This window comes from Rhyacophila brunnea, unplaced genomic scaffold (assembly GCF_057557595.1).
Source record: "Rhyacophila brunnea isolate RB1 unplaced genomic scaffold, BYU_Rbru_1.0 scaffold_6, whole genome shotgun sequence".
Classification (NCBI taxonomy): Eukaryota; Metazoa; Arthropoda; class Insecta; order Trichoptera; family Rhyacophilidae; genus Rhyacophila; species Rhyacophila brunnea.
In genome coordinates, this window is record NW_028233276.1 from 22,384,265 (window position 1) to 23,537,697 (window position 1,153,433).

General features: G+C 32.6%; 11 protein-coding genes, 1 long non-coding RNA gene and 1 other non-coding gene across 17 annotated transcripts; 5 read left to right on the plus strand and 8 right to left on the minus strand.

The window, feature by feature from the left end:
- Positions 1-281: 281 nt before the first annotated feature.
- On the minus strand, positions 282-74,745 carry Ms (neuropeptide receptor myosuppressin). The gene is made up of 3 exons (XM_085957151.1): positions 74,538-74,745; positions 7,806-8,013; positions 282-5,024 (listed from the first exon to the last, which is right to left on the minus strand). The coding sequence occupies exons 2-3, from the start codon at positions 8,008-8,010 to the stop codon at positions 4,933-4,935; spliced, it is 297 nt and encodes a 98-aa protein (XP_085813277.1). The 5' UTR covers positions 8,011-8,013; positions 74,538-74,745; the 3' UTR covers positions 282-4,932.
- A 42,971-nt stretch (positions 74,746-117,716) lies between these two features.
- Positions 117,717-118,571, minus strand: LOC147065416 (uncharacterized). The gene has a single exon (XM_085956978.1). The coding sequence runs from the start codon at positions 118,569-118,571 to the stop codon at positions 117,717-117,719; it is 855 nt and encodes a 284-aa protein (XP_085813104.1).
- A 3,132-nt stretch (positions 118,572-121,703) lies between these two features.
- LOC147065417 (acyl-CoA synthetase short-chain family member 3, mitochondrial) lies at positions 121,704-178,986 on the plus strand. Its single transcript, XM_085957144.1, has 12 exons — positions 121,704-122,225; positions 140,505-140,670; positions 146,902-147,046; positions 149,764-149,908; positions 151,303-151,399; positions 152,510-152,721; positions 155,524-155,752; positions 162,124-162,283; positions 166,484-166,640; positions 169,019-169,164; positions 169,634-169,856; positions 171,134-178,986. Exons 1-12 carry the CDS (start codon positions 122,057-122,059, stop codon positions 171,406-171,408), a joined length of 2,124 nt encoding a protein of 707 aa, XP_085813270.1. The 5' UTR covers positions 121,704-122,056; the 3' UTR covers positions 171,409-178,986.
- Positions 178,987-179,100: 114 nt separating this feature from the next.
- Dis3 (exosome complex exonuclease RRP44-like protein Dis3) lies at positions 179,101-196,080 on the minus strand. Its single transcript, XM_085957143.1, has 13 exons — positions 195,911-196,080; positions 195,328-195,656; positions 193,494-193,699; positions 192,288-192,517; positions 191,801-192,083; positions 191,139-191,425; positions 185,605-185,842; positions 185,017-185,312; positions 184,250-184,456; positions 183,255-183,475; positions 182,518-182,686; positions 180,467-180,634; positions 179,101-179,449 (listed from the first exon to the last, which is right to left on the minus strand). Exons 1-13 carry the CDS (start codon positions 195,962-195,964, stop codon positions 179,180-179,182), a joined length of 2,958 nt encoding a protein of 985 aa, XP_085813269.1. The 5' UTR covers positions 195,965-196,080; the 3' UTR covers positions 179,101-179,179.
- Positions 196,081-198,094: 2,014 nt separating this feature from the next.
- Positions 198,095-200,151, plus strand: LOC147065419 (uncharacterized). The gene is made up of 3 exons (XR_015071808.1): positions 198,095-198,316; positions 198,554-198,778; positions 199,083-200,151. It is a non-coding gene; the product is annotated as an uncharacterized LOC147065419 (long non-coding RNA).
- A 7,041-nt stretch (positions 200,152-207,192) lies between these two features.
- rtet (major facilitator superfamily domain-containing protein rtet) lies at positions 207,193-219,933 on the plus strand. The gene is made up of 8 exons (XM_085956783.1): positions 207,193-207,397; positions 207,532-208,070; positions 208,324-208,482; positions 210,293-210,475; positions 211,725-211,974; positions 217,103-217,303; positions 218,183-218,320; positions 219,601-219,933. The coding sequence occupies exons 2-8, from the start codon at positions 207,540-207,542 to the stop codon at positions 219,696-219,698; spliced, it is 1,560 nt and encodes a 519-aa protein (XP_085812909.1). The 5' UTR covers positions 207,193-207,397; positions 207,532-207,539; the 3' UTR covers positions 219,699-219,933.
- Positions 219,934-225,532: 5,599 nt separating this feature from the next.
- Positions 225,533-930,847, minus strand: cv-c (RhoGTPase activating protein). 5 transcript variants are annotated; one of them, XM_085957156.1, is made up of 26 exons: positions 930,030-930,847; positions 877,213-877,263; positions 775,457-775,693; positions 667,524-668,759; positions 662,806-662,962; positions 654,540-654,713; positions 632,865-633,616; positions 625,778-625,820; positions 381,518-381,589; positions 311,596-311,744; positions 244,115-244,308; positions 242,932-243,571; positions 242,166-242,335; positions 241,510-241,647; positions 241,275-241,387; positions 240,699-240,866; positions 240,442-240,554; positions 236,859-237,111; positions 236,293-236,396; positions 236,040-236,170; positions 235,300-235,480; positions 232,663-232,757; positions 227,877-228,014; positions 226,929-227,069; positions 226,288-226,467; positions 225,533-225,858 (listed from the first exon to the last, which is right to left on the minus strand). In XM_085957156.1, the coding sequence occupies exons 3-26, from the start codon at positions 775,562-775,564 to the stop codon at positions 225,744-225,746; spliced, it is 5,565 nt and encodes a 1,854-aa protein (XP_085813282.1). In that variant the 5' UTR covers positions 775,565-775,693; positions 877,213-877,263; positions 930,030-930,847; the 3' UTR covers positions 225,533-225,743. The 5 variants fall into 5 exon arrangements, with proteins under 5 accessions (XP_085813282.1, XP_085813280.1, XP_085813281.1 ...); XM_085957154.1 differs by having other exon boundaries at positions 235,300-235,504; XM_085957155.1 differs by having other exon boundaries at positions 244,115-244,311.
- Positions 685,495-753,808, plus strand: natalisin (neuropeptide natalisin). The gene is made up of 3 exons (XM_085956920.1): positions 685,495-685,537; positions 751,986-753,368; positions 753,696-753,808. Exons 1-3 carry the CDS (start codon positions 685,495-685,497, stop codon positions 753,806-753,808), a joined length of 1,539 nt encoding a protein of 512 aa, XP_085813046.1.
- Positions 930,848-1,020,640: 89,793 nt separating the features above from the next.
- TRNAE-CUC (transfer RNA glutamic acid (anticodon CUC)) lies at positions 1,020,641-1,020,712 on the minus strand. The gene has a single exon. It is a non-coding gene; the product is annotated as a tRNA-Glu (tRNA).
- Positions 1,020,713-1,025,041: 4,329 nt separating this feature from the next.
- On the minus strand, positions 1,025,042-1,034,925 carry pasi1 (septate junction component pasiflora 1). The gene is made up of 6 exons (XM_085957160.1): positions 1,034,791-1,034,925; positions 1,034,371-1,034,584; positions 1,030,407-1,030,474; positions 1,028,508-1,028,627; positions 1,027,445-1,027,495; positions 1,025,042-1,026,375 (listed from the first exon to the last, which is right to left on the minus strand). The coding sequence occupies exons 2-6, from the start codon at positions 1,034,555-1,034,557 to the stop codon at positions 1,026,292-1,026,294; spliced, it is 510 nt and encodes a 169-aa protein (XP_085813286.1). The 5' UTR covers positions 1,034,558-1,034,584; positions 1,034,791-1,034,925; the 3' UTR covers positions 1,025,042-1,026,291.
- Positions 1,034,926-1,047,183: 12,258 nt separating this feature from the next.
- Positions 1,047,184-1,058,914, minus strand: Golgin84 (golgin A5). Its single transcript, XM_085957263.1, has 11 exons — positions 1,058,684-1,058,914; positions 1,058,151-1,058,557; positions 1,056,268-1,056,504; positions 1,054,829-1,055,030; positions 1,053,096-1,053,377; positions 1,052,170-1,052,362; positions 1,051,478-1,051,575; positions 1,051,243-1,051,390; positions 1,051,087-1,051,162; positions 1,049,920-1,050,077; positions 1,047,184-1,048,550 (listed from the first exon to the last, which is right to left on the minus strand). Exons 2-11 carry the CDS (start codon positions 1,058,554-1,058,556, stop codon positions 1,048,482-1,048,484), a joined length of 1,869 nt encoding a protein of 622 aa, XP_085813389.1. The 5' UTR covers position 1,058,557; positions 1,058,684-1,058,914; the 3' UTR covers positions 1,047,184-1,048,481.
- A 2,617-nt stretch (positions 1,058,915-1,061,531) lies between these two features.
- Cipc (Clock interacting protein circadian) lies at positions 1,061,532-1,067,375 on the minus strand. Its single transcript, XM_085956875.1, has 2 exons — positions 1,067,041-1,067,375; positions 1,061,532-1,062,776 (listed from the first exon to the last, which is right to left on the minus strand). The coding sequence occupies exons 1-2, from the start codon at positions 1,067,072-1,067,074 to the stop codon at positions 1,062,244-1,062,246; spliced, it is 567 nt and encodes a 188-aa protein (XP_085813001.1). The 5' UTR covers positions 1,067,075-1,067,375; the 3' UTR covers positions 1,061,532-1,062,243.
- A 5,279-nt stretch (positions 1,067,376-1,072,654) lies between these two features.
- LOC147065427 (uncharacterized) lies at positions 1,072,655-1,074,896 on the plus strand. The gene is made up of 2 exons (XM_085956979.1): positions 1,072,655-1,072,824; positions 1,074,331-1,074,896. Exons 1-2 carry the CDS (start codon positions 1,072,695-1,072,697, stop codon positions 1,074,894-1,074,896), a joined length of 696 nt encoding a protein of 231 aa, XP_085813105.1. The 5' UTR covers positions 1,072,655-1,072,694.
- The last annotated feature ends 78,537 nt before the right edge of the window (positions 1,074,897-1,153,433 follow it).

A 1,153,433-nucleotide genomic window follows, 5' to 3' on the forward strand; every position in this document is an offset into this window, starting at 1 on the left:
ATCGGATGAACGGTATGGCTGCGCATTAAATACGAACAAACAAACACACAAATATTAATTTTTATATATCAGATTACTAAAAATAATTGACATGTTTTCTTTTTTAAGTACATACCTAAAGTTTTTTAGTAATCTTTACATGATTTAAGAATATTTTCATCTAACGCCATGACAAAACAAATCAAAGTGGGGACACCTCGACTGTCGGTCTCCAATTGGCGACTAGTGAAATTTCGTCGCACCTACTGTTGAAAATTATTTTCCGTTTCACTGAAGTACGCTCTTAAGTTTCACTACAGTAAAACCCCGTTATTACGAATTCCAAGGGACCGAAAATCGAAAAAAAATTCATATTACGAATTATGAAATGTATGAGGAAAAATATTAAAATTTTTAAAATTTTTTTTTTTAATTTTCATTAATATTGTTTACGATCATAGATGTGCCTAACAAATTTCCGGTTCCGTGTGTGTTAATGGGTCATAAAATGTCAGGATTATTTTTATTACCTTCTTAAAATAAGTAATCTATGATGTTTTAAGAAAAGTCTGTCACAATTTTCAATGACTGGCTCATGAAATAGTGTACTTTTTTACGATTTATTGAATATTTTTATATGCCAGGACCCTGAAATAATTTCTAATTACGAAATTCGAATTAAAGGTATTGTTTTATATGAAAATAATGTTCAAGGGATTTTTTTTCGCGAAAATTTCGAATTACGTCGATTGTCGAATTATCCGTGTTCTTATTAACGAGGTTTTACTGTAGTTGTTTCCTCATAGCTGTAATATAATATTAAGTGTTCTTCCCTAATCACTACGGTGACCATTTGGTATTTACTTCGACAATGTCTTTTAGATTGATTCTTCATTCAGAACCCAAAAAAATGCTGCTCACAGATTAACCCGGAGAAAAAAACCTTTTCTGTCTTCTGATTGGCAGCTTTGAATTTCAAGAAAGAGAATGTCTCATATCTATCTGATTTAGAAGGGAAAATTATTAATTTGTTGCTCAGAACACAATACATTTTTTGGAACTCCTGTGACCTGTTGCGCCAGTACAGAGTTGACATTTAAAAAAATACAGGTTTGCTACAGTAACTCAGCAGCGTGTATGTTAAGCGCAGACATATTGTTAATGAATACGTACATGTCAGATATTTGGATACCATTTCGTGTTTGCCAGATAGGGAGGGCTAGTCTCAGATTGTGGTTTTAACTTATTCGTACCTCTACTAGTTCTGAGGATAATTCAAAATCGGCTATTTGTATTTTTCAGAACTTTACAGGAGAGGCTAAAAACAATGTGAATTACAATACCTGTCGCCTACAACATCGAAATATTTTTTAAAGCAATTTCAGAATACCTTTTATCATAATCATTATATTTTTTCCTTGGTATAGAAATAATTATTATAAATTTTTTGGTGCAAAAAACCTATTTTGTGAAATTTATACACATAGCCGATTTTGATGGCGCAACGACGATACGCAGAAAAATGGTATATTATTAATTTTCGGAGGGAGAGATTACCTTATAACCGAATGTTGGCTATCTTTTTGTTAATTTTACCTGCGATTATTTATATTATATTGTCAGTTCTGTCTTACTGCGTCTCATTGGTTCCACTGTAGACCCTGCACTTTCCTAAGTACATTCACTAGACACTCTGTGCTTTGATTGTTCTTGACGCTGTAGTTCTAACCTGTGAATTGTTGAGATGTGTCACGACCCACAATTGAATATTGTGTGTGTGTAGCTTCAGGGCCGTAATTATCAAGGCTGTTGGTATCTGTGCTGCACTGTCCCATCTTAGTCACAATAAACATTTCTTAGAATATCACCATGGTAAGTATCCGCCTGCGTAATTTAATTTTTTTTTCTTGTGGGGGTGGGGCGGAGTTCGAAATCGAGGACCCCCTTGTGTGCACATATGTGTAGATTAGAGGCAATATAATATGCAGTCCTGTGCACACAGGACCGAGAGAAGTGGATTCAGCTTGGAGAAGCCTTTATCCAGCAGTGGATAGATTCAGGTTGACGACGATGATGATGATGGCAATGTGTAGGTCAGTGTTTCACAAACTTACAGCATGCTAGTACACCTTTACAGACAAATTTAACTGCCGTGCCCCCTACTAATGATTTTCCCTTTAGATTCATATTTGAGATTTTTTTTTAAGTCTTGACCTGTACATAAATTTAAGGGATTTTTTTGTTGTATAAGTAAATGAAATATATACACACCACCGAAATGATAGTATTATCAACAGAATTATAGTAGTGAAATACAAAAGTATTTTTGGGGTACTTCATGGCCCTCACAAAGGAGGGGCTGACAGGGCTGTAGCTTGGTGGCCCGGCGTGGCGAATTGACCAGATAAGTGAGATAAACACATCACAAAATTATGGTTTAGTGCAAAGATATTAATTTTCTCTAATAGTAAAAAAAGTCTAATGTTATTTTAAATTATGAGTGGTTGTACGATACAATTTTTAATTGCGTATCGATACTCAACAACTTCATAATTCAAATGGATGTATTAAAATACACAAAAAACTCTAAATATACACATTAATTTTACCGCGTACACCATTTGGAAAACGCTACTCTATAGCGTCACACTGCCTTTATCATTAGCAATAGGTAGGGGGGCCCGCCAAAGATCCTAGTCTTAGGGTCCGCTTCAGGATGTGGGGGTACTTACTATACATATGCTCACGTTTGGCGTGGAAGATTGATGTCACCCGATCGGCACGTCTAGGCTGTTATCGAGCATGTTCGACATTGATCGTCTGCTTCGGGGCTGTTTGTGTTACATGACAGATAAACGAAGTTTTTATGGAAAAATGTGAAATGAATGCGCATGATTTAAAATCTTTCGCATTAAGTTTGTAGCAGTTTGGGAAACTTGGTGGTAATTGAGCCGCAGGGAGGACACGAGCTTTTATAATTTTTTTTTACGAAAACAGTTTATTCCATGTAGACAATTATAATAAATACCTTTTTCTGTCGGCGCATCGGCTTTTCGATCCAATAATCGTTAATTGAAAATTTGAAATTTTCATACATTTTGATACACCATTATCACAAACTAAGATTATAATATGAGGTAATATTAGGTTGGGTTAGGTTAGACTAGGTTAGGATAGGTTTGGTTTGGTCTAAAAAGAAAGTTGTAAAATCTCATGTCCTCCTCTGCGGCACATTTACCAACTTGGTATTTATTCACCACTCTTTTTATGAGACATGTTACGATCACTTTCTGAATAATTTCAATAATCATAATTATCGAAATTTATATTTGATTGTGTAATAATTATTATCAATACTCTGTGGTGGGGGTAGAAAGAGAGTTAGGGATACTTGATGAAGCTCATGTGAGCAAATAAATCTCCTGAAAATACACATGTAGGTTATAGAATGTTATAATTAAATGAAAAAATGCTTGAGTCATTTAATTTATTTATTTGTTATAGAAATAACTCTTAGCCTTCACAAATTTAAAGAAAAAAATGTTCAGGTAAAATAACATTTCAAGGTACACCAGTCCATAGTTAAAGGAACTTATTTCTTATTCAATAAGGGGACAAAACATAAAAAAAATATAATAATATTCTGAAAAGAAGTGACTAGTGCATTATTTGAACTCATCAAAGATGCAGGTACCTGTTTTGTAGATGACCACCGAGATATTAAATAAATTAAAATATAAAGCATATATTTTAGACATATTTATTATATATACACAAGTAACGTCTTAATAAATAATAAAAACGATGGTTGGAAAGACGACAGTAAAGTTTATTTACTACCTAGGTATATTATTTTCAATGAATCTGAATTTTAAATTTAATATAGTGATAATACTGAACAACTTACATGGAATATATTTTATTTTTTTTGTTTATAAATACTCTAATAATACTAGATAAATATTATCGTTTTCGCTTCTAAAACTTTTGCGTTAATATATTTTAAATAAATTTCTCTACTTGGCCAATTGAAATAATTTCACAACTTACAAAATCTATAATAATTAGTAAAATATACCATCATTAACTTGTTATCACATACGATAATAAATTATTTAGGCATTTGATTAATTTTAAATGTTTTATTTTCTTCTGAAAATTATAAAGTGAACATCCGATATTTTTCAATTTTCTTATTAATATAGGTAGACATGTCGCGAGCCTAATACTACAAGGTTCTAAGTGTTCGTTCTTGAAAAAACAAACCCAACAATGAAGTAGTATTCTAAGCTGCCTCATTGTTACTTTTGTTTCTCCAAGGACAAACACTTAGAACCTTGTAGTTCTCCACTCGCGATGTTTGTCAGTAACTATGTAGGTAATTGACGACTGTTCTTTTAATATTTTGAAGCAAAGGATTCTTAATTGATTCCAAGGAGTTTGCAGCTATTGTCAGATTTAAAAAAGTGTCTATGAATAATGAAGTCATAAATTATAAATTAATTGTTAATAAAGTAGTGTGATACATAATTATTATTTATATCAGCTTAAAATTAGGTTAGATTAGCTGCCATTTTGAGTTGATATTTGATATTTTTTTCGGAAAAAGAATACCATAGGTAACATTTAGGTACAGAACTGTACCTTTTTAAAAAGTATGATGAATATAAGATAAGTCAAATTAGAACTACAGAATTATCATAAAGTTAGTAATAATATTGATACCATCGAATTTTGATTTGCGTCTAAAATAATGTATAATAATTAAATTCAATTCGGTATGACAATAGTCACCATAAATAATAACAGCTATATGTAACAATATAAATTAAGTATCTACTTAAATTGAAGAATAATACTTTGATAGGTATTGTTAAAAGTAAATCAATTTAGTGTTGGTGCAAAGAATATGGCCGGAGGATTACTGTGATGTTTGCCTGGTCGATGAGATTCCTAACGCCGGCGACCGAACCTCAGGAAGTTGTGGACGACATCTTGCCTCTTGATTCCGGTGTCCAGCAGCTGAGGGTATTCTCGGAAGAGAGCTGTGGACAAGAAAAATTATTTCGATTATATATTTTTTTCTTAAAAAATACAATTATAAGACATCTCTAAACATGGAACACAATTATGATATATCCAAAAATGAGAGGCCCGATTCGAGCATGGCGGCCAGGGGCTCCCAACAGCATGCCCAGGTGCGCTTCCGAAGCATTGTTGATAAACGAAAAGAAATGATTTTAAAAATATAAACACCCTATTTTCTTATATTATTAGGTAAATGTTATCACTAGGGAGCGGATTTATATGCAACAAAAAACATGATTATATGCATGCACCAATGCACTTAAAATCATTAAAATATGCACTAAAACCGAAGAAATATGCAGTTAAAAATTGACATTGTTTATGAAAAAAATTGTAAATACTCACTTCACCCAATATTACTGATATAAATACGAATAACGAATTAATAATCTTAATCAATATAATACAATAACAAAAAAACACAAATAATCAATATAAAGTTAATCAATTACAATCTTCAAAAAGTTTGTTTAACTAAAAATAATTGAATAAGAAATGCAATGTAAATTAAACACCACTTAAAAAAACAAAAACGACACACTTAACTAGGTAGTACTAAATATTATTTGCTGTTTTTTTTGTCCGAAAAAATAAGTTAAAAAATATCTTTTTTCAGTGTGTTTAGACATTTAATTTTCCGCAAATCTGTTGGTATTTTGTTTATATGCGGAAAACGACCTCTCAACGTCCACAGAGGTGATTGGGCAAAATTTAAATAAGGGTGCCCGAGTTGACTTTCTGGGATGCCATTAAAAAAATGCAAGTGCATCTAAACTATCTACCTACCTAATTTAGTTATATTTCGATAAAATAATTAAAAAAATAAAATTCCAAATGCAAAAGCCCTAAAATATGCATTTATTTATGAAATATGCACGAATGTCTCAAATATGCTCTAACGTCTCAAATATGCATTTATATGCACAATAAAATTTTATTTTTGGATTTTGTCTTTCAAAACGGATTTCTGTGCAACTCTCGTATCTGTGCATACACCCTAACAAAACATGCACTAGCATATAAATCCGGCCCCTAGTTATCACCGGTGTCTGTAATTTCCGATAAAATACAATGTTGTCCACGTTTCTTACAATGAAAAAGTGACATGTGTGCCAAGAATGCTAAAAACAATAATATTCGTAATATTGTAGATACTATGTGCAATATTGTAGATACTCTAAAATTATGGAAGTTTCATTCTTGACCATCTAAATGTGCTCCTGATCAAAAACCACTTGGTAATTCCTGATATCGACATTGCCGTCTGAAAATAGGGCAATGGTATGATTCGGCGTTGCTGACTGGACACCAGCACACCTGGACATCGGGGCGCCGCACAAATCAATGAAACATGCACATCCATTACGATTTGAACCAGCAAGTAGACAACACATTTCTAATATAAAGACGTATTTTATAAATTTTTAGTTGCTGCAAGAACTCGTAAAATTTAATAGTATATCAACGAAAACTAGTGAAAGATTTACTGATCTGAATAAAAAAAAAACAAATATTAATATAGGTATTCGACTCATTTGATACATTGTCAAAATATGGAATGAAGTGGCGTTGACTGTACTTAGGGAGAGAGAGAAAAGCTGTCGCGGATTTATGAACGGATTATCAATAATTCCACTTGAATGATTTACAGATTTTGAATATGTGTATTTATTAACCAAGTAGAAGCGCGTAATAACAGTCGCTTAGATATAAAATATTAAATTCCCTTTGCTGGGATTATGAATCAATAATATTTATTAAGCTTAGTACACGAAAACGTCCTACTCATGAAAATCAATAAGTACAATCGCGTTGGTACTCGTTCAAAAATTGAATCAGCATTTTCCATGCATTCTATAAAAGTTACGATTGTAATATTGATGTATTGGAGGTTCATATTACTTATGCGATATTTTAATTCACGAAAAATATAAGCGGCAATTTTGAATACTTACCTAACAAGTAAAAATTTACCTAGATCTAATAGATTATAGAACGTTATTACGAAATAAGACAATGCTCACAATAAAATAATAAATAATTACAAGATAAAAATAACTTTTTATATACCTACCACGTTTTTAAATTTTCTGTTGAATCATATAAACTTGACAATTCTATGTATTAATATTTTAGGACAAATAAGGCAATTGTCAACAAATCATTTTTTTGCTTTTTTTAGGGAAGTTAGTTAAAAATCGATTGCAAGATTTTTACTGGATAAACAACCACCGGACAAACAAGAATACGAGTTAATAAAAACGTGGTAAAAAATAGTTCGAAAACATAATAGATATAGCTTTACAAAAAGTTGAAGTATCGTTTTCCACATACAACTCAGCTCATAGTGTAATAGGATACTTTGAGACTCATCAAGACAAGTCATCAATGAAATACTGATTAATAAAATATTTACTACTTATTCCTATAAAAAGAAATACACGTATTGTAAGTAACACATAGATTTTTTCTAGGGTTTCAATTCCGGGATATCCGCTTGGCTTGATTGGCACTAGAAAACTTTTCATCTCATATTACGAGTACTAACGCAGGCGTCGTTTACATAGAAACGCAGTGGAAAAAAAACTAGAGTAATATTGATTGAATTATTTGGACTGGAGTAGTATAATACAATGAACTCGCTATTATAATAATACACTGCATCTATTAAAGTGATGAAATTAATAATACTATCAGCCAATTTACCAACCGGCAGTTGTAATTTTAAATTTGAATACCTTGGTAGTCGATGGCGGGTCCTGCCTTGTCTTCCATTCGACCCGCTTCAGCGTAGAGCTCAAGGAATGTGGAGAGGGCGCTGCAGAAATGGGCCGCGCGAGGATCTTCCTCCATCACTCCCGGAGAGCATCGAGGAGACGGGAATGCGCTGGTGCTGCACGCCATCAATACACACGCCAACAGAGCTACGCTGCACCACTGCATTATCTGAAACAATTAATACACAGTATTTAAATTCAAATTTCCACAACATTATACGTACCTACTTTTTCGACAAATTGAATAGATTTGTTTATTTTTAAAAAATCCCAATTTATTTATAAGTATACTAAATAAAAACGGACATACAAAAAAACAATTTCTATCTATCTAACGATAATTATTAAAACTGTTTGATACGCCCACAAAATTTAAATAATATATAAGAATATAGATAAAAATTTAATTAGGCTATTATTAGGTTTCCGTATAGTAGACCGCAACAGGAAAATTCAGGTATGTTCTGCAATAGAGTACTATCATAAAGACCGCAGAATTATAGTGTCGTTGGTACTAACGTGATGATTAATAATTGCCGAATAACGAATGGAAAGGAATGGAATAATTCGATTTAAATGGATAGGTAATATATAGGTAATATTAATAATAATCTTCAAATAAAAATTATACCTATATGATATTTAATAGAAGCCACGTTTTTTTCTAAAAAGATCTGATCGATGAAAATTCAATTCAAGAGGTAATAATTATCATCAAATAAAAGTAATACCTATATCAAATTATTGATGCCACATTTTTTTCTAAAAAGAATTAAGTAATCGATGAAAATTACATTCGGGTTGAATTTTTTCTGCCTATGTATGTGAACAGCCCTCTTGGTTTCAGCCAATGAAAAATTGATATGTTGGGATTCATTAAAACAGGGGTTCCTAACATTTTCTGTACATCGCACCCCATAGGTATTTTTTTACTAATAAATATTCGCACTTCCGAGTAATACGTATTTATTTTATATTTGCGGAGGACTAAGTATTTATTTTTTGATACGTGGTTGAATAAACTGAAATAAAAAATAAGCTTTTAAGTGGGTGCATAAAATAAATTATAAATTAGGAAAAATGTAAATAATAAAATAAATCCTAATTTTATTGTGAACAAATAAAATTCAACGATTTTGTAACGTGAAAATATAACAGACAAAATATGCGCGATATTATGTTTGATACATGGGAATAGGCCCACTAAATTTCTATTATGCGTATTATGTTACATCCTTTCCCTCTTTATTGCACCCCGTTAAATGTACGCACTACAGATGAGGAACCTCTGTGTTGAAAGAATATTCAATAAAAATCGATGATTATGTTTCAACACTGAATGCGATAACTGAAGTCTATAAAGGCGTACCCCATTTTAGAATACTGCCGTGCATATACGTACTAATTAATAATGTCGTAGTGTCCATCCGTCCGTCTGATCGTTTCCGTTTGCTACGTTATAATATTTAAACACTACTAGAGACCAGTTAGTATTAATAAAATTTGTACAGTTTTTGAGACTTTTTGATAACAATTTCTTTTTTTTGGCGCTCCAGAAATGAGTCGGCTTACAATCTAGTTAAACAAAAATGTTAATAATACTAACCATCAATATAAAACCTTCACCGGTAGATTTTACGACCATGGGATCAATTTCTCGAAAAAAAGTGGGTCTCGTCGATTTCTTTTTCTAGATAATTTGATTTTGATCATTTCATTATTCATTATCTCGAAATGAAGTCTCTATTATCTATACCTCAAATGAAATTTAAAAAAAGAAACAAAAGCCTATCAAATATTAAATACCTACCATAAATCACACTCGAGAGAATCGGATATATCAGCATCGCAAATTTTGTATAAGTTCTAAACACTATTTTAAATAATTATTCTCTGTGATTTGTATTTTTGTTTAATAATAATAATTCTTGTTATCTAGGAAAATCGTGCTCTCCTCCCAATAGTAGAGATTTTCATCAGATTTTTAACACATACGGTTGGTTAATAAACGTTGTTTTTTATGTGATAGATACAGCGGTAGCATGGGATTACAGTGAAGCTGTTTTAGACACACACCGTTAACGAAATAATAATATATAGTGTTGTTCACTGGGTGGCATATTTTGTAATATTTAAAAGATTGTAAAAAAAATAAAGTTACAATAATGGCATAAGTTAGAGTACCTGACTAAAATGTTGGAAGTTGATATACTTTAAACTAAACATGTCTTTATTAATGTCAAAAACGTTAGTTCAAATTAATAGTTATAACATAGATGATGCACGAGTAGTTACATATTATTTTCCACTAACGGTTAACGTTTGCATAAACGCTAAACGTTTGAGCGTTTGCATATTTGCCACAATTAATTTACCCCCATTTTGTAATTAGTTAAACTGGCGACAGTTCAAGAGCGAAGAAAAAGCACTATGATGACATTAAAAATAAATTTAAAAAGTGTAAGACAAACGAGTCACTATCATTTTTTAAAGTCAAGTGAAGGGTTGGTTTCATTATAAACAGACAGATACGATTAAAAAAAACAAAGGCACCAGTTTTTAGTGTTTGCTCGCATTTAATTAATGGTCGCACACAAGTGTCCACAGTTGCCATTTTGAGTTTAAGAGTCTGCCAAAGATTTCTAAAGCATTTGCCAGAGACGTATTGAAGGTGTGTAGTTTTAATTTTATTATATCACATTTACTTAGTTCTGACACTAAGTAAGTATAAAAAATTAAGAAAAAGACAAATAACTAAATTAAAATATGATTTTATATCGAATTTAAATAATATGTACTAACGTGGGTTCACGTGGCACGTGGTAGCAAGAGAAACTAAGTCTATGATAATGTAATATGTACATAGAAATTAAAAGTACCTATTTATAGCCATATAAAATATAAATAAAGGGTTATAATTTTTTTTTGAAAATAAAATAAGTAACCAAAGCCAGCGAAGAAAACTTATATTATATAGACGGAGACTAAATATTATAAATGAAAGTTACGTTGCAAAACGGTTACTAACACTAATGATCAAATTAGGTGTAAGTAATGTATATTTAAAGATTCATTTGTTTATCTGCAAACCTTATAAAACGCCGAGTATTCAACATAATTTTAGATTCATTCAATCAGTCGATTCCATAAATTATTAATTATGATAAAGATGCCTAGATAAACCCTCAGATGATTTTGTGAATTAACAACTATGACTATTTATATTAGCAATCGCAAAAAATACGTAAATGATATGTACCTTCATAATAAATCAACGCCAAAACAGCCCATATATGGCAGATATAAATACAAGTTTATAGCCGCCATTTTCTCATTTAAGAATATTTTTTCTATTGCTACCAATTTTATGACAAACATTGATGAATCACTATAAAGTATGTATTGTTCTTTGTTCACAATAATCTCTCTAGATATTGTCAAAATTGATTGGCATTGGTTCTAAAATATATAAACAAGGTTCAGCTACGTTAAGCAAGTAATCGCTACGGGTTACGAGCTACGGAGCTACGGATTAAGATAAAATTATATTTTTATTTAATAAACCTACATGGATTATTAAAATTACCTTAAAAATCCAACCCGGTCATTGTTAATAATACTCGTATCTTGATTTGACGGAGTTTTAAATAACACCTCTACTGCATAAGTTGTTATCCGGTAAACATTCGAGTGTCGAAATAATATGAATTAAGCGCATTTTTTTTAAATAGGGATTTTTAATAAAACAAATGTTTTAAGTTTTCAGATGAATCCGGAGCTGGTTATTTCAGTCTTAGTATAAATCTCCGTGCTGTATCTATTTCAGATCTTACGTCGACCCCCGTCCCCTCCCTATATAAACAATTAATTCAAAAATTTGCCCCATTATTATACACGATTAGACATTCGGAGACACATTTTGAATACTACGGGGGATCTTATGAAGAGATTAATGGACGAACAATAAGGGTCGATTTTCAGCAGCAAATCTACGTCGCACTGTGGAGCACGGATGTCAATTAACATATTATAGCATTATTGTTGGCCCTGCAAACAAGTGATAGAAATCCGAAAATTATTCTTAAGATCTTCCTTTCGAATATATTTTATTATGGCCCTCTTACCATTTTTTGTGAGTGTCCAACTATGTCCAGGATGTGTCTGAAGAGTATCTTGTATAACATAAATTTGGCCTGATTTTGTATTTTTGGAGACCGTATTAGCATTATTAAATAACATTAAATATATTTGTATTTACTGGTATAATTTTCACGCATAATATGACGTGACCTTAAGTATACTTACCTAAAGTTTTATACTCTTTTACACGTGTAGTTATATTAATTATTGACCTATTTCTACATATTATTTTTGAAGTCGATTTACTTAAGGGGATGCTTATACTATCAGAGGCGAAAAGAGGCACCTAACGGAAAAATGCGAAGCTTGCAATTTGAGATTTTTTTTGATAATTTACAATTTCAACTGTAGTAAATAATAAATATGTATCTGAAAACACTAAAAAGATTTTTTATTTTTTTTTAAATTTAAAGATAAACTGGCAATTGTAAAAAAATGTAATAAAATGTGAATTCGTTGCAGGGTCAAATCTTATTATTACATTAAATTTTATGGCCATATTTATGTGGTGTAGATTTTTGACTAATTCATCGTTTTAATATTTTTTATATATATTTTTAAAAACATCGATTTTAAAAAAAATATAAATGTGTATAACTTGAAATACTTTTTATTTATATCAAATTTTATTTTAGGCATGGTCACAATATTGAAGCTCGAGCTGATATAAATAAAAAGGATTTCAAGTTATACACATTTATATTTTTATAAAAATCGATGTTTTTTAAAATATATATAAAAAATATTAAAACGATGAATTAGTCAAAAATCTACACCACATAAAATCTAAAACTTAATAAACTAAATTATAATGATAATTATGACCATAAAATATAATGCAATAATAAGATTTGACCCTGCAACGAATTCAAATTTTATTACATTTTTTTACAATTGTAAGTTTATCTTTAAGTTAAAAAAAAAACAAAAAATATTTTTAATGTTTTTGGATACATATTTATTAAATAATACAGTTGAAATTGTAAATTATCAAAAAAAAATCTCAAATTGCAAGCTTCGTATATTTCCACTAGGTTCTCTGCTGGCATGCGTCTCCCCCTTAACTTGAATGAATCTATGCAGTTGTATCCTTGTATCATTAGTTTTCTAATATTATTTATTAACACTGGTTACATTCACGAATTTCAGTAGTTGCGTAAATATCTGTAAATTAGTCGCCATCTTGGTATTTCATATGCTTATAATTACAGAATACTAATTTTAATTTTGAATTAGTATTCAGCACCATAAGATGGACCTATAGACTGAAAATAAATCAAATCAGACGGCAATAATTAGAGAAAAAATATTTTTTCTCCAGCATTTTTGAATTTAGAGACTCCTGAGTAAATTTAAAGTGGCGCAATATCTTACAACTAGATTCCAATTCGTTATATTATTAATATATACTAGCTGAGCCAGCTGGCTCTCGCCAGTCTGTCTCGCTAGGTCTTGCAGACAGCTTTTCGTCATAATGACATGGTGTTGGATTTTAATATAATTGTAAAGTATGTATAGACGGCGCCATAGTTTTCCCTTATAGTTTTACGTCAGACATTTTGACATTTCGCTTGTTAGTTTTGCGATTTGCATGTCGTCACTGCCAATACAAATTTGGAGTCATATGCGTAGTCTATTCTGGAGTCAGGCCTTCACAATATTACCTGACACCACTTCAGGCTGCTAGGCCTAGCAGAACAGCTGGCAATCAACGATTGCTACCATTGACATTTTAATTTTATTACATTATATGTGTAGGTGTGTGCATTTAAATATCATAAATAATTATACATCTCATTCATTCGAATATACAGCAATATTGATTATCATTAAAAGCGATCCAATATATCCCAATATTAATCTCTTTCGGGTCCCATTTACATAATAGAAAAAGATTAGTAGCATTAAAAACAAATTTAAACATTGTTTTGTTTCATTGTCTATAAAAAATAAATGCTTGCAGCCATAGAATAATATTTAAAAATCAAATTTTGAATTCAAAATTAACCTTAACCAATATAGTTTCCCTGTGCGGGACATTTATATCGAGACAAATGTTGATAAATAAGAAAGCAATACATATTATATCTGAGAGGAATAGACCAATTTTGATAATAATAGGAATTTATAAAACCTAAAAATGTGGAATCAGCTTAAAGAGGCCTTTATCCAGCAGTGGATTGATGACGATAATGACGATATAAATAGGTTGGTATATAAAATCACACATTTAAAAAAAATATAGCAGTTTATATGACTAAGAAGAGTAGAATTAGATTGGCATAACCTTCATCCAGCAGTGGATTGATCATGGTTGATGATGATAATGACGATATTATGAATGGGTAAATATAGTATCAGCAATTTTGATAAATATAGCAATTCATATGATCGACAGAAATACAAACAACTTAGAAAGGCCTTCATCCACCAGTGGATTGATTCAGGCTCATGATGGTAATGGCGATTTAAATAGATATAATATCACCAATTTCGATAAATACAGCAATTCAAATGATATAAAGGAGTAGAATCAGGCATGGGAGGCCTTTATCCAGCAGTGGATTAGTTCAGGTCGATGATGATAAGGACGATAGAAATAGGTATAATATCACAAATTCGGTAAACCTATATAGTAGTAGAGTCAGATTGCGGAACCCTTCATCCAGCAGTGGATTGATCGTGGTTGATGATGATGACGATATGAGTATGTAGATAAATATAACATCACCGATTTTGATAAATACAGCAATTCATATGACAGAAAGGAGTATAATCAGGCTATGGGAGGCCTTTATCCAGCAGTGGATAGGTTCAGGTCGATGATGATAAGGATGATAGAAATAGGTATAATATCACAAATTCGTTAAACCGATAGTCGTAGAATCACGTTACGGAACCCTTCATCCAGCAGTGGATTGATGATGATGATGAAATTCAAGACTATCAAGAATACAATCAACGTAGAGAGGCCGTCATCCAGCAGTGGATTTATTAAGGCTCGTGATACGATAAAAATGGCATTATAAATATAGATAGTATAATATCACTGATTTCCATGTGTAAGTAAGGAGTAGAATAAAGCTGAGGAGGCCTTCATCCAGCAGTGGATAGGTCCAGATTAATGATGATAAAGATGGTAAAAATAGGTAGATATTATACAATATCACACATTTTGTTAATTATAACAATTCGTATTAATTTATTTCATTGTTTGCAATGGCAACTTAATATGACTATATCTATGGAAATTAGTAGCCTAGGTAATTATTCAATAAAAAAAATAGTGCGTAAACAGCCACAAAGAAGTATTTTAAAAAAAAAAACAAATTTGTTATTAATTAATAGAAAACTCATCTTACAATAAAAATGTCTTGATTGAAATTGATTATTTAACATGCTAATAGAAATGTCACATTTTTTCGATTAATTCTGAAAATTCTAAATTTGAATTCTGACACGTCAAATGAACTTGTTTTGCGAAAGAGAACAAATGACAATCTAAGTCTATTAGTTTGACAGATAAAAAGCAGTGACATGGTTTTAGATTATATTTTCGTAGTAATTAGTGAGGAAAGATGTATTTATTTCTTGTAGCACGCCAATGTGCTACTTACAGATTTGAATAGTTTGATGGAATATTAATTCTGATTTGTGAAATATCGATTATATAAAAAGTATTAAGTGACAATATAATCAATCTGCCGTAGATGGCTAGCAAGATGCGAAAATGTATGGTGACGGATGTAAAACGCGATTTAAAAACGATATTATCTGTGATTGTATCGAGTTATATCAAATTTGTGGCCGATTCAAATGGAAGTAGATTCGGCACTCTAAGAGGGCTCGCACATCAGAACTCGCCGCATGCGTCTTACGACGAATTCGTCGATGTGACGTCATCGTAAACCAAGAAACAAACGTTATCAAATGTACCTTCGCAGATTGGCCGATGCAACTGCAACTCTGCGACCCTGCGACATTCGTCTAGTTGCAATGGCCAAAGCGTGCATGTCGATCTCGGGAATGTCGCCTCCGCGCAAGCGCACAGCTGGCGGCCATCGGTCATTTCTGTCTTTGTCTCTGTCTACAATGTCATTGCTCGCTCACGCCGCCGCGTTTGACGTTTGTTCATACAATCAACACAATAAAAATGGCAGACGAGAGACTTCTCTTTTTTCGTGTTTGACGTTTGCCGCTGGGCAGATGTGCGAGGATGTACGATGCAACATTCGTCGAAATTTTGTCAACTTTTGATTTATGGCCGTTAGGCACACAAGGCGAATTGTGATGTGCGAGCCGGCTTAGAGGGCTCGCACATCAGAACTCGCCGCATGCGTCTTACGACGAATTCGTCGATGTGACGTCATCGTAAACCAAGAAACAAACGTTATCAAATGGACCTTCGCAGATTGGCCGATGCAACTGCAACTCTGCGACCCAGCGACATTCGTCTAGTTGCATTGGCCAAAGCGTGCATGTCGATCTCGGGAATGTCGCCTCCGCGCAAGCGCACAGCCTGCGGCCATCGGCCATTTCTGTTTCTGTCTCTGTCTACACTGTCATTGCTCGCTCATCGCGGTGAGCGTTTGACGTTTGTTCATACAATCAACACAATAAAAACGGCAGACGAGAGACTTCTCCTTTTTCACGTTTGACGTTTGCCGCTAGGCAGATGTGCGAGGCTGTAGCATACAACATTCGCCGGCAGTCTCAGAAGTCTTTGATTTATGGCCGTCAGGCACACAAGGCGAGTTGCGATGTGCGAGCCGGCTAAAAATTGAAGTGAATTCCTTTAATAATCAACAAAACGGTGTTTAAATAAAAAAGTTGACGTATTTTCCAAAATCTCTTAGGATAATAATATATAGGAGATTAGAAAGAATAGTGCATACCGAGTTTTTGAATTATGCCGATGATAAGTAGCAGTAGTATTATCAATTTTTAACAATTATTAGAATATTATGTTAACTATTATAAAAATACAATATTTTGTTCAATCGAATTTCCGCAAAGGCGTAGACAATACTCATAAATCAGACAGAGGTATTAATAATACGGCCTCTTAGACATAAAGTTATGAAAACTACGTTGTAATACTTATGATATATTGTGTTTATACAGAGAGTTGCAAATAAGTTGGTAATAAAATAAGATTATTTACATAGACGAGGAAAAAGATATATCCACAACAGCCATTTTGCTTTATTGAATACTCAATAATTCATACGCTTCACGCTTTGTAATGCAGTGATTACCAACTACGTGAAGCCAATCTCTACATCTTGTATTATTACCATATATTCTACACTGCTCGTAAAACGAAATATACCAAAGTACAAATATCAGGTGTACACACTGAATTAAGCGCTCAAAGGTAGCTTGAAAGCAAAATTCACCCATACAAATACATCCATAGTGTTCAATCAAACGTTCGATGTAATTCGCTGCATTGCGTTCAGCTGTAGACTTCTAAATCAAGGGTAGCACTCGACAACTTAACTGCAATTCAATAGATGAGTTCTGTGGATGGTTGATTCGTTATATAGGTAGTTAAAACTATTATTTTATAGACAACTAGGAAATAGTTGAAGAACTCGGCTTCGTACTAGGTCGCATCGTTGATCGATATACATTATTGAAGTTATACTTCTTTAGGCGCGTTAGGAAAATCAGATCAGGATGTATTTTTGGCGTGTGATATGTAACGTATATCAATGTATGTAACACATAATTTATTTTTTCACACGAAAAAAATCGCACTCGATTGGATTCGAACCACGATTGTTCGGTTATCAGCTGATCGCACTGCCTTTACGCCACAGTATGATAATGCAATCGTGACGATTATTACTTTGGACGCTGAAGACGCGCACCTGGCCGATCGATGTAATTAACGTGCATTTTAAAGGTGGTAATTAAAAAGTCATTATCCAGTCAGCAGCGAATGAGATAACTCATTTGTACAGTATAATGGAAAGGAATTTATTATTATATGTGATTAGCTGTCAAAACTAAGCTTAATATTTTTAAGTGTGATAGGTACGTTACTTTTGTTTGGTATTACATATTCAGTTTATGTGAAAACTATTTTCTATTTGAATATTTTTGGTTGATGTGAATTTTGACTAACGCGGTGTGCGATTATTTTTTTTTGTTACGCCAAAGAAGTATAACTTCTAACGCGCGTACATAAGTACACACACACGATTTTTTTTTATTATACTTAACAAAACAGTGATAAATACTGTTTAATTAATATAGGCATTATATTATGTAATATTATGTCAACATACAAATAATTCTGACACCAGTACTAGTCAAACAAAAGAACTTCAAAAAAAATTGAATCCAAAATAAGCAAACCTTGTCTTCTTCCACGGCAAAAATTCAAAATTCGAAGGAACAAACAAACATAATTTGTATTTTATACCTAGATATTGTTTGCGATTTATCACGCATGGAAAAGAAACAATATAATGTGATAATAGCTGTGGGTGCGATTGAACGTTGGATGGTACTACTTTTATAGAGCGACGTCCCGTGGGGGTAGGCAGGTCAAGCATTGTATTGGGGCGGCACCACAGAACAGATTAATAAATAGTAATGTAAAAGCCATCGGCATGGACCAAAGTTCTGAAGCAGGGTACTTTATGGCCTGACTGCCATAAAACCCAAGAAAAAAAACCGCGTCGACTGTTGAATTGAAAGCACGTTACATTAACGTGACAAACTAAAATGCATATTATTATGATATATACGTAATTATTGAAAATAACGTATTCTTTAACACGTGTTTAAGTTTATATATATTATATATTTTTCCACACTCGAGATCCCTAGCCTTTTATACCACAGTAGGGTAAGCCAGTTCCCATTAATTTTGTGTTCCCTGGGCGGCACAGTATAAAGGGCGGCGAATGAAGGAACGAATACAAATATCACTGCATTTGAGAGCAGTTGCGGTTTTCCATAAAGAAAACAATGTTTTAGTTTTAAAAATAATCGATGTATAAAAAAATCTGACTACATAACTTTAATATTGTTGTGTCGTAATATCAATTGTAATATATATATTGTAACGTGTGTTTAACGCACAGGTAAAATTTTCACAAGGGTACCTCCAAACCTGTCCACCACTGTTTGAGAGTAGTTTTCGGATTCTCAGTAGATGGTGTGTATGTCGATTTAATTTTTTTGGTGTATTTTGCCCGCGATGGCGGAGTGGGTAACGTGTCAGCATATAATGTCGTGGGTCTCGGGTTCGTATACCTACCATATAAATAAATAAATCTGTACATAATTGCTAGAAAGCCTTAATTAGAATTTAGTCGAAAATAGATTAAGTATATATTTTGTATATTGTATGTACCTTACTATCATATCTGTCAGGATTCACACTTTGAGTTTATTCATAACAAAAATCTGATATTATAAAACAATAAAGCTTTACATTTTATTAATCGCGTGAAAAATTTTCAGAGCGTTTTGTTTTGTGTTCAAAGTGTTCTTTTTTAGCTGGCTTTTAGTCTGGCTTTCAGGCACAGAAATGCATAAAATATATGAAATGCAATCTCAACACAATTATCAATTATCCAAAATATACAGCACCCAATTTATGTTATCTTTAATGATATTAGATATTTAGTAATACTATAATGAAATGTATATGTAGGTGAGTACTTGCATTTTCAGGGATAAAAAACACTATGTATAAATAGTTGCGAATGACATACTCTGTTGTGTTCTGTACAACTTTCAATAAGAGGGATTTCAATTTCAACTGTTGCATAAAGAGTTTCATTCTATTCATTCCGCATAGGGGCTGTGTTTGCTAGAGTTCTTTTATCTCGCAAAAATTTAACGCCGCGGGTCACTAACAGTACATGTGGGATTATGCTGTACACGGTTACTGTAGAGTGTAGATAGATATTTTATTGCCTTTATTTTCTCTGATGGAAATTTACCAGGTTTTAACGTGCGATTTAAAAGAAAACAATATTTTGAAACAAACATTGTTAGAGTTGCTTGAATAAAAATGAATATACAATCAGGAAATAGAGCCCGATTAAAAACTTATTACCCCCGCTTTACACGCAGCGGATATAGAAAAGAGTCGCCCGTATTTATATCGGACGATAAAATTCGCTGTGTGTGTGAAACGTGGGATATTAATTGTTGATTTCATAATATTAACAGAATAAAAAATAACATGCGGATTGTGATTCAAACCCATGACTGCGTGACGTCTGATACTTAACAGAAGCAGTGGCGGTTTTCCATGAAGCAGATGAGGTGGTCATATCAAAAATACCCTTAATTTTAAAGTACGACAACTTTAAAATTAAGGGTATTTTTCTAATCCGAGTTATAAGTATCAATCAAAACATAACATAGTCAATTAAAATGTAAAAATCCCAGGAACGTAACAGTTATTGTAGTTTTAATAAGTCTTACCGGAAAGAGATGGTCGTAAAGCATTAACATCGCTTCGCGTTCGGGATCATTGCAGACAGTAGGTACTGGTCCAGATTAATTAGATTCAATAAGAACATTCATTTGATATTGATTGGCATCAAATATTTGATAATTACGCTGTCATTATAATCAGACATTTGATTGATATGAAAGCCTACCAGAATTTTATATAAATTATACGATGTTATGATTAGATTTCTAATTTACTTACCTACCTATTTTTTCTGTCTTTCCCTTGTACTCCGGTGGTTTTTATAATGAATTTTAAGTGGTTTATTAGATGAGGAATTGATTTCAATAATTTATACGGTTATTTATTTTCGATAGAATATCTCACGATGAACTGTGTTACGACAAACTCCAATTCGTATAAATTTTCGGACACACATATTCAATAAAAACAGGTTTAAGTGAATAAATGTAATACACTTCTTTGGTGTAATAGTCAAAAATAATTGTGGAATTGCTTGCATTGTAATATAATATTCTGCATAATGCATATTGTGTTGGGTACCTAATAATATACTATTTCATATTCATAATATTTATTATTATTATTCGACCATGTCCGATCCTAATAGGATCATATGGGCCTTCACAGAGTAGAGGTTTGTAGTGACAGATTTTATTTTTTACGAGAAATGGATGTCAGCCATTTGCTCAACTTATTAGGTCCATACCCTGACAGACACAAATTGAAAAACAATATGACGTGTACTTGCCAGACCCATGATTCGAACCTGGGACCCACGACGTTATAGCCGAACGCTAAGCCGCGCGGCCACCTTGGGTGGCACTGAAATATGAACAAACAACTCTCATACTTTTAATTAATAAAAGCAACATATTAACTGTAATACTTTTGCTATTTAATATAAAATATCTCGGAAATATTATTTCCATAGATATTTCAAAATATATTCAATAGACGTATACCCCATGGCTGTATTAAAAGAGGAAGTGAATAGAAAACGTCAGCGAAGGAGCCAAATAAGAGGAATAAATTCTGGATTCGAATTTAGAAAATCACAGTTTTTTTGAAGTGGGCGGGAAATTCAGAGGGATTTAGAATGGCGCACTTATTTCGCTTCCTTTGTATTTTTGTATATTATGTACCTATCTATCGTCGGTGTGATATCAGATGTCATTCAAATATCAACACGGTGTATGCCTGTATGGTCTATTCTACTCTCGTATGTGAATTCGTTCAACCCGTAATACTATATTATAATTTAATATGGCAGGTACAATATCATATATTATTATTTTTATATCAAAGATTAAACCAAAGTGTTTGAAAAATACTTACATTAAGTGATGTGAGCCTTTTCTATTAAACCGTTTAATGAAAAATAATGATAACATTCTCTGCGTTGGCAGAATTGTTTTTAAATAAAACCGCCTGTTTTCACGTGTTTCTGGAGTTGCTTATATGTAATTTGCAATTTTCCTGTTCCTTTAAATAATGATGGTGCATTAAATCTCTCGATTGTGTTCTTAATATAACCTTCATCATGTGGTGGCTCATATAGTTTGCTTAGAAGCGAAAATTGTAATTTACTTTTTATTAAATTTATATATTACTAGCTGAAGTACCCGGCTTCGCACAGGGTCGGTTCGAGGTTATATTTATCTTAGATATTTAAAAAATAATAAGAGGTAATTATTTTTTTAATATTAAAATATCTGTATTATACAATCTAATAAAGGTAAAGGTCAAATAAAAGATCACTAAATTAAAATCGAATCCAAAATATGCAAACGTTATTAATGTTATTAATATGTAGTAAAAAAAATCAAATTTGCATGGAACAAACAAACAACAAACGTTGTATTTTATATAATACTAATTTAGAAACCTTCGGATCATCGCAATCGGATGAATGGTATAGGAACGCATACGAATAGAATAAGAAGATGATTATCTAATTCAGAAATCTTCGTGGGCATGCGCACGACAACTCACCAAAGTTTCATTGTGAATAGAAGAAGATAAAATAGAAGAAGAAGAAGATGGTTATTGTAATTCAGAAACCTTCGCGGGGCTTGGCACAATTATTGACGAAAGTTTTATTGCAATCGGATGAATGGACTAGAAACGCATACGGATAGAAGAATATAAAATAAAAGAAGAAGATGGTTATACTAATTCAGAAACCTTTGCGGGTGTTACCACAACAACTGACGAAGGTTTCATCGCAATCGGAAGAATAGTGTAGTAACCATACGAATAAAAGAAGATAGAATGAAGAAGAAGAAGATGGTTGTACTAATTCAGAGACCTTCGCAGGTGTTGGCACAACCACTAACGAAAGTTTCATCGCAATCGTATGAATGGTATAGGGACCATACAAATAAAAGAAGATATAATGAAGAAGAAGTAGAAGAATATGGTTTTTCTAATTTAGAAACCTTTGCGGGTGTGCGTACAATAACTGACGAAACTTTCGTCGCAATCAGATGAATGGTATAGGAACGCATACGGGACAGATAGAAAGACAGACAGACAGACAGGCATACAGACTGACAGACATTCATTTTTATATATAAGATATAGCCTATACTCTTCGCGGAAGTGCAAGCAATACGTTAACAAAGTTTTATCGCAATCGGATGAACGGTATGGAAGCGCATACAATACGAACAAACAAACAAACAGACAAATATTAATTTTTATATATTAGATAATATATTATTATGCTTGTAACACGATGAAAGGTGTTTTTTTTAACCTTAGTGCCATCTTGAAAAACAAAGAATAACATGTCGTGTAAATATTTTTTTTTTTACAAATTAATGCAAAATGACTAAATATAAGACTAAGATAATTTAATCATTAGCTTTAGTAACATTTTCATCAGTTTAAATGTCATATATATTTAGACTAGTTACATGTTTTTACAATAAGGTTTTCTATAATAATTTTAGAATTTATAAACGATTTTAATGTATAATGTATGAAACTGACGAATGTACAGGAAAGAAATAGATCTTTTTTCTTCAAATATATAATAACCATATATTTTTTTGGCTTTATATTAATAGTAAATATCGCATAATTGTATTATCTACATAATATTATGTTACACGTCACAGTTTCGTTATCAAAATAATACTTCAAGCGCATGTATCTTTAAAACACAAGAAGAAATACATATGTTGTGAGACCGTATTTAAGAATGTATAATTCTCTGCAAATAGCGCTCTTATTAGGTAACTCTCTCAACATGTTAAATTAATATCAAAATTTATTTCCAATACAATATAATATTACGAAATGATTGGTACAAATGACATGACTACAAAATCACAATGAAATGGGTTTTTTCTTCTCAAGTCGTTACAGCACTTAACAACATAATTTAATTGCACATTACAATTAAATGACTTTTAATTGAAATACAATATGTTAACTTATTTTATGTTCCGTTCAATATAATAATAAATTCACGCGTGAACAATAGATCATCAAAATCGTCAACTCATTTTTATTGAATTAAAATAATAGATACAAAACATTGTAAACAACACGAGTTTTTTGTTAAAGAAGTATAAATAACAAATTGATTAGGTACCTACCTATATCTGATAGCTAATGCTTTCAGCAGTTCGACCGTAACACATTTAACGTTTATTTAATTTTTTGTACTTAATTAGTAGGTATTTAAAACACTTGATTATAAATTTAAGAGCAGTGAGTTGCAACCAGCGTCAACGATTTCTAAAAGATTGTTAAAAATATCGGTGTGTGTAATTATGTACGCGCGTTAGAAGTTATACTTCTTTGGGGAAACAAAACTTGTGATAACCTAGCTAGACTAGCTCTTAATTGTCTTGTTAAATTACACACTCAAGAAAAAGGACCGCTCATTGGAACGCCGTTAGTTTATTTCTATACACTTTAACTTATATTAGTAAATTATATAATGGTTTCTCGTTGTTTTTATTTTTAAAGTACCAGATGTCAATCTGACGTTTAATCGTTTGTTTAGGTAAGGAATTGCAAATGGTCGATAATAATAAATTCGTTTTCTATGCAACGGAACAATTCTTCGTACATATAATAATAAATTCGCTGCCTAGGCAACGGAATAAACTATAATATTATACTATATAATCGTCATGATTGCATTATCATACTGTGGCGTAAAGCCAGTGCGTTCGACTGATAACCTAACAATCGTGTTAAAATAAATAATAATAAATTATGTGTTACATGTCACACGCCAAAAATACACTCTGATCTGATTTTTCAAACGCGCCTAAAGAAGTATAACTTCAAAAATATTTTATAATCGACTTTTCTTGTAAAGCTTTCACTATATTCTCCAAAGACACATTTAAATATTGCCATTGGGAATGGCTCGTTTGAAAAAACTAATAGCTTCACTTATTTGGCCACCATTGTTAACAAGGATATGGAAAAATAAATCAGAAGTCGAATACAGACTGCCAACAAATGTTATTTTGGAATCCGTGGATATCTGAAATCCAAATTGCTATGCCAGAACACATAAATTCAGATAGCCAAATACTGTTAAGGCCAGTCCCGTCCTCACATACGGATCAGAATGTTGAATCATCAACAAGAAGTCTGAAAACGGTTTTCTGATTTTAGAACGAAATATTTAAAGCGATGTTTGGAGACAAAATGAAGATGAAGTGTGACGCATGAGTCATATGAAGAACCCAACATAATCCAAGCCATAAAATTTTCACGCTAAAATGGGCTGGTCGTGTTGAACGACTTGATCTGAGCCGACCAGTCCGCAAAGTTTTTGATGCGAAGCCATCTAGATGGATGAGTGTTGGGAGACCGAAACTGCGGTAGTAAGATGGCATGACCCAGGATGGATAAGCAAACGGAATTCAGGATTAGATGATGATTGTGTAGGATCTATCAGACTGGGGAAGATGAATTTAGGAGGACAAAGCCAACCTGGGCTGTTGCGCGACGAATGACGATAATAAAGGTTTCACGCAACTACTGTTTAAGCAATGAGGTATTTAGACGTTTAGCTAAGTGCGACATTTGTGCGATGCTTGTTTTTTGTTATGATATACACAATGTCTTTTTATAAAGCACTCTTCCTTAGCAATCGAGACCTTAACCCACGCTTGCGACTGCGTATGGTTAGTTGTTGTGTTCTCTCTATTCTTTTCTATGGAATGGAAGTATGGGCGCTAAACCAAAAGATGATGACACGGAGAGTTGAAGCTTTCGAGACGTAACTGTATAGACGCATCCTCAGAATTCCTTGGACTGACCAGGTAACAAAAATGTTGAAGTTCTCAATTGAATGGGAAAGGAACGAGAGGTTCAAGGTATTATCAACACCAAGAAACTACAATACCTCAGCCACATTTATAATGAGAGGACAAAAGTACAGCATTCCCAATTTGTCACCCAAGGAAAGGTCAACGGTACGCGTAGCAGAGGACGACGCCGTATTTCGTGGTTTAAGAACCTCTGTGATTGGTACGAGTACAGTTTGACTGAACTGTTTCGGTTATCAGATGATAAAGCAAAGATCGCCCTGATGGTGGCCAACCTTCGCTAAGGGATGATATGATAAGAAAAAGACTAAAGTAAAATATTTGACATATTTCCTCTGTCAACCCTAAAATATTATTATGTATCCTCTGTTGTGTTTTATTAAATGGTTTTTCTGGATATTATAAATTAGGACACCAGTCGATACTGACAATAAAATTGATGTTGCATTATAAGTAATAGAACATTGTGACAACAATGGTATGTCCGAATATAAAATAACGATAATTAAAATTACGAGGTGGGTATCACAAAAAATAAGAGAATTACCAAGTAATTTGCGGAATGTTCAAGTATAATTTATTGTTTACCAGCAGGTAATAAATACTGTTGTTTCTAGGTGGCTTTCTGTATTTTTATACCGTTTGCCCCTGTTGATTCACTTTCAAGTCAGGTACATCCAATAAATACCCTGCCAATCTTACTAAGTCCACCTCTTTTACATTTGTCTCAATTATTTATAAATCGTGTTTCTATTGTGTCATTAGTATTGCGTAGATAGTTAGTTGCAAAGTAGTTTATGTCTCGCAAAACATTATGTAAATTTAGACATTTTAAACATTCCTAAAATACCATAGATAACAAAACCCAAAAAACAATTAAGTAAATCTTTTAGTAGAGAAATAAAAGTTGAAAAATGATTGCAAATCAAAATATTTAAACCGTTTTATATTTCATTGACAAGAGATACATACATATTTTTTTCAAGGAAAAATATTGTGTACGCGTTAGGTAAAAATGGTTGAGTTGTCTCTTTATCTTATTTTCTTTCGCATTTACCGTGACAAGATGGGATTAAATTAAACAAGTAGTTAACAAGCACTTGTTGTAACATGTCTTTAAAAATATTTTTACCACTTTGGCTAATATGGTGCATCTAGTATAGGGATGGTGATTGTGTTTATGTAATATTATTTCAACATCAATTTCATACGTTTATTTTCAAAGGGATCATGTTGTAATAATTGAGAGTCCAAATCGATTTGATAAATATTAGATACATACAAAAAGGAAAGAAGAAAGTTGTCGTTATATCTAGCTAGATTTTTATCTATAGATTCAGGCAGCTGTCGATAGCGCCGCAGGTGACTTTTTTTTTACTATTAGAGCACATTTATGATGTGTGTTTATCTCACTTATCTGGTCGAACCGCCACGTCGGGTCCTCTTGATCCCGGGCCCCCAGGCTAGAGTCGTGTCAGCCCCCTATACAATGGGGTCATGTCTATCATACAAAACAATATGTATATAAATATTAGTGCAAATCAAAGATCTCGAAGAAAAAATAGTTGCAAGGTTCAATAAAGCAATGAGATTCACATAGCGCTGTAAAAACATTTAAAAAATTGCATAATTTTCCCGGTTATGTAGTTTTGTAATTATTCTATAATGCAAGCGAATATGGGTATTTCTTTATCTATGTGTAGATTCTATTAAGTGATTAATCTATTTAGATAACTCATTAGTAATGATAATAATATTACGTATGCAGGTGTATGACAGAATATGTCAATAAAACTGTTTAAACATGTCATTGACACTCTTGTTAATGGGTCACGGCAGTATTACGATCGACACAAACTAATAAATCATTATTTAACTAGTTCGTACCTAGTCATCATTCGTAATGATCATTCCATAGAAATACCTGAAATATTCAGTTCTCATGATTTTCAAAATAAACCAATTAATCAGGATTACGCAGCATCTGTCAAATGATATTTATTTCGCAACAATTAAATATAATATGAAGCATTTGCTTTAAATTTTTTTCTCAATGTTTTTTTTTGCATTTCAGAGATACATATTTACTTATGATTTAGTCAATTTAGTGTTATACTTATTTACGTAGGTACACAATTTAAAGAACCATTTTCATTCCAGATAGAGTATTTTCTAAGGACGAGTTGTTTTTAGCCATTTGCGTAACAATATTTAAAAGATAAGTACATGAGGCACGTAGAGCTGCATAATGCCAAAAGGAACACCTGTAGACGCACACATTAATTTAATAACGCAGGTATTTTAGCCCACCAGCGGGATTTAAGTGCAAGCTCTGCCCTTAATTGGTATTCGGTAAATAATTATCGACATTATAATCAGTCTAGCTAGATCAATACACTACTGATAAAAGCCTCTCTAAGTTGATTCGATTCGTGTTGGTTATATTCACAGAACGTAAATATCCCACCAATCCAGTCAATTTTAGGTCTACCTTTTGGATGTTTCCAACATTTTGGGTACCTGAAATCAGATGACTAGCTTTGTCCAGCGATTCCCTCTTCTCAGAAATATGTATAAGCTTTGGTGGTTTTAGATAAATCGATGCCGTGACAGGTTTGGAGGCCCCTTTAATAAATATCGTATCCGCGATAAATTGCCATTGAGTGTATTATACTATTTTATACTAGTTATGTGACAGGATTTCTTACACTTTTATTGATTGTATGTGCATTGGTTCATTATTTATACTCATGTTGTAGAAAATACGCATGTTTTTTTTTTTTTTTTTTTTTAAAGATTTTGGTAGTTTATGACGAAACGACTGTCACGTCTGTTTCAAGAAAACCACCAATATATGTCAGTATATTTTTTGTATCTTTACATAATATGTTTTTATAAGAAATGGTTGCTATCCACTTCCTCAACATATTATCTTCATGCTCTGTATATAAACTAAAATTGAAAAACAATATGTCAACTTGCCAGAAGCGGAATGCGAACCCGCGACCCGTAGTTTCAAAACGGACACTTTACCGCACGTTCATCGTGGGCGTTTCGTAAAACACACATCTTATTGCTAGTTAATCTGTATCTGAGAACCAGTGTATTTTTAGTTGAAAATAAACACTTTTAGGCAGTGACGTCCCAAGACAAAATGCCGCCCCTGGGCAGGGCCATAATGCCGCCCCATTTTTTAATACAATATTTTTATCACCCGTGCTCGTGTTGTTTCTGGTCACCAAGGACCTCGAAGGGCAACGAAAGTAAACTAGACATCGTGAACCCAAAAAAAAATACAGTCCTGTTAAACCTTTTATGTTAATTAATACATTTTGTTTCCAACCAGTGAGCTGGATTTTTTTAAAGGAAAGATCTTCGTTGTTAAGTACTCAGCTTAGGTAGGTATTTCTATATATACCAAATGATTCTCCTTGATTTGCCGCCCTTCGAGCAACTGCTGCCCCCAAGCGACGCTCAATCAGCCTACCCCCACGGGACGTCACTGCTTTTAGGATAACGAAATGTAAGATTTTATGTTAATGGGTTTTAAGAATTTCAGGTTTCTGTTATAATGGTGAATCTCTAAACGATATGACAATTAAGTGCAAAATCTGTAGTTATTTTACTCATTTTCGGTAAAATATATATTAAGCCAAACTGACTCTGATTATATACATATATAAATATATTCTTTGAAAATATATTACATAATTGCAATGATTATTTAAAAAAAAATCTGATTAATCAGATCCCTGTTAATCTAAAATTTACGTCTTATAGATTTCTGTATTAGGTATATATATATTATATATTTTTTTATATGTTTAAGTAATTTAAAATAAACATTACATTTGTTTGTCGGCATCCCCATATATCAGACCTGTTGACGGGCTTTGGGTCGAGGCCGACAGAAGTTGACAAAAATGCCATAAACTCACGAGTTTAGTTGGTTGTTACATAGTTTATATTTGTTGAAAATGATTTAGGACGTTCATGAAGTTGAAGAATCTCAAACAATAATAAAACTCAATTTATTGGGTACAAAACGGCAACGAGGATATTTCTTACATTTTACATTGCTTTAGTTTTGTCCTTTACGACGGATGTCCTCAGTTTTGCGGGTGAACGCGTAATTTCCGGATGTATTTTGCAGCGTCGGACTAGGGTTAAAAGTATTAAGTATGGTCTTTGCCCGTACAGAAATATAGCTTCTGAATTGAAAGATAACACGTATATAATATGGTTGTTGTATTGGTAGACATCATTATATAGGTTAAGGCTATACCTAAGTTGAGGGCGTTGAGGCACGGTCTAAAAAGATCGTGGCTAGGCGATGCGCGGATTGGGGGTCGCGGGTGCAAATGACGCATGCCGAACGAAATATAATTTGTCATATAAATCCAACATGCGTCCATTTAATGTTCTTTTTATTGTTCTATTAGTAACAAAGTATTCATTGGCATGTTTTCTTTTTCAAGTAAATGGGTTACGTTTTTAGTCATCTTTACACGATTTAAGAATTAATACCCCCGTCGCCATCACGAAACAAATTGACGTATTCCTAGCTCGACGTTCTCTCTCCGAATGCCAGCGAGTCCAAAATTTCGTCGCGCCTATAGTTGAAAATTATTTGCCGTTTCACCGATGTATCGTCTTAAGGCCTAATGTCCTTTTTGTCAACTGTATAAGTAAATTTTATGTTCAATTCATGTTGATGCAAATTACAATTAAAATAGTCTTAGATGAATTGGAAAAACAAATTGATATAATTTACAAGTAATAAGAAAAACTATTAATCCATGGCGATTAAACGTGGTCTGAGATTAAATGTAATTATAAATACATAATATAATTGATAGATATCCGTCAGATATCATTTATCTGTCATAAATTATAAATACACATTGCAAACAGGGTGTAGCATTCGATTACGAACCAAACAAATAAATCTAAAAGTATATGCGACAATTATATAATTATGACCTATTGTGGGGCTGTAAGAATGTATATAAATACTTGTATGATAATTAAGTTTTGATGTTTTTTTTAATTTATAGATAAATCAAATAGAAAATAATGATGATAAAACGTTATGCGATTTATTTATGTTGCCAAAATATGCATGTCCTTTTTATCTACTGTAATATTGTCAATCTTGTACGGTAGTCTAAGGTGACATCACCGGAACGGATGGAATTTTTTAGCATAGTAAAGGGAAGGTTAACCATTCTTATTTTTATTTCATTAAACAGTTTACGTGAGAGTCGTTTTCAAATTAATAATGGGAAGCCCGCGTAATTTTGTTGTAGCATTTGTTTCGCATTACATCACTCAGGCTCTCGTAGACCACTGCGTACGGCGCTGGCCTTTCATCCAGGGGTTCCGGATTCGATTACCGGTGACGCCACAATATACTTTTTTTCAAAGCCTGAATGTTTTTGATTATTTCACTTATATTACTAATGAAACTACTATTTCACTACAATACTGCTATTGAGGTTTATGGATTGTTGTAGTGTTATATGTAATATGTATGTATATAGTGAATTCCCGCGCTTTAAACTGATACGTAGTTCCCCCTTACCGTTGCGCGGTAGGCGCTTTGAACAGTATGTGAATAGTTTGAGGTTTGCTCTATATAACGTTTTACATGCTTGATATAAATTATAGTAATATTTATGTAACTTCTTAATATATTTTGGTATATAGCTATTTTTAATTATAAATATAAATATATAAATTTATACTTTTAATATAACAAATCATTTACAGCTGGAACTGTTACATATTATTTTATATTTAATCATAGTAATCCTATATACCCAATGGAGAGCAACAACAAATATTCGCACGCAAACCCGGCCCTGTCGTGTTATCCGGTATATTTTATGTGACACTTCCGTCTGCGAGGACGTATTCTGGAAATCTCATGAATATTTTCTTTGTGCTTCTCGCAGCCACCACTCGAGCAAGAGGGCGCAGCATTAGCCGGCGAGGAATAAGTATGGGGTGGTGATGCGTCGAGTCAAAAGGATCGCCGGAAGAGGTTTTCAGGGATCTTTGCACACCAACAAAAGAGTTAGCGCATCTAGTGTTTTATTTGTACTGAAATATATTGTGTATGTAACGTAAATAGCTTTATTAAAAAAGAGATCACCTGCATCACTTTATTGTTTTCAATTGCGTATATTGCTCTGCATAAGATCGAGTTGGTAAATCGTTACAAATGTGAATGTAATTACAACTTGTCCTGAAGTAAATAGATACGTAAGTCATATCACTTACTATTTATTGTAAGTATCATTATGATCACACTACACCTTGTATTGTATGTCTCTCTCGGTTACATGTAAGTTGTACGTATGCAGTTAGTCGTAGGACAATTATTCGTGAGCCGTTGTCCTTGAAACATGTCATCGTAAAGAATTTAATCAAATGACGAGTTATTCGTTGCACATTTCACCGTGGAGAATATTGTACGTAAATGCGGCGTTAGTTTGCAAACAGTGATGTTTCAATTAGATTCTATAAGAATTTTATGAGATGTCTTTAATGGTTTTAAATAATTTAACAATGAAACTACATAAATATATACGATATTATTAGTCTAATTTAGTTACCTACCTATTTTCTTATGGTTTTATTACGCATTTTTAGGTTATTTATTTTGACATGAATATTATAGGTTAACCGACATAACAATATTTCCTTCCATATAATAATTTACAGTTTACCAATAGGTGTCTACTTAACTGTATTCATTTCTCGAAAATACTTCATGTAGCCATCTAACTGGAACATGATAGCGCCTGTACACGTGCATGGATTTACTGCAGCAATAGTGCGTATTTTAAACTATCGTGACAATAACTGTTTGCATGTAAACGTGCTGACTGTCTCTCCAATCTCATTCTTCAAGAGCAAGCGAGACGCGATGTTGTCATTTTATGGTACTATTTGACTGTTAGTGAAAATCGGTTAACCTCAAAATGAGTATAGTTCGTTTTTTTGCCGGCAGGCAGGCAGGCCGACAGGTATCGTTCTATTGCGCAGGTGCAGATCGAAAAAATCCCTACTTTCGCATGAAAATTCAGAAGCATGCAAACTTTTTTGATTCATGCATGCAAGCTTGCAACTGCTGAATAATACATATTTACCCATAAATTGTCTTCTTATGGCCGCAATAATACTAATTACTGTCAACAGTAAATCCATGCACGTGTAAACGGGGTATTACTGTATATTGTACATATTAACATATGTACAATATACTCCATGGTGAAATGTTCAACGAACAGATCGTCATTTGGTTAAATGCTATACGAAAACATGTTTAAAGGACAACGGCTCACGAAAAAGTGTTCTACGGTCAATAATTGTATACGCAAAAAATTCCGGGCACGGTCTCTCTCTACCAAGAAGTAATTCCACGGTTTAATTTTGAGTCGGACCAACACCGCACATATCTAAATAATAGTATAAGTCGGGATGTATAAAAAATAAGCAACAACCGTGGGAAATTTGAATATATAAATAAAGGCACATATAGAACCCAAGTAATATATGGTTAGTAGTTAATAATATAACTTAAAATATATTAAAATTAGAGCTAATTAATTCGCATTTTTTAAATCGATTGATGATGATTATAATATTGGGGCTAGTGCTATTTCCTCACAACATAATGATCTTACTAAACGAAATGCGGTTAGAAAATTGTTCAAATAATTTTCTTCCATAACGGAAAACTGTTTTTATATGTTATACATATTTGAGATTTATAATATAGTTACACTCATAACAAAAATATATTAGCGATATAATAAATAGTGAATTAATATGATTAAGTAGAAAACGCTGGGCTGCAAATAAACCAGTCAAAAACTAAGTATATGGTCAGCACACGCGGTCAGGTACCGCTGCAGAATATAGACATAGGACAGCATGCATATGAAGGGGTGGACAAGTTCACGTATGTCGGATCCAGCCTGAATACCCAAAATAAGACAGCAGAGGAGATAAAAATCCGCCTTATCTCCGGGAATAAATGCTGGCATGCCTGCAAGCGACTGGTGTGGTCGAAAATTCTAGGCCGAAGAAGTAAAACAATTATAAGGCCAGTGGTCACTTATGGCTGTGAGACTTGGTGCTTAACTCAAAACGAGGAAAACAAATTAGCTGTCTTCGAGCACAAAATACTCCGCAAAATCTTTGGACCCACGTTGGAAAATGGGAAATACAGAATAAAAATGAACCACGAGTTGGAAGAGCTGACTGAACAGCAAACAATCATAAGATACTGTAAGTCCCAAAGACTACGATGGGCGGGACATGTGGAGAGAATGCCTGAAGTTAGAGCGCCAAGGATCATGATGAAGTGGCTACCCCAACGGAAGAGACCCAGAGGCCGTCCAAGAAGGAGATGGGCTGACGCCGTAGAAGTGGACTGGCTTCATATACGAAGACCCGGTAACTGGAGAAGTGTGGCGAGAGACCGGAGTGAGTGGAGAGCGGTTGTGGAGGAGGCCAAATCCCACCCCGGGATGTAGCGCCGTGGAAGAAGAAGAAGAAGAATTAATATGATTAAAACTGTCTACATGAGTCGTTTACTAGGCAGGTATCTATTTAAATTTTAAAATAAACAAATTTGTGATATTCCATAATATTATATTGTTATCAAATCGTTATCATATACCTACTAGTAATTTATATTACTACGTATCTGCATATTAAGTATGAATACATGTTTTTGAAAATCTTCATGAATAGAAAATTCAAGAAAAAAAATTGTGACCGACTGGCATTAGAAATCACATCTTCAACAGATGTGAGTAGTGATTACTCACCTGGAAAATGAACAATATATATTTGAATTCCAAACCATCGTTGTTTTTAAAATTCTAGTGTATATTTTTCAGGTTTCTAAAAATGATGTATTTTCAATAAAAAAAAAGGATTTTACATAATATAAAAACGTTTTATACCTTATTTCGTGTGGATTAGAGATCTTATAAAATCTCACAGCGCCCTCTCCCTAAAATATTCTTCACTACACTATTAACTTTACTAAGTTTTTTTTACAGTATGCGTTTTATTAAATAGAATAAAAAAAAATAAGAAGTACAAATGCGCCTTAGAGATTCTTTTAATATAGATTATGGTAAACAATGTTCAATGACTATTCATGAGCAACTGAAGACTTTCATTACAACTTCCGCTTTATAAGTGAAAATTTCCTCGTGAGAGTCTATGACTGTTTTTCTCTATTATTCCGATACTGTATTAAGATGAATAATGTCATATTACATCAAGACGTTGTGGTTATATTATTTGAAAATGTAGTTATCTATGTGACAATGCCGTGTTTATTGTTCGTGGAAATGATTTTCCGACATGTTCTGACATGTAGAAAGAAAATACCTCGCTTGACAATATTTTTTAAACATATATCTTGATATATATTATGATTCATTCCGTTGAAGTATAATTCGTATTGCTAGTAATAAATTATACATTGTAGGAATTAATTGTATAGAGATTAAAGCGGATAGCACGATAAGAAGAAAATGAAAAGATTACTATAAAATTAAGAAAAAATGATTATACAGTAATATAGGGTTACATGTAAATTGTACGTATTACATTTTGTCTTACCAGAAAGTGATAACTGTATAACATTGAGATAAAAAATACGTTGTTCGTGGAGGATTACAGACAGTAATGTTTCAATTTTACTAGATTCAATAAAGACATTAATTTGATATTAATTGGTATGGTATCTATCGTTATTATCAGATATTTTATAAATAAGACTTGATACTTACGTGCACCTACCAGAGTTTTATATAAATTATATGATACTATGATTGTAGTTCTAATTTTACTTACCCATATATTTTCTTCTGTCATTGAATTCCGGTGGGTTTTATTATGTATTTTTAAGTGTTTTATTTAGACATGAATTTGATCTCAATGCTATATGGCCTATATGAAACAACATCTGAGGGGAAATTTGATACGGCCAACCGCATACGTATAAAAAATTGAACACTGTAATAAAGACCCCCCTCCAGATGGATAGACTAAATCAAGAGTGTCACTGGTTTTATAATGACGAAGAGTCTGCGCGCTGTTGAATCCCTTGAGGGATAGAGTAAAGCCGTTGAGAATGCTATCAGACGGCTACATGATCTTTCTCATGACCTCATGTCCCGATGAAAAAAAAAGACAGTTACACCAATTTTTATCTGTTTTTTAAATATGTTTATTAAATATAAATTTTCACAGAACAAAATTAATCCAGCTAAAAATTATAATGCTTGAAAGTACAATGACTAGTGAAGGATTGCCTTACGATTTTTTTAAAATAAATTATTTATAGTAGTATCACAGTAAAAGTAAGGTACGTAACTATCATTTATTATGGTGTTGCATAAGAAGATAGCGGACATTGAATATGACCGCTATCGCCGACAGTATTTACTTTCAATGTCGTGTATTTACAGTAAGTAGGTTAAAACTATTTTTTTGGCTTTACCCAATGTGGAAATTTTTAAGATTTTTTGCCACTTGCACAACATATTAGGTCAATGATCTGGATCTAAACACACATTAAAAAACAACACGTGAATTTATGCCAGACCCAGGATTAACACTATAATACTTCAAAAACATAAGAAAACTTTCAAATTTCAATATTGTGGTAATATACATATAATACGAGTATTATGTTTTATTCACATTTCGATTCGATTAAATTGAATATTTATCGAATACTGGAATGATCATTAGATCATTACTAACGGTAGAGGAGCAATATTGATAATTTAATAGATAAATGCTCCACTAGGTTGTTATTTATTACTAATAAATTGTCTTCATTTACTAGTATGTCCGTTTTTCATTGTTTGTTTTAATATATCTATATATGTTATGCACTATATCAGCAGTCATATTATAAACAAATTCGTCAACTACGTATGTTTTTATCCAACCTACCAATACAAGTATAAACATACAGTATTGAAGTTCATTGAAACAATTAGTTTTTGTTGATTTTATATTTTCTTACTTTCTCTATTTTGCATATTTTTGTGAATGACAGAAAAGTTGGTAAAACTGCTCGTGGACAAGCGTGGATTTCTCTTTGTTATAAAGAAACTGGGGTTTAGTTTACACACAAATATCAGCTGTAATGTGTCGTAGTCAATAAAACATGAATGACCTTAAACTATTTTAATAATAATATGCACAACATAATATTGTAAACTAAAAACAGATGTCAATGAATTTGTTTACATGCAATTGCGCTATAATTATGTTATTATAGGCGTCAGATTATTCCGGATTATTTACCATCAACTTATATTTGTCAGCAAAAATGAATCTAAAACACCTAATTGCTTATTAACAGAGTTTTCTGTTTATTATTGAGCACATACTGAGGCATTTGTTTAGGGTTGTTTATCAAATTATTAATTATAGGCGGTAGGGCATTTTGCCTCATTTAATTAATTAACAAGAGGGTAATTAATATCGTTGACCTTTATAGGGTTTATTTTGCTTTACGTTTTCTCTCGAATAAATTAAATTTTTAATCGTTTCGATAATGAACAAGTGTGCTTCATTAATTATTTTTCATTGCAAATGCGTTCTTTTGGCAGTAATTAATTTACAATTAATTTTAATATACAGACTAACAATAAGCATACTTATAATCATAAAAAAATATTTGAGGTACTGAGGTTTAATCGAATGTAAGTGACATAATTAAAAAAAATGAGCTAGGACCAGTTTTCGCATCATCACGTACATATTATTATCACCTATTCACATATTTATGCCGTATGAAAAGTTATAAGCATCTATTCCTAATATTAGATTATAATCCACGGGTGTATTAAATGTTGCACCGCATTCAATTTGAATGATTTAGCCAGACTTACGTTATTTACAATACTAAAATATTGATAAATATACATACTTACATATTATTTTTCTTACTAAAAAATAGAAATACCTACATTAGTACTATTTTTAGAATTATTAATAACCATGTCCTTGCTTTTTCGTACAAGGTGGTTGGTTGTTAGTAATTTTGAACAATAACAAATACACAGGCTTTGAGAAAAACACATTAATGTTTTTGTCATGACCGGGAATCGAGCCCAGAGCTCTCGGGTGGAAGGCCAGCGCCTTACCCACTGCACCACGAGAGCCGCCTAACCCTACATTAGTATTAAAACAATCTTTGAACATAATAATTATATATGTTGACCAAGTGTGTTCCGTAAATGTATTTAATTCATGTCAATTTGATAAACGACTTCTTTCACCATGTCAATTAAGTTATATTTCAGTTCTCGGTACCCGGGTCAATTAGCGGGCCCTGCTGTATGCCTTTAGCCTGTAGCCTTTATGCTAAATCTTTATAGATGGAACAAAAACATTGCAATAGTGTATCTGAAACTCAACTAGCTAACTTAACTCTTATAATGCATGTCATCTTGATGCGATTTAAAGAATAATGCAAAATTGAATAAAAAAACTTTTACTGTCATCGAAGGATTAGTAAGAAAAATTATACACAATCAAGTATTATTTTGGAAAGATTCATTCGATCAAACCCAACATTAGCTTTATTTATCGCGATCATCAGTCGAGTGCATAAAATATATCTCTAAGTACGTGCTTAGGAGTAATATGGCGAAATAAGCTTATCTATAAAAAAGTATTAGAAGGATAAGTGCCCTACTTCATCCGTATCACTGTTCCGATGAAAATATTTACATTTTTAGGGTTTAATATTAGGTAGTTACTAAAGTATTTCTAATCATGCTAGTAATGATTATTGATCATGACTTATTTGGAATCGATAATGCTCACGGTTTATTTATGAAAAAAAAAATAGTTTTCACAAAAAGATTATGCGTAAAATACGTGTTTAGTTATCTATCCGGACTAATATGAATAGTTTTTACGCAGTGCTGCTACGCCAGTAGTCTATGATATAGACCTATCTGTATAGATAATACCTATCTGTTAAAACCTCCATTATTCAAGATCCAAATGCTTTATTTGGATTAAATACAAGTTTCTGTTCCTTTAAAATTTAAATTAAAAATACCCAACCACCTATTCAACAATTGACCGGAAGAAGAAGGGTCTACAGCAGTGTTTTGTTTTTTAAGCATTTTTACACGGCGAACCGGTGAAAATAAAAACTATTATCTATTAACTATTTTGTTTAAATTAATTTTTAAATCTTTGACACAACATATTATAACAGTCTAGTTTTGAACATAAAAATATATATAACTATCATGAAAGTTGCTGCGCGACCGCAGAAATAGAACACCCGCGTTGCATCACTCTCACGCGCGCTACACTTACTCGCTCACGCACACTCTGGGAATGTCACAGAAGCAGTTACCCAAGACTAACGTCGTCATGTATTCAAATGTCCTATGACTGAATTTACATGACTTTAAATTAAGAGTATCCATTATCACGTAGAGACAATATTAAGAATCGTAGTAATTAGTAACAAAAGTTAATTAAAAACTGCCGAACAAAAGTGAAACGATCTTCACGTTGGAAGTACGACGCCGCAAATTTTCTAAATGCAATAAAATTGGCATTTGTGACGAACAGGTAGGTCCGATGGGCCCAACAACTGGTTGAACCGACTTGAGCTACTTTTCTCTTTCCGAACTCATTTTAGGACAGTTTTATTTTTCTCCAATGACTCTCTATAGTCGCTTCGTTTACCTTGGTTGTAGGTGTACCTAATGTATTAAAGATACTCGTATAATATTACGCTTTTTATTTTGTTAGAAAATAAATACATTACGACATTAATTATTGTCTGTCTTATGAAAATATTGTCTATAGCATGGTTTCCCAAACTATGGGTCGCAAGCGAATATTGAGTGGGCCGTCGCCACTGTATATATGAATTTAAAAAAATAGGAAGTGATAAATTTGATATTTCATTCAGCACATAAACATCTACTGGACGAAGAATTCATTCTCAAGCTCACTTATTTGGCGGATATTTTTTTGAAATTAAACGAACTTATTTGTATTTGCAAGGATCAAACGGATCAGACATTTTTGCAGTTCACGATAAAATTCGAGCGTTCATGAAAAAGCTTATGTTGTGGAAAAGTTGTATTGAGAATGGCAAGTATGATTGTTTTGAAACACTTGAAACTTCTATTATTGAAAACCAAGTGCAGCCTAAGATAAACGTACTGTCTGTCTGAAATTTACAGTCATTTATCACTGTTAATAAATAACTTTGACGACTATTTTGGGGAGGAGATGAAAAAGTTTGATTCGTTGCGTTGGATTTGCAACCCATTTCAAAACGACTTACCAACTAATATGTCAACAAAAGCAAGTGAAGAACTCATTGATTTATCAAAAGATACGTCACTGAAAAATAGTTTCAATCGTAAACATTTAACGAAATTCTGGCTCTCAGTTGCTGATAATTATCCTTGCCTGTTCGATGAAGCTATGAAAGTCCTCCTCCTCTTTATTGCCTCATATCTATGTGAGGTCGGATTTTCGGCTATGGTTAACATTAAAACTAAATACCGAAATAAATTGGATATATCAAACTCACTGCTATTAAAAGTAACTAAAGTTGAAGTTGATGGTTAAACTGTAATGAAGAAAAATAAGAAACAAATACATCCTTCCCATTGAAATAACTTTGTAAAAAAACCTTGCAGGTGTAGGTATTTAAGTAATAGTTGTGTTTCTTATTTCAACAGTCTTTCATTCATATTGGTAACACTTATAAAAAATATTTTTTTAAATTTCAATTAGAACAAATAAGCAGCATTAAGTAGTTCCACGACTCCCCACTAGGGAATCTGAGCATTACCAATATTTATGCCCTCTTTTCTCTAAGACAGCTAAGAGGTGGGTCCCAAGATTGGAAATTTTTGTTAGATGCGTCGGAGCCCAGTCAACTTTGGGAACCACTGGTCTATAGTATTCTCGGTAATTCCCTGGATGTAAAAAAATGGTTTGTCAATTGTGTAGACTGTAGAACAAATATTATGATTCATGGGAATGGTATAAAATTTGTAAGTAAGTATTAGTGTTGGAAAACAAATATATTATATTATCAATTCTTCGTAAAATAAAGTAATTCTTATAAGTCATAAAAGATGATCTTACACAATAGTAGCATGATAAAACAGTAAACTGCACAACAGGTAATGTAGCGTGACCTAGACGATGTAAATTTTAAAATGATTTATAGTATTTTAGAAATATAAGAATAATTTTAAACATTTTTAAAATATTATAATTTATAATGACAATGTCTACATTATGAGAAATATAATGGTATTCCTCCGTCATAGTAATTAAATATATTATAGAATATACATAATTTGAAAACACTTCAGATACATACCTACCTACCAGAAAAAATATGTTTTTAAAAAATACGATGCTCGACGGGACTTGAATCCAGTGAAGTGAAGTGGGCTTCTAGGTCAGGATGGTTGGTGGGTCCCTCTATCTATTACTAAGGTTAAGGGCAGTGAGATATTCTACAGCAGTGTTCGCAGAATACCATTCTGCGAAATCACAGGGTTCCGCGAGGTAAAATTGGAGGTATTTCATGTATTTTTAGCGATGATTTGTGTTTTTAAATAAATCTACTTGAATTATTGAGTTGTCGGCACTCGTCATCATATTATGAGGCTCTGATCGCAACCCTCTTTTGTGGTAACCAAGTAACCTCCATCATATTGGATAAGTAGCTATTTTTATTAGTCAGGAAAACACTAAAAATAATTATTTATCAATTAATTATATCATGTCAAATTGCATCGCATAACCATATATTTTAAATTGTTAATATTCTTTGAGCTAAATAGCGCCGCAGTCGACTTTTTTTACTATCAGAGCAAATTTGTAGTGAATCTTTATCTCACTTAACCGTTCAACCCGCCACGTCAGGCAATCAGACTAGAGCCCTGTCAGCCCCCCAGGGCAAAGTTGCTCTACTACTTGATTCGGATGCCCTATGTAATTACAACTAAATCGACTAGTAGTTTTTATATGAAATTTTTATCAAATTGCGTTAAGTCTAGCTATCGGTTTTTGTGTTTTAGATCAAGGTCTTAAATGCCCTAATTACTGTTTTCTGTCGATATAATTATACTATCGGAGATTTCAAACTATATAATATGTTCAATTTAAAGAATGTTACATTATTAAATCTTGTGAATTATTCGTTGAATAAAAGAAATAGTTTATTAAATAAAAAATATATATTTTTTTTAGATAGTATAGGTATAATATAGGAACATTTAATATTGCAATAAACGTCCGCCATGTTATTTCCCATATGAAATGAAGCTTTATCGTATTTTGCCCCTATTTTCTCATATAATCAAGAGTTTTCTCGTGTTTTCCAGGTATCATAATAAATAATTTTTCTCTTGTTCCGACGTCATACTCTGCAACTTTCCGCGAGGGAATTTAAAAAAGTTTGACGCAAATATTTACGGTGTTGCCAATAAAGAAATGTGCACTTCGTATATTATGGTATATCTTGCAAACATACCGTCTCATATATCAACTATATTACGCCCCCTTATTTAAGAATTTTTCGCGAAAATCATTCTTATATAATATTTTTATGGATTTTAAAAAGTTATTGAATTTTTCATTACTTTCTCATCTCTCTTCCTCTCACATTTCTTTTGATAATTTTGAATTGAATAATATTATAACCTCTCACATATTCAGTCGACAGTGTTGCAAGGACAAATAAAAATCCACTTATGACACGATGACATAAATTATAACATACGAAGAGTTTATCGTTATTTTACAAATAAAATAAATCATAATCATGGGTGTATTCTGAGATTGTTAAAATTACTATATACTACAGAACAATTCATTCTAAGATAATATAAATGATTAGTTTTTTTAATGCCTGTTTGTTTTTCACGTTACATAATATCATTGACTATAAAATCATTTATTATGAATTCGTATCATAATAAGTAATAACACAAATCGCTTTGGAAATATAATATAAAATATTGAATACTCCTCCTATCAAATGTTCTCTTTTTGATTATTATTGAATTTTCATATTTAACAACAAAGCTTTAACAAGTCGTATTTATATAATCTTAATCAAATTCAAAAAAATCCAATTTCAAATTCATCACATTTTTAAACATACAGTGAACATAACAAATTATAAATTTAAGACGTTCACATAACATTTAATAACAAAAAATATTATTAAAACAGCGTAAAGAAGAACGAAATATAGTATGCAGTATCACAAAAACAGTATAAAAAGGAAACTACTGATGCTCCTAATTTCTAAGATAGTTATCAGGGACACACACGTCAACACGTCTACCAAGAATGGCAGAGTCCTAAATCTTAGGTATATAAAACAAAACATAGGTATTAAGTATGCGGATTTTTGTTTTTACGAGAGATTGATGTTAGCCACTTACTCAACCTATTTCGTCCGTACTCTGGGTCCAAATACACATTGAAAAACAACATGTGAATTTTGCTAGACCCGGAATCCACAACATTATAAGCCGACACGTTACCACACGGTCACCATGTGCGTATATTACATACGTATTAATTACTATTATGTATATACACTTTTTCATTGCCTCCATATCGCTCCAATGTGTATCCTGACCGTCTCCATAAAAGGTACTCGACATTTTTTTTAAACAAGATATAATTTATTGTTAACAATCTAAACACACATTGAGAAAACGACATGCCCATTTTCGTGGCGTGGCAATCAAATACGTGATCTACATCTTCAGAAGTGGATACTTTACCACTTAACCATCATGGGCGACTTCTCATATTTAATTAAAAAAAGTTTTATACATTATAAAATATTTTTTGATAAAATTATAATATATTTCGACCTCCCTCATTTTTTGTAAGTTCAAGTATCTCTAATGAAAATTCCCAAGACGTGCGTTATTATGAGGGTCATTTTTTTACGATTCACGTGAAACAAACAAAACGACAAACCCTCCCAACCCCCCCACCTACTCAAATTAAACCAATTGCCTGAAAGAAGTAATGGTATTTGGGCAAAATGTTCATTAATTTGTAGCTTTACGACCTCTTAAACATCTCGCAAATTAGTTGGGGATTACTTGCATCGTCCTAAATTTAATTTATTAAGATTAGTTAACAATGGCTTAAATAAAAATCCCACAATTAGCAAATTGCACATTAAATAAATTTAATATATAATAGACTATCCTTTTACTCAACGAGTTATTTACAAGATTCGGAAATGTATTCTTTTTAATAAACTTTTCTTTTATCAATCTAATTTTATTAATTTAATTATTCTTAAACGTTTTTTTTATTCAATGAATAATTCACAAGATTTTGAGAATGTAACATTTTCTATATTGAACATACATAACTTGAAAACACCTCAGATATAATTATAACCTCTAAAAAAATCACATTCGAAAAAGAATGTGAATTATTCATTGAATAAAAGAATCGGTTTATTAAAAATTATTAGCAAGATTAAGTAGGCGTTATAACTAAAATATTTGGCGAGAGCCGGGCGTCGGTTAGTAATTAAGGCAATTAATATTCCTTGATTTTGTACACAAAAACCGATAGTCAATAATATTTGATAAGCATTTCATGTATGGCCACTAGTTTTAACTGTCGTAATTAGATTGAAGGCTCGTAACATAATTGGTTAATGCAGATTGGCGCGGCACCAATAGTTATACGGGTTCAAATACCGTTGAGTTTCGTATTTTTTTCAAATATTTTTTTTTTAGTGTGTATATATCTGAAGTTATGTATGTTCAATGTGTATTTTATTGAAACTACATAGTTTAAAAACACCTCAGATATAATATAGCTTCAACTACTAGAAAAAATCTTTTGATAACTTACGAGTATATAGGTATGTTCAATGAAGAGAGTTACGTTTTGAGTTGCATAAAAAGATAATTCATTAAATTATTAGCAAATGCAAGTGTCTTATAACTATAAAATGGAGAAATCTTGATACCGGTTAGTAATTAAGGTAAATTAATAACATAAAAAACAAAAGCCAACTGCCAAAAATTAACGCAATTTGTGAAACGATTAAAAAATTAATTTCGTCGTAATTGGATAGGGTGCACATGAATTAGTTGGTATAGCACAGTGGTACGAATCTAGTAGATACGGGTTCGAGTTCCGCTGGCCGTCGTATTTTTTCATTTTTTTTTTCTAGTAGGTAGTTGTTTTGGTGGCTTGAATGAAAGCATTTATTTTTACTTCTTCGTGGGTTCAAATACAATCCGTATACCTATACTGGCAAATATTATTTTTCATGTTCGCACCAATATCATTCGTAACTCTACCGTCTTCATGATACCACGTCGCAGAACGGATGTGATGTTTCATGATGCTGTGTATCGTGCGTATAACTAATTTGATGGCGCCATAAAGGTTGATTTATTTTTTATTAACGTTATACCTCAGCTGAGGCATGGTCTAAAACTCTAAAAAGATCGTGACTAGGCGATACGCGGATTGTGCAAAAGCCACGAGACGAACGAAATATAATTGGTCATAAAAATTCAACATGCGTCCTTTTAATTTTATGTTTATTAAAATATTCGTAATAATAATAGTATATTCATTGACATGTTTTCTTTTTCAAGTACATGCGGAACGTTTTTTAGTAATCTTTACACGATTTAAGAATATATTCCTTCGACGCCATCACAAAACAAATTGACGTGCCCACAGGTCGATTATCACTCTTCGACTGGCAACGCGGCTGAAATTACGTCCCACATATTTTTGAAAATTATTTGCCGTTTCACTATTATGTCCGCTCTTAAGGGGGGACATGCTCGTCGAAGGTCAAAATTGAGTTTTTATTGTATTTTCAAACCATGATCCTGGACACTCCTTAAACGTTGTAGATAATCTATTTATATAATTTTGAAGCCTTATTATCCTTTATAGTTATTTTAAACATTTGATGACTGCATAAAGTATTTTTGTTACATACAATAGTATTCTTTTAAACCTCTCGCTCTAATGTTTTAGAATATAGTCATATTTCGGTACATAACTGTGCAGTGGTGTTAAGATTTTTTACATTTATTAATTTTTAAACGCATTTATAAAACCATTAGCATAATTTATTGCGAGATAATTTTTGTAAAATATTCACGATAAAAAATTATATTGATAATCTCTGTGATCCCAAATTTGACAAGAATTAGGCATTTTATTATTCAAAAAATCGGCAAGATTAACACATTTGAAGATGATTCTAAAGATATTTATTATAAGCTATGTCCTTGACCATTCAAGTGTGATAAACATCTTATGAATAATGATTGCTTTATAATAATTATTGACCTAAGAATAAGGTAGTGTTTTTTTGAAATACGCCATTTCTTTTGTCATTCCCCAGTGGTTAAGCTACAACATACGGCCGTAGCCATAAATTGACAAACTATAATTGAAGTAGGGAGTAAAATGATATTGACGCGCGTGTTTGAACATGTACCTAACCGAATTTTTTTTTATTTTTTTTTAAACGGTACATGTTCAAACACGCGCGTCAATATCATTTTACTCCCTACTTCAATTATAGTTTGTCAATTTATAGCTACGGCCGTATGGTGTAGCTTAACTACTGGGGAATGACAAAAGAAATAGCGTATTTCAAAAAAACACTACCTTATTCTTAGGTCAATAATTATTATAAAGCAATCATTATTCATAAGATGTTTATCACACTTGAATGGTCAAGGACATAGCTTATAATAAATACCTTTAGAATCATCTTCAAATGTGTTAATCTTGCCGATTTTTTGAATAATAAAATGCCTAATTCTTGTCAAATTTGGGATCACAGAGATTATCAATTCAATTTTTTATCATGAATATTTTACAAAAATTATCTCGTAATAAATTATGCTAATGGTTTTATAAATGCGTTTAAAAATTAATAAATGCAAAAAATCTTAACACCACTGCACAGTTATGTACCGAAATATGACTATATTCTAAAACATTAGAGCGAGAGGTTTAAAAGAATACTATTTTATGTAACAAAAATACTTTATGCAGTCATCAAATGTTTAAAATAACTATAAAGGATAATAAGGCTTCAAAATTATATAAATAGATTATCTACAACGTTTAAGGAGTGTCCAGGATCATGGTTTGAAAATACAATAAAAACTCAATTTTGACCTTTGACGAGCATGTCCCCCCGACGTGTTAAAAAGGTTAAATTTATAATTGCATTTGTCATTTTATTTTAATATCTACATAAGTATATTATACCTTCTTGTTATATTGGTTGTTATTTGTAATTAAGTCATTTTTATAATTTGTGTTTGTTATGTATTATGGCGCATTGGCCAGTCGTTGTAATGCCATACTAATCTTTTCTAAATAAATAATAAAAAATTATATTATAGAGAAGATTATGCAGATTTACTGTTTATTGGCTGTACTGTATTGTGTCCTATGTTTGTTTCTAGTATCGTTATTGTTATAAAACTTCACGCTTAAAATTAAAAGAATTCACTATTTAGATAGACGTTAAAAATGTAACTTTGTTAATAATATTAAGTACCTGCTTATTACCTACTCATGATTGTGACGAATAATAACGAAGTTAACTTAGTCTAACATAAAACTAAATATGTTTTTTTATGTTTCTGTTCAAAATAATGGGCGACCTATGTACTTAATGGTACAATGTAAAGTATACTTATGATAACATATCGCTATTGTTTTAGATCGGCACAAAATTAAAAAGTTACCCTTATTATCAGTTAATGTACTTAATGTCTGCAGCGTTATTAGTCCAAACTTTTTTCATTTAATTAATTACCGCGCATTAAATTTAATAAATTCGCATTTAATGTAATGGTCCGTATAATTTATTATTTCAAATTAGACATTTTTAAATAAGGAGATATTATACGCACCATGTATTCTAAGAAGGAAGGATGTGTGTGAAATACAATATCCGGAAACGGATGTAGAAAAACTAATATAGAAAATAACAAAAGGAAAAGAGGATATGTGCCAATTTGACGGATGGAATAGCTCATATTATTATGCCCTTTTTTGATTTGGTATTTTATGATAAAATTTAATTTGATTTTTTTTGCCGTTTGATTTAAAAATGGAAAAGAATTTTCATAGTTGGTATCTCGAAAAAAACATCGGCTGTCGCGTGAGCAGATGCTGATCTTCGCGATCGACCATTCGTTTCGGCTAGCTGCGTGACGTTACTGTCATGGCATGGTCACGCCTGTGTGCGCAGAAGAGAGTTGTAACATTCCTGGCAGTTTTTCCGGCATTGAAGTTAAAGTCCCTCCACCAAACCCACCCCGTACCACCCTCGGTCTTAATCAAGAGTATCACGGGACCCGTCAATTGGTGATGTGAAGCATCTAAGAATTGGCCTGGGAGTGTCCTGGGAGAGGATGCCCAAGACTTAGATTGCTACGCTCAAAGTGAGCTCTGACTGAGTTTACTGAGTTTACTCTAATGCAAAGTGCCAGGGAGAGAAAAAGCACATGGAAATTACTAAAAAGAAAATGAACCTACTTGTTTTTTTTAAATTAAAGAACGAAGCTAATCATACAGGCAGCAAAATTTATGTGAAGAGATCTTCACGCCCGTAGTAAGACGCCGCAAATTTTTTGAAAGCAAGATAATTGGCCTTAGTAGCAACCAGGTCGGATGGGCCGATGGGTCCAACAGCTGGTTGGACCGACCTGAGCATTTCCTCCCGTTCGGAGCACATACTCAGACACTCCCATAAGATGTGGTTGGCATCTTGTATTTCCCCTCCGCATGGACATGTCGGACGGCTTGCAAGTCAGTTTTTTCCGGCAATCAAGTTACCAGCAATCATGAAGCAGAAGAAAGGAAACCAGCGTTTGCGCACGTGGAAACAATAAACCAAGACCAATTCACTCGGCGACCACAGTTCAAACAATTTGATAGCTTGTTTCTTGAGTCCGCAGTCTGCAGAAAGAGGTAACTCTGTTTTTTGGTCACATTTAATTTTATTAAAAAAATGATGGGGTTCGATGCAGAAAGATAAATTAGAAAAATATACGAAAAGAGGGCGATTTTAAACGTGTCATCCGCAGATTATTCAAATCGCAAATTGAAAAAACCAAGTGAGAGAAAATGTTGACCTATCTGATGGCGAAGATCTTTCTGATAAAGAAACAATATTGTAGGTAGAGGAACGATATCTTCCACATCTACCTCGAGATACAATCACCGCGTTCCTTACAACTTTTTCATGGTTGCCATATTGGTCCCTCGTCTTTGGTCTTCCATTGTCTGAATGCTGGGACAGTGCATATGAGGCCTACCCTTAGAAGGTAGGTACCTTTTCTCGGCGTTAAATATCGGAGTGAGTTTTGTAATCCTCCAAAAGTGTCAAATAAAGTATTATGTTTGAATAAATAATTTATACAAGACGTGTACTATTGGGCCTGCAATACAATATTATGAATTATTTAGATTCCAACCGCATTCAGAGCAAAGAAAAAGTTCGCGGATACATTATTGTGTTCAGAGCATGTGCGTGCTCTTCATAAGTACAAAATAAAATTATCTGAGAGTGTTTCAGTATAACGGGACGTGGTTAAAAGCTCAGAATAAAATAACATTGCTGTTACACACACTGTTATTATTCAGGTGGGTGCACTAACACACAAACATTAATTAGAAACATTATTATAGAGCCAAACTGTATCCATCCATAGTTGGCCTGGTACTAAAAATTCATTAAAATTTGTATATCGACTTAATCAGAATAAAGATTTTGAATCAGGCTATATCATGTTTACTTATCAGTTCCGTTCTAGGCGGCATTACAGATAATGATTAGATGATGGATGATTGGCTGCTGTCAAAGGAACACATTTAATGATATGACATGCCACTATGACATCTGTGTAGTGAAGAAGTGCAACGATTACATAAGTACATTGAAAAAGTTACATAATGTATTGTGACATCACCAGGATTGAACTCAGCGCCCCCGTATATAAAACCAATGCTTTACATATTAGAAAAAGAGTTTTTTTTTTTATAAAAATGAATGTCTTATGAAATGCTGATTTTTATCTATACTCTCTATGAGCCTATGAGGCTTTCCACATCTATAGCACTAGTTTTCAGTAAGTGCTACTGCCGCCATCTTGGAAAATGGCGGCCTATTTTAAATATCTAGCCATTTAAAAAAAATAGTGCATGAGTTGCACAGTGATTTAAAAAATGTCTTAACATAATCGTCAAATACAAATTCAAAATTTGTCATACAGCTATGTAACCGTTGCAAATGATAAAAAATATTATTATTAGGATGCGTATTTTATTCATTTTCTTCAATTATTATTTGAGACATTTTTGATGTTGTCAGCCGTTACCAAGACAAACCTAATCGAAAATCTAAAAATCATCAACAATTTTCCAAGATGGCGGCCGTAGTAAAATATCTACGAATGTTGGTTTTTGGTATGTTGTTATTGGGCACTATCACTATGCTGTCTCCCTTTTAGTTGAATTATTTCTAGATAAGGGGTTATTTTCACCTATATTGATAGTAATGTTAGTACCTATATGTGTACTGAATTTTATGTTTCTGAGTAGTACCTACCTACACGCAAAATACAGTCCGTTGATAGTGTAAACATAGATATACATATATTATATACCTATATATATATATAACCCTAGTGAAGTCTTAAAAAGTTAGTAATGGTAATAATGGCCACGATGGCCGAGCGGTAACTGTCTGACAAATTAATTTGTTGCTTTTAAATGTGTGTTTGTTTGTGTATGGACGTAATATGTTGAGCAAGTGACTAATATCCATTTCTTGTAAAAACAAAAATCTGTTAATACAACTTTCACTCTGTGGATGTCCATGTTATGATCCTCTTATAATCAAAAATGGTGATGTAATGTGTAATCTATTAATATAAAAAATATTGACTTTGAAGTGAGATGTGGAAGCAATCGATAAGTTATTTTGAAAATATTTACAGCGCCTAGATAATTTAACAGAATTTCGGTTAATTTACTTGGTTAAATTTCGTTCAAAGAACGTCGGCCGCAGTGTCAATTATAAGAACAATTCATTTCGAACTTTGAATAGAAAATAAATTACAGGGCTAAATCGACCGGGCGATCGTGTGGAGACTTCTAATTTGCAGATATAATGACGGCGAAGAAAAATCTTTGTTGAAAAGTTGCCTTTTCTATGGCATTTTTTCATAACAAAATGCCATTTTGGGGATAATTTTTCTCTATACAATTTTTTATGAAAAGCCTTTTATCCATAAAAAAAATATTTCATTGAAATTCTATACAATGATAAAAATATTTTTATACATAATTACAATTATTATGAAGTATATTTTATTCACTAAAGGACGTCTAGTACAATCGTTAGTCTTCTACAAATGTGTTAATGGAGTGGAAACATGGTCACTGAAGCTAAGACCAAAAACAGTTGAACGTTTTTGAGATGTGACGCTGGAAGATGTCCTCAAATTTATATTTTCCACGGGAGCACCGATACTGGCCAGATGAAGAAAGTCACAAGATTCTAATTATTAAGGACCCTCAGAGCTACAGAGGTAGATGGAGAAATCTACCCCTATGAACTGACAGTTATTTGCAATCAATTTTTGCTTTTCATAATGATTTATCATTCATTAAAAACTAAGACATCAACATGGTGGTTTCACCGAATGATTTTTTTATTATTCCCAAACAACTTGAAGAATAAGAAAACAGATTACCATCTAATGATATAGAAACTTATATAATATATTACTGCTTTCCTTTGTTAAGGGCCGGGTGTATATTATACTGGAAAATAAAATAAGGAAAACACACAGTATATAAATTTATTATACTTATTATTTTGTTATAGATTATAACTATATAATACACTATTCTACTTTATTCTAGAAGAGGTTGATGGTATAATACTTATTCCTGTGGTTCTCATAATTTCAATTAATCAAGAAATAAATAAGTTGATATATAGTGACATATTCTAGTGATTTTATATTTGCTTGACGCAAAGTAGTTTTAATAGACACAACTCGATTTGTTAATAGTGTCATAATATATTATGAAAATGGGCAGGTAAAGACACACTATAAAGCTTAAATTATAAGGTGATAACTGATAACTAAGAACTAGAATCCAGTAGTAGCTATTCGGTAGAAAAATCTGAAAGTAGATTAAGACGATGCTGTAATGATGTTAATTTTCCTGCGGAAGCATAATTATTATGGTTACGCAACTCAAGGGAACGAGACAAATGGAATCCCTCTGAATAGGCTTTCATCCAGCAGTGATCCGGACTAATTAAAATGATAGTATTATGCTATAAATTTTACTATAGTGTAGCGAAATTTAAAACAAATAAAAATATATTGTAATAAATTAAATTGTGATGATAAACAGATATGATTAAGTACCCAACTAAATTATTTAGCAAAAGTGAAAAGTGGATTCAACATAAGCAAATATTAGTTTCACAAATTACGTCGGAAGTTTTTTCGGTCCAGTGAAACATTCTAATGTCCCCCGGGTCTCCTAGGAAGGAAGGAAGGTCTAAAATTTACAGAATAATACCGAAATAAAGCATGACAAAACTTTTATTTTAGCCGTAACTTTGGATAATATTTTACAAGTTATTAAAGTTATTTCACCTGAACGAACAGAATAAATTAAATTTGCCGGTAAGTATTCCGTGAATTTAATTCGCGTTTTAAATTAAAACGCTGATTATTATATGTAATAAAATATCTTCAGTTTAACAGTGAAGCTAAAAAAGTAACCCTTTTCATATTTTAGATACTTAGTAACATTTTCGAAACCACTAACATACTTCGAAGCCATATGAAAAGATTGAACTTGGCGAGATGGGTAGTAGAAAGTGGCAAAAACTTGATAATACACGATGCGATAAATATCATATATAAATATTAAAATGATTTTGTAAAAATTAGCAAGTATTGAAAAATAAAGCTTGAGAAACTAACGCCCCTATAATAAATAATATTATCTGCCAATAATGCTAACTAAAAAAAACTATTAAAATAACTACCGTCGAAAAAATAATACAATATAATGAAATAATATAATAAAAAACGGCGGAATTTACTCAAGTAGAATCTTTTAAAAAATATTTTATTACATTGAAGAGTTTCATCGTGATTATTTTGATTTTTTATTTTTGACCATGTCCGATCCTAATAAGATCATATGGGCCTCTACATAGTGGAGGTTTGTATTAATTAATACATTTTTTTTTACGAGAAATGGATGTTAGCCACTTGCCCAACCTGTTAGGTCCATACTCTGACTCAAACACAAATTGAAAAACAAAATGTGTATTTGCCAGACCCAGCACTCAAACTTGGGACCCACGACATTATAGGCCGACGTTTAGGCCGCTCGGTCATCGTGGGTGATATTTTATTTAGGGGTGATTAATGTAATTGTTGTAAGTATGTTATAAATAATTACTCCGCAAGTTACAGAAATGGCTAATGTAGTCGTGATTTTAGTCACGCTGTCTGCCCACTAACGCCATCTTGCAGTTGAGTTTACCCTTCAATCCCCCGCATAGGCATATCGAATCGACTGGATTCTACATTTCCTATGGCGGAAGGGTAGGCAGGCGAGTGGCGGTAGAATGCTGCGTTAGTGGTTCGTTGTCGGCGGACAGTCATAATTCTAATAATAATCTCATCCAACGACGGATAAAAATATGTTTATACCTAGGTACCTACCTAATTCTTTTAACACCCAATATTGGTTTTATGGAATAATTGTAGTGAGTTATAATTATACTATTCACAATTACCTAAACGTTTTATGTTAATGTTTATATATAAAGGGTGATTTTATTGTTTTCTGGATGTATTATAATTTATTATAATTATTGACACCGCTGATGTACCCTTATAAAGAAATAAATACCGGAATAAATCTGTGGGTATTTAGTTTCAGGGTCGTAAATTTCGGTTTTCAGTGAGTAATCAAACTAAAGGTAATTAATAAATAAATTGCAGTCCGACATTTGTAAGTTATTCTCAACCGTAACAGATTGATACGCCATTTGTATTATTTACCATTTCCCGATTTGTGGCGGACAAAGGGGAGGGCGGATTAAATTAATGTCGATATAAATCGTAGAAAATGGCGTCACACTAGTTTAAAATAATAATTTATTTCGTATAGGTATCACCATCCATTGGCACCCATTATCTTAACTTATAAAATATTAAAACTATATTATTATGTTGGTTGAGACTTTCACGGATTTTTTTTCGTGCCCTTGCAATATAGAGATATGCAATTAAAATTAATTATTTATTAAATCGATTTGTTGATCTCGAGAGTGGCGGCGCAAGAGGTGGGCGCACCCCGGGTAGGGTTGCAGAATTAGAGTTTCAATAAACGTGAAAAATTGAAAATTGACGATTGACGAGGATTGGTGATATTTAATTGCATATTCAGAATCATTGATCAATGTAACGTTTTTCAGTTTGGTGTGTATATTTTAAATACAATTTAAAAAAAGGTGACGATTTCAAAATAATCATTGTATGCATTAGGGCTGTAAAGGTCGTCAAGTATTTCAGAACCTACTAAAAAACTACTTAATATATTTTAAATTAATACATTAGTTTTTTTCAAAATCTGCACACTTAAATGACATACTAACTTACTATGTTTATGGGTTGCACAGTTAGTAAAAAAAGGAATCATGTATGTCTGGTGTTTAGTGAAATCGTTATGTGGAGGCCAAGAAAGAGAGATTCATATTGGCGCGCAACTAATAATGGCGCGTCTACTCCATTTCGAGGATTCAGCCCCATCCATGCTGTTATAGATGATAAATTGGTTATAAAATTACAGTGTTCCCAGATCAAGGATTGACAGAGGAAATGGTGAAAGAATTTTTTTGTTCTGACATGAACAAATTATGGGGAGAATACTCCTCATGCTTACGATAAAAAATGTTTTACTTTAAAAAAAAGCAAATATATATTATAGTGTTATTACCTTTAAAAAATAGTTGGCACGTCTTAGTATACCTACCTATTCTGTGTTGAAAATTTCCTGTTTAGTATAATAATATAAAGAATTTTATTATTTATACACTAACAAAAAATATCGAGGATTGGTTTTGGCGCTGTTTTCGTTACTGGCCCGTATGCTAAAATACCTTACTACGTCCCTGGATCGCGAATTAACCAATTCTTTATAATATTATAAAGAATCGATCAATTTTATTTGAAAAGTAATATAATAGAAACGAAACAATCGTTTTTTTTCGTTTCGCTTCAATAGAACCATTCCCTTGGCACTACTTGAATACTGCCCTTTATCTTGTAGATACGAATTAGTATTTCCTACTTATAAATAATTTAATATTTTAGTATTGTTTTATACAGGTAAAACAATGTTAAAGAAACAATCGAAATAATCATTGAAAGTTCTTAATATTATAATTTTTTATGACGACATTACATACAGTAGCAAGCTGTTTTTATATGAAAATTGATTTCTATGTCTATTAGATATTTCAAAGAATTGATTTTTTTGTAAAAACAATTTTTTGATATTTTAATTGAATTGATTTTATGAATCGAACATCCAAATTCTGCAATTCGCTTGACATATCGATAAAGGTGAAAGGTTTGTGTAATTTAAATCTGAAAAAATAAATAATAATATTTATTGAATAGAGAAAAAAAAGTATACAAATCTAAAACATTAGATATTAATAATTTAATAATTTCGACTATTCACACGTACTCGTTGCCGACGTAAACTTTTTAAATAATTGTTCTTAGTTTTGAATTTGAAAAAAAAGAATATAAATATCCTTGTTTATTTCACAGAGCATTTTATACCGTCATTGTTTCACCAATTCTACCATTTTTTTCGGGTCAAAAATAGTTCGTTATGAAGAACGCATCTTTGACGGAAGTATTAGGACTTAGGTTTGGTTGGTATTAAAGTATTGTTTCTTCGAAATTTTCGAAGAGTTGAACGAGATGCTAACTAAATTACTAGGGATTTCTGGGCGTACCTACCTTTAAACCGAGACATACAAAGGAAAACAAAAATAAATAACGTAATCCATTTTTTATTGAACATTACTTAAAAATACTCATTATATGATATTTTGCATGTATTTTATTTGTTTGGTAAAATATGAATGTTGATTAATACTACGTTAAGCCGGAATTTCACAGTGTGTAGGTATTTGATAAATAATGTATTAATAATAATTGTGCATTCAAAAATCACAAGTGAATAATTCTTACGACTAGCGTAATTTAGAAATATTCGTGCTCAAGTCATGAAATTATTCGCCTTCATTTGACTAATAAATGTCAATTTACCGATAACACAAACTAACCACTCCACACTACACCTAGTCTTAATCAGACGTATCACGAGACCCTATGTTTGAATGTAAAGCATCAGATGGTTGGGAATATCTCAGGAGCAGTTGATGAATAGGAGTAGCACGGAGAACAAACAAAAATGGATTATAAAATGTAAATCATACGCTAATATAAAACAGCCAAACGATCTAAGTGCTTTTTTTTAACAATAAAATTGCCCTTTACGGCGACCAGGTCGGATGGCCCAGTGGAACCAATAGCTAAAAGGACAGACGTGAGCAGTTTTTTTTCCCGTTTCGGTACACATTTCTGGGCAGTCCCAGCGAATGTGGCTTGCATCCTGCACTTATCCGCCACATAGACGTGTTGGTCAGCTAACTGGTTTAAACCCCAACACTTACCGAGTACCAGCGGACAAAGACAAGTGGCCAACATTTGTACAAGTACACCCGTTTCCATAACCTGTAAAGTGCACCAGTCATGAGATTCTGCCCTTATATAGAAATGCTTGTATAGTTTTGTGTCCTTCGGTATTAAAAAATAGTTTCAAATAAATTTTGAACATATTTTTTTGCGTGTTTGAATAATTAATAATTAAGATCGCCTAATCGTTAATTAATTTCATATTATTGAAAAACATAATGGCGATAATATATGAAAATAAACCTATTTATATTGATACATTTTCCCGAAGGACATGTGTTTGTTCAGTAAAACTAAAACGAAACGCGTTAAATTCATTTGGATCTCTTTAATTTTGGTGAGTGAAAATTTACGCGAATGCAGATTTCTACTAAATTTTATTCCACCCCGCTTACGATCACTTTCATTACGAAACTAGGATTTTACGGCAACCACTAACCTAATAGGTCTAATTTCGAGTGAATAAAAATATATTACGATGACCTTTATAAATACGATTTAATTTTCCCGAGCTGATGGCCAATATTAATGAGCGATCATAAAAAATATCCACCGAACAGAACACTTCTAGGTGTTCAATCCAATCAGCGAAATTTTTCTATTAAATTAATGATTTCATCGTAATTTTCCACAGCGATTCAGGTCAGATAAATTAATTTCATTTATGAGAGATGTATATTTTATATTTCCGTTATATAAACGTTTTTCAATCAGTTTTAAAAGCAATTAAGAGTCAATATAAAATGGAGTCTTTTAATAATTTTATGTATTTTCATAAGAATTACCCCATCCATACCTGAAAGGTTTTCGAAGCATATGCTTGAGTAACCCGGGGTGTACCAGCATATTTAATAATTTCGATGCACTGATGCACGCTTACAATGATACACTCGTATGATTTGATGGCAATTATCGGCCTATAGCGTGGTGTGTCCCAAGTTCGAATCCTGGTTCTGGCAAGTACATATATTGTTTTTCAATTTGTGTATGAGTCAGAGTATGGAGATGGACCTAATAGGTTGAGCAAATAGCTGACATATTCTCGTAAAAAATCTGTTAATACAAACCTCCACTCTGTGGATGCACATATTATTATCTTATTAGGATCGTACAAGGTCGGATTTTTTTATGTATTGTGACCTCGCGGGAATCGAATCCGGAGTCCCGGGATGAAAAACCAATGGCTTATGCATTATATATTCGATCATATATTTAAATATATATTTTAAAAAATCTACATATCATGAAAAATGCGACTACCAAACAAAATATACTTAGATGAACATTTAAATTTTAACTAATCATGCTGAGTATTTTGAAAATTATTGTTAATAACGACCCTCTTTCAACATTCAGTTAGTTTAAATTTCAACCCTAGTAAAAAAATATTAGCAAGATGAAAAGATGTGTTAATTTAAAAGTTTGTAAAAAGTAACGCAACCACGGTGGCCAAGTTGGTATAATGGTTGTCCCTTATTTGTGGGTCGCGGGTTCGATCACGCAGCTGGGTAAATAAGGGTGTTTCGTACAGTGCAAGAACTCAATTCGTTGAGATATATATTTTCGTCTTAGGAGCAAACATGTCTGCAAAAAAAAAATGTATGTAAATATTCATCCATGAAAAATTTATAATTTGAACAATGTGCTGTGACGAGAAAGGGGTTGGGAAGTAGGTACTGATCTATACAATACCGTCCAACAGCGTACAAAGGTAGGATAACTCCACTGGATAAGTTTTGTCTCAAGAATGGAAGAAACTCAATCACCCAAAAGGCTCCTCTACAGCAGACCGGAAGAAAAAGGGTCGGGCTGTATAAGCTCGGTTACGCCGTTTAGAAAAAGGTAAAAATCCTTGGAACGTATATAAGGCAATGGAAAGTATTAGCAGAGGAAAGTCTTGTAGTGGACAATTATGTAATAATCATCTCTTCGTTCCCATACTCGCAATAAACAGCCGGATGCAGTGGCAGTTTCCCACGAAGCGATCGCTTCGTCAGAAAGTACCAACATCTACAATGGTACGTTTTTCATTATCTGAGTACAAAAACCTATCAAGGAATAAAACGATCTACCAAAATAATTAACTATTGTTTTCTTCTATCACTAAAATTAATCGAGACGCCTAGAGTCATAACACACATTTTTCAATTTTGTCATTTTTGAGTTAAATATACCAAGTGATTCTAAAGTCATTAATCTATAAAGAAAAATAGTTGGCTATCAAAAGTCACTTTAAACCATGGGAAAATCGTTGAAAAAGTTGACTGTTGTTGTCATAATTCAGATTTTTCAATGAATAATGTGAGTTTTGTCCTCAAGACCTTTCTAACCAATCAGGGAGTTATATTTCTTATAGTGTGCTGTGTGTCTCACAGCCTTAGGAGTATTATATATATATATATATATATGTATATTTAAAAAAAATATGTAAATCAACTCACTCACTCATTAATATTCAAGGAAGTTTAATACTTTTCTTCTAATTACAAAAATAGTGATCTGGTGGTTTTTTACGATTATCTCAAAACTCGATTTTTGGAATATATGAGTTGACTCTAGGCAACTCAATTGTCTCATCTTGATTTTCCCAAGCGATCATCTGTCCTACCCACATCCTCTTCGAGGTTCGCCATTTTTGTTTGTTTTCTTCCCATTTTTTATCGATACCTGCATTATGTCCAACATGCATATTTACATATTATCGCGTTGTGGTACTCTTATGTTTTCGTCTTTTTGTCAAGACGTCTTTTGAAAATAAAATACACGTTTCTCGCCTATAAATTAATACTAAAAGAACATATTGGTTGGTATCCACTTTGTACTTCAGGGATATCGGGAAGTTGATTTTGAATTATTAAGGCTGACAAATGCACTCCATTTCAGCTTTGATATCCGGAGTATTTTGTCTAAAATTGTCCATCTTTGTAATATTAACTGTCCCTGATATATATCTATATATATGATATCCATATAATATACACACCTTTATACAAAGTGTAAATAGTAGGTAGCTATATTAATATATATATTTAAGTAAAATACTTGTAAATCTAGATATGAATTTGTATTATTTTAAATCTCGTTAATCACGTTTTCATTTTCTGGTAAGAGGAAATACGTCATGATAAACTTTTTTGATTTACTGTATATTGTATTGATCAATTACGTAGACATATTTTTATTAAAATGAGTTTATCCATTTTTATAAACATTATTGTATTTATAAATGTGACAAATAGTCACAAAACATTTTTAAAACGGTGGCTACTGGATGCCGCCGATGGCATATTTGACTCTTACGCAGTGAGTCGAGAGTTTGATGTCTAGTGATGGCTAAAATTAAGATATTTTCCCCATGCAATATATTCGTTATGGAGCATGTGTTTAATTGGTTGAGCGAGAGAATATACGAGTACTATATTATATCCCTGTGCTATTATGATATGAAATTGATTTAAACTTTTAGCTGCACGAAAACAGGTTAATTAAATTACTTGTAGAAATATATATTATGACTATTTTTTATACAATGAATAATAAAATAAGATTTAAAAATGAAGCAGAATTTACACCACAAAAACATAGAATTAAAATAAAAATGATTATCGTCGATATTATAGATATTTATAACTTGGAAAAAAACACTTCGGATGCAGAAATTATTGGTAAATTTCACCATGATATTAATTTGATTATTAGTATAGTACCGGTGACTAAATTGAAATAGAATATTGACCTAAATCTTATGGATGCTTTATTTATCGCCAAACATGTTGAATAAAACTTTCTGTATAAGACAGACTAACGTAAAATTAAATGATACTAAAATATTATTGATTAAATTAGCTGTAATGCATTTTGTATTGCAGATTAATTTGTAGCAAATTTCACAGTGTTAACGCCCGCATCGCAGCGATTTCAACGTAAGTTTACATTAACTGAATTAATTGTTAAAAGTGCCTAGATACACCATGACGCTTGAATTAGTTAGAAATGTTTTGTTATTTACCTACTACATATAAATGAACTACATAAATTTTCAACTTGTACCGGAACTGAGTCATTCACAACATAATTCAAACTTTGCTTATAGCTGTCTGTTACATGAGAGGCCGTAGTAATTATTATATATTATGTTATAAACTTTCTGATGAAAAAAGTGTCATACAAATCTTTCTAGTTATAGTCTAAACATTTTTTCGATTTAATTCTACACAGCACGTCTTATGTTAAATAACGAATTGAATTTCTAAAGATGACTTGGAGGACAATATGAGCAGAATCATCGCATTATCGTGCCATGCTATTACTGCCTAGTTTGATTACATTTCTGTAAATAATAAATAAAAAATTACTCTACCCTTAAAATTTATTCAATTTGTTTACGATTTTAAAATGCTTAAACCCAAAAAGTACTAGTTTGGTCTTAGTCTCTTTTACATAGTTACTTAGTCAATTTTGGAAGAGGATCTTACAATTTACGTCAATCTTACGTATGAGGTATCATAGAAATAGCATCAGAAATTAATCCCAAATTAAATCGTGCCTTGAACGAATTCTACGAGATACAGATCAGTTAAAAACTTAAGTTATATGATCCTAAACTTTCAAGAATGCTGTATATATAATCAACGGGGCGACAACTTGATACATAAGATACATTCTTAGGGTGACTAAAACCCTTCGTAGTTATGTATTATTGCAGTAACTTCAAAACATTCTAATTATAACAATAGTTAAGTTGTAAGCTCGGATTTCGTTTGAAGACAATTTAATTACAGCCGTAATGTGGAATTTAGGGTTTTGTTCAACACAGGAAATATTGACATATTTTCTGTTAACTGCGTAAAATGTTAATTAAAACTACAGAACTACGACTAAAATAAAGATAATAAAAAAACTCAATAAATCGGTATTCAATCAAGTATTTCGGTACCACCACAGATTTAAATCCCTGTGGGTCTATTCTATACTTATCGATCGCTAAAGTGATAAAGTGAGAAATATTAACACACTTAGAGTATGTTTGTATCAAAGTATTAACACTTATTGTAACAATTACAATAAGTTTGTTGTAATTGTGGCAATAAGTGCTATATTTTAACAGCGCTTCTCTTGGCTCTAGTAGTATTTAGAGCGAGATAGACAGTTTTGACTGTTTAGACGGCTAACATATTGTAACAACTATAATACCTCAATACAAATATGTAATAAATACCATAACTTTATCACTTTAGCGGTCGATAGTCGCCTTGTGTATAGAATAGACCCGCTGATACGGGTTTCAATCTCGGAATTAAACGAAACGAATGAAAATTCTAATGGATTCAAGCTCTGTACTATTCCATTTAAGTCGTTTTTTGCGACCCGGGTTTCGCCTTTCGGCATCTTCAGGCGTCGTGTACACTCACCAAAGGCAAACACACACTGACAACGAACACCCTTAACTCTACCTTATATAGTAAAACAATACAATAAAGTAGGTAAAAACTCCATTACCTACCTATTTAGTCAGAAATTACAACAAAAAGTACAATAAACAAATTATGAATAGCTGAAGTGTCAGTAAAAAACCCAATTAGTAAAAACCCTATCTTATTAATAACAATACACTGGACAGCATATTATTATAATAAATCGTCAAACCTAATAAGAGGTCAAAATTCTTTATAACAATAAAAAATACTACACTCAAGAGGTGTAAATCGTCAATTCTAAGAAAAATAATTAATCGAGTTAACTAATGAGATGTCTATAATAATACTACTTACAAGGTACCTACTTTTATTTTTATAACATTATTTTTAACAAAAACAAAATTATACATATAAACTCGCTTAATATAATATAATATATAACTCACCTAATATAATATATATATATATATATTATACAATTATGCATACCTAAATCCTCATCCCTAGACTCTCATACAAATATATATAATCTCATACAAACATATATAAATTGTGTGTCAATACAATTGACCATAATATAGTCTCATATGTAAAACATCATATTATAGGATATAACAAAGGGCTACTAGGAAAGCTGAGTTGATCGTTCAATATAGGTAAGCTCTGCAACTGTGCTCTATTTATTTCTAATATTTCTTGGTAGAATAATTTATAATCACCCGTATGACTGTGAAGTAGTTTTGCACCCTTTTCAATGTCAAACGTGTGTTTTTCATTTAATAAGTGGTTAGCAAACGTTGAAGTATCCTTCTCCAATCTTTGGGCTGCTAAATGTTCTGAAATTCTAATATTTAGGCTCCTCGTAGTTTTCCCAATGTAAAATTTAGGACAGTTGTTACAGTCTTATTTGTAAATACCGGATTTATTTTTAATCTCTATGGAGTCTTTATTATTTATTAATAATCTACCAACTGTGTTATTACAATAAAATGCCGGTTTGACATTATTTTTGGACAGATGTTTTATAACTTTTTCACTGGTTTTACCTATATAACTTAATCTACACCAATGATTAGCAATGACCGGTATGGTAGGTTCTATACCTTTATATAATAATTTAGATACTAATTTTATTTTCTTTTTTATTAAAAGTTTGTCTATAAGAGACTCCTCATAACCGTTGTTAATAGCAATTTGTTTAATCATTGAAAGTTCGTTTTGAAAATTTGTTTCACTTAAGGGCACAGTTACAAGTCTATGTATATATAGATGATGAGTCTAGGGATGAGGATTTAGGTATGCATAATTGTATAATATATATATATATATTATATTAGGTGAGTTATATATTATATTATATTAAGCGAGTTTATATGTATAATTTTGTTTTTGTTAAAAATAATGTTATAAAAATAAAAGTAGTTACCTTGTAAGTAGTATTATTATAGACATCTCATTAGTTAACTCGATTAATTATTTTTCTTAGAATTGACGATTTACACCTCTTGAGTGTAGTATTTTTTATTGTTATAAAGAATTTTGACCTCTTATTAGGTTTTACGATTTATTATAATAATATGCTGTCCAGTGTATTGTTATTAATAAGATAGGGTTTTTACTAATTGGGTTTTTTACTGACACTTCAGCTATTCATAATTTGTTTATTGTACTTTTTGTTGTAATTTCTGACTAAATAGGTAGGTAATGGAGTTTTTACCTACTTTATTGTATTGTTTTACTATATAAGGTAGAGTTAAGGGTGTTCGTTGTCAGTGTGTGTTTGCCTTTGGTGAGTGTACACGACGCCTGAAGATGCCGAAAGGCGAAACCCGGGTCGCAAAAAACGACTTAAATGGAATAGTACAGAGCTTGAATCCATTAGAATTTAAATTCAAATTCCATCAAGTACCTTCGGTCGAAAGTATTAATATTAGAAACGAACGAAATTTTGGCATTTTAGTAAAATGAATTTTATAATAACTAAAAAACAAATCTCTTGACTTTTGATTTAGTTTATAAGAAGTTTTATAATTGTGCATATTATAATTTTCGATCCCAAAATTGCATGAAAATTTGAAGATGAATAATATTTTCAGATTGTTTAGACTTCAATAGTATTGTTACCTATTATTTAGAAACCGATCGTTTTCAATATTTTTGACTTCTTTATTTAACAAGAAATATGTATGTTTATTAAAATACATATGAAAGGTATTGCCCAAATCTCAGAATTCCAACATTTTCAATGTCGTAATAATCAATCAACCAATAAATTGAGCGGGATTGCAAACTCTACTGCGTACGTCGATTTTTGTCATTTTTTTCATTAAAGATCATTATTTGATAGCATATTTTGTTTCACGTAGGTAAGTAAAAAAAAAACTTTTTTCACTTTAATCATAATTTGAACTTATACTGTTTTTTACATATTGTTTATGTACCTATAAAAATAATGTTTTTTTTAATAAATGTACGTGCGTATATAATTTAATTGTTCCTATATATTATGTAAAATTGTATACAACTTACAGAAAATACTCTCATGTGAAAAGTTGATACTTAGTTACGTAGCTTTATCCGAACAACACACATGCACATTTACTTCCACGCTATGTTTGCACACTCGTTACGTGAGCGTATACCGTGGCGTAACAAATATTAGGCGCCCCTCAAATTTATTCTGAGAATGCCACTAGACCAACCTAAAAAGACCTTGCTTGGTGTGCTCTAGAGTGAGCGTTATCCATATTCTGAATAAATCTATGTCGATGTTCTCGTTCGCCGTACGACACTGCAAACTTTTTGAAAGCTGGGAATTTTTCCCTTGTAAATGTATTGAGTTGCATTGACCAACCGGTGCAATTGATGGGTTGAACTGGCTTGAGAAGCTCTTTCCCTTTAAACTTAAACCAACATATGGGAACAAACGCAGTGAATGTGACTGGCATTCTGCAATTTGATATATAAACAAGCGTGGTAGGGATTCTATTCCGTCAGGACCTAAATGCCATAGAAATAACCCAGGATTAATGTGTTATCTTTATCTAAGAGTTTTTATTTACGAATTACATATTATGTGTTGTCTATTGTAGATTGCTGTGACGTCAGTTTTCAATAAATTATGAATTTCTCATATTATATAGTGTACTTACTCATTGTATCGTCACCATAATAAAATAGTTATATCAAATATCACAGGTTTTCAGTTAGTAATTAAGGCAATTAAGGATTTCTTAATTTAAAACGCAAAACCGATAGTCAAAAATAACACGATTTGACAAGCATTTAATGTAGGATATACTAGTTAAAATTATCGTAATTAAGAAGGAGGCCCGTAGCTTTATTGGTGAAAGAATATTGGCGTGATACCAAATCCCGTCGGGCATCGTATTTTTTTCAAATTTGATTTTTTATAGTGGGTATATATTATATATCTGAGGCGTTTTCGAGTTATGTATGTTATAAAATATCACAGGGTTTTTAAAAAACAATATTATTTATCTATGTAATTGATAATGGGTAGCATAATATTATTAATTATTTTATGGTTTCCAATTATATCATAAAGTTTCTTTAAACGAGTAGATATATTCAAGCCTTTTCGAAAAAAATTGTTATTATATTTTCGTTATTTTATCAAGTCGATATTGTAACCTAATTCATTCATTACGAATTTTCTCATACCCATTTAAAGTTAGATACTTCAAAAATATTCAATGGTTTCTTTGTAATTTGAAATTATTATTCCATCAAAATATGTAAAAACTTTTAACCAAGTCAAGTGAAATTTGAATAAAGTGAGATAATAATATATCAACAACCAATAATTTAATTTAAAAATAAAGGTGTATTAAAATAGATAAAGAAATCATTCGAAATTTGAACATATTATTATGATGTTTTCAAATGTGATACAGAATGTAGTAACATTTTTATTATATTTTTCTGTGTCTTTGATAGTACCAAAAGTTTTAATAAAAGTAGGTAATATTTTTTTGTTATATAGGGTTATCAAAAACGCTATAGATTTTTTAAACGTCATAGTAGCCATTTTGTTCTGATTCCCACCAAAATTTGACATTTGTATTCAGTATTGTTTGACAACTCATCATGGATAGATACACAGCTATTTACATCGTATACACATTGTTAAAATTTATTACAACACTATGCGAGATAAGTTACGTTAATTTATGGTAAAAATAATTGACCTACATAGCTCACTACTAGTATTTTTATTAAAAAATTCGAGACAAATATTGTCAGGTTAAGAATCCAACCCGTCAAAAACGGAAACGTACTGCTAAAAATATCAATGTTGTGAATCAAAGTGTGGATAAAAATCCAGAACAACCAATTATAGATCGTTCTAAAGAACTTGACTTTTTTATGGCACTAAAAGAGGGATATTCTTCATAAAAAATTGCATATGAAGGCATATAAAATACCTACAGAAAGCACCATTTTTGTATTTGGAGTAATGAAAACCCAAATTTTATTCTTAAATACCTTTATATCTACAAAAATTAACAGTTTGGTATGGTTTATGGTCTGGAGGTGTAATTGTACCGTATTTTTTGAAAACGAAAATGGCAATGCAATTACTGTTAATGGAGAGAACAAAACCATGATTAATGATTTTTTCTGGCATGAATTAGATGGTTTTTATCTGGACATGTACACGTTGCTATACTTTTAAAGATGCGATTTCCATCTCACTCACATCTCAGAGCGTAAACATGTGAAGTAGCTAGAAGAAATAAAAAAGGCTTCCAGGAAAAATGTCACCAGTAAAATAGTAAGGAATGACCGGCTTGGCGTCTATTAATTTCACTTAATGGATAAAAAAATAAGAAGATTTATAAGTATTTCAAATTTCTCATAATGAGTCAGATGACATCCATGTAGGAGTGTTTTATTTTTTATGTGCTAAATTTCCAGTCCAGTGGTTAATAGCCGGCAGCCGCAATGTTAATATGCGTTTTTAAGTGCAGCATAACTGAATTTATGTTGTGGTTATGAAGGCATTTCTATATTTTGCATTAATTACAAGTTATAAATTAAAAAAAATATTAACATCAATTTTTAAACATTGCACATGGGAATAAAAAGATTTAAACTATTGCAATACCTAATAACATCAAGCATCATTTGAAAAAAAAATACTATTGATTTTTAATGGTGAGTTGGTGGGGTTAACAAAATCTAACAGATGCTACTAACTTCCACATTAACCCTACATTAATCACATATTGTTTTTCAATGTATAGAAGTATCGACCCAATAGGTTGTGCTTGTGGCGAATATCTATTTCTCGTATAAAAAATCTGTTACTAAAACTTCCACTCTGTGGAGGCCCATTCCGATCTTCTTAGGGTAGGACATGGTTAAAAAAAATTAGAACGATGAATCATCACTTACTTTGACTACCTACTCTAATTTACACAATTTTATACAGGAGTGTTTTCAAACAGATTTGCAATTCCCGCAAGCTAAACTTTGGCTATTACTGATCTCCTGGATATTGTTCATCTGTTGTAAAATGAATGCTAGGCCTAAGGCTATATTCAGAATTCCCTCTTAAAAGATTAATGCTTTATATAACCTAAATTGTACAGGAGTAGTATTTTTATTGTTTTACTATCTAGGTGTAACAGCGAGGTGATGAAACATACCTAATTGATTTACTGATTACGCGTTTATCAGAATAAACATAACGTAAATGGACTACGAAGCATTGTTTTACAAAAAATAGGTAAGTTTTACTTACATAGTTATTGTTGGTTAGATTAACTTTTTGTGATATTGATATGTATATATGTCATGGTTTTTTTAAAATTAGTGACACAGTTTTTAACTTGGACCCAGCATTTTCCTCCCAATGTCCGTTCAGAAACCAGGCGGAGAGCTTTTTTTTTTTGGCTCTACCATTCAAGTTTATTTCCTTTCGATCCAATTAGCTTTTCCGTTCAAAATCCAAGTTGAGCGCTTTTCGTTTGTTCGTCAAAATTACCTCTTTTATCAGGTGTAGCATTAAGGCCATGCATTAGTTGAGGCACGGTCTAAAAAGATCGTCGCTAGGCGATGCGCGGATTGCGGGTGGCGGGTGAAAATGACGCCTGTCAAACGAAATATTAATTGTCATATAAATCCAACATACGTCCATTTTATGTTCAGTTTATTGTTCTATTAGTAACAATAATAATATATTCATTGACATGTTTTCTTTTTAAAGTAAATGGGTAACGTTTTTAGTCATCTTTACACGATTTTAGAATTAATTGACCCGTCGCTATCACGCAGCAAAGTGACGTGTTCCCGGGTCAACATTCTCTCAGTGAATGGCAGCGAGTCCAAAATTTCGTCGCGCGTACAGTTGAAAATTATTTGGCGTTTCACTGATGCGTCACCTTAAGAGAAAGTGGTTTCACATGTTTCTATAATCCTTTTACGTGCCAAATGACGCATACAGTGGGATAAACTGGGGCCTGATATAAGGCCGACTAGATGCACGCCGTGACACTGAATTGAGAATTACGATAGTAGTGATAGTTATTGATTAACTTCGAATGCAATGCAGTAACCCGTTTGCAATAAATAATGATTTTTGATTTCATATACTATCGTTCAAATTATAACCATTTATTTCGATTGCAACAATCATGTTTAGCAAAAAAATTACCATATTGCATTCGAACTAACATCGAAGTTTACAGTTTCGTGTCACGGACTATTAATGGGTCTTGGGCTAGTTCTAAAACTCTTTACAGAGTGTTGCAAAATATATCAGTTTAGTAGGTATTTTATATGGAAAATATACCTACTATTTTTTATATTCTCATTTGATTTTTCTCATAAATTCATTCAATGCATAGTAAAGAAAGTCTTTTCGTGGTAAATTTAGTCGGCGTTTATTAATGTTTAAAAAATATGATTATGCAATATTACTTTGCGAGTTTACTACATACTATTATAGTTTTTATGGTCAAAATGTACTTGTACTTTATAAGCAAACGTAGTCTTACAAAAATGACGTGTTATATTATTTTTAATTAAAAAATAATCAATGCAAAGTAAAACGCGCTCTCGATAGACAAGTTGTAAAGTGTCCGACTATGAGGATGTGGAACGATGAAATCTGGAGGAATCATATGTTGTTTTTGAATTTATGTTTGCATATAGATGATGGACCTTAACGATCTTGTAAAAACTGTCAAGAAAAATCTTCGGGAGTCGGTCACGATCCACTGACTGACTACCAATAAAAAGGTCTGTCACTAACCACTATTTTTCATTCAGATTTATGGTGAGATTGTATGTTAAAGTTTGATAATCACTGAATTTTAGATAACATAGCATTGGCATTATAAAATAATAAAAGTAGACTTTACAGATATTTTTATTTGAGATCTAAAAAAACTTACAAAATCTTATTAAGTAAGATATTATTTAGATATTAAAGATAAAAAAATAAAATTTTATATCATTCATTATATAATTGGTAGCTATTATGGTTGTAACACCATTATCAAGACTAGCGCGTACTCTTGTGATGTCACAAATGAAATAGTTGTCATCTAAAAAACTACTTTTGTGGAATTTAATTTCATTAATACTATACTTTTCTAGCACAACCTTGTTGTCCACAATTCGTTTTTAGGCTGATATATGGATGGACGTATGAGTTAATTGTATCATTTTAATAAATAGTTAATTCATAAATTATAATTTACTAATAAAACTAATATATTTCACAAAGAATATAAAACGTTCGCATTGTATATTAAATAATAAGACATCCCTAAATCTTCTTGTGTACTGAATTAAAAAAAAACAATAATGCTTACACTAATAAAAAATAAATCCAATATTTTATCACCACAGTTTGCTGATAAAATGACACATAGTTGCCTAACTAAAAAACTTCAAAATATTCATTATTGTAACCACCAGATGTGTGACCAACAATAAATAATGTAGAATCACGTTTGTGGTATCCATTACTCATCTGAAATCGATCGTATAATGGCATTTTCCCACTACATATTATATCGGATGAAAATATTCCCGTCCAAATTATGTTTAGTGAGAAATCGTTAGAATGTTTTGATTTCTTTCCGTTAGAATTTTTTTCGTGTCTGATTTCACAGCAAAAATCGTATTTTATAACGCCTTTAAGGATAGATGAAATAAAAAAAAATATTATTTTTATTATTTGGTTGATGGCTGAAATAATTCTCTTTACATATTGTTAAAGACGTATCCCTACCTCGGTCTGAAAATTATATCAGATGAAATCAAAATATATTTTAAATTCAATTCAGACTATTGCTCAAAAATAATTGCGTATTTTTTGAGTAAACAACCTCCTATAAATACCAAGCATGTCAAACGCGTCATGGATTTTGGTCAATACGTATCATATGAATAATTGTATGTAGTAGGTACGTATATCTTCAGCTGTGATATAATTTAATTTCATTGAGATTTGGAAGGTGACACATAAACCATCTCTATTTTTACCACGTTTTTAAAGCTCTTATTCTTGTTTGTCCGGTACAGATTTTTTCTTGTGTGTCGAGTACAAATTTTTTCTTATTTGTCCAAGATTTGTATTGGACGATTGAAGATTTTTAACTAACTTCCCGACTAGCTAGACATTTGAAACTTTTAGAATGTATCAGAACACGACGACAATGCATTCTTTTAATACTTTTGGCCATCTTTAAGCAGAATTGAATTCATTTTCAGTTAATTCTATTTTGTATGTTTCGGAAAAAAATCGTTAAAAGTAATATTTACTACTCACTATTATTAGTTGCTAAGGGGGTCCTAGCAACTAAATTATTAATATATACGTGCGTTACTATGGAAATCAATATGAAATGTCAAAATGAGATTTCAGTATTCTATAATATTTATTCAGTATTTCTATCAAGTACAAAAAAATGATTTATTAATACATAAAATTGTCAAGTTTATATGATTCAACAGAAAATTTAAAAACGTGGTATATAAAAAGTTATTTTTATCTTGTAATTATTATTTCCTTAACTAGCTTGCGTGAAAGCTGTTTTCAAATTAACCACGAGGAAACCCGCCTGACCTGACTGTATCATATGATACGAATTGAATTAAGTACTTATATTCTGTCGTATGTGTAAGAGAAAGAGGATGTTTGAATTCACGTGTTTTAAACTGACATTTTCCGTCGGGCAATAGATTCTTTGCACACAAATGCAATGAGTACTCCAAATTAAATGAACAAATTAAATCATTCAATCAATCATCGAATGGGAAATTGAGTAGGTATTTCTTTGTGATGGTGATGGTGTCATTAGCCAAATATAATACGTTTGTTCAAGTTAAAGAATGATAATTAGAGTGTGGTTGATAACTTCCAGTTTTAATACTGGACTTAGTTGAAGTTGAACATGCCTGTCCTACACGACCTCTTTGGGTAAACTAATATTTTTCAAATTAATCCGATATTAACGGTCCTAGTTAAGACTCTATTTATTCCTTTACAAAGTAAATATCTACCATACCCAAATATCGTTTGTATCTTAATATTTCCAAAGTTTACTAATTGAGTTACTATTTAGGTACTAGTGGATAGGTTTACCTATTTTTGTTTAGTAGCAGTGTTGATAACCACGAATATATATTTATACATACATACTTTATGATTGCTGTTTTTTTACTTTAACAACTTGTCTACCGTAAATCAATGGCTACAATATTGACCTCTTATGTTGTAGGCCATGGGTATCATGACCGATTGAAAATTAAAAAAAAAATCAATGTATGTAGGTATATAAAAAAAAATCTAATCCAGTACATGGACCAAATGGTTAATAATCAACATTCGGAATATGCCTGTTGTATTTATATTGCATAATTATACATTAAGGATAATATTGAAAAAGTCTACTAAACCTAAACCTAAAAATACTACCAATAAACCTTTATTACACAACATTATAATGATGTTATTAATTATTCTTATTATAATGACAAACGGAAATATTGTTTAAAATAGTAATAATACAATGAAAAGTTATTCAAAGTAGCTAACTGACAAGTGTCTTTAGAGAAGTAGATTTAATTGTTCTATAACTTACGACTAAAAGTGTATATTATAAATTTAAAAAAAATATATTATTGTCGTATATTATATTTCGATACTGATGTAACAATGCAAATATTTTAGTGATTACTTAGTTTTTAAGTTAACTTAATTCAATTAAGTTGGTTATTTTATGTTAAAATCACGTAAAACTAATACCAAAATGCTGAGCTCTTTGGTAAAACTAGTCTAAAATTTCAACAATGGACGTTTTTAAATATCGTGTACAAACTCCAAAGACAAAAGCTACCATATTAGCACACACATGAACGTAGACTGTCATTTTTTTGTCTGTGGATAACTTATTTATTTAAAAAAAGCATGTAGTTAAAGACTCGTCATTATCGAGTGTTGGTTTAATAGTTTCGAGATTTTTAATGTGTAAATTGGAGGTAATATTGATTTTATTAAAATGGGACGTGTGAAATCGAAGGTTTATGTAATTAATCATACTTATTTAAAAATGTATGGGGTATGAAATATTGAAGCCTTTACTGAACTATGCGGTGAAATATAAACAAACATAATAAATATAACATTTTGACAGAATTGTCACATCGGAGGTCTTAACAGTTCGATGAAGATATCATGTTTCTTGCAAAATATATATTTTCAAAAAAAACTTGTGGCGTTTTACTTGGCAGGGAAGTGTACCGAATATACACCTATATAAGGGTTAGATAAACATTTTATATTGCAGGGTATCTACGAGATGGGAAACATATCAATAAGGCGAAAAAAGGGTTGTCGAAATGGTCAGCGGTTCGTGAAATGAAATGTTACATCACATCATAACAATTTATTCCTCCTCAAAAAATCATTAGTTAATGTAGGTATAAACCACAAACAAATTAAACACATGTTGAAAGTATTATCCATTTATGATTATAATGTACGTGTAAAGCAAAATTATATAGTAATTTATTAAGTATTATTGGGCGACATAAAAAAATATGTGTTGTTAACGAAAAAAGGGGAAGCCTACACTAAATGATGGGCGGCTTTAAATATAAATAATTTAGTAGTATGTAAATAATATGCTTTATTGATTTATATCAATCTCTTGTAAGTATTGTAAATATATATTTTATGTAAGAGTATTGGCAAACAGATAGGTATCATTTTGCTTAAAAATATCTAGAAACCATTTTTAATATATGCTAACAATATGTTATGTATACTACTTAAATATAAAAGAAATGACGGATTATTATATGCTACTTATGTATAATTTAGGTACAGTTACATGATAATTAGTTCTGAAAAAACTATCAGTTATTATTACAGTAAAAAAGAATACATTTTAATTTTAAATATATTATAAGTATATCTTAATACAAAGAATTTTGGTAATTTTAATACCTACTATAATAACACAAGAAGAAAATTATTTTTGTAATGCTGCCTGTTTTTCAGGTTTTATTAAAAGCGCGAATTAAAATAAAATTGAATCTCCGAATTGTAATTACTTTTTTTGTACACATAAACAATAATTGAATTTGTCGAAGAGCAGGGGACCTGATAAAATTCACGAAGTATAAAGGTAACCACAAAAATAATATAATATCGATTGATTAATTTCCGGATAGTTGGTTTTTCTGGAAAACGTAAATACCTGTGTTATTATTGTCTCTCTTTTAGATGCTAGTAGATATTTCATAATACAATTATTATTTTATATTTTATATTGTCGTTTTAAAAGGGTGAATCTCATGAATAGTCGTAAAATAGTATCCATAACTTATACATTTATAGTGATCTTGCTTTTTTTTTCATCAGCAAAATATGTATTCATTGAAAAAAATGTGGTTCTTTAGAATGCGTACAATCAAAAAGTTTATTGTTGTCTTATAAATGAACATATTTGGGACTGTGCTTTTCAAGAATTATATTATACCAAATACTATTAGAGAACTCAAAATAGTGAATGTTTTGTTTGTCTAAATATCATGTGAAAAAGGTTGGTACGTATTAAATGAGGCATGAAACCTTTTTGAAACCTTTATAAATACTCATATGAAAGTTTTCATTAAATTTATATTCATGTTATTATAAAAAATACTAGGATCATAGCCTTTAAAGTAATAAAGTTTTTTATCTTAATGATTTGTGTCTTATTTATATTTTACGTAATATTATGTGGTAATTATAAAAATAATCGGGACGAAGAAAGAAATTTTTTAATTTGATAAATTTCATGAAAATATACATGCACCATTTTCATGGGGCGTAGTTTAATTAAATTAAATCTAACTTTCTGTTAATGATAAAATACAACTTTTAATGTATAAAGCTTTATATTACTTACGGTTTTGTTTTAATTAAAGTTGTTTGCGTCGGTGATAAGCAGCGACCTGCAGAGGCTGGAAAGTTTCTAAAAACCCGACGAAAGTCTCACAAATAACCGAAAGCTACAGGTGCTTCGAGAGAAAGATCAAAAGCTTTTGAAGGATTTTATTCGCGGTGTTGCTAGCAACAAGTGGATGGCACTGCGGCTGGAGATGTCGGCGTGGTTGTGGTCGGGTTGGTTTTAAGAGCGATCCGGCTATGGGCGGATCTTATAACGCCGCCTCCGGAGGCTCGGGTGGAGGACGCCTACGCTCGAAGCCTCCCCTGCCCTCCACCCTATGACACTTTCAGGGGGCACAGCGTTAGTTGTCGGGTGTTTACAACAAAGTAACGTGCGGCATATGAGATGATCGTTATACGTGATATTGCACTCTTGCTTCTGGACTATGTGGCATGTAACCAGACAATAGTAAGGTTCATAATAGAAATTAATTTCTGAATTTAAATATATCTTACTAATTTTTAGCTCTTATTTATTTTTAATTATATAAATATATTTATTACGTATGGAGTATTCTCATATTTTAAACATAACACTACTATACAATTGTTTTAATCAAGAAATAACATAACATACAAAATATTATCAATATATTAAACCCTCAAGCAAAAAATAAATGCAACCGTCAGAGTGTCTAAAAAATTTCTTTCTGTCCAAAATAAAGTCGAAATCGTGTTTTAACTTTGTTCCCATTCTTTTAAAATTAACCGATGTGATTTATTTTTACTACATATTTTTATAGAACGGTATAACAATATAAATATAACAATTTATTAACAACTATCAGCCTGAGATTTAAGACTCGGCTTCCGACTGGGTCTAAAAGCTTTGAACACTCTTACGGTGTTATATGTAAAAAAACACTAAATATGAAAATATGTATAATAAAAATGAGATGTTTCATTTATTCTGTTTTTGTTTAGCGCTAAAAATATAAATAACAATAGTATAGATACTGCTCTATTTTAAATATCAATCTTAGATGTGTATTATTATAATAATTAAAACATAACTTTAAAAAAATATAGATACCTTCTAACACAATGCCAGCATTTAATTAAAACTATATGTACACATACCTAAATTATTTGAAAGCACCTCAGTTATATAATTACCTACTAGAAAATATCTACGAAAACCCGGTGGGGTTTGAAATCGCACCCGCTGGATTCGTGACAACATAAACATGGACCCTCTAAACCAGAGGGGGGCAAACTGCGGCCCGCGGGCCGCATGTGGCCCGCCGGGTATTTTTTTGCGGCCCGCCATCATTAACTGTACTTCTGATTACGAATAACTTTTTTATAATTTAAAAAAAAATATTGACATAGAGTAAAATTTGTTTAGCAATAGTACGCGATCCATTTTCAATAGATATTGATAGTGTACCGACAGAGCTACAACTTGAGATTATTGATCTGAAGTGTGACGCTGATTTAAGAAAATTGTATCGTCGTGAAGAAATCTCCAAAGTTTACAATGCCCTTAATTCAGACAAATTGGACCAACTTATGCAAGAAAAATGTTCGTTATTTTTTCATCAACCTATATATGTGAACAAACATTTTCGATCATGAACCTCAATAAAAAAAATTTACGATCAAATATCTCCGATGCCCATTTACAAGCAGTTTTGAGAATATCAACTACAAAATTAACACCTTAATTTAAAAAAAAATGTGCAACAGTATTCTTCTCATTAATTTTTTTGTAGTGTTTATTTTTCGTGATAATAAATAGTGTTTATCTAAAAATGGTATTTTACTTGCGGCCCGCCGCTCATTTTGAATTTTTGAATTTGGCCCTCCATCTAAAAAGTTTGCCCCCCCCTGCTCTAAACCAACCCGCCATGCTCCACAAGAGCATACTTCAGTGAAACGGAAAATAATTTTCAACTATAGGAGCTACGAAATTTTGGACTTGCAGGCAGTCGCAGAGCGGAAGTCAAGCTGTGAACACGTCAATTTGTTTAGCGATGGCGACGGGGGTATTAATTCTTAAATCGTGTAAAGATGACCAAAAAACGTTACCCATTTACTTGAAAAAGAATACATGTCAATGAATATATTATTATTGTTACTAATAGAATAATAAACAGAACATTAAATGGACGCATGTTGAATTTTTATGACAAATTATATTTCGTTCGGCACGCGTCATTTACACAATCCGCGCATCGCCTTTCACGATCTTTTTAGACCGTGCCCCAGCTGAGGTATAGCCTTAATACTACTACTAATATCTTTTATTTTGTTAACTGTCAATTCATGGTGGAACTGCATTGTATTGTTGTTTTTATTTAATAAAACGCAATTTTTATGTAGTACTTATTCCACTTTAATTCCACTAATAATTAAGGTGGCTATTCGATATAATTAGCATGCTATTTAAATGTGGTAATTAAAAAGTAATTATCTAGTCAGCAGTCAATATATTTAATTGAACGTATCGCGAGGCCCTACGTTTGGATGTAAAGAATCGGCAGTTGTTTACGTCTGGGAATGTCTCAGGAGCAGATACACAAGATTGAGATCTCTGAGACTGAGGTGAGAAAGGCACGGAAACTTAAAAAACGGAAAATAAATGAATTTGATGATTAAGGATTCGTGACAATGTGTTTTACACAATTGTACCACGTACGTTTTACCTAATTACGATTAAATTAACAAGTAGCATAGGTACTTATCTTAATTACTAGCTGACGATAGGATCTCTTCAAATTTAAGTTTTAACATACTTGATAAAGCATATAGATAACGTTGGACGTCACATCTTTTTCAAACATTTTTTCTAGTACGTATTTAAAATTATGTATGTTCAATAAAAAATAGCACATAGTGTATAATGAATGTATTTGTAGTTTATGAACACCCGATGCTTGTTGGCAATTTGTCTCATCGGCGCGACAATGGTTTCATAATGTCCAGTGCACGGGATAATTTACGCTGTTTTGTTCCCAGGAATTTTTTATCACATTATATTGTGAGTTGAAGTTTTTTCACTTTATACTTCATCGTTCCATGTTTTATTATAAAATTCGCCAATATACAACATATTTTTAAATAAGAAGTATGTTGGTATCTACGTACATTGTAAATTGTTACTACTATTAACTATAATGTGTCTGATCGCATATTTTATTTACATTCTAACTAACGGAAAATTCTAACATAACTTACATTACAAAAAATGTTGTGTCAGTATAATGACTGGTTGTATATTATATTATGCACGTGTATTATATATTTCATATTGTAAACTTGATTTTAAAAGCAGGAATGTCCTCCCGATCCCAGTGGCGTAGGGTGGAGGTAGGCTGTTAAGATCCGACATCAATAGTGTACACTAAACTTTGTCAGTCAAACGTATGTGTTTTCATTAAACTAATACTACAATGTCTAGATAGTGTTTGTTAGGTTTTTAAATTCAATTAGGCCTGCCTTATCCAAGCCATAGTAAATAATAATAAAAAAAATGTTCGTTTATCTATAAAATATCTAAAATTATTCCATTAAACCATACATACTTTCAGATATTTTATGGATAGAAGAATATTTTTTATCGATTGTGGTGTGGTTTTTTTTTTCTCAACCATCTCCGATCCTGATAAGATCATGGAGGTTTGTATTAAAAGAGTTTGTTTTTACGAGAAATGAATATCAGCCACTTGCTCAACGTATTAGATTCATACCCTGACGCAAACACAAATTGAAAAACAATATGTGTATTTGCCAGACCCAGAATTTGACCGACGACACTAAGAAAAAAAAAATGGTGTGGTTACTAAACTAACCGACACCATCTGTAATATGTATTCTTAATTCAACGAAAACAAATACGTATGACTGAAAAAGTGTGCACTATTTTTGTCGGATTGTCCATAGAATATAAGGCAAATAAACATTTTTAAAAAAATACATTTATTTTTTTCATTCCTTAACCATAATCACCAACATAAATGTTTGAATTTTTGTTTATAAGTGAAAAAAATACAGGGCAATTCGCAAATGTCTAAATTTCTCCAAAAGTCATTTTTGCTAGTTAACATGTTCTTGCCTTGGGGTCTTCATTTACATTAATATATTAATACATAAATAAAATATATATGTAGTATTGAATTTTATTTTTTAAATGATATGTGTAATTCAATTATAACATGATTATAGATCGATTGGAAGTGGTATTACTGGAAATTGGCACAAACAGTAAGTAACAATTATTAATAGTGAAACGATTATTATTATAGACAGTACAACTTAAAGTGTAATATAACTATTATGAATAGTAAAGAAAAAAACATCCACTAGTGACTGGACTAACAGCGTGAGAGATGAAACATTACTACAATAATACACCGAGAGAAAATGATTAAGTAACAAGAATAATCAATTTATAAAAATAATTATGAATTCAACATAAATATGTTGGATATAAAGATGTTAAAATAAAAATTCACAAAAATTTAATAATTTATGAAAAACAGAATATTTTGAATAATGCTATCAAATAGGTTAACCGCGAGGTATACAGCATCTGCATTGGGGTGGTACGAATATCGCACAGTTACGAGTGGTATTGTGTGTAATTTGAAAATTAATACTCGCCAATATAGGAGTATTTGCAAATAAATCCACGAAGAAGAAAAAAATGTGTTAAAAGAAAAAATACTCTTTGGATGGACGATGATTATAATATTAACATCATATCCAGAAGAAAACGTGTCGGAAAATTCTTTTTATTACAACGTTTTTATTAGGTCGTATTCTTATTTGTCCGGTGGTTGTTTGTCCGGTACAAATCTTGCAATCGATTTTTAATTATTTTCCCAACTAGCTAGACATTTGAAACTTTTAGAATATATCAGAACACGATGCCAATGCATTTTTTAATAATTTTAGCCATCTTTAAGGGGGACATGCTCGGCGTAGGTCAAAATGGAGCTTTTATTGCATTTTCAAACCATGATCCTGGACATTCCTTAAACGTTGTAGATAATCTATTTATATAATTTTGAAGCCTTATTATCCTTTATATTTATTTTAAATATTTGATGACTGCATAAAGTATTTTTATTACATAAAATAGTATTCTTTTAAACCTCTCGCTCTAATGTTTTAGAATATAGTCATATTTCGGTACATGAATGTGCAGTGGTGTTAAGATTTTGTACATTTATTAATTTTTAAACGCATTTGTAAAACCATTAATATAATTTATGACGAGATAATTTTAGTAAAATATTCACGATAAAAATTATATTGATAATCTCTGTGATCCCAAATTTGACAAGAATTAGGCATTTTATTATTCAAAAAATCGGCAAAATTTACTCATTTGAAGATAATTCTAAAGATATTAATTATAAGCTATGTCTTTGACCATTCAAGTTTGATAATTATCTTACGAATATTGATTGCTTTATAATAATTATTGACCTAAGAATAAGGTAGTGTTTTTTTGAAATACGCCATTTCTTTTGGCATTCCCCAGTGGTTAAGCTACAACATACGGCCGTAGCCATAAATTGACAAACTATAATTGAAGTAGGGAGTTAATAATATTGACGTGCGTGTTTGAACATGTACCGTTTAAAAAAAATAAAAAAAAATTTGGTTAGGTAACCAACAACAACCAACAACACCAAAATATATTTAAAACATTTCATTTTCATATTAAACTTACAGTTCAGTAGTTTATTATTTATTAATTTGAACTAGCATTTATTTAATATAAATCCTTCGTAATGATAATGAAAATAATTACAAGATAAAAAGAACTTTTTATATACAACGTTTTTAAATTTTCTGATGAATCGTATAAACTTCGATCAAAAAAAATTGTATTTGATAGAAATAATACTGAAATGTCATTTTGACACTCATATTGATTTCCATAGTAACGCACGTATATATTATTAATTTCCTAGCAACCAATAATAGTGGATTGGATTACGGATTTATTACGAAATAACTTTTCATACAAAACAGAATTAACTAAAAATTAATTCAATTCTACTTAACGGCCGACATGCTCAGCGTAGGTCAAAATTGAGTTTTTATTGCATTTTCAAACCATGATCATGGACATTCCTTAAACGTGCAGTGGTGTTAAGATTTTTTGCATTTATTAATTTTTAATCGCATTTATAAAACCATTAGTATAATTTATGATGAGATAATTTTAGTAAAATATTCACGATAAAAATTATATTGATAATCTCTGTGATCCCAAATTTGACAAGAATTAGGCATTTTATTATTCAAAAAATCGGCAAAATTTACTCATTTGAAGATGATTCTAAAGATATTTATTATAAGCTACTTCAATGATAGTTTGTCAATTTATGGCTACGGCCGTATGTTGTAGCTTAACCACTGGGGAATGACAAAAGAAATGGCGTATTTCAAAAAAACACTACCTTATTCTTAGGTCAATAATTATTATAAAGTAATCATTATTCGTAAGATGTTTATCACACTTGAATGGTCAAAGACATAACTTATAATAAGTATCTTTAGAATCATCTTCAAATGTGTTAACCTTGCCGATTTTTTGAATAATAAAATGCCTAATTCTTGTCAAATTTGGGATCACAGAGATTATCAATATAATTTTTTATCGTAAATATTTTACTAAAATTATCTCGTCATAAATTATACTAATGGTTTTATAAATGCGATTAAAAATTAATAAATGCAAAAAATCTTAACACCACTGCACGTTTAAGGAATGTCCATGATCATGGTTTGAAAATGCAATAAAAACTCAATTTTGACCTACGCTGAGCATGTCGGCCGTTAAGTAGAATTGAATTAATTTTTAGTTAATTCTGTTTTGTATGAAAAGTTATTTCGTAATAAATCCGTAATCCAATCCACTATTATTGGTTGCTAGGAAATTAATAATATATACGTGCGTTACTATGGAAATCAATATGAGTGTCAAAATGACATTTCAGTATTATTTCTATCAAATACAATTTTTTTTGATCGAAGTTTATACGATTCATCAGAAAATTTAAAAACGTTGTATATAAAAAGTTCTTTTTATCTTGTAATTATTTTCATTATCATTACGAAGGATTTATATTAAATAAATGCTAGTTCAAATTAATAAATAATAAACTACTGAACTGTAAGTTTAATATGAAAATGAAATGTTTTAAATATATTTTGGTGTTGTTGGTTACATTTTTGATAACGTTTGATAACGCATGCTGCAAATCAGTTAATTGTTCAAGAATACTTATTTATAACTGCGTCTGTATATTTTATACTATACATAATATTCTCAGAAGATATCAAAAAGTGACATATGGATTGTGATTTTTCCAACGTTAGTATTGTATTTTGTTTGAAGCCGAACTAAGGAAATAATTGCCAGAGAAAAATGTTTGAGTTCCGCAAGATTTATTTTTATTGAAGTGGTTATCGAATGAAATGTTTGCTTTAAAATAAATTGAATTTACTTTTAGAGAAATAATAAGTGGTACTTATTTGATATTTCTTTAATGTTAAAAGGATTGAACATATTATATCCGCCTATTTTTACTGAGAGAATTTTTGTATTGTGAAAGAAGTAGAGCTTTACTATATTATAAACTGGATGCACACACTCGACGTAATATTATAAGATTTCAGATTAATGATTTTATTTTGTTAAATATATAAAATTACTGATATACTCGTAGATTGAATTTTAAATACGTATGCAGATATAATTGGATTCTTATTTACTATTATTGTCTGTTAATTTAATATGAATTTCAAAAGGTTTGTTTAATTTTAATTATTATGAAACAAATAAAGCCTGTGATCGACTGATATTATTATAAGACATAGGTACAATATTATTATAACTCTATTGAATTTTTGTTGCTGTGTCTAACTATGGGTATTTTATAACAATTATTGACTATAATTTTAGCACTGTGGGTGATCACGGGTCTCTACGTTTGGTGTGAAGCGTTATTACGTATATTTCTTTACGACTGGGAATGTCTCTAGAGCAACCCTGAGACTGAACTCGCCATTCATTCAAATGAGCTTTGATTGAATTTACATGACTTTAAGTTAAGAGTACCCGTGGGAGAGAGGAGCGCGTAGTGGCCATAACAAAACTGTTGAACAATTTGAATGAAGAGATCCTCACGTTGGCAATATGACACTGCACATTTTCTAAATGCAACAAAATGTCCCCTTGTGGTGACCAGGTCGGACGGTCCGATGAGCTGATGAGCACAACATGTAGTTGAATTTATTTGAACAGTTCTTCACTTTCCGTATACATTTTAGGACGTAGTTTGCATCCTGTATTTCTCCGCCACATAAACATCCAGTTAGAGCATGAAGGAGAACTTTTAAGAAAGGTAGAATGATGTCGAGGAAGCCAAAGGCGAGGCACGAGGCATTACATTCTTGGAGGGCCATCCTTGTGATGTAGCACTGAGGGAAAATAAGAATATATTTTTAATAATATTAAATTCCACATAATTTAGTCTATAGCTGTTTGGGTTTAATACCATTTTTAAAACTACAACATTAAACAAATTTATCTGTTCTTATATATTTTATTTACAGAAAGAGAAAGGTGAGATCAGGGAACTTAGAAATAATGGGAACTGAAATACATAACAGGTAAGGCGATAGCAGGTAACCGACTCGAGTAAGGAAGAATCCGGGTTAAGCTTACACACGTGTCAAGAATACGTTATACGTCGAATATTGAAAACTGCTCTCGGTTTATGCATTTACGCTCATTTAATGTTGGTGTGTTACACACACTATTGCACGTGCATAATGCGTGCTTCATTTTCGTAGGACACTCATAAATTCAAAACCCTGCATCAAGATGCGGCGTATTGAATATAGCCTATCGGTATTCTTTTTATTATCAATTAATCAATTATTACGAATTCCAAGGGAAATTGAACGCAGGTGATACGTCATGTATTATTAGATTTAAGTTAGTTCTTTATTAATTTCTAGGTGTTCTATTAAATTTAAATATTATGTTGTATTTATTACTAGGTATTTAAAATTAAAATTGGGTTAGGGCCATGATAAGAAAAGAGACGTTGATTTTAAATACATATGGAAAAAAAACAGTACTTACTAATTTTTCATCGGTTTTTTAAATTTTGTTTTATTTTTTGAACGGCATACTTTTAACAGTCACTGCCAGAATAGCTTCGGTATAATTCGAATATTATTTGGAAGAAACCATTATTATATTCATAATATAGTTTTTGATAATTACTAACGATAGCGCACGACATTTTCAGTGTTGGACAGAATGGAGAAATATACCGATTTGATTTTGCTCACATCAACGAAATAGACAACTTTTAGATATAGGTGCGCCCCTATACCCGCACCTAACTACTCCATCGTTGCTATTTGATCATTTTATCTATTTGTGATGAATTGTTGCAAATGATATTGTTCGTCGTTTTTATCACAATTCAGAATCTTTTTAGATATCTCAATGAAAGTACTAAATTTGTATAAAGCAAAATAATTGTGGTCGCTGTGTATTGGTTCAGTCGTCTTGAGTTTAACTGAAATACATAGACAAATAGACAAAATATTTTCTGTGCAGATATTGTCGTGAAAATAAACATAAAAGGCATACATTCGAAATTTCAGCCACACTCTTAATTTGAATTACTAGTATAATAATAGAAGCATTATAAAACAAATGAGCCCTATTTGAATCAATTCAACTCAACCAAAATCAATCAATTTTCCAACTCGATCAGAATCAATAATTTTATTACAGTATTGATTAATAAATTAAATATATTTTAACATAGGTATTAATATTTGTATTGTAGTAATAATCCATACCTACAGAAATCGTTAATTTATCAACGAGCGAAAATTTTGTTTCAAAAGCTTCACGTTTTTTGTGTTTGTTACGTCATACACGTCTGTTTTTTCGGGCAGTTTTGTTTCTCTCAATTAATTTGCTGTGTGCGTCATACATACCTGGCTACTTATATTGAACGAAGTGGTGTGCTCCTGAAAAGTAAATAGGGACAGCAAATAATAAAGAAAGGAAACAAAAGCTTTCATCGCTGACCATATTGGAAAATTTACTCCGCAATACTTCAAATATATGTATTTGACAATGAAAATAGTAAATGAAAAGTTATATTGTAATCTGAAATTAATTTCTTCACAGCATTAGTTATTTGTTATTTAAAACCCTCATACCCATATTTGTTTACCATTATTTAATCGTATAACTTCACGTTACTGTACATTATAATGAATTTCACGTTGCACTGTTGCCAACGAGATCCGACATTTTCATTATAATGCACATTGTTGGTACTGAAATTGAATTGCAGCCTGTTTTGTTCACTGACAGATGGCGGTAGTTTTGCGGGAATGGCATCTGTTTTTCCGACGCCTGTGATCATTGTTGACAGCAACCTGACGTCACTACTTAATTAATCAGAAATTAGGGGAATTTGTTGTTATTATTTTATTGACACGAATGTATTGCGCACTAATAATAAAGGTCTAACCGAAATTAATGATTTTAATGGAAGTATATAAATTTTAGAGTGCTCAATTAAAAGTATATTGTCATTGATAAACTTGGGTCTAACGAATCATCTAAATTAGTGGTAAACAGCATATTACTATTCAAAAAATAAGAAAAAAAATCCCACCATATAAATGACAAAAATCAAACATTGTCCTCCATTCTCCACGGTCTCCAGCAGGTTCCGACCATGCATACCATGAGCTTCAGCGGAGTCATTGTTTTCTCACCTTTTGGTTCCCGTCTGGATGAGGATTATTTTCTGTAATCATATTGTATTTGGCACACGGTGAAAATATTCTTAACAGAGAAGAAGCATTTTAATATATTATGTATGGATCACTTAGAACCTAGGTGCATTTAACGGCTAGGTGTAAATTGTAAGTATTAAATTATGGCGTATTACAGTTCACCGTAAGCTGCTGTACCCGAAACGGATGGCCATATAGCATTGAGATGAAAATGCTTCGTTATTCGTGGAGCATCACAGACACTGATGAACGCTGTCATTATTATCAGATTTTGAGGTTTTGGGTACGACTTAATATTTACGAACACCTACATGCTAACAAACTTTAGAATTATTTATAATTGTATATAAACATACTTACTTATACGATATAAGTAATAGAATTTATAATTATAGCATTATATTCCGGTGGCATTTATTATTGATTTTTTATGCGTTTTATTTAAACATGAATTTCATCTCAATACTATACGGCCATTTATTTCTAATTCAAAATGTCATAGCAAACTATGATACTATCAACTGCATACGTACATATTTCTGGACACGCCATTTTAGTTATATGTACAGCTCTTTCTTTACTCTTCACGTTCCCATTTTCCTGCTTGGGTACAAAAATCGTCAGCAGAACTGTAATTTCAAATAAATCTAACATTGTAGCAGGTCTCATATAAATTATTGTCTGTGGTTGAAATTGAATAAAGAATGTAAAAGTAATACATTTTTGTAAATCAAAGCATAAATTTGTAAATCGAATACTCAAAATAAACCTAAACACACGATTACATTGTTTACGCCTGTTCAAAATCGGGCGCAGGTTCCAACCAAACGAAATGTTGGAAAGCGATAGTACGTAACTGGGCGTCTTACGTGGGCGAAGTCGGCGAAGCGTTGAGCGACGCGCGCAACTCAAACGTATAACCGTGTGTGAAAATGTTCGTAGACAAAGTCTTTTTTTGGTTATACGGTTATACGTTTGAGTTGCGCGCGCCGCTCAACGCGCTTACCTAAGACGAGCCGTTAGACGGTAAACGTAGTTCGGGACGGCCATGATTCCGATGACTTCAATATTCAAAAAGTCTTATTAATGAAGAGAGTTAGTATGTACAGTCCTACAAACTTATCTGAAGAATGGTCAAAAATGGAACTACAAACTACCATATCGACGTCATATTGGAAACGTCATTCGAATATCAGATTCTTCAGGTAAGTTTGTACAAACCCACAAACTTATCTATATAATGGATGGGGGAGCCACTGTCGAAAACTACCCAATCAAGACTCGCAACTGGGTAGAATCTGACGTTCGAATGACGTTTTCAAAATCCGTCCAATTTTTAGATAAGTTTCTTTAGATAAGTGTGTAGGACTGTAGGTCTGTAGCGTAGGTAGCGGAAAATGATCATGAATAGATGAGTTTTATTCAGGCAGCCAAGGTCCACCTTGGAATATAGCTGTATAAAAAATTGGAGAAGGGTAAAACATAATATGTGAAGATAATGATTCTTATAACATAACTTTCTGTTAGCGTTAGGTACCTAATCGTTATTTTTATGTCATAAACAATACGAAATAGGAGTTTTCTGTTTTCAGTTTCGATGCATTATTTTACTGTAACTCATTTTTAGACAATCCAACGAGTTTGAGTGATTTATTGAAGTTTTGAAAGGGAGCGTTAGATATTTGATTCATTTGAAATAATCTGTCAATCAAAATCTTGTTCCACAAATGGTGTGGTATTAGCGATGATTGTATTGTATCCATACTCTTTAAAAAAAACAGAAATTTAAAATACATTTTATTTACATTTAGTGAACCTTACGAATTATAAATTCAAGACGTTCACAGTATGACACGGAGAAAATGTAACAGAATGATTAATAGAGTAAACAGAAACATCATAAAAGAATGAGCTAAATAGAACATATTATATATATAAAAAAAACAATGTCCACCTATAAACCTTCACGCAACTGGAATATATCAATATTCGAAGCAATTTGGTTGAACATCACAAATTGTGCTCCCGATTGGCAAGCTAGTTCTGCACCATGGAAAATCAAAAAACTGATGGTTCCATATTCTACGATTGTTATCAGGTGTCCTTATGGGTCAATACTAACAAGAATGGCGGAGTTTTTACACCGAGTATAAGTTTGGAAAGACACGTGGCCAAATATAAGTATCTTCTAGCGTTTAAGCTACAATATAATATAACAACACCTAAAAGAAAGTTTGTCGGATAAAGCTACTGATAGAATCCGTTCAGCATCAAGTAAACGAGTGTTAATTTTTTTTCTTCCTTGATAATTTAAACAATGTATCACTTGGTATTCACCACATATATATATATAATACGACAGTGTTTTGTTCAAAATATATCAAGTTTTACCAAGTACAAACACCTACTTCTTATTTATGTGTCATATCCGTTATCGGATGTCTGCAATAATTTTGGCTCGATCTGTTGCTGATCTAAACAAAGTTGGAGTGCTGAGCTTAAATTTTGACAACTTTGTAGTTTTTACTTCTATGATTTTTTTCTTTGTCGTTTTTTATCATCGACATCACTTCGACATTAGTGACTTTGTTTTTCCAGCTGATACGAAAAATTCGCCTGTATTTTACGTTTCGAAAGCTTTATTTTTCTGAGCGTTGTTTCTGTGAGTTTCCACGTCTCCACTTTGTATAATAGGACTTAAACAGATTACCATTATCATTCCCAATCCCAGATTTATGTCGTGAATACATAGTACTAATTTTCCTCAATCGTATAAAAGCAGCCCCGACTTTTTTGACTCGAAACTTTGTTTCAATGATTTGGACCTACCAAAGTTTGAGGTTATAATGTAATAAAATTATAATAATAATTGTCAATGCCACGAGAAAATGGCCTAGTTTTAAATGCTTATACCGTATACCTACTACATAAAAGCGTTGCTCATTGTAAACCTACTATTTTTATAAACATCATAATATAATAAATTACATGTATACCATCGTAGTCTTATTTATAGTAAATAGCGTTCGAAATGGAAAATTTCACGACCGGAGCGATCAAATGAATAATATATAATAATAGTCTTCTCGATTTTTACAAACCTATTACATTGGGCGGACAAATGGAATAACATTAGTCCTGAAACTTTTGAAATACGTAGGCAAAAAAACTCATTTATTCAAAATATACCTACTGTCAAAAAATATACAATACCCTTTTATTCTTTTATCTACTTGGTCTGACCAATCATTTGTATGGACTTATATTCAGATAATATAATAACATAATATAACATATTTATAGATCCTTATGATGTTTGAAGGTAAAACCAGGAATACTAAAGTCAAATCTTATGTAATGGTATAAAACAATATTTAACTAGAATATAATATGATATTAATTATATTACACATACTCGTATTAAGGTGAAGTCATGTAAATTTATATAAATCACTAATTATTAAAACTTAAAAAAAAAACAAGTTTATTCGCTTTAGGCTGAAATTTAAATCGGATCACAATATATAATTTTTCACGAGATGGAGCGTTAAATTTGAAGATTTTATGAACCAAAATTGCTCTCCGGTTTATCCTGCTCCATTTCTAGCCCTGATACTAAAATAAATTATCGATACATCAACGTGGAAAATATTGATGCATACGTTGATGTACACGTCTGTTCAATAGAAACCCACCACCCCTGTGAGGCTTTCACGAACAGTCAAAAAGAAAATAAATCACATCTGCTAAACAAAAAAAATATTTCCATGCATAGAGCATCTATTTAACTCGGCGTACAGTAACGTCAAGTGACGTTTGCCCTTTGTATTTAAATAATTCACCATAAATATTAATAAGTTTTGTAAAGTGTGCAGGTTCGATTGTTTCGGGTCATGTTGTATAACAGTACTGTTCAACTTTATTAACTCACATTATTCATTTTTGTATTTAATTTGTTTCAGATAAAAAAAAATATAACAGGTATGTTAAAAGCACGGAGAGGCCTGAATGGTGAAGATGTTATACGATTATTATAAATTATATTTAAAAAAATGATTGATTTTTTATTGTGAATCCCGCTGAAGAGTAACACAAAAATTGTCACGAAAACGACGCTCGAACGTCGAATTGTGAACGTCGCACATTTGAAATACAGTATAACCTCGTTTTTACGTGCCCGGTATTCACGTTTTCCCGGCAATTGCGTGTAATTTTTTCGGTCCCGATGTATTTCAGTACATTTAATACCCGCATTTACGTCTTTCTTTCCCGCGATTTACGTCGGAAATATTCAAAATATGCAAGTTATGCGCGCTTCTGAAGAACTGTCTGATGAAGACGAGGTTGATATTCCAACAAAAGAAGAAGCAATGAGGTTCACCAAGGGTTTAAAAACCTACTTTACAAACTTTGCTGATATCCAAGATGACACTTTTAAATGTTTATAGTCTTGAAAGAGAATTACATACTAAAAAAACAAAAATGCAACAAACTAATTTATATATGTACATGATTTTTTCAACAAAAATTTAAATTGAATGTTGTTTTTTAATAAAACGTTATTTTTTTAGAAACATAAAATTTTAATGTTCTTTTTTTCAATACCCCTCTTTTACGTTTTCCCTCCAATTAGGTTTTTTTTTTTCCAGTCCCTTAAAAAACGTAAAATAGGGGTTATACTGTAGTATCGATATTGAAAACTTTGCATAGCAATATTATTGACAGATGCAAAGTTGTAGTAAATAAAATATTATGACCAATTTACACATCATAATTCGGTGCAGACCACATAACAGATTAATAAATAGAATTAAGAAGATACACTAAATTTCGACACAAAGTTTTGAATGTGTGAGTGTCTTACGAAAATGAGGCACACACTATATACGTACAACAGTGTGTGTTGCAACCTTCAAATACACCAATATTGAATGAGCGTCAGTATATAAAACGCGAGCAGTTGTCAGAACAAAATCCAAGCGTATTCTTGACACATGTTTAAGTTTATCCCATATTCTTCCACACTTGAGATCGGTTGCTTGTTTCTCCACACCCGTTAGGTATTTCAGTTACCATTATTTCTGAGTTCCTTGGTGAAGACACACCTGGATGACACTGGCCCAGTATAAGGGGAGATTGAGGAAGTTCTTGGAACAGGCCATGATCAGCCATAGGTTGTTGCCACTGATAATGATGACGATAATACACATACTTCATAGCATTTACATACTTGCAATTGTCTTCATTCTAATAATAAAAAAATGACTATCAAATTATAGGTCTGTTACCAAAAGTTTAGGCGATCCCAGATACGAAAATTGGTGTATTTTTGAAGAATACAGTATTCTTTTACGGGCTGTTCCTTTTTTGATAGGTTTTTTTCCTAAATCAAAACAAAGAATCTCCTTTTTTAAAAGTCGATTTAAAAATTTGAAACATCCTGTTTGTAAACAATGCGTCTGTGTGAGTATTCTGGTCGCCTTAATTTCGGTAATAGACCTATAGTACCTAAAGTTATTTATCTTAATTGATCACAAAGCAGATTACCTACTGATTGGTGGAATTTTAAGTAAGTACCTTAGTTAAAATTTAGAAATAATTTCCACGAATCAAAGACTTATCAGTAGCTTAGAGACATCAGCACTCTCCCGAAAAGTGAATGACGTGACTTTGAGACCCAATCGGTTCAACTTTTTTTGATTTTATCAGTCACTCCTTTTCCATATTAGATAGGTAGATATTTTCTACCCCATGCCTCATAGCGTTGACAATAATTAGTACCTAAACTTACACATAAAATTTTGGTTACGACATAATATCAACGAATTAATAAAGGAATGCAAAAAACTTTGAACTATAACCAGAGAAATCTATATGAAATTTTTGAGATTTCAAATAGTGTTTATTGTGGTTGAAATATTTGTCTCAGGAGCAGTCTCAGGAGCAGATGCCCAAAACTGAGGACGCTACGCACTCAAGTGTGCTTTAACTAAGTCTACAGGGAGACTTGTCTATGAAGTGCCTATGAGAGAGAGAAGTACGACGAATCAACAAAAATAAATGATTCTAATTAATTTACATATGCATATGTAAAAACAAAGCTAAAATAATACAGACATTAAATTATGTGAATAGATCTTCACGTCTGCATTAAGACGCCGCAATATCTTTAAAAGCATTAGTTGGCCTTTGTGGCAACCAGGTCGGACGGCCCAATGGGCCCAACATCTGGTTGGACCGACTTGATACGACTTGGTACACTAATAAATTTTACATTATTTGCAACACTAATGGTTTTAACTTTTCTGCAACTTTGGAAAACAATCTCGCATACAAACATGTGATGTTTGCTACACGTTAATCTGTTATGCGAAATGATTTACAATTAGTTAAATCATGAGCCGTAATAACTGTTCCATATATTTAGGTCCAGTCTTCATATATCAGTCTTTATGGTGCCAACCATACCTCCGACCGTCCCACCAGAAGAAGATACACTGTCCGCATGGGAGGCGACACTAACCTCGAAGGGAAACAGGCTTAGAACAATGGTAGAGCGCACCCGAGACAACTTTGTGAAGTGGGGGTACTCCGATGATCAAACCTGTAAGTGCGGTGAAATGCAAAGCATGGAACACCTATTTTCATGCAAGGGTTGCCCAGTAAGCTGCAATTTCGACAAGATCCTACAAATTACAAGTCCAGGAAAATGGTGTTGCCTTAATCAACTTCTGGAGCGACACATTGTACCTAGCTATTGAAGACCCGACACGAAGAAGTAGAAGAAGTCTCTATATAACAATAATGCTCTCGGAAATATATTTGTAAAAAACAAATACGCATATTCTTTGTCTTATTTAATTTTAGTTGATCAGACCTTCACTTAAAAGATGAATAATATCAATATTCAAGTACGGCTATGATGGTTACGGCTGGTAATTAAAAAAATCAATAATAAAATAAAATTACATTTCCTGGTAGATATGTATTTCCATTACCGATTAGAAATAAATCATTAACTCTATAGTAGTAACCACTAAGAAATATAAATGTAAGTATTAATTTATATAAATTATTGTAAAAAAGTAAAACCGTAATATCTTTTCACAAATTGAATGCTAACGCAAGTGAATAATTTCATTTTAAAGAAGTTTTCATTAATAATTTATTATATATTCCGAAATACTTGCGTAGTAAAAGTTTAGTCGTTTATAAAGATGCTATTAATTATCTACCATAATAATAAATGTAATGTAATTATTAAGGTATTTAAAAATAGTGAATAAAACAACAAACTTCATGGCAAACAATATTATATTTTGTATTTGTTTGTAACGTATTCGAAAATGTCTCCGATGTAGTGAATTGTTTGCCAGCAGCTGGCGCTGTTCACGAAATTTTTATATTCTGAAGTATATACGCATGAATATTGGTTGGGGATATTATATCATATTAATTTGATAGCTCGGTGAAAAAATGACTATGACGTACACAAATTAATTTGCTTATATTATAATACAAGTTTAATATCTTCGGAGGCTGGTCTAATTGAATCTCCTATTATACGGCTTCAAAAAGACTTCGCTTGACGTCGGCTTTTTAATTAAAGCCTATTTTTTATATTGTCAGTAAGATATTGACTCAATTATTAATTAAGTATTTTCATGCCTTGTTATTATATAATATTATATTCATGAATTATTTGTACGCACGGCGTGTCCTGAAACTGTCAAAGAGCAAGTTTATGTATGTTATATATTAGACTTATTAGAGTATGAAATAATTTAATAGATTTTATATACCCACTAATAAGGCGCTTAAATTATAATATAACGTATGTGAGTATTCTAAAGCAGACCCTAGATGTTTGCATTGATTCCTACGTTCGATAACATGCAGACAATATATATATATATATATGTTTCGTATAACTAACGTATTATAATTTCTGACCATGTCCGATCCTAATAAGATCATATGGGCCTCCAGATTTTGTTTTTCCGAGAAACGGATGTCAGCCACTTGCAATGTGTATTTGCCAGACCCAGAATTCGAACCTGGGACCCATGACGCTATAGGTCGACGGTTAAGCCGCGCAAAGGATTAGTTAATAAATTCATGAATATATAGAACATGAATCATGGAATGAAATAGTTAGTAGAGAAATACCCGATCAGGGGTCTAGGAATAAACCATGACCGGTTGAGGAAACATGCCCTAAGGAAATATATAAGTATTATATATTATAATTAATATTGGGGATACGCTACTTTGGGAAACCGATAGATCACTCTCACAAAATATAATATAAATTTATAGCGCAGAGCCAAATAGCCAAGCTGAATATAATGAAACGATGTCAAAAACTATTTTTTGGTATCTGGTGCTATCAATTTGAAATCTTCACTGAATGAATTTCTAGATTAAATTGTAAAAAAAATAACTGTCAATATACTTTCCGAGATAATTAAATGCATGATTTTTAAAAAGGATGACAATAGTGAAGTGTGTATTTTACTGTATGCACTGTGCTTTACGCACTGAGCCAATCATTTTTCTGTGGGCTACCTGACTAAGAGATGGAGCAGATGGCAGGAACTACTTGTTGAGTTTTTAAAGAAGTAACGGTTTAACATCTTTAATAAATTATTCATAATGTCAACTAACACTATGTATTACAATATACTCACATACTTATCCAAAAAGTAACAATATTCAATAGAATGTAAACAGTATACATTTATAGATAGATAATATGATTGAAAAAATGCACATAGTGGTTGATAAATATCTCGTTGTCGAGGTCAGGTTGAAATACTGTTAACATTGATATTATTTCTAACGTTGGTACATATTCCATACAAATCGGGGTCAAATAGGTCCTACAGACGAGGATATATTAGGATGACATGTGATTTCTCTTACTTTGCGACAACTGCCGTCTTACTTTCAAGAACAAATTCTTTTTTCGTAGTAAAGTTGTTTATTAAAGTATTAATTTCTTTTTAAATTATATTGTTTAGTTTTTAGCAAGTTGCGTAATAACTACGAGTAGTTTAAAATATGGGAACGGAGCAGGTATGCGAGAAAGAAGGTATGTCTGTTTATACTCTTATAAAAAATCATTATCTGATTTATTTAATACAATATATAACAATACATTTCTTCTTTCTTGTTTTAGACTAATAGTTAAATTTGAATTAATAATTTTGCGAAATTGGGTTTCTGCTTTTATTCCATCATTTGGTTGACTACATGATTGATGTAAAATTAATACATACTGAGATACAAAAAGAAAATACATACTAATAAGCATTATCTGCCAGAATCAATCCACTGTTAGATGAAGGCTCTCTGCTTAAAATTCCGCTCGGTCAGAGACTTCTGCAGAACGAATGCCAGGGCACTAAATAGCGAGTTACAATGATAGAGCTAGTTATTTCTTAACGTTGAATGTAATATGGTAGGTAACCTGTTCGCAGTAAATGAAGACTTTCGATTGCATATTTCATTCATATTAATTAAAGTATTACCATAATTTTCACTATAAAACAATCATCATTTTCTACAAATAGTTTGACATATTGCATTCGAACCATAAGCAGTTTCGTACCGTCGCTTGGATATAGTAGGCTTTATGCAGAACTTAATTATTTTGTCTTGTCTTACAAACCAATAGATTGGAATTGTTAATAATTTTAATAACTGACTGATTCATTGAGGCCCAAATTTGACGTTTAGGAGGGGAAATGGTCAGTACTATAAATTAACTAGGTTGAATTTAACAATTGAAAATGTTTGATAATTTATGTGCGTAATTTTATATGACATTGTTGACATAATTAAAAGTTAGAATAAGAATATGACAGTGGCGTTAACCGCGGCGCCCTAAAGCCTCAATTACATTGAGCTTCTTTACGAGCTGTTTGTTGGCGAATTTATAATCTGCCTGTAAAGTCGCCCAGTGTAATCATCGAACAAGCTAACAAGCAGGTTGTAAACACTCTACCGAGAAAAGTTGAAAGCCGGTCAACTTTACACGCTACACGCCGGCGTGTGGTCCTACTGCGTCTGCGCAGTAGAGCGCAGTAGCAACCTCCCGGTAAAAAAATAAACTACGTTCTGTCAGAATAGTCGCTGGCTTGTGGCTTCTCAGCGAATGGAAAGTTTTGTGTGTAATCATCAAATCGCAGTAGCTGAATCGCCCGCTTTTAAATTCGCCAACAAATAGTTCGTAAAGAAGCTCAATGTAATTGACGCTTAAGACTCGGGGAGCAACCCCAAGGGCGTTGTAGGAAATCTAAACAATCGTAATCTTCTAATATACGATGATAGATTCGTATAGTATGGTGACTATAATATACCTAGTTTACTTTTGGTAAAATTTTGAAAAACGAAATAGTAATAAACAAAAAAATATTACACATAATATTATATTGACACGATGAAACAACTTATTTAAGGTCTGATTGGAGTGATACCTAGATGTCTTCATTTTGATTTTGAAAGTAAAATCCAATTAATGCACCGAGAAACAAAAAAGTTTGAAAACTACTGGCATGGTATATTGCTTAAAAAGTGGCAACAAGTACTTACATTTAATATATGTTTATGCGCACAAAAGAAGGTCACACACTCAAGAAAGACATCACGCAAAAGTGGCGCTGACTTCATTTGAATATCTTTACAGATTCGCCACTCAAAGACGAGAGTATTAAATTTTTCTTATTGCGTGAGACGCAGAGAACTTTTCTGAACCACGGCACGTCACATGAGCTGGGAGCTTTCGCTAATAAATAATAATACGAGTGGGTATCTCGGTGTAAACTTGTTCTGAGGTAAATTTAATTTCAAAAAAGTTTTGTGGAGCGATATTGAAGAGATGCAAACTCATATTTTTCTTTGGAGAAATATTGCTAAAATGCGGCGGGTACGAGAATGCGATATCATGTATTTCTACTGCTCATTAATTTGGTATTATGCCATCATTTAAAAATAACTTGATTGTCAGTACTATAATACAATGTTGTTTGTTAGTTTTCACACCGTTTTCTTAATTGGTAAGTATAGGCACACATATTTCTGTTAATAAAAACTCTATTTTGTGTCAGCCCATACGATCTTCTTAGGATCGGACATGGTCAAAAAAAAAACGTTATAAAATTTTGCTTTCACTATTTGTATAGATAGTTTATTTTTGTGTTTATCAAAACAATATTACATAATTTTGACTTGAGATTACAATAATTATCAAACCGTAAATATCACATTAGTTGGGTTATGTTGTCAAAACATCATAAAATATTAATTGTTTTTTTTTTATAAAAATAGTATTAAAATAATATAATAAATTCTAAATAATATGGCTAAGGAATGTGAATGAATTTAATGTGCCAGTTTATTTAATGGTAGATACTTGGCATAAAAATGAGCGTAACTATATAACTTAAAAAAGAACTCCAGTTTTTCTGTAGCACGTGACTTCTAAAAAAACATGTAAACATATTATTTACATCCAGTGTATAGTATCGCATTATATACGCATATCTACAGAAATTTTCACTTTTTGACATGAAAATGATTGGCTTATTATGTTTTTATGCCCATAAATATAATCTAATTTGAAATTATTTCACACTTCACAAACACAGTTAACGACACTAAAAAAAGATATTTCGAATGCTATTCAAAAATTGTACAATAGAATGATATATCCCTACTCACATACCCAGACCCAATTATTATCTTCGAAAATATGATACGCATTAATCTTGTGCGACTAATGATCTGAATTATTAGAGAATCCAAGCGAGAATAATAGGGAAAATCTTTTTGTGTCACTATTTCGTAGGTATTCAATTCAATAATGATATTTAAATATTTTGTACTGTTCCTTTTCGGATTTTGAAAATGAAGTAGAATGCAGTAAATTATTACATGGTGCTTTCTCTTGTTAGTACAGCGGTATTCAAACTTTTCTCGCGGAGTACTGGTGCGATGCAGACTATTTGACAAATTTAATAATTTAATGCGCTGATAAACGACCACAATGATAGATTCTATTCTTGCACCAGTTTTTTGCTTGCACCAGTTTGTGATGTCAAATAAAGTTGTTTTATGGCAAAAATAAAATGTATTTAAGAAGCACATATTATTATATTAGTGTAGCTGGTTTTACAAACACTTTCAAGAAGATCATGTGGATAATTTCACATGGGTTCAAGATGAGGGTAGTTGTTTCTAATTGGATTCTGACATTTAAAAAAACAATGTGATGGAAATTTTACTCAGTGCATGTATAGATTAAGGCGACGCATTATAAAGGGTGGAAAAGACAGAAATAAAAGAACACACCTTTTAAAAATAGGTTTTGTCGAATGGAGGTGAACAACTGTGGCACTACCAGGGTTTACCTCTTAAAACAGATATTTATTTCTTTTTTACGTTAGAGAGAAGAGAAAAAATTATTAAATATGGTTGGTATGCAGGTTTACATAGGGAATCATGACCACCTTGAAATTCAGTAATCTTCGGAGCGACCAATTCTTTCTACCCGTCTTGGTCCTTGCATCTTGCATAGCAGAGAGAGAAAACCACCAGTCTCTTCAGGTTATTCGGTCCCCGCCGAATAATAATATCGTCAAAAACTGTAGAAAGCGTGTCAGGCACATTGTAGAGAGTCTTTGATTTATCTGGAGACTCGATTCGTCTTGTGTTCTAGTTATTAATAATATAATATAAAAGTTGTAGCAGTTTTATTAAACTCTTGGTAAATTTACTACAAAATATAACCTGGCTGTTGGTCCACTTTTTCTCCTTTTTTGTTCTTCAATTGGTTAAGGTCGCCAGTTTTTCTAGGAATGTAATTGGGGTCACCACCGCCGTCTCGCGCCGGTGACGTTAATAGAACCATTGCTTTAATATTAGGTACACAATACAAATATATCAGCACATACACGTTATCGGTAATAATTGTATCATTTCAATAGGCACTATATTATGCATCTTCGCAGTCATCCTCATTCCCTACAATCTATTGTAAGATCACTTCTCTACCCTTACCTTAAGGATATCTACTGTATTTCTTTATACATACTATAATTACCTCACTTTAAGCATTCTGACCCAGCGACCCTCTTTTCCCTCAGAGTATATTAAAGAGAAACCTCTTACGTTAATCCATAAATCATTCGTTTTTAAATACACACAATTCGGAACACATCAGAAATATATATATATATATATATATATATTATTTGAAAAAAATAGATAATAATAATATATAAATAATATTAGATATTAGAAAATATTGTACCATAAAATAAATATCATGCGAGATCCATATGCTAAAAATTTTTAATTTATCTATTTTTTCATTCAAATTTAATACAATAAGTCACAAGATATTTAATAATTTTAATAAGGTTCTTAGTTTGGCACTTACGCGGTAAGTCTTACTGTTACATTATAATATAAAGTTCATGGCAATACTATTATCTGTATAATAATTGCATGATTCATTTAAAATATTCCAAATATAGTCATATAAATTTTCTGAAGAGTGAGAATATATTTTATAATAATCCATTTCAATTCCAAATCGCCACCAGAAGTTATTTAAATTTGTTTCATTTTTATTGCAATAAAATTCGCATTTTTTACATGCTCTTTAAAATCGCACCTGTATGATATTATATTATTATAAATATCCACGCATAATATATCGAAATAAATCAAGCAAACAAAATTGTGTAGGTATCATGAGTACGCTCCCAGTCGATAAGTAGCTATAATTTGACGAAATGTACGCAAGCACATTTCGGAAAACTCGTATACAAGATAATATTTGTGAATTTAATGGTGAAGATATAAGGCGTCTTCGATACGAATGCGTATTTCATAAAAGAGGTTTATTAATAAATACACTCGTAATATATTAACGACACGTTATTATTTATTATATTACCAGGTGTTTGTAAATGTCAAACATTCTTCTTTACAATATCTAATAATAATGTACCAATTATTATTTAAATAATTTATCTTAAAATGACAGTTTTTTATCTTAATATTATTTCTTTGACTTCGACTCTCTCTATAAATCCAAAACTTGATACTTGTAAATTAATATACGAAATAAAATAGGCACTAAGTACTAAAACGCTGAATTTAAGATAAATATAGGAGTTTCAATAAATAATTTGTTTTTTTTCATAAAAACACAGTTTTGTTAGCTTCCCAATAGAATTAATATACAATCTTAATGTGATTAGAGGAAGAATACAATTTATAATTATTAAGCATTGTAAGAAAAAAAAAAGGACAAAGTGCCACGCTTTACATCGAAAACGAAGAACTAATCTCATGACACAAATTAACCAAACGACGGTTAGTGCCTATTTTAAAATAATCACTCTGCCGCTTACACCTAACGCCATCTTTGAATATTCATATAACCTCTTATATATTTAAATGGCATTTATACATGTATTCGTATCGTAATTATAAATATAAGGTAATTTAAAAAAATATTAAATTACTTTGTATAAAAAAACGATTAGGTAAACTTGAAGGTTATAGTTGTATTTTTAATGCTAATAGAAGAAGAAAAGTTGAAATTCATATTTCAGGATACTGTTTGTATTAGTGCTTACACAAAAATCAGCTCATTTTACAGTAAAATCGGGTTAACATTTTGCAAAGTCGTTACTGCTAATTCGGTATAATCAGTTGATGTTGGTATGCTATTTAACCAATACCATTTTTAAGGTAATGTGTTATATTTCCCAAATATAATTTCTGTTTATTAATACGTTTATTAAAGAAAATTGTATGACTGTCAGTATTTTATGTATATCTCTAAATAATTAATATTTATGGAAGATAACTGAGTTTCCAACCAATACCGTTTTTATTATAATAAATTATGATAAATTATCCATTTTTGTACTAGTTTTCGGTGTATGAACTAAATACATCTTAACCAATTCTGTTTTAAGTATTGTTATCAATAATAATCCCATTTATTGTATTATTGAACATACATAATTTGGAAACACCCCAGAGAAATATATAAACCACTTTAAAAAAATTGAAAAAATACGACGAGATTCGTAAACAAACCCATAGTATTCGCGCCCATATGCTCAACCAACTAAGCTATGTGAGTCCTATCCAATTGCGATGAAATTAACTAGTAGTTTTTACAATTATTCTCTCTGAATATTCGTTGACTAAAAATGAATTATTGTTAAATCGTTGCATTTTCTCTTATTTTTTACAACGTTTTTCTTAGCTTGTATTCTTATTTTTCCGGTGGTTCTTTGTCCGGTACAAATCTTGCAATCGTTTTTTAACTAACTTCTCGACTAGCTAGACGTTTGAAACTTTTAGAATATAACAGAACACGATGCCAATGCATTTTTTATTGCCTTCTTTAAGTAGAATTGAATTGATTTTCAGTTAATTTTGTTTTGTATGAAAAGTTATTTCGACACCATTATTGGTTGCTAGGGGTCTGGGGTCCTAGTAACTAAATTATTAATATATACGTGCGTTACTATGAAAATCAATATTATGACATGTCAAAATGACATTTCAGTATTATTTCTATCAAGTACAAATTTTTTGATCGTTTAAGCTAGTCAAGTCAAGTTTATATGATTCAACAGAAAATTTAAAAACGTTGTAAGTATATAAAAAGTTATTTTTATCTTGTAATTATTTAATTATAATATTTGTTTATGAATTTATTATTGTTTGATGACGTATAACATAAACAGTGATAGTTTTCTTCGTTATGGTTATTATAATATACCTAAGTAGATTTTAGCAACGTTCACTTTAATTAACACTTTTTGAGAGACTGACATATTGTTAGGTCGTGATCGTGCAAGTTTTAGAAACGCAGATATTCTGTATATGTAGGTGTTGCCTACCGTTATATTGGTGTACATAAAATAACATGTAAATACTTACCTTTCGTAATAACCAAATAAAACGTTTTATATTATGTATGATTAATAATTTAACACGTAAATGTTTTACAATGTCTTCAATGACTGAATTGTGAACAAGACAAAAATACATTTATTATGACACCTGCATAATATAGATGTTTAAATAATAACGAACGCCCGATTCATTTAATTACAAGTCATAATGAAAATGAATGAATTAATTAAGATTAATATTCATTCGGTAAATATAACTACCTAGCCATTGTCGTAACTCGCAGTCTGCTTGTTTCTGAAGCCGGGGTTGCGGGTTTGATCCTAAGTCTGGCAAAAAATCATGGGCGAATATGAATATAATTTCCACTATAAAAATAGTAATTCATTTTTCAGTATATCTCTTCATATGAATCGTTCAATTAGATTTAACATTTTCATTGTTAAGTTAATTTTAATCATCGTACGATAACAGTGAAATAATCTCAGGTTTATATTTATTTATTTCATCTAATTCACCAGCATTAGTCCAATTTTATCTACTGCTGAATGAGAGCCTCTCCACTCATAAGAGTGTATATTTGGTAGTAGAGAACAACAAAGCAATAATGCTTTGTTGTTCTCTACTACCAAATAATTCCGCTGAACTTTATATCTTGTCAATACAACGTGTCTTGGGTGGCCTTTCGGTCATCTTATATCGATCTCTAGTGTGCCACTGTATTATAGCATTCGTTCAACGGCCAATCTTTCTGTGAGTTATATGTCTAGCCCATCTACATTTAAGTGTTTTGGCAAAATTAATTACTCATTTGCACTATTAGTAGGTTCTTTTTATGTGGCGTGATGCCTACGTCACGTCCACGTCAATGTCACGTTGCGGAACTCTTTGTTTATGAATTTATGTGTTATTAAGTTTTACATGCAAATGAAAAAAATACGAAATTTGAGAAATGCCTCAGTTACGTCATGAATATCGGTTAATTTCGTCGTAACTATTTAAGGTTTATGTTGTTGAATAATTGATAAAGCATATTGACCGGAATCCAATGAGCGAGGATTCAACTTCCGACCGGCACCATACTTTTTTCATGATGTTTTCTAATAATTAAGTTTTTGCGGAGTTTCTGAATTATGTATGATGCCAACACGCTAAATCAATTTTAACTAACAGACACCGAAGCTCTTTCTTCTCAAATAATGTGTAACATTATTTTTGAGATAATATTAATTATATTGTGTATTTTATTTGAAAACCTAAGAAAATGTGAAACCTTTAAACTTCTAGATATTCAGTTAAAAATTGGGGTTTCACCGAGAAGCCATTATAAGTATAGCAAATAATTAATATACCTCCATATTTATTTTCTATCTAATCCGATTTTTTCTATGGTGATTATCACACACGTCTCTTTATTATCATTTATTTAGTAAATATAGACTACCAGCTAATGAAGCCAGTCACTTACGTAAACAGATGTAATCTTCGACATGTGCTAGTTCAGACTAGATAATTCTGATGATATTTCAATCAGACATTTCGACATTGCATTGATAAAACGTGTCAGTAAAAGAGTACTTTGTCTAATTGTATACATTATGATATGATCAAACGCTATCTTGCCTCGAAAGCTTAATATTTTTTTATACTCGGATTTCGTCAGCTCATGTATTCATAATTTGTTTAATATTTAATATTTACATATTATATAGCAGCACATTCCCAACGTGGGGCGTACGCCTCACCAGGGGGCAATGCGCAAATAATTAATATTTGGTGCATTTTTTTTTGTTAAAAAACGCATTTTCGATTTTTTTTTTTATATTGCAACCATGACTTTCCGAGAAAATTACTGTTGCCATTCCCATCATAATATTTAGTTGAATGCGGCGCTTTAGCGCTGTAAATGATTTGTTACTAAAAAAAAGAAATCATTGGAATAACACAAACTGTGGCGATTTAAGATTAAAACTCACATAAAAACTCTTTGCAGCTCATATCGTGCACAAGGATCGCACTAATTTTCTTCCGAGTTGTAAATCTAATATAATGTAGATACATAGGTACTTACTTACGAAAGTTAAATTAAACATAGTACTGCCTATGTGCATTTTTTATTTGAAGCAATTCATTTTTTTTAGATTTTTTTAGTTAACTATGAAATTTTGATAGGGGGGGCATGGAGATTGTTGAAGCGTTGAAGTGGGGCATGGCATAAATAAGGTTGGGTAATACTGTTAAATTTTTTTTTACTGTTAATTCTTGATGGAAAAACAAATTATTAAAAATAACACTTCAAAATGCTTAGTTAAGCACACACATTTATTATTACTTATTCTAAAAATATTATATTTAATTTATTTTAAAAATAATATCGAGTAGGTACATAGCACATAATTGAATTAAACAAATAAATGAAATTAAACAATAAAGTAGAATTTCAAAAACAAAATACATAACGTATTACTTAACATGTCTACGTCTCTAGGGATTGCATTGACGAGCCGCACAGCCCCTCACTATTGGTAACTGATACGCCTAATTCGTTTTTATCCAAAGGAGGTCATGTAATTAACGGGTGCAAATAAATTCAAATTTTCCAGAATGTTAGCATTGGAAACTATGTGAGAAGAGGGAAAATGCTTTTAGAGCAGATGTGACCTACAAGCTTCAAGAGAATGAAAGGTGAGCGTGCTTTGAAGAAAGCTATCGGAAAAAGGCTCATTTGAGAAATTATTAATAGTTGAAATAAAAATATGGAAGAAATTTCTTCTGGACACGCTCTAAAACAAGCTTATAGGAAACTTCATATGGACTCCAGATAATGGACCCATATTTAAGAACACTCAATAGTAATGAGACGTAGAGTATAGGCCAGGATCTGCTTTATATGAATAAATTATTAATTCATACAATAATAAATAGTTAATACAATATTTATACAATCTCTGTCGTTAGTACAAGAACTCAATTTTAACTTTTAAAGAAATTAATAGAAAAATGGCTAGCACCAGACACTTGTTACGATTATGTTAGTAAAACCGTATACCTTAGTTTATTACAAAGCAGGTTGCCTCCCAATTTGTGGACGTACCTCAGTTAAAATGTTGTTATAAGAAATAATTCGCATGAATCATAGACGGATCGATAGCTTAGAGGTGAGAGCACTCACCCGGATGCTTGACGTGAAAGATGTGAGTTCGAATCTTTCTCAGTATAACCTTTTTTCTAATGTGTATGTTTTTCAAAAATATATTTTTCGAACAATAATGAATCTAGTCGAACGTTATTTTTGATACTTAGTTTTGTTTAAGAAAAAATCAAAGATAGTAATAAAATTTGTATGTTCTCTCTTTCCTACTTACAGTTAATAATAAATCTTTGAGAATTATATTGAAATCTTCAGACAATATTGTAGCTTTATTTGTATCCAGATTTTGTTTGTTTCTGAAGTTATCTGTGATGATTAAAAAGACGTGGAAACGCATTACGACATAAATTAATAAATTCAACCAATCGCCTTTTAATAGTAATAATTACGAAAAAATTTTGTACATTTTTACAACGTTTTTCTTAGGTCGTATTCTTATTTGTCCGGTGGTTGTTTGTCCGGTACAAATCTTGCAATCGATTTTTAACTAACTTCCCGACTAGCTAGACATTTAAAACTTTTAGAATATATCAGAATACGATGTCAATGCATTCTTTTAATACTTTTAGCCATCTTTAAGTAGAATTGAATTCATTTTCAGTTAATTCTGTTTTGTATGAAAATTTATTTCGATACCATTATTGGGTGCTTGGGGGTCCTAGCACATAAATTAGCAACTAAATTAATTAATAATATATACGTGCGTTACTATGGAAATTAATATGAAATGACATTTCATTATTCAATATTTCTAACAAATATAATTTTTTTGATCGTTTAAGCTAGTCAAGTCAAGTTTATATGATTCAACAGAAAATTTAAAAACGTTGTATATAAAAAGTTTTGTTATCTTGTAATTATTTTATTTTATATTAAATTTACAACATATTCAATATTTTGAGAGCGCAGAAACTGGCTCGGTCACGTTGTTGTGAAATGAATTGTTTCACTGCTATATACTTACTACGCCCTATTATCACGATGCCATTTATAATTAAATACATTTAACGTAAAATTTAGTTACGTAAAAAACAAAGCGTAGCAAGTTAGTATATGCGAGCGAATAGTCCCTACAATGAGGTGACTGATGGAATATTAAATGCTACGCCGCAGGTGTCCGTAGCTCCGTAGGAGCGTAGCTCAGGTGCTACGGAATATTCGAAAGCTTACGCTACGAAAATAAAATTGACTTTGTAGCGAAAACAACACATGGATTTAATGCGGAGTGTGTGAATCGATTGCGAAAGCTTTTATTATTCGTTTCAAATGAATATCTTCTCACCCACTCGATTGTATTTGGATATATATTATCAGGTAGGTAAATTTAAAAACCGACGTAAGAGGAATATTGGTATGCAATCTGTTGATTGTCTTTAAATTTTCTAGACAAATTTATCAAATAGCACAGCCTTATCGGCGTACTCATATCGTACACTTTTATTGTGGGGGTGACAGCTATGCCTTGGTCAGATGGTATTAATTTTGTGCCATGAAATCGAAGAGAATGGCGAAAAGAAATGGAGTAAGGGCCTGACCAATCCCGAAGCATTCTGTAATATTATTTTGAAAAAAATAGGGCGAAGATAACCAACGTTGTGTGCAATAGTGCGTATCCTCATCCAAATTTCTACCTGATTGGCGACGGATAAAACCACTTAAAAAGAGTTCACCATCCAAATGGTAAAAGTCAGAGCAACAATCAACTTTATGAGGAGTGCTATGTCTAATGACTGTGTTCAGTTTTAGAATTATTGTCATTAGAATATTAGCTAAACTAAGGTGCTACGTTCAAAGACATTGGACCGACATTTGAAATCATAGACGGATGCCCTCGTTATGGCCATAACACATCTGGGAACAGAATGTCACAAGTATCAGGAATGAGGTGTAGTTTATAATTTTTGATAGTATTCGGGAGTCAAAATTTGTCAAGATTTTCCATCCACGTTTGAGAGTCACGCGCGTTTTCGTATTTCATGATGATTTTTACTTTTAGCACCAGTTGGGTGTACTATATTACGACTCATTTAAATTAAAACACAGTCGATTGTGAACGCATAAATTTTGATAAATATTTACATAATGTCAGGGCTATTAATTGTATTTTGATTATGATAAGTTGTGCCAAATTTAAACATGATTCAGATACCTAATGTAACCCTAATTTCACAATTATGTTAAGTTAAGTTAATAAAGGATGTAAAAAAGTACCGATATTATTGTTTCAATACCGTTATGATATCGATGGTTTTTCTTTCGCGAACATCCCAAAATATGACGCTATTACTTTTAGTGCGTAATAGATCAATTATTTTTGTACAAAATTACAGCGAAGTTTTGTAACTACTTATTCAGAAAGCGGTCATTCTACGAAATAGTGGCAGTTGGCTCTTGTGTAGGTAGATATCGCGCTTTGATTCAATTTCAATAAGTTGGAGGCGTATCAATGAATACCACTAATTAATTAGTATTTTATTAGTATGCTGTGAATAGCCTCGGTGGAAATATTTAACACCGACCTGTTTATTTTGTATACACTAGTATAGACTAGTCAAGTCTTTTTAAAAATGTATGGCCGTGATAGACCTCACAGCTTGGCAGCGGAAATTTAACAAGAATGTAACCCTTAGTATTATTATCGATTAACAATATTAAATATTAAAAATGAAACTATTAAAATGCAACGGTAAATTTGTTTTTCTTAATTTAAAAAAGGACAATTTAGCTCATTTGATAATAAATTTATAAATGAAGATTATTTCAATAAAAATCCCATCAGCAAGTAATTTTATTGTAATAACTTATTATTTTTAACATTGCATTTTAACAAATTTTTTGATTTTTTTGATCGTTTTAGTTACAGCATGAATTTATTAATCATTGTTATGGAATGAAAATCACATAAAACGCAAAATCGTAAACGTTTCAAATATTAATTTTTCTATCGCTATCAATCTACCACATCAAAAACGTCGTATTTCGTTTTCTAAAGACTTTTAAGACATCATATGAGTAACTTCCTTTAGTCATGGTCCAAATATTTTCGAAATGATGCAAAAAAGCACTCATTCATTGACTTATTATCAATTTTGTTTTAGAATCACATACTAAAACCAACGAATCTGATATAGAAAGTCTTTAGTTATATCGAGTAATGATTAGTCCGATGTCTCTAGGTGTGACCCAACATAATAAGATACAATTTCACACTTATAACACTTGTTAGCACCAATCAGTAATCATTAGATTTAATTAGGGATGTAAAAAGTATTGATCATTTCTGACCGGTATCTCACACTAGGTACCCGTCCGGTCCGTGAAAATAGTAATACGTAATACAGCGGGGTTTATGATTGTTGCAATTAGGGAATCCAACCTCGGACAATTTTCGATACCTATAAATCCCGGGATTAGTAAACATAATCCAAAAACTTTCGGGATTGATTTTTTTATCAATCACAATCAATTGATATATGTACAAACTCATTATGTTAGTGACGTGTATGTATCTGCACATCTCATAGGGGTATTGCCGGATGCTCACGGATAATAAATAACCATTTATTTTGCTTCCATTCATTCCAATTCTTCCACTTCTTCCATGCTTCCACTATATGGAAAAATAATAAATTCGTTTATTTAAAACCAGTTAGACGCCACTGACGTGCTGGCACGCATACAACGTCTAACCGCCAGTAACATGGACGTGCAGGCACGCACATGTTATACGTATAATTTTATAAATGTAGATATGTTTTAATTTTCTCATAGAATTTAATACAAACACATGAATAGCATTTGTTAGAATCTCGGAATATTTGTGAATTGTATTATATGTATTGTATTTATTGTCAACATAATATATTATTTTTTATTTATTATTTTAATTGATTAATTTGTATATGATATCTTTTCTTAAATAAATAAATACGAGTAAAACTGCTTTACTTTCACAGTAGTATTTATATTTCAATATTATTTACTCCATTAAACCTATGTACTTATTTCCAAGATTGAACGTACTAACATATTAACATTATTATTGACCGATTTTATCAATGCTATTTGTATATAAAAAAAATAATACTAACTATCTAAAAAAAATGCCAATCTCGAGACCGTCAAATCGTAATCCCGAAATCCCGGGATCAAATTTTGGCTCGGGATTGGATTCCCTAGTTGCAGTGACTCGTGTTTTCACATTCCAACCTTGCACTGAACTATATTTATTTTACTAATTAAAAAAAACATGTATTATGCAATGTATTTAAACGAATATTCTATTGTCACAATATATTGCACAACATTATTAATAAATATTGCACAATATTGTTCATCGTCAGATGTCCGTCGTCCAGTTGTCAAGCTTTTGGCATTAATATAATTTGACATCTATTCGATATCGGTATAAATATCAACTATCGATTTGAATGTTAGGAGAACTCAAAAAAATACTATGAATCTAATTTCCCGTCTCGTAAGCTAGATTTTTAAATAAACATATGTATTTGATTTCACAGTACATATTATTATAGCAGTAACGAGGGGTGGAGGTAGGCTGTTAATATACGACATAAATAGTGCTCACTAAACTTTGTCAGATATATAAATGTGTTTTCATTTAACTAAGAATTTGTAAATGGTTAATTTTTAAAAATCAATTAAACCCTCCCTAAACCAAACCATAATATGGTCTATGAGCGAACTGACAAAAATAGTGCACATCTTTTCAGTTATATTTATTTGTTTTCGTTGAATAATTAAGAATACATATTATTACAGATGGTGTGGTTGGTTTTTTTTTTAAATTCATTAAGCTCTGTCTTACCAAACCATAATCGATAAATATATTATATATCTGTAAAATATCTAAAATTATGTGTGGTTTAATGGGATAATTTTATATATTTTATAGATAAACGAATATTTTAAAACTATTATCTACTATGGGTTAGATTAGGTAAGGTTTAATTGAAAAAACTAACAAACACCATCTACATATTCAATGAAAATAAATACGTTTGACTGATAAAGTTTAGTGTACACTATTTATGTCGGATTTTAAGAGCCTATTTCAAACCTTCGCCAATAACCTATAGACATATTGGTATGAGCGAATGGTTAATATTTAACTGTAATTTTTTCTGTCTCGATATTCTCCATTTTTAAGACACATATGCATAGTTTAAGATAATAACAATCTCATAATTTAGTTAGTAGGTACATATTATTATAATTTACAATTCAACAAGTACAAATTGACTATATTTATCACCAGAATTACAGCCCAACATTAACGCGAAAACAAATCGTTTGGAAGAGATTGATGTAATCATTTTTGATTAATAAATGTCAAACTAAATGTCAGAAAAATGTCAGCTGATATCAATATAAATATTATACAATTATTGAAATAACATTTCCTGTTATTGCGTTAATACTATCTTTACATAACATGCAGTTTTATCAGATTTAATTGAAAATGTGTTTTTAATTGAATTATGATAACTAAATTCCACATATTATAAGCTGTAGGTATTATAGATTTTAATAAACTTATTTAAACTTATTAGCATAGAACATTATATAATTTATAAAAACACTAACTGAGAGAGTATATCACAACTAATAGAAAAAACTTTTTTTGAAAAAAAGTAAGCCAACCGGTCGGGAATCGAACCGGCATCTCCAACGGGTAAACGCCCCAAACTCGTCGCATTCAGCCATTATGCTACGGAAGACATACTAATGACGACAAATATTTAAGCTATTAGCTTATTAAATACCTACCATTCAGCGCTCTTCGAAATCATGTTACTTCGGCAATCGATTTTTGTTTATTAAATCAAAGTAGGTAGTTATTTTACTATTACAACGATTACTAACCGACGTCTAGGAATTTCTCCAATATTTTTTAAGCAACTTCTTGTACTTGCTAATAATTTTTAATTAACTATTTCTTTTATTCAAACGAATAATTCACAAGATTTAAGAATATATCATTCTGATTATTGAACATAATATAATTTAGAAAAACACTAACTGAGAGAGTATATCACAACCAATAGAAAAAACTTTTTTTGCTATAGCATAGCTAAATAATTGTGCACAATTCACAATGTGAATAAAAGCATGATACATAGGAATATTCTAGGAATCACCTTTAAGATATTGAGAAGCTTCAAAAATTACAAAATTGCCTCTAGCTTCCAAAATGGCGGAGAAAATTCAATTTTCTTTAAATATTACCATCTGATTTGATTAGTTTTTAGTTTAGGCATGCATTTTTTTAACATAGGATTTTATTTTTGTAACATTCTTTATAATGATCATTTAATAAAATAAAGTAGGTACATTGTTTAAAAAAGAATCAATCCAATCAGGAAAAAATGTGAATTTGTCGCCGCCATCTTGGTATTTCATAGGTTTAAAATTACAAAATATCATGTTTAACTTCGAAGCACCATAAAATTCATATCTAAACTGAAAATCAATTTAATCAGACAGTATTTAAAGAGAATCTATCTTTTGGCCAACATCTTGGTATTTTATGCGCTTACATTATTGCAAAATGTCAAGCGTTCAACTTCAAATTAGTATTCAATGCCATAACATATATTATGTCCAAACTGAAAATCAATTAAATCAGAGAGTAATTATAGAAAATCGAAATTTTCTCCGACATTTCAGATTTTTTGGGCTCCTGGGTACATGTTGTAGCGGTTCATTATCTTAAAGGTGACTCTTAAAATATGCCTATTCATCATGTCAAATTTCATGATTTGTAAAAAAGTGCATAATTCATCTCTAATTTGTAAATAATGTATATATATATACAAGCTAGATATAATTGTTTATTTATATAGTCTTATCTGAAATATACCGACGACCACGTCCCCAGAACTTGGAACATATTATATTCATTTACGAGCGAAAGAATCTTCTTAATGATTGTCACGAAGAAGAAATCATTCGTGCAACACAATATATTATGCCATTACAGAAGTTAAATAAATATATAATTTTAATTAATTAGTTATCCATAATATTAAAAAAATAATTAAGTAGGTGGGAAGGTATCTACGTTTCAATATTAAATGACGCTCAGTATTTTTTAAACAAGGAAAAATCCGGCATAGCCTATATCAATTATGTATATATTATATGATGTCTGAAATCAATAAATTAAATACGTTTTTTTGTTGTTGGCTATTTAGAAACAATTCTTTGCAAGATTGACATAGATTTTAATGCCTTGTAGAGAGATCAAGGGATGAGATAAATCACATTTTTTATTGGGTGGATCAAAGGAAACAATTACATCTTGTTTTGAATTAAAATACGCTCAAGCGGATACGGTATCTCAAATACAATATATTATAATATATGACAGTGACAAAGCTTAATAGAGTTAAATAAAAGTCTCATAAAATGTTTATATAATATTCACATTAGTTTTATTTAGGTTCAATTCAAATAATGTAATATATCTAGTTGCATTTTGGTATATTATTTGGAAGTTATTTTTTTTACTAAAAACTCTCTTTTCAATTCGTAATAATATATATATATATTTTTCAGAAGAATGGTTGTAACCTTCCTTCTTTCATAATGATTGAAATTTAAAACATATATAAATTCAATTATCAAATTGTAAAGAATAGGTACCTACCATATATTTTGATGAAAAAATCATTTCGTAATGAATATGCATTGGGTATTTACAATACCTATCATTTAATTTAAAGTTTTGTGTAAACTCCGTGCTCTAAAAAACGTGTTATTTCTCGATGCGTCGATTGAACCCATCCCGTGCGTCCAACTCAACTGGTGCGTTGCCATTAGATGTCCATTAGATACTATTAGCATGTTAATTAAATGTGGTAATTAAATAGTAATTAACTGGTCCGCAGTGAATATGCTAATGGTTACAATTAACCTTTTCTATGCCTCACGATATAACTATGGCAGTATCTGACCGGCCGAAGATTTTCGACGACACACGTTGAATGTAGAGCGAAGCTCTTACTATAATCGCTGTAGGTACCGATAATTTGTGGCTTAATACTTCATAATCATTCAAACAGATGTCACTGTGTGTTTATTTTTTTTTTGATTATGCAAATCAGTCGATAGTGGCTAGTAATTTGCGATTAAAGTCGGACGAGATAACTCGCGAAATTTGTATGTACGGCCTGTCGATCACGGCCGCATAGAGCGAGAAAACTCGCTGAAAGCTTAGAACCGGAAATACAGTGACATCCCTAGACATCCCTACAGTATCTTTTATCATCCTTTCTTGACTCCAATATCTAAGAAATGTGTTGTATGGATACATTGCTAACAAAATATCATATACCACTAAAACATACTAAATTAAATTAAGATATAATAAGCGAATAATTATAATATAGGAAATTATGTTAGATACTTACCCAAATTACCAGAGTCTGAGGTTCTATTTGGTGGATATTTGTACCATTTAGTAATACACCGATTTATTATTTTCACACTATTTGTACTATGCTATTATTGTACAACATGTAGATAAAATAATTTTAGCTATTTCTATATATACCAAACGATTCTCCTCAATTTGGCGACCTTCGAGTAACTGCCGCCTCCAAGCGACCCACAATCTGCCTACCTCCACGGGACGTCACTGATTTTAAATATAATACGTTACTAGGTTCAATAGCTAAATTATAAAAAAATATACATAGCTGTTAAAAAAAGCTTTCCTAATATGCTTGAAATATTTTTTTTTTATTATGTAACTAGGAAAAATAGTTTATCTGACTCACATGGTCCAGAACAATATACTATTTCTTTATAGATTGCTTGTTAATCAAACCTATTTTAATAATGTCCACAGACTGTAAAGAACAGAAATTTTTTATAAATTCATTTCTTATATTGATAATAATAATATTTATTTAGTAATATTTTGTAATAAACTGTTTTTTTTATTAATATTTTAGAATGTAATATTCTTTATTTTATTTATTTAATATACATAATTCAGAAACACCTTAGGAACAGACTTGTTATAAAATATGGGGATTCCGGCTAGTGCGCTTTAAAAATGTACCCATCTGCACACTATCCAATTACGACGAAATTAACTAGTACTCGTGTGACGCGTTTTACAAATATTGGCGACTAGCTATTCTGGTTTGAATCAAGAATTTAAGGTTCAGTTTCATTTCTATTAATTATTTTCAGGTGACTAAATTGGTAAATCACGCTGGCAGAATTCCCATATAGGTGCAGTTTCCGGCACCATATTTTACGTTCAAGATTTGGGCATGTTTTTGAGATGTTGCCGAATTTTGTATGTAGTAGGTACTGCTCATAAAAGAAGACTTTTGTGTGACCCATATACTTACTCTAAAAAAGTCATATTTATCCGCACTATGCCATATTACATTTGGATATCTGAAAAGGAATGTAAAACTTTTATTCTGTAATACCTCGCGAATTATAAAAAAAAATAATGGAGTCGCAAATGTGTCAATTTCTTTTGAAAATATATAATTGGTCTTTAAATGTCATACCGTCAAGTAATTTATTTTCGATAACGACGTGTCTGAATGTCTACAATACGAACATCAATTTTATTTAGTTAAGTTGATTATAAATGAACATGAGAGTGTTCTAAAGGATGATAGAGACGTGTAGCGATAACAAGTCGCATGAAAAAATATGTGAACATTATAACTAAAACAAACATGGCGTGTAATATCTTGCGTGAATATTTCGAAGTGAATTTTGGCAAGCCATATCGCTCTAAGGATATCCAATATGTCATCACTGGATAAATCGCATTATACCAAGAGACTACAAGGTACGAAGAGCGACATCCTGGGTCGATGAAATAATTCAAGTCAATGCAAAATTATTTATTTTAGATTTAGTATATACTACAAATCATTAATTCAAGACGTCCACAGCATGGCATTAATTCAGACAAAAACAACGTGATATTAAAAACACTACATAATATAAAAATCATAGAAAAGTTCACTAAGTATTGTAAACTGAGATATCCAATTCTTTACGAATTTATAAAAAAAACCTTCACTTAAACTTCCCCTTACTCTGTAATTTGGTTGAATACAGTTATTACCCTCCAAATTGGTATTGACAATAACAGGTTAGCACTATACCTTGAGATAACAAACAACAAATAGATTTTAAGATAGATATTTAAGAAAATTATCGTGATTGGGTAAAAATATCTAGCCAAATAAAGATATCATCTAACTTTTAGACTGCAATGTATAAGAATTTCTAAGATAAAGACAGTTGAATAAAACAACGGGTAGTATCCATATACAATCAAGGTAGGCACCAAAAAGCTCTACTTCAACTGACCTGGGGCACAAGCAATGGACTGACTCGCAAGTATGTTTCTAGCCAATCGATTATAAATAATATGTTTTAATAACATAACCCCTTATTGCAAATGGTAACCATATTATGACCACTAAAAATGTCAGTTTACTCTCCCTCACAGATTCATTACAGATAATGATATTCACGAGATAGTTCTATCATGTATTGAATATTAGAAAAACAATATTCTTACGCCTACCCTGATTTCAGTGACGTCCCTAGACAAAATGCCGCCCCTAGGCAGCAGCGCCAAAATGCCGCCGCATTTTTATACAGTATTTTTTTAATATCTAAGAAATGTGTTGTATGGATACATTACTAACAAAATATATACCACTCACTACATCTAATTTAAATGCCATCTCTACTTCAATAGACAATATTGTGAGTCCACGATTTCAGATACATTTAAAAATACACCTGACACCTTTCAAAACTCGCGAGTGACTGGCAAAAATATTTGTATAAATGGTACTGTTCGTTTATACGGAATAAAGCGGAAAACGCATTTTGAAAATAGCCGATAAACTGGATTATTTGTTAGGTTAACCTAACCAAACCTAACCTTTTTTTTTCTTTTTTTTTTTTTTTTGCGGCGGGGGGAAATCTTCTTAAGACACCACCAGCAGTCAGCGGCGACTGACTGGTAGTAGTGTGGGATTCTTACCCACTAAAACCCCCCTCCTCTTCCCAGCTGCCCTCCCGGAATCCGCTTTTATGCATTGCTTCAGGAGGGCAGCTATGTCCTTGCATTATATTATGCCGCTACTCTTCCTCCCCTCGCCGGGATCTTTCCTCCTCTTCCTTGCTCTGCATCACTGACGATGCAAACTCCACCCACGCCGACCATGATGCAGCGTTCTCCAGCATGGAAGGAACCATTTTTGTCAGCGTCATTGCTTCCTCGCCGACTTTGATTTTAAGACTGTTCCTGGCTTCCTCCCATGCAGGGCATGCAAACAGGGTGTGTTCGGCATCATCTTTGATGCTTCCGCAGTGGTGGCACCCACAGGTCACTTCTTTCCCTATTTTTTGAAGATAACTTCCAAAGCAACCGTGCCCTGTGAGTAGCTGCGTAAGGTGGTAACACAGCTTGCCGTGTTTCCGCTGGCACCAAGCCATGACCTCACCAATGAGCCGATGCGTCCACCGGCCTTTTGCGGAAGCGTCCCACCTTTCTTGCCATTTTTGCATCGTCAGTTCCCTGGCATCGACTCTTTTCTGCCCATTGTACACTGCCTGCCTTTCGGCAGCGAGCAGATCAATGGGCGGGATGGTAGTCAGCACCAGTATGGCATCTCCCGAGACCGTGCGGTATGCTGAGGCGACTCTCAGTGCGCTTCGTCTTTGCACCCTTGCCAGGGTGAGTTTTGTCCGTTCTTTTTTGGTGGCGTCGGCCCATATTGGGGCGCCGTACAGTAGGACAGAGTGGACCACCTCGGAGTAGAGTTTCCGTCTTTTATGTTTTGGTCCACCGGTGTTGGGCATCAGACTGGCAAGGTCTTCTGCTATGGCGGTCGCTTTTGAGGCCGCCTTTTCAACGTGCTCGGTGAACCGCAACTTGTCGTCGATCTGCACTCCGAGGTACCGCAGTGACCTGGAAAACGGCACCACGAAGTTGTCGACTTCAAGTTTGGGTGGCAACAGTTTCCTTCGCCTGGTGAAGAAAACGGCTTCCGTTTTGTGGACTGCGAGCTGCAACCTGTTGCTGTCCAGCCACCTCTTAACCCGCCTGATGGCTTCTTCTCCAGCGAGACGTAGGGATTCTGTCCTCTTGGCTGTGACGAGGATTGCCACATCATCAGCGAAGGCCACCAGGCGCGCTTCTTCGGGCATGTTCACCTTCAGCAGGCCATCGTACATTGCATTCCACAGGGCTGGCCCAAGAACTGAGCCCTGCGGAACACCCGCTGACACACTTCGCTGGCACTTCTTGCCACTGCATTCATATTCAAGAACTCTCTCGGAGAAGTAGCTCTCAATTATTCTTATGAGGTTTGCTGGGACGTCAATTTCAACTAGGGACCTGAGGGTTTTTTCCCAGTTCGCCGTGTTAAAGGCGTTTTTGACGTCGAGCGTGACCAACAGAACGTGCTTGCTCGCCTTCACGCTTCCCTGCCAGGCAAGACGAATCGTTGAGACGACTTGCGCTATCGCATCGATGGTGGAACGCCCAGGCCGGAAACCATACTGGCTGTTCGATAGCCCTTTCTCGTCATTTTCCAGTGAATTCTGGAGGCGCTGCAGGATCAATCTTTCGAGAAGCTTTCCGGCTCCATCCAGCATACAAAGTGGCCTATACGAAGAAGGGCCGCTGGGCGTCGCTTTGTTTTTCGGTATAAGAACAAGTTTTTGCCTCTTCCAGGGTGAAACAAAGGTTCCCTCGAGCAAGCACGTGTTAAAAACTGCCAGCAGCAGTGCAGGATCGGTCTGTGCAATCCTTTTAATGACCGCATTTAGGACACAGTCTGGTCCTGGCGCTTTTGTGGTCTTGATGCGCTCAGCTGCTGCTAGCAGTTCTGCCTCGGAGAATGGTGAGACGGTTTCGTCCATCGTCGTCTGCAAGTGGACTTGCTCTCTTACAGGGTGGTGTGGGAACAGGCCATTTATAACTGACTCCAGATTAGCTGGAATCTCCAGGTAGGGATCCGCAACTGCCGTCCGGAGCTTCTTCCTCACAATTTTGTATGGCATTCCCCAGGGATCTTCGTTGACCGAGGTGCAGAGCTCAGCCCAACATCTTGCCTTGCTTTCTTTGATGGCGTTCCGAAGCGCTTTCCTTTTGTCCTGATGCATTTGTTGGTAGTCGTTGTTTCCGGGCTTTCGCTGTGCTCAGCGTCTAGAGTAAAGGCACTCGCGACGGAGGTCAGCAATAGTGTCGGTCCACCAGTAGACTGGCCTTCGCTGGTTTTTTTGGCTTCGTCTTACCATTGAGGCATCGCAGTTTTGTTTCAAGAGTCTGTTTAGGGAGCGAACAGCATCCTCAGTTCCAGCACCACCATCAATTGTGTCCATCACTGCTTTCCTTCCCTCAGCAACGGCCTCATCAAGAGCTGACAAGTTGAGCTTTCGGACCCCCCAGCCAGAGTTGGTTGGATACGGCTGGGGTCTGGTGGCGTGTGCCCCCACTTTGAAGCTGATGTAGCGGTGGTCACTGTGGGAGTATGTCTCGAGGACCTGCCAGTTTCTGATTCCTCCCACGACTGCTTCGTCTGCGAACGTGACATCGATGACTGAGCCACTGGCACCCCGAACAAAGGTGAGGCTGCTTCCTACATTTTCTACATGTAGATGCAGATGAGACGCCATCTCAGAGAGCAAGACTCCTCTTCTATCTGTTTTAGGAGAACCCCATTCTGGAGCTTTCGCGTTGAAATCTCCAGCGAGAATCACAGGTAGGGATGATGTTTTCACATCATCTTCAAGACGATTGAGATCGCTGGTGAACTCTACAATATAAGAGTTGGGGGAGAAGTAGCAGCTGTATATTCTGAGGGCCTGAAGTTTCACCCATGTCCAGATGCCTCCACTGTCAGTACCGAAGGCAGTTACGCGCAGTTGGGCAGACGGTGCGTAAAAAGCAGACCTCGAGCCTGCGCCTCCTGAGTACCACCGGTTAAGAGCGTTGCGGTACTGCTCGGAGATAATCACGAGATCCGCTCGTCGCTCTTCTGCTACTTGGGCCATCAGAGGGCAGCCTGGCATCCATTCAGGTTAATCTGGAGGAAGCGGATCATTTTTGTGTCGTCTTCATCTTCAGAGCAGTTACAAATGCCACGCATTTTCGGCTCCCGGTTTGGTGCTCATGGCTCTTTTTGAGGCTAGCGCAAGTCCTGCAATGCGCACTGTTTTGGCAGGAGGCAGCTTTGTGGCCTTCCTGCCCGCAACGGTTGCACTCTTTGCTTCTGTCTTCTGGACTTTTGCAATCATTTGCAATGTGCCCGAGTCCATGGCACCTGTAGCACCTTGGTAAATGAGCTCGAGGTCTGACTCTGCAGTTAACCCATCCTATGCGGATTTTTCCTGCCTTGAGGATCCCTGTGGATGCATCTCTCGGTAGCTTCACAATTGCCAGCTGGGTTCCACTGAAGGCAGGCTTCAGTGATATGATTTGGGACGCATCCGCAAGCCTTGGAGATGCGGTCTCCAGCGCAGCCATGACTTCCTTTGGATCTGTTGCGCCATCAATATCACGGATTTCTACAACGATGCTAGGGGTCAGCTTTCGCACTTTAGCACCGTCTCCCAGCACCTTAATGATGGAGCTGACCAGCTCCTCCGTCTGCTGCGTCCCGCGTTTCATTTGAAGGAGCAGGTCTCCAGCTTTGGTCTTCCGGATGGCAGAGACTTCGACGTTTGGAAGCACGACTTCGCTTTGGATGCGACGCAAAGTCTCCGCATACGAAGCTTTCCCCTCGTTCTTGATCTCTATAGCCTCATTTCGGGGTCCAGGGTGGGGTCGAGGTTTTGTGTGGCTGGGCAGCTTCGGAGCGTTTAGGGCAGCACTCTTGTTGCTCCTGTCTTTAGGTATCTCATTTGGCGCCTCAATCTTCTTCTTCTTTTTCTTCTTGGCAACAATTTCGTGCCACTCTTCCTTCTTTGAGCTCTTTGGAGCCGTTCCGGTTTGGGTGCATTTATTCTGCCTCCTTTCAGTTGCCTCCGCTTTGTCGCCGGTTTTTTTGAACTCAACCAATAGGCGGACCGTATCGGTGAGTCCCTGGATCCCTTCCTTAATGGGGATGTGGACATTCGTCTTTATTAGTTTCATCAGAGCCTCTACTTGCTCCTCAAGCATGCTCACGGTCTCCCACAAATCATTTTTTCCTTTTTTTGTTGTGATGTTCTCCATAATGTGTCCCACGAGTAGCTAGGGAAAGGAAGTCCATCCGACCAGAGCCCCGCGTGGCCGGACAAGCCATAATACTCAGGGGGAGTGGCAGGTTCCCCTGAGGGATCGTTTACAACCCGTTGGTTGACGTCTACAGGCCACTCATCCATCAGCACGATTCCTCCCACTTTATCTTGGATTAAAGACGTTGTCTGTTCTTAGTTTGCTACCATGGCAGCGTAAGCCCTCCTACCACGACAAGGTGACAGACACAGGAAGGAACCTAACCTAACCTAACCTAACCTAACCCAACCTAACCTAACCTAAAATAACCCAAACTAACAAATAATCCAGTTTATGGGCTATTTTCAAAATGCGTTTTCCGCTGTATTCCGTATAACCGAACAGTACCGTATAAATTAATTAGGTGGGGTTGTGCCTACCTATAGTTCAAATATAATTCGCAAATCTACAAGTGTCATTGCTGGTCATCAAGGACGTGACGTCCAAGGACAACGGAAGTAAACTAGACATCGCGAACTCGACAAAAAAATAAAAAGTCATGTTAAACCTTCATGTTAATTAATACATTTTGTTTCCAACCAATGGGCTGAATTGTTTAATGGAAAGATAGGTATTTCCGCCATTACTAAGTTTAGGTATGTATTTCTATATAGTTATACCTAATGATTCTCCTCGATTTGCCGCCCTTCGAGTAACTGCCACCCCCAAGCGACGCTCAATCTGCCTACCCCCACGGAACGTCAGTGCCTGATTTAATTTATTAGTTAATTAGTTGACGTTAATCATCCAAAGTGACCACTTTCAAAAAGAGTTTAAAGTCACCAGCAAACAATAATATTATTATGGATATTTTATAACCATTGTCATTTATAAAAAAAGATGTAAACAGAAATAGCCTCAAGTTGTGTACTTGGGGATACCAGATTAAAGATCTATGAGTAAGAGATACCGTACGATAATTTGTAGGTACTGCTATCCATTTGTAAATTAAGTTTAACTGAAGTATGAGGCAATGTTAGATCAAGGAACAAGAGTATAGATAACAAGGAAAAGGATTTATCCGACAGTGAATCAAGAGTGGTTGCTGCATGATAAGTAAAAATATCGAATTACATAAAATGTCTTGTAATTTAATATTTTTTAATAATAAAAACTTAAAATGTTTAGTTTTATTTGTACTTATTCCACAATTATTATATGAAACCGGTATTGGGTGTATTATCATAATCATGGAATAAGTATTTACTAATAAAACTTTAACTAAATTATATTTTGATTCAAGGAATAATTCACGAGATGTAACATTTATAAATGTTGTGAATTATTGGTTAAATAAAAAATAGTTTATTAAATTATTAGCTCGTGAAAATAGGTTAAAATTGAAATTTGGAGAGATTCTGATGCTGGCTAGGAATCAAGGTAATACCCATAATTATTGGTATCTTGATTTAAACCACAAAAGCCAGTCTCCAATATTAACGGATATTTAAGAAGTACTTCTGTTGCATTACTATTAGGTGGCTAAACCGGAACGAAAACCAATACGGAAAAAATAACGATTCGAAGCCCTGGTCGTTACATCAAGAATTAATGCTGAAAATAATTAATTGTGTGTGAAATACCTCATTAGTATCGAGTTGAATGATGTATTGTAGGAATTTAACATGAGTTTTAAAATCAAAATCCACCGTGTCAGATATTATTTTGACCCATCGGCGAATTTTTCCAAGGACACTAGTAAAATAATTCCCACATTGAAAAAAATGTGCGTTGCTCTAGTTGCTTTGCTGTGAAAATTCCGCGTCTAATATTTAACATTACGATAGAAACAATATACCATCCCGTGACCGGAAATCGGTGCTGGTCTATCTCATGAATAATCAATGCCGACGCCGAACATCGTCAAACGACATTTCTTCGTTCCCAATTAAATTTTAATATATCAGTACTAATAACTACAGCGCGGCGCAAGCATTCAAACAAAACGTCAAAATACAATTAAAGAAAAATTATTACAATAATTACGAACACGTCGATTAGAGATGCTGCGAGTGATTCGAACATGTTGAACTAACTTGACAGATCAAATTTTAAAATTAGAACGATCAAAAAATTCACCAGATTCGAATTAATTTATCGTTGGATCTTTGTCACAAAAAATAAAACAGAGTATTCTTAAATTATTTTTTTTACTAATTTTACCTACAGTTTTTTAGCAACATATTTATTTTTTCATAACAGTAATGGTCTAAATACTAATCGATATTAGTTTTCTTCTGATTCGGTTTTCGGTTGTCGTGTTATTTGTACCAATTTGAAAATGCTAGCTTCGATGAAAGTTGACGTTTCCACAATGGAAGATAGTGTGCTTGCAACTACAGTGAACGGTGGTGAATATACGGAGAAGAAGAAGAAAGACAATGTTGGTTTATTTGAGAAACAAATCAACAATTCGAAGGTGCACAAAACGAAATTCGAAGATCCTGGAGGTATGTTTTATAAATCAATTATGACCAACATTATTGATTGATTGATATATTGATAGAGTTAACTATGAGAGTAAAACAAGTGTCGTTTGAAATATACATTTTTATGGAGAATACAAATTAGTGATATATGAAATTATAGCACCATGAATCAAGCAATTTGTTGAATTTATTGAAAAGATTTGGTTTCTATGGCAAAGTTTTTATAAAAATAACAAAATATATCAACTATGCTGGCAAGTTTTTACAGAAAAGAAATTTTTAGAAAGAATTTTAATGGTTTCGTTGTATATTTTTCGCAAACTACTTCGACACGGAATAACTATTGATTGCTTAGATACATTTATGCCGCTGAAATTGGCATTAGAAATCTCATTTTCACCATAACGTTCCTTAATTTCTTTTAGTAGCAATCTTAATATGTTATTTACCAGTCGTTAATTCATTTTACATTTGTAGATCATATTTACGTCGGAGTAGGTACTATACTCAGAGAAAGAGGCTTAAAAATAATATAAAACTATATTGGATACATTATTTATCAATATTGTTATGATTATTGTATGTGCATTATTAAATTATTTATATAGTGACAAAATAATTTTTTTGTGTATGTACATTTTGTTATGAAATAATTCGGACCAGTTAGATCGGTTAGACATTTTTCATGGGGATCGTTGTTTAATACTTTGGACGCGGAAGACGCACCGGCGCGTAATGGCCAGGCGGCCGATCGATGTAATTGACGTGCATTTTAAAGGTGCTAATTAAAAAATCATTATCTACTCAGCAGCGAATGAGTTAATAATACTGATTATGTTGCTTCGTTTTCTACCATACCATCCCCTAACGAAGGTTAGTCATAACAATGTGATCTTTGGTACATGGAACAGTTTGCTGCACTCGTACCAATCACAGATATTCTTAACCCACAAAATGCGGCGTCGTTCTCTGCTACATTTACCATTGATCTTTGGGGCATGTTGTACTTTTGTCCTCTCATAATGTGACAGAGGTACTGTAGTTTTCTGGTTTTTGATATTACGCAGAACATCTCGGTCTTGTTACAGTATTTTTTATTATTAAATATATCATGGTTAAAGTGGGTTGTTCTTTAAACTATAAATAAATAGGTTACACAAAACCAATAAATATTGTGTTTTTTTTTTGAAACCTGTGTTGTAATATAAAATTCCGAAATGAATACAATTACTTAATAATAATTAAATAATGTCTAAAAATTTATTGAAATTATGTATTTGAAGTTATGATAATATTAATATTATAATCGTATCTCTTTATAATAACATATCAATTACTATCATTATCAAATAATATTTCGATTTTTAATGATGTAGCAAATTGCAGTAGGTATTCTTTGTTTTATTTTTTCGAATTAACATTATCATTTGGTTTTGGTCAATTGTGGTGAGCCGATTATTTTTAATCTGGTTGAACTTCTGATTGATGATTGCTGCAACATTTCGACTGGACCGCATAAAAATATTTTCATTGATAATGTTTCACTAAGGAGCAGATAAAGATGTGGTGGCGATCCATGTAAGAGTTGCTAGAATCCACCCACGCCATGCTGACACATGCACTAATAATAATTGTGGTTTTTAAATAAACCCGTATATATATTTTAAAAGATTAAGCGGTTCAACGGTTAGTTTTAATAATTATCACTGGTAATAATTGCATAAGTACTTTTAAAGATAATATTTTCATAATCCTTCATTGACGGTTTTAAAGTTCATTATTTTCCACGGGTTTGCATGAAAGCATTTCAAAAGAAGAATTAAATTAACATTAATTTACTTCTTTCATTTCCGTTCTAATTAAATCAAATATATGCTCTATTGTTTAATTCATATACTCAGAAATATTTCACTGCCAACGTAAAAAAGTTGATTATTTTAAAATGGTCAATTTCATAATACCAACTACAAAATACGTAGGTATTTCTTAAATCCAGTATTGAGATTTTCGTTTAATGCCTTTTGATAAAAGCTCATTTTTTTAAATGTGCGTAATTTAAAAAATCTTCTTAATAATATTTCATTCAAGTACATTAAAACCGCTTACGTAATTTTTGATACTTTCATAGCGACCTCTGCTGATAAATAATTTACTTTTCCGAAAAGTTGTTTTCTTGAATTGAAGTAATTAATATTAATACTATCGACTGAAGGTACTTGATGGAATTTGAATTTAAATTTTAATGGATTCAAGCTCTGTACTATTCCATTTAAGTCGTTTTTTGCGACCCGGGTTTCGCCTTTCGGCATCTTCAGGCGCCGTGTACACTCACCAAAGGTAAACACACACTGACAACGAACTCTCTTTACTCTAGCTTATATAATATAAATAAAAATATAAATAGCCTAATTTTTTTTTTACAAATAAGCTGCACTTAGCTTCCATTTTATTTATGAAAAATAAATAAACAGCGGAGTTGTTCCATTTACGATATTGAAAATTTGGCACCTGTAGTTGGCTGTTTTGTGTGAGAATGATAATTAATTTATTTATAGGTTTATGAGTTTAAAATTTTGTATGAGCATTGAAAACCTGCTTTATATCAAAATTTAATTTTTGTCAAAAGTGCAGTTAGCTCGTTTGCAGATTAAGTAAACGATATGTTACAATGGAGGTTTCAATAATTAAATATATTTTGATTTTGGTTATATATTATATACATAGGTAAGTCATTTATTTTCGGTCAACGTGGTTTGTCAATAATTAAGCCATCCGTGACATACGTTGTCACGAAGAAATTAACCAACAGCTGTGCGACTGAAGTATTACCACCCATTCCCTCTTCGCACTAATATGTATGTATCTGAAGTGTTCCAATTATGCAATTGACAACCATTTTGATAAAACTGTCATCTCTGAGATTTAAAAAGCTCAATTACAATATACGAAACACTTCAATATCAATGTAAGTTTAGAGAACTAATTGGAGGGGTCAGGAGTTCAGTTAGTATAAGTTTTGCTGAATAAAAAATCTAATACTTATAAAACCTTTACTGAACGCGTTGCTATTCTATTAATGATGCATATATGTACAGTAACGCCCCCTGTTACGTGAGTAATGTGTTCCGGGAACATTTCAGGAGGTATGTTGAAATTTGCTTAACTTAATAAACTGCAACATTCATTTTAATATTATGTATGTATATAACTTATATACTATTATTTTATTAAATAAAAAATTAATTACCGAGAAGTTCGACAATTTTGATAGTCATAGTCGAGGCGGCGCCGAGCGAGAAAAAGCGATGTAAGCGCTTGGTGTAAGTAAAGTCGGGAATAGAAACCGTAATAATAATCAAATTCACCCTGTGCAATCACACTTGTTCCACTATAATATAACTATTTACTCAAATATACAAGTATAAAATACATTAAAAAACAAATTGATATTTTGATTTTTCAAATAAGACATGCCTTGTGACTTGTTGTGATTTTGTTTGGGTTACTATGAATAATTTACTCTTATTTGATAACCTTATATTATATATAACGAATATTATCTGATGTTGAAACTAATTCTTTGAATTTGTCTTATTGATTGGATCGAAATTTACATGATATAGTATCAACACGAAATTAAGAAATACATTTTTTTTTTTAAAAAGTGGTTCACAAAATAAATTTGGTTACACCAGAAGTCAACACAGCAAAGTCCCTAGGTAAAGTGCCGCCCCTGTGCAGTTTCAAAAAGCTGCAATCAACTTTTTGTCTCAATGTTTATGTAAATTCTTTCCCTACTATATGTTATTATTTTAATGGATACATGCAATCAAAATCTCATATTTATATCTATTAAAATTGAAAATGAGTAGTAGTCATCACCATCGCCCCTAAGCAACGTATTAATTAGTCTTTCTGTGACGTATCCTTTATTGAATATCGACGATGATTTTGGCTGTTTTTTTTCCTTTATCTTTCGCTGCATTAAGATGGGGAGGAGTACCCAGAGATTCTTGAGCTAAGACGTTTTTCTTCTGTTACGATGCGGAAGTTGTTATATCTTTAGATGCCACATGAATATAATATACATACCAACAATTTAGTTTTTACTACACTGATAATTTCTTTAGCCTTTTTCATTCTCGACACCACTTTGTATCTTTGCCTTTCCAGCATGCGTCTGTACACATAAATTTCGAAAGTTTCAAATTTTTACATAGCGCATTATTATGCCGAGTATATAACAAGAATATTATGTATAAAATTTATATTATGTTAATTTCTTCTAAATCGAGTCTGAGTTGCTACACTTACTTTGAGTATTATATTATTTACGAACAAAAATTACAAAAAGTCCTTTCATCTAATTATGCATTACTGTTTTGGAACGTAACTTCTCTCTAATAGGCGTGCACACAAAGAAGGGGATTTCGGATCTGAACCCCTCTGGAATGAAAATATTACATGACTATGGATTGTAATCCAAATGATTTTGCTGTCGAACAGCCTTCTCAATGGGTTGGGCCCAATCAGGTCGGCATTATACGTCTATGGCTACTCTAAGACCCGTGGCACTCATTAATTGGCGCAACCATCTAGGGAATATTCTGATTGTGACAGTGCGGATGATACAAACATTACAAACGGACACTAACGATCCTAATAATTTTCACCGTCAGGCTGTGCGGATTCGATAACTATTTGTGGATGCGACAGCTCACAACAACTTGTTGGTGAGCACTCATAGTAAGTTATAGGTTGCAGTCCAGATGTTTCTCGTTAGACTAAAAGTGCGGAGTGTTTGGATATGGAGAATTTACCTGGGAAAATGCAGGGGTCCGCGATAAATGTGGGATTCAGTGGCAACAGCTAGATTTTATTTATCCCGCCTCCTCCTGCCACGCTAAAATCAATACTACGATCATTTTTTAGATATAGACTTCCCCCGCAAACCATTTTTCTATGTGCTTAAAATATAAATGCCTCAACAGAAATTCCTGTACTCCGACCGTTTGCATAGCTATAGACTTAGAGATACGTATATTGTCATTCACCTATTCTGATCATCGTGTAGGGTGTAGACTACCTCCATCTTTTGCGTGAACCCTCGATGTTTACGCAGATGAAGAGCCGATCAAAATTATTGTTTGGAAATGTACCCAAAAAACTGCAAAAATCTTTGGAGAAATATGTTTAGATGAAGAAAGAAGGTTAAGTATTATTTTTATATTTTTTTAAATAAATAAAATTTTGAGCCCCCAAAATGCCCCTATAGTCCCAAGGGTTACGAGCGTATTAATAATGGAGTTACTGGAACAACCGTAAATGTATTTTTTATCATCAGTCTGATAAATAATTGATTTCAATAATTACAAATTAGGTTTCCTTATTTTTTTTTTGTGATATTTGTATTAAAAACTGTTAAACCACCACCAAGACCATTGTACATCAACGTGTATATAGAGAATAATCGTGCGACTTTATTCGCTGCATGTGTAACGGGGGTGAAATCATCGTGTGACAATAATATATACATTTAGTTTGTATTCTTGGTGAAATTGAACAATACGTATCGTGAATATATTATGTTAAATCTCCAATATCAACAGGGAATGAATGAAATAATTAGAGTCGGAATAATATATTACTATAATTATTATAAGACATTATAATATGGCGTAAAGCACTAACGGACATGTGGACGGTGTCTGTAATTTTCTACGCATGCTGCTCTAGTTAGAATTGTAATCCTAGAAGTATGTTCATCTCAGATAGTCAGATCGGTTGTATTACGATATTTGCGAAGTTGAATCACGGCTATTGTTAAATTATTTGGAAGGTCTGCTGAGAGGACGACATTCCAAGAATCTTCTGTACATCCTACTCTCCTCTATGCTGTCTACATAATATACGTTTTATAATATTATTTTCTTTCTTACCCACCTGACTACATCGTTTACTTCCACAAATGGTTCGTATCTGTTTAATTATATTGTTATTTCTGATGCCTTTTCTTATCTTACAATGCATTTGTGAGTGTAGAACCTTTGTTTATTATTACGCCTTTATGTTTTTCAAACAACATCTTGTGGACACCTTGAGATAGCTGCAGCTTTATTTAGTTGCCATATCTTGGCGGATCAGCAGGTCTACATGTAAATAACTGAAATAAATTTCCTACTATATCGATGTATCGTGGATCACAAGTTTTAGTTGGCATGTTTCTGACTTCTTTGAGAAATATCTATCTCTTCTCTTTCACCCAGTCACGACCCAGCATTGGGGCAGAGGGCAAGCACAAGTTCGCGCCACTTTTCTCGATCCATCGCCAACTCTTGGACCTACCACCATTCCAGACCTGCAGCGCGTAGATCGCTTTTATAACACCGCTGTAGAGTGACGGAGGGCCGGGCACGACGACGGAACCCTTGAAGTTGAGAAATATACAATGATAAAATACACGTGTACACATAGGTGGTTATTAATTTTTTCCATTTATATGACAAAATTTATGTGAAGATATTTTTGACACAATTTCCAATGCGTCGCTATATTTCAATCAACTCTTTCAATAGATTTTGTATTGGATCCATAATAAACCATTTGCTCTACTTTCATTTTTAGAAGTAGAGATATCTAGAATAGAGATAAGAAAAAAGAAAATATAACATATGGAATAAATGCCTTAGTTCATGATTAGGATTTTTAATACAAGTATTAATACCTATGATTATATACCAATATTTTTATACTATGTTATACTACTAGTTGTCACTATTTTTAATGTTGTGCATAATATGTTTATTATTTCACGTAAGTATGGCGTAATAATCGATTTATACTATAATATTTATATATTATATTATACTTATACTATTTGTCACAATTACATCGTATACGGTTTAGTAATTTTTTGTATTAAAATTATTTTTATAAGGTAAACATAAATGACTAGAAAAAATTATCAGATGGCAATACCACCTGTCAATATTCTTGGATCTTTTGCAACATAAATTATTTTCAATCTCTTCAATTTGAATAGAGCATATTCTTATAGAAATTTACATTTTCAGAGATATATAATTTTCAAAATTTCATTTCCTATCCGACACTACTTCTTTGTACATTTTCTTCAATCTATCATAAATTCATTATAATGTCGCATAGTACTTTCTGACTATAATTTACACTCTATATTATGCTAGTACTGCGCTGTAAGCATCAGCTGTCAAACTATTATTTCACGACCTGATTAAAATAAACGGTTGCATTTTTTCATGTCAATTTATTTTTCAAATTTAGAATATGCGTTTATGTTTACGTGTATGTTTTCTCTCAGCGTACCCCATATTAATACGTCTTCTCCATGTCTCGCTTTCTTCTACAGAAAATGTTTTCTGTCGTGCGTTACAGATAGAGCGGTAGATAGATAAAGACAAATATATAATGTAAATGTTTAGTATCGATTCTTCACCGCTGGTAGAGCATACAGTAATACTATCAACGCTAGGACTATGGAATTATTTAAATAGTAATAAATATATAATATATAATTAAAAAAATAGTAATGTACTATTTCCATTACGTGGTGTGTTTAAAATATTTTCAATTAATATTATGATCATTTTATTAAGTTTTAAATAAAAAAATCGAACGTCAATAGATAGATATCAGATATAGAATAGATATCACTTGCTTGATATTTCGGTTCTCTTCAGGTTTCAGCATTCTGATGTTCCATAACATTACACAGTTTTTGAAATCCAATTTTTCTCTTAGTTTGACCTACAATCCATCTAGAAACTTCCCCCCTGTAAAAACGTGTAATATTATTATAGTCAACCATTTATATTTAAAAATTAGCGCGAAACAACAAACATTTTTGTTTGTATTCTCTTGCAAACCCAATTTATAAAAAAAAATCTCGCTTCATATCCGGCAGGATTTGTCGAGTGTAATCAAAAAAATAAATTAAAATCACCCTTCAGTTAATTAAAAGCGAGAAAAAATGCTTAATCTACGACCTACGTCATTCCACAAAAGAAATGTGGGAGCATAATAATATAGTATACGTATTTATTTTATAATTTTATTCTACATCGTATATAATAGAAAAGCACAGTAGGTACTGTCAACTGTCGTAATATTCAAACATCTGACGCGATGACTTTCTCGTAAAAAAATACGACCACAAAACACATAAATAAATAGAATTCAGATAGGCTATACACCAATACTCTACATTTTGAAACAGGGTTTTGAATGTGTGAGTGTCCTTTGAAAATGAACTACACATTGTAGATGTGCAATAGTGTGCGTTGCAACCTTCAAATACGCCAATATTTAATGACCGTCAGTACATAAACTGAGAACAGTTGTCAGAACGAAGGACTAGCATATTCTTAACACGTGTTTAAGTTTATCCCATATTATTCCACACTCGAGATCGGTTGTCTGTTACTCCACACCCGTTAGGTATTTCAGTTCCTATTATTTATGAGTTACCTGGATACGATATTATTATTTCGAGGATATGCTTAATTTTCTTAAAAATAAAATAAAATATAATAATAATAGATACTGAACAAAATCCATTAATGCCATTACTATTATCAGCCCTAGATCCAATTCACAGGTAGATTAAGGCTATTTCAAAATTGCTTCCACTCCATTATGTCACTAGGTCTGCCTTTTCGATGTTTTCTACCTCTTAAGTTTAATTGGATAACAAGATTTGTCCGTGCGATTGTCTATTATTTCTGTTCCATATATCTCAGGTTTTTAGCAAACTCTAATTCTTCGTTTCCTTTGTTTGTTTTCTTACCTAATTATTTGTTATTTTATCGCTTCGCGTTATGCTCTGCATACACTTTTTTGTACCACACTATGCTGCTTTTAAGTTTCTGGACGTCTCTTTTACTGAAGATCCATAGTACGTGATGATTATCATATCACGTGATCATACATGTGATTGCGGGGAATATGTTCAAATATTCGACGTAGCTGTATCAAATAATTGAGAGAAAAGGGTAAAAGTTTTGAATATTTTAATATTTTTTGGAGAAAATGCGTTGATTATAAGTGCAAAAAAGCCTAACTTTTTACGCTCAAAAGGGCGTAAACACGTATTTGGCGATGGAAGGAAACCACGTTTAACAAAATTAAAAAATTCAAACAACATAAATTACTTTATTTAATTTTATATGATACTTTTGTCTTATCGTGCGTTAGTATAATACATTATCGTCAATATGTTTGCTCTGTTGTATGCTGAAATATTATTACAATGGGTAACTAGGGATAAGAAATCCTGGAGAAAATTATCAATGTCGCGATTTCGGGATGTTGTCAATTCCGATCTCAACCACGGGATTGGTGAAAAACACTATTGTTTGCATATTTGTTTCCCTACGTTTTATAACGAAACACGTTTGTAATTTTTAAAAATCACGTTTATAATAAACGAAGTTTCATGATTGTATATAAAAAATCTGAAAAAGAAAATACGTCGTTATTCAATATATCGATATAATGGTAAAACGCAATAGGTACTATTTGATCAATTGTATGAAATAAAAATCTACGAATTTGACGATATTTTGCCATTCACACCAAGTTATAAGAACCGAATTTTCTCTTTTGTTTAGAAAACGTTGCTTTTTAGAGTTATAATACTTTAGTTTAAGTTTATGAAAATACGCCATTTATATAATAAAATACGTAAAAAGTAATTCCAAAATCCCTGGATTCTATTATTCTATCCAGAGATTTGGAATCAAGAAATATAGAATAGAAATCTTAAGAACAGCGTAATATACTGCGTACTTCAATAATTATACTAAAAAGAAAAATGCATATTAAAGGCCACATTTAAAAAAAACATGCCATTTTATGAGAATAACGTGATTTTACATACATATACGATAATAATTAAAAATAAGGAAATCGTTTTAAGTGAATAGTCACATGCATAGGCATATGAATTTATTTATCAATTGTGTACACATGTATTTGATTTTGTTTTTAAATAATTTTACCGAGGCGTTGACTACGGACCGCTGTCATAGCGCCTCTTGTAGGCCTAACTAAGTGAGGATCCGTTCTTCAGACCCTCTCTCCAATTCTCAAAAACTTTACAATCTTACCGAGCTCATTCGTCTTCCCAAATGCCAGGGCACGTTTGAGCTCCTAGTCGTTCTCAAGGGCATCTGCAAGTCGCAGCTATATTCTGTGTCGTTCAAATATAGGGTATATGATTATAAATTTTTGTTTATAACGGGGTTTTTATTACAAAAAAACACTATAGACCACCAATGGCGAACGTAATGCCTCTAGCAACATAATAAGAAAACTGCAATTTGAAACAATATACCTATACACAGTTTAGTTAATAAGTAGATATCTAAAAACGTTTAAAGACAAATAATTTTCTTTAATAAAAATAATCTTACAGTTAAAAAAACACTTTATAAAATGTAGAGTGATTGATCAAATTCATCACAATGTAGTTTAATGAGTTCTGTCGAATATTACAGAAAGCTTTTTTAATACATAATTCGAAGCTCTAATGTATTTTTTCAATTCGAAACCTTGATTCTCACTGCTACTAAAATTCAATACATAGGTATGTCAAACAGGTATAATTATTAATTATCGCATACCTACATGTACTTGTTATTTCATTCATGGTTTATGATAAATCATTGTCATAACATCGCGTACAAGATATGGAATAAACATGTGTATCCTTTTTTCTATTAAATTTATCTGGTTTTAAAAAGTACCCATTTTTGAATATTTAAAAAAAATAAAGTTTTTCACATAAAAACAAGTTTAAAAAATGTGGTCACCATCAATAAAACTAACGTGTTGGACATGTTTTGAGTCAGGCAATCAAAAGTAAAATTGTATTGATAAGTATTATACCTATAGTTAAATCAATGCAGACAATACACATGGGTAAGCGTAATGTAATCATTGAATTTAAATAAAGGTTTTTGATGTCGTGTTCGTCACTGATGTGGATCGTGACTCAAAATCTTCACTAGTTATCTCCCTAGCAATCTTTTGCTGAAGATATCGAATATAATTTATATATATATTTCTAAATGTCATGTTGTGAACGTCTTGAATTAATAACGTGTCTTTTTCAAATAAATAAATAATTAAAAAAAAAATGCAGTGGGTTCTCATTAGATCATCGATTAGGAGACCTCAGATTTCCACGTCAACTTTTAATGTTTCTGCTGACAATAAGCCTCTCCAAATTGTCATATTTTCCAGAAAAATATTTCGGAGAGACGACCGTTTATCTTAATTTAATTTTTGTAGAACGTTCTTTTTATCATCCACAAATTCAAACGTGCGCCTCTAATACTACATCTCAAAAGCAACGATCAAAAAAGATGAAGAAAGTTAGACGAAACTTAGTACGTTTTGATAAAAAATGATACCGTGGTTAGGTTAAGCAGACTCTTCCAATATAACCAGTAATCCGTTATCCTTCTCCAGTCGATCATCTCCAGTTTGTTGGTGCTTGTTTCCATCACATACAATGGGTTTTGATAAATCTGACGACGCCAGGCTCATCATAAAACTCTAGCTCATGATTATAGTGACCTTGCTATATGAATTTTTGCATCCAAATATGGCCATAAAATGAAAAGTCAGTGTATATTATTATAGGATACTACATTATTTTATAACAACGTAAAATCATATGATTGACTTTCAAACCCTATTCAAATACAAATGTTAAACACTAAATATATGTAGCTTACACATTAACAGTCCGGCAGGAATTGTTTTGTTATTTATATATTCATTTTTTTTTTTAACATTTCTTATTGTCAGCATGGTTCGTGGAGTTATGCAGGTTTTTATAATAAGGCGCTCATGATTATATGAGATTGAATACTGCTTCGCTTCATCATAGTACACACATTGATAATGCTAGGTATAGTGTAAATAAACTGTGTTGATTTATTTGTGGAACACCTAATTGAGAAATTTATCACTAAATCGCAATATGCAGAAAAGAGCTATAGTGTATAATTTAAAAATAAATTAATAAAGGCACTTCGGATGCTTTGAATTCCCTCTAGCTATAATAAGCTACGTGGGATGCGTATGTGGGTACATATTTTAAACACACACCGAGGTTGTAGCCTAAAAACTTTTGTAATAATTCCCTATATCGTTGCTTGTTTAAGTAATCTTGTTTGTTCGCTTAGAAACTTGATATTCGTCACCCTTAAATATCATCTACCTGCATAATGATACACGTAGATAGCAAACATGTAATACCTCCTAGTATTTGATGGTGGGAAAATTTCTACACATAATATTAATTATTATGCCTCTTTAATTGAGTATGCCGAGTCACTTAGATGAAATACCTACGTGATATATTAGGTGAGGTAATTTAACTAATCTTTTCCATGGATTCAGCGTTTAATTGGAGGTAATTCATACTATTTAAATACATTCTGTTATATTACATTGTATACATCTTATATATTTTAATTTTATACAACATATTGTATTCTGTTTGCTACTTAAATCTATTCATTGATAGATACTATATTCTGAATGTTAATCAATACCGTATCAACTATTTCAAAGAAGGACGTTCTTCAAAATCATCGATAGTAGAAAATAGAATTTGAATACCTATTATAATATTATGCCAGAAGTTTGAGACAAAAATAAAGATATATAACACAATAATTTCATCAATGATTGTCAAAGATGAATTAATTATATAGTAGATATACTTATAAGATGTAAAAATAATTATTAATTCAATTATGTAGGACGCGGGCGATACTGGGAATATCTGCTAGCATTAATATAAAGCAATGCATCCATGCCTGCAAGCAATTATTGCTATTCTATAGATATATACATATAATATTTTTAAAACTAGATCAGGCGATGAAATAAATTAATGACAGTAGTGTGGAGAAACAGTATTATATTTAGTAATAGAAGTGAAATAATATTAAACACCCAGACTTTGAGAAAATCACATAACCATATGGTGAACTCACCCGGTGTAGAGCCCGGAGCCCCCGGAAGAAAGGCCAGTGCCTTACGCACTGGATAGACTACGAGAGCCGCTGAAAATACTAGAGCGAAGCAGCAATCTCTTTATATTTAAAAACATAATCGCTCCAGTGCTAACTTATGGTTGTGAAATATCGTACCAACCTAGACCAAAGAATATATTCAGTTAGTAGTCATTGAAAGAAAAATATTGCAAAGAATCTTTGGACCAACTTTAAAAAATGGGTTCAACAGAAGGTAAAAAATACTAATGAAACGACAAACCATTGATAAATTATGTAAGGTGTAAAAATTGTGATGGGCGGGTCAATACCTGATGATTGAGCATCAAATATCCTGACTAGGTGGGTGTCCCATCGTAAGTGACCTGTATGGAGACCAATAATGAGTCGGAGTGACTGTGGGGGAGGATTAAAGTAGGATGAGAATATATGAAAACAGGAGAGGACTAGCGAGGGGTAGGAATCAGTGAAAGTCGCATGTGAATGAGACAAAATCTCACCATGCTGTAGCACCAAAAAAATAAATAAAGAATATCAACGGTATGGTTGAGGTTTGAACTTCATACATTGAAATTCAAATACTTCACTGGAATAGCTATCATATCAAATACTGACATCTAAAAAAAAAGCCTTCAATCACTGGAAGGTATGTCAGATAGAAAGGTAAAACAATAACAAAACTATATAATAAACCTAACGTTATTCGAGAAAACTCATGGAAAAATCTATACGATAATATAGCAAAGGAAACATTGAATCTTTCGATTAAATTCATCATTATATTGTACATACGTAAACAGGTATTTGGTGCCGTAGGTGAAATGGATCATAAACGCCACCCTAAATACCTAACTTATAAACCCTTTTGTGAGATTACACTAATTATGCTAATACTACGTTACACCAGTTTTCACTAAACTCTACTTAATATTCAAAAAAATTAAAAAATATTCTATCATATTTAGCTTCAGTGCGCCAATTAGTCGAGTCACTACTTTTTCTTTGTCGGCAGAAAGTATATTATATTGTATCATCCAATTCATATCCTAAATCATTACCCTTTCATTACCTCATACCGTAAAAAATATATACAAGTAGTACTCTTTTACTGTCATTTATAATTTTTTTTCTCACGTTCTTTTTTCAAATTTAAAACACAGCCATTTTTGAATTTGGCCAAGAACGGAGAAAATCTTTTAGAATTTCATGGTACGTAGCTGTAGAAATTATTTTTCAATTTTAATTTAATTTAATTTACTGCTACAAGAAGAAAATGAAACAATTTCCCGATTTTGAATTATAATACGATGTAATACTTGACTGTACAAACAGGTAATTTTAATAAAATTAGCATTGAAATAATTTGACCCCTAGACGGTGTTGGTCAATAAACGATCAAATTGTGGTCAATGTAAAGAGCAGAAAATGGAACAATTCCTTATTTTTTCTTTTGTGTCAATCTGTTCTACTTTTTTTCCTTCATTTTTACAAAAGTAGTAGTGTATTAAAATGTATTATACGTAGCCAAGCAAACGTTCGCATAGATAAGACTGTTCAAAAACTATTACTGCCATGTTAAAGAAAATTAATACTAATAATACAAAACAATTAATAATAAATTATGTATTTTACGCGCCATATAACTTGAAATAATACAGATTAGAGTGTCTCCTTTTTTTCTGTTTCTTTATTAAACACCACAACAGGCCGTGAAGCCCAATAATAATGGTAAAACACCCAGGCTTGAGGAATTTACATATCAGATTATGTAAATATATTTTGACCTTACTGGGAATCGAACTCAGAACTCCGTGACGGAAAGCCAGCGCCTTGCGCACTGCATCACGAGAGTTGCCAAATCATCATTATTTATTATATATTTATCATTATGAATAATTCCAGCATATTCCAATTTAGTGAGTAACATCGGTATGAATTTAAACAAATAAAAACAAGTTTAAAAAAAATGTACTTAATATTTTACAATGTTTTTAGTCGGCGGTAATTTTTTCTTAAACATAAATATGTTACGACTTTATCTTACTTGAAACTCGGTTTGAAGCCCTGTAAGATATCGCTAATTATATATATTTTTTTGATACTAAGCTTATGTATTGTAGTATTTCACCATATAATTCAATTAGATATATGTTTCTGCAGCGTGACAGCATATACATAAATTCGCACAGTTTTATTTGCTTAATGAAGTCATTAAATATTCTTACTAATGACTTTTCTTGACTGGTTTGATCGTGATCTCGTTGTTTTCCATATACTATGTACTTTTAAATGATTTGGACCCACCGTAAGCTCACTTTGCAAAATGTCCTATTTTCCATGAATTACTTAGGTACCAATATGCAATTTCTTCAGCTATTGTACAAGTCCTCTGTAGTCTGTCTGCCAAAAGAAAAACATTCTTGCTCATTTCTCTGAATGTTGAAATAAGTAGAAAATTATAAATGAAACTCATCCAGAGATTGTATTCTTTATAAACCCGTGATATTGAAGATATACAATGGGATGTTAAATGTAATTAAAATAATTACAAGATAAAAAGAACTTTTTATATACAACGTTTTTAAATTTTCTATTAAATTATTATGCTCAATATGCTCAAACTTGTACTTGATATGAAGTAAATAAAAAACAAACAAACAAACAAATATAGAATACTGAAATGTCATTTTGACATTTCATTTTGATTTCCATAGTAACGCACGTATATATTAATAATTTAGTTACTAGGACCACCCCTTAGCAACCAATAAAAGTCTTTTACTTTTTACGGATTTTTCTGAAATAACTTTCCATACAAAACAGAATTAACTGAAAATGAATTCAATTCTGCCCAAAGATGGCTAAAAGTATTAAAATAATGTATTGGCATCGTGTTCTGATAAATTCTAAAAGTTTTAATTATCTAGCTAGTCGGGAAGTTAGTTAAAAATCGATTGGAAGATTTGTACTGGACAAAAACCACCGGACAAACAAGAATACGAGCTAATAAAAACGTTGTAAATTATACATGCTTATTACTATCCGCCTGTTAAAACTGAGAATTTTTTGAAAACGTAGATTGTTTGCAGTGGGTAACCGCTAAACGTTATTGTAGTAAAATTTTATATCATGTAGCAGATAAGTATTTATACGCGTGTAAATATTGTAAAACTGCTTTGGTAATGGCGTATAATATTTTGATAGTAAGTAAGTTGTTAAAGAAAACAGTACAGATCATAAAATATTGAATAATACGTATGAACGTGCATGTTTTTCTTGAAAGTATAATAATAAAACCAATACATTTGTTTATAGTATATTAGTGTACTGCTTTGATCAAGAGATGTAAATAATTACAAGATAAAAAGAAATTTTTATATACCACGTTTTTAAATTTTCTGTTGAATCATATAAACTTGACAATTCTATGTATTAATAATTTAGGACAAATAAGGCAATTGTCAACAAATCATTTTTTTGCTATTTTGCAACAAACAAACCAATATAGAATACTGAAATGTCATTTTGATTTCCATAGTAACGCACGTATATATTAATAGTTTAGTTGCTAGGACCACCCCCTTAGCAACCAATAATAGTGGATTGGATTATAGATTTCTTCCGAAATAACTTTTCATACAAAACAGAATTAACTGAAAATGAATTCAATTCTACTTAAAGTTGGCTAAAAGTATTAAAAGAATGCATTGGCATCGTGTTCTGATATATTCTAAAGGTTTCAAATGTCTAGTTAGTCGGGAAGTTAGTTAAAAATCGATTGCAGGATTTGTACTAGACAAACAACCACTGGACAAACAAGAATACGAGCTAAGAAAAACATGGTAAAATACATCCATTTTTGTAATAATTGAAGAAGTTAAATTTATTAAATAGATTTTTGAAACTAAACAAATATCTTAATTAAAATTTTCATAATTAACATTACACAGATACTAGATTTAATATAAAAATAATGATACTTACATAATACAATTTTAATAATAATTGTTGTCAAAGCGTGTATAGACTTGATAATTATGAATCCTCCAAGTTGGTTTCTTTTTGAATATTTTACTAATGATAGATATTTCCTGATGCCAGGAATCCCATAAATTCTGGCAGATATTAATATAATCAACAAAATAATTACTGTAGCGCAAAGCATTGTGTCAATTTCTCTAAGTAAACTCAATATAATAATACATTATGAGGAAATCGTTTATTATCATAGTTTTGACATTAAATTATTGATTTAAACCCAAAATAACTCTAGAATAAAAAGCTAAACTAAAGTTTTATAAAATGTTATATTATTAGTATAACACAGAAGTTGTTATGCGTTTTAAATTACCTGTCGAGTAGTATACTTAGGATACATGTACATACGTACAATATATAATGAGGACTTTTTTTGTGAACTTTAAAATATTTTGTATGTTCAGTAATTTTATGACGAGATAAAAGATAATTTATTCGTTATTTTACCGACTTTTTTATTTTATATTACAGACTATGTAGTAATAAAATTATACATTTCATTACAACCAGTGGAGCGTTTAGTGACATAGAGACCCGATTGATTTATTTTGAGGCCTCCTACGATAAAAAATAACAGTCTATTTTTTATTTTGTATACATTACATGAACATGGTTTAATTGAAACAATCTTCTTTCTTACAACTCCACATATTATATTAGTGCATATATCACTATATTATCTACCATCATTAGGAAAATTATTTTAATGAATTTTAATGAAAACACGAAAAAAAAGGAACAATAATAAATGTACATTTAATCAAAACCTTTTAAAACATATACCTACATACATATAAAATTATGTTATTGTTAGAGCATCTCGCAATCACGGAATCTACCCCATACAAGTGTGTAATATTTGTAATATCTCTGCTATTTTTTTGATTATACGTAATGCATGACCTCCCTACTGACATGCGACGTCACAACACTGTGACTGATTTTCACTCATCCGATGACCCTTTTAAATTTTCTGACAAATCGGTTGCGTCAAATAAACGCGCCGCTTAATTAAATGTCTATAATTTACCAAATATGTAACGTTATGTCACGTAATTCCGTCCATCGTTTTACTCAATGATTGTTATTTTATAATAATGAATGTACCTAGTCATCCATTTGCATTATATATTCTTAAGCCTCTAGAAGAAATCCTCTAATTGTATGTTTGTTATTTTGCTTGTGATTTCAGATTTTATACTTCAAAAGAATCCGTATTCATCACCTCGATACGAAGCGGCGTTCAAAAGATCGTTGGAGGACCCCGAAGGATTTTGGGCGGATGTTGGAAAATCACTTACTTGGACGAAGCCCTGGGACAAAGTATTAGACAACTCAAATGAACCATTCACAAAATGGTTTGTACCTATTTTATTTATTCATATGAAATTTGTATAAAAAAAATACATACAAATATAAAGGAATAATAGAACAAAGCGCTATGTATTCATAGATCTTGCGAAGATTTTCTGAAACTCAAATAATTGGTATCAACGTATAATAATAATATTCAATCAATTCAATAAATATCAATTATTGAGCTTATATTTATAATTCAGATATTTTTTTACCAATTCATCATTTAGCTTGTGGTTTGTGAATTAATCAGGAATGCATAAAAATATGATTCAATGGCATAATTTATTCAATTGTCTGTATTATCAAATTATTCAAAATTCTAAAAGAGTAATTTTCTACGTTAAACTTGAATGTATTAAATAATAGTAATGTTGGCTTATTTGGTGTAATATTATAAGATAACTTTCTATTTACATTTTTCATGGAATCAAAATTAAAGGTACTACTTAGTAGGAATTCCAATATAACTATAGTAATACCCACGATGGCCGCGCGGCTTAAGCGTCGGGCAATAACGTCGTGGGTCCCAGGTTTGAATCCTGGGTCTGGCAAGTAAACATACTGTTTTTTGTATGAGTCAGAGAATGGACCTGGATAGCTGACATCCATTTCTCGTAAAAACAAAATCTGTTAATACAAACCTCTACTCTGTGGAGGCTCGTATGATCTAAATAGGATCGGACATGGTCAGAAAAGGTTGGCAATACTGAAAAGTGGTCCATACACGATATTATCGTGTTATAGTATTCTAACGATTATTATTTTTCTGCAATATCGTAGTGAGTAGGTAATATTTTTTGAATAAGTTTATGAATTCATCCGCGAGTGTAATTAATTGTTGGCATTTGAGAAATATATAAAATGCAATCATTGCCACGCTAACTCATTCCAAACTCTCTCAAAGGAGAAAACTTTACTATTCTTAACTGCCGACATTCGCACTTTCTCATCTGTATCTGAGAGTCAAACTATCTTAACCCTAAGTAGAACACTTCCGGGAAAATGCAATTTAAGATGTTCATGCCGTCAATGTTACGGGTTTATTGATTTAAGAATTTTGGGTCTCTGCTAAAATTTAGGTAATGAAGATATTTTTATCCGTTTCTGTTTTTATAAAAAAGCAAACAAAAGAAAACATTTTCATCATAACTGACCAATTCGAATTTGCTCCTCAGGTTATAAAATGGATATAGATAATTTGACAAAAAGATAACTGTCACACAAGTCACATTTAGCAGAGAAATACAAAATAATATAAATTACACTTGTTACATTGAGTTGAGACTAAACTTTAATTAATTATTGTCATCCTCAAAACCTATGCCCTATATATCACTGTTCACACTTTAAAGTAATAAGCTCGTTATTCTGTTATTATATTAATTTAACTAAACTAAATATATTGGAATATAATATGAAATCTTGTTGCTGGTTTGATTCTTAAATCTAACACACCAAAGAAAATCTCTCTAGCTTACTGTAAACGAATATTCTGGTATAGTTATATTTTGTTGTTAAATTGTTATTTCACCTAGAAGTATTATTATTATTATATCGGAAACGGGGTGAAAATAAAATTGGAATTTGAAAATTGGAAACGGGAAAATAGGAAGGATTTACGGACGGAAATTCCGAGAAAGCATCAATCAATAAAAATAATGATTTCCCCTTGACCCTTTCCGATAAAAATAAAATTGTTATAAGTACTTTTTTAAATTGAAAAAATATTTTTGTGAAAAGTATTAATACTAGTAGGTAGTATAAATTTAAAGAGGAAAGTTGTTGAAAACTTTATCCCTTGTATAAAGTCATAACGGACGATTTAAAACGTTAATATCTTTTTAATGATATGTAGCGATTCTCTCCGAGTACTTATGTGATTGGTCACCACCTATTTGTCATTATAGAACGTAGGCAATCTTTCAGAGAAACTTGAGCTTAAAAACAGACTCACCGTTTAAAAGCTGAGAAATTCAATATTTTTAAGTTAATCTGGCAATGTAACGTATCACTGTTTATCGAGAAAAAATAATATGTTTCCCTACAATTGGAATAGGTCACTTATCGACCCTGTCAAACGCACAATGTTATGTTGTATAAAGAATATGAAAGGTTATATTATGACGTATGACGCAGCTTACTCAGAAATACAACGTTCTATAGTTATAATCAAATTTACATTCATATTTTCACGGAAAACTTGACGTTCAATTCGACACGATTCATAAATAATACATAATTCATACTAAACGCAATACAAAATGTACGTTTTCAATGAATATTTCTACATATACTTAAATTCATTTTTCTTACCTGATTTGAAAAAATAGAATTATCAACAACTAGATACAAGATGAGTTTAAGATTACTAAAAATGTCATTGATATACAATTTTATTGACGAGTTTAATTTTAGATTAAATGGGATGAGCGTATCTAAACAACCTTTGATTTCAACGTGTTTATTCATAACATCATCAGTTATTATTTTTCAGTTCAAAATAGATATGAATATAACGTAAATATTTGTAGATGATACTTATCTAAAATAAAAGTAAAGTTTCTCTTTGTTAATATAAATAACAGTACCTACAATTATATTTTATTTATAGTACTGCTTATAAATAGATCACGTATAAAACAATAAAGCGTATCTCCGTTTATTTTTGATTTCTAAGTGATTTTTTACGCACAAATAAAGAACTTTCAAACAAGCAAAAACAAAGTACTTTCGAATAATTTTGAGTTGAAAATATCACCATAATTATGGAGAAATCATCAGTACAACGGTCGAAATAATATGCCGAAAGAAAACGTGGTAATGTACCTCTTAACAATAATTAGAAAACTTTCAAAAGTTAATGAATTTGAGAATGGAGAACTAAACAAAAAGATTCACTTCTGTCGTATGTGCACACACACACACAAATGCAATTTTCACAAACGTCTAGTACTTATACGCAAAAATAAATTAAAATTCTTACGAGGTATAATATTTTATCAAAAGAGCTTTTATTTAATTGAAATCAGAAGCTTTTTAATATCTATTATTTTCAACATGTTTATTGCTAAGGTATATATATAACAAATTTTACTTAGTTTAGTCATCTAAGATTAAAAGAATAGCTGGCAGAAATAAACCTTAATCAAACTATAAGTGTTCGATGATGTACCAGCCACCTTCCTTCTACGATTACATGTAAATCTTACAATGCAGTTCGCCGTATCATAGTTCATCGTTTTGTACTAGATGGCCGTATAGCATCGATATCAAAAAATGACGCGTTGTTCGTGGAGAATTTCACCACGAAGCACGTTGTACGTATGTTACAAAACTATTTAGATGCGACTCTTGTTTGCACACAGTAATGTTAAATTCAATAAGGTCATTAATTTGTTATTGATTGGTATTAAATATCTGATTATATCACTGGCATTATCATTAGATATATATTTTGATAGGTACGAATTGATACTACTTACTAGTATCTACTTGCTAACCTACTTTTGAATCATTCAGAATTATATATAAATATATATATGATATACGATATGATTGTATTTCTAATATATTACATACCTTTTTTTTCTGTATTTTCCATATATGCTGATGGGTTTATGTACGTATTTTGTAAGTGTTAGATATGAATTTGATGTCAATGTTATACGATCTAAATAATTGCATACGTACAATTTTCCGGACACGCCCTTCTATTTACAACTTCATGCTATTCATGAATGTTGCGTTTTTCAGTTTGTTGCTGGCAATATCTCAGGAGATATTATCTAAGGGCATTTGTTATGGAATACAAGCTTTTCTTCCACCATTCAACCCTCGAACGAAGTTGTATAGGAGAGTCCCAGAAAGAATCTTCCAAGATGTTTTTTTTTTCTTTTCAAACATCCACTTTTGTCCTTTATTTTGTGTTTTGACATTTAAAATATTTAAATCAAGTTCTAGAAACCACACAATTGCTGATTTTTGAACTACAAACTTTGTGTACAAGTACAACGTTTTAGTTTCACACTAATTACGGTGTATGGTGTACTCAGTGTTTCCCAAAGTGTGGAATGCGTTCCCCCTGGGGTAGGGGAAGAGTTTGGTGGGGGTACGCGCTGAACCGGGCTTTGGCTGCACCTGGTGCAATAAGCATTGATACAACATCAATACAATATCCATCCTAGAAGGTTTATCGCATACGGAAGAAGAGCAATTGTTGGAATGAGCTTCAGACGGATTCTTGAAAAATAAATAAAAGGCGTGTACTTTAACATCATTCTGGTTGCAAATGCAACATGTGTATCCAGTTTTATCAGAGAAAGTCCTGAAGTACATCTTGCCTTTTCCAACTTCATATATATGTGAAGTTGATTTTAAGCATTTGTAGACATTAAGTCAAAAAAAAGGAACAAGCTTTTGGATGTGAAACCGCATCTCAGATTAAAATTAAGGGAGCCAAATTATGATGATCTGTCTTAACAAAAACAATTTCATTCTTCTCATTGATTATAATGAATGTAACTTTTATTTTATTTATATTTTATTATAAATGAGTTTTATTTTTCGTTTACTATTTTGTTAATGTACTAAAAAAGGAAAAAAATATATTTTGATTGTTAATACAGTATAATTGCATTTTTTGACGAGGGGTACTCATGTTACGAAAATTTACAAGGGGCACACAGATGTCGAAAGTTTGGGAAACACTGGTGTACATAATATGAAAACTCTTCCTATGGTAAAATGAATGATTATAAATATCAGAATGAATTTGATCTGATACTTTTTTTATTTTATACAAAAAAGTGTAGGAAAAATTTTCTTTCAACAATGGAAAGTGGTGTCACAAGAGACGTTCGGTTAATTTTAGTCTTACAAATAGTGACAGAGCCGCTAAATTTACAAAATATTAAAACACAAAAAGCCTTTGATGATTTTCATTTCCGATTGGCATTTTATTTTAATAATACAAGATAAGTTCACGTTTTTTATTTCCCTCCCGTTTGAGATTTGTTTTTTATTTAATATGCAAACAACTAAAACACATACCTACATAATACGAGGTTCTGTGGCTTAAGATCTGATCACACTTTGTATCATCGCAGATCAGCTAAAAGTAATGGCATATAAAATTTTGAGGTACCAATTAAAAATTTCAAGTCGAATGAAAAATTAAGAATCTGACATGTTTGTTCTGTGACAGAACACAAAAAGAATGTCTTGAAACCGCACGAGATGCACGAGAGACTCTAAATGTTAATTATTTTAGGAAATCTGCCTGGTAAGAGGAATAAATAACAAATACGGCTGAGGTAAAGTGACCAAGTGAATGAATTTACTGCAAAAATAATAGCAACAATAGCAATAAAGCTTGTAAAGAATATGAAGATGGCTCATCCATAGTTCTGCAGTAACTATTTTCGAGTAATCACGATTCACGATCCTGGATCATACGACTAAGGAAAATAGAGCTCGTTGATGGTTCAGATTCACTATTTGGGTAATATTAGCCCGTAGCAAGGCCTGCATACAAACGAACCTTAAGTGCGAGTGAGAAAGCATTCGGTACCCTTATATCTCCCCAATATGCGTTAGAGTAAGATACAATTCCTACGGCTGAATTAAATATTTTTATAAACATCGCCAGTAAATATTGATTTGAATGGGTATATTAATCTTAAAACTGCGAGCACGTGTTGCTGAAATTTATTGTTTAATTTAGTAGAAAATAATTATGGTTAACTATGTTGTGTTTAAATTTTGTTGTCGTACTGAGAAGCGACATGATGGTATAACGTTTCATAGTTAGGTTAATAATAAAAAAATTGAGGTTCTACTGTGCGTTATAAGAAGCACGGCTTCATTTTGCCTAACAATAGCCGCTCTCTTTATATTATTACTCTGAGGTTTAAAGAGTATATTTTGTCGGATAAACAAAAAACTGTCATTTATGCTGTCAGTTACTTTTACCTAAATAAGTATCAACGATATAATTAACTCTTGTATAGTTTTTAAGCTTGATTTATTTTCCTTTCAAAATTTGTTGACTGGTGATATATCTAAAATGAAGGTATACTTGCACCAAACATGAAATAAATAATCCCTAGCCAAACTTATTAATCTTCAATGCGGGATGACATGATATGCCGCGGAGAAGAAGACATAGGTGAAGAGATTATATAGGCATATTCCAATTAACATTAAATAGATTGGCGTCGTTCTGTTACCAGGTATGTTGGTGGCGAATTGAATGCGTGCTACAATGCTGTGGACAGACATGTAGCTGCAGGAAAGGGGGGAAGAGTTGCTCTGGTCCATGACAGTCCTCTCACACACGTCGTCAGACGTGTCACCTACTCCGACTTGCTCGATCAGGTAAGACCATTCATTTACAATATTATTTCTTATATATATACTTATATACGTTTTCGGACGAAGTGAAATGGAGTAATTTCGTGACAAAATCTGAAACACATGAGATTGATTGTAAGGAATTATCTGAAAAGAGGTCTCATCTGACAAGGAAAAGATGTGTGTTCGAATTCGAATCGGTGTTTGTCCAAAGTTTTAACTAATGTGTATGATTCCAAATGATGTATAACCTGTATAATATTATACAATTGTGACACTATAGATAACATAAATGGTCAGATACCAGCCTGCAACATGGAGAAAGTAAGAGAGACCTCGCGCCCTAAGTGATTTCGGGCGCCATAATGAAATAAGTAATGAAATAAGAAATGTGTTTATTTTTAAATTAAATCATTAATTTGGTTATAATACATAATGCAGAGTGATTATGCACCAATCAAAGAATCCCTGAGAAAATTCAACGGCATTATTCAAGAACATCTTCGACGTGTTTCTAATAAAGATTTAAGATATTCAGAAAAACATGTGCTCATTGACACCACGAAAGATGGAGTATGAAACATTATTGTTATGTGAATAAAAATATGCTATCCAGCAATGTTCCGTTATTAAATATAAATTAAGTTAAGAAATTAAGATTTGATAAACAAAAATTGACTCATTATGATTTTTCCGATAAAATGGCAAGTCGTTTAATTATTTATGTATTATAGAATTAACTATCTAGTACATTGTTAAAATCTATAGTATTTTAAAGTAAATTATTTCCATAAATGTTTATTCGATTTTATCACAAAGTTTCTGAGTATTTTTACAGAAGGAAAACTTTCTACATCGGTTGGTATCATGAAATCAAAACCTTAAATTGTGGGTTGTTTTCGTATAGAGCTAGGCGTTCATGCAATATCAATACCGATTAATCTTGCTACTACTAATAAATACAAAGATGTAAAATGATTCACTTATTCAGTTTTCGAGTGCCACTTCTAATCACTGGGTAGCTCTTGTTATAATGTCGGTACATACATATTCATATAAAAAACCTAGTTATCTGGAAATATAACACGCATATCATTTAAAATGTTGTAAGTTTTTTCTACAAAGCTACCATTTGCTAATAATTTGCCGCGATGTTAAGATTCACACTTATTTAAAATTGACATAATCCTACGTTTGCAATACTTTTGCAGTGTAAATATATTATAAACAAATTAATGCAGACAAATAAAACCCACAAAATATAAGGTACTCTTACGTCTAGCCATAGTTTTAATTATTAAGAATATTCATGAATGTATTACGTATTAAGGTTCTTTATTAGTATGTTTCTATTAATATCTCTTTCTTTAGACGTATTTATGAGAAAAATACGGTTTCATTCCAAGAAAATAAAAATGCTATTTGAAAACCCCAATCAGACTTTTAATCAATTTATTAATTTTAGAATCCGTTCAACTTCTAGAAAATAAGTGTACCATTTATTTTCAATTTACTTACAAAGTAATTTACTTATAACGACAGTTTGCATAACGTTCTTTGTAGTAGTTATTTTTGACATCATTCCAGCGATGCAATTTATTATGAACAATGGAATTGAATTATGTTTAACACAAGACTATTTCAGGAAATAGGATAAAATTACATTTAATTAATATATTATAATAACAATTCCAATTTACTTTCATATCCGATTGGTTAGGTTAGGTTAGGTTAGGCCAGACGATTGTAATAAGAAATGAATTATAAATTTATAATTTAATTATACTATTTAATAAACTGTATAAATGTTAATTAACATATTGTCGTAAAGGCGTAGAATTTCGATTAAGTAAACTATATACAGAGTAATAGAGGAGTAAAACACATTTTTATTTTATACAATAATCGATGTATCTTAAATAAAAAGATAAAACGCAAAGTATGTTCATTTTATATTTATACCCATGTGTCTAAATGAAAATAATAGAAAGAATTATTATATTGATACATTTCCGAATAATGGTTTAATGAAGGTAGTTTATAATATAAAATTATAAGATCTACTGTCAATCGTTGAGAGTTTAATCATAAGGTTAGGTTTATGGATGACGTCATGAGAGTACAGGAAAATTTGGATGTGCAGATCGCATGGTAGCAGAGTGAGTCTAATTATAATTATTGAAGATGTAGGCGTCTCCATCGTAGGCTACAAAGAAAATGTCTTTATAAAACTTATGTGGTTGTTATAGACGTACCGCAAGTTTTGATAATTTTGACAGAAAATATGAAATTTTGGGAGGAACACTGATGTGATACAACGTACGTGAACAAAGTCAATAAACACAATTAATAGCCCACCTACTTCCTGCGCGAGGAATGAAATCGCATCTGCGCAGATTAATGGTAGACTAAATTTAGTTATAAAAAGCGTAACACAGTTAATAATATAAACTAGTATACTAGTACACACACGATGGCCGCGTGGCTTAAGCGCCGGTCTATAGTGTCGAGGGTCCCAGGTTCGAATCCTGGGTCTCGCAAGTACACGTATTGTTTTTCAACTTATGTATGAGTCAGAGTATGGACCTAATAGGTTGAGCAAGTGGCTGACATCCATTTCTCGTAAAAATAAAAAATCTGTTAATACAAACCTCCACTCTGTGGAGGTCCATATGATCCTATTAGGATCGGACGTGGTCGAAAGAAAAAAAGAATATTAAAAAGAACATTGTTTCTTCCAGGTTTCCCATTTGGCTGGCGCCCTTGCACTTCTAGGGGTAAGAAAGGGGGACAGGGTTCTCATATACATGCCGTTGATTCCTGAAGCTATTATGGCAATGCTGGCCACCGTGAGACTTGGCGGCGTTCATTCCGTTGTATTTGGAGGTAATAATATTCATCTTCTTTTTATGGTTTATTTCATAAAGCCTCATATTTTTTCTCGCTTAATACCTACGTAGACACGATAGCTAAGAAGTGGTCGTTAAAAACGTAATTCAAAAAAGATATATACATAAAAATATGGTTTTAAATAATTATTATTTGTCAATGGCACACTGTTTAAAAAAACAGTAAGTATAAATTATGCATAAGCGACTTGTTTTTAGCCATTATGTCAAATATGCTTTGCTGCTATAATCACGCGAATGGTCACTTTCATCTCGCATTAAGTTTAGTCAATTTCTGAAACATCGTAATTACTAATTACATATAATATGAGATTATATAACGCATCTTATATAATTAGAATACAATCTCTCGTGAATAATTAACATGAATCAATATTGAAATATTAATAAATAATATGTTTATTTCATCATTATATGGTTATAATAAAATCATTCATATGAAGGAGTGGAGGATATAGCTTTCTTGTCCCCCTCATTGGGTCCGCATATTATGTTCTACGGTCGTAGAAGCGTAGAGTCTAATCGATGCTATATCTTTGATTTTTCTCGATAACTATAGAGTAATCGATTGAAAAATATATATGTAATATATATTATCTTATATAAAGTATATTCGGCTACGTGGCGTAGAATTTTTGGGTATAATAATGTTATAATAATATTACCTACTTAGTTCTTACTTACATAGTATTTTATATGCTAAGATTACACAATATAAGCAATATCTGATAATGGGGCATTCAAGACATGAAATCATTTTTCATATTTGAAGCGTGTATTACAAAAACAACATATGTAAATTTTTTCATATTTGAGATTAATATGGCATGTTGTTTCTTTAAAACGTTGTCTACGTGCTCTAATTTACAGTTCTTTCAAAAACAGCACATAGCACGAGTTAAAAGGTTTTTAATCCAGCAAAAAAATCATTTGTAACTACAAATACATCATAATATATAAGTCAAATGACATCTGTCTATTACACATTGTTCTGATTATTATTTCTCATTGAAAAATAAGCAGATGTTGTGTAGTAAGTACCACAGAAAAAAATCATAATTCACAAGGAAGTGATTCTATTAAGTTTTTTGCTCTCCTGTAAAATTCTTCAGTTCTGACATAAATTATGTTGGTATTGTAATCCAACCTTCATTTTTTAAATAGCCTTTTTTCCAAAATACATTATATTTCGTTGCAAATTGGGGTAGGTACTTAATCATCGTTTTATCCCAGTTATATGATGAGAAAATAAATTTATACATATTGACTTGGATTGTATGAAATAAAAACCTTTTTTGAAAAAAAACAATAAATAGAAAAAGTCACCATAGCGGATTTTGTGACTCGGTGACTCAATTGTTTATGTTTCAGGTTTTGCAGCGAGAGAATTGTGTGCTAGAATTGAACATGCTCAGCCAAAAGTAATAATTGCAGCCAGTTGCGGAGTCGAGCCCAATAAAGTAGTTAAGTAAGTGTATTATTTTTCCACTAATTTACATGTTGGGACACTGATAAAATGTATTTATATATATTGTTAACCTTTCCTGTTATGTAATGATGTCAGGTAACACAGTTTCTACGATATTTTATATTTCGATTGACATACGTAGGGATTGCAATACCGGTATTTCAAAACCGGTATTCCAGTATTATTTATCAATACAGAAATACCGGTTTTAAAAATCCAAAATACCGGAATTTTCGGTATTAAGAAATCACACTCGTTTACGTTTTTGAAAATGAATTATAAGTTATGTGCTGCTAAAATGCAAATATATTGAGTGGCCAACAGAGGTGAAAAAATAATAAAACAAATTTCATTAAATATTATATATATAAGTAATTGTCGCGATGAATTATAATATTATTTCGAAATAGAAAACATCCGTGACAAAAATGTTCAATCATTCTATAATTATTGATGACTGTACAAGCGTTGAATTTAAGAAGCTTTTCCTGCAGCCGGACATTTTCATTCGGTATTGCAATCCCTACATACGTTATTCATATTTATTTATAGATAAAAAAAATATTTAAAAATTATATCGATATGTTGTCAAAACTAGAATTACCATTTAAACATACTGTCTTATTGTGGCAGTATAGGAAGGAACGAAATAGCTTAGCACAGTAAAATAAAGAGTAATATGGAATTATTGTACGAGAGTCGATAGTAGATGAATAGAAAAGAGTTTGAATTTTTCAATTGACCGAACATTTTTTTATAATGACAATGGATATGGATTATACAATCAATTATAAAAAAATGGTGTATTCTCTATGTCAGAAGCATTGAATATAGGTACCTACCGACTTATTATGGATATAATATAAATTGCGCTCTTCTGTTACGCTTTTGTCATTAGAGTTTCATTTCCTCGTAGTAAAATGCATAAAATACTGGTTAAAGTACTCTATTGAGTATTATGGCCTGTAGTATGTAGTGTTAAAAAGAAATACATAAAGAATCCATCTACATAGGCATAGAAGAAGGATTTTCTTCTACATTTTAATTGTTTGGTAAGTCATATAGGTACATATTTTCAGTAGATTTATTTAGTTTTCTTATGTTTTTTAGATACAAGGATATCTTGAACGACGCCCTCGCAGCATCGACCCACAAGCCAAATAAATGCATAATGTACCAGCGGCGGGCGGTACAGATCTGTGAATTGGATCCCGAAATGGACTTAGACTGGAATGAAGCCATCGAACTGACTGATCCTCATCCGTGCGTCTCCGTCGAGGCCAATGAACCTCTATATATTTTGTACACTTCTGGCACAACCGGTAAATGATTTTCGACAACCATTTGTATCAGCAGAAATTTAATGGTGAATGAAGATCACTCCAGTAGTTTAATAAGTCATTGCTCTTTTATATGATTGGGCCCGTGTCCAGAAATTTGTACGTATGTAGTTCGCCGAATCACACTTCACCGTGAAATGTTGTATCGGAAATATATGGTCGTATATTAAAGACCGTCTATTACTGAGATAAAATTCATGTCTAAATAAAACACGGTTCTTGTCGGTTTACAGGAAACACGGCAAACAAATTTTGAAAATAGCCGATATACTGGATTATTGGTTAGGTTAGGTTAGGTTTTCATTATTTAATTCGTGAATTTTGCTAAAATCATAGATGGCCGTATAGTATACGGTCAACTCTTTCGGATGAGAAAGCTCACGGCAAACTGTGTTACGGTGAAATCTAATACGTACAATTTACATGTAACCGATTGGACCATTGAAAATACATAAACTTGTGAACTTAGAAAGACATCAAAATTAAATTTGGAGAAATCTTAACGGAATCCATGAATCAAATTAGTAATATTGATCTATATTATAAACGGGGTAGCTATTATTCACACTTATTGAGAACATCTGAGATACAGTAGTAATTAGGTATCAACTGCAAGGATAGTGCTTGAGTTGGTATGTAATTGATTGGAGACAGCTTCAAATCTCACTATGTCTAAAAAATGTGTGTAATTTTGGAATTTGTTATATTTTTGAGGTTTTACAAGCCATGTATCTAATAAATGCATGTATATCTCAATTCATAACAATATAGTAAGGACCTACTTAGTATACATGATAAGCGACATTGGATTGTGAATCTCCTGTATGCAGGGACTGTCATCTACAGGTTTTAAATTTCTTTTTAAAGTAAATACAAAAACAATGAGAGATTTCCAGTCACTGGGAATATAAATATGAATAAAAGCTTCATGTGATAATCACTGTGAGAGCAGGGCTGGATTCGCCATTATTCAAAATATGCACATGCTTAAAGGTTTAGAAGTGAGATGGAATAAGGAACAGGCAGGGTTGGTTGACTACAAAATGAATAACTCAGAATTTGGTGCGTAAATGAAATGAACCCTGGTTTTGTTATCTCCTTCCAAATAAATATTAATTTAATTATTACAGATAAGTTAACAGATTATAATTTATATGGGTGAAATCACGATTATGCGTTCTGGTGGATTACGAAATCGATCGGGCAAAGCGGAACGATAACGTTACGGTTAAATCTTTGATAACTGAATGACCATGTTGCTTTCTTCTACCCAGTGTTTTATATTGATTCGATACAATAGAAAATGTTGCAATCAACTACTTGAATATTTTTGATAATCGTGTTTATGAGGTTTATTGTGCAATGCATGACTCGTTTCGTAAATTGTAAACAATTGATTTTAATTTGAACAATTATGCAGTTTTTAATAATTGTTTTTAATAATTTCATACGAACAACTTGTGTGCATATCATGGTAAACTTACATAGCATTATTTCTTAATTTGCGATATTATTGATTGATTGAATTATTATATTATTTTGCTAAATTAGCTTTCTGTTGAAATTTTATTGACTCAGATAAATCGCTTGTTTTGTAATTTTAACAATATTATGTTGCAAGATACACTGTAGTTATAAATTAATGGTTTCCTGCCAAGTCATGCTGGATGGTAGGGTATTCACCCTACAAAGGCATCAAAGGGATGGGGGTACGGCATACATTTTTCATTGCCGGATTTACTTTGGAACATATTGTGCAAAACTGCAATTAATAATAAGGGTTGTATAATTTTTATAAAAATATGTTTAGCATTTTATAATATATTTTGGCAAATCAACTTTTGTCGGAAAACGATTGAATCTAGATTGTACACATTCATTTTTTTCGGTTTACTCTTGTTTATATTTTGAATTGGGGGGAGGGGAATCAACATCTTTTAAGTTCCTAAGGCATCTCAATCTCTTAAACTGGTCCTGCTGTAGAGCTACAAAATACCCCACACAAGTTTCAAATAGAAAAGAGAGTTTTATCGTGTTATGATTTTAAAATTGTCACGTAACATGTAACATAATAATATTGACCATCTCGGCTCAGTGATGTCACGTAACTTTTTTTTTCTTTTTCTTTTTCGACCATGTCCGATCCTGATAGGATCATATGGGCCTCCATGGAGTGGAGGTTTGTCACGTAACTAGCCAAATAAAATGTAAATCAGCAAGTGCATAATTTGCGTCCGTGCGATATTTTTGGTAGAAAAAAATATCTGTTTGTCGCATGTTACAAATTTCAGTCGACATGGGCCGCAGCAGAATAGAAAAATGTTGCATCAATGTGTGCAGTTGCTGTTTTACATTATATTTGGCTAGTCGCGTGACGTCACTGAGCCGGCATGGTTCTGTTTGTGTGCGCGGAAGAGAGTTGCAACATTGGTGGCGGTTTTGATTTAAGACTGATTGACTAGTCGAATCGATTTTATATGTGCTACCGGGCTTAACCCAATCATTTGTTTAGTGATAAGTATTATACGTAGCTTGTTTTGGTACATGCTTTTTTTTACATTATATAATTTCGTTTTTTGAGACTAAAAAATATTTATAGCAGATTTCGATTACAGTAATTCCCCCATAATTGTTGTAACAAGTTGACTTCTTACATGGAGCCCATTGAGTATTACTGTCGCTTGTCTGTCTTCATGCTTTTTATCACAAGTATACTTATTGCAATGACGATAAAAAATAATGGTTTCCGATAATAATGAATGTTAAAACCTTGTTTGTTTCCAGATGCTCCAAAGGGAATACAGCGTCCCGTTGGCGGCCACATAGCAACACTGGCTTGGTCTATGAGCGCCATCTATGCCATGAGGGATGGAGACGTGTGGTGGGCAGCATCAGATCTCGGCTGGGTGGTGGGCCACTCGTACATTTGCTACGGACCTTTACTTTATGGGATTACGTCTGTCATGTACGAAGGAAAGCCTGACAGGACGCCGGATCCTGGACAGTACTTTAGGTGGGTGGTTAGGAACTTATTATTTCATGAACATTGTAGCATTTAAACTACCGTTTATGAATTTAGGTATAATTATGGGGTTGTATAATAGATATAGCCTTATTTTACATATATTAACGGACATAAGTGGTAAGGAATCAAATTCTAAACAAAGTAAAAAATACTACCTATATTTATGTGGGGGTGGAAGAAATGCTATGTCTTATTTCAAGCAGTCCAGCCTCCTTGGAACTTCCATCCTTAAGACGTCATGGCCTGCCCAACGGAGTCGCCATATTTTCATATATGTGATGACATGGAGAGCATGTCATATACGGCTTCAAAGATTCTTAAGAATATTTATCTTTTATAGACACCGTCCCAGCACTCAGCGGTCTCATCCTTTTTAATGAGGTCCAACGCATGCCCGTCGATTGAAAATAAGGCAGCTTTTAGTATGCTAATTGCACTGACTGGCAGAGTAGTATGATTAGTAATATTGTCAGTTATGAAAAAATAGAACCATGGTGTATTCCGACAGTCTCAGCATTTACGGCTCTCGGAATTAGTTTAAATTTTATGCTCAAATATTTCGTAGTATTTCTGAATATAAACACTTAGTAGGTATATAATATTATTATTATTTAATATATTTAGTTTAATCTGTGGTCCAACAATTGGTCCGGTATGTCAGTATTAGGCATTAGCCCAATATTATGAGGTTTGTTGGGCTTTATTTTATTATTCATAGAAGGTGGTCTTGATCTGAAGTGTTTCTGTAGACAGTGTAAAATGTAGTAGGAGTTCTATTATTATATAAAATGTAATAATATGATGCCAATGCCTTCGGAAAAAAACATAATGGCGCGTTGTTTGGTACTGCCAGCGAAATGCGATATTTTTCATTGATTCTTTGAAGTTCAAACAGTACGTTTTATTCGTATTTATTTTGACGTTTCACTGAAGATGCAAATAAGAAATATTATAATATGAGAACGTGAATATTATAAGGCAGGTGTTCCCAACTGATCGATCGCGAATCAAATAACCAAGTCAACGTAAAGATTTACATAGTTTCAATTATAAGTAATAATATAAATTTTGGTGTGGTCCACGAATATTATACTAAGAATTGTATTATTTTCGTTAACGATCTCGAATATATTTTTAAAAAATCACCTGTAGCCTAGTTCTAGTCTAAAAATTAAAATTAAACTCTATAAGATACTTCGGAGTGAAAAATGGTAATATTACATATTAGTTTTCAATAGGTATTAAGGACGCCTAAACCAAAGAGCGTCCCAGGTTTTTGATAAATTTTGTTATTATTCATTTCAGATAAGTTAATTATTACAAAAATGTTTACAACAGTGCATGATATTATTTGATATTTAAGAATAATCATTCATTAACTAATACGGCTTTATCGAATCTATCGTATTATAATATAATATTTATAGTAATACTAGCTGACCCGGCAAACGTTGTTCTGCCATATAAATTATTTCTAGTAAATATTTTGGTTGTTAAATAAAAAATAACGAAAGTATCGTAAGTGTGTGGGGATGGGATATATGACATAAAGAGGAATAGAGCGTTGTAGACGATGACCGCCGATAAAAACAAAAAAACATCAACCATTCATTTTTTCAATTCAAAATGAGTAATGATGTTCATAATGAATGAATTACCTGTGACAGGATCTCGTTGTTTAATGTTTATGCAATATCCGTCTTGTCCCTTCTAGAAAATTAGCGGATATTGGAGAGCGTCGTATGAACGGTGTGTGTCAGCGATGAACTCCAGATTATTGTTTCTTCTTCGAATCACGATTTCTCGCGTCGATGTGCGGTCGCCAACCATGATTCCAGCAATGTCGTCAACAACAGGCGCATTGAATCGACGCACGTGCTCTCCAGCTAGTGTTTTATCAGGATTGATGACAATAGCGTGATTGTCACTTTGCAATTCGTGCATGTGTGCTTTGAAGATTTTCAATAATTCATTGTGCTCATTCAACAGGGCGTCCAGTTCGCCGACGATGTGCTTGGCATTAGGCAAATTGAGGCTATTGTAGCCGCAACGTGCATCCACATGATTGATGTCCACACCGCCCATGAAGTAGATTTGTAAAAATTTATGTGGTTCGTTTGACATTGGCAGCAATGAGCCTACTTTGTGGTATACTTGGCCTTTGATTTTGAACGTAGAATGGAATTGTTGACCATTTGCCGCAGTATTGTGAACTATTTCTGTTGCACCGAACGAAGTCATTTGGAAGCATGAATTGAATGTGCGAATGGACTTCAGGAACAGGTTTGAATCTGGAACCGTGCCGATGAGCAAGCCGTTCAATGGTTCTGGTAGTATCTCAATTTCTGCTAGTTGCACTTTTCCTGATGCGCAACACATCCCGGCTGACTCATGTTTGAATTTGAGCGCATGACAATGGGGACATTCTTTGTCCATAGCACCAATCAGCACTTTTGGATGAGCGGAATATTCAATATCTGGCTCGTACTCGAATGCAAGACGAAGGAACGAAGCGGATGTAAATGTTCGATGTACTTGTTGGCGTTGTCGGCCATTTGATCTGCATATTGTGTTAACTACGAACCGGCGCGCTTGGCTCCGTTCCAATTGTCGTTGTTGATTTCGTTCAGATCGTGCCTCTTGTGATTGGGATGCACGCAATTGCGACATGCTTACACGCACGTTTTTGTTATCTTGTTGGATTTGTTCGTCTGTTCTTTCTGCTCTACTATTTCGCATGTTTGTTGCTTTATTCGTTCGACGGCCCAAATAGCCCCCTTGCGTCTTGCTGGCATTGTGCACTGTAATACACGCACATAAAAATAGATAAATTAAAATAAATCGTACAAAATTTTGCACGCACTGCGTTGTGATATGCCGAATGAAATGTCAAAATGACGCGACGCTTCTCTTGAATTCTTCTCGGACGTAGCGCCATCTGTCATTCAACAACATAAATAATTTCGTTTTGTTTGAAATACGAACGACGGTTAAATTTGTTCATACAAAAATAATAAAATCGCGATTAAAAAATGGGAGGGTAGGGGTAGGAAGGTGAAAATTTGGGGTTATAGGTATTTTTTTATGCTAAATAATAAAAAAAATACAAAATAAAAATTGTCAAAAAAATAAAAGAAAATTTTTCTGGATAGAGATACCCTAATCATTTAGCGGTATGAAATATACTTGTTGACCTATTCTCATACCTAACAAATATACATAAAAAATTCATAAAAATCGGTCGAGCCATTTCGGAGGAGTTCGACCACAAACATCGTGACACGAGATTTTTATATATATAGAGATTATTTGTATTTCGGCGTATTTGGTTTGATAAAATAATACCTGCTGTAGGTATATAGTATGACACCAGTCAGAATATAAACAAAAAAAAAATAATACGTGACGTTAATCCGTAAAACGATGAAAGGTTTTGCTGATGAATTAGAATGATTTTTTAATTGACAAACTATTTTTCTAACTTGGTAAACTTGGTTAATTTATAAGATATACACCCGATCCTCTTTTTGCACGGCTTTTTTGTACGGTTTTGAAATAACACGGTTTAAAAAAAGTACCGATTATTTTTTAATATCTTTTATTTACACTGATTTTTTTTTTGCTTTAACACGGGTTAAAAAAACTAAAAATAATAAAAATACGTATGTATGTACCTACATATTAATCAAAAAATCGCAATGGACCGCACGCCGCTGGTGCATACATATGTTGTCACCGGATGCTGCCCAGACATACCTACATACATACGTACATACATTGCGCCACTAGTCAATCACTTCGGGTTCGATATTAGAGACGCGCCGCGTGCTTCGGCGTCAGCGTCATTAAATATTTCCAGCGATGAGAGTGATTTTTTGCCAGAGAAAAACAGCCGTAAACGGGCACGTTTATTGTCAAATAACGAGACTGAATGAATATATTTCTCGATGCTAAATTTCATTTAAAATGAAAACTATGTATTTTTATGTATATTTTTATGTAATGTATAAATAATAAAAAAAATCGATTTATCTTTGAGTTCAAGAATTTCGTATTTTGAGTTGATTTTAAGTAATGGAACCTATCTACCATTTTTGTATGGGCATCTTATCTTTTTTACACGGTTTTGTTTTGCACGGTAGTCTTTGGAACGCATCCCCGTGCAAAAAGAGGATCGGGTTTATTTACATAATTATATTATGGTCGTCATTTGGATTAAAAATTATAAATATGTGTGTAAAATGTAAATACTATGTACATATTATTATAATATATTATAATGTAGGTACTGACTACTTACTTTATATACATTGTGGATAGTCTACAAACATGATCTTAGTATTATTAGAAGAGTCGATGTGTATTAAAATAATAAAAAAGGAGACTCAAGACAAAAAAGGTTGAACATCCGTCTTAAACTTGAACAACAATAGGCGCTAAATTTTATTGCGTAGTGGGTGGGACTTGGATGGGTCATATTAATATTGAGGTGACTTGGAAAATAAAAGACTTCTCATGTTATTCTCAGAAATCTCAAAATATCAAAAATGTTTTTGATTAATAAATGTTCATGAATCCATTTTTTATAATTTGTATTATAGAAGAGCAGAAGACTATATTACTGTAGTCGGTAATACACAAATGATAACTTTATGAAGCATCTGATCATTACAAATTTCTATTTACAATGCAGTTGTACTCGTATTAAAGATAATGAACTTTTTTTGAAAAAGGTAAATAATATGTATGTTACCTATTAGTAATGACTAGTGTCATAGTGTCCATCTCTGTAGCCATGGGTACGGGTTTAAATACCACGTCTAGCAAAATGTGGATATTATGTTTTTTACGTGCAAGAACCCAATGAGTCGGGAGAATGGTAAAAAATCATTTTTCGAAACTCATAATATGGTCCGTATATGAGCAGTATAATATGCATATTAGTTGTAAGCGTAAGTAATCTTACTAATTAAAACTGCACGTAGTTAGATTAGGTTAGGTTAGGTTAGGTTAGTTAGGGTTGGTTATTTACGATGTTGCTCATTGAACAACGTGTTGTTTTCAGCTAATTTATAGTAGCATAATGTGTTGATGTTTGAACAGGGATAATAGTGAACTAATTAAAAAAAATGTGTCTTCAAATGGAACTTTGTCGGCCTAGAGCTAACTTAGGAGTTCCGTGATAATTCGCAAAACCTAACGAAGAGGGTACAAATTGAAACAATGACGCATTTTTTTAAGTTTAGAAGGAATTAAGTGGCAACATGGAATTGAGTTGTCAATAAATGATATGATGCGCTCTTTCTTGTGTTTTTATCAAACCAGTCTGCCCATGAGCGGCGGCGTATTGAAGGTTTTCTATTATATTTTATATATTCAATACTGAATTGAACACGTTTTAGGAATGCTAAATTCGTATTTTTTCTTAGATTTTCTGCTAATCTTAAGAGTGCATTCGGCGGAGAAGGCATTTTATTGCTCTCTGCCCTAATTGGTTGTAAATGTTTGTGGATATATATATATATATATACCTACCACAATTTTATTTTTTTACGTCATGCAAAAATAATAAAATGTAATATATTATACTGAATTTGCATACAATTTGAAATAACATAGTAAGAAGGGGTACCTATCATTTTTCTTTGTCTAAGCAGTGATATTCTTTACATATTTCTTTGGTAATTTACCCCTAGAGCCTAGACCTTATGTGATAAACAAAAAAAGGTTAGAATTTACTAGCATGGGGTGACAAGTTGAAAATTTGGTATCAAGTTTTCCCCTATTTACATAATATTTGCGTGTTACCATAAAATATATGAGGCGATAAACGAGTCCTGTGAGAACAGGCATTGTCAGCAAAATCCATGACACACAAATCAATCGAGGAAATATTATTTAATTGTTTTTATATACATTTTTCACAGGCCGTCAGCGGTATCGGTGAGAAACGCTCACGGCAAAAAATAAGATTTCACATTTCTCACCGAAGGTATGGGAATGCTCAGTGTCAGCATTATTAAATTTAATCGTGAGGGTTTCAATAAATAAGCTATCATGATTGAATGAATATCTCACCCCCTTTTTATCTTGATCGTGTAACAGTCACTCCATGTCAGTCACTGGCAAGCTTCGGGTTACATATCTCGCTAGTTGTTATATATTATATTATTGACTTTATTGTACCTATATAAACTGTACTTGTCAATTCGGAAATAAACTCGCCATCTCCGCCAGCAACAACCAGTCTTCATACCTCGCTCTTCTTAGTCTCCCTCAGCATCATCATCATCCACCAACACACTTCTCCACACATTCTTCACCCTAAATATACATTAAAAATATTTTTTTCCACACAGAATAATTCACCAGCATCAAGTAAACGCCATCTTCTCGATACCAACGGCCTTCCGTGTAATCAAGCGAGAGGATCCCGAAATGCGCTTCGGCAGAAAATATTCCACCAAATCTCTCAGGAATGTGTTCGTCGCTGGAGAACACTGTGATGATGAGACCAAGGTACACATTAATATTATTGTAGTTTTTTTAAATATATATTATGCTTTAAATGTCGTTGCATACGACAATCAGTAGATGTTATGCGCACTTGCGCAGCTATTCTATACACACTACTGTCGTCGGCAACCATCGAGAGTAGTTTTACATATTGTTGTATGGAAGTATTATCATTTATTGTAACAATTACAATAAGCTGGTTGTAATTGTTACAATAAGTGGTTTTAACAATACCTCTCTTGGCTGTGCTAAATTTTAGAGCGAGATAGACAGTTTTGACTGTTTAGACGGCTAACATTATAACAATTATTATACTTCGATACAAACATATGAAAAACTACCCTCGATAGCTGTCGATAGCAGTCTTGTGCGCGCAGTCTAGCACGGTATGTTGACTGAATACCTTCCGGCGGAAATACGTGGATCTATGGTTAGAAATCCCGAATCCCGCTTTATGTGTTGATCCTAAAAACTTATCTTTACTACAAATTGCATTTTTTTTATCTAAAGAAGTTTAACTTCGAGAAAATATTCGAAAATTGTGAGCAAATTAAATTATTTCTCACCTTTACTTATGGGAAAATAAAATTACAGACCTACAGACTTATCTGTAGAATAGCCAAAAATGGATCTACAAACTACCATAGGACGCCATTTTGAAAATTTCAGTCGAATGTCAGATTTTGTCCAGTTACGAGTCTTGATTGGGTAGTTTTCGACAGTGGCTCCCCCATCCCATTATTCAGATAAGTTTGTAGGTCTGTACACTCCCTTTTTTTAATTAAGATTTCGGATTCAGAACTCAGTTACTGTTAAAATAATACATTTTTTTAATAATTTAAAATATCGTAGATATGATTTCCTTTTGTCATAATAATAAGGGTGGTAATAGCCTAAACCTGACGATTGTTGTTAAACAGACTGGACCTTGATAGACATCGTATCTGAATTTTTAAGAATTGCTAATCAGAAAATATATATAGTTAAATAACATATAATGTAAAAATCATCAGTCAGGATTCCATTGCTGGACGAAAGTTTCTTTATACTTCTTTTCTTCGATCCTGTGCATTTCAACCAACAGATCAGGTCAATTATTCGGATGTTTTCCACCACTGGATAACAATTTTTATTTTTATTTCGTTATAGTTTAACTTTTCCGGGATTTTGATAGGAAGGATTGGGGAATCTAATCCCAATATCTAAAAATCTGGAAAAGGGATTGCAATCCCTTGATGTCGGTAAGATGAGCTATTGTTAAAGTTTACCGATGTAACTAATTATTCTATTAAAATATAGTGTTAAAAGTCTTCACGTTAAATACATTAAATACAAATTTAGCAAGATCAAATAACACCTGGATTATGGGAATAAATTAAATACATAAATATAGCTAAACTGACCAAATTTTCTTGGAAAAAATAAAATACAAACATTTTTATAAAATCATAGAAAACAGAACAGGTTGTATAAATATTATGTTTATATAAAACCAGAAGGTTTTACGACTTTAAAATATTTAAGTGACGATACATCGGTACGGATATAGAAAAATCATTTTAAATGTGATGTTTGTTCATTCATTTAAACACGTCATCTCCAACTTTTTGTATAATCGACTCATATTCAAAATCAAAATTCAAATGTGTGTCTTTTCTTTTTCCATATTATTATTCTCGTTTTCTCTTCTTAGTTCTCATATTATTATAAAAAATACAACATTTTCGTTTGTAAATATTCAATATTCTTTATCTCCGAGTATTTTTCTTTTCTATTTATTTTCTACTCGTATGTGTGGTCATTGTTAGACTTTAATATAATATTATAATTTAGAAGTGGAAAGTTTATTGGTTGCAATATCTTCTCGTTAATTTTTTTTTATTAATATTTCGAATTATTGTAACTGTTTGTTTTCATTAATAAATTAAAAATATACAACAAAAAATTGGTTAATTGAAAACCAGTGAAATGCGATCGATGTGTGTACATAAAAATATGATAAATATACAGGAAGTTGCCCTAAAATAAACAACGTGTGCCACCGTACATATAGCTGTAAAAAAACTTTGTTATAACTTTCCACCACTATCCGGTAAATTCAATTTTAGAAACATACAAACACAACCTTTCTTTCGAGTTTACCTTTGGGTAATTCATAAGGTTTGTTTACTCTTTAAGCCGTTCTCATATTTCATCCATGATAACTACTGAGGTGTGTAAATAATAATAATATTATGGAACAGACATTTTAGTAGTATTCTTGAAGTTTTCTAGCAACATTTTTAATAACTATAAAAGCTACCCTCCCTTTAAAATAATATCTATATATGTTTGTTTGTCAAGGAGATTCACTAACTTTTTTACTCTACCCTGGCTTCATTGCATAAGGTCAGTGGGGTTGCGTCAACAACGGAAGATTATACCCACGCGTCAATATAATATTGAGTTAGCGTTTGAGTTAGCGTATGTACATAAATTTAATGTAATGAAGTGCAGCAAATTCAGTACATACATAATCTAAATATATTTAGCGTCGATATCCGGCTATTCTAATTATACACTTTCTCTGGAAAGAAGGATTGAAATATTTTTCACTAGTTTTTTTAATAAACTACTTTTTTATTAAATGAATAATTAATAATATCAGAATTCATTGTTGAAAATAATATATAATTTGGAAGCACCTTAGAAACATACATATTAGAAAAAATCTCGTAAAAAATATGGTGTCAGGTTCATGTGGCTAAATTGGTAGAGCACATTATCTAGATTCATATGGATGCAGGTTTGCGTTCTGTGCGTCACCATATTTTTCTTAAATTATATTTCGACTGCTTAATCCGCAAGCCAGCTAACTGCACTTTTGACCAACAATGAGATTTTGATGGCGTTTTGTTATAAAGCATAGGTACTCGTATGTTCTATGCTCACACAAATTTCAAATTCCGAAACCTTAAATGCGTTATCGTTCTTCACGCAAAACAGCAAAATGTAGGTACCAAATTACCAATATCATAAATGGACCAACTCAAGATAGTTAAATTATTAAGTTTTTCCTCCTTCCTGAACAATTTTTGCCCAAGTGGAGTTAGCCGCTTTGCAGATTAAGCAGTAGATATGTTCAATAAAGAATATAACATTCTTAAATTTTGTAAACTATTCGTTGAATTAAAAAAGTTGTTATTAATTATTAACAAGTGCATGTACGTTAAAACTAAAATTTGCAGAGATCTTGATGTCGGCTAGGAGTCTAGGTAGGTAGGTACCTAATGATAGTGCCGAACATCACAAAAATCCGGTTTCCAATATTAACGAAATTTGAAAAACGTTTCAGTTACATGACTATTAGCAAATTTCGTCGTAGGGCAAACAAAGGTGGCTAAATTAGCAAAGCACATTAACCGGAATCTGATGGCGATATTTTATTCAAGATTTTTTGTGATATTTAGGTATGTTTTTAATGTGTTCTAAAATTATGTAGGTACCTATGTAAAATAATATAGTAGGTACACAATATAATATATATTTAATAGCAATCTCTTGATTGGTGATTTAATTTACACGAAGTTTTATAATTTATATACAAATATTATTCGCGTGATAATAAATATTAGTAGATTAAACATACCTATATAAAAAGTAATCCTAAAATCCAATAATTTCCCTATTTTCAATCCCGAAATTACGGAATTGCGAACCCTATTGATTGTCGAGTTTTAAGTTGATAGGTCTATGTACTTAGGCTCATGTAATTTTTGTATTTTTCACTGACTGCCTATTGAGCCAGTGGCAATTTTCTTTGATACTTATGCAGATGCCGCAATCATTTCGCCAGAAGATTTTAAAAAGGCTTCGAAACAGTTCAAACCAGTTCAAAATTATTAAATTATACGAAAATCTTTAAAATATGCACATTTCTCACAAATTGGGTAAAAAGTAATACCAATAGCATAAAAAAATCCCCACAACTAACATGGAGGGCTACATAACATAACCTCTCAAGCAGATACGTACCTATACGTACCTACTAATAATTATTAGTGATTCTAAAGAGATTGATATTGGTACAGGGTTTTTATTTTATTTTTTATCGTGGGTGTTTTCATGCAGTGCGTAGGGCCTCCACGTCCTTAAGCCCGCCTCTGCATTGACCTAGCAACAAGGAAATAATTTTAATTGTAGGCATTTCCCTTCAATTTATAGACGTGGGCAGAGAGAGTATTCAACGTGCCTATCTTGAATCACTGGTGGCAGACGGAGACTGGACATGCAATAACTGCTACTTCCCTTGGCTTGGGCATGGGAATCACAGCTCGTGCCCCCAAATACTCTGCAGGGATGCCAGTACCAGGATACAATGGTAAGCTCTTATTAGTACAGCCTGTTGATGTTATAGTTTATGGATTTCGGTGACCATTCGATCATTATTTTAGCGATAAATCGTTTTGTTTACCACATATTTGTCTTTTATTTTAACATAAAAGTAAAACCTAAAGATCCGGAAGCGTGTCCGGAAAATAAAATTTTACGTATGCAATGGGTCGTATCACAGTTTACCGTGGACTGCTCTATCGGAAACTGATGACTGTATACAATTGAAACACTTAAAAATATGTAATAACTAAAATTCTGAATTATTCAAAATTAGGTTAGCAAGTAGGTGCTCGTAAGTATCAATCCGTACCTATAAAATAATCGTAGCATTATCATCAAATATTTGATACCAATCAATATCAAATTAATGTTCTTATTGTATGTAATAAAACTGGAACATTACTATCTGCAATGCTCCACGGACAACGCGCCATTTTTTATATCAATGCTATAATGTCATCTCTTTCCCGTACGATAACTCACGGTGAACTGTGATACGGCGAGATGGAATACGTATAATTTACATATAACTAGATTAAAGTGGAAAAGAATCCCTTAGTCTAATTCTGATAAGGTTACAAATTCTATGTGCAGCTCGACACCCTAAAAAAAGGTCTCCAATTTGATTCTGAAGAGAAAATTTTCAATTAGCTGCTCAGAGCATAGCACAAAATAATAAGCAAACAATGGCCGTTATGTGATAATTTTATTTTTATTTTAAAAATATGGTTGCCAGGCTAGATAACATTTTTAAGCATTCTGTTTTATTTTACCACGTTTTTATTAGCTCGTATTCTTGTTTGTCCAGTATTTTTTTTTCTTGTTTGTCCAAGATTTATATTGGACGATTGAAGATTTTTAACTAACTTCCCGACTAGCTAGACATTTGAAACTTTTAGAAGATATTAGAACATGATTACAATGCATTATTGTAATACTTTTAGCCATTTTTAAGCAGAATTGAATTCATTTTCAGTTAATTCTGTTTTGTATGGAAAGTTATTTTTTTCGGAAAAAATTCGTAGAAAGTAAAACACTATTATTGGTTGCTAAGGGGGTCCTAGGAACTAAATTATTAATATATACGTGCGTTACTATGGAAATCAATATGAAATGTCAAAATGACATTTCAGTATTCAGTATTTCTATCAAGTACAAAAAAAAGTATTTATTAATACATAGAATTGTCAAGTTTATATGATTCAACAGAAAATTTAAAAACGTGGTAATTATATAAAAAGTTAATTTTATCTTGTAATTATTTAATGCTAGTATAATATAATATCTATCATGATGGACCTATATATTATGACATATCTTGTCAAAATATTATGGACAGTGACGTCCCGTGGGTGGTGAGCAGGCCATGCGTTGCATAGGGGCGGCATACAATAAAGAGCGGTGAATGAATGAACGAAAACAATTAATATTACATGAGAACAGTGGTGGTTTTCCATGAAGCATACGATGCGGTCGCTTCATTAGAAAGTATTGCCATTTTAGTTTCAAAAATAGTCGAAACAAAAAAATCTTGACAACATAACTATTGTTGTATTTTAATACCCGTTGTAATACATATTGTTATGGCGGTTTATCGCACAGGATTTTTTTTTACAAGGGTACCTCCAAACCTGTCAGCGCCACAGACCTCCACATATCTAAAATCACAATTGTTTCAAAGTAAGTTTCGTGGAAATGCTCTATTGTACAGTAGTAGACTGAATGTATGGTAATTTTAAAGATTTTGGTATATGATAGCCGAAAATAGGTAAGTAGATAGATAGATACTTAATAAATCTGCAGACAATTTGAAACTAAAAATAAAAAAATAATGGCATTTTAAGTCTGCTTAAGGGTGGTACTTTGCTTTGGGACGTCACTGGTTATGGAATATTGTTTAATATAGGTACCTTCGAAAACCTCTTCACCAGTAGGTATACTAATTGAATTCAATAATTTATTGTATAGTCCGACAACAAGAAATCGGCGATAACAGGAAGTCGCATATAGAAGACTTCTCAGTGACGTGCCTGTCATGGCGGCAACGCGTGCACTCTTTTTAGATGCGACTCCTTTTCTTCTTCGCAATAAACCAAAAGTTTATTAATAATATTTATAACATCACTCCTGATCGTTTTAGACATATTTTATTATAAAAAGCTTCAAATTACATAAATAATTGATAGATCCATATACGGGAGCGTAAAATTAAAAATAAATTTGGGGGCGTTCCTCATCTTAAAACGGAAGTGCGATTAGCTGCACTGGAGGGCGTTGTTAGTTCACAGTTTTAACACGTGGACAAGAAGTTCTTGTTAAGTATTTAAGTAATAAGTATTTTAAAATATGTCCTTTTGTTTACAGTCCAGGTTCTAAGATTAGACGGCACGCAGGCTGATGCTAACGAGCTCGGGAGAATTGTGGTGAAGCTGCCTCTCCCTCCAGGAACTGCGTCCACCCTCTACCAGGCTGATGATCGGTTTCGACAAGTCTACTTCTCAAAGTACCCAGTTAGTAGGACCTTCTTTTAATGAATAATATCGTTAATTATTATCTAATGATTCTTTTCGATAAATAATTACTAATTACTTTTGAAATCCATGTTTAATTTATAGTTTATCGCAGTCACTATGAATGTAATTTAATACTTGTGATCAATATTGTGAAGGTGTCAAAGAAAATCATCTTCATTCAGATGGATCAATCATACTATGTTTTTTTTAAATAAAATTAAACAATTTTTTTTATATGCAGTAAATTTTTCAAGACTATTTTTTAATTGGCTACTTTTACAGTGCCCGAATTGGAACTTTCTACGAACCGGAGCGCTCGATAATTTTCCAGAAATTTTATCAAATTGTATGGACTTATTGGCCGGAATCTGATGGATACGGGTTCGAGTCCTGTATGGATTGATATATACTTTTCAAGATTTTCTCTAATTCTAATGTTATGTGTCTCTATATGTACAATTGATAGGGTTTCTACGATACGATGGACGCAGGATACATCGACGAATGTGGCAACGTTTTTGTGACTGCACGCGACGATGATGTGATCAATGTTGCTGGTCACCGGCTGTCAACCAGTGCCCTGGAAGACGTTGTCTTGGGTCATCCTGATGTGGCTGATGCGTCAGTCATCGGAGTCCCAGAAGCCACCAAGGGAGAGATCCCGCTGTGTCTATTTGTCATAAGACCAAGTAAGGATAGAATGTGATTTTGAGTTATCACGGATTCGTCGAATTGTCATTGGTTACTACGAGTAACTTTTTAGTGATTGATATCTCTCTCGTCGTCTTTTGCTGATAACAAACAATCATTCAGTTCGATTTCTACTAAAACTGAATACCTACCGACTTTATGTATTTAGATTAGAGCTGGAAATGGAACCGGAACTGAGCTCCGAGAACCCCTTATTTACATATTTTAAAATCGGAACCTCTGATTCAGAATTTTAATAATACCGAACCGATACTGGACCCCACATCCGAAAGCGGCCCCCTAAATCGTATCCCCAGTGGAACCTCAGGGTTCCTCAAAGTAAAAATAAGGGTGTTCTGTGTATTTTTAGCGAGTTTTCGTATTTTTATATCAATCCACTCGAATTAGAGTTGTCGGCACTTGGCATTCAATTATGAAGCACTGATCGCGACCCCCGTTTGTGGTAGTCAAGTAACATGCACCCTGAAAAGAATTAAAATAAATTTCTACACGTGAATTATTATTTAATTATATCAATCATTATATCACATCAAATCACATAACCACATATTTGTAAATGTTAATATACCTACCTAAAGTGAAATAGCGCCGCGGGCGGCATTTTTTAATATCACAGAAAATTTGTGGTGTGTTTATCTCACTTAACTGATAGACCTGCTATACCGGGCCCCCAGGCTAGAGCCCGGTAAGCCCCCCACCCTTGTCTGGGCCATGCTGGACCCCTTAAAATGACGAAGTTCTGGAGGTACCATACTTCTTTTATTTTTGCCATGGTCTTGGTCACTCCTGGTGTAGTCAGTTATTCCAGATAATAGTAATTCAATTCATATGTATTATACATTCCGACGTAATGTTTTACAAGTTTTTATACAAATGTTGTTCGAAAATCCACAAATCATGGCTACTTACTCTTTGTGTTTTGAAACTGAAATAAATCAAAAACCATCTCAGATAATGTAGTTATCATAAAATATCTGAAAGGTTGGTACTTGAGACGGTAGCTTAGTGATTAGGTTAGGTTAGTCCGCGCCCGGCAAGCGAAATATATGTGTTTGAGTCATGCATGGTCCACTCATCATGTCGTTCCATCATTCTCAAGAATGTGTATGCGACTTTAGTGTACATAGTTAATATTATGGTTAGGTATTTATCCTCACTCAGACAATCTTTTGAAATCAAAGCCTTTACTTTTTGATCATATTATAAAACCATATTATTATATGTGTCAAGGCTAATAATATTATGTATTTTGTAGATGCCCACCGAAACGAGTCGGAAATAGCTAGAGAGCTGGTGTGCATGGTGAGAGAATTGATTGGACCGATCGCTTCCTTCCACAAAGCTGCAGCGGTAGGCGGACTCCCACGCACCAGATCTGGCAAAACCCTGAGACGCTCCATGGCAGACCTGGCCCGGAGCAAGCATGTCAAACTACCCGGCACAATCGAAGATGTATCAGTGTATAAAGATATTAAAAGGGTTTTGAGGGAATTAGGCTATGCTAAGAATGCGCCAGATCCTCAGTTGTAAATACATTATTTCCAAGATGCCAGTATACTTTATTTTGATATTTGTATTAGGTATTAATATGAGAAGTATGAATGGAAGCGTGTGAATAATTATATTAAATATAACATGTAATCTGTTAATGAGATAGAAAGAAATATAATTAATATTAATTAGATTTACTGTAGGTAGGTAGGTACTTAAAAATTTGTTAATTGTTATTATAAACCTTTCTTTAATATTATATTTGTATATAAATTGTATATCTCACAAAGGTTTGGTATATATTATTTCTCGTTTGAAGTTTGCTACTGCATATCCTGCATACTGCGTAGTAATAGAGTGAAGGTACAGATTCCTCCGTTATACCCTAAAAAACTACACTAGTTTTCCCTAAAGTTTTGTGAATATTAATTATATCTCAGTATCATACTTCATGTTAAAACTTTTTTACATTTCCTAAGGTATAAAAGTATATTGACTGATTGCTCGGTGAGGACGACAAGGTCATATGTATTTATATTGGTATATCGAATGTTAACGATTAAGTAGTGATGACATAACTCAATTCAAATAATCACCACCGTCTCATAATGATCACAACACCTTAAACAACAGGTGTATTTGAGTGACCTATGGGAATAATCTTAACCTCAGGAAGGTATTACATCGCCACTCAAGGTTCATAACATTCGGCCAGTGGTGAGTATAGGTCGCGCAATTAAAGTTGAGGCGACCACACAGATATACAGATAAGAAAGATTGTGTGTATTGGTGTATTTCTGGTAATATTCCATACTTGAAACATCCTGTTTGTAAACGATGCGTCTGTGTGAGTATTCTCGTCGCCTCAACATCGGTTGTGCTACCTAACACCTGAGTATTATTGTCTTTCCAATTAATTGATACGTTAATTTACTACTTTACTAGTAATAAATGCATGTTTGCACGCCAGCGTCTCCAAAAATTGTACTTTGAACATTAAGATTTCTGTGCCATTAATTATTCTTTTGTGTCAAAAATTAACCCCGCTGTATGTCAGGGAATGTCATGCATAATGAATTAATTATTCTTGCCTACCTATTATAATATTTAGTTAAATTACCTGTCTCCACTTTATATTATGAATAGCAATTTTTTGAGCATTATTTTGAAAATGCAACAATGTAACTAAAGTTTTTAATATAATTGGATAATTTTAAATGAAGTCTGTTTAAGTTAAATAGTATAAAACTAATTTATTATACTTTAAAATGTAAGTATGGTGTACCTAACCCTTGTATAGCGACTCTGTTAAGAAGCTAACGTGTATCACTAAAAATCATCATAATCGCAACATTTAAAAGTCATTTTCTGTAAAGTACGTGTTTACTACAAATATTTTTTAGGTTGACTTATTTCCATTATGTTTTTTTATTCAATTCTGAATAACATAATGCTTATAAGAGTTAGTAATATAATACTCCGTTTACACGTGCATGGATTTGTTACTGACAGTACGTATAATCGCGGCCATAACAAGAAAATGCGGCCATAGCAAGAAAAAAGTTCAGAAGCTTCTGAATTTTCACACGACAGCTGGAATAGCCTACACCTGTGCAGTAGAACGATAGTGGCGAACCTGCCGGAAAAAAACAGTAAGTACATGGCACCGTGCATTTTGATGTTTACAATTTTTTACAACCAGTTAAATAGCTATGCCCACGGTGGCCGCGCGGCATAAGCGTTGGACTATCATGCCGTGGGTCCCAGGTTCGAATCATGGGTCTGGCAAATACACATATTGTTTTTCAATATGTGTGTGAGTCAGGGTATCAACCTAATAGGTTGAGCAAGTGGCTGACATCCATTTCTCGTAAAAAAAAAATCTGTTAATACAAACCTCTACTCTGTGGAGGCCCATATGATTCTATTAGGATCGGACATGGTCGGGGAAATAGCACCATACAATGATAACATCGCATCTCGCTTACTCTTGAAGAATGAGATTGACGAGACAGTCAGCACTTTTACATTAAACACAACAGTTATTATCGCGATAGTTGAATTTACACACTATTGGTGCCAGTAAATCCAAGCATGTGTACAGGCGCTATAATTTACGTTAATTAATCATAAAGCAGATTGCCTCCTGATTGATGGAATTTAAGTACCTCAGGTTAAACGTAAATATAAGAAATAAATTGTTGACAGATCGATACCTTAGAGGTGAAAGCACTCACCCAAAAGTGAAATACGTGAGTTTGAGCCCCACTTGATGTAACTTTTTTTCTAAAATTTTGTCTAATAAGTATGTTTCTGAAGCCTATCAAAATTGTATTTTTTTATTTCCATTACATTACATAACACAATGACTATTTAATGAAATAATAAAAATTCATGTAGGGCTTTATTTCTAAGATACGAAAGCGGTCATGATGTACCTACTTACCTTAATTTTTTGATTTTCGCAAAATCTATTTTAAAGAGATAACTTTACTATACACTATGCTATACAGTATTTGAAGGAATTTGTAATTGTACTCTTCGAAGGTGGAATCCCATGACTGTATATACTGGTATATTTGACAAGAGTACCAATATTATGCATTTGTAGACCTACCAACCTGATAAAAGTTATATTTGGGAAATATTCATGGTCAAGAAATTAAGTTATTTGTTGTCTTTACGACTTGTGTCAACATTTACCGACAATCAGCAGGTAAAATATTTATCATGTATACCAGTCTTGTGATTCCCCTTCTTTCACAGTGTTAGCTTCACTTTTGGTTCAACCATCATTGCATTACATAAAAGTAATTAAATCTGTTGACTATTTTCGTTAAAATATTATTAAAAAAATAAATAACAAATCAATCCATCCAAAATAAATTTATAGTTTTCATAAATAATATGTAGATATCTAATATTACTATTCACTATGAAGACATTGTATAAAAGAGTTGGAATGTAGTGACAATTTTATTATTATTTATGGTTCTTAATTATTTAATGAATGTGATTTGTCTTTGCCATAGATATTATAATGAACAATATTTTAATATTAATTTTTTATACTTACGACACGGTAAGATTATCGTAAAAGAGTTATAACAAAGTTACGTGAGATCTGACACTACTTTTGGAATACCTACTTCAATATTATTCATGTCAAATACCTCATTCAAGATAATAAAAATGCATAATAACTATTTTATTGTAATTAAATATTTAAAGCATCGGAAAAATATGTTACATTGAACTAATTTTAGTAATTTTTACATAAAACAATAAATATGGTAGTGGAAGACAAGTGGATACATGAACATAGATCACACGTTGTTTGAATTTGGAACTAAACTGTTCGCAATACAATAAACAATTGAATGACAATGACAAAATTTAGCATTAGTATATTCATAGATAATTTGAGGCGTCTAATTCTAAAAAGCGATAAGTCCACATTTGGTCAAAATCGAGAAAAAAATGCTTCACGTATTCTTTGTATATTTTTACACATGTATTGATCTATAAATTGCGAAAAAAGCGACAAAACCCTTCAAAAAAAATATTTTAGGTATCGATTTATTATAAAAAGTGCCATGGCCGTGTTTCATATTATTTAAAGCTTGGTTGATTTCATGCGTGTTTAAAGTCAACCAATAAGGGAACGTTCAATATTGTAAATGGCGTCTCCCATGCTGTAGCATCCGGTAAACTCATGACAGTGCCACGGAAATATGTGCCTTATACGGAATAAATTAAAAAGTGAGGTACAAGTAGACCTACGTCCAATTTTATTATGCCTATATTTATTACATTTAAGAGTTTATCGGCTGAAACAAATTGCCATTTGGTTCTAATTTCGATATAGAATACAACGGAAAAAATAATCTCACGTTAAAACAAATAATTGAAGCTTGAAACATAAAAACATTGTTTCCCGCAAATATCGAATTGTGGACCTATCGTTTTTTGTAATTGCCTTATACAATTTAACTACCTACCGTAAGGAGCTATATTCAAATCTATATCATTAAAAAAATTAACAAATTTTTGTATATACTTTTACTTTAAACTATCATACGACAACTATTACGAAGAAATTTAATTATAGTGTATTTCTTATCATCTTTTTACCCCTGCCTACAGTCAATAAAACAATAATTATAGCAGATCTCAAACGTTTATTTAATCTCTTAGCAAGATAATTTATCTTAAAGGTGAGTTCCGACTTTCTCCGACTTTCTTCCGACGAGTCCATAAATTTATGGCAACCGTTCCTTGACCCCAAGTCTGCAATGGATTGAAGTCTGTTATTCCATTAAAAAAACACAGTGCGCGTGCATGACACACAATTTGGATGGTATTTTTGACTACCAATACGAGCAAATCTTTGACTAGTCATGGGGGCATTGCTGGCGAGCTCTTCGAACTTACACGTCTTTTCCGGAACCTCTGAGAATGTTCTGAAAGGGAAGAGTTATTCAAGTCGGCCCAACTAGCTATTATCTATATAACTGTTGGGCCCAATAGGCTGTCTGACCTGATTTCCACAAAGGTCAATTTTAAAGCTTCGAACGAATTTGCGAAGTCATACTGTGAGCATGAAAATCTTTTCTGTCAGTCAGTTTTGTATTTTCTTTTTGTTTTACCTGTTTCTCCGTGCCCCTCTCTTCTATAGGTACTCTTAAATTGAATCAAAGTACACTTGAGTCTGTAGCAACCTCATATTCTCGGGTGACTGTTCATGCAATGTTTTGGAATAGTGTGAAATTTATTCAATTATTAGAATTATGAAGGCTATAAAGACGCCTCGGAAAATATGGGTTATATTGGTGCATCATAAATACGTCCACATTCAACCTATCTCAACCTCGGTCGTCCGGATTAGTGAGATAGTCTCCGACTCATGTCTGTACTTCCCTTTATATCAGCAGACATAACCTCGTCATAGTTAACAGGCTTTAACATATTTTCATGGAGTTATAAGTATGTATTTTTTTGATTCGATTATTTGGGTTAGTGAAATTTAATAACTTTATGTAATAAAAGCTACTACAGAATTCATATTATGTAGGTATATAATGTAATATTTAATTAGTCTTTAGGCTTAGTTGTAACTGTCGAAAACCACTTACTTCAAATCAATTTGCTGTGAATGGTGAGACAGACAATCGGTACTTTCACATTCTCATTTGCATGTAAATTAGATATGTAGGTATGTACTAATATGTTTAAAATAGGTAATCTATTTCAATAATTGTTATTTATATAAGGTTATTCAGAATAGTATTACTGTTTGTTAATAATTACATATTTGTAGAGATGATTTTTAATTAGTAATTGAATTTACCATCAATTTACTTGCAAGTTTCAAGTTTTCACAAATTATTTAATATTCTTTTGAGTTCATTAAGAGTTTTAGACAATGGTAAAACTTCTAAATAATAAGAAAAACACATAATTGCTTCCTCTATAACTTTACTGATGTTAATATTTGTATTGACACATCAATCACTATAGCAATGGGTCAAACATTCGGAATGTGACTATTTTTAAATAAAAAAATGATTATATAATAATATTTAATGGTATAATTATTATACGGGATTGATCACATGTTTTGCTTGTAACATCAACAGAACTAGTTGATGTATCTGCAAGTTATATTTGAAATATTTTCTTGTTCATTATTATTACTTTCGATAAAATCAAGTATTCAATTTTTACTGTATTGAATATTTTGCAGCCTAGTGAATAGATGAATATCACATCCTTAGATTATAGAAAAATATACATAGAGCAATTGCATGTGTTTGTCCTTCAAAACATGACAAACTTTTTCACGCACTGGCCTCGCCCCCTTCACGCTTCCACCGCGACCCTTTCCTGGGTTATTCGAAAATATGTGTAACAGTGTGCGTGTCTAGTGTTGCCAGATATCAAATATTTATTCCAATGTTATAATTTTACAAGCAATGTTTTTATAAATTATATTATGGCAACACTGGCGTGTTGGCTATGCACTTGGTAAAACATCACTCACTAAAATCGGCTATTGCGGAGGGCTTGATCACATCAATATATTATATTTAGAGGCAGTACTAGCAAGTACTAGTATGTAATAGAATTAGACTAGGATGTACATATTGTTATGACTTCCTAATTTAACACCTGCAGCCCTATTCCAGTGTTATGTTTACTGTTAACATGAAATTTAACACCTGTGTGTGCAATTCGAAAGGAAAAGAAGTGCCCACTATTTATTACAATGGCAATGTGACACGCCTGGAGATATAAAATTTAAAGTTTGCAATAAACATGACAGCTAGAATAGAGGTACAGGGAAGAACATTAGTAAAAATTGTACATATTATTTTTTAAACGATCGATCGGTCTTTTAATGGATTGAAGAATATTGTAGAATGTATTTCATTTTAAAATTAAATTATATTATTTTATAATAATATATTAATCAATAAAACCATATTAATTTAGTAATATAGGTACTAATTGATTCGGGGTTTCCTTGTTAAGAAATATATTTAAAAAAAAAAAAAAAAAAAACTAATATAGTACCTATATAAAAATTACAATTACATACCTACTAAAAATAATAATTATTTATGCACAATATATGTAGCTACACTGATAAGTAAGATATGTACATGAATTCTCTCATTGACTGCAGTGCAAGTCGAATTTTCTCTCCTCATTTCAACCCAGATTATGTTTGCTGACTAAAAATATCATGTGGGCCTTTATGTAGTCGTAATTTTAATTATTTTTTTAATGTACATATTGGATTTTGAAATTTTTATTATTGGACACTAATGCCACTTTCACACGGTAAACTGAATTGCAAGAAAATAATATTTATAAATTTAATAATCAATGAAATGTAAGTTTACATTGAATATAAAATTGAGCATCAATTATTGGTATGCTTGTCTGTAGAGAAGTCCCATTTACAGGCATTTATTGGTTCCAAATGATAGTCTTCTAAACAGTACATATATTGTTATGCTATTATGTAAGTATCACATTATCGAGCTGTGAGTCAATTTTGTCAGTTCATATATCACTGCATAGTTTAGTAATGCCCATGTTTTATTTACCACCAATATTAAAATATAATTAATTGCAGAAACCTCCCATTTAGCATGTCACATTTTAATAAGACCATAATACAGGAGAACCCCCTCGTTAATTTGAAATCGACGAGACAAATAATCGAATCACAAAATAAAAAAATGTAAGGTAAAAAAACAGTAAAACTTGTTCCAATTTTGTAAAATTGTTCGAAATCACTATAGTAAATAAATTTTATGAATTTTGAATTAACCATGTCTGTATTAACGAGGTTTCACTGTAACTTAATCATATTGGAGATATTACACATACTCTACGATGATAAGCCCTTTGCGCCATTTAGAAAGATCAAGTTATTCATAGACTTTCACGTTTGTGCTTATAGAACAGTTATTTGTCTTCTTTGTAAAATTTTAATTTTGTTATATTAGAGGTTTTAAGAGACAACATGCTATGGCAAATAGATAAAGACGTGTACATGTTTCTATCCAAATGACAGATTATACGAATTCAATTTTCCAGTCACTAATTTTTTTACTGTAATTAATTTAAATTTTGATAACGGTGTATGAGGCAAAGATGTAAATACTTTTGAATGTAACTGAACAAAGATATATAAAAAAAAAACAATATTAATATTAAGGCTTTTAAAAAAAATGTTTATTGTTAAGGGTTTCAATGTGTTTTATAATATAAGTACTTAAAAAAGTTTAAATACATTTTAACATAATTTTTTGCGCCTTTTTTTATTTTCCCCCTTTTTACCATCAGTGTTGACACCTTCTTTACTGCCATTTGCGGCATCAGAATGTTCTTTCCTTTTCTCACATTTTTCAGGAGTCGCTAGTGGAATACTAAATCCCTCTATATACGGTGTAACGAGCACAAACACCAATTTTTCATGTTGGACATTAGTCGTATCCAAACTTAGTTGTACTGTCACAGGGTCAAAAGAGTGAAACACAATGTCACCACAGCGTTGGGTTTGTTCCTGTAATGGCAGAGATATCATAGATTTAAATAACATAAAGAATACTATATTATATCAGTTTCCTGAAATAGATGCCTTAATTACCCATGAGACATGACATGAGACATATAAGTAAAAAAAATATGCAATTAAATATAGTATTTCCATTGGCTTAGGTCTTATTAGATTTTCATCTATAAACACGTGACTGTTGAACCATACCACATGCAAGTAAATAATTTTACTGCCCTCCTATACACACTGTATCGTAGTTTTGGTAGATAATTATTGTACCTGCATCGGCTGCATGGTCAATTATTGCACGCGCTGGTTTATTAATAACTTATTAAAAAAGTTATTACATTAAACACAATTAATAATTACCATGGCATTGCAAAACAATAATTTTGTGTTCACCACTCTGTTTCACCACAAACAACATTTATAATAATACAGATTAGAGTGTCTCCTTTATTGTTTTGAATAATTAGAGAAGACAGCCAGTTAGACAAGTTTGACCAATGGATTTTTCTTTCCATCTATTTCTGTATAATGTAGCAACCATAAAGTAAAAAAAAAAATAGCAAAAAATTCCTGGATTTCAATATACAATATGTATATTGAAATCCATCTCTATATATCGCCTGTCGTAAATTCCCATGAATTTAATAAAGGGTGATACATGTAAGATGTCATGCCCTAATGGGGGAGGGTCTGATATAATGTGATGACGGGGATATGCGGGTTGTAGAACATGTGACGCCACAAAATCAAAAAATATAATCTTAATATTTTGTGTTCCGTGAGAACTTATGAGAAAAATTAAATTGAAATTGATAATTTACGATAAATTTATTTTTTAACGAATTATAAAATGTAATTTTCTAAATTAATTTCTAAAAGGGGATTATGTGGAAAACTGTGATGATGGGGAGGGAGTCAAAAATACCAAAAATAATGAAACACCATTTAAATGACTGCTAATATTAGATAACTATTAAAATCAAGGTACATATTGGAAATAATTGACACACTAACCTCTTCACTGTAGATGAACTGGGGGGCTTTGGGATCCTTTTCTTGTTTTTTACCGGAAACGTAGATAACTCCTTCCAGTCCAAATTTGGGAATTAAAATTTGCAGAGCATTTTTTCTCACAAAGAGAATATATCCTTCTTCTTGCTGAACCTTTCCTTTGAAAAATAGCTGAAATCAAATACATAGATGAGAATATGGTTAGGATTCTGCATATTTATTATCTAATATGAGATGAGTAAATTTTCAGCGCCCTCCGAAAAAAAACCAGAACCAGCATTTTTCGTCCAAATAAACAGAGTAGAGGTATTTGCGAATTTTTATTATTATTATTAAGTTTGATTTTTTGTATGTTAACTAACTTTAAGATACACGCAGATACTACACGCCTAGAACGAATCTGCGCAATTCCGGAAAGGCACCGTAATCGGCTAATACATTCCGAAAAAACATTGTCACTTGGACTCCGCAAGTTACCACAGGCACTTCACAACTCTGCCATCGCATTTTTTGTACCCTTGATTTTAAAATAAATACAGGGGCCACATAACAAATTTTAACAGTACCTATGTGTAAGCGGGAATAGTCAATTGAGCATCTCTCATAGATGGAAGATGCATAGGCTTGCTTTAAGTTAGGATTGCCCGGTAATGGAAACCCTATCAAGCAATGTTGGTTGATATGTATAATATGTGAGTGTCCAAATTCAAATAAAACAGTCTAAATATTTAGACATTGAGAATGAATATGAAATGGGAAGAATAGTGTTTTAACCCTTTTACTCCCATTCGGCCGATATTTCGGCCCACCATACCTATGCGAAAACTCCATCTGGGCCGATCCATCGGCCGAAAGTTTGGATCCAAATTTACGATTTATTCCAATTTTTTTCCCGTCATATTTCGTCTCATGTAGACATAGCATTATATTCGGTCTGTGTTAGGTGTGACTAATATTTATTTTAGTATGGCACTTGTTTATAATTATGTCATACCCTAATAACTCACAAGTCATAATTGCTCTTGCTGTCGAACTCGAAACCAAAGAGGGTCATAAAAATAATAAAACAATATTTTTATGACACATTTTAAGTTCTGAGATTTCTTTTAGTTGTTTTATGATTCATATATCACATAATTATGAATTTTGTAATTTTTATGAACTCTGACCGAGCGAACAATGAATGCCCACTGTTTTTTTGGTAGGATGGTGAAAAAATACATGAATAAATATTATTATAATAGATTTAGTGCTTTGAAACTTATTTTTTGAAATTACTTCATTCCCATAACAGTTAGTCCTCGATACTGTATCGAATTCTCGTGCGATTTCGTGAATTGAATAATATTCTTGAATACCTTGACTCTATACGATTTTTTTTTGATTACTTTATAAAAATTCTATTTCATAGAGAAATAATAATAAGTTTTTTTTTTTCTGTTACTAGATAAGAATAGATTATACTATACAATTTGATATATCAATTCTAAATAAAAAAATGTTGTCACACTTGTTTTGCAGTTCAAACATAGTTTTATCCGTTCATTTCTAAATAAATATTGATACATTATTTTTTTCTTTTGTTTTATTGATGTAAACTATCAATATTATTACTTATTATTGCTTTATACACCATTGAGAACACACAAAAAAAGTTTCAAATTTTTAAAACATGTGTAGAATTATTTATTTAAAAAAAACTAAATCGACGATTTTTTGGCAAAAAACGCTTGGGAGTCTTCGCATATGCTAGGCTAAATCAGCTGGGAGTAAAAAGGTTAAATATAAAAACACACACAGAAGTAGCGGCTTAGTCTGAAGATGAGGATGGGTATTTTACTTTGTCAGCATTTCCAACAGACGTTTCTAGCTGGCGAAGTGTCCGGGCTGAAAAATTATAACCCTAAAGATACCCAACCACCTACTCAACAATAATTGACCGAAAGAAGAAGAGTCTACAAACACAAGCTGAGGTGGTTGGAAAGTGTAGAAGGAAGCACGATAACACCCAGATATGTGAAACATATTATGTAAATCTGACAGCTGCGACTTACGTGAGTATTGAGAGCAACAGATGCTCTGCCGGCGTACTGCGCCATTCTGTTACGGTAGTTGAGATTTTCACAAAGCTTTGATGTCGCTCTCCTGTCCAATAGTTCTGGGTAAGTGGAATCAGCGCCGATGCACGCAGCTAATAATCGGTGGACTATTATATCGGCGTATCTTGAAAAGCAATAACATAGTTTATATATTGATATATTCAATTTCTACTTTTACGTGTTAAACATATTAGGGAATGAATAATAATGAAATAACAACAGACATCCATGAATTTAGAAAAAATCATTAGTAGAACAATAAATCACAATATTTTTATGTAAGAACCTACCTATTTTATGAATTTAAATAAAAACAAAACACAATATGCAAAATTTTTGATTTATGCACAATTGAAAATTATGAATTGAATTCAAATTCAATACTGCCCTATAATCAGATGAAAAAGTTTTTTGCCCATTATGAATGATTTCAATACAAAATAGCAAAAATAGCCTTAATTTTACTTTTCTAAGAATTAGTGCATGGCACATATAGCTTTGGTTTATTTAACTGACGGTTATAAAAAAAAACCTATCCAATAATTAAATTCATTGAAATCTGAAAATATCTAAATGGTGGTTACTTTCAGCTAATTACATTGCCCGATCTTTTCACTCGTACTTACAAGACACTCATTAAGTTCAAGATATATTTAAAATACATAATAATATATTATGTAATCCTTTTGTACCTTCTGATTGGTGACGTGAAATGTGTGTAAATGGGGCAGGCAAGACCGTAATGGAAGAATTCACTCTTTTGAAGGGTGCCGCTGGAGAAATAAACAGCTTGCATCATGCAGCGGGTGGCCAGAATTCTTAACATGGTGTTGAAGAAAGGATTATCTTCCATTACTGCCTCATTTAAGGAATTTGCTAATTCACCGCCTGTTGCCGTTTTTATTTCGTAACCCTGTACATAATAAGATATTACATAAATCATATTATAATTTATTTAAATGATTTTTTAATTTCAATGAACAATATTATAAAAGTTTTAAGAATGTAGCATTATAGCATTATTATAATAGGTATATAATTAGGAGCACCACTGAAATATACACATTTTTGGAAAAATAATTGCATTAAATGGGATTTGAACACACAACCATCATAATCAGGCCACTGTATGTACTTAACCAATATTAACAGAATTTGAATTGACACATCAGTTGCAAATTGTTCGGAAATCTCGCCATCATTAATGATCACCTTAAAAGCAGAATCAATAAAGCACAGCACCCATATTGCGATGGTCGTGGGTTCAAGTGCCATTCGGTGTAAATATTTTTCTAAAAAAAACATTCTGATGGGTATGTTTGTCAGGCGTTCCATGATTGTTTCGATTTAAATAGTTTACCATATTGCATTTGAAATATATGTAAACAATAACAAGCACTACGATTGCAATTTACAGTTTCGTATCGGGGTACTATTTATAGCCTTATTGATCTATGTTTAACATTGTGATCAAAGCTAATGGCCTATAATACATATTGGAATATTATTTTGTTCTTTTGCATTTTCCATTTCTGGAAGCAATAATATACATATAACACGAGCAAATGTACATCACGTTGTTACAGACACACAAGCCCCCCATTGTAATGAAAGACTTGTTTAATTATTCCAAATATGATTTCAAAATCCCACCACTACAATAGATTTAGGGATTAAGAAGAATTACCCTGTTCAACCCTGCTTTGATGAGAGGATCAAAGTTTGGTTGAGGCGGCTCAGGATGTCTTCTGAGCATGGCGCATTCCGGAAACTCCAGCTCAATCTTCTTCGCAACCGAAATGTTGGCTAACAACATGAACTCTTCAACCATTGAGTTTGTTTCGCGCAATTTCTTTGCCTCAACTTCAATCGGATCATGGGTCTCTGAATCCACCTGAAAATAAATATATTAAAATAAATATACAAATATTCAATGCATGATTATTCTTTGGTCAATTAAATAGCTAGACTTTACGTATTCATAGACAAGATAACGTAGTCACCACATTTGTGAGCAAGAAAGAGATGGAATTTAATATAACAATTTCTTACATTTCCACTCAAACTTAAGGCTGTTCACTAGTTCACGAAATGATCCATAAAACAGCGATTATGCAAATGCACAAATGTGAGACTTTAAGCAATCGTTATGATGTTTCAACTAATTATTTTTGGTGTACTAATACTGTTGATTGTAATGATTTCTTTTTTGGGAATTTTTTCTAACAATGTTTTTGAAATTTTCCTATAAAGCTTTTGATAAAACAAATGACAAAATTTGGTACAGAAAGGCATTTTGCCATCGTGGCGGACTTGCTTCGGCTATATAATTACATAGAAAATATTGGTGTCATATTTGAATTAATAATATTATTTGTAAATGAATCAAGAGTAGTAAATTGGCATTGAAAGTCTGAATTTTAAAGTATAAAAAAATGATATAAGGGTTTATACCTGAAACCGTATTTCCATAGACGCTAAAACCAAAGCTCCATTGGCAATTCTACGCTTTTTGAGAATTTTCGCAAGTTTATTAAGCCATCGGAGGGATTTAGCGAGACTGTCATTCTGCGATTTGTCATCTATCTTGAGTTGAGCTTCTTCGTAGGTCATGGCCTGGCGAGATTTAATGATGCTCTTATGAAATCGAGTGTTTAAAATGTTAGCTTGGTCGTCCATTTCCCAAACACAAGAAAAGGCAAATCGTTCCACTCCGCCTCTCAATGAACACAAGTTTGAACTGAGCAAGTCTGTAAGAAAAGTAAACACTTTTATAGATATAAATGTTTATAGAATAGAATACAGTTTTGGTCAACTATCTATGCCGGAATAATACTATTAATACAGTGTACAAACACAGATGTCTACTGCAATATTCAATATAATATTTTTTCATTACATATTTACTATGATTGAATATTTTATGTTACATATTATTGCAGAAAATAGAAAATAATTTCTTCCATACCTATCTGTGTAAGACACCTGTTAAATATTACATACGTGTACATATAAATCAAATAGAAATGGTTTATAGCTAACCGGGCACCATGTCAATTCTTTTGTCAACTAAATAAACAGTTGTAGCTCTCATGGCGGCTTCTTTGTCCATTGCGTTGCCAGGCCTTATGAAATGGGACACATCGGCAATGTGCACACCCACTTCTAGGTTGCCATTCAGCAAATCTCTGCAATGTAATGCGTCGTCAATGTCCGTACAACCGGGGGGATCAACGGAACAAACATCAATGTGACGGAGATCGACACGTTCAGCGACATCCTACAATAAAACATATGAAGTAAACATGATTGACACAGATCATGACTTTTATTAACTCAATCTACGATCATAATAAAATCATGCATAGAGCATGTTGTTTTTTATTTTCAAAATAAACCTCTATATTAATACATATTATTACTTATCTATAGGTATGTGATATATGGGAATACATGAACTATGACTCAAAATAGCTATAAAAAGACAAACAAATGTTAATTCCAAATTCAAATTACGCATAAATATTCTAGAAAGAATAATATTGTATTTCTTTCGAAGCTAATGACACCTATTACATCAAAATTTTTAGTTTACTTAAAAAGCATCTCAAAACATAAAAAAAAAATGGAAAATGAAAATGAAAAAGAGGGACCAAGCACAAGTCAAAATAGACCATTTATTTCCGATGTTGTCAGAAAGATTTTTGGTAGCTCGAAAAAAGAAGACAATAATTATTGTGGCACACCAAATAATAAAGTTATCCAAGGACCTTCACCTTCACCTCTGTTGATAAACCAAATACAAACAACACAAATATCAAAAGGTCATAAGCTGTAAGTGAAAATTTCTAGGTAAAAATAGTAACTACCAATATAAAGAGAATGCATTCAAATTACATAATAATCTTGTACCCATAATGTAAACCTGGTAAAAAAGGAAAAAAAAATCACGGTGGCAGAGCACGGGGTCACGCCGTTGGGTTTGTCATAGAACTACGCCTGTTGGGATTTGATTGTGTGATCAGAGTAGTGAATAAAAGTACAGGAGGTTACAGCTGATGGTTGAAGTCATTTTAATTCATTTAGTAGATATAACACTCGACGTCGATGAACTTGGTGATGTAGTGTCACTTTGTCACTGTTAGCGCGAGCGCGTCCTATTTACTTTCTCTATCAATAAAGTCTAGAATTCTCTGCAGCAGTGAGTGGGACCTTTTTACATTCGTCGGAGTCTGTTCCTTCCTATTTTCCACGTTTTCTTTGATTCTGATTGTATTTTTGTATTATATAATATGCCGAAATTGTCAGAAAAGTTCACACTACAGTAGACTCTCAGTAATCCGCCGCTTGATTATCCGACAACTACTATAATCCGCCGTTATTTTTACTACATAGTTGAAAGCACACAATCAAGCTCTATACTTCGCCAGTATTCAATTGTCAAATTCAGTAGTCCGCCACGTACAAGTATACAACTCAGATGAGACGGCTTTATTTTGGAAACATCTCCTTCGTAAAACGTACGTTCATCGCGAAGAAAGTAATGTACCAGGGAGGAAAGTGTCCAAGGACCGCATCACAATTATGCCGTGCTCCAATGCACACACAAAATGAAGCTTTTGGTCATAGGGAAAGTCAGAAAGTCAGAAATCCTAAGCCATTCAAGAATATCTGCCTCACTGAACAACTGGTTGTGTCATGTGATTTACTGTTTAATATTAAGTTGATAAATATGTATGTATAATTTAGTAAATACTTGATTTTGATTATAAATAAAACCGTAATTTGCTAGTACAAATTTCTCAAAAAAACTATTTTTACGAAATACCTGTTTTAATTTTTACCATATTTTGTATGTATGCATTATAATCCGCCGCTTTCACTAATTGAACACATGTCTGGTTTTTGGGGTGGCAGATTACTGAGAGAGTACTGTATTTGTTGTATAACATTTAAATGCAATTTATAATGTTACATACACGTGAGGTTAGAGCTCGTCAAGAGAAATCATTTGACACCTCATTTGTTTTGCTACGACACACATGACAGTGCTTTCTGTACAGTGAGATTGTTGGGAGACTGATGACATTTGTGCCCTCAATTGCGTAACATATCACCCCAATCAAGTTTCATGTGATAATGCGTAACATGTGCATTATAACATGTAACTTTTACCTGTTATCTATACCAGTGCTTCGCAACCTTTTCTCACCCACGGCACACTAAAGGTCTTCCCAGAATTCTGTGGCACATCACACGTAAAACTATTTATACACAAAAACATGAACCCCAGGCCAAAATCTTTGGCACCCCCCTACCTATGGCTAAGGTTAAAGACAGTGTGATACTTTAAAATAGCGTTTTCAAATGATGTTCCAGGTAAAATTAATCGTATTGATTCTATGTTTAGCGATTTTTTGTATTTATTAATACATCCATTTGAATTATGGTTAGTTGTCGGGTTAACAATAATTATTTGTCGAGTATTGACACAATAATAATTAATTGTATCCTACAATTGTATGTGTTAAAATATTAATGCCAGCGAAGTAAAACAGCGCTACAGGTGACTTTTTTTGCTATTAGAGCAAATTTGTAATTTGTGTTTATCTCACTTATCTGCTTGACCTGCCACGACGCCCTCCCTGAGCTTGGGCCCCCAGGCTAAAGCCCCCCACCTTGTGGGGGACATGCACCAAAATTACATTACATACTTACTTGATAAATAATTAAATATACATAACACACGACGAAGAACCAAATGTACATATTTCCATGTATTTGTATTATCAATAAAATAACTATTTAATATGATACCTGAGCTTGTTTCAATGAACGTAAAAGTTTCTAGCCTTACTTAGTTTACTAGCCTTGTCAGAAATACGAGGATATTCTTTATTAACTGAAATCCAGAAAATAGCAAAAGCGCTTCTATAGAATTTTTGGCATTGGTTGCAAAAGGGGTTCGAAACCAGTCGTATTGATTGTATGAAAGTAATGATGAAATATCTTTTGAAGCAAAGTTAAATTTTTTGAGACGGACCCAAAATTAATTGCTTGTTTTCATTGGTGGCCTGGTAGGTCCTTTGGTACATTTGTCGAGATCCTTGTCTTAAATCTTTCTAATATATCAGATCACGTCAATATATTTTTATTCTGACCTTGCAATGTTTTATTAAATTCATACAGGTGTTCAAATGTATTTATTACCAGCCATGTATGCAAATTTGGCTATTAAGTAAGTATTGCATAATATACAAAATTATTTATATATTTTTTTTTAAAGGAATGCTCCGCGGCACACTTAGCATCGTCTCGTGGCACACCGGTTGCGGAGCACTGATCTATACAACACTACCTTGAAATTGATAGCATTTTAAATTACTTCCGATTTCGTTATGCGGCCTCGCCAGTCATGACACCCCATAGAACCCCCGCACCGCAATACCGCAAAAAAGACTTTCAAATTTTAAAAATACATACTTATAACACCTATATAGTGTACATATTACATACTTAGATGAAATTGTAATATAATAATTTCAGAGAGAAATACACTGAAGAAATTCTTAATATGATAAATACTAACAAAGACCAAGATGATGAAAAAAGTTTGATAATTACAATCCAACCTGATTCCAGGTATGAAAATATAATGTGTATTTAAACAAAACTATTCGATAGTTAAATTACATAGTTATTATAAAATTACATATTCACCGTATTTTATCATGCACTATGTACATATGTGTTTTTTAGATATGGAGGTCAGCATTTGACAGAAGCTCAATTGCCACAATTTTGTCGGCAACTTCATCAGCTAGTCAGTATTTTGAGAAATATTCAAGATGATGTTGATTTGATGAGAGAGAAACCAAGGTATCGATGATTTCCACCAAGCATTGAAATAATGTTACCTACGTAATTTATAATTCGTATATATAAAGAAGAAAAATATAAGTCCATGATTGTCATTCGAAGAATAGATTTGATATACTGTTTTAATTATTGTATTTACTTGAATCTAGTCAATCCGTGTTAATTATGTGTGATTGGACAAATAGTTTTTGCAAAAATGTGTTGTTTAGATAGAATTTTTATAGCTGTCCACTATATGATATATGTATTAGAAAGTTGCAGGCACAATTGGAAGAGGACGCGAAGGAACTATGGCAACTGTATTTAGAAATGAAATCGGCAGATGGTGTATTAAGTCGGCTGAGGGCTCAACAACATACAATTTTAACAAATAAAGTAGAAGCAACTGAAAAAATGAAGGAACTAGATGAGGAAGGTCGGTTTAACCTTTTGTAGTGGTGTACAAGAGAATTTCTGGGAGAGTGAATCCCGTTGATGTGTGATGACAAAGAACTAAATGCAAATCAAAGGCAGCGGGCAGCATCGATGCGTAGAGCTTGCGATTAGCAAGCGCACGCAGGCTGCCTATTACACTATTCAGCCAATGTGCGAGTGACAATTATTATCTATATTTTATATATTAGAAAACTATTTAATATGTAAGAAAAGTGAAGGCGAAAACTGATAATAATTATTTGTTTTTCAAAGTATTTGTATTGTGCAAGATAAACATCTTATTCGGTATATATTTGTTTGAAAATATTGTATTGTGGCAGTAAATTTTACTTAAACATTTTGTTTCAAATAAAAATGCCAATTGCATTAAAACACTTAACGAATATAATTTTTCAGAGTATCAAGAAATTGAAAGACTAATAAATTCAATGGACACATCATTGGTAAATACATGGGAAAAGATAAAGGATTTTAAATCATTAGATTCATTTGATAAACTCTTGAAAGATATTCACGTGAGTATAAAATAATAAAAAAATATATATATCTATTACATACATAATATTGTGTATTAAATCAAGTTTTTTGCTAATTACGGAAAAAAAATTTACTTTACAGCGTAACCAGGGAGCACTTAAAAATCTTGAATTACTTGTCGACCACAGAAAGAAAAGAGTAATCAAATATTTTACCAAGTTTAAAACTTGCGCAGTTAAAAACAGGGAAGCAGGTATCAAATACAAGATTAAATTGTTAACTTACACTCTACAATTAATATCCGTTTATCATATATTATGACTGCAAGTTTACATCTCACCACAGACGGATATGCTCCATGACATGCTCCGTAACTGTTGGGTTTTCAAGAGTATTGTTCGAAATAAAGTAACACATTTCCAGGTTCGATAGCAGCTGCCATATTGGCTATCCAACTCAAAATGAATACCGCTCGAGATTGGGACCGATGATTATTAAATCGCCTGATTTAGGCAGGGGAAAAAGATTCACAGTGAAAATAGTAATAAAGAAAGTGACAATATAACAAAAAGGTCATGCCACATTGACAGGTTCACTAGGGTGTTTGTTCCTATTTCTTGTGTCATTGACAAGCTGCCGCCCTATAAATGGATAAGACCTCAAATAATTGAAACTATTTTTCAGTATTTCCTGTGAGCAAACTACCATTACTTGGATCACCACTCGTACAAAAAAATATGAAACTCGAAGGCAACTGAATTGCATACAAAAACATCATCACTCACCTTATCCGTAATAATCCACGGCAGTTTTGGAAGAAAGCTGAGGACGGCTTCACTGAATTTGCTATGCGGAACGTCATGTTCGAGAAGGAGGACTTCATTTTCGGTTTCCTTGTCACCGATTTTTCCTAGAGCTCTTACGAAATGCCCGAGCGGGTATCGCGAGTTTCTCGGCCATGAGTCGATGGCAACGATGATGCGCTGAGACATGAGGATATCGGACTGGCGGGTTTCCACACGGACCTTTGGTATCTTGCGTTCGGCAGGGACGAAAAGGTGTCGCGTACCACCTAAATTTAAAAAAAAAATACAGCAACTATTTTTTTATAAAAGTTATTACGAATTCATTGTTTGGTTGATTTTTAATGTATTTTAATGCCTGTAGAAATAAACTCAATAATAATACTTAAATAATATGATTGTTAAGATATCAAAGAAAAGCCAAAATAAAGTGTCATTCACATACATAGCCCAAAATATTAAATTTCACTACATATTAATCAATTAACATAATGGTGTTTTACATTTCTTTTATCGAAATTTTGACAATTCGCATCTGTCAGCATTTATTTTATGCGTAATTATGTAATTAATTTTAATTCTATATGCTTCAGTGCTGTGTTTTTTGAAGCCTTGCATCTGTATATTATGGTGAATTAGTTTACCTTTGATGAGACTGGGTTGTAATATGCCGCAATATTGCCTCCATTTTCTTCTGATTATTCCAACAATGATTCCTGTAGGGGTTTTTTCCACATTCTTTTTCGGTTTTTTTCCGTCTCCAGTGAGTACAAGCTTCTCATCTTCAAGAAGATCTCCGGGATCTTCGGTGACGTCTTCAAGAACCATATCACTCGGAGAAGTCCATTGATCCTCCGGCAGCAGTTCCAATGCGACAACATCACCGTCAACGGCGCGGTTTAGACCAACTCGGCCTTGAACAAGGATCTGGAAGGCGTCCAAAAAAATGAATACAGATTTTTAATGACAGAATGTTTTTTATGTAAAATGATTTGTACTTTTATTGGGTTTTGGAGACTGTAAACAGATTATTACGATACTTAGATGGTTTGGTATAAAATGGAGTAAGTAATTCAATTTTGTGCATATTATTTATGAATCCAAAATTAAATGTTGAATAAATTCACTCACAAATTTTTCATGACCCGCCGCATTGACAGATCCTTCTAAAAAGTTTTCGCGGGATGCTAAGAATGAGCCTTGCAACAGTCGCCCACTTTTGATGCCTTCGTGGATTTGGGCTGGTGTCAAATGAGGTGGAAATAAAGACTCTTTGGCACTATCTTCTACTACAAAGTCTCGGTGGGTTAATTTATCTTCCAAGCCAGGAAATCCTTTGAGGCTGAGCACATAGTTTCTGACTGAAATGAATCAAAAATATTATCGACAATTAATAATATTTATTAAAATTTTCATTGAAATGGAAATTACAGTTACACAGTATAACTATATCATAACATAGAAAAACAAATAATTTTATATAAATTATACAGTTTCACATTATAACTATGATGGCTGCTTCAGGAGATCATAACATCTAGACTTAAATTGACATTGGATATAAATGTAGCATGAGTACATAGGTCGGTAAATTGTGTCTCACAAACTCCATGTGATTCTTTGGAACGCGATATTGAATGTGAAACAACTATATTTCCAATACCACCAAAAATAATAAGGTTTATTTTTGCTAAAAAATTCGCGGCCTCTCATTTGTCGCCATACAAAACCTCCCAGCACAGATCAGGTTAAAGCCGGAGGGGATCTTCTCTGTGAAGGTCACTGGAATTTAAGATTTGTGAAGCGATCCAAACTTTTGTTACAGATCCTTTCAATGTAAATGTCAACCAATTATTTTTTTTTGATTTGATGTTGACACTCGCACTATTGAAATGCAATTGCTATACTTAACGATGAAAAAGTTATGGAACTCCATAATTCGTACGTCTTGATATTAAATGTGAAAATCTGGAGAAAGAAAAATGCAACCTGATTTCACAATGCAAGTGGGCTGCTATAAAAATCTACAAAATGCAGACAATGCTTTTCAACATCCAGGTGTTTTTCGTCTTCCTCTTTTACCGTTTACGCTGCTAATCATGACCATGGCCATTATCTTCCCTCCATGTTAAAATATATCTACGGCTCGTGAAAAATCTATATCATGCTACTCATATTTGGCTCTTCTGTGTCAAAACATTGTTAACGTGATTTATTTTTTGTGCAAACTATGGTATTCCCAGTGCTAGAAACGAGACCGCAAAAATGAGTAGCTAGGTATCTATTAAATAACAATTATCTTTCAGTATACGTGATGTAGGTGTAATAAGTAATTACCATTGCTGACAATAATTCCTTCTTCAGATGCCTTTCGCAGATTCTCTGCATCATCAGTCAACAAAATTACCCGTAACCTGTCATCTTTTTTCTTTGAGGAATAACTGAGTGATAGATGTTTATCGTACCAAGCCGTCGCTGTTCTGATGGCTCGATCATTTCTATCATTGGCAGACTCTCCTGGTAGTCTCTCCACATACGTATCTCTGGAATGATACATAATGTCCAAATGGTGAATGTCTATTTCAAGCTAAAAAAAAAGATGCCTATGTGTGACAGGCAATACTCAACATTTTTTCTTTACTAAAACCTCTACTATAATACACATGCGATTTTGAGATGTCAGTAGTTATTGTATATATTTTGTACTACGGTATTTACAACACTATGCCATCACCAGTCAGGGAATTCCACTACTGGATGAAGACATCCTTTTTAGGATTACATGCCAAAATATTCGTGATAATAAGTTGCATGCCAATGGCTAATATTGGGGGTAAATATTATGAATTAGAAACCACATTATGTGCCTATCAGTACTTAGTATTAATTGATTATTATGTAATTTTCGGAAATATATATTTTTTTATCTTCACCCTGCTGTCTCCATAAATTAGTGTATTGTGTGCTATAATATGACACATGTTGGTGGAACCTCAATTAAATGCGATGTTTGTTCTTATAGAAGCATAAGATTTGACCAGTTAAATACACATATTCGTTAGAAAAACCGAAGAAAACCCCAAGAAATACGATATTTTTGAATTTACAAGTAGAAGGTATACCTACCCAAAAATATCATGCTGGTGAGATGATTGATGACAAGCAATTTTACATTGGATACTTGTTTTTATTAGAAATTTAACAACTTAAGAACGCTCCAGTGAAAATCTATTTAAATGCAACTGTCAAGCATTTACAATTAGAACCTATGACCACCCAATAACATTTACTGGTGACAAACCATTTAAACAAAATCATACTATTACTTATCATATCATATTTTGTAAAATTGATTTCATCAAAAATTCTTTCGCGTGCCGGCATAATTACCGCACGTGCCACATGTGCCATAGGTTCGCCACCACTGCTCTATGTCTTTTTACTGATCTCGGTTGTTAATTTTTCGCTAATTTTCGTCAATCCAACGGCTTACACGACAATGGTATTTAGGCAATTAGTGCCGCAACACTATATGTGACAGGATTTATGTAGCAATTTTCTAATCATCTATTGGTATCATTCATCCCATAATACTCATGTTTACTTAATTACCGATTTATTACATTTGCTATTGCGTTGCACTGCATATTACATAGGGGATCAGTCAATATCTATCTATCTCAAAGATGTTGAAAACGTCCTTCTATAGATACCTATGTGGTCTAAATGTATTAAATTGAAAGCAAAAGAAGGATCATTGGACTTTGCATTGCAGGTTAATTTGTAAACAACTTCACACTACTTCTGATATTTTGCCAATTTTTGGGGCAAATAAAAATATAATTAATCACAATGACTATACGCAGCCAGTAATAATACTAAACATCGGCATTATTATTTAGTTTAAAAATCCTGTAAAATTGGTGTAAAACCATTTTATAACTGCACTTGTGTAAGTAATCGCAATGAACATAAAAAATGGTAGCTGATGCATGTGTCAGAAAATCAGTATGCCAACTGAATGATGTTAATATTCGTGGATTTTACTAACTTAACCATGCTTCATGGTTTTGCTAAATAATTTCAAATATCGTAACAGATATAACGTATACCTAAGGCTCTTTCTATTTATAGCAAAATTCTTTGATCTATCTATGTAATGATTACTTACTTATGATGTTCATTTATGAACATATAAAATATTCTTCCCGGGTTAGATATTAGGTCATTCAGCCTCTTGTATACAGTTGTACTTCTACGTTTAACCTCACTCATAACAGTGCTGAGAATAATAATATTATTGATAGCATCTTCTTCGAGCACATCAATTTGATCCAGAATTATGTTTGTATCTAATATAATATAGTGAGGATAAGCATGGGTTGAACTGATGGAGGTTGGATTTCCTTCTAATATTAAGTCATTGGCAGTCTGGTGACATACTCGACATAAAGACGACCCACACCATAAATCATCTCGTAAATAGTGCTCACGAACTATCTGAAAATCAAAATTACATGAAAGTTAGATTTACCATTACGATAAAATGTAATGTATTGAAACGATGTAGGTACCATAAAATCAACATATTAATATTGAAATATATATACAATAAGATCCATCATGGATAATAATCACCACAAAAGTTTGGAGTGTCTAGCTTGTAGAACTAGAGATATTAAAAATATACATGTATTAAAGTATAACCTATAAACGTCACCTATGAAACAGTACTAATAATAATATGTACCTACCTTTAAAATGTTTCCTCGTTTAGTAATCGATAAAAAAGTTTTTGAAGTCAACATTTTAAATCATCCATCAAAAACTTTGGTTATTATTATTAAAAATTAGCGCAATTTCACAAGCATCTCATGCCTTTTCAGATTAGAAACAAACCATAGACAATATTAATCTACCGAATGAAACAAATTTCTGACACTTCCTAGCAGTGCTGCCATCTTTTCAAAGTGTAGAGACTCCAAAATTATAGTATTTGGGCAATATTTTTGGGGAAAAAATATAGTAATCGTTTTCATCTGTTGAAAATGTATAGGTTTTTTGTTTCTCAGAAAAAAATAACGAAGAATTTGAGAAACTTCTAGACCCTTTTTTATTTAGGTACCTCTTGCGAAGTAAAATATAAGAAATTTCATTTTAACCAAAGTCAAGGGATTTTTTTACGTTTTTCGAGCAATTTTTTTTTAAGTTCTCTAAATCTTATATTGCGAAATTATAGTACTATCGAACGAAAATATCGAAATTTGAGTACTTACTTTTAACATATTTTTTCCGATAATCAAAATTTTAGTATTTTGGGCGTACTCCTATATCTGTTTTATATCATACATAGTACGCGGACAAATACTATAATTATAGTACGAATAGCAACACTGCTTCCTAGACTAACACAGTGTTGCCATCTTTTTGTCACCCTGTCCAATATTTGTATAGTATTTAGGCAAAACTTATGCCGGCGCTCCATTGGCACGCAAGTCAGACGATTTACAGTCTTCGGACTTTTTTTTCGCGTGGAGCACCCCAGGTCTGCGGACTTTTTAATCCGCAGACCAGGCTCGTTGGATTTCAAACATGTTTGATATTTTACTCGCCGAGCCGCTGAAATTCGTACGTTCACCACGCTTTACCGTCACATTATTTATATCTATGCCGACGGACGACAGCGCCATCATTATTTTACTGTCATTCAAAGTGTTCGGACATCTCACATCGATAACAACAATGGTAGATCTACGAGTGCATTCGAAAAGTTTCTTGGAAGATTTTATTAGTTGTTTTAAAGACAACCCATCGTTGTGGAAGACGACCAGCCCACTATACAAGAATCGTGATGCCAAGTCCTTGGCGTATGCGGAACTTTTGGAGATTTTAATCAAGGTGGAGCCGCAGGCAAGGGTCGACGATGTTAAAAAGAAAATACAGACATTGAGGTCGGGTAACAGAAAGGAGAGAAATAAAGTAAGGACATCATATCGAAGCGGAGCCGGCACAGACGCAGTTTATCTACCCAAACTGTGGTACTATAAAAATTTGGAGTTCTTGAACGACCAAATGGAAGGTACGTAGGAATGCTTTAAAGCTATTTATTATACACGTGCAGATTATGAAATTGTCGTACCTAGCTCTGAAAGTGACATCGCATTAGATTAGCTACTATTAAGCAATTAAAACATACAGCTATGAATCATTTCTAGTCACAATAAAATTTCTTATTCTTTGCCGAGGTAGGTAATAAATAATAATAATATATAGGTACGAGGGAATGCTTTAAAGCTATTTATTATACACGTGCAGACTATGACATTGTCGTATCTCTGAAAGTGACATCGCATTAGATTAGCTACTATTAAGCAATTAAAACATACAGCTATGAATCATTTCTAGTCACAATAAAATTATTTATTCTTTGCTGAGGTAGGTAAGAAATAATAATATATAGGTACGATCATGGCGGTGGAAGCGCGGCTTATTGAGTCGTGGTCGGGTCCCAGGTTCAAATCCTGGGTCTGACAAGTACACATTGAATTTCAATTTGTGTATGAGTCAGAGTATGGACCTAATATGTTGAGCAAGTGGCTGACATCCATTTCTCGTAAAAACAAAATCTGTCAATACAAACCTCCACTCCGTGGAGGTCCATATTATGATCGGACATGGTCGAAAGAAGAAGAAAAGAAATGATCATAAAATCAAAAATCACTCGAGTTAGGTTCCTTCAGAGACAATCAATAAATCGTCAATCATCAATCAAAATTAATGGTACAGTTTGGTTATGAGGAATACAGCGGAAAACACATTTTGAAAATACCCGATATACTGGATTACACCAATTATACCAATATCAATATTAACCGTATGAAGGAATGGGTACTTAGGGGAGAGATAATAAAAAACAAGTTTGAGTATTAACCTCTTGCGTCCTGAGGTACACATATGTGGACGTTATTTAAATATTTTTTAGTAATGATTTGAATGGATACTTGAACCGCATTTGACTACAGTGGTATAGATAGTATATTTTTCTACCACTAGAGCAAAACACTAGCCTATGTAGTTTTAAAATAAATTGTTATTTTGACTTTGAAGTTATGGATATTTGCACAAGACAAAAATGGCGGCTAAAAAGTCAACTCTGACAAGTAAGTGCTTTTAATTAAATATTAATATTTATTTATATTAAAAACCAATGATGTATTTAGTTTCACAATGAATCATAGTAATATTCCGTATACTTTAAATTATCTTTACACTTTTGTAAAATATTATAATCATAGTTTCAAAATTCGGTACACACATGAGTAACTCAGGTCTAGAGTGATATATTTTGACATTAGTATATCTGATTTATTGAGGTTATGTTTTTTGTTTACATTTAGACGAATCCTTGAATAGCCAGCATATTGGTGATATTTTGAATGATAATGATGTCGAGTTGGTGGAGGATATAACCCTGACGACAGTAATGATGTTCACATTCATCTCCTGGGCCCAGATGATGACTTTATTCTGGAGAACCAGTGAACTTTACTCACTGCTAGAGGCTGAGATACATCCTTCAAAATCACAATCCAGGATCCTATCCTGGCTTATGAAACCATAAGGTATCAATGCTCATATTATATTACTTTATCATTTAGTCATAAATATCAAACTTATCATTTTATTAGGCAAGTGCATGCACTGCTAAAAAATCAATTAAGTACCAATTAAATTGATACAGTTTGTGATGAAAGGGCTTTGTGATCTCCATATTGAGGATTCGATGGACAGAATAATTAATATACTTAATATACCTAGTGATTAATACTATTGGCCATTAGTATTTATATTCCTGGTGTTGAATACTTAATAAATAGGAATAAATGTATCGATTAATTCATAGTATTGTATTTTCTATTGTTTCAGTACGCTGAGCCTAATAAGACGAATGATGCTGAGCTGAAGAGTTCAGTTCATGGCCATATATGGTTTATTGGGTGCTGGACTCCAATTGCTCTATAAATTATTCTCCATGTGGGGAAGTGAACCCTACCTATCTGATGAAGATACGATACAATCTCAATGCAACGCTGTGATGTTACTTTGGCTTCACAACAACTGCCCTTGTACGTCTACACATATGACTTTTTTACCAGCTTCAACCTCACCGATTCGTTATTTCAGGCCAATACGTGTTATGATTCAAAGAAGACGAAGAACGATATGCATCACTCAGTCAGCTGTTGTAAAATACTGATTACAAGTCGATGAGCCGCATTAATCTTCACAGTGGTGTGTTTGCTTTCACAGGACATCAAGCATGTAAACTGTGAGGATCTTTGACCACTGTGGACATGGACTTGTTGGACATGGACATGAAATAGTTTGCTCATTGTACATGCAAACTTATAGGCAAGAAAATATTCACTGTGATTGGAATACTTCATAGTCATGGAAAATCAGACTTGCAAACCCTACGATTTGGTATTAAAGTCATTTAGCCATCATTATCATCATCGATACAAGGTCATCCAAGAAACTCTTCACCATTAGCTTCCATAACACACCGAGTAAACACAGATCTACTTCTAAAGCAAAGAATGGTTGTCCCTAAACCTATTCCCTGAAGTGCGCGTTAATTAATGTGTAGTATTTTAGGGTTTTGACCGTATTGTACTATATTTTTAATCTAAATAAATATAATTATCCAATCACCATTATATTATTATGATTATTGTATTATTTTTCTAATAAAATTGTATCATTATATGGATATCACATTGTTTTTCTTTCATTTCATTGTTTGTACTGTATCCAATATTGTACTCTATTGTGACCTGAGATGCACTCACGTGCACGTAGTGGATTTTAGTTAATATATAGTAAAAAAAATATTTTAATTTTTTTTTGTGATCTTAATAATATTTATTGAACAGAAAAATGCACAAATATTTTTTCTCATGACTGGTTCTATCTCGGGTCTCAAGAGGTTATGTTGTATTTTAACAATTTACATTTTGTTTTACAGAATCGAGCTCAATATCCAGCATGGTGGACGATTTGGAAAACATGTCTCCTGATGAGAGTTACTCCAACTCGTTAAACAACGAAGATTGTATTGAGGTAAAACATTTTAACTAAATTGTTACATTGGTTTAATTTATCTATTGCTTATCATACTTTCTTGCCATGTGACAGCCCCGGTAGTATTAAAATATTTTTCGAAATCTCCTCGCGCTTTCTTATGCCGGCGCTCCATTGGCACGCAAGTCAGACGATTTACAGTCTTCGGACTTTTTTTTCGCGTGAAGCACCCCAGGTCTGCGGACTTTTTAATCCGCAGACCAGGCTCGTTGGATTTCAAACATGTTTGATATTTTACTCTCCGAGTTGCCAGACTTCGTCCGTCGATCGCAATGCAAATTCGATTTGACATTAATACGCAATCATTCGGACCGCAAAAAAATCTGTAATTGTTTTAAACATTTTCATTGATTTATTTGTTAATTTACACATTATAAAATGAGAGATTTACCAATAATTTTTTTATTTGTATTTATGAAATTCATAAAAGAAAACGTAAATCTTGTGTTGTTTTCACTGCTATATTATTTTACGCAAGTCTAAATATAAATAATACAAAATTATAGGGTTATCAGAAGACATTACGATAATCGCAATTTTTGACTTTTGACAGCTCGACTTTTTTATTCGTTCATTGATCAGTAGCAGGGCATAGACAAATCGGACGATTTATTGTCCTCGGACTTTTGGCTTGCCAATGGAGCGCTGGCATTAGCATTGGCAGTCGAGTTCCGATTAGTCGTTGCTTCCAAAGGCGCTAAGGTGTCCTGTGACCTCAGTCCGAGCTCTATTAAACCTGTCTCAGGATTTTCCCTATCAAGGTCATGAGAAGGAGTATAAGTATGTGTTGATTTGCGACGAAGAAAGTTGTGCAGCACACAGCAAGTTAATACAACTGTATTGATATTTTCAATTTTCATGTTTATTGGAGCTTGAAAAATGCGGAATCTAGCAGCTAAAATGCCAAAAACATTTTCTATAATTCGCCTGGCTCTGCATGTCCGATAATTATATATTCTTTTACTGTGATTTAATTGCCTTTGTGAATACGGCTTTATGAAATCGTTACGTAATGCAAAGGCTTCATCGCCAATATAAACAAATGGCAGTGCATCAGAATTAGCAGTAGGTTTTTTTGGTGCAGGTATTTTTAATCTGCCTTCGTCTAAACGTTTGAAAAAATCAGATTTTCTCAGTACGCCTCCATCAGAAATACGTCCATTTGTTCCAACATCAACATAAATAAATTCATAATTAGCATTTGCAATCGCCATCAAAACAATGCTGTGGAAATGTTTGTAATTATAAAAGTGGGAGCCGGCGCCTGCAGGTGGCACGATTGCAATGTGTTTCCCATCAACTGCGCCCAGGCAATTTGGAAATTGCCATTTACTATTAAATTCTTCTGCAATCGTCTCCATTTCTTCGTGCGTATCAGGGAACTGCAACAAAAAATAATCAACATTTTATTTACAGATAGAATATTCGCCTTCAACATCCACGTTGTCGACTACTCCAAGGTCGAATCTCAATAGAGCACCAGAACCCCCATCGTTCAAACGAAAAAAATCGAATGATAGCGCCAACAAAGTGTTAGAATTAATCACCGACAAACTAAGCAAGACTGAAGATGAATTTGATGTTTTTGGCAAAATGATGGCCATGAAACTACGATCGATGTCACAGGGACAAAGATTGCTGGCCGAGAAGCTGATGCATGAAGTTGCCTTTATGGGACAAAGTGACAAAATAATGCCAGCAACTACTGTTCATACTCAACCAGTTTATCGTATATTAAGCAAAAATGTACAAAAGCCGGTATAATAAATTAATGTTTTTTGTATGAATAAATATCTTGTAAAAATATTTGTTTTTTTGTTTGTTTTTATGCCTATAAACCTTAGCTTAAGCGATACAACAAATGGTAAGTATTTGAGCTATGTTAGCAAACCTATATTATTATGTGGCCTCATTTAGAAATCAAATTCCATGCTTGCTTTTCGAAGAATATGACTAGTATTACAATACATTCAACAGGAATAATTAAGCAGCTTGCTTACAGCCTATATGGAGAGTCCTGGCTAGGTACAGCATTCTAATGGTCTATTGAATATTTAGCATGTCAACGATGGCCTTATTTGTGACTATATATATACCTATCTCAAATGCATCTTGTCTGCCATTCTTATGATGTTGCCGTCTATGATTTATATAGGTAAAACAATCCACTAAACGTTCACTTTATAAGACCAACCAATGTCTACTTGTTAATGATATATTTGTAAATTTGCCCAACTTTATTAGATGACGTATAATATAATACACACCTTGAAATATTCTCCTTTCAAAACGTCAATGATGACTTGGCAAGTTTCGGGAATTATCTTGCCCAGAGTTTGTCTTCCAATCGCAGTTCTATAATGCAAGTCAGTGAATGTTCCGCCGGCAGCCAAAAATCGCAGGGTTGCACATAATCTATCATGAGGAGAAATAGCTTCCCTCATCATAGTATTTTTTTTTTTAATAAATGGGGAGACCAAATTATACAGTTCTGTGTATACATCCTCCGACATTTGCAAATAATTGCGGAAATCGCTCGGTTGCAAACGCAATTCTCGTATTAAATTTGTGTGGGATAATGTCGTTCGTTTCCTTATCCAATGTTTCACCCAGTATTTGTGTACCCTTTGCTTCGTTATTACATTATCTGCCACCCAATAACCCAAAAAACATAAAACGTCGGTATCATTTAACGCCATCACGATTTAACTGTCAGATATACGTATATTATCTATGCTGTCAAAGTCGACTGTTTTACTCGTCAAATTAATTATATACTCGTTTCGTTGAACGTCTGTTGGCCAGTAGCAGAACGTAGAAAAATCTGAAGACTTATTGTCGTCGGACTTTTGGCTCGCCAATGGAGCGCTGGCATTATATATAGTGCCTACGCGTTTTCATATTCTGTTGAAAATCTATAGGTTTTTTTGTTCTAAAATGGAGAATTTATTTAGGTCAAAAATGCTTACCGGCGAATTCAATAAAGTACATTATAGATCAAAGTCAATGGCTTTGTAAGTTTTTTTTTATTTTTGAATTTTTTATGTTGACTTTTAGTCCTTGAGATAGGGTTTGCTCTTTCTTCTTCTCGTGAGGTTATATTCTACTAATTTATTTTCCTTTTTCTTGTCGTTGGTCATTCCTCCCTTTTTATTTTCTGGTCATACCCGCGCGTTCATTTTTGATGTAGGGAGTTTGGGACCCCTTTGTCTTCATTATGATTCAATTCAATTCAATTTATTTATTTTTAACATATTGTGGACATTACAAATTATAAGTTTAAGACGTTCACAACATGACATGTAGAAACAAAGATATATACTTAAAACAGTAAGTGTTACATAAAAAAAGAGATACATAGTACTTATGTTATTAAACAGTAGAAATATGTACATACAAAAATATTAATTATATAGGTACAAGGAAGTACACCGGATGAGTTAAGCAAACCCTATTTTAAGAATTTATAAAACAACGTCCACCTATACTCATCCTCACGTAGATGGAACATATCAACACCCGAAGAAATTTCGTTGAACATAGTTATCGCCCTCCCAATTGGCATTACCAGTGGCATGTTGGTTCTGCACCTTGGGAGAATAAACAACTGATGTTCTCTATTTCTAAGATAGTTATCAGGGACACACAGGTCAACACTGCCCAGAATGGCAGAGTTCTCATTTATACCTCGTAGGCTCGTATAAGTCGAAAAAAATACGTAGCTAAACAAAGATTTCTTCTAAATTGCAAACTGCAGTATGTAAGCATGCCTAAGAGAAAGTCAGTTGGATAAAGCCACGGATAGTATCCGTACAACCTCAAATAAAGGAGTCTCAAGAATTTCTTCTGAACCTCTCCACCATAAGGCTATACTTCAACTGATGCGGTGCCCAAACAATAGACCCACTCTCGAGTCTGCTTCGAACTAAAGAATGATATGGCTCAAGGAACCAGGTAGAAGTTACCTGGACTTCAAAGTCAACATAAATAATAAGAGTTTTATTGGTAGGTAAAACCCCTTTCATTATTCGAATTTGACTTTGAAGTCATTGAGATATCTGTTTGTTATCACCTGGTGTTGGGTATGCCAAATTCCTGTATGTGACAATGATTCATTGACGAGGTATAGACCATCGTGACTTTCAATGTATATGGTTGAATAAAGAAGTTAATTTGTTCTTTTCCCCTTCTGATGGGTCAAACAGGGTGGTGGTTGCGGTGTTAATGAGGTGCCATTCGGGAATGAGTTGTCTGCGGGAGAGATGATCTGCCATGCAGTTGTAATTTCTGCGGAAGTATTGTGCAGTAAACGTGATGTTGGCTCGACTGGTAAATACTAGTATTTGTCGGCATAGGTTTAGGAGGGTGACAGATTTTGTGCCGCCCTCATTGATGATGTATGCCACCACTTTTTTTGTTGTCTGTCTGCAGAAGCAGATCTGATCATATGATTGATTGTACCCGAGATTGAATTGCAAACATTTCCTTCCTGTTGGAATGCCATGCCATGCTAACTGGTCTTGTTCCCACGTACCTGATAGGTGGTGTTCATTCAGTTGGGCTCCCTAGCCTGTGTCGGCTGCGTCTGTCGTCAGGAAGTGATTGATGTGTGTCAACTCTGAGGAGCCTATCACCTGGAGCCACCACATGATGTCCTGTTAGGCCTGTGGTGGGATTGTTGCCTATTGGCGAGAATGTGTGCCTGCCTGAGGGACCAACTGCCTTTTTGTACCTGCGTTGTGTCAAATCTGAGGATCCTATCGCCTAGAGCCACCACATGATGTCATGTTGGGCCTGTGGTGGAATTGTCATCAATTGGCGAGGATGGGACCTCGGCCATATTGATGACTGGAGCGTTGTAGCCGTCGGTAATGCAACCTTCCTCGTGTGAAGATCCGATGTTCGATGTGAAGTTGAGTCGCCCCAGAAGGGATTGGATATGTGCCTGTCTGAGGGACCAACTGCCTTTTTGTACCTGCATTAGCAGATGGTGACGGAGTGCTACACACTTCTCCGGTGACAGAAACCTCCGCTTGTTGTGTGTGTCCCACGTGATATCCAGGAACCCCCATTGGTGGCTTGGGTTCAGACAGGATCTTTTAATATATTTATTAACCACCCTAAAGACTGTAGGAAGGTTATCCTGTATTCCACCTGAACCGAGACTGTTTCTCGGATTGGTTGGCTACTAATAAGTCGTCTAGGTAAGTGAATATTCTCAGCCATTCTTTCGTAGGCGTTCGGCGACCCAATTGGTCAGGGATGCAAACATAATTGGAGCGGCTGACAGCACGAACGGGAGATACGTGAATTGTAGGAGCTCCCCTTGGTAGGCTAGTCGAACGAGGTACGCCTGGCTTAGATCTATTATTACTAGCCAGTCTTCTGTTTGTAAGACGGCTGGAACCTCGTAATGGTGAATTAATTTGAATGGCTTTGGCTGTAGGAACGCATTCAAACGCTTTCGGTTGAAAACAGGGCATAGGGTCCCGTCTTGTTTCTTGATCAGAAACAGGGTTGAGAGAAAACTGGGGGTTGGACCCGCTTCTTCTAGAACCCCTGAGTTCTTTAACTCCTCGATCTCGAAAGTGACCTCTGCTGATTGTTGCGTTTGAAATTCTTTCCGTAAAAGTGAAGAAGGACTTACCAATGGTGGTGTCCGCACAAAAGGTATGCGGGCTACGGCTATTATTTTTACCAATGTTGGGGGGGGGGTACACTACGCCATCCAGACTCCCCGAAAGTCTCTTAGGCGGCCCCCAATGTTGTTGGTCGTCCAGATGGGGTCACCTCCGCTTAGAGTACGGATCCCTGGTGGAGCCCGTACCTCCGATGGAGAACTCCCTTCCCACAGGACGTTGCCCCTTGGGAGTACCCCGGCCATAATGTGAGTTCGAGGGCCTTCCGGGACTCTGAGCTCGGAGGAATCCTTGATAGTGCCTCCCGAGTGAAGGTATCCTTCCGGTTAGGATCTGATTCATGTTCTCGCAAATTTTATTATGCGTTGTCCCCAAAACCCTCTTCGATTTTTTGATACAGGCCCATCGCTGTTATGATGTTTTGAGGATTGGTTGCCCAACCACTAACCCTTGCATACCCTTCCAGAAGCTGTCCCGTTGAGAAAACATCGCATTCTGGAGGGCCGCGATGGTCCTCTACGTCAGATGGTTAGGTGATGACGAGTGGTCGCACCGACGCAACTTGTCATTTAGACCTAACTCTACGACCGTAGGGGCCGCCACGAATTGTTTTTTGGGCGTTGTGCCACTCTTTGCCGGTCCCCCTGCTGAAATAAGGTACGTAACGAGGATACCTTAAACATCAGCATCTTAATCGACGCTCGTACGTTGAACTTTTCCTCCTGTAGCAGTTCCGTCTGGTGTCCATTGCTTTTAGAATATCCTCCTCACGGTCATTCAGATGTTGCGCCATAATCACTGATCACTTAACGTTCACGTAACGTTCGTCCAAGATATTTTTTTTGATAGTTAGAATGAACTGTCAGACGCAACATGTAAACAATAAGAAAGTCAAATCCAGAATGAAGACAAAGGGGTCCCAAACTCCCTACATAAAAAATGGACGCGCGGGTATGACTAGTAAATAAAAGGGAGGAATGACCAACGACAAGAAAAAGGAAAATAAATTAGTAGAATATAACCTTACGCGAAGAAGAAAGAGCAAATCCTATCTCAAGGACTTCAAAGTCAAATTCGAATAATAGAAAATTTTGCTGTATATTTTTTTCCTTTCGAGTTGTTTTTTAAATCTCTTTACTCAAAAAAAGGTATTTCATTTTTCTCATAAAATAGTAATTAAGGAATAATATTTTTTTACAATCATTTAAGTCGATCGAAGCGCTCTATACCTTTTGACGGATAATTCATAAATTGCTTCTTGACATTCGAAAGTGTTGACATGACAAGGGGGGAAAAGTTGTTTGGTGAAAGTAAATCGTTTCGGCGTCACCGTAATGGTAATGTCTCGCTGCGATAGCGATAGTCATAATTTCCAGTCGAAGTGGAAGGTGTGAATTAACGCCATACGCTATAAAAATAGGCACGTGCGAAAATAATGTAATAAAAGATTTTTGTAAGGTTTGTGATTTATTACTGTATATAAGCAGTGTTAGTATTCATAATATACTATGGAAACAGAATTGGTTGTTTAATAGTAAATAAAGTTTGTCTTTCTATATTTAAATCTATTTGTTTTATGGGACTATTTACAGGCATAATCATGGTATCAACGAGATCAAATAATTACTCACCGGCGATAAGTAATGACAATACGCAGGCGATCAATCGCCGACAGTCAAAAGCTCCGGAAAAAAAATTCAACGGAACTTCGTCCCTGATAAAAAACAAACTTTTGGAAAATCATAATGGGAAAATGGACAAACAATCATCGAAAACTCATAAAAACACAAAAAAATATCCAGAAGATGCAGCGTCAGGAAAGACTGATAACTCTGTTTATTTAGTTTTCTTCTCTTTACTCTTGGACCTGCTGGCTTTCACCATGATTCTTCCGCTGTTGCCGTCACTCTTGGAATATTATCGTGTTAATGATAGTGTTGGTCTTTATAAGTGGTTATCGGACAATGTGAAGTTTTTTCAAGAATTGGTCGGAGCCCCGGAGCAGTTCAATTCGGTTTTATTTGGAGGGGCTCTCGGCTCCATGTACAGTTTCTTGCAGTTCGTTGCTAGCCCCGTTGTTGGGGGCCTTTCTGATGTGTATGGAAGGAAACCAGTCATGATTGCATGTTTGGTAAGTACCTACTTCCTCTAAAGATCTCATTATTGGTAATCATTATTCAGACAGCTTGTTCTTACACTGATAGGTGAATTTGATAAATACCTATATAATGCAATCATAGTAAGTATTCTTTATGATACAGTCATTCCATTCTTCATAATAATATTTACTTAATTGAAACAAACCTGTATCTAGCATAATATCTATCATCTACTCATTGAGACAACTTATTTGTAGTACTAATTTATATTTTGTTTTATTTTAGATTGGAATTGCCTTTTCGTATTTCATTTGGGCGTTTTCGCATAATTTTGCCCTCTTTGTGTTGGCAAGATTTATTGGCGGCCTCAGCAAGGGCAATGTCAGCTTAACCATGGCCATCATATCTGATGTCACCAATCATAACAACCGAGGAAAAGCTATGGTACGTTTTACTTGTTTTTATATCCTCTACACAAAAATACCACTGAAGAAAAGGATGTTAGAAACAAGGCACAGCGAACAAGACGAAATCTCATTGTCAGATTTATTTGTCACTAGACGGTACGTACCGGTGGAGCTTCAATCCCTACTAATGCATTATCATAAATTTGGTAGATGATAGAAAATCCTCTGGAGAAGTTATACAGGATGCAGGGTTTTAATCATAGAGGTATTAAATTAAAAGAGGGGCAAGCAAACAGCTTTCTCATACAGCTGAATGAAGCAGGCTAACAATAGCCGATAACTTACGAAAAATAGCTACGCGATAAAAAAAATTCTAGGCATCACAAAGGTTTTACTTTGGTCATTATAACGTACCCATATAACATAATGTTAACGTTCAAATTTTGCCACAAATTGATTGCCAGCCATTAGGTATGTAGTTGAGATCCTCCTTGACAATCATACAATACACTAATACACATCACGGTAGAACCCATTGTTGCACCAATTTGTGATCTCCAATGCTTCCTCTCATGACATAAAATTTTTGTTTTTGCAAATTACATAAATGTTTATGCAAATTGAAGTTGAATTGAAGAGAGTATACAGATTCCGTGGACTCTACAACTTTTTTCCCTGTGGCGCTAACGGTCTGTGTAGATAGATGTACATCTGACTAAAAATAATATGAAGCGGCATTTTCAGTCTTTTTTATCTTAGGTGATACTTTGCCTATGTGTGTCACTGGGTAGCTGTATCTGGTTTGATTTGGGATACTGTGTGTCATACAGCGAGCTCACTAATCCATTGGTATTTTTTAAGCCAAATATTTATACACAAAGGGCACCGCGAGACGAAAAAATTTAAAAACCACTGCTTTTAGTAATAAAAACAAAGCAGTCGTGAGCGCAACAATCCATTAAAATAATTTATGTTACAATAAATAATGATTATTATAATAAATATTTTTTGATGTTGTCAACGTTTTTTCTCCGTGTGTGCAGGGCTTTATAATATGATCATCATGATAATAATAATTATTGAAACCTGTGTTAAACGTATTCAATTAAGTACTTTGAAAATATAATTGCTTCCATAATGTGGTAACTCATTTACGTGAATGATGAATAATAATTTTAAGAGCTATGTTTGCTCAAGACAATTTATTAGTTAAATTGTTCAAGTGTTTTTAAAAATGTGGTTTTGTAGGATAGAATTTTTTAATGTGTTATCAATGCGGTATTTTCACTTATCTATGCATAGATTTTTCAAAATGATAATGCATGTAATATTATATCTGGATCTGTGTCATACTTTTATACCTTTTTAAATTCACTGTTTCTATTTTTGTTATCTTTTATTGTTGACTTGGCTGCAATGTTTTGATTAAAATGGTTAAACTTCAACATGATTAAACTTACTCTTTCTAAGGTTTGAAAACAGTTAGCCTAGATCAGGGTTGGCGAACCTATGGCACACATGTCATAGGTGGCACGTATGAAAATTTTGCTGGCACATGAACGATTTACAAATTCTATTTTTTATGCTTCTTTTCCAGACTCTTCATTTATATTATTTTCATCTTTCCGTACACCTACATATATATGTATTTTTAAGCTGGCTACACTGCCATTGACACTAACACTTCTTTTCTTGTTAATGCCGTCGGAATGTAAATTTAGTGTGTTTTGTGTCTCTTGTGAAGTAAAGAAAAATGAGATAGGTTTCTTTGGTCATAAGGGATCGATTTAGGACTGACGGAAAAATATGTATCTACTTATAAATATGCTGTTTTGATTTCTTTTCAGGCTTTGGTGGGAATAGCATTTTCTCTTGGATTCATTGTTGGACCAGTGATCGGTGCCTTCTTTTCACTATGGTCGGACAAATCCTCGCAGAACTGGTACATCTACCCTGCAACGTTTGCTCTATTCCTTTCTGTGGCCGATCTCCTCTTTGTAGCTTTTTGCTTTAAAGAAACTCTACCAAAGGTATACATATAAGAAAGGTTTTTATTATCAAAAATAAACAACACAATATCACTGACCTTTTCATGCTATGTAATAAAATTAACAATCTGTTTGCGCATGATAAAATTATTGTTTGCTTATACATATTATTTTCTGCTGTGTAAGATAATAATATGGTTGTCTGACACAGATATGATTTTATGTGTGTTACGAAAACCGTAAAACGAAACATAGCATTTCGTCATGTCGAACATAATAAATAGCCTTCAGAATCTATTGATAAATGATAGTATTTGAACAAATGATTTTAAAAGAATGGCCTACTTGTTATTATATAATATTTTGTAGCTGCTAACAAATGCATATTATATTACAAATTTCATTTCAACTAAAAATGGAGTAAACAGTTTATTGTTTATTTATCTGTTTGTTGAGTAAAGTAGAAAGATAGTTGTCCAAAATGGGCACCTCTTTAGAATCCTGCGAGATTTTTCTAGCAGTCATATTTGTGCTTAATGGCAATGTAGACGACAAAAGTACTGTGCCCATTGTTAATATACATCCTCGTTCATCAAACATATATGGTGTAACCCTGATTTTACGTGCCTGGAATTCATATATTCCCATTATTTGCGTGTAGTTTCGGCAATCCCGTTTCATTTTAGTACTTTTAATTCTCACACATTCAATTCAATACATGGCAATCATTGAAATGAATTCCGGACGCCAACGCAAACAGTTAGATTGTTGTTTTTTTTTTGACCGTGTCTGATCCTATGGGTCACCACAGATTTTTCTTTTTTTACGAGAAATGTATCTTAGCCACTAGCTCAACCTATTTGGTCCATACTCTGCCTCAAAATACACATTGAAAAACAGTATATGTATTTGCCAGACTCAGAATTCGAACCCGGACCCACGACATTATAAGCTAATGCTCGGCCATTTGTTTATACCCCTTTAAAAAACATATCAGCAAAGAAAAACATTTTCGGTTCAAGAGAAAGGGAACATTCTCAAAAATCTGAAAGAACATGTTTATATAATATGCTCCAAACAAAATTTGTGAGTTTTAAAATAAAAATTGAATTCCCTCACAATACATAACATTAACATTTTTTTGTCAGCCCATTCAAAAACCCGAAACCGAGATTCCACTGTATTTATAATAATATTCATACATCATTATTATTTTAAGTAATGTATGACCGTCAACGGTGCTGCAAAAATATAATGTTGGAGCTGAATATAAATCAATGTTTCGTTGTAGGAGAAACGAGCTGGCGGAGTTGCAATGTCACTTTCCAGGGCGACATCGTTCATCTCTATAACCGATCTCTTCAACTTTAAAGCTGTGCAAAAGATTGTGCCAAAAGAACTCGCCCAACTGAGAAGGCTCGGCCATATTTATTTTGTGTACTTATTTATTTATTCCGGCCTCGAATTCACTCTCACTTTCCTGACTCACCATACTTTTGGCTACACTTCGATGCAACAAGGAAAGATGTTCTTCGTCATAGGTAATATATATTTTTATTTTTAATAAATTCATTTATTTTTATGTTTGAAGGAATTCAAAATTTCATTGTTTCTGCCTTCACCTGGAGCTTACAATGTAATCCTCAGCATCTCTTTGGTGCTTGTTTAGATGTTATGAATGACTATGTTTTCTACTGCTGCAGTATTTGGGCCCATCACGAAGCCGAGATTATTGCATTACGATTTTGGTGGGTCACGCACTCAAATCCTACCCCTTATGTAAAAATCAACCTTTTTTTGTTCACAATATGTATTTGAATCAAGGAATTCGACTAACAGCCAATTCTTGTAATAAGTCTGTTAAGAATATTCCATACTGTGGAGTGGTATGGTCAAAGATGTAGGTAATGTAAAAATAGAAACCCTATTGAACGGCTCAAAGGCCATCAAAAATATAATCAACACAACCTGATAAAACATCAGGAATTATTATGTATAATCTTATTCAACAGTTTCAAATTTCTGTTAATCATATTTGAAATCTATACATGTAGGTATTCACATGTTCACGATTTGCGACTGCGACACGATTGTTTAGATTTCCCTCGTTGCCCCGCCCGTTCAATCCGGCCCTGCCTACATACACATACTCACATTAATTTGCTAATGTTGTAGTCACTGTAGTGTTACATACATACTGAAATTTAATATCTATTGTCGAACAATTCTTGTCCATATGTTAAAACTGTTAACTAACAATCCCCTCCAGTGCAGCTAATCGCACTTCCATTTTTAAATGAACGTCCCCAAATTTATGATTTCATTCTACGCTACCATGGTGTACTGATCTATCAATATATGTAATTTGAAGCTTTTTATCATAAAAATATATCTAAAATGATCAGGAATGATGTTAGAATTAGTATTAGTAAACTTTTGGCTTATTGCGAAGATGAAAAAGAGTCGCATCTAAAAGGAGAGCTGATGCATTAATTAAACACGCCTGTAGCACGCGTTGCCGCCATGACAGGTACGTCACTGAGAAGTCTTCTATATGCGACTACAGCGAGTTCCTGTTATCGCGGATGTCTTGTTGTCAGACAGTACACATTCAGAATTTAAAATTTCAAGCTGAATTTATTGCCCATTCACTGCTGACCAGCTAATTATCACAACTCGGTCAGTGCTCAAGATACGCCTGGCGTGTAGCAATTAGCATGATAATTAAATATGGTAATTAACTGGTCAGCAGTGAATGTATATGTATCAAATGGCCACACGCCAGGCGTGTTTTAAGCACTGGACGTATTAATGGAGGTCATTCCTAACCATTGACTGCACTGTGGGAGTTTTATTAAATATTCTGGATATCCTGGATGTTCAATATATTTTAATATGTATATTGTGCTCAGCAATGGCGTGCATTGGCTTTTGCTCGCGGGGATGCTGTTCATAATATATTATAATACTAGCTGACCCGGCGAACTTCGTACCGCCTCAGAATCAATAATCTTGTGTTAACCTATTTGCTGAATTAAAATACTCAAAATGAATTAAGTTCAATAAATGTGCAAAAATCAAATCAAAATAAAATAGATGACATAGTTTTGGTTGGTTCAGATTTCAAAGCATGATAGCTACCAAGTCAATCTTCAGTTGTAAATTGTGCGGTGGCAAGCCAGGCAGATCCAATAAGTTTAAAAATTCAGTTGGATAGTTGGTTGCTTCTTCTTCGTTTATTATACAGTCGATAGATTTGAAGGAATGCATTGGACCAACGATTTGATTTTGAATTGTGGAGTTTAAGTGATCCACATCTTTGTTCTTTGCCGCAAAAATTGCTCGTTCACTCAACCAATTGTGATTTTTGTGGTTAGCAATGACGTCCTTCGCTGAGACGAAATTTCAAAAATTCGGCGGAAACGAAATCAATCCGTTAGATTCGTCGACAGGATACCGATAGTCAGCAATTGCTTAGAGAAATCGTCAAATCGTCAATCAGCAATGCAACTCGCATGTTCGTCGTCAGCCGAAGTTTCTTCACATAGCGCCACAGAGTCTATGATTTGAGGCAAGCGTTCATTTCATCGGCAGCGGTCGATCTTGGAATGACTGGTAGTGTTTGGCAGAAATTGCCAGATAGTAGAATCATTGCGCCACCAAAATATCTTGAGTAATTGCGCAGATCTTTCATAGTTCGATTGAGTGCTGCCAATGCGCATTTGTGCGCCATTGTGCATTCATCCCAGGTGATGATTTTACTTGCTACCAAAACTTTGGCCATTGCTGAGTGTTTCGCAATACTGCTTGTCGGTCATTCATTCCACGATCAGGCGTTGGCATTCCTAACTTGACTAACAAACTGCCGCACATGAGATAACACATGTCTTTGATCAAAAGCAAAGCCTGGTTATGTATTTCCTCATTCACTTCGAGATCGGGATTCTCTGAACTGACACGAATTCGATGTAAAATGTCTTCTGACAGTCATCCTTGTACTTGTTCCACAGCTCAGGTGGATTTGATGGGAAGCATGTCGAAATAATGATAGCAAATAATGTGCGTATCTGACTTGGAGATGCAGAAACAAATGCTTTAGCGATTGTCATGTCCCAATGAGTATCGTTTTCAAGAAAATTGAGCTTTTGACATGCAGCACAAAATGTTGGGCACACTACACCATTGGCAGTTCGAAGTGATTCAAATGATGTCGGCCCACGAACATTTACCAGCAACAACCGCAAGTAGAATCATTCGCCATTCTTCGGATGAACTGTGCAAATGCGACCAAGAGCATCAGAAGAATGCACATCTGGATGATCAGGAACCGCATCGCCTTGCTTTCGACGTTAAAATTTCTTTGATGAAGCGTTCCAAGTGTAATAACGTGGCATCTTAGAGTAGAACAACGTTTGTGCAAACGGATCGCTTTGGCAAATCGAAAAGAAACTGGTCAATGTTGGCGCTGGAGATATTTCAGCACGTTGAGCAACATTCGATGCGTTGAAATAAACTTGTTGACCATTCTCCTGATGCACCGCCAAAAGTACAGCAGTGGGATGACGTTCATGAATGGGGAATGAGAGAATACGCCAAATTGCTTCATTGCAGCTCACATATCGACCAACTTGATAGTGCGTGATTTCATCGTTGGTAATGGGAGTTTGAACGCCAAAAACTACAATATCGCTGCCTTTGGTGACATATTTGCAGATGTATTTGATGGACTTCACTGAATTGCAAAACTCCACGTTGCAATGCGCCTTGAATGTTTTGGAAAAAAGTGGCGAATACAGAACAATCCAAGTGTTGTCGACCACGATATCGTTTCACTTCATTTTTGTTGTAATAGTTTTACCGTTATCATTGGGTGATCGACGCCGATACAGTGGATAACCATCATTGGCAGTGATAGTCTCCGCCGTTAAACTTCATGGATAACGCTTGGAGCACTTGCCGTCGACCATGCACGGTGATTGGGGGTTGATGGCGCCACACTGTCCAATGAATCATGTAAGTAATTACAACATCATGCAGGTCTGGATCGGTTTCGGGATCAGGAATCTCGGCACATATGATGTCATCTTTTTGGTCTGGTCGAATTCTTTCGACTCACCAAATAAGAATGTGTGCATGCGGCAAGCTTCGTTTTTGTCATTCAATCGAATACATCCAGCATCGAGTATCCCCAAAGACGCGATGATTAACAATGTAGTTCATCAGCGACAGGATTTTTGTTTAAACACACGTGCGGTGATGTCGTGCCGATCACTTGATGTTTGTCCGGGGGGAGTAGGAGTTGAACAATTTCTATTCATTTCGGATTTCATGTAAAGGTGATGAATAGATCTGGACGACCGTAATGACGACCGTAATGACGAACATAAGTCATTGCATCTTGCGCATATTCGTGCATATGACGTGGGCTGCCAATGTACATCGCCGATAGAATAGTCAATCGACCAACATTAGCTGCATCTCCTACGGTGCTGATTGCATCACGTAAATGAATATACTCCTCCGATCGCAGTTTGGCTTGGTTCAACCGAATGAAAGTGAGGCGCTCCGTCTCGATTTTAAGCAATCGACGAAATCGCAGCAAATAGTTGTCAGCATTTTGACGAATCATCAAATGATAAACACTGGAAAATTAATCACATAATTAAAAATTACATAATGAAGCAGTTATCGATGCACACACAATCACAAATTTGATAACCTCACAAAGTGAACATCTTCGAAGGCAACTTACCGTTTGAAAATCACGATCGAAATAGCTATTTTAGCACCTAGCTGGTAATCGGCTCGATTATTCACGTAGATCGATTGTCGAATGAAGTTCGAATGATGGTTTTTGAAATTGGTAGGTAAATAATGAGCAATACCAGCAATGAGATCATGTAATTTTATCCTTGGCTTTATTTTTGGACGCTGTTGACGAAGTAAAAAAGATTCAGGCAGGACAACTTCCTCCAAAATTTGCCGGAGTATACAACAAAGTCTTTCGGGATTATCTGAGGATGAACTGAATCAACTGTCAAAGGATAGATAATGCACACAACGCCTTTCATTTATTTGTTTGTTTCTTGTTTATTCTTTCTGTCATGTATCGTTGTATATGGATTTAATTTTTTTGTGATTTTCTTTTATTTTCGATTGCGCGTTCATTGTTCAAAATGTCAAAATGTATGAGAAAATTAATTTTCTTCATAATTTTTTTCCCGTGAATTTTTCCAAAGTTTTAATAGTTATTCTGCTATTCGGGGCTGATACAAATCCAACAATGCAAAGATCGTAAAAATCGGTCCAGCCGTTCTCGAGTTATAAATGGTGTAACTAACCCGACTTTCTTTTATATATATAGATTATAGTCACTAATTTATTGTTACATATTATCTAGATAGTGTTTGTAACGAATTTAGACATGGCAGTCGGTAATGTAGTAATGATTTAGTGTGGTAAATTACAGAGGGGCAATATACTATAGATTATAGAACAATTAGAGGAAGTATAGTTATATATAATTTACGAGAGAATTGCACAATATATTCATAATATTATTACAACAATAAAAAAATTAATTTATATTATCTATCCTATAAAAATTTATTCTTGGAAAAGTAAATAATTTTTTGTTGCCAACTAATGATTAGAATTATTGTATTCCAGGAATGGTAATGGCTGTACTCCAAGGTGGTGTTGTTCGACGTCTGCCAGCTAAGTCCACTCTCGGAGGTGCACAGTTTGGACTTTGCATAATACCGCTGTCGTTTATTTGCGTAGCCATCGCTGCCCAAAAGGATGTTCAATTCTTAGGATGCATTACCTCATTACATTTCCTCTACATGGGATTATTCCTCTTCGCTGTTTGTAAGTAACAACAATATTAATTGTTTACTTTACCTTTCTCTGCAATGAGACCATGAGATGTCTCATGTAATCAAAAGTTATGAAGCCAATTCGTCATGATAAAACATTTCAGCTGGTAAGGCAGATGAGTTTTTTTTTACTTTTGACATACAACCATAAGATCTTGGGATTATAGTTTATGTTGTTTTCTGTGTGAAGGATGAACTTGGAATAGCACGTCTATGACATGGAACGTTGCAAGAAGACTGGTTAGTGACAGGGATTCTTGGAGGCGCCACATGGTGTCCATATGCTCCAACTAAGGGGCGGATATGGCCGAAGAAATACAAGCTTTAATGTTTTTGTTCTAATAATCAATTTAATTGGTAAAGTTCTCGTCCGAAATGTGAAAGATGTGCCGCTTTTAATCACAAGATTAATCAAGAATTTTTCAAATATGTAAAGGTGCATAGATATGTTTCTGAAACTGTTTTAAAACTTGTTTATTCAATCGTTCATTTATTCTTGTGTAGTCTGTCTTAGATTAAAACTGATGTAATTAAAAATTTACTTCAATAATGACAGGAAATATCTCCACGTAACAATACATAGCTGTTGTTGAGTATCTCAGGAGCAACCTCCCATGCCCTTGGTTGGCGTGCACCCTGCCTCAAGCTTTGATAAGAGACTTTCTCACTTGTCATACTTAAAGGCAAATTTTTTGAAAATGGAAAAATTCTTCCTTGTAGAAATCAAATCGCAATAGCCAACCAATGCCTTAAAAAACTTATATTGAATATGAATCCATAGCATGACTATTCTATTTATAATAATAATATATTTGTCCTTGTCATGCAATTAATTAACATCCAATAATGTTTTGTATTTTTTTATTTACAGCTACTGCGTTTGTGGTATCTTGCCTCACGACACTGGTTTCTCAGCTGGGCAGCACTGATCAGCGGGGGACTGTCCTTGGAGTGTTTCGATCTCTCGGAGCTTTGGCCAGAGCACTGGGGCCAGTAATTGCCTCCATAGGTATGTGCTATTTATAATATTATACCAATCAAATTATTATTAGTAGAAAATTTAATTTTGACTTCAATGATTGTTTGATTTCAATGAAAGATTTTTTAAGCAATTCAGCTCCATTGGTTCGATTTTGCCAATATAAAATATAATGCCGGTTCTGGTCTATCTAAAAAAAATCCAGTGGGAGAACATTTTTTTAATTCGGAAAAACCAAACCACATGTGCGCTCAAAATCACCATTTGGTCAAATGCTCTATGATTTGGTCTCAATACTATACTGCCATCTATTATCAATATAAAACGGCGATAATGTATTCGGTGAACTGCACACATACAATTTACATGTGTTCACTTACAACATGCTAGTACCCCTTCAGTGGCATAGTGACATGTATTAGAATGTCACTATAGTAAAACAATATAACATTGAACATGTGCATGTGATTTTTTTTAATGCGCAGAAATTAGGCAGAACTATGTGATTATTGTCATGGTTGCTATTGTTGTACATACATCGACAATCCACTGTATCATATTTCATGTCAAAACTATTGAACCTTATGGTTAAAACGGGGTAAGCGGCTTAAGCGTCAACCTATAACGTCGTGGGTCCCATGTTCGAATCCTGGGTTTGGCAAGTACACATATTGTTTTTCAATTTGTGTAGAGTCAGAGTATGGACCTAATAGGTTGAGCAAGTGGCTAACATCCATTTCTCGTCAGAACAAAAATCTGCTAATATAAAAACCTCCACCCTCTGGAGGCCCATATGATCTTATTAGGATTGGATATGGTGGATATATATATATAAATTTATTTTGCATGCCTAAGGATTATATTATATTTGAATACGAGAAAGACCAGCAGTATTAAATATCTCTTTTTGTATTATTCCACTGTTGACGTACGTAATCAGACACCATCTTAATAATACAGTCGAACTCGGTTATTACGATCTCGGACATAGTGAGATCTCGGATGTAATGAGGAAACATTCGTTGACACTTACTTTTTCGTTGACTTATCGGATATACCGAGCTAAAATACTGTTAATGTGTAGATAGTTTGAAAACAGTTCGACCCTATGCAATAAAATCCGATCGGTGTCTAGAAGTGTCTAATTGTTGTTTTCGCCGACAATAATGAAAAAGTAGTATGGTTGAAAAATCCAAGGTTTGTGAAGTCCGTAGGTACCTACCAGCGTTCATTACAATAAACAACTTCTTTTATAGTTTATGAAGGCCATGCTATATTCGCATTTATCCATATTTTAAAATTTTTTTCAGCATATTGGAGTGTAGGTGCATTTTCAACGTACACGGCGGGAGCAGTTTGTCTTCTCTATCCTGTTATTCTATTAAAGTATTCAAATTTATCTAAATAATGATAAAAGTATTATGTAATTATTTTAAGATTCTTTCCTCTATTTTTTATTATAACTATTTATTTCTCACCACATGAGATTTGTGACTTATTTTTGATATAGTGAAGATTTTATTTGTCTTCCAACCCCGTATTAAGTTGTATTACCTAAGTACCTACCTATATTTTTTATTTTAATGTATTAAGAAAAGTGCCTTGTATGATAATATTTATCAATAAATATTTTGAATAATGACATGTGTTTTTTATCTTTTGTATAATTAACTATAATAGGATTGTTTGCAACTGCACTAGGCTGCACACATTTCTGTTTTAACTAACATCTATTTCTATTTCACGAAGATTAAGTGCGCATCAGTTGAAACATTCCATCAAAGGATTATTAACTCAGATGTTAGTTTTATGTAGATTCTCATTTTCAGGGTTAAATGATTTATTAATTGAGTTAGCATTTACTTAGTAGAATTCCATTTTACAAGAAATGAAAATATAATTAATATTAAATTCTACAGGTTTTTAAAAGGTTTGTCGATAGCTATGTCGGTTGTAACACCATTATCAAGACTATTCAGATAGGCTGTTTGCCTTTGCTTAAATACTATACGTGTATAGATTAGAGACAGAATACATTTTCTTATTCGTTCCAGCAATATTATGAATTTGTACACTTATTATTAATTGTAATATTATTAATACTTTGAAAACCCTAAGTGGGTTTTTTAATGGATATCAAGATTTACAAAATTTATCAAAATTACAGTGTTCGAGTATTTTGGTTATTTATTGACATTATTAATCAATTAAAATATTATTAGTATAATTGTCTTAATCGTGTGTTTAAATTATATTTAATAGTGGCGACGAATGCATTACCAAATTTTCATTAATTATATGATTATTTTTGGATAATTCGCGATTAATTTCCAAATGTTCGAGTAAATTTAATTTTAGACCTTTATTACATGTATGCAAACATTCTGGCGTTATATTATTACTGATGCTATGCGAATTTGATATCGCACGATTAAGACAATTATACTAATAATATTTTAATTGATTGATAAAGTCAATAAATAACCAAAGTACTCGAACACTGTAATTTTGATAAATTTTGATGTGTAGAATTATTTATTTAAAAAAACTAAATCGACGATTTTTTGGCAAAAAACGCTTGGGAGTTTTCACATATGCTAGGCTAAATCAGCTGGGAGTAAAAGGGTTAAGGTGGTAACACAACAAAGTAGTCGTGCAAAGAAGTAGGTAGCGACATATCTTAGCAGAGAGTCATCCACTCAAAATGCCGCTCCATACTATTTTAGTCTCATTAATGTTATTTAAATTCATTACAGATATATGTATGTATGCATAGAACATTATTTAAATTATGATTTACTCCTTAATGTTTATAGGTTAGCGCCACAGGTGAAAATTTTGCACAATTTTTCACGTAATTTGTATTATACATATTCCTCATTAATGTGCTGCCTTCTTAGAATGTCTTGCAACGCATGACCTATAGGCATACCGGCATCGTATGTCACCGTCAGTAAGGTTATTAAAAAAATATTATAACAGTTTTTAATACAACTGAATTCCTCAATTTTTGTTTCTTCATAGCTGTTCTATGTGCTATAAAAATTCTCTTCTCATATAGATTAATAGGTATGATGCGATGATATTAAACCTAAATAAGCTCAAATTTCCAAATGGGCACTCCATTGCTTAAATTCAGATCACGTTAAACCTTACCTTTAAGACTTTATTACCAAAAAGGTGTTCAAGATATACCTTTTGGGTGAGCTTTTTCCGAATTCTCATTTCGCCCCTGACAGATCTTGCAGAGCCCTAGGAATTTGCGGAACCCGGTTGGGAATCACCAGTCCAGGCGTAGGTACTTAAAGGGCAATAATATTTTCAGCGATTGGCAGGAAAACCACCGACTTAGACCCCACCACGCATCTCAATAAGCAAAATGAAACAATTTAATTTGGTAAATATGACTGTATATTTTTGATGTAGTCATTAATATTAATTAAATTATATATTCAACATTGTTTATTAGATTCATAGTGTAATATGAACACAATACATTTTTATTTTATTCTTTAATATATTCAAAAACTCCCCTATACATACCGGTGTACATATACATACACTCAATATTCAATCCAACGCTTGGGATATTTATATTTATGACAGTAAATTAGGTAAATTTTTGTATTTTTTAACATATAATATTTTTTTATGTACAGGATTATTTACATTTTTACAAAACGTAACGATAACTAAAAAATTAAATTACATTTCAACTAGGTTACTTATAATTAAAAGAAGCCTTGAATACATTTTAATTATAATGGTCTTATTCAAAGATTTTGTCATCATTTAAATACACAACACTTTTTTATATACTTTTTTATGAATAAATATTATAAAGAAACATTTCTAATCCATAATTTTTCAATATATTTTTCTATTATCTATTGTTTTATTCCAAAAATTGTTTTTATTCCATATTATGGGCTGGTTTTGAAAAAAAAAATAGATTGCAAATGTTTTATTACTGTAAATATGTTAAATCTAATGATAACATTTCAATTTTCGCGATTTACAACTGACTATTTGATCATTACCATTTTGGAATCTGAACATCTCTATTATCGCTCTACTCTATTTATAACTATAGCAGTGTGGGAAACCTCTAAGACCTTGACTGACAAAATTAAACTTGTTTACGAATTAACTATTGGACAGGTTATTTAGCAAGATTGGAAATTTAATACTTAAAAAAGGAAAAGGTACGTCTTACAATATATAATTTTCATACAATTTTTCTTTTTGTTAAAGTTATTATGAAATAGTTTTACAGTGGAATGAATGCCCATGGTAATTTTGTCATCTCACTTAATAATGCCCGTAGATTTCTTAAAAATATTTCGAGTATTGTATCCATACTAATTAAATTATATATTAATAATGTATCGACACACAAAAGTTAAAATAAATTCAATTTATCCTCTAATAAATATTTGAAATATTCTAGATTTTAGGGTAATAATAATACGATAAGTGATAAACTCTGTACTTTAGAAAAATTGCGTCCCATATTGATAAATTCTTTTTCAATCCAAATCTTATAAGCTCAGACTCCCATAAGTCTTTCCATTCATTATAATATAATGTGGCTTAGGTACATCAAAGGTTAGATAAATAAAAACAAATAATATTTACTTTTATAGAGTTCAAAACATTTCTTATAGAAATTCACTCAGGTGAATTTTTATCGGTTTTTCCTTATAATTTTACATTCAAGAGTTTTTTTTAATTTAATATACATTTATAGACTTATCGCAACGGTAAATTGGTCTGTTAAAACATTGTTGGTGTTAATATTATTTTATTTTTTATAATACTTATTGCAAAACATTATTTACTGGCGATAAAGAAATACATAAATATAACGTTGATCCAGCATTAAAAATAAAATTAACAAGTCTAGTTTATGTATACGTAATTAACCTTACATACTAATCTTTGGAATATTCAAAATAACAACTCAAACAAAAATTGATATCATATCGAGGCCGCTCGACACAAATTTATAAAGTCGTATTATTTTCAGTTATTTTGTTTGATTATTAGTATGGAAATTGAATCACCTTCGAACTTTATATAAAAAAAACAAATGTAAAACATGGAACAATAATTTAATTGTGTGAGAATTATTTTTTATCAATAATACATGCAACACGTGAAGTATAGAAATAATAAATCTTTTTATAAAAAATATACAAGAATTTTTTATTAAAAATAATGAAAAATATTTAAAATAAGTCCACACAAGAAATAAAAAAATAAATTTGTTCACAATATTATTATGTATGAGTTTTATAAAATTAAAGGTAGACCATTACAAATCGGTACCTACTATTTTAAATTTCCCATATTCTGTGGAGGTATTTGTTCATAATTGAGGTGCTGAGGATTAAAGGACTACAGAAGATTAGATTAGTTACGATTTATCCAGGTAAGGTCATAACAATAAACATCTTCTATGTTAAATTGAAATAGATACAGTTTTCACTTCACCCCACATACCTAAATATTTATACAAGAAACTGGATTCATACATACAATAGCGTTAAGTGTGTGGTGATTTTTGTCAATCAACTGTAAGTTGAATGTCAAACAAGATATCACAAGGAATGTTCCCTTATATTGATTTAAGTTGACCTGATATAATCACGATGGCGTCAAGTGATTTTAATTTGTGTGTCTCTGTAATTTCTGGTATTTTAAGTGATGAACTAAAGAAAATATTTTTTTTCACTTTCCTGGTGAGTGCTTTGGCCTCTAAGCTATCAATCCGTCTATGATTCATATGAATTATTTTAGGTTTAAACTGAGGTACCAACTCGGTCTAACTTTTTTTCTAGACTTTTTTCTAATTTGTATGTTTCTGAGGTTTTTCAAAATTATGTTATGTCTATAATAAAGAATCAACATTCTCAAAACCTTGTGTATATTCAATATTGAATAAAAAAATAAATTATAATTTCATTATTCATAAGTACAAGAACGTCAATGATAATTTACATAGCTTGCGCCCAGACCTCAACTTACAAGTCGATCAATTTTATTGAAATGTGATTCTCACTGATCAATTAACGTTAAACTGTCATTCAACACACTGTTCAATGTCAAAAATTGGCACGAGAGAAAGCGGCATTAGAGTATATAGATATGGTGAATAAATGTCATTATTATTTTGACAGCAAACCGAACCGTATAGAATTTAAATGTTTTGTTTTACTTGTCCCTTCTTCAAACACTGAAAATATCCATACATATTAGAAATATCAATATTTTTCCGTGGAATGTGGTAATAACGGATTATTTCAGAATGAGACTTCATAAAACTTATGTGCATTAATTCAACCATCAACAACTCACTTGTGTACATATTGAAATTCAACAAATGCAAAAGTTCTACTCTACTCATAATAATCAATACGAATAACAATTTTATTATTATTACATTCATTAGATGGACATTCAAGGATATTATAATTAAAGTATGTATAATACGATTTTATTTGGAAATGTAATTTACAGCTGAATACTATTTTATTCATATTAATATTATTATACTATCATGCTTAATTTATAAAAAAATATCTACCGGCGTTTCGGCGATTACGACTAGACACAATATAAGTGAATATACATTTTTTAAATATTACATAATATTATATTGTGATGTATTGAATAAGGCCACATATCCACCGAACCACACATTATTTGGAAACGAATAGGTACATTTTATATACATCATAATATTATTTCCTTTTTTCGGACTCGGAAAACTCGAATGGGAAACAACAAAGACAATTTGATTTATCTACTATATAAGATACCATGTCTAATCATTATCAGCTGCTGATATTAATTTTTACAATTTTAATAGACCTCTCAATTTTTTATTCAGAGCAATGCATATTTACTGCATTCATATAAAGTTTGGTCATAAGACTTAGTTATTAATAAATATTTCTAAATATATTCTTTTGTTAATAAATATGCATCAGTTAATGTTCTGTATTTTTATTCAACAATATTATAATAACGATTTAAATTGAGATATTTTTTTTATATAATTCAATTAAATGTCCAAATATTTATGAATCCGAAGAGTCAAAAACAAACACAGGTCACTAGGAATAATATTTAATATTCCTACATAATATAATATTATATTACATCACGGGTGTAATAATGATATTTTAAGAAGTTCATTACTCAATAATTTTCACTGCCATTAGAAATTCTTTCTTTGATGAGGATATTGTTTATATTATAATTTGCATATTGTTAGAATTTTTCATCCGTACAACAAATTTCCCTTGTCGATTGTGGATAATTTTCAATGTTTTGCATTACAACTAACTTCACCGGGTTAGACACAGTTAATGTGGACGACTATAATAATAATGCCTTTATTAAAATGAAGGCTGCCCCAAGCGAACGCTTAAGGCATATGCAAAGATCATACATTCGACTCGGGTCCGTCTGTGTTGTGTTTGAACGATGCTCGGATCCTCGCTGAATAGAGCGCGCAGAGGTGGCCATAGCTTTTGTTATACCACTCAGGAGTTCTTCCCCTGTAATAAGAGATATTATTCATGAATATAGGGAATGCCAATTAATTTTAGTCACAGAACTCTTTTACAACAGGTTGTAGAACATATCGGAACTCCTTAAATATTCACTAGGTACTTACATTAAAAATAATAACAGGCAAAGAACAATAGTCTCTTGTAAATTCTATTATTGTATAAAATTGATTCTTTTGCCTGCCAGGAAAATTGCGCATGTGGCATAGGTTCGCCACCGCTGGTCTAAACCGTTTTATCTAGCATAGTTTCAAATGTGATTGAAATATTTTTAATTAACCTTCTTCAATCCCATTGTCAAATTCATTTTTACAAGAACTAGCAACTCTCGGTGAACCCATTTGGGAAACGCTGGTCTATCCAAAATTACAGCAGTTTTTAATCATTTTAATACGTAAGATGGTTCTGAAAACTTACTTGGTATCAACTCTAGCTAAATGCATAAGTCTCGATCGGCCTTTGCCAGCGGGTTCGATGAGGTAGCGGCTGGCGAGAACGACGGCTCTAACCCCGCCCAGCAAAACAGGTGCGCCCGCATGGGACACTGATGTTTCCACCACACAGCAGCCCCCTCTCGGTAGATCAGATTGCCATGATCTGTAGATAACACATAAAAATTAAGTTTCTTCTTAAAGTGAATAAATCAAATTCTTCTGACTATGAAACCAGAATTGAAACACTTATCTTGGGGTTTAGACTAAAAACTTTTAATTTAGGGTCACTTGTGAGGTAATCGAACAACGGATGATATATGATAGCCATTCGATACAGATATTTTAAACTGGAATATTTTCTATCTTTTAATTGTACATGGCCGGTCTTCTTTTCCATTACAACGATTTAAAGCAGACGGCAATTTGGGTTGGCGATTAATTTTTCCGTTTATTTTCTCAATGACTTCCAATTATTTTTGGCGTATCCTTTGTCCTTTTGTTTAACATTCATACTATAAGAGTTTTTGTTTAGTTTAGTTTGAAAAATAATGATAATGTGTATTCCCCCGACCATATACAATAATTAAATAGGTACATAGATATCATACTAATTATAAAATTTACCTGAGAACACAGTAGTCTTTTGCTTGTAAGGGGGCCATACTCGCTGTGAGGTATTGGAAAACTTCTGCCTGGCCGTTCAGTCTTTCTACCACACGCCACTTCAGTAGCGAATCGTCCCAAATATGTCTCTCCCGCAATATTCTATAAAGTTGATTAAAACAAATATAATTATTCACTAAACATTTGAGTAGGTATTAACTCTACTCTGCATTCCTATTAATATTTGGATGGATAATAAGAGCCGAGCCACACCGGGCGACTCTGGCCTCGAGACCAGTCGCGCGACTGGTCTCCTCGTGCGATTTACTCGGGCGACTTGCCGGCGACCAGAGAGGCAGCCAATAATAAAAATAATAATGAATGTACACGCAAGTATGCAAAAAATAATAAATATAATGGCGTGGCTGCCCGTGACTAATCGCCCGGTGTGGCAGCACTCAAAACATAGCTATATGTTTTCCTACATCGCTACTGGTCGCCCGACCAGTGAAACCGCGAGACCAGACCGAGCGCAAGAACGAGATGTTACTGATCGCCCGACTTTATTGCTTGCGCGACTACTGGGCGACCAGGTGTGGCATGGTCCATATAACTGTATGCATCGGTCTGGTCTCGGCGACTGGTCTCGAGACCAGAGTTGCCCGGTGTGGCTCGGCACTAATATGTAAAATTGTGTAAGTGTATAATTGTATGAACATGTGAAAGAAAATTGTTTTCAGCCTTTTAGATGTAGAGTCTGTTAAAGGTGTTTTAATGAAGCGCCTTGGTATAACTGATGATCACTACCCCAGCAAAAATAGTCGAAACTAAACTAGTGGTGGTGAAGCCGTACATGCTTTAAACTTACGCTGATTTTATTCACTGCCTAAAAATATGCCCGGGACCATACTTTTAGATTGACTAAGATAATAATGGTCATTAAACATATATAGAATAATGGGTGTTTACCTGTTTAGGACTTCTGAAGGTGGAGCTTCCACTTCTGTCGTGACTCTCCATAATCTCAGCGGGTGTCCATCCCCTACTTTTCTGTAGCATAAGTCTACGTGAGGCTCATGTGTTGATACTGACACCCAGCCTCGCGACCTAGAACAAAATATCATATTGGTATTAAAACAATGGGATAATCTAAAAATATCTATGTTGCCCAAGTATTTATTACGTAAACATACTTATAAATAGTTAAATTAATAATATGTCCTTGGTTGCAATTTTGGCAAACGTATCATTTTGGTTTATTTGAAATGTACTATTTTCTCTCACAACAGTAGGTATGCATTTTAATGATTTTCTATTATTTAAATAATCATGATTATAAGTTATTACATCTATAATTCTGGTTTTAGCTAGGCTTTTAATAATTACTCATCTAAAATTATGCAACTACATAATATGTAACTAACTTTCACTACATTTACATTTTCTGAAATTTGGAGAAATAATTTTACTGTATTATTTTATAGACAGTATTGTAAGGTTTATAGTAAGTCAGATGGAAGATTTGATGATAGTTTTATGGCTCAACAGTAGACATCCTTGAAATGAAACATGTTTTCCTACTATTATAACCGATCAATTATGTTTAGATTTTTTAAATTTTACATTAAAAAAACATCGGTCTATTGTAAATTATTCCTCCAAACTAATTAATACCTGTCTCTATGAGCTTGAAATTCCACTTTGCCATAAATAAGATATCAGTTGAAGCGAGACCTATGCCTTTTTTTACAGTGAACTTAGATATCACAAAAGCGTTACATACTAGCCTGGAATACTGGCAAACCTAATTCTGTAGTAAGATGGCAAAACACGATATATCCGTTTTCTAAATTGTTCAGGAGAGCAATTTTAAACTTCGAAAAATATTCAAACAATGAATAAATCACATATTGACACAGCTTATTTCTCCCAACCTGTAAGGTAGACTCAGGTAACAAAATTTTCCAAAAAATGGACATATCATGTTTTGCCATGTTACTACAGAATTATGGTGTGCGTTAATTATTAGTCTACCATATAGGTCTACGCAGGGCTTTTTTTTCCATTTAACGCGGTGGAACGGCGTTCCGGCACCTTTTTTCACGGTTTTATTTCAAAATCAATTAAACGAAAAAATATTTGCGCTTAAGTAATTACAATAATAATTCGTTAAAATGATAAAATAAGGTACAGGTGGAAGCCATTTTGAATGTTGGCGTGTTAGTGTTAGTGAAGTAACCGTATAGTTTAAATAGCAAACATGCGTATGTAACTAGCTTCATACGTATGCTGCGTATTATGATTTTGACAGTTTGACGTTTATCGCATGGCAGCATCTGCGTATATTGTTATTTACGTTTGTTTAGTCAGTTTGTGTTACGATTACGTGTTGTGCAACTATTTTATATATTATTTAGTGCAACCCCAAGTTTAAATATGAAAAAAATTTCCTGTTACTTCTCAACCACCGGCAGCGGCGCCGATTCCGCAAATAAAAAGCTCAAAACAGAAACGATGACAGAAGATATGGAAATATCGGTACATGTAGATGTTCCTGAATCATCTCTAGCTGATCTCGGGGATCAAGGTCGAACTCAAAACGATTGGCCAGACTGCTGGTCATTAGATCAAAAAAACGATTTTTGCTCAAAAAACGAATGGTTGAACGTACACAAAATGAAACTTGGCTGCACAATTTGCAGAAACGTTGGAACTCTTGGAACTGAAACGACAATGGGAATGAAAATATCCAAAGAATGGGCCAATAATGAAATCACGTATTCTGGGAAAGAGAGGAAGCTACAATTGGGGTCACTTCGAAAAAAAATTTTCGATCACAGAGGATCTATTGCACACAAAGCAGCGTTAAAAATCATTTCTGAAGCCAAAAAAAAGCAGATTGAAAATACTTTTTTAAAATCGTTATCTCGCGAAAAAGTAATAACAGCAAACATTTTTCGAACTGCATATAAAGTAGCTAAGGAAAATCAATCATTCAATATGTTTGAAAGTGAAATTAATCTCCAAGAACTAAATGGGATCGAAATGGGTCATATTCTCCATTCCACTAACGCATGTGTTAACATTGTAAATCATATATGTGATGAAATGAGAAAAAATGTTTTCAAAGAAATTGTTCAATCGAAAAATATAATTTCTTTGATAATTGATGAGTCTACCACCATAAGCCAAAAAACCACCCTCATTGTGTATGTTCGATGCTGTGTCGAAAGTGTTGGAATGAATTCACCAATTAATTTGTTTTTGGATTTGATTGAACTTAAAGACGTAACGGCAAAAGGAATATTTGAATCATTACTCCAATCTCTTGATTTATATGGGATGACAGAAGAATATTTAAAAAAATATTTAGTTTCGGTTGCATGCGACGGCGCTGCTGTGATGTTAGGTTCTAAAAATGGAGTGAAAAAATTGCTGACAGAAAAATTTCCTTCAATTATAGTTTGGCATTGTACTAATCACAGATTAGAATTATCAGTAAGTGATGTTGTAAAAAAAATTTCAGGGATCAATAGATTCAAATCATTTATTGATAAACTTTATGTTTTATACCACGCGTCGCCGAAAAATAATAGAGAGTTGCATTTATGTGCAGAATCACTAGGCGTTGAGGTACTGAAAATCGGAAGAGTTTTAAGTACCCGATGGGTGGCATCTAGTTTTCGTTCAGTTTCGGCTGTGTGGAATAATTATGAATCCCTTGTGCGTCATTTTGAAGAAGCGATGAATGACCCTACAAGAGATAAAAATGACAAGTGTACTTACAGTGGCTTAAAGAACAAAATAACATCAACAGCATTTTTATTGGATCTAGCATTGATGTGCGACGCTCTCCAAGAATTGTCGGAACTTAGTTTGGACCTACAAAATCGCAATGTGAACCTTTACATTGCAAATCGAAAAATAAATGAACTCGTTCAAGTTTTTGAAGAAAGAAAACAGAATTTTGGACCCTATTATAAATGTGCTGCAGCTGCTATAAGCAATCTGCATTTTCGTGGAGTTTTACTTCACGAAAAAGTTTCTAAAAATGATCCTCCTATTGATCCGAAAATATTTTATTCCACGTTGAAAACGTCAATTGAAAAAAGGCTGCTAGATAATAAAGATGTTGAGTTTGCACTTTGGGCTCGCGTACTTGACCAAAAATATTGGCCTGAAGACATTGATAATCGGTTGACATTTGGAGAGATGGAAATTAGAAACATTTCGATCAGGCTACAACTAGATGAACGAGAAATGATTCGTGGATTTCGCGAATACATTCTCGAAAAGACATATTCTGAAAAACTCTTGCGTTTGGTATATGCTCTGAATTCTATTCCCATTTCTTCAAGTGAATGTGAACGGGGGTTTTCGCAAATGAATCTTATTATTACCCCAACAAGAGCTTCGTTAAACACTAAAACAGTTTCGGCACTCTTGTTCATCAAACTCGTGGGACCACCCTTGACACTTTTCGATCCTTCAAAATATGTTGATAGGTGGTTACTTAAAGGAAGACATTCGGCCTTAGACTCTAACACTAAGAAAAGGAATCGAGATGATGTATCAGACGAGAATTGGAAAAAACTTTGGAAATCACTCTAAACTTTTATTCAAGTTCATAAATAAATACATTACATATGTATTTACAATTTTATTTTAAAGTTAGTCTTATTTAGTCTTATTTGTACAATATATTTCAAATATAATGTATGTATTTTATTGTTTCTGTAGCTTTGTTTTGACTAAAATAAAAAATTATCGTAAAAATCAACCTTTTTTTGTTCGCTTCGTGGCATAGCTCCTTTAAATTTCATTTAAGTGACATTTGAATATAATTTTATTTAGTAAAAAGCTTGACATGAAGTGAGTTCCGGCACCTTTTTTTTTTAAAAAAAAGCCCTGGGTCTACGGATCCTAGTACGATGGGTACTTTTTATGTTGACGAACGACTCTAGGAGAATGATGAAAAAAAATAGTAAATGATGACCTGCTTTCTTTCTCTTCAGAACATTATCAGGAATGTATTCCGTAGAAGCAGATTTTCAAGCTCTTCGCTATATTATGTAACATTTCTATAATAATAATTACAAGCGTCATGCAAATTATTATAATTTTATCAATTAAAAGAAACTTTTAAAACTATTAATTACCTACTCGTGTGTGCTGAGCATGCATAGTTTGCAATCTACATTTCTAATATACAATCTATAAAATAAATATAAACTTCTAGGAATGTTAACAAAAGAAAATAGATCTAGCGCCTAAAAAAAAATGTTAGAAGCAAAGGTATTTAATAGGTTCATGGTAACTAGTGTAACTAACTATGTGTAGTTTAGTTGTGAGAAAAACGTGACGGGACACACACATAAGTTATGATACTATCATTTTATACTTAATCTCACCTCTTAGTAGCTCTGCCACTTGCTCTATGCGTTATAATCAAGAATACAGAATTAGAGAAAGGTAAATACTTATTACTATACTTATAAAAAGAACAAATTTACTAATGCGATAAATATACAATATGAGAAATTGTAAGATATAATATAATGTTACTCAAATATACTGGATAGAAAGGTAGATAATATTTTACAGTAATAACAAGAATAATTATTTTATAGAAGATAATATATACGTTTTATTAGATACAAGAAGTAATTTTGATTATCGAGAGTGATGTGCCTATTATAAACCAATGAATTTGTGTATGAGTGTGAAGAAGACAATAGCCAAACTGAATACTAACTTTTCTCTCGCTTCTTTGAGCAGTGCCTGCGTACTGGCTTCTTGGAAGCCTTTCCAGTCTTGTTGGAATTCAGAGCCCAACTCTTCTAATGTTACCTAAAACAGAACATAAAATTACATTCATATTACGCACTATCACAATCGATTAGGTAATTCAAGTTTTTAATAGTTTACCTATTTATATTATGCACATAACATATTAATAGATAGAATTCCGATAGGTTATTCCCCAATATACTACATTTTGACGCAGGGTTTTGAATTTGTGAGTGTTCTACCAAAATGAACCACACATTAGAGACGTGCAATAGTGTGTGTTACAACCTTCAAACATACTAATATTGAATGAGTGTCAGTGCATAAACTGAGAGCAGTTGTCAGAACGAAGGACAAGCGTATTTTTTACATGACGTGTTTAAGATTATCCCATATTCTTCCACAGTCGAGATCGGTAGCCTGTTACTCCACACCCGTTAGTTATTTCAGTACCCATTATTTCTGAGTTCCCTGATATTGTACTATCAAAAACAGCTTCTTAATTATATCATAATAAAAACATTACGACTGTTGATTCATTGACAAATATTTGAGAATAGGCGGCTAAAAACTAGTATTATTCACAATAATAATACATTGACTCAATATCAATGAATATTAATGTGGAACTGAGGATTGAAGGAATACATGACATGCACAAATTGACAACAAAATTAAATGTAATTGTAAATTCTGCATAACAGTTTTAAAATTTCTGTAAACACCTGTAAACTGTGGCCTCAAATGATATTTCATTACTACAAGCGACCCTTGACTTTCGTACATTTCTTAAAAATTAAAATTTTTGTTGATAATGCAAAAACTGTGCACTTCCATGCTGTAGCTACTCTCTCCACAAAGAAAAAAAGGGTGGTATTCAACTATTTATTAACAAGTTTATAAAGAAAACACCTGTTAGCTATAAATACGCCTCGTTAACTTTATTATACCCATTGATAAATAAATATTATAGAGTACACTTTTTCACGTTTTTTACATTACTCTACTTTCGTACATTCAACATCCGTACACATTTCCAGGAACCAATTACATATGAAAGTCGATGGCCGCCTGTATTCCAAGAGAAAAATATTTCTGTTTATAGTGTTAGGAATATTAAAATTAGCTTTATTTAACATTGCTATGTCAAAATTTTATAGACAGGACTTCATGAATTGTAATTCAATGTTAAAAATAAATATCTTTAATTTTTTATCTAATTTTATATGAAACCTGTCTGAATGGTATAGAAATCAGGGATGGGCATACATGAGGTGAACGAGAGCCACATTCTGGATTTTCATATATATATATTGCTATAGTCACATTCTCACGTAGTATTAAATACAAAAATTATAATTTAATTATAATAAAGGAAAATTATTAATTTTTAATTAATTAATTTAAAGGAAAACTCGCGAAATACAAGTCGTCAGCTGAATGCATTCCAACTTACATTTGAAATTTTTGAGGAGAGAGTTTTTTGAAACAACTTACTGAAATTATTAATTATTATCTTTATGGATTTAAATGGATGCATCATATTTTAGTAGGATTATTGATGAAAAAAATGGTGCATACACTTGTCCATATAAATAATAAATAACTGAAGTAGGCTGTTTCAAAAGACTGTTCTGAAAAATATTTCAAATGTGAGTTAGAATAGTTCTGCATTCAGCTGACGAAGTATAATGGGGAAATAAAATACCTATATTTCTATCAAGAGATATTGGGAGCTGCACTTAAGGGCCCACATGCCCAACGAAGGTTAAAATGGAGATTTTATGGTATTTTCAAAGCATTAGCCTGAACATTCCTTAAACGGTGTAGATAATCTATTTATATAATTTTGAAGCCTTATTATCCTTTATATTTATTTTAAACATTTGATTACTGCATAAAGTATTTTTATTACATAAAATAGTATTCTTTTAAACCTCTCGATCTAATGTTTTAAAATATAGTCATATTTTAGTACATCCATGTGCAGTGGTGTTAAGATTTTTTAGATTTAATAATTTTTAAACGCATTTATAAAACCATTAGTAAAATTTATATCGACATTATTATAGTGAAATATTTACGATAAAAAATTATATTTATAATCTCTGTGATCCCAAATTTGACAAGAATTAGGCATTTTATTATTCAAGAAATGGGCACGATTAACACATTTGAACATAATTCAAAAGACACTGATTATAAGCTATGTCTTTGACCATTCAAATGTGATAAAACATCCTACGAATAATGATTGTTTTATAATAATTTTATTATTGACCTAAGAATAAGGTGGTATTTTTTTGAAATACGCCATTTCTATTGGCATTTCCCAGTGTTTAAGCTACAACATACGGCTGTAGCCATAAGTTGACACACGATAACTGAAGTAGGGAGTAAGATCATGTTAACGCATGTGTTTGAACATGTAACTAACCGAAAAAAACGATTTTTTTCGGGTAGGTACATGTTCAGCGGACAACTTATACTCGTGAATCTATATCTAATTGATGTATTATTTTTTTGAATTTACATTATATCGGAATCAAACACTTATTATTTATATGCAATTTATAGAATAATTCTATACATGTCAATTTACCGGTATGCTTTCCTCCAGACTATTAAACTTGCACCGCTGCAGGGTATCAGCGGACACAGTGAAGAGCTCGCGGTGCCTTTTGATGAGCAGCAGAAGACAGTCATGAGCGGCTTTGCTCTCGTTGAGCTCCCGCGCGTCGGGTGCCGCCACCGCGCTGTTACCTGCCGTTCCGCCACGCCTCCTGCGGGGAGAAGCAGATGCTGATCTGTAAAACATTAATCAGGAAAGAGAGGTTAGGTTTGAATTTAAGGAGGGGTCAGGTTGTGCGCTAGGGTCAGGGATTGTGCTAATTGGATAGAAGGAACTTAAACGCTTATGGTGTTAGTAAATTATCATACTGTGGTGATATTATAAATGTAATTGAACTTATTTTAGACAATACTCTTGCAAAGTTATCCGTCACATATCATATCATACATACTTAGACATATTAGGTTTTTATTGGAGAAGTAATCGCTTATTTATCATGAAAAAATACACGAGGAAGGCATCACCCAAATTATTATGCAATTAGTAGTGGCTTGTGATCAAAGATATTTTGTAAAACTACTATGAACTTCTGTCAGGAGAAATTATTCACTTTATTAGTAAACCGTTTATACTTCTTTTGGAATTATAAAATTTGGTTACAAAATTAAAATACATAGCAGGAGTCTACATTCTATATTTTGTTTAGTGGATTTTAAAAGAAGCTAAGTGTACATGTCTACATTTATTGAATTAAACCCAATACCACTAACCGATTGCTGTTTCCCTCTTTGTTGCTATTGCCCTGGCCTTGCTGATGATGGTGGAGTCGTAGCAACGTTGGTGCAAGACATACAGCCAGATTTGAAGCTGTCATTTGATTAGTGGCTGAATGGTCCGCCACCTGAAACAAAACATACACAATAGCTTTAAAATATTGGTTTTGAAGTTGGTGGTCATTGATAATATTAATTGAAATAATGCAAGTATGTAGAAGGCGAGGGTTACAAATATATTTTTGTTTACCTGTTGGAGGAAAGCCAAAACAACCTGAAGAGCTTCTCGGTGCTCTTCTGGTAATAGTAAGAGGGCACACTGTACGGCGTCTTCTCTCATAGGCTGGGGAACATCTGAAAGATGAACAAAATCAGATTACAGTAGGTAAGTCACACCCACGGTGGCCGTACGGCTTAAGCGTTGGACTATAATGCCGTGGGTCCCAGGTTCGAATTCTGGGTCTGGCAAGTACAGATATTGTTTTTTAATGTGTGTGAGTCAGGGTATGGATCTAATAGGTTGAGCAAGTGGCTGACATCCATTTCTCGTAAAAAACAAAATCTGTTAATACAAACCTCTACTCTGTGGAGGCCCATATGATCCTATTAGGATCGGACATGGTCGGAATAAGTCACATCTGCGGGAAAATGTCATATTTCTTTTTGGACAATAATCATTGAAGATTCACTATAAAAAACAATATGCTTCATTGGGCAGTAAGCTCGGTTAAAGAAGGAATCAGATTTTGAGGTATACTTCTAGACAAAATAATATAGAATACAATTATTTGCAAATACAATCAAGTAATCACTTACGTTGGAAAATAGCTATGAAGGTTTCGCTGAGTTTATTGGTGAGCAAGGCATCCGGAAGTTCTCTGAAGTACTGCTTGACCATATCGGCCACATCATGTGCTTGCTGCTCGTCGTATGGGGCGAGGGTGGCCGGGGGAGGAGGAGGAGTCGCAGACGAATGGCCGCCACCGACACTCGTTGTCCCGGCACTCTCTGCCAACTGACGAAGTCTCAATGTGCGCGATCTGACACCGGCTTTGCGGAATATGCCGACCTGTGTACAAAAAGAATAAAAATAAGCTGGGAAGGAGATACCACGGTGAATACTCCTGGAAACTGGATGGGAGTAAGAAAGTTATCTCAAGGAGACCATGGGTTCGTCATTAGTGTGGGTTTCGAAGTTTCATCATTGGATATTTTAATTTAGTAAGGTGAGTTAGGGTAAGTGCGTCTACGGGGTAAGAGCGTCTATAGTCAATAACTTTTTAGTGTTTTAAATATAAGTTGTGACATCTGTGAGTATCTATTACACATGTAAATACACACACACCATCCAAAGATGGCAGTATAATAGCATTGTTTAAGGTCAGTATGACATTTCAAATATTGTCAGTTATTTGAAGTCGACGGCTGAGATCGACATGTTTTTTTAATCGATCTGTATCTCGACAATCTTTCGTCCTAAACAAATGATTTTTGGTAAGTACCTTTATCTTAAATGATATTTTGTTGTCTAAATTTAATATTTGCAATTATTGCCAATGATTATATTTTATTAGACTAGACACACTTCCCCCGCCAAAAAATATCATTGGGGTAAGAGCGTCCGACGCTCTTCCCCCATGCACTGTTATATTTTTGTATGGATAAGTTTTAGCTAGTGATGCTAGTGATTTATAGTGCCATGCAATCATAAAATATTAATTTTTGTAACTAATGTGTAGCATTTTTTCACAACTTCTAATTTGAGGCGTAGAGTTACTAAACCCGCTCCAGAGACTTTTTTGAGTTTTAAGTAAATCACGAAAAACTGTTTTGGGGATATTATGATAATTTAAGTGTAATTTTAGATGTTATATTTCTTCCGTTACATACGATATAAGTATAATAAAATGTCAAATCCAATGTATAAGCCGTATTTATTTAAATAAATGCATTTTAATTATCCCAAGAGCGGTCTTTGTCAGTCGCTACCTGACCTGAATTTTTAAAAAAGAGCGCTGTTTGGTGCACAGTGGTACATTGTCGACAGGAGATGATAGTTCAGTAGAGGTCCGTATTTATTTTAATTACGTATGTAATATATTTTAGAATTTACTTTATCTAGAAAATATTTTGTAGCCATCCTTACCTACTGGCAGCTGTATAATTTTCGCATTGCACCTACATATTTAGCTGTTGTATTGGTACGTAATATTTTTTAAAAATAGTGGTAGGTATGTACTTGTCTTGGAAATAAAATGCTTTGTGTTGATATAAAGCATTATTATTTATTTAGAATAACAATAACACATTTAATAATATCAATAGCATAAATGAAAAAACCCAGCGGAATTAAGTACCTGCCTTTAAATAATTAATCACCCCATTACATGTCACTCAAATTTCATGATTGTGGGAAACCTACCTTACCTACCAACCTATTTATTAAATGTAAAAATAAAAAGATAATATTTTTAAGCAATAATATTTATAATCTACTTAGGTATATTAGTTATTTTATAGTATTAAATTCATAAAACCAAATCCGACAAATAAAAGTCTACTTTTTATATACAAATAGGTAATAGTAGGATTTTTTAAATTTATTGTAAAAACGTATTATAAATATAACGGAATTTCTACAAGATAGCACAGCATTGTTAACTATGTATCGTTATTACAGCTAAGCTAATCTACAAGTACGATATATTAATAAACATAGGTAATTGAATTAAAATTCATTGTCATTCATATTAACGAATGATACAATTTCAAAACTATTTATTATTAACTATTAGCCCAGAGCGGGTTTTGTAACTCTACACCTCATTTTATTTAGTACTTATTATTTATTTCAAATTCTAGCCTATACCTACGTACAATACTATAAGTAATAATGTACATAACCGATTTCAGTGGGTATATACCTACAATTTTTTTATTTTGTGGGGTTGAGATATTTTTTATCACATTGATTTCCTCGACATGTAATAAATGAATTTAATTTCGCATATAGTCACTATATTTTATTATGACAAATTCACTTTTATCAATATTTTAGTTAAATTGGAGAATAATTTGTTTCAGATTCCAAATTCCCAGGAAATTATGTTCGGAAGACAAAAGGGGGTGCTTCTTATACAAAGGACGAACTCTTTGAAGCAGTTAAAGAAGTAAAAAGTGGTCGTCTAAATGGTTACCAAGCTTCCAAACAATATAAAATACCGAGGATGACCATTATGTCTCACATAATTGGGAGGCGAGGTGCAAAGTCAAAAACTATGGGACGAACATCAGCTATATCACATGAAATTGAAGGAAAAATTGCAGAGAATTTACACGTTATGGAGAAATATGGATTTGCTTTAACGAAAAAAGAAGTTATTGAACAAGTTTCGCAATATGTTGTAAAAAAATAATTTGAAAACACCATTCAAAAATGGAATTCCCGAAAAAAACCTCAAGCCGTCGAATATGCAAGGAAGAAAATTTGTGATCCCTTTATTATCAACGAATACTATGATCTACTTGAAGGTATACTTACAAACCTGTGCCTTCAAAATAGACCAGAAAATATATATAATATTGATGAAACTAGTTTTTCAAAAGACCCAAGTAGAACCAAAGTTCTGGGTGAAATTGGATTTCCTTCCACAAGAACGATCAGTTCTGCAGGAAAAGAGAATACGACAGTATTATTAGGACGCAATGCGAAAGGGGATAAAATTTCACCCCTGATCGTATTTAAGGGGAAGTATGTATGGGATGAATGGACTGATAAAACCCAAACCCAAGATTTTTCAAAACTCTTTTTATCGATTTTGGTAAATTTTATAAGAAGTGTTTTCGTATTACAATTAAAGAATAATCAACTTATAAGGATTTTATGTTGTACCTACACATACAACTTTCCGGCAAATAAAATATCAAAAAAATATTTGTTCTTTTTATTTTACCACAGTCACATCCCTAGTACTAAGTATGCCGCACTTACCCAACTTTTTTGATTTCATTAAATATATTCTATTTCTTAATGAAATTTACATGCATGAACTATCAAAATATTGTACTTCAAACATTCGATAATACTTATGTTGTCATATTTCGTTTATTGACAATATTTTGAGAGATAATGCAACTAGACGCTCTTACCCCAACTGGGGGGGTAAGAGCGTCTATTCGCCTTGTTACATTAAAACGTTTGAATTATGATTAACCATTAAATATTTTAATGTAATGATTACAGTGATTGAAAAAGGGATAAATTGTTTAGAAGTCAACAAAAATTTCAAAGAGATATTACAATCCGTTAAGAATCACCATCCACTTAAAGTTCATCTAATCGATTTTTATGCCGCACTTACCCTAACTCACCTTACTCATTTTTGTATGCATTACAAACCTGATCGAGGGCGTTGTTTCTTAACCATCTTAAAGCAGTCTGTATTGGTTTTGGTAAGGCGTGCCCAGTCCGTTGCAGTGAAACTAAAAGAGGAACTCCGAAAACAGTCTTATCTGAAAAATAAAGAATAATAATTTTATATTGGACTTACTAGATAAATCTCTTGTTATAAGTATTTTTGTAGATAAGCTAATTGGAAAACTAAATTTAAACAAATAGGTATTTGAAATAAAGAGCAATGTAAACTGAAATGTTACCTTTATAATCTGGTGCTTTGATCTTTCTGATGAACTTGGGTAGCTCCCAATTCCATCCGGTTCTGTGGGTGGGGCAGTACCTCTCCATACAGGCGGTTAGTTTCAGTAAGGCGAGCTTTCTAAGGACCTGTAACTGACCGCAGGACATGGCAGCCATTGGTCGGACACCTGACAGAAGATTAAAAAACTAATAAGTTAAGGTAGATTCCGTAAAGTGTGAAGGGAGGATAAGTGTAAATGAGGTCCATAGTTTTATTATTTATTGATTGTAGGCAGTGACATCTAGTAGTATCTAACACTAATATATTTTTTTACCTTATATACAATTTTGGTAAAAATCTACTTTCTCGGCTTCAAGGAAATGACAGTTATTTCTATAAATATCTCTTTGAAGTTATGGTAAGTTAAGAACATTCTAAACAAAATACTTTTTATGATGACCCTAACATTAATCTAAAACACATAAGAAGACAGCTGGTTAATCCTGATCAATAAATTAAAAAAGATAAATAACTATGTATTAATTTTTCTTTCCAAAAATTATATAACTTTTCAAAATTTTAATTGAGCTCGTACCCATTTCATCTCCTTCATGCTGTGGAGCTGGATTTGGAACAACCGGAGTTGATGTGGGGCGACTTCCCAATGAAGAACTCCGCTGGAATGAATGCCATCGTTGGACGTTTCCTCTGAAAAACAAAATGGTGATTTTTTATTACGTTATTGTATCGAGCATTGTGATGTGCTAACTATGATTTTATTAAGTTAACGGGTAATTTTTATATGCTATTAGAAATATGTGTCCACATACTTGTGACGAGGGGACACCTCCGACTGAACTTTGTCTTCCGCCTCATCGTGGGAATGTTGTGATCCTCCTGAGTCTTGACTGCCACTCAGTTCATTACGTGACGCGGACTTGTCTCTTTTGAAGCTTCTGTCGCGGTATCTGAAAATGGCAGTGTTGTTTTGTTATGATTTAACAGCACACTCTAATGATTGGAACATTTCCAATAGTAAAAATTATATGGACTACTTTTTTAAGATGGTGAGAAAGAATTTTTTCCACACAATTTATAATATTGCATGTTTGTTTGAATTTTGTTGTACCATCAAGATAATAGAATATATGGATAAGTGGGGTCCACATTATCATTGAAGTTATGCTGCATTAAGTATATAATACCTCGTTTACACTTGCATGGATTTACTGCTGGCAGTACGTATTATCGCAGCCATAACAAGAAAATGCACGTGTAAACACGTATTATCGTGCAAGTTGCAAGATTGCATACGTAGATTAAAAAAGTTTAGAAGCTTATGAATTTTCACGCAATAATTGGTACTTGCATGGCGGTGAGCATGGGCAGTAGAACGATAGTGCCAGCGTGTTTAGGCGCTAAAAGTTGAAACTATATGCTGATTTAAAACTATAAAAATACTGGGAGAACAATAGTGTACGCTCACCTATGAGGTTCCTTTCCAAGGTTTAGAGAGCCGGTTCTGGCATTTCCTCGGTGAGAAGGACTTCTCGACCGAGATCTGGAGGCGGGGGCGATCGGTGAAGAAGGAGGAGAGGAAGGTTTGTTGGTTTCCGAGGGGGCCTCAGGAGGTGACGGCGGTTCAACGTAGACCACCTGTAAATTTGAAATTTTGTCATTAATTTATATTGTAGTGATGCTGACTATGTTTGGACTACTATCTATAGGCAATATGATTTTTTATAAGCATTGGTAGTTTGCCCTTTGCTCAATGTCTAAACAGGAATTGGTGGTGAAAAGAGAAGGAGGCGGTATTCGTCAAATAAGCCAATGTTCTGGATTACATACAATACCTATTTATGATAAATAAAAATATGCTTTTCCGATTTTTAGTTGATTAGGATCCTGGAATTTTACACAACTTCAAAATTAGTTTTTAAATGATTTTTGATAAAAAAACATGTTTTAAAGAAAGAAGATAATAATTTAAGGAAAGTGGGTAGTTTGTGAATAAAATTACCATTAATCTCATAACTTACATGGTATTATGAGATCGGCAAAAATGTGCAAAATTACAAAACTTCAAAAGTGCTTTGTTCATTTTGTTAAATTAAATTCACTTCCTTTTTATTTGTATCTTGAAATGGAAATACTTAACAATGCCAACGATTGCAATCACTATGCACACACTGCTTGACAACTGGTCGACATTGTTAAAACTATGTATCTATATAAACATTGATTATTCTCACCTTAGTGTCATTGCTGTTGGCATCCTTGAAGTAAAGATGTTGTCTCCAGCTGGACGGTTGACATTCGGAATCACTCATGGCACCCGTGTCGTCCGATCTCATATTTCGCTGCAGGAATTTCTTGGCTCTGTTACCTAGTTTCACCCTAGCGGACGGCCGATGACCTGACCCTTGGCTGACATCCGAGCAGTAACTGGAACTGTCCTCGCCGAAAGGCGACGGACTCAGTTTCTGTTGACCGATGAACGTCGGAGCCGTCGAGGTCATGGGCGAAGGCGGCATCGTGGCCAACGGCGAGGGCGGGTGCGATCTAACGGGTGATGACGGATAATTAGTGGGAGAGCTCGGGAAGTCGATGAAGCTCAAGTTCGCGGTCGGCGAGATGTCCACGCAGTTGAGGTCCTTCATCTTTTGCTGAATGGTCATGACGTCGAAGACCGGCGAGGAGATCACGACGCCGTCGCGGTTCTGCCGCCGCTTCTTCCGCGACTTTATGGATTCCACGCGGCGGAGGAGAGCTTTGGCGCCGTCGCGGAGTCGCTCCGATCCGGTGCGGCGGAAGCGGGAGCCTTGCTGGTCGTCGCCGGCCGCCCCGCGCCCCCCATCTAGACCTTCGGCTTCCTGGCCCGGTACCGTCAACCTGAGAAAATATCGTCTGTCTTTTATTCTGTCTATAACCTATAGTCTAAATATAAATTAGCCGAGGAATTTTTATTTAAAAAGTTGGAAGATAGAACCCAGTAAAAGAAAGGAACTCCTGTTCTTTTAATTTACCCATATTTAATAGGTACCTAATAAAATAATCAGAATTAAAATTATGATACATACATTTTCAACAGGATTTCAACCGACGTTAAACGAAGTTATCTATTATAGAAGTAGTAGTATATTATCTACAATTTGCAATCACCTTTAAGGTTGGAAGTGGGTTATACCTAAAAATAACTACTGTATTCTCTGTGTCGTTTTTAATCCTGTACCTTATTTATTACGAAACGATAGAATCTAGTTTCGACATAATTTCGTGGTTTAAGGCAATTAGTCATTGGTGACGATGGGGATATATTTTACCTCGCTGACAAGTGAAGGCCTTTTGGAAAACGTAAATTATTGCATCCTACACAGTATACAGTAGTAAAAAATAGACTGTGCATGTAAAGATTGTAAATTATTCACAACTTACAAGTCTTGCGCGGGCTCGATGCCTTCAGCTCGATCCCTGGCGTTCTGTTCGGCGATGGCCCTGTCGGCTATGGCCTGCAGACGCTGCTGCGCCTGAGGGTTGATGTCCACGACCCTCGACCATCGCCGCGACTTCCTCTCGTACTGCCAGTTCTCACTGAGGGCGCACTGGTTTTCTTCGTCAGAATCCTCGTGCTGCTGAGAAACAGAAAAATATAGATAAGTACCTATTAACTTTTACGATTGATTATAACTATCACAAAATAACGTATACATCCGTGCAGTCCATCAACCAACGACGGAAGCGTGAAGTTTCAATAAAACTTTATTAATCCTTTCGTAAAATGTCTCGGAAGAAATTTCGGACCAGGACCTTGCTAAACGTGTTTTGAAAACAGTATAAAATTTAGGTAATAACCATTTCAAGAAGATGTAATATACAACAGATGGACATAAAAGTTATCCTTCCGGTTAAATCAGCGATACTCAACCTGCGGCCCTTTAATAACCCTTTATAGGGCAAAGGTCGAAAACGGTTTATTTATCGACCATCTCATTTATGAGCTATAAGTCATACACTAAATATGGAAATATCAACCTTAGTGCGTCAAGACGTTGTCGAGAACGTTCTCTGGTTATGAAATAAACCATATAATATGAAGTGTACGTCAATCGCTCGCAAAACACTATTTCAACGATTGGTCGATGTATCAGCCATTGCGCGTTTGCGGTCGCGACTCGACAAATTCGCGAGTGACACTTGACTTTGCAAGTCATTTTGTTCCCATTTATATTATGTGTTGTGAAAAAAGGTATGTACATAAGTATTTAATATGCATTTATTTATCGATTCACATTATATTTTTTACAAATATTTTGTGATTGAGTACTTGTTTCATCATTCTATTGCCAAGCGGGAAGTACATAACCTCAAATTTGCAATTCGCACGGCTGACTTCTAGAATTATTTTAAAAATAAAAAAGTGGCTTAGGCAGCTGTGTATAGTTATATTTTATTGTGAATATAGTATACTATCATAAATAAATTTTAGTTTTACTCAAAATATTTGGGATCGGAAAAGTTTTCAAAATATCCGCGAAGAAATGGTGTTTTTTTGTTAGTTGTGACATCAATTGAATGCTAAAGTACTAAATTACTATCAATATCGCAACTTTCATGGGTTTGTATTGTATTATATTTGACTGTAGAAGTAACATAATCATCAGCTGTGGTCTATACACTGCTGGATGAAGGCCTCCCTCATCATACTCCATTTTTCTCGGTCATTTCGTAATATGGTAATGTTGTAGGTCGGCAGGTACTGTTACGATAATATGTTTTATTTATTTTCAGTTCATGAGTAAATCTAAGAAAAAGAGCTGTCGATGTGCTTATTGTAGTACGGGTAGAGAGCCAAAACGCATATCTTATTTTTGTAAGCAATGTAACGTACCGCTTTGCATACTATGTTTTGTATGTAAATTTTGTATGTACCTACGTAAATGGTTGTAAAAAAATAAAAAATGAATTGTAACTTTTCTTATGATTAAATAAATAATATGTACAACCATTATTTATTTGTTTTATTTGAAAAAAATATATCAAAAAATCAAAAAAAAAAACACCTGAATGGGCACTGGTTGATAAAAAAACCATCATAAATTATAGTTTTACCAAATTTCTGATAGATATTTTTTATTTTTATATTGAAATTGTTTTAAGATATTAAATATCTGATGCAAAATGATAGAGATCGGTTAGAAATGAAGAAAATAATGCTTTGCCCTATAAAGGGTTATTAAGCTGAAACACATTTATTATCAGGAATTTCGTATATCTTGAGATTCGTTTCGACTTTGACGCACAGATAGTGACACCCGAAGAGGATTGTCATTATGGTCCACATCAGATCTGGTATAAGAGTGTTGCTATTGCACACGATTAATTTAAAAAACACGCATAATTTTTAAAATCTCAAAAATGTTTTGTAAAAAAGGGGGGGTTTCATGATTTTTTTCGTCACACCAGTAGTGATGCGGCCCGCGTTACTTTACAAATATATGTATTTGGCCCGAAGAAAAAAAAGGTTGAGTATCATTGGGTTAAATCAATGAAGTATTTTATAGGATATAGCGAAACATTTAGTTTATTTTTACCAGGTTGATAAATCTTTAATTTTTTACGCTCAGGTTTTGAAAAATATGTGTATTTTTAAGATTATGGTAGGTACTCTCTCATGAAGTGACCGCCTCATCCACTTCATGGAGAAAACTAGTAATTGAGTTAAATGAAGACAATAATTATTGGTTTCCGATCAGACTATATTGAGCAATTGAAAATGGGTTCAACCCAAACCCAACAAAACCATCTTCTATAGAGATGGAGCCTAAATGTAAGAAATTGAAGCAAAAAAAGGACCACTCTACTGCTTAAGTTAGCTAAAAGTGACTTTCAATAAATAAATAAAATATATTATATAAAATTCAATAAAAAGACAATCCGTCACGATGGATAGATAAGCAGCTAATAAATCTATACTCTGGCATTATTTTTTAGTTTGTAATATTTGTGTAAAAGTTTATAATTGAACTCGAGTAAGTAATTAGGAATTACAATGAAACTAAAAAAATGGCAGCAACTGTGTGTCAGAAAATCGGAATGCTAACTGAGCGTAATATTTGTAAAGTTTATGCTTTTGCTAAATAATGTTAAATGTAATAATAACATAAGTACATAATATAGGTACTCGTAATACAAGCCTCCTTCTATTTATAATCCAAATTCTTTGATTCAACCCCACACCAATGACTGTGCGAGTCGAAGACTTAAAAAAATTAAAACTATAAATTTAGTAAACCCACTATCAATTCAATAAATTATAATCTATATTATATTATGTTAGTTAGGTAGGTAATCAAAGTAATTGTTGATGTTTCGGGATGGCACGGCTGCGCAACCTAGCTGAGTAGTACGTGCCAATTGTCAAAAATGATAAAGTAGCTATAGATTTAGCCTTAGTGTTAATTCTAGAGTAAAACAAAATGATGGCTATCTTTTTTATAATACTACTTAGGAGACTATTAAAAAAAACGTGTCGGAATGTTTTGGTTTACGGAAATGAACGAATTCATTACTACACGATTACAAAATTCGGCGTAAAAACGTGATTCCGTTTTCACCGCTCGGGGCGCACAAATATTTTGTTCACTGGAAAATAGCACTATACAACTCTACTATTTATGTATGTAGCTAATTAACTGCTTCATAATTTCCTTTGTGAAAAATAAGACACTTTGGAATTTATATTGGGTAGGTACTTGGGCGTTGCAATATTAATATGTGATGTAATGTACCTACTGTCTAGATCAGCGATTTCCAAGCGGGGAGGTGCTGGAGGACTAGTGCAAAAGGAGGCACGAAAAGTTTAACAGAAATGTAACCACTGGTTTGCAAAATCTATTTACTGAACACATGGATGGTTTGCTAATGCACGTTTGACATTATTTTGAAGATCTTGATTTTACAAAGTTTGCATGGATACAGAATACATTTGTCGATGAACAAGGTGATGAAATTGGATTGACTACTATTGAAAAGGAAAAATTGGAAATTTTTAATATAAATATATTATATAGATTAAAAAAAGGAAATACAAATTTCAATGTGAAACCGTAGTTAAATTTTGATTGAATCTAATTGAAAAATATAATATTTTGTCAAGCACAGCAATGCAAAAACTAATGCCATTCGTAACATCATATTTATGCGGATGCAATGCGGTAATGTGTTCGCAATAGATCAAGATTTTCATCATTTACTACAAACAATTTACGATAATATTGCATTCGAGGTATGAGCGGTAGCTAGCACTACTTGTCACGTCCTGTGTGTATCATTTCGTGTACAATTAAGCCGAATAGAAGATCACCTAGTAAGGTAATACGACGAAACGCTATTCATATCTTTGGTGTATTAACATTGTGGAGGAATGAGTTAAATCAGCATTTCCGTTATCTGTCACGAAATGCACTCCAAAAGATTAAATATTCCAATGACGTTTTTTATTGGGATTTGCTATCTCCCGCTCAGTCATTGGAAAAATATTAAATTTATGTGTTAGGTACATTACGACACCTCCTACGTATTAGGTTGGAACTGTAAAATTATAATTTTCAATAGTACGATTTTAATGACACCACAACGTTAATTTAAACGCAGGAATCGTATTTTACAACGTTTTTCTTATGTCGTATTCTTATTTGTCCGGTGGTTGTTTGTCCGGTACAAATCTTGCAATCGATTTTTAACTAACTTCCCTACTAGCTAGACATTTGAAACTTTTATAATATATCAGAACACGATACCAATCTTATCTCTCAATACCGATTTATCTATAGTCTAAGATACCAATGCATTTTTTAAATACTTTTAACCATTTAGCCACCACCGGACAAATACGAATACGACCTAATAAAAACGTTGAAATAATAAATAATATACTTATACGTGTGTTACTATGGAAATCAATATGAAGTGACATTTCATTATTCAGTATTTCTATCAAGTACATTTTTTTTACCGTTAAAGCTAGTCAAGTCAAGTTTATATGATTCAACAGAAAATTTAAAAACGTTGTATAATTTTGTTTTTTCAATAATCATCGTTTTCTTATGTTTAAAATTATTTAATAAAAGGCAATTAAGTCAAAATAGCCAAAACACGTAGTTCCTACCTTTTACGTATGAGGTGTCGATTATTATATTTTTTCACTTTATGAACCACCATCGTAACCATCGGTGATAACTATGATAACTATGATGAATATATATTATATCTATATATTATCATATATGTATCAGTGGCGTGCGGTCCATACAATCGGTACTCGATTATAAAATGTCTACGATGTTTTATAATTTTTTTAATTTCAGATATAATAATTAGGACATGACTAATCTAATCATTTTTTTGCGAGGAATGCAAAGTAAAGTTTACCGTCTCTCTTGATAAGTTTCTAAGAATTAAATACGCATTGATGTAATAATGTATACCTACTTTAAGGTGACGATATTTGGACAATCAAGGTAACCTACCTAGCAAGGTCTTCTGTAGTATTATGAAATAATAATTATATTCTAATTAGACGGTAAGTAAGCAATAATCATTGTTTGTACCGGTTCACAAAATTTTCTAATGGGTAAGACGTGACTATTTATCTAATGGGTAACATTTGAAATAAAAGTATATTATTTGACACAAATACCTAAGGTAGGTACAATATATTGAAAAATCTTGGGGAAATCGAACTTAAAGAGATCAGTTAATTGATTCAAATGCCATTTCTATACTTGTGTATATCAGTGGCGAAGACTCCATACTAGGCGATTATTTAAAGCTTACCTTCTTAAGAAAAATATTTTTTAATTGCATATTGACATATTTATATACTTAACCACTTCATTATTTTATGTTATATAAAAATAATTTATTTTGCCAACGAGAGATGTCGTATATGTAGGAATGTATTACAGTATTACACAGTTTACAAAACAATCTGCAAAGGTATTAAAAAATATACCACAGCGCGCCGTAAATAAATAATAAACGCCGCGACGTCTCGACGTAAATAAATCTCCGATTATGTGTGAAATAATTCTGATTTTTTTTCGTATGGACTTTACGTCTCGTAACGTCAGCAAGTCTGCTGATTTGTACGAAATAAGGTAAGCTCCTATCGCAGAGCCTAAAACATCGCGCATAATAATGTTGTCACGACTGCGCACTTTGTCCAAAATCATTAATAATTAGATAATTAAAAAAATAATTTCAACGGCGTTTAATCGAATATTAATAAATAAGTAAGTATAGATTGTTTTTATAAATAAAAATAAATTTTATCTAATGATTTTTGATGGGTAATACATGTTTTGAAAAATAGGTAATTTAAACACATCGCTCAATTTTATGTCGTCAATGAGTTTTTGAAGTTTCATTGAATTAGTGTGTTGTTGTCATTTATTAGTGTGTACCTATTCATTAGTAGTAAATATCGTACTATTCTCGTAAGTATACACCTGACAAGTGTGCTCTTTTTATCAGATCTCCACAGCCTACCTCTTTCCAAAAGTCACCCTTCGCCACTGGTGTATATAGTATATACCTATTCCGCAACTGAAAACTAAAAGGGCTCTCATATACGACCATTTTCCTAGGGGCATCTGGGTCTGTTCAAAAATTTCATTCTTTCGTTAGGTATCAGTCAAATTTACTCTACATTGCAAAGAAAAGGTATTCATATTTTGTATCGGTACGGCAACGGAAAAAAAGGTGTTGAGACTTATACATACGTTACGTTATATTATACGTATCGTATCGAAATAGTTGGTTAGGTCTATGCAAAATTGCCCCCCCTAAGAGTAGGTAAGGTATAATTATTGTCGATACCAGTCAAAAAGTGCTTCAAAATATCGATACATTTTTGATATACCAAATCTTTCCCGATATATTATTATAATACACATAATATATTATTACTCCTCCTATTAATTGCGTACCAAACTACATAATGACATAAATGCACATGGGTATTCACTTTACGTATCTAAAAATCAATCACAACGTTGGAATATGTATATTATACGTACATAAGTATTTATTATTGTGAATTTTGAATTGGTGAATAATAATTACGAATTATCATGGATATGCAAATTAATAAAAATGATAGTTTTTAACAAATGATTTCCAAACAGATTTCTCATGAAAATAACTGACTACATCGATGTACAAAATCAATTAGTTGGATCGCCACATTCAATGCACATGACATCACTATTCACTACCTCGATGACAGCACTGCTGCAATTCTATAGATGTACCAAAATCATCAATAAATAATTATTACACATATAGGTAGCCATCAATCAAGCCTGATTGATGGCTACCTATTAATTTCGCATTTTGCAATAGGGTTTAATTGTAATGTTAATTACTTATTACACATAATTAAGTAATGATATTGTAGATACAAACTTGTTCATTAGAAGTAACGCAGGACGAATGGTAGTAAATAACGGATATCGGAAGTAGTAGGTATACTATTATTATAATACTGGTCTTCATTAACCATGAATAAAAAGAAGTGTTTTAAAAATATAACCTTGGGAGAAAAATACAACAGCACTTGCGTGCTTTTCTGAAAATATAATATGGTTTTAATATAAACTGTGTAGGTATGCGAAAGGAAACAAAAGTATAAAGTCACTACTTATCAGAAGAGCTTAAAGAAGATTGAAATTTAGCAACCCGGTAATAACAATATTTAAGAAAAACCATTGCATAATATCTAGTTAATTTTACTTTAAAATATTACAATATTTTGTGAGACAACCATAATACCCCGTTTACACGTGCATGGATTTACTGCTGACAGTACGAACCTATTATCGCGGTGATAACAAGAAAGTGCACCTGTAAACATATAATTATAATGCAAGTTGCAAGATAGCATGCATGAATCAAAATAGTTCGTAAGCTTCTGAATTTTCAGGCGACAGTTATGCTATAATGCTATAGGTAGGTACATGTATTTACCTAATCCAGAGTTAGGCATTCATTTTAAAGACCCGAATTGTAAATATTTTAAGCTCTGCGGGCCAAAAGGTAAACTCGAGAATATTAATGTATGTGCTGGGCGTACTAAATAGGTACTAAGAAAATAAAAGTTTTTACCAAATACATAATTGAATAAAATTTAACTTAATTATAATAATGAATATACTACATTATTATTATTTGAAATACAGCCCTCGTAAGAAATTGATTTTTAGATGGATTACAATACTATAAGTACTGGAATAAACTAGGGAGTTAAACGAAGGTATAGCTATAAGAAATATCACAAAATCGTACATTTATAATAAAATGAAAATGTAAGTACACAACTGAAGATATATGAATGATCTAAAAGTAGGTGGGTATACGTTATTACCTACTAATGTCAAATTGTATACTTATGTCAATTCAATTTGGAACACCACTTAGTATCTAAAAAAACGCACGTGTGTACAAACTTCTGACAAATGCTAAACGAAGGACGCGTTATTTGGTATCAATTTGGTTATCGGTACAAAACCTCACGGCGATAATGTATTCGTAGAACTGTGTAACTTCGTTGGACACGATTACTTTTATGCAGATTCCACAAAAGAAAATGTACGTGAATTGATATCCATTTTAAGAAGAGTGTCAAGAAGTCTGAAATTACACGTTGATTTTACGATCAACAACAACAATAATTTCGTTTCGCGGCAAAAATATTAGTGAATAAGTGAATCGTAAACGTTATTTCCTGGATAATTGTGAGCGCTCATGACAGGTTTCGAAATACGCTGGGCTTTGATTTATGTTGCAGTTCAGATTCTGCTTTGCGGATTTCATTATTGTGATTACGAGATTTACCGATGACATTAAACGAAAGGGTGCAGCATCATTAAACAGCTTGGCCTATTATTTAACCATTTAACATATCCTAGGTAATATTTGATAATATTACTGTTTTTGTATGCTGTTTTATGCAAATATGTTGAAGAAACTCTTATTATAACATAGAGATGGAAACGAAATGTATGAAGATAAAAGCTGAAAAGGACACGTAATTTCACACTCAGATATAAAAATATGTGGAAAAATAAATATTACGTTACATTTACCATATATATTTAAAAAAATGTAACACGAATATTATTTATTATTTTATATTAATGTCGTTTAAAAAAGGAACGATAGATTGGCCTCTGGAAATATGATTTCAATCCTGCTACAAATTTTTCATAGACAAGCCGAAACACATTCAAATTTGTTACATATCAGCCGGAATTTATAACGAGCTGAAATTTACTTCAGCGATTTCGATAGGAAAACCAGATACATCAGGCGTGTCCAACCCGTCGATCGCGGGATGGATTTTGGTCGATCGCACCACAGGCAAATGAAAATGTAAAAAAAAATGTACATTCAATTGTTAGGAATATCATAGTATGAATTCATTGAGATTTTGAAACGGAAGTAAGTATTAGCGGTTCATATTTTTATTTCCTTAACCAGCTTGCATAAAAGTCGTTTTCAAATTAACGATGAGAAAGCCGATTCACAGCATACCGCAGGAAGGAGAGAAAAAGAACCTGTGAATACCCACGCTTTAAACTGAAACATAGTTTCTCCTTACCGTCGTGCAATAGTATTTTTATTGTAGGATATTAGTTTGATTGTGAGTGCAATGAGTACTCAAAAGAAGACCAATATTATAATTATTTACAGTTTACACGACGAATTGGAAATTGAGTATTTATTTGTGATCGTAAAAGACGTTCAAGACGAAAAAAGTGTTCTCAGTCAAATAAAATACGATTGTTCATGTTGAAGAATTTCAACGGCGATTGTGATAGATCACTGAAAAGTTTGAAGCAGGATAGTAGATCATCGCATACTTGAAGTTGGATACGCCTGAGATACATTGAAGTGTTTAATTATGCAGAACATCATATTATGAACGACAATGGCCCGGCGGAGACAGTATTGTTGAGCAATCCTATAGGGCGCAGAAGAAGAGACAAGTAAAGGAATTCACTGGCTAGATGAAGCTATTAAGGGCCCGCTGAAGAGCCCGCCGTTCAAATATAATTCAGTATAAAAAGGACCTCGGCGTCGTAACTACGTCAATTTAAATCGATCTTTTCGCAAAAATCACTAATCATCGGAGATTTTATTTCAAGAAATATTATTATTATTACTGATAATTTCTGCCGCGCGGAGAATTATTATTATTTTATGAACACCTGAGAGATGAAGCCGATCAGAAAACAGGGCTGTCAAAATAATATTAAGCATTCATTTTTTTTAAATGTTAATTTCATCATGGTTTTTAATCAAACCTGTGCAAGTACGTACTGATAACTTGGGTGGATTTTGTAGCAAACATACTATTGATATATATACGGGTATATTATTATTATAACCCAATTCAAATTGAACATAGGTTGATACTCAAATACTATTATAGTATGTTTATGATTTCGAGAAAATAATACGATGGTATAATTAATCCATATCAATTATTTGAAAACATTACATTCGCACTTTGCACAAAATTACAAACACATTCGAAGTTTGCCGCACACGTACAGACCACGTGATATTTGTTTACGCAAAATCGTCGCTTTTCAAAATGGCGAATTTGATTACCAGATTTTACTGCGATGAATCAGTATGTTCCTTTTTGTCTTTTTTTATTCGTAGGTTTGTTTACTATGTACACCGAGAAATTTCCATTTATAAACTCGGAAACGATTTTTACAGAAGAGTTTTGGAATATAATGCAACCAAAACTGGAAAAAATTCTATCATGAGTGTTGACTTCCTGAATTAGCTAACCCCAGGTCCATGCCACTACGTGAACCACAGTGGATATTAAGCCATTTCCACACTGGCAACAAGTTGCTGGCAACCTCATTAAATTTTACGATACTTACCGTAATTGCTTAAGAAATTTTACAATAATTATCGTAAAATCTAACGAGGTTGCCAGCAAATTAACTTGTTGCCAGTGTGGACCCGGCATTAGGTGCACAAAACTTAAATAATATATATTATAAATAAAAATTTAAAATTATAAATATATATTATGATTTATGTCTTCGACAGCCCTGATGAAATAAATGTGAAATATGAGTCGGATCAGTCACAGAGCAAATTTATTAACACAAACAACTTTGACACGACCTTTTTATATTAACTAGTAGACCAGATATTATGGACCACATGTTAAAAAATCATATTTTCAATTCTCAAGGCCAATTCTGTAGAACGTCCTCTTAATGACTGAGGTATATTTTGACTACCAAACTGGAAAGTGGGCACTTCGGATAGGGGCAGGCGAAGAGAGTGATTGGAGCAAACCGGAATCCATGTCAGGCTGTCGCGATCCTGATAATAATGACAGTGAATTATTTATTTATAGGTAGGGTAGGGATATACAAAGAATTCATTGTACCATTATATTACGTGCGTATCTAAGTTTTGTAAGCAAACTATATAATTATTACTATGCCTAAAAATGGTGACAAAAACCTATTCCTAATGTACATATTTTTATAAGTATACTGAATAGTGAATAAGGCACGAATTGCTGTAGAGCATTCACATGGGAGACATCATGTAAAATGTAATGTTATTGTTATTATTATCAGTCCCTGGCTGAAGATGGTCAGTAGTTAACTTGTAGGTAGTGTGTACATGGCGCTAGTAGTCATAATATATCCCTGTTACAGCATAGTACGGATAGCTTGGTATGGCAATGATACACATGTGATTTATTAAAGACTAATATCTCATTAGTTAACTCCATTAATTATTTTTATTAGAATTGACAATTTACACCTCTTGAGTGTAGTATTTTTATCGTTTATAAAGAATAATGATCTATTATTAGGTTTTGACGATTTATTATAAATTATAATAATATGCTATCGGGTGTATTGTTATTGTTATTAATAATAAGATAGGGTTTTTACTAATTAGGTTTTTTACTGACACTTCAACTATTCATAATTTGTTTATTGTATTTTTTTGTGACCTCTGACTAGATAGGTAGGTAATGGAGTTTTTACCTACTTTATTGTATTGATTTACCATATAAGGTAGAGTTAAGAGTGTTCGTTGTCAGTGTGTGTTTACCTTTGGTGAGTGTACACGACGCCTGAAGATGTCGAAAGTCGAAACCCGGGTCGCAACAAACGACTTAAATGGAATAGTACAGAGCTCGAATCCATTAGAATTTACATGTGATTTACTTTTAAATAAATAATTCAGAGGGTGATTAGCTATCATTGAAATTAAAGAGGTTTAAAATAATGTTGAAATGCTATTTTTTGTCGATGTGTGGCCATTTTTGAGTCTAAGAATGTTATCGTATAGTACAATAATCATTTACTTTATGACAAAGGTGGGTAATTTGATATCAGATACCTATACGTATAATGGAAAGCTGGAATTCAAATATGTTTGTCGTTATCTTGAAGAAATGATTACATACTTCTAACACGGTGAACATGATGTAAATGTTGTTGGACCACGAAGTATAGAAAATATGATTTGGTAACATTATCAGTTTAATGGGCATTCCTAACATATTAATATGTAACATACATAATTTTGAAAAAAACTTCTGAGAAAATATATTATAACCAATCTTTAAAAATCTCGAAAAAATCTTTTTGAATAAAGTAAGACACCCGGCAGGAATCGCACCTGCATCTCTTGGGTTTACGCCCCGTGCGCATTGTCCACTATGCTACTAGGTGACATACTAATTACGACAAATTTTAACTATTGGCCTTTATAATACCTGCTCAACAGCGCCCTTCCAAATCAAGCTACTATTGGCAATCGGTTTTTGTTTATTAAATCTATGTATGTTCTAGTATGTCTATTAAAATGATGTATATTCAATAATTAGAATGGTACATTCTTAAATCTTGTGAAGTATTATTCGTTCAATAAAAGAAATAGTTAATTAAATATTAATATGTACCTAGGTACATCGTTTTATTTTACTAATTCATTAGACGTAGCCTAATGTGCTATCCATGCACTACACAATATATAATATGTTTTTTCAAATATCAAATGGCGAATACAGATAATCGTTTTGACTACCGATCATTACACCAAGTCAATTATTGACTGGATATGGTAGCTTCACTGGCAGGCCCTTTGAGCTTGGTCTGTTATCCGCCCAACATGTCCATGTGGCGGAGAAATACAGAATGCAAACCAAAACCTCTGGGAATTTCCTAAAGGGAAAGGTAGCTCTAGTCGGTTCAACCAGCTGTTGGGCACATCGGACCGTCCGACCTGGTCGCCACAAAGGTCAATTTTGTTGCATTTAAAAAATTCGCGGCGTCATATTGCCAACGTAAAGATTTTATCACTTAAGATTGTTCGGCAGTTTTGTATCAGTCATTGTTATTACTTCAATTTTTAATTTTGCCCCTTTGTGCTCCTCTCTCATATGGGTACTATTAACTTAAAGTCATGTAAATTCAGTCAAAGCACATTGGAGTGCATGGCGACATCAGTCTCGGGTAACTGCTCCAGCGACATTCCCAGTCATAAAAAATGATGCTTCACACCCAACGTAGGGTCCGGTGATAAGCTCGATTAAAACCGGGTGTGGTTTGGTGGGACCACTAACATCAATACACGAAGCTAGTGTTTCCCAACCGGTAGTCCGTAAAATTTTACTGGTGGTCCGCGAATTTTTGACGTCCAAATGACTACGCTTCGTATCTCCGAAAAAACGCTGAAGCCGCGAATATCAAATATTATAGAAAAGAAGTAGCTACAGATTTTTTTTTTTTTTTTTTTTTTAATATTTCTTAAAATTACAGAATTTCAATTATAAAATATCTATTTACTGATTTGACTTCTACTGAATTATTTTAATTACCGATAGAATTTTTATATTATATTCTTTTTAGGAAGTACCTATACATGTTGTCTGTTCTATATCATTACAAAGTTATAAAATTTAAAAAATAAACAAGATTACATTTTCATTTAAGTTTCACAGAAACAGCGAAGAGTGAAAGTTGTATTTTTTTCAGTAGAAGAAAAACATGAACTTATGAAATTCACTGAAACGCGTGCCATAATATAAACAAGCAATGCAAACAATACTGTATTATTACTATGTGATAATAAATTGAAATTTCATAAACGTTGCAAAAGTCTGAGTGAATCCGACTATTGTCTGTGAAGAAGTGAACGACACAATCACAATGGCAAAGTTACGGGCCGTTTGTTGTCTCCGCCTCTCGAAGATGATTCCAACCGAGCTCATAATAATATTTTATGAGGCGGGACGTCGCATGTAAATCACTCTGTAATCGGTGAAATCGTACATCGCCGCTGGGAGACAGTTTCACAACTCAGCGGAACGGGTGCTGACTAGTTAACACCCGAAGGCTATAGGTCTCATCGGAGAATGCGATCACTCATTAAGATTGGCACTGCATAATGATGCGTTTCTAGGAGAAGATATTTTATCTGTTGTAACACTGCTTAAAATATTAAGAGGTAAGCAGGTACAGTTGAAGTTATTGCAGCCAAGTCATCGATAATACTAAAATCAAAGAAGGAAATAATTATAAATATGAACATGACGTGCTATAATGGGCACTATACATTCTCCAAATTATCAAGAAAAATGAAAGTTTGCCTACATAACATAATAATAATATACATATATGCTATAAATTCTAATGGTTTCAAGTTTTGTACTATTCCATTTGAGTCATTTTTTGCGACCCGGGTTTCACCTTTCGGTATCTTCAGGCGCTGTGTATACCTACTCACCAAAAGGCAAACACACACTGACAACGAACGCTAGTGAACCCAGGTCGCAAAAAACGACTCAAATGGAATAGTACAAAACTTAAATCCATTAGAAAAGCTACAGGTTCGTGTGGAAGGAGAGGAACAAAGCCTAATTTCTACAATCTTTGAATTAGTGTTGACCGTTGTTTTTTTTTAATGTAAACTCATCATTTAAGTGATTTGAGAATTATTAATTGGTAGAACTTCATTATAGCTGTTTTGAAGTTTTGTTTCGTTTATAAAGGTTTTTTGATAATGGCAGCTGTTTCATGCTACGAACTTTGGAACGGTCTAAGTCTACACGAGTGAGCGAGACGTCTCCGTAATTCTAAAAACGGAATTAATCGAAATTCCTTGCAGATTAGGATAACTGATGTTAAGAGATTCAGACAACCTTCCTACACATTTGGACAGTCATGAATCATGATAGAGCGAAAATGTATATAAGTATGTTTATCAGTATCCATTCTCGGTCACAATGGTGGCGTAGTCCTCAGCTATTTTATTTTTTATATCTACACGATTTTAAATACCATTGATCACCTATTAAAACAGTTCATGAGAGGACTATTAATTGCGTTAAAATCTATAAACACAATCACTGCTAACCTTTTAATTACCACATTTAAATAACACGTTAATTATATCTTATGACCAACGACTCCATACTAAATGGATTTTTTTGCAGAAAGTTATTTGTTACAAACCGAACTATAGAATACATGTTTAATATAAATATATTATCAGTTAGTAATATTACACGGAATAAAATAAATGAAACCTGAAGTAGTTATATGTCTATTATCTCTATATTATAAAGTATGTTTATATTAATTCAAGACTATAATTATGATATTTTTTGAACGGTGACGTTTTTATTTATTCCGTTGAATTTTTTATACTTAGATATGGTACTACAAAACTGTAAGCTAACGTGAAATTTCTACCTACTAATTAAAAGAAAATAAATGTACTTTTTAACAATGCGTGGACTTGGTGGAGTTTAATAATCGCGAACGATTTGAGCGGGAAAAAAGGCAAACAAATATTATTAATATTACCACATTGTGCATTGTTGTTGTTATTTTCGCCATTGTGTGAGTCAGCGTTCGTAAAATAAAATAAACAAAAGCTGCGGAGATAATAATTTAATGGGTACCCGGAGGGAAAATGTTAGAAGTGCAAATTTTAGGAAAACAATTGAATTCGCAGTGAATTGAGGAAATGACCATGCAAAAAAAATACATCTATGCTCTCTACGCCTTTTTCTAACCAGCGTCAGTCAAATATTATTGTATTAGAGAATTGGTTACCTCTTTTGTAACTGTAAACAATGGTGTGGAAAGTCAGACATATTGGACAATGAAAATAAAATTGAAATAGTTTTGTTCATAATATATTTTTACAGAGACTTTTCAATATAATACAATTTTATTTATTAAAATTTTAATAATTATAAAATAAAAATATGCTACATATTGCTTTAACACCATTATTTTGAATATTAATTGTAAAATACCTAAACAACGACAGATTGATACTTAAGTCTTATATGTAATAGTTAGTGTACCTATGGGATAAAGCTATAGACTGATCTGTCGATTTTATCAGATAAAATGAAACCCACTCAATTTTGGTGGCTTAAGAGCCTCCGTGATTAATACGAGTGTAGCTCTACCAAAGTGTTCTGGGTAGTGAATGATAGAGAACATATTGCGGTTATGGTGGTCGATATCGATTGGGGATGGCACAATAAGAAGAAGATATGTAATGGTAGACATTAAAGCTGAAAAAAATGTAGAATTTAATTCAGTGTAATCAATCATTGAACTATAAATAATATAAATAACCGTTTTGTAATAATATGATATGAATATTACGATGAAAACATAGATACCAACGTGAAGATACATGCCAATATTATACTTAATACAATGTATGTAGGTACTTGAACGTGAGCGTTAAATGGAACACGAAACTCCAAAAATCAAAACGATTTTTAATATCATCATATCATCTTAGATAACAAAAAAAATCGAGTTTCCTCGGGCAAAGAGTGGACTAAACAGTTTTTTTGTGAGATATAAGATACCATCTTGTTGTTTTGTGTTACGGATATAACGATTATTGCAACATTGACTTGAAAAGTTGTTTATCCATGAATAATTAATAAAATTAAGAAGGCCTGTTGGGGTGAGATCAGTTTACAGTTTAAGGCGTAAAATAATACAGAATGATGCCACTCGGCCATTCAATAAAGATTGAGAGGCTGCGATACAGCCTTTAAAATTTACAGCGTTGTATCTTGAATCTAAACAAGCGTTAACGACAAGGTGTGTTGTTAATTTTTTTTTCACAAAACGCTAAGATTTTCTCTGTAGGTCACACCAGTCGTAATATAACCATAACTTAACCATCAAGCGAAACTAGCAAACTTTCGTTTCGTATTGTTGTTGAAATGTATTTTTATCGCGACCATTGGAAAGTTATCGCGACGGAATGGGCATTTTCATAATATTTATTTGAGACTGGATTTTCCTGAATTATTCAAGAACACTAATGGGTGAGCAAATGTGTCATCATATTACTAAACAAGTCGCCTAATAGCGTGTAACACTTAGTAAATATTCTTATGTACTATCGCTAAACGCCTAACAATAATGAGAAGTACTTAGTAAATTAAGAAGAAAATCATAATTAGCTAATATTATGTATACAGTAAGCCAGCGATTTCCAAACTGAAGGCGCGAAAAGTTTAACACAAATGTAGCCACAGGTTTGCAGTTTGCAAATGCATAGTTTATAAAGAGCATGGGGCCCGGGCATAACAGACATCACAAATTTAATCCAATAGTTTAAAAAAAGTCGCCTGCAGCGCTACTTTGTTCCAAGACTATTAAATATTTCAAATATGTAGTTGTGCATTGCAATTTGATGTGATACCTGTATTATGATGATTGCTATAGGTACTTAAATGATAACTCCCGTGAATATATTTAGGAAACACTACTTTAGAGCACCACACTGCGCTTAACCTCAGTGATAGGTAGGTGGGCCCGCTTCAGGATGTGGGGCCCATGATAGAATCCATTTGTCAATGAACGATGATGAATTTGGATTGACTACTATTGAAAAGGAAAAAAATGTTAGAATTATCATGCGATAATTCATTGAAACAAAAACCCTAATTCAATTTTGATTGAATCGAATTGAAGAAATAATATAATACTTTGTCAAGAAAAGCAATGCAATGTAAGTAAAGTAGGTACTGCTATTTATACCATTCGTAACATCATATTTTTATGCGAAACGGGATTTTCTGCATTAACTGCAATGAAATCCAAAAATCGACCCCGTTTAGTAGAAAAATAGCACTTTGTGCTAAGAAACAAGCACATCCATCGCATGAAAAACAAAATAATTTAAAAATGAATATAATAAAAGTACTTAGTAAAATCTTGTTTATTTTTATACTTAATTAAGTTTTTTTTCTTTGTTGTATTAAGTAGCACATTTTTGGCTATTTAAAAAGGTGTCTGTATTATTTAATGAAATAAAGGGGGGAGGCGCCAAGATTAGATTTTTTTAACAGGGAGGCGTAGTAACATTAAGTTTGGAAACCACTGCTGTAAGCCATTATGTTCTATAATAGTATCGACAGAGAAAATTGTTTTATTTTGTGGAATATCATCATACTGATTACGATTCTATATGGATCTTAGCTGCCTCTCCCGATGAGAGTTTATAATATTATGTATTACATAATTTATATGTATATGGTTAAAGAAATAGTTATTTTGAATTGTGTTTATCTTGCTCCTGCGTATAATGGTTTGTATTTATTTTGTGGATTGCTGTACTATTGCATCGTGGTATAATACTTATGTTTAACACATTAATTATTGTTTAGAGTTCTGTTTCTCTGATTTGAAAATCTTGTATTATGTGTTTGACTGTTTGAGGTATTATGATGCTTTATTGTATAATTTTATTGAAACGATGATTATTTACCAAAGCCTTATCACGATGAGATAAAAATAATAATTTAAACATTGGTAGGCTTAGAAAGAGAAGTGGTTGTTAAACATTGGGATTGACCCGTGGTCTGAAACCAAAACACAGCTTGTAAAAACAAGATGTGAATTTTCCAGACACGGGAATTGAACTTGCGATACACGGCATCTTTTATTCCACCAGGCGTAAATCGCGGAAAAGATAATAATACTTCAATACATCGTACTTCAAGGGTAGTCAGTATATATGAAAAATAAACTAAATAGGATAACTATTTGACAACTTTATATCTAATACAACACGATACGAATGAATAATATTGATTATTTCAGAATAGGTACCAGCGATTCCCAAAATCGCTTCCACGAGGTAAAATTAAGGGTTCCAGGATTTTCCAGGACTTTCCAGGACAAAAGTTCACAATATCGTAGGCATAAAATTTTGGTAGATGAGCTGATAATGTCTGGATCAGGTCGCTTACATTGCACAGCATTAAACTGATTTTGTAATTACTCGTACATAATATTATAATTCTAAACCTCCACATGATACCTGAATTCCAAGAAACGATAAGCATACAGCGCGATTGGTTATGTTTCGTATTTTACACGTATTTCCACCTTATTTCAAGTAAATGTAATAATCATAACGTGGTTACACGCGCTGTGCGCAAACTTGTATAAATTAATCAAACTGTGTATGTCAGTTATCTGAGGTGCAAAAACATTATAAGCAAACTAATTTTGAAATTATGGAATTTGGAGATATTTGTTAGATAGTTAACAGAAGAAACTTTAAAGATAATAACTATTGTGAATTAAAATTACTTGGCGATTACAGAAACTGTGATAGATAAGATAGTTACGTTACAGTAATATTTATCAATAAAATGAGTGCAAAGCAGTTGAAACTCTTGTTCGCAAAATTGTAGAGAAGAGACACAGAAAGAAAAGGGAGAAGCATCAAGTTCTGTTGCAAGTCGACCACGATTATTTTTAAGTAGGCATTTGTATTTTCTCTAGAAAATGTAATATTTAAAGGTATTTATTTGACCATGTGGCATGGATTTTTCGCATACTGTGCATTTTTACTTGATACGCTAAAGAAATTAAGGGGTCCGCTATATTGTACAAAATATAAAAGGATTCTGTGGCTAAATTCAGTTGGGAAATGCTGGTCTACATATCACAAAAGAGAAACGAAGATAATTAAATCGTAAAACATGGCAATAAGAAAACTGCCACAGACAAAAAAACCTGATAATAATAACGCTGTTTATAACAGATGTACATCAAAGGGGATGTATAATAGAGGTGATGAAAATCAGGAAAACACCCAGGAGAATGGATAAAAGGGTGAAAGCTCCCTAAAAATCTTGAAATATCTTTAAAAATGCTATATTTATTAAAAAGAATATTAAAAATGAAACTGTAATGTGCATTCTTACGTGGATGATATTATGAATAAAATATAACGTACTGAACTATCTAATCTATTGCCTCACAGTATCATTGTTTCTCAAAAATTTTGGCTCACGTGCCCCCTTTCAAATAAGAACCCGTCGCCCGGGGAAAAAATCATCTTTATCTAGACCAGTGGTTCTTAACCTTGTTGGAAGTACTGACCCCCACCAGTTTCATATGCGCATTCACCGAACCCTTAATTGGAAAAATAAAATATGATTTTTTTCAAATTCAAAACATAGGTATATATTTTACTGGTGCACAAAATGAACCGTGCATCAACATCACTGTGTTCAAAGAACAAAACCATTAAAACATGATTTTCACACAAAAACGAAAATATAATAATGAATATTTGACAGTGTCGTGACCTCCGCCGAACCCCTGAGACTTACTCACCGAACCCCTGGGGTTCGATCGAACCAGGTTAAGAACCACTGATCTAGACGAATAAGTATAGTTTTTTTATGAATATCGCGAAAATATTTATACATTTGATCAGAATTTAAAAAAGTTGGTCTGGAAATAAAAATAAATTGGAACTGATAATGAAGATGAAATTGCACATAAACGTACTAGATTGCTCACTATCATTAGTAAGTAATCAAAGCAATGCAATTAAAAATATAGATAACTAATTAAAAAGTAGAGCATGGTATTGTGTTAGCAATATGTCAACAGCGTCCTCTATATTTCGCGTCAGACTATTTAGTAAAAAAAGCACTAAAAATTATGACGGAAATGGAATAAAAAGGTGTTTTATTTTACATCAATAAATGTTCTTTAAATATGTAGCCATCTAAAAATAGGGTAATCTTTATATTATCCACCTGCACATCAACGCCCCCCAAATCTTACATCTTATCGGCAGTATACAGTATACCCCACTATGGGAAATCATAAACCATGAAATTAATTACAAATCACAAATTAAATGGTACTTACGTATTAATAATATGAATGGATAATAATTATTTTTATTTTAATATTTTGCCAACAGCAAAATACCACATTGTAAACGTAAACAAGCAACGTGTACCGTCGAGTCAATTTATTTATGAAATGTAAGCGTTGATGAAAATAATTTATTATTCAACTATTAATTGCTTTGTTAAAATAATGTTACATAGTCATTGTAGCATAAAATACATTAATTTGACCCGGAAAATGCCTAATTGTAAAACACAAATTGTGCAGTTTACGGCATGAACTGCACATATGATATTTTAAAGTTTTATTGTCGATTTTTTGTGTATAATCAACGGGATGTTGGGATTGAGTTTGGAATGCACGGTTTCGATTTCACTCTTCAGAAGATGAGATGAAGAATAAGTACTTATATATTATATATGTGTGTGTGTGTGAATAGATACGGGAAGTTTTAAAATTGAAAAATTAATTAAACATGCCAAATTAATCATAACACGGAAAGGAGATAAAGAAAAACGTTGAATAATTAATTGAAGCCACAGAATCAGTAAATTTCACACGAAGTAGAAATAAAAAACAGTCCAAAAGGTAATCTTCTTTTGACTCTGCTGAAAAGTAGATATTTTATAGATCTAACGTTTCCCCTCGCACACAGACAATAAATATTAAAGATGAAGAAAATTGCTTGCGCATTTAGTTCTAGTTATACCTTGGTATTGATTTGCGATATAGTTAGATAAAAGTTTTGTAATATTTCATAGTAGTCGGTTTTATCACCTCGAGTTTCGCCTTTCGGCATCTGCAATGAGAATTAAAATCTAATTTACGAGAACTACCTTTCTTTTTTTCCCGACCAGGTCCTATCCTAATAGTATTATATGGGCCTCCACACGGTGGAGGATTTAGAGTAACAGATTTTGTTTTTACGAGAGATGGATGTCAGCCACTTGCTCAAACTTTTAGGTCCATACTCTGACACACTGGTCCATATTCATAATAATTATATTACCTATGGATAATTTAATAAACACAATATACTAACGATAATTTATATGGACGGGAAAATCATTCAAGAAATAAGAATGAATGCTGATAGAAATATTTAATCATTGTTTACGATCTCAAAATGTAAAACAATAATAAATCATCGTCATAGATGAAGACTTTCTTTGGTCATTGAATGTTAATGGTATTTATATTAATTCAGAGAAAAAAAAATACGAAATGCATGGAAAATAACAATAAAAATGGTTTTGGATCAAAAACTACTAAGCAAAGATATTTTGATAATAAATTATTATTGATAGCATGTATGCAGTTGATGGTAGGTACTTGATCTTTTTTAAGAGATTCTCACAGAGAATAGAACCCGTATCTGTACGACAACGATACATGTGAAAATATCCAATACATATGCAAATAACCTTATGTTACACCATGACAGGAATTATCCTTACTTTATGTAGATATGTGAGAACTTACAGGGCGCAATATACACACGTAGCTAAACAACATTTCCGGCTATTTACGCCGGTTAACGAACACTTCGATATTTAAATGCAATATTGCAAATATCACCACATTATTTTAAATATTTATAAGGCATGTCACTATAGAATCACTAAAGTTTAAATATAAACAAAAATAAACGCACATATACATCGTACACCCGCAGCAGTATTCCACAGACAAGGTTCGATATTGAAAATGTCATTCAAGCGCGGGAGATACAAACACAATAAACAAAATAAACAAATGCCAATCGGGTTAGAAAACCAAAGACAAGAGAACGGCGACGCGTTTGTTTGACGTTTGAAATTGGAATGGATGATGCGTTTGCAGCGCGAACTCTTTGCACGGCTTGTCACGGTTCACGCAATGCCAACATTGCTACTCTTCAGGCGTTCTCAACCCAACGCATTGCATTTTGCAATTTTCCAAGACCGCTATAATAACTGAGTGGTAGTATTGACCACTACTGTACGAAAACATCTTCTTGGCTACGCTTCCAGGCGCTGTTGTTTGGGAGGAGCTTATAATGGAATTGCGGTTAAAATGGGTGGAGCATGTTAGTTCACAGTTTTAACACGTAGCCAAGAAAATGTTTTCGTGCAGTAGCAAACGACGGTTCTATATTCGAATACTTACTGATGATATTTTTAATGCGGTTTCTTTATTCCATAAATGAACAACGGTTTAATTTTTACCCATAACACGGGTGTTATGGGGTTACCTAAATATAATGTACGACATTGTAGGTAATGTTCGTTAGTTCAGGCTTATAACAAAAAGGGCGGGACAGAGACAATGTAAACACTGTCGGTGACAGCGACCATATGCAATATACAAGTTACTAATTCCATATGAAAAGAAATGGTTCACAATAGTAACACAGTGATACCACTATAAAACAATATTTTCAAGAAAAATTTTGAATAGATTTTCATACGATACCTACTAATAATAGTTACAAAATATGTATTTTTATAGACGTTTTAATTTAATAATTAAAAAGAAATTCTATGTATTTAATTTCTCCCGTAACGTCTGTAAGAAATATCTTGAAGGAAACAATGTTACATTATACAAATAGACTATAGAGCATAATATTATATAAATTATGAAAGTGAAACTAAATAATTACAAGATAAAAAGAACTTTTTATATACCACATTTTTAAATTTTCTGTTGAATAATATAAACTTGAAAATTCTATGTAATAATAAAAACTTTTTATTGTACTTGATAGAAATACTGAATAAATATTATAGAATACTGAAATGTCATTTTAACATTTCATATTCATTTCCATAGTAACACACGTTATATATTAATAATTTAGTTCCAGGATCACCTTAGCAACCAACAATAATAACTTTCCATACAAAACCGGACCGGACAAACGAGAATACGAGCTAATAAAAACGTGGTAAAATGGTTACTAAGGGCAAAACTAAAATTAACTGCGAGATATTAACAATTTTATATAAATTTGTAGCAAAAATATCGATATAAAAATCATTTGCATCGGTGTTACAACTATAATTTTATACAAATAACTGTTAACTTGTTTTAATCATCACTCAGATTAACAATAAGAAAATAGCAAATAACTGTAAATAAGTAATTAGCCAAAGCAAAGCTTACTTATTGCTACGAAAATCAATCTAAAAACATTCTGAAATCATGTATCGTATTACAAAAAAACTACTTCTAGTAAGAACGTATAATGTAGTAACCGGAATATTTTTTAAATATAGAATAAGGAAAAGTACTTTCAGTAGTTAAGTGTTTCATGACACATCTTTTTAATATTGTCCTAAGGATAGTCATACTTACGTTAATAAGTGGGCATATGCATTATAGGTTTACATTATAAATAAGATCGCGTCTAAGTAACATTAAAGTAACGCATTATAAATTATAACCATTGCACGTCAAATGTTATGCTAAAAATGACAAACATCGGAGCAACAAGTTAAGCGTACCTGGATTGTTTGTACAGATAATACCTACGTACTTCAAGTATCTTGTCATACTAGGGCAGGTTAGTTACGACTTACAAGCCTCTACGTTCTCGGCAAACGCGCTCAATGCGATCCACATGTGGTGGAAGAAAACGAGCCTTCATTTAGTACAACACCAGGATATTTGACGATTAAATTAAACACACATCGTCAGCAAGAATGTTTACTGTGTGCGGTATGGCTTGCTTACTGAAACGAATTATATATATAAGTAGGTACACACGAATATTGCGGTATATGTACATCGTATATTGCTTAAACTAGCATGGTTGTCTAGAAATTACGGAGATTAATGCTCAATAAAGAAAAAAAAACTAACCAAGAAAATGTTAAAAAAAAAACATTCTTACTACCACACACCATATTCCACTACAATACATCTCTAATTTAGTTAGGTTTAAACCGTAAATTAATTATTAGGGGACGTGTCACAGCGCACGTTAAAGGCAGGGACAGATTTGAAACACGCCAAGCTACGCGATGGAATACCATAAATGTGTGGACTGATATCATTATCTTACTATTTTCTATTGTGTATTGTACAACAGAAAATGATTATATATAATGAGTGTTTCAATGATTACATTATTACTCGAAATACCAGTAAAACCGCGAATAATATATCGTAATATTAATGTAGAAAGTGAATATTTCATGAATTGTTTTAATTTCAATACTCGACACATTTGAAAATATATCTTCGCTTTTAAATAAATATTAACTGAATAACTCAACGGTTTTGTTATTGTCATTTTCCCAAAAATATCGTGCGCAAATGATTTATTTAATTGCCAAAATATATTTTTCAGACAATTTTGAAAGCTGTACACTCTTTTGTAAATTCTTAAGATAATCCTTATCTCACAATGAATTTTGTTCGATATAAACGGATTTTAGATTGGAGAAGAATTCAAAAAAAGTTTCGGTTCAGTCTTTCGTAATCTGAAATAATGAAAATGCTCCATCAAATTTCCAACATTAATAAAATAGATTCTAATGAATCTTATATTCAAATAAATTAATAAAAAAATCTGGAAATCAAAAGAAGAAGTAAAATGTCAGTGGTTACTGATGCATTAGGAGGTGCTTTGTAGTAAATACATACAATAATATTTATGCAGTATCTATGTACATATGGAAGGCTAGTAATTAATATTCCATTAGCAAATGGCGACTAAGATTGTTGTTATCTTTAGTTAGTAGTTAGACGGGCAGCTTAGGGTATGTATACATGTTGTGATAAAATTGATAACTGTCTACCTTTTCATTGATAACTTGTTGTTATTGCTGTTATTTAGAAACCATAGACTATGTACTTTTAACGGTAATCCATTAGTAAACAATTATCTATATTGACCATGTCCCTAATTAAAAATAAATCGTGATCAACCATACATAAACAAAAGAAAAATGTAGATGTTGTCGCCCTTTCAATGGCAATTCTAATTTCAAATATTAAAAATACCTAAGTATTTAATTTTGCAATATGGTATAACTTTATTTCTATTAAAATAAGATAATTGAAATTCTGCATGCTGACTAAGTGTGGGTTGGGTCACATGGATGCTTTATTTATATAGTAGCATCAATGATATGAACTTTCACGATCGTAATCAATCATGTTTCAACCAGTGATTGGTTAAAAATATCTAATTATCCACATTTTACATTTTGGTCGTGTAAAATAAAATTCTTCTGACCTATCCAACATTTCGCGGTTAAGTGATATTATAATCATTATAATATTCAACAATACGACATCGATTTTTCGATTAATGTATATGTTATTGAAAACATATTGATTTCACTATTTTTGTTCAATACTGAATATAAGGTTTTAAGACGGTTAGAAAAAAATCACGTCTTTTACTTTTCTGGTGAGTGCTTTTGCATCCGTCTATGATTAATGCAAATTATCTCTTATGACTACATTTTAGTGCCTGTGCCTATTTGAACCACCGAATGGTGCATTCGACCTCCCGCTCGCCTATGGACCCTTTCGCCGTATTAAATGTAGGAGACATTCGGTGCACAGGGTTTAGAGCATGGGCGGCCAACCCGAGGCCCGCTTGGTGTCAACTTGTGGCCCGTGGAGGAATGAGAAAATAAAAATATTATTAAATGCTGCCGATAGATGTGCTAATTTCGCAAATTAAGATTCGATATTGGCTCAAGATTTTAAAAAGCACAGTGTGCTTTTTGCTGCATTTGCAACGCCATTCTCCGTAGACGTGAATTTATTACAAAATTAAAATTACATTTACAAATGAAACAATAAAACAATATTTTTTTTATTATTTTGCTTATTTTTTATTATTTAAAAAAGACTAATCTAATAAATATTTTTGATTCTCATTTTTGTTTTATTTTATTAATTTGTAATACATATTTTTTTTGTTTTGTATAATAAAAAACATCGGTTGTGCAGCCCGGTAGGAAATCTCATTTTTAGAATCTGGCCCGGCCACTGAAAAGGTTGGCCACCCATGGTTTAGAGGGAAGATAGTACCTAAACATATAAAAACGCATCTACGGACGGAAAAATATTTTTTTTTACATTTAGGTATTAACTATTTATTTATTTGTTACTACATTTATTAATACACGTGAATATCATTTGTGCTAATTGTATGCAAAGTAATCAGGCAAATAGGTGTATCAGTGTAATAAAAAGTGCAAAAAAGTGCAAAGTTATAAAACGTATACCTACTCTGAATGAAATTAGTATTACTATATTTTGCAATGTGTATAGATATGGGCGCTAGCCACATATTTAGGTATTATTGACTTCTTATACTTAATGATTTTTTATTATCAACACTACAATAATTTTTCTAGAAGTAGGTATGCTTCTCAGGTTGTTCAAAACTATATTTTCTTTATTAATTTCAGCTTAGTTGTATAGTCTAAAAATATACGTCGAATCTGTGTAATCCAGTTACCAATTACCAGGTAACCTATTTTCATAAAAACGGGGTTTTGTGAAGTCAAGTTTTATCCGACGCATGTGAAAATGATGTATGATTTATCATTATAGATATAGACTCGCAAAATACTAATCAAACTATAAAAACTGTAAGCTATATTTGAGGAAATAATTAGTACCTACCAATGATTACCAACATTATCGTGATTATTTTGTCATTTTTGTGTGGATACCAAGACAATCAAATTCCATAATACAATATGAAATAGGTGGTTGCTAATTAGCTCGCATGTCGGTAATGTCACCGTGACAGTACCGCCAAGGCCTCCAGTTCTCCATGTGGTCTTCATGTACGCTTTGTCAGTAAAACCTGATTCGGACCTGTCTATAGTCCGACTAACATGAATCCAGTGGTTTATATTAAATTTATTATGAACTAATTATAAACCCCATTTCATTTACGCGAAGTAATGCTCATGTTACTATTAATTAGCCAGATGACTTGACATAATATATTTTTGTTAAAATGTCTATTTACATTGAAAAAATAAGCAAAGCGTGTAATTATTTATCTATTTATTTTGATGTACATTGTTTGCTTCAGTCGTAAATATTGGGAGAAGCCATGATTCCGGGATCCGTCAATACTAGTGCATGCATTACCGGTTTTCGGTAAAACGGTTTACGGCTAAATATAATTAAATTTTATTATCTAATTACCGGTAAATACCTACGATGACGATGCCCATTATCGTCATCGTGGGTTTCCAAGATTAATTACTGTACAAAAACAAGAAAACTACCAAAAACGATAAAAGAAATGCAGGGAGGGTTCACAGAGGCCGTAAAATATTTTAACATGCTTAAAATAAGATTGCTAACATTCAACTTGTCGGCGTGACGTTATACCTACGTAAAATTTGCGGTTCAGTCGTAACTTGTTTATTCACCATGCATTCACTGATCACTAAATATTATCTAATGCCATGGGTACAAGTACTTACACCACATGCAGAATTAATATCGACGTGTATATTTATTTTATTATAGGATAATTATGACAACCATGAATTTATCTCGTTTTAGACATACTTGTTAAGTATTTTAATAAGATTGTTTATTGTATTTAATTGTAGTGCTTAATCTATTAAATTAAACCCAATATCAAAGGTGCACGCCATCGGGCTATTTGCAGTTGTATGACTACAGCAAGTTCATTGTGTGGTGTTATGTAGATACATAATGAATAGTACTTATCTTAAACAAAAGAAAAAAACCCTACAGCTTTTTATTATGCAACAACGAGGCAGGAGAATTCATTAAGGTGACCACACGTAGCTTATAAAAAACAGGATTTTTCTTTATTTATTTCTCGAAAAAAATAGTTTTAATCAACATAGACTATATTATTTTAGAAGTATATTTATATAGGTATACTATAATAGTTATGACTGCATTTCAATTGTAAAAAAATGAAACCTGGTCAGCCTATGTGTTACAATGTCATGATGCTAATATATTCCCTCTCATACAATATTACAGCCGCAGGGAAATTTAATAAATTCGAACATTGGTTGTGTGAGTTATGTTTTTAAGATAATTTTTTGTTGTTGTACACAGCAAGTATTGTTGCATGTTAGGTAATAATGCAGAATTCTGTTTCCTGATATATGATCTAATAGTTGTTTGAAGAATTCGCAGTTAAGTATATACTGTAGGTAGGTACAGGTATCGTACAGGTATTATTTTCGTTGCACGAAAAGAGAAATTTAATTTGGTTATAAAATGACATAAATACCCACCAAATATGTTGGAAAAAACCTTATTAAATGAAGCCTGCATGTATAAAATTTAAGCAAAAAACGCAAGTGGATGGAGGTTTTATATTTGTTTGTTTTTTTTTACGAGAAATGGATGCTAGCCGTTTGCTCAACCTATCAGGTCCATACTCTGACTTATACACAAATTGAAAAAAATGTGTACTTGCCAGACCCAGGATTCGAACCAAGGACCCACGAAGTTATAGGCCGACGCTTAAGCCGTGCGGCCATCGTGGGCAATGTATAAAGATCATTAACTTGTACCAAGACATTTTCTGACATACACAATTTCAATATTAAAGTGCACCCGATAGCAGAACAGATGTACAACAATCACCATTATTGTAATGTAAGTAAATGTTATATTTAAACAACATTCATCTATACTTATATGTTCGTGAAATAATAAAATCAGTATTTGAAATAATATGGTGAATATACAATATTATTATTTATGATAGTGTGGTTAAAGTAGCCCGAGTAGATTAATAATTAAATAATTATGCATTTTATTTTGTTAACTGTCAATTCATGGTGGAATTGCATTGTATTGTTGTTTATTTTAATAAAACGCATTTTTTTGTAGTACTTACTCCACTTTCAATCAGAGTTGAAAATGTCCCTCTGAGGCGGACGAAACCGGTCCTAATTTATTGATTAAAAGTGGAATAAGTACTACACATAAAATTTCGTTTTATTAAATTAAACAACAATTTTAATAATTATGCTACGTGCTAGCCATACTGTGCAACTCTTGTTGCATGGTATTTTTTTTATATAATGACATTGTATATTTTGATTTACGATTATATGAGAGTTTATGATCCTATTATTATTCCACACAATCGCAGAATTGGGATTGCGTGAATGCCTAACAACCGAATCCTCTAAAGAAGTAAATTATACGAGAGAGATGCCACGTTGTTTACCGTATTTTTGCGACACATATAGCATTTACCTATACATATTCTTAAATAATTGTTTATTTAATATAAAGTTATTCATTTTATAATAAAGCACCTTGTTGTAATGACAATAATTTAGTTTTATTATTATTATAATATGTTGGTAAGTACATTTATAATAAAGAATATAAAATTTACCTTATATTACAAAGTTGCTTACCGATCTCTCATAAAAATGTTAAAGTAAAAGAAGATCATCGAAAAATACCATACCTGCAACAAAAGAAATAAAAACATTATGAGAATGATATAAATGGAAAATTAATGATGTCGTAAATAAATAATTAAAAGATCGATTAAAAAAACAATGCTATTTTTTACATGTATGTTATTTTCTGGATACCCTCCGCATTATGTTGCGCGCAAAATCGAGATGTTTAAATTTCTCATGCATAACATTGCATTAAAGAAAAATGCATAGAGTGCACTTCGTCATGTAATGCAAGTCATTTCTTGTTATGCCGCGCTCACTCTGACTGACCACCTTTGGACATTGTCCGAGACGGGGACACCGTGACGGCGGGCAGAGGATTATATTCCATTTCGACAATCGCTATCATATTTTGATGTCAATGTCAAACCAATGGCATGAAAATGACATTCAATTTTTATGCACATTGTATTACACTACGTCCAATCTTTTTGCAGAATTTATGCATGTTCATAAATAAACAACCACTGTTGGGTGATACTATGGTTTGCAACCCCGAGATTTCGGGAATAAGACGTTTTGGATGATTTTTGACAAAAAATTATATTATTGTAATATGTTATTACGTATATTTATTATATCAACTAGGTATAGTGTAATAGTTAATTGAGATCCAACGATGTGGCATTTTAGAGACTCCTTTAAATTCGGCTGTATGGATATTATCCGTGGCTATATCCGACTAACTTTCTCTTAGGTATGCTTACATACTGTAGCTTAAAATTGAGAAGGGATCTTTATCTCTATATATATAAAAATCTCGTGTCACGATGTTTGTGGTCGAACTCCTCCGAAATGGCTCGACCGATTTTTATGATTTTTTTTATGTATATTTGTTAGGTATGAGAATAAGTCAACAAGTATATTTCATACCGCTAGATGATTAGGGTATCTCTATCCAGAAAAATTTTCTTTTATTTTTTTGACAATTTTCTTTTTGTATTTTTTTTATTATTTGGCATAAAAAAATATTTATAACCCCAAATTTTCACCCTCCTACCCCTACTCTCCCATTTTTTAATCGCGTTTTTATTATTTTTGTATGAACAAATTTAACCGTCGTTCGTATTTCAAACAGAACGAAAATATTTATGTTGTTGAATGACAGATGGCGCTACGTCCGAGAAGAATTCAAGAGAAGCGTCGCGTCATTTTGACATTTCATTCGGCATATCACAACGCAGTGCGTGCAAAATTTTGTACGATTTATTTTAATTTATGTATTTTTATGTGCGTGTATTACAGTGCACAATGCCAGCAAGACGCAAGGGGGGCCATTTGGGCTTTCGAACGAATAAAGCAACAAACATGCAAGATAGTAGAGCAGAAAGAACAGACGAACAAATCCAACAAGATAACAAAAACGTGCGTGTAAGCATGTCGCAATTGCGTGCATCTCAATCACAAGAGGCACGAGCTGAACGAAATCAACAACGACAATTGGAACGGAGCCAAGCGCGACGGTTCGTAGTTAACACACGCAGAGCAAATGGCCGACAACGCCAACAAGTACATCGAACATTTACATCCGCTTCGTTCCTTCGTCTCGCATTCGAGTACGAGCCAGATATTGAATATTCCGCTCATCCGAAAGTGCTGATTGGTGCTATGGACAAAGAATGTCCCCATTGTCATGCGCTCAAATTCAAACATGAGTCAGCCGGTATGTGTTGCGCATCAGGAAAATCGTAACTAGCAGAAATTGAGATACCACCAGAACCATTGAACGGCTTGCTCATCGGCACGGTTCCAGATTCAAACCTGTTCCTGAAGTCCATTCGCACATTCGATTCATGCTTCCAAATGACTTCGTTCGGAGCAACAGAAATAGTTCACAATACTGCGACAAATGGTCAACAATTCCATTCTACGTTCAAAATCAAAGGTCAAGTATACCACAAAGTAGGCTCATTGCTGCCAATGTCAAACGAACCACATAAATTTTTACAAATCTACTTCATGGGCGGTGAGGACATCAATCATGTGGATGCACGTTGCGGCTACAATAGCCTCAATTCGCCTAATGCCAGGCGCATCGTCGGCAAACTGGACGCCCTGTTGAATGAGCACAATGAATTATTGAAATTCTTCAAAGCACACATGCACAAATTGCAAAGTGATAATCACGCTATTGTCATCAATCCTGATAAAAAAAACCAGCTGGAGAGCACGTGCGTCGATTCAATGCGCCTGTTGTTGACGACATTGCTGGAATCATGGTTGGCGACCGCACATCGACGCGAGAAATCGTGATTCGAAGAAGAAACAATAATCTGGAGTTCATCGCTGACACACACCGTTCATAGGACGCTCTCCAATATCCGCTAATTTTCTGGAAGGGACAAGACGGATATTGCATAAACATTATACAACGAGATCCTGTCACAGGTAATTCATTCATTATGAACATCATTACTCATTTTGAATTGAGAAAATGAATGAATGATGTTTTTTTGTTTTTATCGGCGGTCATCGTCTACAGCGCTCTATTTTTCTTTCTGTCATATATCCCATCCCCGCACACTTACGATACATTCGTTATTTTTTATTTAACAACCAAAATATTCACTAGAAATAATTTATATGGCAGAACAACGTTTGCCAGGTCAGCTAGTTTAGCTATATATTTTTTCCGACTTCTACGCGGCGTAAATGGAAACTCTGCCATTCTTGGTGGTATTTATTGGCTTGTGTGTCTCTGATAATTATCTTAGGAATTGAGGGCATCCGTTGTATGTTCTCCCAAGGTGCAGAACTAACCTGCTATTAGTGATGCCAATCGGGAGGGCAATAACCATGTTTAATGAAATCGCTTCGGAGATTGATATATTCCACTTACGTGAGGTGAATTTAGGTGGACGTTGTTTTATAGGTTTTTAAGATAGGGTCTATCAATAGTTCACTCTGTGTGCTTCCATCTACTTATATTTATATTATTTTATTCTTTTTGTTTTGTTATTTATTATTTAATTGTTTATTGTATTATTAACTCACATTGCTCTGTATTTATATTTCAAAAATTGTTAACACTTATTTTATGTCATGTCGTGAACGCTTTAAATTTATAATTTGTTATGTTCATTATAATAAAATAAATAAATTTGAATTTGAATTTATTATTCCATTTCGATAGGTATTTTAATTACATTATAAAAAACAAAAAAATCTATGTTACCATACCATACATGTTCAATAACCAACTTTTTAAAATATAAATTAAATATTTAATATACGACTAATATAAACATCATTAACACGACGATATTTTACACGCAAAATAATTAATTGGTAGGTAGATAGATATATTTATTACAAATGAATGAATATTGATATAATAGATGAACATGTCATTATTTTTAATGATACAAAAAAACTTATAGAAAAGCAACCATTAATCAATAGAGAAAGCATTATATTATCTATAGTTTTTGTCTAGTTTTATAGTCTATGCATAATAATTCAAAAATCGAATCCAGACACGTCAATTTTGATCGAAATAAGAATGTCTTATGAACAATCGCTCAATTTTTTGACAGCGCTATTATTTATAGGTATTGTAATAACAGAATCCACTAATCGTAATGCAGGGAATGTGTTTTTAATTGGACAGTAAATGTAGGAAACATGAACGTAATGTTGTTTATTATTTCATAGTACATACTGAGTTTTACATGTCACAAAGTCATAATATTCATAACTGATGCGATGTTTTATTGATCACAAAGCGTAATGAGAGAAAGACGTTCGCGCTCAGTACAGCTGATTGCACTTTCGTTTTAATGATGTGGCTACCGTATTTCGTTTTTAATGATGCCATATACTCTCAAGAGGTTCAGTTGAGACGATTCATACGAAATCAATTTGACAGCGCGGAAATTCTAACATCGAGCATAGATAAAATAATATTTTCTCAATTTAAATCCGTTTGAAAGAACACTAATAAAATCCTGAACGTAATAATGTATGGAGGATAAATTTTATGTTATGAATTTCTAAAATAATTTTGAAAGGTTTAAATATATACCATGTGACTATTGGAAAAACAGTCGCGTAAGGGTTGATGGAAATATATTATAAATTTAACATAATAATACGTGGTTAATCGAAGGTAGAATTAAAAATGACTAGCAATATATAAAGAAGTTTCGTCTGGAATACAAATATAAATTTAATTAAAGTATAATACAATATATCGACTGAAATTCCTGTTAATAATGAAATTCTGTTAACGTTATAGAACGGTTCGCTTGAAATTCAATGCACCCACAGTTTAGTAGATAGCTGATGCTGGAATGTTCGCCTCTCGTTCCGTGGGTCCCGCGGCTAAACCTTAGACCCGGCTTTAAAAAACCCGGTTATCTGTGGTCGATTATATGGCACTGCAATGCAACCTAATCATTCTCGACCACATCTGGGTACATTTTATCGATTTTTTTGAGGTCGCAGTCCTTGTAAGCTAGCTCTAATCCTCGTACAATACCTTCACACCGTGGAGCGTGGAGGTCGATATTATCACCTTGTTTCTAACTTATTATTATTGTATATTTTGGTCTATTTTCAGTAGGCATTGCTACATTTTGTTAATCGGCCAAAGTTTTTGCTAGCCGTAATTCTACTCTGTCGTATATATTACATTTTCGACTGTCGAAAGGGAAAAGGGCGTAATCCACACAAATAAAATTTTACAGGAGGCACAAAAACGTCGTTGTTGTGGTTTTCAGTCAAAGATAAAATACAAAACAGACCTAACCTTGAAGTGCATGCTAATTAATAATTTGGTTTTTATATTCCTAATCTGGTATTAATTATTGGGGTAATTAAAAAAAACCAACAAAAATGATGGTAAGTCGTTTTACCAACGTCACTTTTTTCATTTTTTTAATTGCTAATTAAATTTAGATAATAAATCGGAATTTGCAGTTTACATTCTTTAGACACAATGTGTATTTAGTCGAGTTCAACGTTATTATGCAATAAAACATATTTTGAAAAAACCGAGGGTTACGCCTCTTTTCCTACAGTCAATATTGTTTGGATTCAATCTTCAAAATATATCAACTCAAAATTAATAAATCGCACTTACGACGAGTTGAAACTGTCTTGAAGATAATATTTAGTATGTTTTGTATCGGAAATAGGTTATTTATAACCCTTTTGCTCGAAATAATGAGAATCGGTAGAATCACCAATGAACTGAGAACTGAATTACGGGCCTGCATAAATGTATATTCACATTAATGATGTATAATCAACAATACATTCATGTTAATTGCAGTCAAAGGTACGTACATAACATAATATTAAGGTAGCATCGTTCAGAACAACATGTCGAAATCAGCTGTTCTATTCATAAAGTTGATACAAAAAAGGAAAGTAAACAATCTTCACACTTTCACCCAAAGATTCTAATGTTGCCCAACGATTAGAAGGTTTCTATGGTCATTTGCATATATTATATTGTGGGCACGAGACAAGGGAACGGAAGTGCGTGGAATAGCCCGCTAATTGAATGGTATCACGCGAAGTAACGCCGCCACTAAATAAAGTGTTAAGATAAATTAAGCGGTGTGCATGCTACCAATTTACTTTCGATTCATTTTCGTGGTGCTTAGGCAGGGGCGGCACGGCCCACAGGCATCCGGGCGGAAGTGAGGTGGCCAGCGAAAGCTGTAAAACACTGGGGTAAACAACGTTAATACCATGGAATTACACGTGAAAATTAATTTGAAAACTCCACCATGATAATAACATACAAACCTAATATATTATTTGTAATTAGATATTTACTTAAAACATAAGTGAACACCAATCCAAATTATGTATTTGGATTTTATAAATATGTATCAAGCGTGATATAATTAGATATCCGTATAATTATTTTATGCATTATAATAACATTAATTTTGTTTTTTGATTGCACATAATAGAGGTTCCTAAAAAGATGTGTCACAAGCAAATAAGTAGTGTGCCATAAAATTTAGTCACATACAATAAAACGTACAAAATGCCATCTTTTTGCATCCATTATACAACGATAATATATCTATCAGCTGTCAACATGGAATTACCAATAATATTGCACTGTTTTTTTCTTTTGACCATGTCCGATCCTAAAACGATTATATTGGCTTCCACAGAGTGGAGGTTTTGTAGAAACAGATTTTTTTTTGAGAAATGGATGTTCTGTTCATACTTTGAGTCTAAACAAACATTGAAAAATAATGTGTATTTGCCAGACCCAGAAATCGATTCTTGTAGGAAACCTTTATTATAAATTATTTTATCTAGTATGCTTTTTGGAGGAAATACGAAAAATATGTCAATTTTAAAATCTGAAAAGGTGTATTATTATAAATAATATGCATTTAGTGTTCCGAAACCAATCAATAATTTGAATGGTGTATCATGACATGGTCATATAGATGATAGACATGATCATATAGAATATTATTGGGAGTTAGAAATGATGGTTAATATGTAATAATACGTACACGTGATTAATTAGTCGTTGTGTGTTTTTTAATACTTATGACATGTACCTACATAAATAAACAGAAAATAATTGAAAATCAGATTATTGTAATTATTACTGCACATATGTCTTCTTCTTAATTATTCGCCACCTACAAACTAAATTTGTTAATAATCACTTCGTATTTAACTTGTAGTCAATAATTACTACATTAAAGTAATTTTATCTAGTTTTTATCGGACCGATTCATATCAAAAGTATATATCTTTATTTTCTATTATACACTATAATGTCTATCTAATTCTAATAAGACACCCACGGTGGCCGCGCGGCATAAGCGTTGGACTATCGCGCCGTGGGGTCTCAGGTTCGAATCCTGGGTCTGGCAAGTACACATATTGTTTTTCAATTTGTGTGTGAGTCAGGGTATGGACCTAATAGGTTGAGCAAGTGGCTGACATCCATTTCTCGTAAAAAACCAAATCTGTTAATACAAACCTCTGCTCTGTGGAGGCCCATATGATCCTATTAGGATCGGACATGGTCGAAAAAAAAATCTAAAAATATTAGAATAAGTTTATATTTTATTTCAAAAAAGTCTGCATTTCAGTGTTCATTTCCCAATCCACCACTGTGCTTCTGTTCGAAGAAAGGTTGCCTCACAAGGTAATGTGATTAATTTAATTTTAAATAAATGTAATTATATCACATGGTTGTCTAATAACGCCACAAATAACTGGTAGCTCTTAATAAAATTTATTTACGGATAGTTCATTGACTGGTTCTTTATATTCTTATTTAATTATACTAGACGATGTCTAAAGATGAAATCACCACAGTGTAATGTAACAACATTCTAACTACAATTTAATTTTATTGATTAATTTATTTTAGCAGATTTTTGCAGATGGTATGTACTGACACCTATCGGAGATCATTATTTGCTTACAGTGCAGTGCATCCACGGTAGAGTAGAGTCCGCCTCTGAAATCAAGAGTTCGAATCATGCGTCTGGAAAAATTCACACATTGCTAATTATTAATGTGTGTATGATTCGGAGCATGGGGCCACTGGGTTGATCGAATGACTAACCATTCGCCATACTAGAAAAACTGATAATATAACATATAACTATTATTTGAATTGGCATTTAGGTAGAAGAATTCCATTTTATTGTTTTAAAAAAAAAGTTTCTTGTTAATTATACGATATTTTAGTAGATAAGTAAAATTGGCTAGCTAGATATTTTAGGATCGTTTTGAAGTTGGGTATATATCCCGAAACAACTGTCAAGAGAAATAAAATAACTCAATTATCGAAGAATAAAATTAATAAAAAAAATGTTAATTAAAACCTCCCATATAAAAAAGTGACTCATTTTACCTACATTGATGACAATATAGAAACAGGTAAAACGGTGTATAAACCACAAGATATTCTGTTTTGCTATTTACTAGGGTCTGTCCTCATATGGGAATTTATAATTCAGTACGTAGATGAATGATGTAAACAAAAAAGGGTAGTAAATATGTACGAATTATCTTACAATAGTTACGTTGAAACAAAATAGTATTCATATATTTGCAAGCTTTTATTTGACGAAGGAAAATTTCGCAGTTTTATCAAAAATGTCATAACAAAAAGGAATACTTACGAAACCCAACAACCTTTATGTTTCGGGAAACACATTTGTGATAGGTACCTAATTCAATTTACCTGAATGTGCTGGGAAATCGCATTTCAAAAATAGGTTAGGTTGGTAAACCGCACACACCACCTTTTTAGCAGATGTTCTTTCTATTGAGACAAGCAGTAATGCAAAATGGCGTGGAAAGCTATTTTCCGGTAGCTGTCGGAACTACCAGATATGGCACATTCGAAATAGGAGTATTGAATCTTAATGATCGGTAACTTTGTTGAAAGTGTTTAAACTATGGAATATTATTATAGACATAAGAATAGTATTTGGTGAATATATCTAGGTTTGCCATCAAGTTAATTCATTAAAAAAGATTATTAAAATAATAATATAGTAGCACCAGCCAAAAATTAAAAACGCGTATGATTGTATGATCATTGACAAGTCATGTTAAAATATAATATATACGCACGATACACTGCTTTTTTGTGCTTGATATAATTTCTTTCAAGACGTGTCAAAATATTTATCGGTTAAATTTATTTTATTAAGTTATAGTTTCATCCGGAAAAAATTGCCTGCCATTGTTTTGCTATTAATATGCTCTTGATGAAAATAATGTTGGGAAACCGTGTTTTAACATAAATGCAAAAATGAAATCATTGAAAGATTTATTTTCGCATTCAAATCGGTTAACCGTCAATCGAGTATCTGGGAATTCTCGACTATCCGGTTATGAAAAATTCAAATAATTTGACATGCCTAATTGTATCTATATTCACTCATATTATATTATGTTTACGACGTTAATACAGGTACACCTTAAAATAATCATACAACATTGAGCTCTGTTTGATACGCACATAGAGTATAATTTGACGTATTATATTATTAAATCACAGAGATAAAATTAAACCAAACATTACTTTGTACGAAAGTCTGTGAGAGAGCGGTGTTTGACGAGCTATATTTCAGTTGATTACCATTATTACCTGTATTTATAGCTACAGATATGAAACACTGTCTCCATGGATTACGTTGTGATGTGTTATTTGAAATTTATTCATTAATAATGATGAAAGTTAAATAATCCAACGATGCGGCGGTAAACTAGAGTAAACATATGCATCGCTTTCATGTTTAAATTGAATAAATTAAAACAACTAAACTTGTTAAGGTATGATGCGGATTGAAAAAGTAAACGAACGACGAGTAAATCTTTGCGAAGGTTAATTTAAATGAGAAAACTTGATTGGCCTACGAATGAAACTCCATTATAAACAAACTATACACATTTGGTTATTATAACCCGTGCTCAATAAGCGAAAACATTTGCATTAGTAATAATAAAAATTGAAGATAATAATAAAGAAAAACCAAAATATATAGTATCCAAGAAAACACTATACTAAACTATATGTTTTATTATTACAAATATGTTGGTTTGTGTACACACTAGTGTAGTTTTTCCGTGTCAAAAAATAGCTACGGTGGTCGCGAGGCAACATGAAGTTTCATTAGACTGTCTCCCAGATGAGACTCGCACAGAAAAGTTGAAAGAGGGGTTCACCAATACCTTAGTGGAGTCAATAAAGAGGAACTCGTCAATAAAAAGTAGAGTAAAAATGTTTAAAAAAAAATTAGCAGGCTTTTGGTCAACAACGTGTGTTTCATCCAGCGCACGAACCGAACGAGCGCATCGTAAAAAATGTTGATATAACAGGGTGGAGCCTGTAGGTAGAGAGAGCCCCATAATATGATCCACCCAGGAGTCATGACCGAAAATGGTAATTAATCAACTGAAATTTCATTGCCAACAGCAAATATTTTATTCAATGTATTATGCGATAAAGAAATTCAATCACAGTATTATATTTTAGAAAACTGGTGGACTGTTATACTTTTAGGGGAATATTAATAATTTATGTAGATACTGATTTATTTAAATTTCAATAGTTAGCCAAAAAGCCGGTCGTCCCTCTGATTGGAGGCCTACGAAGATTATCGGGGATGAAATATGTAAGAGGAATATTGATTTTCCCAAATGGAAAAACCCGCGAATAATATTTTACAGTATTCAAACTTATACAGGAAAATATAATGCTGTATGTATTGATGGTGAAAACTCAACCCAAAAAAATGTTAGACAGAAAAAAGAAGGCGAAGGTAAAAAAATGTAATCCGATGAAATGATTGTCAATAATTCTTAATACATGAGTGGTTAAAGGACCTCTCTAAAATGACTCAATACAAGGATGAATATTTTTCTCATATCAATTGGTAGTAATTTAATAAATTATGCCAATTGAATATACTTGATCAAATTAAACTAACGGGAATTCTTGAGTTTTTTATTAATGTATTAAATTTTACTAAATTACACCGAAAGCACTCATCAATTAGAGACAAAGATGTAAAGCAATATGGGACCGTCCTTATATGGCATCATATCCTAAGAGCAGGTGTACATACCTACAAACTTATCTGAAGAATGGGATGAGGGAGCCACTGTCGAAAACTACCCAATCAAGACTTGTAACTGGATAAAATCTGACATTCGAATGAAATTTTCAAAATGGCGTCTTATGGTAGTTCGTAGTTCCATTTTTGGCCATTCTACAGATACGTTTGTAGGTCTGTAATAATATTGTAATGATTTTGATGAAGTGTTGGGGGAAGGGTGTGTAGAAATATGGTGTCTCAGATCAAAAAAATATAAATTATAAAAAAAGTATTATTATCCCCAGATTTTCCATCTACTTTCATCGAATGTGGGTTCAAAAGTTCAAATTATGACGTGGCTTTGTTCTGTATTACTTTTTAGAGAAAATACTTGTGACGTAGGGGGACGTTGAGGATGGGGGTCATACAATGTAAATTATGAGACGCCATTTATGGAATACCCCATTTGCATACCATATTATTTCTTATATAATACAATAAAAGAAATAATGATAATAATTCAATGTTAAACAATTAATGTACCAAGAAAATGCGTATAAAATAAATTTAATTCAACAAATAGTAGTATACAAAATAATACCGAGATAGTAGACAAAAAATGCGAATGCAGAATAAAAACAAAATTCTTTATTTCACTTAGTAAATTATTTTTAATTGATTTGACCCCATCTATGAATGAAGTTAGTAATGCTAACCTTGATATAAATTATAAAGATGGTGGGAGCTACTATTTAGAACTACCTACCTTAGATTACTGTTTTTCAAACAATTTTGAGTTAGTGACATACTGTAAAAACTAATTAGGATTTCACGACTTATCTAAAAATTAAAAAGTTTTGGTTGAAATAATTACAAAAGTGTACTATATCGCGACACATTCTAAACAAATATCTGCATGGTTAGTACTTGGGTTGGTCGCTTAGAGGTTAGAGGCCTCGGTAACTGAAAGACATATAATTCAACACAGGGAGCTCGGCAATAATGGGAACTGAAATACCTAACGGGTGTGGAGTAACAGGCAACCAATCTCGAGTGTGGAAGAATATATTGTGATAAAATTAAACACGTATCAAGAATACGCTCTTCCTTCGTTCTGACAACTGCTCTCGGTTTATGCACTAACGCTCATTCAATTTTCGTGTATTTAAAGGTTTTTTTTTTTAGAATTATTAATAAACATGTCCTTGCTTTTTCGTACAAGGTGGTTGTTAGTAATTTTGAACAATCACAAACACCCAGGTTTTGAGAAAAACACATAAACGTTTTTGTCATGACCGGGAATCGAACCCAGAACTCTCGGGTGGAAGGCCACGCCTTACCCACTGCGCCACGAGAGCCGCTTTATATTTAAAGGTTGCAACACACACTTTTGCACGTCTATAATATGTAGTTAATATTAGTAAAACACTCACAGCGTCGAAATCTAGTGTATTGGGGTATAGCCCATCGGAATTCTATTTATTAATCTGTTCTGTCTTTCAACACCACTAATACCAAGAGTTTTCTTGTATTTCTAGAATAAATGCATTACGTTGATGCTTTCAAAGATACAATTCATTTGTAATATCGCGTGAAAACTATATCACTGTATTGAAAGCACGAGGAAAATACAAATATGTTTTCATTGTGCATTATGATAAATACAGGATAAAAATAATTTATCGCTAGATGACTGTTAAATGACTGAATCTATCTAATATGAAGAGCATTACCACATTGTAAAAAAGTTAAACTAGGTAAATAAATACATGATTGATAAAAACACTAATAACTTTTCTCACTAAATCCGGTTTTTACATTAGCAAGTAACGAGTGAAATTGTAGTGCAGAGCCGGAGTGGTAGGCGTTTTGATTGCAGGGTTCGCGGCCGGCGCAAACTTCTTTAGAAAGCTTAATTACAAATCAGCGCGGACACTGAAAAACGAAGAAAACAGTAAACGGATAAGTGACTCCATTAACCAGTTCTGCAATATGTTGCCGACTGGTGCAGTAATATTGGTCTGTCATGTCGTGTGAATGGATGAATGTGATGTCTAAATGTGTACGAATTGACTGAAAGAAATAAATAAGTTTCCTGATGCACCGTCAGGTGGCTGACTTAATCTGTATAGAACTTGATGTGGTGTAATTGACCAATCGGTAATCGTCATTTTGAAATAAATCACATCTAGTTATAAATCACATTTAACAAATAACATTTAGTTATAAATCATAATTATCGACAATGACAGTGACACATAATACTGAGTTTTTTTAATGGAGGGATATGTACGTATTTGTTTGAGTAGTTCTGCTAATTAAAATTCAAATTTATTTATTTTACATAATAATATGCATGTCTTGGGTTACATTTTATGAGTACAAAATTTGAAGTAAATACGCATTTAATAATTTGACTAGTTTAAACTGTTTCGAGCCCCCTTAAGTCTTCTGACGAAAAGATTGTATCATGCTGGTATTGTCACTATCAAAATATCAACCTGAAATTTGGTAGATCCAAGATGGGAACGTCAACTGAATCAAAATTTCCATGATGTAGGTCGTAGGACGTAGGTAACTATGTGATTAATATAATATATTTGGGTTCAATATATTTAATTAAATTTTTACTTTGAAAATTTACTACGTTTCCTTCTGCCCTCTATTGTCCCTTTAACATAGTTTAACAAAATGGCTAATAATAAGATGTGGTATTGAATAGTGTGATCAATATTGAGTGAACTTCTTTGTCATTAAAAAAATATATAATCATTCACTAATTTTGTCGAGGATTCTTATCCTTGATTGGTTTTTTTTTCAATTAATCTGAATGTATTGGGGTTCTGGATATTTGTAATGATTATGATATCTACTCCTTTCTCTACTATTGTCTTTGAATTGATATAACTTTGGCAAAATGGTTTTATAATAAACACAATGTTAATTTGTAAAACATTATGTTTAATATTAAAGTAAAATATTGTTTATAAGATATCTTTATATTATACTCTGCATAATTTAATATTATTGAATTTAATATGTGAGATCAAGAGTGCATAAACTGTTCGTGTTATTTTATACTACGCGAGATGACGGTACAGGTGATTGACGTGTCGTTTCCATCTCCAAGATGTGTAATGGAGCTTTATTAACATATCGTGACATTTGATTAAGAAAAAGAGCGATAAAACGGTCTATCTCCATACTTTTTTCATTTATTAATTGACAATTAAGACAATGAGGCTAAGTGTAAGCAGCGCCAAGATAAACTGACGTCGTGAAGGTGAACTAAACACGATTACTTGGGATGCAATATATTATATATATTTTCAGTATTTTTTTTTCCATTTATTTATTCAGAAAAATATCATAAGCATAATAGTAATTAGTAAATGTATCGCAGTATACAATAACTACTAACTACATACATCGAGTATTATAGTAGGTACAGGTAGCGAGAAGAGAGAACAATTATTTTACAACAGATTACAAAAAATACACAAATCATAATGATGCAATTAAATATGCCAGCGGCGTGATAGACATATTCATGAAATAATCTATAAATTTCCTGCGACAGGGTCAGAGTCTTATCCTAACTTACAAATATCGCATCTAGCATGGTGGTTGTAAAATAAAAGTTTCAAAGTTTTTATAAAACGCTGGATTTATTGATAACTAAATTCAACCAAATCACAATTGCGATTTCATGACAATTTCAAAAATAAGAGGTTACGTTAATATTACTAACAAATCTCCCGACCTCGGTCCTGGTAACAATATTCGACAGCCATATAAGTATGGCAAATAATTTGATAACACTGTCGATTTTTCCCTTGCTGCTGAGAGTTATCGCCACGGTATTAAAGCCATATTTCAAACGTATGCATAATATCACCGTGATATTACTTGGCTCTCGCTACTCGAAGATATCGTACAGCCTATAATGAAGACGGGTGAATGCCAAGTGAAATTGAAAATGCCCGATATGTGCAGTGGACAGTGGTTATTGCGTTGGTAAAGCACTCGTCACGATTACTAATGATGTGTGTTCGAATCCCAGTCTACCAAAAGTTTTTCTGAGGGTTTCCTAGTATAATATGAATTTTCAGTAAATAGTGTTTCATTCTTGTATTTTCCAAATAGTCTGTTTCGGAGGTTTTTTCAGTTATGACTCAAAACAGTATCGTTCAAATACATTCGTGTTTATTTTAAATGTGAAGCTCGTTACAGTGTTAAACAAACATAAAAATCGCCAAATAAGCTAATGCTAATGGAAAATCGTGGCAAAATATAGATTTTTGCCTTTTCTGGAAAACCGTGTTGATATTATATATATTGTGTTTTTCATAATTTAACATTTAACGCAACCATGAGAAATGCTACATGCAGGGCGGGTTCTTCATATGATTTTCAGTCACCAGAAATAGGAAGAAAAATAATATTATATATCACTCGTTGTAATAATTATTGTTGTTAGTATAGTTGTAAATTTTAAATAAATGAAACGATCGAGGAGTGCTAGACCGGGATAGACAACATAATAAAGAATTCCACGAATCGTGGTATTGTGAAAAAAGTACCGTTGCTTGAAACTGCATGGCTGGACGGATAGAGGGTAGGTATGTAGTCGGGAAGTAGCTCTTGAAACCGCCTAATCTAATTTACAATTTTCGCGCCAAAATATACTTAATATTAAATTTCACCGAACCAGTGGTTTTAATTAAAGTGAAAACAAACCCTCCAACATAAACTCTTCCATACCAGTACTTACTACTTACCTACTTATTATTTTATAATATAATTCAATTTCGAAAAAAATATTCCTTCCCCATTTACGCGCCTCACTAGATTTGTTTTAAATCCGAAATTAGCATATCAATCACGGTCTAAATGCAATTTGCATAGTATTCATAAATATGTAACATGGGAACTTTTCAACCGTAGAGCGTGATAATATATGAAAATTAAATATTTACAAGTTTATTTTGATAGACTGTATTATAATAATGTGAAGGCTGCAATCTGAACGCATTAAAATATTGAGTACTTTTTACTTTAAACGTACTAAGTAGGTACGTACATAATATTCGGTACCTATAGCCTTAACCAGAGAGATAAAAGATAATACTTATAGAAAAATACAATTTTGAAAAACCTTTTGGTTTTTTTACCTTACCTTTCAATTCCATATTTATTTAGCTACACAATAACACACGTTATTTCAAAAAAGCTCTACGAAGCCCTAATTTAATTATACCTAATGGTTTTTTAACAGCCCATTCCAGGTGGAAAGATATTAGGTATATAAATTAAAATAAAACAACATAATATTATTATTTAGTAGGTAAGTACCGACTTGATTTATGTAATTAAATAACGGTTAGTGTGCTTAGATGGACGTTACCAAATTATACAAAACATATTTTTTGCAGGTATTTACACAAAGGAATTAACGACAACAAATATTTGACAATAAAAAGTGAAAACTGGCTAAAGAAAAGAAAACTATATAGAAAATAAATATCTTAGGCAAAATACTATAGCGAATATAATAGCGCCTGTACACATGCATGGAATCACTGTCGGCAATTATGCTTATTTTAAACTGTCATGACAACAACTGTTTACACGTAAAAGTGCTGACTGTCTCTCCAATATCATTCTTCAAAAGTAAGCGAGACGCGAGGTTGTCATTTTATACTACTATCTGACAGGTCGTATTGAAAATCGGAGCTCAAAATGAGTAGTTCGTTTTTTCATCGGCATGTTCGCCCCTATCGCTCTACTGCGCAGGCGCAGATCGAAAATAATCTTACTTGCGCGCAATAAATCATCACAATTTGGAATCTTCCAATCTTGTTTGATTTATGCATGCAATCTTGCCAACTGCAGGATAATACATGTTTCCCCGTACATTTTCTTACCGTGCACAGTACATCCATGCACGTGTAAACGAGGTATAATAATTAGTATTATATATAGTAATTAATAATATGTATATTGTCTATGGTGGCTATATTGCTGGCAGTATTTCTACCGCTTCTATCGTATGGACGTGTCTCGATTTGCCACCTCCCGATCTTTCTTGTTATCACACCTAACTATTGAACCGTATTATCAATGTTTCCGAATATCGTCACCTGGTACGAACTTATTGTACGTGATAGCAATTCCTTTACCAATTCTACCCTTCAATAAGTTTGAAACGGGGTGATATAATTAGGTATCATGGACAGGTGCGCATTCAAGGTGGGAGGGTTCAGGTTTGGACCTCACCATAACTATAAAAAATACGAATTATGTGGTAAATATAATATTACTTATTATTCTTCGTCAGGACCTAACGACTAAGGATCGAAACCCGAACGATTTGGCTATCGAACAGTTTATGAACTGATTGAGCCCACTTCTCTTACCATTCTTCAACACGTAAGATATGTAAATTGGTACAACTATCTTAGGTGTCCAATATTTGGTTTAATATTCAGATGCCGCATGTCTGAAAAGCAAGACAGCGCGAACGACACAAACAAACACTGACGGTCCTAATAATATTATGACCATGCATATTTGATAACCACTGGTGGATGCAACAAATCACAATAACTTGTAGATAAGTGAACACCCCTAACTATGTCTGCATGCCAAGTATTTATCGCTATACTCAAAATGCAGTGTCTGTGTATGGGGAATATCTCTGGAAAAGTGCGGTATTCCGCGTTTGAAGCGAAGGAAGCTATTTCCACAACCCTGCCCCATCCCGCCGTCTTAAAAATCAATCACGGATATTTTTTTTAATGGACCCTCCCCAAAGCATCTATCTCTGTGCGGTAGTGTGTTATGTATGTAATTTTTGATAAACAATTCAGAATATTAATGGTCTTGCAACATTTTGAATAATAGTTGGTAAGTAAGTAATAGTGAACAATAATTTTATTATTCTTCAATAGTGTGCAGTGTCGAGATTGCAGAAATGACGTTTCGCACGAGCAAGCTGAAAGCATTTACACCAACATGACACATCAAAGCCAGCGCAGGTTGGCAACATAAACATTGAACACAGCACGAGCTTCCCGCAGGCGACCTTTGGTTTACTACCAACTTCACTTCAATCAAACGATTCGAAAATGGAAATTGCTACTGTCCATTAATTGACATTATTATTTATGGTTAATCGTGAATCACACGATAGAAATAGGTAACTAATATGATCACAAAACAGTGACATGATTGATTGCTATTGTATATATTATACTCACCCCATTAGATCTTGTACATGATACTATGGCATTTATCTTACTGCTTTGTAGATTAAAATTACAGCTTTTTTAAATGATATTTTTCTCTGGTGGCATTTGATTTCTTTAATTTTGTGTCACTTACCAAATCGATTTACCATAAACAAGATTCGACAGGCGTCTGTCTGCAAGTGCCGTCGCACACCGAAATAGTGACTTCTAAATTTAAATCCATAACCTGTGAGTTTTACTTATTAGGGTTAATGGAAAAATACAATGAAAATGAAAGTATTTAAATTTGTGATAAGTAAACAAATCTATTCATCTTTAGAGCTCGCATACATATTGATGAGCGTCGCAGGCGAAAATTCTTCTCATTTCTTCAAAACCTTTTCACATTTATGTAACACAAATTATCATTTGTTTTTAAATGGCTATCCATATACAGTACATAACCCACGGGGGGATTATAATTTATGCTTTCATCCCGATATTCTAATATACTAGATACACGAGACAATAAATTATGTTTGCCTACGTATAATAATCTAAATTTTAGGTAGGTACGTAGTATAATATACAATAACAATAAGTATTACAATTAAGTACCTAAAACAAAGCGTATTGTCAATAATAGGAACATTACAGTATTAAAGGTGAGAATATGTACCTCCATTTTATTAGATCAATACAGAGAAACCCAGGGAACTCAGAAATAATGGGAACGGAAATATCTAACGGGTGTATTTCGTTCTGACAACTGTTCTCGTTTTATGCACTGACGCGCATTCAATATTGGTATATTTTAAATTCCAACCTACAATATTTTAAGTCTCTAATGTGTGTGGTTAATTTTCGTAGGACATTCACACATTTAAAACCCTGCGTCAAAATGTAGTGTATTGGATTATAACATATCGGAATTATATTTATTAATCTTTTCTGTGGAGAAACCCGTATCCATATTATGTGACCTATCTATGACAAGTATAATGAATACGGCTATGTAGAAAGCCCAAAAAATACGTTTTAATTTTTACTACTATGGGTGATAATTTGAAATTATCACATGAATATGACTCAGTAACAAAACCATGTAACTATTTTATAGTAATATAAACATGTATAGCCATCCTATTTGTATTTATAAAATTACTTTGAAAGTGTTACCTTACCTATGTGGAAAATAAATAAGCACAGTTTACTGGAATATCGGGAAACTTTATTATAATGTTGAAGTCGAATCATAATCTATTATTTTGCGCATTAAAATTTATTGAAGACAGCAACACATTAGGAAATTGCATATTATGTTATGTGCGCATACATTATTTTACAACGTTGGCACAAGGACGTACGAGGGGGAGGATCCCGGTGACAATACATTGGCATTTTATTTTTATGCTTGACTTAATACTGTTAATTCCACCGATACTAAAATAGATTGCGCTAATGCTATACGTTATGACGATATTCGGATTCTATGAGAAATATAGTCGCTTCCCTTAGTATCCTCTCTTCACGTCCCTTGAATAGTGTTTGGTACTGGTACCTATATTATTTTTACTTTGATCAGGCATACTTATAGCGGGATAGCCCAATATTATATTTAATGTCTTTTAGTTTTTAATCTAATACTAATACGAGGTGTTCGAAATTATGTATTTTAGATGCAGAGGAGATTTTCTTTGATGCAGATAACGCAATCGATTTTTCGGAAAATTTCAAAAGGGGAACACTGCACTATGTCATGTTGTGAACGTCTTAAACTTATAATTTGTAATGTCCACAATATGTAAAAATAAATAAATTGAATTGAATTGAATTGAACTAGTCATACAATTATTAAATTATAACAAAATCTTAAAAATATGTGTATTACTCAAGAATTGAGTTAGTAGTAAAATATTACATAGTGCATACATAACAAAATCCCTACAACTAACACTAAAAGGGCCTATAACATGACCCATCAAACAGATACGTACCTACCATTAATAATTTTATTATGTGTTATCACTTTATCACCGTCATCTTCAATAACAAATATCTTTAGTTACAGGATTCAATTCTAGGAGAAAGGTACTTATATTTATATTCTTATATGGTAGGTCTTAATGTAAGTTTTTTTTTTAAATTATATTTTTTATCAAAATCGGTCAGTGCCTCAATCTTTGACGTTCACAAACTCATAATATTCAATAACGAATGCTACATTTTTTAAATTTTTTCGCATTGTTGATCGAATAAAAAATATTTTAATTAAATTTCAATTTTATGGCGTCAACGGTCAATTATTTTTGTAAAAAACATTTTAATAATTAAACTAAAAGATAATAATATAATATAGTAAGTACTTTATCAAAATTGTTTCATATTATGAAGTATTATAATGTGTCTTATATTTAAAGTAATAACATAAGAATTTATGGTTATTATTACTTTGGGCGGTACTAGTCTAGTATTTTAAATCAAATTAAAGTAATACGTAACATGGTACGAGTAACTGGAAAACTTCACTATACGATGCTTCTACTACTAATTGTGAAAACTTAGGTGAGATAATATCTACTATGCCAGATTCAATACAATGCATGCCACTGGTGTTGCCAACGTAAACGTCGTACGAAGAGAGAAACCGGGCACATAAATTTAGTAATGGAAGTCACCATTCAATGGAATATACTGGCAACACCCACGCTAGCCCTCTGCATAAGATGGCAATTGACAGGAGCGTAACCTAGGCCCGGGGCCATAATGACACTCAAGTACAGATGCGACGTCTTTATTTCGGTTTAATTGTATTCCATAAAAAACCTGATTCAGCTCTAGGAAAAGAAAAATAAATAAAGAATGTTTTTAGTAAGAAAAGGAGATTTCAAAATATATTAATTTTACCTCAATGATTGTATAATAATATTATGTTTATGTCCACAATTTGACAATACTAAATGATAAATTTATTTTTGATATACCTACTTAAGAAAAACAAAACTTTATGTACTTATATTTTATTTAAAAGCATATTATTAATGTATGGCAGATCATGTTTTACCATGGGAGATAAAAGGGTCTATCTGTAATATATCGCTCACTAATTGGCAGGGGCCGCACATGAAAAATAATTAATTTATAAGAGGAAAAGACTTTCAATACATTGTCAAGAATTAAAATCAGTACACGGAAACAGAGGACACTTTATGTCATTAAAGATAAATGACGGCAGAGCAAGTCAAGATTCTTTTTATTTTCTAAAACTCTTTCTTCAATGGTTGCTACATCAGCCCCATGCAGCATCGCTTCGGGACAAGGAAGTGTGGCACTAAAATCTTTTCATTCTGACACGTTTATAGCGTCATGGAAGGCGGCCGTGCACAAACTGCGGCTGCATATACATGGCGGGTGGAGATGGGGAAACTCAAATCATTGGTCAACATCGAATAGGTGTATTCATATAGGTACTCTGAGACTAATAGAATTTGAAATCTTAAATTTATTAGATTTTGAACGAACAAAATATGATTATTGAACGAAAAGGGAAGAATATTAAATAAATATATATGTTTTGCTAAAATTAAATAGTAATTATTGTGTTTTAATGGCTATTTTTTAGTCAGCAGTATATTACAAGGTTTTTATAACGGTAAATTCGCCCCTGCAATTTAACAAATAAAAAACGACGTTAGATTTCATACGTGTTTAGAGGTTGGAGAATGAAAAGAGAGAAACCCCAGGTTGTAAATGAGAAATGACAGCAATTAATTGATGTGAATATGTATTATTAATTTATTATGACATAAATCAATGTATTAGTAATATTTAATGATTAGAAATTACCATTAAAAGCATATAAAAACATACTCTTTATGATAAGTTTAATGCTTACCTGTCTCCCATATCACATTCACTAGCGTGAGTCTAAAAAATTCTGTCGGACAAACTAACGGTTCCTGTTCAAAAACCCAATAGCAATAGCATTATAATCTAGCTCCATATTTGGTGACCATTTGCAATATTTAGCGACCACGATAACCATTTATCAGATCGCATAGAAATAAGCTAATAGGGTGTTTCCTCGTTTATTCATTGAAGCTCGCTGTGAGTTTATAATAAGGATTCTCTTGTTGTAGTCCGTAAGGTCTGTTTTTATTGAGATTCTTGCGAAGTTGAGTAACAACTATTTCTCCATTTTTTTGAGAGAAATAATAATTCATCGTCATCATTTTCAGTCGCAGTTGATTCGCTGAAGGACCAAGGCTTCCCTGGTCCTTATTTTTCACTGCCATGCATTTCCGCCAAACTAAATCACGAGTTTTTCATCTTTGGTGCCGTCCCACACTCTTGTTGAGACTATCCGAGCAAGGCTGAATGTGTGGTAGAGTGCGTTGATTGAATAATGCGTTAAGACGTGAAAACTTTTTTGTTTCAATATCTGTTCGATCTAATGGAAAAACACATGTTGGTTGAATGGCTAAGAATTACTCCTCGTAATACCACGCCTGTTCATATACTCGCTTAGGATTGCAAGTGTCATTAAATACATTTCCCCCTGTTATTTTCAATTGGTAACAAAATACGATTTGATTAGTTAAGACAGGAAATCGAATCGAAAAAAACTGAATAAGACAAAATAATGTCCGTTTAAATTTAAGGAATAGTTGGATACTTCAAGACAGTAATATATGTACTTACCTTACAATTAACGTATAGGCATATAGTAATAAGTAATAATCGAAGTCACGACAAAATTTACCATATATTCAAATCAAATATGATATTATGTAGGTATCTACTGTAAACTGACACATTGTAAGCTCATGATGCTAGTCGCTAGTGTATCGTATTTATGATTAGTGTATGTCCTTTAAATAATCATGAAACGTACCGGGTTAAACTTAATATATTGTTTAACTATTATATTATTAACCAAGTGGATTAATAATTATTGGTGGAAGGCCATGATTAATCGTTATAATTACATATTTATATCATTATATCGTAGAATTGACAAAAAACTTGTGTTCAACACGTTTGTTTGCTTTTTCACCCGTTTTTTTTCTTTTTTGATCCTAGAATGAACTTCTCCATTACCCGTTATGTTAATATTACCTTCGTATAGGTAGTTGTAGTACATTTTAGTGTATGCAAAGGTTCTTGGTCTTCCCTTTTTTTGCATCTCAAAATTAGCAATAACCATGTCCTTGCTTTTTCGTACAAAGTAGTTGTTAGTAATTTTGAAAAATCACATAAATATTGTGTCCTCATCGGGAATCGAACCCAGAACTCTCGGATGGAAGGCCAGCGCCTTACGCACATCACCACGACAGTCGCTCTTGGCCTTGCTTGCTCGTAATTAACCTTTAGCTTTTTTGTAATAACTTTTATTATTACACATACCTACCTATTTATAATTTGGTATTGTATTTTCATGGTTAATACGAAATTATAAATACACTTAATGATATCAACGAAGTGGTTTACCCTTAATTTACCTAATTGTCTACATTTATGTTACAGACCTACAAATTTATCTAAAGAATGGATAGGCCACTGTCGAAAACTACCCAATCAAGACTCGCAACTGGATAGAATCTGACATTCGAATGAAGTTTTCAAAATGGCGCCCATATGGTAGTTTGTAGTTCCATTTTGACCGTTCTTTAGATAAGATAAGTTTGTAGGACTGTATTTGTTTTTTTTAAGCAGCGTGTAAACTGTGAACGGTCGATTTTTAATAGAGAAAAATTATTACTTTAATTAAGATGTTTGGATTAAAAAAAGTACCCAAATAACGAGGTATATAATATATATTTGTAAGATATAATAAACTCGTAGTTAATTGAACAATGTTTAATCTAAAAGTTTGAAGATAAAACAAATAAATTTAAATATTAAAAACTCGAAGAAACAGGAGTTTTTCCTTTCTACATTATCTAAAACTTATGAAAATTTAAGACACTAAAATGATTACGGATACGGGAATACCCGCGAGTGATTAATATCCCGTTGGGAAAATAATTTATTTAAGCTTTCGAAATTGCGGGGTACCTACTCAAGTTTGGCAAAATGTTGTTAATGTGTCTCTTAGGCGAGGGAATTATAATGGATGACTTAAGTGGCTCTTTGATTTGATTACTTTTGTTTTCAGATATCAATCAGCTCGAAATTTCTAGGTGGCATCTTTCAGGACATTATGTAAAAGGTCACAGGATTATCTTAAAGAAAGAAAACATACAACAGAATAATATTTATTGCTATATTTAACTACGAGTAAATTATTGTGAGTAAAAAAAATATTATACAGATTATGTTGTCAATGTTTTCATTAAACCAATTCATTATAATAAGCTTCAATGACACGGGTAATATCCTGTATATGTAGGTATAATTACATGTTGCCGAAATATTTTATGTCTACTATGATAGGACATTGAAACATTCTATGAAGACTACGAGATAATGCTTTTCAGTATATTTTTATACTATTCATACTATCGACCGAAGGTACTTGATGGAATTTGAATTTAAATTCTTATCGATTTAAGTTTTGTTTTATTCCATTTGTGTCTTCTTTTGCGACCCGGGTTTCGCCTATCGGCATCTTCAGGCACTATGTGTGATCCTTGACTTAACCCAATGTTTACGGGCTCTTTGAATTAATTTTTTAAATGTGTTAAACGTGTTAATTTGCATTTGAAAAGTAATTAGCAAAAACACAATTTTGTGCGGCCCGTAAGCATTGGGTTAGAGGTGATAAAGTTTTTACCTATTTTATTGTATTAATTTGTTATATAAGTTAGAATTAGCTGTATTCGTTGTCAGTGTGTATTTGCTTTTTGGTGAGTGCATATAGTGCCTGAAGATACCGAAAGGCGAAACCCGGGTCGCAAAAAATTACTCAAATAGATTGGTACAAAACTTAAATCCATTATAATGTTTTTACACATTAGTGATGCATGCCATTAGTCATGCATCGGAGATCTTGAAGTGATAAATAGCATGAATATCTCGTTCCTATGTCGTCGCGTCCCTGTTTAGAACGCCAGAATCAAGTTGTCTTGACGAAAAGACTGATTGAAACTCCCTTCAGACATTCGCAGTATGTGCTCAAGTTATATCTAACGTCGCCTTTTCACAATAAATGATACAAGTAGTTTCATTATATTCTTATTTCCTCATTACGTTTGAAGTTATATAACCCAGCCTGCATACGATTGATCAGACGCTGAGTAGGGTGCTATGGAAATAATGTGAAAGTTAATTCGTAAATGTCGGCAGTGACGTCCCTAGATAAAATGCCGCCCCCGGCAGCGCCAAAATGCCGCTCCATTTTTTATACAGTATTTATATCATCCTTTCATAAGTACAATATCTAAGAAATGTGTTGTATGGATACATTACTAACAAAATATCAGACTGTAATTATTCGCAAATCTGCACGTGTCGTTTCTGGTCACCAAGGACGTCGAAGGGCAACGGAAGTAAACTAGATATCGCGAACCAGACAAAACCAATGAGCTGAATCTTTTAATGGAAAGATATTTTCGTTATTACTAAGTAGCTATTTCTATATATTCCAAATGATTCTCCTCGATTTGCCGCCCCCAAGCGACGCTCAATCTGCTTACCCCCACGGGACGTCACTGAATGCCGGGATTCTAGCGTAACGAATCATGTTATTCCGGGAATCCAAATCACTATTAATAGTAGTCCATAAAAAAGGAATGCTTTGTTATACTTCCATATTATTCTGAAAACGTACGAAAAGTAGTTTTTAAAAGAAAATTACTATTTCTCGCCACCATAAATAAATTCTTACGTGCTTTATTTAATAAACTACGCAAACCTGTACAATAAATAATACTGAAACTACATTATTTATATTAATATATGGTTAGGAATTTTCAAAGAAAAGGTTTGCCCATTTACGTCAAAGAATTATACCCCCTTCACATATATTATATGAAATACAGAAGAATGCAAGGAGATTGCGATGTATAATTTTTTATGTGATTTATTGAATCGAATAAGATTTTAAAATGTCGTCCCCGCGATTTTAAAATCATTGCAGCCATTGTAGGGCATCAGAAATAAATTCATAAAGGCGGACAGGTATAGTTTATTAAAATAGGATCCGTGCTTTGCGGCTGACCGAATATGGAAGATGCAATATTATTTAACCCGCATCTCGCAGCAATGGTTTGTTAATAGCGAGAATAATAATTGCACTGGGCCAAAGATGCCCACACGCCAGCGGGCGATTATTTTCGCGGGAAATAAAAATAATATGAAATGTGTAGTAAATTGTTTATTAAAGCTTCGTTCTGGTTGCTATGAGTATTTGACACGTATGTGGAGAGATCGTAATATGTATTAAATATCTTAAAGAATAAAAAGATGTGGTTGGTAAAGACTTTAGTGTAAATGTTTTGTTGTACGGTGTGAATTAATCATATAAATGCGAGTCAACGAAAAGAAAATGCTAGATGATTCAAAATACGAAGCTGGCGAAGCTTTCACTGTAGACGGAGAAAACATAGAATCGAATGCCTTGGTACTCCACTCCAATCGCTGAGCATCAGTGAGAGATTACAGTACATCTATGGAGATTACCCTCTGCGCCGAATTATGCAATTTTAGATAACAATTATGGACACATGACGACCTTTCCTATGACATATTCTTTGACACTGGAGTATAATATGCGAATGAAACAGGTGTGTAAATATAGGTATATACTTCCGACCATGTCTGATCTAATAAGATCATATGGGCCTCCACAATGTGGTATATATTGTGACTCTAATACTTAGTTCAAACGAAGATACATATGACAGTGAACGTGAATTTATAAAAATGTCTGTAAACATTCGTCTCTAGACAAATCTCCAATCACTGGTGAATCACGCTTGCAAACATTGCTATAAAATGAAATGTAATTTTTTACTTTCAAATTTGCGCGCTTTAATAAAAACAACTTCGTTACTTCCGTTAAAACACAACAAAAAAAATACCGAAAACACGGCCACATTAATTGTTTGTCTGTGACTATTTTGGCACATTCGTTCCATCCGCAGCGGAATAGAAAAAAAAATATGGATATTGAAACAACCCTTGAAATTGCGCAGATAGGTAGCGATGTATTCTACTCCGTATGAATTACATAGGGAAAATTGAATTACTGTTACCATTATTATTTCCGACTGCTCTTTCATGAAGCCTATTGCATCGTTTTCGTCATATTTTCTGTCAAAATTATCGAACTTCACGTTTGTGTGGTATGTTTATAGTATCAAAACATTTAAACGTTCTTATACTGCCAACGTGAAGATCTCTTCACTTAGAATGTTCGGCAGTTTTGTATTAGCGTTTGGTAATCACTACGATTGTTAATATTGTCTCTACGCTCATCTCTCCCATAGGTACTCTAAACCTAAAGTCATGTAGATTCAGTGCATGGCTACCTCAGTCTTAGGTAACTGCTCCTGAGCCATTAAGAGTCATAAAAAATGATGCTTCACCCAATCGTAGGGTGCCGTGAGATGCGCGATTATGACCGGGAGTGGTTTAGTGGCGCCATTAACTTCAATGTTCTTATAAAAATGTTTGTAAACAGTGTATTACAATGTTTACGGACAGATGTATCTTGGTCTGGACTAGTCTTAAAATAATATTTGAGGTGTAGCTTGATTTCCTACAATTTAATTATTCTACAAACTTAATCAGTGGAATTAAAAGAATTCAAGGAATCTCTTGAATGAATCATTAAAATCTGATCGGATCATAATTAGTAATCAGAGGCTCTGAAAAGTGGTTTTAATGATAATAAAATAATAATAATTGTTCACCAAGACTTTTTGCGGCCGCCCTCAAATTATTTTAAAAGACCGCCGTGTGACGCACACAGAGATTTTTTTTGATCGTAGATAAATTTAATAATGTATCAGCAAAGCAGAGCCAATTCATTTTTATCCATATAAAGACACAGGTATTTTGGAATTAATTTTGTAAGAAGCAATGATTGAGTATGGGAAATATCTTTAAGATCGCAAAAAAATATATTATTAAACCGTAATTTCACATATGAAAATATGAAAAGAGATCAATTTATTATAATTACAAAATACGGTCAATTAAATAATGGGGATATAATTATATTCGAGTATTATGTATTTGGTTTATAAATGTACCTATTAATTAATAAATAAAAAAATAAACCGGATTACATTGACAGTTAGTTAGATCTAGTATAGATCAGCGCTCGAAATGGAACAATTTACGAACGAAGATTTTTACATAGTAAAGTTATCAAAGTTTATGTGTTTTTTTTTTCATAAAAGTAAGTGTGTAAGATTTTTTATTATATGGCCTATCCAGCTCAGACGGTCAAATTATTTATTCCACGAGACGGAGCGATAATTTTACCGATTTCACGAACAGGAACGGCGCTCCGGTGCGTTCCGGTCCATTTCGAGCCCTGGTATAGATATAGTATACTTCAACCAAGAAAAATATTTTGCATATAATATACTTAATATGTATCTAAAATTGTCTGCAGGGGTAGATCATTGCGCTTATGACCGATGCGGGGGGTCCAGATTTCAAGTCTAATAGCTGGATGAAATTCAGAAGATATTTTACTCAGTTATTGAAAATAAATCTCGATGCACGTAACATGTGTTGGTATATTAACTATACCGTAGTGGAGTAGTGAGTAACAGAAAGCTTGCTTCCAAAGTCATGAGTCGCGCATTCGAACCCACAATTTTTCAATGTAAGATATAAAATTAACATTCCGGACTTTTTTAAAACGCGTTTGCCTTGTTGGTAGACCGGCTATATTTAAACAAATACGAAGCCGTAGTCGATATGATCGCGGCTGGTCAATGTGTATTCTTGTTTTTTTAAATTTTGTATTTGATGCAGCGCAAGGACTCAATGGGTAAGGCGAACGAGTGACAACTAATCCTCAAGAAAAGTTAATACAATCACCACCCTGTGGAGACCCATATTCTCTGATTATGAGGGAGCTTGGTATTTTCTTTTTATTTATAACAGCATCAGAGCAATTAAGTAACAGCTATCCTTGTAAAAAGTAAGCCACGCATAGTTCCCACATTGTGGGCGTCTATAACAACACACGCTTAGGGTTAAAATAGCTACAAATTTTCATGCTGTACAAATTTCCGATTTTTTATATAAAAAGGATTTACTTTATATAGGAAAGTATTCTAGGTTTACAAAGCCTTACATAATAATATAATATAAAGGGGATTGTAAGCCCGGCCCAAATTTTTGATCCCGGGATTCCTATTTCTAATCCCGCTCCTATTAATCTGTAATTATTGTCAAAAACACAAAATTAAAACATTCTTTTGTGCTTATAGTAAGTAATAAGAATATTATTTTTTACGTTTAGTGACATATTTTTGTATCGTGAATTATCAGGTAAAAACCTACATATATATATTGCATATACACATAGAATTCATTCATTCATTACTTCAAATTAGTTCATTACATATTTGAAATATATAATATATTTTTAAGCTGCATCTAAATTGCATTACATTCTGATATTGATTTATTGAAAAAAAAAACACTATGGTCATTAATGTATATTAATCTAACTTATCTGAACATACATGCCATGATCTATTCTGGGTCGGAACAGTTTCCTCATGTCAAGCCTATAAGACATCATTGGCGAGGGGTGCAAGACTAGTCAATGCGTTCCCCAAATACATTGACTATGTATTTTGTTTTCGAAATTTTATTTTTCGGTAAGTATAAAATTGTAAGTTTTTTTTATATATTTTTTCTTCACCTCTCTTGTGAGGGTAATATTTGTTATAATCTAAATCTCATGTTGTGGACGTCTTGAATTTAGATTTGTAATGTCCACAATGTATTGTTTTCTTAAATAAATAATTTGGAAATAACCTAGAAAACTACCTTTTACAATAATATGGTAGATTTATTGAACCGATTCGGAACTGAATCCACATTCATTCGAAACCAATGCGGTGAGCTTTGCCGTTTAAACTACAAAATTGCAATCCGTGCCAAAATTTTAAGAACAAACCATTTGATTTTTTTTTAATAAGGGTGACTATATTTTGTAATAAAAATAAAACAAGTCAGCATACTTTTTTACTTCTAAAAAATACGCTATAATCTAATACTTTTGATTCCGGGATTTCGGGATTCTGGAATTGCAAACCCTAATGCATCTTATTAACCGCCACATTATTAAAGATACTTTATCATGGCGGACTAAAAGCATGTAAGCGATTGCGTCACATGTTAACGTCTCATTTAATTTGCATTATGGCTATTGAGCAGTTGCGTAAATGCCAATAATTTCTCGATGCACAAGCTAAGCTTTTAATACTTCATACTTGACGCCATGTCGACACTTCCAAGATAGCGAGCCAATGATTAATAGATGTTTGATTGGAAAAGAGCAATTATTATTGATTTTCATTTACAATGTGCTGAGTAATTAAATTGTGTTCAGGTATTACATTAATAACGGGATAATTATATAATTGCGAAACGTAATTGTTCAAACCTGAAATTGAACTGAAGTAAGTAACGTTACGGTAGTAGATTGAAGTGTAAACTTTCAAAGCTTCTATTTTATTTAGTTAAAACATATTCACAAGTGCAATAATATTCCAGCCCCATCTATGAATCTACTTTTTTTAGACGGTTAACTTATTGTAACAATTAACCGCCTAAATACATATTTATTTATTTAAGAATACAAAACATTGTGGACATAACAAATCTAAATTCAAGACGTACACAATATGAGATTTACATTGTAAGTCAAACATTACCTTCACAAAAGAGAACAAGAGAATATAGAAAAAATATAATAACAACATTAATAATAATAATAACAAAAAATAAAATAAAATCTAAACATACTTAAGTACAATTTAATACAGAAAAATATTTTTTTTGAAAACAAAAAACATACAATTTTATACAGAAATAATTACTAGATAAAAAGAACTTTTTATATGCAACATTTTTAAATTTTCTGTTGAATCATATAAACTTGACTTGACTAGCTTAAACGATCAAAAAAAATTTATTTGATAGAAATAATACTGAAATGTCATTTTGACATTGATATTGATTTCCATAGTAACGCACGTATATATTAATAGTTTAGTTGCTAGGACCGCAGACCCCTAGCAACCAATAATAGTGGATTCGATTACGGATTTCTTCCGAAATAACTTTTCATACAAAACAGAATTAACTGAAAATGAATTAAATTCTACTTAAAGATGGCTAAAAGTATTATAATTATTATAAAAATGCATTGGCATCGTGTTCTGATATATTCTAAAAGTTTCAAACGTCTAGCTAGTCGGGAAGTTAGTTGAAAATCGATTGCAAGATTTGTACCGGATAAACAACCACCGGACAAATAAGAATACGATCTAATAAAAACGTTGTAAAATAATATAGTTTCAAAACAGCCGCATTGTGTATAGAATAGCTCCGATCATGTGATAATGTAGCTAAATTTACAGATCTCTATTACTAAGGTAATATGTATATGTCAACGTTATTGGATTAATATAAATTTATATAAATTCATGCAGTTGCATTTAATACCTACTTTTGATACAAAAATATATATATTTTAGTGTCACTGCGGCCCATTGAAGGGGGAAAAGAATGCAGTGGTCTGATCTCAAAATTGTTTTCCCAGAGAGAATAAGTTCGAGTATCTCGGCAGTCTACATAATACACATGTACCGAAAAATAAACAGAATGCATTGTTGTTTTTCTCGAATGGCAACTACTTAAGTATGTACTGGCCCGGCGAATAATGCGGTCCTGCTTTTTGCGAGAGTATCTGAATGAGAGACTCCATGTTGATATCGAAATGCTTTTAAATTTTTATTGATTAAAAATAAACAAATGGGTATCACGATAAAAAAAAACATACGAATGAGATGTCATAATAAAATATTAGTAGATTGTAAAACATCCGTGATTATTAATCTTATCCAGTAACTATAGTTATGAAATAAAAACAAGTTTTCAATAGTCGGAAAACTAAAATTTATCGGTAAAGATTTTCCCCATCGATTCAAAACAATTATTAAAACCAGTTTATTTAGTATATCACCCAATAATAATTGTTCCATAATCGCTAGATTTAACTTGTTTTTTCTTATATTAAATACAACTTTGTAGAACTTAAAAAGGGCCCACATGCCCAACGTAGGTCAAAATGGAGATTTTATGGTATTTTCAGAGCATAACCCTGGACATTCCTTAAACGTTGTAGATAATCTATTTATATAATTTTGAAGCCTTATTATCTTTTATATTTATTTTAAACATTTTATGACTGCATAAAGTATTTTAATTACATAAACTAGTATTCTTTTAAACCTCTCGATCTAATGTTTTAGAATATAGTCATATTTCAGTACATCCATGTGCAATGGTGTTAAGATTTTTTAGATTTATTAATTTTTAAACTCATTTATAAAACCATCAATAAAATTAATGTTAACATTATATAGTGAAATATTTACGATAGAAAAATATATTTTATAATCTCTGTGATCCCAAATTTGACAAGAATAAGGCATTTTGTTATTCAAAAAATGGGCACGATTAATACATTTGAAGACAATTCTAAAGATACTGATTATAAGCTATGTTTCTGACCATTCAAATGTGATAAACATCCTACGAATAATGATTGTTTTATAATAATTATTGACCTAAGAATAAGGTAGTATTTTTTTGAAATACGCCATTTCTATTGGCATTTCCCAGTGGTTAGGCTACAACATACGGCCGTAGCCATAAATTGACAAATGACAAATGAAGTAGGGAGTAAGATCATGTTAACGCGCGTGTTTGAACATGTGCCGTTTTAAAAAAAAACTTTTAATTTTTTTTTCGGTTCCCGTCCACGTCTCAACATGTCTAATCTCGGCATTTCTATTGTACCGATCAAGTTTCGGAGACGTATATATAAATTGAGAGCATTTTTTGTCATAAACTATCAACAAAATTGACATATTTATTAAATTATTTCCTCATGGTATTTCAAAATTATATTATTATGGTTACCATACGTTTAAAAAAACGTAAATACATAATAATATAAGCAAAGAGTTAAACTGCATTCAAAAATGAACAGTTCCATTTTTCTTTTCTCGGGCGCAATTGCGGTCAATGAAATTCAGAATTTTAAATCACAGGCATGACGCAAACAGTGAAAAACAAAGGGACATGTCAACGAGACAGCAAATAAACTTAAATCATTTAAACGAGCTGCATTATCTCAACTACTGTCCCAAACGGGAAAATACAGTTTTTTTGTACGGTCACATTCAATTTATTCCGTCACTGAAAACTTACTGTAGATCGAAATATGGTGCAGTCAGGTTTATGTAGTGTATATTATCAATATTTGATATGATATAAAAATAATCACAAAGAAAACGAATGGAATATCATTTTTACGCACTTTATCGATTAGTTCATTTTAACAAATAAATTATAAGTATAGTAAACCAGCAGCAGTATCACCCGGCGCTGCCCAGGAGTGGAATGGTTTAATATTTGAAAAAATATCTTAAAAATTAGTACATATTCAATTTATTATTTTAAGGCATATATAATATAAATATCCAATCCATCATTCCAGGGCTTTTCGATATACAATATTTGGTGGCTTTTCCATTTGGTGCCAAAATATATAGATGTTTACTACTCCTCACTCTTGATGCCGCTACATACAAATCGTCCGTGAGTGAAGCATTCCGATCTAATGTGGGAGCACTGTGTCGCCCGCGCCGCGCCGGCTCGGTTGGCTCCCTGCCGATTAGCGATTCTAATAACATAATTATTTGCATCTAACTTTGCCAATTGATCTCCGATCGAGCTGAAATAAACGCCAATATTTTTTAAATGTACACATTCTAGCGACATTTTTGATAAAAAATTCGGGTTGCAACATTAACTTCCGCGTTTCTAGGCCTTTTTCCACAAAAACCGTAAAACTGTCCCCGGAGTGCAACGGGTTAAATCTGAAATTCGAGACCCCAACCACGCACTCCGGCTCGTTGGCCTCAAAACCGACGCGATGGTACATAGCCATATCCAAATATATTCTTCAAATTATAGTATAGATGAACTATTTTTTTTTATTCAACGAATAATTCACAAGATTTAAGAATGTAACATTCTTTTTATTGAACACATTTAATTTGAAAACACTTTTATAATATAACAATGAGAAAATATATAACCAACAGAAAAAAAACTTTCTTTTGTTTCTATACACCCAGCAGGATCGTACCGACGTCTCTCGGGATTTTCGCCCACGCATATTGACCACAATGCTATAGACATCATATATAATTGCGACAAATTTTAACTAATGGCTCTTATAATACTCTCTGAAGCGCTTTCTAAAATGAGATTGGCAATCAGCTTTTGTATTTTAAATCGAAGTATGTATTAATTAGGGACCTACTCATTTAATTTTGGGAAAAAATGTATAAATGAATCAGTATTAATCCAATAATCCATTAAAATAATATTTAAAATATTTTATTTGGTTAAAAACTTTTACTCAGTGTGTACACGGGTTTACAGTCCTTATTTATGTATGATAATTTATTAATAGTATGCATAATATAGTATTTGATCGATTTTGAGTACAATACTTCACCACAATCAATATCATATTTTATACATCCTTATTAGTGTACTTATTCAGGTTATGAGTGTCAGAACGTTTCAAACGAATGTATTATCATCATAAAAAGGTCACGTGAAAAAAAATTAACAATAATCTGGATAAAATATTCACGAAGATATAAAAATTTTAAAAAAATTGCATCAGTTGTTTGTTAAGCAAAATGTCAGACGATGATCGATTATGTTTTAGAAGAAAAAAACTGAAAACATTGTATTTACCGCAAATGATCGTATGATTAATGTATTTGATATCCATACTCGTTTAACGGTAAGATTAATTGACGGTTGCTCTGACACGGATATTATTAGAATAAAAAAATAAAAAGTTTATCTATCACAAGGATAATTTTATCGATATTAAATTATGTGTTTAGTAGATTAGGTAGGTTTCCAAATTCTGAACACTAACTATTAAAAGAATATGATTTTTTTAAAACTTAATCCAAATAACGGGCAGGTAATACTTACTGATCATTAATAAACAATGTTAAATTGTTCAGTCAAACCAGCTCAGTGGCGGAAGTCCCTACCGTTAAAAAAATAATACTTTACAGAAAATAATAATTTTCAAATATAGTTTAATCACGCTCTAAAGAACTCTAAATTTTATAATAATATAATAGTTAAGTACATTTTAAGTTTTTACAATTAAAAAAATCCTTTCAAATACGTATTATGATTATTTTATATGAAAACTATCATTAAAATGTATTAAATTATTAAAGTTTTCAAATTTCCGCATAGAGGCATTCGATCACCCATAGTTTTAAATTAGGTAGTAGCATGCCACGATCTCCAAGTGACGCATATAAGGTACCTAGGTAAATTACAAAGATGCTGGAGTTGCTTCTACATGTGTAGCATTCTGTGGCTTATCAAAATTATGAAGACAAGTTTCATTTTGTCATAAATGACATTTTGTTACTGCTAAATTTGCACTTGACTTAACAGTCATTTTTCTATGCAGCAAAAAGAAATGCCTTTTGGATAAAATTTTTATGCAAAGTAATATAGTTTTAAATTAGGTAGTAGCATGCCACGATCTCCAAGTGACGCATATAAGGTACCTAGGTAAATTACAAAGATGCTGGAGTTGCTTCTACATGTGTAGCATTCTGTGGCTTATCAAAATTATGAAGACAAGTTTCATTTTGTCATAAATGACATTTTGGTCATTTTTCTATGCAGCAAAAAGAAATGCCTTATGGATTAAATTTTTATGCAAAGTAATATACTTACAAGGCTTTTTGTTTGGTTAACTTTCATAATATGTATAAGTTCCATCTCTATAGAAAAGGGTTTTTAATCATTTATTATAATAATATAATGTGTTTATTTGAAATCATCGCTATAACTAGGGGTAGGTATACTAAAAATATCTATGTCGCTAATCGACCGAGCTTTTTTCTGTCAATTGACTTAATACGCAAAAAATATTGTTACATCTATCGGACATTTGTAAAACCATTACTAATATTTAGAATAGAAGTAGTGGTAACTCCATATTATAGCAGTATGGGAAATATAAAAAAAAAATGTTAACCAAAACGTATTTTTCGTCGCTCTAAAAAGTATATAACAACATAAGCACATAATAATTTTATCACTCTTTTAATATCGCAAATGACGTTTTAAAATTTAAATGATTTCGTTGATTTAATGTCTTTGGTGCCAATTATTACCATTATAATCAAATATTGCCCCATAACGGGAACTGTCCAAGGGTTATCAATAATTGTTTTCCTCCCTCCAACAGACTCGATGCTGCTGATATTTCACTAGACTTTAATTAAACTCAGAATATGTCTTAAGCAGAACCTAATACGTAGTTGTATCTTATAATAATATTATATTGATATAAATACTCATATGTTTGATAAAAATCAATATTGAGTGAATTCCCATACGACTTGTTTGTTAAATCAAATATCCAATAAAATAAAACTCCAGAGACGACATTTATTAGTATTTAATTATAATCGAAATGTCAACGATATGGGGTCAACCTTAATGTGTCCTTAATCCATTTCCGATGGGAAAATCGAAAATTCACAATGAACAGGCCTTCTGCTTTTGTAAAATTTTTACGGACATGTTTTTTTTTTGAGTTAAAGAAAACATAGCCTAATTTAATGGAACAAAGAAAATAACAGATTATAATAATTGGACCCGAATGAATGTTTTATTAACTATCTGTTTCCTAAGACTATGTACACACAAGTTGACAACTGTATAGATATATCAACTGGGCTCGACTATTAAATTAACGCCCATTAAATCTAGGATAAAAAGTTAAAAAAAAATGAAGCGTTGGTGTAACAATCTATTGGAACAAATTATCGATGAATATAATTATTATAGTCAATATTTCAGGACGTTGTTAAATTTTTTTGTCTGTATATTATCATATCATACATGTGTATCGTAATTTCAGTATTATAGATCCCGGGTTTACGAGATCAAGAAATCTTGTGGTATTTCTGGATTTTTAATCCTATTATGGCTAATATTACCTTTGATATTTAGAGTAGATTAACACAATTAGACAAGCATATCAAAGGAATGATTTCAGGAGATAAGAAATAAATTTCGTAATACTAAGGTTTAAGTAACCCGCATGTAAAAGATTAGGCTTACCGTGTGCTTCGGAGTGTGCTGGTGTTCCACCTTCATATCTGCGCACTTGTTGAGAGCGGCGAGTCTTCTGAAGAGTGATTGCAGGGAGTCAGGGTCGAGGAACGGATGGTCACTCTGAACGCCGGATACGTTTATTGGAAACTGCATGTCTGGAAATAATCAAACGACGTACATTAGCATTTATAAAATACAAGAATATATTATTATGTAAAGTTGCATTGACATAATAAGGGGAGTAAAAGGATAATGATTTCAGAACGTTTTTCGCTCGGTTGAATTGGTAGAGCATTTAATAAAAAATAAAATTGCTGTCTTACGAGTTGATGTACTTAGTTAGGTATATTATTATTAATTATTGCGAGGTTACGTGAATGGTATTCTAAACGATAATTATCCCCATTATACAAAAAAAAACGTATTTCATTCTTATAATAGTAAATAAGGCCTATAATCGTGCAAATAAATCTGTAATGCGAAATGATGAATCTAATTAATATCCTTAGTAACCTATTGTTGGCTTAAATTTAAAATATAAAAGCTCCAACTGCATGCAAGAAGGTTTTTATTCAACATCACTGTTTTAGAGGCCATCCATAGACTGAAACATTATGCGGTTTAGAACCGTTTGCCATACTAAACTTATGATTTTTGTTCATGGAAATATATTTTCAAAAAGTATATTATAAGCATCTGATCGTATCCGTTTATACTATACACTTACACATACAAACTTAGTGAAAATATATTTTCATGGACAGAAATCATAAGTTTAGTATGGCACACGGTTCTAAACCGCATACGGCTTCAGTCTATGGATGGCCTCTTAATTGCTTCTTTAAATAGGTACTTACTGACTTTCAGCACATAATGCGAATGACGGCAATACTATAATCATATTGTTTTGAATATCTGTCGTCGAATATGCCTTTACTATAGGGAAAACAGTGCACTAACCTATACTTCAAAATACTTACCAATAGATTTACTATTGCAATAACAATAAATTTTCTATTATTAACTTTCTCTTAAAACAAACAGAGAAATGCTACATGCATTTACGGAAATGTAATAGCTTATATTATTATGATATATTCATTTACGACGTTAATTCGATTTTGTGGGTTGGCTGCTTCATGCATATCACCATTTAATTGGTGTCAAGCCGCATTTAACGTCCAACTCAGCTGTAGTATTGCCATGTTGTATGTAATAAACTAATTAGTTAATCCTTCTACCACATGTGCTTGATGGAAAATACCGGTCGGAACTTTACAGCCTAATATTAATTAATATTGTAATGTAATTTGGCGACGGTGAAATTGGGAACCTAACGGAATTTATGGATTTTGTTAGAATATTAATTTACTGCTAAAATTAAAACTACCCCAGCGCATCTATTCTATACACAAGACTGCTTTCGGCCGACACAACAACTATCTAGGGTAGGAAAGTATCGAAGTATTAGCACTTATTGTAACAATTACAATACATTAGTCGTAATTGTTACAATAAGTACTGTTTTAACAGCACCTCTCTTGGCTATGATAAATTTCAGAGCGAAATAGTCAGTTTTGACTGTTTAGACGGCTAACTTGTTACAATAAGTGCTAATACTTCGATACTTTCCTACCCTAGATAGCTGCCGTAGCGGGCCGAAAGCAGTTTTGTGTAAGTATAGAATTGCGTAAGTTGTGTAAGTATAGAAGTATAGAATCGCAGATTTTGTATGTATTTTTTGATGCACAAATATAGTTAATAATAATTATAAGTCAGTGCTAACACATTGCAGTGGTGACACGCAGCACTTGCAGCGTCGTATGGTGAGCGGGATAGTCCCGACTCTTCTGTAGACTCATCCATTTCAATTCGTGACACTCAGTATGCGGGTACACAAATCGCTTAACGTCAGCGGACAACAGAGCCAGTCCAAAAACAAACATTTTCTTTCTTAACTTTCTTCTTTAAGCACTACGGTGCATGGTTGCAGCATCAGTCCCGTGCGGCTCCGTCTCGGGACGGAATGAGCACTTAAAATCACTTCTTTCAGACACGTTTAAAGCGTCATAGAAAGCGGCCGTGCATATATCCACGGTTGTGCATATATGACGGGTGGTGGTGGGCACTTTAACGTAGCACGTATGTATTATATTATGTTTTTTAACTGACGTGTTATTTTTAACCAGTACTGTCTCAAAATGAAGATATATCATGAAAACAAACTTTCGGCCTTAATGATTGTGTATTTAATGTCAGTATATTGATAAAAATAGCTTGCATGCTTTAATATAAAATACATGATTATTATTCTATACTGACGTCTCACTTTTAAACGTTTAAAAACTTTCCGTTGTATTTTATTTTAAAATGTCAACTGGTATTTACACAAAAAGCGATGTTTCTGACATTTTAGCTTAGATTTTTTTCTCAGTATATTTTTAATATAAACAAGGCGCCATTATGTAGGTACTTGAATAAATTTATAAGAAAAACTGCGATTGCATGATTGAGCATGGAGGCGTTTTTTTTGTTAGGTTTAAAAGTTTAAATAAAACAAAGCCTTTATAATATAAAAAAAGCTTACCAAAAGAAAGGCAAGTCGTAGAATAATATTCTTGAAATATGTTACACGTTTTTAAATACTTGTGCGAAATAAATATCTGTCGTCCGTAACCATATGGGCGTAGGCATAAATCCGCTCAAATATGGTAGCATCACGAGGGCGGCCGGCGAAAGTTAATTTGATGTCATAAATATAATTAAAACTCACTGCAATGACAGAATGAATTTCATAATAAAATATGAATGTGTAGGAATGAACATAATATTAATATTAACAGAACTACCGTACTGGTGCGAGGAATAATATAATGGCGTGTAAAGGGCCGTTTATATTATGTACCAGTACCGTAATAGTGTAGTATCCGTAGTTGCGGGTAGAGTTCTCAATCTCGAGATTCGGGATGAAATTTTGAATTCTCAAGATTCGGGATTTCCAGAAAAGAATTCTCGAGAAATTGGTAAATTTCATAAAATCATAAAATCCGTGTAAAAACAGACAGATTCCAAAAAAATAGGTTTTTTTTTATTTATGTAAGAAGACAAACAAAATAGAAGTAGGAAAACAAAAATAATTGAATAAAATAAGGTATTAAAAAAGAATTTCAAAAAACACAGACTGTCAATGGTTATGTCTGACAATCGCGTACGCTTTTGAGACACAAAATTCCCTGATGTTGCAAAAATTGCGCTCATTTTGAGTCGAGGTTGGCTTAATTGTGTTAAATGCCCCGATCAGTGTTGTGAATTTTGTGTTTTCTGTCCACTTTTTCCATATAGAAAATCGTTTTTTCAATTAATATTTGATAATAAAGAAATCCCGAATCCCGAGAAAAGATTCTCGAGATCCGAGATTTCCCGATATGTTAAAAATTTCAATTCTCGAGACTCGGGATGGAAAATCTCGAAAAATTCTTGAGAATTCCCGTCGGGAAATTCCCGAAACCCAACTCTACTTGTGTGTCCATTCTATTCTATACACAAAGCGGCTATCGACGCTTAAAGTGATAAATATTATCAATTTATCATATTTATGTATTGAGGCGGTTAATCGTTACAATAAGTTAGCCGTCTAAACTAAAGTGTCAAAACTGCCTATCAGGCTCTAAAAGTTAACACAGCCAAGAGAGGGGCTGTTACAACATAGCACTTTTTGACAGTTTATACGGATAACTTATTATAATAATTAACCGCCTCAGTATATTGATAAACTACGGTCGATAGCCACAATGTGCATAGAATAGATTCGTTGATGCGAATAGTTAAAACTATAATGAGTGTATAGGGACGAAATATCGGAGTATTGGTCTCAAAAAGTACGCAAATATCGGTATCAATAATGATGCTTGTCCTCGATAGGTTTATTACTGAAAAAAACCTGATAATTCTTTGACGTCCCGAGGATTGTGATTGTATAGATAAAAGACTGTGTGTTTTTCCTTCTTCTTCTTACCTCGACTGTTCGGAATTTAGTTCTAGAACAACTACTACTACGTATTCTGAAAACTCTCATAAAGATACCTCTATAATATGCTATATAAATCACACTTATTTGTCTGCGACAAAAAATAAAGCGTTTGGATCATCGATACCAATATTAAATTTTGTTGAAATCAAATCAACTTTGAACGTCATTTTCTAATTAATATTTTGATGAGTAGCGGGACAGTAAAACTCGGTGTGATCGTATTAACACTATTATTAGTTATGGGGACAAATAAAATTTGTATAATAATATAATATTATATATTTAGGATATAGAAACTGGGAGAGATTTTATGAATACTTATGTTAGATGTCATTATTAGCGGTATTTATTTTGAGTTTCTCTGAATGGCCAAGTTGGTGGGCAAGTAAAATGTTTTTATCAATCAATAACTCTATTATTGAAAATAGATTTAGTTTATATTTGTAAAACATTTATTTATACCTTTATAATACTTAATTTGTGCTTACACTTGGTGTTTTATAACTATGTTATTATAAACTGTACATAAACCGATACAACATGCCAAATTAAAAATTAGGCACAGGAAAATCCATTATAGTGTTTAATTATTACTTCATCATGAAATAATCGCTACTTGGACTGAGGTTACTAATTATTATACAAACGGACAGTATTTAACCGTGATTTTAGATTTATCTAAAAATACACACGACTACTTCTAAAACCCGTGAGCGACTGGCGAAAATATTTGGATAAATTTTAAATAAAGGAAACAAGTAGGTACCTACCAATAAGGCAAACGTATTTCGCAAATCTGGACATGTGTGTCTGTCTAGGACGTCGAAGGGCAACGGAAGTAAACCAGACATCGCGTAACCCGATAAAAAATTACAGTCCTGTTAAACCTTTTATGTTAATTAATACATTTTGTATTACTTTCAAATATGATACAAAATGTTATCTACTTTCAATAGGTGACGAATACATTAGTATTGTCTGATTTTTATAAAAGGTATTTCGGTATCGAAAAATACTGGGCTACGGGTTTTGAAATACTGGTATTGCAATCTCTAGTCTGATACTGAGTGTGTCCGTTCCAATTCTAAAAAAATCTTACACGATTTTAGACTGAATTAGTTGACGTGGGTCTTTTTAAATAACAGCAATATATATAAGTAATTCATTTTGTAAGAACGATATTACTTTTTTAAAGAAAGATTCTTAGTAATAAGCTTTAATATGAAATCTTACGAGTGTCTATTTATAATTATGATTAGATAGATTATTCCTTATTGTACTTAAAAGATTTTCTTGGGCTAAGTAATTGAATGGAAACCATGAATGTGTGATATTATCAGAGTCTTACAGAATGTATGAATGGAAATGTTATTAACTGTACTAAACGAAATAACGAAAATTATTAATATCATCTAAAGCACATAATGGCATGAACTAATTTGGGGATGATTAATGTTTCGAAGACCATTTATTATTTGCCCGCTGTCTATTCAATTTGATTATTTTGCCTTAAAGATATTATATAAGTTATAAAGAAATACACTTGCTTAAATGATATACATAATAGGTCTTATGTTTTTAGCGAAAATTCCACTTCTTTACTTGGCGTTGACAACTATCGAAGAACCACAGAACGCCATGGACAAGTCACTTACGGAGGTAGTCAAAAGAATTTCACAACCTTAACGATCAAAAATTTGTCGTAGCATTAAATATGTACACAAAAATGACCGTACAAAACAAAATATTTATCTATGGGGTTGCATAATTAGATCACTACCCAATATGTTTGTTTATCCAGCGAAAAGGCTGCAAACAAAACATGCGATTTTGGTACACATCATGTAGTCACGCACGATTTTCTGATTGCCCGTTCGTGCTTTTCACAATGTTTGAAAACAGAAAGAAAAACAAACTCGCCTTTTGTAAAATACCTGACCCATTAGGGAAAGGTTACGTATCTACATCTTTCAAGATTTTCATATTCTTTTTCATACCTGTGATACTTTCAAAAATATGAATGAAAGGATATTGAGTTGCTCTAGCAGTCTAGCATCTAGAGTTGTACGTATGCAATTTGCCGTAACACAGTTCTTCGTGAGATGTTCTATCGGAAATAGACGGCCGTATAAAATATATAATATATCGTATGTAATCTTTAAAATACGTTATAAAAACCACCGGAGTACAAGGAAAAGACATACAAAATAGGTAAGTAAGTAAATTAGAAATGCAATCATAATATCGTATATTTATATAACATTCTGGTACGTTCTCGTATCACGTCGTACCTATCAAATATCTGATTATAAAGATGCCAATCAATATCAAATTAATGTTCTTATTGAATCTAATAAAACTGGAACAGTACTGTCTCCAATGCTCCACGAACAGTTATTTTTTTATCTCAATGGTTTCTTTCCGGTAAGACAGCTCACGGTAAACTGTGCTACGGCGACATGTAATACGTACAATTTACAAGTAACCGCTAGCATCATCAAGGATTTGTAATTTATTATGGCTATGTTTCATTGACTCCTGATAATGTTTCAATGCACCCGGTAACTACAATTCAGTATATGAGAGACACTTGTAAATGGGGAATATATATTCAAAAAATAAGTTCCTAAGTGCTGACAACATTTTATTAAATGATGAAATTCACATCGAAAATTGATGGTTTTAACAAATGGTCGACAACTGTCAAAATTGGTAGATGTTCACGATGGGAAGATATAGTTAGATTATTGTAACACTAAAAAATGAATGAAGTGTATCAAAAGAAAATACATTTTGCTCTTTTTTGCGGTTAAGTTAACTAAAAGATTACATATTTCAACATAACTATACTAAAACTTAATAGTATTGCGCCTAGGCACTTACATATTATATTCAGATATAATAGTATAATACTATGTTAGTCTATGAACAAACCACTCATTCAAAAAGAAATGATCAATTTGATGAAAGATTGTAATAATTATCATATAGATAGATAAAGCATGGTATATACGTGGTATTTTGTGTGTCTTTAACAATATTATATCATCATTTTTAAGGTTAACTAGGCTAAAACCAATATTTTCTCTAATATTAGTAATATAACAACCAATACAATATCGGTACATACAAATCGGATACATTGTTGGAACTAATTTTCAGTATCAGATACCTACCATTATGCGTCGGTATTCAAATCGACGCGTTATTTAGTTATAAATACTGTTATATTTATTTGCTTATGCTATACAAATAGTATTATTGTTAGCTAAATAGTATTATTGAGCGCATCGACAAGAATTCTGACAGGTGGCACTGCCATTACTGGATTTTTTTCCAGTATATAATAATTATGTTAGCCTCCCCTATGACGAAATCTGTGCATATTCATGGTTAAATGGTTCCAATATAAATACACATAAGGCTAAATTCAGTAACGTAAAGTCATATTGCAAAGCTTGTTAAGTACCTTCTTGAAATTTTATTTTGTAAGGGTAAACGAAAAGTGTTGATAAAGATGACAATAAATTCTGTGACTTAATAATCTCCATGATAGCCAATTCAGATATCTTTAAAATTATGTATATTCCATAGAGAAAAATAATATATCCATCAAATTATTAAATTTCGCGAAAGTTAAATCGAACGAGAAATTCCAAGCAAAGTTTTCTTTCAGCGATAATAACAAGTGTATTGAAATAAAAAATCCATTTAGTGCGATCGGCGTGTATGGATAAGATATAAAAAAGAGGTCTCGCTTAGGCGGAGATAGGAGAAAAACCTTTCAAAAACTCATTATATTACGTATGTCATGACAGAGAAGAAGCGAATGTAATGGGCGGCGTATCAATAATATCAGAGAAAATAAATACATATTTAGTAGAAGGAAATCGACGTTAGAAAAATCAAGAAGAATAATTTTCAATAAATACCTCTATATATGAGACACACAGAATAGATTATTAAATAAAAATGTAAAACCCATTGTCATTGACCAAAGTTCTGAAGCAGGGTAGTCTATGGCCTGATATGGCATCGACTGCTCCAAAAGATTGAAAGCACGTCACATTAATGTGACGAACTAAAATACATATTATTAACTATTGAATATGGCATATTCTTTAACACGTGTTTAAGTTTTTCCCATATTTTTCCATACTCGAGAGATATTTAGCCTGTTATACCAACGCAGTAGGGTAAGCCAGTTCCCATTAATTTTGTGTTCCCTGATGAGACATAATTTAATACATTTAATACAATTTACATACATATAGCGATAGTAAAAAAAAAATGCTCAAAAAGACAGTCATTAGAAAACAAATTGAACACGTATAGCGGATTTTAAAAGTGTTGCGTATGGTCATTCATGGTCTCTAAAATTAACAATTTCAATTATTAATTTTTGTAGACTAAAGGTAAATATTCTGTATACTTTATATTTTTTTTCAATTTAGTAATCAATATTGCATGGAATAATACAATAGAAGAGACATTGTCGTTATAAAATTGAAAAAAAAGCAATGATTGTAGATCACATAATATCATTAATTATAGATAATTTAAATTAATATTTTTGTGAATATAATCGGTAAACTTTTCTCTTGACAATTTTTGAGTAATTACTACATTTTATGTTTTGTATTTTCCGCGGTTCAGAATATTATTATTTTATTACTATACTTTATACCTGATAATATTGATTGGCTAGCGCTAGAACCATTGTAAATAATCTCAGAATATCTCAGATTTTTAGAATATATGTAATAATAAATATAAAAGTCAAAAAAGCAGCCTCAGGGTTTTAATTTATTTAATATCGAGCCTGTTAGACAAGTGAAGTCTTCGAGAAGATATCTAAGTACATATATATATATTATTTATCACAACAAAAGCGTCTCGTCTCAAATTTAAATTAAACTGAAATGACAATTCGAGCTTTGATAATGCGACTTTATAGAATAGATCGCTGTGAAATGTGATTCATGCATTCATTACTTTATACACATGTATGTAAAACATAATATCAAATACCGATTTTCGTTTTCGGCTGTAAAAAGCAATTTACTTCAAAAGCACGATTTTAAATAATAACAAATGTATGCAGTGTATTTGCCCCATACAATGTGATGAGGGTTTTATTAATTCTCTCTGCGAAAAATACCCTTTATATTTGCAGATAGATTAATTGGACAGAATGTTGTTTATTGATGATTACAAGGAATAAGTAACGAGTAATATAAGTCATGGAACAATAATTGTAACAAGATAAATTGACAATTTGACCATCATTATTTGCTTATATTTATTTAAGCATAACACAATAACGTAGATAAATACAATTAAGATTATTACAAGTCAAGTTTATTGTCATTTAAAAATGTTTTCCGAATTTTTTATAGTAGTTAATGCTCTAAAATGTACGTTATAGTAAATATTTGGTAAATACGACAAAGTGACCGATGTTCTCAATATGGTTAATAAAAAAAAAATATGATATTGATTGGTTAAGCGGAAAATCATGAATATTTGGTACGTCGTTGAATTTAGTAGATAGTATAATCCTGCCGACTATAATTATTATATTAAGGCTATACCTCAGCTGAGGCTTGATCTAAAAAGATGGTAACTATACGACGCGCGGATTGTGCTAATGACTAGTGCCGAACGGAACATAATTTGTCATACAAATTCAACATGCGTCCATTTAGTGTTACGTTTATTGTTATATTAGTAATAATAATAATATATTCATTGACATGTTTGGTTTTTGGAGTACAGGCAACGTTTTTTAGTCATCTTTACACAATATAAGAATATATTCTTACGTCGCCATCACAAAAAAAATCGTGTGCTCCCACCTCGAATGCCGCAAGGCGATTGGCGACGATGCGAAATTTCGTCCCACCTATTGTTGAAAATTGTTTGCCGTTTCACTTATGCATGCTCTTAAGCTGTCGAGGTAATTATAATAATGTATTAATATACTTGATTGAAAAAGAGAATGCCTTTGATTTTTTGAGAAATTTCACGTAGATACTTGGTATTAAATTCATGATAACATTTTGTAACACTAACGAAAAACGTGTAGTAAAATAAGTATCTAATTTTTATATGTTAATAATAAGTAATAGGTACCTACGTATTTTATAAAAATATCACATCATCCATTATATATTTACTTAGACGAGGGGACGAGCAAATACACTAAGATAGTTTATAGTCACTAATAAACAAATAAAATACGTCATACTTCGGCCATATTATTTGCAATGAGAAGATGTAGAATGTTGCTCCAAACCGTAATGCAGTGAGAGGTATAGGGAAGTGGTGACATAGGCAGAAGGAGATTATATTGTACCTCTATAAAACCTTCATAGTGGCTTTATGCACAAAGCGTTGGTTATCAGCTGCTGCGACTAGCCCAAGATAGGAAAATGTACCTACTGTAATTCGATCGCCAATTTTAGACAGAAGAAATTCACAGAAAACTCGATCATACATCACATTGTGTTACAGAAATGTTCTGTACCTATATTAAAAGGAATATGGTAAATGTACAAGTGGTCATAACAAGCATCTGCGATTCTAAACATTATATAGGCATTTTATACTTTGAAGCACAGAGATGTACGATTATTTAAAATAAGTAATATATTAGATTTTCATTAGATTATATACGCAACGACAAAACAATAGGTATATAATTTATATAAAGTAGTAGGTACCACTGAACCTGATACATTCACTGAACGCTACAGGGGCTCATCTGAATTTCAATATGTTACAATATGCACTTGTCTTGATTTATATACCTGTCTGTCTGTAACGCATGAAAGTAAATATATGTAAATATGTGAGAGAGCCTACTCCCATGGAGAAGGCGTAAAAGGAATAAGGTGAGAGAAAACATACCTACACATAAACGTTAAATTCTAAATTTGAAAAATAAACCGACACGTAAATAAAGGAATAGTTTATTTTAATCGGGCCGTAAAAGGAAGAAAATAATAGGAGACTCTCACAATAGTTTGACATATGATTACTATTACTATGCTATATGCTATTGATATGTCCAAGAATGTTTGTATTTTTTTTTCTAGTAATAGATATTAGCATACTATCATTATGTTGTATTTTTATAATATCGACATTCGACATTTATTGTCATATTATTATAAATGTATGTGATAATTACTATATTATATTTAGTAATAATGTCGTACATTAAATTGAAAAGTGAGCGATAAAGATTATTTGGCGGCACAGCACAGTGCGTTGCCATAGAAACGGCAACCGTGCGAGATACGCCGTTCCATCTCTGACGACAGTCTCCCTTAATTATTATTGACCTGGATCAGTTTACCCGGCCGGTTACATTATTATTTCTTCCTCAACGTGCTTTTCTGTATCTCCGATTGTTATTTAGGCCCTTGTGCTTTCGAGGGGATGAGAAAAGAAAATCTGACGTCGCTGTAGGTACTTGTATGTCATCCGAAGGGATCTGTGCAGGTTTCGTAAACAGTTTTTAAAGACAGTCGGTGTAAAAATATTCGCCAAGACGACTCGTAAGGGATACGTAGTTTTTTTTAACACATTAATCTCATAATTATTGTATATTTAAATTCAACACTTGACGTCATAAACTCTGCAGAACCATGAATCTTCTCAGTAATCGAGTGGATCTGTTTTGTTCACTTGTCTCTTCCAAAATTTATTACTAATTGTATCTGGACGACTGAATTTTTACCACGTTTTTCTTAGCTCGTATTCTTGTTTAACCAGTACAAATCTTGCAATCGATTTTTAACTAACTTCCCGACTAGCTAGACATTAAGAATACGAAAATTTTAGAATACCTATATCAGAACACGATGCCAATGCATTCTTTTAATACTTTTAGCCATCTTCAAGTAGAATTGAATTCATTTGCAGTTGATTCGGTTTTGTATGAAAAGTTATTTCGGAAGAAATCCGTAATCCAATCCACTATTATTGGTTGCTAAGGGGATGGTACTAGCAACTAAATTATTAATATATACGTGCGTTACTATGGAAATCAGAATGACATTTCAGTATTCTATATTTGTTTGTTTGTTGCAAAATAGCAAAAAAATGATTTTGTTGACAATTGCCTTATTTGTCCTAAATTGTTAATATATAGAATTGTCAAGTTTATTATATGATTCAACAAAAAATTTAAAAACGTGGTATATAAAAAGTATAGAGATAGAGTTCTTTTTATCTTGTAATTATTTATTGTATTTTTATTTTCTTATACTGTCCGTCTTCTCTTCATAGTATATACTTTTTATGTTTTTCAGATATTTTTCTATTTTTCATTCTCTCTTCAATAATTTTCAATAACTCTCGAATATATTCTTTATAACTGTTGTTAATATTTGATTTAATTTCATAATATATTAGGCTTTTTGTGTCCGCCTGTTATTGGGGCCATCACATATTCTTTTATGTTATTCTCATTATACTAACTATTCTCTTTAATCTTGTTAGTTGATCTAAATATATATATAAAAAAATATTGAACAATTTAAAATTTATTCTCTCGGATTGAATTATACAATTCAAAATCTTGACAGCTACCAAATTAATGCTTTTAAGCGAAATCTGATAAATAGCTTCTAATAACCAGCAGTTAATTATGAACATATTATGGAGGTATATTTTGAAAGCTTATAATACCTACTAGTGCGCAGTGTATACGTGTGATATGTAGTATTAATTTGATAAAAAACTGAATTGGGAAAGTGACCGACAATTTTTTTGAATATTTAAAGTGATTATTAAAAATATTAAAATACAAAGAGTGTTGCATATCTAAGTTGCAGCCTTCTGTAGTTTTTTCATCAAAATCGTTGAACCAAGTTCAAATTTATACAAAAAAAATAAAATTCTCAATTATCTTAGAGGAGTTTGTATTCAATTTAGTAGGCATTGTATCTTTTTTAACTTGATTTTCATAACATGCTTATGGCTCTATCTATATGGAAGAAGGTTTTCTTCGAAATTCTTCGTTATATAATATGTAGATACTTGTTTTGTATTAATAATATAATAATAATACAAATTTAAAAAACAACAAACCAATCTAATATGAAATGATGCATAATGTCGATGAGTCCGTGCTAAAATATTGCATTCATGTCCAGATTTATATGTTTTGAAAGCGAAATGGGCGTATTATATGTTTGAATGAGATAATATCGTCGGTGTTTTGTAAAAAGGGCGAATCAACCATTTTGGCGAAATTGAGATTTTAATGAAAATACAATATGTACCCCACTAGCTTTGTTGTGTAAAAACGGCGAATTTTTATCTCCACAGAAAAGTACTTAAAAACGATAATCGACTAAAATTAAATTAATTAAAATTACGAAATAAAAAGCAAATGTGACATATTAGGCCTTTTAAAATATTATATAATAATACCTATTATAATGACAGTATTCTTTCTAAGCTTTATTGTAAACTTGTTAGATATTTATAATCATCTACAGGTAAAAAACAAATAAATGTCAAAAGTTAAAAATCCTCCTCATGTAAAGAAGCATTTTGGTTAATTCGCCCTTTTTACAAAACAGCGACGATATTATTATTTTCTCAATAATAGGCCAAATAAAAGTATAATACTTTTTTTCAGCACAAAGGTGTGATATAAACAGTTGTTTTGTGTATAACTCAAGTTCGGTACATACATATTATAATATACACTTGAATTAAATCCTATACTGCATACACCTTTATCTAGAATAGTACATACAAAGTATAAAATAAACTATAAACGACTTCGAAAATATGTATTGATTGCACTGTAAGATAAGAGGTATTTATATAAAATTAACTGGAAAATAATGAGTTATATAAATAATAATAAATAGTGAGTTATATATATCCTTGCCTTTTGTAAATTGGCCTAATGGTTATGTTACGGCTAATTTTCTGTTCGAGTGTTCTCGTAGAACTTACTAGAATACCTATACTGCAGTCGATTGCATTATTTTAATAAGTAAATCATTTAAAGATGACGAACTACTGGCTTCGCAGGGCAATGGTACGAAAACAATAACGAAACAAACACAAAGAAGAGATATTGTGTTTCGAGTAGAGTGATTTCAGACCTGGTTTTTGCGTATTACCCTCAATTTCGTTTAATATTGCAATATAACAGTCAGCTTACGCTTATCTCTTCGATCGGAAAGCATGTTTTAATATAAAACCTACCTATATGCAAGTCTATTTTTTCATCGTTTGAAAGTTTCGAATGATTGAACAAATTTACAGGAAACATTGTGTTCTTCGCACCGATATATCTTCTGCCAGGATCGACCCACTACTAGATGAAAACCCACCATAAATCCTTATAGTCTTCTCGATCTCTAGTTTTTCACTAACACGTATTTTATCCAAACATAATAAGTTCATCGATTCAGATGTTTAGGGGCGGTCCAGTGGCTGTTTACTCTATCTGAGATACTGGTGTATGACTGCGTTTATACTGACATACCGACTCGTTGCCACTTGCCATTTCACAAGATTGACGACAAATTTCATATCGCATAGGTACCTACACTTGTCTGGTTCCTAAACCATTTGTTTCTTTCGAGGCCAAATTTTTATCTAATCGTTAGGTACGAGGGTGGGTCAATAATTCCTTAGAAAAAAGCATTAAAACAGTTTTTATTTTTGTATTTTTTTTTTATTTCTCAACATAATCTCCTTGGAGCTCAATACACTTGGTTAGACGTTTCTCAATTTTTTTTAAACCGTCAGAAAAATAAGTTTTCGGAAGGTCCTCAAAATAAGCATTTGTCCGATCGATGACTTCTTCATTTGAAAAAAAACGTTGTCCACTTAGCCATTTTTTTAAGTTTGGGAAAAGGAAAAAGTCACTGGGGGCTAAATCTGGCGAATACGGTGGGTGGTCGACCAATTCGAACTTCAATTCTTCAATTTTAGCCATTGATCGTAAACATGTGTGAACACGGGCATTGTCCTGATGAAAGAGGATTTTTTTCCTGTTGAAATGAGGCCATTTTTCTTCAATTTCGTTTTTTAGCTGGTCCAATAAAGATGCATAATAATCCCCTGTTATTGTTTTTCCTTTTTCCAAATAGTCAACGAAAATAATTTCACGTGCATCCCAAAATACAGTAGCCATAACCTTACCAGCTGATTTTACGGTTTTCGCCTTCTTTGGACATGGTTTGTCTTCGCAATCCACTGCTTTGACTGTTCTTTCGTCTCGGGAGTATAGTGGTGTATCCATGTTTCATCTACAGTCACAAAGCGACGAAAAAATTCATCCGGATTGCGTTGCATGAGTGACAACAGGGCTTTAGAGGCCACCACCCTATTGCGTTTATTGTCGACTGTGAGAAAACGCGGCACCCATCTTGCAGAAATATTTTTCATGCCCAATTTGTCATGTAAAATAGAAATGACGCTACCTTTTGAGATCCCTGTAACCTCAATTATCTCACTCAACTTTAATCTTCGGTCACTTAACACCATATCGTGGATTTTATTGATCATTTCTGGTGTAGTCACCTCTACAGGACGTCCTGAGCGTGGTTCATCCTTTGTTGATGTACGACCACGTTTAAATTCATTTAACCAGTTATAAATAGTTGCAAGTGAAGGAGCAGATATGCCGTGAACTAAATCCAACTCATTTTTTATTTCCTTTGCTGTTAACCCTTTTATATTAAAATGTTTAATAACAGCTCTAAACTCAATTTTCTCCATTTTCCATTTTTCCATTTTCCACAAGCATTTTTTTTTTAAATGTACGAAAAACACACAAGAACCCGACCAATCTGATTGAAACTTCGCAGCATACTGAATCGGTAGTGCCGCTGCATGAAAACAAACCGCTTACAGTACTAGTCGCGCCACTTGTCGGCTTTTCTTAAGACTTATTGACCCACCCTCGTATTATAAAGAAGGTTGAATTAAAAAAATAAAATCATTGTTTAGAAATACGAGAATGTCAATAATAAGCTTTCGCTGATTCTGGACGTCTTCTACGATTCAGTTAGTAATGTAATTTACTTGAATTAATCATAAGGCAGATTGTTGAAGTTTGAAGTACCCAGATAAATAATTGTTATGAGAGCTTAAAAGCGAGAACACTCATGTGGAAAGTGAAAGATTTGAGAACGAGTCCTACTTGGTTAAGCTTGATTTTTATGATTTTTGCTAATAAGTATGTTTCAGAGGTTTTCAAAATTATATTTTTGTCATTTAAGTATTGATGTGTATATTATAAATATATTTTGATGGAAATAACAATATATAGGTTGCTTTAATCACACACACACTATCTCAATATATTCCCTTTTTAATATTAACATTATTTTTGAGAATAAATTTGAGAATAGAAGTATGTAGTGGCTTTTGCGTACTATGCTCGTCTTTTATAACAATGAACATGTTCTACAATGTCTACAACAAAAGCGGATGTCGAAAAAACCGGATATTAGAATTCAAAAAGTAATATGTAAATGTAACATCTCCGTTGCCATGACAATGGAATGACGCCATCTAAGCCTACTTTCAATTTTATTTCAAAAACATTCGTTTTTAATTTTCTGTGGTTATTAAGCTGTCGCGTGTCGCTTTATTTATATAACAAAATAGTTCGCTGGGTTTCCATTGAAATGAAAATAATAACATTAGACAAGAAATCTATCTGTACCTACACGAAGTATTTTGTACACAGGAGAAGTGTAGACGATAAAAAAAATAAACATAATTTTTGTTTATAAAGTTACGTTATATTTTTAACATTTATTAAAATAATTTAGTACATTCCTAAAGTATTTTACTGTCCATAATTTTATTTATAATAATCTATTATTTTGAAGAAAATACGCTGAAAAGTATTGTGGCGGAAAACTTTTGGCTAAAAGGAGTGACACGTCATCACATGATAAAAGTTTGCGACAGAAATCATGGCAACACCGAAGCGTCACCGGCTGGAAAATTGTGACGCGTTCGCCCTTTCAATATGTCGGACGCTGCAGTTTGTTCTATTTTTGATTTCAAAATATACTACGGAGAGGTGGATGCTTTTATGAGATTGAAAGTTTAACGTACCGTAGAGCTGGAAGTAAACTAAACTATAAAATTAAAATAACTATGCGGGAAGTAGGATCTTGTGTACTACCTATATTATACTTTTGGGATATTGTATTATTGGTAATTTATGAATGAAAATTAAACACTGCATGTATACTAATTAAAGTCAACCTAAAATTAACCTAGTTAGAAATAATGTTGATACGTAGGTATGTTATTAGTTTATTGGGGCTCTATAGAGTCGGTAAAATTATACTATTATATATATCTGTTTAGGGGCCCGGAAATTTGGGAAAAAAGCTGAAAATAAAAGAACGTTTGCAAATATAAATATAATATTTTTGGGAGTAGGTTTCGTGGAAATAGTGTGTATTTCGCCTGCGATGCTGATAATGCATTCTTGCTCTAACCTTGTTTTTTTCGACCATGTCCGATCCTAATAAGATCATATGGGCCTCCACAGGATGGAGGTTTGTTTTAACAGATTTTATTTTTACGAGAAATGGATGTCAGCCACTTTCTCAACCTATTAGGTCCATACTCTGACTTGCGCTGACTGTCACACAAATTGAAAAACAATATGTGTGTCGCTAGATTTCAAAATCAGCCAAGTCCATAATGGATGAATAGGAGAAAAACAGCTTTTTGTTTTCCCAAGTACATAGTCAGAAGGGTGGAAGTTTATATTATTTCGAGAATAGGGCGTCATAGACTCCACTGTTACCACCATGAAAAGTTTCGTTTCAAAGTTTATCAATAAAATAAACGGACAGTAGCGTTTATAAATGCAATTTTGACGTGTGCAGTTTTCGATAAGCGATAGGTAAGTACCAATGATACATACCTACATAATAGACAATGAAAATTTATTAAATTTTTCATCCGTAATATTAAATGAATGTATGCAAAAAAAAAGAATTGCAATAATTTATCTTTGTAAACATATTGAACTAATTCAATCGATTAAAACTCTACTTTTTTTCTATTCGTTTTTCGTTTTTTAATAGTGGTGTTATTACAATTTATCATTATCACCAATGGCATGACACTTACTGATTTCGAGGCCTCTACTATCAAATATGTAGGTATACATTATTCGCAATTTTAGCGTTAGTTTTGTCTATTAGTAACGCAAGATCGGCCTACTCTCACCGTACGTCACTGGTTTTAACGATGTCGAAAATATAAATATCAATATTATTATTTTTGAATAGAAAAAAAGACATTTTTTTTTAATTTTCTGACGAATCATTTGCGTCAAATAAAATCACCGATGATTATCACGTAGAAAAAATTCTATCATGAACAATTTCCTTTTACACGAAGGAGACATATTATTTACATTTTTCGGCGGCCACAAAGACTACAATTTTATAAATATCCCATTCAGAATGACAGAATATTATCCCGGTGAAGCTGAAATGTGTGCAAGTCGTTTTATTTACGAAAGAATTTCTAGGGTGAAAGGTTTTCTGTGTTGATCTTTAAACTTGACGTTGACAAGAAATATTCTCGAAATGAGGTGTTCCGTAAATACATACAACTGAGAATAAAATACATAAAAGCAAGATTACGATTTCATATTTTTAGAAACGTTTAAATTTCGAACCCACGTTATGAGCTTTGTAGATTTTTTCCGCCATTCACTCTTTGAACCAAAAATACCCTTTCAGAGCATGACTCCTTAGTGAGGTTATACTTAACATAACGGTTAGGTCCTAACCTAACCGGTTCGACATTACAATATTTAATTATCATATATTTACGAAGTCAAGACATATATTTGTTTATTTTTTTAAACATACTAACAGGTTACGAAGAGAGTTATATTATTATTATTACAGTATGTACCTAGTAAAATTTAAAAAAAAAACCAGGTTTGAGAAAATCACATAGGTATATGTATTATATTTTCACCGGGAATCGAATTCAGAACTTCCGGCTGGACAAAAGTCGAATCCTGGGTCTGGCAAGTACACATATTGTTTTTCAATTTGTGTGTGTCAGGGTATGGGACATCCATTTCTCGTAAAAAACAAAATCTGTCAATACAAACCTCCACTCTGTGGAGGCCCATATGATCCTATCAGGATCGGACATGGTCGAAAAAAAAAACACCGGATTGGAAGCCAGTGCCTTACCCATTGGACTACGAGGGTGGTTATTATATATATACAAGAATGATATGTGTGTTTGCGATCTAAGAATAACTTCTATGGAGATTAAGATATTATTTTAACATAATATAAATTTTGAGACATTATTTGCTCAGTGTCGACTACATATTATATTATAACGTCAAAGAATTAATAAATAAATAAACATATTTTATACCTATAGTCAAAACTGACAAAGAAAGAGACCACATCTATGAAGGTGACATATTTATGATGTGTAATTACATAAAAATAAATCATTATAAATATACCACAAATTAAGCTAATATAAAGTGCGTAACATACTTTTTACGAACACCTTTTAAACCATTTTCTCAGCGTCTCTTCAAGGGGTGATTAAGAGAATAACATCACAATTAACCGTTCTAAAGTAGGTATACGTATTTGATACGGTTAGATAGTTTTATTGTACAAAAAACAGATAATATGAAATCATCGCGTTAAAAATAATATAATATTCTCTGTTTATTCTAAAAACAGGCCTTGCCAAAAATAATCAGTAACGCAGCTTGCCCATCTTTACTAATCGCATTCAATAAAACAGATTTAACATTGTAGTGTATGCTAAAATTGAATCTGAAAACCACTCGAGTTCTAAATTCAAAAACTTCTTATTAACCACTTCAGATGTGAGTCATCTGGGGGAGGTCGTAAGAACGAGCGAACATAATATTATTATTTTTATGATGATACCTATCAGTACGGCAATGCACATTTGAATGTGAATTTATTGATTTACATGTTATTAGTTATTATAAATTAGGGTTTAGTTTATTAAAAGAAAAATTTCATTGTGAAAAAAAAACTAACATGATGTTATTTATTTATTATCTTTGAATCCAATGAGGTGACCTATTCGAAGTAAATAAAGATTTTCGATAGCATATTTCGTTAAAATTAATCAACGTATTAGCATTTATTTCAATATGAAACAATCGCCACTTTCTAACTAAAAGTTTACCATATTTCGTTCGAAATAAGAGCAATAACTATCACTACGTTTCAAGTTTCGTGCAACGGCCTGGCTTATAGTCAGAATTGACTACAACATACGATTGATTTCTAACACGTATTTTGATTAGTTACTTAATGATCGATACGGTGATCATATGTTTTTAATTTATCATATTAGTATATTACTGATACAAAGCGAAATTATTTAGGGTACATTTATTAATATCAATTAATATTTCTTTGAACACAGATAAAAAAAATATATTAAAACTCCATGTCACGAAAAAACATTGATAAAATAAACCATAGATAAATATCGCATACCCACTGTGATATCAATTTAAAAGAATCCTTAATGTAATATCCCTCATTATAAAAACCAATATAACATTTTGAAATGTTATATACCTACTATCGATTAATTTAACAATGTAATACGTACACCCACAAAGAACTAGATTGATTAATCGGATTTGTGTAACGAGCTTATAAGACAATATTAAATTCGTTTTTTTATGTATATGATTTACTATTATTCAAAAAATTAATACTATCGATGATGTAAATTTGAATTTAAATTCTAATTTATTTGAGTTTTGTACCTACCACATATTTTATAGAGTATTTTTTGCGACCCGAGTTTCGCCTTTCGGCATCTTCGGTAATGCCAAATACACAGTGACAACGAATACAGTTAATTATTGTTAATATATCAATTTAATACAATAAATATAACTTTAATACAATTTATTTATATCAAATCTTATTTAGGTATGGTCCCAATATTGAAGCTCGATTTGATATAAATAAAAAAGGATTTCAAGGTATACACATTTATGTTTTTATAAAAATCGATGTTCTTTAACATAAATATATTAAATATTAAAACAATAAATCGGTTAAAAATCTCTTCATGATAATATTATAGACTAAATTTTAATAATAAGATGTGATCCTCTAACAAATTCATATTTTATAATTTTTTTTTTAATTGTAAGTTTTGAACAGACAAGGGTTTGCGATGTAATAGAGTATCCTAAAAAACCTCAAATTGAAATGGGCTGAACACATAGGTCGAAGAAAGGACAATCGTTGGGAAAATTTAGTCATCCAGTGGTAACCAATAGGTACAAAACGCCCGCTAGGTAGACCTAGAGGCCGCTGAATCGATGAAATGATAAAGTTCTGTGGAAGTACGTGGCAACGCAATGCACAGGACAGAGAAAAGTGGAAAGTCAGCTTAGAAAGGCCTTCATCCAGCAGTGGATAGATTCAGGCTGATGGTGATGATGACAGTTTAAATTGTAAATTATCAAAAAAAAATCTCAAATTGCAAGCATCGTATTTTTCCGCTAGGTGCCACTGGTAGGACTTGCCTTAAGTATTGGTATCAACATAGCTGAAGAAACGAGTTTATTAACTAAATAGATTGATATATAATTATTGACTATAATAATTTTATCCTATTCATAATACCTACTTAATTATTTTAAAACTCACCCTATCGTGGGAATAGCATTTTACGTATAAAAAAATACCTCAAACGCGATCAATGCGATAAAACAGTAGAATGTCATATACCTACTGTCACTCTCAACAAAAATGCTTGATATAACAATATTCTTTTAGGACGTATCTACTATCAGCTGATATTATCACATTATATTTTTATAAAACCGCTACGAATTCTGACCCCTTCGTGAGGTTTAATAATAAATCCCAAAATTGTATGATTACCTAGCAGTTAGGTGCCTACTTACATAATACTATAATATTATGAGCATTATTATTATAGATTTTTATATAAATATGATCAATACTGTTGTAAAGAGATCAAGGAATAAGTTATAAAAATGGCTAATGAAAAAAATGTTGAATTGAAAAATAAAACAGTAAGATACCAAATTGTTACAAGTTTAGTATAAAAGTGTGTGTGGTAATTTTAAGGATAATTTTATTCATTGAAATTCAAAGAAGGGTTGTCTAACAATTTAGTATCGTGCACAATATGATCATTTGTTGAATATTATGTCTTTTGATCATGTATTGTCTGATAGATAACTCGTACAAAGAAAAAAGACAATCAACTAATTTCCATTATTTTCAAAAAAGGAACACAGCTTGGCGATCTGTCTACACGGCACGGCGTCTACAGAAAAAAATTCCATTATCAAATCTCTATATATATAAAAATCTCGTGTCACGATGTTTGTGGTCGCACTCCTCCGAAATGGCTCGACCGATTTTTATGATTTTTTTTATGTATATTTTTTAGGTATGAGAATAGGTCAACAAGTATATTTCATACCGCTAGGTGATTAGGGTATCTCTATCCAGAAAATTTTTTCTTTTATTTTTTTGACATTTTTTTTTGTATTTTTTTTATTATTTGGCATAAGAAAATACCTAAAACCCCAAATTTTCAAATTTACCCTCCCATTTTTTAAATTGCGATTTTATTATTTTTGTATGAACAAATTTAACCGTCGTTCGTATTTCAAACAGAATGAAATTATTTATGTTGTTGAATGACAGATGGCGCTACGTCCGAGAAGAATTCAAGAAAAGCGTCGCGTCATTTTGACATTTCATTCGGCATATCACAACGCAGTGCGTGCAAAATTTTGTACAATTTATTTTAATTTATCTATTTTTGTGTGCGTGTATTACAGTGCAAAATGCCAGAAAGACGCAAGGGGGCCATTTGGGCCGTCGAACGAATAAAGCCACAAATATGCGAAATAGTAGAGCAGAAAGAACAGACGAACAAATCCAACAAGATAATAAAAACGTGCGTGTGAGCTTGTATTATTATAAGATTTTTATGAAAGTACAAAGTATTACCACTAGAAATTGGAAATGCATCAAAATTATATTACAACTAATTATAATTGCAAATACGATATCCATTTTTGCTGGAATTTGAAAACATTCTCATTCTACGTAGGTATTGGAAATTATCTTCAAGTAGTACACCCGGTTCGATAACTGAATGATTAAATCATATACATGGCGTTAATTTTTCTATTATGTATATTTCTGAGAGTTTAACCTATAATATGTGATTAATGTTAATTTTTAAATTCAGTTTCAGAAAATCTTGTTTAATTATACAACGTTTTTATTAGCTCGTATTTTTGTTTGTCCGGTGGTTGTTTGTCGAGTAAAAATCTTGCAATCGATTTTTAACTAACTTCCCGTCTAGCTAGACATTTGAAACATTTTAGAATATATCAGAACACGATGCCAAAGCATTCTTTTAATACTTTTAGCCATCTTTAAGCAGAATTGAATTCATTTTCAGTTAATTCTGTTTTGTATGGAAAGTTATTTCAGAAAAATCCGTAAAGACTATTATTGGTTGCTAAGGACTAGCAACTAAATTATTAATATATACGTGCGTTACTATGGAAATCAAAATGAAATGTCAAAATGACATTTATTTACTTCATATCAAGTACAAGTTTGAGCATATTGAGCATAATAATTCAACAGAAAATTTAAAAACGTTGTAGGTATATTTATCTTGTAATTATTCCACATTATTTCCATACTATAATTTCAAATATCGTTGATGATAGAATCGAACAAAAAATATATTCCCGCTCTAGTATCCAATTGTTGATAAGTTTATCAATATTAATTTTACAAAAAAAAACGAAATATTAAATTTTATTAATTTGTATCTGACAAAAAATAATACATGTACATTATATTATTAACTTCCATGACCACAAACCAACATGATCATAGAATGTTTCCTATCTAATAGATCAAACATAACCCTGTCACCAATAATATCTACTAAATAAAGTAGTCTTTATCCCGGGATTTGTCTTACTACATAACAGAACGTTATAATATTGTATCCCATTAGGAATTGAATCAATTAGTGCTATAAATATAATATTTTTTTATAATAAAGCGTAAATAACGCCGAACATGCAAACCTTCAGCATGATAATAAGACGGGTAATGCATTATCTACTATTTTATAAGGCACATTGTTGTGCTCCGAATTGCGCGTGAAGAAGTGCGAGTCTGTAAGAAGTGTATCCAAAACCCAACTGGCGTAAATAATTTCCGTGGTGCGTAAATATTAATCCGAGAGCTTCTCGTAAAATATGCGGATGACAACTTTTTAAAGCGCCCCAGTTCGCGCGGTTTTATTCTACTTATTCAACTTCTTCTTCCTATTTCTTAGCGCTCCGCCGTGCGTTACATTATTCTCCTCTGCTTCCGTTCATTTAAATGTGTCAATATTTAAAAATCGAACACAAGGAATTTCTTAAATCTCAGCAATGTTGCCATCCGTGCTGATTTACCTAAATAATGGCTTGTCATTCATTGTCGACGGAAAAATGAAAATGAGCTCCTGCAAAGACACTTTAAATAAAGTAATATAGGCAGATGAGTATTGGGAATCATTTGCAAGATGTACTGGAAAATTTCCCTTTGTCTATGGTTATTGAATAATATGTATCGTGAATTATTTGAAATTAAAGACAAGTGAATGCATGGTATCATTCCAGTGAAAAGAAAAAAACAAGTATCTTGCTGTAGCATGCTAATACTGCCAATATTCTAACGATACAATTTATATACGTCAGTGAGTTATCTTGTTAACTCTAAACCTATAACTGCTAAACTAATTAGCCAGGGCCGACTTGCTGACCATTTCGCCCAGCGCCAATCTCGAACGCTGTGATGCGATTAAGTTTGCTGGGTCGGCAAATTGGATTCCTCGACGAAATTCTACTTAGTCTGATGTCACAAAGATGCATCACAATGACTGCGCCAAAGCGGTTCAAGTACCAGAAAATTTGTATCGTCAAAGGGCTTTATTATATTATGCCTTGTTGATTTTGATTGGATAAATCGTTTTCATGTGGGTGATTTGATTTTTTTTATATTGCCTATATTTATTATGTGGTAATAACATTGTGTTACCTATAATGAATTAATAATTGCTACTTTATTTTTAAGTTAGTTTTTATATACCACTATTGCTATATCCAGCTTTACTCGGCATTCTCATATTAATGTTTACCACTGTTTATCAAACTATGATACACGAATGATTTATCTTAAAGATTTTTTATTCGTAAAAAATACAACGCATAGATACGTGAGAAAAATCTTACATTTGATTTTGTCAGGCTAACTTTCGATTGGCAGCTCCGAAAAAAAAATCACGCGTCTAACTGGTAGCTCAGAACAACTAAAAAACCTCTAGAATCTGACTATAAAAAGGTACTAGCATGATGTAACTTTGGGTAACACTGAATTAAATGAATGGATTATCAAACCAATCGTTTTATATCCCCAATTTTTAACTGTATCTACCTAAATGACATAGTTGACAATGTTAATCATATGGATTATTAATTTAATAACGAAATCTGCAAGTCGAATTTCAAAGTATGTAATGATTGTAATGGAACTTCACGCGAAGCATGCCTACCCCAGTAAACATACAATTCCAATGAAACACTATTTTTCTATAATCTGATACTAAAAGCTGGAGATTCTAAAAAAGTTATGTAGCCATTGAAAACCCGTGACGACAAAGAATGACAATGCAGTACATAACATTGTTATCGTTATGCCTGAAAAACAAAATATCTAAAATAAAATATACCTAGTAGCTAATTGTTTGGATATGTATATTTTATATTAGTAGGTCTACCAATGTGAAAACAAAATATTAATTATAATGTTGTTATAATTAATCAACACAAGATTGCTTTAAAACGAAAAGTCATTTACGCTATGGCATGGTAGTTGGCATACATTAACTTCGCTGATTATAAATTATTTTGTTTTCATACAAGACCGCTGTATTCAAAGTCTTGGCGATCCTCGCGATTTATGGTAGACGTACAAATGTGTGAATTTGCAATGCCGACCGCTTGTACCTACTCGACTACTTACAAAGCTGAGAGCATGCTGTAAGGTGATTTATTTGAACGAAAAGTTCAGCAAAATGATAAAGCATGATGAAAACATTCATAACCCGGCAAACGGTTTCATTCATACATTATAGTTGCTGTACATACGCCAACAATGTATTTTTTATACTCGTAGAATATCATATCATTGTACATACAAGCTTGAAAATATAATACGTGAATATTACACCAAACAATTACGTCAAAATTTATGTACAGACGTACAAACTTATCTGTAGAATGGCCAAAAATGGAACTACGAACTGCCATAGGACGCCATTTTGAAAATGTCAGATTTTGTCCAGTTACGAGTCTTGATTGGGTAGTTTTCGACAGTGGCTCCCCCATCCCATTTTTCAGATAAGTTTGTAGGATTGTAATAATAACCTGATAATGTTATCATACTTACTTCATTTGTTTACGATTTCCTTAATTCCAAATGTCGAATATTATTAAAATTGTTTTGTAGTATCCAGAGATAATGTTCATTTTTAAATAGATTCCAATGGATATTCGACACGTTAACAAAGGGTCGAATATAAATACGAACTTAGTATCAATTAGTATTCCGGAAAAAAAATAGGTTAATAATACACATTTTGTTAGTGATCCTATCCTTTTCTTATCGTACCCCCAACGGAGGTCGGTCACTATCATGGAGGTCTTTGCTGTATCATTTGATACCCGGAAAAGTACGGTAGAGCTGCACTCGCACCTCCTCTCTATGCTTACAGTTGGATGGATCTTTCCCATAAGTCGGGGTAAGCTGTACTTTGGTCCTCTCACAATGTGGTCGAGTTACTGTGGTACTATGCTTTTAATACTACGCAGAACTTCTCGGTTCTTTCCCAACCGATTGAGTAATATGTCAACCGTTCAGTCCTATAGGCAGTGATCCTATACTCTATAGTGTATGTATATGATAGTTTGATTAGTCCAAAGCAATATGTAGTCAGTTGTATAATTGTTTAAATCAATATAATAGACCTGTACTGACGAACGTGGATTTACTGTCAGAGAGGTATGTTAAATAAACTTTCGCGACAATACAAGACTTTTTACTATCGCGCAGTCAGCGGCCATAACAATATAGAAGAATGTTGATATATGCATGCATCACAATTGCCTTTAGGGTCGTGAAAATACGTACCTACTGCCAGCAGCCAAATATGTAGCTTTAGTGCAGTGTGTTATCTAATTATATTTTTATGACAAAATGCACATTATTAGCATACAAAATGAGCAAGCGACATAAACTTTTGAAGCTGGGCTCATTAAAAAAACTATTTATATTTCCACCATCTTGTTATATTTTAAGGAAAATAAGAAAATTTGTTTAAGTTATACCATTAATATCAAACTACATATTTACTAAGCGCCATTTTGTTTTTCGTTGATTGCTTAGATTTAGAGCTTAACTATAAATGTATGCATAGTATACAAAGGGTCGGCATCTTTACACAACAAACAATAATGTTTTATGATCAACATCACAATAATAGCTGCTAAATTGATATGTCAAAGCGTTGTCAAAGTTAGTGTTAACACAAAGACGTGTGTGGGAAGGATTGGATTTTGAGCCTTCTGCGATCGGAACTTATCTGGAATTGTCACTTTCCTAAGATGCGAGTTTGATTAGGGTGTGTAAACGCTTCGTTTCATCTTAGGATCTCAGAAGCTTTAAAAATATTAATCAGGATGAAGTTCATTTGAAACACATATGCATAGTAATGATAATACACGCATTATAGGTATATATAAAATCATTTAGTTATATGTACTTATACACTGTGATGGAATTCCATAGCACTAAAATTATAATATACTTACCAACCATATAAAAGTATAGAATGGAACGAAAGACGAAAAGACATTGTATAAATTGAAATAAAATACAATAGTTATAAATATTAGCGTGAAATTCAATAGTTTTGTATAACAAAAAAAAATAGACGGGGATGCGCCGAGCAAGAGATAGTGACACAATATAGTTGATGTATATCGACTATATGACTATATGGACGATATCGACCGTAATAATAATCACATAAGACCTGTCGACTCCCTGTGCACCAGAAGAAATCGCATCTTCGGTACTTTCGGTACTTTTTCTACATAATTGAATAATGGTCAGAACTGCTTTCATCCACTTTAATATGGCATTCTCGTCAGTAAGATAAGCTAAGATGTTGAAATGATTCTATCATATTATGGAGAATTTTGTGGCTACTCTATCAAAATCGCTGAAGCAAGGATTCAGTTTGACGTAACCGCTCCATCTGAAAAGAAGATGGTTTTCTTAAATGTTTTTGAGTTTAATATTTTTGCAAGCTGATGACGTATTATCTGATTAGTGACGGAAAGACGAAAGAGCATTCATTGACTTAGTTTGATAAAAGTTCTTTTCTTTTAAATGCATCAATGTTGTATTTCAGATACCAAGATGGTTTCACGCAGCTGTCAAGAGTTAAAACATGGTCGGCCGTAAAAGACGATAATTAATGGCGCTGTATTTTGAGCGCATGCGTGATTTCGATTTGCATCGCGTGATTTTTTTCTTGATAAGCGGTTTTGGCGGGAAATTACTATGGCGGAGCTGTCAGCGGACAATCAGCTGATTGAGACTTCAACGGCGCTGTGAATAATGAGCGAGGATGGGGCATAAATAAGTTCAGGATATTTTACGGAGGTTTTATAACTTTTTAATGTGTAATTTATGGCGCAAAATATTGGGAATGTAATAGCCCTCGTAAATATTTCTCATCTCGCAAAATAAAAGCATTATATTATTTCCATAATTGTATTCGAGGAAATAATGGTGGATTTTAATGTTCGATATCATAATAATAATAAGTATCTAGCAATAACAACGTGGGTGTATAAATAGTGGTTATATCATAAACGAATTGGGGAAAAGCTTGAAATTTTCTTGCGCGTTCTACGAATTGAGTTTGTTAAACGCAGCCATGTTCAATAAAATTATAATAATAAGGTGGTCATCTTGCAATACGAGATTAGTTTCAATTAAAGCATTTTATGCGAAGTACGTATATCAAACGTGTTGAATGCACTGAATGCACAAGCGAAATGAAAATACCGCATGTCATTAGTAAGTTGTGCCCACATATTATTATTGTGCGTACGTAACGCACGCCGCTTAGGCATGCCTCAAATACAGCTGAACGACGCATGCGATAACGCAAGTGCTTTCATCCGAAGTAGATAATATCCAGTAACGTCCCGTGGGGGTAGGCAGATTGAGCGTCGCTTGGGGGCGGCAGTTACCCGAAGGGCGGCAAATCGAGGAGAATCATTAGGTAGATATATAAATAGCCACCTAAACTAAGTAATAACGAAAATATCTTTCCATTAAAAAGTTCATCTCACTGGTTGGAAACAAAATGTACCTATTAATTATTATAAAAGTTGTAATAGGACTTAGGAATAGGTTTTGTTGGGTTCGCGATGTCTAGTTTACTTCCGTTTTCTTTGGAGGTCACGTCCTTGGTGAACAGCAATGCCACGTGCAGATTTGAGAATTATATTTGAATTACAGGTAGGTATATAATTACTCAATTTTGTGTAAAATGTTTGCTAGTCACTCGCGAGTTTAGAAAGTTGTCAGGCGTACTTTTAAATGTATCTGAAACCGTGGACTCGCAATACCTATTGTCTATTGAAGCAGGGATGGCAATTAGTGGTATACATCTTGTTAGTAATGTATTCATACAACACATTTCTTAGATATTGGAGTCATGAAAGGATGATAAAAGTATTGTACTTATAAAAAGATCTGGCGGCGTTTTGGCGCTGCCTAGGGGCGGCATTTTATCTAGGGACGTCACTGATAATATCTGTTGAACATTAGGTGCAACGTCTCTATTTTTATCTTCAGCTCCACCATTGCCAAAGACACGTAGAAGTTTGTTATACACATTTGTAAACGTGTTGAAAATAACGTTTTGAGTTAATTTGAATTTACTCAGTATCTTCTTTCAACCACATTTTAGGTATTTTATCACTTTTATCACCAGTACAATTACAGCATTTAAAAGTGTTGTGTATTGTAACGTCACACCTACATTGGTGAATATTATAAAACTATTTGATGCACAGGAGTACGGTGTCCAACGCATTCAAACAAAGGCTTGCGCCAGACTACCAAGTCAATTTGAAAGCGCACGAGTGTGGAGTTTTTTCAATACGACAGTACCTACTAAATAAATTATAATATTATGTATGTACCATATTCGCGCGGGCTTATCACCAATTAGCGAGCTTAAAAATTACTACTTTTGCTTTGACTAGTGTACTGACTTTGAATTGCGTTGACTTTGGTAGTGCGGTTTAATGTAATATGTATTTTAAATAAAAGTGTGTACGAATGTGGCTTTTTAAAGATATGATGTAGGTATAGTAAAAATAGTTTGGACTATATAATTATAGATGGAGTCGTATGCATATTTTCAAATACGACATGACACGTTATGGTGATTCGTCAATCTTTTTAGAGTGATCGAATTGAATATTATATATTTTATTTTTGTATTAAGAAAAACAAATAGATAACACTGGCATTTAAGTAGGTACCTGTATAATTGATTAAAACAAAATTTTGTAACCGGTAAAATATCCATAGAAAAAATATAATAAGATAAAGTTTACCAAGATAGTAAACGTATATTAAAAATAGCGTTAAGACAACATAAAAAGATATTAAAAAAGAAAAAACAAAATTAATACTATAATCGGATACATAAGTGAACATGTCAATGGATAGATATTATTTCAATTTATATATTGTAGTGTAAAAATCAACAGAAAAGAGACAACATAATTTTATATTTGAATATGAATACAAAATGTTGGAAATGGCGCGTTTAAAGAAAACAGGTGAGATATTAAATGTATCATCGGTGAACATTTATAAACCTATTGATGTTTGATCTATACAGAGAAAACTGTCGTGATGAATTAGTAAGTAGGTATCACATATTTCTAGAAATATATTATTAGCCTAATTATACCAGAAATCGAAATCTTCGCGATATTCATAAAATCACAGGTTCACTGAATGGGTTTGTGTTTAATTTTTATTATGAATAAATCCACTTCAGAATTGTATTTGCGATTCAAATCAGATTATTACAGATTCCTTTTTGATTCGCAATAAAATTGATCTCTGGGCTGGGAATGGAATTATGTACAGCGGAAAATCAATACGACCTTTCAAAATTCTGAATATGCCGCTAATGACCTTTGAAATTTTATACACACCGGAAAATGTTTACGAATGCCTTCCTAATTCTCTGTCAATATATTTTAATATCTCAAATTATCATACAAAATTTATATAAATAAAGATCTTGAAAACACTCCATTTTATCTTGATGTAAGTATTAAAGATTTTAAAATAATTTTGAATGAAGAATAATCACACAAAAGATCATGATATATCTACATCAGCTGCTGTTATGAATAGATAAAATAGTAAGTATGATCTATGAATGGTGTTATGCTTATGTAATATTGACAAAGAATCATTGATATCATTTAAATAAAATGAAGATAAAATACTTCCATACGTTTGAATTTGACAACACGTCGTCGCCATTTTAAATCCATGAAAGCAATCCTATAACTCATCTCAAAACGTAGTGTTTGTAATATATTATATTTATAGTAGGTATGTTGGATTCACGACAACTTTGAAGGCAACATTTTTTTAAAAGAAAATTGTTGTCGTTATGTTTGCGTTATGAAACAACAGATAGAAACTGAATACTAAATCAGAGGAACTTCTTATTTTAAGTTAGAGTCTAACCATTAGACTACTATGTCTATACATTAGCAAATAAAATAAAATCTTTCAGAAGATTTTTCTAATTTGACTATAATATTGGTATCAGCAACTCAGCGTTGTACTCATTTTAGGTGAAATGGATTCATAAATAACCACAATTATTGTCCCACTTGGAGTTATGAAAACCTACATGCATGCTATTCTAGAAAAATTAATAGTTTGGTGTGGTTTATGATCCGGAGCTGCAATTGGAATGTATTTTTTTGAAAACTAAAATGGCAATGCAATACAGACACATGATTACTGATTTTTTTTTGGCATGAATTATATGATTTTGATCTGTACGATATGTGGTTCCAACAAGATGGTGCAACATGCCAATCAACTTATTGAGAGAAAAGTTCAGTATAATATTATAGATCTCTTATGTGATAACCTTATAATATAATGACATCGTGGTATATTCACATACTTTTCGGACGGAAAGATTAACCAATAATTTTTGATTTGTTATCATTTTAATATAAAATAAACCATAGTGGAATTTTTGGTGTCTTTATCTCGCCTACAATGCAAAATATTTAACACGGGTTATTATATTGGTATCAGGTAAACAATCAAAATTTTGTACGTGCGTTAATATACAATGAATATAGTCAATTGCATGAAATGTAATTAATTTGACTACAGCGCCGTGTCGATATAATGGCAAAAAAGGCTGTTTTTAGGAAGGTTCAAGCAATTTAAATGTTAACTAGACGAATTGTAAATGATTTCCCAATTAAGCTACGGGCATCTTATTATATAACGACGATTTTAACCAGTAGATATTACATGAAATGCTTATCGAATTGCGGTATAATCCGAATCGGCGCGAATCCATCAGATACAGGTTCAAGTCCCGTCGGGTGTCGTATTTTTTCTACAAAATGATTTCAAATTAAATTATTCACACTATGTATATTCAATATATAGAATGTTAGATTCTCAAATCTTTTGTCGTATTCGTTGAATAAAATAGTTTATTAGAAGAATTGTAATAGAAAAGTTTTTTTACTTCTGACGCAAAGTTTTAACACGTAACCTAACGTGCAATAGTTTGGACAATGGTAACCAGATGGCATTGAAAAATAGCCTTGCGTTTGCATAAGAGGCAATCATAGAAATTGAATGCTGGAAATAATGATAATAATAATATGTTATGCATGTCTTCACAGTCGAATATATGCATCATTTTAAATGAATCGTTAGTATATCATTGTATAAAGGAAACACGTTTTTACTACAATAATACTCCGTTAAGACAGGTAATTCAAAATACTGTTTCGCAGTTCTAACTTCTCAGGTGTGCTAAATGTTTTTTTTAATATATCCAATTTATACAATAATGAAAACAAGTAAAATATTTTCATATTTGGCGTTTGTAGTTTAGTAAATATGTACTTTATTAGTAATACGCTGATTAAAATGTGTATCAATAATACCATATTCAATAATATCAATAATTCTGTATTTACTCCAAATTTCCTAAATTTGTTGAAAATATATAATATGATTGACAAATGATCACTCCATTACTGTCTTGTCATACGGGAAAGCGTCGTTTTTGAATTGTTATCGGTTATTTAGAAGAAGAGCGTCAGAGCGCTAGAGAATCCGAGTGAAGTGTACTGTACTTACTGGGCCAGCATTTAACCAGAGAGAAGCAGAGGATCATGATGGGCGGAGATCATAGATGTTCTAAAGCGGAGACTCTTGGTCGCGCAGAAGATGGCTGCATTTCGGAGTGGTCAAGATTCTCAGCCATGAGAAACCTAACACAAATCTGTGGAGTATTTGACATCTATTTAGAAGCCATTGTTACATTACTTTGATTTATACTAAGCTGACCCACTGAAATCTAGCTAGGTACTTGGGAAATTATTTTGATATGTTACAATATTTATTATAAGAATTATATACAAAATATTATTATGTTTGAATCCAACATCTAAATTATATGAGTATATATCTAATCATAAAAATGCACATTTGGTAAACCCAGAACATGGATCCTATGCGTTAAGCGATTGGGCGAAATTAATACTCGTGAATGGTTAAGAATTTTAAGATAAAGACTTTTAAAGTGTTGGCCACTACTGCATTGAAAACATGTGACGGAAACTTTAAAAGCGATGAACGACAGGCCTTCCATAAATGGAAAACAATGGTTTTTACAACCAATTTTAAGCCGTTAATTTTCGTAAAGGTCATCCAAAAGTTAAAGTTAACATTTTAAATCATTTTGTGAGAGGTGTATTCATAGTATACTATTTTTATCGCCTTTTGATGTAACGCAGTTATTTTGGTAATAAAATGCAGATACAGTGAGGCGGCGGTAGATTTTTCGTCGATAAGTAACTAAGTATTTCGATGTATCAAAGAACATTACCATTATCATTAGGAGTGGTACAACCTGGAGTAGATCCTGCCTTCTTCCAACTATCTCCATTTATTTCTATCCATAGCGACTGCTTTTCAGTTTGGTACCCCAGTCATTCGTAGAATTAAGTTAGTATTCGAAGGACATTTATAAATATATATATTATAAACATACGTAGAGCCATGGGCAATTTGCGGATACATCGGAATTGTTTGATTATAATGCTTCTTTAAATGCTAATACTACTAATACTACTACGAAAAGCTTATCCCGTATCCACAATGCCACTGTAGAATGTAGTATGTATATATCTCGTGTATTTAAGCATAGGAAATAAACTATTTTAATACTGTTTTATTATTGGTTGAATTTTAAAAGGTAGTGCGGGAGTTTGATATATGAAATATCAATTTTTAATGCCACTTCCGGTTGGCTTTGGCTTAATTTAATAATGGATGGCCACGTATAGTTTCCAACAAATCAATAAGAGAACTCTGCCGTTTTTGATAATGTTGATTTAAGTGTTCCTGATAACTATGAAATAAATTGGAAGTATCAATTGCTTGTTATCTCAAAACTAAAAAAGATAACCTGCCATTGGTGATGCAAATTGCTTTGGATATACCAATTCTACTATTCTACTCGTATGAAGATGAGTTTAGGTTTAATTTGTTTAATAGATTATGTAACATGTAGCACATGTAGAGTTGGTTAGTACTTCGTTTTGCTGCTTAAATAATTTTGAATCATTTTTACAAAGTTTTAAAAATAGGTAGGTATATAATATATTAATTAACTTACTGTTTTCATTATATTGCTATTTTATGATAATATTGTCAACGTTTACTTGTAATTTATTTGTGATGCTCTCTCATGTAAATAAATAAACTTACTTGAATATCTAAGCTACATTAAAAACATGAGACTTTAAAAAAAACTTTAAATGCCTGTGTCACACAAAAAAAAACTGTCTTACGTTGTAAAATCAAATTACGTGGAAAATTCATTATAAAAACGGCAAGGTTACAATATTATTTCAATATATTGAACGAGTCTCTTTCATTTTTTGTTCGTGAAATTGCCTTCTTAAAGAAATTAATTGAATATAAAGAAAATAAAAAATTCTTAACATTGATACTCATGCGAGAACTAGACACCGAACATCTTATCCCCCTCCCCCTCCCCCACCTCAAACACACGCACTTCATACAGCGTTGGGGGGTAATTTGAGTGTCGCTAACGTGCAGAAGGTAATATTGAAAATTGTTTCTCAAAGGTTACTGTGACAACCGGATTTGGCGAGGACACAGGTTGAGAACGATCACGATTTAATTTTCCAGAGCACGCGTTTCAATATTTCTTAAAGAATAATATGTAGGTTCTATATTTTTGAGTAGGTATATAACTAATGAGATACATTGTAATGCATAATTACGTTTTTCATCCTGATATTTATATACTTAGGTATATCCGAAAGAAAAGAGGCGATACATATATCTAAAAACTTGAAAATATAATTGAATAACACATAATATAATACAATATACATTGCATTGTGATCATGGGCCCCACAGAGGGGGGGCTGATAGGGCTCTAGCCTGGGGGCCCGGGTCTAAGACGATTTGGCACCGGGAAAATTGGACGCCATGGAATTCGAAAATAAATAGACGTTAGGTACCTACTTATAGGTACTTAAAAATATTTAATATTATTATTTATATTTATATGATTATATTATAATTTAATAGTTGGTGAGAATGTAAATACGCAGACGTAAACAATGATTTAATCGTGCATAATATGTCTAAGTTCCAACGAAAAAAGAGTTTTTTTAATTTATATAAAGCCTTGGTATGGTAATTCTTAATCCGCAATAAAGAATACATTATGTTAAGAGTAAAATGAATTAAAACTACTAAGTAGTAGATAGAAACTGATTAAAATACCTCGTCTACGTTCTGTATACGTGTCTACGACATTGCGGCGTACAATTGTCCGGAGTCCAGTCGTCCCATTCCCTGGGGGCCTGGGCTTAGAAGGGACCCGGCATAGCGGGTCGACCCCGTACACGTAAGTAAGTGAAAAAAACACACACCATACCTTTTCTCTAACAGTAAAAAAATCGCCTGCGGCACTATTTTCCTTAATAATTATTAACATTTAAAAATATGTGGCTACGTGATGTAATTTGATGTAATGTGATGGACAACTCAATAAACCAACTGGATTTATTTTAAAATCGTTAAAAATACACGGAACACCGGGAACACCCTTAATCCTGGGGTTCCGTGGAAACCCACTTGGGGAATACTACTGTAGAAAATCACACTGCTCTTAACCTTAGAGATAGGTAGGGGACTCGCCGTAGATCCTATCCTGGGGGCCCGCTTCAGGATGTGGAAGGCATGATTGTGATACTAGGGTTATGGTAGAGTGGCAGACTATACGTTGTATAGCTTTGCACTTTTTACTACTCTGATACGCCTCTTTGCCTAATTAGCTCGTATAAAATTAGATATGATATTCAGTTGTAATAATATAATATGTAGTAATAATTAAATAAATAGATAATATTTATGTAAAAAGAAGGATTTTTAGCATATATTACACTACATCATTTTCATTCTGGAGCCGGAGTGCAAAGTTATGAAGCGTATACTTTAATTTACGAGAAATGGCACGAAACTGGACTTGATTTTGATTCGAGGGATGGACAATTGATAATAGGTACTTCATTTGTGGTCTTGTTGGAATTTGTTATCGTAAAGTGGACATGGTTATGTTACAGGAATGATAATACAGTTTAATACTGCAGTAGTTAAAGGTGTGTTCTAGGTTAATTATCAATCTGATCGTATTATTAGTTTAAATTTTCACCATCCGATATGCATCACGAATACTAAAATAGATATAATATTAAGTAAGTAATCTGTCAGCTGTTGACTGGCCGCCATCAGGTAATGTAGCACACTGTGTTACCGACTTGCACTAAACTAGATCTCCTATGCGGTTGGCTGATTCTTGCGTATCACGTACCAACCATCATCATTATTGTTTTCGAGAACATTTTCTCTATTCCAATAATTATTGTAAAAACTTGTGCATTTATTATAAGCAGTAATCTAGAAACATGTGCTTAACTCAATAATGCGAAAACGGGATTTAACCGATGATTCCAATGGGCATAATGTTACTTTCAACTGTGTCAGTATCTATTTAATTGATAGAAAACCAGTCATTGACGTTGAAAATTATAGTTTTATATCAATATATTCGACTAATATTCAAGATGCTTTAACTGAGTATATATATATATATATTTATTTAATTGAATGTGCAGCCGAATGAAGAAACCATTCTGGTTGCTGGTAAGAATGTTCTACATTCAAATAATGATACGTACCTACCGTTGATGATTTGAAATCATGGAAGAGTTGAGAGAAAAATGAAGATACATACCTGAAACAAAAGAGAAAGTTTAATTAGATACATACCTAATAAAAAATACATATAATTCAGTACAATTCAACTATTTAGGAGTCGTTCATTATCAGGATTCGAAAATATTCTAATTCATTTAAGATTCATTAACGTATTTTCTATAATTATTCGTTCATATTATGGTGAAGGTTCATGTACTTAATTATGTTTTTTTATTTATAATAACATTGTAAAAATAAATATTTTTTATATTAACAACCCTATTTTCATATACCTAGGTACCAGTTTTTATTGATCGTTTGGATGAAGATAGCATTATTAAATAGTTGATGTAGACAAAATGGTATACAAACGTTTGATAACATTTTTGCTATATCGTCTCGCTGTTTGTATGCGCAATGTCCTATCCCAAATGTGACCCTAGGAAGATCTTAATATAACATTCCATAATATTTCAACACTAAACAGACTCGGAAACGTAAAACATGGTTCATATCCTTATTTTTAAAAAAAAATATTTATGTACAATTTGAAGTGTGGATTGAATCTAAATGCATTCACATTATTTATCTATAGGTATTACAAAACTCTGAGCGAATCAACAACGTTTTGAGTGATTGAATTAGTAGCCATAGAAAAAAAATATCATGAGTTCGCAATGAAAGATGATGGAATAAACAACATGGTGGCCAATTTTGACATCCATTGTTTGTTTTATTTTTAAATCAATAATCTAAATGTATATATGGGATTTGTAAGACAAAATTTGGATTAAAAAAATACACCAGAACACAATATTACAAAAATAAAAAAAAACATAAATAATGATGATTCTTTATTTTATATTATGGATCTTCTTGTGCAGTGCAGTCTTAGCAAATAAGTCTTAGTACAAAATTAGTGTCAATTAGCTACAAATAGATCTACAAAATAAAAAAGTTTTTCTAACCTGAATTTAATTTAACTTAGTAACAATTTTTCAGCTTCAATTTCATACACTTAGATTCCGTTTTGGTTTACATTAATGCTCCATTTAAATCCATTGCAAAATGGCCTTCAGTGTGAGACGCCAAAGTAATATTAAGTGTTGTCTTCGTAGCGTGAAAAGCTCGATTTCCCCGGAGCTTTTGTAATGACGCCAGAAGTAATGCACTCCCCTCTTTATGTCATCCCCTACTCCTTTCTATTCAGATGCTACGTAGGCACGGAACACATCAAATCGGGCATTTCTCCATTCTCACCTTCGTTTCGTGATAGCAGATACGGAAATTCAGCAAACGTAGTAATGAAGCAGTTAACAAAAGCGTCTTAATTGTATTCATAAAATTCAATTTGCTTATCACAAACAGCAGTAAAATGAAAAAAAATCGCAGGGTTTCAGCAAACGGCTAATGAGGGGAAAATATGAATATTTTAAAATGTGTGTATATCAGTAAATAAACGCTAAATATTATTGGTTTAGATATAAAATATTTAGAAGTTTTATAAAAGCCATGTAAAATGAAACATCAGTAGAAATAAAAAAGTAAATCGTATGATTTTTCATACTCACGTAAAATAACATTTAATACCTATATAACTATTTTGTTTTCCGATTAATTTAAAAATTAACTCACTGATACAGTATTGATTGAAATACGACCGCAACTTTTTGTCTTTGTGAAAATTATGATGTAATTATGCGATCTGAGTAAGTCTGCAAAAGTGACAACACGGATTCTATATCAAAGTTAAAAAACTATTTGTTCGATTGATAGAAAAAAATTCAATAAGAATACTGAAAAACTCTACGCTTGCACTCGAAAAAGATTTAATTGAAATATACAGTTGTTCCAGCATGAGAGTGACGACATAAAGTTAGTTAACATCGTAACGATTACATACATTTTTTACATTTGTGTATTTCTGTTGGCTGAGTATTACGGATCATTTCGCCACTAATGGACTTAGATTGAGCTTTGATATGTTAGTAGTTCATACTTTGTATTTATATATAATACGAATTATTCAATATTATAAATAGATTTTATTTATTAGTATTATTATTATTCAAATTTTCTACGGCACTATACCAGCAACCAATAATGTCTCATCAATGTATTACAATATCTTTCAACATATATTTAAATACAATGATTCACTTATAAATACAAATAATAAAGATATTTAAATTAAATTGTAACAGGTATTCTCGTGATTCAGTGATTGTGGCTTTTGTTACACTACATCAACCACAAACTAACAAAGGCTGTATCCAATAAACTAAATAGTGTAAAGCTTGGTATTAAAATATCAACAATAATTTAAAACATTCTCGTTTGTTCATGCCTTCTTCTATCCAAGATTAGCGACAAAATTGCAGTAGGTATATACCTCCCTATTATGGGCCAATTGTATCAAATCACGAACGCCTAGAATATTGATCAACTTACGGAGGTTGAATACTCAAAATAATCTCTTGTACCTACGCATCTGCTGCCCACTACCTTTACATGCTTTATGAAATTTGAAAAAGTATGCAGTCTTTCGGTACTTAATGGTAACTATAAGTTTTATTGGCTAATTGGCTTGTTTTATAACAAGATTTTTACTCTTGTAATATGGATCAGACTAAGCACACAGCATAATATATCGACTAAAATAAGGTTAGTATTATTATACCAATTGCATTGACTGACGTGGTAGTGTAATATTTAAAAAAATATAACAATAACGTGTTTCAATTTTCTGAGAATTTAGTTTAAATTACATGGCTCTTCATTATCTGTTTATTTACTACATCTGTGGATCAAAATATAAGAAATCTTTATTGTACGCAGATATAGCCATATTTTGAATATTTACAGTATGTATGCTTCCCGATGGTTTTTTTTAATATGCGGGTTTCTATTCCATATGACCAACACTGTTATAATTTAGTACCTATCTAATTATTGGCCTATATCGAGTGGATGCATGAGGCATGCCGCCATTTTGATGTTATGTATTTAAAAATAGTTACCAACATGAAAAATAGTTACCAATTCAACAATCTTAAAATCAAGTAGGCATTTTTTTGTTAATATTGTAATAACAGTTAGCAATAATATATTATTAGTCCAAACTCTTTGAGTAGATGCCTACCTTATTTATTGAATTTTAGGTTTAGCTGGCTATTCAACTATCCCTGGTATTTTTTACAATGCTTTTCTTAGCTCGTATTCTTATTTGTCCGGTGGCTGTTTGTCCGGTACAAATCTTGCAATCGATTTTTAACTAACTTCCCTACTAGATAGACATTTGAAACTTTTATAATATATCAGAACACGATGCCAATTCATTTTTTTAAATACTTTTAGCCATCTTTAAGTAGAATTATTGATTTCATTTTCAGTTAATTATGTTTTGTATGAAAAGTTATTTAGGAAGAAATCCGTAAAAAGTAAAACTATCATTGGTTGCTAAGTGGGTCCTAGCAACTAAATTATTAATATATACGTGCATTACGATGGAAATCAATATGACATTTCAGTATTATTTCTATCAAGTACAAATTTTTTTGATCGTTTAACCTAGTCAAGTCAAGTTTATATGATTCAACAGAAAATTTAAAAACGTTGTATATAAAAAGTTATTTTTATCTTGTAATTATTTATTGTCGACTCCTACTGCTTTGTTTCTCACTATAAGAATACCTAGTGCAAAATAATTTATTAACAATATTATTAAGATAGATGTCACCCGTTGAAAACAGATGCATTTTCTCACATAATGCGAACAAAAGCCCCGAGCTCGGTTTTCTTTGAAAATATGAAATAATTAATCAAACATACGCGATCCACTGGCAGGAGTGTGCGCTATTTATCTCGAGAGCGCGGTAAATTCCCAGGACTGTTTACTTTGGTAAACTTTGCTAAACGTGCCACTGACATGCGAAAGAGTTATAGGCGGTGTCGGGTTATGAATTCTCGACTCGACCTAATATATTAATTTTATTAATATACGATAACGTTTGATTAATGATAAAGAAATCGCCTCATCATCCCGCAAAAATGAAATGAAATATAAGGACAAGGAAACTAAGTCAAAGCAATGTGAGATTTTGTTATCCATGAGTACTAAATACGAATTAATGTGTGTTTCAGAGTTTAAATTTTGTAGTATTTTCCTACATACTTAATGACCAGCCTCGTCCGTTTAGATTAAGTTTAAATTTTCAACTGATTTGGAAAATAGCTTTTCATCAATTAAGTATGTTCGTCTATTCTATGTCAAGGTTTCCCAAAGTGGACGCTGAAGGGATTTAAGAAACGTTGAGGAGCAAGAGGCAATAAGAATATACTAAAAAAATATTAGTCGCATTAACATTTTTAAGTAAACATTTTTAATAAAACTAACCTACCAACAGTTCTGGATGCTAAAGAAAATATTCATACATACGTTATCCTGGAGTATGGACTGTGATTGCATTTTCATCGTTAAAAGTTGAACGTGGTTATTTAATTTATTACAAGTCGTTTGACTGAAAACGGGAGCCACTGCAAATAGTTCACCGCGGAGATTTGAGGATGCTATCGACAAATTTAATGTTGACAAATTGGTAGCTATCAGACTCATACTTACTCCTAATTCGTCTATGTTTTTTTCTTTTTAAACCAAATATTTTTACATCTTCAGTTGCAGGTTGTTTTACTTGCTAACTAGCTTTTTGAATTACATAATTTAAACATACGATTATTGTATTATTAATTTTGATTAAGATAGCATGTGACACTAAAAAATATGTTGGAAGAGAGGTTGATGAGCCAAAAAAGCTTGGGAGAAAACATTTTGTTATTAAGAAACCGATTTAATTTTGTTTATATTGGTTATTTAATACGTATTTTTCATATTGTTTGATATTATATCTAAAATAATATTTAATATACCTAAACTGATTACCTATCTAAATTCCAACGACTTTCAAAAATGGTATCAGAATAGAATTTAACTGAATTATTTTATTGTTTAATGGTTGTTTAATGGTATGTGCTCGTAAATAGTACATTATACCCGTTTTGGGTCTAAAGCCAGTGCCAAAAGAGTGACATACGGCACTGCATAACTCGGGAATTGATTAGATCTGACCTTAGGGAGTGATATTTTAGGCAGAAAACATATTTTCCATTTTGCAATGTGAAAGTATGACTCCCAACAGTAATGTAATGGTGTATGTTAAGGTTTATTAGAGTTTTCTGAAAATATAGATATAGGTACCTAAGCTAAGTGGAAATTACATGAATACTTCTATTATACTACTGCTCCTACTATTCCTCTGACATAATATTCTATACATAAATGGATTGATGAGCATTCAAATTGAAGTAACTTCTCGACTTTTTTATAGCGACCAAGAAAATTTCTCTTCAACTAATGTGACCCAGTGACGTCAAAAGGTTGTATACATATGGTTTAAAGTTAGGGAAAAATCGGAAGAAAAATTTCTACACTGACGTTGATAGCTTTTAAATTTTGTGAGCATTGAACTATTTTACAATATTTATAGAAACAAGAGCACACACAAACGATCGAAAAGTGTCATTTTGTTAATTATTGGTTTTTATAATAATTATCATTGTGGTGAGATTTAGATGCCTTGTTTAGTGGAATCTTTATCTTTATAATCATCTCCGTATACGAAAAATAATTATAAGAAGCAACAGATTGACAAAAAATGTATTTAAAAATAGTATTACGAATAAGTCTTTGAATAACTTACATAATATGAAGACCATGCTAATATTACTTCATTAAAAATAAATTAATAGAATCATAAGATTAGTAACTAATATTGGAGCACTTAATGATTTCAATGAAGCAATGATGACGAAATGGTAAACTTTTGCCATTTATAACAATCATTGGTAAACCATAAGATTAGTCATATTAAACTGGTAAAGCTTGAAATAAACTACGATTAGTTGAAATTTGGGAACTTTGCAGTTTACAATAATAATCGTTAAACCGGTGGATTTGTACGTCAAACTGGGATTTATTGGGATTTGGAGTAGGTAACTAATATTTATGATAGTTAGGTATTATAGTTGTATAGTATGTATACATAATCATACGGTATACAATACCGACACACTATTATTAAACTGCACTTATAATCACCACCTAAACTGTTTTTAATAATTAATTAAATGGGTTTCTGTAAGTATATATTTTTATTCTAAATATTTTTAGTAAATAACTACTATTTTCTCTGCAATTATGTAATCAAGTACCCACTGATATCAGTGGTGTGCAGTTCATAGATGCTTTAGATGCAAAGCACTCCCAGAAATAAACGATAAACTGGTATGTAATAATATTATGCACCTAGGCATTTATTGTGCAATGGTACAAGTAGATTTTACTTAAATTCACTCATTTTAAAGTTTCTTTATTTTTATATTAATATTGTGTAAATATTTTAAGAATATATTAGAGCTACTATACTGCAATACCACGTACCAATTAATTGCGGTAAGATATAATGTGTATCCAATATGTACGTAATATAAAAACCCTGTAAAAAGAAGACAAGAGTGAAAAAACTGGTATTATATTATCTTAATTAGATTATTGTACCTACGTGTATTAAAAACTTAGATTAGAACTAAATAGATTTATTTGTCAATATCCGCTTAATGATAAATTAAAGAATTTAAAAATATCAATTACCGCTTAATTTGTATATGTTTATAGCTCTGCCGAACATCAAAGCGTATTTGTGTATCCAAGTGTTTCTGAGAGAATGTAGCCTACAAGTATAAATAATTATAATGTCACATGGATCATGCTAACATAATGTAAGTAATGATTATGTTTTATTGAACTAGATGCACTTACCCCGTCAAAAATATATCATGGGGTAAGAGCGTCAATATAATAACATTGTAAACACGTAGGTATAGTTAATTAAGACAAAGTTGAGATTTCGTAGCTTAATAAAAAAAATAGATCTGTGGCTATAGGAAATCGTGTTCAATCTGTATTATTGAACAAATAAATTGTAATTAATAAAACAGTTTAAAGATCCTCTCGGTTGATTACGTAAGTATCGGTCGGTAGGTAAAGTTTTTTTCTTGCATGCAATTCTACCTACCGAACTTTTACTATCATCATAAAAGTTGATCAATAATTTTTAACATTTCGATTGAGGTGTGTTTACATTTCGAACGAGTAGTAAATATTTTGTCAGGCTGAATAACGAATGCCTGCATAATATTATCGTACTTGTGCCCCGTTTAATATATTATCGAAACGAAACTTGTTCTATAAATCAGCTGAGATGAAATAATTCACTTTCTTTGACAGTAAATAATATATTATTAAGTAGTATGAAACGGGCGTAGAAGGAAATGCAAAAGCGAGTCTGTTATTTAAAATAATATTCAATACGGCCTATTTGTAGATAGATCATTTCCAACGATAATGTATGTAAAAGATTTTCAAATAAAGTACGGTAGGCATTTTTTAGTCCGACATATAGATGGCGTAGAATGTTTTTTAAATTCAAATATAGAATAAAAATAGTAGGTACTTATATCTACCTTCTACAGTGACGTGACATACGATGACAGATGTACATTTGGTAATATTTTACAGGATGCTGATGACACCCTCTACAAATATCTTGAGTAGAACCAAGAAGGCATAAATATTCAATTTGACTGTCAGTCAGATCGATATTAGCAACGAGAACTAGTAATATTGCATTCAAATTTGCAGCGACTATATTGTCTCAGTTTATACTATAAGCGTTTCCATTATTCCAGCGATTCATATTCAAATATTATATTCTCAATAACAGACTGAATAATATACCTACCCATCACGTTGATATATTGTGTCTTCTTCTTCGTTCTATGACATATCCTTTATTGAACTTCGACGATGATTTTGAGTATATTTTCCCTGTCTATCGCGGCTCGAAACAGAGATAGGGTGCTGAACTCTCTGAGATTCTTGAGCCAGAACGTTCTTCTTCTACCAGTGCCTCGATGACCGAAAATATTCTTTTGGATTATAATATAAATTATTAGCAAGTTCATGTAAGTTACAACAAAAATCTTGGGGTGATCAGTGACGTCGGTTAGTAATAATTAAAGTATTGCCTAATTTAGTTTAAATTACAAAAACCGATCGCCAATATAGTAACTTAATTTGGAAAGAGCTTCACTGAGTATTAAAAAAAGCCATTAGTTAAAATTTGTCGCAATTAAGTACGACTCCTTTAGCATAGTGGTATACGTGCGTGGGCGCGATACCCGAGAGATGCAGGTTCGATTCCTGCGGGGGTTATAATATATTTACTGGTTATAATAAATATTCTCAGAAGTGTTTTCAAAATGATGTATGTTCTATAATAGAAAAGTTAACATCCCTCGAATGCCGCATGATGTGACCAAAGAATGACAACTCTCAAGCCATAAAGGAAGGGATAAAATCGTCTTGGAAAGGTGGTGTGTAGATACATAAATACTCATGATAAATAAGAAGATATCTTCTTATAAGGCTAATTTGACCAAAATACATTAAATTGATTAAATTATTTTAATATTCACGCATTAAGTATAAATGTATTACACCATGGTACCTGCAAAACAAGCTTCAATGATTATTTTAATTTCTTAGTTAAATAATAGTTTATCTTAACTGGAAAAATGCGGTCGACGTCAAAAATGCCGCTTTCAATTATATATAAGTACATAATTATAACTTACTAGCCACGAAGTATGGGCGATTATAGTGTCATATAATATATTTATAGAATACCTCTTCGCAATCAATACGCCGTGGTTTTCTCTTTGTATCACGGGTTTATCAAATATTAAAAGACACCGAAAATTCGTATAGGTAATATTATAATAACGATATAAGTACTATCTATGTTGAGACTTTTGGAGAATAAATAATTGGGCAATGAAATATAATCTTCCGACTATATTAACGCGTAAAGTTATTGTTATTATAAATCATAAGTAGATACGAGAATTGAGAAGTGTCTGAAGGAAAATAATATGGTAATACGACAGCAAAAATGCTGCGGTACAATATGAATGACATTGACAAGTAGTGATCGTCCCCTATACTTAAAATGCCACTGCGTTGGTAAAATATTTTTCTTATTTTGAAATTCCATATTCAAAACAAGTTCCATTCATCAAAGCGAATGAAATTAATTATTACTACCACAGATGGCGGTGTTGCATGCGGAGATGCTATTCTGTTCTGCCCACCATTTTGACAGTTAGCATGAGAAAATAATAATGAAGTTCTCTTCGGACAAGGTCTTCGAGTTTATATTTAAACACCGTTGTAGGTGCATTTACACGGTCTATCATAATGACATGCGTAAATTATCAATAACGAAACTAGCGAGTCAATGTCGAAAGAGGGTGTGGTGCAAAGAAGATGAACACGGAAAGTAGGTACAATATACGTTGGTATTATCGTAAAAATAATACAATATTTATTAAAAGCAATATCGACAAAGTTTTAAAATACAGTGAACACCAGTGACGTCCCGTGGGGGTAGGCAGATTGAGCATCGCTTGGGAGCGGCAGTTACTCGAAGGGCGGCAAGGCGAGGAGAATCATTTGGAATATATAGAAATAGCTACCTACCTAAACTTAGTAATAACGAAAATATCTTTCGATTAAAAAAATCTGCTACTGGTTTTATCGGGTTCGCGATATCTCGTTCACTTCCGTTGCCCTTCGATGTCTTTGGTGATCAGAAACGACACGTGCAGATTTGCGAATAATTAGTCTGATATTTTGTTAGTAATGTATCCATACAACACATTTCTTAGATATTGGACTAATGAAAGGATGATAAAAAAATGAGGCGGCATTTTGGCGCTGGCTAGGGGCGGCATTTTATCTAGGGACGTCCCTGGTTAACACAATAACTTAAACCATTTGGTGCGTCGAAATATTGCTGATTGGGCTTTAGAGCAACTTAAAACAGACACATTATTTCATGAAAATTTTATCCTCAGCAATGAAGCTAATTTTTGGTTAAATAGTTTCGTAAATATGCACAATTGTCGCATATGGAGTAATGAAAACTCACATGCTATTCTTAAAACACATTTACATCTACAAAAATTATAAGTTTGGTGTGGTTTATGGTCTGGAGATATGATTGGACCGTATTTTTTTGAAAACGAAAATGGCTTCGCAGTTACTGTCAATCTAGAGAACGCTACATAAACATGATTAGGTACTAATTGTTTCTGTGATTCCAACAAAATATTGCAACATGCCATACATCTCGTGACACAATTAACTTATTGACAGAAAAGTTCAGTATATTATATATCTCTTATATGTTAACTATTTAGTTAAAACACTCACGAAAGAATACGTGTTTTCGAAAAGATTTACACATCATAACTGGTATTATTTACTGATAACATTTCAACTTAAGCGAAATGAAAATATTTAATTACTATTCTGCGCTTAGCTCGTTATTACGAATAAAACCCATGACCGCGTTAATAAATTGAAGCTGCTCGGCAATATTTTGTCTAAATGAGACTTTATTGCGGCAACACTTTCCTCCGAAAACAGAGATAAATATACCTACGGCAGCGCCGCGGAAGTAAACGTGTTAATAATCGTGATTAGAAACCGGATATAGCTTAAACAGCCCGAGTGAAAAGCTCGTAATTCTTTTTCGACGTATTTAGCAGCGCCTCCAAAATTGTAACAAATTGTCACTCGATTAATAATAAATTACCGTCGAAATGCTCACGTGGAGTCGCCGATCTGTTAAGTTTCGAATCTATCATTAGCATGTAATTATTTTAAGTGAGTAATCATTCAGAGCGATTAAATAATCTGTTAAAAGAGCCGACGTTGGGCTGGGCCGTGATTATTTCAGGTGAAAGTTGCCATAAATTTAAGATTTGTCCTAGGTGACAACCTTTGATACAAATTAAATTGATTATACGGTAGAAATAACGCAAGTTAATATAATCGATGTGGCTATAATTACTAATTACGAAAGTTTATATTATAAACTTTCGTTGCGAAGTTTCTTAGAAAGATTGACGAGTCTATTTAAAAATATATTATATTTTAGGTATTTGTTGAAGTAATTTCTTATACAGTAGCTCGTTTCACTTCGATAGTATCAATTGTTAATAATTAGTGGAAACACCTTCTGTTAATTAAAATGAAACTGCATATATATATCACAACATAGTAAGTACTCCATCCACACAATTTTATAACAATCAAAACCGGTTAAATCTGTTGAGATGCATATTATCAACCTTTACCACATTAATCTAGAATCAGAATTTGTATTTAGCTAAATTTACATAAATTTGATGGAAAACAATTTATTACACGACAGTTCGTATGGCATCAAGGGTAATTTATTGGCCGGTGTATTCGTATGAGACGGTAAGTAGACAATGGTGTATCGACTGATTTGTGTAGAGTGGTTTTCAGTTTTCTTTTGGTTTTTAGATTATGTATATAGTTACATAATATGATGCAGGTTTGCCCAAACTGAATGTGGGCAATGTACGATTTTCGGCTGTAAGAGCGGTCCCCATGAATGCAGCAAAAATATCAAACCTTAGAATTATTTAATATCACTCCTATATTTAATAATGAGTGAGGACTATTATTTAAAAAAAAATAGATCTAAGGTCAAACATTACTTATTAAAGATTTGCATAATTATGTACATAATAGTGCGTATATTTTTTATAACAAATGGCCAAATTAAAATTTAATTACAAAATTTATAAATCCTGATATTAATTAACACCATATTTTTAAACATAATATTTACAGGGCTGTCAAATTAATTATCTTCACTGACAAAAAAACTTTTCTAATATAAGATGTGATTTCTTGAAAACTAGTAGATAATAAAAATAACACGTAAACAAACAATATGGTAAACCACAATTATTATTAGTAAGTAGTTAATTACTTAGCTGCTGACTTTTCAAACACTTCATTTGTATTCTCTTCTAAGTATCTCTTTTTAAGTTTTCTTTTGTCATTTTAATTGTGCCTAGTACGGGTACCTACATTTAAATACTTTTATTTAATTCTCGGATAAATCGGCGACTTGTAAGAATGAAAAAAACGAGAAAACTTTAAAAGAAGTGGAAAACGTTTCAATTACAGACAGTTGTACTTCAGAAGTGTTATTTTTTTTAAAACCTTTTTAGTGCACCGATAGAATACTTTTGCTCGTTGTTATTAATTGTTTGAAACAAAAATGCAATAGTGTTCGTGCAAAATACAACTTAAAGTCGATTTTTTTCGAATTGACATAATATTTATATTAAATTTATAGTAATTTTTAGCATTTATCTGGAAATATAACTACAGTAATGTTAATGAATTATCTCGCATTAAAATTATAGTAAAACAATGTATTATAAATACTTATTCTAAAGGGATATATCTGAGTTCCCTGCCTGCAAGTCATTAAATAAGAGTACATAAGATGCCAAACGTTCTTATGCGTTCGCTTTTCGCGGCACTAATATAAATAATTAATTCTTAAGTACTCTCTTCTGGAAGATTAGCGTGAAGATTAATAATGCATCAGCAATAAATATTGCTATTATCAGGCACGCCTAAGTGTTCAGCCGACCAGAGTGAGTGGATTAGCAACAAGTAATATCTTTACAAATACTGCGATGTAATTTTTATATTTCAGTTTTCTTGAAAGTGTCTCCAATACACTAGTATAATAAGATGTGGACATACTAAAGTACATTTGGTAATCGTAATATAACATTGGTTTGAAATGTTTCTTAAATCAGTCCAGATTCTATGCGGATGAGAATGCCTGTCATGTGCATTTATGATACAAATGTTATTATGTATTCTATGGGTTTAGTATGAAATAGCACTTTTAACAGCAGTTCCGCCGGGTGTGTTAATTAGATAACCGGTCGAGCTATCATTTTAGTGTGAAGTTACCGATAGAGCAATAGCAATGCACAAGGGGTACTAACTCGGGTACCAGCTAACGTTTACATAACAACAAGATAATCGTTTTGCATAATCATCATCCCTGATACATTTATCTTAGATCTCGGAAAAATAATGAAATTATGTTATTGAGTGTTATGGAGTTGGAATAAATCTGCGGTAAAGGAAATTATACGGAATATGGGCCAAACGGCCATCGTTATATTATTAAATTTATTAACAAGCATCTAATTGAAATCTTCATCAGTAAATAAATTGTCATATAATGATTTTATGTGTAGGTAAGGAATAGGTATGGATGGGAATGTAGGATAGGGATAAGCATGAGACTCGGGGAAATAGGAGGCAGGGTCGTGGATGGTTTGACAATTACCTCTAAGACCTCAGTTACCCGTCCGGTTACTATACTCATTCGTGTAGGTTCCTAGATTAATAAAAGGCATAATGAATATGGAATAAATATAAATATCTCGGATTGAGCGCCACTCTATGATGATGCATAGAGACAATAGTGAAGGATAATTAAATGAAAAGCAAGTAGAGAAATTTCAACAATTGTATATTAATAAATAAGATAACTTGCGGGCTACAGTGTATAAAAATGTATAATTACTTAAGTGAATCACGAGCACCTAATGCGATACAATATTTAAATAAATAAGAACAAAAACCCAAAAGCTAATTCGAAACAAAGACTACTTCGGTGGACCGTAACATAAATGAACAATAAATACCAATTATACAAAAGGCTCTCCAGCCTTTTCGCTGCCCTCGATTCCTTCCAGGATGGAATCGAGGAGTGCGTCTTCAAACGTGTGGGGACCGTGGATTTCCTCCGATCTCCTGGCGTGGGGGGGACGTCCTTCAGATGGCCATCGTCCTCGTCTCCAAAACGTCAGGAAATCGAAAGCCCTGTGCCCAGGGTCCGAGGCTCGGAACTGGCCAAGACGTCTGCTTCCTTCAAACGATCAAGACTGAGAGATCGACTCCCGCTTCACCTTCGTGTAAAAAGCCCGCTATCTCCCATAGCGCCGGAAATAGTGTCACGAACTCCGTACAAACTATCCCGTGCGCAGGCGTGGTCCGGTCGTACTTTTGCGTAGTGTTGCCCTCGTAAAGACTTCCTTGACTTAGTGTGTTATGTTATAAAATAACATGACAAAATGCACATAATATATCATATTTATATGGAATTTTACCAAGTATGTGTTGTAAGCGATTCGGTTCCTATATAAACAAACATTAGATTTAAATAGATTTTCACCAATAAGTATTTTTAAGTGCTTATAAGTGCTGATCGTATATGGATAACATTTAAATGGGTTTTCATCCATAATTGTTTATGGGTGGTAATACTTTCTATTTGTAAATGCACAGACATTCCATTTAAAAATATATTTTCATATCAAATCTTCTGTTTGCTATGAACAATCATACCACGTATTTGGGATTTCGCCAGTGTATGTCACGTAATGTTGTAATGCAATGAAAACTTTATGAATATATTTTTTTATAATTTTAATATATTAGTCAGTACCGGTGTGTCAAATATTTGAGAGGCATTACACTATTAATAAATAATTGGTATTTGAGTGTTCTGTCTTATTTGTTAACATGACTGTATTTAAGTTTATTTCTTGTCTTTTCCGATATCTGCAATGCAGCAATGTTGCACTATTATAAATATTAATCTATGAATTCCGCATGAACGTCAATATTTATAAGGCACACACGTTCAATGTTAAATCAACCGATATCAAACAATACAACAAATTGATTATTACACAAACCGGTGTTTGTCTGCAACAAGGGCTGTTGTTCCTCATACGTTAACGTCTAACGATAGTTACGCATTTATCTATTCATTATTTATTGATTTAATTGAAAATTCTTCGAGGCCAGTCAATGCATATAACTAAGCATATAAATATTACAGTGTAACAGTGCGTGCACTTATGCGTGTAACTAGAAATGCTGTATAGGGCACACCATCGCATGACAGCTGCGTAGTGCATTTCTCCACTACGTGACTCGTACGCTTAATCGTTCTTTTTGTCGATGAAAATAATGCAGAAGATGGCGTAAATAGTGACGTACACAAAATATAACCTGAGTGCAGAAACAGCAACAGTAGAGTTAAGTCAATTCATAAATAAATATTCTCAAAACTACAATTATTTATTTTTAGTGTGTTTTTTTACATAATTCACATAAATGGACATCGTGTGACGCCTCCATGAAACCCTGCCGATCGCAAACAATTATAGTTAATTATACTAATGAATTGCGTAGATACTATTTTAATTAGTAATACTATAATGTATTGTTCTGGATGTTATTAGATTTAATTTGATGTACATATTTAGGTTTATTAATGATAATATTGACACATAGCTTTATGAAAATCCAGAGAGATATAAGATTACGCCGTCCAAGGTACGCTACCTTGCCGAAATATTGAGGTTCGGTGGAATTACAAGCCAATAATGAGGATCCGAGAAGAGTGGAGAGAGCTTACGGAGGCTTTCAACCAGAAACGGATTGAAATAGATTAATGATAACAATACTAGAATTATTACAAGCTGAGCTAAACAAGATATTATAAATTTAATAAACCATTTTTTTTATTTAAAAAATAATTCACAAGATTTAAGAATGTAACATTATTTTATTGAATATAATTTGAAAACACTTTTTGAATAATATACGACACCCAGCAGGATTCGAACCTGCGCCCCTTTGGAAATCGCGCCCATGTGCACTGACCACAATGCTGTAATATGTATCTTAACTAAGCACTAATGGTTTTTACAATACTCTCAGAAGCGCTTTCTAAATTATGTTGTTGTTTTCTTGTATTTTGAATCAAAATATTAAATTATCTTAATTACTAACCGTTGTCAGGATTGCTGAAGATATTATAAACATAAAAATATGTGACCGTCCCTATATCGTGTCCCGTGTTATTTGGTTCGAGGAAAACCGTTTTTGGGGTGATATATTCCTGCCAATTTTTAGCTCCGAACCTTTTTCACAAGCCTATAAGGGCCCAAATGAGCCCAATAAGAGTCCTTTACAACTATATTTTAGTGTCTCTACGTTTATGATAATAAAATAAATTAGGTTCTTGATGGTTTACACTGTCTACAGGAAGCCACCGGCAAACAAATTTTGAAAATAGCCGATATACTGGATTATTATTGTTAGATTAGGATTTCATTCAGGATTCAGGATTTTTGCTAAAATCGGCTATGAAAATTAGCGCGGTTCCTACCTGGCTTCCTGTAAACCGACTTGTACCATAGATTATTTATATTTTCATTAAGAATAATGTTACATTCTAACGTGTTAATATAATATATTATTATCTACTCAATTTTTTTCCGAACATGTCTGATCCTAATAGGATCATATGGGCCTCCACAGAGTAGAGGTTTGTATTAACAGATTTTGTTTTTTACGTGAAATGGATGTCAGCCACTTGCTCAACCTATTAGGTCCATACCCTGACTCACACACAAATTGAAAAACAATATGTGTGCTTCCATTTACTTTTATTTTGTTACTTATTTTATTTATTTTATTTCTTATTCTTTGTATTTTTATTTTTAAAAATTATTAACACTTATTTTATGTCATGTCGTGAACGCTTTGAATTTATAATTTGTTATGTTCATTATATGTAAAATAAATAAATTTGATTTGATGTGTACTTGCCAGACCCAGGATTCGAACCTGGGACCCACGGCGTGATAGTCCAACGCTTAAGCCGCGCGGCCACCGTGGGTGTTAATGTTAAACTCAATTCCGACCATGTCCGATTCTGATAGGATCATATGGGCCTCCACAGAGTGCAGGTTTGAATTGACAGAGTTTGTTTTTTACGAGAAATGGATGTCAGCCACTTGCTCAACCTATTAGGTCCATACCCTGACACACACAAATTGAAAACAATATGTGTACTTGCCAGACCCAGGATTCGAGCCTGGGACCCACGGCTTTGTAGTCCAACGCGTATGCCGCGCGGCCACCGTGGGTGTATGTATTATGAATGTATTATCAGTGATCAGGTCGGTAGGTAGTAAAGTTTTACTACCTACTCTTTATTTTTCATAGAACACGTCAAAGACAAAAATAACACGATTCAACTCAATACCGTAATTCAATGATGTATTTTTCGACTTTGCTTATTCCCGGAACCAGATTCCCAATTATAATTCATTTGGCTTTTCACATTGAGGCGATTTCCAGCAAAGTCGTGATCTCTCGTGAACCCGATCGAGTGGGCAATAATTGGTAAGAATGCTGCCTACTGGAAGTTCGCACTGCGTAACCGATTTAATATTTAATTATCGGTGATGAAATCGCTGGAAACCGTGTTTTATGTTCTGTTGCTGGTGTGAGAAAATACGGTATAATATCTAACATTTTGCTATAAACATTGTACCTTGGAACTTTTTCGTATTTTTTAAAAGTTTGCGTAAGAAGGTTTTTTGTGGAAAATTAGTTATTTATGGTTTAGTTAGATTATTTAAAATATCATTTTCAGAATTCCAAAAAAAAAAAAAATCGGCAAGAGTTATTCCGTGACGAAGTTATAACTATATTTTTGGTCAAATAGTTAATCAAAAATACACACAGAATCGAACAAAATTCTTATTACGAGGTAGGTAGTAAGTATTCTAAAGTTTAAAATTATTATAAATATTATTGAAAAAAAGTGATAATTAATTAAAAAAAAATAGTGTTTATATAATATGTTAACATCCTAGCCATAATCTAGGGATGTTGTGAATCTTTATATACGGCAGGATTCAATTGAATTTAAAAAAAACCAACCAAAACTACCTCCAATTTGAATTATTATTTCAATGAAAAACAAATAAGTGTGACTGAGAAAGTATGCACAATTTATATCGGATCTCCACAGCCTACCTCCACTATTATGGTTTGGTTAAGGCAGGGTTTAATTGAATTTTAATAACTAACCAATAACTGCAAGTTGTATTGTTCAATGAAAACAATAAGTACAGTGGAATATAATGTTTCAAAGTTTCACGGTTGTTTGTTATCAATATCATAATAGATTTTAAGTTTGTCACCGCGTCATCTTTTTTCCTTGACGTTTCGAGCTGGTTGCAGATGAGCTATTGATCATCAAAAATCTATTACGTCAGTAAATATAGGTAATTATTTCATATCGATAGACGTTTCGAAGTAGATATCTACCCAGCTAAAGTATAATAGAATAGTAAATGGTAAAATTATTACTCAATATTTATTAACAGCGTTAGTCTGGTTTCCTTATTACATATTATCATCAAAGTATTATGGCGGCGATTAAAGTTTTCTCAACTCGTTTGCGCTGAGTGGATTGTAGACATGCAGTCTCGCAAAAATATTTACTTACATACTTGCAAATCCACATAGCCTTAAAGTCTCTTTCCAATGATTGAACGATATGCTAGTATTAATTATTGAATTATTTACTACAGAACACTGCAATTTTATTGTATTTATTCAACTGCTGGCAGTTACACTATAACAGAAAATACACATATTACCTAAGCTTGGTGCGAACATTTTTGTGTCGTATTATTTATTATTTACGATTTACACTTCAGAGTATTAATATAAAGAGAGTGTGTATTATTCAGCTGTATGAAGCCATGTATCTTGCGTATAACGCACATCAGAACCTCAATGTTATTATTATTAACTTAACTATGAAACGTTATACCATCGTGTTGCTTCCCAGTACGCCTACTAAATTTAAACACAACATAGTTAACCATATTTCCCACTAAATTTCAGCAATACGTGCTCGCAGTTTTTGAATGAATGGAGTCATTCAAACCAATATTTACCGGCGACGTGTACAAATAATATTTAATTCAGTCGTAGAAATTCTATTTTACTTTAACGCATATTGCGGAGAATATAAGCGGGCCGAATGCTTTCCCATTCACACTTATGGTTCGATTTTGTTTAGGCCTTTGTTTACACTATGTATTCCTGATTACAACGCCAAAAGCAAGAGTAATACATTATTTCTACTTCATATAATATAACACCCCGTATATAATTACATTTATTTTAGGAAATTTTTATAATACTATGAAAATGATAGATGTGAGTTAATTTTTTTTCCTAGGATATATTAAAACGAATTAATCAACATATTACGTACTCACTCACTGCAAAATTGATATAAAATCATAATGGATTTACCAAATAACAATATTGTCAATTAACAAAGTTATTTCATGACAAATGCTTGCAAATGAAATTCGTAAAGTACACCCAAAAGCGATTCTCATCAACGACACTCAAACACTTATCGCTGGATACATATACATGTATGACGAGTTGTGCGCAGAGCCAAACTAGCATGGTGCCATCGGGCACCTGAATACTATCATCAAATTGACCATCTACTGTCCTTATAGCGTGAAGTGTTCAACCAGTATAATTATGCAATCAGTACTCAGGTATGCATGCGAAACATGGACTTATAATTTAAGAGAACCCCACGAACCATGAGCAGTGCAATGTGGCATGGAAAAGTGCATGTTGGATATAACGCGGAAAAACCATAAAATAAACTAATGGTTAAAGAGCCACATAAGAGGAGAAGAGCCGAGGAGGGTGAAAAAGGCTGAGGGATCTCTTTAGTGTAAGGAAACCACTGGATCGCCCCCATTTTCTTTATTTTCTAGTAACAGCATAGTATAATATTTCTTATATAATATATACCATACAAAATATGTACCTTTTATAATCAACAGTAAAATATTTAAAAATATTCCTTATATTATAGTAGTTCAAAATATTAAGTCTCTTTAATAAATAAATACTTAAGGATTTATCTACTTAATTCTACTAAAAAATATTCTTTTAGAAATATAGAAATCAGTAATAAAACTAAATACGTACCTACATATTTTAACATGAGTGAAACTGTTTGATTTATTATAATTATACCTCCCTAGTACACATAATTGATTGAATATAACTAGAAAAATACCAATGACAAGTTATATTGTACTTATAGGTATGCATTAAGAAGCTAAGTATCTAAACCAGAAATGTTGGTTGAATGGCAGTTTAAAGCTGGTTTAGTTGCAATCATTTTCCCGTAATTTTCATTTGTATGTATGAAAGCATTTCGTGGCGACCACTCGTCTACTGAAAGATAAATAATATCGCCAGCAAACTCTAAACATGGCGCGAAAAGAAGGTAACGTATTTCCTTATGACACGGTGATTGATTCATTCAGTAAAATATTTTATACATATTAAGTATAGGTATACTTTATTATCAATGTAAAGAATCCTTATCAACGAAAACAGATGGGTACTAACTAATTATCCGCTACGTCATACGAGTATTTTTGTGTAGTAAAATGATCGTCCATTCCTCTCGGTTTTTTTTGGGACATGTATTTCCGCCATAGTTTATCTTTCGTTATCTTTTTCTAACATCGGCTGCATTATTTTTGTAAATATGTATTACTGTATTAGATACTGGATGTAGATATTAAAAGCTTAAAGCACATCTAACTTAAGGACTCAGAAACACACAAAATAAAGATACATGTTATCATTACGAGAAGATAAAAGTATGGTTATGCAGTTTTGCGTCACATTCATAACTAAGGTGAAGATATAACGTTAAACCTGACTTTGTCATGTACAATGGATGCCTCAAGATAACCTCAACCTGACCTGACTTTCTTTAAAGCTATGATTCTGGCGTTCTAAAAGACCCTTAAATAGGTATCATTAAAATGATACAATGCAGCTACGGAATATTGACATAACCTGAAAAGACACAAGAAGAATTGCGAGCAGCATAATAATATATCGTTGCTGGTGCCATGTCACGTGCTGTCACCATACTTCACCCAAGGAAACGAACATGTATGAAGAAGAAGAAAACTGATTACCTACTGTAAGTCATCAATTAATTATTTTTAAATTTTAAATTTGATTCATAAAATGTATAACGTTTTCTAATTGTACAATGTTTGGTGTATTTTCCCACCAGCAGCGTACGGCCCATAGATTCTACGGATGCGAAGTATCTCCAGAAAATAAATACTCGATAAAATAAGAAGTAGGTATATTATATTTATAATAATATATATTTTTGTACAATTGGGTGGTAAAAAAGAAAGATTATTTAAATGTAATACTTACACCTTACACCTCGTTTTAAGATACAAAGAATTACGAAAACCTAAGTAGACAATAATATACTTACACTAGTAGAGTATATGCTTCATAACTTTGCACTCCGACTCTAGGATTAAAATGATGTAATATATTCTAAAAATATTTTTTTACATTACATTATCTATTTATTTATTGAATATCATTTGATCTAATCTTATGCGAGGTAATCAGGTAAATGGGCGTATCAGCAAATATAGCAAAAAAGTGCTTTGTTATAAAACGTATAATATTATGTATTCTAGGTAAATATGTATTTTGAACAGAATGCCCACCAGCTAACTGCTAACTGCTAACTGCTAACTGCTAACTGCTAACTGCTAAACTCGCCGCACGTCACTATTTCTCACACATATTAAAAAGTTTACAATTTAATACTATTGCAGAATTTAAAAAAAATCATAAAAAAGTTTTTATTTTATTTGAAATCTACGTAAATATTTCATCATACTTTTGAGATAATGTGCATTCTGTTTTGTCCATATTCGGAACGAATTCCTTCACACTTCGCATTAATAAAACATCTGTGTAATGCCTTGCCTAGAAATTTAATCTACTCTAGTATATTACGCGTATTTGCAAAATGGTGGTGTTATACTTATGGATTGCAATACCGGAATTCCAGTATTTTAAAAATTCAAAATACCGGAATTGTCGGTATTAAGAAAGCACACTCGTTTATGTTTTTGATAAGTTGTGTGCTGCTAAAATTTAAATATATTAACTGAATCCTACAGAGCTGAAATAATAATAAAACAAAATTCATATATTATAATTGTCGCGATGAATAAAATTATAATAACATTAGGTATTTCAAAATAGATAATATTCCTGACAAATGTTCAATTATTCTATAATTATTGATGACTGTCCAAGCGTTGAATCTAAGATGCTTTTCCTGCAGCCGGACTTTTTGCACTTGATGAATTAGACGTATTTTGGAGGGCTTTAGTTTAAATTATCAATATACTCAAATTATTTGTAAAAATCACTGGTTCTACAATATTATGATCAATACATATTTTTAGATGTCAACATAATAAATGTAGGTAGGTGGGTTTTGGCTAAAATACTGTTTTAATGAGATTTTAATAGCTATACCTATTCATTGATAAGTACTTCGGTTTTTTAATGTTTTAACGAATGCCGGTATTAATACCGGTATTCAATAAGAAATACCGAAAAACCGGTATTGAGATTTTCATTCGGTATTGCAATCCCTAGTTATACTGTAGGATGTATAAACGTTGATCAGATATTTGATGTGAAGATAATAATATTAACCGGCAAGCTGTAATGAATTTGTGGAGATTATTAACCATTAATCGGTTAACTTACCGAGAAATCGCAGGCGTCAAATTAGCAGAAATGATCGAAATCGTTACGCTTAAACGACTCGGAATTAAATGCATATTTGCTTTGATGCCATAAATGGTAACGCCATATGTAGTAGCATGTGTTGTGATTCATTTGAGATACATCTGTAATAACATAGTCAAATTAACATGATATATAGTGGAATTTTAAAACACGCTAATAAAATAAAGCTTTACGAAATACACAGTCCATACAATAGTGAATTATATTGCAGAAGGAAAGAGTAATAAATAATATACATATTTTATGACAAAACACGAAGTACCTACTCAAATATATAATAATAAATAAAAATCATTACAAGATAAAAAGAACTTTTTATATACAAAGTTTTTAAATTTTCTATTGAATTATTATGCTCAATATGCTCAAATTTGCACTTGATATAAAGTAAATAAAAAACAAACAAACAAACAAATATAGAATACTGAAATGTCATTTTGATTTCCATAGTAACGCACGTATATATTAATAATTTAGTTGCTAAGACCACCCCCTTAGCAACCAATAATAGTCTTTTACTTTTTACGGATTTTTCTGAAATAACTTTCCATACAAAACAGAATTAACTGAAAATAAATTCAATTCTGCTTAAAGATGGCTAAAAATATTAAAAGAACGCATTGGCATCGTGTTCTGATATATTCTAAATGTTTCAAATGTCTAGCTAGTCGGGAAGTTAGTTAAAATTGATTGCAAGATTTGTACTAGACAAACAACCACCGGACAAACAAGAATACGAGCTAAAAACGTAATAAAGAAAATATTTTCAAGATATTTGGCCGTAGTAATCCGTGATAACTTATAAAAATGTGTAGTAATATTAATACTATCGACCGAAGGTACTCGATGTGATTTGAATTTAAATTCAAATGGATTTAACTTTTGTACTATTACATTTGAGTTGTTTTTAGCGACCCGGGTGTCGCATTTCGTCAACTTCAGGAACAATGTGCTTAAAATTTATAAATGTGTGTTTATCGCTAAATGACTCTGAAATAAACGTATTTGATAGAATGTGGCTCATACAACCCTTTCAAACCGAAAACTGACAATCGGAACCTACTCAAAGTAAAGTAATGACACGATATTCACCACATTATTGTGTATGTAAATTATAAGTGAACACCTTGTTATAAACCCCTAAATAAATGAAAAGCGAATCTGAAAAGGCGGTTACTGAAGCAAATGTGAAAGTCATTTAGCATTGCAGATTTATTTATAGCATAATGAGTAATGACACTTGTAATCTGAAATTTATTTGTTAAATTTTCAAGGCCGTACGGAGAGATGGAAACTCATTTCATCAGTGTAACCAACCGAATAGATTTGTATACATCGTTATTTAGAATTTAGACGGACAATCGACAGTACTTCTAGGTAAGCAATCAAAGGTAAAACTGTATTACGGGCGCGGGGAAAGTTACGGCGGGGGGAGGGGGTTTAGTTTCAATACTACCGTGGTGACGTAGGAGATTTGATATAGAAGCCGCACTGCAGTTACGTGCTTAACCGATGACGGAATTGGTCTCGTCGGTATGCCGTGTGTCCGTTAAAATCAACATTGTATTCGTCTTAAACATCAATTTGTATCAAAATCGTTTTACGAATCTGAGATTTCAACAGATACTACGAGTATGAAGTATGATTCATAATATGATTGATACCGATATCTTGGGCAGCTGGTTTTAATTAAATTTAAGTAGGAGATTGGACACAGCAATCTAGAGTGTTATATTATTTTTAGATCTGTTTATCATGATTATAATTAGTTAATAGCAATTTTGATTATAATGTAACGCATAAAAGACTTGAAATGTAAACATATTGTTTGATTTTCGAGCGGATAAATTAATGAATGGTGCATTGCAGTTTCCAGTTGCATTGGATGCATCGACTGCAGAATGCGGTTGGCGGGAATGCGATCGCGCAATTATCGGATGGATTGCAATTTCATCGCGGCTTTGATGCTGTTTTTAATCCCATTAAGTGACTCGAATAGCGGATTTGAAAAAAAAACTATCAATAGACTTTTTATAAATGCACAAAAAGATACTTCATTCAGTTCGATGTTTGATAATGGATAAGTTCATATTTTTGATTAATTTTTACAATCGCAAACGGGGATACATTTAAAATAGATTAATTAATGCATTGTTGTACTTACCTAATTCAAAGCTCTTATTTGTATTGTACAATTATTTAAATACAATCAAAATTCGAATTACTTTTGCATCTCATAGGTACTCGTACTATGAAAATAAATAATTTTGAAGTGGAATTTGAATGATAAAATATGTTACTTTTATCGATTACAGATAAATATTTATTTATTCAGGCACAACATGTATTTATTTATTATTTATGTATTTGTTTATTTAAGAAAACAAAATATTGTGGACATAAAAAAATCTAAATTCAAGACGTTCACACGATTGACATTTTAACAAAAATATTACCCTCACAAGAGAGAACAAGAAAGTTTATAAAAGAACATACCATTTTATACAGAAAAATAAAATTTCGAAAACAAAATACATAGCACGTCACTGACAATGTCTTTGGGAAGCGCATTGACTAGTCTTGCACCCCACGCTAATGGTGCCTGGTGACTTGCCACAAGGAAACGGTTCCGACCCAGAATTGTTATGATATCCTTTGTATGCTTCTTCGAAAATAGTGCGAAATATTTATTTAATTACGTTATCTACGTATTTCATTTCTTACAATATCTTAATTTACAGTATTGCGTGCCGTGCTTAGCTAAAATCTCTAAATTTTTGAATCGAAAGTATAAGTAAGTATTTGAATTCATTCGTATAATAATATAACAGTCAGGCGACAATTAAATTAAAATTTTTAATTTGTACAAAAAAAACTAGTCACGTCTTGAGTACCTATGTCAGTAAATTATTATTTATTATAAACATATTTCTGATGCTATAAACTTAACACCTTCCAATAGCAACCCGTTATTTTGTAGTGTATTCTAGTTATAAAAATGACTTGGAAAGTTTCATGTTATTTCTCACACTTGTATAAAGAATAATTAACTGCCGTTTCAAAACAATATTGTCGTTTAAAGTCAGAAGAAAGTTGAACTTTTTATATTGTGGGTGGTTAAATTAGCATTATTACTCTTATTTGACATATAAAACCTTTTCTACTCCATATTATGTATTAATGAAATTCAATGTTCACATGCTCAGCGTAGGTCAAAATGGAGCTTTTATGGTATTTTAAGAGCATAACCCTGAACATTCCTTAAACGTTGTAGATAATCTATTTATATAATTTTGAAGCCATATTATCTTTTAGATTTATTTTAAACATTTGATGACTGCATAAAGTATTTTTATTACATAAAATAGTATTCTTTTAAACCTCTCGCTCTAATGTTTTAGAATATAGTCATATTTCAGTACATCCATGTGCAGTGGTGTTAAGATTTTTCAGATTTATTAATTTTTAAACGCATTTACAAAACCATTAGTAAAATTAATGTTAACATTATATAGTGACATATTTACGATAAAAAATTATATTTTATGATCTTTGTGATCCCAAATTTGACAAGAAGTAGGCATTTTATTATTCAAAAAATGAGCACGATTAATACATTTGAAGATAATTCTAAAGATACTGATTATAAGCGATGTCTTTGATCATTCAAATGTGATAAACATCCTATGAATAATGATTGCTTTATAATACTTATTGACCTAAGAAATAAGGTAGTATTTTTTTGAAATACGCCATTTCTATTGGCATTTCCCAGTTAGCTACAACATACGGCCGTAGCCGTAAATTAACAAACGATACATGAAGAAAGGAGTAAGATCATGGTAACGCGCGTGTTTGAACATGTACCGTTTTTAAAAAAATATTCTTTTTTCGGTTAGAAATGTGAAATATGAATTTGATTTCGTAAGTAGAAATATTTAGTTTTAACTGCCTCCTGAAGTTAATCTGACTTACGATGTGTTAGAATTAAGACGACGATATACACTATTTCTTTTGTGATTCGTTTAACTGAGACTATAATATGCTTGAAAAGTTATAGTGCCATGCCAGAAAGTCATCGTGGCTTACACACCTCATCTCCTTAAATAGGTACTTGACACTTCTATGAACACAATCATTATTGATCCAAAAACACTATTTATTAGAGCTTTTATCTAAAAGTGTGTACCTCAGTTTTTAGTAGCATATCTATAGTTATTTAATAATAGAGAATGATTGAGTTCACATTTATACTAATTACATTAATTTCTACCAGGATACATGATTATTTACTCAAAAGAACAATTAGAAACTTTTCCCAGAACCAAAGAGTATATTATGTATGAAAGAATAAGGTTGCGGAACGTGTAGGATCCGTCTCTGCGAGAAGACATGCCTGTTGTCTGATCGGAGAAGTTGAAAACAAGTAAATCGACTCTTTTTTGTAATAAATTGAACATCTTCTATTGAATGACGCTAGATTTACTGTTACAAAAAGTGCAGCATATTTTTCATATACATGCTGTATGTGTAGGTATGTGTTATTTCTTCTTCTTTAAAAAAAAAACTATAATAAATATCTTCACTGTGTCTTATTAATATGCTTTCTAAATTAAACACATCCTGATGGCAGTGTTACTAAAATTAATTCATTTATCATTCAATAATCTTTATTTTTGTATATTCTTCGCCTGCTTGAATAACATAATAGGTATATTATTACTATTGTACCTACACTTTATTTTGAAATTATACATCGATTGTATTAATCCCAAAACTCTAATGCGACAATAGTTGCACAGAATAATAAATACATGTAGACAAAATAATATTGTAAAGGTATAATATGCGTTTGTCCCTGAGAAACGACCCAATGGGTTGGGCAAATGCAGTGGCGGATTTTGAGACGTGGAGGCCTGGTTTTGAGCAACCCACGATAAAATAAATAAATTTGATCTCATTGCATTTTTTTTTCGTAAATACACTACTTTTTTACAAATAAAAAAATAATAAACCACATACTTACACGAACAATTTATTTGATAAATATCATTCTTGAATAAGCCATATAAATAATATTGGTTAGGTTAGAGACCCTCATTGGTATTATATTGCAGCTATTTTATTATGCTTAGGGTAGCATATTATCACACTCAATTTTGTAAAATAATTTTTAAGATTTGGATATACCTACTATATTAATTTATTGACTGGTGTGAACCGTTTCGAGGCCCCCTTTGAAATATTCCGATGAATCGTTTGTGCCATCTGCGTTAAAGAAAATCGACACCGGGCAACATCAAGTCTGTGAAAATTGTGATCTCGTTTCACAGGACGATAGCTGCCAATATGTAATTAATAATTATCTATTTACAATGGGTTGGTGTGATATTTTGCTAATCTGAAGGTAAATGGTTATGTTTTATGTCTGGAGCAGCAATTTCTAGAAGAGCAAAAACTATGTTTTGAAATCGGTTAGACAAGAAAAAGTAACTAAAAAATCAGTGCACATGATATCAAAATAAGAATAATTTGCATCGATGTTAAACTGATAGTTTTACTATTATACTTTTTGCCACATCAAAAAAATATCATTAAGGATAATTTTTGGAAGAAAAATTATAAAAAACTGTACCTACAACCATTTGCCACACCATAGTATAGAATGGAAGTAGGTACAACTTGAATTTTAATACACATAAATAGATACTTACTCTATTTTATTTCCAAAAGAATTAAAATTATATAATTTACGTAGATGCTTAATTTACAATGCTGTTTGTAGTATATGTATGTATTAAGTAGGTAATTATAATTAATTGACAAACACAATCTCTCGTAACAATATTGTAAATCCATAAGTTTCTGCAATGTATAGTTTTGTTAACAGTGTATCTACACTGTTGAATTATATGTTTGTTGAATTGGTACAAGTAAAGTTTAAACAGGAAAACATGCCATTGTAATTTTCCAGCTATCAGTACGCGGCAGACAATAATAATTATTCGCATACGGGAGCGCCAACTGACAACTAACTAAGTAGTTGGAACTGGGTTGCAAAAGTATCGTCCACACTAAAATATACATGTGGATATAATAATTATATTAGCGACAATTTTATTAAATTATTTTTTTATTCAACAAATAATTTACAAAAGTAATATAGAGCGTAGTTATGCACAAAGCAGCCAAGCCACAATTTTGAAAAAAATGAGTTATTGTGATTTCCATAATCTCACACGTTTGTTTTACGTTCTGCACAAATCAGCCAAGCTGCTGTCATACAAACATCTCATATAAATGCGTTTTAAAGATTTTGCAAATCGCAGAATATGACATTTTCGATTTGCATAAAGCAACCAAGCTGCTGTCATACAAAAATTTCATATAAATGCGTTCTAAAATTATGCAATATTCGTTCTGCAAAAAGCAGCCAAATGATAATAATATGTACTTACGTAATTTTTTAAAATCGTGACTGTAAGGTGTGTTTTTCTACATTCAATTAATAAACATTATTTTCTCAATTACATTATTTGTTTTTCATTTTATTATATATAATATAATATACAGAATTTTCATATAAAAAATAGTGCCAGGCAGCTAAATATTGATGTATAATTTACAAGTTTTTCGAATTATTTTCAGAATTTTGAAATTCCCATAATAATTTAGTAACTTAGAAGGCTATTTTTAAAGAAAATAATCAAAAATAAAGACTTTTCTCACAAAAATAAGAGATGGCTGCATTCTGCAGAATGCACATTCTAAAAAAAATCATTTTACTCAAAACACCTGGACTGCTAAAACACTAAAATTTCATAGATAATATGCTTTTATCTCTTCAAAAGTTATACAAAATCATATATATATAATATCTATCATTCAAAAAGTATACACAGTATACAGAGGCTTTGCTGATTTTACATAAAAGTGCTTCTATCTCTGTTTGAGGTTTGTGTGGCTCGGCTGCTTTGTGCATAACTACCTTCAATTATCTATTAAACATACATAATTCGGAAATACACCCATTAGAAAAAATAATGAAAGCAATATAGGTGCCGCCGGGTGGGACTCCCAGGACTGGTGGGATTTACCAATTTAACAATATGAAGAATGCTTAATGACGACGAAACTAACTAATAGCTATGCGACTGAAATCTTTATAAAATATTGTTAATATTGGCGACTGGCTTTTGTGATTTGAATGAAGGTAGTTCCCTTGATTCATAACCGTCGTCAGAATCTCTTTGTATAAACGTACTTGCACTTGCTAATAACTTGAAATTAAATTATTCTTAACGCTCTTTATTGAGCATACAAAATTCGGAAACAACTCAAAAACACACCTACTATAGAAACTATTAAAATAGATATGGGCGCCGTATGAAACACGACATCGAATGCGTCGAAGTCTTTAATATATACATAATTACGTAGAGATTAACTACTACCAATGCGACTTAAGTATTTATCAAACTTCGTTAATATCGTGTAAAGCAAATTGTCCGTAATCTGATGGACGCGGTCCCGCCTGGCACCTAAATATTTTTTTTCTAGAATTTTTTAGTGGCCGAGGTGTTTTTTTATGTATATAACTTTATTGTTAAAAATGTAAGTACAAGTCGGTTATGGGGAAGCCAGGCGGGAACCGTGCTAATTATCATAGCCGATTTTGGCAAAATTCATAAATTCAAAAATGAAAACCTAACCTAACCTAACAAATAATCCAGTATATCGGTTATTTTCAAAATGTGTTTGCCGCTGACTTCCACATAACCGACTTGTACCAAAATGTATTTGTTCTTATTTTGTATCAAAATGTAAATGAAGATATCTGGATCCTACTGGAGTCAGTGCATAGAAATCAACTTATATTTTAGTTTGTATAAAATACTGGTGTTTTGATAAGAAAAAGATTTTTTCTTTTTTTATATTATATAACATGGATTTGTTTTATTTCTAGCTGTCTTTTATTTTCATATAATTAATGATAGGTAATAACAGTAGATATTATTTAAAACTAATGTGAACATGCCTTATTTCCTTTCGTCCTAACAATACACTGCACTTTCGCGATATATTTCAGTTTTAAATGTCGCATAACACAAGTAAAGCAATGTTAACATCGTTCAACGTGTATGTTGGTAGTCGCTATTCTATGCCGTTTGCGGTATTAAATATTAATGAAATATGCATCTCGTTAAATAAACTACCTACAAAACCAGAAATTGTATCCTTGGTTTGACTATTTTTTAACCTACACTGCGGTAGTTGCCTCTACTTGCGGAATGCGAACGTTTATAGTGTGTGACCTGTGGCCTTTCTATGAAACAGGATTTTTTTAATTACATAGGTCTCTAAATGTGTCACATGTTTTCGAAAATCATCTGTGAACGTTGTGAACGTTGTGAACATTGTGAACAATAGTGTAAATATTAATATAGGTATACTATGGTACTTACCAAAGAGGGCATATTATTATATTATTTAGTATTGTTTTTGTAGCCTTAACTTTATAGCAACATCTATCAACATACATTGTCTGAAACGATTTTTAAGTAACTATCACTCGAACATCATATTAATCAGTCAATATCAAATCTTTTAAATAAGCAATCCAAAATTAACCACATAATAATTAACAAGTCGTTCTTTGCATATTCTATTTATCCGAGAATGACGTAAATCTATTGAAATACTATATTCGTATAGATAGATAGAACTAAATAATTAATATTATCTAAATATATACATCTTCAAAATGTTATACAGTGTATAAGTGCATATAATAAATAACCATTAACAGTTCTGTCTATCAATCAATTATGTATCCACATATCAAAATAAATTTAGTAATTGAACAGTTACACCTTTCAATGTATTTATTAATTAAATACCGATGGTATACCATATGACAGTAAGACAAATGTCGTAAAAAACACTAAGTTATTTCAATTGTTATATTATTATCAAGGCTTCAATAAAACGAAGATTAGTAGAATTAAAGGAAAATGTGTAATCGATGTAATTAATAACACAGTAATGTTATTGATGGTTTTAATTAAAAATAATTAATACGTACCTATCTAAATATATTACTATTTTTTTATTGACTTACATAGTCGTATTTTGTGAATATTTTTAATATGAAAATTTAGTTTCATATATGTTTTTTTGACAAAACGCCTATTGTACCTACGCCAAAATTGTACGAGTCCCTATTGAGATAACCAATTCAATATTGAGTGGGTTGATACTCGATCCACCAAGGGACCTAACAAAGAGAGGCGGTTAGTTATTATCACCCAAACGTCAACCGATGGTATTAGACAATAGGGAGAATAAATTCTAATTGATGAATGTCATGTGTACATACGGTAACATATAATTTTGATTACTAGAACTACTAGAATTACTAATCATAATTTATAAAAAAAGAATGCTTACCCTCATACATCTGAGCATATTGCGGGAAACCAGCGGCTCTCAACCATTTGCATGCCTCAGCAGCTTCGATTTCTGAAACAAAACAAACAACACCAGTTAGTACGTATGTAGGTTAAAATCTATAATTGGACGAAAATTATCACCACAACTAACAGACTGTTAACAGACAGATAGTTATTAGAACCTACATTTAGCTTTTTTTTGTTTTGAATTATATTTGTCTTGATTTTGCATAGGTATAGGTAAATTATTCTACAGTGTCAGCATAGGCGATTCGCGCGTGTATTGAATTGCTTGCGACAATGCCTGTTTAAATGCTAGCAAACAATACCACTACAACTGCAAGCCGCATTTGCCGTACCCATGGTGCCACTGTAAAACGATTTACCTATACAAGAGTACAAGGTGCGCACATTCAACAATAGTAAAGTATTATAATATCTGAATAATTTGTATAAATTATGCCCATTGTATTGGGAGTGTGCCGTGAGCAGAAGATACAATGCCATCATATAGTGGTAACAAAGGGGCACGAAACGACCAGGTAAGTCTTTCGCTCGATAAACGAATCATACAACTCAATGCATGTACGTGGCAGCGAAGAACTAGGGACGGAGGCTTTCATCTAGCAGTTGATCGACCTCGGCTGATGAAGATGATGATGTACATAGTTTTAGTGAATAATGCAAGAGTATTGTTTTCACAATTTTCATCCAAATGGCCGGAATGTCTTCTCAAAATTTTCATTAAATATTTTTCATGATCAGAAAAGTATCCCCCATTATTTTAAGGAACCGCCACAATACGTAGTTGTACACAATATATAATTCAATTAATTACTATATTTCAGTGCATATTGCAATCAGGCATCAATGTCATCAATTTATGGTATGTAAATATACACATATTGTGTGCATAGTATTTTTCCGTATGTCCTACCATTCATAATCACGCTATCTAATATGGAATACGTAATAACTAAAAACTAATAATAATAACCAACACACAGTTAAACGTTTTAAAAAAAAAAAACCAGCCACTTCTTCCTATGCATAATATTCATACAATTCACGTTCCAACCACACGTTTCGCCTCATTTCTCTTCCACAATAACAATCATAATGACTCTTTTGTTGATCACATTTTGATGGATTGCCTTTGCAAACAGCTCTGTATTTTAGTACAACTGTTCGTGATGAGGTCTTTATCTCACTGAATTGTTTCGCTTCAGACATACTTAAGGCTTTATATAACAACAGAGATATTATTTATGTTTAATTTAAAAAACCCTAATAAATTATCACGATTTAGTTTTTAATAATTTTATTAAGTTTTTAACATTTTACCCAGTTCGATTGTTTAATAGTAATAACATTTTAACAACTAACAACAAAATTAATATATTAACAGTGGTTATCTAATGATTGTAATGTATTAGGTACGTATTCACAACACTAAATGGTACTTGGTTCTTTACCTAGTAATTAATATTCACGTTCCTTGATCGTATTAATTTGGTATATTAAAGAGAAACTGTATTATGTGCCAGTGTGCATGTGCATTTACACTGGTACCTAAATCTTGCGTACTTTATTAATATACTGAAGTATTTTAATTTAAAAAGATATTATACCTATGTAGTTTCGATATTTTTTCATACAGAATTTCGATGTTCATTTTCTTTATGGAAAATTTTTCACAAATCGGGAAGGGTTATTATTTTTTTTAGTTATTAACCACAACGTTTGTAATTAATATTTGTAAAAGCAATGAAAGATAGATAGAATGTGTATAATTGTAATTTTATACAATTAATTTATCTCACACCAAGCCCGAGGCAATGACCATTTCGAGGTATGCTACGCCAAAACAGTGAAACGGACATTCTGACAATAATTAGTTATTTATGGGATTATATGGTTTAAAATGTGTAGCATTCCAAAAAAGGTGTCAGCAAAACTTGTTAAAACTCATAAAAAAGATAGTACATATTTCAAAGCAGTCTAAAATAAAGTTACACATTGTCATATACATTCATTTATTCAGCTTATGAGGCTCGTTTTAATACAAGTTCCTTAAGTGAATAGGAAGAAGTATGCAGTGAAGGGAGTAAAATGTAATAAAAGCCTTATATTAGGTCAGCACTGTTATAATGCAGAAGGGTATCTTTCCTTTCTTCTTGATTATATAAAAGTAACACTGGCAGACGAATCTGACATAAAAATAACACAATCCCAATTCCTTCGTAGCAATGAGGTCAAGAAAAACACAAATATTTGCTAGAATGACCGAGTTTATCCATGTTTGGATTACATGCCACGTATCACTCTACGAAAATGGATTCCTACGTTAAGCTATTCCAGTATAAAGATAACATCGGGTTAAATAAAAACAACAATAAGTAGGTTGTACAAAAATCACTTAGACCTACGTTTTAACGTTATATAGTATGTGATGAGTAAAATTAGTTAATACTAGAAGGATAATGGATCTTTGTTTTTTTTTTGTACGAAGCAAACACTAAAACAGAAGTGACGTGTCCCGTGCGGGCAAGCGTTGCATAGGGGCGGCATGTTTTTAAAATTACAAAGATTATAAGAGAGAACCATTTTTTGGACACATTTTGCTTATTTAGATCTAGGTAAGTGATTCCAGGTAGAGTATTATAGACATGATGTACGTCTATAAATCTGCAGCACTGGTTTCCCAAGCGTTTTCGCGTCACCACCTTATTTTGTAGTACCCAAGTAACCCGCGATCACATTAGCAGAAAAATGCATTTTAATAGAGTGAGGAAACAAAATAATCTTCAGATAACATTTTACATATTCAATTATTATCATTCATTATAAATCTTTAATCATTTTGTATAAGTTTGCGTGTGAATTAGCAATTTTCACTGTTTCTTTTTACATACCGATTATCATGCATTTAGCAATCCGAATATTTTTTAATCTAGCTTATCAATGGTTTGGAAACAAATTGGATTCTACAATATTGAGACATTTACATCGATCAAACACAACGAATCTCTAACAACTTTCCGCGTAATATAGAGAGTTTTAATTGGTAGTATATTCATTAAAACGCAGTTTATAGAAATACAACCGATTAGATAATACGAAAGAAGCTACTGTATGTATATGTTACGCCGAATCTGTGAAATTGAATATTATATGAAATCGGCAAAATTTTGCCTATTTCATGAAAAATGCAAGCCCATTGCATTATTCATGAATTAGGCAAAATATCTGCCGAGTGCGTGAATTCGGCAGTAATTTTTCTGCCTCGTTCATGCATTGGGCAAATTAGATACTCCGGTGGTGTTTTTGGCAAGTTAACCAAATGTGTCAAATGCTCATGCATTGGTCAAAATAGATAGTGGCGCTCCTGTGGTGTTTTTTGCAAATAATCAAACTAACCAAATGTGTCAAATGTCCTTGACTTGATTATATAAAAATATACCAATTAATAACTACAATGACATTCATATGCATTTAGTATGCCAAAAAAAATCTAGAACTATATGATAACGGAAGAATTTTATTAAAAGGTATTTTCGCGATTTGATTCGTGCTTGGGTATCAGGTAATGGTCGATTGTTTGTTTGCGATAGTATGATTTGATAGTTTGTTGACAGTTGTTAGTTAACCTCAAAATGGACGTTCAGTTGAATTCAGAATTACAGAACCTAAGATAATTTGCCTATTTCACGAATAAGGCAACGGGCTTGCATTTTTCATGAATTAGGCAAAATTTTACCGATTTCATATAATACGCAATTTCACACATTTGGTGTAAAATGTATATCAGTTATGAAAAGAAAATAATAATAATATGAATCATATAATAAATCTAAATAAACTGTAGTTATCCGGTTTTAATTTTTCGAGAATTATTTATGTAGTTTCACATTATATTATAACAAAGGCACTTATTTGCCCCTACTGAAAGTTATCGGCAACATCCAGTGGGTAGCAACATTTTAGCGTTTCGCAACATTGCTAAAAGATAACGCAAATATAAATCGTTATAAAACTTTCCGCTAATGTAAAGATGGCCGTGCAACTTTCCGTCGGACTGGCAGCGGGAAGGTGAGAGCTTTTTGAGAAGTTTTTAACTCTGCTTAAATGAAAATAAACGTTAGTCGCTGGAGAATTTTTCTTTTAAAACTTCGTTAGGTACTTCATATTGCCAGTGTACGGCGTAGAATAATTTGTAATATAAATCCGCCTACGTAAGACGGATGAAATTAAATATTTATTCGAGTTAGCGCTCCCAAAAGTTTGTTTATTAAATCCAAATAGGGGACAACTCATTTTAAACGCGTATTGTTTCTCGGAAATTAAAAGACGACATCTTGGTGGAAAGTTATAAGTGCTTATTCGTAGGTTAAATTACAATTTGATAAAGACGTTTATGAATTATTTTTAATTTTATTTATTATATGTCATTTTTCATTCTTTTTGCTTTACATATATGTACAGAACATGCCGTCTCCAATTTTCTTCACAAACCAAGCCCGTATCCCTTAGCTCTGCCACATACCTACATTATGTGGATGATATTTTGCGGGTTTTCAGGATATCCTAAATCAGGTCAGCTTGTTGAGAAGGCTGGCCAGATTGATTGAGACATCCGTTTTACGCGACCGAGTCAAATCTAAGGATTTTCACCTTAACGAAGAGAGCCTGTATGGAATATATGTATACCTACTAGTTCATAGTTAACTACGATAGTTAATTCAATTTTGGCATTTGGTTTTAACTGTTTACAATACACGCAATATAAATGATTAACAATGTCGAGGTCGCCTAGAATTGTATAACAATAAAACATAATACTTACGTCAATCAATATTTTGGTTATCGATTTTTTTATGTGAGTAAAATGTATTAATAAGCTATAAAATCATTACATTAATTATTTCTTAAGAGATTAATTAAGATTTCAGCAGTAATATAGTTTTAATAACTATGGTAATATTACTATTTTACAATTTTACGAACATAATATTAGAATACAATGAAACGTTATATTCTTTGAACATACATAATTTGAAAAAACCTCATGCATAATATACACACTAGAAAAAATCATTTTGTATATAAAATACGACCCCCAACGAGACTTGAAGCTGTATCTGCTGGATTCGATAAGCATTTAATGTAACAACTACTATTTTAAATCGTCATAATTTAGTAAGATTCCGGTAGCTTAATTGGAAAAGCATACTGGCGAGAATCCAGCAGATACAGGTTCAATTCGCATCGGTTGTCATATTTTTCTATAAAATGATTTTTTACAGTGTGTATATGCATGAGATGTTTTCAAATTATGTATGTTCAATATATAGTACGTGACATTCTCAAAGCTTGTGTCTTATTCGTTGAATAAAAGAAATAGTTTATTAAAGTTATATTCTTTCATAATTTTTTTTTAGAAAGAGACAGACGTAGAAAGAGAAGACGTAGAAGTACAGAATTTGCAACCGATGTTCAAAATACGCATAAATAGATTTGTTATCTTAATCCTAAAAGCTGAAAAAACTGATTCAATCGATAAACATTGTGATAAGATAAGTATGCTATGGTGTACTACGAATTTACTCAATAATATTTGTTTTAAATGCAAATGCATCAAAATTTTGATCTTGAACGTGAAAATAATAAAACCATAATCTTAGGATAATAAATAGTTATCGAATAAATAACAGCATATAAAGTAAATTACTATAAAGAAACGAAAGGAACCTTACAAAGTTGCAGTGTTTGTGATTATTTCATTGGATTAGCTGCCTTTTTCAGATGTTCAATTTCCTTCTGCACTTTTTGCTTTCACAAAGCTATCTGTCGCCAATAAGTCTTTCAAAGGAAAACTTTGTCCTCAGTTTAAACTAACTGCTGAACAACAAAAGTTAGAAGTGAGAGCCCTCTGGGATGTAGGTACGTAGTTAGTACCCATTACAGTTAAGAATTCGTTTCGCTTCAGATGATGCTAATTTGAAAATGTCTTTAAATTGTTAAGTGGCACACTTTTGACTCGGCATTTAAAACAATAACTTCAGAAGGTCCGAAGTTTAGTTGAACTTTTCACTTCTGACGAATGGATATATATTTAACAGCACCAAATTAATTTAAAAGAGGTATGTAACAAAATATTATTTAGATACTTAGGTCTTATTATAACGTAAAGAAAATACAAAATTACTTCCGACAAACAAAAGTAAAAAGTTTATTTTAATACTTGTTACAGGCTCAAATAGGTAGGTTTCGTGACAAACTGAAAAAAAAGTAAGTAAATGATTGTATTATTTATTAATTATTTTGCGAGTGGGATATAAATATCAACCACTAGAGTAATATATTCGTACTTAACCACTTAATTTAAAATGTATCTTTATAATATTGAATACTCACTAATTAAAACATTTTTTTAATAAAACATAATACATCTCTCTCAAAGACATTTTTATATTATGGTAATTGTTTTTTTAGGACGATCGATGTTTAATATTATTATTAATTACAAATTAATGATATATTATATTATTGTAGGTTCATGATATTTCAATGAAATCATCGTAGCAAATTTTGTGTAAACATTGATAATTTAATTTATAGTAAGTAAATACATATAATTTTATTTTGAAAAAGCTGAGAAACATGCCTTTTAGGAATAATCACAGATAATTTGGGACTAGTAGAATAATTGTCGGAACTCATAATTTTAATATTTGGGATGAGTGATATTATTATTTATAATTAATTTAAGTTGTTATAAAGTGGAATAAAAGTAAACAGATGTAGGTATATGATTCACGAAAAATATTTTTCTGTGATATGAATAGTTCCATGGCTGTAATAAAAATGAAAAATAATCAGTAATTACATTCGAAGTCTTCATGTTTTTTAAATTAAATAACAACCAATGCTATTGATAACATACGTAAATAAAATTCATTTAATGTTGTTGCGAAGGAAGAAAACAAATGTACGCTCATAGTTATAAAAATATTAAAATTATACTGCAAGATGAAGTTAACGTAATCATGATGGGCCATTACACTTCACAAGATTACAACATAACAATAAAAAATAACAGTTAATGCTTATTTTCACGTCGTTTTTTTGGCAGCCATGCGGTTATATTGCTTTAATTGGTGTGTTCTCTGTATGTAGCAATTCTTTTTATTGTCAAATTGTATGTTTTCTATGGCCGTGTTCATAATTTGTATGACATTACATTTTTTTTTTTTAATAATACTTATGTATAGTTCGTCAACATACATTAAACATGGCATATTTTGATGAAAGAAAATTTATTAATAGAACTTGTAGAATTCGATTACAATGTAAACAACCTTAAAAGTATTAATATTTATATTCTTACAGTTGTAATGTCTTTAAACTTGTTATCAGTGGTGGTTTAATGTACCTACGTGAAGGTCACCAAGCTTTGACTGTTTTGAAATTTATCTTATGGAATAAGCCACAGAGTAACACTGAAATAAAATTTAGATTGTAGAAATATGCATCTGTTTAAGTCAGCGTTGGGAAACTAAAGGCAAGCGTGTAAATTTTGCTAACACGCGAAAAAAATGTAGAATTTTAAATGGTATCGACGATACACCTGGAGTGATCCGGGCAAAAATATTGAATGGATTACTTTGGAGGGAAAAGCGCTTCGTCAAAGTTGAAATAGTTTTTTGGAACCTACGCAAATAAAGGTGGCAACACTCCTGGTTTGTGATATTGGAACTCTCTGATGAAACCAGTACATATATATTGAGTTCTTCGGTAAAATTGCCACATTGTCACACTATTTCAAATTTACGTCGAAACGAAACTAAATAATAAAAAAGGTTGACCAATGTCAAAAATACGTTGGATTCTATATCGCAAATAGTATAAAAAGCAATGAATAATGTTGTGCAATTTTTGAGATAACAAAAACTAATGCCTACAAATATAGTAATATGATAATGATATCATAATACATCAGTTTTTGTAGACCAAAGGTTAAATATGTGTAATTGAAAACTACTAGTTTAAGCCCATCAAATATTAGAGCGCAACAGTTCCATGCCTCTTTGAAAGAAGCACAAGGACTCCAGACTATTTAATAATTATATTCAATTGAAAGCCAAAAATTCAATTGTGTCCTTACAGCGAAAAAAAAAATGAAAACACTTTTAAAGAGACATGAAAAGGATCTTCAAACGCTCGGTTAAACATTGAATGAAGACTAATTCAATCATATTTTTGAATAATATTCAATTTCTCAGTCGTCAAAAAATGTTCGGCGGTATTTCGTATAAAAGGATTCGAAACCCTTTTAGGTGGTCACGACTCACGATTTTACACAGAGTCCAAGCCAGTGACGTGCATGAAATGTTACGATGTGAAATGGGAATAAAACTACCGTTTCACACACGACGAACTTTATCGCCGCGATAATTTTCCACCAAGCAGTTGCTGTGGAGAGAGGAATTGGGTGGAAGCTTTCACATCGGCGGACAAAAGCGCTACGTGTGAAACGGAGGTTACATAATATACGTCTTCTCGAAATGACGGTATTAAGCATAGAAGATTGTGTATTAAATTATTATTGCATTTATGCAATACTGGTTTATAAAAACCGAATATTCTCAAAACATACCTAAATCCTGGAAAAAAATATGAACCGACTGTGCTTCGAACTCACATCATATCCGTGTTAAAGCTACTGATCTCTATGACTCATGTAAATCAATCCAAGCCATCACGTTATATAAGGTTCTTCAAATTCCTCTAATGGAAAGCCAACTAACTTTGTCATTCAAAACACTACGTTAATCGACTCATGCGTTCAATATCAATCCGGAATTCGATAGGTTGGATAATATAATAAGATATGGTTAATACTGATAATCTTCCTTGTTTGTGTAAATAATCGATACCTACCTAACATAAGTTTGCTCGAATTATGTTTATAATACATAATTATTTTCCAAGTAGGTATCTCCTAGGATTAAATTTTGTCGCCGGGCCCGCACTCTTTTTATAGCTGTGGAATATTGCTTATTATTCAAAAATCGGTGACGAATAGTTGACTTATTTAAAGTACCTACTACTATGCATGGGGCTCATAGTGGTATAACTATACAATTCCGTTTGGTCTCAGCTAACAAAAACATTTCAAAATACTTCAAGCGGTGTTTGCATTCATATACGTAATAGTATATCGTCTTCAATACTCTGTCTCTTGACAGTAGTGTTTGCAACCAGCCAGAAATGTCTAGTAAAGAAAGAAGGAGAACAATGGGTGAGAATACAAACATCTATTAAGATATTCTACCTACAATATCTGAGTTATAACTTGTGTGGAGCACGTTAGTTACAATTAATTGATGATAATACATAAGAGATTATCGCGATTGTAGTAGATAATTTAAGAACTTTGCCTATCCTCCTCAAATTAAGTTTTAGATCACGCCACGCCGCTGGCAATTATACTTCTGAACTAAGCCATAAAGTTTGACGTGTCAGCCATCCTATCCTTATCTATATTTTGAATATCAATCGCATTAAAAGCATTTTTTCTTCATTCTTTAATAAGTCAAATGACCGTAAAGAGCGTTTCAATTTTAGGTGCTTGATTTCAACCATAGGATTTAATAATCAAAGCATTTAGTATATCAAACTTTGTGTGGTCACGGGAGTAATTTTTTTGTGACCAGTCAAGTTTTGACAATATTTTGTCTGATACTTAAATAAATTAAAACGAAGAATTTGTTATCTAATTGATTATAACAAAATCTTATCTATCTATATCTATTAGGTGCATTTTCTGCATAAAAATATCGATATTTCAATATTTTCTTCAATTTTTGTACTTTGTGGGATTGTTCAACATTCATTTATCAGGGATGCCACCAGAGTGATCTATTTTCTACAAGGTTGATATGGTAATATACGCGTCCTATGCAGGAGTTAAAAAGAGTTTTGTAAGTTAGTAAATATCCGCATGTTGAATTTAGATATTGTGATCGAGAAATCTCGAGAAATGTTGAGAAAAGGTCAATGTTGAATCTCGAGAAATTAATTTTCTGAAATTTTCAGAATTCTTATTTCTCGAGAAATTATATAACGAGATTACGAAAAATTGCTACTATAGATCTACCATCGTAAGTTGGCGGCCGGTCGAATTTGAAACTAAAATTGTCTATCGAGGATAAATTTGTTACAAATGCCATTTCATTTTACAACATGTTTGGATTGCATAATATTTGTACAGAAATCTACTACCAATAAAAAATTATAAATTACCATTTTTTTGTTAGTTATGGTAATATTCTCAATGTCATACTAGCGCCCTCCCTGAAACGCCAATTTATGATGGTAGATCTATAGACAAAAATAGCAAAGTTGAAACTGAAATAAAAATGAGTTTTAAAAAAGGTAAAAAAATGATTTTTTTTTTGGATAAAGAGAGAGAAATCACAGGCTCTAGTAGAGTCTACAGTCTAGTTGAATTATTTTATATATTAAGTAGGTAAGTACCTATATTTCTTTTATGTTAAATCAAAATTAAATAATATATCAAGTAATATCTACAGACGATACTTGATAATGGTGTAATACGGCATGGTTTTAAAAAGTATATATTACGAACCATGCTTTTACTTTTTCGTAAAAGATGGTTTAAAAGGATAATTACATATATTTATTAAATTAACATATTGCATTTGTGGTTAGGATATTAAGAATTTCTATGAAGTTATTTTCGTCAATTTTTTTAGTGGCTAGAAATATATATTTTGTATAGTGTTCTTGTGTTATTTTGTTGTTTGGTATTTCGTGAGGTATTTCGAGGTAAATTTCGTGATTTTTTTGTCTGCACAAAGCTCTGAGATCCCATCGCCGTTTTTATAATATTGAGCAGTCGTTGATAACATGCTTCACTATTTCAGACGTGTAGCCGTCACATTGACAGTTAAGTCGTCATCGTTCCTTAATTAAAATCTGTTTACATAGGCTCTCAGTGCTCCGTGACCTGTCAATATCTGTGTGAGTTCGTGTGATGTAATATGGCATGGATTGGTGAAATACTGCCAATCTATTTATGTTGGATTAGGTTAGGTTCAATATAATAGGAACAACCTAATTATATCGAAAGCTTTGCTTGGACTTATCCTGTTTGGATTTTGAGAGTTACGATTGCGACAGTTTATTGATATTGGTGAGAAATACCTCCATCTCTACTTTGTTATACTTAGTAATTTAACAATTATTGTGATTTAATTTAAAAGGAACTTGTATTGACAGTTAAAATGAACTAATTTTGAATAAACCGCAGTAAATTCTACAGGTGAAAGTATTTAAGGATTGAGAATTAGTATATACATATTATAATTATTAACGCATTGTTATTTACCGCTTTTAAGATGAAACAAAACCGCAGAGTAAATTATGTTCTAATATTGAATATTTACATACTCTCAATTTAGATAAAACCGCCGTATAAAAATCCATATTGGCATGATTTAATCACTCTTTACGACACACTTATCTAAAATCTAGCTTGACCTGTTTGGTATTATATCGAATATCATAATACTAATATAACGTTTAACTATTTTAACCCACAATTTTTTTATGTTATGAAAGTGGGTACAATTATTACGCATGCATTACAGTGATCTATAAAGCATACAATCAAAATTTTTAACCCAATGTGGTCTTTGGGAATATCCTTGTCTTTAAAATAATAAAATTACATTATTTATGTTAACTTTTATTCAATGAATTATATAAGTTTAGTACCTACAAGATTTAATATTATACCATTATTTATTGAACATATTATTATGTATGTCCTCAAAAACATTTCTCTATAAAATGTTCAAAATTACATAAAGATATTATCTTTCTCGTGAGCATAATTATTCCATTATGACTTATATTTTTAAAATTAATTAAAAAAAACATTCCGTTATTTCCATAGGTAGTGTTGTACGCAAATAAAAATAACATTCTAATACAAATCCATCGAGTTTTTTTCTAGTAATAAGTTATGGTGGTTTAAATTTTAAATAAATTATGCGTGCTTGAAGCAGAAGGGTGCGACCCATTAACATTTGATAAACAGAGAATAATTAATTCAATTGAATGTTTATTTTAACATTTTCGTTAATGGAAATTCAAAAATAATTTTGTGAAACACAGCAACGATTGACAGCAGCGAATCAAACATATGAATGAAGCGTGCATAATTTCTGTGAGAACGACTGAAATGTTTGGATTCATTTGAAAGTTCTATAAATGGTTTTTTGACCAACACAGTTTTTTGACCAACACAACACGGGAAAGTTAGAGAATAAGACACAGTAAAGAGTAATCTGTATGTACCTATGTACAATACACTCAGAATGTCAATGACTATCAAAATGGTTCAGAAAATAATTCTCAGCGAGCACATCCATATGGTAAGCGATGGAAAGGTTTCCTACTGTTGGATCTGTTTGCCATTCAGTACTTGTCCGGAGACTTCTGAAGACTGAAGAGAAGAATGAAACGATAATTGAAGAGACCAAGACTCGATTCAGGCTATAGCTCCATTGGATGAAGAAAATGTGTTTTCAAATTATGTATGTTGTTTTATTACATCTTGTGAATTCCTAATCGTTGATAAAAAAATTATTTTATTAAACCAGCAATTGCAAGTACGTTATAACAAAAAAATGGAGAGATCCTGATTCCTGACACATGTTAGTAATTAAGGTAAATTATTGATGCTTTGATTTAAAATACAAAAACAATAGAATAATAATTTAGAAATCGCTTTATTGAGAATAATTGTACGAACCGCTAGTTAATTTCGTCACAATTAAATATAACGCACGTAGCTTAGTGGTCTGGGCTCATAGGCGCGATTCCCAGGGGGCGTGAGTTCGAAACCCGCTGGGAGTATTAATATAAACTATGTATGTTCAATAAACAATGCTACAACATTCTTAAACCTTGTAAATAGTTTATTTAAAAAAAACGATCTATTAAAACACAATATTGATTTAGTCTTAAATTGTACATAATCGTGTAATTATATATTTTGTATTTATTTTTAAATAATGAAAGTAAAATAATATGTATTAGTGATATTATTAATGTTGGTAATAATAGTCGATTATTAGCCGTAATTCGGGTACAACAGATCTATAATTTGATAATAAAGAAACGGTACACAAAGGGGTTAATAATAATAAAAAACCATACATATAATAGCTTTATTCACATTCTTGTACAACAGGTATACTAAACTTATGGACGAGTAAGCGAGGTATTCCCCTTTAGCTACCGAAATGTTTATATCGTGAAATTAAAATTGATTTAACAATTCTGAATCATCGATAATCAAACATGCAATTGGTAAAAAAAGTCTGAATTACAATTAGTAGGAGGTGCTTAATGCAACTTTGAGTTATCATATAATCAATTAATTCCTCAGATCAATACTACAACCAGATAACTTCAATTTTGACATTTGAATTTACATTAGGTATACAATTGGATTAAATTAGTTCTGTCATTTCATCGTGGCAATCGGTAATATTGCAAATATAGAATGTAAGAAAGTGGCAAAAAATTATCTAATAATAAAAAATGTATCTAATTATTATTAGTATGTACAGATACCATGTTGTAGATGTAGAACTTATGAGTGAGATATGGAAATATCCACTTTATTCAAACCATTAATTACTCGAACGAACGGTTGTCATTGGAGTATATAAATTATCTGCTGATCGCATTAAGGAGGTAATACAATAATTTAATCACATTCAGCAATAAACGCTATACTCTAAAACAGCACTAATCAAGTTATTTAGTTGTAGTATTTCGATGACGATTTTTGAATACGTCATAATGATTTTTACTTAACAAGAGAAAATGAATTGGGTATACAATATTATTCAATTACAATATAATAATATATTCCTTGAAATTAACAAGAAAAGTTTTTTTATTGCGATAATGATATTGAAAAATTTTAAAAATTACGTTTTTTTGTATTGTAGATTACATAAAAAAAAAATGGTTAAATAAAGATAATATCATTCGTGAATAATTCCTTAATGGATTAATAAAATACTAAGACAGAAGCTATTCAATTATTATTCATAAATACACTGAATATCAGGGTTTATAGACATTATTCGAAAATTATGAAGAGAAATTTGAAAAGTCGAATGAATTATGGGTAGGTAGGTATATATTATAATGTAGGTAAAGAAGAATTAACTTTTCTTATTGGGGCTTATAATCTAGTGCATTCATTAATATTTCCGTATTTTTACGTACCTAATAATTTAAGTACTGAGGATTAAACGACCACAAATAATGATTCATAATAATTAAAAAAATAGTTACGGGTAGTTTTCACATCAACCATTTCGGCATGAAAAAGTATTCAAATATGTAAATTGGAAATGTAATGTTTTGGATGCCACTGCGGTGGACACACTCGCTGCATGAATAAATAAGTTGTATCGTCAGGTTCGGTAGCTCTTTAGCTGAGTTTCACAAAACCAAAAATACGATACAATGTCACCAACTTATATCATCTGTCTCCTGAGTTTAGAGATATGGACCCTGGGGATCCTCTGCTTTGAAGATGGTGGCTGAGATCAGTTGGAATTTGATTGATAAAACAGATGAATGCCTGATGTACAATGAATAATCATAGAAATTTAAAGAGGTAATCTGCCCTGCTAATTAAAAATACAGTGTTTTTGGTTTTAGTGAAATGAGAACCAAGTTTTCAACTACCTTTTCCCTAATATTCTTTAAAATTTTGTTTATAACTTGGATTCTCATTTCACTAAAACCAAAAACACTGTCTTCTTACTTACCAGAGTAGTATAGTAATGCAGTCGCCGTTTTTGGTACTCTTTAGATATTTATGGGACTGAAGATAATATACTAGGAGAAACCTAGGATATCAATATTAGTTTATATATATATATATATATATATGTGTGCACTTAAAACATTGACTTTAACACATTTTCTCATTGTCATTTTGTTCGACTCTTTTATTAGGTACTATTATTGTTATTATTCCTACGAAATCTATGATTTTCATAAACATATTTATTACTAAAAATATGAAAAGCTTTAAGCATCAGTCGACTTCTTCCATTGGATTATAAACCATAGAACTAGTCACTAGTGTATAAAATGTGGTTATTATTTTCGTACACATATTAAGTGAATGTTTTGGTATAAAAAATGTTTTGGCGTGATGTTATAGGTACTCCTTCAAATACTAAAATTACTAACAAAAATCAAGAAAGATCATATTTATTTCATGTAGTAGCAATAAGGGATCATTTGAGAACTAGCACTTTTTAGAAAACCGTTGTGTGTGTAGAATTTACAATTGAATATAGTTATTGCATTGAAATTTATCTGAAGTTGATTTACTCAATTCGGTCACCGGTGCACTTGGATGGTTTCAATTCTTAGGACCTTAATTATCTAATTATGTTGAAATATTGTCCAAATAATTTATACAAAAAAACTTTCACATATAATATGGCTGATTAGTATAAGTTTAGAATGCCTGCAATGCGGAGATGAACGCATACATGCGCATTAATTTAATTCGTGGCTGTGGGGAATGTTAAGACGACGAAGTAAATTATAATATTATTATTATAAACCATATTATTCCTTACAGCCACGTGAACCGTAAACAAAGTGGGGATTTTAAAAGTTAACCTAAATTTATTCACCTTTATAGAATCGTGTCTTTGGATTAGATACGGTAGTTACGCATGCATAGACAAAATAATGTAATATTGAGATTTTTAATACATATCATAACCAATAGATAGCGCTGAAAGCTGGAATTTTAATCCAAATAAATATGTTTGAGTCTTCAATCTGTAAATTATTATTTGAATACAGAACACGTCTTGTTTTCCAATATAATAGTTTATAATAATATAATCTAATAATCTCAAGCAGTGGATTGGCTAAATATTACTTTCTTTCGTAAAAGAATTGTTATGTGGATGTCTTGTTAAATTAGTTGAATTAGTTTAACTTCATATTACTCAACAGTGTTTGAATTGGGTAAGTCATGAAGCAAATTCTATATTTTTACCATGTTTTTATTAGCTCGTATTCTTGTTTGTCCGGTACAGATTTTTTCTTGTGTGTCCAGTACATTTTTTTCTTGTGTGTTCAAGATATGTATTGGACGATTGAATATTTTTAACTTCCCGACTAGCTAGACATTTGAAACTTTTGGAATATATCAGAACACGACGACAATGCATTCTTTTGATAATTTTAGCCATTTTTAAGCAGAATTGAATTCATTTTCAGTTAATTCTGTTTTGTACGGAAAGTTATTATTGTCGGTTGCTAAGTGGGTCCTAGCAACTAAATTATTAATATATACTTGCGTTACTATGGAAATCAATATGAAATGTCAAAATGACATTTCAATATTCTATAATAGTTATTCAGTATTTCTATCAAGTACAATACAAAGTTTTTATTAATACATAGAATTGTCAAGTTTATATGATTTAACAGAAAATTTAAAAACGTGGTATATAAAAAGTTCTTTTTACCTTGTAATTATTAAGTTGATAAGTTGATGATGGTATGGAAAAGGAAATGTGACTATATTTAAATTAAACACTTTATAATGTACAATTAATTAATTATGTGTGTTGTATTTATTGAAGAAAAAAAATAGTCCTTCAAATCAAAGGGGGATAAGTCAACCCAACATGAAAGTGAGTTATGCGTGATGATTCCTATTTATTTTTAATGTTGATTGAAAATATATAGGAAGATGATTAAAATTCTTTAATAATATATCTCGAAAAAATGCTTTAATTACGTATTATTTCAAATACCATAGGCACACCAGTTTTATATTTTTTGTGATTTCTCTCCATTCTATATCTCAAGCTCTTAATCAATATTATTTGTTATTTGGTAGGAATTCAATATCAATATTATATATATTCAATAGCCCACTTTTCTTTCCACCAATAAATATTTTCCTATTGTAATATGATCGCTGCCAATGATGTTTACGAGAGATAAATTTTCAATCTCTATGAACTGGGTAAATGCACATTCTTTGATGCATAGCATAAGTTAGTGGAAGTCTCTGCTGTAGACGGACGAAGTGCCAATAAAACTAACCAAATGGAAAACTCCTCAAATGAGGTCTTCAGAAAAGCTCATTAAGTAAGACGATAGAATCCCTAATCTCTCCTTTTCCATTTAAAGCTGTGTTGAAAATTAACTACGGTCTTCCGAAAGGGCCGCATCAAAGCTAAGGGACAATAATAATAATACATATTATCAAAACCGTTAATTAACTAGCTATTTGTTTCACCATTGTTATATTATAAAATTATCATTAATTAGATGTTTATTTGAGACCATCTATATCAGTGGCGGGTAGTGGAGATAGGCTGATAAGATTCGACATAAATAGTGGACACTAACTAAACTTTGTCATTAAGAATTTGTTTGAACTAAGAATACAATTTGCAGATGGTATCAGTTATTTTTTTTTGAATTCATTAAGCTCAGCCCACGCCAAACTATAATCGATAAAAAATATTCTTCTATCTATAAAGTATCTAAAATAATAATGTATGGTTTAATGGCATAATTTTAGATACGAGTATATTAAAGATAAACGAATATTTTTTGACTATACTCTACTATGGCTTGGATTAGACAAATTTTAATAACTAACCAATAGCATCTGTATAGTGTGGTCTTAGTTCAAGGAAAACAAACACGTTTGACTGACAAAGTTTAGTGTGCACTATTTATATCGGATCTTAATAGCCTACCTCCATCCTTCGTCACAAATATTTATATCAATAGCTTAGTGCACAGGTCTAATTTTGTATGTGTATGTTATATAACATATAATTTGCATAATTCGAATAGGTACTTCAAAATCAATAACCCAACAGATATTATCATGTAATGATCTTCGCAAATACCCTATTTGGACATACCTCCTACAATGTTTTACTGGACGAAGGCATGATGCAGAAGATCGTTTTATGTAATATCCATAAATTAATTTCGATCAAAACTTGATAATATACAATCACTAACACTAACAAAGTGCATTAACTCCAATGAGTTTGATGTCGATATATTATGTTATTAATTTTTGGTATTTGGATAAATTACATTGTCAACCCGATAACACGATATTTTTTAAAAATATGTATTATAATATTCTTCTGTATTGTATTCCTCATTGTTGAAGATCGTGACTTCGTTATATATCTACATTCCACTGTCCATATTGACAGACAGTATTCGAGTAGGAGACTCCATGCAGAAAAGTGATAAATAAAATTAATAAGTTACAATTACGGAGCTGGTAAAAAAATGCATGTTGGTTTTTTAGTGTGCGTTTGATGCAGTGCAAGTACCCAATGCGTTGGGTATAAAGCTATCTACTGTAACTCTTCAAAAAGGCTGTTAATGTTAACCTTTGTATTATATAACGCCAACTTTGTGGAGGTGCCTTTATTGCTCATAGGAGGGAAAATTGTATTTTACATTTCGCATTATATCTGTACGAAACTTTATGTTAACTAGTTAAGCCTAATTACTTATTTTTTTAAGACTTGTCATGACTTATTTAATGGTATTGTGGATTGACTAGCTCAAAATTATTCCAATAAACAAATAAAGAAACCAAACTTATGAACCAAGCTGGCATGGGACGCATTTGAGCGTCTGAATAGTATCTTCAAAAGTGACCACTGCCATTATGTCTTAAGCGTAAAGTGTTCGACTAATGTGTGCTACCAATGCTTACGTATACATGTGAAATATGGACTCTTAATGTAAGAGAAATGTAAAAAATACGAATAGCGCAACGTGCCGTGTAGGGCATAACGCGGTAAGAATAAGAGAAGAGTACGCGATGTGAAATGAAATAGTAATGGGCTGGACACGTCACTTGGCGATTAGAAAAGCACTGGGAAAATGCCGTCATACATCAGTTTCTTAAGGGTCATCAAATGACCACAATAACGTCTTAAAACTTGCTGGATAAACGAAGTCGTAAAATTCAGTAGATGTACGTGGCAGCGAAGAACTAAAAACCGATGAGAGTGAAGGGAGCTAGAGGAGGACTTCATCCAGCAGTGGATCGACCCCGGCTGATGATGACCATATTTAAATTATTAAATATTGAAAACCAACCGATGTTACTACATCCAAAATAGAAAATATTGGATTTCTACTAACTTTTAATAATGTAGTTGGTATTTATAATAATTTAATGTATGGTTATTACGATCTTAAATAATTTAGGTGACCTACTATTATATTTAGTTAAATCGTAATGTGTAATACGTAGCCTCATATTATTACATTCTAAATCAGCCTATGGCCATGCACCATGGTACTTACATATTAATTTACATGTATTACGTAATGTATTACATTATGTATTTTGTGTAAGTGTATTTAGGCGATAGTAATAAAAAATGAGTGGCAATATATATTTTTTTAAATCTTGCAACATGTCAACAACAATTAATGAGATTCGATGTTTCAGAAATCCTATATCCGTTCCTGCTTCCGTGAAATGCAGTGACTGAAAAGCCACCATAGATTTTATCGATCGGAATAAAATGATTAAGTTTCCCGCCAAATGAGAGAATAAATGCCTTTCAGCTCGTCGGGAGGATATTGAAGAGATCGAAAAATAAAATGGCGGAGTTGTTCTTTTTTTGAAAATTTGATCCAGTTTTTATTTTCCTCGCGCCGCGGCTTAAGCCAGCGGAACGTAAAATGACAATATTCGGCGTAGGTTTTGTTTTCGTACAAAATTGACTTTTTATTTTGCCATTTTCTGCTATTCTTTAAAATAAAGTATAAAACAAATCCCTAATTATTCACGAAGTTGCTTTTTATAAAAGGTTGCGGCAGATCAGCGTAGGCGCGCATATGATATTATACTCGCAAAGGATTACACTTAAAATATTCCGCATAATATATAATAATATACCACCTTGTAATCATAATAGGAAGTAAATTACAGGTATTTAGGTATTTATATTAAACTGAAAAATAACGACTTACTCAAAGTGGCCGCCATGGAATAGATTTTTTTGAATTAAAGCGCGAGTAAATCAAGTGCTTGGAATTAACTAATACAATTATACGGTTGCATATACACACAAATCCTTGACACTGTGTACAATGGCAAGATTATCTGGAGGATACCTTACATACATAATATGTTTAAAGATTTTTTCTTACAGTCTACAAAAGGAGAATTTTAAATTATGTACTTATATGAATGAGTGAACATAAAAAAATACAAGTTCAAGACGTTCACAGTATGATAATAAATATATTTTAAAAATACTTAAGTACCTAATACAATGATGTATTTAATACCTATTCATTTTTTTAATGTTAATATAAAAAATACAAAATGATATATATCTATATACTTTTAACTTTTAAGTGCAGCGAACAAGCAAAATATAATAATAATTATGTTAAAATTTTATAAAACAACGTACACTTAAACTCACGCCACGTATCAATATACGAAGCAATTTTGATTAACATAGATTTTACCCTCTCAATCGCCGATAGCAAGTTTTAGTTGTACCGATTAACGATAAATACGCGCAGATGCCATTTCTTCCAATGCGCAGGAAGTAGGAGGCTTAATATGTTTATTTTTTATGGTTGCAATTGCGGCCTTTATTAAAATGGCGACTGTTATATTGCCTTATCTCGTCCCTCCAATTCTCGTTTCATGTCTAAACTGTGGAACATTACTGGTTAGGTTAGGTTAGTTTATTGTGCTGCACCTTTGGACAATAAACAATTATTGATAATGGTTCCGATTTTTAGATATGTACCTACTTATAAGAAGTAATATGAAGTTGTTACTCACATTTTATTAAATGAATTAATTATCTCTAAAATAGGATAGGTAGCGAAATAAAATATTATGGACACAATAATAACATAATAATTCATCTGTAGTGTGGAAAATACTATTTTATAATTAATATATTTTTTCCCGTAAAAATACAAAAAATAATATTCTTATATTATAAAACATATAAGTATACAGTGATAACAGATGTTGTGGAAGCATTTAAAAGCTGAGATATATTATATAGTCTCTTCATAGGAAGCCCCGGGGAAGAGTACGTATTTGAGTAACAGATAGTTAAGGTATTACAAACTTCAAATATTAAGGTAAATGAACGGAAGCTTACAGTTCAATTATTGATCTTTGTTACATTTAAGTGGAAGAAATTTTAAGATCAGATTGTACTTATATAGCGTAACAATTTTATAATTGTCTGCCTTCAAAGATTGATGATAGACCAATTGGAATTTATTACTTTCGGTATTATACCAAACCCAAGTATTATAAAACAGGGATATTGAAGATATGGATGATTGAATTTAACCGTTTGGTTATTCGTAACCTATATCAATAAATCCAGAGCACCCCTTTTTGAATCGATTGAATCGAATATTAAACGAGTCCCAATTACTCTCGAGTCGAAGTAATTTTTATTCATCGAAATATTTCGGCAATATTACACCGAGAGAACCGCGTCAATTCAATACAGTATTGAATTGTAAGTATTTTAAAATATAGGGCAACGTAGTTTCCGATTATTTAGTGAACGTCTAATAAATATAACATAACATACTAACGTATTCATCAAATCATTTTTACCCGTAGTTAACTGAAAGTCCAACGCTCGATTTTATATTATGGGTTAATCAAATTTAACTCCAAATAAAAATGGGTAAATTATTCAATTTATTTCATGAAATGGTAATCCCTAAAACAGAATTGAAAACTGATAGTCAAAAAAAAAAACACTGTACCTACCGTTAAAAATGGCAGATGTTAGTAAAGTATACATATTATATGTATTATAAACATTTAATAATACACCGAGATTGGCAATGAAAGTTTCACAGATCTTGACACCTAATCCGAATAACAATCTTAAATGGATCACGGATAATTGACTGCATAATTTAAATTAAATTAATTTGTTTATTTTAATGTTGCAGCACTATTTACAAGTGTAAGTAACTCATTTCATCGGGTGTTTGTACGTATTCGAATTAATCATAATTATAAAAAGAGACATCCAAATCCGTATTAACAAACAGAACTTGTATTATTGAAATATAATAATATTCATTATATGCAGTGTGCCTAAGTAAACTTATATGAATGTTTTCTAAAACGCTAGGTAAATCTGATTTATTTTTGATCAGAGAATTTCGAAGAATTTTATTTAATTATTATCCATATTATCTTTAATAAATATGTTTTCCTTTAAAATATGTTAGTAATTTTGTATCGGTTGACGATGTTCAATTGAAGCAGATGATATCGGTATCAATTATTATAAAACTAAGTGGTACTAAATATTGTGTTTTATTTTAATTATTACAATTGATAGTAACACTATTAAAGAAATGAATAAATATTATTAATTTCATAAGCAGTGGTTTTTTTTTAAATAAGTATATCAGAGTAAGTTCTTAATAGTTTTTTTTTTTTTATTAAACATAAATGCATCGGTTCCGATATACTTTTCTATCGCTAATTTAGATATACCAGAATATTTAATGAATGTAGTTGTTATATTGCAGACGTCATATTTTTATATTAATATATCACTATCGAGAAAATTTAAATATAATCCGTCGTATTATACCGTAATTGAAATATCGGTACGTGAATACCTGAATACACACATAATAATCTCAAAGATGGCATTACGATTCGAGTTATCGTCTCGCAGAAGGTTTAATCGCGTCATTCCGTGTAATACGGAAATTAGATTAATACATTGAAACTTCCAATGCGTAAAGGAGCACTCCATCACTTGGTACTCGAATACCCGTTGTAAGGATGTAAGTACCTATTACATAATACGAATTCGAATAAACGGCCGGGTATATTGTAGGGAGTAGGCCATTGTTATCTGCCACACCAATGTGTGGGACAATTTTATATTGAGACATACAACAAATGATCAATCCACAATTTTCTTGATTCGATAAACGTCATAATTAGTATATATATAATTATGTAAAAATAATCCCGAAACTTTCAGGATTGATTTTTTTATCAATCACAATCAATTGGTATGTGCACATACATGTCACAGGGGAATCGCCGGATGCTCACGGATAATAAATAACCATTTTTGCTGCCTTACGCAATCGTCACAACATTAGACAAATAATAAATCGGTTTATTTAAATGAATTTACAGGACGAAAAACATTAAAGTAGAGTTAATTTAAGATGATAAAATATAATGTTTTAATCAATGGATCAAATCGCTTCGGATGTTGATATATTCCACCTACGTGAGGATAAGTAGGTATTACCTGGACGTTGTTTTATAAAATCGTACTTGCATGTACTTTATAATGTTGTATACTATTATTAACAATGGGGTATCTTAGTTGGCTCACTGTTGCTTTCAAGTTGTAGGATAATTTTAATAAATGCAACAGCGTAATTTTTTTCTTTTAAATGTTTTATTATGTTTAGGTATAGCTTTCATCAATCGATAGGCATACTAATCTCAAAAACGACTTTTTTTACTTTACATATATCATTGTTGCTTTAGGTAACGATATGTAAATAGATAAATAAATTTTAATTTGAATTATAATAATATAACATAACGATAGTGAACATAACGTGATCAATATCTTAATACTAATAAAAGTATTGATAAAATCAATCGAAACTCGAAAGGAGACAAGGAAAAGTTTATTTAAAAGTATTAATAAATCGAACGAAATAAATTTAGTCTCGCTGTCAAATTACCCTATCATCAATTTACTGTCTATGGATTCTTGGAAAATCTCTATGAGAAATCAGGACAGGCACCGACATCATTAATTATCCTTATGGGCATTTCATAGTGGAAGTTGTAACTTTGATTGTTTGAACTGTTATTGTGGTAGGCATTTAATAATACCTGATTATATCGATTCAAAACGTATGCAGTAGATAATAAAACGTCATTAAAGAGATGGATGGGGGGTGATTGGGAAAGTCAACGATGTTCGAATCCATCTTACGTTTCAATCAAACTTCTGAAATCTATAGTGATCGGTTTCAAAAAAGTGTAAGTATAATATTTATTTCGGTACAATCTGGGATATTATATAACAGGTACATATAATATACTTATAATACAATCAGCATATATAAATAATCATGCAACAAGTTTAATCATGAATTTATCCTTGTTTAATTAAATACATAGTCACGAACATACAGTTTTTTTTAAATAGTAAAAGGTTCAACGAACATTGTGAGCATTAGTGATTATTTTTTTTCTTATATCACTTTTTACAACATGCATGCATATTCATAATTTAGCCATTTATTTTTATCATTGAAAGAAATCTGCTGCGCAATCAATGCAAGTGGTTGTTCTTAAGTTTCGGTATTTTTACCCCCCCCCCCCCCCTTCACCACAATTGTCTACCATTGTCACAAATACTTTTATCTTACTGTCTAAATGACTTCATATTTTTAACTCTCCTTGAAAAATAGTTTAATTTTTCAGTTTTTGTAACCCCCCCTCCCCCGTAACCCTATCACCAAAAAATCACCACAATATTTATTAGATCCCCTCCCCTTTAGGGCGTGGTGACATATTATATTATATTATGGATTAACTCAAATATCGCAAAATTAAAAATGTTAGATTATTCTAATTAATTTTTTGACCTTTATAAAGCGGCAAAGAATTTATATATTAAGTTTATATGAATCAAGAATATTTCGTAGGATAAAAAGTGTAGGTACAATGTACAATCAATAAGATTAAATTAAGTCTACATAATAAATTCCATAATAATTTCCTCGTCTGGGCTCGAATGGTCGAGGATAATTAATTTAAATAATATGTAATACAAATAATTATTTTAAATAAAAGAAGCTGAGAAAAAACAAATATATACCTTAATATATTGCACAATATATCAATGCAAAAGATAATAATAAATTACAAATTTAAAACCACCAATGTTAAAAAGTATTAGAAGTAGTTATTGATGAAAATAATGGTGAAAATGTGACTAGTCACTGCACGCAAAAATAAAATTATAACCCCTTATGTTCGAACAACTATTTTGTTTTCAAGGTTGTGTGTTAAAAAGTTAAGTCATTTGACGTTGGATTTGGACAAGCGCGCAAAATTGAGTCATGATAACGGTAGACAGCGTCAGTTAGCTTCAATTGACACACGTTCGTAAAGCACAACAGATTACCTACTGATTACCGTGGATGCTTAATTAATATTACGACATACAGTGGCATTTTTAATTGACTGCATTTGTCAAAAGTAAGCGTTAACTTTGTAAAAGTTGTTTCGACCACGCCGAAGAACTGTCAGGTAAAAAATTACACACATTCATAATATTTTTAAATACATACAATGTAGTCCGCATTTTAAAACAATAATATGCGTACCTTTTTATAAATATAACTATATTGTCCAATAGGTAGTTAAATTTTGCATATCGACGTGTCTAATTAAATTGGGGACAAAACAATTGGATAGCGGTGAAAACTATCGTAAATCACATAGGTAGGTACTAATTATTTGTTGTATATTTATCATTATTATTTACATTATACACTTATGTGCAAGTTATTATATATTCTATATTCCAAATTATTAAAGTTTACATAGTGGTAGCCTGTCGCATAATTAATTGCTCATATTGGTCTGTGCAAATTATATTATATTTGTATTTGCTTTGATAATTCCATATGTCCCATAGAAACAATTTGCCGCTATTATCGCTTTGTCTTATTATTCCTGTTGTAGACCAGTGGCTCCCAATATTTATCGTGTAACGACCCCCCGCCACATTAGCATAAAAGGCATTTTTAGTATAGTGAGAAAACACGTATACCTAAGTAAATAATTGTGTTTAACATTAAACCCGCAGAAGGGTCACGAGTCACAACACGTGGTTTGGAAAACAGTGTATGAAAACCGGTAAGGCTCTATTTTATTCAAGCCTCAATTTCATTGAGCTTCTTTACGAGCTGTTTATTGGCAAATTTAAAAGCGGGCGATTCAGCTACTGCGATTTGATGATTACACACAAAACTTTCCATTCGCTGAGAAGCCACAAGCCAGTGACTATTTTGACAGAACGTAGTTCGTTTTTTTACCGGGAGGTTGGTACTGCGCTCTACTGCGCAGACGCAGTAGGCCCACACGCCGGCGTGTAGCGTGTAAAGTTGACCGGCTTTCAACTTTTCTCGGTAGAGTGTTTACAACATGCTTATTAGCTTATTCGATGATTACACTAAGCGACTTTACAGGCAGATTGTAAATTCGCCAATAAACAGCTCGTAAAGAAGCTCAATGTAATTGAGGCTTCAGATCGTTGCGAAGTTGAGTCTAAGCTATTTTTAAAGCTTTTGTAGTTCCAGGGTGTAATCTAGGGTTTTTCTTTGTCTTCCCTATTTGACTATCTTTCTAGGATCTGTTAATTTTAATGTGAGTTTTGCCTCCATTCCAGGTTTCGCAATATTCATTGTCATGTAAAAGATACATACTTATTACACAAACTATTTAATAAATATTAGGTATATTGGTATTATTTTACACGTAAATAAAATTATTTCCTAAGGTAAATGTCTTTGCCTCCATGTAAGTCTTGAATCTTCTTATACGAACGAGTACCTTAATCCGCGGATAGACTTATTAATTGGGGAGAGATTTAATGAAGTGTCCTCGTACACCTTAAAATTCCTTTAGCACTCCCGAATTCCTCGCGAGGGCGAATCAAAAGCGAATTCCGAAGAAGAAGCGCCTCGTTTCTGAGCGAGAGAGCAAATCCGGAAAGCTGATATTATTATAGAAATCTGATTATCCGTGTGGAGAGAGAGAAAAAAGGCTCTCACGAAATTTATTAAAATGTGAAAAAAATTCGAAATAATATATTTGGCGGTCCCGCTTTTGAACGTAGAAGAACGATAAAAAAATGAAATACCTTCGCAATCGATTTAGGTACTTACCTTGGTTATAACTTACTAGTGATTAATAAATTTAACATTCAGTAATTTTTCTAGGCTTATTGACGGGTATGATCATGGCCCCCACATCCTGAAGCGGGCCCTCAGGCTAGGATCTTTGGCAGTCCCCCTACCCATCGCTAAGGATAAAGACAGTGAAACGCTACTGTAGAGCGTTTCACTGAAATGGTGTACGCGGTAAAATTAATGTGTATATATTTAGTGTTTTTTTTTTTTTAATATTTTTACTATTAGATGGAATTTGTGACGTGGATTTATATCACTTATCTGATCGACTCGCCACACCGGGCCCTTCCTGAGCCCGGGCCCCCAGGCTAGAGCCCTGTCAGCCCCCCCTTTATGGGTATGATCATAAGAAGGTGTTGTATACTTGTGCTACGATCCCTTGTCAGCCACCTTTATAGACTGGGTTCTGGAAATCTGGTAGGATTTTAATTTATAAATTTTAAATAACTTTGTTAACTAAGTTCCACAGATATTCAAAACTAGAAATAAAAATAATCTTAACGAGATGCAGAGCTTTATTTTTTTAATGAATTCTTTTTGTAGCAAAAAATAAATTATAAGTAACGAAAACATGACTACAAAATGCAAGTGTAAATCGCGAAAAGTCAAATTATCTTTGTTCTTCTAAATTAGAAACAGACGAAAAAATAATGTGACCATACTATCAATTATTACGAATGTTGACACATCAGTTGAATTACGAACCGAGCGCGCTGGCGTGATTTTTGATTAAATTGCATTATTTAGTCGCAGTAACCAATGTGAAAAATATTTCTGGTGCAATAACTTCAAATAATAACTTAATTGAAAAATATTTATAAAAATAGACCTATACTTTACGTATGTAAATTGTAAGCTACTCGTATCTTAATTGGAAATTTTGCTTACTTTAGGTATTCCTTGTTTATGGGGCACCTTCTTCTCTAGTTATTTATCTGTGGTGTTGGTTTGGTTTGAGAATTTACTATGTTTTGTATCAACTTTTAAGTGTGTATGGAAGTTAGTCCGGTTCTTGAGAAGAACCTGTAAAGGAGTTTACCTCTTAATTAATTAATTAATTAAGACTCAAGTCACCCTCTCGACCATCAGAAATCTTTGTTGACTACTTCTCTGGAATTAAAATCAAAACACAACATTATTATTGTCACTTTTATCAGCAAATGTGTGTTTTTTTTTAAATTCTCGTTTTCGGTACCAATTTAAAAAAATATTGTAGACGGTATAATATGACATCTATGACGACAGTAATATACTTATTGAAACGAAATTCACAAACGAAAAATTATATCGATAGTAGTGACACGCTTTGCGCTATTTATCACTCATCCGGTGATTATGAAAATAGGGGCAGAACATGTCAGTTGTGCACGAAATACACGGGTTCCGAAAATAATTCTCTCGAGGGGACGAGTCCAATAATCAAACTTGGATGGAGATCGGTTTATGTTTTAATGATTAAGCATCCATGGACTGAAGCCGTATGCGGTGTTATATACTAAGCGTATGATTTTTGTTCATGAAATATATTTTCACTAAATTTGTAAGTGTAAGTATATGGTATAAACGGATACGATCAGATGCTTATAATAAACGTTGTAGAAATATATTTCTATGAATAGAAAAGATAAGCTTAGTATGGCACACGGCACAGTCCATGGATGGCCTATAAGACAGACGGAGTACAGTTAACACTAATTATTATATAAATTAGAGAATTAGAATTAAGCGACCCACCTGGAGGAGGCATGCTCCCGACTGTGTTTCTTCCAAATAACGATATTATCCAATCGTACCAAGCGACGATGTGACCTTCTCGGAATGGCTCACTTATAGAACATTAATGTAAAGAAATTTTACCAATGTTCGGATACTATTATTAAATTTTAGTTTAATATAGTTTCAGAACACCGGAAGTCGGTTCCGGTCTAATAAGTGGGGTGAAGAGGGACACGTTAAAGCTACTTGGCACGCAGGAGTAATCGGAGATGGGTGATGACCGATAATAATGAAGAAGGAGAATAGAGGACCCATGGAACGATTTCAGCTAAAACGCCATCGGAAGAAGAAGCGATAATAATTTCTATGGTCGTATTTTTATATTGTATTAAATTAAAACGCAATGAGAAAAGTTTTCGAAAGTACCTGTGTTAATGTTAATTAAATATATTGTTATGCTTAGAAAGTAGTCTCATTATATTAAAACAAACCAGGTACTGTTTTATGGTCACCCTAGGGAAAATTTTAAACAAAAGCTTTGAAAATTCCTTTGATGTCGTTTGACGTACTAAAGCGGTTCATTTTTTGGCTCGGCGGGTTGACAAAGGCTAAATTAAATATTTAAATCATCCAAGGGAGGTAACAATGAATGATTCGACATTATTTGCTTGCTTTAATAATTCCATAATTTTTGTAAAGTGACATCTTTCTTTGGACACTTTTTGTGATGGTTAGTTGTTTGCGCATTACGCCTACCAAGACATTAGATATCAAATATACAGTGAATTGTTGAACACGATTTCCCGTGACATTGAACAAACGGTGAGCATACTATTATGTATATATAAATAATCACTGATAGCGTATCATAATATGGACGCAATTGATTATCTTATAAGAGGTAAATGAAAAAATAACACTATTTCTATAGTATGCTAATCTAACACAGATCAACACGATGTTTTATGTAAACTGAACCATGCTTTTAAGTAATAAAAAGTTTAAACCCAAAAGAATATAAATTTAACGTCGACTTTTCTTTGACAGTCAATTCACATTTGACCTATGTTTAAACTGTCGACATGGAAATTCGCCAAATCTGATTCACGGATTATGTAAATCGTTTCCCGCCAAAAGACTTTGTCGTCCATTTTGTTTGTTATCCATTTGCATTTTGTCGTGTTATCTGAAGCATGGCGTGCCTCCAATTTTGTATCACAAAAAAATATTTACTGTAAGGTAGAGCATAAATATATTTGTATATGTTTTTAACTATATCTTTATGTTGACCACTATGGATAGTTTGATTTAGCTCCGTCCTAGCATAATGCGGTCAATTTATTGTTAGCACTATCCACGAAATGGGGATTTATGTCATATTTTCAAGTTAGTGTCAATCTTTTGAACCACTATATTTATATAGATATTTAGTTAGTTTTACTCAAATGTAGTGGACCAATATATATTGATTCAATAGGTCTACAATTGAACGTAGCTAGCTGCTCTCCACATATGTGTATCTTACGAGATTTAAAAAAATATAAATGATGTTAGCAACTCGCTCAAACTAGTAAGTACATTCTCTGGATCAGAAAAACATTGAAAAACAGCACGAAGTCCGCTATATACGGCTTTATAATTGAGCACTTTACTTTTCATGAAATAAATAAAGTATATTTGTGTTATGTCGTTTATAAGAGGGTTATAATTTAATTTATTTACTAAAGAAATCTATATTAAACGAATTTTCTTTTAGTATGTAGCCCTCTGCTCTGATTACAAAATATATGTGAATTAAGACTATGCGATCAGGAGAATGTTAATTCATAAGTATAATATTTTGTTCCAATTTATACAAGTATCTTTTTATTAAAGAGTTTAGAGAAAGAGTTTAGTTAAAGAGAAAGTTTTTTTGTGATATTCTCCCTTTCTTGCCCTTTTTTGCTAGCCCTTAAGCTTAAACAGAGGTTACGTAAATGGTTGATTAATCCGTGTAAAATATAGTGGTAGGCTGTTTATAATACTATAATATGATGGATGTGTAGCGGAAATGGTGAGAAAACCGAGTTTGTTTTTCAAAATTCAAATAACGTCCAAAACTTTTGCGGATCTGTAGGTAAGTAACCGTATTATTTTATTATGTTGCCACCTTAAAAAACATAAACCCAAAAAGAAAATGACTCGTAAAATATTCGCCCTGACCCTTTGGTCGTATTGTGTTGCTATCGCGATGAAAATATGGAAATAATTCTATTTTAAAATTTAAATTCATGAAAGGGATATTTTTGCTCAAATATTCACACTCAGCTGACAGTTTAAAATACAGGCTTTGGCATCGTGTGTTGTTTATTACTTATTACAATAAACACAATAAGTGAAAATAAAATATAAAAATGGAAGCGTATTTTTGGAATGGACAGATTACTGACTGCTTAAAAAGTAACTAAATAAAAACTAATATGACGACTATAATGACGTGTTTCCATTTGAATTAAGATAGAAATTATAAGCAATTTTACATATTTATAAAACAATTTGTTTACATAACATTACCCCTAGTGTTCTTGTGTACCTAATTGTTAATGTTTTAAAATAACATACAACATATTTTCCATAAGAAGACGATGGATCTCATAGATAAGATGAGAGAAAAATTGAATGTTTTAACTCCGACATTCCAAATACTACGCAAGGAGAGCTATGACAAAATGTGTTCGATTTTAAATTTTTGTTCCATATTTGAATTTATAAATTATTGTAGAAATCTAATTAAATATTATATATTATTTTTTGCATGATCGTTGTTTGTGGTTAGAGTTGGTATTGGAGAACAAAAAATAAAGTTTGGTCGACATTTCGATTGGGAATATTGGTTTTTTGTTTTTGAAAGGTTTTTTTTTGCTTTTTCTGGTATATGATTTTCATGACAAAAATGTACCTATATAAATAAATTATGTAGTTGATATTTTGAAAATAGAAGTTTATTATACATCACATTTTTATGTTATGTCATCCTGATTTAAACTAATTTGTATACATATGGTTAATTCAACGTAAATCTCAAATAGATTTATTGATTAACAGCATATGAAATAAAAGTTTTCAATCTTCCAAGGATCAGTAAGTATATTAGAATCACACGGGTTATTTATTATAGGATGTGTTTAACAGTTTTTGTCATGTTTATTATTTTAATAATCATTTTTTTAAAACAAAAGAATATAATATTTACTGTCATTATCATGCCACACTGGCTCAGAGTGGGCACACGGTATATTATTAATAACTTATTAACAAATTAGTTTTTAATAGTGATAAGAATATTCCACTTTTATATAAGTAGTTAATAATATCAAAACAAAAATCTTATAGTTCTTCCGTACTAATTTTATGTTTTTTATGTACCAAATCGCCAGTCCCACACTACGGTTACTCTCATAATATGCAGCGATACAGGGCAAATCGTATAATTATTTAATTAACGTCCAGTTTATACCATAGATCACATTTGTGGCTATATTTCTTCTATATTCCAACGTTTTGTAGATATTTTGGAATTACATATTGTATCATTTGAATAAGTAATATCTCACCTTACTCGAAGTAAATAAACATCTAGAAATGATTTTTTTCACTGGTAAATATTACACAAATAGAAACATTAAATTTCTAGGCACGTTTCATTTACCTACTAACATTTCGAAAAATAATGACGTTTTTGTTTCACTAGCTTTACCTTTCCATGATGATTTTTTACGTAAAGATAATACCAACGTTGGTAATTGAAGATTTTAGAGCGATAGCATCATGAACAAAAAACAGAAAAGTAAAATAGTATGAACTTTCTACGAAGACTTCACGTCTGGAGCACCGGATCGCCCCCAAATAATAAGTCTCTGAGCGAAAAAGTAATTGACATTTTATTATTTTATATGTTATCGGGTATTTTAAACGCCATGTTTTAAATGTAATATTGAGTATGTATGTGTCCTCATCTTGTGATATGTAATATGCTATCCACCAAGCTGACTGTTATGGCAAACATCGACGCTCTCCCGATGGTATTTTGTGTAACTGTACACTGTTTTTACCCTGATATATTTGGCTTTATGATACTATCAATATTTATATTATGTATTTTCTAACTGGAGAGCTAACCTGCAATTGATGATGCCAATTATAAGGGCAATAACTGTGTTAGACCAAATCTCTTCTTATTGATATATATATTTATTTATATCCGACCACATTTAGCGGCTCATGTGTGAATAGACGACCTTCGTCGATCACTATTTCACATGTCATATATAATGACATGGATGAGGTAGCAACTTGCTGTCTTTTTCGTTATATTTAAAACATGGTCAGCTATCACTTAACTATAAATATTATGTTTATACCCAAAAAAATATCATCTATTTTTAATGTCTCTACATTGATAATTTTGATCAACACACTTGTTCGTTCATGCAACGTTGCCAAATTATCTTGAGAGCTAGCTTTGTTCAACTAATGTTTACAGCTGTTGTATTGTTATGATGAGAGTTTTTAAGACCATTTTATATTTGAATGTAAATTACAAGATAATAATATTAGAAAAATAAATAAAATTAAAATTTGTGTACTAACATTATAAGTATTTGAACATTTACAAAAAAAATCAAGTTGATACAGTTGATATATTTTGGAATGAGTTTGTTGCTTTGAAAAATGAAATTTGACTATCGATAAGAAAAATATCTTTTTAGTCGGTATCTTGATAAAATCATGAATAAAAGTATTTAGAAATGATTAAGACGATAGGTATTGTACCTAAATGAATGATTTACATGAGTGGTGTACGGTGTGGTGTACCTTAATTATTAAGGTAAGTAGGTACATGCAAAAAAATAATTCGTCCACACCAGGGATATGTACATACTATTGGAGAAGACAGATGAAGGTGTGAACTGTAATAATTCTAATTAGTTTTTCGGCAATTATAAATATGTCTCCAGTGCCAGTGGCACCCATACTACCAAATAATATTTTGTATGAATAAAATTATCTTGTGAAGTGCATGTAAAAACAATACATAGCATTATGACCACTGTACTGCTTGGGCTTATTTTTTTTTCAACTAAACAATGGCTACCTTTTTTGTTTACTAATAATTGAAAAATTACTCATTTTACGAGATTCTCATTTTATGCCGTGTTTATTCATAAAAATTTTTTAGATTTTAGAACTGTATTAAATTTTATATTTGGCGTTTTTTAAATCATTCTTTTATTATGCCTACTGTTAATCTTTTCGATGCACCCCAACTATTTTATAACTTTTTAATATAAATTCTCCACCTAAAAGCTACATATTAATAAAATAACCATACAATTTGAATTTGTGAAATGATACCATCTTATTATTAATTTTTATTTTATGGTTATGTTTTTCACCCTATGATTATTGGTTTTTCTCTTGTGCAGGACAAATTCAAATGATTTTGAATAATTCATTTTTTTGATTTTTTAGATAAATAAAAATATGTATAACGCGAAATCCAAATCTGTACCTTAGCGTCAACTTGACCCAAGATTTTATAATATTTGTATGTATGTGATGCAATTTTATGTGATATAATAAATTATCTAAATTTGATGATAATTCACATTTGGAATTTTATTTTATAATTATCTGTAGTGTGTTTCCTGACTAATATAAATGGCTATTTATCCAATATGTAGAAGGGTCGCATGTTAATATGTTACCATGAAAGGGGGTCGCGATCAATGGTTCATAATAAGCCAACAACTCAATAATTCAAGTGGATTTATTTGAAAATTACAAAAAATACACAGAATACCATTCATTTTACCTCGCCAAACCCTGGGATTCTACGGAATATCATTTAGGGATAATATGGGGAATACTACTGTAGAACATCATACTGCTCTTAACCTCAGTGATAGGTAAAGGGGCACGCCAAACATCCTGGCATGGGGCCCCGGTTCGGGATGTGGGAACCATGGCCAAAGCATAATAAAGCAAAAAAAAAACTGTCTACGATGAGAATTTTCACATTCAATGACTGGTGTAATTTTGTCAAAGAATGCGGAAATTCATTGTATCAATGACGTTTCAGGTTTTTAAATCATTCGCATCTAAATATGATAACCCAACGCACCATTTAATTTATATTACAAAAAAACATTGTGTGGTAAAATAGTTCCCATATACAATATGGCGTGGTTTCACGTTTGAAGAGATGATTTTGAGAGACTCTTTTTATATAAACATCATTTGAAGAAAATGATTTTATGGTAGTTGGTTAACGACGAAATATAGAAAGAATTCCTGTTATTGTTCCAGATATACCTATAATAATTAAGAATCCAAAGAAATCATATTTCTAAATTAAATTATCGTGATTTAGTGACAACGCTAAATACATACCAGAGGAATACCAAGAGTATTTTCGTGGGCTTTCCAGACAGTGAAGATTATGCCTGTTTTGTACTATTCTTTTGTTGATAAATGCAAACCTAAAAAACAACGAAGATCTTAATGTTATCTAGCTTATGTATCTACCTACAGAACCCAAATCATTCAAGATATTATAATATTATTTATCAATAGTTATATTTTTTGTTATTTTAACCAATATGCAATATTTGAAAAAACATGAGAGCCAAAATTTCTTAAAAACCCTAAATACAGTCAAATTTACAGGTACCAAAACAAAACATTTTTCACATCATTTTTCAATAGTGCACGAACTGTAAAATTTTTGTTTTTTTCAAGTGAAAAACAAAATACCTTTTTAGTGATGCGTGTGTGTAAGTAAAGTGATTGGTATTATTTTGATTACATATACGTAATTATTTTCGTCGGAAATAATTTTCGAAATTTCCATGTCGCGCCAAGTTGCATTAAATGCATTAACCAATGGTTATACGGGTTCAAATCTCGTCGAGTTTCGTATTTGTTTTCAAATATGATTTTTTCTAGTGGGTATATATCTGAGGTGTTTTCAAGTTATGTATGTTCAATATATGGAATGTTACATTCTCAAAATCTTGTGAATTATTCATTGAATAAAAGAAATGGTTAATTCAAAGATGTTTATTTATTGAGTGTATTTATGTATTCATATTGGATCAATACAAGCAAGCAAAAAATAAAACATTTGGTAGGTCGTGCCATTTATTTCAACTTTAATAGTATGCTTATAGTTAAGCACATATCTACTAAAATGTAGTCTATACAATTATTACGCACTTTTTTTGCTATTCAAATCATTTGACGACCTCCGTGGACGAACGGTTAAGATTCTCATCTACGAATCCGGAGATCGCGTGTTCGAACGCGGCGTGCTAAGTCAATTTTATTTGATTCATATGTGTTATTTTACGTTTAATTACTATAAAATAATATAGTATAGTATACTTGCGGCAAGTTCCGGAGCGGTGGATACTCTCAATATCGTGAAAGACAACAATTCAGAATCGAAACGTTGCTTGAAATGACTTCTAGTCCAAATACTAAACAAAAAAGTATCAAAATACTAAAAGTATTTTGATATCCATTAAAAACCCACTTAGGGTTTTCAAAGTATTTATAATATTACAATTAATAATAAGTATACAAAGTCATAATATTGTTTCAACGAATAAGAAAATGTATTCTGTCTTCATCTATACGTATAGTATTTAAGCAAAGGCAAACGGCCTATCTGAATAGTCTTGATAATGGTGTCACTTCATTCAGGTGTAAACAATGGACCCGTCTCCAGCACCTGTACCTACAGTAAAAAATATTTCTTATGCAGTTTACGCAAAGGATATTTTCGCATATCATTGAAATTATAAAATTTCACGCACCGTTCCCGTTCCGTCTCACCTTCCTATCACCTCTTCCTTGCAGTGGCAACGTCGCACTCTCCGATCAGCTAAAGGCGATTAATAATGAACGGAAATAATCAACGAAGTCACGTTCTATATTCAGGGATAAAAAAGTATATAGGAGCCTATTTACTGCCTTCGAAATTATCACTTACCTTATCAAATTGAGTTATAGGTACCTACGGTACCAGCTCGTCGAGCTGGTCACAACTGCATATAAATCTATACCTGACAATGATCAAGTAAGTGACAAATGAGCCAATAAGTCGAAATGATCAGGTAACTCCGGTAATTTGTGGACGGTTTGATTCACTAACTGTCCTTAGACATACTTATATATATATATATATATATATATATATATGACGTTATATGCGCGAGACGAGATTATGTGGTTCTCCTTATACTTAAATACGAGTTATTATGCACATATCAGATTTTTTTTAAATCACACTTATTTTTACAATAATATTATTATTAGGTATCATTTAACTATTGTCATAATTTTATTAAACTTTATTTATGTATCTTACAATAATTGTTATTAATAATATACACGTACCTATTATAAATACACAAATGAATTGTATGAATTTACAAATTGTAAGTAAGTATTATAACCTCCTCGTGTAATTGCGCTTATATAAATCCTTAAACAATTCTTGAGCGACTCCCGTAGCGTTAATATAAATATAAATAAATCATGCTCGAGCATATCTTTCATAGTCCTTTGAATTCCCCACTGCTTTACACATACCCGTCGTACTTTACTGCCAGGAAGATTCTTTAATCAGATGTTAACAACTTCACGAGATAGGAATTCTAAATAGCCCCTGTAAATTCTTTACTATCAAAATTTGTTTACATAAAAGGATAAACAGTTTACCCATATGATTTAAAGTCATTCTCATAGGTGTGTATACAATTTAGGGGTGCCAAAATGTTAAAATACCGACAAGCAATACTCCGAAAGTCGAAATACCGAAATGTCTCGACTAGGATATGGTGATAATATAAAATCTACGGTAATGTTGCAACTCTCTTCGGCATGGACAGGTGAGATAAGGCCGGGGAAAATGAAAAATCAGCTTCTGCACCATCCCGTGTTGAGTGAAATTTGTTATATTTATGAGATTTTTTCTACCAATAATATAGCACTGACGCTATTTGCTGAAGTACATTAAGTTACATGTGTTTTGTGAATGACAACAAAGTCACATCGACAAATTCGACGACAGTTCGCAGTCGAGACAAATTTGTATGTGCGACAGGGCTTAGGTTTAGTTTCCAATGTGCCCCCCTTATCAATTCTCGTACATGTCACTGCTCTATGTGAGCAAAAGTAAACAGTTCATGTTGGTAAAACCGCAAGCATTTTAGAGCCACTTAATCATTCACGGGTGCAGATTTTCTATGATTCTAAACCTTGAATTTGTTACTAATTGATGGAGAAAAATAATTATTATTCCGATGAACAAGTCGTGTAAAATTATTTTTATTGATACAAGTCCCTCAACATGACCGTTTCCAGAAGTATGTAATATTGATGAATATAAGATACAACATATTTATGATGATGATTGATGATAGTCCCAAAAACAGGTGAACACAGAAGGTATTGTAAATGTTATAAAATATGAATGCTGAGAAGAATATGGTTAAACCGTGGAGATGGTTGTCAGACGGTCAAATTATCTGGGTCACGTTATTTAGTCATAAAGTCCCAACGAAGAAGAAGATAAACGGTATATGGCTTGGAAGAGAATGAACAATCGTTGTTTAATTTATTGACCAATCACAAAAAATCGCTATCATCCGTAATTTGAAAAAGAGTTCATAGCCCGATACAGCTGTCAACTCAATAGCACAATTATTGTACAATTATTAATAAAAACAAATGTTTTAAAACCATTGTAATGCAGTTACAGTAAATACAAGTAAATTACACTGAAAAACTGTGGAATCGTCGTTGACTGTTGTAATATAAAAAGTTCACATAACCTCTAGTTATAGTTCAAATTTATTGGATTACACAACGGAAACGAACCGGCATCACCGAAACACGTATTCCAGTTTAAAATATCTCGTTAAGTACGTATATTATTAGAAGTCTATATTCTTAAAGAATCCTGTCGTAGAGATATACTGTAAGAGCGAACGAATGCTTTGGTTATAGCCTCGCTCTGTGAATATTCATCTCCGGTTCTTCGGTGGCATAAACTGCGGTTTTCAATTAACAGCGCACGTACAAGGTAGTCAGTTGTTCTAATACCTCACCTGTCTTTATTGAAAACTCCAGAGCGTAAACTCCAAGGCGACATTACTAAATGGTTACACGTTTCTAACGTGATGCTGAGACATTGTATCTTAGGGGCTATATAAATATATATCTACAGATTTTTTCAGTAGTATATAAATATGTCACATTGAAAGAAAAAAAAAACTTTATTTGAAACTGTATTGTATTGAAAACAAGCCTACTTGTAGAGTCGTATTTAACTGAAAATCTGAAATATTATTAGATTGACAAAATAATTACTTAATTACAGATTTCTTTTTTACTCAAGACTTTTTACTTACATACATTTCTCAAGAAAAACTAAAATAAAGTTGTACAAAACCTTCGTCAGGCTCATGCTGACATAATATGGGTAGGAATGCTGGGTTCCATGAAAATAGAAGAAACCGAACATAATATATTTGGACAGGCGATAATGAGAAGGGTCTTCGGAACCGTATGTGAGAAAGATGGCACGTGGCGAGGAATGTACAACCGCGAAGATTACGCATTCTATACACGTGAAAGTGGGACTACTCTGTTGGGAAGCCCATGTAGAAAAGATGGAAAATATTAAATCACCCTGAAGGGAAAACGAAGGTTGCAGTGATAGTAATGAGTAGAAAAAGTTGTCGTGAATCCAAGGTGGTTGAAAGAGGTTGTGGCAGACAAAGTAGAGTAGATACGTTTCCTGGAGACGGCCAAGACCCACCATTGGGTTGTAGTTCGAGATAGTGATGACGAAAGAGCTTAATATTATTTGTAAAGTTATTTAGTAAAAACAAAAACATGCTGTATATACATAATAATACTTATTATGGTCTATAAAAACGTCAAAATCCCATATGCGGAAAATACATATCAATGTATTTAAAAAATACTCAATCAGTCACATCTTTCATAAAGTTTAATGCTTTGAACAGCCTAGCCAACTCGCATCGACCAAACCAAGCTGGTTTGGCAAGGATATAATGTGGCAGATTTTCTAAAAATCAAAAAATAATGGCAGCTACATTTTCTATTGACAACAAAAAAATGCACTCTTTAGGTGGTCCGGGGAGAAATCAAAAATTGTCCGCCGTATAAATAAATGTGTGCTCTTTCTTGAGTTTTCCGAAGGAAACTTGATTATGGAATCTATTTTTCCTATCCGGATCAGCATTGACGAAAATGTTCTTACTTTTGAAATTACCGTCAAAATGTGCGGTATGTGAATTTATTTCATCAAAAAAATGAAGCGTTTCCTTAAAAAAACTTTAAGTTAGTCGCAATACAAAAAATGCTAAATTTAACGCCATGTATCAGATGCAATTTAAAAAAAAAACAGTGAAATGCTAGATATGGAAAGAAAAATTGTTATTTCGTATAGACCACCATAAATCACCCGGTGTTCAAATTTAGAACTAAGTTCATCACCGTATAAAAAATATTGAATTATAATATGTCAAATATTAGCATGTGGCGCCCTCATTCAGTGGAGAATTTATATTGCTGGATCTATAACACTGGCATGCGTTGGCTGTTTGTGACATAAAATTCTTGGAAAAAAACTTTGAATGACCTACCCCAGTTCGACAAAATATCTTATCTTGTTTGGAAGTTTTGGACACATGAGGAGGATGGGTAACGACAAGCCGTGTAATCAAGTGTTTTGACTCAATGGGCGAAGAAGAGTTTGATATTCAAGGCTTCGATGGGATGATATTGTTATCAGCGCCGATGCTAATGCGTTGATCATGGAATCTTCTACTCGATGAGATACTGTTTATGGATCCAAATATTATGTGTGTATAATATAACGTAATAATAACATCCCGAGTCATACGCGTATCTACACGTTTTACATAATATTACAATACAACATTGTTTTCGATTCCATCATAATGGGTTTTCTTAATATCAATCTATGAAAAAAGCTCAATAAACTCCTGCTGAGTAGGTGCCTATATTTTCATTTAAAATTTCCTTTATGCTTTGCAATAACATTTAAACGAGCTTTTCCCATAAAAACTCTCGTAAAGAACTTTGCAATAAATGCCTCGTGCGAGAGAGAAACTTTATTCCCGACACACAATGGCCGGAGTTTTATGGGAATAGGATCACTAAACATCCGCTGTGTAGTATAAAATAAAAATGCACTATTTTAGCTTGGAATATTCACCATATCATACGCAGTTTTATTATGATTGAATATTTTTATACTACATGAAAATAGTACCGAGATGTGACATATGATTTAACGTAACTAGTTAACTAACCCACGGTGGCCGCGTGGCTTAAGCGTTGGACTATAACGCCGTGGGTCCCAGGTTCGAATCCTGGGTCTGGCAAGTTACACATATTGTTTTTCAATTTGTGTGTGAGTCAGGGTATGTACCTAATATGTTGAGCAAATGGCTGACATCCATTTCTCGTAAAAAACAAAATCTGTTAATACAAACCTCTACTCTGTGGAGGCCCATATGATCCTATTAGGATCGGACATGGTCCAATAATAATAATAATAGTTAACTATCATTGGTATATAATAATACAATACAAATTGCCGTGGTCTTGTTTCAATACCAACAAAAATAACTTTGTTTAAAAACCATTAGACAGAATTAATATGGCACAATTGTTGCGATTTATATCGGAATCAGTATAGGAACCCAATTCATAGAAACACGTATAGCAACGAAAAAAAGTATAACTACAAAAACTTTTTCAAATTATCTTTAAAACAAAATAAAATGATCTTCCACTGTATGATGTTTTCCATTATCATATAAAATTGTATTATTTTTGTCCGTTATTTTCGAGTATAAACAAAATAATATACAAAATATGTATCAAATAAATTTATTTAAAGTCTTGACATCTTCTACAATCACAGCAAAATAATTTTATTGTAAAATGTCTCATATTGAATCCTACAAATAATTATCATATAGCTCACTTACTAGAGTTAAGTTGGAAATACCGTCACCAGTTTGTGTACTCAAGTTTCGGATGAAACTACCCATACTCAGTATGTGTGGCCCAATAAACTTGTGATGATATCATCGCGAGTCGCTGTTTTGTGCACTCGCCAGTTGGTAGACTTTCAACACTATTGACATTAAATACGCGCGAACGAGATAGCACTTGAATATAGGTATATTTTAATTTATTAGTCTATTGCGTTCGAATGTATGTATAATAGATCATAAATTTTGTGTCGCATCACAGTGGTGAGATGACGCACAGGCTTAGGCTTGTTATATGACTGCTCAAAACATGTTTAAAATTTAAAAAAAATCACTGTTATTCATTTTTGTTAACAAGAATATTGTAACCTATCAGAAAAACAACTCATAAATTTAAAATGTGTTTAAAATTTTATAATAAATGGGACTATTCGACAAGTGGAGTTTAGCGTATTTTTAGCGATTCTATTGAAGCCGATACACAGTCTGAGTTCCCTGAGCCGATACGTATTTTAAATACTAATATGGAGTTGGTTTTAGTTTCAGTTGAGTATGAAACTTTTGTCGCATACGCACGCCAAACGCTCTATATAGTATTCCAAATACTAGTAAGTATTTTGTAACAAGTTTCCGTACTAAGTATTTATTTATACTGGTAGTAAGTATACTTAGTATTCAAAATCGACCAGTTTTCCCATCTCTATCACTTACCCATTGCACAAGAGAAGCGTTTCTCAATAATTGTTAGTCGCGGAATCCTTCTATATTTTAACAATTTACATAATTAACATATTCTCTTAAATATTTTAGCGTAGCTAAGAAGTAAAAAAGAAAATACATTTTTTTAAATCGAGAATTTCTTCTTTGGACCAAGTTTAGATTCTAAATGAAAATCCGTGAGAGTAAAAGTCTCCACAGTAAAATTGTGTCTTATGATACGGTGAAAATACTTAACTCTTGCATTATAAATATTTACGTGTATTCCTTGGAATGATGAACATACTTGATTTAAGAGTGTAAATATGTCGGTAAGATAATAAGCAACTTTTAATTATCACTAAATATTAATTGTTAATCGACATCAATGGTCCATAAAATATGCCACAAATTCTTACCACAGTTTAAAAATTCTAACGTTAATTTTTGAATGCAAAATCAGGGTTAAGTAATAATTATCCATATTTTCTTGTTATATAATTTTAAACTGTGGTGACGGTATAGAGTCGACTTTTAATAAATTAATTATTCTGGACTGCTAGCATAATTTTAAGTGTGATTTAAATAATTTCGGCTAGTTTGTTTCAATCCCATTGTCAAAGTTATATCTTACAAAAATCATCAATCCTTGCGGAATCCATAATGTTTACCTTATAGTATTCACATTTAGGAAACACGGTGGTTCGGCTAAATTTATGTACCTTCCATCTTCCTCCTCACATCAGTGTTGCCAAGTCAAAATTTTAAATTTCAGTAGATTTTGAAAAAAAAATCAGTAGATTCCATAAAATATCAGTAGATTTTGGAAAAAGTGATTAATGAGATATTTTTCAGATAAATTCCGTTTTTACACGAAGCGCAATTACCGTCTCCTTTTTTTAGACAAAAATTCCTATCGGCAAAGTCAAGTAATTCCGTTTTTACACCTTAAGTATTTAACATATCCTTTTATTTAGACAAATCCATATCGACAAAGTCAAATAATTCCATTTTTACAGCACCAAAGATAATTGACGTCTCCTTTTTTCTTTTTTTTAGACAAAAAATTTCCTGTCGACAAAATCAGAAATATCAGTAGATTTATTGAATTTCGAAAAAAAATCAATAATTTAGTATATCGGCAAAAAATATCAGTAGATCTACTGAAATTTCAGTAGACATGGCAACACTGCCTCACATCCCCATATGTTGAGTGAGTGACTGCAAGAAGATGTCATGCAATTTATAATAAAGCAGGTTTAAAAAATCAGATGGGCTTTTGCAACTTGACGACTTAACTATTTTAATTACGCACAAATGTGTGTTGGTCTGGGACAAGGTTTCAGAATCAGCACCGATTATACGCAACAAAAGAATATGCCCACGAATGAGCGGCATAACGAAATAAGACAAATTTACTCGGAGATAGGTATTCTTTATTCATGTTTGGAGTTTCATGTGTGATGAAATAATCACACATTACAAAATATTATTCTAATGTTCCAAGCAATGACCGCTTACAATAGAAGTATGTGGCGTGGAAGCCATTACAATTATTTATTCCAACGTCTGTCTATGATTCTTACATTATAATGAGTATAATGAGAATGACTATACGACATTACAATACGTACACTACTTTCATAAGACATAATATTATTAAAATTACTCTCATTGTGGATAATATGTATATACCTATATCAGAATTATAGATATATTAGTGTATCATTATGCCGGGTCCACATTGGCAACATGTCGCGCGACAACCTCGTTAAATTTTATAATAATTATCATAATTGCTTAAGAAATTTTACGATAAAAATCATACTTATCGTAAAATTTAACGAGGTTGTCGCGCGACATGTTGCCAGTGTGGACTCGGCATTATATTCCATGAAAAAAATGGTTTATAATGTAGTCTGCGCGACTTTTAACGCCGTCGGTGGTTGCGTTATCTAAATGTATTTCTATATTCTTCGCAGTCATACTGTATTGTGCATTAAATTTGCTACTGCGGAAGGGTGGACAGGCGAGCGGTGGTCGAACGCACGCGTTAGGTGGCGCAATATGTAGGCGCAGACTTTATAGGTATTGTAAAGTATCACTTGTATAATATAATTATTGTATATTATATAAGTAGGTATATTAATTTTACAATATTACTGATTGGGATTTTCTTTTACTCTTTCTTAAGTATTATTATGTATTATGTTAATTCTCTATGTAAACATATTATTCATATAATTTTTCTATGCTAATAAAGTTTGACAATTAAAACAATTTCAAAATGATAGTTATTATTTAAAAAAAATGTAGTTCGGTTGGCATCAAAACTAAATTGCTACATTCTTAACTCGTTTGTATTTATTTTGTGGTTAATTATTAAAGAGTAACATGATGTTACAATTCAATTTTCTATCAATCCTGACACCATCTATGGAGAAAATGTAGTACCTAATGTTATTTATTGCTTTGATTTAAATTACTAAGATGGTCGATGACATTTTGAAATATTCTCATCTATGTAACTATTAGAAATTATCTGCAATGACAATAATTAGAGAACGTACCAGGCAAGCGAATGATATGTTCTCTAAAAGATGTTTTTAATTCTTTTTGTACGTTTCTATATATAATATATTAGGTCACTAATGTTTCAATGGAGTTTCCGTGGCTGTGACTGTATCTACACACGTAATCTGAAAACCCTATCAATAATTCCACTAGGAGTATTTTTAGTATAAAAATAAAACAATGTTATCGGTACAGCGCCAAAGCTACATTAATAAAAACCACCTTTTGTTACACACGAGGAGTGAAAAATGATATGTTGCCGTGTTGGCAACGCGTAAGAACGAAATATTATCACGCGGATGACACTAATCCGATCCTGTCGCATCAAACGTGACGTTGACAAATTATGAAAACGTTTCGCGAAGTTTGAAGCACTCGTTTTCAAGGTTTTTTTAACGAATTTGCAGACATTAAAAGAGTAAACAGGATGTAAATAATAATATAATGAGTAATGACAACCTTAAATTACTATTATAAGGTCAAATTTATACAAAAGTAAACAGCAAAAAAACAATACAACTTAAAAGATAAATCTATACATATTTGACTATTATATAATTTTAATAATACGAGTTTTATAATTGTCATCACCGACCTGGATGATTATTCTATTCCTCACATGTGTATTCCTGTGCGCTGCCACTTCGAAAAAATTAACGTCGATCGGGCAGTTTCTAGATGGACATAATAATATATAGACCGAAAAACTAAACTTATGATTTATATTCATGGAAATATATTTTACATAAGTATTTAAGCGTTTGACTGTATCAATTTTTTGCCGTATATGTAAGGTACATTTACAAGTGTGTACTCACTGAGTCCAAATCCGACATCTTACGGTGCCCCAATCAGTTACAGCGCACAGTTTAATGACGACTGCATCACTAAGTAACTTACCATCATTATTATTAAGTATATAATATTTCGAATTTACATAATATACCTTAAAATACATAAAACAATGACTATTGAATACATACAGCTGCTAAAACTATTATTCATTTTCTCTTCAGCAACGTGAGTTATATATTGTATTAATATTATGATTGATGTAAAGATGTAGGCACCTACACAACATTATTTTTATAAGTAGGTTTATAAAATAATGTTTTAAATACACTTTATACAATGTTTATTTTTTGTTTCCTAACATATTATGGTGTATGTAGCTTGATCTGTGTTAGCAATACGATTAATGACACACATAAAGTTAAATACTTCGGTTGCTGGATATAAATTTTTGTTTTTATCAAAAAATACTATTGTTGGATAATTCAAATGATGGTTAAGGCTGTACTTTGGAATACGGATAATGTTGTATGAATAAATGACGATGTAGAGAGGAAAATACCTCTCTAAAATAACAACATATTATTATACTTTCACATAAGTTGGAAGCGCTAATAGCATTTTTGTATAATAAATTGGACAACATTAGTCAGCTAATGGAGCTCATGTGGATTTATTTCTGATGCTGTCATTTCTACGTTTAAAATAACGGCCAAACGTTTATTTAATAGTCAGTATGAGATGATGAAGTGTAACCAATTAATAATGTAAAATGCATGAGGAATAAGATAACACAGCATCAGATACGGATGGGTTATGTTTTTTTCGGTTAGAAATTTGAGATCAAGCAAGTTAATTTTATTCAAAACATTTATAATAAAAGGGAAAGTTTGATTACATAACTAAGTAGGTACACAAAAAGAATCATAATTTAAAATTATAAAAGTGTTTAACCTCAACGTATTCAATGGTTTTTTTATATAAATAGTGGCTTATTTATGCCGAATATATAATATTTATGTACCTACTCGATAATTATAATTATTATATTATTAAGTTTATCGAACAGTGAAAAAGAATGTCAGGATTGCGAACGTATGTGACAAAATCTAAATGCAGAGACGCATATTACAGAAGACGCCTAAAAGAATGTAGATAGGTACTTCGCTATTTATCTCTTTATAAATATATTTATTCAAAATTGAAAAAGCTTAAGGGTATTTAGATTTACTTGGTTGTCGTTAAAACAGCAGATATATAAACTTATACATTCGTTAAAACGTTCGTAATAAAATTATTTAAAGAAAATGATAAACTAATTGATGATATTATAATGACTAGATAAAAAAAACTTTAAATACTACATATAACTAGAAGGAATCAAAGGAACTATTAATGATGATTTATTTTAAAAGTATTATTATCATTGTTGAATTTTATTGCCTATTAGCATTACCTATTGCCTATAGAATGGCCACGATGGCCGCGCGGCTTAAGCGTTGGCCTATAGCGTCGTGGGTCCCAGGTTCGAATCCTGGGTTCTACCAAGTACCTACACATATTGTTTTTTCAGTTTGTGTATGAGTCAGAATATGGACCTAATAGGTTGAGCACGTGAGGCTAACATCCATTTCTCGTATAAAAACTGTGGATCGAACATAGTGAAAAAAATAATAGTATAAAATAATATCCTGTAGAATTTTCCAACATTGGATTCTACCTAGTAAATCTTAGATTATAGAAAAATGTAGTAGTAAATGCTGACTTAATTAATTTATAAGAAATTTAGAAAAAAGTTCAATATAGTGTTTTTTTAATAATATTACCACCCTGGACAATAATTATCCTAGGACAAAAATATTCCTTTTGCCATATTTATCGTTCGTTAGCGTTAATATCCTTTTTTCCATCATCTTTTTCAAATATCAAGAGCGTACTTCATTGAAACGGAAAATAATTTTCAACAGTAGATGCGACGAAATTTCTCACTAGTCGCCAATCGGAGACCGACAGTCGAGGTGTCCGCACGTCGATTTGTTTTGTCATGGCGTCGGATGAAAATATTCTTAAATCGTGTAAAGATGACTAAAAAACTTAAAACTTACGTACTTAAAAAAGAAAACATGTCAATGAATTTACTATTATTATTATTATTATTAATATAACAGTAAAGATAACATTAAATGGACGCATGTTGGATTTTTATGACAAATTATATTTCGTTCGGCACGCGTCATTTGCACAATCCGCGCATCGCCTAGCCACGATCTTTTTAGACCACGCCTCAACTGAAGTATAGCCTTAAGACTGAAGGCATCTGATAAAATTTAGTTGAAGGGTTTCTACGATATCTCTTTCAACATTATAATAATTATATATTATTATGATACAACAAGTAGATTAAATAATATTATAAATGAACCGTTAATTTAACTTCTCAGCGAAAAACATCCAATTATAATTTATTATTATATTCTCTTTGTATATGGTTCAGCTGGCGTACATATACGTATATAGAATTCATGGAATAAAGAATATAATTTAAATATCAATGGTAGATTTATATGTATTACATCGATACCATCAATAGATAGATACAGATCACCCATTTAGAAATCAATTAAAAACGTCCAGTGTTATTATCATACATACAGACGCTGGCCATAATGCATTTACAGTACACCCCGAAGCTATGCAATAATTAATTACAGACAGTTCAAAACATTTTGATAAACGGCCATCTTTTGTAAGAGGTAGGTAAGTGTGGAAAAAAAGGAAAAAGCTCTCACAATAACTTTTAGGTGTCGTTTCATGACAAATGGTCGCAATATACTGTAATAAATAAAACCGTAGGTGCGTTTTAAACTCGTTCTACGCTAAATGAAATATTATGCTAGTGCAGAATGTAATGAAATTATTATATCAAAGCTAGACAATTGAAATTAAATACTCTATAAGCTTTGAACAGGGAACACAGAATTAATGGGAACTGAAATACCTAGCGGGTGTGGAGTGACAGGCAACCGATCTCTAGTGTGGAAGAATATGGGATAAACTTAAACACGTCTCACTGACACATTCAAAAACCTGCTTTAAAATGTAATGTATGGAGTATAGTCTAGCTGAATTATATTTATTAATCATTTCTGTGGGAATGTATCATAGATTGGTCATTGTGCCATTAGCCTACAATTACGATTACCAATTTAATTAAATAAACATTTAGCTGCGTTTAAAATGTACAGTCCGAGACTTTTGTTTTCATTTGTTCATCTGGGTTGAGTTTTGTATGTGTATTTAATAATTATCAATTCTTAGAATATGTGAAGTTGTATATATTATCTCCTATATATTATTATCCTAAGAGATTTTGGAAAATACGTCAACTTTTTTATTTAAATACCACTTTGTTGATTATTAAAGGAATTCACTTCAATTTTTAGAGTCCCGAATCTACTTCCATTTGAATCGGACACAATCTGATAAAACTCGACACAATCACAGATAAAATCATTTTTAAATCGCGTTTTATATCCGTCACCATACATTTTCGCATCTTGCCTTTCGTCTACCGCAAATCGATTATAATGTCGCTTAATTCTTTCTATATAATCAATATTGCAAAATATCTAAATTAATATTCCACAAAATTATTCAAATCTGTAAGTATCACATTGGCGTACGAAGAAATTTAACAAAAAATAAATGGATATTTCCTCACTAATTATTACGAAAATATAATCTAAAACCATGTCACTGCTTTTTATCTGTCAAACTAAAAGACTTAGATTGTCATTTGTTTTCTTTCGCAAAACAAGTTCATTTGACGTATCAGATTTCAAATTTAGAATTTGCAGGAATAAGCAATCGAAAAAATGTGACATTTCTATTAGCACCCATAAATAATGAATTTCAATCAAGACATTTATTGTAAGATGAAGATAATTTTAATAATTCCATCAATAAATTGAATAATTTCAGACTTAATAAATAAGAAACTAGATTATAGAGGTACATATTACGCTCTTCTCAATATTATAGTAAGTCGACTGTGATCTGACAATAGTATCTATCTGCAGTTTTGGCAAATTCTAGGTTATTGGTGTATTTTGTACAAAATGGTGACGGATCGAATGGAAATATTATTGTTCTACGAAAAAAATCCTAAAATGCTCAAATTTGACGTGGAAAATAGTGTCTATCTGCATCGAAGTGTCTAGAAACTAAAAAGAAATATTATCTATCTGCGTGATTTATTTTATTATGACATTACAATTTTCATACATCTTTAAATGACTGTTTTAGTACTAATATTAAATCATTTCACTTGAAAAATAAAAATAATACTGATACCGACAAAAACAGTTTTTTGAACCGCCTGAAAAATTGACTATAAATGTCAGATAGATACTATTGTCAGATCAACGTCGAAGTATCACACACTTCCATATAAAATAGATAGGTAGTTATCGTGATTCAGTAATAATTGTATTATTTTTACATTTCGTTGGTAAATGAAATTCATGTGACGTTTAATACAAGTAATTAAACATTAATAATGTTTAGGTATATATTTTATAATAATAATTAAATATAAAATTACAGTAACCTTCCTTCTTCTTTTATATCATTAGTAACTATTAATATTAATAAAAATTAAATTGCAATAATGTTTCTTTTGATAATGATATTATGCATGTTGTTTGCTATTTCATCTTTTATTTCTTCTAAGTGAAATATATATTTATAGTCAAATATAGTCGATTATGACCTTTATACGACACAATTAGGTACAATAAGTAAGTACCTACCTGTTTCTTTTTCCATTTTTGTACATGATAAAAATAATATTTTTTTTATTTCCCCACAAAGATAATTTGTTAAATAATAATTTTAGCATGTTGAAATTTATTCATTAGTATATTAAGAACTTACGAATTTTAAAATAAAGTACTTACCATTTTTGCTCTTAAGCAAAGCATATGGACACACCCCTTCAGAGTGGTAATTACGAGTATCTTAAAAGACTTATTATAAGAAATAGTGGATGCAATCTAAGGTGATCCCATTGAATAAATAAAACGTATTATATCGCAATAATCTAAATGTATGAAAAATAAGACTATCCTGCAGTGGCGATGGGTGGAGGTAGGGTGGATCCACCATAGATAGTACAGACTAAACGTTGTTAGATATACGTATTTATTTACATTGAACTAAGACTACAATTTACAGATAGTGTTCTCATTCATTCATATTTATTTTAGTTAAACTATGAACATACATTACGCGTCATGTTGTTGGTTAGTTTTTTAAATTCAATTAAACCCTGGGAAACCAAGCCATAATACGCATCTGTCTATAAAATATTTAAAATTATGCCATTAAATCATACATCATTTTGGATATTTAATAGATAGAATAATATTTAACTACTATTGTTTGGTTTAGGCAGGGTTTAATGAATTATAAAAAACTAACCAACAACATGACGTGTAATGTATGTTCTTAGTTTAACGAAAATAAATAAGAATGAATGACAAAGTGCAATATATAAACATATTAGGTATATTCTATTAAAATGTCAGTAGTAGCGATCGGCGATTGCCAGCTGTTCTGCTAGGCCTATCAGTCTGAAGTGGTGTCAGACGATATTGTAAAGGCCAGACTCCAGAATAGACTACGCATATGACCCCGAATTTATATTGGTAGTGACGACTTGCAAATCGTAAAACTGACAAATCAGCAAAATATCAAACTGTCTGAGGTGAATGAAAATCTACGACGAAGGGAAAATTATGGCGCCGCCTATGCATACTTCACAATTATATTAATATCCAATACCGCCAAGCCGTCTGCAAGACCTAGCGAGACAGACTGGCGAGAGCCAGCTGGCTCAGCTAGTATTGTATAAATTTGACAGTGAGTTGCAAAACTCATTCTATACAATATTATATTAATGAATATATTTTGCGTTACACGTTGTCAACATATAAATTGAAATATTATATCACATTTTTAAGCACATAATGAAGACAATGGGAAAAATAATACATTAAATGCTTGGTATAATAATTATTATGCAAAACAGTTTTTCGTCATTTACTCGAAACTTTAAAAGCCTTCCAGAGAGCTTTTTGCAACACGATGATTTAACTAATTATTATAAAATGAAAATGGTCATTGGGAAGAAACCAGTATTGTTTAATTATTATAATAATTATTGTGGAAATAAGTACATGGTATGTACCTACCTACGTCAAAAAATATAATTAAACACACTGAAGGTCTTGTTATTTCTAATAAATAAATAATATGGTTTATTTAAGAGTATGGTAGTTTTATTAATTAGATTGGTTACCTGAATAAAATGTGGGTTTTTTATTTGAATTTTCAACGTTTAATTTGTACCACTCGTAGGTAGTATTTATGAAAAAATAATGAAAAAAACTACTGAGGCGTATTCAAAATTGGGTTTCTTGATTGGACACAAATTATAAATTGGAGATTTGATATGATTCGTACAAAGATGCGAAATTATGGAACAGTTTGGTCAATGACTGAACCTTTTATGAAAAATGAAACCACATCCATGCGCCTAAGCTACTCGCTATCCAATGCTGAACAACGGTTTATTCTTGATGTCTGACAAATGGGTGCATATGGCCCCAGTGAGGTTTGTTAATGCTGATGGGTATACCTGTAGAACATGTTGAGATGGCGTCCAAACGGGAGTCAAGAAATACTATCTCTAGTTGCCATGTGGCGTAACCCGGGCAATGCCGTTTACCGTAATTGATAGAGTGGTGAAAGGTAAAACGTCATTAAATGAAAATGACTTGGTTAAGGGCAGAAAAAACGGAAACGCACAGAGCAACCCATCTGGGCAAGATGATATTATGTTACTCTCAAACATTCCTTTCTCAATGCTGAAAATGAAGTATGACTGATAATAGTTTGGTATTTAAAATAAAATTATATTGGTACTGTTACCATCGCCGAAAGTGTTAAAATAATTACACACTAAAAGCTCTCGTCGTGTGCGGCCCTCCGCTTAATACACCTGACCTCACATACGAACAAGTGGGTGGATTTTCATACACGCACTTAACAAAAAAATAAAACCGTAATATATAGATATTACAGCTGTTAGTTAATTATTACGAACATTTAACATTCAGGTTCTGTACTTTGGATAAGATCGAGCGTTGGGTACTCAATCTTATACGGAATGAATCAATTAGGCTATAAGCCATTTCAGATTTGTTTTCCGTTGAAGTGTCAATGCGGGTGGCAAAAATATAAACCCAAAATAATTACAAATTGATGTAGCATGAATATTTAAAATAATCGACTGAGCGATTACTATAACGTAGAATAAAAACATAGTTTGGTTGCACACCGTGCACCAGTCCGTTTACACGTTCATGGATTTACTGGCGGCAGTACGTATTGTCGCGACCATAACTATTAAAAAATGCAAATATAAACACGTCTTATCGTGTATATTCCATGACTACATTACATGCATGGATCAAAAAAGTTTAGCGACTTCGGATTTTTCACGTGATAGTTGAAACGTGCATGACATTTGCGCATGTGCAGTAGAATGATACTGGCAAATCTGTTGGAAAAAACTATGAACTACACCGCGCAGATCATTTTGACATTTACTAATTTTCACAACCTGTCAAATACCACTAGATTTCGACTTGTATATCGAGAAGTACACGTCACTGCGGCCGTTTCTGGAACTAAAACCGTTGCAATAACGCAAGAATGTAAAAAGCACATGACGTAGATGTCAATATTAGAAACCGAACAGAAAATAATGACAATAACGCGTCTTGCTTACGCTTAAAGAATGAGATTGGCGAGACAGTTAGGACTTTTGCGTGTAAACAGTTATTATCGTGATAGTTTAATTTACACAGTTTTAGTTCCAGTAAATCCATGCACGTGTACATACGCTATAATCGTAGTATGGCTTTCGAAATAAAGTACGACAGGTAGGTACTGCACGTTAAAACTAAAACAAGCAGAAAATAAAGATTTTAATGTGCAGAGAAATTCTCGATTTTTTTATTACATCAGAGTCCATTAGCTGTGATAAAAGTATACTGGTTAAAATGAGGTAAAATGATCAACGTACTATAATATTAGTAATAATACTAGGTATGTGTCCTACAATATTTTAATTTACTCGAAAATTTTAAAGTTTATTTTAAATATGTACTAATATGTCGTACAGAAAATGCTGTTTCTTTTTAACTCCAAAATGCGGCGCTAGTCAAATATGTGCATATAAAATTAATGACGATTACAGATCCAATCTATTGATAGTATTTAATTATTATATCGGTAGTTTCTAACGTTATAATTGCATTACTTAGGGATGGAAAAAATAATTAATAATGCTATAAGTTGCCCTGTACATATTATTTAAAAATATATAAGTATATAGGTCAACGCAAATGTTGAGTAATTCGCACCTTCGCAACTAAACCGCCACAAGTCCAATTTACGTGTTTTGAGTTAATTACTACGTTTCATTGTCTATCGTTCATAGTATATGTACCGAAAATTTCATATCTCTAAGTCATTAAATTCAAGTCAAAACTTCATTCAATATCTAAACATATTTAAAAAACACGGTACAAAAATGCGAAAGGTAAAAACTTCAAAACTGATTTTCTCGGTTTGACGATTTTTGGATTGTGGCAGTTTAGTTGCGAGGGTGTGAATTACTCAATATTGATTCGATTGTACTGATGACAATTTTATTGATAATAATAGCGCTTGTACACGTGCATGGATTTACTGGCAGCGATAGTGTGTATTTTAAACCTATCGTGACAATAACTGTTTACACGTAAAAGTCCTGACTGTCTCTCCAATCTCATTCTTCAAGAGTGAGCGAAACGTGATGTTGTCATTTTATCGTACTATTTGACAGGTAATGAAAATCAGTTAACCCCAAAATTCGTTCGCAGTTAGTTTTTTGTCGGCAGGTTCACCACTATCGTTCTACAGCGCAGGCGCAGATCGAAAAATATTCAACTGTCCCATGAAAATTCGGAAGCTTCCGAACTTTTTTGATGCATGCAATCTTGCAACTGCAGGGTAATACATGTTTACACGTACATTTTCTTGTTACGGCCGCGATGATACGTACTGTCAGCAGTAAATCCATGCACATGTAAACTGGGTATAATACATTAGATCATTAGAATATTATTAGAAATTTGTCCCTTATGTTGTCATAGCTAGTAGGCAAGTATTTTGTTCAAATTTATATGTAGGTAGGCACCTACCTACTTAATAATATAGATAAAAGATAAATGATAAATAGAACTTTATATACAACGTTTTTAAATTTTCTGTTGAATTATTATGCTCAATATGCTCAAACTTGTACGTGTAAATAAAAAACAAACAAACAAATATAGAAATACTAAATACTGAAATGTCATTTTGATTTCCATAGTAACGCCCGTATATATTGATAATTAGTTGCTAGGACCACCCACTTAGCAACCAATTATAGTGGATTGGATTACGGATTTCTTCCGAAATAACTTTTCATACAAAACAGAATAACCTGAAAATGAATTCAATTCTACTAAAAGATGGCTAAAAGTATTAAAAGAATGCATTGGCATCGTGTTCTGGTATATTCTAAAAGTCTAGCTAGTCGGGAAGTTAGTTAAAAATCGATTGCAAGATTTGTACCGGATAAACAACCACCGGACAAATAAGAATACGAGCAAATAAAAACGTTGTAAAATAACAAGACACAACTCTTGTCAGTAAGAATAAAATAAAGAAAATGATGTTAGTACCTACATTATTATTTAAAAAAAATCTATATTAGCATTAGGATTTGTGAGTCACTCTTTTCGTGAGTATGCTATATTACAATACAAACTGAGAATAGTACCTACGCATAAAAACACTTTTTAAAACTCATATTATTTAAAACAAATAATTATGCAGGTCAATGTACGACTATTTATAGGTAAATAAGTGAGCAAACATTGGGTATTTTTTTCCGCGAAGTAAGTGCCAATGTTATATGTGAATAGGCGGATGAGTGGGGAAATTGATCCATCTGCCCAGGTGAGAATTTCGCTGCGGTCATCACACCTGTATGTTTGTTATTAACAAGTGAAAAGTACTCAATGTTTATACACAATTACGCACGAGCGTCTTTGTTTACACTCTCTTGCGTAACTGAATAATAATCATCTTGAATGACGCGTGTTCAAGTATCCATCGATTCAATTTTTATTGTAACCTGCAACACTTGCTATCTATTATACATATTTTGTGTTCGAATTTAAAAAAGATTCTTTTGAGACTATTTAAATATTAGACCATTACTATTCGCGGGTTTTCTTGACGCGTAGGTGAAGAAAGTTAACTATTAAATGCAAGTCTATTTTTTTCAAATCACAATTCACGATTTAACATTCACATTCAAAATTTAATGCACAATGAATGACTGCAGAAAAATTGTATTAAGTACCGTATTTTTAAAAGTCAATGGCGAAATCGTATTAACAGGTTAAATTTCGCAACAGGACCTCCAAAACGCCAATCTGTCTTGAATTTAAATATTTTTGACTTACACATAAATGGCTTAAATTCTATAATACGAGGCTTCGAAATCAAGCCGGTCAAATAAAAGATAGCCCGGTCACGTTGTTAGATGTGATGGATATACTATGATATAAAAAGGATCCTCAGTAGCCACTTAGCCTTCGGGCCACCTCCGGAGGAGATGGGAGGACAACACCAGAGAGAAATGCAGAGAAACTGAGTATTGCTGTATGAGCTCGAGACAGAGATTCTTGGAGGACGGTTGTGAAGGCGTCCATGGATCTGAATAGTGTGTAGCACCAGTTTAAGTAAGTAAGTATATACAGATGCATATTGTGATCATAAAATAAATATTTTAATAAAAAAACAAATTTAGGTGGTAAACTTTCCAAGTACTAAACGTAAAAGCTCGTCAAAGAACTTTCGAACGTTGTGTTGATGTCAGTTATAATTACTTTAGCCAAAATTATTCTGCCCAAGTTAAATTGTGGGTAGCAAACAAGCATTATAAAATGATTGCCATAGACAAGGTATAAAGGATTTTATAATGACGTGAAACCGGATGGTAAAGACGGTTATGGGTAGATATTTTACATAAATGTCAGGCGGGATTTTGAAATAATAAGGAATAGATACAGATTTTTACCTTAATATAAAAAAAATGTAACGTTGCTTAAAAGCTCATAATTTTGAATAACTTTAATAATGAACTACTTTTAAAAAACTTACATGCATTGTTTCATTATACTATCTGCATTATCGGAGATAGTTTATCACATACCTGAAAATAGAAGAAACATATTTAATTAGTAAAATGAATGATATTTTCATACCTAACTAGTGACGATTTTAGGTACGGGGAAGCAAAAGGTCACAAAATTTTCCAAACCCCTTTGTGAACATTATATAGGTATATGCGATAAATCGTAAAGTATATAACATTAATTACATTGTCATGATTTAAAAAATAATCTTATTTTTTTAAAAATCAAGTTGTGAAAAAAACGCATTTTTAAGTGCTATATTACTTTGTAATATGTTTGTACTTTCATAAGTCACTTCAGAGATTTTTATAAGATTTAAAGCGTTTTTTATTTATAAATGTATCGAAACACAGTTGATATATTTCAAACTATGACTAAAATCTTATCATTCTATATGTGTGCACTTTGTATGAAGCGGTAACGTATAGCATATAGCAGTAGACCGAATAAGGATCGATGCTTTTGGCCTATGAAGGCGTATACTTGGAAAGAGTACCAACAAATCCCATTCTTGAGAAGCTAACAATAGCATTCAAACATCTCTCTGAGACGGTCAGTTCAGTTATTTAGCCTTGTGACTTGGGCATGGGTTGATGGGATGGACTTTCGATATTGGCCAACTGAGCGATGACAACTGGACACCAGGGCAACTACGCAACAGGGCAACTGGGTTTCGCACAAATAAATGAAATGCGTGAATAAATACATCATGTAGGTACGTTACAATTTAGACCACTAAGTATACAAAAAAGTCTAATATAAAAATCTACCTATAATAAAACACTATTTATGATTATGGTAAAGGTTCTTATCGATGGTGTGCTTTCACATTCCACTATTACACTGAACGCAACGATATTACACAATGTATTTCAACGAAGTTTTGGTTTGCACAATATATCACCAACATCTTCAATATAACGACTAAGATTAGTGATCAAGAATATTGCGCAATATTTGATATTGATCAATTATTGCAGACTATTAGCAACATTGTCACGTAATCTTGTAGCTAAACTTCCAACGTGAGTCCAAGAAGTTCTTATAAAGACAGCGATACTCAGTAATAAGGCAACCACTGAAATGAGTTTACATCCACATAATATGTCAGAAGATTGTATGTAATACTGTCATTTTATGATAGTATAGTTTTTTATATCATATCTCAATGTATTTAATAGTTGTCATAGTTGATTATTATAGAGCTATTTTAAACTGTCAGTTATAAAAAAAAGTTACAAAACCTAAGTGTCGTATAAAAACAAACTTTCCGGTGACGGAAAATATCATACGGTAATCGAATAGGCACTGTCAACAAGTATTCCGTATAAACATTTATTCAACGTAATATTGAATCCATTTCAAGGAGGTATTCTGGTCTGTAGAATACCGCCCCATCTCGCAGGCACAGGCATCTGGTTTTGTCATACGTATTAACATTATCCGTTGGAGAGGCACATGAGAGATGACTCCCATATATTTCCACCCTCTTTTCCATATATAGCCTTAGCAAACTTTCAGACAGTGGTGTGTAACAATGTTTACGTGATTACCAAAAACAAGGCAGCATATTTATTTTATTAGTTTTGTTAAGTTTAATTTCAATTAACTAACAAAACAATTGCACAAAGTAAACTAGTAGCTACTATACTTAATGTTATCTTATGTCACTTAATGTGGAAATAAACGATCCTCGATTTGTGGTAGGAAAATTGTTACTTAATAAATAGTAATCATATAGATAGAATATAAATAAATAAATTAACCTTTCGATACTGACTGGAATATATAGGTCTCTACAGAGTAGAGATTTATAGTATACGATAAATAAATATTTTTTCAGAATCAAATACACATTGAAAAAAACAATATATATATATTTTTCAGACGGGGAATCCTACCAACTACTTTCCACATTGGGTCATAATAAAAAACTAGGCACCACTCAATAATTATTAATTGTATTAACGTTAACTTAGTAGTAATACAATATTATAATTGCCTCTAAACCAATAAATAAACAACATAACCGTATTCAAAATGAGCTATCGCAAACTAAAACTATTACTATACGCAATTAAATTCATTATTTAAATTAGCGCTGATGTGGTACAACTTTATTATAGTGTGTTTATTTGCTTTTAATTCTTAGTTTTAAATCATTATTTTATCCGATATTTCGGGGTATAAAGCCATAGTAAGAACGGCTATCATAATAAAGGGGAAAATAAGACTTTGTTAGGAGAACCAGAAGCCCCAGGCGCTCTATTGATAATATGTTGAATAATGTGTAAAATTAAATAGATACATTATTATTATATTATCGTCAATTTTCTTACGTTTACAGTTATTGATCATAACTACTGGTTTACGGCATTAGCTTTCAAAAAGAAAGAGCAATACTAATAATAATATATTTCTAAAAAATCAACAATGATACAATATTAAATTTAATTAATTTTAACTCTGCCATGTTTCTATCTAATTTATTAAAACTGAAAACATGTTTGATTTAATGATTATAATAAGCAATATTTTTTTTAACATATTCATTAATATTTGGTCGAAAAAAAGTCATTGTTAAAAATATAAGTTTTTTATTACACAAAGACGCATTTTTTCAGCCTCAATGCTAAAATATATAATTCTGCCCTCTGATTATAACTTAATAACTAAGATTATTACACAAGCTAAATATCAGAGAAATTTAATTACGATTAAGTTAGTCTGTTCAGACGAGGGTTGTTCATTAAATTGAGTGACAGTGATAAAATGTGCCACAATCGATTATAAACAATACATAATAATATAAATATTCTGCCAGTTAGTTGGCGTCCGCTGTTATAAGTTGTAAAGGATGATCTGAGCAGTGAACACATCTGTCAAACGATATCACTAACAAGTTTATAGACGCTCCACTCTCCTCGAGTAAACTAACTTTCAAAGCTCTCAAGTAATTCGTAATTGATTGGGAATTTGGGTTATATTTATAGCATAATTTTGGTATAATAATAATTTGTATCGCTTAAAAAAGTTGGGTAGAATTGAATTGATATTTTTTGAATAGTAATTATTACTTTATATAATATTAATTAGTAGGGTTCCTTTCCGATGATCACTTCGGTGGCCCAACTTTCAATAGGGGCTTTGCTCCCCCGACCCTTCCTTTTCCACACACCGAGAGCCTAATACTATAAGGTTCTAAGTGTTTTTTTTTAACAAAACAAACCTAACAATGAAGTAGTATTCTAAGTTGCCTCATTTCTACTTTTGTTTCTCAAAAAATAAATACGTATAACTTTGTAGTTCTGTATTCATGACGTCTAAAATGACAATGCACACTAATGTTTAAATTTCATTATCACGAAAACTAGATACATATTTTGTTTATATTGCAATAGATAAAAATGGAGCTTTCTTCAAATACAAATCTAAATATTTTACAAATATTGGACTTAGAGGGAGGGAGTAAGAAATATGAAACAGTATTGACAATATTTATACAAAAAAGGTAATTAGAAGAAATATCATAGAAACATATACTATATGTACATGTACTACTTAATTAATTTATAAAACATCCTCCATCTAAACTCATCTTAACGCTAATAAACATGATACGAAGACCTCATATTTAGAGTACCAGACAATCACTAAATTTTAATAAAATGTAGTGTAATCGCATTAGAACCTCTGTACCGAATATCAAGTACGTATATATGTATGTATTTGGGAAATAGACAAAAATCGATAACAGCAGTAAGACCTCTATTAAAAAGTAGATAGCTATAACAATGCTTTATATCTATATACCTACCTCCAAGCATTGAAATTGATTATTAAATAATTAGATTAGTAGAAGTATTACCCGTGTCAAATATCTCCAGATAGACATCATGTCATAAACCAATTTGGATATTCTTATGAAATCTGGGGAAAGGAAAAACTGAAGTGGGGAAAAATTACCGCCTAATTTATGGCAACGTCGACGTCTTGCGAGAAAGGATGGAAATTTGATTGTTAGTACAACCGACCGACCACTCACTCTAATTTTATTAAGTGCAGAAATAAGCGCTTCGGAACGAATTTGAGAAGAGACGAATGGAAGAAAGATAACAGAAAAAAAACAATTCTTGCCCATCTTCAATATTATTCTAGGAAAAAATAATAATATCAAAGAGGTATTCTACGATATTCAATTTATTAGGGATCAATAAATGAAACAGTAAGTATACAAAATAAAGCTTTGGTATTAATTTTATTCAATACAGTTTTCTTTTTATATGTGAAAATTATTGTTTTAACTTTATGTTACAAAATAATTTATTTGCAAAATCTAAAATGATAAATTGTCTCATAATATATTAATTTAATTATTGTTACTAGTAGTAGGCTCATCAAAATAATTTAATAGGGAGTTTGCTAACATACTTGCAATTGCAATTGAATCGATGTATTTACAAAAAACGTAATACAAAGCAACATCATTATATATTACGAAATTATCGGCGTGTAATCGTAACTAATGTTTGTATGAAGATAACAAGCGTCGCACTTTGGAAAAATCAGAAACTTTTGCCAAAAAATCAGAAAATTACCGTTCATTGCTTGCCATTAGTTACTTCTCTGTGTGTATATTTTATATACATTGATTACTTTCCACGTAATGTATTATGTTTTATTCTCTTATTATGATCGATTACCTGCGTCTAAGAGGCCATCCATGGACTTAAACCGTATTCGGTTTAGATCCGTGTGCCATACTAAACTTATGATTTTTGTTCATGAAAATATACTTTCGATAAATTTGTAAGTGTAAGTGTAAGTGTATAGTATAAACGGATACGATCAGATGCTTATAATATACTTTGTGGAAATAAAATATAAGCTTAGTATAGCACACGGTTCAAAACCGCATACGGTTGCAGTCCATGGATGGCCTATAATAGGTAGTCTTCGTCATCGATACTTGCCTACTTTATCCCATTTTTATAGGCCGGTATTTTATTAATATTCATTATAATTTTTTTCAGACTCAAAGAAATATACTAACAACTAAACCTATTTTGCATTTGAAATATAATTATTCTCGAGTATCCTTCCCTATAAAATATAGTCGCGTGAGTACGTCAAACTAGGGCCTGTAATGCTTACGATATATTTATTATCATAATGGTTTTCGTCAAACAATACATTGGTAATGCAAATTAGGAGAGAAATAGCTGTGTTCAACCACATTGTGTCGGATATCGATATACATATTCAACTTGTGCGAGTTTAAGTTTAGGTGGACGTTTTTTTACAGGCGTATAGTAGTTATATTCATAATAATAAATATATATTGACATCGTTATATTATTTATTTCCTTTATAATTTTCATATCGTAATGTACCTACCTACTTGTAATTTTTAATGTTAGATTGCGTAAATTAATGAATTAATTTGACACACTAGAATTAATTAATATCTCACAAACTTAAATTCAATCACAGCTATAGATTTCTACGGGCGTTGCTAACTAATGAGTATTTCTTGCCAGATCTATCTAGTATTCATTGTAGAATAAAAATCTCGTTTAAAAACATATATCTGCCATATGGCGTTAAATCTAGCATTTTTTGTCCACGGAAACAGTTTTAAATTTCTCACTAAACCATATTTTTGCTTGAAAATCAACATTATGGCTAAATGAATTATGTATTACAAAACAACGATTTATTCATGAATATTTTTGTCTCGTGAAAACAATGTGTCTATTATTACTTTTTATAAGTGGTAGTTTCTAGAAATTTTAAATAAATGTGAAAATCTAGCAAATTTTTCTTCCAACTAGCTTATTTTATTACTCTATCTGGAGTACCTGGCATATTTTTATAAATGACAGTTGGCAATACTACATTCCACATTGAGTAAGTAAAATCGACTATAGATACTTGTATACCTATAGTATATCAACATAATATATAACTAAGAATAGTAACATTGCTAATTTTACATGCAACAACGCCATACAGAATTTTACAAGAAAGGAAAATTTCACTGAAGATAAATAATTAATGAAAAGAATAAAATATTATTCGGAGAAATCCGTGTAGGTAGGTACTACTTCAAAAGGTCAAAAACAAATAACTAAAGGATACGCATTTTGGAATTAATAATTTATGCTCGAGGAATGAGCACCGTGTAATATTATGTATGGTAATTTTTAAGCGGTGAACTTTTTGCATAGTAATTAAATCAATACAGCTTTGCAAGCTCCCACTAGAGCTTTGACCTACTTGGAACTGATCAATCAGCTTTGGGGCTTTCAATTAAAAAAACAGAACCTTGTTTTTAAGATATGAAGTGGAGGAATAATAATTATTTTGGTAGCATTTGGTTAGAAACTTTATCGAAACACATTTTTCGATAACAAAAAAATAATAATATAACAAATTCTTTTCTTATAAAGATTGTATTAAGTATGAAGAACAATAAAAAGCACGATCAATGACTATGCATTTTAGACGATCAAAGAATTTATATAATAATATAGGTACATAATAATATATATTATATAATTTTCCATATAAATTTATAAAAAAATACATATATTTATTTTATAAAATGTAAAACCACTAAGACATTGCACTATTATAAGAAATATTAGGATTTATAATGATTGTTGTCTTTGTTTACGCAATATGTACGTGTTTTTTCTTTTAAATCATTTTCTTATAACTTTTTAGTAATTTATTTCTAAACCTTCTTCTAAATAGCAAATAATAATTTTTATGTTCCCACCGACGACATCACGTGTAATTCTGCAATATTTCGTCTACTAAGACATCCGCGGTGTTTTGCAGTTGGTCGTATCATAGTTCCTCGTGAGATGTTGCCATGTTTAAAGAAAACGTAATAAAAACCACCGGAAGTGAAGGGAAAAACAAATGAAAATAGATAGGTAGGTAAATTAAAAATACAACCATAGCGAATAATTTATATAAAATTCATGTATGTGCTCGTAAGTACCCAGTCGTAACTTTTAATATCAAATAAATGTTTTTATTGAATCTAATAAAATTGGAACACTAGTGTTTACAATGCTCCACGGCCAGCGCCAGAAGTAAAATATATATCTATATTTTACTTCGTAATGGCTTTCTCTTTCTTATAAGACAGCTCATAGTGAACGATGATACGGCGAAATGTAGTACAATATTGGCGTGTAACAGTATTATTTATAATTTATGACTTAATACATGCTCTGTGTATTGCGCCAATCACGTATTTATGTAATAATATTTTTAACAAAGTAAATAAAGTAACGGATATGATACAAAACTATACTATTTCTAATAGCGTAACTTTTTCCACAAATAGCTACCTACTCGTTAACTTTTTAAAAGTTTAAAGTTTCGAGCATATAATTATGTAATCCTTTTGTTTGAAAGCATTCGAGCTCATCCTTGCCGTGGGCAAGGTAACCCACTAACAAGTAGTAAAGTTAGTTTAGTATCTTCTTTTCCAGATAGGGTAAAATTTACACAGGTATCTTACTTACCTACATGTTATACAGACAGGTGAAATATGGATAATTTGTAACTACTTAGGGGAAAAATATTTTTATTATATTACTTATCAAAAAAAAATGTTCTGTCGGTATACGTACCTACTGTTAAGGGGAGTCTAATAATCAAAATTGTATATTTTACAGATCAAGATAGATAGCTCATAGCGTACAAGTGACAATATGTTAAAGACTTGCCCCAGTTATGGACGAGGCCCAAGTGTCCTCATTTTACAGTGTTAGGTAGGTACCTGAGCCTATATATTTTTGGAATATGGGGTCAGGTAAAATGCTTGTTACACGCCTTATATCTAATTAAAATGTAAAAAAATAAATAAACATTATTATTAGATAAATTGCAGCCAACTCCTGGTTACACGCCCGTCGTAAGCTGATTTCGGCCTACCCCTGATGGGGACCCCCGATCTACTATAATATTGGTAATGGTGTGTTGATATTGTGTAGGTACATAGTAAAATTAATTTAAGTGTTACGTTACTAAGTAAACGCTAGATAATCAAAGTGTTTTTCAAGTAATGCATACAGCCATCTGATATTATGGTACGAGTATCATCATCGAACTAGTCCAACCCACTACTGGAATAAGGTCTCTCCAAATTGATTCAAATTAATTCGCGCACACAAGAGGGGGTCGGATTAAAATACAAACTATTTAGGTAAATGATATACTACTCCGCCTTACTCGTCAGGAATTCATGGCTGAGGATCGTGATCCGAATGATTTGGCTAACGAATAACCTTCTCTACGGCTCACAAGGCCTGTGTAGGTGGAAGACCCGTGGCATTCACGATTTGGAGCAAGTAACTATTTGAGGCATCCAATGTTTAATTTAATATTCTGCTGCGGCATGTCTAAATGACAAAACAGCGCGGATGACACAAACGGACACTAACGATTCTAATAATTGTGACTGTTAACCACTTGTGGATGTTGCAGCTCGTAATTACTCGTAAGTGGGCACCATTAGTTATATCTGCAGGCCAGTTGTTTATCCCTTGACTCATAATAGTACAAAGTACTGGGTATGGGAAAATTACATGGAGAAATGCAGGGGTACGCGGTTGAAGTAACGAAAAGCTTGAAGTAGTACGCGGAGAACATGTGAATGTCAATGGTAGGTACATACTTGATAGGTTTTGTTAGTCCCACCCCTTCCCGCCGCCTTAAAAATCTATCACAAATTATTATGGATATTTTTCTAAATTGAACTCCACCTAAACCATTTTTCTGTATGCGCGCCTAAATTTAACTCATAAACCATAATATTGTACTATTTCGCATATTCAACGTAAATGTATATTCAGTCTACTTAATTAAATTATTATCCTGATATTTTGGCAATATTTTGCCAGACAGTTTTATTTTATTCATCCATAAAATAAATGATAATTTTTCTTCATTTGAGTAATTATTTCGAGACGTGTCGTCCAAATATTTTTCCAACTGATATTATGGTTCCTAATACCAGATGGAATTATTTAAAATGTTTGCCTTTGAAGGAGGAGCATTTGTCCCATTGTTTGAAAAGTGGTTATTTTTTTACTTTGACATTCTTAGTGGCGCTACAATGTCCAAAGACTCTCATAGAAAATTGAATTTACAATAAAATACTTCCAGTTATTTTTCCTTGAAGGAAAGCTCTAGCGGTCAGAAATTTCGATACAGTACTTGCAAGTAATATTGATATCTTTTAACAGTTAACATACACATGAGTAATAAAAACATATATGCAATCCACATAATTATAACTATTATATGAAAAGTCATAAGCAAACTTCTCGGAGAGAGTGCCTATAAATCAGTATTTTTTAGTTGATATCTTGATCACATGTGTATGCATTTCACATATATATCTTTTTAATTCTCAACTCCTAAATTATTTTTTTTAACTATTTTATAATTAATATAGGTACTGTGAAAGTCGTCGACATATCAGGTCACCCTTAACTTAACATATAATTATCAAAAAAATACAGTTGGTAGTTGATAAAATTCAGTACCTACTTACACAAGTTTCGAATGAATAATTTGAAAGATTCTTTCGTTTATATGACAATAGCATATGACATTAAGGACATATGGCATATTATGATACATACGCTAATATTGAAAATGTAAAATTCTCCAACACGTGATTAATTTTATCTCATATTTATTGACTCTGAGTCGTAGATACCTACTCACAAACACACCCAAAAGATAACGTAATTCCCATAATTTCCTTTTTTGCTTTACAGAAGCAAATGTCATTTTCACCTATCACCTTTCTCTCTCTCTCTTTGGTCCAGATATTAACTTTATTTTACGACATCTTTTGAGAATCAGTGGTATCTTTTTTTATATAAGAGCAGACAAAAACACAAGTACTGGGTTGACTTATGGGCTTTGCCGAACCGAGTCCACGGGAGCCCATTGTTGTGAAATATTTTTCCATTATGTAGGCGCATTTTTCTCTTGTTTGGCTCTGCACATTCTTATTATTTATTCATTTTAGGTTTTCCTAACTAATGCGCTTTTAAAATAGGGTCATCTTTTGTTGACTATTTAAAAAGAATAAGATATATTATTATGAGGATCGTGAATCATTTTCAAAAGGCCACATTTATTTGCATTGTGTGGGAACACTGAGAATAAACATTCCTCGAGAAAATAATATAGGTTAGAGTACTTACTTAATGGGTTTTTTTTATATAATATTATTTTTTGGGGCATAAAAGAGTTAGCCTACAAAGAATATTTCAGACTTCTTTTCGCAAAAATAAAAGATAAAAACGACTTTTCAAGATGCGAATTATAATAATAATAAAATAAAATCACGAAATAAGTATGAAAACTAACCAAAAACAATATTCTGATAATAGCTTGTTCAAAATTAATTCAATTTACTTAATCTTACAAAATGCACTGATAAAATAAAATAATTAAGAAAACACAGCCTGTATCTTAAATTATGTGGCTCCTAGGTGTATGGATTAATGTGAATGTCACAGAAACCTATATTTCAAATTATCAAACAACTATTTTGGATTCACGCACACAGATTATAAACTGATTAAAATCTGTTTGTAATTTGCTACGGGAATTAACATAATAATGTCATATTCTCACGTGAAACTTCTTGAGAAACTTCTCGTCCTTGAAAAGTTCATAAATCCCACTTATATTGAATTTGCTAGTTTTATTTAATGTCAACCTTTGTGTATGATTCTTGCACGCATAAAACGTCTTATCATTTCAAAAATCAATCGACAAATACCGCCTAAACCTTGTCCATACAACGAAAAAATAAACATCCTAAATAACAAATAATTACAAGATAAAAATAACTTTTTATATACCTACAATGCCTTTAAATTTTCTTTTTAATCATATGAATTTAACTTGACTAGCTTAAACGATCAAAAAAATTTGTACTTGATAGAAATAATGCTGAAACGTCATTTTGACATTTCATATTGATTTCCATGGTAACGCACGTATATATTAATAATCTAGCTGCTAGGACCCCAGCCCTAGCAACCAATAATAGTGGATTGGATTACGGATTTCTTCCGAAATAACTTTTCATACAAAACAGCATTAACTGAAAATGAATTCAATTATACTTAAAGATGGCTAAAAGTATTGAAATAATACATTGGCATCGTGTTCTGATATATTCTAAAAGTTTCAAATGTCTAGCTAGTCGGGAAGTTAGTTAAAAATCGATTTCAAGATTTGTACTGGATAAACAACCACCGAACAAACAAGAATACGAGCTAAGAAAAACGTGGTAATAAAAAAACCTGGTAAAAATCGATGTCATTTTGTATAGAGAGATTATTCTTCACTTTCATTTTTTGAATTTCGAACTAATATTTAAAATTCAAATTCGACAGTTTTTACTGTTTTTGAGGTTCACAGCATATAATTACGATATTTGAATAGTAATAATATATTTTTATTCGTATTGCGGTTTGCGAATGAGCTATACAATTAAATGTATCTTGTTTTCGACCTGACTGGAAAATCATAGGTGATCGTAGTCAATAGCCGTAATTTATGGGATTTAGATTTATTCCGTTTTATTAGAAATACAATTAGAGGACATATTATATTTCTAGGCTGGAAAAATTAATACGGCAACGGTAGATGGATGGGAAATCTGTGGCAAAGTAATTAACGTGTAACGTGAAAGAAATGCTTATAAGAAAATATTATGTGAAACTTCAAGGCGTAATTACGTTCTAGGCTCAAATTTTACAAGAATCAAGTTGATATTACAGCGGTTTTGGGCATAACCGAAGCAGGCGTTCACGTTGTTTATGGTTTATTTTACATAATTTTATACATTATATACTTACTTAGTGAACAACACTGAAAGGGTTTTTATAAATACTTTCACAAAATTAAGTAGTGTTCACTTTAAAATGGTAGTAAAAAAATTAAGGACCGAATAAAACAGAATAAACTATTCCTACGTTTAACCCAGTGGCGTGTGGTGACCTTTGCTTGTAGGGATTCTGTTCAAAAACATGATATATGCTAACATACTTATTATCTTCATATATTTCACTAAACGTATGAAGATTATAGGTATGTAGCAATATGGTGTGTGGCATTCCAGAGGAAGTATATGACGTCCACAATATTCATAAAATTAAATAAGAATAATAATGATTTTTAAAAGAATTATAGATACGTAAAATTGACCATACATACATTTTTATGATAAATACGTAATGTATATTATTATTACATAGTACTTTATCAATGATTTCAGGGGATGCTCCATATTTTGAGCATCTCTAGACCGCGAAGTAGAGTTGCCGCTTCATAATTTTGCACTCCGGCTGCAGGATGAAAATGATGTAATATACATATTCTAAAAATATTGTTTTTTATATATATATATTATTATCTATTTATTTTCTTATTATTACACAAGTGAATATCATTTGATCTAATTTTATGCGAGGTAACCAGACAAAGAGGCGTATCAATGTAGTAAAAAGTGCAAAGTTATAAAACGTATACTCTACTGGTATTAACTTTACTCTCAGATCAGTATTTGGTCAGATCAAAGGTCATATACTCGGATAGGACAAGGAAGAGCTCTCTCCAGGTGGATGGAACTAATCAACAATGCCAGGAGTTTTCTACTGACACAAGCGTTGCGTACTGCTTAATGCCGAGAGGATTATAACATAGCCTATGGAAAAGGTTACAATACAGAAAATCATCCGGTTCACAGTCCTCATTCATGAAATCCCGAGAGAGAAAACTAGAAGACGAGCTTTAGAGGTTGTTCACATGTATTTATTTTATTATTGATAAAAAAATATATACACCTAGATAATATAAATATCTTTTCTATCAATTTAAAAGTGGTGGAAAACAACAAGGAAGTCTGTAATTGGTTGATCAAAACTTTGTTAGTATCAAATTACTTGCCATTATTATTTACAAGCTGCGGGGGGGGGGCTACGTTGTTAAAAAAACAAGCCAATAAATTTAGGAAAATCAATAAACGGGTATCTTTGGACACCCACAGTCAACGCTGCTGTTTTATTATCATATTATGAAAGCATGGGATAAAAAAGCTTTTTCACTTTGATGGAGAGACGGGGGGGATTTTCAGCTCATATGTAGCGAGATTTAATTATAAGGGATACTCACTAAGCGCTGTGCACCTGTCTAAATATTATGTATACACATCTACACAGGTATTGCAAAAATTAATTGTGTCATGCTATGTTGGCTCACTAATAGAGATAAAAATATTTAAACGAAAAAGTCATAGGTACATACAATTTTTAATTAAATTATTTTCTATTCCAGACTAAAAATACACAACATAAAAGAATGAGGGGTTTTTCGATGAAAATGCATTACACAGAAAAGGACCAGAATCATACATGTTATTAAAAAAACATCTTTGCACAGACTTCAGAGAACAAATTCGAATACTTGTGACTGCCAAATACTTACTGATGATAAAACTGACTTACCTAATATTATAATATCCTAATATTTCATACCTAATATCATGGACCAGTACGTAAGGCACTGGTCTTCAGGTGACCCCGAATTCGATTCTCGGTGAGGTCTCAATATATGTAGGTATGTGATTTTCTGAAATAAATGTTTGAGATTGTTTCTCTTTTACTACTAAATACACTAATGCCATTGAATATCATGGCTTGTTGTAGTATTAAAAATAATATATCGTGTGGGGTGGGGTTACTGTCAAAAGTTGGTAAGTCTCGAAATCTCGTTATGGAGTAATTGAAATTTGAAGTTTAACATGCCTTCTAAGATTAGGTATAATGCTAATTTCTCTGTGCTTTGTGTGCATGTTAGATTTTTTCTAGCACATATATTTATATATATACACATAATCCGTTGTTAACTCTAAATACCTAAATTATCGACTTACAAATTTTTGGCAGCAACCCCACGATGTATGTGTTGACGTGATGAAATTCTTTATTTATAAATTTTTTCGTTTATCAACATTCTGCTGCGTTCGCGGGATTGGTGTTGGGAATTCCTGATCTACACAGTCGTTGTATAATATGTAGATATCTAATTGTTTTGATATTTAAATAGGTAGTTAATTTAATTTTGATATAACCATTTGTGATTTTGAGATGCAAAGTTGTCATTGTTGCCCTTTGTCGTTTGCGGTTTGATTAATTACCAATTATGAAACGGTCCGAATTCTTCCTGCATGATATAATAATAGGGCAATACCTTTGATTAAATTATTACGTGTATCGTTGAACAATATAACCCAACTGAATATTCAATTAAGTAGGCACCAATGAAATTAGGCTCAATCAAATTATATTATCTTTGGTCGCAATCCTGGCCGAGGGAGTAAATTATGGCGCGCATTCAAACCGGACCTCATCCCTAATCAATATCCGGCCTGACGATCGCTCACCAAGCGTCACTAAATTGGCGCGAAACCGCCGCTGGCCACGCCGCCGCCATCTTGTTTCCGGTCGGCGATCTTCCGGTTCAATACTTCCAATTACTTTCGCTTCCTGTTGGGCGCTCCGGTTCGCGATCAAAGGGACCATTTGACAGCTCGGGCCCTCAAATTTTAAATAGTGACATAATTATTATTATTATCATTGTTTTATCGTCTATATAAAAAGCGGGATTTAAATAATGTACTCTCAATCCGGATCTTAAGGAAATATTGAGATGCCTCGAAGCTCGGTTAAGTCTAAAAGCTCTGCTGATTACGTATTTTTAAGAACATCGTATATCAACATCAACGTATTCGTTCTTGTCCATAGGGAAATGTATAAGCGCTTTATTTGCTGTCTTTTCACAATGAACCCATGCAAAAAATACGGATGGGTATACTTAATGACGATTTTCCCATTTATCACACATACAATTTCTTCACTATCACACATTATTCTTCCACACATATCTATCATTGATATTAGTAATATATCAAATAATTTTAATTAAACCAGAGTTTACAAAAAAATGTTACAGAATATATCCATAATAATGATGACAAAGAAAATTAATTGATGAATCGAGTTTCATTATCTTCGATCAATAATAATTCTCAATAATATCTAATAACACCTATCTTACATAATAATTATAATAATGTCATAGTATGAGGATGTTTCAAAGTCGGTAACCTCCATATAATACATATAAATTTTTTTGCAAACATATTAGTGATCAATCGGCAAAAGCGAATCACGAAATAAAATGTGCTTAATTAAGGTCATTAGAATAATTTAAAAAAATCTTTAAAATTAGTCGTATAAATTAAGAATTGTGGCTGATAAACGACTTTGCAATCAACCTCCGGTTTAATTCTGTTTAACAAACAAATGGAGCTGAAAGTGATAGTTCATGAATATATGATGAGACTGATAGAATCAGAATCTAGAAAATATAAAAAAACGTAAAAATTTAGGTTACTGACTTTGAAACTAATAGCCTCATATGTTATTTAGTAAAAATGCAAACAAAGCCTGTATGTATTAATTGAGTTAGCATTTAGGTACCTACTTACAACAGAAAATTAAAACATTACCCCACGGCAATAATAATGCTGCGTCGCTCAGCGACTTTGCAGCTATGGGTGAGGATTTGATCCCGCGTCAGGCAAAAAATACATGTTGTTTTTTCAATACGCATTTCATCCAGCACAAGGTTCTAATAGGCTGAGAAAAGTGGCTAATAATCAGTATTTAACAAAAAGAACTGTTTTTAACACTACAACAGGTCAAGAGGTCCAAAAACAGTTAGTAGTATTATAATTAGTAGTAGTAAAACAATAATCTTCGCAGTGAAACAATCACAGGGTATGAGAAAAATATAAGTATAAATGTATTGTGACGTCACTGTGGATCTTAACACATTTATACTGTGGAAGTTAACAAGGTCATTTAGGAGCGAAAATGGTAATTTATTTTTTAAATTATCAAATTCCACAAAACTACTTTATTATTCGAAAGTAATTACGGTTGTTATACCACTATATAAACTAAAGAACGATTTTTGTGGAATATTATAATTTATTTACCAAAAAACATTGTGTATAATATCTATAATGAAAATATAAAACAAAGATCAAATCATCACTATTATTATTAATATTACGTATACTACTGATATGAAATAGCTATCGACTTTAAATATAACCTATATAATTAAATATAAGTAAACAGTACATAAACCTAATTTCATTATTATTATATCAATAATGAATTTATAATAATACACTTTTCATTTTTTCTGTTGCAAAGACATCATAATGAAATCAGTTGATTCTGAATTAAAAATGATCAAAACATCGTCTTGTTTAGTTTATTTGGTAAATAAAATAATATACATAAATACTATTACTACGGATTGTTTGACAAAATATATTTGAAAAGAAGGAAATAAACCAGAAGGCCGGTTAAGAACGGATAAACTTGGACCCTTACGTAAAGGATAAATTGCTTGCCTAACAACCCGGTAAAAACAATGTGGGAGAATCAATGAATCGTACCTGATAGTCGTTGCCACTGAGGCCACCCAATATCTACTGAAAGGTTATTGGTTAGAAGTATTGAAACAATTTTCTTCTTTTTAGTATCGCAAAAAAATTTCATAGCTTCAGAAAACATTCCATGAATATTGTGAAAATATGTTTTGTAATTTATAACTTGACAAAATCGTTCAAACCTATTTTTCAATAACTATGTAATGATGAATAATTATGAAAATGAATTGTGTGATAGAGCTGAACTATATACATATACCTACAATTAAAAAAGGTTATAAAATAAAATTATGCATGTTTATTATTAAACCATTATGCAATTGAGTTATGTTATCACTTAGGGAATTTTACAAACTCAGCAAACAAACAATCATCATCATGTATGGCACTATAACCCTCGGCAGATCCTGTCCATCATACTGGATGATACAGCGCTGACACCCTCCAGTTACTTTGACAGAAAATTCTTAAATTAATATCCTATGATGCAGTCCAGGCCTTCTCTATCAGAGGTTGCGCAGCCCGCCTTGCTGGAATCTCTTCAGGCATTCTATGTATGTGGCCAATCTAGCACAGTAAGTGTATTAATTTGTATATATTTATGTCATATTACTTTGATATACTTTTATAAAAAGCAATATAAAATGAATGTTTTTAGAATTAGTATAGTAAAGTTATCGAATTTCTTATTTTAATCCATGTTCAAAAACGCGCGTTAACATCATTTTACTCCCTACTTCAATTATAGTTTGTCAATTTATGGCTACGGCCGTATGTTGTAGCTTAACCACTGGGGAATGCCAAAAGAAATGGCGTATTTCAAAAAAACACTTCCTTATTCTTAGGTCAATAATTATTATAAAGCAATCATTATTCGTAGGATGTTTATCACACTTGAATGGCCAAAGAATTATCTTCAAATGTGTTAATCTTGCCCATTTTTTGAATAATAAAATGCCTAATTCTTGTCAAATTTGGGATCACAGAGATTATGAATATAATTTTTTATCGTAAATATTTCACTATAATAATGTCGATATAAATTATACTGATGGTTTTATAAATGCGTTTAAAAATTAATAAATGTAAAAAATCTTAACACCACTGCACATTTATGTACTGAAATATGACTATATTATAAAACATTAGAGCGAGAGGTTTAAAAGAATACTATTTTATGTAATAAAAATACTTTATGCAGTCATCAAATGTTTAAAATAAATATAAATGATATTCAAAATTATATAAATAGATTATCTACAACGTTTAAGGTATGTCCAGGATCATGCTTTGAAAATAGAAAAAAAGCTCCATTTTGACCCACGCTGAGCACGCCCGCCCTTAAGATAATAAAAAAATAGTTTTAAAATGTGATATAGGTACCTAAGTATATTTTAGTTAATAAAATGAAAAGATGTGGTTAATGCTTACAGAGATCTACATCAATTGATTTGTTCTCTATAAATTGGCAAAATATATACCGAGCCTAGGCTCTAATATAGTATTAGATTAAACTAGAAGTTAATGTAATAAATGATTCATAATCCCATATACGGAGATATCCTTATTCAAAAATAATTCTTAATTTGAACTCTTTTTTTTTTAACGTAGAATACGTTTTTGAAATCGTATTAATATTGGTATCGTCCTGGAATTACGATATTAGTAGCAATGGCAAAAAGTGATTTTCGAAAGCCAACACTCCAAAGTTAACAACAGGATATAATGCGTATGAGCACGAAGTGCGGGGCGCACGAGAAGCGGGGGCATACGATTAGAAATTTATTTTGCGCCCTGTTTTATGTTCGTTTTAATTTAAATTATTAGTCAGACATGTACAAATAGCGTGTATGCATTCATTTGTAATATCTAGGTGTCTATTTATTTTAGGACGCAACTTAAATGCTCTTTTACCATATTTTATATGTTTGGGTAGTATGAATAATTAAAGGTTGACCTAGTAAAAAGGGTTCTTACATTTCCTACCCGCATGCCCAGTTAATTCCAATTGAAATATGTTCGGGACGTTACTTTGTGAGTTACACAGTCAACTTCGCAATCATAGCATTTAATCTCAATGTAAAACGTGTGGTTGCTACATTATGTACGTGTATACCTACAATTAATCGATGCATACTCCGATAAAATGTTAATAAAACATAGATAAATTACTAACCGTTTGTAAAGATAGGATATCACTGCGTACGGTTCGGGAAAATTTGGATTACGTTGCCAAAAAAAAAACAGAATTTAAGTATGCCGTCTAAAATAGCTATCAAGATGATTTATTTATATTATATTAAAAAAATAGTGAAAAAATGTTTATTAACAGTTAAAAGAATGTAGGTACCTACCTACATTCATACATACAACAATTGGCTATAATTTTTTAATCACAAAATTCGACCACCTAAGATTTTAGTTAAGTACATTTGGGCCGTCATTATCACCCATAATATAATGGTTGAATACACTGCAGGATGAATGCCTCTCCAATCTAATTACATTCCTCTCAAAATCCGTAGCCACGTACTTAACTATCTCGTTGAACAAGTCGTTAGTCCAACGAGAGTTCATGGTTTCTAGTTTTTACTCTATTTTATTATTACCACGTTTTTATTAGCTCGTATTCTTGTTTGTCCGGTACAGATTTTTTTTTGTGTGTCCAGTATAATTTTTTTCTTGTTTGTCCAAGATTTATATTGGACGATTGAACATTTTCAACTAACTTCCCGACTAGCTAGACATTTTAAACTTTTAGAATATATCAGAATACGACGACAATGCATTCTTTAAATACTTTTAGCCATTTTTAAGCAGAATTGAATTCATTTTCACTTAATTCTGTTTTGTATGGAAAGTTATTATTGTTGGTTGCTAAGTGGGTCCTAGCAACTAAATTATTAATATATACGTGCGTTACTATGGAAATCAATTTGAAATTTCAAAATGACATTTCAGTATTCTCTATTTATTCAGTATTTCTATCAAGTACAATAAAAAAGCGTGGGAAAGCCCCCGGGGAAGACGGTTTAACGATAGATATCCTCAAAAAAGCAGGAAAGGATGCAAATGAAGTACTTGCACAATTGTTCACAGCCTGCATATGCAAAGAGGATGTCCCAGAGGTATGGAAAAATGCCAGCATTGTCATTCTTCACAAAAAAGGTGACAGAGAAGACCTAGCAAATTATCGTCCAATAAGTCTACTCCCTATTCTCTACAAGACGTTCACAAAAATTCTCTCAAACCGTCTGCAAAATGTACTAGACGAGAACCAACCGAGAGAACAAGCCGGATTTAGAGGAGGATACAGCACTATGGACCATATCCAAGTCGTCAGAGAAATCATAGAGCGGTACCAGGAATACAAACTGCCACTATGCATGGGTTTTATAGACTATGAGAAGGCGTTTGATTCGATAAAGAAATGTTCAATACTCGACGCACTCAGAAAATAAGGAATCCCTGGACGCTATATAAATATTTTCAATAATATATACAGTAGCGCAACAGCATCTGTAAATCTCCATAAACCATCGCGCAGATTTCCTATCAGCAAAGGAGTCCGACAAGGTGATACAATCTCACCTAAACTATTTACAGCTACCCTTGAAGACTTATTCAGGCAACTTGACTGGAATGACAAAAGGATCCCCATAAATGGAGAATACCTGAGTCATCTGCGCTTTGCCGATGACATAGTAATTTTCTCGCAAGACTCAGAAGACCTCCAAAGCAGAATGCAGGAACTCGCTGAAGTAAGCAACAAAGTAGGTTTGAAAATAAATGTAACAAAGACGAAAGTCATGTTCAACTGCTTTGCAGGCCAAAAAGAGATCCTCATCAATGGCACTCAGCTCGAACAGGTGAAAAGCTACATCTATCTGGGACAACAAGTATCTATAGATGGATGTATATTTGATGAAATTGTTCGCAGAGTAAAGCTAGGCTGGAGTGCTTTTGGCCGCCTGAATAATATCTTCAAAAGTGACCTTCCACTGTGCCTAAAGCGCAAAGTGTTCAACCAGTGTGTGCTTCCCGTGATGACATATGCGTGTGAAACATGGACCCTAAGTAAAAGAGAGATCCAGAAACTTAGAGTAGCACAACGTGGTATGGAGAGGTGCATGCTGGGCATAACGCGAAAGGACAAAAAGAGGAATGAGTGGATAAGGAAGCAGACAAGGGTTTGCGATGTAATAGAGTTTATTAAAAGCCTTAAATGGAGATGGGCTGGACACATAGCTCGAAGAAGAGACAATCGTTGGACAAATCTAGTCATCCAGTGGTATCCAAGAAGTACAAAACGTCCACAAGGTAGACCTAGAGGCCGCTGGATCGATGAAATGATAAAGTTCTGCGGAAGTACGTGGCAACGCAATGCACAGGACCGAGAGAAGTGGAAGCAACTTGAAGAGGCCTTCATCCAGCAGTGGATAGATTCAGGCTGATGATGATGATGATGATGATGATGATGATGATGATGATGATGATGATGATGACAATAAAAAGTTTTTACTAATACATATAATTGTCAAGTTTATATGATTCAACAGAAAATTTAAAAACGTGGTATATAAAAAGTCCTTTTTATGTTGTAATTATTTCATATGTGTTCTACCTCCGTGTATATACGAACATAAATCTTCAGATGTTAGAATTTACAACTAAGCTCATCAAAGTATAAAAAGTATTAAATGATACTTTAAATGTTTGCATGTGGCGCCTTCACTCAACGGACAACTTAGTTATATACTGGTGGATAACTTACTCGGTATTTTCAGCGATTTTCTCTTGTTCGATCTATATGTCTTGTCTATTTTCATTTAAGTTATTTTTTAGCAAACACTTTTACAGGTATTAAATCTCTTTATTTCACGACTCCGGAGTAGAAAAGACACTCAACTCCCTTTGTGCCCAACTTGGCGTTCCAGGATAAGAGACAGGAGCTAATGAAACGCCATTAATTATTTCATATTACAGGCTAGAAAAGCAGCTAGGCTTGCATTTAACACAAAAGAGTAAAATAATAAAGATAATTTACCACAATAATAACAGGGTTTTTTTATCATTTCAGACCAGAGGGATAATTTAAGCAAGCAGCCCCCAGATCTCGAGATTACCCTCTGCCCATTTAACTCTACCCTCATTGCCACGAGGAACCCCCGGAGAAAATTCATGATTGGCTGATTATTTAATCACTCTTAAGTTCACTACGGTCTTATAAAAAATAAATAAAATAAAAAGCGGCGAGGGATAATTGGCTTAAGTATCTGAGACAATGTTTAAGCATTTTACAGAACGCTTCGCTGCAATATAATAATAAAAAATGTGAGAAAAGGAAAAAGAACTACTTTTATACTTCTTAATAATAAAAAATCTATAAGTAGATGTTTCAATGACTGAGTTTTTTAATTTATAATATTAAACAAACGTGTTGAATCTTCTCCAGTCAAACATGGCAGAGGTATTTTACAAAAAAAAAAATATAGTACACTTATAACAAGTCTTTCTCAAAGTGAGTGTTTATAATTGTTTCACTTCTATTAATAACTACACTACTGTTCCACTACACCACTGTCATTGGGCCTCATGGCCTATTGTACTGCTATAAAAAGAATATATGTATATTATATATAAGTATATTTATATCAATAACAATAAAACTAAAAATGAACAAACCCCACATCGACAAGTACATCTAGATATTGTTAGAAGCTAATTGATGCATTTGTCCAACCATTTTTATAACTATACAAATACTGCCAAAAAGTAAACAGTTAAGTATGTAACATTTGACTTCGTAATGAATGCAGCATATTATATTGTGAAGAATAAAAACAAGTCTACTCATAGACACTGGGGTCAGATGAATGTGGTTGAAAGATTAACTCTGTCTAGATTGCAGTAATGGGTGATTATTGCAAATGCGTGTATTGTTTTAGAGCAGTATTTCCCAATGGGTTTATCGCAAAACTATATTGATTGGAAAAAACCAGCAATATATAATTTGACAATTTTATTTTGGTGTGATGCCTAATCCTAATTAGTTTTAAAATATGTCAATAACTCAAATAGGTTGAAAAATAATATTTTAAAGCATTGTGACCCAATTCAGTTAACGCGAAATTCAAATTTTAATAATTTCTTTATTTACATATGGTGAAATTTATAAATTACAAATTCAAGACGTTCGATATTAGGAAAACAGTAGGTATACAGAGTAAATACAAAAAAAAAATATAAAGAAATGAAGATATCAGTTTAAATAGTACTACAGACTTGTGTAATTGAAAAATGATCTCTACTGATATTGAAATTAAGGTGATTATTGTGAAGTCAAGTCTATGTCGTTGACATATTCTGCGAATGTATTCAATTTAAAAATGAGAGCGTATATCAATTGTGAAAAAGTGGGTACCTACTTATTTATCTTATTGGTACTCGAAATAATTATTATTTTGCGACATACGTTCGATACTTTTTCGGTAGATAACGAGAGAATTGTACAGTTTCTCTAAAATGGCAAATAAAGATAGAAATAATAAATAACAATACGATTTTATTTCTTAGACGTCGGCAAAGGGCGTCCGGCTTTCAGGTGCTTACTTAAATAAAATTTCACGGAGAATTGTCGTTGTTGATGGCGATATAAAATTAATTTTGATTACACGCGGGCCTAATTTTCGCAATGAGGACAGTTAATTTTAATACCCGAAAGAGAGTTGTTTTTGAAAGCTCCTCTCTTGTAACTTGTAAGACGCAAAGTACGCAGCGTAAAATTAACGAAGCGCCGCTCCGTGAAAGCTTTGCTATGTTTCAATGTCGGAGAGCTTTCGCGATAATGCTGCCACTGAATAAATACAACTTACGGTCGGTCAACTCAACAATAAAAGCACTATTATCTGACTAAAAGCTGCCCAACGGACTGAATATTGTAATATCGAATATTATATAGGCACTACACTATGTTATATCCATGTTACAACTTTGACACGAATACCCAGAGTTAATGTTATAATAATATACTTATGTACTAGATACCAAAAAGGATACAAAACAAACATGGACACACCAAACAAACCCCGTCACGCATCATACACGGTCTTAGTCGAGATAATCACGAGGCCCTAAGTTTGGTGTGAAACATTAGCCTTATTTTTATGCCTGGGAATGTTTCAGAGGTATATACACTCAAAAGTGTGCTTTTTTAAATTAAATTTTAAATTTCAAATTCATTTTTTTTTAACATACTTATAAAGAACTTTACCAAATTATAAATTTAAGAAGTTTACAACGTGATACGAGTAGTATACAGAACAAATAAATATAATATGCACTCTTGGAAATATAGTATAATAAACAGTGAATAGGTATATTAACAATTATAATAATAAGATTAAAAATAGTAAATGTGGAGACGGGAAAGAGGACCATGGAGTACTAATAAAATTATAAAAAAATCACAAATAACAACTAAGTAGAGGGAAATGTGAATGATATTAATACAACATAACAATATACAATAAACATCTGTAGGTATAATATTTTCATGAAAATTGTTCTAACGAATCTATCCATAGATATATTATGATTCCATCACGCTTTATTAACAGGAATTTCAGAGCGAATTTATATTTTTCGTTCAATATTCGAACAGCTTTGAAGTTTCTCAAACAAATCCGAGACGAAACCGTGTTCGATATTGCAATGGTTTTTCAAATCGAAATGTCATCGCCGATCTGGCGCAAGCTCGCATCTATATTTTTTTATGTTCCTGATATTTATCATTTTTTTGTAAATCAACAATGATATCGATTATTAAGCAATTTATTACGCGAGTTTATTTTCTCTGCCAGTGAATTTTCATAGCAAGTCTATTTATAAAAAGAAATTGTATTTTTACAAATCATCAATCAAAACACAGAGGTTAATTGTTTCGATACATTATTACGAGTGTATGCCATGGTAACGTACAAAAATCTAAAAAATTGTCTTGTGTTCGATCCAATATCATTACACTGAATTTATCATTACCAATGACATTAATATGGACGAAGCATCTGGGAAAAAAATGACACTCACTTTTTTGTCGGGTCTGCCGAATGGCATAATCTGTTCTAACTCCATTACAATAAAGGTGATATTGCTATAATTTCCCGATGCGTGATAATGGAAATTGCGTGACGTCTACCTATACATGTGCGAATGTAGCTATGCGCGAATTTACTTGCTAGCTACTGTATTGAGTGCGTTGTCCATTAACAATGTCATTGATTATTACAAAACACTGTTTTGAAGCTGGGAGTGTAGAGGCCTACTAACATGACTGTGTAGTGGAAGACATTGTAATTATGCCGAAACTATAATGGATCTTCATTGTGGAAATCGAATCTTCCATTAAATATCTATGTACATATTCACAGTCATATCAAACAAATATTGTAAATATTATTTTGAAGTTTTTATGGATTTGATTATGTACAATTAAATTCAGATGCAATTGGACATTTCACGTTTCTCACAATATCGCCGTATCAAAGAAAATATTTGAATATACAATTTAGCTACGATACATGTGGAAAGTATTTAAGTCTTACATTAAGTCGATTTTATGGAGGCAACTAAATGCAATACATTGACCATTATTTTTAAGATGACATAACACATGCATTCGGTTATGTAAAAATTAAAAATCAACAGACTGCAAACCAGAACACGGTCCACCATTTTGTGTTTGGGGCTGCCAATAGAAAAAAAAAATAATGAACTTGTTACCAATTCAACAACACGTACAATCGTTTGATTCCGAAATCAAATTCTCCGTCTATCTAAATTGTTTGGACAAGATGATATTGAGTATATAGAAAAGACCATATAAATTTAAAATAAATTAACAATTTAAAGCAATCATAATTATTTAGCCACACGAAAGGACATTATAGAGAAGTATAAACTTTTGCATTTCATCAATTGAAAAATACCTATACAGAGCAGCTTAGTAGACAAGGAAAACATCACTGAAATCATCACCCATCTCTGATAATGGATGCAGTATAAAACAATCTAAGATGTTCAATGAAATATCTAAAATTTAGTAGCATGGTATATATTTTCTGGTTTTGTTTATTAGTACAAAATGTCCTTGAATAACAAATTTCGCGTTTGATTGGACAAATTGAATTCAATAGCTACATTTTTTTAGATACGACTTTCCGTCAGTTTATTCATGATATGTTCTGTAGATATGCGATACAGAATAGCTGATGGAATTCGTATGTACCTGCCGCCACATATGCTCACCAATTATTATTATGTATTGACTGCTCGAAATCGGATTTGTTCAGCGCATGTGGAACGAAAATAGATGGAAAGGAAAACGGTGGATGGAGTAACCAAAAATAGCTTCCAGTTTCCACCGGTGTGCATCAAACGAAGCATGTTCGGGTTCATATTTGTACTTTGGCCACAAATAGGCACGTATTTCGATCTCAAAACACTTAATGTTCAAACGCATTAGATGTCCGAATGATTACTAAATGTTCCAAAATACTAGAAAAATATTTAGTATTCTTTGGTCCCGATCGTTATTGAACTATATAAAAATAATTACATAATATTTATTTAAATTAATATACTTAATGTTTAAACATCCAACACTGAATTAACTAATGATGACGGTGATATTTTATGGTAGCATGCAGTGAACACAAAAATAAGGAAAGTGCAGGCGCGCTTACAAGGGGGTGGGTTTTGGTGCCAGACCCCTCCCCCCAGAAAGGAAAAAAAATAAGGGAATGGAATATTACTTCTTCTGTCACACGTAAAGCCTGTATGAGTGGAAGACCTATAAATATCATTCATGATTTGGAGCAACCATTTGAAGTTTCCAATGTTTGGCTTAATCTTCTGACGTGACATATCGGATGACACAAACGGATACTGACGATCCTAATAATTAGGCCACGTGACAATTTGCAGGTGACCACCCAGCTGCAAATCAGGTCTTCATCGATATACTCAAAGTTTGGAATGCCTTAGTATCGGGAACATACAAGAAAAAAAGCGGGAGTCTACGGTTGAAGTGACGAGAGGCTGTAAGCAGTTGACTAGGTAAATGCGAAAGTCAGTGGCATCTGCTAGATAAAAATCAATACCTATTAACTTATTCACTGCGGACCAGTTAATTACTATTTAATTACCACATTTAAATAGCATGCTAATTGTATCTAATGGCCATCTAATGCCGACACGGCAGTCGTCAGCACTGTCTGAGTTAAGTAGCATTTTTCTGTGTTCGTGTAATATTTTCAATAGTTATGTCTATATAATTTGTCACATGAACGAAATGCGCATTCAATATTGTAAATTATTGAGGACATTCCGGAGGCTTTGTCTTGGCTGACAGTCTTAATCAATTAATAATCTTTTTTGTGGAGAAAATCTAGGATTCTAAAAGAATATTTTTCCACTGCATAATAATTTGATGAGTTCTACGGAAAAATTATGAATATTTGAAGAAACATTTTTGTTCAAAATTTACTATACAGATGAAGTTATGACGTGTACATACATGAATAGACGAACTAGAAGGAATGTTGCCCACTACCATATTGTATATAATAATTTTTATTATGATTAATTGTAGGTACAGTGATACTGATAACACTGGTGATATTACAAATCAAATGTTGTTGATCTATACGCGGGAGAACAGTATCGGTTACAATATGCTTTCTGAAAAAGTTCAAATATAGTATTATTTTGAGAGGTTGTAGGTACGAATTGTTGATAGCCGAGTATCATAACGTGATATTGGAATATGTGGAAAAAGAAAAAAAAAATGACGCTAGCACAATTTAAGTGAGAGCGAAAATTGGGAATGAAATTCACGAAACATTTAATGATCCAAAATGGATTTTTTCCAGATAAAAGCCTCCATTTAGTAACACGAACCGCGTACAAGTATGCGAATATTAAATTTTAAAACAGAACCTGCGAATAAAAATGCGTAAAACTCGGTTTATTTCGCCGATTACACGAAAAAATATGTCAATGCAATTAACATCGATCAATAGGATACACCCTCGATAATTCGTAATTATTTACGGAAAAGGCTAACGATTTTCCAGATGCTCTGCTACTATAAAAAATACCACATATTAAAAAAGAGAATAATTATTTTCCGCTGGCGAACGAAGTTTAAAACCAAGTATGTAAAAAGAAAGCAAAAAAATAATAATAATTAAATGAAAATCTATAAAATTATTTTTTCTTGACAACTACTATGTCGACTTTTATACCATTATTAAAATTATAATATATTAAGAAGATATAAATGTGATAGCCAGGCGTTTTAAAACCGCGTTCAATTTATTGCTTTATACCACTAACGCTATAAAACGCAAGAAACACAAAGCACGCCAAATTTCCTCAAATATTACCAATATTGAATGCGCGTTTCGTTTACATGACAGACTTTAATGCAACTTAAGAGACAGACATAAATATTAAAAATGTCATATTCTCTCGTATTTAGTATATTTTTTGACGCTTGATATTTAAACCTTGCTTTAACTTCACGCAAAAGGCAACTCACTTTCGAATATGCTTGTATTTTCTGATCAACACTAATACCAAGTTGCATTTAAGTACATGAATAAATGAATAGTGTAGAAAGATTTTTTAATTACAGACGGATTAAAAAGTGCAAAATTAGTACACGATCGCTCTCGAAACAGCTATCGACATAAATATCTCTACATAATAAATATTTCAGAATAACCAAAATTATGCAAAATTATGATAACAATGCTATGAAAAATATAGGTAAGGCGGTCCCACCGGGAAAATTGATTAGATAACTCCTCGAGATGTTATTTAATGTGACGTTAGCGATAACACACTTCGCAAGTGCGACATTGCACGACCTCGCCTTGAAGCCTTGAGCTTGAAAGAAGGTCTAAACATGGGTACCAACCGAAAAAGTCGCCTTTTAGACAACGGCAGATAACTGTTTTACACTCAGCATTTTGGAGTTATTTCAGATTTGAGTACTACAACGAAACAGTGTTATTGTGTGTTATGGAGTTACGTTATTGGAATAGACCTAAACGATTGGAAAAGTTTTTACAAGAGGCTTAGACCCAACAGGGAGGGTTACCGTGTACTAAGTGATGATGATTAGACACCCACGGTGGCCACGCGGCATAAGCGTTGGACTATCACGCCGTGGGTCTCAGGTTCGAATCCTGGGTCCGGCAAGTACACATATTGTTTTTCAATTTGTGTGTGAGTCAGGGTATGGACCTAATAGGTTGAGCAAGTGGCTGACATCCATTTCTCGTAAAAAACAAAATCAGTTAATACAAACCTCTACTTTGTGGAGGCCCATATGATCCTATTAGGATCGGACATGGTCGAAAAAAAAAGTAATGATGTAGAATTAACAAAAACTTTGTTTTCAAACCATTGTATTTTAATTGGCTATTGTTAAGAGCATTATAATCGATACATTGAAAGAATTGTATATATTCTTACAATTTAACGCCCTCAAAAGGGGTGCTAATATTTTGTGACGTCAAAAAACTGACTGAGTATCTATTCTAATTCTGATCTAAATACAACGCTATCAATGTCCTTGTTAACATATTTATTATACTGAAAATAGTGCATGAAGGGTGAAAAGTAAGAAATGAGTAACATTGCCTAGTAAAATATCTACGCACTCTTGCAAACGCTTTTGTATCCCGATCGACGAACCCATAAAAGAAAATATTATTATAAGACTTCGTTCTTACGCGCAACATTATTCAGAAGTTATTTCACTTTTCGCGTATACAGGGCGTGTGAATTTTTAAATCATAATTTTATTTCAAAGACATACAATTATTGTGCATTCTGAACATTTGATACGAGAAATGTTAATAATATCTTACAATAATTATTATGTTCAGTAAGTTGTTGTGTAGACAATGTGTAAGAATTTGTAGTAGTATTTAAATAAGTTTGTGCACTGTCAAGTCCACCGATTTTCAGATCAATTAAACACTAAGAATAACAGCTGTCATATTACGTATTCTAAATTTAATAACAACTAAATAAATATAGTTTAGAATCATTTATAGTTATTTCAAGCTCTTTTTTAGAGCTTTAAAGCAATTTATAGTCAAGCTCAGTAAAAAGTCAAAGTAGCAAGTTAGCTCAGATTAACAAAGTACGCAAACACGAAAGACTATACGTAGTATTTATTAATTATATTAGTATTTGAATTGTAGAAGCCAGATTGACATTTATTGCATGCATGCGTCAACTAACTAATGTTGCAATACTTGCAATTCAGAAAAGATTGTCCAACACTAATTAGTGTATCCATGGCACTTGCATTTATTCAAATAACAACTGATAAAGTAACCATTGATGTACTTAAAATTTATATTAATAATAAATTTAAAATTACATATTGTGCAGTTCTCATACCTTTACCATTGTGCGTCAATTATTAAAAATATATTAATAATGGAAAACCTGAGTTTTAAAAATAGCAACAATTTTGATTACGTAGCATGTTAGTCATTGTTTTGATTTAATATGTCGTCTATCCACAGTGTTCGTAATTAGTTAGATTCTAATACATCTAGATTACATTCTATGCATCGGGCCCCAAAGTTATGTTTTCTACATTTTTTAGATTTTTTAAATACCGCCAAAAATCAAACACTCTGTGCAGTAGATGACTTGGGATTCGAATATCGCTTGATATAGGTAACGCAATACCACAAGGCGGTAACTTAACGCGCCAATTAAAACCTTTTATTACCACGTACGTGATTTATAGTTGAACTCGTACGCGGCGGTTAACATGCTACACAGGTTTTGTACACACATCTCAAAAGCTTTGATGGCATGCATGACACAAAACATGTAAAAACAAAATATCTAAGTTTACGTAGAATATTCAAGTTCATATCACGATCATCACCCGGGGTCGATCTACTACTGGATGAATGCATCCATAATCCTCATTCATTATTTTCAGTTTTAGTTCTTCATTGTCACATACTTGAAGAGTTTGTCGATCCAGCGGATTTCAGGGTAGACCTGAGTATTTATTGCTCCTTTTCAGTACATTGCTAATTTACCAGTCTGATAAACTCTACCATATTGAGCTCGCTTATGTGTCTCATAATCCATTGCTTCCTTAAGTGATCTTTCAGTTGTATGCCGAAGATATATCTTCTTAAACCTAAACCGTGGTGTGCTGTTCTCAATTTTTGAATTTCTTATACGAATCATGAGATAGGAAAAAAAACTTTTGGTTCAAAAAGAAAAATATATTATGAAACAACGTCACAAACCTAGTCATATAATAAGTCACTGTGAGACCGGCGAGGGATCCACATCGCAACAGCCTCCTGTTTGGCGTAGTGGATAGCTGAAACTCTTCCGGGGAAGACATAAATACAACATCACTCTACGGTGTGATCCGTAGTCTCAATTTCGCCACAATCGCAAAACGGGGACTCTTTCAAGCCCCACTTGCATCATAATATAAGCGTACTTGGAGTGCCCACATCGGATTCAGTTCAGTTATACGCTATATTTGCGTGAAAGCCTTAAGCCAAAAAGGTCGTCCAACGCATCCATGAGGGAGTTTCTCACATCATCGTGGAATTTATTGCATATTAACACAATAATGGTGCTGATAAAATCGACGGTAATACAAAGAAAGCTTCTCTGTTTCCAAATTTATCCAAACGCCATGATTTATCGTACCAGCTTCTATTTAAAAAAAATTATAATTAATCAAATTCAATTTAATTATTTTTTTATTTCATAATAAAAGCTCATATTCTGAGCATAAGTTACTATTGAATAAAATACTACAAAAAATATCACATAATATTTATAGTAAAGTAATATAACATAACTTTGGAAGTAATTTATAAAAGTTGTGACCTATGTAACAACTCAAGCTACACGTGTCAACACTATTAAAAAGTTTTGTAACACAATAAAATGAAGACGTTCGAGTAAAAATATAACCATTTCTCGTATGTGACATGTTATTAATATTATATGAGAATAAGTGGCGAAATTCGAAAATAAGAACCATTCAAAATTCATCTAAAAATACAAAAGTGGGTATTTGTCACAATCAATTAATTTATACGCGAAAATTTACCCAATATATTGCCATACTTTTTCGTTGAATATTATATTGTCCACTAAACAGCGATCGCCCACAACTTTTTCCGTGTGAATTACAGAAATAAAAAGTATAAGTACATAATATAATATTATTTATTAAAACTCGACTGATTCGATTTGTTTTTTTTTTCTCAAATCACGGATACAAACGATATAATATAACGATATAATATGACAACGGTTGGATGAAAACACACCAAGCTATGTATGTTTCAGTAATATTGATCCAGTATTTTTTTAGTTATAACAGAATAGACAGACAAAATTTAAAAAAAAACTATTAAAATTAAAAAATGTATTTTTTGTATCGTAGAAATAGTAAAAAAGAAGATATTTAGAAAATACAGACATAAACTTCAATATTAATAGTAGTACTAGGTGCAAAACCCATTCGAGGATATACTAATAATATCTAAAATGATATTAATTACTCTGCCAGCTATAATTTAGGAACGTGCATCAAGTAAAATAATGGAAAAAGATTGCTTAAAGTCGATAAATAATAATAAATATTTCACGCTTTTCAAAATTTTCCCTATTATTTTAGGAACTACCACAATATAATACATTAATACAACAATGCTCGTCTATATTTAATTTATATCTATGTTTTCAGTGTATAATGGGATTGACAGTAATGATGTCTTCATATCTTGACAACATATCATTTTTAAAATTTGAACTGGTCTGTGCGTATTTCAGGCTATAAAATTTGGAAATGTATTAACTAAAAAGAGTATAAAAGAAGTCAAACTGGTAATATACTTTTATTTGTTACTAAATTGTGAGCATGTTTTATCGAGTTTGATTACACAGTATCACGATATAAAAAGAGCATTAGGACTAGCTCAAAGGATTAAATGGTTTTACTACCGCATACGTGATTTATCATTTAATGCTCCCGGACTTACAATCCTTTTCTCTGTTTGGCTTCCAGGCAGCTTTTACAGATATTTTCATCTGGTAACTTAACTTTGACTAATGGATTAGTATTATTACTAAACACAGTGGGATTTTTATGGTACCTAATCAATGTAATGTAATTGCTTTTAATTTAATTCGAAATTGGAAATGCAAAAATTCTCAAGAGTCACATTGGTTTGCGACGAAAACCATCATGATTTACTCGATAAAAATGAAAGGTAGCGGCAGAATCGACCCTTGGGCATTTCGATTAGTAGGTGCAAACGCTGCCGATTGCGTTATTCCGGTCATCGATGGAGTGAAAAATTTTTTCTGTAAAGAAGAAAACTATTAAGACGCATACCAATAATAAAACATCGATTTTTTAAAGTATTAGTCTGTGTCAGTATGGTAATATAAATATGTTATTTAATTGTTTTGGTCGCAGTAAACATTCCAAATGGGAAGGGACTATTTAAGATTGCGATACCGATAAATTTGATTTCTAATTAAAAAAAAAATATTAAAAAAAACCGCTACAACCTCATACAGGTGACTCTAATACCATCAGCAAATCAACGATCAATGTCAACCAGATATAACCAAATATAACTAGCTTTTAATATACTAAATGGTATCTTTATAAATTTTCTATTACTCATTAATAACCTCAAAAATATATACCATTCAATGTAAGCAAGCCCAATAATAAATTTGCTTATTATATATATAATTGTAAACCCCCTTTAATACCACACTACTTTAATTTTATAATATCCTAAACAATTTTCGTACTACATCACTTGGAAATATAACAAAACTTTCTTTAATCATCACTATATGTTACTAATCCGTAATATATGGAATAATTCAAGCGATCGTGGACAAATAAAAGCTCATTACTCGTTGGAAAGCTCCGATAAAATCACCCAGCGCTTGTAATAATAATTATTCACGGATGATACGCGTAATAATCTCATAATAACGACTTAACCCAGTAATAAACGCATATTTCTCGATATACTCACAACTGGGAGCACTGTACTCAAAAGTCCACAAAGAGAAACTTAAATCCTTGTAATATCGTGTATGCATGCTTAATAAATGATGCCCCAAAACTATCTAATCCAAATCTGTAATTTTTTGCCATTTTGACTTCATATTTTTAAAGTTTTTCACGGTAAAAATGTAAATCGTTGACTTTTTCATCATGTCGCGAAATCGATCATGAATGAAAATGTGCATTGGTTGAAAATTAATTATAAGAACTGTGTTATTTTTCAATACTATTAAATTAAGACCGGTGCGAGCTTCGCCTCTCTCTCTCTCTCTTTGGTCACGAGTTTTCGTACATAACAATTATTATTGTTGATACGTCTTATTAGTACCAAAAAGTACAAAAAAATTAGCATGTTCGCCCCTAAGCACAGCACATCAATGTTATATTATTAACATATCTATTATGAGGGATTGGGTCCTTGCGCTGGTTCAAGCGCATATTGCAAAAAAATAACATGTATATTTTTTTAATAGAATCAACACTTGTCAAAAATGATTTCACCGAAAATGCGGAATTCGAGTCCTAGATCACTACAACCGATCATCATGAAAGGGAAGTACAACACTATATCGCATTAACTAGCTTCGCTTGATAGCGCTAAGGTCCACCCACATTGAGGTGCATGTCGGGGACTATCACGTGACCTCACGGCGATAAAAATGTCTATGGTTTCGTCATTTTGCAGAATATTTTGAACGTACACCATCTCGTAAATTCACTGAATAATGACACTGATGAAGAGTGCCTACTATAATGTATTAGTAATTTGAATTATTATTAATTATTCATGATAATTTCAATTATTTAAACAGTTTCTACGTGTGCGTACGTAAAATACATGCGGCATGACATTCATAGATAATAGAACACAGCCTGCAGACCATAGATAATAGACAACATTCTCATAGAAAATACATAGTGCCAACTTTACTGCTAAAAACAAAAAAGAACGTCAGTTTGACAGTTTGACGTGACATTCGAAAAAAGCAGGCATGTGGAATATATAATAAAAACGTTCAAAACGTCACACAGGTGTAGATGCAGTGAAATTCAACGTGAAGTGCGCTCATTCTTGTTTTAATGATTACGGCAGATTTTTCCAACTGACAATGTTCGTTTAAAGGTTCAAAATGTGCTACGGGATGAGAGCATCAGTCTGATAAGATTTTAAACATTAGGAACAGCGACATTACACACTTTTTTCCCAATAGCGGTAGCCCGTGACAGCAGTTGACAAGCACCGTGACATGCACCTAAATGTGGTGGGCCTTTAACCTAGTCAGGTTGATTTGTACATAATGCTTACATTGTTTTTTCTTAGTTAAGCGTCAATTACATTGAGCTTTTTTATGAGCTGATTATTGGCAAATTTATAATCTGCCTGTAAATTCGCCCAGTGTAATCATCGAACAAGCTAATAAGCAGGTTTTAAACACTCCACCGAGAAAAGTTGAAAGCCGGTCAACTTTATAAGCTACACGCCGGCTTGTGGGCGTATCGCGTCTGCGCAGTAGAGCGTGGTGGTGGAAAAACGAACTACTCATTTTGAAATTTACCTTTTTGACGTTTAATGGAAACATTATTATGGAGCGTAGCGACCTCCCGGCAAAAAAACGAACTACGTTCCGTCAAAATCGCTCGCTGGCTTGTGGCTTATCAGCGAATGGAAAATTTTGTGTGTAATCATGAAATCGCAGTAGCTGAACCGCCCGCTTTTAAATTTGCCAATAATCAGCTCATAAAAAAGCTCAATGTAATTGACGCTTTATGTGTACTTTCGTATTGTTACATTAAATATTTGCAGTTTTAAATTATTATAATAAATATAGTCAATACTGAAAGATGACTTTCTTTTATTTTGTTTTGATCAATTAATTTATGAAAACGAGATGACAGTAAGCATGGTATATAGTAAACACAGATATATACAATATCAGAGAACATTGACTTTATTTAACAAAGAAAGTTCAATATAAGTGTTAAAAATATAAAGCAAGTTCATTACCCAAGTAATTTTGTAACATGTTAAGTTCCCTGTAAACATCCAAGACGGCCGGGACCATAAATTAAAAAGACATAAAATAGAATACAAAGAACGTTACAATTACGGACTTATTGTAACACTTCAGGGACCGGCGAAGCGACAAAGAACTTTCTCCATTGTAACTTGTAACACATCAAACGTGTGGTGTAATTGAATTTTATGACATATTATCAAGCAGAGATACGACGTGTAATTTTATTATAATTCGAATGAAAACGTAATGAATTTAATTTCGTGATATACGGTGTAATATTATTTATAAATAAAATTATTTTGAAGATGGGATTTATGTAAATTAAAAATATATTAAATCATCCCTGAAAGACGAGTCCAAAAATGTCACGTGACAGTTCAAATTTATATGCATCATCATTGCTATAAAACTCAATGTGGAACTTTGCCGCCCACAAGATATCTTTCCACGTTTGCCTGTTATGAGCTATGGCTCTTTAGGTTTGAAGACGTGACATGACACCAGTTCAATTCCTTCTATATTGCCATACAATTACCTTTTTTGTCCCTTTGAGTTCAACAGCGCCTGCATTTCTATCTTTCTTGCTACTAATTGATGGTCCCAATAACAGGCGGGCAGAGAAAATATAATTACAACAAAATTTAAATATAGTTATGAAAACATAATATGAGAAAGCTATTAAAAACAATTAAAAGAGAAAAACATATGGGTAGTACTTATAAGGAAATGAAAAATAAAATATAAGTACTATAAAACATGAAAAAAATATGTTTGGGCCAATTATGATGGCCCTAATCTGATACTATATTTTTTCCCTACATACTACACTCATTGTTGCTATCCCGGCAGTATAACCAATTAACGTGTCATCATTCGACCATGACGGCATAAACAGGCAGCTACGATACAAGCGAAGCAACGTCAAAACCACAGGGTGACTCATCCAGAAGTTATCGTTCGATCTTCTTTGCGCTAAATCTGTTATGGTTTGAGCAAAAGTCGCGTCTACCATATATCATAAACTCATCATCTTCATCCCAAAGTGCAACCGTGAGAGTGATAATCGAATAGTTAGCATATGTGTGAGTGCGTGTACCCGGGACTTGTTCCAGCAATACGACAGCCAATCAACATCAAGGTTAGTGCCTGGACTGAATTCCGTATAAACCACCCTCCACTAGCATCCAGAATTCAACCCCAAATACAGTCTACATAAAAAGCGTCACCAAGGTATAAATATTATATGAATAGAAGACAGACAATATAAGAAAAAAAAATACAGTCGTCCAGATACAATGAGTGAAAAAATTTGGAGCACCTTAATTTAAAAGAGGCAATATAACAAATTAGTTCCACTCGATCACTGTGATAATTCAAGACTCCTCTCATCGTTTTCAGTGCCCATAATAAATTCTAAACAAAATTTTTATTAACAATTTAAAAAGATTCAGGTACAAGATATATTTAATTATTGACATTTGTTTACGATAATTTGTAAAAAGATTAAAATAAATTAATTGAACAAAATCCGGACGAATTTATATTGTCAAAATAGAGTTTGTATATTATCTCCTTATTTTATATAATTTATCCATTGTCAATTAAGTAAAAAAATCGATGAATTGTTTTATCCGCCTACTTACTAACTATATTTGATTCCATGACATAATTATATTGCCATTTTTTAAATTAGTACTTTGACTACTAAGCTGATTAAAATGATAATAAAAAACACAGAAAATTTATAATTAATAACCTACTCAATATGCAAAAATTTTGCTATCGCCATAAAACAAAATTTTAGCTTTTTCATGCATAATTTTGTATGTTTGATCAACTACGCTATATGTATGATATAGTAGGCATGTCCAACGGATTGGTCGATCACGTGATAGGTTGCAGTCGATCGCAACATATTATAGACACATAGGATTTAAGTCGCGAAAATGTAAAACGTGTTCATTAAGTTGTAAATAATAGTATTTCATTGATATTTGGGGGGGGGAAGTATTTAACATCCCTATTTTGAATGAAATCTATAGTTGAAAATTATTTGCCGTTTCACTGAAGTATCGCCTTAAACCAAACCATACTAGTTTCCGTATGCTATGGGCGTTCCGACAAAAATAGTGCACACTTATTTGTTACAGATGGTGTTGGGTAGATTTTTTTTAAATTCATTAAGCCCTGCCTACATCAAACTATAACCAATAAAAAATATTCGTCTATTGTTAAAATATCTGAAACCATATTTCATTTGATGGCATAATTTTAGATATTTTATAGATAAACGAATATTTTATCTACGCTTATGGCTTGGATTAGGTAGGCTTTAATTGAATTTTAAAAATTGACAAACACTACACATTGTAGTCTTTAGTCAAGTGCAATGAAAACAAATACGTTTGACTGACATAGTTTAGTCTGCACTATTTATTTCGGATCTAAACAGGTTATCTCCACCATTCGCCATTGCTGGACATAATGAGTAGGTACATAAACATACGAGTATATACAAGTTCAAATAAACAATATAAAATATATTTATTTTAGTGCTAGTAAAAAAAATGTTGTAACGCGTGGTAATAATAAATATAAGTATATTGTAATATTTTCTTTTGAGATTCATTTTTTACGACGTATTTAGGTGAGTGCTATGAAATTTAACTATTATTGTAACTAAGAATTTCCTATTTACGAAGAACTTTGATCCCTAGTTAGTTAAAATGGATTGGTTACACTTTATGAATGTAATGATACGAGCAAAGACATGGTTGACGAGATTATAACTACTTACACTTTAGATATCTGGAATTACGATTTATTGAAATATGTTATAGAAAATCTGCAGAGTGATGGCAAATCTGTACTCAGGATTTAGCAGTGAAATTAAGATTTTAATAACTTTATAAAATATGTCAATGGTTTTGACTGTTACGTGGGGTGGGATGCTAATATTACTAAGACTTATTACACCGAGATACATGCAAATTGTACGTATTCAGTTCGCCGTCTCACGGCTTACCGAAAATAGTATTAAGATAAAAAAAATGACGCCGGATCATTCAGAATGCTATGTAAACACGATATAATATGGGTTATATTTCTAATTTAATTACCTACTTTTTCTCTTTTCACCTTTTCTTGTATTCCGGAGGTCTTTATTGTGTAACCTACATACTTAGGTTAAAGGCAGACTTTTCATTATTAAGAATACAATAATTACCATTCCAATTCTAATCTGCCATCTTCATCATCATCAGGAGTCAATTAACTGGTCCTCCCACTTTCATCTGCTCTTATATTTTGCTACCGCTTATCATTGCCGGATTTAGGCTCAGTGGAGCCTCTTTGATTAAAGAATATGAGGATATATATTAAGTAGTTATGTTAATAGGCATGTCCAGGATTTATTGTTGTTTCAGTAGTTTTTCAACATATTCTTGGCCTTTTTACCAAACATTTACTATTCCACGTAAAATTTGCAACACTCTTACATTAAAGGTAAATATTTCACATGCATATTACGAGCATTGTATGGATGTCTGTTCCATAATAGACTACATTATTTGATGCGTGTTGGTAAAAAAACTATTTAATTATGATTATTTGTTTCATAAAACCAGTATTCAAATATTCAACTGCATATAATATATTATATTATATACAATCACATTATAAATTATTGTAATAAACATCGGAATTTATATCTCGATACAGGTGAGTAACTATATTTTTACGATATTTCCATAAGCAGTGTACCCACCTATTTATTGTCCCTTTACTCACCAATAAAGTTAATGTTTAACGTACAGTTTACTGTTTACATGAAAGCATTAAAAATGTCATCGACACCACTAAAAATGTTTTTTTTATTATTAATAATAATACATCACATACAAATACAATGATTGTGAAGAGAATTCTTTTATGTATTTTATTAGAAAAAAAAAGATTTTTTTGTCAGAATGTTGTTTTGTTAATTTTTAAATATGAGTATTACAAATGATATGGTCAATTCCATAATTTCTAAAACAATAAATTTCAGTTATGTATCGCCTACCAAAAACAATGGAAATGCAAATTATATTTTGAAAACGTTTTATAGTAGAGTACACTGCCTCTGTGGCGTTACCAGGAATTACTAACGACAGGGTTAGGTATAAGACATGTAATTTAATATAACTTCGTGATAAAAATATTTTAATACGTATGGAAATATACTACAAAGAAATATATATATATATATATATATATATATATATATATATATATATATATTGGTTATATTCTATATAGTGAAAGCCAGCGGCAAACAAATTTTGAAAATAGCCGATATACTGGATTATTTTCTTATTATTTTAAATTCATGAAAATTACCGCTGTTTCCGCCTGGCTTCCAGTAAACAGACTTGTACCTATATATTTTTTGTTTTGATTTCGAGATAAGCTTATAATTTAAGTACTTACTAACAACTTTTATGAAATGTGCGTTCTTTAAAGACTTTATTATGCATAGAATTTTATAATATTTAATTTGATAAATATATTTTTAATAATAAAATTCATAGTAATAATCTAGATATATTTTATTTAAGCATGTAATTAAAAAAACTCATCGATTTTTATATAATATAAAAAAAATATTTAAGTTTATATCGAAACGAGCTACGTTATTGAAGATAATGATTGAAAACGTAGAAAAAATCGTGAAAATTCTAATGGCTGATAATTTGGACGCCATAAAACATAAATAGTTTTTTTTATGTTACTAATTGGATTTGGTACCATATTTCTAAAGTTATATTGAGAGTAACCGTAAAAAATAAATGATAAAAAAACTGGATAACTACATAGTTAATAGAAAATCCATAAACAAAGTTTTAACGGTTCAATTTATTTTTATCGAGAAGAAATTTAGGTTATATTTTAAAGCATAAAAATACAGTAATAATAATATTTTAATAATACAGAAAGTTCAGTCGACAATAAAAATAGTTTAACATCTTTTAACGATCGATTGCCATAGCGTTAAAAGCGCGTCGTAAAAAGCTCCTTTTAAAATAAAAGTTCCCGGGAAGAATAGTCGAAGTCATTACGCACTCCCATCGTAAAACTGAAAAATGGATAAAATTTCGAGATCACGCCACGTAGTCACATGTTTTGTACAATGCATAGAATGTACATACTTATTATGTGATATTATTTTATACTATATAATATATGAGTAGGTGTCCTAGGTATATAATATAGATACGTAAGTTTTTTTTATTTAATAGTTGATGTTAATGCAGCTTATTAGCAGTATTAGCGAACCTTTTTGTACGAATGTGTTAAATTATATGTAAAAAACATTTCAAAAGATAGTCGTGTGCCATAAATAAAATAAAAATACCAAAATATTTATGTTTTTACATACTGGTTTATTGTAAATTTACCAAAATAAAGTAATATCTATTTTCTACTATTTTTTTTAATTTTTGCAATATTAATTGCAGTTTGTCTGGCGAAAAATTATTTATTTGCGGTTTATAATAGAAACTATGAATGTTGCAGTCGAACGTTTACTACAAAGGCGATGTTTTACTTCAGTATAATTCATCGATAAAAATAGTGTTTTGCGATCATTGTATTATATTTACCGGAATATGGATTAAGCGAATTTAAAAAAAATCGAGAGATTTTAAATAAACAAAGTATAAAAAAGTACTATAATTTTTGCATACAAAATTTTAACTTTGCCTGCGTGTCGCATAAAAATGGTCTGGGTGTCATGTTCACCATCCCTGGCTTTATATATATCATGTGGAATTATTTACATGATCTTTTTCCGATAAACAATGAATTGAAAACAATTGCACTTAGAAGCGAAAATAGACCGTATAGAGATTTTTGAGGAAAATGTAATGTAATTTTAAGATTATGATTTTCCATATTCTGTCATTTTGATTCTTATTTCTTCTAAAATTTCCCGTATTTAGAAATAGTATTAAAATAATAGCTACCATAATAATAATTATTTTTTAAATTGTCATATTTCAGCATAATAATATACTTATTAATACTCGTATGTTTCATTTTGAATCAAATATCAAATAATTGAAAAATATGCCCATTATTATACCACGTGTTTGGTATACATTATTAAAAATATTGAATAAATTTATTTCACTATAAATATTTTAAAAAACGGAAGACTGAAATCAATAATCCTTAACAAGTTTTACGTTTTAAGTAAATCATTGATTTTACCCGTTTTTATCGATCCATCCACAAACGAATGGAAAGCCTTTGTGAGCTTTGAGTGCACTGAAAGCTCCGAAAATAAAATTAAATTGATAGGCAGATATGGAACACTCACTCCACAGGGATTGAATGTGACCGGGTACCCGAACACCGCAGAATCTTTCTGCTCGTAAAATATATTAACAAAATGGTACTTTTGCATTTGTGGATGCGTGGGTGATTCAATTCAAAAGATACCTATATGAAATTATGAATAATAATTTTCATCAAATTTGTTAGCAAAAAATATGAGGTATTTTCATCAATTCCAAAATACTTCAGATTTTCCGATGACTGTATTTTTTTTTTACTTAGAAATAATGTATTTTCATATATTATATTTGTACCTAGTACTGTATCGATTTTTTTGAAATCATATGAGTCTGATACTTAGAACACCATAAATTATGAGTTCCACAGACTGGAGGTTATATTAACAAATTTTAATATTTCGTTGGCCTCTTGCTCAACTCATTCGGCCAGTATTTTGCTTCCGAATACACATTGGAAACAACACGTGGATTTGCCAGACCCGCGATTCAAACCCGGGACTTACGACATTATAGGCCAACACGTTATCCGCTCGGTACCAGTATAAATAATAAATAACTATATTACGTCGTCAGTTGTCGTATTATTGGTGATTGTGCATAATTTCTAAAGATCCCGAAAGTCGAAACGCGGGTCGCAAACAGCGAGTTAACTAGAAAATTGAGAACTTAAACCAATTAACATGTAATTGTTTGTATGTTTTATATTTTATACTATAGTTATTTATGACTTTCTTCATCATCAGGACCACATGATTTGACCGTCTGACAGCCTTCTTCATGACTTTGCTCCATACCTCTCTACATTCAGCGGCCCGCAGGACCTTGTTCAATATGGACCCTGTGGCACTCTTGATTTGGTCTGTCCGTCTAGCTAGAGGGAGATCTTCCTCGCTCCCTCCGATTTTCGACCCGACCCAACAAGACGAGTTTTTGCAAGTAGTCATCTCTTCTACCGGCAATATGATAAAAGAAGAGTCCAGCAAAGTCAAACCGAAGTGAGTCTATCTCGAAGCTGAAGTTCGCTAATTGCGGTGCGCAACTCTCAGCATCCTTCTCCAGCACCACATTTCAAATGCCTCTAGTTTCTAGATCTGCTATAAATATACCGCATAAGCGTGAAGTTCGATATTTTTGAAATAAAATATGACTTAGTTAGAGCGACGTCGAGTGAGAGAAAACTATGCAATCGGCTTCAAGTAGGACCAGCGCAGTCGGAAGTAATAACGGCAACAATAATTGAATAATTTAATTTACCATCAAGCAAGCTGCGTAATTGCAAGGTTAAGTTGTTCAACTATAGACATGTTTTCGTCGTTTTGGTAATATTTTTGCTTTTCAAAGTTGGTTGCAAGTTCTTCTATATAGCATTTTTTGCCATTGTTTTTCGCTTTTTGATTTCAGTCTCTACTTTATGAACAGTTTATATAAAACTCTATATTTTATATGGCAAATTGATACAATTTATAAAACACATTTATTTTTGATTCACCCATCAGTCGTGATTTTGACAGCACTAACCTCTGGAAGCTCATAAAATTTACGGAAACAAAGAGGGTGTAGATAGGCTATAGAGGATCGAAATGCATACATCAATAATGCTGACACACGCCTCCTCTGGCCTTCCCGACAGAGGCGGTTGTCGAAATTGGAAATGAGGTCGTAGAGGGATGTTTCACCAGTGGCGTACGAATTTCTAACCGTTTCAACTTTAGATAATGACATAGGATGTAGAGTGATTTAACAACACATTCACTAGGTAGTTTGTAGGGGATGGCCGGTAGTAATGCTGTGTTTTACATTGGTCGATTGGTTAAGATGTCGTATAATATATTTAATAAACCTAAACTCACGTGAGTGAATTTAGATAGATTTTGCTTAATAAATTTTTAAAATATGGCTTGTTTAACACATTCCGAGACGTCTTAGTGTACTCACTGTATCACTGCAGTGTATTTTTAGTATATAGTATATTAGGTAATTGATTTAGCAACTGTTTGGTAAAATTCCATCTTATAAATGACAATTTAAATTATATAAAACTCAATAAAAAATATATAATACAGATTATGTAATTAGTCGATAGCTATTTCGCTTTTAACACTATTCAAGGCTCTAAAAATAAGGCACCTAGCTGAAAAATACGAAGCTTGCAATTTGAGACATTTTTTTTTGGTAATTTACAATTCAAGCCGTATTAATAAATAAATATGTATCTGAAAACATTAAAAAGAAAAAAAAAATTAAGTCAAAGATAAACTTACTGTTGTAAAAAATGTTATAAAATGCGAATTTTTTAAAGGATCTCATCTTATTATTACATATTATTTTATGGTCATATTTATTATTAAAATTTAGATTCTTAAAAAATCTTAACACCACTGCACAGTTATGTACTGAAATATGACTATATTCTAAAACATTAGAGCGAGAGATTTAAAAGATTACTATTTTATGTAATAAAAATACTTTATGCAGTCGTCCAATGTTTAAAATAAATATAAAGGATAATAAGGCTTCAAAATTATATAAATAGATTACCTACAACGTTTAAGGTATGTCCAGGATCATGCTTTTAAAATCGAAAAAAAGCTCCATTTTGACCCACGCTGAGCACGTCCGCCTTTAAGTATAAAATTCATAGAATGAGACGGAATCATCTCTCTCGCTCATCTCGGGGCCATTCGAGAATACAATCAACTTCGGAATAGTATTCACTTAGTATTAAGACAATTATCAATTTACTTTAAAATTAGTTATTAATTAATTTTTCTTTTATGGTGTTAATTGTCAATTCACGGTGGAAATGCATTGTATTGTTAATTTAAATAAAACGCAATTGTATCGTACTAATTCGACTTTTATTATATAACTGGATTTTCAACTAGTTGCAAATGAAGAAAGAACTAGAAATCATTCCAGTTATATAATAAAAGTGGAATTAGAACTATATAATTCCGTTTCAATTAAATTAATACTTATTAAATATTGTTTCCATGAATACGTGCCTTCCCATCTTATTTCTCCATTATTCCGTTATTCATTTTATAACTGGTTATTCTGTATAATCTATATAATAACATGATTGTCTTAAAATAATAATTATTAGTATCTAGGACAGGGATGGCGAATCTATGGCACGCATGCCACCAGTGGTACGCGAGATGATTTTGCATGGCACGCGAATGTTTCATTTTGAAGCGAAAAAAAATATTACCACATTATATAATATATTTAAAAAATGTTTTTTTTTTTTAAGTTTTACAAATAAATATATATGTACTTAAGTAAGTACCTACTTACTTATATACAGGTATGTAATATTAAAAAATAATGACGACATAGCCATGCGTATTTTCTTCGGTTTTTCATATTATGTTTATGTACAAAACGATGAGCAAACGGAAACGACGAAATTCATGCTTAAATAATGACAAATCACATTGTATAAAAAATTGCAGGCAAATCATTTTAAAGAATAATCACTACGTTTAATGTAAATATACGATTGCATAGGTCAGTCCTTAAGATCGGGGAATTAAACATAAAAATATACAATCAACAAACCCTATGAAATTAATTATCGGCAGTCATTCAAATAATATAATAACTGCTTGTTATTTTACCTAAAACATAATCTCTAAAAATGAAAAACCGCTCAGTGATGAAGAATATAATATGAAAAAAGAGTAGTTTAAATGCTTCCACGATCTCTTTCAGTAATTTGAAAGCAATAAAAAAAATATTCAAAGAATAAAAGATATGCCTTCGTCTAGAAATACGGTGAAAGATATAATATCAATAACTCAACTGTAATTTTTAAGCCTTAGAATTCTTAACTATTTTTTCAGAAAACTTTAAAAAAATTGGCATAAAAAATTGCTTGGCACGTCGGACAGTTGAAAAATATTATTTGGGAAATTTTGGCACGCGTACGTAAAAAGGTTCGGCATCCCTGATCTAGGATATTATGTTTAAAGTAAATTGAACTACGGTGAATATTTACACAATAATAATTTATAGCTAAGTTAAGTATGCGAGCTTACTGAATATTAATTTCATTAACTGGTTTTTTTTTTGTAAAATACAACTTCCATTTAAAATCATGATCAATATGCAATGTATAAATCGTCTTTGTTTAAATTTACATAATAACATCACCTATACAATATGTCAACGCTTCACTGCAGAAAACACGAAAACTATTTTGAGTAGGTACCTAATTAATTCTTCCGCTTTGATAAACCAGTTTATGTTAGAAAAGCGAAAATTAATTGAAGAGAGGAACAGAAAATTTTAATAAATATTGATCGGGGTTATATAATAATATAAGATAGGTATCGTTGTGATGATAATATGCTTGGATTGAGTGTATAAAAATATTGAAAGCGTTATAAGCCCACTACAACTTTACGAACCAGAGCACCGACTGAAAGAAGATGTTACGGTAAGAATCAAGATTAATACAGATCCAAAGCAATGAAAATATGTTTGTACCTAAATATAATATTCTTTTCAGTAGATGTAAAGGTTTATTTTAATATTAATACTATCGTTATTATAATATGCTATCGAGTGTATTGTAATTAATAAGATAGGGTTTTTACTAATCAGGTTTTTTACTGACACTTCAACTATTCATAATTTGTTTATTGTATTTTTGTAACCTTTGACTTGATAGGTAGGTAATAGAGTTTTTACCTACTTTATTGTATTGATTCATTATATAAGCTAGAGTAAAGAGAGTTCGTTGTCAGTGTGTGTTTACCTTTGGTGAGTGTACACGGCGCCTGAAGATGCCAAAAGGCGAAGCCCGGGTCGCAAAAAAACGACTTAAATGGAATAGTACACAAATGAAGCACTTTTCAAATGCAGCTAATTTGGCAATCCGTTTTTGTGGTTTGAATAAAGGTACCAATAATACGCATTTATCTTGATTCCATGCCGACATCAGGATCTTTACAAATTTTAGTGTTAACGTACTTGCACTTGCACTTGCTAATAATTTAATAAACTATTTTTTTATCGAATAATTCACAAAATTTGAGAATGTAGCATAATCTATTAAATTTGAAAACTTATTAATTTGAAAACACCTACCTACTAGAAAAAAACATATCTTTTTTCAAAGATTATTATTGTATATAAGAATATTTTTGCGACATTCTCATTGATTAAGTTTAGGTTAAGTTAGGTTAGGTTAGTAATTTAACAATAAATAGGAACGTCATCGTTGTAAAATACGATATTATGTTCGAATAATCATAATAATATATGAAATGTGAAAACTGTTCAAATTTAAGTTTTTGGGAATATTTTGGAATCGCTCATTCGAATGTTCAAAGTAGTATTTTCAGTGTACATTAAGAAATTATGTTAAATGGATCGATTCTAATGTAATCGGCATTAGCAATGTGCTTGTACCTAATTGCCGCCCTATTAATTATATAGAATTTAAATGAACTTTTATCATTAAATATATTTTGGTAAAAAGCGTTCAAAAAATTAGGTCTTGACCAGAAAGTATCTCTCTACGCTCGGGAGCAGTTTTACGATAAATTTTCGGTTTATGTTTGCGATGAGATGCTGAAAGAGATACTTTAGAATACGCTTTAGAAATGACTTCTTTGTATAACACTGGACACAACATTTTTGAATAAGATAATATTTAATATGTAGGTTAGGTAGTATGATTAATATAAAACGATTTTTAGACATAGTAACAGTAGGCGGAAACCACAGAACAGATAATAAATAGAATTCCGATAGGATACCATTACAGTAAATTTTGACGCAGGGTTTTGAATGTTTGAGTGTCCTACGAAAATGAACCACGCATTATAGACGTGCAATAGTGTGTGAAATACACCAATATTAAATCAGCGTCAATGCATAAACCGAGAGCAGTTGTCAGTATTCGACGTATGACGTATTCTTGATACATGTTTGAATTTATCCCGTATTCTTCCTTACTCGAGATCGGTTGCCTGCTTACTCTTACTCTTTCGTATTTCAGTTCCCATTATTTCTGAGTTCCCTGGCGGAAACCTATCAATAAAATATATAGAAAAATTACGAATGAGTAAAAACTAAAAAAAGAAATAAATTTACATTTTTTGCAGTTGTCTCATAATGACAAACATGATGGAAATCCTATTTTCCCATGACATAATATTATTACGAAAATAAAACTTACTTTAATTCGAAAGCTTTGATAAAGCGTAACGCAAGACGGTGTCTTCTAATAGACAGTCGATTAAAAAAAATCAAACTTATAAATATAATATTCTTCACTACAAAGTGTTCATTCACTTTAGAATAGTTCCTATAATTAATTTATTTTTTTATTTATTTATTAATTAGAAATGTTTAATAGCTTACAGTAAATTAACTTTTTTAATTCAATTATTTATTAAACTACTCCTTTTATTCAACGGATAATTCATAAGATTTGAGAATGTAACATTCTATAATGTTGACCATACATAATTTGAAAACATCTCATGAAAAATCCAATAGAAAAAATCTTACCTTTAACTGCTGGATTCGCGCCAGTGTGCTTTACCAATTAAGCTAGGGACACCCTACTTATTTATGACGATTTTAACTAATAGTTCTTACATGAAATGCTCATCAAATTGTGTTACAATGTTGGCTATCGGTCTTTGTATACTCAGCTTGCTAATATTTTAAATTTTTATGCATTTTTTAAGTAATTTAGGTGCATGTGCGGAATAAATAAGTGAAAAATAAATATGCGTTCAATTTAAAATGATCAAATTACAACACATGTTGAATTACTATTTTTAATTACATCCATATTACTATTTAATATCCCCATAAATACCTACATCTTCAGTAATCATGGCGTAACCGTCATTATTTTTTTCAATTAAATATTAAATAATATTAAACCTGCAGTTGCTTGAGAAACACGTTTTAAGTTTCTACCATGGCACTATTTTGTCAGATAATTCCGCCCATAAAAGGCGCACTAATGCAACATAATCTGGTAAATTCTCAATGATCTTTTTGAGCAAGTATCAGAGGCAGTCAAAACAAAATGATGGATGCATTCAATTAATCTTGTTGCGCAACAGACTACAACTGATTGATAACTAAGCACGACTCAAATGATACTAATAAACCCGTTTTACCTATGACGTAATTACCTAAATCTTAAGCTTGTGTAGTATTTTACTCATGATTCTTGTAGAAGATAATACAATGTGGGAACGGAATAGCTTCTCTATTTTTAAAGAACATCTTATTTGTTTCAAATACAAAAAAAAAACCTAAAGAATATATTTTTTTTTTTGTTATTAAAATAGTTTCGATCCGATTATTATTATAACATCTATATGTTTTTTATAAGCAGCTTCCTGTCATTCAATATTATCAGTCACGCCACTTGAAGGTAGGCAGATCACGCGTTGCATGAGGGCGGAAAATGAAGGAACGAATAATAATATGTATTAGCAACTCCAGTGCAGTGGTGGTTTTCTATAAAACGATGCGGCTGCTACTATTACAAGTATCGTCATATTAGTTTTAAAAAATGAACGAAACATTGTTATGCCCATTGTAATACATATTGTAATGGCACAGGCAATATTTTCACAATGGTGCATGTGCATCTAAGCCTTCCTGCGCCACAGACCTCCATGTACTTAAAACCTAATGGTTGGAGAGCACGTTTCATAGAAATGCTATAATTCTCAATGGGTGGTGTGCATGACAATTTGAAGATGTATGGTGTAACTTGTCTTGAATGTAATAATAAAATAGGTAAGTTGATACTTAATGAATTTGCAAACAATTTGAAACTGGGGATGGTATTCTAAATTTGCTTAAGGGCGACACTTAGCCTAGGGACATCACTGAATATCATTATTGTAGCCTCAATCGGTAGCTCAGTTAATTAAAGAACTCGCCCTGCAAGGTATTATCCCAATCACTTATTATTTTTATAATACGTATGTTTATAAATTTTTTTAATCAAGAATACGTTTGAATTTTTGTGAATATTTTGTCTACAATAACCGTTTTCAAAAATCAAATCAAAAATATTTTTTTAAATAAATTGTTCATACAAACTCTATTGAAAGCAGAATGGCGATCACGTTTTCCTAAGTTTATGCTTCCCTACATAAAATAGATTCAACATAATATTAAAATTGACTTACGTAAATGTCTTTGTATAAAATGACGTTACATTCTGATGTGTTTGCGTACCTGAAAAAGAAGAAGAAAAAGCAATGAAAAAATCTTGCATATTTAAAAATATATGAATATATTTTAGGTGTTCAAGTAGATGTTTGCACGAATCATAAATATGCAGAAGATTGTTTTTTTTTAAATATCCATAATAAATATTATAATAATTTCACACTTTGGAAACTACCTTATATATAAAAACTAAAAAAACATTAATAAATATTGAACACATTTTGTAGGTACATAATCTAATTAATGACAGTTGGTAGCCACTTTTTAAATCATTTTAACCGATAAATTGGTTTATCACTTGAATAAAAATTATTGCTTTATTACATTCGATCTTAGAAAGGAAAAAGGGCGTAACCCCAAGTTTTTTTCAAAATAAGTTTTTTGCATAATAACGTAGTACACGACTATATTATATACACGTTGTGTCGAAAGGATGTACGATGCAAATGTTGATTTATTATCTAAATTTAGCTAGAAGTATTAAAAAAATAAGGAAGTGGCGTGGGAAAAACGACTTACCATTATATTTGTTTTTTTTTTAATTAATTCATCAATTAACATTTGATTAGATTACAGGATAGGGATATAAAAACCAAATTAATAATTATCATGCACTCTATGTTATGTCTATTTTGTATTTTAACTTTGACCGAAAACCATAACAAAAACGTTTTTGTGCGTCCTGTAAAATTCGATTTGTGTGGACTACGCCCTTTATCATTTCCACAGTCGAATGTATCGCTCAAGTAGTGAGTATTTTATAAATTTTATGAAAAGATTATTTTTTTCTGATTTATAACATCTAATAATTCGAATAATATATCCACTGAAGTCATAGTAATCCGTATAAAAAGGTGTTATTATTTTGATTGCATATTAATAGCACCAAAAACTTGATTCAATCAATAGCTTGTTCGATATCATACCACAATCTAATTTGATCGGGCTATCAGTTTGTCGAACGATATGGTCTGAAAAAAGTCTTTTCCGCATGGCTGACATGTCACCCGGTTGACAGATGTCAAACAATGTCTCGAATCAAATAACTAAATAACACATTCAAGTTCAAAACAGGTAAGGAACCTGTTTTAATGCACATAGCTGTTACAAGTTACAACATTGAATAGAGTCCAATGTCTAACCCTTTAAGTTAAAAAGTAACAAACTGAGATTTTTTAAAAGTTAGTTTAGTATCAGGAAAATATATTTAAATCTTCTACCTAATCTACTTAATAATGTAAAAATAGTCCATATATTATTATGTGTACAATAAAATTTGCTCAAAAAGCCTATTCGCCAATTGCCAGTATAACCAGTGACTTGAAATTCGACACACAAGTGTGGTGATGCAGTGACAATAATAATATATTCTATTAAAATTTGGTAGCAGTCTGGTACCTACCACTCTAAACATGGGGTTTTCATAGAATGATAAAAAAAACTTTTTTGTTAATACAGTGATGCCAACCGTACTATAATTATATTAAAATACTATAATTTTAATTCTGCAAAAAATGTAAAATACTATAATTGTACGCCAAATATACCAAAATACTATAATTTTAAAGGATTTAAGACGAAAAATGTTCCTGTACTATATATTTTTCAGAAATACTATAATTTTTACGCCTTTGTACTATAATCAGCATAGAAAAAGATGGTAACACTGTGTTAATAACACTACCGATCTGAGACCAAAATATTCCTCGTTGTCGATTTACTTTGCGAGATAAGTGTTATTGATGAAAAAGGTATGTTGATCAAAAGATTTATGCTTTCATAATATACTGTGTTCACGGTGTCTTTCATCATAATTTCATACAAATTTTTGTATTAATGATAGGTAACGAATTACTAGATTGTGAATTTACTTTTAATTCCTTAGAAAAAATTAATATTATACACCTAGATGTTTTTCCTGTATCACGACTTTTTCTCGATAATAACAATTAATAATATAGTCGACTTTGCAATAGGTAACTTCAAATTAAAAAAAATGTACATATACTATTATAATTATTATAATATAAACCAACAAGATACTTGAGTATAAACTTATATAAACACATTGCAGAAATCATCCTGATAGCGTCCTAAAATTTTGGTGTAAATGCCTGTGGAAATTGAGTAAGCTTTTGTAATAGTTACTGAGCACTATTAATTTCGGTCGAACAATCTCAACGAGTTGAAAAGCTCTCGCGTATTTTGAAAGCTCGATTAACGGCGTACCGCACTGAAGGGGTATTGTTCATATTACACTAAAGGGCTCGACTCTAGTTTTCAAGCGAGGATCAGAAACTTGTGTTTCTTGAGTGCCAGTTTCACAATTTGCCTAAAATAAAAAGTGTCGGTTATTACTGGTATCTAATAAATTGAAACCGATATAATGTGAGTACCTACCTACCTAATAAAATAATATTCTCAATTTTAATTCAAGGATTTTCATAAAAATAACTTAATAATAATTACTGAAGCTACAAACATGTGCATTCAATGATTTTATATAATTTAATGAAATGAAAATTTAAAATTAAAATAATAAGACAGTTTATTATTAATTATTAATTATTTTATTATTTAAAAAAAAACAGGAAAATTTCTACTTGCGGTATTAATTCACCGTGCCAAACTGTGACAAACGAAACCTAACACAGTCTCATATTGGTGCCTATTTTTCTAGGTTACGGTAAGCTGTGTTATGTTTCGTGTTATGCTTGTCCACATGGCGCGTGTCTCGCCGCGATTCGCCGCGAATGAATGTGGACACTTCAATGAGGTCACCTGTACCTCGACCATTGAAGTTAATCCCTCCAAACCAAGACCCGCCACGCACCACACCCGGTCTTAATCGGGCGTATCACGTGGCCCTACATTGGCGATGTGAAGCATCTAGTTAAGTTTTAGGCCGGGAATGCCCTAGGAGGAGATACCCAGGACTAAGGTTGCTACGCTCAGAGTGAGCCCTGAGTGAGTTTAAAGTTACTTTCTAATGCAAAGTGCCGGGGAGAGAAGAGCACAGGGAAATTATGAAAATAAAAATGATTCTAGTGTATATAAAACAAAATAATGAAGCTAATCATACGGACAGCAAAAATTGTGTGAAAAGATCTTCACGCCCGCAGTAAGACGCCGCAATTTTTTTAAATGCAAGATAATTGGCCTTAGTAGCAACCAAGTCGGACGGCCCGATGGGCCCAACAGCTGGTTGGACCGACCTGCACCGCGATTTCCTAACTATCGACTCGTGTGGCACCAGACGACATGACGTAATTGTGACGTCAGCCAATACACGCTCGAAGCATGCCGCCCGCCCGCAGTGCCCATCGTAGATACTATTACGATGAAACACCTAATATGTGTATGGTGACAATGAATAGCGCCGCTGTCGGAGTAGCGTTATATTCTCGAGCGCTATTATCACTCCGGTAGTACGTCACAATGATGTCATATGACGTCATGTCGACCGGGCAGCTGGCACTCGCAAGTTCTAACATCGGGCCCCTGAGCATCTCCTCCCGTTCGGAGCACATTCTAAGACATTCCCAGAGGATGTGGTTGGCATCCTGAATCTCCCCTCCGCATGGACCTCGACCGCGCGCGACAGTCGTCACGACGCGAGTGCTTGTGGATGGCTCAATGAGGTCAAATGTACCTGAAATGCGCGCAAGTCAAAACGCGCCATATGGACAAGGCCTTATCACAACGCACTCAAAGTCAGTCAAAATATCAGTGGCGCCGTTATAAAGAAGAGGTCCGAAAACAACAAAACATTATTATTTAGAAAAATAACATTGTGCTGTTAACAAAGTATTGCATGAAGAAATGAGAATTACAAGAACATTATACCGGTGCATCCTAGCTAAAAATTACAACGACTGCAAAATGATGTAAGTATAAGTACCTACCTATAAATAACTTGAAGAGTGTTTTCATTGTATTGAGCCCTTGTCCGGAATAATGTTGTATCCAACAAAATTATCAATGTTGAATTATTGATGGAATAATATTGGGTATGTTTTTATGCATCGTTTAAGGTAGGTAGTATGGCAAAGAAAAAATATTTAGGCTTGTGGCAGCATTTTAAAGTTATTGGTTTGTGGAAGAACGTTGTATATGTTATTGTCAAAATGGCGTCGCCGTCCGTCAATATATTATCTACTCGTATTATCTAATTATACCTAGTCTACGGTAACTTGTACGAAATCATTTATTAGAATAAACTGGCAAAAAATGCTGGTGTATAATATAATATACAAGAGCATTCCAAACGAATGAACCTTGATCGATAAGTCAAAACTGATATAATTCTCATGCTTTCATATCGGGTTTAATACAGTTGGGTCGTTCGGTATAATGTGGTCGCATCACTAACTGATTTTATCTATGCGTTGCATTAGAATATGACAACACACCGTACCGATAGTGGCCTTGCACTAAAGCGAGACAAGTACTCATTGTGAGTATTCCCACAGTGCTGTAACCGTAAACAGATGACAGATTATGTCAGCGGAGTATAGTCTAACAGTCTAACCTTAAATCAAAATATAATATACAGGTGAGTAAGGAAGACATGCAGTATTCTTTTTTTTATAAAGTATGTAGTTGAATTACAAATAAAAGTATCATGGCCTGTTTCTGTGACTGATTGTATGTAACAAGACACTCCACGTCTCCACCGTGGTGGTCAATAATAATTGAATCATGCACACGAAGCCATATATTACGATGTTTAATACTTAAATGTAGTTTAAAAAAAACCTTCTGTATGTTTTTCATTGGTAAATAATTTAAGTTACATAATTTTACTAGACGCGAACAGTTGTTTCGGGCTATAAACTCATCCTTAGAACGGTACAAAGATAACTTTAACAATGTTAAATAATCACCTAAGTATCATAAGTTTACTCCTGGTTATCAGTCTTCAAATAGCAAGGTACTACATTCAAGTTTGTATTTAATTTATTGAAACAATAAGTGATTGGACTACTTAATTTTAAATTAATATTATTTTGTATATTTGAATTCGTAGCAAAAAATATATATATTCTCCGCATTAGCAACATTATTCGTACCTACATTAAATCGTCTCTTTTCTGGCAGAACACACTAACTGGAGAATACTAGTTTTGAGTAATTTGACTTTGAAGTTGTTGAAATGTTTGAAATGGTCTATCATGTGAGTTTATTAAGTAATCGTAAAAAGGATGACTTTAAAATAAAGACTGTTTGTTTATTAAGAAGGTTTCCAGACGGTAAAGTTTGAAATAAGGATTATTTTGGTATAACTAACTCAATATGTCATTTTTTCGAATTAGTGCCTTCTGCTAGAACAATGACGAAATATAAAATGCCAGCCTGATCAGTGCGAAACAACTGGCGACTAATTTAAATATTGGTTACACTTAGCTTAGAGCTATTTGTTAGGAATTACTTTCACTTATAAACGCTCTATGTACTACATAGAATAAGGTTTCCTTCAACACCCTTAGATTAGATGTATTTTATTATTATTATACTTATAGGTTTGAGGAATGTTCGATATCAGTAAATTGTTTAGTGAAATTGAAAACACATGCCTAAATAAGTTTAAAAATAAAATATATCACATAAATGAATTTATAAGTACGTATTAAGACGTACTTATAAATGTCGTAACGGTATTTATGTCCAACTTCTGTATAAGCCGAGTCCACACGTCTGCAAGATCACTCCGAGAGTATTATGGGCTGACAATGTTGCGTCTCGTTGCAAGAACGCACTGACCTCACTGAAAGATAACAGGGCAGTGTTATCTACATTGTATGCATAGGCGTTTCTCAACCTTAGTGAATGCTCTTAATTTCTTTCAACAATGTATTTATTTTACCAACATTTAAAATCACAACAAGAAACAACGACAGATAGGACGAGAGGGATAAATTTGTAAAAACTTGATTCAAATTATTTTAAGTAAATAGGATTAATTAATGTAGTAATATTAGACAGAATGAACAGTGTAATATATTTACTTTAATGCAGACATAACAACTTAAAGTATTCAGGACATTCGAAACATAATATTATAATTGAAAAAGAGCTGGTTCTAACCAAACGAGTTGCAAATATTACCCTCAGAAGAGAGATGAAAAATAAATATACACATAAACAATGTTAAACAATAAAATAAAATTGCAAAAACAAAATACACCGCACATCACTGAAAATGTCTCTCTAGGGCGCATTGATTAATCTCGCACCCTACGTTAATGGTGCCTGCTAAACCTGCCACGAGGAAACGGTTTTGATCCAGAAGAGGTCATATAGGTAGGTATACAATATCAGGACCAAAATAGGTTCTAAGTGAAAACAAGAATAAATAAATTAATATTGCGTTATAATACCTTGTGGTACTACAATTATATTTTGCATACAATGAGAATAGTAAAGTTTTTCACTAACAAAATAATAATTTATTATGTAACAGAATGTTTTTTTTATATTATATTGAAAGGATAAAAATACTTATTAACAATTAAAATAATATTTTTGCATAACGATTTCGGAATCTTTCTTTATTTTTCAATATTAATTCCAATACAGATCAAAATCATATTATTTAGAGATGTCGCTTGTTGTAATTGCGTTACCAACCCGCGTTTAGTAACGTCGAGACCAGACGTATTGACTGATCACATCAAAATAACATTTACGACTTTGGTATACTTAAGAGAATACTTCAGTAAAACGGCAAATAATTTTCAACTATAGGTGCGACGAAATTTCGGACTCGCTGCCAATCGGAGAGCGATAGTCGCGTTGTGAACACGTCAATTTGTTTTGTGATGGCGTCGGGGGAATCAATTCTTAAATCGTGTAAAGATGACTAAAAAACGTTACCCATTTACTTGAAAAAGAAAACATGTCAATGAATATATTATTATTATTACTAATAAAATAATAAACAACAATAAATGGACGCATGTCGAATTTTTATGACAAATTATGTTTTGTTCTGCACGCGTCGTTTGCACAATCTTCGCGTCGCGTAGTCACGATCGTTTTAGACTGTGCACCAGCTGAAGAGCCTTAATTTTAATTCAATACTTGTACGACTAGTTTGCACTGTTTATAGTATTTTTTTTTTGATATATCAATTGCTTCATCTTCGTCAAAGAAACCGACCCGCTGTTAACGGCCCACATGTTCAGCGTAGGTCAAAATTGAGCTTTCATGGAATTTTCAGAGGATAACCCTGGACATTCCTTAAACGTTGTAGATATATAATTTTGAAGCCTTATTATACTTTATATTTATTTTAAACATTTGAGCGAGAGGTTTAAAAGAATACTATTTTATGTAATAAAATACTTTATGCAGTCATCAAATGTTTAAAATAAATATAAAGGATAATAAGGCTTCAAAATTATATAAATAGATTATCTACAACGTCTAAGGAATGTCCAGGGTTATGCTCTGAAAATACCATAAAAGCTCTATTTTTACCTACGTTGAGCATGTGGGCCCTTAACAACGAATGAAATAATATCTCACTTCAACGTGTTGTATTGTATTTACGAGGGTGGGTCAATAATTCCTTAGAAAAAAGCATTAAAACAGTTTTTATTTTTGTTTTTTTTTTTAATTTCAAAACATAATCTCCTTGGAGCTCAATACATTTGGTTAGACGTTTCTCAATATTTTTTAAACCGTCAGAAAAATAAGTTTTCGGAAGGTCCTCAAAATAAGCATTTGTCCGATCGATGACTTCTTCATTTGAAAAAAAACGTTGTCCACTTAGCCATTTTTTTAAGTTTGGGAAATGGAAAAAGTCACTTAAATCTGGCGAATACGGTGGGTGGTCGACCAATTTGAACTTCAATTCTTCAATTTTAGCCATTGATCGTAAACATGTGTGAACACGGGCATTGTCCTGATGAAAGAGGATTTTTTTCCTGTTTAAATGAGGCCGTTTTTCTTCAATTTTGTTTTTTAGCTGGTCCAATAAAGATGCATAATAATCCCCTGTTATTTTTTTTCCTGTTTCCAAATAGTCAACGAAAATAATTTCACGTGCATCCCAAAATACAGTAGCCATAACCTTACCAGCTGATTTTACGGTTTTCGCCTTCTTTGGACATGGTTTGCCTTCGCAATCCACTGCTTTGACTGTTCTTTCGTCTCGGGAGTATAGTGGTGTATCCATGTTTCATCTACAGTCACAAAACGACGAAAAAATTCATCCGGATTGCGTTGCATGAGCGACAACAGGGCTTTAGAGGCCACCACCCTATTGCGTTTATTGTCGACTGTGAGCAAACGCGGCACCCATCTTGCAGAAATATTTTTCATGCCCAATTTGTCATGTAAAATAGAAATGACGCTACCTTTTGAGATCCCTGTAACCTCAATTATCTCACTCAACTTTAAACTTCGGTCACTTAACACCATATCGAGGATTTTATTGATCATTTCTGGTGTAGTCACCTCTACAGGACGTCCTGAGCGTGGTTCATCCTTTGTTGATGTACGACCACGTTTAAATTCATTTAACCAGTTATAAATAGTTGCAAGTGAAGGAGCAGATATGCCGTGAACTAAATCCAACTCATTTTTTATTTCCTTTGCTGTTAACCCTTTTATATTAAAATGTTTAATAACAGCTCTAAACTCAATTTTCTCCATTTTCCATTTTTCCATTTTCCACAAGCAAAATTTTTTTTTAAATGTACGAGAAACACACAACAACCCGACCAATCTGATTGAAACTTCGCAGCATACTGAATCGGTAGTGCCGCTGCATGAAAACAAACCGCTTACAGTACTAGTCACGCCACCTGTCGGCTTTTCTAAGGACTTATTGACCCACCCTCGTATTATATAAAATTTAGCAAATTCTCGTAATTCAATATGTTAAAAGTAAATGATTCTTCGCCACTGTTTATTTATTAAGAATAGAAGTTAATTACATCGCATTCATTAGGACACGTAAAAAAATAATATCGTGAAAGTATATTACTGATTTAATAATTAAACTAATATCATGCACATTGTGATAAAAAAAGCTTAGAAAACATTTAGGAACACTGGGAGTAAAGCATCGGTTACTTAATTTCACAGGTAATAGTGCCAGCGAGCTTTTCACATGTTCCCCAGAGAGACCCGTTACTATTGTGTCATGCCAGGACCGTAGATTTCTATTAACAAAATTTTGATAGAATACATTACTTCTACAATATTTCATTCAATTGTTATGAATTATTATGCAATGGCTATTATTTATTCTACTCAGCTGAAGGTGGGCGTATAATATATTATTGTGTAAATTTGAGACATAATTCAGGTTTGTTTGGATAGTAAAAACACTGGAAACTTGAGTACAAGAGACGACAATGTAAACTATGAATACAAGACTATTAAGGAAAGTTTTAGGTCGTTGTTAGTTGAAAAATATACAACGAAAAAGGTTTTGAATTTTATATTATCATGAGGGTATTAGGTATATGTTAAACAGTTAAACCATGTAGGCCGGTCCATTTTAATTTAAAGAGATTATTATTCATATTTTCCAATATATTATACTGAAACTCATATAAAATGAAAAGAAAACAACAACATACATGCAGGCGTGGGTTGGGGGGGAGTATTGTAGGGTCACATTCGACAAAGCACATTTTTAATGATTATTATACAATATAAACAGTTTTTTTTTTTTTACTTTTTAGAGCGTGATTAGTGATTACACTCTCTCGCTCTAAAATAAAACAAGAAGGAAGGGGAAGTTCTATTTTATTTTTTTAAAGTTATATTGAAATCTTGTCTGTGTTCGAAAGGACGTAGGACAACTGATTTTTTTCAGTTATCTGAAATCGAAGACTATGTTATCCGCTTTCAACGCAAGGGTTTTTTTGTTAAAAACGTGCCAATTTAAAATAAAATGATATTGACTCCGCTTTGGTAAATCAGTCATTCATTAAACGCATGTTAATAAATATCGACTATCAGATCAAACATGACAAAATGTCAAGCTTTAACGTGTATAGGCAAACTACATGTGTATTTCTTATGTAAAAAATTATAAAAATGTGAATCATCATTTCTCTTCCAAGACATATTATATGAAGCCATCTTGACAAACTTTTTACATTGATTAATCACTATTCACTTGCTCAATAGATTAGGATCATACGCTGACCCAAACACACATAATAATTGAAAAAAAAAACATCAGAATGGAACCAATGTTCGGGTTTTGATTTTAAGACCAATCTTATAAAAAGCGAGAATTTTAACCACTGTGACTTGTGACTCATCTGCAAATATATCATAGACCTAAATTGTATATTATGCTGAGGATATAACCAACGTGGTTAAGTTCATCTCATTTATGCGAGTGCGGATAAATACGATGCAGTGAGCATGTCATTGAGACCTGTCACATGTAAGTCTTCCCTATGGGTCTCTATAAGTATATGCAATCCACTACTCTGTAGTGGTGTTGTCTCGACATTGTGATTTGGTGTTACTGTGACTGTGCTTCTGTTTGAATACATATATGTTATCGCCTTAATACCCTGCTACATATGTACTCAATTTTGCTAAACACAAACCCAATATATTAATAATTACATATTATAGTACCGTATTTTAAAAAAAACTTATTTAAAGTTTATTTGATGTTTTTCATAAAGCACTGTAAATAACACAGAGTTTTCATTTATATTTTATTAATACAAGTTAGTGTTAGTAATTTTTTACAAGAAGAAAATTAGGGAACATAAACAAAATAAATAAGAAAGAAAGTTAATTTAGCGTCTTGACATTGATTAATTAGTTTAGTTAAAATCGTAATTCAATCAAAAATTAATTATAGTAGTTACATACTTCTTAAAATAGCTTAACAAGAAACTTTAATCTAGACAGAAAAGCTCATTTGAGAAAATAGCCAATGTGGGAGGGTTAATGACAGCCGAACACTATCAAAGCTTCGCGTGAAAGCTCAGAAAGGTAAATTGGTCTATTTTACTGACAGATTCAAAGTGAATATGTAGGTCAGATAGATTGCTTTCATAATTGGCAGGTATGTTTCATAATAGACTATAATATTCGGGACGATACAGGACTGATGGAAGTTAGATGAGAAATAAATATTTCATTCACCCATAAAATTGAATTTAAGTTTCTTCGGGACAACGAAAGCTGAGTAATCAGTTCAGTGCAGTATATGTTAGCGATTCAGTGCAGTTCAGTTCAGTGCAGTATATGTTAGCCGGTTAGCGATTAGTGAAAATAAAATAAAAATTGTTTGATCAGGTTTATGAAATATATTTTACATAGTGTGTTTTTAATTTAGACCGGCGCTTCCCATATCAGGTTCCGCAATTTATAAAAAAGATATTTCGCGAAAGAAATATATAGAAAAAATACTTATTATTACTGGTTTATATCTGGCGTATGAGACAATATTTTTATTCTTGCTAGTGTACTAAGTTGCTTTCGTAATTATAAGTCAGAACGTGCTCAGTATTATAGGTCATATACTGTATACTAGGTACTATCCGAAAATTTTGGTAATTGGAAAATTTAGGAGAGTGTCAGTAATTTTTGTCAGATAAGTTGCAACGAAGTTACACCAGCACTCGAATTGGAAAATATTACGAACCGGAGCGCTCGTTAATTTTCTGAAAATATTCACATAGGTATCTAATTTTATTTGTGTTTTATAAAAATAAGTGTGTTAGATTGTTTTTTATGACCATTCTAGCTCAAATAGTAAAACTATTTTTTTCACGTGAAAGAACGACAATGTTGCCGATTTTACGACCCGGAACGGCGCTCCGGTGCGTTCCGGTCCATTTCGATCACTGAGTTACACGCACCGTACGTGCATTTTGTATAAACCTCTTCAATGTAATAATCTACCTATGAATTTCAAAAATCCGTCTAGTTATAAATAATATAGTTTATAGCCACAAGTGTGCAATGCACAAACATAAAGGATATTATTTTTTATATCGCCATAAATTCAGCCACGAGCCACATCTATCGGTGTTATAAATAGTGTTCATTTGTTTTAGTCCGAAACCTTTGATTGTAGTCCCAAAAATACAGAGCTGAAATGTGTCTATATAGAAATACTATTGCATAGTCAGAGAATTTAAGTCAGTTTCAAGAAAGACGTGAGTAGTTTTTTTTTCAAATCGGATGAAACGTCATATGACCATGCCGATGGCATGGTGAAAGATACTAAGTTTTCAATTAACCTATACTAGCGAAGAGAACATTTGTACAGTTTTTAGTTCGTACCAATTTTATGGCCCATGTTTGCTGCTCTTAGCAGTGCCTGCACATGTTAAACGTTATTTATAAACCAATAACAGTAACAACCGTATAACTGTTAATTTAACATGAGCATAACCTTTTAACCACTTCATAATATCAATCACAAAGAAAACTGTTCGGTATCTCGGTTCACGACGTGCGCTATGTTATATGAAATAAGAATAAATGCCCTGGGCGATTTTCTCACGGATCCAATGCGGGCAGGCAGGGTCGTAAAGTAAATTTGCATTAATGGCTCGCAATAAAAGCGAATTTGCGCACGCAAGTGAGACGAGTCGTCGTTAAAGTGCATTCGCTGCGGCCACCACTAGCGTCTCATTATGGCCGAAATGATAACATAATCATTCGGAATAATTGATTTATCGGGTGAGTTTATTAATTTATTAGTTTATTTTACATCGCTATAATCTGCTAATTGATTGATGATTCGTCGGTGCTCTCAAACGGCGCATCGATTGTAATTCAAAGTATGTCTAAACCTAAACAGTAGCAGTTTGAGTAAAACAATCGACTGACACATAACAACCATAATAATAAAGAACGCTGCACGTAGAAATGCATTTTGATATTTTAAGAAAATATTGATGATTTTGAATTAAGAACCTTTAATTGGAGATGATTAGCAACAATGCACGTTTTGCGTAAACCTTATGTAAAAAACGGCAAACACCCTTTATTTTTGATTGTTACGGCCGAAGAAATCCGCATGGAAAGTGGACTTACGAAGGCATGGAAGAATAGTCAGCAGAGTATCGTACATCCAGAAGCAATTTCCAGTACCAAATGAACACAGAAAGCCTTTGACAGAATGTGAATATTGATAAGGTGAATAGACAAGGGTGATGGCTAAAAAAATATATGTTTCAATGCAAGATATACCTTTTAAATTAGGCGTTCTCAGATAAATCTTTAGGTATATTTTTTGTGTATGTTTACTGTTCTACATTTTTTTTAGAAACGTAATGACGATAACATTGACACCTCTTACCTGGGGCCTGGGGGAATTAATATTTTATAAAAAGCCAGGTAGGTACTAATCAAATTAAATAAAAACAAAAATACAATTACTTACCTTAAAAATTAAACTAAATTATTTTTGCACTGAGCGTATTTTTGTTTTTAATTAATTTCATTTAATAGTTTTTGTATAAAGTTTTAACTCCACCCCTGTCAAAAATATTGAATATCAGATACGAGATGTCAACTTTATTACATCGATAATATTTTGAATGCCCTAATAACTAATTAATTATTTTTTTGGAACAGGCAAGACGTAATACATTATTTACAAAAGAATACTTTGATATCACGATATCTGTGACGTCCATCAAAAACCCCGGTCCCCAAAAATCATATAAGTATTATAATGTAAGTATAATCTCTGAATAAATGATTACTGTATCACTGATAAGTTTATAAATAATGAAATTTCCTATGATTATCGGTGCGATGCCGTAATAAGACAACTTATAAAGCTTTATCATTTTTATTCTCTCTAATTCTAATATTACTGACGAGATAAGCACTTACGCATTTATGAACACGAAACAAAAGCTCCTAAGTAAATCAAATTCCGGTTTCAAAGTGCTACTTGCGTAATGTTTTTGATGGATGTACCAACTCTGGTCATCTTTATAATATTATCTTTTATGACATCAATGACAGCTGAGTGTTAAAAATGCATTTGTCAGCCGATTCAATAAGAATGAGCACATAATTATATAAAATAAATTATGTAGGTATTTTAAAACCTTCCTATATTGATCAATTTTTATTTTTACTATTTATAATTATTATAAAATACTGTAAATTATTGCTTTTGGTTTATCGGATCTGAGTCACAAGATTAATGACGTAGGTACTGCACAATAGATTTACATGAAAATTATGCCAAACTTTCTTTTACTTACATGTCGGTTAGTCAATTGAAAACAGTGACGTCCTCAGGCTTAAACAGAAAAATACTTTCATACACACTTCTACTAAAAATTAGAGCATTTTCACGAAAATTTGGAGGACACTAAATGGCATTAAAGATAAATATGACGGCAGAACAAGTCAAGATTCTTTTTATTTTCTAAAACTCTTTCATTAAGCTTTAAACACTGAGGTGCATGGTTGCTACATCAGTCCTGTGCAGCATCGCTTCGGAACAAGGAAGTGTAACACTAAATCATTCGGACACGTAGCGTCATGGAAGGCGGCCGTGCACAAACCGCGGCTGCATATATACATGGCGGGTGGAGATGAGGTAACTCAAATCATGTGCAATAAACCGCCATAACATTATGTATTGCAACGCAAAATACTTAAGAATATAATATAAGTTGGTTTATTATAGGCAGAAAAACGTGGAACTTAGAAATAGAGACCATCAGTTGTTTATTCTCCCAAGGTGCAGAACCAACCTGCCACTGGTAATGCCAATTGGGAGAGCGATAACTATGTTCAACGAAATTGCTTCGGGTGTTGATATATTCCACTTACGTGAGAATGAGTTTAGGTGGATGTTGTTTTATAAATTCTTAAAATAGGGTCTGCTTAACTCATCCGGTGTACTTCCTTGTACCTATCTAATTTATCTACTGATATATCTCTTTTTTATGTAACACTGTTATATTTATATATCTTTGTTTCTAAATGTCATGTTGTGAACGTCTTAAACTTATAAATTGAATTGAATTGAAGAGTTAGAGAAATAAATACATGTCTCCATAATAATATTCTCATGATGAATGTGCTCATCTTTGTTCAGTTCTACATCTAGCTCAGTTTCCGTTGTGCAACATTTCACATAAAATCAAGACAGACAGACATTATTCACTGCACTAGAAATCACTTATTTTGTCTGTAACAAAGTGATAATGTACTTAATACACTGCATCATGCTTTCATTTTTTTATATGAAATAATGATGTGTGGTGCTACAATTAAATTATGAAAAACAATATTGTAGACAGATGGAATAACATACTATAAAACAATTATTGTTTTATAGTATGTATTACGTTAACCGATTTTGTTTTTGATTTAATTCGTTGGTTACGATATTTCAAACTAGTTTTATATGCATTTCCACATCAAATATTTTTGTTTATTTTACTACATATGTAAAAATTCCATTCCAGTGGGTGTATTCTATCCTTATCGACTGCTAAAGTGATAAAGTGATAAATATTATCAAACTAAGGGTAGGTTTGTATCAAAGTATTAGCATTTATTGTAACAATTACAATGAGTTGGTTCTAATTGTTGCAATAAGTGGTATATTTTAACAGCAGCAAGAAAAGTGATAATATTTATCACTTTATCACTTTAGTGGTCGATAAGTACAGAGCAGACCAACAGGTAATAATATATTACTTATATCCTTACTTCTAATAAATACAAATAATATGTAATTACTATTTTATCTATTTGTACATAATAGCAGAACCACTTTGTAGGAAAAACCAAAAGGTGTGTGTGGTTTGTCATAAATTAATTTAAAAAGGAATGCTTGTAATTAGGGAGGGATTACAATACCGGTATTCGTTAAAAATACATTTTTTCTCAAAGCGTTCACTTTTCCTCTCAGAATGACAAATTTCATCCAGAAAAAAAGTCTTTTTTAGTTCAGCTCAGGCCAAAATTCATAAACTGTAATTGTTTAAAAATACATAAAACCAAAGTTGAGACCATTTCTTGCCAAAAATATGTATAAGATCCAAAGACATAGTCAACAATAAGTATGTAGTGGATATTTTTGTTATTATTTAACTTTTTTTTGCTATTTATAAATACTGGTATTTTGAATTTTTAAAACCAGCATTTCGTTATCGATTAATATCAGTTTTCGGAATAGCTGTATTGCAATCCCTACTAATATAAAAAAATTCGGGGCATAACAAAAAATATTACATTTTCTCTAAAAACTGCATAATAATATTATTAATAATATATGCATAATATTGTAAAATAAATAGTTAAACCAGTCGTATATTAATCTCTTAATCAGATCAGACAGAAAGCAAAAAAACTAGTCAATACAGTTTATTAATTTAAGAATATGAAATCAACGAGCAGGGAATATTATAAGACTACAAAACCATTGTGTAGTTTTATGAAAAGGATTTTTAAAATAGATTTACATTATAATTTTAAAACACGAACAGTATACTCACTCTTTCAAGGATTACAATAAACAAAGTTTTGTGCTCATGATGAGTGAAGAGCTTAATCCTTCAATATTAATTTAAAATAAAAAGTGAATGTTTAAACAATTGCTGAAAAGAGAGTAAGTTAAAATTAAACCCGATCAAAGATTCATTTGTCACCGAATTACTCCGTGACACAAACGTCATTTTTCATTTGCGAATATATTAAACGGGAATGTTTGTTGTCTTTTTTTTGCTTACGAGTCTTGATTAAACTGACCCCCTTTTTAATAATAATTTAGCGACGCACCGTTCAGTGAAATTGATATTTAAATTAACCGGCAAAGTAAGGCATGCTAATTTATTCACCATTAATGTACTTTTTTGTAATTGAAATAAATTATGATACACGATTTTTTCAACAACATTTTTATTGCTATTCTTGGTGCATGAATTTGGATGTCACGCAGGACGAAATTTATGGGAATTTAACATATTTAATAATGTTGTTTACTTCAGCATATATTTCTTGTTGTTAGGGGTGCATTCCTTGTCGACTTTATATCAGTTTATGTATAATTAACGTAAACATACTATTTATATATAGGTACATAATTGAACAATTTGACAGGGCATTTAATCCCGAAACTTTCGGGATTGATTTTTTTATCAATCACAATCAATTGGTATGTGTACAAAATCATTATGTTAGTGACGTGTATGTACCTGCACATGTCAGAGGGGGGATCGCCGGATGCTCACGGATAAAACCTGTTTTGCTGGCATACGCAATCGTAACAACATCAGAAAAATAATAAATCCGTTTATTTAAATGAATTTAGACGACGAAAAATATTAAATAGGAAAAGTAGACCTCGTTTGAGGTGATGAATAATGTTTTAATAACATCCATTATGCATTTAAATCTAAACTCGATCATAACATCTGGGGAAGTTGATGTATTTGTCGTCAATAAAAACATCATTTAATGCTATTTATTATCAGCTCTCGTTTTAAAATAATAACGATCAGAAATTTGAAAATATGAAAAAAATCACTCCTTTCAGATACTATAATATAATCTGGAACCTTTTTTATTTCAATAAGATCGCATTTCAACAGGACACCCGCGGGTATTTCACAAATATATTTTTTCCCATTAAAAATGGATAAAGAATTTAAATTTCACATACTTACCACAAGAAAGATGGTGATATAAATTCAATATGGAAATACCATTTGACATCAGTGGATGGAGTAGGTACAGCTAAGTTTAGTGTGAAAAATGTAGTGTGGTGTTAAAAACTAGCAGTATCAAAGGACTGCACGCACATTTTTTTCAATACACAAGATGGAAATTCATACAATATTATTTACTCCTTTAAACCTATATATTTCCAAGATTGAACGTACACAATATTAACAATACATGTCTTAAATAGTATACTTAAATAATTATTATGCTAGCAATTTTTGACCGTTTTTTTAACGTTGTTTGTATTCTATAAAAACGTAATATGTATTAGGTAACAATTGAAATAATGACAATGCCGGGACCAGTCCCGGCATCCCGGGATCGTAAAATCGTAATCCCGAAAGCCCGGGATCAAAATTTTGGCTCGGGATTGAATTCCCTAGTGTCTACTACTATTGATTATTTTTACATTGATATTATTTGACATAGACAAATGCAATTTGTTTTTTTAGGTAAAAAGTTACAATACAAGATAATCAAAATAAAATCCATTACATATGAGGGTATTAAATTTCTGTAAAAAGATGTGTGAGTTCGATATCCTCCGGACGATATGCACCACTTTACGCGATTATCCGACGCAATGACGTAAGCAAAAACACTTCTCGCATTCCGCGTTATGAAAACACAATACATTGACCCACATCGGAGCGGTTTTAGCAACAACTAGCTAAGTCCAAGATGATCAACAAAGGTCGTGTGATGATAGCTTGAACAAGATAGTAAACAAACATGTTTTTTGCTTTCATCTCTATAGCTTGGCTTTAAATGCAATCCACGATTAAATTATAAATTTGACAATTTGTCTCTCTCTTTCTCAATACTTAGACTTTGTCCAGATGATGCGTGTCCCACTGCGCTTTACGCTCGAGTATCAAAAATGTACTCCGTCCATATAGCGCGTTCCATTTGGCAGTGAACAAGCTAGATGACGTAATTCATTTTTGAATCAGTATAAAAACAAACGCGAGTGCATGAAATAAGCCTGACAACTCAATTGTGGTACTCGGTTTCTATGAGATTTTGTATTTCGTGATAATTTCATGCAATATGTATTCTCAGTAATTTACAAGCTAGGTGACGCAATTTATTTTTGAATAGCCATAATTCAGAGATATATTATAAGTATAATAAATCTCGGTGAACTTTAGATTTTTTTTTGTGTTGGAAATTCTAAATTAAAAATTCTGTGACATCGAATAAATACTTTTACACGGAGAAAAACGTTTTTCATCTGATCCTGAAATTGTCAATTTGCAGCGCGGATGATTACAATGTACAACATAAAAAAGCGGTCTAATATACTAAATATACGCAAACATCTATATTTCGTAGGTACATGATAAATATAATTGTGTTGATATTGTTTTTCTTCGTCGGATAATTTGCCTGTCAACTAGCCTTGACAGATTGACAGTTGCTACCGATGCTAAAATTGTAATTAAAAGGCGGATGCCTTTGAAATCTCACAGAAACGATGACTGTAAATGAAGCAGAATTCCTGTTTAGAAGCAGAATTTACAAACTGAGTGTACATCGCCAGCGTTGAATAATCTGCTACAGTAGAGCGGTTTTATTCCGGGAAAGTTCTACTTAAAGCACCGAAAACTAACTAAGTAATAGAAAGTACTAAATATGCCAGCTCTAATAATATTACATTATTGTACAGTTTATAGCGGTTGGAAACTAGTATGGATTCAAATTTGTAAATATCATGTATTTTGTTTCATCAATCGTTAGTATGTGAATATAATATTATGTGGATAATTCAGGGAATATTTTCATTTATCAGACTCAATTGATCATTCCTTCTAAACTAAAATATAATTTATATTGTCCGTAAATGGACTTGGTATATTGTTACGTCAGCCTAGAGTTCGATAAATGTGAGATGTGTGCCATGCTGACTGCTCTGATAAATGAATCACTTTGGAAATAACTTGCAACTTACTCCACTCCAATTTCATCCGACGCCTCTGTTGTTTTCACTACATTTTGTAAACCTTATATTAATAATAATATGTAGTATCTTATGTACACAAATATTTATAAGATCAATAAAATATTACTATATTAATTGATATAATATTTACACTACTTTTGTCATATTACATATTGTTATTGTATTACATAGCATTAATTACAGAATATTAATTGGATATATAACTAATACACAGTGTATATAGAATAGACAGCACGATGCACCACAACGATACATGCCATACCTATACAAATTACGAGAAAAAAGGGCTTCTCTCATCACTTCCACATACCTATCATGCACGATAATGATACATCACATAGGTATATACATATTACAGAAGTATTAATAAAATATCTAACTGATACACAATATTCCAAAATTCTTCCGCTTTGCATTTTACATAGGTACATTTTAGAGAGGTTTGTATTTTTTTTCAGAGTTAAAAATAAACACAATTACATTTTAATACCAGCAAGCGTCAAGATCTCGCAAAATTTTAGTCTTACTTTAACTTGCACATGCTAATAATTAATAAACTATTTTCTTTTAAAAATTGAAAATGTACTCTTATTGAACGTGCATAATTTGGAAACGTAGGGCGTAGGTTGTTACATTGGTAAAGCACATTGGGTGGAATCCGATTGATGCAGGTTCAAGCCTTGTCCGGCGCAATGTAATTTTTTTACAACGTTTTTATAAGCTCGTATTCTTGATTTTCCGGTGGTTGTTTGTCCAGTACAAATCCTGCAATCGATTTTTAACTAACTTTCCGACTGACTAGCTAGACATTTTAAACTTTTAGAATATATCAGAACACGATGCCAATGCATTCTTTTAATACTTTTAGCCATCTTTAAGCAGAATTCAATTCATTTTCACTTAATTCTGTTTTGTATGGAAAGTTATTTCAGAAAAATTCGTAAAAAGTAAAAGACTATTATTGGTTGCTAAGGGGGTGGACCTAGCAACAAAATTATTAATAAATACGTACGTTACTATGGAAATCAAAATGAAATGTCAAAATGACATTTCAGTATTCTATATTTGTTTATTTGTTTGTTTTTTATTTACTTCACATCAAGTACAAGTTTGAGCATATTGCGCATCATAATTCAACAGAAAATTTAAAAACGTTGTATATAAAAAGTTCTTTCTACTATTAAAGATTTTTTCTATTTAGTATGTTTCTGAGATGTTTCCAAATAATGTAGGTATGTTCAACAACGTTACAACTAAGTAGAAAGACTAACCAAATGATGCACGTATAATATTTTCATCAGATTTATTGTTAATAATATTGGACACGAAATGGTGAGAGGATCCGTGACTTATTCAACAGAAAGACCCTGAGAAGAATTTTTGGAGCCGTAGAAGAAAATTGCATTTGGCGAATGAGCTGCAACTGAAACCTCTTTTACATGTACTTATGGTTATCATAAGAAGAACGATTGCGATGAGTGGGGCACGTCGTAGGGATGGAGGAAAAGCGACTAGAAATTGAGATGGCTTTATTACGGACGAATGGAGATGCCATCACACTGCTGCATCTTTAAAACTAGAAAAGTTACAACACATGACCGGCAGACGTGACGAGTATCATCCAGTCCTCAAAAAGCAATACATATTTATAGAGTCAATTATGACGATATATTGTAGTTTTTTATGTTTTATTATTTTAGATAAATAAATTTTATAATTCGATGTAGTCCATATTATTATCTTATTTAGTTTGAATATTTTTAATATTTTAAATATTTTTATCAGTTGCAATGGTAAAAGTTGTGTTTACAGATCATATATTTTATCTTGCAAACATTTTATTACGTGATAAAGAAACATCTTTATTTGGGCAGGTGAAAAAATAGTCACAACGCGTTTTACAGAAATACTTAAAGCAAAAAAAAAAACAAGCAAAAACCGCCGTGTGGCATGCCAAAGTAATGCGATACGCGCAGGTAAACGATATCTTTAGCAAAGGTATTTAAATGAAAACAAATCTTTATCTTTATCTTTCTATTTAAATATTTCTTATATAATAATAATATATCGTATGGCTAATCCTATTCTAAATAACAAAATTGGTATCTGCTTCATTTCCAGGCGTAAAAAAACTGCTGATTAAGACCGAGTGTGGTGTGGAACGGTTGGTTTGGAGGTGTCCATGTTGTTTTGTGGTCTTCATACATACGAATGGGTAATGCGAGAACCGGCATAATAAAGTGAGTTGTATATACCTAATTAGGCAATTATAGTATTAGTGAATAATTATTGTAAAATTTCTGAGGAATTTTATCAGTCTGAAGCAGTGCGTTGGAGCGGAGCTCGGAGCAGGAGCACGGAGCACTGGAGCAATGTGATTTTACCCGGAGCATCGAAAATTTGTAGTGCTCCACTGCTCCGGATGTTTTTTTTTTTATAAAATTTTTTTATCCTAAAATCCAATGAAAACGGTTATATTTTGACACTTTGCAGCATTGGAATTATTTGAAATATGGCAACACTGCAGAGTGATAAATAACCTTACTTTTTTGACAGAAGAGGCAAATTTGCGATTTGCCTCTTCGATTGATGAAAAAAGACGATTTGCGTGTTTAAAAGAATTAATAATGAAATTCACGATTATTTTTAAATTACTTATTTTTTAACATTTGTACACTTATATAATATAATACTTATTGAATCCATTAGAACTTATTGAAACTTTTTACCCGAAGCGGAGCAGACTCTGGAGCGGAGCCGGAGCATGTAGTAGGTCCTGCAGCGGAGCAACTCAAAAAAGGGCCCGCTCCAACGCTCTGGTTTGAAGCATTAAGTAACCAATAGAACAGACTAGCGCAAGTACGATACACTTACAGTACACTTAAGATAATGGATATCTAAAGGTTTAAAGCTATCGTAATTCAAGTCAGTAGACATTTTTTATCATTTGTTTTGAAATAAAGTGTTAAATAAGTTGTTTTCTGAGGTACTATTTTATTTCACCTAACAGAATGTAATATTTCCTGTTGATTTCTGTGAGTATTTACCCTGAAAAAACAGTGCTATCATTATTATCATTATCAGAGGATCTATGCAGGTTGTTTACAGTCGTTGAAAAGATATTGTTGTGGCTGTCCAAACAGGTAATAACCTTTTAGCACACTGACTGACATTCGTTTGTGGAATGGGTAAGTAATTCATAAAATGTCCAGGTAGGTACATAGTTATAGATTACCATTAGATACCTACCACGAGCGAACTGTAGTAATAATAATATTATAGTCTAGTCAATTTTTTTCTTTGGTTTTAAGAATGGCATTTTGAATTTTATTATTCTGTTCTGAGTAAAGTTGAACAAAGACATTTTTCTTGTAAATCCAAAAATGGTTTTAAACGCAGCACAGCAGTAATTTGAAATAAAATATATTTGCGTATTTTTACCTTTACACCCCAAGTGGTTGAAGTGCCAAATAGCTTTTGAAAGGTTTTTGTACCGTGTACCGATATAATGGATGAAAATAAATTGCTATTTTGTATTGATAAAATATATTGCGCTAAAAATAAGGGATGTTAATTTAAGAAGCGGGGTGAGTAACTAAGATACAATTACAAAAGGATGTAATGGATATAGGTGTGGTAGCGAAACTATTCGATAATACCTACCGAGTGTTATGTCATGAATCTCCACTTTAATCGAAAAAATGGCTGTAGGCAGCTTTCCTTTGACACAAGGACCCAATTGATTCATCAGAAAATTTAAAAGGGGACCTCGAAACAGCTCAAAATAGATAGAAAAATCTTAAAACTAACTTAATAATAATAATAATTGGTCCATAATATAACCACTCAAATAGATCCACCCCTAATATTATTACTTCTCATTACTGTCTTCCTTAGTGATAATAATTTTTAATTCAGTACGTGATTTATGGTTTTTATTTATTTATTATCTCATGATAATCATACGTTACGTTAATGCATCTAAATCAATCAGATTGTAGATATGACGGTAATATAAATGCTTTCTATAGATGTCGAATTCGATCCATTCGAAGAAATAATATCTTTAACCACTAACCTGACTATAAATTATTATTTAAGTTTTTATGAAGTTGATATCAGCTGCGGTGCAAGGCATTCCTGAATCCGCATAACTAGGCAAGCCAAGTCAAGTGTGCGACTTTACCCTTCTAAGAATAGGCGCGGGTTCACAGAACTAGTCAACGGTCTTGTACCTTCCACTTAAAAACTTCATGCAGAGAGTTGAGTGTAAATCCATTGCCATAATTATTAATAATTATTTATCAGCGGACAGTTGAGATAATGTCACAACACGTAACAAAAATTATGTAAATTATATTGCTAATGCAGTAAGTACATTTTTATAACAATTAATATGTAATTATGATTGGTACTTGCTAGTTGGTACGTGTATGAAGAAAGCATTGTAAACTAAAATTAATTTTAACTACTTTGTCACAGTTATTTGTAAAAAAATATGATACTTTATTTTGACTATCCACTAAGGGCCGTATGTATGAGATTCCGAAATTCTTTATAAGCTATTTAACCGATTTTCCACCATATAGCGTATAGCACTGTTTGTGACGTAAGCAATCTGACGTCACACGTCATTGAAAATGGCTGCTTTATATATCACTTTCAAATGTCATTTTAATAATGCATTCATTACAACAAACGGAGGCCATCGTTCATTTTGTAGACTCTGTAAAACATTTGCAAACTTTAAAAACAGTTCCTAGTCGTGCTGTTTATTCATTTCATTCATTCATTTATTCTTATTCCGTTTTGACATATCATAATAGAAGTGATTGAAGTGAAGTTAGTCATAATATAACTGTATGTATTGCCACCAAATGGAAATGTTTACTGGGAATACTCTATCTTTTCGTACAGTAGAATTATAAAATAAATGTGATAAAATAACTGATAAATTATTTAAAGTTCATAATAATTATTCATTTATAATTATAAAATTTATATGGTACCGTTCGCACACTTTCAGACACATTTGCGATTTTAAAATTTTAAATTAATGATCGGGGAATGAAATTGTATAAGTTTACCATTATATTGACGCCATGACACATTATGACGTCACATCGTGACGTCGCTAACCAACTAACACTCATGCATACAAATGAGCAGTAGTTAGCTTATAAAGTATTTGGGAATCTCATGCATACGACCCTAAGAATGGACAAATAGATTCAATATTGAAATAAATATTTTATTTTTTTGAAGAACATTGTATTGAGATTTGAGACTTTAAAAGGGACAGAAAAACATTGCAGATTTTGGCTTTTGTTATTATAATATGAGTAAATATGACCACAATTTAGTTTCAATTTATTTATTTTAAAAAAGTCGTCAAATATAAAAATTAAATAAATAAATAGGCGGTCAGTTCTCGTAGACCGTCATTTACCTGACCGCATACTCACCTGAGTGCCGCCTTAGAACGACCTTGCAGACGTCCTACAGGGGACGGTCAATACGTCATTTTTACCTGTGTTATTAAAACATGAAAGCAATAAGGATTCAAATTTGCATTCCATAAAAACATCCAAACATTTCATAACACTAATTTCAAGACATTTATGTAGTTACTTATGTTTCGAATAATTCTAACAAATAAATTTAAGAAAAGATTAAATTTTATTTCAATTACATAACATTTAATTTTCTTATTATTAATAATTGCTGTACCGCTTGCTTTTTCAAAAGTCTTTGGGATTATACTAAAATTAAAGTTGAATTTATATTGATGTTTATTTCACAAATTAAAAGCAATAGAAATGATATCTAGTAACATTCATTTGGAAGATCAAATAAAAAGAATATAGGTACCTATAATACCTAACGTAAATATTTTGTCGTCAAGCGTTGGAAGTAACTAAATATGTATGTAGGTACTATAAACCATAAGTACCTATATTATAAAGATGTGTTATGTTACCATATCCGGAAATTTGTGCACATATACAGTTGGTCGTATACAATTTACTGTGAGATGTTGTATCGGAAATGGATGGCCGTATGGTATATAGACCAAATTCATGTCTAAATAAAACATTACAACTATAAAATGTGTAATAAGCCCCACCGGAATGCATTGAAAAGATAGATTAAAATAGGTAGGTAAGCAAATGAGAAATACAATCATATCGTGTAAGTTACATAAAATTATGGTAGGTGCTCGTAAGTATCAAGTCGTACCTATCAAGTACCTATCTGACAATGACAGCGTTTTATAAGATATTTGATACAAATCCATATCAAATTAATGTTATTATTGGATCTAATAAAATTGGAACATTACTGTCTGCAATGCGCCACGAAAAACGCGTATGTTTTTATCTCAATGCTATACGGCCATCTCTTTCCGATACTACAGCTAACGGTGAACTGTGATATGGAAGAATGTAATACGTACAGTACCCGCCGCAAATATTGTTCTCAAATGAGTATACGAATGCTCTGAGCCTAGGTAAGGTGCCATGAATACCGTAAAGCCCAGGGAACTCAGAAATATAGGGAACTGAAATACCCAACCGGTAAGGCTATGCAAGCAACCGATCTCGAGTAAGGTAAACTTAAACCGCGTGTTCAGAAAACGTCACTCTAAACTTGTGCGTCGGCCTGACAACTACTCCGAGTGCTCTCGGTTTTATGTTCATTTAAAATATAAAATGGCAATCTGTTCAGTAAAAGGTTGTAGTAGTGATACAAATATGAAAAATAAAAGAAATAGTGCAACTACATTTCACAAGTAAGCATATTTTTTTATTATTTTGAATATATATGTCAATATCGTAGCATGCATTAAAATTTATTTTATGAGTGCTATTTGAAGTTACGCACAAAAAATGTTATATGCATTTGGAAAGTGCGACGCACACTATTGTATGCATATAATACGTGTGTTTTGTTCGAATAACAGGGCCGCATTTCAGACGGAATATTAGATAATATTTATTATAATCAATTATAACTGTTTTCGTTTATCATAATGGTTTATACAGTTGCATATGCAATATGCATAGGTAAATGTGCATTTATTTACTGTCAATATTCATTTTAATCACAAAATGAAGAGATAAACACACAAATTACAAAGTTTAACGATTTCAAATATTTTATGAATAATTAATGATATTATACTAAGAATTGACTTTTGGCATAACAGATTTCCACGGGATCAAGATCAAGATCATGTTAGGTTAGTATTGTTATAGTTATATAGTAAAATATTTACTGTAGAAAATTATATTTGAATTAGATGTCGATGGTCTGAAGGTACTTTCTATTATCAAGAAATAACGTAAACACATAAGTATTGTATACATATATAATGTTTATAAAGGGGCTGTATTATTTTTTATAATTATTATTTGTTTCTTTATTAAACACCATAACAGGCCGTGAAGCCCAATAATAGTGGTAAAACTCCCAGGCTTAAGGAATTTACATATTAGATTATGTAAATATATTTTGACTTCACCGGGATCGAACCCAGAACTCATCATCTGGGATGGAAGGCCAGTACCTTACGCACTGCCGCCGATTATGAATTAAAAAAAAAACACATGGCTAGCTATATTATTTCAAATTTTAAAACTACGTCGACATACCTAATCTCCGTCGGCATTTTGACATAGCCATGATCTTTTTATCATTCCAAATAGGTACCTTGTTTTGGATATCCATCTCGACTACCATAAGCAGACAAAAAACCTTGTAATTGCTGACTATCACTTTATTTTGAAGTCATTAAATGTTTCAGTTATGTATTATTGCTCACCGTAGATGTATTGTGTACCTACCTATATTTAGTCGGAAGGGAAGTGATAATGCACTGTTTAGAGAGATCTTCCATTATACATGCGACAGAAAAGTCAAAAAAGTTGATATTTGGTTTTTCTCCCTGTCTCGATTGAATAAATCGTGTATAATATTTTCTTATTTACGTCCGTACCGTCGTTTTTCATATTTGTATACGAAAAATGAATAGCGTGTTAATAGATCTAGAGCTTCCAACCCTGTTTTTACTGAAACCTGCTAACTGGGTAACCGCGGATATGTAAACTAACCGAAAACCGGGTTATTATTATATAATTATTAGTAGGTATATGAACTAAAGAGACAAACTGCGAAAATAACATGTGAAAGCTTTTTCAAAAACGTCGCGTCGTAACAAATAATCAACAACTCAGTCTTCACTCAAGTAATAAAATCGCCTGCCTAAATTACTTTATTACTTACTTACCCTTTAAATGGCTTACTTTTATTGTTATTGATATAGTGTGAGACAAATTCCATAGAATAAATAATAGCGCGGCGGTCTTTAAGGATTACGCGTGGCTTGGATATCCACGGCAAATCTATAGAGCTGTGGGATATCGACAACTGCTTTGGGTTTTTTGCTTAATCCCCTAAATTGAGTAGGTACACGTCTTGTCTTGCCCGTAAATAATTTTGTTTGTATACAAATATATTGTAAATAATGTAAATAAGCAAACTAACCGCTAACTGGATAGTAAGTAATTTTCCTCTGGTTAATAATAATTGGAAGCCCTACATGGGTCCCATCATTATTGTTTATTAGATTGATTTTTTCAACCCACACCATTAATAAAATGTGTGTTTGATGGATGACAGTAAGTTAGGTATAAGACAAAATGTATGCTTTCTGTTAATATATTATTATAAATGCGATTAATGTTATACCTATATAGAATTACCTGTTGTATGTAAATATTGCTGTACTTATCTTGTTATTACTTAATCTTATATATTATGTGACGTATAAGTTGAATGGGATTTTTATAATTATATTTAATATTTTTCATAATTATTCTGTACAATGTGTTATTTATGTTCATTCATTTCATATAAATATACTTTCTAAAAAACCAAATTAATATCCTTTTTTTAATTTCTAGAAAGTATATTCCTAATTGTGTGTGAAATTAATAAGTATGTATGTTAATTTAAAAACGCGTTAAAACACTAATATTAGTAATATGTAAGTATTTAAAATATGTTTCGTATTAAGTCTTTCTACTGAAAGTAGTCATCAATAATGCGGCTCTGTGCGTGCTACGAAGGTCATTTTTTTTGCGTCCACACATTTACTCACACTACTAAAATCCTGCTTCACTTTCAAACGTTTGTAGAATAGGAGATCGGAGTTCTATTTATTTTCTTTTCTGTGGTAAAGCCACACCGTCAGCATGAAAGCGTACATATTACTTAACCAGCTATCCATATCTCTTTCCGGTAATACAGCTCACGGTGAACTGTGCTACCGCGAAATTTTATACGTACAATTTACATAAATGCACCTAACTACAATTATTTACTTCCATCTCAGTTCACGTGTACCTACTGTTGTTTTAATCCTCAGTAGGTAGGTATCGAATTATTATTGGATGCCCTTCTTGAAATTAAAATGAGGTTCTCAAGACAATAAATCAGATGCTAATTAGTATCTAAGCCAAGCAATGACATATTAAATGGACGACTCACTTCATACCCGGTGCGCACGAGAAATTGTGCATCAAAGTCATTCACAGATGTATAGGTAGATGTCACGTGACCATTGACGTATCCGTTTCCATTATGAGATACAAGCTTCGAGAATTTATTGTAATATAACCTTTATTGTAATGGCGTATTAGTGTCATGACTCATTGCGTTAGAAACAGATTCTCGGTTACTTACGACTTCTCGGAGATTAGACGCCAGTGAGCTCAGCGAATCACAGGCGACTGACTGTCCAATGGTTCCTGTCATTCAATTGCATTGAATAAACATTCATCAATATCTTAAAATGGGATTTTATAAATAATAAATAATACTAACACATGCAAAGTGATATCCCATCTTTCTTGGAGTGTTAAGTAGATTTTTTTACAATTTTTAACTAGGCACATTGGCATTTTGTAACACAATAATAACGGTGGAGTCGAAACCTGACAGTCAGACATTTTGTATGGGCAGACCCAGCGGTGTCGCCAGACCGCTTGCAAGCAGAATGTTCATTTGAGCGTAGGATACCGATATTAAAATATGAATTTCGCCATCCGGCAGACCCGACAAAAAGTGAGTGTCATTTTATTTTCTAGATGCTTCGTCCATATTAATGTCATTGAAGCCAAGCTAACCATTAACCTGTTGATTTTCCTTCGAAAATTATGTATTCATTCCTTCCTAAAACTGCAAATAAACATGTTAATTTAGCAACGCTTTATCCGCTTAGATTATTTCAAACCGGCTCTCTCTCTAAGGAAGGTTTATAACATTTTACGCAAACTTCGAAAAGGGTTTATTGTTATTTGCATGAAAACCTCTTGTAAAATAATATACCTTCTCTTTTTGGGATTATTTTGCGAATGCTATAAAACAGAAACACCGTCGTTATAAAACAGTATAAAACCGTCTAATTTATAACTCCTAAAGAACGCAATTAAGACATTTTATTATAACTCTTCGTGCATTTAGACATTTTTATAATAAACATAAACTATACTGGAATATTTTCATTAGGGTATTAACGACATTATAACGTATTAGTGCATTAATATCTGAAGAACATTAATTATTAACTAAGCGTGGTACTAAAAAGAAAATTCAATAATTTTATCAGTGATGAAAACACTTCATAGACAGAAGGAAATAGTAACTGAACATAATTACAATTTACACTTACATACATATAATATAGTGGTTTGGACAATTATGGTGGCCCTCATTCCTTTCTTCACATCTACCTTCAATCCCCAATTATTATCGCAAGACCAGTCCACCACCGGTTACTGGTCATTAGTCGACCATGATTGGGAGTTACATTCAGTTACTTCACGACCGCGAACGCGCCTTGGCTTGTTAAAGCTAAGCCGTCGTTAACTACAGAGTGACTCATCCAAAACGTAAGTGTTCAACTTTCGTTGCGCTAAATCTGATACGATTTGAGCGAAAGTCGCTATCCCAAAACCCAAGTGAAACCGTGAGAGTGACATTCCGAACCGTCCATTTACCAGTGCGTGAGTGCGTGAACACCGAACTAGCTCCAGCGCGCGTCAGCCCTCTCAACATAAAGGTCAGTATCTGGCACCATGTTAAACCGCCTCCCCCCCTAGATCCGTAATCCACATGCATCTTCAAATTACAGTCCACTGCCAAAAGCGCAGCCATAGTAATACGTAATAGTTAGGTACCGAGATAGTAAATTTCTCTTTAGCATAACTATTTGACCTGTTACGAAAATATTGGAATAAAGTGAAATATTTATTTTCGGATATTTTATTTCTTCAAAGTGCGACACAGGTTATTTTCATATAAATATTGGTTAACATTATAGACCAATACACTGATAGGCCTTCGTTGCCTCACCTCACATAAAATTAACCTATATACTTACATATTATGCACTAATTAATCAGTGACGTAAAGATTGTTATGTTTTTTTTACTTCGTTGCAAATGTTTATATGTAAATAATAAATTGTACGTATGCAGTAAGCAGACGGCCATATAGCATTGACATCAAAATCATGATCTAATCTAAATCTAAATAAAACGGAACCGGTTGCAAGTTTATTAATAATTTATTTAAAAAAATATATTTATTATTGAACATCCCTTTTGTAGACAGTGAAGGTATAATACTACCCCTATCGCGTGATTGATCGCCAGTGACGTCACAAAAACCTAAACTACGGTCAGAGAAGAATGTGCAACTTTACTAGGGATACTAAAATTTTGCTTGTAAAAAAGGTTACGTTGGAAATATATCTTTTTCATTTAAAATGGTCTGTTCGTTTATATTGCGGACGGTGCCTGTACACAAAAGACCTCAGTAAGTGTGACTAAAGGAAACTATGTTCGATAAATTGCTATTTTACTCTTCTGTCCATAGACAACTAATGCCTTTAAATAAATCCGACAGCATAGGCGCCATGCGGCACGTGACAATCCAACATCACACAATCGGTACCGTATGATAATACATTAGTGGTGTCTCAAATGTCAAAAATTAGAAAAAAATTTGGGTAGATAAATAATATTAGTGTAGATTTTCCGACGATACACCATTTCCATATTGGCATATTAAAGAAAAGTCTCTTGAATAAGAGTATTTATATACGCAATGAAATTGCCGCATACACCCTACAGCTATTTAATTTATTAATACTGATCGATGCAGTATTGGTTGCCCTCCCCACCTCACAGGCTATGGACACCAGAAGATAAGGAGAAGATCACATACAAATGGTTTTCCATTGGTGTGTCATTTTATGTGTTTTTTTAACAGGTATCAAACTAATCATTCATTTAGACCTGCCAAATGAACTAATTGGTGCTCTCTTATTGCTAGATTATTACTTAATCGATATTTCTTGATTAATTATTTGTAACACAATATGAGAGAAAACATATGTTAATTTGTAGAAGAAAGCGAGACAGGGAGAAGACTTTTTAAATGGGTAAGAAAGTGAAAGAAAAGATACACGTACATGCATATTCTAAATTTGAAAAATAAACGAATATAAAGGAATCGTTTATTTTAATCGTGTCGTAAAAGAAAACAAATGATAGAAATCTCTCATAATTATTTGACAGGTGATTTTTAAAGTCTAAATGCGATTTTAATCAAAATAATTTCTGTTGCAGAACTAAGCCATATCCATGAATGTTAGAATGTTAACAGGTGGTTTTCTAATAATAATAATACTACTAATAATATGATGCACTTGGCTCAATCAAAAGACGACTAAAAATTCCTTTTTTTCCTGCATTGACAGGTAAAGTACTTTCCATTGTCAGAAGACTAAGAAGCACAAAACTAATCCATAAATCGAATGAAAACACGTTTAGTGAGTTCCTAAAACTGACAAATAATCCCATTTTAAGCTGCCGGGCGCCGTATTATCCCATCGGCGACGGATCACTGACGTCAAAATAATTTTCCCGAAAGAAAATATTTACCATACAAATTGGTGTTATTTCAGTATTATTAAACGTCCGTCAGAATTTTAAAATTCTCATTATAATCTGTAGCTTTCCGGATTAACAAACGTCAAGTAAATTTCAAAATTAACGCATATCAAAACAAATTTATAATCGGCCACTTAAAAACCAATATGATTTGGTATTAAGGGTGTCCTATAGTATTTTACTATAATCCTATATATTATACAATTTAAAGTATATGAGTTGAAAAGGTATGGTTTATGAGGATACGTTGTGATTTGTAATATTATGCAAGCTCTAATATAGTTATATAGGTTATCTACTTGAAAAGTTTACCATCAAAACTCCTTAGTCTTATTTCGTAACTGTAAAAAACCAAAATATACCTAGATTTTTTGTATTTGAATGAAGCACACATGTGAATATGGGAATAAGTAATAAGTAAATACTAACTATTTCATGGTGGATCTTCAATTAACTTTTAGTCAACTTGTTTAAATTACATTAGGCTCACATCGTTATCACCACAACTGAGTATTCTGATGATTTTTGGAATAGCTGCTGAGGAATTCTGGATAATTTTCTCAAATATTTTTTATCCTCTACAAGCACTGTGGTGAATCCTATAGTTTTTAAAATAAATTACTCCACCTCATCGGCGTGTGCCCTGTGCCCCTTTTGCCTGGCCCACTGCTCAAAACAATTAAATTTTGAGGTTTTCTGGGCCACGGCGGACAGAATGGTGACAGTCTTTAACAGCTAGTTGGTGTGTGGCTCGTGCAGTATCGAGGTAATGAATAGGTAACAAAACTTTTTTTTTCAAAACCGATACAATCAGAGAGTTATTCATCCGACCAAAGATGTTGAAAACAACCTTCTTCTATAGGGATTAGAGATGTAGCTTAAATTTATGAAGTTTAAGCAAAACAAAGACCTCTAGTCTACTGATTACGTTACTTACAAGTGACTTCCTGTTGGAGGTTCCATTGAAGACAACTTACACTAGAACAATCCGATATAATTTAAGATTCAACCAATTAGTTAATTACATGCATGATTATATACGCAAATATTACCAAAACAAGCATTGAACACTTAAATTCATAGAATTTAATAGTGTATAATTAAATTCGACTTCAATTTAAAATTTCACGCATCAAGCAGATGAATATACCTACAATTTAGATATAAATACCTGTGGAAATGTACCTCATTATCAATCAAGTCTATATAAATAGACAGCCAAAAACAATAAATGCACCATTATTTTTAAGATGAATAATCACGTAAAACAAAGAGATATGCGTACGAAGGTTATGTAAACAAAGCAACATACTTCAAATCAGAACGCGAGCCGCGATTTTGTTTTAGGGGTTGCCAATAGAAGAAGAACTTGTATAAAACTCTTATTTAGAGTCAAAATTCTTTGCGTTTAACAGTAGTAGGTATTAATAATATTACTTTCAGTTTTTTTTTATAATTTATAACGTAATAACATTATAATGTCATAAGAATTTGTCTTGTTCAACTAAATAATAATAAAAAAAATCGCTTCTCGATTTTCAAATTAACTTTCGTTTTTGTAGTAGGCACGATGATTCCCTATGCTCATTAATCATCAGTGACGTCCCGTGGGGGTAGGCAGATTGAGCGTCGCTCAGGGGCGGCAGTTTCTCGAAGGGCGGCAAATCGAGGAGAATCATTAGCTATATTATATAGAAAACAACTACCTACCTAAACTTAGTAATGACGAAAATATCTTTCCATTAAAAAAATCAGCTCACTGGTTGGAACCAAAATTTATTAATTAATTAAGTAACATAAAAGGCTTAACAGGACTTTGTCGGGTTCGCGATGTCTAGTTTACTTCCGTTGTCCTTGGACGTCACGTCCATAATGAGTAGCAATACCACGTGCAAATTTTCAAATTTTATTTGAATTATAGATAGGTACTTACATAGGTAATTTAAAATGTATCCAATTATTTTTTACTAAGTATACCTATTACTCGGAAGTTATCGGGTGTATTTTAAATGTATCTGAAACAGTGGACTCGCAATATTGTCTATTGAAGCAGAGATGTCATTTAAATTAGATTTAGTGGTATATATTTTGTTTTCATACAACACATTTCTTAGATATTGGAGTCATGAAAGGATGATAAAAAAAAATGGGGCGGCATTTTGGCGCTGTCTAGGGGCGGCAATCTGTCTAGGGACGTCACTGTTAATCATCGATATAAAAGAACTTGAAAAAAACACCTGCCTAATTTCTGAACAGGAAGAAAATTTGTTCACCTGTATGCAACGTAATTAATAACGAAACCACGCAGACGATTATTTTTTGTGAAGCACTTGTTCAATTTGTCTAAAATTTGTTTGCTTAGATTTTTTATCTGCCTCAGGAATTCGTTAAATAAACTCTCCGTATACCGGTTTGTTCAGGGCCCGTAACTAGATATGGTAATTTCAAGGACTGTTGTACTCAGCTTCTGAATCGGTTCAATTAGGACTTAGTTCGTTGTTAAAGCAATTCAAAAAAAACTGAAATAACCCGGTGTATAACTGAATATTAAAATTAAACAAAAATAGAATTTTCATTTTCCAGCAGCCTGACTTTTAATATCGTTAGGTTGTTTCGTTTAAAGCTTATAAACGCTGTAATACAGTGAGAAATACAAGAGTACCAACTATAATATAAATTAAACTAAAATTTATTAAAATATGCGTACATTTTAAGATTGCGTATTGGGTTGTAAGATGTGTAAAAATCTTTATTAGGATAGTATAACATATTACACCCACGGTGGCCGCGCGGCTTAAGCATTGAACTATCACGCCGTGGGTCCCAGGTTCGAATCATGGGTCTGGCAAGTACACATATTGTTTTTCAATTTGTGTGTGAGTCAGGGTATGGACCTAATATGTTGAGCAAGTGGCTGATATCCATTTCTCGTAAAAACAAAATCTGTTAATACAAACCTCTACTCTGTGGAGGCCCATATATGATCCTATTAATTAGGATCGGACGTGGTCAGGAAAAAAAACTTATAACTGATAATATTTACTTACTAATAAATGGGTATTGTAATTTGTGTACGCATCAAGCTTATCCATACTTATTAACCCTATATTTGTAAATCAATGACTGAACTATCAATGTATTAAAATAAAGATAGAATGACGTGAATGACTTATTTATAGTACTGCAATGATAATAAATTAGCTGTATAATATAATCATTCGGTCAGGACACCTAAATCACAAATATATAGAAGCAACTAACGCCACATTGCAATAAAATAATAAAAACAGGCTGGGCATATACCGTTCACACCACAGAGCATAATATTAATACGATATAAATGGGAACGGTAGTCATCACAGACCCAGACTTTGAAGCCAATTTTGGTTTATGATTAAAGACAGTCAAGTGATAAAACTCAAATATTACCAATATTGAATGTGCGTTTCGTATGCGCCACAAATGTAATGCATATTATATTATAATACAAACGTAAATATTGAGAAAAAAACACACATTTATTTATCAAGTGTTTAATACATCGCTCGAGAATTGTACCTTCTTAGAGCCGGTAGTTTATCATATTTATGTATTAAGGCGGTTAATTGTTAACCGTCTAAACTGTCAAAAAGTGCTATGTTTTAACAAACTCTATCTTGACTGTGTTAACTTTTAGAGTGAGATATACATTTTTACAGTTTAGACGGCTAACTTATTGTAACAATTATAATACCTCAATACATAAATACGATAATATGTATCACTTTAGCCGTCGATAGCCGCCTTGTATATAGAATAGACCCACTGGAAAATAAAAAACCACCTCTCTTATATTTGTGTTCCCTGGTTTACACAAACAAATTATTTGACACCTGTTACTGTGTATGTGCATTTGATTTACATGTAATTATTGATGCACAATAAAGCTTGAATATCTAATAACACCAAGCCGTGGATATATTGAGGTATTTTGTCTCGAGCCTCATGTGAAGAAACATCTAAAATATAAAGTAATACACTTAACCCAGAAAGTAAAGTGTATTACTATTATTACATGGCTGATAATATGTCATGATTGTTATGATATTGTCTAATGATACGAATCAGAATAATATTATGATCGTATACAAGAGCAAAAAATAAATCAATTATTGTTTTGATTACCAGTATACCTGTCATAAAACGTTTTTTACCTATCCAATCATCTAGTAATTTAAAATACGATACAATCTACTTAAAAATAAAACGAGATATCTACGTGTAGATTTATTATTATTAGTAAGTACATATTATTATAAACTGCTATATTACGACTAAATACATTTCAATCACGTTGTTTGTTTAATTTGACTGAGTAAAACTAAAAAAATACAATTATATATCTTTTATTATGGCATTACAATTATTTTTGCCTAATTGGACAACATATTATTTATGTGAGTAAAAACTACAAAATAAATAACTTGATACTCTTGAAAAAAAAACCGCAAATACTCATGAGATGTTGCATAAGACCCGGTGTCCAGATTCTGTACCTACGTTAATTACACAGAACATATTAATAAATAGCATTCAGATAGGCTATACCCCATACACTACATTTTGAAACAGGGTTTTGAATGTGTGAGTGTAATAGAAAACGAAACATATTATAAACATGCAATGTGTTGTAACCTTCAAATACACCAAATTTGAATGAGCATCAGTGCATGAACCGAGAGCAAATTGTCAGAACGAAGGAATGACGTATTCTTGTCACGTGTTTAAGTTTATCCCATATTCTTCCACACGCGAGATCGGTTTCCTGTTACTCCACATCCGCTAGGTATTTAGTTCCCATTAATTGGTTAATTATTATACTTGGTTAAAACCATATATCTGTAGTAAGATGGTAAAACATGTTATTTTCGGGTTTTTTTGCCAAATTGAGTCATGTAGTCATGAGTCATTCAGACTTGCGTCAGTCATATCTACAAGATATCAAAATATGGTATGTCTAGGTCTTATAGGTCGGGAGAAATAAGCTGTGTCAATTCATGTGATTTGTTTATTGTTTTGAATATTTTTTAAATTGCTCACCTGAACAACTGTAAACACATCTTAAATTAGATTAAGATAAAGATTAAGATATATTATGGACTTATACGAATATACGCAGTATTTATATATAAGTACAAGGTAGGTAACTACCAAAAAACATCGGTAATAAACATATTTAAATACGAATAATATTAATACTATCGACCAAGGGTAAATACTTGGGATGGAATTTGAATTTGAATTCTAATAGATTTAAGTTTTGTACTATTCCATTTGAGTCGTTGTTGCGGCCAGGGTTCGCCCTTCATTTTCAGGCACTAGTGCACTATGCACACTCTTGGCCCTGTTAAATTCCCAATACGATACCCGGTGCTATTGTTTCCCATCAATGACGATTTATACGCTTATTGAATGTATTATTAGTGACTAGGTACCTAATTTATCTATTAGATAGGGATTTTTACAAACACTTCAACTACCTATTCATAAGTTGTTTTTTTTTAATTTTTGATTTGTATACTTACTTGATCCTTCACTATAAGGTTTTTATCTACCGATTTTATTGTATTAATTTATTATATACGTTTGAATTAACTGTATTCGTTGTCAGTGTGTATTTACCATTGGTGAGTACGCATAGTGCACGAAGATGCCGAAAGGCGAAACCCAGGTCGCAAAAAACGACTCAACTGGAATAGTACAAAACTTAAATCAATTAGAACGAATATTTTTTTAATTGCATATTTTTGGTAGGTCGAATAAAAAAATCGAATTTCAAACCTATAGGTAGCTCTATGTAAAGTTGCACTTCTACTATTTCGGCTTGGCAAACTCGATATGCTATTTTGATAAGTAAAGTATATACTATGTTCATGACGTCAGTATTATAGCCATCGTTGTTTTATACTATAATTTCCGGAAAAAAATACCTACACGTCATGCGTCATGGCACCGTACCGACATATTCAACAAATGCGATGCTAATTTGCTATTGTTTCAGTCAAGATTTTTATCAAAAGCGTAGTGATAATAATCTCAAAGTCAAACTAAAATTAATGTTGGCATATTTTAAAACTGGGTTAATAAACACCGATGGCAAAATAACTAACGCTTTTTCATGAAAAATGCGTTTTTGATGTTGTGTAGAATTAAAGTAATTATTAAATATTGTTTTACAAAAAGAAATTTTATATTTCTATAAAAAATATATTATGAATTAAATTAATATTTGAATACTGAATATTGTACACTAGGAAGGCGATGCAGAACTATCTGGATTAACTTGGCAATGAACACCATCAAGAGTGGCTAATTTAGCTCGACTTAGTTAAGCCTGTCTTGACCGTATTTTAAATGGTTTCGTTCTGGGGCACTGTCTTTTTCCGTATATTAGCTACCTGATATATGACGTATTATTATGTTTGGATACTGTTGTAGGCGACGCAATCTAAGATGCCGACAATGGCCTCTCAAAGATAGGCGCGTATCTTAAAGATCTACGCGCCATGTGATTCTGCATCGCATATAAATTTAATAAATTTGGATTCTATATCCAGGGAACTCGGAAATAATGGGAACTGAAATACCTAACGGGTAAGGAGAAGCAGGCAACTGATCTCGAGTAAGGAAGAATACGGGATAAATTTAAACACGTGTCAAGAAAACGTCATCGTCGAATACTCATAGTTGTTCTCGGTTTATGGTTGACGCTCATTTAATATTGGTGTATCACAGTATTGCACGTCTATTATAATGCATGGTTCATTTTCGTAGGACACATACGCATTCGGTAGTGTTCGGTTATCAGGAATACAGCGAATAGCCTAACCTAAACCTAAATAGCCAGGAATAACCTAAACTAACCCAAGCTAACAAATAATCCAGTATATCGGGTATTTTCAAAATGTGTTTTCCGCTGTATTCCTGATAACCGAACAGTAGTACCACGCATTCTAAACCCTGCATCAAAATTCACTCTATTGGTATATACTCTATCGGAATTCTATGTATTATCTGTTCTGTGCTTATATCTTATAGATTTTTTTAAAGTATGTAGGTATTTTTTATCATAAATATGTAATTAGGCAAACATATTTATTAACACCTGATACAAATTGACCGCATTATTAGATTTCAATTTGCATGACATATCGATGAATAAAGTTTGGTAGGTATTCAGTTATTATTTAATTAAACATTTTGAAATTTACTATTGCGCGTCAACTCCCCCCTAATCGACTTTGAAAAGGACACATGGCGCCCTATGTCCGATTGGTATTTATATATCAAAAGAAAAGTAATTGTGTTTACAACGAAATGGTCCAAAGTCAAACAATATAATGGCCAGGACTTGTTTGTTAGTCTTTTCGACTGACGGAGAGTTTAGTTAAGACCAGCTGTCCACAGAGTGGTCGAATGCAATTTTATTACAATGGCCGGGTGCATTTCACTTTTGTTGTCAGCATCAATTCCCTGCCGAGCTGTTTGATCGATGGTTTTGTGAAGGAACTTTATTTGTAGAAGAGGTCATTATATTGTGAAAAATGATAGGGGTTAGCATTAAAGGGATAAAACTTTTAAAATAATTTGGTGTGTAATATTATGAGGGGCATCTATTAAGCATGGGCAAACCTTTGAAATGGAGGGGCTACTTCGAATGTTACCAGAATTCCGCAGTCGATTGCATGATTTAAACAATTACATTATTTACTGTATGGACATATTATAACATGACAGTGAAACCGATAGACGTGTATAGGTGTGAAGTCTAGACCTTGATAGAGAAAAAAATAAGGCGATTCAGGTATGCCAAAATACACCTAAAATTGACGCATCTGCGGGTCTATTCTATGCTTATCGACCGCTAAAGTGATAAAGTGAAAAATATTATCAAACTTAGGGTAGGTTTGTATCAAAATATTAGCACTTATTGTAACAATTACACGAAGCCGGTTTTTATTGTTGCAATAAGTGCTATATTTTAACAGCACCTATCTTGCTGCTGTTAAAATATCGCACTTATTGCAACAATAAAAACCGGCTTCGTGTAATTGTTACAATAAGTGCTAATATTTTGATACAAACCTACCCTAAGTTTGATACTATTTATCAATTTAGTGTTCGATAAGTATAGAATAGACCCACAGAAGGTACTATTTTTTTTGCTTTAGATAGTTGTGTGAGTAAGTAATAAAATAATACGAGTATGTATGCTTTTATGCTGACGATGCTGCTTTACGGTAGCGATTCATGGCAGCTTACGTAGGCTCAGAGCAATCGTACACTCATTTGAAAAAATATATTTGCGGCAGATTATAGTTATACGTATTACATTTTACTGTATCACAGTTTAGCATGAGCTGGCGTATTGGAAAGAGATGGCCGTATAGCATTTTTAGCACGTTTTATTTAGACATGTCAACATCTTGAACTGTGATACGGAAAACTGCATACGTACAAATTTATGGACAGGGTTGTACGGTGGTATAACTTTAGGGTAACGAGGAGATTAGAGATCAGACCATGGAGCTTCTTACCCATTGAGAGTGAATAGGCTTAACTTTTCTACAACGCAACCGGATTTTGGCGTCCTGGAATGTCGCTAAATACTATCCACAGAGTGTAGGTACATACTCGTATATGGTGAAGCTGCGGGATACGGACATGACCTAGTAAGATGCAAGAATACCGGCGAGAGACTGTGATTTCTCAAAGTTCATGTCGATATGCTCTAACTAAAGAGCTGATACGGCCGACAAAAAGAAGATAGGTAGATACCACTAAGCCTCAGTTAGATATGATGCGAGAGCTTTTCACAAGGTTTAAGAATGAAACCTAATAGGCACTGAGTCCCTGTATCGCCACCGGAAAAGAGAATGCAGAGAGACAGGTAGATTCCAGTGCAAGGAAGATAACACGTAGGTCGAGTACTGAATTGATATAAGATAAAAGTTGGTCCGTGTCTTAACTTTTTAAATCTTGGTTTAATATAAAAGTATACTCCAAAATAGTGACTAGTTAATACTAACTTAAATCAGGGCTCATCATCATTGTGTATTTGTATAAACACAGATATGCAGGGTCATATTTAGAGTTGGATATTTCCCGAGAAAATCTCAATTTCGAGATTCGGGATTTCCCGAAATGATGAAATTTTGAATTCTCGAGATTCAGGATTTCCAGAAAAGAATTCTCGGGAATTCTCGAGATATCGGGGAATTTAAAAAAAACCTGTAAAAATCCTAAGATCAGTGTAAAAACAGACAAATTCCAAAAAAATATGATATTATTTTTATTTATGTAAGCAGTCAAACAAAATAGAAGTAGGAAAACAAAAATAATTAAAAACATTACTTATTAAAATGGAATTTTAAAAAACACAGACTGTTAATCGGTGCGTTTGCAAAAATTGCGCTCATTTTGAGTGGACGTTGGCTTAATTATTGTGTTGAATGTCCCGATCAGTTTTGTATTTTCTGTCCACTTTTTTCATATAGAAATCGTTTTTTCAATTAATATTTGATAATAAAGAAATCCCGAATCCCGAGAAAAGATTCTCGAGATCCGGGATTTCCCGAAATGTTAAAAATTTTAATTTTCGAGATTCGGGATGGAAAATCTCGAAAATTTCTCGAGAATTCTCGTCGGGAAATTCCCGAAACCTAACTCTAATCATATTATTATTAGGAGTTAGATTAATTTGTCAAAATGAAAATACACGATAACTTGTGCTTTGCAGTCTGTAAATTTCATGTGAACGATTAATTACCATTACCGTATTTGGACTACATGTAAAAAAAGTACCTATTCGTTTCCGCAATTATTTAGATATTAACCGTTAAGTGTAAGAAGTAATTATTTCATTTTAATGATTCCGCTGCAGCGAATAAGGAAATATCATTTTAGATAAAACGCGACCGAATAAAATTGTATATTTTTTGCATCAATCATTTCAAATTGGTAAGTCGTTAAAAATTAAGACGAAACATTTCAACCTTTATCTGAAATAACATACAGTTGATGAAAACAGACATGTAATTAAATTCAAATCATTTTAAGTTAGCTTAGCTAGTATTAATAAAATGGCGAAGACTTCCCGTTGGACGATGGGAAAATGAAAAGAATAGAATAAAATACAAATAAGAATATAAAAATACTTTTAACTAGATACATACTAAATAATGACGACAACATATTAATTATTATGAAAGCAATAAAATTTCAAAAATTCACTGATAATATAAAATTGCGCGATGAATTTTGTATGTATTTTTAAAAATAAGTTATTGATTATTTTAGATGAGATAAAATATTGTACTAGAAAGTTTTTGTTTGGCAAGTGATTCGTGCATAGATTACATTAGAAATATTTAAAAATATTAATTGTAATACGCTTTTCTATATCTACTACTTTACTATACAATTAAGGTATAATGGTGCATTGTAATTTTTTTTTGAAGTCACTTATACCCTCAACAATTTGAAACAATCGACAAAAAAAATCACCAGCGACATCTACAATATTATGTTAGGTTAGATTTAAAAAATAGGTACCTACACATAGATCCATAATATTATAATAACAATTAAAAAATATTCTTCAAAATTTAAAACTATCTTCAAGACAATGACGATAAGTAAAGCTTTACAGTTTACATAATACGCGTAGATCTATTGCCAACTATCGCAACATACGTGCATACATTGTCGCGAAAATTGAAATAACTAATCATTAAATCATAAACGTTTATCGTAGCAAAATTTCAATGCATTATTGCCTATGGTTCATTTTGACGACAATAAATCTATGCATCTGTAAAGGCCTCTAAACTATGCAGTTTGAATAGCTAACGGAAGATTGATTATGTGGCGTCGTAACTAGGTATCTTTGACAGGAAGATGCATAAAACAAATATTTTTGAAAACATTCTATTAGAGAATATCTATCAACATCTATGCATTATAACAGTACGAACCGACCGTGGTTTGGTTAAATAAATCTAAGGTCAAAATGTTAACAGCGGTGAAAAATCTGACGGAATTATATCGTGCAATCAAATAAAACCGTTATCTCACAGTTGATACAATCAAGGCAAGTCGTGAGAATGTTTATTTATTGACAATAAAATAATCTAATACTTTTTTAGGTCACAGATTTTGTGTATCCATAGTTTAACATTGAGAAGGTTTGATAACTGATATTTCCGATGCCCGTATACTAAACCAAGCCGTATTCAAGTTTGAATTTAGAATATGGAACGAAATTTCCTTGAAACAAAATAATACTCGTGATCTATCTGTCAAAATACGGAAATATCTAGCTTTATCATTTCGATGTTTGTATTAAAGAGGTCTAATTGATTAATTTGTTAAAATCAAAAAGTAATGATCAAAGAATTGCCATTGAAAAAAATAATATAACCATCTATTATTGAGTTATATAAATTTTTGTTTAGAAATAGTGTATAATTTAATAAAAAAAATGATAGATCCATAAACAAAACAGAGCAAAACAAAAATCTTTTGCCCGTGTTCATGAATGAGCCACAAAATGCAAAGTGAGATAACTGGCATACTTTTCAGCTCGTAAAGCGTTCGCCTACATCTTCTAACATTATTTACCTATCTTTATTATTATACCGTTTCGAGTAATAATTATTTTGGAGATTGTTCACAGATGAAACGAATGATGACGGCTTTGTACGGTCACTAAAAAATCAAACAAAGCCAGTCGGTCATAATGGAAAAAAATGGATGAACTCAAAATGCATTCATATTCCATTACTTTCATGTTAAAACTATAATATTATAAGTCAATATATCTAAGCGACTACAATATAAATACCATGGAAGTAAAATAATATACATTATTCAAATAATACAGATTTTTAGGATTAGTAATTAAGTAATAAAAGATAAGTAATTTATAAGATACTCGTAGATAATTATAAACCATTTTTCTCTGCACTTTTTTTCAAAATGGCGGACGAAACCCCAAAATATTTTATATCTATTCTGGACTAAAATAACAAATGTAATAAATATGTTATATGCGTAATATGAAGTTTGACCCATAGTAATTAAAAATCTGATTATTTTTATGCAAATAACCTTTTATTACCCAAGCACGAAGATGGATTGGCCAATATAAAATTATGATGAATAATTTAGCCTGACTACCTACCTGAATTTCTATGAATTTGCCAACACAAAAAACACAATGACGTCACATCACATCTCGGGTTTAAAGCATAATCACGCATCTAATTTCAACATCTTATAATGTATATTGTATGTAATAATAATAGCTAAAGGTACGTGGCATTAAATCAACATTGTCTCGAATAAAATTAGGCCCTCGGCAACACACCAGAACTATCCATCTGTCGAGACGTAGGATGCGTTTCCTAATACTGGAGACTCAACAGACTCTAACTCACTAACATCCGATATATTTTCTTTCACCTCTACGAATTATTACATATTATTTGAGAAATTTGATTTACTTATATAACTTTTATTTATTTTTAATGACGGCAATTTCTAGACTTCGAATTGTAGATACATTCATATACCTACTGCCTACTATTGACAGATAAGCGCCAAATAATACACATGAAAGATAATAATATTGTGTCACACTATCTTCGTGTAAAATGAACAAGTAATAAATTATTGTATCAGGTCAAATCCTGAATTTAAAAAATGTATGTGTGTGATCTGATATGTGATCTTAGTTGCGTCTATTCTGTCAGGTGTGACATAAAAAAAATCTCTGTCATTGAATGAGTGAAATGAGCAAAAATTACAATCAGAAATTATGAAAGGAATAAATAATTGTTGTTGATTAAAATAAATCTATTACAAAATTCGCACGGAGCATAAGGTGTATAAAGTCGGCGACCGGCTGGCTCGCTCACCTGGCGGAGGGAGTGCGTGGGCTCAAATCCCACTGCAGAAATAAGTAGCATATTTCACTATTCTCGTGTACAATACTTATTCTATATTTCATAATAAACACGGTAATATCCTTACAACTGACTGTACCATAAATCGTTTATTGGTCCTTTATTATAATATAGCAGTAGATAATAGTAGTACACAATGATGTTGGTATAAGATCCAAGTATGACGTAGAATCTGTATAAGATGATTATTCGTATCGAATATATTTTATAACATTTTTCATTATAATATGTATACTTACCTAAGTATGTTGTATCAAAAGATTTGTGTTTCTTCGAGAAATGGATATTAGCCACTTGCTCCAACCTATTAGGTCCATACTCTGAGTTCAAAGTCAGAGAGAAACAACGCCTACGATGGCCGAGCGGTAACGCGTTAGCCAATAATTTCGTTGGTCCCGGGATCAAATACCGGGTCTGGCAACAAAAATAAAAGATTATGTAACCTACTGACATATTTCATTTAGATAATAGCTAAATATTAAATATTCCACAATCGAGTGAGAATCTCGACACATCTCCTTAGAAGAACTCTTAATAGAGATTTTGTTTTTACTAGAATTGGTTGTTAGTCATTTACTCAACGTTTTGTGTCCATGTTTATTTAGGTTCAAACATATCTTGAAACAAAGTAAATTATAGGCGGATTTTTTGCTACCACATGAGCGATATCATGATATCCTGTAAGAATACAAAAAACTCGAAGGGTTACTACCTAAGCGGAAAGAAAGATCATTGTACACAAAAATCTTAAAACACGTTAATAATGTAAGAAAATGATTGAAAATGAAACATTGAAATTCAAAAGAACGATCATTATCACAAACATTTTGACAAAAAACATCAATATTTATATAATATATTTTTTCTTTCCAAAACAACATATTACCTATTTAACTAGAGTGAATTGTGATCGTAATTAATATTAAATTAACATGTAAGATAACTTTTAATGTAAGTTTAATAAATATATAATAATATAAGAAGGAAATTATTAAGTTTTTTTCACTTAACTGAACTATTGTGACAATGATCTTTCTTTCCGACTACCCTTCATTTTTGATTGCATAATATAAGTACTATTGGCAAAGTTGGAGTTTGACAGTCACAATTTTAAATACTCAAATTAGACCAACTTATTTTGTTATTTTTAATTTAAACAATGGTAAATGTTGCTCAGCACACTATATTAAGATAATATAATAAAACGTGTAATTTACCTACCTAAAACTCCCTCAAAATTATATCATTATTTTTATGCGCATATCTCAATGTATAAGTAGTGATGGAGAGAAGCTCTTTTGCTTTTAACCTACCCAATTTTACCGATGGGGGTGGTTGTCAAAATATTTTTTTTAAATAAGTGGTGCATTACCCTGTTCTGGGTATTATTTGAATTATGTAAAACCTATTTTAGAAACGATTAAATATTTTTATTATTGTCAAATTTGACTTATGTAAAGTCTGATCAATTAAAATTAGTCGCGATCAGAGCTTGTCCAGATGACGCGTGTCTCACCGCGATACGTTGCGATTACATGTGGACGGCTCAATGAGGTCACATGTACCTGGAATACGCAGGAGTTTTTACGCGCGAGTCAAATCGCGCCATTTGGACAAGGCCTATGACAAGGACAATGGCGAAAAACACGAAAACGAAAAATATAATAACTTCAATTCGTATTATTAGGTACCTGTATGCTTATGATAATTAAAATGTAATCCAATAGTCGTGAATACGAATGTTACTCTTTTGGCCGGGAGGTTAAGCGTCGAAGAAACAAACAAAATGCTGAGTCAGCTGTTTATTCACAATGGCTTTATGAACGCAATGACTTCATTAGACACAAACTGTTTAATCGTTTTAAAATAACACATCACATGGTGCAATAATAAGCAGAGGTTAAGATCCGCATACAATCTTGCACAAGTAATAATAATATCTAACTATAACTACATACTAAACATAATATAATACTTTGTATTCAACTTACGGAATTTCGATAGGATAATAGTATCTGTAACTGAGAGCCAGTGTATCTAAAAATAATACTTTTATGAAAACGTACTCTAAGACTTTTCAGGCTTTATGGTAAAATAATATTATATAAATTTCTGTTATGAGTATACTCAAACGGTGCAATAGTTCTGAATAAGTTACTCGTTGCGATGGTGTATCATTTGAGTGTTTATTTGATTGACACAGTGATTCCGAACCGAGGTTTCGCAAAGCCCTGGGGTTCCGCAAACATTTGCAAAAGCTAAAACTTGAAACCATTTTAGTAATACAGTAAAAAACGATTTGAGCAATACTTTTAAAGTTTAAAATTAAAATCGAAAAACCCAGTTGTCAATAAAAAACGTTGCCGCCTACAATGCAACGTTCATTTTGTTCCTGCCATATCGTTTAAATTGTTACTGTAGAGTTACAGCACAGTTATAATTTATTGCTATCCTATTTAACGTTAAGTGTGTGTTTATTCATTTATTGATCTGCCCAATAAATAGCTTTTGACAAAAACTATCTGAAAATAACTATTCCATCAAATGTTTCGCCTGCGGCCCTAATAAACTGCAAACATTGAGACTAAAAATAAGGAAGACGACGTTTTTAATGTACTCAAAGGCAATGCCGCGACAAGTCATTGTTTACCAGTCTACACGTTCATTTATATTGTAATTTATTTCTTAATAATAATTTATGTATCGGCTAAGTAGAAGTTCCTCGAGATTCTAATATCCAAAGGGTTCCGCCAAATAAAAAAAGTTTGGAAATCATTGGATTGAATATCTTAATTTTATTAGTATATTTCCTGAATGTAGATTATATTGATTTGATTGCTTCATATTCGTTAAGTTATGTGGGTATATTAATATTATCTATACTAGAATATATGTATTTGTATGAGTCAACAGTAATGTTATAAATAATATTGTAAAAATGTTATTTATCTATAATTGAAGATGTTTGTATTGTGGAGACTGGAGAGTACCAAAAAATGAAATATAACTTATACAATAAATTTGTTGTCTTTAAGGTAGGTACTGTACTTTAGATAATATGTATTGATCTTAGTCATACAAAGTATGGAGATTGAGCTGAAAATGATTTCTTAAAAAAAACACTTATTGCGACATTCCTGTGAGCATGTGAGAGAAAATGACGATAAGATCAGAAATTAAAATAAGAAAACGCATGTACGGATACGAGTAAATTTAATACAGGACAACAAACACAAGATAAACGGAGTAAAGAATGGCATAAATTTAATTCTCCTCTGTGAATAATTATGTTCCGCAAGTCTTCGGTTGTCATATTGATTTACTCCCCGTGACATGGTCAGAACTTTTTGCGATTGCCAACACATAATGTTTTACACCCACGGAGGTAAAAATCGCAAGATACAATATTATTATTATAGAATAAACATTGTGAAGATGTATCTACATAGTAACTTACTGCAGTATTGTCATTGAAACGGCAATATAAAGCAGAATTATTTAACGATGCAAGAATTATTGTAGATTATTTTGTATACACGAAATACAACTGTCTACGACTAAAAAGTTATTTGGATACTAACAAACCGCTCTCTGGCTCCGGACAAATACAAGAGAAATGCTGGAATGATTTTGGTAAGGGGGGTGATTTCAGGATGAAGAGTGTTTTGGTAAAACACGGTAGACATTAGAAAGTTGGTTTATGTTTATAATATAATTTGTTAATGTGTTATTTTTTTGAATATACAACGCGTCTATGGAAAAGGTTTCAGTTAAGAATGTGTCTTCATTTATGACGTACGAAGGTAAACACTGATTCTGAAAAATTGTTCACATATGTATCCAGGATTCATCGTAAACCCAAAATATGTGGAGAATCAGTTATACGAGTGACAGCGTTGCTTCAATAGCATACATATGAGCGCCGTCATAAAAAAACAGATCTCAAAATCTACTTATTTACATATTACAATGTATTCAAAATATATTATGAGAAAATGAATTCAGTTAAATAACTATTATTAAATGAAAATCTTTTTTATATATTTTCCTGCTCATTGTCTAGATTCTAGGACCTTAAGAACCTTATAGCGCTAATGGTGGCAGATCTCCAATAAGCGATGGCATAAGATGAATACATACATTATTATTGTTGTTATTTCATAATAAACTTAATCATATAACAATGTCATATGGATACGCAGGTATATATTCAAATTCTATATGTTTCACTATATACGTACATGAAATAATTGTCAAGTAAATAAATGTATGTTTCTTTTTTATTGGCTCTACAATCCCATGTGGTTATTAATCACCTTACGAAAACGTTTCCCATTCTCTCAACCTCCATTGGGTCCATGCTCTGGATATCAAACACACGTTGTAAACAGGGTGTGAATTTGTCAGACCCAGCATTCGATCCTGAGACCCACGACATTATAAGCGGACATTTTACCACTCGTCCATCGCAAGCGCTTACAATGACGAAAATTCATACAAAGAAAAAAATATTTCTAGTAAAATAACTGCTCATTGAATAAATAAATTGTTATCGCAGAATAATGTCAAATAAAGATAATGCTTAAAACGTGAATCAATGATTCACATTATTATCAAAATCATTATCGTCCTAATAATTAGGTATGATTATTTCCTTACGCCTTGTACATTGTTCGTTTTGGTTGATATTGAGTTAATTATGCAGTTTGGTATATTTAGACCATGGTGTCTTTATTGTGTCAAAATATAGAAAGTAAAAAGTACTTACAAAATTATGTTGTCAATGAGGAGGAGTCATGATTTAAAATCTGAGAATTGTAACTTAATAATTATATTGATTTTGTCACACACATAAAGTACGACGGCTACCAAGTACGTTTGTGCTTTAAAACTTTGATAAAACTCATCGGTTTTAAGCAGCATATCAATCGCCATGAATGTATTGTGCCTACTCTTTGATACATAAACAAATATAATTTATTATTCACCAAACGTAGCGATCAGCAAACAAATATCATACATCTGTTAGTAAAAAATAATGTCATTTAAGTAAACATTGTCATACATTTATAACACTTTTGATGTTTACTTTATATTATAATCACTTCATTCGTAGAACCACTATTGCATATATTAGATACTTTTAATTAAATAATATGTAATTTAATTTGAATAATAAACATCCAGCACATAAAGTATTACATGTTGTTATTCGAATGAATGACAGTTTTACAATATTTCTGTACAAACTATTCAAAAGTATGCTCTCAATAGTATTAATTATTAATTCTCTTCAGTTTTATGTAAACTACCCATTTTACAACGTTTTTATTAGTTCGTATTCATATTTTTGTCCGGTGGTTGTTTATCCAATACAAATCTTGCAATCGATTTTCAACTAACTTCCCGACTAGCTAGACATTTGAAACTTTTTAAATATATCAGAACACAATGCCAATGCATTATTTTAATACTTTTAGCCATCTTTAAGTAGAATTGAATTCATTTTCAGTTAATTCTGTTTTGTATGAAAAGTTATTTCGGAAGAAATCCGTAATCCAATCAACTATTATTGGTTGCCAAGTGGGTGGTCCTAGCAGATAAATTATTAATATATACGTGCGTTACTATAGAAATCAACTTTTCAGTATTCTATATTTGTTTGTTTGTTTTTTATTTACTTCATATCAAGTACAAGTTTGAGCATATTGAGCATAATAATTCAACAGAAATTTTAAAACGTTGTATATAAAAAGTTCTTTTTATCTTGTAATTATTTAAAGTTTATTTAATCTAGAATATAGATTAAAATAGCCAGTTGATAAATAAATTGTTAAAATGAGTAAAAATCTATTTTAATTGAAAATGGCAAGCGGTTCTTATTATTGATGATTAAATTTCTCTCCACAAAGATTACAATTACATCAATTCGTGTGAAAATATTAGCGTAACATTTTAATTTAAAATACTCCATCTACTAATTGAATTCTTCTAATTTTATGCTTAATGTGATTACAATTAGATATTGATTACAAGTAGTTTTTTTTAAAGTGAGAGGCAAACGCTGGAATATTTAATATAAAGAGTTTATTTATTTATTTATTAAAAAGAATTGTATTTGATTTTGAGTTGTGTGAAATTGATTAGTGGGATTGATTCAATATTCATACAATCAAATTTACTATGGTGAAATCAAAATTTGTTTGTTTTTTTTTGAACATAAGTGAAAGTGTATATTCCTATTATTAAAACATTTTATTGTAAGACCACAGTTTTACCTGAGATTCTAATATTTTTTTGTCGTATTATTAGACTATATTACGTACTTTTTTACGTTTTATCTCTTTTTAATTTAAGTCGTAGATTTATCATTTGACTGATTGCTTGAATAAATATTTTTACACTGCTATAAGATAACAAGTGTCTTTTTAGAATGTTTTACACCGAGATGCATTTTTGACTTAAAACAAATGAATCAAGCTTCCATTGTTACTATGTTGAATAATGCAATTTGATAACAGTATTCGGAGTAGGTACCTACAAAACAGTAATCAAAATTATAGCAAACCTGGGTAGAGTTAGTATTGTATTGCCATATTTTACTGAAATATGTGTTATCATTTTATCAAATATTTAGGTAGGTATATTACATAAAGGCGAGACGTTATGATTGAGTAAACGGAAATACTTACATTGACGTAAATTTTCATTAGTAGTAATTGTTTGATTTTCTCAGCGTTCGGTAAATTCAAAACGGAAATGTAAATAGTAGTAAGATTGAATTAAATTTTTCGCCATTGTTTTCATAAAATCAATGATAAAATTATTCGCCTGCCTTGTATTTTTGGAACAAAAATCAGCCCGTGCCTCGTGTTTAAAACAGTTAGTAAGTACCTACTTTCGATCAATACAGAATCTATTTCTAGTATATAAGTGAATACATAAATAAATACTATAATGTTACACGAGGAATGATTGCAACCATTCAACCAACTCTGGGTAAGACACTCATTGAAAAAACAACAAGTACTTTTTGTCACACGGGAGATTCAAAGACCGCACTGTTAGACTTTCATATTTTTAGCAAGTTAGTAGCTAATGATATTATATTAAGCAATAATAGAAACTATTATTGTTCATACATAATTCGGAAACATACCTTCATAAATATTGTGCGGGGCGAGTGTGAAGCCCCATACATCGTATTCCGACAAGTGTGATTTACCAATTAATTAAGCATTAAGCCATAAATACACACTACCTAATCACGACGAAATTTACCAAATTTTACTCTCAACGTATCTGCTCTGTAAGAATAATGTTTGCTTCATAAAGAATGTCACATTTTCAAAACTTATGAATTATTCGTTGAATAAAAAAATAATAGTTTATTCAAAAGTTATTGCAGAATGTAGCCAATAATTTTTTACGTACATATTTCATAAATGTTTAATTAAAGTAATATCTATGCGTTTCAATAATAAATAACTTTGTCACGAACGATCGTGAATCTAGTTAATTGCAATACTCTATGCATATTAAATTTCAAAACTCGTTTTACATTATATGCGTCTACAATTTAATCCAAGTGATTACTTTATATTATAAAAAAGTAAAGTAAAGTAGGTACTATTTCTGATTCTGGTTTGTTTGCAGTTTTTGTATACATACGTCATACACTGTACAAGTAGTAATCATATACTTACACACAGTGACGTCCCGTGGGGGTAGGCAAATTGAGCGTCGCTTGGGGGCGGCAGTTACTCGAAGGGCGGCAAATCGAGAAGAATCATTTGTTATATATAGAAATAGCTAAAATTATCTGCTTAACGTCATGTTGTACAATAATTAATAGTTCAGTAAAATGGTGTGAAAATAATAAATCTGTGTATTGCTAAATGGTACAGACCAAATGTGTCAGATATATCAACCAAATAGAACCCCAGACTCTGGTAAATTCACTTTTTATATCTAAATTTAATTATGTATGCTTTAGTGGTAAATGTATATTTTGTTAGTAATGTATCCATACAACATACAGCACATTTCTTAGATACGGAGACATGAAAGGATGATAAAAAATACCGTATAAAAAATGGGGCGTCATTTTGGTGCTGCCTAGGGGCGGCATTTTGTCTAGGGACGTCACTGCTTACACATACTGACATACATATTTAAAAGTAATGTTGTTGTATTATAAATTGTTCAATTTTAAACTAATCTAATGTTTCCAATGTATCGTGATGTACCTAACCATTCCAAATTCAAAACGCATTTTTCTGATATCCATTTATTTTACACAAAAAAAGAACGTCACAAACAATGTCACTTGCTTACTATCCACTCATTTTATAGAACATTTTAAATTAAAACTTAAAAGATTAGCATACTTACGTACTTAATATCAATTTCACCATCCCATATAATGTTTACACACATCCGAGATGACACACGTTCGATTACACAGCACAATTTCAATAGTTCTAATAATATTATATTATAGACAAGTAGATACTTTGCTAATTTTATTCATGCATTCAAAAATATACTATGTAAGCTATGCTTACAAGCTTTCCATTCACTATTAAAAAGTCACTAAATATTCATCACACCTTCACAAAGTTAGAAAAAAAGTTTCTATTGAATGATTTGAATAAAACGTAAACACAAAAATCAGCCAGTAAACATACATATGCATTTAAACGAGCAAATAAATGTCAAAATATGCATAATATCGCCCATTGATTTCAAAATCGAGGGCGTGGATTAGATCATACGATTCATTCGTATCTTGTCATCATGAAAACAATACTGTTTTTATAAACGGCCGAAAAAATAACAAACGCACCAGGTTTTATTTTTATCACTCGTTGAAATCACCACAAATGTCAAAAAATCTATCTACACAATGGAGTTGAATCGACATAGAAATCGGAAGTTACTCAAGCGGTAAGTAGTATTTTGAAAATTGGGCGCGTAAAAAGGTGTATTCGAGATATTCGAATTGCGCGCGCAGCTGCAGGAAGCGGATGCGCAGACGGAGGTTATTTCGGAGGCGATGCGCACGCGCACACAGCCTAACCGTGACTGAAATGACGATGTGTCCAATTCTGGTGACTAGCCGAGCGGAGCACAGAGGCGGAGAGAAAGAAATGGCGGTATTTGAAGGGTGACCAAAGTTGATAATATTGTTTAACATAGGTACTACAGTCTTCCCACATTTCTATATTGCGGTTACTTTAGATAAAAATAACAATATTTATTTATCATAAAAAATGGCTCCATATCACGAAAAAACTCGACTGGACTAGCGCAATAACCCACCAAAACAATTTATAGTAAAATTAATCAAGATAATTATAATATAGCTATTATATTTATTGGAATTGTCAACAATTTTTCTCTGTGTACTGGCTTTATGCTTATTTAAAATAAAATAAGATAAACAATTTAATTGCTCTATCAACCATTTTGCATAATATTTTTTTGTCTAAACTAAGATTCGTAGCTGTTTGTTTAAATAAAAAATATTGTAAATCTATTCATTATTTTGTATTTTTGAGTAAATTCATATTTGAAAAATCTAACTTAAATAAACAAATAAAAATATATAAGTATTTAAACATATATTATATATTTAAAATTAAATTAAGGTTTATATAAAATTAATTAATTAGTTATTTTAGTAAACACAGATAATCCATAACAAATTCGTAGGAGTATGTATTGAATTCTGATTAATAATAAAAAAAGTTGAATGAATATTTTGATTTTGATTACAGTTTGTGGAGTAAGTATTATATTTTATATTTTATATTTTACTAGATAATACAATATCTCTCCGCTGATAATGAACCATTGAATGAATACTTTCTTCGCATCCAAATAAAATTAGCTGATAACTCCACTTTATTCAAATGTATTTATTTATTTTATTCAAATTCAAATTCATTTGTTATCGTGCTAAATAGACTAAACTTGTCCTGATCTTGATTACATTTTGTGTAATAAGTATTATATTTTACGTTGTGTTAATTAATACAATATCTTTGCACCGACAATGAATAGTCGACAACACCAGAATTATGAATACATAAGAGAAACTATTTGTTTTACTACCAGAGTACATATTATGTATTTTGTTTTAGCTATAATATTATTATGTGTGTGTTACATATAGAGACTTCATATCGAAAGAAAAAGTATCGGTCAAAAACTGTCGATACTTTTTTGACGTCCATAGTTACATAAAACTTTGGCCAAATCTACCTCAGTACCTTATTATAAGTGAATAGAAAATCGGAACGTGAGATATAATGGATGTATTAGGCCCACCTAGGCCCGAATGCGAGAGCCACGCATGACAGTCGAATGCTAATGGTAACCCTGTTTCCAATCCATGTCTACAGCCCACGACATATTGAATATGTATACTCCATTTCATAAAGTGATTCGCAAACTACATTAAAATAACGTGATCATCAGATATTTTTCTATTTAGATAAATAAATATTGATTAGAGTTAGACGTTTGCGATAGTAAACAATTTGTACAGGTAAAAAGTTTTAAGGTTGTCAATCACCAAGATGAATAGGACCGGGAGGATTGGAGGAGACATGCGAAGGTAAACGTTTTCTACTGAATAGAACAGCCTGATGAACGATTGTCATGATGATAGTAGACACATTATTATTGTTATCATTGACTTTACAATGCTCATTATAAAGTTTCGTTGCAGATCTGTTTTATAAGAAATGATTATCAGTCATTATTGCTCAATATATTGAGAAAATGGAGTTAAGCATTAAAAGGTAGACGTTTCACTAGTAATTACTTCAAAATAAAAGGGTCTTAGTAATTAATTTTATGCAATAAAGATGGTACGCGGGGAGGAAGTTGTAACCACGAATTATATGTGCTTTATAATGGTATCCTGTTCTCTCACACGTAACAATGATGCAAATCTCTTGGGAAAGCCATAACTCAGTAGTAAAAGACACTCAACCAATAAAAGGCTTTTCTTCAACATTCAGTAGATTGGGAGGGTTATGAGTCTGAAGCTACGGCAAAAGGACTATATAAAAAGAAACACAGAATCCCTGATGTTACGGCAAATTAAGCAGAGCAGACGTGATTTTTTTTTTGGTGTGGCAAAGAGCTACGTTTAATCGTTGTGGCGAAAATGAATTAATAAAATATTGTAAGTACAATGTAAAGTTAAAAACTTATCGTCGTTGTATACGTATAGCTTTCTTGATTATGATAATTTTTTTGCTAATAATCGATAATTATTAACAATATTTTAATGATCCGTCGAGATTCGAAGTCGAGAGCATTTTATTAAGATGTTCTTTAAAAATATAAACCCTTCAAAGCCGAAGTCTAAAGTTATTTTAGGTCATCTTTTCATAATTTTTCAATCAATTTCCATCCAAACTTTCGAATATCTGAAATATATTATAAATATCTAAAAAAATAGAAAAAAAAATGAATTTAAATTGGAATTGATTTATGTTGTGTAATATTCCAATTGACTCAAATGAAATAGTATAAATCAATAATTAGAATATATATTTCTGGTAAAAAAAATCTCGATAAATGAGATTTTCTAAATTTATGAAGACAAAATTTTCGAAACGATAATCAACTTTTCTTATCATGTATTAAGACGGCGTGAAATCTTTTATCACAACCTCTAATTCAGATGGCGGTCATAATTGTGTGAGTGTCCGGAATCCTCGCCCGGAACGCAGTATACCAAATGCAGTGCTCACTCGCGGTCCACGAGAATGTAAAGAAATAAATAAATTGTTAATGTTGTGACGAATGGTAGGCGCGAGGCTTAATAATATGAGTAGGTGCATAGGTACACCACGGGTATGTGTTGGATGATCAAGGAAATGGGAGTTCTGAGAAATTACATTAATTAAATTGTTCCCCGAACAAAAGTGTTAACCGCCTAAAACTATTTTTCATGTATTTTTTTGTATTGTTCAGCTACCATTATATATGTTACATGAGTTAAACGTTAAACAATATGTACAATCGCTACATTTGCATATCGGTAAAGTCGGTAGGTACACGCTTGTTCACGTCAATTTACATGTATACATTAATTATATAATATCTACATTCTATCTATAGGATACACCATTCCATACAATATTTGAACAGGCAAATGAGTAATTTTTCCCGAACAGGTGACAGACATTTGATAAAAATCTAAAAGAATCACTCTTATTGCATTGTAGATAAAGGTTACGAGTTAAGGTTTCGTAAAATTAATTTTTTGTTTTTGATTAACAATAAAATCTACGTGTACAAATTAACGCAGTTTAAAATAATACAATGCAGGTAGGGCATATTTTCCGTCATTTTCATGTGCTTTTTATTTATCTGCCTATTACGAAAGAATAAGAATTTTATCAAATTGTTCTGTCAGATTCTCTCGTTGATCGTCTACCTTGATCGAAAGAACGTCAAATTTCGCTTTTAATCGTTCATTGGAGTCGTAAAGTTTTTCTCTCATGGCTCAATTGACGATCGGTGGCATTAATCAGGTTGGGACGACGATCGGGACAGACAGATTGAAAGTCTGCCAGTATAATATGATCTTTAATCTCCATAGGTTTTTGATGAATTTTATGACCAACAATCCTTAAGAAGCATTAAATACTCATTATTTTACAACTTGTATAGGACTCATGATTAGATAAAATATCACAATATTAGCAGTAGATATATTATAAAGTCATGAGCGAGAATTTTTAATGTAGATTCAGTTAATTTTTTAACGACTATATCTATTATTATATTTATAAAACAATGAAATTTATACGAGATGAGCAAAATCGTTTCATCATCATCTTCATGATGTATAACATTATGTTCAGGTATCCCTACTGCTTATAAAATACTCATAATACTATGTACTTATATTAAAATAATTAATGTTAAAATAAAATGGAATTACAACAAATCGTACGTAACAATTTAGACAGAAACAAAGTTGATTTCGATAGCTGTTTTGGGCTACACACATATCTTCGTTGAGTTTTCATAATTAATTTGTAGCATTATTTAACAAATAATGGTTTCAGTCACTTTCATTGACAGTCACGTAATGAAAGTACACATCCCTATATTGTTATTCAAGGATGAACTAAAAAAATAGTACTCTCGCAGCATACAATCTGCATTGCCAACTGTTGTTGACAAAAATATGCCAGACGGGGTATAAAAACAAGCTATTTGGCAGGAAAAAAATCTTAGATTTTGTGAAAATAAAATTTCAAGTAAATTTACTTGTTCTACCAAGAACGAAGTCAATACATTTGCTTTCACGTATAGAAAATAGTGCAAAAATCGATACGTGTAAAAATCACACATTTTAACAGAAGTATATTTCGAAATTGACAAAAAATACCTATATTTTTTCAACGGCGTTCAAGTTTCGTTTCATGTTTGAAGACGAGAGCTTCTTTCTATATAATATGTCCATAGAGAATTAAAGAACATATATTTTAGATGCATAGTAATGGTTATATTATTATTTTATATACACGAAAATTCTGAATAATATACGAATACGCTGAATAATGCATGAAATTGTTTTATCGTGTTTTATTTCTCACTGTAATAGTTACCGTTCTACCTGAATTAAGTATATGATTATTCAGAAATTTGATTCGCATGAAAATAAATAAACGTAGGTAATATCTATTTTTTCACCACATTTAAAGCTGTTTCAGGCATCACAAAACGCTAGCAAAAACGCCACAAGCTAGATGCCTATCGAAAAATGCTAGATCTGGCAAGAAAATCGCTAAATTGGCAATCTCTTAGTTTTACTATTACAAAGTACGTTCAAACTTTAGTTTTTATCAGTCACTCTTTGTGAATTATCTGAAGACTGAAATTGGTACTAACTAACTCGTAATATCGTATGGCATCCCAAGCAAACAAACTCACTTAGAGACCGTTGCTCTATGGACGCATTGTTTTTCAATCATCACAATTAAATACTTCTTCCAAATGTTCTAATTCTCCCTAAATAAACACTCTAACTGGAGATAATAGATTGAACGTGAACGCGAACGCTATTGACAGCTCATTACAATCAAATAAATAATTACATGTAACGAACTATTCGACATTCTAACTGATTTAAGACTTGTAGGTTTCTTCATTTGAATCATTTTCACACGTTCATGCACACTCATCATGAATGGCAAATGTACAGTTGAAGAAGTATGCTAACCAAGACCCACTATAGTCAGGCCGTGACACAAAACTGTGAACTTCGATGGTAGTAAAAGTTATCAATTTGATTATTCAATAAGTATTACTTTAATTAATGTAATATGGTATATTTTTAGAAAATGATGATTGTTTCATATTGAAATAAATGGTAATAATTTGAACGAAATATGCAATCGAAAATCTTAATTTACTGCGTATAATCGGTCTTGGTTAATACATAGTCCAGTGCTCCGCAACCGGTGTGCCGCGGCGCATTGTGTCAAAAAATGCAAATAATTTTGTATATTATACAATACTTACTTAATGGCCAAATTTGCGTGCATGGCTGGTAATATATTTGAGCTCCTGAATAAAATTAATAAAAAAAATGCAAGGTCAGAATGAAAATATATTGATATGCTTCACTACCATAGGGATATTAAATAAATTTACTACCATTTAAAATAAGCAATCAATTTTGGGTCCGGCCCAAAAACTTATAACTTTGCTGCAAAAGAAATTTCATCATTACTTTCATACAATCAATACGACTAAATTCGAAACCCTTTTGCAACCAATGCCGGGAATTCTATAGAAGCACGATAATTATATTGGTGAGGAATTTTGTTGAATTGAGGAACGACGTGACGCTAAAAATGAATTTCGCCGATGTTCCATTGGGTATTTTCTGGTTTCGGTTAATAAAGAATATCCTCGGATTTCCGACAAGGCTATCGCAGTTCAGCTCCCATTTTATACGACATATACCTATGTGAGCAACTTTCTTCAACTCAAGCTATGATTAAAAATGATAAGCAGTCATACTTGACGGGTGATAAGAGCTTCGGGTTTCTCTTTCGTCAGAGTTCTAGTCTGGGGGGCCAGGCTCAGGGGGGGCGTGGCAGATCAACCAGATAAGTAAGATAAACACAAATTACAAATTTTCCCTAATGGTTAAAAAAAAGTCGCCTGCGGCGCTATATTACTACATGAATCCTAATATCTTTAAATATGCAATTGGGGAGTGTTTGTATTAATACCTAAATACAAAAAATAGCTAAACATACAATGAATACCATTAATTTGACCTCGAACACCATTTAAAAAACACTACCTACTTTAGAGTATCACACTGTCTTTAACCTTATCGATAGGTAGGGGGCCCGCTTCAGCATGTGGGGTCCATATTTTGATGTATAAATTGTTTTACCTGTGGTGTGCCGCGGTATTCTGGGAATACCTTTGGTGTGCCATGGGTAAGAAAAGATTGGGGAGCACTGACATATTCGAATAATAAATATTTTAACTTCCCTGAGTAGTATATGGCATTAATTTATCATATTATAGGGAATAATAGTTTTGTACTATTTCATTATAATTTTTTTTATCAATTAGGTACATACGCTGTCAATAGTATTAATTAATATTCACCCCACAGTTTTATGTGAATTACCTATTCAAGTTTGTTTAAATATGTCAGTATTATGACTGTGATGAGATTTCATCTAATTTAGAATTTAGATAAATGTGATTGACAGTGACGTCCCGTGGGGGTAGGCAGATTGAGCGTCGCTTGGGGGCGGCAGTTACTCAAAGGGCGGCAAATGAGGAGATTCATTTGGTATAATTATACAGAAATAGCTACCTAAACTTAGTACATAATAACGAAAATATCTTAAATTAAAAATTCAGCTCACTGGTTGGAAACAGAATGTATTAATTAATAAAAGATTTAACAGGTCTGTAATTTTTTGTCAGGTTCGCGATGTCTAGTTTACTTCTGTTGTAATTTGACGTCCTTGGTGACTAGAAACGACACGATGCGCAGATTTGCGAATAATTTGGTTAATTAGTGCGGACGGAAGTTGTCGTTGAAAGTAAAGATGCACCCCCCCCCCCTCTTACAGAGCGTCCCACCTACCGCTCCTGATTCACGATTTTATGCTGTATCAAATCGTTATGCCGTCATAATATCAATTATCGATTTAATAATGAACTTTGCGTATCAATCAGGCCAAAAATATGATTACAAATGTTGCCAAGTTTTGTGAAGAAGAAAATTGACACCTTAATTCCTCAAGACAGAGCAAAATAATGTATTGCAAAAATGACATGTAAGAAGCCACTGTATTACCAATATCATAAAAAATTCTCACTTTTGGGAAAAAAAATATTTATAGATTTAATTTTGTATGTTTTAGTGGTATATAATATGTTGATGGTAATGTATCCAATCAATATATTTTTAAGATATTGGAGTCATGAGAGGATGATGAAAAAATGGGGCAGCAGTTTGGCGCTGTCTAGGGGCGGCATTTTGTCTAGGGACGTCACTGATGATTGATGCACATGATTAATAAATTAGTAACACGAGAAAAAATCAATCTCAATTGAAAGTGATAAGCAACTCTTCTTAGATACCGTAACGCGAATGCCGTTGGGGTTGCAAAAAATAATTCAAATGGAAAACTTCAAGTTAACTAAATTCAAGTTCCATCATTTGGGTACCTACCTATAATCGATAGTATTAATAATTATTAACTATTCAAAGATAAATCCCTAAAACTACTGATCTAAAATATTTTTGGCATAATGAGCATTTCGGTTGAATCTGAAGATAGCAATGAAGGTTGGCCATTTATTGGAAAAATTTAATTTGTAAAGTATCTATTATGATGACACCATATCACTTTAATAGTACTTGAAGGGTAGATACACTGCTTTGTCCCAAAACATTAAACCAATGAAATTAATACCATTAAACTCAAACGGTTCGGACTATATTATAACGAGGGAAACATACAAACTTTTTGCATTACATTTTACACTAATTACAGAGAAACTTCATAACATTATTATGGTTAAATTGGTATCTATTGATCTCTTAATAACCCTCCATAGCATTTCGTAATACTCGTACATAGTGCATTTCGATGGCAATGTCGTATATTTAGCGGGAATTTTCATTACGTATTAGGAAGTATTTTTTTTTTCATAAAATAAATTAAGTAAATATGCTAAATATCATTTGTTATGAAAACTATTTCTTCATAAAAACCCTTTGTATAATAATTATAAGTTATATTATTATTTAATGCGATACTTCAGTGAAACGGAAAATAATTTTCAACTATAGGCGCGACGAAATTTTGGACTCGCTGGCAGTCTGAGAGCGAACGTCGAGGTGTCAATACGTCAATTTGTTTCGTGATGGAGACGGGGGTATTAATTCTTAAATCATGTAAAGATGACTAAAAACGTTACCCATTTACTTTAAAAAGAAAACATGTCAATGAATATATTATTATTGTTATTAATAGAACAATAAACGCATGTTGGATTTATATGACAAATTATATTTCGGTCGGCATGCGTCATTTGCACCCGCGACCCGCAATCCGCGCATCGCCTAGCCACGATCTATTTAGTTTAGAGTGTTTAGACCATGCCTCAACTGAGGTATATATAGCCTTAATATTCGCTGCAAAAATACAACGGAACAAAAGGAAAAATATATAAAAATAATGTTATTTTATTGATCACGGAAATAATATTTACTATTGAATAAATTCCAATACGTCACTTCAAACTTTTAAATATATGTTTGATTCATCAATGAATTCATAAATACAACGCATCATGGTTTATTTCAAGAACATTCAGAGGAAATTAACTTGCCACTTGAACTTATTTTCGTATGCCTATCAGTTTTGAAGGATTAGGCATGTTAAAAATGATTTCAATATCGCAAAGTGAATATTTTAATAAAAAAGATGTCGGCAAGCAAGTAGGTATATGGTTATTTTCAGGCAAATGGAAAACAGCTTACTTATGTCAATAATTATTATAAAGTAAATATGTGGGTATAGTCCGATGACTCGACGCTGCAGAGTTGCCTCTTTTAAAACAGATTGTTCTGAAGATCGTTACAGCTTATATTAATTATAATATTACAATAATGAATATTATCAGTATTCAATTTTATTCTTTAGGTACCTACACTGTAGATTTTTTTTATTCGCTTTCATATTATACGATCATTTTTTTGTATTAATTTGAATTTCACGATACATTGTACAATCGCGAATAACTGTTTTTATGTTTATCTACGAGGGTGGGTCAATAATTCCTTAGAAAAAAGCATTAAAACAGTTTTTATTTTTGTATTTTTTTTTTATTTGTCAACATAATCTCCTTGGAGCTCAATACACTTGGTTAGACGTTTCTCAATTTTTTTTAAACCGTCAGAAAAATAAGTTTTCGGAAGGTCCTCAAAATAAGCATTTGTCCGATCGATGACTTCTTCATTTGAAAAAAAACGTTGTCCACTTAGCCATTTTTTTAAGTTTGGGAAAAGGAAAAAGTCACTGGGGGCTAAATCTGGCGAATACGGTGGGTGGTCGACCAATTCGAACTTCAATTCTTCAATTTTAGCCATTGATCGTAAACATGTGTGAACACGGGCATTGTCCTGATGAAAGAGGATTTTTTTCCTGTTTAAATGAGGCCGTTTTTCTTCAATTTCGTTTTTTAGCTGGTCCAATAAAAATGCATAATAATCCCCTGTTATTGTTTTTCCTTTTTCCAAATAGTCAACGAAAATAATTCCACGTGCATCCCAAAATACAGTAGCCATAACCTTACCAGCTGATTTTACGGTTTTCGCCTTCTTTGGACATGGTTCGCCTTTCGCAATCCACTGCTTTGGCTGTTCTTTCGTCTCGGGAGTATAGTGGTGTATCCATGTTTCATCTACAGTCACAAACCGACGAAAAAATTCATCCGGATTGCGTTGCATGAGCGACAACAGGGCTTTAGAGGCCACCACCCTATTGCGTTTATTGTCGACTGTGAGCAAACGCGGCACCCATCTTGCAGAAATATTTTTCATGCCCAATTTGTCATGTAAAATAGAAATGACGCTACCTTTTGAGATCCCTGTAACCTCAATTATCTCACTCAACTTTAATCTTCGGTCACTTAACACCATATTGTGGATTTTATTGATCATTTCTGGTGTAGTCACCTCTACAGGACGTCCTGAGCGTGGTTCATCCTTTGTTGATGTACGACCACGTTTAAATTCATTTAACCAGTTATAAATAGTTGCAAGTGAAGGAGCAGATATGCCGTGAACTAAATCCAACTCATTTTTTATTTCCTTTGCTGTTAACTCTTTTATATTAAAATGTTTAATAACAGCTCTAAACTCAATTTTCTCCATTTTTCCATTTTCCACAAGCAATTTTTTTTTTTAAATGTACGAGAAACACACAACAACCCGACCAATCTGATTGAAACTTCGCAGCATACTGAATCGGTAGTACCGCTGCATGAAAACAAACCGCTTACAGTACTAGTCGCGCCACCTGTCGGCTTTTCTAAGGACTTATTGACCCACCCTCGTATTATGTATTGTGACCACAACATAATTTAATTTCAATGTGACATTTCTTACTCTTTATGTCAAATCGACTTTTAATATTATCACAATACCGAAGATCTATTCGATATAACCAATAAAGATTTCAAGTTTAATTATTTACACATTAGAAAAATCGGCGATTAAATACATTAAATCGATAAATTATTCAAAAAGCTTTGAAAGAACTTATTAAACTGTAATTGAATTATAAAAGTAGCCCTAAAATACGATATATTATTTTGAATCGAACTTTCAATGAACCTACAATTTATATTTGAATAAGTATATAAAATATGATTTCATTTTTAATATTTTTATATTAGACGTACAAAATAATTAAAACTCTTATAAATATAAATTATCAGAAGGATGTGTTAAATTCTTTATTTCGTATTTTGACACGAAATGTCTCTAGTAAATCTACACTAGGCATGGCACTTCTCTTCAAGATATTTCTCTGTGAATGTGAATAGTTCTGTGGTGTCTTGGTGGATCTTTATAAAAAATAGTAGATACCTATCGATTAAAAAGGAAAACATATTTTGCTAAAATTATTGGCAGATAGAAGCGACAATAATTAATAATAATATTGTCGTGCCAACTTTTTTTTAAATATATAATATTACAAGTTATAATACTTACAATATGTATTCAGCTGTGTTTGAAAATTCATAATCAAAGTCAAGACGTACCTGAAACAAAGACAATAACATGAATATAAGAATCTTTGAAAGTAATAAATTGAAATCAATGTTCAAAAGTTTGCTGAAAGCGAAAAGAATTCACAAGATTTGTGAGAGTATTCGAGATAATACAAACGTTTGAAAACATCGTTTGACATTGTGAAATGAATATTTATCAAAAGTTTTATTTTACATTGCTTTTGTAAAAAGGAATTTTAAATATTTATTGTAAATAAATTTAAAAAAAAACAGAAAACTTTCTTATTAAAAAGGATTAACTCAATATTTATGAAGGAGGAATTATTTAATTTAGAACTGTATTAAATCTATTAATAACTCAAACCATTTATTTAATATTCCAGTATACCATTGATAATATACAATCAATATTAAACACATTTAGCCTTCATTTTACGATGCTGATCAATCAAGAGGTAAACCATGGGTTAATTTAATAAAAAAAAATATGAAACGGGGAGAGGTAATTTTTCCACAAAAATTTGTCAAAAATATCCTTTGTCACCGTTAGTTATATGGTGTATTTGAATTTTAAATGGAAACATTTAGGCCATTATTAACTATCAATTTATCAGACATAATATGGTAGAATATTACATATTATGTTCTATTAGTTTAAAAAAAAATGTAAATAAACACTTTCGTTCCATGCGGATTATATGGGGATCCACAAAGTACACGTTATGTTATGATTAGGGCCCGGATTTATATGCTAGAGCATGAGTTGTTAGGGTGTATGCACAGCTATGAGAGATGCACAGAAATCTGTTTTGAAAGACACAGAATCCAAAAATAAAATTTTATTGTGCATATAAATGCATATTTCAGACGTTAGAGCATATTTGAGATAATAGTACATATTTCATAAATAAATGCTTGTTTTAGAGCTTTTGAATTTATAATTTAATTTTTTAAATTATTTTATCGAAATATAACTAAGTTAGGAAGGTACTCGTAGATAGTTTAGATGCACTTGCATTGTTAATGCCATTTCCGAGCTGTGGATTTATCAGAAAAAGTGAAGTCAACTCGGGCACTTTTATTTAAAGTTTGCCCAATCACGTCTGTGGACGTTATAAACAAAATACTGACAAATACCTATGCGGAAAAATTTAATGCCAGAGCATAATAATGAAAAAAAAATTGTAGGTAATTTTTTTTCGGGCAAAAAACAGAAAACAGTATTTAGGAATAGTTAAGTGTGTCGTTTGTGTTTTTTAAGTTATGTTTGGTTTATATTGCATTTATTATTCAATTATTTGTACTTGTGGAAAATATGTATTATGTTATCGTATTATGTTGAAAAATTATTAACTACTTGTTCGATTTTTTGTCAGTAATATTGAGTAAAGTGGGTATTTACAAATTTTCCCACAAAAAATGTCAATTGTTAACTGCATTTTTCTTCGGTTTTAGTGCATATTTGCATTCATATAATCATGTTTTTTCTTGCATATAAATCCGCCCCCCAGTTATGATATTATTAACACACTTTTTTACGAGTGGCTCACGAATTGGATTCGATATGGTGAGGACCAACTTATGCAATGTATAAAATACTTCATGTCCTTTTATTTGTACAGATAGTTATTCATACCATACCTATCTAATACACTGTGTCATTTTTTAATGTTTTATAATAAATGCTCGATCAAACTAGCATGGAGCGAGCGCATTTGGGAGCTTAAATAGTGACCCCTCACTCTATTTAAACTGTATTACTCGTATGAATGTAAAACATGGATCCTCAATGTCAGAAAAATCCAAAAATTACAATTAGTGTGATGTAGGATGGAAAGGTGTATGTTGGACATAACGCAGAAAGACTACAAAATAAACCAATGAATACGAAGACAAAAAAGAGTAAACGATAAGCAAAGCACATGAAATGGCAATAGGTTAGACAAGCTCTGGACAAAATATAGTAGGTACACAAGGGGCACTAAACGAATAAAGGAACCCCTTAAAACTCACTGGATTGAAGATATCATAAAGTTTGATGGATCTACGTGGCAGCGAAGAACTGGGGACACTTGAATGGAAGGAGCTAAATAATGATGATATTACAAATATATTCTATAAAATACAGAACTTTAATTTTTCCTGCCTTTCTATTGATATGGTTTAGAAAGTCAAACAAACCTTCGTTTAAATACTAAGATTTCACAACAAACATATCGTCAGAATTTGAGCCACGCTAATATTTGCAGTACTTGAAAAATTGTGCTTATTTCTTCAGTAGCTTTGGGTGATGATGACAGTTGTGATCATAATCGATGCAAACGCTAATACCACTCAGATAGGCACAATTCAAAACGTATTTTGATACAATCAAGCACTCCGCATGAGCCGATTTTAGTGAGTAATGTTTTACCAAGTGCATAGCCAACACGCCACGAAAACGGCAGTCAGTCGATAATCTAAGAATACAATTTGATTTATGGGAAGATTGTAAAGATAGGTAACATTTCATAAAAATTATTTATTATAAGATGAATTTAGCGAAATTATTTACTTGATTAATTCCCGTGACTCTTTCCCATGTCTCCATGACAGTAAAATTGGTTTAACCCTCGTGAACCTGTTGCCATACTTAAGGCATTATTAAACTCGATTGCTGTCAAAATTATATCAAATACGTTTCGTATAATGCTTTCATCAAAATGAACAAAGGCGTGTTATATTATGTTTATATTCAATTAGGGTAAACCTTTGAAATACATGTTATGCCAGTGTGCTATATAAACATAAACATAAACATAAACACTTTGTTTACTAGTAAACATTTAGCACTAAATAATATCATAACATGTTCATTTATTGTCGTATATTATTTTTAGTGTTCGATGTAAAAGCATGTTGTAATAAACCAAAATTAATTAAAACAGTGTAAATGATATACGCCCACGATGGCCGAGCGGTTTAAGCAACGGCATATAGTGTCTCAGGTTCGAATCCTGGGTCTGGTAAATACACATTTTGTTTTTCAATTTGTGTTTGAGTCAGAGTATGGATAGGTTGAGCAAGTGGTCAACATCCATTTCTCAAAACAACAACATTCCGTTAATACAAACTTCCACTCTGTGGAGGCCCATATATTATGATCTTCTTAGGATTGGATATGGTCGGGGGAGTGGTAATGTGACGTAACGACATAATACAATGTTCCGTGTTCGACTCCCGAATCTGGCAAAAAAAATCTTTTGTATTTTTCAATGTGTGTTTCAGGGTATGGACATAATAAGTAGCCAACTTTAAAAAGTCAATAACTATGTTTGGTGGAATACTGAACATTGCTAGTTTTACTTACTTATACGGTCTAAATACGTACAGGCTTTTTTTCAAAATTGTCACATGGGAGATATTATATTATATTGTAATACTTTAGTACCTATACACTGAAAGAAGCTACCAGAAATAAAAATAATAATAACAAAAATAATAAGAAAAATGATCATTTACTATTCCAGTTTCAAATGAAGCATTAGGATTTATAGAACATGAGATATAGACATATTAAAAAAACTTTCTTTATGATTTGGTCAATTTATCCATTTGTTACTTCACTATTAAAAGGATGAGACTAGGAAGAACGGAAAAAAAACATTACAATGTAAATAATTTAGGATAAAGGTCCTTCAAATTCTTTGGAATATTCCAATGTCTTCACTCATTTCGAATCCCGGGATCGGGATCGAAAATATTAATCACGGCATTGAAAAATTTGTCCGAGATTGCAATCCCTAGTAAATATTTCCGAAACCATAAAAGCGGCGTTGAGCAAAACAATTTAATTACTATTTGTTCAATTAGTCTCGATGGAATTTCGAAATGGGGTTTCAACATCTCACATAGCATACACGCACGTCAATTCCTGTCATATTTGACTGGGCCTGTGTAATAATTATCGTACATACTCCACGATTTAGAAAGAAATATCACACATACATTTTCTAAGAATAGCTTCTAAACATAATAATATCTACTTACATTGTTTTTAATGTCGAAATAAAATTAAACACACTTTTGAAACGGACATCATTTTGAAATACAGTCGAACTTGGTTATTACGAGGAAGATGGGACCGACTAAATTTTCTCGTTGTAAGCATTACTCGATATATCGTTATATAACATATTTCGCGCCATCGTAAGAATCCCCGAAACAAGCATGACATTCATAAACTACAAAAGAAGTTGTTTACTGTAATGAAGTGCTGAGCCGCCGGCGCTGGTAGGTACCTAATGACTTCACAAAACTTGGATTTTTACATGCAATTTCAACCATATGCGTGTATACTTTTTCAATGTTGTCGGCGAAAACACCAATTAGGTACTTAACTAGTGTCATAAACGTAATCCGATCCCGGCGGCATCGGTCTAGTTAACTGCCCGGTCGGATTTTATTGTTTAGGGTCAACAATGTTGTTTTTAAACGATCGACACATTAACAGTTTTGCTCGGTATACCCGAGACGTAGCTCATATTAAAAGTGAATAAATGTCGGGGTCACCACTTTTGTTAGGAGATGATATAGGGAACCGGAGGGTAGGTTGGTTTGACTCCAATAATAAGAAGATTGATGCGTGAATGAAATGAACCCTGGTTTTATTATCTCCTTCCAAATAAATATCAATTTAATTATTACAGGTAAGTTAACAGATTATAATTTAGCAGAATTAAAGCACGTGTGTGCGTTATGAGAAATTGCGAAGTCGATCGGGCGAAGTTGAACGATAACCTTACGGTTAAGTCTTTGATAACTGACTGACATATTGATGTCATGTAATTGAGTGTTTTATACAGATTCGATACAATAGAAAATGCTGTTGTCACTATTTGCATATTGTGATATCTTGCTTACTAGGTTTATTTTGCAATGCATGGCTTGTTTGTAAATTGTCAATTAAGCAGTTTTAATAATTAGCAAGATTGATTTTCATGTAAACCATTTTGTGCATATCATGTGTTTTGTAAATTATAAATAATTATTTAAAATAATTATTTTGCTAAATTAGCTTTTTGATTTATTCACACAAATCGCTTGTTTTGCTGTCTCACGATATTATGTTACAAGGTACTTGTAATTATAAATTGAGTCATGCGAATGGTAGGATAATAACCCCTACAAATGTATGGAAAAAATCATAAACTAAAATGTCAACGAATGTTTCCTTATAACATCCGAGATCTCGCTATTTCCGTGATCGTAATAAGTTCGACTGTATTTGAAAGCACTTTAAGGGGGAGTGTAGTGACTAGAAACGATTTTTAAATGTTTTAACTAATAATTACGTTATAAAGAGAAGTATGTTTTTAAATTTTAAATTCAAAGATAAACTTACAATAAACTACTAGTCACCATAAAATGAGGATGCGTCGAAGGCTTTCATACAATGTTTATGATTATCTACATATTATGTTTTAAAGAATATTTTTGTCACTGAAATGTAGCTTGTTAAATTCTTTCGTAGAAGATATTTTTGAATAATACCTACATAGTTAAAAAATATACTATTGACCAAGGATGGGTACTTGATGCAATTTGAATTTATATCTTGTATTTTTTTCATTTGAAACTTCGAACCGGGCTTTGAGCTTTCGGCATCGTCGGGCACTATGCACATTGCCGTTGGCAAATGTAGAACTGACTATGTTCTATGTCAATAGTGCCTGAATATGTCGAATAATAGAAATCGATGTCCAAAAAACGATTCAAATGGAATTGTAGGTTCAAGACTTTAATCATTAATTATAATTTTATTTTTTATTTTAAAGTATTGTTTGAAACATCATTTTCTTTATAAAAATAAATGTGTGTTTAACTTGATATCATTTTTATTTATATCGAATCGAGATATCGTATTATTGCAGTACACTGCCGTACTAAGCACAGAGGCCGTATCTGCATTTTAGACAAGTGGGAGATCTGAGCTTTCATATTATTTTACTTTTCCTGCTAATACTGGGGAACTGTTTAAGATTTGTTTACACACCTTGAAAATTTGATTTATGTTATTATTATTATTATTATTATTATTATTATGTATTGATATTAGCCATATATATGTCAGATACGGCTAATATGCCTTAGTAAATGATAGTTACAACCAAATCGCTTAGTATTTATCGAGTTTATTTTTCAAACTCCGTAGATACGGCTATTAAAACCCTTGATTTATCCGTAACTATAGCAGTTACGGCTTGGATTTATTCACCGATCTTATACAAAAACTCTGCAGAATCCAAATATCTAAAAACATGAAAATACCTAAATACGTCAGTTACGGCCTCTGTGCTTAGTACGGCAGTACAATACACACAATTTGAGGTCTATATTTTAAATTGCTTGTTTCTCTATTGGCAACATTACAATATCAGTTCACTTCGCCTAGTGACGTCCCATGGGGTAGGCATATTGAGCGTCGCTTGGGAGCGGCAGTTATTCGTAGGGCGGCAAATCGAAGAAGATCATTTGGAATATATAGACATAGCTATCTTAACTTAGTAATAACGAAAATATCTATCCATTAAAAGTTCAGCTCACTGCGATATCTAGTTTACTTCCGTTGCCTTTCGACATCCTTGGTGACCAGAAACGACACGTGCAGATTTGCGAATAATACGTCTGATATTTTGTTAGTAATGTATCCATACAACATATTTCTTAGATATTGGACTGAAAGAATGATAAAAATAATGTATAGAAAATTTGGGACGTCACTGACTTTGCCTTAAGACGAAAATCGTTTACAAGTTTAAAGAATGTAGTGTTTGGTTCCATAACAGTGCCCAATACTAATATGGTTAGAGGTTTTTCAAAAATTGTTTGTATAAAATTTACATTCTGGAGAACATATTGTGTATTCAGTGGTATTAGATAAAAAAGACCATACTAATAATGGTAAAAAATATCCAAACAAGGTTCGGGGTTTTTGCATTTGAATATTGGTTTACTAGTATAATACAGTTTTGAATAAAAAATATCGCGCATTTTTACCCTTGCGTAGAAGTTTTTAAATATTCACGAAGAGTTTTTATCCTTCGTTTCATATTCTTCGGAAAATATTTGAGCTTATTTAGCAGAATATCCGAAACTTTGCCTTAAGAAGTATTATTTGAAATTTAAGCAATGCGCCATTTTTTATAAGTAAAAGATCTTTTATTCTTTAAAGTCGAACTAAAGTATTAAGTCGAATTTAAGCATAACGTTATCCACATAATATTAGTTAATTCACACAAATATAGCATATTTTGGGTGGTAGATTGTCCACCTTTATTGCTGTAATGAAAATATGTATTTGGTTCGAGAGCATTGTCCTAATATAACATTGTCCTCTTAAAAAATCTACCACTATTCACATCATAGTGTAAAGCCAATAAAAATATTCTGCTATCAATTAAATGAATGCCGGGTGAAAGCTTCGATAATCTAATACTTTTTGCTACCATCCTCTGAGTCAGAACATGTACTATATTGACGTAGAGCTTTATTACATATTTCAACAACCCAGTGGAGTCTAAAAAGCATCGATATTCGATGGTGAATCGTCCAGGGTGGAAAAGTTTAAGGAGTTGGCCAAAACCCGCTCAAACTTGCAGTACCATAAATTAATCCAGTTGGATGGTTTTACATCAATTATCATGTACGACACCATTAGATAGCAAGCGTGTATTTTATATGTAGGTGTGTGATATATTATTATATGATTGGATACGATATATATAAAAATATTATATGGAAAGCAGGGTTATTATTTCTCTATTAATTGTAAGGTGTTGTAAATGTATTTGAATGTATCGCTACGTCCTCCCTATAATGTATGTACTTAGATTTATCACATAGAATAAAACATATTTTAAATGTTTAATTAAAGCAATATTTAATTATGTACAGAAAAAAATCCAACTATCAATATTAGTATATTGTAACATGGCTTCATTTCATCGCAAAAGACACCGTACCTTCACTAGCTTATTTTATGATAGTATGTATTCTTCCACTATAGATAACACTGTCATATCAGTTTTTAACATGATTTTGTCATACCAATAACTATAATTTTCTTATAGATTTTACGAATTTTATTTTTTTTCAATTTGTCAACAGGGTAAATTTGAAATAAGTATTACCGATGTAATTTGTAAATTCAGCTATAGTTGTGATTAACCATTATAATTATAGCTCACTATCAGTTCCGTCTTTTTATAAGTTTCAACTCTAGTTTTCCGACAGCTAATAAGTCTTTTTATTACAACGTTTTTCTTAGGTCGTATTCTTATTTGTCCGGTGGTTGTTTGTCCGGTACAAATCTTGCAATCGATTTTAACCAACTTCCCGACTAGCTAGACATTTGAAACTTTTAGAATATATCAGAACACGATGCCAATGCATTTTTTTACTAGTTTTAGCCATCTTTAAGTAGAATTGAATTCATTTTTAGTTAATTCTGTTTTGTATGACGTTATTACTATACCATTATTATTAAATAATATATACATGCGTTACTATAGAAATCAATATGAAATGACATTTCATTATTCAGTATTTCTATCAAGTAAAAGTTTTTTTGATCGTTTAAGCTAGTCAACTCAAGTTTATATGATTCAACAGAAAATTTAAAAACGTTGTATATAAAAAGTTCTTTTTATCTTGTTATTATTTTAAAGCAAATTCAAAATAGCCAGCATAATTGAAAATGATCATTGATGGTCACGAGAAGTGCGTAATTTAAGCTTGATATATCAAATTAAATTAAATTCAAAATAATTCAAATTTAATATTTCAATAACATTACAGAGATCAGAATTATTATTCTTGCTCAAAATAACTTGATATGAATGATTTGCAAACAACATTAGAATCTAGTTTGAATCACTCACGACGAAAAGCTTTCACTAAAATCATTGCGAATTCATAGACGGGTATATTTTCGGAAAGCTCAGATCCTTTGAACATTCGGTGTAGGTGTCAAATGCGTATATTTTATTAACGCGCACAAGCGTACAAAAGGCTAGCTATTTTTCCACTAAATAAATTCACTACTATTTTTTAGAGGATCTAAAATATAATATTAATTAGTTTATTTATTATTTAGATCATATATATATACATGATCAAAACATTTTGTTGGTATATAGGTACCTGACCTCACCTGACCAAATATTACTTGCTTAGCCTGAGTATTTAAATTATATACTCAGGTTATATTACATAAGCCTAACCGTACTTGGAAATTATATAGTAAATACTTCCAATAATTATTATTTTAGATTGTATAACATTGATAGCTCAACATTACGCTCCAATTGAGTTATGTTTGAATTAGCATCAAATAGAGTTTTCAATTTTAACAGTAGGTAAGTTGCAAATATCTATTGGTTTTTTTTGTGATCTTTCCGCGTACTTTTCAACATGATTTTTCTGAATATTTGTATTTATCCTACTTCCCACGATGGCCGCACGGCTTAAGCGTCGGTCTATAGCGTCGTGGGGCCCAGGTTCGAATCCTGTGTCTGGCAAGTATACATATATTATTGTTTTTCAATTTGTGTAGGAGTCATAGTATGGACCTAATAGGTATGGACCTAATAGGGACCTAAATCGTAAAAAACAAAATCTGTTAATACAAACCTCTACTCTGTGGATGCCCATATGATCCTATTAGGATCGGACATGGTCAAAAAAAAAGAGTTTGCGTACCAAAATCATTATGAACAGACGCAGGGTACCCATATAGGGATTTAGACATGTTGTTTTTCAATGTGTGTTTGGACTCAGAGTATGGACCTAATAAATTGTGTAAGTGACTAATATCCATTTCTCGGAAAACAAAAATCTCCTAAGAAACCTCTTCGTGAGGCCCACCCCACATAGGATTGAAAAGCCAAATAAAAAAAACATTTTCTTTAACAGTTTGGTATAACTTTCTGTAACCTTCTGAAATTGAGTTTCACAACCGTATTATTGTAGTAGCAACACTTATGAACGTACTGAAACTAAGTAAATTTAATGTAGGTATTTTAATCATTCTCAAAGCCTATTACTAATACTGATAGAAGATACTACCATCCCTTTAATCTATAAGAATGTTAAATAAATGTATTTTCTATCGATAAACGTGTAATTAGTGTTTTTATTTCTCTCCCCGCATATTAATTCCCATAACTCTTTCAATTACAAGTTCCCCTTTAAATCGGATGTCGGTTATATTACGAAGTGGACAGTGGCTGCGATATAATATTATCGTGAAATGTATCAAGTCTGGGCAGTGACGTCCCTAGCCAAAAAGCCACCCTTAAGCAGCCTTAGAATGCCGTCCCTTTTTATTTTAAGCTTAAATTTTTTTGAAAATTCGTTAGTTACCTACTTGCCTTAAAAATCTTAAAAATAATATACACACCATTTCCACAAAACCTTCCTTCAAAAATTGAGCGTTTTTAGCACGTGGGGGTATGTGGTACTGGTAGGCATACTTACGAAAATTTTACCCGTGCGATAGAGTGCCATTATATGAGTTTATAATATGTATTAAAATACAACAATTGTTATGTTGTATCAAGATTTTTTATGCTTCGATTATTTTTAAAATAAAGATGTCGATACTTTTTATTGAAAAGACCACATCGTTTGCTTTATGGAAAACCGTCACTGCTCTCAAAAGTTGTAATATTTGTATCTGTTCTTTCATTCGCCGCCCTTTATAATGTGCCACCCCTATGCAACGCATGAGTTCCCTTCGGATCCCCAACGATCCCCACGGATCGTCATTGCCGGTAAGTGGGGTACATATTATAAAAGATGGTCAATACAAAATTATTGAAAACTTTAATAACGACAACCCAGGAGAGATGAGTTTTTAGGTTTTGGGCTGCAGCCTGCAACCCGTGTGTTGTTTCTCTATTTTTCTCGAGATTTTTCGTTCTTCGAAAAGAAAGGCGGTTTTGCAAAGCAAAAAACAAATATGAAATTAAAAAATCTACTGTTCTTTGGGCACGTAACTGGAAAAGATAAAATAATTTGAAGAATCTCGTCGTCCGTGAAAATATTGAGGATCGACGCAGACGAGAGAGGTTTGGTACTCGATAGCCCAGCCCAATCAAGTGAAAGATGCTACGGTCCCGGTAATGAAATTCAGTGATCCCTGGAGAGATATACTGGGGATAATATTTTAAAAGGGGTTACGATCCTTAGCAGTCAGCAACATGAAAAGCGTGAATCGGGGTGTATTGATACGATTATTATTTTAACGGATTTGTTTAATGTCAAATAAATTCCGTGAATGTGTGTATGTTTACGGAGTTTTGGTTCTACGTGACTTTATGCATGTGTTTCATACCAGAAAATTTGGGTATCGTATCTTAAATAAAAGGCGGTTGGCAAATGGTTAGTTATTCCATTAATTTAATTTTAAAAAATGTCGAATTATTTCAAATGTAAACGGTTAAATAACCATTATAACTACGACGAGACAAAGAAACACGTAGTTATTTTTAGATAATTCTACCATAGAATAAACGCTCGGTATGAAGTACGCTTTATCTCGGATTCGAATCCCGGCTGTGGAAAATTGACGTGTTGTTTTCGATGTGGTTTTTGAACATGACCATAGATCTACTATTAAGCAAGTGGTTAACATAATATGTTAAAAACAATTATGAAACCTCTTTGGGAGGTTGCTAAAATCCACATTGTAGAACCTATAAAGAATAAAAGGAAATCAATTTTCACAGTTACTTGGCTTCAAATGTTGCTAGCTATATATACCTGAATAATATAATTATGGTATTATGTACTAATGGATACTCATTATTTGGATACATACATCAAAATTTTTAGACCGCACTTCGAGCTCAGTTGCTTTCAGATTCAGACCTCGCTGTTGAACCAATAAGACGCATTCTTAACTTAATACTTCTCCCCCGCCCATATTTTCTGTAAATAAAAATATTACACATAACTGACATACCTTGTAATTTCTACTGTGTTAGTAAATCATTTTGACCAAATCAGTGTTCATCTTGACACAAACTCTCCCTCATCCTTCAAGAAAACATTCCACCCATCTCTTCCAAAATTCTACACCGTATTCCTCCAAAGTAAAAGGGCGGTTTGTTAATACCAAAAATATATAAAATATTTATTAACGATTGAATAGTTGACTAAAAATATGTATTTTTAGTTCCACACTAGAATTATTAACTTTAACAATAAGGCACTAGATTCTCATCTGTTGTAGTATTATTTTTTTCTATAATGGTTATACCTATGACATGGTGAATCAATGACTAAATTATTTATATTATTCTATTCCCAACATCGTTCTTAGCTGGGAAGTCGGGTTAGCAAATTTTAATAATTTAACCTTTCAATAAATTTCAATTATTATGAGTTCACTTCTCATGAAACCGTGTTTGCTTTCCGGATTACAGAATCGTAGTACCAATTTCGCTTGAATACGAAATCTGTTTGTATTACAAAGTGTCTAGGATACTACGTAATGTTAAACTGTGTTTTGAATATCTATTTTCCCAGTTATTTTCGGAAACATTTAGAAATTAGTTAACTAAAATATACCCATACCAAATTGACAGAATATCACTGCTTATTTTTAAAGTAACAGCGACTCTAAAATCTAACATAATTAATCGTTATTTAACTTTAATATAACATTATATGGTTATGGTGGCGTAGCAGTACTAGGAAAAAATGGTTTCGAATATTTACTTATTTATAATAAGCGCATACACAATAAAAAAAACGAAAAGAAACATTTTTTTGTTAAAGATGAATGTCTAATTATCCATTTCAATTCAATTGAAACATCACTCTCAATAAAATAAAAATTGTATTTAAAAAAACGTATGTTCGCACAAAATTATTAACACCCTGTCAAATACTCTATGAAGAACGGGTCGTTTGGTCTCTACAAAGAGTTCTATAAAGTAAAAGTTGGCTCGGCTCTATCACAAGGAATAATCTGTGTGCGAAATGAAACCAGTGCCAAGTATAAAATCACTACTTTTTGTGAGAGCCAAAAGAATATTAAGTTTTGGAAAACTTTGAATTATATGAGAAATTTACGTTTCTTCCCTTTTTTATGCATGAAAAATTAATATAATTTTGAAATTGTTTGCGAGAGCCTATGTACATGTACATATAAAATTACTAATTGAAATAAATGAAAAAAAACTTTAATAACTTATACTATAAACATAGAAACGATACCGCCCGGGGCAACTTTTCGAACAAAGCTTTTGCAAAAGCAAACAAAACAAAAATTACAACATCAGATCTGGACTATATGAAAGGTATTTATTGTGCATATTATTATTATTATACGAAACATATAAACATGTGTATTTTTTTTTTTTTAAATATATTTCATTATTATGCATTTATTTAGCATTGTTTATTTGTTGTTATATTAAAAAGAACAAACATCCCAAGAACTACTTAATCAAGTTATAAGACATTCATTTTTTTTTTTAATTATTCGGTGTGTTATTTTTATGTAGGTAACCGAATAAGAGCAAATGAGATACGATACATTATTTTTTTAAACTGAAAGCAGCACGGAAGTTACATACATTTGTTGGTGTAGAAATAAAATCTATAGGCAGAACAAAATAAATTTTACAAATTTAAAAAAATAAAACTGACCAAAACTTAAAGATTTTTTTGCTGACCGTTCCGGTTCTGGTGAGTCACTCGGAAACACCTTAGAAAATACCTAGGTAGATATATTAGATTGCTAGATGGCACTCGAGCTCGTTGTGATGTTCAATAAAGAATGTTCGGTTATAAATATTGTAAATTATTCACTGAATTAAAAATAGTGTGATACATAATATATACATACGTTAAAACTAAAATTTGGGGAGATTCTGCCGCCGGTTAAGATTCAAAGCGGAGAGTAACATTTTAAGTAAAACCAGAAATTTGATACAGTTTATTGATAACTTTCAATTTAAAAACCAATACGCATTTAATACAAAAACTGTATAAAAGTGCGTTTTTTGAAAGATATGTTTTTTCGTATTTTAAAAATATTTTTACCACTCATTTTTGAGGATTTTTTAGTTTTAATGTATTTTTTTTTTTAAATTTAAAACAATTAATGACATACTGCACTGCATAGGTCATGGAAATCGTTATGGCAGACTCAGAACGTTAATAGAAAAGCAAAGAGAGTAATGTTAAGGTGCAGATGAAAGGCAAATAAAAAACTCGCTGGATAAATGGAGAAACCAATGACTGTGATCCTGCCCTTCTAAGGAAGAAGGCAGTAACTGACTCTCACACACATTCGAGATAAATGACATAATGTGTTTTTTCTCAAACTTTAGTACTGTGAATTAATAAAAAACGGTGGTAATTTTTATTAGTAGGATAGTAAAATACAAACAAAGTAATAATTAAAAATCAGTAACTGCAATGAATTGGTGCAATTACTACCTTTTTGCTAAAAAAAAGAATTATTTTAGAAGTTGTCTATTTTTTCACTAAGGATTTTAACGGTATTTTAGTGATAATACTGATTTTGAAGTGAAAAGAATATATGAATACGTGTATTAATTAAGGCGCTAAGTACCAAAATAATAAAAACTGACATTTTAATAGAAAAATGTTCTACATACCAACGCCAATCACTTCAACTATAGTCTAAGTGCCTCAAGCAAGTCAAAAAAATACAGCAAAATAATTAAACCTGTCGACGATGTTAGTCCGTTGGCGTGTTTTATTTATAATGGTGTAAGTAGCACTGCAGTGCTAAACGGCATTCAATATTAAATACCTGACTATGGTGTGTTGACACTTGCGAGTTCTTAATACCTAAAATTATAGAAGCTGCCGTGATTGCTTCACACTGTAAAACTACATTTTTCAAAAGGTCTGCTTCATAAATTTTTACTGCAATGACTCGGTATTTTGTAACTACAGGCAATACTACTTTTTGGTACTTAGAGCCTTATTTAATACACGTATTCATATAGCTTTCAAAATTACCTAACGGATGGCATTCATAACTCAATTTCACAAATTTTGCGGGTTACTGCCTTCTTCCTTGGAAGGACAGCATGTAGGACATAGGTACTTTTGGCACCTAACTGAAAAGTAGCCACGTTGGAAAGGCAAGATGGAGAGAGTTGTCGGAGGAAGCCACGACTACCTTGGTTTGTCGAGCGCCTAATTATGGTTATATAAGTGGTAGAACTCCAATGTAATGTAGTTTTGAAAGATTATTTTAGGCAACAGATAAGCAAACTTAGATTGGGTTAAGAGCAAAGTTCGCAGAGCTATCACCGGCTTTGAGTATGTTATTCGCAATCCACACAAACCCCGCCGTCGACTTTCCCATTAAGAAAACGTTACAAAACAAGCGTCGACACTTTGCGGCGTCGGTTTTCCAAAGTTAATGGTTGCATTAGTAGCCACAGTGACTTGGGGCGGCGGCTATGGTGCGGTATTTAGTGGAAGACGCTCTACAATAGTTTTCAAGTAGTTGCATAACTTAATTATGTACCCTCTTACATAGTTTTAAAACATGATAATAGTAAATCTCTGTCATATCTTGTAAAATATATTCATATTGTATTCTTGTTGAACTAATAAAGTTATGAACATTATATTTTGTTCTGTGGGTATTTTTAAATAAACTGTTTAACTGTCTTTTTTTAATAATTTCAAAACAAGTACACGAAAGTTATAAATATACATATTTTGAGACAGAATACGAAAAAAACTAACCCAAAAACTTTCGGTATTATTTATTAAATTCAATTTATTTAAGTAAACATATAAATACATAAGTATCTATTTAGGTTTTATTTGTTCATATTTTATGATACACAAATTTCCTCTGTATGATAAGGACGTCACTGGGTATTAAAACACAGTAATATAGCTGTGCTGCAATGATTTTTTAAACTAAGTTTTTAAACATGAAAAATGAGAATCTTCTTCAATTTGAGGAAAACCGCTACTCTATGACACTATAACACAAACCATACACAAAATTACATCAGTCAAGCTTCATATCAATGATAATAGACAGCGGAAATCTCATCCTTCATTTAGATTACATTAATTAGGAGTATGTATATAGCAGTGGCAAAGGGTGGAGGTAGGCTGTTAAGATCCGCCGTAAATGTGCGCACTAAACTTTGTCAGTCATGTGTACTTGTTTTCATTGAAATAAGGCTACAATTTTATTTACAGATGATATTCTTTAGTTTTTTTTTTAAATTCAATTAAACCCTGCGAAAACCAAGCAATTATAGATAATAGTCAAAAAATATTCGTCTATCTATAAAATATCTAAAATGATGCAATTAAATCATACATAACTTTGGATATTTTATTGGTAAAATAATATTTTTATCTATTATAGTTTGGTTTAGGCAGGGCCAAAATGGGGCACAAAAAAATTAACCAACAATACCTGTTTAATGTGTAATATGCAACGTTTCCTCTAATTGTTCTATTGTGTGTGCGGATCATCAACGCATCTCAGCAGTGGTGTAACTAGGGTTGGTATCACCCGTCAGTGATGGCCATCACCCGGTGCGGTAAATAACCCCCCCCCCCCCCACAAACACACACATACAATTTTTCATTAAAACATATATTTTAATGATATAGTGAGCCCGCTCGCGTTAGTCGCACTTGACCTTCATCTTCCGGGAAATGAGTCGAAGAATTGTGCAAACTGACATCTGCCAAAGGAAACTTTATTTTACAACATTTTTGTGTGAGGACTATGCGGGGGATGAAAACATGTGTGCGGACACATTTTTGTAGGTGTGCGTCCGCACACGCGCACACCTTACAGGGAACATTGGTAAAATGTATTCTTAATCCAACGAAAACCAATAAGTATGAATGAAAAAGTGGGCACAATTTTGTCGTATCGCCCAAAATATACAAAAAGTATTATGATTTCGTTTAGGCAGGGCTTAGTTGATTTTTTAAAACTAATTAACACCATGTGTAAAATAAATTGTAGTATTAGTTCAATAAAAACAAACACGTATGACTTAAAAAGTTTAATCTGCACTATTTATGGCGGATCCTAATATCCTACCTCCACCCTTCGCTACTGGTATATAGTATCTATTTTACATACTTATCCGCTGCTAAAGATACTCGCCAAACAACATTTTTTAAATTCATATTTAAAAAGAATTCATAATACTTACTATAAATCGAAATGAATAAAATTAGTCAAAAATTATGCTAGAAGTATTCATGATGGTTTTAATACAAAACAAATATCATTGCCTAATTTTATAAGATGTATTAGAAATAGATTCATTTGAAATTATAACCAGTAATGTAAAGTGTAATTATTCAGGTGTGATGTTAACTGGTAATGCCAATAATAATAGGTTTTTTTTTAATATTATTACATAGTAAAATAATTTAACAGCTCATTGGGGAAATGCACAACAGCTAATAAAAAATGTACTTACCATAAGGGCTGTTTTATTTGTGTTCATAAATTTCCCCTGTGTCTATGTCAGTTTTTTTTAGTTCTTCGGTAAGTATTTATTTTAAATGTCTAAAAGCATTAAATTAAGATTTGAAACATGAAGAGCCAAAAAAGAATGCAGGTTTCTAATGTATCAGAAAATAAATTATATTAATTAAATTCGAGCAAATACCTAAATAAAATTATTACCTGCGTATTTTTTTTACATTTATTTATAGACATGTATCAAATATCAAGTATAATAATAATTACAAGATAAAAAGAACTTTTTATATATCTACGTTTTTAAATTTTCTGTTGAATCTTAATAAACTTGACAATAATTCTATGTACTTTTTTTTACTTGATAGAAATACTGAATAAATATAGAATACTGAAATGTCATGATGATATTTAATTTTGATTTTTATAGTAACGCACGTATATATTAATAATCCCCCCTTAGCAACCAATAAGAGTGTTTTACTTTTTACGAATTTTTTCCGAGATAACTTTCCATACAAAACAGAATTAACTGAAAATGAATTCAATTCTGCTTCAATATGGCTAAAAGTATTAAAAGAATGCATTGTAATCGTGTTCTGATATATGCTAATCAATTCAAATGTCTAGCCAGTCGGGAAGTTAGTTAAACATCTTCAATCGTCCAATACAAATCTTGGACAAACAAGATAAAATTTGTACTGGACAAACAAAAATACGAGCTAATAAAAACGTGGTAAAAATGCATAGCCCAGGTTGTACAATAATAATTATTATGCATAATTTCTATCTAGACTAACATACAAATACGTGAATAAATGAGCATTGTATTGTGGACAAACGAATGTTCACATACAGATGTCCTCGGTCTGAACTAAGCTTTAAAGAGCTTTGTTTGTTTAACATTTTGTAAATATATGCAATGGGCGATACACGACAAGACAAAGAACGAAAAGGGCTAAAGAATTTTCCTAAAATAGATTTTTAATGAGATATTTGTAACGCGAAATACATTTTTAATACTACAGAATCATTTATCAAATCAACATTAGATCAACCATATAAATTTATTTATTTATAAACGGAACACGCACCAAAGAAAAATAATCAGGTGAAGTATAATATAAAAAATAAATAAACGATACATACAAATTATCGTACATTAGATATAAAAAATAAAAAGCACAATACTTTAAAAAGGGCATATTATGATATTACAAAAAACATGTTCAGTAGGTAGGTACATACATAAAAAGTGGCTAAATAGAGGTAACATATCAATAGAAAAACTATTTGAAACAGTATGAATCATTCATTGATATTGAAGAATAAATAGAAAGCTAAATGTCATATTTCAATGAATATTAAAACATTATATATCACCTGATCGAAAATTATACACCATTTTTTACTTCCAATAATGCGGGACGTATCGGAATAAATTGACAATAAAAATTGCTTTGAAACAAATTCTGCCATGTTTGAAATTCCTATTGATGTTGGCAGCTGGTTCTTGCTACACACCCGCCCTCCAAAACATCTAGCGATAACGTTGTATCCCATTAACGTCAATAGATACTAAAAAAATTGCAGAAATAAAAACTTTGTTTCAAAACCATAATAAGGGAGTGCTTTCTTACAAAACGCCAGTATAAAAAATAATTAATACCCACACAATTAAATGAAAACCAATAAATATAAATTTATTATTTTATTAGGAATTATTATTATCAATAATGTGACAGAGAGGTCGAATAGAGCCCTCGTCTCGCCTGAAAATGTATTTAAATCTCACTTGGTTCAAACTTTTTTCGCGGATTTTTCGATAGATAGGCTCTGAGGTTTTTCAAAAATGATGTATTTAATCTTATATTCAGTATATATTCAGTCTTAAATAATAAATAATTACAAGATAAAAAGAACTTTTATATAAAACGTTTTTAAATTTTCTGTTGAATCAAAATTGATTTGACTAGCTTAAACGATCAAAAAAAAAATGTACTTGATAGAAATAATATTGAAATGTCATTTTGACATTCATATTGATTTTCATAGTAACGCACGTATATATTAAAAATTTAGTTGCTAGGACCATCCGCTGAGAAACCAATAATGGTGTCGAAATAACTTTTCATACAAAACAGAATTAACTAAAAATGAATTCAATTCAAAAAAATACATTAGCATCGTGTTCTGATATATTCTAAAAGTTTCAAATATCTGCTAGTCGGTAAAAATAGATTGCAAGATTTGTACCGGACAAAGAACCACCGGACAAATAAGAATACGAGCTAAGAAAAACATTGTAAAATAAAAAGTGACATCATTACTAAAATTTTGATAAGGTAATCCTAACGCCAGCTTATAACTCGTGTTAGTATTCTTTTCATTATCGTGCTATACCATATTAGTATTGGAAGTCAGCCATTGTCAGGGCGATTTTTGCTCTATCATCTGCTATCCTGGATAGTTCGGTGTAGCTGCACTTAATCACGAAGGTTTTTAAGACGAAATGCGGTGTGATCCATTGCTACGTTTACCACTGTTGATCTTTCCTTTAATAACAAATTTCGAAATGCTAATCGTTTTTTCCTTTCATAATTTGGGATAGGTACTGGATGTCACAAGAGATGTCACGGAAAGTTGAAACTTTCGAGATGTGGGTTGTATAGATGACGTATTAACAAAATTCCTCGGATAGAAAGAGTGACACACGAATGGGAAAGAGCCGAGAAGTTATATTATGTAGTATCAAAACCAGAGAACTAACAACACCTTGATTTCAATAACAACGTGGCGGGATTATTGGTAGAAGGTATTGGCGCGGAAAATTAAAGACATGCGTTTGAATTTTACTCTACTAATTCTACGATTTTTCGAATACTTATATTATGTTTGTGAAGTTATTCAAAAACGATGTAATAAATTTTGTGATTTTTCGTCTACATTAAAGGAATATTTATAGAGACACTAAGAAGGGTGTTTTTAAGCTTTTCGTTAAGTAAGCAACCTTTTTACGCCGCCCCATTTTCCCTCGAGTACTTCACATATTATTCCGCTCGGACACACTGAGTTAAGTATGTATGTCACGCAGAAGGTCGGAAGTGATTTTTGCAGATGCTGTTTACTCGTAAAAATATATGTGAACGGGTTGGTTATATTATGTTATATAAATTGGTTTTCTTTCTTCTTCAGGATTAACAGAATAACATTTATTAATATCATTGATTTGTTTCATCGTAATAATATGAAAGATGGTTTATATAATATTATACTCGTATAAGTATTTCTTATCCAAACTGCCGAGTCATGGACACAGAGGGGGGGGGGTTTGGGTCGAAATTCCGAAGGCTGAAATCCCGAATGCTGAAATCCCGAAAGCCCAAATCCCGAAAGCCGAAATCCCGAAGGCTGAAATCCCGAATACCGAAATCCCGAACGCTGAAATCCCGAATGGCCGGAATCCCAAAGGCCGAAATCCCGAAAAGTAAAAAAAATACAAACAGTAATAATTGCGTAATCTTAACACTTATCTTGAATCGCGCAAATTTTACAAGGGTGACAAGAGACCATACACACATACACAGAGCCATCACAATGCCCTAAGAAAAGCAGAGGAATGTGAGTGGTGAAGAGTTTTGGTCGCATAGAAGTTGACTAAAATTCAAGCTGATCACGATCCTCAGCCACGAGGGGACGAACAAGAAGAAAATAAGTATTAAATCGTTCCTTTAATAGTTTTAATTGTCAATTCAAAAACACAATGTGTAGTAGGTACTTTTTCAAAATTATTTAATAGTAATCAGGGCCGGTTTCGTCCGCTTCAATGGAACATCGTGAACTAATGCAAAATATACAGTATTACAGTTATGTGCACTTAGAAATATGATCCGATTATGGGTGAAAATTATAATTTACTATAATATTCAGTACAACCTAATATGCACAGATGCGATATCTTCTCGTGCGTAGGAAGCTAATATGTTTATTGTTTTGTTTGAATTTGTCAAAACCGTGCTTATTGTATCACGTTGTCTTGGTTTAACTCCTTTCCCACCCTCTTTTGTTTTCTTCCCAAATTAAAAAAATATTGATGATTATGAGGTACGTACATTAATACAATAACGCTCAATAATTTGGATAGCAAACAAAAAAGAGTATAATAATGCTCCAATGAATAAATAGCATAAATAATAAATAAATGTATTAGCTCTACCTCTATCGTGCATACATAAAAAAGTTGTTCTATTATCGTTTTTTTCTATCATTATATTTACGAGATCAGTTACATAGTATTTTTTGAATGAAGAACAGTAAAACCAAACGTATACAAATGTACTTATCCATTTAAAATTATATTCTTATAGTACCTATTCAAATAAATTAAAATTTACGTAAGTAGAAGTAGTGAATAGTTTAAATTAATATTTGAAAGCTTTTTCTTTTACAATTTAATAATATATACATTTCTCTTTTCCCAGAAGTACAGCAAGAGAATTAAGTATAAAAGATTTGTACGAATTAACACTGTCAGATTTTTATGCGTTTCTACGTAAAAGCTGTTTGTAAAAGGATTTAGAGCAATTTATAGAGCAAAATTTTACGCTGTTCTCTGGTATACCTCAAAGCAGCCATTTAATTAGTTTGATTAGGGATGTTTAAGCCGTTCCTTTTATCTCGCAGACGTAATTCACCAACGAGAGACTTCATGTTAATTTTATTAATATTTAAAATTACGCATTTGCTACATTATATATATGAAAATCCATTAAAATTATATATAAATCTAATAGAAAAAATTATAAAATCCATTAGAACTATTTCTCATTTTATAAACATTAACTATTTTATTTTATATGTATACAAATTACATTCGATGAAAATTGTTTCTCCTTCGGCGTTGATTTTAGAAGCTTAAAATATATGCCATATAAACACTGGAGAATGGCAACGTAAAACAGTAAAATATTGTCTTATATAGATAGCTTACCTTAGACTAAATAACTTTATTATTTTAAATTTAAACAATGTCCAAAGAAGCTCAGTAGTCAATAAATACACTCTATAATATAATAATATAATATAAAATGCAACTAAAAATATCTCAAAACTGTGTCATTATTTTTATGCGCATATCTGAGAATGTGTAAGTGATAAAGGGAAGGCCGTTTGCTTTTAACCAACTAATCTGTTTGATTACTCTGCAGGCGCTTCTTCTAAGTTATTTTCGAGATTACTTTTTTGAGATATTATCAAGAATTGAGTTGAAAAATTACAAAAGGTCTAATAATTTGCTTATAGCTATGCAAGATCATTGACATTGGTCCATTAGTTTTAGACATTCCATTTGTATTATTGGTATACATTAATATCGTATAAAGTTAAAATAAGTGTTATTCGTTTACTGATCATTCTCGGCGAAAGTTAGGTATATATAGAGGTACACATTAAATGAGGCAATATGTACTCTCTATAAGATATATTTCATTTGAATTGATATTGAATGAAATTATTATTCTTTAATAATGAATATAGTAACAATTCATTGTAAACAAACTGCGCCTGTTATCAAACCTTCATTTAATTACATCATAAAGAAACAATGTAATATTTTAACTTTATATATGTTGGAAGAGTATGGTAATTATATAACAAGAAAAACTGGAAACTGACTAAACCAAGTTCGATATAAAAATATTATGTAGTTACTCAACCGTATGCGCATAAAAGCATGATTTTAATCCATAGATTCTCCTTCAATATATTTTATCCAGCGAACGTAAATTCAAAATGACAGCTCGGTTATGCATCATCTCACTATAATGGCCGCTAAGGACCAAAAATAGAGGCGCATGAGTTTATGGCAACCCTAAGTGATTTTAGATTGCCGGGAAGACCCTCCGCGGCGATTTCCACAAGGGAAATTCCCGTGCCGACACAGCTTTAAAGTTAATTCAATATGATATGGGACTCGCTCGTTTTGGGATGCAAGGAAGTCTCCTAATAGTAAATGATTGATTGCTATGACTGAAAACCGTTAAGCTGAAAGTACTTTGGGAAAGATATAATAACATTAGCATAGTAATTAACCAATGATATTACAAGTTCTAAAATGCTGTATATACTACGGTGAAAATCTTAATTATTGAAAGGCTGATATCAAAATTATATGAGTATTCGTGTTTAAATATGTTTGATTTAAAATTTGCGTAAATTTACATCTGATAGATCCAGTTATTAATTATCTATAAGGAAGATTACAAATAACTTTGCTTTAAAAATTGATAATCGAAATTTAAGAAGCGTATTACTTATATTATATTTGAAAATCGGGAAAAGCGCTACTGAAATGTTAGACTTGTTCAAGTTGAAAGTTTGAAAAAAGTCGAATGTATTTGAGTGGAATAATATAGGCAAAAATAGGTGGAGAAAAGAGAAGACAAGTGGAAGATGACCCTAGAAGCAGACAGCAAAAACAGCAATGACGGATGATATTACTTATTATTTATTAACAAAGTCTGAGAAGCTGAATATCATCCGAGATCGAGAAATAGTTCGTTTTATTTTAATTGTAAAACTAATACGGCAAATCACCATGTGCTCACTGTAAAAGACTTTCTGCCTAAAGAATTGACTTATCTCTCTGTAATTTCTGACTATTTTAAAAAGTAAAAGCTTCGCTGAAGAGATGGAGATTTTTTATATACCTAACACTGATTCCAACAAAAAGTGAGACAGGTACTTCATAGTATGTGGGAAAATATTATGTTCAAGGTCTGCTTCCAGAAATTGAAACGCATTTACTCCAGCTCTTATTATATGCAAAGGAGAGTACTTCAAAGGTGACAATTGCCACTATTGTACAGTTTCACAGGTATATTTTAAATTTAAATTAAATTACAAGAATTACTTCTTCATACTATATATGTTGTCCATAGTGAAGTTACTGTAATAATATAATATAGTTATTTAGTAGCTGTTACATATTTTTGAGCAATCATAGATCGGGATTTCTCGTTTATTCCTGATAAAGAAAAAACAGTGTTTATGTTCCATTAATTATCATACATCAGAACAAAGTATAAATTAATAAGATATGCAATCATTATTAATGCTAGAAAATAATATATTTGTTCTTCATAAAAAGATCACCGAGTATAGAAGATTCTATTTTACAACGAAATGGTCATGGCTGATTGTTACAGTACTGTATGTAGCAGTGGCTAAAGATGAGGTAGGCTGTCAACATCTGACATAATATGGTGCACACCTAACTTAACGTCAGTAAAACGTATTTGTTTTCATTGAACTAAGATTACAATATCTTGATAGTCTCTGTTAGTTTTTAAAATTCAATTAAACCATGCCTAATCCAAACCAAAAAATATTCGTTTATATATAAAATATTTATCGATTATAGTTTGGTTTAGGCAGGGCTTAAAGAATTTTAAAAAACTAACCAAGACCATCTGTAATAATATGTATTATTAATGCAACGAAAACAAATAAGTATGACAAAAAAGGTGTGCACTATTTTTGTCGAATCGCCCATATCATACCTAAACTATTATGGCTTGGTTTAGGCAGGGCTTACATACATTTAAAAAACTAACTAGCCCCATCTGCAAATTGTATTCTTAGTTCAATGAAAACAAATAAGTATAAGTTAGGTGTGCACTATTTATGACGAATATTAACAGCCTACCTCCACTTCTCGCCACTGGTATGTAGTATACGTGATGGAAGCAAATGTAGGGGTATAGACATGTCCGCAAAAGAGCGGGAAATTTCTTATGTCTTCAGATCACCGCTAAGATATCCGCAGCTACGATATAATGGGAAGACTACATTGCTGCTCCCCGTATAGTGTACACTGCATAAGACATGTATGAAGCAAAAGTGGGTGTTGGTGATGTGTCTAAAATGCGGATAGCTTTGGGACTCGTAAATGAATTTAGGTACCCCCTACCTGTCGCAACCAAATTTTCATATAATAGTTGACGTTAAGTTTCTCATAAATATTTCTAGTTATCTTGTGGAGGTTTATCGTATATTATTTATTATATTTTATAAAAGCTCTTCGATAAATTTATTTTGCTGTTGCTACAGTTAGTTATCAAGGAAAGCTTTCAAAAAAGAGTCAAATTTAAGAGTTTTCGAAAAGGGTTATACGTATTTACATAATAAGTTTATTTGCTGTAAAAAACCATCTCAAACCGCGTGTATGTTTATAAAGGAATTTGTATATAATGTCATAGGTAAGCTTTCATCGTAGTATGGGGTAGTTAGTTAATGGTAGTCACTTAGGTATATATTTTCCTACTTGTTATAGACTTTCAGGTAAGATTTTTTTTTGATTATTCAGATTGTTACGAAGTATATTACGAATTATTACTGGTATAATGGAATATTCGTGTTATATATACGAGAAAAACGCAAAGCTCTTGTAACTCGTTATCTTGAAAATCTAGATATTGGATCAGTAGATAGGTTTGTAGAATTTTGTGTGTTAAAAACGGTGTTAAAATGTCAAAAAAAAATATACGAAATTCTTGAAGATGGCAACCAAATTTTAAGTACGTTTCAAAACATTCGAATTGCTTTAATACATTTTTTCTTTGTATATTTGCAACTACTAGTCAAAATGAAAGGTCATTTTTCAGATTATTAGCAACAGTATTGGTCAAAATCAATCACTGAAATATTAAAAATGCTACATAAGTAATATGAAAAATGAACATTTTAATAAGTTTTTTTGGGCCTCTAAAACAACTCAGTCAAGGGTAGATTACGAGAAATGAATGTTAGCCGCTTGTTCAACTTATTAGGTCCATACTCTGGGTTCAAACATATATATATATAGCAATCATACCACTCAGCATTAATGAGTGACACACTTTAGTATGTATGTTTTGTTGCCGAAACAAAACAATATGGCAATAATGATTGTCAGCATTTCCTCAATAGTGTGTTATGATTTTGTTATTTGCGATAATATCTCTTGTAATATATGTACTGCATTTGTAAACATTGGAAGGGCAATGCATCAATCCTCACTCACTCATCGACTCCATCATGCGACGCACTACTTTTGTCACGAGTCCTTCACTCGACATAGTTAACCGTCATTCCACTCGAATCAAGTCTCTCAGTTCATTATTATAATCAATCTCTTGACCACATCGATCTCACCAGCACATCATTACCCGCGATTATAATCTCACTCTATAATCTTTATTAGAGTATTATTGTATTCTTGTATCAATCAATAAACTTTCTCCTTGAAACCTACAAGCAACAACGACTTCTTTTCGTCCACCTTTTTCATTCCCAAAGCGGTGATCCCGACGTGATAAGCCAAATATATATCTATAAGAAGCTTCAAGAGAATTAAAAGTAAAAACAATGCAGAACAAACATAAAACTTCCGCTAGGAAGACAACTTTTATTTTAAGTAATGAAACATTTCTTTTAATAGTAAATGTGTTAGTTGCAGGTAACAGAAAAAAAATATTAAATTAAATAATATAATTGAGTGACAACGAGATTATAACCTTGACCTATATAATGTTGCTTATTTCTAAAGAAATATCACGCATGCTTTATAATAGATACTAAATATTTCCAAATTTCTCTTACATAAATGTCACTTATATAAATCATTTGATACGAACATATTAATTTATTAGATATTCAAATTTTAACAGTCTGCCATAGATAACATTATATTGTAACCTTGGCCATAAGGTAAATGGTTATAAATATGTTGACATGAAAAGTATATAAGTACGATTTATTATTATTTCTGAGTATTCATTTCAAATTGCGAGTCGTTTCCTCTCCACTGTGAAAGCATGACCTTTTTAAACTGATTCAAATAACTACAAATGCCACAGTAAGTGGAAAAGCTTTTATTCCACAACGGAAAATATATTCGCGGGAAATTCAACGGGAAATTTATAAAATATTAATTAAATTATGTGTGTAGTTTAGGAACTATAAATTATACTAAAAAGATTTTCTTAAATGAATAAATTGTCTTTAAATTACGAATTGAACATTTAATTTTTCATCCATTTCAAACTTAAAGGGATAAACAGCTTATCACAATTTCCCTACATTATTAAAAATACGTTAACTATAATAAAATTGTTATATAAATTGTTATATAAAACTATTATGTTTTATTTTGATTTAACTGTATGACATTAAATAAAAATAATTGAGATGTATATTGGAATCATTGGTACCATGGGTACGGTAAAAATCATTCGTAGTTGTATTGGTTTTATTTTGTACCGTTGATACAGGCATTGTAGCAAACATACCAATACACCTGAGAATCGCGCATGGTGTCACAGTAAAATGATTCCTGCATTCCATAATTAAAATAGTAATCCATGAAATATAATTTTATTTGATTTTGCATCATCAAAATACGATAGACTTTTTCTAATAATCACTACAACAACTTTTTCGAAAATTTATAAAATGGAAGAACACGTACCTACTTATTAAAAAAAATCTAGAAAACATCTTGGAACGAGTGGAAATCAAACACAAATCTTACCCTAGCTTGAATTAGTGATTTATTAGCTACTAGACTACCGAACCAATTAGGTAGGTACTTTTCCTGCAGATTTTTTCCAATATATACGATCTGAGAATGTTTCAAATTTCCGTCTACAGATGGCTATTATATTTTTAATTTAAATGAAAACGATAATATTATTAAATTTGATTTATATGTGACGCCAATATGATGAATGTTTCTGAGCCTTTTCCAAGTTATTTGTTTACGATAATTAAAATTAAATTAAAAAAAAAAATAGCTTTAGTAATTTGATATCATAGCATTACACTAATTTTAAATAAGTGTTAACATAATTACGTGTAAATCTTGACAAAGGATTCAAAGAGTCCTTTAAATTCGCAGAGCTAACAAACAGTATACGAAGTGCCATTTATGCACAATAGAGAAAATTGCCACTTCCCCTTAATTCGACCAAAAGGCCAGTAACATTGAGCTTTCAGCTTCTCTTAATTTTCCGTTCAAGGGCTTACATTTCTTCACCACGATTATTGACTTAACCAGTAGTATTAAGTATTTAAATATTCTATTAATTATCGTACATTTCTTTTAAAATGTACGTTCTCACGTAATTATATTACCTATATCCGGTCCGAAAAAGAGTTTTAGAAAAACTTTTTAGCAACATCAGATTTATATTTATCATCCTATTAATGTTTATCGCTTTGTCGTTGGATATTTATTGTTTTATAAATCGTCGTAAACTATATTTTAATATACTATACTTTCATCATAATTCCTTTGTATAAAATACCAGGAATACCACGACTAAGATAGCTGGATTGTTTGGGATGTTTGAAAGCTTTCTGCCAAGCAATTAAAAATGATAGCGATGAATCGATCTTCATGGAGATAAATTCTGAAAGAGGCCCTATATTCCAAGAAATTGTGTTAAATTATGTATTTACTTGTCTCAGCAAATAAAGTTTTATAAATTATTCTAACTTAAGATCTATTGAAGCTCTGAGTGTTTTCAATTATATCTCATATTAAGTAGATATAATTGAAAAGAATGAATTTATTATTTTGAATACAAGTATATCAATTATATTTATCTGCTAAAGTCGCTTTTGTGTAGAAGCATTTAAAGGGTTGAATATAATTTCATAACATATTATATCACCACATTATAATCACAGCATATATCTCAAACGGCATGATATTATCTAAGCTTAAAGCGAATATATTATGACGTACAACAAATTATATGGGTACCTATATAATTCGAATGACTCTAATCTTCGAGAATAGAATATGCACGTTAGATTAAATATTAATCAACAATTTTGCTCGATTAAATTCCAGAAACGTGATGTGGAAATGACGTTGAAGCTTCTTCAACTTACAAAATGAGCAATTTCCGGCAGGAATTGTAAAACTCGTAGAAAATAATCATTGCATACGTATTTTGCCATCATACCTACTGTATTTTGATTTAGATTATATAATGAAACAGTACAAAATATTATCACTAACAAAATTTTTCACTGATTATTCATTGTATACTTTTCGCAGATAAGTATATGCGTGTCTAATGAAATTATATTATTCCTCCAGCTTCCTTCTATTAGGCAGAGATCCATTTTGATGTGATTTAAATTTGAGAGTTGTACTTGGTATAATATGTAAATATTTAAACTACTGATATAAACTATCTGTTTATTAAGACAAATGTTTCGAGAATGAGCTTTTTCTAATCGTGCAATCCCCTAGCGAAGGTTGGCTACAATCATGGAGATCTTTCTTCTATCATCCGCCAACAACAGTTAGGTGGAGCTGCACTATGTCGTCCTTTGATACGTTTACTGTTGATCATTATTTAGATAATGAGTTGGGTTGTCCTCTCATAATATGGCCGAGATACTGTAGTTTTTTGGTTTTGATACTATGCAGAACTTATCGATCCTTTATTATTCGTTTGAGGACGTGAATATTTGACACCTTTTCATTCCTGTCTCGAAAGCCTCAACTTTCCGTGATTTCTCCTGGTTGAGCATACATACTTCCTAAATACGATATAAAAAAGAATTTGAAGAATATAACAGCGAGCCATATTACATACATAGTCTCAGATCTAGATTTAGGTCTAGTTTTCTCTGAAGGTATCTTATTTTGATGGAGACACTCCCAACTATCTCAATTCATGTTTTTACCTCATGAAACTAGTCCCATTTCTCACTAATTTATTGGCCCTAAATATGACGTATAGCTGATAACACGTTGAATCGTTAACAACTATTTTATTTTATTGACGTTCATTTTTAAACCATAGAAATTCGACGGTGATACAACAGTACTTTATATTTTAGAGTTAAGTAATTATAAAATTCAGACAAGTGAATTAATGAGCAGGTAAGGGTTTCATTTTATTCAAAAAAACAATAAAATATTTATTTAAACGTAAAGCATACTTGAAACGATTTTGTATAATTAATGTAGATGATTTACAATTTGTCGGTAAAGAATCTCATTCATTGTAATGAAATATTTTGTTGTTGTCATTAAAATGAATTTCCTTTTGATTGGTACTGTTTCAATAAATATTATGTAAAGCTAAATAACTTGAAAGATCAATAATATCGGGAGTAAGCAATTTGAGTTCTAAGAATATATCCGCAAGGTTGCTTTGGACACATAACGTAATATAAATCATTAATAATAATTCTAACACGATTATCAGAAGCATGGCTTTTCCGTCCGGGTTTGAAGTGATTTTCCAGCCAGCAAACAAAGGTGACAACTCCCATCACAGACGTCAAACAAATTTAAACTCAAACGGCGAAAGTTCCCAGAGCTTTTAATTGAATTCCAAAGTGGGATTGCCTTGTTGTAAACAATCAAATGTGAGCAAACGGCGTGCGGTGGTTGACGATAATAAATTCAATATTAATTATGTTTTACTGTTGGGCCTCAAAATTCAATCTAGATCTCACAAAAGCCGGTGAATAACTTAAACAACTTTAATACGACTGTGATTCAATACATTATGAGAGGAAAATTATTGTGGATTCAGAAAATTAAGATTCCACCAAGTAAGCCAACTCATAAATATGAAAGCACAAAACGAAGATTAGGCTGACATTGATATTCTAATCACGACAATAATATAATATTCTTTTTATTCTCATCACCCTTCTTAACGATTTTTTTCAGTACCGCGGAAAAAATTGAGATAATATATTATACTCAGTTAACTATTTTTTTTATTCAACTAATAATTCACAAGATTTAAGAATGTAACATTCTAATTATTGAACATTTGAAAACACTTCTAAGAAAATATATAACAAATAGAAAAAATCTTTTTTTTAATATATATTCAACACATAATATGTAATCGGTAATGAAGTGTATGTACTTGAGTATTTGTTTATTAAAAAAATTACCGCAATATATTCCAATTCCACACAATTATATCATTGATGAAAATAAAACAGCTTACTAAGTGATACTGTAAAACAACAAAAATAAAATTCCAAATAAACGCAGTAAATTGTGGACTTTTCTTGGTAATCAGATCAGTAAAAAAAACGATACAAAATATAAAAGCGATGAGCCTAGTACCTACTGTGCTACCAATGTATCTTTATAAGTTTGTATTATTTCTCATTGGTTTATTGTTTCTCAACGCCCTTGGGATAAGTGTCATCGTTGCGATATAATTGGTTTCATGATATCCTAACGATTCACCTGTAAACTCAAATCTCACAACATGGAAGAAAATAGAGAAGACTTAGTAATTAACCAATCGATTTCTTACCTATTGAACATTGAAAGCACGGTTGTACTGGATTTCATTCCACTCCGAAAAGGTGTTTCTTGAATGTTCAATATGGTATCTTATTTCCTTATGTTGGTCCCAGTTTTCATTAACTATTCAACCAAAGTATACACATTTCTCAACACGTTGGAAGTGAACTAACTCCGTGAGTTGTGAGAGGTGTTTTAATGGTTGTTATTTTGTGACTTACAACCACGTAGATACTAACATAATTTAGACAGACATGTTAATTCCCCATACAGCCTTGCATAAAATGTTTTAATTACTATTACCTGATTCTCAGCATACTGCAAAGGACAAAATTTACCGGTACTCTGAATCCGAACACGAGCAAGGCTCGAGGTGACAGAAAGCCTCAAAATTAAAAAAATATTTTACTTTGCATAAATATAAAAATCTTTTTCAACAAAGATTTAAAAAAAAAATCACGACATTGCTGTGAGAATGTTATGAAAATTGTCATTAATTAATATAATGTAGAATGATCATACTATATAAAATATAGAAAAAAATTATTGTCAATAATTGAATACGTGTATTAATTAAGGCGCTAAGTACCAAAAACATAAAAACTGACTTTTTTATAGAAAAATGTTATATATACCAACGCCAATAACTTCAACTATAGTCTAAGTGCCTCAAGCAAGTCAAAAAAATACAGCAAAATAATTAAACCTGTCGACGTTGTAAGTCCGTTGGCGTGTTTTATTTATAATGGTGTAAGTAGCACTGCAGTGGTCAACGGCATTCAATATAAAATAGATGACGATGGTGTGTTGGCACTTGCGAGTTCTTAATACCTAAAATTATAGAAACTGTCGTGATTGCTTCACACTGTAAAACTACATTTTTCAAAAGGTCTGCTTCATGAAATTTTACTGCAATGACTCAGTATTTTGTAACTACAGGCAATACTACTTTTTGGTACTTAGAGCCTTATTTAATACACGTATTCAATTATTGTCGATAAGATTTTTCGATCATTTTGAAATATGCGATGTTTTTAACAGATTAATCAAGAATATTATTCAAAAGACAAACGAGTAACAAAACTATACCTATTCAATATATACCGACCATTTGACAGCTTTTTAAAATTATATTTAAATTTAAAAAATAATGTGAACACTTTTTACGTACAATAATTTTCGAATATACAAAAAAATATGTCGTTATTATTGGCATAAAATTGAGTGCCTATATGTAATAATAAAATATTATTGCCCTTTCACTCGAAATTTTTAGCAACTACGTAAACACAAGAGTGTGGTTTTGGGAAAGTGGATTTCCGGGAGGGTGGAGTGGTATATTATTTAACACTATATTATTGTTTACCATACTTTACACTTTACAAAGAGTTCTATAGAATACCTTCGTTTGTAACATTATTTTATAGCTATTTCATGTAATTTTATGTGTAATATTGATGCGGCAAAGAAAAATATCAGCATTAAAAATAAATATGTCCCTACTTTACTCAGAGTATATTTAATTGCATTTCACACGCGCCATTCTTTAAAATATAACTTTATGTATTTTTCTATGGGAGCAAACACATATTTTCTGTGTATTTCTCATTATGTTTAGTATTGCTATTAATCTTTAACTTTTAAATAGTAAATGGCGACATTTTCCCAATGTATGTCACTACTTTACATGTTAGATAAGAGTCGAGATTTTATAAAATGCTTCAAATATCTAACTATGAAAGGTTGAGAATCACTGGTTTAGACGTCCAACTTATTGTAAAAATTAACCGCATCAATACATATATATGATAAAGTGATAATATTTATCACTTTTAGCCGTCGATAACCGCCTTGTGTATAGAATAGACCAGACGTGGGCAAATGCGGCTCTTCGTTGGGTTAAGTGCGGCTCACAATATCTCTTGATAATAATATAGGTATTTTCTTTCCCCATTTTAATACTTGTATTTTCTCGAGTTTTCTTATCTAAATGTTATAAGTGCCAAACTTATGCCAGAATTCAAATATTCTTGCTTGCCGATTATTTTACATTTTCGGTTCAACATAATATGGTTGTGAATCTCCTCTATGATGTTTGTAAAATCAAAATCTAAAATAATTACCTTTTATGAAATAATCAAAAAAAAAATTAAATCCAAACTTCAGTTGAATTTATAATATTACAAGTGAAATTATTAAGTTGGATTTGATTATATTATATGTAAATATATTTATTGTTATGTTTTTGAAACATTGTTTCATGAGAATGTAACTTTAAGGAGGAGTATTATGCTAGTGTGAATTTACTGAAGGTATCTAGCATCTGTGCTTTCCATAATAATTTGTATGAATTGATATATCAATATATGTATAATAATACGTCAAATTGTTTGAAAGCTTCTATTAAAAGAAGAATTTCTATTTTACATAATAATAGTCTCACCATTGGGTTTTATTTATAATGATATTTTATCAAGATATTTAAAAAATAGTGCCATCTTTTGATATAATTGATGACAGAGACAGTGATAAATATTATTTACCTACGTTTAAATTCAAAAATAGGGTAAACAAGTACTTTTTGGAGACCTTTGAGGAATTGCGTAATCAGAAGGTAATAATAATTTTGATTTATGTTTTTTCCTTCAAAACTCAGAATACCTACATTGTTTTGTAGTAAGAATAAAGTAAAACGAAATTTCAGAAATAAATCACTGAAGGGTCATTATATGGAGTTAAATAATAACAAATTTCTTAGAATTAATCATTTCCCAATTCTGAATTACTAAATAAATTACAGCGTAACAATGGTATTTTAATGAAAATGTACATGGACCGGCAGCGGCAGAGCGATGTCCAATATTATTAAATAATAATAAATTTAAATAACATAATTGCATATAGAATCTTTGTATAAATTCTTAATGGTATGTATTGGAAATCATTCCAAGTTCAATCATGAATCTTGAATAAGTCGAAATATCTCGATATTCACGGTAATGATTTGTCCTTTGAAGATTCAATAAATTAATATATTATTATTGTAATATGTGAGACGTCGTTTATTGTTACGACTAAGGTGATTTAATATTTCAAATTAAAATTTATTTTACATAACTAATATAGTAGTTAACATTAAAAATTAAGTTAAAATTAACATTAAAAAAATAAGTTCAAAATATAATTAATTGAGTTAGCATTTACTTGAAAGAATTCCATTTTACAAGAAATGAAAATATAATTAATATTAAATTCTACAGGTTTTTAAAAAGATCTTGATAATGGTGTTACAACCGAAATAACTATCGACAAACCTTTATAAAAACCTGTAGAATTTAATATTAATTATATTTTCATTTCTTCAAAATGTAACACTACAATACCGACACACAGTATTAAAATCTATTAGTTTAGATAAAAAAAATCATAAAAAATATATAGTCTCTAGGTGTGCATGGGTCCACGTGACTAGAGAGTTTGTAGGTTATGGCGTCCATGACCATGTCCGATCCTAATAGGATGATATGGGCCTCCACAGAGTGGAGGTTTGTATTGACAGATTTTGTTTTTACGAGAAATGGATGTCAGCCACTTGCTCAACCTATTAGGTCCATACTCTGACTCATAAACAAATTGAAAAAACAATATGTGTACTTGCCAGACCCAGGATTCGAACCTGGGACCCACGACGCAATAGGCCAACGCTTAAGCCGCGCGGCCATCGTGGGTGTTACACGATACATGATATATAGTGAAAACCAGATCATATGCTTTAAAGGAACTGAAGAGATATTGAAAAATTAATATTTTTTTATTAAATGGGTTCTTCATGTAAAACTTTTTTCACTATTATACCTAAGTTGTAAACAATATCAGTAAAGAATCTTTTCCCATCACCGACCGTGATCAGCTGAGTGCGTTACGTCATTGTTTTTAAATAAATGTAATAATTATACAATTTTTATTAAATTTTGAATATGTATTTTAGACGTAAATTGAGGGAAATAAAAACGTAAACCGGGAATTAAATTAGGTATACTAAAACGAAACCACAGAAACTCCACTACATGCAAATATCAGGAAAACATGAATTCCAGGCACGCAAAATCGAGGTTATAATGTATTTACATTCCATAGAAATTTAAGAAAGAAGGCTAATTTGGGGGACAAAACAATGATTGAGTATAAAAATAAGATTTTGACAAACGTTGCTCAGAGTGATGTGTCTCTTATATAATCGGATTCTTTTTGACATTCTCAGAGCGACGTTTGCATGCATACACCTACACTACACTTCATCTAAAGACATATCTCTTTGATATGTCTTTAAATTGGGTTTTAGGGATTTTTGGGATTTAGAATGGCCTCTGCAATGAGCCCGAAACGTTAGGGAAGGAAGGGAGAAGTACACGCGGTTGAAACCTAAGAATCTATTACGATAAGAAACAACCGTGAACGTCTCAAACATTATACTATGGTTCGTTTCCTGGTGTCGGACGTAATGGAAATACGTTGTCCTCCATCCAATCTCTTATTCAACCGTGGGTAAAACGGCGTTACGTACTGTAAGTCGCTCAGCGCTTTCGTTTATTCGCGATTATTTACAAAGAACTGGTAAAGTTTGTAAATTTATCAAACGGCCTGTGACAGAGAACCAAAAGTTATCGAAAGACTTCTTCAAATCTAATTTTATCTAATTAAAGCCTTTCGTGGTATTTCGTGGCTTTAATGTGACGTAACAATATATTTTTTACTTTTAAACTGGTATTGTACGATTCAGTCAGATGATGCCAAATACTTAATGGTTCCAATTGAGGGATGATAACGCGCGTACATAATATATGTTATGGTGTTATCTCTCAAACTCTTACGTTGTAAAACTGTCAAATAAATGAAACGGAACCATACGCTTTCAATAATAAATGTGGGGACAAAAAATATTGTTTAATATCACACAGTCTCAGTATTAAATACACAAGTTCCTAAAAGCATGTTAATAATACAAAAAAATGGCGCTTAGAAATCAGTTAAGTTATTTTCAGAGAACACAAAAATAAGGGGAGTGGGTTGCCCAAAACGCATATTCAATATTGTTGATATCTGAGAACACTCAGTTTCCGTTGTATTTCTTGAATTTAATAAGCTGACCATAATAAATTAATCAACTGAATCCGTTTTCAAAGCATATGGCATGAAATCTTATTAATTTTTTCTGTTAATGTAAGGTATATGTTTTCTAGGAACGGTTAAAATATTAGAATAATTTAATTCAAGATTAGCCCACCGTAGTCGAGTGAGTCTCTGAGTACACCGGAAAAGGCAGTTGTCATTTATATATTATGCACATAGATAGAGCGTAATAGTATTACTAATAATCACATCGCATGTTCATTCTTACTTCCACTAATGCGTTATAATGAGAATAATAATAATATATGTTTTCTTTCCTCACTCAAAATAAGTCGCCGATTTCGACATCGTAACTTTGACATCTATCTTTTCTATTTACGCTTCTAAGTATGGTTATGAATTACGCTGATAGAGGCTCAGCTAAATTTAATGATAATCATCATCGTCTCATCCACACTCAATTCACTGCTCGGCCTCGTATTTCTGCATCTTCTCTTCACGGTCATTAGTCTTTCTTTGGCACATATTTCCGTTAATCTTAACTCTTAAGTATCATGTCGATCCAGCAGATTCTTGATCGAGATAAGTTAAAATAGAATTAATAAAAATAGTAAACTTTTAGATATTTTATTCTACAAAATATTATAAATATCCAAAGTCACTGTTATATGTATAGATACTCGTAGCATTAAGAATAACATGCTTATTCACAATTTACTAACACTCAAATACAAGTGATCATGAATAATTTCATGCAATGATATAAGTTATATTAATAATCGAAATAATATTTTATTAAAATTTCTTTATTATAATATTATCATGACACAATTAAAATTTGATATAAAATATTCGTCAAAACCCATACTCCACACACTTTGAAAATGTTCAAATAAAAATAATTGCCCGTTTTGGCTGAAATACAATCTCTAGCGATTCACCGATTTGGTTTTTTTTTCCATTTTCAAACACAGTATAATTTTTTTAACTGAAAATAAGCAACTGGGAAACTAAGAAATAACTTATTTTTTCAAAATATAAAATGAGATATAGGTAGATACTAATAGAATAAAGAAAATATTATTACGAAGAAAGAAAAACGAAAATGGTTTGTTCAACCTTAATGTTCCGCTCCAATCGTTATTTTATTACTTTTCGATAGTTTTGTTTCGTAAAGACAAAGACATGAAAGGTATGCTTACGTTGAGTGACGTCAAACGTTTATTTTTTTGTTATACATACACTTCGCATATCGGATTTTTATTTGATATTAGAAAGGCTCCACGGTATATTATGTGTGTATTCCATGCAATGTCACATCATATTGACAACAGACGATTCTACTTTTTTAATATGATATTATTATGAAATCGGGTTAACGTTTTACGATCTCATTTATTTTTCATTTCGTAGACCTGTGCTTCTAAACTAAAAAATTCAGCCTCACTGAGACTGTCCAAATGAGAGATCTGTTTAAATCTGTGTAAACACTAAATGTTTACACATAAATAAAACGAGGTTTAAATACCAGAATAGTTACATGGCAAGAACCCCATGACTGTGTAATAATATCAGAATCGAATTTAGCCTCTGAGAATATCGAATAATAGGTACGGTCAACCATGGGCCCCACATCCTGAAGCGAATGAAGATGTTTGGCGGGCCCCTCTACCTATATCTAAGGGTAAAGGCAGTGTGACGAGCTGCAGTAGCGTTTTCCAGATGGTGTACGTGGTAAAATTAAGGTGTATTTTTAGCGATTTTCTGTATTTTTAATATGTACATCCATTAAAATACAGTTAAAAATTGCATCGTACAACCAAATATTTTTAATTATTAATATCAATATAGTAAAAGAGCGCCGCATGAGACTTGTTTTACTATTAAAGCAAATTTGTGATTTATGTTTATCTCACTTATCTGGTCAACTCGTCACGCCGGGCCATTCCTGAGCCCGGGTCCCCAGGCTAGAGCCCTGTAAGCCCCCCCCCCCCCCTTGTGGGGGCCATGCGGTCAACACAGAGTCTCTTTCCCTCTCTCTAAATTAGTTTTGAGCACTGATGTAAACCGGCTCGCACATCTGAGTTGTCTCGTCTGCAACACTATAAAACTATATGTACCTACTCTCATTTATAACACAGATTTTGGTTTATTTTATCTGAAATCTATACAAGTAATATTATCAAAAAGGTTATAATATCACTAAGCCGATGAAATTGCTAACGACTAGATATGTCGCTCAGTGAATGGACAACCGCTCGACAAATGTCGTCATACAGTGGTACTCAAAGGTACTCTAAGCTTTGCTGGATAGACGAATTCATAAAGTTCGGTGGATGTACGATGTGCGCGGAAACTGATGACATTGATAAGTATCATGTATAGTGTCGCGTAAATTTGTAACGTCTTAAAGTGCTTAAATAATAATATTCATTACAACATTCAAACGTCATACATATTATATTAATTAAAATATATATTATAATGTACTTCGCCACATAATGTAATAACGATCGATGGCGATTTATACTTACAGGTGTCCCTCTAAGCGCATATAACCGGGCATGATTGGTAATAAATTATGTGAATATTACTAAAAAATAATGTGAATATTGCTAATAATTATAATGCATCAGTAAATATATTTTTAATTTATTACCTATAGTAATTTTGCGATACAAAATAATATTACTTAGGTATGTACAACTCAGATAAAAAAATGTAATTTCGTATACCCAATAAATACAATGGTTTATCAGGAAATAGATAATTTCGTTATATGCGTATCGTATCTTTACAATGTTGATTGATAAAACTTAACGGTATCACAAGCTTCGCCGCTTACGATAAGACTGCTATTATCATATGAAGCTTTAATATATACTGTACAGTGTACAGTACTGGCATGTATATACTTTTGCCTTTCACCATATTTATTGTATAAGTTCTTAAAGAAATAAACGGCTATTTGAGTATTTCTGGTGACCGAGAAATAATATCGATATGATTTTATAACAATCATAGTAAAGAGTAAAAATCTTCGGTGAAATCAATAATTGATTATAAAACATTTTTTATACGTTAAAGTTTCTACAAGCTTAACTTAAGTACATATTATCTACTTTCATTTCTTGGATTTTCCAGAATCACTTCCAATGTTGTTTCATACAATTTTTCCATTTTGCGCAAATCTCATGATTATTTCAGGCGTAACTCCGCACAGCCTGTACCGAGAAAACGTACATTTTTCTTGAAAAAGTTACAATATAAAATAAATACGGAAAATGTTATTTTTTCTAATGATGAAAAATTTAATTACGTAAGAACTTGGTTACACAGAGTTTTTTTTATTAATAATTATTTTTGAATAGCACATAACGTTGCTCTTGGTAGAGTTTTGTTTAAAAATAATATAACCTTGATAAAGAACTATCAGGATCATCATTATCATCGGTGGCCGAATAACCCATGGCGAAACTTAGATTTTTCTAAGTTCTTTCATCTCCGCCTACTCTGACCCGGTATCCTCCAGTGCAAAGGCCACTCTAGTATTCTTTTTTAACCATTCAAGTCCCAAAGTTTGGATCGATCAGTGGACCTGCAACCATCTAGCTTACTGTCTGGATTAACCTAGGGCGGTTTAACATTGTATATTCAATAATTAATGGCATATTCTAAAATCTTGCGTATCACTTTAATAAAAAATGATTAAATTAAAAATTATTAGCAAGCACAAGTACGTTATAACTAGAATTTCAAGAGATTCTGACGGCGTCTTTTAATCAAGGTTAATACCTACCTGCCTGTTGTTAATACCTTGATTCAAAATTATAAAAGATGGTCGCCAATATTAACGGAATTTGAAATAATACCTCTGTTGCATATTGACTTGTAGGGAGGTTAATCAGTAAAGAACAGCGCCCGAATTGTGATAGTTGCGGTTTCGGTGCAAATATATGTTTTGATGATGATGTGTATCCATATTTATTATAATATGTCTCTTTATCTTAGAGCCAGAATATCGTAAGTACAATTTTGCCGAAAGTGCGCTAAGTACTTTCAGATTCAGTATATACATTATCATGTTATATGTCAGGTCCAAGTCATATTTGTTTATTCATGACAAAACCTCAAAATTCTTAAAACAATAAAGTCATGCACCACAATTAAAGACACGAAACATAATAACTTATATTTTCCCAAAAGTATTATAGGATAGTCTGGATCTAATGCCGGGTCCACACTGGCAACATGTCGCCGGCAACGTCGTCAAATTTTACGATAATTATCACAACTGCTTGAGAAATTTTACGATAATTATCATACTTATCGTAAAATTTAACGAGGTTGCCGGCGACATGTTGCCAGTGTGGACCCGGCATAAGGTACACATTTTAATTACCGTTTTTAAATAAAAATATTGTATACGTAGTATTATTACCTAATATATAGTTGAAATAATATAACTACTTGTATTCCAATATAAACAATAAAATGTAAATAAAACGAATTAGACAAAAAAAAACTAGGTACTTAACATTTCAGAATTTTGATGCCACGCTTTTTATCAAAAATTATATTGAAATATGGCGAAAAACATATTGAAGTTCTTCGTTTTAATTAAAAATCTTTCATAGTGAAACAAAAGCCAGTTGTGAAAAACTTTCACAAGAGAAAAGCTCTCGCCTACTGCCTCATCTTCAATCAGAAAAGCACTTAAAATAAGTTCTAAAATACATAACTAGCAATAGTGTCTGGAAAAAATCAAGTTCTGCATTTTTGTAAAACCAAGACACAAATATACCTTAGTGTTATCAGTGATCATAATCTATATTTTTTAAATATAAATATATTATATATATATATATAGTTTAAATATATTAAATACTAAATATTACTCTATCTATCTTAATGAAAAATGACTATCGTGATCAGCGAACACAGTGATAGAGATAGTATAAATACAAATAGTTTTGTTTAAATTCAACTTCTTAACTTTTTGTAACATTTTCCAAACAACATTTAACTTAAGTATGTAGTTATACACCGATAATGTAGAATTTTATTGGGTTATTGAACCGATAATAAAACGAAAAATGTATTTTTTATGACTTATGTGGTTTTACACCCCGAATATAGAAATCATTGCAGCTATCTGTTACCTGCAGCATTTTTACCATCCAGTGATGGCTTATTGTATTTATATACTAAATTTATCAAAATCAATAATGTAATGAAATAAAATTGATTCCCTGTATTTAATACATTCTCTCTAATAACTGAGTGGTTTAATTTAGGTCTTTACATGATGTCAGGGTATTTCATTCAATGATTGCTAAACGTGAAGATAGACAGGCCGTATAGCTCAAAGAACAGATCATCGCTAAACAAATAATTTTATCAACTATAGGTATAAAAAAGATTTTATCAGACCTGCGAAGCTATTCTAACATATTACTTAACATCCAAAAAAAGCAACATGTGATAAATATAGCACATTTATCACGTCTTTACGTATGCAGGCAGTTAATTATTACAATATGTTAACCATCTGAACTCTCGAAAAGTGCTATCGTTTAACAGTGCCTCTCTTAACTGTGGTAACTTTTAGAGCAAGATAGAGTACGCCAATTATACATATTGAGAATTGAGATGCAAGATACAACTGTTTTGAAAAATAATTACGTCACAGCCGCCGTCTTAATTTATAAATAGTTCCCGTGAGCTGTCAAATATCGAATGGCTTCCTAATAATAACATAATATTTGTTTTGTTTTACTACATGCTGCAATCGCAATGACATTTCTAATTAAATTGTAGGTTATGTTGATATGTTTGACGTTTCATTGAAAGTTTTGGGGTTCGGGCGGATCCGCCAGCACGAACATACCCGAATCTGACCGAAACATCATCCAACCAAAATTTTCGCCATATTACGAATTTACCAATTATTGTACATAACCACCTATAACCGTTTTGTGTATGGAATGACTTCCGTGTTACTTTGGACCAACGAAAATAACGGAAACGTGCTTAAGTGCAAACTTTTAAGACTAGCTGCGCTCTAGGACTATTAAGAAATCGTTGATTCGATGAGATAATTTAAATTTAGCGAAAGTACGTATCAACAAAACACAAAAGCCAGCAAGGTGACTGACATGGTGATTATGAATGGTAAAAATAATCGATAAACCATGTTAAATATGATTGGTGAAATTTACCTAAAGACGGTATTTGCCTATCTATCATTTTCCCACTGAATTGAGTGTGTTTATAAGAATTTAACATTATACTGCATGAAACGTTTTACATTCAATTGCATATTACCTGTGTGAGATATATTTTGAAGTGTATATTGTATCAATAATTAAACAAACTAATTAATTCTTTGCTAAATATATGCATACGTCAGCCAATAGGTGGGTATAGTAAGTAATAGGGAATCCAATCCCGAGCCAAAATTCTGATCCCGGGATTTCGGGATTACAATTTGACAATCCCGGGATCCCGGGACTGGTCCCGGGATTGGCATTTTTTCCATTGTTTATATAAAAATTTTATATTTACAAATAACATTGATAAAATCGGTCAAAAATAAATCTCGTATAATTTATACTATTTAAAACATTTATTGTTAATATTGTATACGTTCAATCTTGGAAATACACAAGTTTAACGGAGTAAATAATATTGTAATATAAATAATAATGTGAATTTAATAGGAGATTGCTGGTTCTGATAGTAAAGACTTAATGAATGGATTAGCGAGATTTAAAATAGTATAGCAAATAATCATGGCGTACTTATGGCCTTTCCGCTTCATAAATCTAATTAGTCAGCCAAATCTGAAACTGCCGTAAAACGTATGATACGAGGGTGGGTCAATAAGTCCTTAGAAAAGCCGACAGGTGGCGCGACTAGTACTGTAAGCGGTTTGTTTTCATGCAGCGGCACTACCGATTCAGTATGCTGCGAAGTTTCAATCAGATTGGTCGGGTTGTTGTTTTTTATTTTCGTACATTTAAAAAAAAAATTGCTTGTTTACAAAAATGGAGAAAATTGAGTTTAGAGCTGTTATTAAACATTTTAATATAAAAGGGTTAACAGCAAAGGAAATAAAAAATGAGTTGGATTTAGTTCACGGCATATCTGCTCCTTCACTTGCAACTATTTATAACTGGTTAAATGAATTTAAACGTGGTCGTACATCAACAAAGGATGAACCACGCTCAGGACGTCCTGTAGAGGTGACTACACCAGAAATGATCAATAAAATCCACGATATGGTGTTAAGTGACCGAAGATTAAGGTTGAGTGAGATAATTGAGGTTACAGGGATCTCAAAAGGTAGCGTCATTTCTATTTTATATGACAAATTGGGCATGAAAAAAGTTTCTGCAAGATGGGTGCTGCGTTTGCTCACAGTCGACAATAAACGCAATAGGGTGGTGGCCTCTAAAGCCCTGTTGTCGCTCATGCAACGCAATCCGGATGAATTTTTTCGTCGCTTTGTGACTGTAGATGAAACATGGATACACCACTATACTCCCGAGACGAAAGAACAGTCAAAGCAGTGGATTGCGAAAGGCGAACCATGTCCAAAGAAGGCGAAAACCGTAAAATCAGCTGGTAAGGTTATGGCTACTGTATTTTGGGATGCACATGGAATTATTTTCGTTGACTATTTGGAAAAAGGAAAAACAATAACAGGGGATTATTATGCATCTTTATTGGACCAGCTAAAAAACGAAATTGAAGAAAAACGGCCTCATTTAAACAGGAAAAAAATCCTCTTTCATCAGGACAATGCCCGTGTTCACACATGTTTACGATCAATGGCTAAAATGGAAGAATTGAAGTCCGAATTGGTCGACCACCCACCGTATTCGCCAGATTTAGCCCCCAGTGACTTTTTCCTTTTCCCAAACTTAAAAAAATGGCTAAGTGGACAACGTTTTTTTTCAAATGAAGAAGTCATCGATCGGATAAATGCTTATTTTGAGGACCTTCCGAAAACTTATTTTTCTGACGGTTTAAAAAAAGTTGAGAAACGTCTAACCAAGTGTATTGAGCTCCAAGGAGATTATATTGAGAAACAAAAAAAAAATACAAAAATAAAACTGTTTTAATGCTTTTTTCTAAGGAATTATTGACCCACCCTCGTATCATGGTGGAATAACTTTGTTAATAGTGCGAAGCATTGTTTTTTTCCAATCTTTCAATTTTTAATAATTTATGTGAAAAAATGAAATGAATCGGCAACCTACACATGGGTATAAATCAAACTTCATTCAAACTCAGTTTATTTCTAATGTAGTTATTTTGTATTAAAAGTATTTTTCTGTTATATTTTCGCTTTTATTTTATTTTCCATAAAAATGAATAAAAAAAATCAATCCCGAAATCCCGGGATTCATAGCTATCGAAAATAGCTCGGGATCCCGGGATCCCGGGATTGGAATCCCTAGTAAGTAATGAAGATGAATGAATTTTACTAATATGCTAGATGCATTTTTATTCTTGCAAATGTTAGCTTAATTTGTTCGCTTGATATCTATTGGTTTTAGGGGTTTTTACGACCCCTTGTTTTGTTAGCATTTTTTTTTTTTTAATATTTGTTATTATGATCAAAGTATGTGCTGGTTTTTTAATATAATGGAAATGAATGGCTATTGAATATTCTGAGAAATTTCTATATGTATCTACGTATGTAGATAGAGCCTCTGGCATATTATCCGCGTTCGTAATTTTATAAGCGAAACTCAAAGTTTTTTAGCTTATGCCTAATACAACAGCCGCAAGCCAATTTAATATAAAAAAATGAAATTACAATATCGGTTAGCAAAGTTAATTTTAAATTTAAAAAAAACCCATGCAATACATTATTAATGTAACATATATTTATGTAGACTATGGAGTAAATATCGTGTGACGAAGAAGCCATGACACCAGATGCATGGAGAGGCGTTAACTTCTTCAAAAAAGGATTCATACCTAGCACCAATAAATCCTGATCCATACATGGAGATGTCAATTCTGACGATGGGGAAATCAAAGAAGTTGAAGAAAATACCTTTGTGTAGAGGTGAAGCTTAAACGTATGAAAGTTGTGACAACTAGGACCAGTGTTGTAGTGGAACAGAGCGCACCGGGGTGGCGCTCCGGCACTTCTTAAAAAAAAAAAAATCAAGTGAATTCAAAAAATTATCTGGTTGTTATTTTTAACTTAGAAAAAAAACCGAGAATTTTTAATATGTAAATAAATATTAGTACCCAGTAAATTGAAGGCAAAAACAAAAGAACCGATTAGTCAATCCAAATCTGAAATTTATTGCCTCTTTTACTGTTCCCAGTATTTTTTTTTGGTACGTACATAAAACATTGTTTATAATTAGGTTTTTAAATATGCAGTGGCCCAGCACTATTTTACTTAGCACTACACCAATAACTAACATATTATGTTATATATACTTATATAGATTCTTTTTAACACTACAACAGGCCTAGTGGCCCAATGACAGCAGTGTAAGTAAACAGTGGTATATTTAGTAATAGAAGTGAAACACCCAGGCTTTGATAAAATCACATAAATATATAGTGTTCTCACCGGAAATTGAACTCAGAGCTCCCGGATGAAAGGGCAGTGCCTTAAATTATACACAATACTGCCATAAATGCGCTTTGTTGCATTTGAAAATGGCACTCACATGTTACTGAAATCACTTTTAAATATTTTTATATGGAAATCATAGAAAGTACCATATGGGACAAAAGTCAACATCTTTCTAGAAAACCAATTTTTTCAGGAGCTCTAGAATTTTTCCAATGCCTTACTTGATTTTACATAAAAGTTATGTACGCCAAATATTTTTTTAAATCAACATTTTTGAAGCTTTTTTCCAATGACGATCGACTTTAGTACATACTACCTTTACAAAAACATTATACTGCCCTGCTAAGTAAAAATACAGTGTTTTTGGTTATAATGAATTACTTGTTTTGATTGTTTTGATAAAATCTCTAAATAAACAAGTGTGTAGGTATTTCGAGATTATGTCAAAACAATCCAATAATTTTACATAATATAAGAGAAATGTCAGTTTAAATCTCCTACAACAATTTCCCAAAATCCAAAAACACTATCTTTTTACTTAGGAGGGCAGTACAGATATACCTATATATAGAAAAAATAAAGTTTGGGATGATACAATCAAAAGAGTTTACTAAGTAAAAATTTAATATTTTTTCGACCCAATAGGTATAACAGACGAAAGGGTTTTATGAAAGACTCAGTTAAAAATAAAACGAAATTATTACACTTGAAATATGATTCATCAAAGTATTTTCATTGTATAAAGATATACGCTGTCATGATATTATTTTTCCTTTGTTATATTTATTGTATTTGTAGAATATCCAAATGAATTAATTTCCAAAGGTCAAGCGAATCTTCTTACGGAAAGAAGGAACATCTCGGCTGCAAACGTATAATAATAATATATCCTTCTGAAAACCATTATGCATACTTCAAACCACTGAGCGAAAGGATTTTTCCGTTTCCCATTTCTTTCGGAAAATTCGAAGTAGGGCGACGGAATGCGTCCTACGTTTGTAACCTTTGATCTGTCAACCTTTACCGTATGAATAATTTAACCTTTTTTCAGGAGTCAAGATAGATAAAAAAATCTCATATATGAAATATCTCTTTTTGTCGAAATATTGGATCATATCCACGATCGCAAAACCGCGGAAAAGTATTGTGTACAAAGCATGCACGTGTAAATTTTCATGTTTAATATTTTGTATTTGCAATAGAAAAATTTTAATATCAAATGTTTGTGTTTTGACAAAACAAAAAAACACCTACCACGTTTCATGACGTTTCAAAATATTTCAATATTGCACGTGGATGAAAACGGATTTTATATTGCATTGGAATAAAACAAATACCTTATACGCTTTTTTGCCATATAGTTCATAACACGATACATAACTGATCTATTTCACTTAACCAAGCTGTAATTCTATGTGAAATAATGGATTATTTTTTCGTGGTATGTTTCGTTCATAGCCATAATGAATTTGTTGGGCGAATGGCTTCATTCATCATACATAGGTCTTTTAATATACATGTGGTGGTATCAGTGGCGAAGGGTGACTTTTGGAAAGAGGTAGGCTGTGGGAGTAACCATGATTGTCAGATATATTTACGGGAAATAAGAAGATAACCCAATATTACTACTGATGAATAGGTACGCTGAATCGATGAAATTTCAAAAGCTTAATTGGTTTGTTATAATTAGTTTATAAAAATAAGCAATTAGTTTGAATTACTTATGTATTTTCCTAAACATTTATAAACGTAACATACGCTCAAAATATATTACAGGTTTACATTATTAGGTAGGTACAGTATCAGATATCTAAATTGTCTAATGAGTGAACTAATAGATAAATAAAAATCACGAGATAAATTATTTTATATTTCTAACAACAATCAATACATATTTATGTGATTTAATCCCATAGAAATTACACTTTAAATTATCTTCTTACTAATTATTTTGAATAAATGTGCTCTAGCGACGTAAGCGCTAACGAAACAACTTGTAGATTTGTAAGCGGGACGCCAGACATTTTGAAATTATGAGAAAAAAACTTCATATTGAAAAACCCGACGATTCACGGCAAAATAATCCTATACAATATGTGAAGCGAAACGCGGTGTGTTTTATTTTTTTAAGCTTTCGAGAGATGCCGTAGATGGTGCTTATTGAAATATGGGAAAAGATCGTAAAATTATGACAACTATACGATAGATGTATTTTGGCATATTGAATGTATTATTATGTGTGATTATATAAATACGTCAATATGAAAATAAAAATTATTTTTCTTAAGAAGGTAGGCTTTAAATAATCGCTTAGTATGAAGTCTTCGCCACTGGGTGGTATATATACCCACATTAGGAGCATAAATAGTTATTTAGTTGTTAAGTATCTTAACATCGATGTATGTTTTAATATTGACTGCAGATCTCTCTCTCTGTCTCCTCAGATCAGAGAAGACATTTTAATTGTGAGTAATGAGAAGTATCTCTCTAAATAAATAATTTATTATCAGTGTAGAATATTTAGGTATTATCATAGTTTTCAAAAGACAGTAGTCAATAAATCGTTTAAAACGGGGGTACCTAACCTTGTTTTCACAAGTAGCATATTTATAATCAAAGGCGTATGTCGGGAACATTTCTTTCCTTGGAAACTTACATAACTGAGACAGATTTATATGTGATTAGATTAGTTCTATATTTGTAACAATTCCTAGTCAAATAACCTTGTATTAATGAAGTTTTAAATATGACGTAATATAATGAAACAGTTGATTAAAAACATGCAAATATTATGTTTTTTATTAATAAAAATATATATTATTATGAATGTCGTATGCAAAAAATATATAAGAAAACATAATGAAATTTTAATTAAGTAATTGGATCTTTGGTTTCTTCAATCAAATTTTCATAATATTAATACTGTCGACCAAAGGTACATTTGAATTTAACTCCATTAGAATTTCAATTTTTCATAGTTGAAATGTATTTTACAACGTTTTTCTTAGCTCGTATTCTTATTTGTCCGGTGGTGCTTTGTCCGGTACAAATCTTGCAAACGATTTTTAACTAACTTCCCGACTAGCTAGACATTTGAAACTTTTAGAATATATCAGAACACGATGCCAATGCATTTTTTTAATACTTTTAACCATCTCTAAGTAGAATTGAATTAATTTTCAGTTAATTCTGTTTTGTATGAAAAGTTATTTCGACACCATTATTGGTTGCTAGGGGGTCTGGGGTCCTAGCAACTAAATTATTAATATATACTTGCGTTACTATGGAAATCAATATGACATCTTAAAATGATATTTCAGTATTATTTCTATCAAGTACAAATGTTTTTGATCGTTTAAGCTAGTCAAGTCAAGTTTATATGATTCAACAGAAAATTTAAAAACGTTGTACATAAAAAGTTCTTTTTATCTTGTAATTATTTATGTTCCTATTCTTAAACAGTCATTTAGATTTGCATCAGTGAGTCGTGGTCAGTATTTTGATTTTATTATATTCATTCTAGAAAATAATGATAAAATAATATAAAAATCAGTCCATGTGCGCACGTAAAAGTGCTCCAGGGCGCAACTGCGCCCACAGTCACGGGGTTAAGAATCCTTGGTTTAATAAGTACAGTGTTATTAGCGCTGTAATTTTAAAAATACCTACAGTGATATATGATATTCTGGAAAACACGTTAGATTATTTTTTATATTTAACAGAAACGGGAGACTGTAAAATAGAGATGTACGTAAATTTTCCAATCGGCCGTGATGACGTGTCAGCCAGAATATTAAGCTTGTACTATATAAATAGATGTTTAATTTACGTAAAATGTGTATTGGAATAAATTTCAATTAATTACCTGCAATTTTCCTCTCCCGCATCCTTCTCCACAGCTGCTCGGCTTTCCGCATCGGCCAGTTCTCCACCTTGGCGCTGAAGCTCCTGAAGAACTTGTACTCCTTGAAGTGCGACATCCTCCGCTCCATCTTCGTGGGTGTGTGGTGAGGAGGCGACGGGGTCTTCGGCATCTCAGACGAGACCGTCATCGCCTCCACGCCCAGGGTGGACTCAACTTTGTGGTCCCCCATGTCGGGCAACGCTTTGCCTTTATTTGGAATTTTGACAGATGTAAGTATACGAAATACTGACAAACTATATATGGTCATACATGTTGGGATAACACTTTGTATTTATTTACCATATTTTGGTAATTTTCGATAGATCCTTCATTATATAAAGCACTTTTTCACTTCACTTATTTATTTCACGTAGGTACGTAATTATATAATATTATATATTCAACGTTCGTATAGTAATAATAGTTTTTATTATGATACATTGTATCGTATCTAAGTCAATTAGTTAAATATTTCTGAAAATCTATAAAAATCTTAAACTGGAGTTACTTATATGCGTTTAACGCATAATATTATTATGTATAATAGATATTATAACAATAATATATTCAATTCGTATATTCGTACGAAATGATTTTCTATGCCAATATTAAAGTGTTAATTATTTTGAAATATTTGCCTTACGATTTGAAGTATTTTTTTAGTTATAACTGAAAAATTGATGATCAATATTGATGAAACTGGCACAACTTAAAGATTACCCTTTTCTACCAATTTACCAAAATGATATTTGAATAGATTTTTAAGTTAAGATAAAATAACGCACTTGCAAAGATTTTATACATTAGTGTGACACTGATGTATAAGTTTAATAGCACTAACAGGATATTCGTAGAAATGAAATGGCTGGGTAGCCAGCCCTGCGCCTAATTCCAACCGTTATTGAAAATGACGATATTTGTATTATATAAAAATATAAAACGTATGTACCTATGTATGTGTCGAGTTTTACCACCAAAGTGTTACTTAGTACCTACAGATTTTATATTTATGAATTAATTATTCACCTTTTGAGTCTTTTCAGTATAGAAACCAGAAATTCCTAAAACTAAAACGCAGGACCCAAATGCTCAGTGTAGGTCAAAATAGAGCTTTTATGGTACTTTTAGAGCATAACCCTGGACATCCCTTAAACGTTGTAGATAATCTATTTATATAAATTTGAAGCCTTAATATCCTTTATGTTTATTTTAAACATTTGATGACTATATTATAAAGTATTTTTATGACATAAAATAGTATTCTTTTAAACCCTTCGATCTAATGTTTTATAGTCATATTTCAATACGTCCATACTCCATGTGCAGTGGTATTAAGATTTTTTAGATTTATTTATTTTTAAACGCATTTACAAAACCATTTATTATTATATATTTATTACAATTATTATAAATCAATCCTTATTCGTAGGATGTTTATCACATTTGAATGATCAAATACATAGCTTATAATCAGTATCTTTAGAATTATCTTCAAATGTGTTAATCGTGTCCATTTTTTGAATAATAAAATGCCTAATTCTTTTCAAATTTGGGATCACAAAGATTATAAAATATATTTTTTTGTCGTAAATATGTCACTATATAATGTTAACATTAATAATTTTACTAATGGTTTTGAAAATGCGTTAATAAATCTAAAGAATCTTAACACCAGTGCACATGGACGTACTGAATTATGACTATATTCTAAAAAATAGATCGAAAGGTTTAAAAGAACACTATTTTATGTAATGAAAATACTTTATTCAGTCATCAAATATTTAAAATAATTATAAAGGATAATAAGGCTTCAAAATTATATAAATAGATTATCTACAACGTTTAAGGAATGTTCAGGGTTATGCTCTGAAAATGCCATAAAAGCTCCATTTTGACCTACGCTGAGCATGTGGGCCGTTAAAAAGTATTTTGTGCAGAAATTATTTTACGACACGTAGGTACCTATTTCACTCACACTATATACGTTATAATGCTCACCAGAACGAAACATGCGTCGCAAGTTCATATATGCAGTTGTCAATACCAAATGATAAGATTTTTTAAATTATCATGATTCAACACTAAATAAAATCTATTGAAAAAAACAAGTTATACATACATAAAAAAATAACCTACATATAAAACATGAAAATATGAATAATATATTCTATTCATAAAAGGGTAAGTAGGTACTTACATAAATATAAATTTGAAAATCTGTCTCCAAATCCTAGTATTCCAGCATTTTTAATATTTCATCAACAAATATTTCCGAGTCCCGGGATTCAGGATTCCAAAAGTGTAAACTAATGAGCTTTCGTCAAGACATCGCAGTGCTAAAACGACACATTTTAGTTCGTATTATGCATGTTTAATACTATTATCAACACACTTTCTGTTTATCTACAGCTTTCATTAAAGATTAGCGGTTGAAATTCCCCTACCCTAAAACCTCATATTTGTAATGTGAACGAGAGATAAATTTGTAATGTGTACTGTGTGTTTCTTATGAACGTATTACAATTCAAAATTCAGTTGAAAGCTTGTGACAACAGAATTTACGAAACTTTCCAAAACCACATAAAATTACAATTTAGTCATATTATTTATAATAAAAATAAAATATTTTAGAAAACAAATCTAAATCAAAACTTTACATTATTGTAAATGATTGCATGCTGAATCAATAATTCGTATGTTTATGATTATATTATCACATTATTAACTGTATAAAAGAATTAACATATATTAATATATAAGTATGAACTTCATCAAAATGTAAACAATAATATATAGCTGTACCGTACACCGTAAAGTCGTAAGTCTAACATGAATGGATTTTTTTTTACTTAACCCATAGCTTACGGGCCGCACAAAATTGTGTTTTTGCTAATTACTTTTCAAATGCAAATTAACACGTTAATTACAAAATTAATTAAAAGCGCCCGTAAGCATTGTGTTAAGATACACCGGCTCTCATGTACAGAAATTTGTATCTACTATCGCCAAGTAAACACTGAATCTCTTGAAAATATTAATGATTAATATTTATTAACTCATAATTAACGCTTCATCTTTATAAATAAATAATATAATATGCAGTATGTAGATTGTTTCATTCGTTGATATACAAGTACTATGCAAACGATATAGGTATTTGTGTAAAATTGCATGGTCAATAAAACAATGAATATCTGTACCACAGAGCCAGTGTGTTGTATGTTTTTGTAGTAAATAAATTCAGTACAAATTTGAACCAAAAATATCATACCTTCCAGAGCTAATTTAGCCTTTGAGTTTAATCATAACATGGTTTTCCTAAAATCAAAAGTCCATAGACATATGTATTCTCACGAAAGTCTTCTTTTTAGATACACGATACGCTGGCTCTCATATTGTATATATATTATTATTATTAATTAACTTTCAACTCTAGTCTGAAGATATTAAATGTGTATATGTGTAAAAGTTCTAGGTTGGTATTTGCTTCGGAAATGCCAAACGTCTTGTTAACGGGTAAAATTGTAATAATTTGCTACTAGACAGGTTTTAAAATAATCTTTACTCTCACACCTACAATATTCATAAATTAATTTTATGAAAATTGAGTAAACATGTGCATTAGTTTGGATGCGCAGTTTTTGTTTAAACACTTTCCGAAAATATAAAATAGTTATAAAATTAGAGGAGTCGAAACCACATTGAAACCGAGCGCATGTAATAGCATACAAATAAAATCACCCGCAAAACACGAGTCCATTAGTAAAACACAATCTAAAGTTAAATTGGAAAAGCCGAAATAGCCTTCGAGATAAGTGGGAAAAATCAAAACTTTAAGCCAACGTTAAACTCAATGATGCGGTATCGGCGGTTGATTTGTAAAGTTGAATAATTGATTATTATTGACGACTAGAAATGAATTATTAATTAATCGCTTAAAACTTTCAACGTCTACATACAACTTTGGAAGCGTGTAAAGTCGAAACTGTAGAGCCAAATGTTCCATAATAACTTTACAGAATCAATTTCATTTTTGATGCATATATGTACGACTATTTGTTTTAGTATCCTTAGCAAGGCCGCTAATTAATCATACTTTTCTACAATATCACAATGTAAACTAGGAGTATATTAACATGACACATTATATAAAGTTTTTCGCAAGGTGGAGTTTATATTAAGACGATACTTCAGTGAAACGGCAAATAATTTTCAACTATAGCCATAGGTGCGACGAAATTTTGGACTCGCTGGCGAGGTGTGAACACGTCAATTTGTTTCGTGATGGCGACGGGGGTATTAATTCTTAAATCGTGTAAAGATGACTAAAATCGTTACCAATTTACTTGAAAAAGAAAACATGTCAATGAATATATTATTATTGTTACTAATAGAACAATAAACAGAACATTAAATGGACGCATGTTGGACTTATATGACAAAGGCGGGCGTCTGCAGGCGTCATTTGCACAATCCGCGCATCGCCTATCCACGATCTTTTTAGACCATGCCTCAACTGAGGTATAGCCTTAACAGTATTATATTATAATTTAATTATTAAGAGTATATGACCCAATGTGCCTAAACTCTCCGTCTCCTGAGAACATTTTAAATTTAGTGCTAAAGCAACCATCGCCAGGCTAATAATCAACAATTAAATAATACAAATTCAACTAAACCCATAACTAACTAACTAACTAACTCAACCTCTCCATAAACATAACAAGTGCGCGAGTGAGTGACCCGGAGTTAAGGAATACCACCATCAAAAGGTTAGTGCCTGGAATCCCTCCGTCTACCTTACTCCACCCAAAACTCAACGTAGACAAATAATACAGTACATTTAAATTATCGCCAAAGACTTTCACGGCTTGTTGTTATCGTATTTGGGTCTTGGGCTGTGTTTTCCTCTGCGTCTTCACACTGTGTTTTTCCTCTTTCTGCGCAGAGGAAAGAATGTGAGAGACAAAAAACCAAATTATATTAAGGCTATACTTCAGCTGAGGCATGGTCTATAAAGATCGTGGCTACGCGACGCACAGATTGGGCAAACGACGCGTGACGAACAAAATATAATTTGTCATAAAAATTCAACATGCGTCCATTTAATGTTATGTTTATTGTTATTTAAGTAATAATAATAATATATTCATTGACATGTTTTGTTATTTTTTGAGTAACTACGTAACGTTTTTTAGGTATCTTTACACGATTTAAGAATTAATTCTTCCGACGCCATCAAAAAACAAATTGAAAAACAAGTCGACTATCGCTCTCCGATTGGCAACGCGTCCGAAATTACGTCCCACATATTGCTGAAAATTATTTTCCGTTTCACTGAAGTATGCACTTAGGTATTTTGAATTAAATATGGTTGTTAGCCATTCACCAAATTAGGTTTAAATCAAAAAAATTTACATTCAAATTCACGATCCGCGGTTTCAGTGGAAAATGCTCTTCTGCTATGCCACATACAATGTATAATTAATTATGTATGTTTTTATCTTCTACAAAAAAATATAAATAACCAGTTTATTGATATTTTATACAAAAATATATAATTTAAGTTTAATATTTTACTCAATTAAATTTGAAGACTAATCGGGAGTTTATAAAGCAAAGTTAAACTGTTGAATACAATTTACTTGTATCCAAAGTATTCATAAAATGATAAAATAGTTTTCTTTTTTACCTACGTAATATGATAGATTTATTAATTCACATTTATTTGATTCAATGATAACATCTTGGGTAAATCTGCTTTGATCCACTTGATTTATTATAAGAGATATACATTTTTTTTTAAATTATTGACAGTTGGCAGCGCTAATAGAGATGTGTTTAAATTTTCAACATCTCGCGCCCAACAAAAGGAATTCAACATTATATTCGCAGATGTTTAAAATAGATTTCACAAAGAAATAGCGAATGTATGATTGAAGAAGCATAGAAATGAAAATATGTAGATTCTGAAAATACTGTTTATTGTTGAACTTCATAAATATTATTTCAAATGTTGTAAGCGTAGCCCCGGTAATAGAATATACGTAAGAAATGTTTATTTTAAAGAACAAAGAGTTATGTTATATATTATTTTGTTAAACCGTTTAGTATGTCACTAAGTCTTAAGATTAAAAAAAACCATGATAATTAAAACAAAAACCATATTTTTTAAATTCATTCATATAAATCTCAAATTATAGCTCATTATATCTAGCTTCATCGTTCTGCTTACAACTTTCAGACAATGTTAAATATTTTTACGTATATATTTCAAGTATTAAAACTTAATAAGGTATTGAATAGTTTTGCCAAGCGACCTTCATTATATTGTGTTAACTTTGATAGAAACCAGATGAAGAGATTCAGTCACTTATTGTATTAATAGTCTGATTAATAAAAACGATTTACATTAAACTTATCGTAAGATTGAAATATTATTTTATAGAAACTTCAATGCTTCACGAAGAAATCTCTAGTCTCGGAAAATAATCATACTTTTTATTATAACATAGGTAATCACTTCAATAGTGCTAACTGTTATTATTGGCATATGGCATATCGTCGAAAATTTTCTAAAAACACGTATCTCAATTTTTGTCAGTTTTGAGTCGTTTGATGTAATGAATTCAGAATTTGAATACGCACATATTCCACTAAAACGTATGTCAAAATATGCTTTACAACATAATAGATTTTAGCAATAACAAAATTATCACAATAAAAGACTTTTATAAATATTATAAACTCGTATCTTGAGTTACGTGTTTGTAAGTATACAGAATACTGAACTCCGACAGATGATTGTACTGAAGCTTTTTCTCCTAAGTCAAGATAATTATGTGTTTGCTGCAGTAATATTCACAGTAAAGTTGCAAACATTCTCGTATCTCCGACAATATGACTGATCGGTCGAAAGTATAGTGCGATAAATTGAAGAAACATAACATTTTTTTCATGAAAATATCTGTAACTATACTAAATAGATATTTTATAGAAGAAAATTTATTTCTAAATTAAAAACTGAGAGGATAAAGTTGTTATTTGCCTCTCCTGAAAAGTTGTATTTTTTGAGATACGTGTTTGTAAAAAATTACAGATGACATGGCATTGTAAAATTTAAATAAAACACAATACATACATAATATTATGTATTCCAAAATAGATTGAGTGTTTTAAGTAATGAAACGAATAATTATACTTTTAGGTCCACAATAATAATATAACATATTAAAATATTTATTGTGATACCTTCAAAATTTTAACATATATTTAGGTGTCGAATAAGCAGCAGGTCCTTTAAAATAAAAACAGTCTGTATTTATATTTCGCAATGTATGAAAATGTTGGTGAATTATATATTTCAAAATACAGCATCTAAGGTGTGGGCGTGTGCGCGTTACGTAGAAATTTTGTAGAAAGTAGTAGCAGTAGACACCAGGATAATAATTTGACGAGTTAATTAATCTATGCAAAAGTACAATGTTTCTGTACATATTCATTTGTACAAAATTTACTGTTCAGAGAGTTTAAGTACTGCTCACACAAAAATTTAATTAGAGGGAACGTTGGTAAGCAGAACGTTAAAACTTATAAATGTATTTATTTGTTTTTCAAACAAAGAAACATGAAATTGCATCAATTACATCAATCTATCACATGTGACTCGGCGATACTCTTTATAATATTATTTGTTATTAAATAATATTAGTTTTCAGAGGTACAAGAAACCGACATACAAATCATATAAAACAGACGTTTTTTGTAGAAGTAAGATTTAACAAAGCTTCCGTTGACCTATTTAGTAGTGGAAGAAAATCCTGCGTAGGTAATGTTCGGGTTTTCAAATAATATGATAAGCTACAGAAATCCGTGACGGCGGCAGGCGATAAAGAAATTTTATTGTAGTTCGTCTTTTACGCAGTGTGCTCGGCGCTTTATGGTGTCGCAGTCTGCCGTTTTATAACCATTAAGCGACGTGATAAAAATATTTTAAATGAATGATCGCGCAGGAAAAAATGAAAGAGGAAGGGTATTATGGTGAAGGAACGAATGACGGATTTACGACACATCTCCGAGTAGACCCTGCGATGTGTTCAAATAGTGCCGCGTTTCCACATATCAATTTTGTTGCTCAACTGTCTGTTGAATGTTGAAAAATTAAAAAGAACGTTCTCATAATATATCACTATAAGTTAAATAGATAATCGTAGTCAAGATGGCATCAGGTGAATTCATTAGTTCATTAACGTAATTTCATCCGACCGCTCCAAAACATTATACACAATTCTGAAATTAAAACATGTGCACGATTGCATGCATACTAATTGCATTAAATTCTAAATAAGTTGTTTCCGATGTAAGTGATCCATTGTCGACTCGAATTATGATTCATAGTTGAATTGCCTAAAAGTAGAAAATATCCCAACTTCATTTAATTCAAAGTACAAGTTGATCGATTTTGTTAAAATGTGGCTCCCACTTATCGATTGAGGTTCAACTATCATTCAACAGATCATTTATTGATGTAAGATATTTGTGTCGCTATGATGTATTTGCCAGTAATGTGAATTTGGGCAAGAAACAAGAGATAGTAGGAGGGGCTCTAAAGCGAGCATCAGGCGCTATCTAAACTAAGTCAGAGATCATCACCAAAAATGGTATCTGCACAAATTAATATTAATTAATAATAACATAATTATTGATTATATGATTTTTAATTGGTGATAGTAATGATGCATATCAGTTGGCCATCGATCACATCAATAATCACAGCTATTTCCATAAAAGTATGAACGTACTTTGTAAGGTGTGTTGTTCTAAAAACGGCGGCGTGATTTTCGGATTCGATAGCGACTACCAAATTGATCATCCAGAAAACTCTAAATAATTACTGCTGAATAAAGAGATCAAATATTATATTATACTATATATAATCAGTTTCGGTATTGATAATACGACTCAACGGATGTCACACCAAGCTTAACTGATACGACATAGTCCCGCCATATAAATAGATAAATACTTAATATACTGTACTTCATTAAGTAGACTTTATTAATACTTGAGAGCTTTTTAATAAAAGCTCAATTCAGCATAATTGGTACATTAGATGTCTGTAGTTAGGTACAACATTTTTTAAAGTTACTATTTTATCATCAAGACTATTAATGACAAGACTATTAATGTCACCTATTAATAATTACAAGATAAAAAGAACTTTTTATATAACACACTTTTAAATTTTCTGTTTGACAATTCTATGTAATAATATAAACTTTTTATTGTACTTGATAGAAATACTGAATAAATATAGAATACTGAAATGTCATTTTGACATTTCATATTGATTTCCATAGTAACGCACGTATATATCAATAATTTAGTTGCTGGGACCCCCCTAGCAACCAATAATAATAACTTTCCATACAAAACAGAATTAATTGAAAATGAATTCCATTCTGCTTAAAAATGTCGTCGTGTTCTGATATATTCTAAAAGTTTCAAATCTATAGCTAATCGGGAAGTTAGTTATATATATTTAACCTTCCAATACAAATCTTGGACAAACAAGAATACGAGCTAATAAAAACGTGGTAAAAATACAATTTTCTAGAAAAATATATTCAGCAAACTTTACATTGGATTTTGCAATAGACACGTAAAATGCAATATTTTACGTTTTGTATTTGTCAAGATATTTTGCAATGGTTTGACGTAATATTATCATCGCAAAGTTCATTTTCCTTCATATGGTACTCTAAATTAATTCTTAATGTTCACCGTTTACTTAAATGGTGTATGGGTCCTAAATATTAATAACAATGTCACACATATTATATTTTCTGAAAATGCTCCATTATTATTTTAAATTCATTGTTCACTTGGCGATTCATGACAGATTTTTAAATTTTCGTAATATTATTTACTTACGAGTATCTATATTATAATTGAACTTTATATAGTCATGTATTACTGCATATTTATGCGAACAGTTAACAAAACTCCTAAACCTAAACCCTCAGCAACTCGCTACATAAACTGGATATTTCGATTCCATTAACAAGAAATTCACGAGTAAAAACAACTAAATATGATACATATTTAGAGTGAGAGATTTTTATCACCGCATAAATAGCAATAACATTGCGTTTACCTGTCTTAAATTGTATGAACAAATATTTACTTATACTGATATAATATGGAGAATGATAGATGGCATTACAATTAATTAAATATACCTAAACCAAACGATAACAAAAAAAATATACTCCACTTGGGTGAAGCAATCATCGTATATTCACCTTATTTTAAATACACTAAAATACACAACATTGTTTTTTTATTATCATTAAATATAACAGGAGGAATTTTATATATTTACACAAAACAATTACTATTAACAAGTATGCATAATATACCGATTATGGACATTTAAACAATTTTAAAAGTTTATATTTAAATTACGTAATATATCACACATTAAAAGGGTATTCGTTTTATCAGACTTATATATATAGAAAAATAATAATGTCTTCACAAAAAATACATTGAGGGATATGGAAATTATAATTATTGTTACAAATAGCTATTTTAAATTACGAAGATGATAGTTTAAAAATAAAGTTTACTTTAATTTGAGTTTTAATGATCACTTTAACTACTTATTTAGAAAATAAGATTATTTAAATCAAAGCTATGTTTGATGTCAGTTGATAAACAACTGCATTTATTCGCGACAGTTTATTTCACACTTTTATTTATGTGCGTTTTATATCGAAGGAATAATACTGAGGAAACTGCTCGAGTGTCACGTAAAGAAACATTAAACTTTCAGGAAGATAAGTGGCAGAAGATTTGTACGGCCTATCAGATAATACTGAGCTTAAAAGCTCACTATGATAGAAGCTTCTACAAGCTGACAGAGCTTTCGGCGTCTATAGGCGTCTGCCCGCGGCGGCGTCGCCTGTTCGTCTGAGGCTTTAGCGCAGTCCTGTAACGACAAAAACGGCGGGGAAACGGACGGCGGTATACAGCCTACGTAACGTAGCCTACATAAAATCGAGTGAAAAGCGTATAGCGTAGAAAGCCTGTTGATATCTATTCGGGTTATGTTTCGCCGCACCGGATACGGCACCTGTACAGCTGTGACGGAAACGCGATAAGAAAACTCTGGAGCCAACGGAAAACTTCGATAGGATCTCTATTTTCGGATAAGTTTGTGCAACGTAATTGATTGGTAGCGTCAAATTGGATATCTTCTAGTGTCAAAACTTATTTGTTTGACATTAACCGAAAACTTTTTATTATTTTCGTCGTCGTAAAATACGTCAATATTAGTATTTAAAACTCCATTTGTTTTCATGTAATTTTAATATGATTTCATGTGGATTTCATAATAGGCTTGGGTTGATAAGGTTTTTTATTCTTAGATTATTAGATTCACTCTACTTATAAGGCTCGCAATCTCTATCAGAGTAGGTCTAGGTCGATTTGGTGTGCCTGCATATATTAGGTTCTCTTTTGGTATTTATCAATCAAGTTACTGATATAGTCGATCAATCTTATTGTTAGTAATTTCGAAATATATTGATGACGCTATTTTAAGTATTTTAATACCCAATAAACATGTTCTAATTTAAATACATAAAATCGACCAAATCATTTTCTTAATCTATGCCTACTCTTCAGTTATAGCATAAACACTACACGGCGCATCCGAGAATCCCTATCGCATCGCGTAGTCTTCTTACGTCTTTTCAGGTCATGCCACTATGCTAGCATCCTAATAGCTCGTGTATGAAACCTATGGGTAGTATTTAACTGTATTATAGGATACCAGTATCCACCGCAAGCATTTGAGTGAGGTGAGGAAAAGTGCTATGATTCGTTATTGTAAAGCATAACCATCAACCAAGTAATATTTGATCCATATTCCATCCAAGTATAGACGTAAGTCCCAGACATTTCATGTCGAGTTGAATGTTGCTCCAGACATTTCCATTGAATAGCAAACTCTCTCTGAAGTATCATCTCCCATGATATGCACCACTAGGTATTTAAAACTGTCGACGCTAATTATAGGTAAATCTGAATCAATTCCCACCAGGGGTCTCAATCTTTTTGGCCGAATATATTAGGATTCGACTCCGTGACCAACTGCTTTAGAAGCGAATATTCTGCCACTTGCAATCAATCAGCTGGGAATTAATCCCAAAATAATATCATAATACTAAATAGATGATTACATTAAAACGTCTTATAAATATGTGGCTTCGGGTAAAAGTCGGTTTGGTTACAGCTGAGATAATCGTATTTATAATAAAGCACAGTTTTCAAGTTTTCTGTAGCCCAGAAGTTAATTCATGTTTCTTTTTTCATTATTTTATATTAGTTATGTGTAGTTAAATTCTTGATATTTTGAAATATTTAAAGCTTTGAATAGGTAATATTTCTCTTAAATAAAAATGGTTTTCTTAGTTTAATTATTGCATGTAAGTTACACACATCTCAATTTCGTCAAAAAATAACTTAAGCATTCTTTCCCCGCAAGCTCAGAAATATTGTGGTCCTTGATTGCAAAATAGATTAAAACTTCAGTCGTAAATTATTTTTTATTGACGTAAATTTATCCGCAAAACTCAATAAACATTATTAAAAGCTTACAAAAGCTCACCACAGATTTGTTAAAATTAGATATCGTGCGTAGACAAAAAAAAACGATATGATTGAATAGTGTATTCACGAAAAGGGGGCATTTAGGAAAGTTAAACAGTTAGTGAACAAAATGTAACTAACATTCAAAGTTTACTTTACATTGTAGCGCAGTATTTGTTCCACTCTGTTCAGTTAAACCGAAGTCATACAGAAGTATGTATTATAACAAGGGTGATTTTCAAAGTAGGTCAAAGCCTTGCTTTTCGGTTTGTTAAAAAAATCTCCGCGTGAATAGTATGCATGCTTGAAATGGAGTTAAGTATTATTTTTTTTTTTTTGTGAACAAGCATTAAAAAAGGTTTTGTCGTATTATCGTGTCATTTTTGAACTTTGCGACATTGGTAACAAAAAAATGTCATTTTTGTGATATATTTCCTGGAATATATTATAGTAAAAGAAAGTTTATTGGATACAAAATGAATATTTATAAATTATATAATAGTTTGAGTTTATCTGTTACTACTTTTATCGACTTATTTTAAAAGATGATATGAGTAATTTTATAACTTCAATCTTTTCAATATAGTGAACGTTTACTTTGGGATTATTCATAAAAAATATAAAATGTGTTTATTATATTATTATTATCGATACATGTTTCCCTTATGTAGTGAGCTTTGTCAAAAAATGTGTATCGTAATTTCTACGATTTCCAATTAGTTGCCTTTCCATCAGCGTTTTGACTATGTTCATGATTCCTATGCACAAAATGTAGTTATGTTTAATTATTGGCTATCTATTTTATTATACATAGAAAACTACTGGACCAATATTGAAAAATTTCAAAGCATATAAATTACATTGTTAGTCAGTGACGTAGAGTAGAAGTAAGCTGTGGAGATCCGACATAAATATTGCACGCTATGTTATTCAACCCACGTCCACTGAATTCGCGCCAATATACTTTACCAACTGTTTAATTAAATTTTAAAAACAAACCAACATTTTCCACAATACTGTGTATACTAAGTTCAGTGAAAACAAAGTTATGACTAGCAAAGTGTGTACTATTTATGACAGATTTCCACAGCCTACCTCTACTTATTGTTAATGTGTTGATACTAATTTAATAGACGAATATTATGGATATCTCGAAAGCTTCCGAAGTTATGATAAAACTTCTCGAAAATAATATTCTTGCAACAATTCATCATGAGTAGGTAAAACGGTTAGATAGCAGCGGTGGAACAGTACGATGAGGTACGGGTAGATAAGCGCGTGTCTACATCCGACCATAGTCGATTACGCGGGCTTAATCGGAGCTGATAACAAAATTGAATTACATGTAGGTAACGTTGACCGAGCGGTTACGCATTAAGCTTGTAATGTCCTGGAAAATTCTTGTCTGGGTCTGGAAAATTCACATGTTGTTTTTAAATGTGTATTTGGACCCAGATTATGGACCTCGTAAGTTGAGCAAATGGCTAATATCCATTTCTCGTAAAAACAAAAATATGTTAATACAATCTTATGAATAGAGGCAAATATTTTGATCTTAGGGTCGAACATGATAAAAATAAAGTTGTTAGATAGCAGTGGTGGAATACTGAAATGAGATGCGGGTCGTGTGCCTAGATCGAACTGTTATCTTTATAATCTTATGTAGATAAAATAATATGTATGTTTTGTTTCCGTATTTTATCTGGCAAAGTCGCGAACAATAATTGTTAGTTTACAAATAAAATTATTATTATAAATTTTAATGGTGGTATAGAAAATGAGCTGTATATATTATGAGAACAGGTTGCTGGGGAAAATTTAACAATAATTTTACTGTATATTGAATAAATTTCTAATATTTCATAATCATAATATGAAAATTTTCGATACGCCCCTGCTGTCCTATATAATATTGCACCGCGAATTAATGCTCAATTTTTGCAGATTTTTTTGAATAAAGAATGTTTATAGGTATCTTAAACGAACGATTCAATTGTTTTTTAAAGCACATTCATTTCCGTATTATCATTTGACAATACAATATCCACGGCATTATTTGAACGAATAATGCGGCGCCCATTGATCGAGATCTCTATTCATCCTCTCGAAAACGTCAAACATTCAATAGAGAGGACGCAGAGTGTCCATTATTATTTCGTGATCGATTTCTCACTCAGGGCCTGTTTTTCGCCCCTCGCATAAAACATTCCCTCTGAAAGACTCTGGCGGATTTTCTAAAAATGGCATTTCATATCGACGGTATTAGCATGGTCCAATGACGCCGTCGCGTACGGCAAAACGGCAGGCCAGAGGTGAACAAAGTAAATAATAAAACAGGTTTATCCTCTTTTAATATACTCTCCTAGGATGACAGTATGGCAGCAATCCTGAAGTATCAGACAATCAATCTCGCGGACAATTATTGGTCGTAGACGATCTAATTTAAATTTGAGGACATTACTTATCGTTTATTGTTTTGGTTATATTTGGGGCTATTCAAAAACGTGGCATTTGGAATACAAGGTATTATGAAAAGCTATTGAAAAGATTACGTGACATGTGAAAATAGAGAGACTGCGCTGGATCGGGCATGTGAATAGAATGCCGGAGAAGACACATGCAAGACGGGTAATATACGCAAACCCCGACGGTAAGAGAAGACCTGGCCGGCCGAAACAAAGAGACAACATCACAGGTGGTTTAACATTATCTTTAAAATGCTAATAAATTCCATCCGTTTCGGTGATGTCACCTCGGGTTACCGTACGACATTGACAATATTACAGTAGATAAAATAAAAATGCATATTTTGGCAACATAATTAAGGTTTCATAATCATTATTTTCCATTGGTTTTACCTATAAAATGTTTAGAAAGGCATCAAAACTTAATTACAATCATACAAGTATTTCTATACATTATTACAGCCAACAAGTTACAATGCTACCTTTATCCAACGCCTTATTTTCATAGCTCATTCTCATAATTCAGTATGTTGCTCTTTGTCGCATAGTATATTATACTTTTTGATATATTTTTTTTATTTATGATGGAATGCGACGCTTTGTACATATGCAATGTACATTATTTATAATGTATGTTAGGTAAAGGAAATCTGACGGATATCTATCTATTATAATATGTATTTACTGGATAATTCTATCGATTTTTAAAACAATATCATTTTAATTAGTTGTAATATTAATGATTTTAGGAGTAGCCGTATTATGACAATTATGAATTACATATTAACTGAAATATTTTCAGTTTAATGGGCTAAGTAACATAAGGTGAGATAACAGTAACACAAGTATTAGGAATGATAGGCTAAAGCAATTGGATAATGTCGGTGCTGGATCGAACAAGATGGAGGAAGTTTTTTTAAAGAGGCCAAGACCCGCAAAAGATTGTAATGCCATATATGATGATTATGACTATTAATCGCTCGTATTTAAAGAATTAATAGTTATTATTTAATTATTTTAATAGAGAATTCAAGTCTTATTTCTCAACATGAGATACTACTCCCTACACAACAGACACCTCAGCTAACACCCGAGATTGCGCATGGCTTATTATTATACCTTGTCAATTTATAGCAGTTATATATAGATACAGAACCAATAAACTATCACAAAAAGTTTAGGCCTTTGATATATTGTGATAAAATGACCAATAATAATTACAACGTCGGTCCCCAAACGAAGGGGAAAGAAGTTTAGCTATATGATGAGAGAGAAAAATATAGGATTATTATGTTGATCTTCTAAGGATTTATTACCTAACGGTAGAAAACATTTCGTGATCGGTGTAAAAGCAGCCCTATCAAACTGTTCTGGCCAGCATTCAATATAGTAAATATTGTGCTGATGGTAACCGACCTCTGATAAAGAATGGTCTTCACTCTCATAACTCCTACCTCATCTTCACTCTCTAAGAATTGTGATCACCCTGGAATAAATTTTACAGAATACAGCAATTATATGCAACATTTGACCCTTATGGTGGATGCTGTAGATTTCCCAATGAATTCCTTTGTCTGGTCACTTCACCTACCGTTCGCCACCGTCCTTTTTATTTAACGTACTAATCAAAACAATTAACAATTCTTTAGAAGAATCGCATTATATGAATCAAGTATACGGAAGACAGAATCTTGATGATGTACGTATAGCTACTGCAGTGTAGAGACATTTATGTGTTCTCTATAGGAAATCTTCATGGGAGAATTTATTTCCCCTGGCTATAGAACTTCATGTCCAGTATATATGCATTATACATAAAGTAACAGTACCCACAAGCTAATTATTATTTGTACATATATAGTACATGTACATGTACTATACTTAGTTATCCATAACATTTTAAAACTTTTTAAAATTTAATGACCTACAAAAACCGATAAACTAAAATGATACACATTTACAATTTATTTTACTTTCTTTGCAATAAAAGGTTTATTGTCGAATAAAAATGGTCATATTTTATAATTTCAAAATGAAAAATAATAGAAAAAGAAAATTCAGTTAAAACCAATCCTGATTAAATAATTCCCCATAACTTGCATTATAAAAATATTAATATTCATTTTAATAAAATATGCATATTATGCAGTTTAACTACCAATTATACTATTATTTACAGTAAATAACAAGGTAAATATAATTGATTTATCTCTGAACTGAGGATTTTTAGAATTTTATTTAACTATCGTCCATATCTTCAGTAAATATATTTTCCTTCTTGTTAGTATAAATAGCTGTATTATTATATCAAATGACAATATCCAATTGAAGGAGTCGAAACCAGTTCTGAATATTGTTAAATTATGTGGATTAAATTCTACATATTATTTTTTATTTTATTAATCAATAGATACACAAAAACTTTATTTACCACAAATAAATATTCAACTGAAACTCATTGAATATGCTGACATCGATATAATATAGTCATATTATTACCCCAGCAGTGTCTACTGAAATAATTTTCTTTATAAAACCTCGTGTCATTGTATATTTAGTTTAAAAGAGACCACTGTATGTACAAGAGAATGTAGTTTCCAAGTGATAAACAAAAATTGGTTAGTGCTTATAAATAAAGCTGTCGTATTGTACAAGCGGCCTATTCTGAAAGCTCAGTGACCTGTATCTTTCCATTGAAGAGTGGAGGCCTCTTTCCTCCGCCGTGTGCCAACTTGGCTGAATAGCACCACATGAGGGGCGAAACCACGTACATAGATTAGGGTGGAGCAAAAACTTTCAACTAACACTACTAGATGTATTTTTGAAACGTATTTTATTAATAATAAATTTGTATTTAGCCTGAATGAATACTTCAATTTTCCATATTAAAACATATTTCATAATTTAATAAAGACGATTGCAGGGCATGCTAGACTGATCTACTGTATTTTAAAGTTCATATGTGCACGCTGTAAAAATACTCAATGAAAACAAACCTAACCTGAAAATATTAATTTTACCGAAAGAGAAAATTTAAAATTTTCCGTTTTGAAAGTGCAAACATATAAGTATGTACTACTAAAATTAATGAAATGCCTAATGTAAACCGGTAATTCACTGAAAACAATTATTTAAAAAACACACGTTTTTACTATTTACCGATTTATTTATTTGGGGATGGTGAGGTGGGGGAATATAAGGTCGTCTAGCTTGAAGTTGTTTGGAGGAAAGAGTTTATTGATCGTTGCGAGAATACAATATTTCTTAAGTATAGATGACAGCGTGAGATTATAACCTCGAATACGGATATACCAGTGAGATCGACTTAATCAAGAGATTGATTATATTAATGAACTGAGAGACTTGATTCGAGTGGAATAAAGGTTGATGGTCATGCGTGGTAATGTGTCAGGTGATGGACTCGATGAGTTAGTGATTATTCATGGGCTGACCTTCCAATTTATACAAATGCAGTACATAATAATATATTACAAGAGATATTGTTGCAATTAACAAATCGTAACAGACCCTACTGATCTAGTTATGATTGAGGAAATGCTGACAATCATTATCGCTCTATTGTTTTGTTTCGACAACAAAATATACGTATTAAATTGTGTCACTAATTTATTTGAATGCTGAGTAGTATGATCGCTACATTTATATTATAATTAATTGGGGTTGTAAGTGTAAGCGAGAGCCACCCCTTTCAGCCACAGTATTATTAGAGTTCAAAGCGGTATACGAACCGGCTGCCCTTGAAGTTTATCAAGTGAAATGGGCAGTCAATCGCCCCTAATTGGAAAAAGTAATCATTGATACAATTTAATCTGCCTACATGAAGAAAACTCAGTGACACGATATTAATACCGCGATACTGCAATTTCTATAATAAATATTTTCTCTCTTTTTTAAATTTGACAAATTTATTTAGTGGTAGGTAGGTGCTTTGAGAATTTAGTTAATAAAACATATGTTTTTAGCCATTTTATGACTACAAATTTTATAACATTTTATATTTAATACAACTTATCCTAATTGATTAACGCGACACGCAATGTTGTTCCACTATTTCATAATCAACACCTCAACCACTTTCAGTCCACTGCTATATGAAGTTCTCTATCTGCCTGCACGTGTCTTGTTATTGCGAATTCATTGTACGTATTTCAGGTAAACATGATTCAATTTTCGATCCAGAATGTTTTCGGTGGCTTTTATTTATTTTTTGCACCAACGCTGGCTGAGATGGTAAAGCGGCCATTTTTTGAATAAATATTTTAAAACCATGGGTCACAGGTCCGAATGAGTGACTGGTCAAAAAATGCAATGCAAATACGTAGTTTTAATGTGTATCAGATCCAGTGTAAGGGTTCAAGAGGTTTGCTAACAATTATTTCACGTAAAACTTATATTAATATAATTTCCACTATGTACATATTCTTATGCTCCACTGAGGAGTTTTTTTAATTTACCTGTTAGTCACCCTTTTAACATTAACGGGATGATGTACCTAATTTGTCCAGTGATTTTTTTTCAAGTGATGTATTATGCTGTATATCTTCACTTCGAAGTATTTACGTTTACATTATAATATGTCACTTTTATTTTCTGCCTTATGTACATAATATAACTAAGTGCTAAAAGTTTTACCGCCAATCTAATATTAAAGATAATATTGTAGGTATTGTTTTCCGTAGGAAATAATTTGAATGAAAATGACAAACAAAAAACCTCCTCTTTGTGATATCACCATAAATGCTTTTCCGTTCCACTCATCGAAGCATTTACTTATAAATATAACAACAATAAGTGGCTTCGGTATTAAAGACAATGAAAAAGAAAAACTCACCTAATAATTGCTTCTCTGATTGAGCCCTCAGCTTGTGCGGCATCTAGAGAAAATAAACAGAAAATAAGCCATTGATAATAATATACATTGAGAATATGCTGAATAAGCCAATACATGGTAGATCTTGATAATAAGTATGAAAAAAATGCTTGATATTAATTTATATGGACTTTGTGTAGGTAGATAATGCATTGGTATACTTTGAAATTTGGCGACCACGATTGCTGAGTAGTTAACGCCTCGTTGATAATGTCATAGATCCCATGTTCGAACACCATTTATAACACAATAATTACAAGTTAAAAAGAACTTTTTATATACCACGTTTTTAAATTTTCTGTTGAATCATATAAACTTGATAATTCTATGTATTAATAATTTAGGACAAATAAGGCAATTGTCAACAAATCATTTTTTCGCTATTTTGCAACAAACAAACAAATATAGAATACTGAAATGTCATTTTGATTTCCATAGTGACGTACGTATATATTAATAATTTAGTTGCTAGGAACACCCCCTTAGCAACCAATAATAATAACTTTTCATACAAAACAGAATTAACTGAAAATGAATTCAATTCTACTTAAATATGGCTAAAAGTATTAAGAGAATGCATTGTGATCGTGTTCTGATATATTCTAAAAGTTTCAAATGTCTAGCTGGTCGGGAAGTTAGTTAAAAATCGATTGCAAGATTTGTACTGGATAAACAACCACCGGACAAACAAGAATACGAGCTAAGAAAAACGTGGTAAAAATGAAAGAACTGATATTGATATAGTCATAAGCCAAATAAATATTATCGATCGAATAATTAGAGTTAAAAATAACAATGTAATAACATTTTAAATGTACTTGATTAAAGCATTCGTAAATCATTCTGCCAAAGCTCGTTGTGATAGTGATATATAGTTAAGTAATGAGTGTGTTAGGTAGAGCTTTTTAATGAAAACAGATCACGCGAACATTCGAATTTGAATTTTTAATTACAGCTTTATCTGCAGTGATGAGCAATTTCCGGGAATCGTGTTAAGCGGACCATCGAAAATTAGTTTAGTGATGATTCGTTTTAATTTAGTTTGAGTTATCCGGAAAATGGTTGACATCGAAATGGCACGGAGGTAAATTGGTAACCGAGCACTTTGAAATACAAACCATTACAGTTGTAGCAATGTGATTGTTTAAATCATCTTTAATATTTAATTATGATAGATTGAAATACCTACAACAAAATTTAATACTATCATAAACATGTCCTTTCACATTGATTTAAAGTACCATATGAAATTTTAAAAGTTTTTTTGGTACCTATATGTTTTATAGTTAAGTATAGTAAACAATCTGATTCATAAGAGAACATCTAATATTTACGTCATAATATAATTTAAATTGAGATCAGGTACAGAATATTTGATCTGATGTTTGCGATATAAAATACAGAAAAATTGAGAAAAAAATGATTCATTAGGTACTACCTATATAAACATATAAAAATGGCGTCACTGCAACAATAGAAAATAATAAGATAAACTTATCTTAAAAACCTATTTCCTCTACTTGTTTCGTATACATTCCCAGGATAGAAGAGGATTTTGTAAAGTTTTCGGATGAGCCAAAGAAACGAGAGTGCGGTGAAGAGTCCCATAACAAATTTAAATTGCCGCCGGGCCGCTTTAAAATCGCGTACTATTACTACTATTATAAATGTACTATTTCATAACCATAGATACATAGATTCCCACTAGTAAGGAAAATGTAAAAGAGGGTAAACCAAATACCAGTAACAAAAAAAAATACGTTATATATCCGATATAGACGAGTGTAAAGTAACCTTTTTCCGAAACCATAGATCGAAAGTTTGGACCCCGTGTCTGGCAAATACACATGTTGTTTTTTGGTTCTAGGACGATTCAGCGCTGGGACAACTGGCACAGTTGCAGAGCTTACCTATATTGAATGATAAACTTAGTTTTCCTAGTAGCCCTTTGTTATATCCTATATGATGTTTTACATATGAGACTATTCACTATATTATGGTCAATGTTATTGACACAAAATTTATATATTATGTTTGTATGAGATTGTATGGATGAGGATTTAGATATGTATAGGTATATAATATATACATATATATTATATTAGGTGAGTTATATATATTATATTAAGCGAGTTTATATGTAAAAAAAAAAATTGTTAAAATAATGTTATAAAAGTATGTACCATGTAAGAGTATTATTAAAGGCTAATATCTCATTAGTTAACTCGATTAATTATTTTTCTTAGAATTGACGATTTACACCTCTTGAGTGTAGTATTTTTATTGTTATAAAGAATAATGACCTATTATTAGGTTTGACGATTTATTATAATAATATGCTACCCAGTGTATTGTTATTAATAAGATAAGGTTTTTACTAATTAGGTTTTTTACTGAAACTTCAGCTATTCATAATTTGTTTATTGGATTTTTTGTAACCTCTGACTAGATAGGTAGGTAATGGAGTTTTTACCTACTTTATTGTATTGATTTACTATATAAGGTAGAGTTAAGAGTGTTCGTTGTCAGTGTGTGTTTGCCTTTGGTGAGTATACACGACGCCTGAAGGTGCCAAAAGGCGAAACCCGGGTCGCAAAAAACGACCTAAATGGAATAGTATAGAGCTTGAATCCATTAGAATTTAAATTCAAATTCAATCAAGTACATTCGGTCGAAAGTATTAATATATATTTAGTACTTGGTGAAAGTTGAAATATGAACACGTAAATAGTGATTTTACTGTGCATAAGTTTAAGTTCCAACGAGAAGAAAGTTTTTTTATTTTTATATGAAACATCAGCCATAATAATTCTCAATCCGCAATAAAAAAACATTATATTAAGATCAAAATCAATTAAAACTACTAAGCAGTATGTATATAGAAGCTTATTAAACTTCCTCGTTTACTTTATGTAACGAATCGTAATGAATGAAATAAATCCAGGACATCGTCCGAATGGGTTGAGTGAGTGAATAACAACAATTTATCGTAAAAACGATTTCGAGATTATGTACATTTTTCAATTATAGATAAATTGATACCTACCTACGAGGGTGGGTCAATAATTCCTTAGAAAAAAGCATTAAAACAGTTTTTATTTTTGTATTTTTTTTTATTTCTCAACATAATCTCCTTGGAGCTCAATACACTTGGTTAGACGTTTTTCAATTTTTTTTAAACCGTCAGAAAAATAAGTTTTCGGAAGGTCCTCAAAATAAGCATTTGTCCGATCGATGACTTCTTCATTTGAAAAAAACGTTGTCCACTTAGCCATTTTTTTAAGTTTGGGAAAACGAAAAAGTCACTGGGGGGGCTAAATCTGGCGAATACGGTGGGTATTCGACCAATTCGAACTTCAATTCTTCAATTTTAGCCATTGATCGTAAACATGTGTGAACACGGGCATTGTCCTGATGAAAGAGGATTTTTTTCCTGTTTAAATGAGGCCGTTTTTCTTCGATTTTGTTTTTTAGCTGGTCCAATAAAGATGCATAATAATCCCCTGTTATTGTTTTTCCTTTTTCCAAATAGTCAACGAAAATAATTCCACGTGCATCCCAAAATACAGTAGCCATAACCTTACCAGCTGATTTTACGGTTTTCGCCTTCTTTGGACATGGTTCGCCTTTCGCAATCCACTGCTTTGACTGTTCTTTCGTCTCGGGAGTATAGTGGTGTATCCATGTTTCATCTACAGTCACAAAGCGACGAAAAAATTCATCCGGATTGCGTTGCTTGAGCGACAACAGGGCTTTAGAGCCCACCACCCTATTGCGTTTATTGTCGACTGTGAGCAAACGCGGCACCCATCTTGCAGAAATTTTTTTCATGCCCAATTTGTCATGTAAAATAGAAATGACGCTACCTTTTGAGATCCCTGTAACCTCAATTATCTCACTCAACTTTAATTTTCGGTCACTTAGCACCATATCGTGGATTTTATTGATCATTTCTGGTGTAGTCACCTCTACAGGACGTCCTGAGCGTGGTTCATCCTTTGTTATAAATAGTTGCAAGTGAAGGAGCAGATATGCCGTGAACTAAATCCAACTCATTTTTTATTTCCTTTGCTGTTAACCCTTTTATATTAAAATGTTTAATAACAGCTCTAAACTCAATTTTCTCTATTTTCCATTTTTCCATTTTCCACAAGCAAATTTTTTTTTAAATGTACGAGAAACACACAACAACCCGACCAATCTGATTGAAACTTCGCAGCATACTGAATCGGTAGTGCCGCTGCATGAAAACAAACCGCTTACAGTACTAGTCGCGCCACCTGTCGGCTTTTCTAAGGACTTATTGACCCACCCTCGTAGTTTGAAAATTAACTGTAAAACTATAAATTATTCAAAAATATGTTACTCCTATTCGAGTATATTTTAATTATAAAAATAACCAGTAAATAATAATAATATTCAACGAACGCATATTTTATAATGGGGTCTTTTAAATAGTAGGTTAATCTTTGTTTTTTATTTGTGTTTTTAGATTAGCATTGATTATTAAAAACTCTTTAAAATGTAGGTATATTATCAGTAAAATGTATTAAATTGCATCTTTAGCATTTTCATGTTTAATGCCTGTACACCCCGCCCCCCTCTTAAATTCAACAATTCTTACAATGAAATTGATACACGTTCTGTTTATAATGATTTTACTAAATATAACCTTATTGATAGTGGGAAAATATTTTCTTCGTAATAAAGTTTTTTTGTAAGGCAGCTAAAACAAAGCGTGCCTAGGAGATAGATAACTTACACTCACGATAGAGGTCAAGTGGTGACATTCGTAAAGAATCACTCGACTGAAAACAAAAAAGATTTAACCAAAAAAAGAAGTAGGTACGTGCAGGTTTATATAAAGTAGTTTAGTGATATATCTACTTAATATTATATTCGAATAAGAGAAATATCTTTCTATACCATTCACTTTACCATCTCAATAGTAATCAAAGCAATACTTACATACATATGATTGTCACCTTATCAATCTGTCACATGTTCTAATAAATAGTTTGTTGACTCAGATTCTAGTTAAATACCTACTTATATAGATCAGTGTTTACATACAAAAATGCCACGAAATAATTTATCATACAACAGTATAAAAAGGATTTCAAGTTATACACATTTATATTTTTATAAAAATCGATGTTTTTTAAAATAAATATGAAAAATATTAAAACAATGATTTAGTCAAAAATCTAAACGTTAAAAAATTGTAAACTTAATAAACTAAATTTTAATAATAAATATAACCATAAAATATAATGTAATAATAAGATGTGACCCTGCAACGAATACGCATTTTTTTTTTACAATTGTAAGTTTATCTTGGAATTAAAAAAGAAACTTTTTAATGTTTTCAGATACATATTTATTAATTAATACAGTGTTGAAATTGTAAATTATCAAAAAAAATCTCAAATTGCAAGCTTCGTATTTTTCCGCTTGGTTCTCTGTTAGCATATAGGATCCCCCTTAATCATGATTGCTATAATACACCGTTTCGCATGCGTTACCAATGCAATATTACGAGTTCTATAGTATTATCATAAAACGTGGTTAAGAATTTAAAATTAATAAGATCGCAATAGTGTTTGAAAATTACGCACATAAAAGAATTTTTAAGTAGATGCACAATGTAGATTTAGTTTTTATAATTAGGTATCAACATATGGACTGTTATATTCACATTTTGTTTATAACTAGGTTTACTTTTTTATTATTATATGAAGGTTTTACAATAATTCTAAAGTAGCTCGTAAAAACAACGGATAATGTAAAAGGTTTTTACGTGTTTCTTGAAATCATAAAGGTCTTTTGAAAATGTTTCGCGAAATAAATAATTATAAAAGCTCTCGTATTTCATTGTCGAGAGGGCCCATTGCTTTGTCGCAGACGTACAAATTATGAAATGCCTTCTTTGTCTCCTATTTTTGAATACTTACTTTAATTGCCTCTTCATACTCGTGATATTTTAAAATTATTTTCAAGATAATTATTATAGCAAATATCTCAAATCGCGATTTTATTAGCATGTATTCTTGTCACATTTACATAATATGGAAAACACCGTAAAATTAATTAAAATTTACAATACACGGGTATAAACATCTAGATAAAAAAATGTTAAATTAATTAAGTAATTATTTAAAGTTAAATTAGTGTTTAAAAATAAATTGTTTCACGACGCCCTTACTGTGTAAAGATTTTTTCGTGGCGCTCCCTAAAAATATCAATTAGTGAGATGGACGATCCTATTTTTTACCACGGAGTTTTTCATGTTATAGCATAAAATTTTAAAATTAATTTCTTTTTAATATTGTAACATTATGATCTATTCCGGAATCGAATCCGGAGCCTCCATATGAGATGCCAGTGCCTTACAAATTAGACTACGACAGACGATACAAATTAGACACAGACACCCTCATTTCCCGTTATTTGGTCTCTGTTAAAGCTAAACCAAGGTTCGCAGATAGATTCGTCTAGCTTTACACTTTACTGCTGGGCTATTCTAATTTAGGGGTGAAGGTTTAGAGATGAAAGGCTGGTTGTAGATTGCTCTAGTGAAATGAGGAGAGTGTTTATTAACTAATAAATAAATACAATGATAATAGCGAAGTTAACAGGGCCGTGTACCATGCGGTGATATATGCTTAGTCTGAGATGTTTTGGTAGAGTGTACGTTTCCGTCAATCGTCCTTCGCTATTTATTGAAATCAATATTTAATAAATTGCGACAAGCTAATATTGACGTAGTTCACAATTGGATAATATGATGACTGTCGCACTGCAGCAACTTCGCGGCGTTTCGCTGACAAGGACTGGGGTTGTCGACCCTCATCGACGTATGTCACATTTGCAAAATGTGCTGACCGTAGATGGAGTGCGATATGCGATACTCGTGTAACTCACTGATTATAGCGTTGTTGCAATCGCGCTGTCAAAGCCTGGGGTTGTTGACCGCCATACTAACATATCATTTATCTCAAAAGTCAGTAAGAAAGGTGATAAAAACGTAGATTTTTTTAATACTTACATTGTCCTCGCTGTTCTGCCCATCTCCTCGTCTCAGGGATCCTTTTTCTGGAACGCGCCTTCTCAAAAGGGCGGGAACGCTTGCGCATTTGCCGCCCAAATCCGATGGCATGGGCGCCAGGCTCAACTTCAGCGACGCAGAAGACGGTGAAGGCTGTTCACGTCCAACAAACTGTCCAAAGAACTCCCTACACTCCATGACATCATCAAGACAATCACCGGAAGAACTCTGACTGTCCATTGCAGCAAGAGGTGGTATATTCACAATCTTTAACTGCAAACAAGTAGGCCTTATCGGTTTAGAATTAGATCCAGATTTCGCGCACGAGTTTGGAATTGAACTTTCACTTGAATTTAAACCGGAGTCATTGATATCTTCATTGGTTACAGTGGGACTATTTGAGGATGGAAAATTCATCGGCGAATTTCCCGCGTTAATTTTACGCGACAGTATATTCCTTCGTAAAGAATTTTCACTGATCGATGTCTCATTGGCTGACGCCTCGTTCGCCGATTCGTCCAGTAGTAGGTTTTCGTTAGACGAAGTGTCTTCTGTATTGCATGTGTGGTCGGAAGCTGCGGCGTCCAGTTCATCCGGGTCGACGGTCTGCGTCATGACGCTCTCTCGGCGCACCCAGACGTCGTTTCCGGTGGACGCCCGGATATATTGCTGGTGGCGTGTGTATTGCGACTGCCTTCTGCGTAGGCGCTCCCATGTTTCTTTACGCTTGCATTTGTTTGGGGTTTTTTCAACTGAAAAAAGAAGAAACCAAAAAGATTATCAGGCATGATTTATTAGTTACCATAATATTTATAATATTACTATTCAAACGACCAGCAGTGCTTGAAAAAAATGCCAAAAATGGACGTTCAGAATACGCTTCGTCAAGAATAAATCGCGGTAGCATTATGCCCAAATCATTTTCAAATGATAATATCATATATTATTGAGCTTTCTGATATATATACTTTTGATTAAAAGTTGATTTTTCGTGTTATTTTTTTAAAATTTTAAGTTCTATCGGGTTTTAAAAATACACCCTTTATATTATGCAGTATTTCTTTTTCAATATAATAATTACTTGTTAAAACTATAGCTCTTTCTAAATAATAATAATACTACTAATAATAATAATAATACTAATAATAATAATAATCAAGATGATACACTATAAGAAGCTCGACAGTACGGTTACATATACCTAGTTTTGTAATTAAATGAACACGAATTCAAAATACAAGTATTACCACAAGCTTAAAACTTTAACCGATAACATTGTCCGATAAATAATAAATAAGTTGAACTAATAAAAAAATATTTGTAGTTATTTTTAACGTTTTAATTGAAATATGTAATTGTTTTAGTTATAATGAAATACAACGTCAACGAATGAGTAAAATCTGAAATATCCTACTCTCATTCGCGAATATATGTAGTGAAATACAAAATTAATTACATAGTTGCATATTATAATATGTTCCTAAAACCATAATACACAAGTAAGGCCAGTCTGTACTGGTCAGATTTGTTTCGTTTTTAAAATATTGGCGATTCATGAAGCAAATATTATACGAGGAGCGTGATTTTGAGTTGAACACGAGAACTCCTCATTTGCTGAACCATTATGTTATTTAGCGAAATATTTCATGTTCCGTATATCCATTACCTATCCTAATGTGTTTGATATTTACCATAATATAAATATGTAGTTGTCAACAAAGCCTGGAGGGACCGCATAGTCGAGTTCAACTGCATTTCTGACAGGGTCGCAAGCGTGATACTTAAAATCAATGCTAGGTACCGCATTCAGATTTTGCAAGTATATGCTCCGACACAGAGCTATCCTGATGAAAAAGTGGAAGAGTTTTACGAGGAAATAACATCCTTGAAAAATAAAAGTAAATGCCACTTCAACATCATAATGGGAGATTTCAATGCACGTATTGGATCATACCAAAGAGATGACGTAGCGGTCGGACATTTCGGACATGGCTCAAGGGATGGTAGAGGGGACATGCTTGTGGAGTTTGCTGAAACCAACAATCTTCACATCATGAATTCCTTTTTTCAACATAAACCTACACGTAAATGGACGTGGAGAAGCCCGACAGGAAGGACCAGCGAAATCGATTACATCCTCGCTGACAGAAAATATACATTTTTAAACTGTAAGGTGATCAATCAGTTTAACACCGGCAGTGATCACCGGATGGTGAGATGTAAGATAAGATTGAACGTCAAATCAGAAAGATCCAAACTGCAGAAGAAGTCAAATGCTCGCGTATACATGCAGAACAATACTGAATTCCAAAATGAACTCAAAAATGCACTATCGGCTTTCTTAGATGAGAACGAAACCGTTTCCCTATCCAACGCGGAGGATATAACGAATATTATTCTACAATGTGCAGAAAAAACAGGCGTAAAAAGCTCAGAAGTTACACCTTCCACCAAGCTTTCGAAGGCAACATTGAATCTTATGGAGCAGAGAAGGAAAACCAAGAGCGATAGACAGGCGCAAAACGATATGGAGTTTTCATCACTTTGCAAAACCCTCCGAAGGAAGATTAGAGAAGACCTTCGTAAATTCAATGTAAACCTCATACAAGCAATTGTGAAAGCAGGCAGAAGTTTAAACAAAAACAAGCAATGCTTGTCGATAGGAAAACGTCAAATCACAGCACTAAAAGCAAAAGATGGTTCTATCGTCAGAAATTGGGAACACTTGTTAAGCCGAGTTGAAGAGTTCTACAGCGATCTCTACAGTGATGACACTGACAATACGACTATAGACTTAGATCTTCAGAGAAATGGAAATTCGGAAGACCATACTCCCGAAATTACATCCTGGGAAGTAACCCATGCTTTAAATTACATGAAAAGTGGGAAAGCCCCCGGGGAAGACGGTTTAACGATAGATATCCTCAAAAAAGCAGGAAAGGATGCAAATGAAGTACTTGCACAATTGTTCACAGCCTGCATATGCAAAGAGGATGTCCCAGAGGTATGGAAAAATGCCAGCATTGTCATTCTTCACAAAAAAGGTGACAGAGAAGACCTAGCAAATTATCGTCCAATAAGTCTACTCCCTATTCTCTACAAGACGTTCACAAAAATTCTCTCAAACCGTCTGCAAAATGTACTAGACGAGAACCAACCGAGAGAACAAGCCGGATTTAGAGGAGGATACAGCACTATGGACCATATCCAAGTCGTCAGAGAAATCATAGAGCGGTACCAGGAATACAAACTGCCACTATGCATGGGTTTTATAGACTATGAGAAGGCGTTTGATTCGATAAAGAAATGTTCAATACTCGACGCACTCAGAAAACAAGGAATCCCTGGACGCTATATAAATATTTTCAATAATATATACAGTAGCGCAACAGCATCTGTAAATCTCCATAAACCATCGCGCAGATTTCCTATCAGCAAAGGAGTCCGACAAGGTGATACAATCTCACCTAAACTATTTACAGCTACCCTTGAAGACTTATTCAGGCAACTTGACTGGAATGACAAAGGGATCCCCATAAATGGAGAATACCTGAGTCATCTGCGCTTTGCCGATGACATAGTAATTTTCTCGCAAGACTCAGAAGACCTCCAAAGCAGAATGCAGGAACTCGCTGAAGTAAGCAACAAAGTAGGTTTGAAAATAAATGTAACAAAGACGAAAGTCATGTTCAACTGCTTTGCAGGCCAAAAAGAGATCCTCATCAATGGCACTCAGCTCGAACAGGTGAAAAGCTACATCTATCTGGGACAACAAGTATCTATAGATGGATGTATATTTGATGAAATTGTTCGCAGAGTAAAGCTAGGCTGGAGTGCTTTTGGCCGCCTGAATAATGTCTTCAAAAGTGACCTTCCACTGTGCCTAAAGCGCAAAGTGTTCAACCAGTGTGTGCTTCCCGTGATGACATATGCGTGTGAAACATGGACCCTAAGTAAAAGAGAGATCCAGAAACTTAGAGTAGCACAACGTGGTATGGAGAGGTGCATGCTGGGCATAACGCGAAAGGACAAAAAGAGGAATGAGTGGATAAGGAAGCAGACAAGGGTTTGCGATGTAATAGAGTTTATTAAAAGCCTTAAATGGAGATGGGCTGGACACATAGCTCGAAGAAGAGACAATCGTTGGACAAATCTAGTCATCCAGTGGTATCCAAGAAGTACAAAACGTCCACAAGGTAGACCTAGAGGCCGCTGGATCGATGAAATGATAAAGTTCTGCGGAAGTACGTGGCAACGCAATGCACAGGACCGAGAGAAGTGGAAGCAACTTGAAGAGGCCTTCATCCAGCAGTGGATAGATTCAGGCTGATGATGATGATGATGATACATATACAATGCTATTTAAATTATAATGTAACTATTTGCAGATCAAATTTGTATTTTGTAGTGAGAAGCAAACGGTTTTTAATGTTAGAAAAGAATAAATCTTAATAAACCATTCTTTATTTATCAATTAATCCTTAAGATTTAAGAATTATTTATTGGATATATTATATAATATAAAACAGTAAACATTTTTTGACAAAGTGAATAGGTACAATCTTTTAAAAATGTAGAGAAATTATCCAGTATACACATCGCCTTCATCCATAAAATGTTATGGTTTCGACGAATCGACACCGTATGATAGTTTTTCTTGATGATGACGTAACATCCAAATTAACCTAACCTAACGTGACCATAAACATGTATCTGCCACCCCATGCTCAGTCACCTCTTCGATCTTTCAATTGATAAACCCACTATTTCTTCTTAATAATTTACACCTAGTTAAATTAATAAGAAGATTCTGAGCAAAATGAGATGCACAGTTTAATCAAAGACAATCATGTTACTTCTAGGAATGAATGTCAATATTTTGAAAAACAATCAAGCCGATTATATTACTATTAACACTTTCTCTATAGAATAAAATCGCTTTGTATCGTTCAAGATCGTTGGGTTTTTCATTTTAATTGTCTTTAAAATGCGATAGATTCTAGCGATTTCGAAAATATCGTCATCCATTATTAATTAATTGTAAAAATGTAGATACAGACCTACAAACTTATCTGTAAAATGGCAAAAAATGAAACTACGAACTATCATAGGATGCCATTTTGAAAATTTTATTCGAATGTCAGATTTTTGTCCAGTTACGAGTCTTGATTGGGTAGTCTTCGACAGTGGCTCCCCCATCCCATTCTTCAGATTAGTTTGTAGGTCTGTGCTGCCGATGAATTCTGAATTCAAAACGATTCATTTTTTGTCGAATAATGACTATTGGTTCGTTACCAAGGTTACCGATGTATCCATATTTGATAATGCATTAGAAACTTAAAATGTTCATGTCTCGTGAATTAAATCACACAATTACCTCAAAATATTAGTAGAAGCGTAGATCCAAATTTTAGCTAAAGAATCTTCAGTAAAATTTGACCACTCCAGAGCCTTCCTATATAAACTATATGAAAATAAACAATAGGTACTTATAATAATTTATAAGTGCTTTTAAGATGTAAATCTATAATGTTTACCTTAAAGTTTATCGTAAAATAATTTTATTTTATAAAAGTTTTTTTTTTACGATGTAGTAATATAACCCTTGACAACTTTCAAGGCAACCCGAAACATAATGTTTAAATTTCTGAAACTGTCTAACTAACAAAAAATATTATGAAATATTTAATGAAATACATAAAATTAAGAATAGAACAAATTACGTAAATTTTAATTCCGAAAGTATTATTGAAATCGAGCATTAAATACACTTATGGCTCATTATGGGCATTTCATAATAAATTATTAATTTTATAATTTTAAAATATTAATATATCATCAACATCATCAGCTGGAGTCGATCCACTGTTGGATGAAGCCCTCCCCTACATGCGCGCACACAGAAAAATGGTATGGGGGGCTCATTTTCTAAAATGTATAAATACAAATATTATTTTATTATTGTTTTCATACACCGACACTTTAAACATTGAGTCTATCTAACACCTGGCCTACAGATATACCTACAGTAATAGAGATCCGACATAAATAGAGCACACAAAGTTTTGTCAGTCATACTTATTTTATTTCATTGAACTAAAAATACAAATTGCAGGTGTTATTGGTATTTTTATTTAAATGCAATTAAACCCTGCCTATAGCAAACCATAATAGATAGTAGATAGAAAAAAATATTTTGCAGTATCCCTAGCACGCTTGGGTATAATAAATGCTCTTTAATGTCAATGCCGAAGCGATAATGACGATATAACTCGCATTATTTGGCAATGTCCGCTCTATGATCGTTAAAGACGAAGGCTCCTTGAAAATTTACGATTTTAAGATTGTCAATAATTACCACTAATCTTGAGATGTTTATAGCTCAGCCAAATATCAAAGTATATTTGTGTTTCCAAAATGTTTTTGAGGTAATGTAACCTACACGTATAAATTATAATACCACATTGTTGACAGTAACAAATAATATTACGTACCTACCTACTTATCCAAATATTTTTATTTTGTTTTTATAATCATTAATTTTCTATAAATGTAATAACCGTGTATAAATTGAATGTTCATTTAAATAAGTTAAGCGTAATACGTAAAGCATAATACATAAAAAATAAATTTGAAAAGATATATTGATTACTAGAATTTATTGATATTCATTTAATTCAATCAATTCCTTCAATTTTTTAATTAATTAGATATTGAATTGTTCAATTCTTTATTTATGTTTTTCAGTAGAATCAAGAAAACATGTTTTTGTGTTTTTTTTTCATACAAAATAACAAAACCAAAAAATTCCACGATAGAACTAAACGATAAAATCAATTAGTAATATCAAAGGAGAAATGGAGTAAGCCCATTCTACCATCCCCACGTTTGGTGCCCTGGTTTGTAGAGTCTCCTTTGAAGAGAAATAAGCATAAGACTAAGAACAGGACACACGATGGGTAAAAGATTTGATGTCATCATGGGAAGAAACGATTCGCAACTCTGCGATGAATGTGATGTTTTGGAGGATATTGTACATATAACAGTACAATGTCCTAAATATGAACGGCACAGAGTACAGCTGCGAATTTTAGATATCTTTGAGAATGTCGACGAGTTGAAAGTTGCTCTGGCGGTGGGTAAGAAGAAGGAAGAGATTGGCAAAATTGTAAAGTTCTTTAACAGAATTGTAGTGAGGACCTCATCCGCGGATCCTCAAGAAAACTAATATTATACTACGTAAGTTTGATAAACGTAACATTAGTATGTGAGGATAGTAAAATAATATAATACGTATGTATATTATTTTGCAGGTACCTTTTAATGTAAGTAATTAAAATTTGGCTGTACGAAATATAACGTAAAGTATATAATGTTCTAAGTTTAAATATAAATTCAAAGAAATCTTTACGGAACAATGTAACACAAAAGTACTTGAACGCGCTTCCTAAAAATGCATTAATAAACCAACTACTTTACTGATATAAAAAAGCTCAAAAGAGCTTTTGAGGGAACCTTAATGTTTGTATTGTTATGCAAAGTTTTCCTTTTACAAGAAAATATTCGGTTACTTTATGAAATTCATCCACCCATATTCTTATTATGAAAAATCTTAAAATTTCCTACAAAAATAATATACAGTGCATCATTTTCTTTCAGCTTTTTCAAGTACCTGATTGAAGGAAGTTTGGTTTTATTTTTAGGTATTTTTAAAGTGTTATTATTAAGTTGTCATTGGGCCACAACTCAGAGAGCACATTTTTGTATACAAACTTTAGATTTTCATTTTTGCCCTGACATTAAAAATATACCTTTCAGTTGAATAGCGAGCAGTATGTATATGGTTTTACTGTCGTACGAGTATTATAAGTTCCTTATATTATGTCTGGTTAATTAATTACATGGACAGTGTTGGTCTTGATGACACAGATTCACACCAACTGTCACGAGCAATAACTGTCAATCATAATAATATAATCTATTAAGTAACTTTCATGTAGTTAGTATGCAACAATTTAAATGTAAGAAAAATGATTGTTAGCCATTCACCCATTCCGACACACACTGAAATTAATAATATCTTATTGCCAGACGCGAGATCCAATCCGCACCCATCTCAAGGCTACAAACCAGGTACTCAATCAACTACGCCACCACAGGTCTATAGGATAGACTTATTTGGCCGTATTATATTTATATGTAATGAAAAAATTTACATGCCATTCGGCGAGTGACTAACTGCTGAACACAATGCAGACATACACAAGTGGCAACGAATTGACCCGTGATAAAATAATATAGTAAAACCATCTAATACTATACGTATTTTGTCTAAATATTTGGATATAATAATACTAAAACACACATTCAACTTATAATGAGAAATAATAACACGATGACAAAAATATGACAATTCTATTTTAAGACTAAGGTTTCAATGGGGAGATGAGAATTTCTAATTTAAATAATATGATAGGAACTAGGGTAGCAATACAAATTTAAGTAATGAAAATGATGTACGTATTTAATATTACAATATTTTATACCATGGCATTCTTCCACACGTGTTTTACAATCACGACGTCACTTTCACGTAAGAAATATAATTATAATTAATGCGTGAACACGCAAATCAGTGCATCATAAATTATTGTAATAATATGTATTATCGAGTGCCTCGCACGTGCGCATGCAGTAGTGAATCTGCAGCTAAGGAGATTGCCATTATGGCAAAGTCCATCGAATATTAATTGACTAATAATAGGTACTTATTCAAGTTAAATGTCACCTGCGCTTTGCAGATGATATTGTTATACTCTCACAAGACCCGTAAGACCTCCAAGGTCGAATGCCAGAACTCGCGGATGTCAGTCAAACGGTCGGCCTAAGGATAAATGTCTCAAAGACAAAAGTGATGAGGAACTGTTTTTCGGACCCTGCGATTATCTGTATTTCTGGCACCCAACTCGAGCAAGTCAGCAGCTACGTCTATCTCGGACAGCAGGTGTCCATAGACGGAAGCATGCACGATGAAATTGCTCGAAGAACAAAGCTGGGATGGAGTGCTTTCGGACGTCTGAATAGTATCTTCAAGAGTGACCTACCATTATATCTTAAGCGTAGGGTGTTCAACCAATGTGTGCTACCCGTGCTCACGTATGGCTGCGAGACGTGGACCCTCAACACGAGAGATGTCCAAAGGCTAAGAGTCACACAGCGAGGCATGGAAAGGTGTATGTTGGGCATCACGCGAAAGGACCGTAAGAGAAACGAATGGGTTAGGAAGCAGACAAGAGTACGCAATGTAATAGACGTTGCCAAACAGCTGAAATGGAGATGGGCGGGGCACATTGCCCGCCGAAAGGACGGCCGCTGGACAAATGCCGTCATCCAATGGTACCCAAGGGGTACGAAACGGCCACAGGGTCGCCCTAAAAGCCGCTGGATTGACGAACTGGTAAAGTTCGGCGAAAATACGTGGCAGCGAACGATTCAGGACCGAGAGAGTTGGAGAAAGCTTGGGGAGGCCTTCATCCAGCAGTGGATTGACCCCGACTGATGATGATGATTCAAGTTAAATGATGATTTATTTTAATAAATAAAAAAAGGTAAATTGCACACTTTTTCTACACGAAGCAACTAAACTATTCGAGCCGTGCTCTAAATCAAACAGGTAATTCCATATTTGAAACGGATGTATTAAAATATTTAAAAAAACACTAAAAATATACACATTAGTTTTACCGCGGTACACCATTTGGAAAACGCTACTGTGGAGCGTCACACTGCCTTTATCCTTAGCGATAGGTAGGGGGGCCCGCCAAAGATCCTAGCCTGGGGGCCCTCTTCAGGATGTGGGGCCATGCATTAATTCAATACATTATTCACTGATAATAATAACACATTGATTTACTAGCCTTACCACGATGCCGATGGTGATACTAACTATCACTGACTTAGTTAAATTATAAACAAAAATAATACGAATAATATTTACCAAAATACACGAATCACTCCACATATTATATTTCAATATCAAGACAAACTTTAGTTTGAATCAACATTCTATTGTGAAAGTTGTGTTACAATATAATTCTGGAAATGCATGAGCGCAATTTCCATATTTATGTATATACTGTAGTAGATAGGTAGAAACCTGAAAAATATACAGTTAGGTACGTTAGGAAGTCAACAGTAGACTTTTAGCTTTTTCAATTCCTGAATTTTGGTTGTTTCAGACTGAACGAAAAGAATAAAATCTACATAATATGAGAAAGAGGAGAGTAGTGAATTTCTAAATGATAAATTTCGTGTCCGGAAACATTATACGTATGCAGTTCGCCGTACCACACTTCACGGTGAAATGTTATATCGTAAATATATGGCCGTATATTAAAGATCGTCCAACCTCTTTGGGTTGCATAGTACCGACATAAAATTCATGTCTAAATAAAACACGGTTCTTGTTGGTTTTCACTTTAGAAGAAACCAGCTGCAAACAATTTTTGAAAATAGCCGATAAACTGGATTATATTTGTTAGGTTAGGTTAGGTTTTCATTCATGAATTCACGAATTTTGCCAAAATCAGATATGAAAATTGAATTAATGAAACACAAGAAAATTGAAGACCGTATAGTATACGGGCATCTTTTCCCGATAGAAATCTCATGGCGAACTGTGCCGTGGTGAAATGTTTTACGTACAATTTACATTTAACTGACAACTTTATAAACGACATTGTGTTTTAAAGAAGAAAAACCAAATTTTTACCTGACTATAATAATGATGAATATTAAAATATCCATAAAAGATTTGTCATTGACTTTCTTTTAAGGTTTGGCAACATATTAAGCTACGACCTTAATGTCTTCCATACTACACGCGCACCCCTGTCGACGGTCGGTGGGCGGAAATATTCATATTGTTTGTAGGTGAGTAGTCAAGCCTCGTTTAACTTTCTCCTCCTATATATGGGGCATAATTTCACTCTCTGTAGCCGTGCCAACAGGCAAGCGGTGGAAAATTGACGATTTTATACACAATGGAAAAACCTTACTAAAATGTTATTAGATAATGAATACTAGAGCTATTTTACCCAGTTTTTTATGATTATATACAGAAATATTATTATTAATAATAAAAATATATTGATTACAATTTATACATACGAATAAGTATACTTATACATATTATGCACACAAGGAATTATTATTGATTTTGGTCATGTGTCCTGCAATTTTTTTCAATGCGTGGTTGGATCCATTCCAAATCATGCTACTAATATGATGAGTGAGCATCTAATATAAATTTCTCTTCAAAAATATATAATATTTATGTTAAGAAATCTCTTCGAGGGGTAGGCAAGATCGACATCAGATAGTGAAAAATCCTTTTTAAAAATATATTATTTTAATAAACTATCTTCCCCGCAGTGGAGTAGGTATTACTCAATGACATTATTAATGAACAACGCACTCAGTACAGTAGCTAGCAAGTAAATTCGTGCATAGCGACATTCGCACATGTATAGGTAGACGTCACGCAATTTCCATTATGCGATATCACGCATCGGGAATTTATAGCAATACCACCTTTATTGTAATGCGTTAGAACAGTGTTTCTAGTGTCAATGTTAATTTGAGTGAACCCATTCGAACCGAACCATTCGGCAGACCTGACAAAAAGCATCGGGAATTTATAGCAATATCACATTTATTGTAATGACGTTAGAACAGATTATGCCATTCGGCAGACCCGACAAAAAAGTGAGTGTCATTTTTTTTCCAGATGCTTCGTCCATATTAATGTCATTGGTATTACTAAAGTAACTGTAATTAAAGACGTGGATGCAGGTTCGAAACTTCTGAAGTGCCATCTTGTTTTTCAATGTATGAATTCGATAAATTTAATATAGTATTACAATCAATCCTCGTACAAAAATTGTTCTCGGCTTAGAATTTAGGTACTATTTTAAGATATTACATAAACAATGTACATATTGGATTATGGCAATAGTATATGTATATATTTTTAATTTATCAAATATATCTCTTATAGAAACAAGTAATATTTCAGATAAATTATAATTGTATTATTTAGTAGTTATTGATTTTTGTCTTTAGGTAGGTACGTACGTACCTAATACTTGAACTGAACCTAACGTAATAAACTCCATTGTAACGACGTAAATTAGTGTTAATAATTAGAAATACCTTTTAGATTAAGTACTGATTATAGACTATATTTATTGTGTAATTTTAAGAACCAGCTATATTCTCACAATATTGTAGAGAGTTGCAATTGTTCACATCATTAAAACGATAGTTTTTGTGGAATATCTGTTGTTCCCCTATACAGATTATATCCCTAGATATTCTCCCCTTGATTGATCTTTGTCCGTGTGAACATATCGCAACCACGATAAATCTCTAACCAGTATTCTACCTATACAATAATCATCTAGTGAATTTAAAAAGGGACTCTTGTTTCAGAAACCATACTGATAAGTTATGTGTGTGTTAATAATTGATAACATACTTGATAAGTCATGGCACCCAACTCGAGCAAGTCAGCAGCTACGTCTATCTCGGACAGCAGGTGCCCATAGACGAAAGCATGCACGATGAAATTGCTCGAAGAACAAAGCTGGGATGGAGTGCTTTCGGACGTCTGAATAGTATCTTCAAGAGTGACCTACCATTATGTCTTAAGCACAGGGTGTTTAACCAATGTGTGCTACCCGTGCTCACGTATGGCTGCGATACGTGGACCCTCAACACAAGAGATGTCCAAAGGCTAAGAGTCGCACAGCGAGGCATGGAAAGGTGTATGTTGGGCACCACGCGAAAGGACCGTAAGAGAAACGAATGGGTTAGGAAGCAGACAGGAGTACGCGATGTAATAGACGTTGCTAAACAGCTGAAATGGAGATGGGCGGGGCACATTGCTCGCCGAAAGGACGGCCGCTGGACAAATGCTGTCATCCAGTGGTACCCAATGGGCACGAAACGGCCACAGGGTCACCCTAAAAGCCGCTGGATTGACGAACTAGTAAATTTCGGCGGAAATACGTGGCAGCAAATGACACATTACCGAGAGAGTTGGAAGAAGCTTGGGGAGGCCGTCATCCAGCAGTGGATTGACCCCGACTGATGATGATGTGTATGTTAAATACCTGATTATACAATTCTCTAATAAATGAATCCAATAAAATATTTTAATAACGTCATAAAATCGTTAATTACTGAATTTTGGTTAATTATAGCAGCCTGGTTAAACCATGCTATAACATAATGTCTACTTAACTCATTCGGTTTGTGTCCATGTACGTATTTATTGATTTTCCATTTACTCTACAGATTGCACTATCTATAAATATTGTTAATAGGTTCTGTTTTTATTTTCTTTTTTTTTTGACAGGTACCTATTTTAAACTATTTAATATTTTGAATTCAATTTGTATAGTTCCAAAACACGAAAAATATGTACCGAACGAAATAATTATAACCAAACATCGCATAGTTTTACGACAGCTGACAGCAGAACATACATAATATTTTCTCTCTGATATATTACGTACCTATATCGACTAACGGGAGATAAGTCATTTCCCTGCGGGCTATTCCGAAAGACGGTCGTAATGCGGTAACTCCCTTTGAGTGATATGCAAATCGGTGATGAAATATTATTAAGTCAGCTGTTCGGCTGCAGGCGACATCTTGGATGGTCATGTGTTGCACAATGTATCCCAAAATGGACGTTTGTTTACTCAACAAAGATTGGGATCGTGTGACTTTGTTTCAGAAACGTTTTACTGGATTTTATAGAAACCCTTCCGTGCAAAAATATCGCATTTAATGGGATTTTTTTTACTTTAGTGGAACAATTTAACCAGATAAGTATACTTTTAATGTGCAACAATTAAGTTAATGTGATTATTATTATGGTTGCTATCGTGGATTATATTTCTATCAACAACATTGCATTGATTTCTATCGCTCGGCGCTCCTACATCTAGTTTCGATAAAAACTATCGAACATTACGCTAATGTGGTATGTTTATGTATCAAATGATTTTGAACACTGATAAATGCTGACTGACTAAACTTTTGTATTCAAAAATAAAACTAAATACCCATAACATTTACCTACTAGAAATCTTAATTCTCCCTTCGAATTGATTGTTTTAATAATGTAAAAAATGGGGTTTATTTAAAATATTTGAAAAAAAGCCACATTTTAAAACAAAGTAAATAATAATTAAGAACATAATATTTTGTTTAGTATACATTTCTGAATTCCTCCCTAATAAAAAAAATAAATTATTTATTTTCCAAATTCCGAGCCTTTGTTTTTTTAGTTTATTAACCAACATAATACTATATCGGTTCACATGCGATTATACGGATGTAATGTGATAAAATATGACCCATTTGATATTTTGAATTTCATATATTTCGCAGGTTATCTTCGGTAAAAAAAAGTTTCGTCTGGATTCGCATTTGTTCTGTTAAACTAGATTGGTTAAAAATTATATGTAAATATTCAAATTTTTAACGTACTCGATTTATGACTTATCATGCAATAATTATCGTGCAATTATAATATGTGATTCAGTAGAAATCCAAACACGTGATACTGGGCCAAAGTAAATGGCGCGACCGTACATTCAGCTGAACCGAGATAAAATAATATCACGACATTATTGATAAGTGACAAATTCGTTCCAGACGACGAAACCGATATTAGTATAAGTATTATAAAGTTTGAGGCTTTTACGGTTGTTTTTTATCGTAGTAGATTTTTGGGTTTCCACCGTGTGTTCCACCAACCCATACCAATCGTTACTTATATGCATCATCTCACCATCACCGCGCTCAAAAAGTGGGTTTGATTTCGACATTGATGACAAGAGTTCGGTGAATCTGCGAATCATGGTATTTAAAATCCGAGTATCAAAGGCTCTTCAAGCAAACGGATATTCTAACAAGATAATCTAAAAAGCCACCAAAAGCAAAATCAACCTTAACCCGGTTAGTTAGGAGGAAGAGATACAATTAAAAAGCCGGGCCTACCTACCTTATATCAAAAACACCACCGATACCATTTCCAGGATACTTCGGAAACATGAAATCGAAACAATATTCTCAACATCGACAAAGGTCCCAAATATGTTAAGACCAGTAAAGGACTCGCAACATTTGGACTCGGCAGGTGTATACCAGTCAAGTTGTCGCGGATGCCCAAAAAAGTATATATTCCAAACTTCTAGAACAGTAAAGAAGCGTGTGAGTGAACACGAGAGGGCATACCGACTTAAACATTACACGATGTCAGCAATTGCCGAGCACTCGATGGATACAGGACACAAATTTGACTTTGAAACCAAGATATTGGGTCGGAATAAAGGATATTTCGCACGATTGGTAAAGGAGGCCATTGAAATCCATAAAAACCGTGAAAATATTAATATTTAAAAACGTCATGGCTTCCGGCACTATCAGCAAAATCCAATGTTCGAGCCGGTATCTCTGGTCGTAACGATTATAAATGTGGATAATAATAGTTATGTTATCATGCGGTTAATTAAAATTTCATCTGCGCATGCTCTATAAGGGTTAGCGATCGGGTAGGTAAGACAGCTACACAAAGCATGTAATTCGATGGAAATCACTATAATCATGACTTGTAAAACAGCCTCCATAAAAAGCGTAATAAATTATGTTAACTAAATGATTAATTTTAAGTAGTTCGATTAAGTAACCACGCTACTAATTAAAAATGCATCCGCCTTTTTTCAGAGCCTCAAGCTAAAACAATATAATGATACTAATCTATGGAAAAAAGCTTTAATATGTACTGGTCATCTAACCTAGTGTTTCCCAACCTTTTAACACCTGCAGATAGGTGCAAATCGGAGAAATATTTTGCGGGTCACTAACGCAAAATAAAAAATATTATTTTATAGGTACTTATAAAAAGTCTTCTCACATGAATAATATGTAAACGAAAATCCGGACAATAATTTAAGTGATTTTAACGATACCCAAAACTGAGTCAATTATTTACAACGTTTTTATTAGGTCGTATTCTAATTTGTCCGGTACAAATCTTGCAATCGATTTTTAACTAACTTCCCGACTAGCTAGACATTTGAAACTTTTAGAATATATCAGAACACGATGCCAATGCATTTTGTTAATACTTTTAGCAGAATTGAATTCATTTTCAGTTAATTCTGTTTTGTATGAAAAGTTATTTCGACACCATTATTGGTTGCTAAGCGGATGGTCCTAGCAACCAAATTATTAATATATACGTGCTTTACTATGGAAATCAAAATGACATTTCAGTATTATTTCTATCAAGTACAATTTTTTTTTGATCGTTTAATAAAATAATAAAATTTAAAAACGTTGTATATAAAAAGTTCTTTTTATCTTGTAATTATGTATTGTTTGTTTGTTTGTAATACCAGAATGGTATTGGAAAAATAGTAATATTTATACTTATATTTATTTTTTTCAATGATGATTTGCTTGGAATTTTTGGCATATGCATTAAAAAATAAACGACTATTAGCGGACCGGCAGAATTTTTCTGCGTACCGGCGATTGGGAAACACTGGTCAAACCAATATTAACTCTCCATAGCCAGGTACTAAGGTAGGTACTAGAGTTTGCAATACTCAGGATCGATTACTTGATACCGAAATCACGAGATAAAAAAATCTTTAATCCCCGGCTTTTGGGATCACATAATGTCTTTTTATCATCTTAATAAGTTTGTTTTAAAAAATTCTGATAGTAGTAGTAAAAATATTTTAATAAACGAAAAATACTATAATATTGTATAATTTATTAATTAGGTACGTGATTGAAAAAAAAACATTATGTGGAGGTCGAACGAGTAGTCGTGACACCCGGATGATTTCGAAATCAGAAGAGAGTTCGGCTACTAACCATCGATTTTATTAAATTTTTATTGTGTTAAAAAAACATTATGGTGCGGATAGGTGAGATAATCTGAGTGGAGTATTTTTTTAAGTTGAAAATTGCCAGGACTAGATTTATCTGTATCTATTTGTTAGCATGTTTATTCATCTATCATGATTTAATAATCAAATTTTGTTGTTGTGTAAAATTTATTTTATTTTTGACTAATTATTCCAGAATTGTAAATTACAATGTTCTTAATACCCCGGCATTCAGACTACCATTTCTAAACAGTACAACTAATAATAATTAGTATTTTTATGTAGTTACCTACATAAGTACCTATATACTTGTATTAATATTGTTAATACTTATATAATTTTCATCAATCTTTTTTTTCATACAAAAAAATGTCCAAAAATGAATGATCGATGAGTTTCTATTATAAGAATTTGACGGATGGTGTAATAAGTCGGTAGAATAATAACAGCACATCTTGAGAATGTTGAATTAAATAATATTAAAAAGGCCCCTTCGGTATATTTTAGTGTCTAGTATAATATACATATAACCAATTTTGATGCACGTAAAATAAGTTCACAACAAAGTTACAGTAAACTACCCGTCAAAGTTTAATGACAGCCCACAACAAAATTTCAACAATACCTAAACTTGACAGAGGCTTGTTTAGTCTACCACTGGTCGCCATTTTTTTCGTCCATGTTCAATGACCGTATCTTCGCTCATTGTATCAGTGTCGATTATAGACTAAATATTATATAGAGTTGTGTCATTTGTGATACATTTTCAATAATTGTAGGCACCAGTGGCGGGGAGTGGAGGTAGGCTGTTAAGATTTGACATAAATAATAGTGGAGTTTAAACTTTGTCTGTCATACATACTTATTTGTTTTCATTGAAATAAGAATATAATTTACAGATGGTGATGGTTAATTTTTAAAATTCAATTAAGCCCTGCCTAACCAAACCATAATATTTTAGGTATACAATAAGCGATCCGACAAAATAATGCACACTTTTTCAGTCATAGTTATTTATTTTCGTTAAATTAAAAATACACATTACATTTTATGGTGTTGGTTAGATTTTTAAAATTCATTAAGCCCTGCCTAAGCCAAACCATAATCGTTAAAAAATATTCTTCTATCTATAAAATATCTAAAATTATGTATGGATTATTGGTAAAATTTAGGATGTTTTATAAATAAACGAATAATTTTTAACATTATGTTCTATGGCAGGGATTAGGCAGGGTTAAATTGAATTTTTAAAACTAATGAATACTATCTACACAGTAGATTGTAGTCTTAATGTAATGAAAACAAATATGTTTGACTGACAAAGTTTACCGTGGACTATTTATGTCGGATCTTATGAGCCTACCTTCACCCTTCGCCACTGGTAGGCACATATCTATTTTACATTGCTCTGATAAGCGACAGAAGGTAACAAAAAATAATTAATTCAAAAGCACGTTGTAAGAGAAAACCATGCTTGGAACACCGGTTCTGCCCATTTTTTTAAAAGAATATTTTGTATTTTTACTACTTATCTGGTAAGGATTTTGTAATTAATAAAAACTTAGTGGCCAGCCTACGAAATTGTAATATGGTTTGAAGTACTATACTGGGGCAGCTCTGGCATATTCTAAAAATATTTATTTAGGTAATAATAATTATATACTTAGATATTTTAGTGTTTAGATAAAGTAAGGTAAATAAAATTTACAATACGATTGCGCAATAAAAAACTTTATAATTCTATACGTACATTACCGATTAGGGCGTGCTCTGTATCCACAGCTTCTATATAGCGCACGCCAATGGTATAAATATATACATATTACATATAGAGCGAAAGTAAAATTTATATAAAGTTAATAACAAATAGAAAATGGAATAATATGCCTACCTACCTATTAGTAGATAATAATGCTCTCCTAACATTTATTTGTATTGTTCTATTAATGTTTAGCTAATACTAACAACTATACAATATAGGTTACATAGTATTATTTGAATACAAAGTCAGTTAAAAGCAGTGTTGACAAGCGTACTCGCACTGTAATTTTTAGTACCTACCTACTGTACTTCAATTTTGTGTAAAATGTATACTCGTTAAATTTTATGCCCGTGACGCCTAATTGCTTTAGTTTTTAAACTTTCATGAGATTTTGTACTAGTCAACATTGAAAAAAGACAATACTGCTCACTATGTCAGCAATTTCCAACCTTTAACGTTTGGCGAAACTCTTGAAAAAGTTCATATTATTTCGCGGAACCCCTACCTGGCTTTAACATTATAAGTCGGAGGGATAAATTAGAAAAATAGGCGTATAACGTAGTAGGCAATGACATATACCTATAGTGAAAATGTCATCTTTAAGCAGACTTAAAATACTGTCCCTTACCATTTTTAGTCTCAATATATGTATAACTATATTACTAACTTATGTTTTATTAATTTAAACGTGATTATTATAAATGCAAAGAAAAACTTTAAAAGTTCTCAGAAATACATTGTGCAAATACGCTGTTTTGTCATTTATTGTTTGTTAAACAAACTGTTTTATTATTTTGTCATATTCACAGAATCTATAATAAAAACTTATTTATTATTCGCATCCCTTAGGTTCTATTTTTTTCGCGCCATTTATTAACAACTCATTACAGTTACACCCTCAGTAGGGAAAATCATGATTGATAAGGGCTAATACTTTTGAAAAAAAGCATATTATTTGGTATTAGTATCTACACTTAACGAATAACAATGATTATTTTTCGCTATTAGATATTTAATGAAAAGGTTTTAAGTCATATTATGTTAGTCTGCGAATTCTCGCGGAACCCCGATTGGTAATCACTGAAATAGGTAAAGTACGAATATGTATAATAATAAAAGAATAGCATCTTACTAGGCATCTAGAGAAATTTAAAAGTATTCAATGTATTGATACTGTTATTCCTATGACGTACATGGTTTAAATAGTGTTAATGAGTATAATAGGTAGGTACATTTTAATGATTTCATCGTTGAATCAATAACTATTAATTATCAAAATTAATAAATGTTCTTAACCAGCCAATGTTTCTACCATTGTTTAATTAATATGTATGCTACTGGTACCTCGAAAATAATTTTTATTTAACTTATTACAACTTAAAAATATTACACAGATATCTAAACGTCCATAAATAGGTGGTTGTAAAGAGATATAATATTAATAATAAATTCTATCAACCTAGTTAAACGAGAAAATTAATCAGGAATTTATAATATATATATAAAAAAATAAACAACTCAATAATAAGGCAATAAATCATAGCAGGCGACGTATTTATTGAAACTGGCGATAGATATTTTCAGTTAGCCGCTTGCCCATACGGAGAATACGAGTTTTGTAGTAGAAAAAACCAAGTCGGGCATTCACGCATAATTTACAAGTTTAATTTAATTGGCCAAGAAATTAAACATTCGGTGCACGCGCCTATGCACAATCCTCATTCTGAGGTACAAGATATTATCAATGTAACTTAATGAATAGGTTATATGTTGAAATTCCAATTTATATGCCAGAAAGAATTACCATGATAGTGTATGTGTACTAAAGAACGTTGCTTCGTGTGTCAATCCTAAAATGTTGATGAAAACATTCTTCAACAAAGATGTAGTCTAAACTGCCTAAATAATATATATGGTTATAAAAATGGATCAACCGAATATATAAACACGAGAGCAAAAAATAACTATTTTTAAATGTTCTTTCTTTTGTTTAATTTAGTTAGTTTAGTAGATGCAAATTTACACAAATATAGGTACTAGCTTTTTTTTAAAAAATAGATTCGATTAGATTACGTATATTATTTGTGAAGCTAGTTGTATTTTATGTAGGTATATTGTTATGTCACATCAATTTTTAACAGGCTTATATCTTACGTATTTTTACATAAAAGTAGAACGAAAAAATATTATCAATTTATTTTGAAAGTGCATTAGATAAAAATCCATATAAGTGAAGCTGAAAAAAGTTAAGTAACCAATGGGTATATTAGCTACAAATCATTTTGCATTTTAAATTTGCTTGTACCAATAATCACACTGTAGATCTTGCATGGATTTGCTTCAGAGTTATCAGTTGAACTAGATTTTTTTCGAGTCAAAGATCTTTTCGCATAAAAGTGATAAGTTGTTGGTTAGCTATACTTTACCTCATTCTAAATGTACATGAAATCAGCAGAATAATTCGAATAGCACAGTCACATTTCAAGGCAAAATAATAATATTATATACCCAGGTAATTATTGCTTGTTGCAATTCTCCTAATTTTAAAGGTACATATTATTAGTAACAGTAACTCTGTCAGTATTGGTACTCATATTATATCTAGTCCGATTTATTAAAAAAATATGCCAGACATAATATTGAAAGTAAGAGACACATAATCTGTAGTTCAAAAAGAACACTTGAAAGATATGATTTTAAATACAAAATCAATCAATTGGGGATGAAGCTGAAGTGCAGTAAACATATAAAATATTATAAACTATCACATGAGAAGTATAGTAAAACTAATTTCATATCACTACACAACATAAGTACAGGAGCATAACAATAATTAATTTCCTGCATAATATATTAACATGATAAGGAAACAGTATAACTACCGTGGGAAAAATAAGGAAGAAATATGAAAATTACGTGATGTCGGATGTTACTTACAGTTTTCTTTTCTCTGCTTCAGAGGAGGAGAAGCAGTTCCGATGCCAGATTCTTCCCCTCCTGCTTCACCCGGTTCGCCAGCTCCGCCAACTTCAAGGCCCGATGATGAAGAGGATCTGATATCATCGTCGACTGCCGCTGTTTCGTCGTCACTCGCCGACGCATTCGTGGAACCTAGTGAACATAAAAAGTATCATGAGTGATAATTAAATTAGTTGTATTTATCGATTGAATATACAACAGACAGTTAAATAAGTTGATTATATTTAGTATCCTATCATATTATTATTTGTGTCTCCCTATAAAAACAAGCTTCATAGTATTCATTGCTAACATTAATACAATTTGTACGATAGTTTAAAAAATCACTGTTCTAAAAAAATAATTATAAAGTTAATTGTATTAAAATATTTATTTGTCATACTAAACCTAATGATATTATTATTCATGTACGTATTATTGAAAAGGTTGAAAAATTGTACCAGGCGTGACACGAACCCGAATTATGTTTGTTTAATAATAAATAAATATAATGTTATATCTTTAAAAGGGTTAAATCTTGTGAATTACCTGTTGAATATAAATAAAGGTATATAATATATTTTCAAAATATTCAATGTTTACCTAGTGGTATTTATAGAATGCATTATTACTTGGTAACCACAGGTAATTTTTAGGAATAGTCAAATCCACTTTTTTACAAAGTGAAAAAATGTGATAGTTTCACTCCTTCCTAAAAGTTTTGTATTTCTTGTATTTCGTAGCAATAAAACAAACATTTGATTGAAACTCTTTGATCATGGCGTTTAGCAAAATGACATTTCTGCCTTTGCGATGGCATTATTGGTTAAAATGAATTTGACGCTGTTTGAAAATAAACCTGCTAGATTTATCCACTATCGAAAATTAGTCGCACAATTAGTAGATTTTTAGCGATTTGGTGTTTAATTTAGCATTGAGTTCTGAAAATGACACAATGTCAAGCACTCTTTAGCTTTAGAGTTAGTAGATCTAGCATTGCAAAAATTTAAAAAAAATATACTTTTTGAAGTTCACTACTTTTGAAACTGATAATTATATATTATTGCTTCTACGACATGTGTTTCGTTCACTCGAACAAGCTTACAATATATAATATATCTTCTGTTTACATATGTTATAAATTAATTTATTATAATTTTAAATACTAAAGTAATTTCCTCCATTATTTGATTGTTACATAAGGAAGTAAGTTTCAATTCACCTGTGTCTACATCTATAAGAACGAAACAAATATGAAATTTCTTTCATCAAAATACAAAGTTTGATCCCAAAGTATTAAGACAATTTTTGGATCTCTATGACTTTTTATATAATATATATCTACCAAGGTAATTCGCAAACATTGGCATCATAATATTATTCATAACACAGGTGAAGATGATATAAAAACGATAGTGTTGTATATTGTTCTTTAATCTATGTTTCATCTGTTTTCTACCTATACACTATCTAATTTCAGGGTACAATAAAAAACAATACATCTCTCGTCATTAATAATAACCTAGTGCAAATTTAAAAGGTTATCCATCCCCAGTAGTTACGTTACTAATAGTGTACAGGTGCAAAGTTGAGAAGTGAGTTCTCTATCAAATTGATAACATTTATAAAAAATGAGTGATAACTACTCGCAATTAATCAGTTGGTTAAATAAATACAAACTGACTAACAGTACTCAAGATATATTATTAGATTGATTGATTATAATATATACAATTGAAGGCGTACCCGGAAAAGGGGTCTATATAATACATTATGTCAAAAAGTGATTTTATTGACTAAAACGGGTCTATAGCATTGCTCACGTTATTGGAAAGTTTTATTATTTTATCTGCCACAGTTTTTGAGATATTAACAATACTAATATGCTACTAGCAATACCAATCATGGCTCCCACAAAGGGGGAGCTGACTAGGCTCCAGCCTGGGAGCCCGGGCTCTGGGGGGGCCCGGCGTGGTGGGATGACCTGATAATTGAGATAAACACACATCCCAAATTTGCCCTAATGCGGCGCTATTTTATTTTTATATAGTTTTAACATTTTAAAATGTCTAGATGTGTGATGCAATTTTTGATTATTGTATGTCGATATTCGACAACTCCATGACTTAAATGGATTTATTCAACAATACAAAAAAGTCTCTAAAAATACATGGAATACCTTTAATTTTACCTGAAACAACATTTAGAAAACGATTCTGCCACCCACTGCCTTTAAACCCTAGCGATAGGTAGGGGGACCGCCAAAGATCCCGGTCTAGGGGCCCGCTTCAAGATGTGGGGGTCATGATACCAATACTAATGCTTACCGTGGAAGAGGGTTCTATATGATTATTTTATTATCCAAAATAAAAATTGTCAATGATAAAGAGTGCTTTCATGAACATAATTATTATCACAGATATACTCCAAAAGTCCTCATAATCGAATAAAACGTTTTTTTCCTCTCCTGAACAATTTTGTTTTTGCATATAGACCCCTTTTCGGGGGACACATAAAAACCATATGACAATATAAATCAACCATTGTTTTAATAAAAAAGAAAAAATTAACATCATCATTATATGGAAATTACCATTATTTTGTAGTCAAACATTGAATGATCAGTATTTTACACAAGATGGTAAGTATCTGACTGAACAGACCTGGCAATGGGCGATTCTTTGAAAACTGTAATATAAAAGTATTTTCATTGAAATGGGATTATTTTCATTGAACCCATGACAAACTTGTAAATATTATATTATTGGGTCCTTTAATAAATTTCAACATTACAGGAGAACAATTTGAAAAAGATTTTATCAGTTTCGGTAGAACATGTTTTTTTTTCCTAATTACCTTTCCAAAAATAGTTATGACTTTGTCACAAAATTTTGGAATGCTGAATATAACATTCTAAATAATCTAATATAACCCCATAAATAATAATTTTTCGCCATAACATCGTGGTGCCGTTTTTTATAGTTATATTATATTTAATCCTCAATTATAAAGGAAGATTTCATTTTTTTAAATCAATGATAAAAAAGACAGAATATTTACATATTATTCTGATACACATTTTTGAACCATTTTATAAAAATCCAAATATTTATATATAAACATAATAGTATTTTTGTTAATATATAATATAATATGATTTTACTTAGAGTTCATATATACTTAGTATATACATTATTTTTGATAATATAATAAAACTATTTACCTATATTACGATATATTACTATATTACACCCACGGTGACCGCGCGGCTTACGGGTTGGACTATAAAGCCGTGGGTCCCAGGTTCGAATCCTGGGTCTGGAAAGTACACATATTGTTTTTCAATTTGTGTGTGTCAGGGTATGGACCTAATAGGTTGAGCAAGTAGCTGACATCCATTTCTCGTAAAAAACAAAATCTGTCAATACAAACCTCCACTCTGTGCAGGCCTATATGATCCTATCAGGATCGGACAAGGTCGAAAAAAAAATTACGATACATATTATAAATAATATATTAAAATAAGTATATTATACTATCACACAGTTCATAGAGATGAAATCTTATAATAACATCTATTAAAAAATATAAATAGTTCTGTGCCAGAAATCAGGAATGCCTCTCTTTTGGGAAAACAAAATTTAAAAGTTTCATGGACATACTTTTAATGGTATTACGGCATTGTAGGGTTATTTTGATTAAACTGTAAATAATTTGAGCAAACACAACTAATTTCATCTTTGAGGTGGAAAGTTTATTTTATTTCCTGGTAATATACTAAATTAAAAATATATATAGGCATATAAATAGATAAATTATTATGCGTATACCTGCGTATAAACAATATGTTGATTTATACATAACCAGATAGCTAAAACTCTGGTTGGGGAAGATGACTTATAACGACTTTTGGTGGATAGAGCTGTACAATGTCAGGTGCCAGGGGTCAGCAACCGTTGTTATTTACTAATTATTCTAACGCGGTAAACAAAGTTGCATCCAACGGCTTCTTTTCAAAATGGCGAACGCCATTCTCATCTGGCGCGGCAATGTTATTAATTAAAACGGTAATAAAGCAAAATCGCGAAGGTCTATGCCAGTGGGAATACTTGAACATTAAGTTATGTTATGAGTTATGGCAGCCACTTTCCAAATGACTTGGTGCAGAAGTGGTCAAATCGCATTTAATAACATACTTTTTGTATTTTTTTGTTGATTGGAAAATAATATTTAAAACGCTTGTGAGAGATATTTTATTGTTTAGTGTATTAATTATCATCATAATATTGACTAGTTTACGTTTTCATTAAAACATTAAGATATTTGAGATAATAAGTGAATATGTGCTGTTTATATTTACCAGCAAACAATGTATCTTGTGATAAATAATTAATTTTAGTAATATAGTTCAGCTGTTATTACTGATGTACCTATGTTATATAATACGGTTGATATTATTACGTAACTTGGTAAATAATTTAAAAAGAATCTATCTTAGCTTGAATGTAACACTTTGTCACTTTTTGAATTTGAATATTATTATTATTAACCCACGGTCACATTTTCGAAAATTCGTTAAAAGTAAATGTCTTGAAAATAGTAAGTTTTAGTATAACGTCATCTCGGAAATTCTCAAATACAAACAATACATTTTCTACAAAAACATGTCCATTTGTAACTAAAATATTCAACTCAAATTTAAAAAAAATTAAAACCGATAATTTTTTACTCAATAATGTAAGAATGGTGTTTCTTATCACTGAAAATACGTAAATTTTAAATATCTAAGACATAATATACTTAGATCTTGTCCGGATCAATGTCATCCATAATTTCAAAAAATAAATCATTTATCATGGTCCTGTAACGATCTCCATTGATCGTAACACGAGCTCCGGCCTTATTTTTTGATGCCAATATGTAGGGACTCATCTGAAATGGTCTCACTCTCATACGCGGCTATTTTGGTTATTAAAAACTCTATTAAGCCAAAGATGAACGTCATCAGTGAACGAAATTTTGCGATAAAATAAAAGTTGCGCAAATTGACAACTGATTTTTAAAATAAATTAGGTCGCGTTATTTAAGCGTATATATTATGATGATTTCCAAAGACTATGGGTCGTATGCATGAGATTCCCAAAAACCTTATAGGCTATTTACTGCACGTTTGTATGCATGAGTACAAACGTAATTAGCTGTTAAGTGACGTCACGAATGTGACTTCTCATGTGTCATGGTGTTCGTATTATAAAATTTCATTCCCCAATAAATAATTCCAAATTTTGAAATTGTAAATGTGTCTGAAAGTATGCAAACGGTACCATATAAATTTAATAATTATACATGAATAATTATTATGAACTTTAAATAATTTATCAGCTATTTTATCACATGTATTTTATAATTATTCTACTGTACGAAAGGTTGTATTTCCAATAAACGTTTCCATTTGGTGGCAACACTGAATACATTTGGTGGCAATACTGAATATTATTATGACTAACTTCACTTCAATAGATGTCAAAACAGAATAAGAATAAATGACAGAAAATGCAAATGATTTAGACAATAATATGTAATGATCTCTGTATAATATTATCATTTATACCAATCACCGTATGACAACTATTGATGTTTCCAGATTTGAGAGTTGTGCCTTGTTTATTACAGTTATCTTACAATAATTTACTAGGTAGGTAGGTACCATAATATTTTGAAGAACGCAGTATGCTTCCAATTGTATATTTTAATGCCAGATACAGCAGTAGGTACATATTTTTGCGGTGGTTTAGCTGAGATATTTTATCGTAATCTTACGTAAGTCCATCTTATGTCTCCATGAGAAATATTGCAAGCGAAATAGGTACGACGCATTTTATCAGTTACCTACTATCTAGATTATAGACTAGGGATCAAAATTATACGTATTTTGTAAACAGCACGACTAGGAACTGTTTTTAAAGTTCGCAAATGTTTTACAGAATCTACAAAACGAACAAGGGCCTCAACCAAACGTTTGTTGCAATGAATGCAAAATTAGAATGACATTTGAAAGTGACAGCTGAGGCAGCCATTTTTAATGGCGCGTGACGTCAGATCGCTTACGTCACAAACAGTGTTATAAGCTATTCGATGGAAAATCGGTTAAATAGCTTATAAAGAATTTGGGAATCTCATACATACGGCCCTAAACCCATTATAAATATGAAAAAGGGAGCGCAGTATCACAGTTCAGTTAGTTCAGCCAATAGAAATGGCGTATTACAAAAAAATACTACCTTATTCTTAGGTCAATAATTATTATAAAGCAATCATTATTCGTAGGATGTTTATCACATTTGAATGATCAAAGACATAGCTTATAATCAGTATCTTTAGAATTATCTTCAAATGTGTTAATCGTGCCCATTTTTTGAATAATAAAATGCCTAATTCTTTTCAAATTTGGGATCACAAAGATTATAAAATATATTATTTTGTGGTAAATATGTCACTATATAATGTTAACATTAATTTTACTAATGGTTTTGTAAATGCGTTTAAAATTTAATAAATCTAAAAAATCTTAACACCACTGCACATGGACGTACTGAAATATGACTATATTCTAAAACATTAGATCGAGAGGTTTAAAAGAATACTATTATATGTAATAAAAATACTTTATGGTCATGAAATGTTTAAAATAAATATAAAGGATAATAAGGCTTCAAAATTATATAAATAGATGATTATCTACGACGTTTAAGGAATGTCCAGGGTTATGCTCTGAAAATACCATAAAAGCTCCATTTTGACCAACGCTGAGCATGTGGGCCCTTAACTTTTTGGTTTAAAGAAATAAAAAATATATATAACGTGTTATAAAAGATAATTAATTTACAGTTAACTTCCAGAGCAATTCAACGAATGAACACTGCTGTAATGTTGAATTAATTAATTACAGAATTCTGGGTATAATTTGATTCGCACTATGTTTGTAGTTTCATGTTTTATCCGAGAAATACAAAACAATTTATCAACACATTATTATGAAACCAACTGAAGGTAGAGCTTTGGAAAGCTCGCTGTGTTTTCACAGAATGGCTTTTACAACACGGAGCTGTGGTTACATTGCACGGGGAAAATTTAGTAATTTAACATTACAAAATTACGTTGAAAAAGCTGATAAACTTGATTCATGGAATAAATTAAATGTCTAAAGCACTTTGTTTGTTAATAAACAGACAGCAATTGCTGGCGGTTAAAACTTTCAATGTTGGTTATTGGAAAATGAAGCAATATATGCTATTTATTGTGTTTGAAAATGTGTTAATGGTTGAATATTTTTGTGCTATTATAAGAGACTAGACATTTATTTGGTAATAATTCATGACATAATATTTAAATGACCGTTTGAGTAACTTTGTAATTACCACACGGGAATTCGTATTTACAGGTTTTTAATAAAATTACTCACGAGTGAGACGATGACAACATGTAAATAACCATGAAAATACATCAAATAAAATGTATATACATAAATACAGAAACGATAGGGGTGAAGTTTACATATGTGTCGCTAGATTTCAAAATCAGCCAAGTCCACCTTTAGGTATTTTTGACTTTTTTGTGAATTGCTGAATAACTACTGCTTTCTAACATTTCTGCATTATCGAAATGTGGAATTTATTAATTTCAAATATTCTATACTCGAAATAATACAAGCTTTCACCCTTGTGACTGTGTACTTGAGAAAACAAAAAAGCTGTTTTTCACCTATTTATCCATTATGGACTTGGTTGATTTTGAAATCTAGCGACAATTATAATGAAAGTATTTTTTTTACTTATACGTACCTACTAGTAAATAATTTAGTAGAAAGTGAGTATTGCTGTTTTATTTTACCAAATTAAATACTTGATGATCTGAAATTTGTTTACTAAGACTACACTAAGATAAAAACGAAATGAATTAATGATACAATGATACAAAAGCTTTTTACACAATGAACCGTCATTATTTAGATTATTTAGATGAAAAATCACGAGACGAGTGTTGTATGGATTACTCTTTGTATAATTCAAGTTTTTCGATTTGGAAGAATGTTTTTAATAATAGCTAACCCTAAAATTTTTACGAGTTTTTTTTTTACAAAATTATGTATTTTCAATAATATCATTCTTAGGTATTATATGTATTTTACTTAATAAATAAATAATAACGTTATAGATATATAATATTATTAGATTTGTGATTTTACCTGTATTGAAGAGAGACGAAGAGCATTCAGAGTTCCACGTGCAGCTTGATGATCTTGATATCGATGGAGTTTCATGTGTCTGGGTTTCAGCATCTTTCAAGGATATCGTGGCATCCGGAAAACTTTGGAGACCGCTTGACTGATAATCAACACGCCCCTATTAATTACAACAAAAACAAATGTTAGTTAGTCCAACAGATATAAAAAGGATTTTCAGTAATATGGAGATATCGGTTTTAAGAAGAAAAAACATCCACATTTTGAATTTGAATTTCGTCTTTATTTGAACTTTAAACCTCTTTATCCTTCATCTTGGATCAGTTAATAAATCTTTGCAATGTTTTTCTTTTTTTCCTAAATATAATTTGAACGAATGGTTTCCTAAAAATAATCTTACATATATAACAAATAAAGGCTGTTCAAATATCTCCTACAATCATTTCCACTACAGTTGTAGTCACATTATTTGTGGATTTGTTTTAATAACATTATTTATGGAAGAAGTATAGCTCAAGTACTATTATTGTTTTATAGTTCATTTAGGATAATTTGGTAGTTGATATGTCGACTATCACCATCTTACACTGTTCATTGTTCTGCTGAAGAACAGGAGATACTGTTAACCATTTGTAAAACTATTGTTACAAAATTACAATACTATATTTTTTTTTAAATTGATGGTAAATTAAATTTTAGTTATAAAACTTAAGGGAAACATAAAAAATTGCAGGTTTTAAGAAACTATTTTTCGTAACAAAATATCTTTGAAACAAAATAATACGATTCTTTCAACAGAATATTTCTATGAATATAAATTAAATATGTTTTTTATTACAATCTTATATTTTATCGAAAAAACGTTATTTACTATAGAGTAATAGACAACATTAAACGGAGAACTGTCTGTTTTTTTATATCTACTACATCGTAATATTATTATCTATTAATAATAGAGGTAACTATTTGGTTTTTTGATACACTTCAAAATAATATCATATTTCAGGGACTACTTTCTTAGTCTTGCGGAGGAATTTGCAAGACTCGTCAGAGTGACGTTTGGTGAATCAAAGACGCTGGACTTTAATCTATTTTTTAATATTCAAACCCGATAATATTAAATTTAGTAAAATACTTTAAAATATATACAATATATTTTATCGTGTATTTGATAGCTATATGTTTTGTTCGCCGTTGGATTATAGATAATGTATGTTGTATTTATAAATAATTTTTGATTTAAATTAATAAGTACTAACTTCACTACTAGATTATTTTAGAATAAATATTACGGCAAACAGCTTAAATTTACATAGAAAAATATTTTCGACTAGTAATTTTTAATATATATTTTAAAAAAACTGATGCAACGTAAGATTATGATATAGACTTTGGGTTGGTGCTCACTGCATTATGTTAGTTTTAAACATTTAAGCAAATTTAAATATTACCTACATAACGCACAGCGTTCAATTTTCCTATAATGTTTGAGGCTTTCACGGTTGTTTTTTATCGTAGTATATTCTTGGGTTTTCACCGTGTCTCCTTCTTCCTTCTTTACTCGACGTTTCGGGCTCGTTGCAGAGGCCATTATCAAGAGATGTGATATCTCTTGATAATGGCCTCTGCAACGAGCCCGAAACGTCGAGTAAAGAAGGAAGAAGGAGACACGGTGAAAACCCAAGAATATACTTCAATTTTCCTTGCAGACTTATTGCCTACCGACCCAGTTCATTTAATGATTGATTCTTATTAAAAAAAGCAGAAGAATTTGCCCCTTTTAATTAAATAATTTATTTAAATAAGAAAATTTTAATAATACGCTGAGAAACAAAAAAAATGTACTCGTATTATTCCACTAATCCCACACCTTAATACCCAGGCGAGACAAACGCACAAAAATGTAAAAAAGCACGATATTACGAGGGTGGGTCAATAATTCCTTAGAAAAAAGGATTAAAACAGTTTTTATTTTTGTATTTTTTTTTTATTTCTCAACATAATCTCCTTGGAGCTCAATACACTTGGTTAGACGTTTCTCAATTTTTTTTAAACCGTCAGAAAAATAAGTTTTCGGAAGGTCCTCATAATAAGCATTTGTCCGATCGATGACTTCTTCATTTGAAAAAAAACGTTGTCCACTTAGCAATTTTTTTAAGTTTGGGAAAAGGAAAAAGTCACTGGGGGCTAAATCTGGCGAATACGGTGGGTGGTCGACCAATTCGAACTTCAATTCTTCAATTTTAGCCATTGATCGTAAACATGTGTGAACACGGGCATTGTCCTGATGAAAGAGGATTTTTTTCCTGTTTAAATGAGGCCGTTTTTCTTCAATTTTGTTTTTTAGCTGGTCCAATAAAGATGCATAATAATCCCCTGTTATTGTTTTTCCTTTTTCCAAATAGTCAACTTAAATAATTTCACGTGCATCCCAAAATACAGTAGCCATAACCTTACCAGCTGATTTTACGGTTTTCGCCTTCTTTGGACATGGTTTGCCTTCGCAATCCACTGCTTTGACTGTTCTTTCGTCTCGGGAGTATAGTGGTGTATCCATGTTTCATCTACAGTCACAAAGCGACGAAAAAATTCATCCGGATTGCGTTGCATGAGCGACAACAGGGCTTTAGAGGCCACCACCCTATTGCGTTTATTGTCGACTGTGAGCAAACGCGGCACCCATCTTGCAGAAATATTTTTCATGCCCAATTTGTCATGTAAAATAGAAATGACGCTACCTTTTGAGATCCCTGTAACCTCAATTATCTCACTCAACTTTAATCTTCGGTCACTTAACACCATATCGTGGATTTTATTGATCATTTCTGGTGTAGTCACCTCTACAGGACGTCCTGAGCGTGGTTCATCCTTTGTTGATGTACGACCACGTTTAAATTCATTTAACCAGTTATAAATAGTTGCAAGTGAAGGAGCAGATATGCCGTGAACTAAATCCAACTCATTTTTTATTTCCTTTGCTGTTAACCCTTTTATATTAAAATGTTTAATAACAGCTCTAAACTCAATTTTCTCCATTTTCCATTTTTCCATTTTCCACAAGCAAAATTTTTTTTTAAATGTACGAGAAACACACAACAACCCGACCAATCTGATTGAAACTTCGCAGCATACTGAATCGGTAGTGCCGCTGCATGAAAACAAACCGCTTACAGTACTAGTCGCGCCACCTGTCGGCTTTTCTAAGGACTTATTGACCCACCCTCGTATAATTAATAGTATGGTTTGTTGGATCATAACTTTTCGTCTACTAAATCCTAACTAATCGCAGTCTCTTTCTTATCTTTATTTACGTTTTGGAAAAAAACACCCATTGAAATGCTTTCATTTTCGATTGGTTTAGTCATGTTTTTGTAATTCCTTATAATATTCGCAATTATATTTTAAATTTAGTGAATTAAAAAACGAAACAAGAAGTCAACGTCCTGCCTCTGAGTTCAGAGCTCAGCAGCTCGATTGAGGCATCTGATAATATTAGTGCGGAATAAAAGTTATACAAATGATCAAATTTATAAATCAAAAAATTAAATAATTACCTACGTACATAGAATGGTTAGTATTATTAAGATAATACATAGTGTGTATAAAAAACAAAGGATTACAGCTTTTATTTCTTCAATACTTCGAAGCGAACTTTTGATATTTCGTTTGATATGGCTGGCTATATAGCCCCTAAACATTTGATAACTAAACGAAATTTTGGAAAAAATAATTATTTATATCTTTCAAACGAATTATTTATTCGTCAGGTATATTCTCTATGCGAAACAGTGATGACTAGAAACTCCACGGTATAATATTGAGTAGGGTAACGGAGATAAAAGATATGGGTGTATTGTATGATGCAAAGTTCACTTTCAATCAGCATATTCTTAACATCAGTACTAGCTCTAGCAAAATGCTTGGTTTTGTTATGAGGGTTTCAAAATCATTCGAAAACGTCCGAGTGCTACGTATATTATACGTATCATTTGTGTTGAGTATTCTTGAATATGCTAGCATTATTTGGAGTCCTAATAGGTCCATCCACACAATTAAGTTGGATCGAGTCCACAATAGATTTCTTAGATTTCTCTACTTAAGAACATACGGGTTCTTTCCTTATGATAATGATAATAAAATGAATTTCCCGACTCGTTTTCTTCTGGGTATGCTATCAATGCAATCCCTGTCTACCCGAAGAGTGATTGTTCTTTTAAAGCATTTCTTTTTACTTCTTCGTGGGTTCATTTACAATCCGTATATACTGGCAAATATTAATTTTCATGTTTCCACCAATACCACTCGTAGCTCCACGGTCTTCAAGATACCTCGTCGCAGGACAGATGTTATGTTTCATGATGCTGTGTGTCGTGCAATTAGTTTATTTGATTGCACCATAAAGGTTGATTTGTTTTTTATTAACTATATAATGTTTGTGGACGTATTAAATAGGTTAAATTTATAATTGTATATATTATTATGTTTCTTTAATACTTACACATGCTGTCTTTTCTACTTTCTTGTTATATTAGTTGTTATTTGTAATTAAGATATTTTATATAATTATTTGTATTTATTATGTATTATGGCGCATTGGCCAATCGCTGTAATGCCGTAATACTCTTTTCTAAATAAATAAATAAATAAAAAAAAATCGGAAGTACCATAATAATATAGATTGTGAATGAAAACGTGCTGTAAAAAGTGTAATTCATTCTTACCTTTATACACATTGGGCTTTCCTCATGTTGGGTACCGCGCCTGAACAAAACTTGAGGAAAATTCTCCTGCAGCGTATCATGCGGCGATCGTGACTTATTTCGAAAATCCACCTCATCAAATTCTCTGTCATGACCACCATTTCGAGATATATTCTCATAAATCCTATCACCCCTCCCATGATCACGAGTATATTCTCCATTATGAGTAAGATCTCTTTGACTTTTTCTTAATTGAGAGATCCCTTTAACAATATCTGGATTCGTTAGATACTTTATTTCATCATCGTTATTGTTATTTGTCGCATTCAATTTTTGATTACTTTTGTGCAACAATTGTGGAGAGTTAGTTAACGATTTAGTTATTAAAAACTTTCGCTTTGTCAAGAGTGGTTCTTTGTTGGTTACTGGTGCATACTCAGGTTCACTAATTTTCTGTGTTTCGAACTTTGCTGCAATAGAATCAACTAAATCTGTATCGGGCAATGTTCCCACGCTTACAAGGACAGCTTCTCCAGGAGATTTACTTGACAAGGAAGGAACTCTTTCTTTACTTTTTCTGAGAAAGCTTTTTATATTTGTTTTTGCCGAAGAGTTGCCAAAAAGGCCTTGACTCCGTTTTTCTGTAACTGCATTACTGACTCGTCCATTTGATTCATTCGGTTTGGGCTTAAAAGAAGTTGAATCTTCAAGTGATTTGGATCTTGAGACTCGTGAGTTGCGAAAGTTTGATTCGTCTTCGTCAGATGCAAAGACGTCATCGTAATCATGATCGGACTCCGAGTCATCGACTTCAATATTCTCGTAAGGCATTTTGTCAGGTGATTCTTTAAGCGAAAGGCTCAAAAGTTTTTTTGCGACTATTTCATTAAACTCTAATAAAAATTTATCAGAAAAATCATCATCTCTAAGCGCAGCTTTAGAACTGAACTTTCTATATTTAGCAGCGTTGACTTTGAAATTTCTGTCAATTTTATTAGGTGAAGAGCCTTTGTGATTTCCGTTACTGTATTTTTCAATTAAAGCATTTTTATTATTTATAACTTCACAAGTATGTTGACTAGATTGTATTTTGTTACTATCTCCATTAATCGTTGCGTATTTACTGATACTGGAGTCTGAATTATACTTGGTGCGATATCCGTTTGTGGTGATTGTATCTTGTTTAATTCGTGCATCGTTATTGATATTTGTCGGAGTGTCTTCATTCCATCTGTCAAAAACTTCTCCTATCTCCTCCTGCGAAAAAAGAACAAACAGCTTGTTTAATATTTGACAGATAAGTGACAATAAATTCGAATATTTTTTAATGAACATATTAATATCTTAACGTTATACAATGCTACAAAGTAGCAACATTTAGTTAAGCCCCATATTTATGATTTAAACATACACAAGGAACAATGATTTTCATAAACAATACAACTACATATTAAAGAAATAAAATGCAATATAATATAATCAAACGTGTATCTACAACAAATCTACCTATAGAATAGGAAACTTTAAATCAACAATATAGTTTTTGAATATGCCCAATTTTTATAAATCAGTGGGTTTTCAACCGGTCTATCGCGAAGTAAAATTTAGACAATGCCAATTATGATATGAATTCAATATTTAAAATTTTCTAATCCACAACACGTGTTCTATTGATAAACTATATTTGAACGACTGCTTTTAGAAATAAGTTTTATTCTGTTTTACGGTCTTGTTCTGTATACGAAACACTATAATTACAAAGATTTTATCACCATAGTAGAAGAAAATATATTGGATTTTTAACAAAAGAATTTCTGATTTTAACGAGGTTCATAACATTTGCAGTTTCACCCTTAAATATGAATGACAATAATAGCCAAGGTCTGACTCAAACCATCGTAATGATTTATCCAATGGGTGTGCGGGATTTCAATTATTGATTGAATTATTGTAAAATGACGTTACGCTGACACAATTGAAATATTTTGATATACGTATGTATGGAAAGTACTGAATCCAGAAAAATACTCATATTTAAAGGAAGTCTATCTTATAAATTTATCATGTTTTAGAAGTACATAATATTATTTATGTGAATCATCATTTTCTCATATGAAATTTATATATTCGTAATATCGAACACATTTGACGGATGGTCACATTGATAACTGTTTGCGTTTTGCAACAAGTAATTATAAGCCGAATTATTTGAAGATTGCCAATTCAATATTTTATTTTAATCAACAATGTCAAATATTTCACTAATTATACATACTAATAAACATGTTTGAATTAATGAAAAACTGCATGAAAAATTGTTTTAATCTTCCTTGCTTGCTATAAAAAATTAAAAATACAAAAAATAAAATTTTTGTAGATATTTCGCCTTTTAAAACGAATATTTTTAACTATGTGGAAATAAAACAAAAAATAATCTTATAAGATTCTTATTATAAGTCGATCGCCATGAAAATTAGATAAAAAAGTATCTCTCAACCTCAGAAAGGTTGGGTACCCTTAAAAACAAAATACTTAAAGACTTTACTTTCAACATATTGGGGGCTCAAAAAAATAAATTACAAAAACAACCGAGCGGAGACATACTACTTAATGTTTCTCGTACGAAAAATTACATATTATTATACAATCAAAATATACAAATTTAACAATATACTATTGAGATTAGAGGAAGTGAACATAATTGACGATGACCTATGATTTTTAATTTGTGGCAATATGGAAAAGGTTTTTACTGTCATCAATTAATTTATTTTTCGCCATCCATTTGGCCACCTTGGTGTATGTATGTATATCCATGTATAGCACGATAGTAATAAATCTAAAACTGATACCACTTTCGTTTTAAATTTATTGAATTTTAATTGTAAGAAGAGATTACTAAAGAAATATAAATACAATAAATATGTATATAGGTATATTTATTAAAAAGATTATTATGGCATTACAACTATTGGCCAATGCGCCACAATACATAACAGAATACTATGTATATATAATATTAAGTTACGTAAGTCAATATTATTATTATATCGTCGTTGATTGAGATAAACAACAGGGGAACTGGAAGATTGGAAATACAAACTTCTGAGCGGTTGCCAACGCTATTGAAACAATGGAAACCCACGGAACGTGTCTCGACAACCATCGGCTGAAAATTAATTGCCAATTAAGGAGCAACACTTGTCGTTCAAAACGAATTCGCTTCGGATCAGGTGTTATGTTATGAAATATCCGCGCGATGGGGGAAAACGAAGCTTATAAACTGCGGTCATTTATTTTAATATACTTAAATACATAAAGCTACTTGCCATAAGACAAAGACGCGATGCGATATTCAGGCCGTGACACTGAATTACGAATTACGATGGTAGCACTAGTTATTCTCTTCAAATACAATGTCTATTCGCAATAAATGAATATTTTCGATTGAATACTTCTTTCAAACTATTACCATTTATTTCAATATGCAACAATCATCACTTTCTACAGTTTACCATATTACATTCGAACTATCAGCAATAACTATCACTGCCATAGAAGGTTATAGGTTCGTGTCACGGCCTGACTATATAGTGGGCCTTTGGTGGACCGTACAATATTAAACTAACGTAGGGGTAGCGACCAAATTCTCCCTCTGTTTCAGAAAGGAATACCTCGCGGACGAGCAACATTTGATTGCGAGTATTACAATCTTTTCGTTCGATACCGATTCCAGGTATCGATCCCTTTTCATTCGATATGACAGCCCTAGACACGACTCCTCATCGACCAATAATTAGAGATTTTGGCTGACATTGGCAACAAACAATTTCAGTTATATCAATGAATGACATAAACAATAATCTTCAAAAATAATATTTTTTAGACAATCAATAAACAAATCCTAGTACTTAAACATATCAATAATTATATAATATATATGGCTATGTAATACTGGAAATCCCAACTCATCACAATACTAATATGGTATGATAGGATTGTGTTGTAGATAGAAATATTTTTATATAAATTTAATACTATGCTAATGCGGTAAAATTGCATAAAATCAAAGGTTACGTGTGAATTGTAGATACATTTCTCTGTGCGACAGTTCACCGGAAAGAGATGGCCATATAGCATTTAAATAAAAATGACGCGTTGTTCGTGACAATAATTTTCCAATTTTATTAGATTCAATAAGAACATTAATTTGATATTGATTGCTATCAATTATTTGATAATACGCTGTCATTATAATCAAATAGGTATTTAATAAGAAAAATTGATATTTGCTAAGCTACTTTTGAATTATGTGAAATTTGATATACATATATTCGAAACGATTATATTTATAATTTACTTAATACCAAGTATTTATTTGTATTACTGTGGTTTTTATTACGTATTTTTTATATGGTTTAATTAGACATGAATTTTTTCTCAATGCTATATGGCCATCGATTTTCAATACAACATCTCACGATGAACAATACGGTGAAATAAATGCGTACAATTTTCTGGACACGGAAATCATTGTAATTATATATATTTCGATTGGAATTATAGATATTTTTATTACAAATTTATTTAAAAAAGGGTTTTACGTGACTTTACTTGTCACTGAGATAATATTTACATCCATCATCATAACGGCTAACAAAAGGTTCCGGATCATTTTAAATAGCATTGTCAATATGTTTACAAAGTTTACATGACATGTTTACCTATTCTTTACATAACCGGAAGCATTCCGGGTAACAGAGTCTACACAAGGTAGTAGATATCACAAAGTGGAATATTTACTCTAGGAAATATGACTTTTGATTGTCAAAGAGAGGCCTATTGTAATTCATAAACGGTGAGACTCGTAAATTTTGTAGGTTCTAAAGAAATATTGATAAATGTAGAAAGCGAGTCTCGGAATACTTTAATTAATTAAGTATTAATTTACTCGATTGTAATATTTAAGTCTTGTAAAAATGGGTTTGTGGGTAAGCGAAAGTTTAAGAATCCGTGGTGAACTCCACGAAATTCTCGGCGAATTGTCTTCTCTTTGAGAACGCAAAACAAGATTCACGGGTTCCAGAGGTTTAATTAATTAACAGCATAGCCTTGAAAATGGTTTCCATAGCTTGTAGTTTCCGTGGAGACTGTTAGCGTTGATTAAAAGTATTTAAGAATTCTCAATATTAATGTCAACGCAAGGGTTGTGAAAGGGGTAGTAAACAATCGAATTATTAGAAAAATAATAGAAAATCGAATGTTGATGGAAAGACATTGTAAAAAAGTAAATGTTTAAATACAATAATAATAATAATAATATCGACCAGAAAAGAGAAACTGTTAATAACAAATTGATCATTATTTAATTATTATGTTGAACTTTATATTGAATTTAATTTTAATCAATTTAAAATTAGTTAATAATGCTACTGTATGGAAAATGATAACATGTTTCCGTTATTATAATGCTTTCAATAATTTTTATTGTCGATTATTTGTAGAAAGACATTATCTATTAAAATAAACCACTATTTATTTTGTAATACTTGAGCCAGTTAATTTAATAACGACTAGACCCGGTTGCGTCCATTTCAATAAGACACCGTCAAAAGTGTATCATTCTTTGAGAATGTCACATTGAAGCGGATTGAATGGGTCCTGCGCATTATTAAATTTAAATTATGCGAAATAAGTACTACATATTGGAATATATTTTAATTAACATGTAATAGTATTTAATCGGTAACTAGAACAAGTTACATTAATTGTTCTAGATACGTACTACGTATTATTGAAAAATACTTATTATATTATTACAACCCCTATTTTTTTTTTAGTGAAATCTCTATGTAGTAGTTACAAAACAAAAATTGGGAAAGATGGTGAAGATATTGTTACCGAAGTAATTAATACCTACTTAGGTAAGTATATTGTTATATTTCTGTAAATCATTCTATAAGAAGGTTTAACATATCCATTTTTTATGATTGATATTACAGTTAAATAATAGTAGATTTTTTGCATAATTATATCTGACGTTACTGCAAACACAAACATTGTTTATTAATATTATTGTTGAATGCTTGGAAACGTCGATATCGAAAATGAGCTGCCATCTAGTTATTGTACGTGCAATTAACATTACGTTTTGGATACGTAGTAAATTGTGGTGGAAATCTAAGATGCCGCATTTTCAACATAAATTGAAAATGTCTTCGCTGACATCTTTTTCAGTCCTTTCAGACTGTATAACATAAGGTACGAGACGTACCATATTATATTATATACATGGAGTAAAATAATAACAAGAATTTAAATATACTATTTTATTGTGGTTATTAAAATTAATTTTGTGACAAATTTTTAAAATTTAATTTTATTTAATTAGATGTTTTGAATGAAAATTAAAACTCTTGGGCAACATTCAATTTATCGTTCCTTTAAACTTACATTTTTACAGTAACTACGTTTACCCATAACATAGCATGAATACCCGCATTAGTTAGGTAGGCTTTGTAATATGTTATATAATGTTTGAGGCTTTCACGGTTGTATTTTATCGTAGATTTTTGAGTTTCCACTGTGTGTCCTTCTTCCTTCTTTACTCGACATTTCGGGCTCGTTGCAGAGGCCATTATCAAGAGATGATAATATGTTTAGAGATGATAGGTTTCATCATAAAACATAATAAAAGCATCTCTTGATAATGGCCTCTGCAACGAGACAGAAACGTCGAGTAAAGAAGGAAGAAGGACACACGGTGGAAACCTAAAAATCTACTACGATATTTGTAATATGTACATATTTTTTTTCTATCTGGAGCCCCCAATTTGCACTACGATCCGGCTCGGACTCATTAAATCTGCTACTATTCATACTGGTTACCTGGATAATCTTATCAATTTGAGATAGGTATATAAAAAATATTATTCAAAACGCCTGATATTCTTCGGTTAGTTATTTTTTTTATATTAGGCTTATAAGTTCTTCAAATCATTTCCTTGCATACTTATTGGATTCTGGTTATTATGGTGTTTATATAACTAACTCAATTTATTTATTTATAAACTATTAGAAAACCAAACAACTCCCAATTTTATCGGTTTTTCGAAAATACTTTTACAGATTTTACTGTCTATAATACTATTTATCTAATGTCGACTGCAATCTATTTATATTGTGTCCAAAAACTCTTTGGCTATCCGTGTCTATATTTGAATGAAATTATAAAAGTATGTCATATTTTAATAAGCAGTTACTTTATTAAATATATACCTACGTCCGTTAAACAGCTGAGAATGCCAAACCTAACTAAATGAATAACGCATGTGTTACCTACATGTCATTATATTATTTGCGTAGGATTCAATGAGAATTTTATATTCCTGCAGTTGTCACCGATGGATTGTCGAAGACAGTGCTTGTTATAAACAACAATCTATACGTACACACAATGTTCATATCATCATTATCAGCTGAGATCGATCCGATGCTGGAATAAAGTCTCCCCATAGCTCATTCCACTATTCTCAGTCTCCAATTCTTCGCTACCAATTTTATATTATAATTATATAATACACTCTTATGCAGTCATTATAAAAATATTTGAACTTTGAACTGAAAATTAAATTGAAAACCAAACACACTTGATTCTGTTAGTCGCAAAAACTCCGTTGATCCTGTCATATCAAGAGGATCTGAGCTAGGAGCCATACAGATATGGCAGAAAAGCGGGAGTACGTTTTTTAAAAATCGATTTGAATTACCATGCCTTCGAAGAGATGTCTAATGAAAATTCCATTCTGAATAAATACTGCTTTATTTAAAGGTGTATCATGGTTTTAGACGATATTTTTTCACTGTATTCAATTACTACACTGGATAGAAATTACATACCCTTAGTAGTAAGTAGAAGAACAATAATATAAAGACATAAGTCAGTAGGACAACAGAATAATTTGGCTAAATCACGCTGAAGAGAAAAAGAAAACGAATATATTAAATTATAAAAAAAGCATGGGTATATTCATGAATGACAAAAAAACATTTTAAAGATCGTTAGAACTATTTTTATACTTCAATTAAAAAAATATTTCATCCAAAATTGGCGGGCTTATCGGCTTAGAGATTAGGATAAATTGAAAATAGCATCGGCTGTTCTAAATTATGGCAATTTATTATAGACTTTAGAATTATAATATTTATTATAAAATTGATGTTTAAATAACAATACAATGCGATTATTATTTCTGATTAAACTTGAAATCACTGGCCTTGACAGAATGTGAAATAAAAGTAATATATTGTAATATACATTCGCCTGCATTTTTAAAAGGCAAGAAGATTATTGACTAATGTTCCCTGCCCACATTGGCAACAAGTAAATTCATAGAAGCATTTATCATTCACCTACAATGTTTTTCTACGTAATTTTGTTACATGATATTTTCTTACAAAAATATCATTTGACGAAATATTCTTTGACGAGTTGTGATTAAAATTATTAAGATTATCCCATTTTTTATTCATAATAATAAACACGAACATTTTTTTTCCATTTCTTTCTACTCCTCAGTAGGTTTGTTTACAATCCATTTATTTACAGGCAAGTATTAATTTCCATACCCCCTTCCCACCAATATCACACGTAACTCCTTTCCATGCTATCCCATCGCAAGACGGATGTAATGTTTCATGATGCTGTATATCGTACGGTTAACCTATGTATTTGATATCAACATAGAGAACGAGTTTTATGACTTTAGACTGTGTGAACTAAATCCAGTGTGAGCATTCCAGGTGTGCTTATATTATTCATAAGTAAGGCTTGAAAGAATCCCTTCCAAGAAGTGGTGAGATTCAGACCATGGTAAACGTCGTAGTCATGAGCAGCATGTATGCCTTCCATGGAGGTGATTCAGATATACACCAGGTCAAACTGGAGGTAATTGCGTAGATTGGTTCCTTGCTGGTTCCACTGTGACTCTGGCTTGTTATATGAATAATTCTGTGATTTTGTTTTTTTGTGGTATTTTTCTTTTTGAACCAATTTTTTTGACTCTATAGCCATATAATATATTTTTTTAAATTACTTAATTATTGAGGATATTTTAAATAAGTATAAGTAATTAAAAATTACTTATTTACTCTTTGTTATATAGTTTCATATTTATTATAAAATGCTGGTCTCACATGGCGGGAGGCGCAAGACGTGGCGATGGATCGATGGAAGTGGCGCGACCTTATGCTTGACATATACCCCAACACTGGGGCGTGACAGGGTGAAGTAGTACTACTACAATGTTTATTATGATTAGTATTTAAATATTAATTATTTGTCTACAACTGCATACTCTGTACTTAAACTGTATAATATTATGGCGCGGCCAATCGCTGTTATGTCATATAACTTTTTTTTCTAAATAAAGAAATAAACTGTACACATATATAATGAGAATACTTCGGGTCAATTTATATATCATTACATAATAATATTTCAAATACAATAATTTGTCGCTTGTTTTAGTATTATAACAAACTTACAATAGGTACTTATTTTTTGTATAGAATAAAGCAATTATATGTACATTAGTAAGTACACATTTTTTAATAATTTACGAGAAAATATTTTTCTAAAATAATATGACAATTAATGAGCAATATCTAAAATTGTACTTATAGTCATTGTTCAAAAGTCAACAGAAATACTTAAAATCATTACACTTTTACACACAAGGTTTAACCAACGTATTATTAGTACGTTCTTAGTTAGTGTAATAAATTCTTGTGTAAAAGAAACATAAAAAATATTATTTTTTGACATATTACTTACTAAGTTAGTAGAATTAGTTATTTTTATATTAATTTCCAGTTAAAAGACATTCGATAATAATATTTTTTTCTATCAAGGTGTATATTTAATTTATTTTACATTTACAATCGCCCCCCTGCAATTAACCCAATTAATTTATTCGTAATATCGCGAAATATCATTCGTCATTAATCATATTATTTTGAGTGCAATAATTGTATACCTACATTGCAATCATAAACTATGTAAAGGATAATGTCATATACAGACGTTTTTTATATAACTTACTGCATTCATAAACGATCAAATACATATTGATAAACCCACTTTAAAGTTGAGAAAAAGCTGCGCACTCGAATTTAAAATGATATAGTGAGTGAAGACCACCCGTCGCTTAAATGCCTGCTCAACTAAATGTATTACTATCAATGATCGACCATGGTACTTACATATTATAATATATTAATGTTTTTGCATTATAATATATTTTCTGTGAATTGTTTTTAACTTGATATTTGACCACATTTTTCTTAGCTCTTATTATTGTTTGTCCTGTGGTTGTTCATCCAGTACAAATCTTGCAATCGATTTTTAACTAACTTCCCGACTAGTTAGACATTTGAAACTTTTAGAATATATCAGAACACAATGCCAATGAATTCTTTTAATACTTTTAGCCATCTTTAAGTAGAATTGAATTAATTTTCAGTTAATTCTGTTTTGTATGAAAAGTTATTCCGGAAGAAATCCGTAATCCAATCCACTATTATTGGTTGCTAAGGGGGTGGTCCTAGCAACTAAATTATTAATATATACGTGCGTTACTATGGAAATCAAAATGACATTTCAGTATTATATATTTGTTTGTTTGTTTGTTGCAAAATAGCAAAAAAATGATTTGTTGACAATAATTGCCTTATTTGTGCTAAATTATTAATACATAGAGTTGTCAAGTTTATATGATTCAACAGAAAATTTAAAAACGTGGTATATAAAAAGTTCTTTTTATCTTGTAATTCAGTGATCAGTATGATGGTGAGGCGTTATCAACAATCTAATCATGTTATTTCAGTCGTTTTATTGACGATGTCGTTCTATCTGGAAGCCTGACGCCTTAGTGACATTTTCATTTTGACACCATAATTGATCACTTTTCTCAATTCTTTAAGCTGCCAGGATCACTAAGAATGTGTCCGAAGAGTTGGAGAACGTATCTCTTGCAGGTGACTGTAACTTGATACAAAGCTCTTCTAATATTATATTTACTTAGGCTCTCTAAAATATAATGTTGTATTATTAATATCATTTAATACTTTCATAATAGATATTAAAAATATTGTAGCAATATAACCAATAAAATGTATTAAATTGAACTAGAAGAACACGCAAGAAGAGTATTTTCTCAAATAAGCGATATTCAGAATCGCAGACGCTTGTCGTAGCTTTTCCGATAAACTGAAGGTCGTATAACAGTACACTGGCGTCTTTCATATATCATGAACTTGGTGCTAACAGAGTTTTCTGTTTTCTGATAGCAGCTCGTTTAGTTACAAATCCTGGCATACTAGTTACTTATTTTCTAGCTGTCTTTAGTCGGTATTGACATAAAGTTGCGTCTTCGGCAAGGTTGAAAAAATAAACATAGCGAATCAAAAATTATATCACGGTTTTGTTAACACCGTCTTGGAATCTCCTTGCAGTAAAGATTAGGCTGACAAAAAATTAACTACTTACAAGGTATTGCTACTCACCATTTTAATTATTTATTGTGAATCTTCTTTTATTATCGAATTGTATTTATTACCTATATTATGTACCTACTATACAATTTGGCTCGTATCTGGAAAATTGCACTATGCAGTTGGCCTTATCATAGTTCAACTTGATCTGTTTTATTGGAAACCGATGGCCGTATAGCATTGCGATCAAATTCATGTCTAAACTTACAATAAAATACTTAATAAAAACCACTAGAATAAAAAGGAAAGAGAGAAGAAAATATGTGGCTAGATTAGAAGAATTAGAAATAGAATCATATCGTGTATATTTATATAAATAATAATATTGTTAGCGTTATTATCAGGTATTTGATAAGAATTGATATCTAAATAATGTTCCTATTGAATCAAATAATATTGGAACATTACTGTCTGCTGCTCCACGAACAACGCGTGATTTTCTGACCTCAAAAGCTTACATTGAACTGTGATACGGCGAAATGTAATAATATGTACAAATTAGATGTAAACAATCTGGCTACAAAGTTTCTTTCTTAGATCGCATCCCTTCGTGTACTGATACCAGCCATAGAAGGCATTGGTGGCCAACCTTGGCACGGATATTTTTACGATCGTTCGAGCGCATTTTTTCGATCCGAATAATATATTTTATATCTCGATAAGACTGCTGTGGACAGCGGATCGTATATGGCGAAGACTGGTCGGGCCAACGTAGACTGCCACGGCCGCAGAATGCGATTCAGTATTGCGTTAACTTTGCAAAACAACTTAATTAGCAAAACAATGTGCAACGATAATTAATGGATTCACCATCCCAAGATACTTCTTGATGATGTGCTGTCTAGAATGAAAAGTGGTCAAACGGTAATCACCAATCCATTGAACTTGTTCGTGATTTTTGTTTTTAATTTTTAATCACTGCATTAAACCTCATAAAATACCATTTTTCAAAAACATAACAATATGGGCTTTCGCAAAATGGATGTTGTACACTTTAAAAGGCAACATATTAACACGTATTAAAGAATATGCTATTTCCAATAGTTACGTCTAATAGTTTGTTACATAAACAAAATGCGCATTCAATATTGGTAATATTTGAGAATATTCAGACGGGCTTTATGTTTCTTGAATGTTATGGCTCGACTATCATCAATGAACGGTGGCTTCAAAGTCTTATGGGGACCGGCTATCTTATTAATCTGTTATTATACAATGATTCTCAGCCAATCATTCAACTCATTGGAACCTTGCTCTGGATCAAATATAGGTACATATAAAAACAAAATGTGCATTGTCTATTGAAATATATAAAAATAAAATTCGCATATTGTTGATGACTTTTATCCTAGTTATATTGATTTTATTTTTGATTAATTTATTTGTTTACTTTATGGTTTCTGCATTATTCAGAAATGACTAAAAATAAAAATCTAGTAGTGTAACTCATTGAATTAGCTGTATACTCGAATTATACAAAATTCTCTTAGGAAACACTCCCAATCAGTATTATTAGGCGTAAACAAAGTGGTAAATACCTACACAGTGTTTTATAATGCTCTTTTTTTAACTAATTAATATTTTTCTTCTCTATCACGGTGAGTAGGTACGTGAATATTTTTTTGAGTGATCCTGTGAACGTGTCCTTACGGCCAATTATCTGAGTACGCCAGCGTCAATTGCAAAAAATCGCATGTCTATAGGCTTATATCCCGTAAATTACAACGTGTACCTACATTAAATATACACCCATTATCTAATTTTAAATAGTCAATCCAGGGAACTCAGAAATAATGGGAACTGAAATACATAACGGGTAAGGCGAAGCAGGTAACCGACTCGAGTAAGGAAGAATCCGGGTTAAACTTACACACGTGTTAAGAATACGTTTTACGTCGAATACTAAAAACTGCTCTCGGTTTATGCATTTACGCTCATTTAATGTTGGTGTATTACACACACTATTGCACGTGCATAATGCGTGCTTCATTTTCGTAGGACACTCACACATTCTAAACCCTGCATCAAGATGTGGCGTATTAAATATAGCCTATCGGTATTCTATTTATTATCTGTTCTGTGAGTCAATCATTGGTCATATTATTATCCTCAATTTATTCTTTCAAAATATTGAGATTTTACTACAGGAACACACAGGTTTTGTGAAATATTTCTAATTATTACTACGATATGAGCTTGTATTGTATAATATGGACAATTATTTTATTTTCTATATTTTTGTGGAAATAATTTCGTTTAGGCTTAGATGATAGTAAGGATCCCATTCAAAATGTGACTGCATTTTTGCTAACTATCCATTCATGTTTTTTTATAAATGAAAAGCGAATTATAGTAAGCGCTAACGTAGGATATCCTTGAGACACTTCAGATAATAATAAAATCAGCTAAAAAATGTATGTACCAAGTATTTTAATAATATTAAGCCAGTTTTGATACAAGATAACAAAATAATTATAGCATTTAATGAGATAATTATTTACAGGAGTCGAGTACAAACAGTAAACAGATTTATTGAATCGAGTCAAAGAATGCAGATTCAAAATGAATACAATGTGTCAATACAAAATATTTTTTGTCCGTACAAACAGCATACGTGGGCATTTCACAGTGGGCCATTATGACATCATAACTTCCTATCATTCAGAGGTTTTTTTTTCAATTCATTTTCTCAGTACAAATTTTGCTCTGAAAAGATCACAGCGTGCGTCCAAAAAGGTGTGTTACTTATGTTAATATCATTGAGAAGGAAAAAAACGGTAAACAATGTTCATTTTATCTGAAATAGCTTTATTTTAATCTATATGTTCAATTTAATAGACAAACTTTTAATAGATGATAAGACGCATTAAAATTACATTTGTCATTAAAAAAATTAATGAAAACTACAAAAAAACTTTGCGAAGTTACTAATATATTGTTATATTTTACTATTGGTGATATTTTTCTTGAACCATTAAATTATGATTATATGGAAGATTTTTCAAATACTTGACTAATAATAGAACAGCTCGAAATATCACCCGCCATATCATGTTTATTAATGTTTGTATTTAATGATTATTACCATGAATTAATACAACGACGATAGCCGTTTATTGACGGAGTTTAAAAAAATATTTAATTAGCTGCATTATCATTCTTCTTCTTTTGCCATATCCGCCCCTTAACTGGAGCATATGGACACCACGCGGCGCCTCCAAGAATCCCTGTCGCTCGCCAGTCTTCTTGCTTCTTTCCAGGTCAAACCAGCAAACGTAGCTCCGCCGTATACACTCTGTAGATTATATTTAGCGGCCTTCCAGGACGCCGGAATCCGGTCGGCTTGAAGAACAGGCAAGCCAGGTTGAAATTCTCTTCTGGCATCCGCAGCACGTGGCCGAGCCAGGTCCAACGTCGCCTCTTCACTTTCAGCATTATCATTATGACTTAATAATTATCCTCAAGAAAAATACCTAAGTCGGTGGTTCAATTCATTATGCAAAAAATGTATGGTCAATTTACAAAAAAAAATATATTTACACACGTCATGAAGGTAATAAATAATACAAAATAATTACAAGATAAAAAGAACTTTTTAAATACGACGTTTTCAAATTTTCTGTTGAATCATATAAACTTGGCAATTCAATCTAATAATAATTTAGGACAAATAAGACAATTGTCAACAAATCATTTTTTTGCTATTTTGCTATTTTTTGCAACAAATCATTTTTTATTTACAAACAAACAAATATTTGATTTCCATAGTAACGCACGTATATAATAATAATTTAGTTGCTAGGACCACCCCCTTGGCGACCAATAATAGTGGATTGGATTACGAATTTCTTCCGAAATAACTTTTCATACAAAACAGAATTAACTGAAAATGAATTCAATTCTACTTAAAGATGGCTAAAAGTATTAAAAGAATGCATTGGCATCGTGTTCTGATATATTCTAAAAGATTCAAATGTCTATCTAGACGAGAAGTTAGTTAAAAATTGATTGCAAGATTTTTACTGGTTAAACAACCACCGGAGAAACAAGAATACGAGCTAAGAAAAACGTGGTAAAATATGGGTTACTTCTCACCCAAAAGTATTTTTTAAGATTGCAAATAATGTATAAAAGCAGTGAAAATTGCAGCATTTTGCACCTATATTCCTAAATTAGTATTATAATATAGATTCAAATGAGTTAATGATTAAAATAGCATTTAAAATTATCGAGATTTTAGGTGTATTAAATAAAACCAACAATAATTAATAATAAATATTTCTGACATATATTTTTAAGCAATAACGTCATATTTTTTGATCTGTGTCAAACATTTAATACGGATAACATTTTTAACCTATCTATATAATATTACTATATTAATAACTGCATTGTAACGATTATTATTAGTAGTATTTTAAACGGACGATTAAAAATAAGACATTTTAAAATTACAAATATTTTTATTCTGAAACATTTTTTTTAAATTAAATAAATACTTTACCACATATTTATTAACTTATTAATTGCCTAGCTCACCTGTCAATAATTCAACATTAAATATTCATTATAATAGGAGGTACGTAGGTACACGTTACTTGTCATGTTTAATTAATTTGTAGCTGTGCAGAAAAGATAATATTATAAACGCATTCGTGCAATTGATAGATAATGACACTATTGGATTCAATATAAGTTTCATTTATTTTTGCTACTATACTAAGTTTGATATTGCGACTATTTTTGCGACACGTATTTAGTTAGATTCATTTATCTAAATTCCTCTCGTCCATATTAATGACCAGCGAAAAATCACGATTTCGTCCGCGCGATATACAAAAATAAAATAATTACAAGATAAAAAGAACTTTTTATGTAAGTACAACGTTTTTAATTTTTCTGTTGAATCATATAAACTTGACTTGACTAGCTTAAACGATCAAAAAAATTGTACTTGATAGAAATAATACTGAAATGTCATATTGATTTTCATAGTAACGCACGTATATATTTATAATTTAGTTGCTAGGACCCCAGACCCCCTAGCAACCAATAATGATGTCGAAATAACTTTTCATACAAAACAGAATTAACTGAAAATGAAGTCAATTCTACTTAAAGACGGCTAAAAGTATATAAAAAATGCATTGGCATCGTGTTCTGATACATTCTAAAAATTTCAAATGTCTAGCTAGTCGGGAAGTTAGTTAAAAATCGACTGCAAGATTTGTACCGGACAAAGAACCACCGGAAAAATAAGAATACGAGCTAAGAAAAACGTTGTAATCGAAGAAATCCGTAATCCAATCCACTATTATTGGTTCCTAAGGGGGTGGTCCTGGCATCTAAATTATTAATATATACGTGCGTTACTATGGAAATCAAAATGACATTTCAGTATTCTATATTTGTTTGTTTATTGCAAAATAGAAAAAAAAAATTTGTTGACAATTGCCTTATTTGTCCTAAATTATTAATACATAGAATTGTCAAGTTTATATGATTCAACAGAAAATTTAAAAACGTGGTATATAAAAAGTTGTTTTTATCTTGTAATTATTTGTAATAAGCTTGCTTTCTTTTTATACCTCCTCTGGCAAAATGAATAAACGTATAACGAGACGTAACTCATGAGGGGTGATCTTCATGTGTATGCCAGTTAAACTGCCTTGGTTGGTGCGTACGTAATTTCTACTATGATTTAGTTATTTAATATATCATAGGTCAGGTCTTGAAAAGTGAGTAGTTCTCCTTAGACAAAATAATGGTAATTCTGTTGTTCACTAATTATTATAATGATGTCATTTAACAAAAAGAAACATTATTTGAAAAAATAAATAGAAGGAACCACATGGGGGTGTGACCTACACATCCTTCGCACTGCCTCGCTTGCCCTAGTTTACTCGGTGGCCAAATACTGTGCCCCAATTTGGAGCCATAATGCACATGCCGGCAATATAGACACGGAGCTAAATTCCAGCATACGGATTATAAGCGGAAAACTTTCCTCTACCCACTGCCGTGGCTTTCGAATATCCTTCCACTAAAGCAGAGCTGGTACACAGCAACTATAAGCCCTGTCGCACATTAAACTCTTTTCGACTGCGACACGTCTATTTTGTTGTTATTCAAAAAACACATGTAACTTAATGTATATAACATTTTTGATAAAAAAACACCTGTTTGTCGTGTAACAAATTTCACTCAACAAGTTATGCAGGTAGAATAGCAGAAACTGATTTTTTATTCGTTTTGGCTAACCGCATGACGTCACTGTCCCGGCATGGTGTCGCCTATGCGCACGGAAGAGAGTTGCAATTTTTCCAGCGGATTTGATTTAAGACGATCTAGCAGTTGAGATCGTTTTATATGTCTAACCGGGCAAAGCGTGTTTATAAAAGTTTACAAAAATACTAATCATCTTCTTCATGGTCAAAATATGGTCGAAAGTAACGGAGAATCTGATGCCGTGCACCTGATCGGTAATGATCGGACCTGATAAGGTAAGATCCTGGCTAGGCGATGAGCGGATTGTGCAAATGACGCGTGTCGAACGAAACATAATTTGTCATATAAATCCAACATGCGTCCATTTAATGTTCTGTTTATTGTTCTATTAGTAACAATAATAATATATTCATTGACATGTTTTCTTTTTCAAGTAAATGGGTAACGTTTTTTAGGCATCTTTACACGATTTAAGAATTAATACCCCCGTCGCCATCACGAAACAAATTGACGTGTTCACAGCTCGAAGTTCGCTCTCCGATTGCCAGCGAGTCCAAAATTTCGTCGCACCTATAGTTGAAAATTATTTGCCGTTTACTGACGTCCCGTCTTAACTTTTAGAGCAAGATACACAATTTTGACCGTTTAGACGGCTAATCTATTGTAACAATTATTATACCTCAATACATAAATATGATAAACTACCCTCGATACTGTGACTGTGCTTGTTAATGCATATCTCAATTATTCCGTCGTCCGACACCCTGCCGTCTTACAAGTGAGTGAATGAACAAAAACATAGTACCTACATATTATTAGATAGTAGGTGTTTTACTATACACGTTTTAATTAAGAGCATAAATATCTTATTGTTCAGCAATATAAAACAGATATTAATGTCTAATCATTGAGCTTGTAAAAATGTCATAAAATACATAAATGTTATTTCATATGAGACAATATTTTGACCTTTATTAATAGTTGATCTTTGTTTTATTGCGGAACACATAAAACGGAAATAAAAAGTATGCTTTAACGAATAACGTTTACATATTATGTTTTTCTATAATATAATATAAAAGAATAAACAAAATAAAAATTATATTGATATATTATTTTATCTTTGTAAACTTGTAAGGTATGTAGTTATATACAGTACACAAACAATGTGTTATCTAAAAGTTCTTTCATCAAAAAAACTATTTATATCTAAGGAGCTAAAAATAATTAATTTATCAAATACAATCATACGAGTATAATATGTTACTAGCGATTGTCTTCGATATCATTCGCGTGACGCTGATCTTGTTGCATCAGTCGCTTTCTTTAAGGATCACTCTTTTCTCCAGACTGCTCAGATCTCAGATGCCGAGCTCTTCCAGGATAGATATTATATGTACGCCTGACCGTCTATGAAATTCGGCGCATTGTCCGCCAGTACCACACTTTGAACAACAATCAATTATTCTATTCCTACCGGATTAATCTAAAAGTTTAGGTCTCAACACCGTATAACAAAAATTGAAAATATAATCGTTCTAACGACTCTTTTTCTACTTGAACCGAGGTAAGTATACGAAAATACACATGTACAGAATAAATAAACATAGTGGTTCGATTTGTTTTTTTTATCAATGAGATAAACAACGGTTGGATTTAGACGTGCGCCCCTCTACCCGCACGTCACCTCACCACTCCACCACTGCTATCTGACCACGTTACATAACCGTGATAAATTGGTGCGAGTGTGTGATTTTCGAGAAGTTTTATATTGAAACTTCGGAACCTTTTGAGTTATCGAGATGAAATCACTTAATTGATACCAACAATATAGTCTCTGTGCAAGTTTCATCAATATTTATAAAGTAGTTTTAGTAATGACTGAACAAACAGGCAGACAGGCAATTAAAAAAATAAATATAGTGTGAAAATATAGTGGAAATATTCAAAAAGAACAAAAATGCTTCTGAATCACGGGCAGACACTTATCTATAGGTAAATATTAAAAATATTATACATACTGTATTTTCGTTTTTTTGTTTTCCTGTCCGTACAATTTTTATTAGATTTTTTAGATTGTATTTATTTGACTCTAATAATAATAATCATTGAGTGTTTTCTGATAAGGAAAAACTTGTGAATTACGTAAGTATATCAATACATTGTTATTTGTATTGCAAGTAAGTAAGCCATGATTGTTTGTAGTGTAAAGTACGCAGACCACATACTACAGTATTGGAAAATAGTAGAAATTTGCGATAAAACATTTTCATTCATATTATTAGAAAGGAAAAATTGAGAATGGTCTTTAACAACCATCGGATGTATGCTCCCACATGCGAACGTGAGGTGACTTCCTTGATCAGGCTATGTTTCAACGAATGAAGATACAAAAACGACCCAAGACCTATTCAATTGATCGAAAAACGTAGGGTCGTGAAACCTAGACTAGGGCGGTTGAATTGTGTGGACAGAGATGCACCATCACTGACCAGCGGCGCGATTCTCTTCTATGGAGACAACGCAGTCGAGATTTAAAAAGGCACTTCGTAGCAATTATTAAAGCCAGTCATACAATCATCTATTTATACTAAAATCATAAAATAATATATATATTTCTCAAAAATTGACCCAAAACAAAACCCCTGCTCCTAACATCAAAAGGGCCCATATTAATATAACCACACAAAAAAAAAATTACTATAATACGTCACCTTCGATAACATTTGGATCGCTGGTAGTTGTAATGTACCTATGGTTGCTATTTTATTTTATTTTATTCAAATTCATATAATAAAATATAGTTCAGTTTACAAATTACAAATTCAAGACGTTCGTGTTATTGTGGGAAGCCTAAAAATCAATCAGTCCAAGTCTCTAAACCCGCCACTGTCTCTGAGGCTAAGGCGGTGGAGTGACCTTGGGGTGGATATAGGGGAATGTAAGCATTTCTGGAACCAGCCAAAACCCACGATGGGTTTATTGGAATAAATTGTAGTAGCGAATGGTGGATGTAGACTGTTAAGATCCGATATGAATAGTGCACACTAAGCTTTGTCAATCAAACGTATTTGTTTTTATTGAACTAAGAAATGTGCAGATAGTGTTTGTTAGTTTTTAAAATTCAATGAAACACTGCCTGATTCAAGCCATAATAGTAAAAAAATATTCGTTAATCTATAAAATATCTGAAATTATGCCATTAAACCATAATTACATCATTTTATATATTTTATAGATAGAAGAATATTTTTTATCGTTTGCAATATATTATGGTTTAGTCCAGGCAGGGCTTAATGAATTAAAAAAAACTAACCAACACCAACTGTAGTAGTATATATTCTTAATTTAACGAAAACAAATAAGTATGACTGAAAAAGTGTTGCACTATTGTTGTCGGATCATAACATAACATGCATGAACTATTAATTATGGTTTGGTTTAAATAAACTTTAAAAACCAACCAGCAAAATCTGCAAATTAATTTTTAGTTCAATAAAAACAAAAAAGAATGGCTGGCTAAGTTTAGTGTGCACTATGCACGTCGAATCTTGACAGTCTACAGCTACCTCCACTATTGTCACTAGCATACCTACTTTAATTAAATATAACATATTTATAATCCCATAGTAAATCAATGAAATCGATTGATAATGAAGTTCTACTATGGAATCGCCAGTGCAATTAATAAATCAATTGGATTTATGCTTCTGCTCAGTTTTATGTTAGTGAACGAAAACGAATCCACGAGTATATAGATCTGCAGTGAAATTACGGCTTCCGCATTAATAAAACTTAATTTATGCTATAAAACAGAAATAGACTAATTTACACCTAGCCTGAAAGCATTTTATTACTCTTATATCGAATCGGACGACTCAACAATTTGTTCCTTTAATTACCTACATATTGATGTCTAAAAGTCTAACATCTTTTTTATATTTGACGGTCAAAACACGAACTACGCAATTAAATTGTTGTACCTATGCGATTTTTTTTTCGATCAAATCATTAATACTAAATTGTAAAAAAAGAAGCTATCTACCTAAATGTTTATACACACATAAACATCATTCTCACCTCAATGAAAATAGTTATCGGTAACATAATCCAATGTGGGTTTTAACTATCTTCATGACACGCCACCAGTGGCGAAGGGTGAAGGTAGGCTGTTAAGATTCGACATAAATAATGCACACTAAATTTTTTCAGTCATATTTATTTGTTTTCATTGAACTAAGAATACATATTTCAGATGGTTCTGGTTAATTTTAAAAATCCAGTTAAACCATCATTTTTAGGTATGCTATTGGCGATCCTACAAAAATAGTGCACACTTTTTCAGTCATACTTAATTCTTTTTGTTGAATTATGCATACATATTACAGATGGTGATGTTAGTTTTTTTTTAAGTTTAATAACCCCTCCCCTGTCTATAAATAATAAATAAAAAGTATTCTTTTATCTATAAAATATCTAAAATTATTTTCCCAACTCATTGGATCTTTGCACTGGATGAAACTCATGTGTACGTAGAGTTGGGTTTCGGGAATTTCCCGACGGGAATTCTCGAGAAATTTTCGAGATTTTCCATCCCGAATCTCGAGAATTTAAATTTTTAACATTTCGGGAAATCACAATCTCGAGAATCTTTTCTCGGGATTCGGGATTTCTTTATTATCAAATATTAATTGACAAAAAGGATTTTCTATATGAAAAAGTGGACAGAAAACACAAAACTTTCAAAGAGTGATCGGGGCATTTAATATAATTAAGCCAACGTCGACTCAAAATGAATCAGGGAATTTTGTGTCTTAAAATCGTACTCGATTGTCATACGCAGCGATTGACAGTCTGTGTTGCCAATTATATTTTAATAAGTAATGTTTCGAATTATTTTTGTTTTCCCACTTCTATTTTGTTTGACTTCTTACATAAATAAAAAAAATCATATTTTTTGGAATTTGTCTGTTTTTAAACTGATTTTAGGTTATTAACAGGTTTTTTTTGAACTTCCCGATATCTCGAGAATACTTTTCTGGAAATCCCGAATCTCAGTATTGAGATTTTCTTCGGAAATACCCAACTCTATTTGTACGTAACGTATAGGTACGTATGCATTTGGCTGTATAATAATTAATTGATCGTGAGCTTTTGTACCGGAAGTAGATGGCGTATAATATTATAAGAGCTAATTAATGCATTAAAAATACTCAATGATAAAAACCACCGATATAGGTACAAGAGAAAGACAGAAAAAATAGGTGGGTACGTAAATTAGAAATACAATCATATTATCGTATATATTTCTATAAACTACTGGTAGGTGTTCATAACAATCATAACTATTAAATCGTACGTACCTAATTATAAATAATACATATTACCTGATTGATAATAATGCTAGTGTTATCATCAGACATTTGATATCAATCGATATCAAATTAACACTGTAATTGAATCTAATAAAATTGGAACATTACTGTAGAATGCAAACCGTCTATCTCTTTCCGGGACGACAGCTTACGGTGAACTGTGGTACTGTGAAATGTAATACGTACAATTTACATGTAACCGTTTGATAACACACGTACTAATTGAAAGACCCATGATAGATCAAAGTGAATAAAAATATCGAATCATCGATCAATCCAGATAAAAAAACTCACATGTATGAAAGTGAGTGAAAAAGTAATGACTGCTAAAATACGTGCTCTCTTTAATATATTAAAATTAAGTACCTTTTTTATAAATTTGACTACAGATTACTTGACTAGAGGTTGTGCTCGTGACTTGTGAAAAAATGGCAATAGGTATATAATACAAATAGAGTCATCTTACTAACCAGGTTGATTGGATTTCCCGAACATATACCATATTCCTGCGCATCTATTCTATACACAAGACAGCTTTCGGCCTTTACGGCCGGTAACTAGGGTAAGCAAGTATCGAAATATTAACACTTATTATAACAATTACAATAAGGTTAGCCGTCTGAACTGTCAAAACTGTCTATCTCACTCAAGGCCTGAACAAAAACGGTGCATAACTGCGAGTGAGAAATTATTCGGCACCCTTATAATCTCTGTGACACGCGCTAGAGTAAGATAAAAGGTTTTCAGATGTGGGTGATACTTTGCTACAGTGTCGCCGCCAAATCTTACTTTATTGCTTAACTAAGCGTCGACAACCGTGTTGCTAAAATTGCTATTTTTGTGTTAAACATAAAGTCAGTGGTAAATATTTTTAGTTAATTAAGTAGAAAAGATGGTTCTGTGTGTTGTATTAAAATGTGGTAGCCGTACTGATAAGCAAGAAGATGGTATTACGTTTCATAGGTAAGTTGATACATGCTCGTATTCGTTCGATATACTCTAAAATTTATCACAGCCAAGAGAGGTGCTGTTAAAACATAACTTATTGTAACAATTGCAACTAACTATTTGTAATTGTTACAATACGTGCTAATACTTGGATACTTTCATACCCTAGATAGCGGCCAAAAGCATTCTTGTATATAGAATAGATGCGCTGAGATTAATAACGTAATTGCATTCAGCTGTAGGTACCATGAACGAATACAAACGATATATTAAAAAATTAAATTATTTATGAATCACCACCGCCTCATAAAACCATCTAAAATAAACAATTCATAACATAATATTGACATATCAAATATAAAATAAGATGAATAGCTTTCACATCTTACAATGTCGTGTGTATTGAAGTGTTTTAATCGATGTACATTTACTTCAAAAACTGATTATCATTAAAATACAATAATCCTACTATAATACAATGACTGTGTAATTAAATTAATTACACGATGGTGAATTGGGAGCGATCATTGCGAAAACATAATTAAAAATGTGTCTACACTTTACAGAAATGGTCCGGCGAGCACCGATAAAATTCAAGCTTTATCGAACGACGTGAAATTTGTCACAAGGCGATCAAGTGCAGTAATAATTTAACATCTAAAGTGCAGGAGGATGACGTTCAACAGATTGCAATTTGCGAGAAATAATATTGACAATATCAATATATTATCGTCATAAAAATGCATGGTTACGATTTTATAAAAAAAATATCTATGTTAATTTTATTTAGCTGCCTTTTGAAAATCAAGATTTTGTGGTTGACATTAAACAATCATATCCTTCTTCAAGTGGGTTATGATCTACTTTAATATCTAGTATTTACACTTGCAGTTATCTGTCACACTTTTCCATTGTCATTCTTCAACTTATAATATAACAAACGTATTATAATGTAATATTTGACTAAGGACACTGGAGCGTTATAAATTAAACAGCTATCACAAAAAAAACTAAATTTCCCGTTTGTCGTGAAAATGATAAGGTTTTGTCTTCTTCTTTTGGCCCGTTATTGCACGCAAAGAGCCTACTGCGCGCCGGTTAGGATTAGAAATTACGGCCACATCTTATTTTTATCTCGATGAGACTTACTCATGGTTAAGTTGACAACTTTGACATAAACCGGTTATGGAGATAATAATTACAAGATAAAAAGAACTTTTTATATACAACGTTTTTAAATTCTGTTGAACCATATAAACTTGACTTGACTAGCTTAAACGATCAAAAAAATTTGTACTTGACATGTCATATTGATTTCCATAGTAACGCACGTATATATTAATAATTTTGTTGCAAGGACCCCAGACCCCTAACAACCAATTATGGTGTCGAAATAACTTTTCATACAAAACAGAATTAACTGAAAATGAATTCAATTCTACTTAAAGATGGCTAAAAGTATTAAAAGAATCCATGTGCATCGTGTTCTGATATATTCTAAAAGTTTCAAATGTCTAGCTAGTCGGGAAGTTAGTTAAAAATCGATTGCAAGATTTGTACCGGACAAAGAACCATCGGACAAATAAGAATACGAGCTAAGAAAAACGTTGTAAAAATAGGAATGGTTAATGCTTCCCCTTCAAAATCTCAATAAAATCACAATATATTGAACGTACATGCTAAATATATTTTGAAGACTCAAATCCAATAGACATAATATGCTGCGATCGACCAAAATCCATCTCGCGATCAACGCATTGGACATGACACGAAATATTTTTCAAAAACATTGAAAGAAAACAAGAAAAAATACATAGAGAATAAGGTGGAAAAATACGGATAGCATATAATTATTGTATTTAATAATAATTTGAGGGATTATTGCCCATGTTTTTATTTAGTATATAAGTTTTCGGATAATACTAATTAACAACGTAAATGTGAACTCTGCCATTCTTGGTGGTGTTGGCTTGTGTGTCTCTGATAATTACGAGTACCTTAGGAATCGAGGGCATCCGTTGTTTGTTCTCCCACGGTGCAGAACTAACCTGCCATTAGTAATGCCAATTGGGAGGGCAGTAACCATGTTTAATGAGATCGCTTCGGATATTGATATATTCCACTTACGTGAGGGTGAATTAAGGTGGACGTTGTTTTATAAGTTTTTAAGATAGGGTCTATCAAAGTTCACTCTGTGTGCTTCCATCTACTTTTATTTTGTTACTTATTTTATTTCTTATTTTATTACTTAGTCTCTGTATTTTTATTTTTAAATTTATTAACACTTATTTTATGTCATGTCGTGAATGCTTTAAATTTATAATTTGTTATGTTCATTATATGTAAAATAAATAAATTTGATTTGATTTGATTTGATTATACTCCCAGAGTTGTGGTAAATTCAATTTACGTAATTATGTGATAATCCATATTAATTGTTTAAATCAGTGTAGGCTAAGTAAATAGACTCTAAGTTTGTCTGAAACATTGGAATAATAATATGCTGCTGTTATAACATGTTGACAATTAGTATTATAATGCATATAAAGTATTCACAGTATTTAAGTATGTAACATTATTTATTGAGAAACACATGTCTATTAGCAAATTCTTAATTTTTAGTGTGTTTCAGAGGTGTTTCAGAATTATATAATATTATAATATATGTATATCAAAAGAGACTAATATTCTTAAATTAATCGAACATGTATCGTTGTAGCAATTACTAAAAAAATATTTTTTATCATTCCAAGAATAATAAAATTTATAAAAAATAATAAAATATTTACAAAAAAGATTTTCCTTATAATTTAAGCCGGCGAGATGGTTTTTTTTTTTTTTACATCAAATGACATTTTTACAGCAAGTCTGTCCAAATTGTATTTTTACAATGGGTGTATCTACTTTGCAGCGTTTACGAGCGAATTTCGACCCACGTACAAAATGGTTCATTCATACTTAATAATATTATTATGTGAAACCTGTTGTAGTTGGTCGCTCTTAGATTTTACACTATGCAGGCATATTTCGCGAAGGTGGTAACATGACAAACGTCTCAGCGCTTTACTCAGCTAATTGTTAAATCGGTGTTGCTATTCTGCTAAGTGTCGAGTTGGAATTAAATAAGAATGCTGAATACAACAGAGAAATTCTACTAGATCTTTCTGTCAATATATTCAGATTGTAATTTAAATACAAGAAACGTTTAAACAGCCGTGAAGATATTCTCTCGTACTTCGAGGTAAAAAGCTTACAGAAGCTCTCACTCGGGACATTTTCAATTCAAACTTGAATTTTAGAAAGAAAATAAATTAATTTAGTAGGTTAACATCAATAGGCCTTTTGCCTTCCATTTTTGAAATTCACAACAGTCACTCTCTGAAATGTTAAAATTAGACTTAATAACAAAGTAATTTTTAATTTAAATAATAATTAAATTGGCTCTGTATATTCTATTAATATAATATAACTTTTACTGTACCTAAAAACATCTCAGAACTACATGTATTATTTGTTAAGAGATGGATATATGTCTTTTCGCTTTTAACTTTAACTGTAGATTAAACTAGTATAAGTGACATATATGCAATTAAAAAATTAACAAAACCTACCTATGTATGTGTGAAACAAGATTCAAACTTATAACTGCTGTATACGAAAAGTTATATACCTACTCGTACCATTGATATGGTATATAAAAATTATGTTATTACATATTTTATATCAGTAGTCATATCGATTAGTACTCAGAACCTACTATTAATTTATAATCCACATTCCATTCTTAATATATTCTATGAATTATAAAGATTGTAGCTATTTCTTAGTGTGATTTAAAATATTTTATCTTACTAATGTTATTAACAACTACCTATTCGAAAGAGGGTGCTTGAGTTAGTAGCTTAATATTGAGGAGCACTGTATTGAATTCTAATATTGAAGAGCACTCATCCGATAACCTAAAGATGTAAATATATTTAAATCGTAGTATATTCGAGATTTTTTTGAGGGTTTTTTCAAATTTTGTATAAACTTTTAAATTTCAAATAAATCTGTATAAATAAATGTAAATAATATTATAGCTTTTATATACATTGTTCTTGCTTTTCAGTCATCTTTTTAGAAGTTATATTTTCATTCTGTAAAATAAAAATTATCAATACATAAAAAATGCCTTATGTATAAAATTTGAAAATATAATACGGTGTTCAAAAGTATCGAAGGGTTGCCTTAACGATTTGCCTATATCGCAGAACTGCAAGCAGTCGATATGTGTATTATATTTCTGCAAGATGGCAGTAATTAAAATGCAGCCCATCAGAGTCTCGTGACGTAGGCGGAACCGCCCACTTATCCGCCCAACGCAACATCCAGTCTGCTCACTACTCCATTCTGAATATCTATCATGTCATTTGCATATGAATCCGATTCTCTGCCGACGCTTAGGTGGGGAAGAATTAGTCATTATTGCACTGAATCAAAGAGAAAGAGGTATAACGTAAATCTCAACCCATTTGAAGTCTTTTGTACATTGAACATGTTTATTAACTTTTTTATGATAAAAGATTCTTGGTTTTCAGAAATTCGCCGTTCTGATTATTTAACCTACATGCGATACGATATTGAAATCATATGCCTTAACGAAAAAACTGTCAGATTTAGTGTTTGTGGAACGTAAAAAAACGTCAGCACACTGGAACTTGTGGTAATGTGAAGACAACCAAATATGGTTGTTATCAAAAGTCGCAGACAGACTGTAATACTTTCAGGATAAAAAACAGCGCTTTAACAGTGAGAATAAGGTATAAATCTAAATTAAAAGATAATTTGTTTTATTGATCCATCAGTATAAGTTGTCCGCTGAGTAAGGGCGCCACATGCTAACATTTGATCTTCCTTCTTCCACGGCGCTACATCACGGGGTGGGATTTGGCCTCCTCCACAACCGATTTCCACTCACTCCGGTCTCTCGCCACACTTCTCCAGTTACCAGGTCTTCCTATATGAAGCCAGTCCAATTCTACGGCGTCAGCCCATCTCCTTCTTGGACGGCCTCTGGGTCTCTTCCGTTGGGGTAGCCACTTTGTCATGATCCTTGGCGCTCTAACTTCAGGCATTCTCTCCACATGTCCCGCCCATCGTAGTCTTTGGGACTTACAGTATCTTATGATTGTTTGCTGTTCAATCAGCTCTTCCAACTCGTGGTTCATTTTTATTCTGTAGTTCCCATTTTCCAACGTGGGTCCAAAGATTTTGCGGAGTAGCAGCTAATTTGTTTTCCGCTAACATTTGATATATCATAATATTAATACTATCGACCGAAGGTACCTGATGGAATTAGAATTTGCTCTATACTGTGTTTTCACACAGTATGTGTTTGCCTTAGGTGAGTGTACAAAACGCCTGAAGATGCCGAAAGGCGAAACCCGGGTCGCAAAAAACGACTCAAATGGTATAGTACAAAATGTAAATCCATTAGAATTTTATATATTGTTCAATACTTTTTATACTGTTATGAGCTTAGTTTTATTTTTGAACACTGGACCATTTATGAAGGTATATCTATAGGCAACCAATTTAATGTAGCGTCAGTCTAATGATGGTGTTGCGTTAGAAGGCAATACCCGACACTTGAAATGCATCTCGTTCAAAACGCTAATAAGATCAAATTGTCATCTATGGCTCGGATATCTGTCGCGTGACCAAAAGCTTGATAATATTGTTGGACTCATTTGAGCGGAGCGTGCTGCATGGTATCTTCGGACTCATCATACGTTAAAGTGCCCACCACCACCCGTCATATATGCACAACCGTGGATATGCACGGCCGCTTTCTATGACGCTTTAAACGTGTCTGAAAGAAGTGATTTTAAGTGCTCATTCCGTCCCGAGACGGAGCCGCACGAGACTGATGCTGCAACCATGCACCGTAGTGCTTAAAGAAGAAAGTTAAGAAAGAAAATGTTTGTTTTTGGACTGGCTCTGCTGTCCGCTGACGTTAAGCGCTTTGTGTACCCGCATACTGAGTGTCACGAATTGAAATGGATGAGTCTACAGAAGAGTCGGGACTATCCCGCTCCCCATACGACGCTGCAAATTTCTCAAATGCCGCAAAGTTGGCCTCGGTTGCTACCAGATCTCCATGACCAATTGGGCCCGTGTGAGGACGGACCCTGGCAAACAGCTCCGCTCGTTCGAATTCCATAAGCGGGCAATCCCAGAGGATGTGTTCAACATCTTGGTGGTCATGCCCGCAGGTACAACCCGGCCCATCTACTATCAAGCCAAACTCGTGGAGTCTGGCGGCGAAGTTGCCATGGCCGGTGAGGAACTGGCTAATCCAGTGCGAAGGTTGGAGTCTTCTAGTTTGGTGCCTGCAGAATACGTCTGGAAAAAAACGGTAAGTGTGCCGCCCCTTGGGGGAGGCGGTCCACCTCGCCTGCCATGCCGCAAATGCGGTCTTGTACACAATGTCACTTACAGTCTTCCTGTAAGGAACGTCTTCGGATCTCTGCGGTGGTGTCAGATGGACACCGGCGAGTATTGTGCTGATCCCCCTCAAGAGGAGGGTGATCGATCCTCTGACTTGGACGTGCAGATCGAGGGGTAGCACCCCCGCGAGTACGGCAAGCGCGTCAGTAGAAGTTGTGCGGTAGGCTTTGGTAAGCGAGATCAGCGCAAGTCGCTGCCCGCTTAATAGTGCGCGTCTCACGAGAGTTAAGGAGTTTACTCGGGAATGCCAAATGCTGGAGGCGTAACCGGCAATTCCCATGAAAATTGCGCCGTATGCAACCTTAAGGGCTCTAGGCTTAAGTCCCCCCGCCATTCGGGCCATTCTCTGATAGGCCGAATTGGCCTTAGAGACGGCCGTCTTGGCGTGGTGAACGAAAGACAGCTTGTCATCAAGAATTACTCCCAGATACGTAGCCCTTTCGGAGAAACGCACTGAGGTCTGGCCAAAACGAACCGTGGGCGGCCGTCGAGTTATGTTGACCCGAGAACTACCCCTGAGGAGGACAGCTTCCGTCTTGCTCGGGGCAAAGGTCAGCTTGTTCAGCAACCCCCAATTAAGGATTCTGCCCAAGGCGTCCGTGGCTGCACGCTCAAGTGCCGGTCGGCTCGTCGCCCCAACAAGCAGGAGCAAGTCGTCGGCGTACGCAACGAGCGTGCAGCCCGGAGGCAGTGGCAGGGACAGAACGTCGTCAAACAGAATGTTCCACAGAAGGGGTCCCAGGACGGAGCCCTGGGGACACCCCATGGTGGTCCTCCTGTGAATCAGGCTGGGGCCGGAGTCGTAGGTTATCTCCCTATTGCTGAAGTAACTTTGAACTAAGGCAAAGAGGTCCCCGGGGATCTGTTTCAGCCTAAGCTTTGCCAGAACCAAGGGCCACCACGCAGTATCAAACGCGCCCGCGATGTCGAGAAAAATCCCGGCAACGAGGTCCTTGCCAGAGCTCTCCAAAGAATCGATCACAAAGCGAATCGCATCCTCGGTGGACTTTCCGGGTCTAAACCCAAATTGTCTTTGCGAGATTGGACAGTTTTCCGACAGGTGGGACTCAATCCTGCTGTTTATCAATCTTTCCAATATCTTCCCGAAGACGGGAAGGAGCGTAATCGGTCTATACGCTTTCGGGTCACAAGGAGGGCGACTGCCGGCTTTGGGGATCACCGTGAGATGACCCTTTTTCCAGCAGTCGGGGAATATGCCACTACTCATGCATTCTTTGTAGAGTTGCGTGATCTCGTGTGAGGCAAGAGACCACGCCCTTCTCGCTAGCGCGTTATCTATGCAGTCAAGCCCCGGGGCTTTGCCAATCGGGAGGCTGGCAAACAGGATCCCTAGTTCGGACATGGTAGTGGCTGCGGATCGCGGAGTGTTTAAGGGGAGCAGCGCATAGACGCGAAGCTGCTGAAATCGGTCGTTGTCAATGTCGAGCGACTCGTTGTCCTACGGGATAAGAGCATCCAACAGGACTGTGGCGGACTCTTCAGAGCTATTGGTGAACGATCCGTCAGGGCGCCGTACCGCCGACATGACTTTTCCGGGCCGTAAGCCCAGCTTCATCACGCGGAAGGGGGGGCCCCACGGATCATTGCCACCCATTTCAGTGACGAACTCTCTCCAGTGCACCTTCTTAGCCTTACTGATTGCCTTTTTGAACTTGAGTCTAGTGGTCCTGTAGGTGACCGCAAGCGGATGGTCCGCGTGCAGCGGCCCCTCCAGCGATCTTCGCGCTGCTTGTAAGGCCCTTCTGGCCCTCCTCATCGTGTCTCTCAGTCTTGTCAGTCTCGGCTTCCAGTTCGGCGGTCTCGGGGTCGTCCTTCCGATAGTGCCCTCCGCTTTTTCAATCATGAGATTCGTGAGGTCCTCAGCCGCAGCGTGCATGTCCTTTGGCGGAGGGCGCGAGGCCATCCTGTCCAGACCCTCAGCAAACTCGCGGTCAAAACGTACCCAGTCGGTTCCCTTGGTCCTGAAACGCCTCGGCAGTGACTCGCTCACAAGTGGAGCGAGAGACGCGTGGTCCCTCTCGGTCCTGTAGGCGAACGTGATCAGACGGTGGTCGCTTGCTGACTCTTCCAAATGGACAGTCCAGTTCACGACGCGTCCGGCAGAACCAGTGGATATCAAAGTGACATCAATGTGAGATTCCCCATTGTTGGTAGAGAATGTGGCTGGACCATTAGAGTTATTCAGCACCGTCAGGTCGTGAGTTGCCACGAGTTCCTCGAGGGGCGCTGGATTGTCCCGGCCAGACCGCGGCCCCCGGGGGGCCCACAGCCATGATTGAACGCGGACTCATCAATGATACACAGTTAGAGTGGAGATGAAGTTACAATTACGAACTTTACGCTTTGTACGCACATCGTACAGCCCCTCATATTGGGCCGCCTACAATAGCTGGGTCATGATACCCGATGTACCCAAGAGAAACTCAACGGCCAGAGAGAAGCCACTAAAAGCCAATGAATCAAATAACTGATCAAGTTAGGAAATATTTAAAAAAAAAAACCTCCATTCAGTAATGGAAAGATCTCGACTGGTGATGATGATGATTATATTATGTTATATTATTTTATTATTACAAACCTTAAAGTCACTTAAATAGCCATAATAATACGACGATTGTACAGCTCCATACTTTGCGGCGAGCCTAATGTGGCTGGTAAGGTATCAGTCGATCAGTACCACATTTGCATATTATTATTGAATTTAAATATGTAAACAGAATTTTAATTCTGGCCACATATATAGTCGACGATGAGTGCTCAGGTGTTTTGAGACATTACCGACACATATAAATACTTATATTATAAACATATACGATGATAATGTGGATAACACACCTTTATCCGATACATTTTGGTCGTGATAACGGTATACCGAAAGAAAAAGATATGCCTTTCAAGTGATATATGTGTATACCCATATCAATTGAGTGATTATAATTTTATTTTTATTGAAATAATTTTTTACACAATCTATACAACTTTGCACCATACTACTGTGATATCACTGAGACTAGAGGTTATTTCGACTACATATTATTTTGAATCTCAATACTCGACAATTCGAGCATTAATATGTATGAGTTGATTTTTGAAAAATCGTGATTGATTTTTTGGTTTTTGATTATTGAGAATCGACGAGAGCTGTTTGTATTTTTAAATGTTTTCGGAGCTGCCAATAGAATATTCTCTTTCAAAATCGTTCATCAGAAATTATTTTATTATGGCTTAAGAAAATAAGGAATGTTTCGTTTTTTTTAACATTTCGGTAGAAATTTTAATGTTCGAAACCAAATGCAAGAGCTTTTTTGTAGCTTTTCCAAGATGCCAATAATTGAATAGTTTCCTTTCAGAAACAGATTCGAAAACTTTTGTTTAGATTTTCAAAGTTTATTTATTAAAGTTGTTTTTATAATTGAACTTACTCGCGATTTAAATAATGCTACATCACAACCAATAACCATCATTCGTCTAATTAACGTTGGGATTTAAACGACAGTAGAACTTATACCGGTGTATTTTAATATACACATGTGGTGAAAATTTCTCTAGTTATTGTTGAGAATTCATTAGGGGAATCTCGCAGATAAAAAGCTTTCCCATAATTTTTCAAGACTACTCACAGGTCACAACTCTTGCTGAGACACCGCAGGACTGGTGAATTATTACGTGAACATCATCGCTTATAATTTAATAACTACTAATCTACATAGGGGTTATATTTTTCTTAGTTAAAAACTAAATAATAATAGGTATATCTCAACTATATTTGAATCATTATAAATCTTTAACACAACGATTATAAGTATATTATTATCATAGAACGAGTACAACTTTTTTTCGATTTTGACGTTTATTATTACTATAATGATTTAGTTATTTGAGTTTATAAACCAGGAATATTTAGACGAATCTCATTTACTTATTGTTTTATAGTGATCAACACTCAGAAGTTTAGGTTAATCCTCAATTGAAATCTTTTAATATCATTCCGATAATTATTTGCTTATACGTATTTTACCGAATGTAATCAATCATTTTATCGATTTAGCGGAATTGGGATTGCCCGGTGGCTGTATAAAATACCTATATACTCGTACGTGCAAATTTCATGCGGATAATTACTCATCAGTTACCATTCCCAGTTTATAACATAACTCAGGTAAATACCCGTGTTTGATTCTAACTACTGTCTACTACTACTATCTGTACTACAGGAAAATGTTATTCATAAACGTTTATTCAAGTAGAGTGAAAGATCAAACGAAAGAAAAAGGAAATAAACAATATATAAACAGCTTAGTGGCAGTACATTAACCGACGAGTCGTTACGCTTTTGAGGTTTTCGACATAATACGACTTTTCTATGAATTTCCCACTTAAATAATTATTAATATTTCGGTAGAAATTTATACATGCTTCATGTATAAATTGCATGCATAACATGCATATATAACATGCAATTTTTAGAAAATTGGTAGAAAATCAACTTATTTTAAATATGATAACCATATAAAAACTTTCACGTGATTCATGCATCAAAATTTTATTATTACTGTGTTATGTTTTCAGTCATATGCGGTGTATTAAAAAAATACCCAAACCATGCATGTCAGTTAAAAGTTTCAAATTCAAAAAAAATCGCTTACTTATTTACAAAATGTTTTTTAACAGTTTGAGGTGCGAAAATAAAAGTATTGTTTACTTTTAATTACGTATTATGCGTATACATGAGCACCAGCCAAAACCACACGCTGCGGACTGCGTTTTCCATACTGTTTGTGTGGGTCATCCAGGCACAAGCCACACGCTTCTGAGTGCCGCTCGTATTCCATCTATTACGTTAGCGCATCTCTTCGCTATCCCATGATACTTTCCCGTACGCATTCCGCGTATCTAGACAGTTTGCGCTTAGTATATAACACATGGCCTGCGGCTTATATCACCGATGCTCAATTTTTAAATTCGACCCACGGTGACTTGTCACATCAACAAGTCGTGATCGTGTGCGCATAGCCTTACTGCTTTTTACAGTGTTTAACTGATCAAACTAAATATACCGACGGCTAAAATATTTTTTTATATGACAAATATATACGGAAAACCTTTCAGTGGTGAATTGATTAGAATAATAATTTTGAAAAAAGATAATTTTGAAAAACTTCTCAGAAAATATTAAAAAAAAGAAAAAAGGTTAGACCAAAACGCTTTTATTTATGTATTCTTTAATCTATGACCGAGTGGGACTAGAACGTCATGTTTTATAGAATATTTTCTAAATATGTATTTTCAATAATTCAATGATCATTAAATTTTGTGAATATTTCACTCTAAGATCATATTATGGGCCTCCACAGAGTGGGGATTAATAGATTTTTGTTTTTACTAGATATGGATGTCAGCCTCTTATACAACCTTATCGATTATGGTTTGGTTAGGCTGGACTTAATGAATTTAAAAAAAAACTAACCAACAACATATGGAATATGTACCTATTATTAATTCAACGTAAATATATAAGTATGACTTCTAAGGTGTGCACTAATTTTGTCGGATCACTCATATCAAACCTAAACTATTATGGTTTGGTGTAGGCAGGCACTACTAGCAGCATCTGCAAACTGTATTCTCAGCTCAATAAAATGACTGATAATGTTTATTGAGCACTATTTATGTCAAATCTTAAGAGCCTACCTCCACCCCTCGCCACTGCAACCTGTTAGGTCCATACTCTGGTTCCAAAAACACATTGAAAAACAACATGTGCACTTGACACATTACTGCTCGACTATCATAGGCGCATAATCCCTAACAAAATAATAATTATCATTTCTGTATGTACTTACATAATAATATAGATCTGCCTACATAAAATACAATCAAAACTGATAGTTTTATTTCTTTTCTAATTGTGAGCTATGTTTATTGATTTTCCGTATAAACATTTTTTTTTCAAAAATATACAATACGCTGTTCAATATTATAATTTTAATTTTAAAGCATCATGTAGTTAAGTATTACGTTCCACCGATTCATAAAACAGAATATACTCAACATTCCACATTTCACGTAGAAGTAAACATTCTGTATTTTTTGTAAGAATAACCAGACATGAAATAATCGAATCTAAAGCAAAGTGTTTTTATTGAAAAACTCATATTATATTCGTCCTATTCATCTGTCTTTTAGTATATTAGTATTTTCAAATTCCGAATGTAGGGATATTTTATTTCAAAATGTAGGATATAAAAGGCATTTTATTTGCCATCCCCTAACGGGAGTCGGCCGCCAACAGGGCGATCTTTCCCTTATCAGCTGCCACTCTTACCAATCATGGAGTTTCTTAAACTACGAATTGCGGCGTCATCCTCTGCTACGCTTACCGTTGATCTTTCCTTGGCAAGTTGGATAATGCATTACCTCTGTCCTTTCATAATGTGGTCGAGGTATTGTAGTTTTTGACACTACTTTTATAGCCCCGCAGCTTTGCGCCTATCTTTGTATTCTTATCAAGTATTAATAAGCAGCATAATGAATGTCTGCAAATGTGTTTGATAAAGATTTGCTTTATCGCACTATTGTTCTTATCAATCTAAACAACTGGAATGCAATGCATCTTTAATGCTCATTGTTTCAAACCCTTCTCTAACGGATATTGTTATATAGGTATCCACTTTTATTATCAAACTAAAACGTCTGAGAATGCCATACGTAATAATATGAAGTTTGTTTTATATATAAGCAAAATAGCTTTTCAATTTAGTTTTAATTCAACTTTAAAGAAGGACGACTGCATTCAATCACTGTATCAAATCAGACTGTTAAGTGTTAACAAGTTATTATCTAAAACATAATCTATTTGAGGTATATTACCTTCTAATAAAGCCAGTTTAAATATAAAATGTCTTTATATGAAGTTGGTCCCGCCGTTCCATAAAACTACGCAGAACTTCACGAACGTCTCCCATTCGATTAATAACAACGTCAACATTATTTGTTACCCGTTGAGTATAAGGAATTTTGAGGATGCGTCTGTATAGCCACATCTCTTGGTTTAGCATCCATACCTCCCCATATTATAGAAAAGGATTGGGAGAACATGACAATCAACTAGAGTTGGGTTTCGAAAATTTCCCGACGGGAATTCTCGAGATATTTTCGAGGTTTTCCATCCCGAATCTCGAGAATTGAAATTTTTAACATTTCGGGAAATCCCGGATCTCGAGAATCTTTTCTCGGGATTCGGGATTTCTTTATTATCAAATATTAATTGAAAAAAAAACCATTTTCTATAAGAAAAAAGTGGACAGAAAATACGAAATGTTCAAAGACTGATCGGGGCATTTAACACAATTACGCCAACGTCGACTAAAAATGAGCGCAATTTTTGCAACATCAGGGAATTTTGTGTCTCAAAAGCATACGCGATTGTCAGACGCAGCGATTGACAGTCTGTGTTTTTTGAAGTTCTATTTTAAAAAAATAATGTTTTGAATTATTTTGTTTTCCTACTTCTATTTTGTTTGTCTTCTTACATAAATAAAAAAAACATATTTTTTGGAATTTGTCTGTTTTTACACCGATTTTAGGATTTTTACAGGTTTTTTTAAAATTTCCCGATATCTCGAGAATTCTCGAGATTCGGGATTTGCAAAAATTTCATCATTTCGGGAAATCCCGAATCTCGAGATTGAGATTTTCTCGGGAAATACCCAACTCTACAAACGCAGTCTCAGACCTATGGTATTGTTTGCTAAGGAGGCGTCTCATTTTTAGAAAGACAATCCTTGCGATCTCAATTCTGATTTTTATATAATATTACTATCTGTATTTATGTTACGAAAAAGCCATATTTAACTCATACGACTGATGACTGAAGTTTAGTACATTTGATAAGATTATATTCTACTGTTATTGTAAATTATCTTTGTCGATAAGAATGATTTTTATTTTTCAGGAATGACTTCATATGTGGGATCGCCTTATCCAACGTACTGATTATGATTACAGTGTATGCTCAAAGGTGTTGTGTTGAAATACGTATGAGTAAAATTTATATTTTCATATCCAAAGACATCTCTTTAATTTTTGTTATTTTACAAGATTTTACTTATTGATCGATTCGACGGTTGTAACGGAATACAACTAGTAAGATTTTAAGAAAGATTTATGAATATTCAAACCTCAATAATATGTCTTATTGATAACTTTATCTTAAAAACTAGAATAATGGAGCTCTCCCGCGCGTGAACGAAAATTCAATCGAATCAAATCGCAAATTGTACTAATTCTTTTTCTTTTTATGGCATTCTCTATAAAAGATCGATCACATCCAGAGTGAACTTTTCTTAATCATCACACGTGGTATTTTCAGACTGTCATATTTGATACGGGCGAAGAGTATGATAGTAGATAATATAACCGATAATAAACCTAGTGACCGGTACTGTGATGGCAAATGCTTATAACTGCTGTTTGCACAATTTTAAAGGAGAGCAAAAACAAAGTTTTGAGAAATCACTCTGACAAGAGTTAGTTTATAAGATATTTTGAAGTATTCTATATCAAAATAAGGGGATTAAGCATCCCAACACAAACCTCAAATCATTTCTTTTAAAAAAATTGAAGTTTTATTTATCTTGAATTTTAAGCAGATACCTATCTATATATTTGGTCAGATGCAGATATTTTTTAACATTACTTTGTGACCAATAAAGTTGCAGCTCTAATATTTTGCCACATCAAAGAATGTATAATTTAGAACATGGTGTGGAAGAAAGCTAAAAAACTATAAAAATAGCAGTTATAACCATCTGCCATCTACCGTACTAATTTTGTAATTTTTTTGAAATACTACCAGTAATTAACATACACAAACGTTAAAATTCAGACAATCTACGTTACGATTTTCACGTTCTGATATCACTGTGATTAAAATTAGTACAATTGAATTTCAGACGATTCTGTCTAGCTTTTTCACAAATCTTTACTATTGAAAATACTGAATGTTTGTCTAAATTATAAATCTTTTCGCTAGACATTTTCTAGATTACTTCTTAATGAAGAAGACAGTAGGGTCTTAATACGCGTATTGTAATGCATGTGTGTCTACCAATAGTCGTGATAATAGATAAGTAACCATGAACTGCCATTACTTTCGATAATTATAGTTTGCAAACATTTTGGCGATGTAGATAGATTTATTTGTTTTCAGGCAATAAAGAAACGCTAGAGGTTTCTCCTTGCGCGAAACATATTGCAGACATTCCAGGATGGCGTCATGTCTATGATTATAATACAATATTTTATATTGCATGGGTATAAACAAAATATCTATTTTTCTTTTTCGAAATAATAACACAAAAAAACGGTTAATATTTTGGCACGTGTGGGATGATCAAGTATCCATATGCTGCCGCGGAAAGAAATAAATAATCGCACAGCTGGTCCTCGGCTTCAACATTTTAACACTATAACAAGAGTGTACACTTAGAATCGAGTCGTCATGCATTTCCTTTTACATTATGGTTTTCATATAAAACGATTCATGATAAATTACCAAAGTTTTTTTAAAATGTGCATGAAATAGCCGTATGTGCACAAATGTCATTCGTATATTATACGTATACAACAAAATTTTGTAAAATAACCGCATATAACTGTATCGTAAATATCTACACGTGTATATTGCGAGAACAGTTTCTCTCAATTATAGTATTATTTTGAATAATCTCTATTCTCCTATAAGCATCATGGTGCATGGTTTCTAGGTTACTATATCAGTCGTGTTGCTTCGTTTATTGGAAAGGGAGTGTAGCACTAAAATCTTTTCATTCATACACTTTATAGCGTCGTGGAAGGCGGCCGCGCACAAATTATGGGTAGATACGGGTTAACTCAAATCATTTTCATTTAGAATATTTCAGTGAGTAATGATAACTCGTTTTTGATGTCCAATAATAGTAGTGTAGTGTAAGAGCCGCCAACAAATGTCATTAATAATTGGTTGTGACAGGAAAGGCATTTACAAGATAAATCAAATAAAAACAAACCCAACCATCAAACCCTAAGTCATTTTCACTGAAAATAATTTTGTCGACTACCTAAATGGTTTCATGTTCAAAAATACATTGTTTTTAACCGGTTTTTTTTAAGTTTTAATCTGTCAGTGGGTAAGTAAATACAGTTTTACTTGCATTGGGAAACTACGACGTGCCTCGTTACTTTAACTTCTCATATTATTAAAACGTTTGTTTTGTTGTGTAGCATGTAGATTATAAACATACACCTATATTTAATTTCCAAAAAATACTAAGGAATAAGACAATTGTATGGACATATCGCTCGACACTGGACAAATGTCGCCATACTAGTGGTAACCAAGGGGCACTAAACGCCCAGAGAGACGCCCTTAAACCCGCTGGATAAACGAACTCATAAAGTTCGGTGGATGTTCGTGGCAGTGAAGGACTTGGGACCGAGAATGGTATAGGGAGCTAGATGAGGCCCGGCTGATGATAATAATGATGATGACATTACTCAAACAATTATTTTATTTTATTATTACAATCTATACTGTCACTGTGGAAATATACAATTCATTAAATTTAATTTAACATGTTGGTACTAAATTGAATGAGAATACAGTTTCATTCAAAATATATTCAATAAAAAAAGTAAATTTAATTAAAAATGAGAAAATAGATAAATACTTAATTAATAACATTTGTTGTTGTTAACTATTGTTATAATAGCGTAAAATATATAAATATTATTTTATAACTAATCGTAATTGAATAGCTACAGAGTATGGTGAATTATTTTTTTACTTCGTTTGCAATTGGAATTAAATTAAAAGTTAAATGTACTGAGGCTTAGTTAGGGATCCGACCAATAGAGTCGCCATATTTTAAACCGAGACGCGAACAGTTGTTACGATTTTAATTAGTACATGTAGTAGTAAGTAAGTAATAATAATTTGCAAACTCACTTAGCATCTGTGTTTAATCATTTCGATACGTCAGACAAGTACACTTCTTTCTCAGACACAGAACACACTTGACATGCCAAAAACAATCAAATAAACACATACAAACACTAAACCACTTTACAGACACTCTGCACTTAAGATATTTGCACTTGCTTCTGATACGGAGTTTCGAATTGATAAATTAGAAAAAAACATAAACAGCTGTTTCAATTTAATCGTAGATTTCAATCACAGGGTCACAGTTTAAATCCAAAAGTATGGCTAATAACGAAAAACCTATTTTAATAAAATTATCGTGTTTATAAAGTTTACGAATATTTATCATAATTTTAAAATTAATTAAGTAACTGTAATAATATAATTTTATTAAAATATATAATCGTAATTGTTTTTTTTTTAAGATTATGAACAATATTAATGTTTTAATTGCCCCTATGCTACTAATGAAATCAAAATTATGATATTGTGATAGCATTACTTCGCATCTACAGCACTGGACATGGACAATGTTTATTTTGAAATTCGAATTCAAATCGAAAGTGTCACAAAATGACAACCGTCGCGCAAATGGCGGACGGGGGATGCGCGGGATAAAAAGCGCGGGAAAGCGGGAAAACTGTCACGCGGAAATGGCTTCGAGGAAGATGGCGGCTGTGGCACATCCTCGAAAGTTGACACACGGATTGCGACTGAGTCGAATCGAGGCTCGCGAGTCGAATGTTTGTCGGCTTACGCGATCGCGATTGACCTACGCATTTTAAATAAATTTCATTCTGCCAACGTGCGCCGTATTGACGGCTAGGGCCAGCCCGCCATGAATACAAATTCCATTTTTTCTTCGTCTAATCCGGTAAGCACTTACTTAACGGCTTAGAATTGTCTTTAGTGACATTAGTCGCAAGGAAATATTCAAACAGAATAAATAAACGTTGTTCAATTTGACCAGGCTACAATTAATAATAAAAATAACAATTTTATTACAATTACGATACATTTTATCGTCGTCCACCCGTTGAACCCTCTGATGTGACAAATTTGTCAAAATGTCTTTTTTATTAACCCATAGCTTACGGGCCGCACAAAATTGTGTTTTTGCTAATTACTTTTCAAATGCAAATTAACACGTTAATTACAAAAATAATTAAAAGGGCCCGTAAGCATTGTGTTAAGTTTATATTATATAGGTACCTATATAGCAAAGTATTATGTCTCTCCTGGAAAATTGTCACAACAATGTTGTCTTATCAAAGGTTTTAACAGTTCAACGACGATGTGTACTGTATTTTATTTATTTTTTAACTTATTTTTAAGTATCTCATCTGGGCAATTCATTGGTGTGTACTTACATAATAATAAGAAATGAGAACCTACTATATTATTGAAAACTAAAATATTCATATTATAAGACTAAGAATTATGTGTATTTTGGTCAATAATTGTTGATAAACGTACAATTAATAATTTCAATATTGACGGTTTAAATAGGTATTGTGTGTTCATTCTATTTAGTGATTAGTCAATCAAAACTATTAAAATAATGATAGTACTTGGAGATTAGTAGAATTTTATCGGATACCAATAACAGTAAATCAAATCAGCAACTTACTTATATGAAAACGCACTAAGTTGTTATTAATTTGATAGAATATTTTTATTTCTAATCTGTGTCATTTTTAACCCATACACAAATTTATAATTCTTTATACATACTTTTTATATTACATACGACTTTCTCACCGGTTTTATAGTGTGGCTGTATTATAAAAACGTTTTTTTCCCACACTAATCAGCATAAATTACCAAAAAGTATGGTTTTACGCTAATTAAACTAATATGTGAAAGGAAACTATACATAAATTAAAAACTACCGTTGAAAAATGGAGATCATTTTCAATTTATAAGGCACCCACCTGCACAGATTTTAAAACGAAGGTAAAATATTCATAAACCAATAGTTCTCACAAAGATAACACAAACAATACAACAACAAAAAAACAAGTGTATGTAATTGTATATTGTGTCGATTGATAAAAATTTTATGGAGTAGTGTTATAATTGTGTTACAATGTTATAATTTAACATTGAAGATACATAAATAATACATCGGCATACTCTTTCGGCTGAAAACATTTTACAAAAGTAACTAGATAATTTAGTTTCTCATATTTATCACTGATGATGGTGTAAGCACTGTAAACACTGAAATATCGTTAACTTAATGTGAGATAATATTTTTGTGGAATACTTTAATACTTTAACCCATTGATTTACTAATAAGCACATGAAGAATAAAAAACCCCTCACGAATCTGGGCCTGTTCATAATATAAAATATTTCTTACGTAAACAGATACATACAGGTAGGATGTATTTCGTTGAACTTGTGATTGTCATTAATTTTACTATAAGGGTGGATCATGATAGGGTATCGCAATCATGTAAGTAAGTAAAATCGACGTTGGAGGTAAATTGGTGAAACATTTTTTTTACTTTGTTGTATATCTTACTTATTACTTCCACACTTACAACTACAATTTAGGTAATATCCAAATAAAGACACTAGATTAGATACCTTTATATATATTTTTAAATAATATGGAAAAATGCATTCAAACAATGAATTATTCTAAATTGTCTTAAATAAGAGATTTTATTACCGATGATAAAAATAAACATAAATATCTGTTTTAAAATTTCTTCAATTTTAATTGTAGATTATCAGTGAATCGTATTTAAATAAATTAATGTTTTCTAATTCAATTGATAATTATCCCTAGTATCATTACACTCCACGATAATAACACAATTTCGCTGTAGAACACATCGTATATGACTAGAAAGTCTTCTTTACTGGTGAAAGATTTTATATTATACTATTATCTAAAAGGTAAGCCACTTTGCCATTTAGTTGATATCGTAAATCGCTTCTTAGATCCACCTACAAGGTTTAAATCCCGATGTAGTTAATTCGTAACTGTGTGCTAATATCTAGTATTATAAATAGTCGTTGACTATGGGATTTATCATTATAAGCCTTGTGAAATTTTAGACAATGTTCGATATTATAATACTATACCAACTTAATAATATATACGTGTGTTCAATAATATCTCATATAGGTAAGTAATGACAATAAATTGTATGTAATATTATTTACTGCCTATTCCATAGAAGTTGCATAAAAGTAGACAAATGGGAAATGATCGTTACGATAATGTGAACGGACTGTAATGTTTGGTGTGGTTGTTCAGAGGGTAGGGTGAACTTGAAAACTCCGGGCACTAACCGTGTTGATGATGAGCAAAGGTACCGCACTCTTAGCTCCCAAGTAATTTGCCCGCACACTGTAACGGTTATGTCACTCTTCGTTTTGGAGTGCACGGTTTATATAGACGCGCGCGGTCGCCCTGTAGTTTGTGGTGTTATTGGTGTTGATAAATTCAATGCTGAATTTTTAACTGGTGGCAGTAGATTTTGTACTGGACTAACTAATTGTGCCTAAAGTTGGGGTGATAATTCGGATATACTTGGCAGATAAAGTTTTCCCTTCACTCCACATTCTGGTATAGATTTAATCGTATTCTAATATCGTCTTTTAATGTTGTTTTTTAAGCGAAATTATTACCACACCTTCGATCAGCAACTCAAACCATTGTGTACATGTTCTGGAAGCAAATAAACATTGAAAAATTAACATATTGATTTCATCTAACACTCATTTGGGAGCAGGCATTCTTTACATATCCACGTGCACTATAATGATATACGATACCTAATTATTATTGAAGCAAAAATTCTTTAGTAGTGGTAGCATAAAGTTACCTGAAGAAATGGAATGGGAAAACAAAATTTGTCACCAAATATCACGGGGGCAAATAACTGAACGAACTGCAAAAAAACAAATTTTAAATACTTATAGAGAATTCGAAACAAGAGAAATGAATTTTCCTGTCAGATAAATGAATTGATTAAAAAAACAAAATTTTTTCTTTAATGTCAGAACAAACGATTTAATAGTTCTTATAAAGCACACTTCTTTTATAATTTTCTTAAACTCTTTTATCTCTGCCTGTTCTGCTTACAGTTGTTAATATATGAAATTGATATCTGGATATTGAAAAGAAGCATCTCCAGAAGACTGTTGCCAAGTCTTTTGGATCTACCACGTAACAGATGAAGATATGCTAAGATGACCAAGTAAGTCGATTGAAGTTATAATTATTATCATAAACGGAAAAAAATCTGCATTCTTCGATCACATAATATTCCCCAGAGACAGTTTTGCTTACAACGGTAATACGAAGAGTGCGGGAAAGAATGATATTTTCTTGTAAACGAAATCAAGAAATTGGCTATATATTCAAGACATTGGTAAATTTACATGAATTTAAGACATTACAATGTTTATTATAACTATTATTGAAGTGATTCTCTGAAAGCCATCTAAACGATTTGTATCTCTGTATCGTAACTTGTAAATACTAGGTAGATATGTTATGTCCCTGTACTGATAATAAATCAATACCTATTTACAAAGATAAGATACGAGTAACAATTTAATAAAGATTATATTATTATTTCTGATAAATAATGTGGAAATGACAAGAATTTTTCCGGCAAATACAATGTTGTTGCAGCCCGTGATTCATATACGAATGCCTGCCTCACCGTGTACAGTTTTGATTATTTAGTTATATAAATGAAAATTAATATTATTATACTTTCTCGTGTAGGTATCAGTTCTACCACCCTTCAAAACTACTATGCATACGTCATGGTCCCCACACCCTAAAGAGGGCCCCCAGGCCAGGATCTTCGGTAGCACCCCCTACCTGCTCTAAAGTATCGTGTTCGAGGTAAAATAAGAGTATTTAGTTTATTTTTAGTATTTTTTAAAACATTCACTTAAATTATTAAATAATCGAGTATGGCTGACATCAAAAATTGCATCGCATAACTACATGTTTTAAAAACATAATCAACATTAATATTCGAAGTAAATTAGCGCACAGGCGACTTTTTTTTACTATTATGGTCAATTTGTGATTTATGTTTGTCCCAGTACGCTGGGTCCTTCCTGAGCCCCGTCAGCCCCCCACCCCCCCCTGTGGGGGCCATGGCATACGTACACCATGGCTAGTACACCCTTCCTTCAAAATCAAATATATTGAACGATCACTATTTATATCACAAAAAATGCATTAGATTGTATTTCATAGTTATGAATGTAATAACGAAACGTCACATATACAGATTAAACAAAATTATACAATAGCCATCATTCAATACGGCAACGTACTCGTATATATTAATTTTAAATAAAAACAATAAAAACATCAAGGATACTTCTTCAAGTGTTTTAATAACTCAAGTTAGTTAACACTCTAAACTATTTGATCTAGGTACACAAATACGATTTATAAAATACAATTTTCAAATAAATGAACAAGGTTTTTTTCGAACTCAAAGCGTTCATTTGATGTGTCCTCGATCGATTTCGATAGTCACCATACGTTTTCGCAACGTGCCAGTTCGGAGAAAAAATATCTCATTGTGTCCTTAATTATTCAATTTGAATTACTCACAAACTACTTTTTACTACGTGGGTAATGTAGTTAATAGCGCTCCAAGGATTTTTTTAAATAGTTAAATATATCGTATCGAACGGTGAATCTGATTTATATGAAACAGTCTTTACTAAATGAACAATATTTTGTCAGGTTACTCTTTGAGTCATAAATCACTGAGAAATTAAATGACTAGTTCAAAAAGTTCCTTAGTCCGTTTTAGTACAACAGAGATATTTACAATATTAATACTATCGATCGAAGGTACTTGATGGAATTTGAATTTAAATTCTAATGGATTTAAGTTTTATACTATTCCATTTGAGTCGTTTATGCGACCCGGGTTTCGCCTTTTGGCTTCTTCAGGCATTGTGTACACTCACCAAAAGGCAAATAAACACTCAGTGACTGACAACCCGGGTCGTAATAAACGACTCAAATGGAATAGTACAAAACTTAAATCTTATTTATATTTAACGTATACGGAAATTTGTACGTATCCAGTTAACCGTAACACCGTTCATCGTGAGTTGTTGTCTCGGATATATTTAGATAACCATATTGTAGAATTGAGATCAGATTTATGTCAAAATAATACACTTATTAATAGGTACGTAAAAACACAAGAATACAAGGGAAAGATAGAAGAAAATATGTAAGTAAGTAAGTAAAATCATAAAAACGTACCTATGTACTTTTTTGTAAAATTCTGAATGCTTCTGGATGATCCTAAAGTTGGTTAGCAGGTAGTTGCTCGTAAGTATCAAGCTGTATCTATCAAATTAATGTTCTTATTGAATATAATAACTTTGGAACATCGCTGTCTTCTATTGTCATGAACACCGGTTAATTTTTTCATCTAAATGATACACTACCATCTATTTCCGGTGCGACAGCTCGTGATGAACATACTATGATACTGTGACCTACATTTAAATGTTTCATTAGGTCTTGAAATAATATTTATATGTGAAAGTATTCAATTTTGAAAAAAAAGTCGTACAGACTATTTACTTTAGTTTTTAACAACAAAAATAGACAGAATCGCTCACCAATTACAAAAAAATAGGTAATTTAAAAAATGTGATCAAATGTAAATGTAATAAAAAATGTATTAAGTACAATTAAAACAACATAGCAACTTAAAAGTAATTAAGTATTACATTTTCAGATAGTTACAGTCAATTCTACTATGATGCTCGTCGTCTTCTGATTATTCCTCATGCCAGTTTTAATTCCCCGAGTCAATTCGTTCATTAATATAATAAAACGATAATATTGCTTAAATTATAATAAAAAATGCTAGAAATTATTGATTAATTTATAAGATGAACAATCATTACTTGACAGTCACCAGATATTGTTTTGTATAAAAACGGCTTAGCAGCATAAGGCGAAGCTGTGGATTTTTTTTCAATTCAAATAAGAAGATGATCATATTGACATTGGGTAAGTATATAACGATAAGTAACTCCAAGTACCTACACAATATTTACACATCCGTACTATAGATTATAACAATTGGAAATAGGGCATGGGTGTAAATACTGTAAAATGATATAGTACGTACAAAATTATTATATAATATCATCTTCATTATCCGGGGTCGATCGACTGCTGGATGAAGACCTTCCGTAGCTTTCTCCACGTTTCTCGGTCCTAAGTTCTTCGTTGCCACGTACATTCACCGAATGTAACGAGTTCGTCCATCCAGCGGAATTTAGTGCGACGTTTTGTGCTTCTTGGATACCACTAATAAATGACGTAATTTATCGAGCGGTTGTCCACTCGCCGAGCGACATGTCCAGCCCATTGACATTTCAACTGCTTAGTGACCTCTATTACATCGCGTATTTTAAAAAAATCTAAGTTTCACACGTATGCGTTGATAACACACATTGGGTTGAACACTTCACGCTTGAGATACAATGGAAGGGCACCTTTGAAGATATTATTCAGGCGCCCAAATGCACTCCACACCAATTTGTTCTGCGAGCAATCTCGTCATACCCAAATATTGCAGTACCTTTTTTCAGTGACGTCCCTAGACAAAATGCCGCCCCTAGGCAGCACCAAAATGCCGCCCCATTTTTTTATACAGTATTTTTTATCATCCTTTCATGACTCCAATATCTAAAAAATGTTTTATATGGATACATTAGCCGGCTCTCACATCTAAATTCACCTCGTCTGCAGCACAGCCATAAATCAAACCTTCCAAGAACGGCGATCCGATGTTGCATATGCAGACTGCGCAGATCTACCTAGCGACAGTCGCACGTAACCTTCTAAACGTATAGATAATTTGATGCGGCGATCGGCACGCCCGTATAGGAATGACCAATTTGTATGGTTTGTGTGCGCCCTGGCGTCTTCGACTCGGAGCCCGAGCAGCATGCGACTTGTCGATTGCAACAGCATATATTTTTTTTTCAAACTAAACAGTCGCATTCGACCAATCTACGGAGCTCCATTTGGCAACGTGTGTTTTGTGAATAACGATGTCGTCACATCAACGTTTTCGACACGTTGCAGGTGAGACGAGTTTTAATGTGAGCGACGGCTTACTAACAAAATAATATATTCCACTAAAACATACAAAATTAAATTTAGATATAAAAAGAGAAATAAATATACATTATAATTATGTTAGCCACTAACTCAAATCAACATAGTCTGAGATTCTATTCGGTTGATATTTCTGACACATTTGGTTTGTACCATTTAGCAATACGCAAATTTATTATTTTCACACCATTTTTACTATGCTATTATTATACAAACAAAATAATTTTAGCTATTTCTATATATACCAAACGATTCTTCTTGATTTGCCGCCCTTCTAGTACCTGCCGCAACCAAGCGACGCTCAATCTGCCTACCCCCACGGGACGTCAATATTAAATTTGCTAATTCACATTTAAACATATACACAGTGAGTGTTGGTAGCGCACATTGGCTGAATACTTGAGACACAATGGGAGGTCACTTTTGATGATACTAATACCCAAAATAATGCACTTCATACCAGTTTGGTTCTGCGAGCAATGCATGACGAGAATATAATATATCGAACTTATTTCACGTAAGACAGAATACAAAAAATTACATTCTGAATTCTATGTTTGGTATCTAATTTTTTTTTTTTTAATAATTTAACCACGAATCGAATCCATGCACGAAGTGTCGATCATAAATCTTTGGCATATTAGGAACGAACAAGCGAGGCAATGCCGCAAAGAAGATGAAATAGGCAGGTTCTTCGTCCTTAGAAAAATAATGTTAACCATTACCAAAACGAATTCCCAGAATTCCTATTTGGGCAGAATTGACAGATATCAGACGAACTCCTCGTGGAAATCTTTAATCGAAAACTTTCGGCAGATTCGCAGAAAAAGCCGTTTTGCGGTAAGACATGTGTAGGTAACAAGATATAAAATGTATTGCTTGTTTCGTGTAAAATTAAACAGCCCACATTCAACCAGACATTAAAAGAAGGTAGTATTTTATAATACCTCTGCAATAATATAAACAATAAAATATATTCTGTTTTTATCTTTCACTATACCGTAAGAGGATAGGTTACCTACAAATACTGTTATTTATATAATAGAGAGAAGATATTATATCTTTTTAATAGTGTGGGTATTTTTACAACGTTTTTATTAGCTCGTATTCTTATTTTTCCGGTGGTTGTTTATCCAGTACAAATCTTGCAATCGATTTTTAACTAACTTCCCGACTAGCTAGACTTAAGCTAAACTTTTAGAATATATCAGAACACGATGCTTATGCATTCATTTAATACTTTTAGTCATCTTTAAGTAGAATTGAATTCATTTTCCGTTCATTTTGTTTTGTATGAAAAGTTATTTTGGAAGAAATCCGTAATCAAATCCACTATTATTGGTTACTAAGTGGGTGGCCATAGCAACTAAATTATTAATATATACGAGCGTTACTATGGAAATCAAAATGACATTTCAGTATTCAATATTTGTTTGTTTTTTATTTACTTCATATGAAGTACAAGTTTGAGCATATTGAGCATAATAATTCAACAGAAAATTTAAAAACGTATTTAAAAAGTTCTTTTAATCTTGTAATTATTTTAACATTCTTTTTACGTCGATTGATTATGAGACATTTTCTTAAGCTTGTGATGTTACATACACCCTGCCTCCATACGTGTGACTGAATGAGTAAGTGTATGCCTTAAAATAAACAACATGTGAGGCGTGAGCGGTAGTTGAACTGTGCCCTACCGATCTATATTTTGCTCCACCATGTTATGGAGTGAATGGACGAATATTTTTTTACTATTAACTATTATGGCTTGATTTACGCTGGGTCTAATTGAATTTTAAAAACTAACCAATACCATATTATGTAATTTGTAGTCTTAGTTCATTGAAAAAAAATACTTACGACTGACAAATTTTTGTGTGGACTATTTATGTCGGATCTTAACAGCCTACCTCCACCCTTCGCTACAGTTGTATACAATATACAATTAATCATAAGCTTATGTGTAACTAATACTCAAACAAGACACTCATTGAAAGCTAAGCATATAACTATTTGTATTCACTATAATGAAAGCTAAATTTAATCGAATAAGGCACAAGGCTTTTAATGATTTTTAAAAAGTTGAGTTTCCTTACAAGGAAAGCGGTTTCATAGTGATGTCTAGTCGAATATGTAAGTATACTAAACATGGAAGGTACACAAATAAAATTCACCAACATGATACTACGAATAAAATTGATAACTAGTGTTCTTGCTTTTTTGATACATCATGGACGTATGAATTTCAAATTGATACAGGTTTAACACTGGCTCAGGTTTTGCGCCCTTTCGAATGCGTGGAGCCGAGCCGTGGAGAAGGTTGCTACCCGAAAACCGAATCATCTGGGCCACAATCACAAAGACAAGAAGAATAATGCTTTCTGCAGTGCTATTATGATCTAATTTAGGTACATTTTAATAATAAAATACTCAACTATTTAATCTGTATCAATTAGTAGAATTTTAAACAGGATATCTATATAGTAATTACTAGTACTAGATTAGACTATATACATTTTATAAGCCACAATAAAATGTAAACAATTGCATCATCAGTTGTTATTTCCATGGTTACATGAAGCAATAATTGACGGCATATTGTTAATACTAGTAAGTACACCAGCTGACAGATACGGCAAGTGTAGGTACAGCAGTTAGAGTAAAGAGTAAACGAATTATCTTAGGACTTAAACATAAAGGTGGAATCTGACGATGAATGATTATAAACTGACCAAAATGAATACGATGTATAAATTCAGACGAATCAGAAAACGAAGCATGTTTAGATTATATTATTGACTTTGCGTGCTGATATCCCTTATTAATTGAGGACCACTCATTTACTTTAAAAAATGCATAGATTATTTAAATAAGCAAACAGTAAATTTTAAGATGGTACCTTTCATCTTTCATTTTCGGTACCAACGACTTACGTCTTCCATTTTTTATAAAACATAATTAATATAAAACATAATAATATGGTTAGTACCTACCTAGTTACATTTTAACTGTTTTGAAACTGTATATTATTAATGACAATGTTTATATTTCTGTTGACATAATCTCTTTCCTTTTATTTATAATATTATATAATATGACATTACATTTTCCTAGAATAAAAAAAATATTTTGTTAAATTAAATTTAATTAAGCTTTATATATTATGTTATATATATTAACACTACAGCCATCCATGAAGCCAAATGACAGTAGTGTAGAGAATCAGTAATATAGTTGTAGAAGTGAAATAATCTCTATTTGAGAAAATCACAAAAAAATATCGTTATGTCCTAACTGTGAATTGAACCCACAGCTCCAGGATGAAAAGCCGGTGCCTTACGTACTGGATTACGATATTACGACATACGAATTCATAGTGCGAAGTTGTTTTGCAACAACTGAATATACGCAGCGCTCGAAATGGAAAATTTTACGAACCGGAGCGCTTGATAATTTTACGAAAATAATTACATACTTATCTAACTTTATGAGTAGGTATTTTATAAAAATAAGTGTGTTAAATTTTGGATATGGCCAATTTCGCTCAGACGGTCAAATTATTTTTCCACGAGACGGAGTGAAAATTTTTGAAGATTTTATGAACCGGAACGGCGCTCCGGTGCGTTCCGGTCCATTTCGAGCCCTGAATATACGACATATTATCGATAATCTATTAATCTTGTAATACTCATATAATAAAATATTTGTAGTGAGCAACCGATTTGAAAAATAATTATCATATTAGTATTTACTTTTTATCGCTCATCTTCCGGTGGCGCAATATCTGTCGAATGATTTCTTTAGAATGAATCATAATTTCCAATAAATAAATCGCAAGACTCTCATCTCCAATATACGTGGTATATGTACTCAATGCTACAGGTTTGAACGAATTTCTAAAATCTATCTATATAAAAGATATCTATCTATAAGTACCTAAGAATTATTAAAAATAATAATTTAAATAATATATTTAGTACTTATTTAAGTAAGTAGGTACCTATTTTTTATTTTTAATATATTATTAAATATTGAATAGATACAACGACGCTGGGTATACGGAATACTATGTACAGATTCCAACGCAGTTCGATCAATCAAGTTCAATTAATTATTACTATGAGACTGCACTAGCCAGGTCATGTGCATCATAATATGAATGGCAGTGAACCCTGAAAGAGAGTAATGTCGAGCAACCAAATGGGGCGTAAAAGATGAAGTAGACCAAAAATTAGCTAGATAAGTAGATGTTGTCGATGACTCATGGAGTACAATGTTGTAAATCTGCCACTTTGCATAGGAAGAGGACAGAATTCACCCCGGACTGTGGTAATTCTTAAGGTAATAATATTCGTAGATCACACTTGGATTATTTTACCGTGTTCACAAGAAATTTAATTACATAATATGTTACGCATTTACATAGTATTATGTTTGTACAACACGTGAACTGGATAACTTCACCGTCGCCCAACAAGATGATTATTGTACCTAAGACAGTGACGGGCAGTCTTTTTATGATGGAATGTCATATTAAGTCAGCTGTAAAGTTTTAAGGCCACACTCAAGAATCTTTAATTGGATGCAATTCACAACGTTATTTTGTAAAAATATAATTACTTTGTACAATCCCACAAAAAAAAATTGGATTCATTCAAAAGGCCGCGCTTAATGACTTGTAAGCCTGTATGTACCCCTGGTGTAAGGTGTGGATAAAATCAAACATATAATTGGATCAATACTGATATGACTAGGTGCAAAATTATTGAAAATCTATATTAGAAAAGACATATTGTTATTTTGATGATGGTTATTATTATATATTTACCAATAGTGCCTTCGTAAAATGATTAGCCTTAGCTCACACATTTTTAACATGGATTTAAGGCTGGGAACTTACTGATTACTGATACTGATTACCAAAAATTTGTATTACACGTATTTTTACGACCTTTTTAAAACCTATTTGCATAACATATCTGTTCAAAACTTCATTATGTAGACGGATGAAACAGGTTTGATCATTATTGAGTTAAGTACATACGTATTGTGTTTTATTTTAATTACCTAATAAAAATATTATATATTATCTTATTCAACTTCTTTATGAATAGGTAGATTAGCATAAATAATACGAGCAAAAGTATGTCTAAATATTTTGAGACATTTATTTCCTAATATTCCCAAATGGAGCTGGGATTGATTGATTTTAAATGGCAGTATAATTTATATTAAGCAATTAATATCAAACATATTTTTACGAGAGGCACACAATATCGCTTTCTTGTCATCTGCAAAGTGTGACTGTTATATAATTCTTTATTTTATGGATACATGTTGGTATATCTTAAAAACTTCATATTGCAGTTTATATTGGAAAACATGCAGTAATCGTATTCAAATGATTTCCATATTTATGTAATCACTGTTATTCACATGTCGTATTTCGTATTCATTGTTTCAAGCCCACTCGGAAAGCAAACGCCTTTCACGACATTATATTAAATTATTATTGTGATGTTATCAATGTTCAATAATAAATGTTATTTAAGTAAACATCACTATAAATTATCAGATAAATAAAACGAGCGTGTGCATGTAAAATACTTTTATCGTTTATATACCTATTTATCATAAGATAACATTGGATATTCCAGTATTTTACAACGCGAAGAACTCTTTTTATAAAAATAAAATTTGAATTAGTTTTTATAGCAGAAAGAATCTATACTGCCATCTATGAAAGTATACGTTACCACAAAACGGTACAGTTCTCGGATAACGTAGCGATTTTCGTGAAAATTCTTTTTCGTGTGAAAATAAGAAAATTAAAATAAATTTAAGAGATTCCCGGTAGGTTTTGTTGATAGTAAGGTATGTGGTATACCTACATAAATGTTCTAATAAATTTAATAATGTTTTAACACATTAATTAATTATTAAAAATGTTCAAAGGATGAAACTATTTTTGTCGGAAATTACAGAATAATGTATAAGCGCATATTTAATCAGATATTAATGGTGTCCAACACTTTTTAAAATTAATAATAAAATGCTTATAATAATGTACAACATTTATTTTGTATATTAAAATAAAAATATATTTTTATGTTATTTTATTACTGAACAGTCAGGAAAAGCATCTAAGACATCTATTGTCCGTTTTTAAAACGAACTATCCGAATGAGATGAATTTTTCCAAATTACTAATCATCAACATGTAGCCATTCTGTATATCCATCGGATATCTTTTACTACATGTGACAATTTATTAGAATGGCTTATTTATATTTATATTATCATAGCGAGGCCTGTTGCATACAGCACTATTCTAGTTTTGAACTGCCAGTACTGGCCACGTTCTCTAGCCCTTTACACGTTTTCATATAATATATATTGGCTATGACTGAATGATACGATTGGATGATATTATATTCACCGAGAGATATGGGGTCAGGCCATCTCAACTTCGAGATATTGGCCGAATATTATGTCAATTACTTTTAGCTATCCCTTCACGAAATGTTATTAAATTTTCGTTCCCTGCGTATTATGTTCAATAATATTCAAATCTCTTTTATATCATAATAAATTACCTATTTATCTATGGTAGCGGGATTTGAATCAAATTTACTTCCCAAGTTTTTTGCCAGATTTACTACATTTTTGAATAGCTTACATAATATGTGTTTAGGAAAAAGGGCGTAACCCTCACAGAACAAATTTTACAGGAGAGGCAAAAACTGTTTTTGAATGATTTTGGTTCAATATTTAAAAAAAAAATCACAGACATTGCGTGCATGGTGATTGATGATTTGGTGTAATATCACTTAGATCTAATAATAATTAAAGAAGTTATTACAGAAAAATCAATAAAATTGAGGGTAAATGCATTTTTCCTTAAATTAAAACTTAATTAAAATCAATTAAAACCTAAATTTAGATAATAATTTGGCATTTGCGGCTTACTTCCTTATTACAGAATGTGTTTTAGTTGTGTACATTGTTAATATCTAATAAAAGCACTTTTCGAAAAATCGAGGGTTACGCCCTTTTTCCTAAACACAGTCGAATTATTATTATATGCATTTGACAAATAATGGCGTTAAACCTAGTATTCTTAACACAGCAAAAAGCTTAAACTTTATCATAAAAAAACTAGAATATTTATTCAAAAAATTTGCTTTTAATCAACATTCTGACCATTTAATGGTACTTTTTATACATTTTTTTAATTTGAAAAAATCTGGTATTTTTTTATGCCAACTTGGCTTATTTTATTCCCTTTTTCAGCATATTTTTGTCAACTTTAGTGAAGTTGGTACACTAAAATAAAAATTACCATGTCCAATCATAAACTGAGAATATTGAGGCCTTCGCGTGGTGGAGGTTCTTTTCAGATTTTTGTATTACTTACGTGAAATTTGTGTTAGTCGCTCGTTCAACATAATATGTTCATGGCCTGGATCAATAGGCTTTTAAAATACTAAAATTCACATGGTTTACTCAAAATGTGTGCGTGTAGATCCAGAGCGTAGCTTCGATGAGTTTAGCGAATAACTAACAACCAGTTCTGATAAACAAATATGTTAAGATACCTCACACTTTTGAGATTGACATGCTTTATCTCGAAGCGGAAACGTTAATATATCATTTTAAGTATGTTGATTCAGTATACCTATAAATTTTGTTTAACTTTAACAGTTCATTTTCTGAGTAAGCACTTCCTACCTAATACGATATTACGACTTCATAAACATGTCACTACTAAATTATAAATTACATGAGAATAGATTTGCCAAGTTATAAGATTAAATTTACAACACTGTGACTAGGGAATCCAATCCCGAGCCAACATTTGGATTCCAGGATTTCGGGATTACTATTCAACAATCCCGGGATTGGCATTTTTTTCCATAGTTGATATAAACATTTTATATATACAAGTAACATTGATAAAATCGGTCAAAAATAAATCTAGTAATATTAAATTTATATTATTAAGACATTTATTGTTAATATTGTGTAGGTACGTTCGATCTTGGAAATACATAGGTTTAATGGAGGAAATAATATTGTAATATATATAATAATGTGAAAAAAAACAGTTTTATTTATTTATGAAAAGATAACAAATAAAATACAATTTTAAATAAAAAGAAGACAGCTTAGGTGTAAATGGCTGAAACGTCTAACTAAATGTTTCTTGATTTATTTATTCTATTTCTCAAATTCACTTTACGGATGTTACCTGCATCGTACACATTATGTGGAATGTTTAATTTCTGTTAAACTATAAAATTTCGTAAAATCAATATTGTGTTTAGTGTTTACATATTATATTATAATATGAGATTGCTGTTTCTGATACTAAAACCTTAATGAATGGGTTAGCGAGATTTAAAATAATAAAGTAAATAATGGTGTATGGCCTCTCCGCTTCATAAATCTAATTAGTCAGCCAAATATGAAATTGCCGTAAAACGTATGAGATCATGGTGGAATTACTTAAAAAGTGCGAAACATTGTTTTTTTCAACTTACACAAGGGTAATAAATAAAACTTAATTCAAACTCAGTTTATTTCTAATGTAGTTATTTGTTATTAAAAGTATTTTTCTGTTATATTTTCGTTTTTTATTTTATTTTCCACAAAAATTGATAAAAAAAATCAATCCCGAAAGTTTCGGGATTATGTTTACCAATCCCGGGATTCATAGGTATCGAAAATAGTTCGGGATCCCGGGATTGGAATCCCTAACTGTGACTTGACACGCAATGGCCCCTGATTGTTTAAATAAAATTAATACTTACATCTTTTTATTACAATCAACAACAATCGACAATCAACCCGTCAAATAATATCAAGAGGGGTGAAGTGCCACGCCGAACCATTCCTAACTAAGTGGGTAAACAATGATTGATGATAAATACGATGACCTGGTCATCCAGACCTGACTCTCAAGAGGTCTGCTGACCCTCATTCGATATCTTGGAACCTTGATGGACGTCATCCGCGTGTCACATTGTGATGTGATGATCACTGACTTACACTATTAATTATTAACAATCGATGTGCTGTATTTATAAACTAATGATCATTACATTATAAATCGACAAATACAATAATGAAATTATAGCTTATATTTTTGTACTTGATAGAAATACTGAATAAAAAAGAATACTGAAATGTCATTTTGATTTTAATTTTAGACATATTAATTTCCATAGAAACGCACGTATATATTAATAATTTAGTTGCTATGACCCCCTTAGCAACCAATAATAGTGTTTTACTTATTACGAATTTTTTTCCGAAATAACTTTCTATACAAAACAGAATTAACTGAAAATGAATTCAATTCTGCTTAAAGATGGCTAAAAGTATTATAAGAGTGCATTGTCATCGTATTCAGATATATTCTAAAAGTTTAAATGGAGTTTTTACCTACTTTATTGTATCGATTTACTATATAAGGTAGAGTTAAGGGTGTTCGTTGTCAGTGTGTATTTGCCTTTGGTGAGTGTACACGACGCCTGAAGATGCCGAAAGGCGAAACCCGGGTCGCAAAAAACGACTTAAATGGAATAGTACAGAGCTTGAATCCATTAGAATTTAAATTCAAATTCCATCACGTACCTTCGGTCGAAAGTATTAATAATATACTAAGAAATTTGATAATGACTCAAATTCAACTAATCTAATATAACAGGACTAGAGATAGCAATCTCAGAATATTCACTTCTGGGATAACGGGAATAGTATTCTTTAAATCGCGGGATTGAACAAAAATATCCAACTACTTTCAATGTTCGCCATTATCCATCTGTTGTATGTGTCCAGATTTTAACGTATGCAGTTGGCCATATCATAATTCAACGTGAACTGCTGTATCGGAAATGTGTGGCCGTATAGTAAGTAATGAGATCCAATTCATATCTAAATAAAACACTTACAAAAAATACGTAATAAAAAACTCATATCGTATATACTTAGATATTTCTAAAAAATTCTAATTGATTGAAGAAAAAAAAATATTAGATATTTAATACCAACCAATATGAAATTGGTGTTCTTGTTTAATCTAATAATATTAGAATATAACTGCCTGCAATGCTCCACGAACAACGCGTCATTTTTCATCTCGATCCTATGTGGCCACCTCTTTCCGGTACAACATAATATTACGGTGAACTTTGATACGGCGAAATGATTAATACCTACACTACAATTTAGGTGTAACATAAATGTGTCCAGCCCACCGAACAGTGCTCGAAATAGAAAATCTTATGAACCGGAGCGCTGAATAATCATTAAAAAATATCAAATTATGTTAAATATTTTTCGGATATCATAAGGGCGATATGCCTAATAATCAGGGTTTCATTTATACTTGAAGGGGCTCTGCGCTAATACAACATTAAAATGTAGTTTTTTTTAATGGGTACACTACTCATTTTTGCAAAATCACTTATTTTTCGTCAATTTTCTTAGAATTGGGCTCTTATATTCAAAATTCTAGAAGCTCGTACATTTGTGTATTCCTTCGCTGCAAGGTTCTTTTGTGATTTCAAATTATTTTTCAGGTTCCGGAGACCTACTAATTTAAGGTCCTGGACGTGTAGCCCCTTTAGCCCTTTTTGTAAACACATCTGAAGTCCGAACAGCCTATATTATATTATATACCTTGTAGGGTTAATCATTAATAAATAATACACACATTTTTCCCACGAATCAGTTCTTATAATTTTAAAAACTACATACCTACATACAATATTATCTCAATAACATGAAACAGAACGCAATTTTCAAAGAATCCACGAGCCGGAACGGTATCTTTTAGAATTTCACGAACAGGAACGGCGCTCCGGTGCGTTCCGGTCTATTTCGAGCCCTGCCACCGAAGTAATCTAGAACTAGATAATATGCCGTATGATGCTCCCGTTTTTGTATAAATTATGCTATTCATAACTACACCTAATATACATGCCACTACTTCATACATGTATGATAGACCATAATATATTTGCTGATTTGTATTATAAAAATAGTAGTCGATATTTCAAAAACCCATGTGTATGTATGTAAATGGCTTTTTAATAAATAGTACCTAACGGCTAAATATCAAATTATAATTTATTATTAATACATACTGACAAAAAATGTTATTTGACCGAAATGTTTTTTAATGCGTGCCTTTAGTTATTATTGCAAAATTATTTTTTCTCGTAGTCATCGACAGCCGAAATAATTACATGGAAGATTGATAACTGGCGATACGTGAAAACCAACTAATAATGTTTAAAAAATCGAGGAGGACCGTTAATCACCGAAGCCGTACCTGTCAAAACGATCACAGGTAAATGATTTATGATTTTCGATCATAGTTTAAAATTTAACAGTCACTATTAGTTAGATGCAATGATAAACTGACGGGGGCCCCGAGGGTTCAAACTTAACTACACGTTAGCTGTGAAATAAGAGGAGCGAATCAAGGAAATCAATCTAACATTTTATTAGTATTTTAAGAATAGATAAAAAATAATAATCGTATATACAACTTCACGTTTTCTAAACAATTAAGCTAGAAATTCGCGCAAGTCTTCTGTGCAGTTTATTTTTAAAAACATTATTTTTATGTCGATGACAGATGGACAAAACAGTTGAAAATAGCGATATTGTCAGCAACGAGGAAGAGATATGTATATAATATATAAATCGCGAATCCAAGTTATGTAACATGTCAATCGTACTGATTCTAATTTTACATGAAACTCCTTTATTCTGCACTCTTACTTAAATTATACAAGTTATTTCTCCACCTTTGATTCATTCAATAATTTTCAACTGCGCGCAATCTCCAAAATTTGGTATAATCGACGACAATCGAAAATCAAAATGTATGTCGTTTCTCTTTCCTTATTATTATTTTTTCTTCTTTCTGATCTCTTTTATATTAATATATGTATATTATAACATATGACTCGCTACATGTAAGCAACAGTGAGATCAAGTGAAAAAATTCAATTTTGAGTTAAATATGCCAATCGATTGTTTAAAGCTATACCACAAAATCACTGAATATAAAAAAACATGAAGCGCCTAGTTTCAAAAGCCCCTAAAACGACTTTAGGTAGTTCTGAGAAAAATGAGAAAAAATCATTTCTATTAAATTTGTGAACTTTATGTATTTATTTTGTAATTCATTACATTCTAAAGAGTATTTTGGCTTTCCATTTTAGGGGTATTTGAAAACCACACCCAACCATTTTAGGGGGTTTTGAAATATACCCTAATTTTTGATCTTACGTATTGACGGTTTTTGGCTTTTTTTCAAGCTAAATCATCATATAGGTAACAAAAATATCCATCTAAATACATATCTAACTCAAAAAATTTCAAAAACCTTTTTAGGGGCTTTTGAAACTAGGCGCTTCACTTGTGATACCTCATAAGAAAAATACCAATGATACATTTATTTTAAAAAAATCTCTTGTAACTTCAAAGCAACAATGGGATAATATAGATAACACACTGTTAATAATATTATATTTACAAAAAATCTTACTGTTACCATCTATAAACCGCATAAACACAAAATAACCATATAGTTAACTATTTGATTTGTATCAAACAAAAGTTCGATTATCTCTAAAACAGTATTTTTTATTTATCTCACTGTTGCGTTCATGTGGTGATATAATTATAAAAAAAATCATTTTCGTTTATTATTATTCAATATTCTTTTTCTAATTTTCTTCTCTAATTTCTTTCTATTATATGTTATCGCTATCTTGCCAGGCTTTACAATATTATAATTTAAATATTATGGAAACTTTTCTGGTTACAACATATCTTTAATCTACTTTTATACATATTTATAATCAATCTAACCATTTGTTGTCCATAATAAAGTAAAAACAAATAAAAAATATTCGGTAGTACATACATATTTTATTATAATGAAAGAGGCATGCGATTTTCACGCGAATACAGCTTAAGGCGCTTTAAAAAATATAGTTACTCTGTCGCTTCATCTGAGAACGGATATGATTGTAAAAAAATGATATGTATAACTAACCTGCAATTATAAACGATAGCAAACCAAATTCCTTCAAATGTCTATTTTGTCTACATACCTACGTGTGTTTAGACGGACATTATTAATATTATTATATACTTTAAAACAAGTAATCTGTTTAGCTCGATATCGGTGGAATACTCAGGTGTCACATTATGTTTACATTATATAATTTAATGACATAATTAAAAAACAGATTAATATCTTGCCATGACCGTAAAAAAATGTTAATATTAAAATATCCCGAGTGCGATCCTGCCCGCAGAAGATTCAAGACAATACAAAAAGAATCAAAGCTAACAATGCGACTTCCGTTGCCGTCGAGTGGCCTTCTTTCTCCTTATTCTGCTTCCACCAGCCTGTGATATATTGTCTTCGGCTCGAGGATCTGACAAATAGTGCGCGCTGCAGATGATGGCTTGATACTCGCAGCATCATTAATCAATTTCTAATTTTGTACTAGTTGGCCACATTACTCGGCTCAGTTAGGGAATTAACGCCACCTATTGTGTCTACGGTTTCACTCCAATCGATAAGTTTCCTTTGATCATCGACTGAATAATATCAATAAAGAGAAAGCACATTTTACTTTATATGGGCACAATATGTGATGTAGAATATTGACGGGTTCCATATAATAATCATCTCAGTATTTTATAATTGATTAAAAGGTCGTACAACGAATCCAAAACATCGAATCAAAAATGTGAAGCGAAAACATAAATATCATTTCTCGATTTGATAATGTACGCACAAAAAGTTGACAACTTTATAAACTATTTATTACTACGTATTATCATAATTTATTTTACCATGAATTGTTTTATTGTTTATTTATTTATTATTATTACTGTTTCCGAGATTTAATGTGCGAGTTGAGCTGAGTTGCCAGTTTTATCATGTTGTCAACTTGTGTCTGTACAATTTCTAAGGCTTGCATTATATTTAGTATTATGGCCTTTAAATTTTGTGTCATGTACATATTCATAAAATTTGAATATTTTCACCCCAGTCTAGCTTAACGTACAATCTAATTTTGAACATAATGCGATATTTGAACATAAACTCTTTATACAGCAGAATAAAATTCCGGGTAAGCGTGGATCAAAACACACCTTCTGAAAAGATACAAAAACACACCTTGGCGATAACCAGTTGCAATTAAAAAAATGTTTTGCCTTACGGCAAGTTATAAACGGGATGAAGAAATGTCGCAAGGTATATAATTCAGAGATAAATAATATAATTTATAAAAAATAGATTTTTTAATTCAACAAATAAAATATAGCCAAAAATGTAAGCAATTTGTTAAGCGCTCTAAGATTTAAAAACTACTAGTTAATTTCGTCGTAATTAGATAGGACGCACGTGACTCAATTCGTAAACCATATTGCAGCGAATCCAATAAATACGGGTTCAAGCCCAGGCGTCGATTTTTTCTAGTAGGTATAGATAGGTAGTAGGACGAAAATATTTATCGATAGCAATAATTTAGTAAAATTATAAAACAATCATACAATAGAAGTGCACAATAACATAACCACCTTATACGAAACTAATTGAATTTAAAATATTAATACTATTGACCGAAGGTACTTGATGGAATTAGAATTTAAATTCTAATGGATTCAAGCTCTGTACTATTCCATTTAAGTCGTTTTTTGCGACCCGGGATTCGCTTTTCGGCATCTTCAGGCGTCGTGTACACTCATGTACTTACCTATTAAGTCAGAGGTCACATTTTTTGTGACCTCTGACTTGATAGGTAGGTAATGGAGTTTTTACCTACTTTATTGTATTGATTTACTATATAAGGTAGAGTTAAGAGTGTTCGTTGTCAGTGTGTGTTTACCTTTGGTGAGTGTACACGACGCCTGAAGATGCCGAAAGGCGAAACCCGGGTCGCAAAAAACGACTTAAATGGAATAGTACAGAGCTTGAATCCATTAGAATTAAATTTAATTTATATGTACACATATTGTAATGGCCAAATATTTTAAAATATATCTCTTGTAACATACCAAAATCCTCTAATATGTACACTGTGCACTACAGGTATCGGTATATTAATCTCATAAGTGGGCGGTTACATTATTTGTCATTTTTTTTCTTCTAAGCAGCATCCTACTATGAAACTGAACACGGCTGTAATTATCGCATCTTACAACTTTTAACAGGCTCTGATGAGATATAATCTGGAAGCTTTATGGGCAAAGGGTCGAATTAAAACCATCGATAGAGATGTTTCATCAGATTTGAGGATTTAAGTGTGTACATGTTGATAGGAGATAACAATCGTTGACTTTTTTATTTTGTGATATTCAAAGATATTTTAATACACCCAACCGATTAATGCTGCATACCTACATAGTATATAGTACCTAACTCGAGTTAAAATAGAGTCGACTTAAAACATATTTTGAAAGGGGCTTTATAACTTGAATGAGTAGGTCAAGCGTTGAAGAATTTCCCAATATATATTATTTTTAATTCTTCTATCCATTTCGAAATATACTTTAGGTATAAGTAGATACATATTATATCATATTAATTAGGCAACCATTAATGCGGTTAGAATCAGAGGTTCCCAAAAGCGTTTCCACTGCAGCACGTTATGAAAAGGAAAAAAATGTATTATGTAGATATTAATATATATTTTTTACAACGTTTTTATTAGCCCTTATTCTTATTTGTCCGGTGGTTGTTTATCCAGTACAAATCTAGCAATCGATTTTTAACTAACTTCCCGACTAGCTAGACATTTGAAACTTTTAGAGATGCCAATGCATTCTTTTAATACTTTTAGCCATCTTTAAGTAGACGTGAATTCATTTTCAGTTAATTCTGTTTTGTATGAAAAGTTATTTCGGAAGAAATCCATAATCCAATCCACTATTATTGGTTGCTAAGTGGGTGGTCCTAGCAACTAAATTATTAATATATACGTGCGTTGCTATGGAAATCAAAATGACATTTCATTATTCTATATTTGTTTGTTTTTTATTTACTTCATATCAAGTACAAGTTTGAGCATATTGAGCATAATAATTGAACGGAAAATTTAAAAACGTTGTAAGTTTATAAAAAGTTATTTTTATCTTGTAATTATTTTTATTCAATACTGCATAATATATAATATACTACATATAAGATGCTATATTTTAGTAAAACAAAAACATAATTTTGAAAATCCTCAGAAACATACAGTATTCCAAGTCGAACGTAAATGCGTTACTGATCAAAAATAGGGTTGGGAATCCATGATTTAGCTAAACAATCGACAAATAAACACAAATGACAGCAGATACATTGATAATAGTTATTGTACCCAATAAAATAGTGCATGCTCTTATTTTGATACTCCCACGATTGCCGACTGGTTATACGTCAGGCTTATAATGTCATCCCGAATTCGAATCCTGGGTCTAGCAAAAGTGTGTTTGTAACCAGAGTATGGACCTATAGGTTAAGCAAGTGGCAAACATTCGTTTCTCGTGAAAACAAAAATCTGTTTCACTTGCCACTTTGATGGCATTTGATCATATTTTTCTTTGTCAGTTTCTGAAATATGTAAATCTCATATGAGTTTTTATGGGGTCACCAACTAGTTAAAATACAATCTCCACTCTGTGGAGGCCCATCATGATAACAAAATACTTTGTTGGGTTACTTGAGCATAAGTTAAGACAGTTACTTGGATTAGCCTGGTATATTATTTTAATACGATTGGGAATACACGAATAATCAAACAAATTATATTTTAATGTTGGTGTCCATAGGGGTCGTCAATAAATGACGTCATATGATTTTAAGGTATTTTATCTCCCCTCCCCCCTCTCACTTCGTCACAAAATCATTTACCCCCCTGTCGAAATTTGGTCACATTTTTACACTGCTCTCACATTCCTTAAAAAAACATTTAAAAACCTAAGTAGGTATATAATATTTTGTTCGTTTTGTGACGTCCCATTTTCTATGACAGTTCACCCCCCCCACAACCCAACCTCTTCGTCACAAATCATCACATGAACGATCCCAAATAATCTATCTTCGAACGGATGCGGTGAAAAAAAATCTAACATCGTTCACAAGGTTTTGAAGAAATACCATATAAATCTAAGGATTATTATGATAAAGAATAAAATTATTATTATGATTGGTGGAAACCGATACAATAAAATGCCCAAAATAATAAAACGCCCGGCCCTTAAATAATTCAACAACAAAAAAATCTTTTCAAAAATTCAACCACCGAAATTTTATACTAACGATATGGAATCCTCTAATAATAAAAAACAGTATTACAAAAATATTAAAATAACAAAAAGATTTTTCAAGGGTGCATACCCAGACAGATTACCCAGGTGCCGGTGATATTGTGATGTACCTATATGAAATGGCTTCCAGAACAGACACTGCTTTGTCATGGTGATTTCCCATCCATTTTTTATATTCAATTCTCTATATTTTGTACACAGGGTGACTATACACTCATGAACCACAAAAGGAACGAACTTAGAGGCCATCGATAGACTGAAACCGTGTGCCATAATATGTACTAAACTTATGATTTCTGTTCATGAAAATATACTTTCGTGTCAAGTCGAATGAAACAAATATACGTTCGTTACGATTTTATACAGAAAGTAGACGAGGAATTTCAGTTTCATTCATCAGTTTCTATCTACTACTTAGTAGTTTTAATTAATTTTACTCTTAACACAACGTTTTTTATTGCGGATTGAGAATTATCATATATAAAAATAATTACAAGATAAAAAAAACTTTTTATATACCACGTTTTTTAATTTTCTGTTGAATCATATAAACTTGACAATTCTATGTATTAATAATTTAGGACAAATCAGGCAATTGTCAACAAATCATTTTTTTGCTATTTTGCAACAAACAAACAAATAAATAAATATAGAATACTGAAATGTCATTTTGATTTCCATAGTAACGCACGTATATATTAATAATTTAGTTGCTAGGACCATCCCATTAGCAACCAATAATAGTGGATTGGATTACGGATTTCTTCCGAAATAACTTTTCATACAAAACAGAATTAACTGAAAATGAATTCTATTCTGCTTAAAGATGACTAAAAGTATTAAAAGAATGCATTGGCATCGTGTTCTGATATATTCTAAAAGTTTCAAATATCTAGCTAGTCGAGAAGATAGTTAAAAATCGATTGCAAGATTTGTACTGGATAAACAACCACCGGACAAACAAGAATACGAGCTAAGAAAAACGTGGTAATAAAAGTAGATACCCTCTTCTTGTTGGAACTTAAACATATGCACAATTGAATCATTATTAATTATCTGTGCATATTTAAATTCTCACCAAGTATTAAATAATAATTTAATTAATATAAATCATAATATTAAATATTTATTTTAAAAGTACATATTATAATTCACGAACGACTATTTATTTTCGAAAGTTATTAGATTGTGTGACGCCCAGTTGTCTCGGCGCCGAATCGTCCTAGACCCTTCCTTACACTCGATTTCAAATGTTTGTTCTATTCGTCGAGACGTTGACTATATAAATTAATATACATAATCGTGGCATACTTACTGTTGAAGATTTGTTTAATTAATCGTGTAATTAAAACAATACTTATCTATATATTATATATTATGCAGTTATGTTTATTATAAGATAACATATTCTAGTCATTTAACTGTGTTTATTATAGTATATTACCAATGCTTACATGTGACATAAAGTACCTATCTAAGAATTATCGAGTACAAAAATAGCTCATGCATTGTATTCCTATGAAAGGATATAGGAAAGGAAATCCGTGAGTTTCATACAAAGACTGTAAACCACACGTGCTAATGCTATATAGTACAAATGAGGATCTACACCGGATATACTTGAGTGAGTATCTACTTCAAAATAATAATGATAGTTTTGCTTCAAGTCTTGCCATTCAGTTCTTTGACCCTTATTCTTTTCGCAAATGTTTATTTAAATGACATTTATTTAGCTGGAAATAGTGATAATTTTCTTTGAAGCAGATGACGCGATCGATTCGTCAGAAAATTTATTTAATTATGTGGACAATGTGTAGTAATAAACAAATAAACAGTCTATTACCGGTGGAAAAGATAACAATTGATCTTCAAGAGATATCGTGATTGATCAATGATGCGGCTCTCGTGGTGTAGTGCGTAAAGCGATGTCCTTTTATCCGGGGGCTCCGGGTTCGATTTCGGTGAGGACACAATATATTTATGTAATTTTCTCAAAGCCTGGGTGTTTGAGATTGTTTCACTTCTATCACTAAATCAACTACTGTTAAACTACACTACTGTCATTGGGCGTCTAGGGCAGTTGTAGTGTTAAAAAAGAATATTATATATTTCTATAATAATAATCTAAAAGCATTTTTTTTTATTTTATGATTACTTTTAATGTGCTTTCTTATTACCTGCTCCATTAAAATTTCGTTTTATGCTAATGAGTCGCAGGTTAATTGTTAATTGGCTACGTTATGTAAGTACTAGCTATCGTACTTTATTAATGTAATTTTATTTAATTCCGCGAAATATGTTAAATATAATACCTACAATATTTTTGCTTGACTATCATAAAAGGGGATCATGGCTCGGAGAAGGTTGGGAAACTGTGATTACTTCAAAATATTTCATCCTCTTATTAACTTAGAATATGAAGTTGAAGATAGCTTCTAACATCTATCCAGTAAAATGCATAATAAGAAGACTTAAACTGTATGAAGATGGACAGGAGTGTGGATAACGAACAATGAAAAAACCCAATAACGTGAATAGACAACACGGGACAATTCCGAGGATGTAGTCAACATGGAGACAGTTGCGCAGAATATTGAATGCCACAAGTGATACAAAATAAATGTGGCCTACAGTTGACGAAACCCAGGTTGCATTTGACAGGCTAGATTATGACATCAATTCACATTTGATGAAAGACCACTTGCTAAAGAACGTACACAACTATAAATCTAAAACTTGATATAGATAACTAAGTTTTGAATTACGTTACCAGCACAGCTATTCTATACACAAGGCGGCTATCGACGGTAGTTTATCATATTTATGTATTGAGGTGTAAATTTTTTTTTGCAATAAATTAAACGTTAATGTCCCTCTCTTGGCTGTGTTAACTTTTAGAGCGAGATAGACAGTTTTGGCAGTTTCGACGGCTAACTTATTGTTAATAATTATAATATCTCAAAATATAAATTTGATAAAGCGATAACACTTTAGCTGTCGATAGCCGCCTTGTGCATAGAATATACCCACTGGTACAATTAAAATTTTACCATAATTTTGACAAATTGCAGATCCGCTGGCCGAGCTCCCTGACTTTGGGCATCGACGCAAATATAGCACGTTTCTGAACCGAACCCGGTATGGGCATACCAGATATACTTGTACGATATTGTGGGATTGAAGGCATCCCCAGAGGCGTTATGTTCTAACTTGTGACATTAAGTTACCCGACGACATGACGTAATTTTTTTTTTTTTTTAGAATTATTAATAACCATGTCCTTGCTTTTCGTACAAGGTGGTTGTTAGTAATTTTGAACAATCACAAACACCCAGGCTTTGGGAAAAACACATAAATATTGTGTTGTCCTGACCGGGAATCGAACCCAGGAACTCTCGGGTGGAAGGCAAGCGCCTTACGCACTGCACCACGAGAGCCGCCGACATGACGTAATTGTGACGTAACCCAATACACGGTCGAGGCAAGCCGCCCAACGCACACGGCTCAAACATGCTGAAACACCTATTTGTGTATGGGGACAATGGATAACGACAGTGTTTGAGCAGTGTTAATTTCTCGAATGCTATTATCACTCCGGTAGTACGTCACAATGATGTCATATGACGTCATGTCGACCGGGCGACTGGGACTCGCAAGTTCTAACATAAGGCCCCAGTTCGGGTGTGTGGTGAGATTCAGACCACGTAGCACATCGTGGAGTCATGCAACATCTATCCATACAGCAGGCCAAACCGGAGGCTGTATTGTGAATTGATGCCTTGTCAGTTCCACTATGACTTGTTGTAAGACTAGTATTTGTAACGTATATTGAGAATGCTTAAAATATTTTGCCAACAGGATTATTTACTTATTGTCAGTTAACATTAATATATTTACAATCACAATTCAAATTTACAGAACCTGTATTAGTTATATATTTTGACAATCTGTTCCTAACTGGTAGTGGTAGTGGGAAATAACGTTATTATTATAAATAAGTAAATTGTTAATTATAATGTATATTATATTTGAAATCTATCTTGAATTTTGGATGACCACAAAACTAATAAAACGCACGTTACGTCAAATCAAAACAGTGATGGCGACTTATAATAATTTATGGTACTCATAAGATAGAGATATCTATCCAAATATTCATAAAGCGATTTGAAAGTTGCCACGACAGTGATTTATAATAATAATATTTTCTGATAAACTAACTTAAATATTTCAATGAGGTCGTTATTATCATGAAATATGGTTGTGTGTTAAACAGCGTCTCCCACGTGTTTTTGAAATAAATAATTATAGAATAAGTCTGTTTCTAATTGTGGAGAGACAAAAATAGCCAAGTCTGGAAGTCAGGCAGGCATACATTACGTCTTGTGTGAATAATAATATTTTGAATGTAGTTGATGGAAGAAAGATAATATACAATGTTTTGGACAAACATCGCCACACGATGGACACATGAAATTCAATGTCAAATAAAAGAATTATTGTTTATTCAACAGGCGTTTACCCGATGGAATTATCATTTCAATAGTGAAAAACAAGCTGTCAAATAATGTTTTTAACAGCTGTTTCTGGGTATGAATCCATTACCATACACCACAACTTTTCTCTAATATTAAAAAAATATATATTTTATAATTATTTTTAGTGTAACGTGACTAATAAAAATTACTATTTTTTCAATATGGCGAAGGTTCGCATGTTACTTATCACGAAAGGGGGTCGCGATCAGTGCTTCATAAAATGATGCCGAGTGCCGACAATTCAAGTGGATTTATTTAAAATACCTAAAATCGCTAAAAATACACGGAATACCCTTTATTTTACACGGAACCCTGGAGTTCCGTGGAATACTATTTGGGGAACGCTACTCACTGACATGACACTGCCTTTAACTTTAACGATAGGTATGTGGGCCCGCTTCAGGATGTCGGGCCCATGATTGACTTAACGTTATCTCCCTGTCGTATGAACCGCAAAATCGAGTGTAAATCAACGGTACCTTCTTTTTAGCGATTTCTTGTAATTTTTAATACATCCACTTAAATTATGGAGCTGTTGATTATTAAAATACAGTACATAATCAAAAATTACATCACACAACATATTTTTAAATCATTATACTTTTGAAGGAAACTAGCGCCAATTTTTACTATTAGAGCAAAATTGTGATGTGTGTTTATATCACTTATCTGGTCTACTCGCCACACCGGGCCCACCCTGAACTCTGTCACCCCCTCCCCCTTTGTAGGGGCCGTGACTTTAGGTTCATATTTGCACTATATTAAGTTTAGTGGAGGTTATACTATCAAACTTTTTATGAGTAGGTAGTTATAAGTAATTCGAGCAAGCCATCGGGTCCTTGCGCTGGTTCAAATCCTCATTAATAAAATAACTTGCATTTTTAATTAGGCGTAGTTTCAATCCCGCGACTAGTGATATAGTACTTATACATACTCCACAATCTAGGCTAATGGGGGTGCAGGTTGACTTAGTAGTAATTTTTAACACAAACTAATCTATTCTCTTAGGCTTTTAATAATACTTTCATAGTAGACAGCTTTAGTAATTTGTTAATCAACTTTGCCGAAACCGGACGATTAAAGCATTTTTTTACCTATTAAATTTAAAGTGAGGGTCTGAAAGAGCCTCTCAGATACGAACTATTCCTGAGGTTTTAGTATGCACATTGCAAGATGTTTGGCGGGCCCCCAACTTATCCCTAACGTTAAGAGTGGTGTGCTGTTCTACAATAGTGTTCCCCAAATGGTATTCCACGGAACCCTAGAAGTCCGCTAGGCAAAATTAAAGGTATTCCATGCATTTTTAGCGATTTTTTGAATTTTTAATTAAATTGACTTGAATTATTGAGTTGTCGGCACTTGTCATCATATTATGGAGTACTTATTGCGACCCCCTTTTGTGATAGCTAAGTAACATGCGACCCTTCGCCATATTGGATAAATAGCAATTTTATATTAGTTAGAAAATACATCAAAAACAATAAATTATAAAATAAAAGTATACACATCGCACCCCCAGTAAGATACTGTCATAAGTCTGAAATGGGCGTTTTCGAGTTATGGATGTGGTTGGATTCGTATTTTTTTTTGCTATTTTAATAAAATACTGTCGTATCTCAAACTCAAATAGTGTCAGAGAGAAAGCACTTAATACAGTACATTACTTTCCGAAAACTGTTAAATAGATAATAAAATAGTGTTGTAACTAAGTTACGACAGTATTTTACAAGAAGCTTTCTAAAAAACTAAAACAATACTTTTCAAAAAAATACTGTTGTAACTCTGTTACTACAGGAAAATCTTAAGATACAGCGTAATTTTCTCACTAATTGCATGGATATTATTGTTCCAAAGTATTCAAACAAAAAAAACTGGAAGCAGCAGAGGCAACAATTTTTGTTATTAACAATTAAATGGAAGTAAAATACAAGAAGTATGCAAAAAATACTTTATCAACACATTTGGGGTGAGTGAAAGGTACTGCTCCACTGCATGGAAAACAAGAGATCTCCTTTCCGGAACGCCAATTCCAGAACAAAGAGATCACCATGGCAATCACAAAAAAATTGGTGATGATTAAAAAAATGATATAAGAGCTCACATTAAGTCTTTCCCAGTGATCGAGTAACATTATTTGCGTGCACAGACGTCTAAATTGTATTTAGATGGTAAATTAACAATTGCTGAAATGTATCGGTTATACAAAAAACAACAAGCTGACAGCAATATGCCATTTGGAAAAGAACACTATTATACGCATCCATATTTAATGACGAATTTAATATTGGCTTCTTTAAGCCTAAAAAAGATTTGTGCGTTGAATGCGACCTATACAATAATTCTTCATCAGATGAAAAAAAACAACTTCAAGAAAAATATGAGACACATCAACCTGGAAAAAAGAGGCAAGGGATGAAAAGACCAAAGACGTAGCAGAGTCTCGAACTAATGGCCAAAATAGTGTCATTAATGTAGCTGTATATGATTTGCAGGCTGTTTTACCGCTTCCTTGCGGAAATGTGTCAACTTTCTATTATAAACGAAAGTTTGGCAATGTACAATCTTACAGTCTATAATATCACTGAAAATATTGCAAACTGATACATGTGGGACGAGAGTCAAGCTGCATGAGGATCCAATGAAATTGGTAGCTGTGTACTCGATTACAATGCATGTGAAAAATATCACCACAATGAGCATTTTATTTTTTACAGTGACAATTGTGCCGGGCAGAATAAAAATAAATACATTGCTGCAATGTATTTATATGCCACCGGGAATTCACAAAAAAATACAGCAACCTCTCATAGGTTTTTGGTCACCGGGCACAAACAAAATGAAGGCGATATCGTCCATTCTACAATTGAGCAGCAGAAGACTAGGGCTCTAAAAAGTGGACCAATATTTGTGTCCAGCCAAATGATTACCATTGTACAAACAAGTAAGAAAACAGGACAACCATACATAGTTAAACCCATGACGACAAATAATTTTCTCAACATGAAAAAACTAGCAGATCAAATCGGTAAAAAATACAACACGAATGAAAATGGAGAAAAAGTTTTGTGGCAGAAAATTAACGTTATAAAAGTAGACAGAGACTATCCATACATTATTTTTTTTAAAACCAGTTATCATGAAGAATGTAGGAAATTGAATGTTCGACAACAGCAAATAGGTAAACCGTTACCAATAGATGGTCTCAATTTATCCAAAGCATATCAAGAGTGGCCAAAAATAACGACAATTAAAAAGAAGGAGTTGCTTTCCTCTGCACCGCTAAACATCGTGAATTTTATTATGATTTTTTTGCGTCTCTTCCAAGTGATGTTTAAAAATTAAAAATCGTATGTAAAAATTTTATTTTCTCATTAAATTAAATAATTATGTATTTTTTTGTTTTTTTGAACTAATAATTGTATTTTTCTTTTTTTTTCAATAAATCTTTAAAGATTGTACCATAACTTAATATTTTGAAAACCTTCCTTTACAGTGCCCAACAAATTAGTTGAAATTATTAGAGTGATGGTAGGAAAATTTACATAGAAAGTATTGAGTTGATTCAAATTTTACCATGAAATTGTCAAATATCCTAATAAAATACAGTCGTAACTCAGAAATATTCAAATATCTCCGTTTGTATATGTTTTATAGAAAAATGATGAATACAGTTGAAAATAGATCATGTTTTTCCATAAAAATGAGTAATAATTTTTACATTCAGACTTTTCCTGTATTTACAAAGAATATTTGAAACTTCAAATGGCTCTCCTGCAAAATGCCAATTTTTGACTTACTACAGTATTTTACTGGGGGTGCGACATGCATTACCATTTAATCGTCATATAACAACAAATTGCATTGCATAGTCACATATTACAGAACGATAATAGCGCCGCAGGCGACTTTTTTTACTATTAGACCAAATTTGTGGAGTGTGTGTTTATCTCACTTAACTGTTCGACCCGCTACGCCAGGCCGCCTCTATGCCCGGGCCCCCAAGCTAGAGCCCTGTTAGCTCCCCTTTGTGGGGGCCATGGTACTAGGTATATATATAATATATATGTAATAATATTATATTATCCGTGAATATATGCGTCGTAATTAAATCTTTTCTGAGAGATGGGTCGAGTGCTACTTTCTCAGTACAATTAATATTATGTGGTATTTATAATGTGTCAGTGCAATCATCTGTCAATAAGGCAACACTTAAAGTGACATCACATCACCTACATGAAAGCATTTTAAAGATCAATTAAATAACATGTTTATTGTATTGAACGAACAGCTCTGCCGACAAACCAGTTCCGTAGAAAGTATCGGATGCGCCGAGTGTTACCTCAATCATCATTCGCTGCTGTAATAATATCAAAGAAAAGAAGATTCTCAGTGGATATCAGGGTTACAAACCGTCCCGAATTCGCCGGGACTGTCCCGAAATAGAAGTACCCGTCCAGCATCTGCATCTGGATCGTATCTGGGAAACAAAATGTCCAAATTGTTTTCGGTAACGAATATCACCACAGTATATGAATAATTAAGTACCTATTTCTATTTATCAATATCAACATAGTAAATATCCGTTTACAACAACATTTTTACATAATGCAGATATTGAAAATGTTGTAAATATATACTTATTTGAAAAGGAATTGCCGAAAGCCGATAATGCGCTACTTTATGAATTTTTAGATTTTTTTTTATGAATTAATAATATTGCCTATTATATTTATATAATTTGGTACATATCAATTATTAATTCATCGCAATGAAATGTATGAATCTTTTATTTTTTCGAGTATATTCTAGAATACGTGGCCAAAAGAGCGCCAGTAACTTTTGGTGAAAATGGTTATTTAGGGAGATGTTAACTATTTCGCGACATGTTTGGTAGGCTAGATTATTTGTATTTGAGTGAAAATTATTGTGAAATGATTAGGTAAGCATGTTAATAAATAATTCAAATCCGGTTCCGAGCGACGTGTCCCGGAATTGTCTCAAAATATTTATCAACCCTGGTAGCATCCGACTGTTCATTGGATTCGTTGATGTTTATCTGTGAATTCAGATAGAAAACACGATCAAATAGGGAAACAAAATAAATATAATTCTATTAAAAAAAATCGTTCCTATTTGAATGTTTGTTTTAATCCATTAGCAAACAATTGAAGGAAACAAGCAACGTTATATTAATTACTTAACTAAATACTTTACACATTCATATTATATATTTTAATTTTAATATTATATTGTTCAATAGGCGAAAATAATCATTTACTAGGAAATAACTTTCCTAATATTTATTTTTTCAAAAATTGACACGTGTACCTATACGTTGTGCACAAGCGCCATCTTGGAAAATGGAGAATGATTTTTTATTATTCGGTCATAAGCCATAACCAACTGAAAATATTGAAAAATATTTCAAATAAAAGCATTAAGCTTATTACATCGATCGGCCGCCTGGTCATTACGCGCATGTGCGTCTTCAGCGTCCAAAGTATTAATATCTAAATAATAAGTATACATTTTTAATTATAATAATTTGTATCATATCTGCTACGATTACCGATGTGTAGAGTAAGAAATAATATGTTAAATTTTGATTTTGAATTTATTTAAGTGATGAAAATACTTTTAATAAAATTCACTGTACTATTTTGAAAAAATGGCTGATTTTTTAAAATCAATTTTGTCAACTGTCAATTCATGGTGGAACTGCATTATATTGTGGTTTTAATTTAATAAAATGCAATTTGCAATTTTGCCCAATTCTAATTTGTTAAATGATCAATTATATTTTGTGTCTTCTCCGTTATTAGACCCTAACATAACTTTATATATTGTAGGTACATTATATATTATTTTAATTTTTATTTAATTTTTACTCATATTTTGGTTGTATTTGTTTTTGTACTCGATCTTACTTCAATTGATAATATTGTTTGTTTTTTATATTTTTTTATTGTAAATTTTGACTAATCATAAATATCTGTTGATATTAATGTTATTGTAAGTGTTGATTGTTTCATATTTTGTGGTTTGTTAATATTTTAAAATAATTTGTTTAATGCTCATGATGTAGTATGAAATATTAATGTCTAACCTGATTAATTTTAAATTAATTTGTTATTGGGAAGGTATTATTGGACGGATAATGTGTGTACCTATTGTTATACTCGTATTATTTCTGTCGCTTTGGATTTTGTTTGATAAATATTGTTTTAAAAAAATGTATTCAGTTGAAAATGTCCCTCTGAGGCAGTCAAAACCGGTCCTAATCTATTGATTAAAAGTGGAATAAGTACTACAAAAAAATGCGTTTTATTAAATTAAAACAACAATGTAAAAATCAACATTGCGTCACCATAATAAACGCCAATTCAACCAATAAACTGAAATTATTTAAAGAACATTTCAAAAAATACAGCAGTTTATTGACGGATAAACAAAAGAATGATTGTAAGAGAAATGTGCTTTTGACGATGGTATATTTTCTACTTATTTCCTTTAACTGATTCAAAGTAGTTTCATGTTTCCCTATTGTACTGGCTATTGGCTGATTCAGTATCGTGTGAAATTATCTCCGGATTCGCAAACGAGCACGAGGTGTAGCATTTTAGAAATATTTATTAACAATAATAATTTAAACAACTTTTTCGTGTATCAAATCTACTTAATGTTATTATGAATGGTATTCACAATCATCATCACCCGGGGTCATTCCATAACCAGATGAAGATCTCTCCTACATTATTTTACTCAAATCAGTCAATAGTCAATCATTGACGATTTTAAAATAATTACATACTATAATTACACAGCATCTGCGCATATACGTTATTAGAATAGTACCTATAACAATGGCTTAAAGATTTGCAATAATGACCTTTATTTCAATGTAAGTAAAGTTTATCTTTCAACCACATTAATCGATAATCATTTGTTTACAAAATAATGAAATTTTTATAAGTAGCGGAATGGCAGATCCAGATATATATGAGCAGAGTCATTGTATTGTTTATATAACATGTCCAATTAATACCTGAATGATTATAACTATGACATCTCGTATCATATCTAGCTAGAACATTTGTACAAATGCCTCCTATTTACGTCGCGCATACTGCGACGACCGGCTTTCAGATGGTCTACGGCGGAAGGGTCGACAAGCGAGCGGGGGATATAACTCTGCGTTCGGTAGTTCATGTTTGTGCTCGCGTTAAACGTATTTATTCCAAATAGATTAGCATTATTTTTAAGAGAAAATAGGTATACGTACTTATTTACATTTTTTGTGTGTAATGATAAAATGAAATATATTCCTATATTTAAAAAATATTATCTGAAATGGAGATTTTTGTCATTAAATTCCTAAAAACATATAGGCATACACATTTTTTAAAGATACGGAAGTCTTGAAATGTCTAGCTTCAAATAAAGAATTTTTAACATTAATCCGCTCTGTATTTCCGTATACTGTCATTGGTCTGATAAAACGCTATCAATATTATCTTGCAAAAAGCTCCTCTTACACCACTGGCAGTAGGTACGAAGTGGGTTACGTCGAATGAAAAGTTTTGACCATATAGGGCGAGAAACGAGAAGAATTGCGCGCACAATAATGGGAGGACAAATAGAGAACAAACGGATCAAGTTATACTAAAAAGGAAATAAGTCGATTCATAAAAAATACATGTGTTGTATTAATAGAATACAAACGGATATTGATAGATCTTGTACAAATTGAACTAGAAATACCTCTACACAATATTGTTTTATTTAAATAGTTAAATATTTTTCAAATAAGCCAAAATCACTTCATTTTTATTACAACATTTTTCTTAGCTCGTATTTTTATTTATCCGGTGGTTCTTTATCCGGTACAAATCTTGCAATCGATTTTTAACTAACTTCCCGACTGGCTAGACATTTGAAACTTTTAGAATATATCAGAACACGATGCCAATGCATTTTTCTAATACTCTTAGCCATCTTTAAGTAGAATTGATTTCATTTTCAGTTAATTCTGTTTTGTATGAAAACTTATTTCGACACCATTATTGGTTGCTAAGGGGCTGGGGTCCTAGCAACTAAATTATTTATATATACGTGCGTTACTATGAAAATCAATATGACATGTCAAAATGACATTTCAGTATTATTTCTATCAAGTACAAATTTTTTTGATCGTTTAAGCTAGTCAAGTCAAGGTTATGTGATTCAACCGAAAATTTAAAAACGTTGTATATAAAAAGTTCTTTTTATCTTGTAATTATTTAAGTTTTACCCAACTTGTGAATGAATTCCTATTTTTCAGCGTAATATTATGAGCTTTACACTACATCAGGTATTTGCCACATACATTATCGTAATATTATATGCTAGGAAGAATACAATATCACGTGGGTGTGTGTATTTCCATCCTAGAGGGTGCTCTAACTCTCAGTGCTAATTTCGAGCGACAAGGCGACCAAGATCCAATCCGTTACGCCAGCGGCCATCTTGCAAAAGACCGCGTTCTCTGGTGAATTGGCGAGGAAAATAGAGGAAAAACACAATTATATGAACTGAGAAAACAAACGATGCTAGCTTTTTTTGGGATTCGTATGAGGGTGTTTAGAAGTTAACAATAAAAATATATGTACTACCTACTTACTCAAAGATGTCAAAGACGACATTCTTCTATTAATATAGAGACAAAATATAGAAGTGTGTAAAAGAAAAAGGGCGATAAGGCCTTAAAATTGAAAAATGATGTGAATATTTCAATTAAACTGTGATGCATATATGAATTAAAGTCTCTGAATTACCAAATTGCCCACAGAAAGATAGGAGCTCTCATACAACGTGATCCGAAAATCAATATTTTTATGGTTCTCTTGAAAACTTATGACATTAGACTTATCTCCCTTTTCAGTTCAGCAGATTTACTAGTTGCAAGTTGCAATCCGTTACTAGTGCCAAGCGTGGTTATCTAGTTGTCAAATGCGATACACACCTGAAGTGAACTAATCTTTTGGCAAACCCATCTGCTCATTGGGTCGAGTGAGTCATCATATCTTGCTAATCTATTTCCGTGTACTGTTTTAAGTATTCTCTTTTATTGTTTCACAGGACGAACCAGTCAATCATCCAGAGACTGAAGATAAAGGAACGGCTCTCGACGATATGTCTGAGAAGAATTCTGCAGTTTTTTGGACATATTGTCAGGCGTGGACCGGACAACCTGGAGAGACTGGGTAGCCTCCAGGGAAGGCGAAGCAGAGGAAGAGCGTCTGCGTGATGGAGCGACCAAGTGAAAGAGCTGACTGGGGGGCACCATCCATTCTGCCCTGAGAGAAGCGGAAGATCGAGAAGGATGGAAAGTCTTGGTCGCTCAAAGGATGGCGAAATATAAATGTGGTCACGATCCTCAGCCATGAGTGCACGACCAAGAAGAATTAAATATTAAAACCGAAGGTGTTTCTATTTTATAATAATCAATTTTACAATTTTAATATTAGATATCACGTATAATATGTTGAAACACAGTTAATGACGTTCAAATCAATGAATTATTGTACCAGGATAGAAAATATATATTTTCACGAGAAAATAATAGAAAAAGTGTAAATTTATATAATACTTGTTATTAAAATATAGGTATTTTTGTCATTTAGCTTGAACTGCCCCGTCTATAAACAGCTCGTACATATTAAAGTTTAATAATTCAAAAAAATAACAAGGCAACCACTGGTAAGGGGTTAATTAGAGAAAACTCTCGAAGGCGCAAACCTCTGTTACGTCAGTAAATAAAAATGAAACAGTCAGCACAAAACAAAACGTCTGATAATTACAAAATATGTATAATTAAATTATTTTTCATCCAAACCTCATATAACATGAGATTTAATCATGTGGTATTATTTTTGTTGCAAATACATACTAATAAATATTATGAAGTGTTACCATTTTTTTTAAACTTTAATAAAATATATTGGTCAAATTCTAACATACATACTTCGCTTACCGGGCGAATGATTTTAAACTAAAATTTAGATTATACCCAACGCTATCTTTCGATCAAGTTAGTAATGATATTACATGAATTATCTTCTATTAAATCACAGAAACGGTAACCAATAATTCGAAGTACTCTTAAATCCGTGGCTTGATTAATTATGAGCAGTTGCTCGGCAAGGGAGCAACATGCGTTCAAATACATTTTGGTCTAAGATTGTTTTCTATGATTTTTGTAATAGCATATGTTTCTAAAGTTTTCAATATGTTTCTTCGTGGCGCTACAACCATGTGTAGGTCTTAGTTTCATCGGCCTTCATCCAGATCTGTCCAATGCTGCGTCCCTTCAGTTTAGGACGCTCAAGGTTATTGTTTCCTTCTGGTTTCCTGAATATCAGTGTTTTTGTCATCCGTGACTCGTACGTCCTATATACATTTCCCTGCCATTTAATGCGGTCCAATTTAATGGACTGTGCGATGTGCTGTCAAAAAAGTAAGGTTATTTATCACTAGGCAGTGTTGCCTTGTTTAAAATAATTCGAGTGTTGCAAAGTGTCAAAATATACTATTTTCATTGAATTTTAGGACAAAAATTTAATAATAAAAAAAACATCCGGAGCAGTGGAGCACTACAAATTTTCGATGCTCCGGGTAAAATCCCATTACTCCATTGCTCCGTCCTCCTGCTCCGAGCTTCGCTCCAACGCTCTGTATTATAGGTATTGATTGCGATTATGAATTTGTTATTCGATTTTTATCAGTAATATTGGGTGAAGTGGGTATTTACAATTTTTTCCATAAAAAATGTAAATTTTTAACTGCATACCTTTGGTTTTAGTGCATATTTTAATGATTTTAAGTGCATACGTGCATGCATATAATCATGTTTTTTGTTGCATATAAATCCGCTTCCTAGGACAATAGCTCTGGATTTCAATATTATAAATTTAAACGCATTGAAAACTGAAAACATCGATTGATTCGTTAGTCAATACCTTAACTTGAAGTTCTGTTTTAGTGTTATTAAAAAAAAACGATTACGATCTCTCTTCTTGGTCTTTTCCTTATTGCTGAGGATCGTGACCACATTGAATTTCCATCATCTTCTGAGCGACCAAGGTTTTTCACCCCCTCAAGCATCTACTTATTTCAGGGCAGACTGAAGGCTGCCCCCAGTAATCTCTTTATAATAAGTTATATTTTAATAAAATGTCATGTTAAACTATTACATACCTAAGTACTACTTTGATTTTATACATTTATATTGGTGGTCACTAAATACAAAAAGACATGACGTATTGTTAATTTTTAACTATTTTTATAATAATCTACCTATTGAATTCGCAATTATTGTATGAAACCAAAATATATTTTATTGACACGTATATTTTTATAAGACGTACACTTTCTTTGAATAATATAAAAAATAAAATATATCCGTTAATTAAAACAGGAAACATTTCACCAAAACTTTATTTTCTCTGACTGTGCTCCAAATTCACTAACACATGCTACCCAGTAAGGTGAGTGACATGGGAAAAAACAAAAAAAAACTGCTAAACTAAAATCTCAGCCGTTTCCTCACCCCTCACTATTTCAATTCCTCCCACATATTATGCCTTGAGGGTGCATTTCACCCCCTGAGAACATCCCTCTAAAGAAACTATATAAGCTGGGCGAAGCAAAAAGTTTCAGCATTCCAATGGTCAGACTAATCTTAAGAAGTCTGCATTAATAACAACAGTTTTTTGTGAATGTGAAAGAAATGAAATTATATTTATTTATTTGGCTAACAAAGTCGCAACTTAATATTACAAGTGTCTAGATAATCGGATTGACAGAGTAGAAAATAAGGTAAATAATAATTTAAAAAAAACTATTTTTTTTCATTCAAAGTTTAAGGTGTGTTCTGAGGTATTCCGAATTACATACATAATAATAAAATATAACTAAATCATCTATAAAAAAATCTTTTTTTATTAATTGTTGTTAATTTTTTATTATTTTTGTTAAATAAAGGTGCTTTAAAAATACCCAATAGCCAAAATAACTAAGTGTCTTCTGTCAGTGCTAGTTTTTAAAATAATCGAATAGTCGTTGGTTGTTCTTGTACTTAATAATACATAAATACAAACTTAATAATTAGAAAAAACATAGTAACTTGTTTTACAAAATATATTATTATAGATGTATAAATGCTACGAAATAGCTGGTCATACAATCATCGATATGATACTTTACGGGGAATGGTAGAAAAATTGATATGAGTTCAATTCGAAGGATAGCTATTTGATGTTCTTTTCTTTTGACCGTGTCCGATCCTAATTAGATCATTATGTAGGCCTCCACAGGGTGGAGGTTTGTAATTTTACGAGAAATGGATTATAGCCACTTTCTCAATCTTTGAGTTCCATACTTTGACTCCAAACACACATTAAAAAAACAATAATATGTGTATTTGCTTTGCCAGACCCAGGATTCGAACCTGGGACCCACAAAATTTTAAGCCGATACGTTAGCCGCTCGACCATCGTGGCCTAATTTAACATTATTCGAGTAATAATCATTATTTATATATTAGAATAATTATGCAGTCAGTTAAGTAAACGAAATAATAATAAATATAAATAAATAAATAATAATAAAAATATAGTGTTAAACTATGAATGGGTGTGTAGGTACTCGATAAAATTGGATATAGGTATACAAAATAAATCATAAATTTAATATTCCTAATAACTTTCCAAATTGTGTAAATAAAATATTTCCATACATAGTAGCCCTTTTAGATTATTTATATATGTACTAATTTATTTGTTAATGCATACAGTGTTATTTATTTTCTAGGATTTGGCATGTGTCGACCCCTCGGAATAGTAGCGATTGCTTATTTGGTAATTGTCACAGGAAGGATTTCATATGGAGACAGTTCATCGGCTGACAGAAACAATCACCGTATCCACGACGACAAAAATCACCATGAAACTAAAGAAACCACTTCTTCAGCTCGGATAAAAAGGGTAACAGAGGACGAAACGGACAATGGATTTTGGGCAAACAGGGGGAAAAAATCGTACAATATAGGGAATGATCCACAGTTAGATCCTTATCATAGGAAGTTCTCAAATATTTATAGTTCTTATCAGCAATATTTTGATGACAGACCAGAGTTACATGGCAAGTACGAAAAACAAGAGCACGTTGAAGGACCATCTTGGGGAAATAAGGGGAAACGAGTTACTGATGTAGAGAAATGGGATAGATTGACAAATGAAATCATAAAAAGAGGGCCTACTGAAGACATAATAATTCCAACGTGGCCTTCTAGGGGTAGACGAAGTGATACTAAAATCCAGCATAATAACAGGAGTAGAAGAGAGGGAGATGAACCATTTTGGGGAAACCGAGGGAGAAGAAATGATGATGGAAGTGTATTTTGGGGGAACAGAGGACGTCGAAGTGAAGAATACGATGCATTCTGGGGTAACAGAGGTAAAAGAGAAAAAGAAGATGACCCATTTTGGGGTAATAGAGGAAAACGAGATCCGGATGACCCATTTTGGGGTAATAGGGGAAAGCGTGATCCTGAAGACCCATTTTGGGGCAATAGGGGAAAACGTGACCCACAAGACCCATTTTGGGGTAATAGAGGAAAGCGTGATCCGGAAGACCCATTTTGGGGTAATAGAGGAAAACGTGACCCAGAAGATCCATTTTGGGGTAATAGAGGAAAGCGTGATCCCGAAGACCCGTTTTGGGGTAATAGAGGAAAAAGGGACCCTGAAGAGCCATTCTGGGTAAACAGAGGTAAAAAAGAAAGTGTAGAACCATTTAGGGGGAATAGGGATAAAAAGAATACTGACGATCCATTTTGGGGAAATCGCGGACGTCGGAGTGATGAAGATGCATTTTGGGGAACCAGAGGAAAAAAGAATAGTAAAGATCTGTTTTGGGGAACTCGCGGTAAAAAGAGTGGAGATATTTTGGATCCTTTTGGGAGGAATAGAGACAAACACAGTGTTGATCATAATGTGGATGACGAAAACGTACAAATTAATAATACTCCAAATAATTTTATACACGAAAAATACTTGATGGCTTGTTTAGCTGACGTGTTACTCAAAGTCAGATCAGTGAAATTAAACGGTAGTAGAAATCAAAAAAATGACAGAAGCATCGACAAAGATTTTCAGAGACCTGAAACATTTTATTTAGCAGATGCTTCTCCAGGTGAAAATTCAAACAGCGATTTGGAAAATAGTCAAAATAAAATATTACACAGAATTAAGAGGGACTTACAACAAAGCACACAAAAAAATAATCCATCATCGAAAATAAAGCAATACATTGTTGCAATGCTGTTGGATATGAATCCCAACTTCGACAATATCAAATCAGTCATAATTAAAGCAAAAAATCTTCATCCCAAGAATAATAACGCTGGTCATCACATAAGTATGTCGACGCCATTAATACAATTAGGCCCTCGGGCTGATAACGGCAGAATAGATTTTAATGACGGTGTAAAAAAGTCTAATGATGAACTGTTTATTTTAGATTCATTGCCAGAAGAGCAGCCGGGTTTAATTCAACAAAGAACGAGAAACGAAATTGATGAGTTTGCAACTATCAATCTAAATGAAAAAAACTACAACAATGGTGTCTCCTAATACCCAACAATACTCACAATGAATCTATCTCCGACTAATAATGTGATTTGAACTAACGACAAAATGGTTTTATGAAAAATAATAGAATAATTGTAAATAAATGTATTAAAAAAGAACTGATTGTAAAAAAGGTCAATAGATGTATTATATTTATTATTGTGAATTGATATTATCAAATGGGGAAAATATCTTTAAAAAAAGAAACTATGCAATTCAGCCTGCAGATATTTTATATATTAAGTAGTATTTAGATTAAGCTTTGCATTTTATAGATGTGTTGAAATTATATTATTATAAAGATTGTTTGGAAAAACAGCTGTTTGGTATATTTAATATTATATTGTTATATGAATAAAAAATGTCAATTGTATTGTTAAATATAATTATAACTGGCTGGGATATAATTATTAAAACATTACTTCATTGAAACCATTTAATTGATATTCATTCTATTTTAGGTATATAGTTAACTATTACACCAATTTAGATTGAAACTAAATGAAATTTTAATCATGAATTCATAAATATACTTTCTACGCAATCAGTGTCAATATTAATAGTACATAATCATGCAAACACAACAACAATGTATACCTATAAGTGAGTTTTATTTTACATATTAAGACACTCATTTGAAAACAAAAAACGAGACGCCAATATTACACTGTGCCTACATAATATTATTATTCAGAAGTTTACTGTGACAAAAGACGATTTATTTAATGTAATTAGTAATTAAATAAAAAATAAACATATTTTGTACAGATTACTAGTAGTGATAATATCGTCACTGTCCAAGCCAATTATTGTCGTAACCCTCAAATATCAAATTGTTTAGGATGTGAAAAAAACTATAGGTATTGGATTTATTTTAATATTAATCAAAATTATCAATCATATTTGATTGAAAATTAACTTCAAAGCTCTGTTATTTTTTTGCAATGATAGGGTGAGTAGATATTTACTATTAATGTTTCTCATATAAAATGGGTTACCTACGCTACTTGGCTCGGAGCACTTTGGAGGAGTAAAGTGCAAAAATTCAACTCATTCTAAACATTGACAATTTTATTTGAAATATTATTTTATTACAAACTGAGAAATTTCTTTTATTGACACACCAGTGTTTTAAATTTAGATTGTTACAGCATTTAGCTGAAATATTTTTTGTCAAGTTTTAGAAATGGGTTAAAAGTTAGTTTTAAATTATTTTGATATGAAATAATTTTTGGGATTTATGATACTTGGCCAGCCTACTAGATAATATTTACCTACATTATATTTAAAGAAAATATTTAATAAAAAAAGATTATTAAATTTATAGCATAAAATTTGAAGAGATCCGGACGTCAGTTTATTATTAAGGCATTTAATTGATACCTCGATATAAAAACACAAACGTCGATAGCCAAAAAATTAACGCAATCTTATAAGCTAACTACCAGTTAATTTCGTCCTGATTAGATAGTACGCCCGCGACTTAATTGGTAAATCACATAGACACGAATCCGGTAGATGCGGGTTCATGTCCCGTCGGGCATCGTATTTTTCTAATAGGTATATATAAATAATATCTGAGGTGTATGTTCAACTTAGCGAACGTTGGTTATTGATATAGGAGATATCTATTATCTATGATCGTGTTGTGTTAACCTACTATTATATATTATGTTACATAATAACTATCACACGAAAATCTGAATAAGCTACTCGTAAATTTGCTTGAGTAATTGTTTTGTTAAATAATTATTAAAATTCTTATTTAGAAATAAATTGAGTATAAAATTGGTTGTAGAAAATTTGACGTCATAAACCAACTGATTTTTTTCTGAAAATAGAACATTATCTACCTGTATAAGAGAACATTGTTCAACAAATAAATGGCATATTTAAAAAAAATGTGACATAATTTACACAAGGGGGTGAAATATGTTATGATTAATTATTATGATAATGAAGGAAGAGGGTGGGAGTTCAAAAACAACGAAAATTGTGTGACGTTACTTATGAAAGACCCAGAAGTAGAGGAAGGACAGATTCTTCTGGCATTGCATCCACGACGAAATCACGTTGCATCGGCGTTAGTGTCATTTGAAATTAATGATATCACACCTAAATGAGTCATTTACACTGCCAATAGAATCTGACACCATTCTACCTACCTACTATAAGTACATACTTACATATTTTTATTCTCCAGTAATTATGTCAGATGCATAGTATCTCAATATCATTGCTAATCATCATATACTGGCATACATAGTTATCAATTTCTATGTCGCACAGTTAACTTAAACGTTCAATTGAATATGCGCAAAATAATTAACAGCGGTGGTGTGAGCTAGACTTTCCAATCATTTATGAACACACTCTGGCTTGATTATTTACATCCGTTTGACAGTAATTAGATGACGTAATATGCATGGTATCAGAGAGGTAGAATCTTTTTTTGTAAAAATATCAAGCAGAATAATTCTACGGTTGATTATTCTACAACATAATATTATTTTATTATAATGCACATACCAACAACACTATGCATTTTCTTTCAATGCTTTTGTCATTTGCGAAGTTTTAAACGCATACAATATTAAGGCTATACTTCAGCTGGGAACGGTCTAAAATCTAAAACGATCGTGACTACGCGACGCGAAGAATGTGCAAACGACGCGTATAGAACAAAACATAATTTGTCATAAAAATTCAATATGCGTCCATTCAATGTTCTGTTTATTGTTCTATTAGTAACAATAATAATGTATTCATTGACATGTTCTCTTTTTCAAGTAAATGGGCAACGTTTTTAGTCATCTTTACACGATTTAAGAATTAATACCCCCCTCGCCATCACGAAACAAATTGACGTGTTCACAGCTCGACTTTCCGACCGAATAACGACAAAATACCTGTTTACCTACCAAGTTTGATCGTTGCTTGTTAGAGGTGAATTTAATATTTAAGACATAGAATAACACGAACATAATATTTGTTATTCGATAGAATTTGAATTATATGTATATGTGCGGTCTGGCTACCCATTGGCCGATATAAATAGTCAGTATTATCAGTTATTTTAATTAAATTTTATTGTACATAATCTTTTAGTTTAAACTATGATTTTTTAGCCGTTCTACACAAAACCGTCTTATAAATTTGTACTGAGTCTACATTAGGTATAGGTACTTAATAAATAATTAGGTATAAAAATATACTTAATCTAAAATGCATCATGTAAATAATAACGATTTACAGGGTAATCATTCATATTATTATATTAAACTTGAGAGGGATATTTTCCGATTTTCCGATAAATAGTTCATTTCTTTATATCGACTGTAAAAAGGGAAAGGGGAGTACCTAACCCTCAGTTTTTTCAAAATAGGTTTTATTACATCGTTGTACACGACTAATATCTTACGATTTTAAAAAAAAAACTAGAAATTTATGTTAAATACTGGCTCAACCTACGAGGTCCATTTTCTGGATTCAGACACACATTGAAAAACAATATGTGAACTTTGTCAGACCCGGCTTTCAACCTACAACACTGACCAAGCTGATACACTGCCGCTCGACCATTGTGGGCGCATTGATCTCACCATTAGGTAAGAATAATGGTACTGTTCGGTTATGAGGAATACAGCGGCAAACACATTTTGAAAATAGCCGATATACTGGATTATTAGTTAGGTTAACCTAACCAAACCTAACCTAACCTAATCTAACCAAACCTAACCTAATGACATGACCACGAAATGCATTCCTTCAGCCGGCATTTCTTGCGAATTTGGATCGAAGGTTAATAAAGTATTTAAAGGATCCTGATGTCATCCTATTACTAGGTGGCGATTTTTGAATAATTAATATAACAATATTGTTACGGTGTGTTCGATAGTGTCGATAAGAACTTTTAGTTGACTACCCCCTCCGACTTAGAGCTGAGCTAGCCTAAAGCAGGGGTTCTCAACCTGGTCTAAGGGCAGGGCTGGTTGAGGGTATAACGCCCTTGTGGTTATACCAGGACCGGGGTAACGTCACTAACCCAACCTAACCTAACCTAAACTAACAAATAATCCAGTATATCGGGTATTTTCAAAATGTGTTTTCCGCTGTATTCCTCATAACCGAACTGTACCAGAATAATTCTTAATAATTATAATACAATCAATTTTAGAATTCACAATGCTTCGTTTCAAAACTATAATAATTAATTATACCTACTCCTTTGTTGCATAATAAATGTTGTTCCTTTTATGTAATATAGTATCTCACTGCAGGGTAAGAATCTGAAGTCTTTAATGAAATTAATTTTAGAATTTTAGAAATTGAGTAAATATGATAATAATTTTATGATATATTTGGACGAAATCTATTGAATACACCCCGAAGTTACGCATCACTGAAAATAATACATTCAAACGATAGGCTACAATCGGCTATTGCATAAAAATGTCCTCGTGTAATATGAGAAGGGAAATGAAATAATTGTGACGTCGTTTTGCCATTATGCATTTCAATAATGTCTCAATGACAATATTTTACATCTCGCTAAGCAGGATAAGGTCATTAACAATCTTTTTGGCTTATTTGGAAACAGGAGAAAGAAATTTACGACTGGTTGCTAAAATTATTAAAACAAGTTTAGTTTTTTTTGTCACTACTAAATGTCGAAGTCGTGATATTCTCGATTTATGTAAAACACATTTTGTATTATGAACGGCAAATAATACATCAGTGATTCCCAACTTTTTTTATATGAGTAACCCTCGAGGAATATTGCGAAATCTTGGAAAACTCCAATCTGGCTAACATCTTAAGGTTTAGAGAGGTAATTTACCAAACTAGGCAGTGGCATACCTAGGAAAAGTGCTGCCCTTAAACATACTTAAAATACAGTCCCTTAATGTTGTAAGTCTTAAATTTATTAATTACGTAAGTATGTACTTACTACATATCTGTTATTATTCAGTGGCTACCTTCAACAGATTGGTACATACTACATGTAAATTACATATTTAAAATATTATATTTATTTTTAAGTCTTCATAATAACTGTGTCGTCTTCATAGAATTCTTTCCTGTGAACCAATAAGATTTTACCTAAGTTGTATCTATTTTCGGAAGCTTTTTCGAATTTTCGCGGAGCCACCGGGTTCCACGGAGCCCGGATGTAAATCACTGGAGTAGATAATAATATACAGACCTTTTTAAAATCTACAGTCGAGTACTTTCCAAACTGTGGAAAGTGTACCGTAATTACTAAGCATAATGAATTCAAATGATAGAAATAATGCATTTTTTTTAAATAATGTCGAGAATTGTCTGCAACATTTGAACATTTTTTTTGTTCGAATTGGATTACGCCGATAAAAAAAGACAATGTCACAAAAGGGGTACACTCGTGTTTAAAGTTTGGGAAATACTGGTCGAGATCATTATCATACGCATGCAATTATTATCGATCTTTTTTGACAACATATGATATTTTACTAACTATATACCTGGCTCATGACATCTAAATAATTAGGTACTTATGTTATTTGTTTGTCACACTAATTTGTCATATTAACGCATTCGCTGCTGAATAGAAAATGAGATTTTAATTGCCCCCTTTAAAATGCACGTTAATTACATCGATCGGCCGCCTGGTCATTACGCGCCGTGTGCATCTTCCGCGTCCAAAGTATTAATGCATCTACATACTCGCGCATATTTATTTTGACTTAACTCCTGTAATATGAACACTCCCATAATATGAAATGTTTCTTCAGTCGAAGGCGAATAAACAGAGAAGTTCTCAGAATTAATTGAATTAACAAAAAATCTTCAGATGGCGAAAATTGTAACATTCAAATAGATGTGACCATCGGATAACAAAACACTGTACAAATGCGGATTATAATTTTCGGGCCTTCTAAGCAACGAGTATTTTTTAGGGTCTTCCCAATTCTATCCTACACATAAAACATAAGCAATAAAAACTAATAATTTTTACTTTTGTCCGCCAACAGCAGTTTTGAAAATATTAATATAACTTCCACTTTATGAAAAAAACATTATGTTCCACGTTGAAGCAAAAATTGTATGGTTGTTCTGTAAAACAGTCGATATGCCATATAGCCCTCGTAGTCCAGTGCGTAAGGGTTCTCACTCGGGGGCTTCGGTATCGATCCCGGTAAAGTCATAATATATTTATATAGGTTTGTCAAAAGCTGTGTATTCACTTACACTACTGTACTAATGTCATTGGGCATCATGGCCTGTTGTAATGATTTTACATATATTTTATAAATATAATATTTTACATACCGACTTATATAATTATTGTTATGTTATTATTAGATATTATTTCATATGGATTTTCATCAATATAATTTACGCTTGATGTAAAAAAGCATTAATAAAATGAATGAGATTTTTCATCAATGTATTTTTTGTATAGTATTAAAAAATATTATATGTGCAGTTAAAACGTAGTTATAAAAAATAATTCGCATGAATCAAATACGGATCGACAGTTTAATATGTACCTGAAAGACGTGAATTCGAGTCCCACTTGGTCTTTTTTTTTTCATACTCGATATCGTGTTAGGTTAGATATGAATAGGTTTTTCAAACATATTACTATGTCTTTTTCTAGAATAAGGAATCGAACATAAAACCGTGAACAATAACCAAATGTAAAAGCAAATAGATTATAATATAGACCGTTTAGAAACAGCATAATAAAGTAAAAGTAATATTAATTGGGGAACATTTATCTCAATTTATTATATAACTATAAGTAGTGAGCTACAGGCCTCTAGCATGGGGGCCCGGCGTGGCAGGTCGATCAGTTAAGTGAGATAAACACACACCACAAATTTGCGCTAATAGTAAAAAAGGCACTATTTTACTTAAAGACTATTAACATTTACAAATAATATGTGATGCAATTCGTTGTGATATGATGATTGATATAATTATTAACTGATAATATTCACGTGCAGAAATTTATTTTTATTAATTTCATGATTACTAAAAACGGCTATTCATCAAATATATTGAAAGGTCGCATGTTACTAGACTATCACAAAAGTAGGTAGGTCGTGATCAGTACTTCATAATAATTCAAATGCATTTATATAAAAATACGAAAAATCGCTAAAAAAATCACGAACGCCCTTAATTTTACCTTGCGGAACCCTGGGGTTCTATTGGAGATACCATTTACGGGACATTACAGTGTAGAATATCACACTACCCTTAGCTTTAGCGATAGGTATAGGGGCCCGCCAAACATCCTGCCCTAGGGGCCCGCTTCAGGATTTGTGGCCCATGGTAGTGAGTGTAGTGACGCATCGAATAATTATAGGGATGCTACTTATCTACAGCATACATGTGACAGTACGCAGTTAATAAATTTTAAATTATTACAGATGTGTAAAATTTTAATTATTTTGTCTAGTCACCGTAGATAAAATTTCTTTACTGGATTACAATCCCAGTATTTACAGAGTTCATGAAACGAGCGGCGTTACTCTGCTATGTTTTTTCAATCAGTCACTGGATTTGGGTAGCCGGTAGACACTTTAGCTAGTCTAGCTAGACAGATAAGCTGATAAAAATAAACATGCATCATAATAACACAACATTCATAATATTATACAAATAATAAAATATGATGAATGGACCAATATAAATTATTTCTACTGAATGAAATCATGTCAATTAAAATAAAAAGTGACTCGTTAGTGGTCGTTAGAAGTAATAATAATAACAGATTAGAAAGGTCACGAACGAATTAGTTACAAGCAATAATGAAACTGATACTGTCAAAACATAAACTTGTAGATCACTCTTAAAATGTCAACAACTAGTGATATTAAATAACATCAAAAATTATTTTACTAATAACGAAGCGATTGACTACAGAAGGCACTTGTCAATACTTTAGTTTTTCTCTTCTCTCAATGAGAATCTCATCTAACACCTTTTCTATTACATCTATCACATATTTTCAAATTTGAAAGTCCAGATTAAAAAAAATGTTTTGAAAATCTCTCGAAGGAAGACCTAAAAAAGATCTCGACTTCAGACTGTTTTATTTAGTTGAGCTAAACAAATGATTGTCGACTTTTTAGAAGGAATTGACAAAAATCTTCTGGCGTATCTAAAAACGTCTCGAGAATTATCGAAATTTTCCTAAATTTATGAATTCATCGGAAAAAAACGTCCAGAAATTACCCACCAAACTAACTAACCACTAAATGCTGTGTATCGTGCGATTAACCTATTTGATGGCACCATAAAGGTTGATTTATTTTTTATTAACTATATAAAGTTTGTGGACCTGTTAAATAGGTTAAATTTATAATTGTATATATTATCATGTTTCTTTAATATGTACATAAACACATGCTGTCTTTTCTACTTTCTTGTTATATTAGTTGTTATTTGTAATTAAGATATTTTTATAATTTTGTATTTATTATGTATTATGGCGCATTGGCCAATCGCTGTAATGCCGTAATACTCTTTTTCCAAATAAATAAATAAATTAAAATTTTATGTTATCTATATTATTATCTTCATCCACGAACTTCGTTTATCACCCTTCACTACCCTGGACCGGCGTCCTTCGGATATCTGTAGCAAACGCTCTAGCGTCGTTATTAACGCTGACCGATATTAGGACCAGCCTGTCAATATGCGACCGTCTACAGGTCACACAGGTAAATTCGTGCCACATGCCCTGCACATCGGAGTTGAATGTGGTGGAGATACATTAGTCTTGAATGAGGTTATAGAGCTCCAGGTTATGTCGTATACATGTCATTCGCTTTCTTCTAGTATTGAATTATATATTAATATATAATAATTACACGGCATCTTTCTCTTGCATACGCTGAGCGTACACCCATCGGCCTCGGTGAGAATCCAACAATTGAACTTGTACCGCAATCCTGGTCAATCAACGTCTTATATAACCATTGATATATATCAATGTATATAACAGGCTTTATTTACGACAGGTAAGGATACTAGTTTGTTGTTCTTATTTAACTACTTTTTGATTCAACGATTAAGTTGTCTTGTTGTAATCACAAGATTTAAAAATGTAACATTCTAATTATTGAATATACTTACATAATTTTGAAAACACTTCTGGGAAAATATACTATTTTTGTTTAGTTCGTTTTGTAGGTAAATCCCTATACAGTGGCACTATACTTAATTCAAAAATTGTTTGCTGCAATGTTTGTTTCAATGCTAGCAAACAATATCACTACACCTGCATGTCGCTTTTTGATGTACACATGGTGCCACCATAAATAGCACCCGTTTACTGCTACGGCTATCAGTTGTATTTCTTTACGTATGATGATACTTGTTGGTTACCAGGGAATCGACGTAATGAAATCTATCGACACACTCAATAAAATACTTAACTATGTGTAGATACCGTTTACATGTTCAAACACGCGCGTTAATATCATTTTACTCCCTACTTCAATTATAGTTTGTCAATGTATGGCTACGGCCGTATGTTGTAGCTTAACTACTGGGGAATGCCAAAAGAAATGGCGTATTTCAAAAAAACACTACCTTATTCTTAGGTCAATAATTATTATAAAGCAATCATTATTCGTAGGATGTATATCACACTTGAATGGTCAAAGACATAGCCTATAATTAGTATCTTTAGAATTATCTTCAAATGTGTTAATCTTGCCCATTTTTTGAATAATAAAATGCCTAATTCTTGTCAAATTTGGGATCACAGAGATTATCAATATATTTTTTTATTGTAAATAGTTCACTATAATAATGTCGACATAAATTATACTAATGGTTTTATAAATGCGTTTAAAAATTAATAAATGTAAAAAATCTTAACACCCCTGCCCATGCATGTACTGAAATATGACTATATTCTAAAATATTAAAGCGAGAGGTTTAAAAGAATACTATTTTATGCAACAAAAATACTTTATGCAGTCATCAAATGTTTAAAATAAATATAAAGGATAATAAGGCTTCAAAATTATATAAATAGATTATCTACAACTGAATGTCCAGGATCATGCTTTGAAAATGCAATAAAAGCTCCATTTTGACCCACGCTGAGCATGTCCGCCCTTAAAACCGGTTAGATTAGTGATTCCCAGTAAAAAAATTTTCATCTGCTAATTTAATGAAATGTTTTGAAAGCCTTAGTTAGATATTCATTATCTGATAAATATTATTACTGAAAAAAATCATTTAAAAAACTTGATACGAAGACAAAATCATTATAAAATAATATATTATTTCAAAGAAAAATAACGTCAACAGATTTGTTTTTTTATATAAATCAAAGTTTGGTTGGTTCCATATTATGATGAGATTCATTACCTACCAACGTGGCGTGAAAGGTCGAAAATTTGAACTACTGCTCTAAGCGAAGCGAATGAAACAGGTTCTGATCGATAACGTTGTTATATCGACATAAAATTGTTATATTGTCACCATTTATTGTACCTATATGAATGATTCTTTGTAAGATAAACATATTTCCGTCAATACATTTTTTTTATTATAATTATTACTTATAAATAAACATGGCACGTTATTGATAAATAATATTATTCTATTTTTATTCAATATTATAAACAGGACAATAGGTCATAGGTGGTACAATGATGCTGTCATCACGATGGCACTGTGTATTATTTTTTATATCTATCAGACTTCTGTTTATTTATTAGAAAAATTATAATATCATTTACCAATATAATATAATATAATATTCAGAATAAAATGCAATGAAACAAACACCAAAAATTGAACAAATTACGATAGATTCCTACGGTATTATGAATTATTTTTGATACATTCTCTTTAGTTTCCCTTTACGAACATCAAACACACTAACCTTAGTAGGTACCACACTAGTGAACATAGTATCAGTTGGAAACATAATCTGGATATTTCGTGAACTTATTTCGTACATAAAATGAGTGAAATGTATGTAACATGGAGGAGGGTAGGTACTACAGATGAATTACCATTTTGAATTTGTGGGGCAATACATAATGTTATTATTATATTCATTATGATAGATAGAAAGAGTTTTAGATATTCAAGAACCTGATGATTAATGAATCACCTTGGCCTGAGATATTTGTCACGATGCAGTTCCTTGGTAATTGTTTTTTTTTTGTTGCATAATTTAAAACTTTTAAGACGTTTCGGACTCGTTGCAGAGGCCATTCTTTAACAGATTTTTCGGCTGTTGCAAATCAATGTTGTCAAACATCGATTACAAAGAAACACCCGCAAAAGTTTCAAACATTAAATAATGACAGTGTCTACATGGAAGGATATCGGTTCTGATAATTATTAAATTGAGTGATTTAAGTGTTGCTACTATAAATGGGTTGTGATTTATTTTAATAAACATGTAATTAACTATATCTTATTGCACCACTGTATTAATGTAATCGAATAAATAATATAACTAGTTACATATGTTTATGTCAAACACTTTACAGCAGTGGTCCACGGGTTGACTTTCTGCGACCCGGCAAGATTTTTTTTTAAATAATAATCTTTCGAAGAACTAATAAGATTTTTTTGTTATGTAAAATAATCAGTTCGAAATAATTATGTGAAAATATATAATATTATGGAGTTAGATAGGTATTATATAAACATAAATCTCCACCAAGTGATCTAGCGATGCAAACGTACGCGATGTGAAAATACACAATATTACTTATTAGATTATTTTATTAATCTTCATTTTTCGTCGACTAAATAGATTCGTGTTGTGGTTTATTGTTATCATTTTCGTTAACTATTTCTTTTATTCAAAGAATAATTCACAAGGTATTTCTATTGGTTATAATATATTTTGTCAGAAGTGTTTTCAAAATTATGTATGTTCAATAATTAGAATGGTAAGTACATTCTTAAAATCTCGTGAATTATTCGTTGAATAAAAGAAATAGATAATTAAAACTATTAGCAACTTCAATTAAGTTACAACAGAAAATATTGGAGTGATTCGTGATGTCGGTTAGTAATTAAAGTAATAAATACTTTAATTTAGAATACAGAAACCGATCGCCTACCGTAACTTGGAGAGCGCTTATGAGCAGGTATTAAAAAGGCCAATAGTTAAAGTTTGTCGCAATTAAACATGGCAGTCGTAGCATAGTGGTAATGCATAGGGCACGATACCCAAGAGACGCAGGTTCGTTTCCTGTCGGGTGTCTTATTCTTTTCAAAACTATTTTTTTCTATTGGTTATAATTTATTTTCTCGTGTGAGAAGTGTTTTCAAAATTATGTATGTTTTCATTTTCGTGATGGCATAAATACTCATTGGATTGATTTATTTTCCAAATTCAAGAATACAGTTTATGATCATAATTTGGTAATTTTGTGTTTTAATATTACTATCAAAACTTGTCTGCCGCGGATTCAACGTCACCCCACTTGCCACACGCGAGGCGTCGCACGCCTGGTGAATTTGACACGATTGGAGAGACGTCGCGCGGAGTAATATTTTCTATTCTAAATAGCCCCGGGACGTTCAATAATAATTAATGTTTATCTATCGAATTTTAAAGTAAATCATAAAATAAAATAGTCACTTCTTGATCTAATAATAATTCACCAACAACCTAAGAAGTGGTAGGTATAAAATCTGATATTCTGCAGCTTATATCACCCCCTGCTAGTTACGTCTCTGCAGTCGTCTGCCTCGGTTTAATCATACCTGGTATAAATAACATAAGTACATACTTGCCATTTTGGTACACGTATAGTCAGTCCATTGCGATAAAAGTGTATCGAGTATTAGCGATCTACTAACATTGTTCTCGTTTGCATAAAATGGTGGAGTTTTAAAGCGGCGTGGGTGTGTTCCCAGGCCGAGCTGGGAGTTGAACCCGCGACCCGCGTGGGAGTCGCACGGCCGTGACCTACGACTCGCACGGTGACATCGCCCGGTATATTACCAATAAGGTTTTGCGATTGCTACTCTTAATCTAACAACTAAGCATTAAGTATACTATGGCAGCAGATTAATACTGCCTACTACATGGTTACAGGCATGTCCAATGCGTCGATCGCAGGGTGGACCTTGGTCAATGACACCGCCATAAATGCCCATAGGAACTGAGTCATGAAAATGTAAAAGTCGTGTAGTTTCAGTTGTAATATACTATGATTTCATTGAGATATTGAAAAGGGAGGAATCATTCACCATTCCTATTTGTATTTTCCTAGCTAGCTTACGTAAAAGTTGATTTCAAATTAACCACGAGTAAGCCCGCGAGAGCTCGTCGTATTACTTGATTCGTATTGCAAATTTGACGGCCTGCCGCAGAAGTGTGAGAAAGAGAAGATGTAATCCCCCGCACTTTAATTCTAATTGAGGCGTATTTGTCCCATACGGTCACCCCAGTGGCAAAGCGTGGAGGTAGGCTGTTAAGATCCGACATAAATAGGACACACAAAACTTTGTCAGTCAAACGTATTTGTTTTCAGTGAACTAAGACAACAATGTGTAGATAGAATTTCTTAGTTTTTAAAATTCAATAAACCCTGCCTAATCGAAGCCATTGTAGATAATTATAGTCAAAAAATATTCGTTTGTCTATAAAATATCTAAAATTATGCCATTAAATCACACATAATTTTAGATATTTAATAGATAACCGATTATTTTTTTATTGATTATGGTTTGGTTAGGCAGGCCAATTCATTAAATTGTAAAAACTAACCAACACCATATTATGTAATCTGTAATATGTATTTGTAATTCAACAAAAACAAATAAGTATGACTGAAAAAGTGTACACTATTTATTTATGTCGGATCGCCGAAACCATACCTAAACACATAAACTATTGTGGTGTGGTTTAGGCAGGGTTTAATTGATTTTTGAAAACTAGCACCATCTGCAATTTGTATTCTTATTTCAATGAAAACAAATAAGTAAGACCGATAACAACCTACCCCCACGCCTCGCCACTGGATCACGCAGTAAGCTCTTTACACACTTGGATAATAGTTTGACTAGGTATACATACAATTAGTGCCCGAGGTTAAATTGTAATGCTTCAGTGCCTTCAGTCAAATATAATAATATGTAATATGTTTATTCAAGTTGAAGACTGATAAGAGAGTATGATGATCACAATCACTGACTGTATTGATATTGGATAGTAGACCACAGCCTACTTGAAGTTGGACATCCCTGGTGTAGGCGTAATAACGCAACAATGTAGCAAAATGCAGTGTTGCGGCTCATTTCGTCCCTTGAACACCAATTTGACGTAAAAGGGACAGCAATCGACTACATATTTCAGTTTATATAACAGTTTCTTAAATTAAGATTGGCTATAGTTTAAGTGGGCGACACAGTTTGATATTCCAGCCTTCTTGCAGTGTTAATACGTAAAATTAAATTCTAACTACATTTCCAATACTATTAAAAACGTACGATTTGGGTTTCGGGAATTCTCGAAAATTTTTCGAGATTTTCCTTCCCGAATCTCGAGAATTGAAATTTTTAACATTTCGGGAAATCCCGGATCTCGAGAATCTTTTCTCGGGATTCGGGATTTCTTGGTATTTGTCTGTTTTAACAATGATAACAGTTTTTTTTTTTAAATTTCCCGATATGTCGAGAATTCTTTTCTAGAAATCCCGAATCTCGAGAATTCAAAATGTCATCATTTCGGGAAATCCCGAATCTCGAGATTGAGATTTTCTCGGGAAATAGTTGTGCAATGCGAAGTGAAATGGTGTTTTGCCGTCATTATGAACAAATATGCAATAAGATGGACCAACGAGTGAATATGAAACATTGCATCTTCTTCGAAGACATACCTTATGGATAGTTAAAGTTTTTTACAAGGCTTAACTAGGCACAGGAATAAATGATTACTTAATTATATATAAATACCTACATATTTAAATAATATCGTATAACTACAGTAATTTGGACGAAAACAGCCGTTCGAAGGAAAATTAGCCGAAACCATCAGGCATATTCTAAAATGACGAAACAGCATACAAGCCGAATGAGATTTACGTCGGTCAACACTTTGTGAAGTGATAATTTGAACGTATTCAAAAAGTAGTCTTTATTTTAAAAAACTAAGAAGAGTACATATTTTTTTAACAAACATCACAGCTTCGGCAGAGAACTGTTCGGTTAAATTTCCATTCGGCTTGAATAAATTTCTGTCATTTTTTCTTCGTACAAATGTTTTCGTACAAATTACATACTATAGGAACCATAAGTTATGGATTCGATAAATGACGTCTCATACTGAAAAACTTAGTACTTCTAATTGAAAATTCGGAAATCTACCTACTAGAAAAAATATTTTTATGAAATGGCCCTTCCTGTCGTTTGAAATATTTTTTTCTGAAAGATACTTATGCTTCTTACGTCTTTCAAATTATATGTCACTATACTCATTATGTATTAAAAAAAACTAATTCTTATGAAATATAATATTATATCATAATATTATATGGGTAAATTATTTATCGTTTTTTATTGCAAGGGAGGCTATCGCATTCATAAACTAATTGTTTTATCTTCTTGAAGATATACTCGCATCGTAAAAGTCATATTTTTGTCTTACTCAATTAAATAACCAATTAACGTTTTTATAAGAGTATAAAAAATAAAATTAAGTGCCCTTTGGGCGATACAATATAGTGGCGTACACGAATAGTTTCGAATAAAAAACACTTTGTACTCCCAACAGTTGAAAGCGATTCTAGAAGGTTTTCAATAATATGATTGAATTGATAACTATAGAATAGTTAATACAATTTTTAAATGCACTATGATAAGTTAGTATTAATAAATAAAATGCAAATAGTGGCCTAATGTTGATATTCTTGCTTTATTTGTATACTTAGTATGTATTTATTTGTAATTGAGACTATTCATATAAATCTAAATTCTAAATAATGACTATTCGATTTTTAAAATATTTTGAAGTCAGTTAATGAAAGGTTTTTTTTTAATTCACTTCAGCCGTGGCAAATGAATTTCATTGCTTAGTGTAGGTATATAAAATAGTGAGATTCTCTTTAAAATTAGTGAAGACACGTTTGCCATATAAGTTTGTTTTTCTTCAAAATCTTTGGGAGTGTAATATAACCTTAGTTCTATTTATAGGGAAATAGGAAAACAACTCAAAATACCCTGTTCTAAGATTATGGCATTTTTTTTATTTAGTTCAAATAAAATTTAGAAATGCACAATGCAATTTAACAGTTTAACAAATAATCAACCCAGATATTCCCATTTATAATTGATTGAAGATAGGGTTATTCGATTTTATCACCCGTTGAAGATATTTTTGATTGTTTTTTTTATAAAATTATAAATAAAAAACGTTTTTACATTGAATTCCACCATTAACTCGAAAAATTTTGAAATAGAAGGGAATCGATCGGACATTTTTTTCTAATACAATGAGTATCAAGTATTTTACATCATTTTGATTATATATGCCCATACGTAGTTAAATTCATAATAAGCACCTTAGTACGTCAACACAACATTTTCTTTAACTTGAAATGTAGGTACTGTTCGAAAACAGTGTATTTTTCGGAATCATCGTTTTTGCTTTCACAACCCATTACGGGCCCCGGCTTCCCAAACAATTTACTAAAGGTTTACTAATACAATACCAAATAAAATCATAATAAATATTCAAATAGTGTGCTGAAATGGACACCGCGAGCATGCCACCGAGTACGTGTGTAAGTAGGTACTGTAGACGTAGGTTCACAATTTTTAGATATATGAACCATAAAGATGTTAGCTGTGCAGCACCGGTAAGAGTGGAGAAAACCGGGAAGGACTATGTATTACCTGACAGTGATTATATACACATAATATATTAAATTAAATAGCAACTGATATTAATAAATTCGACTTCCATAATATTTTATAATGTAAGTTTTTATGCCGAGAGAGCTGCACATAATCCAGGGTCTGCGTAATGCATGATACGCAAACTCCGATTCTTTGACCACATTTCCCACAGGATTTCCGATAATTTGGAGAGACTATTGGTTACCAGCAACAAAGTGTAGGATGAAAAGAATGCAGAATGCTTCCGAATCGCTGAACATACAAAGTGAAGGTCGTCACGAGCTTACCTCTCCCAATTCTCAATAGTCTTTAAAACTACGGACCAGAGAAAAAAATTGTGAAGAATAATCAAGTTAATACAAATAATAATAGCAGCCTTATTGTTGGCGGCGATGTTTTTGAAACTGGGGATTCATTTGTTTATCTAGGGTCACTCAGCACAAATACTATTAATATACAAAATATGGATATCTTTGAGAGGAGAGTATTGGAAAGATTGTTAGGCCTGTAATGGGGAACGTACACACTATGCTATGTACGCAACCCCCGAGACCAAGAGAACATATGGACGGCTGACACTTAGGTGGCTGGACTGCGCTACCAAGAAAGCAACTGGAGGTATCGGCGTTGGATCGTCCTGGATAGAGAAAGTTAATGAAAAACGACAAGACTTGCCAAGTGTTGTGGTTCCATAATTAAGTTAATAAAGATCACAAACCTAACTAGACAGATGACTGGAAACTAAGCGATATTAAAGCAATGTAAAGTTACCAATTTAAATAAAATGTAATATAAAATGTCAGTTTGACTAAAAAATGTAAGTCCGTCACTGATGTAGTAAAACAATGGACTATGTATAGATAGGACTTTTATTACAATAGAACTGGGTTCAATGTATACCCATAATGTTGATTACTATGACAGCTCAATATAATAAGCAGTTTTAATGAAATTACTGTGTCCAATACGATATAATAAATGTGTGCAAAGCAGTAATAATTTATGGCGCGGCACTATGATCTCTAATGACTCAGCAGTAGATAGTAAAAAAAAAAACTTAATAGAAAGGTACTATTGTTCTGCAACAAGGTAAATTGATATAGGTACATAGTAGAAAAATGTTCTTAAATTGCTAAGAAAAATATAATTCCATTATATAATTTGTCTTGATTTATCTATCTGTCTGTAATGCATAAGCTGAGAGACACACATAAATTTCCATGCAAAAGAGTTTGCGTCTTTGTTGCGTGATCATATAAATGCGCGTGTCGCTTAGTCACGTATAGGTATGCATTCCAGTCACACGCTTACTCACGTAAAATACACCGGCTTTATCGAAATAGATACATATTCCTTATAATGTACCTACGTTATAAAACTAAAACCATTCAACGAACGCATATTTTACATTAGTATTTATTTTTTGAATATTTTAATTTTATCTTTGAATTTGAAAACTAATTATTTTTATTTGCAATGTTTTAGATACACATTGGTTAACGAAAACACTTAAAATATGGTATGCTTCGTATTCGGGTATTTAGCGGATTTATTATGTAAAGAAACCCATTTAAATGCACACCATGCATAATTTTAAGTATACACCAAGAATGTAATATTATTTAAAAACCAAGAGACCTTATCTGGTGTTTCTAATAAATATAATTACTTAACTGTTCTGTTACCTAACCGATGTATTTCTTAAAAATACAATTTCAAAACATTAAAAGAAACACCAAAATGTTATCACAAGTCAACGATTAAATAGAAAGACCCCCCAAGCGAGATGTTAGTACTGTCATTTAGTTTATTTTTATTTTTATTTTCGGCATTTCACTCCAGTACGGTCCAAAGACAACCTAGCTCTACAATAAATCCGGGATAAAAAAGATGAACGTAAACAAAATTAACAGAGACAAAAACCAAGCGCTTTTTTGTTTGTTTTATATCGTGTGTTTGAATTTTATTCAGAACTGAGACACATTTTATAATAATATGCTTCAAATTTAAACTTGAAATAACTAACTTACATATAAATTTTAATCTAAATCATTTTTTAATGTGGCAATGAAACCTTTGTTTACTAACTTGAGTTACTACCTATTTTTGATTAAAAATTACAAAATATTCATAATTTTTAAGTCGCCTATGTAATGGAATTCAAATAAAACTTCAGATGGATATTGCTGCAGCCTCCCATGACGCTGATAGTGAAAAGGTGATGTTGGACCTGACTCGGCCACGTGCGGACGCCTGAAGAGAACTTCTACCTGGCTTACCTGTTCTCCAAGCCAACTAGCGTCCTGGAAGGCCGCTAAATACTATATACCTACAGAGTTTATACGGTAGAGCGACGAGATGCTGGCATGGTATGGAAAAACGCAAGAAGACTGGCGAGCGACACGGATTCTTGGAGGTGCCATGTGGTGTACTCCAGCTATACCACCCGGATTGCAATGGCTACGTTTGTATATAATATTTCTTAAACTACTCATGCGCGCTCTCAGAGCACTGGTAGGTAGCACAAGCTAATGACAGGTTCGGATGCCCCCTTGCACATGTAGGTACTTACTCTAGATTATTTCATGCTTGGATTGATTGTTCATATTCGTATTGTAAAATATATTATGCATATATATCTAAGATTTTCGTAATTCTGACGATCATCTAATCTGCATCTGCATTATGGAAAATCGCCACCGTAAGTATGTCTTAATTGCAATGGTAATTCTGTGTGCGAAAAGAAAATCCTTCATATTTTACAAGAGAGCTAGCTAAAAACAGATTCAAGTTAACTCTTTTGGGAACTTCTACGTTTCTGTCTAAAATCTACTAATAATTAAGGCTTCAGTGAAACAGCAAATAATTTTCAACTATAGGTGCGACGAAATTTCGGACTGGCTGCCAATCGGAGAGCGAAAGTCGTGCTGTGAACACGTCAATTTGTTTTGTGATGGCGATGGCGGAATTAATTATTAAATCGTGTAAAGATGACTAAAAAACGTTTCCCATTTACTTGACAAAGAAAACACGTCAATGAATATATTATTATTATTACAAATAGAACAATAAACATAACACTAAATGGACACATGTTGAATTTGTATGATAAATTATGTTTTGTTCTATACGCGTCGTTTGCACATTCTTCGCGTCGTGCAGTCACGATCGTTTTATACCGTGCCTCAGCTGAAGTATAGCCTTAAACGACATTAATTCGACTCAACCCTTTTCTCATACATTCATTACGTTTATTTTGGCATAGGTACTTTTTTAATTTAGTAAAACTTATTTTACTTGTCCTTTCGCACACATAATGAGTATATTCTCTTTACGTATTTTCACAATATGTACCTACTTTAGATAATATAACGCGTTCGTTGATTACAAACAAGATCAGACACTAGTTCTTCAGTCTCAAACTAAAACAAAAAATAAATAAAACGAAGTAAAACAGATGTTTTTTTCATGTGAACTTTCGAAAAACCTAAGACTGTGATGTTTAATTACTGATGAATGTAATAATAATAAACTTAGACGGTAGCATACATTAGACAGACTTGTGTATGTTTTCATCAGTTTGTTAATAATAGTAAAATTATAAACACCAGATTGCCTGTCGACTCTCAGTTTATTGTTTGTGTAAAAGAAAATTAATAATATATTGGCTCACCATTTTTTCACCGAAATAAATAACTATTCACGTTTAATGATGAAACAGCTATTTTTTTGTTCTTGCAAGATTCTTAATATATGTTTGATAAGTCTATTATATTATGAAGACGTTGTTGTTTTAAGCCAGGCGTATAAAATCTCCAAAATTTGTGGCCCAAAAATGTCATGTCCGTTATTTTGAAAATCGTACTTTTCATTAAAAAAAAAGAAATGACTGTCAGCGAGGTTCTGGGTGGAATTTTTTAATGAGCGGAAAAGACAATCGTACTGAAAATGATTTTTTTGACAGGAATTACTAAGGCTTTGACGGAAAGCTGTGAGGTGTTACAAATTAAGCAATAATTTTCTTTCACCATCACACAAAAACCCATTAGGTACTCATGAAAATGAAAAGTCTTGGTCTTATTTTGGACACTACTCAAACTATTATCCCGCTGCGCGATGGTAAAAGGAGTCTACGCTTTAATTTAAAGTACGTGGATTCACATATCCTCTTTCTCTTACACCTGCGACAGAATGTAAGTAATGTAATTTGTATCATATGATACAATCAGGTCAAGCGGGTTTACTCATGGTTAATGTGAATATTACTTTCACGCAACTGGTTAAGGAAATAAAAATAGGAATGATTCTTGCTAACCATTTAAAATCTCAATTAAATCATATTATAATTCAACTGTATGTAGACGCTTTTCACATTTTAACTTACTGTGCGATCAACCAAAATCTATCCCACGATCGACGTATTGGATATATGCATGCTATATATTAATATTATTACCAGTAAAGAACCAAAGTTCTGTGGTTTCAAGCTATTAAAATTTAAAGAATATGAAAAATAAGTAGTTATATATTATAATATATTATTTATAATCAAGTTTATACATGTTCTTAACATTATCGTAAATAAAAATATACCACCATGCCTCCATTATTGAATTTTAGTTGAGGGATGGTAGCTACTACAAAACCTTCACTATAAGTTGATACTGTATTATAAGCTATTTGTCGATTGCAATTTTAAAAATACAACTGCTGAAAATAGTTAATTCCTGAATATAGAATTTAATAAATCAAATATCTACTTACATTAACTTTCTCTAAGTACAATTCCAGTTCTCTGTAAGGATCCGGTCCAAGGAAGACACCCGCCGCCCTCTCATCTACCCCTAATGGGCCAGGATCCATGGCTTCCATTTTCACTTCACCAAAAGTCACTTCACACTTTTAATACTTATTATCTTTGAACACATTTTTATTTAACGTAATATTGTCACTTAGACTTATAGTCACTTTCACCATCCGAGCATATCAGGATATCCTAACCTGAAACAATTAGAAGAAAAATATTAGAATTATTAATATACATATTACAAAACAATTGAGAAGAAAAATATAACAATATCCGAAACTATTTATTTGAACACCATAAATATCCTCCCAATTGGGATTACTTATCAATGGCCTATTAGTTTTGAAGAGACCTATTACTTTTAGCCATCTTTAAGCAGAATTGAATTCATTTTCAGTTAATTCTGTTTTGTATAAAAAGTTAGTTCGGAAAAAATCCGCAAGGTGGCGCTTCGATCGAATTCAATGCTTGCACTTTTGCGTAACGGCGTTCGACGATTTTGAAAAAAGAATTAACTCGCTTTCTTGTTTTTTGTTTGTTTGTTTGTTTTTTACTTCATATCAAGTAGGTACAAGTTTTAAAGATCTCATAATATATGATATTCAATTAATAAATGTTTGAAAATTTCTTATAATTGCTCTCTTTCTTACGCATTTGATCATTTTCTTTAAGTTGATGGGATAATTTAACAAAAAAAATTAAAAAAGTATTTATAAATACATAGATTTGTCAAGTTTATATGATTCAACAGAATTTAAAAACGTGGTATATAAAAAGTTCTTTTTATCTTGAAATTATTATATCTTTATTCGTAGGTATGTTTTTTTATTTGTGTATCTAAAATATAATATTATGTAAAAATATAAAATTTCTCATTTCTAAATTGTTTTGGCGGCAATGTCCGAGCGGTTTTAGTTCGGGCGGCTTTGTCGGGACCCTCCTAGAAAAGCTATTAGGGAAACACATGCCGATACTGATAATAATTGTAGTGTTTGTTATTGTGTTTTTTTCGATTGGGCTCTGACTCCATGTTTGAAGATGTGGTACAATAACATTTCCGCCGCAATTTGCGTCGTCATCCCACTCATTCGCATACAATCGAATTCAATTATTATCCCGAGGGATTTGCATAGCATCGGCCGTCCCGGGCCCGTCACGCCGAGGAAGCGCTTTGACATGCATCAGCAAACAAAAGTCAAATATGCAAATTGGTGCAGCGATGCATTCGACCTGTTGCATCACTTTCTCTGCCGTACTTCACATGGCATTGTATTCTGACACTTAAATTAATTTAATATTCTCGGATAGATAGCAGGGCCTTGTTCGACGCATGATTATTTGGTTCAGTGCGGAGGGAAAAGTGTTTCAATGTTTTCTCTTTCATATAAATAATATACGACAACGTTAGCCATTCTTATGCTATGAGATTCAATTGTTAAGACAAAATAACTATACCTTTGCCCGAGCCCCATCCTAGGGTGTACAAAAATATTTTAATTTTTGTTAATTATTATTGGAAAATACTCTATTGTTTTATTCAACGAATAATTCACATGATTGGTTCTATATTGAACATACATTATTTGAAACTATTTAAGAACCTTAATACTAAAATTTGGAAAAATATTAACGTCGGCTAGTAACTACCTGTTATTAATAGGTACGTACATTGGTTCAAAACACTCAAGTAACGCAATTTGTTAAGTGCTTCGGTTATATAATATAATACTTGTTTATTTCCGTTACATGTAAATTGTACGTATTACATTTCACCGTTGTATAGTTCGCCGTGAGCTTTCTTATCGGAAAGATATGACCGTATACAATATGGTCTTTATAGCTATATCTATATCTTTATAGCACCGAAATGAAAAAAATACGCATTGTTCGTGGAGCATTGCAGACAATAATGTTCCAATTTTATTAGATCCTAACTTAACCTAACCTAATAAGTAGTAAACAAGTAGTAAAGTACTAGTAAACCGGCAAGAACCGTGTTTTATTTAGACATGAATTTCTCAGTACTACACGACTCAAAGAGGTTGGACGGGCTTTAATGTACAACCATTTATTTCCGGTAAAACATTCCACGGTGGAGTGTGATACGGCGAACTGCATACGTACAAATTTCCGGACACGGTTAATTTCACCGTTATTATATTATAAGATGACATGAGTCAGTTATTGGTAATGCATATTGGCACGATTCAAGCTTCGTATTTTTCCAAAGATAGTTTTTCTAGTAGGTACAGATCAGTTTTCAAATTATGTAAGTATGTTCAACCATTACGAACTTTATACTGTCGTCTATGATAAAATTTAGGAACGTGCCACGTGTAAAATTACAGAAAAAATGCGTAAAGCCTCCCTATAAATTTGATACCGAATCCCATCATGATTTTTACCACATTCAAGAAAATTGTATTCCGCATGTATAGTATTATTTCCACAATTATTTATGGTTTCCAAAAAAACTTTTTCTAAAAATATATCTTCAAAATATCTAAAACTACACAATTGATTATTTACTCAATATAATATAATAGTGTTTAAAAATAATTGATTAATTATATGGGGATGGGAATGAATGAATCTTTTAGTCAAGTGATGCCCCTATGTTTCGCGGTATTTTGAATAATCGACATACGTAATTACATTATGCAGCAACCTCAAGAAATGTCTAGACATGACGATTAGAATCGCGAAGAGTAATGAGTCAATGAATCATAATTCATGAGACGACTCATCAGGAAAATTTATTAAAAGATGTCTAATTTGTGAAGCAAATTTCAAGGTTCTCTTTATGATAGAATCATTTGAAAGGTTCTTATGATAATGATCGAGTCATCTGTAGACATTATTTTTGGTTGACGGTTAGATCATTGCGTCCCAACCTTTTTCGAATAGCGATCCTCGTCCTAAGCCCGCTGAATGGACGAACTCATAAAAGTCATTGGATGTAGGTACGTGGCAATCAAGAACTAGGGGAGGCCTTCATCTCGCAGTGAATCGACCCCTAATGTAATATTGTATTGTAATAGAAAGGTATTTTATTTCTTTTACGTATTTTCTGTATACATTTTAGGAGTTTATTTTTGTTTGTTTGCTTAGTGTAATTAGTAGCTTAGTTCAATATTAATATATAAGTTTTCTTAGGTGCATTGAGGAAATGTTCCAGAGTCATGCCTATCAGCCATATTCCATCGGAAAAAGATGATTATCTTACCTATCTACGCGGTTATCATCAGTGACGGGTTTAAGGACTTTGAAGCCGGAGGAACTGACTAATTTTCAGGTCACCCACGATACAAAATAAAACAAAATTCATCAATAATTCTAACTATATCGTACCTACCCAATGAAAATATCAATGTTGGTACCTCTTTCCTAGAATCACATCCTGTAACTACAAATATGAAGATGACAGTGGTGACTGATCATACATAATAAAATTGTGTACAAATACGTATATGTTTGAGTTGTTATGTTATAGGCCCTTTTTTGACATTAGTAGCATGGAATTTTTAATGTATTAAAATGTAAATGTAATAAATTGTAGTATAATTTAATATTTGTACGATTGGTTTGTTACTGTTTTGAGGCACTTTACTGACGAATCAATTGCGTCATCTGCATCAAAGAAAATCAACATCAATAAACTACATACATAAATACTAATGTTCACTGCATCGTAGAGTATGTACATAAAGAAAAAGCGAATCTGCTTTTTGTATTTAAAGGCATTCACCGATGAATGCAATTCATGCAGTGTGTTACCATAAACATTAACATCACATCAGCAAAAGTCGTTACAGTATTCACTTTCCCAATAACTTTCATGGTGGTCTCTCCAATAAAGAGTAATGGTCTTGGAGCCCGATCGATTATCGCCGAATTACTTGTTCATTACGATACGAGCACCGAGTATCAAAGTACTTGACGTAGAAATTTGGCACACCTCTTCTTAAACGCGGCGAGCAGAAGGCATTTAAGATTTATATTTTATTTGTTACGATTGCGCATAAGCGTGGAATTAAATTGTAGTTAACCTCTACATATATATTTTTTAAACTAGATTAATTTATATTCCAAAATCAATTCACTGATTTACATACATGTTGTATTAATTTTACCCATTGGTTAAAGTTAACTTAAAGTTATATTACAGGTATCAAACATATAAATCCACCGATGCATCCGAACCATCTCTAGAAATATCAGGAATATCGATTATGAACTGAAACTCATATAATAATATAAAAAGAGTGGCTATTGTTCGGCACCTACGCATCGGAAACTTGGACATTAACTCCGCGAAATGAACGAGCTCTGACGATTTTTGAAAGAAAATTTCTCCGCCGTATATATGGACCGATCAGGGACGGCACCAATTGGAGGAGAAGATATACTGCTGAGCTCTACAGGCTGTACGAAGATTGCAGCGCAGTTCAATCGATTGAGATTGGGAGACTGCGATGGCTAGGTCATGTACATCGTATGAATGACAATGAATCGGCAAAGAGAGTGATGTCCAGCAATCCAATAGGGCGTAGAAGAAGAGGCAGGCCAAATATTCGCTGGTTGCATGAAGCTACCAGTGACTGCCGTATTTTGGGGGTACCGAATTGGAAAGCGGCCACACTGGATACGGACAGGTGGAGGGAGCTGTTGGAGGAGGCCGAGACCTACCCCGGATTGTCGCACCCCTGATGATGATGATGATGGCTATTGTTCGGCAAAATGAAGTCGTGTTTCTTACGTATAACGCACAGTAGAACCTCAATTTTATTATTATTAACTTAACTATGAAACGTTATACCATAATGTTGTTTATCAGTATGGCTAGGTACCAAATTTAAACACAACATAGTTAACCATATTTTCTACTAAATTAACTAAAAATAATTACCGCTTACTTTATATTTGATACAAAAACAATAAATTTCATCAACACGTGCTCGCAGTTTTAAAATGAATATTCAAATCAATATTTACCGGCGACGTGTAGAAATAATATTTAATTCAGCCGTAGAAATTCTATCTTATTGCGGAGATTAAGTGTGCCGAATGCTTTCTCACTCGCACTTATTGTTCGTTTTTGTTCAGGGCTTGACTGAGCCCCATTTTCCCGGATTTACTCAAACAAAATTAATTACCTGTGGTCTATCTTATAGCATGAGCTTCTTACATTATTTCACTCTTGCATAAGACGTTCACTTGAAGAAAACATATTAAATATTTGCAAAAATCACATTTTTTTTCACTTGACTGGTCTCTGTTTGTTAACCGTGTAACGTTCAGCAGCGATTTTCTTTGACGCAGATGAAGCAACTGATTCGTCAGAAAATTTAAAAAGTGGCCTCGAAACGTTTCAAACCTCTAATACAATCAATAAATTTTAAACGCCACTAAACGCATCAGTGGTGAGGTAACATTACAATGTTTGTAGTACCTATCTCAAAGACCTTTTTATCTGTACCATGGATAATTTTTTTTTTCCGATACTAACATTTTATAGAAACTAGAAGTTTTTTCAAATACCCACTCTCCAATTTTTGATCGACGAGATTAATTCGAGTGTCACATGCAAATTCATGAGTTTTACACAAAATAAAAAAAAAAATCAATACGAAAGGCCATTTGAATAAGATCCATATCTCATGGTGCATTGTCCAAACCTCGACACGTCCATTAAAAATGATTTGTTTTATAAAATTTTCCATTACAGACAATATTCAGTAATTTAGTTGACGACTGGAACAACTCCGTTACCCTCGAAATTCTTAATAATATACCTAGTATTTGACAGAGCGTTGGAGCGGACCCTTTTTTGAGATGCTCCGATCCGGGACCTAATACTTGCTCCGACTCCGCTCCGGGTAAAAAAAATTAACAAGTATTATAAAATGTATACAAACGTTAAGTAGTTTTAAAAATATAATCGTCATTTTCATTATTAATTCTATTGAACAAAACCGACAGCAAATCATCTCTCATTATTTGCCTCTTCTGTCAAAAAAGTGAGGTTATTTATCACTCGGCAGTGTTGCCATATTTCAAATAATTTCAGTGTTGCAAAGTGTCTAAATATACTATTTTCATTGGATTTTAGGACGAAAATTTAATAATATAATAAAAAAAACATTGAACCAACCGGAGCAGTGGAGCACTACAAATTTTCAGTGCTCCGGCTCCGCTCCTGCTCCGGGTAAAATCCCATTGCTCCAGTGCTCCGTGCTCCTGCTCCAAGCTCCGCTCCAACGCTCTGGTATTTGACACTTGAAACAACGTGAAATTTGCAAAAAAGTCTACATTTATACAAAAGAAAAAATATATATTTAATCGTATAGTAAAAAATTACAGTCCGTGGAAAATCTTGAAAGATGAGTTTGAATGGAACAAATCATAATAATAATATATTCATATAGGTATATATTTTTCATATTTATTAATACCACTTTCCGCTATAAACAAAACACTTCTAAGAACTTAACAAAGAAATTTAACATAAAGGTAATGACTCAAAGCTTAACATGTAAACAATTTTTATTAATTTTGTTTTCGCCGTTTTCCGTAATAAATTAATATTCGTTGAGGTTTTAAAAATTATTGTTTCTCTGCACCATCATTTTCGAGTGAAATTAATTTGATTTCTTTGTTAGTCATTAATGTCATTATATTACGAACTGACGTAAACAAGTAAATTACATAATATGCTTTCATAATATTAATTGCCCATTTACGTTACATAATATTAAAATAGGTTATAAATATTTTATACATTATCATATTCGGTTAGGTAGGTATTGTCATCATATCGCGGGGTTCCAACTTTTAGAACTAAATTAATCCGATACAATAACTGTATTATTCAGTATCTATTAATTGTAGTGTAAGTCGTGTATCGTTCATTACACTGACTCGCTGTCCCCGTCATTTCCCAATCACTCTTTGAGTCCGTCGAACAGGCTATGTTGGACCGTTGGCTCAGCCACGGGCTGCGGATGCCAGAAGAGAAAATCAACCTGGCTTGCCTGTTCTTTAAGCCAACCGGATTTCGGCGTCCTGGAAGGCCGCTAAAAACTATTTATAAAGAGTATACTGTGGAGCTACAGGATGCTAGCATGACCTGGAATGACTCAAGAATACTAGGGATCGACAGGGATTTTTGGAATGGTGTCCATATGCTCCAGCTAAGGGACGGATATGCACGAAGAAGATGAAAAACAATAATTATATGCCAAGTGGTGGTGAGAATAATGCGGTGAATTATTTGAGTAGCGAACAATGTAGCACGCTTATTAGGTTGTACGTTGTAGGTAGGTACCGAATTTCGTTTAGTTGCAACTTGCAACTAGTTGAGCTTTTTTTTAAACAAACGATTAATATAAATTATATATTAAATTTTATCCGCACGTGAGTGACACGAGTCACGACACTGCGAAGCTCTTTATGCAAAGCTCATTAAGTCCAAAAGCTCCCGCTGCCATAAAGCGTAAGTTAATAATTTATTATTATTGTTTTAATCTGTCATTGACTTCAAGTACAGCGCGCATCTTGACTGGAGTGTTTTATTTTATAAAACCAGTAATGAATGAGCGCTTAAGCAAATAATGGTAATTTTTACTGGTTTCATGATCAGCTGTCAGTTTGGCGTATGAAAAGTGTTGGAAGCTTATCGAAAGCGGCCGCGTTTATTGAAACGACTCGCGGCGTAGTTTGCCATTAATATTATTTAACATTGTTGATATTGTTCGGAGAAAATCAGATACAGTCAACCGTTTAACTCGCAATAAATAAATATAAATTTATTTGATAAAAAACATATTATCATTAGTTCTGTTGATAAATTCGGCTATACCAGTGTCTTTCAGATTCAAAAAGTATATAGTTAGGTATTCCAAATAACCATTGAATTTACAACACTCCCAGAATCCGTTTTGGATAAACACTTGACACAACAATGACGCAATTAATTACCATTTTTTTTATTCAACGAATAATTAAAAATATTTATTTTATGATTGGACATAGGTACATATTTTGAAAACACATCAGAGAAATATGACGCCCAGAGGGATTCGCGGCAATGTGCTCTACCAACTAAGCAATGTGCTATTAACGAAATTTAGAAAGTGCGTTAAAGAATTTTGTAAAAACTAGTAGGTAGTCAACTAGGGGCGGCAGGTTATATGAAAGTATGGTGAAGCAGGCTAGTATGGTGAGGCGGGCTGGTAATCAAATTGCGGAAAAATTTCCGCGTTAAGATTATATTATATGGGTACGTTATAATGACCGAAGTAAACCCTCCGTAATGCCCTGAATTTTTTTTTATCGCGTCACCATTTCTCGTAAGTTGTCGGCTATTGTTGGCCTGCTTCATTCAGTCGTATGAGAAAACCGATTGCTTGCCCCTATTTTTATTTAATACCTCTATGGTAGTTAATATTATCGCAATTTGATACGACGCATATAATGTAGTTGGTAGATAAAATGGGCGTGAATCCTGTAAGGCGTCGTATTTTTTTTTAAGATTTCTCTGGTAGTCATATATTTCTCTGATGTGTTTTCAAAATATGTATGTATAATCCACATAATTTATCTATCTTTTCATTCCTGATCTAGTCCTGATTGTTATTACACTTTGTGGATTAGGTTAATTCTTATTTTTTTATTTTCCATCTTCTAAACATGTGGCTATTATTATTAATTTCAATATCGGTTTTATTTATTCGTTGATACTCTGAAAATTAGTTGTGTGCTTTAGTCAAACCACTAACGCAAATTCTTCACCCACATAATTGGTTCCCTCATGATCTCTTTAGTTCTCTGTCTTACGTATTATTAACGGAAGCCGAGGATATTTTGTCATTTCGCATTTCGAATAAGGATTCATGGAATACACAATCTTGATGTATTCTTTGATATAATGATTCTACTAGATACCTAAATATTGAAAGACTTTATTTTATTTTATGTCTTATTGATTGTTAGAATTAATGACTATGCGTACTACAGAAGGATAAAGTCAACAAAGTATTTATCCAAGCATATCCTTTATCGTAGCGATATTTTAAAACTATGAGTCGCAAAAAAAATTATAATTTTACACAGTCTTAATACAATGCGCTGATGTATGTGATGCTAATCTGTATGTTTAGGGCTTCATGAAATATTCTTTAGACTAAAAAGGCGCCGCGAGACGAAATGGTTTAAAAACCACTAGTATTGTGGTTTTGTTTCTGGATTAATTAACAATCAAGATTCAAATCCTAATTAAAATAAGAAAAACAAACAGTATAATTTTGTCCTGGACAAAATGAATCCTTTTGAATTTCTGTATAAGCGTTTTACCAACCAGACAAAATAACCGTGATTTCATTCCAAATGTAGGTAGGTACGTCTGCCCAATAGTTGTGCATGGCTGTTTCGGCAAGTAAGCAAGCCTCTAATTGGTCCGATAATTGCAATGCCTACACGCTATAATTGGTCCACTTTTGCAAAATGGACGACCTTCGGCGGAAAAATAACAAAGGTCAGGTGACGCATGTGTGGAATATGTCATTTTTTTAAATGAAAGGAATCTTAATTGGTTTTTGATTGAAGATTATCATATTACAACAAATGTTTCTTTTTATCATACCATCACCACTAAAATTAAAACTTTATACGGTTAATATTGCTTTATAAATTAAACTAAAACCAACTAAAATACGAATGTCATTCATACAGCTACGGGGAGTTTGGTATTGGTAAATAACACTAAATATTTTGATGCAGTCAACACGGGACAGTATATAGGTATTTGTAGGTATGAATGAATTGTGTTTTAATTTATAAACTTTGCTTGTAAAAACACCCCATTACTTATTTCAAAGTTCGGTTATGAGCTGAAAATTATGAACAAATGTATTATCATAAAGAAAATGAGTTCAACATTATCACTAGGACTTGGAATAATAACGATACATTTACAATCAACATTTTTAATCTTCCGAAATGTATGAATGTAAAAATGTTATCATAATAATACTTAAATCGTGTTTTTTGTCTACTTGATCCATACTAATCCCAGTTTTTTTAGTCGTCAGATGGTTGTTAGAGTGAGATATCCTATATCATATAGGACATAATTATTACATCTTGAGATGCGGATATTTTGAAAATTCATACATACATCGCGACACCAGTGTCGCCGTGCAGCACCGCCAAGTCAAAGTTGGCGTATTACACGGCCCCTACATGTGAAATGTCATCGATTATGCAAAATGTTTTCAACAAATTTTATTGTAAAGGCAATGCACTTTTGTGAAATGTAGCATATAGGTACAATGTATTTAATGTAAAATGTTGGTGTATCATAAACGTCATATAAAAACTAGCTAACCGAGATATAAGGCATTCATAAGTTCAGTTCTTTTTTTAGGCTAAACAAACGTCAAAGCGACATAATACAAAAAATATGTCAGTGGATTTGCGCATGCACAGTGGCTCTACAGCGGCTGTTAAGTGTTATTTTGCCATTTAGATAACCGCCTTTAACCCAGGCGATATCCGTGATATTTCTGAACAATAAAATTACTGGAAATTCATCGTGTTAACTAGTTAGAATAGTCATACTGGGATAAATACCATCAGAATCAGAATGCTTTCTTTTTAGAGTATATACGTAGTTGTTCTGTGATGTTTTTTATACTTTGACTATTATAGTTAGATGCAAAAGCATAACAAGCTAGACGTATTAAAATCATTTCTTTTTTCAGCCTCGCTTTCAGACATTTACCCTCCGCCTCTATAGAGCACCTTTGGAGGTGATCGTAAACCTGTCAGTTAATATAGGGAGCTCTTGAAGTTAACAGAAACTACATTACTAAACACTGGCAATATCAGTACCCTGTCACGAATTACCATTAATATTAGATATACACTGCCTAGAATGTCAATATACTGTCACCTATAAGTTACACTTCCTATAAAATATCAATTACCAAACACGCTGTAGATGTGAACAAAAACCTCGCCTTCGTGGGTGGTTTGAAAAGTTCATGAATAAAAATATTTTCCTACAGTGCGTATTTTACTTTAACATAAATCCAGTCCACACAATAACTCTTCACTGTCGATATCATCAACTACTTATAATTACTACATTATTCAGTTTTGTGCAGAAGGTCGTCCGGATTGTTTCTCATACGTCGATATTGCGATTCATATCTACGAGATTCACATGGGGAAGTAGCTAGTACCATTTGTAATGGTATTTTGTAAAAATAAAATGACGCTCCTGTAGCAACATTTTTTTTGTTAGTACGTAAAAAATTCTTTTTTAATAATTTATCCCCCTGGTAAAATTAATTATCTTGGCTTTATCTGTTTATTTGTATAGTTATGGCGAAAGATAGAAGCATAGCAATGAGTGCACTTTGTATACTTAGTTAGACCTACCGCCCATTACAACGGCTAGACACAACCAAATATCACATATTATAACAATCTCGGTGAAAATTTCCAAGACATATTATCATAGAAATGTGAAAACCAGCCGTCCTAGATCAAAGTATAAAATCCGGTCTATTTTTATTAGTTTATGACCAAAAACACAAATCGCGCCGTCTGTCCTCAAATATTGAATGCGCGTTTTGTTTACGTGATAAAATTTAACTTCTTCACCGCGGAGCATTTAATTACTATTAAGTACCATATTTAAATAACATGCTAATTATATCTAATGGCCAACTAATGAGGACACAAACGCTGTGCCGTCAGCGCTGAAAGGGTTTTAATTCATTTTATGATACAGACGTTACTATTGAAATTAACATATCCAAAGCCGAAGCATGTTACACCACACACGGGAGCATTAACCAGTTCCCAATAATTTTATGTTTCTCGGTTTGGACATAGGAAAATTAAGTGAGGGGATGCGCAGGTCTCGTACCAGCGTTGCCAACTTAGCGTTTTTCTTGCCAGATCTAGCATTTTTCTAGCCATTAGCTAGATGCATTTTTCTAGCTTGAATGCATCTAGCTTATGACGTTTTTATTAGTATTTTTCACGCCTTCAACAGCTTTAAATGTTATGAAAATAAGGTAGATATTTTTTCACGCCAATTATAATTTGGGCCGCGGGCATGCGGCAGGTTGAACACGCCTGGTATAAACCTTTTTCTGGCTTAATCACATCTTCGATTCATGTTTCATATAATGCTATATGGACCAATTTGCATGATGTTACATTGTTATGTCGAATTTAAATAAATTGTCACTTTTGCACGGTCTAATGACACCGTGCCTTGAAATCGAGCGCAAATTTGTATGAACTAATATCCTGCTGTCAATAAAACTGCATCAATGACATCGATAAGATCTACGAAACGCATGATCGGCTTCGCAACGTCAAACACTTCAATGACAAAATAATCATCATGTAAAAATGACAGGAAATTGACGCATAGCCAATTTCCCGATTGACTATAAAGTAGTATAAATACCTAGGTACCTACAGTATAAATTAGTCCAATAAAATATCTTAGTTTACATTTCTGAGCACCTATGGTAATAAATACATGATATTATTTATTTTAATATAGAATAAGAATCAGGTTTTTGAATACCTAATTGTAGGTTAACAACTATTATTTTACAACGTTATTCTTAGCTCGTATTCTTATTTGTCCGGTGGTTCTTTGTCCGGTACAAATCTTGCAATCGATTTGCAACTAACTTCCCGACTAGCTAGATATTTGAAACTTTTAGAATATATCAGAATACGATGCCAATGCATTTTTATAATACTTTTAACCATCTGTAAGTAAAATTGAATTCATTTTCAGTTAATTCTGTTTTGTATGAAAAGTTATTTTGACACCATTATTGCTTGCTAAGCGGATTGTCCTAGCAACTAAATTATTAATATATACGTGCGTTACTATGGAAATAAAAATGAAATGTCAATATGACATTTCAGTATTCTATGATCGTTTAAGCTAGTCAAGTCAAGTTTATATGATTCAACAGAAAATTTAAAAACGTTGTATATAAAAAGTTCTTTTTATCATGTAATTATTTTTATCTGAACTTTTCTATAAAAATTGACGTCATCACATTTACTACACTCTCTCACTACGAGTGATCTCTTAATTAAAATATATACATATTAATAAATTAATACTAACTTAGTATTTGCATGATTATCGTGAAATGCGTCAGCCGAAAAATAATAAAAAATACTAAGTATAATATTTACGCGGCAATCATTTTGGTCGCCATGTTGGATATCTCATCCTATACGATTCCAACAATATTTTAGAGTCTTTTTTTATATCATCAAAAACATGCTTATTATATTTTTTCACCTAACTTGCAAATAATTTAAAATTTATGTGAGTCAATTTAGGAAACATCGCCGCCATTTTGTTGGGGGGATATATAATGTGGCTCCCTTTTCTAAGTGTCGACGATGGGTGTGGACATGGTGTATAAATAGTGTATGCCAAATTTCATGCTGTCGTCAAAAAGCCCATTTTTTTGCCTTACACATCCGAGTAGACATAAAACACTGCCAATAGTTTGATTTAATCGAGGTTAATCAGTTCACATCAGTTCACATCAGTTCACAAATTTTCTAAATAGCGATTTAATTGAGATATACTATTTGACCTTTACAACGCATTCATCATCGACACTGTAATATAACAACCAAATGTGTGTCTGGCGCAAGCTACCTCCACCTTCAAGTAGTGCTACGTCTTTTATTACACAATCCAATCGTCATATTTTAGGAATTCTGGTATATTGAACAGGTTCCTCTTTAGTAGTTGGGTGTCTTCAATCTCTGTCCAATGATCTGCCAAATATAATGGAGAAGCCCACTTTTATGAGTATTGTTATGGATTTAATATAATTAAACACTAATAATTTATTTTATGTTTATTTATTCAATTCACAACACAAATCACACGTACAGTTATAATAATTTTCACTTACATTACTTACAAGTCAGAATACGGAGAAGTCTGGATAGACCTGGACAGTCGGAACTTAGGATTATTACTGGCCTCTGAGATGTCGATACTTGTGAGTATCTAGCAATTTATAATGGAATGAGACAAAGGAAAGTTTTGGACGTTGCACTTATTATGCAGGGATGTATGTTTATGATAGTAAGTAATTTAGCTAGAAATTTAGTATTGTTTGGTTACATTACAATGGAAAGCACTTAGTTAGTTTAAATAATGTCGCGACGAGTAAATACGATAAGTATTGATAATTATACATCAGGGCTTCTCAATATTATACAGGGGTAACAAAGAATAATATAACAAGGAATAAAATATAGTATAAAAGGGCGTATACATAACAACTCCCTCCTAAAAGAATAAACTTATGGTTGACAATTTTGCCATGAGTTTATGTTAGATAATATTAATTAATTTTATTTATTAATCTTGCGCTTCTCCTAACAGTTGATGTGGATGAGTGAACATTTACTTCATTTGGTTGAGTTAGGTTTAAATTTGTTATTTCACTTAGTTCAACATCATCTGGAGGATTTTGATTATTGAAGCAGACATTGAATATATTATTGACAGGTCTATTGGTGTCATCGGCACCTTCTATAGATAGTATTTTAGAGCATTTCTTATTACATAAATTATACAGTTTATACAAGAGGTAAATAACAATACATATAGAGATAATATACATGAAATATTGGTATGTATTCATTTGTTGTTTGAATTTAGGTTGATCTAACAGATTGTCTATATTATCTGAGATAGAGTTTATTTTGTGTGAGATTAAGTGCAGATTTTCTAATCCTGCGTTAGCATAGTGTAATGGCTGTAAGGGAGGAAAAGGGATTGTTTTATTTATTTCTTCTTTACAACAATCATCATCTAGTATATTTATATTAGGAATAAAAGCATTATAATTAGAATATGTTTGTACAATTTCAGTGGTTAACATGACATTTTTTGTATAACCTTTACATCCAGGTTTCAACGATAGTATTCCTACATTATATAAAGTTACACCGGTTATTTTAGAGTTACAACTTAAAGTAATTGTAGATGGTTCTGAGAAGACATATACCCATTGGTTATTTGTTGATAGTTTATACCAAATGTCTAATTTTTCAAAAGTTTGTTGAACTATGCAAGATTTAGGTATTATATTGGAATTTATTAACTCTGTTTCGCAAATAGGTCTGGAATTGCTAGTATGTATTACATTCATTTGTTTACAAATAAAATTTTGATTAGATAATTCATAACAATTTTCTAGTGTTTGTAATAGAGTATATTGAATTTTTGTTGTGGAGTAAGCTAGGTATTTTTGAGATGGATGAACAGATATGAAACCATTTGGAGTGTAAACAGGTAAAGAAATTAAATGATATAAGTCATAGACATTGTTATTAGTGTATGGTATAGAAATTTTGTAGATTATATTTTTATTGATATAATATAATTTTATATTAATAATGGTTAATAGATAGTGAATGTTTTCGATATCTAATGACACGGGGTAGCTAAAACCTTCTGGTAAAAGCGATTGAGTTTTACGTAGTTCTTCTAGTAATTGGTTTGGGGAGATAATAGATGGATGGATTTGATTTGATCTAGCAAAAAGGATAGATGATATAATGGTATTCAATTCGATTTCCAATTCGTTAATAAAAAATGTTAATGAGGTATAGTGTGATAAAACTAATTCTATTGTTTTTATTTCATCTTGAGTTGATTGAATAGTATGTATGTGTTTGTTAAAATTTCGTATGTTAGCATTGAATATTTTTTCATTATCATTAAGATTAGAAATAGTTTGATTAAAATTATTGATAGTGGTTGTTATAACTTGAGTTTGATCTTTAAGCAAATGCAAGGTTTCGATATCTTCTTTAGATATTTTTTTTATAGCTTCATCATAGTAACTGGCATCTTGAGAATCTAACGTTCCAAAGAGAGTTTTACTAATGCTACCAATGACGTTTATGAGTCCGCGTTTTGATCGCGTGTGGTTCTGAGGATGTCCTACCAATTGAGATATAGTATTTTCCAGTTTGATTAGAACAGGAATTTTATTTTTTAAGTATTCTAGTTTAGAAGAGCAAATATTATTTTCGGTTTTTCTAGATATGAAATGACAAATGTGAGACGTTTTGATATAGATCTGTTCAGCTAGGTTGATTTTATTATTTAAAAAGGTTATGTTGTAATGTGTGATGAGCTTCCAGCTGGAGTCGTAGAATGTAAGTTTTCCCAAATTATCGTAGAGAAGACCAGGAGATTTGTTGATATTTTGGTTGTCGTAATCTAATGCGTATGTGTTTACTGTGATGGATCTGAAACAGCATGTTTCACTCGGTTAGTATGTACCTTAATTAATTTATTTTTTATCTTAATCGTAACATTTAGAGGACCATTGACCTTTATGATTTCGTAAGGTCCTTGGAAATTAGGGGACAGTTTTTTAGATTTATTTAATTTAGAGGCATTATTCGTAAGATATATTTTATCGCCAATTTCGAATGTTCGTAGGGTTTTGTCTTTATTATGCCTAATTTGTGTTTTTTCTTTTTCTCTTATTAAATTTTTTCTTGCTATTTCATGTGATTTTGTAAGTTTGAGTTTAAGATTGTCTAAAAATGAATCGTATGTGTACTTAAATTCGGATGTTTTAATAGCTGTTGGTAACTTAGGTTGATTTCCATAAACAAGTTCAAATGGTGTAAATTTTGTAGCAGTATGTGGAGTAGTGTTGTAACTGAACATAGCAAAGGGTAACCATTCATCCCAATCAGTCTGGCTAGGAGAGATATAGTGTTTTAGATAATCAGCTAAAGTAGCATGACTGCGTTCTAAAGAACCGTTGCTTTGAGGAGTATATGCGCTTGTTTGTATTTGTTCTATTTTAAAAAGTTTGGCTACTTCCTTAAGAATATTAGAGGTAAAATCCTTTCCTTGATCTGTAAGTATTTTTTCTGGAATTCCAAATTGACAAATAAACTTTGAAGTCAATTGAGTTGCAATAGTAACGGCTTCATGATTAGGAATAGGATAACATTGAGAATATTTGGTTAAGTCATCTTGAAGAGTTAATATGTACTTATTACCATTTTCTGTTAAAGGAAGGGGACCTACTATATCTAAAGCAATACGTTCGAAAGGTTTTTGGCTAGTTGTAGTTATTTCTATCGGTTGTTTAAGATTTTGACGAGATATTTTATTTTTCTGGCAAGATTCGCATTGTTTAATGTATGTTTTAATATCTTTTTGCATATTGGTCCATTTATATTTTAGTTTTACACGATTTAAAGTTCTATGATATCCTGAATGTCCGCTAAGAGGAGAGTCATGATATTCCTTTAATATTGAGGGTATTTCATCATGCTTAGGGTTAATTATTTTGTTATTACATATCGTGATATCTATATTTACATTATGGAAAATATACTGAATAATTTTTTTTATTTTTTTCCCAATTAAGATTATCTAAACCGCACCCAAGTTGTGGAAAAGAGATACATGGTTCGTTATTATTTATTAGGATAGTTTTAAGATTAGAGATTGCTTGAAAAATAGAAATATAACTTGGTTTTTCCCAAAAATTTTGTTTCGTAATCAAATGGTAAATGTTGTTTTTAGATACTATTGATTTGAGTACATCACCTATTTGAGAGTGTGTATCTAACAATTCATCGTAATTATTGATCATGGTACTAATTTCGAGAGCAAGACCTTTGGACATAGACTTATCATTAGAGATACAGTGTGCGATGGATTGCTTTTGATTAAGAATTGATTCATCTATTTCAATTAAATTAGTATTAAAAGATTCATTTTGTTTTTCAAGAAAGTCATTGTATGATTGAATACTAGTGGAGGTAGAAGGGTTATTTATTAAGATTACACCTTGATTTTCGATTCGTGATAGAGCATCAGCATTAGAGTTCAGTTTACCTGGTTTATAAATAATTTCATAGTCATACTCTTCTAATTTTAATCTCCATCTTACGAGTCTAGAACCTGGGTCTTTTACGTTAAAAAGCCAAGAAAGGGGGCGATGATCAGTAAATATTTTAAATTTTCTACCGTATAGATAAGGTCTAAAGTGTTTACATGCCCATACGATCGCTAATAGTTCTCGTTCTGTCGTGGAGTAATTAGATTCAGCTCTATTCAATGTACGAGATGCATATGCAATTGGTAAATCTTTTGCTAATGATCCTTGAGATAATACAGCACCTATAGCAAAGTTAGAAGCATCCGTTGTGAGGTTAAACGGTTGCGTGAAATCGGGATATTGAAGTATAGGTTCTGTTGTTAATTTGGTTTTTAATGATTGGAAAGCATCTTCCTGCAGCTTAGACCAATTGAAAACTACATCTTTTTTCAACAAACATGTGAGATTTTGAGAGATTTTAGAAAAATTAGGAATGAACTTCCTATAATATCCTACCATTCCGAGGAAAGATTTGATATCTTTAGGATTCTTAGGTCTAGGGAAATTGGTAACAGAATTGATTTTTGAGGGATTTGGTTTAACTCCTTCTTCGGAAATAATATGACCTAAGTATGCGACTTCGTGACGCATAAATTCGCATTTGTCTGGCTGTAGCTTTAGGTTGTGTTGATCGAGACGCTGAAATATCTCGCGCAGTTTTCGAGAATGAGATTCGATTGAATCTGCATATATAACTATATCGTCTAAATACACAAAGCATTTAATTCCTTGTAAACCGGATAAAACATTGTTCATTAGCCTTTGGAAACAAGATGGTGCATTTTTTAAACCAAAACTCATTTTTGAAAATTGATAATGTCCTTGATTTGTGGAGAAAGCGGTTTTATCTGCGTCTTCAGGTGACATAGGGATTTGATGAAAACCGGAGGCTAAGTCAAGCGTTGTAAAATATTTTGAATGACCTAATTGATCTAAGATGTCTGAAATATTAGGTATTGGATAGCTATCATTGATAGTGACGTCATTGAGTTTTCTATAATCTATTACTACCCTCCATTTCTTTTTACCAGAGGCATCGTCCTTTTTAGGCACGACCCAAAGTGGTGAGGACCATGGTGAAGTAGAATGCTCTATTATATTTTGAGAAAGCATTTTATCTATTTGGTCTTGGACTTCAATTTTATGTACTTCTGGATACCTATATGATTTAGTGTATATTGGAACTTGAGATGTAACAGGTATCTTATGATGAGTTGAGTTGGTATGGGTTAATAGATCACCATCTAAATGAAATATATTATTATACTCGTGGCATAATGATATAATTGAATCAGCTTCCTCATTGTTCAGATGAGATAGCCGTAATTCTTTCTCAACCCGTTGATTGCGAGAGGAGTCTTTACTAAATGTGTTTGTAAAAAATAGAAAACTTTCACGCTCGTCAAATGGTTCAAGAGTTATTTCGTTCGATAAAATATTAACTGACTTTTCACTATTATTAAGAATAGTTGCATAGACTTTATTTCCTGGACGTACTGTAGTAAGAGCTCGTGATAGATATACGTCTGGAAGGATTTGGACATCTGGTATTATACCATGTTTGATTTCTGGATTTTGGACAATTAATTCTATAAGGGTTTCGGATCTAGGATTAAGAGAAAAGATAGGATTAGTATTATTATTAAAAATAGGAATGATTTCGTTGTGGATGATCAACGTATTCGTTTCATAATCGATTTTCGCGTGGTTATTTAGGAAAAAATCATGACCTAATAGTCCGTCTAATGGAACATTGGTGACATCATTTGGAATCATATGGAAAGTATGCTCTAATTGCTTATATTTCAATGGAAATAACAAATTAACTATGCCAAGAGTTTTCACAGGATTTGGAGAGTTATCGATACCTTTAAGTGTGATTATTTCGGTTTCATTGACCAATTCTTCCTCATTAAGGGAATTCATCTTTACTAATGAAATATCTGCACCAGTATCAAGCAATAGCCTAAGGGATTTCCTTATTATACTATCATATGGTAATTCCACATATGCCGTAATAGGTTCTAGTGAGAATATTCTGCCTGAATGTTTCGCACGTTCCTGGAATTGGCAGGATTCCGGGAGTGCTGGGAGTTTAAATTATTTTGAGGATTATTCTGTGTATTGTGTGGAGATTGACGATTTTGAAACTGATTTCGCGGGGTTTGAGATGTTTGACCGTTATGACTGTTCTGAACGTTCGGAGAAAAGTTTCGCGAATTTTGATTTTTATTATTGAATTGGCGTTTTCTACACTCTTCTAATATGTGACCTGATTTTTTACAATATCTACAGAATTTTACATTATTTGCGTAATTACGAGGTGTGCTGTTGTCAGCTATAAATTGATTAATGTTATGTTCCCGTTTTATTTGAGAATTTCTAAAAGGATTTACGTTGGGCTGTCTAGGATGATAGTTATTGTTTCTAGAATTATTAATGTTCATTTCCTTAATGGCACTTAATACTTTTTCCTCTTCTATCGCTATATTTGTAGCTTCAACTAAAGTCTTTGGCTTAGAAAGTCTGACCGCCATTGATATTTGTGTATTTGCACCTAGAATAAATGTATTTAATGCGCTATCTTCTATTTGTTTAATTCGACCTTTCAACTCATTATCATCACTAGTTGAGAATCGCGTTGCGCCTATCAAGTTATTAGTACATGCTTCTACTCGTTGAATGAAATTAATTATAGGTTCATTATAATTTTGTTTACAATTTCTTAATTCTAATTCTAATTGTGAGGTATGTTTGTTGTCACCGTATGTAGATATTAAAAATGATTTGAATTCTGAGTATGTTTCGAATGCAAAGTTAGCAATAGTATATTTGGCTTTACCTTCTATTCTATGAATCATGTATTTTAATAATGTATTTTTTAATGGTTCGGAACATAATTCAAATGCAGAGTCGCAATCTTTTAAAAATGGATAAAGATTTTTTCTTTCTCCGTCAAAAGTTGAAATGAATTTCATGAGAGTGTCAATGGTAAGTGTAGACATTTTATGTGTGTGTTTTCACTGTGTAACGAGAGTAAGATTATGACAAAAATAATACTTATAATAATAACAGATATTATTACTTACAAACAGATTATAAGGAAAAGATTCATTGTAGATCTTGTTGAGTAGGTGATTTCGGACTTGGAGGTTTGAGCTTTCTTGGAGATTAGGAGACACAAGAGCTAGAGACACAGACACTTGGAGATTTGGAGACACGAGAGATTGAGACACAGACACTTGGAGATTTGGAGACACGAGAGATTGAGACACAGACACTTGGAGATTTGGAGACACGAGAGATTGAGACACAGACACTTGTAGATTTGGAGACTTGGAGACCTCTTGGAGATTTGCAGAGACTTGGAGACTTGAAGATTGAAGATGTAGAGATTTGGAGACTTGGAAGCTTCTTGGAGACTTGCAGTTTTATTTATAAATGAAGAAGACTTGAAAACTTGAGTAATGTGTAAGATTAATTTCCGTTCGATTCTAAATCGATGTACTTTTAAAATTTATTATTATGTATAGTTACGTGTTTTATTTTTACTTTTAATGGATTCTTGCTTGGTTTTAAAGAATAAAATTCACCGTTTAGTAATATTAATTAATACACTTCACGTTATTTAAGCTAAATCCCACTTCTGACACCAAATTTTATGTTATGGATTTAATATAATTAAACACTAATAATTTATTTTATGTTTATTTATTCAATTCACAACACAAATCACACGTACAGTTATAATAATTTTCACTTACATTACTTACAAGTCAGAATACGGAGAAGTCTGGATAGACCTGGACAGTCGGAACTTAGGATTATTACTGGCCTCTGAGGTGTCGATACTTGTGAGTATCTAGCAATTTATAATGGAATGAGACAAAGGAAAGTTTTGGACGTTGCACTTATTATGCAGGGATGTATGTTTATGATAGTAAGTAATTTAGCTAGAAATTTAGTATTGTTTGGTTACATTACAATGGAAAGCACTTAGTTAGTTTAAATAATGTCGCGACGAGTAAATACGATAAGTATTGATAATTATACATCAGGGCTTCTCAATATTATACAGGGGTAACAAAGAATAATATAACAAGGAATAAAATATAGTATAAAAGGGCGTATACATAACAGTATCATTATATTATTATCTACAACGGGTATAGTTCGTAGTTATACTTTCATCGCCACATGGCAGCTTCCTCATAATATATGGAACCTAAGACCCTTCTCAATATCTTCCTTTAATAATTCCTTTAATAGCCAGCTTCCTCTTATTCTATATCTACCCAAATGGCGGCTGTCGCAGTCCATTAATAAGGTAGGTACTGTCTTATCATCATGGCCCCCACAAGGGGGAGCTGACAGGTTCTAGCCTGGGGACCCGGGCTCAGGAGGGGCCCGGCGAGGCGAGTCGACCAGATAAGTGAGAGAAACACATAACACAAATTTAGTTTAATTGTTAAAAAAAAGTCGCCTATTTTACGTGGTTTTACGATACTATTTTTAATTGTGTATGAATACTCGACATCTCCATAATTTAAATGGATGTATTAAAATATACAATAAAGCACTAAATATACCTACACATTAATTTTACCGCTACACCATTTGGAAAACGCTACTGTAGAGTCTTTATCCTTAGCGATAGGTAGGGGGGGCCGCCAAAGATTCTAGCCTGGGGGCCCGCTTCAAGATGTGGGGCCCATGCCTATCATATCATGTATTGTACCTACTGATTATGTAAAATTTACTATACAATTACACAATACATACTTGGTTACGTGTAAATTGTTCGTATTAAATTTCGCCGTATCAGAGTTCATCGTGAGCTATCGTACCGGAGAGAGGTGGCCTTATAGCATTGAAATCAAAAAACGACGCCTTGTTCGCGGAGCATTGCAGACAGCAATGGTCCAATTTTATCAGATTGAATAAGAACATTAATTTGATATTGATTCATATCAAATATCTGATAAAAACGCTGTCATTATTATCAGATACTTGATAGGAACGACTTGATACTAGTACAACCACCCACCAGAATTTTAAATACATACGATATGATTGTATTTATGTATAATATACTTACGTACCTATTTTCTTATGTTTTTCCCTTAGGTAGGTAAATTTATTCCGGTTGTTTTATTACGTATTTTGTATGTACCTAAGCGTTTTAGTTACACATGAATTTGTTCTTAATAAGTACTAAATAAGTACTGAATAATTTGTTAGGTGCAATAGGAACATTAATTTGATAGCTGCCCGATCTTACTTGGTAACGTATATTTGAATAATTCATATTTTTATATAATTTACATACCGACCTATTTTCTTCTATTTTCCCCTTGTATTCCGGTGGTTTTTAATAGGAATTTGATATCAACGTTATACGGTCATCGGTTTCCGATACAACATCTTACGGTGAACTGTGGTACGGTCAAATACATGTCACTGAACATTGTGTATATTAAATACCATTTTAAACAAAATGTGTGTTTATACAAGGTGTTTTGTTCTCTAATACCATAAATAATAAGCCAGCCAACGATCGCCAAACATTTACTATCGTGTTGCTCAAGGCCGTAATGTCGTGGCCGATATTGTTTATGTGCCTGCAACAAGAGATTGATCATCGAGATAGTGACTGAAGTGCCGTCTAGACTGCGTATATCAACGCACCACAGCTGTTTGCGTATGTAATTTAAACGGTATGACAGATGCGTATTTGGCAAATAAATTATGTATAGCGCCAACAGGCAGAAGCACCGTTGCTAACATAGCCTTTTTATTGCCAGATCTAACTTTTATTTCAGTAGTCATGAAGCCTGAAAAAATCGTATCGGGCGTTTGACGTTAAATCTAGCGTTTTCCACGCCACGTCAAGCTGTAAAGTTTTCATAAAAACGCTGGATTTTTTTAATAAATAAATTTACTGAGAATGTGTTTTTACAAAAATTAAAAATGAAGATAGTTTTTTGTCTACGCTATTTTAAGAAGGGCTCATGACCGATCCTGAAACATTTTGATTTCAACGTTGATTTTTCACTAAAATCGCTAAAAATGACGTTTAGTTTTATCTTGGGTGGAAAGTTTGACTACCCAACTAATGATTTTTCGTCTAGCAACGTGAAAAAAGGTTTATATTTTACGTGTTTCGTGCAAAAATAGCTTATTTTCTTACACCGTCTGGCATATTTTTGTCGACAAAAGTTGGCAACGCTGGGCACAAGCACTATCAATAAGTTGACTTGGCGTGTTGCCAAATTGGCATTTTTCTTGCCAAATCTAGCATTCTTGAATACGCATCTACGTTGCAAAATACGTACCTGGCATATTATGACTTCAAATCTAGCATTTTTTGACACCCCAAACAACTAGCATGTTGACTTCTTGTACCTTATACTTAATTTAAATGATGTTGGTGACTAAATTTCATACCTACGTTGTTTTTAGTTGAATGAGCGCTTATTTATTATTTGTGAAATAATATATTTTTTTAAATCTTTATTCTATTGAAAGAATATTCATAAATATAAGTACATATTTATTTTTTTAAATGAGGGTTTTAATTTTTTTAATTTTGAGAAAATATCAACGATGTAACACTACTGTGTAGTCTAGAATCTTCGTAACTTCGAGGCCATATTACGGGACTCCACAGAGTGTAGGTTGTAATAACAGATTTTTGTTTTTACCAGAAATTTTAGCAGCTTGCCCATCATATTGGGTCAATACTCTGTGTTCAAACAAACTACGAAAAAAACCACATACATTTTTTGGCCAGACTTCGAACAAGGGAACCACAATATTATAGGCCAACATGTTACCGCTGGGCCATCATATGAGACATAACTAAATCTACTAAAATATATTAAAAACAAACGATAGTTACACCAGAATTCCGGTAGCAAATGAAACACAATAAAATTATGGTTGTATGACAATTTACTAGATTGTTTTAAAACAGAATAGTTGAATATTTTTGTGTTCATTATCCGGTACTCGATTTACCGTATTATATCTAGGTACAAACTTATTTTTAAATCTTTGGTAAAAAGAAAAGTTTACTATAGGTACCTACTCAAGTTTTTTTTTAATTTTCTTTACGAAAACTTTAAGCTTTACAAACAAATAGATTTCTAATAATTTGTTATTGTCTCTACGTTTAAGTGTTATAAATTTGTATGAGTACATATTATAATATTAATTCGCATCTATTTATAATCCATAATGTATTATTATTATGTATTATAGATGCGTCATTGGAAGTTAAAACATGGTCACAGATCACGAAAAGACACAATGGTATAATAGTAACTATTATTATACCATTGTAATTCTAATAAAGGTAGATTTTTTTATTACTTACATCCGAAATGAATCATAACATTTTAAATACGTCAACATTGTATTATTTATAATTATATCGTATTTTTTTGTAGAAAAAAACGACAATATGTGTTTTGCACCCCATTACAATATACCTATTCCCGAAGAAGGCTTATCTTATTTAATTAGCCATATTATTATACTTATACCAATATGATATTTTTAAATCATTATGATCATGTTACTTCAGTCATTATTAATGTAGTCGATTTAATTCTGTTAATATAATAATATGATTCGTATGAAAAATAATATTTTGGTTGAGTAAATTAGTTAATAATAAACAATGGTTTTGTATGTTTGGAAAAGAGATTTCAACGCTAGACGAGAACGAAAAACTAGTATGTTATCACAGGGATATAATAGGCATGGCCTTCTCAAGAGAGAGGGTGACACGACTCTAGCCTGAGGGCCATTTCAGGATGTAGAGACCATGATAATTGGTATGAATATTATAAATTCCATTACGTAGAATTCAATTCAATTTGAAGCAAGTTACAAACATATTACGAGTAGGTACCTATACGTGGTGAGAAACATTATTTTGTAGAAGCTCCAATTTCTCCAGTTGTGCACAGAAATAAATTTGGATAGGAAGAAAATTGTGGCTTTATTTCTCCAGTTTGTCATAAAGAAAGTATTGATTCAGATTGGTAATTTCTTCGGGCTTTGGCAAACTATTTGCACAATAAGGGCATATAATTTGATGATACGGAAGCATTAAGAAGAAATATCTCTCCAGTGGCAAACATCCTTAATTTCAGATAAGTCCTTTGTAGATTATTTGTTGTATTTATTCAGGTATATTTATATAATATATTATAGGTGATTATATTTTGAACAAAGTTATCAATGCTATCATTGACAACTGCTGGCAAAACCTCTCAATCAAGTAAAACTTTTAATATTATTGATACGTGGTCAGTGTAATTACATTCAATTATGGATTATAGATTAACTCAAAATGTGGGTGCCAATGACACTAGACTTGGGGCGTAATGCATAGAATGTTGATGTTATGTTAACGTAAAACTAACTACCTAGTTAGAGTTCTATGCACAGACGAAAGTGGAATGACAGATAATCAAAACAGTGACAAACATGACAACGTCACGTTGGTTTCCGTGATTAGTATTATTTTAAATAAGTAGATACTACTTAACTATACAAAGTGCCCGTAATGTCAAGACTATCAAGTACTAGTCAGTGTTTAACTACAAAAAACTTCCAGTAGTTAATATCAATTTCAAATTTCTTCAAAATGCGCAAAAATACCGCCAATATTCAGTTCTTAACACAACTAGTGATTGGCTATGGAGGCAGGTGGAAGAGGTGAAGATTTAATGCAATACCTTTAGCTGGCGATAGAAGTGCTTTGTGAAGGATGGAGTACCGAGTCGTATCTCGGCGCACGCGAGTCGCAAAGTATGGGATATGCTAATGCATATGACGGCATTACTATTTCACACAAATCGGTGGGTGGGTGTGGGTTGATAATGCGAAAAGTTCCTCGGATAACTGCGAATGGAAGGGTGGACAGGGCTAAGATAAACCATTCCAATTCTTTTATTTTATTTTAATTCAAACAGATTAAAATATATAATATAATATAATATAAATGTCTATTGTCATCTCCATATTGTAACTGAACAAAAATAATCGCCAAACTTACATGGGACATCTAATTTTATCACTTATCTAAGTTGAATTCTGAAAACTAAGTGTGTACTTAGTCTGTTCTAACGACTCAAATCGAAATTCAATATACCTACTGATATATTTTAGTGAAAAATCATTTAAAATGTAAATTGATATACTTACCTTCAACATATTTCAGTAATTATTACATTCATTTGTTTTGATACTTTTGATGTAGCGTTATTTAACCCAGTATATAGTTATACCTACATAATATACGAAAGTTATGTACGATAGATAATTAAAGATAAAAATCCTATTTCTCTTCTTGGTCGTGCACTCATGGCTGAGGATCGTGACCACATTTAAATTTCGCCATCCTTTGAGCGACCTCCTTTTTAAAACATTATTAATACCCAATGCACATTCCTTATTAGCAAACAAGTTAGGTATATTGTTATGATGTAATTTATTATTTTAATATACAATACCTAATGCTGTCATTTTAACTGAGTAAATAATCATCTTATAAGATTGTTTATTAAAAAAAATGGACACACCTCCGGTGTTAATATTTATTCAGAGTTCACAGAGATTGTTCAACGATAAAAGAGAATACTTTAAACGGTACCTACACGGAAATGGATTTACAAGATATGATGTCTCGCTCGACCCAATGAGCAGATGAACTTGCCAAAGTATTAGTTCACTTCAGGTATGTATCGCATTTGACAACTAGATAACCACACTTAGCACTAGAAACTGATCTCAATAATGTAAGGTACTTAGTCTCATAATAGAAGACCTGTATGATCAAAAAGGTCAGAGCTAATCAGACTAAACTGAAGCTGAGAGATTGTGAGTGAAGATTAGGAAACGAACATAGGGTTAAATCCTATTCCGTCCGCATAACGCTTGCAAGTTCCAGGCAAGTGGGCAGCGCCATTTGTGAGTTTCTTTTCGAAGTCATAGCCGCTAACTGCATTGATTTGATTTAAAAATGTGTACAAAGTAATAATTCATTTAAATATTGATTTAATTTAATTTTATCAATATTATTGTTGATGTGTAAATCTAAAAACATTTCAAACGTAATGAAACTAACGAGTGATACACGCAGGTACAATGAAAAAAATCTCTCATCTCAATATAATCTACTGATACAGCGTGTTTCTGTATGTTTCTGTGTGTCTGTATGTAACTACATATTACTACACTGAAACAAATTAACTACATACTTAAGTGTTTTATGCATGGATGCTCGAATTTTGAATCCATATTCTAACTACAAGAAGCCCCCCGAAGAAATATTTTTTCACATTTTAACTATTGTACCATTTCTTCCCGGTCTACCCTCCCAGGTGAGTGAGATAAGAGTATGCAGATAACTAGCGATGATGGGATGTATGCAGTGTCGAGCGACTGCGGACTGTACTTAGGGACAGGCCGGCAAAGCGATCCTCGGGCCAAGGCGTTATTGCTTGCCAGCTATTGTTCGTTGTTTATGGTGAGTCAACTGGGGTGAATTGTAGTCCGAAGGTAAAGTAACTCGATTATAAATCATATCACCATTTGAAACTAGCTCACTATGTGGTGTATGTGTGTTGTTTAAAATCTTATTCGTGCACTATTCTAGATAGAAAGGTTTAAGTTATGCCTTATGTCAGTGATTACCAACCGGGGTCCTTGGAACTCTGAGGTTTGACGAACAGCGTCAGGGAAAATTTACTTGATTAGAGACATCTCGTAGAAGCAATACCTACTAACAAACCCCTCTCTCAGCTCCGGACGAATACTGTGAATAATCTCGGGAGGGAATGGAAGAATCTTTTTGATGAGCAGATGGCATGGTAATTTTGGGTAAACTGATTGATTCTTTTTTGGTATGTTATATTGGAATTATAATGTTTTTTTTTCACGCATTGCAGAAATAAAAAAAATGCATAAGTTAATATTATTAGTACAGTATTAGTATATTATTAGTATAGTACATACAATTTGAGGTTAGCGATAGTAAAGCGCGGCAATTATGTTTAGGTACGACACTTTTAATTGACGCGCCATTAAGGGGGTTCCAGTGGCTTTTGCAAAATGCTCAAAAAAAATTTTTTTTAATCCAAGAGTTTCCGAACCAACAAATGTTTAAAATCACTGCCGTATACACTATACCTACATGTTTATGTGCATTATACGTGAATGAGTTATATCAATTGCAATAAGTAACATATTCAATATGATTTACTGTTTGTTAAATCCGAATGAAGTATGACAATGAAATAGTTTTTAAATGGTAACTGAATCTCATTATATTTTCTTTACACAAATGCATTCAAATAATAGTTATAATGCTTTTCGAACTCATACTTAAACGATTTCTTCCCCTAAACTTAAATTCTCAGTAAAAGCAGTACTTACTATCAGTTTAGTTGGATTTATATTTGAGGGGACCCTGGACCCTGGGCTTAATATATTGCCCCCTTTTTTGCGTATTTTACAAAATGTTGAATATTTTGTACTTAATAGGGCTTTTTTGCTATATGGTATTTATTAAAAAAAATGATGATTTTTGCATTCCATAGCGTTTCATCACTACGGTGGCTACTGAGTTACAATTGTGTACATTGTAAACATTTAATATTAAAATAATATTCTATTTTGGGCAAGCTTTTTGTCCTGGTAACTCATTTGCGCGGGGGCAATTACTTTATCTGACTCAGGGTTTATTAAGAACTGTTTTCAAAAAATATTACCAAATTGGAAGCCCTGGGCTTATAGCCTGTTTAGCTCTATGGTAAATCCGGCCTTGACCAGTTTACTCCACAGCCCCAGGAATCGCCCGTTTCCTTATAGATTAAATATATTTCTTATATAAATATTTGTCACATATGTGCCTCAAGAACAACTAAAAACTACAAGTGACTAGGTACCAACTTTCGCTATAACTTTTCGATTTAGTGTGTGTATTATAAACGCATCATAAATGCATGTTAAAATGAATCAACATGAAACTAATAGGTATATTATTATTTACACAATATATTCTTACCCGATTTTAAAACTTTATACCACTAGGCCCTAGGGCCTAGGTTGCCCTAGCCCAGGGTCTTTTAGTAGATCAGCCAATTATTATATTATATTGGTATATTACAAAACACAAATATTTTTTATTAGTTGGTAGGCATATTTAGTGACATTTCTCATTTTCTAACTTTATTAAATTCCCAACACGTTATCGAGCTACATTATTTTCGAGTAATGACAATTTAATGCGCTTATTGAATGTATTAACAGTGATACTGATTATCTAATTGAAGATGCCCCTCGAAAAAGGGTCTATATGAAAAAACCAAAATTTTATAGGAGAGAGGAAACACACTTAAAATAAATAAATAACAATAATTTCAATGATGTATGGTTTTATTTTTAATCATTGTCATTCTTTACCTTAAAAAGTCATAGGTAGGTACTATAAATCACTGAAATTCTTGTGATTTCTTTTGTTTTCCTTTCTCCTGTAAAATTTAGTTTTTGCATATACCTAGACCCCTTTTCTATGGACACCTTCAATACTATCTACTACTTACGGGTTTTTATACTAAACACTAAAAAAAAATATTTATACTTGATCCTTTTCATAGTAAGTAATAAGGTTTTTGGCTTCTTTTAGTTTATTAATTTTTTATATAAGCGATAATTAACAATATTCATTTAAGCACAGTGTCCATTACCATTGGTGAGTGCGCATAGTGCCTAAAAATGCAGAAGGGCTAAACCCCGAGTCGCAAAAAACGACTCAAGTGGAATATTCCTTAACTTAAAGTCATGTAAATTCAGTATATTTGAGTGCATGGTGACCTCGGTCTTAGTTAACTGCTCCTGAGATATCCCCAGTCATTAAACACATATGCTTTATATCCAAATGTAGGGTCCTGTGATACGCCCGGTTAAGACCGGCTTTGATGCGGAGCGGAAGTGATTTGGTGGTGCCATCAACATCAATGACGTACAATGTACATCATAGTATAATCCCATCTAATTTAGAAATTCGAATGTAGAGTCTGTCTTCTATAAACTGGCGTGCGGTTTCCCCTCGCTTCAGCATCTTAACACTGCATTCCCACTAGTTCCCTCCCATAAAAAACTTGCAACAGTCGAACGCGATGGCACAATGCATTCCGTCCGCGAACGACGTGACGTGAACGCCAGCTTATAGAGACAGACTCTAGTATTGAGATGATGAACACTATAAAAAAATACGAATATTTACTACGATATTTATTAAACAATGTTAATGTTGAGCTACTTCAATTTTACGAGGTCCGTTCTCAATAATCGGATGCATATTTCAAACTAGTCCAAACTATTTTCGTAAGTAACCGGTAATAAGTTCTTGAGTTGTTTTTTTTTCTGGCACGCTTCCCGATGCGTTTCCGAACTGATTTATTGAAAAGGCGTCATCAGTCAAGTAATATTACGAGCTTCCGTTACCCATAAAAGCGTGAAAGCTCCCGAGTTTTATGGAGAGCTTAAATTATTGCACCGACTGGTTGGTTATAAAGGTGTTGATGGAAACAAAGAACTAAAAATACTCGAATAACTTAAATAGTCTAATAAAACGACTTGATTGATACTGTTTTAATCGGTGGTCGATAATAGGTATTTGGTCCCGTTTTATTTGAATTCTCAGTACAAGTGACGTAAAGTAGGTCACTCTATATTGTCAGTAAATAATGGTAAATAGCCATTTACATACGCTCTAAGTTGAAAGACACAGTTACTGACATCGTAAAATGATTAAACTGCAATCCATAATAGGCGAATGGACAATGTTTTAGACATAAAAATATGTTCATATTTTTGCAAATATATCAACAATGTTGAAATAAAATATGAATAAACTTTTTATGTAATAAATTAATTGGAGCTTACGTTATTATAATGCTTTTAAAACAAACCTTTTTGTTAATTCTACGATATTTGAGTTACATATTTATATTCACAGCTATTTCGGGCTATAAATAAATCTTCATACGGTATCAGAAGCACTTAAATGTTACTAAGTTATTTTATTGTTACTCTGCAGATGGGTTAATAGCCCGAAATATCTTTCAACATAAAGAATTAAAATATCGTAGAATTAATAAAAACAAATGGTTTTCCAATATATTATATATCTTATGTGTTAAATGAGTTATTTTATCGTTACTCTGCAGATGGATTTATAGCCCGAAATAGCATTCAATATAAAGAACTAAAATATAGTATGATAAATAAACAAAAAACAATATATCATTATATGGTAGGTATTTAATTCACATAATTGAATAATTATCAGAACCGGTTTCCTCCATTTAGAAGGATATTTCCAACAATTATTCAGACAGATATGTTTTAAAAAAATCATGAAATGAAGGAGAAAAGACTCAATTTTCAGATGTCAGCTCAGACTATACATTTTTAGAGAAGCGTGAAAGAATGAGAGTGACAGCGTAAGAACGCTGTGAAACAAAAAAAACTTTGAAAACCACTGCTCTAAGACATAAGATAAGGTAATTGAATATTTTTTTTATAAATTACCTACATTTATTATATACAATAGTAAAGTTTATAATAGATATTTTTAAATAACTAAGTATGTATTTAATTATTAACATTTTATAAACCTCACATATGGAGAAACAGGCATACGAGTATTATACAGTTTGGGGAGACCTTTTTTTACGACATAATTATGACATTTTCGGCAATTTCGTATAACGCAAAATATATTTAAATTAAGAAATTACTATTATTGGCCGTATGTTATGCACACTCATTCAGCTATATAAAAAAAGTTAATGCTGTTTGGCACTTAAAGTGAATCAAAGCAAATGGGTTGATCCATTGGCGTACCCTTATAATATAATAGTATAATAATATTTCAGTACTTAAAATCATCTTAATAAAATGTCACAATAATTTTAATTATTACAATATACTTACCAATAAAAATATAATTGGTTGGAATACGTCATTATTTGTGTTATAGTAACATCTATTAACATAAAACAGAACTAATGATATAGACGATAATTAAGTACTCGTCACTCGAACTTATCATATTGTATTGTATTAGATATAATGATCAGTCGATATCAAACCTTTAAATCAAGCAGTTGACAATTAATCTCTCAATCGAATAGTCGTTTCACGTATAGGTACTGTGTTTATCCAAGATTCCGAGAATGACGTAATACCTACTATTAAATACAAAATTAACATAGATAACTAAATTAATATTACCTAAATATATTATCCTCAAATTGTAATAAAGTGGATAAGTGGATACAATAAAACAACAATAAAAACAGTTCTGTGTCCATTAATCAAATATGTATCAATATAAAATTAAACTTAGTAATTGGATATCATATCAAATTAAAATACGAGTACATACTAAACAACTACTATGCATTTTAAATGCACATACCTACTACAAACATTTACATTCGTATTTTCTTAAATCAAATCAAATATTGTGTTGTCTTATAAAAAAAATTATCTACTTGAACCGATATATATATATTCCTACTAGATGGAGTAGGTACCTATAAGACGACATAATGTGGAAATGTATAAAATGGGTTTATTAAATCGGCTATCGATGGCGTTCTCTCTAACAAGCTACATATTTCATGTTTCTGGAAATCAGCTGCAAATTATTTCGCATTGCAGGTGCAAACATTTAGCGTGTATTCTCAAAGTTATTTCCCATGGCTGCACAGAGAGATAAAATTAACCATTTGCATTACAGTCCCTATCCTAAAAGAATGTAAAACCAAGTATTATGCAATGAACTATCATTCGATTAATGAACAAACACGGCAAATCACAAAAAAAGACATAATTATTATGGGTAAGAAAGTAACTAAACAAACCAAAAAATTCAACACGTTAATTTTAGTTTAAAAAAGAGATCCAATATGTTCCAACTTCCAACATAAAGAATACATAATATTTTTCTTTGGTTACTCATTCAACCGTACTAAAAACTAAACCATTTTTGATCAATGAATACCAGATATATAATTATATAGGTAAACCTGCGAAATATACCGAAATATTTTTTCGTCCGACCATGTCCGATCCTAATAAGATCATATGGGCCTCCACGGGGTGGAGGTTTGTATTAACAGATTATGTTTTTACGAGAAATGGATGTCAGCTACTTGCTGAATCTATTAGGTCCATACTTTGACTTATACACAAATTGAAAAAGAATATGTGCACTTGCCAGACCCAGGATTCGAACCTGGGACCCACGACGCTATAGGCTGATGCGGCCATCATGGGTGTATTTGGGTAGAAATATTTTTTACCGAATGGAATTTGAACCCATAACAACCATTGCAATCTGGGAGATGGTTGTGGATTTACGACCCTAAAAAAACTCTAATTTATACGATTCTTTAGTACATATTTCTAATTATGTATCTATATATTATATACTAAAATACTATGTAATCGCTCGCTATCAAAAAGTTATATTAAAAAATAATCTTTCTATTAGGTACCTACAACTTTTATACTAGTACCTAGGTGCACTAAGGTATTCTTTTAGGGTGCACCGCTGGCTCAATTTGCTTGAATAACAAGGTCGATATGCAAAGTGCATTCGTCTGATAAAGCCACTAAGAATGGAATCTAAAAACAAACAATAATTGCCCACTTTGAATATTTGATGCAGAAACTGTTTGATATTTTTTGCTCAAGTACGGGTCTACTAAAAGCACTTACTTGGCAAATATCGAATAAATAATAATGCCATTAGGTACCTAGTATAACAAAATACATTAACCTTTTTACGGTGGCCTAAATAATCTTGCTAGAAGTAAATTGTTCTTATATAGGTACATGGTTCGAGATCAAGAGTTAAAACGCAGTAGACACTAAAGATTATAAAGATTGACCCTTTAGTACAGTATTCAGTATTCATTCTTTAGTACTCAAGTACACCTTTTCCAGTTTTAAAGGGTGTTAAAGAGTGAGCAAAGGTATAATTTGAAGAAAAAAACATATAAAAAATATTCAATTAAAAAACCAGCTATTTCAAAGATGAGGTGGAGCCTCTTATGTGATTTTGTTATAAAAACCGCAGGAGGCAATTTCAGTTTGACGTACTTTGTATGCAAGTTCTAAAACGAGTGGTCCTGTTCTAGTGGTCTTTTTTGAAAGACACATTAAGGCTTCGTCAATATATAATATGAAAGTTTTCTTCAAAATATTCGAGATCAATATCACTGTGAACAAAGTGCTTCAATGATATTATTTTATTGTCATGATAATGGCTTGTGCTAAGATTCAATACGATATTATTACGCCCTTAAGGAAAATTAGCAGCACACCAGTTGTAAAATATAGTCATAGGCTATATGGTTATGCTTAACCTTCGATTTTTTAACATAGATAACTATGAATCCTATACAATTATAAACTGTGGATCACCAATCGTAAATAATTGTGAACTTTGGAATCGATCACCCTGTACACTTGTAGTCATGAGTATTATACGTACCTACCTATTAAATTTCGCCGTACCACAGTTCACTGGAAAGAGATGGGGCGTATAGCATCGAGATAAAAAAAATACGCTTTGCTCGTAGAGCATAGCAAACAGTTATGTTGAATTTTTATTACATTCAATAAGAACATTAATCCGATATTGGTTGGTATCAAATATCTGATAATCACGTTGTCACTATTATGGACGAGCACCTACCAGAATGTTATATAAATTAGACAATATTATGATTGTATTTCCATTTTTTTAACCTACCTGTTTTCTTCTGTCTTTATGACGTTTTATTACGTATTCTGTAAGTGTTTTATTTAGACATTAATTATTTGGTGTTATATTATCGACAGTATATTTCCGGTACAACATTTCACTGTAAACGGACGACTTTAGCATCTCAATCATCAGTATACAATAAGACTACACTATGACCCCCACAAGATGGGGCGGTGACAAGGCTCTAGCCTGGTGGCCCGGGCAAAAGGGGGGGCAGCGTGGTGGGTTAAACAGTTCAATGAGGTAAACACACACCACAAACTTGCTCTAATATTTAAAAAGTCGCCTGCGGAGCTATTTTACCGTGAAAGTTTTAATATGTGGCTGTGCGATGGATTTTGATATGATATCATGATTGATATAATTAAATGATAATTCACGTCTAGGATTTTATTTTATAATTATTTTTGGTGTGTTTTCTGAGTAGTAAAAATGGCGTAAGGTTGCATGTTACTTGGATACCAGAAAATGGGATCGCTATCAGTGCTTCATAATAAATGATGCCGAGTGACGACACAATAATTCAAGTGGATTTATTTAAAAATACAAAAAATCGTTAAATATACACAGAATGCCCTAAATTTGATTCCGCAGAATACCATTTGGGGAACACTAGTGGAGGACATCAGACTGCCTTTAACTTTATCGATAGGTAGGGAGCCCGCTTCAAGATTTGGAGGCCATGGACTACACTATAATCGATATAAATTTGATTATTATTTACGTAAATAGGTATTAGTTCTAATACATTACTCTTCAACATTAACATAGGTAAGTACGTATAATATTTTGTTTTTCTCTTCAATGATAAACTTACTATATTTCGCATAAGCTACAGAGAAGATAAACCGCCACGAGGAAACAACGATAAAAAGACGCACGTATCTCAACAATTTCACTCGTTATCTCCCTACAAGGAATGATTGTTCGGATCCACTTCATAGAAAATTGGTGCGTGCTGCTACTGCCGGCATACCAGCTCTGTGTACCAACCTGCCTCAGGCGAAATGCCTATTAAATACTTGGAAAGTGTGCGATCATGATCAACACCTTCGAGAAATGAGGTGTTTATTGATTGCATATTATTAATATTTATCGTACGTGAAACGTGAAATCTACGTGAAACTTTTATTTTAATAATAGCCATATAATATAAGCAACCGCTGAATTTCTCTATGTAACCGATACTATCTTATTTTCATATTGATTAAACAAATATCCATTTAATTTAAACGATAGAGATGTATAGAAATTCTTTATTTTATTTATAGCGACGCATACAACTATGAAAGAAAATACATAAAATAATAAAAGAAAAAATATAATAAAATCAGCATATACTTAATACATACTTATATCTCCGCAACAAAAAAAATCATTTAGTACTTGAATGCCTGAACAGAGGTATTGAACATGTCAATAGAAGAACTATTCGAATAAGAATAAATACAACGTGAAAATGGTAACAATTTGTTGTCTGACCAGTGACAACACGAACTGGGTCATGTTCATTAATTCGAAACAGTGGAAGATTGTATTTACAGTTTTAACAACATAACCCAAAGATCTGATGTTTGTCGCCTTTGATTATTAATAAGTACTACCTACCTTATTGTCATAGTTTTATTAAGCTGGTATTTATACCGAAGAGACGATTTACGTGGCTGAGACATGTATTCCGGATGCCGCCAAAGAGTGCGGCACTTTGTTCCCTTGTGGCACAGCCTCAAGGGTTCCGTCGCCGTGGCCGGCCCTCCCTCACCCTGCAGCGATGCTACAAAAGCGACCTACGTGCTGCAGGTCTGACATGGCGGGAGGCACAGGAGTTGGCGATGGACCGAGGGAAGTGGCGCCAACTTGTGCTTGCCCTATGCCCCAATGTTGGGACGTGACAGAAAGAAAGAAGAAGAAGAAGAATTTATACCTGTATTGAAACACTTTGTGTAATGCTATTATTACTAAAAAAACAAGTAACTGTGTAACTACATAACTAAAAAAAACTTGCATACTTATCACAAACAATACTAGAAATAATTGGACCGAATGGGCTTCGAAGCTCACTTCGTTTCCGAGTGATTTGACCCGCGTCTGACTTATGCTTTTTATCTATTATTTCAAGAATAACAATAAAACATTATAATGAATATCAATTAAAAATATAAATTAAGTATGTCTATTATATGCTTAGTTCTGACATGTGTAACGAATCGTAGATGTTGATGAGAGTTACTGCATAGTAGCCATAGTATAAGGTTGAAAGGTAAGAGTTTCTCAAGTCGGTTTGAATCTTGAGTAGATCTGTCAGTCATTGCGAGCTATTTTTAAAAATATTACTATGAATAATTATAAAATGGGAAATTCTACCATGGTATCCTAAACATATGAATCACGCAAATTCTGGTACATGCCAACTCTTGAGAGGTTGCTTGACACTATTGATGCCGCGGTATACCTGGTATAGCTGGTGATGGAGCAAAAATTAAAATTCTGCCCGTCTGATTTTTGTTGTAGTAAACAAATGAGTGTTGGGTTTTATAAAATTGTAACTGAAAGCTTTGTGAGATATTTTGAAATAACTATAGACCTCTGTATTTGACCCATTGAAATTTCATCGGGTAACCTTATTAGTTTAATTTTAATTGTGATATTATTTCTGCGTTATGTCCAACATGCACAGTTCAATGCCACGTTACGCTTCTCTTGAATTTTTATAAAATCAATATTTCACGTGAGCTGAACTTGAGCATTTCGATAGAGGTCTGCAAGCTGATGAATTAATATCAATAGGCTGTGCTTATCGCTCGGCGAGTGGACAACCGGTGGACGAACTTCTATCATAAAACCTGCTGGAATGAAGAACCGGTTCAATGGATTAGGTGGCAGCAAAGAACCAGGACCGAGAAAATTGGAAGAAGATAAGGGAGGTCTTCAAGTAGCAGTGGATCAACCCCAATGATGATGTAAAACCATTCCACAAAATACGCAATAATATATTTTCAAAATATGTTTTCCGTGGAGAGATGTGGTTCTTATGGTAGTATCCTTGGCTCTACCGACTGACTTTTTCTTAGGTGTGCTTACATACTGTAGCTTAAAGCTTAGAAGGGATCTATATTTAGCAACTTATACACGTAAATGAAAACTCTGCCATTCTTGGTGGTATTGGCTTGTGTGTCTCTGATAATTATCTTTGAAATCGGGGGCATCCGTTGTTTGTTCTCCCAAGGTGCAAAACTAACCTTCTATTAGAAATGTTAATTGCGAGGGCAATAACAACGTTTAATCAAATCGTTTCGGATATTGATATATTCCACAAGTGAGGGTGAATTTAGGTGGACGTTGTTTTTAAGATAGGGTCTAATCCACCTAGTTCACTATGTGTGCTTCGATGTACTTTTATTCTTCTTATTTTATTATTGTATTATTTACTCATATTACTCTGTATTTTTACTAGAAAATTATTAACACTTACTTTACATCATGTCGTGAACACTTTGAATTTATAATTTGTCGTGTTCATTGTATGTAAAATAAATAAATTTGGAAATAAAACCCTTCAAGGTGTTTGTTTATTCACAAGTTTAGTACAAATTACCAGCACGACACAAATTTACAATAAAATATCGGATATTTCCAGTACACAATACATAGTTTATGACAGGAAATCTCAAAATATTTTATATTCAAGATAAACCGACAGATACCACGATCGAATAACGTCATAATACTAATAATATTTACATATTGTTATTAATATTATTATGAAATGTTTGGTTAGATTTTTTAAAGTAAAACTCGTTATAAAGTCATAGTTGGAGTATTATTGCATCGGTAGCCAGATAAATATACTCCATTGATAATATTATAATCATATAGATTTGAATAAACGTATTGCCTAAACCGTGAGCATATTACGATACAGTGATTCTCGACCAGAGTTCCGTGAGCTTATGCTGGACTTCAGTAAGAATAAGACAGTAAAAGCTTGTGCAACATATTATTTATTATCTTTATCATAATTTAGTGAAACATTTAGATTTTCTCGTGACTAAATAATTAACCATTTTGAAAGTCTGGTTAGATTTTGACGTTGTATTTATTTTTCAACAGTTTTAGGCTGTAGTCCGATTTGATTGACACAATATAATATAGTAGGTACCTATATTGTATTATATTATTTTCAACTTAACCAATTGAGGCGTTTTCTACAGATATAGTCAACTAATTTATTAATCCCAAAACTTACGCTTACCTACTAACATGCCTCCTTTTGTTATCGAAAAACTAAAATAATATCACCTACCAATTATTTAGTATTGTAAAAAATTAACAAAATCACATAAGTACATAGTATCACACGTAGTATACCCAATGTGACCAGACGTCCCGTTTTCAGGCGGCGTGTCCCGGTGTCCCCGAACACAGCTTCGGGACGTCAAAATGTCCCGTTTTCGAAAAGAAAGAAACTTGTGACCAAGATACAGAAATATTTGATGAGCATTCACTTTTTTCTAATTACATTACACCGCAAAAAGTGTCTGAATGGAACACTGGCAATGTTTCAACCGAGTCGTTGGGTGGAGTTGTTCAAATACTTTCGAGCCAATAATTTGGAACACAAAATTTTCGTATAATTATTGAATATATTTTAAGTCTACCCGGCACTAATTCACCAGTAGAAAGAGTCTTCTCTCTTATGAATAAGTTGTAGGCGAGTGAAAAAAAGACTGTCGAAAGTAGATGTCCTTAAAGCAATGTTAATTATTATAAAAGGAAATTCGAAAAAAAAATGCCAAGAATTTCATTCGTTTTTTAAATCAACACCAGATATACTAAATTTGTTCTTCGGAAAAATATAACATCAGATAAATTTTTATGTATTCATACCTGTGTGCACTTTTCAATAATAAATAAATTAATATGTAGGAACTCAAGCTTTGTATGCGCCTACTCAAACATACCTACCGATAATACTCAAATAAATAAATAAAATAGGTAACCTAATATGACATGAAAAAACATTACTATCTTGTCAATTGTATTGTATGAAAGTGTGACGCGCCTAAAATGGATACCTACCTTTAAGTACCTACCTATTATAGCTTTTTTTAGATGTCCCGGTTTGGGGGAAAAAATAAATGGTCACGTTAAGTATACCGCCTCTTATCGATGTTAAAGTTTGACCAACAGAACACTGCCTTTACGATAATCGCAAGAAGCGACCGGATTTAGGCAGGTTGTCACACACGACCAATATCACAATCATGACATCCAACCAAATCATCCGGAAGACCATTAAATTTAGTCTTTGGCGCTAGATGAGGTGGAGGAGATAGAAGGTCGCTGTTGCTTGGTTGTTTAGAGGAGAGAATTTATTTGTCGTTAACAAGAATATCTACAATAAATTCAATAATACTTTAATCGTCAGATTATAATCGCGGGTAATGATGTACTGGTGAGATCGATGTAATCAAGTGATTGATTATACTAATGAACTACGAGACTTGAATCGGGTGGAATGACGGTTGACTATGTCGAGTGAAGGACTCGTGATAATAGTAGTGCGTCTCGTGATGGACTCGATGAGTGAGTGAGGATTCATGGCATTGCCCTTCCAATTTATACAAATCCAGTACATATACTACAAGAGATATTGTCGCAATTAACAAATCATAACAGACCCTACTGATCGAGTTATGATTGAGGAAATGCTGAAGATAACTTTGGCTCTATTATTTTATTTTGACAACAAAACATACATATTAAAGAGTGTCACTCATTTAATGCTGAGTGGTAAGATTGCTACAAGTCTATTGATCAAAATAGACTATAATATTGTTTACTGCAGAGAAACCAAAACTACACACATTTGTGATAACGGATCGATGCAGAAAAGTCGATTTATCTTTAAATATAAGTATATAAACAGGTTGACAATGTATCAACAAATTTCATAAGATTATACACTCATTATTTCAATGATTTCTTTAAACAAAAAGGGTTTGGAATCACTGATATAAGATATCAGTAATAATTTATTACACTGCTTTTACCAAGTTTACGCAATTCAGTAGTAAATTGTATGCAGTAATATAAAGCTATAAAACAGCTTGACTTTACACGGTTAAACGATTACTAAATCATTCAATTTATGTTTACTTATAATTAAAAGTTAGGTAACAAATGATTATTACAAATTACTATAGTGGCTATTATTGCTATTTCAAAAAGTCATTGGCCATAATGCATATAAAGCTAGTGAATTAACTTTGTATAATGAACATAACAGTATTATTTACCACTAAATTAAACGCTATAATGTAAGTAGGTACATCACACAGTCGTTTAAGGGAAATTTATGTTCTTTAATGACCCTACAAACATCAAAAGCGTGAAATTCGATAGTTTTTACAGAAAATATGAATTAGCTAGAGCGACACCGAGCGAAAGAAAACGATGCAATAAGCTTCGTGAGGCCGGTTCGGATTAGTTGAGTAGTTTAGTCGTTGAACAGTAATTTAGTAACTAAACGTGTATGAACAGACACGTTTAGTCATTTAGTCGAGTCAACCCATTTTGTTCTATTTTTTTCGATCGAGTAGCGGCCCTCACCACCTTTCACTAAATACCAAACAAGCCACGAGATAAGTCTGAACACGTTATCTTGATCAATTCAACCACGGTTGATGATGATGATGATACCCAATTAGTAAAACAATTAAGTACCTACACTGAATTTTTCTACTTTTTGTGTCATCTTCTATCAAAAGTTAGCGACCAAATTGAAATATCTCCGTAATTGGGGTCTAGTCGTATCAGATCGAGATCAGTGATGCCTTGTGTACTGATACACCAACGGAGGCTGCGTAACCAAGAAGATAATAATATTATTTCTACCAACGCCTCTGCTGCTTTTCCCATCATTACAAGTTGAGGTAAATATATGTTTAAAAGGATAATAATGCCAACTGTAATATTTTATATTAAAGCACGTCATACTAATTCCAAGTTAATTTTAAATATATTTAATCTTTTGGGAGTATGCACATATATTTGAATACATTATTATTATAATGTGAGAAATATAGTGATATTTTTGCAAGTCAGTATGGTTATTATGAGAATATGACAGTCAACAAACAAAATATCTTTTTATATGGGTCCAATCTGACAGGGGCCTCTGAATATTGTTATTTTTGTGCTGTGTTTATGGAAGAGCCAATGTCATCCTCTTGTTTGGGGTCAGATCCGATCAAGATCATCTTAAGGTCGGACGTTTGATTGTTTTTTCGATTATTTTTTTTTTGTGTTAAATATTTTTTCGGTTGGCATGCATGCCCCTTGCCAGAGGCTCGTGCGATCCCTAATGAAAAAAAAGAAACCACTCTAAGTATTTTTTATATATAATATTTATTATTATTGTTATTTAAAATATGTTTAAGTATATGCGCCTCACAGTGAAACAGGGGCTAGAACGCTCACAGATCGTTACATGGGTCAGAATTTGGTGTTCCCTGGCTGAATCAAATATACTAATAATTTTTGCAGCTGTATCTATGGCGTCCACGACCTGACGTGGGCCCACAGGCCAAGATCATTTGCAGGCCCTCTATCTATCACTAATATTAAGGGCAATATGATAAAATTAAACCACAAAGACGAAATGAAAAGTCGGTATGATAATTATTGGATAAATATGTAATGAAATAATATCTAGCTGGACACAACAAAAGTAGTTTCTTTCAAAATATTTTGTTTTTTGTTCATATCACTCGACCCGTCACATTACAATATCATAATGTCATATAACAGCAAACCATACGTAATCTGAGGTCTAGTTTGAGATCTCTAATAAAATCAATAAACACACTGAGCTGTAGGCCATAAAACACTAATACAAAATGTACGGGTGTCAAGACTGTCACGAGATACTGATAAATAAAACTGGATGAAGTTAATACGATTCATATTGGTTGAAGATCCAAGAAGATAAAATTAATATTATTTATATAATTTCATATTACAAAAAATATGCAACACACAACGACGAAAAAAACAGATATTCGATTCCACCATCAAGCCTTAAAAATAAAACAAAAATACCTCATTTTAACCATACCAAAGAATATGGTAGGCAATAATAATAAGTACTAAAAAAATATTCATAAAAGTCTGCATAATAAAATTGGAAGGGTATATTAAAATACTTTGTGAATATATAAAATTATTAAATTTTTGACACTGGTAGATATTTACATGCCCATAACAGGGCTTCGCGTATAGAAATTGAAAAAAAAAGATCTGACAAAAATCCTGGTCAATCAGAGATTCCAAAGCATTGGATTGAAGAATGCTCCGACGAAGCATTAGAGAATGAAGCGTACATGGATATATTCCCGCCACGAGGCGTCCCTGGATACGGGGAAATAGAGTCTTTATTCTATAAACTGGCGTACACGTCACACGGAGAGCATTGTGCCATCGCGTTCAACTGTTGCAAGTTTTCAATTTGAGGGAACGAGATGGATGCTGAAGCGGGGGTAAACCGGCACGCCAGCTTATAGAAGACAGACTCTAGATTAAATGTATTCAAAGTTCCCCATAACCGGTGATCTGATGAATAACCGTTAATAATGAATAAGACCAGACTAAAGACTAAAACTACGGCGATTACAACGAGTATCATTCAAAGTTTTTTTTATGGTGTCAACTGACAATTATAGTGGCAAATGCATAGTATTATAAATTTAAATAAATCGCAATTTTATAGTTGTTAATATTTAATAAAAGTTTAATTAGTAAGTAATAGAAAATTGCGTTACATAATATCGTTCAAAGCGTCAGTTTAAAACAATAATTGTAAATACTCAACTGTAATAATATTATAATACATATTGTGAATATTTACAATTAAAAGTTATGTTTGTGCAAATGTTAGTGTCCTCCATATTGCTGTACGGTGTCGAGTCAAGGACCCTGAAAGAAACGGAGTGTAAGACCCCGTCCAGGGTAGGCGCGTTCGGCAGAGCGTTGAGCGGCGCGCGCAACTCAAACGTATAACCAAAAAAAAACATTGTCTACGAATATTTTCACACACGGTTATAAGTTTGAGTTGCGCGCGCCGCTCAACGATCGGCCGAACGCGCCTACCCTGGACGGGGCCTAATGTAATTGATGCCTTCGAGATATATAGTGTTTTTGTCGATTGATTCATATTTCTTCGCCAGAACACAGGACAAACCAATCAATCGTCCAGAGACTCCCGTGAAGGAACGGTTGTCGACAATTTGCCTCAGACACATTCTGCAGTTTTTTGGACATATTATTTGGCTCGGACTGTATTACCTAGAAAGAATAGTAGTTTTGGGTAACCCAGAAGGAAGACGAAGCAGAAGGAGAGCGTCCACGCGCTGGAGCGACCAAGTGGAGGAGATTACTGGTGACAGCATTCACTCTGCCTTGAGAGGACTGAAAGTGGTTGAGAGTCTTGTCGCTCAAATAGTCTCAGAAGATGACTGATTTCCATGGTAATCACGAGAGACCTGCCATGAGAGAACGACCAAAAAGAGAGAGATATTGCTTATAGTGATGACTTAGTTGTTGAAACTACTTATTTATCACTGATAATTTCTGGATCTCATAACATTTCAATAAAAAATATAAATTAAGTATGCAGATTCTTTATTGCCCCATCATCAGATTTTTTACAATCTTAAAGGGTTATCAAGAAGAGACAATAAAATTACAGATACGAGTAAGTAAGGCATGCAGGGTAAGATATAAAAGGCTTAAGGACAGTAAGGTAACACATAACATCCATATATATTTTTCAAAGTCACGCAGATTTTGTGTTCCCAAGTGATATCGTGACATTATTTGAAATCTTTGAATACAATATAAAGTTTATACAGGCTTTAAAACGTGTATTGAATAATCCAAGAGAGATAACCTATGTATAATAAAATAATCGTTAATGATCCACTTTACTTATGTGGCCAGTTATTTTTATCAATCAAAAATGGTCTATTTACATTTCACAGTACGGACGTGTGGATTAATGGATGCATTCCTCATAATGCCATGCATAAATTTCTAAATAATGATATGAAATTGAAATAATTAAGTTATGCAGTATTGGTTTTAAAAATAGGAAGAGCTTATAACTTATTTTGAATCAGACTAAATCATTTTTGACATAGATATTATTTGATTATTTATACCGTTTCAGAGCGTTGGAGCGGAACTCGGAGCAGGAACACAGAGCACTAGAGCAATGGGATTTTACCCGGAGCAGGAGCGGAGCTGGAGCACCGAAAATTTGTAGTGCTCCACTGCTCCGGATGTTTTTTTTTATTATTAAATTTTCATCCTAAAATCCAATGAAAATAGTATATTTTGACTCTTTGTAACAGTGGAATTATTTGAGAGGCAATGAGAGACGATTTGCTGTCGGTTTTGTTTAATAGAATTAATAATGAAAAAGCCGATTATTTTAAAACTACTTATTTTTTTATTTTTTAACATTTGTGTACATATAATACTTACTAAAACTTTTTACCCGGAGCGGAGCAGACCCTGAAGCCGAGCTGGAGTAAGTATTAGGTCCCAGAGCGGAGCAACTTAAAAGAGGGTCCGCTCCAACGCTTTGGTTATAACTGTTATAAGTTACACTTTACCAATCGCAGAGGGGGGGAAAGCTTATTATTCAAGGATTTTTTTACCATTTTCATGTTTACTTCATTGCAGATTCAGAAATATGTTTTTCAAAACTGCTGATGTAACACATTTTTATTTACCCAAACAAGACACGGATAACTAGGGGCACGCAGGACTTGTTTGCAGGTAGTTAGCAGGCAGTTAGGACGCAGTTTGAAGGAAAATGAATCGAATACGAACAGGAGTAACCCTTCAAACTGCGAATATGGCACCGAGGAAACTGCGGAATATGTCATGGTCTGTGCACTCGTTCCAACCAGCTGTACTTAACTATCAATGATATGTTTGAAGCCAATGATGCGGTCATCACGGTGGCCTAGACATGGTTGGGGGAGTCTAAGCGCATCTCACGCATAGAAACGAAGATTGACTCAAATTACACACGTTAATTTGGTGGTATCAATACACAATTACTGTTTGCAAATTATATTGATTTTTTCCAAAATCGCAGTGGTTAATAGTTTTCGAACGATTTTGTGAATCTATCCGCGCATGCAATCATCCTAGTACGACTTCATAAGTACGAAGTATTTTTTGTTTAAAATTCGTCTTAGCTCGCGAAGCTTGTGTAACTATCGGACAATATAAATAAAATACACCTGTGCATATAAAATTTCGGTGTTTTTTGCTGGAGTATGCAATATGTAAACAAATGTTATTAATAAGTGCATTTTTTTAATGCATCAAGACCAATCTTATACTATAATAAATTTACATTATTGCAGTGAATCAAAGAATGGGCACATGTCTATTGCGCAGTGTTCGAATTTTGAAATGCGTTAATTTTTCTCTTATAAGACTCTTTCGACACATTTCGAAAACAAATGCAAATAGTTTTGCTGTCATTCGCGTGGAAAAGTCGTATGATAAGGGAATATTTACACGGGCTCTTGAGAAATCTTGGGTAATCGACATCATTACGAAATTAACTTTTTTTATTACTTAAAAAAAATATTGAGAAATTTTGTTGATAATAAAAATGCCTTTTTATACTGAGAAATCAAATTTTCTTGAAAAAAAATCAGATAGGTAGTATTTTTAAATCCCGGGTTCGGTCAGCAGCTTTACCTCAATTCCTTAATTTGTCGAAAAATGAGAATCGTCGAAATTACGTAAAATGAATTTCTCGAGAATTCTCGATACGAAATGTCTTTATTATCGCTACGGAGAACAAAACTCTCAGAGCAATCACCAATGCTCCCTGGTTCGTCAGGAACACCACACTCCACAGCGATCTTAACTTGGAAACCCTCCAAACCCACATCCTCAAGCTCACGAAGCAATTCTACAGCTCCATCAACAACCATCCCAACACGACAATTAAAGACTTATTACATTACGACATACACGCTCACTATCAATTTGACCGACCAAGAAGGGTACTTCTACTAATGCCCCCCTCCCCTAAATAAATAAATATCCTTTTTTCCTATATTCTTCTCTTTTTGTATACTCTTTTCTTCTTGTACTTTTTTTTTTTTATGATTACAGATCCCTTGCCACTCAACCTAGACCGACCAACACCCAGGATGTCCGGATGACCCAGGAGGGTACTTCTATTAATTCCCCCCTCCCCTAATAAAATATCCTTTTTCCTTATATACTTCTCTTTCTGTTTATTCTTTACTTCTTGTACTTCTCTATATGATTACAGATCCCTTGCCACTCAACCTAGACCGACCACCACCCAAGATGACCGGATGACCCAGGAGGGTACTTCTAATAAATCCCCCCTCCCCTAAATAAATATCCTTTTTCCTTATATTATTTTCTCTCCCTACAGATTAAAACCACAGCGGAGAGGTTTTTGGCCGGTTGTGGGCTTGCTCACCTCCGGAGTTTTTCCCCCCTCTGCGGCTCAAATTTTGATGAGCAAACGGGCTAAGACCCGAAGTAACACACGATAAAGATGCGATTATGGATGCCGATCTTGCTTTTTGGCCTTCTCTCAGTCTTCGTGGGAGCACCGGCTGGTGCGGAAGAAGATGACCCCGGCTCAGGATTCGGACTGGACGAACGCCAGACCCCACAGGCTGAACGCTGGACTCTGCAAAGCCGGACAGAAGTGAGATGTGGGGTGGGGAGATGTTGGGGGCCTGTGGCGGCGGCGGTCCTTGTTGTTGTTTGTTCAGAAGAAACACTTTTTAAATATACTTACTAGAGATTCCTTCACCCAGATCCTAAACCTGGTCTCGGTCGGTCGCGAAGCCACCGAAACCAGGTCCTCTCACTCCAATCATGCTTCACTCCAGATAGATACTTCATATAAAGGGGTAGGCGCTAAAAACCGTCTAGGTGGCCCAAATGAATAAGCACATACCCTAAGTAAGTAAGTAGTACGTCTACATTAAGTGTTTTTTTTAAGATTTCATAATCTTATGATACTTACAGGTATAATTCTTAATTTTTGAAATACAACAATTCCAATCTTCGTTAAAACACAATACCATTTGCTTTCTATTAAATATATTTTTCAAGGTAAGATAACAATTAAACATTTATGTTATATACTTTACGTATGACCTCTATAATATATTCTTGCAGATCTTAATAATTACTTGATTGTATTACACCGAAGGTATTATTGTATCTAAAAACATTGGTCACGTTTCCTTACAGAATCTCAATGCTATAAAAAAAACTATTCAATTTCAGAAAGATATGTATATACCTACATTTTTTAAAGTAATATATACTGATATCTGATACTGCATGCTTGATATTAGCATAGTAGTTAGCGCTTGTTACTAAAAAAAAGTATGATACAAATCACTCATCCTCCGACTTTCGAAAATCGAATTGCTTATATTATGTTAATTTCGCACGGTAGCAAGGTGAATTTTTGACATAAATGATAATGAGACAAAGCGAATAATTTATTTGCATTATTCAAAAGTAAACGAAGAATGTGTCGGAGATATAAATTATATTTCTTTTACACTGAAAATAAATTATTATAAAATATACATTCATTGAAATACTGGTTCCATTTTTGTAGGTAGTTACACTATCTTTTTTTGAAGCTGTTACATCGAAAATTAAAGTAGGTACCTACCTAAGTATAATAATTTCCAGCGTTCTAAAGATTCCGAATAATACAATACAGTTAAAATTTACGAATAAAAACTATTATTTCTATAGCTGAGAGCCAGTGTATCGGAGTAAATGGAAACTCTGCACTTTTTGGTGGTATTGGCGTGTGTGTTTCTGATAATAATTATCTTAGAAATCGGGGGCATCCGTTGTTTGTTCTCCCAAGGCCCAGAACTAGCCTGCCAATTAGTAATGCCAATTGGGAGGGCAAAACTATATTCAATCAAATCGCTTCGGATATTGACATATTCCACTTACGTGAGGTGAATTTAGATGAACGATGTTTTATAGGTTTTTAAGGTAGGGCCTATCAACCTAGTTCACTATATGTGCTTCCATGTAAGTATATACTTTTATTTTTACCTTTTTGTTATTGTATTATTTACTCACATTATCCTGTACATTTATTTGAAACAATTTTAACACTTACTTTATGTCGTGTTTTGAACGCTTTGAATTTATAATTTGTCATATTCATTATAAGCATGTAAAATCAATAAATTTGGAAATGAAACCCTGCAAGATGTTTGTTTATTCACAGGTTTAGTACAAATTACCAGCACGACACAAATTTACAATAAAATATATGATATTTCCAGTACACAATACATAGTTTGTATAAATATTTTATATTCAAGATAAACCGACAGATACCACGATCGAATAACGTCATAATAATAATATAATAAATTTGAATTTAAGTCCAAAAATAAAACTTTCGAAAAAAATAATTAAGATTCTTTTTATGTTAATGTACATACGGTTTTGTAGTTTTTAAAAAAATCAGGTTTCTGTGATAAATATATATAGATGAATATTGGCGTTGAAAGATTTATGAAAATTTAGGTAGAAAATATGCACCAAACTGATTTTAGACCAAATTGACTACACATGATTGCACACTAGCTAAACATTCTAAAAGGACTAGTAAAAGATTATTTAAAAAAATAATTTTATTATATACTTATATTTAATATGTAGGAATGGATATAGATCACCAATCTGGTGAAATGACAATGGACCGAACATGTCTCTTGGAAAGTACCCACATGACACTAAACACCCACAAGTTACGACAAAAATCGTCTGTAGGTATCTACAAACTCATCAATTTTAGAGGAAATATATGGCCTCCATCCAACAGTGGATCGATGCCGACTGACGATGATGATAATGATGATATAATAATAGGGTACACCATGAAGTAACATAAGTATTTAGTTAATAACAAATAAGTACGAAAAAGTAACATTTTTTTAATTAACAGGACAGCAATTTGGTTTCGTAAGTCACTAAAAAATAAGTGAAATAAAATATTTGTACCTTCTGCAAGTGATAACGCACTTTTGGATCACTGAAAATGCCTTTCTCAACAGCCTATCCTCATAAAAACTATTTTTTTATCAAAATATTCCACACACTATAAATAAGCATATTCGACACAAGTTGCATTTGAAACTATTCGAAAAAATAACCTTCTCTATAAAAATATTTTAAAAACAAAAAAAATTTATCAATTTAAAAATAGATCATTTCAAACAAACACATTTTTATCAATTTTGACAAGTTGGACGTTTATTTATCAAAATCTGAATCGGTTTGTTATTTTAAATGAATAACCAAAAATGAATTAATTATATTAGCAGCATTCGTATCAAAAACCTACATTCCAAGATTTTTGAACCGTGGACTGTTAAATCTTAATCTAACCACAAAACCGCAAATGTATGTCTATCGTTGATAGATGGTTAATTTTCTAGTTATAATTCTCAGCATGTGTCTGACATACGTGCACGCCCGCTGCAGTAATCAGACGTGATTATGAATTAATCAAGTTTAGTGGTTTGGGTACATATTTTTTTGTATTGAACGTAATAATATACAAGTACCTATGTCTGCTTTTACAAAATACTTGGAAAATTTGAACAAGAAAAGACTGGAATGGGGATACTAAACTTCAATAAATACCATGTTATAAACGTATGTACTTATGCAGTTCACAGTTCACCATGAGCTATTTGATTGGAAATATAAGGCAATATATTTTGAGATCAAATTGATGTCTAAAGCAAATACTTACGAAATCCGTGATAGAGAGAGTATAATCTATATAAAATTCTGGTAAGTTCTCAAATAATGACAGTGTTATTATCAGTTATTTGATACAAATCAATATCAAATTAATGTTCTTATTGAATTTAATAAAATTAGAATATCACTGTCTGCAATGCTTTATAGCGCCTGTACACTTACATGGATTTACTTGCACCAATATAGTGTATTTTAAATTATCGCGTAAAAGTGCTGACTGTCTCTCCAATCTCGTTCTTCAAGAGGAAGCGAGACGCGATGTTGTCATTTTATGGTACTATTTGACAGTCACAAAAATCCTCAAAATGAGTCTGCGCGGTATAGTTCATCTTTTCCGGCAGGTTCACCACTATCGAACAAATCGAAAAAATTCAAAAGCTTCCGAAGTTTTTTGATTCATGCATGCAATTTTGCAACTTGCATGATAATACGTGTTTGCACGTCCATATTCATATTATGGCCACGATAATACGTACTGTCGGGAGTAAATTCATGCACGTGTAAACGGGTATTATGAACGACGCGTAATTTTTAGCTTGTGACACAATGGTGTTGTGACAAAAACTATCGTTAATCATGTACATACCTCAGATATATAGGTACCTACCGAAAACATTTTTAAAAAATCGACATCCGACGGGAAATGCACCCGTATCTACTGGATTCGCGACAATGTGCATTTTACCAAGTAATCACGGGCTTTTTAAATTATGTATGTTCAATTTAAACAATGTTACATTTTCAAATCTTGTGAAGTATGTGTTGAATAAAAAAAATATTTTGTTAATCGTGGTTATTGGCAATCCTAAAGTCTCGCTGGATTGTTTGATTCATTTTTACACCAACTTACGAACATACAATTCCAGCATAGGTTTAATTCATACCAGGAATTGAAATCAACAGGCAACCGCATTAGGCAACTATTAACTGTAAAAATGAATCGATTTTTTTTTTGATAATTTCACCGATTGAATGCACAAGTTAACGTTCAATTCAACAGTCACCTATTTACATATTCACATCCAAAGTATTTGTTCAGTAGGTATTTAAAGTTTTTAGTTTTATTTGTTATATTATTACAACACAATATTAACTGATCATAGCTCAGACTAATATTATTTAGACAACTAATTAATTCAAAATATCTAAATCAAGTATGTATGTGCTTATCTAATTTAAAATTTTACTATCGTTTTAGTTTTTTTAATACTAATAAACTATTTGTTTTGATTCAACTAATAATTCATAAAGTCTAAAAATGTAGCATTCATTAGAGAACATACACACTTCGGAAGCACCGCAGAAACTTTGATTTTATAAACGCTTCAGTCGTATGACCATATAAGTTGATTTCGTCGTGGTTGCCGGTGGGTAAATTGGTACATTGGGCAAAATCCGATGAATGCGGGTGCGAATCCCGACCGGCACTATTTTTTTTATGACTTTTACCAATATATGTGTCTAAGGTGTTTGCGAATTCTGTATATTGATAGTACTAGTAGGTACTTTTGTTCTTCATCGTGAACGTAATTAAATCAGTAATTTAAGTTAAATTAAGTTTACTGTAATTATATAAACTAAATATATGTTAATAATACCTACAAATTTGCCAAGGGGGTGTTTTGCATATTATGATTTCGTTTGTTTTTTTTAGGATATATATATAGGATTATTTTTTATAAACTGACGCGGTTTAGATATACCTACGTTATTATTATAACACAGTCGTGAGTATAAAAAAACAATATTATTATATTATTATTGATACATCCATGGACCCTCCTATTTCTACAATTGAATGCGAAGTAACGGTTGATAATGAAGGCGATAGCGGAACCTACCATAACATCAATAAACAGTCGATCTTTTTTGCTATGATCACATTGAAATGATACAATAATGAATATCACGATCTCGGTCAAGTATCCAAAGTAACGCAGCAGTCTCCCCAAAAAAAAAAAACTATTCCAATTCTATTGCTATTATAGATTGGACGGGAGGATAAAGCGAGTGATGTGATCCTAGGGGTCAGGGGATCACGCAGCTATCGTCGATGTCAATATCTGCTTCGTGATTTTGAATTTTAAAAAATATAACGTTATTTTCGACGACTTTTAAAATATAAATTGTATTTGCTCATAGTAAGAGTAAACAGAATCAATAATGGCAACTAAAACAAAGTAGGTATCGGTTACAATGTCTTGAATCGTCCAGAAACTTATAGAAAAAAATATATGATAGGTTGGTAATTAATTGTATCAACCGGGAAGAAGTAGGTAAGTCTTGTTTTTAGATTAAAATAACTTTTAAATTAAATAAGTTATTTAATTATTTAAGAAATAATTACAAGATAAAAAGAACTTTTTATATACAACGTTTTTAAATTTTCTGTTGAATCATATAAACTTGACTTGACTAGCTTAAACGATCAAAAAAATTTGTACTTGATAGAAATAATACTAAAATGTCAATGAATAACTGAATAATGAAATGTCATTTCATATTGATTTCCATAGTAACGCACGTATATATTAATAATTTAGTTGCTAGGACCCCTGAACCCTAGCAACCAATAATGGTGTCGAAATAACTTTTTATACAAAACAGAATTAACTGAAAATGAATTCAATTCTACTTAAAGATGGCTAAAACTGCTAAAAGTATTTAAAAAAAAAATGCATTGTCATCGTGTTCTGATATATTCTAAAAGTTTCAAATGTCTGGCTAGTCGGGAAGTTAGTTAAAAATCGATTGCAAGATTTGTACCGGACAAAGAACCACCGGACAAATAAGAATACCAGCTAAGAAAAACGTTGTAAAATAGGTAAAATTCAGCTGATTTATAAAACTATAATATTTAATTTGTTTCTATAATAATTAAATAAACAGATTATTTTATAATTTAAAAAATAATAACGTTTAAAATCATTCCGTTGGCAGAATACTTCTCCTGTAGTTATCTACTTCTATTCCTACCAGGTTTATACAGAATGTAGGTGTTTACTTACAACAATGATGATACTGATGTAAGAGCTTGTTCAGAAAGCGCGTGTCTCGCGGCGCTTTACGCGCGTGTACCAAATATGTGCTGCGCCTATATAAAGGCCATATTCCATTGGCAGACGCACAGACCCAACCCGATCCAACGATCGACGCCAACCGTTGTCGCTAGCTATTTGCAATTACACGCAACGATTCAATCTCGTAGGTCCTTGATTTGATTGGTTAAAATAATACTAGTGTTGCTATTATTAAAAATATAGGTTGAGTGAAAACTAGATATTTCTTAGATTGGTGGCTACACTGAACGCATTCCCGCGCAATTTTACGTCAACAAAACTGAGCTGTCAGCTGTCAAACCTAGCGAGCATCAGATCTGTTAAAATTTATGCGGCCGTTTGACATTTATAGAAAGTTTGTATACTTATTGTTATTTTACATCATGAATAACTGGACGAGCTTGAATCTCCAAACCAATTGAGTAATTCGAATATCGAAATCGAATAATCCAAAGACTAATTTATTGTAGCAAGTATGGCTATATTTCAACTGGCTCAGGCGGTCAGGACTAGCCGTAAACGAAAACACTGGGTCAAAAGTTGGCTAACTGAAGAACAGCGTGATCGCCATTGAATATGGCGGATTTTTTTACGTTCCACACTATATCTTTGGCGTGTATTTATTCGACGAGGACTGTGTCCTCGGTGATACTCCATATATATTTTTTTAAGTTTTCGCCATCTTGTAGTTGTTCTGTTGAAATCGACCAGATGAAATGAACGACCGTTTGCATGACTCAGGCGCATATTCGGCTATTTTCGTACGCTTTCGGCAATCTTCGCTTGATAATGAAAGGATCGCACGACGGATAATAGAAAATTTTCCACTTTCGACCCGATCGCTCACGATCCTTAAAAACCATAGAGAATAGAGTTTGATAGTCGTGGCAGACGATCGGGCCAGACGCAATCTGCCAATGGAATATGGGCTTTACGCGATTCATAAACGCAATTGCGAGAAGAAAGACTGACAGCTCAATCATGACACGCGGCTCCTTTGAGATTTAATAGCTCGCGATATACTAGCATGATATATTTTTCACAGTGTACAAGCTAGTGACGTAATTAATTTATGGGCATAGTAATTTATAAAAAATGCCAGTATATCGCGACATATTAAATCTTAAAGGAGCCGTGTGTCACGGTTTAGCTGTCAGTCTTTCTTCTCGTAGCCTCGCTTGTTTTTATGCCCATTAAAAAATTAATTATGTCACCTACCTTGTTCACTGCTAAATGAAACGCGTTATATGAGCGAAGCACATTTTTGGTACTTGCGCGTAGAGTGGTGAGACACGCGCGTACATTTCAGGTACATGTGACCTCATTGAGCCATCCACATTTACTCGCCGCGTGTCTCCTCTCACGCACGGTCGAGGTACAGATGAGCTGTCCGCATGAACTACTCGCGGCGTATCGCTGCGAGACACGCGTTATCTGGACAAGCTCTATGTAAATGTACATCAATAAAATAGACAGCGATACATAGAATGGACACGGTCATATTATTAGTGAATTGTATTAAAATGAATGTTTGGTATTCCGTCACTAGATGTCTATAGTAATACTGCGGTGACACTGTACTTCGCCTCAATATAATACTGATATAATGTGTATACCATTACGCTATACATCCTGTTAATCTATTACCGTCTAAATACTCATATCAACAAATGACAATGTTAAATGAATGACAAGTCCTTGAATATTCCGCGAATAAAATGTAAAATCACGTCCGTTCTTCGCCATTTAACAGTGATATCCGCATGAGATGACAAGTCAATAGTAATGCATTACCTCAGCCAACACCTTTGCCTTGCATACTAATAAAGTATTTACCCACTGCTACATCTTATTAGCATAATCCATAATGCTAAAAAGAGTATTTTGCTTCACCGCAAATATTATGTTTTAAGCATGGTGAATACAAATTACTATCATCACAATCAATAAGCATTGATTACAATATCTACCTGTAAGTTATTATTAGCTACCAAATCATGTCTTCATGTATGTAACTATTTTGTATTCAAGACTGGATATAGGTACCCGCGTAATTAGAGTTGGGTATTTCCCGAGAAAATCTCAATCTCGAGATTCGGGATTTCCCGAAATGATGAAATTTTGAATTCTCGAGATTCGGGAATTCCAGAAAATAATTCTCGAGAATTCTCGAGATATCGGGGAATTTAAAAAAACCTCTAAAAATCCTAAAATCAGTGTACCTAATAACATACAAATTCAAAAAAAAATATGATTTTTTTTTTATTCATGTAAGATAAACAAAATAAAAGTAGGAAAACAAAAATAATTCAAAACATTACTTATTAAAATAGGATTTCAAAAAGCACAGACTATCAATCGCTGCATCTGACAATCGCGTACGCTTTTGAGACCTCAAAATTCCCTGATGTTGCAAAAATTGCGGTCATTTTGAGTCGACGTTGGCCTTAATTGTGTTAAATGCCACGACCAGTCTTATCCTGTCCAGTGTTTTCATATATAAAATCGTTTTTTAGGTTAATATTTGATAATAAAGAAATCCCGAGAAAAGATTCTCGAGATCCGGGATTTCCCGAAATGTTAAAAATTTCAATTCTCGAGATTCGGGATTTAAAATCTCGAAAATTTTTCGAGAATTTCCGTCGAGAAATTCCCGAAACCCAACTCTATGCGTAATGTCTAACCTTCTAGTATCACTAACTTCAAATATATAACATCTCAGAAACAAAAGTACTTCTAACTTTGAATACATAGATTAAATATACACTAGATGTAGTGAGCTCACGTATTTTGATAGAAAATAACACCTGACTCTGTACATCTTGTTGTCTAAAATTACATTATTAAAAAATGGATACGCTTAGTTCATAACATCAGCCAATCACTGCCTCGCTTGCAGATTTATGCATCAGTTATGCAACAAAATGGGTGCCGGACGAAATCCCGGAGGCTGAAATCCCGAATGGCCGAAATCCCGAAAGCCTAAATCCCGAAAGCCGAAATCCCGAATACCGAATTCCCGTACGCTGAAATTCCGAATGGCCGGAATCCCGAAGGCCAAAATCCCGAAAAATAAAAAAAACACAAACACCAATAATTGCGCAATCTCGAATTGCGCAATTTTTATAAGAGAGACAAAAACCCATTTTTTGTGGAAATATAAAAAAATAAAAAAAACACAAACATCATTGCGCAATCGTGAATTGTGCAATTTTTATTAGAGAGACAAAAACCATTAGTTCTACATTTTCGTTTTTGATATTTCCAGAAAAAATGTGTTTTTCTCTCTTGTAAAAATTGCGCAATTCAAGATTGCGCAATTATTGATGTTTGTATTTTCTTATTTTTCGGGATTTCGGCCTTCGGGATTCCGGCCATTCGGGATTTCAGCGTTCGGGATTTCGGTATTCGGGATTTCGGCTATCGGATTTCGGCTTTCGGGATTTAGGCTTTCGGGATTTCGGCCATTCGGGATTTCAGCATTCAGGATTTCGGCCTTCGGGATTCCGGCCTTCGGGATTTCGACCCAAACCCCAACAAAATATGTCATTTAATGCGATGGAAATTACATTCAATTATATTTATATAATAAATATTTTTTGTGTTATACTAGTAGTTATTCAACTACTAAGTTTAATTTGTGACATATGGACACGTACCTAATTGATATCTAATGTTACTGTCAACGTCAATGGTTATTTATTGTATGCACTTGTACACTGTAGGTATTACACATTAGGGTGTGTATATTAAGATAATATTAATTTAATTATCTATGTGAATTTAGTTTTTAATAGTTTTACGTCATTACAAATAGAAAATGCAAAGAACAACTCTAGTTAATTGGGAGATTAATTTTGAACTGCTTCAGTGAAAGGTTTAATATCGACTAATTAATATGATGTTCGAGTTACGATTACTTGATTATCTTCTGAGCTCGTTAGTTATACTTTATATTGATAAATGTTACTATATAATTACTTCCACGTGATAACTAATCCCATCGACTTCAATGTGCACTAGAAAAAATCAGATCTGACATGTTCAAGGTAAGATGGTTCCAATAGAGTCTAGGTAGAGACTATAGCGTCCCAATGACGTTGAAGCGTCTATTATCAAAGGCCGACAAGTCCATACATAAATTAACAATTCTAGTGAACGACGTTTTTGTGCATAAATTGAAACTGTGTTTTTACCGTTACTTTATTTTTTTATATATTTATTTTTCAAATTAGAAGAATATTAAATTAAAAATAATCTATTTACCTATAAGTTATCGTTTTTTTGGCGAAAGTTATAAATCACTACGTAATTTTGTTAGATTTTGGCCGTAATATGTTAACTTATCGGTTTTTAAAAGTAAACGCATTAATCTATTAACTAAAATGTATGGAATGGATGTCAAATACAGAGCGATAACATATTAATTGATAATAATGATAATTTTATCCGATTTCCTTTACAAAGCCAGCAATATTTATTAGCCACAAATATTTAAAATATTTGGAAGGTAGCTGCTACGTTTCTGCGTTTAACAAAATATAGAATGACCATTGGACATCGCAAGCGCTTGGCATGAACAGCTGATTCTATAAAATATAATACAACAAAAAAAATGTAAAACATGAAAAAACGTCAAGCATGGATGCGTTTGCCTCGCGAAACCACAGACCGCGATTGAATAAAACGCTTGCAAGTGGCTTTAAAAGAAAAAATCGCGGTTTTCACTTCCGACAACAGAAAGCAGTTTAACCAGGGGTTCACAAAGTGTGTCCCACGGGCCAATTATGTCCCGCGTGCCATTTTGATGTGTCCCGCGAGATTTATGTTAACTCTGTATTATTTGTTTATTCTTCATATGGAATATTAAAAGTTACATTTAAAATTAAATATCCTTTGGCAAGAATGAATTGTCAGACACTGATATTTCTGTATGCGGATGTGCGAAGTTACGTAAACATGCAGGCACAGTTACGTAAACAAACAAATTGCATAAATCACATGGTAAAAAATTTAAATATTATTTTTTAGTACCAATATTAATAAGAGTAGGTAATAATAATGTAAGTAAGAATATTTATTTAAAATAATGAAATATTTTTTATTTTTTTGCCTTATGTTTTTTAAAAACAGAAAATATTTACAAAAGGGTGACCCATATTTTGGATTTAAAAATTATGCCTTTGACGAAAAAGTTTGTGAACCCCTGAGTAAAACAATGTTATACATACCTACCCACACTATTGATGACCGATTTCGGAAATGATTACTCCATTCACTAAAATCTACGGATAAAAATTAAGACCGATGGAATACTTCGACTGATGATATATTATTATGCTATGATTTATTATTACGAAGTACAGCTCTATTCAGGTAAATGGCAGACTACACAGAGTTGTCCCCAGATCACTTCCATCTCTCTCTCTCTCTATCTTAAGTCGGTCACACTCAGCCTCTCCGCGTCCCGTAGCCGCCCATCTCCTACGGGAGAGGTCCAGGGGTTCCTTCATAAACAACTATAGATCCATCATATACCTAGGTCATAAATAAAAATGTGCTGTCTGAGAGAAATGCCATATCGAAAACAATTAGTTTACCCGCATCGAGTTTTGCTGATTTGAATTCGGCCAGGGCCTATGAAACTGCCTTGCAAAAACCTTGGAAAATTCTTCGCGGCATCTAAAATGATGATGATCAATATATTATTATAGGATACATAAAAATAATGTCATGACAAGATGTGTAGTAGGTACGTAGCGCGACCTTTTGCCTATCCTATGATGAATCCTATGATGTAATTTGCAATATTTACTGATAATAATAATTATATAATATGTGAAACAAGTTGACCACTTTACACTTTACACAAGTTTACACTTAACCGTGTAAATATACTACATCATTTTTCCAAGGCAAGAAAATGAACGCCTTATCTCCGTGTCAGCGTCTAAATGTGTTTATAAAAAGTTATAGAAAATTATTATAATTATTATCAATGTAAAAATAAAAATAAATATGTGTTTCCGGTCAGCCGATTACGTAGCGTAGAATGACCACCTCTAATAATTGAAATGTCTCCTGGTTGGTATCTCGTAAAGGGCCGCGCCAAGGGTGGTTACCTCTCGGGTGCCAACTCAAATTTGCCGCCCCATCAAATATAAATATAAGCATTTAAAAAATTTAAATATATCATCTCATCAAAATATTACCTAAAAACAATTAATTACAAGATAAAAAGAACTTTTTATATACCACGTTTTAAAATTTTCTATTGAATCATATAAACTTGACAATTCTATGTATTAATAAAAAAAAAATATTGTACTTGATAGAAATACTGAATAAATATTATAGAATACAGAAATTTTGACATTTCATATTGATTTCCATAGTTACGCACGTATATATTAATAATTTAGTTGCTAGGACCCACTTAGCAACCAATAATAGTGAGTAGTAAATATTACTTTTAAAGATTTTTTTTCCGAAACATAAAAAACAGAATTAACTGAAAATGAATTCAATTCTGCTTAAAGATGGCCAAAAGTATTGAAAGAATGCATTGTCGCCGTGTTCTGATATATTCTAAAAGTTTCAAATGTCTAGCTAGTCAGGAAGTTAGTTAAAAATCTTGGACAAACAAGAAAAAATTTGTACTGCACAAGAAAAAATCTGTACCGGAAAAACAAGAATACGAGCTAATAAAAACGTGGTAAAATCATCCCATCATCTTCAATTACATTGCTTAATAGCATGTAGGAAAATTGTTTTGTGTTCAAAAACAACTTTTTTACTATCTTTTAAATTAAATTAATTCTTTTTGAGAATGCTTTTCAGTATATTATTTGTATTCAATTATGTCAATAGTGTTTAAATATATTTTTTCGCCCTTCGATAAGTGTCATCATTCGGTAGTGTAGTATGCAACACATAGGTATTTTTCATATATTTTAACATGAGATTCAATTTACGTAACTAGTGATAAAATGTATTTTCTGGGTATTCTGCTGTACCTCCAACACCCCAGCTTGGCGCGTGCCTGCTCTCGCCGTTGAAGCGTGAGATACTGGAGGAGTTAAGGCGACACTACGTATGTTCAATAAATAATTGTCAAAATTGCTGTAAGTCTAAAATTGACAAGTATTATTATTTAAATATTATGCTCCCTTATAAGGATTTCTCAACAATGTGTTGATGTTGGTACGACGACTTGTATTTAGTTGAGTAAATAATCTTTATCAATTGTATGTATTTTTATCATCGCCAGTCAAAGTCATCGACCGCAGTCAGTAAGTAGCACTGTGGCTACTTGTTATTTGCCACATTCATCTTTATCTATATTATTATGTATTTAAGTCTATACCTCTAAATATATATATTTTTAATAAAATAAACATTATCCAGTGTGAATGAAAATATCAATATGCTTAGAGTTACGGTGTATACAAAATATTTGAGATGATATTTCAATATGATTTTATTATTTTGAACACGTTCATGCATTTCTTTATGTTTCATTTCAACAAAACTTTAAATAAACTATTGTTAGAAATCGCTATTGTAAAAATAATAGTTAACTTCGTCGCAATTATATAGGACACGTACCTATAGTTTAGTGGTCAGAGGACATTGGCGCGAATCACAGAACAGATAATAAATAGAATACCGATGGGCTATATTCAATACGCTGCATGTTGATGCAGGGTTTTGAATGTGTGAGTGTCCTACGAAAATGAAGCACGCATTATGCACGTGCAATAGTGTGTGTAATACGCCAACATTAAATGAGCGTAAATGCATAAACCGAGAGCAGTTTTCAGTATTCGACGTAAAACGTATTCTTGACACGTGTGTAAGTTTAACCCGGATTCTTCCTTACTCGAGTCGGTTACCTGCTATCGCCTTATCCGTTATGTATTTCAGTTCCCATTATTTCTGAGTTCCCTGCTGGGTCATTTTTTTTCTCAATTTCTTTTTCTAGAGGTTATATATTTCTCAGAAGTGTTTTCATATTAGAAAAGTATAAATGTTCACTATATAGGTAGGTGTAAGAACTGCAGTGTCGTGCGGTCCATAGATGCTGTATAATGTAGAAGCATCACATCCCCAGATATATTCGATATACTACAATGTAATGATATTATGTAGGTATTTATTATGTAAATCGTATCTTACTTTTTTCTTACCTTTACTTCAAATGGTTCTACATTACTAATATTACGTAGGTTTTTTATTTTCAAAATATATCAGGCTTACTAGACTGCGATGGTTATCTCATGTATTTTTTAACAGAATTCCTATAAGTAAAAGTCACCGCACGCCACTGATAGCTAGGTATTATTGTAGTACAGCCATGGCCTCTACAAGGGGGGGCTGATTGGGCTCTAGCCTGGGGGCCCGTGCTCAGGAGGGGCCCGGCGAGGCGAATCGACCAGATAAGTGAGATAAACACACATCACAAATTTACTTTAATAGTAAAAGGCGCTATTTATTTTCAACAATATTATTTAAAGTTATGTGGTTGTACGAAACAATTTTTAATTGTGTCTCAATACTTGACATCTCCATAATTCGAATGGATGTATTAAAATATACAATAAAACACTAAATATACAGATTAATTTTACCGTGTACAGATTGCCTTTATTCTTAGCGATAGGTAGGGGGGTCCGCCAAAGATCCTAGCCTGGGGGCCCGCTTCACGATGTGGGGCCCATGAGTATAGCGGTTGCAAACTTATGGCCTCAAGACAATTTTAGCATGCGCGGAAAGTCTGAATAACTGACGATGATATAAAAAGGAAATTGTCTTGGATTATGGAATAATAATATTATTCAAATGCCCTTCCGAATTATAAAAAAAATATCTATGGATCCATTATATCCCAATGTTACAACTACCGACATCTGCTATACCAAAATATAAACAATGAGGTATGTATACAATACATAATAATATATAGTTGTAATATAATTTGTATGATCATGAATTAAATTAATATTGATTTCTAGGATAAGAACAGAATAATTACATATAAATCTTTCCCACAAATTTTCTTTTCCGCAGACGATGCAGACGATGCAATCGATTCATCAGAAGATTTAAAAAGGGGGCCTCGAAACAGCTCAAACCAGTCAAAATATTAAATTAGGTAGGTACTTACATATTGTATAGCAAAATTTACACCATTATTTTTTATTTATTTATTTACTGAAAAGAAATACAGTATTACCAAATTGTATACAAATAAAAAAAATAGATGATGTTAATGGTTTTTATTTTATTTTTCATCGTGGGATGGCTGAAACTTAACCAGTGCATCGTGCATTCACGTCGCTAAGTCTGCCATCGACAACGGATACAGATTGTTCATACTTGGTTCCCAAAGAGACCTACTTACCAAAAAAATCTTCATTTTTGGCCTTTACACGGTACGTGGACCGTAGATAGTTCCGTTTGAGGTGCATTATTAGTAATTATCCAAATATTCTAATCTGCAGTAACTTTGTACGTTTTTTATATTAAAAATGTGTACTGAGTAAACATTTCGAATAAACATTAATAATTCATATTGACAAAACATCTGAACAAATAATTCAATGATTTTAGTCGTCGTAATGTTATCTGTAAGTCTGGAATAAACAAAACTAACCTCTCTTCGCTAATATGTACATTTAAAAGACGAGTTGATAAAGCTAAAATAAATATTTTTATCTAAGTCCAGTAGATAAAGAATTCATTCACAAAAAAACGTGATGCACACATTAACGGCCCACATGCTCAGCGTAGGTCAAAATGGAGCTTTTATGGTATTTTCAGAGCATAACCCTGGTTCTTATTGGTTCGACGGGGAGGTCGTTACTGATCTCAACCCCTCTATTCGGGGTACGCATCTTAAACCAAATACATCGCGAATCAGTTTAACGTGCATCAGGGCTTTGAATACGTCCAGTTCATAAAAATAGTCACTAAATTTTATAAAATTTCATGATTTGTATTCTGTCGCTAAATGCTCTTAATAGCCTTGATGATAGCGCCCCCTGGGATAATTCGCCACTGTCAGTGTACAATTCAGAGTACACATCCATCCATAGTCAAGATTTTTTTTTCGTAAATCGTTTACCGCGTCTATATTATTCAGCTTTTTTTTTAAATAATTTTTAAGCCGATTATTTTATATATTATTATCACATCGAGAAAGTAGTATGTTATCCAAGAGATTTAATGGTAATTAAACTGGGAATAGGGAACCTACTGTAACCTTAGGCAACATATAAAATCAATCAAAAAATAGAAATATAATGGATGAAGAAGAACCATCAGCTAAGCGTTGCCGCTTGACAAATCAACAAGTTCAGCGATTGCGGGCTCGGCAAAGTTAGGAGACTCTATAAAGACTTCGATAGGCTGATAAGCAGTAGCTCACAGACAAATAATTGAGTCTGAACCACCAGGATAAAAACAGTAAGACAGTCACGTAAACGTATACGAGAGAGGCAGACGGGGAGAAGACGTATGAGAATGCTGAGAGGTGGTTCTGCCACCTGGTAATATTTCGTCGCCGTAGATGTCAAGGGAGCCAGTCCACAAAATCACAATGCTGAGAAAGAGGCACTCAAAGATTTTGTGTGACAAAAAAAGTAACATTTTTTTTATTGAACTTTTTTGTTTTTAAAGATAAAAAAGTGAAACTTTCAACATAGAATATACTTTGTGGTATTATCTTTTTATTATTTTGTACAAATAACTAAAAAAAATAGTATCTTAGAAGTTATGTGTGTGACCACTGAATATTGAAATGTACAAACAATGTAGTCAAAAGAGTTTTATGACTTAAATCCATTGACCACTGCATCTTTGATGATTGTAAAATGCTTTTGTTTACTTTACTCATTTTCGCGAAATTTGTGGCTTGGCTCCCTTGACATCTACGACGACGATTTGCTAGTTACATAATAATATACAAAATAAATAATGATTAAATACAATCAAATTGTATCGTGACAGTAGACAAATTATGATGTTCTAAATAAATCTTACAAAAACAATAAACGATGCATTTCCTCTACTAAACGCCTTTGCAAATGTGTGCGTACAAAATATAATGCAAACGTGTTGGCATATAAAGTAATAATGAATAAAGTTTCCAAGAAGATTTTGCAATTATTTCCTGTCAGTATAAAATTATGTGTGTCGATTAGTTCATGCGAATTCTGTATTTTTATTGATCGGCAACCTTCGCGCACCATGAAGTTTCCACAAAGAACCGCACTATTATTCAGTGTTCATTGTGTATTCCAGGCATGTCCAACTTCAAGTAAGCTGTGGAGGTAGGCTGTTAAGATCCTACATAAGTAGTGCACAATAATCTTTGTCAGTCAAACATATTTGTTTTAAATGACCCAAGACTTCAATATGTAGATAGTGTTTGTTAGTTTTTTTTAAATTCATTTAAACCCTGCCTACCCAAGCCACAGTAGATAATAGTCAAAAAATATTCGTTTATCTATAAAATATCAAAAGTATGCAATAAAACCATACATTATTTTAGAAATTTTGTAGATAGAAGAATATTTTTTACCAATTATTGGCCTATTGAATTAAAAAAAAACTAACCAACACCATCTGTAATTTATTTAACGAACATAAATAAGTAGATATGACTAAAAAAGAGTACACTATTTTTTCGGATCACCCATAGCATACCTAAAGTATTATGGTTTGGTTTACGCAGGATTTAATTTAATTTTAAAAATTAAACAGTACCATCTGCAAATTGTATTATTCGTTCAATGAAAACAAATAAGTATGACTGGCAAAGTTTAATGTGCACTATTTATGTCGAATCTTAACAGCCTACCTCCACCCCTCATCACTGACAGTGATATACCACACTCTCCCATTGTCATTAAATTTGAACAATCGTTACATTTTTCTGAGTACAATTAAACAACAAATCTTTTGTCTTTCGCCATCACATAGAAATGCTCATTTTCCCCATGTCAAGTCTTGGTCTTCTTTTGGGCACTCAATGCACTAATTTTCAAACTATTTTTCTATTATACAAAGAGCTTACTGCGCGACGGTAAGTTAAAACTACGCCTCTTCTCTTTCTATTACTCGTGCGGCGTGAACGTAACTGATACAATACGAATCGAGTGATATATGACATCATATTGCTGAATTTATACGCTTCGTACATGTTCACGACTCGATTCATATGGTGCGATCGACCAAAATCCATCCCGCGATCGACGCGTTGAGCATGCCTGATTGCTTTATTCTATCTGTGTATTGAAACCAACGTCATGTTGATCCTATTATCTGTGGATGTACATATTTATATTATGATTATATAATTCTCTTCTAACAATGTAGCATAAATTAATTTATAATTAAGTAATTCACATTATATATTCGAAGAATTTTAATACATTGATATTTCAGCATTATAGCGCCTGTACCCGTGCATGAATTTACTGGCATCAATAGTGTGTAAATTCAAAGATAATATCTGCTTACAATTTACATGTAAAATTGCAGAATGTCTCGCCCATTTTCTGGTGCTATTTCACTGGTTGTGAGAATTGGTAAAATGTAAAAACGCGGCAGGTTCGCCACCATCGTTCCACTGCGCAGGCGCAGATATTTTTAAGACATCCCCGATTTTGGTGATTGAATATTTAAATTACTTATATGATTATTATAATGATTCGGTGTATTCGACTGCTTATCTTTAAATGATTATGTTTTTTTAACAGACAAGTGTGCAATAGTAGAATCTGAAAATTACTAACAAACTAATGTAATCATAAAAACTCAGTTTTCACAGGAAGGTGTCGAATCTTCTTCCGGTTGGACCCTTCTGTGATTACCCTATTACCCTATAAAAATTCTTGCAGTAAGTTTCAGTTCAATGCGTGTTACTAGTATGTATTGTTTATAAGAAAAATAGTGGTCCTTTTTGCCATTACTCTCATACGCATAGTCTCCACTTCTGTACAATGAGGTTTTCTTTACCATCTTTTGATATTTCAAGTAGGTATTTACTAAAAACATATTTTTAAAAAATGTTCTTCAATTACTGGCGTACATTTATCTATATTAAGGTTATACTTCAGCTGGGGCATAATTTGTCATAAAAAGTCAACATGCGTCCATTTAATGTTGTTTATTGTTCTATTACTAATAATAATAATAATAATATACTCATCGACATGTTTTCTTTTTCAAGTAAATGGGTAACGTTTTTTAGTTTAGTTTTACTTTACACGATTTAAGAATTAATTCCCCTGTCGCCATCACGAAACAACTTGACGTGTTCACAGCTCGACTTTCGCTCTCCGATTGCCAGCCAGTCCGGAATTTCGTCGCACCTATAGATGAAAATTATTTGCCGTTTCACTGAAGTATCGTATCGTATCGTATCGTATAAATTATAATAAAAATTATTGAAAAAAAAGAAATAAATAATATTATATCTTTTCATTAAAATTTGTTATTGTGTATTTTTTAAACCAAGCGGAAAAGCGGTTTTCATATTACTTTCGTTATCAGTTATTAAGGCTTATATGTCAAAACCAACAAATTTATTTGTATTAGATACACGTTGTAGTTGTAAATAGTATTGCACAGCTTCCGTGACCCCATTTCGGACACGTGCTCTGCAAAAGTAATGAAGAGATTTATATTATTGACTTGATAACACGGTTGTGTAAAACAGCGCGTATCTACGACTGGTAGTTCAAATATTTTACTATTTGTGATCAACAACGCTATAAAAATGTCAGTCGTAAAATTTTTATGCGTGATGCTGATGCATAATCTAACCAGGACTGAAATGGTAATCTAATAAAAGATGTGATAAAATATAATTTTACAAGATTCTTATTAATTTTATCATGTCTATTTTGAATGCTGCTTTAATTAAATAATGAATTCGTTAATAATAAACAAAATATGAATGGACCAGACTTTCCGCGTTTACAGGTGACATAATACCTACCGTAACTAAACAAATAGATACATCTAATAACATGTGTAATAATAATAATAGTGTGGCCCATATATATCAATGATCCAAAGTACCGGTCAGTGAGATAACTAAACCGTCTCTGCCTAGACAATGTGTACCTAGCCTTAGTAATTAATTATTTATTATATTTATAAAATAATGAATAATTATTCGCCCTTTACAACAGTATCCCTAACTTTATTGTGTCATTAATAATAAATCCAACTTTGCGCAGCTATATCAAATTACAAAATCTGTATTTACTGAAAAATAGCTAGGTACATGTTCCAAGTATCTGCAAAATGCCCCCCATTGCCTCCCTCTTCTCTAACCCCAAGATGAAGTACTCCCGCGCACCACAAAGTACCATCATGCGAGAGGAGTATATCATAAGTCCCGTTCCAGACCAGGATACATCAGTCCGTAAACAAATATACATTATATAAAACTGTTGAAAAGATCAGATGTTTACAATATACAAAATATTATCATGTCTTTTTACTGTTTCTGTTTTTACCTTTTTTATTCTTACCTATTGGTGAGCCGAAAGGCGAAACCCGGGTCGCAAAAAACGACTCAATATAATTTGAATTAAGTAGGTACATAATGTATTGTGAAACGAGCAGTTTTCTTTTTTATTACAACTTTTTCTTAGCTCGTACTCTTATTTGTCCGGTACAAATCTTGCAATCGATTTTTAACTAACTTCCCGACTAGATAGCCATTTCTATTCTAGACTAGCTAGACTACTAGATTTAGCTAGACATTTGAAACTTTTAGAATATATCAGAACACGATGCCAATGCATTTTTTTAATACTTGTCTTTTAGCCATCTTTAAGTAGAATTGAATTCATTTTCAGTTAATTCTGTATTGTATAAAAAGTTATTTCGACACCATTATTTTGTTGCTAGGGGTCTGGGGTCCTAGCAACTAAATTATTAATATATACGTGCGTTACTACGGAAATCAATATGACGTCAAAATGACATTTCAGTATAATTTCTATCAAGTACATTTTTTTTGATCGTTTAAGCTAGTCAAGTCAAGTTTATATGATTCAACAGAAAATTTTAAAAGGTTGTGTATAAAAATTTCTTTTTATCTTGTAATTATTATTAAATGATACGCTAACATTCAGAAAACTCTCCATTAATTAGTATTAAATAATGATTTATGTCGAAAAATGTAGTCTTAATTCCACTCTGTCGCAATGATGTATGAAGTACACTAATCATGAGATTGAATCTAAGTATGCCGGACATTATATTATGCGCAGTAAGTCTAAATAATCATTATGAATTACTGCACCCATTACGCATCGAGTCGCATACATTACAATATAGCCTCGTAGAAGAACTGCTCTCGGTAGTAAATAAATTGATGACATCATAATCAATCTATCTATGCGCATCATTACAAGTCACCATTCATAAATCATCAAACGCAGAATAATACCAGTTAGACCGGATGCCGAGTGGAGTTTCGTATACATAATGTGAGAGACACAGTTAGTTTTGCGATTCGTCTATCCGATACAATAGTATACGCAAAAATTCATGGTGCCTGCCCTGGAAGTGGTTGTGGTATTCACTACTCATCTTCGTAACTTGGTACTTCATGAGAACCGCGCGCGCGCCTAGGAGTTTTTCGTTATTCATCGGAAGAACCTTTTCTATGCCTCACGATATTATATCTGACAGGCCGCAGATTTTTAATGACACATATTGAATGTAGAGAGGAGCTCTTACTAAAATCGCTGTAATACCGATAATAATTGTGGCTTGTATTTCATAACTATACAAACAGATGTCACTGTGTATTTAATTTTTTAGATTATGTAAATTAATCGACAGTGGCTAGTAATTTGAGTTTAAATTTGGACGAGATAACTCGCGAAATTTGTGTGTGCGGCCTGTCAATCATGGCCTCATAGAGCGAGAATACTTGCTGAAGGCATAGAACTGGGTGGCACAATTTTGAATTCACAATAATATGATATGCGTACTTTGACTTCTAATGTGTGTTAAGTATGCACTTATTATTCGTTTGCATTATTCTTCTTCCCCTTCTTCGGAACCATATAACTGGGGTTCGTGACTCAAGAGCTTTCTTGAGAAAAGTCTCTGCTACGATCCTGAAACGTCGAGGAAAGAAGGAAAAAAACACGCTGACAACCCAAAAACATGATGTCAAAACACAGTTTATTGTTCATATTTTATCATCCTAAGAAAATTGAAAATCGTTCATTTATGGGCAATGGCTTAATGTTTAGTCGAGCCAAATAATAAAAACAAATAGTATGTACGTACGTATGTATGGATAAAGAAAGTCTGACAATTATTAATGTGTGTTTATAGAATGGTATCAATAACAAGTAACAAACAGCTTGTAAACGATTATTAAAATACTAAGATCATATCGGGATCACGCCTCTGAAGAAATTACAACGCTGTACTTGCTGTATTATCAAAAGTATGGTCTAAAATAAAATTTCTCACACGCCTGCCCGTTGTTAGTTGTTGTTCAATTTTGAATTTAACCCCATAACGAGATTGAGATCAAGCGCCCAATTTATTTTGTATAACGGTAAAACAAACCATCTAGTTATTTAAATAACACTGTGCTATACTAGCTTTTAAGTTATTCGGGTGCTTAATTGCATTTTAGATTCTAAGTGTAAGTACATAATTCAGGTGATATTTATAAGAAATTCAAATAAATAGAATAATTAAGTAGGATAATAATAAATTGTGGTTATGTATGTATGTCTAATAACTTATCCAGTCATAATCGAGAAATACACTATAAATATCGCATTTTTTCTGCGCGAATAGGGTAATTTTTCTCGTTCATACGCCTGCATAATAATATTTTGAAATAAATCGCAAGATTAAATGCCTGTAAAAAATCCATTTTAAGAGGAGTACATGGCTTCCTTATACGATTGGTGGAACTTAACCACGGGTCCAACATATTGGGCTCCTTACACTGGATTAAACATAATAATATCTTGAGTTAAAAAAAACCATAAATTTTAAAAATAATATATTATAAATCATTATGAGAATTATGTCGAGATGCGCATGTACTGAAATGACAAAAACCGATATTTATTTTTCGGTTCGGTTCCGGTTTTCGTTCCTACAAAAATAACGGTTTTCGGTTCAGTTCCGGTTTGAAGCCCTGGTTAAAATAAGGTCTGCTTAACTCATCCGGTGTATTTCCATGTAGGTACCTATATAATTAATATTTTTTATGTACATATTTCTACTGTTTAATAACATACTATCTATCTCTTTTTTATGTCATGTTGTGAACGTCTTAAACTTATAATTTGTAATGTCCATAATATGTAAAAAATAAATAAATTGAATTGAATTGAAAAATACTACATTTAAAAGTTATAAAAATTAATGCACATTTTGTCAGGTCAATTAATTTTATTATGATGTTATCGTGGCAAAAAATAAATTTCACATTTGCATACATATGTAGTTACTGTAAATTACGTTTTCTACTAATTCGAAGTGTACATTTTTACTTATTACTTACCTACGTGCATACCGCATACAAAAAAAAGTCATTATTTTAGAAGATTTATGATAACAATATTCATGTGATGTTTTCTCTCCTTTCTTGTTTATAAGAATAAATTCTCGGTAGTGTTCATCTCCAAGACAAGTTATACAATTATCTACGGATGGTTGTTTTGTATTATTTTACCTCCAATTATTCGGGTAACAACAAACCGACAAATGAGGTTTAAATTTATCTGTTTTTTGTCTATGGTTAATAAGCGTGTCACTTCTAAGGCGGCGAGAGTTCACCGAAACGAATTGTATTAGGATGCCAGGCGCTAATAACAGGTGGGGTTTGACTATAAAATCCTCGTTATAATAGGTATGTCATGAGAATAGTCGTTGATGCCGAGAATACAGTTGTATATTAAGGGGGAGAGGCATGCCAACAGATGCACCTAGCGGAAAAATACAGAGCTTGCAATTTGAGACATTTTTTTGATAATTTACAATTTCAACTGTATTAACTTGAAATCCTTTTTATTTTAGGTATGGTCCCAATATTGAAGCTTGATTTGACATAAATAAAAAGTATTTCAAGTTATTTCGATGTTTTTTAAAATAAATATAAAAAATATTAAAATGATGAATTAGTCAAAAATCAACATGGTGAAAAATTTAAAACTTAATAAACAAAATTTTAATAATAAATATGACCATAAATATAATGAAATAATAACGTTAGACGTGACATAAATAAGTAATAAATTCACATTCTTTTTATAATTATTGTTAGTTTATCTTTGACTAAAAAAAAATCTTTTTAATGTTTTCAGATACATATGTACTGAAAAATGTGTAAAAAAATGTCTCAAATTGCAAGCTTCGTATTTTTACACTAGGTGCCTCTGCTGGTGTAAGGATCCCCCTTAACGGATGAACGGATCAAAAATGTTCTGAACTTAAAAAAACCCACGAAAATTCAATAAGGGAAAACAGAAGTTTTAATAATGTGCAATTGCACCGATTCCATCAGTAGTTCTGAAAAAATTAATTCAGTTCTAAGGATATTAAGTCAGCCAAAACTCCTACTAAAATATTAAAGTAATTAGTGTCCGGGGCCAGATAAATTAATATGGTGTTGTTTTTGCTAGCGTATATTCGATACAGAGCAATCCCCATACATAGCATTTCTTTTAAAAGCATTCTTTTATAAAACACGAGAGCCCATATTACACTGCATAAAATATTTTATAAAAATAATGTTTAAAAAATGGATACCGAATCTAATTTGTGGCTTGTACGTTTATATTTCCACTTTAACCCATTCACTGCAGACCTTTTAATTAATATTTAATTACCACATTTAAATAACATGCTAATTATATGTAATGGTCACCTGCAATGCACCAGTTGCGATGGACGCAGTGAATGGGATATCTGGGTGGCGATTATTGTAGCATGTCATATTTTTTGTGATCTACAATCAATAATTTTGTTACTTAATTTCTTGCCGTCTTCCATTTTGAAACGAGCTGTCCCAACAAAGGCGCCAGTGGTTTACTAAAATTTCAGTAGATCTCCTGATATAATATTGGACTAAAAGATCACCTTCGATCAAAATTTGTGTAATTACAACAATAGCTTTCTTTGAAAGCCACTAATCTATGTTTCGTAAAGTAAAATCGTTGATTTTTATAAAAAAATTCAATATACCGAATTTTAAAAATGTCATCTTGCAATACTAGGTTCATAACACTCATCACTATAAACTATTTTTGATAAAAGTAATTTCCTGCTATTACATTTTTTTAAAGATTTTTTATGATATATATATATATATTATTAAAATATTGACATTGTAAAAGGTTTGATAAAATATTCTACATAAATGACACCTAATTATTATTTGTGAAAAATCGTTGATAGTTTATTATCGAACTAACAAACATTCCTTTTACAAATGTTGAGAGAATATTAAGGGGAGGCCCATTTGATGCACTTAGAATCGAAATTGGTTATTTATCTACCTACCTTTTATCTATATTAGGTACATTATTAACAAATAATAAGTTACATAATATTATTATGTCTCCAGTAACATCAATCCGATTGTAAAATACCCATCAACAAACTAACATAATAATATCCGTATATGAATTTAATGTATGTCATCAAACAAAAGATGACACGACAGTTGTGCATCCCTAGTTATATTTCTGGCGTATCTTTAATATGGCATAGTAGTAATAAATTAATGAGACAGCTCTTCTATTCTGTTTTTATATAAATTACTTTAATTAGTAAACGAAAGAAAGTCCGAGATAGTAAAAGAGTTCTACGTCTATTATTCAAGTCGTATTATTTATATGACGTTGTAACACTCTGGAACGAAAGAAAACTGGCTTCGGCCCATCTAATCACCAAAATAATACAAGGTCCAAAATCATTCTCACGCACTTTTAATTTACTGTTTTACAGGTGAATGAAACGATCTAATTTATAGAACAGGGTGAAAAAACTATTTTCTTGTTACATACAGACGGTTTCCAAAATATTAAGTACCTATTTAAGTATTTATTAATCATGAATAGTTAGTTGCTAGACTGAAAGACAACACTGTGGTTGGACCATCAATACCTACATTTTTGTAATAAAGGACTCAAGTTGAATTTACTAGAATTTATAATAATATCATAATTGAGTATGTGAATAGCAAAACGTTTCTCTCCATCACCTACACATTGAAATATTATGCGCATGAAAATAACGAAACAATTTTGAGAGGTTTTTAGATACCTACAGTATAAGTTTTATTACATTATTTCAAATAGTGACTGCTGTCCATTCTAAAAATTAAAAGAAACCCTTCTTTGATTCTTACTTGTTCAATTAAGGCTATATATACTTCAGCTGAGGCATGGTCTAAAACTCTAAAAAGATCGTGACCAGGCGATGCGAGGATTGTGCAAATGACGCGAGCTGAACGAATTATAATTTGTCATAAAAATTCAACATATGTCCATTTAATGTTATGTTTATTGTTATATTAGTAATGATAATAGTATAATCATTGGCATGTTTTGTTTTTCAAGTACATGGGTAACGTTTTTTAGACATCTTAACGATTTAAGAATATATTCCTCCGACGCCATCACAAAACAAATTGACGTGCTCACACCTCGACTGTCGGTCTACGATTGACGACGAGTGCAAAATTTCGTCCCACCTACCGTTGAAAATTATTTGCCGTTTCACTTTTGTATGCTCTTAATGAGTCTAAGGCCAAAACACACTGCAGTGGCCGTGCGATGCGCACATGGCGCGTAAAGCACAAAAAGCACTTGCTTGTATTGAAGTATTATCACATTTATTGTAATTGTTAGAATAAGTCCATGCTTTAACAGCACCTCTTTTGGCTGTGGTAAATTTTAGAGCGAGATAGACAGTTTTGACTATTTATATGGCTAACTTATCGTAATTGTTACAATAAGTGTTAATACTCCTATACAAACCTACCCTAGATAGCTGCCGTAGCGGCCAAAAGCAGTATTGTGTATAGAATAGATGCGCTGGTAGTAGAATGAATGTAGCACTGATGTTTGCAACGCTGGCCGCTAATTGACACAGGTCCACAGCAGTTTAATTTGTTTATTCATAGTGAATGCATTTATTACTCCATTCAATAAGTTTACAACGGTGACCCTAGGTACCACATCATGACTGAAAATGAAATAGCAAATGATGAAGAAACAACACACCCAAAAACAAAAACAGTGATAAAATGACCTAAGTAATAATATTTATTTACTATTCGTCAGATAACGAAATTTAACTATTACACGCATTTTCCTAATTTTAGAGAGTTGATTATAAAAAACAGCAGGCTTCAAAAGCGCAAACAAAATTTGATTTTTGATCCTGATTTTTCAAAGCAGGATTACCGAAAGTAAGCGCGTTCACATCGAAGATTAACGTCACTCCACAACGGGTTTGTCTGGATATTATCATCCGAAGACGAATGAATCAACAGAATTTTGTTTGTATTTTTATATAAAGGACTGTAGACTTTAACGGACACCCCCTCACCCGCATTAGTCCGTTATATCGAGGTTCTACTGTAATGTGGGCAGATAGCAGCAGTGGATTGGTGTGGTGAGGTGCAGGTGGAGACCCGCACCTCACCCCTTTGGGTTCACGTTGAGATTTCATTAATTTGAAAAAAAAATCTTTCATTATTTATATCTGTCTATATTTAATTCCGTATTCAACACGGACGAAATCACGAGCCACCACGCTAGTTTTTTTTGTATAAATAAAGTATGTAGGTATAATTTTATAAAGGTTGTTGATTCACGGGTTATTTGAGTTTTTTACCAACGCCATAGTACGTATCTTATAATTTCGAGAAGAAAAAAATGAAGGTAATTATAGTAGGCATACCTACCGTAATCTACAGACCATGCAAAGCAATATATTATGTAATTACATCGGACAATGGCCATACATGGATAAGGATAAATAAATGATAATGACTAGCAAAAATAGCGTAACTTCCAAGATATAAAAAAACTACGTCAGTGCGGCTTCTGTTTTTGCGAGCCACACAAATGATTGTGGCGAAACGAATCCCTCTTTGATAGTTTCGCTTAGAATTTGGTGAGCCGCGAAATTACGTCTTAGTCATGGGCACCCTTTTTGTTCGGGCCAATATAAACACACTAACTGTATGCACTGGTATAAAAAAGTAGCTTAAATTGATAGTATCTTAGTTGGAAAGGTGACTAAAAAATAGTGGGGTTCACAGTAATTGCAAATTGGTTTTATGTCACGTCCTCTTCAGCATTCAACTTTTCCTGTGACCAGCTTCATCTCCGGGTTTATGCCAGCATACCTACCAGTCAGTGGCAAAACGTAGATTAATTAAACTTTAAACCATACCTTCTTAAAAAAAATAATTGCATAATATAATAACTTGATTTATTCTATATTCTCAAAAAAAAAAAATTTGCCAACGACATCTGTCGTATATATAGGATTGCATGGCCCCAGGGGGGGGGGCTGACACGGCTCTAGCTTATAGGCCCGGCGTGGCGGGTCGACCAAATATATGAGATAAACACAGATCATAAATTTGTTCTAATAGTGAAAAAGTCGCCTGCGGCGCTATTTTACTTCTGAATTATTATTATCATTTTAAAATATATGGTTGTGCGATGCAATTTTTGGTTGTCTTATGTTGATACTTGACAACTCCATAATTCGATGTGTTAAAAAATCGCTAAAAATACACTGAATGTTATTTGACGTCGAACACCATTTAGAAAACGCCACTGTAGAGCGTCAGACTGTATTTAACTTAAGCGATAGGTAGGGGGGCCCGCCGAAGATCCTAACTCGAAGGCGTGAGAGCCATCCGTAGGAATGTATTATAAATTGACTGCCGACTAGACGGACATATTGCCCAATAGTTATGGGTACGTATATACGTAGTCTAAACCAACACAATAATACAAAGGCCTCAAGTAATTTGGTACATTTAGTACAGTTGGTCCATCGCTACATATCGCTCACTTGCAACACACAGAAAGCCAAGTGCATTGTAATAGTTTCGTTGTTATGACGTTATGAAAATACTAAATTAATGATAAGCATTAATAATTATTATTTCAAAGGTTTGACCGTTGTGTTTTAGTATGTAACCTTTGTCTATGACCGAGCAACAATGAGGAACAGACCATTTTCAGAGCGCGTTATAATTAAAATATCAATTAACGCGCTTGCGTTGTACTAATCATGGTAATGAAACTAATGATAATGATAATAACAATGAGCATATGAGTAAAGTGACCAATTGAGGCGTACAAAATAAGAAAAATATGTGAATTCGTCATTAATGTTTTTGCTGTAACATAGTGAAACTAATAGTGGCGACTGTTGCCTAGGCCCTAGATGAAAGGTATTAGATTAGTTTTTACCAAAGAACAGATTAATAAGATACCAATGGAAAAGCCAGTCGCCATAAACCAAGACTTTCGACAGTTTTCGTTGATTCAAACGACTGGAGACCAGAATATTTTCTGTGAATAAACATAGGTTTACAAAATAAAGAAATCGTCATGGAGAATACGTAACTTGAAAGTTCAGAAACATGTCTAAAATTGTATAAAAATTGAACGACATGGGGTCACCCGGCAAACGAAATACGTGTGTGCGTTCGAATCCTAGTCGGTCTAAACCAGTGGTTCTCATGTGCGGCCACCAGCGCTTTACTTTGTAACCTAACAATTATAAAAACCGTGTTCATCATATAGACATAGTGAAGTCTCGTGTCAGAAGTTGAAAATGACAATTTTTCTATTTTATCTTCTTTTAGCGATTTCATAGATAAATTACGAACACTACTTCTAAATTAAAATTAAAGTTTAAAATAAAAGAGTGTCTTCTTCAATCTTTAAATCTGGAACTTGATAAAAAGGTTCAGAGAATTGATTTTTTTTAAACTCTTTCATTCGTAATTTCACCTTTTCAGATGATGACAAATGAAAATGTCATAGGACTACAAACGAGATTAACATTATTTTCAGTATTTAATTTAATTAACTGGACTAACGTTAAATATGCGTTAAATGAGTCATGGCCAAGTACATGCTTAAAAACCGGTTGAAAATTCAAAGAATTGGCAACAATTATTGCTTTATTAGTATTGTCGATTTTTCCTACTACTGTATACTGTGAAAGATAAGTCAGTGTAATCCACTTCATAAAAACAAATATCGAAGCCAGTAGTTGACAGATGTAAACTTATGCCTGGTCCACACCGAAAACAAGTCGTGCGACAACTCGTTAAATTTTACGATAAGCATGATAATTATCGTAAAATTTCTTAAGCAATTATGATAATTATCGTAAAATTTAACGAGTTGTCGCGCGACTTGTTTTCGGTGTGGACCAGGCATTAGAAGCACCGATGCGGCTCCTCGCATTGGAATAAAGGAGTATTGAAGAATTTCCATTTGCATTATTTTTAGATAAATAGATATGTACCAAACTGTTCAAATGTCTTTTATTAAATGGACTTGTCTATAAATAAATTGATCCGTTTTTTTAGTATATAAAATTTAGCCTTAATTTTTTCAATCACAACACAAGTGAAATTTGGTGCGGCCACCAGACGTTTCCATAGATCTGTCAATGTCAATTGTGCGGCCACAGTTAAATTTCACGTGAGAACCACTGGTCTAAACTATATAAATATGTTATAGTGATAATAATTGTTTATTCACAAAAAAATGATTACAACTGTCCTATTTTATTTTAATTTAATTAATGGATTACCTACTTTAAAAATTCATTGATATCAAAAGCGGTATGAATTTATAACGAAACGATAATTATTCGAACATTACATACACAATACTAAAACACTCAAATTAATTCTTAGAAAAACTATAATTTGTATGATTACGTTTGCAAAAAAAAAACACGATTCTCTCGGTCACGGACAATAGTGCCATGATCACGGATACATTAATCTTATTAATTTTTGTTTTGAATACGCAACAGATAATAAAAATTATCAAGAACATAAATTTATTGAAAAAAGTATTTTCAGATGTAGGTACCTAATCAAGTTTATTCGACGCTCAAAATTGTAATAAGCATATAATAAAATACAAACTCGTACATATCGACTTTGGAAAGGAAAAATGGCGTAATCTACAGAAATCAAATTTTACAGAAGGCACAGAAACGTTTTTGTTATGGTTTTCGGTCAAAGTTAAAATACAAAATTCATTTAACCTTGAAGTGTATGATAATCAATAATCTAGTTTTTATATTCCTAACTTAATATTAAATATTGAGTTAATTAAAAAAAAAAACCAACAAAATTGATGGTTAAGTTGTTTTTTCACGTCACTTCCTTCATTTTTTTTAATTGTTAGCTAAATTTAGATAATAAATCGGCATTTGTAGCTTACATCCTTTGAACATAACGTGTATTTAGTCGTGTACAACGTTATTATGCAATAAAACCTATTTTGAAAAAAACTGAGGGTTACGTCCTTTTTCCTTTCTAAAGTCGATATGTAATTGAATGTGTACAACTAAACTTAATTTTAATTCAAGTTAGAATATATATTACAGACGCAAATTGCGTGAATAAAAACGTATAACCGGGAATTAAATGTACTAAAATAAATTTCATGCAAAAAGCACTTACAATCAGGGCTCCACTGGATATTATGCATTTAACTATTTAAAATGGCGGCTAAAGATACAGAGTATTAAAGCCACGTGTAATTCATCAAAAAGACAGTTCTAAATTACCCTTTTGTTTCGAAGTACACAGGTTTTCGTTTACCATATCGTTATAGAGATGCTCCAACGTGATAACGTCTCCCACGTTTATATCATCACTCTGAAATTGTTTCTTACATATTAAATTCGTGGGTACTGATTACACAGTTGGTACTTGAAGTGCAGACATTAGGTTGGGAAACTGATTCAACAGACAATAAAAAAGATGCCAATACAATATTAGCTGCTCGGAACTGCTCCGTATGGGAGGAATTGTGGTACGGGTGGGCTTTGCTATTCGATAGTGAATAATAAAATTAATTAAATTTATTTCTAAGTTACTTAATTTTTATGAGCATTTTGCGAATAACAGCAATACTAGAAATTCTTTTGAAAATATTATGTCATCGAGTATTCAGTAGTAATAACATGTCGCTAGATTTCAAAATCAGCCAAGTCCGTAATAGATGAATAAGAGAAAAACAGCTTTTTGTTTTCTCAAATACAGTCACAAGGGTGAAAGTTTATATTATTTCGAGTATAGAATATTTAAAAAAAATTAATATTTATAATAAATGAATATTTAATTAAAACATTTTGATAATGCAGAAATGTTAGAAAGCAGTAGTTCTTCAGCAATTCACAAAAAAAGTCAAAAATACCTAAAGGTGGACTTGGTTGATTTTGGAATGTAGCGACACTAATGTACTTATCTCAAAATTGGAACATTCAGTCAAAAAATGTTGCATCTTAAAGTATTACTTACGATTTTAATGATTACAATATACCTAGCAGTAGAAAAAATAGCAAAACTAGATTATGGCAGGAAACTGAAACAGAAAAACAGTTATTTAGGTCAATGATTAAATTAGTTGTAAATCATCACATTGCAGATTCATTTCCAGTTATCTGCTCTGTTATGTAACTACTAGGGCTGCAGTAGGATAAAATAAATTAGTGTTACAAGAATAAAAATAAACAAGACGTATTTTTATACAATATAGATGAGCACAAATAGCAGCAAATTATCGTTCATCGTAATTTCAGTATAGTCAAAATTGTCGTATGGAACAATAAATGATTAAATTACTCATTTCGCATTGCAGATTCATTTATAGCAAGTCATACTTGTGTGCTCTTATTTACCTGGGCTGCACCGAAATAAAAAAAATCTTCTTGCATCAGTGTTACAAGCGCAAAATATTTTGTTACGCAATGCGCCATTATTATGTTAAATATTCAGATTAACAACACAACAAGTAGCAAATAACAGTTGGCCATACGTTCAGTATAATATAACGTCTAAACAGGCAGACATTTTGTTCATGTTGACACCTTTCTTTAGAATATTATCATATGTTCTATTTATATTGTTACTAATACGATCAACCTAAAATCGTTTGGAAATCAAGTGTTGCAATATAAATAGTTAATATCAATAATTCCTATTCGTGTAATCAAAAGCTCTTTGGTGGAATCATATTATTTCATATTCACTTTTTATCCATTTGCAGATTTAAAATAAATAAACATAGTGCTTTTTTTGCTTCTCAAATAAACATTATAAAGACATTCGTGTTTTTTTTTTCATTTTTTGTCTATATAATAAAGTTTTTTTCTGCGCCAGGTCGGAGTTAATTTATTTTTGCCTGTCCATGAAAGAAATAATGATAGCTAATAATAATTAATGCACACCGATATCAAAGAGTAATAATACTAGAACTGAAAAAATGATATATAAATATATACATATTATATGAAGCCCATTACCATGATCCAAATCTTAACCAATACCTAATATTAATTAATATAAATTAAATGTTGAAACCAATTGCGGTCTTATTATCTAATTATTCAATTAAGTTGACGTGTAAACAGGGATAAGATATACCTAACAAATACCCGTGGTGTAGAATGTACACCAGAGGTTCCCAATTTTATTTTCATCAGGAGCACATTTATAGCAAGCAAATGGAATGGGCGCGCAAAAAAACAATGAAACTTTTGACAATTAAATATTAGTTCATTTTTTTAAACTTAGTTTGATTATTTCTATGTTAGCTATAAATATACGAAATTTGCATTGTTATCCCGCTAGGCAGCAGCACTGCTAGTTGGACTTTTACAAAGCTCCAAATGTATGCAGTTTTAAACATTTCTATTACTAATTGTTCAACCACACATCGATGATAAATTTAATCAACCATTAAATTACAATTATTTTTATTAAACGTTTTAAAATATTTTAAGAATTATATTTTTGTTTATTTTTCAATATAAGTATATAAAAATACAGCAATAAAGAAATTCTGCCATCATAAAATAAATAAACAAATCATTCTAAAGTTTTTAAAATATGAATATTATTAACAGTCTACACGAGACTACACGTCTCTCCAAAATATCGCTTATTTTAGAACACTATGCTGAAGAGGTAAAACCTATAACGATTAATAACCACGTCCTAGAATTTCCCTTGTACGATTTTTTTTAAATCCAGAATATCTCTAATCATGATCGTTAATTTTATTATTTTCATTATAGTATATTAAATTTATACATACACCTGTCACATTTTGTACATAAACTGTTCATGATTTATTTTTGAGACGCAACAACGAAATCCTATGACAAAAAGTTATATACAATATTTATTTAAATTAAATAAAATACAGTTAGTATTTAAAAGTACTTATATTACATTTTAATTGTGATCAAGAACAATTTTATTTCTACTTAAAACTTCTGCACTTTTTCATGGACTACACATCAAAGAGTTATTGATTTGACTATGTATTTGCAATGACGACCCATGGGGGTGGGCAGGTCATCTGTTGCACAGGGCGGTACATTATAAAGGACAGTAAATAAAGGAACTAATATACATTTTTTTGATAGCAGAAGTGGTTTTCCATAAAGCAGACAATGCGGTCGCATCATTAGAAAGTATCGACATCTTAGTTTAAAAAATAACCGAATTATGAAAAATCCTGACAACATACCTATTGTTGTATTATAATACCCATTGTTATATTAATTATATTCTAATGGCGGTTTTTTATATAATTTAAAGGTAACATTTTGACAAGGATGCCTCCAAACCTCTACATACCCCATACTCCCATTGTTTGAGAGTAGGTTTCGTGGAAATGGTCTAATTATTAGTAGATGTAAATGTAAATTTAAATATATTTAATGTATTTGTCTGTTTAAGATAAAATAATCTAACCTAACTCATTTTCAGACAATTTGAAACTAAACATGAAAGGGAGCGGCACTTTATCTAGGGACGTCACTGTGTATTTGGCGCTGATTCAATTGGTTTATCAGAGAATTATTGTCTCATTTATATTCAGGTTACTCTAATCTGTAATCCAGTTTATTTTTTTGCGATTGTATTTGCCTACTGTCGACACATTCCACATTGCTTAATTCTTATTTTTACACTGGCGATAGGTGTGACAATTAATAACGCTGTAAAATATTTGACACCTCTGATCTGTGTGCAGGTGAACCGGTCTTATGTCTAGCTGACAACGCAAGTTAATTAGTATGCGCTTCTCGAAAGGTGTCGCTGGAGATCATTTGTTTATGACTGTCGAAGAAATATTGCATATTATTCATCCAAGACTTAAATCATTACGAGAATTACGACCCTAAAGCGTTATAAATAATCAAAGTCCCTTTTATTTTAATAAGAGACCTACATAAATGAAAACTTGTCACAATCATAACGGTGCATACATTTTATATGCGACTATGATATGATATAAATAAAAAGGAATTCAAGTTATACACATGTATATTTTTATAAAAATCGATGTTTTTTTTAAATGAGTATAAAAATATTAAAACTATGAATAAGTCAAAAATCTCTACGTCAAAAAATAGAAAACTTTATAAACTAAATTTAATAATAAATATGACTATAAAATAATATGTAATAAGAACGTGGAACCCTATACCAAATTCATATTTTATAACATTTTTCTTAAAATGTTGGTTTATCTTTGACTTAAAATAAAAAAATATTTTTCTTTTTAATGTTTTCAGATACATTTATTAATTAATACAGTTGAAATTGTAAATTATCAAAAAAATGTCTCAAATTACAAGCCTCATATTTTTCCGCTAGGTGCCTCTTTAAAAAAGGTTCAGTAAAGGCTTCACCTTAAGGATGATAATTTGAATTGAATGAGAATATTCCTGACTCGGGCGCAATTGGCCACGCCGCCTTCATATCAACGAAGGCCAGCTTTGAGGCAATTGAAAAGTTTGCTGCATCGTATGGAGGACGGAATAATTCTGATCCCTCCTTCGATTCATCACTTTCAACTCCGGACTACTTGCAGCAGAGTTTCAGTACAGGGTTATAGAGGATACTTCATGTCACCAAAGATAAATGACGGCTAAGCAAGTCAAGATTCTTTTTTATTTTCTAAATTCTTTCGTAAAGGACCAAGGTGCACGGTTGCTACATCAGTCTCGTGCACTAAAATATTTTCATTCTGACACGTTCATTGCGTCATAGAAGGCGACCGTCCACAATTTCGGTGCATATACACATGACGGGTGGAGATAGGTTAACTCAAATCCGATCCAAAGAGAAATTCGGGATAGTATGGAACGGTTATTTTATGAAAGTGAAGAGTTTCAGATTCGAATGCATTCGTAAAAAATCATTATACTGATTACCAAGCCCCATCTTCACAGGGGAGACTGTAAATCCAAAGCAAAATCTTCACAAAAGTGTCGACCTGTCTATCTACTTTGACAGTTATATCCATGACTCGTGCCCGACATAGTCAAAACAAACCGCTCCGCACCACACTCGGTCTTAATCATCAGTTATATTTATAACTGGTAATAACTCAGGAGCAGATACCCAAGACCGAGGCATAGATGATAGAGACCCATTGATGCCCATAGGAATACTACCAAAAATTAAATGACTAAAACCAAATAGTATATAGTATAAGTACACAACAAAGCTAAAACAATACTGATTAACAAGGATAGGTAAATAAATCTTCACGTCTGCAGTAAGACGTCGTTAATTTGTGCATCAAGCGTATATGAGAGTTTTATTAAGACTAATTTTGTGGACCTTTATAGACCATTTTTAAGCTAATATGCTTTCTACTAAAGCGACCGCGCAGTCTGCTTTTTGGAAAATCGACACTGCTCTCGAAAGTTTTTAATATTTGTATTCGTTCCTTCATTCGCCGTCCTTAGAGTTGGGTTTCGGGAATTTCCCGACGGGAATTCTCGAGAAATTTTCGAGATTCTCCATCCCGAATCTCGAGAATTTTTAACATTTCGGGAAATCTCGAATCTCGAGATTGATATTTTCTCGGGAAATACCCAACTCTAACCGTCCTTTATAATGTGCCACTCAGGGCTCGAAATGTACCGGAGAGCACCGGAGCGTCGTTTCCGTTCATAAAATCCCCAAAATTATCGCTCCGTCTTGTGGAAAAATTAATTTGATTGTCTGAGCTAAATAGGCCATATAACAAAAAATCTAACACACTTATTTTTATAAAATACATATAAAATTAGATAACTATGTTGATATTTTCGTCAAATTATCAGACGCTCCGGTTCGTAAATTTTTCCATTTCGAGCGCTGCTGCCACCCCTTCCCTATGCAACGCATGGCCTGCTTACCATCACGGTACGTCACTGGGTCGGTAGCATAGAAAAGTATGACATTTGTAGTGAACATTCTGTTTCATATAATATATTATCAAAATCATCAACTGATATATTAATTACGGGCCGCACAAAATTGTGTTTTTGCTAATTGCTTTTCAAATGCAAATTAACACGTTAATTAAAGAATTAATTAAAAGAGCCCGTAAACATTGGGTTAAAAAAAATAGAAACGCATAATATATTATTAGTATTTTGTATATACTACGTCACCTGTTGCTATGAATGCATTTGTTTATCATTTTACAAAATATGTATATTACATTGCTACAGAACGTAATAATAATATTCTGCATAAATATATTTCCAATGTAATATTATGGTAAGTTTATAAATAGGTACAATAAATGCTACAGGTATGACGAAGTATGCAATTCACCTGCGCTAACAACTTTGCTGGATGCAGAATGGAACATGCAGGTAGGTCAAGGACGTGCTTGTATGAAACACATAACTACTTATGACTGACACAAGTGATACTTTGTACAGGTGAACATGGTAATATTATAACATAGTACTGTTTTGTTTAATTCACACATGGCATAACAATAACAGTTATAAGTGTTATATTACACTATGTAGGCTTGTAGAGTTTGCAATATTATCAATTCAAACCTATAATTTGTATCCGTTGGGTATCGAAGGGTTTTAACATAATTAATAAATTTAGTTAACACCGGACTCATGTTAGTAATATCATTGCATTACGTTCATTCATTGCGAAGCTTGGATAACGTAGTTGTTAATTATTCACGTGACTAATAAACGAGTCAGTAGAAGAAATGATAAGAGTATCTACTCATCCGGATGTGTCTTGCCAAACCTTAGGCGTAAAACCCACTTAACGCAGCAAGTGGGGCTCTCGCGCAAAATTTCACAAGTGGCGCGTAAATCAACGAAAATACAACGTAATCAAATACGCCAGCGCACACTGGATTTGACGACGCATTATGCCCGCCTGCCCCATGAGTCATCGTTTTTTGGCTTCTCGGCGATACGAATTAACGAAAATACAACGTATCCATTCATTGAAAACGGCGAGCAAAATCACGCTCCTCGAAGCGTCGTCGATGCGACGGGCGAGAAGCCATTATTTAAGAACAGCTAACTCTTTGTTTAGTTATTGCGTGTCCGATTTTAATTACAAGCCCCGAGAAATTTAATAATATTTTTATTGCTTTGTTACGAGAGACGCTGATAATAATAATTATTTTGTGCTGCTTGAGCCCCTTATTACATAGGTGAAGGGTAATGCGCAGGTGGGAGAGGGCCTACTCAGTAGTGAGCGCACCGAGCGCTTTCTTGGTGGGCTTTATGCCTGGCCCGTTTTAGACGGGACACCGGTGTCGCGCTCGTATATAATAAGGAAGCCTTTGTATTCGAATAAAGGGGCCTTTGTATTATGTTTATACATGCCCCAGAGCTAATGAGTTAACGCGTGTCCGGTACACTTTACCGTTGCCCGCTACATTCTCAAGCCGCCGATACACTTGTTTTTATTACCGCAGCCAGTTTTATGTTATAATATATAACGCGAAATTATGCGTTGACTCATTAGCTCTGGGACGTTCATAAACATAATACAAAGGCCCCTTTATTCGAATACAAAGGCCTCTTATATTATATATGAGCGCGACACCGATGTCCCGTCTGAAATGGGGGTTATTTAGCAAGTCAAATGCAATTTTCACGATCGATATAGATTTTGGCGACCGCATTTCATCGTCACCCGTACAGACTACATCTCCAAACCCTACTTATCGGAAACCAGTACGTCGCAGTAGCCTTTGGCGCGAATGCTGCCATGTGCCCGATCGCTCTTATAGAATGTAATGCCAAATCCTAATATGTAGTCTTAAAATTCGATCGAAAATTGCTTCTGCCTTGTTTTCTGATATGTAGGGTTTGGCAACAGACAGTGAATGAAAATCCCACTCGGTCGAACCTTTTTCTACGTTTTTCTTTCGAATAGGGGAGATGTTTCAAAATTATATATTTTTATTAAGCATAGAACACTGTTAAATGTTATAACTATGTAACATAATTATTTAACAAACAAATTACTCCTTACGGTGCTCTTTGGGGTAAACATAGTTTTGAAAAACATAGGTAGGTACTTCACCTCACGTATTTTATTTTCTGGGGCAAGTTATCGATCCGTGTATGATTCATGCGAATTATTTTTTATAACAATGTTCTACGTGAAGTAGATACTTAAAAGTACACCAACCAAGAGACAATCTGATTTGTCATCAATTAAAGTAAATGACTTTACTAAATTTTAGTAATCATGACAGACGTCTGGCGCCAGCCAAATTTGATTATTGACGTTCTTGTACTAATGATTTTTATTATTATTATTATGTAACACTGAATGAATATACATGCGTTTACAAATGTTGTATTCTGTATTATATAAAATAATATAATACGGTAGGTTCATAATTATACAATGACAATACAATAATATTATTTGGTAAACAAAGTTTTCTCAAATATTAAGGCCTCAGTTGAGGCACGATCTAAAACGATCGTGACTACGCGACGCGAAGATTGTGCAAACGACGCCTGCAGAACATTGACATAAAAATTCAACATGCGTCCATTTAGTGTTCTGTTTATTGTTCTATTAGTAACAATAATAATATGTTGAATGTAATTGACATGTTTTCTTTGTCAAGTAAATGGGTACCTAACGTGTTTTAGTCATCTTTACACGATTTAAGAATTAGTACCCCCGTCGCCATCACGAAACAATTTGACGTATTCACAGCTCGACTTTTGCTCTCCGATTGCCAGCGAGTCCAAAATTTCGTCGCACCTATAGTTGAAAATTATTTAGCTTAATCTTTTCTTTCATAAAATTAATATAATGGACGTTCAATTCAACAATATTGACTGAAGGACAGATCCGAAACTGTTGCATCATGCTCTCACTATTGAAGAATAATTAAGTCTTTAATTAACAAACTCCATTCGTCGATCTATTGTCAATTAAAACACCGAAGTCACCGTTGTATCAATTACCATCAAGTGCTTTAAATGCCCATCTGATATTGACACGGCTATTACCATTATACCAACATGAAGGTGAGTAAATGAAAATAAAAATTAAAAAACTCTTGCATGCGTAGGTGAAAACGGTGCCGCCGTTAATCTCTTCTTAAACTCTTGCATTTCAACAGTTGACGTGTCGAAGAATACGTTTGCTGTCATTTTTTTGGACACCATGTGGCAGGTACAGTGTGGCTTCTTTGTCCATTGTTTCATACAACAATTCTAAGTAGATAATATACTAATTTATTGTAAACGTATTATTATTACCCATGATCTAAATGCTTTATCTAAGCCAGGCATACCCAACTCCAAAATGGATGTGAACTACCTAATGTACATTGTACAGTATCAAAACTGGCAGTGATCTACCACACTGCAACATTGTCATTGTTCAACTTATAGAAACGTAGGTACTATATTTGGCTGAAAACACTGAGGCGTTACAAATTAAGCAACAAAACGTCTCACACCTCACAGAAATTTTCAATTCAATTTCTCATTCGTCGTGAAAGTTTTGGGTCTTGCTTTGAGCACCCGTACACTCATCGTCAAACTATTGTACTACTGTGCAAAGAGCTTATTGCGCGACTGTAAGAGGACTACGCCACAATTTAAAACACATTCTCTTTGTCAAAAACTAACATAGGTCGACTTGTTGTGTGTAGTTTTGTGTAGCTTTTTGTGCTCAAAAATAATAGTTTAAACTAAAAGATTATATACAATAAAATTTAATTGAAATAACTGATAATACTGACTATTTATATCGGCCAATGGGTAGCCTTCTAATCTATCGGATAACATATATTATGTTGGTATTATTGACCGTCTTAAATATTAAATTCACCTCTACACTACTATTCAATGGTATTTTTGACATATTCTAATTTTATGACTATTGCAACTTTTAAAAAAAAAACGGAACGCAGCCACATCTATTTTCAAATTTCTATGAATTCATTAAACGAATATATGTATATATTAATAAATAAAAAAGTTACTAAGAAATTACGTAGTGTAAATTAATGTCTTCAAGTCAATTTATTAAAACACAGCAGACGATTGAAGGAAATTTCTTAGAGATGGTAAGTTTGATGTATTTAAAAACTGCATTTGTTAAGTGAATAAAATTTTATTATCTAAGCTACATTTGGGTACAATCTTAAACACGGCAACATAATATGTGACTGTAGAATAGGCGGCAGATCAAAATCAATTTGATTACATATTTTGTTTAAATATTAATTATTTAAGTTTTGTTTACCCCCGTTCCCCTCTCGACTCTCTTGAAAAGGTTGTCCTTCCTGGTATCAATCCTGCGGCCGGGCGAATAACAACGCCTATATCGACCGTAATAATGCATCTGAATATCACAGTAGTAACAGTAGGTAGGTATTGCTAAACAAGAATTTCTTATCGACGTATTAAAACTATGAACTAACAATCTCTTCCAGTACAACTAATCGCGATTTCTTTTTCAAATCAGCATCGCCCCAAATTTATTATTTCATTTTACGCTCCCGTGGTGTACAGATCTATTAAGTTACGTAATTCAAAGCTTTTTACAATAAAAATATGTCTAAAACGATCAGGAGTGATGTTAGAATTTTTATTAGTAAACTTTTAGTTTATTGTGACGAAGAAAAGGATTCACATCTAAAAAGACTTCCGATACAATATTTAAACATGCCTCGAACACACGACAGGTATGTCACTGAGAAGTCTTCTACATGCGACTACAGCCGATTTCTTATTGTTGGACAATATATAACAAATTTGATGAATTCCTTTAATAATAATACTTTTTCGTAAACTTTGTATCTACTGCAAAGCTATAAATCTAATATTACTCCGAATTAATGAGCTGGCTTATGGAACTTTAATTATCTAAATAACGTCTTCTCGGCCACTTTAAGTATAAAATTGTATTAAAGACCTGTGCATTAACCTATCCAATTAACTTCAGGTGTTCACAACATATTATAAGCAGCAAGTCTGTAAACAATTTAAATGGCGCGATTCATTAAAGGAAAGAAAAATAAAAAGCAGACACCCTGTTGCGGTCGGTCCAAAACTAGTTGAACCTGATGTGAACTTTATCTAACTAATGACCTTGTGTATATCATACCGCCGTAACTCTATACCAGGACGCCTTGGTATGCCGATGTTCTATGCACATTTACACCTGACTTTTGAATAAATTAAGTAAAATGTCAATAAATGTTTCACATATTAATATGTCCAGTAATACTAACGTATACAAGTGAAACATGTCCAATTAATGTAAGATAAATACAAATATTCAGAAAAATCATGTTGAACAGTGCGGAAAGATCATAAAAGAAACCAATAGATAAATAAAAACGTAGTAAACTGATTCAAACCCGCAACGGAGATCTTGCCTGATTACAATTTGATCAAAATGGAATCAGACAAGATCTGCGATGCGGCACCGTCGTTTGCGTCAATTTGCAGCGTTGTTTGGCTTGTCTCAGGGAAAACAAAACTAATAGACGTACCTTCTGGGTGTGGCTGTAAAAAGGTACAATTCCAGAGTGTGGAGAAATATGGGATAAGCTGAAACGTGTTAAAGAATAATATGTAATTTTCAATAGTTATAGTTGTATTATAAACATACCACATAAGCGTGAAGTTCGATAGTTTTGACAGAAAATAATATGACGTAGTTAGAGCGACGGTGAGCGAGAGAAAACAATACAATAGGCATCATGTAAGAGCAATCGGAAATAATAACGCTAAAACAATTAAATTTACCATATGTCACGCCTATTAAAAGAAATCGCAATCTGCGCAATTTCAAGATTAAATTGTCCCAATATAAAATTTGTCTTTTAAATTTTCATTACGTATTTTATTATATTTAGATATGAATTTGATCCCAATCTTACGCGGTCATATATTTCCAATACGACAGATCGCGGTAAACTGTACTACGGGAAACTGCATGGGTACAATTCACAATTTAGGTAACCATCCCAAATACGTCGTAGGCTCTAGTTGCAAATATGTACAATATTGTCGACACGCGAACTTGGACCAGGAACAACCGTAGCAATAACCCTCACCATTGAATAAATAATTTAATTTGATATTGATAACTATTTTTATATCAATCGATTCATAATTATATGTTAAAACATATCCAAGCTGGAGTGATTATGGAGTATTTACATTGGTAGATACACCTGGAACTTATAATGTGAAGCGCTTGTAGACGACTAAAAAAATGTGTTAGTAATTAGCCGATAGGAAAGCTTTACAGGTGACGTCTATTAACTCGGACTAAAAATAAATTAACTCGCAGATAAGCCGAGTTGAATTATAATATACTGGCCCCGCGGGGTAATAATTAATAATATGAGTGAAGTGAAAAATACAACTTTTTCCATGGAGGCAAACAACGAAATTCCGTATTTTTTGTCCGGTTTTAAATAACATAATCTATTTACCTAGTAAAATTTACAAATGCAAACAAACCTCACGATAGATCTCATTTATTCGATAATTAGTATTTTTTAGTAACCATCAACCACTCCTTGAAAAGCGGGTTAATTGGGTAATGTAATTAGCAGCAGTAAGCGTAGCACGGGACAAGGCCGCATTCCGTGGCTTAGGAACATCCGTGATGGGTACGAAGGGTAGCTGTTCTGGGAGCAGATGACACGGCAATGATCGCCCTTATGGTAACCGACATCTAGGGGATGGTATGATAAGAAGAAAACTTAGAATATAATGTTTAACTACTTTGTCTTTCGTTTAAAATAAACTTTTTTTTCGTATGCTAATGTAAGATTTAGGCTAGTTAGTACGTATGCTATGACAAAAAAATCTTCGTAAACAGGGAACTCAGAAATAATGGGAACTGAAATATCTAACGGGTAAGGAGAAGCAGGCAACCGATCTCGAGTAAGGAAGAATACGGGATAAATTTAAATACGTGTCAAGAATACGTCATACGTCGGATACTGACAACTGCTCTCGGTTTATGCATTGACGCTCATTTAATATTGGTGTATTACACACACTATTGCATGTCTATAATGCGTGGTTCATTTGTGTAGGACACTCACACATTAAAAACCCTTCGTCAAAATGTACTGTATTGGTATTAGTCTATCGGAATTCTATTTATTATCTGTTCTGTGTTCGTAAATATTAAAATTTGGGATGATTCCAGAAACATTTCAAATAAAATTGGACGGAATTGGACTTGCACCCAAATCCATCGCGATCCAAGAGAGAAGTTTTGCATATTGTCGGTAGCTTAATCGGCAAAGCTTCTCCAGCCCAGATAAAGATGTGAAAATATAAGCTATCATCCCATTTGGTTTGTAATTCTCAGGTTATTCCAAAAATTATGTATAATAGGTACTATGTTCAATAAAAAAAGTCCTACTTAAATCTTATACAATAATAATATATGTTAAATATATACTAATATAATAATATTATGTATCGAACGTGTATGCTGTGTCTTTTCGTGAAAAATGTGACTTGAACTAGTATTGCATTCACCTGGCGAATTATCAGCGTTAATAGAACCCAAAGTCTTAACTAAAACAACCAGAATAATAAAATCGTTGTATATTAAAAGAACAAATCACTTGCATTTTGCCATTTTCTCATATTACGTAAAAACAAAAACAAAAAGATACATAGCAAAGCCTGTAGCAAATTGCCCACTCTATCAAACTTACGAATAGAGAAAAAAGATAAATAAATAACTATGCTTCCTATAAAACAGATTAAAAAACCAATTCATCTCTGGTAATGAAATAAAATGTATAACACTAATAGGCTATCCATAAATTATTTCGAAAATTGGATGTCCGTGCATAGCCGATGTTCATAATATTATCAATTATTTAAATATTCAACCGATTAACCAGACTAATTGCTTCCAATTTATGAAAAAAAAATGTGTGGGTGAAATGTAAAATAGGTCTTAGTAAATGTATCTAACGTTGCATTAATCAAGAAGAAAATGGGTTCAAAATTTAAAATAATGTAAAAGCTTTTTATGTGTAGGAGTATTATTACTGTTTGGTGTTTACCTATTATTTACCTTTTTACCTACGTTATTTTATACGTCATGATTATTTATGGTTGATACTTTTCGATTGGCTATGTTAGATTGAGTGATAGAGGGAAGTTTGATTGGCATGTTGCATGGATAATGTTAGTAATGTTTTGTTGATTTTGTTAACTTTATTTTCATCTTGCGTCGTTCATCGATTTACTTTTGTACTGTCGAAATTACATTAATTATCCCTAGGAATGTAAAAATGAATACAGTTTTAATTAAAATGTAGTTTTTCTTTGACCATTTTTTCCTGGTTCCACATTCATGCATTTTATACTTTTCCGATGCAACAAGGTCTCTATCAGAACGCCGGCAATCGCCGGTGCTTCCGCTATAAATAATATATCGCATCTATAGTAATGATGATTGAAATGCTGTCTATGATTTTCTCTTGGTTTATATTTATAAAGTTATGGGTCTCGCGTTCGAATCCCTGGTCCATATGATGTTTTACAATCTTTATCTGGATCCAAAGTAGGTACCTAATAGGTTGAGCTAATATCCATATATCATAAAAACAAAAATCTGTTAATACAACCTCCCCTCTGTGGAGGCCCACATATATATTATGACCAAACATGGTAAAAAAAATAAGCAGAAGTTATACCTACATATTATTGTGTACTTTATACGGAAATTTGAAAGTGCATTTGCTGAAGAAAACATCAGGAAAATGCAAATATCTACAGATCATAATATTATGTAGTAATGTTTATTCACATAATACGAGAAAAAATGTATGCGGTTCTGATCGAGGATTCTCGAAAAATAATCAGAAAGGGTGAATAATCTCGAGAAATAATTTTTCATAAATTTTGAGAATTGTCATTTTTCGAGAAATAATCAATAAAAAACTGGAGAATTCGTTAAATTGAGGCAAAAATAACAAAGGGGAGTTGAAACGGAAAAAGAAAGATGCCCATCGGAACAGGAAAATTAAAAAAAAAAAAAAAAAAAATCTCTTGACTTTGAAACTAAACGGAATTTTGTTGATTCGCCGGTGAAATTTTTTTTTGGCATGAAAAGCTAAAAACTTTGAACCAAAACGGAATTAGTAATATTCGAGTAGTAGAAAATAGTAGATTGACTCTTGACAATAATAAAATTGTCAAGAGTCAAGGGCTTCAGAGAGTGTTAAGAGCCGTTAGTTAAAATTTGTCGCAATTAAGTATGATGCCTATTGCACAGTGGTCTATGTGCATGGGCGCGAAACCCGAGAGATGCAGGTTCGATTCTTGCTGGGTGTCTTACTTTTTTCAAAAAAGATTTTTTCTATTGGTTATAATATATTTTCTCAGAAGTGTTTTTAAAATTATGTAGGTATGTTCAATAATAATTGTCAAATTATTTCCATGATACCATGACGTAATAGCCATCCACTAAATTTACCTTACTCCGGAAACTGGCGTCTGACAATCTTACAACAGGGAGCTAGAATTTGTTTACAACGCAGACAAATAAAATCGATAATGTTATCCAATAAGGAATTGGCTTCTCATCCAAGGGCTCCGGGTTCGATTCCTAGTGAAGTCACAACACGTTTATAACATTATGTGATTGATTCACTTCTACTACGACATTGTTACACTGCACTACTGTCATTGGGCAGCATGCTCTGCTGTAATGTTAAAAAAATAATGTCCAAAATTAGCAATACCTACAGTATTAATATATGTATACTAAATTGGCTTCCTTTCGGAAATTCGGCAGAAGCTGGCTTCTGACGGTGTTATCACAGTGGTAGCTGCATCGCAGACAAGCATTAATACGACATTAATATGTGTTATTTGGTGATTAATGCAGAAATTAATGCTCAGATAACACCGTGTGCCGGAAGGCGGAAATAGCAAATCACGGCAGTCGGGCCTCGTCCCTTACCGTGACTAGTCGTTCGATAAGTTCTCAAAAATTAATAATAATAATTATAATATTATAAACTGTACGCTGTCTGCTTGATCTGTAAAATAGTAGAGCCGAGCAGGATAACCCGTTACAACAAGCGCCTATGTAAACACTGTGGGCAATTGTAACTTCTTACATAGTGTTATATTATAGCCTACTTCTCTCGCACATAAAAACTAGTCTACTGCAACACGTCGAATTTTTCGATGTGATTTTTTGTCATTCGCAAAACCCGTCATGTAACTTAATGTACTGATGCACACAGCGTCAGTGCGATATTTTTAGTAAACATCTGCTTGTAAACAAATATTTCTTGTTGTTGTTCCTTTTTCATTCGTTTTGACTAGCCGCGTGATGGCACTCTCCTGCCATGGTCTCGCCTGTGCGCGCGGAAGAGAATTACAACATTGTCAGCTATATTGATTTATGACCATGTTCCAGTCAAGATAAGATGATTACGTATCTGCGACCGGGCTTACATTGTGTGGTGTTAAGAAATAATACACTACTTATATCAGTTTCTAATTGGATAAAAATGCACGTCCGCAGCATCGCGCATGCGCAGTGGTAATCATTGCAGTAACCAATAACACTTTGTTACCCGTCATTATGCTAGTTGCGTTTCATTAAATGTTATAAGAATTTGCCGTAAATAATTCTGTACCGCGGACCCGCTGGAGAAAGTACTACGCGGTTCGTGGTCCAACGTTACAAAATGTGTGGTCACTTTAACAGCTTGGTAGTGAAGATTAACTGTAGGGCGTAGGTATTTAATCATTTAATTATCTATTATGTTAGAGTATATTATGCAATTAAAAAAATACATATTATATTCAATATGTTTTTCCATCCAGCATATCCAATAAAAGAAAACAATTTTGGTTTTTGGCAAGAGGTGATGCTGGCGTGATGAGAAGTTGAGTAAATAACTGGAGTATGATTGTTGAGAGCGATTGCGTGTTTATTTGACAGATTGCCACAATTACAGTGATACAATAATACAATGATAAAAGATAACAGCGAGGTAGATATTTTAGCCTGAGACACGATGATACCTACAGAGTGACAGTTGTCTACCAAGATAATATGTGGAGTGAGATTCATTCAATCGTGGTAGCCTATTTATTGAACCCCTCATGCCGACACGAGTATTCCATGCCTTCGGTGAGAAATGCATTTTAACATAATATATATTAATAATTATTACTGTGGTAAATGTTCTTATTTGCAATTGGTAATTAGATTCGTGTGAAATTTGTATGCTAAAATGTATGTACTAAACAATCTTATTTTTGGCCGTCCACCTTTTTTTCGACCATGCCCGATCCTAATTATGGATCATATTATGGGCCTCCACAGAGTAAAGGTTTGTATTGACAGATTTTGTTTTTACGATGTCAGCCACTTGCTCAACCTATTAGGTCCATATCCTGTGGGTCCATAATTGAAAAACAATATATGTACTTGTCAGACCCAGGATTCGAACCTGGCACCCACGGCGTTATAGTCCAACGCTTAAGCCGCGCGGCCACCGTGGGTGTCCACATTATTCACTGAATAAGAACTAACCGATATCGCCGACTGCCTGTCTAAAAATGTAGGTATATAAAAATAATATTTACGCTATCGATTCGTGTGTCACGGATTTTGCTGACAATGTTTGTTTTCACAGGACTCGTTGATCGCCACAGGTTCTTAACCTGTCCTTTAAAATCCGTCCGTTTTGATTATGCCACCTTCGGTTACCGTACGAGATTGATAATATTAATGTTGATTAGATGGAAATGTAAACGTATTTACTGGATAATGACATCGATTTTGAAAATAATAACATTTTATTTACTTATGACGATGACAATAATTACAGTGACGAAATTTATATTAACTGTAATATTTGCAATCAAAAAGGCTGCGTATCAAAAGTAGCATCACAGCAACTGCTGGGTTAAATTCACAATGATGATTTTCATTAAAACATATTTACCTAGTGAGGATTGCATTTTTTAGATTTGTAAATATCATTAGTATAACTATAATACTAAAGAAAATAAATTTAATATCTATAAGCAATAATAATCACAGCAGAGCTCATAACACTAAAGAGATTTCGAATAGCGCATCTGGCGAAATTATATATGCAAACTGCGAATCACCCATAGCCAAATCAATTACTTTCGTATATTTAAGAAAAAAAGTAGGCACATAACCTTTTAAAACGTCATGCTTTAAGCGTCGCAGTGAAAGTGAAAGTAAAAAATAACATAGGTAATATTTTAATAATTGTAAAGACATTATGAATCAATTCATTTCAAAGAACCATTGCATATTTGATACAATATGGGACATGTCCAGCAGTTTATTTGGGTTAAACAGACAGAAGTTTTATTATCAGGTACAAATACATTCATCTCTGCCACTCTGCCACTCTGGGCAGTGTAACTTTATATAACTATATATATCTATATATAACTATCTAACTATCTTAACTGTATATAACTATCTAACTATCTTAGAAATAGAGAGCAAGGTGCAGAACCAACCTGCCACTGGTAATGCCAATTGGGAGGGCGATAACTATGTTCAACGAAATTGCTTCGGTTGTTGATATATTCCACCTACGTGAGGATGAGTATAGGTGGACGTTTTTTTATAAATTCTTAAAACAGGGTCTGCTTAACTCATCCGGTGTACTTCCTTGTACCTATTTAATTTATATTTTTTGTATTTACACATTTCTACTGTTTAATAACTTACTATCTATCTCTATCTTTTTTTTATGTTATACTGTTTTATATTTCTTTGTTTCTAAATGTCATGTTGTGAACGTCTTAAACTTATAATTTGTGCTGTCCACAATATTTTAAAAATAAATAAATTGAAATTAAATTGAATAGAGAATAATACTTAAAATAACTGACTACGGCGGTCATGCCCGAATTGCCTACAACTGCACTTATATGCTGAAGAATCGTGATTGAATGATTTGTTTGTAGGAAATACTTGTTTCGAAGTGTTTTTGATGGCCCTTCAATTTTTTAGATTTTTTTTCGTGGGAATGTATGTGGCTTATATTTTTATATTATCATTTGAGTTCATAGCTGTAAACATAAAATGAATCTTGCTACGTGTTTGTTGTAAAACAATAATGTTTTATTTGTGTACATAAACCCATTAATGGCTGTTTGAATAAATTCATTCTAAATTTTTATTGTTGTGAATAAGGTTGTTAAATTTTATTTAGAGAATGAGAAACAGGAGCGTTGTAAATCAGAAAGCCTAGTTAAATAATAAAATAGTTATACTTAAATGAATATTGAACACTATTTTACCGACCCTTATTAGCTAACATTATTAAAAAAATAGATTATTTTGTAATGAATTGTATTTTATTTCGTAAAATTTTATCTACACAATATTTGATAAGACATACCATTCCAAATGTTCAGTGACGTCCCGTGGGGGGGGAGTCATGCGTTGTAAAGGGCGGCATATTATAAAGGGGAAATAATTTTCGTAAGGGTGTTACAAACGTTCACGTAGGTACCTAACTCCGTCACTGTTTAACAGTAAGTTTCTTGGAAATGCTGTAATTATCAGTAGATAGCTGGCAAATGTATGTAAATTTAAAGACTTTTTGTGTAGATATTTATTTGTCTATTTAAAATCGCCGAAAATAAATAATAAAACGGGTAAGTGAATACCCAACGATTTTGCAACTAAGTAATATGAAATGGGGCAACATTCCTAAGTCTGTGTGTGTACGGGCGGCACTTTGCCTAGGGACGTCACTGCAAAAGCAAAGGTTTGTTGGTAGTCGTTCACATAATAACCTAAAAGAATGATTTAGATTCAAATAATATATCCATATTCAATCTTTCACTTACACTACATCGTATTTAAATGTTATCGCGTAACCTACGTTCCAAAATAGTATAGATACATCATCACTTCAGTTGTTACTGGTTGTAAGAACAATAATAATATTGTTGATTAGAATGCTTGTGATGTTTGTCAATTCTATGATATTCGAGTTAATTTTTATTTTAACATAAAATAGAAATTGTCAATTTTCCTTATGCTAATTATTTTACCAGGCATCAGTGTAGTATTTCCAGATCGCGGAAAATTTTTAGAGTAGAAAGCAGACATAGTGAAAGGAAAATATCATCCTGAAATGATCAAATTATGGTTATAACCATAGAAATTAATGGTTTATTGTTAAAAAATGCCTGCTGAAAAATGTTTTCGATTAATATTATATAATTAATATATTAATTGTTTTGCACTTTCGGCTTGTTATTATACTATATATAAAAAAATATTGTTTTACACGTATATGAAAAGTGCAAGTCGGTAATACAATATAAAAATGCATTTTTTTATTCAATTTTGTGGTCGTCTATCTGTTAAATTATATTATTATTAAATATTTAAATATCGTTTAATCTACACCTGTTAATGATTACCGTATGTATCATAATAAAAAAATAACCAATCACAGGTGCGCTTAATATTTGTAGGTAGTATAGGTACAAGTTTTGTATCACGTAAAAGGCACAATATTTTTTTTTACTGCTCCGTGCGCCAAAACACCTCTGCTTCTACGTAATCGCCAGTCCAATAAAAATAGTTTTTAGATAATCTAGTTTGACGATTTAATCCAAATATAATATGTGATATTGGTACACATATAGGTATGTCATGGCCCCAACATCTTGATGCGGGCCCCCAGGCCAGGATCTTGGGCGGGCCCCCTACCTATCGCTATGGTTAAAGACAGTCTGACGCTCTCCAGTATTGTTTTTCAAATGGTGTTCGAGGTCAAATAAAATTCAGAGTAATTTAGCGTTTTTTTAACACATGGAATTATGGAGTTGTCGAGTATTACTCAACACGTCACAATAACCATATATTTTTAAACGGTAATAACTCCAAAGGCGACTTTTTTTGCTATTAGAGCAAATTTAAGATGTGTATTTATCTCATTTATCTGGTCGACCCGTCACACTGTGCCCCTCCTGAGCCCTAGGCTAGAGCCCTGTCAGCTCCCCCCCTCCATGTGGGGGCCATGAGGTAAGTACATTGTAGTACAATTTCGGGTAGCAAAAATTTATATCAATCGATTAAAAGTAGTAATGCCTACTATATAGGTACACCATCATACACAAAGTTGCGATAACTTTACTGATATCAAAGTTGTGATAAATAATTTTCACCTAACAACAATTAACATGCCTAATAAATTGTAAAATAATAAAAATTTACTCACATAATATTGTAACTGAGTGCAGAATAAAATTGTATTCACCATTTATTCCAACTGAAACAAACAAAAAATATACAAATTTATTAAACACAGAAGTACATGAATCAACATACACAATCAATCAAAACATAGCATTATTATGGACGAGGGAGAACCATCAGCTAAGTATCACCAATGAGCTCAGCGATGGCGTGCTCGGAAAAGTCAGGATACTCCACAAAGACTCCATCAGATTGATGCAGCAGCTCATAGATAAATAATTGAGTCTAAAACACCAGAACATTGACAGCAGTAAGACAGAACATACACGTAAACGTATGAGAATGTTGGCAGGTGGTACAGCCACCTGGTAATATTTGCTAGTTATAAAAAGTAGCTAGGTTATATTACGAATAAAGTATTGACTTTGTTCCATCCATCGATTTATAATTGTTGGCATAAACCACTCTCTGCTACTTTTTTTGTTATTGAACTTCAAAGTCTTATTTATCTTTCCATTTTATACACCGTTATTACATTTGAGAATACATATTATTTGTAATGGCTAGATCAAGCCCTCCGCAAGAGCCGAATTTAGTAAGTAATGTTTTATCAAGTGCATAGCCAACGCGCCAGTGTTGCCATAATATAATTTATAAAAACGTCGCTTGTAAAATTATAACATTGGAATAAATATTCGATATCTGGCAACACTACGACACGCGCACAGTCACACATATTTTCGAATAACCCAGGAAAGGGTCGCGGAGGAAGCGTGAAGGGGGCGAGGCAAGTGCGTGAAAAAGTTCGTCATGTTTTGAGGGACAAACACTTGCAATAGCTCTATCTATATTTTTCTATAATCTAAAGGCTAGATACATAGTATTACAATTTAGCTTAGTCATATGGTATTACAATTTACACTTTGAAGGTCATATACTCTTTCACACATATTTAGATACAGATAAATTCTTTGATATTTGGTTGAGCTAAAAACATCGCAAGATTAAGTGGTAATTTGATATGTTTGTCTACTTCAATTTTCAAGGAGCCTTTGTCTTTGGGAACCACGTAAGAGACATTGCCAAACAACGTTATCAATATCTTCATTATCACTTAAGGTTATTTATTATACACAAGCGAGCTAGGGATGCTGCAGGATTTTAATGATCAGCTCTGCAGCGATTAATTGTAACAATTATTTCCCTATGAAGCATGAAGAAGACGTATGAGAATCTTGATAGGTAATATTGTCACTTGGTAATATTTGGTATTTATATAATAATTACTTAGATTATGTATTGACTTTGTTCCCTCCATCGGTTAATAATAATTGTTGGCATAAACCACCCTCCGCTTCTAATGAGAGCAACAGTATCTGAGACAATCGCTGATTATAATTTACTATTGATTAACGATGACTTTCCAATGCCCTTCTAAAACTTAGTCCCAATCGTGTCTAATATCTCAACCTTCCCGCCATTGCGTTTTATTACATTGTAATGGCGATATAACATTATTATAATTGATAATATTGAACTTAATATTGCCATTGTTTATAATCTTCCTGTTTAACTATTGCGTCTCGGATAAGTTATTAATTGTTCAGAAAGTCTCTCGGGGTGAACCGTTAATGCATCAATTAATTTTACTTACAATGAACACTTAATAAAGGAATTCCATTTGTGAGGGAGAATCAAATACCACCAAATACTCAATGAAGATATTTTAGCAATGATGAATAAATACTCAGGTAATGCACAATATACAGCTGTTAACATGAAAAAGGACGTAACCCACACAAATAAAATCTTACATGAGGCACAAAAACGTTTTTGTTATGGTTTTCAGTCAAAGTTAAAATATACAATAGACATAAACCTTAAAAGTGCACGAAGATAATTATTTTTGTGTTTTATGTTCCCAATCTGATATTAATTATTGATAAACCATTTCTTTTATTCAATGAATAATTCAAAAGATTTTGAGAATGTGATATTCCATATTATATTACATATATAACACCTCTTTCTTTCAATTGACTTTTCTAGTTTTTCTAGAAAAACGTTAAACAACACGTCATTAAATAATAGTTTAATTAAAATGTCTGAAAGATAAATTAACAAATATAAATGTAGAACATTTAGTTCATAACTTGAAAACACCTCAGATATACCCACTAGAAAATGTATTATGTATTAATTACTGAGGTAATTAAAGAAAAACCAATAAACATGACGATTAAGGGTTTTTTCCACTTCAATTCTTTTTAAAAAATATATATAAGTGAATTTTAGATAATAATTTGGCATTTGCAGCTAACATCGTATGGACACATCATATGCGTGTATTTAGTCATATTCAATGTTATTATCCAATAAACCTATAAACCTCTTCACCTACCAACCTTGAAAGAATTAGGGGTTTACTCCTTTTTCCTGTAGGTATTCAACATACAAAAAGGCACCGGATCCTCTCTTTCATTACATCAACTATAAAGGAATAATATCACAATTCTTAGTATTTTGCAAACCGAATTAACTTTACTTTAAAACAATTTATTAAATTTAATATTCTGTGGTTTCCATTCCCAATTTTATAGCTACAAAAATGCTCCCGGTAGTGAAGCTATATTATCTGCATACTTCGAAAAAACATTTACACTTTTTATTTGGATAGATAGTTAGATTTTGATTAACCCCATGGAGGTAAAACGTAGCGTGATCGCTGTCGCGGGGCTGTTCGGCCGAAAGGCCTCTTGCAACTTGCAACGCGCAACTTGAAACGTTAAATGGCATTTTTCTCTATGAAATAATATAATACTCGGCGCTGTTACAAAGGAAAACGACTTGGCACAGTCTCACGACGGTTTCCTGTTTCGCCTTCATTAGTAGGGGCGGCAAAATTACGATGCGTTACCGCCCGCTAAACGGTCAAATCATTTTCCCATACAAATTTCACGAGATACGACCGTTCTCTTGAAATGGTAATAAATATCAAGGATTCCTCATGTTTGCGTATACTTTTTTGTGTTATTTAAACAAAAATAGTTATTCATTGGTGTGCGGTGACTTTTGCTTGTAAGGGATTCTGTTTTAAAATACATATTTGCCAAAAATATAATATTATTATCTACATCAGATTTTGTAACTAATTGGATCATATTCATGGTGAGCAGCTAATGAAATAGTTTATGTAATTTATCGCGGAGTGGTAGTTTTCGACATTCTAAACATATTTACATACATTCATAATAGTCGAGAAAGCCACAATCAATGTATAAAATAATAATTAAAACAATTCAAACCCGTATAGATTAGTCACAGAACAGATAATAAATAGAATTCCGATAGGCTTTCAATACGCTACATTTTGATGCAGGGTTTTGAAGTGTCATACGAAAATGAAACACGCATTATGCACGTGGAATAGTGTGTGTAATACACCAATATTAATTGGGCGTCAATGCATAAACCGAGAGCAGTTGTCAGAATTCGACGTATTACGTATTCTTGACACACGTGTTTAAGTTTATCCCGGGTTCTTCGTTACTTGAGATCGGTTACCTGCTACTCTTTACCCGTTAGGTATTTCAGTTCCCATTATTTCTGAGTTCCCTGAGATTAGTATAATAGTTTACCATAAAATTTCACAATAAATTTATAATAGTATTAATATTGTTAGTACCTAATTTATAAAATATTTCTAGGAATGCTCCACACCTACAGCATCTATGGACTGCATGCCACCGATAAGCAACCAAGTACCTATATATGTATTTTTTCGATCAGTTTTGTTTTCATGTGTGTTTGATTCAGTTCAAGGACCCAATTCAGTGGGCGAATCGCTACCAAATAAATGTCCATCAAAAAAAGTTTGTCAATATAACCGATACCATGTGAATGATCATAATAATGCTACGCTTATGAATGAATGAAGACATGTAATATTCTCCCGAGTGATGCCCATCAGCTGTCGTAAAAAAACTTTTGTAATTAAGTATTGCATTATGAAGTTTTAATGCGAAGTTTTTCATGATGATGATGATTGAATTTTTAAGTTTCTAATAACATCTTACAACACTTAAAACACTAATGGACTTAAATTGTTACGATTTGATCATTAAATAATCACGACTAAAAAGAAATTACTTACAAAAATTCGCGCTGATATTTTCATAGTCAGACTACAGCTAGTTATTGCATAATTTTGCAATACAATGCGATAACCTGTATGCAGTATAATAATACGATGATTTTTAATTTCATATTTCGTTCAATTATTTAAAGTATTACAAGTACCATTTTTTTTTAAATATGAAACAATCATCATTTTCTACAAATAGTTTACCATATTGCATTCGAAGTATAATCAATATCTATTACTACGATCGAAATTCACAGGAGAGTGTCACGGTCTGAATATAGTGAAGTTTTCATAAAATTATGATATAAACTAAATTCACAAATCTCGGAATCTAATTAACGCTTTTGTGGCAACCCTACTGCCGAGGTACAGGAGTTGAGAAAAGGGCATAGGGCAAAACTATTGCGGATAATTGCTTAATAAAGTTGATAAACACGGCTTTAGATCTTCGTAGGAGGGTCTAATTGCGAACAAACTCCGGCCACGCTACACAATTCTTTTAAACATTAAAAGTTAGCGAGTACTTTGTAACAGCTTGTTTGCCGCATACTTTTAATTCCTATGGATGCATACAGCATAATATAGGCTAAGGTATAAAGGTAATTAATCAATTAATTAATTAACAATAGTTTTTCTAAGATATATTCAGGTGGCTCAATTCGATTTGATGACTTCAGTGGCTAGATCAAACAGATTTCTACATTGTGTTGTGTGTTAACATGTCCATTTTGGCAGTTCCTTCAGCAGTATAAAGAGGTATTTTTTGCTAACATTAATTTTCTAATATTAATAAAGACTGAATATACTTCATGTTTCGATTATTTATTTAAATTGACCCATGTACTATCACAATAAGGTAATTGTGTACAGTGAAAACATTCCTGAATTTTAGAAAAGGAGTTTTAACTTTAGGTCTAAATATCTCAGTATTCATTTTGATGGACTTGATCCATAATTATTGTGAACCACCCATTTATTAAATATGTGTAACTATTGTACAGTTTTCTATCTGAGTTTTCTTCATGTTAGCCTCTAGTACTAGTATATGATAATATAATCATAATACAATAGTTATCATATTATATGGATCTTGGTTTATAATGAAAAGTCGGAAAACAATTTTCTGATTTCTGACGTTCGAAAAGATCCACCAATATAAGTTTTCAACTGAGTAGGGGCGCCACATGGTAACATTTGACATATTATTATCATTTTTATACTGTGATGAGATTAATTCTAAATTCGAACACCGACGATTTATGATAGTAGGTATATAATAAAGATTTTGAGAGCGATTATTTAGCCAAAAATAGGTGGCGCATACAATCAAAACCACGAAGCTCGCAAAGAATTTGGTAAATCCAACAAAATCCAGAAGGTCGGTTCAAATGGAATTTAAATACCCGGGGTCGGAATCGATATGAATTCACTTCCCTCCATTCTGTCTTTTGAACGGCCATTCACCGATTTGAAAATGGTTAAGTGTTGCATATTATATGATTTAAACTTTAAACTAAAGTAAAGTATGCAGACTCGCGTTTCTCTAACGTAACAAAATACTTAAATACTTCAGCTGAGGCATGGAGGCATGACTAGGCGATGCGCGGATTGTGCAAATGACACGAGCGGAACGAAATATAATTTGTCATAAAAATTCAACATGCGTCCTTTTAATGTTATGTTTATTATTATATTCGTAATAATAATAGTATATTCATTGACATGTTTTCTTTTTCAAGCACATGCGGAACGTTTTTTAGTCATCTTTACACGATTTAAGAATATATTTCTCCGACGCCATCACAAAACAAATTGACGTGTTCACATCTCAACTGTCAGTCTCCGATTGGCGACCACTGCGAAATTTCGTTCCACCTACTGTTGAAAATTATTTGCCGTTTCACTTATGTATGCTCTTAATTAAATACATAGGCACACAAATAGAAAAGGAAATAGAGTAGAAAGGGTACATAAACTAAGGGTGTCGTGAAACGAAAAAAAATTAGGACCATTGAAATAAGTGATAGATAAACTAGCGATATTTTAAATTTCAGTTTAAAGTAAGTTCTATCACTTAAGCGATCGATTCAAGCATCGCAGCCTTGAAAGAGATCTTGAAATCAAGTTCACCTTGCTGAACCAGAGAGAAGTATTGTCACCGGTCCAATGCTTATATGGGATTTGCGGCAACTGGAATGCCATTCAGCGTCTTTGGCGGAATGCGATTGACCACTGGTTATGCATCGCTGCACTACTGACACAAAAATGCAATTGTTTTTTATAGCCTCACAATGAAAATAGGAATTGCTATTGACTTTATAATATAACATTGACATTGTTCATGTATTTAATTAATTCTTTAATACAATGTTTATTATTAAAATATTATATAATATCTAACCATGCACCACTGTCTTTGTTTTAATTGAAATGCACAATTCACTGTGGTATTAAAAACTACTCCTACTAAGTTTTTTATTGACTAGCTACACTTATATAAATAAAATTAATATATTTTCAATTGTTTTAGAAAATATTCCTATGCATAACTAGGCACATAATCAATAATCTCAAATTTACCGATGATTTGTTGGGTTACCTAGTTATAATGAAATAAAAATATAATACTCATTGTTCTTCATTTTTTTTTTATTACATAATGAATAAAATACAACCACGACCTTTCGTGTAAGAAAGTGACAGTCTTTCATGTTAGTTGAGCACACGTACAGATCAAATCAGTTTGACACAACCTTATCTTTTCACTCGCACATCAATTCTACATAGTGCATAGTAGTATTCTTGAATATGGTGTCCATTATCAGGAGCCTCCTATAAGCTTATAATAGGCACTACCAGAAGAAAAATTTTCGATGTCTTTATTTTAACATTATAACATAACCATTTTCATTCAAACAAGAATTTTGACTACGTTTTATGCTCGCTTTTCACTCTCTCATACTCATACTATCTCACTTATGCTCTTAAATCAAGTTTGCCTACTCACGCCGGATGGTGTCTAATGCCGTGTCCACACTGGCAACAAGTTGCTGGAACTAGGTTGCGATAACTATCGTAAAATTCGGATTATCGTTCGGACCGATAGAAAAAATTGAACGCGACCACTAGTGGCCGAGCTGTGGCGTTCGGTGGCTGTGTGTGGAGGCTATAATCCTGGTGTTCTGATTTTTTTTAAATTCTTATGCAGCGCTTTCCTTCGTGGCCGCAGCCATGACATCTTCTGGATCAGGCACTTGTAGCTAAGCTACTCTCTCTAATTTTTATTAAATTGTCTAATTTTTCATTCTGCTAGAAATCATGTTTTCTTTATATTTGTATTATAATCTGCTTTATAATAAATAACATATTACTTTTAAATCTGAATATCATGTGGTGAACGTCTTGAATTAATATTCTGTTATGTCCATTATAATATGTGTTATATAAATATATATATATATATATATTTTATATAAATTCATGATTTAACAGAGTTTTCTCATTCTCACATGAAAAAACGTTCTCCTGAGAATAATTATTGTCACTGTTATTCCATACATTTATAGATACAATATAAATGGTACGTTTACATTTGACACTTATATTTATGTATGACACCATATTCACTAGGTGTAAACAGTAATTATATTTGTACCAGCCACTTATTTTGCGTGTGTCGACACTCACCTGTCACTTATTCAATCTACTTATATACCAGTGATGCCAACCGTACTATAATTATAGTACAATACTATAATTTTGATTCTGCAAAAAAATTAAAATACTATAATTTTACGCCAAATATGCCAAAATACTATAATTTTAAAGGATTCGAGCCGAAAAATGTTCCTGTACTATATTTTTTACAGAAATACTATAATTTTTACGCCTTTTTACTATAATCAGCATAGAAATAATTTCGACAATTTTTAATATGATCAATATTTTCAACCTGACAACTTTACATAATAAGCAAGTACAAAAATATACTGTTAGTATAATTGAATATAAATTTAATATGACGTAATATACATACATATTCTTTTTAACAATACAACAGGCTATGAGGCCCAATGACAGTAGTCTAGTGAAACAGTAGTGCAGTAGTGAAACGACCAAAAGTGAAAGGCTTTAAGAAAGTCACGTAAATGTATTTCGACCTCACCGGAAATCGAACCCAGAGGCCTGGGTGAGAGCCATAGATAACAGACGTATATATATATATATATATATAGATTCGTAAGTTCCATACAAGAAGATGCCCCCTATAATTGGCACCATCTATTGGCGTGACTAGAAGTTTTGGCTATGACAGAACCATAGATCCGAACCCAAAAAAGTATTTATAATTATAAAAACGAAATTGTGACAAAAATGAATAAAAGTCGATATTTCAATTCAGATAGGTACACTTTATTGCAATGATAATCATATTGACAAATTATGAGTAACAATATAAATTTATGAGGACATAATTATGTAATAATAATAATAGTAACGCACTCCCACCATGGAAATTATTTGTCAGCACTTCCTGTCAGATTGATGACTTCGTTAATTATTTCATATGTTGTGTAGCTTGAAGATTTCTTTATAAATTTTCATCGCTTGACGATCAACAACATATTGATGTAGATTCTGAAACAATAATTTTAAAATCTACTTAATCTCAAAATATAAAATGACAATGGTCGCCATTTACACTTTTGTACGAATGCGCAAATATAATATAGACATTTTATATAGGTAGGTACGTAATTTACTCAAACATAATCTTCTTTATATACCTACCTCTTTTTTATGTTTGCCTTGGTAGATTTGCAAACGTGAAAATTACAATAGGAAGGTACTATCATTATTTCGATACCACGACTGCAAAGAAATTTCAAGGGGCATACAATTGTATATACCTATAAACATAATATAATAAAAGTAGACTTACCCATTAACTTATTTTATCAGCTATCAGATTGCAAAACCTTTTTATCAATATGGTTTAAAAACGCCGAACAGCAATATTATTCTGACACTTGACACTTGGACGACTGCTTTTGTTTTGAAAATATCATGTAGAATTGACATGAAATTTGAAAAGACTGATCGAAAGCTCGAATGTTGATTGGCTGGACCATGGGTGAGCTCTGATTGGTCATTGAAATGGCCTTGTATCATGCGACTTCGTGTGTGACCGTGCTACCATCTATTCTGAAAACTGAGTATTAGGTGGTCACGGTCGCTGTATGGAACTTTCATCCCCCTGGCCCAGTAACCTATGCACTGGACCACGTGGCGCCTACATAGGATTGATTGAATGGTTATTCCTGAGCGATACTTGTACATCTATACCAGACATAGATAATAATATACGTACTCCATCTGGAGCATCTATGGGGGAAGAATTAATTGTCGGTCGGGTAAGTATAATTTTAACAAATTAATCAACAGCGAGTTGGTGTTGTTTCTCCCCCGTCGTTTTATAAGATGTAAATAGGACCAGTTCCAAATACCCAGCTGTGAAAACAATTACGGCTGCATTGAAAAAAATACACGTGCAATCGAAGAAGCTGCTATTTCAAGTAATTACTTGCGTGCCAAGATATTTCGGTATTTACGGCCATCATTAAAAACTTACGTTATTTATAATATTGATATTAATGGTTTCATTCAAGAGTTCTCTCAGATTAGGGCTGCCACTGACTGGAATAAAATTAACAAGAAGGACTAGAATATTTTTTAAAGCGCCCCTTATCGACATGGCAACATCTACATATTATAATAAAAATAAAATTATGTTAACGATACAATAAAGTAAATGCAGGGGATGAAATCGAACCACATACCTACCTAGATATTACTGTCACTCCGACTAATGAATTATCAACAATAGTCTCATCGAGGTGATATAAAATATAAAATGTAGCCGTATCACAGTTCACCGTGAGCTGTCATTTCGAAAAGAGTTAGATTAGGTTAGGTCAGCGATATCCAAACTGGGAGGCGCGGAGTGTCGCAAAGAGAGGCGCGAAATGTTTAACACAATTAATGTAGCCACAGGTTTGCAGTTTGCAAATGCATAGTTTATAAAACGGCCGCTAGTTATAAACTACACAAACAAACAGTCCTATAAAAGGTTGTTTGCAAACCTGTCTTAAAAAGAATATGGAGACTAATTTTATAATACCTTACTTCTATAGTATTGTCAAGCGCGCTGGCTATCTCGTGAAAAATATGAAATAAAAGGGTCAAATCATAATATTGAAATTTGAGGCAAATTTCTTTAGGAACGATAATTTTGTTGTTAAACTTGTCTATTTGGTTGAAATTAAAAAAACTGAGTGAATAAATCAATGCAAGGACCACTAATGCATTCACTGATTTAAAAAGACAGTGAAGGCAAAATCGGAGCTTTGGAAATCAAAATTACAAAAAAACGCCTCGTCTCCACTTTTAAACGATTTCTACGCCAGATATATTGAAGCAAACAAAAATCAATTTCCTGAGTTCTTGGTTAGTTTGCTAATGCACTTTTCACATTAATTTATTAATAGCAAAAAAAAATCGTTTGAAAAATTGGTTCAGGACATTAAATATTTTAAATATGTGGTTAAAAGAACCCGACCTGGGGGCCCGCTTCAGGATGTGGGGCCTATGATAGAATCCATTTGTCAATCAATGATGATGAATTTGGATCGACTACTATGTATTGAAATTGATTGTGTTAATAAACAAGCACATTCGTCGCATGAAAACCAAATTAAAAAATAAAATAAGTAGTAAAAACTTATTTATTTTTATATATTTTTTTTTCATTTTTGTATTAGTAAGTACATTGTTGACTAGTTAAAAAGGTGTCTGCATTATTTAACGAAATAAAGGGGGCGGGGCGCCAAGATTACATTTTTTAAAAGGGAGGCGTAGTAACAAAGTATGGATACCACTGGGTTAGGTTATGCGTTTTTCGTGGACCATTGCAGACAGTATGTTCAAATTGTATTAGATTCAATAGGAACACTAATCTGATAGATACGACTTGATACTTACGATAACCTACTTCTAACATACTTTTGAATCATTCAGAGTTTTATATAAATATCTACGACATTACTGTACCTATTTGTACCTATGTTTTTTTTTATTTCCCATGTATTCCGATGGGTTTTATTACGTTTGTTTAAGTGTTTTATTTAAACATGGATTTGATCTCAATGCTATACGACCATCGGTTTCTACAACATCTCACGGTGAGCTGTGATACGGCCAACAACATACATACATACATACATACATACATACATACATACATACGTGTAATTTTCCGGACACGACCCATCGATATGCGATATACCTAGACGTAAACCAATAATTTGATGATTTTTAAAAGTACTAGTTTGTAGTAAAAGTAATAACCGTTTACTAAGCTTACTTTAACAGAGTTTAACTTCTACCGTGCGTGTCCTGCGCACTCCTCAATATTTGATTTTTTAAACAAATTATAATTTATTTATATTATATTGAAGACAATCCTATTGGTAGATTATTCCGTTTGCACTTCTCGAAACATCGATACGACAATAACAATAAATGTTTCCCGAAAGTTGACCGATTCTCTTCCTAAAACTTAATCCAGCGCAATTCAAATATCTAATATAGCTTGCACATATCTATCGCCAATAAATACAGTGTGAGTCAAAATAATATTCTCCCTCTCTAAATTATATTATTATTATTATTGTGACAATTCGATGTAATAACTATCTTAAATGAACATGTTTTGCCAAAATGAAATCAATGCTCCTTCTTTAGGTTTAGTTCCAAACCAGGAATCGCTGATAAGTTATTACGGGTAATATAATCAAATATAGTGACAATTTCCCGGAACTCTACGACCCCTCATAACCTTGCAGCTGTCCTACAAGAGACATCTACGCACTGCGATAACAATAATGTCAACTAACGCAGGACGATTCGTTGAATCAGATAAAACAGGTCGGCTTGAGTGTATAGGTAGGTGAATTGCAAAAGCGAACAAAAGGGATGGAATTACATTATCTATAAAAGTATGATTAATATACTTATGTATATTTAAATACATATAATTTTTTTGGCGATAACTTAAGATACTAAGGTCAGTCCTGGCACTAGTGGGGCATGTAATTTTGACTGGTATCAATACCTACTACATTGAATAGTAAGAGTACCTATCTCCTTTTTTACATTGTATAGTCGATAGTGTATAATGTTGTGACAAGGCTAATCAGTGATCGTGCATAAAAACAACGATGCAATATACCAGTAGATATGTCTATTGAATTTTAAATTCGAGGTGCCCCTAAGCCAGTGATTCTCAACAATGTTCGCGAGAATTCACAAAAGCTTCTGAAAAAACTACAACAGTAAATCATTTTGAGAAAACAGTAATAAAAACGGTTTAAATGACAAATAAAACCATTTGAGATGTATGGTTTGATTAGATTAGATTATCAGTTTGAGAATAGCGCTTTTCTAAATATTTGTGGGATTATTCGATATTAGGAATGGAAAAGTTGTCAGAAATGCCCAAAATACTGAATGAATTTACATAAAACGCATTTTCTTATTTATATCACGGCCTGCCTACTTACTAACTGCTATATATCCTCTTTTTATTTAATATGATTGAACCAGGCAGAATTTTCCAAGATGTCATAAATATTTTTAAAGAGAATATGTTGGGAATCAAATAGTGACTAAGCTTTGACTAATAATATAAGTATTTTTATATGAAACAGATTTTAAGTTTACCTTTTACATACAAATTCACTCTATAAGTCTATAACAAGCAATACCTATAATAAATTAAATCATTCACCCCTCTGCAGTGATTTCATACCTCTTCCATATTCACATGCATTATTCAAGATGTCGCTTGACCTTTGCTTGCTTGGTGTTCTCGTATTCAAATTGAATTGGGAGCGTTGCATTTGTTCCTACATCACCACAATGGCGTACACTTTAATAGATTTATAGCCAGTTATTGTATCTTGATAATAAAACACGAAGACCAATTATTTGCAAAATGTCTATTACGCATCACAAAGACTAGATTCCTGCAATTCTCAAAATATTTGAATTAGATGAAAATTGTGAAGGTCTGATGACGGTCTCTCTATAATAAAAAATATTTTTTTCTGGCACGCTCAAAAAGCCTATTCCCCTACTTTCCGTATACCCAGAGACTTGAAATTCGGTACACAGAAGCTAATATGGTGGCAATTGGGCGTTTTTTGCGTAAATCGAATTTATGATAGAGGCTTTGTATAGTTCTGCAAACGGCAAAGTTCTGAATACAATCACGTATAACCTTTTTGTCTGAAGGGTGTATTGGTTTATCACTCATAATAAAATGCGTCTTGTTGATATTTTTTTATAGAATTGAAGAATGGGCCTGTATTATGGATCCTCACTCAGAGGAGAATTTCACAACGGTTTGCAGTCAAAGCTTCGATATAATTATTATAAACAGTAAAATACTAATAATAAATGCATGCAACTTATTAAGCTTCAAAAGACTCGACTTTCGAGCTTTGAGAATCGATGTTTTCGCCGAATCTTACACTGCGTTACAAACATTCGAGTTCATAAGTGTACACGGCAGTCCATAGTGATTAGTATCACGAAGAGACGTTTCACGTTTTTGGGACATTTGTGTTCCGGATGCCGCCAGAGAGTGAAACACTTCGTACCTCGTGACACAACCTCAAGGGTTCCATCGCCGTGGCTGACCCTCCCTCTACAGCAGTGGTTTCCAAACTTTAATAAAATCTAATCTTGGCGCCTCCCACCCCTTTATTTCATTAAATAATAAAGACACTTTTTTAAATAGTCAACAATGTACAAATACAAAAATGAAAGGGGGAAAAAAATAAAAAAGGTTTTACTACTTATATCAGATTCATTTTTTAATTAATTTGTTTTTCATGCGATGAATGTACTTGTTTATTAGCATAATCAATTTTAACATTAGTCAATCCTTTCCAGTTTCCTAAATTACACGGCAGTTATCATTTAAGTACAATATCAATTATCACTTTTTTATTTTTCTTTTTTATCTTTTGTATATCATTTAATTATTCATTATTCTTCCTCATTTTTATCATGTAATCTTCTTATGTAATTTCTTTATATTTATGTTATTTGTACTCTCTATCTTGTTAGGCTTAACTATATTATAATGTATATATAGAAACTTTGCTGGTTGCAATAACTTTTTATTATTAAGTATATTTTAAATTTCTGTAATCAATATGTAACTGTTTGTTTTCCTTAATAAATAAAATTAAAAAAAAATAAAAGTCATATAGGTATCACATCAAATCGCAACGCACAACCACATATTTAAAATATTTAATAGCCCTGAAACAAAGCAGCGCCTTTAAGCGCCGAAACTTTTTTTTACTGTTACTAAAATAATATGAAAAGTGCATTAGGAAACTAACCAAGAACTCAGTGAATAGATTTTTGTTTGCTTCAATATATTTGGCGCAGAAATCATTTAAAAGTGGAAACATGGGGAACTTATTTTTTTGTAATTTTGATTTCCAAGCTCCAATTTTTTTATGAATGCCTTCACTTTGTCTTTTTAAATCAGTGAATGCAGTAGTGGTCCTTGCATTGATTTATTCACTATTTTTTTTATTTCAACCAAATAGACAAGTTTAACAACAAAATTATCGTTCCTAAACAATTTTGTCTCAAATTTCAATATTATGATTTGACCCTTTTATTTCATTTTTCACATTTTCACATTCACATTTTTCACACATTTTCACAATAGTACGTATAGTGAGGTATTATAAAATTAGTTTCCATATTTTCAGACAGGTTTGCAAACAAACTTTTTATAGGACTGTTTTTTATGTAGTTAATAACTAGCGGAAGTTTTATAAACTATTCATTTGCAAACTGCAAACCTGTGGCTACATTAATAGTGTTCAACTTTTCGCGCCTCCCTTTGCAACATTCCGCGCGTCCCCAGGGAGGCGCGCTTTCCATTTTTGAAATCGCTGCTCTACAGTCTACAACACGATGAGAGGCGCGATACGTGACGATAGACCAAGGGAAGTAAGTGAGTAACCCAAAAATACTTTGAGAATTCCTGACATCAACTAAAAACTAGAATTATTACCAAAGATAATTTTTCTTTTTGCAATAGGTATGTATAACGATTGGCGGTTCGACCGATCGATAAATTTTAAATTCAAACACATTAAATGGAGAGCAATAATAATTTATTAAGTTCTTTCAATTTATTTATATTGTAGGCACGCCAGTGCGCATTGTGTCCACATGTTGTTTTATTATAATCTACATTGACCGTCGAACTGTGGATATGTTGATACTAAATAGATGCTGTGAATTTCATATTCTGGCCGATTGATAACAATACGAACACCGATTCATCTTAACATAATTCCATGTATTTGAATAATACATCGTTCTATCGACGCATTGGAGAACTCGTAGACATGGAGATATAAAAATACTACAATGTAATTGACCGTATGTTGTATTGTAGAATATTATGAAATCGAATGACAGTGAATATATTATATCGTAGGTAAATAATCTTAAATGGATCTGTCATATTAAACACACATCTCTTATAAGATGCACTGTACCTAAATACGATTTTTACTTTATTTATATCAACTCTAAACAAGTCAATAAATTCAATGACAGTACCTAATCTGCCCTTCCAAGGAAGAAGGCAGTAACTCGCAAAATTTTTGAAATTGAGTTATGAATGCCATCCGTTAAGTAATTTTGAAAGCTATAATGATATTCTGTTCACTTTAAAATCAGAACTGCTTATTACTGCTTGTCTATTATTACTTTTCTTGTATTTTAACATCCTAGTAATAAAAATTATCACCGTTTTTTTATTAATTCACAGTACTAAAGTTGTAAAAAACCACATTATGTCATTTATCTCGAAAGTGTGTGAGAGTCAGTTACTGCCTTCTTCCTTAGAAGGGCATTAATGTAGTACGTAGTAACAGTGAAAAAATCATAGAAACACCCGGGCTTTTAGAACATCAATTGATGTATTATAACCTCACCGTCACCGGGAATCTAACACGTAGCCCACTGGATTATTTCGACAGCCGTAACTAAAACAATAATAAATTTACCTTATAATCTCTTAATAAATATATATTATATGAAGAAGGCCCCCCCCGTAGCTCCTCCCACTCTTCCCGATTCCTAGTTCTTCACTGCCATGTACATCCATCGAAATTTATATTGGTCCGTCTTCGAATTAGTGAGTCCCTGTGGGCCATTGAGTACCACTGTATGCCGAGCGATATGTACAGCCCATTTTCATTTCATCTGCTTGCATTACGTCGCTTGTCTGCTTCATTATATATTGCTTTGTTATGCGTTTTTTCCGCGTTATGCCCAGTAGAGCGTGAACACTGGTAGCACACGTAGGTTGAACACTTTACGCTTAAGAAACAGTGAGAGGTCACTTAGTAGAAGATAATATTTAGATGCCCAAATGTGGAATGTCCATGCCAGTTTGATTCTGCGAAAAATCTCGTCAAACATACCACCGTCAATTTACATTAATAATCGTTCGAGGTAGACGTAGTTGTTGACGCGCTCGATGTGAGTGCAATCAATGAGGATCGCTTTTGCTTTAGCAAAGTAGTTTATCGTTACTATTTTCGAGACATCTATCAGTAAGTAAACATACTTTACGGCTAACATTTGCAAGCTGCTACATCCTGTTCTGCAGGTCTTCTGGGTCCTTCGCGAAGACAACAATGTCGTCTGCAAAGCGCAGGTGACTGAGGTACATACTCACCGTACCTATCTAATAATATGATACTTATTGAGTACGATACATCCCATCTAAACATAATATTAAGTTATGTTGGTACCTAGATATATTATGAGTGTAGGTACTTATTGTCTGTCAATGAAAGTTTAGAGCACTAGGTCAAAAGGAGTGTCTCATATCTACACCTCGTATTAAATCGGTAATAAATAATTATTATCGAAATCAAATAATTGCGTGAAATAAAAAACGTAATTACACTTTACGTATTTTTTATGAAAGTCTATCCGTGCTAGATCCATATACATGATGGATATCATAGACACATAATATACCTACTTGAACAAGTATTCTTATTATATTAATTATTAATACAATGACGTTTGTATCAAACGGATGACAATATTATTATTATGTTGTGGTCGATAAGGATGCAAAGTGCCAGGAGCGCGCCAAATGAGGTGTCAAAGTGCGAAACACTCGATTACTATAATTACTATATAAACATAATCTTTGGGTCTATTAATTCTATACACAAGGCGGCTATCGCTGGCTATTGACGGTAATTTATCATAGTTACGTATTGATGAATTATAATTTTTACAATAAGCTGTCTGAACTGTCAAAACTGTCTATCTCGCTCTAAAGGTTAACACAGCCAAGAGACTAGTTACAACATAGCACTCTTGTTGACAGCTGTTTAGACGGTTAACTTATTGTAATAATTATTAACCGCCTCAATACATAAATATGATAAAATACCGTCGATAGCTGCCGATAGCCGCCTTGTGTATAGAATAGACCCACGTATGATTGTTATTATACGTATGCCGCTATCGTACGTTGCCTACTGCCGAAGGGCGACACTTGCCACAGGGCGGTAAATCGAAAAATCACAGCGCATTACATAAATATTACCTATATTCTTATGTAGATCTTTAAAACCTCCCATCTATGATTAATAATGCATCACAACTGTGTACCTACAAAAATATCGAAAATCAATCTTTAGATTGGATGGGTCTGTGACATAGCATAATAAATAAAACATTATGTATCTACTGCAAAAAAAATCTTTGTAAGATAAAGGGCGCCAGAAATTGAACCAAGGATACAACATTTTTTCTGATGAGTTTGTCAGAATAGGATACCAAAACAGACGACTGCAGCGCAATTTTCAACCATATCATCATTACTTATTAGACGTTTTAAGTCGCAATGTGGATGTTTTGACTCTAAAAAATATTTTTTTCAACTTTCCTTCGGTTTTAAAAGATTTTATCTTAACACTATTTAAATAGTACCTACCCCATGTTATAATGGACTATATCAGTAGCTGTGTATCGAATTTCAAGTGTCTAAGTATACGGTAAATAGGCAAAAAAGCTTTTTAAATGGGACCACAGAACGGATTAATTTTGTGTTCCCAGAACGGGACAGAAAATAGTTTCGAATTTTAGGTTATATTTTTATTGTATAGATTTAATTTAAAATAAGTCTTCATCTAGGCGTTTTCCATATTAAATAATTCATTTAATTTATTCTGAGAATTTAACCGAACAATTATTATTACCTATATCGATTCTTGAGAAAAGTTTCCTCTTGGATTAAAATTTGTTGAATTTCTGATGTCTTTAGTCACAAAACTTTATTGTATAACTAGTTTTATGAATACTTGTTTCTGTTTTATTTTTATCTATCAATTTCGCACAATTCCGTTAAAAAACCTGTTCAACTGTCCACAATTCCCATATGTCATATTATTATAATATCAAACCCGTATTTTTTTAAAATAAAATAACGTTTTAGATAGCTCTACCATTGCAAATAGACTCATCCTTATTAACACATTGCGAATTGCAACTGGACGTGTGATTTTTTCAAATATACGTTTTGCTTACATCACATTTGGTCAAATTATTAGCTACACGATCATACACCATGATATCATCATCACGTAAATATTTTTCTAAAACCGGTCCCCATTTCGTAAAGAGTAATTTATACCTATGATTAAAAGGTTTTTTGGTGTTGAGTATACGTTAGATCAGTTTACAAGGTGAGATTTATTGTTTTAATGGTTTTATGGCGATTATATTACCGACTCTCATGTGCGAATTTTATTGCAATACCAACCTCTTGACGTCTTGACATACCTCACATAAATTGTATTGTTTTAACATATCCAAATTTGAAAATGAGAAAATCGATTGTACCTAACAATTATTAGCAATAGTTATTTTATAAGTTACTTACTTACCGGGATATAAGAACAGGTTCCAGGGCAAAATTAACAATAATATATCATCGCATATACTAAAGGCTTAATTATATAGGCAGACTCGTAGACCTAACCAGATTCAACGATCGTTGTGAGCAATCGTATGACGGAACGATACAGCTACCAACTCAATCGTGTTGACGCTTGATTTGATTGGTTCATAATATACGCTCAGTTGTATATAAATAGTAACAAAATGCAATTTAGACAAGTAACGAGTTGCTGATTGTATTTACCAAGAAATTCTTTTTGTTTCATATTACGATTTTCTGTTAAAATAATGAATTAAGTCAGACAGCCTTCGTTATATTGTTAACGGCAATTTGTGTATTTGTGTTGTTTCGTCAAACGCAAAACATAACACGCTCGTACGGCCACACTTGGAAGTTCAATGTTAATTCGGATATTATCGTACGATCTCGGTAATCTTCGACACTGTGATGTACAACTTCGAGTAGGTTTTTAACATCACACTGGGGCGTTACAAATAAAGCAACAACACTAGACTTCTCCATCACAAAGAGATAAGTACTTACTCAATTTCCCATTTTTGTGAAAATGATGTTTCGGTGTTTCTTCTTTTGACCTCTAATTGCACTCATAGTCAAACTACTCCCATATACAAAGAGCCTACTACGTGACAAATACGTCTCAGTTTAAAGCGCGGGGATTAACACTTCCCATTCTCTCACTTCTGTGACTGTTAGACGTGCTTGAAATACAACATAGTATCGACCGAATGGAGCAAAAATTATATGAAGCTATTTTGTCTAATAATGTTTAAATTAGCTGCAGGTCATTCCACATTGTAGATTCATCAGTGGTAACATCCACACTAGTAACAATTCAGCGATATAGCCACATTAAGATTTAAAAAATTGCCTTGGATTGGGTTGGACTGTAACTAGGTATTTTCATTTAAGTATTCTGATTCACGATTTAATGAAAATGATTAGGGATACACTGGTACGGCCGCGTTACAAACACTAGAGTTCGTAAGCTGACACGTCAGTCCTCGGTACCTAACTAACGTAATCACGAAGAGGCGCGTCACGTGGCTTTCACATGTCTTCTAGATTCCGCCAGGTGACATCACTGTGGCCGATCCTCCCACACTCTGCAGAGATGCTACACGCGCTGCAGGTCTCACATGGTGGGAGTTGTGAGATACGGCGATGGATCGAGGGAATTGGCGCGATCTTGCCCTATGCTACGACGCTGGAGTGTAACAGAGTGAAGTAAGTAAGCATTCTGATGTATGAAAGATTAAACAAACACATAAGCCAAGGCAAATAATATTATAGTGAATTTCAAATGCCTATGAAATTATTCTTAGGTAATAATTAATAATATATCTATGCAAGTATGTCATAAAAATATTGTAAAAACTCGTAAGTCATAAAAAGTCACGCGCGGTGAGCTCATACCTATTAAAATCATTATAGATTAATAGGTTTTACCATGTACACGTCCGTGTTGCCAGGTGTACTAAAATTATAGTACAATACTATAATTTTGATTCTTAATATGAATGTTGATAAATTCACTGTTTTTTTAAATTATTAATTACCATGTCCTTGTTTTTCGTATAAGGTAGTTGTTAGTAATTTTGAACAATCACAAATACCCAGGCTTTGAGAAAATCACATATTAAATATATTGTGTCGCCAGGAATCGAACCCAGAACTCCAGCATGGAAGGCCAGCGCCTTACACACTGCAATAAGAGAGCCGACCGATATATTCACTGTTAAATAAAAATATTACAACGTATTTATAACCTTGCATTATGTTAGATTTCCCAACCTTTTTACCTGCTTTTTACACTAAGTATTGGAGACACATTTTGCGGACTCGTTACGCAAATAAAAATTATTATTTATATTATAGTATCTTCTTTATTAGTTTTTAAATTTTGTATTGTAGCTACTGATGGACATAACATACACATTATAGCAGTCTGGCTGTAAATACTAAAACATAATTATACCATGACAAATGTACTACCTACAGATAAAAATAATACATATATATATATATATATAAGTAGTATTAAATTTGCCATCAAGCATTTTGTGCCATGAGTTTCAGAAAGAACAATTTTTCTTCTCGACTGACTGTATCAATCATGGCCCCCACAAGGGGGGGCTGACAGGGCTGTAGCCTAGGGGCCCGGCGTGGCGAGCCGACCAGATAAATGAGATAAACATACGTCTTAAATTTGTTCTAATGGTAAAAAAGTCGCCTGCGACGCTAGGCCCGGCGTGGCGAGCCGACCAGATAAATGAGATAAACACACGTCTTAAATTTGCTCTAATGGTAAAAAAATCGCCTGCGACGCTATTTTACTTCGTTAAAAAATCATTAAAAATACACTGAATTTTATTTGACCTCGAACACCATTTAAAAAACGCCATTGTAGTACGACAGACTGCCTATAACCTCAGCGAAGGGTATGGGGGCCTGCCAAAGATCCTGGCCTGGGGGCCCGCTTCAGGATGTGGGGGCCATGGTTTCAATTAAAATTTGCATTTCACATATAAAAGTCGATATATATATATTATATATTGGGAAAGGAAAAACAGTCACAAATACATATTTAGCATGGGAATTGCATAGGTACTGCATTCTGTTTTTAATCTATTATATTTTAGTTCGGTTTCATTTTGGCAAATCATGTTTGCTTTATATAGGTGTCGTACTTTAAATATCTAATATTTTTAAGGGTTACATTCTCTATCTTCGCTTGAACACTTGCGGCGCTAATATTAAGAATGCAGCCCGTCTGCCCGTGAGTCTGAAAGGGTTACCAAAAACACCCAAACGCCACAGGTGGCCCGAGGGGCACACTTTGTATACCACTGCTCTAGACCTACTGATGTTGATGATATTATACACTGCATAAGCTACTCATTTGTTTTTTTTTTTTAATTCCAAACCGGTTCAGAAAACATACTTAGATAAAATTCTTCTAGTTCTATTTTTATAACACAGTAAATATTATTGTTAACAGTGTCTAAAATTCAAAAACGTGTTAATACAATTAACCCGAAAATATGTGAAAACAACATAGTTAGCGTAAATGTATATTATTACGACACCAAATTGAATAAATCACAGTACCTATCATAATAGTGTTGTTCGCGTAGAGATTTAAAAGTGACGGATAAGAAGGCTTGAATGTCAATATATAGGAATTAGTTTTATTTTTAAATATCGTACCAATTCACCAGAAAAAAATAATGTTGGGCTCCAAACAGTTAAACAGTTCAAAAACCAATCATAAAATTATTCTATTACACCAAAATCTAAAAAAGATACAGCTTTCTTATAAATTGGTCTTTTTTATTTTAATAATATCGATTTACATTTCACAAAACAAAGCAATTCAAGGATACTGACATCAGTAACGTCCTGTGAGTTTAGGCAAGTTATGTGTTGCCTGATAAAGAATAACAAGAAATAATATTCCAGGTACTTAAATAATTTGTATTTTACCGTCTGGACCCGCAGCCCCCCATTTCTTTATGTCCGCGACTGATACCATTATTTTGCATCTTGTAAGAGATTTAATTAGTAGATAATGCTGAGAAACCAATATTAGTGTCTTTCTTTACGTGGTTTATTAAACGTGGTTTAATTTAAAAAATAACATCTCTTCTCAAAGGGCGAACAAGTAAATGACTACTACTGATACCTGTATACGTATATTTTGAATATACAATACTGATTGACAAAAACTGAACACGTAGAAGAGTGTAAACAATACACACAATATTTACAAAAATAATCTGTTTTCAGCTACACGTACATTATCATTGTTACCGTCGGCATGTATCAAAACATATTGATCAAGTGATGAGTGGAATGATGTACCTACTGACAGAAAGAAATAATGAACATACGAATATTTTGATATTTGGCCATCAGAATTATCAGAATTGGCAGTATTAGGTATAATGATATAAGAAAAACTGCGATGAGTAGGTATAATTAACTCGTTCTTTTAGACAGTTTTTCATTCACTTTATACGACCAACTCTTATATGAAATTAATAGTGCTAAAATTATGTATAGGCAAACATGGCATTTGAATGATTATTTATTTCGATGAATGATGAACGATAGGAGAAACCATAGACTAATATACTGACAATGTTGTCGCATGAAATTTTATTATTAAGTTAAAACAAAATATCAGTGAAATTCAGAAATGAATTATAGTAGCCTTTAAATAAAGCGTTATAATGTAACAATTAATTTATTAAAAAACATATTTTAAAGATAATCCTTTCTAATATTAACATTAATAGTTATTGTGTAGTGTCGTTAAAACATTGACGCAACGTTCAATTACTGATTCAGTATAAATTTCAGTAATTTTGTGCATGTACGGTACATATTATGCTTCAATGCGTTTGCGTATATAGTAGACCCTGCAATCTGCTTGGACATCAAGCGAAGGGATAATAACAAATCATTTGAAAGGCGTGTTAAGACACCTTCACGTCATATTAATTTAAACGTTTTATCTTATGGTGATTTACCTTTCAAGATCAAGCATAAATTAACAATATATCTAACGCTAACCAAATACTACCAAGAAAGCATAGATTATTATTTATCAGTTATAGTGACACTTAAAAATTTTAGTCATGATTCAGTCATGTCTTTAATTACATTAAATAAACATAAATTGGATGCTCACATATTTATTAATAGTGTCAGTCTGAATCATCAGACATCGCGATCATATCAATACTTCATAGCTCACCTAATTCGACGTATCCCGCCATATATATTATAACCACAATACATGATAATTTTCTTATATTTAGTGTTCCAGCAAAACACCACAGTAATGTTTGCATTGTAAATCAGACGCGAAAATGAAAAGGCGATAGCCTAATTTGAACAGGTGTTCGAAGAACACTGCAAATATCACAGGTATTTTGTTTTTCATAATAGGTAGCTATAATATATTAAATTCAAACGTTTCAACGTCGATGCATTTTTTTTATTAAACAATCATTCTCAAGATTTCAATCATCTGAAGATTGTTGGAGTAAGAGTATTATTTTTGGTTGCCAAATATTTATAATACCTAGTTATTACAATGAATTACACATTTTAAATATTGACAATAAGTCTAAAATAATTTGAGATAAAATCGTCATTCAAAGTTAATGAACTAGTTTGTCGCCTGTGGCACTCATTGCATATCTCAATAATTTTTATTCTGAATCTTTTTATCTGGTGGAACCCTCGAGACGTTTTGTAAATTAATCCTGGGAAACCTATACCTGACTGATGCAATACATGAAGGTCCAAAAGTAGTGTAAATGATGAAATTGACGCGTGAAACAGTCGGCGTTGACATAAATGAGCAAAGTGTTGAACGCATGGCCCCTGAATGGCCATGAATCGGGCCCCCTTTGCCAGGATGGTTGGCAGGCCCCCCTAACTATCGCTAAGGTTACGGGAAGTGTTCCCCGAATGGTATTCTGATGTTTAGTGTCAAATTTTGTCTACATTCATATCAATTACACTATATTATTGTTCGTGAAAATTTAATGAATACACCAAAAAATTATCGATGAGATTGAGATATTTACATTCATACAGACGTACAGTATATTAATAATAGCGCTACAGGAAAAAAATGAGACAAGTAAGTATAATGGGAATTCCAATATATCTATGTAACAATAACTGCGGTAATAAGTCTATGCTGTATAAGTTTTAAACGTTTTGACAGAAATAAAATGATCAGTGCGTAGTAGGCGGCCCTCTCTCCATATGTAGGTATTTCCTCTTTCTTTCCTTTACCTTCTACAAAAATTCTCTTCCCAATTAAAACGCTGCTGGAATAATATTTAAGGCACGATATAATATAACCAAGCAATTATTATGATTCATTATTTAAAACAGGTCAGGTTGAACATTTTTTTTCTTTATTATCAAATAGCTTTTACCAAGACCTGAACAAAAACGATGCATAAGTGCGAGTGAGAAAGTATTCGGTACCCTTATAATCTCTGCGACACGCGCTAGAGTAAGATAAAAGGTTTACAGATCTGGGAGATGGTTTGCTACGGTGTAGCCGGCAAATCTTAGCTTATTGCATAACTAAGCGTCGATAACCGTCTTGCTAAAATTGCTATTTTTTGTCTTAAACATAAAGTCAGTGGTAAATATTTTTAGTTAATTAAGTAGAAAAGGTGGTTCTGTGTGTTGTATTAAAATATGGTAGTCGTACTGATAAGCAAGAAGATGGTATTACGTTTCATACGTAAGTTGATACATGTTCGTGATAATTTATTTGTATATTATTATATATTTTGATATCAGTGACCTAGTGTTTCTTTAAAATAACTTAAATTATGGATATCTTTACCAAATGGTTGCATTTTGACCGCTAAAAAATTCTATATAACGTAAAAAAAAATATTTTAATTCTGAGCGTCTAGTGCGAGCACTTTGGGCGAGAACTAGCGAAATGGTCTATGGTCTCGAACATTTGTAGACGAATGCGTTCGCTCGCCCACAAACCAAACGCACGGCACGCGGCTTCATTTAGCAATGCAACGGGTGGCGTCTAGATGTATCTATAGTCTATGGCTTTTACGAATTATCGTGGAACCGGTTGATAATCACTGCGACATATGTAGGTATACATAGGTGCATGCGCTAGTCAAGTGAGGCTAAACTCTAAACGATAGTGGACGTGTATATTATTTGTACAATAACCGAGAGTAGTAATAATAAAATATAGTAGGTAAGTACTTACCCAATATATTATTAAATATAAACCAGCCCAAACCTATAAGAATCAAGTCATCAATGTCATCATGATGATCCAATAATTTAAATAATATAGCACGTAGTTTTCAGTTTTTATCCTCCTTGCAATTACGTAACGCTAGATAAGAATAACTTTTGAATTTTACCGACCATTATTTCACGTACAGTGTGTGTACTTTTTAACCTCAAGGTCACCACATTATCACTATTTTGTCGTGTTATTAGTTTGTTTGACAGTAAGACACGTTGCTTACGCACATATATAACTGAACGAACACTTATTTACAGATGAAACGAACCATGGAAGATAAATAAAATTAAAGTCGTATGTTATTTTATTACGGAATAATTATGATTATGCAACGCATAAATAATTTGCAACTCTACACTTTACAGCAGTGTCGGTCAAACTGTGTGCCGCATGAGCCTCCAGGTGTGCCGCGAAAGAAGAAGTGTGTCGCTAGATTTCAAAATCAGCCAAGTCCATAATGGATGAATAGGAGAAAAACAGCTTTTTTGTTTTTCTCAAGTACACAGTCACAAGGGTGAAAGCTTGTATCATTTCGAGTATAGAATATTTTAAATTAATAAATTCCACATTTCGATAATGCAGAAATGTTAGAATGCAGTAGTTCTTCAACAATTCACAAAAAAGTCAAAAATACTTAAAGGTGGACTTGGCTGATTTTGAAATCTAGCGACACAAGTCTGTAAATTTGTCCGTATTGGTGTTACACTCTATTTTAAACTGATTTACTGATATCTTGATTGTTTCCCAGGTGTAGTCGCAAAAGTGCAGAAGACAGTAGAAACCGTATCTGCATATATTGTTTAAAGTTTAAATATTTCCAACTCGATTATTAAAAGTGAACTATTGTGTCATTAATCCTTTGCAAAATACGACGGCATACACATGATGATAATAACATTGGAAAAAAATTACTAGACTTGAAAAACGATCCTGTGCGCTCATTTTCTGAACTAGAGTTGCCAGCATTTTGAATTTCGGTTTGAAGTTCGATATCAAAGTTATATCGTTTGTACCTAATATTTATATGTAGGCATCTACCTTAATTCTAACCACAAAACCCAGTTGCCAACATTATTGAAGTTTGAATTTCAGAAGTTCTTCAGTTGCATGACTATTAGTTAATTTCGTCGTAATTAGGTTGGGTGCAGTTAACTAAATTTTTCAAGGACATAATTCGATGGATGCAGGTTCGAGTCCTGCCTGGCACAATATTTTTTCGTATTTTTTTCTTATATGTATATTTTTAGGTGTTAAAAAATTAAGTATGAACAAATTATTTCAATTCCAAAATATCAGTCGTAAATTCAAGAAACTTAATTGTTTTTTTACGTCGACAATAATGATTTTCCCAGTGCAAGTTAAGAATGGTAGAGTAATGCTCGCGCATAACATTTATACATTATTCAATATTATACAAGACCACTCCTATTTTGCTAAGTAAATTGTGAGACCGGAAAGCGGTTAAAACCGAAAGTCCTTGCACAGTTGGTCAGTGAGCTGTGCATAGCTATGTTGTACAATTATCATGCTATTTCGCGCGACATTCTTCAATGATTAATATTTCAATGAATACCATATCTAATGAATTAAATTAATATCAATATTACCCACAAAATATTTTTATCTAAAAGACTGTCCACACACAAGTTGACAACATTATAAAATCAGCAACTCGACTCGACTCGCTCATTAAACCATGGATAAAAGTGCAGCTGGTAGCGCAACAACCCATAAAAAATATGGTAAAATAAATCATGATATAATTATTATAGTTAAATTTAAAAAACGTTTTTTACCATGTGTATGTGTGTAGACTTTTTTTGTTCATTTAATTGTCATTTGTCGTCCACTTAATCCAAATAACGTTTAATATATTAAAAATAAAACACTAATGCATTTTGCATGTTTTATATTTGGACCATTAGATTGGAAATAGATAGTGTTCTTTAGAACATACATAAACAAGGCATGATCGAAATTACAATCCAGAACATTACTAATGTGTATCGGATCTCCAAAAAAATATTATAAAATGTACCTAGCCAGATTTGGGCATTATATAAAAATTTATATATATTTTAAATAAGAGCAAAATAACATTCTTGCTTTTGTATTAAATAAAGTTCTTATATTGGGTTTCATCTTTCGGCCTTTTCGTGCACACTGATACAGAATATACTTAATAATTCGTGTTTATATAATAAAACACAAGTTGACAACATTATAAAATCAGCAACTCGACTCGATTCGCTCATTAAACCATGGATAAAAGTGCAGCTGGTAACGCAACAATCCATAAAAAATATGGTAAAATAAATCATGATATAATTATTATACATTAATTACAAAAAATAACATGAAAACACTACTGCTAGTGGAGTTGGAATAGTACCTACAGAACTTAAATTAGAATTTAAATTTAAATTCCATAAAGTATCCCCAGTCGATAGTATTAATTAATTAAAATAATGTGTGATAAAAGGTGAACCGAAATTTTTAATAAACTATTTTCTAACATTCCAATAAAATTCTAAATTTTATTTATTTTTGCTTTTGATTTTTTTGTTTGTTAAAAGATATAAGAGCTACATCAAAAACATTATTACTAGCAATAGGCTTGAAACAAATCGTCGCCCCGAAAGCAAAAGGGCACTTGTGCATAAATTGAGTTTTGAGAAAAACGCATTTTAAGTGTTTATGGAGTGAAAAAAAAATCGTGGAGAGGTTATTACTTAATATTTTGAAATGAAATTTGGAACACATGTGACCTAATTACTCAAAATTGAAATTCAATTTTTTTTTTTTTTTATAATTTGTCAATTTTAGATTTTTAAGAGGTTTTAAGTCACATGTTACCTTTTTCCTATATGCATTTATGAATAGCTTTATCTTGCTTGATTTGATTCTTGATGATTGCTTTTGATTTGCGAGAGTTCACTTTACGCTTATTGTGTACTTCCAAAATATTTATTTGGGCCTCTTTGTCCGCTGCCAACATGTTTTTAAATTTTTCAGAAATTTCCTTTTTTGGAGGGAAAGTGCCCTTTTGAAAGTGCCCTTTTTCTGCAACGAAATAATTTTTTTTGTACAAAGGCCCTTACTCACTTTTAAATAATTACACTTGTTACCTTTTTCCTATATTATTTTTGTAAACATTGCACATAGTTCCTAATATCGTGTACATGTTACCTTTTTCCTATACATTAAATGAAGATCAGTTTACAAATACACAAGTAACCTTTATTTTCTTTGCTCAATTGTGAATTCATGGGTTTTGCTTCACAAATGCCGGTTTGCCCATAATGTAGAGAAAAAAATTACGAAGAAAACTGCATTCATAACTCAAAACCGTCAAAATTGCACATGTGCCCTTTTGCTTTTGGGGCGACGAAATTAACTTCAAACTGTCACCATTCCAATACTGTCAAGTAATTAGGCAGGCACTTGACTAATGTATGTTTTAATCCAAAATTCAACTACAATAACGGGAACATGTTCATAATATAACATAATAATATAATATATCTTGTTAATTTACTAAGCCTTGCACTGTAAGTTATCCTCGTCTCAATGAGCATAAACTTCATCTTGAATCCGCTCTGCATCTGTATTAGAAAAAATCGTAACGTGCCGTTATGCCCCTTGACCTGGCTTCCAGGATAGTTGGAGCAACGCGATCTTTGGTTCGTGACCGCGGCTGCATATCTCATTGTATGCTAAGCGTCTTGGTAATGAGATACTCAGCGTCATGATTAAGGTCGCAGCCGTGATCTGGGGCGCCAGAAAACGCCATCGTTACTGGAAGCGCCGCGACGACTAGATAAATTTTAGCGTAAGTTTGTTTAATCCAGTGACCCTGAAGGAAAGTAGGTACTGCATACAAAATAAATGATAGCACTATATATTAGAAACATTCCTAAATAAATAAGTTGTTAAAAGAAAGCCATATATTCGCAAATAAGACATTGACATACATTACATCGACCAGTGGCGAAGGAGGGAGCTGATCCGCCATAGAAGTACACATTAAACTTTGTTAGTCATACGTATTTGTTTTTATTGAACTAAGGCCACACTTTTACAGATTTATAGTTTTATAGTTTTTAAAAATCAATTAAACCCTGCCTAAACCAAACCATGATAGATTTGGTATATTTTGGGCGATACAACAAAATTGTGCACACTCTTTCATTCATACTTTTCCGTTTTCGTTAAGTTAAGTAGTAGATATACATATTACACATATTGTTGGTTCATTTCATTAAACCCTGCCTAAACCAAACTATAATAGATAAAAATATTATTATACCTATCTATAAAATATTCAAAGTTATGTATGGTTTAATTGCATAATTTTAGATATTTTATAGATATAGGTACCTACGAGTATTTTTTGAATATTATCTACTATGGCTTGGTTTTCGCAGGGTTTAGTTGAATTTTAAAAACTATCCAACATCTGTAAATTGTAGCCTTATTTGAATGAAAAAAAATACGTGTGACTGACAAATTTTAGTAGGCACCATTTATGGCGGATCTTAACAGCCTACCTCCACCCTTCGCCACTGATATCGACTATATTAATTACTTATACAATTGTACACTTGGTCGTACATGTGATAAATATGACAGTGAAATTTGAAAAAAAACATTATTCTAACAATTTTAATCTATTTTAATCTAATTTGAACCTAATTCAATCCAATTTTGAATATTACTATCTATCCTAACAATGTTTCATTTCAAATACGTCACCACGGTTGTTTCTGGGACTAAAACCCGCCCCGAAGTATTGTGAGGAGGAGAATCAGAAAAGAAAGCATTTAATGCCTTTCAATAATGCCAGAAGTAGAATATCTGTAACGTAGCAGACTTGATATAGAAGTTGATCTATATGGCACATGTTTTTAAAATTGTATAATATTACTGCTCGGCGAAATGATAGTCAAAGAACATGTAATTCGGTCACGAAGCTTTTTTTTCCATGGGTACAAATGAGTTCGTACAAACATTATCACTGTAACCCAAAGACACAGAACAAAAACAAAACTACGCCCCCCACCCAAACCAATCTTCTCCACACCACACTCGCTCTTAATCGAGCGTTTTACAAGGCCCTACGTTTGACTGTGAAGCATCAGCAGTTATTTACGAACGGACTAAGATGTCCGCAATAAGATGCCGCAATATTTTTTAAACGTAACGAAATTGTCCTCTGTGGTGACCAGTTCAGCCGACCCAATGAGCCCAACAGCTGGTTGGACCGACTTAAGTATCTCTACCATTTCGAAGCACATTCTCAGACAATCACAGTGGATATGGTTTGCATCCGGTAGCCCCCCGCCGCATGAACATGTTTGTCGGGTGACATGACGTCGAAGAGTCCAAGTTATTTAATTTTGCTCCTACGCACATGAGTAGAATTTGGCAGTACATTCTATAGGAACTGATTGTACTGATTTTCGATAAGTAGAGTTTAGAGCCGTAATCTGTATGAATGACGTTGAAATTGCCTTTGCCTTGCTTGAGGTGTTATAGCCCCGCTGCTTTGAGCTTCTCTTTGTATGCTATTCAAGTATTAATAAGCATTCATGATGAATGGCTGAGTATGCATTTGATAAAGATTTGTTTTATCGCACCATTGTTCTTATCAATCTAATCGACTGGAATACAATCAAATGTTTCAAACTTCTTTATAACGGATATTGTCGTCTTAGAATTCCATACATAATATCAAAGTTTATTTTGTATGTAATCAAAATAGCTTTACAATTCAGTTAAAATTCAACCTTAAAGAAGGACGCATCGACTGCATTCAATCACTGTATCAAATCAGACGGTTAACAAGTTATTGTCTAAAACATAATCTGCTATATATTATATTATATATAAAAATAATCCCGTCGTTCCATAAATGAGATAGGGTTTGGCAAGACAATCCCCGGGATGATTTCTGCGCCCCAATTTTTTTTTAAATAATACATCGAATGAATAAAATTATATCGGTCAATAAAATGTAGGTATAGTTCTAGGTAAAGAAAATACACAATATGTCGGCGTTATCTACTTGTTTTATTGAACAGATCTTTACATGTATTAAAAATAATTTAATATCACTACAAGGTAACCAAAACTAGCCCATAACGATAAAGCTAACAATAATAAGACAAAAAAAAACAATTTTGAGCTAGCTATCTTGAAACCCATTACTTAGTAAACCTCGCCGTCCTTGACAAAAATAATTTGTTGAGTATGGACATTTATATGCTAATTATTATATTTACGTAATTATATACATTGAGTCTCAGACGTATAAATCAAAAGTAGGTATCTATAAAATATTATTCTTAGAAATAATTTGATGATAGTAATTTATGTAGGTATAGTTTAAACATTGTATTTTGGTACAACCTAGTTTATTAAATCGGTTCACCATGATAGTTATTTTTTTATTATTTGAAAGATTAATATCTACGATAAGTCTCATTTGCAAAATGTTATTTATTTTACTTTCAGCTAACAGAACGTAATAAATCCTAAATATAACACTACAATATGCTGCTCTCGTTTACATTATCACTCAATTATATTTTAATGTATTTATTCTTAAGTCGATAGTTAAATTATGTAAAATTTAATATACCCATATTTAATAATATTTATTATATTATTAAATCGAGATTGATAAACCAAAATACCTTATTGAAGAAAACAGTTATCGACTGACTCAGAATAAAGGATATCGTGTATCGACTATCGACTATTTGTCGAATACTGATGGATTTAGGGTGTCTAGCCTTACGTACAGGAAGAGTGTAAACAGGCCAAAGTTTATACGTCTTGGAAAATACCCGTATTTCGGAATGGTCTAGCTAGAATCTCATCCATAAAGGGAGCAAGACACAGAGAGTATAAAATATATCTATGAAATCAATAAAATTATCGTTTTATAGTGTTCTTCTCTAAAGTTGCAAATGGCCCCTTACAATATTTCGGCTTCGTACGGCACACAGTTCAAAACCACATTCGGTTTATGGATGTCCTCTTTTCCTGTGCTTTTAATTATTTTTAAGAGCGCAATGCAGAACCGTCTGGATTATCTTGGCAATTAACACTATCCAGAGTTGTTAATTTAGCTCAATTTTGTTGGGCATGTCTTAGGTAATGCGTGAATTTAAATGGTTCCGTTCTGGGCCACTGCCTTTTATCTTACCTGCTAAATGGCGTATTATTATGAATGGATACCAGTGGCGAAGGGTGGAGGTAGGCTGTTAAGATCCGCCATAAATAGTGCACAATAAACTTTTTCAGACATACATATTTTTTTTCATAGAAATAAGACTACAATTCACAGAAAGTGTTGGTTAGTTTTTAAAATTAAATTAAACCCTGAGAAACCAAGCGATATTAGATAATAGTCAAAAAATACATGTATATCTATAAAATATCTAAAATTATGCAATTAAATCATACATAACTTTGAATATTTTATAGATAGAATAATGTTTTTTATTTATTATAGTTTGGTTTAGGCAGGGCTTAATGAAATAAAAAAAATGAGCCAACAATATGTGTAATATGTATTTTTAATCCAACGAAAACAAATAACTATGAATGAAAAAGTGTGCACAATTTTGTCGTATCGCCCAAATTAGGCCAAAACTATTATGGTTTCGTTTGGGCAGGGTTTAATTGATTTTCAAAAACTAACTAACACCATCTGTAAATTGTAGTCTTAGTTCAATAAAAACAAATACATATGACTAACAAAGTTTAGTGTGCACTATTTATAGCGAATCTTAACAGCCTACCTCCACCCTTCGCCACTGATGGATACTGTAGGCCACGCAATCTTAGTTGCCAATATTGGCATCTTAAAGATAGGCGCGTATCTTAGCGACTTATGCACCAAATTATGGTTCTGCATCGCGCTCTAAAAAAACATTTTGCAGCAAATTGACGAAAGTAAACTGTGGTGATTTTTTCTTGATTCCAATTTGATCTATTTTGAATCAAGCAAGACCTGCGTTGTGGGACCGCAGTCTGCGTCCATTTGCATTGCTTTCTGTCTTGGCCGAAAGCCTACCAACATTTATCTACATATTACATGTGCTGTGACATAGAGGCAGATGCTAAAATAAAACATTCACACGGCGATCAACAGAGTGGTGTAATGGCCATAAGGGAAGGGCGTCCGTTATTAACCTATTAACCAACATTCAAAACAACTAAACTAACAACTGTCCACTGAAATCGTTTAGGCACCCGCATAATCTTTCTACTGTAGCGACTCCAGCAGTTAAAAGCTATAAAAATAATCACAATTTATGCAATTTACTTTGTAATAAATACCAAAGATGAGCGATATACTGGCATGTAAATATCCACATAATATTATGTTCCAAGGGCCACTTGTAACCTTCGGTCTATTTTTTGGTGGCACTCTAATCTTTCCAATACATTTTGTTTTTCATTTTTAAACCATTATCAGCTACAAATTTTACCAAAAGAATGGCGATAGTTTCCACATTCATAAATTATTTTTATTGATAAACACACAAAAATATTGTGCATATTATTTTACAGATTGTTTAATTGTACGTGACATGTTTGCATTCCAAAGAGTGAATCGTGTTAAGTATATTATTATTTAGTTTAGTTGGGTTTCAAGACCACTGCATGATAAAGAAATTTACTTTTACGAGGACTATCTAGTTACCCTAGTATCTATTTGTACAACCTCATTTTATATTTTAACAATTCGGAAGACAATGGTGCACCCAAGAATATCACAACATTTATTATGTCCTACATCTTGATTAATAAAACCCTAAAGCGAAAAACTTATAGGAAGCTGCGTAGCAGATTCTGGTGGTAGCAGTGGCGATGGGTGGAGGTAGGCTGTAGAGATTCAACATAAATAGTGCACATTTGTCATACTTATCTGTTTTTTTTTAATTGCAGATAGTTTTTAAAATTCGATTAAACTCTGTCTAACGAAATCATTGACTTTTAAAAACTTACCAACACAATTTTGTATTCCAAGTTCAATGAACACAATATGTGTGACTCACAACGTTTAGTATGTATTATCTATGTTCGATCTCTTCTCGAAGAAATTTGATCACCCTGCGTCTCGCAACCCCCTGCGATGAATTTCCGACCATTTCAACCAAAATATGTTGTGTTGGATTACCGCAGAACCTCGCCACGCCATCTTCAGTGGGCTTTCTATTTAAGACATCCGTATATCTAAGTTGGATGACAAAGTTTGCAAAACGGATCGGTGAACTTGGTCGGAAAAGGTGATTAAATATACATGAACGAAAACCATCCAGGAAACTTGGATGAAGGTATCACAGTAGCGAAGGCTCCATAGTAGGCGATTATTTAAAGCCTACCTACTAAGAAAAATAGATCTTCAAGCAAATAATTTAAATTAAAAAAAATAAATACACTGAAAAATCCAAGATAATTGATTGACATCTATTGTCAAAATTCAGAAGTACCTACATAGCTTTATTTTATAAATTAGTAAGGTTTATAACAATAACTACTGCCGCATGGATTCAACTATGTTATGAAATATTCGATGGGAATTTAAGATGTGGTTTGTATGCGTTTTTCGTCACGTGACGCCACTGACGCCAGTCTCTGTCTGGATTTTTATTCCGAAATTATAGGCTGTTTAGTTAGCGCTTACATCCGCACATTTATTCAAAATAATTAATAAGAAGATGATTTAAAAATAATTTCTATGGGATTCAATCACATATAAATATTGATTGTTGTTAAAAATATTAAATAATTTAACTCGCGATTTTTATTTATCAGCTATTTATACCTAAGTCTGTCTTTTAAATATATAAGTATTTTAAAATGTCCAGTTTTACGGGTTAAATTATAAATTGTTATGGAACACATGGATACACAACAACGGATATTTTCAAAGATGATAGATAATATATTTTGAGCGTATGTTACGTTTATAGGAAAATACACAAATCAATCTAATTGCTTATTTAGGTATAAACTAATTATATCAAACTGAGATTTTGAAATTTCATCGATTTAGTGTACCTATTCATCAGTAGTAATATTGGGTTATCTTCTTATTTCCCGTAAATATATCTGACGAGCTTGGTTACTCCACAGCCTACCTCTTTCCAAAAGTCACCCTTCGCCACTGAGGTATCATGATATTGTCAGTATTATAAACCAGAGTGAAGGCGAATAATATAAGCAAATACGAAACAGTAATACTGATCGGTGGCGGGTTTAGAGACTTGGAGAGCGAAACAGGACCATACTTAGGTGCGTTAGTCCCTAAGATATGCGCCTAACTGAGGCCGATTTCGACGGTCTAATCTAAACTTTAGACTATAGAGTTCAGTAAGAAAACATATAGTATTCTTATTAGAATGCCTAAATGGAAAAAAAGAAAGAATATGGGACGTGTTTTTCTTGTTAGAACGGCTGCTTAATCGACAACTCTACATTACGCTCATGGAGATACCCCACGGTAAAAACACACAAAACAACACACACACAAACAAACGCAAACCCTCAAAAAAACTATAAATTCCAATTACTAATGTATCTAGTAAAAACAACAATGTTTCTCTTCCTTATCCAATTGTTAATAAAGATTACACTGATGACACATAATAATAATAATAATGGGATAGCGTACCTATATGTTTGAACGGTTATGTTGTAGGTCCTTTTGATTTTGACTTGATTTGACCTAGTCAATGTGTAAGAAATATATTTTGGTATAACTTAATAACTAATTTGAACTGTTTAGAAGCCCCCTTTTTAAATCTTCCGGCGAATTGATTGCGTCAATTGCGTTAAAGAAAATCCCCACCAAATACAGAAAAGAACACATAGGTAAACTGTGGCGATTCTGACTATACGCAATCACGTGCAGCATACAACTAAATGCTAATTGACACAACCATCACTACGCTACAATGATGCTGGTAGTAAAATATAGTTGGTACTCGAACCCATGATTCCATACTTCGATATAAATATTTGACCCTATCGAACGTATGTCTGTTTGATTTAAGCCTTTATAAAATGGAGGGCATTTACGTGCCATGAATGTTATTGAATTAAGCCTCTTTTATTGCCCGATACATCTACAATTACATCTGATATTTATGATTTTCTTATTTGAAATTAAGAAAGATGTAGGTAGTCAATATTACAAGGCTTATATTGTGAAATTATGAGCAGCAAATTTTGTCCATTTTTTGCCGGTGTAGGTATATGTTACGCCGAATGTGCGAAATTGACTATTACATGAAATGGGCAAAATTTTGGCTAATTCATGTAATAGTGAAGCCTGTTGCCTTATTCATGAATTAGATAAATTTTCTGCCGAGTACATGAATTCGCCAGGGTATGGAATTCTTAAACTGTCAACATGATAGAAGAAAAAATTTAATACGGATGGTTTTATTAATTATAATTGGACATAATATAATATTATTATTATTATTAGGTTAGGTTAGGTTAGGTTTTGAAATTCTGAATTAATTTATTCAACTGAATGTCCATTTTGAGGTTAGCTAACAAGTGTCGACAAACTACCACAAACATACAATCGACCATTGCACGATTGATACCCAAGCACGAATCAAACGGCGAAAATACATTTCAATAAAATTCTTCCGTTATCATATTATAGTTCTAGATTTTTTTGCGCATAGTGAATGGATATGAACGTAATTGTAGTTGTTGGTTGGTATATTTTTATATTATAATCAATGACATTAATTAGACACATTTGGTTAGTTTGATTAGTTGCAAAAAACACCACCGGAGCGCAATCATCTATTTTGACCATAGATAATATAAGTACATTTTGACCAATGCATGACCATTTAACACATTTAGTTTAGTTGTAAAAAATACCACCGTAGCGCTACTGTCTAATTTGTCCAATGCATGAACTAGGCAGAAAAATTACTGCCGAATTCACGCACTCGCCAGATATTTTGTCTAATTCATGAATAAGGCAACGGGCTTGCATTTTCATGATTTAGGCAAAATTTTTCCCATTTCATGTAATAGTCAATTTCGCACATTCGGCGTAACATATATATAATAAAAGTGGATATCCACACAGTTCTAAGCCCCATTGCAACCGACCGACGGAAAATTATCGCGCGATATAATGTTGAACGACCATTTTCCATAATATAGACGTCGATGAAAATCAAACGGGGTAATCCGCCTCCGCTAGTGAAGAATCGTCGCGCAATTTTTAATCGCGTGATAATATTCACTGTATATGAAACGGGGGATAATGATTTTTCCAATAACATTTAATATCACTAACTGCTACTGCCATCGACTACTTTCAAAGTGAGTCTACATGAAATTCAATAACTTAGCAAATAATTATGTTGGTTTATGTACATAATTCAGTAATATTTAAACGGTTATATTTATGGTCATTAGATTTCTCTAAAATTCCGGGACATTTTGCATCATTTGCGGGATCTTATACAGAATATATTCTTGGGTTTCCACAGCGTGTACTTCTTATATGATAATGGCCTCTGCAACGAGCCCAAAACGTCGAGGAAAGAAGGAAAAAGTACACGCAGTGGAAACCCAAGAATATATTATTTCGATAAAAAAAACAACCGCGAAAGTCTCAAACATTATCATATACAGAATTTTCCCTATCGTGATAGATATCAACGCAAGAGCACTTCGAGCGTATTATACTTCAGTCTGAGAAATTTTCGTGGCAAAAAAACATCTGACAATATACTCTACACACGTACCACAGTTATTTTATGCTATGATAGATTTGGGTAATCTCATAAAATCAAATAAATAAACCCCCTTATTCGGCATGGTCGGGCTACCCTCAGTAAATTAAAAGATGTCATCTATCGCAATGGGCCAAACTAGAATCTTCGAATTCTTCTATCAATCTATGCTCCTCGTAATGACATACGGATTGGATATTATACAGCATGTGAGCCTGAAGCGGGCCCCCAGACTAGGATCTTTGGCGAGCTCCCCTACCTATCGCTAAGGATAAAGGTAGTGTGACGCTCTACAGTTATATTAATATACTTAGTGTTTTTTTTGTATATTTTATTACCTACATCCATTTGAATTATGGAATTGTTGGGTATCGATACATTTGATATGATTACATTGTCCAACCACATAATTTTAAATAATAACATTATTTAAGGAAAATATGCGACTTTTTTTACTATTAGAGCAAATTTATAATCTGTGTTTATGTCACTTATTTGGTCGATTTGCCACGCCGGGCCCTTCCTGAGCCCGGGCCCCCAGGCTAGAGCCTTATCAGCCCCCCCCTCCCCTTGTGGGGGCCATGTTATACAGTATCAACACCCGGCTTAGTGCATAAATTAAGAATGACACAGCGAACGTTAAATACTAAAGCTTTCATTGAAGGATAAAATGAGAAATGTAGATATTCACCGGCAAACAAAACTTAATAGACGACGTCCTACGTATCGCAAAAGTTTAATACCAGCGTAGACACAACCCCTTGCAACTAACACATGTTGGGATTTTTACGTATGCTACGTTCACTACTTCGAACGTGTTCGATTCGCTGTATGTAAATCCACAACTCGTGTTGTGACCCGTGAAAAGGTCTGACTACGAAGGAGTTGTCAGTAAGGAAGAAACATCTTAGAATGAATGACGCATCAAAGTATTAAATTAAAGGATAGGGAACAACCCTAACTAGATGAACGGAAGATATCATAAAAGCCGCCAAAAAACACACATACCTACGTAATTTAATGAGAGATACCAATATGCAGCAGTGGACATCTGCAGACTAACTAAAAATGAGAAGAATTATATTTCAAAACAATAAGTAGGTATCTACATAATAAATAGTTTACTATTTATAGATAGTTCAAGAGCAACTCCGCATAAAACACTCCAGCAGCATTCCTTATTTGTCATTGGGTCGTAAACAGTATTTTAATTAAAAATTAGTAATTAATTGCTTATACAATTTACATTTGCTAATGCCATAGCAAAGATGTGGTGAACCTTCTATGCTTAGGTGCCAAAACACAAGTATTTTTAAGTTTAAGTTTATTTTTAAATTAAGTTGTTCCAAAACTCACTATTCATTATAACCAGAAGACTGTATTAAAAATATTTTTTTTTCTTATATTACTTGTCTTCTCTACATAGCGTTTCTTAGTAGATTTTATTTTTAATTCTCTCATCTGTTATTTTAATCATTTATAACAGCTCTCTCCACTGTACGTGATTTTTCATAACTATTTACTGTGTTTATGTTTCCTGTGCCCGCCTGTTATTGGGACGATCACTTATTCATTTATTTTATAACATATACTTTTCTTCATTCTGTGATTGATTTTGTAGGTTTACCTTAATATTTTTTTTTTAATGCGCGTCAACAGAATAATTGCTCCGTGTGCCAGACGTTCGTAACCTCTGCCATAGTAGGACTATTCATTAGGTGCTTACAGTTTAATATTACTTAATTGTTATTAATTTACACGATACCAACGCAGTGATTATTTTGTTTCACTGAAATGCTAAAAATAATTTTATGATTCCGATAACGACAGTAACAATCGTGATTCATGATTGTTTGTATAATAATTAACTTGTTGTATAAATAATAACTATACTACTGTGAACCATACCTCCTAATATATTGAATTACTATAATATAGAGAGTAATATGCAATTTTTACAAAATATATATTTTATTTTTTCCAAATCGGGACAAAATATAAGCGTTCCAACGAGTTTTCCAATTGATGCAATCATGTTTTCCATTCGGTTAGCATTTATTAATCAAGGTTAAGTCTTTCCTCAACGAGGTATCCGTTTTATGAACTTGTCTTATATTGTTTATATAAATACTATTCAAATTAATGCGTTCTCAGCCCAACATTACTTAGGGTGGAGACTGGAGGATACCATTGGTAGATAAAAAAAAACATATACTTCATAACTCTAAGTAAGTGCTCGAAATATTAAGTCGTAGGTACCTATCAAATTAATCTGATAATAATCACAGCGTTATTTATTATCATATATTAATTAATTGATAATTTGAAATTAATATTCTTATTGAATATAATAAAATCGAACATTACTGACTGCAATTCTCCACGAACAGCGCGTCATTTTTGTAATTCCAATTATATACGGCCATCTTTTTCCGGTGTGTATTGTGGTATGGCGAAATGTAATACGTACCTACAAGTATTTGGCCGATATGAGCCCGAGGATATCCTCCATATATCCTGAGGGGTCTCAGTGATAAGCATTCGAATACTGTAGGCCGAACGGCCGGTAGTTCGAAATACTACACCGGGGTGATTTTCTAGTCGGATTTTGATTAAAAAAACGTTTCCTTTTAAAACCGATTTAAAATTAAATTGTATTTAACTGCATACGTTCGTAATTCTATTATTAGATGTTTTTAGTTGAAACTATATGGCCTTTACATTGCCAAATTGTGAACTTTGCTACTATAGGTACATAAGGAACGAAACAAATCATATTCATGCAGAACAGTGCAGTAAGTGTGTTTTTATTTGATTATGAAGATGATATAATTACTGAGAATCTGACCGCATTTTGAAATACCGAGAAACCACTGGGAAAATATTATGATTTGTCACAAAACTGGTCACAAGTGGGTAAAATGAATATTTTTATTAATGCGTAAATCGTATACTTAGTTAGATATTAAAAGTATTCTACAATATTTAGGCTGGTAAAAAATATTGTAATATATTAAAGTCCTGTAAGAAAATTAAACATCTGATGTTGAATGGTTTTCGGAGTAGACGGGCTGTGCCTAGGCATATGAAAAAAAGTTTTTAACCGATACTTATACCCCGTTTACACGTGCATGGATTTACTGCTGACAGTACGTATTATCACGGTAATAACAAAAAAAATGCACGTGTAAACACGTATTATCGTGCAAATTGCAAGATTGCATACATGGAATAAAAGAGTTCAGAAGCTTCTGAATTTTCACGCGACTGTGCGATATCTGCGCATGCGCAGTAGGGCGATAGTAGCGAACCTCTCGATAAAAAAAGAGCTGCACCGCGCAGAGACTCATTTTGAGATTAACTGATTTTCACGACCTGTCAAAATAGTACCATAAAATGACAACATCGCGTACAGGTGCTGTTAGATACTTTTCTTTGGAAACCATACTGTTATTAATAATACTTTCTTTTCGTATGATACTAATACCAACTATTTTTCTTTCAATTCGAATGTTACTTTCGTGTCTCATTTGCAATGATCATTATTAATACCGACATTGTACACAAGTATTGATACCATACCGAAACCAGGTACCGATATTTCTTTTACTTATACACCATTAGTTATGCCAGGTGGGTTAACTCGAACTGGTTGATTCCGCTTAACTTCAAAAGATAGTAATTAACGTATTTTAATAATGTTATTATTGTATGGTATAAAAACACGGTATGTGTATGATGGATAGCATCACAAATATTTAAAATCAAGAAAATCACTACCAACTTAATTGGTTAATATCTTGTTCAATATTATTCGGTGAGATCAAACAAATTACCATGGTGGGAAACAAGCATACTAGTTTGAATATCTACTTAGTAGTGGTGTGTGTTGACTTTTACTTGTAGGGATTCTGTTGAAAAATCGATTTGATACTACTATCTATATATTGTTATCTACTTACGACGGGTGAGTGGTGAAATAGGGTATTTGACAGTGGCGAAGACTCCATACTAAACGATTATTTAAAGCCTACCTTCTTACGAAAAATATTTTCCAATTTCATATTGACTTAAGTATTTATATAAAAATAATAAATTTAATTTGCCACTAACATCTATCGTATAATTATATAGGAAAGTGTTGTATAATGAGCACCATCTGTCGAAAATTTTAAAAAATACGCCACATCGCGTCTTCTTTCTTCAATATTGTATTGTATGGATTATTTTCTGGTAAATCCGGGCGTTTTTTAGTATGGAATTTATGTCACGTGACCTCAACGTATCTGTTCCAGTCCATACAAAACGATAGGCTGCTAGAGCTACGCCTAACACATTTGCTCATAATAATATTATCTGTGACTGCTCGTTTGTTCAGAATAATTAATAATAAGATAATTTCTATGGGATTCAATCACATATTGTTTTTAAAAATCAAAATAATATTTTATCTCGTGATTTTTATTTATCAGTTACTTGAGTCATAGACCAACACAATTTATTCAATCAGTTATGTCAGTTGTGATCTAATATTGTACCTAAGTCATTCATCAGTGTTTTAAATACACAAGTATTTTAAAATGTCTAGTTTTTTTTTGACATTTGAAATTTTTAATTGTTATGGAACAGATACAGAATAATGGATTTTTTCGAAGATGACAATATATTTTTGACGCGAAAAAAAAATGCAGGGCATCAGGGAGGATTTACTTTGATTATTATAATGTACCCATATAATATAATGTTAATTTGGAAATTTTGCCGCAACTTGATTACCAGCCCGCCTCACCATACTTTTTCACCATACCAGCCTGCTTCACCATACTTTCATATAACCTGCCACCCCTAGGTGTGCACCCATTCATCAGTAGTAATATAGGATTATCTTCTTATTTCCCGCAAGTATACCTGACAAGTGTACTTTCTCCACAGCGTACCTTTTTCCAAAAGTCACCCTAGCCTAGTCACCCAAGCCACTTGTATGTGATGTTTCAGCCCGACTTTGATATATTTTGAATATAATTAGCTAAGTACATCATATTCGTAATTTTTATAAGTAAAGTTAAATAAAATCTATCCAACAATTTCCACAACCTACATTTATTATTATTACACGATGGTCGAGCGGCTACGCATCAAGATTATAATTTCGTGGGTCCCGAGTTCGAATCCCGGCTCTGGTAAAAAATCACATGTTGTTTTTGACGTGTGTTTGGACCCAGTAGATTGAGCAAGTGACAGCAGTTCTCGTAAAACAAAAATCCGTTAAGAAACCTCGTCGTGACTCGTGAAGAGGCCCAGATCCACATAGTGTAGAACCAACAATAATAATTATTATTACATGACTATATCGATTATTTCTGGGTACATCATTTATGGAAAGCATGCCACTACAGTACTTAAGTACATATAAATACAAGATATAGATTTTTTTTTGCAATAGACTTTCAATGAATGTGTAAACGTCGTACACATCGACTTTAAAATATCTTGGAGACATTGTTATCGATCATACCACCAAGTTGCTCTGCTGATAGATTGTAATCAATCTTGTCGGATAATAAACGTATTGATAGTCTCTTTACTTCACCTGTGAGGCAATGAAACGTACTCTGTAAGACGATTCTGCGATCTAGAGTTACCGATCCGAACGATACTACTCAGGTGTTTTAACCATCGACTACCAGGCGTTCGGTTTCTTCTAATAGTTGTGACAGGCGATCGGTGTTCGGAAAGACGTTGGAAACATTTTTTGAAGTAATTATAAAATCCACATACTACTAAAAAAATATTAAAATAAAATTGAATCGCCTTAAACTTTCCACATTATTTATTCCACCAAGAACGTCTAATAATATGTAAAATACAAAGTTTCTTATCTCGTTATTACGTCATAATATCTGGATCATTGTTATAGACCTCCGAAATGTGGAATTATATTTTTTAAACGTACAACTACCTAGTAGTTACAAAGAACACTATGGAACCTAATACCATAAATCCAAATTAATATCGTGCCAAATGTCAGGAAACATGAACTTGGTATCATCATAATATGGTAGCCTTTAGCTCGGTCGCTACTGGGTAATAAAACATAACTATCGGGCAATGTTGCAACTCTCTTCCGCAAACACAGGCGGGGACATGCCGCGACAGTAACGTCACGCGACTTGGTGAACGAATAAAAAGCAGAATCTGCAAATGCACCGATGCAACTTTTTGCTATTTTACCTCCGAGTGAAAATCGTTACATGCGACAAACTGACTTGATGTTTTTCTATACCTACCAAAAATGTCAGACTAATGCAAAAAAATCTTTGTCTACGACATGTGGCGCCTGAAATTTTTCAACATTTCAAAAAAAAAAAAAAAACAATTTGTTTCGTGAGATCACTGATTGAAATAAAAAAGAACAGTCTCAGTCGATAATGAAGTAGGTACTCGTCACAAAACAGTAAAACTATACACTGATGTTAACCGAACATATTATATTTATAAGAAGTAGTCGATATCAAGCCTTTCAACCAAACAGTCCACAAATAATCTCTCAATTGAATGAATCGTTCATCACATACCGTGTGTATCCGCAATATACATAAAACTAACAAAATAATAACGTCATACTATCATGTAATATTAAAATAGATATGAAACAATAAACAACCATAAAAGTAGTTCTGTATTTATTAATAAAATATATTGTATCCATATAAAATAACTAAACTTCTTAAGTAGTTGGCTATAGAGTTGGGTATTTCCCGAGAAAATCTCAATCTCGAGATTCGGGATTTCCAAAAACGAATTCTCGAGAATTCTCGAGATATCAGGAAATTTAAAAATAGAAGTAGGAAAACAAAAATAATTCAAAACATTACTTATTAAAATGTAAGTTCAAAAAACACAGACTGTTAATCGTCTGACAATCGCGTACGCTTTTGAGACACAAAATTCCCTGATGTTGCAAAAATTGCGATCCATTTGAGTCGTCGTTGGCTTAATTGTGATGCCCCCCGATCAGTCTTTGAACGTTTTGTGTTTTCTGTCCACTTTTTTCATATATAAAATCGTTTTTTCAATTAATTATTTGATAGGAAATAAATCCCGAATCCCGAGAAAAGATTCTCGAGATCCGGGATTTCCCGAAATGTTAAAAATTTCAATTCTCGGATGGAAAATCTCGAAAATTTCTCGAGAATTCCCGTCGGGAAATTCCCGAAACCCAACTCTAGTTGGACGTACTTAATAACAAAATTAAATATAACTAAAATAACGAACAACTACAGTAAAAAGGTTACCTGCGGAGCAATTTTCTTCTGTCGTTAAATAGTTGTTAATTTATGCTTTTGATGGCAATAATAATATAATTATTTCAATTATTATTCTTTGATTTCTTTAAATTTTCCAGTCAAAAGTATTTTTTATTTGTGTTTTATACGTCAATTTCAGGATGGTACCAGGGCGGCAGCTACCCTTGGCGCGCCCTAAAGGCCTTCCGCGGCGCTGAATGCCGAGCTGGATGGAGCAAAACCGTGGAGAAGGTTGTCATACGGTTAAATCACTTCAGCCTCGAAGCTGTCCGAGATACCCATTACTGATATTAAATTAATATGTATATTGTATATTAACCTACTGAATTTCATCAAATTAAAAAATATATAAATAATTTAATTAGTAAAAAGCACGATAAACATTAATCGTGCAATCATGTTGGTATTTAGCATTGATCAAGACTTTTGACAGATCAATCAAATTATTAACATAACCACAACCTTGTGTCAGTTGTAATTCAATTATTGCTATTGATATTGCTCTTGAAATTAATCGAAGGCCGTCGACGAAAATTATTTTAATAAAAAGTAAAAAACATCTCATTGACACCGTTGGTTGGGCGCGACTAGCTCCAACCTCAGAGATGCACGCTAGTGTTTAGATTCTGTCACTAGCACCGTCGAAGTGTGACTATCTGTTTACAAAACGATCACAATCAATAACAGATGCGAGGCATTTGGAAAATATCGCGGTTTAATTGGTTGCTGGGTTATTGATCTTCTTTCCGACGTAAGTACTTCGGCTGTTATTTAGTTCGGCGGCAGAAACTGCATAATGCACGAGAAAGTTGCAATTAAGCACACATTGGAAAAGCTTTTTATGAACATTCAAATGGGTCATTCAAACATATTGAAAATTTATATTTAGTTTAGATAGCTTTCATTTTATAAAGGATTATTCAACTATATTTTTACTTCGACAATCTTATTGTCTATTATTAGGGACATGGCCCCCACAAGGGGGGGGGCTAGGGGGCTGACTCTAGCCTAGCACTAGGTAATAGTAAAAAAGTCGCATGCGGGGATGTAATTTTTAATTATTGTATATTGATACTCGACAACTATATAATTCAAGTGGATTTATTTATAAGCACAAAAATACACTGAATTAATTTTAACACCATTGAGAAAACGATATTATAGAGCGATACAATATAGCCTTAACCTTATTGTTAGGCCGCCAACGTACGGTCCTGGTCTGAAGACCCGCTTCAGGATGCGGGGGCCATGATTAGGGGCATGACCCGCACAAGGGGGGAGATTGTCAGGGTTCTAGCCTAGGGGCCCGGGGGTCAAGTGGGTCCGGCGTGGCGGGTAGACCAGATAAATGAGATAAACACACATCTAAAATTTTCTCTAATAACAAAAAAGCACTATTTTACTTCAAGGTTATTACCATTTTAAAATAATGGTTATGCGATGAAATTTTTGGTTGTGTGTTGAACAACTCTATAATTCGATGTGTTAAAAAAATCGCTAAAATTGAATTTTATTTGATCACGAACACCATTTACAAACGCCACAGTAGAGTATCAGACGCCCTTTAATCTTAGCGATAGGTAGGGGGGCCGCCCGCTACACGATGTGGGGGCCATGATTAGGGGACTAACCTAACCTAACCATACATCAGTTACAAAGTCTGTTACCTCCATATTTCACTCTTTTGAGATAATCACAAAAAACGGTCAGGAACGTTTAAAACTGTAAATAGAATAATTTGTTTTTGCAAGCATATTAGTAGGTAACTAATAATTATTAGGAAAAGGCCATAAACTAATTAAATTGACCTTAAAGTCGTTAAAACAATTAATAAGAAATCATGTTTGAAATTGATCGAGAAACATAAAAAATGGCGACTCATGAATAATCATAACCGACATTGCAATCAACCTCCGGTTTAATACTATTTGACTACCAAACAGAACTCGATTTGATAGTTTATGAACACACATTCGATGGAAATGGCATAGAGAAGCAAAATCAAGAACAATATCATAAAAATAAAATTTGGAGGTAACCGACTATTGCCTTAAGTCGAAATATTATTAACTTCACAGTAAATTTATAAAACTAATTAATAAATTAAATAAATCATCCCCACCTCTTTTATTTAATAAATTAATATGAATGAAACAATTCCACAATGGGTAATTATATTTTATTGATGCAACATTTGACATCGACCATTAACAGCCTAAAATTTACTGATAACGTACTAATAAACCTCCCTTTGGCTTCGTACGAAAACGCTGTGGAATCGTGGGAGGGAGGGGTGGAATGTGTTTGGTGAGGAGGGTTGAAATCAGGATGAACGCTGATTATGTAAGAAAATAGTTTATTGAGGCGCACTTACAGAGCGCATGCGCGGGAGGAATACATATCGTTTCTGTTCTGGCAGAACACACTAACTGGAGAATACTAGTTTTGAGTAATTTGACTTTGAAGTTGTTAAAATTAATGGTCTATCATGTGAGTTTATTAAGTAATCGTAAAAAGGATGACTTTAAAATAAAGACTGTTTATTTATTAAAAAGGTTTCCAGACGGTAAAGTTTGAAATAAGGAACATTTTGGTATAACTAACTCAAAATGTCATTTTTTCGAATTAGTGTCTTCTGCCAGAACAATGACGATATTCAGTTAAGAACGCGTCATCTTGGTTCGACAAGGGGGTCGGAAGGGTCCAAAGTTCGCGACGTCGCGCGTCGAAACAATGAAATTATTGGTTTCCGGTTTGAGTAGGGCTCTAAAAATCTTGGCTGGTTTGTCATTTTGTCCTACACACGTAAGAGATCGATAATTTGAGCGCAAAAACGACATAATATTTACGAATTGTATATTTTAAAACTAAGTACAGAATAGGTATATATATTTAGCAAAGATTGTTACCTACCTTATACATATCCATATGGCGTCATAAAATTATTATATCACATGAATTGTGTGCATTTTTGTTATTATTATACCAGTCTTCGTCAGACACAGCAAAAACGAACCTGTCGAAAAAAAATGTTTTGTCTGATTTATTATTTATATGATTTATTTTTACATTTTACATGTAAAATATCGACTCTGTTTAGGAAAAAAGGCGTAACCCACACCGATCAAATTTTACGGGAGAAGCAAAAAATGTTTTTTCAATGATTTTGGTTCAAATAATATAAAAAAAAAATAGGCGCAGACATTGGGTGCATGATGATTGATGATTTGATGTAATATCTTTTTGATCTACTAATAATTAAAGAAGTTATTACAGAAAAATCAATAAATTTGAGGGTAAATGCTTTTTTCCTTAAATTAAAACTTAATTAAAGCTCAATTAAAACCTGCATTTAGATAATAAATCGGCATGTGTGGCTTACTTTCTTTTTACAGAACGTGTTTTTAGTAGTATACATTGTTAATATATCATAAAAGCACTTTTAGAAAAATCGAGGGTTACGCCCTTTTTCCTAAACACACTCGATATTATGAATGGTCTAATTCAAATGATTAATGTCTGGTTTAGACCATTCATAATTGTTTCCTATTTCAATTTTGTGCTTTTTTTCAGGGCTTCAAACCGTTCTTTTTTTCGTTTCGGTTTTCTTTCCGGTTCAAGTAAAAAATATACGTATCGGTTCGGTTTCCGTTTTCGGTTCAGCTCCGAAAGATTTTTTTTTTTATTTGTATTTAAAATTGATTTTCTACAATAAATTGGAACAGTGTTCCTCAATCGGTGGTCCGCGGCCCGGTGCCAGGCCGCAGAGACTTTCCGCCAGGCCGCAAATAGTATGCCAAATTTCAAGAAATTCGCCATGCAAAAATATTAAATATAGGATTTTTTACCTGCATGTTTACTTCACTGTTTTGTGTATTTCGGAAAACTACGTACTGTGCCATTTGAGACAAACAGCAAAATATAGGTACTAAAATTTAATAAATATTATCCCGAAAATGAGGATCGTCGTAAATGAAATCTTTGGATTAATAATCCCTTCACGGAGGACGTCACAGAGAAAAAGAACAATTAGTAGAGTTGTCTACGGATGCCACTCTGATATCCAGACACAAAACATTAACATTGCCTCAGTTTTGGATATCAGTGGAAGATGAATATACATTTTTAAGCTGTAAAGCTGTAAATTTATTAATGTCATTTTCAACAACCTATTCATGCGTAAAAGCATTTTCGTCCATGTCCTCAATAATATCGAAACAAAAGAAAAGACTGGACGTGAATGCAGCACTTAGTCTGTCAGAGACAGCACTGCAGCCAAGAATATCCAATATATTAGCAAAGATGCAACAGCAGGTTTCGCATAAGTTTGTTGAAAAAAACCCATTGTTTTTGTTAAATTTTAATTCTATCAGACTGTTATATGTATATTTCTTAGTTATAGTTATGTCCATCTCTCAAAATATAAGATTAAAAAAATATTGCTTAAAAAACCATTTTTATTTCAGTATTAGTGGTCTGTGAAAAAAATTTTCACTTTTTTACCGGTCCGCAGGTGTAAAAAGGTTGGGGAACACTGAATTAGAACATTCTATGGTACTTGTATAATAGCCTGGCGCCACGCTCCGAAACCAATCGTTATGCTGTCGTAGCTATAACTTTTTTTTACAATAATATAGGTACTTATTATTAATTATGCGTGTTTAAACATGTACCGAACCAAAAACACCGATTTTTTCCCCGGTTCGTTTCCGGTTTTTGGTTCAGTTCCGGTTCGAAGCCCTGCTTTTTTAAATCAATAAATATTTGGCTTGGAAAAAATAATATTGGCAAGTCTATTGTATAAAGTGTCTACGGTAAGAACTGTATTTTGAAAATATTAGATATTTTATAGATTAACGAATATTTGGTTTGATTTAGGCTGGGCCTAATTGAATTTTAAAAACTAACCAGCACCATCTGCAAATTGTATTCTTAGTTCAACGAAAGTAAATAATTATGACTGACAAAGTTTAGTGTACTTACTCTATTTATGTCGAATCTTAACAGCCTACCTCCGTCCCTAACCAATATTATTTTGAAGAATATGTTAAGACTAAAACATTATACATAATAATATTAATATTTACCTACGACATCAGTATAAACCTTACTTTATAATACATTAGGTACGAATATCTAATAATAATAATATGGTTCCCACATTTTGTAGATATACTTTGTCAGTATTTCACATGATTACCAGTAAAATTACTAAGAAAACAATGATTGCTTGTAAAAACAAAAATAAGATTCAAATTATGTTAATCAGCCTTCACACGTGACGTGACATTTGAAAAAAATATCTTAGCCTCAATGATGTAACAACCAAAGTCATGTTACTTGGTGCAATGTTACATAAATCACTATTCAACATGACTAGTTAATTAAATAGTCAATATAATTAAGTCAACCGTTGAGACAATATCTTATAGAGATATAATAAGATAATTTATTTAACAATCTGTGCTGTTATAGATTTTGTGATTTTATTGTTATTTCTACAATATGTACCACTAAAATTGCAAAGTTAACATTATAGTCATATTTTTGGATGTATAACAACCTTTCGTTATGAAGTCGGCATCAAGGTCCGCAAACAAATAAACATTAAAATAGATATATAAAAACTGTTTAGAAATTGTACAAACTGAAAACCGATGTTGTTTGTGTCACCATATTTGCAGGTTATCATTTACTCATTCATCCGAAGTAGCGACGTGTAGTCTCGTGGAATATTTGTTTCTTATTAAAACACGCGATTTATTTTAAATACATTCATAGTACAGCAATGAGTGCGAGTCAATCAAATGTCTGTGCACTTGAATTTGTGTTAGCACCAAATTTTTACGAACAATAACTGTGATTTTTGTTTGCGGGCAGCTGATGTTATAGTGTTTGGGTTAGTCTTTACCAATAAATTCGTGATTTTTTTAAAACTTCTGATCACACACTATAATAATATCCGCTGTAAAGACAATGACGTCTCGTAATAATAAATTATTCATAACAGGTATGTCGTAAACACTAAGTTAAAGATATTTTAAATATTAACAAAAAAATATATTTATTGAATAGAATCATATTGACATAAGTACGTATAGATACGTATATATTATATCTACATTATATTTTCATCGCCAGTTTGATAGTTTTTAGGTACCTTCATTACTTACTTCTTTAATTATCTATAATATATTATATAAAATTTTAAATACAGAATATTAGGCATGTTTGATTTCCTTTTCCTACTTGGCCCCAACTGACATAAGTAATATAATTTATGATGTACATATAAAAATCCATTTTTTTTTTGTTGTTCAAATAACCTTTCCTGCCAATTCCTATTTTGAATTACCACAACATAAATATTTTGATATTGAAGAATGTAATTATTATTGTCTTAAGTAATATAAATGAATATCGATCAATGAAGTGACCTAGTGCGAAACCGGGTACTTCAGCTAGTAAGTAATGAAATTAACTTTTATATCATACTAAGAATGGTTTTTTAATCACTGGTATAAGTTTAGTATTATTTGTTGAGAAACATAACTAATTTAATTAAATCATAGTAAAATATCCAAATTCATACGATACAACTACAGTGATAGTCGTAAGGGATAATAATTTTAGTAGTTATTCAATCAAGTTAAACATACCTTGTATTCTGTATAATATCCATATAACTTTATAGTAAATCCAATGTGACAAAGGTTTAACTAGATATCCAAATACACACACAAATAACTAACTCACTTAATTCAAGGAAACATGATAACTGTTGAATCAATTACATACACTTTTTTCAAGTTGTAATGACCACAAAACTGAACTTTCTTGTCCAAAATATTATTAGGTATAATAATTAACGTAAAATGACATTAATTGGTAGTATTTCTGTTTGAAGGCAATAAAAAATATTGATTTAAAAACTACAGCACGAAACGATGTTTTAAGTTTTTATTTGTATTTTTTTATGATTTTCACTCACTCACAATAATTGCGTTTATCATAACAAAAACAATAACTTTTCGATTCCTAATATTACATTTTTTAAACAATATTTTATTAGAATAAAATTATTTACGTTACAAAATATTTACTTCCATTCGTTATCAAACTTCACACAAACGTAGTAATAAATTATACAGTTAGTCGTTCAAACACGTTTACAAAAAAAAAAAAAACTGAATAATTTGACGTTTGAGAAAAACAAGTAAAGTTATCATTAAACGTCACTTTTGACACAGAAATCAACTTAATTATCGATTGCCGCTCGTTACAACGGGCTGACATGCAGATAAGCTATCGGAAAACTGTAGACCACACGATATTATGGCCTTATAGCCACACACATACGCGAGAAAATTCTACGTATTGTTTATTTTCACGTAAAACATCGCGAAAGTTTTTGGTGTTGGTTTTGTGTAAATCCGGTATGCGCAGGACCGTTGCGCACGCAGTGCCGACACTTACTGAGTTGAATTGAATATCTTTGGCGGGAAACTTCGACATTAGAATCTGTAGTAGCTAACGTCACATCGCTTGGGCAAACTTGTAGTCATTTTTATTCTACGTTAAAAACAGATGATCTTCAATGTTTTTTTTAACAGATTTCAAAATAAATAATATAATATATAAAATTATTTTTTGAATATTCTTTAATATTGATTTTGATATCACATTTTTGATAAGAACATTTATCACAAACGGACAAAATTAATAAATAGCGTGTAATATTATATAATTGCGCAATACAATACAAAGAAAGCTATTCATTAATTGTATACAAACAATGACATTATTAATGGACAACGCACTCAATACATGAGCTAGCAAGTAAATTCACGCATAGCGACATTCGCACATATATAGGTAGACGTCACGCAATTTCCATTATACGATATCACGCATCGGGAATTTATAGCAATATCACCTTTATTGTAATGGCGTTAGAACAGTGTTTCTAGTATCAACGTTCATTTGAGCGAACCCGTTCGAACCGAACCATTCAGCAGACCCGACAAAAACCATCGGGAATTTATAGCAATATCACCTTTATTTTAATGGCGTTAGAACAGATTATGCCATTCGGCAGACCCGACAAAAAAGTGAGTGTCATTTTTTTTCCAGATGCTTCGTCCATATTAATATCATTGTATACAAATGACATAACCAGTGACACAATCGCGAACTCTTATACATACATAATATAATTTTTAATTATCTTACTACTAATGTTACTACCATGTCCACATTGTTATCGCACTTGCTCGGTTAAGAGGTATCTAACATTAACATACCTACTGAGAATGCCGTAACAAATATGGACCCGGGTATACATAAAATTCAGCCTTTCAACCGTAGCAGTCAACCATGTGTATTTGCAATAGCTTCCTATTCCTCCCCATTTTCTCACACATCTAAATGAATAATAATTATTAATAACCGATCCTCGTAATGCACGGCTCATATCCCATCACACAATGACCAAAATAATGCTTCGTCCAGAATGGAAATGATAGGTACATGTGTTGAATGGAAGATTGTATCCGAATTACTTATTTATTTTATGAATCAGTCGATATGAAAATATACTTAGAATAATATAATTATAGAAGTACATCTAAAATAGGTATTAGTTATCATAAAATTTGTGGCTATATTCGTATCATACTACGAGTATTAACGAAATCAAAAATGAATTGTCAATGTAATTTAAATACAAGTCGATTGACATAAACAATAATAATAAGGACCAAATTGACGCACTTCAGACTCCACGGAAAAATTACTCAGGTATTAACAGATGTAGTGTTTCTATACAAAAATACTACGAAATATGTTGCTAAAGAATTATTGCCAAGTGACCTGCGTACCTACTATATTTTTTTGTCACTACGGACAATGAAGTCCTACGACTATGATGCGTGTGCTATGCTCCGGACTAGGGATCCCAATCCCGGGACCCCGAACAATTTTCGATACCTATGAATCCCGGGATTGGTAAACATAATCACGAAACTTTCGGGATTGTTGTGTTTCGGGATCAATTTTTATGGAAAATAAAATAAAAACGAAAATATAACAGAAAAAATACTTTTCATAACATATAAATACATTAGAAATAATCTTATTATATTATCATTTCATAAATAAATAAAACTGTTTTACTTCCACATTATTATTTATATAACAATATTATTTACTCCATTAAACCTACGTATTTCCAAGATTGAACTTCTTTTCTTTTTTCGACCATGTCCGATCCTAATAGGATCATATGGGCCTCCACAGAGTAGAGGTTTCTATTGACAGATTTTGTTTTTACGAGAAATGGATGTCAGCCTCTTGGACTATAACGCCGTGGGTCCCAGGTTCGAATCCTGGGCCTGGCAAGTACAAGTAGATTGAACTTACACAATTTTAACAATAAATGTCTTAAATATTATAAATTATACTAGATTTATTTTTGACCGATTTTATCAACGTTATTTGTGTATTTAAAAATTATATATTAACTATTGAATAAAAGCCAGTCCCGGGATCCCGGGATCGTCAAATTGTTATCCCGAAATCCCGGGATCAAGATTTTGGCTCGGGATTGGATTCCCTACTCCGGACTTATACTTTCATATCGAACTGTTAAGTTATGTATGATCCAGATCGATTAACACACTAAATTAGATTTCGCATGAAATTATTTCGTTAATGTTGTGTTGAAAATTTATATTTATATTAATATTAGTATATCATTATATAATAAAATTAAAATATAATATGTTATCATCATTCTTCATAATACATAATGCCAATAGATAGAATATTTATTTAATATAGTATTGAAATAGTTTGAGATACATTCTTTATAGTTATGTCACAATTCATAACACAGTGGTCTAGTGACGAAATCTCGTCTCTCTCAGCTCGACTTCTTGCCTTGTTATTGTTGGATACGGGGTCATTACGAGTCTATTAAAGTTTGGAAACTGTTTCAAAAATATTATAATGAATATCTCATTTTTATTGCAGTCCCAAGAATTATATAAATAAACTACGGAGATTATAAATGAAATAGGTGGAAAAATATTTTATTTTAAAATATATTTTTTATAAATATAATTAAGTACCTACCTACTCATGTAATAAATACATAATATTATTATAGACATAAAATACTGATTTTCCGATATCTTGAGTTATATCTCTAGCTAGTAATAATTAACAGTTAACTGTCTAAAAAAGTTAATCTACATATAGTATTTTATCATAATCTATTCCAGGTAGGTAGCGCATATAAACGATAATATGCATATTTTACAAAACAAAATTTCTGTAGTATAATAATGTAAAATATAAATAAATACTTAAGTACATTATTTTGAAAAAGCTCTAAATACATATTATTATTATCTATTAGAAGGGGTGAGTCCTCTTACTTGATTGAGCTATCGGTCTGTATATAACACATATTGTGAATTAAATCAATAGTTTTCTGTTTTTTTTTCAAAATTATTAAAATATGTTCAACAATGAAATTCTTTTAAAGTCTTTCGAGTATTCGGTACAGAATAAAAATACACGTTATTCACTTACCGAATATTATTAGAACTAGACAATGACAAAAACTGCCTGTTGGACTTAAGTAAACGATTATAACAAACGAAAACAATAGCAATGCATACTTAGACAGTGATCAATGTGTTATAATGTCTCCAGTACTTAAATATTATCATCATCATCATTTATGGCACTTCAACCCTTGGCGGATCTTGGCCTCCTTCAAAAATTCCTCCCGCCCTGAACGATCCAGCGCCGACACTCTCCAGTTCTTAAATCTTGATTTAAAATTAAAAAGATGATCCCCAATACCCATCAGTTGCATTTGTTAGCGCTTGGAATGTGATGGTTCAACCTTTCTGGATTAAAGTCCAAGATATTATGTTGTTTTGTGGGGAATAAATAAATTATAAACTATTTTCGTAATATACCATATACTTACCTATACATATATGCCTACTAATAAATATTTCGTCCCGATTTTAATTGTAGTGAGTAGATTGTAATCAGATTAGCTTTGATGTGTTCATCGAAATTACAATGAAGTAATTTCATCCGGATGTAAACTAGTCCATCCGGATGCGAACAAATGCAACATCTATTTACGTTTTAATATAGTATTAATAGTAGTCATCGTGCAATCTGGCGGGTGAATATTTAAAATATAAATACGAAAAACCCCCTACTCCTATGCAGGCTACGCAGTTTTCAAATTAAAAACGAATAGGTACAATGATTATTAGTATCTTACTACTACTACTACAACTACTAAGAATAAACTTTGCTGATTTAAAGAAAATGCCATTTGGAGGCCGAGGTACAATGAGGAGCTGCACACACTTTATAGGGGCGAAAAAATAACTTATGTTTTAAAATAATAATTACTTAGTGCGTGCTTATCCAAATCATTCAAAATAAAAATATAAAACCGGTATAAACCTGTGTTCGTTAAATGCTTTTATAGTAGTTATTATTAAATTTATGAAATAATGGTGACAACTTTCAGTTCTTAGTGGAAACATATTGTATTAAATGTTTTAATGTTTGCATACATATTCCGCAGAATTTAATAATGAGTAGAACCGGTTTCGTTCACTTCTGAAAATACCCCATTGAATTGAACGATCCCGGTCCAGATCATTATTGCATTAAGTAAGCACTATGTTTATTTTTTTTATTCCTTTATCATTAAAATATAGTTTAATGAGTTTTCTAAAATATGCCAGAGAGATTTTTCAAAGGCAGTGTTAATGTATTTTTTATTTAATTATAAAAGAAAATAAAAATATGTTTAATATGAAATTATTTTTATTTACTTACATATATCGAATCGAGCTCCGAATAAAATCGATAATTTTCTATCGACACATCAACCAGTAAATATCTGCATATATATTATATTCTTTCGATACAATACTGATATAAAATACCGAAGTTTTCTATCGATATAGCGTCCTCAGGAGCAGCCCTAGTACTGAACTCGTAATTGAAGCCAACTGTTGTGCTGTGCTCTATGTCCATCACGCATGTCAGTTAAAATAGCAATATATCACAATGATGGTGAGTCACAGGCAGAATAGCGTGGAAGCAAATTCATTGAAATAATAGCATCGTATGCTGACAATAACTGCAGTAGATACGTCCAGAGCTCAGATAAAACGGTGACTAAAATAACGCGAGATAAACATGCATAATGTTCACAATTGGTGACGGAATCTTTGCGCTGACACTTTTGAAAGACGTATAATATTATAATAAAAGTATAAATATTTTAAATAATTATATTCTTGGTTCATTCAAGCCGACTGGATTCTGGCATCCTGGAATGCCGCTAAATACCATTTACAGAGTATATACAGCAGAGCTTCGGGGTGCTGGCAATACCTGAAAGGGCTATTCTAAGATATCACTTTAACTCAAAATTCAATAAAAAAAAAATACAATAAATATGCTGTATCATATTCAGACAGATAATTATCCCGGGATGTGAACTGTCAGGCATGATGTTTTTTAACACCACTCATGTTAACTGTTTTGGCAGCGAGATAGAGTACAACGCATATTGAGGATTGCCGCCTCAACTTATAGTAACCGCGAGCAGCCAAGACGTGTCGTTGAGTGGTAGGTAGGTATCGCAACCTATTTTTAAATACATCACACTTGATTCCAAACGCATCCGATTAGAATCAAAAAATAATACTTGCTTCAACGCGCTTGAACTTCAGAGCCACGTGTCTTGACCCGCGTATCACTGTGTTACCATTTAATGTAGAAAATCACCTTATATATGGAATTGTCCCGAGAGATATCCGTCCAAAATAGCTATCAATATAAATAACTCAAATATCGCAGAATCAACAAAATGAAGTTTTCCACGTAAAGATAAGTTAAATTAATATATTTCAGATATATTTCAGTTAAGTTTTTGATAGAAAAAACATGTATGCAATAAAATATTCGGGGAATTACTTACGGGCGCAAATTGTTTGGTTCCCTTACTGATTATAAGAAAGATAACTACATACAAACCTATACCCCAGAGTTCATATAAAACGAAAACTAAAATAACACCAGAATAACATGCTTAATAAAATATAATATGTCCATAAAAAAAAGTATTGGTTCTATCGATATCTGAAAGTAGGTACCATCCAACGAAACTATATATGAGATACGTGTGTTGATTTTAATTCAGTGATAATAATTGTGTTCATCATTATGACTGTTAGAGATCTGTATTATTTGACAATTTGAAGCTCGATTCAATATAATTAAAAAGGATTTCAACTTATTATCATATCTATTTTAAAGAAAAATCATTTTTTTATTATTAATTAATATATAATAAAAATACACACATAACTGTGCATTAAAAACCCTCCCTAATACATACGAGAAAACTTAAAACTTTACTGGTAAAAATATTCAAAATAAGAGAATTATTTTTTTTTCTTATCAATGTTTTATACTGGTTTATAGATACCTGCGGTTCTTATTGATTAATAATTAAAACACGTTTTGTGATTTTCAATAAATTGTATTAAATTACAGTAACACTCCGACTTACGCGAAGTCTGAGTTACGCGGATCATGATTTTTTCGTTCGGCAACACTTCAGACCCAATTCCACCAGAAAATCACATGACGATTGCAAACGTGACAGAAGGTCTCAGCTCAGTTGAAAAGTGGTTAAACTTTTAGAAAACATGGACACCAACGAAGAATGCGTTATAACTACAAAGCAAGGAATAAAAACAGACGAATTTGTTAGATTTTATGAAGCCATCGACATCGTAATAACTCTTTTTTTATATATTGTGTATTACTATGTACAAAGAACTGTAATTTTATGAAATATGTTTCTTCTTAACTAGTGTTTTTGTTAGTCCTTGGTCCCAATGAAACAAAAATTATATGTATTTACATGCGAAGTTGAATCGCGACTTACGCGAATTCGACTTAAGCGGTTTTCGTCGGACCCAACTATTGCGTAAATTCGGGCTATTACTGTATTTGCTTGGTTATCTGGCAGTATGTACTACTATTTTGTAGAACTAAAGTAGTACTGCACTTCGCCTTACATTGTTTAGACCGGGAACCCGGAATATGAGGTAAAACCAACACGCCCCGCGTGTTGAATAAACTTTAAAAACATTCAAAAGGTAACCCTATCTATTGTGCAACCAATATTTCGTCAATCGAAAGTAAGTATTAAGTAGTCTCTATCAAACTAATCTATCAATGACTTGTTTCTTAATTTTATAAGCACGACTTAGTTAAATAACCAGTTTTGTAAACATGTGCATTTTACATACTCGATTGCTCGTGGAAACAGTTTTTTTTTATTATGGATACATTATGCGATAGCAAAGTCACTGCATCATGCCTGATCAATAAAACTAGAAATCAGTCTGCGAGTATTTACTTTAATATTCAAATGAATTATGTATGGTATTTTATTTGGTAGGTATCTCCGTGACAAAGGCGTTTTCTAAATATTATGTTTCTACCAAATATAATATCAGAGTTACCTATATCAGAGGTAGGTTATATCAGTTTTAACCATTTCTTATTGCAATTCGACAACCACTTATATTACGCAATTTAAAGCGCCCTTGGGGTCTCAATTAACGGTTACCCTTCCAGAGGATCAACTGAAACTGAGCACCTCTTTTCTACAAAACAATCACAACAAAGTTACTAAAATGTGAAAACTAACCTATACTTTTGTTATGTCAAAATACATAATTAGGTACCTACTACAATACATCCACGTAGGCAATAAAGTAATCAAGCTGTAGATACATAGTTTTGAAACCAATTATATCATATTACGACTAATTAAATTTTCTTAAGTTAATATAATACGGTGCCTACTTAACTAGATTTTACAATCGATTTTTTTCTTAAATGCGGTGTGATTAGTTTAAAGTTTGAAGCCTTCCAATATGAAAAGGTTCCCTGGGTTAGATTGTATTTGAATATCAATTTCAGCGATATATATACGGTGTTGTAGTACAATTCTTCTCACGACAGTTTTCATCAATATTATGTCACTGCACGCGAAAAAGTTTATCGTTGTAATACTTGTAAACAATCGAAAACTAATAAACTGGGCGCAAAACTGCGAGGAAATCAATTAGTCAGTTGATTGCCTAAGTGATGATTATGGGGAAAATGTATTATTCTTTAGCATCTCATCGCTTCGATTTATGTGTCTATCGATAGTCTTCGTCATTGCTGTTACGCAATTATCGGCACGTATCCGTCGAAATAATAAAACATTTTCTTTAAAAAACCGGGGTCGGGGGAATTACGATCTCTAAATACTGCGACACAGCACCACTATATTTAACAATATGCCACTGATATTATATAATATCGTTTCGTTATCACTTTTTTTTCATTAGTGACAAGTGATTTTTTCATTCTTTGCTGATACTCTCGCTAACTTTCTTAAACAACATTTATGATGCATGACGAAACCGACCTAAATTTTGAACATATTTAAATAGTACTGTCTGAAAATTTTGTCAAATTAATCTTTTTTTACTCTATTACGAAACAAATTTTTAAAGTTGTATTTTATTTGGCAAACTTTTACGAACTTTCGCCGAACCCCAGAGCTGCATGGAAATGGTTGTAAATCGAATAACAACAAAAACCTCAAAATAAAATAGTCATAGTGAGCATTTTACCTCATAGAGTCATACACTCATAAAAAAAAATTATCCTCATATTTCATCTAAGGACGCCGTGAGATTAGCCTGATGTACGTGACAGTGACCCTAAATATTTAAGGTCGACGTTGTCTTTATTATGAAATTATGTAAAGAAAAAATACTATTGTCTCTTTTATGTAATTATGACGTTCGTCTGTCGGAAACATAAACGCATATATTAACGAATGTTTTACATATTCTCCCATGGAAGTCAGTACATTATCGTTTCAAAGGGTTTGACGTGACTAAATTTTTTTATTGAACACTTAATTTGTATCCTTTGTTCACCATCCTACACAAAAAATATACTATCCCCCTCTCATTGAATGCATTTTTTAGTCTGTTTCATTATTGTATAATAAATAAAAACCTACATTTGGAAATGTTGTATTATTATGTATCTATGAATTTATTAGATACACTTCGGTTTTGAAAACTAGTATGTATGGTAAATATTCTAAAATAGAATATTATCTCATATCACCTGATGTAAACAAATTCATTCAACTGCATGTCGTAAGAAACGTGTTTAAATGCAATGACTTTTAAAAAAACCCACTAAACGCAATGGCAAACTATTATCTAATCAATTACTTTTAAATCATATTTTAATGTACCTACCAGTGGAGTGCGGTGCATATATCCTGTTGATGAGGAGTATCCCCAAAATATTCAAGAAATTACTGTGTAATAATATTTTGTATTTTGTTGCACAATTAATTTTATAGATACAAATATTTAACTTTAACTTAACTATACCTCCATAAAGCTCCATACTTCTTCTATAGCTTTTATATTACCTACACGTTACTTGAGACTTTCACAGTTTGTTGTTAATGTTCACGTTCTATAACTATATTATAAATATTACGTAAATAATATATTTAGAATACCGCAGAACTATCAGTCTGCACTGCACTCCACTATACTTCACTGCACTCCACTGCATGCCAAAATTCAATTAGGTAGGTAATTATAAAAGTCATACAAATAATATGTAATGAATAATAGGTAATACTTTGTACCATCATCACACGTATCACCTGTTCATCGATTTTAAGGCAGATTATGATAGCATTAATCGATACCGGCTATACGAAGCAATGCGAGAATTTGAAATTCCGACGAAAATAATTAAACTTGTAGAGATGACAATGACACCAGTACAATGCCGGGTAAAGCTTCAAGCGGAAATATCCGAGCCATTTGTATCACTGAATGGCCTAAGGCAAGGTGACGCTCTGGCATGCCTTCTTTTCAATATTGCGCTAGAAAAGGCGATACGGGATGCAAAGATTGATGCCCGTGGCAGCGACACGATATTTACTAAGCCTGTGCAGCTGCTGGCGTATGCCGATGATATCGACATCATTGCCATATCAGAATTGGCGCTGAAAAAGGCATTCACAGCACTAGAAGCCTCTGCCAAAAGAATGGGTTTACAAATAAACGAGGCAAAAACTAAATACATGCCTGTCTATGTCACACCACGAGAAGTCGCACCAAAGTTAGATATTGGTGCATACAAGTTTGATACGGTCGACAGTTTCATATACCTTGGATCTCTTGTAACTCGACATAATGATATTACAGAAGAAATCAACAAGAGAATCATGTCTGCGAATAAATGCTACTTTGGTCTGTTAAGACATTTTAAGTCCCGCTTACTATCTCGTCGAACTAAAAGCACTCTTTACAAAACACTTGTAAAGCCAGTGCTCACCTACGCATTGGAAACCTGGACATTGCGAAATGAACGAGCCCTGAACATCTTTGAAAGAAAAATTCTCCGCCGTATATATGGACCGATCAGGGATGGCACCAATTGGAGGAAAAGATATAATGCTGAGCTCTACGGACTGTACGAAGATTGCAGCGCAGTTCAATCAATTAAGATTGGGAGACTGCGATGGCTAGGTCATGTGCACCGTATGAATGACAATGAACCGGCAAAGAGAGTGATGTCCAGCAATCCAATAGGACGTAGAAGAAGAGGGAGGCCAAAGATTCGCTGGTTAGATGGAGCTGCCAGTGACTGCCATATTCTGGGGGTACCAAATTGGAAAGCGGCCACACTGGATAGGGACAGGTGGAGGGAGCTGTTGGAGGAGGCCAGGACCCACACCGGGTTGTCGCGCCCCTGATGATGATGATGATCATCACAGGCTATCTATCGGTGCCATCAGATTGAAGTTTAAGAACTAAGATTTTTTACAATAAGTATATTATGAAAATATGGATAAAGTTCACTAGAATGTCGGCCCGTTGCTTTTTAATGTATGTATGCCCCTCCGTATACCACACCGACTGGCTTCTACATTGCCTACGGCGGAAGGGTAGACAGGCGAGCGGGGGGTCAAACGCTCGTTCGGTAGTTCATGTTTGATATAGGGATACCTAGAGTGACTCGGTTAATATAACGGCCGTCTCTGAAGCCGTGAGTAGCGAATTCGATTCCCGCGGCTGAGCATAAAAATGCATGTTGCTTTTTCCAAAGTGTCATTGATCCTGAGCACGAACCCAATGACGAGCGAATTGCTATCAATGAATCAAACTTTCAAATAAAGTCTGCTAATATAACTTTGCTCTGTGGAGGTCCGTTGGTCAGGTATTTTTTTTTACTACTAACATGCTAGTAGGTAAGATAATAACACAAACGTTTTTCATAAAACCCAAAATTATTGAGCGATTTTTTTGATGAATATGGATGTATACAAAACCGAAGGAAAGCGGTTTCGAACATGGTTATGGTTAGAAGAATATTTAGTGCAGCATTTTTTTAGATCTAGGTACATATCTGTTTTTATAAGAAAATTACGACTTTACGTATAAAACCAGAGAACAAAAATCTGTACTGTGAATAAAATCGATGCCTACATTGCCTATATACAAAATGTCCTTTAAAGCAATTTCGTCGTCGATTTTTCAATAAGATTACATTGAACTGTATCATTACTTTAAAATAATGATGCGGTAAGTCAACAAACACAGTTCGCGGTTATTCCTAGATTTTAGTAGTGTTTTAATAATTAAATACGCCTTACTTCGTGTTACACATGACCTAGGCAAGCCTTGTATAGGCAGGGAAAAAATAAAGTATTGACACTATTCTCTCTACATGATACCGACACTTCCTCAGTACCTAGTATCGACAACTTTCGATACATTAATTATTATTCGAATGGGATTTTTAGGGAGTCAGAGACAACCTCGCCATGCACAGGAAGATAATCCCCTGGTCAAAAACAGTCGAATACCTAGGACTACACTTAGATAAAACTCTCTCTTTTTTTAAACACATCGACGCAAAAAATAGAGAAGCTAGAATAGTCAAAGCTAGATTAACCCCAATGCTGGGGAGCCACAGCAAAGTCTCACTAAGAGGCAAACTCCTTTTATACTCAGCAATAATTAGACCGATAATGACTTACGCATTCGCCATATGGGCACTCGGAAACCCGAATCTCATTAAGAAACTTCAAACAGTAAGTACAAAACGTAATCCCAGAATAATCACGGGCGCCCCGAACTTTGTCCGAGGCACAACCCTGCACAGAGATCTCGCAGTAGATACTCTGGACGAACACATACAAAAACTAGCAATCAAATTTTTCGCGTCAATGGATAACCATCCAAATCTAACCATCAGAAACTTAAATGATTACGATGAAAACATCATCACGGAATACGCCAAACCTAGAACAATACTTAGGAAGAAACACATAAAACCGCCCAGGAAGAAACAGCTACGGCCGAGAAAAACAAAACAAAACTAATAGACTCTTTTGATTCCAGATCCAAAGCAGCCTCGCTGTCCCACTATCCGCTGTCAGTCCCAAGCCGCCAAGAGACACCCCTCCAATCCAGACCTCAAACCGCCCTCGCGTGCCAGGATCTCCACAGCGACTAAAAGACTAGAGCGGAACAAACAAAGATCTACCAAGGAATCCAAGACTCGGACCATAACTAATGCTTCCCTTTCATATTTTCACAGCGGCAGGGTTTTTGGCCGAGAATATTGCACACCCACTCTTGGAGTTTTTCACTCCACCGCGGCTCTAAGTTTGATGAGCGAACAACGGGCGTATCGTTTTTGTTTCCTTCTTTCTTCTACTTCGCTTGGACCTGGTGTGGTTGACGCCCAAAACATGAACTTCTCCTCGTGCCCTGGCCCGCACTGTCCGGGACAACGCCCTGATGCTGAACTCTAACTCCTTCCTCCCCCGAAGTCGTCGGAGCTGATGCCAGGGAGCTGGAGGGTCTGCGGCGGCGGGTGATCGGCGGTTGGGTGAACGGTGCGGGCGATGACTGCGGTCGCCCCGGCGCCGGCGGTGGCTCGTATTCGAATGGCTGAAAGGAATAATAAAATCTTCTCTAAAATCCTTATTGCAACAACACCACTTATATCTGTAGAGGACCAAAAAACCTCACCCGGATCTCCTCAAGATCCGGATTAAAATCGCACACGTAAATTCTGCCAAACCTATACTACAGATTAACAGTAATGCAGGGAGCCCCACAACCTAGGAATATCCAAAGTCAAGTCAAGTCAAGATTTTTAGGGATGGGGCAAAATGTCGCAGACAAATTTAATTTGATATTCTTCCCGTAGTGTGGTACCAATTTTTCTTAATATTTCTCAATCATATCGATATCGCTCTTAACGTTTTACTTCGACAATCGAAAAAATAAAAAATATGGATACTTATAACATCAAGTACCCATACTCATTTTTTTCGTGGTGTATAATGTATACTGATAGTGTACATAATATAATGGTTTTTCAAAACATCCGTGGATGTATTAAAACACAAATGGAGATATATAAAGAAATATTACCTAAATAGTTTGCCAGAAAATTTAAGCCAATTACAATATAATCCACAATGCTGAACGCCTTGTGCTATAGCCCACTATTTTATTTTTACCGCTCTACCACCTGGCAACAGCATGCTAAAAATTATTTATATTTCAATAATTGTTCTATGCTCCGGACTAAACGGCATCCCTAAAATATGATGAATGAGCCTGTTGCACATCGTAGTTTTTTTTAAAATAATGGTATCAAACTCAACACAGTTATTAATAATGTAGCTCGGACGGTCCTTATCATACAAGTTTAATTTGCTTCCATGACAAACCGCGTAATTTGCAAACGCGGACATACGGTTTGTAATTCAGTGCATTTGCATATGTTTTCTATCCGCGGTGGAATACAAATTTTTTATACAAATCTTTGTAAAAAGTTTTGATACTTACACTTCATTTGTTCGATACGAGCAGACGTATATCAGCCAAATACAATAACACAATACCAAGAATCGATACATTTTTTTGAAACCGTACAATACCAAGTAAGTAGGTACCAATCCGTTTTCTTGTGGTATGATATACCCGGTATTCAGTACCTAGTATCGACGCTCTTTTTTCGATTCACATCCTTATTGACTTGTGGATAAAATAAATAATGTGATTTTAGGATTCTTATCATCCGTCAACAGGAAGTGGGATCGAAGCCGGCCATTGTTGATTCATGCGACTTCAATATCTAACAACATTACTACATCATTCTCGATATCAAGTCTTGAGTCAAGGATCAAGTAACATATTTTATGATACACACGGGGGCGCGTCAAGCGGGTGTGTTAGGGTTGCGAAACACCCGGGCGGCAGGATTCAAGGGGCGGCAAAAGGCTTAAAAAAACGTTTTTATTGTATTAAAAAAATTATTTTATTCAATTACACAAAATGAAAATTATGATGAAAAAAGGTCGTCTGCGTCTTATTTAGGTATGGTCACAATATTGAAGCTCGATTTGATATAAATAAAAAGGATTTCAAGATATTATACAAATTTATATTTTTATAAACTATTTATAACTATTTTTTTAAATAAATATAAAAAATATTAAAACTATGAATTAGTCAAAAATCTTTACGACAAAACATAGAAAATTTAATAAACTAAATTTTAATAATGAATATGACCATAAAATATAATAAGTAATAATAAGATGGGGTCTTTTGACAAATTCACATATTATAACATTTTTTACAATTGTATGTTTATTTTTGATTTGAAATAAAAAATATTTTTCTTACTAATGTTTTCAGATAAATAAATATTTATTAATTAATAGGTACAGTTTAAATTGTAAATTATCAAAAAAAAAATGTCTCAAACTGCAAGCTTCGTATTTTTCCGCTTGCTGCCTCTAGTGGGTAGAGGTATCGCCTTAAAGCACGCTTGAGCGGATGGCGACCTCAGTCTTTAGTACCTTCTCCTGATATACATATAATACAAAAATACTGCTTCACACAAACGTACGGTCTCGCGATACGCCTGATCAAGACCGGGTGGGCAGGTGGTTTGGTGGGCCATTAACTTCAGTGTTCTGTGGTATCTACCCCTCTTTCTTCTCGGTATAAAAAGATTCAGTGCCACTGCAGTTACTTCCCATTGGCCGATTCTTCAATACGAACCAATCTATTATGCACACATCAGATTATTGTAGATTCAAGGCATACAATATGCCGTAGAAAATATGTAATAATATTTAATTACCATTAATAATTATAGAGCAGATAATTTTAATAATCAATAAGCTCGTGTAGTCTGGCGATTTACGCCTTTCGATAATATTCTTGCTATAAGTTTTAATCGATCATTATAATAAGCTGTTAGGAATTTATGTTACGATGAAAACCAGAATTCACTCTAAAATGGCTTATCTAATTTTAACGCGCATTAAAATCAATATTGATTCTCCTGTTCACCTTTTACCATAAACTAAGTTCTCGCGTAATTGCATATTTCTCATCGGAATATTTTAACACTTAGTAAAAAATATTTATTACCACGATGGAAGCAGGAGTCAGTTTTCTATATTCACTTTCTACTTAACTGCTAATTAAATTGCTATCTCCACTCAGCCAATCAATATTAATGATTACCTGACCAAGAGTTTGAAATTTTGATTAGATATCTACTTAGCTTAGGTAGTGTTATCAATGTTATCATACAACTACACAGAGTCATAGTTTCCCGATCTCTCGAGAAAAGCGATTTTTACAAAGAGGCTGCTAGTTTTTGATTAAAGTTATTGACAAAATGTGCGCCAAGAAAATCTAGAAAGTATACCTAATTTGAGATTTGAGATTTTTTTATGTACAGTAATTATATTTTTATTATGCAAAAAAAACACCCACGATGGTCGAACGGGTTCTAATCCCAGGTCTGGATCAATTGGAAACCTCCATTATGATGCCGAATTTAGACATCTTAGTAAAATACCTTACCTTATTTTGCGGGACATCAGCTAGGAAGAGCATCGTACTGCCTTTAACCATAGCGATATGTAGAGGGAGGGCAACGATCCGGGCTTGGGGGCCCGCTTCAGGATGTGAGTCCCATTGTATGACTGTAACCAAAGCTAGGAAATTTTTGAAAAATGTCGTAGGTATTCTGAATTGTGTATGTATGCAGTTGGATGTATCACAGTTCACCGTGAGATATTGTATCAAAAATGTATGGCCGTATAGTGTTGAGATCCAATTTATATCTAAATAAAACACCTACGCATTTTATATTAATTGGTATCAAATATCTAGTAAGTATAGTATAATATCAGATAATATTTGACAGGTAGAATATTAACACCATCGACAATTATTTATACTCTCCATTCAACGAAAACAATTAAATTTGACTGAAAAATTGTAGACTATTTTTGTCGGATATCCACAGCCGACTTCCACTATGATGGTTTGGTTTAGGCAGGGTTTAATTGAATTTTAAAAACTAACCGACACCATCTGCAAATTGTATTCTTAGTTAAATGAAAACCAATAAGTATGACTGACGTATGTCGGTACTGTGATGGCAAACGGTTATAACTGCTGTTTACACAATTTTACAGGAGAGCAAAAACAAAGTTTCGAAATCAATCTGACAAGAGTTATTTTATATCAAAATAAGCGGAATTAGCATCCCAATATAAATCTCAAATCATTTCTTTAAAAAAAATGAATTTTATGTTAGTATCTTGCATTTTAAGCAGATACTTACCTACTTATATCTTTTTGCCATATCAAATTGAAAAAAACAGCAGTTATAACCGTCTGTAATCACAGTACCGATGTACTTATTTAAGTACGTTTGTGCACTATTTATGACACCCTTCGCCACTGCAATTCGGCCATCTATTTAGGCCGGTAATATACCTCACGGAACTATATAGTACGCAGAAAAATGTAGGTAGTGCCTACGTATAAAATTTACATGTAAGGAACCGAAAAAATCACTTATCGCCGCGAATAAAATCAATACAATATTCAAACCTATAATTCGCGGAATCGTTGTATTACTGTATCTAACTAATATTATTGTATGGAGTGGTATGATGGTTTACATCAATGCAATCTTAGACTATAGATACATCAATGCAATCGATTTTTTACGTACGTACTTCAATTTGAAAGATCTTAAATACAAAGTCAGATATTGCATTGTTGGTAAAAATTTAAACGAAGTGATGATATCATGCTCACTGCTACATCCGCAAGAATCAAGATGTTCACCACATGTGCTCCGAATCCCTGACAAAACAAACGTAGTAGGTACCTACCTAACAAAACATAGATGGAAATAACGCATGTGTTAAGAAAAAATAATCACTTGTTAATATGCTTCGTAGGTACTTACATATTTATGTAAATAACATAAGTAGCTACTTGAGTATGCTATATCATTCTATTCTTTCCTCGATTGCGTAGTAAAGTCGTACCGAACGTTCAACTTCAGCAATAAATCTGTAGATATTCAAAGTCATAAAATATAATTATAATAAGTAAGTACATATTATAATATGCATGTCCATTTTGGCACAATTTCTGAATCGGGTGCTTTCACTCCATACTATGTTGACAACACAAACAATGACCCCTCCAAACCAAACCTACCCACCCCGCACCACACTCGGTATTAATCAAGCGTATTATGAGGCCCTACGTTTGGTGTGAAGCACCAGCAGTTTTTTATGCCTGGTAATTGTCTCAGGAGCAGATACCCAAGTCTTGGTCTTCAAGTGAGCTTTGACTGAGTTTACTTAAGTTATGCTGACAGTATGCGTGTCCGGAAAATCGTACGTGTGTAGTTGGTCGTATCACAGTTTACCGTGAGATGTTATATCGAAACCGTGGGCCGTATAGTAATGCGATCAAATGTAAATAAAAAATGACATTGATTGGTATCAAAATATCCGCTAACACCGCTGTAATTAGTATCATATTATGTAATAGGTACTTCCTCACCTACTTCTGAATCATTAATAATTCCATATAAATACATATATACCATATGACTGTATTTATTTTTTATTTATAATACCTAGCCATTTTCTTCTGTTTTTCACTTCTATTCCGGATGCCGCCAAAGAGTGCGGCACTTTGTACCCTTGTGGCACGGACTCAAGGGTTCCGTCGCCATGGCCGGGCCTCCCTCACCCTGCAGCGGTGCTACAAAAGTGACATACGTGCTGCAAGTCTGACATGACGGGAGGCGCAGGAGTTGGCGATGGACCGAGGGAAGTGGCGCCAACTTGTGCTTGCCCTATGTCCCAATGTTGGGACGTGACAGGGTGAAAGAAAGAAGAAGAAGATGTACATGAATTTGATCTAAATGCTATATGGCCATCTGTATCCCATACAACAGCTCACGGTAAACTGTGCTACAGTGAACTGCGTACGTAAAATTTTCCGTGTACGAATAATAATAATAATGTATTTTAGGTCAATAGGAACATAGTATTATTAATATTAGTATATTTTATAGCGTCATTAAATGTTTGTTGATAATAAATAATATTCACATAATTTTCCTGGTTGATGACAGGATATTATTTTGCCTTACATCCTCTGTAATTAATAATCTGAATGTAACTGAGCATGACATATTATTTAATATAGAACAATTCGCGAAAGGCAAGTGATGAACCACTCAAATGAAAATGACGGTGTAATCAAGTATTATTATAAAATATAGGACAATAAAACAACGCACAACGATAAATAACAGTGTCTTTTTGAAGAAACCTTTGGTCATTGAATCAATGGGTATAATTACGATATCGGAATATATTAAAAATAATTTAATTGAAGACAATGAAACCAAATTTTAACCCTCCCGAAATGCCATTTTCATAGATTAGAATAAGTTGTTTCTTGGTGTTGACTTATTTATTTGAATTCAATGGAACATTTTTATAATAATATGCAATTCAAGAGGATATAATATCGATTAAAAACGCGGTAAAATTGTACAATGCTCATTGGTATGATTATAGAAATGTTTGTCCGTTTTGAAAAAATAAAATAATAGGAAGCGCAATGTCTCCAGCTTATGAAATAAATAATATGTTTTAAGACGGTACTTCAGTGAAACGGCAAATAATTTTCAACTATAGGTGCGACGAAATTTCGGACAGGCTGGCAATCGGAGAGCGAAAGTCGAGCTGTGAACACGTCAATTTGTTTTGTGATGGCGACGGGGGAATTAATTCTTAAATCGTATAAAGCTGACTAAAAAACGTTATCCATTTACTTGAAAAAGAAAGCATGTCAATGAATATATTATTATTATTAGTAATAGAACAATAAACATAACATTAAATGGACGCATGTTGACTTTTTATGACAAATTATGTTTTGTTCTGCACGCGTCATTTGCACAATCTTCGCGTCGCGTAATCACGATCATTTTAGACCGAGCATTAAATATTTATTTTTTTCTCAAAAGTATTAGCGATAATAAAATTATCATTTCCTGATTACCGCCTATAACGTTCAATTGAAGTAGAGTCAGTGATGCCAACCGTACTATAATTATAGTACAATACTATAATTTTGATTTCGCGAAAAATGTAAAATACTATAATTTTACGCCAAATATATCAAAATATTATAATTTTAAAGGATTCAAGACGAAAAATGTTCCTGTACTAGTTTCAGAAATACTATAACTTTTACGCCTTTGTACTATACTCAGCATAAAAAAATATGGCAACACTGAGTAGAGTAGACAGATCCTGCGTTAGTGGCAGCACTTTATATTAAATCTTCGGGCAGCACGCTATAAAAAAGGGCGCGGAAAAAGGAATCCGATTAATACAACTTTTAAGCGTAAAATTCTGTGGGTATAACATAATTTTCGCCTGCGGTGTCAACATTCTTAAAATGTGGATGTATATATCAGAAATATTGTTGATTGGTTTGCATGTGCCTATTGCAAAAATAATAAAATGGAAATGTTTATGAAATTACATTAAAAAAATATTAAAGATGTACCTACCTACGTTGCGACAATTTATATCTTTTTGTGGCCGGGTTTTTGCTTAGATGTGTCACTGTTTACTATACAAACCATTTTTGCAATTCACACCTCCGTATCTAAATATATGGAGGTAAATGTTAGGAGTTGAGATTTTACTAAATACTCCAAGTGTTCCGTCAACCATAAAAGGTTTAAAATCACTACGCTAGATATAATGGAAGTGAAAAATGTGTGTGCCTACTTATAGTATTAACTATGTAGATTGTAGGCACTTGCATAGTTTCGTGTGATTTTGACAGTCGGATGATTTCACGATTCAACCAAGCATCGTTTTGGTTAAGTTACGATATTATGATGCAGACAAACTCTGGGTTTTAGAATAAAGACGTCTAAAGAGGTTTTACGACCTCTTTATGACATGAGGAAAAGGGTATAAAATGTTGAATTGAAAGTAGCCCTCTTATCGACAGACATTATTATTGTTATAACATAACCTAAACGCATAAACGTTACATACTTAAATTGTCTACGTCAAGAGTTCAACGCTTGTAATATCTTTTAATTGCACATTTTTTACTCCGGATTCACTGAATCAGATCGCTTTTAGATTGTATCCAGCAGTGACGTCCCAAGACAAAATGCCGCCCCATTTTTTATCATCCTTTCATGACACAAATATCTAAGAAATGTGTTGTATGCACAGAAAAGAGTTCCCTGGTTGTATGGATACATTACTAACAAGATGTACACCACTAAATCATATCTGCTTCAATAGACAGGCAATATTGGGACTCCACGGTTTCAGATACATTTAAAAATATACTTCCAAAACTCGCGAGTGACTGGCAAAAATAGTATGTACCTACCTATAATTCTAATGTAATTCGAAAATCTGCACATGTCATTGCTGATCACCAAGGATGCGACGTCCAAGGACAATGGAAGTAAGCTAGATATCGCGAACCAGACAACAAAATAGTCCTTTTAAACCTTTTATATTAATTAATACAGTTTGTTTCCAACCAGTGAGCTGATTTTTTTGAATGAAAAGATATGTCCGTTATTACTAAGTTTAGGTAGCTATTACTATTAATATATACCTAATGATTCTTCTCGATTTGCTGCCCTTCGGGTAACTGACGCCCTCAAGCGACGCTCAATTTACCTACCCCCATGGGACGTCAGGTGTATCCAGTACTCACAGACGCACCGCAAGTTGCCTCCGACGAATGACATTAATATGCACAAAGCATCTGGAAAAAAAATGACACTCACTTTTTTGTTGGGTCTGCCGAATTTCATAATCTGTTCTAACGCCATTACAATAAAAGTGATATTGCTATAAATTCCCGATGCTTTTTGTCGGTCTGCCGAATGGTTCGGTTCGTACGGGTTCGCTCAAATAATCATTGACACTAGAAACACTGTTTTAGCGCCATTACAATTAAGGTCATATTGCTATAAATTCCCGGTGCGTGATATCGCGTAATGGAAATTGCGTGACGTCTACCTATACATGTACGAATGTCGCTATGCATGAATTTACTTGCTAGCTACTGTATTGAGTGCGTTGTCGATTAATAATGTCATTGCCTCCAACAATGCAGACTGCAGCGTACTGCGGTAACTTCCGGAGGATACCGCAAGATACTACAATTTGCTACAGATTGTGCACACTTCCCAGAAGTTATTGGCGAAAATAAAAGTACATATACCTACAGATACTTATACTGTAATCAACGAGAAAGACAATCGTTGGATCTAGGCGGATGCCCCAGGGACCTGTACCTCACTATTCTACCGCAGCTAGCCTTCTACTTTACCTACTTATTATGAATTGTTGCAAGTGCGTTGTTTTCGAGAACTTTTATCTTAACACCAGAACCTTCTGAAATATCTAGGATGAAACCAACGTTGTCAACTTAGCGTTTTTATTACCAGATCTAGCACTTTTGAATAATCATCAAGCTTGCAAACTTTGCATCTGGCGTATGGCATTAAATCTAGCGTATTTAGACACCACAAACAGCTTAAAACTTCTTATCATAAAGCACGAATATTATGCCAAATTTGTTTGAAAATCAACATGCTTATCTTTTGTACCACATATCTTCAATGGCACATATAAATAAATAAAATAAATCGTCACTGTTATGGCAGAAGACACTAATTCGAAAAAATTACATATTGAGTTAGTACCAAAATGTTCCTTATTTAAAACTTTACCGTCTGGAAACCTTCTTAATAAATAAACAGTCTTTATTTTAAAGTCATCCCTTTTACGATTACTTAATAAACTCACATGATAGACCATTATTTCAAACTTTTTAACAACTTCAAAGTCAAATTACTCAAAACTAGTATTCTCCAGTTAGTGTGTTCTGCCAGAACAGAGACGAAATGCTACTTACAAAAATGGTGAATAAACTTCTTACCTGCGACATTCTATACTTACGTTATTTTATTAGATGTTAAACACGAAATTCTTGAAAGCGATGTTAAGAACTATAACATATTTTTAATTAACATTTTTTTTTATTCAACGAATAATTGACAAGATTTAAGAATGTAACATTCTAATTATTGCACATACATAATTTTGAAAACGCTTCTGAGAAAATATATTATAACCAATAGAAAAAAGTAACACACCCATCAGGAATCGAACCTGCATCTCTCGGGTTTCGTGCCATTGCACACAGACCACTATGCTATAGGCGCCATACTTAATTGCGACAATTTTTAACTAATAGCTTTTAATACTCTCTAAAGCTCTTTCCAAATTGAGTTACTATTGGGGATCGGCTTTTGTATTTCTTACCCTTATTTTCTTATCCAATAATAATGGCATATTTATGTGAATGATAGTTGGCAACACTGAATTAAACTACTAAATAAAATTGGTACCAACATTATAGTCTGTAAGCTGTACACAATTAACACTGGTACAGTGGACTAACCAGTTTACAAATTAGTTATGTTAAATTTTAGTTAAAATGTCCACTATACTAATTTTATTATAGCAAATCTCACACGACGCCATACGTGTTCCTATGGAGAGTAGTACCGTGTAGGTAATATTATATTAAGATCACTATAAAAATAATATGTCAACAGATAATAAAATTCGGGCTAGCGCCAGACTCAGGTAAGTGCAAGTGGCAGCTATAAAAACAGGAATTCCTTATCATCTACCTGTTGGCCCACTGGCGACTGGATTAAATTTAAATGTAGGGAAATGTATATTTTTGTGACGTGTGATATGTTATTTCTTAGATATTGCGACGGGTGTTCATGACTTGCTTGTGTTAATCAGTTCGCAGAACGGTGTTATCCAAGACAGCGGTGCACACAGGAGGGAGGTTTCGGGTCCCAGGAACGGAAACATAGTACAAATTATTTAGGTAAATTTAATACTAGTTTTTTCTTCGTTAGGATCTCGTGTGTGAGAACTAGAGGTGAGTTGGAAATACTGTCACCAGTTTGTGTACTCAAGTTTCGGATGAAACTACCCATTTTCATTACTCAGTATGTGTGGCCCAATAAACTTGTGATGATATCATCGCGATTCGCTGTTCTGTGCACTCGCCAGTTGGTAGACTTTCAATACTATTGACATTAAATGCGCGCGAACGAGATAGCACTTGAATATAGGTATATTTTAATTTATTAGTTAGTTATTAGCGTTCGAATGTATGAATAATAGGTCATAAAATTTGTGTCGCAGCACAGTGGTGAGATGACGCACAGGCTTAGGTTTGTTATATGACCGCTCAAAACTTGTTTGAAATTTTAAAAAAATCACTGTTGCTCATTTTTGTTAACAAGAATATTGTAACCTAACAGGAAAACAACTCATAAATTTAAAATGTGTTTAAAATTTTATAATAAATGGGACTTTTCGACAAGCGAAGCTCAGCGTATTTTTAGCAATTCTATTGAAGCCGATACACAGTCTGAATCACCTGAGCCGATACGTATTTCAAATACTAATATGGAGTTGGTTTTTGTTTCAGTTGAGTATGAAACTTTTGTCGCATACGCACGCCAAACGCTCTATATACGAGTAGTATTCCAAATACTGGTAAGTATTTTGGAACAAGTTTCTATAAGTACTAAGTATTTTTTTATACTGCTAGTAAGTAGGTATACTTAGTCTTCAAAATCGACCAGTTGTGAGAACCCGGATGAACAGCTTTCTCGACGGACTGTCCCGACTCCTCTTGGGATTCTACACGCAATGAATCAGTGCAACTGTCTGGACCCTGGCATTCAATGTTTGGTTTAATATTCTGCTCCAGCATATCTAAAAGACAAGTACAAAAACGGCCAGGTATTTATCGCTGTGTGCGAAGTGTCTGGATGTGGTGAATGTACCTGGAAAATTGTGGGGGGGTCCGCGGTTGAAACGACGGGTAAATTTAGAAGTCAATGTCACCTGGATGTTGTTAAGAACGCCCCCTCCCCCCACCTTAAAAATCAATAATATATTATTATGGATATTTTATCGAAATGTAAATTATTTACCCCATTAAACCATGTTTATATGTATACCCGCCTGATCCAAGAGGAAACTCGCGGGCGCCTAATGGTCCTCAATGCCATCTAAATGAACTTCTGAACAAAACTCTATGGAATAAAAGGAGTAACTCAGGTCGTGTAAGATACTTGATAAGATCATTACGATGATGTTTCAATATTAATAATATAACAGAAGAAGATTGTAAATGTGTGTCATATAAAAAAGAGTCGAGTTGGAAAATGGAATATTATGTATATGGTTATGTTTACAACCCTCTGTCGCAAGCATATTCTTTGTACTAAAATTAAATTTTACTTTTGTTATTTTCATAGAATGGGCCCTACTTCGTGGTTTTAGAATGCAATATAATAGTCAAGAACCAACCTAACCGATTAATTTTAAATAAATCTCGCTGCCCTAAAATGATTAATTTATCACCGTTGATTTTTTTTGTAGTAGTTATTAGAATTACAATAAGTGATGGTGGAACCAGTGACGAAGGGTGACTTTTAGAAAGAGGTAGGCTGTGGAAGTTAGATAAAAAGAGCACACTTGTCAGGTATACTTACGGGAAATCAGAAGATAATACGATATTACTACTGATGGAATAAGCACACAATGACAACGAATAACGATACACTAAATCGATGAAATTTCAATAGCTCACTGACAATATAAAATTGAGCGATGAGTTTAAATATATTTTCCTAAATATTTAAAAGTACACATCAAAAATCATTACATAAAATATTTCTTATTTAAAAACAATCAAGGTCACAAGAAAATAGGTAAATAATTAAATTATAAATAAGTACAATAATATCGTATAAATTTATATAAAATTATGGTAGGTGGTCGTAAATATTCAGTCGTACCTATCAAAGTTAATATCTGATAATAATGACAGCGTTATTTTCAGATATAAGATTCCAATCAAATCACCAAATTAAGGTTCTTATTGAATTTAATAAAATTAGAACACTACTATCTGCAACGATCCACAAACAACGCCTTATTTTTGTATCTCAATAATATATAATTATACGGCCATATTATATTTCCGATAATACAACATTTTACGGTGAACTGTGATATCGCCAACTGGATAATATTATGTACATACTTACAATTAATGTCCGGACACGAAATACGATAAGGGGAAATTTAAAACAAACGTTTAATTAAACACACACATGTACATGATATCCAAAATACTACCACTAAAATAATGTCCTAGAAGCGATATAGCCCTCGCAAAATATCCATTATTATCGATCGTGATCCGACGGCTTTCGAGGCAGGCACGTTTCCCACTCGACCGTAAAAATATAACGCGTCATCATACGCAACTTCAAATAACAAAATAACAATAATTCTTCAGCAATTTAAAATAACAAACATGTGCAGAGGCCGGATGCGGCGTGCGTCGCCATGTCCCGCCATTCAAAATCCCACCCTCCGCTTATTTTATCAAGCTGTACAAATATATCACTTTAAACAAGAATATCATTGTACATTGTTTTTGCCATGTCTATTTATTTTTATTATCATGAATTTATACACATAGAATTTTCTCGAATTATAAGCATAGACCATTTTTAGACAAGTCCAACTTCTACTAACCAATATCCAATGTTATTCTTTAATCTAAGATCCAGTGATCAACGACAATATCCCATTCTCATTAGTGATTCTCCAAATTAAACTAACGTATTACATTTGACTGAAAACAATATGGCGTTGTAAATTAAACAACACAATGCAACAATGCTATGTAGGTATAATATATGTGTATATAAAAAGTTCATTGCGGAACGATTAGGAGAAATTATAGGTACCTCAGTTTAAAGCACAGGGGTTCATATATTCTCTTTCTCTCACTCCTGTCGAAGTCCGTGAGTGATACAATACGAATCAAGTGTTACGAAGAGGTCTCGTGGAATTTCTCACGGTTATAATATGGTGGCATCGAGTAAAATCTATCCCGCGAACGACGTTTTGTACATGCTTGCTCAATACTATATAAATATTAAATACTAGTAGATACATAGTCATTATACAGATTAATAATAGTACAACTATTTCGACCGTGGAACAAAAAATCACCATAATAAAGGAAGTGGATTACCCACTGTGACACCCCCGAATGGTCCCCATTTGGGGATGTCTTTGTGTATCTGGAGAGGCCCGAATCGGTATCAAATCCAACAAATAGTAAAGCGCTGATTACGAAAATAAATAATAATAATAGAGCCGAGCCGGCAATGCCGTAGATTATGACCGTTGAAATATTGCAACGTCGCCGTTTTTCGACAACGGCTGTCGTTGAAAGCGAAACACAAGATGGCGGGTAATATGTTGCAACAGCCAAACAGTAAACACGCGAATTTCGTCCTCCGTATAATAAATTATTAAAAATGTAACTATTATATAATATTAACTTAAATATACCTTGCCGTTTCCAAAACAATTCCAGTGTGTTATTTATTCACCTCCACATCCCGAATCCAGACGAAAAACCAGACAACAAAATAAAAGTGACAGCTTGTGTTTTCACTTACCAAAATGGAGGGAAATGATACCACATATGTATTTATTACGCATTATTATATCGCAACAGCCGATCGCATTTATCGAGAGGGCGGTGTGGCGGTTTGGCGTTCTTCACTTAGTCACTCCAGCGAGTAGGTACGGGGTCTTCCAAAGTCTTTTTCCTTCTTCCACTTTGACAGCACTCTTACGTCCACAGAAAAGAAAAATAAATTATTTCTGAGTTCCCTGCTTACGTCAATATCTATATTATTGTATGCATGTAATGTATGTATGTAATGCAATTATTATACTTACGCATAGAGGTGCGGCACCTCTAAGAAACATTCATTGGTGAACTTGCTCCCCGTAAAATTTGGGCCAGCACTGTTTTTATACAAATACAAGCTTAGAATACTAGGCTACTTGAATACAACATTTTGACGTAGCATAGTTTCCAGTGAGCTGTCTTACTGGAAAGATATGACCGTATAGCACTGAGATTAAAAAATAACGCTTTATTCGTGGAGCATTGCAGGCAGCAAAGCTCCAATTTTATTAGACTCAATAATAACGTTAATTTAATATCGATTAAAATTCTAATGGATTAACGTTTTGTACTATTCCATTTGATTTTTACTCAAATGGAATAGTAGAAAACTTAAATCAATTAGAATTCAAATTCTATATGTACCTTCGGTTGATAGCATGGCCCCACATCTTCAAGCGGGCCCCCAGGCTAGGATCTTTTTCCGCCCCCCCCCCCTACCTATCTCTCAGGATAAAGGCAGTGTGACGCTCTACAGTAGCGTTTTCCAAATGGTGTACGTAGTAAAATATTGTGTATATTTAGCGTTTTTTTGTATATTTTAATATTTATATCCATTTGAATTATTCTAGAGTTGTTGAGTATCCATACACAATTAAACATTGTACAGAAATTGTGTAAAAATATTATTGAAGGATAATAGCGCCGCAGGCCACCTTTTTACTATTAGAGCAAATTTGTGATATGTGTTTATCTCACTTATCTAGTTAACTCGCCACGCCGGGCCCCACCTTAGCCCGGGCCCCCAGGCTAGAGCCCTGTCAGCCCCCCCCTTGTGGGGGCTATGGTTGATAGTATAACGCTGTCATTATTATCAGATATAATTTGATAGGTACGACTTGATTCTTACAAGTACTCAACAGATTTTTAAATAAATAGGATATGATTGCATTTCTAATTTGTAATAAATAAAATAAAATACTAAAAGCCATAGATTTCCGATACAACAGCTCACGATGTACTGTTATAAGGCCTACTGCATACGAACATGGTGTTATTCATCTCCATGGCCCCCACATCCTGAAGCGGGCACCTGGATCAGTATCTTTGGCGCCCCCCCCTTGATATTGGTAATGTTAAAGGCAGTGTTACGCTCTACAGTAGCGTTTTCAAAATGGTGTTTGAGGTAAAATTACATCAACTGACATCAACTGACCATCAGGTGGCCATTACATATAATTCGCATGCTATTAAGTTATTCAGCGTATTCTACTGCCATACAATAATCAAAAATTACATCGCACAACTACATATTTTAAAACGTTAATATTCCTGAAGTAAAATAATGCCGCAGGCGAAATTTTTTTACTATTACAGATAATTTGTGATGTGTGTGTTATCTCACTTATCTGGTCGACCTGCCACGCCGGGCCTCTAGGTTAGAGCCTTATCAGCCCCTCCCCCCCTGTGGGGACATGTTCATTTCACACACAATCGGAGTCTATTTCGTTTATGTAATAAGTCAGTTAAATTATTAATTTCGTATTTCGTAGTCCATTTACTATGTACGTTGCAATTTACGGTAAATGTTGAGAAATAACTAAGAGATGAATAAATTGACCAATTTAATATCATTGTCAGTTGTCACTAATCATGATGGTAATGATTATGGTGATTAAATCTTGTATTATTTTAATAATGCATCATAAAAAATGTTTTTATTTGTGCTACCTTGAAAAACTGAAATTGTCTACTTCCTCAATCAATCATTATATTATATGAAAAATACGAAAAAGTGTTCCCATCATTATTTTTTTAGAACTCATTCTGTTTGGTTGAATAGTTCCTCTTGAACCAAGGGTTAAAGGTTCGTTTCACTTATAAATAACAATTTAAACATAAATTCCTTTGAGTTATGCAAGTTAAAATAATTCAAAAATAACATTGCACTCATCGATGCTTTCAACCGTGCAATTAACATGCATCTGACAAACGTCGATTCTCAAAAGGTGAATGATGTTTGATAACATCAATTTGCAATATAGTGTAAATGACGGTAGACAATTGTATTCTAACATAGTTAATAATAACAAAGACATTGTTTATTTTTACCGTACCGTGATGAATCTAAATCTGACCTGATAAAAGAATATTAAAAAAATATGAATATCATTTTTAAGACAACAAATATTTTTAAGACAACAAATATTTTTAATTCAATCGATAGTACCCAGGCCCAGACGCGTATACTAAAAATGGTTTGTCCATTCAAAAAAAATATCCATCATATTTTTAATCGATTTTAAGGCAGCGGGAACGAGTGGCTTTAAGAAAATCTAGCGGGTACTTCTTACTTCTCAATTTACCTCGCCTATTACTTACAGATTCTCGTTGCTTCAACCGCGGTATAACGCACTTTTCCGGGTGCATTCTCCTTACCCAGACACTCTTCACTTTTTGTTTGGTTCGAATTATTACGACCTGTCGCATCCACCAGTGATTGTCGAGTGCGCCTGGCTTAACGGTCATAATAGTGAGGATCGTTAGTGTCCGTTTGTGTCGTTCACGCTGCCTTGTGTTTTAGTTATACATAACAAGCCACGCGTATACAATAACCATTTGTGGATGCGACAGCTCGTAATAACTTTTAGGTGAAGACCCTTAGTTATACCTGGAGGCTACGTGTTTTTCACTTGATTTAATTAAAGTGTGAAGTGTCTGGGAAACCTGAAAATTTCGCGGTTGAACCGACGATAAGCATTAATTATAGTAGGCGGGATATGGCAGTCAGTTGCGCCTGTTAGATTAAAAATTAATAAAAAAAAATATTATAGATATTTTTTCAAAATGGACCCCAAACCATTGTCCTGTATGCGCGGCTAGACCTTGAATTTCACTTTTAAATATCAATCATCAATCCATGATATTCAACTCTCCGTTGTCATTATTATTGAAAATTCCAGTTATTAGTGATAAATTTTTATAGCAGGTAACTACAGAACAATTCAAAATAGAAATTGTGTGATGCGTTTTACCTTTATTTTATAATATCTATGAAACAAAATCACAAATTTTTAGTCATCAGTAAATAATATTATACCTATAGACTAAAAAAACTTTTTCATCTCACAGGCGTTCTCATATGCTGGCATTCTTGAATTAAATTTTGAATGACTAAACCGCGCCATTGCTATGTTCTAAATTTTAAATGTGTACAGCTGCACGTATAAACGTAACGTTTTAAACACGTGAAGTTGGCACACGTGTCTACACACAATTTAATGAACGGTTATTGCAATGATAATATTATACGAATTTGAGAAAGGCTTGCCCAAAATATTCATAGACAAGTAATATAATATTACTGTGGTGAATCAAAACAGTCTTATACATAAATTATTTTGTTTTTTAGTCATGTGGATTTTAAAATTTTCTTCAATATTGCAGAGTAATAAATTTTTAATACGATTGTGGATCAATTACCGTGTGCAATCGTCCGTGGCGGTCAATTTTTACACGTTATAATCATGAGTAAACTTAGAGACTCACAACCGAGGTTCCAGGGGTTTTGCGAAACGAAGATGTGTATCCGAAATTTTAACTAACTAATTAATATTCCCTTGTGTTGCTTATGGGCAGAAAGTTAATGAAGGAATAATAATATTATTATATAGATGTGTTGTTAATGTTGGGAATCACTGCGTTAACCTAGTGGTCACGGAATACTTACATTAGGCTAGATATAGATTAATCTTCTTCTTATTGTGCCATCCCCTAGCGGAGGTCGGCCACCCTCAAGGCGATCTTATCTTTGTCGTCTGCTACCCGGAACAGCTCGGTGGAGCTGCACTCGTACCAATCACGGAGGTTCTTAAGCCACGAAATGCGGAGCCGTCCTCCGCCGTATAGATTAATAAGTTCGGTATTAGATTACTAAAGATTTTTGACGAAAATCTTTTATGAATAATATTTTGTAAAACTGTTCACGGTGTAATAGTTTACATTTTATAAAAGATCTTTTATAGAAAGTAATACCACGATATTACCTTCTTTCAAAGATTGGTCTATTCTATAAGTAATTAAGGGTATTTTCCAGTGTTTTTAAATTCAGTAGATTGGTAAAAAACTATTTAACTTTACAGATATTAAATGAGCGACATTCAACCCGTGATATTCTTATAATTTAAAAAACCACGTATCATTTTTTTAAATTTCGGGAAAACTTGGCAAAACTGGATCTACTGTTGTTTTGACAGCTCATTACTAAATACGAAATAGAAGACGACAATAAATTAACCAGGGAACTCAGAAATAATGGGAACTGAATTACATAACAGGCAACCTATCTCGAGTGTGGAAGGATATGGTATAAACTTAAACACGTGTCAAGAATACGCTTGTCTTTCATTCTGACAATTGCTTTCGGCTTATGCACTGACGCTCATTCAATACTAGTGTATTTGGAGGTTTGCAACACACACTATTGCACGTACATAATGTGTGCTTAATTTTCGTAAGATACTCACACATTCAAAACCCTGCTTCAAAATGTGGTGTATAGGAGTATAGCCAATCGGAATTCTATTTTTTTAATCTGCTCTGTGAAATTATCCATCAAAATTATTGGAACACGAAAATATCAACATAATATTATAATATTCGTTATCCATTTTTTAAACTTGCTTTAAACGCATTGTTTGAAAGTATTATGCTCACTCGTGGTTTATAAAAAACAATGCTCTAAATATAATCTTAAGGCTCTAAATAAAATAAATGCTATAACATATTTTTGATAGTCTAATACCAGCCTTAAGGATGTTGAGGGAATCGCAGCAACTTCGCGAATTAGGCTAAAATTCAATTTAGATACCTACTGAGATGATAGAAAAAAAACAAAACCATTGTGAAAAAAAATACTACTATGGGTAACCAATCATTTTTTAATCATGTACTCCTGCTACGTATGTTGATATTTTAAGGTGTGTCGACACTTTAATTACTGCTGTATAAATACCTGCTCAGTACACGAGATAGATCAGATTAATCCATTGTATGTAACTTATATTAGGCATTTGCAACATTGCAACATGTATGTAGATACTAAGAAAAATTACTGTTCATTATAATAACATTACATTATTTCCATATAAGTAGGCCGAAACATGTAACAGTGTTATGTTATTTAATGATATTCCGTAAGAGATATTGTGTTCATTGATAATGTAATATTGTAATAAATAACACTAAAAATAATCAAAAATTACACTAGTTACATAGCATTTTACATTGAAATTTTGGTTTGAATTTGATACACTTCATGAAAATTATGGTGTTTGTATTTTTTTTTAAATAATTGCATCGAAGTTTTGACTGCGATCCGTTATTATGTAATGATTTCAAAGCATGTATCGTCACTGTTCTGGCAGAAGACACTAATTCTAAAAAATGACATACTGAGTTAGTTATCCCAAAATGTTCCTTATTTCAAGCTTTACCGTCTGGAAACCTTCTTAATAAATAAACAGTCTTTATTTTAAAGTCATCCTTCTTACGATTACTTAATAAACTCACATGATAGACCATTTCAAACATTTTAACAACTTCAAAGTCAAATTACTCAAAACTAGTATTCTCCAGTTAGTGTGTTCTGACAGAACAGAGACGGTGTGTAATATGAAAATTGAATAAAAAAAAGTTTATTACACTATAATAGAGATGTGCTTGATTATTTTCGCTGCGCTCATGGAGACGCCCTTACAAACTAAAAGAGACTTCCCGTTTGGTTTGGAGTGTTAAGGACTCACTTGCATCATAGCGATATAAAACATCATTGGCTGCATACCGACCAATGAATTGACCCGATTACACTACGAAATATGAAAATTTATGTACACTTCAAACCTAATACGAATATAGTTAAAAACCTAGCCTATATGGTAAGGGTAAATCTATGGTTTATAATACTATATATTATTGAATATGAATATATCTACCGGATGAAATAAATATGCCACAACTCTGTTCAATAAATTACTTATTTAATCTATGATTCAATAATAAACAGGGCTGTAGAGCCAGAGACATATTTTTGGCGGAGTCAGACGGAGTTATCAAAAATTGACCTACTCCGATAATTTTAATTAATATGCTTTTTAATCAATTAATAATATACCTACCTGTGTATATTTTGAATGTTTTTTTAAATATGAAATTCGACATTTTTATAGTTTTTAAAACAACTCCAAATGTCTTATTGATTTTATTGATAACTGGACAGTTCTGGCTGGCCGCTAGAAGAATAGGATAGAAAAAGTCATGACTACGGGTATTATATTGAAAGAAAATGTATTGATACTTGGTATCGATGTAAATGGTATAATATAAGAATAAAATTACCAATGCCAAATCATCGATAGTAATTTCTTATGCTTGTAATGTATAAGGATATCACCTCGTTAAAAATAATGCAAGCTCTAGCAGAACACCTGGCAATCGCTGATGACCTAATAATGATAAAAATTATATGTAGGTAATTAAGAAATGGATTATTAGTTTGTGAATGGCAACCGACGAAGAAAACTTTCTACGATATTATTGTCATTAATAGTTTTGCCTTATTACATTCTCTTTCTTTCTTTTTTAATAGTTTAATTTAATAAATTTGAAATAAATTGATGTGAAATAACGATTCGGCTCACCATAAGATCAGAATACTTACATAAATAATATCATATCATTAATATGAATAAGCGAGATGATATTCTATTAATTTGAATCTCGCACACAGTCTGGTTTTATTAATAAATTTCTAAAACTCAATCACCTTTGCTATTATATTTTAGGATGACTTAATTTGACTTGAACCGGCAAATTATACCTTGCGATGATTTGAAATGACTTTCAAATTGCAGACAGATGGGAAGCGTAGATAGCGGCGCGACACGTGGAGAAATAGTTGCGTTCTCAAAAGATAAACTACAATAAATTGCAAAAAGTATTTCCTAAAAGAGAAAACATCAATTTGATTTTTGATAGATACAATCTCAATAAATTCCCTTTGCGTCATTTTATTACTTTGATTCAAAATATTTGATGTGACACGTTACTTAATTGTTTGATTTCTCTGTAAATTAAATTCATCTATCCTGTTATGTCCCATTTGGCCGTTTATGTCTAAATCATATCATTCAAAGAAACAAAAATATGTCCCTCAGTGGCGACTGCTCTAACATCATACAAGTGCACAGCACCTCCATGTAATTTTTAAAATATCACTCAATGTGTGTATCTATATAAAAGTGTAAATAAAGTAAGTTTTTTGGCATTCAAACTGAGGGGTTTTAGGAACCGCCGGCCGCCACTGGTCCTCACCCATAAATTCAAAATTGCACGTTCCATCACCATCATGACTGAGAACAGTGAGCTCTGTGGAATACTGCCAATCGTTATTCTCCATACTTCCCTATCCACTGCAAGCCTTTCCTTCAGGTCACTCAAGCGCAGTATCTACTTAACTTTTTTACCTAACAGCACACTGGAATATCGAAATTTACCAAATAAAAATCCCCCCTCCCCCAAATAAATCTTTTATTAATATGAATAACTTACGTATTAATTTTGAGAAAGAATGATGTCAAAACTTCTCATCTACCATGTAACTGTCCCGATTTTTATATTACTTATACATAATTTCCATGGGTGCTGAGAAACCTTATTCCCAAAGATACGATCATCGAGGATCCAAACTGAAATCCAAAATGCTGACATCTATTACTCAGAAAATGAAGATATGTGTAAAGGATTGTTTTTCTTGTCTATTAAATTTTCTTCCACTGTACATGTCAGGAAAGAATTCCCTAGAAGTGCTAAGTGGTCCACTATTATTATATTTAAGTGTCATTACGTGTCGGCATGGTTGCGATTTGTAGACTTTCAACATGTGTAGTATAATTGTATAAGAATATTGTGAGAATTTTAAAATTTCATTAATGATTAGAATTAATCAGCAAAAGTACATTTTTCCGTTTATACCGGAAAATTAAGAATTAAGTGTAAGTTAAGTTTTGAATTGATTATTTTATGTGACTATTTTTTACAGTTTTAATATAAATTGTGTTAAATTTTCTTATTTAAGGGTGGTACTTAGAACATTTTTTAATTTGTAGATTTAGGATTTTTTTTGTTCCGAAGCAAGTCATTTCTCACCTTTTTTATAGTCATGCTTCCACAAAACACACGTGTGTTGTATTCGATCAAAATATTATGTGGATATACGCGAAAGGTGGCAGGAAATTGCAGATGTTTCACTGTCATTTATTTTAACTGATTTCATTTACATGTATCAAAAAAACTACATACCTAGGGTATTCCGCTATAGATTTTACATATTGTAGTTCTATTATTTTGTTCGATTTTTAAAAAACAATTGTAATTATTTTGTTATAATATAAATCTGTATGCGAACAGTTACAAAAATTTGATATTGTCACTCTCAAGTGTGCTATAATTGAATTTAAAAATACTTGTAGTAATGTAATGTAATACAATAAGTGCAGCCATGGGAGAAAGAAGCACGGAGAACTTTACTGTCAAACAATCTAAGTAAAGCTTCGCAGTTCGCAGTAGGTAAAACAGACCGCATTTTTTCTAAATGAAATCAAATCGGATCAAAAACTGCTTGAATTGACTTGAGCAGCTTTTTCTTTCCTTTCTGTACACATTTCATGATATTCCCAGGTGATGCGGTTTGCATACACATACTGTATCTTTCCGCCACATGGACATGTTGGCCGAGTGACAAAACCAAGCTCACAGAGCCTGCCAACGAAACCACCATGTCCAGCGTATAATTAACTGGTGTAATGGTTTGGAGTCAAAATGGTTATCAACCAAGGCCTGAACAAAAACGATGCATAAGTGCGACTGAGAAAGTATTCGGCACCCTTATAATCTCTGCGACACGCGCTAGGCTAGACTGCTAGAGTAAGATAAAAGGTTTACAGATGTGGGAGATGGTTTGTTACGGTGTCGCCACCAAATCTTACTTTATTGCTTAACTAAGCGTCGATAACCGTGTTGCTAAAATTGCTATTTTTAGTGTTAAACATAAAGTCAATGGTAAATATTTTTAGTTAATTAAGTAGAAAAGACGGTTCTGTGTGTTGTATTAAAATGTGGTAGCCGTACTGATAAGCAAGAAGATGGTATTACGTTTCATAGGAAAGTTGATACATGATCGTGATAATTTAGTTGTATATTATTATGTATTTTAACATCAAGTGACCTAGTGTTTCTTTAAAATAACTTTAATTATGGGTATCTTACCTAATGGTTGCATTTTGACCGCTTAAAAATACTATGTAACGTAAAAAAATAGAAAATTATATTTTAATTCTAAGCGTCTAGTGCGAGCACTAGCGAAATGGTCTATGGTCTCAAACATTTGTATACGAATGTGTTCGCTCACAAACCAAACGCACGGCACGCAGCTTCATTTAGCAATGCAATGGGTGGCGTTTAGATGTATCTATAGTCTAAGTTATCAACATATGGATTGCGTATCATTTTAGTCAACCATTAAAATGGTGAATCACAAAAAATATATGCTTGGACGCCCGGTTGTCAACCACTGTTCTAAAAAACTCATAAACAAACTGTATTTTCTTGCATTATAATAGATATCTATGAAGAATGAATAGGTAAGTACACCTTTGTTATGCAGGTATGTATTTTTTTATCGAGTTGACTAGCTCAGGCGTAACGTATAGCTGATGCAGTTACCGATCATATCACGTTGCAATTCTGAATAGCGCTCATTATATCAATGATTGTTTGCAGCACAGAATCTGCAGCCTGCATTTTATTGCATTACACGGTGCACACCTTTTGACATTGAAGCGTGACTGTCATCTGTCAATATATTTATTAGCTGTCTCTATATTCTATCACGACACGATCTGGTGATGACTGACAAAAGTTATTCACAGAAACTTAACATTGAATGCAGCAGTGCAAATTAATAACAAACTACCTAGGTATAACTAATAGGTTTTCATTTCAACTAAATATAATTCCCCGTAGCAATTGAATTTAATTTATTACGCATTTTTGATATTATATTCTATGTCCTAGGCGACAATGGATGGAGTAGGTATGCTGAAAAATAAATATTTCAAGCCCATAAAACAGTATTCTTACAGCAGTGTGCCGATTTTTTTCTTAAGTTTTATCTAGGTATAAAATATAATAGCATAATAATAAAATACTAAGTCTTCTAAAACCCATCCATGAAAACCAAACAATATCAAAATTAAATACGTCCATTGTTATATTTATTTACTTACCTGTTTTTTTTTGTTCCCACCAACTCTTTTGCTGCTGACTAGATAATGATTTTTTAATTACCACCTTTCAAATGCACGTTAATTACATCGATCGGCCGCCTGGTCATTACGCGCTGGGTGCGTCTTCAGCGTCCAAAGTATTAAGCATTATGATATTTGCTAATATGAAATGGATGATCAAATCAGCAGGTACCTAACGGAAATTCAATTTCTGGGTACCCTCGCAAAAAACTGCCCTCCCCTTATTATTAAAAAATCTAAAAAAGTAGGTCCCTACCATAGATTTAATATAACTGTCCCTACTTGTAAATCTTATAACTAAACTAAAATAACTTTACGTCAGTACATGGCAGAACTCCATTATAATGGTTTTGGTAATTCTATGATATTTGAGTCGTGGTATATTATTTATGTTGACTGTTTAAAAAAAATCAAGACTGTATTCCTACCTAAAATATGTTTTATCGCACAGTCGTAATTTTATAAAATACAAAAACGCACAAAAAAAAATTTTGCTACGCATCGAAAAAAAAATACTTATAAGAATCTCCATATTGGAAGACAGCTCACGGTGAAGTGTGCTACGGCGAAATGTACCTAATACATACGTGCAAAATACATGTAACCACGAATTTGATCCCAACACAATACGTCCAACGGTTTCTGATACAACAGCTCACGGTTTACTATGATTTAGCCAACTGCAAATTACACAAGAAAAAATAAAGGGAACATTGCATTGTAGCACCAATTTCATACACTGTAAAGTACCTACCACACATTATTGTCATCGACGGATCATAAACTATATTATGTGAACGTTATATTGGTTATTTATTTTACCTCCAAGAAATTACGATTTTTATTTCATTTTAAGTATGTTTACTTCGTAGAACAAACATAAAATATCGAATGGCAGAAGATGACAAAAGATTTCGTATCTCTTGTGTTATCTAGCATTCTTTTGTGATCCGGTGTCAAAATAAAGGCTCTTGAAGGGGGCATTATTTGGTGGTCCTATTGAAAGTGGATTTTGGGATATCGATGACAACACAGGGGGTCAACACCCAATACGTACTAACCTATTATCCTCTCATGCACAATGTATTGTTATACATAATATTATTCAGTGATACAAAACATTTGAACACAATGCCGTCATTAGATGAGAACTGTAATTGTATTTTTTATTTATTACTTTATTAGATATAACAGCGATTGACCAATCCGCCATAATATACAGTAAAGAATTATAAATAATAGGTATCTAAAGAAAGGCACATGCAGTAGGAATAGATTATAATTACAAGATAAAAAGAACTTTTTATATACTTACAACGTTTTTAAAGTTTATATTGATTCATATAGACTTGCTAGCTTAATTAAACGATCAAAAAAAAATTGTACTTGATAGAAATAATACTGAAATGTCATCTTGACATGTCATATTGATTTCCATAGTAACGCACGTATAGGTATATTAATAATTTAGTTGCCAGGACCCCAGACCCCTACCAACCAATAATGGTGTCGAAATAACTTTTCATACAAAACAGAATTAACTGAAAATGAATTGAATTCTACCTAAATATGGCTAAAAGTATTAAAAAAATGCATTGGCATCGTGTTCTGATATATTCTAAAAGTTTCGAATGTCTAGCTAGTCGGGAAGTTAGTTAAAAATCGATTGCAAGATTTGTACCGGACAAAGAACCACCGGATAAAGAACCACCGGACAAATAAGAATATGAGCTAAGAAAAGAATTCTTTTATTTCTATACCATATCCGATATCGGACGTTAGATTCTGAAAATCCTCTTGGCATGCAGCATGTTATGGCCAAAGTTAATAAATGCCTAAAATATTATATATTACTGATAAGAGTGATAAGTATGTAATACAATATTAATAAAAATAAATATAAACTTAATCTATTTAATACATAAACAAAAAATAAATAATTAAATAAAAATAGATCAAATTAATAATGAACGATATAATATTTATTATAGCATTGTGAAAAATCACATCCTTCCTGCGATGGGGTACCATGAAGATTGCAGAGGTACGAGTGATATTTTTGGGAACAGGGTTTCAAACCGGAACTGAACCGAAAACCGGAAAAAACCGTTATTTTTGACGGAACGAAAACCGGAACCACACTAAACTCCGTTTAGTAGTGAATATGTTAGGATACTTTTAAAAGTTTAGTTGTATCTCTATCTATACTATGCATAATTATATGTAATAGGTACCCACATTACTGACCAGGACGTTGACCCAAAAGAATGCAACCCCGATAATTACTGTACTATAGCTACATCTGAAGTAGATTTAATGAATAAAGCCACTGAAGAACTTGCGGAGAATACTTTAAATACTTTCATTCTTCGTCGGCTTCGGAGCGACATTTTTGAGCAATAAATACGCATTTTTGGAGAGACAACGACCATTGGAATATGTTAAGAATCTTTTACCAATACCTTCCTTGAATATAATTATTTATGGCTACCTACATAATTAATTATGAATAATATAAGTACAACAATTATAAATATGAATATAGTAATAATATTTTGAATGGTGAAATATTTATAAGTATCTACCTGTCTGGTTTAATTCCAAGATTTTAGAAATAATAGTGCAGGATCCCATAGCCTTCTCGTATACATAATATGCGGAACGCATTCTGACAATTGGAATAGGTTTTAGGGGTCACCAAGATATATAATGTCGATGTTGCCAGGCGATATTAGTGGTCAATTTTTTTTTTTGAAGTTTTAATTTTTTTTCTTATAACCCACCAAAAATTGTTTTACGTTCTTCAATAAAACCAAGACCGAATCAGGGATTGAGTGAAAATGCAATAATTGTACCATGCCATCGGCATGGTCGTAGAACGGTTCGTCCCATTTGAAAAAATAAAAATAGCGGGTAGTGCAATGTGTTCAAAATTATCGATTCTTAGGATCCTCCTTGGCTTAAATTATTTTATTTAGTAGCATTTTGTATAAAATCACCTAGATTGGTTTCTTTTCTATATCTATGCATATGACATTAGTTTTAGTATTATGGTTAATCCAGAAACAGTGTAGGTTGCATATATAGGTAGGTGAATAAATGAAATAACGATAACCACTAACCACACTAAGTACACATTTATTAAAAGAAAGAAACAACAAGTCAAGTGTTCAAACTGCTTTAAGTATCATGATCACAGTTTTTACAAACACTACTTACACATTTGCACAATGATATACCTACATGCCGATGTCTTATAACTAGGGCCCGGATTTGTATGCAACAAAAAACATGGTTATATGCATGCACGTATGCACTTAAAATCAATAAAATATGCACTAAAACCGAAGAAATATGCAGTTAAAAATTGTCATTTTTTGTGGGAAATAATTGTAAATACCCACTTTACCCAATATTACTGACAAAAAATCGAATAACTAGTTAATAATTTTTCAACATAATACGATATCAGAACAAAAAAACACAAACAAAGAATATAAAGTTAATCAATTACAATTTTCAAAATAGTTTTTTCACAAGTATCTACAAATAATTGAATAATAAATGCAATGTAAGCCAAACATAACTTAAAAAACAAAAACGACACACTTAACTATTCCTAAATATTATTTTCTGTTTTTTGCCCGAAAAAAGATTACATAATTTTTTTCAATATTATGCTCTGGCATAAAATTTTTCCGCATAGGTATCTGTCAGTATTTTGTTTATATGCGGAAAACTAACTCTCAACGTCCACTTGGGCAAACTTTAAATAATAGTGCCCGAGTTGACTTCACTTTTTCCACTGATAAATCCACAGCTCGGAGATGGCATTAAAAATGCAAGTGCATCTAAACTATCTTCCTTCCTAACTTAGTTATATTTCGTTAAAATAATTTAAAAAAACTAAAATTATACATTCAAAAGCTCTAAAATATGCATTTATTTATGAAATATGCACTAATGTCTCAAATATGCTCTAACGTCTCAAATATGCATTTATATGCACAATAAAATTTTATTTTTGGATTCTGTGTCTTTCAAAACAGATTTCTGTGCAACTCTCATATATGTGCATACACCCTAACAATACATGCACTAGCATATAAATCCGGGCCCTACTTATAACTACATGATAATGTACGGCAGTTAGAATTACATATGCACGGTGTAACTAAATAATTTGTTAGAGGTTCATTCGTCATTTGTCTTGGATACAAATTATTTTCTCGTAACTCATAATCATAAACTCATCATAAAAAAACATCATAAACAATGAAATGAAATGAAAATGAAAAAAATATTATGTAGGTATTACAGAATATATTTTCTGTGTATTTTATATTAAGTATATAATATAATTATTATGTCCTTACAATATTTTTTAATTTCATATTGATGTAGGTATTTAAATAATCACTAATAGTATATAAAAATAATTTAACTTTCCTTTTTAAGTATATGTAGGAATGTATTATAAATATTATACATATTACAGAACTATTTGTCAAAGGTTTAAAAAATATGCCACAGCGCGCCATCAGTATTTAACGTTTTTATCAGATTATTCGGCGAGGATGCTGATGTTTTTTTTTGTATGAACTTTATGCTATGCCACGTGACCTCAGCATGTCTATCGAAATGTATGCAATACAGTAGGCTCCGATGGCTAAACCTAAAACATTTGCGCATAATATTATTGTCTATGGCTGCAGCTTTGCCTGAAATCATTAATAATTAAATAATTTAAAAAATCTATGGCAATCAATCACATATAAATAGATACAATAAAAATTAATTTTATCTAATGAGTGTACTTATAAATGTACTTTAAGTATACCTGATAAGTGTGTTCTTTTTCTTTGATCTCCAAAGCCTACCTTTTTTTTCAAGTCACTCTTCGCCACTGGGCCCACTGGTACCACTGACTGTGACAACCAAAATAGCTATCGACTAATAAACCAACCTCTAAAATGAAATAACATTTATATTATTATGTGGTGTAACTAGGTATATGATTAGTGTCAGTCATGTATATTCTTTCCAAGAAAGACGAGATGGATACAATGAAAATTGTGGCATGGAATGCGAGGATGTTACTCCTTGTTCTTGTTACTTCACAATGATATTGGTTTTGTGAGTCCACTCACGTCTGACGTAAAAAGCAGAACGCTGTAAGTACAGTACAATATCAAGGCAGTCATCATAATACATAATGACAATAATGTAAATTAACTCTTTTAGTTCTAACTAATATCTTATACCCGGATTGAATGGTCGGATTTTGACCCCCCCCCCCCATTATTAAAAATAACAGAAACAGTACCACAGTATAACAGTCATAATCATTCGTGGTTATTTTTTTGGGCTCCTTCAATATCATTTGCAAGGATTTTGTTATGTCTTGGGTAATATCACGGAACAGATTAATAAATAGAATTTCAGATACGCTATACTCCAAATCATGGCCCCCACAAGGGGGGGGGAGTGACAGGGCTCAGGAAGGGCCCGATGTGGTGAGCCGACCAGATAAGTGAGATAAACACAGATCACAAATTTGCTCCAATGGTAAAAAAAGTCGCCCGCGGTGCTATTTTACTTGATAATATGAATAAAAAATATACAAATCGCTAAAAATACACCATATGGATAACGCTACCATGCTCCAAATACACTACATTTTGAAGCTGAGTTTTGAATGTGTGAGTGTCCTACAAAACTGAAACACACGTCATAATAGACGTGCAATATTGTATGTTACAACATTCAAATATACCAATATTGAATGGGCGTCAGTGCATAAACCGAGAGCAGTTATCAAAATGAAGGACAAGCTTAGAATAACTTATTCGTGACACGCGTTTAAATGTATCCCATATTCTTCCACACTCGAGATCAATGTCCTGTTACTCCACACCCGTTAGGTATTTCAGTTCCCATTAATTCTTTGTTCCCTAGGTAATACTTTAAACTCAATTTCTAAATAATACCTACGCATCTTTTTAAAAATTCCGTATAAGTAATTAAATAATTGGATGATTAGTTTGAACTGTTTCGAGACTCCTTTTAAATCTTCTGACAAATTGATTGCGGCATCTGAGTTAAAGAAAATCGTCATTGTATCTTTTAATGTCTTACAGCTGATAATATAGGGATGTAACCGGACAAATGCATGCATGGCGTCTCCGGAAAATTGATGGCCGTATAGCATTGAGATCAAATTCATGTACTTATAGATATAAATAAAACACATAAAAATACGTAATAAAAACCATTGGAATACGGAAAGACATAAGAAAATACATAGGGCAATAAATATATGATAAATACAAGCATATTGTTGATATTTATATAAATTATACTAATGAAAGCGATATTTGATACCAATCAATAACAAATTAATTTTCTTATTAATTCTAATAAAACTAAAACATTACTGTCTAACATCGCGTCATTTTTTGATCTCAATGGAATACGGCCATATTTTTCCGATAGGTACCTATCGGACCTACGATAGCTCACGGTAAATCTTGATAGGGTGAAATGTAAAAATACACACAATTATTACATGCAGCTAATAATTCATAGACACATTGTTATTAGAACGAGGGGGTTGTGTAACATCGAAGAAAATTTCTAATCGCCATGAAATAGTATTAAAATTATAATTTTATATTGATCAATCTGTGTCATTATAAATACGGATCGGAGGTTCTCATAATATAATTGTCAATAATTCGAGTTTACAGCCAATTAAATGAGGTAGCATACGCAGTAAACCATAATATAATACCATAAACAATGAATGGTTATAAATCCTGTAATTAAAATATAAAATCTGTAGTAAATATTTCGCACGATACCAGCTGGGGGCGTTGTCTATAATTATAAGATTATCCATATTATGAAATCTGACTAATGAAAAATGGTACCTTAGTGTGTCAAATTACATAATAATCAAAGGATGCAAAACATGCGGACAGTTACCTAGTTAGGTGCGAACTGCGACTAATCTTAATAAAAAATATATAAGTTGATATGGTTACAAGTTACAATATTACAATCCAATCACAAGACTGCTGACACGTGGTTCATTCACATAGTAAACTTTATCATGTATAATAATCAAAATTTTACGTTTTATTTATATTACGAGTATCATATTATTATCTCTATATATATAAAAATCTCGTGTCACGATGTTTGTGGTCGAACTCCTCCGAAATGGCTCGACCGATTTTTATGAATTTTTTTATGTATATTTGTTAGGTACGAGAATAGGTCAACAAGTATATTTCATACCGCTAGGTGATTAGGATATCTCTATCCAGAAAAATTTTCTTTTATTTTTTTGACAATTTTTTTTTGTATTTTTTTTATTATTTGGCATAAAAAAAATACCTATAACCCCAAATTTTCACCCTCCTACCCCCACCCTCCCATTTTTTAATCGCGATTTGATTATTTTTGTATGAAGAAATTTAACCGTCGTTCGTATTTCAAACAGAACGAAATTATTTATGTTGTTGAATGACAGATGGCGCTACATCCGAGAAGAATTCAAGAGAAGCGTCGCGTCATTTTGACATTTCATTCGGCATATCACAACGCAGAGCGTGCAAAATTTTGTAAGAATTATTTTAATTTATCTATTTTTATGTGCGTGTATTACAGTGCACAATGCCAGCAAGACGCAAGGGGGGCCATTTGGGCCGTCGAACGAATAAAGCAACAAACATGCGAAATAGTAGAGCAGAAAGAACAGACGAACAAATCCAACAAGCTAACAAAAACGTGCGTGTAAGCATGTCGCAATTGCGTGCATCTTAATCACAAGAGGCACGAGCTGAACGAAATCAACAACGACAATTGGAACGGAGCCAAGCGCGCCGTTTCTTAGTTAACACACGCAGAGCAAATGACCGACAACGCCAACAAGTACATCGAACATTTACATCCGCTTCGTTCCTTCGTCTCGCATTCGAGTACGAGCCAGATATTGAATATTCCGCTCATCCGAAAGTGCTGATTGGTGCTATGGACAAAGAATGTCCCCATTGTCATGCGCTCAAATTCAAACATGAGTCAGCCGGGATGTGATGCGCATCAGGAAAAGTGCAACTACCAGAAATTGAGATACCACCAGAACCATTGAACGGCTTGCTCATCGGCATGGTTCCAGATTCAAACCTGTTCCAGGTCCATTCGCACATTCAATTCATGCTTCCAAATGACTTCGTCCGGAGCAACAGAGATATCGTAGTATATTCTTGGGTTTTCACCGTGTCTCCTTCTTCCTTCTTTACTCGACGTTTCGGAAGAAGTTTAGAAGAAGGAGACACGGTGAAAACCCAAGAATATACTACGATAAAAAACAACCGTGAAAGCCTCAAACATTATATGCAACAGAGATAGTTCACAATACTGCGGCAAATGGTCAACAATTCCATTCTACGTTCAAAATCAAAGGCCAAGTATACCACAAAGTAGGCTCATTGCTGCCAATGCCAAACGAGCCACATACATTTTTACAAATCTACTTCATGGGCGCGGCGGTGAGAACATCAATCATGTGGATGCACGTTGCGGCTACAATAGCCTCAATTCGCCCAATGCCAGGCGCATCGTCGGCAAACTGGACGCCCTGTTGAATGAGCACAATGAATTATTGATATTCTTCAAAGCACACATGCACGAATTGCAAAGTTTGACATTGCTGGTCGTGATTCGAAGAAGAAACAATAATCTGGAGTTCATCGCTGACACACACCGTTCATACGACGCTCTCCAATATCCGCTAATTTTCTGGAAGGGACAAGACGGATATTGCATAAACATTAAACAACAAGATCCTGTCACAGGTAATTCATTCATTATGAACATCATTACTCATTTTGAATTGAGAAAATGAATGGTTGATGTTTTTTTTGTTTTTATCGGCGGTCATCGTCTACAGCACTCTATTCCTCTTTCTGTCATAGATTTCATCCCCACACACTTACGATACATTCGTTATTTTTTATTTAACAACCAAAATATTCACTAGAAATAATTTATATGGCAGAACAACATTTGCCGGGTCAGCTAGTAATCTATAATTATCATTGCCGATGTTATCTATGAACGAATGGCATGATTTTTTTTTTAAATATAACTCCTATAACATCAATTTCCAAACATATGGCAAATAACCACACCTGTCACAAATGAGAGGCATCATCTTAAAACAAAACAGAAGAATGATATGGGGGTAAGGATTGCAATACCGAAAGAATATATCAAAACCGATATTAATCCAAACATATTAAAAGTACCTATCAATAAATATAACTATTTTATAGCAGCCTAAAGTACCTACCTACATTTATTATGTTAAACTTTCTAAATATGTATGTGTACTAGCTAGAGCTAGATCATAATATTTTTAAACTGCTAATTTTTAGAAATATTAAATACTATTTGTACCTATAAGTCCGGGTACAGGAAAATATTTCTCAAATTCAACATATTTTGTTGGAATCAACGTTGGATCAATAGTTAAAATCAATAATTATTATTGGATGTAGATACCTACGAATGTTTTCTATTTCGAAATGTATTAATTATTCATTGCGATAATTCTATATATTTGAGGGATTTTGTTTTAATATTATTTAACTTTTATTGGTTTCAGTCAATGTATTTACGTTTTGGCAGCATACAACTTGTACACAAAATTTAATATACAATATAGTACCTACTAGTAAGTGATGAAAAATAACAGATGAAAAACAGTGATGAAAAAAGGACAGTTGAAAATGTCCCTCTGAGGCGGACGAAACCGATCCTAATTCCTAATTTATTGTATAAAAATGGAATAAGTGCTACAAAAAAATGCGTTTTATTTAATTAAAACAACAAAACATTAAATTCATTTTAGAAAAACATAAACGCGTTAGGTAATATGCTCTCCTAATACCAAAAATACCGGTATTTTAGATTTTTGAAACGAAAAATTGAATACCGGTTTTGAAATACAGGTATTGCAATCCCTACTGATGTGTCCATTTCAAAAATCTGTCCATAATAATATATTACGTATTGATTTTTAAGGCAGCGTATGGGACGGGGTTAATAAAATTTAAGATGTTCTCATGGCTTCCCCATTTACACCACGTATCTCGACAATTTTCCTGGTATATACCTCATATCCAAACACTCCGCACTTTGAGTCTAGCAATGAAGTTATTCGCATTTTCGCATCCACAAGTGGTGAAGAGCGTACATAAGTGAAACGGCAAATAATTTTCAACAGTATGTGGAACGAAATTTCGCAGTTGTCGCCAGTCGGAGAGCGATAGTCGATCTGTTCGCACGTCAATTTGTTTTTTGATGGCGTTGGAAGAAAATATTCTTAAATCGTGTAAAGATAACTAAAAAACGTTCCGCATGTAGGTAATTGAAAAAGAAAACATGTCAATGAATATACTATTATTATTACGAATATAATAATAAACATAAAATTAAAAGGACCCATGTTGAATTTTTATGACAAATTATATTTCTTTCGGCTCACGTCATTTTCACAATCCGCGCAACGCCTAGTCACGATCTTTTTAGACCATACCTCAGCTGAAATATAGCCTTAACGAATGTGCGCTATCTTGTCTTTTAGACATTACGCAACAGAATATGAAACCAAATATTGGATGACCCAAATGATTGAATTAATTCATAAGTGATACTTACCTATCGGTCTTTCACTGACACAGGCCTAGCGTGTCGTAGAATTCCGAGAGGAGTGGGCCCAACCAGAGACAACCCTTTGAGAACGCGGGTCACGATCCTCTGTCATGAGATATTAATTTGTATTGTTTCATTTCCGTGTCCTGACCCAAAGCACCCCCTTGCGTACCGCATGTGCCTTAGCGAGTAGGTCTCAAAAACAATTAATTAAAATAATTATAAGCAACTTAGAGAGAGCTCTGTGAGAATACTGTATGTTGTGAAACCTGATGGTGATTCAGGGAATATAATACTTACTTAATAATGGTCATAATTAAAACACTGTTCCAGAGAAGTGTGATCAGAGATAAAATAATGACAGAATCATATCTCTGAATAAGATCTGCGAAGGAGTATCACGTCTTCTCTTCAAATATGAACGATTAACTGCGAATAGTCACGCAAGCTGCTAACTATCTTGAACTATCGTTACGGTAACCATACGTCCTTTTATTACGACATGATCAATATTTACATATATTATACATATTTTTCACAAATATGAATCATTTTGATCAATATTTTGATGATGGTTTCCAATAATTACTAGATAGGTATTCCGAGTAGAGTTTGATACAAATTTTAAATTAGTAGTATAAAGTATTGGTTACACATTTAAAACAATAATAAAAAACAATCCCTAAACTGAAGCCGTATGTGGCTTTGTACTTATGATTAAATTCATGGAAATACATTTTCATTATGAAAGTATATAAGCGTCTTACGGTATCCATTTATAAACCGTGTATGTAACACGATCATAATATATTCATATACTTAGTGAAATTATATTTCCATGAACAAAAATCATTAGTTTAAAAATCATACATAATATATACGGCTCAAAATCGCATGCGATTTCATTCTATATATGACCTCTAATTGCCGGTTCAGTGAGTAATAAACGTCAATAGAATTGGCTTTAAAATAAATCCTTATTTTTTAAATGAATATATAAGAAAACGTTAAGTATATTATATTTTAGACAGTATCAGTTTCCTACTACATTCTACTATGCCCTATTAAAATCTTCCAGGCCAAACTGTCTGGCCTGCAGAGTGGTAAGAGCTGTTATGATATTTCTTCTGAAAATTTCAATAAGTTTCCACAGTATTCGTCATTTTCATGTGTTTTCGAGTGGTCAAACTTTATTTTTTTATTATATGAAATAAGACCTAATGATGGTAGTATAGTCGTGGTCAAGCAGTATCGTAGTAGTAGTACCAGTGAAACAATCACAGGAGCACCCACGATTTAGGAAAATCACATAGATGTATTGTGTCCTCATTGAGATTCGAGTCCAGATTCGCCAAACAAGAAATCAGTGCCTTACCCATTGGATTTCGTTTATTATTATATAATATGAACAAACACCGCATTTAAATCGATGGTTGCCAATAGGTGTTTTAAAGTTTTAGTTTTTGTTATTTAATCATTAATACTATTATGTATTCTTGTATAATAACATTAATAACAAACAATACATTTTATCAGTAATTTTAAGCGTGTTTTAGTGGACTTGTATAACAGTAAAGAATTGTCATCACTTTTATAATATGATTTTTCACTAGAGTGAATCATTTAGTAAGTATATTTTAAACCTTCTTCCTATGTATGAACTTACAACACATTTAAAAGCTTTTACAAAATTATTATTAATACCTACTTATACTTAATCTATTATTTTTTGTTATTAATCTTCTTCAATTATGTCCTTTATTTTTTTTGAGAAACTGTGGTCACCGTAAACTATCGCGCGTGAAGTGGCAAAATACCTCCGCAAATTGTGGTCTAGCTACTGCTAATAAATGGCGTCACGATAGGTATAAGTATAGGACATACCCATACAATAATAATATATAAAAAATATATAAGAATGTGGCTACTATGATACGAGGGTGGGTCAATAAGTCCTTAGAAAAGCCGACAGGTGGCGCGACTAGTACTGCAAGCGGTTTGTTTTCATGCAGCGGCACTACCGATTCAGTATGCTGCGAAGTTTCAATCAGATTGGTCGGGTTGTTGTGTGTTTCTCGTACATTTAAAAAAAAAATTTGCTTGTGGAAAATGGAAAAATGGAAAATGGAGAAAATTGAGTTTAGAGTTGTTATTAAACATTTTAATATAAAAGGGTTAACACCAAAGGAAATAAAAAATGAGTTGGATTTAGTTCACGGCATATCTGCTCCTTCACTTGCAACTATTTATAACTGGTTAAATGAATTTAAACGTGGTCGTACATCAACAAAGGATGAACCACGCTCAGGACGTCCTGTAGAGGTGACTACACCAGAAATGATCAATAAAATCTACGATATGGTGTTAAGTGACCGAAGATTAAAGTTGAGTGAGATAATTGAGGTTACAGGGATCTCAAAAGGTAGCGTCATTTCTATTTTACATGACAAATTGGGCATGAAAAATATTTCTGCAAGATGGGTGCCGCGTTTGATCACAGTCGACAATAAACGCAATAGGGTGGTGGCCTCTAAAGCCCTGTTGTCGCTCATGCAACGCAATCCGGATGAATTTTTTCGTCGCTTTGTGACTGTAGATGAAACATGGATACACCACTATACTCCCGAGACGAAAGAACAGTCAAAGCAGTGGATTGCGAAGGCAAACCATGTCCAAAGAAGGCGAAAACCGTAAAATCAGCTGGTAAGGTTATGGCTACTGTATTTTGGGATGCACGTGAAATTATTTTCGTTGACTATTTGGAAAAAGGAAAAACAATAACAGGGGATTAATATGCATCTTTATTGGACCAGCTAAAAAACAAAATTGAAGAAAAACGGCCTCATTTAAACAGGAAAAAAATCCTCTTTCATCAGGACAATGCCCGTGTTCACACATGTTTACGATCAATGGCTAAAATTGAAGAATTGAAGTTCGAATTGGTCGACCACCCACCGTATTCGCCAGATTTAGCCCCCAGTGACTTTTTCCTTTTCCCAAACTTAAAAAAATGGCTAAGTGGACAACGTTTTTTTTCAAATGAAGAAGTCATCGATCGGACAAATGCTTATTTTGAGGACCTTCCGAAAACTTATTTTTCTGACGGTTTAAAAAAAATTGAGAAACGTCTAACCAAGTGTATTGAGCTCCAAGGAAATTATGTTGAGAAATAAAAAAAAAATACAAAAATAAAACCTGTTTTAATGCTTTTTTCTAAGGAATTATTGACCCACCCTCGTATGTTAAAAGCCACAAACGTTTCTATTCTAATCTACCCAGAGACGTCCCAAGGCAAAGTACCACCCTTAAGCAGAATTACAATGCCGTCCCCTCGTATTTTTAAATTTAATAATTGTCTGCATACCGACTTGCCTATCTTATTATTTATTTTCGATTATCTTAGGGCTAGATAAAACAAATCCAATTGGTGATTCTAATCGTATGCAATTGGAATCAAATAAGACTTGCGTCGACTCACATCTACGCACGTCTACTGAATGCCGTGTGTCTGCAGCCCACAAAAAAATCTTCAAATTTACAAACACACCATCTACTGAGAATTACAGCATTTCCACGAAACATACTCTCAAAAAGCGGTAGTTTTAGGTATATGGAAGTATGATAGATTTGGAGTAACCCTGGTGAAAATTTTTCCTGTGCGATAAATCGCCATAACAATGTACCTATATTACAATACAACATTTGTTACGAAGTGAATATTATTTATGCTGCGATTATTTTTTAAACTAATATGTTCTCATGTCCGCTAAATGGAAAACGACCACCAATACTCAAAAGTTGTAATATTTTTATTCGTTCCTTTGTTCACCGCCCTTTATTATTGTATGTGCCGCCCTCAGCATCGCATGACCTGCCTGCCCCCAACGGACGTCATTGAATCTACTAATATGAATTTTTGTTAATTCATCACAATAAATTGACGATGAATTAAATCGTCCTTTTACAAATACTCCACGTATCCATTGATGTCAGTAACAGAATCCAGATCCAAATCCAGATCTCTAGTTAATCTTTGTCGTCATTTCCATGCCATTTTTTCCCAATGAGGTAGATTATTAGATATTATTGCAAATTGCAACGACGTCTCTATTCACTGAAATGTAGGTAAATAAAGAATAAACTTGAATTTAATTTCGCCGTATCACAGTTCACCTTGAATTGTGGTATCGTAAACAGATAGCCGTATAGCATTGAGGTCAAATTCATGTCTAAATAAAACACTTTTTTTATTAGTTTCTTTATTAAACACCACAACAGGCAGTGAAGCCCAATAATGGTGGTAAAACTCCCAGGGCTTGAGGAATTTACATATTAGATTATGTAAATATATTATGTTGACCTCACCGAGAATTGAACCCTGAACTCCAGAATGGAAGGCCAGCGCTTTACGCACTGCACCACGACATACTTAATAAAACCACCGGAATACAAGGAAGAAGGAAACGATAGAAGAAATTAGCCAGGTAAGTAAATTAGAAATACAATTATATCGTATAATTTGCAAAAAAAATCTGGTAAACCTCCAAGTCATCCCCTATCAAATATCTAATCACGTAATATTATTCATATTGACTTATTACTCTCTGCAATGCGTATTTTTTGATCTCAATGCTATACAGCCACCTCTTTCTGGTAAGACAGCTTACGGTTCACTGTGCTACGGCGAAATGCTATACGTACACCATACATGTATCCGTTATATGAATAGTCGAATTATTATTAACTAGTTAGGTACTTACCTAAATGTCTCAATTAAACTTGTAATTTTACAAGACTGTCATTCCTCTTATATCAGGGTTGGCGAACCTTTTTACGTACGCGTGCCAAATTTTTCCAAATAATATTTTTCGACTGTCTGACGTGCCAAGCAGTTTTTCATGGCGAAAAAAAAAATTTAAATTACAATTGAGTTCTTTATATTCTATCTTTCGTCGTATTTCTAGCTGAATCCATATCTTTTAATACTTATGTTTTTCCTTGTTTTCAAGTTCCTCAGAAATCGTGGAAGCATTTAAACCACACTTCTTTCATATTATATTCTCCATTACTGAACGGTTTTCCATTTTTAGAGATTATGTTTGAGGCAAAATAATAAGCAGTTCTTATATTTGAATGACTGCCGATAATTAATTTATGTAAGTAATGATTATTCTTGAAAAGGATTTGCCTGCTATTTTTTTATACATTGCGATTTGTCGTTTATGCATGATTTTCATCGTTTCCGTTTGCGCATCGATTGGTAAATAAATATAATATAAAAAACCGAAGAAAGTGCACATGGCTATGTCGTCATTATTTTTTATTTAATTACTTATTGTATTATTTGTAACGAATCCTTATAAAAAAAACATTTTTTAAATATGTATAAATAGTACCTAATTTATTTTCTCTTCAAAATGAATCAATCGCGTGCCATAGGTTCGCCATTCCTGTCTTATATGATAATTATGCTTGGTACTTGTCTACTGAGAAAAAATGTAAATGAGGATTACATGCAGTGCAGTGAATTATTTAGGTGCAGGAAATGAATGCAATTATTCCCAGGGACATTAAATACTTTTCTCAGATCTTACCATCCATGAGAACGTATGTGAATCTGACATTAATATCTTTTTCTACTTATACACGATTTCCTGTTGTTTTGTCTCACTATTTTTAATTAATACTATAAAACAGAAACAATAAATGTGTTACATATACTATGAATACAAAGTGATGTTAATTTATCAACATAAATAGGACAATGACTCGAACAAACAGCAGCTGTTAAGAATAGAGTTAATTTATAAATAAACATTATTAATTTTCAAATAAGATACTATTTTTTTTTTATTAAGGAAACAAACAGTTACATATTGATTCCAAAAATTTAAAATATAATAATGAAAAGTTATTGCAACCAGCAAAGGCTCCATCATATTTGAATTATTATATTAAATTTATTGGTTTTCTCTCATATTGGAAGTCATGAAAGTGAAATTATTCTGCAAATACAACTCAAAATAGGTATGAATAAGCCATTGCACTGACGTAGGCTCCAGACTAGGCGATTGTTTAAAGCCTTACCTTCTAAGAAAAATAAATCTTCAAATAATGAATTTAAAATATACCTACATATATGGATAAAAATAATTAATAAAATTCTACGAAATTCTGTATTCAAACTTAACGGCCCACGTGCTCGTCGTAGGTCAAAATTGAGTTTTTATTGTATTTTCAAACCATGATCCTGGACACTTCTTAAACGTTATAGATAATCTATTTATATAATTTTAAAGCCTTATTATCCTTTATAGTTATTTTAAACATTTGATGACTGCATAAAGTATTTTTGTTACATAAAATGGTATTCTTTTAAACCTCTCGCTCTAATGTTTTAGAATATAGTCATATTTCGGTACATAACTGTGCAGTGGTGTTAAGATTTTTTACGTTTATTAATTTTTATACGCATTTTTGAAACCATTAGTATAATTTATTATGAGATAATTTTTGTAAAATATTCACGATAAAAAATTATATTGATAATCTCAGTGATCCCAAATTTGACAAGAATTAGGCATTTTATTATTCAAAAAATCGGCAAGATTAACACATTTGAAGATGATTCTAAAGATACTTATTATAAGCTATGTTTTTGACCATTCAAGTATGATAAACATCTTATGAATAATGATTGCTTTATAATAATTATTTACCTAAGAATAAGGTAGTGTTTTTTTGAAATACGCCATTTCTTTTGTCATTCCCCAGTGGTTAAGCTACAACATACGGCCGTAGCCATAAATTGACAAACTATAATTAGAGTAGGGAGTAAAATGATATTGACGCGCTTGTTTGAACATGTACCGTTTAAAAAAAAAATTTAAAAAAATCGGTTAAGTACATGTTCAAACACGCGCGTTAACATAATTTTACTCCCTACTTTAATTATAGTTTGTCAATTTATGGCTACGGCCGTACGTTGTAGCTTAACCACTAGGGAATGACAAAAGAAATGGCGTATTTCAAAAAAACACTACCTTATTCTTAGGTCAATAATTATTATAAAGCAATCATTATTCATAAGATGTTTATCACACTTGAATGGTCAAAGACATAGCTTATAATAAGTTTCTTTAGAATTATCTTCAAATGTGTTAATCTTGCCGATTTTTTGAATAATAAAATGCCTAATTCTTGTCAAATTTGGGATCACAGAGATTATCAATATAATTTTTATCGTGAATATTTTACAAAAATTATCTCATAATAAATTATACTAATGGTTTCATAAATGCGTTTAAAAATTAATAAACGTAAAAAATCTTAACACCACTGCACAGTTATGTACCGAAATATGACTATATTCTAAAACATTAGAGCGAGAGGTTTAAAAGAATACTATTTTATGTAACAAAAATACTTTATGCAGTCATCAAATATTTAAAATAACTATTAAGGATAATAAGGCTTCAAAATTATATAAATAGATTATCTACAACGTTTAAGGAGTGTCCAGGATCATGGTTTGAAAATACAATAAAAACTCAATTTTGACCTTCGACGAGCATATCCCCCCTTAAACCAATTTAAGTTACATACCTAATCGTCACTGTACATGCCAATTGAAGTAACCTTCACTTTTCACCAAAGTGACATTTTGATGCTAATGGACTTATTGCATACTCTTACACGAACTGGCCAAGTAGCATAAATCCCAACAAAATATTTATCATATTTATTATAAGTATATCAAAACAATTCCTAACTATTTTTTAAACCATTTGTAACTTGACAAAAAATATTCCAGCCAAATGCTGTAACCCTCTCTAAACGTACCTAAGCCACAGAGTACGTACAGAGTAAGCCACTCAATTTGTAATAACATAATATATATAAAATAATAAATCAATATAAAGCCCACGGTGGCCACGCGGCTTAAGCGTTGGACTTTCACGCCGTGGGTCCCAGGTTCGAATCCTGGGTCTGGTAAGTACACATATTGTTTTTCAGTTTGTGTGCGAGTTTATGGACCTAATAGGTTGAGCAAGTGGCTGACATCCATTTCTCGTAAAAAAAACTGTTAATACAAACCTCTACTCTGTGGAGGCCCATATGATCATATTAGGATCGGACATGGTCGAAAAAAAATTTAGTTAATATTATTAAGTAAGTAGTATCACTTCCCTCCATTTTGGTATGTAATTTTTCTCAACTGTCACTTTGTGTTTTGTTTTCTTTTTTATCGTCTGTATTTGGGATGAAGGTGGATAATTATGACACCGGAATTGTGATGGAAGCGGCGAGTTTATTTACGTTTATTATACTATATGGTTACATTTTTTAATAATTTAATTCTACGGAGGGCGGAATGTACGCGTTCGCGATTTTGCTGCTTGTCGCGATCTCCGCGCCATCTTGAAAAATCATTCCCAACGGTTTTTTTTCTTGGGCGACGTTGCATATCTCCAACGGTCAAAGAAAATGTTGCCGGCCGACTTTTAACATTATTTATTTTCGTAATCAGCGCTTTATTATTTGTTGGCTTCGATACCGATTCGGGCGTCTCCAGATACATAAAGACATCCCCAAATGGGGACCATACGGGGGTGTCACAAGCGCACCTCTCCGGAAAGGCCCGAATGGGGATCGGGCCAACTAAGGGCTGATTACGATAGCGTGTGTAACTGGACAGTGCGGCGGCTTGATAAGGGGTGGTTGCGTCTCTAGACGTTGAAGGATCGAAGCCCTTCCGGTACGTCGGCGGCTGGAGAGACTCGGATGCAGCACTGTAGCATAGTGGTTCGCGGTTCCCAGGCCTACCGTAAAGCTGCTGAGAGAGGAGGGCGTCGCGCCCAGCCCTCTCAACACCCTCGGACCGTCGGCAACCGGAGAGTTTCGGATGCAGCACTACGCCGCTTTGTGGGCGTAGTGGTTCGCGGCTCCCCATGTCTACCGTACGGGCGGATGCTGAGAGAGGACGTCGCACCCAGCCTTCCCAACAGCGACCGTCCGAAAATCAGTCGATCCCTCACGAAAATGCATACCGGCGCATTACTCGACCCCCTTTTTTGCTCGCTTGCCCTGCCGTTGCTATCGAATTACACGCACTGCACTGATATTATACTAATATAATATGCAGAAACTTAATTTAATACTTAAAATGGCTTTAAAGTTTATAAAAATAATTTTAAAAATATATCAGGGCCCGAAATGGATCGGAACGCCATTCTGCTTCATACAACCGCTCCGGGTTGCAAAATTTTTCACTTCGAGCACTGAAATAACTTATTATACAACGCTTCCAAACACAAAACACTTAAAACTAACTAATCTATGATGCTAATGGCTGAGGATGCTGCTTGGCTGCTATCCGCTGATGGAGGCTGCTTTGCTCAGCTAAAGAAGGCCGCTTTGTAGCTCTCTTCATCCTGGTGTATCTGGGCCAGGGCTGATTGCAAGGCTCACAGACACGCTGCTGTTGACGAAGAGGGCTCAAGCGGCTGATGATGCAGGGCATTTGATGCCGTTTTCCCTCGTTGGAGCCAGGGTCTTGCCCGATACACTCGTCCGTGGGCCAAGTTCGCTGGCGGATGCAGTTGGTCGGGAGTACATCGGGAGCCATGACTTCGCAATCCGGGTGTTTCTGCTCTTTTCTTCACTGGCTTGGCTTTGGCAGCATCCTCTTTCTACTGCTTTTTATTATACTTTGTTGAGCGCCACCAGAGGGCAAGCCTCTGGATGTTTCTTCCTAGCCGTTTCCTATTCCGTGGTTTGGATCTCAGGGTGTGTGTTCGGGTGAAAGAAATTCCACCTGATTCTTGATTCCAGACGATCAAAATCAAGAAGCGTAGTCCCACGTTGACTGGGGCCACTTATCACTTCCCTCCATTTTGGTATGTAATTTTTCTCAACTGTCACTTTGTGTTTTGTTTTCTTTTTTATCGTCTGTATTTGGGATGAAGGTGGATAATTATGACACCGGAATTGTGATGGAAGCGGCGAGTTTATTTACGTTTATTATACTATATGGTTACATTTTTTAATAATTTAATTCTACGGAGGGCGGAATGTACGCGTTCGCGATTTTGCTGCTTGTCGCGATCTCCGCGCCATCTTGAAAAATCATTCCCAACGGTTTTTTTTCTTGGGCGACGTTGCATATCTCCAACGGTCAAAGACAATGTTGCCGGCCGACTTTTAACATTATTTATTTTCGTAATCAGCGCTTTATTATTTGTTGGCTTCGATACCGATTCGGGCGTCTCCAGATACATAAAGACATCCCCAAATGGGGACCATACGGGGGTGTGACAGTAGGTATATAAAATAATAATTTGATATTTTTTTGAGGGTTACGCTACTTGGCCTGCACAGTGACGATATTAGCATTACAATAATCATATTTAGGTACATAAGCTGCATATACCTAATGAATATTAATATTTGAATAATGCCAATTATTAGTAATTCAATAAATCATCACGAATTAAGAGACAGAATTAGTCGAATAAAAAAATATACGATAATTCTGTAAAATATTTCTAAGAAAATATCAAGCCTTTCCAATGATCTCGCCAGTAATATTTTGGTGACGTACTACCTGTACAGGACTGCCATCTATCATGCTGACCATATAACAGGTTTTAACGAAAATAATAATGTTTCTGCGTATTTAGCTATGTGATCGTTTCCCCCGTTTCAGACGGAACACCGGTGTCGCGCTCGTATATAATAAGGAGGCCTTTGTATTCGAATAAAGGGGCCATTGTATTATGTTTATGAACTCCCCAGAGCTAATGAGTCAACGCGTGTCCGGTACACTTTTCTGTCGGCCGCTACATTCTCAAGCCGCCGATACACTTGTTTTTATTACCGCAGCCAGTTTTATGTTCTAATTTATAACGCGAAATTATGCGTTGACTCATTAGCTCTGGGGCGTTCATAAACATAATACAAAGGCCCGTTTATTCGAATACAAAGGCCTTCTATATTATATCGAGCGCGACACCGGTGTCCCGTCTGAAACGGGCCTTATACTTACAGCTTTCTTCAATCGTCATTAACATCCGCCTGACATGCCCGAGGCCCTGAAACCATGATCCACGCAACTTTGTGAAACCAAGAAGAAGAAGAATTACCCAATAGTCGATGAAAAGTATTAGAAGTAAATTAGTGCATCATGTCGATTAATTATCGTGATAAACTTGCTTTATTGATTCGTGGCATCTATCAATGGCTGGACATCTGGCTAATGCCGTCTCGAAGAAAAAAACGTTTCGAATGCTATTTTATATTTCCTCTCACGTCCCATCATCGCAGTGCGCATTGCATTCATTTAATTGCATTGCTATGCAGTCGATCCTGACTTGCACCATTGGGGTGCGCAGGACTTATTGGGAGTATCTAATTTTCAAATATATATCTACCTGTATAATATGCCTTCATTATAATTACCCCAGACGGATTATTTGGCCCGGAGTATCTTAGTAATCAAATAAATTGTAATGTTTCTCCACTATTTTTTAAAATGGTCAGAATTAGATATTTTGTGTAGTGTTTCTGTGTTATTTTCTCGTTTGGTAACACGTGAGGTTTTTGTAGAGATCAATATCGTAATGATGTTCCGAGAGCTCATCGCTCATTTTGTGGTGTTGGATGACGTGCCGAGTTGTTGCCACCACATGGACAAAAATCATCGCTCATTAATTTGATTTTTGAAGTTATACTTCTTTTGGCGCGTTTGGGAAATCAGATCAGAGTGTACTTTTAGCGTGTGACATGTAACACATAATTTATTTTTTCACACAATAAAAAGTTCCCGATTGGATTCGAACCACCGATTGTTCGGTTATCAGCCGAACGCACCACCTTTACGCCACAGTATGATACTGCAATCATGACGATTATGCAGTATAATATTATAGTTTAGAATTGTTCCGTTGCCTAGGCAGCGAATTTATTATTGTCGGCAATTTGCAATTCTTTACGTAAACAAACGATTAAACTTCAGTGACAGTTGGTACTTTATAAATAAAAACAACGAGAAACCACTATATAATTTAGTAATATAAGTTAAAATGTATAGAAATAAACCAACGGCCTTCCAATAAGTGGTCCTTTTTCTTGAGCGTGTAATTTAACAAGATAATTAAGAGCTAGTCAAAGAATCTAGTTTATCACAAGTTTTGTTTTTGTTTTGTTACGCCGAAGAAGTATAACTTCTAACGCGCGTACATAAGTACCTACACACACCGATTTTTTTTTAATATACTCTCAGTGCTATGTTGTCTTTTAATATATGTGACAGTTCGTGTGATGTTCCTTACATTCGATGCATACGCGACTACTTCGAACACTTAGAAATAGTCTTAATCCAAAATCCCAAAGCCGGAAATTTCAATCGTAGTCTAGCTATTGAGTCTGCAAGTTGGTAATACCGGTCGTCTAATTTAGTATAAGCAATAACTAGCACTGCGATCGAAATTTGCAAATTATTATCGCGGTCTGATATAGTCTGTTAATACACACTGACAGTAGTTGTTTTATTTCTCATAATCTTCACTATCTGAAGAATGTTATATTTATTCCCCTATTTTCAACCAAGGAAAACGCTCTCTGCAGTTTACAGATTCCTTCTAGAGCTCTCCATAGGGTTTATAAAGGAACCCCAGTAGGTAATCGACCCCTGTATCGCTTTTGGAGGAGATAGTTGGGCAACGTCAAGAGAGACAGACGTAGAGAGTGTGGATGGTTGTGCAGTCGTAATGAATATGGATTCGGCACTAACTTAGTAAGTGAAATTGTATGTATTATATTATAATTATAATAGTAAATATTATTTGTTATTTAATTAGACGTCTGATATGTGGCGCAATGATGCATAGGTACCCACCGTCAAATTATATACATGTATTTATTCTTATTAAACAAATACACAAAAAATAACATCCTTACAAACAGGACGGACTAACTCGAGTGCGCCACTGAGTATTCCCGAGCAAAAAGTTGCAACTCAGACGGCGTGTGGCAGTCCCTTGTCTGGTCTGGCTCGCGAGTCTGGATGCACAATGGCAACCACTGTTTGGTCAAGTGGATGACATTTCGCCTCTCACTTCGACGGGTTCGAGTTCCTGACACGATTCACGTAGGAATTTGCTACGATCCCAATGCATTCCTATGCATATTGCATTTTATTTGAAACTGATGAAACAAACTTCTGAAAAGCTAGGACATTACTAGAAAATCGGCGATAGTGTTTGATCTTGGTTAGAATAACTGAATGCACATTGATTGATAAAATAATATAAGTATCACTGGCGAAGAGTGCCAGTCATAAGTCCACCAGATCAAGAAACATACCTACTGAAGTTTAAAAAAAAAATTTAATAGGTATATCTAAAGCGCTTCAATTGAATGCATTTGTTAATTTCGTCGTAATTAGACAGGACGCAGGTCATCGGGGATTTTATTTGACGCAATCGATTTGTCAAACGTTTTCAGAGGGGGCCTCGAAACAGTCCAAACCAGTCATGCAATTAATAAGTTATAAAAAACATGCGTATTTGTCAGAAATCGCTTATAAATTTTATTAACATTACCGAAAGCGCACCTAATGAAATCCTCGCAACTAACATCATAGGGGCCTATAACATAACATAAGTACTCAAACAGATACGCACTTGTACACGTAAAAATAAACCCGTAACATTATTATGTGTCAGCACTGTCATCTTAGATAGTAATTATTTTTAGTTACAGTGTGTGTTTCTAGGAAACAGATACATTGATATTTTTACTAAGAGCGTTGGTAGTTAGAATTAATTGGACCGGAACACCGTTCCGGTTCATAACATTCCCAAAATTCAAAATTGGTCCTGTGGAAAAATTAATTTGACCGTCTGGTCTGAGGTAGATAACCCATATAACAAAGAATCTAACACATATTTTTATAAAATACATGTAAATAAATCTATGTAAATACTTTCGGAAAATTTTCCATTTTTCGAGTGCTGAGTTGTTGCCTTTAAGTACATGCACCCGTAACTGACTGAATTTGAAAGCACATTGGCCAGAATCAAATGAATACAGGTTCGAGTCCTATCCGGCGTCATATAATATGTCTCTGTGGTTTTTCCAAATTATGTATGTTCAACAAGATAATAGGTAGGTATAACAAACCTAGATATTATTATGATTGTAGGTTCGTTGACCCTACTATAGTTTCTGTATAAATAAAGGATATAATTATAAAATATGTATGTAGTTTAGATTTGAGCAGAAAGCGGGAGGCACTTATGCATTGCAATATACGGTGCATTAATGGCAGTGCATTCATTGTGCACACAATAAAGGCAGTGACGTACACACTGCGTGTACCACATAAAATTTAGCAGTTTTTGGCTACATAGCCAGGAAGAGAAAACAATAATTATTTGAAAAGTTTCATAATTCATCGTCAAAACAAAATAAATACAAAGCCTGCCTAATTTTCCTCAAATATTACCAACATTGAATACGCGTTTCATTTACGTGCCATACTTGAAAGCATTATTACTATGATACAGACGTCACCATAATATAAAATGACAATATTCTTTAACACGTGTATAAGTTTTTCCACAATCGAAAATTATACATTCCTACCACACCCAAAAGGTATCCTATTTCCATTTATTTTTGTATTCCTTGGGACGGTGATATAAAAAGATAGCTGGAGAGATGCTACAGAGACATTTGACACGAGTCATGATCCTCAATATAGCGAGAGATACGAAAACAAAGAAGAAAACTGGAGAAAAACTACGATATTCGGAGATCAGGGACGGCTTTTCCTTAGGGATTCATAAGGACAATCCCTACATCCTCATCATGTCAAATAAATACGTCTGATATTTTTATTATTGGACATAATATACAAGCTTCATTGCATGATTAAATCAACTAGGTACTTGTTTTATTTTATACATCTGAACCCGTCACTATTTTTTAGAGATATTAATTATTAAATTAAATATGCAACATTGCATAGGGTATATGTACAAATTAAGAAAGCTGTGACGTATCTTTCTTTGTGACCGGGATAACTGTGTCCCATCCCGTTACTGGCGTACAAATGCATTAGCGTTAGTACACGTATACTGGGGAGCGATTCAAATAACCCTTTAATCAAAAATTTTAATACATAAGAATATATACTTCCACTAATACAGTAGATTACAGCACAAGCGCCGCAGCCGAAAAAAAGGATGTCCAAGGAATCTACTATCAAAGAGGAATAATTTAATATTGGAACTATCTGCTATAATTTTCTGTCCCTCAGCAGCGCATGACGTTTATTATATGTTGGGGCCATCTTTTAAATCGTATGATGAATTGATTGCGTCATTTACGTTATGTAAAATTCACCACTGTGTATAATATAAAATAGCTGAGCATAATACCGCTTTTCTGATTCTCTCGCAATTGCAAAACCCTACAAGACAGACTCTCGACAATTTCTTCAGTTCTTTGGTCATCTGATTTAGAGGGGAGATAGCTTGACGGGTCATGATTGGTAGTAAAAATGGTGAAAGAGAATGGAAGAAAATTAAAAAAATGCCACCGGATCTTCATTGGAGTCAGCAATCATCTCAGTTAAGTTAAGGCCAGAGATAACTTTATTTCACGAAGATGACGATTTTCTGTAACTGTAACTGTAACTTAAAAAACAAAATACAGAGAGACAAGAATAAATAAATTGTAGTATCGAAAATAAACACATACTTATTTATATACCTAATAATCACAATGATAATATGACAAAGGTAATTGATATAGTACCCATTAAGAGTAGGTACTATAATATTAATATTATATCTGGTATGAAAATAGTTCATTTTGTGGTGTTTCAATTTATTTTAACCACTGAATCAATAAATTGACAAAATAATTATTATCTGAATAGGCGATATTATTTTATAATATAATAAATTCTTCATATTATATATTTAAAGTATTTTGTATTCGTAATTTTATTTTTCTGTATAAAATTGTACTTATTTTTATTATTATCATCATTATTATATTATGTATTTCTTTCTTCTCTTCTCTTATGAGGGTAATAATTGTTATAATGTAAATATCATGTTGTGAACGTCTTGAATTTAGATTTCTTATGTCCACAATGTTTTGTTTCCTTAAATAAATAAATATACATTTTTTATGAATTCTTAGACAGATAATGCAATGTAAACTATAATATAATATTTACATCCTACTGTACGTCACTGAAATAACGTTCCTGGTTGTGTGGGCTTAAATTGCAGCCAGTAATGACAGGATTGTGGGTGTTGCTAAATCAACGCTAAATAATAATAAAATATTAAATGCCTACACAGTATTGTAAATGCAAAGCTAATATTTGTTTCCCAAATGCAACAAATTCGTATACTGAGGATTACTAATGACACCATATTTGGTTGGGTCAATGACTAATGTATACAAAATAACGATATTCTATAAACATCGATATACCTTGCGCTATGGGAGGTATTTTTTTTACTAAGTATCTACTAATTATTATTCACACCATTAAATTAAGTTAAAATAATAGCTTAACTGTATTTTTTTAAGACATTGGGATCTTTGGCATTGAATTTATTTCAATATTTTTTCGTAGTTGCGAATATAATATAGATATTCCCCCATTCTTGGCATTATTGAGTTGCGATCTATATTTCGATTTTATTATATTCATTGTTGAAAATAATGATTCACATAAATAAGTTGAACATTTTATCTTATATGTCCCAATTTTTAATGAGGGATATTTTTTTGAATCCGACATATTCCAGAACCTCTCATCTGTTACAAAATATTTTAGCAATACATCATTTTCGAGACCCAATATTTTAAGTTAGACATCTTGGCTTTTTGATTGAATAAATTTTGTGATTGAGTCGACCATTGTCCATTGCACAAATTAGAGGTACACAAACGAGTCCGGGGGCTCACGCAAAAATGATAGCAGATCCACCTGCGCCCGCGGACACATGGTTGGGAAACCCTGTGTGAAAACCTTTATCAATGTTTGACCATTCAAATCGAAAATAGATATTATTTCTAATTGCAAAAACTTTGGGGAAACTAAGGGCCAAGACACACGTCTACGTAGTCGGCGTTGCGTCAACGCAACTCTTACTTGATTCCAAATGTATCCAATTTGAATAAAGCAAGGCCATTATATTTTTAGGTAATATCGTAATTAAAAAGTATTTACCTAAGTAATATATTAATATACTCACTAATTATAGCGATAGCAATACATAATAAAAATAAAATAACTAAACAAGTAGATAGGTAACCAATGTTATTTAAATAATAATTAGGTCACATTTCGTCTCTCCAATCCTTCAGCAACGGGTAGAAACTGTAGAGTCTAGGACTCAACTAAAGTATCGGCAGCTTTACATATCTGGGGGTGTACGCCACGGGACATGGCCCTTCGTAAAGAGAGCTCGTTATCCAAATAGCAATGGTTGGATCAACATTCAACCCAATACGGAATATTTGAGAATGCCGCCGATTCAACGCTTGCATTCTGACGGTGTTGCTTTACGGTAGAAAGTCACGGCAACTTACGAAGACTCAGAGCATGATTTGAGTTGCCCCATCTCCACCCGCCATGTAGGTATATGCAGGCACGGTTTGTGCACGGTCGCCTTCCATGACGCTATAAACGTGTCAGAATGAAAAGATTTTAGTGCCACACTTCCTTGTCCCGAAGCGATGCTCCACGGGACTGATGTAGCAACCAGGCACTTTTACTCAAAGCAAACGTATGCCGAGCTTCGAGAATAGGATGCTCGCCGCGGATACAATAGGACTTTCTCAATTGTCAGAAGCAACGCAACACTTCGACCTCTCACCACATCCATGGCGAAGATACGACCTTGGACTGTACTACATCAATGTGTTTTTAAAGTCTTATGTCATCGAGTATTAAGTAGAAATAATTAATTTCAATGTTGAAATATTTTTTTGAAAAAACAATCTTATATAATAAAAAAAAAAACACATCTAACGACATTAACATAATATATTATAAAGATAATATTATGATATTACGAAGGTACGAAGTTATCGCAACGAATAGCTTTGTTCAGTAAAGAAAAGAGACCAAGTCAAAAATCATTTAGGACAAATGAATGTTTTAATAAGGGCGGTTCGAAAAATTGTCTCTGACATATCATTACATTAATTGAACTTTATTAAAATGCATTTTATAATCAGTGAATTCTTACTGTGTACTTGTAGCCAGTCAATGAGGGTTTTCCATTGAAGTTTTTTGTCATTCTATTTTTCTTTGGTCTTGTGAATCTTTTGTGGATTTATGAATGGCTCCACATTAGACATCATAACGACATAACATAACGAAAAATTATTAGGTGCGACGGTACGAGTACCTAGATAAAAAAATCTGACGAGTTAAATAACTATTTTTTTAATTCACTTCCACTCCACGACAGAACATAAAAATGATAATTGTGGAAGTTTCTTAACATACTATGTAGTACTTACTTATAGGTTTTTGACATTCGGTTATTGCCCACATTTCATGGATAAAACCATGCAATAAATTGGTTGGATGAATTTGACTGCTAGATACTAATAAATGTCTACTCCATGATGGGCAATTCTTCTTCTTCTTCCACGGCGCTACATCCCGGGGTGGGATTTGGCCTCCTCCACAACCGCTCTCCACTCACTCCGGTCTCTTGCCACACTTCTCCAGTTACCGGGTCTTCCTATACGTAGCCTTAATCTAGGAAAATTAAGCAGATATAAATATTGATGATATTAGCTGCAAATTATTTAGCATGCATATTACACGTTTTTGCTATGGCTATGAGTGATATTGTTTGCCAGGACTGCGCTAACATAAAAACGTATTGAATTTGTGTTACTCACGTAAATTAGATTTTTTATACAATTATCTATCATTATTAATTCAAAAATTACAAATAACCATACATCATACGCGCAATACTCGTATGTCAAAACGCCAAAACAGACACTGGTGAAGTCTAGACGAAGAGCGCTCCAACACTTCTTCAAACAGGACTGAATTATAGAAAACTAGTCGTTGTTACTTATAATTTAAGAAGAAAAAAATCGGTGTGTGCACTTGTACGCGCGTTAGATGTTATACTTCTTTGGCGTAACAAAACAAAAACAAAACTTGATTCTTTGACTAGTTCTTAATTATCTTGTTAAATTACACACTCAAGAAAAAGGACCGCTTTTTGGAACGCCGTTGGTTTATTTCTATACACCTTAACTTATATTACTAAATTATATAAAGGTTTCCGTTATTTTTATTTTTAAAGTACCAACTGCCACTCTGACGTTTAATTGTTTGTTTATGTAAGGAATTGCAAATGGCCGACAATAATAAATTCGTTGCCTAGGCAACGGAACAATTCTAAAGTATAATATCATACTGTATAATCGTCAGAATTGCAGTATCATACTGTGGCGTAAAGGTAATGCGTTCGGTTGATAGCCGAACAATCGGTGGTTCGAATCCAATCGAGTGCGTTTTTTTCGTGTGAAAAAATTAATTATGTATTACATATCACACGCCAAAAATACACTCTGATCTGATTTCGCAAACGCGCCAAAAGAAGTAAAACTTCAAAATTCAGAACTTAAATACGTATATCTATATTTATGTTGCAATGAGCTTCCGTTGATGCAACAATGTGAGTTGTGACAAGATACTGCCAGCGTTGCGTACTTACGCACAATACGAACATCCAACAATCGGGGAAATATTCAATTCAGTAAACCGCTTCGAGGAGTTCAACCGGCTGCTGGCCGGACAGAATGCTCCTTCGCATCTAAAACAGAATGACAAAAAAACGCCTCTCCAGGATAAATGAAACCACTTTAACAGATTGAGTACAGAGCAAATAAAATTACAAATATTATGATCAATACATAGTGGAAATCAATCTTATATGTGGATGGTGAAGTTATCGCCATTATACAATATGTGCATTACAATACTCTCAGCTAGGGATTTGGGATCCTGAGCTATTTTCGATACCTATGAATCCCGGGATTGATTAACATAATCCCGAAACTTTCGGGATTGATTTTTTATCAATTTTCATGGAAAATAAAATAAAAACGAAAATATAACATAAAAATACTTTTAATAACAAATAACTAAGTACATTAGAAATAAACTGAGTTTGAATGAATTTTGATTTTTACCCATGTGTAAGTTGCCGATTCATTTAATTTTTTCACATAAATTAATAATTAATTAATTAAGTAATTCCACCATGATCTCATACGTTTTACGGCAGTTTCATATTTGGCTGACTAATTAGATTTATGAAGCGGAAAGGCCATAAGTACACCATGATTTGCTTTACTATTTTAAATCTCGCTAACCCATTCATTATGTCTTTAATATCAAAAACAGCAATCTCATATTAAATTCACATTATTATTTATATTACAATATTATTGACTCCATTAAACTTATGTATTTCCAAGATTGAAAGTATACAATATTAACAATAAATGTCTTAAATAGTATAAATTATACTAGATTTATTTTTGACCAATTATATCAATGTTATTTGTAAATATAAACTTTAATTATTTAAAAAAATAACAATGGAATAAAATGCCAATCCCGGGACCAGTCCCGGGATTCCGGGATTGTCAAATTGTAATCCCGAAATCCCGGGATCAGAATTTTGGCTCGGGATTGGATTCCCTACTCTCAACCCATACATTTTTTCTGCCATGTATTTCTGTCGAAGTTAATCTATTCACGAATCTATCAGGCTTTAGGGCTCCTTGTGGACATTTAATTTATAAATATTGTTTGCTTCCTTATATTTTTTTTTTTTTAGTAGTCCTGTCACAATATTGTTAAAAGCGTATGTTGATCAGTACAGTTTCTGCAGAATTCTATAATTTGCAGAATGTTAAAAACAGTTACCTACATATTATTATAAAATATTTAACTTCAAAATCGGTTTATTTAATTTGGTCCCATCACTGCCTATTCGTTAAATCCTTAGCATCTCAATTATTTTTTATGAAAAACAGTTAAGTACTTCACGGTAATCTTTTATAATAGAAAAAAAATCGTACTGGGGGAAGATCAAAACCGCACCGGCAAAAGCAAATAGAAATAATTCTCTAGGTAATTTTAATTATGTTCAGATAGATGTAGGTACAGTTTTTTTCATGTTGTGATAATAAAATTTCAATATATAGGTACTGGTCTTCCCTTATCGCAGACATCTGGTTGAGTTTTCAATATCGATAAATGATGAATATTGTATACTGAGTGCTAAAGCTCGACGAAACTTGGTTCCACTTACCCGACGCACATGGTGCAGAAAATGAGGGCAGCTAGTTGGATTTCAAGATATGACAAATTCCATATTGGTTCATTCAACTGACTAATTTTATTTTAAGGATAGGCAGTGGCAGGCTTAAGGACGTGGGTGTCTGAGACACTAGCTAATATTGAGGCACCCCACGAAAATCATAAATTCCAACTCCTAACGGACCCACTAAAAATATCAATGATTTTTTTTTCCTGGAATCACATGCTACAAATAAAAATAATTAGGTACATACGAGGGTGGGTCAATAATTCCTTAGAAAAAAGCATTAAAACAGGTTTTATTTTTGTATTTTTTTTTTATTTCTCAACATAATTTCCTTGGAGCTCAATACACTTGGTTAGACGTTTCTCAATTTTTTTTAAACCGTCAGAAAAATAAGTTTTCGGAAGGTCCTCAAAATAAGCATTTGTCCGATCGATGACTTCTTCATTTGAAAAAAAACGTTGTCCACTTAGCCATTTTTTTAAGTTTGGGAAAAGGAAAAAGTCACTGGGGGCTAAATCTGGCGAATACGGTGGGTGGTCGACCAATTCGAACTTCAATTCTTCAATTTTAGCCATTGATCGTAAACATGTGTGAACACGGGCATTGTCCTGATGAAAGAGGATTTTTTTCCTGTTTAAATGAGGCCGTTTTTCTTCAATTTTGTTTTTTAGCTGGTCCAATAAAGATGCATAATAATCCCTTGTTATTGTTTTTCCTTTTTCCAAATAGTCAACGAAAATAATTTCACGTGCATCCCAAAATACAGTAGCCATAACCTTACCAGCTGATTTTACGGTTTTCGCCTTCTTTGGACATGGTTTGCCTTCGCAATCCACTGCTTTGACTGTTCTTTCGTCTCGGGAGTATAGTGGTGTATCCATGTTTCATCTACAGTCACAAAGCGACGAAAAAATTCATCCGGATTGCGTTGCATGAGCGACAACAGGGTTTTAGAGGCCACCACCCTACTGCGTTTATTGTCGACTGTGAGCAAACGCGGCACCCATCTTGCAGAAATATTTTTCATGCCCAATTTGTCATGTAAAATAGAAATGACGCTACCTTTTGAGATCCCTGTAACCTCAATTATCTCACTCAACTTTAATCTTCGGTCACTTAACACCATATCGTGGATTTTATTGATCATTTCTGGTGTAGTCACCTCTACAGGACGTCCTGAGCGTGGTTCATCCTTTGTTGATGTACGACCACGTTGAAATTCATTTAACCAGTTATAAATAGTTGCAAGTGAAGGAGCAGATATGCCGTGAACTAAATCCAACTCATTTTTTATTTCCTTTGCTGTTAACCCTTTTATATTAAAATGTTTAATAACAACTATAAACTCAATTTTCTCCATTTTCCATTTTTCCATTTTCCACAAGCAATTTTTTTTTTAAATGTACGAGAAACACACAACAACCCGACCAATCTGATTGAAACTTCGCAGCATACTGAATCGGTAGTGCCGCTGCATGAAAACAAACCGCTTGCAGTACTAGTCGCGCCACCTGTCGGCTTTTCTAAGGACTTATTGACCCACCCTCGTATCTAAGAGGACAGTGATTGGTGGTTTATTTTTTGTGTACAAGTGCGTATGTGCTTGAGTGTGTATACTCAATACTGTATTTATTATAGGCTTCTTTGACGATAGTTGTACGGCCTTTGTTGTGCTTTGGGTAATAGTTTAAGTAGGTACTTATACAAAAATTCCGAAAAATACCTACCCATTGTTTAAAGATGTCGGTATAATTTAATAGTTGTGTGACTGATTTGAACTGTTTCGAGGCCCCCTTTAAACCTTCTGACGAATCGATTGCTTCATTTGCGCCAAAGAAAATCGCCGATGAGGGTCGGTCATTACTCTGAGGGGTAGGTATATTTTAAATTAAAATATAGTAAGAACCTGAATATAATATGATTAAATTTGTTATCAATATTAAATTTAAATGAAAAGATACCTTCGACAACCGTAGGACTAAATGGTGATAAGAAATTATCCAGCTCTCGTAGTGTAGTATGTAAGGCACTGGGTTCGATACCGGTGAGGTAACGATGTATTAATGTAATGTTTTCGAACCCTGGGTGTTTGATTGTTTCACTTCTACTACTACAATACTAACTGTTTAACTACACTATTAATTATTGTCACTGGGCCTGTTCTAGTGTTGAAAAGAGTATTATAATTTATATTATGTATCGTATCACTATTGAGAATCATCAAAGAGTAATCAAATCACATGTAATTAATTTCACATCGAATTCAATGTGTTAAAATAATGAAAGCAATGCAAAAAAGGAAGAATAAAATAAACGGGGCTTTTGTTTGGGCGGGAATATCAGACAAAGAGATGCGCATGCGCCGACAAGTGCTTCTTCAATCGCCTGCGCGCCGAATCCCTTATAAGGGATTCCTGCTTTATCTCCTTCAGAAAGCATTACCTTACTTTTACTGTAATTCCAGATTGTTAATCGAATACCTAGCTAAATAATTATAATCATTTGCGGATATTATTACGTAGTAGATATTGACATGACCCCAAAGCGATGGCCTTCAGCCAATGGTTCAGATGGAGCATAAAACGACGCGACTATACTATACGGTCTGGCCTTTTTAGTCGACCCTTCTGTCCAATAAGTACGTATATCTCTTATAAGAGCTAATATATAAAATGACTATAGTAATAAGATTATTTTGTGAGTGATAATTTTGTTAGCCTTAAGGGGGGACATGCTCAGCGTAGGTCAAAATGGAGCTTTTGTTCTATTTTCAAAGCATGATCCTGGACATACCTTAAATGTTGTAGATAATCTATTTATATAATTTTGAAGCCTTGTTATCCTTTATATTTATTTTAAACATTTGATAACTGCATAAAGTATTTTTATTACATAAAATAGTATTCTTTTAAACCTCTCGCTCTAATGTTTTAGAATATAGTCATATTTCGGTACATAACTGTGCAATGGTGTTAAGATTTTTTACATTTATTAATTTTTAAACGCATTTATAAAACCATTAGTAAAATTTATGACGAGATCATTTTAGTAAAATATTTACGATAAAAAATTATTTTGATAATCTCTGTGATCCAAAATTTGACAAGAATTAGGCATTTTATTATTCAAAAAATGGGCAAGATTAACACATTTGAAGATAATTCTAAAGATACTCATTATAAGCCATGTCTTTGAACATTCAAGTGTGATAAACATTCTACGAATAACGATTGCTTTATAATAATTATTGACCTAAGAATAAGGTAGTGATCTTTTGAAATACGCCATTTCTTTTGGAATTCCCCAGTGGTTAAGCTACAACATACGGCCATACCCATTAATTGACAAACTATAATTAAAGTAGGGAGTAAAATGATGTTAACGCGCGTGTTTGAACATGTACCGTTTAAAAAATATTTTTTTTTTCCGGTTATGTACATGTTCAAACATGCGCGTTAACATGATCTTGCTCCGTTAACATGATGAACATAGAAAAAAAGCTCCATTTTGACCCACGCTGAGCACGTCCGCCCTTAAAAAATATCTGTTATAAATGTTATTCTAAATGCGAAGTCCGTAGGAGAAGCAAAGGTTACCCAATTATTTTTTTTCGCCAGAGAGCATCGGTCAGATGCCCAAGGGTTTGACCTACGGAGGTTGGTAGCCAGGAGCAGTCCCATCGCAGGCAGTAGCTTTTTCCAAGCCTCTGTCGCGTTACTACACGATTATATCGGAGTGCTTTCAAGTTTCTTTTAAAGTCCAGAGAATTCGACAATTGAGTTCTTAGGCGATTATTTCGGAATTCTATTATGGTTCCATAGTGTGAACAGTAAACTAGTGGTATCGTACGGACTTCGTCAGTTCTGCTTTCGTTTTACTAAGTTTTACCAACCATTTTACTATTACCTGTACGTCCTTTACAAATTTTCTTTTTCTATTTTTTTTATGACTTTATGTGTATACGTAAACCTGTAGAATTTAGATGAGACCGTTTATAAACATTCTTTCCGTGTATACCTACATGTGCATAACGTGTACGTTCTAATAAACTGGTGAAAAAACTGTATTTAAATCCATGTTAAAATATGCTGTGAAAGTGTCATCATCATCAGCCACACTACTCCCAGACCTTCTTCTTTATTGATCACCAGCCAGGGTTGAACTAGCTAAGCCTGGTGCATCACAGTATGATTCTGGCTATTAGCTTTTATCTATTCCCCGTAAAAAAATAACCTGTTAATCATAATAACCTCCATTCTGTGGACACTTCGTTAGGATAGAAAAGCGTAATTATTGACTTATTTTTAATTAATAAACAGTTATCGACAGGCGCGCACACAAGGAGCTAATTATTTAGGTGAAAGAAATATTACTTATTTTTCTTCATGGTTATTACCTCATGATTGAAGATCCTAATCATATTCATGACCCGGATGATTTGACCTCACTCCTATACGCATTCTACGACACGCAAGGCATAATATGTCAGTGGAGGACACGTGGCACTCATGAATTGGAGCATCCAATATTTATTTTCCTTTAATATTCACACGCGGTACGTCCACAAAAAGACGGCGAAGACGACACAAACGGACAATAACGATTCTAATAAGCATGTCCGTTAAGCCACGCGCTTTCGATAACCACTTGTGGATGCAATAAAATTCAATTACTCGTATTGTCCGGTGTGTCCGGGTATAGGGTGTATACCGAAAAAAGTGCGGGGGTTCAGATTTTGTTAACCCCCCTCCCTTCCCACCCCCTTAAAAATTAATAATAAACAACTATGGACAATTTTTCGAAATGGAACCTCTCATACCATTTTACTACTTGGTACTTAATATACCCAAGTCAAACGGCTGAATATAAATTTATACACAGCAGTGACAATCGCTGTTATTATATCTATCTGTTTGTGGACTGTGAAATGACTAGTAAACAATCGACTAGTTAGTAATATATTACCTGTATTCTGTGTCATATTGTATGCACGTCTCGTGGCTTTTCGCACTTTCTTCTTCGGAAACACTTTACGCATTCGCATGGAATAGCTCGGCACGATTTCAATGCATGAAAGTTTCGTGAAGCTGCGTTTACATATTAAGAACTGCTGTGGCAAGCTTTATTGAAATCCCAGAAATCATCGTAAATTCTTCACATCTTGATTCTCGGTGATAATCAAGATTTTTATGAATTTTTCAGACTCTCATTTCTAAAGAATTTGTTAATTGAAAATAATATTTCACCGCGTGTGCACCTACATAGTATTAAGGCTATACTTCAGTTGAGGCATGGTCTAAAAAGATCGTAGCTAGGCGATGCGCGGATTATGCAAATGACACGTGCCGAACGAAATATAATTTATCATAAAAATCCAACATGCGTCCATTTAATGTTATCTTTATTGTTATATTACTAATAATAATAGTATATTCATTGACATGTTTTCTTTTTTCAGTACATACGTAAAGTTTTTTAGTCATCTTTACACGATTTAAGAACATTTTCATCCGACGCCATGACAAAACAAATCGACGTGCGGACACCTCGACTGTCGGTCTCCGATTGGCGACTAGTGAGAAATTTCGTCGCACCTAATGTTGAAAATTATTTGCCGTTTCACTGAAGTACGCTCTTAAGACTCCTCGAGTCGTAAAATCTGCTCTCGTTATTTTGCAAACTTCGGTTTGGATTTTTAAAACCACTTTTATTATAAATTACATTAAATTTTCTTGCGAATCGGGATATTTATCATCAGAAGCATACCAAGATGTTTTTGCACCCGGGACACTAACAAAAAATGCGCCCCTTACGTAATTCAAAACGTTTACCTACCCTATGCATACGTTAACCGTTTAACTTGTACTGTCCATAAATATTAACTTGATCTGCGTATATAGGTTTATTATGAATTACTGAACGCAGATTAGCTTAATATTTATAGGTAGTATAGGTAAAAGTATGCATAGGGTATAATTAAGTTTTGTATTACCTAAGGGGTGCATTTTTTTTACTGTCTAGGGCACAAACACACCACTGATTCTGAATATTATGTATTAAGTGATCATTAGTTTCAGACATACGACAACTGTCAATTTTTACACATTCTACGAAACTGCATGTATGCGCCCCCAGCTGGATTACGCCCGGGTCCGTTTCCTGATGACCCACCCCGTACTACGCCACTGTTTCTCATCACCATTTTATGTCAATTAAGATGATAAGAAAATAAGTTGGACAGCTAATAACTAGTAACAACAACAACCAATGTAACGAGAAGGTATAGTATTTACTATTTATTACTTATAAATAAAATTGATGGTTAAAATTGATGGTTAAAATTGAATTAATTCTAGAAAATTCAGATTTTTTGGACCGCCACATTGATCTACCATACTGACAAAACTGTTGGGTATAAGCCAATTCTGCCAATTGCTTAACCCATTGAATTCAAGCACACTGACAGTGACAGGACCGAATTTACCATATGGCTAAACGGGCTACAGTATAATGGCTCCCAAATCCGTAGGGCCCCGTGTTCCGAAAAATATTGTTTTATAACAATTATGTAAAAACCTTAGCAGACGAAGTACCTGACCCTGCGCGAATGAATTTTCAGCGTCCAAAGCTTGACAAAAGTAGATTGCGGGGTAATGAGAAGCGTGGTTCCATATTAAATTGACATGAGAGCGGAGTAAGTTAACTTATATAACAACTTGAAACTGTTTACTTTAAATGTGCAAGGCACATAATTATTACTGCAGCATGCCTTCGCTAATCCTTCCTATAATAGTATTATATTATAAGAGTTATTATCGATTTTTCATCGGCTGGGAGAATTTTTTGACCATCCACTAATTTCGTCACCCTCGAATGCACGAATGAATGGGCCTGCCAAAAAACGATTTTATTATAAATATACAGATCTGTACGATTTTAGTGTAAACGCATCTAAAGTCAGGGTAGAGAGTGTCTCATGAATGGATGACCACCGCGATTGTCCTGTCCGTCAAAACATATTCGTATTCTTCCATTGCACTGCGAATCAATGAGAATTCTATCGGCTCGATGTGCGTTGCTAAATAAAATATTCAAAATGGGTTATTACGATATATGTAAATTTTGAATAAGTAAGTATAACCGAAGAGTTTGACTAGGTATAATATAACTAAATTTATTTATGAAATGTTATTATTAAAGCACCCAAGTCCCAAAATCACCAAAATATTCGTTAATTCTTTTTTTTTAAATAAAATAACTCCGTGAGAAGATTATACTGAAATTGATAATTTTCAACGAAATTGTGACAGGGGGTAAAAGATTTTGTGACGATGTGTGATGATGGAGGAGGAGTTAAAATACCGAAAATTGTGTGACGTGATTTTCTTATAAACAACCCCCGATGTTAGTTCAAGAGTTCAAGTATCGCATTGTAGAAAAGATCATAGGTAATATAACTTTTACATTCTTGGCAATATGAAAAGATAAATATATTCATTTGTTTGATTACCCACACTCACACCAATAGACAATTATTTCACTGGGCATTGTTTAATTTTCGTCGATTTTATCCTCTTGCATTTTGCAATGAGATAGGGATACTTACGAAGCGCCTTTGATGTAGTATCAAAGACCTCTTGTATTTTTTTCTCGGTGCTTTCGAGGAGGATGCCGACGATTCACCTGTCTCACACAATACATCGCTTGGCTCCAAGCTGCGATTGTTTGCAAATCAAAGTACGTACAGCTGGACCATAGTTATATCTATACGTATGTATTTATGCTGCCATTGCGTTGCGATGCTGTAATAAGAAGGATCGGTTCTTGTCTGTTTACAGGAAGCCAGCGGCAAACAAATTTTGAAAATAGCCGATATTATACTGGATTATTTGTTAGGTTAGGTTGTCATCCTTGATTTCATGAATTTTGCCAAAATCACCTATGAAAATTAGCGCCGTTCCCGCCTGACTTTCTGTAAACTTTCTTAAGGTGATGCCTTTACTGAACCTTTTTTAAAGAGGCACCTAGCGGGAAAATACGAAGTTTGCAATTTGAGACATTTTTTTGATAATTAACAATTTCAACTGTATTAATTAATAAATATGTGCCTGAAAACATTAAAAAGAAAAATATTTTTTATTTTAAGTCAAAGATAAACCTAAAATTTAAGAAAAATGTTATAAAATGTGAATTTGGTGTAGGGTCCCACGTTATCATTACCTACATATTATTTTATAGTCATATTTATTAAAAAGCATCGATTTTTATAAAAATATAAATGTGTATAACTTGAAATCCTTTTTATTTATATATTTTTTTTTATTTACTTATATGATGTACGTAGGTATCTACTGTCTTCAGAAATGCATTTTATTTATGGATTATCAAATTGAATTCTACATCAAAATTATAATTTTTAAAAAAATCAGTGTGTTCTTGAACGCGCGTTAGAAGTTATTCGTCTTTGGCCTAACAAAACAAAAACAAAACTTGTGATAAACTAGATTCTTTGATTAGCTCTTAAGAGGACGTTCTACAGAATTGGCCTTGAGAATTGAAAATATGATTTTTTAACATGTGGTCCATAATATCTGGTCTACTAGTTAATATAAAAAGGTCGTGAGAAAGTTGTTTGTGTCAATAAATTTGCTCTATGACTGATCAGACTCATATTTCACATTTATTTCATCAGGGCTGTCGAAGACATAAATCATAAATAATTATAATTTTAAATTTTTATTTATAATATGTATTATTTAAGTTTTGTGCATCTAATGCCGGGTCCACACTGGCAACAAGTTAAGTTGCTGGCAACCTCGTTAGATTTTACGATAATTATGATGATTATCGTAAAATTTCTTAAGCAATTATGGTAAGTATCGTAAAATTTAATGAGGTTGCCAGCAACTTGTTGCCAGTGTGGAAATGGCTTAATATCCACTGTGGTTCACGTAGTGGCATGGACCTGGGGTTAACAAATTCAGGAAGTCAACACCCATGATTATACATGCATTATACCTATTCCAAAACTCTTCTTTAAAATTCGTTTCCGATTTTATAAATGGAAATTTCTCGGTGTACATAGTAAACAAACCTACGAATAAAAAAAGACAAGAAGGAGCATACTGATTCATCGCAGTAAAATCTGGCAATCAAATTCGCCATTTTGAAAAGCGACGATTTTGCGTAAACAAATATCACGAGGTCTGTACGGTGCGGCAAACTTCGAATGTGTTTGTAATTTTGTGTATTTTATGTTTGTGTATCACGCATTGTCGGCCATATTTGCCGGCCTTTCTGATTACCGTGATTTGTACATATCTTCCTTCCTGTCTTTTTTTATTCGTAGAAACAAACAGTATATTTTATTAGTTATATGAAGTTGGCATTGAATTTGTTATAAAATAATACACAATTAAAAGATTTTGAAATAGAAAAAAACACATTTCCAAGCTTTCAGCCGTGCTCACTCATGCATGTCATTCGTCATTTAGATAAGTATATACACATTTTGATGTTATCTTTGCAAAGTGCGAATGTAATGTTTTCAAATAATTGATATGGATTAATTATACCATCGTATTATTTTCTCGAAATCATAAACATACTATAATAGTATTTGAGTATCAACCTATGTTCAATTTGAATTGGGTTATAATACTAATATACCCGTATATATATCAATAGTATGTTTGCTACAAAATCCACCCAAGTTATCAGTACGTACTTGCACAGGTTTGATTAAAAACTATGATGAAATTAACATTTTAAAAATATTAATGCTTAATATTATTTTGACAGCCCTGTTTTCTGATCGGCTTCATCTCGCAGGTGTTCATAAAATAATAATAATGCTCTGCGCGGCAGACAATATCAGTAATAATAATAATGTTTTTTGAAATAAAATCTCCGATGATTAGTGATTTTTGCGAAAAGATCGATTTAAATTAACGTAGTTACGACGCCGAGGTCCTTTTCATACTGAATTATATTTGAATGTCGAGCTCTTCAGCGGCCCGTTAATTATCTTGTAAAATTACATAGTCAAGAAAAAGGACCGCTTATTGGAAGGCCGTTGGTTTATTTCTATACACTTTAACTTATATTACTAAATTATATAATGGTTTCTCGTTGTTTTTGTTTTTAAAGCACCAAATGTCAATCTGTTTAATGTTTACTCGTTTGTTTACGTAAGGAATTACAAATGGCCGACAATAATAAATTCGCTGCCTTGGCAACGGAACAACTCTAAACCAGTGGCGCACCCAAGGGGGGGGGGCAAGGGGCCTTGGCCCCCCGCAAAAACATTGAAATTGAAAGCCAATAGATTAGACAAATAAAAACACGGCAAAAAAATGATTTGTAATAATTCTCCAGCACCCTTTTTAGAAAAATTTCTTAGATTTTAATTTCTAACACAAAAATTTTGAAACACTAATGTCAGGTTTTTTTAGAAACCCAATACCTAAGGGAACTGTCAAAAAATTCTAGGTGTCCACCCAAATTCCGAAGTGGTGTAGGTCATGGCTGGGGAGGGCTGACAGGGCTCTAGCCTGGGGGCCCGGGCTGTGGGGGGCCCGGCGTCTCGGGTTGACCAGATAAGTGAGATAAACACACATCATAAATTAGCTTTAATAGTAAAAAAATAGCCTGCGCGCTATTACACTTCATGGCCATGAACATTTTCAATTACTTATATAATTGTGCGCTTGCATTCTACCTTGGAGGTCTTTCGGGTCTTGTGAGAGTATAACAATATCATCTGCAAAGCGCAGGTGACTGAGGTGCTCTCCATTAATTGGAACACCTTTTTCCTCCCAATCAAGTTTCCTAAATAAGTCCTCAAGAGTAGCGGTGAATAGTTTAGGTGAAATGGTATCACCTTGCCGGACTCCTTTGTTAATGGGGAATTTACACGACCGTTTGTGGAGTTTCACGCATGCTGTGGCATCACTGTATATACTGTTCAATATGCGCGACGCTCGCGGATGTCAGTCAAACGGTCGGTCTAAAGATAAATGTCTCAAAGACAAAAGTGATGAGGAACTGTTTTTCGGACCCTGCGATTATCTGTATTTCTGGCACCCAACTCGAGCAAGTCAGCAGCTACGTCTATCTCGGATAGCAGGTGTCCATAGACGGAAGCATGCACGATGAAATTGCTCGAAGAACAAAGCTGGGATGAAGTGCTTTCGGACGTCTGAATAGTATCTTCAAGAGTGACCTACCATTATGTCTTAAGCGTAGGGTGTTCAACCAATGTGTGCTATCCGTGCTCACGTATGGCTGCGAGACGTGGACCCTCAACACGAGAGATGTCCAAAGGCTAAGAGTCACACAGCGAGACATGAAGAGGTGCATGTTGAGCATCACGCGAAAGGACCGTAAGAGAAACGAATGGGTTAGGAAGCAGACAAGAGTACGCGATGTAATAGACGTTGCCAAACAGCTGAAATGGAGATGGGGCCACATTGCTCGCCGAAAGGACGGCCGCTGGACAAATGCCGTCATCCAATGGTACCCAAGGGGTACGAAACGGCCACAGGGTCGCCCTAAAAGCCGCTGGATTGACGAACTGGTAAAGTTCGGCGGAAATACGTGGCAGCGAATGACGCAGGATCGAGAGAGTTGGAGAAAGCTTGGGGAGGCCTTCATCCAGCAGTGGATTTACCCCGGCTGATGATGATGATGATATAATTGTGCAATATATTTTTTGATTATTACGTGTCGATACTCGACAGCTCCATTATTAAAGTAGATGTATTAAAAATCGCTAATAATTCACTGTATAAGTACCCTTAATTTGAACTAAAACACAATTTGAAAAACGTTAATGTAGTGTTTCACACTGCATTTAATCTTAGCGGTAGGTAGGGGGCCCGCTAAATATCCTAGCCTGAGGGCCCGTTTCAGGATGTGGGGACCATGGTATAGGTACACCGAGTGCAATAGTCAAAAGACCGATAAACGAGAATTTAAGCTGTGAAGAAGAAAAAGAGTCTATGGGACTAATTTACATTCTCCTCCTTGGGCCCCCCCCCAATACTAAATCCTGGGTGCGCCTCTGCTCTAAACTATAATATTATACTGTATAATCGTCACGATTGCAGTGTCATACTGTGGCGAAAAGGTAGTGCGTTCGGCTGATAACCGAACAATCGGTGGTTCGAATCCAATCGAGTGCGTCTTTTTTCGTGTGAAAAAATAAATTATGTGTTACATGTCACACGCCAAAAATACACTCTGATCTGATTTCCCAAACGCGCCAAAAGAAGTATAACTTCAAAAAAACTATGCATGTATTCCATCCATACTCAGCCAGACTATAATTATATGTAAGTATTGTATATAAGTACGTCATGCATGAACTAATATAGGTAGTAACTAGATACTAATGCTAATGACATTTGAGTAAGATCATTCTATAAGAAGGTAAATAGATAGATATCTGCTATACCTACGTCATATATGTTCAACAAATTGAAAGAATAACTAGAAATTCCAAATAGTTAATTCCAACTTTGATTCTTGAATGTTTGGTTTACAATTTACATTGTGCTTGAGATGCTCATCCCTAGAAAAAATAATATGTATGACGGATGACAATTTCTTATTTGAATGCTCGAAATGTTCTCTACGGAACGCATCCACTATTTTTAGTTAATCTCACCGCCGCACTGTGGCTCTGTCGTATTAATGTCAAGAACTTTGAAAAAAGGCTTTAATCCAAAATTTGTGAGGGCCACACGCCTAGCTGTAGTAGAGAGTTCTTGGGAGTTCGTGCCCGAAAAAACTTCTGTCTTTTTTTGGCTTCCTCAAGTAATAATACGTAGGTCATAACTTGTGTAGGCTTCTTACCTCGTACCCGCTTATGTTTAAAATTCATATTTTGATTAGAGATGAGTTGGAAATACTGTCACCAGTTTGTGTACTCAAGTTTCGGATGAAACTACCCATACTAAGTATTTGTGGCCCAATAAACTTATTCCAAAAAACTTGTGATGATATCATCGCGAGTCGCTCGTCTGTGCACTCGCCAGTTGGTAGACTTTCAACACTATTTACATTAAATGCGCACGAACGAAATAGTACTTGAATATAGGTATATTTTATTAGTTATCGCGTTCGAATGTATGAATAATAATAGGTCATAAATTTTGTGTCGCAGCACAGTGGTGAGATGACGCACAGGCTTAGGCTTGTTATATACCGCTCAAAACATGTTTGAAATTAAAAAAAACACTGTTATTCATTTTTGTTAACAAATATATTGTAACCTAACAGAAAACAACTCATAAATTTAACATTTTATAAGAAATGGGACTTTTCGACAAGCGGAGCTCAGCGTATTTTAGCGATTATATTGAAGCCGATACACAGTCTGAGTTCCCTGAGCCGATACGTATTTTAAAATACTAATAATATGGAGTTGGTTTTAGTTTCAGTTGAGTATGAAACTTTTGTCGCATACACACGCCAAACGATATCTCTATATATATAAAAATCTCGTGTCACGATGTTTGTGGTCGAACTCCTCCAAAATGGCTCGACCGATTTTTATGATTTTTTTAATGTATATTTGTTAGGTATGAGAATAGGTCAACAAGTATATTTCATACCGCTAGATGATTAGGGTATCTCTATCCAGAAAAATTTTCTTTTATTTTTTGACAATTTTTTTTTTGTATTTTTTTTATTATTTGGCATAAAAAAATACCTATAAACTCAAATTTTCACCCTCCTACTCCCACCCTCCCATTTTTTAATCGCGATTTTATTATTTTTGTATGAACAAATTTAACCGTCGTTCGTATTTCAAACAGAACGAAATTATTTATGTTGTTGAATAACAGATGGCGCTACGTCCGAGAAGAATTTAAGAGAAGCGTCGCGTCATTTTGACATTTCATTCGGCATATCACAACGCAGTGCGTGCAAAATTTTGTACGATTTATTTTAATTTATCTATTTTTATGTGCGTGTATTACAGTGCACAATGCCAGCAATACGCAAGGGGGGCCATTTGAGCCGTCGAACGAATAAAGCAACAAACATGCAAAATAGTAGACCAGAAAGAACAGACGAACAAATCCAACAAGATAACAAAAACGTGCGTGTAAGCATGTCGCAATTGCGTGCATCCCAATCACAAGAGGAAAAGAGGTTGAAGAAATCAACAACGACAATTGGAACGGAGCCAAGCGCGCCGGTTCGTAGTTAACACACGCAGAGCAAATGGCCGACAACGCCAACAAGTACATAGAACATTTACATCCGCTTCGTTCCTTCGTCTCGCATTCGAGTACGAGCCAAATATTGAATATTCCGCTCATCCGAAAGTGCTGATTGGTGCTATGGACAAAGAATGTCCCCATTGTCATGCGCTCAAATTCAAACACGAGTCAGCCGGGATGTGTTGCGCATCAGGAAAAGTGCAACTACCAGAAATTGAGATAAAACCAGAACCATTGAACGGCTTGCACGGTTCCAGATTCAAACCTATTCCTGAAGTCCATTCGCACATTCAATTCATGCTTCCAAATGACTTCGTTCGGAGCAACAGAAATAGTTCACAATACTGCGGCAAATGGTCAACAATTCCATTCTACGTTCAAAATCAAAGGCCAAGTATACCACAAAGTAGGCTCATTGCTGCCAATGTCAAACGAACCACATAAATTTTTACAAATCTACTTCATGGGCGGTGAGGACATCAATCATGTGGATGCACGTTGCGGCTACAATAGCCTCAATTCGCCTAATGCCAGGCGCATCGTCGGCGAACTGGACGCCCTGTTGAATGAGCACAATGAATTATTGAAATTCTTCAAAGCACACATGCACGAATTGCAAAGTGACAATCACGCTATTGTCATCAATCCTGATAAAACACCAGCTGGAGAGCACGTGCTTCGATTCAATGCACCTGTTGTTGACGACATTGCTGGAATCATGGTTGGCGACCGCACATCGACGCGAGAAATCGTGATTCGAAGAAGAAACAATAATCTGGAGTTCATCGCTGACACACACCGTTCATACGACGCTCTCCAATATCCGCTAATTTTCTGGAAGGGACAAGACGGATATTGCATAAACATTAAACAACGAGATCCTGTCACAGGTAATTCATTCATTATGAACATCATTACTCATTTTGAATTGAGAAAATGAATAGTTGATGTTTTTTTGTTTTTATCGGCGGTCATCGTCTACAGCGCTCTATTCCTCTTTCTGTCACATATCCCATCCCCACACACTTACGATACATTCGTTATTTTTTATTTAACAACCAAAATATTCACTAGAAATAATTTATATGGCAGAACAACGTTTGCCGGGTCAGCTAGTATTATATATAATATTCCAAATACTAGTAAGTATTTTGGAACAAGTTTATATACTAAGTATTTTTTTATACTGGTAGTAAGTATACTTAGTCTTCAAAATCGACCAGTTTTCCCATCTCTAATTTTGATCCCTCTTTAATATCATTATCACCAATGTTCTTCGTTTTGGATGAGTATAATAATATCATGGTTTTCTCAGGGCTTAAAATGGACCGGAGGGCACCAGAACGCAGTTCCAGTTCGTGAAATCAAAGAGACTATCGCTCCAAATTCGTGATGATCAAATTAATATTTTGTCCACGAGACAGAGCGATAATTTTTGGGATTTCATGAACCGGACGGCGCTCCGGCTCGCTCCGGTCATTTTGAGTCCCGACTGCTGTCTGGCATGTATTTTCAATAATAAAGAATCTAACATTCTTATAAGTAATTGTTTTATTATTTATAAACTATAATTAGGTATTATTTGGCGATATCAGCTGACTTTACGGAGACAAATATAAATGTCTCCTTGTGTGCTTCTGGGGACGGGCAATTATATTGACATCTTGCCAATAATTAAATTTATTTATGGAATATTATAGGAACCAGTGACTTCCAATTCTGCGTAACACCGTACTCTTCTACAACATCTTCTTGGCTACTCTTCTAGGCGCTGTTGTCTACTAAATGGGAGGAGCTTGTTAGTTTATAATGGAAGTGCGGTTAAAAATGGGCGGAGAATGTTAGTTCACAGTTTAAACGCGTAGCTAAGAAGATGTTGCTGATGATTAGATGCTTATATTAAATCCATTGAAAAGCGACGAGCTTCGCCGAAATTCGAAGCATCGTCTAGGGCCGCTTATACCCTGTCACATCAGTATCACATTAGGGCTTGCGCAGACAGAGCGCGGTCAGGCGGTCTGCGTTCCGCGTTCGGAGTTCGGCGTTCTTTGTACTGTATGGACTTCATACTGTATGGGTACACAGCCGGCGGTCAGACCGCGCCGGTCAATTGGAACGCTAGAGTTCTGGAGTTCTATGCCCGGAATTACAAAGAACGCCGTACCTCCCGTCCAGTCCCGTCATAGGAATTTGAGCAGTCACACAACATAGAGCGAAACCACACGGGGGAGTGAGTACGCAACAGCGGTGCTTTCTCACTTCCACTCGCAGTCGGAATATAGCGGTCTCGCATTATGCAGCGCTTGTGTCAGTACAACGTTTGTAAACAAATGGAACGCTTATTGTTGACCGCCACCTGTCTGCTGTCCCTGAACGTTAGCGGTCAACGGTCGGTTGAACGTAGAACTCCGACCGCTCTCTGTCTGCGCAAGCCCTTATTCACTAAAAAGTGTGTCAGTGTAATAATAAGTCGATACTCGATAGATATTTGATAATAACTACGGCAACTAAAATTAAATGTTAATATCACGCCGGGAACGAACTGTGTGTGTATGTTGAAAGATCAGGGGAAGCACCAGTGATTTATTGAGACAAGAGTACCGTCATCATTCGTATCCAATGTTTATATTTTAATCCTTAATCCGAATCGAAAGCACATACTCAACTTTTCAAAAATATGTAAATTCAGTGGATTTCAAACTTTTGCGTTTCACTGTGCCCTCAGTCCTACACACACCATTGTAGTTGCAGCGCGTCGACGCAGATTTTACTTGATTCCAAATGCATCCTATTTGAATCTCAAATTCTATTTTTTTTATCTTTCCACCTACAGAGAAGCTTAAAATATATTTACTCGACAGTCAATAGTAAAATTAGCTGCTAGCCTTTTCATATTATGGATTCATTTGCGTCAAACATCACACTCGTATTTTGAGATTTCTATGAGGGAGATTAAAACGCTTGGCAGTACTTATAAGCAGTCTAACAGCCCTAAAAAACTTATATACAACCATCCTTATTTAGATAAACTATCACGTAAGACCGCAAATAATAATAATAGGTATATACTTGGTAAGTAATCAATCAAAGCAGAACATCAGTCCGTTGTTTTTTTCCCTTAAGAGCGTACAAAAGTGAAACGGCAAATAATTTTCAACACTATGTGGGATGTAATTTCGGCCGCGTTGCCACTCGGAGAGCGATAGTCGACTTGTGAGCACGTCAATTTGTTTTGTGATGGCGTCGGAGTATATTCTTAAAACGTATAAAGATGACTGAAAAACGTTCCGCACGTACTTGAAAAAGAAAACATGTCAATGAATACACTATATTAGTAATATAACAATAAACATAACATTAAATGGACGCAAGTTAGATTTTTATGACAAATTATATTTCGTTCGGCTCGCGTCATTTGCATAATCCGCGCATCGCCTAGCTACGATCTTTTTCGACCATGCCTCAACTGAAGGTATAGCCTTAACCAATCTTATCACTACATTATATATTTTGTCTTGATATAGGTATCTATCTGTAACGCAGACGCACGCACTCTGTCTGCGCATTGAACAGATTGAATGCCGATGCAATACATGCGATACAATAATATTGACCGGTGGCACAGCCACTTAGATATATTTTATAGTCTTGTAATGTCAACTTATTAATTGAATTTTATATTTTGATGTAGGTACCGTTCTATGCAGCAAATGTCGAAAAGTGTTAACAATTACCAGTGACGTCCCTAGATAAAATGCCGCCCCTAGTCAGCGCCAAAATGCCGCCCCATTTTTTACACCTACAGTATTTTTATCATCCTTACACGAGTCCAATATCTAAGACATGTGTTGTATGGATATATTACTAACAAAATATCAGACTGTAATTATTCGCAAATCTGCACTTGTCGTTTCTATAAACTAGATATCGCAAACCCAACAAAACCAGTGAGCTAAATTTTTTAATGGAAAGGTGTTTTCGTTATTACTAAGTTTAAGTGGTTATTTCTATATTACATTCCAAATGATTATTCTCGATTTGCCGCCCTTCGAGTAACTGCCGCCCCCAAGCGACGCTCAATCTGCCTACCCCCACGGGACGGCACTGACAATTACATCGGGATGGTAGGTATCTAAGAAAAATGTATTCAATATAGATTAAATACATGATCAACAAAGTTATAAGTAGTTATACATCAAGATTACGTAGGAATGATTTTAAAAAAAGAATTTTTAACCCATAACATTCTATAATTTATTTCAATCGGAAAGCTGGAATAATATTGATAAGTATATGATTTTATTATTTAGTTTACCTATCTATTAACATTCATCACTACTCTCTAGGCATGCATCTTGTACGCATATAACATTTGACGTTATCAATCTGACATATTACCATTGTGGGAGACTGTGAGTACCTACCTACGTACACATTTTCATCTCAGGTGGTCAAAAGATTTGAAGAATTATTATTATACTTTCTTTGGTTTGAATAAATTGTAATATAAATACATACATCGTATTTACAATAATTTATTACATTTTGAAAAAAAAAGTTGTTTTTTTCATATCACTAATTCACCTTTCCTGTATCAGAGTTGCTCAATGTGCATTTTTGTTTCAGGATTTCATTGTCAGGTCCAGTGACGTCCCAAGACAAAATGCCGCCCCTAAGCAGCACCAAAATGATGCCCCATTTTTATACAGTATTTTTTATCATCCTTTCATGACTCCAATATCTAAGAAATGTATTGTATGGATACAATACTATCAAAATCTTGAAAATCACTATATCACACAATATTGCGAGTCCACGATTTTAGATACATTTAAAAATACACCTGACAACTTTCAAAACTCGTGAATGAAATACCTATAATTCGCAAATCTGTACGTGTCATTGCTAGTCATCAAGGACGTGACGTACAAGGACAATGGAAGTAAACTAGATATCGCGAACCCGACATTAAAATACAGCCCTGTTGAACCTTTTATGTTAATTAATAGATTTTGTTTCCAATCAGTGAGTTCATTTTTTTAAAGGAAAAATATTTCCATTATTATTAAGTTTCAGGTACCTATTTCTATATATACTTAATGATCCTCTTCAATTTGCCGCCCTTCTAGTAACTGCCGTCCCCAAGCGACGGTCAATCTGCCTACCCCCACGGGACGTCACTGGTCAGGTCATTGGCATTTTGCAATATTTTCATTATCGATTTGTAAGTTCGCACAGAGAAAAGTTTTTTGTAAGAATAGAATTGGTCAAGTTCAAAGTTCATAATTTTTATTTAGCGATTCGTTGTAGAAATCGTGAGAACTTTGGTAAAGATGTCTCTAAAAGGAGTACAATACAATAAATAAAAATATTGGTTAGATAAATAAGTCCACGGATCTAATAAAAATAGTATCAAATTCTGAATATTATGTTGGTATTTTAACTCGCAAAGAAAAAATGATAGAATCTTCGTGCCTACTAGGTATGCAGAATTTATGTGAAGTACATTTTTGATTTATTATAAAAAAATACCTACGTAATTGCTCCAATACAATAACTATGGAATTGTCGAATATCGATACACAGTAATGAAAAAATGCATCACACAACTAAACATTTTTAAATGTCAAGACTCAATAAAATAGCTTTTTTCATATTAGAGAAATTTTGTGATAAGTTTATCTCACTTATCAGGTCGCCCCCCCCCCCCCCCCATGATAACGACACATCATAAATGTATGTACCTACCTACTTGTTATAATTAAAATAAGTATAGGAAACTTAATAAAACCCACTCACACCGGTCCAAATTTGGCGTAAATACATGATGTGAGGCGTCTGCAGTATCTTATATCCGGGAAAATCTCGAAAGCAGTTAGTCACCCAAGACTAAGGTATATATTTTTTTAATAGGTATACCTACCTAATATTAATGTTTTACCGTGTTTACAACGTTGGGTTTCGAGACAGTTTTGGTTCCTTCGACAAGCCAGTCAAGCATGCAAAGATTTATGAATGTACTGTCATAGAATTGAAAATTTTTAAATATTATTATCCATTGATCCATTATGAATCCATTATGAAAATAACAAAAAATAGTTCAAAAAAGTTTCCCGTACCGGGAATCGAACCCGAGCCTCCTGGGTGAGAGCCAGGTATCCTAGCCACTAGACCATACGGGAGATGAGAACTGTAAGAAAGTAAAGTAATAAGTATAATTAAACATTTTAAAAATAGGTATATTATTAAATATTTAAATAAGTTTTATAAAACAATGATTTATTATAATTGACAGTCGCATTTCTTAGTCAATAATTATTTATTTTACCTTTTTAAAGCAATGTAAAATAATAATTATTATTTTAATCTATTATCATCCAACACCACTTTTCTGGTTTATTAACAATGCCATCTATTGTATCTAATGTAAAACTTTTTCCATAGATATACACTTTCTGATTAGAAAGACATCTATGAATATTGTTAGTAAGGAATGAATAATTTTAAACGTTATATTTTATTTTAACTCCTAGATGGCTCTAATCTTTAAAAAGTATAGAAAAAATTGATAACCGCATTCATGCTGTTTTGTATATTTATTTATAATTAATTATGCCAGTACTTTGTAAAACTACATAATTTAAAACTCTACTGTCGTCAGTTAAGTCTAATAATTCTTACTCCAATACTGTAACAAAAACTTTTTTTTAAAATGTGTCTTCCTATTCCACACTGCTATTAATTTTCACAATGTGGGGCAAACATGACTGTGTTATGGGACTGTTATCAATTATTTATGTGGGAGTACAAAAGTATACAAAATAACATATTTATAACAAAAGTTTATTGCATATATTTGTGAGTCAACTTATAAAATAAAACACTAACAACAAAAACATCTTACGAAACTAATTTGTTGATAAAGTATATACGAAAGATTACTACATACAATACAGTTTATTGTTATTATATAATCATTGTATCACAATATGTATTTAGATTGAAAATAACATATACATATTAGAAGCACATAATTTAGCAAATTGAATATTATGAAACATAGATTTATCGATTCCGCAATAATCTCATACCATGTGCACAGCGGTGATTTTCTTTTACGCAATCGATACGTTAGAATATTTAAAAGAGGGCCTCGAAACAGCGCAAACCAGTGATACAAGTATTGAATTATACCAAATTTTAAAAAGTATGAGTACAGTAATACCCCGAAGTTACGCGATATGTGGGACTGACGATAATCGCGTGAGTCAGGGTACATACAACTTTGCAGATAAATACATACAAACAAAAAATACCAAGGACTAACAAACACTAGTTTAGAAGAAAAATATTTAATAAAACTGCAATTGCATTAAAAAAATTAATGAGTTACGTGAAAAAATTACTTCAATGTCGATGGCTTCATAAAATGTAACAAATTCGTCTGACAATGCTTTCGTTTTTTCTGCTATCAAAACCTTGATAATATTAAGTTTACATTCCAAAGATATCGTTTTCCTTTTCTTACTAGGTGCAGAAGAATCAGATTTACTTCGTTTTGATGACAATTTTTTTAAGGGTTTACAAAACATATAACGACGTGTGAAAAGTGTCCAATGCATATTACAGCAAGAGAAACACCGAAGACAGTGGGTGGCAGTGTTGCCAAATGAAAAAATCAAGAACCGCGTAACTCCGAATTCGCGTAAGTTGGGGTATTATTGTACATATTTATATTTATCAGAAATTGAGTATAAAATATAATTAAATAAACAAAATCCTGCTACTATCAAAAGGGCTTATATTATATTGCAAACACAACAAATACGCATTGTACACTAAAAAATGAACCACTACACTGTCATCTTCAAAAGCAATTTTTATTTACAGCATGTGATTCCAAGAGACATTGATATTTTTAGTTAGGTACGTTGTGAGTTGGAATATGGTTTCTTTTGTTCACAAAAACGTATTGTATAAAAGTAATGTATTCCTGCATAAGACTATAAATTTGATCACTTTATTGAATTGGATTGATTGGATCACATTTTCTCTCTTTATTAGCATATAAAAGATATTGTTTTTATTTAGTTTATTTAATACTTAGTGACCCTAACCACATGGGTGGCATTATATGGGTGAAAAAATATCCCATCCAACAATGATTATTATCAGTGGCGGCTCGTCCATATGCACTGCGGAACTGCAGCATCCCCTAGCAAATTCATAAAAAAGGAATATTATAATATACATAAATTTATGTATATTATATGAAAATATCAATATTATTTAAGCGTGAATTAAGCTCGCCCGCACACCTATATTTCCAATAATTATCATACACAGCGGTACTGCCGACCGTTTTCAAATAAATATGGTCGAATGGGCGCAGGAGGGGTGTGGGGAGCGGGGCACGCAGCTAGGAGCTTGATCGGTACCGCAGGCCCGACAGTGTATCGCCATTTCTGCGTTCGTACGTGAATACGCATGCGACAGCGGAGGAAAGAAATATAGCTTTAATGATTTATTAACATTGATAAAATTTATTTCTGCAGGCAATTTTTGCAACGTTCTTTATTTTAATTACTTATTAATATAATTAATAATTTAAAATATAATCCAAAGATTATTTTATTTTTAATCAACCGCAGCACCCCCAGATATCTTATCCTCGAGCCGCCACTGCTTATTATTAAACCACCAAAACATGCACATGGGTAGATAGTATCAGCTATACTCAATAAACTATGTACAATACACCATCTATATAGAGAATATGTGTATATCAATAATATTATTGTTATGATAGTAAGGCCACAGAACTGACATTGTGTATTTATAACAATAAATAAAGAATATAAAATTAATATATCGGTAGTTATCAATATTTTACTGACATACAATATTGTGCTACTGCAACGAATGCTCGTTGTATGCAGTGCTCCTAGGATATCATAGCTGTAGGCATGGCGTACCCAATTTTAGTTCTATGTTCAATATGATACGAGAATAATTATTATGGTTATAGTGTAGTGTAGAGAATGTTAATGACATTAAAGATGTCAAATATTCAGCCGAGATCTCAGTTGCCAAATATACAGCGTAAACAATGAATATATAAATAGGTAGGAGCATATTATTTTCATTAAAAAAATACTGAGCCATGTTTATTAGAAATATTTATTTCCTTTGGAAGCTACAGATGTTGTTTTATGTTAAAAAAATCAGGATATCATTAGTACAATAGATAAATATAACAGCGTTATTCAAAGGATACAATAAATATATAATATGTAGTGACAACACATTAATAGTAAATGCTAGATATTTTACTGACAAAGCACCTGCCAACAATATAAACAATTAATTCTCCTAATCAGCGAGTCCTTAGAGTCCGATGCATAGTCATATTTATGTACATAAGTAGACTATGCATAGGCTGTTGGGTTCCAAAGTATCATTTGAGCGACGTCATGCATTGTCAAATTTAAATATGAAATTGGAATGCTCTCTGCCAGCAAAACGTTCCTTGTGAAAAATATATGCAAAAATATTGATCGAAATTAAGAAATTGAGATTTTTTAAATTAAATGTCATTACACTGATCTATAATTAATGTATGGATAATACCCATAATCACCATTTGATCAGTAATATCAATATGTATACTGAAAACGTTTAACATGTTGCCGATTACAATTTTGATTTGATTTGATTTTTACATAATACCTAGTAAGTTACTTCCTTCTTTGACAAAACGACACAATTATAAATTCATTCGGTGACAAAATAATTCTGAAATAATATTTCCGAAACAAAAAAAAAACAAATTTCTTAAACCATTTTTGAAACAATGGAAATTAAACATACCTATTATTAATATAAATCTATACAATATATGCATAACCTTATCAGTGTTTTTATCAACCATAATATTAGATTTCATTGTGGCACTACTCAGCATTTAGGGATAGAAATAACATTTGGAATATTCTTTTAAGATATAGAGATATGAGTCTACTTTGGTATAACTAATAAATGAATATTTAAGTCAATGGTAAAAAAAAATACTCAAATCCCTCGACTGAAGATATCCATCCGAAGAGAAATACTATACAAATAAATCAACAGAATACTCCAAATATTATTGAATCGATTAATTTTATATGTAATATCTAAAGGCACTTAATTACATAATATTATCATACTTTTATTTCTTATAATAAATGTGGAATGAATTATTCACACTTAAAACAAAATTTATAAAAATGAGAAAAAAATTTAAATAACAATGATGTTGTTTCAACTGACTCACTAAAACCGCATAGGTACCTACAACCAAAATAAACTATGTATTTGTTTGTAAATATATCTGGAATAAAATAAATACATCTATCTGCTAAATCGGTAAATCAAAATATCATTTAATGATGTGGTATTATTAAATTATTAAATAAATTACAATAATGTAACGATTGTTACATTATTATAGTGTATGGTGTAATTTTTTTATAAAGCCAATGTAATATTATTTGACATTGCAAATTCTCAAATACTAATTGGGATGCCACAAATTGGCAACCAAGAATAAGTATGTATGTACTTGTTATTCAATTATATATTTAAAAAAGACATAAATAAACATATACTAAGCTTAAAAGGGTGTCTTATATAAGTAGACAAGTCTCCATATGGACGGATGATTTCAAATAATAATAAACAATGAATTAAATTAAAACAGAACACAAACAGTACGGTTAATCACTATTGATATTTATTCATTAAAGATCAATAATTATAATATTTTGTAATCTAACCTACACATAGTTCTTATAAAAGTAGTATATTTTAGCTGGAATTCTATTAAAAATGGACGGTGAAATATATCAATATTAATATCAAAACTTTTAAATAAAAATCAGGAAATTCTTAGGAATATAACAGTATATTGTACTCGTTAATTAAATGATATAATGAAAATCAATTCACAAGGATTGATACAGTAAAAAATTATCACTACACATTTATTGGGAATGTTTGTTTTAAATAATTGTAGTTTTGATAATGGACAACCAAAATATATATTGAATTTTCTTTTCTTTTTTGTTTATTTTAACTTCCAGAATAAATATCAATAACATTTTTTTTAAAGTCGCCATTTTACTGGTTATATATTTTGAATTATTCCTTTTTCTTATAGTCACACGAAACTGATGATCAAAAAGAAATCCGGATAATCGAGTTCCGGATATCCAAGATTCTACTACTATATTACACCGTTGTAATATGGAAACCATTTTTCACAAACTCTTATAAAAAATTCAATATTGTCAAATATTACTTGATTTCAGGCTACAGAGAAATTTTCGCGAAAGAAATAAATGTTGATCTAATTGATAAATTGTTTTTTAATTATAAAAGCATTGTGAGAATGGATATCAAGTTTTAGCATATCTGTGTATGTAAATTTCAATCAGTTACAGAAATGTGACTTTGCTATCTTTGAAAAGCAGAGGAAACACTTTTCCACTACTGACGTCAATAATTCAAATGATTCAGGAAAACAAATCCTTGCGAAGACAGTATTATAAACATGGTACATTAACTTAAACAGTGTTTTTCTTCAGTGATAAAATTAATTGAATTGTACAACTCTCTCTAAATACAGCAGGGTATATGGTACGGCAAAGATATTCCAAGTGGTTGGAGTAATTATAGAGATTCTCTATTCAGCCTTATGGTATTGAGTGAAAGAAAAAATTCACGGCCAGAGTAATTCAATATTCGGCGACTGCATTTCTTCAATGATCTGATACTGTGAGTACACACATAGCCAGCAATAGATCTGTAATAAAAAATATTTTTAAACATTTTTAACTTACGAATATAATATGAGTGTTTAGTGTCATAAAACATTATTAATACATAGAATACTGTACAGTATTCGCATGATGTATTGGTTCACAGAAATATATGGGAATAAGAGGCTTGACACACGTAATTTGTGCATCGTTTGCGTATTGACATTTTATATTTTGTCTGTGTAACATTGACTGCATTGAATACGTACCGATGAAATTCGTATTTAGATTTAGACAATCAAAATGATGAGAAAATTCTTGATAAATTAGAGAGGAAGATTCCAGGTTTTTTTTTGCATACAATAAAATGGCGTTTGTCAAACGAAATACAACTCAGCGCTCAATCGCCTGTTTGCAATGCCAAGAATAAGACATTCGGTTAAGGTTGGACTCTTACCATGAGCAGGTCATTCATGTCACAAGGATAGGGAAAACACAGCTATAAAAAATACTAATGACAACGGGCCCAGAGGGGTGAAAAAAATTGTAAGACCAAAATTAATAGCTTGATTATGTTAAGACGCCATCACAATCATTTTTCAAAACTGGAGAACCAGAACAAAATATATCTTGAAGACAACCAAGACCCACTGATCCAATGATAGTGATTTGTATATATATAATATATATAATTATAGATAGTGAGTCTTTTTTTTGCTCATAATATTAATTTATAACAGTAAAATGCTCGTGGTTTTATCAAAGACTTTTACGGAAAGACTTTTAGGGAAAATTTATCAATAATAATAATGTATACTGTGAATGATAGAAAAATATATCAGGACTAATTTTCACCGTATACATACGTGTAACACTATTTCTTTGTACCAATTCGAAACAAGTGCAGATTTCATGACATCCACAATTTTCAATCTCGTGTAGTACATAATATAATTAAAGAAAAAATGCTAAATTTTCATATAACTTCCTGAATCTACAGCTACACCAACATAACATTTTTCAATTGTAGAAAAGTCATTGTATCAATAATTGTTTGAAGTAAAATGAAAAAGTTTCAATAAACCAAATGAAATAAAATAATATATAACATACATTGTAGCACATCCACACCCAGTTTACTAAGGCAGCATAAACGCAATCCAGCTAAAAATATAAATAAATACATATAATTATTATTATATAATATATCACTACATCAACCTGAAAAAATACTAGGTACCCAGTAAAGGTTTGTGTGCACACTTCTCAACTCAATATTCTAGCATGGGAATCAGATTAAAGCAACGTAAATAATGTTTTGTGTATTATCTTGAACAAATTAATAAAGGTAGTATTTCTACTGTTATTTTAGTAGAAATTAAATCTGTTTTAGAAAAATACTCTTATAAAAAGTGCTAAAAAAGCATATACCCATACAAGCCATAGTATGTAGGTATTATTTTGTTAGGAAATACTGGAAATTGAACAAATAATGATGCTAATTTTTTATTAAGATTGTTTCAAAAATGTTATTAAGAGTGTAGAAACTCTTCATTATCAAGAAACATAATTATTTATTTCAATAAGATCGATCTATATCATAATTTACAACTGTTTCACGACTTCAAATCAAAAAAATAATAAAATGTCGCTGCACGCGAAATACAATATTTCGGAAATGAAATTTTGGTGTCAAAAAATCCTCGATTATCATTAACAAAAACGTCCAATGTGCTATTTCGTTTTGGTTGAAAGTTATAAATCTCCAATGTGATGTATTCCTACCTAATTTTATGATGAACATAACTAAATAACTCGATTGTGCACATCAGAGAAATTATGTGTACAATTGTGGACTGTGCCAAATAAACCTCTAATGTAAAAATATCCACTTTAAAGCATTTTCTGCAAAACTTATGAACAAATTCTATAATTTTATTATTAAAAATAGTGTCAATAATATTACTCCAGTAAACTGTATTATTATTTATTTAATTATTATGTTTTAAATTTTTTATAAGAGTTTTTGTCTCTATCTCCTAAACATGGTTTTGACACATTAGTTTAATTAGCGTGTAGCGACGAAAATCTAACCATTAATAGCAAGCTAAAACTATGTATTTTTATGATTTTCAATATATTTATTATGTATATAATATAAAGTAAAAGTGCTTACGTAGATATAGTAACCTCCTAGCAACCACAATCCAAACACAAGTTGGAATAGAATGGCGATTCCCATTAATCCCAACCATGGAAGTATCAAACCACGATTCATGTTCTTCATCCCGAAAATCTGGATAAAGTAAATTATCAAATTATTATCTAGTATACAAAATTATATAAACAAACCTAACAGGCACTGATCAGAATATTTGCCTATAGATAGTCAGAGTCGGATTCAGACGGAGAGAAAAATCTGCTGATCGGTGGTAAGTGAGCCAAGTTATCCCACCGATCAATTATAATATCAGTGACGTATCAACAATGCAAGAAACTGATGAAAGAAGAGGTAGTTTTGATTTCAATGGTATGGTACGAGGGTGGGTCAATAATTCCTTAGAAAAAAGCATTAAAACAGTTTTTATTTTTGTATTTTTTTTTTATTTCTCAACATAATCTCCTTGGAGCTCAATACACTTGGTTAGACGTTTCTCAATTTTTTTTAAACCGTCAGAAAAATAAGTTTTCGGAAGGTCCTCAAAATAAGCATTTGTCCGATCGATGACTTCTTCATTTGAAAAAAAACGTTGTCCACTTGGCCATTTTTTTAAGTTTGGGAAAAGGAAAAAGTCACTGGGGGCTAAATCTGGCGAATACGGTGGGTGGTCGATCAATTCGAACTTCAATTCTTCAATTTTAGCCATTGATCGTAAACATGTGTGAACACGGGCATTGTCCTGATGAAAGAGGATTTTTTTCCTGTTTAAATGAGGCCATTTTTCTTCAATTTCGTTTTTTAGCTGGTCCAATAAAGATGCATAATAATCCCCTGTTATTGTTTTTCCTTTTTCCAAATAGTCAACGAAAATAATTTCACGTGCATCCCAAAATACAGTAGCCATAACCTTACCAGCTGATTTTACGGTTTTCGCCTTCTTTGGACATGGTTTGTCTTCGCAATCCACTGCTTTGACTGTTCTTTCGTCTCGGGAGTATAGTGGTGTATCCATGTTTCATCTACAGTCACAAAGCGACGAAAAAATTCATCCGGATTGCGTTGCATGAGCGACAACAGGGCTTTAGAGGCCACCACCCTATTGCGTTTATTGTCGACTGTGAGCAAACGCGGCACCCATCTTGCAGAAATATTTTTCATGCCCAATTTGTCATGTAAAATAGAAATGACGCTACCTTTTGAGATCCCTGTAACCTCAATTATCTCACTCAACTTTAATCTTCGGTCACTTAACACCATATCGTGGATTTTATTGATCATTTCTGGTGTAGTCACCTCTACAGGACGTCCTGAGCGTGGTTCATCCTTTGTTGATGTACGACCACGTTTAAATTCATTTAACCAGTTATAAATAGTTGCAAGTGAAGGAGCAGATATGCCGTGAACTAAATCCAACTCATTTTTTATTTCCTTTGCTGTTAACCCTTTTATATTAAAATGTTTAATAACAGCTCTAAACTCAATTTTCTCCATTTTCCAATTTTCCATTTTCCACAAGCAAATTTTTTTTTTAAATGTACGAAAAACACACAACAACCCGACCAATCTGATTGAAACTTCGCAGCATACTGAATCGGTAGTGCCGCTGCATGAAAACAAACCGCTTACAGTACTAGTCGCGCCACTTGTCGGCTTTTCTAAGGACTTATTGACCCACCCTCGTATCTAAATGTATGAATCTAAATTATACAATATAATCACAGAGCGCATTGATCTGATGACGCAAATATAAACAGACCTTCATCTTTACTGTTGCAATCAGGTTTTAAACTAATTTCATTTTCCGGACTCAGGTAACTAAAATTGAATTTCTCCTGTGTTCTTGGCCCCTGTATTAATTCGAAATAATTTTCAAAGATCTTACAGCATTACAATAAAAATGGCATTTCAACTCACCAATAATATACATGATCCAAACAGGCACAAAAAGTAGACTATAAAAATGGCACCATACACTTGCATAGCTGTAAAATGAATAAAGATTACAATAGTACTAGATTAATTAATATTGCAACATTCTTAGCTTATTCATTATTACAAACACGAATTTACATAAAATCAACAGCCAAACAATAATTGTCAAACGTCTGACTCAATATAAATAGCCCTAGGGACATGTGTCAGTGAAAATAGGGAGCAGTCTCAAGAAATTAAAACAAGAATTGAGATAGCAAGAAGTGCATTTCTCAAAATAAGACACCTGTGAGAGAAATTACAGATATGAGACCTCAACTTAGACCTGACATTGTGTATGGTTTGCTGTTACATTTTCTCAATTACTTTCAATGGCACGGGGGGGGTATGGAAACTGAACCAAGAAACTTTGGAGATGTAGCTGTATGTCTATTGACTCAATGGCTTTACAATCCGATGTGTAGCTTGGGTGCCTAACGAAGAGGTTTTTTAACTGATCTTGGTTTTGCAAGAAATGGATGTTAGCCACTCACACAACCTATTAGGTCTAATTCTCTGAATTCAAATACACATTAAAAATCATGTCAATTTTACCGGACCCGGGATTCAAGCCCAAGACTCACAACCTCATAAGTGGATACGTTACCGCTGCAGTATGTATATATTTTTTTCAAAGATGTTGAAAACTTCTTTCTATAAAAACAGAGCCTAAATAATCTATGAAATTGAAGCAAAAAAGGATGACTGGTCCACATATGAAATTAGCTACAGATGACTTTGCAGTGCCAGTACATTTGCAGAGAACTTCACACTGCTGCTACAACATTTATTTCCCAATTTGCAGGGCATATAAAAAGATAATCCATTGCGATGAGTAAATAAGAAGCCAATAATATTACACTACACCGTTATTTAGTTAAAAAAAACCATGTAAAATCGTTTATGCATTCGAGTAAGTCATCAAAATAAACATAACAAAAGACCGCTGTTGCTTATTTAAGCAAATCAAAATGGCAGACTGAGGGATCCTAATATTTGTGGAACTTTCCTACTATACTTCATGTGCTTGCAAAATAATTTCAAATGTCATAAACAGAAATAACTTATAATGGCCCGAACACATTTTTATCATGTCAGGTGAATCACTACCTCTATCTCAACGTTCCAGTACGTGAGAGTGTTTGTAATGTGTTCGGACCATAAGACTTTCTATTTAGTCCAAATTCTTTGGTTTTTTCATCATCTTTCAACAAGATCACCAGTATATCTAGCAGAGGAAGATGCCACATGTTGTGATACAAATTTTTAGGTAGTTTCAGTATTAGGTTGAGTTACAAGTTTCATTTTTGTATAGGGTAAATGCACTGGTATCCGGACAGTTAACTATTTTCTCACCTTATTTTCGATTATCTTTTCCATTTTTAGAAGAAAACAAAATATGTTATGATTTATAAATGTTTACATATATATTCTTTTGGTTTATAAATATTTTAAAAATCTATATTTAGGTAAATTACTATCATATTTCTCATGTTAAGAAAAATGGTTGGTTTTTTTAGTCTCCGGACACACAATCTTAGTTTCCGGACTTACTATTTTTAGTGGTCGGACAGATTATTTCGTATAGAAAATAAGACAAGTTTTGGTGTTAAAAAAATATTTTTTCACGTTTAAATAATTTTAGTTAATACAGTGATGCAATAAAAGCAGAAATAGTTCACAATGAGCACTCAAGCAACTGCTAACTTGAAAAAAAAACATATTTTTATTTATTCAATGTGTTCTTTCATATAGTTCTGTCGAAGTAATTTTGAGTGTAAATTGAGCAAAGCAAAATGAAATAAAAAACTGAACTTCATAAATCAAAATGGTAAAACTAATAAACATCTCAAGTGAGTTGACCAAATTTTGACATTAATTTTTATTACATCCAAAAAATCTCAAACTGTGTAACTTTTGTTTGTGTTCTATAATATGCAAAGCAGGCTTACAAAAAAAAACATACTTGAGAACTGCTGGCAACTAAATTATTGCCATTGATAATTTTAAAAAGGTTCAACACTTCAGCCACCATAATTATATTTCCAAACACACTAAAATAAATTTCAATACTAATCCTAATCCCTTCTCTGACGAAAAATAAATGTTTTCAAGTGCTATTTTCAATCATAAATATAAAAGAGAACTAAGTGTAAAAAATCCATGCTTGAATCAAGCACTCTTCAGTAGTTTTACAGAGAAAAAAATGCTTCAGTGCTATACCCCCAACCCAATAGCCTGGATATGTGACTTAATGTCTAAACACCTACAAACCCGGAACCGGGGTTCAACGTAATACGGGTGTCTGAGTGATTATACGGGTGATAAACATATTAATTTAGGTCTAAGTTTAAACAAAAATTACATACAAAATCTTTTAGTGATGCTTCACTATAAGATAACATAGACATTGTCGTGCATTTACGGTGAAACCAACGAACACATCCATCACAGCCAATGTTCTTTAATAAACCATCCTCAACATCACTTTCTAATTCATCAGAACAATTTTGGCAAATCTTGGTGCTTTGACAGTGTCTTATTATTCTATTTTTACTCCCAAATTGAGTAGGTTTGGGGTAAAAAAGATGAGATTTTAATGTTAAATTGCTCACACTTGATGAACTGGTGCTTGCATCTGACGTACTCGTACCAGCTATTGGAGATAATTGTGTAAATACATAATAATTTATTAGAAAATAGCTTTGTCCGGTCATTCAATATTGAATTTTAGTCGCCGGACAGCAGGATCAAAATTATAAAATCGTGTCCGAAAACTAAAAATATTTACAATTCTATGTTTGTCCTTTTCTAACTTGTATGAAACCAAGCAAGCCTCGATGTGATACTGTACACACACAAATACTCAATGTCTCTTATAAATTCAGTGCCCGGACACTGCGTCCGACAACTAAAAAAAGATAAAATTTTGCACTTTAGTTGCCGGACACCAAATATTTAACTAAATTTAACAAAATACATTATTTTTATCATTGAATAATATACAAGAACATATTACTGAATAATATGAAACATCTTTGAAGCGAATAAATGAAATAATCATAGTTTTAACGTACTTTTTGTATCCTTCGTTCACTAATTATTTTTTAAGAAATCGAATATTTTTTTTGTTCGAGTCAGCATGTGCACCACTACTAATGTAATACTATAGAATGAATTCCTTTGTGTGTGACAAATATAATTTTATTGGTCCAGGAACAATACAGGCACAATATGTGAGTCATCCTTCATATGAAACTCTCATACTTTGCTTATTTTCGTTATATTTGTACAAAACTGTCCGTATACTGAAGCTGTCCGGGGACTAATGCAGTTACCCTAATTCTGTTAGATTGTGACATGGTGTTACTGTCATAAATGCAATAATACACGGATAGGATGGCATTCTTTCCAACATGTTAACTGTATAATAATAATGTACGAATCAAATCATAGTGAATTCATTGACAAGAATTTTTGGTACTGTTCGGTTATACGGAATACAGCAGAAAACGCATTTTGAAAATACCCGATATACTGGATTATTTGTTAGTTTGGGTTAGTTTAGGTTAGGTTAGGTTAGGTTGGGTTAGGTTAGGTTTGGTTAGGTTAACCTAACAAATAATCCAGTTTATCGGCTATTTTCAAAATGTGTTTTCCGCTGTATTCCGTATGACCGAACAGTACCAAATTTTTATATTTGGGATTTAATTGGTTTCTCACATTATCAAGCATTCTGTTTGGTATGAAAGCAGTGTGCAATAACTTACTATAGAAAAGGCGTGAAAATGCTCATGTACAGCAACAAATTGAACACAGAAAGTTTATTACTCTTTAAAATAGTTATGAATAGGTGCTAAAATTGATTGGTGGTAGAGATTGTAGCATAGGAATGAAATTTACTCACAGCCTCGTATATCAGTCTCAAATAAGGGACTGTAGATTTGTGTAGAATCGCCACCATTGAGCATGTAACAAATTAGTGTAATCAAAATTATACACATGGCCCCAGTATAAACTGCGACAGCCCTACTGCCAGTTTTGACATCATTCGCCCAAATACAGGGGGACCAGCAGGAATGTAGAACAGGCATTTTGCGATTTGTAGATAGTTATCTAATCTGAAAAAATGTAAACAAACATCAACAGAAGGCCGCTACTGCTTATAATAATATTTACAAGGCAATCTTTGCTCGCAAAATACGTTGACGAATAATTTAAAAGTTTGCTTTTGGTTGACGTACTTGTAAAACAAAATAATAACAGTATCGGCCGTTTGAATAGCTCGGCGAGAGGTAATAATACAATAAATGACTATATTACTAACCAAAGGTACTTGAATTTGTCAGTAAATTGAATTTACACGGCACACCCACTTTACAAATTTCGAACGTTTTCATAAAGAAATAACAAATTATGACAAAAACGACGTTTGTCAAGTCGCGATCCCAACCCACAAGTCGTCATCACGCACGGTCGCCAACGTGATGACGTTCCATTCAAACTATTCAAATTTGAACTTACAAAATAAAGCCCCATACAAATAACTCTACAAGATTTTTAATTCTTTCACTTTAAATTCAGTATATCCATTATCTTTTTAAAGGAATATTCAGCCTTAACCATCTTATAAACCCTGTCATTATCAAAAATTCCTTGTATTTTTTTTAATCGGTTGGTTAAACTGTTGGTTATTCATACAATGTGCCACACCCACCTAACTTCACATGTAAACAGCAGTAGGTATTTTATAGAGTTGGCGCCAAATCTGGTTCATACCAGATTGAACTCAGGTGAGTAGTAGGTACGTATTTCTAACTGCATTGAATTTCATGACTGATATTGGAAAATATTTATGTTTAAAAGTAAAATACCAAGTCATATTTTTATTAAATTACATGCATACTTACATTATTTTTGTCTTAATTAATCGAGAAAACTTAAGACATTGGACAATAATTAAAATTAGAGATTATACAATAGTGGGTTACTTTGGGTATAAATACAATAACTAACTGACACACCCATGGACTTTCCGTCTTAAATGGGAAGTCGGAAATAAGGTTTTGTAGGCCTAAAAAGCGGCTCTTGACCTCCTAAGTCAATTAGCGGAGCAGAAAAAACCTATGATCGTATCACTTGGTTATTTAGCGGGATTTTGCTGGTGTGTAAGGGATGAGCGGAAGCAAATAATTAGATATTAAGTATTAGGAATAGTGAAATTGTAATTTACCAGTATCTTCTTCTTCTTCCACGGCGCTACATCCCGGGGTGGGATTTGGCCTCCTCCACGACCGCTCTCCACTCACTCAGGTCTCTCGCCACACTTCTCCAGTTACCGGGTCTTCCTATATGAAGCCAGTCCACTTCTACGGTGTCAGCCCATCTCCTTCTTGGACGGCCTCTGGGTCTCTTCCGTTGGGGTAGCCACTTCGTCATGATCCTTGGCGCTCTAACTTTAGGCATTCTCTCCACATGTCCCGCCCATCGTAGTCTTTGGGACTTACAGTATCTTATGATTGTTTGCTGTTCAATCAGCTCTTCCAACTCGTGGTTCATTTTTATTCTGTAGTTCCCATTTTCCAACGTGGGTCCAAAGATTTTTACGCTCGAAGACAGCTAATTTGTTTTCCTCGTTTTGAGTTAAGCACCAAGTCTCACAGCCATAAGTGACCACTGGCCTTATAATTGTTTTATAAATTAGAAGTTTACTTCTTCGGCCTAGTATTTTCGACCCCACCAGTCGCTTGCAGGCATGCCAGCATTTATTCCCGGAGATAAGACGGATTTTTATCTCCTCTGCTGTCTTATTTTGGGTATTTAGGCTGGCCGAGATACATGAACTAGTCCTACCCTTCATATGCATGCTGTCCTATGTCTATATTCTGCAGCGGTACGGCGTGTGCTGACCATATACTTAGTTTTTGACTGGTTTATTTGCAACCCAGCGTTTTCTGCTTTTATTTTCATAGTGCCACCATGGTCGATCATCCTCTGTTTGGATCTGCTTGTAATTACTATGTCGTCAGCATAAGCGCACACCTGCGTTGTACTGTTATCTACCCATCCTCTTATGTTGGTTTCACGAGCTATGGATTCCACCACAAGGTTAAATACCATAGTGGATAGCGCATCCCTTGTCTCACACCTGATTCGATTTTGAAGCTTTCAGTTTGCTCATTTTGCACAGTGACAACTGCTTGAGTATCCGTCAGTGTGGTCTTTATTAGCCTTACTAGTTTTAAGGGAATTCCCAGTATTTTTAGGCTTTGCACCATCTTATCCCTATTCACGCTGTCGAAAGCTTGTTTAAAATCAATAAACAGGTGGTGGAGTGTAAGGTTGTATTCGTGCGCTTTCTCCATAGTTTGCCTCATGAGATGGATGTGATCTATGGTGGATCTATTTGGTCGGAAGCCGCATTGGTATTCTCCCAGAATTTCCTCACCATAGATCATTAACCTGCTATACAATACAGATGAGAAAACTTTATAAGCTGTGTTTAGAATTGTGATCCCTCTGTAGTTATCGCACATTGTTTTGTCTCCCTTTTTCAGAATAGGCACGATTATACCCATCTTCCATTCCTCAGATAGAATTTCTTTTTCCCAAATATTGAGAATTATCCTGTGGATATTTGCTTCCAGTGTTGGGTCACCACTCTTTATCAGCTCGGCTGTTATCCTGTTGGTTCCAGGTGCTTTATTGTTTTTCAGCGTTCTTAATGCTCTTCTTACTTCAGGCAGAGTAGGCTCATCAATAAATTCCTCAGCAGTGTGGTACAATACTTCTTCTGTTTCCTCATGCCCATTATTATAAGCCCGATTTAAAAGTGTTGTGAAATAGCCTTTCCATCTTTCCATAATGTCCTCTTTTTCGATCAGCATTTGTCCTTCACTATCCTTACAGGAGTTTAATCTGGGTTGATAGGATTTCGTTAGATTCCGAAGGGTCTTGTAAAATTTTCTGGGATCATTGTTTCTTCTTTGACATTCCATGTCTTGGAGTATTCTCTTGAGCATCATTCGCTTTTTCTCTCGACAGAGCTTTGTTGCAGTTTTTTCTTTTCTTTATAAGTTTTGTAATTTTGGCGCGTTTCCCTTTGTAGACATTTCTTCCTTGCTTCATTTTTTTCAAACAGTGCTTGCCTGCAATCATCATCAAACCATCCTGCATCTATTTTTGCTTTGTTTCCCCCCAGAATTTCTGTGGCACTCGTGATAATACAGTTTTTTGTATTTTCCCAATCCACATTCACATCATCGGTTATTAACGTCATTTTTAAGTTTGTTTCTATAGATTCCTGGTATTTATCCAAAATTCCTTCATCCCTCAATTTTTCAGCTTTCCATTTAGTTCTTCGCTGGCCTTCTTTTTTCAGTATTAAGGAGATTTTTTGTTTTAATTTTGCTCTCACCAGGAAGTGATCAGAATCACAATTGGCTCCTCTGCAGACGCGCACATACTCCACTGTTGTCGCTCTTCTTTTAGATATAAGAATGTGATCTATTTGGTTGCATGTATTACTTCCAGGTATTTTCCAGGTTCCTTTGTGGATATTTTTATGTTTAAACCATGTACTACTAATTATTAAATTATTTGCAGCCGCTAAAAAGCATAGACTTTCACCATTATCGCTTGTCGTTTCATGCAAACTGTGCTGCCCGGCTACTTCTTTAAATGCTTCCTCTTTTCCAATTTTTGCATTGAAGTCTCCCAAGATAATTAGAGCATCATGTGGGGAGACTTTTTCGCAGGCTCTCTGCAGATCTTCATAAAATATATCCTTAATTTCCTCGGTCGCATCGTCAGTTGGGGCATAAACGTTGATGAACATAATATTGAAAAGTGTACCTTTCAGTTTAAGTTTACATAATCTCTCATTAATTGGCTCAAATCCTAGTACTGCCCTGCGGATATCAGAGCTGATTAAGAACCCAGTTCCATAGCGACCCTGCGTACCTGCAGATCCACTGTAATACAAAGTGTAGTTCCTCTTGTTTATGAAACCTGCGCCCTCCCATCTTATTTCCTGCAATGCAGTCACGCTCATTTTATACTTATGCAATTCAATTGCAACCTCCTCCATCTTGCCCGGCTGCAACATAGTGCGTACGTTCCATGTGCCACATTATATATATAATCGTTTGTCCTTAATTCTATGCTTGGCTCGTTGGTTTATGGGGAGTCCGGGGTCCAAGGCAGTTGTTTTGGTGTTCGTAATCATTTTACCATGTTGGGTGATTAGCCCTACGACGAACCCTCCTCCTTTATCCGGGCTTGGGACCGGCCATAGCGTAGGTAGAGTCGTTCCCTATTACTATAGGCGGAATTTACCAGTATGCGATTTAATAATATGTAAGATTTAGACTAAGAATGTACCGTGTAAGTCGGTGTACCTACAAAAAACAACTGGAAACGATTTTCAAATCGATCATAATTCCGCGAGCTCGTAATTTTCTTGGTATCTGTAAACGCAATCCCTTCTGAATTAAGATCACCTATCTTTTGATACCTCAACGAACTGATTCCGAGAAGGTTCGTTTTTTTCGGAATGTCCATCTGACAGGTGCAAGAGTGGGGTGAGACATTTTCAAAAGAATTTAAATGAATATTGATTGATCGATGATTTTTTTTTTTGAATCAAGTACCTACACCCACTTATATGAAGGAAAACAAAAAAAAACTACAGCCTTTGGAAATGTTGGGCCGCCAAATAAAGTGGAGAAAACGGCGCAGTATTTTGTAAACACATGGGCTCTTTAATGGCCATTTTGGGAATCGACCAATTACAACTTTGCAATGGCCGCTGCGGACTTTTGATAAAACAGTTGTAAATTATCCTTCAAAAGGACATCGCGTCCGTTCGTGGCCATTCTAGAATTCTCCGGACTCCGGATGTAAATAAAGAAACGTCACTTTGACACTTGGCTATTTATAAAAAAAAAAACATTAATAACCAATAGAATAATTATATATAATTAAATAATAAGTTATAAATAAGTAAATATACTAAACAAGAGGTACTCCAAGTGGGACCCTAAATTTAATTGACAATATTAACGAAGTTTATTAATTTAAATAAAATTAACTTTACCGTTTGATGTGAGAAGTGAAATATACTAAACCAGAGGTACTCCAAGTGGGACCCTAAATTTAATTGACAATATTAACGAAGTATATTTTAAATAAAATTAGCTTTAACTTTTGATGTTGGAAAAGAAGTATATTAAGCTAGAGGTACTCTAAGGGAGAACGTAAATTTAATTGTGAACTATTATCTAGATTGATAATAAATTTTATCTAATGACATATATTTATAAATGAAGCATAATAAACCAGGGGTTCACTGAAAGCGGCCCTAACTTTTTGTGGTTTGTGACTATCAAAATAATTGAGAAAACAATGTTAATGTGTACTTGTGTTCTGAATAAACAATAACTCGAAAAGTTCTGAGCGTTTTATTACTTACTGGAAATAAAATAAAACTGTGTTACACACCCGGATATACATAACCAACGAGAACGACTAGAAATAACATGTTACTAAAAATAAAAAAATAAAATAAATAAAAATTTGTACTATCGAGGGGTGCTAAACACCACCACCTGAGTTACCCGACACCCCCTAGATATGTCATAACTAGGGCCCGGATTTGTATGCAACAAAAAACATGATTATATGCATGCACGTATGCACTTAAAATCAATAAAATATGCACTAAAACCGAAGAAATATGCAGTTCAAAATTGACATTTTTTGTGGGAAAAAATTGTAAATACCCACTTATTAATGACAAAAAATCGAATAACTAGTTAATAATTTTTCAACATAATACGATATCAGAACAAAAAACACAAACAAAGAATATAAAGTTAATCAATTACAATTTTCAAAATAGTTTTTTCACAAGTACCTATAAATAATTGAATAATAAATGCAATGTAAACCAAACATAACTATTCCTAAATACTATTTTCTGTTTTTTGCCCGAAAAAAAAATTACATTATTTTTTTCAATATGCTCTGGCATTAAATTTTTCCGCATATTCGGCATCTGTCAGTATTTTGTTTATATGCGGAAAACTACCTCTCAACGTCCACTTGGGCAAACTTTAAATAATAGTGCCCAAGTTAACTTCACTTTTTTCACTGATAAATCCACAGCTCGGAGATGGCATTAAAAATGCAAGTGCATCTAAACTATCTTCCTTCCTAACTTAGTTATATTTCGATAAAATAATTTAAAAAACTAAAATTATAAATTCAAAAGCTCTAAAATATGCATTTATTTATGATATATGCACTAATGTCTCAAATATGCTCTAACGTCTCAAATATGCATTTATATGCACAATAAAATTTTATTTTTGGATTCTGTGTCTTTCAAAACAGATTTCTGTGCAACTCTCATAGCTGTGCATACACCCTAACAAAACATGCACTAGCATATAAATCCGGGCCCTAGTCATAACCCATATGGTGTCTTTTTCAATGTTGAAAAACTGATGGAAACCATTAGTTTCGGAACATAAAAACAAACCAAAACACGACACAACCTTATATTAATTAAATGTAGCTTATAAGTTGGTTTATTTATAAAATAGGAACACTTCCGGTTTTAGTATTTATTCAGAGTTCACAGAGATTAATCAATAATAGCAGAGAACACTTCAAACGTTACAAGAAAATAGATTAACAAGCTAAGATAACTCGCTCGACCAAATAACCAGATGAACTTGCCACTTGTTAATTCAGTTCAGGTAGGTATCACATTTGACAACTAGATAACCACACTTAATACTTTAGAAACGAATCTCGATAGTGTAAGGTGCTTAGTTTCAAAATAGAGGAATTGTATGATCAAAATGGCTAACTGGTTGTAAGACTGTGAGATAAAAATTACGAAGTTAACATAAGGTTAAATCCTATTCTGTCTACATAGCGCTTGCGGCGTCCAGTCAATGGGCAGCGCCTTCCGTGGGTCTCTTTTCGAAGTCATGCCGCTACAAGCTCTAATTCCACTTAGTTTAATATTAATCAGGACTGGTTTCGTCCGCTTGACCATTTTACAATGTCCCTTTGAAGCGGACGAAACCGGTCCTGATTAATTTTAAAATATGTGGAATTAGTACTACATAATATTGTGTTTTATTTTAATTAATATAGGTAATGTATCTCCAACAGCGCTCGAAATGAAATTTTTTACAAACTGGAGTGCTTGATAATTTTCCGAAAATATTAACGTATTTAAGTATATACGTATCAAATTTTATGTAACTATTTTATAAAAATAACTGGGTAAGATTTTTTCGTTATAATGCATTGATACTTAGCTCAGACGGTCAGATAAATTTTTCCATAAGACTAATCTTGGAGCTATTGTGAACTGGAGCTGTGTTCTAGTCATATAGAAGCCTGATCTCCACCAAGAAATAACAGTTAACACCATAAAATAATATAACACAACCTACATACGAATTTTTGGGTTACAGTAGGTTATGTTAGGTTTCAGGTCTCAAAAGCCCATGATCACAAAAATAATATAGAGTACCTACCCTACTGTATCTAACATTTTTTTTTTTAAATATTAAATGACAATATTAATACTATCGACCGAAGGTACTTGATAGAATTTGAATTTAAATTCTAATGGATTTAAGTTTCGTAGTATTCCATTATTCCATTCCATTTCAAATGGAATAGTACAAAACTTAAATCCATTAGAAGAATGCAGTAGGTCTGCTGCAGCAGAAATTTAAATTATTTTATTTATTTATTGTACCAGTTGTACTTCTCGCTGGAATGGACTTATTTCGCATCCTTCCCTGCTGTCTCATCAGTCATCACATATACGCTACTACGTCCAATCATGGCAATTTATTATTGACAATCATTCATACGCGGAATAACAGCCGGGACAAAATGCCAAACAGGCCGAGACCAATGTGTGAAACTGGGACGTTTTTTTTTTTTTTTCCTACCTTTTCTTGTGAGGTCTGAGAGGCAGACCTCGGTTTCCTGACTATTATTTCTAGGGTTGGGTCTTGTAAGTACATTAATGCCCTTTCCCGCATGTAATCTGGCTAAGTATTGAGCTGTTGAATTTACATTTACCTTCGCTTTTCAAACAAGTCTTTCGAGGGAAAACAGTTAAGAAAAACCCTCTTCCGAATATTATTGTCCTTATGGGTCCAACCATTGGGTCCAACAAACAAAAAGTTCACCCTTTAGCGGGATGTTCGGCTTGAAATGATGATCTTGTGTGGATCATTTTATAACATCAAAGATGTTCGCCCAGTCCCTAGGGGGTATAACCCCGTTTTCTGTTTTCCACAAGTTTAGCTCTCACCTGGGCTTTGAGCCCGAGTCTCATTCTGATGTACATTCTAAAGCTACCTAGTTTAACTCTTAGGGCTTCCAAACATCCTTTTACCTCTACCGCTAAACCCTGGAAGGGATCCGGCGGGGTCAGAGTTCTGCCGGCCGCATCCGCTGTGGAAGAGGTACCTGTAATTGAGTGAGGAGGGGGTGGATCATCAGGATTTGGAGAGTCAGGGGGCATCATCTTATGACGGAGCCTAGCTTCCTTGCGCTTGTGCTTAAAAATTTGAATTTTGTTGGCAAATAGTGTAGGTTTCTTATGAGGCCCTTCTGTTAGTCTATGCAAGAAGGTCTCTCTGTATTTAGTTATGGTTTCGGCAATGTCGATTCCATCGTGTTTTGCATTGATGTGTTTGATGCTATGGTGAGGCTTGAGTTCGTAGACGATTCAAAGGCATCTGTTCTCTATTGTTTGCCAGCATCTTTAAATTAGATTTGGTGATGTCAGTAGTCCAAATTGAGGATGCATACAGCATGGTTCGTTTAATAACCATGCTATATAGTGCCTTTTTGTTTTCTTCTGAGAGACAACTTCTACGGTTGAAGATGGGTCTAAGAACCCCCATCGCCATAAATCCTTTTCGCCTGGCTTCTAATAGGTGAGGTGTCCAGTTCAATCTATGGTGAAGGTATACCTTGAGGTATTTCACAGTGTTACTGAATGAACAGGGGATGTCACAAACAGTAATTTTTCCTTTATAGGATTTTTGGCTCCACGAGAAGAGAATCGCCTCCGTCTTCTCCGCGTTAACTTTAAGGCATAAAACCCACCAAAAAAGCGTTCGGTGCGCTCACTACTGAGTAGGCCCCCTCCCACCCGCGCATTACCCTTCACCTATGTAATAAGGGGCCCAAGAAGCACAAAATAATTTTTATTATCAGCGTCCTCATAACAAACCAATAAAAATATTATATTCTTTCTCGGGGCTTGTAATTACGCAATAACTAAACAATGAGTTCTCTGTTATTAAATAATGACTTCTCGCTCGTCTATCGACGACGCTTCGAGGAGAGTGATTTTGCTTGCCGTATTCAATGAATGGACTACGTTGTATTTTCGTTAATTCGTATCGTTGAGAAGCCAAAAACGGTGACTCATGGGGCAGGCGGGCACAAGGCGTCATCAAATCCAGTGTGCGCTGGCGTATTTGATTACGTTGTATTTTCGATGATTCACATAGAAAATGCGCGAGCGCCCCGTAAGCCTGCTTTAGTGGACTTTATGCCTAAGTCTCCAGCGACTGAAATAATCAGTTAGCTGTCGAGTGCCCTTTTCTAAGATCCTAATCGCCGTGTCAGTCTGGCGGCTGGTGGAAAGGATGGCTGTGTCATCTGCGTATAGCGCCAGTGTGCAGTTGGCGGAGTTTGGCATATCACTTATGAAATGATTGAAGAGCCTGGGCCCCATCAAACTGCCCTGTGGTACCCCTGCATCGATAGTGCGGTGAGATGAATTCTCCCGTTTGACCACTGCAAAAAGCGCTCGACCGCTCAGGTAGTTCTGGATGATTTTTGTGATGTACACGGGCATGTTCGTGGTAAAAAGTTTGTGGATTAGACCGTCATGCCAGACCGTATCAAATACCTTTTCGAGGTCCAACAGAACCATACCAGTGGTCTTGCGCTGCCTCCCGGTAATTCTAGAGAGTTGTAGGGTCGTTGATAGACCCTTCCTGAAACCATATTGGGTGTCCGGGAGGACTTGATTGTGGGATAGGAGAAAGCGTCGAAGGATCACTTTCTCGAAAAGTTTGCTTATGCCATCTAGTAGACTTATAGGTCTGTGGTTTACAGCCAAAGAGTGGTACTTCTTGGGTTTTTCTATAGGTATGGTAAGCCTATATATATGAGGAAAAAAATCCAGGCATTTCGTAAAATGCTATCTTATTTAAAAACACTTCTTCTTCAAAAAGAAATTTCAGATGAACATTTCCTCCAGTTAGCGAAGATCATTGATGAGCAAAATAATTATATATTCGAGTCTTTTGAAAAATACGCAGCTGTTATTGATGTATTAATTGTAGAATATATAGTAAGGTTTACCGATTTTGAGACTCGATTGATTGAGCTCTCAGTAGATGATATTTTTAACCAAGAAAGATCCAATTTGAATACGGAAAAATGCCGTAAAATACCCACGCCTTCGGCAACATGCTCGTAAAATGCTTTTCAACTACATATTGCTGTGAATCTACATTCTCCTATCTAACCCTAATCAAGACACGATTAAGGTCACAATTGACAGATACCTACCCATTTAGAGTATTAACTGAAACTGCGGACCTCTACGCTGCAATGAAATATTCGAATGAAAAAGCACACAGAAAGAACAAAAAAAAACCCATTTTTTTTTGAAAAAAATACTCAGCAAATTTTTTTTTTCTTAAAAAATCCTCTGGAACCGCGTAAATTGTAGGATGACTATACATACATTTTTATGTATATTTCTTAAATGCGGCCTTATTTAATTTAATATAAATGAATGCGGCCTTCCGACAGGAAAAGGTTTATGACCCCTGCTCTGGATAGTTCATAGCATAAAAAAATGTTTTATCTATCTAGCAGTGACAAATAAATCTCAGACCACAGAAGTACGATATTTGGTTTAAAATAATATGCAATGCGAAATGTTGTGAATTAAATCATTTGCTATCATAGTACCTTTCCTCTTTCAATGTTACCTTCATTTATGTGTCGCTACATTTCAAACTCAGCCAAGTCCACCTTTAGGTATTTTTGACTTTTTTGTGAATTGCTGAAGAACTAATGCTTTCTAACATTTCTGTATTATCAAAACCATCCAAATCCGCCTGTATAAGTAAATGAAAGTCAAAGATGAACAGTTTTTTCAGACTCACCCATATCCACTGAAGTAATTATATCACACTCAGCCATGTCCATTCAGGCCAATCACTGAAGGCGATTAGAACAACATGGCCGTCAGTTGTTTACGAACCGTTGAGTGAGTGAGTGTCAATAGTATATTTTTCAACATTTTTTAATAGAAATAATTAATAAAAATAAGGTTTCAAATATCAGAAGTGACCCCCGATAAAGCGAGAAAACGAATAATTAAGGCAGAATCGACAAAACGCGCCAAAGATAAGGAAAATCGGTAAGTTTTATTCTGCTTAACCTGCATCCTAAAAAGCAACCGGTGTCAAGCAAGGTCGCATTTGACATTTTAGTCATAGTACTGAGAATATAAATTTGGTTTTACACAATTCTAATTTACGAGACTTATAGAACCCTTTGCAGTTCTTAAAAAAACACACACCGTACCTACTCCTCAATTAATTTAAAGATTTTAATAATAATTATTTGTACACGCTTTACTGAATTAAATAGGTAATATACATCCTATTAAGAATATATTTTATAATTATTTTATGATTGCCAAGTTGTAGGCATCAAATAGAAAAATGTGTACCACTATTTAAAACATTTCAAATTGTGATATTGACTGACTAAACTGACAGAAATAAAATTGTCAGAATTATTGAATATCCATGCCCTGAGATATAATTGGCATTTAATTATTATTAAAACCAACGCATTTCCTAGAATTGTATCCAGCTGAAGGATTCAACCATTTATATTAATTATTATCCATTTGGACCATTTGTAAAATTTAATTTTTAATACAAATCTATAATTATAACAATTCCTGAAGGATTTTTTTAGGTTTTTGTGTTGCCGAGCATGAAGTCACTTTTATATCGATATTTTTATGTTTTAAAATTAGTAACCATATTTTTACTAATCTTTCTAATTTTTAGTAATCACATGTTCCTAATTTTTGTCTAAATTAATAATAATATTATTATATTGAGAAAATTTTTTGAAAATAAATTTATGTTATCATCAACATTTATTTAATATTTCGCCCTTTTCCATTTCCTAAGTCCAGCCCAGAAGAATGACACCATTATAGCTAATAAAATGGCTGCCACGAAAATATCAAAATAAGCCAAGTCCGCATGGACTTGGTTGATTTTGTAACAAACTAAGCCATGTCCATATAAAAAAATCCATTTTTTGAAGAAGCTATGAAATTACATTAAAACTAATAATGTGGAACTTATTAGTTTTAAACATTCTATAATCGCAATAATATAAACTTTCATCTTTATGACCGTGTACACAAGGAAACAAAAAAGCTGTTTTTCTCCTTTTCATCCATTATAGAACATGGCTGATTTTGAAATGTAGCGACACATATAATGTTTCCTTGAATGTCTTTGGGTAAAATTATGTTTCATCTTCGAAAATATGTTTATATATTATAATGTAACATATTCTATTTTTTTACGTTTTTAAATAAAAATCAAAATTTTATCAAAACAGTTTATTTACGTAATGTTATACATAGATAAATAAATATTCAGCAGAATTTGGCATAAGTATGAAACATAACAATTTTGTATAACTTGTATTACATTTTGTATGTTGATTTTATATCTTCCTAATTTTACACACTACTCACACATACAAATTATTACTCTGCATTACAACACTAATTATAGACGTACCCTACCAACATAAACTGGCTACTGGCGGAACATGAACCTAAAATATGAAAATCGCCTGACAACAAAATCATAGAAGCTGCCAACGGTCCTTGATGCTCTTCATCGTAAGCCAGTTTATAGCAGTTAAGTACATCTATAATCTAAATAAATTTTTCTTGATCTTCAAAATTAAAATTTCTAATAACTTTTTTCTTATTAATCATAGACACTGGGAGCAGTAATTAATATGATGACTTTAATAGCGCCTGTACACATGCATGGATTTACTGGCAGCAATAGTGTGTATTTTAAACTATCATGACAATAACTGTTTACATGTAAAAGTGCTAACTGTCTTTCCAATCTCATTCAAGGGTAAGCGAGATGTTGTCATTTTATGGTACTATTTGACAGGTCGTAAAAACTGGCCGCAGTGTAGTACGTTTTTTTGCCGGCAGGTTCGCCACTATCGTTCTACTGTACAGGCGCAGATCGAAAAAATCCCAACTGTCTCATGAAAATTCAGAAGCTTCCGAACTTTTTTGATTCATGCATGCAATCTTGCAACTGCAGGGTAATACATGTTTACACGTACATTTTCTTGTTATGGCCGCGATAATACGTACTGTCAGCAGTAAATCCATGCACGTGTAAACAGGGTATAACGCTGGAATGCATTCAACAGCTCTCTCTACATATCAATAGTGGATAATATTTATCCCACAATTCATTCACATTTTTTTTTTCAAGAAATTTGGTAATATCTTCATAATAGATTGTTTTTATTTCAAATGTTACTTAATATGTATGTATCCATCTGTTTATGATGGACACTAAACTGTTGGTTATAATCACAGAAACGTCTATACATACTAAACGAATTAGTATTTAATTAGTAACATAGATTACATGAAATTATCCTAGATAAGACAACAAGGCATTGTAGTCGTCTGACTAACAGTAAAATTATAAATTTAAAGCCATCATTAATGAAATTTTTATAAGAGAATGTACAAAAATTATGTAAAATATTTATTAAATACACATCCACGACACATTTCACAATCAAATAAAAAATGTATATAAAAAAAAATGGTGATCTGATGTAATTCTTCATTTAGGTCTATTTCGTTTGGTGGACTTCCGGAGTGTATGTGAATAAAACAACAAATACCCACAAATGGAGGATTATCTGAAAAAAAATTAAATACATATTTTTTGTAAATTTATACATATTATAGTTAATCATAGAAGGGTGTTAAAAAATATCCGACTTTTGTTTTTCCCAAGGTAACAAATGAAGCACAAGTTTCTTTTGTTGGGAAGGTGGAAGGCACATAGTTACTCTACTCATGAATGAATGAGTGAACTGAGTGCCTGTCAGATTTTCATTTCATGCGAAATGACGGAACGACTTAAAAAGCAGTGTTGCATCAAATTTTGTATGAAGCTTGGCAACAAAAAAGCGGAAATTATTTGGAAGATTCAATAGGCCATGATGCCATGGCCTTCACCAAAATTATGGAGTAGTACAACCGGTTCAAGTTGTTCAACTGGTGTGACTTATAATCGATGGCATATATTGAAAAATGTTGCAGTCGACCAACTAATGCATGTAGTTGATGCGTGAGAGTATGTAGTTGAGATATAGTTGTCAGTGCTTATGCGCAAGCTGAATTTGAATAAAATTTATATCCCTGATCACCATTTAAAAAGCCTTCAAGAGGATTACGATGATGCATTGAAATGAAGATTTGTTGTACATATATGCAGAAAATCATGAAAACAGAGCTATGGGATGTAAATTTGAGTGAAATAATTATTCATCATTGGAGAATGATCGTTAATAAAATTCTATATAATGATAATTTTATTTTTTATTATTGGTAGGTATTTAAAAAAAAGAGTGCATCTTGATTGATACAGTAAATAAATAGTAATTTACATGAATTGATTACAAGAAAATTAAACAATAACTAATAGAGACATTTAACATAAAACATCTTTGTAAATCCTGGGTAAAAAATCATTTTGAAATACAATAATCTGATTTTATATAAATACAGAAACTCTAAAAATTCGATTTAAGCATATTCATATTAAAGGGGTTTACCATGATGTGTTTCAATACTGTCGACGTAAAAGTTTTTTCTTCCAATTGTACATTATTTTACATTGGGGGTGATCCATATAATGTGATGATAGGGCTACGGGGGTTGTAGAAAATGCCGTCACAAAACCAACAAAATATAAACTTATTTCTTAACAAATGGAGGGAAGTGTTCAAAATTGTAATGCAATTTAATTTAAACAGTTAAGATTTTGTGTCAAAGTGTTACGATGAGAGGACGGTTAAAAATACAGGAAATCGTGTGATAGCATTTATGGACGAACCTTTATCTCAAATGTATCATAGACAATATCTAGATCAAGTAGTTTAGATGAATGAATTAACATTTCAAATAGTATTTAATTCTACAAAATGACCTCTAATCTTTAATGTTTCACTGAATGGTTTTTTTTATATTATAATCAAATATAAGTACATAAAAGGGGCATACCATGTATGATATAATAAATATTCTCGCTATGGGGTTCCGTCTTAAAAACACCCCCACTCGTACACTAAAGCTGTCGAGGGTTGAGTACGCTTTTTTGACCCCTCGTGATATATTTGAGTCCCAAGGAGATTCTTGCATCAATGGAAACCGAGATTTCACTAAAACAGAAAACAGTAATGATTTAATCAACGGATCTGAAGTAAATAAAGTAAATTAACATTTTTCCTTTTGAGCGGAGCACATGGATTTCCACAAAGTGGATTTACAAGGAACAGTTGTTAGTCATTCATAGAACATGTGCGTCTTCTATATATTGATATCAACGTCATGGCGCTATATGCAATTACGGTGGCGGTTCACAGCACGAATTCACATTTTCTCGCTATTTGTGTCTAGTTTCTGCAGTCCCATTATATTTTAGTACATTTAATTCTCAGTTGTATGTTTATATTTTCCGCATTTTACATATTTAAAATTCAATTAAAATTAAATTTATCTTAAACACAACATTCAACTACGTACATACGTACATAAATGCATATTATAATAATTCTAAGTTGGTGATGTATAGTCACATTTTTTTTTATAAATACGCCTGTCGTGTAAGTAGTGGCGCATTTACAGATTCTTTTTATATATACACAGCTGGCGATGTACAGGGCCAAGTTTATACAATGCAGTTTGTAGGAGGTCTTTTACTTTTTTTACTTTACACGGTATTTTTGTTTTCTCCAGTTTGACTCGAATATTACGGTCGCATATTTCGTTCATGTTTTTTTTTTACATCCATTTAAATATGTGTGCAAAAATCTCAAGTAAAAGGTCACAAGATTTGTAAACCATACCATAAATAGAGATCTATATTCACTCAGTATTTTTTGCAAAGTATTGTTAATATTTTGGATCAACAGTATGTTTAACATATTGAATATATGTTAGCCTACCTCCACCCCTTGCCCCGGTCGATACATATATTCTGCGAATCAATTTACGAACATTCTAAACGCCGACCAAATAATAATACAGGTGAATAATTTTAAATGTAAACTGATTAGGAAAAGGTGGCAATATCTGTGTAAATATGCATTGCTTGTCATGCATTCAACACAGCTTTTTAGAAATAGAAACAGATGAATATAATTGTTTATACATAGAAAATATAATTACCGTCATCTGTGTCGTTGACATTTATTATCCGGGGTTGATTATTTTTCATATTCACAAGATCAGATCTATATTTATTCTGAAACAAAATAGACAGAGCATAAATTAACCTCAACAGGAAAGATTTACTGTCAATTATTCTTAAGTATTCTACAATACCTCTGTTTTCTCCAGTTGAAGTCTCAACGCGTTTCTGTCAGATGTTACACTTTCCAGAGCGGCTTGTTTAGCTACCAGTGCCTGGGTCAATGACCTAAATCTTTCTTCCCCCGATTCAGCAATATTAAGAGAACTTTTATTTACATTTCTAAAAAAATACAAAACAATTACAATTAAATAATCAGAAGGCATTTAAAATTGATGAAAATACACTTATTTGTTGAAACCGTATTACCGTAATAGTCTATCATTTTCCTGTGGTTGATTCTCTCGAACCTTCGTACGAAGAGATGAAATTTGTTTAGTAGTTTCCAATTGTAAAGCTTTCATTTCCTAAAAAATATAAATCATTAATTAGTACATTGTTTATAAATTGCAATAATAATTATTGTATTGTTGAAAATATTAGTGTAAAAATTGGAAACACGATTATTTGTAAATGGAAAAGAAACTCCAAAATGGTGGGACCACAGATAAAAACTTTACTTATTCAGTCTCAGTTTAATAAAAGGCTGACCATAATAATACATTAGTAACAGGTGTCAAATATCTGTTGGAATGCTTTTTTTTCTAGTTCTCCTATTACAAATCCAGTATAATTATATCGCCACACCTGCAAGAGCCCTTATGATTCTATACTATTTCTATAGTCCCAGAATACCTTGGATGTATTATCAATCTAATTGTGGATCAAAAAACAAAATGGCTATCTTATTATTATCATAAAATATTATTATGACGATATATGTAGTAGGTATAAAAAAACAATGATTCTCAATTATTATTTACATAAATATATCTATCTTTTGAAAGAATCATATTATTTTATTAATAAGATGTTTGTTATGAAACACCGTGTCTCGAAATCCTACAATTTTTTGTGTTTCAGTCGTGTTTCCTCTTACAAAAGGAAATATAATCAAGCACCTTTCCGAGACTATTGACAGTATGTTCAGACATTTCCTTGGCGGCTTTTTCTTGTCTAATTGCTTCTCGTAGGACATAAATTTGGTGTTCCGACGTGCGAAGCCTGGTCTCCAATTGTTCTATTTCTTTCGCTTTTGTTTCACACTGGGATTGATATTTTGAAGACTCCTCCACTAATTCAAGACGTTCTTGCCTATAAAAAACAAAATTGCAAATTATAACTATTACTATGTAAAAGAGAATATTAGTATTCGTATAATGGTAACTTTTACATTTTTATTTACAGGCGGCCCTCGACTTTCACACATAATTGGTTCCTGAAAATGTTAAATGTTCGAAAGTAGAGGGATGTACAAAAAAACATCAAAAAGTGTATTTTTTTTTAAATATTTGTTTATCAATGTGTATAATAAAGTTAACGAGGCGTATTAGCGATCAGGTGTTTCCTTTATAAACATGTCAACGGATAGTTGAATACCACCCTTTTACGTATTTGAGAAGGTGACGGGGAGCGGAGGAGAGAGGAGAGAATGCATAGAAGTGCACAATTTTTGCATTATCAGCAAAAATTGAAATTTTAAGAAATGTACGAAATAGCGAATTATGCGGAAGTAGAACGTTCGAAAATCAAGGGCCGCCTGTATTTGGGAAACTATAATAGTTGTTTAGAACACTTGTGTGTACACTGTTTGTATACACACAACAATTCACATTTTCTACAACCCTTTTTAACCAATCGTCGAAAATCATCGCATTTTATCAGAACCCATTTTCCCATTACAGCGTGACATCATATACCAACCGCATCTACGGTAGTACAGACATAGTTCTATAGGTTCGCATACCACCATCACCAAATAATTCTAAAATGAAATGTTGTCAATCAGTTACATAATAATATTAAAAATAACCAAAAATAGACTTACTTTAGTTGATTTATTTGCGTAGTGACGGTGTTTTCTCCGTCGGTCGATACATTTTTGCTATTTTCTCCGAGCTCTTCAATGATTTTCTCCTTCATCAGGAGAGTATTATTGGCGCGCACCTTATAATTCTTCCATTCCGTTAAAACGCTTGCCATCTCTGATTTCGCCTTTTCCAATTTTTTCTCCAGTTCCAATCGGGCCTTATCGGATGCTTGTAAATTATTCGCCAGTTCATTTTTTACAGACTCATTTGATATGAGAGATAATTCAAGTTCTTTTACTCTGAAAATCATATCATGAATTTAAACCGCTTAGGAACTTACAATAAAAAGAGATGTGTTCTGTTAAACAAAAGTAATCTTCATATTAAAAGTAAAACACATTAAGTGCAATAGTTTATTATTGTACCCCACGAATAAAAAAAAGAAGGAATGAGCATATTATGTACAAATCACGGCAATCAGAAAGGCCGGCAAAAATGTCCGACATTGCGCGATACACAAAATTACAAACTTTAACACATACGAAGTTTATACGCACACGTACAGACCATGTGATATTTGTTTACGCAAAATCGTCGCTATCCAAAATGGCGAATTTGGTTGCCCGTTTTTATACTGCAATGAATCAGTATGTTCCATTCTTTCTTTTTTTATTCGTTGATTGTACCTAATGAGTTTTACCTCAGATACGATGATATCGTCGATCCCTATTAAGAAAGTCGGATCTGCAAAATGCTATTTTTCAGTACGAGCAATCAAAGATGTTTCATCAAAAATCCTTTGTGACCTATTGCTTGCCATAATGAATAAAAATACGGGTTATAGAAACTTTTCTAAACGTTTATAAAAACATCCGTCTGTCCGGTGAACATAGCAGCAACTGTCAGATCCTACGCATCTTGCTCACCCACGCCCAGTCAACAATGTTGGTTGGTAAGAACCGACATTGTTATTCGGACACTCTCGGTAGATCCGTCATTTTTAACTTGAGTATCTCGAAATTTTTCAAACAAACAAAAAAAACTGTGATTGTGGTATAAATGTTTAAAGTGTTTAAATAACTTTTACGTAATAATCTGAAAATGACAAAATTAGGGACCGACGATATGTGGCCACAATCTACCCATTGTAAGTGTATAAAGGCTCGCACAGACTAATACAAATAATCCGCACCATCTGCGAATGTTTTGCACCTATGACGTTTCTATCGGCTTACAGATAAGATCAAACTTAAGCTAGAGCTTGCGAATCTGCGGCGAATTACTTCGACAGGATTTTTTTTCGCTACATTACAATTTTGCAAGTTGAAGGCTGAAAAGTTAATAGAAACAACATACCATATTTATGATTTGATAACTACATATTAAATATGATATTTGTGCAGTTTTGGGCCAAATACCATTTGAAGCGACTTTTCTCACTGTCTATGATTCTGATAGTTCTCAATAATGCGATTTTAACAGTTGTCAAGAATTATTGTTATTCAGAGAAGATTTAAAATATCCAAATCTAACAATTATTATTGATATAATTTGTCTTTAACCTGATGCACTGATGTGATGTTACGAATATATGTGAAGTTTACGTCAGCGATGGCGGAGCGAATGTTTTGTATTGGTCTATGTGATACTTTCAGGTGCTTTGATTCTATTTGTGGATATTTGTCCTTTTATTTTAATACAAGATTATAATTCACACAGGGATAAAGTATGTATTATAAAATTAACATACTTTTCTTGTAGACACCTTTTCTCTGACTCAAGAGTCTTCAAATTTTCATCTATTTCAGATTTCTCATCATTAGGTTCTGACTGAAACTCCTTCAAACGTTTTTCATATGCAAACACCTTTTGCTCCAGAAGTGATTTATCTTTCAACGCTTCCGAGTGAATCCTTTCAACTTGGAGTAGTCGCACCTGAGTATCCTCAGTAACTATAATATATTGAAAACATACATACTCGAATCACCATGTGCGATCCAAAGACGATCATATAGACCTCCACAAAGTGGAGATTGTATTAACAGAATTTGTTTTCATGAGAAATGTATGTCAGCCACTTGCTCAACCTATTAGGTCCATGTTCTGGGTACACGTGAAAATATCGGGAGTCAAAACCGGGACCCACAACATTATAAGCCAATACGTTACCGCTCAGGCATCATAGGTGTCAAAAACACTTATGTAATAACAACTAAAGTTATAATCTACAAACTAATATACACTGTGGAGCAGAAGTAATTAAGCTTGGTTACTGATCTTGCACCCACTCATCCGTCTCTGATGCTATGGGTCACAGGTGCGATCTTTTGGCTAGATAAGAAATGAGATTTTTTTAATGTGTTTGATGTGTGAAGTGAATGGGCAACTATTCCTCACAAAAAACCTGATAATATAGCGCTGTGCCCGTAATCCATATGACCGCTGAGAAGCAATCTTGGTAATTTACCACTTTTTACTCAGGTACTCTGACTGGCAGGTCACAGGTTCGAATTTCCATACTGGGTGTAAATCAAACTCATTTCTTTCCAATCAATAAGTGTGTTTTGTTCCTGGGTCTAATAGGTTCAGCAGATCGCTAGCAAACAATCCTTACAAAAATCTATAGACCTACCAGTCTTGGAACGGAAATGATGTTTGACTTGTTTTGTACTTTTTTTTACCTAAATTCAATTTGAACTTGCCATAACCATGGTGGGCAGGGAAACGGTCAGGCACAACGCCTCTCTTGTGAGAGGTAAATCTGCAAACTTTTAAGTCATATTAAGTTTATCATTAGTTTATAAGTATTTAATGTCTGAATTTTCTCTTGTATGTGATCCAGTCTATGGATCTAACAACCATTCCTTGTGAAAAGTCTGTTAAATATGACCTCCACTTTGTGGACGTCCATTATGCTCCACTTGGGAATGAACATAGTAATTTAATCTTTTACTTACCTACCTATTATAAACGAGAGTTTACTAAATGCCATTTGATCCACGGAGCTGCAGTCCTATAGGAGCAAAGTTTCAGCACAGTTCTGTGAGCGAGCTGACCAGGACGTTACAGACTTAATTATTATCATGAAGTAATTTACTCGCCCAAGAACTTTTGTTACTCGCCAGAAAATGATAATGCTGTGTATTATTTTCATTCCCAAATGTCAAATGTGTTGATCGTTCCACTTACTTTTTTCGGCGTTTTTAGCTTTTGATAAAAGCAAAGATACTTCATTATTTACAACAGATATCTCATTCCGTAATAATTGGTTTTCCATGTCCACAAAACTGCTGGAACCATTCAATGTTTCGTCATGATCCTCCAATCCATTTTCCATGGTAATTTTACGGTCATTGGTCCAATTATCAGATACATCAACGTCGTCAACAGTAACAACATCTATAGGAAACAATTTGGACTCATGTTCTGTAAAATAAAGATTGGGTGTGGGTATAAGTTAGAACATCGGAGCGGTTGAAGATTTATAATCCATTCACCGAGTTGTTGTGCTGATACTCAAAATAAATAAAGATATAATCAAAAGATTATATTGTAAAAACAAACACGTGTGTTAGCGCTACCAATACTGTCAGTAGAGTGACTTAAGCGAGTGTTACCACAGTACACCCTTCGTAGTGAAATGCTTTCACATGCCACATAGGCATAAAGCAACTTGCTTTTTCCTCCACCACTTGACATTATAGCGCCTGTACACGTGCATGGATTTACTGGCAGCAATAGTGAGTATTTTAAACTACCGTGACAATAACTATTTATACGTAAAAGTGCTGACTGTCTCACCAATTCATTCTTTAAAAATGAGCGAGATGCGATGTTGTCATTTTATGGTATTATTTGATAGGTAGTGAAAATCGGTCAACATGAAAATTCGTTTCTAGTTCATTTTTTTGCAAATCGAAAAAATCCTACTGTCGCATGAAAATTCAGAAGTTTCCAAACTTTTTTGATTCATGCATGCATGCTTGCAACTCAGGATAATACATGTTTACCTATAAATTTTTTTGTTATGGCTGCGATAATACTTACTGTCAACAGTAACACCATGCACATGTAAATGGAGTATAACTCTATACAGTATACTCTCAGTAATTTGCCGCTCGATTATCCGACAACTACTATAATACACCGTTATTTTTACTAGTTGAAAGCACAAAATATATATAATATATAATTCGCCGGTATTCGATTGTTAAATTCAGTAGTCCACCTCGTACAAGTATACAATGCAGATGAGACGGGTATATTTTGGAACCTTCTTCTTCGTAAAATGTACGATCATCGTGAAGAAAGTAATGTACCAGAGAGGAAAGTGCCCAAGGACCGCATCACAATTATGCCATGCTCAAATGCAACCGGGACACACAAACTGAAGCTTTTAGTCATAGGGAAAGTCAGGAATCCTAAGCCATTCCAGAATATCTGCCTCACTGAACAACTGGTTGTGTCAAGTGATTTACTGTTTAATATTTAGTTAATAAACTTTAGTCAAAAAATACTCATATATCTATAAAATATCTAAAATTATGCAATTAAATCATACATAGCTTTGGATAGTTTATAGATAGAATAATATTTTTTATCTACTTATTATAGTTTGGATAGGCAGGGCTTCAATTTAGTTTATAAATACCTATGTATAATTTAGTAAATACTTGATTTTGATTATAAATAAAAACATTATTTGCTACTTAGTACAAATGTCTCAAAAAAAAAAAAACGATATATATTTTTATGAAATACCTGTTTTAATTTTTACCATATTTTGTATGTATGCACTATAATCCGCCGCTTTCACTAATTGGACACTTGTCTGGTTTTTGTGGTGGTGGATTACCGAGAGAGTACTGTATTAGCTATGATAAATGAGTCACTTTAATGTGAATAGAAAGTGATTTTGAATCAATTACATCTGGCGATTCATTGTGAACGATTAGGTCATTTGTGTCAGATGCAAAAGGCGTACTATTGACTGTTTTTCAAGGTTTTTTTTAACGATATGGAGTATTTATTGTATGTTTACCAATGTTTCTAAAGATTAATGTGGTACCCACCTATTAAAATTTTAGAATCTGACACTGAATCCTCTTTTCCATTTCCATTTGAAAGTTTTGCATCGACAGCATCCGTATCACTCAAAAAGAAATTAGGTTTTTCGAATGATGTTGAACTGGACACACTTATTACATCAGATTTCTTATGAAAACCTCTGTTGCTTCTTTTCAGGGATTTAGCTTTAAATGGCGACGACGATTTTGTTTCCAGATTGCTCTCAGATTGTGATTTCGGTATTGACAGTGGTGCAAGTTTATCATGATTCTCATCGACGGACTTATGATCGTATATTGTTGTATTTAAATGATGTTTTTTCTCCTTTTCTTGAAGAACCGCAGCGGCATTTTGGTCGATTTTATTCAACAATGTTTCAGCTTTGCCCGCCAAATCACTAAACCAAGACATCCTATAATAGAAAATGATTACCTCACATTTAGTTAGTTAATAATAAGGCATGTAAGTGGCTTTGCCTAAATTACATTATTTTTGATGATGTGTCAGTTTTAGAATAACATAATATAGGTAGTCATACCTATGTCCTTCAGTTTTAGATTTCCAGATTTATTTTACAGCTTAGGAATATTACAAATCCTTATATAGTTAAGTCATCTAAAAACATATTAGATAATGTTTTTAGCATTAATTTTTATTTTAATTGCAGATATCCATTTGGAGAGTTTTCCAGGAATACTTAGTCAACTTTAATATTATTTACTTTTCTTTAGGGAAAAACATCTGTCAAAATTCTAGGTGTCAACAGTCTATTGAGGTGTCAAACTATTTGAATGTTGGTCATACTGGTATCAATATAAAGCTGTTAGAGAAACTATTACCAGCCTCCCAGAAGAAAATATGTGTTCATAGCCCTAACGTAAGTGCCCTGAAAGAATAGAAAGGGAAATAAATACAAAAACAACAATATCGCATACCTTAATGATTGTAATTAGATAGGTGTTAAAATAGATAATACTTACCCGATATCAAATAAATCTTTCAATATATCGGAGCAGTTTTGGCGGGACCTACCGCAGTAGCATCACTCAAAAATTCACATAATATTATCTATGAACCTGATTAAACAGTATTCCAACCGCGGGAAATATAATTTTATGTAGTATAGTTTCTCTATCCAATTTAGAGATGGCAGTAACAACCCAATTTGGATGACTGTCGCTATTTGTTTTCTAATTCATTCGGATCATTTGTTATTTTTATTTTTGTTTGCCATTTCTGTTAAATTATACTTTAATGCAAATATGACATCTGTATGACACATTGTCGGAAGCGCAATCGTGTATTGTAATTTACATTTTGAAATTTCACTTTTTATTAATAATCAACGGTAATTTTCACGAAACTAAATAATACTGATAGGACTTTTTTTATTTGGGCAGCGAGCGCAGTGTCGATTGTTATGGACATCAGCATTTATTATTCTTTAAAAACTCTACATAATATGGATTTGTATTTTTTTTCTATTTGAGTATTTTCCATATGGGTACAGTTCAGATTATCTTCCTCGGCCGACATAAAGACTAATATTGGGCCCTGAATAATAATAATATTCTTGAAATTATTTTTGAACCCAGTTTATCCAGCTGAAATAGGTGCTTTTCGAAGTTGTATATCGTGATGATCTCTGCGATAAGGGAAGAACGCTGCCTGTTACGTTGAAATCGTATCAACGCCCGAAGAAAACAACCTAGTGATGCATAAGAATATTATATCAATGCGAGAATGCATACAGTGCATTGAATGAGCATTATTTGTTTTTTTTTTAAATACTTTTACCTGTTTACCAGTTTCTGAACTTTTCTGACATAATTAAACATTCGAACATTTTTTTTTCAAAAATTCCACCCTTTTATGAATGGAAGGGGGGGGGGAGTATGCGAATGCATTTGGGGTAATAAAACAAGTCGATTATTGTATAATTCCAATAAATCTTATTTATTTAAAAACAGATAATTTTATTGAACACCGAATATCTATCAGTACCTAGGCAATTGAAGAATATTACCAAGGATTCCCCATAAAGGGATCTATCTATATTAACAGTTCTTTTTTTGAAAAATTAACCAATGTGTGTGGACATTTATAATGTTTTTAATAAAACTACACATTGCGCAACTCTAAATATTAATTAATATAAATTATAAAAGTTAGTTTAATCCCATTTACATAAATATAAATGCACATTTTCATATTATAACGATTTAGAATGTTATTTTACGATAAGTAGTATACATTTCTGTAAAACTAGATTGTCTTAGAAGAAATTTGGTATTTTTTTTATAACTGTTATTTATTTGTAACAGTTCGAAAATCATTAAGTTGTAAACTTATGAATTATTTAATTGTACATAAAAATAAACTACAAAAATAATAATACTTGTGTTTTACACGTCAGTAAACAAGCTACATTCTAATTTAAGCTAAATTGATATTGAACATGACAAAGATATTAATTAAATTGCTTCATATTTTTTTTCTTAATAAAATCCTAGGCACACCAAGATCATTTTTTTAATAAACATTTAGGATGAAACGTATTTCTTATAATTAAAAATTACTAAACAACACACCAAAAAAAGTGGTGTTCTTGTTACAATTTTGGCTAGACATTATATTTTATATAATATTAAGAATGTATATTAAAAATGTTTATAAAAAGCATTTTATTAGACACATTACTAAACATGTAAGGCTTTACAAGCTAAAAGGCTACAAAATGACTATAATATTGATAGCGACAACCAGTAACGTCCCTAGATAAAATGCCGCCCCTAGGCAGCGCCAAAATGCCGCTCCATTTTTTATAAAGTATTTTTTATCATCCTTTCATGACTCCAATATCTAAGAAATATGTTGTATACAAACATTATTCACAAAATATACCTAATACCACTAAATCTAATTTAAATGCCATCTATACTTCAATAGACAGTATTGCGAGTCCACGGTTTCAGATACATTTAAAAATACGCCTGAAAACTTTCAAAACTCGTGAGTGACCGGCAAAAATATTTGGATAAATTAATTAATAAGTATGTGTGTGCCTACTTATAAATCAAATACAAATCTGCACATATCATTGCAGGTCATCAAGGACGTGACGTACAAGAACAACGGAAGTAAACTAGACATCTCGAACCCGACAAAAAAATACAATCCTGTTAAACCTTCTATGTCAATTAATACATTTTATTTCCAAGCAGTGAGCTGAATTTTTTAATGGAAAGATATTTCCGTTATTACTAAGTTTTGGTACCTATTTCTATATATACCGAATGATTCTCCTCGATTTGCCGCCCTTCAAGTAACTGCCGCCCCCAAGCAACACTCAATCTGCCTACCCCCACGGGACGTCACTGGCGACAACTTAAAAATATAAACGAGATCCTAATATAACTTGTTTTTTGTCTGAGAGCATAGTTTTCGTCAGCGAACAAAATGAATTATAATAAAAAATAATAAATTTGCGGACCATAGACACAATCTTTTCTATGATATAAGTATTATATTAGCACACTTTGTACTTAGTGAAAATATAAATAAAGGAAAATAAAAGGAATGAAAAAACTTTAAAATGTACTATTTTTATTAAAAATAATGATCCACGCACAGTGAACCCTCGATTATCCTGTTTGTGATTTTATCTGTGTATGAAAATGAACAAGGTATCAATATTTTCGATATGTTATTCGAATATAAGGAAAACTCCTATGTACCTACCTACTCATTTTAGAAAATTTAAGTTTCTCAAAAACGAATAATAATCTCGGATTTTTTAAATTAACAGTACGTACATATTAAACACGTCAAATAATATTCTTTTTTATAAAAAATATGTAGACGAAATAAACTTAATACTTAATTCCCGGACAATCGATAGTTTACCGTAAACCAATCGGTGGTAGGTACATTTATGGAGTGAGACAATTTTTAATTAAAATAAAATTTAATTATGTTCGCTGAGAATTAATTTACAAACCGACATATTTCTGACCATAATAGATTGGATCTTATTCTTTTATAACTAGAATTCAATCTTCACTTTGAAAAAAGACGGATGGTTTGTTTAGTCACGATTTATGATTTCACAAGATCGCCTTCGGCTGCGACTTCAGGGGACGACATCGATTTCTCTTCTACCTGCATTGATTCAACACTGGATGGAGGCGATGATTTATAATCCGAATCTGGAGACGCCGCCGGTTTCGGCCTTTGGTTTTCAGGGTTACTCATGACGGATTTGATGAAGTCTCTCGTCTCCGCTTGGAGGGCGGCTAATCGTAACTGCAACTGCTGGTTGTGCCTCATCAAGACTACGGTCCTTAGCGCGATGTCTATGAGGCCATTTCTCCGTGTCCTGTTATATTGGGACGCTTTACTCCATGGGTCGTCGGTTACGCGGTGTCTGTTCAAGATGTCGGCGGGGAATGTTCTCAAATTTACCGGCGGAGCGACGGGCGATGGCACTGGAATGGATTCGTTTTGTTCACCATCCGAAGAACATCCTGATGATGAGTTGCTGTCGTGGATTATTGGCGGAGTCCTCAGTCTTCTTAGAATCCTGGTTCTGAAACGAGCCTGCTGGACTCTTCCTAAGCGAGGACCTGGTCCTGAAAATAAAAAAACACGTATTTAGTTTGGAAATCAAGAAGATTATGCATTCGACAATAATTAGTATAAACATTCTAAAGTAGTCATGTTCTATCTAGGGTTGCAGACTTTTCTAAAGAAAATTTCGGAACATTTCCCCCTATTTCCCGTCAAAATGAAATCGTCATCGAAAGCTTTTTTAGCTCTTCCTGCCAACATATTTATTACAGTGTATTTAAAGGATTACGACCACAATTAGAGTCAATTTTTCCTCAGGAAATGAAAGAATAGTCGATTATTGTTTGGTTTCTTATCAAGATATTGTGCACCCCGGGTAAGTACCAACCAGGATCCAGACTTCAATTTCGGAATGATACCGACCAAACCGGGACAGTTGACAACCCTAGTTATATCCGTTCATACGAATACATTAAAATGTAATAAGAGCTTTAAGGGTCAAAATGCAATATCCCAGAAAGCTGTGATAGGACAACTATTCTCAACTTATTATACCGGAATATAATGCACTAGCTTTATGATTTTACATTTAAATAGGTACGCAAAAGCAACAAGGTCAATTGAAAAACGAAAACAGCTAGATAAAAATTAGTTGAAAACACAATATGACATGACGTAACAATGAAAACCTGCCTATCTAGGACTGAAAATAGTATAATGAGTTAGGGTAGACCCTCTTCAACCAGTGAATTTAGTTCAGGCGAAGATGATAATGACGACAGTGCAAAATAAAGTTAGTGGGTACTTTTAATTCGAAAAATAGATCAGAGATCATCAATCTATGTAATAGTAATATAATATTCCAATGGGTTTTTACAAATAGTATAAATCATTAAAGTCCGGGTATGCTTCGATAATTCGAGTGCTTAAAGTCAGACAACGTTATCTACAAAAAAGTGTTTTTTTTTTTTTTTGAGATAACGTTATTTTACATATATGGTTACATGATAGTCAAACAACGTTATGTCAATCTTTTCTAATTTCTTATTAAATCGTCAGTAAAGTTTAACGCTAACTACATAAGTTACCCTTGTTTTCATATTTTTTTAAAACTATCCCTATAAATTTTAACATCATCATAAGCAAGATAAATGTACAATACACAATAAATTATAAAATATTAACATTAGGTTTTAAATAAACATTTCCCTTGTTGAGTTACAAGAATCTAAAATAACGATTTTTGGCTCTCCTGTAAAGTTGCACTTTTGTAGATAGTGTTGTTTGACACTAAGCCCTCGAATTATTGACTACCATTATCTGTAAAGCACAGAGTTGATTATTTAGTAGAGGTATTAAAAGTAATGTTATTATAATAATTATATCGGTTGAACGCAAAACAATCAGCTGTTATAATAACTATTACATACTGCAATAAAATACTTTTTCATAAGTATTACTTATTATCCCGTATTTTTATGTACGAGTATGTTTATCTTTCGTGTAAAACTTGCAGTTACAATATATTTAACATGCAAAGAAAAACTATTTTGTACCCGCGTACTTACAAAGGGTAATAATTGATTAGTACTCATGGCCCAGCCACTCGCTAACACAACCATCGATTTAACTCTACACACATCTCACGAGACCCAATGTACCCCAACTTCCTGAGATAATAATTGTGTGTGTGGGTAAGTAGGGGTCAAATCTTAACGTCTGGTAGTCATATTGGAGGCAGGTCTTAAGCCGTGTACAAACAGAGAAAAAGTTGACAATCCCCATTATTAGGTGGCTGTGTTAACAGCTTCCATTGTATTGCCTCCAGCTGAGTTGTCGTGTTTATAATCTTTTTAACTCTAGTATGCCAATTATTTTACCCCTACCACAATACGGTACCAATAATAATTTACATTATAAGAAGGTATGTACCTACGTAATTGCTTGTATTCAGTCGGTTCAATACATTTATCAAACGTACAGTTTTATCGCTGAACATTATTTTATATATAAACAGTAGATATTAACACGTTTTGAAAAATAAAGATTATAAATTTATTTGTTGCACGTGTTTTCTATGATAACAAAAGTAATTTGCGGCGTGTGTGTTTATTACGTACAACAGCGATTTCCAAACTGGGGCGCGAAAAGTTTAGCACACATAATATAGCCACAGGTTTGCAGTTTGCAAGTGCATAATTCATAAAACGGCCGCTAGTTATAACTACATAAAAAACAGTACTTTAAAAGTAAATGTTGTTTGGAAATCTGTCTGGGAGACTAATTTTATTATACCTCACTTCTATACTATTAACTGTGAAGTGCGCTAGCTATTTCATGAAAAAATGATATAAAATGGTTAACACATATTGAAGAGACAAATTTGTTTAGGAACGATAACTTTATTGCTGAACTTGTCTATTTGGGTAAAATTGTGTGAATAAATCAATGCAGGCCCATTTAGTGGAAAAATAGCACTTTGTGCTTATAAATAAGCACATCGATCGCATGAAAAATAAATAAATTTAAAAATTAATATACCTATAGTAAAACCTTGTTTATTTTCTTAATTGAGTTTTTTTTTCATTTTTTGTATTAGTGCATTTGTAGACGTAAAAATGTGTTTATTGCATTAAATTAATGGAATAAAGGAAGGGGGGAGGCGCCAAGATTAGATTTTTTTGAAAGGGAGGCGTAGAAACATAAAGTTTGGAAACCACTGACGTACAGCTACAATATAATTTATTATTAGATATTAATTTTGTGCTCGGCAAATTTAATGATGAAATTATCATACGAACGGTTATATAAAATAAATTCTGGTATTTATAGAATAAAATAATAATAATATAATATTATCATGATGAAACATTTCGATATGTAGGCGCCCGCTGACCTTTTTGGGGTTAAGAGGATAACATTTTATTTGGCGTTATGAAATGAAAATAAATTTATATAAGTACTTAAGTACCTACCTAAATGAAAAAATAATATAAATAATTTAGTAATAATGTATGTCAATAATAAAAAAAATCGTTGTGTACTTAGATAAGACATTTTAGTAAACATTAAACACTTCAAAATATTTATTTTTTTAATGCAGTTTTATTAATGATTTCAATGCGTCAGATTGGAATTATTGCAATCAATACAAACTGAAACGTTCAAGTAATTCCCAAATTCATTTAACCCTTAACTAGGCCACGGGGATTTAATACAGCAATAGTTATAATTTATTTCCATAAAATATATCATTTATGTATATGTGAATTATATGTACTTATGGAAATTTCAGTGGGTATAAAAAACTCCTGAAAAACTATCTGGGAACGATTCATCATAAGCCTTGATTGTGGGGAATAAATTAAATTAAAAAAACGTATAATAATTTTCTTATCGTTAGCATTAAATAAATTCACAATATTTAAATGATTACATAATTCGATCGTTTGTTATTATTGTAAATCAATATAATACAAATTAACTACTTATGTACTATCAACAACAATATTAATTATTCCATTCTCTTTTTCTTCTTCGTTCTTTGACGCTCAAATAAATAAACAATTATTATTGTTAAAATAAACCTAATTTACCAATATTAAATGCCTACTGATATATTATAATATCAACATTTCTTATTAATTTTAATAAAACATACATTTTATCGTACTGATTCCACTTTTATTAAATTGGACCGGTTTCGTCGCCTCAGAGGGACATTTCATTTTCACCATGAATAATTGTCAGTTTACACAATAAAATAAATCAACGTCTCAAATAAAATGCTTTTTGGTTTCAATGTTTATAAAACTGCTAACTTCGATAAAATATTTTCCCATTTTGAAAATATAAAACAATTAATTATTGGTTTTAAACAATTCGTATATCACAATAACAAGTATTGATAAAGATTTCAAAAATTAAAATAATCAATCTCATTCTAATTAACATTTGACAGATTGATTTTTTTGAGAATGTATGGATTAATTTGTTAACTGTTAATTAATGAAATGATATATTTGTAAAATTTGCATATAAATAAACAAACATATTAGCACAAGATATTCAGTCGTAACTCTACAGTGCACCAAATAGTTTTTTAATATTTTTCAAACCCTTGAATGTTGTTATATAAATCCTCTTTTTTTTTTTAATTAAATTTAACAATCGGTACGAAATAATACGCTTCACCGAGAGTTTTTTTACAATTTAAATAACCATGTATATAAAAAAGATTATTTTATGAAAACGTATGAAACTCATTGTTTGAGTATTTATTAAATTAAATAATAAATAATGTTTAATTGATATGACGTTGTTTACCTCTTTTTAAGCGAAGTGCTCTATCTTCACACATATTGGCGGATTTTAATCAAACTTTAAACGTTAACTGACACTTTTTATGGTGTAGCAAAGTCACTTTTATAAAAACAATCGAAACTTTCTTTTCAATAAAATTCACCGTATTATTTTTTTCGTTCACTGCAATGGAAACACCTCTTTTATATGTATCCGATAGATTTATCACAAGTATCACCAAACAGATTTTATTTCGCTGAAGAAATAAACTGAAATAGATTTAGTGTTCAATATTATTTACGTTTTCGCTTTATTATATGGCGGGAGAGATTCAAACTTGGAACGTCCTGCCTCGCCGAGCGTCCGTTAACATGTGAAACGCTGAAACGAGAATTGCCAGATGTGAGAGACTTGACTTGATATTCGATGTGGCCTCGGTGCACGCGTACATGCGCCAAATGATACTCGTACCTACCTACCCGATCGGCAATCATACACCACAGTATGCACAGAAACGATCATTCATCCAACTTCGTAAAAAATTAACAATCGCAAGGGATAAAACAAAAATCTTGAAATCTTATTTTTATGAGTTCTCGTTAGAATCTAATTAGAAAATGATAATTTAATACAAGCGCCTTCTGCTCTTATGAAAGAAGATAGATTCTTTTAAATAAGTACCTGTTTATCGTTTTTTTTAGAATAATAACCATATAAATTATTTTTCCTTTGGAGTTTAGAATCAACTCATGTGATTTTAATACAAATATTACATTTTTTTCTAGTAGTTTTCTAAAGCGGCGTTGACACGGTCCAAGTTCGATACAAATACACTTGGACCGAGTGCCATCCAAGGGCACTCGTATGAGACATCTTCATACTAATTATTACTATCCAAGCTAACTCTGTTGAGTAGGACGCGGTCCAAGTAGCTTGGATAGGAATAATTAGTATGAAGCTGTCACTTGGATGGCACTCGGTCCAAGTAAGTGTACTTGGATCGTACTTGGACCGTGTCAACGCGCTTTAAAGCCGTGTCCACATTGGCAACCTAAGAAATTATAATAATTATCGTAAAATTTAACGGGGTTGCCAGCAACTTGTTGCCAATGTGGACACGGCATAAGACAACACAGAAATAAGTAGCAATGTTTTGTAGGTAAAAATAATAACACAGAACCAGTAAAAATGGCAATAATTTATGGAGGAAAAAATATAATAATAATATGTACATACCGATTTGATTTTATTACGTTTCAGAGAAAAACGATTAAAACTTACAATAAATAGTGAATTAAATTGAGGGCAAAAATCAATTTTAATTGAACATCACTCTAGTCATGATTAGTCAGTGTATTTGAATTCTATTTTCATTTATTCTATTATGCCCTAGCCACGATGAGAAGACACCTTTTCGTTCACCATATGACGCTGAAACGCCGATACATTTTCCTTCGTTGAAACCAAGTTGCAATTGCGAAACTCTTCCCTTTCAACAATCAACTGACATATTATTATGGTGACACTCCAAGAAGATTTGAGATTATTGCGTATGCCTCTCTTTTGACGAGAATATCAATTAACCCTACCATCGCAACTCAGGGTGTAATACAATAATAATAATATAAGAGCGCGTACAACCATTTTTCTTTTAGCACATCGGCTCATTGACCAGATGCGACTCACTGCGGAGTTCCGAAAGTACACAGGTAAGCGGTGCTACTGCTGACCGTTCGCAGTCCTCGCGCTTCCCGACTCTCACTGCAAATCTCGGCATACTTTCCCATGGCCAGACACTCCGAATATTGATTTAACCTATGAACACCTGTCTTGCAGCTATAATCACTGCTGGGTTGATTCTACCGGTCACTGGTACCTGTTGCATCCACAAGTGTTTATTGTATACGAGTAGCCTTAATGTCTTGTTGCTACTACGGCCCAAGAGATCTAATAGGGCTGTTTTGGTATACCCACTGACTAGTGACGTGCGGCGACTTTTGCGTGTAGTGATGCTGTTGCAGAATGCCTACTATTATATAGGTAATTATAGTTTTGTAACTCATTGAAGATCGATAAAGTATGATATATGGTATTCGATCGAGTATCGATATGTTAGTACGTAATATTAATATTATAAAATCTGTAGAAGTAAAGGTCAGTACAATTTATCTTACGATTCGCACAATAAATAGGTACCTACGATCAATCATATTATTATTACGTAAATAGTGTTATTTCTGGGGATGCAGAGCATCTACACTACACTCACACCATCTATGGACCACACGCCACTGCAACCGATATACAGGTGGACCTCGACTTACGTACGTTCGACTTTCGCACAATTCGCTATTTCGCACATTTCAAAAAAAATCGTTTTTTTAAAACGTCGCGCTGGCCGTGGGGTTAAGATATCCCCTTCTCGCTCGCTCACAAGCAAGTGCATTTCTTGCGTCACTTGCATCCTGCTCGCACCCGTCACTTTGCTTGTGAGCTAGCTAGGATAGCTGATATAGTCTTGCGCAGGAGCGCGTGCGTGCGTGTCATATTGTGCGTTTTGATAATTTTCTTCATTTGAAATATTTCACCCTAAAAATTTATAAACATGAGTGAGAAACGGAAAAACTGCAGTGTTGATACGAACAAAAAGAAATCAAGGACTTATAAACTTCACATGACGTTCTAATTGCGGTGAATCTTTTGCTTCAATCGGACGTTCGTATTATACAAACAGGTCTGCTACGATATGTTCAATTTTGAAAAATAAAATTAAGGAATACGTTCAAAATTGTGGAAATACATTATCTTGTTGTTTCCAAAAGACACGGCATAGTTATGGATGAAATGGAAAAATATTTTGTCATGGATCGACGACCAACATCAAAAAGATGTCCCTCTGATATTTCAATTATTCAAGCGAAGGCTCTTAGTTTGTACAAAGATTGGAAGGCTAGAAAAAGAAGATTCTAACACGATTTTTCAAGCAAGTAACGGTTGGTTTATATTAAATTCACTGGAGAATCGGTTGATGCGGATAAATATGTTGCAAAAGAATTTATTTCCTCATTATCCAAAATTATTGAAGATGGAGAATATTCCTCTAGCCAAATATTTAATGTAGATGACACAGGTTTATTTTGGAAAAAATGCCTAGTCGTACATTCTTATCTAAGGAAGAATCACTTGCCCCTGGGCTAAACCTTCTAAAAACCGATTGACATTGCTTCTTGGTGGAAACTTGGCTGGTGATTTAAAATTGATGCAAATGTTAATTTACCAACCAGAAAATCCCAGAGCATTGAAAAAGAAGGATAAAGAATTGCTTCCAGTAATCAAATAAAAAAGCCTGGGTTTACTGCGTTAATATTAAAAGATTGGTTCACTTTACATTTCGTGCCAGCAGTTAAGCAATATTGTAGATTTACCATTTAAAATATTTTATTTCAAATAAGAAAAAGAAGAGTGGCAAACAGTTAACTCTTGATAACTTTTTAAGGGAAACACCCGCAAACCCCACTTAAACATGTCTCTTAAACATCTTATTAATATATTTACTTGATAAATATATATTTCAAAATACACACAGTTTAATTTTTTTTACTACCCTCTACTTTCGAACATTCAACATTCGCACACCTTTTCAGGAACCAATTATGTGCGAAAGTCGAGGTCCTCCTGTACTGGCAAAAAATATATTGTAATAATTTTGTTTCAAAGCAACCGTATATACTTCCTACAGTTTGTGAATCAAATGTATGTATAGCAGTGTTAATAGTAAATTTAATCCATAACATAATTGTTTACTAATTATTAATAATAAAATATTTACAAACAGACGGATAACAATCATACTATGTAGCGTGTAGTGTATATAAGTTTCTATGGCCAACATGTGTCACAAACAAACGCCTTGGAGTGGCCGACACGAGGTTGGGATAGGTCAGTACCGCGCGTTTCATCATACCACGGAGGAAATTACGAAAGAAAATTTCGCGGGGTGCAGGGGGGCACACCATGAGTCGAGCGTGAGGAAACGGAAAACGGTGAATAGCGTGCGATAAAGCGGGATAAATACACACTCGCGATCTCGCTCAGGTCAATGTTCCTATTATAGAAGTATAAAACCTTAAAAATAGCGTTACTGGATCATTACTCTAAACAGAAATGAAGCATATATTTTTCTTTATTGGGTATCTTACATCTCTGTTACTAAGTTACATTTTTGTACGTTTTTCTCGATAGTCGTTGCACGAGCAGATCATAATCTCACCACCAAGTAAATACAAGAATTCGATACATAATAATTATCATTCCTTTTGTTTAGAATACAATTATACTTCAGAGTAAGACGGTCTTAAGTCCAATTTTGGCGAAAATACAGATTTTGCATAAAAATTAACGCTTTGAACATATTCATAACAGGAACACGAAATTCTTAACTAAAACATAAGGTTCTGCGCCCATTACGCCGGAAAGTAGTTGCCTTAACGTCTACGTTCCGCGCAGGCATACCACGCCGAATAGCTTTTACATTTCATACGGCGAAAGCGTCGCCAGGGATCAATCGTTGTTTAAATTTCGTTTTCCCGAAAGTATTTTTTTGCTAGACGACCCAAAGCAGGTAGAGAATATTCCATTTAAGTAGGTAGGTACATACCTATTATTGTATCATACAATATTAAATTAATAAAAACCCAACGCCAAAGCCAATAGAACGTGTTTTTTTACTCCCCTTTCTTATTCCTTCAGCTACCATGCCTGAATTAATTATGATTGAGCAAATTACTAACACCGGACGTTGGAACCACATTCTTAGGCCGAGGCCACACAGGTAGGTGTTTCGCTTAGTGCTACGCTACGATCTAGGTGACATCCTAGCGAACGGACGCACACTATACTATCGCAATGGCCACAGTAGTGTTGCCAAGTCAAAATTTATAATTTCAGTAGATTTTGACAAAAAAATTCAGTAGATTCTATAAAATATCAGTAGATTTTGGAAAATGCAATTAAGTACGAGTATATTAGATATGATTTTAAAATATGGAGGGAACTCACATTGTGCAGATAACGACTTTCATCCCCTTCATAATATATTTTTTTATGAAAAATAACAATAATAAAACTATTCAGTAGACATGAGCCCTTTGTAAACCTTTGAATAATGCCTCTTGTTATAATTGTTCAACTTCGTTCAATTTTAACTGTTGATATGTCATAGATTAGTATATTGATATTGTTATATGTAAAACAATATCTAATAAATAACATTATTTTATTATAAACAATGATGATGTCAGTGGGTAAAATGGCACTCTTGAGTGGAGTTAAAATGCTTTCTTTGTCCATTTGGAAGCGTCATACATTAAAAAAAGCGTGCGTTACCTAATCATTTTTCAAGCTTATTATTAAAATAATCATCAGTTAACTTACAAATATGAAAAAACACAAAATATCAGTAGATTTCTTGAATTTCGAAAAAAAAACAAAAATTCAGTATATTGGCAAAAAATATCAGTAGATCTACTGAAATTTCAGTAGACATGGCAACGCTGCCGGCGCCACACTTCACGCTTCGCGCCTCGCTTCCTCGCTAAGTGATTACTAGTCACCAAGTGAGTATCTCGACGAACAGACGTGTTGGTTAATTTTATTGTGTCACCTAGTGATTTTGCAAGATGGAGGAAGTTTTAATAAGAGCAGTTTATAAAAGAGAGCCTTTGTGGAACCCATCTGACAATTTATACAAAAATGTACCAGTTTTAAAATCCCTTTGGAAGGAGGTTGCACAGGAAGTAAATAAAGATGGTAAGTTGTTATGCCATTGTTTATTATGTTTTATTTTTATATAACATGTAAACAGTTGAGCATATTAAAAAATCAACATAATTGGCATGAGAGTTTTTAACTTACATTCTCTCGTTCTAGTATGTTTTCAGGTAAAATATAGTTATTTTGCCATGGCACGGCACCAACTCCAGTAAGATAATTAATTAACTTGTGCCTAGTTTGTAATGCATTCGATGTAAATCTGGGGTCTTGTGACTAGCTCTCTGCCCTCGCGCGCTGCCATCAGCTGTCAGTGAACGCAGTGTTACCATTCCGAACTATCATTATATAGTACTTGTACTTTCATTTTGGTCCGCGTACTATTAAAAAAGTATACTACCTACGTCCAAAATACCACAATTTTGAATATCGGTAAAAATGTATTTTCATGTTAACGATTCAATTTCGACATTTAAAAATATGCCAAAAGAACTAAAATTTTGATATTTTCCTACTATTAATTGGTGTAGAAAGCTTGAAAGAGGTAAAGAAAAGTCCTTGACTTGATTTAAAATGGAATTAATTGAATTCGCCGTTAGCATTTTTGGGTCGTAAGGGGTGTTGAAATAATGAAGGACATCGAAATTTCTCGAATTCTCCGTTATGTTTATGTGAGAAACGTCATGACAACGTGTTCTATATTTTTTGCTGAAATACTATAATTTCTTGGACCGCGTGTTATAATTCGATGACAAAAAGATAGCAACACTGTGATAGAATTCAGAAATGGCGTCTGACAGCTGACGAGGGCGGAGAACTAGTCAAAACCACTAAAGGAGCCGCGTTCGTTGAGAGTGATAAGAAATTAAAGTTAATGTATTGTTACTTTCATTAATATGTTGTAATGAAACATGTGCGTGTGTCATTACAAAGTTGTGTAAAATACAAATTGCTTTGGTATATGCGAAACTGTTTGTATATTAGTTTCGATAGGTTTCAACAAAATTCGCCATTTTTGTGTCATAATTCCGAAACAACATTGTACACTCTTACGTGCCCTTGAAAGACGGTAGTTATAAATGTTGTTGTCAAGATTTCTTTGACCAAAAAAGGTCTCATAAGTAGTTTAATAAAGGATAACCTCCGTCTCCTACGATGACATATGGAATCTGTGTCAGGATTTTATTTGTCTTCTGGGATGCTGAGTTGGCCTGTTTCCAATGAACGAAATCCCAAAGACGAAGATCTGAAATTTCCTGAATCACATTGTACGAAAAAGCAAAGACATGGTTATAAATAATTCTAAAAAAAAAAAAAAATGCCACTTTTCAGTTGTAGAGAAAGGCATATATTCACATTTCAAAGAGTTCCATATCGCCTCACATGTTCCTCTTATAATGATAGCTATAATACTGCGTCCCATGCGAAAATGAAATGCCAGGGAACGAAAAGATTCTTCCGCTGCTAAACATCTGAAACAAAAAAAATTAAAAAATTATTAATATTTTTAATGTTATAAATAATTACATTGTTTTTATTTAACAGAAAAAACTGTACGTGCGAAATGGAAGAACTTACGAACCTACTTCTATAGAGAACTGACAAAAATTGAAAAACCGAAAAGTGGTGATGCAGCTACAAATACAACCAGCTCTTGGTATTATCTCAAGCAAATGATGTTTCTTAAAGATAAGGTTTCTGCTGAGAAAAGTTATTCCAACGTAACCCCGGATTATTATGACTTGAATTCTCTTGAAGAAAGCCAAAATGTTATTTCACATGCTTTATCACCATTATCTACATCCAACTCAGCAACAGCGGAAGAAGTGATTAGGCCGAAGAAAAAAATCAAACCTATGTCATCTGTTATGGCACAACGCGATGAAAGAATATTTGAACTCGAAACAAGAAAACTAGAAATTTTAGAAAAAGAGTGTTCAAAAGATTCTGACGATGATCTGTTATTTTTTCAAAGCCTATTGCCATATATGAAACAAATACCTGCATTACAGAAATTAAGACTTAGGTCTAAAATTCAAGATCTGATTGTAAATGAACTTGATAGTATTGAAAATGAGTGCCCTATTATACAATTTGTAGAAACCCAATAATTGCCAGTGGTTAATTTAGTTAACGATGCAGATCTCAGCTAAAGTTTTACCGAGGTGGTCCAACTCAACCTGATAATAATCAGATACCTGAATACTTGATTTACAGTCACCAGAGTCACAATCGATGCTAGCAAGTTTTATTCAACATTATAAATCCAACAATATTTAGAATAATCTCAATTTTTTACATGACAGGATTTAAATGCAAAGCACTATAATTAATAATTTTTAAATTGTGTAATACTTATTCGAAAAAAACGAATAAAAAATGCTACAATCTATAAACTATGTATGTATCTTAATAAAATTGCTGTACCTAATATTAAAAGAGTACATAAAAAAAAAAACTAACAATAGATAATTAAATACTTTTCAATTTTTTTTCACTTACTTACCTTAATGTTACAAGTTGTTCCTCGGGTGTAATAGAACATCTGAAATGCGTACCATCATTTTATAATGTGTCTTTTAATTTGCCCAACAATAAGTCAAATAATGTTTCCTGGTTCATCCTCAAATAACCAAAAAACTTTTCATCGTATTTCCGAAATATTTTGTAGAGAAGTTGAAACTCTCCAAGAGTAGTTCTAGATGAATAGACATTATGAACCCAACAAGTTTGAATTCGAAATTTTAAACTTAATTTCTCTGTGAGAAGTAGCTTTTTGGTTAGTTTTGAGAGTGACATCGTTGTTGACTTGGGCGCTCCCAAATGTCAACTGAATTTGTACATAAGCACGTAGCTTGCAATGTGGCAGTAGTGTTTTTAGTAGACAAATATAGCATCTAGTTTAGCACTAAGCGAAGCACTTCGGTGTGGCCGAAGCCAAGGATTTTGGAACTCTCGTAATTACGAATTCTCAATATTTTAAAACAATGGGTTCCAGCTCTGGTTTTACTATATACGAGTACCTAGAGCTCCAGGATTCGGTTATAGATCGGTTACCAGCTTTGTTTGAAATTTTGTAATATTTCAATATAACTACATTTTGTTTTTGTTGAATTGAATAGCAATAAGAGCTAAATAATAAATAACATTCATCCGTTGGCATTGTGCTAGAAATAAGATAAACTCATCAAGGTTTGTTATTAATTTAATTATTATTATGGCCGTCGATTGCGTTCAATTGTTTTAACACTGTCTAAGAATTCAGTGTTTCTCAACATATTTACACCTGCGGACCACTATAGGAGAAACATTTTGCGTATCGCTAGCGCAGAGTTAAAAAAATATTATTTATATATTTAGTACGATCTGAATTTTCCGGCGTTGATCGGGCGAATATAAAGGTAATAAATGAAAAAGATAAGAATTTGGAAATTTTCAAATTTTATAATGATCAAACAATAAAAAAAACATTATAACCCACATATCAAACATACTTACTTAAATAAAAATTCTATTTGTAATTAAAATCACCAGTCAATTACTTAAGTAATTAGTAAATACGATATTTAATAATAGAAATTCTGGAATTTTGATAAATGGTTTAAAAATAATTCTACTTCTTTGCTATAATATTTTGATATCCGTGGCTTCAGCGTTGTTTCGGAGAAACGAAGCGCTGCATTCACATCCATTATGCCGTGTCCACATTGGCAACCTCATTAAATTTTACGATAATTATCGTAAAATCTAACGAGGTTGCCAGTGTGGACCCGGAACTAGGTTTCTCTTTTTAGTTTTTATGACTGACATGGCCGAAAAAGTCTTCTCACATGAATGTGCAGTCAAAGATGAGGACAATAATAATTGTATGGATTTGTAACTAAGAGATGGATATTCCTCCTCCAGTGATATTCAAAACTGAGCCAATGTTCATGTCTGGAGACCAGAGTGGCATCAGAGGATAAAGATTAAGTTTTATTTCTCTCGAGTATTAAATGCTCTTGACTTTATGTCTTCCATGAAGGGATTATTAATCCATAGATTGGTTTTACGAGGATTCTCATTATCGGGGTAATAGTGATTAAAGCTTTTCATTAAAGTCCTTAAATGTTGAACGACTATGTTTAAAAATATTTTCCGGCTTACGACAGTAGCCATTAATTTTTCTAAGGCCTCCTATATTAATACGAGCGCGACACCGGTGTCCCGTCTGAAACGGGCCTAACACTAAACCAAATTATTAACATCTCTTGTATGCGACTATTTCAAAGAGCCAGCTTTTTTCAGAGCAGTACTGTTTATCTCGGTATGTATTGCATGAGTTAAAAATAATTTATCAAGGATTACTTGCACGTGTATTGAAGTTATTTCCGTAAAAAAGTGTTGCTACGAGTAACAATGTTACTGTGTATCTTGCATAAACAATCAACATTGGCTATAAATAACTCATTGTGTTTATTTTCCGGGCCGTAGTTTTAGACTTAAAGATATTTAATTTAAAAATATGATACAAAATATACGCCTATTTAAGATCATTTGTTTGTATGATACCGATCAACATCTTTTTATTAATTTTCTTCGCCCCCTTCCAATATTGAGACAGGCGAGACAGCCAAATCGAATCTCAATCCTCTCCTTTATTCTCCTCGATTCCATGAATTTCTGGGGAGTAATAATTAGACATTATTCAATGAATACGTCTGTATATGGACCATGGTATTATAAACAAAACTGAATATCTAAATGGGTATTTGATATCATCTCATTTTTATTTTCTGTCCTTACTTCTTATAAGCAAATAACTATCAACCACAAACAAACAAACCTGGTACAGAATTGTAGGGTCAAGATGGTCTCGTACATAGTGTGTGATTCGTGATTTCGACAAAAGTGTGAAAGGGTGCTATGGATGCTAGAGAGATCTGATAGGGTGGGGGGCTTTGGGAAGCAAGTGGGCAATATAAATCATACCTACTATACAAACTGGTAGCACAGCGCCAGATTCATTTACATATTGTGTTTATATACAATTTCATCATTGTTATTTCATTAAGTATAAAATATAACTTTATTAAGTCCTTGATAAAAATTCAGACGGTGGGAGGCAGACCGTTGGAGCGGAGCTCGGAGCAGGAGCACTGGAGCAATGGGATTTTACCCGGAGCAGGAGCGGAGCCGGAGAACTGACAATTTGTAGTCCAGATGTTTTTTTTTATTATAAAATTTTCATCCTAAAATCCAATAAAAATAAGCAGTATATTTTGACAATTTGGAACACTGGAACTACACTGCCGAGCTATAAATAACCTCACTTTTTTTTTTTTTTTTTTACAGAAGAAGCAAATAATGAGAGACGATTTGCTGTCGGTAATTTAGTTTAAAAGAATTAATAATGAAAATGACGATTATTTTAAAACTACTTATTTTGAATTTTTTTAACATTTGTATACATATAATACTTATTAAAACTTTTTACCTGGAGCGGAGCCGGAGCGAGTATTAGGTCCCGGAGTGGAGGGAAAAAAAGGGTCCGCTCCAACCCTTCGGTGGAAGGGGCACTGGAAAAGATATACATAATTAAAAAGGGGGCAGTGACCAAATAATTTTGGGAAACTATGGCTTACGCTTACACTAACTTTCTGCTTGAATACGGAATCGTGAGGCACATACTTAGTGATACAATTCGCATTTAGATTGAGTCGTTTGAAACAGTTTAACTGAGTAACTAACCTTTAAGTGGGCAATTAATTAATTCACCGAAATCCCTACTGACTAGTCATTGGACGCCATGATAGCCTACACGTGTCGCAAGTATTTAAATGTCATTGTCCGTCAGACTTTTCACAATAAAGTTACACTGAAAACTGTTTTTACCGCAAGTTTGCTGACTGTCGCTTTTTCTTTAACCTTGCACAGTGAAAATATACGTTTATCCACCAACCATACAATAACTTAGTATTTATCTTCTAAATTATTATTTCCAAGGTTTCATTTTATCTTATTTAAAATGGTTCGTAAAGGGAGGAATACCACAAGCGGATCCAGAAAATTGACAAAATGGATGGCCATCAAAATACGTCATCATCAGCCAGAATCTATCCACTGCTGGATGAAGGCCTCTCCAAGCTGATTGCACTTCTCTCGGTCCTGAGCGTTGCGTTGCCACGTACTTCCGCAGAGCTTTATCGATGTCATCAATCCAGCGGCCTTTAGGTCTACCTTGCGGACATTTTGTACCTCTTGGATACAACTGGATGACTAATTTATCCAACGATTGTCCTTTCTTCGAGCTATGTGTCCGGCCCATTTCCATTTGAAGTTTATGATTTAAGGTGAGTGAGTAGATATCACAATAATTACAAGATAAAAAGAACTTTTTATATACCACGTTTTTAAATTTTCTGTTGAATCATATAAACTTGACAATTCTATGTATTAATAATTTAGGACAAATAAGGCAATTGTCAACAAATCGTTTTTTTTGGTATTTTGCAACAAACAAACATAGAATACTGAAATGTCATTTTGATTTCCATAGTAACGCACGTATATATTAACAATTTAGTTGCTAAGACCACCCACTTGGCAACCAATAATAGTGGATTGGATTACGGATTTCTTCCGAAATAACTTTTCATACAAAACAGAATTAACTGAAAATGAATTCAATTCAACTTAGATATGGCTAAAAGTATTAAAAGAATGCATTGGCATCGTGTTCTGATATATTCTAAAAGTTTCAAATGTCTAGCTAGTCGGGAAGTTAGTTAAAAATCGATTGCGAGATTTGTACTGGATAAATAACCACCGGACAAACAAGAATACGAGCTAAGAAAAACGTGGTAAAGAATAGATGATTTGATAAATTTAGGCAACACACTCTCATAAAAAATGGCACATGTGACGCAGTTTTATTCCGTTTTTATTAAGATAATATACGTACTCGTGAGATGATCATTATTTTTTCATATTGTGTTCTTTGTTCTATTGGCGTCCATCCGCAGAAAGTGCTTACCAAAATCTATTGAGCATCAAAATTATCAAAGATTTATTATTATTCTGGCAACATAACTAGTAACTAGATTATTTTAACACCCAAGGCTCAAGGAAGCCTCCGAGCCTGTCAGTGCGTACCTAAACCGTGGTGGACTGGCGGAATTTTGTTTGAGTCTTTAATTAATTTTAATAATAGTTGGCCAGTACGGTTCTGCACAAGATTAGTATTGTGTAATTTAGTCGGCCCCCTTTTTTGTCTGGCCGGTAGCATAGGGCCCAGTGTTTCCAACCGTACTATAATAATTATAAGTACTATTTTTTGTACAATAATTTTGGTCCGCGTACTATTTACGATATTAAAAATGTATATCGTATATCACGCCCACAATACTAATATTTAAAAGAAGATTTTTATTTTTATTAATGATTCAATTTCTGCATTACGTACCTACTATACTTACCTACTATAAGTGCTAATTAGGTAAGTATATGAAAATTTGGCGAACCGAGATAAAAAGTTGTTCAAAAGAGGCATCTCAGTCCTCAGTAGTAGAGTAGGTGACCTCAGATTCAACATTAAAAAAGGCCTCGGAATATCTCAAATTGAGGAACAAAAAACCTACCTACACATTTTCAAGAAAAAACGGCGTGTACTGCTGAAAAGTTTTGGCGAAATACTATAATTTCTTGGACCGTGTACTAGAGATGGGAAAACTGGTCGATTTTGAAGACTAAAAGTATACTTACTACCAGTATAAAAAAATACTTAGTATAGAAACTTGTTCCAAAATACTTACTAGTATATGGAATACTATCTATATGGAGCGTTTGGCGTGTGTAAAAGTTTCATACTCAGCTGAAACTAAAACCAACTCCATTTTAGTATTTGAAATACGTATCGGCTCAGGGAACTCAGACTGTGTATCGGCTTCAATAGAATCGCTAAAAATACGCTATGCTCCGCTTGTCGAATAGTCCCATTTATTATAAAATTTTAAACACATTTTAAATTTATGAGTTGTTTTTCTGTTACGTTACAATATTCTTGTTAACAAAAATGAATAACAGTGATTTTTTGTAATTTTAAACATGTTTTGAGCGGTGATATAACAAGCCTAAGCCTATGCGTCATCTCACCACTGTGCTGTGACACAAAATTTATGACCTATTATTCATACATTCGAACGCATTAGACTAATAAATTAAAATATACCTATATTCAAGTGCTATTTCGTTCGTGCGCATTTAATGTCAATAGTGTTGAAAGTCTACCAACTGGCGAGTGCACAGAACAGCGACACGCGATGATACATCACAAGTTTTTTGGAATAAGTTTATTGGGCCACACATACTGAGTATGGGTAGTTTCATCCGAAACTTGAGTACACAAACTGGTGACAGTATTTCCAACTCACCTCTACCGTGGATTATAATTCAGTGACAAGAGATGGCAACACTAACTTTGGCATAATTATTTTGCGGAGCATATTACCTATTATTGGCATTGGAGCTGTAGTGCCCATTTTTTATCCTTTCAGAATAATCAGCCAATGGAAGAGTGCACCCGATTCACCGCCAGACGGGCAGACATTTTTATTGCAGTGCACGCAAATGAAATTTATTTGAATGTGTTTCAGCGATGCTGTACATATTGAAAGCCGCCGACACGTGCACAAGTAGAGTAAGTGCACGGTGACCTACATAGAGCTCAAGGATGCACTGGAGCCGCATGTCTCGCACAAAACGACGTGAAACCAGGTTAAAATATTTATGACTTGTTACTTAGGCATCATACAAAGTATCTATCTATGTAGATACATTGTACACATTGACATGTACTACGCAACTTGATAGATTATAGAGTATTATATGGAACAGGGCTGGCAAACCTTTTTACGTACGCGTGGCAAAATTTCCCAAATATTATTTTTCAACTGGCTGACGCGCCGAGCAGTTTTTTAATGGGAAATAATATGTAGTTTTCAAGAATTCTTAAGTTTAAAAAGTACAACTGTGTTATTGAGATTCTATCTTTCAGCATGTTTCTATCCGAAGGCATATCTTTTATTCTTGAAATATTTATTTCCTTGTTTCAAAATTTTCAAAAAGATTCGCGAAAGAATACAATCTTCAAAACCTGTCCACATGCAAGTGATTATGCATTGTGTTTTTGTTCTTAAAACAGATTAATGATTTTACGTGACGAAATCAACTGCTGTCAGACGTCATTATCCATTACTATATAAATAATATACTTATTTTTATTTCTATGATAGCGGTCCGCAAAAAGTTTCTCATATTTTCAGTGGTCCACATGTGTAAAAAGGTTGATAAATGTTATCAATCGAATCTAGTATAAAGTATTAAATTTGGCGTTTCTCATTATGCGATTTGAGCTTTTTTGATAAATAAATACACCAGAACCAGAGAAAATATATTTTCAAGTACATTTGGTAAGTATCAGGACACGATGTTGATGAGACTATTCATTTAGATGTGACTCCTTTTCTTCTTCGCAATAAACCAAAAGTTTACAAATAATAATTATTCTAACATCATTCCTAATCGTTTTAGACATATTTTTATTATAAAAAGCTTCAAATTACCTACCTAATTCTATAGGTCCGTACACCACGGGAGCGTAAAATGAAATGATAATTTTGGGGCATTCCTCATTCAGTGTTGCCATCTTTCAAAATTATAGTATTTGGGGAAAAAATATAGTACGCGTTGTCATATGTTACAAATGTATAGGTTTTTTGTTTCTCAGATAAAAATAACGGAGAATTTGAGAAACTCCGAGACCCCTTTTTATTTCGGTACCTCTTCCGAACAAAAATGCTTACCGAAGAATTCAAGATATTTCATTTTAAGCCAAAGTCAAGGGATTTTCTTACGTTTTTCGAGCAATTTTGTTTCCAAGTTCTCCAAATCTTCTTATATTGCGAAATTATAGTACTTTGCACCAATTTATCGAACAGAAATATCGAAATTTTAGTACTTTTTACATATTTTTTCCGATATTCAAAATTATAGTATTGGACGTACTATACCTGTTTTATATCGTACATAGTACGCGGACCAAAATTATAGTACAAATACTATAATTATAGTACGGTTGGCAACATGACCTCATTTGAAAACGGAAGTTCGATTAGTACACTGGAGGGGATTGTCCTTACCCTTTCCCTGGGGATATTTTCCTCAACAACAAACGGAAATATATGATTATTCCTACCAAATACCGTCTCCTCTTACCTCGTTTGAAACATTTTTTACCGATAACAGTTGGAGCACTGGAAACAAGGTGTTGAAAAGATTATAATTTATTATACTATGTATGGGATATGTAGATTGCGATCGCAATTCTTTTCATGCTTGCATTGTCTGTTAAATCTTTAATGAATGGAGAAAAAATACTATTAAATTCACCTACTATTTATTTACTAATGACTTAATGAGAAATTGTTCACGGTAACAAAATATATTATGTCAAACATTTTGCCAAATTACTATCATTATTCATTCATTATAATATTATAATCATGAAATAATTTAATAGGCAAGGATGACTGGTATTTTTTACAGCAATAAATTATATTTTAAATTTATCATCTGATTATAAGTCAATTCCTAATGTTTTGCGTCACCATTTAGTTATTTTATTGTGACATTTCATTATTAATTTATATAACACACCACAATGCTCCAAGATTCGAGCCCTATGTCATGATTTAGAATCCCGCAAATTGAAAATTCATATCTTGTTGCTTTTTCAATACATGTGTAATCCAGAAACCATGCCTCATAAAAATGTAGTTAACTTCCACTCTGTTGATCTGCATAGTTTCGCCTTATATTATACATAGGTAACGTAATAAATAAATAATCGTGAACATTTTTTATGGAAAAACTGATACTCAAAAAATACCAGATACATTAATAATTAAAATAAATTAAATATCAGTTTCGATGTGCACCTACTTACTATCAATTTAAAATCTTAGCATCAACACCGTTGGTGTATTTAGTTAATAAAAAAGAAACCGGTTCTAGACGATATTCTTCTTTTTCGTCGAGACCTTATGACTATGATGAAGATTATGATGACCCGAATGATTTGGTCGTCTGACAACCTTCTAAACAGCTTGGCTGTGTCCATCTGGGGCTTTTTCTCGTCATCTCCGACGTTTGACCAGATTGTCATTCTCCTTTCGGGCCCTACATGACCAAAAAAAAAATAGAAAATCCGAAACCGAGGAGAGTCTGCCTCGAATCTGGAGTTCGCTGATTATGGAATCGTTGGTTTATTTGCAATCCACAAGATCAAATACTAGTTTGAACTATTCAGAGACCCCCCTTTAAATTTTCTGATGAATCAATTGCGTCAAAGAAAACCGCCGCTGGTGCACACCTAGGTACGTGTTTATATTGCAATCGAACATTCCAAGACTTAAGATGACTTGTTAATGTTAAAATTGTATTATACATATATTAGCATAAAAGTGTACACCTTATTGTATCGTTATGTTATACTTAATATTATGTATTTAGTTTGAAGTAAATAATATTACACGCTTTTCTAAAGAAAAAATTTATGTGAGGCACGCGTGACTTATAGAAGGAAGAAACTTCTGCTTTACGAGCATCTCTCGTGGATTGGCACGTGTCACTTTTCATGGCCCGACTGATACCTATCGTAGCGGACACCTACGCTTTGTACAGTGTATCTCTATCATAAATTCCACCATTGTCCGTTGAAATGTCACGAAATTGATTAATTACTGGAAACTTTGAAATAGGAAACAGTTGATAAAAAACAAGGCAGATATTATTACAGAATAAATAACATTTGACTGACTTGGGTCATTGTGAAAAGTCAGCATTTGGTATGATGTATGGTAGAATTAGGTTGAATGCATAAGTTAGATTGAACGAAATACCATTCGACAGGTAATTGAACTAACAAACTTAAAATGAACAGATTAATCAGTTATTTATGTTGGAATAATTTAGAAAATCAAAGTAAATGGTTCCCTCTAATTCTTCGAACATAATCTATATCTATTTATGACGCCCACGGTGGCCGCGCGGCTTAAGCGTTGGACTATCACGCCGTGGGTCCCAGGCTCGAATCCTGGGTCTGGCAAGTACACATATTGTTTTTCAATTTGTGTGTGTCAGGGTATAGACCTAATAGGTTGAGCAAGTTTCGAGCAAGCAAGGTCGGGTGGTATTGACTTCCGTAGTATGAAGTCAAAGAGAATGATAAAGAGAAACGGTGCAAGGACACAACCCTGTCTGTGTCTCCAATTCTGACACAGCATTCGCTATTCTCGTGCAGGCTTTTGATTATGGCAATGATCTTGGGAGGGATCCCGTATGCTCCCAGTATCATCCAGAGGGAGGGGCGGTGCGGACTGTCGAAAGCCTTCTCATAATCCACAAAACAGCAGGCCATCGGACTGTTCAACTCATGGCTCTGCTGGAGAAGACATCGAAGGTTGTGGATTTGGTCTGCACACGCTCGACCAGGTAGAAACCCGGCTTGGTTTTTCCTGAGGACGTGCATTATTGGGTCCCTTATTCTCATCAAAATGATGTTTGCCAAAATCTTTCCCGGAACACTGAGTAGCGTAATGCCTCGGTAATTGTCGCAGCTTAGAGGGTCACCTTTTTTAAGAAGTGTGATGATTTCACCGTTCACCCAGTCCCTTGGGCAGCGCTCTTCTTCCCACACCTTTGTCATCAGATGAAACATAGGGTGCAGGATTGCGCTCAAGCTGTACTTGAGGAATTCAGGATGAATCCCGTCTCCCCCCGGTGCCTTTCCGTTCTTGAGCCTTTTCACAGCCGATTTTATCTCGGTGTGCGTGGGCGGGCAATCGGAAATGTCGGTCGCTCGGGGAATGTCCAAAAGTAAAGCTTCCGCAGATATGTCAAAGGGATCCAAGGGGGGTGGGCGGTTCAGCACTCCGCAGAAATGATTCTTCCAAATCTTCTTGACGCATTCTGCGTCAGACTCTATTGCTCCACTTGGACCACGAATGGCTCCGGGAGTCGGTGGTCGCCTGCCGCAGACTTCACGGGTGATTCGGAAGAGTTTCCTGGTGTCATTTCTGCTTGCTGCCTCCTCTGCCGCTTCAATTTGCCGGTTCATAAAATTGCGCTTGTCCAACCGCACGGATCGTTTGACTACCCTGTCTTGGGTCTGGTAGTCAGTCCGGCGGTCCTCGGTTCGGTCGGGGTCTCTCTCCTCGTCTCTCAGGGCTTTCAGCCTGGCTCGTTCACCAATTTCAACCCACGTTTCGTCAGACATCCACTTTGGCTGCTCACTCCTTCTGGTACCAAGGACGGTACGAGCCGACGACACAATCGCACTCTTTATGAGGCTCCAGTCCGCCTCAATGAGGTCGGATTCAGATTTGTGCCGCTCGTAGATACGATCTACACTATCTCGTACAGCAGTTTCGAAGTCGGTCCGAATTCTTCGGCGTCGGAGCTTCTCAACGTCAATTCGTTCGCACTTTGGAGGCCTCACCTGGCGACTGAGTTTTACTCGGATGTTTCCAATAAGTAACTCATGATCGCTATGGATATCGGCGCCTCTGTAAGTACGCACGTCGAGAAGTTCCTTTCGGTGCTTCAAGCTGTATAAGAAGTGGTCAATCTGCGTCCTCGTGCGTCCATCAGGAGACGTCCACGTATATTTGTGAATGTCTTTGTGGGGAAAAACAGTGCCTCCGATTGCAAGCTCGTTCAGAGTGGCGAATTCTACGAGCCGCTCACCATTATCGTTGGGGTCACCGAGGCCGTGTCGTCCCATCACCGTGGGGCCAAGCACCGGGTCTGCTCCTACTCTCGCATTATAATCCCCCATTACAATCACGCGGTCTCTTCGGGGGATGGCGGAGACTGCCGCGTGGAGAGAATCGTAAAAAGCATCCTTTGTCTGCGCGTCGGCATCCTCAGTGGGGGCGTAGCACTGAAAGACGGTCAAGGAGCTACCAGGCGTCTTGAAGGAGGCACGTATCAGTCTCTCCGAGATTGGTTCCCATTTCACGAGGCAACGGGCCGCTCTCTTTGACATCAACACTGCCACTCCCTGGCGATGGTATTGCTCCTGACCTGAGTAGACAATAGAGTAACCCTCAATCAACTTTCTCCCGGCTCCTTTCCAGCGCACTTCGCTCAGCCCTAGGATGTCCACACCATAGGTGTGCATGATGCGTGTGGCGTGCAGGTCCTTTCCGGGGGTACGCAGGGTGCGAACATTATATGTCCCAATGCGCATACTCGAGTTGTTAGAGAGGATTACTCTACCTGTTTCATTGTCCATTTCCATGCAAGGTCGTCGTTTTACAGAGCCGGTTGTCGTCCGAGGCTGCTGTGTAGGTGTTTTGTTAATCTGTTTCGTTTAAGGAGGCAAGGTGATTAGCCCAGCGCTCCCGAGGCCTGAGCCACGAGGGCCCTGAAGGTCGGCTCGACCAGGTTTTTCTGTCGGGGATTTCCTTCCCTTAGCCAGAAGGCCAGTTTTATGGCGCCGGTCACTCGCCCTTCGCCCCCTGCTGTTAGCTACAGCGTACGCTGCATTGCCCGGAGGTCGCCACGGGGAGGCCAGCAGATGGGACTTGCTGGCAGTTTGGCATTTCCCAACTTTTGCTATGAACACATCTACTGGCGTCAATATAATAATAATATATCGTATGATTATAAAGAAATAATTAATTATATCTTTTAGACCAAATAGTGTAGGTACTATTGTTTTTTTCTTACCATATTATTGTATTGAAATAAGAAAATTAAGATTATGGAAATGTAATGGAATATCTTATTATTTATAATATATAAATCGGACTACTAAACTGAAAGTAGGACAACACAAAATATGGACATTCAACGCCCTTCGTCGTTGTGTCGGGTATTCAATGTTTAGAGCAGTGGTAGCAAACTTGTGGCACAAGTGCCACGTTTAGTATGAGGAGGAATTCTGTTCGTATGCGAAATACTATAAAAACAATGTAAAGCCTGAAACACTGGTATACATATGGTTCGACTGTTTTAAGGGGGGTCATGCTCAGCGTAGGTCAAAATGGAGCCTTTGTTCTATTTTCAAAGCATGATCCTGGACATACCTTAATCGTTGTAGATAATCTATTTATATAATTTTGAAGTCTTATTATCCTTTATATTTATTTTAAATATTTGATGACTGCATAAAGTATTTTTATTACATAAAATAGTATTCTTTTAAACCATATTAACCAGTATCATATTGATACCGCCACGTTTATACGTGTATGGAGGACCCCTTAAGGGCAAAGTACAAGCGAAGATATGGATGCCACATTCATGGTTCTTATAGTCCGCCAAGCCAAAGTCCTTCTATCGCCGCTGTATGAATACGATGATTTGTATTAATTAACTATAAATGTTGTTTCTTTTGGGCTCAATTCTTTGAAATCGCTGTAACTTTCAACTACCTGGGAAAAAGGTGACTTGGACGACCCTTAAGGTAAAACCCAGGCAAAGGCCAAGCATTCTGCTGCGGGCAAGAATGATAGAGAGGGGTGGACGTTCAGGGGTAGATTGAAAGGGACAGCGATAAAGCCAAAAAAGGAGACCTGGCCGCGGCACGCGGTAGGTGTCCAGGCTGGCGGGGCAGTAAGCCCGAGCCTCCGACTCGCGACGGACTTTGTGTCCCGCTGAAAACCAACTTCGCGAAGAATATAATTTGTTGATTGTGTACCTACCTTTTAAAAACGATTTCTGTATCGACAGGAATCGATCAAGTAAGCCCGAGTCTCCGATACGCGACGGAATTCGTGCCCGTTGATTCTTAAATTTTAATTGACACAGCCTACGGCGCCCATCATTAATAAATTTAGGGCTGTTGAAAAATTATAAACCGTGTAAAACTTAATATTGTGTATTTGTGTGTTGTGTACGTACCTTTTTTTTGTGAACTATAAGTTAAAAATAAAACTTTGTGCTACGAACAACGTGTGTTTCATTGTGAAGATCCACCATAATCAATTGTCAATGCCTAACCTTACACTGAACGTGCTCTACCCAGACACAACACCCAGCTTATATTGACCGCCCTAAACAATTTAAATCACTGAGCTAGTCGAAGGGTGGAAGCTGGTCGTGTGACTCCCACGTACCGACCGACGGCACGCTAAAAGGGCGTCATTGACGCACGGTCGACCGGAGAGTTGAGCGCGGAGGTCGGATCGGGCTGTGCGGCCCCGACCCCCTTCCCTACCCGGACTTCCGGGGTGTCAATATTATTGTATTTTTTTGTGAATTACGTTTTGAAATTGAATGGCCATCACCATGTCTTTTTTTGGATCACCTAGATATTGAAAAATATATTATTTAAAAAATATAATATATAATCGTCTATATAGTGTATAAGTATCTATACACCAAAAACCCTTGAATTATTTTTAAATACATGACAAGATACAGAAGTAAATTTAATTCTGATTAAAATAAAACATCTTTTGTACCTACTTCTAATGATGATAAAAACAGAGAATTATAAAATATTCATGTTCTAAGAATAAAAATCGATATTTTACTGTCTGTTAGTAAATTTACTCTCCGATCAAACTTTCAGATATCGCTTGTCTGTAGGCAATCACTTCGCCCCTTCTCCGGGCTAAGTCCTCACTCCACAGACGTAAAAAAATAAGCGGGTGTCTAGTTGGATGAACACGTGTAGCCGTGATTGATGGACAAGGCTGAATATGATGGCGCGGATCATCAATTACAGCGAATCGCGCAAAATAATATCAGTTGTGGTTCACTTTTATTTTTTCAAATTAACCTATATCCATTGTATTTTATAAGGAGAATCGGAACAAAACGTTATTGTATAAGTAGGATTAATATCAACTTGCTAAGGCATATGGAAGCCGATTAGTTATTTATGCGATTAGATTATTAAATTTATAATGTCATATTTAGCGTCCCAAAAGTACGTCATGCATGCAGGCGCGCACACACGGGGGTGGGATTTATTGTCCGAACCCCCCCTAGAAACGAAAAAAATAAAAAATATTTACGTAAATGGGATATTACTCCTTCTCATTTGTCGTCAAGACCTCATGACCGGATGATTTGGCTGTCGAACAGCCAATGAACGGGTTGGTCCCACTTATCTCGGCATTCTACGACACGTAATACATGTGGCCACTGGAAAAACCGTGGTACTCATAAATTGGTTCAACTATCTAAAGCATCCAATGTTTGCTTTAATATTTCTAAAGCTAAAACAGCGCAGACGACACAAACGACAATTGTGTATGCATACCCTATAGACAAGTTGTTTATTGCTAGACTCAAAGTGCGGAATGTCTGGGTATGGAGAATGTATCTGTAAAAGTGCGATATTCCGTAGTTGAAGCGACGAGAAGCTGTAAGTGCATAGTAGGCAGAGTAAATTAGGAATTCAGCGGCACCTGTTTTCTTAACCCGCTGCCGTCCGCCGCCTTTAAAATCTTTTTGTGTTTCTTTTTTTCTTTGTATTGTATTTTACAAATTACAAATATAAACAAAATAACTTTGTATAGGTACCTACCTATATCACCTTTTATTTATATTTCTAGTAAATAGGTACCTAATCAATTTCTGTAAGATATTAACAATGTCACATTTATCCTATGTTTTTGACGGGACTTAAAAGCCAATTAAATCGCGCATAGAAAATTGTGAACGTATTTCCTGTTTGTTAAATTCAGAACATAATATGTGGACTTATCGGTTTTTCGAAATATACACCTCAATGCTCAAATTATTCAGGGTGAATTAGCGACAGTGAAATTTTCTAAAACCTGTGTGATGGGTATGAATAAAAAATATTGTATAGGTATCATTTGTAGTGGTTGATCTAATCGGGGTAAATAATTAGATTTGGATCCATTAGTATAATAGTTGTAGTTATACCATATGGCTTAGGGTGAATGTAGTAGATTCCACATAAAAATAGTGCACACAAAACTTTTTCAGTCATCGTATTTATTTTCATTGAACTAAGACTACAAATTGCAGATAGTGTTGGTTAGTTTTTAAAATTCAATTAAACCCTGCGTAAACCAAGCCATAATAGATAATAGTCAGAAAATATTCGTCTATCTATAAAATATCTAAAATTATGCCATTAAATCATTTATAATTTTTGATATTTTTGATAGTTTAAGAATATTTTACAACGTTTTTCTTAAAGGCTCGTATTATTATTTGTCCAGTGGTTCTTTGTCCGGTACAAATCTTGCAATCGATAATAACTAACTTCCCGACTAGCTAGACATTTGAAACTTTTAGAATATATCAGAACACGATGCCAATGCATTTTTTAATTACTTTTAGCCATCTTTAAGTAGAATTGAATTTATTTTCAGTTAATTCTGTTTTGTATGAAAAGTTATTTCGACACCATTTTTTTTGCTAAGGGTCTGGGGTCCTAGCAACTAAATTATTAATATATATGTGCGTTACTATGGAAATCAATATGACACGTCAAAATGACATTTCAGTATTATTTCTATCAAGTACAACTTTTTTTGATCGTTTAAGCTAGTCAAGTCAAGTTTATATGATTCAACAGGAAATTTAAAAACGTTGTATGTAAAAAAGTTCTTTTTATCTTGTAATTTTATTTTATCTATTATTGCTTGGTTAGGTAGGACTTTTAATAAATTAAAAAGAAAAAAAAACTAACCAACACAATCCGTAATACGAGATGTGATATGTATTCTTAATTCAACGAAAACAAATGAGTATGACTGAAAACTGTGTGTAGATACTATTTTTTTCGGATTACCCATAGCATACCTAAACTATTACGGTTTGGTTGGGGCAGAGTTTAATTGACTAAAAAACTAACCAGCACCATCCATAATTTGTATTATTATAATATGTGTAGGTAATACAATAATTTATGTTTCTAGGTAAGTATAATAGATATTATTTTAATGTATGATTTATAATAATTAATAATATACAAACATGTATGTTTACGACAATGTCACGTTGGTGTCCGTTATCACACGTTGTTGTAACTCTGTCAATTTAGCGTAAATACATTGTATGGTTAATTGACGTGTGGTTTGCTCATAAACACATTGTTTCTGAAGGCTTGTTATTGAATTGGATTGATTTAAAACGTGGCGAGAATAGAGATTTTTCAAACCATCCAAGAAAACAAGTAATAAAAATGGTAGGTATTAAGTATTATAAGAGACGTCCCTAGGCAAAATGCCGCCATTAGCAAATTTAAAATGGCAACCCCTTTCATTTTTAGTTATAAATTGTCTGCCAATAACGTTAGGTAGGTACCTACAAGTAGGGATCCCGAGCTATTTTCGATACTTATGGATCCCGGGATAGGTAAACATAATCCCGAAGCTTTCGGGATTGATTTTTTTGTCAATTTTTATGGAAAATAAAATAAAAACGAAAATATAACAGAAAAAATACTTTTAATAACAAATAACTACATTAGAAATAAACTTGAGTTTGAATGAAGTTTGATTTAAGTATACCAATGTGTAAGTTGCCGATTCATTTTATTTTTTCACAAAAATTAATAAAAAAGAGAAAGATTAGAAAAAACAATACTTAGCACTATTAACAGAGTAATTCCACCATGATCTCATACGTTTTACGGCAGTTTCATATTTGGCTGACTAATTTGATATATGAAGCGGAATGGCCATAAGTACACCATGATTTGCTTTACTATTTTAAATCTCGCTAACCCATTCATTAAGTCTTTACTATCAGAAACAGCAATCTCATTAAATTCACATTATTATTTATATTACAATATTATTTACTCCATTAAACTTATGTATTTCCAAGATTGAACGTATACATTACAATAAATGTCTTAAATTATACTAGATTTATTTTTGACCGATTTTATCAATGTTATTTTTGTAAATATAAAATTTTTATATTAACAATGGTAAAAAAAATGCCAATCCCGGGATTCTCATATTGTAATCCCGAAATCCCGGGATCAGAATTTTGGCTCGGGATTGGATTCCATACCTACAAGTATATTAGTCTATGGTACCTACTTACCAACAGACAAATAAAACTACAAGTAGGTATACACCATCTACCGAGAATTACAGCAGTTTTTCGAAACCTACTCTCAAAAGTGAGGTAGGTTTGTGGTACTGGCAGGTTTGGAGGCACCCTTGTTAATATTTTTTAATGGGTATTACAATTCATCAATTGTTATGATTTTCTTTTTAAACTAAGATGTCGATACTTTCTAACGACGCAACCGCATCGTCTACTTCATTTAAAACCACCGCTGCTCTCAAAAGTTGTAATATTTGTATTTGTTCGTTCATTCGTCGCCCTTTATAATGTACCGCCCACATGCAATACATGACCGACTTACCTCCACGGGACGTCACTGATTATTGTTTTTCATTGTCAATATACGATTATTAATAAACCACTTCTTTTATGCAACGATTTCACAATATTTGAGAATGTAACATTTTATATATTGAACATACATAACTTGAAAACACCTATTAATTAAGTATTAACTATTCCTTGATTTAAAACCTTTATTATAACGATAAACGATTAAAAAATACGCAATTCGATAAGCATTTCATGTAGGACCTACTAGTTAAAATTATCGTAATTAAGTAGGAGGCCCGTAGCTTAATTGATTAAAGCATATTGACGGCGATACCAGTGGATATACGGGTTCAAATCTCGCCGGGCGTCGTATTTTTTTCAAATGTGTTTTTTTAGTAGGTATAATATATCTGAGGTATTTTTTTTAATTAAGTACCTATGTTCAATATACGATTACTTAATCAAGTTATTCATTTATTACATATTCTTCAAATCTTGACTTTGAACCACCTGATTTATCTGCTATGGTAAAATATATATTGGGGAATTTCACTGATAGAAAGATCCGGTCGGTCCGTGTCAATAAAACATAGCATATTGCCGACATACAATCTACTGCATTTCACTATTTTGAGAAAAAGAGCAATGATTGTCATTAAAAACATTTTTTTACAATCGATATCAAAGTTTTCCAAAAAAAATTGAGCTGTCGCCCACGCCCGCTTTAGAGTAAAAAAATCACTAGTGCCTCCCTATCATGTGAATGAAGATTAATAAATTGAAAATTGAATTTTAATAATAAAAATATATTATAAATTAAATATAATATACGATATTAATTTACAGGATGAGTAAATTTCACACTATGACACTATAAATTATTGTTCTTCAATCTTTGTTCTCGGGAAAGAATATCATAAAATTCATAAAAATCACATTTTTTAAATATTTTTTTATGTTGTAAAATCTGGTATTGTTTTCTGCCAATTAGGTTATTTTCTTACCATGATTGGTGTATTTTAGTGGGTTCAATGAATAAACAGAACATTAATAAATATAACATGATGAAACAGAACAGTGAAAAAACAGAACAGCAATTAATATAACTATGATCTGTCAGGAAAATTTTTAATATTTTATCAACGACAGTACCATAAAATCATAAAATATCACTACATTGTACATTTTAATAAGATATTTGTTTTTTTTTTATAGGAATACATTTTTTCATAATACACAATCTCATTAATTTAAAACGCTCCATTTTCGTAAGCCGCCTACGCTGAAAGAAAAAAAATGTTTTTCCACTTTTTTGGAACACTTTGTAGCATAAATATTACACCCTCCTAACGCCAAGGAAATTAAAAAAACAACTTCGGTATCATTTTACGGCATTTATCAAAGCCACTACCTATTCTTCTCACAAAAAATAACGTTTTCATTTTCTTTCTTAAAAAACAAAATATTTTCTTCAGATATTGGTATATGTGTCTGTTGTTCTGTCTCTTTTATAAAAACCTGAAACCGGAATGTAAATTATGGGTTGAAAATAATACTATCTAGTATGGACAGTAAGTCCACACCACGCATTTTATATTTAAGTATGTTTCATGATTTTAAATTTCTACCACTGGATATTGAATGCTTTCATGATGTTACTGTATTTGGTATACGACCAAAATTTCCTTGGTTGATTACATGTACTACAATTTATTACAATGAAGACGTTTTAAGACGACCCAATAAGACAATATATATTATATCAGTAAATAAAGGTTGATTGCATCAGTCATATTTTTCGCATTAAGAAGTATGATTTAGTCCAGCTCATAATGCAGGGCAAGGTAACGGGCGTAGAAGCGTAGATAGACGCAAAGGCATAAATAGCAGGATTATTCTCTCGGCTACGCAACCTTCTTAAGTGGTATCTTTATAATTATTATTGATTTAATTTAATAAAACACAATTTTCTTAGTACTTATTCTACTTTTAATAAGGACTGGTTTCAGCGGGACATTTTCAACTGAATAATCTTTAATAAACAGGTATTTATTAAAACAAATTCAAAAGGCGACACAAATAATTTAACAATAATACTTTGCCTATAACAATTAAGTTAAAATTAATGAACAGTTAACAGTGTCTGCCAAACTTCTTTACTTCACGGCACACTGGTGAATGGGATTTGTTCCTCGGCGCACCAAATAAAAATGCCTTAAAAAGGAAATGTACATTATTAATATGAATAAAGGAAATCATAGTGTATGTAACAATTTTTAAAATATTTTAATATGTTATCTACATTCATGGTAATAATTTTATTAGTGAGAAGGATACAATTGATTTTTAGAAAGAATTCTGTCAGAACGCGGCTGTAAATTAGATAAACAAACACGTAACTCCTCATCTACCATCTGTAACCGCTCTCGTTTTTTGATTTCGTTTCCACGAGCGCTGAAAAACTAAATTCGCAAAGATACGACGATCCAAATGGCATTAAAGATTTAATTGCTGTTGTAGCCAATCTCCAAAATGCTGACAACTCTAGCTCAGAAAATGAGGCGTTATGCACAGGGTCATTTTTTGGATCTATTCAAATTTCCTCCTCTGTTAGTATCAGGTGTGTACCGTCGAATCTTGCGAATGGAGCGATGACCCACTGGTACATTATTTGATAATCAAGTGATGGAAAATGGTGCAGAAAAGAGTTCTAATGTCCTCCGTACTTCTGGCAAAATTTTAAATTTGTTTGAGGAAGCTTCTACACATAGGAAGCAATCAAGCTGTGAGTTTTTAACTTTTCTGGTCCACAGCTATAACTTGCTTGTAATGATATTTTCGTTCGCTCCTTGCAGGCTTAAATTTAAAATGTTTAATTTCTCAAAAAGATCATTAATAAATGTTACTTCCAACCACTAATTGTTCTCGTGAAGAAAATAATAGCCCATATTCTCAGCATCGAAGAAAGACATTATTTCTGCTCGCCTCTTTGCGATAGTACTTTAACCGTGATAGTACTTTTCCTTTTAAAAGCCAACGTACTTCAGTATGAAGCAGCAAACACTTGAAATCAGAATCCATATTTTCACACAGTGAAAAGTGACAAATATTTATTTGAATATTATGTAGATGTTGAATTTATTTAAAGTTGAAGAAAATTTAATTGTATAGGCATTATTTAAAATGAACAGTTTGGAGGCTTCTTCCTTCGCGGCACACCTGAGACTTCTTGCTGCACACTAGTGTACCACGGCACACAGTTTGGCAGGCACTGAGTTAACACAATAAAAGAAAGTATCTTCATAAGGCTTGGTCATTACTAATCTCTTCAACTACCTTATTTAGGAGATACAGTATAATTTTAACGTGTGGCCATTATATTGTAGCCGTATCTTTCCACGAAAGCCGTATGCACGAATTCAATATAATAAAATAGTATCTACTCTTATTTTTATGTATATAATGTCTAGGTGTAATGTCTATCTTTACTCCCCTGAAAAGGGTTTAACAATGTTTACTGAAACATATCCTGGTAGATTTTAACATTTCAGATAAGTTAATTAAAAGTGTGGTCATCAGTGGGCAGTTTATTCAAATTTAGGTAGGTATATTTGAAAAACTAGATTTAGATATAAATGAAGACTAAATTTTATTCGGAAAAGGTATTTTATTACACATTTTATGGATACTTATAGCTCCGCATATCTGTAGGGGATAATAAAACCAAAGTCATGAAATTTTAATATTAAATTATTACCTACAGTAATATTTATGAAAATGGACTGTAAAACCCAAGTGCGAGCTCTTCGCTAACTGATTTACTTTCCTGACAATTTTATATCAAATTATGTGGCGTAAATAAATTTATCATTTTAATATAACGTAACTAATAACCACATCACCCTAAATAAGTCCACTACGGGATGAAGGCCTATCCATGTTGATTCCATTCCTTCCGGTCACATTAGATTGTCATGTGTCAACATATGCAGAACTAAACCATATCATTGATTCAGGGATGTGTGTGTCTATCTTTCGGATGATACCGCCGAATGACTAGATTTATCGAGTGATACATACAGGCCTCCCCACGGTACTTCGCTGTTACGAACATAAACTATGTGAGTTCAATCGATTGGGTCTTAATCTGCCTCCTTATCTTTTGGTTTCTTTTGTAGATTTGACATGTTACGCACAATATGCACCTTTCTATGGCAGGGGCCCGATTTCCTAACTATCGTCTCGTGTGGCACCAGACGACATGACGTAATTGTGACGTCAGCCAATACACGCTCGAGCGGGCGGCATGGCGGCTGACGTCACAATTACGTCATGTCGTCTGGTGCCACACGAGACGATAGTTAGGAAATCGGGCTGCAGGTCGTGCTATTTATATATTAATAATTATTATATACAATAATGAAAGAATGAATAGGTACCTAGTTGTTAATATAGTAAACATCATTGCAAGCTAATACAATAAGCATTATTAACAGACCTAAACTGTAAATTCTTCGCCTAGAATAAAAACTTTAAGTGGATATATTATATCTAATTTATTCAAAGTAATTTTCAGTTACTTCAATATATTAACTGCATTATATTAAATTTATATACTTAGGTATATAATTAAAATTAAAAAAAATAGCAACAGGCTATGACAGTAGTGTAGTGAAACATTTTGCCGTTTTAGTGTAGTTGATAACTTTTCGTATTTGGTGGATTTATCCGGCCTGAAGCCAAATTGGTTCGGGGAGAGTGTTGCAGTCTCTGCGAGATGAGTCTCAAATCATGTGCACATAGGACGCTTTAGCACCTTGCCGAAACACGCCAACCAAGGTCTTAGGAATTTGCTACTTGCAAGAAGGGAGGAGAGAGTCTGAGATAATGACGTGATGATTTGTGATGAAAAGAGTAGAGGGGGGAAGTTTAAAAAATGTGACATGACAAAACTAACAAAATACAAAACTTGTTTGTAGATAAATTGAAAAAGTAAAGATTAATCGATAATCTTAAACGAATTCGATTTTCTATGAGGGGGACTTCAAACATGTGACGTAATTTGGACAAGGGGATAAAGATTTTTTTTACGAAATTGTTCATTGGGGCAAAATAGTGAAAATTTTGTGACATTTCTTTTGACAATGTCCTATCCTAAGAAGATCGTATGGGCCTCTACAGAGTGGAAATATGTACTAACACATTTTTGTTTTTCCGAGAAATGGATGTTAGCCACTTGCTCAATCCATTAGGTCGATACTCTGACTCCAAACACACGTTCAAAAATAATATGTGTATTTAGCCAGACCTGGGCATCGAACATCGAGCATAGAGCATCGAACCTGGGACCCACGACATTATAACCCGATACGTTAACCGCTCGGCCATCGTGGCCATCATTTATGGACGATCCTTTATTTTATAACCGTATTTTTCATTAGAGATTAATTTCACATGAGATCAAATAAATAATGCTCCCTTATCGTAATCACGAACATAAATACAACAATGTTTAGTTTTCATAATATTAAAGTGATAAAGTATAATAAGTAGATACTAAAAAATAGAAGCTGAAAATCGTAGTTATTAAAAAATGGAATTAAAAATATAAATGGTTTGTTTTTCGGAACAAGATTTAATGCTTCAAGCCTGTAAATCAACAAAAAGATACGAGATTATTTTAACAATATAATAACTTTTAGAATTAGATTACGCGCGGCCGGCATTCGGAGCAATTCCCGAGAAAAATCTCACTGAAACCCTTAAAACGTGAATAAAAAAATATATACGCGCTGACTGTCAAGATGGCGATTGCGGGCGGGAAGATTTATTATTTCCCGCCAAGTATTTGACCTTGGCCTGCTGACCCCTCCCCCTGCAGGGGCGACGTCCCCACAGGGGGGATAGGTTCCTCCTAGTTCAGCACGTGTATCCTAATTTCCGCGTCGCTTTCCCACACACAGAAGCGCATCTAGGTTGTTCTAATGATTTCAGAATAAAAGTCTATTCTGTTTGTCATAATTGTTTATCACATTAACAAAAAAAGAAAATAGCTACTAGACTTGAGTGAATACTAGGACAATTCTTTACGTATGAATATTGAATAATGAATGTTCACAATTTTGTAATATGTTAATAAGCAGAAAGAAACTTTGTAAGGCAGTATCAGATATATTATTATATTTACCGTATGCGTATATGTATGGTACCGGGGGCTGCTGAAAGGTGAAACCAGGATAGCTAAAAATGATTCAAACAGAATCGTACTACACTGAATTTGAAATTTAATTGTTGTTCCATTAAGTAGGTAGATACTCTCAGTAATTGATAGCATTAATCAATTGATATAATATTATGTGTTTGATTTTTACTAGACTATTAGCGTAATTATTAAGTTTAGTTTTTTGTTTTCCTTTCTACGAATAAATGTATACCTTTGAAATATATGGTAATTGAGATTTATTTGTTCATTGGTAGGTATATTATGTGGGTATATTTAAGGCATGTCCAATGCTTCGATTGCGGGGTGAATTTTGGTCGATTATACCGTAAGCTAATAGTAATTAAGTGTAAAAATCGTATCAGTTGTAATATTGAAATTTTGAGGGGTAAACCATTAACCATTTTTATTTTTATTTCCTTAATCAGCTTAACTGAAAGTATAATAGTTTAAATTAACCTCGAGAACGGTCGCGTGATCTCAAGAGTGAGAGAAAGAGAAGATGTTTCTTTCTGAGGCTTAAACTATGGCGTGGTTTTCTCTTACTGTCGCGCAGTAAAGGAATAGTTTGGCGGCGATGTCGTTCAACAAAAATGTCAATACGTTTGTCGTTGTTTATGTTATTGTATTAATAAGTTATAAGAAGGTGGTTGTATGTATTTTTTTATTTTTAATATCTACAATTATTCAAAATGCCTATAAATGAGTTGCCTAGAGTCATAACTCACATTTTGCAATTTTGTCATTTGCGAGTTAAATATACCAAGTATTTCTAAAGGCATTAATCTATATACAGAAAAATAGTTGGCTCAGAGTCACTTTAAACCATGTGAAAATCGTTGACAAAGTTGACTGTTGGTGTCATAAAATCACATTTTTCAATGAATACTGTGAGTTCTGTCTGCAAGGTCTTTCTAACAAATCAGGAGCTCTATTTCTCATGGTGTGCTGTGTGTCTGCAGCCTTAGGAGTATTATATGTATTTAAAAATAATAATGTAAATCGACTCATTCACTCATTAAAATTCAAGGGAGTTCAATACTTTTCTTCTACTTGAAAAAAAACAGTGCTCTGGTGGTTTTCTTCGATTGTCTCAAAACTCTATTTTTGGAATATATAAGCTATGGCTCTAGGCAACTCAAATAATCAATTGGTTAGAACGAGTGGTTATAAGGTTTTGTGGATGCAACTTTAATTTGTTATTAATGTTATCACAAATTCAAATAATGCGTTTGCTAATGATGTAGTGTGGTAGATCATTACTGGTTTTGATGCCGGAGATCACAACCTAGTAAAAATTGGACATGTCCCTGTGTATTAAATTGGTGAGATGATACTGCCCGATAGTCCTAAAAGTCTTGATTCAGGCCTGTGCATAAAAAGCAATCATTCACTTGAAGGAGCATCGATGCTAGCCACGTGAAAGCTATTTTTCCCTATCGAGCCTTCGTATAACCGACATTTTTAGCCGAGGATTGTGATAAAAAATTGGATGTTGAAAGAAACTGGTAAACTGTACAAAAAGAAGTCGGGCATATGGATTTATACGAATGATTTCATATTATGTTGAAACCAAACAATATCTTATTCGCTAAAATCATTCTTTTTATTCATGCCCACTTATAAAACAAATATTTTAAAATGATACTTCTTTTGTGACGGACTGTAATAGAAAATACGGTAAAGTAAATCCGTTCTCTCCACCACCAAGCGCAACGAAAATGCGACACTTCGTAATGTGTGAAGTATTTATTAATAACTATAGCTCTAGGCTCTAGGATGAAAATGGTGTAATATATTCTAAAAATATATTTTTTACATATATTGTCTGTCTATTTATTTATTACTGCATATATTAATACAAGTGAATATCATTTGATCTAATTTCATGCGAGGTAATCAGGCAAAAAGGCGGATCAGTATAGAAAGGAGTGCAAAAAAGTGCATTGTTATAAAACGTGTAACTACTCTACAATAAGTCAAAAAATATCGAAACAGATTTTACCACCTATCTTAATATGGATATTACTTTTGGGTTTAGGGACGTGGAGGCCCGAGGTGCTGACTGATGTTGAAGCCCCCGACATTAAAAAATTAAATAAAAACCTTAAATTCCAACAACAACATATCAAGGGAAAATATCAATTCTTAGAATCACACCTTGTAACGAAAAGTAATTATATTGAAGTTGACAGCGATTTCACATAATAGTATTGGTGGTTTATTTTATTTATGTACAATTACGTATTTGTTTGTGTTATGTTATAGGCTTTTGGTGTTTAGTTGCAGGGATTTTGTTATGCAGGGTAGGTACTCAATTTGTGAGAAATACGCATCGTTTAAAGATTTTCATATCCCTGGGTTGAGGCCCTTCTTTAAATCTTTTGAAGAATCGATTGCGTTATTTGCGTCAAAGAAAAATGCCACTGTCTCTAAACGGTCATGCTAGAATGTCGTTTGACCAATTATTAACAGATAACAGTAGTAAAGTTAAATATACAATATTATATCTCAAAAATCGATTCGCTTTCCAAAATGATTATTGATTTTATTTATTTCGTATTGTTTCGATAGTCTATTAAGAATGGTGCTTTACTCAAAAAAGACTTAGATAAAACCCCGATTATCCTGAGCGGAGATTTTAACGTAAACTTCAAGTCAGAAGATAATACGTAAAGAATGGAATTAATATTAATGAATTTAATTTATAGATTTGAACAAAATTCCGCCAAAATCAACGACTAATATCATATAGTTAGGTACCAGTGTTACCACTATTAACATCGTATTTCAACGATATTTAAAACGGTTAGAATCAATTGTCTAGGAATCATAGTATTTTACTTACCTCATAGTATTATCTTTTATTTCTAACATTATGGAAATATTAAAGATAAATAAATTATTTACGAACACACTCTTTTTTACAATTTGGTGGATTTCCCCGAAATCTGACCGATCGTTCAGTGATTATTATAAAGTTACACTACGAATTTGGGTAATATTATAATAATATTTATATCAGTTTGATTTACGTTACATCATGCACGATGACATTTGCGACCTGTTGATAATAAAATTAATGGTAAATATTCATTATAGTGGATATTATTAAATAATTCAGTAATAATTTTATTCGTTGTTACAAAAGCTGTTTTGATTTCTTCTCAAAAACACTATATTGTATAGTTTTAAAATAACTGTACATAAAATATTTAAAAATCATAACGTTTTTTTTTATCTATCTATCTTTCAACTACAAAATAAAGTGTGTGTATATATTGATTACAATATAATAATAATAACAAAGGTTTTCTCGAAACTTTGCAGCTAGGCAAGTTTAACGACTCAAATGAAATTTCAATTTCCTTTAGCCATTGCAGACTTGACGACGTATTAAAATAATAATTATTGTCAATCATCAAAATGATAAAATACACTTAATTTGATTCTACCTATTGGCTTATTAGTCAATAGTTATTGCGGTTGTAAAACCATTATCAGGACTACAACAATAAATTACTTGTGTTCACCTAAGTATTTTAACTTAAAAAAAGAGACGGGATCCATTCTCTCACCTACCCCCGCACCAATGAATCACAATAAATACTACATAGAAATCGCATTAACGAAATTAACTTACTTTTAAACAGAGTATTGATAATATTGTTTCGTGAAAAGTTGATTTTCCATGCCCTCAGTATATTTAATTTATACAAATTGACAAAACACTTTTTTCGAATTGTGAAAAGCTCAAGCTGAAAACCAATTCAACAATTAAGGAAATAAACATTATTATTTTTAATTATTGGATATTGACCTTATTAATTCATAAGGTAAAGGGAAATGTTTATTTTCATATGAGAGCTACCCACGGTTATTCAGTAGGTACAATAAATAATGAGTAATGACACCCAAGAGTTTTGACCGAATATTTTAATGATTGAAATGCAAAATAATAGTCTGCCATGTCGACAGGGACGCGCCAAGCGAGGGTGTTCGGGGTGCGAAACACCCGGGCGGCCGGATTCGGAGGGTGGCAAAAATCTAACAAAACACTTTGAATGATAATTATTATTGTTATACTGTTATTCAATTATATAAAATTTACTCTTTCGTAACATTGAATATTCATTTGTAAATGATTTTATGCTGCATCGATATACTACGTACTCTATTACTATATCTATTGATTTAAGACGCTTTATATTATAATTCAAAATGTTATATTATTTAATAGGGAAAATGAACTTAACTTTACTTACTTTGAATATTTTCATGACAATAGGATAATTGTTTCAATGTTTCTTTGACTTTTGTCAAATTTCAATTTTTTTTATTACTAGTAATTTTGAGATACCAACCAGGTGGCAGCCACCCTTGGCACGTGTTGCAAAAAATCTAATTTTTCGATATATTCATAATGTAATGATACAATAATTAGATTATAATAACAACAGTTAATAACTACTTTTAGTAATCATGCAAACGCTCCTAACGTCAAAGTTATCAATTGATAAAATATTTTAAGAAGAAACGATAACTTATATATCAAAACTATTTGTTGATCCGGTTAATGTTAGGATGATGCACGTAATAAATAAATTTCTTTAAAAATCGTTAATCGTTTAGGAAGGATATCTGGCTTCTGCCACATTTCCTAAAATCCGATAGGCATTCTATTAATTATAATCGATCGTACCGAAGATGGGTTTATAGCCAGAAACAGCTGTCAATGTAAATGACTTGATTAAAGTAGAATTAACAAAAATAACTTTGTTTCAAAACCATTATAATAATATATAGCATTTTTTCTGTGTAATGGACCTAGACATATAAAAGAAAATATGAATAAAATCACAATTCAAATTCAATATAAATTCACTTACATGACAGATAATAATATGATATGTGGGGTTTCTGCCAACAGTTGGTAAGTTGATAATTTGGGTATTTAGAGTTAATAATGAATTATGTGTTCATATATAAATATGCATCCTTGAAAAAAATACAAGATCATCCGATATATAGAACATGCACATAAAACACCAAGAAAGTAAGTAGCATTGTGTCTGGTTTTAGAGGGCATGTCAAACTTTGAAAATGCAATTACTCCAAAATATGATTTCGAGACTTTTGGCAGTAACACCCCACTTATTTATTAATGTGTATATTATGTACATAATATAAAGTATTATTATCGTGGAATTGTTTGCATTTGACTTTTCAGTTCGTGTCTAACTCGTGAATGGTAGGTAAGTAGGACATACATTATAATTAAATATCTAATTATTTAATACAATTTGTCAGTAATTGCCTGGTCAAGACTATGATCTTCTCTAACTGTCTTTGTTTCTATTGAGATTTGAAAAAGAAAGGCTCAAAATTGATGTATTTGAGATACTTTTGATGTTGGAGGCACACGCTTTGGCTTCCATAATATTATACATATAGCAAAGAGTATACGAATATATTAGTATCCATTCTAGAAGAAATGAAATAGAATGACCGGCTCACGTGTTCAAAGATTTTTGTAGTTCTTTACCCACATATCCAACATGGAATAGGCTCATTGTCATCGGAAGCATCGAAGGTCGACGCGGAAGAGTGAGGTCGCCTCACGATGGACGCTACGGGTCTTTCAATACCTTATTTATGGGGACGGCGGAATGTATTCAACGCTGGAAACATATAACTAGGCAGAGCCTAGAGCAGTCGAAAAACACGACACGAAAACGAGGAATGAATGAAAAATCAGAAAATATGGTTAGGGAATAAATCTGTAAAAATAATTAAATCGTAACATACCGCCAGGCTGTCGCAACGCAACAATGTTCGATATCATTCCTTTATATAAATTAAGAGGATGGAGAGAGGAAGCGATTTTATATATGAACGAAACATTTTATTTATAAACCGTTTATTCGTACCGCGAGGGATAGAGACGTGCCTAGATGAGGGTTAAATTAAATTACAATGAAATTATACGTAATAAAGATTTTTTACCAGTGCTGACTGCATATGGTGTCCAAGCTGGTATATGCTGTCTTTGAAGCGACGCGTCGACTGGGATGTTGTTTTTCGATGTGTGTTTGATCCAGTGCAAAAACGCGATTTATCAGCTAGAGAAAAAAGCGAAATACCGCACGGATAAGATCCACGCTGGGGCGTAGTGTAAAAAATCACAAGATTCTGGCTAATATAGATCAACTTGTTACCCAGTAGACACATTGGTACTGTTCGGTTATACGGAATACAGCGGAAAACGCATTTTGAAAATAGCCGATAAACTGGATTATTTGTTAGTTTGGGTTAGTTTAGGTTAGGTTAGGTTGGGTTAGGTTTGGTTAGGTTAGGTTAGACTTGGTTAGGTTAGGTTAGGTTTGGTTAGGTTAACCTAACAAATAATCCAGTTTATCGGCTATTTTCAAAATGCGTTTTCCGCTGTATTCCGTATAACCGAACAGTACCGAAACATTTATTTCATTGTTTCTTTAATAAAAATTTTCATCTTTTGTGTCCACCTGTTACTGGGACCAGCAATTTTATTCATATATTTATTAATTCATTATCATTTAATCTGTTATGCATCGTGGAACTTTCAGGGTATCCTAATTAGGTGTCCCCAAGAAGCTTAGTTGTTTAACATCTCCAATTCGACAATGGACTGAAAATCACTAAAGAGGCACGGGTGGATCCTCAATCCATTACCAGCGCTTTTTCATCTGTAATATGTTTTATCTTCAAATTTGTCCTTGACTTAATGGTAGGTAATAAAGTTTTTACCTAAGTACCTACTGCTTTATTGTATTAAGTTATTATATAAAGTAGAATTCACTGTATTCGTGGTCAGTGTGTATGTATCATTGATGAGTGCGCATGGTGCCTGAAGATGCCGAAAGGCGAAACCCGGGTCGCAGAAAACGACTCAAATCAAATAGTACAAAACTTAAACCCATGAGGTACCTATCGGTTGAAAAGTAATGTTTGCTGTGCCTACGGTATAAAAATGGCAGAAAATATGTTGCTGAGGCTGTGTTATTTTTTTTATTCAATATTTGTTTGGATAATTATAGACATAATTGGTTCATACCTAATTGCAAGGCCAATGTTGATAATAATTTTCAATTTTCCAGCGACTTGTGTAATTTATACCGTTTGACAGCACTGCACTGCTGTCAGAGAATGTAATGTGCGGGTCGGTGGCCGGAATTGGAACCCGTGGGCGAACCTAGGCGGGAAAATCCTCGCCCGCCACCCTCAATAAACAGCCCCCCGGGTCGTCTGTAGCGCCCAGCGTTCAGCAACCGCCTACCCACTTCAACTCGTATAAGCCAACCACGAGGAAATGGATTGTGACGTTTTTCATTTATTTTATTTCAATTATATTTATGTTTTCTGTCTGTCATCTGATATGTGATTATCAACAAAGGCTAGGAACACTTAATCACAAAAACGGGACGACCAAAGCAATCCTTCTGATTAATTTCATATTTTATTAGTTTGTATTTTTTCCAAGTTGTTTTTTCGATACTACAGTTAATGGTGGACTCTACTCCCATTGAGCCTTTCTGTGTGCCACTAAGCCACTAAGTCGCTTTCGTTCTTCTTACCGCACGCCGCTTTTCTATTCCACTAAACGTGAGAATATTTCGTCGGTGCTTGATCAGGTATTCTGGTCCATTGCAAATATTGGGTTTAGGCAAACTTGGCATTGTTAGGCTCATTAAAGAACGTAAAGATCTCAATATTCGTCCTCACATTTTCTCACTTTTATACATTCATACATATAAAACCAATTTAGGTTACAATTATTGTCCGGTGGCTCGACTCTGCAGAACCTTGAATCTTCACAGTGATCGAGTGGATCTGTTTTGTTCACTTGCCCCTTTCAAATTAAGTTGCTCTAAAATCCACGACTAATTATTGTATCTAGACGACTGCTTATTTTTATTTTTATTGTATTTATTTTAAATTGTATTTTTCTTTTCTTGCATTGCTTGTCTTATTTATGTGTATACATTTTATGGTTTCTGTTTTTTCTCTCTCTCTATTTTTCTTTAACGAATTTCAATAACTCTCCAATTATATTCATTAGAACTGTACATAATATTTGATTTAATATAATTTGTTTTATTATGCTTTTTGTGTCCGCCTATTATAGGGACCATCACATAGGTATTTTTTTCTATATTGTATTCATATTTATCCTTTGTGATGGATCCTGTTGGTTGACCTAAATTTAAAAAAAATATTATCGTAACTCTTTTGTAGACAAACTAAACGCATATTTTGTAAGATTCTACGGTCTAGCTAGTGCTAGACTCTAGGTAATACCTGTAACTTCTTGAAATCATCGACAGTGAATCTTTACTTTTATTTTAAATTTATAATAATATATATCTATATATAAATCAATAAATAAAACTAATATAGTTACAAGGACCAATAATTACAGTAGTGTAGTTGTAGAAGTAAAACATTTGATAAAACACCGATCCTGAGAGTATCACTGTGACCTTAGACCTTAAACAATCGTATTGTAGTATCAATTAAATTATTCATATAACCACCGGAATCACTTAATTAGACGAAGTATACTTGTCATTAAATTGTCACTTACGATAATTAAAATAATCGCGCGGGAAATTTCCCGGAAAATAGCCGCCGCGACGCCACGCGACGCCACCCGACGCCTCACCATCCGCCACGGCTATAGAGCGTCACCTCGAAGTTTAGTGTAATGGGGGACACGTGCCGAGCGCTGGGGGTGTGAGTGCAGGAGGGGGTGCAGGCGGTAGCACTTCCACTTCCGGGTGCAAAGCTGTGCCTCCCTTTCTTTGTTCACGCCTGGCGGAAGATTACTAGCGCCGGGGGATCCCGTGCGGCATTCGGTGATTCTTCGAAGTTAATGTCAATGAAAGCTGTATCGTATCGCAATCAGTGGTTTTACGCTTTCACAATGTGCCCATAAATTAAATTTAAATATTTAAACATAGCCAAAATATGTTGAGAAAACTTTCTCCAAAAACTTAAATATATGAAAGTGGAGTTGATAAAATGTAGTATCTAAATGTATGGCCTACGGTTTGTTAATTGATTGATTTATTAGATTCAGCAAACGTCACTATTTTCAACCACATCTGTCAAAAAATCTCAATAATATCAAATTTCAACAGAAGTTTAGATTCACTGAAAAAAAAATTCCATAATTGCTACCATACTAATCGGTGAAATTTTCAACAATCATTGTGTATATGAATTATTATAATGTTCTCTAACCCATGTTCTCCATTTTACTATTTATAATAATTTGTTATATTATACTGTGTATTATGGCACAATGGCCAATTGGTGTTATGTCAGTATATTGTTTTTTTCTGAACAAATAACATAAATACTATATTAGTTATAAACGAATTGTCAAAAAATACTAGGTAGGTACTGGGTTGAAATATCAATTAGATACAACACAAACATTGCGGTTTTCTCAAAAACTGAAGATGGAGCCTACATTATATTATTATAACACTGATGGCGAGAAATGGGTAGGCACTGGCAATTATTCATTAGATGAACTGCAAGTAATTTCTCATTGTAGCAAGTTTCACATGTTAACTATGAGATTTACTTTCCAGGGCCGCATTGAGATAAAAATGCCTTGCATCAGTTTTACATGTCAAATATTAGTTTGAACAATTTTGAACTGGATATATTAGGGGTTATTTTTACGACAATTCCAGGACACAGGGTCCTAAATATTTTTTTAACTTTCGACTCAAAAACAATTAGCCATGACGTCCAAATTTAGGGAAAACGATAAATGTTCCAAAATTTTAATGATATTAGAACAATAGTCTATTATTACAAATCGAAAGTAACCTTTCAGCGATTGTCAAAATTGTACCCAATCCACCCAGCATCATCTAGAAGAAGAAGCCATCATCTTTTAAAATGTATCTATTAAACTATTTCTTTTTATTCAACGAATAATAAAATTCATAATATTCTATATATTGAACATACATAATTTGAAAAGATCTCATGCATACACCATTTATTTTAAGAATTTCATATAAGAACTACTAGTTAAAATCGTCGTAATTACGTAGGATACCCGTAGCTTAATTGAAAAAGCACACTGGCGCAAATCCAGCGGTTACAGGTTCAATCCCGTCGGGTTTTTTTTCTGGTGGGTATATGCATGCAATGTTTTCAAATTATGTATGTTAAATGTATTTATATTCAATATCATAGGAAGAGCTTGAAGACTCATTAATGTACGATAGTAGATCTTTAGGTCAGTTTCTAGGTACATTTTACGTCCCGGATATGATGCAAATTGATTCTGGACATGTGCTTCCATTTCCGGGGACGGTCCCGATAAGATGACAACCCTAATCAGTATAGTATCGACATTTTACGTTAAACGCCATTTTGGAATTCTTGAAGGATGTGATACGTTCTGCCTTTCTCACGAGCTGCTTACAGATTCTCCTGAAAATGACAATAACTGCAAAGATTTGTACGGTTTCTAGGCCGACCATATCGTTTTATTGTAATCGCGTAACGGCCCGCTGAGAGAATAAAAAGCTACGAGATATTTTTCGGTTTTTTACGTCGATTTAACAATCGTGTCTGGGTCATTTATACTAGCGTAGTTTCAGTACTCTGTACTCCACTCGATCGACTGTACAGTAAACTTATACACCGTGTCTCAACAATAATAATGTATTTAATTAGAGATATAATCGTATTATTTTTCTTTCATATTATGCATATCCGCAGGTGAACCTTGTAGATCTCATGCATTGCCTCCAAAGATTATTATAAATAATTCATCACCCCGGTTCTTATATATTCCTTCTTTTTAATCTAACCATTCTCATAATTTTCCTTCCCTTCGAATGTACCATTCCTAAGCACCGCATAACCAGCATACCCATACATGACGTTAAAGGTTGCCAGAATGGTGCAACTTCGTGAATTACACACGTTTTACACCCAAGAGCCCCTAAATCCCAAAATGGCGGAGAATAAAAAATAACATAACCAATAATAAGTATATTATGATTTTCAGTCGATTTTTCACACTCTATTAACCTTTAAAAATGGCTTAAAATTATTGGTTTAGATACGAAACCACATTAAAGTGGTTAATCAACAGAATAAACCAAAGACATGAATGTGAATTTGTAATTTATATTCTTTAGTCACATTACAATAATTTGGAAATACGCATCACCAGTAGACAGATTAACAGTCGATATAGAAAAGGGAGGTCGCTCATACGATGATCAACTACTCTCAATACCTAAAGCTATGTAGACGACAGAATGCAAAGATCACTGAATAACCACAATCAGGACGTCTGAAAAGAATCATGATCAGAACGAATTATAATAATCATCAACAATGTTGTAAATACATGAACGTGAATTTGCAGTATGCGCTCTTAATGCAACGTAGAGTTAATTTTTCAACCAAATTCATCTGATCACTTCGTATACGAAATAATGATTTTTTTTAACCCTCTGTTATTTTCAAAAATATGGTATGTCCAGTACCAGCTCAATGTTTGAAATATAACAAACAGTTCCATCACATAAGAAAAACCAACTTTCAAAAATAATAAGTCTGTTGATTATTTAACACGGTGTAGATTCGCGTGCTCACTTTGGAGGTCAGCCATTGTTGTAAAACTTCCACGTGTTTCGAATTAGGAATATTAGGACAATCGAGGTGTATAAAAAACAAAGATTACGCATTGACCGAAGTGTTGTATCATTTCGATCTATGATCATTTGATCAAGAACGCTTATTTAATGAAAATGGAAAACAATGGGATTACCAATTAGATAGCTGCTTTGAGCCCTTGCCTTAAACCAAGCTGGAATATTGGTAATATGTACCTACCTACCAGAATCGTGCGGTGACTTTTAGAGTATATGCTTCATAACTTTGCACTCCGGCTCTAGAATAAAAAATAAGTATATTAAAGTATCTATTTATTTATTTATTACTACATTTATATTAATACAAGTGAATATCATTTGAAATAATTTTATGCGAGGTAATCAGGAAAAGAGGCGTATTAGTGTGGTAAAAAGTGCAAAGTTATAAAATGTATACTCTCCTTGGAAGGATTATGTTGAAAAAATCATATTTAATTTCTATTTTTTGCTAGATAATATTATCTTACATGTACGTATGCGTGTGAAACATGAACTCTTAATGTAAGAGAAATCCGAAAATTGCAACGCGGCAAGGTGCATGTTGGAATTAACGCGCAAAGATCACAAAATAAACCAATTATCAGATTAGTTTTATTCTGGTGGAAAAAATATTATGTAGATTGCCTAAATATTTACTAGATATACCCATATATTAGTATAGTGGAATTTTTATTAATTTAATTATTATAGTTAAAAGTTTATTTTTTATACACTACAGTCGCCAAGTAAATTAGTAATGACATTTCAATGTGTACCATGAATTGACATTTAACAAAATAAAAGAAATTATTTACTTAATATTTTTAAATATAGTAGCAGTTACATGGGAAACTTTGTATTTTATTAGAGGTGTATCTAAATATTAAACAACATTATATCACTGTTTTTTTGAGATGTTTAAAAAAAACTCCGCACGCAAGGGAAACGTGTTGCATATTTCTTATGTCATTGGGTAGTGAGTCTCAAAATGTGATTTTGGCGTGACACAAAATATTATAGGCACATTGTTAGATCCGAAAATACTCGAAATACATGATTCTTCTTGTCATACAAAATGTTTTTTTTAATTTTAAGGTCACCCAACATGACAATATGAATGAATATAAAATACACGAATGAGTCATGATTACAATAACAGGCAGATACTAAAGCACAATTAAATCAAACAATATGTAAATACAATATGTATTATGAATCATACATATATAGTGAAGGGAGAAATTAAAAATTATTAAAAAAAAACAGTCGATATAAGACAGGGGTGTTCAACGTATTTGTTGTTGTGATCTACTTTTTGAATATAAATCTATAAGATATAAATCGTTTTATGTGTTTCGAGATTAAATAATATGTGAGAATTTAAATGACATCACGTTGATATTTTTTTCCCCAATATCTTCAATTGTATATGTATTGAGATGAATATTTAGTCGCAAGGATTTAAATAAGAAAATATTATCATACTAATATGGGTTTACACTAGTAGGTACATCAAATCATAACTGTCATAAAATTCTACAGAAATAATCCGTATTTTCGGGAATTGGAATGTCTTTGTAGGGGCTGAAAAATGAATTCTTTGAGAATTTTGATCAACACCAAACATCGGGAAATCGATTCATTTCTAAGACACTTATATCATAGATAGGCTTGCCATAATTATGAAACTCTAAACCGGGACATGAACGGGGTATAGGGCAAAGAAACAAATTTAACCACCAACAATTGTTTTATTACCTATTAAAAGTATGTACAAATGAAGAATGCAGAAGGTCTGCTGCATAAATTAAAATTAATTTGGATGGAATGAACTTTTTTCGGACCCTTCCCCGTTATCTCATCACATATACGCTACTACGGCCAATCATGACAATTTATTATTGACAATCATTCATACGTGGAACAACAGCCGGGACAAAATGCCAAACTGGCCGGGACCAATGTGTGAAACCGGGATAATCCCTGCCAAACCGGGACGTATGGTAAGCCTAATCATAGAACATATCGTCGTGGTAAATGCAATAGGTCGTATGTCAAAAAAATCTCAATATTGTTTTATTGCACCATAGTGACCAGCTCAGTCATCTACACTACCTCCAATAGGTCTTATGTCGTTAAACCAATAAGAAGTCGACTATCCCAACTCTTGCAAAAAGACGAACCGACACGTCATTGATATTGGTCACGCCAAACAGTCGTATGTCATAGCTCATCATAATAATAGTAATGTTTTTGTTTGTTTTTATTCCTTGTTCTTGACTTTATACTAAAGAATTCGTCAAATAATACGATGTAAGTAATTTACCAATCACTGTTTTTTTAAATCTACTTCATAATTACATTATTGTTGTCAGATTTAGTAAAATTTTCAAGATTCTTTCTACTGAACATTTTTGAAAGAAAATTTCTCCGCCGTATATATGGACCGATCAGGGACGGCACCAATTGGAGGAGAAGATATAATGCTGAGCTCTACGGGCTATACGAAGATTGCAGCGCAGTCCAATCAATTAAGATTGGGAGACTGCGATGGCTAGGTCATGTGTACCGTATGAATGACAATGAACCGGCATAGAGAGTGGTGTCCGCAATCCAATCAGGCGTAGAAAAAGAGGCAGGCCAAAGACTCGCTGGTTGGATGGAGCTGCCAATGACTGCCGTGTTCTAGGGGTACCAAATTGGAAAGCGACCACACTGGATAGGGACAGGTGGAGGGAGCTGTTGGAGGAGGCCAAGACCCACACTGGGTTGTCGCGCCCCTGATGATGATGATCACTTTTTGTCCCATTTATTTATTTATTGCCAAAGTAATTATTTGTTCACCAATCACGATTGACAGTTTCAATAAGACACTCTTTATTTAGTTAAAAATTAGTTAGTAAAAAGCTATCAAAATAATTAATGGAAGTCGTGGGCGGTATTTGGTATCTTTAGTAGTCAGCAACATTACTTCCCGGATACTAATGGTAAGAATAAATAAGATTATTTCGCCACAAAAACAATAAGATGTGGAGTGGAGATGATATTTTGCTGAGATGCATTAACGATTATCAAATTTAAAAATCATTATTTTCTTCAGGATCTCAAATAACCTGTGGAGTCGTAGGAACCACTGACGATATGGCGTTACAAGTTGAACCTGGGAATGCAGCGGAACTTGAACTCTTAGTCTTAGAGCATCCATTTGAAGTCACTTTTCAAAATATTGGTTCAGAAATAGAACTCGATTTCGCTGAGGTTAATTATACTTTGACTGTCGAAACTCCAATTTTAGAACAAGCAGAATCATTGTTGAGGCAACCTTCAGACATAAAGATAGCAAAGAACATTGTATCAACACAATCAGCCCCGAAATAAAATATAAATTGTGATATGACGATGACTGAACATCTAAGTGGCCCTGAACATTTACTATCTGACATTAGTAGTGACTCCGAAGCTCTGTATCAACCTGAATCAAATCAATCAAGCTCATCAGAAGACTTAGAGGAGTTTGCTATGCAGTCTGACACCCATGGTGACGAACCTACTGAGTCAATCAAAGAAAACGAAAAGGGCAAAGCAATAATTGTAAAAAGTGGATGAGGCAAAAAAACTCTCAACTGCGATTGCTAGGCAAGACTTATGTGGGTTTTGAGAAGTGTGAAGAATTGACGGCAATTATAGACAGACGTCTAAAAAAAAATACCAGGTAAATAGGTCCACGTTGTGGTGAGCATAGTGACATGCTCAAAAGGGTGGGCCAAAAACAGCCTTTAAGTGCGATACAATCAGTGATGAACAACGCAGCTTGCTATTCACAAATTTTTGGACGAAAACAAAATCAAACTACCTACCGTTTAAATAAAAAAAAATACTTTTCTAAAAAAAAGCTATTCTTTTAAAACTGTTCTTTTTTCTTTTAAGTAGGTATTTACCTGCTCTGTTTTATGCAAATACTTAATTAAACTGTGATAATTTTAATAAATCTTTTTAAAAATTATTGTGTATTATTTTGAATATTAACTTTTAATCTTTTCTTTTAAACATTGAAATCGTTTCTATATAAGTGCCTAATTAAACAGAGATTTTTAAACAGATCTCCAATTTATAATAAAAAAAAACTTTTTCATTAGTCTAAGCATACTTTTTAAACGTTTATGTACAAGTGTACAATAATATGTCTATATTAATATAATATTATATTTTGTTTCATTATACATACCTAATTTTAGTGTTTTCAATTTACGTATGTTTACATTGAAATTGGACTTATGTCAACAAAAGTGGCCAACATTGACGATCAAATAGTTGTATGTCAACCTAACTTTCTAAATATACATCTTACGTTAAAATGATGATAATAGTTTTAACAGGGAACAAATTCAACTAAGTAAATAAATTTGTGAAAAAAAATCGGTGCAATGTGGTTAAGATGGGATAGTTTTTTGTCTCTCCTGAAAAGTTTGGTATCTTTGACATACGACCTATTGCATTTACCACGACGATATGAAAATTCAAAATTGTGTATTTACAAAATATCGCCGCCATTTTGGTGAACGAACCATTAATTGGACACCAGGTATAAGAGATTGGAAAACAAAGGTATAAAAATACAGTTAAGTAAAATATATATTATATATGGTAGTTTTCAGGTTAACTTATTTTGAAAGAGGCAAAAAACAAAGCAGTTCCACTCGATTACAATGCTTTTATGAAAATTACTGAATATTTTTTATAAATGTTTACTGAATTTTAGTTACGGGGTAATAATTTATCCCCTGGTACCCACTAAGCTATAACCAATCAAAGCGTCAAACAACAATATTTTTTTAAAGATGCCGATTATGTGCTCAGAAACAACAGAATATTATCGTATACTGTAAAAATAATACCGCATACAGTAAAATTTGGAAATTTTGTGTGATTATTTAGAACATGTGTTTTTTTCTTCTATTTCATGGTTATTTTCCCTTTTTTCATATGACATATATTATTTTTAGTATAGTACTATAGTACAAAATCTATTTCCTGTTTATATGTTAATTTACATTCGATAATTATAACTTTGTAATTTAAATAACAAATAATAAAATTCCTCTAAGTATAGTAATTTGGCTCATATAGCTATAATATGTTTATTGTATGGCGTAGGCTTTGTCGTCTATCTACAGTAAACTTTTCTCACTATGAATGAAGAAAATGTTCAAACCCATAATTTTTACTACGAAACTTTTACTTTTATGTTCTCGGAAAAAACGTATTTTCCACGCGACAGTTTATTTCTCGGAAAGCATCCGAAAAATGTAATAAACATACACAAACCTTCACTCTCAGAACAACAAAATTCTGTAAATATTGGTTGTTTTTGTTTACGTAATTTTACATAAATTGGAACATTTTCTTGATAGTCAGTAGTCAGTACACATGTGCTAACCGTCGAGCCGGAGCTGCCCTAATTGAAGTCTCCTCCGGAAAATACAAAATATCGGAGCCGAATTTACACCTGCAAGGGTCCAGTTTACTCCAGAAAATGGTTTCACAAAATGTTATATTTTTTATTTTTTATGTATACATGATATCTTTCAACCAGAAATGTTTTGGTTGATGAATTCTCCGTATTATAACGTATAAGCTTAAATGGTATGGTGGATTCTGACATAGGTACAAATTTATGCATGTTAACTGATTTTGATAATAATATATTTTAAACTCATTTGTGTGAGGGCAGCTGCTTTTATCTACCCTTAAGGTGTTATTATTCAGAGATCGGGTCGCTAGAAAATTTAGCCATACAGTAGATCCAGTCCACTTCTCTATCTGTATTTAGATAGACGTGAAAATTTTCAAGAACAAAAAATTGATTTCGAAAAGTTTCAATTTTTTTTTCGGAAAACTTTTATTATTAAATACCTATGTCTATGTCTGGACATCTCTCTGTGTTTAATGTATTACTAATGACATCGTAGTACTGTGAAGAGTATTTACAAAATAATCAATATAAGCATATGGGGTGGAAACGGGAGGGGGCGAAAATGAGCTTAATTGATATATCTACGTTACACGTTTTATTATGACGTATAAGAAATTACGAAACGACTATGCTAAAACAGGTGTAATGTATAATTTTTTCAGATTCTTGTGGCAGTGCAGCAACTCATTTAGGTATTGGTATCGTTACTTTCAAATGACGCTGACACCGATCCAAAGTGATTTCTTTGTGGCTGCAATACCGGAAGAATCTTTCCTTCATATATATTTGAAGCATTCTTTTCTGTAATAGTTTTTGTTGTTTGACTAGGCCAGTGATACCTAACCGGATTCAACGGAATTCTGGGCTCCGCGGGATCTATTAGGGAGTCCGCGAAAATTTGGAAAAGCTCACCCAAAATGTAGACATATTGAAACCTTTTTGCTAATAGGCTAAAAGTAAGCATGTAGGTACCCTACTGGCAGTAACATACCATGCTGATAGGCAGGTGCGTTGCTAATGGTAAAACATTCTAAGATAGATTGAGGAAGACATACGAATAATAATAACTACGAGTATCTTAGAAATCAGGGGCAATCTCCCAAGCTGCAGAACTAACCTGCCATTGGTAATGCCAATTGGAAGGGCAGTTACTCTGTTCAACCAAATCGCTTCAGATGTTGACATATTTCACCTACGTGAGGATGAGTATTATAGGTGGGTATTGTTTGATAAATTCTTAAAATAGGGTCTACTTGGCTCATTCGGTATACTTCCTTGTATCTAATTTATTATTTTTGTATTTACTCTGTCAACCGTTTAATAACTTAATACGGGAATGGGACGACTGGCCTCCGGACAATTGGACGCCGCACCGTCGTAGACACGTGTAGACAGTTTATATCTACTACTTAGTAGTTTGAATTCATTTTACTCTTAACATTTAATGTATTCTTTATCGCGGATTAAGAATTACCATGCCTAAGGCTTTATATATAATAAAAAACTCTTTTTTCGTTGGAACTTAAACATATGCACGATTAAATCATTGTTTACGTCTGCATATTTACATTCTCACCAACTATTAAATCATAATATAATCATTGAAATATAAATAATAATAATGAATATTAGTACCTATAAGTACCTAACGTCTATTTATTTTCGAATTCCGTGGCGTCCAGGTGTCCGGTGCCAAATCGTCCTAGACCCCTTAATACTTATAATTATTTTTTTACTGTTTTAATACTATTTCTTTGTTTTTAAATGTCATGTTGTGAACGTCTTAAATTTATAATTTGTATAGTTCACTTTATGTAAAATAAATAAAAATTGATTGATTAATACGAAATTTTGATAAATGATATAAAGATTATGATTTTTGGTTCGTTTATCTCTAATACCTTTTCGTATACCATGCTAGCTAGCCTGATACTTTTTAACATTCTGTGATGAATTTTGCTCTGACGTTCCTTTCTTCCTTCCTTTAAAAAATGAAATAGTCGCTGAGATATAAAAACTTACATTAAGCAAACAGACTCTATTATGATAGGTATAGATAGGTAGACTAATTCCATTATAATGGGCTTATTGTACGCTGTACGTAGGACTTTGTGGAAAATCTACGTGCCTGAAATTGCGTCGCATTATTTGACGTAAACCTCGTCGCCTTAGATGGAAAACTTATGCCTAAAGGCCCTAAAGTCTGAAGCTAAACAAGATTCCAGAATTAAATTATAAAGCTGACTTACATATATATTACTAAATGGATCACTTGGCTGATGGCTTTAGAATAGTATTGGTAAATATTAACAGATTAATAAATTAATTGTAGATGTCGGCTTTTTGCGCTTACGATCAGTAATAAAGAGATTGAAATACCACGCCATATTGTTTTCCCATCAATATTATGTACTTAGATATCTAGAGAAGAAGGTCAAATGCCTCGTTACAGTACCTTACGAAGACTCGAAACAATAGAATAGAGCGTCCCCAAATTACTCGGGGCCCCGATATCTTGCAAATAATTTGAAATAGTTTATAAAATCTTGTGGCATAATATGAATGCACAAATGTACGAGCTTCTAACTAAATTCTACAATATGGGAGCCCAATACTAAGTATTATTAAAAAAACATCAAAATCGATTTATTAAATGTTCACGGTTAAATTACGTTATAACCTGCAACTTTGAATACATTCACCTGACCTAACGTCAATATAACCTGTAATGTTATAAATATTAAGTAATTTTCATCCAAAAAAGATTATTTTTTTAAAACTATAATTATTTAATTTGTTGTTTTTTTGAGCCTCCATAATTCATATTAACACAGGCCCCCTTCAAGCATAAATCCGCCCCTGATTGGATGCGAGGTACCTATAACTTGTAACCAAAGGAAAAAATATAAGTAAGTCATCTACTAAGTTGAAGGTGTGACGTTAGTCTAAGTTCAGCCACGTGCAATGGATGACTGAAAAGAGTCTCAACCTGACTTCAAGCCAATAGAATTCCGGCGTCCGCTAAATACCATCCACATAGTGCATATTATGGAGCTACGGCATTCTTGTATGCTTTGGGAAGATGCAAGAAGACTGGCGAACGACAGGGATTCTTGAATAAAGAATGTTACATACTCAAATCAAGTATTCGTTGCATAAAAAAAATAGTTTATTAAAATATTAGCAATTGCAAGACGAAAATTTAGAGAGATTCTGGCGTCGGCTAGGAATCAAAGGAACCTTGATTCAAACAATAAAAGCCGATTGCCAATATTAACTCAATTTGAGAAGCGCTTCAGTAGCTTGGATACTAGTTAATTTCAACGTAATTTTGTTGGACGCAGGGAGTTCAATTGGTAAAACATATTGGCCGGAATCCGATGGATGCGGGTTCGAGTCCCGCCCGGTGTCGTATTTAATAAAGTCTAGTATCTATGTTTCTGAAGTGTACACAAATTATGTATTATCTATAAAGAATGTTATATTTTCCAATTTCTCCAATACATTCTGAAATGTTGTGAACTATTCGTTGAATAAAAAAATACTTCATTAGATAATTATTTCATATTTAAAAAAATATGTAACACGCAAATTAGTATAAATGAAATATGCAATCGGACATCTTCGTTTATTGCGATTAGATAACCGGATTGTATTCAAAGTATAAGCAATAACTAACCAGTACGAGGATCGGAACTCACAAGTTCGTGACACGGCCTAACTATATAGATGGCCTTGCTATAATCACTGGAAATTTTTCTACTTTCTGTCTTCAAGAGGAAGAAAATTCGGTGACGCCCCAAATATGAAATACTTATAATAATAACCAATCGTGAAAGCCTCGAGTAATATACATTAGTTGGATACTCACCTATCCGTCGCACCCACAATTTGTTATCGTGTGCGTGTGGCCTTAGTTTTTATCCACAGTTTCGACTGCTCGTTGCTATTAAGTATATATATATGAAAATCACACGGCGTGCATTTAATATGAAAATATCTACCTGTTCTAGGTACTTACCTTTACCAGGTAGGTACTAAAAATTCAAATATATACATATTACAATATAAACCGAAGTAACCACTTTGTACACGTGTCTTGCAATAATTTTACATTTCCCAACGCCGGGACTTCTTAATGTTTCGTCTTTGATATAATATATTATTTTGAAATGGGAAATAATATAATATTTGAATAATTTTGTCACTTTAGTTTATTTTTGTTATATCGTACCTTTCTAATTGATATAATATTACCGTTATTCCCTAATAGCAATGGAGAAGAAAACAATTTATTATAACAAACTAGACGAATAACAATGTAATGTAAATTTAAAAATGCAGTCGGCACATCATGCCGGATTGCTAAAAGGATAGGGTTCGACTGACTATCGTAGTAGATTTTTGGGTTTCCATCATGTGTCCTTCTTCACTCGACGTTTCGGTCTCGTTGCAGAGGCAAGATCAAGATATGATATGTTTTATGATGAAAATGTAGTGTAGGTAAGTGAATGTAAACGTTGCTCTAAGAATGTCAAAATGAATCCGATTAGCTAAGAGCAAACGTTGCTCAAAGTAATCTGTCAATCGTTATGACCAGGGATACCGGCTCGAATATTAGATTTTGCTGATAGTGCCGGAAGCCATGACGTTTTTAACCGTAATCCATCATCCCTATTAATATTTTCAGGGTTTCTATTGATTTCAATGGCCTCCTTTACCAATCGTGCGAAATATCCTTTAGCCTAGAGCTAGAGCTAGATCCTAGAGCCCGAAACGTCGAGTAAAGAAGGAAGAAGGACACACGGTGGAAACCCAAAAATCTACCACGGTAAAAAACTACCGTGAAAGCCTCAAACGTTCGACTGACTCGCTACCTACGACGAGTGTCGGCAATAATATTATGTAATCATCACCCCCCTCTAATGCACTGATGGCTTTCTCTTTATCTGAAGCCGTCGCTGGCCGATGTCCGCGTAACCTTCTCGGAAATGGATCACTGGCAGAACATTCAGGTAAAAGTATGACATCTCTTAGAAGTAAAAAATATACTTAACTAAATTTTAAAATTATTAAATCTTACATTTAAACTAGGTAAATCCTAGTTGTAGGACCACCAGATGCCAGTTTCGACATAATCCCCGAAATGGAGTCAATATAGAGCATGTTAATACGTAATATACAGTGATCAATAAAACACCAAGTCGGAAGAAGAAAGCCGATACAACAGCAGCGATATAAATACTATCGGCGAAAGCGACACGTAAAGATTGTCCCCGCCTGCTTTATACATACGGGATGAAATGGCAATCAGTTATCTTACTTTTATTATGATGTCGTTATGGCCAGTAAGGTGGTGTCGTCTCGGGCACAAAATTAGAAAGTTGCAGTTTAAATTGACGTTCTGTTAGACATCTAAAATGTGTTTTATGCAATTTCAGAAAAAAACCTTGTCTCTGCAAGGAATTTTAAAAAACTCTTTTCTTTAAAAAATAACGGAAAAACGAGTGCGAAAATTGGGTACCTACATGTCGCTTAAACACCCACTAAGTACGTAGAGCCCGACAATTTTTCGTTCAAATATTCAACGCCGTTGTATTACCAACTAAAAAGTTTAATATAAACTTAAAACCAAATAATGAATTCCTAAATATGTTTAAATGACACATCAATTGCTTTCTTCACAAGTGAATCCCAAAACCAGCGCACGAAATGGAAAAGTAGACAAACCGGAGCGCTCGACAATTTACTGTAGATATTTACATAATTATCAAATTTTATGTGTATTTTATAAAAATAAGTATGTTAGATTTTCTATTATATTATGGCCTATCTAGTTCAGACGGTCAAAATATTTTTTTCACAATAATTTTACAAATATTACGAACCGGAATGGCACTCCGGTGCGCTCCGGTCCATTTCGAGCCCTGTAAAAACATAAAAATTTCTCTGGTTACATATTATTGTGTGGTACTGCAATACCTACTTCATTTTTGATATTATTACCTACTACATATTTCTTTTGGCGCGTTTGGGAAATCAGATCAGAGTGTATTTTTGTGTGTGACATGTAACACCTATTTTATTTTTTCACACAAAAAAACGCACTCTATTGGATTCGAACCACCAATTGTTCAGCTATCAGCCGAACGCACTAACTTTACGCCACAGTATGATACTGCAATCGTGACGAGTATGCAGTATAATATTATAGTTTAGAATTGTTCCGTTGCCACGCAGCGAATGTATTATTGTCGGCCATTTGCAATTCCTTACGTAAGCTAACGATTAAACGAAGTGACATTTGGTACTTTAAAAATGAAAACAACGAAAAACCATTATATAATTTAGTAATATAAGTTAAAGTGTATAGAAATAAACCAATGGCGTTCCAATAAGCGGTCCCTTTTCTTGAGTGTGTAATTTATCAAGATAATTACCAGCTAGTCAAAGAATCTAGTTTATCACAAGTTTTGTTTTTGTTTTGTTACGCCAAAGAAGTATAACTTCTAAGCGCGTACATAAGTACACACACCGATTTTTTTCTTGGTGACATAATACGGCATTGAAATAATGTACACAAGGTCTGTATTCCATTCCCAGCCGGATTGCAATTTGTCTATATTCCTAGAATGTGAAAATCACTGCATGTCTGTTCCTGATCTTTGTAAATAATTTTATGAAACACTTTACTAATTTATTGAAGCCCGAGGGCTCAATTCTTTGTTAGATACATCATTATATTATAAAAGTCTATGCACTGAAAAACTCGTTTTTAATATAAGCCTGTTTTCCTATTAATTCATTGTTTCTGTTCCCTATGTAATATTAAAAAAGGGTTTACTTTATTCAACCATGAGTCGAGCCCTCAATGACAAATTATAATATTTTTGTAATAAAAAAACTTTTAAAAGTATTTATATACATTCCGCAACTATGCATATTCATACCCCGACATCATAACGAAATTTCCCGCTGTAAACAAGATTAATGACCGTATCCCGACAATGCTCAGATGTCGGCCATTTTCCGATATACGCTCCTCGCCGCCTTTTTTTGGGCACAGATAGGAAACTAAAATGGATGCCGGCACGTGGCAAACTTCGTGTCGCTCTGGAAAGGGTAGAAAGTTGGGATGGGTGCTCGCTTTGGTACTATAGTTCCCGGATTTGCATTGACATTTCTGCTTGATTTAGATTCTCCCGCTTTCAACAGGGCTACCAACATACGTCTACGTCAACTTGTTGTGTTCAAATAAAGGAATACTTTGAAGCAGCGGGTAGGGTATTCCATTATTTAAAAGTAAAATTAAAAATTCGTGTCATTATCTGATAATAAAAGTGTTTTTGGTTGTTGTTACTATGTTAATAACAATTATTATGTCGTGTGATTGATCTCCAACTAATCAGTAATCACTATTAATTAGAATATATATAATACGGTGCGTAGAGTGGTAAAATATCACAGATACCCATTGTCATCAACCATTAATCATATTTATCCATGACTAGGATCGTAATAGAATTTTATTTGAAAAAAGAAATTTGACATATTCTCTTTGGGTATCATATTTCAGTACTTGCGCTGAGATAGTCCGACGCATAACGGGTACAAACATGTACTCTTCTTCCATGTCAAGACCGAGACCTCATGACTAATGATTGCGACCCTCGGTTAGACGTCTCCATGGGTCATATTCATCACTTCTGACATTTAGAAACACTTAGGGGCTGTGCTGGTGGAATAGCTTTGGCATTCTTGATTTATTCTGACCATCCAGTATGGTGCTCTTTTTCCTCATCGATCTGTCCAATCTTCAACTTGACCAAATTTAATATCGTGATTCGTGAGTTGTTTTCGAGCTGTCATTTTGCTTGTGGGCTTAATTGCCATAAAAGCGGAGGCTGAGGTGAGGCAAATCGAGATGAGTCAACTAAAGCTCAAATTACATCGGCAGACTTTCAACAAGATCGACCGCCACGATCGCCTGCACCGATTTCCCCCTATCGTCAAATGTCATTGTGGGTCATTCCCTAGAGTCGTGACCAAAATAGAATAATTTCCATATTTCACGAATAGCTTAATAGGCTATCGGTAAGGCGGCTCTCGTGGTGCAGTGCGTAAGGCGCTGGCTTTCCATCCGGGAGCTCTGGGTTCGATCGCGGTGAGTTATGTGATTTTCTCAAAGAATGGGTGCTTGTGATGATTGCACGAAAAAGCAAGGACATGGTTATTAATAATTATTACAAAAAAATAGGCGATCGGTGACAGTTACCTCAACGATTATCGAGAACACAGGGTAATCTTTGATCTTTGATTGAGTCATGGGTTAAAACTATGAATATTATTCTATTTTGGCATCTGATGATGCCAAAGATGATGATGAGCGAAGATGAGCAATCGGCGTAGACTATCGGCGTAAAAACCTACCGGTGTAATTTGGCCGTAACCCGATTAACAGAAATAAAATCACTTTAATATAATATAGTATTTTATTAAAAAATATATGAATGTAAATTATTTTATAACGATGGCTTGTATATGAAAATTATTGAACAGCGGTTACCCTTGTTTAAAAATGTTAATTTTAAACACGTTGATAAAGCGCTTAGTGTCGGAAGTGAATTAAGCGATTTGTTGATTAAATGAATGTGTGCGGCACGTGTTAATATTAAATTTGCTGTACAATCTGTAATATGACAGAAGAAATCTTCGGTTTTATTTAAATTTACCGTGGTGATTAGGTATTTATAATTTTTATCCAACATTTATTAGATAAAAAAAAAACCTATAAGTACCTACGTATTATTTCTGGCTAAGTGCTGTAGAAATTATCATTTTCGTAAAACACCATCGCTTTCGCAGTCATATTTCGAAAATTTTAACTCAATACTAAATACATCCCAGATTTAAGAATACTAACTTTTTTCCGTGTTTCTGAGGTTTTCTATTTTTCTGAAAATATTAAAATTTTGATAACTGTTTGTCATGGAACGAAATATTACATAATTACAAGATAAAAAGAACTTTTTATATACATACAACGTTTTTAAATTTTTTGTTGAATATTCAATGTTCAATATTCTCAAACTTGTACTTGATATCAAGTAAATAAAAAACAAATATAGAAAACTAAAATGTCATTTTCAGTCACCACCCGCTTAGCAACCAATAATAGTCTTTTACTTTTTATGGGTTTTCTGAAATAACTTTCCATACAAAACAGAATTAACTGAAAATGAATTCAATTCTGCTGAAAGATGGCTAAAAGTATTAAAAGAATGCGTTGGCATCGTGTTCTGATATATTCTAAAGGTTTCAAATGTCTAGCTAGTCGGGGAGTTAGTTAAAAATCGATTGCAAGATTTGTACTGGAAAAAAAACCACCGGACAAACAAGAATACGAGCAAATAAAAACGTTGTAATAAAAAAATATTTCTCACTTAATATTACATAATAATATTCTATGTGTATAAAATGCGCTAGATTATTTATATTCTCACTCATGTACCTACAAGCGGGGGCCACCATATTATAGCTTCAGAAATATGTATAGTGTTCACACTCCCATTTTTTTAAATGCGTAGTTCTCACTAATAATAATTGAGATTGATACTAATTATTCAAAATACACGACATATTTATGTGATCCAACAATAACAATTGATGAAATTAGCGAATATTACACTTTCAAAACCATTATAAATTATTATAGGTGCTTTACAATTTTTGCATGAGCCCCTAAATACGCCTTAATTCGATACTGATTATACCTAGCATTTAGTAAAATATAGATAGAGTAAATCGGCAAAGTTTAAAGGTATAGATATAAATATAAATGCTTATGTATCACTTACAAATTTGTATTCCATTTGGTTAGACCGGTTGGAGATACATTTACATTTCGTATAATTATTTTATTTGTGTCAATTTTACATTCATTTATATTTATGAAATAGTTTTAATATTTGATTATAAAAATACTTTGTAGTACTTATAGGTATGTATGTTACCGCATTCAATAAACCGGGACGGTAACGGATAGTCGGGAAACCTAGTCAGCTGAGATAATTGGACGGTGTATAAAGACGTGTCCGGAAAATTGTACGTATGTATTCAGTTCGCCGTACCAAGATGCAGTACCAATTAGAAACCAATTATAAGAGACCAAGAAAATGTCAAGGAAGACAAATGAGTAGGCCAAGAGAGGCTGATTTAGATAGTAACATTATTGAAACGTATTTGTTGCAATGCTGCGTTCTTACGTGACGATTTTTGTATTTCAACTAAAAGTCTTGAATTTTAAACAAATTATTTAAAGTTGTATTGAACGGATTTGAGGTATTTTCTACTTTGGTCAATTCAACCACAGTGAATCATATTCGAATCAACTAGTTGCCTAGCTAGACTCTAGGTAAAGCAGTGCTCCCCAAACCTTTTCATAACACGACCCCCGAAATCAGAATAAAAATACAAGGCTCCAAATATTTTAGACTTTTGTGACTATCAGTACTTTACCATTAATTATTAGTGTTGGTAAATTTTTATTAACAATAACAGAACATTTCGTTTACCTGCTTGTAAAGCAAAAACACACACACATTCAAATTTAATACAGTTTCAGCCTACAAAAACAATTTAATGAAAGGGGTGTGATTGCATATTTTTACATAGTAAATCAATATCCGGTACAATGTTTGAAATACTAATTCGCAGGGTTTGGTCCAAAGTTTCCGGTGAAAGACACGATCTGTGCTATTTTTTTATTATCAGTGATGATGAAAATGGTGTTTCGCATAGGTATTTTATCGCAATTATGTAAATATAAATTTTGCATAATATTTTGTTTAAGTAAAAAAATTATAAATATTAAAGGCGTAGGAAAATTTTATCTACAGATATTTCTTGTTTAACATCCAACAAACGACAAAAAATCGCCACGTGAGAGCACGGCATTATGGGATATGGGACCAAGCCCCAAAGTTATGCAATTTTCCGCTGGTTTTTGTGATTTACATAATATAGATTATCGATACTCTTCTGTTTATACGAACTACCTAATAATATATACTGAGTGTCATATATAGGTGGATTTCCGCATAATTCAGTTGATAAGGTGACAGACGAGGGTCAACTTAAGTTTTATACTTACTTGAAATAACGTTACAGCATAAGCGTGGGAAAACATGTGTGTAAAAACAACGTTTGCATTTTTTGCCACGTGCGTAAGTCGTAAGGCGCTTTCCAGGATTATCCAACATAAAAGGGAAAACTTAAAAATAGTTTGTGTCGTGGTCGTTTACCACGTGGAAAAGCACGTAATAATTCCCCGTATCCCGTGTTGTTCAACTGGAGATTCTTTTATATTTATATCGTATTATTATGCTAGAAACACATTATCATTATAACAATCAGAATACTCAATAATAAAACTGGAAACCTAAAAAATCATTGTTTCGATTACCTACCTGTTATTTGTAGCTCCTTTCTAAAACACTAATATAACAATACGCGAGATGTGACTCAAAAATGTGTAAACTTACGGAAAATAAAAAAACGTGATAGGTTTTCACGTTGGTAACATGGTAGTGTGGCGTGATACCTACACGTCAGGCAGTGACATCCCGTGGGGGTAGGCAGATTGAGCGTCGCTTGGGGGTGGCAGTTTCCCAAAGGGCGGCAAATCGAGAAGAATCATTAGGTATACATAGAAATCTACCTAAACTTAGTAATAACGGAAATATATTTCCAATAAAAAATTCAGCTCACTGGTTGGAAACAAAATATATTAATTTAAAACTTTTAACAGGACATTATTTTTTGTCGGGTTCGCGATGTCTAGTTTACTTCCGTTGTCCTTGGACGTCACGTTCTTGGTGAACAGCAATGACACGTGCATACATAATTTAAAATTTATCCAAATATGTTTGCCCGTCACTCGTGGGTTTTGGAAGTTCTCAGGTGTATTTTTAAATGTACTTGTCAGAAACCGTAGACTCGCAATATTGTCTATTGAAGCAAAGATCGCATTTAAATTAGATTTAGTGGTATACCTATATCTTGTTAGTAATGTATCCATACAACACATTTCTTAGATATTGGAGTCATAGAAGGATGATAAAAAGTACTGTATAAAAAAATGTGGCGACATTTTGGCACTGCCTAGGGGCGGCATTTTGTCTAGGGACGTCACTGACGTCAGGTGACCTTACTGTGGTTCTGATACATTTTTGGCATTTCGTTTTCGGTTCAAAATGTGCTAATGGATGGGAGCGGGATAGATATGGAAAGGGGTGGATAATTATCAAGTAATACAACAGTGTACTCTTTTTACCCGTGGCGCGAGCTTACCATGAACTCACGTGTAATGTGTATCTAGCATTATTATTCTTTATTAGCGCTACATAATAGGGCCATAATTTGGCCTCCAGCTATAGGTTCCTTACCTCCGCCAATCTTCTTCATTTTTTCTACGCCTTTCCACAATGTAAGCCCTCAAAATTTATGGGATGGTTCGACATACTTTTATTTAATTTACATACTTCTTGATTGAGCTTATGTGGTATAATGATCTTAAATATTACAGCTTTCAACCATTAGGAATGACTGGCTTTTTAAACACACGGGTTTCGTCATCATAATCAACCGACTTCTTTTTTATGACGTAATAGCAGTGAAACCATTTTATAGTAGTTGGCATGAAACAATCACAGTAACACCCGGTTTTTTGAGAAAATCCATATATGTATTGTGATCTCACCGAGAATTGAAGCCGGTATAAGAGTTGCCTTTCCACTATCCACCTACAGCCTACGGATTTGACATTGCAAAAGGTGCTTGACGTGTGAAATGGCGCGACATTGCGCTTTTCCTGTACTCACAATTGTGACCACAATTGTGAGCCCCAGACAATCCGCATCGAGTTGAATGTTGCTCCAACCATTTCCATTTGGATAGCGACGTTCATTCAGCAGTCATTTAAAGTTAAATCAATCAGGGCCAGTGGTCGTTTTTTGCTTCAATTTTATAGTACCTTTATCTCGATTGAAGAAGGTATATCGTTATATATGAGGGGTGTATTTTCAAAGGGAACTTATTCCACTACTTGACAAAAAAGAGTTATGAATGCCAGAATTTAAAGGATAAAATTTTTAACAAGTATTTTTTTGTATTTAAGAACTTAATGGCATTCTATCCAGTGGAAAATCAACTTTAAAATCAGCGTTAGTGTAAAAAATAACTTATTCCAATACAAAAAATAATCATCAACACAGTAAACAGTTTATTGGCTTTTGCCAAAAATTTGTTGAAGTGGAATAAGTTCACTTTGAAAATACACGCCTCATTTATATCGTGTTCAAGAAATTTAATTTGGTACCTACATTAATATTGCATTTACCTACGTATATAAAAACGTTCGTTTGTTAAATAAATTCACACTACACGGTCACTTATGTTTTTTCATTAGTCATCCATTGTAACATAAAATTAGATAAGCGTCAGCTTGTGAAATCGCACGTGGTTTAGCACGTTGAAACACAATGTGCAAAAAAACACGTGCGCCCGCGCATTCAATAACGTGAAATTGATTGCACACGTTAAAAAGCAATAAACCCAGCATCGTAAAACGTAGCTCAATTTAATAGAAGGTGTGCGAAAAGAGCTAATCGGTTTTTGTTTCAATATAAAGTTATTCATGACCTGAGCGAGCTGTTGTGATCTCGAGGAACAGAACAAATTCTATGATACTCCTAGTCCTTCATAATATATATTAATGCATAAATACATGTTTTATGATATTATCACTAATTTTACACAATAAAAAGCAAATTAAATGACAGCGACCAATCAAATGCAATATTGAACTATCGAGTAGGTATCGGAATATATTATACGTTATAAATTGAGGTGTTATATTATATAATATGTTTTTGAGTGAAAGAGCTGGAGATGTGTAGTTCCGCAGATCTCCTCTGAGGCGCAAAGCCCACAGGTAGTATTCAAACGTAACGACACGCAATAATCATCAATAATTTTGGATGCATCAGACAAAACATTCACCGATGAAAGACGTGCAATACCATACAGCAAAAAAGGTTGAAGACTATTATAAATAATTAACATTTTGTAATATGCGATTTAATAAGTTGTTATTTTGAGGCCACCAATATATATTGGCTCTGCAGGCCTATGTTATAACTGGTGATATAAAGTCACCCGACGACATGACGTAATTGTGACGTAAGCCAATACACGCTCGAGGCAAGCCGCCCAACACACACTGCTCACCATAGATATTATTATGCTGAAACACCTATTTGTGTATGGGGACAATGAATAACGCCAGTATTTGACTAGCGTTATTTTCTCGAATGCTATTATCACTCCGGTAGTACGTCACAATGATGTCATATGACGTCATGTCGACTACAACTCGCAAGTTCTAACATAAGGCCCCTGGGCCCAGGTGATCGCGCAACAAAGACGCATACAAATTTACGTGCATCATAGAGAGGAACCGTTTATGCGTTACAGACAGATAAACTAAGACATACTTAATGTAATGTTAGGCCGATGATACATATTATAAGATGATTGAATATTATCGTAACGTATGTGAATGGAAAGGGAAACCCAACGTGACTTTTGTTTGCGAATTATTATTATCGAAGTATGGAAAACAAAATTATTTATTTATGCAGCATTACCATATCAGCCATGCACTAAATAAAACGTGATGGATGAGAAACAACACAAGTTTATGAATAAATAAACATAAGTAATATCGCATTTCCTCGTATTATTGTGAATAATGTTTATTTATTTATGAATTCTTATATGTAGATATTATCTACCGATATAATAGTCGTCGTTCCTTATGAAAGCATAATATGCTAAGTCGTAAATATGTATCAATGAAGTATAGAATAATTAAACTATTATACTTTTGAATTTATTATTCACATTCCTTGTGATGATTCCACAAAATGATATTCTCTATAGTCTATATCACAGAACAGATAATAAATAGAATACCGATAGGCAATATTCAATACGCCGCATGGTGAAGCAGGCTTTTGAATGTGCGAGTGTCCTACGAAAATTAAGCACGCATTATGCACGTGCAATAGTGTGTGTAATACACCAACATTAAATGAGCGTACATGCATAAACCGAGAACAGTTTTTAGTATTCGACGTAAAACGTATTCTTAACACGTGTGTAAGTTTAACTCGGATTCTTCCTTACTCGAGTCGGTTACCTGGTATCGCCGTACCCGTTGTGTATTTCAGTTCCCATTATTTCTGAGTTCCCTGGTCTATATATATGAACAAACCTGAAATTCAGAACAATTTTCATTTCAACACAAAATCCTGTCACCTTCATTATATCGCATTGGTAAGGTTTAGAAACCGATAAACCATTCACATAATTGTGATAATTTTTCGTAAACATGCCCAGTTAATTTTTATAAATTAAAAATTTCGCGCCATTCGCGCTGCTTGACTGAATAGTACATAACATGGTAGGTAGGTACTTAAATAACACGAGCGCTCTTGGACAGTAGAAGAACTGTAAAACAACTATTTTTTTTAATGTACTTAATTTTGTTGTTTGTTGGCTAGAGGAGATATAATATATATAGACATAACTATATTATTATAGTCATACTCCTAGACTCCTGCCTTCTTCAATTAAGTATAAAACGTATAAATACATGCATCACCATGTTAAATCCTTGTAGGATCATATGCGTCTCTCAAAATGGAGGTTGAATTAAAAGATTTTTGTTTTTACGAGAAATGGATATTATCATAATATGTCCTCTTAGATCCATATTCTGGATCCAAACACACATTTAAAATGCAACATGTGAATTTTACAGACATTACAAACCAACACGCTACCACTCGGTTATTGTGAGAATGTGAGCGTATATGATAGTTAACCATTGGAAGAGATTCCCTATTACCTCTGGAACCTCTTCCAATGATTAACTCCGTTTAGACATTTTTGTAGGTTACGCCACTCCTGCTCTGACCGACTCATATCAGTATGGTATTTTTTCTTGTACAAATAAACATGTTTGGCCAGATACTGACCAAAAGTACCAACTCCTAACTCTCTGTCATTCACTCGAAAGTAAACCTAAATCTTAAGGTTACACTCCCTATAACGTTCCTGAAACTAGACTAAAAAATCACATAAGATTTTTCACAGTTAGTGTAAAAATAACATTTGTTAAATTTGAGAAAGGACTTTGATAAGTTAGGTAAACGAAAAAAAATAGTAATTATTCTGGTTGAATTCAGTGGTGTAGTTACCTTATCGCAAGTGGACATAATATGCAAAGCATTGAGTTCACAAGAAAGCTAAAAAACGCACTCGAAATGGATTTTGAACAAACAAAAAAATGAGCGGAAAAGCCTCCCTAAAATAGCTCCCACTTTGATTCTGGATGATTTTTTTATAAACATTAAGATGAACTCTTGTGTGACAATATTTCTAGCGATGTCACTGGTTGCTTTATCTTTGAACATATTATACGCTCTTTTTAGCTTGAAATACTTAGTCTAATGAGAGTAGATTTGTACAACTCTTTAAAATATTAATTTAGAATATTCATTATATTAACAGAAAATGTCATTCTTCGAACTGTTTCTTTAGGTTTGGAAATTGATGGAAGTCGTTAAGATAAATCCTGGAAACATTACAGGATGCGGGAGAAAATAGAATCTCAATTTTTGTGATTTGGTCGTTGCAAGTTAGATTAAATTAAAAATTTAAGTTGTGTTAAATTGATGCATTTTCATTATGAAATAACACGTTTTCTCAGTAATAGCGGATGTCTTTTGAGATATTTGCTTAGAAATTGGAATACATTAGCATAATAGTCATACTCGTTCGTTTCCTTTCATTTCGTTCTTAAAAATCCAATTAAAGATATAATGAAGACGAAACCCGACTTAGGTACCGAAGTAAATAAAAACATATGGACATAATATAAAAAATAAAATATAATAACTTACGAAATGAAATGTTTGTTATTTCTTAATCAGTGACGTCCTGTGTAGGTAGGCAAGTCATGTGTTGCATAGGGGCGGCACTTTATAAAGGTCGGCTGAGTAAAGGAACGAATACAATTATATAACCTACGCCTGTTGAGAGCAGTGCCGGTTTCTCTGCTGATTTCGATGCTGTCTCATCTTAGAAAGTATCAACATCTAAGTTTAAAAAATAATCAAAACTTAAAATATCCTGACAACATAACTATTATTGCAATACCCACTATGCATGTTTTAATGTCGGTTTATCACACACAGAGAATTTTTTCATAAGGGTGCCTCCAAACCTGCCAGTACCATAAACCTCCACGTACCAAAAACCACCGCTGTTAGAGAGTAGTTTTCTCGGAAATGCTATAATTCTCAGTTAGTGCATAATATGACGTAGTGTCAATAATTTAAAGAATAATTTATCTGTTTAATAAAATTGTCCGAAAATAAATAATAAATTAGGTAAGTAAGTAATTAACCTAACGAATTTATAGTAATTAAAGGGGACCCATTCGAAGACTCTTTAAGAGCAGCACTTTTCTAGGGACGTCATTGTTTTTAATACCATGTCACCATGTGTTCATTATTACAACGTTTTTATTAGCTTGTATTCTTGTTTGTCCGGTAGTTGTTTGTCCAGTACAAATCTTGCAATCGATTTTTAACTAACTTCCCGACTAGCTAGACATTTGAAACTTTTAGAATATATCAGAACACGATGCCAATGCATTCTTTTAATACTTTTTGCCATCTTTAAGCAGAATTGAATTCATTTTCAGTTAATTCTGTTTTGTATGGAAAGTTATTTCAGAAAAATCCGTAAAAAGTAAAAGACTATTATTGGTTGCTAAGCGGGTGGTCCTAGCAACTAAATAATTAATATACACGTGCGTTACTATGGAAATCAAAATAAAATATCAAAATGACATTTCAGTATTCTATATTTGTTTGTTTGTTTTTTTATTTACTTCATATCAAGTACAATTTTGAGCATATTGAGCATAATAATTCAACAAAAAAATTAAAAATGCTGTAATATATATAAAAAGTTCTTTTTATCTTGTAATTATTTTTATTCAATTCGATAAGGCTTATCTAGTAAGTATGACATAGGGTATAATTATTTTTTTATATGACTTTATTTTTCTCACGTTTCATTCATCGCTGCCAGTCCATTATGGCGACATTTTCGCGATAAAGTTAACGTGCAGGCGATGATGAGTTTCCTAGGGAATTGATGGCAGCGCCACGTGCCACGTTAATGGCTCGCCGACGAAACACATTTCGGGGTGACAATGTGCCAAATGCTAATTATCGTTCCTTTATTGTCGACCCACAACCGCATCAAGGAGCCAAACGTGATATTGGGTAACATTCTTAATGAATAATAATTTTGATTTATTGTTTCGCAGTATTCGGTATGTTATGCAGTGACCTTCCTATCAAAATAATAAATAACTCAAGAAATCACCGCATGTAGAAATAATACACCACCAACTGAACGAACATATAAAATAAGAAATAAAATAAAAAAAGAACAATAAAAAAAACACTTATATTTAAAAACAATAAGTTAAATATGTTTTGCAGCGTGGGGAATATACTTACTCCTCAAAGAGTAAGTAGTATATTGTAAACTATATATCTAAGTAGTTTGATGTAGAATTACGGCTACGTTTAATAGGATACTTCAATGTATTGGTTGATCGTTTTTATCATTTTTTTAATGTGTTATTATAAATACATGTTGTGTTGAATATTCTATAGTTGAAAATGTCTCTATGAGGCGGATAAAACCGGTCCAGATATAAAAATAATAATTACAAATAGAACTTTTTATATACAACGTTTTTAAATTTTCTGTTGAATTATTATGCTCAATATGCTCAAACTTGTACTTGATATGAAGTAAATAAAAAACAAACAAACAAACAAATATAGTATACTGAAATGTCATTTTGACATTTCATTTTGATTTCCATAGTAACGCACGTATATATTAATAATTAAGTTGCTAGGACCATCAACTTAGCAACCAATAATAGTCTTTTACTTTTTACGGATTTTTCTGAAATAACTTTCAATACAAAACAAAATTAACTGAAAATGAATTCAATTCTGCTTAAAGATGGCTAAAAGTATTAAAAGAATGCATTGGCATCGTGTTTTGATGTATTTTAAAAGTTTCAAATGTCTAGCTAGTCGGGAAGTTAGTTAAAAATCGATTGCAAGATTTGTACTGGACAAACAACCACCGGGCAAACAAGAATACGAGCTAATAAAAACGTTGTAAAAAGGAATAAGTACGATAAAAAAATCCGTTTTATTAAATTAAATTATTAATACAATGTATTTTCACCATGAATTGACAGTTAACAAAATAAAAGAAATACATTTAACATATTAATGTAATAATTAATCATATTATGATGAAACAACCTTCTCATAGTATACGTCGCCTAGCTCGTGAATAGAATGGAATTCTTGATCATACAGATGGGCTTTGCATATTTTTTTAGGTAAAACTTATTGTACCTAATCCTTTGTCACGGTTTAATTTTTGAATACTTTATTAGACAAGGTAATGAGCCATACAGAAGTATATAGAAAGAACCTAATGATATTACAATTAATCTGTAACAGATTGATAGAAACGTCTAAAGAAGTTTAGTGTCCGATAGGAAACATGAAAATTTAATTATATATCTCTGAAAATGTAAATTTCTTTATGAATGTACTTGATTCAAATTAAAGATATTTCGAGAATGCATGAAATCAAAGTGAAAGTGTTAAAAAATCAACAAAGTGGCGTTTAGATAAGAAATTAGTGTGTTTTCCAAGAGATTTAAAAGTAATTATAATAATTGATAAACCAAATATATCATTAGGTGTTTCGATTATAACACAATAAATTAATATCTATCGACACACTTCATGTGATAAATAATTATCCATACTAGAACAATTTAATTAGACTATTATTATTTTATATTGCATCTCGAAAAGTGAATTTATAATGGTGTGCAAACAAATTCAAAATATTAAAAAATGCCTTAATACCTGATACTTTAATTAGGTACCTAATAAGGTTTTTAAGGGATCAGAAGGCAATTGGTGAATTTGAGATGTGGTGTTGGCGCCGAATGATTCGTATTTCTTGGATAGAACACAGGACGAACCAATTAATGATCCAGAGACTGCAGATAAAGGAACGGCTCTCGACAATATGTCTGAGACGCATTCTGCAGTTTTTGGACAAATTGACGCCGCTGGAAACCTGGAGAGACTGGTGGTTTAGGATGGCCTCCAGGTAAGGCGAAGCAGAGGAAGAGCGTCTGCGCGCTGGAGCGACCAAGTGAAAGAGCTGACGGGGGGGGGGGGGAGGGGGGATGGCGGCACCACTCATTCTGCCCTGAGAGAAGCGGAAGGTCGAGACGGATGGAAAGTCTTGGTCGCTCAAATGATGGCAAAATTAAAAAGTGGTCACGATCCTCAGCCATGAGTGTACGACCAAGAAGGAGAAGGTTTTTACGTTATTTTATTATATTAAAGTGCTATACACAATAATTAGCTGTATTTGTTGTCAGTGTGTGTTTACCATTTGGTGATTGTGCATAGTGCCCGAAGATGCCGAAAGGTGAAACCGGGTCGCCAAAAACTACTTAAATGAAATAGTAATAATTACAAGATAAAAAAAACTTTTCATATACCACGTTTTTAAATTTTCTGTTGAATGATATAAACTTGACAATCTGTGTATTAATAATTTAGGACAAATAAGGCAATTGTCAACAAATCATTTTTTTGCTATTTTCCAATAAAAAAACAAATATAGAATACTGATATGTCATTTTGATTACCATAGTAATGCACATATATATTAATAATTTAGTTGCTAGGACCACCCTCTTAGCAACCAATAATAGTGGATTGGATTATGGACTTCTTCCGAAATAACTTTTCATACAAAACAGAATTAACTGAAAATGAATTCAATTCTACTTAAAGGTGGCTAAAAGTATTAAAAGAATGCATTGGCATCGTGTTCTGATATATTCTAAAAGTTTCAAATGTCAAGCTAGTCGGGAAGTTAGTTAAAACTCGATTGCAAGATTTGTACTGGATAAACAACCACCGGACAAACAAGAATACGATCTAAGGAAAACGTGGTAAAAAACTCAAATAAATTAAAATTTAGTGTTCTTAACATAATTATGTGGTTTTGGTAAAACAAATAAATACATTTAAAAATTTTAGAGTACTATTTTTGAGAACAATGCATACTTGGAAAATGCAAATCACATGGATTAAAACGCCGGGTGGAAGTTATGCGAAGGGTCACACGGGGCCAATTTGCAATGGAACGATTTGAATCAACGTGGTTTGCCAATTTATTCAGAACAATAAGTCACCAAGTTGACGTTAGCATCCACGGGTTAACGTGACCGAGGCACAGCGCGGCGTCGTGATTTCCTGGCGTGTCGTGTGGCACTGCGCCCAGTTCAACGTGTTGCGTTATGATTACGTTATGTCATGAGCGATACAACAGGTATACTGAAGATTTATCAAGTCTTGGAAAACAGAAAAACATTGTAAGTATTATGTAAAAAAAAAAACATATTTTAAAAGTGAGGATACCGACATCGTGTACGACCTTTCCTTCACTCTGGAGTGATTATATAAAACAACATTTTGCTATGGACCTACGCGATTATGGCAAGAAAAGCCTGATCTGGACAGATTGAGCGTCGCTTAGGGGCGGCAGTTACTCGAAGGGCGGCAAATCGAGGAGAATCATTTGGAATATAGCTATAGAAATAGCTACCAAAACTTAGTAATTATGAAAATATCTTTCCAATAAAAAATGCAGCTCACTGGTTTTGTTTGGTGCGCGATATTAGTTTACTTCCGTTGCCCTTCGACGTCGCTGGTGACCAGAAACGACACGTGCAGATTTGCGAATAATAATTACAGTCTGATACTTGGTAATATATGAATACAACACATTTTTTAGATATTGGACTCATGAAAGGATTATAAAAATACTGTATAGAAACATGGTGCGCCATTTTGACGCTGCCTAGGGGCGGCATTTTATCTAGGGCCTGGGAGAAATTACCCTATGAAGCTTGGTTGTGATAGGGCGAAGAAACTATCTATATAAAACGTCCTCCAGGCGTTCCAATTTGATTGGCCAACATATAGCATGTTTATTGTCCGATTTTGTCGGTTGATTCGTGTCTTCTACTTTTAGCGAAAAAACAACAATAATTTCAGATCGCGCTAACACTCGCGTCAGCTGACTGACGTACAAAAAACCATCCGGCTCAATGGCCAACGAGGTGAAAAAAAATCAACTAAGCAATTACTTATTTTTTCAATTAAAATGTCATGACATGTAAATTATCTAATGTGATACGAAAACTATATAAATTAAAAAAGGTTGAATTGCGTTGAGTTTAAAGATTAGTCTATGGGGCCGTCCATATAAATGACGTCACGTTCTAGGGGGGGGGGGGGGAGGGGCGGGTTTCAGGGAAAATATGACTTCGCAAAGTAGAGAAAAAATATAAAAGGATCTAAACCACAATATTGGAGATCGGGGATTTAAGGATACATATTAAAAAATATTTTTTTTTCTGTATTTTCCAATGACATTAATATGGACGAAGCATCTAGAAAATAAAATGACACTCACTTTGTGTCGGGTCTGCCGGATGGCGAAATTCATATTTTAATATCGGTATCCTACGCTCAAATGAACATTCTGCTTGCAAGCGGTCTGGCGACACCGCTGGGTCTGCCCATACAAAATTTCTGACTGTCAGGTTTCGACTCCACCGTTATTATTATGTTACAAAATGCCAATTTGCCTAGTTAAAAATTGTAAAAAAATCTACTAAACACTCCAAGAAAGATGGGATATCACTTTGCATGTGTTAGTATTATTTATTATTTATAAAATGCCATTTTAAGATATTGATGAATGTTTATTCAATGCAATTGAATGACAGGAACCATTGGACAGTCAGTCGCCTGTGATTCGCTGGGCTCACTTGCGTCTAATCTCCGAGAAGTCGTAAGTAACCGAGAATCTGTTTCTAACGCAATGAGTCATGACACTAATACGCCATTACAATAAAGGTTATATTACTATAAATTCTCGAAGCTTGTATTGCATAATGGAAACGGATACGTCAATGGTCACGTCAATCTACCTATACATCTGTGAATGACTTTCATGCACAATTTCTCGTGCGCGCCGGGTATGAAGTGAGTCGTCCATTTAATATGTCATTGGTATTTTCACGTTTAGGTTGTCAAAAATGTGATCTATTATAGATATGGTAGTAAAAGGCAATGTGACTAAATGTGATGATGTGGGGGGGGGGTCAAAAATAGCCAATATAGCATTGTTGCCAGATGAAATTTTCAAAATTCAGTAGATTGAAAAAAAATTATTAAAATCAGACTCAATAAACAATAAATTAGTGACTTCAACCGTGCTATTTTGTTATAATCTCACAAGTATTTTGTAATAAAAAACATTACTTAAAGCATTTATCCAATATTAGATCTAATGAAGTTTCAGTAAACATGGCAATACTTTCAAAATGGAAGACGGCAAGAAATTAATTAACAAAATTATTGATTGTAAAACACGAAAATATAAAATGCTATGTAACAATCGTCAACAAGATTACAAAAATAATAATAAATCACTAGAAACAAACGTATTTACATACAAGTCAACATTCATTAGTTCTGTATTTTGTAAACTCTACTTTTATAAAATATTCTTCGCAGTGTGATATGCCCTCTCGTGTTTTATAAAAGAAATATAAGACATTTGATAAAACGTCTTTGTCAAAGATCATTGATTGTCTAATACTGGCCCAAGCGGGGCATACGGGTCTCTGCAGGTGATATATTCGCACCTACGACACACGATTGTTAGCCATCGTCTGAATCAACGATAAACAAAATCAACATGTGAATTTTCCAGACGCTCGATAATTCAGAGGGTGCTCTTTATTTTCCACAACGCCTGTTACAAGTTTCATACATACATACCCAAGTTATATTAGCGTTATTAGTAATATCACGTGGCTTTGTCTTGCCGCTCAATCTGGTCTCAAAACGAACACACTGTATTGTTTTCTTTCTTTCCGCTATCAAAAGCACATGTAGTGATGCGTGCACGTTACAGAGAATAATCTTTACGTTGAATTTTCCGGAAAATAAGGAAAACTATACACTGATCCGAGAATCGTGATTCTCTTTATTATTATTGCGTTGTATTACGACATACGTTGAAAAATTTTGACGTCACACAACAAAGAAGAAATTCATACTAAAAATTCAGTATTACCCAAAGTAAAACAAAAACGATAATAAGTATAGAAAGGTATAAAGATTATTTTTTTAAATTAATGATTTTTACTACCCTGCACAGCAGACATGTCCAACTTCCAGTAAGTTGTAATCTACTATGCAGTATCAAGACTTCTTCAACTAAAATAAACGTACTACATTTATATTTGGCTGACGATACTGATACAATGCTTGTTCTAAAACAAAACAACATTTTGTTTTAGAACAAGCATTGTCACAAAAAATACTCAATTTCACAGTTTCAAGTTATAAGTTTTAGTGTTATTTTGCATATACTGCACTACTTATTAAACTATTTTTCTACTGTGCAAAGAGCCTAATGCGCGATGGTAAGGGTAAATTATGCCTCAGTTTTAAGCTTGGGGAATCGCATCTTCTTTCTCTCACTCATGAGGCAGGCCATATATGTTACACTACGAATCAAGTGATAAGTGATACGACGAACTTCTCGTGGTTAATTTGAAAACGACTTTCAAGTAAGCTGAATAAGGAAATAAAAATAGAATTGATTAACGCTCCCGCTTCAAAATCACAATGAAATCATTTTATATTTCAACTGAGAATCTACATACTTTCTACATTTTCACGACACAATTCGTATGGGTCCTTGTGGGTCTATTCTATACTTATCGACCGCTAAAGTGATAAAGTGATAGATATTATCAAACTTAGGGTAGATTTGTATCAAAGTATTAGCACTTATTGTAACAATTACAATACGTTGGTTGTATTGTTGCAATAAGTGCTATATTTTAACAGCAGCAAGAGAGGCGCTGTTAAAATGTAATGCTATATGTAATGTAATACCACATGTAGCATAGTTATTACTCGTTATTCAAATTTATTTATTTTTACATACTTACAGTGAAATTTACAAATTATAAATTCAAGACTTTCACACGTTAGCAGAGGGGAGGGGGAGGGGACAAATAAATATGTCATTATTAACAAGAGTAAACAGTAAAACGTATAATATGGAAAAACATCGACTGTGCCAAGTAGACGCTATTTAAAAAAAATATAAAACAGCGTCCACCTAAACTCATCTCACGTAACTGTAGGGATATAGGAGGTATTTACGTACTATTTGAATCTGTGACTTAATAAAATAATATAATATACATCTCACAGGCTCGCCCGGGAAAAATTTGTGTGTATATTGATTATTACTATTTAATGTTTATCTAATTTTTATAGCGTATAATGATTTTAATAGCTATTATTTGAGATATTAGACTGTAGTAGAATGTACTAAACTAAAGCGTATATAATAATATAACATGGAGAACGTAGTATGAAAACGGAAAACCCCACGTGTCCTGAACAGACGTTGCGTGTGAGAAAAAAGCCCCCACCTCGCACACGTGGCGCAAGTCATGAAACATGTCCACCACGTGGGCAGTACGCCGGAAAACTATTCCCACAAGCCGATGCCATACGTCGAAGTACGCGCCTAAGTTTATGCAAGATTTCACGTTGCCACGACAACGGTCTCTTCAGAATTTATTTCTTACGTAAAATATTTTCCTGCTTTCACCACGTATAACTATTTCCGTAAATAAATTCATTCTATTGTAGTTTATACTATGCAAATAAATTTTACTGTGATGTTAATTTATAGATTAGTGCAGGATCCCATAGACTTTTCGTATACATATTATGCGGAACGCATTCTGACAATTGGAATAGGTTTTAGGGGTCACAAAGATATTATATAAAGTCGATGTTGCCGGGCGATATTAGTGGTCAATTTTTTTTATTGAGGTTTTAATTTTTTTTCTTATAACCCACCAATAAAACCAAGACCGAATCAGGGATTGATTGAAAATGCAATAATTGTACCATGCTATCGGCATGGTCGTAGAACGGTTCGTCCCGTTTGAAAAAATAAAAATAGCGGGAAGATCTAGAAAATTATCAATTCTTAGGATCCTCCTTGGCTTAAAATATTTTATTTAGTAGTATTTTTGTATAGAATCACCCAGATTGCTTTTTTACCATATTATATGCATATGACATTAGTTTTAGTATTATGGTTAATACAGAAACAGTGTAGGTTGCATATATAGGTAGGTGAATAAATGAAATAACGATAACCACTAACCACACTAAGTACACATTTATTAAAATAAAGAAACAAAAAGTCAAGTGTTCAAACTCCTTTAAGTACGATCATGGTCACAGTTTTTACAAACACTACTTACACATTTGCACACTGATATAGATGTCAAAGCCGATTTCTTATAACTACATGATAAAGGACGACAGTTAGAATTACATTTGCATGGTAAATAATTTGGCAGAGGTTCATTCGTCTGGACTAGATTGATCAAATGACATGATGATGTACGCGGCCGTGTGAACACCCTTTAGTAATTATTATTATGTATAATCAATAGATCAATAATTTAAAGCGAGATTTGGTTTATGACTCTTAATAACGGTCAGGCTATAGAACGCAATAAATACAAGGCCTCCGGGTAGTCCTCAAATAGCATCAATATTGAACGCGTGTTTCGTTTACGCGATAAAATTTAATGCACTTTACGTATCATACAGACGTAACTATTAAAAATAACATAACAGCCAAACCATTCAAGAATCCAAATGTCATTCGTACGTCTAGTTAGTATCAACGTAGTATTCTTATATACGGGTCTATTATCTGAAGTCCTTTAAAGTTTCATACAAGCTTATTTTAGAGCGCGTCCAAAAGAAATTTCTTCGATGTCTTTATTTTAAGACATTTAATAATTATTAATGACGATTACTTTCCGACTACCTTTCTACAAGCATGCTAACTTTCCACTCTCTTAAATCTCGTAGGTCACTTCTGCTTTTGAGACATTTTTGACTGCTATCACGAAGGATGGTTTCTAATCCTGGCGTCCTACAGAATTTAAATTTATATCTGCTTGTCAATTACCTTCGTGGTGACCTTTTCTGGGTTAGAACTGTCTCCTCAAGGCAAGTCTACCAGACGAAATTAGCAAGGGGTGCAAGACTAGTCAATGCGCTTCCTAAAGACATACATTTTCAATGATGTGCTGTGCATTATGTTTTTGAAACTTTATTTTACTTTATACAATTGTTTATTTTTTTATATTTTTTATTTTTCTCTCTTGTGAACGTAATATTTGTTATTATTATAAATCTCACGTTATGAACGTGCTGAATTTAAATTTGTTATGTCCACATGGTTAGTTTTCTTAAATAAATAAATTATCTTTAACATTCTCTCACATTTGAGAATTGTACCTTCTTACAGCCACGCCGAGAATGTAACCCACATTATTTTTGTGTTGCCTGATTTTGAGTGTCAGTCTGTGATTTCAAAATATTTGTCTTTTGATCAGCGTTTTGACAATTTTCACGATACCAAAGCATCAAGTATACTTTGTTTTTATATATATACTAGCTGAAGTACCCGGCTTCGCACATGGTCGCTTCGTGGGTATATTTATCTTAGATATTTAAAAAATAATAAGAGGTAATTGTTTTTTTAATATTAAAATATCGGTGTAATACAATATGGCAATATGAAAATGATTCTAATAGGAGTAAATGTCAAACAAAAGACCACTAAATTAAAATCGAATCCAAAATATGCAAACGTTATTAGTAGTGAAAAAAATCAAAATTGCATTAAACAAACAAACAATAAACGTTGTATTTTATATAATACTAATTTAGAAACCTTTGCAGATGTGCGCACAACAACTGACAAAAGTTTCATCGCAATCAGACGAATATTATAGGAACGCATACGAATAGAAGAAGATGATTTTCTAATTCAGAAATCTTCGTGGGCATGCGCACGACAACTCACCAAAGTTTCATTGCAATCGGATGAATGGTGTAGGTACGCATTCGAATAGAAGAAGAAGATGATGGTTGTACTAATTCAGAAACCAACTGGTCAAAATTTCATCGCAATCGAATAGAAGAAGAAGAAAATGGTTGTATCAATTCAGAAACCTTTGCGGGCGTGAACACAACACTTGATTCAATTTTCATTGTAATCGTATGAATGGTATAGGAACGCATACGAATAGAAGGAGAATAAGATGGTTGTACTAATTCAGAACCCTTTGCGGGCGTGCTCACAACAACTGGTCAAAATTTCATCGCAATCGGATGAATGGTATAGGAACACATAAAAATAGAAGAAGATAGAATAGAAGAAGAAGATGGTTGTACTAATTCAGAAACCTTCGCGGGTGTTGGCACAATTACTGACGAAAATTTTATTGCAATCGGATGAATGGAATAGGAACGCATACGAATAGAAGAATATAGAATAAAAGAAGAAGAAGAAGAAGAAGAAGATATGGTTGTACTAATTCAAAAACCTTTGCGGGTGTTACCATACGAATAAAAGAAGATACAATGAAGAAGAAAAAGAAGATGGTTGTACTATTTCAGAAACCTTTGCGGGTGTTACCACAACAACTGACGAAGGTTGAATCCAATCGGATGAATGGTATAGGGACCATACAAATAAAAGAAGATAGAATGAAGAAGAAGAAGAAGATGATGATTTTTCTAATTCAGAAACCTTCATGGGTGTGCATCCAACCACTTACCAAAATTTCATTGCAATCGGATGAATGGTATAGGAACGCATACGGGACAGACACACAGACAGACAGACATACAGACAGACAGACATTCATTTTTATATATTAGTATAGCCTATACTCTTCCCGCAAGTGCAAGCAAAAGGTTTACAAAGTTTTATCGCAATTGGATGAACGGTATGGCTGCGCATTAAATACGAACAAACAAACACACGAACACACAAATATTAATTTTTATATATTAGATATATATATTAATTTATCTGTCGGTGTATTATATTATAACTTATAAACTGCTAAACCCAACTTGATATTGTGACTAACATAAGATTACACCATGGGCAGGATGTTTTACAACCTCTTATACCCACGAGGAGTACCCCGCGATTTACATAATATATGCTATGAATATGGTGTTTTGGAGGGCAGTGCACAAATAGTGGTACAATCCCTTAAATTTTAACGACGCAGCGTATAGTTACGACATGCAAGTGTCCTGAAGGACGTCGAAAAGCTCAAATGTGCCCTGGCATTGAGGAAGACGGAAGACCTCGGTAGGATTATAATTTTTTTTTAAGAAATTTGAAGAGACCAAGTCTTTTCAAGCAACGGACCCTCACTCAGTGGTGGAGATGAAGGTCGCAGTGAAAACCTCGGTAACATTTAAAGATATTTTATATTATATTTATTAATGGAGCGTACACGATTATTGACTGTGTTATTGGTACCAATTTAATCCAGTTTTTTCTCGATATCTTCCCAGAAGGTAGGTAACGCACTTTCTATTATTTATGTATTTTCTGTACTCGACTTTAGTGAAAACTTTATAGTAGTGTATATTTAAATTGTATGTACTTTAAATAGTGTATCAATCTCAAAATTATTATACAATTGATCAGCCTGTATTCTCATCTGCAAATATTTTTCCCATGTCATATATTTCTACACCAGCATAGTCGATGATACACCGTTGTCATGAAAATCTCTCTGGTCAAACTTTTTCAATCATTATTTTCCATCAACCCTTGACAGCACGTGTCTCACGTATGCCGTTGCATTTTCGATCGAGGGCGTCAGTGGTGGTTGCGCGCGCACGTGGCGCCACTCCGACACGTGTGCGGTACACGTGGACCGCGGACAGACGGCGGGACGATGACCCGGCGGATTTCCCAACCCCACGTCTGGGAAAGTGTTACAAAACACCACCCGACAGTCTGGAATATTGACGGCGGGGAATTTCACGAGGCTTTGTTTCCGCTTTTCCGAAAATCGAAGGCATTTCGAGTGCACTTGGCAATCGACGAACAAAGGGAACCCAGAACACGGTGCTGAGTACTTTTTTAACGCTTTATATAAATGAAAAAGCTATGAAAAACAGAGTTAAATCAAATCAGAATCAACTATTTTGTACGTTTTTGTCATTCATTCGTAGATTTTTGGAATAAAGATCTTAATAAAATAGTTGTTTTTTACATTTTTGTCTTTAAAATATTTCCAGTTGTCGCAATTTCGAAAGACCGTGCTCTGCTGTTTGAAAGGAAACTAAATTTGATCTAAAAAAAATAAACAACTTCCACTGCGCATTAAATAAAATTAAAAAAAAATGAAATTCGGTTTTTAATGGATCGGTGAACATCTGCTTAACGTGAATAGGTAAGAACGCCCTCTTCATTTTTCGTCACCAGCGGGCACAAATCCTATAGCAGGGTCAAATTCACAAACTATTTTTTTTAAAGTGTGTTTATATCCAGACCATAGACATTAGGTTGAGCGAATAGCTTACTAAAAATCCACGAATATTTTGTTAGGTAAATAACATTATTGTTATACAATGCCACTGGTAATGCCAATTGGGAGGAAAATTATTTTATTTAACCAAATCACTTATGATATAGATAGTCTGTATTCTATAAGCTGGCGTTCACGTCACGTCGTTCGCGGACGGTGAGCATTGTGCAATCGCGTTCGACTGTTGCAAGTTTTCAATGGGAGGGAACGAGAGGGAATGCATTGCTGAATGCTGAAGCGGGGGGGAAACCGCACGCCAGCTTATAGAAGACAGACTCTACATTCTAATTACATGTGTGAGGTGAGCTTATGTGAATATTAAATTCTTAAAAAAATCCACATATTCATACCAAACTCGGTCTACTTCCATGTACTTTTACGAATTTATGAGTTTATGAATTTAAGAATCTACGAATCTATGAATCTATAAATCTACGAGTATATGAATCTGTGAAGCTATTAATCTATGATTTTTTAATTTACCTACTTTTTTGTTTAAATTTGTTAACGCTGCAATGTTTTGGATTTACAATTTATAATATTCCCTATATGTACGAGCATGCAAAACATTTTTTTAATAATATCCACCACAGTATATTATATTATGTGGATGAATATATCCTATCACTTGAAATCGTATGTATGCGTAAAATGATCAGAAACGCGACCCAAGAATGACTCTAATCCTCGATCGATTCCCATTTAAAATAAAAAGTACACATTAGTATGGCCTACCTAAAATTGTATAAGCAAATTATTTATAAATAGAACCGCCTACGACCTGGTTTTCCCGGGTGACTGCAGCACAATTTTCCAATATGCCCACGTTGTTTCATGGGCCTGCACTATATCGATCGGCGTCGCGACGCTGCACTCGCTTTACAAACTGCACTGGGCTTTTGGCGTCGCGCTGTCGAGCCACGGAGATCAGCGTGGGTTGAAAAATTCATAACGTTGTTATGTATGATCTAGGTAAATTTGAGTTTTAATATAATATTGTAAATATATATTTTCATGTTTTAAGGAGTTTGGAGATTGTCTTCGACTTTGTGATTCTCGAGATTCGAGAATTAACGAATATTTGATTTTCGAGAATTCGAGATTGGTTTATTGATTTCTTGCGCGAAGAAAATATTTGAATACATGAATAAATTTTTTTGATTCATTATTTTCTTGAGTATTGGTTCAGCATTATTTTCTCAAGTCATGAGCTTTTACTTTTAGCTTCTCTTCCAAAAAATAATTGAGTTTATGTACTTATTTAAATTCAAAATAAGATTTTAAATTATGTTATTAAAAATGTTATATCGAGTATTTTATTGTCTTGAATGGGCTGCGCAGTCATAACACCATCTTTGACACGACCCCGGATATAATGAAGGACGCATAAATATTGTAGATTTTTTCAATATTGTAGTCCGAAACAGCTCTCAACATCTAATAGCATTTTTACAAAAACATCAAGATACTACTGTGTTTTAACAGTTTGGTATTTAGGGTACCCTGTGTACGTATCATTAATTATCCATTCTTTGTCGGCGTCCAAGTGATTGTACTATTCAAGTCTGGGACAGATTTACACTTGAATGGGCCCTGGACTAATACGTCATATTATTAAAACGTAGATGATCAAAAAAAGATCTTTTAATAATGCCCATTTTGATTTATTTATTTTTTGTTGCAAAACCACTTATCATCAAACTATTATTAATATTAATAATTATTTCATCAAACTCTATTATTTTTTACATTCGGACTTTTTTGATTTTCTGACAACGGTACTAAAACATATTTTGTACTCTCTACTAGAATCTCGGAAATTTGCATACTCCTCTGTCGCAAGGCTTATTGTGGTTTTTTTTTCAGTTTATTTTTCGGGTTTCGGTGCCCCTACTAATTTGGGAGCCCTGGGCTATAGCTAATCTCTACGATAAATCGGACACCGATTTAAGTTTTTACCGAAAAAAACCGTGAAAGTATCAAACAATCACATTAAAAACTGAGGTACAGTTCGGTTATGAGGAATACAGCAGAAAACACATTTTGAAAATACCCGATATACTGGATTTTTGTTAGGTTAACCTAACCAAACCTAACTTAACCTAACCCGACTTAACCCAACCTAAACTAACCCAAACTAACAAATAATCCAGTACATCGGGTATTTTCAAAATGTGTTTTCCGCTGTATTCCTCATAACCGAACTGTACCAAAACTGATAATTGCCTACAATTGTTTCGGAATGAATTTACAAACTACATTATAAATATTTATTTCTTATTTTACTGTCGATCTAAAAATAAATAAAAATAAAATACGGCGTGCTTTCCTCCATTTATTTATATTTAATAATAATAAATTTGTCAACTGGCATGTGTCAATCTGATATTTTATATCTGAGAAATACACAAGTTATTATTTTTATTTTATCTTAAAGATAGGAAGTATATTATTTAATAATACAAGGAGGTCGAGAAGGGAAATACTGCAGTGCACTTAGTTATGTGCACGCGCGCTGCATGGCAAGGTCGGTCTAAATATCAAGGTTTTGTTTTGTGTTTTGCTTCGCATGTGTTTTGACATAATATTGATTATCAACTTACTTGGCAATTTAAATTATGGAAGTGCTTTGAAATGCTGCTCGAATGTTTATGATTATTTCGATGATAGCATTTCAGTTGAAGGCTATTCGCCATAGATTCGAATCATCGAATAGAAGGCTGTCTATAATTATTCTCTGTTTATTTAAATCAATTTTTTATACTTACATATTTATATAATACTGAATATAGAAATTCTTTAATATTGAAAATACATAATTTTCCTGGAACATCGATAAGAAAAAAATTAATCACCTGGACACTGGAAGATGTGAGTTCAAGTTCCACTAGTCCAACTTTTTCTCTGAGATTTATTGCGATAGGTTTTATTGATAATAATAATATATTATGTTGCCTTTTGATCAGCGTTTTGACAATTTACACGTACGTAAAAATTAAATAATGTATTTTTTCAATATATAAATTTATGTAAGTATGTCTGTATATTCCATTATAACCCAAAAACTACAAAACCAATATTGGTGAAACAAAAACAGGTTATTATAGATTATGCTTATATGTTATATTTTTATTTCGATATCTGAAAAAGCTTCGAAGTAGTTAAGTATAAGATAAAACTTCACGAAAATAACGCTGTTTGCAACAATTCATTATGAATAGTTAAAGTGGTCAGATAACATCGGTGAAGTTGTGAGGTGTGGTTAGTAGAGCGCATTGTCGACCACGTGGACGTAATTAAGTGTGGTACTGATGTACCTATTTATCTCAATGGACTGTATCTGGAAATTCATAGAAATGGAACTGCTGGGTATATGGGTGCGAATAGATACAACCATTGTTTTGCCCTATGTTTGGATGGTAAGCATCAGCAGTTTTTTTTGGGTTTTGAATGTGTGTGTCCTACAAAAATGAACCACGCATTTTGGAAGTGCAATAGTCTGTGTAATACAGCGCTCGAAATGGAAAAGTTTACGAACCGGAGCGCTCGACAAATTTTCTGAAGATATTTACGAAGTCATCAAATTGTATGTGTATTTTATAAAAATGAGTGTGTCAGATTTTCTATTCTATGGCCTATCTAGCTCAGACGGTCAACATATTTTTTCCACGAGACGGAGCGATAGTCTTACAAATTTCACGAGCCGGAACGGCGCTCCGGTGCGTTCGGTTCCATTTCGAGCCCTGGTAATACACCAATATTAAATGTGCATCAATGCAAAGCTGAGAACAGTTGTCAGTATTCGACGTATGACGTATTCTTGACACGTGTTTAAGTTTGTCCAGTATTCTTCCACACTCAAGATCGGCTACCTGCTACTCCTTCCCCGTTAGGTAATTCAGTTCCCATTGTTTCTGAGTTCCCTGCCTGCTACGGTATGCGATATTAGATCCAACAGCATTTAAATTAATAAAATAAAGAGAGGAAGAGAAACTACACTTGAATATTCGATATAAAAGTGATGAATTTAATATGGATACCTACATCTAGGTAAGGTATATTTCAGTCATACTTTGTAATATGCCTAATGATATTCGTGTTTCAAACTAGTTCAACTAAGATACTTAACCTAATATAACAGCGATAAGGTCCGATTTGTAAAGTTTCAAACACGATAACCATTTCCAAGTTTACGTCTAACTTTCATTGTATAGGTACCTAAGTAGGCGGTACCTATGTGTTATTTCAACACGTGTCGAAGAATTACAATGCGATGGATTTCGCCTGAAAACAAATCGCGGGTCAGCACCATTAATCAATCTATTCAAATATATTTTTGAGGCTACACAAAAGTTAAGTGTAAGAGAGCTATCTGATGGTTCGCATGACGTGTTTTTGATTAATGGTTCGATTTTTGACCTTCTGTCGAATTTTCCGTTACTCGGGAAGTTGCTAAATCGGGCAAAGAGATACAAAGGTCCCTTCCAACGATGCCCACGTATATAGACATTAGTAATTATTATTTAAGAAGTATATAAAAGCAAATATTCTAATTGACCTAAGTTTTGTACAGTAGAACCCAGTGACGTCCATAAACAAAATGCCGTCCCATTTTTTATACAGCATTTTTTATTATCCTTTCATGACTCCAAAATCTAAGTAATGTGTTGTATGGATACATTACTAAAAAAATATATACAACTAAAACTAATTTAAATGCCACCTCTACTTCAATAGACAGTATTGCGAGTCCACGATTTCAGATTTAAATGTACATATTCTGTACATTTAAAAATACACCTGACAACTTCAAAACTCGCGAGTGACCAGCAAAAATATTTGGATAAATTATTAATTAAGTAAGTATGTACCTACCTATAATTCACAGATCTGCACGTGTCATTGGTGGTCATCAAGGAAGTGACGTCACAAAAAAGTTACAACTTCTATGTTAATTAATACATTTTATTCCCATACAGTGAGCTGAATTTTTTAATAGGAAGATATTTCCGTTTTTACTAAGTTTGGGTACATATTTCTATATTTTATATACTATCCTCCACGTAACCTTGCAATTTGAAATAGATTTTTTGAATTATTTGATGAAATCAGCCAATCAAGCGCCTGGCATTTACTAATACACTAATAGGCAGTGCGTATTACATACAAATCTTGCCATTGTGTACAATTGCAAAATTACGTGGAGGATACTCTATCTCAGGGGTTCCCAACCTATTTGTACTCTAGAGCACATTCTAAAATATCGGTAGGGTGGCGGGCACCACCTATTTTTAATCGACAAACTCCTTCCATAACTTCTCATTTTCCCATAATTTATTTTCTTATATTCATAATTTATTAATAAATAATAAACAAAAATGTTTCAAAATAATAAAACTATTATTCAAATTGCATACACACAGAGAAATGTATTTACAAAACGTAAACAAAGTAAACAAAAAACACAAATACAAAGAAAATTTTTATAAAAAAATAGAATATCAATATGTCAATGTGATCTTTGGCATTGCACATCATTGGCCAGTGCCTCATAATTAGGAGAGTATGACGATAATCATGTTAGCAAATAATCATAAAGATGCTCATCGGTGAGTCGAGATCTATATCTTGATTTTATTAAGTTCATGTTTGAAAACAATGATTCGCATAAATATGTCGAACCGAAAAATGATTCAATTTTATATGCCGCTTTTTTCAAAAATGGGAACTTTTTTACTGTCCACTGTATTCCAAAAGTCCTCTTTGATTGAATTGATTATTTTTGTAACTATTTTCATAACGTGTTCAAATGGCAATATTTTACAACACAGAGCTTCCTGGTGGATAATACAGTGGTAGGACATAAATTTTGAAAATGATTCATCCTTCTTGCAGAGGGCAATAAATCCTTTGTTTTTACCTACCATTGCTGGTGCCCCATCGGTGGTTATCGCAGACAGCTTGTGCAAAGGCATATTTATTGACTTGGCGTATGTTCTGAATGTATTATAAATATCCTCACCCCTTGTC

What these genes read in the sequence shown, in the direction of transcription:
- Ms (XM_085957151.1), bottom strand. Translation starts at nt 8,010, where the DNA reads ATGCAGTGGTGCAGCGTAGCTCTGTTGGCGTGTGTATTGATGGCGTGC. An exon ending in ACCCGCCATCGACTACCAAG is followed by an intron (nt 5,025 to 7,805) that starts GTATTCAAATTT and finishes TCTTGTCCACAG; the next exon opens with CTCTCTTCCGAGAATACCCT.
- LOC147065416 (XM_085956978.1), bottom strand. Translation starts at nt 118,571, where the DNA reads ATGGCCCAAGTAGCAGAAGAGCGACGAGCGGATCTCGTGATTATCTCC.
- LOC147065417 (XM_085957144.1), top strand. Translation starts at nt 122,057, where the DNA reads ATGCTAGCTTCGATGAAAGTTGACGTTTCCACAATGGAAGATAGTGTG. An exon ending in GAGCCCAATAAAGTAGTTAA is followed by an intron (nt 151,400 to 152,509) that starts GTAAGTGTATTA and finishes TATGTTTTTTAG; the next exon opens with ATACAAGGATATCTTGAACG. An exon ending in GCCAGTACCAGGATACAATG is followed by an intron (nt 166,641 to 169,018) that starts GTAAGCTCTTAT and finishes TTTTGTTTACAG; the next exon opens with TCCAGGTTCTAAGATTAGAC.
- Dis3 (XM_085957143.1), bottom strand. Translation starts at nt 195,964, where the DNA reads ATGTTGACTTCAAAAACTTTTTTATCGATTACTAAACGAGGAAACATT. An exon ending in TTCATAAATGAACATCATAA is followed by an intron (nt 193,700 to 195,327) that starts GTAAGTAATCAT and finishes GTATCATTCCAG; the next exon opens with AGATACGTATGTGGAGAGAC. An exon ending in AGTTCATCTACAGTGAAGAG is followed by an intron (nt 179,450 to 180,466) that starts GTTAGTGTGTCA and finishes CTGCCATTACAG; the next exon opens with GAACAAACCCAACGCTGTGG.
- rtet (XM_085956783.1), top strand. Translation starts at nt 207,540, where the DNA reads ATGGTATCAACGAGATCAAATAATTACTCACCGGCGATAAGTAATGAC. An exon ending in CAGTCATGATTGCATGTTTG is followed by an intron (nt 208,071 to 208,323) that starts GTAAGTACCTAC and finishes GTTTTATTTTAG; the next exon opens with ATTGGAATTGCCTTTTCGTA. An exon ending in ACAACCGAGGAAAAGCTATG is followed by an intron (nt 208,483 to 210,292) that starts GTACGTTTTACT and finishes ATTTCTTTTCAG; the next exon opens with GCTTTGGTGGGAATAGCATT.
- natalisin (XM_085956920.1), top strand. Translation starts at nt 685,495, where the DNA reads ATGGTCGAAAGTAACGGAGAATCTGATGCCGTGCACCTGATCG. An exon ending in TGATGCCGTGCACCTGATCG is followed by an intron (nt 685,538 to 751,985) that starts GTAATGATCGGA and finishes TTTATTTTCTAG; the next exon opens with GATTTGGCATGTGTCGACCC. An exon ending in TTTAGCAGATGCTTCTCCAG is followed by an intron (nt 753,369 to 753,695) that starts GTGAAAATTCAA and finishes TGTTTATTTTAG; the next exon opens with ATTCATTGCCAGAAGAGCAG.
- cv-c (XM_085957152.1), bottom strand. Translation starts at nt 775,564, where the DNA reads ATGGAAGCCATGGATCCTGGCCCATTAGGGGTAGATGAGAGGGCGGCG. An exon ending in ATATGCTCAGATGTATGAGG is followed by an intron (nt 311,745 to 381,517) that starts GTAAGCATTCTT and finishes GATTATTTCCAG; the next exon opens with ACATGCAGTTTCCAATAAAC. An exon ending in ATCGAGCCCGCGCAAGACTT is followed by an intron (nt 243,572 to 244,114) that starts GTAAGTTGTGAA and finishes ATATTTTCTCAG; the next exon opens with GTTGACGGTACCGGGCCAGG.
- pasi1 (XM_085957160.1), bottom strand. Translation starts at nt 1,034,557, where the DNA reads ATGCCTGTTCTACATTCCTGCTGGTCCCCCTGTATTTGGGCGAATGAT. An exon ending in TGAGACTGATATACGAGGCT is followed by an intron (nt 1,030,475 to 1,034,370) that starts GTGAGTAAATTT and finishes TTCATTTTACAG; the next exon opens with CTATGCAAGTGTATGGTGCC. An exon ending in TTGGATCATGTATATTATTG is followed by an intron (nt 1,028,628 to 1,030,406) that starts GTGAGTTGAAAT and finishes TACTTTATCCAG; the next exon opens with ATTTTCGGGATGAAGAACAT.
- Golgin84 (XM_085957263.1), bottom strand. Translation starts at nt 1,058,556, where the DNA reads ATGTCTTGGTTTAGTGATTTGGCGGGCAAAGCTGAAACATTGTTGAAT. An exon ending in AAAAGGTGTCTACAAGAAAA is followed by an intron (nt 1,053,378 to 1,054,828) that starts GTATGTTAATTT and finishes TATGATTTTCAG; the next exon opens with AGTAAAAGAACTTGAATTAT. An exon ending in ACGCAAATAAATCAACTAAA is followed by an intron (nt 1,052,363 to 1,053,095) that starts GTAAGTCTATTT and finishes TGTTTTTTATAG; the next exon opens with GCAAGAACGTCTTGAATTAG.
- Cipc (XM_085956875.1), bottom strand. Translation starts at nt 1,067,074, where the DNA reads ATGTGTGAAGATAGAGCACTTCGCTTAAAAAGAG. An exon ending in AGCACTTCGCTTAAAAAGAG is followed by an intron (nt 1,062,777 to 1,067,040) that starts GTAAACAACGTC and finishes TTTTATTTTCAG; the next exon opens with GACCAGGTCCTCGCTTAGGA.
- LOC147065427 (XM_085956979.1), top strand. Translation starts at nt 1,072,695, where the DNA reads ATGGAGGAAGTTTTAATAAGAGCAGTTTATAAAAGAGAGCCTTTGTGG. An exon ending in ACAGGAAGTAAATAAAGATG is followed by an intron (nt 1,072,825 to 1,074,330) that starts GTAAGTTGTTAT and finishes TTTATTTAACAG; the next exon opens with AAAAAACTGTACGTGCGAAA.